Here is a 1,153,433-nt window from a genome sequence, read left to right as displayed (position 1 = left end):
TGAAAGGCAATTGAGTCATCCACAGATTAGAAATAAAAAAACACTATTTAAAAAGTTCCCAGATACCTATGACTGTACTTTTATTACTTTATTAAAATGCCATTTGTTTTGTAGATTTTGATTGCATTTCTTATATTGCAAAACTTGTTCACTTCAATTTCCTAATGCAGGTACAAGTTCCTGAATAGATTGCCTAGTTTTAAAGATGTACTCTATGTTAGATAAAAGTCAATTCCAATTAAAAGGTTATAGAATAGTATATTAAAATGTATTATTGCAATTACAATTCTTGGCAACAAAAAACTAAGCAATATCAACACAGATGTCCATAATCAATTTTCTGCAATGATACAGCATTTATTCCATGTACAGTATACAGTATACTCACGTCAATACATTAAAGATTGTCTTTTAGTATTTGGCAGTTTGAGTGCATTGTCTATCCTTTGCAATAATGCATTTTCAAAACAATCCATTGTATCAGAATAATCATAGTCCATTAGTTTTTTGTAACGATGACATTTTCCTGTCATCACTGTAAGTTCGAGATAACATCATATCCCTTTGAGAGCATAGATTCACACATTGAACAAAGAGGGAAGATTCCCTTATTGTTGAAAGGAAGCCTGTAAAATAAAACTAAAGAATCCCAGTTTATGGTCATTAATATTCATATTAACATACAGTATGAACATTATGTGCCCAAAGAAGACAATGCTGCAGAATGTATTACTTCAAAATCCTTAAATAACATAATAAAGTCTTTGGGTTTAACAGTATCAGTCACCGTTTACAAAGAGGAGAACACATACTGTAGGATTCCCTTTATTATAATGTATCTAATTATTTTTATTTCAGTAACAATCCAAAGGTTATAGAAAAGGTTGTTTATGTCTAATCAGAATTAAAGTAATGTGTTTTCCATAAGCAGCAATAAAACTAATTAATTCCATGAAAACTCCAGGAAAAAAACACCTGTAAATGTCAAAATATTTACAGTACTATGCCATATTATTTGAAATCTGTAAATTGCAGATTACTTCAATACCTATTTTAGGTTACAGATGAAATGATGAAACACAAAAACTGTTTGTTGAAAGCATAGTGCTGATTAATATGTTACAACTATGAGAATATATACAGTATGTAATGAGGCTGTAAAGAAGAAGTGTTTCTTACTAATCTCAAACACTTAATAAATAATGATAGAATAAAATAATTCAAAACAAGGACAAATTTCATTTCAAAAAGAAGGCAAAGAATCGCTGCTGAAAACAGTTTAGCCATGTTTATAGTCATGATTCCTCATTTTCTCTTTTTTACATTAATTCATTCATTGCTTTCTAGCATAACTCACACTTTCTTTGTGATCATTGTTTACTATTGGGAGCAGTGGTTATGGTTTTGCACTCAGTCCGAGTTTAGATTCCAGGTAATACACTGCTGTTGTACAATTCATCAAGGAGATTCACCCGAATTGTTCCATTAACACATGCAGCTGTAATAAGGGGAGCAAATAAAAGTCAGACAAAAGTGTTAGCCAAATTAGTACCATAATTTGTGTCTGTGCACAATGAATTTTGCTTGTTAAAACAATCTAATAGATTCTGCATATTTGAATAATCCTTATTACATTCTGTTTACGGCAGCACAGTGGAGCAGGAGTTACTACCTTGTAGCACTGGGGGCCTGGGTTCAATTCCCAGCAGAAGTGCTATCTGCTTGGATTTTGAATGTTTTCCCTGGGTTCACATGGGTTATCTCCAAGTGTACTGGTTTCCTCCCACATTTCAAACGCTGGTACTGTAGGTTAATTAGCTTCTGGCAAAATCAGCCCTAATGTGAGTGCATGTCTGTTTGCGTCTGTTTCTGTGTGCCCTGTGATGGACTAGTGACCTGTCCAGGGTGCACCCTTATGTTGGCTCTGGGTCGCCCGTGACCCCAAATTGGATAAAGTGGCTTTAGATAATGGATGGATATTCCATTTAAAACGTGTGTATTTGCGATCATTATTGCTAACAGTCTGTCGTTTCTTATTTTGTATGTCTTACTGTATCTGATACGATTTAATATTTAATAGAGGACCACTTTTGGTGATGTTTTCTTTAAACCTTGCCAGTGGTAACAGGCTGTGTAAACTATAGTGGTGGAATTTATTTTAACCCTGCTTCCTCTAAGGGTTTTTAGAAGTTTGTACAGAAGCAAAGAGCATTTCTCCTCAGCCTCAGACAACAGCACTTGATCAGATGCACACTGTAAAGGAGTGCCAGGCTGAAAAGCCTTATGCTTCCTGTTTGATATGTAAATGAAAGGTACACATAGGATTGCAGATTCCTTGAGGGAGAAGAGTCCAAATGAAGCCTAATTGTCTGGTTGAAATGTAAAAGTAAAAAAGAGAAAATGTTTGCTGTAGTCTATTTGGTTTTCTGAGACACTAATCTGGAAAATTTCTTTATGATATACACTGTTTAAAGGATCTTTGTTTTTTGCTATAAAATATTGCTTTAGCAGTGAAACTCAATTGTTTTAAACATAGCATATTAATGACCTGTGTCAAATTTGCATGATAATCCAGGCACGTTCCTTTGTATTCCATCTTCTAAAATGATTGTGAATTTAACCTAATTTACTTACAGTATTTTCTTTTTCATAAAGCATAAAAGACAAATACAATACATCACTAATCATTGACATAATTGCTGAACATACAGATTTGTACATCTAAGAAATATAAAAGACATTATTCACTAAATGTAATCATTGCAAACTCCCTACAATCACAAACATTAGAGTTATGCAAAATAAAAACCCATAGAAAAGCTTGACAACTGGAGATACCAGATTGTAAACAGTCCTTATTTCACATTGTTTTACAATAGGACTCCAGTAAGGATATTAGGATCACTGTGCATCTGTGATTTACATTGTGCAGATCCTCAATTTATAATTGTAAAGCAATTTATAACAATGATCATTAATACTGTATATTATGAGCTACCTACAGCTTAAAAAAACTCCCTTCAGTTTCTGAAAGTAGAGGCCAGGGAGTGCAGTTTCAGTGCAGTTTCAGTTCACATTTTCAGCTGTTTTCTGTTTGATCTAACTTCGTGTCACGCTGGCATTTGCCTATAAAATTGTGTAGCTATCTCTAAGCAGCTTTTAGCCCTTCATTTTATCTCTTGACTTCTGACAAATCATTATTCGGTTGTTCAGTTCGACCGTGTAATTTCTGTGCTATTCTCAATTTCCATTCTAATCCTATGCACAAGCTTCTGTTAATTGATGCTAACATCTTAACTTTTTTTTCTGAATCAGTTCAAGCTCCTCTTATGAGCCCATCCTTTTTTTTCCTTTAAGCTATCAACATTCTGTTTCATGCACATTAGATTGTTTAGCACAGTCATACATAAAATTGATAAATAAGCATACAGTGTCCTTTCTTTCCATTTTCCTTTTCATTCTTAGCAAATTCTTATCTGGTGTCTTGATTTTAGATTATTTTGATGTTTAGATTAATTTGATATTATATTATTTTGGTATTTAGTATTTAATGATCCATGAGATATTCTGAAACTGGATAGAAATTATTTCATTTCCCTAGCCTAATTTACAGTCTTCTCTGCGTGGTATTGACAGAAATGGTTAAATCTGTTCTTGTAAGACAGATCTTGGTTTGGGGAAGATGGGGTTGAGTGGCTCTGGTTAAGATCCACACAATGCAAATACATCCCAACACTGCTAGTGTGCCACTGTTCTTCTCTGTTTTATATTGTCTCTTCTTTTGGACCCCCTCTGCGATCCTAGTTCTTACTTGTTCCTCTCTCGGGGAATTCTGCACAGTTCTCTTCCTTCTGCTGATCTTCTCTTTTACACTACTCTCACACACATGCTTTGCACACTCCCTAGAATTTCTCATTAACGCTCCATCTTCATTAATTCACCGAGCACTGGGGTATTCACCCCCAATTAACTCTGTTTAATAATAATAATAATAATAATAATAATAATTGCTTACACTTATATAGCGCTTTTTCTGGACACTCCACTCAAAGCGCTTTACAGGTAATGGAGACTCCCCTCCACCACCACCAATGTGCAGCATCCACCTGGATGATGCGACGGCAGCCATAGTGCGCCAGAACGCTCACCACACATCAGCTATCAGTGGGGAGGAGAGCAGAGTAATGTAGCCAATTCATAGAGGGGGATTATTAGGAGGCCATGATGGGGTAAAGGCCAGGGGGGAAATTTGGCCAGGACACCGGGGTTACACCCCTACTCTTTTCGAGAAGCGCCCTGGGATTTTTAATGACAACAGAGAGTCAGGACCTCGGTTTTACGTCTCATCCGAAGGACGGCGCCTGTTTACAGTATAGTGTCCCCGTCACTATACTGGGGCATTAGGACCCACATGGACCGCAGGGTGAGCGCCCCCTGCTGGCCCCACTAACACCTCTTCCAGCAGCAACCTTAGTTTTTCCCAGGAGGTCTCCCATCCAGGTACTGACCAGGCTCACACCTGCTTAGCTTCAGTGGGTTGCCAGTTGTGAGTTGCAGGGTGATATGGCTGCTGACACCAAAACTGTTTAACCCAACTCTCAATCTTGACTTCAACTCTCTTCTTTCACTCAGCACCAAGCAGCAGTTCTTCACTAACATTCATTAGCTTTCCTGGCTGATCCTGTTTTGCCAGGGACTGCTCTCTATTATAAACACCTGCATCCCAGACATACTGCAGCAGCATCCAGGTTTTTCATGTCCATTCTCTCGGTGATCCCCCTTCCCCCACTTGTCTGCCGAAGGTAGAGGCCAGGGAGTGCTTGAGATGCAACATGTGCCATCTAGACTCCTCCATCAGCTCTGGGGAAGTTCAAGCCTTCTCATCCTATGGCCAGAAGGCTACTCATCAGCCTAATTCATTTGTACAGTGCTTTTCAGCTTATAGGATCCAAAGCATTTTATATACAGTATAGGAAGGGACCAACTTTATTTACCAAACAAGGTGCAGCCCTGTAGCTTCAATTAACGTCTCATTCAAAGGATGCCACTTCCTGTTGTACTGTGGTATCTGTCTCCATACTGAGACATTGGCTTGCAAATTCTTGTAACAGCAAACTGGTTTTACTTAGAGGTCTCCCTTGCCAGTGTGATAGTCGCGGTTCCACACAGGGCGCGAACCCGGGTCTCCGGCGTAACGCAACAGGGCACCAACCGTATGAGCTAAAGGAGACCTCCCCCAGCCCAGGCAGCTGAGAACCCTGCTACGCGCAGTGAGGGTGCCGACGTCACCACTTTAGCTCCGCTACACCAGTACTGACCAGGCTCAGTCTTTCTTGGATTTGATCAGCAGAGAGGATGAAAACATCCAGCTATTAGGCTGCATTTACTGTATTTTCTCATCTTGCCTGAGACCCATGCTGGCAGCTATAGAATGAAACACATGGAGCTTATTTTGAGCCACAGTAAAAAGCTTAGCAAACATGACGTTGGAGAAGCAGAAACCTTGTAGAGAGAAACTAAGAAAGTAAATTGCCTGCATAGTTCTTAATACACAAGATTGAGTTTGGTGTAGCATCATACAGTACATAATGTTACAGTCACAGAAGCTCCACCCAGGATTTAAACCCATAACCTTCAACGTGGAGCTCCAGAACACTATGTGCTACTTGAGACTAATGCTAAAGCTGTGGGAGCCCTAGAGTTCTTACAGTAAAGTTTGCTTGAGATGGATGACTGATGTAGCTCTCATTGAAAATACAAGCCTTGTGTCTGGAAGGTTAGAAGGGTCACTATTACACAAATTCCCTGACTATTTCAAACATACTCAACCTTTCTGGCTGCTTCTTGTAGAATTCTGGTTACTGAAACGTATTGAAATATTGACATAGTCTCAATCCAGCAAAGTCTGAGCTTGAAGTACAATCAAATTCAGTGCCTTTACTGGTGGAGAAGATTTTTTTTATTTCAAGTAACCCCTTAATTTCATGCTGTCTAACTTAAAGATTTATATGGTGCTACATTGTTAAAATGGATGTCCTATTCATCATGTTTTGAACACACAGATCCCCAATTTGATTATTACTTATTATTTGTCTGCACCGTCAACAAGAATTATAAAATAGATTTCCAATATACAAAAATGAAAAACTGCAATGTCAACACTGGTTAACATTAGCTTGCCTCAGAGGCAGAATTCATTTATAAAAGCACATGCATCTTCTATGAAGATTTTGAACACAAAATTATACTGAAATCATTTCCTTTTGGCTTTCCTAAATATACAATAATAAGAATTTCTCTCATTAAGTTGTTTTTAGGGAACAGAACTGTCTAAAAGTACACGCTTTGCACTTGATGTGAACTTGGATACACAAAAATACATCTAAAAATCAAGCAGCAGATTTTTCCCTGAAAGAGCTGTCTGTTAATAAACCATAAGCTGCATAAGTCCACCTCTGATTCAGAGACAGAAGTGTGGAAATCATTTTTGAAAATGAAGTCTGAGGCACAATGACTGTGGATAAATAGGCATGGCTAAGACCTCACAGGACTAGGGAGAGATGTGATGTATGTTCCCATCTTCAGCTTTGAACAAGGCAGAGTATCAATGCAATTTATCAGTATTTTAACAGAATAATGATGTCAAACAAGGGAAAATCAGTCCAATTAAACAGAAAAGCTGATGCCTTTGTAATATCAAAAGAACTCACATGAAAACGAGGAGTGCTTCCCTCTCCAAAACAAAGTTCCCATATCCGCAGGAATTGGAATGAGATGCAATGCTGTTAATTAGACTCAAAGAAGTTGCCATGGCAGATCTCTGGATCATGTACATGAGCAGAGACACCTGCTTTGTTTTGTGGAAGGGTGATGAACTAGATATGGTAGGATTTGGGCTCTCGAGCTTATTCTTTTCAGCAGTTGTTTCAAAGGACTTAAATTAATAACCAAATGCCACTAAGACAGTACTGTGCTTCACAGATTCATGATTTCCCCCTGCTGTTTTTGCTAAGCTGAATTGCCATTTAACCAGCCATTTTGAAGTACAGAAATAACCTCCACAAAGATTTGTTTCGAGAAGAACATTGATGCAATAGGTTCTGTTTCAACAAGATGTTTTTCTTTTCCCCCTCAATATTATTGTGATATTCTACACACAGTTCTGCATTTTGTTTAGATTCCACGGTTCTTGTTTTTATTGACTTATGCAGGGAAAAATCTCCTATCGTTGTGAAGATTGTCTTATTTATGGAACCTTTGTACCTTCTGAGGCTGGTGGGTCTGAATTACATTTTTTTTGCTCTAATAATTATTTTTTAATGCACAAAATGCAATTATCTAAAACCTGCAGCTTCTTAAAGCAATTGGTAAACATTAACAGATTTACTGTATGGACAGTGGCAAAGTGAGACCTATTTTGCAGACTGTCAGTAAATTTATGTACAGTCAGCAAACCTGCTGTAAGATAAGCATGGCTATGCTGCTTAATACCTTGTCAGATTCAGGATGTGACAGGAGATATACAACAAAAGTATGGAGGAACAGAAGAAGAAAATTCAGAATCCCTCCTTTCCTGGAATTGACGAGTGTGCTGCGGTAACATCTTTGCAGTACCAGTTTAACTCATAAGTCACTGAGTGAAAGTGTTGAATGCAGAGAACACTTCATTCTCTTTGCTCTTGAAGAAAATGAATCAGAATATTCTCATCCTGTCAGTTTTGCCTTACCTTACAAAAGTAGGCACAGGGAGTGGGGAACATGTAGGCAGTTGCTGTTTGATCTTGCAGAATGCATGGTCTAGCATTGTGGTGAGTCACACCTGGCTGACCCTCTCTCCTACAACCCCCTTGTAGACATAATGTCTTGTGACATGTTGTACTATAAAAGACGCTTCACTTTCTGTTTTTATATGTACGGTATAGTTATCATTTCATGTCCTTGATTTCAGTTTTTCTTTAAAAGATAGCAAACCGTAAGTCATTAAAACAGACTAAAATTAAACTGTTTGGCCCTGTTTGTAGAAAATCCGTGATGTTCTTTTTCAGGTATATAAGTCATTAGCAATTTATCAGATCCATTAAGAAGTTGGATAATAGCCCAACTCCACTTGCTGTTCGCGTCACAAGTTGAGATCACAAGTTGAGGGCATTTTCACAGAATCCTACACATGTTTGAAACATGCTGCTGGAACTATTTTACCTAAGCTATTTAGGACTTTGTATACTTTTGGCATTCAGTGGAAATATTTAAAAAACAGAAGATATGGCATTCCTACACTCCTATTTTCCATAATTATAAAGTAAATGCCTTCCAGATAATTCCTCTTTCCTTTCCCACTTTTGAAAAACAAAGGGAGGCTCATTCTGACATACTGTACCTGGCTCTTCCTCTCTTTTTTAAGTCTTGTTCCTACAATGCATATCTATGGGGGATTAACACCTGAAACATTACGTTCCTCCTTTCTTTCTAAATTTCAATATTAAATGAACCTTTTTTGGGAACTTCACCTCTATTTAGGTTTTTCTGTTAAAAGGGTAAATCTTTAGCATCTGATACTGTTCAGAATAGGAATGTGGACATTACAATAGAAATGTAAATTTACCTCCCAATACATTTTCACTTACTGTAAGTTATTTTTACAGAGGTCAACATCCTATAAAACCAGCCTCTTATGTACACTAGAATGCTTTACACAGCTTTTTATACATTTAGGGAGTGTCCAATTGTGATTAGGATTTGGAAGCAGGCTTCCATCTCTTTGTAATATCCAGAGAAGGGTTCATGTGCACGTATGTTCCTATGTTACTGGAGCAATCCAGGTGATAGCCATTGCTCAAGAGTAAACAACAGTATCTCACCTGTAATTGAACCCTCCTGGTTACAAGTCCAGAACTTTAAACCTCGCTCCACACTGCTGACCTAAACTCTACTCCTGGATATTTCTTATTCACACCCTAGTATTCTTCCTAAATGGTAACTACCACCTTGGCTTTGCAGCAGTATGAGTGTAGCATAGCATGGTGACATCATTGCCCTCCCTGCGCGTAGCAGGGACCTCAGCCGCCTGGGCTGGGGGAGGTCTCCTCTAGCTCATGCAGCTGATTCCCTGTTGCGTTATGCCGGAGACCCAGGTTCACGCCCCAGGTGTTGCAGGACAATTCAGTGGGGTGGAGCGGCGGAGGGCACAAGACCGTGCGGAACCACGTCTGTCACATAAGCGCATCTTCTTGGCTACTCTCACCGCTGCAAATAAAAAGGATGTTGGCATTGGGAGCTGACACATTTTGGCAGCTTGACAAGCCAAAGGGAAAACCAAATTAGATACAGTAAAGGGGAGGACAAGCATAGCTTTGTACCATTAAAGTTCGGTGCCAAAGAGCACCATTATATGCAACATCAAATCAGCTATACTGTTTTAGAGATGTAAACAGCGAGAAATAATTTTGTACAATTCTTAATTCAAGGACTTTGGTTTTTATTGAAGACATCTGAACAGTTTCCACTTTTATGGCCCCATTCAAACAAAATTTATTTCCCAACAAAATCTAAACTATTTGTGTAATGTTTCCAAGGGGGTAGAATAAACACTTTCAAGGCCACTGAACTTGCAAACTGCAAGCACCCATGCTTGTAAGAGCAGTTAAGTTGGCATTTTATATGCATTTTAAGCACATTTGTAATGTGAATGTGCTTTCTTCAAAAGCTAAACTGGCAAATAATTACCTCTTCAAATACTTTGCAGATCTCTGCACTCGTTTTTCTAACATTGATTTTTATGTGTCATTAGCTACTTTTTGTTAAGGTTAAAAGAATTTTAGCTATATCTCTTACAAATAAAAATAAAGTTAAAAACTAATGATGCTATGCATGGTTCTTTCAGGAACAAATGTCTGCAGTGCTTTTATAGATTTAACATTTTTTAACACATAAGAAGATTAGGAATTAACCATTATTTTTACTAACCTTTAGCATTACATACTGTGATTGGGACAACCTGTTTGAGTTTAAAGATGGTACCTATATATTTATTTCATTATGTGAAATAGAAATTCTTGCTTTAGGCTTTTAAAACACAAGTTAAATTCATTATACTGTGCTGGGGAAGTGATGATTAAAAAGAAGGCGTATAATCGCTGTCTAATTGTTGGTTTGAAGAGTACCATTATGAAAATCCTGTCTTTGTTTCAACATCTGTGGTTTTGCGCTATAATGTGCGCTTTACAGCTTCATATCTGTTGATTAGTGGAGCTGGCACAGAATGAAATCAGCTCTTCGCTGCACACTGAACCTTGCAGCACAGGCTTGATAAATAATGTAAGGACGACAAACAAAAGAGTATAAAAAAGCCTTTTGTACCTGCTTTATGAAGTACTGTATATGGCCCCTTCAGAAAATACTGACTCCACAGCACATTGGTGTTTTTTCCCCCAATTTGTGTTTTATTAAATGAATAACTTGCCACAGCTGTCGTAGTGTGCATGAAGAGATATTTTGTCTTTTTTTCATAAATTTATTATGAGTTACACTCTAAGGTTTTTAACCTGAGCCCACGTGATACTGACTTGGAAAATGCACTCAGCCTCCTATACAGTATATTTACCTTTACAGCTCTGTACACAGAACACATTTTCAAACACCCAGATAAGACTGGGCTCCCAGAAGTGTGATCTGGGAGTGGGAAATATGATATTTAATCAGGTTTTTACAGGGACTCAACAACAACAACAAAAAAGAAAATTTTTACATTTAGAAAAATGTTGCCCTGGAGAGCAAATGTACATAGAGATAGAAAGAAACAATGGATTTCTACTAATGAAGCTCATGTGACATGCAGAGGAAGTCTGGGGAGCTCCATGGTGTTTTGGGAAATTGCCTCTTTCTAGTACTGTATATTCCAATTACTTTTAAAAGCGCTCTCTGAAAGTTCTGACAGTGGCTCATTTCTGCTGCTTCCCTGGGTGATAGAAGGAGATGTTGTATACTTACATTTCAGGCTTGTTGGCCTTAATGGAGAGAACTCAATTGGTTCTCTGCCATTATAGTCTGTTGTGACAGAGAAATTCCTCTATATAAAATTGTTTCAGCCTTGTCTATTTTATTATGCCAAGTGGCTTTAATCTTTTAAGATTGCTCAAAGGTGATATACAGCTTATTATATAGCAGGGACAATAAAAACTCACTCCTAATGTACAAATGAAAACATTCTTCAAGCCCAGGGCTTTCATCCAGTGCACCGCTGTACTGACTAAAGCTCTTTGGCGTAAAATGTCTGCTAGGGGCTTAATGTCTACAACCAGGCTGAACTGGAATGGGAAAAGAGTCAGAGAGGTCTTCACAGTTACAAATCTCCAAAGGGCATGAGAATCAACCTGCTCTGCAGAATAATCAGACTCCCCCCCCCAATCCAATCAACATATTTCCTGCAGGCATTTTAAAATAATAAACATTTTTCTTGTAATATTTTGCCAGGCACTCTCAATGTCTTTATCATTATTGGTTTTACAGCTGTGATTAGAAGTGCATTGTGACTGATTTCTATAATCCACTGTGCAAGCTGCAAATGAGTGCCTTATTCCTCCAGGGTGCTCAGATCCACATTTTTCAGAAACCAAGAGAAAATTCTAGCACTCTTCACAATATTTGTATTAATAGCTAAAATGAGTCATTAAATCTCACACGATTCCTGATAAATACAATACCTAAGACAATTATGACAGGTGTAGGTACTAAAGAACAAATCAATGTGCTAGTGAAAGATAAGTAAAGAAATAAAGAGTATTATTTGCATTACTTTACTTATTTCTTGTTATGTTTCCTATATAGTTAATTTATACTGGTTACCCACTATTTTTTCATTTTAATTTCTTACCTGAAGTACTAAATCTTGTAAAAACGCCTGAAAGTGTTAAGGGCACAATTAGAAGCACATCGGGGTGTTAGAGAATCCGAGTTAAAAATGTAATCTTCAGGAAAGTGTTAAAATCTGAGAGCAAATAAAGCATAAACATGGTTCACCATTGGAAGGTCTTTGTGTTTAGCCACTGAATGTCTATTATCCTTTCACTCATCTCTGAGACTTTAGTCCTGAACTGTTTTTGTTGTAAAAGTAAGTTAGCATAACATAATATTCGAAGGAGGAACTGCTATAGAATATCATATACTGTATAGGACATCCAAGTAAAGTGATGAGCAATGAAATTACATGAACTTGGCAATATGCACAACTAATTAAACAACTGCCTTCAAGAAGACTTGCCAATAAAAATAATTCCACATTTATTCATGATTATAGTGGAAAGTATGTTCATCCTAAAATGTAGAATACAGTATGTACTGTACCTGTATGTCTGCTTTCGGATACCGTACAAAAGTGTGTTAATAAATGTTCAGTTTCATAAAATCAATGTTTAACGTTAGTTTGATGAGACTGGGATTACATATTTATTTAGAAATATGCACAGTATACCCATTGTGCACAGGGCTACTAACTTATTCCCTGTAGTTCAGAGTAAATTGTCAAATTTATTGCTGTGGGCACTTCAGTTTATAAAATATCGGCAGTGTGTGCAGCAGTGAGTGAACCTCTCAGTTTGTGAGCCTTGGCTGGACTTGCTGGGCTATTTGAAGAGTAGAGGATTCCTGCACAAAGGTTTTGATTTACCATCTGACTGGTAATTTAATCTCTATAACACCACCCCCTCCAACCCCCTCCCCTATCTCCAAACTCCCAGCTTTCCATACAATCACTTTCACCTTTGGGCTGGGAACGGCAGCTTTTTTTTTTCTTTGCCACAATGTGAACTGATCTCCAACTTAATGAGCCAAATAATCAATTACAGGCTAACTGGGAAAACATATGTTTGTGCTTTTCTCATTGAGCTGTTAGCTGGCTAGAGCAGACAAGAGTACCCAAGGGATGTATCACAGAAATAGTCGCACTTGATTTTTCTCTACATATCCTCCAACCTCCATGACTTTGTATCATGTGTTCCAACTCGTTATGTAAAGTACAGTAATTGGGTGGAATATAACATTTCAAGCTACAGTATATTGTTTCTGAATGTAGTGGTGAGTTGTAGCTAACACTTCTTTTATTGTCCCAAATGGGAAATTTGCTTTCCAGGCATGTAAAAGACATAAACACCATAAGCTATACATTCAACACACCAACACATTAACAAATAATAAACAGACATGCATCAGACAAAAACAACTCAGTACTTTAAGTAATCATCACAATTTATAAAAATAGAACAGTGGGCACCCAGTAAATAGGTAAGAACACAGGTCCACTACTAAAGGAAAGTTTACTTCTATTTATAAAATTTAGAAATGCAAAATAATGCCCCATATGCTAACTCTTTTCTAAAATCATGATGCTGAAACAATGATTCAGTTCTTGAAAGGCTGGAGGATCTGAAATGGATGACTGTTAATTCTAATAAATGTGACCTGAAATTCACCTCAATATTTTTGTGGACTGACCCTGGCTGTCAGTTCACATAAGTGTGTTGATACATTCCCAACGGAGAGACTCACCAAATTACTAAAGCCAATTCTTTACAGAAGGTCTGACAGATTCAGGTCATGTTTCATACCAACCTGTGTAGAATTAGCGCGTAAAAGAGAAGGAGTCATGTTTTTAGTGTAACACATCTGATAAAAGCCAAAGAAGCAATACATTGCTTTCAGTATTTGATTGGAATTTACCCTAGTATTTACTCTGCAGTGATATAAAAACATATTTTCTTTCTTCTATGAAATACAAGAGATAAAAAAAACCTAAAGTTTCACTGCTTGAAATTGGACATTAACGTTTTTCAATAGATCAATGGTAACAATCTAGTTGTGTAATTTTCTACACAAGGGTTTTGCCCTTTTTGTTTCTCAGTCTTTCTAATTGAAAGTCTAACAGAATGGAAAACCAGTTCTAGATTTCAACCTCTGACCCCTGTCTGTATTAAACACAAAACTGTTTTTGCTGATGAGAAGTCTTGATAAATAAGATCTTCCCTTTTCTCTTTCTAAAAACTAGGCTGAATCAGCCCTCCCCTCACATTAATTGTTTTTATTGCTTTCTTCTTCTCCTTTGAAGAAATGTCTGTTGTCTAGGTGTTGTCATATTCACTTATATCATATTGTAATGAAGAATCCAAGGCTTCTAAGCGATGATTAAAAGCACCACATAAATGATAATGGCTTCTGTTGCTTTACACTTGGATGCACAAAACCAAATGATGCACTATTCTAAAAATACACTACACAGAGGTGTCTTCTGCCTGGATAGATTAGTGACCCTCTACTTTTACCAAGCATGTCTGTGTTTCTCATTGTTATTTCTTCCTAGATTGTTCTGAAATCTTTTTTTCAGTTTTACTTATTTTTAAAGGGATTAGATGACCAAATCAATAACACCCAGTAACACTTTCTTTCTGTCACTTGTGAGGTATTTACAGTATGAATCACATAAAACAGTTAGCACTACCTCCTGGTTAATTAAATAACTATTGTGTTTTGTCACAGTTATTAATACATACCTAATGTTAGCCATGAATTTACTAGCACTCAAATAAGCAGTGTTTCAGTCTCAAAGCAGTAACACATGGCTCATAGGATGCAATTAAAATAAAATGGTGCCCAATGGTGCCTTACTTGATATCTGTTTTTTTTTTCTTTATCTAAAGGCAATACAAATGAGTATTACAGGGCAGGCATTTTAGATGGGCAGAGGAGCCTTGTGAATGATCCACTTTCTCAAAATAATAAATGGGTGAGAGATAGAAAGCATTTCGCACATTTGCGATTGTGTGGGTGACTCACAGTGTAGTGCCTTGTCACTTTGGCCCTTTCTCTTTGGGTGCTTCTAAAGCCGATCCTTCAACCTGTTAGAAAGGCTGTGATTATCATCCATTCAATCCTTGAGGTGAATTCCATCAGTTGAGCTGGCCAGCAAAAGTGATGGCTTTGTGAATGAATGAGTCCTATTGTACAGTTAAGAACACATTTATGTTCAACATTGAACTAATAGGATATACAGTACACACAGCCTCCATTAGCTTGACATCCTCTCTAATTATTGACATTTGGTTTCATTCAGTGACAGCTAGCACATGTGGTCCGTGGCAGAAAAAGACTTCATTGCTTTTCAGGATCAACAGACAACCCGTCAGTCATTCAGTTTTTCATTCATGGAATGTTTTTTTTATGATAGCAGCATCTCAAGATTTCCTCTGAGTCAAGTTCCAATAGCATTAGTAATGTGAAAGAATGAGGTGTTTCAATAAGTAAACACAAGACGTCTTACAAGACTGGTACTTTTATCTCAACTTACTCCTGTTTTATGACACAATCCCCAAATCCTCCTATACAATAAAAGTTTGTTCAAACTCTAATTAAAGCAGTGAAGAGGTTCACAAAAGGTGCTTTATTAAGGTACAGTAACGTACTGTACATGGGGAAGGACAGTTACTGTTCAAACTGGATGGAAGCAAGGTGTTGCTGGGGCTGAAGACAAAATGGATTGGACACCAGGCAATGAAAATGGGGCAGGAGGAAGAAAATAAAAGGTTCGCTAGGAATAACAACACCCAAGAAATAAGCAAAATGAAAGGATGATGGAGTGTTTTAGTCAATATGTAGCTTAATGCTTGGCTGAGGTTTAACCTCTTGTCCAGAGCATGAACTTCCTTGCAGGGTGAGGAGTGACTAAGGGGCAGCTGCACAGGTGGAGTTGGGGTGGAGGAGGGATGCAGGAGACGTATGCGAGGGAGAGATCGGGATGACGTCCAGTTTGTATTATGTTTTAGGCGAGGAAATGATGTCGGGAGTGATTACACATCGAGGGGGAGTCAGAGGCCAAGACACTGGCAGCATCTTGTAATCCAGTGGAAAATGTTATGATGAATTTAAGCACTTCGAGAAGCCACTTTTAAAGGCACAATACAAAATTATGTTTCTTCCTCTTCCTTTTACGGGGGACGAGGGTCATCACCACTTGAGGTGGCAAGGTTTGTTAAAAAGGAGCCTAGTGCCCATGTGGACAAAGCTGTGGACAAGGCACTCAGCTCATCTGTGGTCAGGCAACCTCCGGTAGACACTGTCCAGAGGGGGAAAAAGGAGAAATAGGACTCTGATTTTGCACTTTTACTCTTATTTGAGCTGGACTTAAGTGGCTTGTTGAGCTGTAAGGAGGGCTTTAGTGTGGTTTCCTTCAATCATGTAGAAGATACAGTAAGTCTATTCTGGCAAGAACACGTCACAGCCAAAAATAAAACGTGCAACAGTGATATTTATACAGGTAGGTGGAAGCAGAAGAGTTTAAAACTCCATTTATTGCATCACACTACACATTTGTTTCCCTACTGTGAAAAATAGTTTTAGGTGTCCATTATGGTATGGATTCCTTCACAGCTTCATTACTATCAAAGCCAACTGGTCACTGTGAGAGTCTAACTATTTTCCAAAATTTTAAATGCACAGATCATAATCTTATCTCAGGAATGCTTTTCTTGCAAAGAAAGTTAATGTGACAATCAGTTCAGGTGTCCTTACTTATCCCAACAACTTTGAACACATAAGCGTCTCAGGAGTCTCTGTATGTTCTCTTGATAATCAGTGCGGAATGTTTTCTGCAGCAGTAGTTGTCAATTAGACTGCTGCAGAAAAAGGTCTTCACTCATTTTGTTTTCGCAGTGTAGTTTCAACCCAGGAAAAAGATTTTAACTTCTTAACACAGAAACAGAATGGACAGGGCTCCAGGCATTTTCTTCAGAAAGGTTGTATTTGTTGCCTGAAGAAATATTAGCACTGAAGAACGGTTAAGCAACTGGGGAGTGAGTTGTGGTTTCAGGTAGCTTACAAGAGAAATTGAAAAGGAGCAAGTTTACAGCTTACATATTTATTCCTCTTGTGCAAAATCATCAATTGTTTCCACATCAGCCTGTTTCTTTCACCTTTTCCTTGGAGATGCTGTCATACACTTATTCTAAAGTGCAAGCGATGGCATTTTTTTATATATTAAGGAAATATATTTCTATTATTTCTATATTAATAATTTAATAGCTATATTTCTATTATTCTCCATACACACAAATAAAGGACTGCTGTGCAGCTCGTAATTGCCATTTTAAAAAACTCAGATAAAGATTTTAGAAAAAGTTAAGCAATGAGGCAGACAGAAATCAACAAAAGCAAATCAACACTCATCACACATTTGGGCATGTACATTTAACTGATGATGTTCTTGTTTTCTATATTATTGTTGTTCAATGTAAATTTGTCTAAGAAAATCAACCTTTATTCACAAGACCTGCCTGAGAAAATCGATCACATTGTCTTACAGCTATTAAAACATCTTGTTAAAACTGTCAGACAGTCAGAAAGCATCATTAGGAGATGTACTGTACTGTAGCTATTTTGGACATGCTTTTTTATTTTAATCTCCAGTATGTTTTTTTATTTGTATAATCCTATATATTGTTTATGTATGTATGTATATATTCCTTTACATCTGCATTAGTAAGAAAAAATAACAAAGTATAACAAATCACAGCAGGCTCAGCTTGTTTTTAGATTTTGATGTAGTAGAGTGAAAGGCTGTGAAACAAATACTGTATAGTGGAATTGGTTTGGAATCTGATCATTTTGCTATGAAATTGAAAGTTTAGAAAAATTTAGCTTAGCAAAACACGGTACAGTGATTGTTTAAAAAAAATAGGTAATTTAAACCATAAAATCCAGAAACATGTCCAGAAATAGTCTTGGTGTTTTAAGGATTCAAGCAGAAAGAAAGGACAGGTACTGTATAGCTTTTGCCTTCTTAATTTACTGAGAACAAATATACCAAATAGACCAACAGTCTAACTCCTGGCCCTGGGCAGTCACTTGCTTGCTTTTCAGAAATCTAAATTGTAATTGAATCTATTATCAGAAAAGTGATGTTGGTGGTAAAACAGAAAATATCAACGCTGTGTCTTTCTTTTTAGAGTGAAATTCATTGTAAGAGCAGAACTTAGGGAAGATGGATTGACTTGTTAGTGCATATACAGTAGAACTGTCATGCCACTGTGTCAGTATGATTCTATGTTCTGTATGTTGATGCAAATGAAGCAGATGCATTGTAAACTGAAATGTTAGAAAACCATTATTTTTTTATTTGGTTAAGATACACAAGGGCCACAAGGACCTGGAAACCAAACCTTTGTTTCCTATATGCCCTTTTACCCTTGTTATGTTTCCTCAACATATCCTAAGATAAATGTGGGAAGTGTGGAGACAAGTGTCAAGCATTTAGTTTCAGGTATTTAGGGCTTCATAATCTGGGAACATGTTTTGGGCGTACTGTACCTCAATTAACCCATCAGGCTACATGTTTTGATCACTTTGATGAAAGAAGAGCATCTAGTGAAAGTGGAGAGGTGGATTTTGGTTTGATCAGTCAACTAATGAGAAAGTTAATGAAAGGGTGTTGGCTAATCCAAACATTTTTTCAAGCTTAAACATTAAAACCAAGCTTTTCCCTGTGTGGCTAGAAACTAAATGGTATTTGAATGTGTGTATTTTAGACTGCAATCACTACTTTGAGCCTTGTGTTTCATGTTCCAGTGTATTCACTAGGACTGTTTATAGCATTGCCATGGTCATATAAGTATAATGCTTTTTTAATGTACATTGCCTTCTGTTCCTAATGCAGTCAACTAAAGCTAGGATAATAGCTTTGTTTAAAATCTTATATACTTACCATTAAAATAAGGATGCAGCATACTTAGAGACTGCCTTTGGTTATCAAAAAAAACATTCAGAACTTTGTGGGTGAAAATAAAAAGGATACTTTAGCTTGAAAGTCTGAAAGTTCGACAGCCTGCTTGTAAAATGCGGTTGTATTGAATTTCCTACAAAGACTATTCTATTATTGCCAGAAGGTTTCCTACCAACAGGTAACATTGGGGTGGCTTGCTAAGCCTAAGAAAAAAAAAGATAACCCTAACTTCCTCCAATGCCAGGATTCATGGGACCATGTGACACCCCATCCTGTTGGGTCAGGGACCACTCTTAGAGCAAACCGGCAGGCAAGAGTTATGTGTAAAACAATGAAGAGAGAAGCTCTTAAGGTTGAAAAAATCAAGTTATAAACACACTTTATAACACACTATAATCAGCAATGTCTAGGCCGAGTCTTGTTAGAGCTCAGAAGCTAACCAAAGCCGCCCTTAAGTAAAGAAAATGACAACAGGGCTTCTGGAACAATGAATACTGGGGAAGAAGAGACCTGGTCAGTACTGGAATCGGAGATATCCAAGGAAAGCCAGATTACTGTTGTACTGTTTAATTACATGAAACAGTACACGGGAACACTGTTAAGGTGGTTCTCTTGCCCCTGAACAAGAATTTCCAAACCCCAGTGCCCCAGTATGTGACACCACACTGCTGGGCGTCACACAGGTGGGAATGGCAGCTCAGTGGAGGATGGGGGGATTGGTTCGAAACATACTATATACTATAAATGCAGTTAGTTATTATTATTATTCATGATCATTTACTGTTTGCTGATAAAATAAATACAAGTACTTTCTTCATTGTATACAGTCTCTTTACCATCACGGCCTCCTTGAAAGCCCTGGGCTCTCTTTACTTGTAGATCTCTAACTGCCAACAAAAGGAATATCTGTATGCAAATACAATTGTTGCACTAACTTCCGGGGTGTTGTCTGAATCTTCTGATCTAAATTGGAGGTTCAGGTTACACATACTTTTCTGTGCTAGAAGTGACAGTGATGTTGTATTCCCTTTAGGGTGAGAAATGGAGGGAAAATATATGATTGGAGATTACCTTATCAATAAAATATTGTATAGTGCAATTTTGGACTGTCTAGTCAACTGAACAGACTGGAATTCTTTTTACCATTTCAGTGCTTAGTTTTAATATTTAGAAGAAAACTGCCTTTTTTTTGAAGAGCAGGACTACTACTGTAAGCTCAATGGCTTAGTGCAATGTGCAGATCATCATCTTAAAATGTAGCAAAAGCTCATTGCGCCTATCTCCCAAATAAGCAAAGCCAAAGCCTAATTTAGAAATTATTAAAATGACAATGGTCTTTAAAAGGCAGTTAATTCCAGATCATTTTTCAACAGTCTCTTGTACTGCTAATTAGAAGCATTTCTCCTTTCATTGTGTGGCAAATGTATTAAGCGCTAAGACAAACCACAGCATTAAGTTAACGTGTAGAGTAGATTAATTTCCCCTTTCAAACAGGGAGACTGGATTAATCTCATCCTAAGAAAGGTGAGCCTTGATTCTTTGTGCAGAAGCTTTACAAATCCAAGCCAAATAATCTAATAGTTTATGTCTTGATAGCTTCCCTGTTAATAACACATAACGCAAAAATACTGATTTTAGAACATCATCTTCCTAAATCCATGTTAAAGTGTTGCATTCAAATATTTCTTAGATGACTATTTACTGTGCAATGACTGTATCTTGAGCAAATCATTTTTCTTTTAGATTTTATGGTTACAGTATGTGCCACAATATCATTACAAAGCCCTTTCAGGCTAACAGTATACTTCACTCTTTAAATATGAGTGTGAATACTGTAGATTAGAAGATTTTAAAGTTAAATTTTAAGAAATGTCTAGTTGAAATATGAAGAAATTATAGTTTATTATTTTTATATAGTTTTGTATAGTTGATTTTTAAACCTGTAAACTAAATCCCAATCATCGCAACTATCTATATACAGTACTGTATGAATACAGTAATTTGCAGAGTGCAACCTGTAATATGACACAATTTCACAAGAAATATGAGACCTCATTGTACAGAATATTAACTCTTATTTTACTGTTAATGCAGTTTGGATCATGAGAGACAAGAGGTTAAAGAAGAGCAGGATTTCGTTACTGATCAGATTCTAGAGCAGCATGTTGAGAAAGAAGATCATTGAATAGCAGCCTTATCACAAACAGACTGAAACCATGATGCCAAAATGTATAGGTCCTTATTTCAGATGCATAGCTTTCCTGCTGGGCTTTAACAAGCTTTCCAGTCAACTGTTTAAATTCAAGGGAGCAATGTATCTCTAGGATAGAGTGACTTTAACCTTCAGGGCTACCCAGCTTTCCAGTCCACTACCCAGACTGATTTCCCATGACAACTACATCACAGAAAACACAAATCATGGTTTGGAGAGCTGGCAATAGGTTTGGGATATAAAGTTCTAAAAGTCTTGGGTCAGCCTTCATAGTTAATCTCAGATTTCACTACATTTACAAGGCAAATTCGTATTTAATGACAGTCTTGATATACTGTACCGTATAATTTAATGCATAAATACAGACTTTATTTTGTGAAGTATGGAAGTCACACAGTTCTGTGATTATGACACATGGTTTGACCGATATTTTCCCAATGGGTTATTCTGCTGATTATCTTGTTGAAAAGTTTAATGTCACTATAAAAACACTTACAAAAATCCTCACAATAAAAAAGTTAAGAAAAAGCCTCTTTCAAAGTTGGTTTCTTTCCAGAACTATCCCATTACGTACAGTATCTCTACAAATGCAGCTACAACAACAGTTCCCTTAATGAGCTTTTAACTTTTCTTTTGCTGTTCAGCATCCAGGCTAGGTTTAAACTTTAAAATTCATCAGACTTGTTTTCAAGGTGTCAGATGGTATTACTGGAATTGTGTGTCCAGCTGTGAGTAACGTCTGGGTGATAGATGCCCTGAGAACACACCCCTCTGGGTATAATGTAAACTGACATCTTGAAAGGTGCAACAGCTAACATGCTACTTTTTTGGTCTGAGTTTTGTCACACTTTTAGGACACAAAGTAAACAAATTAATAAATATATGTAAAAAACAGGAGGGCAAAAAAGCGGAGTGGAGGATAAGGTGTTTGTCACATTCCAGAGTGATAAAAATTGTCACCATTTTTGCATCTTTCAATAGAATTTGTTTTTGTGAATTAATGCAATGAGTGCAGTTTAAGGGTAACCCGAATCTCCTCCTAATCTCTAAAATACAATCTTTTAACTGCAGTTAGATCAACAAACTATACATTTTGTGACAGAAGGATGATAGCAACTTGGCACTCATCTCTGAGAATAAACATTCAAGGCTAAAGCAATAGTCACACTAGTCCCGTTTAAGGTGCACTTGTTATATTTTGCAAAAGCTGTATTACAAGACACTCTCAAAAGGCTTTAAACACCCAGAGTGCATCTGCAACAGATAGTGGGGAACATTATAGTATTTGGAACTGCTTGAAGTGTGATTCCTTTAAGAGTTACATGTACAGTACTTGAAGAAAAGTGGCTTTCTGTATTATTACTGAAACCACTGATGATATTTATCTTCCTATCATCCAGTGAAACATCCACTCTATTTTATTTAATCGTCAAGAATGAGGAATGTTTTTTTATATCCAAACACTAAAGTCATTACTCATTCCCAAAACAAAAACCAAAGCAGTAAAGGTTTTATATTGATGCCTATCAGCGGCTTGTCTCCTGAAGTAAAACCATTTTTAAATTTTTACAGTGGAACAAATCTGAACATTTACAATCTGAATTCAAGCGGCGTACATTCCAGGATATAACACTGTAAGTTATTATTTAAAGGGAACACAGCAGGATAGACCAATACACTCCCTGGGAGCTGGTCATATGTAGCACTAAACACATTAGTACTCTAACAAGCAAGGTAAAATATTCTGTATTTAATGTCAAACAGACAGCATAGGATTAAACCAAAAAAAAAACTAAACAGAAATTGTTAAATTGCCCATCGAAAATAAAACAGCAAGCTCCAAGATGCAGAAACCCAAAGTGTGTGTGCAATTCAAGAAAGATGAACAAACACAGGCCTATACTGAAAAGCTGAGGAGCGCAGATGCACACGAATATGGCTTAACTTTCATTGCCTTTCCACTCACTCCTGAAGGCAAGAATACATAGTCCCAAGACTGGTGCAAGCAGTTTAAAACATCAAGGTGTAGCTTCAAATACCTGTCTAAATCCAAGTTAAAGTGAGTTCAAAATGACAATGGGAACTGAGAATATGGGCATCCTAGCAACACCACCTTTTCAATTTAAAACACTATTAGGGTTTTGAAAAAGGGAAAGAAACAGTTCCATAGCCTTCTGTAACTATGTATGATGTGTAATCACATATATTTAGACACTGGTTTTTCTCTGTCTCTGTCAGACCCAGTCATCACTCCAATTGAGAAAGAAAATTGAACTTGTCGTCACACAAAATTGCAGAAGTCCAATGTCTTTACAGTACCCAGCCACATTTCCCATATTGCTTCTAAATGAATGCAAGATCATATTTGATGGATTAATCCAGCCTTATAGGATAGTCTCAATTCTGGGACTGACCTTTTAACATGAGAGACAAAATTAAGTTGTGATACAGATGTGATGTTGCCATTTTCAAGGAAAAAGCTCAAATATTGAATTCCAGTTGTACTGCACCTTGAGATGAAGGAAACGCAAAAGGTTCACTGATAAGTCCAGGCAATTCACTTGGCAATTTGCTTTGAATACCAAGAAGGAAAAGAAATAAGGCAAAACCAGAGTCCAGCACCAATAAGCAGCCTGAGCAAAATGGGTTTAAACTGAATGATCTTGGAAGCATAGATACAGAACAGGCAGTCTGGATGGGGAACTACTTAACAGAGGGAAAAAAATTGCCAAGGAATAGAAGTAAACATTTTGAGAGAAGACTTTCTTGATATCATATCTTGTATATTTCATTCCAGATTAAGCCCATTGGATTCACAAACCTACATATGAAAAATATGTAGCAGAACTCAAATGCCCTTTTCTAGCGCAAGAGTCAGGAGCTGATCTACTGATTGCAAGTTTGTCTTCTTCTCTACATGCCACACAAGAACATTGTGTTTAAGGTTGTGAGCTGATAAACTGACAGCTTCTTTCAGTTCACAGAACTTGAACCTTAGATGTCACCATGCTGTAGAATCTGGTAGAATATGATTTATGAACTCTATTTGGCTTCCTGCTCCGCCTGAACAGGAGGGGTCAGTGTAGCGCAGTAAGACATCCTTATTCATGGAATTTCTATATGAAAGAATCAAAAGCCAACCCCACCACCGCCCCTCACCTCTTCCACACTCATTCCCTCCAGTGCAATGAGCCATAAAAGACTTCAGATTAAGGGAGTTTTGATGAGATCCCGAAACATCTGAACTGAGCAAGACAACTTTTTAATTTTCTTAGGCACCAAAAGACGGATTTCTGTGTGCTCCTGGGAGCCATAATCTCCACTCCATGTGAATGTCTCTGCATTCATTTCAGGGCCAAATCCAGCTCACTGTGTATTTCACACTATATACACACACCAAAGCTGATGGTACAATGAAGTAACAGAATTGCTTGTTGGATGAAAAGAAGTCATTAAATAAATATTTTTTAAAACGACACTCTGTGCCTTAGGCTCACTCTCAGAGCACAGCAATAAATTGCAAAGACACTGAGTGGTGCACACAAGTTTTTACTTTCATAAAGCCAATTATAATGAATATGTGCATGTGTATGTATGTGTAATAAAAGCAGCTTAGATGTATTAGGAGCCTATTAACTCTGCCAGTTGTTTTGCTTCAGGTTACATTTGAGTGCTGAATTAATTTCTGTTTTAGTCCTAATTTTAAAATCTTTACAATCATCCACCAGGTACTTTATTTAGATCTTTAAATGGAACACCCCTGGCTGTGCTTAGCCATCTACTTGATGCTGTTTTAAACGCATTCTCATTCTTTTCCACAGTCTACAAAGCTGTTGTGCATGAACAGAAATGGGCTATAGAAAATAAATGTTTGTGTGGGTTTTCTCCAAAGTACTCTGGTTTCCTCCCACCTCCCAGAAACATGCTGGTAGGTTAATTGGCTGAATTAAATTTCCCATTCTGTGAGGACACCCTCTTCATTAACTGCCATGTTAGGAGCTACCCTGGCACAATGCCCTAGTATAACTGGAATAAAGTTTAGGTGAAGAATCGGTTACTTTCTTGGGCAATGGACTCAAACTTCAGTCCTTGAGGACCATGGAGTCTTCTTGTTTCCTTCCAATTTAAGTAATTGATGTAATATGTTTGCATAATGTGAATTATTTGAGCTATTCAATATCTTTTGCATTTGGTTATTTAAATGATAAACTCGATTCAAAGTACAGTCTCTGGAGAACACAAAGTCCTCGAGAAAGGTAGTAATTTTTCCATGTAATTAAATATTTAAATCAATTAAGCAAATAAGCAGTGGCTGAAATTTCTTCAGGATTTGAATTTCAAATCACTCTTCTAGCACTATGCAGTGGGGCTTGCACACAGACACAGCTTTATTCTAAAATGTGTGAAGCTGGAGATCAGAACTACACCAGATGATGAAGATTGAATGTGAAAAAAGAAAACACACAAGGAATAACCTCTGCAGCTGTCTGGCCTTTTATGTCCATTAACACAAGAAACTGCCTAGGGCATTATGATTTGCAGAATTCTCTATAAAACATGTATTTTTACTTTGGCATGTTTGGCTGCTTTGTTGCTGTAAATTTGTACAGCAAAAAGACAAACATGAAAAAAAGTTATAAAATTAATTCAGAAAATGTAAGTCACCCAGCATTCAAAATCAGTTTACAAAATACCCAAACAGAATTAATGTGGTGTCTTGGGCACAGGAGATGAATCCTGTGTTGTTTAATTTAGTAGTAACCAGAACAAGTTGTTTCTGTGTTGTTGGGCTTAATTGGTAGACAGCGGTTGAATTAACAGCGGGAGACTTTACATAATGAAACTAATGTTTTGCTTGTGTTGAAAGCAATATTTGAAGGATACATGAGGGGGGTGTCCTTTTCTTAATGAAAGAAAGAGGGAAAACGAAAAAATATTTTGCTAAACCAAGTGCTTTGTAAGAAATCATATAAGTTAAGGAGGGACTTAGAGGAGGGATTCCACATACAAATTAAGACATTTGCTGCTTGGACAGTAACTAAAAATATTGTTGTAGTGAACTGTTTCCTGCACACTAAGGTACTAATAGTCCCTAGCATTCAGATGGTGCTTTTCATCACAAAGGATCCCAAAGCGTTTTACACAAAGGAGGAGACCCCATGTATCCACAACTGAAGTGAAGTATCCACCTGGATATTACACAGACTTCTGCATTAGCAGCCCCACTATACAGCGCTACAGGGAGAGAAATGAGAAATTACTTCACCAAGTGAATCAAGGTGGAACTCAACTGTACCGACCCAGACTGGAATTTAGCTATGAGCTGAAAGGTAACACTATTGCTCTAAAATATCATGGGACCTCTTAGTGACCAAGGAGTCAGAGCATTGGTGAATAATATCCCGTCCTTCGGCACAATGTCTTCTGTCACCATACTGGAGATTGTTTTGGATATTCTGATCCACAGGGAAGAGCGCCCCCTACAGGTCAACCAACAGCACCCTCTTTTTCCTGGTTGTCTCCATCCCAGAACTGTAAAAGCCAGATCTGTCCCAGCATTCATGGCTCAGGCTTTGCTAAATACAGTAACTCCTCTGCAGCACAGGCTAATGCTTTGTGCGGCTGACCTACAAGGTCATAATTGGTAAAATATGTAAGAGCAAAATCGGTCCACTACAGCACCTTAAAGCATGTGTTAAGATATTCAGTCCTCATATGAGTTCAATGCATATATATTTATGAAAAGACAGGGCACATGGAAGCGAGTGGAATTTAAAATGTTTTCAAGAGTCAGCTGTGAGAGTTAGAAAACGTACTCTAGCCCAGCAAACATTAATCATTTTTATTATTATTTTATTAATAATTTGTTTGAAAATCATTTAATGTTTGATTTAATGCTTCACGTAAAAAACAACAACAATGCAGTGTACTGCTTTTAATTATTCCAGGATGATGTCTTCAGTGCCTAAGTGGCTAAATTAAGCAGACCCTAATGTTCAAAGTAAATGGGCAAGTTAAGAAAAAAAATCCCCTTTTCCAGAGCTGGTTTGGTTTAACTGCATTGATCTTGCTTACTATTCTATTTGCCCAGCATAACCATAATAGCTGTGGATATTTCCCACATAATTTAAAAAGAGAAGGTAAAGTTATTCTCCTCGCAAAGTACCCTCAAGGGGAAAATTATTTACTGTACATACTGTATGGCATTGAGAGTAAGAGACATTGTAATCTCACAAACAGGCCACACAGCAGATACTGACAAAGGGAAAAGATTTTAGCCAAATCCAGTAAACTCTCAAAGGCTGTTACTAAAGCCAGTCCACTTTTTGCTGTTCTAACAAGCCAAAGTCCAACAACTCCAAGTCCTTCCACTTGAATGTAAGGCATTTGTCCATAATTCTTTCTGTGGATCTAGTTTTTATTTTCCAAAACATTAAGCATCAAATTTAACTCAGAATTGGCTGGTCCGTTTTTGTGTTTCAAAACTCTAATTTCCAAGAGTTTCACCTAGAAGTACACAGTTGTTTGCTACAGGTACATGCTGTTTTGCAATGTAAGAGACATTGTAATCTCACAAACAGGCCACACAGCAGATACTGACAAAGGGAAAAGATTTTAGCCAAATCCAGTAAACTCTCAAAGGCTGTTACTAAAGCCAGTCCACTTTTTGCTGTTCTAACAAGCCAAAGTCCAACAACTCCAAGTCCTTCCACTTGAATGTAAGGCATTTGTCTATAATTCTTTCTGTGGATCTAGTTTTTATTTTCCAAAACATTAAGCATCAAATTTAACTCAGAATTGGCTGGTCCGTTTTTGTGTTTCAAAACTCTAATTTCCAAGAGTTTCACCTAGAAGTACACAGTTGTTTGCTACAGGTACATGCTGTTTTGTCCCAGTGCATCCCAGATGAAGCTGCAGAAGTCCCATACCAGGAGGCATTGCTGTTTACAAAGAATGAAAAGCTTAACATCAAAACAAAATGAAAAAAGCCTGTAGATTAGAGCACAAGGACTCAATCCAAGACAACTACTGATCTCCCACTGCTGAGCATATATTGATTGATTGCTTTTTAAGGCATAGCCACCTGTAGCTAGCTCTGTGTGCAGCTAGTTCCCACTTGCTGTAATATAATTACTCCAGCAGATCATTAGAAATATCAGGATAACTTGTGTATTGTATTAAGCTCTTGCTCTTAATGTGTGGTTCTTAACTGAAGTGATGTGTTCGGAGCCAGATAAATGTGGTGCCACTGTACAGTACATCCAATTTCTAGATCCGGATGTTTGTCCATCAGTGTTGCTGTTGCGTTTCTTGAATGGGAACCTTTGGAAATCCCAAATCCTCTGCTCTCCTGAACAATTCTCTTGCAAACCAGTAAACTGAAGTTGTGAACAAATAAAGATATGGTGGCACAGGAGAGCAATGCTTTAAAAAAAACATGCCTTCATTGAGAAACTGTTTGGAAGTCATTGTGTGAATTCTGATCGTGGTTGCAATGGCTAATTCTGTATTACAGCAAAATGTGCCACCAAAGCCTGATGAAAAGTGCAAAGACCATGATCTTAAATGATACCTGCCATGTTTCTTTTACTGTACATATTTTCTATCTGAAACACTGCAGTTCTTATGTCTTTAATGTTAGTAAAAGAACCTGTGAGTAATATTCATTATCACATAGTAACTTTATAAATACATTCATAAATAAGTACATTTTCAAAAACACAAAACGTATTTCCATAGCAGTCAATGCTAAATGCGGCTGAATCTGCAAACTACATTTACATTTCTTGTTCGAACTGCTTCTCTTCAGCTATGCACAGCTATGGTCCTAAATAGCACAAAATCTGGCATTCAAAGTCACTTACTCACAAAGCACTAAGAAGCTATTGCACAGCTATTCCTTTAACTTTGAGAAAAATGGGTTTGTGCACTCACTGAGCATAACATTCTTAACCCCTCTCAACAGCGTAAGCAACAAGAATACCTTGAAAGGCAGGAGCCACGCTCAGTACTCCACAGCATTTTGAAATATGTGAGGCTAGTGCTATCCTGAGCTCCCAACAGGATGACTTTCGGTTGAGGTTGTAATGAAGGCAATGGTGTAATGGATTGGACTGTGCATTTCACTGGGTTCACCAGCTTCCAATGGGAGTGCAGTTCTTCATGCGTCTCAGGGTAGCCCACACTTTGTCTGAAACTGAGCCCATTGTTTATTACTGGGGTCCCTGTTGTTTTGGCAAGTAAGTGTGGCCTGCCTTTTTTGAATAAGATGGTCATTCATAAAAAGTTTTTTGGCATTTTTAATAAGAAAATTAATTGAATTGCTTCCAGTTGTTTTTTTTCCCCTAAATAAATTTTTATTTTATTTTTAGGATACCAATGTTACTCCCCTGCTTTTATCGTATGGCTTTGTGGTCTTTTGTGAAAAACTGCGATTTAAAATACAGTTAGTTATTAATTTATATAGGAGATGCTCTCCTGAAAACGCCTTGTAAATCAAAAATGGACAAACTAATTCCCTATTGGAATGCATTTCAATAGAAAGATCGTGGTCCAGGTTCACACCCAGCCAGGGGGTTGGACTCCCAGACAAAAACTATTCACACAACTTTATTAATGTAATATGTTTTTTATAGTTATTTAATATAAATAAAATGTGTTTTATTTGTTGAATGTTCATGTTGCTGATCTTGTCTTGTTTCTTTTTTTAAAGTAAAAACCCTATCTTTTTTAATAGATTTTATTTTACATTTTTTAAAAATACATAGATATTACTGAGAAGGATTTCACCTATTGCTTTCCAGGATAGGCTCCAGATTCTCCCATGACCCATTAAATGAAACTAGAAAATGGATAGCTGGACAAAGACAAGATACCTGCTAAGACAATAAAGTATGGATTTATTATAAAAACATGAGACAATAAGAGATGAAGAAAACTGTTCAAGAGATGGTATTCATCCCAGTGCATAGCTGTGTGAGCAGACTGCCTATTGTCTTGAACTGTCCCATAAGACAGTGGTCGCTGACCATAGCCAAGAAAATTCAAGTCAGAACTAATTCAAGAACTAAGTTCTGAGGGATGTGAAACCAAAAATGTGTAAGTTAAGTGCAGGTAAATTGTGACCTGCCTGCACTAAATGTAAATTGGGTGAATAAGAGTGTTTTTAAAACAACATCAAAACAGGATGCCATTTATAAATCTGACATAAACTATATCTATTATGAGATTAAATTATGAGTTAAAATCCACAACAGCCCTTAGTTTGGCCTCAAGCGCTAAACATTAATTAAGCAAGAGAAAATAACTTGGCAAACTGCCTCTAAAAATCCCCACTGATTGGCTTTCATTCAGACAAATAATAAATGCATTTAAATAATAGTTAATACATGATGTACAATATTTTAATATTCAACCTCATAAAGTCCATACCAACACCACGTGGGGCCATATCTCAGCCTGGTTTCTGTAGTGTTAGAGCACATGATCATCCCTGGACAGGACAGCAGTCCATCACAGAGCTACCCCCCAGCAGTGCTGTACCCCACTTACACAGCTGGTGTACAGTACCTCACTCAAGGCAGGACAGTAGAGCCCGCAGCAGGGACTTGAACCCACAACCTTACAGTTATGAGTCCAAAGGCTTGGCCACATTCGTATGTCTTTCTCAATACCTTAATGTGTATTAACTAAATATCTAATATGTAAATGAATACTGTTATTACAGTAGTTATCCCTTTGGCCATGTCCCATGGCTCAATTCCTAAGCTCTGCAGGTCTTTTTTTGGCCCATGAAGGGCCCTCTGGGAATTCAAATGATCACTGGGGTGGAACTGAAACACAAGAAATGCACGAAACAAAAGTATGGAGAGGGAACTACAGTACACCAGCCCTTCACTTTAGGGTGCCAATTTGAAATAGCCTGTTGTATAAAATAATTGGGACACTTAGGTAATATTCATTTTTCTTAATATACTACAGTAAGTAAGTTCATACTGTTCTGACTTTGACAGTCAGTAGCGTATTGTGAACCTCTAAGCACCCGCTAAGCAAATAAGTCCCACAGTTTACAGATAAACTTAACAAAGCACTAGGCCTTTCTTCAGTAATTTGCAATGAAAATGGGAATGCATTGCTTTCCAAAAGTAAATGAATTTAGAAAATGGCCTTATTTCTGTCTCCTTGTTTGTATTAAAATGTATCCCTGCTCTTGGTGTGATAAATCCACTTCTCCTGTGTTGCTGTGACACCTCTGATGACTGCAGATACACATTTTTCAATGTGCATTAATGAAGCTGGTGCGGTTTTAACCTATTGATTATCCAGGATATAACATACGAAGTTCAGTCATTTGGTCAAATTTGGTTTACCAATAGTTTTTTTTATTAATTCAAAAGTATGAGTCAGAATAATCATAGGGCATGCAGTAAACATAGATTTCTATACCATTTCATGTTTGAAGGACTGATTTATTCACAATTTATTTGCTTCTTGTTTCACATTCTGCTGTGTGGAATGCACATTGAACCTATTATTTTATTTCTGCTGATGTTGTTGCTATATGACCATTTCATGCTTTTGCTCTAGTGAAAACTACCTTTTGAAAAGACTTATTAAAGCTGCATATGGGGAAGAACAATTACGCAAGAAAAGGTATGGCAGTGTTGTGCAATCCTGTGTGTGAAATGTGTTACTGTTTGTGCACTACAGGGCAACCATCTTTCTGGAAAACAGTTCACAAGGCAAACAGCTGGCTCAGTGAGAAACAGACATAGAAACTGAGCAAAACATTTTTCCACCAGCAAAACCGTCTGAATGGGGTGGATTTGTCTATAAGTTCACCGAATGGCTAAGTTTTTCGGGTCCTACACTGCAAATGGCAACAGCCTACTGATGAGGCAGACAGGGGCAAAATATGACCCCACTCCAGAAACAGCAGCCATGAAAAGGACAGGGTGACAAATCATGTTAGGTTAGATAGGTGACTATCTGTTATCCACGGCAGTTCTGCACAGTAATACTGTAATGTGCCATTTGTCTTATGTTTATAGGTTTGTTTCATACTTTGCTGGGTGCAGGAGGTAGGGCAATAAACTGAACTATCCTGTACAAAGTACTGCATGTCAGACAAACAATGAAGGGAACTATGAAAATCTGGGGCAAGTCATGAAAATTTCTGTCCATCAGCGATTTCCAATCACCCTGACAGAGCTGGAGAAAGTTTGCAATGGAGAATAAATGAAAATCGTGCAATCCCATTGTGCAACACTGGTAGAGACGTTTCCAAAATGGCTCACAGCTGTAATTACTGCCCAAGATCCTTTCACCACACATTTGCTCAGGGGGATGAATACTTAAATGAAATCAGTGTCATTAAAATCAGCCATTGATATTTTTGCAGTTTATTGCTTACATTTACAGTAGTTTCTTTGAGACATGAAAATGTTCAGTTTGTGTGAGTGGAGATTTTCATAATAAAAGCATAAAAGATCAATTGTATTTCCTCTGCACCTTTCCCTTTACTGAGTGTACCATTTTGGACCATAAGGCTCAGCAGTTTTTTTGTAATAATTTTGGATAATTTAGGAGGGTGACTGTTGAAATATCTCTGGAGTGTGAACAATGTAAAGATACATTATGTACTTGATAGGTGCAGGGTTTATCTTCTTGTGTTGTCGGTTAACATATCATCACTGATTAGCCACTGAAGAGACCACCCTGCCTGGTTGTGGTCTAATGCTCTGTATAAAGTCCTTGTCAGAATTGAATATAATATTACCTAGAGCAAGCATCTTTGGGAACAGCTTTAGATGCATTCCTTGGCTCTATAGTCTTTCTGTACTGTATTTACTTAAATAACTAATTGCTGTTTGCTGTATTCCAATAAATCATTTCTGCTTGTGTTCACTCTGTCCTCTACACAATTTTCCTTCCTTTGGTGTGTGCATGCAAGTTGTGATTAAAATTCACTTGAAAAAATGATGTCGATGTCATTTGGACTTCAACAAAATGCACCATCATTGGAAAGACATATGCAATGGCTTACTAAACAAAGTCTTAAACTTTCTTAAACACATAAAAGTAATAGTCACATAGTTATTTGAATGTGTAATAGGAACATCCTTTTTAAGGAAAAACTATTTTAGCTGTTTCTTTGTTAGTTCAGTTCTAATTGAGTTGGAGGTTTACACAGGCTTCTGTTATTCTCCTTTTAGAAAAGTTAGTATATGATCGTCATCAGAACACGGCTACGTTTTGGCCAATGTAGTCTCTATTTCCAGTGGTTCAGAAACATATCTTAAAAAATAACCATGTGCCTCTGTCCTATTGTCTCTGCATGTCAAGTTTCTGTTAGGTATATACTGTACATGGAGTGTGACATGGGGAATGGTTATCTTTATTTCGTATGTTATTGTGCTTGCAAGAATAAAAATAAAAAAAACGTTCAAATGTAAAGAATGTGACTATAATAAAAAATAGTGAATATAACATTTTTACAAACTGTAAAGAGGACTTAAATGCTCAATATCACTCATTGCATTTTATACAGAGAAACATTTCTAGAGTGGACCAGCTTACGTTGGTACTCTTTCAGGATGTAGTAATCAAATTATTTTTGTTTACTGAGTAATCAACACTGATGAGAGTATTTTGTATGCGTCTAAATGTAGACATTATGAATAATGTAGGTACCAATGGTCATTTGCTGAAGGTTAATGCATTTCCATATACTGTATTTGTGAGTGTTTGGTGAAGATATACAATTATTGATAACTTCCAACAAATGCTGCCTTCTACAAGAAAGAATGATTCTCTTCCATTTAATGCTAAGAAATTAATTTAATGTTGAAAGAATGGACTTTCATCAGAGCATGACTTAAAAAAACCCAGTGTGCTTGTTTCTGTACCTGTGTCATATTTTCAGACAATATCTACTATGCATTAATCTTTCTGAAAATATTTTTTTCATACATGCTGCTGCATCATTAATGGATAAAGTTGTTGATTTAAATGTATCATCTTCTATGCAGAATGATGGTAAATCTTTTCAATGGTGTTGGCCTTGTATGATGTATGCAAACCACTTCTCTATGCGCTTATACAAAGTACCTTTTACTGTATATATCCAAGCAGACCATCAGTTTAACTTGTTCAGAAACTCTCCTGTATTGTGCTTATCACTATTTCAAGAAAAATGAACTCTAAATGCTTCAGAACCTAGGGGAAGAGGTCCCTCAGATGATGAGAAGACTTAATTAAATCCCTTTATTATTGTTAATATCACTAGGCTAGTGAAAGAAAATGACTTGTTTTCAGGATGCTCGCAGTGCAACACTGTCTCTAACTCAATGTTGCCATGAGCACATTTCCTTGACCTCCCTGTGGTCTGCCTAGAGGCCTAAAACTGATGGGATTCAATCTGCCATTACTTAGCACCTTTGCCATCAGCTATGAGGTTCTGGGATTGATGTCATAGTAACCTTCTCATCAGGTGTATCTGCTGTTTCTGTAAAATTTACCCAGTTGTCTCTTAGTTTGGATAATATCCCTTACATGGTAAATAAAGAATCTTCTAATAAGAGCCTTTACTTTGCATTTGATTTTCTTCGCCCTGAATGTATTGTCTTGTGCTAAGTCTAATGTTTCTAGGATAGACTCAGCTACTGTACCTTCACCAGAAATAAAGAACTTTTCTGATAATGGAAGATTACTGTTTACAGTATTTGGTTGATGCCCTTGTACAAGGCTTTTAAGTATGATGATAAAATCTAATGAATTATAAATGCAAGGAAGACCAGGTTCAATTCTATGTGCAGTATGATCAGCAAAATGAGTTATTGACCAGAAAAGGGAAGGGTCTATATGCGTAATATGCAAACAGAATTTATGTACTCCATAAAATAATTTCAGATGCTTTGGTGGCTGGTTCTGTCACACACACTTTCATTCATTGTATCACTTGTATCACTAAGGTACAGTATGCTGGATTATTTGTAATCAAATGTATTATTTGTATTTAAAGCTTGTGAGACAGTTTAACCTCGTTCACTGTCATCTTTTTTTGCATTTCCAATGGCCCACCATTCAGTGTAAACTTTGAGAGGGAGAACTAGTCATTGTAACAATAATACATTACTCACTTTTTATGTAAGCAAAGTTGTTATACTGTATGACTGTAATTGTTTGAAGAATTTAGATTTGATTACACTTATTTAAAAATATATATATATATATGATGACTATATTAATGGAGCTTACAGCAGATGTTTAGGAGAAAGGTCCAATACTAGTCTTGCCCACATTTACTCTCTTATGTATCAATCCTTCCCTCTGGGCTTCTCTTTGCACATTTCTTTCACATTCCTACCAGCACATTATCTTCACCCTTGTAGCTGCTCCCTGGCTCATTCCTCACCAGGAAATAGTGAGGAGGGGAGTTCATCCTTGCAGCTAAGTGGACATTCCCTCAGCTAGGTAAGTCAGGCCAAATTCTCTCTACACATTTCATCCCTCCATCACATTCATTAGGATCTAACTGAACTATTGTAACAGGAGTTTAGAAATTCCACTGGAATGGTCCCATGAAAGGTACGGTATTGCTTTGTATCTGTATTCTGCTGAGATAAGCCCTGAGTTGCTGCAGCACCTAGAATACTTAGAATAAGCAGCTTGGATGAATGAAAGAATAGCAAATCCACAGCATGTTTTTTATATTTGACTCCAGCCAGACTGGCTTGTTTAAACCAGGTCTATTCATTTAAAACGATACAATAACACTGAAAAAAAGACTAGTTTGAGGGCAATTTTAGTTGTGAAGTATTGCATTCTACCGGTCACCAGCCAATTGCATTTTGGATATTAAAAAAAAACAATCTTTTTGAGTTTTCTGTTCCTGATTTTTATATAAAAGAAACTACAGACAACAAATAAAGATTTAGTTTTTTTCTCATCAATACATCTAACTGTGAGGAAACAGACATATAAATTGAATGTATTTTAGTGCACAGCACTGGCATTTTACTGTTTTTAATGCTCACTGAAGCTGTCATCTGTGAGGGGGAATGGAACTTTAATGATTAATCATAGTGTGGCCCATGGGGTTCACTAATAAACAGTGTAGCAGGTGAAAAGCAAATGTCTGAGAACAGTATGCAATTATGGCTCCAGCACAACTGTAGTACATCAAAACTACTGTGAAATCTTTATTAATAAACGAATAATGGTGGCACGTGTTTTTTCTCTGTGGTAGCATTTTTTATATTAAACCTTCTGCTTTTATCCAGTATTTTTGTACTTCATGATTTATAACCAGTCAGAGTTTGGCTCAGTTAAAATAGTAGTTTACTCTAGCAGAATAAGCAGCTGTACAATTTGTGTGTCAAGGTAAGTGAAGACCTGATATTCAGTTTAACATGTTCCAATACATTTCTTTTAAATACGAAATGAATGTCTAACAGCAAACTTTATTGAAATGGTCTAAGGCTTGCTAGAAATCCTCTTTTAAGGTATTTTGGTGTGAGATAAATTGTTTCCCAACTTCTAACTATTTTGAAACAACAGTATTAGTCTCTGAAACACATTTGTGTGCAATTGCCAGTGTTATGACAGCAATTTGGACACAAATTCTTTAAATTCCTAAAGCAGACTTTCACCTGAGACGTAACCTTGTAGTCATTGCAGTGATGCTAAAATTAAACATACAGTGCATGTCAATTTTTATAACTATTAAAGACATATGTGAAAATGAGTGATGATCACAACAGAAGGTTATGTGTCAGGATCTTCAGAAGAGAAGTGAACACAGTAAAGTCCCATGAAACTGAGGGATTCACCTTCAGAGACAAACATTGAACCTTTAAACCAGCAAAACGATTTACTTGAATATTTAAGAATTGGTTTAATGAAAGCTTATTTTCCTTAGTGTTTTGATACAAAGTTTTTTTTTTTAAAGCATAAAATGTAATTCCTAGTAATATACTTAGAAATGCAGAACTTTCACAGGAAACTAAAAATCTGATGTTTCCAAAATTCACATATGCTTAATACATTTTAAATCTGTATACCTTTCTGCATTTCAAAAGAAAACAATCATTCTGTGATGTGGCACTACTCTTCACTGTCCTAGTTAAGACCGGATAGTAGTTTGTTTTTTCATGAAGTTTTTAATTGCTTTTAAAATATGACCTACTTTTCCTATATGATCAAAGAATAATGCAGGCAAACCAGAAACAATTAAGATGTGTTATAACGCAAAGTACTCATTGTGCTAAAGAGCTCTGAAGATGATTAGAATCAAACACTTATTCTTAATGTGTAATTTCAAAGATACTTCTGAATGCACCAAGTTGAGCAATCAAAAGAATTTTGTTGCCGAGAAGGGACCATAAACATTAACAAACCACTTCCCTGAAGCTGCTGCTTCTAAACTGTATTGGCTTCTTTAGAATAATTTTTAAAAACTGAAGAGGCCCTTAGGCAACAAACATTTTTGAATAGGGAATGAATAATCAAACATGATGAAGTAAGGAAAGGAACGTAAAATTGTTTGAGCTGTTCCAGTATAATATTGTTTTTTATCATAAAAATGGGCAGCATGGTGGAGCAGTGGTTAGCATTGTTTCCTCGCAGTGCTGGGGAGCTATCTGCGTGGAGTTTGTTTGTAACATATCCCTGTATCTGCACGGGTTTCCTGCAGGTGCGCTGGTTTCCTCACACAGTCCAAAAACCGGTAGGGCAATAGGCTTCTGGAAAAATTGGGCCTGGCCTGAGTTCTCAGGTCTGTGTGTGCCTTGCTATTGACTGGCGTCCCATCCAGAGTGTATCCTACATTCTGCCCAACGCTTCCCAGGATATGCAACTGTGACCCTGAATTAGATACGCGTTTACTGAAAAGTGTTGTGATTATAATGTGATGTTACAAAAATACCGATTTCTGCCATTGTTTTGGCTGGGGGTGCAGTGACTTGGGCTGCCATTAAGTCAAAATATTTGAGGATTAATTTCAAGAGCTCAGAGAACAGTAAACAGATCACCTGTTGTGGATAATTACATGATTGGTAGTTTTAATGGAATGTTGGACCTATATAAACAAACCCTAGTGTTTTTACTCTTTACCTTTTCTCAGGATTCGATTGAGCAGGTCTAGTATCAGTTTAATTGACCACTATGAATGTGTGTTGGTTGTAAGACCAGTGTAATTATGGTTGTACGAGCCACAGTTTGAGATTTTTGTGTCTGTTTTAGTTTCACAAAGAGTTTATGGTCTCAATAACAAAGCAAGAAGCCCTGGAAGGTGAATCAGAAAAAGCCAGGGAACATCAGTCATTTCTCGTGTTCTGCTGTAAATGGCCAGATTATCCTGACAGTGGCCGTTGTGTACTTTCAATGTCTAAACTTCAGGTAACACTGTTTTCTATTGTAACGAATACATATTCATTACACTGTTTCCTGCAGATGTTGTTTGCAGTCAGTCCACCAGAAGTGGATATGTGGGACGGAGGGCACTAAAATAGAGATAAGACAAGATCACTTTATTGGCCATATACAATTTCTTGCATTAGGAATTTGTCTTTCCACATACCCCAGCTTGCTCTCCATGAGACACACAGACAGGGAGAAGCTTGGGGTCAGAGCACAGGGTCAGCGCTCCTGGAACAGCTGGAGTTAAGGGCCTTGCTCAGGGGCCTAACAGAGTAGGATTCCTCTGCCTGTCATGGGATTTGACCAGCAACCTTCCAGCCACAGACGCAGATCCTTAGCCCCAGAGACACGGCTCTGCCCCATCACCTATCCCTATCACCCGTTTTCGGCAGCACTAACACATAATTTCACCCCAGTAATATTAGTTGGCTTACAGCAGGTGCACACACAGATGACTATGTTTTCATGCATTCATACACACAACAGACTGCAGTACATGCATCCCACTTCTTGTTTGCTCCCTACCCTTTTTATCCACAAGACATATTTATTTTTATTTTATTTATCCGTTTGTGTAGGGGGTCCCTCTGTCTTTTCTTTCTGCATTTTCTTATTGGACGAGTTTATGACTTGCGATTCTGTCTTCCTAGTCAAGGTCAAGCCGAGCTGTGGCCATTCAGGCTGGCTTTATCGTGCCCGAATCAGTAACACATGCGCATTACCCTTAAGTATGAGACAAACCATGTGAAAGGTGTGGTTAAACTGCACAATGTTTAAAGAAAGTAGTAAAAACTAGTAGAAAAGGTAGTAAAAGGGAAGGAGCACATATTGTTAAAAATATTGTTACCTATGTTAGTGAACTGTGTGTTATAATATCTTTATGATATACCCACAGTATGTGTTAATCGTTTTTGAACCTTTTTTAGTATGATCAAATCAGGAGGGGCCAAACGGAGCCAGAGTGGGTGTGTGTTATGTTGTAGTTTTGCCTGTGTAGTGCAGTGATGGTTTGTCTTATTTGTCATTGGTCTGTATATAGTTTTTGTGGTTATTTTACACAAATTATTTTTTTTCTTTAGTATCCAGCACAAACACCTTGCACTAAAGTGCTTTGTGGCTGAACCTTTTAAGTTTCCCCTTTTGGAGAAGGAGTGAAGGACCCACACAGGCAACATTGCCTCACACTATGAATGAGCTTGACATTTTATGTGTTTCCCTACAACAGAAACCACTCAGGAATGAGGAGAAGCCCTGAACCATGGTGGGGTTTATCTGTACACTGATCACTCCAGGGAGCCAGAGATCTCTGCTGATTTAAATCTAAGAAGGAATTAGGATTTTTGTAGTTGCTGGAACAATATCAACGCCAATTTAGGAAGGAAAGAGTTACTCCGCCAGTCTCTGAGATGCTTATCTTTCCACTACAGTAGCTGCAGAACATTGAAAAATCTGATTTCCCAAGATGCTGTAGATGTGTGAGGTTGTATATTTAGTCCCAGTTTGACCCCCAAAGGTTGATTCCTTTGACTTGGGGTCAATCCAGATCTTTAGAAGCAAAAACCTTTTTGTGCTTGTCCTGGTGTTGATTTACAAACCTCCCCGAGAGGCCTGAATATTTACTTTACCTGAAGTTGACTTAAATCTAAACATAATTGGATTCAGGAATTGGTTTTGTGTTTGTTTGCTTTCTTTTTTCCATTTTGTTTTAATCCAGCTCTTTCTCCCTGATAATGCTGCTGCAGCTGTAAACCAGGCTTTAATTTTGAAATCTACCACTTACAGCGATACAGGCATTTGTCTTTATTGTTGAATTCGATTTTACAATGTTTTCATCTGTTTTCAGATAACTCTTTTTTAGATAAGTAAACCTACCTAGTGTTGCTTTTTTGTTATCAAGAATAGTCCATGGAATGTTTGACTGATTGATTGTGTAACAATTGATTGTGAATCAATTTAAAACCAATAATGGAGGGGGCTGTATACACAGTAGAAGTATAAGTAAACCAAACTATCTGGAATCGGACACTCAAAGTGCATAATAGACTAAGCTATGAAAATAGAATCTAAATGCACAAAGCTGCAACATTAAGAAGATCTAGTGATTTGTGAATAGGGTTCAACCTTATAGCATGTGCCAAAGAAGTTTAACAATCTCAGACCCTTTCCCTGTGCACTTTTAAGACGTTTTTTACTTTTTATCTCTTGGTAATATCCTAATAATGCTTTTAACATATTAATAACTCTGCAAGAAAAATTACTTATCAAATATTTGTGCAAAGCTGGCTCTGGTTATGTAACTACATTCTCCTCATTGAAGGTAATGAATTTATAGCTTATGGGATCTGCCTTACTTTTGCAATATATTGAATAGTTTCAACACAACCTTTTTTGGACATTTATTTTAAATTAGTGAAATAATGACGCATCCTGTTTGCGTTTCTTGATATTTCTTTATATGATATTATCTAGATGCTAGATGTCCTGTTGTATATTATTGTGCACATTTGCTTTTTTTACCATGTGCTTTCTAATTATACAACTGTGGTATAATTTTGTCCTATACAATCAGCATGTTTGACTAATTAGTTACTGACACCTGACATTGTTTCTATTATGAGAACAAGCAATGGTCCCAGGTGTCATGGTGGTTATTATTGCTGTCCTGCACTGCTGAGGTCCTGGGTTCAATTCCAGACTTGGGGTGCTATCTGGACTTTGTGTGCTCTACATGTCTTTGTGGGGTAGTTGGTGCTGCAGGTGCTGCAGTTTTCTCCCAGAATCCAAAGGTATACTGGTAGGTTAATTGGCTTTAGGAAAATTGGTTCTGGTGTGAGTTTGTGTTAATGTCTCTCAGCTCTGCAATGGACTGGAGTCCCAGTCAGGGTGTACCCTGCATTGTGTCCATTGCTTGTGTCCATGTTCTGGCTCCCCTGCAACCCTGGAAAGGAAGACGTGGTTCTAAAATGGAGCAGTGGTCCAAACATTGAGCCTTATGGCACTCCACTTCATACATTGCTAAATAAAGTCACAGCCCCACTTACTATTATTCGGTTATCATTTTTTTCCTATTAAAACCCTGGAAAAACTAATTTAGCGATTAACAAACTGACTTGTCATTTCCTCAGCTAAAACCAAAATTTGCCTACTCAGATTTTCTGTAATTTTTCTGATAAAAAAATTAAGATGGTCTGCATATGCATATTATTATGTAAGCATGTTAGTTAGTTAAGTGACAACACACTTGTGACATAAAGCCGAAAAATCCCTCCAGGTCCAGATGTGTAGTGTATTCCAAGAGGATATCTGTGACAGCGGTCATGTGGCAAGAGATCTCACTCCCAAACATTCTAGCGCAAAAGGATTCCAAACCCAGTTTGCTGGTTGTCAAAAGCAGAGACACAAAAAAGTATCTATCTACAGTATACTGTATATAAAACTCTTTAGTTATAAGCAATATAACTACTAAGGCGTATTTAAAAAAGAAAATGTGAATATAGAGCAAAAGCTGTATAACTACGAAAACAAATCTTTAAAGCCTCATAAGAAAATGAGGGCTATAATGTGGAATAGAGGAAATGGAAATATAGACCTCTATAGAACAGAATGCAAGAACATACAGCACAAAGCATTGTAGTTGTATTGGTTATGCCAGCTTCACTTAATCACTTTACCATTTTGGACTCTGTGTACTTTCTAGCTCCTTGATAATGTCTCAAGACAGTCAGACCCTTCAACTCTTTCTGTATCTCTAGTAACTTCTAAAACAAAAGGCCGGACCTTTGTCCCTTGGTTAAAAATAGTGTTCAAGGGAATTTTTCCAGGTCTGAGTTTTACTTAATTTTAGTTCTATATCTACCAGACCCGAGTTTGCCTGTCTTGTGTGCATTTGCTTGTTTTGCCAACTAAGCAAGAATGCCACTAAAGCTAAATAGCTAAAAGCAGGTAAATAGCCTAGAACAGACATTTGCGAGCTAAAGGCAAACCTCTGCCACACAGTATAAACAGTGGTACAACACAATACTTTCCCAGCATCCACTGATATCCTATTATTGCCCTTAAAGCAGCTGCATGGCTTGTTTCATCTTTTATTGTGAGGCTCAGATAACCTTATCCTTATGACCAAGCTGTTGCCTCTCAGCCAGCCAGGTCGAACCCAAGCCAAAGTTCTTACTTACTTACTTCTCTCACTACTAGGGTTAGCTTGAAAGCACCGAATCTTTATTTTAATGTAAAATCCGAGTTCTTTACCAACAATATATTCTGCATGTCTCAAACAAGTGTATGAAGAAAAAATAATTTTACACCACTGCCTTATAAATTTAACTAATTCTCATACACAGTTAATGACTCAGAAAAGCACAAACTCATCCCTGTGATAATGGAAAACCCTATTTGCTTAAGGAGTTCAGGATGTTTGTTGTAAGATGCGAATATTCTTTTATCCTTTTTTTCCCCCTCAAGAGCCATCCACTGTAATGCATAATGATTCAACCGCAGCTTGTTTTTTTGTTTTCTACAACACCAATTTTGCAGGCTCATCTTTGAAATGTGAGCAAGCAGGGGATTCACTTACAGTATACTGTAAATCTTGATGGTTACCGACATTGATGTTTGTGAGTTTAACACAAAAGTGTCATCTTTACCCCTTAAACAGTGGGAAAATGCAATCATCAAAGAGTGACTGTACTCCCCACCTTCTAAATTGAAAGCAGCTGGTTGCCAAGTCTTTTTCAATACAAACGTTTGTGGAAAAATCTGGTGTTTGAAAAATAATGATTGGATTATTTACAAAAAACATTTGTAAAGACAGTCGAGATCTTTTGCGTTTTTCTTTTTTTTCCCTTTTCATTGAGCTGCCTATTAATTTGTAGACTGAAAGGTGCTGTGTGAATGTTCCTCCTTCCCTAGAGCCTTTATACAGTACATGACATCTTTGAGCCTCATCCATAAAAAAAAAAAATGTTTGTAGCTTTAAGTGTAGAGTGAGTAATAGTACTAAGGGTGATTGCATTCATTATTGAGAATGTGTGGAACGCAGGGAAGATCAAATGTATCATTTCTGCCTCAATCTTACTTCTTAACAGATGCCATTTTGTCATAAATTTCCGTATCATTTTCCAACATGAAAACACGAGGACCCAATTTTTCATGCAAATGCCTAGGGGTGGACAGATTAGCATTCATTTTTAATTGTGAACGTGGTATCAGAAAGGGAAAGCAGATCCAAGAGGAGTCTCTGGTTGGAGCTTGAGAATATATTGTTTATGATTTTAAACAAAATGTTGCAAAGATCATTTTATAGAACATTACCACCAAAGGCTTTTTTATACCCACATTTTTATATTTCCTGTTGAGGAATTATTAGCATTAGTTAAAGATCTGATTTATTTTGCTCCCGAATTACCTGCAGCAAGTCTAGAATACTGCGGGAGAACATTCTGTTTAAATTCTCAAGGTGTGAATCTCTCTTCATGCACATTGAGAGAAAAAATGTATAAAACCGTTCTGTTTATTCACAGCACCTGTCATTTTCTCCTGGTTTCTTCCTGTCTCTTCCTGGGTGAAAAGAGGTGCATATGCATTAAAAGAGCTAATTAAATGATGCAAATTTATGCTCCTCCACAGTGATAAGAAATCCAGAAATTCCCTAGGTCATTCGAAAAAGAGAATGTGTTACATGCAGTAACTTTGTCATGGTCCAGCGAGACTTGTGTGAAATATTTAACAGATATTAATGTGTGAATGTTAAAGCTGATCTGCCTGATGCTTTCTATTTTTCGAAAGTCAAATCTCACCTTTGTGCTGGACTTCACAATACGTTTTCATCAATGCACGGATTAAATTTTCAAGAACTGCTTCGTGTATTTCTTATACTTGTCAATATAACTAGTTAGCTGAAAGTGTGATACTATTCTCCATAATACATTTTATTTAACAAATGTCAATGTTTTCAGCAAACCAGCCTGCATCAAGGACAAACATGTTTGGCTAACAAAGATTCACTATATAAAAGAGTTCCCCAACCATCGACATTCCAAAGTCCCCTTCTTTTTCGATCAGAACAATTATTACATTAATAATAATAAATCTGGTTTTATAAGTATCAATTAAGAGTTGTACTGTACATCAAACAACCAAACAACAAACATTATCCATAAGATATATATTATTCCTTTAGTAATATATTAAAATCAATATTACAGTTAAAAGTCAATCATACTAACGTTTTATGTATTTGTCCTCACAACCGAATATCATTTCAAATACATCACAGGAAAAAAAACTGAATTAAACACCACCTATAGTAGGTGGGAATGTCTTGTGTTAACAATAGTATGTTCATTCTTTCTGCTTTTTGGGTGATTTTTGTCTGCTTTTTTATTCATATTTTTTTCTATTTTTTTCTGTCCATTAGCTTTTAAACATCCCTTGAGGTAATTCTTTCCATAGTTAGAAATGTATTACCTCTTTAATAAAATATGTGTTACACTTGCATAAGAGGTTATTTTTTCATTTATAACAGTTGGATGAAATTGCTTTTTAAGCGGTCCTGTTATGTGGCTTTGTAACTATACCTACATAATACATGTTACAGTCACTGTTATTTTAAGAATAACATGAAATTAGTTGATGCTAATTTAAAAAAAATGTAAGCTAACGTTGTAACTTTAACAAATGCTTTATTTTTAAAATGCAGTCCTTTTCTGACACTGACTTATGAAACCAAATAGATGATGGGTAGGTATGAGACAATTTTGATTTTCCTATCAGGCCAAACTTGTGCCCAAAAAGAACAGCCATTCTGAGTGTAACAGAGCTCCATAACTCTCATCTTATTCCTCTTAAATACAGCAATTCCCTGACATGACTGATTCTTCTGTACTGCAGTAAAATCTAGACAATTTCAATGGTTTGGATCAAGCCATGTTACTTTTCACACCCATGAAAACCTCACTTTTGCTCCTTATTCCCAAAGCTGAGCAACATCCTTGAGAAACAAAATTAATATCTGAGTGTAAAGCTGAAAAAATAAAGACTTCATAAGCTACAGCCTCTCCTCCAACTAGATATATGAAATAAGTACAACCCTCTAAACTATATTTGCTTACTTTTCTCTCACATGAGGCAGTCCAGATTGATTCCCTAATTCTGCATGTTGTGTTGACACAGTAGATGAAGACTACCTGAAGCATTTTTCTGTTAGTACAATGATGGATGGGACATTATTCCCATGGAGCACCCACGATCGGTAAAGGTCCTCTTTTTATTTAAATCCAGCAGGAAATGACAGCATTTCAAGCCAGGATCAGAGGGAAAAAAAAGCTGTGATTCACAAATAGCAGGTACAGCCACATAGGGTTTTTCGAATGATTAATGATGCTTTTTCCTAATGAATGCAATGTAAAGCTATTGCATTCTGCACAGTAGCCACAGAGGAAACTGCAAGCACTACAAGTTGCCACAAAAAGAGAAGTCTGCCTTCTCTCGTGTTATTATATTAAACCTGCTGTTCAGCTGGGAGGAGTTGTGACTCCATTAGGACCGTCCATCACCTCTTGTAATTAGATGAGCATTTCTGCTCAGCATCACCTAGGAAATCCACTTTTTATTATCTCCCTGTTCATCTCATTACAGATTTGGCACGCAGATGTAGAGATGGGGAAGGTGTGCTTCGCATTTCTTTGAATAGGAATTCAATTCACGCTGGATACCTTTAATTAGAAACTGAAACACTAAGGTATTAATTTCACCACACCGTGTCAGAAATGAAGCTAATATTTGTTTGTTTGTTTTTTCCTTTTGAAACGTGCACACCTGCTCGGCGACCACCCCTTCTCCTCGCTTAGGTGTCGGCTGAAGTAGAAATGAAAAAAAAAACATCACCACCTCTACGTGCTCTGTATTTCACTGTGCATTGCCAGCTTTGCTACCTGTGATTGTGTGACTTACTACTGTTGCATGCATTTAGATTTTGGGTATCACTGTCATTAAGAAACAATTCTACCAAAACTAACTTGAGAATTTTGAAAACATGAGACGAAACCTATGTGGGAAGGAAATAAAACAACACTTTATGTTCTTGTAGCAAAGCTTTGCAGCACAATAATGTCAAAGTGCACGAAATTGTCTTGTAAGTCCATAAGGGCTTGCATTGCCATTTCACTTAGCGGCACATAAATATGGCTACCCAGTATGCTTACAAACAGCTTTGAGACTCGAAGATCACATTAAGTATTTTCCTTTCCACAAGTCACCTTGCCATTAAGAATTCTATGCCATGACTGGATTAATAAGAACCATGACACTTCTTGAAATCGTTACACTGTACATGCAATCTTTTCATTTTCTTTCAGAAATTTGAGACTTTTCTCATTTCTCATGTGTACAGAAATCTAAGATTGAAGACAGATCAAGATGGAAATCAAAGAAATGGCTGCGCAGATTTTTTTTTTATTCTTCGGCAGCACAGGGTATTGAAAACCAAAGGCTTCCAACCTGATTTTTGCAGTTCCTAAAACGAGATCTGAATTTATCACGTCACTTCTTAAAATATGAAGATGTTTGTTTTTCCAAACATTGTTTTGTTTTTCCACGGCTTGTGGTTCTGGAAAAGGATGCACATCCCTTTTAATTTAATCAGGAACCATATTTAAAAACAGTATACTTGTAATTCATCTGGAAGCTAGATTTAAAAGTGCATCAGCACAAGAGAATGGCAAAACTGATCAATGTTTTGCAATATTGTTAAGACTAGTCCAAGACATATGTCACTAATATTGAAATATTATTAGCACTCATATAAAAAAATTATATGAGTGCACTAATATTAAAAAGTGGGTATCAGCATTTTTTTTTGTAATATGATCTTTGCTTTATGTTAAGTTTTCATCAGTCTTGTCGTAATGAACTGAAGAAAGCAACCAGGATAACCTTATTCAAGTATTAATTGTATAGAAAGACAAATTAAATATTTTTGTGTTTACATTTTTAAAAAATAGATACTGTATTTAAAGAATAGATACTTCAATGCACATTGTATGAGGAGCTCCTAAGTGGCTCAAAATGTTATGATAGGTTAAGCATTGAGGACCAGATATCACATGACTCCTGGGTCATTTTACTACCTAGGCTTAATCAGGCTCATCCAAAGCATTTTTAGAATTGTGAAGTAGAGGAAACAAATAATGCAGCAGCGTAATTTCTTTTTACCATTGCAAGTGTTATGGGTTTTACATGAAAGTCTAAAATGCAGCAGATGTAGATGGATCTTGATTTCAAACTGCTGTCACAGACGTAGCACCTGTCCATACTGTACAAGGACAAAACCTTCTACTCCAGACATGAAATACTCTGTTGTGGGAGAAAATGTGTTGAGAAACCAAGGTGGTAGTCTCTCATTTTCAATGTGAGTACATCTCACTGGAGAAACAGTGTAGCCTACTGTACACACTGTAACTACAGTAGCTTAAATAAAATTTGATTCTTGCAGTGCTGCAATCAGACACAATTTAGAAAAGTCATTTCTGATTAGTCAGCCATGGCTCTCTTCTTGTAGGTTCTGGAAAAACAGTGACTGCTGCTACTTCCCAAAGACCTGCAGCATTACAGTGACATCAGTGAGAGACATGCCTGTCCTCCACTCAGCACGAACTCTCTTTTTTGGAGCTTGCAGCTTGTCACAAAATGAATGGCTCAGTGTGTGGGCAAGCTGCAGGAGCACATTGAGTTGTTCACCCTCATTCTCCTTGTGCAATTTAAGAAGTGTTACCATGCCAGGCAGTTTCCAAAAGCGCTGTTAAAATCACCACGTAGACATACTGTAAGCATCAAGCTAAATTTATGATCATGGTCTGTGTGTCCAACATGCTACCCAATATAAATATTTGTTTTAGTATAATTATCTCTATTTTATTTTACTGTGCACATTACTGTAGTTAATGGCTGGATAGTGATCTCTTAGTCTTACATTAGAAACTATGTGAACCTTTGCCAGATTGCACCCAATTTCTCTTTTTCACACTCTTAAGATTACTTATTAAAAGCAGAATGCCCTGGGCATTTCAGAAATAAGAATAAAGAGCAGGAGAGTTTTGCAAAACAATCAATTCCCTCACAATGAGACTCAAACATGCTCTTGGCTAGAGACACTCGTTGGGTAGCTGATCAAAAGAGATAGGTCTGTAATGAAGATTCCATGTCAGGAAGAGAGCTGCAGGCTTCCCCTTGTCCAACAGAATAGTTCCTTAGAGAAGACAAAACTGAGATAGATCCAAACTCACAAGGCGCTCATATCCTACTATCACACAACAGAGGATGCAAGGAACAAAAATATTCTGGCACCTACAGGTAGGTCAATATAAACAGATAGGAGGAACCGTTCCTACTGTAAAGTACGGTAATTGCAGGCTTACAACAGAGTAGGCCATGAGAAATGTACAGAATTGTAGCCTCAAGATTCTTGCCATTTTATCCCCCTCATATTTTGTAATAAGACCTAACGAGTTTCACTGCCTATAATTGAATGTTTAAAACATATACAGTACCCCATAATTATACCTACAGTATCTTATGCTTTTTCATTTTAAAAAGTAATGAGAATGAGATTGGATTTCTCATAATGGGACTTATTTGGGTGTATTGAGGAGGCAAGTTTGTTTAAACCTTTGACTATACTGTAAATATATGGAACTGGGAAAAAAAGGAACCAATTAAACAGAGATCAGGGGTAAAGCAGAAGCCGTATGCACAAGCTGTTCCTGCTGTATATAGAGCCACTCTGTTCTTCAACTGAGGTCTGTTGGAGCTCCCTTAGGGAAAGCAATTTGGCAGGTTGGCCTTGTAAAAACAAATACGTGCCAGAGCAGAACTGTCTTATAACAGACACTGAATCAAGTGAGCTGATGGAAGTCTTCTTGTCCATGTCCCAGAAACTGTAAATGTCTACCCAGTATATTTGGGGAAATTTGATTTCCTATTTGTGTAACTCAAGGTTTGAGACATCTCTTGTTTAGTGATCCATGGTTTGAAATAGGAGAATAATTCCCAGTTATCCTGCAATCTGTTTAAGAGTGATTTAGCCCTAGGAAAGATCCTTTTATTTCATAAAGCACACCTTCCCTCTTTATTTCTTCTTCACAGTATCTCTACTGCCAAGCAGAGTTCTGTGTTGTTCTATGCCTGCAGTGGGCAGGACTCTGGTACACACAGGACTGTAGCTGTGTATTTATTGAAAGTATCACTTCACTACCATGCTGTGGCAGAGAAACCTAGGGAAGGCAGGCTGTGTGACATTCAGTATTCTCCGACTATATGAAACATGGGCAGCTCTCCCTGCCCCTGCTGGCATTCGATTCCGGTTGCTCGCGGGCTCAGAGTACACACAGTACCACAGCGCCAATTCCCCTGTGCCAGGAGACTAGCTCCTCTGCACTATATGAATCCTGTTACATACTGTATGGGTGGTTAAATTATACGATTTTTATAATTTGGTGCAGGAGGCTTTATTTCCGGAATCTTCCCAGTTTGACAACCAGACAGCACTGCTCAGCAGCCTCCCAGACAACTACCAAACACCCAACCTCCAACTAACACCATGAGGCCCCTTGGACACTCAAACATTTCATTCATCACACCCATGTAAGATTGTGCCCTTTTAACTCATCACCGATAATCTCATTAATTAACTAAATATTACCCGTTGTGTACATCAAGTAATAGAACCCTCTAGTGGCAGGTCAGCTGTTAAACAGTTCCCTCAAACACCAGCCTGCCACAGTTCCTTTCTGGCTCATTGGTTATTTATAGTAATGTGCAGTTTAGAGTATGTTTGAATATCATATCAGTGGAGATGAGAAGAGCAATATAGACTGTTGTTTCTGATTGCGGCACAGCAAGAATCTAATTTTGAAGTGAGTTATGTACGCTGCACTGTTTTTTTTTTCAGTGAGATGTGTCACCAGATTGACACTGAGGGATTACTGCTGAGGTCTCTCAACAGATTTCAGATGTACAGTACCTGCATTCCCCTTTGTTTCCTATAATTTACGATTCCCAAAATGTTTCCATTTTGAATGATCTTGGTTAGGGTGGATTCCTTATAAATTACAGAAATAATGTGTAGACTATGCAGGGAATAAGCCTTGCAATGGGAATCTCAGAATCTGTAATCCATTGCACTGGTTTCCCACAAAACCCTCCACTTACAAGTTGATTTTATTCCTGCTGATATGCTCTTTAATCATTTACTGTAGCTGCTTGTAAAATATCAGTATCATGAAATGACCTGCAGACAATTTTTCACCTTTATCACCATTGTCCCAACATCTATTGGAAGTATTGGAAGCTGAAATACTATATATTACAAGGAGTGTGAATAGCTTGGAGCCCAAGCAGGATCCTAGAAAATGTTCTAAGATTTTTGAGAATTCAGTTAAATGGAAAATTCTGCCTTTTCCCTTTTTGTTTCGATGTTCACTTGTTCCATCAGCTTTCACACCAGGAAAACACAAATACAAACTCCTGAATTCCCATCGGCCAGGCCTCTTTCTCTTTCTACTGAGGTTTTGCAGATACCGCATGTGGTTAAGACAGAGGTTTTTAAAATATGATGTTCTGTGATGTTCGTATTTTTTATATGTTTTACTGCCATGTTGTTCAAGTTTCTTTTTCCCTCCAAGATGAATATAGAAAATACAGTTAGAAAGGCAGCACCACTGTGGCTGGAGCAGTTAGGCATCCTGTGTGTTCCTGAGAGGGTAGAGGAAGCTATGGGCTTGAATTTTGTATAAGTTCTGTTTACAAGCTCTGCAGCTACAAACTGTCATTTTAAAGTGAAGCAAACCCTAAATAATACCGAAAGTTAAAATATAACTGAGTTTTGCAGGTCAAATGAAAGGCAAACAAGCTGTTGTCAGCTGAGATGACAAACAATGTGAATGTAAATGTCTACTGTAGCTGGATAAAGGCTGGATGCCTCAGTGCCTTCACTGGAGGATTGTTTTCCTGAAACCTATGCATTTCTTAATCTTATAGCGTCTTCAAAGAGTTCGCACTCTCATTTTTGGGGGGTTTTTCTAAGTGTATAACGTATATAATCCATTCTGTGACTTGTCAAAGAATAGGACAAACGATTCAAATAGTGGGGTAAAACACAAACAAATTTCTTCATAAATATTTCACATCAGTTTACTCAGATCCTAGATACAGTATAAGGGAATTATCAAAATTCTAATAATAGAAAAGCTGTATGCACTGCTGTTAACAAAAGTGACATTGATTATTATCTAATTACCTTTCACAGAGTCCATTACAGGTAATGGATATACGCACTCAGCCTCATTAAAGAATTAAAAAAAGTTGAACCTCTTCAGACATGTTGTTTTATAAAATTGGTTTTAAAAAGCTGCTCCCCTCACATTGGTTATATTTAAAGTTCAATGCTCAAACTCCATTAGGATTCATCACTACAGCAGCGAATATTTGCACCCTCATACTGTAATCCCAAGAGCATTCTGTAGAGTAGAAATACATTTAAAGGACAGATGCATGTGAACTGTAACTGAAAGAGAGAGTTGAGCTGCAGTGAGGTTCCCTGTTCCCTGTTGAGTGATGCCGGAGGCCCGGGTTAGTTCCCCCAGCTGGTAGGGAATTATTTTTAATTATTATTAATAATATCTTCCGTGTCACATTAACATTGGATTGTTCTTTTTTACAAGTGTAAAAAGAGAAGATACACAACGTGTCTCCTCTGTAACTCTCCAGTTTGTCCAATAATACTCTTCTTGTGTCTCATTTTTCGTTTAGCAGGATTTTAGCTACGGTACATGAATATAATGATTTCGTTATTAAGTTCTTAACATACACGATTCCATATTATATTCTGTATTAATCAAATTCTAAAAATGTCAATATAGTGTCCATAATATTTGCTGTTTTAGTTTTTCAAAGAAATGTGTATCTGTTATAAGAAAACTCATAGCGACAGCTGGGTTTGAAGACCCAACCTCAGGCATGTAAGGCACATGCCTAACCCATAACGCCACAGACATAATCACGTGGGAAGGTGTGAAACTGATGGATACATTTCCAAAGAAAGTGTACTACTGTGATCATTTGAGCTACAGTTTATGAATATAATTATATCGTTATTAATTTCTTTAGATACGCGATTCCATATAATATTCCCTATTAATCAAATTCTAATTTTTTTTTTACTGCGATAACGAGCATATTCGCAGAAAAGGTTAAAACATTATAACTTTTTACGAAGTACAGTATATAAACTTAATATAGTCAGAAGGAGTACATAAAAACTTTTCCAAAATAACCACAGTATGTAACTGAATGCAAGACATTGATGCTTAAAATGTTTAGGAAGAAAGTGGAATAATGGTGTGTATTTTTTATTTAAACTACCAATACCAGCCATATACAGTTTACATAATACAGTATGTTTATGTTCCTAAATTAATATCGTTTATGACCTTCAGACGCGTTATACTCCTCTTCTTTTAGCTACTAAAATGTCCCTTTGAATTCATAAGGAGTTAATACAATATTATAGAAACCAGGAGGTGTTTTGCAGCACCCAAATACTTGTTGAAATAAACAATTGCAGATTAAATAATTTTTGTATATTTCATGAACTTGAATTTGAGTAAAACAGTACAAAAAAAGTTGAAAATTGACCCAAGGAATTGTATAATGTAGTACCCCAAAGCCACCATCAGTTAAATTAAACAGAATGTTGGAATGTCCCTTGCACCAATTATAAGCCTTTTACAGTGTTAAAAATATTATACTCCATTTGTTTTCTCTGTACACAGGAATATATCCCAAGCATACAGTACCTATTAACATCACATACGAAGAGTTTTATTTGGTTTATTGTCTATTGATGCATTAATATAAAGTCAACAGGTTACTCTCTCAGATGCCAGGGCAGAAGAGGAAAGAAGAAAGAAGTAATATCCAGCTGCAATCCCTATCTAATTGCTTATTTATTGTTAGGATCTCATATCTACATATCACAATTGTTAATTTATGAAATAGTTCAATAGTGAAAGAATGGTCATGCTCTGAAGCAGCTTACATAAATATTAAACTGTTGTCCTATAAAAGATTAAATTGATTTAAACTATCTACAAGGATCACTAGTCCTCAATATTGGCATAATTGTTTTCACTCATCTTCTGTAATTATTTTTCAGAATAGGAATGTCTGGATATTATTTTATCACCTTGTACTCTTCAGGCATACATAAAACATTTGCAGTTTAACTTATTTTCACATATCAAATTTTGATGTAGGTAGTACCAATGAGACAAGCCTTTGTAAATTAAATAGCACATTATCGAGTTATGACAAAGGTTAACAACATCATGAACTTCTCATTTTAGACACTTTACAGTAGGTGCATCATTTTATCTATCTGTATCAAGCATTTTAATAAAATCTTGGCTTTTTCCTTAATTTAGTCCCCTATTTCAGGAACAGGGAATAGCAGTCCTCAGCAGGAGCTGCAATTGAATGTAATTTTATTACACACCTGGGGAGTATCTACAGTAGTAGCTGTTCTTTCTTAGAAATTGGGACTAACTAGCCTACTAATTATTCAAGTCCTAAAGTGCTAAGGATTGTCCACAGTTATCCCTCTATCTTTTGTTCAAGATCACAGTCCTGAAGATAAATACTGGGGCAGCAGTGTTTGAGCAATTTCTGTTTGATTCTTTCTATGCATTGGAAAGTGGAAATCCAAGATCCTGGGGGGAGGGGGGGGCAACACACCATTCTCAATTCTTGATTAGAATCAAGGATTTACCATCATTTTTCCCCACACAGCACTAAAAAGGTCTGTACTACCTCTATTCTGTACCATCCATATGTATTCATTGCTTTCCCCACAAGCCACTAGATCTACAGTAACTCTTCATTTCAGTATTTAACTAATTCGACATCACCTAATTCACTAAGCACTTTAACAGAGCCAGGGACTAGAGTATTCAATTACAGTAACTGCATCAACTAATCTCAATTTTCATTTAAAAAAAACTCAGCTCAACTTCTCTTTAGTTTTTCAGCAAGATCTTCACTAACAACCAGTAACTTTTCTAGTCCCCATCTGATCCTATTTGGACAGCAATGCCTGATCAACATTAACCAACATTTGCATCCCTGACACAGCGGCAGCTGTGCTGATTTGTTGTTTTTTCACTCATCTCCCACTCTTGAGACTGCATGCGCAGGGCTCACCCTTAGCCACCTAGACACTTCTCTCCTAGCTGTGGGGGAAACGTACACTGCCACCCTGCCAAGAAATACCACACTCTTCCAGGTACTAATACCGCTGGTCAGACCTACTTCAGATGGCTAACCCTAATCACCAGCAGTGAACATCAGTCCCATTAAATTGGCTAAAAACCTACCACAAAGCCTACTTGGCCAGCACCTAAGAAGCCTAGAGACAGACTAAAACCCTTCCCCACCAAAATGTTTATATAACGTTCTGAATTAGCCCTCACATGGAATATCACTCTTTCTGAGTCCTATAATTTTAAAGTTATTTTGATTTTATCATTCTCTTTTGTGTGCGATTTTGTTGGCATGTAAGTGATCAAGTAAAGGTTTGAAAAAAGTCAGAAATCAAAATAAACAAAATGCAAGTGTAATATCTCCATCTTGTGTGGTTATGAAGCTACTAAAGTTTCAAAAATGAAAGTCGAGCGAATATCGAACTACAGGCTGACTTTACTGCAATTGTTTTAACTCCCATGAACATTTGCAAGGCTCAAATTAAAAACAATTAACAACAACTGATTGAACAAGCATAAGTTATATAATTACTTATAAATCACCCAGGCTGGGTTAGTCTTGCAGGACCTAAGGAGACGGAACTGTGGATTTCTGGAAGGAGTAATGTTTGTATTTATCTTGTAAATTGATCCATTGATGTGTTACTTTTTGTCAATAGACTGCAGGAACAAATGCTGAGACAACAGACAATATTTCTTTAGAAACCCAGCTTCTTTAAGATAGACAAACTATTTTTACACTTTTCAAAAGTGTTGGTGACAAGTGGAACTTGGTTTGGCAACAGCAGTACCTTTAATTATAATACATTGGAAACATTTAAAAAGATAAGCAGCATAATCATTGAAGCAAGTCAAATAAACCCAAATGCTCTCTACCATTCTAAATGAGTTTCAAAGGGTGCTAAGAGCATTATGGAGTGTGTGACGTGGCACACCCCCTCCACTGTAAATTTACACTACCCCCATATGAGAGACACCTCTGTGTCCCCAGGTGTAAACTTTTCAAACCTGTACTAAACCATTCTGTGGCTTGTTGCATCCCTACAGACTGTTATTCTGATTCAGGCAATCAATTTGTGAACTGTTAACAATGCTAGTCTTTTCTGAAATTCAAAAGCAAATGAAAGCTAGTAAACTAGCCATGTTTGAAGATCATACCAATTTAGAAGGCTTAGCCATTACTGTAGGAACAGAAAATGAAATTAAAGATTTTGAGGAAATTCACATCTGGGCAAACAGCTGGCAAGTGATGTTTCATGCAGATAAGTGCAGAGGTTTGCATGTGGGTAGTAAAAACGGGAATTACAAATACTTAATGGGAAACTCAGTGGGAAGAGGATACTTATGAAAAAGAAATAAGGGAAATTGTTTTTAGGCAGTAATTTAAAATAATAATGTTATTCTATGTTCAGCATTTTTTATTCATATTGCATTATTTTTGAAACACTTCTGGTTTGTTCTATTTCACTTCCTCTAAAATCAATCATAATATCTGTTATGTTATTTTTTGTTGTTTACATCTAATATTTATATATAATCCCTGATGCGTGAAGAAGTACAGACCAAAAGCTTTTCTGCACTGCTTTGGAGCAGTTTGAAACTATTTATATTGTCTTTTTAATGCCACGTTTAGGTGAAATGGAAATTGTCATTTAACACTAATGGTCTATAAAACGCCAGCTAGACCAGCTATAGAGAAACAAACCTAAAGCTCTTTCCAAACACCACATTTTTCACTCAGTTGTGCTGCATTTATATGTTCCTTGTTCTCCCTCCCACTTCCTGGTTCCCCGGTATGAGTGTCTGTGGGTGCTGTACTACCAATCAAGACTTTTTGCTGGCTTTTTAAACCCCAGTTCATTCCACACAATGCATTGTACTGTGGATATCTGATAAATTCTAACAAAAAATTTGTTCTTCTCCGTTTAATATCTGATACGCCCACAATACAAAGGGATGTTGCACAATTGGGTGAAATGCTTCCGTAAACTGGGTAGATACTAATTGATTGCAGTGCATTGCATTTGGTTGATAGCAGCTGGTGACAAGGACATTTTTTTCCTGAATTTTTAAAATTATTACGCAGTGTTTCACACCGACACACTAATCTGCCTTTCAATCATACTATCCTTCAGACCTCACTCAGGCTTTATCATTTTGACTTCTTGCTCTTACACGAACAGACAAAGACAGAAGACAAATATTACCAATGTTTTGGGATTTTGTCAGTGGCACTTCCTAATTTTACATTTCTAAAATATTTTCTTCTTATTATTTGTGAAGGCTCTATTTAAAACGGAACAAGAAGAAATGTCACAGTACTGTATGTAGTTTTCAATTTGGTGACGTGAGCCAAATACGAGCACAAAAAAATCACATTTCCCGATGTGTCACGCCTATTAAAGAATTCATTTAAATAATATTCATAGATATCCATGTTGTTTATAAACTACAGTATAGTATTAGCATTGTTCTTGCAGACCACTTTCATCTAGATAACATTACAGTACTTATACCACTGTTTTGCAAGTAATCATTAAAATTATATAAAAATGTTTCTCTTGTACCTCAACAGCAAATTGCAATATTACCAATTTAAATATATTGATCAAAATATAGACTTATATCAGCAACAATTCAATTTACAATACACAACTGACATTCAAGTCACTCCTTGAAACTTATTTTAACCTTGCTTTATATATATAATATGACGTTTTCAAAGATACTATGTTTAATATAATTTTATCATCAAAATTTAAAATAAAATCATTGTTTTCAGATTACTATTTTTATACAGCTACTAATAATTCTGTGTACTGTATGTCAGTAAAAAATGCTCATTCAATGAGGGTTCTACAGTATTGTGACATACAATATCATATTTGGTGTTGTGGTAGCATCCAAGTTACAACATCTTGTCTCAAAATGTAATATTTAATTAAATTGTTTGTCACTAGTACAGTATGCATACAGTCCGATTAATGCAGGAAACCAAACACTAATGGGTCAATAATCATTTATTGCTGTACCAGTTGTCTGACAACCACACGCAGCTGCTGTAATTTAATAATACACTGTGCCACCTGCAAGTTTTACAGAATAGTGCGTCAGACTATTTAAAAAATAAATAAAAACAAAATGATGTGATACTGTCTGGGACACCACAGTACCTATAGCGGTATACTGACTGACCCCCATGCATTCTAGATGGCTGCATCTGTACCTCATATGGGGCCAAAAATATGCAGCAAATCCCTGGGTTATTTTTTGGAATATCGACATATTCTGTATTGCTGCTTTACTGATTTTTTATTAAAGGGAATTCTCTAAGGGAGTTCTTCCGGGCTCCAATAGGATGCTTTGAGATAGTTTACTTGAAGTCATCTTTATATTACAAATTGAATCATTTTAATCAGTCCATTAAGTGCTTTAGAGTAGCCTCTCTAAACCAATTTAATACTTTAATTGCTGAAAGTGTAAAATATGTCTTGGCAGCACCACAACGGAGCTCATTAAAAATCCTACAGACTTGGAAGTATATAGCGAGACTCATCAAACATCTGGCAATAGATCAAAACAGACCCATATTCTAATGCTTCTGTCCACACCTTATTCTATATTAACATCATGGTACAGCAATACCTACAGATATATAATCTTCAACAGAAGAATGAAAGATAAGCAATGAGGGGACATACTGTAATTTTCACAGGTATGTAGATCCTTTTGATGATTTACTGTAACAGAGGATCAAATATTGTTTCTGCAGCATTTTATAGGAATTCTCCCCAAAAAAGCTGTTTTTCTTCAAGAAGTAAAAAATTGATTTCTGGAAAGCACTCCATCATCCCAATCTGAAACAAACTAGTAACCTTCTGTATCATATAGAAAACGGATCCTGATGTAAGCTCATACCTGACATGATGTATACGTTCTCAGACCTTGAAGCACATGGGATTTCTTCATATACTGTACCATCCCAGGCTAACCTTGAGTCAGCTGATTGAATTATTTTCTTAAGAAGACAATTATAACACTTCTACAGTCACTAAAACAGTTGTTGTTGACTTAAAGATGAAAAGTGCAAGAACAATTTTGCCCCTTGACAATAAATTCAAAAGAGCAAAAAGTGTATTATAAAGGTTTTGAAAATTTGAATTAGCACTGGTATGCTTCAGTACACCTTGATTTTCTACTATTGTGAAACTGCTATTAAGATTACAAAAAGCAGTCTTAGCTGCACTCTGAATAGGAAGGTTACAATTTAAACAGTAAATTTATGCTCCTGTTATAACATTTGTGTTCTGTTGTTTGAAAGCAAAAGTTAACTGGACTGTCAAGGGATTTTATATTACCTAAGACTAGAATAAACTAAATATATTTACATTTTTACTTCAGGAAGCTAATCATTCAGAAAAAATGCTTCCACGTCACAGATAAATCAAACCATAGTCCCTAGTCTGGTACGGGGAAACTGCAGCATTTCAAAGACCCCCTCAGATTTTTTAATGGTATGCTGTTTCATGACATTGAATCAACGACTCAATCCCTCAATCCTTATTTTGTTTCCAAATCCCAGACAAATGCCTCCTCAAAATGTGTGAGCTAAGGCCGGCAGCTGCTCTTTTCACCAGCCAAGATGGCTTCCTGGAGTGATTTAAAATAATAGCTCAATTAATGGAGAGGAAATGAGGAAAGAACAGGGGAAGGTGAGAAAGACCTAAAGGAGCTCAGTTCTGATTGACTGTGTTTAATAAAACCGATGATCTGGCCTGAAGCCCTGTTTTACCATTCTTCCACTACACACAGATTGATGTCAGTCCCTTATCTCCTGCGGGCTCGAGCTGCACCAGAGTCTTTGTACTGCCAGGTTTCCTGAGAGATTCACAGCCCGGCTGTATCTTTCCATTAACTCTGCCTGGAGTGCAGCTGGGTCTTAGGCCTGGGGAAAAAGGTTAAGTGGAAGTTTCCAGGGGATGGGATCGAGTTTGATGAAATTTCTTGCTCCCATTTGCAAGCCAGAGTCTCCTGAGTACATGCATGTTAAGTGGGAATAGGAAAATCCTTTAGAGGCCTTAACTAAGTCCTCAAACATTTTTTCTTTTTTGACTTCACTGTTTTAGTCACACAGGCAATTTGATCAAATTAAGAAAACAGTTGGACAGTTAAAATAATAGGTTGTCTAACAAAAGTCTAGGGCAGCACAGTGGTGCAGTAATTAATATTGCTGCAGCACGGGGCCCCGGGTTCAACTCTGGACCTGGGGTGCTATCTGTGCTTTTTGGTGCTATCTGTAGTTTTTGTGTTTGTTTATGTCTCTTCCAGTTGCTCAAGTTTCCTCCCGCTGTCCAAAGACATGCCGGGACTGTAGGTTAATTGGCTTCTGGGAAAACTGGCCCTGGTGTGAGTGTGTGTGTGTCTGCCCTGGTGCCCCATCCTGGTTGTATCCTGCCTTGCTCATGTTGCTTGCTGAATAGGCTCTGCCTCTCCTGTGATCCTATATTGCATAAAGAGGTTATAAAATGGACTGATAAAATGCTATTTTTATGTAAAAACGTTGCCTAAAGGATTTTTACTGCCATGTAAAAATACGAACATTTCAGGTAAAGGGAAAAAAAGAAAAGGCAACATTTCATTATTTTTTGTAACAATAGCAATATGTTAGTGATAGAGATATGATAATAGAGAAAACAGTAGATTCGCAAATAGCTACTGTGTATCACCCTGCAACTGACTACTGGCAGCCCACTAAAGCTAAGTATCTGGATGGGAGACTCCTGGGAAAACTAAGGCTGCTGCTGGAAGAGATGTTGGTGGAGCCAGCAGGGGGCGCTCACCTTGCAGTCTGTGCAGATCCCAATGCCCCAGTATAGTGATGGGGACACTATACTGTAAAAAACGCTGTCTTGCAGATGAGACATAAAAGCAAGGTTCTGACTCTCCTTGGTCATTAAAAATCCCAGGGCATTTCTTGAAAACAGTAGGGGTTAACCCCGCTGTTTCGGCAATTGTCTGTAAGGCAGCTGAACTAGAGCTCACACTGTCACATCACAAGTGGTTCCACAGCTGGCTTCTCAAAAGATTATATACCAGGTCTTCATTCCCATGTGCTCTTCTGGATGTTATAGCTGCAAATTGTCAGTGGGGTTGACAGTCTACCATATCGCATTGGGGGGTATGAAGTTGAAAAAAGGATTTCCAAAGTTAAAATTTCAACTCAGGGATTTTTCCCCTCTCTGACAGTCCGTTTCATCTTTGAGCTTATCCGTATCACAAACAAGCTTATTCATCAGATTTGGCTGAACTGTCTCTCTCATTGGTAACATCCAAACACACATACTGAGCAGCAGGCAGAAGAAATGTATTCACTGTCTAAACAGAAAAAACTTATACAAACAGAAAGTTATTTCCCTGGCATCCTTCAAGAAATGTCCTAAGCTATAGCTAAAGCATACAGATGAGCAAGGTTAGAAGACTGTTCTACAGGCAGTTTTTTACACTGATAAACCAAGCAATTGCACAAAAAAGTAAATTCACTTCCACCTCCTTCAACTGCGTGGTAGGATAAAATTAATAATTTAATCAGAATGAAATGGAAGTCATTCAAATGCTCTATTAATAGAGTCTCTACTAAGCTGGTGTAGATCCCTGGTCAGCATCTTGGTCTAAAGATGGAGAAGGACAGGCATTACGATATCTGAGCAAGCAGCTTTTATCTCCATCTGCCTTAATGCTACCTTTACACCCAGAGTTGAAAAAACAAAACAAATGATTGCTTCTTACCCAGATCCTACCGAGGGAAGAAATGCATTTCTTTGTAGTTACTGTTTAAATTTAAAATCAGTTCATTTATGGTTTGTCAGTAGTTTAATTTGTAGCCATTTCGATTACTGGATGCATGTGCACATTGAAAGGATAACCACTGAAAACCTGGATGGAAATCTGAGCACACTCATTCCAGACAGCGTAGTTCATTCAGCTTCAGCTGCGGATCAGGAGATGTAGCAGTTAACCACAGGTTTTATTATTCCTTGGGTAAATGTAGTTTAACCTGCTGCACTGCTAGAGCACCAAAAGCATATATTAACTGAACACAGTGAAAAAGTAGTAGTAAAAAGTGGAAAAAAAAGCTCTTAATTTATGCTTCGGTGGCATTTTTACAGTGGGCCTCCCTATTCCCTAATTTCATCTGTATCCTATAACTGAAACCATCCAGCATTAGGTCTTGGAGCCAAACACAGAGAGAGAAAGTGCCAGGACTTTTAAAATGTACTTTTGCTTTCCCCGTACTGTGAAACTCCTGAGGTTATTGGTTTTATTCTTGGGAGAAATTCTTGGCCTTTGATCCCAGGACCTTGTGGGTGATAGGATGGAGCTGTAAGCACAGTTCTTTGCTCTGACACCCTTATTAGGAAACATAAATGATTTATCAGTTCCTGCCTCACTGCAGGAAATGTTTATTAATTCATGCCCATGCATATTCAACCCACCATTAGTTGTGTGTTTCCCTTTCCATCTTCATTAAAAGGTTAATACGAGTATATGAAAGTTCATCTGCAAAGTATCATTTTATGCCATGGCACATAAGGCATATTTTGTGATAAGCTTAATATGGCCCAGTATAAGTAGCCTTGGTGGTCGACATTTCACTTCTAGAGATCATAAGCACCAATCAAATCTACTGAAGCATGACCTGAAATCTGTTCAACCAAACCTGTGACTACTAACATTTTAAAGAGGAAATCTCACTTTTCTCTATCATTAAACATTCAATTTCCTTATTTATGAGCAACATGTTGGAGACATGAAGAGGAAAAGAGGAACAGGAGTGATGCTGTACATGAAGAAGCAAGATATGTTATACTGAGGAAGTTAACATACTGTAATTCTTCCAGCAGTTAGTATACATTGAGTGGAAAATGTATAAAACGGTACCCATTCATGAAAAGAATGACAAAGCAAGCTAAGTAATTAATTTTAGATAAATAAGTCTGTACATCTATACATTTACAATAACCTATTAGAGCTGAGAATTAGTACAGAACTAGAGGATCTGTTTGGCAATAAGATGATAGGTTACCATCTACATGGAAAGGTTTAGATAAAATTAGGAAAAGGTCAGTCTTGCTTTACTATCTTGCTTGACGTCTTTGAACAAGTTACTGCAGTAAAGGATGGAACCCTGGTAGAAATTTAAGTCAATACTTTTCTTTGAAGTATTTGGATTGTGAACTGGATAGAGAACAGTGCAGATCAGGGGTGAATGCTCAGATCAGTGTGATATTATTAGTAGAGTAATGTAACAATATGTGTTAGCTCTGCCCTTCCCAATTTAAATTAATCATCTAGATTCTGGGATATTTAGTAAAGGTGTCAAGAATGCATGGGTGATATATTCAGAGCATTAATATAGTAGAGAACATATAAGCTAGGCAGACCAAATGGCCATTTCTCATTCATGACTTTTCTTATAATAATAATAAGAAGAAGAATTGCTGACACTTATATAGTGCTTTTCTGGACACTCCACTCAAAGCGCTTTACAGGTAATGGGGATCCCCTCCACCACCACCGGTGTCCAGCCCCACCTGGATGATGCGACGGCAGCCATAGTGCGCCAGAACGCTCACCAGACATTACCTATCAGTGAGGTGGAGAGCAGAGTAATGTAGCCAATTCATAGAGGTGGATTATTAGGAGGCCATGATTGCTAAGGGCCAATGGGAAATTTGTCCAGGACGCCGGGGTTACACCCCTACTCTTTTCGAGAAGCGCCCTGGGATTTTTAATGACCACAGAGAGTCAGGACCTCGGTTTTACGTCTCATCCAAAGGAAGGCGCCTGTTTACAGTATAGTGTCCCCGTCACTATACTGGGGCATTAGGACCCACACAGACCACAGGGTGAGCGCCCCCTGCTGGCCCCACTAACACCTCTTCCAGCAGCAACCTTGGTTTTTCCCAGGAGGTCTCACATCCAGGCACTGACCAGGCTCACACCTGCTTAGCTTCAGTGGGTTGCCAGTTGTGAGTTGCAGGGTGATATGGCTGCTGGCCATCTTATGTACTGTACATCTACATCTTATGTAGATGTACTTTAATCAAAGAAAGTTATGAGGCAGCAGTGCTAACTACCTCTCTGATCACCTAACTTATGTACTGTATCTAAAATGTAACAGCAACACATCGGGTTGTAGCAACTTTAAATATATCATGTTATGAAAGGCAGCTATTGATAGCTTCAATAACATCTCTGGAAATGGTTGTGACTGGGTTATAAAATATTACAGTGTCTGGAAAGGCATCTCTTGTATAACTGACTGCATGAAGGCAGTCAATTCAGTTCTAAATATCGCTTGTCAGATTGAAATATCACACATAAACCTTCGAATCACCTTTCAAATTGCCAAACTATAATTTATCCTTTCGCTTTGTTTTCTTCATGCGAGGTGTGGTGCTGGGGGGAAATGGAGAAGCCTACTTCAACATGTGTGACGTATCTCTGTAATGTATAACTTTCTATGCAGAGTAAAGAATTGGAAAGGTAATTATTTGCAATTTCCTTTAATTTGCAGAGATTGGCTTTTTACATTTTGTGACACCAGCAAAAAGGGGAGAGAAAATGAAAAATACAGAAAAGAAATCACTGCCTCCTGTAAAAATAAAAGTAATGAAAAAACCTCCAGTAGGTGTTTTGAAAATTAGAAATCCATTAAGTAAACACTTCTTAACTACACAAGACAATATGAGGCATAATTAGAATTATACAGCAAATGCATAATTGAACCTTTTGAATGCTGAAAGGCCTGACTATGGTTTCAAATGGCACTAAATGAATCCTTGCATCAGACTCATTCTCTTTTTGCACAGCTTTTCCTTTCTTTTCATTTTACCTTTGTAGAGTGCAATTAAGTTTCCATCTTCATCTGAAAACATTAGGCATTACAAAAAAAAATACAGGCCTTGTAATTTAAAATTGCCCTGCCACCAAATATGGAACTGCTCAACATTCCCAACAGAAGAAATACTGTAGAAGCCAATATTTCCACTGGATTGCATTAGAATCATCAGCCATGATTGCACACTGCAATCCTGCAAGTTTATAGGCACCTGTGACATTATCCTAACTGACTCTATCTAGCCCATCCAGGTCCAATGTCTTTCAACCAATTGTGCTCTGTTGTCTGCAGATCACCCAGTCATAGTTGGCTAATGACCAAAGCCAAGCTAAAGTCAGCAAAGTCTGGACCACGGCCCACCCTGCCGAAGAGTTATGATTTGCAGAAGAGTTATAATTTGTTGAAGAGGAGTGGCACTCTGACACCACCTCACATCAGTTAGACACAGGACAAACTGGCCGAAACAAGACTGCCCAGCTCTACCAATGCTTGGCAATTGAGTGCCAACACCTGGGAAATAATGGTCACAGTCAGCTAATGACTTTGAGCAAACCTGAAGCAGAGTTGAATGGCCAGCAGTGCCCAGCCTGAAATAGCTACTCCACAGATAAGGCCACTGATGATCCCCTAAATTTAACATTACACAAACTAGTGACAAAGGATAAAGATAATTGTAAGAAGAACAAGATAAGATGATCAGAATAATCATAATTTGTAAATTGTCCTTTAAACTAGGTAAATACAAATTGTTAAGAAAAGGATCAGATCATTCTTTCAATCCTGAGATAAAGGCAATATATAGTGTTATATTGCTACTCTCTATCCATGAGTGCTTAATCCTTCTCTGTTTTTTGTGATTATGCTCTTGTCAAGTGAGAAAACCACTTTATCTTTCTAAGAACAGGGTTTTGGTATTCTGTATACAAAACAAGAATGTAGAAATCAGGTGGAAACAGGAATCTACTCTACCTAATCAATGAGAACTGTCACAGAAAGAAAATCATTCCTTTCAATAGAAAAGGGGTTTTATTACACATAAATCATGTAAACCATTTCCTTGAACAAAGCCCAGAGTATATGGTAGCATATTATTTGCCTTATGTTTCTATTCTGAGAGCTGACATTGAAGAATATCAAAATCCAGATGGATCTGAACTAGCTGATTGTATTTGCTTTAGGTCTTTTATATGGATTCTCTCTGGAGAGCACACATTTATCCAGAACATTTGAAAAAAACTCTAAGACATCCTATTAATACATTTCTTCTGTGAGCCAGGAGACAGCGCTTTCCTGAGTTTGTTTTATTTTTAATTATAAAACACGATGAACTTTGAAAAGAGCTTTAAATTAGAAAAAATATTTGCTTGTGCCTTTGTTTCCTTTTGGCTGCTTTTTCCAGACGAATATAAATGAAGGTGCTATTTGCATACCAGCATCTAATACATGCAATTCCACTTCACACTTGGAGAACTTGCTTAAAGATTTATTTGGCAGAAATTAGCTACTGATTTGATTCAATAAAGAAAATCAGCAAGAGACTAGCATCAAATGCATTTAGTTTGGAAAGAAATTCACAAATACATAATGTTCAACAAGGAGAACTCCAAAATTAGGTATTGACATACTGTATACATTTTAAAATTAATATGATATGCTATTCATTAGTACATTTCCTTTAGTAAGTTATGTTGATTATACTGCACAACAATTATATATTCTCAATGTTTGTCGATTCATCTAAGTGATTAATCATATTATGCATACAAATACAGTACATATTTCTGTGAGACCATGTACTCACATACAGTACATACTGTACACATCTTATATACTGTAGAACCTGTATTATTAGGTGTGTATAAATATATTACATATGCAATCACATATAGGATATATACTCTATGTTCTGTATATAGAGAGAGGTGAGATGATTAGTATATAGGACTATTTTGTCCTGAATATATGTTGCTTTGGTTATAATTTTTAATGTAATTTAACAAACCTAGCAGAACCAAATCGTCAATTCTCCTGCCAAAGAGGAGTAAGCTTTCTACAAAAAAAAAACTGTTTTAAACCTTCCAAAAGTGAAATTATAAAATGAAACATCCTGTGTATTCTATGGCGAGATGAAGTGCTTGGCTGTAGGATCAGATGAAAGACACATGTATTCTCATAGACAGAGGTGAAAAGGCAAAACCACTATCACACACAACTTTCCTGAGAGATAGTCTTTATTATCCCCAAGGGGTAGTTTGTTTTGCACAGATGTGTCCCTATGTATTCTTCTTATGATTACAATCCCAGCCTTGTTCTTTTACACTTTAAACAGTACACTTACAGTCTGTCACCCACAGCTTTCTGTCCTTAAAATAGAAATCCTTCTTTTTTGTTTTAAAGATTGACTCATGGGTTTTTCAACTGCTGTGAAGCAGCTTAATACTTATTGATAGCTATGCTGACTGACCGATTTCCACTGGCTCTCCATACCAATAACAACAACTGTGACAAATAATTGCACAGTTTGCTCTCCAAAGAAAAGTCACAGTAACATGGCTTACCAATATTCCATCAAGCAGGCCCCAACCAGCTTGACCTTTAGATTTTGTTAGAGGTGTTAAATCATTCACTCTCACAGCAGTTTATGAAATAAGGTTAAATCTATAGTAACAATAGTTAAACACATTTCATATTTGGTTAGATAATGTTAAAATGAAACTGTCTAGTTCCACATTAAAAAGAATATCTAATGTTCTGGCTCAGACTCTGATGAAGCCCTGGGTTCCAGACTATATCCCAGCATGAGCAATGGAAAAAAAGACAGTTTTGAGTGTGTACAACTTAGCACTATTAATCAGGGGCTGGCATTTAATCAGCATAGCCTTGGCTAATTAGAATGTTCTAATGACAAAGATGCTAAATTTTTAATTTACTGGCATTTTCATTGAATACAAAAGTGGGGCAAGGACATGAGATTGTTATTGAAATGATGTGACAGCAGTTTCTTTAGCGGCCATGAGATTGTGCCGCTAAAGAGCAGAAACATACTGCTGGGGCCGAGGCTGAGCCAAGGAAAACCAAGATGGAAGCACCAGAGAGGATAAATAGCCAGCGAAGCAGCAGGCAGACATCCTCCTCACGGCGTCTTTAACGGTCCTCCTCCTGCTGAGAGACTGTTGTTAGAAGGGCAAAAGGTTGGCCCAACAAACAGCCTCCAGAACCTCCATACTCCCCAGGGCAGGCTCAATTACTATGACAAGATTGGTCAGGTCGGCTCTCTGGAGCTTTGCAAAGTCAGTCACCAGCCAGATTCTGTCTCGGGCAGCCCATTGTGAGCAAAGCCAGCCTCATGATCAATAGTCGCACTCCGGCACAAGCCACGCTGTGGGTACTCCTTTCATTCAGGCTTCAGACTCATGAAGTTCTAATTTTTCCCCCATTCTTATGATTTCTTTTTTATCTGTAGGGACTCAATGCATTTAAATAGGATATTTAAGTAGACTGCTTGTTCAGGTCTGCAGTCTGCTCTCCAGTAGCATCAGAGACTAACGCACAGAGATTTTCACTTCTTAGATATTGTACAGTAGCACATGTGAAGAGCTGGTCTGAGGAATCAGAACACCAGAATTTTTTTTTCCAAATACTGTGGCTATCTTTAAATTGTGTTTACAGGTATACAATTTAGCTATATAATCTACTGTAGCTATGTTTTCCTTTCCTTTAAGATCTCGTATAAGGGCTCATATAACCAATAAACATTAAACAATGTTTTATATAGTTTTATATAGATCTATATACTAATTGAAAATGTTCCTGTATTTTCTGGTATCCAGTTATAGGATTTTCCAATAATGTAGCTTTTGAAGCACATGAAAACACTATCACCAGCATCATACAAGATAACACAAAGGCTAAAGTAGTGTTCAGCCTAATGAAATACATTGACATACAAACAGACAATATACCCCTCCCCAAGAAATTCAATTAACATTTGCAACATCTAACAAAGCGTTTAGATATTTTATGAATACATTTCGTTTGTGCATTAATACTCTGAATATTTCCAAGAGAGCTGTGGTGTGATAGTAAGGGTCGTGCGTTTGATTGTGGCCTTGGGCTCTTTTCTGTGAGGAGCATGAGAATGATCTCTCCCTTCTCACATGGCTTTTGAAGCAGGTGCTCCAGTGTCCTCCCAAGTCCTAAAGACATGCAGGTTTTATTAATTGGCTTTATCTTCATGAGGAATGTAGCTTGTTATACCACCTCATTATGCAGACACAAGCAGAGAAATGTTGGTGGCTCTCTTCTCTACTGATCAAACAATATTTTTCACTTCTTTGATACCTTGTACAAATATGTAAGAGATAATATTATTTAAAAAAGCATGCCACAAAAATAGCTGAAAAACTCAAAAAGATATATTTTTACTGAAATATATATTTTTTCTCTAGCAAGGCAGCCAACTGAAGGGCTGAGGTTTTAAACATTTGTGGGCAGGGCATTGCTGAGAAAGGAACATGCGAAATGGATTTCCAAGCCAAAGGTACTGTACATTCACCACCTATTAAAAAAAACAAATAAGGTGTTGACTTTCCACACTAACCATCACCAACCAGCTCTATCATCTTCCACACACCAAGATTCCTTAGTTTGTGATTTCAAGCTTCACACCACTAGTAAAGTGCAGGTCAGTTGTATTAAGAAAGACTAATTAAGCCCATAAATTCAGCCTGACCTTTCAACACAGTGTGACAGTCTGAACATCATTTTCCATTAACCAGCCAGCTCAAAGTGCTGGCCTCCCTATTAACTGTGTGCCACTCTGCCTCCTTATGTAAAATTAATCTGTAAACTCTTCTTCATTTTCAAAAACACTCAGGAGAAAATAAGACAGAGGGGGTTTCTTAGCTCAAAAATATTAAAATGCCAAAAAATGAACAGAATTTTTGTCCTTGCCCCTTGACTCCACCCTTCACCTCCATCTTGGGTTCAACAAAGTTTTTCATCTCTTGGTTAACTGTTTGGTTTGCCCTTCTGCATTGTATGTTTTCTAAGGCAAACATTAACCCTGTTTTCTAATAGAACTAACGTTGTGAAAGCAATCCCAAACTTAAGTTCCAAATGTAAACGTCACAGTGTAATAATGATATGCACCAGAACACCACTGTAATGCTACACTAGCCAAACTCAAAAGTCTTCTCAGCACAGACTGCCAAATATATTTCTTCTATAATGTCTTCTATATTTACTGTCATTTGTGCTAAGGAGTTATACTGAAGTCATGGCACATGCTCACTGTAGCACCCATAGACATAACTCAATCAGCCTCAGTATACAGTAAGACTTCAAGCAACATTGCAGAGTGGCTGTACTCCAAATCATTAGTTTACATTCAGGCTTTCAGTCTTAATTGTTAAATATAGACAGGATTACCTACAGTATGTTAGGTGAATATAAATGCGTTTAAATGCAAAAGTATATGTAATGTAGTAAATATTATTAGTATATACAGTACATAATACATTTTAAACATGAAGCAATTAGTTAAGTTAGACAATGCACTAATAATTGTCAGGGGATAGGGGTATGGAAATAGGCAAAATTAGGTATGCAAATATACCTAATGTAGCCTCATCACATATCATAACTATAGGCATGTAATTTAAAATGCACCTTCTTTGACTGTAGTGGTCCTAATCCTGTGGTTTCTTATCACAGTTACAGAAAAAACAAAATGAAGCTTTTGCACCACTTATATTTTGTAATGAACTTAAGTAAGATGGCGAATTAAACACACATCCCGCTGCACTCTCTCTAGAATGTCCCAGAATTCAGGATTTTGAAGAGGATCCTAAAATTAACAGTAACTTTGAACTGTTTCATATGTTTGGTTGTTGTATACAAAGCTACAAAATTAACCAAGCTATCATGTACTCCGTCCTTCGAAAAGAAGTTCGAGCGAGAAAAGCCTTGCATCGGGTGATCACAACTACATGAAAAACATCACAGAAACAGCCACCTATTATGTATTGGAAAGGCAGAAGGTAATTAATACACCAACCAAAAGTCCTCTGGCAAAAAGATCAAAGGTGGCAGAAATTACAGACACCGCAAATTTGGCGATTTTGGAAGCGATACAAAATCTTACAAAACGTTTCAACTCTCAGTACGTGAAGTTCCTAAATTTACATGACCAAACGAAACATAACATGGCAATGGTGGTTCACTGTCCAGATCCCTTGAGCTCACTGCTGCAGAACTGAAAGACTCTAAATCGAAAATCTCAGATTTAGAAAAAAACGACTCCACCTACTTCAAAATGAAAACGGAGATTTAGAGAAAATATGTTTGGAACAGGAGAGATACAAACGCGGATGGGGTCTCCGGCTAAAAGAAGAGAACTCTGAAAACACCAGGGAAAAGGTGATGGAGATACCAAGTCGGATTGCTCCAGAGTACTTTACAAAATTTCCAGTGGTGGACACAGTTTATTGGATCGGAAGAAGAGAGGACTACAAACAATGACAAGTCATTGTTCAATTCAGTATGCATTTTTATCGTGATGGGGTATGGAAAGTCACTAAAAAGTCTGCAGTTTGCAAGGAGCTGGGCATTCGTTTTGTTGAGGACTTAACTAAATTAGACAGAGAAGCCAGAGCTAAACACTGGCCGCAGGTGGAGCAGGTGAGGAGGAAAGGTGAGAGGGCCTACTTCTGTGGCCCTGTAGCTTATATCAATGGCCGCCCTGTTTCGGCTAAAGAATAATGTTACTCTCTTCATTATCGAATTTTATATAACTGAGGATGGTAAAAAAAATCCTGTTATTTTAGGTGTACGTTTGTTTTGTTCTTTACTATTCAAATGGTTTTATGTTCTTTGTTCTTCATCCTAATGAAAACTCAATAATGGTGATTCATGATAACCAACTTGTAGAAATTCAAACTATACCACTTAAATCTGAAGTGAGATACTTGGGGATTTGTATAAATAAAAAGATAGAAAATAGGATTCAATATTCTCTAGCTAACAACATCTCCAAAACTCAGGCTAGGCTTAATAGCTGGTTACAAAGAGATATCTCCTTATTTGGTAGAATTATTTTCTATCTCCAGATTTATCTACCCAGCAGCTTCAATCTCTATTCCCACTGCAATGATTAAAAATATAAATAAATTAAATTTCTCCTACATCTGGAAAAAGAAAACACGTTATATAAGAAAAGGTAAAATGATTAAATCGTAAGAAGAGAGTGGTGCCAATATGATAGATTTTGATATCATGAATGGTACCCTAAAGATAAAATGGTTGTGTTCCTTTATGAAGGATACAGACAGCTTTTGGTTTCCTATTCCTTGGAGATTAATGGGAGAATTAGGAGTCATTGACCTCCTGTTGAGATGTGATTGTGATATAAACAAGCCCCCAATAAGACTAACAGTTTTCATCAACAAGTACTGCAAGTGGTGCATCTATTAGAACAGTGGTTCTCAAACTGTGGTACCCATACCAGGAGTGGTACGCGGAGCGCCGCCAGCTGGTATGCCATTTGACCCTGGAACTTTGTTGTGTGCACTGAAAAATCAGAACGGGTTTTTATATTTTCTATTTTAAGACGTATTGAATATGCAGCCTACTGTATGTACTACGATACAGCGCACGCTAATACTTGAGTGGACACAGAGCTACAATGTAATTCTATACCATTCTATAGGAATGTGTGCAATGAACCTAAATGACCAATTGTATTTAAAAAAACTTATCTCCAGCAAATAGAGAGGTAGGAGAATGTGCAGGATTTTGGAACAATTCCAATGTTGCAAACACAGGAATGCATAGAAATGCATGCAAGGAATGCTGGTAATCTTGTGAGCACAAAACTAGGTTTATTTGAGAAAAATACACCGAGCGTCTCTGTGTTTCGCTCCCATGCGCATGAAATAAAAACTTCTTTTAACTTCTGAGACAGACTCCGGAAAGGAAACGGGGAAAAATGCAAGCTTGTGAATTGCTAAAGCAGGTAAGCCCCACACTATTTTTGAAGAACCTTATTTACCGTTGGCAAAAGAGTTGACACGTATTATGTATGGAGAAAAAGCTGCTAAACAGCTCGACCTCCTGCCCCTTCTGAAAGACACATTTACGCTCATTTACGTTAGATACGAGTTTGAGGGTACGTCCCACTAGGACTTTCTGTTCTGTAAACCGCTACCAACAGGAACTACAGGATAGCACATATTTCAGCTTCTGAATGAATTTATCGAAGAGAATGGCATCGACTGGATAAAATGCGTCGGAGTTTGTATAGACGGTGCTAGAGCGATGACAAGCCGACACAGCGGTGTAGTTGCACGAATTAGAGGGGTTGCTCCAGAAATGAATGGACGCATTGCAACATCCACCGCGAGACCTTTGCCTTCAAGAAAATGCCTGAGGATTTAAAATCTGTTAGACTCTGTTGTGAATTGTATCAAGGCTCGAAAACCTAATTCACATCTGCTTTGCTCGACTAAACAGGCTCACTCCTTTCACTGAAATGGTGCTTTTTTATTGTTTATTTTTATTTGTTGTTCCCGTTTTTTTTTTCTGTAAAGCACTTTGAGAAGCCACCTTTAAAAGTGCTATATCAAATAAAGTTTATTATTATAATATTTATTATATGTGTGTGTGAGTGTGTGTGCACAAGCGCACTCCTGTTGGTCATTGAGAATTTATGGGGTTCCTATGAGAAGATGATTTGTAGGTGGTACTTGGATGCTTTGATTTAATCAGGAGTGGTACTTGGTCCAAAAAGTTTAAGAACCACTGTATTAGAAGATATTGGAGATGTCTATGAATATGCTGACTTTGTTAAAAAATATGACATTGAATACAACCCAAAGCAATTCAAAGAAATTATGGAGGCAATTCCACCTGCTCTCCTAGCTTTGGTAAAAAAAACTTCTCTATCTATAGTTATATAATTCCCCGACTACTAGAGATCAAAACTGGAACTTACAGTATAATATCTTGAAAAAAAAGTGCAATAATAAATACATCCGAACTATTATGGCTGAGAGATTCTTCCCAGCTATCAAGGATAAAGTCATTTTTAATGATATGGATGAGGATTCTCTCATCTCTGCTAGAACCAAATTCATTATTCTCCCCATGCCACCAAAAACCAAGGATATTTATATATCCCTCTAAGGACTTTCCGAGAAAACGGTTCAACTTTGACTGTAACAGCTGAACCTTCTGTGGAGCAGATATTGAAACAACTGAACACATCTTTTTCTCATGTCACCATTCAACAACTTTCTGGCACAAGAGTTATAATCATGTACATCTAACTTTGAAAGATATTATTCTTGGTGTCTCGAATCCAGACAAAGAAGTCCGTATAATGGAAAATGTTACTCTCTTGTTTGCAAAGTTTAACATACACATGTGTAGAGTAAAACAGAATCCTATAAGCTTTAAAGAATTTTCTAACTCATTCAAGCTATACTCTAAATCACAGAAAATATTAAAAAATAAACCTCGTGAGTTGGACTACAAAAGTCTTTTTGCATATAAACTTATTTAATGTAACCCCTAACACCACATAACCTCTGTACTATGGACAAAGTCTGTTTTTTTTTTGTTTTTGTGGGTTTTTTTTTCTCCTTTCCCCCCCCCTGATTTCATTCACTTGTTGCTACCTTGTTGTGTCAAATTGAGACATCTGTATGTTTGTATGTATATACCCGTTTGTTGTATTTTCCCTTTTTGTATTTAAATACAAAAAAATTAAAAAGATGGGAAGAAAATAAAGCACCCCAGACTATCACATTACCCCCCAGCTGGGATCTCAGGTGTGTCTTTCAATCTACTGCAAGAAAACTAGCCTCACAAAGGTTTCTTCCTAATTAGTTATTATTCAGACTACTAGTATGAGATAAGCTTCTAGCTTCTACTAAGGTCAGCAACAATTAAACCCAGCTCCACCTTTGGAAACCTTAGCTTGCTTTCAACTCTCCATCTCTTTATTTTTTATTTTTCCCCCTTTCCACAGCCACTTGAATCAGTGATTCAAATCTTGCAAACAAAAGATAAAGGGCTGTGCTTCCCATGTCCTTTTATACCTTGAGAGGCAAGCTAATCACCAACAGCTGAGCCTCATCACACAGGAATCCAACTAATCAGTGCTGCCTTTTGCTGCCTGAAAATGTAGTTTCCTTAAAACTTTAAAGTTCTTTAAAACTCTTGGTCAAAATATATTTCATCTATAGCCCTGCTCCACACTCTGAATTATCTTTAACACAAGACTTGCTGCTCTCAACACACATGGTATGAAGTCTACCTAAATGTCCAGCAAACTGCAGTGTGTGACTTAGAATGTGTTCAATAAGCAGAGTCCTTTTGAAGTGCTACTTTCTACTTATAACACTTCAGAAAACAAAATAATTTATGAGCTGCCTTGGGGCATAGTGTGCTAATTATATATATACAGTACTGTATAAACAGTATGAACTTATAATCTGTGCCTGGAATGGCTTGCAATTGTTTATTTTACATTGAGTTTTTTTAATATTTCAGTTGTAGTACTTCTAATGCCATTTCTTTAATTAACCTTGAAATAGTCCTGGTTTACAAACAGGTTAGGAACAGGGAGCCCTATAGAAGAAAGCTCTGCTCTTGAACAGTATGAGGAAAATGTGTTTGTTACTTAAGGACATGATTGTGTATAAATCAATATGCTATTTTCGAAGCAACCACAATCTGGATATCAGTGCTTGTATAGTAGTTATGGGTCCAAATTGTCTATTTTCTTAGTGTAGTTACTAAATTCTATACTTGCCATTCTGTTTCTGTGTACTGTGAATATAATGTTAAATTATTCACAAAAGAATTATGTTTTACATAATGACTATCAGATGATTTGATGATTGACATTGTTATTCCACTACGAGCTGTGGAAGATGTGCACTGACTCTTTAAAGTGACTAGAGAAGTGAATGACACTGAAACCATCTTACAGTATTTAACATGCTGTGGAGGTAATGTCAGTCGGCCATTGCCGAATAATGACTTGCTGGTTTTTGTCGATGATCAGAGAGTCAAATGAGATGGTTGATTAGGAAGAAGGGAATAGTATGCAAAAAAAGATTTGTAAGGGCTGATGATGAAATTGGACTTGTAATGAACAAGAATGCCTTGACCTGACTGATCAGTCTTGCTTGTTTAAAGGGGAACTGCAGTCTCAATTTCTCAGTCGGGCTATTAAATCTTGGTAACAAAATAAATTAATTGCCGGTATCACAGACTTTTACAAATTCCAACTAAGCCCAAAATCGTGAACTTTGTGAAAGAACTGGATAGTCACCATGTTGTCAAGAACCCCTGGTCCAGCAATGGGCGAGAGTGAGAGTTCACACGAATTGCGACATGAAGTGGCCCTTCCTGCTCACTAGTCACTGTAATGACTAATGCACTGTGATGTAAAGATAGATACAGTACATGTTGTACAGCAGACATTTCACCGCAGAAATGTTCCAACATGATTTTGCATGCAGTTGTATTTGTTGGCAAAACCATCTCAAAGTCAAGAGCAATATTTCTATTGGATTTAAGGAGATGTACTCACATGCCTGCTTGTTTACAATGTAATAAGGCTGCTCCACATCACATTTTCTGAATCACAGATTAAGGTGCTACACATACCTGGAAACGTTGTCTATTTTGTGATGTAAATTTTTACAACTGACATAACTAAGGCAACTAAGGTAAGCTGCTGCAACACACAGTGTGAGAGGACTGTCTGTCTCAGACTGCAACACACACTGGATGCAAGAGAGACGCATGAAGGCAATACTTGAGTGTGACACTTATACGTGAAGGAAAATGGAAGTGTGCAAGAATAGGATCTAACCTTCCTGATGAACCTGTATTATAAATTCCATTTACAGGCGACATTATTGGAGCCCAAAGATCATCGAGAATAATATGGCTGAATGCCAGGAATAACTATCAAACATAGCTCAAAATACTGACCACTATGCAGCAACGGGATGTTCTGAAACAATCTCTTGTTTTATATGCAAACGTGTTCCCATTTTAATGGTACAGACATTGTTCTGTCTATGTCATGAAGCTTTCACAAAATAACAAAACAGATCACAAATTAGGTTCAGTGTGCTTTTATTTGCTTCTTCAAAATCTGAATTTAAAACCCAAAAAGATAAGAACATGCAAAGATTTTCCTTGAAGTCTCTAAACATAAGGAATGCTTTGCGTGTATTTGCCTTGCATTGTGGTTTTTTTTCTGGTCTACTATTGGTTTTAATGTGAAAAGATGGCCGTGCACGAGATCCTTGATTAATGCAGTTTACTGCCAATGGTTGTGCAGGGATTTTTCAAGGAATCAAAAGGAAAGTTATCGTTTTCCATCCAACTGATATACTGGGTGTATTATCCTACAGATAACACCATTAATTATTATTTAAAACATATAGCTGCCTCTCCAAAATAACTTAACATGACATTATAGAAGAAGTTAATTAAAGTTTTAGAAGGTGCATGCACTCCTATGAATTTAATGACAAAATCATTAATAATACTGCCTTGGATTAATTCTTCAGAACACATTTGCATTCCAAAGTACCTTGTGACAACTCAAAAATGAGCACCTTATCTATCACCACAGAGAGGCATTTTCTTCTTGTTATCTACAGTATTATTGGAGAAGTTAGTTTTAGTTCATTTTAAACCCACTAATGGGTGGGACTATGAGTTCCATTATGAGGTGTTTCACATCCTGGGAAGCAGCACAAATCTCAGAAGCATGTACTGTGTCTATAAACCAGCTTCAATTACTGTTATAAGAACAGAGTAAATCTAAGGGCACTCAGAGACTGCACAGCAACAGCGGGAGGGACAAACAACAAAAACTACTTTACATAACTATATATTTTCAATACCCATAAGTGTAATTTCATAAAATACATACCAACAGGATTGCTACAATTGACATTACTGCTTTGTATTGGCACTGTCTGTATATGCTTGCTGTTGTTCTTTTTCTTACTACAGTGTTTTATTTTTTCATTACCACCTGATACCAGAAAGTATTTGGTCCATACAATTTGAATAAAATTCCTCTCTGTGGCTGTCAAGAGTCAGTGCATACACACTGATTACTGTGGTGTACTGACTCCATGCCAGTGTGTGACGAGGGAGTTGTAAGGCACTCATTTATTCTGATAGTTCAAAATCAACAAAAGGACATCAGTAATCTCCTTTGTGTCAGCCCTTCTGGCAGAAGATGCTGCTCTCTTGCTCCTTGAGCTGCTCCTCTCCTGCTCACTGAATCTCACTTTGGGTAACAAAACCCATGCCATTTCCCCTGAGCTCTCAGGCCACACTCTGCAGAACCACACTCTGGAAATCACTTTTAGAATTGTGCACAAAGGTTTGGATGTTCCAGGACCCTAAATTGAATGTATTGTGTTGGGCTACAGCACAGGTGAACACACTGGCCATTGCAATCCGGACAGGAAGAAGTGAAATATACTATGCTACTGTATATCCTAATGAGGGAGGCTCAGTTCCAATTAGAGCTGCAAAGATTTCAGCACTATAGCATCGCCCTCTGGGGGAAACCGACACAACTAGCTAATGACGCAGCCCACAGTCTCTGGACTTTCCTGACCCAGCCTGTGCTCCGTGTGAATGTTGAGCAGCCCAAGAGCCCTTGGATGGACCGCCCGGTTCCGGATTTTGCCTTTTCTTGGATTCAGTTTTGTTTGCCTCAGCCACACCTTCCCCGAACACCAGCACGCTAGGACACACCCCTTGTTTTCATTCCTGATCCCTGCACGCCTTTTCCCCGTGTTTTCCTCACTCTACACCGGATTGTATCGTCTGCATAGGGTCCGGAAAGAATGCTTTCGTGACACAGAGTGCCATACTGTATATATATTTCATATGGAAAGACCGCTGGGTTCTATAATTTCTTAGCTACTAGATTTATATACACCCAGGCTGAGATATATACAGTAACGTAACTGCATTAAACCTAGTAAGCACAATATGCCTTTACAAAATGTCTACCATATAGTTAATTCCCTAGGGTAAAACATACTTTATTTGCATACCAAATGATACCAGTACACTATATCTACATTTTGTTAACAACAGGAAATTGAAACACAAATTAATTGTTTTTTAATTTAATCAATAATAAGAAAAACAGTCCTGTACATTGTATACTCCACATGATTGCTATCAGCATGATTCAACAATGAATCTCAGGGAGAGAATTTGCCTGGAAGACGAAACTGTCTGCGTCAACAATCAACAAGATATTATACAGGTACTGATAAAAAAAAACTTGCTGTCTGAGAAACAAGCCAAGTTGCTGTCTTCTGTTGGCCAGACACCTGATGTAGATGCAGAGAGAGAGAGAGACAGAGTGTTTTAATAACTAATGAATACCATTTTGCTTTTGACGGATCTGACAACAACGTGTGTGATGACATCATGGTGATAATTGTGTTGAATTGTTTAAGTTAACCATTTGAGTGTTGGGTGTGTGGTGATTTGAGGAGGAATCGTCTTTGATACTAAATTGTCGATTAAGGGCAACCTTACTGTTCAGCGATACAAAGTCCTAGAGTCAACCATCTTTTTTGTTCCTGCAAGTCAATCTGGAAATGAGGAGTTTCCATTAAAACAAGACCACACAGTGAGGATTACAGTGGTTCAACTTCAAGAAACTAATGCTGTGGTCCATCTATATCAATACCATCTATAGGAGACGACTGTAATCATCCAGCCTTTAATAGCTGACTATAGCTGTTACTAGGTCATACTGTATATAGATTTTCAGCACAATTAAGATATGAGGCATTCTGCCACAGGAAACCTGGCATAATAGCTTATGGCTGTCAATCTAGAACCTGTTCAGATCTCTTCATCAGCACTGTCAGGATGCATTAATGCTCAGAATAATCATACCCCATACAAAATTTGTAATGTTTTCATTTCGACAGTGTGTGACATTCCATTCTCAAAACATATGAATCTCAGATATGTTTTGCTTCATCTCTTCTGTGATTGTTTTCAATTCAGATTCTGAGATAACTTTAAATGAGATTTCCTCAGGCTATCCCAGCTAAGCAGTCTAATTAGCCTCTTAATTTCACATAAAGTATAAATATATGCCTCATCCAGTACAGTACACACCAAAGGCATCTATTCGTAATTCGATTAGAGCTAAAAGAGGATGATGTTCTGCCAACTGGTCTTCTCCACTAGAGCTGATCACTTCCCCAGAGGAATCCCTCCCTCTCTTATTTAGCTGGATGCTGCTTTTGTCACCGAAAATTTGACTTGACAGCTCTGGCTTTTCCAATGCTGGGGTTACAACTCACCCAGGATAGCCACAAGGAAACATTAATATACCTGTGAATTCTCTCCACTCTGTCTGCTTGGGTTTGCTGGAAAGTAACTACTATCAACTGCACAGTTCGTCCTTTTCACCTGCAGCTGTGCACCTGAGGTGTGGTTGTATCTGTCTTCTGTTGAATATATTTTTTTTCTCTTTTATCCTTATGTGGTGGCATCCTGTGTATGTGTTTGGTTTTTCTAAGAAAAGTTTCTAAGAAAACTACTTTCCACGTCTTTACAGTACACACAGTGTAAAGTAGTCATCATATCTTCTGGTGTTTTAAGCACCTTGCCCTTGTTCTATTTTATTTGTTCTATTTAGACTGTCTACAGGATCCTCAGTGTTTTATATACAGTACATATATATTTATATATAAAGACTGAGTTTACTCCTTCCAGTCTTCCCTGGTCTCTTCTCCTGCCGATACCTTCTGTCTCACACACTCCCAGTCTTTTAGAAATTAGGCAATGAAGTTGTCATTCCACAACACCCAGCTCTCAGCTCTTCACTAGGAATTATAGTTTTCAATCCAAATTACTCTTTGGCACCTAGTTGCTGTTCACTTATTACTCCTTTCTACTCTTCACTCCTTTGCTCTTCCACATTTTCCTGTGGCCCTGTACGTCTTCCTTTCAGAACTCTTCTCCTGGCTGATCCTGTTTTGCTAGGGTCACTTTTCTAGAAAACTCCCTGCCTTCCCTAACATGGCAACAGCCTGTTCTCTCTCACTTATCTGTCTGCAGCCACAGTGTGTAGTTGTGCTCTAATGCCTGTTGTCAGCTCTGGGCCTGTAAGCCATCAATGTTCCTCTGCAACCTATTTTTTTTCCCCACCAGGTTTGGCAGACAGGCTCCCCACACAGCCTGCCTGTCCAGGACCTGTGATTAACCTCAATACAGCATTCACTGGATGCACTTCCTGTCAGTTTAGCTTGCCCAGCCCCACAGGCCTGTTAGCAAGCCCAGTCCATTTCTATCAAGAACTTCGAGCCTCAATCTCCACGATTCCCAGCTGCAGCCTTGACAAAAACTGAATATCTTTCTGTCCACCATTTACTCAGACTTGTGGCTAATTTCACAGTGAGCCCATCCCAAAGGCTCTTTCCCTTCTTTGGAGTTCCATTCTCTTCAACTGCTCTACATTTAATCAGCTCAGCTCTGTCTAATTCTGTAACAAATTTCAATAACCTGGTGGCCGTCTTGGCTCAAGGCCTTATCATTGAATGTAGATTTTGAGCCAAACATGGTGACTTCCTCACAGAGCCACCATTCACTACCAGACATCACAAAGACAAAACAAATTAGAATGTTTTTTTTATATTCCTTGCAGTAAATGTTTTAAACAGATTAATGAAACAGTGTAAGATTATTTTTTGTTGCTGTTTTACTGTTGTCCATAATGTTCGATGCATAATAATAAAACAAAGAAACAAAAAGCAATTTTTCTGCAAAGTAATAGTAAAACATATTCAAGGTAAGTATATTAATTTAACAAAAATCAGTATAATAATCTTATAGTACTACATTAATAGTTACTGCCCAGATCTCTACACAACATAAATGAGATAAAAATACAGAATATTAAAGGGATCTGATAGATATTTGAATATCTAGACCATTTTGCACATGAAGTGGCTCTCATGAATGCTAGCTGAGATGGTTCAGTACAATTTACAGTAATATCTCCAACACATTCATGTAAACCTTTTAAATAAACTGAATCCATTCATGAACACAGCCGGGCCCATCCATCCATCCATTGAAAAAAATGTAAAAAGGAAACAAAAAAGGACCCACAAGCAGCAAATAGATGCCCCTCAGTGAACCACAGCCCCAAAACAGACGTTTATTGATTCCTGGATGCACACTGACAAGTCCGAGGACTCCATCACAAACAAAGACGCCCTGCTTCAAGGGAGCGAGACTGGGGAGAGGATTGAATCACAGGGCCGTAATTGAAATCAGTCTGTCTTTCTCCAGGCTGTCGCTTCTGATCCTTAACCGGATAATCTTAACATACTCCTGGTGTCTCTGCTGTTCCATCGCCTATCGCTTTCGGGCTCTCTTTTAACCTGTTGAAGCTGTTCCACTTGTGTCCACTGTAGGCCTCCTGCCAGGCCGGATATTGAATCATATCATAGCACTGCATTGCGCTCTGCAAAAATCCCTCATTGCCATGTGATAGATGGGATAATAGGGCTGCATGACACATTTCAGATTGGTTTAAATACTTGTGCGGGTAAACTTGTCACTTTGAGGTGCCTGAATAAAGCGAAAGTATATCTTCCTGTGCTTTACCGGATGAGTTACGGAATATAATTGAAACTGAAACTCGACAAGCCCTAGCTAAACAAAGAAAAAAAAAGAGTGGAAATTATATTTTTGAAACAAAGCATAGTTCATATCATAGATCTGGAAAGATATTTCATAAGATTCTTTTGTGTTTCAGATTGTAGAAAAACACAAGCTGCCAGCTTTAGTACATCAGGCCTCAGAGTATACAATATACAGTACATTAATAGCAACAGTTAATGTTACTGTATGGCTCCAGATATTACAGTACATTCAGTTGTGGTCTCTCTTGTAATTTATAATTATTTCACTTTTGGATATGAACTGATGGCTAAAGAAAAAAATAGAAGAAAAACTATGAAGAAATAAAAAAAACTAAAATAGTAGTCATGAAATACTGTATCTTGAAAGGCAATTTTAAAAACCAGGTGGTCAGAAATAATATAGTAGCATATCAACCTGTAGATTCGTTATTAGGTATCTTTGTGTCAGATAACATAACTAAAAAATATCTGTGATTTTTGAAGCAAATATTATGGAAGATGGAACTAAGCATTTATTCGATACCTAAAAAAGGCACAAAAACTACTGTAATTGTACTGTATAGAAACTTAAAATATTTTCTTTTCTTAAAATGTGTAAAATCTTACTTTTTGTGATTTTGTTTTCTGGAAAGGTCCTATTACAATTAAATCAGCAGTCAAGAGTTATAGAAAGTGATAATTTAATGAACAGTCTCACAACCTTAAGTGTCAATATCAACACTTGATATGGTGATATGGACGGCCGCAAAGATTGTTGCATTCATTCCCAAACAGGCAATATGATAAAAGCTCCTTTAAAAGACACTCAGTCATACCCAGACACACATCATTATCTTTATAGCCCATAACGTATTAATTTCTAATCGTTACCACTTCACATCCAAAAGCATTTTTAATTATTGATCTCTTCCTGTAAGTGCTGCTGTAAATTTTCTTTTTCGACTAAAATATCACTGTCATGATTCATGTCTCCCCATTAGCCAGTGACATTGTTGTCTTGGTGATAAGAGAGACAAATTGGTCTGCTCTTCAGGAAAAGAATAAGTGGAATCTTGACACTGGCTTGGTTAGTATATTCTGTATGCTCTGTGGTACAGTTGACTTGAGTGCAGTCTGGACTATAGTGGTCAGTTCATTTGACTAATACTAGGCCCTGGTAGCAGTGTGGAAAGCAAGGAAAAAATGACAGATAAATACTGCTATTACTACAGCTGGTGAAAATTTTACACACATTTTACTCAAATCGTGTAAGTTCATTTATAGAATGTATTGATGTCCACTTGGGTAAACGCAAACAGAACCTGGCAACTTTTTAAATCTCTAGAATCACTCATAAATGGCTCTAGTGCATCACCATACGATGGTAAGTTTCAGAAGTGCTAGGTTAATGGCTGTGGAAAATGTACCAAAATCCCTGGTCTTATCCATGTGACATCAGCAAAGCAGGGTTGATCTTGAGCAAATAATCCATTACAGAACATCCTGGAATGTGCTGTTGGGCTTTAAATAAATAAAAAAATCACCTCTCACAGCAGCACACTTTTGTATGGTCTTTCCAATACATTTTGTATGATATTTATCATCAATCTTTGCATTCTTTGTTTACATCATATTAGCTGTCATTGTTTTTAATTGCTTTGATGCAAACTACTTAATGACACATCACCAGCATGATTCCCCTGCTGTGTGACTTCTGAGGCACGAAGAGGAGCTACAACAGATTGCACTGATCTCTGGATAAATCCTTGTTATCACTGCTATTTTCTTTTCATCCAGCAACAGAGAGAATAACGTGTAGTGAGAGCCATGGCAAAACAGTGCCTTTTCAGTCGCCCCTCTGTGTCCTTGCAATTTATGGTATCCATCTGTTTGAGAAAGGATGTGCGGCGTTCCTGCAAAGGCCAACAGTGGTTCAGTCAGGATCTGTGTCTGTCCTGGCCTGTTTGTTTGGACTGTCTGCATTACTCTAGTTCTAGTGCAACTAACTGCTTCCCACCATTCACAACAGCAGCAGGTCTCTGACCATTCCAAAGTGAATCTGTCTGTATCTCTCCTGGTTTATAGTCATTCATACTGACACTAAGTAATAGGCAATCTCTAGCTGAATCCTGTATAATTTGGTTCCACACATCTTTGTGGAGCCCACAATTAGTTTATCAGTGTGCTTGGAAGTGGTTGATTTCTTCCAAGAGGAATTGTGCTAAAATATACACTGGTTTTACATAGTTTTTCGCATGCGACGTGCACCACCATACAAACCAATTCAAAAGTGAACCAGCTTATGATTTCCAGTTTCCAAATATCTTAAACACAAAACCCCCATTTCCAGAATTCTACAGCCCCAATCAACACAGCATTGGTTAAAAAAATGACCTGCTCGCTTACTATCTACATTCTTAGTTTTCTTTTAAGGCACCTGAAGCGAGAGGTGAGCAGTGCTTACTCTAAACGCCAATTTGTAACTTAATTAATTTTTTCTGTACAACGTCCCTTGATTGTGTGAATAATAGAATAAAAATTTGTATTGTGGATGGGCCGTGATCTTCAGATTGCAGCATTGTGTGCTCAACACTCAGAATGCACACTTGAAAAGTAATAGCCCTGTAATTGAATGTAATTGATGTACTTTAATTTGTACAATTTCTTATCTATTATTACTCCCCAAAATGAGGGAACATTTCTGTGAAAGTGGACTGTGACAGGAATTGGAGAAAAAATTTATGGCAAAAACGGCATGCTTGATGTTTCGTATACAGCACCCACTGAAACAGCACAGTTTGAGCTTTAAATCTGAGAAGCTTAGATGCAGGACCTGCAGGAGATAGAAAGGGTCAGAGGGACATCCAGCATTGTTACCTTCCCTATGTCAGTTTTCATTTCCTGGGCCTGACCTTTCAGTCTAAATCCTTTGATACATTGTCATTAAAGCAGTTTTCAGTTCCTATTGAAAATCCATAAGACCTCTTATTGTTAGTACTGCACAGTACCTCACTGTAGAAAAAAATAAACCCATTACGATGGATCAGATCTTTTTTTTTTTCTCACAGTGGAAAAGCACCATGATTGATGGTAAAAAATAATGATGTATCTAATAAAAAATATAACAATACTCCCCCATTTTTAATATATTGCCAAATCGTTGCTTGCTCTTTCTGGTAGGATTCTAAAGGTGCAGAATTATTGATGATTTCCACTCTCCTTCTGAATTGACAAACGCATATGCTTTACAAATGTATATTGACTTTCCTACCTGCCTCTACCAGGTGCACCTTAACATTAATAGGTCTAAACTCTCATTAAACTCCATAACAGCCATTCTCTAAATTATTCATAGAGTGACATATTTGTCATTTGACAACATCATTGTGCAGTCTCACAGACCTTGATGAGCACCCCTTTTTTAAAACCTTAAAATGTAATTTCAGGTGTAGCTCAAATTAAGAAATGTTTTCGTTTGATGGGAGAAAATTAAAAAAAAAACGATGTTTGCTAGACGATGTGTGGGTCAGTTTGCAGTGTCCCTGGGATTGGGCTTTACTTACTAGAACCAGGAAAGGCCCCTTCCACTGTTTAAGATAGCCTGAACGTTCACCACTAGTATTCAAACAGTTTAGCCCATCCGGCCTGTGATAAATTGGAAGATATTGCCATTAACCATGCAATTAAAGCAAATCAGAGTACAAATGGTTCAATTTGTTTTGCTGCCCCATCGCTCCCTTTCATTGCTGGGCTTCACAGATACTCATTGCTGGGTAATTATGATAAGCGGAAGAAGAAGACAGCGAGAAATTCTTCTACATTATTTCAGAGGTAAATGGATAAGGCATGTTTCCCTCCCGGCTGCACAGTATTCGGGCACATCAGACGCATTAAAGAAAAGAATCGAGCTGCCCATGAAGGCTACACATTTCCCCCCATAATCTCATTACTGCAAATAACCTTTCGAGCTGCTTCCAACAGCGACAAGGGGGGGGAGGGATAAAGAGTGCCCGCTGCAAAGAGCAAAAAGCAAAAATTACTTATGCCTTTGTGATTTCAATGAATAAAAGCAGGAACCGTTGATTTACATATAAAGCACTTTTCGTGCCTGCTACTGCTCCACAGCTGTAGCCTGAAATCCGCTCCGCCTGGCTAATGCTCGTTAAGGTGTAGTACACACAAGGCTTAGGCTCCCTTGCTTACTCTGCAATTAAGCACAGTCAGCTCATGCTTTCCTTCCCCTTTGTTCTCATCGCGTGCTGAAGGCATAAATGGCAGCGCTCTGCGTTTGACTGGCACCCAGGGCAACACCAAGGAGAGGCCTGCCCCTCTTGACTGAAGATTTTGAGACCCAGGCAGCCCCTCCACGCACTGTAGGATCCTTCCTGCCTGGAGCTGTTCGAAAACTGGGGGATGTTCAACATGGTTTTAGTCTTTTATCATGAGGATGGGTACAAAAAAAATCTACAAGGACAGAACATAAAAGAATACTAGTCATTATGGTAAAGGGCACTGAAAGAGCAGCTGAGCCTGTGTTGTTTTAGTCTGAATCTAATTACATCAGCACCTAACATTGCATGAAAATTTTTCCCACTATGTGAAGCTTAGAGCTTACAGTATATTGAGATTGGTGTGAACAGAGGAACACCTGTGTTTGAGTTTACAACAGGTTTCAGTCCCTGTTTTGCCCTTGATGAGGAATGGTCAGCATATTTTTCCCATTTATGTAAAAATGGCAATGGATTACATGATTTCTCCTTCTCCGGTAAATCTGCCTCCCTTGTTAAACATCTGATTTTAAAAGCTAGAGCACAGGCTACATTTCATTTTCCTTGTTCACTCTACCTTCCTCCCACCTCCCAGAAATGCACAGGAGAAGTTTGATTGGGTCCATTAAAATGGGTTTGATTCTTGATTCCAGGGCTTGATTCTTGATTCTTGATCCTCATAAGGGAGGGAGCTCAACATTTTTATTTTGTCCATACAAGAGACTTTGGCGTCTCTCTGCCCTGCAATCATAACTGATGGTTTGGATGGACGGAAGGGTAGATATTTGTGTGAATTAGGGTCAGGTCCAAGAGTGGCAGTCACAGTGAATCATGGGCATGGATATTAGCTTATCATCCAATGTACAGATCTGTTTTACAGCTTCTGATTCTCCTTTCTTTTTAACAAACTACTGATGGGTACTCATCCCTTTAACAGTAAAGTCCATCTTGGAAGAATTGGAAGCTACATTATACCACTCCTGCACTACTGTACCTACAGCGGGCAACTCTTCCAATCTGAGCAGCTGGACAAACAGAAAGGGAGTTAGGGATGACACTGAGGCTCTGATAGTGACTTTAATAATGTATAACATTCTACAGTATGTCTGTAATGACAGTATCCTGGTTCCTACACAACACTGGCCCATATGAGCAAGTGGCAAGAAAGAAGCCTTTACTGAAAATGAATAATTTTAAATCTCATGTGAGATAGACTGCAGACATGTGACAGAAGCTTTTCTAACTGTATGAGACAAAATGGAACTTTGTGGTCTAAATGCAAACCTCTACATCTGACACAGGTGCAATCCAGCACATCACCCAGTCAGCAACAGTCACCACCTGTCATCACAGGGATTGGGATTCTTGTGAGCACAGAGAGAAAAAATCGCTGGTGCAAAGTTCAAACAAATTCTAGAGCAAAACCTGGCTGATATACCCCAAAATCCTAAAACCATGTTAAAAATAATTTGAATTTCAGGTGGAAAATGACCTAAAGAATTGGAAGGATAAAGCCACACTACATCAATCTGACAAGAAGGGAGTAAGTGGCCTTGAGTGTCCCAGTCTTGCCTTAAATCCAACAGGAAATTGATGGTGAGGCTTACAGTCTATCAGCTATCCCCAGACCTTGTCTCAGCTGGAAAACGTTTCCCTGGATGATTGGGAAAAAACTGTAGAACACGTTATGCTAAACTGATACTGACCTATCCAAAAGCACTAACAGCAGAAATTGCTTTTAAAGGTGCTTCCACCAAAAACTAACTTACAAACTAGTTCAGGTGGGTAGTTGCGTCAGCATGCGTAGGCTGCAAAGGAACAAGTAACAGGTTTATTCCATGCTGAAAAAAGAAGAAAGAAAACACGACGTTTCGGCCGTGGAGGCTTCTTCAGGTGTGAGGACTAACTTACAAAGTTGAATATGTATGAATATCATTTCAATGTCCTTTTGTATGGTATAATTTGCTGACATTTAACTTCCTTCAGATATAAGAGGGTTCAGTTCAATCATTACGATGCATACATCACTTGTATTTTTGTACACAGTATGTACATGATACGACTGGCAAGAAGTGAATACTTTTGCGTGGTATGCAAAACAGTATGCATTGACTGCAAGCCACTGTTAGCATTCAGACAGCTGCTTCATTGTTATTTGGGCTCATTAGTGTGTCATAGATATTTACTTATGATCATAAGTGCCCTAATTTACAGTTAAATCATTATGGCTAACTGCTTTTGTTCTATTTAGGTTGTAAGATACAACCTAAGCATACTGCTGTGATGGTATAATCATTTTCCAGGGTCTTGTTTTAAAGTGGACGGAACACACTGAAAGTGTGTTAACGTTTTCACTTTCCAGTAGCAGCTGATGTTAAGTGTGATGCTGTCGCATATTGACCTGGTCCAAACTGTCTGTACCCTTTTGGTTTCTAAGCCTCCTTCAGTAAAGCTGCATCAAAGGCAAATGTCCCCAAGCAGGAGTGACATGAGACTGGGGAAGAGATGATTGAAAAATAGGAAGCAGGGAAGTTAAATGAACTGGGTGAGCTCGACAGGCAGAGAACAGATGGATAAATAAAGACAGGAATAGATGGAATGATAAGGTCAGGTTAGTGCTGCAAGAAAAAAAGATGTTAGTGCAGATAGAATTGTACACTTCAAAAATAATTTCCTCTTTTTCTTTGTCTCAATTAACTGACTTTCTCTTTAATGGTGTTCAATTAACAGTAACGAGACACTGGTCTTTTTATTTCCCTAAGTAATATCTGCCCCTCCTTTTCACCCTTGTCCAAGAATGATGACTAAAAGTATAAATTACAGATTTAATGTCCCTTTTTATGTGTCAGTGTTGTTTTTTTCCACCAGTTTTCAAAAAGAAATTAATTACTGTACTTCCCTTCAGTTTTTTTTTTGTGCACAGACATAAGAAAAAAGCCTCAATGATATTTTAGCATAATGGTTTCTCCATTCAGCTCTTTTGACCTTATTCAGTTGCCAAAGAACATTCAGGACGAATTAATTTCTCATCCACAAAAGAAAAGTATACAGTACTGTATGTAGACATTTCAAGATAATGTACTTTTTTTCAAGGAAAGAAAACACATTTTTTAAATGTTAGGAGTGTTCTGGTGAACAACATTGCATTTACATGCTACTCCTGCCAGATCAACAGGGTCACCCATATCATCATATCATTAAAGAAAACAACACAGAAGATGATGGACATACTGTATAAGCTCTAGCAAAACCTTTTAATGAACTTTTTTTAAAAAATCAAAAGTTTAAACCTGTTGCTCTCGTGCTACAGTCTCCTAATGTTTTTGTGTCATCAACTAAAATAACAGACATCACTTCTCTGCAATGCATTTACAGTATCTGGTGAGATATTAAGAGTTTATGTGCATAATAATGGCATTTGATCCTGATCGGTACGAACTCCCCAAGAGTGACATTTGTCTAATCTAGTAGTGTGTATACTGCCATTTGTGATCAGGATTAAATGCTGCTGATGTATTTTATCCAGATCAGATATGGTTTTGTAAATGCACTTATTACCATGTCCTGTGGAAAAAGATATTTATATGTAGCTGTAACAGGGCTTATGCAGTAAAACAAGATTGTTAATATCATACTTAATATCTCCCTTAGATCTCTCAAGAGTGCTAAGATTCCACCAAGCGGGGGCTCTAACCTTTAACACAACAAATCTGCCATTCCTTTTGTCTTTGACAGGGTCTTAAATCACGTTCCAGCTGTATAAATACATATGTTTCTGGTGGATATACATATGTTTCTCACTGATTAATGCTACAAAATAATGCGGTGCTTTATTACATGACACCATTTTCTATGTTTGCAGCAATAACGTTAAAATGGAACCACACAAAAATAAATCTGAATAAGTCAGTGTATTCATAACCAAGGTTCATCTGTGATCATGACCAAGGTGACAGTGGAATTTGCAACTTTCAGTTTCTCATATATATTCACATCTTCAAAATAACAGAAACAAATTGTTCTCATAATGCATTCCTTGACCACAGTGAACTTTGACAGCTTTTTTATAGCTTTCATTTTAGTAACATTGTGAGGTCAGTCTCCACAGTAAAACTGAAGGCACGTTTCTGCTAATACGCAATTTGCATTGTTGTTTTATAAAAAGCAGTTTTGTTCACAGTTGACGCATTGCAGATGCATTACTTGCAAAATGACATCCGGATTTACTTTATAGAAGAGTAGATTGTGATTTCTTCAGAAATGCAGAGATGTTAGCAAACCATTGATTAGAGTGATCCAATATGTTTAATTTTCTCACGTTTTTATTGTCGCTTCCAAAATACAGGTGTATTTGAGAGAAACTGTTTTTCTGTCATGAAAGGTTCGAATCATTCTAAATAAGATGTCTGTAAATGTTATCTACAATCCATGTTACCGCAGGTTATCCAAATTTATACAGATTTCATATACCTTAATAGAATGTTTGTTATTTTCTTTCAGAGCATTCAGGTTGCTTAAAGTTTTGAATAGAATTGCAGCATTTCTGCTTACCTCAGCCTTATCTGTGCTTGTACTGAAGATATTTTACCAGTTTTGGGAAGAATCATATTCATGCATAATTTATCTTGTTCTTCAATCCGATATTCACTGTAGTATTTGAATGGGGGGGGGGGACATTTCCAGCTAGGACACTCTCACTGAGAGCTTAGCTCTGTGCAGTTTTTAAAGTTTTAACTACAACTGTTTTTGACTCTTTATTATGTAGAGTTTCACTAGAGTTTGCAAATTGAATATTGCACCCTTGCGCTCTATTTTTTTAATTGTGTATATATCATCCTTCAGGACGTTTAATTGCTTAATAGTCGCATGACATATATTTTGAAATGATACAAAATGAGAGCTGTCACAGCATTTTAGTCAATCATAGTGAAAAAATATTGCTTGAAGTGTAGTCACATTGAACCTCACATAATAACATTGCTACAGTAACTATCAGTCCTTGTATAGGGTAGCCTGTAAGGGTGTGTAATATTAGCTGTGTGCAGCCACTTTACCTGTTTAAGAGCTAGTGAGTGATCAATTCAGGGGAGTCAAACCACCACTGACATGGGTTGTTCCCAGAAAGTGAAACATCTTGACCCCAGTAGGGGTAGGTTTCAGCAGCTACTCCGGAGGGGGACTGCCGATTAACAGATGTTTCAGTTGGCCTGTTATAAGTGGGAGAGAGGGAATGGGGCTGTCTGGGTGAGCAGTCTGTGTGAACTGTGTGAGAGTTTCCAAGAGAGAACCAGCCTCGTTCTGTTTTTGCCTCGTCTTGCCAGTAAAACAGGAAGATGGGAAAAGGGGAAAAGAGCAGGACAGGCCAAACGAAGAGGATTGTGATTGGGTGCCTGCCACTGTTGCTTAAATATTGTGTGCAGAAAATGCAGGTGGGAGAAAAGGAACCCACAGTGCACAAATAACGAGTCTAAAACTCCAGTCAACCAGTTAAAAACAAACAGAGCTGCTCTGATCATGGTTTAATTTAAAGATCTTGTTACACCATGACCCCCTTCCTACCACTAGCCTTCTTAAAGTAGGCAAGACCTCCCTTCAAATCTGATGCAAAGTAAAATATTTGACTACTAACAGTACATTCTTATAAGACATATATTCAGAGAGAAAAGAAATATGGCTACATAACACCCTCTGCTGACGTTCTGTAATGTAGGAAAACTAGGGCTTCAACACTGTTCATATATCAAGGAGGAGGCAGGCTCCGCTGGGTTTTTGCAGTCTCTCTTATGCTTCAACACACATTGCAAAATGTCACCTGACATTGGAAGCACTTTTGGACAGAATAAAAGTGCAATGCTCAGTTTCTATGAAATACTGGATGTCTTAGCAGATCAGTGCAATGTCTGAAGAATGTTTAAGGGGAATTGTTCTAATGTACATTCACCTTTATGAAAGGTCAGAAATGTACTTCTTGACCTTTGACATTCTTGCTGACCTTTGCAATTGCAATTGCGAAAAGAAACATTTTTGGAACTGTTGGGTTTAAATGCTTTTAATAGCACAAAGCTGACTTAAATGTTTCATTGACATGGAGCAGTAGAGAAAAAGAGGATGTTTAGCTGATTGTTGTTTTTTTTTACATCACAGCAAAGATGTACTGTAGCAGGAAAAAAGCAAATGCACAGTTTTATACATGATACAGAAAAGAATACTAGGATCAAACAGATCAGTTGTCACACCGAGACGTTCATGCTGTTTACAATATTACTTATTGGTTAGTTTCAGGATGACATACTCCCCATTAAACAGTCGCTATCACTATTGCATCTGGGCCTAGCTAGTCAGGCCTCGTGCATCAGTTATCAAGCTGTGCAAGGAAATCACTTCTCTCCAAAGGCGTGCTGTAGGTGGAGAAACTATAATTGAAATCCTAGCCTCTGGGCACTTCAAAAAATGTCATCAAGCATGAAAGTACACAGGACACAGTCTTTGTTGAGCTAATGCTGTAGTTCAGAGATGACCAATCAAGGTTGATGACCAGTCAAGGTTCAAAAAGAGTTTTATGGGTTACTCTCACGTCAGGTTTTAAAAATATGGAACAATTTTGTTTGGATCATGGAAGTAGGGGATTTGTTCAATTTAATATTTTTGAGGAGATCTGAAAGTAAAACACTAACAACCTGTAGTTCTCAGGGACCACAGCTGGATATTGCTAATTTAATTGAACTAATTAGCTTAGTAAATTGATCTAACTTTAAGGCATTACAACTTGATGACTTATTGACTTCAGAAGACAAGGAAAAGTTCACTCCCCCATCTACATAGGGGTCTGCGGTGGAGATGGTGAATAACTTCAAATTCCTAGGTGTTCACATCTCTAAGGACCTTACATGGACACTGAACACCTCCAGTCTCATCAAGAAGGCACAACAGCGGCTGTACTTCCTGAGAAGGCTGAAGAAAATACATCTACATCCACAGATCCTCACCAACTTCTACAGATGTACGGTGGAGAGCATACTGACCAGCTGCATCACAGTCTGGTACGGCAACTGCACCGCATCCGACCGTAAGGCACTACAGCGGGTGGTCAAAACTGCCCAACACATCATCGGCAGTGCCTTACCATCCATCCAGGAAATATACAACACCAGGAGTCTGAAAAAAGCCACCAAAATTATGTCTGACCCCACTCACCCCAGTCATAACTTGTTTGTTCCCCTACCATCTGGCAGAAGGTTCCAGTCACTCCACTCCACAACTAGACTCCAAAATAGCTTTTTCCCCAGAACTGTCAAGTTGGTGACGCCCCCACTCCCTCCCACCATATTATGATCTCTCCTTACGTCTTCCTGTACCCACAATGACTGTACTCCTACACCACTACACACACATGTAAACCGAAACGGTACTGTCCCCTCGATAGCCCAGTAAAACTGTACCGGTCGTAATAATATTTAATATTTATTAATTAACCATACTATTTTAACCATACTATTTTTGCACTGTTCCAAGAATTACCTTGCACTGTTTTTGTCCTGTTATATTTTCTCTGTTTGCACAGTTTTGATTACTTGATTACATGTTATTTATGTTATGTTATTACATGTTACTGTTATTGCTATTGTGTTGCTGTCTATTGTCTTATCTTCTGTCCTATTTATATACTGCACCTGAGTGACTAATGAGAAACACTTTTCATTATACTATGCACCTCTGTAAGTTTAATGACAATAAAGTTGAATTAAATTGAATTGAATAACTTTACACTTGGAATATGGTTCTCCAGGACAGCAACCAATGTGTATAATAAGTATAGTAGGTTCTGATCATGGAAGAATCATTACAAATAAAAAAAAGTATTTAAAAAACTTAAAATTTAAGAAAAGTTAAAAAAATAAGACAACACCCTTCTTGCAAGTCTATTGAGAAATGACAGACATAATCATGTAGTATGCATAAAACTGCCATTTCCCTATTCCAGTAGTTTAATTTCCTCCTACATAAGGTCTTTCCATTATGTAGCAGAGCTGAAGAACAACATAACCTTGGCAAGCATTGCCTCCTTTAATGAAGAATGTCCAATCAGGCCCAAATTTGTCTACAGGCTGCGATTAACGAGGCTTAGCTGATAAAAGTGATGATGCCCTTGCTACACTAATAGATGCACATTTATTTTGGAACTATCACCCAACAGTGCATTTATTATCTCAGTTATTTCAGTCTGTAAAACAGACAAAGCAACCATTCATTTAATACATACCGTATAGTGTAGCACCTACTGTATGGTCTAAACACAAACAGCAGTGTATATGTTTCTCCTGCTATATCTACTGTACAGCATCAGGTCCAAAGTGAGAAATACTAACCCACACAAAGCTTGCCATGCATACTGTCTAACCAATCAATTAAACACTAACTGTTAAGGCAATGGTCCAAAACTCCCGAACAACTCCCTAAATAAGTGCAAAGTTGCATTTGAGATTGTTAGCTGTGGACAATATAAGGATAAAGGGGAGACATTTTTCCAGCTGGGGATTTTATTGTGTCTGGATTCCCTAACATAATAAAGACTTATCTGAGAATTTAATGAGATCTTTAATTGAACAACACTTGTATTGCTCATTAAAAGGACACATGGGGGATAGATCTTGCAGTCCTTGCGTCCTGTGGGTTTTACACTGCATTCACTAAGCTGGCTCTTTGATTCCAGTTTATTGATATGCTGAGGTCTGTACACAGGAGATAGCTGGAGCAGGGAAGTAATTGCCCATTTGATTTCAAGACACAGTAGAAGATAAAGTTTTTCGCCTGTCTTAATTTTAGCACAAATGAGATTTCAATGTGTCTCTGCTACCAACTTCAAATTTCATATGTGGAATGAATGCTTTAGGGAGGAGGGGGGCATGGACTGACCTGTTAAGGACAGGAAATGCAGGATTTTATCACTGGTTTTAAAGGACATTAATTGGGATAATACCTGACTTTCCTTCTTAAGTAGTTTAAGCACAAAATATACTAGTTTAACTAAAACATTGTTCCATGATTCTTTGGATCATTTCTGTATTATTTTAAGTTTAGGGAGCACATTTTATACAGTAAAGTAATGCAGACAGCATCTTTTTAAAGCACAAAGGCATTTTAAAATCACATAGCCACCAATCAATCTGTACTCTATACACATGCATACTGTTAATCATACTTCATACCCAGTGCCCACCTGTTTTAAAAAGTGCTTCTTAGATGTTTTTTCTCCTATCAAACATCCCTTCCACATGGAAGGTAATGTATTGGCTTGTGTCAGAGCAGAAATCGCAAGGAAATATCGAAGTTGTTCACTGTGGCTGGCTGCAGTCCTGGCCTGAGTAGCCACTTGGGCTGGGTGCCCTCTTGCCAGGAGGCCTGATTAAATGATGATAGGCCAGCATGAGACCATGACTCATTGCCTTGCACTCAGTTCTTGGGAAATCATGCAATCCTTTGGCCAAGAGGTGCCTCCTGCCTCTGTAAAAGCCAACTGAGAATGCTGTCAGCTCAGTTTTGTTAAAGACTGTCTGATGCCGCATTTCCAGCATGTCATTAGGCCAACCTGAAGTGTGTTTTTTTTTACTGTTTTCTGTTTGAGTTACTATGCTATTTGACTCTAATCTTATGTGTCATATTATTCTTAAAATACCAGTGTTTTGCTTATTTCGGTTTAAATGATGGATGCTGGTCTGCTGTGCCCCTGCCAAGATTCAATCACAGTCACTTGTGGGCTCACGGAATACATAGGCCAACACCTTAGACTGCAGCAGACTAGATTACACTAAAAGACCAGAGGAATTCTGCATGTATATTGTATAGGTTTCAAAAGGGTGACATCACCCCTTTGAAACACGCTCAGTGCCACCGAGCCCTGTTGCTTTTTAATTCATATGGAATAACAACACTTACGAATGAAGTGTACTGAAAGGGTTATGGAGTGTGTGGTCACAATCTGGCTTAACCTGCTTGGCTGAGGGCTGACCTCCTGGCCAGGGGACGAGGAGGCTGGGACCCCACTGCAGAGGGAGGGGTGACCAAGGGGCAGCTGCAGAGATGAAGATGGGGTGGAGCTGGGATGCAGAAAGATACAGTATATGTGAGGGACAGAAGGGGATCACATACAGTATTAATAGTGCTTCAGAAGTGAAAATGTCAGGAGTGATACCTAATTACTCACAGCCGAGTCTGGTTGAACTTGGTTGTTGTCATCCCTCCCAAACCTTCGTTCTAAACTCCATGTATTTGCATGGTCATAAATCATACACAGTATGCAGGGGGCAGCAGATCTCTAAAGGAACACGTATCTGGTGAGAATACCCTCATCTCCATCCACACAAATGCATGTTAAAACTATGGTTTCAAAACAGGAGTTAAGAAAGACATTGACCTGAAGAATTCGGTTTTCCCCTCTTATGTATAAGGCTAAAGGAATTTGTTTAGTTTGTTCTTCTATGTTATGTGTATGTTCTCCCCAACAGTGTGGCTTTCTCTCCTCTGTCACCCAGAAGGTGTTTATCTTAGTATTACCTGGGCCTTCAGTCTCAGTCTCCAGGATGATCGTCTTGTCCTGTGCTTTCAACCATACCAATTTCATCAAAATGTGTTGGGAATTGGTGTTGTGGGACAGAGACTAGATCGCTCCAATATATGAAGGTAAGCCCATTGCACCAAAAATGTGAATTTAATACTAAACAGAGTAGAATTTAAAGATGCAAGCAGTTGTAAATTGAATCCCTTTTAAAATGTAAGTTATCCAAAACAGAATTCTGTGCAAAATAGCCATTAACTTGGGGATTACTGGAATTGTTTAAACACTAGAAGCTCTTTCTTTCCTTGCTAATTATATCCTTCTGTTTCAACTGCTACACTGTCAGAGGAGTGACTGTCATAGCACCAGAGCTCTGTCCAGAATGGAGCGCTAAAATTGCTAGTGAGAATGAGAGATAAATAGCTGTGTGAACAAAGGCATTTGAGGAGCAGGCTGTGTTTCATTCTAATTAAAAGATAACGAACACTGTGTTGAATATGATTTGTCTGACTATCTAATGTATGTAAGCTGCAGAGAGAACTGATAACGCCAGAGAATGGTCCATTAGCAGGGTAAACTGGACATTACAGCATGGCTTGTTTGGTATAAAACATTATTTCTGCATTGTAATAGATTCAAATTCCACCACAGAGCACCTCACTTCTAGCGAACTCGAAACGCAATGGAAAAATGTAGCCACTCCGTAAAACAAATAGGTAATGAATATTCATAGTGACTCTGATAACCAATGCATCTCAAAAACCCATGGGGCTTGTCATGCTGACTAAATCAGGTAAAAATCCCTGCCTGAGCAGTCAAGTTTATATCTAATCATTCTTTCGGTGACAGATTTTGCAAAAGCAGAAAGAGGAGAATTACAGTAATTGCACTAATTACCAGCTTTGACACCTTGTCTGCACTTGCTTCTCAGATTTGATGAATTCTGAGGCCGAGTCAATAAACGTTCCTGGATTTCACTTCTGTGTGCGCCTCAGAATGCTGGGGTCTTGAAAAATAAATAACGGAAGTGCAAACATTAAAAAGCCATCAAGGTAGGAATTTTTAATGTTAATCTTCATGCTGAATCCAGGGGATTAATCTCATTAACACTATCCCCTACCTGTGGACAAGGCCTATTGCATAATTATCCAAGGCAACAGATAAGCACCGCAATCCATTATCTTAATGGATGTTTGTGGAATGCTGGGGTGTTCTTATTCCGTTTTTGATATCGGATGCAAAGTGTAAAATCTTTTGTTATTTTCTTTGTACAGGAGGCCAAAGATTATTTCATGAAATAAGCATGCATACTGGGACATGTGACCTTGATATTTTTAATTCTATTGTGACAAACGGGGGGTTACAAAAATGGTGAATATCAGGAATTGACCAAGTGGTTTAGTCAATAAGTAATATAAATATTCATTACCCCCAACTAAGTGATTTTTCCAGAATATAACCAAGTGGTTGGTATAATTATAGGCACGTGAATTCTTTGTTCTTTGTTTGTTTGGTGAAAACAGTAATAATTTAGGCACACTTGATTAAACAAATATTTATTAATAATGACAATACAAACATAATAATACATACGTTACTCTACACTATGTGTACATTATGTACAGACAAGGTGTTCCAGAAGCCTAACATTCTAATCACTAAGAGAACCCCAGACTGCTACCAAGTATTTAACTCTTAAATAATGTCTATAGAGGCCAAAGAAGGGGATACGCTACCGTCTAAAATAAATGCAGTACAACCTGCAGTGAAGTCCCTCTGCAAACCTGGATGCCACAAAATAAATGGGAGTTTATCTCCTGATCCTAAAAATCCACCCACAATCAGAAAAAGCCGCCTTTAACCAAAATATCTTGTAATAAACTTCCCTAAAAACACAGAATAGCAAGCTCTCCCTAGCAAGGATCAAGGACTTAGCTCCAACCAGGTCTTGTCTGGATGATCATGAAGTAGGGGCTTTCGCCTGGCACAAGCTTCAAGTTTCAACTCCTTTTGACTCCTTGCACTCTTTGACACTGATCTTCTTTCTGCTTTTTCCTCTCCTTCTTAATGTGATCTTTTATGCTGTGCTTCTGGACTGCTCATGGACAATCATTTACCCACAACTTCATTAACTAGGTACAGCAAGGTAACCCCTACATCTCAGCAAACATCCTCTCTGCTTTGAAGCTGGATATGTTTGCATAGCCAGGTGTTACAGTACATGTTCTATCTAAACTCTTCCTAGTCACTTATACCTGTAACAATATGATCAATTGCACTCATGAAAAAAATATCAGCAATACATTTCCTAAATCTCTATTTTCTCAACCCAAAATAAGTTGTGCACACCACTCTCTGTGAGCCTCTGCCTAGAAAGATGGCGGTGACTGTTCTTCACTGTTTTTGCACAACATGTCCACACTTCTAGTCTATGTCATCTGTCCGGATCTTTATTCAAGAATCATCTCTCTGCATGTCTTTTGAAGATGCTCAGTGCAGTTCTTCTCAATTCCACTGGTACACGTCCTGCAACTCCTATTCTCCTTTCAGCAGCGCTGTCAAAAACATTCTTAGATCTTGTTAAGGATTAAAGGTTACAGTTGTAGCTTCTGTAGCATCATACAGTAGCTCAGATGCATTTATCCTTTGGTATGTTACCTGGCCCAAGGTTCACCTTTCATATGTAAAACTTAGTAGGGAACACAGCCCACAAAGTATGACTCAATCATGTTATAATAATAAAGAGCACTGGTTTAATGCTCTACATTTGTAGCTGGAGTGTTGGAGGTTCATAGCAGGGTAGGGCACTGAATTTGTGCTCTTGAGCAAGATGCTTCATTCAGATCGCTTCAGTAGATTGATAAATGGGGGCAAACATAAATTATCAGCAAAGTACAGTAAGTATTAAAGTAGGTGGGTCTTCAATATGTCACATTTCCCTTCTTTATGTAGATTGACTTCCTATTTATTGGTAACCTAAGGCCTACGCCTACTAAATTGCAACATCCCATATTTTTTGCATTGCTTCTTTTCCAGTTTGTCAGCATGTTCTTTATATCTTCCTCAATTTCAGCTATCAGGCTAGTGCAGCAGGTTTGTCTAATTTCTGTGATGAAATTGCTAAGTATTTCTACTTCTCTAAGATCTTTTAGTGTCCTCGGTAGCAAGCATTCACTATATTCTGTAGATCGAACAGTATAGATGGCAGTGTGTGCCCTTGTCTACCTTGTCTCTTGACTCTAAGCTTTCTTCACATTCCATCACTTAACTCACAACAGCTTGTGGGTTTTGATATAGATCTGCAAATAGGCAGATTTCAAGGGATGGTGGTACAGCTTCTTCTGTTAATTGCAATACTGTTTCATAGTTAATTCTTTATTGTTAATCTACAAAATGGAGAAAGGATCATATCCTTTCCCTTCTTTTTTTAATTCACTCATAAAACAAGTGCATCAATAAAACATTCCATATTTGTTTTCCTTTTGAATTTCCAAACTTATTTCTGAAGATCTTTTCTGTTGCTACGTATTGGTACCTTTTTTTTATTTAAAATCTGTAAAAATAAAATCTATATAAAATCTTTATTTTTTTCTTTTCCAGAGTAGGTCAGTCCCATTGCATGTTTACCGGATAGATTTAAAACACATTACTGTTTTCCTTCAGTATCAAATTTAGCTTTTTATTTCAGATCTCCCAGCTTAAATTACCCCCTTGGCAATCCATCCTTGGGGATGGATAAGGTATTTTGAATTGAACTGAATTTTGAACTGAATTAACAGTCCTCTTCCTAATCCATTCCTACAATTTACATGAGGTAATACCTAACAATGTATATACTGCTTCCCATTTAACTCATTTAACTGTTGCTCTGTGAGGAAATGCAATAGTTTATATACTGGTAATAAATGGTGGGAATATGAATGGGTAATTTATTTAAGAAATAGAAGTATGCAGAGTTTTCTTTCATATGGCCATTGTTAAAACAATCACGAGAAAGAGAACAACAATCCTTTTTTTCCCCTCAGACACAGAAAATGAAGTAAAACCAGCAACGTTGGTGATTTTCTGACAAGCACAGAGAAAAACGTCTTTGGCAGGAGAGACAAACAGCTGGTGAATCGGCACCCATTTGTTCCACGCACATCCCTGACAACCGATATCTCACATCCCCATCCTGATGTGTTCCGTGGTGCTGATTTTAACTGACTGAACAGATAATCATTCTTTCACAGAGCGGGCCAAGCTTGGAAGGAGTCTTCCGCACAGAGTGAGAGAGTCCCACAGGCTGGGAAAGTGAGAGCCAATGTGTCACACACAGGCATTCACCGTTGATAACCCACTTTGCAAAAATGTATTTACAGCACACTTGGGCCTAAATGACAGGCGGACACCATCAAGCATGACTAACTTGATGTGCAGAGCTAACATAGCCTGCTGAGTGGCTAGCAATAAAAGAAAATCAGGACTAGCATAAAAACCGAAGGGTAACTTTGGCACCACCTCGCTGTGTGCATCAGCTTGCATTAGCACAAATGCTGTCCTTAAAATCATTGTTTGACACAGAGCTGGCAAACTAGCAGTTAGATTTGGGCTATGCTTTTTGCCCATAAAAGGCTGGGTTTACAGTTTAACAATTTCACAGCTGGACTTTCACGGAAATACAAGGTCATTGTTTTTTTTAATGATTTACAGTATGAGACACTCAAATATCATAACCTTAGATGGGCCCTTTTTTCCTTTTGTTTCTCTTCTTTTTTCTTTTTTCCCCCTTTCTTATCTCCTGCTTTTCTGGTTTCTTTTCACTGGTTCTTTTTTGCTATATCTTGTTTAGTTTTCCTGTCTTTCTTCATGAGGACAAAAGCCTATCCGGACAGTTGAAAAAAGATACTCAAAAATTTCTCTACATTTTTATTCTCCCTCATAAAAAGGAATTTCCAGCTTCCATAAAATTCCAGAAAGTTCATTGAGTTAATGAGCTACTAAACCCTCTTCTTTCAGCATAACATGATGCTTTATAACTGGTACTGCCATCGGCCCAAGGGTTAACTTGAAGTGCCACTCGCTCAACACATGGATTGGCTCACTTCACAGCACAGAACATAATGCTTCAGATGCCTTTCCCAGTTGTTCAATGTAATTAATTTAAAAGAGTCCTACTTATCTCTTCAATTCACATGCATAATTGCAAAGAATGTGAGGAAAGTCAAAAAGTGCCATCTGACAGATTGAAGTTCCCCGTTCTGAGCTCAGGAATCTGCTGCCAAGAAGATAATTAAAACCCAAAACATCTGTAACATCTGTGTCTTTTTTACACATGATGTGACTCCAGATGTTCACATACAACATGATGCAGCAAACAATTTCATGTTTCTTAGTGTCATTGTTTTCTTTTATTTCAGATTACTGTAAGACATCACAGTATATGTCTATATACTGACAAACATTAATTACCACTAATGATGTTTTGTAAATCTTCATTTGTATAGCTATTATCAGTAAGCCACTTTCCTTAAACTCTTTTGAAAGCTGTCATAGGCCAGACACTTTGCCAGACACACAGGGCACAAGGCATAACTGAGAGCCCACAAGTGCCACAGTCACACCAGGCAAACACTTGTGCAAACAAGTTCAAGATTAATACCTTATTGCCATAACAACTACTTGCATAGATTTAGATTTGGAATTGGATCAAATTATGGCCTTACAATAAAAATAACCAACATGAAGCCAATAATAAACAGCATCCATCCAACACATCTTTACATACCATCCTAAACACACACCAGTAATAAATAAACAGTGAGACCTGATAAACAAAGATGACAAGATGCCAACTCTATACAGATATCAAGACTATAATCAAACCCAGGGTCCTGGAACCCAGAGGGCACAATTCAAACCCCTTAACCACACTTTTACAAGCATCACTGTCCAAAAAGACTGATGTGTAGGGCCTGTCAGAGGGGGGCCAGCAGTGCCATTTGATTGGGTCTTTACAAGATGAGGGCCTCAGATTCTAAAGAAAAAAAATATGATTTGTTTATTTTAAAAACGAATTTCCCCCACAATTTTAAAGCCTAACAATTTATTCAGCTTTAGATCTAATTAATGAATGTATGTTGCTTAATTTGTTACTTTCCAGGTTAGCCTTACAAAACGTATATGGCAATTCAATCATTTCACTTGAAGAGGATGTTAGCGGCCTGACGTCAGGCACTAAAGACTAGCGTGTGATCATGCAATCATAGGTCGACACAAAACTTTGATGTACATAAAAAAATTCAGCATCTAACAAACAAGCTCAATAAATTGACATTAATAAACTGAGCATCAGCTGCCGATACAATGAAGAAATGATTTGAACGTGGTGCAAGTAAAACAGCCTAAATGACACAGCTTAAAACCAATAACATCATTCCTTACAGAAAAGACTCCTGAACCATAATACAGTATTGTCAATACCTCTGACAACAAAACTCTTGAGACAGAAAGGAATGATGCTTCAGTTGCAGAGCTTCAGGATCAGACAGTCTTTAGGCCGGACATAGAAACTGCAACAGGTGCAGTACACACTGCCATTCCTCAGAATACTTTGCCTGATTCCCAAACAAAACGGGAAGAAGAACAATGGGTACAATTCTTGTTGAATCAAAAACAGTAGCCCACAATTCATCTGAAATTCTACCAGTCTCAGCTTTCCAACTCAATCAGATGCTGAAAAATATAAATATACAGAGTCAATGTATTCTTTGTTATAATTGACTCCATCCATCAAATCAGGTCTTGTACCTGACATGAGTCACCGAAACAGATTTGTGCCTCTTTGGCTTCCTTTTCAGAGAATTAAGCAATGAAAATCTGCAATCAGTGGAGAGGTAGTTTCAGGAAACTATGGTGGTTTCAGGAAGCTATGTAAGATAAGATAAGATCGCTTTATTGTCTGTATACTGTACAATTTCTTGTATTAGGAATTTGTCTTTTCGCATACCCCAACTTGCTCTCCATGAGACACACAGACAGGGAGAGAAGCTTGGGGTCAGAGCACAGGGTCAGCCATTTATACAGCACCCCTGGAGCAGCTGGGGTGAAGGGCCTTGCTCAGGGGCCCCAACAAAGTAGGATTCCTCTGCCAGCCAAGGGATACAAACCTGCAACCTTCCAGCCATAGGTGCAGATCCTTACCCACAGAGCCACCTCACTGCTATGTAGACATGACTGATAAGCTGGCCTTCCTCGAGGAGATACTGTATATCCCATAAACTTTAAATCAAAAAGAACTCCACCGAGAAATCCTGGACACTCTTCTGTTTTTCCTAATTTTGTGATTGTAATTTATTTTTGTTAACCTGTCTGCGTCTGTGGCTTTGGATGAACACATTTTGTTATAGCATGTACTTTCCAAGGTCTTCCCTAGGGACCCCAAAAACCTAGGGCCAGCCTTGCGTTAACATATTTCAAATAGTTCTATCAGTCTTTATAGGGTGTCATCTTGCACTGGATACCATTAATATGGCCACAAATTACCTTTCAACCACAAACTGCTCTTTTCCATTTTTTAAAATAAATACATTTTAACTTTGGTGGTATCAAAAGGTTTCAAAGGCCTCAAATGTTTTATTCCATCAGCATGTAGTTTTCTCACATCTTTGTTTCAAAATGAGTAGTGTGGTGACAATTTTCAGCCTCATCTACAAATATCTTGTCTGTCAGGGGAATGTGTACCTTGTGCTGTGTGTGCACTCCTGCTCAGTGATAACCCAAGCTGTATCTATGTTAAACAGGTAGAGCTCATGCAGGGTCATTCGCTCAGGCAGGTTACGGCCTACAGCAAATCAGATGTGTTGCTTAGAAACCGAGGATATCTTTGCCGAGCCATTTGTTATCTTGAGCGTTGTTCTACGGAGAATGGATGATTAACAGCATTTTGACATCCATCACCAATAGTTGTTTGTTTTGTGTTTTTTTGTCTCAGCCAGCCCTTTTCACCCTTGAGATTAAGAACAGAATGTCATTGCTGAAGGTCAAAACTACATGCGCCTCCAATTTGTTTTCAGCTACAAGATAGAAAACCATATGGTTGACATTCAATGTGGCACTGTTAGTGCTCAGAGTAGCAGAAGCAGGCCTGGTGTTCATGCCATTCTTTTGAAATATATGTTGCACCTACAGGAATCAGTTTCCAGTTAAATGTCTCATTTGTTGTCATGTTGGTACTAGAGAACAATTTTCTTCACAAGTCATTACCAATGTATGGAATGGAGTAGGCAGCCAAGCTGTGAAGATGGAAAGAATACTGTAGTTCTAAATTAAGCATGATTGTGATAGACTCACCCACACCTTGTATATATTTCATTCATTTTGTATTCTGCCATCATGGTGTAATAATAATAATTAATAATTGCTTACACTTATATAGTGCTTTTCTGGACACTCCACTCAAAGCGCTTTACAGGTAATGGGGATCCCCTCCTCCACCACCAATGTGCAGCCCCACCTGGATGATGTAACGGAGCCATAGTGCGCCAGAACACTCCCCACACACCAGCTCTCAGTGGGGAGGAGAGCAGAGTAATGAAGCCAATTCATAGAGTTTACAAACAATCACCCCTATAAAAGCTCTTCGGAGCACATAACTGAAATGACAACTGCTGTGACCACTCTTACCCTAACCATCATCTTCAAAGTGTCAAAATGGAGACTGTTAATCATTTTAGTTTCTTTCAGCAATGATTTTCTGTTGTATTTTACCTAGGAAAGTCACAGGTGAAAAAAATAAAAAAATAAAAATACTCCATAAAACATGTACCCTCTCTTGGTTTGCTAAGTCTCTATTTGAATGTTGCTGCATGATTACTGCATTATCCCTTCTTAACTGCAATACAAGACATTATAGCCCCATGCACAATTCTTTATATGGGACATGTGCAAATGACAAAACTTGGTACTCCAAATTACTCCAGGAATTTTCTCCATGATGCCAGATCTGACCTTAAACGTCAGATATTTTTGGAAGAAGGTTTATGTTGCACAATTGATTTTATCAGTAAAACTGACGGTTTACTGGCAGGTTTCTGGCCTGGCCATTCTGAGGTGACTGCCTGGCCCAGAGCAACCACTAAGAGCCATCTTGTCCCATTGCAGGATTAGGAAACCAAATCCTGTCTCATTTCCATGATTTTCATAAAAAAATCATGCCAAGGGGAATCACAGGGCCAACACTGTGCTACAGTGTAATTGAAATATGATAAAGTAGACTAAAAATGTTTTTTTTTTAATTTACAGTACATTTTACAGTACATTAACAGTACATTTGCCCAGTTTGTGAATTTACAATTGTGGTTATTTACATCATAATCTCATACAGTACAATTATTAAGGGTTTGGAATTGATACTGAACTTCATCACACCTGTGCAGCTGTAAATTGCAATGGCACCTCATATCTCAGGTAATTGATCAGCTTCATTTAAATCATGTTGCTACATGATTGCAAGCAGAATGTTTGCAAAGGCAAGACTGCGTGCAGAGTTTTAATTGTTTCACCACGTATAATAGGTCAGCAGTACAGAAACAAATTATGGAGTGTGGGGACAGTGGTGTTTGTTATTCTTTACTCCAGTCCCCCTGCATCTCTTGTATAAATAAGACATTTATGAGAACGTTGTCTGAAAGGTATAACAATATTTCAACATGTCGTCCTTTTACATATAGTACAAGATTAGGCAAGTAACACAGATCCCATCTTCAGTCATACAGCCATCCTAGTTAAGAAGTAGCACTTGTATACTTGAGAAAACTCATCATGTACATTAGTGTAATGCAAGGTGAATTATATCTTTTAAGTTCAGACAGGTACAGTATTTGATATTATTAACTAATACCAAATATACTAATTAGCCAACATTACCTCATGACGGGAGGCACAGGCAACATTAAAGAGAATTTCAAATATTCTTCTCTTTAAACACTTTTAAAGAGTTTGTGAGTTAAAAACTAAATTAAGAGGACCCCGATGAAGATGGTAATTAGAAGATTGGGTTTCCTGCTGTGACATTCATTTGAAAGCTATGTGATGTGTTCAGTAGCAGACACTGATAAAAGCAAATTATCTCCTAACAATCAGAAACTTACCCACTTATCCAAACAGATTTCTTAACTGTGCCGATTTTTACACAGTACTGGGGCACTAGGAACTGTATCTCAGTATTTAAACAAAGGGATATACTGTAAATCCCTTGCCTCCACAACGAGGTATGTAGAGTATAACACCACATACAAACAACAAGAAAAGGCTTTAATCCGCGGTCAAATTCCGCGTAGACTTTAAAATCCTCATGCTCACCTATAAGGCTTTACATGGCTTGGCACCTCAATACCTGTCTGAACTATTATCGCCCTACTCCCCACCTCGCAACCTCCGCTCTTCAAATTCTGCCCTCCTTACTGTCCCCCAAGCCTGTCTACATTGTATGGGCGAAAGGGCCTTCTCCTGTTATGCCCACAAGCTCTGGAACTCTTTACCCAAGGATGTCAGAGAGTCACCTTCTCTAAACTCCTTCAAATCCAGACTCAAAACCCTCTTCTTCAGAAAAGCCTTTACTGAACTGGTTCCATTCTTCACCCCTCTGCTCTTCTTAATACTACCTTCGACGGTCTCCTCTATTGTTATTGTTGTATTGTTGTAATTATAATTGTGTCCTATCTTGTGATATCTTCTTATTTATTGTTGTAGTCTTCTTATTTATTGTTATTGTCATCCTGTAAAGCGCTTTGAGAAGCCACCTTTAAAGGCTATATAAAATAAAGTTTATTATTATTATTATTATTAATCCATAACACTGCACTGTTAAGCTTCAGACTGGTTCAGATTGCGCTGGTTAAAGCTGATAAAGTGGCTTTTCTCCTCAATCATCTTTGATACTGAAACAACAAAGAGAATAAACAAAAGAAAAGGCAGGGAACACAGCCTTGCAATTAAATGAAATCATCAGGTTATGCAATGGACAGAAACCTGGAATCTACCCACAATTAACCTTTCCATATGAAATGCCACTGAATCCAGATATTACAGTGAATAGGAATGAACAATTCTGTCCTATCATTATCCACAGTGCCTCTGTATGTCAGTGGTTCCAATCAATCAATAGTGTAATTACCAGGAAACAGCACTGTGCTGCTTGGTGTTGTAATTTCAGTTTAACTCGATACATATATGTCTGAGAAATTAACATATGAGACGGGATTGTGCAATCTCTGGAGTTAATACACATAATCATTAGAAACTGTTTGAACAATAGTTGTTGACAGATGACTGATCAAAACTTTGTTCCTTAAAGAGGGTTCTTTTCTCAGTTGTGAACAGCATTATGCAAAAATGCTGAAATTTGTCAGATTTCATGCAGTTGATGTAGGGTTGCAAAAACCAGATTATATGCTTTATTGGGAGTTCAGTGGTTACACCCTTGTGGCTGACCGGTAACAGAAGTATCTGTAATATACTATCATGCACATCACTGTACAGTATATCACCTCAATCTTTATTTACTTTTTGAAAACAGTCATTTTTCGTCACTCCACTATTCCCAAAATATTTATTCACTGAGTGCAAGAGAATAACTACGGTGCAACAATATTAAAGTAGTACTGTATGTTGACTAAAAATGTAAAGAATGAATGGTAATGGGACAGCCATAGGATATCATTGAAATGTACTCATTTTTGCTTCATCACCCTTAAACCAAAAGAACAGGAAAGGTTGTTGTTCAGTGACTTTGTATGATGCATAAACATTACTCAAGGACCACAAATCACAAAATAAGACTGTGCATCAAGAAACAGCCCTTGCATTTTATCTTTGAAGAGACATGTGCTCTTTGTCTGGACTACCCGTCACATTCAAAAATAGATACATTGATATTTGTCTTTGCTAGGTAAATACACATGTTCACCATGATCTCAAGAGCATCAGACTGATGCCCTGAAAGGCTTATTTCTACCATAGATCTCAATTTATTTAATTTCCGTCATAAGAGTCATTGAACATATTTCCCACTGCTTTCTAGGATTTCCAGTATTTCGAAAGAGTAATGCATTTTATTCTTATTTATTTCTATATAAATGGAATAATTAATTATGTATTATTATATTATACCTGCTATATTTGCCAACTGTGTCTTAACTTCTATATGTCCAGATGAAGTGCACCGCCCATTAAGTTATTCATCTTTGGACACATTGCAAATTCTACAGCTGTTGTACAGTATGTACAGGAGCATCCGTGATCAATGTACAGGAGCACCAGCACTGATCAGAGGGAAGCATGCCCATTGCTAATGTCACAGTAGGTACTCCGGAAGTCACAGGCATTACTCACTGGGAATAAAGAGAGCTTTGGCCAACTAATAGTAACTGATGGCGATGCTGAGCCAGTAGTGATTCACAATCACTGAATGCCATTCACAGTCGGCTAGTGACACGACAAGGTTCTGATGTGCAAAATCTGGACAGCTATTGAGTGAGCCACTCGTGCATCTTTACTGTATCTTTGGAAAGCTTGAAAAATTATGAACATGTCCAATCGGTCAATGTATTAAATCAATAAAATAACTGAGTGATTACATTAGAACTACCGTACAATGTTAAGGATGGAATGAAGCACCCCTAGGTCTGAATCCTTCCTACTTAAGGACAAAGCTGAACATCTGGTTCTGTCATGAACGGTAATGCAGCAGATTGGCCAGGGTCCGTGTCTTTAGAGCAGTTTCAGCTACAGTGCGCTAAGTGTGAAAGTCACTCTGCAAATAGACAAAGGTCATCGACTCTGACAATCCAGCTCCAGAAAATGTGTTGTAATAAAGAATAATCCTGAAAAATGTTGGTCGGCCTTCTGACAAGGGCTTTGGGAGGATTCTTTTTATTTCCATGTTTGTCCCTTGGGAAAAAAGGATGTCTACTTAGGAGATTATTGGACGAAAATCTGTCCTGAATTAAACCTTAAATATGACAAGGGAGTGACAGTTCATTTAGATCATGAAAATCGCTGCTGGGATATTGTGCAGGAGTGCCAGACTGCCGAGTTAATGCTGTTTCTGGTATCTCTTGACAAGAGGCCTTCTGGGATGCAGAATTTTGAAATGGGCTGTGAAGCGGGAGTTCAGTTAGTCAATGAAAATTTATATAACATACATATATAAAACTCCTTATTATCTGGAACCGAAAAGGCGCTTTCATTTGTTTTATTTCTAAGGCCCATTGTATAATCATTGAAGTCACTGCTTTTTCCATCTGTCTGTCATTCCCATAAATCAGGACACTAAAAAAAGGAAAGCTTAGCGAAACCCAGCCAACTGGATATTTCTTTAAATATAAATGATATTTTACCCTGTAAAGAAAACAAAACAGATTTAATTTACTGTAATACTGTACATATACACTACATTTTTTCATAATGACCAGGTATTTTATATAAATTAAACCATAACATAGCTTATGTAAGGAAAGGAGTTTGGGGAATTCTGTGGACATATTCATAGGAAAGAACTTAAAGAGCACTTGCAAACTAGGCTCAAGGGAAATAACTATATTTTGAAACTATTTCTGTTTTTATTGTGAGCTGCTGTTCTTGTTTTGCTAACATTTTTATATAAATTGTATTTTTTCCTCCCAATGGTTGCTTTCAGACTCATTCACATTCATATACACAAATCCCTGGTGAGCACTGAGCCAAAGGAATTCTACAGGCATATGTTCTTAACCTTCAGAAATTCCATCAGAACACAGTGGGCATTTTGATCATTTTCAGCATCATTATGGTCTGCCTTAGAAGCATAATAATATAGGAGTGAGAAAAAGGATGTGAAGCAGGCTTATGAAAATAAGCCGTCACAACACCAACGGGTATCAGTGTTCCCATCTTATGAGCAGAGCATTTCAAAAAACCTTTAGAAAAGTGAACCAGATAGTTGTTCTTTTTTCTATTTCTGTACAATATAACAGGACATGAGATGTAAGTCCCTTCTTCAGATAGACAAGTTTATCTGAACAATTGCCTGACTCCTTAGTTGTAACAAGACACTTTCAAAAGATTAATAGACCAATTTATCCGATACTCACAGTCTCAACTATTCTAACTTTCAAACCTGACAAAACTCAAAATTTCTGTCTAGACAGTGTTTTCTGGTTGACTTTACGAACCTTCCACTGATCTTTCAGCCATGTTGGAAATACCTTTTGTTTCTTGATTGTCAATAGTGCTGCATCTGCCTTCAATAGATCTGACAGGTCACCTCTGCTTAAAGTGACTCATAGGTCAATGGTATAGTGCTTCCCAAATCCTATAGAACATATTGTGGTTAAAGGTCAGATGCCCTCAAGGAGCTGTATTTTAAAGAATCTAATACAAACTGAGCTCTTTCATCCTCTATGTTCTGTCCTAGTACAAAGTCTCTTCTCAGCAAAGGTGCTTTGTAGAAGTTATTATTTGGATTTTTAAAAATATTTAATTTAAAGAATATAGTGTCGGCTTTGACTTTGACTGTGACTGTCGGGATGACTTTGGCTGGCTCCAGCTCCGGCACCGGCTCCTTCTTTTCATATAGTTTAGGATTTTGTTGGTTTGTGTTCGTCTCTTTGTACTTTCCTTTGTTTGTGTGCTTATCCTTGTTTTGCCACTACCTTGCCCTAACGTGTTATATGTCCAACCTTTGTGTTCTTTTGTACCCTGTTCCTGTTGACGACTCTCTTTTTCCCTTATTTGTATTCCTAGTTCACTTGTGTATTTGTGTGAACTTTTGTGTATAGGGTTAGTTTAGGTTGTTGGGTATATTCTACACACTTAGTTGATTTTGTATTAGTAATGCTTGTTAGTAGGGGTGAGTGCCGTTTGTCTTGTATGGTTTTGGGTAGTCAGTGAAGGTTAGCTAGGGCATTTGAAGACACCGGATTTTCTTTTGTAGCTAGGTCAGCTTCCCTCACTTTCTTAGCCAGTTCTATTTTGTTTGTTTTCTTTACTTTGGCACCACTCTAGTTCCTTTTCACTGTGTGTTATTGTGTCCTATTATGTACCAGTCACTTATTCACCTTAAAATAATCACTTTTGCCCCAACCCTTGTTGACATGCTTCCTAGACCCTCACCAGAACCCACCTGCATCCAATATCTTAAATGTTACACCCCTTTACCCCTAGACATTTGGGGTTGTAACACACTGTAATGGATTTGGCTAAAAGTGTTTGTTTTGTAATTCAGAGGTAATATTGTCTGTACTGCATTGCTGTTTGTGAATTAGCAAGCTGTATTACCAGTTTAAGAATTAAGAACATTAGTGCAATTAGTGCAGTGCTGTGCAAGCATAATTGAAAGACGTAGTTAAAAGCTGAGAGATCACAGGTGTAGGTCCTGAAAGGAGGTATGAAATACATAGATTGTTGCCTGAACTTAGGAGCAATCACAGAGAACGAGCTCTGGAGGAGTGATCAAAAAGCCATCACAAAGGTTACTAAGAGGAGGACATTTGGTCCTTTTAACCCTATTTGGTGGTTAGTAGCTACTTGATCAAAGGAACTCATCCAGCATTTCCATCTTGAAAGAAATAGCTTCTAAAACATGGCGGAGTAGCAGAGTTTGAAAAATAGCAAAACACAGAGCAAAAAAGAGCGGGACCCATAAGTGGGAGAGACAGAGGTTTAAAGAAGAGATAAGGGGAAGGGAAAGAGAAGAGATTGAAGACTAGGCAAAAGCAGGATGGTTAAGACAATGATAGCCTAGAACCAGGGCTTTGGATCAGCTGCATGAAGCAATAGGGAGATAAATAGAGGTTTTGGTGTAACACAGACATATGAGAAAAGACCGGGTGAAAAATTCGGGAAATGTTAGAGTTGGTGGGAAGCATTAGAAAGGAGTTACAATAATTTAGGCGGGGGGATCATGGCTTCGACTAGCAGTTGTGTGGACAGATGGTAAATAAAGGGGAAGAATTTGAGAACACTGATGAACAAGAAGCAATAGGAACAAGCTAAAAAATGTGTTTGAAGTAGGAAGGATTAAAAAGACATACCTTACTAATCAATAATGATGCGGGAAGAAGCTGATATACAGTAACTGAATTGAAGCAGCAGGAGAAAAGGGATCTTTACCTTTGAGACGCGTATTAATACTTCAATACCAAAAAACTGTTTGTTGAATGCAAGTAAATGACTAGCACTGTACATACTGCATAGCATAGACGTTGTCTGTGAAACATTTAGGGTGTATATTAGTTATTTATTAGTTACTGTATAAGAGCTAATAAGTGCCTAGAGCTTTATACAGGATTTGTCTGTCTGTTATGTGCTATTACTGTATCTATCCATCCATTTTTTAACTGCTTCTTCCAAAGTAGGGTCACAGGGCACCTTGATCCTACTGTATCTCAGTAAGCTACATGCTCAAGGCAGGGTTCACCCTGAACGATATGCATTGCCATCAATGTGGAAGGAAACTGGAGCACCCAGAGGAAACACCCAGGAGAACAGACAAACTCCATGCAATTAGCACCCCAGGCCCAGAATTCAACCCATGGGTAAGCACTAGGAGGCAGCAGTGTTGACCACTGCACTGCCAAGCCATCCATGTGCTGTTATGTCTTTCATCATGAACTAATGCATGGCTTACTTTTAACTGCAAAACAAGTTTGAACAGTAATATTGCAGTTCAGCTAAAGAAACCAAAATGTTTCAATTGCAGCATACAAACTGAGATAGTCTGCAATCCTCTGGTACATTTTCAGTCAAAATAGCTGCATTGCATCTTATATGTTTCCAGCTATTTCTTAGTTTGTGCTCCCAGCACCTGTTCTCTTTGAATAGTACCAAATAAGAAAGGGTAGCTCTGACTTTCCTAAGTTACACAGAAAGTTGTAGATCTCCTTGAAGTAGGGTAATGTTGAACCAATAAAACTTTTATCAAAGAAGAGCAACCAAGCAACCAAACACTTTTAAAAACAAGTTTCAAGTATCTACCAATGGATTTAAGAAAATGTTAATACCATCTGCTCCCTTTGGCATGCAACTACCAACTAAAACGTCTTAGATGTTCCCACAAAGACCACTTCTGACAAACAAACAGTATGAAGTATGTATGTAAAATACTTGTGCAAAGAAAACAGCAACTTCCATTATACGAGAAAGAAAAATATTCTCACTGTATGTGGAGTTTTACAGTATATGAGTGAGGTTTTGAATAGTTAATAGTTAGCTCTACTTTCTAGTCAATTCAAACCACAAAGAGCATAATACCTGATGAGGAGCTAGTGTTGTCCACAGAGCCTTGTTGCCAATTCAGCATGGCTACATTGAGTAACAGCAGTTTGGCTCTGAAACGTATGTAGCAGTAAAAAGATGTGCATTGATTTGACCCCAACTGAATTCCTTATTGAGGGGCTAACTGATCCAGATATGCTCTAGAGGACTGTGAGGGCTATGTCTATTGATTTATAAGCACAGTTTGAGTCAGCCACAGTCTCTCTTAATCCCACCTTTGCCAGAGGTAAGGTTATAATCACTGTCTGATGGATGAAGCCATGCTTGAAGCTCAATGTTGCTCATTTGGAGTTGTATCTTTTAAAGCCTTATTGTAATCATTATAAATCAGATTGGTGCTTTTATTAGGTTACCCAGCTAAAAAAGGAAGATGCAACTACATTATATTTTCTTGTGTTTAGAACCTTCTTTTCAGTATGTATTCAGAAGAAGACACTTTTGTACAGAAGGGACTTCATATTTGATTTTCTGAGTGATTATTTAACCCATAATAAAAAAAGGGCTATATATATTGACAGGCATTAAAAAGACAACAAATTGCATTGGTTTCGAATACTCATTTCTTGCAGTTTTATGTACCGTGTAACTGGTTTGCATCAGATGAGTATTTCTAAAGAAAAATCACGTGTCCTCGGAATTTCACAGGGGTTGGTAAAAGGAGTCTGCATATGTTTACTGTGCATGAAGAGGTTCGAGTTGTGCAAGCTGCAAAGGAGCTGGTAAGGTGTAATTCAATACTGCCAAAACTGAAGGAAAACACAGTCCCTGCTTGGTTCAGGCCGTGAGGGAGAAAGAGTGAGGAGGAATAAGAAGTAAAGGGGGTGGGCAAGGGGAACAAGAAAGAACGTGGCAGCTGAGAAGGAGTGTCAAAATGAAGGGAAATCTACAGTAGGAGATCCTGGGCTTGCATGGGAGATCCTCAGGGATCTACAGTATGACTCAGAGTGTCCTAAAGACTGGAATCCTCTTGACCTTGATGAAGGATGCACACTGGTCACACAAGTCAGTGCTTCATGATATAAGGGCTTTTAACTGCATACATCAGTTCTGAAAATTGCTATTATGGCATCGAAACACTACATCGTATGCAGTAACTTTATGGCATCGAAACCCTAACTATGATAAATAAGTTGCTTTCCCAAACAAACAATTAAGTGTGTTCAACAATTGGGTGTGACGAGGGAACAGAATTTTCCAACACATTGGGGGGAAAAACAGAAACGACTTGGGCCAAATTAAATCAATTGCTTACAAAAAAAAAACATCCACCATCAGCAAATTTACATCCTAGTGAGATGCCTGTCCTGGAAGAACAGAGGTCAAGGGACCACACAAGGGGACACCAGTCTAGCGCAAGGCCACAGAGGAAAGGGCAGTCTGGTGTTATCAAGCACACTCAGCCAGCCTGTCTTTGGGAGGTGGGAAGAAACTGGAGAACCTGGAAATAACCCACATGAACACAGGGAGAACATGCAGACTCCGCCTCTGAGGCCTGAATTGAAACCAGGGCCTTGAAAGAGTGATGAAGCACCTCTTAAACAACAGTTCTCGTAGTAGTAATAATACAACTTAATTTTATACACCCACACCATTGCATTTCTTTTCAGTTTGGAATAAACCTTTACTCGTTCCTATTAGTTTTATGCTGTGTATGCATTAATTGGGTACTTCACTAATAAGCAGTGAAACTACAAAATCCTAATTGAAAAATTAATACATTTTCATTTCATTGGTTGGCCTGTATTCTGTGCCGATATTGATCTATTTTCTGCAGTTCTAACGATAAACGCCTTGAAAAGAAAATAAAGTGTGCAGTGTACAAAACAGTTTTAATAGTCTTCTCTCTCAATTAGAGCTGCACTTAATTTGACTTTTTTTTTTCCTTTGCATTAATGGAATCTGAATTCTGTGAATTCTGTGTCCGACTCCATTTTCCTTTCCTTTTTGGCATGTTTGTAATTAAATTCTGTCCTTGGCTACAGGATTACTGTTGTGAGTTAGACAACATTACCCAAAGTCCGCCGCTTCAGCTGCTTTATCAGTCGAAGGTGTAATTTCTTCTTTTTTTCACTTTCAGCTCAGAGTGACTGGTTTGGCAGATATTAGCTCCTTCAGCACTCCCCCGTCTCTCCTGGCAGATAAAATTATAGTGAAAATTGGATGTGGTCACTGAGAGACAAGCAGACTGAGAAATCGGAATTATTCCTCATTTGTATGTAATTTAAATTCTACCCATCGGTTTTGAAAAATGCCAGTTTTGTCCGTAATAAGAAGATTAAAAGCGTGTATAATTTTGTCAGGCTACTGCGGGAACCATGGACAGCGAGCTCTGTTCTGTGGCCTGTCAGCTCAAAGTCTGCTCGTCACAATTAAAAACTGTCACCACACTTTCCAACCAGTGCAGCAGGGCTCCTTTCAGGACTATTGGTTCAGCTTCATCCACCTTATCTCTTATCCCTTTAGCCAATGCTATACACAGTACATTGTCCCAGTGGCATTGTACAGCAGGCTGATCTTTGAGTGGACTGTTAACCTGCAGACTTGCCACTAGAGGGAGTTATGTCCTCTGTTACAGTATATGTAAATAGGCACAGTGGGTGACATTTATGAAACATATTAATGAGATTATTGGTGGTGGTTGATTTCGCTTTCTGACAAGAGGTGTAATTTCCAATTATCCCAAATTTCCCCCTGGCCTTTACCAATCATGGCCTCCTAATAATCCCCACCTATGAATTGGCTTCATCACTCTGTTCTCCTCCCCACTGAGAGCTGGTATGTGGTGAGTGTTCTGGCACACTATCGCTGCCATCGCATCATCCAGTTGAGGCTGCACGTTGGCGATAGTGGAGGGGAGTCCCCATTACCTGTAAAACGCTTTGAGTGGAGTGTCCAGAAAAGCGCTATATAAATGTGAGGAATTATTAATTAGTCATATTCAGTAACATCAATGGTTTCCACAGTGTTAGTTGATGGTTGGGATTTCAGGTCCCTTGAGCAATCTTATTTAAGACAACTGTTGGTTGATCTCTAATTCTTTAAAGATTTTGGCTGTGAGGATTTGTCATCAGCTATGACCCATTTCGAGGCTTAATATTGATCTACAACCAAGTTAGCCAGATCTTGACAGATCTAGAAACCTAAGCAATGCTGGGTCTGGTCAGTACTGCAATGGGGGAGCACCAAGGAAAACCAGGTTGCTGCTCTATAGGATCTTGGTAGAGCAGTAGATGTCACTCTTTCCTCTGTGTCAGAATTTCTACACCATGGCCACAGTATACTGACAATGGAGACATTCTTTCTCTTCACTGACAAGACAGACCAAACCAAGAGTCCTGACTCTGTGATCATTAAAGATTGCATAACAATGTTTGTAAGACAAGGGGTGTTAACCCCAGTCTTTGCTATACTCCATGTTGGGAGTGTCACAAAGTGATGACATTTCCCACTTCACCTGATCTGCTGTGTAGTTTGGACACAGGTGCAGAAAGGTTGAACATCATGTGACCGTCGCAGTTCCGCGCGGGCTCGTGCCCTCTGCCACCCCGTTCCGTCCCGCAGCACCTGAGGAGCAAACCCAGGTCTCTGGCGTAACGCAACGGGGAACCAGCCTCATGAGCTAAAGGAGACCTGCTGAGGTCCCTGCTACGCGCAGTGAGGGCCATGACATCACCGTATCCAAACTAGCTCCGCTACAACTGCACTCAATTGTGGATGAAGTCGGTCTCGTCTATTTGCTCTATGAAAGCAATTACTATTACACAAGTCCAAAGCTGGCGTATGGAGTACTGAGAACAGCAATAGCACTGCCTGTAAAAGTTTCTTGAAAGACGTTAAAGAGTGTTCTACCCTCCTCTGTCCCAGATTCGCTGCAGTCAGTAACACATGCCTACACCTGTCCTGAAAAAAATTAATTGCTTGCCAGTCTCAGTCCCATTGATTTCTGGGGCCTTTTGTTTCTTGCAAAGCTGTACTTTGTGAGATCTGTCCTTTCAAAGCAACCTAGCCTCCTACAAGTGAAGGCTTCCTCCTTACTAGAATTTATTTTGTGTTCTTGGCCAAAACTGCATGATTCTCATTCTTCTTTCTTTATGACTCATCCAATCATCTAGAATCATACGTGTTTGATCCTTTTAAATGTTTTTTTTTCCCTTTATAAACATCCAAACTCCTATTCAGCTTACTCTATAAATTGTATTTTTATTGTACTGTAATCTGAGCCTTGCATTTGCACTATATGTTTTGTTGTCGCTGAACGGTTGAGAAAAAAAAAGCATCTTTAATCTTTTCTGAAATGTTACCAGTCAGTCTCTATTAATGTCCTTTCAATTTTCTTACAAGCCACACGGATAAAAAAAATCAATTTTCTGGAACTCATTTTTTAAAAAAATTGAAAAAAAGATGCATTACAATAACAATAAGAATAAATCTAAATTCCAATGCATATTTCATGTTTTTATTGACTGGCAGTATAATCAAACAACACAGCAGGAATTATCAAGTGTTTTCTCCCTCATCTTAACAGTCTGTTAATATTATCTGAGTCAGGCATTACAGCTCATTTAAGATCCTCTGCTGATGCTCTGACCACATGGTAATGAAGATGTGTGTGTTACAGGAATGTCCTCAGTACCAATTCCCATCATCACACTTGTCCTTTGTTGATGGGTGAGTGACAGATCTCTAACAATGGTAAAAGAAAACAAGTGAAAAAATGACATTATAGGAAAGAGAAACATTTACTGCCCTGTGTTGATTTTACCCAGTACAGATGACATTTAATTGAATTGCTTCAGTGGTTTTGTTTCTTTCCATAGGATTAAGAAAAATATCCTTTGGCTTTCCTTTTTTAAGAAAAATGTTTTTTACAGTGACTTAAGAAAAACGGTTGTACCGTTTTTTAAGTTGAATATATTGTGACAATATTAAATAGGAGAACAGTAGAAAAACATTTGAAAGACACTGAAAATGCCTTTGAAAATGGTCAAGCTGATCTTTAACAAGTTGAAGTGATACTGTATCTTACCACCCATAAGCTGCCTAGGTCAGGCTTTTCTTCCAAAATGTGCAACCAAGAAAGTAGAAAGATGGCTAGGGATGCCATCATAAGGAACATGGCTACTTTGAACAAGGTACAGAGTTCATTGGCTGAGAAATGACAGTGTTCACAAACCAACATCCTATCACTCCACAAAGCAGATGTTCACGACAGAGTGATCAAAAGACAGAGAAAAAACATCTCAAACGTCATGGAGTTTTCAACAAAGCATCTAAGTGATACTGCAAACATGTGACAAAATGTTTGTGGTCAGACAAGACAAAACAAAACTGAACCTTTTTAAATACAATGCAAAGCATTATTGTTTGGTAAAAATACCACACACACATCACCCAATCAACACCTTATTCTAATCATCAAGTATATTGGTGATAACATTATCTTATGGTGGTGCTTTCTGTTAGCAGGAACAGGGAAGCTCATCAGGAACAAGAGAAAAATGCACAGATCAATGTACTGGCTCAGAGGAAAACCTGCTAAAAATAAGGTGAAAATTCACCATTCAGCAGGACAATGACCCGAAAAACAAAACTGTCCTGAACTGTTAAACTGTACAGTTTAACAAGAAAGTAAGTGAGTGTTCTAGAGTGGACCAGTAAAAGTGCTGAACTGAATCCAGACAATTTCTGTCCATCTATGAACCCCAGCCAACTAATTTGAAGCTGTGTCACCACAAGGCATACACAGACATGCACACACCCTCAAAACCAAATTTTCCCAGAAACCAATGAACCCACCAGTATGTCTTTAAACTGTGAGAGAAACAGGAGCACCCAGGGGATACCAACCCAAATACAGGGGAGAACGTACACATACAGTATAGCACCCCAGGAATTGGGCCCAGAACCCCAGCACTGTAAAGTTGTGATTCCAATCACTGTGCCACTGTGCTATCAATAGGGACTCTTATTTTAGTTTTGGGTTTTTCTTTTCAGTCTTTCTGGCATTTAACTTCTTTCACGACTAAAAACACATGTTCAAAATATTCACATTAAGAACTGCACACATTTGTAATGAAAAGGGTGTGAATACTTTTGCAAAGCACTGTATGAAAAAACAAGGTGCTGTTGTGTTTGCTTTCTCTCTGCGGATGTATACACACTGTAGGTATGTATTCTTTAGTGTTAGACTATATAAATTGTAAAAGGAAAGTTTAGGAGGACGTCATACCTTCATCCTGCCCATTTGCACCTGCCAACATGTACAGTAAATGGCACTTACTTGCTTCAGCAGTTCATTTTGAATTCCTCCCTTGTCCACATCTTTGTCCTTACAGAAGCTCATCTCTCATTAAATGGCGGGGTTTGACAGTTGTCATTCTACTCAGGCAAGCGATCAATGCCAATGAAAGCTCACCATTTAAATGGCACCTCATCTCTGCCTTTAATTAAGGTTTTCCGACCTACTGAATTGCTATTAGGCCAGGTAACATTCACCTGGTTAGCCAAGCTGGAACCTGGCAGCAGGGATCTCTTGGGTGGGCTTGGTCATGAAGGGCAATACTATGGACCTTGCATGACATACTCATGCAAACAAGTCCCAGGGAGAGTAGTGCTTAATACAGGAGATAGAATAGGTTATGCCATTTGAATATCAGCAGATACATGTAGAAGAAGGTAGTGGCAGAAATAGACTGGGCTGCAAGTAGTCAATGCAGGAGGCTTTTTCAAAGTGAAAGCCTCATACTGTATTAAACACATTCCTTACTAAATTCCAAGTGCAAGAAAGGTACAGGCACTGCTCCAGTGATTGACATACCAGGAAAGTGCATAGGCCAAATTAGTTTATAAATGCACAGTAAGACATGCTGTAATCTTTGCACTCCTTTAGTAGTTTCCTCCAGCTTTATTGACTTACTTTCTAAAAAGTTTCAGCAGATTCTGCTTTGCAGGAATAAACCTTGAGTCCATCCCAATTGAAGCAGGCTGAGCAGCTGCTTTTGATTATATTTAACCCCAGCTCTGTCATTCTTGCACAAGTCTTTAATTAAGAAGTGAAAAACAACATGGAAAATGGACGGCTCATAGACAAGCAGAGCATAAGTGCACGTAGAGTTCTCACAGGAGTGTAAAGGTGTGTAATGTGTTTGGTCAAAGGTCTGGTGGCATACTTTCATCTACAGTACTTTAGTCCACTGACGGAGGAAAGGTGGAGTTCCTTAGTGCTGTTACCTCACAGCTCCAGGGTTGCCGTCTAGTCTTGGGATCCACAGTGGTATTTGTAGGTTCTCACTGTGTTTTCATGGATCTGCTGGTTTTCTTCCCACAAAAACATGAGGATTTGATTTGCTTGGCCTTTCAGATTTGTCCCTTTCTCTGTGATTGTGCAATGGACTGGAATCCTATCCAGACGTGTGCAGCCTGCTATGCCCTCATCTGGATAAGCAGTTTTATGCTTGTGGATTATTCCACTTAGAATATGCACGTTCTGTAGTCTCCAGTTCTTTTCCAGATTGGGAGACGTGCTGCTGAGAAAGCTGCATTAGCCTCCAAGGTGTGACTATAGAGAGTGAGCATTTAGCTGCACTTGTGTCAGACCGATATCAAAATTGTAAAAAGTGGCCCACCCTTCTTTATATTGTGTATGTGCACTGCTGTTGTTTGTGTATTGAAAATCTACAGTAAGTAAGTCTGTGTTATATCTGTATATCGAGTGTTTGATCATCGGTTCTGTAGAAGGGAAGACCAGCACTTTATCTGATTGCAAATAGTATAGTATCTGGATTGATTATAAAATTTGGCTTGTCTGCTAGTACTGAATCTGTAAAGCAGAATTTCACATTCCATCACAGAGCATTTTTCCTGAGGACAGTGAGATGTTGTGTATTGTAGTACTACAAAATGAAAATCAGAGCAGTATGTATGATGCTAATCGATATTTTTCAACCCGCGGAATCAGGCTTTTGTTATGTAAAAATACTGCCTAACAGAAAAAAAAATCTGCATTTAGTTTGTTCTACACATGAAAAAAAAGCTTTGTGGTGCATGTCAGCAAAATGTATTCTATTCTATCCATTTTGTTAAGATTCAAGGAAATAAGGTACAGTAGTAAAGACCCACACCATAGATCAGCCTGTTTCACAGATGATCAGACACACATACTGTATGACTTAGTAAAAATAACTAAAGTTGTCTTCATCCTTTGTTTCCTGTCTTTATCATAAGTCAACTCCTTTATAACTATTTCTGGTACTCAAAGCAATTGAACAGCTATGCTTGTGGGGAAATGCATGAAACCTACAGAAGTAAGGGGACCTATAGAAAGTAAATAAACTTCATTCAAAACAAATGCAGCTGCTTCTGTTTTCAGCCTATTTTAAGGCCATGATGTTTTTTTTTTACTCCTAGAAGGAATGTCGCACTTCTTGAGTGCACCAAGGTGTGTGTTTTCTGCCTTGCAGTTGTGTTTTATAGTAGTTTATTCTAATTAAATATATTACAGCATTAACATAAGATGTCGCATTGCATCTGGATGATTATTTTTTCTTAATGTGTTATTTTATTATTGCTTCTCTTATTAGCCTACCTCCTAGTTATTTGTCACAAATTGCACCAAATCCAATAAAGAGAATTTGAATTAAGGTGCTGCCCTAAAGGCACGAGTGATCTAAGGACATACAGCCATAATAGGCAAAGGGAGCAAGAACTACACAATAAGGAGAGAATACTCTGTAGACAGAGGAGTGGAGATATTAAAAATACACAAGTGTTTTAAAGGGATTCAAACACAGCTGGCGGGGTATTTTATCTTCTAATAATTAACTAGCTTAAGAGCTCATTATCCTGCACCAAGTTTTTTTTCCTACAGTGATGAGGAGAAATTGCTATAGTTGAAGAGGGGAGAAAAAGCCAGGGGCCAAATCCTGATTAATCATGTGGGTCTCAGGGCAAGGACTTTGATAGTGTAATTCAAGTCCTTTGTGAGTGGCATGCTGCAGAGCACAAGCCAGGAGACTGTGGGCTCTCTGTGCCAGTGAGCAGGCATGAGCAGCAGACCGATTCTTAAGCTGATCTGGAGCTGGCAGCCTGCAGAATTGGCTGCATCAGAAGCATTGTCCCAGGAAGGAGGCTCTGTGATCTACACGGATTGCAGCTGCTAATGTTGTAGTCAGCCTGTCAGTCAGTCAGTCAGGGCTGCTGTTTGGCTTGCAATCCACGTCTTTTATACATCCCCACTCCCTTGTCAACAGTACAGCAGCAGCTTTTCCTCCAAAAGTAGCACACCGACAGTGATCTGGAAAATCAGCCATAAAATATTGCACCTCAGCATGCACACCTAACATCACACCCCTGCAGACTTTGAATTTTATGTACACTTTCACATCTCTCCTTTTTAATTACTGATTCTAATATTGCTTTTAAGAGATCTCTTTATTGGCCATATACAATTTCTTGTACTAGGAATTTGTCTTTTCACATACCCCAGCTTGCTCTCCATGAGACACACAGGGAGAGAGAAGCTTGGAGTCAGAGCACAGGGTCAGCCATTTATACAGCACCCCTGGAGCAGCTGGGGTTAAGGGCCTTGCTCAGGGGAGTAGGAGTTGGATTCCTCTGCCGGCCACGGGATTCAAACCAGCAACCTCCCAGCCACAGGCGCAGATCCTTAGCCACAGAGCCACAGCTCCGCCCGACGCATTGATTTTGACTATTTTATATAATACAAGTAGTTGTAGCATTCATTCTTGAATTTTGTTTTTGGTCCAGTGCTTGTAGCATATTTATAATGTGGCGAATACTAAAGACGTTCAGGTAAGTAGCTGTGTCAGCATGCGTATGCTGCAAAGGAAGAAGTAATAGGTTTATTCCATGCTGAAAAGGGAAGAAATTAAACACAACGTTGTGTTTTCTTTCGTCTCTTTTCAGCATGGAATAAACTTATTACTTCTTTCTTTGAATACTAAAGACACAAACAATACCATTCATTTTACTTCACACTTGTGGAGAACCTAAGTGTAATTCTGCCCTCATTATTCATAGAAATGTTGGCCAACTTAGTTCAAGATCTTGATGTACATGAATTGTAATCGATTCACAGCTATACTAAACAGAGTTAGTGATGTGAGCAGTGTGGGAATTGTGGTCAATGACAATACACATTAAAAACATCTTCTCTTTCACTCTCCTCAAATAATGCACCTCTGTTCTGACCTGAACATCACAGTACCTGGTTCCTCCATCCCATGTTTGAAGCACTATGCCAAGATTTGTTTTCATTCTGTGGCAAGGATGATCCTATTCTCTTGTTAACTTGCTGGGAACCCTACCTTGCAAAGGTAAACAGTCCAAAAGACTATATTCAAACAACTTCTCTCTTACATTCAAGTAATTGTACAGTACAAGCTTTTCTAGTTTTATCAATGTAGACCATAATGCCTCATATACTGTATTGTTTCAAAGGTCTGAAACTCTTCATTAATAATATATTGGTGCTTCTAGTGCACATCACTTAGAGCAAAATAATCCACAATTCTTGTGTTTTCTTAAAAATAGCATTAGAGAGTTCAGTTGAAGAGTAGGAAACAGTGCAAAGAGACATCATTAGAGCTTCTGCTGGGCACAGTGATTTCTTATTTAAATGTATTCAAACTACATTTGTACACAGACCATTATGCAGACCTACTGCTGTAGAACAGTGTCTACATTAGTGCTTCACTGGCACTGTGATATGGGCTTCATTAACAAACCCTGGGATAACTACACCAACAGGCTCTCACAGAGATACAAACACAGGCTTGGAGCACTGATATGTGTCCTAAATATAGAGCTGTCAGCATCACGTCTTTCATCACAGTTAAGCATAATGTTATTCTAAATTAAACCATGAAATGACATATTTCTGCGTTCATTAAGGTGCTTTGCTAGAGACTGCTGAATTCCCTGGAGACTTTTTTTAACAAAGGAGTAAGTAAATGTAATTGTACATGTGAAATCATCTGTTTATTAAACTTATTACATTCCATAAAAACATTTCTTCCAATTAAGCACTGACCCAACAGGGACCTATATCAATCAAATTAAATACTGTACAATACTTGTTTTAAAATGCCCTGTTAATAAGATGGGATTGTGAAGATCTAAAATGCATTTGTTTCATTAAATAAACAATGCTTTATTCACCTGAAATTTATAGGAAGAACAAAAAAACATTTTTTTTCATTTCATACCCTTAGGTAACGTATCATGTATAATTCTACCTTAATTCTGAAGCTGTGAAAATAAGGAAGCTAAGCATTTCAAAAAAACATGACACACTGTACTGTACATGCCAGCTCAGCCCATTCTGTTTGGCTACTGTCTGTGCTTTATTGAGTACAGTACAGCTGTTTTTTTAAACAACATAATCAATAATTATGCAACACAATCAACATTATCTTCAATAATGTGTTTTTTTAATTGACAATGTGTCAATTTGTTAGGTGTTGAATATATTAGCCACCAAGAAGACCTTGGTAGTGTTGATGTAGTGACGGTGGTGACGGTGGCGGTGACAATGCCCTGTACGTTAGTATACTTAGATAATCAGCCAGTTATCTCCTGTTTCTACAAAAGGGAAGATAAGCATGAGATGCCATTGAACCTTGTAGGAAAAAGCTAGCAGTTTTTCAGTTTGTATGCTCGATATAATCATCATCCATCCATTTTCTCATTTCCTAACCTCTTTATCCAAGCGGGGCCTATCCAGGTACGCAGTGGGTGCAAGGTGGGGCACACCCTCGAAAAGATGCCAATACCTCACAGGACACAGACACATTCATACACACTCACACCAGGGCCAAATTTTCCCAGAAGCCAATTACCTGACCGATGTCTTTGGACTGTGGGAGGACACTGGAGCAACTGGAGGAAACTCGGGTAAACATGGGGAGAAAATAAGCTCTACGCAGACAGCACCCCAAGTCTGAAATTGAGCTAAAACTCCCTGTACATGAAACAGCAATGCCAACTGCTGAACGACAATGATTCATGATGATTCTGGCAATCAAAAAAGCGTAATACCTGTATTTGTTTAGTCTTTCTTGGAAATTCCTTGAAATTGCATATTTCTGCAGTGTTCAGGTGTTGGTGCCCTCTTCTAGAGCTGACACTAATCTTTTAATAATGCTACAGTTTATGATTCTGCATTCAGCATTAGATCAATGCTAACATGTACCCTGGATCTCTGCAGTCATCCTGAATAGGAATTAATTGACCACATATCATTCCCACAGTGAAGTTCACCCATAGTTGCTTTTACCGATTATGAGATGTTCACTGAAGATCCGCCAAACCTAATTGGGTGCTTAAAAAGTTATTAACTTCTGAACTAACCCACTAGTCGCTTTTTAGCATTTAATGTGTAATCCGAGATCAGTCTCAAATAATGTTCCTGCTAATGACAACTATAGGGATTTCAATTAAATGGTGCTCCTTTTTGAATATGAAGACCCTATGCTTCAAAGGAAAAAAGTAGTTAGTAGTTAGTTGCTCAGCCAAACATGGATATTTGAATTGCAAGTTAATATAAATGATGCTGGGTGTAATTAGAGCTTTGTGTGTAGTCATTGCTAGTCAATAGGTGCCTTAGGTTGTTTTATAGTTTGCCTTGTCTACCTGTTAAACCTTCGGCAGTGTGTGTATTATTATGTAAATTGATGTAAAATGTTGGTGACTGAAAAGGATTTTTTTATATAAAATACTTTTCCTTTAATCAAGATGGGTGACGTGGTGGCACAGTGCTTAGCATTGCTGCCTTACAGAGGTGTGGCCCTGGGCTCTATTCCAGATGTGGGGTGCTGTCTGTGTGGCGTTTGAATGTTCTGTCCATGTTCATGTGGGTTTCTGCCTGGTGCTGTCCAGGATGTTCCTTCCCTTGCACCTCTTACTTCCCGGGATAGACTCCAGCACCCCCGTGACCCTGAACTGGATAAAGCACTTAGGAAATGGATGGATGTGAGGAAATCAGTGGTGATTATTGGGGATCATTGGTGGAGAGTGAGGAGAAGAAGGAACCACATGGACTAGTAATGTTTGCTGTGTTTTTTGTCTTCTCCGGTTTTGATCCAGGCGATACAGAAGACCGAGGCTCACCAGTAAAACACATTTAAAGGGAAATTGGTGGGATCATGGAATGTAAGAGCTGGGAGCACAGCGGGAACATAAAAAGTGATAACAAAATACATGTACTGTAGTAGATTAGATGTAGTGTGAAGGTGGCAGAATGACAATCACACAAAGCAATTCAAATTGAGATGTCAGTGCACAGTGAAGACAGGAAGCGAATGGAGAGGGCTGAATTTCCTTACAAAAGGACTTAGGAGGTGGCCTGTTGAGGAGCAGATCAGATGCCTGCAATGGGCACATGTCATCACACATGTTGGTAGTGCCTTTATAGTGAGATTTTGTTAAAATGCAGTTATTTTCTTAAGGTATTTAATTCATCGATCCGCTATCTAGTGCAAGTTCGTCCAGTAATATTGGGTAAACATGGGTGCCTGAATGATAGCCAAATTTTGATGTTATACAGTCGATCTAAAACAAAATGAAATGTCATTGGAATCAGTTTACTCATCTGTAGTGCTTAATTAAAAAGTCCAAACAATTTGCTCTGGAAACAACATACTGTTCTGTACTGTATATCATCAATGGGCCATTAGGTTTCTCACTTTAATCGACCTCCTCACACTGTTGCTGAAATTGTACGATAGGAAAAAGGGAGATTCTGCTCCTCGGTTAACGGCTTCAGAAAACAATGCAGAAAATATAACGTGCGATTACTTTGGAAAAGCAGATGGGATGCACCGAGGGTAGGAGGTGGTATGGAGGGAGTGGTATGGGTCTCACTGCTGTATTAAAAGCTCAAATCATGCTTGCTTCAGAGCAGATAAGGCTTGTAGCCCAACAGAACCAGGATGGGTTTAAACAGTCCCACGCCGACTTTCATTTCACACTTCAATAAACCCAAAGACAAGACGAGAACAAAGACCTCAACAACAAAAGGCAGCGCTTTGTTTTGATTAATCTACCAAATAGATAGTAATAATAACTGCAATGATGCCCATTCACCGTAGACAAGCAGGGGTGGTGGCAGAGTAAGTGGATGGTGGGGCGGAATTAATCTGCAAACCCAGCACGACATCCCAGAAAGCAGAAGAGCAGCATGCCTGCTTAGGCTGTGATAACATTTCAGGCCTGCCCCAGGGTCTCCATCCCCCTGCCCCTGGACACCAGTCGGGTGACACGGAGCTGTCTGCACGGGAATTTGCCAGCTTGTGATAAGATGGCTTGTATATGAGAACAGAGCAGGTATTAACCTGCCTTCCCATTACAAAGGAGCTCTGTGACATCACAGAGGGGACGGGAGAGAGAGGGAAATGGAAGCCGGGCATTTTCTGGAGAAGATGATAAGCATCCTATTCAGACGAAGCAACAGAAAGGGCAGAATCTATAGCTCGGGCAGATGATTAGAGTCCATCAAGACAAAATGACAAGGTGGCATTTGTTTCATCTGTGGTGCTTTAACAAGTATCTAAGGTGGACTCTTTCTCCTCATACTTTCACAGTGAAGACTTCATGTTTTAGAAGAATAATTTATTCTGACCCCCGCTACATTTCTCTGGAATAACTCCAAATTAGTAACTTCAGAATAATTTGAAACACCGACTGTTAAAGGTTTTTGATCATTAGTTCCAAAAACTAATTGCCATCTTTTCGCATAAATAATGGAAAGCTTTCTTTGATATTTGATTTCGAAATCATTATTTTAATTCCTTCAAGTTGCTTTCGGGGTGTTTTTTTTTCCAAGACCAAAAATCCTCTGCTTTTTTTTTTTTGATTCCCAAGAGTGATAAAACATTAGATGTTTCAAAAAGAAAAGACAAGAAAACCAAGGGGAAAGAACAGATCGATAGATTAAAGTGATGATGCGGAGATAGATAAAAAAAATGAAGATGGAGACATAAACAGTGACAGACACCCAGCCCATTAGATTAAAAAACAGAGATAAGCACGGGGAATAGAGTGATGATTTGCCTCTGATAATCTCAGGCATACCTTGCCATGCAAAATTAAGCCAAAGGGAAAAAAAAGGAATAATAGAAAAATCTATGCTCTCCAGCTTCATGAAATATTGCATGGTAATAATTTACCATGGTAATGTGACAAAGATTATTGTGCTACTTGTTCTTCACTGAATCATTACCCTTGGGAGCAATGCTCTTGGATAACATCCTATTATTTTTCTTGAAGTGGCAGCTGCAGTGGAAGTCCTTTTAAAATTGATCAGCCATCTTTTTTGCTTCTCAACGAGTGAGCACTATCCTATGGGCCCTGGCCTGAAGATTAAAACAAGGCAGGGTAAGAACTAAGTGAAGAGCCATAATGCACTTCAGTACTGGGTGAAGTGAGTGCCCTACTACATACAGAATGTAAGGAATTCAATCAAAAGAAGTGCTGAAAAATAGTATGGTTCTTCCCATGCACATTTTGGATGTACAAAAAAAAACTTCACCTGATGGAGAGATTGAACATTTTTTTCTGCTGTACACTGGGTGTTTGATGTACTGGCAGTGCCTTCATCAGTTCCAACAGAAATGTTATCTACTGAATACCTACAGTAGTAGGAAAACAGGAAAGTTTGCAAAATTCGGCAACAATGAGGACACCTTGCTTGTTTTGTAGCCAGTAGTTCATCAATCTGAGGACATCACTGAGCCTCAGAAGAACAGAAATGTGTTTGACGAGGTAATGACATCAGCTTCATAAACATGGCTGGGTTGCTTGGCCAGACCCCCACCAAGATTTCCGGGGTTTCGGTTGCAGCATCAAGGTTTAACAGGATTACGAACATGATTTTCCCAGTGAAATGTTAGCAACATCCCATCTTAAATGAAAGGGTATCTGAAGCATGTATAATCCATCCAAGCAATCCTTATCCTTGTGCTCTTTTTGTAACTTGCATATTTTTTTTTTATAATCCATTTCTAATCTACTGTATAAGCGACAGTAGCTCTATCCCCTGTCCCGCTAAGCAAAAAATCTATCCACCTATTCTCTCCCCAGATGTAGCAGGGCTTGTGCACTGAGCCAGTTACAGAGACGTGATGTCACCCCCCTCTGTATTTCATGTTTAAAAGTGTAACCAAAAAAAAAGCTGTTGAACATTTTGGTATCTTTAAGATTAAGAATTTCACATTTTAGCATGGTTTAACTGCAGTTTGACCATGGCTTTTCTATGAAATATTATGCATTATGCTTTGCTTTTGATTTTTGTCCTTGTACACACCTTCCTTCAAGCAGGTCACCTCCACTGCTATATTTTCAATTGACTGTGGTATGAAATTCAGCTGCTTATGTGAGTTTATCAATTACAGGGAGTGAGAGGATTTCTAGCTGATTCAGAAACCGTTGTGATGCTGCTCATGCCATTTTTCCCCTTTATGCATACAGATGTTTCCTCTACATTAGAAATAATAAGGTCGGGAAAATTGTCTTTTCTGCATTTTCCCTTTGATGCTGAAAGACTAAGCATGACAGATTCGCCATAAACATGCTTAGAGCTCATCAGAAGATGATTTACAGAAATCAAGACCATCATCAACGTCTACAGCTCCTGAGACTTCCTCTCTCCCACTTAGCTGTCAATAATCCAGCCCTGAAACTTCTCTGACTGACAGCCTCCTACAGATGCTCTCTGTCAAAACTCCTTCAAAGACTTATTACAGTATGAAAAAAATTAGGCACGGCTTTTAATGATTAACTTAGTTTATAAATAACCCAAGACGGATTGAGCCTTTTGCATTTATAAATACTGTACATAATATAATAACAAACCATCAAATGAAAGCAATCAATTTTCTAGAAACTGCATGGATAAAGATCTCAGACTATTTTGACCAGAGTCATGATACACATGTACTGTACAAGATCAACTGTATAAAAAGTATAATTGTAGTGTTCCTGGTTTCTGTTGGTAAGATGATAATTTCAATTTACTGTATATAAAAAGTGCAAACTAGTGTTTGGTCAAATAGACCTACAGTATAACATAATAGGAGAGCTAATAATGTAGGTACAAAATTGAGATTTATTTCATTTTTTAAACATAGGAAATACAACCGTGTGATTGTGTGGCAGCGGTTCACCCCAGACTTGTTAATTTACAGCCCTCTACTCTGGGATACATAAATATCTTTTGCAATAGAAGAGATGGTGACAGGAACGCAGTGTCTCATTTAAAACCACCCTTTCCTGTCAACTTGTAATGTGGAGGCGTATATCACACTGGCCTCCTGCACTCCAGGATGCTGGAGAAGAGATTGCTGGGTTATCTGAGTGTAATACAATGTCCCATTCCCTATGAGGAGAATATAAAACAAGACAAATACAGTATCCATCACCTCGAAATTGGTGGGCTTTAAATGTATGTAGTGCAAACAAAGTTGGAGCCCGAATGGCATAAAAAGGATCTGGACTCTTGTTGAGATTCCAGAGATCAGGATCTTATTTCATTCATCTATTTTCTAACCACTTATTTAGTACAGGGTCACAGCAGAAGCCAGACCCTATCCCAGCAAGCAATGGGCATAAGGCAGGATACACCCTGGATGGGACACCTGTTTATTGCTGGGCACACACAGTCACATCAGGATCCATTTTATAGAACCTACCAGCATGTATTTGGATTAGGGTAGGAACCCAGAGCACCTGGAAGTAACCAACACAAGCACCAGCACAGGGACTCCATATACACTCCATGCAGAAAGCACCCCAGGAATTGAAACTAGGGTCGTAGCACTGCAAGGCATCGATATTAACCACTGTGCTACCATGTCTACCAGATCATTTCTCATTCTAAATATACATTAACCCCATTGGTTCAGGTTTTGTTCCCCATCAGAAGGAAAAAGTGCATTTCTGTATAAAGATACCTCATGTATCTGCTATTCTGAAGTGTTTCCTTTTTCTCTGTAGCCCTGCTGCCCCATCTAGTGAGGAGAGAAATCCTGTGCTCTCAGTCCACCTTGTGCCCTGTGTTTCTGGGATGGTCCTCAGCCTTCTGTAACCCAAATCAGGATATATCCCAAAAGTCCCCAATATCCGATTAATACATGAATTTATTGGCAAGATACTGTACGTACTTGTTGCAAAACTAGAAAAGTCTTTGGTAGCACTGAATGGGGCTCCCTTGGACATTGTCAAGCAAGTATGTTAGCTTGCACAACTCATTTCTGACTCTTCAGCCTCTTAGAACTAAACAGATTCTTCTTAATGTTTCTGACTTTATAACATTTTTTAAGCCTTTGTAATGGATTTTAATGCATTTTGTGGTGAAAAAAATAGAGATGTACAATATATAGAAATCTTTTCATTTTTAAAACTGTTTGAAACTAAAGATGTTATACTTGACATTAATAAGGCAAGGTGATAAAGACAAAAAAAGAACAAGCTAAATGAGTTTAAATAAAGGAGAAGGGAGGAGAGAAAGGAGAGAAAGAAATGATCTCAATTCTAATGCTTCCTTTCTACCTGGTGTTTAAACAGACATTAACAGTTTTAATATTTTATCATGTTAAATTGTGGATGTTAGAGAAGCTGAAGATGTACTTTATGTGCCATATTGTCCCTGAATCTTAAAAATAGTGCAAAGTATTGAGAAAATAGTTGTTCAAAGCTGATATAAAACAAATGGAATATAATCTGTATTTTCTGGATCCATCTCAAGCTATGAGGCTCTATAGAGACATTCTGAATAGGTCATTAGTGTAAAGAATATCCCAGATTAGTCTGAGAGGTTTTTCAGTGCTGAGGCAATCACATACTATCTACAGGGTAAAGTGCTGTGGTTTTTCAGCCTATGACAGCCACAGCCTTCTGTTGCCATAAGAGGAGTTTTTTAAATGCCACACGACTGACGATTCTAATAGTACAGGGCACAAAAAAAGAGAACGTACATGGTGGAATAGGTGTGAGTGGAAAATGGGATCACCAATACAATGTCTGTCATCATGTTTGTGACAGATTGACAGAGACTGTGCTTGCTTCACTTGAAGAAGAGAAGGTAGGGATCAAGCCAAAGTTTGTAATGTCTGCTTGTGGGTTCCCTTGAGACTATCTGTCGAATAAGTCTCAGTGAGCATTTCTTTCCTAACCTATGAGAAAACCATGTCAAATACGTCGCTTTCATTTGGTGTCACGCCCGACAGCCCTTCCTGGAGGGCGCTCCACTACTCCTATTATTGTTCCGGTGATTAAGCTCCCCAGGTGTACCTTCTTAGGTGTATTATTTAAAGACTAGCTCCTCGAGTCCTCAGGGCTCATCATTAGGATGTCCCGAGGCCTGCCTGGCACCAGGAAACCCTACGTCCGTCTCCTGAGGGCATAGGCCTCATTCCCGACACCTCCCACTTCCTGAGCCCGGGGTCGGGGGGATCTCGCCCCATCACCATTGGACCTCCATGTTTTATCCGTTTTTGTTTTTCCCCCTTCCTGGGGATTTTAACCCTGTCGCGTCCCAGGATGGATTACTCGCCGCTGGACTCCTGGACTGTGCAATGACCTGCCTTTTGACCTGTTTGGATTTTGAATGCCGTTCTTTGTCTCCATCGTTCACCGTCTCACGGACTGTCACTATTATTTTGTGCACTATTAAACCCCTGCGTGTTCCCTTTTACCACGCCTCCTGTTTTCTCCAGCTCTTACCGCATCGCATAGGGTCAACTACAAGACCTGACATGGATCTTAGTCTGTGTCCGTAACATTTGGTCAGTGTTGCAGTTGGAACTGGTTTGTGCAGCCATTGTTTCTCACTTCAGATGTCCTTGAAAAACTGACGTGATGTTTTTAATGCTACCAATAGATCACTTAAATATGCTTTTCAGGAAGACAAATTAGACTCCTTTGCATGGTAGCATAGTAGCATATTGAAGTTTCTTCAGGCTCTTGTATAAATTGAAATGGTGAAGCAGAAAAGCAATATACTGTATCTCAGTTTGTAACACTCCAAGGAACCATATAGTATATACATACTGTACATGTTTAATTAAAGTAACAATTTTAAATTGGTCTTGGCTTTTGGAAAACATTCATGATGTGAAAAAGAACATTCATTTGGTCTTCCGTGCTTTCAGATTCAACAAGTTAACTTTACTTTCCTTTAAGGCTCTGTGTTGTCTACCTAATGTTGGTCACTAAAATGCCACCTCACCCTGTTGCTACCAGCAACAACATTGTACCCAGCTCTAGAGCTCCTACAAAGTAGTGGGAAAGGTCTTCTAAATGCAGTCTTCATAATTGTAATGGGAATGACCTTGAGTTGCACACAGCACAATAAGCTGTGCAGTAACTGCCACAGTCCTTGTTGTTTAAAGGAGTATAAAAAAGAAACACTGTACTGGGCAAAAACTACAAAGCCAGCACTTCAAGTTAAAAGGCTGTTTAGTGTTAGGTGCTCTATAATTGATAAGGTGTGGAGGGTTTGTATGCAAGTCATCAAAAAAGGCTGAAAGCTTTAAAATTAACAATCACAACGACTTGCTAACTCATAAAAAGAGCTTTCAACTGGTTGATGAAAGGCTGATTTAAGCAGATCAATAGAGTTAAGGCAGCTCTGCCAGTGTACACAAATACCTTAGCTATATTATCAACTGCAGGTAGATGCTTAAGTGTTCTTCAGTAGTACATTCTAAGCCTTGAAAGAATGTGCACTTATCTATTTTAAAGCGAATTCTGCTGAAGATCACTTTTTGCCTTACCAGTAAATAGAGCCAAATACTGAACTGCAGACTAAATTTAAAGAACTGCTAAATGTTTTTTACTGAGCTGCACCCAAATCAGTAGCAGGACAACAAGCTAATCAGTTAAATGCATTGACACGTTTTGAAATGTGGGGCAACAGTTTAATGCCTAAAATGTGTGAGAGAGAGAATATGGAAATCTCATTCTTTTCAGACATCTGAAAGATACAGTTTTAGCAAACCTTGCAAAGCTGATGCTAAATAAAGAAGTCGCACGGGACCCTTAGACTATAGAACTGCTTGGCGTTACAGCAAATTGGAGGGCTCTCTGTCAAGTTTTTCACCTGTGATTTTAGAGAAAAAAAAACAGCTGTGTAGATCAAGGTAGCGCCAGTGTTCCACTGCAATGGCCTAGAAAAGAGGGAAAGCTTCTGCGTTAATATTGAACAAAAGCCCCTGTGGAAGAGGTGAATAGATCTAACATCAGCCACTTCTTTGCCAATGATGACCAATCTAAGTGAGCAAACACACAATCACAATCTACCCTCCCCACCCCCACAGAATTAGTAGCTGTTCCCTTTGTAAAACCCCCTTCATGTAGGCAGGCAGTGCTGAGGGATTCATTAGTGACTGCCCCTCATGAAAAAGCTTGGGGAGTGCTTGCTTTGAGCCCAGAAATCTAAAACCGAAAAGGGATATTTTTGATAATGTTGGCAAACTCCTTTCCCACTGGGAAGCCGACATGATAAAACTGGAGATGGCTGTTTTTCCTCTTATTTCTCCCCCCATCTCTCTCTGTCATTGCCAGAGCTCTCTTTTTAACCTAGTCCCAGAGAGGCGGTGCACACAGAGCTGAGAAGGTTGAAACAGGGCCTCGCAGTGTGTGCATTGAATAGGAATGGCTTTCTCAGTCTCTGTGTGAAAATACAGACAAGTATTTAGGAATGATAGAGTATTTTTAAATTCCATCATCACGAGGAGGATAAACTAATGCTTTATCTTGCGACTAAATGTTCATAAATAGAGAAGGAATTGTACTCCCAGCTTGAAAGCAAAGTTTTATGCCCAAGATAAAATTTTGTTTATTCCTACACCTATTATTATCTCTTTAATTGCCTTACAAAGAGGAAGAAGACCTCTTTTTTATGAGATGGCCTTTACCATTAGAACTGAATTCAGACCAGGAATTGTATTTCCTTTGAATAACAATTTTAATCTTTAAAATGTATTTCATGTAGACATCTCAAAGTACTAACTGCATAAACAAATGTATTTCAAAACCTTGTCAGTATTATACATAATTTCCATTCAAACGGCTCTTAGAGCACATAAATAAAATATTTTTAGCTTAGAATTAAAACTGCTGATGGAGTCACAATTTCCAATATAACTAAGGACAGCATTCCGCAGTCTTGGTGCAGAGCAGTAGAATGCACACTCATTCCAAGCAGCCCAGAATTTAGGTAACGTAAACTGCAAGGCAAAGTAATAATAATAATTAAAAAAAACTTTATTTTATATAGTGCCTTTAAAGGTGGCTTCTCAAAACGCTTTACAGGATGACAAAAACAATAAATAAGAGAATACAACAATAAATAAGAAGAATACACAAGATAAAACACAATTACAATATAAAGAGGAGACTGTGGATGGTGGTACTAAGAAGAGCAGAGGGGTGAAGAATGGAACCAGTTCAGTAAAGACTTTTCTGAAGAAGAGGGTTTTGAGACTGGATTTGAAGGAGTTTAGAGAAGATGACTCTCTGACATCCTTGGGCAGAGAGTTCCAGAGCTTGGGGGCATAACAGGAGAAGGCCCTGTCGCCCATACAATGTAGATGGGCTTGGGGGACAGTAAGGAGAGCAGAAGTGTTGTGACTAAGGAGGTGCTAGACTTTAAGAACCTATAAAGTGCAAGTAATTTAAATTTGGAAATTATCTCTGAATTCCACAGGGAGACGGTGCTGAGATGCTTTATAGATGTAATGGGTTCTTCACATACTATAGCCAGGTGATAACACCCTTAAACACACCAGTACGCACTGCAGTAGTGAAGCCTAGAAAAGATCATGTTGTGTTTACTGCATGTGTGAAGCAGGTAGAAAGAGGCAGTGAACCGAGAAACACTTAGAGCTCCCAGAATTCAGGAAACATACCGTAGAATAACCTAGTCTTGATTGTGGCCAGTAGCACCAGCCAGCGCTGAGAATCCTGATCCCAGTACATGACACCCTTCACAAAATGACTGGATGAGATCCCCACATTTCTCACATTGAAACCTTCCTTATGGATTCAAATGAGGCACGTCATTGTATTAGACAATAAAGATTTTGTGACTTACAGTATCTTAGTATCTGTCTCTAACAACCTACCCGAATTGTATCTCAAAAACTGTGTCACACACTAATGTTTTCATGGGTTTGACTTCCACACAACAGATGTCCAGACAAGCACTAATCCACCTCCCTGTACATGATGCTCACAGTGTGTGGTGCATCACACTAGCAAGGAATCCGGGCTCTTCCATCAGATTCTCTCGTCACAGTTAAATGCATTCTTCAGAATTTGTAGTGTAGATCAAAAGTTCTCACAGCAGGGGTGTCTACTAACCCACACAGCTGTCTTTATTCTCCCTTCAGATGCAGTTTAACTTCATTGTAACAGCCTCCCACCATTGCAGAGTGCCTGTAAATGTCAGACTCTTTAATTTACTACACACAACTTGGGAGGGAGAAGGAAGCCCCATCCAGAGGAAGGCAGTCCAGAATCTCGAAGCACTGGGCAGCTCAAACATGCACTTCCACTCAGCATTCCATTACAGTAAAGCACAAATAGTTCAGATCCACTGAAGCCACAAATGACCAAAACCACACTGTAACACATACAGTATGACCAAGAAAGCACATCAAAATGAAAAATGAACAATAAGACAATAGTCTGTAGGGATTTTCAAAAGGTTATTTGCACTAGAACAATTTACTCAAAGTTTTCAGATTAAAAAAAAAAAGTTTTCTAACACATAATCCCAGAACAATAGGTTTAATACAGTTTGTTTTTTATTAAACTGAAATTTTCAAATTTAGTCTGGGAATTAATGGAGAAAATCTGTCCTCCTTTAACATAGTTCTGAGACATTAAGTGTCCTTTTACAGATTCTTTGCAGAGTTCTTTTTTACAACACCATTGCATTATACTTAAAGACAAGGAAGTGCTTGCTTTCTCTTGTGTTTTTTTTCCAGAGTGCGCACTGCACATAAATCAGAAGCCGAACTCCTGCTCTGTTATAAATGGAATAATCCAGTTAGCTCTGCACTCCTCATGAATCTTCTTTACCAAGAAACAGGAAAGGAAAGACAAAAAGGAAAGTGGGAAAGATTTATCAAGGATCTGGCACCAGTTTAATTTGTGCAATCCTTTTCAAGAAATGAAAAATATATACATGTATTGCTGCATCATGGTGTGACAAGCTAAGATCTTCAATCTTAGATACCCCTTTCACACTAGGACATTACTTTAAAATGCTGGGGGTTTTTTCTATGTTAACACTTTGATTTTACCATCACAGCCACATTCTGATGCAGCGGCCAGTTTGTCTTGGGTTATTCGATTAGTCCCAAATAACTGTAGAATAAGAATGATCAAAGGAGAGGACTTGGTAGAGAGGAACACATTCTACATATTCTTGTAATAGGGCATACATGTTCATGTAAATGACTGTAGGTCAGTAGCAGTATAACTTGCCCTGTGCTTACCACAGCATTTCAGGTATTTAATGTGTATTGTGGCATGGCATGCCAGGGTCTTTGCTGTGATCTAAAATCTGTTTACTTGGCGACATCCAATGGATAATCCAATAACAGCCCCTGCCAAGAGCTCAAATTTAGCCCTTGAACTCACTGGTTAGAATCCAGGCCTCAGTAATTTTGCTGCTATGACTCAGTCTCTAAGCTGGCTGCTGGGGGTGGAGAAGGGTTTCTCTGTTCACCAAACAATAACAACTTGACAATCAACTGTACAAGAATATGAAGCAGTCAGCCAAGCACAGGACCCAGTGAAATCTAAAATGTATGTGCATACTGTACGTATTTTCCTTAATTCATACATTGAAGTATGCATTTTTTCCCATCTTGAGGATGACCAATTAGGATTTAACACCATGAGGGCTGTTTCAAATGGATTCTGCCTAAGCATGTCCCAGGAGACTGTAGTCATTTATTATTCATTGAAAATTTTCTCCACAAACTACAATTGCAGATGCATTTTTATCCACTCAAACTTTGTTGAAGTTAATTAGGCAGTACTCGCTAGGCAGAGTGAGAAAGATGTTTTATTCCTAGGAAAACAAAGGCAAAAACCCATATGATCCCAAAAAGCCATGTAGAGTATTTGCATGTTCATTCCTGTGTGAGCTCAGTGGGAAGAAAGATTTTTTCAGTGTTTCAGAGCAATTCATTTTCAGACAAAACTTTCTTCAGCAAAATCTGTGAGATTTGATTAAAGAGCGAGTGTACTGTAGCAACTCTTGCAGTGTCTAATGAAAGAGTATTATGGTGATATCAACACGTAGTCCTCTTAAGAGCATTCAGACTCCCTGCTCAATGACCTGCACTTCTTGAACCTGTACTAGGCTATACAAATTGGGAGGCATTTTCCAAGTCCATCATAAGATGCATACTCACATTTAAACACATGGGGGCAAATTAGACCCAGACAACTGGCACCTTTCTCTTTGCTCAAAGTTGTGTTGAGGTATGTTTTTATTGGTAAACGGACATCAATGTTAAGAATACATTCAGCTTTCTACAAGGAGTAATTCCTGAAACGCTTTATAGCTGAATGTCAGCCATCGTGCTGCAAAGTTGGAGCAAACCCAAACTAAACAGAAGTACGAAAGAGATGCACATACAGGAAGTTAACTTTTTTGGTTATTTCATAGCATTCTTCCATTTCTCCCTGTGTTTTAAAGATTCTTCTCTAAAAGTGTATTGGAAGTTTATTTCTGCAAGGCTCCTTGAGGCCTGCTCCTTTGTTCAAGAGAAATGAAGTGACACGTAGGAAAAGTGCCTGGGGCCCCAAACTCAAAGTCCCTCTGCCTCAGTCTTTTCCTACCAGGTGAGATGAAGGAAGACACAAATCCTGCGCCGCTCAGCGTCCGTTAGGCAATGAAACAAGTTTGTAGCTCACAAAACAGCCGCGCCATGTATTATTTTCATCACTTTGCGGTACTGAGCTATCAGATCCAAAGTGAGACCTGCTCTTTTCCACTGTGGTGCTGTCAGCAGTGTCTCTAGATTAAAAACCAGTGCTGATAATCTCTGAGCACAACACATCAGGCTGCAGTGCTGAAGCCTGTTCTGTTACGATACTGTACTTTTCCCTAGTTATACATTGGCTGGCATTAGAATTGGCACCTTGAGTCTGAAGCTAGAGCATTCGCAGACTCACACATAAACAGCGATATTAAGCTTTCTTGCTTGACAATTTTTGCTGTGTACTCCTTTTGTAAACTTTGTCTGACTTTTAAAAATTGAAATAATTCGTAGAAGAAAGCAGTTTTATTGACAACCGTTGCTGGCACTTGCTAATTACTTAATTGAGTAATCTAAAAAAAAGATGCTAGAAGATGTGATTGACATCACTAATATGAAAAATGGTTGCCACAGTACCATTTCAAAGCTCTTTTTTAGTTCAATGAATGGCCCTTCACTTTTCATCCTTGTTAATTGAATGGCTCTGTGGGAATATCAAAAGGGAAAACATTATTTTTTTTCTGTGACTTAAATAGGTTTTCTGACTTTGCCGAGACAAGCTGCTGCTCTCCACAGCTATGGTCTTTAACAGTGAGCAAAAAAACAAAATCATTGTTTCAGGTAGCAAGAGGCCTTTTAGCTCAGCTCCCTCTTCCCCATGTTAGTTGAGAGGTTATTCAAAACCAACATTAAAGCTCTTTTTGAGATACCTGCTGTGCCTCAGCAACCATAGTGTGACTTGATAGTTTCTTTGCCCCACAATCTTTTGTGAAGCAAATGTCTCCTGTTCTGAACAAAATTAGTTACACAAAGAGGTGAGGTGTGGTTTTGGTTTTGTTGAGTCTCAGGTAATGTAATGTTTGGTAGGTTTTAATTCTGCCTTAAGCTGTATTTGAATTACACGTGTCACTATCATTTGAAATGTCCACAATACCCTCAAGCTAGCAGTCTTCATTCTTCATGGGGTTTGAATGATTTCTGCCTCCTTACAAGGCCAGTAGTACATTAGTAATAAAAAAACAAATCTTCCATTCCAGTTGTTGTTTTCCCTAGTGATTGAAGCCGAAGTGTTTGGAGAGTAAATTTCATCTTCTTCTGGCCTTTATCACCAAAGAGGCTGTAGTTTACACAGGCATATGCTACTCAGCTGTTGGCCAGCTGCCTTTTTCAATTAAGCACTTGTCTCCATGTTTATGCAATCGGAATAATGAAAAGACCTTCTATCTCGTCAGTATAATTGTTTCTCTTGCCATATCTTTAGAAAAAGGTGTCTTTGTACAGGAAGACTGCAATTTGTGAATCTGCAATCATTGTTTAAATTCTACACCTTTTTATGTTAAAAGCATACAGTCTGTATTCCAACATATTATCCCTGTGCTCCTAATGATTCTCAGAACCTTTGACAAAAAACAATATATGCCTCAGTTCTTTACATTTATTATCGCGGTCTGTTCTTTGCAAGTTGCTGAAATTGAGGACTGTACTGGTAAAAAAAAAATCCTTAGACTTCTTACTTTTGTCCTTTTAAAATCTGCCTCTGTAGAAATGACCGAACAGAACAAATCAATTTGTTTAATGCGTTCCGTTTGTAGTGCTTTCATTGCATGAAAGACATTTGGTCAACAGCATCATGCCCCTGTTTCAATTTCCCGATATCTGAAAATGGTTACAACTGATCTTGGGGCCAGAATCGTATTTGTGTGTGATAAGACACATACTTGCTCTTGAGGACACTCATGAAGACTTCTTTCTTCATGTGTTCAAACTGTATGTCTTACATAAAAGAACGCATAATAGGTTTATTCCATGCTGAAAAGAGAAGAAAGAAAACAACCTTTCGGCTGTGGAGCCTTCTTTGGGTTTAAGCAATATTACATCAAAATGATTTCTCACATTAAGTACATGTACTGTACAGTATCACTTCAAATGGGATCTCATTTTACCCACCTGCTTTGCTATTGAATTGCGTAAAAAGCATTCTAAACAGAAGATGCAGTGAAAGTCACCCATCCTCTGAAAGTCCTATAAGGAATGAAAGGAAGCAAATTAATTAGCAACCATTTTTGAGAGCAAGGTTTTATTGATCTCAGTTTTCGAGTTGGCCCTGGGGGAGAGAGGGGAGGGGAGAAGATGAAGCTTTCTGAATTGATCCTTCGACATTTCCCTCGTCTTGGAAAGAGCAGACAAGCAGCTCGTTCTCGTGTGCAGCAGCGGAAAGCCAGAAATTCTGAATAGTCTTCAGGGGGAGTTTTGAGGAAATTCTAATTACGTTTCTCACGGCAAAGAGCGAGGGCCTAAACAGCTCAATTAAGACCCACTCGGCTTTCTCATGTGGCGTCTGTAACATTGCTTTTGGGATTGCGGCCGGTAATGAAATCAGATCGAGCGCCAAGCTGTAAATGCCCCATTCTCCTGCCCCACTGATCTATGAACTGCTGCCAATTGAGTAAAATAAGGCTACAACACATGGACGTTTCAAAGTAAAGCTTCTCATATGTAGCAAAAGCCCTCATTGTAGCCCCCTGAACACCTGTCTGCTTCCTACAGCATGTCTCATGTAAAAAAAAACAATTTCACCTTTTATTCTCAAGCAGGGAGAGAGTGTTCTGTTGAGAGCCATTTCGTTTTTGAAATCTTGATGTGTTTTTGGAGGACTTTTCTTCATTTCGTTTGGCAGAGTTTATCATCATTCTAGCTACTCCTGAATTATTTTCTGAACTGCTTGCCATTTTACTGCTTGAGTATCCACTTTTGGTTTTACTATGTGAGCTGTACAGCCCTTGACATAATGAAATGTTACTAACAGATGAACAGCTGTTTTTGCTGCTCACAGATACTGTATATCAATCCGCAATATTGCAGTGATGTTTGAGGAAAGGAAAGTTTATAATGAAGGCTAATTAGATCCATTTATTTCTGTATATATATATGAACTGCATATCTAAGGTTTTACAGTAGATTGAAAATCATGTCTGTACTACATATCTGTGTATAAATAAATGACAGTTTTTATGTTGTACACAAGGTTTAAGGGATAAAAAATAAGTAATTTTTTTTTCAGAAAAAGGTTCCACTGATTAGAAAAAAATGTAACCACAGTACAGTAAAATTATCTTTTTAATACTATCATTAAAGGTTCCATAGATATTACTATATTTCCATGTCTGTCAATAAAGTTACCTACAGTAGGTGTATAGTATATTTTGGTGGTGTAGTACAGTATACTGTATGTATTGTACTATTCAATTATTTTTATTCAGCTTAAGGCATTGCAGAAGCAATATTGTCATCCCTGTTTTCCCCATCAGTGCGTGTCAAAGTAAATATTTCTCCATAATCCCCTGAGGAATGTGAGTTTCTCTGCAGATTTTCTACTCACGCAGAGCTTCTTTAAGATTGCCCGGAGAGTTTTGTAATGGTTCTGAACCGGGACACTGTTTCAGATGCAACCAGCAATCCTCTCAGTATCTGAGACCAAACACATTTCAGGTAAAGCACAGTTGGACTCACCCACTGTGCTTCGTGAGCCCTCGGGCCTTTTCAGAATGAGCCAAATAGATGCCATCTTCTGGCCTTGAATATGTTGCATTGCAGTAGGAATTAGGGCAGAATAGGAAAAGCAAACTTCTTACAGCATTTGCTCCACGTGATTTTCTTTCTTACAAAGCATTTAGTCTTCATGGCTCTTTGGAAATGTGTTTTGTAGAACTGTTGTGCAATATTGTGAATTTAAGATTGTTTAAGCTAATAAGCAGGCAAGTCTTAATTAGCATACCTCGTGTGGAAAAGAAGATAGGAATAAATCCAGTTGTAACTATTTTATGTTTAGATATATTTTATTAATATTAATTTTATATTTTATTTATATACTGTATAGTGTAATATTAGTAACCTAATAATTCTTATCCCTTCACTATAAGAAAAACATTGTTGCTCTAGAAGCAGTTCAAAGAAAAGCAAAAAGACGATTCCTGGTCTTTAGGGAATGTCCTACTCGAACAAACTAAAGGCACTTAAATCTTTTTAGCCCAGAACATAGAGAATTATAATTGGCTTTCAAATTGACTAAGACAGCTCAGTGGACATCTTCAAGATAAAAAGCAACATAAGAAATGTGATCCCATGAGAAAAGGGTAGACGGAATTCTTAGATCTGAGCTACTAGCTACCAAATGACCAAGACCCATTCAGAAAAAAGCTGACTGGTGTCATGTTTTTTTACAATTTCTTATTTTTTAGTCTGAGTTCCAAAAGGAAAGCATTGTAAAATGAAAAAGAGCATCATAAGTGCCATTAAGAGGACCCAGCTCTGATTAAGCTTTTGCATAAGATTGGTATTATCATGAAACCGTGGCTCTTCCCCCAGAGTCAATGACAAAAGTAATATTGCAAGCCGTGTGTTCTGACATTTTCAAGATTGCCATTTTCGAATTGGAAATTCAAGGCTGAAAGCCTATTACATTTTGACTTGGTGTTGGCCTGTTATTCAGTGATGTAATGGACATTTTGTGCGATGTGATAAATGAAAATGAAGTCCCGCGGCCTTGTGTTAGAGCTATAGAAGGATGTATTTTTAAATGGAGTTCTACCAATTCTTTTTGCCCAGCTTTGCCAAACCTTGTGAATTACTTCTTAGATGCCTCAGACGGCCACTCATGTTAGATGACTAAAACACTTGAACTCCATTACCCATTAAAATTGCTGAAGGCTGAAATGTTTTATTCCATGAAGACTTGAATAGTGTTTTCATGAACAGACTGACAAATTCCTAAGTACTTTGACGTCAAAGTGAACAGTATCAACAGCACAGTGAACAGTACCAAAGCCCTTCAGGAAGGCTCGAATTATTTGTGATATAATTGTCTGAAAATAAATAAATATTGTAAGGTGCGGGATATTGCTTATGGACAAAAGTGTTAAAAAAGTGTTAAAAGGCATCTGCCTTTTTCAGACTCTGAACATCCAGTTATATTGCAAGAAATTATTTTTCATTTTTGACATATGGTCAAAATGTATGGTCACAGGCTTTTCTGTTTGGTACCATTTTGCAGTACTGTACCTATATATTTTTTGAAGAGCAGTTTTTTTTTTGTTTACTTCACTTAAAACATGCTCGCTGTTCAAAATGGATTTTACACCTAAATGCTGAATTATTGTGCACATTAAAGACAGGAAAGTGAATTGAAGGGAGAAAAATGGTGAGAAATACTAACTACATGAGGCAAAGCAAAGCTTTCTATAATTAATTAAATGACTTTCAGAGCTTTTCGCTCCAGCGCAACAATGTCTCCAGTATTTCTGTCTGCAAATAAGTTCCAGCTGATGTTTAATGTGCAAAAATAATAAAACATTTATTTAATTTCCATTTTCATTGTCTAACAGGTTTCTCAAGGTATTTTTTTTTATTTTTAGCCCGAATACTAAAAGCAAAGTGGAGCAGACCAGAAAGCATTGAAATTCATCTGGCGCGTGTTGATCGTGAAGCTGTTGCCCGAATTTGACCTTCACCACAGTAGGGAAAGAAGTACCATTTCAGACGAGCAGGTTCTTGAGCTAATTTCAAATTTGATTGGAGAGATTTTCTATAAGGAACGTTCTATACTACGACTATTCATTGCTCTTTTGTGTCACTGCATGCCTTTTTGTTCTGTGATATTAGTTTTCTATATATAATTTCATAAAATTCAAGGCTTTGTTGAGATGTGAGCGGTGAGATATTCTGTTTCAATGCTCCAAGGCTTTCTGATATAAAGATGAAGCACCTATGCCCAATGTCCAAAGCTATTATGAACACAGCATAAATCCCTGAGAGCAGAGAGCAATCTTTAGAATCCCATGGGCAGCAATATAATGAAGAGGAAAGTACTTCTCAGGTAGTTTTTGACTTTGTTCTGTGAATCCAGAAGAATTTAATGAGACTGAAGACGCCTTTCAAGAATCATGTTCCCAGGAGCTGAATTTTAACAAAGTTGGAGAATCTTGATGAGAGTAGGCTGTGATTTCTGAAAAGAAAACCACTGCATAACAATCCAGGTCTTCCCCTTTTTCATAATGAGCATTAATGAAGTAGCTGCTCATTAAGTCTAAAATCTGGAGTTTTTCCTCACCCATTCACTGATCTGACTGTTTCTCATTGATCCCATTAAACATTGTCCTAAAGAGTCCTGTTTCCCATGGTTGAAGAGCTGAGGTTTGGCTACTGGAATTAGCTCTTTGGAGTTTGCCAGATGTTATGTTTTTTGGATGAACTGAATCAACAGTATTCTTTATTGTTTAAAAAAAATACTGCTTTTCCAAGACAAAAGTTGAATTATGCACTTTTTAATTTTTTTCATTATAACATTTTTAAAATGACAAGCCTGGAAGGAATTATGTTTTTTATAAAGAGTAATTTAATAAAATGTGCAATTTAGCCTCACTTTTTTAGAGGTGTCAAATGCTGTGGTCTCATATCCAAGAGTAACCTTAGCAAAGAAAGTTTAATATAAAGCAGTATTTGTCGCACCCCAGCAGTAAGTATAATTTCTAGGCAGATAGAGGAGTTAAGTTACCATACTGTATGTACATATACAATTGGATTTTTATTTGCGCCGATCTCTCAGAGAATGCACAGTACAGAAGACAATACAGTACAGTACAACATAAAGTCTCACAATGTAAGCAGTACATTACAAAATGTAGTAATGTAATTAGTACATAACATAAGTACATTAGTACAAAATTAGCCAATAATAGTGACAGTTCTGTACTGTAAGCATTGTGGGAATAAGCTACACAGCCATATTTTCGAAGCGGATATACTGACTTCTTTCAAGAAATAGGTCAATTACTGTAACTCCTAGCAACCTAATGAGCCAAATGGCTGCTTAAGTTTGTAACCCTTTGCACGTTATGTTCTTGGGTATTTCTTTTGGAGACCTGGCAACCAATTCTCAAACACCTGTAATTTTAATGTCAGCCATTAACACTTGAAGATAAATGCATTAGACTGGCCTTTAACTCTACTCCAACTACCGTTGATCCACAAAGATAATCAGCTGTTACAACCTTTGTAGAAGTCCAAGTCTTAATAATTGGAAAATTACATTACTTTAGCTTACTTTAGCATTTGTATCTTAATAAAGATATAATTTAATATAAATCTATGCTGAATTGCCTTACTTTTTAAATTCCCAAATGGAAACATTCAAGTGTGAACTTCACATTGCCATTGCAATTCAAACACAAGCAAATGGAATTCAGGGTATGTAAACAACTTTTTAAACAAGACAGAACTGGGACTGGGGGAAGCTCATCAGATAACGTATTTGACTTAACGAGACCTAAAAGGCAACTTCCAACTGTCCTTACTCAGTAGCCCAGATATCTATAGACAGGTGACTTTAAATCAATTTTTATCCACCTAAGTGAACTCTTAAGAACATAGTTACCAATTAAATGCTATAAAGAAGCCACTTACAGTGACTTGGCCTATCTGATCACAAATTAGCATTCAGATTGTGTGCTTCACACCAGTGCCCTGAGACAGCCAGATCACACACTGCAGAGCTCTCTGACAGAGTGAGGTAGACCCTGGGAATTGTGAGAAACTAGAAAGGGTTCAGAAAACAGGTTTAATTGGAATTAGAATTATGAAAGCCAGGCTGGGCAGATATTATTATTATTTTTTGGGTTAGACACTTAAGTCTATGTGATCAGAGCACAGGTGATCACTATTGTCTGCAAACATTAAGTAGTGCATAATCTGATTGGGGAAGTAACAGTGAAAATGGTATTTTTCAGTGTAACAAAAAAGTTGTCAGTGACAAGCAAATTAGTTTAGCTATTTTGTTAGTGATGAGTTAAGTGTAATTTTATAGCATATTTTTTTTTTCATAATACCCCTATTATGTTTTTTATGATAATGATGATATACAGTATAGTTGAATAGTTTCCTCACTTCATAATCTCATACACTGCAAACAAATAGTTTTATCATGCTAGAAATTAAAATGAATCCTTGGGGACTGTAATCAGCAAGCTTTTGTTTTATAAAGATGTCAGGGTATTGATGGAAGTGTCCTCTACTGTATGCAGGGTTCACAGCTATGCACATGAGTCATGCAACAAGCCTTGCTTAATATACATACAGCAGCTCCCTTCGAAGGTTTGCCTGGTAGAGCTCACACTAGGTCAACTGGTGCAGGAATAGCTCTGTCCGATCAAGACGATCAAAGGCACACTGCTCTCAAGAGACACTGAGCTTTTCTTCCACGCAGGGCACCACATGGGATCTTCAAAAGCAGCTTTTCATTCTCAAAACGTACACAAGACACCACCAGTGTTCTTCTGCAAGGTGGGGTAGGTTTTGTTATTTCTCCTACAGCATTTTTAATTATGTGAAATGGAAATAACTATTGGCTTGATTTGGTGAATTTGAAGATCTTTCCTTTGGTCTTGACCTCCTAATGCCCACCCTACTGTAGGAGTACTGTAGGAGTCCTATAGCGTAAATGTGTTTTGAGTCCGTGACACATCATATGCCAAAAGCGACTGCAATTCCCAATTGGCAGAGCACAAATCTTTTCTTCCTGCCCTATCTTTCTTACACCGGAAGAAGGCCCCACAGCCGAAAAGTTGTTATCTTTCTTCCCTTTTCAGCATGGAATAAACCAATTGCTTGTTCCTTTGCAGCCTACGCATGCCGACACAGCTACCCACCTGAACTGCTGAAGTACAGTAGGGTGGGCATTAGCAGGTCGGCTTAGCAATCCACCTAGACTTGCCAGGTTTCTGCAAATGTGCGGCAATGTCAATGAGTGACACACTGCTGCCCCACCCTTCACAGACTGCCCTGTAAGGCTTTGTGAGGCTTGCACATGAAGACATGCATGGTTAGATAAGATAAGATCACTTTATTAGCAATGTACAATTTCTTGCATTAGGAATTTGTCTTTTCGCATAGCCCAACTTACTCTCCATGAGACACACAGGCACACAGACAGGGAGAGAGAAGCTTGGGGTCAGAGTGCAGGGTCATCCATTTATACGGCACCACTGGAGCAGCTGGGGTTAAGGGCCTTGCTCAGGGGCCCAATGGAGTAGGATTCCTCTGCCGGCCACAGGAGTTGAACCAGCAACAGGCACAGATCCTTAGCCACAGTGCCACTGCTCAGCCCATAATTGCGGTTATGGCAAGGCAGTGTATCTGAGCCAATCGTCAGCACATTTGCATTCCCCTCACAGCAAAAAAAAGCATTTAATCAGTCATTCCAAACTAATGGTATATGTAATCAAAATAAATATTTTACAAACACAAAAAGAATTACAGTGTGCCCATTTTTAGCACAATGAATTGATTTATACTGTAAGACCTCAGACAGTCTTCATTTACTGTGAATCCATGTGGCTCTGGATACAGAACGGCACTATAGAGCTCCTCCTTCTCTGCTGGTAAATAAATAGGAGGGAAGAAGCCATCCTTCCAGTGTTCCTCTCAAGCGCCAGTTCCTCATTTAAGGACAGCAAACAAATGAACGATCTGCCTAATGAATTAGCACTGGAGCAGCTTCTGCAGTTCCAAATGCAAACAACCTTTTACTGTTCAATCATCTTTAATAGCAATTACATGCCACAGGTGCGGGCTGTAAAGTGTGCAGAATATTCCCTAATGTTAATATTTAAAAAATCAATTAATTTATCAACGCCACTCTAGTTATAAGCATCTGTTTACGCCAATTTCCATCTCTATCAATACCAACTCTATTTTATGACATTAATCTGCTAATGACAATGTCACTTGAGTTCTTGCAAAGGGACATGCTGATTATCTGGAGCCCTGAAGTTTGGTATTTGTGTTTAGCATGCCAGGCAGCGAAGGGAGTTCCTTTGAATGACCTTTACAAGTCATGCATTTCCTTTTCCAATCCAATTAGTTCGGTTGTACAGTGTTTGCTTTTCCAATCGAACCATTTTGCACAGTCCGTAATTAATTCAATTTGATAAAATGGCCGAGGTCACATCCACACCAGGTTATTGAGCAGAGCCCGTTTTCAAATTAATTAGGTGCCTTGAAACCTTTTCATTTCATGTGCAGAGACAAATAAAAGGTCTGGCCACACTGCCAAACTTCATGGGCACTTAACTCCCAACTTTCTGAATAAACGAGGAATGCACATGGAATCATGTTGTTTGCTTTTGCAGAGAAGAACTGATTGAGAAAACGTACTGTGGCACCGCAGAGACTGAAGCCAGATTCCAGAAATGCAGAAATCAGGTGATTGAAGTTGCTGCTCAGCCGTGTGACGTCCCAGCATGTCTTTTTAAAGTCTGTCATTTTAGAGTTGTAGTAATCAGGAAACTAGTCTGCCATAGTGGTTTTAACTTCTGTCTTCCTTCATTCTTTCATTAGAAGAGAACCGAAAAGAAGTTTGCTTCAAAGTCTGTCATCCATCCATTTTCTAACCACTTTATCCAGTACAGTATTGCAGGAAAACTGGAGCCTATCCCAGCAAGCAACAGGAACAAGGCGGGATACACCCTGGACAGGACCCCAGTCCATCACAGGGCTCACACAAACACAGACACACTCACACCAGGGCCATTTTCCCCCAGGAGCCAATTAGCTTACCACTACGTCTTGGGACTGTGGGAGAAAACTGGAGAGCCCAGGGGAAAACCATGCAAACACAGGGACAACATACAAACTCCATGCAGACAGCACCCCAGTCCAGAATTGAACCCAGGGCCACTGTGCAATCCTCCTCAACATCTTAATGCAGAAAACACTTCGACAGTCCAGACACACAATGGAAAAAATGCAGAATGTCCAACGAAAACAAGTCGTATGAATGTTGCAAGCAGATACAATTTTGAGAAAATTATGACAGAAATAGAAATGCCAGTTTATTATTAATACTATTTTAACAAATTAATGTTTACTTTGTTTTTTTCTGTGAATAATCCATAAGTTTAAATTAAAAGAATAAAAATAGAGCCAACCTCGGATTCAGAAAGTCTTTGAAATGCTTTATGTCTGTTATTTTCCCACAGTTTGTCTTTTTATACTGTGGGATAAGGTTCAGAAAGACTTTGCAGTCTGTAGGGGCCACACAGCATGTCAGTACTTTTTTACCATTACAGGAATGACGTGTCTTTGATGTTGCTGCGAAGCTGCAAATGCACTTGAATACACAAACACATCATTGCAGCCCTTCTGAGAGCCACACTTATTTTCTTTGTATGAAACAATAACCCAGTGAGAGCAGGCCTATGGCAGCCAGCAATCACACTGTTACCTGCTGTTCCACTGCATGAAAACTGTTAATCTCCTAAAGCTGATATGAAGTTTAAACATAAAATTATCGTCTGATGCTGCAAAATGCATTTACAATTCGTAAATGACTTTTAGTGACACACATGATTACAGACAGCAAAGATGTAAGGCAGCAGTTTTTGCTTTTTTTTTTGTTTTCTCTCTGTTCACAGTTGTAGAGGTCACTAGATCACAGATTTGTATTTAAGATGAATGTCTTTTTTGTCATTAAAGCTCATACAGTACATCATCAACACCCAGATCCTGAATACCACGCAGTATATCGACAGTTCAGTGCGGTGATTTCTGCTCAGTTGCATACAATGGCTGTCTTCATTTCCAAAGCCCAGACTACAAGTCAAGAGCTCGAACAGAAAAAAAAGCATTTTTTTGCTCCCAAGGGCTGAATGAGTAAAAAAAAAAAAAATAAGGTACAACAATGGTTCTCAAATGCTTCTGGGCAGAGGGACCTTTTATTTTGAAAGTTGTCACTTTCAGCAGTGGGGAAAAAAAGTTATATTTAGAATCTTGACATTAACAACTGATCATTTAATACTCATCTGTGTTGCCGCACTGCTTCAGTAATTCTGGATGTCTAAATAACACATACATTGTTGCTCTGTGCACTTCAGCATAGCGTGTCCAGCTATCTCATTTTAGTTGTGTGGAACATGTTCTTCCATTTCCATTGCAGAAGCAGGAAGACTAATTGTTTTAAGAACATGTCAGTGTAATGAGGACTGAAGATCCTGTCAGACGAATACTCCATTTACACTCCCCCGGCCACGATTTTACTGGCCTCTTTGTTACTTTTTTTTTCCCCCACAGAGATTTGAAGGCTTTTACGCCAGAAGGTCGAAAGATGATCTGAAGCTCTGATGTCTGAAACCATGTGTAACCCCAGCACACAATCACAAGCTAATTTATCGAACAGGTAGTTCATTTTAAAATCCTTCCATGGCTTGTATTCTGTCTCACTGTTCCTATGCTGCACATGAAACTCTTTTTCTTGTTATCTTTCCCCACCCCACTCATTCCTCTTAGTCCTGCTCACTTCCTTTTTCCTTTATACACCCGAGACAGGCTCCCAACAAGATCCGTTGTGTATTTTACTCAATGAGCTCCGAGAGCAGAAGTAACCTCTTGTTTTTGCATTGTAGCCTGCAGACAGATGCAGACTCTTGAGTGCCCTCACTCCAGCCTGAGCAACACATTTTCCCAAGTCTTTTGTCTGATCCCTTGCAAGAGAAACACCCCAGCAGCCCAGGTGGCACAGTGGTTAGTACTTTTTGCCTTGCAGCACCTGGGCACTGGGTTCAATTACAGGCCTGAGGTGCTATCTGTGTGGAGTTTGCATGTTCTCCCATGGGTTTCCTCCGGGTGCTCCAGTTTCTTTCACAGTCGGAAATACAGGTAGGTTAATTGGCTTCTGGGAATATTGGCCCTGGCGTGACCGTATGTGGGTTTGTGCCTGGTCTTCCATCCAGAGTAAATCAATGCCTTGCATTCGTTGTGACCCTGAATTGGATGAAGTGGTTTAAAAATGTATGGATGGATGAGCCTATATTACAACATTGAATTATTCAAAAGTTCCCTGTGGGGAAAAATATCCTGTAATTAACTTAATTGATACATTTCCAATTTGTGAAGAAAATTAACTCAAGTCCTAATCCTCAGGGAAAATGTTTTGGCAGCTAGGTTTTCTGGAAAGCCTCTGGAATGCCTCAGCCCCCCATTTTAGTGTCCTGTGGTCTGTATGAATCAGAAGGTGGTGGCGGTGTTATTCCAAAGAGACATGTGTGAACAGACTGTAGGCTCCGGCACGAACAGAGCTACAGAGTATACTGTACCTGTCACCCTCTTGTTTAATTAGAATTTTCCATTACGCTAACTAAGTGGCTCCAGTGTAGCGCAGCAGCCTTAACCATCTCATTATTGCCGGCAGTAATAGAAAAGTAACAATGCACTAATACTACCCTCTGTAAGCAATTACCTTTCAAAGCAATCATTCCAGGAGAGCGTCAACAATTATTATTAATATGTGTGAAATGATTTGCCGGGAAGCGAGTGCCATTTTCACACCTCAGCCCAGAGTGCTGCTGCAGAGGCAGCACAATCGCATAGATCAAATTCCCTTTAAAACTAAGCCACGCTGAAACCTCAGAGTCAGGCGAAACCTAGAGACCTGCAAAATGTGCTGACAGTTTTTGTGCACCAAGAAGGTACTTTCTTTGCAAAATCAAGAGAACATGGGGGAGGGGGGGGGGCATTTTAGCATTGTGTCCTCACAGAGCTGGGGCTTCGGGTTCAATTACAGGCCTTTGTGCTCTATCTGTGTGGAGTTTGTAGGTTCTCACTATGTTCACATGGATTTTCTTCAGGGCGCTCCAGTTTCCTTCCAAACTCCAAAAAGCCTAATGGTGTGTTGTTCAGGTAGGTACCGTAGCTGTGTCAGCATGCGTAGGCTGCAAAGGAACAATATTAGGTTTATTCCTTGCTGAAAAGAGGAGAAAGGAAACACACTGTTTCGGCTGTGGAGCCTTCTTCGGGTGCGAGGGTGAATGGTGCGTTGTTAATTTGCTTTTGGGAAAATTGGTCCTGTGAGTGTGAGTGTGTTTGAGTCTGTGTGTACCCTGTCTTGCTCCCATTGCTTGCTGGGATAGGCTCCTGTTCCCCCTTGAGCCTGAATTGAAAGAAGTGGTTAGAAAATAGATGGATGGAAAAGAATATAAGAATAGTTACAAGTGAGATGAGGCCATTCAGATCAACTGTTTTTATAGATCTTTATATACACCAAGAATATGGCTATATATTCTTACTGTACATTGCCTTCACAATTGCTTCCTCACAATGTCTAGAAAACCAGTCACACAGCCCAGCCTGCACACTGTACAGTCACCATCCAGTGTATATAGTGTTTACCAGTCATTTCACTAGTGTGATAACCACAGCAGAATGCAGATGATTGGTATGAAGTAGGAAGAACAGCAGTTGTAGAACATATCCTGTAATATTCCACTATTGACTCCAATTTGAATATTTTCCCCTTATCTGTACACTGTATTCTATTTACCAATTCTCAATCTATACACCCACATTTTCCCAATTGAACATTTAAAATCATTACAAAGGCTGATTAACAAAAATAATCAAGTATCTGACTAAACAAACAGCTGGCAGATGACATACTGTATAAGTACAAAAAAGAGCAAGTAGATGTACAGTAGCTCTTAGGTTTAAAAGGATGTCTTACACTAACAAATTGACAGAAATATTTTTTTTTTAAAAAAAGATTAATTTTGATTTTGTTTTACTCTTGAATGGAGAAGACTTTGGGACCTGATATAAAATCCTAGACTTCTTTGGTATTGACAGTGAATCTTGAGTACAAAATCCAAAAGACTATTGGAAAGTGCGTTTAAGTCTACGAAAAATGTTTTTACACAATGAGTTGTAGTAGTCTGGAGCAAGTTACTTAGGAATGGTGTCAAGAAATGCTCGGATAAAATCATTTGAGAAGCTAGAGGTTTAAAAAAAAGAGCTAAAAGGTCACGGTCACACAGATTTTTTTTTTAATTTCAGGTTTGCATTTCCAGATAAGGAATCATTATAAAATGAACATTATTAATATTGAAATAAGAGGTACGTGACTCAAAGCACATCAAAGAATTCAGTGGAATAATAGCACTTATCATGGCATTGGACATGATTACACATAGCTTGGAAACACGTCTAAGAAGCAAAAATATTCCATTATATTTTAGTCCGTTTTGAATGAAGATTGATGCTTGTCCGATTCTTATAAGGGGCTTTGTATGTATCTTATAACGTATATTAGCTTTTGTGTTCAAAATAAATTACACTAATAGTTATTATTAAGAACCACAGTTATTAGTATAACAATGTCTGTGTTAATTAGTATAGTTAATCAATTTGCAATTAGTATGCTAGATTAGAAATTTAAAATTGTCCCAACCACACTTTGCATCAAATCATACTCAAGCTGTATGTCAAAGACAAAAACAATTTGGGTATGATTTATGTGAACATGTATTTTATTTTTAATTTCAAATGTTTAAACACTGAATCAGATGTCAAGCAAAGAATGGGATCACCACAGCAGCAATTAGTTTTTATTGTAATTGAGAGCTAAAAAATGATGTTGAAATCAAGTGTCTCTGGTAGATGCATTTAATACTGTAGCACTCTCAGGTTCACATGGGTATGCGCCCTCGCCACTTCCACCTCAAGTCAGCCCCCCCACAGATGGGGACTCGAACCCGGGCCTCCGGTATCACTCAACAGGGACCCAGCCTGTTGAGCTAAAGGGAAATCTCCCATCACTGCACTGGTAAGCTGGTTCACACAACCTGCAATGTAGGCCGTATGCGTTACAATATGTACACTACGTACTGTATTTAATCTGGAAAAGCTTGTTTACAAGGATGTCCATACAGCGCTGCTCTATTTTGGTTTCCTTTACCAGTGTAGAAGCCTTTCATATTTAAATCTGGTATCTAATTTACAAAATGCATGTGCATAATCAGTGCACAACATAAAGGCTGAATGGTGTGCTCTCCTTTGGAGCCTTCTTGTTTCACTCCTGCTAACTAATCCATCCCAGAATATGAAAAGGCCATGTCTCAAAAGATGAATAACTATTCAGGGAAGCAAGAAAACTAGATAGAAATACCTATCACAAGCATATCCACCCATAATCACACTGTATGGATTCAATAACCTAAACAGAAGGCACACACTCAATGCAGAGCCTGTGTGTTTTAATGGAAGCATGTTATAAACATGTTAGCATGTTATTGGAGTTTCTCTCCAATAGTCCCAAATACTTTGTCAAATGCAGGATGTGCAGGAAAGCAACATTCTCAGAGTTTTCTGAAATGAGAAGCAAACACCTTTAAACCTGAACAAATCTATTTTCTAGTCTTTGTATTCCTGATGTCTGCAAGCAACAACACTTCATTTTCTCTATCCTGCCTGTAGTTCCATTCTACACTTTTGTTCATACGAGTACTTCAGTTGTAGTTCTTACTGTACAACTATTCAATCTAAGCTTATAAAAGACCGTCCATTTATCACTTTGTCCATTTATTCCATTAAAAACATGTAGACCTTAGGCCTGAGAAGCTTTATATACTTGACACAAAGTCACTGCTGTTGAAATTGATATCCTATCACATTGCAAAGTTTAATCAAATTATTGATAACTTTAAGATTTGGTTGAATCAATTTAACGATTTGAACAATTAGTTCCACCGAGTCCTTAAGAGCACAGGTGAAACTGAACCCCCCATGACACCTGATGGCTTTAAGGGGAACTGCAGCACTATTTTTATATTTCGGAGTTAGAAAGCATCAGCATTGATGAGTGCATTTCCGAACATAATAAAAGTAAAATGTACACAGTAACTTGTAAAACCTCCAATTTACTGTACATCACAAAGTAGATGACATTTCCAGGTATGCACAGCGCCATATTCTACGATTCAGAACGAGGCAACAAAACTTCTGATGGCGTGCTGCAGCCCTATGACATTGTAAACAAGCAGACTTCATTGTAAATTTATTACACTGGGGATGTGTTTTATAAGTTAACATTCAAGGTTATTCATACGTTGTGGTGCAAATTTAAAAACTGCAACCTGAGAGAAAGCAAGAAGTTTTTTCCTCAGGGGAGAAGTTCATTTTAAAACTTGTCTGTGGTTCAGCAGGATACAGTAGTACAGTACGGCTGCCGTCATTGTTTGAAGGTAATCTTCAGAAAACAACTCCGGGAGATGTGAGCATTGACAATAGCCCACACATAAACAAAGTTATCATGGCTGCCTCTTTTATGGTCTGCAAGATTTCTTTTTCCCCCCAATTTCTAAATGTGCAGTTCCAAAAATAGCTCAATGTGCTCCATCATCTGTATTTTTTCTTTGGGCTAACTGTATGCTAACTGCCTGTTTATCAAGAATGAATTAGGTGGGTGATTTGCCCACAGTTTAGCCACTGGAAAAATCAGGCCCACATTTTTCTGAATTTCTAATTGAGACTGAAAAGATGAGAATTGAAACAAAAAGCACTCCTCCTTTCATCTGTCATTAAGGTTAATTAAAATATAAGGTCACTTTACCTTGTCCTCCCATGCAGAAAGTAGACATTGATTCTCCATTTGTACAGCAAATTAATAATTCATTGGCTAAATTCAAAATCAATATTTTGCAGATTTTTTCTTTTACTAGAAGCTGAATCACTAAAGACCTTGAGGTAAAGCCCAGCAGGTTATTAAGTGCATTAAATTAAACTTTTCACAATTTTCCAGGGTGACTAATCATATAAAGAGAGTAAGGAGAACTGTGAACAAATACATATCTTAGTGTTGCAATATTACCACTGACTTCATTTAAATATGGTATTTTTATTGTACACAGCAGTGTAAACGTATTGCATGACACACTGAATGCAGTGTCCTCTAAGCAACCTTTGGGACGAAACTCCTATTTTCACTCAATACTGTTCTATAAGGGTTTCATTATGAAAAAAGAGAGCATGTAGTTCCGAATCTGGCATTAGTGTTTAAAAAGAACAAAAACATAACAGGATGTTGGCAGAGAATACAAAAGGTTGTAGTAATACTCCATTATGAAAATGTATGCAGCCCTCATGTTGCACTTGTGCATTGATTGCCATATTAATTTAATTTGTTTTTATTGCACTTGATCACTATCATAGCTGCCATTTCCTTTCTTCTTTCACTTAACATTAACGTTACATTATACACCCCCTGTATAAGGGCCACCTGTTAAGGAGATGATGATTATGGTGATGATGCTACTAGGACGAATAACTTGTTATAAGGAATCGGTTATATTTGTTCAACGTTCTTCACCTGGCTCAATTAATAACCTACCCCTGGTTTGAGAACACACGGAACTGAGAGTTGCTGGCATATCCATTATTGTGGAGAGGAAGAAAAGAACAGAGAAGTGAAACAGAACGACTGAAAGTCTGTTGTGTGAAAGCATGAATTGAGAGCTTCTCAGCAAAACTGCACAGATTTTACAGGGATCAATACACCCACTAAAGATATAAACTGTTCGTCAGCCTGAGACTATATCTCTCCCCCCCATCTCCCTGCATCTCCACAACTCAGTGGCTCAGAGCCCAGGTCATATTTGCATACTGCGCCTCACTGGAGTGGAACCCGCTGTCAGCATTCCTGTTTCTCCCCAGCGCAGCAGCGAACACGTGCGACTAACTTTGATCTCGGATTATACACTTCAGAGCCTCCAGACTGCAGAAGCAGATCAAATGACCATGTCTTATCCCATCCCCTGTCATGAGCATAGAACTGTACCTTTTTTTTTTCTTAATTTGTTGATAACTGTTCTATTATCCAGCCTCAGAAAAAAATCTAATAACGAAGTCCACAGTGGGAAAACCTAGATCATTTCTTATCTTATGTTATTTCCTTCCTACATTTCTTCCTCTTCTAGGTCTTTGGGGCTGTAGAGTGCAGCACATTTTCACTGTGCTTTGAGAATGGGCATCTGAGCATTGCACGACGTCAATTAGTTTCCCTCTCCGTGTATTTTATGGTGGTTTTCCTGAAGCCAGTTTGGGTTGGATTATTAGAAGAGCAGATCATTAAAAATACACAACTTGAATGGGAAATGGGAAACAAGCAACAAGGTAAAAAAAAAACATTTCAATACCACTGAGGGAACATTCATGTTACACTGCCTCCCTTTGTCCCTTAGTCCCTGCACTGCTCCCTTCCACTTTGGACTGTGGAAGGAAATTGTAGCACCCAGAGGAAACCCACCCAAACCCAGGGAGAACATACAAACTCCACACAGATAGCCGCCCAGGTCTGGAATCCAGAGCCCCAGGAAGCGAGGCAGCACAGTGGTTTCAGTGCTAACACCACCAAAATGTTCTGGTTGCACAAACGTACAGTAGGTAGATGGTTCTTAGAATACCAGCTGCTAGCTCTGAAGGTTAACTCAAACCCCAAAAGAACCAGATCCATCCCAAAAAAGGAAGCTGTCTGAACCATGTGCACCCCTAATGAGCTATTCCCATTATAATATTATACAGCACAAAATGCGCAGATGATATAAGACTCCTAACCTTATAGGTTACTTATTCAGTAGGATTTTTTTATGATTCACAAAGACTCCAATTTCCTGTTAAGTTTAACATTTTTTATTCTCTCATTGTGGTATAGTCAGGTGGTTTTATAAGGGCCTTGCTGCAAGGCATAGATTATTCATTCCATATGCAATATACTGTATATATTAAAAGAAATGTGTAGGAATAATCACTCTTAAGCCTACGGTATGTGCGAATGACTAATAGTCATTCAGAAGGGGTAATAGAAAGCTTTTATAAAACCATTTCTTAACAGTGCTCAAATTCTTAGTACAAGTGGCATTGTGACAGACTATACAGGGCTAGTAGCAGTTTCACAGCCTAATGAATCAAGGCCTTTCATGATTACTGCTTACTCAAAACTGAATATTGTAGTTATTTTCAGTTCTAACAATTGAATCCAGACTTCAGATTTATCTCCAAGTAGATACTTGACACGGTGTCTTGGGTAACCTATAGAGATCTTAGATGAGAAATCTAAGCCCAGAGAAGGAACAGAAGAGAGGAATCTTACAAGTGCTAATTTCAGGAGGGAACTTTTTCTGTGTGCTTTTCATCCATTATAATGTTCTGTTATTTTAAACACTGAGGGAGCAAAGGCAGAGGAGTTAGTGACTGAAAGCAAGGATATAGATGAAAAACTCAGAGCCCTTTAAGAAATAAAACTGATGAAAAAGCAGCTTTTGGGTCAAAATAGGTATAAATGTCAACACTGAGCTCTGTATGTTGTAGGAGACGGAGGACATTATAGTAACCTCATCTGATTATAATGCCAATTATTTCATATTCCTCCCAATCTTGGTTCTGTTAAGGAGAAAGAAGGTCACAGATTATCCTACCCCTGAGGCCTTTTTCTCTACCAATCCCCAGAAGATGGAAAATATTCTCTACTTATTCAAATAGTTATCTACACCTCCAACCCCACCACAGCTCCTCTGGCTCTTCTGAAACCACTTCCTCCCTCTGGAATTAGGCCCTCCCTCGCAAGGGCTTAAGAAACACCTTCAACAGAAGACAAAACAAGTAATTAAAAATCGTCATGAAAATAAAGGATCCTAAACCAAACAAAGGAACTGGGCGAGCTAATTACTGAAGATCGCTTTTCCTTTTTGACACGAACAGAAATGCTTTCAGTGCCTTTCAGAGCATACCTTGGTAATTATTCATTTCTGAGTTAAAAAGAAAACTCGGGCAACCAAAAAACAGTCTTCTTAATTTCCCAGTGCTTTATTTAACATAAAAGGGGGGAAGGAGGATACAAATAACAGGAGGCTATCGTAGTTCATTGATCTTTACCTAGTGTCTTGAAACATTCATTGAGGACCCACATTTATTACATGCCTTAATTTGTACCATATGCCTACCACTCCGTCAGAATTTTCAAACAAGCTTTTCCTAGTCATTAAGAATTTAAAGCCCATGGGAATGGGTGACTTTTGAAAGTGGTTTTGTTTTCATACCAGGATTGTCATACTGTATCTGCAGTTTCAAAGAACAGTTATGGATTTTATTTTCACTAGAGTTGTTACTGTTTCCCTGCCTGCCTACTCAGTCGAGCAGCCCCATTTAACAATGCTCATAAGTCAATGTAATTACGCTCAGTTTAATTAAGGCCCACTTTACACATGCTTTTTTGGTTATGAATGCCGCTGCTGTGTCACCTTAAGGATTTCTCACTTGTATAAATTAAGTCACTGTAGTAACTAGTTTTGGATCTTTTAATTTTGGGTTCTTGTGCTGAATATAATGGAGAGAGAAAAAATATTTTCTGATATTAATTGAAAAAGTAATTAGGCTCAATTTCCTCTTATTTACTCTTCTCAAAAAGGGAAATAAACTTTGAAATGAGCTTGTGAGTGCCAAGGGACGGCCGCGCTAAATTAAATTAGAAAGTATGGCACAGACTCAACACATGGCATCACAAAGAAGGAAGCATGACAGCAATTCTCAGTGGACACCCCTGTGTTCCATTTTATTCTCTTTTACAAACAAGGAATTAATGCAGGCATTCGAAACCACCATTTTATAACAAAATCCCTCCTGATAAATTAATGTTTTGCAAATTAAGGGCAGTACTACATTATGCAGTACTTTGTAATGACTTCTTTAACTTACAAAAAAAGACACTTGGCATCTGACTGTTTCATGCAAAGGGGAAATGAGGGGAAAAAAGACACTGATCACAAAGTACGTGACATCTAAAAAATAAGTTATGTGATTGCGTGCAGGAACTGCTGCCTGTTCCTGGTGTTTCTGTACTGTAGTTTACAGTACTCTCACTTTTCATTGCAGACCTTTCATGTATACAGTATCTGTATATTTGGAAAATCGGGTTAGCTTTTTACTCGAAGGTTGAACACATTTTCCCCTTCTCTTACAAATATGAACAAGTTCTTTCACTTGGCTCCCCACGTATGGGTATAGAGTCCTGCTTGTACTGTACTTGTCCAGTAGTGGTTGAAGCTGCTGCTTTTGTACACTACAAAACAAGACAATGTGCATAATCCTGTTTCAGTAGTACAGGCAAATCCTTAATAATGCAACACCATGTTGAAGTTGATTAGGATTACATCAAAAGCTCTTTGGTGTAACATGCATGACAGAGGAAATGGCAACTTGACCATAAGGAAGAGACAAGCAGGAACCCCTTCTCTTCACAAGGAATGAGCCAGGGAGCTGCTGCAAGGGTGAAGATGGGGAGGAGGGAGGGGTGCGAGAAAAGATTGTAAAGTGGAGCTCGGGAAGCAAGATATTTCTATGTAGGAGAGTGGAATGAGCAATATTAGAATCTGACCACATATCGGACTTTGGTTTGAAATCTTCATTTCAGTAGTTTGGTCACGACACGACAGGATCTGGAAATTTCTAGTTCTAATGCTATTAAGCACTTAGAGGCCATGAATTAGCTGTTTTTGATAAGTGAAAAATCAAAGCGTCTTCAATGTTGTAGCTGAGAAAGCACAGCAATGGCATTGTAGGTATACTAGTCCACAAAGGTTTTCCCAGCATGTCCTCAAACATTTTCCAAAATGTACAGTAGGTAGTGTTAGACAAGACCAGATCAAATGCATGACAGCCCTTGTGTGTTGATTATAATCCTGCAGCCCGCAGAGGAATCCTACTCTATTGGGCTCCTGAACAAGGCCCTTAACCCCAAATGCTCCAGGGGCGCCGTGTAAATGGCTGACCCTGTGCTCTGACCCCAAGCTTCTCTCCCTGTCTGTGTGTTTCATGGAGAGCAAGCTGTAGTATGCGAGAAGACAAATTCCTAATGCAAGAAATTGTATATGGCCAATAAAGTGATCTAACAAACTTGTAATATAAGATTTTCACAGACATTGAAATGGAATGTGCATTTTCCAATTAATTTCCCAAATGAGTTTCAACGGAGTTGCAGAACCTCTATTATAGTGTGGTTTTGACCTTGAAATCATACTGCATATTGATTGATTTTTATATCTGAACTTACTCAGGAAAGCAAATACTTTTTTCCTGGTCTGTATGCATTCATATATATTTGTGTGTCCGCAAATACTGTGAGTGAAAAGGAGAGGAAGAAGGAATGTTACATATCAAGTGAAAAGCTACTAGAAAAGGTCAAGGGACTTTGTACGAATGCTGTACAGCACATCGTTGCAGAATAGCTGAACATCCCCATGACAGCATCTTTGAAAAAAAATACAATGCGGAAAAAAAACATTTTCCGTTCTCACAATGGAGTTCAGGGCTGTAACACTGTCAGAAGCATCGCAGAAATATGACTTTCTAAGTACATCTGTGGTAAAATGGAAAAGGAAGTGTTTGCAGGGAGCTTTTGGGGTTCTTGTGATTAGCTCTCAGTGAGGGCAGATACCATCTACTAGGACCTTCTGCCAGCCATACAGTACAGTGCTCAGCAGGTGCAAAATGGCTTAAATCTTTGGGTCGTTTATGAAGCTTAATCAATGGAGTTGGACATTAAAGTTTGGGAGAGATGACAACAGCTAAGTTCAATCAGCCTCCGCTGTCCTCGCTAGTAATCATTCCTGATGTCATTTTCTCCCGCTGAAAAAAAATAAATACTGTACAAAAAGCTCCTTGACTCCTTCGCATTTGACTTTTGTATCCCCCTCCACCCCATCTGCACCTCCGTAGCTACCACTTGGTCACTCCTCATTCCACATGGGAGTAACAGACTCCTCATCCTGTGGCCAGCAGGCGGGCTTAATTACATTTACTAAAACTTAGACACTCGAACATTTTGAAGTCACTTACATTTTTGGATGTTGTTATTCTTAGTGAATTCCAACAACTGATTAAAACAAAAACTCTAATGGAATTGTTTGTTCCAGATCCAAACCGAGGTGCTTTTTGATAGATGTGGCCACCGTGATAACACTTTATACAGGCGACAAGTTATAATCCAACTTTGACTAATTACTAAGGAACTGTATGTGTAAGAAAATACCACTTGTATTAAAGGGGTAACATATAGGCACTTCATACGTTTGGAGATTTAGGCATTTTTCAGCATTTGGGAAGAGTCAATGTCACCCATCCATTTTCTAACCACTTCATACAATTCAGGGTCTCAGGGCAGCAAACAGGAGCATGGCAGGATACAACGTGGATGGGAAGCCAGTCCATCTGTAGGTACACACAGACATGCATGCACATACTCACACCTACAGCCAGCTTTCCCAGAAGCCAATTAACCTACTAGTATGTCTTTGGACTGTGGAATGAAACCAAAGCACTTGTAGGAAACTCACAAACACAGTGAGAACATCCCAGGTCTGGAATTATAAGGGCCCCAGCCCTGAGGGACAGCAATAGTAACCACTGCGCACACCATGCCATCTAGAGAATCTGACGTAATTAGCTGAGGTGTTAATGGCATAGCAATCATCAACCTAAAGACACAGAATAAATTTAGAGTGCACTACTTGAAAGTTTTTTTTATTTTTTTAAATAAAGGAGTCTGACCTTAAGTCTTGACACAGATGTCTTGCACTAGCAGGTATAATCAATATAAAATATTCTTTGTGTCAATAAGAACTATCTCAGATGTTAGACCATTTGGTCCTGCAAGACTGCCTCTGTAAAAGAGCAGGCGCGCCATTACTGGATATTATGATGTTGAATGACTGAAAGCAATGAAGAAATGTCATCCCATCGTTAACCCAATGGTATGTTAACAGATTGTAATAGTGCAGATACACTTTCTATTGACATTTTGCATGTTATAGAGGGAGCAGATAATTTACTGGTTAATTATAACATGGGATCTATTATATCCTTATAGGAAATATATTATTTGGGGTTTTCAGTGTTCTAAAATATTGATTCAAGACTGACTGACATTTAATCGGTTATATTTTTTCATATTTTTCAGTGAGCATATCCACTGTCCTGTCCCGTGCTGAAACACCAATGCCTTTTTTTTTTAACTGGCTTCCTGTCAGGTTTCATGCTGACTTCAAAATCCTCATGCTCGCCTATAATGGCTTGGCTTGGTACATGGATTGGCACCTCAGAACCTGTCTGATGTATTACCTCCCTACTCCCCTCCTCACAGCCTTCATTCATCTGACTCTGTTCCCCAAGCTCATCTTCATAATATGGGTAGCAGGGCTTTCTCTTGTTATGCAGTGGAATTCTATCCCCAAGGAAATTAGAGATTCACTTTCCCTGAGTGCATTGAAATCCAGACTCAAAACTTTCCTCTTCAGAAAAACCTTTACTAAATTGATTTCTGTCTGCCCCGTTGCATTTTCTACTCTGCACTCAAAACCCTTGTTTCTTTAGAACATTAACTTTTCAGCTCCTGTCACTTTTTTCATACTGTAAAACACTCGAGGAGTTCGGTACTGACAATTCCATGGCTGGCAAATTCAGAATTTTTTATATGTATATATACTGTACGCAAGTAGGAAGTTTGTTTCTGTGCTTTAGAAAGCTCTTATGATCTCAACAGGCAGGGGGGGATCAGCCCAGGATGTCAAGGGTGTTAAACATGCATGAGGATGGATGCCAGAATCAAGCCACCATCGCAGACAGACTGCCCTTTGCTGGATCTGCACAAGAGTACACGACCTGCTCCGCCACAAAACCTGTCCTTGGCATGTAGATCAAACATTCTTGAGGCATCTAGCAAAGGACAACAATTGTCCCCTCACTCTGTTTTAACCAAATTTCATGTTTGTGTTATAAAAAAAAACACAGAATGCTAGGGAAGGTTTAGCTTTGGATTTTGCCCACTTTTCCTGGCATTTTTTTATACCGTTACAGAGCTAAATGTAGTGTGGCACAGATCACTTCATGACATGAGCCCCCACACCTTGTGTTGGAAGCTGATTCCCTGTGATCCTTTAATCCAAATAGTAACTAGTAAAAATTCACCAGATCACCCCTTTTTTTATTTGAAATGCTTTTAAAAAAATATTAATCTAATGACTGATACTGTATACGTAATATCAACTAAATTCATACAGTACTTATCACACCCTGTTTTGTGAAATTGATGTATCAAATCCAGCTGCAGTAGGAGCACTGTGCTCAATTTGTGCACTGAAGCAGCACAGACCTATGACTTGCAATGCCAGCAAAAGAGCCAGGGAGCTTCCCTAGTAATTACTGTACAGATGATGTTAGAAAGTTTAAAGGCTGCGTAATTTCCATTATACCCGAATCACCATGCATGTTTTTTTGTTCCTTGCCGTAATGCAGGTAAGGGGTGGCAAGATAGCAAGGCAGTCAGCACTGCTATCTCACAGCTCTTGGGTACTCCGATTCTGTGCTCGGACACCTTCAGTGTGGAGTTTGCATGCTCTCCCTGCAGGAGATCTTCTAGTACGTTGATCTCCCCCCTCCTCCCAGAGATACACTGGCAGCTTGACTGACTTGTTAAAGTGCATGTTCCACAAGGAAGAGGACTGGAGACCCTCCCTCATCCATCCCGTGCTGATCTGGTCCTCTCTGGGTCAACACACCAAAGAACAAAACTATCTAGTGTATTGCAGCAGAAGCAGAGCCCACTAGTGTTTTGCTCTTGATTCAAAACTGAAAAGGACAGGACTCTTCGCATAAAGATGGGCGACGCGTGGTGCTTGCAGGTGGAGGTCGAGCTCTAACCCCGCTCTTCCACTTCACTACTTGGATAAGCTCCTTGGCAGGACATCATTTCAAGCACTCCTGCCTTCACCCCAGCATGAGCTGTGCAGCATTTTCTCCCTGGGTCCCTGTAAGAACACTGATCTCCAACCAGCACTGCCAACTCAGCCAGGCTTAAGTACTGTGCACATGAAGTATGCATGTTTGGTGGCTTGTTTTGTCATGAGAATTTGAATGGCCAGGACAAGGTCTTATTACCCATGAGTTCAATGTACATGAAAGTAAACTTCCGCATGCAATGTAAAACTGTTGCAATACTATAAGAATTTGGACTTTAGGGCAATTATATGGCAGATAAAATAAAAAGCAAGCTGTAGTATTACCTAGAGGTCGAAAGACCCATTATCAGGAATATTAACCAATATTTTAGTAGAGCATATTTACTGTTCAACAAACTATTGCACCACTGAGTAATTGAGACGTTAATATGTAATAAAAAACTCAGAGGCCCTAAAGCCCATGAGGACTGTAGTTTAAGTAAATACTATTATTAAATTGGAGGAGACACATTACAAATATGAGACAATATGCTAGCATAAATGGGATTCAATCCTCTGTTGCTCATACATTCATTGGGGTTTCACAAGGCTGGTATTCTGCCTATCTATTGTATATACAGATGGTTGCAGAAAAATGCTGTGAAGTGGTATTTGTGGTTTTAAACAGAAGGAGAGCTAAGAAAATGATTATTGATTTCAGTAATAAGAATTTATATTAGGAGGATATTGAAATTGTTTATGAGTATGAGTATCTTGGCACTAGTATTGATTACAAGTGTACACATGACGCAAATAGAGATTCTAGTTATAAGAGATGAAGACTGGTGCAGCACAGTGATGCATTATTGCCTCACAATGCTGGGGCCGTGAGTTCAGCTCCAGAGATTGTACAATATGTCCTCCCCAAGTTCATGCAAGTTCCCTCCTATAGGCCTACCAGCATGTTTTGGACAAGTGTGAGAATGTACAGTATATATCCGTACATCCTGTCCAATGTGTACCTTGAACCTATTGCTTGCCAGGAAAGCACTTTGCCCAGAGGGTTGTGGGAGCATGGAACAAGGCACATTATTAAGAAACAAATAGATTTTGTTCAGTCAGGATACAAAGGCAGAACGGCTTCCTCGTATCTTACACTTATATCATTATCAGCCAGAATCTCAACCTTTCTTTGGTATCAAGTGGCATCCCCTTGCTCAGTTTTTAGACTAACTACAGGATTCTTAGTTTCTTGTCAATGCTAAATGGACTGTTTCTCCCCTAGTCCTTTCTACTTCAAATACCTTCGGTTTCACACTCTCAACCTTGGCCTCAAACTCTGTACACTAGGCAATAGTGCACCTACTCTTACTCCCTCTACAGTGTCCAGCTCTTTTTCACTAAGGTTTAGATTTCTCATGACAACTTGTTCTGGGAATGCAGCTATTTTCTGCTCACTATTCTTCACTCTCTCATGCCCTTCACTATTGGTCCCTCTTAGCTTCTCTTCTCCCAGCTGATCCTGTTTGGTCAGGGATGTGTTTCTTTAACAAACAAACATTTACACCCCTGACACAGCAGCAGCTGGTTTTCTGTTCACTTCTCTTTTGCTCTCCCTCTCTGACACTATCTATCTGGAACTCTTAGAACATGAAGGTACTCTCAGTCTTTACTGTCCAGACCCCACTCTGCTTTCTGTCGGGAATAACTACCCTGTTAACTTGATAGACAATGCACTAATGCTAACCTTTTCATCTGGAGCCTAAACATAGTCAGGCTCCCTTCCCCACTCCCTCTCCTTGTTGTTATAAGCCTCCTGAGGACTGAGAGGTGTGGCTAATTACACTGACAGCCTATCCGAACAGCTCTTTTTGCTCCTGTGGAATTTAATTCTCTCCAAGTGCTCTAGACTCAATCAGTGCAGCTGTGTCTCATTCTGCAGCAATTATCAGTTCTGCTGTGGCCATCTTGGTTCAATGCCCCAGCAATGAGCCTAGTTTTTGAGCTAAAATGGTGGCTTCTTCACAAAGCCAATGTTAACTGGCTGCCTAGAAGTCCAGTTGTCTGCTAATATATAGTAAAGACATTCATTCAGTCGAATTTGTAGGAATGAAAACAAGATTCACAAAATTTATACAAATTGTTTAAGGCTCCTTATGACAGAAATTCAAGTCTAATTTTCTTAAAAAGACATAAGACATAATATAATATGTATGCCCTTATATTGTTGATACATTAATAAATGGTATGATATTAAAGCCTTTGACAAAGCACCTTCTCAACTTCTAAAGAGTAAGCAATATTGTTTGAGACTAATCAAATATTCTTGGAAAAAAGAGTATAATATCAAAGTGTTGTCAGTCAATAATTTTTTTTTGTTATTGATTTTGTTATCAATAAATAAAAGCAAGGACAGAGCGGTGTCACAGTGGTCAGTGCCGTGCTGGGACCCTGAGCTGATATCTCCATAGAGTTTGAAATGTACTGTATGTTTTTCCCATGTTTGTCTGTCCACATGTGTGACTGGCTGATGTTTCAGGGTGTATCCTGCTTTGTAATAGTTGTGTATCATGACAGGCTCTCCCAACAGAATACCAATCCATCTCAGAGCATGCAGACATGCACACACTCACACCAGGGCCTTTTTTTCCCAGGAGCCAATGAACCTGCTATTATGCCTTTGGAGTGTGGGAGGAAACTGGAGCACCTGGAGGAAACTGCAGTCCAGAGCCATAAACATAGACAAGCAAAGTTTCAAACCAAGAGATAAAGCACCAGAAAGGAATCCAGAGCACAAAGTCAGGGTGAAGCAAGGTCCAGAATCCAGGATATAGACAGGGAAGCCTACAAACTCAGGCCAAAGCTCAAAATGTAGCAAACTCTTTGACAGAGGTTCCCAGGCATTGCAGGATCTCCGCTTAAGCACCTTGAAGCACCTGAGGCAGGAGTGGCAGATAATTGCCTCCAGGTGGTACAAGACTCTTGTCGAACTAGTTACCACAGTAACTGGCGCTGAATTACAGGTGAGAGTAGGTGTGGTCGGCTGCTGTGTAAATACTAGCTCTGCCCACCAGCAGATATGAGCATGGCAAGCATAACACATAAAAAAGTTTTCATTTAAATGTATTACATAGTAAGCCAACACTGCTTTGCATTATGCACAATCACGGAAATGTGTCTTGACCATTCCAATTTCTCCATTTGTCTTCTCTTCAAATCTTGGGGGTTATTTTCCCATCTCTACAAATTGTATTCATGTCACACCACCACTGAACACAGTAGCAGGTATTGGGGGATAATCTAAAATCTGCCCCAACAGGGAAAGTAGAAAACTAGCAAAAGTAGGAAAGAGTTTCAGATTTTTAACATCATTCACAATTTAATATTGGTTTTGAAGCATTACCTGTTGCCTTTTTGAACTACATTTTTCCCAGGAGAGGGTGTGTGAGTACCCTGAAGCACACTTCTGCTTTACAGAAAGAGAGGTCATCATTCATTCGAATGATTTTTGGCAAGTGGCATGACAGCAAATACAGTGTTACTTGCATGGAATAATTCAGTTTTTTTTTACTTTCTAGTCCTGTGCAACAGGAATAGTAGATGGATTTTTGGGGGAGTTTGTTTTTTTAAATGTCCATTCAAAATTCAATGTGGACATGAGAAAGATTGTGATGTAATGGCTTATTGATATTGATTTCTTAGAAGCATATACTCACCTTGTAAAACGGTGTGCTCATTTATTCTGTGTTGTTCATTGGAATGCTTCCCAAACATTGAGAGACAGTAAGAGTATTGAGGTTATTGGACCTGAATACTAACAGGTAAAAAAAATAAAGTTGGTGAAAAGACAAGGCTGATGTATTCGGATCCTAGTAAAGAAATTTATCAATCTCCCTGGAGGATATCTGGATTATACAGAGAAATTCATGCCAATCGGTACATGACATAAAGTGCATCCTTTTTACTTATGGATAAGAAAACCTAAGAATCAGTGAATGTGAATGAGAGCAAACGTTTGTGCACATCAAGGATTTTGTCTACTCCAGTAAATAACACAAAATCAAATCTCAAAAGATCCTTGAACAAGGATTGAAAAGTGGTTTGCACTTTTACTTATGTTACTTGCTATGAGACCGTCAGCTCTGCTTATTGCATATTTTATACATGGTTCTTTTGAGATACCCGATGTCAGATCTGAAATTTCAAAACCTGTTCCACTAGAAAGTCCTGCTTTCTATAACACCTCTAATTTTAACCCTTTGTCTTTTTATTTCAACGCCTGACAGGCATCTTAATTGATGCTGCAAAACAGCATTTTATGATTTAGGAAAACCAAAAAAAGCATTTGGCCCTCCGATGGCTCAGCAGCTGCATCTTAAAATTAGTTCATAACTCTCATGTCTACATCTAAAGGTTACAGCTGAAGGATTAACATAATGTGCATTATTCTTGCGACAAAGCATTAGCCATATTATGATAATGTTATTACACTGTGATTAAATATATATCAAGCTACAGTAAGTATAGACAGCAGGAGGGCATGGATTGCTGTTTATTGTGCTGTGATGTAATGTTCATGTGACTTTTTCATTTGTTTCACGATTTTTCTGTTGTCGTTGTTGCTCCAGCCCACTGATCTGCTTTATATTTCCAATAACAGAAAAAGCAAATAACCAATGAACAGGGGAAAGAGATCTTTAGTCACTTTGTCCATTCACTTCCATTTAGCCTTGAACAAATTGTGCAAATTACACAGGAGAAACAGCAAGATAGATGCCTAAAGCTGCTTATACAGGAAACTGCTGCTTCCAGAGATAGGAGAGGCATCCCTGCAGGTGGGTTAATTGGTAAAAATGCTTGGTGTATGGGTTCATAATGGTTTGAGAAAAAATGCCTAAAATATGCATAAAAATGCATTGTAGAATTCTGCCTTCTGTCAGCTAGCAGATTTTTTAAATTATGTCTGTTGTTCTGAATCCTGTTTTTTCTTTCTCTCTCTCTGATTTTGAATCCTTTTAGAACAGAGACAGAAAGCAATCTGGAAACACTTAAATGAATCTGTAATGATTCAGTACTTCATCTGATCAATAATTTTCTTTTTTTCCAAAAAAAAAACAATGTCTTTAATGTATGATGGTTAGACTTTTGTGTCTTTATTTACACTACCTAGAACCAGTACTGTACATTGGACATGCAGGTGAATTTTACTTGGTCTGTTTGATTATGTTTGGTCTCAATAAACTAATTAGCCAGCCCATATGAAGGTGTTAAAGGAACTGAGGCTGGATGCATAAAATCATTATGTACTACTTTAATTATTATTGAGACCTTTTCCCTTAACTAAGGTATTGACGTCAGTGCATTCGATTGGTCTGTACAACATCCTTGATCTCCAGACAGTCTCTAAGTGTTGAAGGGAATATCGTTTCTTAAAGATATTTTATGCAAATGTGTGATATGCCAGACTGCTACCAGGATATGAGCATGAGTCCAGCAGGTAAATGAGGGAGACTATTAGGTGCTCCTCAGTATTACAGTGCCTTGCGAAAGTATTCGGCCCCCTTGAACTTTTCAACCTTTTGCCACATTTCAGGCTTCAAACATAAAGATATAAATTTTTTATTTTATGTGAAGAATCACCAACAAGTGGGACACAATTGTGAAGTGGAACGAAATCTATTGGATTTTTGAAACTTTTTTAACTAATAAAAAAATGAAAAGTGGGGCGTGCAAAATTATTCGGCCCCTTTACTTTCAGTGCAGCAAACTCACTCCAGAAGTTCAGCGAGGATCTCTGAATGATCCAATGTTGTCTGATGACTGATGGTGATAAATAGAATCCACCTGTGTGTAATCAAGTCTCTGTATAAATGCACCTGCTCTGTGATAGTCTCAAGGTTCTGTTGAAAGCGCAGAGAGCATCATGAAGACCAAGGAACACACCAGGCAGGTCCGTAATACTGTTGTGGAGAAGTTTAAAGCCGGATTTGGATACAAAAAGATTTCCCAAGCTTCAAACATCCCAAGGAGCACTCTGCAAGCGATCATCTTGAAATGGAAGGAGTATCAGACCACTGCAAATCTACCAAGACCTGGCCGTCCCTCTAAACTTTCAGCTCAGACAAGGAGAAGACTGATCAGAGATGCAGCCAAGAGGCCCATGATCACTCTGGATGAACTGCAGAGAACAGTTGGGAAAAGTCTGTCCATAGGACAACAATCAGTCTTACACTGCACAAATCTGGCCTTTATGGAAGAGTGGCAAGAAGAAAGCCATTTCTCAAAGATATCCATAAAAAGTCTCGTCTAAAGTTTGCCACAAGCCACCTGGGAGACACCCCAAACATGTGGAAGAAGGTGCTCTGGTCAGATGAAACCAAAATCGAACTTTTTGGCCACAATGCAAAACGATATGTTTGGCGTAAAAGCAACACAGCTCATCACCCTCAACACACCATCCCCACTGTCAAACATGGTGGTGGCAGCATCATGGTTTGGGCCTGCTTTTCTTCAGCAGGGACAGGGAAGATGGTTAAAATTGAGGGGAAGATGGATGCAGCCAAATACAGGACCATTCTGGATGAAAACCTGTTGGAGTCTGCAAAAGACCTGAAACTGGGACGGAGATTTATCTTCCAACAAGACAATGATCCCAAACATACAGCAAAATCTACAAAGGAATGGTTCACAAATAAACGTATCCAGGTGTTTGAATGGCCAAGTCAAAGTCCAGACCTGAATCCAATCGAGAATCTGTGGAAAGAGCTGAAAACTGCTGTTCACAAACGCTCTCCATCCAACCTCACTGAGCTCGAGCTGTTTTGCAAGAATTTCAGTCTCTCGATGTGCAAAACTGATAGAGACATACCCCAAGCGACTTGCAGCTGTAATCGCAGCAAAAGGTGGCTCTACAAAGTATTAACGCAAGGGGGCCGAATAATTTTGCACGCCCCACTTTTCATTTTTTTATTAGTTAAAAAAGTTTCAAAAATCCAATAGATTTCGTTCCACTTCACAATTGTGTCCCACTTGTTGGTGATTCTTCACATAAAATAAAAAATTTATATCTTTATGTTTGAAGCCTGAAATGTGGCAAAAGGTTGAAAAGTTCAAGGGGGCCGAATACTTTCGCAAGGCACTGTATCCTCCAAAAAGTCAACACTACCTAAGAACAATGAGACATTGTTATCCCAAGAAAATTGCACAGCCTTCAGCATAAACTTAATAGATGTGTACACTGTGGAGAAATATTGCTACAGATTTCCTCTTTCTAGGATCAGCTGATGCTGAGAGCATCAATAGGAGGGATATGTTAATCAGAACTCTGGCACTGTTACCTCGGCTCCCTAGAGCTTTGCCTCACTGTTATTTACACATGCGATTCTGTGTTGAAGTGTAGCAGCTGGCGCCCTGTTAGTGTAGCTGTTAATACACAGTTCTCAGCTCATGGCCTGCCAGGAGAGGGAAGGGTAGGGTAGGGTGGGGAGTTGGGGGGACTACTGGGATGCGGTGTGCAAAGATTTAATTAACATGTCGCTCAAAGGGGACTAGCTCAAAATGAAATTATTTTCACTTGCAGAGGAGCAGGGAGGTAATTGTTCTGACTAGCAGATGGGTCTGTTACAACGGGAGATCATTCATAATATTAGTTGCTGTGTTCCTGAAAGAAATATTGTTCAGTCAGCCACTATAAGCACTGAGTGTGGAGAAAGACCTAGATGATGTGTGACTGAGGCACTATGATGGATTTTTCAAGAAGCAACTTGATGATGTTCTTGGATCAATAAACTGCTGTCCTGATAAGTGAAGAAATGTGCTTTTTTCCAAATGTCTGTGTTGTTATCCTACAGCTCCAGGCCTGGTAACAACATGATTATTTGCTCCTTGTGCTGTTTGAACCCCTGATTCCCTCACTGAGCTTGTTTTATTATTAATTTGGAGATGTTTAATCCATCTCTAAACCTTTTCAGTTATTGGTGATTAAATACTGATCTATGAAAGATTTGGATTGTGACACTCCTGGGATGAAGTTGTGCACTCCTGTTTCGACCCATTTGAATTAATTGTGGTTTTCTTGAAAAAGGTCCCAGTTCCAACTGAACGTTGATTTTATATTGTCTCGGGATGTAAAAAATATAACGGGCTTCTATCTTGTTTAAAAATTATAAAACTGTCAAAGTCTTCCTATCATACCAAATTCATAAGAGAAACCAAACCAGCATTTTATTCATTCTTAAATAGCCCTGTCATACTATGTTATAATGAGCACGTTTTGACCAAACCCTCTGTTTTAATTACAAGATACAGAAATGTTTGTTTCTACTTGATTTTAGGGTTATTTTGTCTCAGCTATATGAATTCTAGGATCGCTTAGTTCATGTTATTGTTGCACATCTCTATAGTTTCTGGTACTTGTAGTTTAATAAACACTTCACAAAAATGCCCCAGAAACCAAGACTGCATTTTATCACTTGCTCTGCAATATTTCTTGTGTCCAAAGGCATAATACTAGATAATAGGTCCTCCACTTTTCTTCCTCCCTTCCCTCCTCACAAGTTTTTTATTATTGAAAAGTGTGTTTGAGTTTATTGTACTGTGGTATGATAAGTGGAACAGTAGTGAAAGCTATCTCTGATATCACTGTGCCTCATCCCTTCATAATTTCCTTTTTCCATAAGATTACTAGAACACATTTTTGTTTTTCAAAATAAAGACACAAGTGACAGGCCAAAACAGCCTCACTTCACAAAAGCTTAATGTGGTAGCCTAGTCAAATTACTTAACCTAATAATCTTTTTGTAATTCCTGTAGACAGCAGTCAGTGCCTTGATTAACATAGAGCCTATCTCATCAAGCAACGGGTGCAAAGCAGGATACATCATGGACAGGAAGCCAGTCCGTCACAGAACCAGCACACAAACAGGTGTTAACAGGTAGGTTAATTGGGCAGTTTTCCCAAAAGCCAATTAACTTACCTGTATGCCTTTTACTGTGGGAGGAAACTGGAGCACCTGGAAGAAACCCACATGAACATACAGTACAAACTCCACACAGACAGCACCCCAGGAATTGAACCAAGGGTCCCAGTGTTACGAGGCAGCAATGCTGACCTCTCCACCACCATGCTGCCCCTCTGTTCCTCCCCTCAAATCTGATGCTTTGTTTCATAATGATTACCTTTACGGCAGATTTTCTAGGATGCATTACCTTGTAGAAATGGAGTTTGTAACAAACGTTTGGGAGGCATGACAACAGTTCAATCAGACTCGGCCAGCAGTCATTAGCAATCACTCCCGATGTCATTTCCTCTCCTGAAACACTATTAATACTGTATGTGATCCCCCTCTCACCCTCGAGTATGTCTTTTGCATCCCACCTCCCCATCCATCCCCATCTCCCCCTCTGCAGCTGCCCCTTGGTCACTCCTCACCCTGCAGGGAGGTCCCAGCCTCCTCGTCCCCTGGCCAGGAGGTCAGCCCTCAGCCAAGCAGGTTAAGCCAAATTTTCACTAAACACTCCATAACCCTTTCAGGACACTTTGTTCTTGGGTGTTGTTATTCCTGGTGAAATGAGGACAGTGGCAGCGAGCAGAGACGATTAAGTGCCAGGGCCATAAAAAGAACATGCATCCCCTTTGTGTTTCTTATCACTGATTATCTGACATGAAAAACATTCCTGTAGGCACAACAGGAAGAAAGCTGTATTAGGATACAAATATGGATGAAATCTTATTTAATAGGGAAAATAATTAAATAAAAGATTTCAAAAACCCCCTCTCAGTCATTCTTTTATGCTCAGGTGCCTGACCTTTGAGGATTGCATGGGGTTTGTATTGAAAAGTGGGATTTTCTGCCTGCAGTCCAATAAGGTGCTGGATTCAAACATTGATCAATATACAGTAGATGCTGATAGTGAAGTGATTAACCTGAGTAAACTACTGTCAACTACTGTCAACGATGAAGCTGTATTAAGATGTATTTAAAAAATAAATGAGCCATACTGCAAAGTTCTGTTTTTGGATAGCATACATCATATACTTTATGAACATGGGTTTAATATAATTTTTGGAAAGTGTAGCAGTATTTTATATATAGTAACGGCTTGACATCTGTAAATTTAACATTTGAGAAGCTGCTTTTTTCTTCTGTCTGGCTGAGAGGGTCTTGGATAAAAAAGGAGCAGAGTAGGATGAAACATAGCGAAAGGTTGTCAAGAGGGACTTTCCAATCAGCCCCACGAAAGACTAAGATCGTGTTAGACAAATCTACAGTACTAGTGAGCGAGCCTGCCCCTTCCTCCTGCCCAGGCACCCACTACCCAGCATCCGCAGCCCAGCCTGGTCTAGCTTTTGTATTGTAATGAAGACTCCAGGTTCTGTGTCGGCAGCATGGGGAATGACAGGCTGGAGACGACTTTACAGGCTCACTAGCAGTTTTATTGCCCATTACGATACAGTGGGGCATGATGATCACGGAGCAGGGAAATAGCAATAATGACAGAAAGAGAAAGTGCAGGCATCCACTGGATATCGTGGAGGGATTCATGTTATTTAACTGATTACTGTAAGATAAGTCTTTGATTACTGTAGTTTGTTTAAGTTGAGCAACATAATTTTAATTAACAAGAAGTCGATACATTAGTATTTTAATTATCATACAAGGGAGTGTTACTTATATATTTTAACCATACATACCATATACAGTACTGTAGTACTTTATGCAACAGTGCAGGGGCGGACTTTGTTACTGCATGTGTGAATTTGGCTATTTATGATAGTTCCCTGCACTGAACACTCACAAATGTCAAGACCCTACTGTACTTTTCTTCTACACTTTGTTAGCTAACACGTCTAGCTGTCCAAAAAAGAAGAACATCAAAATATCATGCAGAACCTATGAAAAGGGGTTCAACAATAAGAAAGATCATTTTCCTGTTGAGATAATGAGATATAAGTTTGCTGTATACTGGCCACACCGTAGCGTGATCAGTATTAGCTTCATGTGTTGATGAAAGCAAGAGCAGGCATGGCTAATGCATCTATTCAGACAGACTTAATGGTGTCCAGGTAGTAGCAGGTGGATTAAAAAAAATATTAGTAGGAAGAGAGGAAGTTAGTTAACCACATCTCATACAAACTCTATCAGCTACTGATGCCTTGGGGAACCAATATAATATTCTGGGAGGACAGTACAAAACCTGCTCCTTAGAGATCTCACAGCACTTTCTGAATTGCCTATTCATTTTCCTATTGAATGAGTTGAAAACATTTAGTTTCTGAGTAATTGTTCGTGACAAAAGCTCTTTTCTCATTCTTACAGTATAGTACTGTTTAATTCTATAACCCAGAACACAACCTTTCCTTGATGTTTCTAAAGCTTGATTACCACACATCAAAGTTTAGTTTGCATAGACATATGTGACCTGCTGTTCCTGGAACATGCTGCGTACAGAGAATTCTCCATAATGCCCTACTTTCTTCTATTGAAAAGCTCTAAAAAGCATCTTAAAGTCTCCAGTCCAATTTTATCGTGTTTACAGATCTTAAAAAGAGCCTGCTGTTTCAAGAGCAGGTCACAGATTTCAGTAACTTAGGAGCAGCTGTGGGGAAAAGAGTCAAAAGAGAGATGGGGCAAAGTTATAAGGACTTACATGTAATTGGTGTTGGTGACTTTTCCCAGCATTTACTTTTGCCAGCAATGTAGTTGTTAAAGCAAGTCATGTCTAGACATTTGTAAAAGTGTGATGAACTCTATGCTCGACACTCTTGTTGAAACTTGGCAGCACGGAGCAGTATCAGAAGCTTTGAAAGATAAGTGTTTTCCTTTGTTGGCAATCTTGAGCATAAGGAATGGGTTGAAAGGGCTTGATGGAAGCCAGGAATGACTGAAGAAGCTCATACCCTACATCTCGGCCATTTGAAGACAGTTACAGAAAGGGTTCCATAGCGTCTTACCAGAGAAGTATTGCCTGAGAGTGAGAGGCTCAGTGCTTTGACTGACTGGGGCTCTTTTGCACAATGAAGATTGTTAGTTTAAATTCCAGTCCAGCCCTGTCAAGGCTGAATTTTAAATGATATTTACGGACAGATGCAGCATTTGTTTTCAAGGTAGAAAAAAGACTCTCAAAAATACAATTTCTTTTTCTCATGATTTGTTGGTAAAAGTCAGAATTAAAAAAAAAACACTGGATAAAAAAGATTTTCTGCGGTTTGGAAAAATGAAACTTTGTTTAAGCCTTTGTGTGTTGCAATTACTTTTGACATTTTAAAGAAATTTCAAAACGTTTTTTTTTTTACTTCTAAGTGTGAAGCAACATGGTAAAAAGCAGAAAATCTCAATTTTTAATCAACATTTCAACATCTGTCTTGTTCAGTTTTAGTCCATAGTTGATTCTATTTCCTTAATCTCTATATTCTTTTTTTAGGAATTTTTGAAACATTTAAAGCTCATATTTTAGAAGGTTCCAACACACAATACAGCATGTGTCATTATAAAAGTTTAAGTACCCTCTTGCAGTTCTTGCTGACAGCTTTTCTACAAAGTCTGACTGTAGATGCCTATTGAAATGTATTAAAATAACCATCTTTTAAGCCGAAGCTGTGTAAATGCAACCACTGATTTTGGCACCACGTCACCCATGCCTCCTGTTAAATATATGAAAAACTTTTCATAGGGATGACACAACTGCACCTGCAGAGAAGTTTCTGGGCAACAAGACCTAGGAATGCCTGGAAGAAAATAGGAATGTCATCCCTTGTCATGCACACTAAAGGAAACAGACTGCAGCAGCATAAGCGATATGCCTTCCCAATCCATGAGAGTTAGAAGCTTTCTTCTCTAATTGCTCCCTTTGGAAAACTCATATCTCTGGCTGTTTGAGATCTATATCCAAGCCTCAGTCTGAATCCCAGGTGGATTCTCGTCATTTTCATCAGAAGTGTTGTGCAGTGTGCTGTCAAATAGGAGAAATGAAGTTTTCCAGACTACAATTTCTCCATTATGGAAGAGCCTCCATGATACAGTACGACAGCTATTTTATATTGTTCATTCAGTCATTCATTCCCTTTCTATGGCTTTTGCTATGCATTTATCACGATTGAAAATGTTTTACCATTTACCAATGCTTGCCATAGTGAAAAGGTGTTTTTCAGCCTAACCACTTAAGCTAAAAGACACATAAACAGGTTTTGGAATACAGAACGTTTGGGGGGACAGGGTGTTCAGAGCCACACATGTATGCTCTACTGTTGCAGAAACTGTATACAACTCCTAAATATTGCTCTCTTAGTCTCATAGAGCTTTAATGAAGTTCTCATCTACTTACAGCTGTTAGGACTTGAACAGTACTTTGACAACACCGAAGATGAGTACGTTCATAAACCAATTTAGATTTATTTTTTTTACAGTGAAAAGCACGTACAGACAAAAGAGACATTCTGTTAGAGTAAGCTTTATGGAATGTACAATAGAACACAATACAGCATATCTGTACAGTACAAATTCATTTAAGAATCTGTGTAAGTCTACAAGTCCACAGTTGAAATAAAAGGCTTATTTTTCAAAGAAAACATTTTTTAAGTCACATTCTACCAGACAAAGCAAAATTCTACACTTTGTCCAGGGGGAACAGAATAATCCATATTGTGGCACTCCATACATTACAGTCTCAGTGCTTGGGTTGAAACTGCAGCCTTTATACAATATTTCGCCTTAGCTCCCTTCTATATAAACGCTTTCCAAATTGCATTGCTTCATGATGTAGTTTTCAAGCTACAGTTCTTTGAATAGACCAACTTTACAAGAATACTATAGGTATGATAGAGCACAAACTTATAAAACCACACAGTTCCTGGAGGATTAGCAGGACTGCTGGGATTTTCCTATAAAATGGATCACACACCTACAGGATCCTGTATTTCAGATAGAGCAAGAGAAGTTATTGCAGTACAGCCAGCCTCTGGTCCAATATAATCATGATCACCTTCCCTCATGAAACAGTTCATCCCAACTGCAACCAAAATGCTGTGCTTGTTGCAAACTTAATTAGTAAAACCTCAAAGGTTACAAACAGCATGAGCCCATCTAGCCCATGACTGAGCGCATGACACAAGGATCTTATGCAGGTGCTGTTTGAAAGAAGCCAAGGTGCCACTTCAGCAATGTGGGTGACTAGTGTGAATCTAGCCCACAGTCTCCAGCTTAATACGTTTTGCAACATTGCCTTGTCTTCCATAGCTTGTCCTTTACCTGAGCTGTGAATTGTTCTCAAAATGAATCTGCGTATTGTAAAATAAATAAATAGACTGTTAATGGAGCTGTTTGTTCAGTCAATTCAGCTGAATAAACAGCTTTTAAAATTCTGTAGACTGCCTGTGAGTGAATTCACAGAGGCAGTCTTAGTTTCCCTATGGTGCAAAAAGTCCATAAAACCTATTTACTGATACAATTTCTGAACAAAAATACATGACATTACAAGAATGGGTTCAGATGCCCTGCTAATTTGTTAATATTGCATTTATGCTGTTTATACTGTTCTGGTTTTTGTCTTGCTTTTTGTGATTGCTTGATTTTAGTGATTTAAAATCATTTTCCACCAAAGTGAGCAAAATTTCAGATATAGGTCCATGTGTTCACATTCCTAGTGATCACTGAGAGAATGCAAATTCACCCTTGACAATTTAATCCCGGATATTAATGTTGTGACCAAGCAGGTCAAGTAATACAGTACCAGCAATTTAAATTCCTATTACTATTAAACCAGTTATAAACAACCACTTTGTTCATTCAACAATACTTCAGCATCACCCAACCCCCAGATCATTTTAGGCTTTTGTGCATGTTTTCAATTTTTTCTAGGGCATTGCTTATTTCAGAAAGATAGTTTCTGGATAGGCTTCGGACAGACCTCTGGACATTTCCCTGTACAACAAGTATGTACATTTTCTACTTTACAGTGGATCTTCTAAGCTTTTATGTAGGGCATAGTTACATGTATATAGGGCATAGTATAATTTAAAAGGCATTTATGAAGCTTATCCATGGTTATCTTTAGTATTTATTTGGCTTTGTTATGGCTGTCCATTGTTTGGATCACACATTGTTTCCATGCCTCTGCATGCTTTACTGCTCTTTATCCAACTTTCCCCAGTGCTTTAACCAACAGCTAATGTTTACAATACACTCTTCTAGGATAAAAATGTATCCGATCTAATTATTGCTATCAATGTTGTACCAATGAATGATCAGTAAACAAAATGTAATTTTAATTCACATGTATTTAAAATAATCTTCAAAATACTGTACCTTGAGAATGTATTAACTGCAGGGTTAGTTTACTGGCGTCTGTGTTCCCATTACGGGACATGCACTCTAGGTCCTACAATTTAATGAACAACCTGATTAATAGGGGTAAGGCCTGCAACTCCTTACAATGTAGAAAAGGAGTATGCATTTATGAATGGCAAAATCTTTCACAGGCAAAGTGAAATAGCTAAATATGGTATGCGGGGTTTATAAGAACAACACTGTGATCTCAGTAAATTGAGAAGCAGATTTCAGAATTAAAAAGGCAGTCACATGCATTCTAACTCAGTCTGGGACTTTACCAGTCAGGACTGGAAGGCTAAGATGTTGACGGTTTTCTTTGACATGCGTGTAGGTCTCACATACTGTACAGTACTGTCTGTATTATTTGGTTAAAGTCATGACTGCCTTTGGTCAATTTCTCCTAAATGTTTTCTGCAATATGAACAACAGATTAAAGGAGAGGAGAGTTATGTTATGTTATGTTATGTTATGTTATGTTATGTTATGTTATGTTATGTTATGTTATGTTATGTTATGTTATGTTATGTTATGTTATGTTATGTTATGTTATGTTATGTTATGTTATGTTATGTTATGTTATGTTATGTTATGTTACTTGGGTGATACTGTAAGTTGTCACAGCAGAAAGCCATTCAGACCTGTCATCTTCTAAAACTCTGCCCATTTATCTTCTAATTAGTTTAATCATTAATAAGCATTGCTGTTCCACAAAAGGTTATTCTGCAAAATATCATTACTGGTATTTATTATTCTTAATCAAATCAAGATACAATTACTGTTTGATAACTGGATTTAGAAAATCTCATGTTTTTGGATTTACACATTTATAGGTAGTTTGGTTTATTGGTTCTGTTGTTGATTTGGTTAAGATTCCTTGTTTTGAAAGATATTTGTATGATCATTCAAATTGCTCTGGAAGACCCTGCTCAGTGATTCTTACAGGGAAATGAAATAGAGACCAAAGTGCTGAGGTTAAAGAGGACCCTGTTATATCAGTAAGTGTCAAAAACTATTGCTATCAAAACTATTTCTGTTCATTCTTGCAGTTTCAGAATTTAGGAAAAAAACATGTACTTGGATATTAAATAGGAGAGAGAACAGTACTATTAATCTTTCTTTACTCTGATTCCTAAATGTATTAATATTTGCTTCTAGGAACACACAACTTTCACTAGGACAGCCATACAACTATGGAGGGTGCTATGGTATAAGACAACCAGCCTTCTTCAATACTTAGGATACTTATTATATTAAATATGTTGATTTTTTAGTACACAAAGATACTTTCTTCTAATTACAGCAAATGTTCAAACCACATTGTTTCCCCAGAATGTCTGCAGTGGTTAAAATATGTACTTTATTCTAATTTATCAATACACATACTTTCCCAGGAGGGCAATTTGGAGTCTGTCATGAAACCAAAGGGGGAAACATCCTACAGTAATTAATGTTTATAACAAATTATTAAAGACAAGATACTCAGCTATACAGGCGTGTAAAGGTAATAGGACTTTTTCAAACCCTTACAATAATTAGAAGAATAAGATAACTTTTCTTAGAGAAAAAATATATTTATTGCACAGGTATCCCTTGTTGGTCAGGCAAAACACACACCCTCCCTACTGCACAGCTTTCCTGGTGAAGTAATACATATAGAGAGAGAAGTAGATACATACTGTCGAAGGTGACAGTGTTCTGTTCTGGGATGCAAAGTGTGTGGGATTAGAGTGAAATAAAAATGAACAATACTCTTCTCTCCGTCAGTTGCTCAGTAAATGGTGTTTTGCTAAACTCTGAGCAGCAATGTATTTTTTAAAGGAATAGAGACTCCTGTGGAACACACATAATATCACTCGAGACACAGAATTAACTAGCAGAAAAATGCACGTGATTTGAGCATTTCACAAGTTGGTCTGGAACTTTGGGGAGTAAGTGTTTTAAAAAAACATCCATAGTGCTTTATGTGAAATTTCACTTTACAAACTGAAATGTTAAAGAACTAATAGCAGGGAGTTTTGTGATAAAAAAATGAAAAGTATACCATCTATTCAAAATGTTCAAAGGGAATTTAAGATTTTTTATGTGAAGCTGGATTAGTGCCTAGACAAAGCTCAGCAATAGCCTCGTCTTCCTGGAAAAGACCATTATTGCCCTGTTTTCTCTCTGCTGGTTTCCAATTTAAAAAAAAGTGCAAGAGATTGCAGGTCAGTAGCTGATCTCTAGAAAAGACAATCATATTGACTTGCTTTGCCAAAGATAAACGTTTAAAGTTTCAATTATACATTTTACAGAGAACACTTTGTTGGAACAGCCAAAGCAATCATTGTTTTGTTAATGCTTTTAGACCAGCATTGTTCATATCTATAAGGGCATTTTCAGATATTGTTTTTTTTTTTTGTATACAACACGTTGTTCAAACTTATCTTAGGGAACTTAAAATACTGCAGCCAAAAGGCTGAATTCAAACCACATTGCAACCAAGAGATATGTATTCTTAGCTTGGCGGAATGAGTCCAAAGTGCAAAAATAATAGATTATTAGTAAGACACACAGTACCATTAAACCTGATTTGCTTTGTGTTTGCTTTCTTCCAGAGATGTTGGCTTTGCAAAAACCGAATGACAAAAAGGGATTTAACTACAGTATAACATCGTGCTGGCTTTCACAGACTGACAGGTCCGTGATCCAACTAAATCAGAAGAGAAAAAGGATAGGATACCTGGAGAAGATTCCCAAAAGATGGAGGCTCAGAATGTCGGAATTCAGAAAGTCTGAATTGCCACTGGAGGTCAGGATGGAATTCTCATAAATAGTTTCTGAGCAGAGCAATTCTTGTTTTATCATGACGCTGTTTAAAAGTTGAGATACATTGATAACGTTGGCCATTCTTTCGCATTGCTCTTTAACCTCTTGCACCATGACATCATTATAAAAGGCATAATATCTCTTACTCTTCCGGTAGAGGGTAGGGTGTGTGCCTTCTCTTCAACATGAAGCATTTCTTTTACGGCACACAGGAGTGGAGCCGGGTGTAACGTATTGATGCTTTGACAGCAGTTAAGCCCCTGGACAACCTGTGCATGACCCTCAGTGAGACATCATTTCCCTTGCTGACAGTCTCCTGACTGGATAATGACCACACTGGCGCATTGGAAAGCAGTCGCAGGAACGGCAGAGATCCTGTAACTCTACCCACTCTTACCCAATGTAGAATGCTCTCTCTGATTGTTTAATGGAGGGAGTGCTGGAAATCAGGGCCCAGCACGATTTGGCCACTCTCAAGCCGCGACTCGCAGATGCCACCTTGTCCTTCTCGACTCAGACAGTGAGCGGGAGCTGCCAGACCATAAGCGTGCTCTCAGATGACTCAGTGCTGGCGGCCGCTGTCCCTACGCCCCCCAGCCGGCGGAACCCCCTCCCGCCGGAGATGACGGCGGCCGAGGTGACTTTCTCCTTCCTCCCGCCTTCCCGGGCCGAGGACCGTCCCCGCACCCACACCTCGGGGTCGTCCGTCAGCTCGTAGATGGAGCCGTCTTCCAGGCTGTGCTCCAGGGACTCCAGCGAGGAGTCGGAGGCCCCCTCGGCCTTGGCTGTCAGTGGCTTGCCGGGCAGCTGGGAGGTGGAGCGTAAGCGGTACCGCAAGAGGAGACCCCTGCCCCTGGCCTCCCTGAAAGAGGAGGAGTGGGCCTGGTGCAGGGACTCCTGGGAAGAGGAGTCGCTCTTGTCCTCTGCTCCGCTGGCCGCGTCTTGGCCGTCCTCCATGGAGTCCTTTTTGAGCAGCTCTGGCGACAGCGTGCTGGAAGTGGCCACCAGGAAGTCCACAGGTCCACAGTGTGCATTCAGAGAGGTCATCCCTTTGCCTGCAGGGGCGATAGCAGAGGTGACGGGGTTTCACACATGTCCCCCATTGCATCGACATCTGAAGGCCATCTCATTATTATCTATTACCAGTACTAGGCACCAAGTAATCCATCCATCCACAGCTACAGTATTTCATCCTAATAAGGATTACAGTAAAAGTAACATTATTTTCTATCAAGAGAGCTTATGATGCACGAGATGTTCTGTGTTTAGCTACATCCATCCATTTTCTAAGCCAATCATCCAATACATGGTCACAGGGGAGCTGAAGCCTTTCGCAGAAAGCAATGTCCTGGATGGGATGCCAGTCCATCACAGGGCTACCACTCACACCAAGGCCAATTTTCCTAGAAACCATTTAACATACCAGTACTGTATATCTTTGAACAGTGGGAGGAGACTGCTAGGACAATATTGCACAATACTGCATATGGGACACTATAGCAGAGTGTTTTTGCTTCAGTTTCCAAAAGCTTCCAGCAAGGGTCACGGTTTACCTGTTATTTTGGGGATACCCTCCAATTTGGGCACAGGCAGCGTGATGATGATGCCCTGGGTAGTACCCACCCACAGCAGACCCTGGCAGATCAGGAGGCTGGTGACACGCACACTTTTCTGGCCTGCAGGTTAGAGGGGCAAAGTCATAGTGAGTTTTATATACCAGGTTTGTGCCATTCACTTTTTACATCCACTGTTATTTCATTTGTTACTCATTACATATCCAATTGCTTGTGTGCTCATCAATTCCTATCAACTGTTCCTGCTCGGATTGATGGTTTCCACAACAATCATGAAAACGCTTGATAAAATCTAGCTATATTGCATTGTTTATTTCATGTAACTACACTGAGCATTTTTTGCCTCCTAAAACATCGTGCTGATTACACTTCTGAGAGCATTCTGAATTCTTTTCACTTCAGTGGATTGACATCATTTAACAAAGCAATTACTGTAGGGCCGTTTTTCTGTTTCTTTTTTTATTTTATGCACAAGAAAAAAAGCAATTAGTGCTCTCTATGCTGAGGAACCATTTGATTACACATCAACAGCATGTCTATACTGCAGAAGGGTCACAAGGGGTTTCTTGTTGAGCGTTTTGAATTCATACCCTTCACACACTACATCCCACTATCTCCCGAGGTCTGGATAATGTGAATGTCTAAAGAATAGCCAGCATTCTGAGATTCTGTGCAGCAAATTTCAAGACAGGAAACCTGAACAGGGCAAAATGCTGGTTCATGCATGGATGCAAATTACACAGTCAAATGTTACATGATTTGCTTGCAAAATTAATGTTTATCTAATTGATTTATGTGAACACATTCATTAATTTCACAGCGATGCACATGGGGAATTGCCCCTTGTACGCCAACTGAATGACTGAATCTTTGTTAGTGGCAATAGGCAATGAAACACCTGCTATACTCTGCCCAGAAGGGGAAATGGTCAATGCAGAGCACCAGAAGTGCTGGGATGGTTTCTCAAACATGATGAATGCCTTTTGCAGATCATTCTGTTTATTCGTGGCTGGCACGAGTCACCAAAAAGTGAAAACAGTGCAGTCAAGGTGCTCACAATAAATGCCTGCACATGAATCCTTGCATGAGAATCACAGGATTGACAAGATAAATACTGTTTCTTTTTCACCTTTGCTTTCTTCCCTTTCCCATGGGTAGACCTGAAGATGTTTTGTTTGAAATAAAATTCTAGATATGGCTCAAAATATATTACACACACTGCTGATCAATTTATATTCAGATCAAACAGTTATCAAACCTATTAGCTATTGAAATTGGTTTTCTATACCCCTAAAATGTTTTAGAGGTAAAAAGTCTGCATGTTTTACATTATTGGTGGATAAAATGTATATTGTATGGAACTTCTTTGCCCCAAAATTAAGACTGTTAGATTATCTTCGAAACATTAGCAGTTTATGATATTGAGGTATGTCAGAAGACTAAGTGAAAGCCTCTGCTTCATATATTTTTTATTCCACTCTAAAATATTTTCCATACAATGTTAGGCTGAAGTTTTGCTTTTTATATTTTCTTCCCTTATCTTATAAATGTAAACAAAGCCAGTAGTTACAATTTTCTTTGACCTCCAAATCCAGAGGAACATGCCTACAGGGTCACTCCTGCCAGCAGTTCTTATATTTTTACTGCATTGTCTCCCTCCCATAAAGTAGATATTTTTAAAAATTCAGTCTGGCAAGGAAGGAATTGCTGCTGCCTGCTATGTCTTGGCACGCATTCAAGCGCACTGTACAGTCTAGGTCAGCTATGGTCCCTGTGGTCCAAAGCTGAATGATTATCTAATTATCTAAAGAGAAGGTACAGCTTTGCACCACTCTGGCTCACAGTCATGTGCTTGGGGAAACAATTTGTGGTGATTAACAATAATCTACATTCACTTTCAACATCATGCAAGCAGTAACTTCTGCTGTTGTCAATGGATTTATTTCATCTCTCTACAGTGGATGTTTTTTGCAACGTCTATTGGTTAATCCTCACATGACACCTTGAGTTCCAAACATATTCCTAAAACCAAGGAATTCATATTCCCATTTTATTTGGCTCTTTATGTATGCATGGTTTCTTTAGCTGTCTCTGTCAAAAGCAGTCAAAACCCTCAAGAGCCATGTTGTTCTTTCACTTTCTTTAGAGTTTTTTTCTAGAGGGAACAAACAGTTAAAGGCACACTTTAAGAGCACAGGAGCAGTCCTGTAGTTCATTAAATTGTTACAGGGCTTGAGGCTTGTACCACTGAAGAGGTCTGTCTCTTTGTATACTCTATTTAATAATAATAATAATAATAATAATAATAATAATAATAATAATAATAATAATAATACACTTTATTTCTAGAGCACCCTTCATACAAAGAGCAGCTCAAAATGCTTTACATACCAAGCATAAAAATAAAATCTTAAAATTGAGAGATATACTTTCAGTTGTAAAGGAAATCACAGTAAAACAACATAAATGTCAATGTACTGTATGCGTGAAAAAGAAACAAATAAAAATGAGGAAAGTTGTAATAAAATAAAAACCATAAAAGATCAATAAAAAAAAGATAAACAGAAAGAACAAAGAACCATTTAAACTAAAAGCTAAATTAAAAAAATATGTTTTCTAAAACAATGTACCGAGCTTGAATGCCTAATAAAGTGGTAATGAGTTCCATAATGTCTCAAAAGCACTACTGGGCTGAGGTGCCAGTTCATGGGTTTCAAGCCTGCTGCAGTTTGAGGTCTGTAGCTCATGATTTCTCTGACAATCCTGATTCCCCCATGACTGTTTCTGCCTCAGCTATAATGTCCCTGCTCTTCTCTTCCTGATCCACACCCCTTGTGACAGGCTGTTAATGCCTCTTTTCTGGAGGGAGAAAATCAAGAATGAACCTAATCAAACTGGGACATACTTACAGAGGTATTTAGATAAACAACCACATTTGAATTCAAGTTCTTTGAGTGCAAATGTCCTGAGGTGGAAGGTTTAAGTTTAGATTTTCTTTGAAATGTTCTGAAGCCATAGTAAAAGTCTGTCACATTAATTATTCTGCCATAGTAAGAATGCTGGAAAGTTCTGTGAAATACTTTGGCTGGATCAAAGCTTTTCAGAGTTGGTTCTTTGAAATAATGTGAAATATAGAAAAAACGAGAGTGCTTAAGATATACTTTACAGCTTCTATTAACTGATCATTTTCAAACTTTCAGTGGAGTTGCTGCTATCTCTAGAGACTAAGATGATAGAAATTATAGATCACTTGATCTCTAATCTATAAATCTGCGATTTATGCAGCAGTGAAATTCTCACTGTTGTACAGCACCTGCATTCACAACTTTAGAGCATCAAAAATCTATAGAAAATGTATTTTAAACCTGGAAATGAAATTAACACCATTCCCATCCCTCTGTAAGTGTCCAGATTATAGTGAGATGTTTGACTACCAGAACACACTTTTTTAAGCATCCATACAGACAAAGAAACCAGAGAACCCACGATACAGAGGTCAGTTTGCCTCGAAAATATTTATGATCAGCTGTAAGATGTACGGGGTGGAGGAAGTGTCTACTGACGTTGTGCTGGCACCAGGTACACCTGCTTACGAGGTGAAGCACCCCAAAAAAAGACAGTTTCCATAGCAACCCTGTCTTCAAACCCCTCGACTGATACAACCTTTCTCCTGTGTCTTGTCGCTCCTTCAAGGCTGCTCTCTTTACTAATTAATCTCGATACCCTTATATGTTCATTACCGGTGTCACGAGCAGTTGTTAGATTCATACTTATTCTCGTCAAATCCCTTAGGTCTGACCGCAGGGACCAGCTTGAACAGGAAAAGCAGAGCCGTCCTGTGAAGGAGGATGTAGGCCTTAATTGCTGGCCTGGTGCAGCTCTCATTAAAAAGTATGTGTGTCCTTGCTAATTTGTGTGATACCTTTTGTCCCTCTCCTCACTGTAGCCACAGGGTTACCCTTACACATTTGCACATGCAATGAGCCAGGTCTGACTTAGTGGTAAGATGTAAGTATGACTCCTAGAACATGCAGAGAATTCAGAAGCAATGCTGAAAGGTGTCAGGACTGCCTTAGCAGCACAGGGAATTACAAAGTGAAAGTAGAGACTCTTATACACCTCACGCTGAAGTACTAATGTTCTCCTTCAACACAATGGGGCATGAGACCTGACACTCCTAGCTGCTAACTTCACTGATTTGCTAAAATGTTGGATCACCTATACTTCCGATCCACAGTACTTATCAATCACTTACCCTTTTTTGTTGTACTGGACAATGTACAATAGGCAGATTTTGCAAAAATCCTAAATAAAGAGGAAAGCTAATCACAAAATCTTTTTCTTTTTTTGATAGATTTTGCAGATTTCTTCCTTCAAATTAATTTACTATTACCTGCTTTCTTGCATATACATTTTAGAGGCTGACTGAATTTTGCCAGATGATTCTGTGCAAAACTTTGGAGCTCTGTCCTTGCACTTAGCTCTGTCTAAAGAAAAACATTGTCACAACCTCCACTCCGGAAAAACATCATCAATCCACATCTTTTCAGAAACAAAAGATTTCGGTCACCACAGATGATATTTTCATATACAGTACATGTGTCCACAATGCATTTAAGAGTTGACTTTACTTGCTTTCACTGTCTCTGAGATTCACAAAATGTGCTACAGTAAAGGGCTGTAATGACATGGTCAGTTTTTACGAATAAGCATGTCTCACAGGCACGCACTCAACCCAGCTGCAGGAGCTCGGTGATTTCCGGAGGCTGACCGAGTTTGTCGGAAAAAAAAGGACTGGGAAGATTCGGAGAATAAGAGGATAGGACTGGATTCGACAGCAGAGGACGCCACAGGGAGGTGGCAGCAGGACGGGGGTCAGGCAAGTTCTGGAAGTCAGGATCAAGACACAGAGATGGGGTTTTCTCTTCTCAATAATCTGGTTGCAGGTAGTGTGTCAGAAGCCTAGGCTGAGCACAGCAGTGGCTCGGCAGCCCAAACAACAGAGCACCTTCCCCATGGTGGTTCTGGTGTTATATAGAGAATCTGGTCTGATTAATCAGATGATGGAGAACAGACGTGGTCTCCTGTGGCCACCATGGGCCGGGAGCTCCTGCCAGTCCGGGCGTGACTAGGGACAGACAGGATCACACCAGACAGTGGGGCTTCATTTATTGGGAAGATCATGTTTTAAGAATAAAAAATGGCTTTAACGGTTAAGAGTTGCATCTGCGATTTAATTTTAAAACCCAAGTGTGGCAGCAAAGCTTGTGTGGGACCGTGATCTCTTTACAGAGCTGCAGATTGACAAGTTCCACTGTATAACAAAGTACTTGAGAGTGCAGGACAATGAATAAAGGCATGATAATCACAGGATTATGTGGGATCGTGTCTGTATTGTGCTGAACTGAAGGTCTGCTGCAGGGCCTGATCAGAAATGGACTTGCCTGGACTGAGGAAAGTGGAGCGGGTTGAGATGTTGATGTCCTGGAGGTGCTCCAGAGTCTCAGTGTGAAACAGACGGATGAATGAGCCCTCGGAGAACGCCATCCACACGCCGCCACCTGCCCGCGCCATGTGAGCGACGCTCACGGTCTTGTCGTGGTGGGTTTCGAAGCTCTGGCCAAGGAGAGAGTGGTGAACAGATGAAATGGTGACCAGCAGAAAACAAATGGAAATGCAGTTCATTTCGATTGCTTGGAATAGATGTATTAATTGCATGGAATCATCTAGCAGGAGAGGCTGTGGAAATGCACTTGCCTGGGCTCCTTTAAGGTACTATCATCAATCAGACAAGCAAGACATGGATCACCTCCTGCAGAGCCCTTGAGATTTTAGTACAATTTTCAACTGTGCTTTATAACATCCGTCTCTTAAATCATCAGAAATCTGACTGTTCACTGCACATGTAAAATCCATATTCAGTGTTCTTTCAACCATGTTCTTACAGAAAGAAGGCAAGAAGTTCTATAAAAATATCATTAATACTCGTGTACATTGTTGCAGCTATTATACACATAGTAAACTTTTTTAAATACTTTGCACAGGTATAAATAGGCCCCCTTTTAAAGCACTATAATACAGAGCTCAGAGTTTCATCCCACACACAGCTAAAAACAGACTGAAGTTCAAGCAAAAGGCACTCAAGAAACTCTGATTGTTTCCTTGGTGACAATGAAGAAAGACCAACTCAAAGAAAACATCTGAAAAGTCATCAGGTAACTGCAGAGAGCCCTTTTGCGACACACATAAAAATCTATTATGTTACTAATTGTTTCCAGCAATTAGCAATGAGGTATTAAAACTAAAGTGTCCAAACGATGAAGTAACAAGCCATCTCTAACTTCATTTCCATTATTTTATTTTTCAGATAATCCACTGGAAAACACACAATTTTTATTCTGGCCCAAATTGTACTTAATATTTCTCATTCTTGGTAATAATAGGAAAAAACACAGGACAAGCCTAATGTGCAAATGACCTAGCTGTGATTTGATCCAAGGATCTTTTGATGCTTTAAATTTACTCCACACATTGCAGTTTAACTTTGTGGTTGATAGGGTTTTGGACAACCAGGTCCCAATAAAATCAACATCATTTGGGAAGAAGAAACTGCAGCAGTAAATTATCTCTTACTTATTTCAGAACTGCTGAATCTCCCACTTTGACTTTTCTGAGTCAGTAGCAGGTAAGTTGTGTTTGAACATGAAATTCTTGAGTAAGTTCTTTTATCTTCTCAAAAATGCCACCAGCCTAACAGTGTTTAAAACAAAAATCCCAGCTAAAAACTAGCAGATTGCTCTCATTTAAAGTCAGTTAAATGACTTTTTCAGCACTCACAGTTCTTCAACCATCATTTTCTTTTGGGTACAATGAAGTGGTAGCCATTGATAATGGTGTCAAAAACCGCATGTCATTCTTTACAAAAACAGCTAATGGCTTTTCACCGTAAGATGTTTTTCAAATGCTCTTCCTCGAATCACATTCATTTCACCCCTACATCCATTCACCACGAAGAGACAGGCGTTTCTTGTCACTAAAATCTTTGCTGGGTGAAAAGCTCAGGCAGTTAAACCAGCTGACCAACAGGCTGACCAATTGGCCTGAAAGCCAATGAATTTTATATCCACTGCAAGTCAAGATCAAATCAGATTTGTTGAGTTCAGAGTATACTGTGTATTGAAACAAATATGTTTTAATTAACACTGCACAATATACCACATACAGTGCCTTGCGAAAGTATTCGGCCCCCTTGAACTTTTCAACCTTTTGCCACATTTCAGGCTTCAAACATAAAGATATAATTTTTTTATTTTATGTGAAGAATCACCAACAAGTGGGACACAATTGTGAAGTGGAACGAAATCTATTGGATTTTTGAAACTTTTTTAACTAATAAAAAAATGAAAAGTGGGGCGTGCAAAATTATTCGGCCCCCTTGCGTTAATACTTTGTAGAGCCACCTTTTGCTGCGATTACAGCTGCAAGTCGCTTGGGGTATGTCTCTATCAGTTTTGCACATCGAGAGACTGAAATTCTTGCCCATTCTTCCTTGCAAAACAGCTCGAGCTCAGTGAGGTTGGATGGAGAGCGTTTGTGAACAGCAGTTTTCAGCTCTTTCCACAGATTCTCGATTGGATTCAGGTCTGGACTTTGACTTGGCCATTCAAACACCTGGATACGTTTATTTGTGAACCATTCCTTTGTAGATTTTGCTGTATGTTTGGGATCATTGTCTTGTTGGAAGATAAATCTCCGTCCCAGTTTCAGGTCTTTTGCAGACTCCAACAGGTTTTCATCCAGAATGGTCCTGTATTTGGCTACATCCATCTTCCCCTCAATTTTAACCATCTTCCCTGTCCCTGCTGAAGAAAAGCAGGCCCAAACCATGATGCTGCCACCACCATGTTTGACAGTGGGGATGGTGTGTTGAGGGTGATGAGCTGTGTTGCTTTTACGCCAAACATATCATTTTGCATTGTGGCCAAAAAGTTCGATTTTGGTTTCATCTGACCAGAGCACCTTCTTCCACATGTTTGGGGTGTCTCCCAGGTGGCTTGTGGCAAACTTTAGACGAGACTTTTTATGGATATCTTTGAGAAATGGCTTTCTTCTTGCCACTCTTCCATAAAGGCCAGATTTGTGCAGTGTAAGACTGATTGTTGTCCTATGGACAGACTCTCCCACCTCAGCTGTAGTTCTCTGCAGTTCATCCAGAGTGATCATGGGCATCTTGGCTGCATCTCTGATCAGTCTTCTCCTTGTCTGAGCTGAAAGTTTAGAGGGACGGCCAGGTCTTGGTAGATTTGCAGTGGTCTGATACTCCTTCCATTTCAAGATGATCGCTTGCACAGTGCTCCTTGGGATGTTTGAAGCTTGGGAAATCTTTTTGTATCCAAATCCGGCTTTAAACTTCTCCACAACAGTATTACGGACCTGCCTGGTGTGTTCCTTGGTCTTCATGATGCTCTCTGCGCTTTCAACAGAACCTTGAGACTATCACAGAGCAGGTGCATTTATACAGAGACTTGATTACACACAGGTGGATTCTATTTATCACCATCAGTCATTTAGGACAACATTGGATCATTCAGAGATCCTCGCTGAACTTCTGGAGTGAGTTTGCTGCACTGAAAGTAAAGGGGCCGAATAATTTTGCACGCCCCACTTTTCATTTTTTTATTAGTTAAAAAAGTTTCAAAAATCCAATAGATTTCGTTCCACTTCACAATTGTGTCCCACTTGTTGGTGATTCTTCACATAAAATAAAAAATTTATATCTTTATGTTTGAAGCCTGAAATGTGGCAAAAGGTTGAAAAGTTCAAGGGGGCCGAATACTTTCGCAAGGCACTGTAAATAAAGCAGACAAAACTGCACCTTTTACAGTAGTTTGATCTTGTACTTCTTTTTCGGACTGATGTCACATTTTCAGTTCACTTATACCCTAGATATAAATGACCAGTAGAATAACTTAAAAATTCCATTATTTTTAGTAGTACTGTGTGTTTATTAAAAATATTAGGTTGTGTGGTGGATGTCTCATGTTATCTCTATATTAAATGTAATTTGGACATCTTTAGCATTACTGCAAGAAGCAACTATTGTTTAAATGCGACTGTAAAGTATGAGCTGTAAAGAAATGCCCTGATATTGTATCCCACAGCAATTATTTATCTTTCCCAATACTCTTTATCTTTATTATTTATCTTTCCCAATAATTTCTACAGTATGCAAATCAAAGCATGAATAATATCAACTTAACTCTTAACTTTGGAGGGAAATTACACTGCAATTCAAAAATTGCAACTGGAGTTTGCAATTGTATACAGATCCTCCTGTTATGTCTAGGTGTTGTATCAAACTACTCCCTGTGGCTTAAATGCTTTTCTCATGTACTGTTGGAATCATGATATATTGTGTATTAGTTGTACAGTATATACGCACTGCACAATTAGTAAAGAAACAAAGGCTTGCATTGCTGAATCAATGCAATGCCTGTTTAATGGTAAAGTATACCAATTTTCCATCATCAGTCTCCCACACAGAAATGCGTTTGTCCTAGCATGCTAGACGTTTCCATGTTCCTGCAGCAAATAAAGCTTTACATTGGTGTCAAAGCCAGAACAGTATGGATTCCTTCATATCTACACTGTCATAGAAACAAAAACATCATGACCTTTATCGCTGAACATTCATGCTCCGACTTCTTTGTTACTGGGGAATTAAGAGGTTTGCCTTCCAAGCTTTGTCATTTGCTCCATGGTTTTCAGTGTAAGATATTTTCATCACATCACTATGATAATAATAATAATAATAATAATAAACTTTATTTTATATAGCGCCTTTAAAGGTGGCTTCTCAAAGCGCTTTACAGGATGACAATAACAATAAATAAGAAGACTACAACAATAAATAAGAAGAACACACAAGATAAGACACAATTACAATTACAGCAATACAACAATAACAATAGAGGAGACCGTGGAAGGTGGTACTAGGAAGAGCAGAGGGGTGAAGAATGGAACCAGTTAAGTAAAGGCTTTTCTGAAGAAGAGGGTTTTGAGTCTGGATTTGAAGGAGTTTAGAGAAGGTGACTCTCTGATATCCTTGGGCAAAGAGTTCCAGAGCTTGGGGGCATAGCAGGAGAAGGCCCTGTCGCCCATACAATGTAGACGGGCTTTGGGGACAGTAAGGAGGGCAGAATTTGAAGAGCGGAGGTTGCGAGGTGGGGAGTAGGGCGATAATAGTTCAGACAGGTATTGAGGTGCCAAGCCATGTAGAGCCTTATAGGTGAGCATGAGGATTTTAAAGTCTATGCGGAATTTGACCGGAAGCCAGTGCAAGGACCCCAGGATAATGATAATGCTAAAATGATAATGCCCTCCAATGAGGGGATATCATCTGCCCGTTTCGTATTTTCAGAGAGCATCATGGGCCCTGTTGTGTTGCTTGTCCATTGGACAGTTCTCTAAAGGTGTCGCAGAGCTTTAATATTTAAAGTGCCCCCTGTGTGGGATCTCTGCCAGTTCCTGCAGAATTTAAAATCCCCAAGTCGCAATCTCACACAAAAGAAAATAACCTTGACAATGAAAGTGATGGAAATTGTAAGTTAAAGGAAATAGTGTACATGTCAAACAACCCTCATACATTATGATGGAAAAACATCTCTGTCAAATGTCGTCAGCAAAGTGTCACCACTTCACACACATGCTGTAACTCCATAAAACACATTGAGTATATACTTCTATGTTTCTAGAGATTTTGTGGGATATGAGGAGCTGGTCAAAAACCCACAATACACAACATAAAAAAACTGGTGCAAATCATGGACCACAGGGGCATTTACTCTATTGTTTCCAGCTGCGTCCACAAACTGGTTTGTTATTTTCACAGTACAACCCTGTTGATGACAAACGTTGATCAGTATCATGAATTTACCTATGTCATGTCTGTTCAATAACACGTCAGCTACTGTAACGTTTTAACCATTACCCTGATAATATCTTTGTTAATTTGTTATTGTTATAAGGTGCTTAATTTGTACCGGAGCTCACTGACTGCTTGTTTTAATTTCTGCAAAAGAACTTTGCTCACTTCTCCTGAATACCTTAAAAATTGACTTGACTAACACAATACAGAACAGGACACGGAGCCTTGTACTCTGCTGCACTGAACACTGTACTGTAATCTAACACTGTAGATTGTCAGGAACTGAATGGGACAGATAGTGAATGGATATTGCATTCCATTGTTGCATGCTCAAATATTCAACAACACATTTCCTCAGAAACCATGAGCAAACTGTTTGCGAAGATAATATAGTGCACTCCTAAAAGCTAATTCTAGATGAGGCTAAAAAAAAGTGCCTTGATCGAGTTAAACAGCTTTCAGTATTTTTTTAAACCAAAAATGTTTTGAAATATGGCTTTATAAAAAGAATGAAAAATACTAATAAAATTCTATAAACTTAAATTAAAAAGATAACATTGTAATAAAAAATAATATGTTAATGTCAATATGGTTGCCAGTAGGCTATATACAGTACGTAATGCATGTCTCTTTGATCTGCCCCTCTTGGGATTTGATCACAGTCATTGGCGAGCACAAACACAGGCCCATTCCCTAGACCATAGATGTGTGGTTGAGCAGAGATATGAGGCCATTTATCATGATCATGGGTCACTAAAATGCGTTCTGTTTGTTTTTTTGGTTTTGCCTTTCAGTACTGAAGGCATTTGTCATGTTATCTCAATTGGAAGTTCACGACAGGCCAAGATTACAAGATTAACTACAGTAAGTAAAATACTGCAGCCACATGAGGTTGTTGCTGATGTAGAGACCAGGCCTACTATTTCAGTTAGAATAAAATGTCATTAAAAACTTTTAAGAATCTTTGCGTGCCTTGACCAAGGTAGCTTGGGCCTCTGTCTAAATGCAGAGGAATGTGGCTAAGAGGACACTCTGATAAGAGAAATCGTAAAGCTGTATCAAAGCTGAACAGTGTAATGATATATAACGCAGTTAGGCTCTAGCCAGTGTACAAGTACATCTGGGCATTATCTTAAAGTTACAGGCCATAGTCAATCATAAAAAGGTAGATCCTCCAATGAGGTACTGTACAAGAATTATACCTGATAGGATCTCAACCAATCGCCATATCGTATCTTAAATGTAAGGGCCCAACTCATTTTTTGCTCGTTAGCCTACTGGCTCTTCTAATCTTTCCAATTAAATTGGCTATCTGACTTTTCTAGCCATGTAACTGCAAGCAGTCCAAGTCAAGACTTTTCTCCAAAAAGCCAGAACAAGAGAGTGAGTCAGTACAGAATTCTGTCTGAGATATTCTCTCTGAAAAAGAAAAAATCTTCTGTTCGCAAACCCATTGTTATTTTCGCCTGACCAACAAAATAAGACAGTTACATTCTTTCTTTTTGTTAACATCCAGAATATCCAAGCATATTCTGAACACAGCTACAGCTAGGATGAACCAAGTTGCTGTTTTGTCTACTTTTGCAACCGGACCCCAAGAAGACAAACTGTGCACAGACTGAAGTCAGGAATGTGCTACTTCGGCAGAACTGTGTAATTCCAATACAAGATGCTTAGCAAAGCAAGGCAAAACTCCTTCTTTCTCCTCTGTCTGCACCAGGACTCTCCCGCACAGAACATCTGCAAGTCAGACCACAGATCAATTCAAACAAGGTCTGTCTTAGCAGCGGGACATTGAACTCACTGTGGAAAATGGATTTTCTGAGTATAAACCTCATTAATCATATTATAATTCTCAACAGCTGAAGTGTTATTCCAAATGCACGTTTAATGTTTAGTTCACAATAGTAAATGCATATTTACTCATATCTGAGAATAAAGTGATTTAATCATACGAGACTAATAGAACCTACGAACTAGACTGTAACATGTTATAGTGGATGCGTATTTCAGCTCTGAAGTTATTAGCTCTGACCTTTGTAGTTCCTGAGCAAACAATCAGACATTTGTTTCACAGCTGATTGTTTCACTGATATATATTCTATTACATTTACTGTTTATTATGTCTGTTTTGGTTTTGTATTATATAAATAATATATTGTATATTTAGAATCTGTGCATGTGACTGTAAATGATTTGATTGGTTACTAAAAGTCATCAATAACTCTCACAATTTACTGTTACAATATGTGATTGTTATAGTAAATTAAAACCTCACTATATCTAAACTGACAAGGTTCAGGGAGATAAGTAATCACTGTGATCTGATCACAGTTACAGTATTACATGTGTGTCATCCATATCAAGCTGTGACACATTAAATGAAAACTAACACCAGGACTTAATAACCATAATAACCATGTCTTTCTTGTAGAAATGTCTTCTCAAGGTTGAGGCACTGCAGCATTTCCAGACGGACAAGAATTTCTGATTGCATTGATGCATGAATGAATAGACACAATGTATCAGGCAACTTAAGTAACAAGGTTTCCAAGATTAGCTGTGATGGCAAGGGATTCGACACTGCCTTCAATAAAAGAAGTTTAAGACTTATTTTCATGACCTGCCGCTCCACACCAACCAGGGTAAGTGAGGTGAGCAGATTTTGATGAAACCACCAGTCACTTAAACCAACCAAACCTGCCAGAAGATGCTGATCCTCCAGCATGCTGGAAGGAATAACAAATCAAGTTTCACCTCTTAGGCCAACTGGTCTCCAAGTATCTCACCAAAACTGCTTGATCAGCTCCTGTATTCTTTTAGAGTGACAGCAAAATATTAAGGCCTCCGTGGTGTAATCTGAGAGGCACAAAAACCTAACAACTTGGAATTATCCAGTATACTTCTGATAATGTTCATGGAGGAATGTATAATAGGACTCATAGTACAAATAGTAAAAACTAATATTTCAATATGGTAAATTGTATACAAAATATATATTTTCTAAGATAAGCAAGGTAAATCTGTCATTGATGTATTCATATTTCTTAGGTATCACTTGTGTATTGTACCATTGAATATATTGACAACATTATTTTTGTACTATCTTGTTCCATAGTATTTCTCAGATACATTGTCAAATGAATTATGGGAATTAATATCGATTACCTATTACTGAAAGGTTGAACAATAAAAACAGACTTCTAATTTGCTTTTTTCAAATGTAAAGTCAAAGACACCAATCCCACAGACATTTGTCTCACCTATGATTATTATGGCTTATCATTGTGAGTTTGGGACATTATTGCTAACTCCTGTCGGTAAAATGGGCATATAATGTATGTCTTACAAGGAACGTCTTTCAGGGTCATGGTATACATCAAAAAAAGAATTAAAAGTTATTTGAGACAGTCAACTGGTCTGCACTGTGAAACAGCAAGAGATAATTAAAAATATGTTTTATTATGCCCAGAGAGTACAATATGAATAATATAATGTAAATTATCATAAGGCTGTGTGAGAAGAGCTGCAATAATAGGAAGAACATACACATTTTATGAACGTGAGTTATTTTATTTACTTAAATCATTTCAAAGGCAGGAATTGCATTTCAGTCTTTATGAGAAGACATTCTGCGCTGTTACTGTGAATCCTTTGCAAGATTATAGCCTTTCAGACACAAACTTTTGGTTCAATAAACTCAATAATAAATTTGATGAAAAATATTCTAAGCAAGAAACACTGCAGGGCCAAAAAAAAAAAAAAGACCTTAAACTTTAGCGCATCTTGCTTTTCTAACGCATGAGCGCATATTGTATTGAAAACGGTGACGCAACCAGGGTAAATATCTTTCCCAAAAGGGGCACCAATTTCTTGCCTTATCCCCCCACCAATAGCTATAGTGCTTTCAATCCACTTTTTGCTGCTGTCAGCCCCTGGAACTTTCTTTATTGCACCCACTTTCTGCAAAGTACAGAAAAAATGTTCTGGGCTTTATGCACTGTAACGTCTGCATCTCAGCGGGCTGCATGCCTCATTTGCTTCGAATTATATTTCCTGGTGAGAAGCCTGTGTGCTTAAGAGTAATTCTGTCTAAATGGCACTGTTAGTGTAGGGATAGGAGAGTTTTTTTTTTTGCTAACAAAAAGGAGAGGTAGACTAACTGTCAATGGTGATCAAAGGTTGCTATCTGGAGATATCTTGACTTATAAAGCTTTTGAAAGTAGATTAAACGCCTTTGTGTGCAGATCTGCTTTTCAGGATGCTTTGTCATACTGCAATACACTGGGTGCAAGTGTCTTTTTTTTCTCAGATCACTTAAAACAAGCAAAAATGCTTAACAAATACTGTATATCAAAGCCAATTGCCACTGTGATGTATTAAGTCCTTGCACCACACTGTCACTCTGTGCACACAAACTACTAAAGCAATGCTTTATTTACGTTCCCTTACTGCAGGGGATTGGGCTGGCACACAGAGTCAATACCAGCCTGTTGTTTTAAGTGATGTTTATTGATTGAAGTTTTAGCCAAGCACACAGTAGTACTACCTGGAAATCAAGGATAACAGTGGAAGGAGTAGCACAGGTGAAACAGAAACACAGTGATTCTCTTCAGGATTTTAACAAGCCCTAGTCTCCCCCTGCTTAGTCCTTATCACACACCCCTATAGACAGACATTAAAAACCACCTCACTCTGTGCCTGCTGAACCAATGCAAAACAACAAGCCTCTAAGAGATAAGATCACTTTATTAGCCATATACAATTTCTTGCATTAGGAATCTGTCTTTTCACATACACCAGCTTGCTCTCCATGAGACACACCATTTATACAGTGCCCCTGGAGCAGTTGGGGTTAAGGGCCTAGCTCAGGGGCCCAATGGATTAGGATTCCTCTGCCGGCCGCAGGATTTGAACCGGCAACCTTCCAGCCACAGGCGCAGATCCTTAGCCACAGTGCCACCATTCTACCACTGCCTTGAATGAATTCATAAGAAAGTTTGGCTAATTTTACTTGCTGCCCTAACATCACCAATCCCACAGACAATTCTTTATCTTGTAACAAAATAATTGCAAAAACATTTCTGAATCCATCAAGGAAGGGATACTTCTGTCGGATGCAATTTTCACCACTCAATATTTAAAGATTTTGTTTGTGCTTTAAAGTAAAAGGGCAACAATATTGTATGACAATTGACAATGATGTGCCTGTCAACAGATTTTTCTTGTTCTTTGATTACTTATTGAAAAATTATGTGTCAAATGTTTCCTGCCTGTTCCTGTTTCTTTTTATTTTTCATACTTCTTTTACTGTGTAAGTAAAAATAGCTTCTGTGAAGGTATCTGAGACATCTAATGATTGGGAAACAAAATAGTGTTGTGCAAAGCTGGGAAAAAAATCTTTTGAAGACAGAGTGAAAATGTGTCAAGTAGGGAAGTTGCACTCAATGTGATAATTTTAATTTTTATAATTGATTTGATATAATTTAATCTGTGTTGTTTTGTGACTTTGATGTACAGTATATTCAATGAGGATTCAAAAAGCAGCAAGTACAAAAGCTTAGACATTTGAAAACATCTGATGTCTAGCTGTCAGACCATTGAAAAAACATTCAAAACCACAGCCCAGAAGACCCTAAAGCAGTTAAGTTAAAATGAAACTAGCAAATGTGGGTTTCACAATAAGCTAGCAGTTAGCAATAGCAATTACTGTGCCAGTCACTCTCTTACTAACCAAAACTTTAGTGTTCTAGTTTACCTGGATCCCATGGTTGTGTTTAAAAACACAGCCTGCTTATTCCTTAGTAAACCATCATGTCCTGATTCTACAAACAAAACACTATCATCAAACATAGCCTGCAGGTTTACTCATGCTGCAATGTGTTTCTTTAACACCAGCACACACTGAAATAATAACAGTGCATTCTGTCTCTGGTTCCTTCATCTTCTTTGTTGTCAGTTAAGATCCCCTTCTGTATTTCCCTTTAAATCAATTCTAATCTGTTTTATTATGAGCCTGTGCTCATTTAACATTCGCATTTCCCCATTTTTTTGGAAACAAAGTAAAACAAAGTTCTTCATTCCTCCAGCTGCCTCACTCCTTCAGATTTATCTGTAGGTGGATGTAGCCTCACACTAAGTTTGTTGTTTTTATTTTTGTAAATAGTACAGAATTTCAATTTTGTCCCGTGGCAAGTTTTAACAATCAAGGCTTTTAGGGAAGCATTAGTACAAGGTATATGCATTTACTTCCATTTTGAGGCAACTTTAAAAAGTGATCTTGTTTCAAAGCATCTGGTGCACAAGGGGCCATCTGGAGACCTGAGCGGAGTTGAGTGTGTGTTGGTGAGCCTGTGCATTTGTGAGGGGCTGAGTGACATTAGTACTTATGTACTGCTTCAGGTTTGAATTGATACAATATTCCTCACAAATCCCACAGCATCTGAGTTGAAATTCAACCTGATGCGAACACTGCAAGTCTTCTCAGCTCCTATCACCTGAAAGCTCCTCAAGCCCTCAATCATGCATTATTCAGACTCTCATGCACATATGCAGTCCAATCTTCACTCCAGAAGAGCCTTTGCAAAAACACAGCTTCACCACCCCCAAGCGATCAGCATGCTTGCAAGTCACCCATTATTTTCAACTTTGGTACAGTATCTCCGCAGACGGCATTTTATAGCCACTCTGTCATTCTGGAACCCTGGGAGAGCTGATACTGCATTAAGAGAGTCAGTGAGGTAAAGACGGGTTCTCGACTCAGTATGCACAACATGCTTGCAGAACTATACGGCACTGGCAGTCACTGAGCTACCAATGAATTTTTTCCCCAAGATGGTAAGAGCACTGAGAGGAGATGAGTGCTAAGAATGATATCGACCCAGTCATCAAATCCAACCTTATAAATGATCAAAAAAGCAAAAATAAAAAATTCTCTAGCATTATCAAGGTGTACAACTTAATATACAACACAATTAAGTCTACTGTATAATCCGTAGATCTATCAGCCCCTGTCCCAGAACGCCACTGTATTCACCTCTGTGTGTGCAGTTGTGCACAGAAATTCACACAGATGAAGCACGTCAATCTGCCAGCTGTCAGAAACAGTTACAATATATTTTATGACACGAGTTACAATTGAGAGCAGACCCCCAGGCAGGCTGATTTCAGAAGCTGATCAAGCCATTTCTTGAAAGAACATGGAGAGGCAGTACCCACGACCACTGCTCCGTGTGTAATTCCATTTCTGCTACTGTGCTAAATCCTTTCCTTCTAAGTGCTGTTCCCCTGCGGGGACAGAGCTGCTTGACGGGTTCCCATGTGGCAAGGCTCACTTCCTGGGGTGTTAGCGCTGCAGTGGTGCCTACCTGCGTGCTCAGGCTGGCGCCTTCGATGACAGTGACCCTGTTGCCACAGCTGGCCCACACTGAGTCCTCCAAGGCCAGCAGGGTGCGAATGGGCTCCGTACCAACGCTCACCTGTCGACAGGACCCTGGGTCCCACAGCTCCTCTGCACATAAACCAAAGATAAAATGACATTCATTCATCTGGAGATTTACAGTTCAAGATACAGTACTTTATTGCACAAATGCCCTAGGATTTCCAAATTTTTTCCAAATTAAATTTAAAAAATGAAAGAAGTTGTCCATACAAATTGTTCAAGGTAGTTGAACAATTACCAATGCAATAGGTGATATTTTAGGGTGCCCAAGTGGCATACTGTATAACCCTCCCAGTACTGTGATACAAGAGAGGAACTGTCATATTTTAATGAAAGGCACAATTAAAATAAGACAATTGAGCTTGTAAATTGCTCATATCCTGATTGTCATCACTTAATTAATGTGTGCAGCAAACACATCACACTGATCAGCTCAGGTGGGTAGCTGCGTCAGCATGCGTAGTCTGCAAAGGAACAAGTAATAGGTTTATTCCATGCTGAAAAGAGAAGAAAGAAAAACACTGTTTTGGCTGTGAAGCCTTCTTCAGGTGTGAGCTAATCAGCTGTTCACTTTTCCTACCACTGATCACACTAAACTAACAGTTGATCACTGTGACTCACTAATTCCTTAGGTCAGTTTATTGATGAATGATTATTATTGAACAGAAGATAAATTCCAGCTCTCAAGTAATACTGCAGAATACAGCAGAAATGCAGCAGAAAGGAAACTTTAATACCTACTGTACAAATGAATTTGACCCTGTATGATCATTTGTATTCCATAACCCAAATACTACAGAGTGATTTTGTGCCACATCATTAAGTAAAAATGCAAATTTTAGTGAAGATGTAGTAGTTAATGTAATAATAATAATATTAATAATAATAATAATAATAATAATAATAATAATAATAATAATAATAATAATAAACTTTATTTTATATAGCACCTTTAAAGGTGGCTTCTCAAAGCGCTTTGAAGAATGTACAGTATGTTCTTGTTGCTTTCCTTTTAAGAGCAAGTTTAATATCTCCTCCTGTTTCAAAGTGTCCTGGGGATTGTGTGGCCATATGCTCCCCCTGCAAATGCTGAGTGACTGACTGACTAGATGCCCACACCTTCACCTTCATGGCAGTCTGCACACGCAGGTTTCTGAACAATGCAATCAAGGAGGAGGTGGAGGTGGAGGAAAAGGGTTTTCATGTTCTGTGTATAGATATACAGCTCCCCGGCTCTCTGAGGATTGCTAGGGGATACATTAAGGAAGTAGATGTCCATATGAAAGTTACCTTGCACTATATACTGTAAGGAGGGCTGAAGCATTTCAGAAACATGAAAATTGGGAAAAACATAGAATATACTGTAATGTCGTCTTACCAAACCAGAAACATTTCTACCACACTCTTTTATCCTGATAAAAATAGGCTCCCATATAAAGCCCATAGGCCAATACAAAATGCTGTTACCCACTAAACAGGATATCTGTTTGTTTATTTAGAAAATCTGCATTCTGCAGTACTTTCCAACATGATTCTATTTTTCTACATTGAAATGAAAATAAAGCCCTCCAACAGTGCCCTCCTAGAATTTTTTTAAGTTGTCTTTGTATAAATTATTTTGTTCAGTGTCAGAAAACGAAAATGACCTTTTTCTACTCTTTTTTAATTATAGGACCCACATGATAGTCACTGTGCAAAGGTACGTTACATAAGCCCTTGCTTCACAATGTGTTAATGGAACAGAATTAGGAAGGAAGTGCAGTGAGCCTTTTAATTAACATTTTGAGTTGTTTACTTCTGCTTTTGAAACATTAATAGCTTTACACTGCTTTGTGATTTCCCCATGTTAATTGCCCAGCCTAATTTAAATGTCAGTCTTCTTTCTTTTAAAATTGCAAGTTGTACAAACTGGCTCCTACAATTCACGCTTCAGAAACTTCTATCAGACTGCCACTGCAGTGAAAAGTGTCTTGCAGTGAGATTTCCTATAATGTTCCCAACAAGGCACACCAGGCTCAATTGCCTTTTAAAATACTAAAACAAAAACTGTAAACTTTGGATACAATTCAAGTCACCCTGGATAAGGGTATTTACAAAAAAAAAAAACGAATACATGCATGAATACAAAAGGGTGTCAAAATAATAACAACAGGATTAATATCTAATCCTACATCTTGAATACCATCTAATCGAAGAACATATGATTATGTGATCACATTTGTACTCACAGTTTTATGGGTAAAATGCATGGGGGGAATAGCACACAATATAATTTTACTAAACTTAATTGAACAAGGAAAACAGTTCCTGCAAATTGTTGTCTTCTTTGAGGTGGACACAGTTGGTATATTTTACTGCTGTCAGTATGGGCAGGCTGTGCTTAGCTTTCTGGGGCTGCTATTCATGACAGACTCTGTTTTCATTTGAAAGACATTGGTGTGAGGGCACAAATCAGGTATCCTCAGTTCAACAGGCAGTTTGAAAGGGATCATTGTTAGACTGGATTATGTTTCACACGGCAGGTGATACTTGATTATTGTCTGCTGTTTGAACATGTCTCACTTTATATAAAATAAGAAATAAAAATCCCATCAATGACATTGCCTACTGTATACAATAGAGCCAGGTGCTCTTCAAATCAGATTTTAAAGGGCCCACATTCATTTATTGCTTATGTTTTGTTACTAATACTTCACAGGGTGATTAAAAATAATAAAGGCAAAAATATTTCTACTCATTTACTCAATTATAACAAATTGTATACAAAACCTAATTTGCAAAGACATGCAATGGAGAAATTTAGATGTGAAATTTGGAAAAAAACCCTGTGAAGCCAGGTATGGAAGACTTGCATCATTTCTCAGTTTCATTTTCATAATTCTCTGATGCAGGTCATTCTATTCCACTCTATCTGAGATACTTTTACTGATATATCACTAAATTTATAAAGGGAATATTTAGCTAACATTGTATGTTGTGTTTTCCCATGCTTCTGTAAGTGTATTCATTTTATGATTTTTCTGTGAAGGACTGGAAACCCACTTTTACAGCACTCAATACAGTCCTGTCATGGACTTTGGGATGTGCTCTGGGATTCTCTACCACCTACGCCTGATTATATGAAAAATACCATCGCTGTGATTCTCTTTCCCTTTAATATTTTTCCTGGGCACCATGTAAGAGCTAAGCATTAACCTGTTTGACATTGCGCCAGAATCAATCCGAGATTATGTTGTAAGATAACCAGCAGCCAAGTGAAGTGAAAATTATTGATATGGCACTCTTTCACGTTCTGAACCTCTCATTCTGAATCAATCCCAGATCAACTCAAAAATGCTATACCTGCTTTACATCCCCCCAAGCCAACAAACTTCTATGAATAAACTCCCACCATAAATGAGAAGAAAGACCAGACTCACTTTATCACGAACGAAGACATTCTAGTGCTCCAGCTTACTTCTCTTGCCTAGAGATGTGGCAGCTCAATTGGAAAACCATTTCACAAAGTGCTTCTTTAAAAATCCATCTACAGTGTACAGTAGTTTAGACTGAAGACAAGTTCATACACATCAACTCACAGATAAACTTCACGACAAAAGTTCCTAAACCCTGTAACATTGTAAGGATTATCGGTTAAATCAGAATATTACAGGCGGCACTGAGGCGCAGGGGTTGGTATAACTGCCTCACAGCGCTGGGGCCCTGTCTGTGTGGAGGTTGTATGTTCTCCCTGTGTTTGTGTGGGTTTCTTCTGGGGGCTCCGGTTTCCTCCTACAGCCCAAAGACTGGTGGCTGGAAAAATTGGCTGCGGTGTGAGTGTGTGTATGTCTGTTTCTGTGTGTGCCCTGCGACTGGAAGAGATCGCTGTCTCGTCCGGGGTGTACCCTGCCTTGCGCCTGTTGCTTGCTGGCATAGGCTCCAGCTCTCCTGTATTGGATAAAGCAGTTAGAAAATAAATGAATAAATGGAAAACCCAAAATAAAAAGAGACAAACTCACCGCCGTTCTTACGGCTATAAACAGCTACCGTCCCATCTATCAGCCCAGCAAACAGGAAGTTGGCAGAATGTTTCAGGCACAGAACTGGACACCTCTCTGGGCTATGGAAGATCAGCAAGCACTGGGCGGCTGTGTCCACACTGCCATAAATGAGGATGCTGGGAATAGGAATTTCAAAGAAGACAGTTGAGGAGGCATGTTTCTGCATGACTAGACTAGTTTAGTAACGTTTAGGGTACCACGTTCTCAGTCTTCACTAAAACAAAGTATCAGCTTGTTTGGATGTTTTAATTTGAAGAGTTAATGAAAATGAAATTGTTATTTCCATTGATTTTAAAAAGATATATGTTATTTATATTAATAAGGTAAGCTTTCTTAAGATATTTTACAAAAAAAAACATTTCAAGGCAGTGCTTGATGAGGCAAAGCTTCATTATGCCATAATTTATAAGATTGATTGATCATTGATTAACAATTGCTTAAAAACTCCCTCTACTTCCATATACTCCATATCATATTTCAGTGCTAAATATATTTCACATAAATGTTAACACAAAGTAGAATAACTTGCCAACAAACATTATTAATGTTGTATTTTTTGTATTCAGCATATGGGTTTGTGAACAGCACAGCTATTGGCAGCGATTTGTTCTGCATTTTGTTTTTTCTGTGCTTGCAGTTTCAATTTTTCTACTTCTGGCAGCGGTTTTTGCCTCTCGCTAAGCTTTTAAAATACATAACTCGGCAAGATATTGTCAGAACAACTTCAAAATGCTTCAAAGTGATTATTGATGAATCTGCAATGTAGACAGTTTCTTCAGTCTTTCTGCTCTGCAGCCCTGGCTGCCATCATGCTAACTTAGATTAACATGTGCTGGCTGCACCCGTGCAGAAATCGGAACTATCTGGCAGTCCAACAAGATACAGTGCGTTTTATCTGTGGAAGCGGACAGCTTTAGAAAACAAGCTTGATTGCTTCTGTTTTGCTCAAAAATTGAGAACTGCGCTGTTGCTGAGTGCCCTCTGGTTGCTGAAACTGAAGTGTTAGCAGTGTTAATGACACAAATACCATTGCAGTCCTGCTCCCTTTAATGCTGAAACAGTAATGTAAAACAAACAGTACAAATTAACGGCTTTTAAGGTACAGTTCTTTGTTATTCATTCATTAAGTCTATTTTTGGTATATGTACAGTATATGTATCTTTGGTCCTTTGTGGTTTGTGACGATGAGCTTCATGCTCATGCTTAGTTGCTACTGTATATGTGCTATATACAGTAAGAGACATACTGTATGGAACACATGCTTGCATGTCAGTCCCTCGGCAGGCTGTGCCCAGGTTAGAGTAGGAATGCAAGCCTGGGAGGAGGACGTGAGGAGCAGATGTTCTGCAGCGAGAGGTTTGTAAGATCGCTCACCTGCCATCCCTCAGCCCCGCGCAGATGGTGTTTCCCACCCCGCTCGTCCGCTCGCCGGCCCCGGGCTCAGCGTCCTCCGGAGGGCTGGGCTCAGTCACGTACTCCAGGCACAGGACCGGCGCCCCCACCTGGAAGGACTTGACCGCCCGCGGCGTGGGTCTGTTCAGGGAGAAGATGTCCACCTGGCCTTGACTCGAGTCGCTCCCACTGGCCACCTGCATGCAGGGAGAGAGAGAGGGGGAGAAACACACTGCACTTACTGTATGATCTGTTACACACTGCCACTAGCAGGTTTTAGCATCTGATACTGTGCACTTTACCGCTGCAATTTAATTTACAGTATGCTTGGAACATACTTATCTTCCTTTTTATAGCAATTTTGTTTCCTATGTGCTGTTGTTTCTCCTTTCTAATTCATAGCTCTAGCTATAACTACTTCCTAAGAAAACACTTTGTTGGACAGTGAATGAGAAAAAGGTGAAATGCCTAAGTCCAGCCACCAGACAAATTGTAACATGAGATGTAACAGATTAAGCACATAACCCATTGTTTCAAATGTTTTTTTCACTTGTGATCATCCATCAAAGAAGACTTTAAAGAGTAAATCATTTCCATTGTGATTTGATTATCACGCATCGTGGCTGATGTGGAGTTTGTATGTACTTAGAATGAGAAACCCAGTTTAAAAGTATTAAGGTCTGAGTCCAGCCCTGGAGAAAAGGGAGCACTTTTGTCATCAATAGTGTATTTCTAGTGCATGTACAGTACACAATACAGTGGCAAGAGAAGAGAATATACACTGTAGGCTGAAAGCATCTTAATATTCAGGCTAGAAAAGTGATTTGCCGAAATCAAGGCTTCAAGGCATCAATATTGCTTTTCCAAGACACTTTCAGATCATTACTAGAGATTCAATTATGTTACTGAAAAAATATGGATTTTTGAATTGCCATAAAATACAATGCAACATTACTTTTGTTACCTGTGACCTATAGAAATATAATAATTGGAGTACAAACGAAATAAGTGCAAAGGTACAGGTTTAAAACTTCTTCAATATTCAAAAAGACCAATAGACTCTTATAAAGTATGATGGAGTTTGCAATACCAACATCTCTTAGAAATTATGTCAATATCATGCCATGTGGACCACAGAAAGGGGTTGTACCCAATATCTTTGTAAACTATGGTTTTTAAAAGGGACTGACTGAAACCTTCATATGAGCAAACTAAAATAAAATATTGTTAATATTTAGAGAACAGTACTAAATTGACCAGAGTTGGGAAAAAGGTCCCAAAAACCCCATTACTAAAAGCTGAGAGAGGATTTTAATTCTGTGCTTATCTTTGGTGAGATGTGTTCAGGCCTTCCAAGGATTTTCTCTCTGGACTCAGACTCTCCTCAGACCTCAGTCTGGGATTCACTGCTATACAAGATGAGCAATTTTCCAGGCCACATAAATTATTTTAGAATCTAGGTGTACTGTGTTAGCGCTGGGTGAATTTAACATGGGAGGCAGGTCCGTTGAATGAAGAAACTTCCAAATATAGTCACTGCTCTGTCGTTTACATGTGATCATGCACTAGCTTTGGAAACTGTCAATGCACAGGGTCAGGGATTATTGAAGGTATCAGATACAAAGGGATTTACAGGCAGGGTGACAGCTGTGCAGGGAGTCACAGGTACAACCAGACAAGTCTTATAGTGGCTGAGTTTGAACAGAGAACATGAAACCCCTTTTTTCCCTCCCTGTTGCACATTGTTGCTTAATGACAACATTCTCTCACACAGGACAGTATCATCACTGCATGTTACAGAAGATTTCTGCTGCTCAGAGAGGTTTACCATCATCATCAGCATGGCTGGTGGTTTTATCCAACCATATATATGGAGGGTTTTATTACTTATTTGTCATTTCATATGAAAATTTGGATAACCATTTACAGTATACAGTTATGTTTTCTGGATATTGATTCTGGCAATATGGGTAATGTAACTTGCTGAAGAGTACAGCAGCAGAGTCCACCCTGGGATTTTAAGTGCTCTACACTGCCACTTTGGTATGTTAGAAATTGTCAAAATTTCTTATTAACTCAGATTCTGTAATTGATCCATCTGATCATTTAAGCAGGTCCTCCCAAGATTAATATTGCCATACTACAGCCAGCCAGTCTGAAGATTATAAAATCTATTCACTAGGTACAATCTTTCATATGCCTGGTGTACTGTGCTGTAGCACAGGAGATGAGACACAAATCCACCATCAGCTCGTGCTGTAGTGAGTCATCACCCTGCACAGTTTTACATTAAAAAATAAAAAAATTCACATGGTAAATAAAAGTGATCCATAGCTTCTCCAGTCTATTTTGAGGTTTAATAAAACTAGAATCAAGCATTAATCTTTATCCTTGCAAAAAACAAGACAGTAGGCTCTCTGCATTTTGATACAATTCCCATTGGAACGCACTTTTTACAGTGCTTCTCAAATCATGACATTTATGTAATCACCCTTTTTGTAGGAAATGGCATTTCACATTTTACATTTTTTGATTACTCCAGATGGCAGCACAGTAGTGCAGTGGTTAGCATTGCTGCCTTGCAGTGCTGGAGCCCTGGGTTCAATTTGTGGGGTGCTGTCTGTGTTGAGTTTGTATGAGCTTTCTGAGTTCATGTGGGTTTTCTCCAAGTGATTCAGTTTCCACCCACAGTCAGAAGACACACTGGTAGGGAAAGTGGGTTCTAGGAAAATTGGCCCTGGTGCCAGTGTGTGCCCTGCAATGGACTGGCGTCCCATCCAGGTTGTACCCTGACTTTTGTGCGTATTGCTTGCGGGGTTAGGCTCTGGCTCCACCACGTCCACGTTTTGGATAAAGTGGACAGAAAATAGATGAGCAAACTGGATGGATGAATTACTCCAGATTCCAGAATCTCCAGTTACAGCTATCTGCAATCTTTTTTTATTCAAAAGGGCTAGCTACAGTAGATAGCTGTAATTTTAATGGGTAAGGGATTCCTGGTGTCTCCACTTACTGAGCTGTGCAGCCTGATGAGAAACCCAGACACCTTCATATGTGTAATAGTAAGTATGTATTGTAGGCTGATGTTGGTGGAAGCCTATCTAGATACCAAGCACAATGCACTTGAGCCTCTGCTGCTTTCTAAAGAGCCACTCTGTCGAGTTTGTACTTCTGTTGGCAAATGAATGAAGGCATTCCTGCAAACATAATTATCTTCTAAAAGATGCTGTTGCAAATCCATCCATTTTCTAACTGCTTCATCCATTTCAGGGTCTCAGCAGAGCTGGGGCCTATCCCAGAAAGCAACAGGTGCAAGGTGAGATACATCCTGGACAGGGTGCTAGTCAATTGCAGGGCACACACACACACTCACACTGTATGCTCTACCAGTACGTCTTTGGACTGTGGGAGTGAACCAAAGTAACCAGATGAAACCCATGTAAACAAGGGGAAAACAAACAAATTTCAGGCAGATAGCACCCCAGGTCTGGCGTTGAACCCAGTGCCCCAGAACTGTGAAGCAGCATGCTAACCACTGCACTGTGCTGCACTGTCACCACAAGCCTGTAGTTTCTATTCTACAGAAGGAAAGAAATAACTTTTTTTCTGAAACTGAAAACATGACAAAGTGTGTGCCATATTTGGTAAAAAAAGGTTAAAATAAAGCCGATGAAAACAGAACTGAAACAGCATTGTAGAGACTGGGAAGGGGAGTGCATGTGTGTGAATACAGTATGTGCTTTTCAGTCCATGATTAGTGCCATCAAAGATTCGAGAAGCTTGTCATTTGGGTTCATTCTTTGAAGATGGTGCAATAAGAACCAGAAATTATTTTCTTTCTTGTAGGTTTTCCATTTATGACAAAGAACTTTCTTACAGTTTTTTGTCTTGTGAACATGAAGTTTGATGTGTAGAACCAATTGTCTATCATCGTCTATCGGTTTAAGAGAAGGACAGAATATGGATCTACAAACAACATCCATATTTCTACATAACTTCACAACCCTTAGCTTGAAGTACAGTACATGATATTATTTTAATACTGTCATTTTATTTAGATCATTTTATCATTATTAGGTTCATACACAATAATTTATCTGGCAAATGATAAAACAAAGCATCTTAAAGTGTTTTGCTTGTGTCTTTCCCCATAAAGGCAACATACTGTAATTACAAATAATTAGCAGTCATTTAAAAAGATACAAAACAAGATTTGCCAAGATGACAACTGGGAAGAGATAGGGAGCAAAATTAATTTGGTGGCCAGTTTTTATCATGTTCATCTGGTAATGGAATTGTAACAGTTACTCTGATGATCATTAAGGTATTACACATTGAGGTCCTGTAGAATGGCAATATGCAACCTTCAAATATTAAATACTTATGAGGTTAGGTTAATGTTAGGACTAGTTTTAGTGTTCAAAATTTTCAATTACCAAATATCAATTTAACACTTATTTTTTAAACTAAGAGTCATTAAATGCACAAATACTGTGAGATACTGATTAAAACTTTCCCTGTGTAACTCTTTTACAACTTGAGAGTTTTAATTTCCAACAGCATTTATACATTGCTGTCAGCTTTAATAAATAGGAACATCCTCAAGTCTTCCTGTCACATTTAAAACCTTTTTTTATCTTTTACAACTACACTGGACAAAAATCTTTATTACAGAACTCACTCAGTGTAGCAGTCTAGGTGACCAACAAATCCCACTAGAGCACCTAACCAGGTCATTACTTCTCTCAGCCGATGGACAGCAACTTACTAAATGAGGGATTCAAACAAAAAGTTGAAAGAAGGAAGATGGACTTACCCAGAGGTAGCCTTGGGGCAAGGAGGTGCTGGCCGCTGAGAATCCCAGCAGAGCGCACTGGACTGGGTTGTGAAGAGCAGCTTCCAGCTAAAAATGGAAGAGAAAATTAATTTGACTGTGAAGCGAATCTGAATGAATGTGTGAGTGTGAAAGCCGCTCTGATGTGATCTGAGCAAGCTGGTGACTCGGAGGAGTGATGACAACAAGGAGAAGCCGATGCAGCGGATGGCTTCCTCTGCGTTGTGTCCAATGAACACCTAGGCACACCAGGTAGAGGTCTGCGATTTTATTTCCTTATAGAACATAAAACACGTGGGCTTAACACACGCTAAATGTCTCTCTCTCTCTCCCGATTGGCATCCACAATGCGTCTGAGGAATCACCAGAAAAACGTGACGTCTATGACGCCCAGGGTGCACCTTAATTGACGCCCCACCAACAACAAAATGTCGCAAAGCCAACTATATACTGTACATAAAACGGAACTAATTTTGGGGACGTTCATAAAAATAAAATAATAAAATAACATAAAATAAAAGGTTATATACCATGGCTCAACACACCTGGCTACACCTAGCATTCCCCCTTAATGAAAAGCCTTGGGAATGGAGCTGGGATCACCAGATCAACACTAGATTTAGCCTGTGGTGGTCAGGGTTCAGATCTCTTCCCAAGCACAGCTAGAGTAGGTCTGGTTTTGGAGCAGCTCTAAAATGTAAAAGAGAGTACCTACAGATCCATCACAAAGTCTGTCAGGAAGATGTTTGCACCTGAAAATCGGGAAATATACAGGTCAAGGTACTGAGCTAACCTTCTTTTCACAAAGGGCCATGTGCACAGAGCTTTTCCTCCAGGCTCAGACAGACATATTTGTTTCAGAAAAGGGCAGAAAAAGGCTCCTAGTGACACACATCCCAGAAGAAACAATTAAATCGCCAACTGGGAGAATCAAGAAAACATTAAACGACTTGTTCCAACTTCATATAAATGCAATTAATTCATTTATTGTTCTTGTTTAAGACGGTGGTAGATAGGGGACAGATGGCGAGAAATGGCTCTAACTGCACCATATCCTGGAGGAGGCTAGCTAATTGAAATCCCCTCACAGCTTCAGACTGAGCTCAGAATCTGGGATCAAAAGGCATGCCTAGATAATCAGAGAAACCAATCACATTAAGGACAGAAGGCTTTACACAAAGACTGCTGTATCTGTTGCTTTTGCCTAGCCCATGTGCCAGATCTCTCTACAAATCAGAAAGACGGCAGACGGTCTGCTGACCAACACGATGAGTGTGGTGGACCCAGTGGCCTTCCTCTCTCTGACAAGGACAGACCAAACACCTTCCTCACCCCACTGACTGGCTGGAAACCCGCCCAAGTGGAGGCAGTGTGACAGCTGACCGGCTGGTGGAGGCAGCATGGTGTTTGGTGATGAGGAAGGAAGGGAGGGTGTTGTGGTAGACAGACGGTAAATTTAATTGCTCAGCGGGGGGCAACAGCCTTCTGCCCTTTAATGCTGCTCCCAAATAAACGGAGTATAAATCAGAAACAATTAATTGCTGCACCCCCCTACCTCCACCCCCTTAAGACCTATACACAAACACAAGCATACAAATACCAGCCAGATGATGACTTCATCCCATCTGTCCAGCCCGAGTCTCACTCCCCCACCCTCGCCCCTGCCACGATTTTTATATTTATTTAAATTTATGGAGCAGATGCACTGACTGTTCTGCCTCTCTATCTCTCTCTTTTTTAGTTTTTCTTTATCCCCCCTCCACCTCTAACAACAACAGCAATTTCTAATTGGTAATTAAACGACAGCCATAAACGGCCGCGTATGGAGGTCTTGAAGGTTTGTAGGAAAGGCAGGATAATGGATCGCTTGGCTCTCGGCCTAATTATGAGGAGGAGATGTCTTATTTTTTCACACACAAAAAAAGAAAAAGTTTACTCCTCTGATTCAATGGCTAGTCCCTCTGCTTCGAAGGCAGTCCAGAACATATTGTAGATACCAACCCACTGTGCAGGTGACATTTATAGTGGACTGTGACCCAAACAATTTACTTTTACCAAAGCATCACTGCTTTAATCATCCAAAATAGAAACAGATTTGGATTTCATCTTTTTGATGGGCATAATGCAATACGAGATACTGAACAGCTTTTCTCCATAGTGCATAGACAGATGTACTGGGAGTTAGCTTGTGAAAACAACTGAAGAATATGACCTTAACATTAGCCCCTACTTTCCACACATACTTAGATGTTATGAAAGACCTTGAATAGCACTTTAATCTAGTGCCGTTTTGAGTAGGAGTATTCTTTCAATCTCATTTAACACAGCAATTTTGATTACTACTTGGCAGTAATATTACATTTTCCTACTGCTGAGACGCAGGGAAAAAAGGCATTTACAATGTCTTTGCAGGTTTAGTTTGAAATCATACTTATTTGCTCTCACCTGCAAATTGTTTTCTTGAATGAGAAAGCAACCATATACAATACATCCTCAAATCGCAAACTGTGTTGTCAAAACTAATCTGAAAGCATTTTTTTTTTTATTTGGCAATTGGTAATCATTTCACTGTATAGGTATTTTTTAACAGCTGCCAGTTTTAACCAATCCTAGATGTAAGACTTAAAACCAAGGAGACAGTTTTAGTTGTGTTGCAATGTAAGTGAAATATCTTACGTATTGTACTATTGTACTACTGTACAGAAAGAATAAATTATGTCAAAACCCCTCAGATGAGAAAAGGACAAATAAAAAAGAGTGTATGAAGAGGCGGGTAAATTAAATAAAAACTGAAAAGTAAATTTCTCAACACTGTCAAATAGGAAACCTGTCGCTGTACCTTTCTATGACAGTTCAACCTCAGTGGGCTGAGCTGCTGACATCCTCCAGCCCACTAGGTGGCGATGAATATATCTGTGGGGCTGCTACAGATGGGTACACAGCAGAAGGCACACTGATCAATGGTGTTCTATGCAGTGCATGGTTGGCAAAGCAAGGGAACTATACGTATCAAACAGTGACAAAAGCCATTCAATTACTGGATACATGTACTTTTTCATATAGCTAGCTAGCTTCAAACTCACCAGTTCTCTTGTTACAATGTTGAATTGTCAGCATAGTTCTGGATATATTTATACAGAAGCAGTGAACTTATTTTGAATTTTGCAGACCTGTTGGTGTTCATTCACTCTGTAATTCAATATATTTAATCATTCATTTTATTCTTGAATGTACTTCAGAAATGATTCATAAAATGTTCATTTTAATTACAGTTATTACTAGATAATACTTCAATCTTTATTTTAGAGTTCCATTCATAAAAATGCACAAGCAAGTAACAATTAATCTGTTTTCAATAAATGAATAATGGTACAAGAGCCATAATTATGCATTAAGCAAGAATTTGTGGGCAATTATATTTTGAATTTCAAGATGAAGTTTTCCATAATGGATAAACTTTTATCTTGTGCTTTAAAGTACCAAGACAAAGACCTAGTCAGCAGTTGTCCTTTAATAATAATAGGATCTTTTCATTTTGTCTTACATGTTTGATGAGTCATTAATTTGTTCTGTTCAGTATGTGCATAGAAGTAAAATGCATTTTCTCCTCTTTCACACACCAGTTAATCTGTACTTAGGGCATTCAAACTTTTGCAACCCAGATATTACAGAAACATCATTTTCACCACTTCATTCCTTGAAGGTATCACCATTCAATTCACCATGTGCCGCCAACTTGCACTTCAAACTAGCAATTCCCTGATCACTGGACACTTCAGTGGTGTCATTACATACTTACAAAGTTGTGTTGTAGTGTAGATGAAATCTGCACTCCCAAATGGTGGTCTGACTAACTTTGGTCTTGATGATTGCCACAATCCCATACAGCACCAGAACACCACATATCAATACCCCTGCTATTTTTCATGGACAGGGTGGCAAGCCATTATACACTTAATTACTGTGACTTAAGTAATCAATTAGCAGTAACCCTTAATCTTTCAATAATCTTTGCACTGGGGAATATCTTCGAAGCTGAAGATTTTGGGGTCTTCTATTGAATTGTTTCAGAGTCCAAGTGTTCTCATCAGCAACCAAACAAGATGCAAACTTCTCTTAAGTGCTAAAGAGCTCCAGCTTTCATCTGATTGCAGAAATTGTTGGGCAAATCGAGTGCTTCCATGGGCTATACCAAACTCTTCTGTTAATTCAGTGATCAAATGTGTTCATACTTTCAGAAGGAACTTCAGGACTGGTCAGGTACTGTATGATGGTCACCTGACCTGTTCTGAGATCATCTTTGATCAATTCTTGGTTGCAGTAGCTATTCCTATCATCTAGAAAATAGTAATTACAGTATATTCTTATAATTTCAATTACATTAGAAAGAAATGGAAACAGTTCATGCGATGGTACAATATGTACACTCCATACGAACCATCTTCTATAACATAATTAAACTGCTTCCACGTTACTCACCTAGTCAACATATCAGCACTGATGAAATATTACATTTCAAATCTTTAATAAAAAAAGAGATTAAGGAACTGAATCTGTAGCTTGTCCTTGGCGTGAGAGTAGCTGAAGGCAGATAAGTTGCAAGATTGAGTTATCCTTTCATTTTCTCTCTCTCAGACTGACTGTCACTTTATTGATTAATTTGGCGGAGTGTCACTTAATTTAAAGAAAATATCAAACAAACCAGCATAATAATACATAGACACTGGGATTAAGTGGCAGGAACTGGCGGCAGAATCAATCTTTCTGTCAGCTCAAAGCTAACTAGGCGAGGTAGTCTTACAACCATTAACAGACAGCCGGATGCAGACAGACCACTGTTTCAAGATTGACAGGCACAGGAAAGCCCCAGTTTGACTCTTTGAAAATGCTTAGATGTACAAAAAACAATGCAGCCAAAAAAAGGCTCAAAACGTGTTCTTAAATGGCATTCAGAAAATGCATCACAATGTGCTATCTACTCCAATGTACCAACATTGACATAGTACATCTGAATAAATTTGAGCACTAACACTAACCCTTCGCCTAAACCAAAATAACAGTGCATATATGCTTGGATGTACCTTATAAGGTACAAAGAATCTCTTCTCTGAGGCTCCTGAGTGGCTCAAACAATAAAAACCTCAACTACGACTTTATCAGTTTAGCCTTAAGGTCAAGACAGCACTGGTCTGAAACTGGGTTATGTCATTAATAGAGTGCCAGTGGGAGTCCCAAGGCAGCCATGCACAATTAGCTGAATTAGCCAGGGCTTTGTTAGTTTACTGCACAGCAATGACCCCAGTGGCTTGCTGGCCACCTCGAACTTTGCACCATTGTCAATGAGAGCTGCGTCTGTCCTTCACCTGATGTCCATGCAGTAACCCAGCTGTTTTGTGCTACTGGGGGGCGGGGGGCGATGTGGAGTGATGATCCTGACACAGCATGTTTGTGAGTCTGTATACATGTCCATGTCTTTCCCAGATATCAAGGTCACAGGTCTAATTAACAATTGGTCATTCTAAAATCAATGTGCACAAATGGAAAAACACAGGGATCCTACATTTATGGAAAAAAAATATGTAATTACAACGGTAAGTACATAAAACCAATATCACTACATTGTATGGAGTGTTTGCCTGAAAGTGGATTTTTAAAAAGCCTTACCAGAAGGACTTGCTGATCTACGCACTGTGCTGTTCCATAAGTAGCTGATTTGTATTTTTACCCTCACATCACAGTCAAGTGTCCCCAAGCTCTTCTCAAAAGGGCTTCAGTCACATTGCTACAGTATAGCATGCCAGGGTGCGGACCACCTCTGGGGTTCAGAAAGGCAGACCTGCAGAGTCGACCCACACTGTGAAACAGTCTCATGTGTTGCAGGAAGAGGCACTTTGCTCAGTCATCAATCAGACTCGCCTGTACTGATGCACTGTGTTCTCCACAGTTTAGTTTTAGTTTACAGAAAGCTGCCTCAGTTCATTAAAACATAATTGCTACTTTTTTTTTTACCAGTCTCTGCTTTTCAGAAATGGGACTACCAAAAGTTAAGAAATTGAAATCTCAGAGCAACTAGCCTTACTGTAGTAAAGTAACAGACTTTGGATTGTAACTTCCAGGCACTTCAGACATTTCTACTTCAAAGGCAGGTTTCAGTTTTTCAGCTGATGAGAAGCACAAGTGTTTATTGTGGTACAGTCTCTGGTTGGGTTAAATACTGGAGGCTCTGAGGAGAAGAAGGAGCCATGAAAAAGGGAGAGATAAAGTAATGCTTTGCATTCTGAGGCACACAAGGATTAGCAGGACATAACACAGGGTGGATTAGTTAATGGGAATTCAATAATGGGAGAGGGGAGATGTGTAAAAACTCTGGGCCGATTGAAACAGGACTGTAACACCAATCAAAATCAGTGGCTTTTATTTTATCTGAAAACACTTCAATGTGAGGGCTGAGTAATGGTCGCTCCTTGAAATGGTGTGGGTCATTTCACTTCACTTTTTCTGTAGCCTTAACAGCTCAAGTTAACACCCCCAAGCAACACTCAAAGGAAAGCTTTAAATCTCAAACTTCAGAAACAATATTAGCAGCATACTGAATGAAGGTTAACTGCCATGGGGCCACTGACAGGACATATAAATGCCTATGGATTAGGAAAGGTTTTTCCAATTCACAATTGCTTAACCAGATCGCGGTTCTGAAGATTGGCAGCTCAAATCCCAGGTGAGACACTGCTGTTCCACCCTTGAGCAAGGTACAGTACTTCACCTAAACTGCTGAAGTAAAATTACCCAGTAGTATACAGTAGATGTAATGTAAGTTGCTTTGGATAAAAGTGCCAGAAAAAAAAAATTGCAGGAGGATTTTCCAAATGGAAAGATTTCTAATTAACGACTAGTTTCCAATGGAATAGTGGGCTTGTGCGTGAAGAGAACATTTATTGTACTTATGGTTTTGTGAGAATCCCAACCCAAATCCAAGGGTCACAACCATCACTCCCATGTCTAGGACCAGCACTGTGTATTTCAGAGAAAGCTGTCATTGTGTGCTTACATATACATCTGAGCCCTACAAAGCTTCAGCAAATATCAGCCACTATTATCATTGGAGACAAACATTAAATCAAAGGCTGGTTTGTTTTTTTAGTGTGAAAGAACTAGATTCTAGAATGGATGTACTATAACTCATTTTCCTTTTGTCACTGTACATACTGTACTGTATATTTGCTCCCCTGTGGCCCTGTACTGGAAAAAGACGGTCAGAAAATGGATGGATATATTGTATATATCTGTGCCATGATGTTCACTACATAATCTCACAGGCAGTTTCAGACTGTTTTGTGTTACCATTCCAGCACATGAATGCAGCTCTCAACTGCGTGGAATCTTGGCACTGCTGCTGTAGTCGATGCATGAAGTAAAAACAACACATGTGCCACTGGCCAGGAGTGTTGGGAGAGCAAATTTGTAGGAGGCCCGGGAGGCACTTGTCCAGATCCAAAAGTGACAGAAGGAAGCCAGCTATCCTGGATAAAGAAAATATCCCTCTACCTCTGGATAGGTCTTCTGATACAGACCACTGCACTGCGCCTGGCAATAACTGCTAAATTCTCTAGATCAGATGACAGAAATAAGAATGAGAATACAATCTGTGTCTAAACCATAAGTCGATGGCAGTTTCTAGGTGACTGAAGTAGACCAACAGAACCTGTGACCAGATGCACGCTTACTGTACATTCTTTTTTTTTTTGCTGCTCTTATAGAATAGTTCCATTTGTGTCTCATATCTGGTGTTGGAAAAGTGTTGTTTCAAAACACTCCAGACTACGACAAACCACCTACGCTAAAATGATTTCAAAAGAGGAAACTTTCAGCAAGCTTTTCATACTGCACAAGTGATGCATTTTGTCCTGATCGATACGCTCTAAGGTTTAAATTCTGTCTCCTGAATGCTGTTCTCTCAAGATAAACAACACTTTCCAGTTTCAGCACTCTAAAGCTGCGAGCCACTGAAAAAACATGTTGTTACCTGCGATATGTAGGAAGGACAGAGCACAGAGCAGGGGATGAGTCTTTGGACTCATAACTGACAGGTTGTGGGTTCGAGTCACTGCTGAATGTACTGATATTGTTCTTTGAGTGAGGTATTGTAACCTGGTTGCTCCAGTCCACCCAGCTATAGAACTATAGAACCAATGTGCCATGCAGATAGAGGAGGCTCAAACACTTAATTTACTTACTGCTACAGAAACATGGATGTGCTCTGGCCTGATAAGTACAGTACATGTGTTCTGCTGTGGACTGTGCCATATTTTGTTAAGGGAAGGGTCAAGGCTCAGACAAATATATGCTTTTTACTGATAGTGCAACTCACAGGCAGTCTTAATTGTGCCTTTGCAAATGTGATGTTTTGGTAAATTTAAGTTGTCATCTCAAAGTCGCTTCAGCAGAAATAGAGAGACTGAAAAGCCTGACAGATTACAGAAAAGGCTGACAGAAGGCATTCAGTATAATAAGCATGAGAAACACTAGGAAAAGCCAACAAAGTAAAGCAACTGGCTAATGATATCAATAGGAGAAAAGAGAGTAAAAGAACACAAGTAGTCAGTTTGTTTTTTAATTACTGTGAGGTGGTGTTCTCAAACTCTGTGTGTCCAACACCCTGCCCCCCAATAATTTGCACTGGAAAGGTATCAGAAAGGATCCAGTGTAGTTCAGGCTCCTACATGCAGCATGCCGAGTTCCAGACATTATACAGCCAAGCTTCAAGATAAGCACGTCCCAGACATAGCACAAGCTAATAGGATGACACATACTGTATGCTGGTGCTTTCATCAGATAACCCTCTGTTGTATGATGCTTTTCCATTCCAACTGGATGAGCTGCCCAAACATTTAAGAGATATAGCGCTGCTCTTCCAGGGTCTTCCAAATCTAAAGCACCCTAACGTAGGGAGTTTTACGATCAGAAATCACAGGCTACATCAGCTATGTCTTGTTACTCTTTCATCTCCTTACTGAAGATTCTCTCCATTCTACTAACCCCAGTACACAATGACCATGGTTCCCTGTAATTAGCATATAACTGCAGATGACCACATAATCAGGCTGTGGCTTTGGTGCTCTGACAGCTTTGCCATCTGAAAGCAAAGGACACAGTGCCCCCTAGTGTGATGCAGTGGACACAGCTAGATAGGCATTGCAGCCATTATGAATGAGACGATGCTTAAAACATAAAAGGCTAATTTTATTTAGTTAAAAAGCAATCCTAAATTAATGTTATAGAATGCTCGATTATCTTCGGAAAGGTTAAGGGATTCAGGGAACTGAAAATGGAGTACTATTTAAAAAAGCCTCAATTGTCATGAGACGCTGTATAAACAACTGTGGAAAGGGGTCCCTGAAGCATGAATACAATTATAATACAAAATAAAATAATAATAAAAACGAGTTTATGCATCCTATAAATGCATCTTAAACCTATTTTATTACATCTTGTTTTAAGATAATACAAAGCGTTTGGTTGAGGTTATTGCTAATAAAGGAGGTTCCATTAGTTACTAAATCTAAAGGATCACATACTTTTTCCATCAATGACCTTGATTGTTTAAACCATTTGTTCAATAAAGATATGACAATGTAAAATGCTGTGTGTGTTGTTTGTTAAATAAGACTGTCTTTATCATTATGTATCGATTAAGATCAGATCACATTTTAGGAGCCATTCATGCAGAAATCCAGATAATTCCAAAGGGTTCACAAACTTTTTCTCACAACTGTACAGTATATAATATAGATACAATTGGTGTTTTGCACTGAAACCTAACTTTTGTATGATGAATGGATGAAAAAATTAGTATAACTGGGTTGTTGTATTTATGCATCTATAGAAATAATGCATATCAACTTCTGAAAAAATATTAACAACAGTAAGACTTACTTCTTGATAGTTTACAGTATGTGATGTTTTCTTAGTTTATATGAGAGCTACTGCTAGCCATCCTCTAGTATCTTAATTTTTATCTTTGTTTTTCATTACCATTTATTTTCCAATATTATCATTTACATAATATACAAAAAAGTTATATAACAAGAAATATACACAAAATAGATCCCCCTTCACCACTTCATGCAGAGTTTACATACACAATAATACATAATCAATACATCTGAAAAAATGTAAATATGTATTCATATTTACATTTATGTATTCTTTTATATGTAGATTTCTTGGAATGAGAATATCCTTTATTACTGAATGACAATGACAACTGTAAACCTCACCAGAAAAAGCCTACATCTGTGGCAGATATTAATGCAACATATGAAATTTCACACAAAGACTGAAAAATCTTTATATATTCAATTTAAATGAGAGAAAATCCGTTTTTACAATGGCACATTGCTTGAGGAGAGGTTAATTTGGAGTGCTTGCAAATGCTCCTACACCATTACTGTCAGGCTGCTTCTTCTTTTCTGGAATTTGTTCTGATTGAGTGTGGGACCTGATGTGCTGTACAAATTCTACAATTGTAAAAATTAAGTTCATTCTGCACAAGTCTGTATACTCTACACAGTATATTTTTATGCTGAAATTAAGATTCAAAAGCAAACATCAGCCATGAAGTGTGATGTGTGTAAAGTTTACAGAAAAAAACAGAACTATGGAGGAAATTATAGGAAATCCTACAGGATTATGGTATCCTAAAAATAAAATAAATCAAAGCCCCAAAAGATAATCTATTGAAGGTATAAAGTAATCATTAAGTCAGGGGTTTTAGTGGGCCTCGTACATGTTTTAGTGGGCCTTGATGACACACAGACGAACCTGACTGCACAAAAATAACTGATACTTCAAGCTTAGACACACAGACACCTGAAATCCAGGTCATATCTCAAGACGGCCAGCTGTGTAATCCTCAGCACTGCAGGAGAAAGCTCTCACAGCTGGGGCCTGACTTGTTCTGCAGGGAGACACCTCCTCTTAGAACCACCTCAGCTCACCTTGCAAAGAGTTCTCGGCTTAATTAGAAAGTTTGACTGCAAAGACAGAGGGAATAGTGTAGGCTAATATCTCACTGATGCCCCTAACAGTACGACTGCAATGCGTCAAAGAGAATTTACAACAGGTAATATTGAAATTCGAGCGTAAAACCGCACTGTTCATTCAAAAACACACTATAATTATTATTTATGCAATTGTTGGTAGCTGTCAAATTGAAGTCAGTCTGTTCTCAGTAGTGAAGCTTATTCAACAGAGATCAATAATTTTATATTATCTGTTATTGTTGTCTCTCTTCATTTTTATTTACTAGACAATGGGCTTTTCGAGCTGAATAGAATCTCAAAGTTTCTTTCAAATATTTATATTACAACAGGGCATAAATAATATGCTGGGCACGTTAACATTTTATATTGTCATGTCTTTCTAAATCTCTATTTATCCAGCATCCTGCTGTTTGAATTGACTTGACATCTTCCCAAGGGAGTGTATGTTCAGAAGGCTACAGAAGAGGTGTGTAATTCATGGTTGTGATTATGAAAGAATCTAAAATATATATGCTCCTCTATGAATGTTGCAATGTCTTACTTTATATAGCCCAGGGTGCAAATGATGCCTTCATCAGAACAAGATCTGAATTCAAACAAACCTCCCTAATCACAAATGGGATACATGACACCATCTTTCTGATCAACAGAGGCCTCTTGTTTCTGATCATAATCTTCAACCACAAGCTTCAACCACATGACTGGGTAGCTTGATCCATTCTCCCACAAGCTTCTGAGTAAAGGTCCCCATTCTCAGTTTCAAATATCATTCCCAGTAGCGCCCATTGTTGATTGTGAAGGCTCAACTAATACCACTGACTACTGGGCTTGTAATTGCCAACTGATTGATTGGTATGTTCTGGTTTAATGCATGCCTCTGTTAACACATTGTTTTCTTAAATATGGGGTTTGTCAAGCTGATGAAAATTAGATGGAGTCTTTATGTCTGTACGCTTGACTCACTCTCAGTCAAGTTTTTCTCCTGCCCTAAATTCACAAATCCATTCACAGATCTTGCAGTAAGATCAAATCATGGAGACAGCAGCAGACAAACGGTCAATCTGTCCTTTTGTTCTGGACAAGCTGAGAGCTTAGACTAGCCTGACAGCTTGATACTGATGAGTAGTAAGTTAGATCAGATCGACACATTCCCAACATCGTTGATTTTCATTTCCAGTGCTTGTTCTCTCACCCCATTTGGTCTCCAGGCTGTGTCTGTTTGTTCAGTAAATCATTTTTACACTGATGCTCCTTGACAATCACCAAAATGCAGCTCGCACTCAGAGAGGGAAAGAATAAACATCCAGGGCTTTCAGAATTTACATATATCTACATCTATACCATCTAAATTAATTATTAAAGACCTCAGAGATAGAAGGGGGGCATTATGGTGTTAACAATTAATAAAGTCTAAATAAACATACAGAAATATGGCAAGAGGAACACTACAAGATTTTCAAATGGACACAAGCACTTTAGCTCCCTGCTGAATACTGTTGGAGGGCAAAAAGGGAAAGCAGCCCCCCACCAACAGCATGGAAAATTTCTATGTGAAGCTTTTAATCCAGGCAGCAGCATCTGCCTCACAAAAAATAACATGAAGAGGATATGTGTTTCTTCAGAGTGACTTCCAAATCACAGAGACAGCTGTTTAAGAGATTTAAGTCATTAAACTGTGAATCAAGATATGTTAGGAACATCACATACTGTATAGCTGATGGAATATTGAAACAAGCCTGAAAATGGACCACATAATGCTTTAGGTTATCATGGTATTGACGCTATGATCACATATTTGGTACCCAGACTACAGACAGAGGTTAAGTTGTCTGAGAGAAACCCCTATTTGTTTTGTTCAAGAAGAATTCTGCAAAATGGGCAAATGACAAATTTTTCCAGACAGTCATGCTCAATGCATAGAGTATGCTGAATATCTCTGATCATCCAGTTAGTACTACGGTAACCACATACAGTAGCACACACTTAGTGTGATACACAGGTACAAACTAAATGCATCATTCAAATGACTGAATAGAATTTGATTATATTCATTCAATGCATGGATTACAATATGGATTACAATCAGACTGCTAATAGTCTAGACTAGAAGGTCTTTATCTATCAGTTTGTCATATGATATCCTGTTCTACCAATATTGCCAAAAAATGGTCATAGCAGGATTATGGAATCCAAAATCTCTCCAATAAGCCAGTCTTCCATCCCATTCCAGTGTGTGACACCACTAATAGAAATATTTAACATTTCCTCCTCGAGAGTGTTCATCTCCTGTCTTTTTCCAAAAAACAGAAGCACTTCTATAGCAGAGACACATTACAGAAGTAAGAGATAATGTCAGAAAATAAAGACAAGCTGTACAACGATGTCTAAAACAGTTATCCTATCACTAACACAGCCAAACCCTCTGATACCGTATTACATTCTTGCCTTCGGGAGCTTCCTAATCTGTGATGTGTTTTATCGGCTAAAGTTAACTGACAAAAATATTCCTGCTAAATCATTATATACAATATATATAGAGAATATATTACAGAGATGACAGAAGCCTGTAAATGCATTATTGATTAAAAAGTGCACAGTAATGACCTTGGACAATGCAGTGATTTTTAGACTAATAGAGTGTATTAATGAAAATAGAACAGCTGAACTGGGAAACAGCCTGTGACACCAAAGCTTATCCAAAAGCATGGCATAAGCTTAATACCATCCAGATTCTTTTAGTTAGTACGGCTCCCTCAGCCCTCGGCAGTACAGCAGCCTGAACCTCTGGAAAGGGCTGTGGTGCCTCGCTGAGTTAATATATGTTCATCTTGAAAGTGGACAGGTTCAGGAAATCTACAGTCCACTGTGCAGCTTCAGGGTTCACAGCTGCAAGTCGAGACAGCTTCGGGGTTCACAGCTGCAAGTCGACACAAGAAAATGCACAACTGGAATTGGCTGGGGGATAGGAAAAAGAATCGATCAAGCCTGTCATTTTTCACATGCCACTGTAGAACATGCTCCTACAGCAGGCTGACCACTTCCCTGCTGACATCACTGGTTCCTTGCAAGTGCCTTCGAAGTCACAGGAGTCATGGTCTCACCAGGGAGCCAAAAGAGCCCAGGCTGCCTTATTCCCACTCTGCTACTGGCAGTGCTGAGCCAATGGTGCACCAACACATGGTCAGCTTAATGCCATAACCAGGGTCTGAACCTGCAAACCCTAGATCATAAAGCTCAGCCCGCCCCCTTTAGCGAGAGCCATTACCAGTTCTCCCTTATATGGGCTCAGCTCTGGTGTTTAACCGGCTTTATCACCTTCGGGGTTTAATAATTGAAATCACCTGAAAATGATCATTTCATGCATCCATATGAAGAACATGACCTAATCTCGTAGCCCTTGTGATTCGTGGTCGTGTTACTTGTGTATTTACAGGGTGAAATCAATATGAAAAACAGCACAAACCGATATTTTCAATACTGATATTTTAATAGTATATGCCCCTAGGTTATAGGTGTAGTTTTAGCTCAACTCAGAAAGTAAAACACTCCTTGTCTTGGGGGGGGGGGGTGGTGAGGGGAGCTTCAACACTTTGTTTTTCAAAGAGTGAATCATTCCGCATTCTTTGTGATCCACGCTGTGATCCAGCACCAATGTGAAGAACGATTTGAATCATTCTGGTTAAATATCTGTTTATCTTCCAAGGGCTCCCTGCAGTTTATTTTTCCCACTAAAAAAAAACAACCAGAATTTCTTCTTTGAGTCTGAGTCCAGAAAATCCCATCAGAAGCTGACAAACTGAGCCTTAAGGGGTTTGGGGGTGGGGGCTGGTACAATTGCACTGATCTGAGGACTCCGATAATCTTTATCTATAAAGGATAACAAGTGCACCCACCAGCTACTGTCGTTCCAGAACCTAGCATGCAGAATAGCAGGTAAAGACCCTTGGGTAAAATGGGGATGTTATTCATTCTATGCTCATTTAAAACTTCCTTTCTTCGGTTTTGCGTTTTTCATTCAGTTGCCTCTAGCTGCGTCACTTTTTAATCTAATTCTTAGAACAACTCATTTGCCGAGTGGTTTCTCCCAAGTACAAAGAAAGGGATTCTGGGGAGCGTGGCAGCACAGTAGCTCGGATTTCTACAGCAGTTGTACAAGGTGTGGCAGTAAGGGACTGTGTCTGCCAGCAGCTGCAGATCAGAGTTAAATACCTCCTATCCTTGTGTTACTTTCGCACAATCTGTAAATTGTATTGCAAATTGCAATTGTGTAATTTATTGCATCCTAATGTTAATCTAATCCCTATAAATTCCTGTCCTTCTACTCTTCCATCCCTCTTAACGAGCTCGCAGACAAAGCATTTCATTGCAGACAACACCGTTGTATGCTGTACTGTTCGTGCTTTGATGAATAAACCTTGATTGATTGATTGATTGAAGTCTGTAATTGTGTTGGTAGTTTTTTAATGACCTCTCTAGTGATAGAGACATGTGACTCTCTGCATGGCCCAGCCCAGCCTCCAACAGACCAGGTCTAATAGACCTTTTTCAGCAGATAGGGGGCTGTTGGTATTAAGTTTGACAAATGAAACAAAGGAAATACACTCAGGAGCTAGCCTTTTGTTGTATACAGACAACACAACACAGGAAAACCTCCATTGTACCCCAAGCCTTGACATAAAACTATGGGCAGCAATGGAGCATTTTTTTTATCTATTGGACTGCATAAATTAACCCAATGTGGAAACATTGATTTGTGCTATGATGTCTTTCAGTCATTAAGGTAATAGCATAATCACTTTATAGTGCTCATCGCTTGAGGTTACTGTAATTTGGTACCCAGATACATATAATACACAGCTGAGTGTTTGTAAACCAAATTACCCCAGGAAAAGCATGTTCATTATATCAGTTTCCAGACATAGCATTGATTTTATTCCTCTTAACTTGACACAAAAAACCTTTCAGACTGTCTCGCACCTAATCTCCCTGTTGTGATCCTTAAATGGCAGCCCATCTTAAATAGCTCCATCGACTGTTTCCATTAGGTACTGTCTTCACCAGCACACAGGCTCCATGTCTCCTTGTAATGGAATTCTGTGTGTAGAGCATTTTGCTGCTGTTGATATGCTGTATATCTCTGTTGTGGTCACTATAGTTTGAGTTCCCTTTCAAAATAAGTTTGGTAACTTTTTTAAACACTTATTATCATAGCTAGCAGACATTAGCCTTCATATGTACACTTAAATAAAAGCATCACTTGCTCTGTCAGTGGTGTTCAAGTTTATGCTGAGCTTGGTAGTGACGACTGATCTGTGATGGCCTGTGGTTTCAGCCATATTTGCTTAAATTCAGCCAATCTGGAGCATGCATAAAGCACAGTTAGGTTCAGCTAGTTTGCAAAATGTTGCAGAGAGCCTGGTGAGATAAAACATGTTTCTGACATCAAAAACAATTGTGAGTTCCAGCTGGAGGCCACTGGTGTACACTTCACACAGTGACACATATTGGTACAATTTTTCAGGGCAGCATCAAAAACCTTTGATTATTTTAGGAATTATCTGATTATTTTCTGCTGTTTCTTTTAAGGAGCAGCTGGAATCAAAAGCAAAATGACATCTATCCATCTATCCATCCATATTTAAATGCTTCTTTCAATTCAGGGTCAAGGGAGAGCCGGAGCCTATCCCAGCAAGCAACGGGTGCAAGGCAGGGTACACAGTCCTTTGCAGAAACAGAGACACAAACTCACACCAGGAGCAATATGGGACTGTGAAAGAATACTACAGCAGCCGGAGGAAACCCACGCAAACACAGGGAGAACATACAAACTCCACACAGATAGTACCTAGATAACCCTAACCACTGCACCACTGTGTAGCTAGCAACATACCCATTTTATCATAATTTAGGTCTATTTGGACAGGTTATTGTTCATACCATGTAGTGTTAACACTCCTTGACACTGACTTCATTCTTCATTCTTAGACAACAATGGTACTTATCACACTAGGGAAACAGATTTGTGAATTTCCAATTCCAATTCCAAATCTCAAAAACATTACATGAAGAGAGGCAGGATAGGAATGACTTTTCTTACCTTCATTTCCTGAGCTTTTGAGGGGAAAACTGGCACACGACAGGCAAGCAGCGGACACCAAAATCGGGCCTTGGTCTTCCCATCATCCTCTGCACAGAACCAGCCTGGCATGTTTTCTTCCCCTGGAGAGAAAGCAGTGAGATTGAAATTTCCTGCCCTGTACACTTCTCAGCCATGTTCAGTAGTACTGGCATTCGAATCCAGCTGTGAATCAATCAGTTTACTTTGCTGCTGTATTTGTAGTGATGTTTATTCCTTGTTTTCAGCTTGAAAATATGATCTTATGGACCACCTCACCTCATGTGATAGAATATATCCACCCTCAAGGGCATGCTGTGGAAAACCACACACTATACAGTATATATAATTCTTTTTTCATGGATAATCCTTTTTGGTCCAAACATGAATAAATATACTATAGGTGTCATTATCAATATCATAACTCCTCCTCAGTACGTTAAAGACAAGTTCATTTGTAATACAAATTGCTGTCCTACTCCTTGCACAAAACCATGCCTTGCCCCTTTCTGCCATTAAATAAGGAAAAAAACTTAAAAAGACATTTTGCAAACCTGTAATTCTGATTTGCTCCAGGTTAGTCTATTCAATATCCATAACTGAATTGTGTTAGTTGGTACAAAGGATTGACTGTCTGGAAATTTGGAAATCAGCATCACAGGCTAGAAGCTATTGGGTGCATCTCATGTCAACCACCTCCATAAGAATAAAACACTTTGTGGGTGGCAACTCTAAACAACTTTAGCACCATCTTAAAAGTGATCATGCAGGGTCATATTTCTATCAATCAATCAATCAAAGTTTATTTATAAAATGCACAACAATACAGCGTGCAGCAGTAGTTGTTGGCATTGAAATGTCTTTTCTACGAGCTCACTGGGGGGGTTAGAAATCACAAAATTAAGGTTACAAAATAAGATTACATATTATATATATTTAACGCCCTGGTACAAGCAAATTCCTAGGGGATTTGAGTAGATGGGGGAGGAACTGAAATTATGGGGATATACAGGAAAATGCTGAAGCAGTCTGGCCCAGGCTGAGTACAGAGGAAACTAGAATCTCAGAACAGCAGGGCTCAGCCAAGTATGAAAGACATCCAGCCAGCAGGCCACAGAAATTAACCTAAATGTAACTGTTAGCAGCTTTTCAATTTTGCCCCACGAAGCAACAAAAACAGGGGATTCATTTGCAACACAAATACAGTTAGTTCCTTCAGTTCTGCAATTACTATACATGACCCACTATAAGGCACTTTTCTGCTCAAATACCTTGTTTAAAGATTACTGTACATCCAGTGTTGTGCCTACATTAATGTCCAGTAGAATGAAAACATTACTGTTTAATCTTTTGCACAAAAAAAACTAAAAGAGCCTTTTAATTTAGAATAAGTAAGCTTTTTTGTCAAGATACAGGTGCCGTTCACTTCCACTGAGGTTTTGCTGTGAGTGAGTGAATTGAAGGTGGGAGAAAGACTGATGGGTGATTAATCTGCTGCCCATCTCTAATATTCCAGATAGTTTTTATTTAATGCGCAGAGAACACTGATGAAGAATGTCATGTTAGAGATGGTACCGTACCTTTGTCAAAAAGCACTTAATGATAACATGCACTTTAAATGCATTGAACAGTCTAAAGAAAAACACTTTTCTCTCACTTTAATGCATCACTGATAAAGTATATCCAGGGCTTGCAAATCAAAGACAATCTGCATTCCCAATAACCTCACACCTCAAAATATAATTGAATGTCTGCATTCCTTCATTTTTCTAAAGCTTTCAAACTCCAATTTAGATATCAGGTTTATCCCACTTGTTTTACTGCTAGTCTGCCACTGCTGTTTGGCACTTACATACTGCACTTATCAGAGATAAAACACAAGGTGAATAATGGTAAGCTCGAGTATACCACTAATTCAGAAATACTTTAGCTCTTTTCAAACATCACAGTTTTGCCAGACATTCTGTGTCATCGCAAAGATGAATTTAGAGCAGCTTTTATTAGGGAAGTAAAAGCCTGCGCAAGTTGTTACTTTTTGGTATAATTGTTTTCTTGTACTTCCACACGGCAAGGAATACTGTTGGGGGCACTGGTAATGACCTTAAAGTCCATGGTTTCCACTGTGAGCAGATAAATGGATTGATGTTTGATTCTTTGGTGTTTGATTCTTCAGAGGAGATGTTGAAATGCAGTCAAGTCCTAATGAGGAGTAAGGATCCAGATTTACGGATCTCCATTACTGTCCAGTGATGCCGTAGAGCAGCAATGGTCAACTGAGGTTTCCCACGATGCTCTAGTTTTGGTTTGATTTGCCGTCTCACAGCACTAGGGCCCCAGGTTCGATTCCAGGTGCTGTCTGTGTGGAGTTTATATGTTCTCCTCTCATCACGTGGGTTTCCTCCAGGTGCTCCAGTGTCTTCCCACAGTCCAAAGACTTACTGGTACGTTGATGGGCTTCTGGGAAAATGGGCCCTGGTGTGTCAGTGTCCTGCAATCGACTGGTTTCCCACCCAGGGTGAATCCTGCCTTGTGCCTCTTGCTTGCCAGGATGGGCACTGGCAGCCCCGCGATCCGGGACTGGATGAAGTGGTCAGAAAACAGATGGACGGAAGAATTCATAGCGCCAGTTTTATTCAGTAGCTTAGCTACCCGTGCCTGGCAGAAAACACTTCGGATAACAAACCAGTTTACGTTGGTGCAACAATGACATAATGGTGCACTGCCTCAGGAAAAATTAAGATACTTTTATTTCTCGTGCACTGCAATTGTCACTACCAGCAGTAATTTTGGTTCATGCTGAACAAATACCTATAACTATTTTCAAGCTAACACTTCTTCATTTAATGTATTGTACTGTATATTAATATTGTCCGGGTTTTTTATGTTTTTTAATAAACTGCCTTAAAACTGCCAAACCCATTCATTATTAACACTTATGAATCATTCTTTTCATTCTGTGAATTAAATACTCTACATAGTGTGTTTGCCTATAAATAATGTTCTATCAGTAAAATACATTTAAAACATTCCCATACCTATTTCATTTCTTATTACGAGACCTCAGCAGCAATATACATAATTTTCCCATCCTAAAGCTCTTATATTGTTAGGCAGCATACTGAGACTGGAATAATACACTGAAACTCTTCACAAAAACAAGAAAATTAATATATATATATATATCAAGTGGCTTCTTGGGTTCAGCTTGGTATGTGCCTGACAGCACTTAGGTTTTTTTTTTGTTAGTTTTCTTAAAAACAAAAACCCTGCAGACAAGTCTGATGAAGCGTTCACAATTTTTTTGTTGTTATTAGTGCAGAAACATAAAAAAAGACTCATATGCTGATAAGGCTCTCTGAACCTCTTGCCTTTGCAAAACTGCTGACACCCTCTAAGCCTGCAGCCCTTAATTATGGGAGACGTGCTCAGCTAGGACTCACGAGCAGAGTAAGGGATTCGATTACAGCGTCACCATCGAACTGCTCAACAGCCGCAGGCTCGTCTGGTATTCTTTTCACCCCATTGCTCATTTCCCAAATTCCGCTTAATTATTTGATTAGTTAGAGCAATTTAATTAAGGTTTTTTTTTTTTTACAGGTTTCAGGCCTGTTGTGGTTGCAGTCCCGCTACACGGCTTCTCTGTCTGAATTCAGGGTACATTCAAATCGCCTGGTGAACGTGGCCCAAGGAATATCTGCCCGGTTTAGGAAATGCCGACCCAACCCGCTTCCAAAGCGTTTGGCTCCAGCGCAAAATTGGATCCTTTCCACTCTCGCACATTAGTCAATTTTAAATCCGCAAATTATGTTTGAGAGATAACCGGTCGTTTTATTTCTTTTTCACAAGCCTATTTTGTCTGCAGCGGTATTTCTGATAATGGGTGGCATTCCATGATAGCATCGTTTCAGAAAAGTACTTCACATCTAAATAAGTCCCTTATTGTGCTCTCATAATAAGTGAAGTCGCTTCTTAAGTCACTTATTAAGTTCCTTTTAAGCACTCGTGTTTCCAGAGGGTAGCCTGAGTTTTTCAGATCTCAGAACCTGAGCAAGGCTGGGCCTGGACAGTACTTGGGTCACAGAATTCTAAGAATAAAAACAGGGTGTGCCTGTAAGTGGTTTAGGTGAACCAGTAAGCGATGCTCTTCTTTCTAGATTAGAATTCCCAATATAATGACCAGGTTACTAAAGGTGCCATTGCACTTATTTTGAAAAAGACAGCGGTATTTACACCAATGTCCTAGCTAAATTCGACTTTGGCTTTGTATTATCTGGCCTTCCTAAAGTTGCACCTTAGTTTAGGTGAAAAATATCTTACTTCCTCTACTGATCTACACTGCAGTGGGACAGCTGGCGCATAATCACTCCCACTCATCACCCCTGCAGATGTTGCAATTCTGTAGCGGATTAAGTTGGTCTCCTCCTGCAGCAGAGTGGGTTGAGATCTTTTGGATTATATTTTGGAATATTATTATAGTCTATTAAGACCTCAATATATGAGAATCTCTTCCAACGTAGTCTAGTAGAGACCCCTAGAACTTGCAATTACTGTACACTTTATAGTGTGGAATGCTGTCAAAGTGGAAACACCAGTAACTGGTAGGTCTATTGAGGTCCACCATAAAGGGTTTGGTTTTGGTGGTTTGTGCTTTGAAAACTCACTGGTCTAACTCATATGGGAGAGTCTTCTTTATACAGTAGCTTTGCAGTCATGTATCATCCAGGTGGGGCTAGAGAGGAGGCCCCATTGCCTGTAAAGTGCTTTGAGTGAATTGCCCAGAAAAGCACTATATAACTGTAAGGAATTAATATTAGTGGTATTATTATGCCAATATAAAAGGGAATTTTGCTAGAAGCCATGTCAGATGAGAAGGAAAGCTCTCTTTTGGCCTGAGACAAAGGTGTTCTGTAGGTTTTCTGAAAGACCCTTTGCTTTAATGTGAACGTCCTGCACAGCAACTAATACTTTTGTCTCACCTACTGTTCATCTTCTTGCCTTCACTCATACCTCCAAGGACAACTTTGCTCACAGTGCACCTTTGCAAAAGTGCAGACAGGAGCGTGCACCACTGAGAATGAGACCTGAGCAGGAACACTGAGCGCCGAGCAAGGACACAAGAATGTGGTACAGCTAATGTGAAAAAAGCTTCCACGAGATGCCTTAGTTATGAAGCAAGGCTGACCGCTTCACTTTCCAATCTGCATGTAAATGTTTGTCAAAGTGCAGCAGAGGATCCTGGCTAAGTCGTCCTTGTAGAACTAAGCCTGACGACATCCTCCTTCACGCTATGATAGGCTGCCCTAAATTCTTGTTTGATTACACAGATCCCAAACTGAAAATACATATTGTCATCTTTACTTACGAGGCCAAAATATCTTGATAAGTAATGCAAAGTAGGTAATCCAGGTTATATCTTTCGAAACAGCAGCTAGTACATGAAATATCTGTAATAGCAATATCACCCAGCAACTCACAACTGGCAACCCACAGAAGCTAAGGCTGTGGCTGGAAGAGGTGTTAGTGGAGCCAGCAGGGGGCGCTCACCCTGTGGTCTGTGCAGCTCTTAATGTCCCAGTATAGTGATGGGAACACTATACTGTACAAAGGCGCCGACCTTCAAATGAGATGCAAAACTGAGGTCCTCTCTCTCTGTGGTCATTAAAAATCCCAGGGTGTTTCTTGAAAAAAGTAAGGGTGTTACCCTGGTGTCCTGGCCAAATTTCCCTCTGGTTTTTACCAGTCATGACTTCCAAACAATCCTCATCTATGATTTGGCTTCATCACTCTCTTCTCCTCCCCACTGAGAGCTGGTGTGTGGTGAGCGTTCTGGCGCACTATGGCTGCCGTCGCATCATACAGGTGGGGCTGCACACTGGTGGTGGTGGAGGGGAGTCAAAACTGTAAGCTGTGAAGCATCCAGAAAAGTGACATGTAAGTGTAAGTTAAATTATTATTTTTGTTGCTATTATTATTAATAATAAGAATATCTTTATTTTTTTAAGACGTTTCCCAAATCCCTTTTAAATGTTACATTGTTTCACTTTTCTCAAGTTCAGTTTTCTCCCCATTACATATAAATATTTGAAATGAGGATGAAGGCAACTCTTTCTTACTTTTTACTATCTTAGCTTTTATTTAAAACAATTCACAACAGAGAACTTCTTTATAGAACGCTAAATCGTATTAGTCTGTTGGGACTTTGCTGTGCTCAACAGTAAAGCTTCAATGGACAAAACAGCTGATAATGTGTGTCTGAATTTATGTTTTATAAACACCACACAACAGCATATGGCACAACTAAAAAGACATCAAGTCCTCATTTTATTTCTCTGTTCTCTCTTACCGTCTTTTGTATTCCTGAACATGTTTATAATGTCACACTGTTCTGGCTTATTTCCTCTGATAGCAATCTGTATGATTCTTAAGTGCAATTTCTGCTACAACCACATTTTCATTTCAGAACTCAGCCACAGAATGATGTTCCTTTGGGCATGACTTGAGCACTGAATGTAGAACAAAAGTACTAATGTATCTCTGTATGCATTTATTTCTTTAAGCTACAGTGCATAGATAACTGAATTAATTTATCCAGGTTACTTAAATCTGTCCTGTGCCTCTGAGGTGTGTAATAATAAAACAGAGACTTTGTTTATACACAACATTAGGCAGCATTGTCTAACCTTCCATACAGGTAGAGGAAAAATCGGATACAATTCTTTTGCAATGAAATACTAGCTTGACATTTATTTTGAGAGACACTTTTTTGGGAAGGCGCCACATTTGGAAGACAGTAAAAAAATGTTAGATGTTAGACACATCCAATCATCCAAGTCAGGCCCCTCTCCTTAACACATGCTATCAGCCATGGATAGATTTGCACACATACTGTTTGGTGTTTGTTGTTGTCTCAGCTGTACAATCTCTGTGTCACAGCTCATGCTGCTCTCTATGCTATTGATATAGTAAATTATGTAGGGTTAATACACCTCACCCAACTAAGCGGAAGGATACAAAACCACAAACTAAAAATCAATCCACCATATTTCTCTATACTGATCCAGGCCCCAAGGGGTGTGATCTAAAGACACAATGGGAGATTTTACCTTCAATACTGCAAATGCTGTCTTAGTTAATTGAAACTGAAACAATGAAGAGGATTAGGAACCTATCTGGGAATACCCTGCTGAGATCAATTGTGAGGTTGAGTGCATGTGGTACACCTGCCAGACTCCTGCATGCTTTATTCAAACCACCTCTATCTTCAAAGAGATGGACCTGGTATTTGAAGTTGTCTCTGATCTGTAGGAGATCAGGGTGTAATAACAAGCGAGCAGGACCAATAGCTTTGATTAACTGCCACAAATTCAGGTCCTTCTGTTCCCAATGCTGTATTGACACAAATGTTTCTTAACACATTCCTGCATAGCGCACACATGCTGCAGTATGCCATAACAAAAACATCACATACAGTATACTGTATGAAAAGCAGAAGATTGAATTTTCTTTTATGCATTTGTGTTGTTATTGAGTCACGAATTGTGTCACGTAATCAACAGGATTATTCTTGCCCATTATTATTATTCTCACCTACAGTATTATCAGCAGTTTAGTCCTGATTAAAGGTGACTTCAAACACAACGTCTGTTCCAGGCTGGAGCTAATAGAATTAAAACAGCAGGCAGAAACCTGGCTGGCGTAATTCCGAATATCCCTGATGGACTTGTGTAGCCCATCTTTGTAGGTGTCCCTAGAGATGTATTTTAAGACATTGTCTTTCAAATTCTCTTAAAGGATTCCATGTGCCACTAGACCTATAGGTTGCTGTGTATTCAGGAGTACAATGTGTGCAGGTTATAAAATAGCAATTTAAGGGCCAATTGCACCACAGTGGATTAAAGAAAGAATCAGTGCACACTTCAGTATTGTTTAATTACAAGTCTTGTTTTTATATTGATTGTTTCACAATGTCAATTGAGAAAGCCATTTTAATTAGTCTGTGCCTGTCCTGTTGTGTCAAAGGGTTGATAGACTGGCTTAGACCGCATTAATCAGCGCCATAAGATTAAAACCGAAAGCAACGAAGCTGTAATCACCACTTTGATTGATTTTAATACCCCCTCAAAACTAGTAGGCATTCAGAAATGATATATTACCTTCTATAGAGGGCAGCATTTGGAACAAAATCATAAAGGTAGACATAGTCGCTGACATGAAACTGAAATTGTAGACATGGATAACGATTACTTTCCTACTCAGTTTGTCAGACCACCTACTAGAGGGAATGTCAAAATTGATTTAGTCTTACGAAACCATCCACACTGTGAGTGTGGAAAACAGAGGTGAGAGAAGCATTAGGGGAACTGTGATCATACAATGGCATGCTTTCAAGTGCATTTTTAATCTGTAAGTCTGAAACAAAGTTTTGGATGTTTAGAAAAGCAGTCTATGAAGGAATGAGACAGCTTGAAAGAAGTAAAATAGGTTAGATATAGAACCGGTAGAAAATGGACAGCAGAGCTTTCCAAATATTCTGCTTGAAGAGAAGAGATTAATTCCATGAAGAAGGAAAAGTCTACAAAGCCAAGGCCCAGATGCTTCAAGAAATCGATTACAAAAAGATCTAAGGAGAAATAAAGGGCTTTATAAAATGATTAAAGCTGAGCAGGATTTAGTTAAAGAACAGAATATCAAAAGGGCTGGGAGACAAACAGAAAAAATATTGCAATGTATCAAAAATATTTAAACACAATGCAAGGCTGGGTATATACCTGGTGGTTTAGATTTAATGTTAAGTGTGCAGACTGCTTAATACTGTTTAGAATAAACAAACAACAAATATAAAATAAGGAACACAGAGTGTCACAAAGCTACCTGCAAAAAACTCTTTCATGTTCTAATTTACTGTATGTCAACACATCATTTATTGTACAACTTCTAGACAATATGGAGAAGCAATAAAAAGGAAAACAGGATGCGAGACTAATTAAAAACAGACAAACACACAATTCGAAGGTTGCCGGTTCGTATCACCCGGCCGGCAGAGGAATCCTACCCCGCTGGGCCCCTGAGCAAGGCCCTTCACCCCAGCTGCTCCAGGGGCGCCGTATAAATGGCTGACCCTGCGCTCTGACCCCCAGCTTCTCTCCCTGTCTGTGTGTCTCATGGAGAGCAAGCTGGGGTCTGCGAAAAAACACATCAAGATCACGTCCGTGCGTGTCGGTTTGTGTAGAAACCGAAGACAGGCTGTTCTTGAACTAAGCCCTGCACGTCTTCCGCTATGCACACAGTAATAAAAGTCTTAAGCGACGCTCCCTGCTTCTCCGATTCCCCCTTGAAAAGGAAGCCTGCAGGGCAGTAGGGGTCTTTTGGGGGACTGCTGGGGCTGCTCCCTAAGGATTTATTACTGCCTGTGTTCTCATCGATTAAAGAAAAGCCCTTTGACACCCCCGGTCATGAATGCCACAGCTGCCTCTGATTGCGTTGTGGTGGAGCAGGACCCTCAATCATAGTGTTATCACTCAGGCCTCTGCACGACCTCTCCCACCTCTCTCTTGTGGCGCGTGCTGCTAATGTTGTCAACAACAACAGCTCTGTTTCGTCTGTGCACTGCAGAGAGGTTGCCTGGCTAATCTTCCTAATCTCGGCTTCTAGGCCGTCCAGCTTTTTTTATTTTAGAAATAAAGGACTCAATGAGTCACATCAAGCACAAAGATGATTCTGGCTCTCCTCATAAGAGATTCGTTTGCAACAGATCTGATGTATGCATGATGGTGCTTTCATTTGTATCGCAGTTAAAAAAAAAAAACACTGAGCGTGTACGCTCACCACACACCAGCTATCTGTGGGGAGGAGAGCAGAGTAATGAAGCCAGTTCAGAGATGGGGATTATTAGGAGGTCATGACTGGTAAAGACCAGGAGGAAATTTGCCAGGACACTGAGGTAACACCCTTTCATGACTTGGAATGATCCAGGAAGCTGCGGGAAAAGGGGTAATTACAATTACCTATTCTCAAGCTAATACCTCTGAATAGGATTGATCGCTGACGATCAAATTGCACCACAGCCATTTTTGCGAAGATATGAGAGAAACCAAAAAACCTAAATGTCAGGGGATCTGCATGCAAAATAGCATCTATAAAAACCCCACACTGTTTCTCAGACTCAGTACTCTGACATACTGTATTTCAAGAGTGAACAGACATATGTCTGCTACAAGCAAATCTAGGAGACCATAGACAGTTCATTAATTAAAATAATGTGCATGGAATAGTACCTGAGGGAGAGGGCCACTGGCATTACGAACGGAACCCTGCACCTTGCTCTTAAATGAAGATGAATGAGGGAGCATATTAATTCTGTATCCTCGACTTACCAGCTTCCCACTGGGCAAAAAGAGTTTCATTCCGTTTTCTCCCAAATTCACAGTAAGAAATGTGAAAAATACATCAAATGGAACAAATGGTAAAAAAATGGAAACTTGCAGAAGTCACAGTAAACTTTCGACTTGGAAAACTGACTGAAACTTATTGTGCCAGACATTAAAGCACGTTACACACGTGCAAGCAGCCAGGAAGACTGTACTGACACCTTACTTAATAGAATGAACTAAATACACTGACAAAGGCTACTGTAGGTGATTCATGGAAATAATGTAAAGAAAGTATAATTAAAATGCCTGGCAGGTGGCAGAGTTACCCTTTTAAACATCAGTTCTTATAACGCAGAGGTCGGTCTTCCATCTCAGTCATGCTACAAGACTACAAAAATTAGTTCAGTTAGGAAGTGCTGAAAATGAGAATCTTTAAAGTTTAACTTTTGGGGGGGAATTTTTTCAGAATTTTGGGAATTTTCAGTTGGGACGACTGCCCTCTGTGGATGTCAGTTCTGAGGAGATGGTACTTGAAGATGACAACAAAGGTTTTGATGAGGTTAACGGTATAATGGTTAAGTGCATTGGTGTGTCTGAATGTACAAATGGATTAAAGAATCCATTGGCATTCTTAAGAAATCCTCAGAACACAAATATAATGGCAATAATAAAAGTAAAAAACACAATTACATAAACCTCACCTACAAAACAGTACTTCTTAGAAGTTTTCATAAAACCATGAAAATATATATATACTGTTTTATATATATTTAATCACTCAGGCACCCTGGGGATTGTCACTGAGTTTATTTCCATATTTCACTGATTTCTCTCAGTATCTGTACTTTCAGAAAACTTTAAAAACATATAATATGAAACTGAAAGAAAGGGGTTTATGAACCAAGACTAATGTTGCTTAATGTTGGCATTCAAATGTTCTTTGTGACTTTTTTTTCATTCTTTTAGGTTTAGATTTTCACTGAAAAATAAAACATTAAAAATGGATTTCAAGCATTATAGTGTATGTTAATGTATGAATGTGACATATATTGATATTTATCGATGTATTGATAATATCTCGATATTTGTCATACTGGACACTTGTCTTCACTATAGTTTGTGTGCTTATGCTGCTCAGTTTCTTGTGAAGACACACACTGGATCTTAACATAGAACAGCAATGAAGGAACATGCCTTTTATCATCAAGGAAGTGAAAATCAGAATAAAGTAACTACAGCAGATCCCTGAGATCCTTTCCAGAAGCAGGCATTTTTAAACCATGAGAGAGAAGCACAGATTTCCTCAACAGGATCAAGGCACTTTGAATGTCATAATACTGTGGCATATTCAGGGTCCTGGGGGACAGTCCAGGGTCTATGGAGGTTAAATGCACATCAAACTAATGAACAAGAGAAGGAAATTCACTGTGGACACAGTGCTTGACCATTTTTATTCTCTTATTGACCTTTTCTCTTCAAGTCATTTCACCCAAGATTGTACTCACACTGTATTCAAAGCACAACTTGAGAACTCACTTTCTAACTCCTCCTGCTCTGAGAGGGGGTGCCACAGTCCATGACCTGCTGGTGTTAAAAGCCCATGTTTAAAAGTAAGAAAACGTAGAATGTCAATTTACAAAGCCCCTTTGGCAAAACCTCTGCCCAGTCTTTTCTGCTACCTGTTTATAGAAGTTCACAGGACAGATCTTACCATAAATTCCAAATAATAGTCCTGCTGGACCTGTGTCTGGACTGCTCTTAGGTCAGCCCTGTGTTTGTTTCTGCTAATGCAAAGAAACAGTTTGAAAATCCGGCTCCAGGCTACTGTTTTTGTATCGGTATCCAAAGAAAGTCAAGGCCAGATATTTCCACATCTGTCTCCTTCTCTAGCTCACTCACAGTTTCACACATACCTGTTCTCTTTCATTAGAAAAGGGGGGGTAGATTCAGCACATGTCAGTTCTAGGCCATATATATTTTTTGCTAGTGTTTAATCAAGTTCCCCTTCCTTTGAAACATTTGTACAGATTGGCACGGGGAGGCTTAGTGGAATATATCCTTGGGAGCAAGACGTCCACTGGGATTAAAGAGTTTATCAAGAGAATGAGCCGGTGTGTCAGCAAGGGTTTAAAGCAGAACATGTCCATAATGGGGCTACTGAAAGGGGGTGCTGACAGCAGAGCAACAGCACACTCATCAGGGTCTTAGCGCAATATTGATTCCTTACATCGACGCTTTTCATCCCAAAGTGCACCCTTTATACACCCCTGCAGTCCGGCACCACTGGGGTGTTACCCCAGTGTCCTGGCCAAATTTCCCCATGGAAATAATGATAATCCCTATGTATGAATCGGCTTTATTCCTCTATTATCTCCCCTCTGTTTATTATTATTATTTTTATTATTGTTATTATTATTATAACAACAATAATAATAATAATAATGAACCACATAGCAGTTCAAGATATATCAGAACAGTACAGTTATACACAATTTTAATATAGTACTTACAGTAAAAATAGAGATCTTTAAAAATGATGTCAGCAGTTTGGCGAGTTTTAAGCGGGATATTTAAATACCAGATTGTGCCAGCCTAGAGCGGAATTTAGCCACTGGGTTAAAACCCTCTGCCCTTCTTAACTGTGCCATGATCTTTAATGGCCATGTGGTCAGGACCTATATATCAATGTCTCATTTGAATGATGACACGTGCTACACCACAGGTCAGCATCCTGGGATACAAGATTAGAAATTTTGGTCTGGGGGAAGAAGTTCACCTACTGTTTTCACCAAAATCACAAGCAGCAGCAACCTGGGTTTCAAAGGAGGTATCCCAGCCCAGTACTGACCAGGCTCCACCGTGCTAATGTCTGAGATCTGACCAGATCAGGCTACAAACCGGTAAAGCTGATGTCTCAGTAGGAAGGTGGGGGGAGACAACAGAGCAGTGTTAAGACTCTAGTCTTCATCTTTTTGTCCACACCAGGGTGGACCACTCTCCTGACTTTTGCAGCACACTTGCCTGTAACTGCCTTCTTCCACATACCACAGCCCAGCTACCTTTGGCTTTGCCGGAACACACTCAAGAGCAGCTGTAGAAAAAGTAAGTTAAGCCTTTTATTTTGTTAAATAATAACAGTGCTGCCCCCTCCTGGAAACTTGAATAGAATCCTTTGTCTAGTAATTTTAAAATCCCAAATCCTTTATATATAACCTTTATATAACCTCATCTCTACCTTAAGCAATGGTGGCATTACAAATCCTTTGTTTGCCTTTTTTCTCTTTTTTGCCCGTCTTCTTCCTAGGCCCGAGCTGGCTACAGTGTGACCACATGTCCTTCCTTTTACAGCCAGACTCCTGCGGACAGCTGGGTGGTGTAAAGAGATGCGTACTCACTCTGCGCAATTTTGGCCAGGTGCAGGCGATTGACCCAGGAGATCTTGCTGAGGGGGTTGGGGGTATTGAACACCACCATGAAGCTGACGGGCCGTCCCGACCTAGAGAGAAGCACATTGGAAAACGATTTCAGCTAAAAATGTTTTATTGATCTACAGCAAAGTGTGGGATTCTAACTGACCTGGGTAGGCATGCCTTGTTTGACTCTGGCTATAACTAGCTTAACTATCAAGCTGACTCTGTGATTTTCTCAGACAGCTGGACATGAGAATACACATTCTGTGACTGGTATGAAGGCACTTTTACATTCTGTGGTCCTGTGCTTGTCTTGACATTTATGATAACACGAGATTGGCCAGCGATGTACTTAACTTATAAAAAAGAGCATTGAGAATGATTGTATTTAGAACATAACGGGAGAAGATCCACTTTTGTGTTTCTCTGTCCTTGTCTCTAAAAATGGCCTTTCCATATGAAATAAACGCATTTCAAAACATAATTTGCATTGTGACTTGACGTCTTGCATCCCTGCAAAAGGAAGTTCGGACACCGTCTACTGTAGGTCAAAATATTTGTAAATAGATTGGCTGCACACTTGAAGCTATTTTAGGAATGGGTTGGTACTGGTTTGCTGCTGTATGCCAGTGCAGAGATGTGAACACTGGTGAGTCTGTTGTGTTACTTTGTCTCCTGTGCTGCACACTGCTGCCCCTTAGGTTCCACCGAGGTGGATCTCTGGGTTCAAAGTGCACAGTGCTCACTAGTCAACACCATGGTTTGAGGGCAAAACACGCCCAATTTTATATCCTCCTTTAAATTCCAAAGAAGACTAAAAACTACTATCATGGGGAAAAATAACCTTTTCCAAATTAATTTTTCCACATTTGAAGTGTTGTTTTTTATACTCTCTTACAGAAGATCCGGAAAATCAGCTTTGGCTACAGAGCAAAACTCCTTGAGAATTGCCCTGTGTGTTTCTTGCAATCCACTGTTGGCATTTGAAGTGCACTTAAGATGCTGACGCAGGTTATGAAGCTGATGTCATATAGTCATATGCGAGAAAAGGAAAAAGCATATATATTAAAACCAAGTGTCATATTAATACACTGAATGAAGTGCCCATCATACAAGTACTGAAGTCAAAGTAGACAAAATAACTAATGTGGCCTTTTCCCAAGCACAGAGCAGTATAAACATCCTGCAAGTCAATGGTGTCCTTACTTTAATTGCTCAAAAGTGCACATGCATACTAGGCAGCATATTTAGACTGTGGCAAGTCAATTTATTGATTATTACAGTTTCTGTTTATGCATGTAGTAAAAGCATTTACTAAGGATATGCTTTAAATGAAACCCAAAAAAAAACCTCAGGGATCTCAGACTGTTGCCATTTGACCTTGAGCCTAATGGAGTTACCCCAGAAAAGAGTATGCTGAAATGAAGTGTCACCTTTGTGAAGTTATGCATCTCTCACTCATCCTCAGTGTCCTTTTCCCCAGATTCCCTAGCCAGACCCATAGATTTCTATTAGAGTGTCTAGCTACTCACATCTGCCCATTTGTCACTCTACCTAATGCCGTTACTGCTAAAGAGGCTCTTCGCATCCAGGCAAACGCAGGCAATTCACATTCAGGCATCATTAGAGGGTAATTGACTGGAGAATGGTGCTCGGCAGAGAATGCACTTCTGTCATCCCTGCTCACAGCCTGTTTTGCATTCATTTTACTGCGAGAGAGAGAGATCAAGATGGTCATGTTGCTTATTTAATTTGGTTTCTCAGGAATAATGCATGCTCTCTTCTCCTTCCTCATTCTCTTATCCTGCAACTGAAATACACAGGAAGGGGCTACGCACCAAAGGAGTGAGGATCAGCAATTAGTACCAAGCGAATTCAGAGGACTTCAAATTCCCTGTACGCACAATGTGTACTTGACAAATACAGCGATTCTGATTCTGAGGGGTAGTAGGGGCATGTAGGTCTGTTGTACAGCAACTCTAAAATCCCACAGTGTGCTAACGAAGGAAAAAGAGACACAATATTTCTCAATAATCCCACTGCAAAGAGGAAACATGGGCTATATTATATTGTACAAAAGTAGAAGCTCATGTAATGTCAATGGACAATGCATCAAAAGAATATGCAGACACATTAAATGTTGCCTGTTTCTTCATTCCACAACTCATCTAATTGCATGTTATTTGAGTTTTTTATCTCAGAATGGTTTGATTATTGCAATGATATTAGAGTGTCTCGCAATTGAATGGCGTCACAAGAGATCCCGTATGATGAAAGCATTTTATTTGCCTTTGTCGTGCTTTGGACAATAAAGGTAGGCAGAACAGTGCGGGTTCAAAGATGCTGCCCACTGTTTTTAATCTGTAACTGAGATCTAAACTGCAATCTGTAATTTAATCTGTAACCGATGCTTTAAGAAGAACATGCCAGACATTAAAATAAAGATCTGTTACATCTGCACCTTTTCTGGCAGTTCTACTCTAGTACCAGAGTGTGTCTGGGTTACACCGGAACAGAAGTCTGCAATAAGGAATATTTTGAACTCAACCTAACACAGTGCTAAAATATATTTTGTTAGTGTTTTACAGTTTCATTCAAGTCAAAACTTGCGTCACATTCTGTTAGATTGTTGCTACTTGCAGAAGCCCAAAATGTAACTTTGCTGGGCTTTGCTGGGCATTCCCCCACACAATGATGAAACAGAATGGCATCTGTGAATAGTGCCATTCTCAGCCTCAGTTCTGCTTTGCAGCCTCACAATCCTGAAGGTGAAGTGTTGAAGCATTTGAATGAATTGTGCAAAGTTTACAACTGAGTGGTATAATAATAATAACAGTTAAGTGCAATTGCATAGCAATCATAGACCCTGACAGTTCATAAGAGACCATTTTATTTAGATCACTCAGGCAGCCTATTGTGACTCCCTTCTGCGACGGGCAAATAGAATATTTCCTTTCCTGGCATTTATAACACCAAAGAAGAGCTTTTCATTTCCCTCAGAACATGCACAAAACAGGGGCCGTGAAACCTGTCTGACCTCAGTGAACACTTAGGGCATACAGGGATAAAGCTTTTATACAGGGTTTCATGGCTGGCTTGCTCCAAGTAGGAATTTAAACATGAGAAAGTTAGGTGTTAAACGAATCTTGGGAGGATTTCTTAAAAGTTTAATGTTTCTTTTTCATTCTGCAACATGAAGGGCTGGCTTTTCCTTCTTCAAGAAACGGGACAGCAAACCCAATAGAACGACTTTGAGCCCTTGTCTAGAGTCCTCTGGCCTAGCTGGCTGTAGTCTGCTGTGTAAGGAGGAGCACTGTAAGAGGAGGGGAGGCTACCCGAGTGATGGATGAACAAGCGTTTCCCTTTTCCTTCGACAAGCCCTAGCAGACACTCCTTGTATCCATTAATCCTGCCTACTACACCATAATGATCCCACTTTCTTGCTCCATTGCTTCCTAAATGTTAGGAAAAAGTTTGCAGAGTCACTTTCAGTTTTTATAACACTCTTTAACTGTAACAGGCCAGTATCTTTGTATTTTCTTTGTGGAAATTTCTAGTGAGTCCTGGCTGCATGCTTGTCCTGCTGTTTTGGGGGCTCCCCATCGTCCAGCCTCAAAGGTTAAATATTCTTAGGCTAAATAAAGAGCACATCAGGGGTGAGGGAAGCATGCGGCTCAATATCTCGGGCCCTGCTGTTCCGAGGCAGGTGAGTGCTGTAACACAAGCCAAGTGCCCTCGTCGAGCGGCTGGTCAGAGCCGCGCTGCGCCCCGCGGTCTGCTGCGTTAACCTCGGGCCAAGACAGGCAGCGGGGGCACCAGCTGCACTGCCACAGTGCCACCTGCTCACCCAACCCAAGGCAAGCACACTGCCACCACATGGCACATCAAGGAGCCCTGAAAGGCAGAAGTAATTAAACTAATAGCAGGATCACTACAGCCCTGCTCATCTCCAGAACTCAAAGAGACGTACCGCATCTGCCTGCAGACCTGCTTGTTTATAGAATCAGCTACCTGGTGTTGGTTGATGATTGTCTTCAATTCCCACGTTTCTGCATTTTCAGAGAGGAGAAAGGTCTGCTAGTATAAAGCATGTTTTTCTATTCCCGATAAATTGGGAAGACGTCTAAACTCGAAGAACCTGTATGGCAATCTCATGGCACCAGGCCTGAGCTATGCTGAGACTTGTCACTGAGACAGTTTTTGAAGTTGTTCATGTTTGCTCCTGTCAAAACGGCATCTTCCAATGAACAGATTCAGCCCACGCTTAGAGGCATGGAGGCTTCAAGAATTATGGCAGTTTCGATGGTGTTGTGCATCGCACCTGACTGTGACCGACAGCTGATAGACCAGATTGCGCCTTTGATACTGGTGAATATGTAGTGATTATTTCACGGTATTTGCAAAGACGCTGGCAGCAATGCCACCGCTAGTTGAGCAGATCTGCTGCCCAGCCTGTTGGAGTCGGATCAGACTGATGTGAACTGCTGCCAGCCACTCGGCTATGTTGGACCCCCTCTGGTTCAGTCTATAAACAATCCTTTTTGGGTGTCCTCTGTTCTACCTTAACCCAGTTCAGGGTATCAGACAGTATCCTGTCTTGTAAGTTGCACACAGCACAAGATCAAACAGCACCATGATTTATAATACTTCATAATATCGCATGTGCTAGGTGGAACATATTTGACTGTTCCAGAAGACAACCCTTAACATGTATATTAACAGCCTGCAGCACCTGGAACTTGACAGATTTCACCAGAAGCTAAGAGCCCTGACCAAGTCCCTGACATAATCAGCTCGTGACATTGTATATTGCTTCACAGTTCTTGGTTAGTACATTTTAAAGTTTTTCCTCGACTTTCTATTTTAATAATAATTTGCAGTTCAGCATTCAGAAGAAGCAGATATAATAAGCTTTTGATCCCAGTGCATTAAAAGGTAATGTGCTTTGTATCAGCTAAATCTGTGTGGCCTAACACAATGGATCCATCCTCTCTATAAGGCTAGTTCATCATCAGAACACTAAGGTACAGAGACGATTTACTTTAAGTGTTTGATTACAGACTGTTTAAAGTTATGGATGAGGCACATCTATCAAGAACTACAGTAGATTCTAAAAATTGCAGCATGCATCAAAACAGTCCATTCCAGTTTCAGTATAGGTCAGATTGACTGTTGTTAAATCCAAAAGTTATTCTTTGTGACTTTTCCAAAGCAGGCACAAAGTTTTCATAATTATCCTGCGTTTGGGCTTGCAACACAGTGGGTCTGATAGTGTGAGCATAGAGACCAGTGTATTGCAAAAACTATACCACCTTGAAGCCTAATCTCAGTAGCTAAATCCTGGTCAGCAGCTAGATGAGAGCTTTCTAATGCAACTGTATTTCTTGCTTTAGATTATTGCAATTAGTACTGGCACTAGTGTTGTGAAAGCAGGTTGACATTTGTTCATCTTAATCTTAGATAACAGATTCTAAACTCATACCCCAGTATAGCAATAGGGTTGCAGAACTTGCTAAACTGGATTAAAGGTTAAGGGGTGGTACATATACATTGTAAAATAGATTTCTGTCCGAAGAATGAAAATGAAAGGCCTCATGGCATTTTTCACAGAAGAAACAGTTATCATGAAAATGACACTGGATTTTTAAGGGCTTCTTTTTAGGAATTGAACAATGCATAGGTAATTCACAGCATTTGTTACTTTAACAGCTGTAACAACACTGTGCTTTTTGCTTCTTAAAGTGTGTATGTTGTCAGATTCAAAGAGAGTAAAAAGGTTAAAAGAATAGCAAACACAGACTCACAGAGGCAAATTAATCTTTTTAGTCTTAAACAAAGGATGAGACTTAATACAAGTATTTATAAATGTGGTAGACAAAATCAGGTACAGCCACAGCCAGCAAAGAGAGCTATTGGACAGCTAAGGAAACATGAAAGTGTGGCCACAAGTGGGAATTCACAGAAGAGCTGTGAAAGTCTGGAACAAACTACATAACCACATTACTAAGACTGATTCCCAGGGATCACAATAGGGTTGCATAAAATCCTCAATCAGCTATTAGCAACAAAGAAAGTAGTATTTCTGAATGATTTAGGTGAGGCTTTTTTCTATCATCCCCCAGACACAATCAGGCCCTCAGGATACTCACTTATCAGGTTTGCCTGGAACCAGCAAGCGCAGACGGCACTTGTTAGCACACTGGATCTCATCCTCTTTGATGCGGATGAGCCTCTGTAGGGCCAGACACCAGTCCTGAGCCACTGTTGAGTTCAGGTTCTGCATAGAAACACACCAACATAAGTCTGCAGAAACCTGAAAGCTGCCTCCTCTACAGCCAGATTGAGAGGAAGAGAGAGACAGAGTGTTAGAGAATAGAACAAGCGGGGCTTCTGTGCAGCTCAACCGCAAGAGGGGTTTTCTCAAACAACAGCTTGAGATGTTTAGTCCAGTCGTCATTGGTTCAAGCTGCCGTTATCCAACTGTGACAGGGATTATGATGACCCAATTTACAGAAGAGCAAGAGAAGGAGAAAAAGAGAGTTACAGAGAGAAGGTGGAACAGCGACTCACAAAACACCACAAACTGAGTGCGACAGGGTGTGAGAGAAGGAGGTCAGTCTGCCAGCTCACCTGGTAAGAACCCTGCAGTGTGCCAATCAGCTGGGAGACGTCTTCCACCACAGCCAGGTCATGCTGCAGCTCCTGCAGTTCCTGGTAGAGCCTGGGTGGACCCAGGAACACTTTGCCTGCATCACAAGACACAGCAGTCATGTAGAAATCCATTGGAGTTACAGCATCTGCATGGCTATCTTCTTGGGAAAATCGAGCTTCGACCCCCAGCTTTCATTCCTATTGTTACAAGCACACATAGTACCTAAGTAGGGAACTGCGTCAGCATGCGTAGGCTGCAAAGGGACAAGTAAAGTTTTATTCCTGCTGAAAAGAGAAGGAAAGAAACACAACGTTTCAGCTGTGGAGCCTTCTTTGGGTGTGACAGGCTGTGGAAGGCTCCACAGCCAAAACATTGTGTTTCTTTCCTTCTCTTTTCAGCATGGAATAAACCTTTACTTGTTCCTTAGTACCTAAGTATGCTGCCTAAGGAATTTAACAGAGTTTGTTAATCCATCTATCAAAAGTTTACATAAAGTGTGCCTTGTAAGATCACAGTAGTTTCATAAGGCAGTAGTGAGCATCTACCTTATTATATACATAGTGAACGTCTGCCTTTATTTACTGATGACTTACTGCCTGTGATGACAGACCAGAACAATCATGCTTAAAGTAGTAATATTTTAGTACTGTCACCTTATTGGATGGCTTCTAACCAAGAAAGTTTTGAAGAGCAGTAGGATTTAAAAGAGCATTCCACTTTCAAACTACTGTAGGCCATACTTTCATTGATCTTCAAGAAATTGTGAAAACCTAAATTCATCAGTTAGATGAACTATTAACATTAGTGATCGATACTTGATGGACTGATCCCATTGTTTGTCGAGCTACGGCAGCGCAATTCAATACAGCAAAATGAAGAACGTTTCAAATCACACGGCCACGTTGCTTAGAAAAGGCAGCACGGGGTGTCTCATTAAAAATAAAATGCTTCATCGAATCAAATCGAAGTTCCTTTGTGTGCATTCTCTCTGACCTTACATCCGCCTCATAGGGAATCGATAGCTTGTTTGCTTTCTGCAATTTTTGCTTTCCTGCATTTCGGCAGCGCAAAATGAATTGTGTAATTTAATTGAGACAGGAGATGTGGCTCCTAGGTTATCTTACTATATTTCTATTGACAGATAATAAAGTATGGTCACATGCTATAGCATTTACTACAGTCTTCACAGAATGTCTGTTGGTCTTAGAGCTGTAAAAGAGGTAATATCAGCAAAGACGATCCCAAGGATTGTCATCTTCAAGGGGCACCATAACCTTTTAATTTAATGGGATATTTAATGTAGCCAGCAGACACTTGTAATCCATACACTGGAATCAATATCCACTCAATCTGAATACCAAACCTTTCCAAGACCTGTGGGGATCTCTGTCAGAGTTGTATGTTTTATTCTCCATAAATAAATTTGGAAACTTCAGAGTGGTATTTCAGCCACCCAAATTCCTGTGACTTTTAATCTGACGTTTCAATTCCCCCAAAACAGCCTTCACTTGGTCATCTCTAAGGCTGCCACAGGAGTCCAGCCACACCCGACTGAGCCAGATAGTTCTTGTACCCGGCAGATACAATCAACAGCTGATAAAGAGCTGTAAAGCAGAGTCTCAGCCTGCACAAACCCATCCTGCACCTGTAAAGAAGGTACCTGTTAAAGAGTCAAAGTGCTGGGGACTTAGTCACTTTTGCAAACTGCCCCAGGGAAACAAAACACAGCATGTTCTCATGTTAACTCCTCATAAACCTCCAGCTGCAGAAAAGAGCTTTATCTCTGATCTCTACACAAGGCTGAAAATAAGATCACTGAAAAACTGTCATGCTTCTACAACAGCCAAACCAATACAGAGACAAACACACTGCAGTTGTAAATTCACAGCCATTTAAAATACCTGTTTACAGCCATATTGGCTGGATTATATTTATTTAACCTCTTTACCTCAATAAAACTAGCACTGTGTTACATCCTGTCCTGCATCTATTAGAGCCCCGTCTATGGCACAGAGTGCAGCACTGGAACATTAGGGTGAAAAGCAAGACTGAGAATACAAATCTTATTTAATTTCTTCCAACCCAGTTCCAGACCTTGGGGGAAAGTAAAGAGATCTCTGGAGATTCAAAGCAGACTGTCCTATTTCATCCATGAATTAGGGCACTCAGACCTTCAGGAAATGAAAAATGAGTCCATTTAGGGCAGGAGCTAGGGAGTGTACCATCTGATACTCCGCAGATTGACAGCAGCAACTGAGAGAGCTGTGGCTGTCTCTCCATCTCTATAAATAAACAGCAGAGACGATTCATTCCTGCAGTAAATGGGAGATTCGGACAATTTAGGAAGAAGCGGCATCAGGAACCACTGATTAAAGCTGTTGCCACTGTTGCATAACTAAGCACTGCCTTTTAAGCAGGTCATTACTGCTTTACCGATCCATTGAGAAGGTCTCGTTCTCTGGGTTTTAATGATCCTGTCACTCGCCATAGCCTCTCGATGTTTTCTTATGTGTTCAGCTAAACGCTGCTGCACTAATTCACCTGGCAACCTTAAGATTTCTCATAATGCCCAGATTTATGAGCTTATGCTTGAACAGCCTCACAGGGTGTTGATTCCAAGTTGTCTCCTAAAAGGAACAATATGCAAAACACCAGTTTCTTCTGTTTCTTTCATTATTCCGCTTTGTGTAGCAGATAAATACATTTTGCATTTTTCCCCTCACTGATTTACAAATACTAATTATTTTCCATTGGAAGAAGCTGAGATTTCCCTAAGTTTTGGAGCTCAGAAAAATGCTGGGGAAAGCATTCTAGTACAGAAGTCTGCTTCTTGGAGCCCAGAACAAGGCCTTGCAGACCTCGTAGCACTCTTGTTTCATAACCCAGGGTCATGGACTCAGTTCTGGCCTTGGGTGCAGGTGTGTGGATGAAGAGCATGTTTCCCATAGTTTAAAAGGGTATTGACTGAGTCCTCTTACCAGCAGCCATATCACCCTGCAACTCACAGCTGGAAACCCAGTGAAGCTTGGCAGGTGTGAGCCTGGCCAGTACCTGGATGGGAGACTCCTGAGAAAGCTAAGGCTGTTGCTGGAAGAGGTGTTAGTGGGACCAGTAGGGGGGCGCTCACCCTGCGGTCTGTGTGGGTCCTAATGCCCCAGTAGAAGCGACTGTGACACTATACTGTAAGGTGCTGTCCTTCGGAAGAGATGTAAAACCAAGGTCCTGACTCTCTGTGGTCATTCAAAATTAGTAGGAGTGTTACCCCGGTGTCCTGGCCAAATTTCCCCCTGGCCTTTACCAGTCATGGCCTCCTGATAATCCCCATCTCTGAACTGGCTTCATCGCTTTGCTCTCCTCCCCACTGAGAGCTGGTGTTTGGGGAGCGTTCTGGTGCACTCTGGCTGCTGTCGCATCATCATTGGTGGTGGAGGGGAATCCCCATTACCTTTTCTGCTACTACTATGCTTTCCATCTAATAACTCCTAATAATTGGCTACTTTAAATTACTAAAAAATGCTACCTTCTTATCTTGCTATGACCAAATGTTTGGAGTTACTTCCTCCTACACCCCATTCGCAGGGTGTGGTATGTCTCAGACTGGCAGACACTTGGTTATATACTTACTATATACAGTATTCCGTGTCCATACATGTGTAGGAGGGCTTTAAATTTAGCTACTCTATAATCAATAAAGAAAATTGACCTTCTCATATCTGTTTTTGGTTCAGTAAGAAGCACATAGTTACGCACTTAAGTCTAAAAGTAATCCACTTTGAATACTTAATTTTATATTTCAAACATAAAAGGACTATTTTCCATTTACAGCTCGATGGGCTTTGTGGGTACCTGGAACACTGGCACTGCCTGGTCTCTTGAAGCCACTGTGTTGAAAGAGGGTTTCTTTGTTCTGGGTAGAGCCCTCTTGCCCAACCTCCACTACCTGCACCAGCAGCAGGGGGGCGCTCCACTTCATGGCATACTTTGGGCCAACTGGAACAAGGCTGCTGATGTCAGGTTGCCCCCTGGTGAAGAAACAAGGGATATACTAGCGACGTTGGGACAGACAATCTGCTTTCTACAGTGCAGGTTCCAACTCATGCACAAAAATGCTGAAAGATACATTTAATCAACATGAAAAGTGTCAGGCATAAAAAATGGAATTTTAAAACCTTCTGATCAATTCCATTAAACATAAGTGTGAGACCCCCAACAGTTATATGGCATCATTACTATTCATGTATTCCCCTAATCAAGAGCTATCAGTGTTCTGATCAGTTCTCCAAGACTTTTAAACTGAGGACAAACTTGGTACCAGGGGAATACAATTGTACAAAATAATGAAACATATTTCAGTGCAGTAATTATTTTTTAAGCTTAAATGAAATGCTTTGAAAGATCACTCACTGTGATTATAAATTAGCTAGGAAAGGTACAAATTACATGCACACTTTTCCTTTTATCCAATGCTCAGTGCCAGTACGTTTCATAGTTGATATCTTTGATGGGGATAAAGAGTGAAGTGGGTATTCTTTTAAGGTAGTGATCTTTCAAGGCAGTACTTCTAAGCATGTAAAGGAGTTATATCTGGGTATCTTGAGAAGCACCACTAAGCATAGTATATACTGTACTGTTCTAACTCGATTTTTGCTTTTGATGTAGAGGTGATATTTTGACACATTATTATCACAAGGCAGTTAGCAGCGGTGGAGGGCCGAGATGTGAAACTGACTTGACATTGATGTTGGCGCAGATGAGCGTGTCGTTGAGGAGGAAGACCTTGCGCTCCTTGGACTTGAGGACCTGCCCCTTGTCTCCGTACACCGTCTCAATCAGCGTCTCGCACAGGATCAGCTGCCTCTGGTCCGAGCTCAGCAGCTGCACGGGGACAGAGACGGACAGCTCATCACTCCACGGCGTGGGATTCTACCGCTGACAGGCTGCCGAAGTGGCTTCAAATTGCTCGGGTCTGGTGTCTTATCGTTCCATCCTTCCATCCATCCATCCATCCATCCATCCATCCAGTTCCTAAACAGCTTTTTCCAAGATGGAGTCAAGGGGCAGCCAGTGAGCTACGGACTCAAGGCAGGGTTACCAAGATCACAGGACGCCAGTCCATCACAGTGCACACCCACAGATACAAACACACATGCACTCACACCAGGGCCAATTTTCTTAGAAGCCATTTAACCTGCCGGTATGTTTTGGGACTGCAGAAGGAAGTGCTTGTTATTTTTTTCTTTCTTTCTGAACGTGAAATACTCCAATCCTTCCCCCTACCCTTCTGGTATGTTTGAGAGAGTGTATGTGATACGAATGAAGTGTGAATGATACTTACCCTTTTGTTGTTTCCCTAAAAGCACTGCAGTGTTTTCCCCATTTGGAGTATTGTATTGTATTGTTTTGTGTTGCTCATGAATGGCCACCAGTCACCTTTCCTGTTTGTAGTATCACACAAATTATCTTAAAGGGAAAGGTTACTGGTGAGCCATCTAGAAATAACCGATGTAAGGTTAGTTGTTTTGTTTAAGTGAATATATATCAGTTGCATGACTCTGTTCAAATTTATAAGTTATTCTGGGATGGTTAAATACTTTATTTTTATCAATCTGCCCATTTCTGTTAAGAAAATGTGAGCGAGTCCCTTTAAGAGGATGGTCCTTAGAAGAGGAGGGGCTATAAAAGGGACTGGGAGAGCTCAGTATGGAGGAGGGTGCCTTGGAGGAAAGGTGTGGAGAGTACTCCTGTGAGGGTTTTTTTTTTTGTTATCCTTATTTTTTGGCAATAAATCCAGTTTTGTTTGCATTTGAAGACTGCTGTGTGGAAGTTTCTTTTCTTTTGAGCCAAACCTGGTCACTTGTCCCGGTGACATTCACACAGATGGCACCCCAGGGATGGAACCCTACAGCCCTAGAGATCTGAGGCTGCAAATGCTAACCACTGCAGCACTGTGCTGCCTTGTATTATTTTTAAGAAGCCTAGATCAATGGAGCAGCTCCACAAAAGAGTGAACTCACATGTTACAATGCCTGGCAAAATCGTGCATCCCAAACTTCTGTCCCGCCTGGGTAGTCCGCATGCATAAAAGGTTTCAGCTTTTGAAAGCCCTTTCAGCTCTTGCCTCTAAAAGTAACTGTGTGAGCTTGCCTGCAGCAGGGAGTGAGGCAACTCAGCAAGACTGAGCAGTGAATTTTCTAAGCTCAGGTGAGTGGGCTGGCAAGAACTTCAAGAATTAAGAATGCCGTAAGTAAGCATGTATGAAGCTGTTTCATGAATAGTTCCGAACTATGAGAGAGAAATTTCCACTGGCTGTCCTGGTCCCATTAACCTATTTCTTAGCAATCCATAAAGTGAGGAAAAGAATATGCAAAAAAAGGACTTTTGCCTATTTAACTGAATCTCAGAGATGAAAAGGGACCTGTAGATTTAACAGGGCTGCCGTAGTTCATTTCCGCTCAAATCAGCTCATGCCAAATCTGTCATTGTTTCTGGGCTTCGCCACTTTCTTTCTCCTACATTCACACTGCCCTCTAGGGGAAATAACAGGCTGAATCACGCGGCGCTGAGTATTGCCAAACACGAAGACGTACCTCTCTGTTAATGCTTCCTGACATTCCCTGATAACTGACAAATCAGCCCCAGTCAAAGCGTCTAGAATTGTTATTATTTCAGTTTTATTTTTAGAAGGCTTTTGTGCACCATGGAGCTCCTGTGACAGCGCGCTTTTTCTGCAGTCTTTGGAATGCCCTTTTCTACTGTAGCATGCAGCTGAAATTGACAAACTCATTTCTGAAGGAGTTGAACTTTTTGACAGTTTGTGACCAGTGGGTGAGGGGTGTCCTGCTTCCACTCCCCAGGGGATCTCTGCTACCTGCAGTGCAGAGAAGTCCTCAAATAACATTCTGCTGTCATAAGTGGGGTGGCTCATATAACAGTAAAGGCTATGGGAGTGGCTGACTTGTTGATTGCACCAACAAGATTGTAATTCAACGCAATTCAAGGGTCAAACATTTCCCTTTCCAAAAAAACAACATATCACAAATCAATTCCCTTAACCACATACAAGCACTCACCATTATAGAGAATAACAAATACATAATGTTGCATTACACAGTGAATAGACAAAGAATATGTGCGTACCACTTCAAAGATACTGTACAAATCTTACTTTCAGTTTGCTACTTTCATTTTTGTTGTCTCATCACAGGATCGACTTATTAATCAATTTCAATTTCTTCGTGGTGAGAGAAGAAACACCAAATCTCCTGGCAAACCATCCAGAGGAGTTCTTGTGTCTCATTCTTTCACTGAGGTCTTCTGGTAACATTACGACTGTGTGTTGAGTAATGGCATATGAAAAGAAATGAACAGAATGAATAGAAATGGATGACATAGGGTTTTTTAAATAAGCAATGATGTTCTTTCAGAGTGTCGGCTTGTCTTGCAGAAAGATAACCACTACATTCACTTTACCAGTTCCTATCAACATCAAGTGTTGCAGCTGAATTGGTTAGGACAGACTCTACAACATGTCCATTTTGAGCTTAAGCCAATCAGTTTTCGCTCCCGCCAGGATATCACAGTGAGTATGCACGGTGACACACTAAGTCATACTGCTGAAGGACCCAACAAGGAATGGGACAGCTGCTTCTCCAAAAATGTGAAAGACAAGCCAAAAGAAACGAGCCTAGGAATCCCCACTGAAAGCCCTGTCAAAACCATTTCAAGACTACCACAAACGTTTTGTTTTGAAAAATAACAATGTACTACTGCTGTTTTAACTAAAAAACAGCTGATGTCACGGTGCTGTATTGCATGTTCTTTACTGAGCACTTAATCCTGCAACCATGTTTTAATCACTGCCAAATGATTATCTTCTCCCTGCGAGGGGAAATGTCAATGAAGTAGGGTTGACCAATTAAATGAAATCATGCCTTTAATCTTGACCAAAGCTAGCTGTGTAAAGCAACAAATTTGCCCTCTACAACTCAAAGGCAGTCTTTTCTTTAGCCATCAAACCACAGTCAGTGGTAGATACCAACTCTATACTCCAAAATGGATTATATATAACAATTGAAATTAGTATTGAGCAGATTCCCAGGAATTATAGTTTTCTTTTCTGAACAACACCTCCCAGATTTCTGGATGTGTGTTCTTTTATCTTCATTTTGCATGCAGACACAAATGCAATGTCAGATGTCCAGCAGCCAGAAGTCTTTGAATGGACATTTGAAACCTGTCTTCCTGACTGCCTAGCAGTGTGTGATTCATGTGGAGAACAGACTTTGAACCTGGATCATTGTGATGTGGATATTCTACATTAGAATTGTCCCACAAAGCACCAGTGAGCTAAAGACATTTGATCAAACAGCTGCAATTAAAACAGACACTAAACAAAATCCTAGTTCTAGATATCAGCAATAGTCTTAATCACCTCATCATAAAGGCCTTCCAAAACATTCACGTTTACAATAAAATGTTTCATTTATCTCCTGATTATCTTATTTAAAAATATATTAGGATTTCCTAGAGCACCATTATATTAATGGAAAAATAATGTTCAAAAGCAAGCTCTACTGCACTGTTCAGTCAGGCAGTGATCAGCAGTATTGAATGAGACTAGTAAACAACATTATCCCCAGATGCAGCTTAGTTACAGAACAATGCATATAGCTGATGTACAGTCTATAAAATCTGTTTGTACATAGGCACATACGGTAAGTTGGATTTTATTGAACAAAAACTCAGCATAAGAGGGCAAGCACAATTCTAAATCGTCCGGATCGATACAGGTTAGAGACAAGAGCATTTTTATTCATTCCAACAGGTGAAATCTTTCCTAAAATGAGGACTACAGAAAGAGCAAGAGCATCATTATAGCACCATTTAAGCCAGTGATTTTTCAAAATTATTTTCTCTCCTTGTTGCCGCAAATGAGTCTGTGTTGTGTTGTCTTAAAGCGATTAAAGAACTGCTGGATTAAATGGCTTTGACTACAGCCCTTTCCTTCTTATTTAAACCAACACATTCTGGGCTTATAACCATGATTTTGTGATTTTATTCTTCATTATGGATGAACATGTGTGGTTGATGTGCTGCAGGGTTACACTGTTTCAGACAGACACACCTGAGCAGGTGAAGGAGAGGGCAGGAAGAGAGGCTAACAGGCTAACAGAGGCCAACGAAAGGACAAGACAGGTGCTCTGATCCACCAACAAACCAACAATTTCTAGCTGATCAGGCACAAAAGCTGCACTGGTGATCAGACAGAACGACAGAACGACAGCTGCCAGCCAGGTCCAAGCTGCTACCTTGTTGAGGGTGCGGTCACTGATACTCTTGGCCAGCTGCTGGATCTCGGTGATCTGGTCTGCCACGCGTTTCTGCTCGTTGAGCTTCTCCGCCAGTGTCTCCAGTTCAGTGAGGGCCAGCTGCAGATGTAAGCGGTCTGGGTGCCCCTTGGACGTGTTCTTCAGCATGTCCTTCAGAGACACAGAGCGCATGGAGTCCGTGAGAAACTGCCCCCAACTAGCCCCCCTCCCGTACACCAGGCAGATAGGGGGACTCCACCATTGAAATCTGTGGTATTATTTGTATGATCAACTGTTTTATGGCAGTTCGTCTTTTTTTATTTAATTAGGCTGTTAAAATTCAATTTGTATAAAGCACTGTTCATTTTAAAGACATTTTTGTTTTACATCAACCTGTTGCTCTACATTATTCAGAGAGTCTCGGGCACAATTTAGGCACCCTTTACTTGAAATAATATTATTCATTATTTTGTTTTGTTTAATGACTACTATTTCTTAAAACAGCAATAATAATAATATCGTCACAAAGTTATTGAACAGTGACATGTTTGTTCGTCTAAAACTGTGTGTTTAGTTCATGTTCTTCTGAGACCCTTCAGTTAGGGAGACTCATTCAATCTTTCCCACTATGCTGTTTTTTGAGTGAATAAGTAAGTTTTTAAGCATCACTCACCAGATTATGTATGAAAAGAAGCACTTTTAAGTCTAATTAATAGAAGAGTGGTGGCTAATTTGTAAATACCCTCTGGAATGACAACTAAACCTACAGAAAATGTGAAGTAAAAGATCGTGTCATTTTATGTAGCTTAATATTTGACTTAATAAAGTGTTTATCTATAAGAACAATCTGGCTCAGACAGCTGAAATATTTGACTGGAGCCTGGTGATGCCCAGTCTGCTGGTGTGTGAGTAACTGATAGCTCCATGTACTGTATATCTGTGCTGTTAATGTCCGTGCGCCGCTGGACGGACCTGCAGCAGAAGGATGAATTGGGGGAATCTCTGGATGGGCTTCACCATCAGGCCATACAGCGTGATCCGGTCAGCACTGGAGGCCTGCTTCTTCTGAGGGACAGGGCAGGTGAGGCAAGAACAACAGCACACACAGCACAGCTCAGCAGAGCACAACTGCGCAAACAGGCAACCTCAGAAAAAAAAACGTCACGTGTCCAACTAGAGAAAAATAAAAAGCTCTAGAAGGTTATATATTTCTCGAAATCATTCAAAACACAAGGCTCTGAAATCACCTCTGCCGAGGAGCATACAAGACCAACGCTCGTCACTGGCACTTGTCTCCTGTCACCTTTATCATGTATTTCTGGATGAGAGAGGATGGACCGTCTGCCAGCTGAGCTGCCTCACCTTAAGAAAATCCAGGAATGCAGGTTTGGAAATGCAAGCCTTTTTAATGAGAGCCATAGCGTTGGTGAAGTTATTGACATAATCGCTGTAGACATCCAGCACCATTGACTTGGAAAACTGAAAAAAGCAACAGGAGAAAATCATTTTATTTTTTTAAAAAGTGCCTACTGTATGCATGTACAGTTTTTATTAGTTGTGTTCCATGCAGATTTGCTTTTAACTTTGACTTCAATGGTCATCCCGGGTTCTGCTGTATTGATACTTTGAGGTACATTACAATACTTTCCGGGTCTGGGGATAGAGAGGTCCAAAGTATATGAATGCATCTTCTACTCCATTCAAAGTGATCAGTACTCCATGTCATGCAATTGGAAGCAGATAACCTCAAAAACACAAAGGAGTTCGCCGACCTGTGCATTCCAATATTTAGCAGAGAAAATACTCATTTAAGAATATCTATTTATTTCACTTGAATGAAACACAGCTTTCAAGATGATGCTGATCATGGCAATTTGGGTGCGAAGGCGGAAGTGAATCAGTAAATCACATTTCCAGACTTGAGAACTGGAAATGAGGAAGTTTCACTATTTCCCCATCCCCTCGCAAATGGCTAGAAGCCAAAATGCAGAGAAGTAGTATTCGATTACGAGCCAGTATGGCATTTAGGCTTTTGGTGATTAATACACCCGTTATAAAATCAATCACGAGATGTTCTGCCTTTCCGATGGAGCTTTGTAACGGGTGCCGAGCATATCAGCCACAGCCGGTCGTATTAACACTCAGACATCTTCATATTGCCGGAGGGAATCAAAAGGAGATCAATGTAATTACACAATATATAAGGTCAAGCAGCATACGATGCCCTTTTAAAGGCTAAACAATGCGTACACAAAATAACTGGGTTAAAACAGCAAATCAATTCATTAGTTCTGTAATTGACTGTGAGAACATAATTCATACAGATGCCTCATTAATGTGGCACCGAGGTAGGATTTATTATCCTCATAATTGAATGCACAATTGAAGTGTGCTGCTGTACTTGCGAACACCGTACATAAATTACATTCGAGCATTCCTTTTCCAGAGTGCATGGGAGGTGACTGGAGTGGTGCCACTGTCATTCCCTAAACAAACTGAAATGATAGCGACTAAGGGTCATGGGTAACTAGGAATGTCTGCACTAGAAAAAGTGTAACTTTCCTGGAGGACCGGGACGAGGACTTTCAGCCCATCTTACTCATTTGGCTGCTTATTTTTTTATTGGTCTGAAGACCCTCAACCAGCTATTTCTTAAAATCACAGGGAATCATTGTCAACCTTACAACCACACCTGCCCACCCTACCTAAATAGCGGTTCTCAGTCTCAGTCTACACTCCCCACTGAGCACCAAGTGCTCTAAATTCATTTTTAAAACACTGGAAATGCTAGCCCTTCTGAACTACTAGTGGTGCTTTCAATGTATGCACAGGACGTTGGGGACAGTTTCCTTCGACACAGCTCCTGTTACTCTGAAAGCATTGCCATACATACTGAATATACTAACCTGTTTATAGTTTGTTAGAATGGGGTGGATGGTTATACTGTAAATTAGTGTAAGCCAGAACATACTGTACAGTACATTGGATTCATTTTAGCAAACATCAAGGCAAAGGGGAATTTTCTTATGGAATCGGCATAAGGGTCTCTTTTTCCCCCTGTTTTCAACCCCGGCAGAAAGAGCTACCACAGTGTCCGAAGGAAGCAGCCTTCCAGAGAGGGCCCTGCGCCCGAGCTCACCGAAGCCACAAAGAGATCCCCGATCTTCTCCGAGGAGTCCCACTCGGCCACCCGCGAAGCCAGCGCGATCTGGAACATGGAGTGGCACTGCAGGATCTCCCGCAGGCGGTAGAAAATGAGGTGGATCTTCCTGGGGCTCAGAAGGCGTGGCTCAGCCTCCAGCAAGGGTTTCTGGTACTCCTGAGTGGACGAGAGTTTGAAGAAACCGAAGGAGTATTCCATGCTGTCTTTCAACAAGAGTGAGAGATTTTAATTACGAATTTTGGCAAAGGAAGGGGAACAGCAATAAGGAAGTGATCAAGGTGGAATGGCATTTTGCAACAAACAAGATGCTCTCAGTACATACTGTATCCTCCTGTATCCTTCATGGCTTCCATGTGGGACAAATGCATCTATATGGACATTCTTACTTAGATGCTCCTTTTGATCACCTGATGTTTTACGCTAATGCGGACGATTTTTATTTTCACTTCTGATAACTGCTGTTACGTGAAACTGTGTCCTTTCTCTAAAAGCAATTCAATTTTCATGAAGAATTAGATTCACTTTGTCCCTCCCCTGCATCACTGCAGTCTTGATGTTTAAGATTTTAGCCTATAAAACACACTTCTCCCTATTTATGTGTTTCTTAAACTCATTAGAATGTTTTACATTTACAATATAACCCCTGTGTCTCTATGCCAAAAGCTTCTGCAGCCAAATAAATTAAAAGCTACTGAAGAAGAGAAACAGGCCTGAATATATCCCTACTCCATTTTAGTAACCTCTGTTATGGAATGCAAATGAAGCCCTGTCAACACCCAATCAGTTTGTAACCCAAAAGAAAATGACCAATGGTATCGCACTTCAAAGACTCTGGTATGCATGTGCAGCTATAGCATGGTTTGTCTTGAGCCCATTAAAAATCTAAAGGCACTGGGGCTGAGACCCTGCATTGCCTGACACAAATTAAGTACTGGTTGTTTCAAATCAATTTGAAATGCAAATTATGGTAGAATGGTGTTACTTGATTTTTATTTTACCAAACTCTTAATGGATCTTCTTATTCCAACCCAATCTGGAATCGCAAAATTGTTCACATTTCGGCTCACAGCTGCAACTGATGTCCTGCACAGGGAGAAAAGGGACCACCTACCAGGCCACTTACAGGAGCATTTGACATGCTGCAGGCAGCCATCAGGAGGGTCAGTGCCAACTGGAGGAGTGGTGAGTCCCTCACTGACATCACTGTAAGCCTGCAGGCAGCTGTAGCTCCTGAGAAGTCAGAGAGCTCTCACCAGCCACCTGCCCAATACACTGAATTACCTAGAAAAATGTGCACCACCACTTTGGGAAGCACAGTCAAAGGCAGTATCATAGAACTCAGCCTGTGCTTGGTGCCAGACGTTTTACTGCTTGAGCCACTCAGAAGCCCTAACACCTGGGGGTATAACTTTTTTGAGACGAAGAGTATAGCGGAAGAACACAACTACTGTATGTAAAATAAACATCAAAACCAGTATCACAGCCACAGACCTCCACCATTGGGACTATTTCTTTTTTCTTGAATGTTTAAAACTAGATGTGTGAACAGTCAACAGAGGAAGTAAGTCTAGTGTGCCTTTCTTTACTGGAAGTATTCTTTGATTGGAAACCTCTGAAGACTGCGTAGCTCTGGCTACATTCAATTGGCTCACAAGGGGAATTCTGTGTATTTTTAAAGCCCAGACAGCAATGATTCATCAAAGCAAAAGGCAGAAATAAGAAGCAATAATTTTTGCACACACAGAATTAGTTGGATAGCGATAAGAGTACACCATCAGCAATGAATACCGACGGTGCGTGTTTTTAACAAAAAGGAAATTTTCTTAAATGAACTTTTGCTGCCGTTTAGTCGTAAGCTGTGCCAATTAAGAAGTGAAAGGATTGACGACAATCATCTATTATTAGTCCTGATTTAGGGGCAGTTTCCATTTGCAGCTGGAGTGAAGACAGCCAGCAGAATTCCAGCAGGAGTAAGTTATAGAAAGAAATTTAATCTACATCTGACAAGAGCGCATATTCTAAAAATAAACTGCTTTAGCAGCACTGGTTGTCACACCATCAACCTTCACTGTGTACTGTGTTCAAGAAGCAGAACTGGGAAATGAATATTTCACAGCACATTACATGCTCCTTTAATATCTTCTGCAGCCATTAACACGGAAACAATTTCTCCCCCTTCAGTAAAACAACTGAACTCTTTTCATTCTGAACAAAACACTACACCTAGCAGAAGATCAAAAGCCACCTAAGGATCACTTTCCATAAGACAAAAAGGGGTTGGTTTTCTCCAGATTCTCCAATTTGCAATGCACACACTGCCCTCACAATGCTCAAAGGCTTGTTGGTGCACATTATGCTTTCAATGTTTATCAGATTTTGCGGTTGCCCAGCAATTTCATGCCTGTTTTGGTTAGAACAAAGCATTGGCTGTTAAAATTAGCACATTAAAGGCCCTTAGATTAGCCCTAGCAGAAGATACCAATATAACAGACGTCCTATACATTTCAGTTGCTACTATTTTTATGTTGCTAAAGTCATTTTTTACCATAATGACATCCTGCAGAAAGATTGTGCATCTGCCCTGCACCTGCACTTTATAAAGCAAAGCAAATATAACTAAGAAGATAAAATAAGTCAACAGGTAAGGTACAGTACTACATATAGTACATCATCTTGCAGTTTGGTTACAAAACAATGCACTAATTGGTCTGTTTAGCCTTGTGGTCCTTTTGTCATATTTCACATCAGATGCCTGAATATATGATCATTCCACAGTGCAATTGATTCCTTGCGCTTGCTTATGAGGCCAGCTGTGAATGGGTGGGATCCAGATTGACCACAGACCCACAGACTGACATTCACTTTCTAAAGTGGGACAAGGCAATATACGGCCATAGCCGTGCAAACGCAAGAGATGACAGCAGGAAAACACACCGGAGAACACAGGGGACAGCTGGGCTTCACTCAGTGATTTGACGAAGGCAATTACTACTCTCAGCATTGATTAGGTGCTTTTCTACATTGACCACATCACTCAGAACAGCACATGTACTGTATTGTGATATGTGCACTCTCTGGAGAAAAACAAATGAGGTGCAAATACATACATGGGAGCGTGTACAGCGTTCAGAACTGAGTGAGCAGACTCCATTAAAATTACCAGTGCCGACTAGATTTCATCAACTAGAAATTATGCATTCTGGCATGTACTCTCTTCCATGGAAATGAGGTAGTCATGATCCCATTCAGATGAGCACCACTGTTGCAAACATCCACAGTTTTCAAAATACAACTTATGAAATAGGCCAACAAATGTTATAAGCCCCCTTTATAAGCACCCAATTTTATACGAACCCAAGATTAGGGAATCTGAATATTTTCATGCATGCTGATCGAAAGATAATTTAAGACAGAAGTTTTAAGTTTTGTCAGCAAAGGCTGTGACCAGTGGTCTCTTTTTAGTGTCTAACCTGGAGGATTCTCTTCAGGGACTCGAGGTAGCTACATTCACTCTGGACAATGGATCCCAGGATGTGACGTCGAACAATCTGTGGAAGAACAAGAAAATGAGCTGGTAGATTCTCGCAAGCACAGGTAAGATCTGTTTTATTCTGTATTTGCTACTGGTAAATTGTGAGATTTGTTTTCCTAAATATACAGAAAGTGTTCTTTTCCTAATATTTTGTTCAGACAATTTTTCCTTCTGCTGTGTTTTTCTTCAAATATTGTACCATATATATAAATATTGAACTCGAGAATGTATTTATTTTACGTTAAACACCCAAAACCAGATATAGTGTTATGGTCGATGCTAATGGTTTCCAGTCTTAGTCCTGGGTAAGCTGGACTACCGGTTTTTGCTCCACAAGAGTTCTTAATAGAATATTTGAGGCCTTTTTAGGATTGACTTTCAGCTCCTAAAAGCTGAATGACATCAGTAATTGGTATGAACCTTGTGCTGCTTCGTGTACTATCCTATTCCAATGTGCTGGCTAAAATATAACCAACAGTAAAAACACTGACTCACTTTGGAAGTTATGTTGTACAGTGTCACTCCCACCCATGTTGCCCGAGACCATCAACCGTTCACCAAATAGAAGCTATTTAGTCAGAACTAAGGGAGTAAACTCTTAATTACCAAACTAAGCATGACATTCTGCGCACTAAGGTGGAAATAATGTACTTTAAGTAGGATATTTTTGAAACCGAGGAGTAAGGGCTGAAATAAGTCAAAACCAGCAAGCAGATCAATTATGGGCACCAATTAGCACTGGCAATTAATGGACCAGCTGGGGAAAAAAACAGCAGACACACAGCAATTAGAAGACTAATATACTCTAGGAAATATGTACAGTGTGCTACTGAATAAGTGTGGGTACATTAGAATGACACTCAGTACTCAAGGGGAGCAGGGAGGGCAGTTGAGAAACAGACCTGCTGGTTACTCAGGCCCTCTGGCATGGGGGCCAGCTCGGGGGGAGGGTGTTTGCTCTCTGAGAATATGACATCAAGGTATCCCACTTCATCTTCCAAGTCATCTAAAGGAAAAGCAGAGGCATAAAGTGGTAGCCAACGACAACAGCTGCAGTATGGCTTGCTCATTAAAACAGTACAGTTCATAATTCACAACAATACTACAGTTATGTTATAAGGACACATAAGGTGATGATGCATACACTGGAAAGGAGTTTGGTGGACTACTGAGTAATTAAGTAATTATACTCTAGTATTTGGAGCTTTTATGTTAAAATATGAAAATATAACATTCTGTCTTCGATATTAACCATTCATATAAATGGAAATGTATTCAGAACTGATTAATGGTCACCCGTATTTGAAAGACTTTCCACATGCATGTTAAACACTAATCTTTTGGCAAGGGTTTCCCATCAAAATGTTATAATCAGACACCCATCTATCCCCAGACAAATTAGACTGGCTTCCTCTACTGTAATTAGTCTGTGTCTTTCGTGTACGTGATGGTTATAGTTTCAGGGAAATAAGCATGAAATATGAAAGTTTTATGGCATCAAAACTACAGTATCTTGTTCAGGTTTCTCCCTATGTCTAACCTCACAGATCCATCACAGTTGTTATATTAGAACTCCAACTAATGTCAAATACCATCCACGCAGATGACCACAGAATGGCGAAAAAGTACATGCGGTGTAATAAATAACTGTGAACAGCAACATCACACATTCTGAAATTCCCCTAACACAAAACATACGTTAAGCAAAAGAAAAGCCCCAAGACTCCTACAGTCCAAATTTGCTTCCATACCTGGACAATCCTTCCTGTGAAGAAAGGACACCTTGCGCATGACAGCTATTTTGGTCTTTTCCAGTCCATCTTTTGTCCCATTTTTGGCCGCTTTCATGAACTGCTGCACCTGTTTCAGAAAGGAGAGGAGGGAGAGAAGGAAGGGAGAGCGTATGTTTCTCCTCCATTATCAGTAACAGAAATCAGCTGTGGTCTTCAACTGTGTTCTCATCACAGCCAGGAATCCAATAGAAAAACAAAAGGCACAACAGCCTTTCCAGAAGGGTTTTTTTGGCAAAAATCAATGTGCTAAGATTAGAAAATAATCACGTTTTGAGCAAAGCAGAGTCCATATCCGCACAGCACAGGTCTGTGCACAATAGCATGTGGCCTTTACGCTGCGTCTGATCGATCTCTGCTAGGTGTTCCAATAGCCCTGTATGGAGCACCTTCTTCAGCCAGCAGTAAAAAAAAAAATAGAAAAAGAAATTAACTTTAAAATCTGCCTCTTCAAGAATACGGCACTTTAATCCGAGCCCTTTGGCCATCTTGTGTATTTTTTTCCGTGTCGCTGTTTTTTTTCCTGATAAACAGCAAGCGACACCCTAAAAGGAGTCACCTTTCACACACTGTACCACAGTGTGTCCATCTCACATATTGAGGGTGAAGGTTTTGGAACCAGCAACAGTGGTTTTTTAAGTGACTGACAGAAGAAACACGTGCGTACAAGAACCCACAGGGCATTTTACATCCCATGTTTTAAACATTCCCCTATGTGTGCTGCTCGCACTCACTCACACAGCCTTCTTTAGCAGCTTTGACTGCAAGTTTGTAATCTTGTTTCTCTGAAGAGACCAGAGTATCAGAACTAAAAGTCACCGAGCATCCACATTTCCATGCATTATTAGGGCATTTCGACTGCATGGTAACCTGCTTGTTCATGAGCTGAGTCAGTTCCACAGTGCTACAGTATGTTACACTGCTACTCTCAAATTGCCCCCTTGGGGATAAATGAAGTATTTTGAGTTAAGTAACATTTTGCCCTCACTGTCCCGACATTTTACGCAGTACAACATTTAGCTAGAGCAGTGACCTCCAGTCCTGGTCTTGGTAACCCACACACCTGATGGGCTTCATTCCCCCCAATTTCATTAGATAACTGAAGCCTTACTTCATCTACGAACCTGCATCACTGGAATATTTATTTTTGTTTTCTAGGCACATGTTCGGGATTTTATTTTACTTACAAAATAAAACGGTTAAAGCACCAACATGTTTAAGAGCTGAGAACAAACAGTTCAAACTAATCTCGTGGTTGTTACGTCAATGAAGGGTTTAACTTGTCACTGAGGGTTCAGCTGGAACAAACACCAACAGGTGAGTGGGTCACCAGGGCCAGGACTGGGAACCACTAAACTAGAGACTCGTACCATGGTCCTGGAGAGCTACTGTACCTTCTGGTTTCTATCTCTATATTGAAACAATTCTTGATATAATGTCATCCTGCCAACCTGATCTAAAACCAAAGGCTGAGATCAAGAATTAAACATGAAGGAACTGGGCTCTCCCGGATTAAAATGGGCACTGTTGTTTTACAGACACTAAGGAAAAACTGAGGAAGAAGTAAGCAAAAATGTTTTTTATCAATTATGAACCAATTAAGACCTATTAAAGCAAGTAATTTGACTTCTTCATCAAATAACTCGTTCACTGAAGTAATGAAGAGTCATAGTTTGAAATTTAATCCGGACTATCTTTGCTGTAGATTATTAAACCAAAAAATAAATTCTCAGGATTAGTTTTCAGAAAAAAATGCCATATTTCTCCTTTCAATCTGATGTCTGCATTAGAAGATAAAATAAATTTGAACACAGGGAGAAGAGGATTTTCCTGATCATCCCCATGCTGGTTGATATTATCTCCTTCATTCAGAAAAAATCAGAGCCTGTCTTTAGAAACTTCCACGTGACTCAGTACGCATCACCTAACGTGACAATGTGCTGCAATATCCTCAAAGAGAGTATTCATACGCAGCCAAAAATCTCTTTGTGTGGCTCCATCTGCGTATCTTTCTCCCAGCTCCATACCCTCAGGAGCAAAAACTCCTGGATTCCGGGTCCGCCAGCCTCTAATCGTTGATTTAAAAGCCACACGGCTTTGAATTTCATCTAAAAGAAGCACAAGCTTGAGATTTCACAGTAAGAGCCTGATAACGCGTTTGACGGAGCTGATTAGATCCGCTGGGTGTGGAGATGGGAGAGACTGGTCTAGACCCCCAGCCCCCGTGAGGTACCTTCGTGTCATAGCTCTGTTTGATCTGGGTGACATCGCGGCCCCCCAGCCTCACGGCCAGCAGCTCCCGCTTGGTCCGAGCGCAACGCTCCTTCAGGCGACGCACATCCGGGGAGAGCTATGGGCATCGCCATGGCACCCCACAGGCGGGTGAGGTGGGGGGGGGCAGGGAGGTGGAAGAGGGGGAGATCAAAGAGAGAGAGAGAGAGGGAGGGAGGGAGATGGAGAGAAAGAGGAAAGAATCAAGGCGGGGCAAGCAAAGCCGCAGGATTCACGGGCGACCCAGAGAGAGAGAGAGAGAGAGAGAGAGAGAGAGAGAGAGAGAGAGCTCACGTGGTGCATGCAGGGAAAATGAAACAGCGAACACCGAGGAGAGCGCCTGAACTTCAGCGTCTTTGAAGCAGCTTGATGGGACTGATGTCCTCGTAAGGGGGCTGTCTGTACGCCGGGAAAACATTCTCTTATTTAAAGGGCAGTTTAATTCAAGTTATGCCTGTGCTGCTAGGAATACACAATGTGTTTTCACACATCCTACAAACTGATTTCAAAAACCCGTTTTACAGGATACCTTTAAACCTGTTTTAAGGGAACGCCGTGTTCTGCAGCCCTTAACTTGATTAAGTGCTCTAATCCAGACTGCAAACTCTCATTGCAGTCTGAATTTCCATCCATTTTGGATCTGTACCCACCTTAAAACTGGAGTTGCACCCTGCCTCTTACACTGTCCTTGTTATAGCACTTTGTGAACATGGAAAAGGACACAGCTTTAACCCAATATTTCAAAATTCTTATTTTAAAATATACGCTCCTGTCTTTACACTGTTCTAACAGAACTTTTGGTTGTACTGGTGAAGCAGAGGTAAATTCTGCACTGAAAAGCAACGTTTCAGCTTTGGAATTTCTTAAGAAGTGTATGTGTCTTCAGGTACAGTATGTTTGACACACCTGAAAATGGCTTCACCTTTAAACCACAGTGTTTTTCCTTCTTTTCCTCTTATTTTTAATAAAGAATTGATCTGATCATTTTTTAGTTTCCTTTTTTTAACAACCAACACAAGCTTCAAAGAATCGACGGAAGCGAGGCAGCAGTAAAACACTTCTTCTGAACGAGCAAAAGCAAAAGCAAAATCCCAGAAGTAGAAGAAAAAAAAAAGAGAAGTTCTAATATGCAGTCAAGGAAACCAAATCTCACTAAATAGAATACTAAAACTATCCTGGCACCCAAACAAGAACCCCCAGCTTTACCTTTAAATTCCTACAGAATTTGACTCAAGCAGTCTGATCAGCATCACTACAGTGCTTTGCGTTCCTCGTATCTGTCTGCTTGGGTACTACGACCCCAGCTGCCTCACTCACAGAATGGAAGAAAGTTACACCCCTGTTCTTCAGAAAGAAATCTCTATCGCGTTTTTGAAATCCCACTGCAGTTCAAAGCCAACAGATAGCCCTGTACCTGGCTCAGACTGAGTGCAGGTGCTGTTGAATAAGAGGAATACCTTGGTGGACTGAGTGCCGGCTCACAGGAAGTTCAGGTTTCCAGGAGGAAGGGTCACAGACACACAGACAAGCCCACGCTTGGACAAGGACATGAAGAAGGGAAACTCTTTGAAGCAAGAGGAACTGAGAGGAGCTACACTAGCTCCAAGACACCCTTTCCCTGCCTGACTGCATCTCAGCCCCAAGCCCCACAATCCTGTTGCCACCCCCTGTCCTGTACTTACCCACACCTGTAAGGAAAGAAAACCCCCAGAGAGTCACATCGCTGCAAAATCGTCAGCAGTAAAGAACAAACTTGCTTGAGCCAAGGGTTTGCAGTAGCCTGTGTCAGCTGTCATGCTGAAGATAAAGATCTGTTTCGGGGCATATTTTTAAAAGTAAAAAAGGAAGGATTACGACACTGCAACTGAGACATTATTAAATCTCAAGTTATGAGCCACAAATACAAAAACAGTCTTAGTTTTGTCACACTTAATCTTGCTGAGCTGCTGACTCATCTCTTGCTGTTTGGGTTCAACTGAAAGCGTTTTAAATATTACCACATTCTCGAGAGAAAAAAAGAAAATCGCTATATTAGGCTTGAGAATATTTTTGAGTGCTATGACATTTTTGTTTTAAAAGCATTTGCTGATCTTTGAAGAGCTGAGTCACACAACTCAACTTTAAAAAGGGTAACTGTGAGAAAGCCTTCTCTGCGATTTCCTGCTGTTCACTTTCTCCACCCAAAATGAAGTAGCATGTATGTAAACTATGAAACTACAAATTAGGCGAATTAGTGCAAAGCAACACAAAAATCTTCCTTTTTAAAGCAGTTCTACAGCTTTTAGGGAGTAGCGGTTAAAAATGCATGCTGGTATGAGGTACAGTGTGTTGATGATCATTCTATTATCAAGCAACCCGTCACAGCCCTGGAATATGAGGAGACATCGCCACCTTGTGGAATATATGCAAACAACTCTGATGTTCGGTTCAAAAAGACGAGTTACACTTCAATGTTTTTCAAATAGTCAAAGTAACTTATTTTAGGCATTTTAGTTTTGGTTAACCGACCATTAAATTTTACACAGCAAATGTCTGGATTTATAACATATACTATACCAGAAACCACAAGTGGAATGTCTCTCCACAGTCCACATCATCTCTGCTGAAGGAGAAATGAAGGAATGAAGGAGGTCATTTCCATTCAGTCATGGGAAAAACCTTCAAAAGAATGAAGGAGGTCCAATGGAGCAGAGATAGATCTCCATCATTCTTTTGAATATTTTCTATTCAGTCATGCTATATCCCAGCATTCCCAGCATTGGGGGAATTCGTTCTGGGAACGTGCGCCCTCGAGCCTCAACACAGCTCAAGCTGGCTCTCAGCTACTTTCGAGGTTGAGCGTTTGTTCTTTTCTACAGGACCGTGAGAGAGAAATGAACAAGCCAAGCGCTCCAGTTCAGTGCTACAAACCGACACAGCCCACACTATTAACACACCTCTTGTGCCAACACCCAGACCCCTGCAGTTCCAGCTCCACACCCTAAGAGACTCACCCACCTCAGCTCACCCAGCTGCCTCTGTGCCTGTCTCATGGTGTAGATTCCAAAGCACAATCCAGCCGCTTTTACAGACCCTGACTATCACTAATGGAGGTACATCTAGGTAACTATAGGTACATTTTGGTTAATTTGGGAAAACTACTTTGGGACTATTCCTAATCAGAGCCCATGAAACTGCCTCTTAATGTTGCAGTACTGCTCACAACTTGTGTGTACCATCTATTTTAATATCACAGATTACATGCATGCACGCACACTACTGCATTTCTATTTTTCTGTGACCACTTTTATATCCATGACCAATTAGCAGGTATTGTTCTCCACACAAAAGCCCTGATGTACACCATGTTGGGCATTTTAGCTCCTTCTTCACACTCAGGCATCCTCATGCCCGAACCATGCAGTGAGCCCACTCCCCCTTCTTCTTCCTCTCTCCCACCCATGTTGCAGCTTCATCTTGGCACAGCACAGCTCACAGCAAGCCCCTCGCCCCAGACAAGCATTTCAGTCAAGCCCCACGCTCAGCCCCCTCTTCTTTTAGTCAGCCACTGTATGATTACGGACTCAATCGCCTAGGTTAAAAATGGATTTGCCACCAATATGATCAAAAAAGGGGTACAGTAAGTGAGACTTTGAGGAGTTGTAGTCCACTCGTTTAAGAATGTCTGGTTAAAAATGTAGACCAAAGTAATACTCGTTGAGTCCAGGCTTGGCACAGCGCAGCTGTCCTGGTTACCTTGCTGCGGGCGGGCAGTTTGCTCTCGCTGTCGGACTGCTCGTCGTAGCTCTCGAACTCACTGGAGCTCCACCCTTCGTGATCCGCCAGGTCTTCCTCCCTGTTCACATCCTCGTAAATCAGGTCATCTGCCGGACATAACCCAGAAAAAAAAAAAACACGTCAGCACCAGGAGGCAGCCCGGGGCCACAACCTGACCATCCCAGGACTACAGCACCTTCCTGCAACAGAAAACCGCCATAAAACAGATGGTGTTGAGGCAGCTGTTGTCCTAAATGGTACTTAAACCTACAGTAGTCTGCAGCCTGTGCTCAATTGTCTTTGGAAGAACTAAAATCTATCAGGGGACACGGTGACACAGTGGTCAGAATTCTGCCCCGCAGTGCAGGTGCCCTGGGTTCAATTCATGGGGTGGGTGGGGTTGCGTGGAGTTTGCATGTCTGTGTTTGTTTCCTCCAGTTACTCTAGTTCCCTCCCACAGTCCAAAGACATGCTAGCCGGTTAATTGGCTTCTGGGCAAATTAGCCCTGGTGTGCATGTTTGTGTCTGGTTGTATTCCCTGCTGTGGACTGGTGTCCCATCCAGGGCGTACCCTGCCTTGTGCCCTTGGCTTGCCGGGACAGGCTCCAGCTCTCCTGCAACCCTGTATTGGATAAAGCGGTTCGAAGATGGATAGATAGTAGGCTATCTACAGTAGCTCAGCATGTGCTTCACACCTCATGTCACATGGCACCATACAACAACAAACATTTCCCTGCAGTAACTATCCTCGATTTTATCAGTGAAATTACTTTGCCCTTTTTACCGCATTATCACAATTAACAAAGAAGTGCATTAACACAGCTATTGGTTTAAAATTGTTCTGTATCAAACTAAATATCAATCATGAAAATAACAACTGCAACTGTTAATGCCAGTTTGATTAGGAGAGGTATAGACACCGAAGATAGCACAGACAAATATTAATCAATGAAAAAGAGCCCAGTTACTGATACTGCTTTAAATAAAAAGCAAAAAAAAACATTCGCACATTTCTTTTACTGTTCTGCAACATTAAAAACTATTTGCCTGCCAGCAGCAGAACGGTAAAGACTTACTGTTTTGTTAAGTTGAAAATTCTGTCATGTCCGTTACAAAGCTTTTATTATTTATACAGGTCATGATGGGCATTGCCACATAACCTTTCTAACAGGCATGTCAGGCAGGTTGATTTAGAGTCAGAACATCAGCAGAGACGTACATCTGACAGGAGATAACCTAAGGCAGACTTCTATGTCTCTAATGAAATTGTAGTGAACTTCAGGAGGAGGAAATTCAAAAGGGAGTAATTTAACTTGACTCCAGCTGTTAATTCAAAGGACACTTTCCTAAAGAGCAACTGTAGTATTGGAAATCACTGTTTTACACATAGAATCATTACTGGATGGAATAAACTGTCAAACCACATACTTCAGTTCTGATGTGTGATCGGCTAGGAAAACAGCAAATCCTCTCATGCGCAGAGTAGCCTGTTGTCGAGATCCTAGTTAAAGCCAGAGTTTCGCCAGTCACCCTGCAGTCTTTCTACAGCTCACCTTGTGTCGGAGCTGGAAGATTTTCACAGGGGACGTCATCGTAAATCACCTCGGGGCTCTCGCGGTCCGGTTCTGCAGCTGGCTGGGCTGAAAGGAGATGCAACAGCTAGCTGTTAGCCCTTCAGTCAGTGGCTCTGCTGCACGGGAGCAGGCAGGTGAGATCGCTGCGCCACTCGTTTGCTGGGCAGCTCAAAGCACAGGGGGGCCCCAGTGCCCATGTCCCCCGTTCAGCCGGGAGCCTCCTGGCTATGGCAATTTGTCTTGTCATTCCTACACAAGCTGGACATGTAGAAAAAAAGACAGCAAACTGTTTTAGAAATTGCATCAGCACACAGGAGTTGTTTAGCAGTGTCTCTGCCTTTCTGAGCCCTCTATGACAAACTGAAGCATGCATTTCTTTTGCACAATATCAGTGATAAGCTGGTTACAGGCACTTAGACTTTCACCATTATATTCAAGGGTTAATTGGTCATGACTGTCTTCATTTCACCTGTGTGCAATATCATCCACAGCTATTTCATATCATATAAAATACTCAGGCTGAGTATCATAATGTGCTCTGAAGAAAAGAGGAATTGAAGTCTTGTTTCATTTCAGTTAAGACCTACTGAAGTACTTTTACAGCATTTTAGGTGGATTTACCTTGGTATGACCTTGAATAATGATTGGAAAGCAATGTAAAAACAAACAACCAGTGTTCCACTATTACAACTCTTTCACACAAAAGTACTACGAACTGGTTAAATTTAGCCACGGAGTTGCCTCTTACTGTATACCCATAAATACAACATTGTAAAAAGGCTTCTACTTACCTCCCACAACTCTCTCTGTGGTTGTTAAATAATCACGAACACAGTTAGTTTTATTGAAGCTTGGAAAAACTGTACAGCAGAAAGTTACCAAATTAAGTAATACAACATATTGTAGGCACACCACACACGACATTGATTTTGGAACAGCTTTGTCTTGTTTTTAGGAGGCATTCACATGCAGTATTTTTTATACTTCATTAAGTAACAAAGCAAGCTTTTGATAACAGCTCAGGTTCTGCAGACTTTTTATGCCTTTTTAAACCTGAGATAAAATGAAGGAATGGGCTTTGATTGGTTTGCAATTTGTGACACAAGAAAAAAAAAAGCTGTATTTCAAAAGGTCCCTAAAGCACAGCTTTAAAGAGTTACTGTAAATTATTTCATGATCAGCACAGAAATGCAAACACCCCTTCATTTAAATTTTCAGTACAATAAAATTATACTTAGTTTGAAAATTTTATGAAAGCTTTAAAAACCTACTTATGAACATTTTAAAATACAGCAGTGAACTGCAGAGTGAACTGCACTTTCAGCTTTATCAGGAAGATTGTGAGTAGAGAATAGAGCATTTTATTCTCTTCTGCCAGTTCTAAGCTTTTCCCAGTAGGTCACACCTTGCAATGGCTCAGCGAAACATTCATGAAATGAATGAATAAAGATCGCAAACCCACTGCTCAAAAAGACTGTAGATCAGGCACTGCTAAAACAAGTAAATGTTATTAGAATAGAAGCATTTGCAATATAGAGAGAGCTGGAAAAGCGCAAAGCTAAAAGCAAACAGCAGGAAATAAAGAGATTATAAGGATAATCTAGCTATTGAAGGATTGGCTAGGTCTAGTGTTCATACAGCTGTTTTACAGAAGCAGATTCTAAGGGTAAAAAGCAAATGTGTGGTTTTCAGAATATAGGTATACTGTATATTGATTATGCCATCTTGGTTTTTGAACAATTGATTTCTAAAATGTCTAATTATGTACTGATCCTAACAACCCAGCCTGGTTGTTGCTGTTTTATTGCGATCTTTATTTCTAGTTATGTTGCTTTCTATAACTAGAAGTACAGATGAAAATTTTAAAAGACAGGAAATGTTACCAACAAGCTTTCCTTTTATGGCTCATTTCTGAAAAGAAAATTTAAAAAGAAGGCATAAATAAGATATTAGTCTGTCAACTTGTATCTATTATTGCTGAAGAGGAACATGCTGACTTCCTTTTGTGTCAGCAAATTTGATTTGATGATTTTGGCCATACAAAGCGTGGATAAATCATATAGCAAGACATTAAATGCTTTCCTGAGTGGGACTCGAAGACATTGCCAAATGCAAAGATGGGTATAAACATAGCCAGGGCAATCCAGTCACAGGCACTGCACAGCACTTTGAAGCACAGCTCTGTAGCACAATATTGTCATGTACAAAATCACCAATGTGTTCAGAACAGGGCATTCCCCTCACCTCAGCTGTATGTTTTTCCATTCCTTCTTCTACTTTACCTATCACATGTAGTGCCCTGTTCCCTCTACCTACACTCCTTAATAGATGGTACAATTGCTTGCTCCTATCTGAATCTGCACTAGTGTTCCTACCTGTGAATTCTGCTGCATAATCACAACCCACTGGCACCTTTACTGATGTGCGCAGCCTAACCTAACCCTGGTAATGTGGTATGAGCAGGCACTCCATCCTTTAAGAAATTTTGAGAACGATAAATGCTTATAAAGCTTCAAAACAACATAACACATTATTATCGTGTTTTTTGTATCAACATATGAAACAAAAGATTTTATGTCCCTCTGTAGTTGGAATTGTTTAAATAACATAACATACGGTACAATGCATCACTGCTTGATCACTTAGTACATGAATAGACACTTAATACTAACATGAACAAACTAATTGAGCTGCATTCCCAAAACTGTATCTGAAAAACCTCTGGAGTATTCAGGCAAAACGATTTATTTAAGGTTAATTTAAGGTTAGACTTTCAGCCAAAAGGCTCATAACAGAAGTCAGACATTACATCCAAAACCCGTCCAACAACTTTTGGGTGGTGAGCTGGGAATAATGCACCATGAAAGAGAATTCCTCTGAATGGAAAATTATGAGGCTGTAATTCTCACAGCTGATTCAGGGCTGTGGGGCTGCTGTGTGGTTCGTGGGGTTTCTGAGACACACTGGTGATGCTGATGGAGAAGCAGGGGTGGCAGAGGGGAGGTGGCCAGGATTGCCTTTGAGCTACAAATGGTGCAGCTACCGCAGACAGCTGGCCTGGGCAGGATGGTACCTTTGTGCAGGAAGGCAGAGAGCTCTGATACCACACTGAACCACTCATCCCGGGCTCTGGCCTTGCCTGGGCAGACAACAGAACGGACAGCGTCAATGCAAGAGCCCTGTCCTCCAAGCTGATTCCCTGGGATCCTTCAAGAAAGTGCTTGATGAGATTCTTGGATCAATGAGAAAAAGGGTCATAGCACCCCCATTAAACAAGCTGATGTGACATCAGCTGCCAATAGAGAACCTCGTCCGAACACTTAGTGATTTTACACATATTGCTTTTTTGTTTTTCATTGGAAATTAAAAATCTTGTTTCTTGTGTATCATTTAAGATCAGTATGTAACGATACTTGATTTTGTAAACGTGAATATGCAAAGCTGCCAGCAGAGAGACACTGACCAGAGCTGGATCTATTGCATTTTAGGGTTTTTGGTGATGTTCTGATGATACAGGGACTCATGGACTTTAGAAAGACAGCAATTGTTTTGCAACAGTTCGCCAATTTCAATATCGCATGACAAGGTACAAAATCTTTCCCTTGCTTTGCAACTAGATTAAAGATTACTGATCTTCATATTTAGATTTTTATTTAGATGAGGAGCAACTAATCTATAAGCTTTATTGAGACTTATTTTCTAGTTAGTAACCAAGTATATGTAAAATATTCCATCCCTCCATACTGTAGTTACAAGTTTATTTCCACTTAAGAGCATTAAAAATCCATGAAATATTACAATGTTTCAATCAAAACCGAGAGCATTCATTTTGTACTTTCATCTAAGATGTATATAATTGATCATGGTTTTTATTCAAATTACTTTCTAGTAGCAGAAAATTGTCAAGAGCTACACAGAAAGACTAGCACCACCCATGAAAGATGAGAATATATCTTTCCCACAGAACACTGAGCAGCAGACGTTTCTACCTTTTATTGTTTTTTTCCCTAAGTATAATGGTCATCCTGTTGTTTGCTCCTTTTCCGATGAGAAAAGCAACTGCTTTGCAGTCTGAGAAAAAAGTTTACAACCATTCAAGATCAACTGAGGGCGGATTTTGTGTCACAATGAGAAGAATAGACTTGGTGAGGCAACACCCCAAGTAGAAACGCATCCTGAATGAATATACATTTCTTTTAGGGTGTGCAAAAGGACACAACACAGTATATAAAACAACAAAGTGTCACAACCCATTTTTACAAAAAAAATGCACTCTCTCTGAAAAGCAGATGAAAAGGCTTTAACCACATGGACAGAATGAGCACATTTCAGCTGTGGGGTTTGTCTACCTGTAAAATTTAGAAATTTTCTTAAATCTATACTACACAAAGCTAAGAGACTGTTATGCCAAGTTTGTAAAACTGGCAGGCCTCTGAACAGCTTTGTTCTTTTCCTGTATTATTGTAGCAACAAGTTAAAAAGCAATTGTTTCCCAAAACTAACAGAAGAGTTCTGAAGAGTTATTAGAGTTGGATCTGTCTCAGCAATGCAGCAATAGCTAAACCACTAAAACCAATTTTATAATTAGAAACCATATACGCCAGCAAAGTGCAGCTTTCTGAATCGCACTCAGAGGCCCCTTCAGTCACTCATAACTCCCCTTGAGAAGGTCTTTTAAATGTCATAGCTTCACTTCTGCTTCAAAGGCTTTTTTAAATTAGATAAAAGAAGGCTATGATGTGATACATTTGAGATTAATTAAATCTTAGATTAAATGAGATTACTTGGAGAAACCCTGGTAAGAATCAGCAAGGGACTGTATATGCTGTGCATCTGTCCTTCCTCTTCAGATGACCCTGTTGCAGTATTCCCAGTGAAGCAGGCACATTCAGTGCTACAAGATCACTGAGCTAGGAGTGTGAAAAAACTTAAATTATCCCCGTATGAGCTCCTGAGTGGTTTACCAGTAAAGATCTGACCAGTTGAATGTGACCGAGATTAGTGGTTTCTGTAACTTGCCTGGCACCTCTGGCACCTGCAAGCTTGCAGTGATATCAGCAAGAGACAGGCTGCTACTCCACTTGGATCTCTTTCTCCTGTAAGACACAGTGGAGCTTGTAACAGATGAATGGCTCCATATATGTGAATGTGTCAAATAAAAAATGTCCGTGTACAGTATCTTCATTCTTCTTGCGCAGCAAGAAGACAACTGGTGATCCTAGTTTGGGTTGGTATATAATGATAAGATAACTGGTATTTGGAGAACAGATGTAATCCTATAGTCCAGATATTTGAGGTTTGAGTGCAGACTATGTTATAAATTTACTCTGCCCAGGATTCTCCAGGCACGGGCACACAACTGTCCACAGAGTACCAGTTGGTAGCCTTGAGTTGGCCTTGTCACAGAACAGTCTTTCTGAGATGAAGTGCTACAGCAATCAATGTGGACTCTCATTGTGTCAGATTCCTCTGAAGACTCCTGTTTAGTGTGCATAGCTCGTATCTCTCCCAGACCTGTCTAAGGGTCACAGAGTTTAACTAAGACTGATTGGCAACATGGGCTTTTGTGAGGTGAGGAAAAAAAAACAATTAGCTATTGATTTTTTTTTTAAATACAAAATTGAAAAACTTCAAGCAGCCATAACCTGGATCAGGTTTTCTAACACGGATGGATTCAAAAGGACTCCTGAGCTGTAAATCAATGCCAGAAATACCTCAACAACAGAGATGAGATAGATAATAATATTTTTTTTTAATACATTTTGGATGGTCAACAACAGTCGTGAATATATTGGATTATATGACGTGTCACCCTTAAACCATTAACTTAATTTGTGTTTTTAATCAAGTCATAAAGTTAATTCATTGAAGTCACAAAAGGTCAACTGCTAAGCACTCTATTATAATCAGAGAGAATTTAATTTTAATCTCTCAAATACTTCAATTAATTAATCATTACTTTAATAATCACATAATTAAATGGTGAAAAAGACATTGTACCAAATATTTCAAAAAATGTAGGTGGTGCTTCAGCTGTCAAGGTTAATCTTTAACAATTATGGCTGATTACTTAAATCACTTTGTCTTTAGGGGCTGCTTATCACATTATAATTACCACTGAGTATTACAGCACTTTGCAATAGGAATAACACACACAGGCCTCCAGCTGAAAAGGCTGGTGTACTGTATGCCACTCACGTTTCACAGGCAATAACACTTTTGAAGCGCAGATTTCTGCAAAACTCAGATCATCTAAACCTGTTCTTCTACGGATCCTGCCCTAGTTTCTTCACCATTGGGCAGCTTCTGACCAGGAAACCTAAGTCCAGCTAAGGCTGCTTGGACATGTGGACCGTGTGCTGAAGCAGACAGGCAGCAGACCAGGTCAAGCCTGTGAGATCCACTGCTTAACCAACACCTGGAGGAAGAGCTTCAGTACTGACTGCCTTCTCCGTGATAGAAGCACAAGTCTGAGCTGACAGATTTTACAATGTTTAGCTAAAAACTCTTCCATCAAAGCTATTGCCCTGCACTTAAAAAACAACATCACCACATGCCCAACTCAACAACCGCTCGGCTTTCATCTCCCAAGAAACGAGTGGTACCCTTGAAATGCTAAAGGACTGGTCAGGGTCCATGTCCCGCCAGTTCTCTTTTCTCCTGTGAGATGGAGCAAACTACGCAGCACATCCTAGAGACCTGCCCACTCCACAGACTCAATGTAGTCCCCACACACCCTCAGGTGAGAAGCTATTGCTCGGCTCAGGCACTTTGCAATTGCTAAATCAATCAATCTTGGGCAATTGCCACAATGCAAAATATGTATAGACCTTTTATGAATATACAACAAAAAATTCAAATTATTCTGTGTTGAGCGGAAATAGTCTGGAATGAATGTTTGATCATGTTTGAAAACCTTTATGATGGGGTGGGAATACTGGAAACATACACTTCCAGTGGGTTTCCTGGGTTTACATCTACACTATCTGAGCTGTGACTGACTGAACTCAGGTTAGTCCAGCTCTGGGTCTGGAGCGCCAGTCTGTTTGCAGGGTTAATTCTAGCTCTTTTATGACCTGCATTAGCTCGTTAATGGCCTATCTGGACCAGGTGCTTTTGCAGACACTGCAGACACATCAGTCTTCAAGGACAGGAGTTGGACTTGTGCCATAAGTTTCCACGACTTTCCCGATGGAGTCAAATCAGAGGAACTGTAGCTCTCCGCGACTAGAAGGAAACAAAATAGCTGTGCTTTCGGACAGCAGCCACCAGCCTTGTCGTGGTGAAGCAAAGTTCTTGCACGCAAGCCGACACCTGGTCTCCCATTGCTAAGCGCATTTATAACCCACTCCCAGATCTACGCCACTTGCCACTGCCACCAGGATTCCCAGTCATGATTGAGCTTGCGATTAAAGGCAGCGCGGACTGGCCACAAACCTGCGCGTCCTGGTGTGGAGTCAGCCCCCTTTACCACGGGAAAGAATCTGTAGTAACACTCGGTCGGAGACTGCAAACCTGTGGGTGTCACGGACAAAAACAGAGCTGGGATTCAGGACACTTCTGGGTGGGAGAGCCTCGGACAGCTAGGAAACCTTGTCGCAGACGACTAGGAAATCTTGTTGATTTCCCTGGATCGCTGAAGTAGCATCTTTTTGACAGCAGAGCTCTCCCACGGGGTCTCTATTTAGGTTACAGTTTCGGTGGGATGGACTGTAACGACTGGTTCTTGATACGATCGACTTGACAGGCTAAACACTTACCTCTGGCTCCATAACATTAAATGGGAACCGTTCGCTGAACGATAAAAATGAAAAAATATTTTAATACTAAAAAAAAGGAATATTTCCCAAAAAAGAAGATGTTCAGATCAATGAAGACATGGAGACCTGAGCTTGGAATGACACAAAAGTGCCTGAGGCACTCGGGGACTGGAGTCTGAAATCACTGCTCTGCCATTTTGACAACAAAAACAAAGAAAAATTAGCAGATTATTAGTAATACTTAATGTTAGCATCTTAAGTTTCTGAGGGGAAATCAGAACTTCAATGAGTGTGGTTTTTAAAAACATTTTAACAATTTAAGAACCAATATATCTTGAATTTAGAATTGAACTATGGGTTTATGTGGGTGTGTCATTTTCTTCTTCTAAGCAATGTGGGAAACAAATAAAAAGGCAAACAGAAGATTAGGATTTGTAGTTGAAAGTCCAGAATTTAAATCCATAAGATCAGAAAAATATTGTGTACAACACTGGTCATTTATGTTGCAAAAAAGATATTTGTTGCTCTGGAATCAAGAGAAGAGTCAACATACTATATATATTCTTGGGCTCAAAGGAATGTCCTACTCTGACAGGCTATAAGAGCTGAGTTTTTAGTCTTGAACAGAGAAGTCTAAGAGGGGACATTATTCAAATATCCGAAACCAAAGGTATTACCAAAGTTCTTCAGAATCAACAGTGAACTACAAATCAAAAAACACAAATGGAAACTACAAGGACGTACAGTACATTTTAAACTGAAACCAGGAGGTGTTTTTTGTTACAAACGTGTGTAGAAGAAGCTTTCCAGGTTGTCAAAGACAGTAACCTGGCTACTTTCAAGAAACAGCCAGAAGAGAATCTTGGACCATGCCACTAGTAGCCAACCCAGCTAGATGGGCCCAGTGGCTTCATCTCATTTGCAAACATTCTTATGTTTAAATACCTTAAACAATGTCAGAATGCTTTTGTGAGATCCAGAAATCTACAAATGTGTTGTGAACTGGCACATTTCACATCAACAACAGATGTCTGATTGGAACATTTCCAGGGCTGGAACTGCCTTATGAAGAGTGACAAATGCCGTGGCGATATAAGTGAAATGAAACACATTCAGTTGATTTAGGATAATCTGATTCTTAGTGCTGTTCCATTTTGTGATCAAAGCTTTCTCTATGAACAAGAATGGATAGAGAAGTCTGAGTTATTGACTCTACAATTCCAACAATAAATAGTATCTTAGCTTTCTATTAGAAAACACAAATATCAAATAGTCAGACTATAGAATGTTCATCTCCTTTTCGAAACACAGACAGTGCCAATCAGATTAAGGAAAATTAAATATTTAAACATTAGCACCTTCACTCCAGTCCATCCATTATACTGGGAGCTCCTACACACTTGCCACAGAGGGTGAGAATCATTAAGAAGCCAAGACATGCCTTACCTTCGTAAATGCTGTTCCTCTTCCAGGATGTCTGTACGACATTGTCACTAGACAGCACTGAGTACACCGGTGTGCTCGGCTCAGCAGAAGCAGATACCCTGGAACAGGAAGGGAGTAGCTGTTAGAAGATGCCACACTTGTGGAGGCTTGATTTGAGCAATCACCACCTGTCATGGAGATCAGAGCAGAGTCTTTCTATGGGCTGTTTATTCCCAGGTGAAATAAAGCAGGTCAGTACAGAATGCTCCCCACTGTAGATCCGTACAGCGGCTATCTGATAAAAACAGTACAGAATATAGCACAAGAACTGATCATATAAAAAGCAAGACCATGCCCTCCCACACAGCTGTGTTCACTGATTCCTTCTAATTAAAATCATTCTGACATACAGAAACACCTTCCTTTAATTTACTGGAGTATTTTGCCATGGTAATTTCATATTGGACATTTCCTATACTATTACCACACTTTTGCCCTGATTCATTATGTTATTAGATGTTCTGTAATGTCTCTGACATAACTGAATAAGCTTTCACTTTGCTTGACTTCACTGCAAAAAGCTTTTCTAATATTTCTGGATCGTTTTTTTACCCTGCAGATATGTAGCAACAGATTTTAATCAAACATAGTTTGAAGATGAAAGGAAGCATCTGACTGCACTCTCAGGTTTTGCACTAAAGTGAAAGGTAATCTCACTGTACATAATTTCCTCTCATTTCTTGAGCCAAATCATTCTGCTGTAAACAAAGCATTTTGGTGGCTGTTCTAACAATTCTTATTCCACATTTTGCAGATATCTTGGTGAGGCTTGATTACCAAGTAATAGCTCATTAGAACATTAGAACATATTACTTTCTTGTTCTTCTGGTACTGTCTCCCACTTTATATATTTTATTATGCGTTCAAATCTATTTTTATAAATTGTTTCTACAGTGGCATATTCAGTCATGCTAATCGTCAATGAAACAAATGGGTTTCAGAAGAGAAGTGGATTGGCCCAGATACTGTGATCAGAATGAATTAGCTTGTACATTATGTTTGTAAATTATGCACGTGAAGTAATACCTGGTAGTTTTATTTCAAAGCTGGGTCTCTAATGTCAATATTTCAATTTGCATATTTATTTTAGCATAATTACAAATGACCAAATTAACTTTATCCGCCATTTTCTTAACTGCCGAACCCTTTTGTCCACGACAATTTGGATATGGGCATGGGTGAGTCCTCACAGACTCTTTAAACTTTCGGGTTTCGAGATATCATGCAAGAAAAAATGTGGTTGTACTACACTGCAAGTCAAAACAACTACAGTGACTATTTCCTGCTGTCTGAGGTAACATGACCTGACAAAAGAGCCTCATCCTGAACAGCTTCTCTGCTTGAAACCAGATACCCTGTCAGGAAACAGCTGTGTTACTGGTGATGCCAAGGATGATATTCAAATTATTTCACCTTAACTCAAGGGAACACAGACTGACTGCTGACAATGTGCAACTGCAAGGACCACCAGCCCTTTTTAAAACACATTTAACTGGCAAGGCCAATGCTACGCTTTTAAACATGGACTTGACTCCAGCATCACACCTTCTCCCACTCACCTTTCTCTTTGCAAGATTATCATTTAATGCACAAGAAACGAATTCATTAAAGAATAACAATGATACATAAACAAAAGCAAACAAAAAGGCTGATTCAAATGAGTCATCTACAGTGACACTTCTCCACTGACAGTAGTTATCTGTAGCATTATCTCTGACTAGTTCACCTCCCCACAGATTTGTTTTATTAATTACAGGCGGTCCGTCAAGATGCAGCCTAATTGCAATACAATGACAATACTAATTGTAGGGCCCCTCAACATGCAAAATAATCATATGATAGACTGATTCCAAGAAATAAAAAAGCTGAAAGAAAAAAAAACATCCTGGTTGTTGAGCTTTCTTTGGGTGTTTTGTTTTTCTATTTTTCTGTGTGGAATTAACACCCATTTGTTTCTTTGCAGCTCATACACTACTGATCTACAGTTGCTCCCCACTCAGATCATAATATGACATGAGGCTAAACGTGGGTAAGGTAATTGAATTTGTGCTTCATGTTGCAGGGAAGGAGGCAAAATTAACCAGCAGGTTCAGTGAAGAGAGCGTTGTCAGCACTTTTTAAAAATATAAAAGCCAGGGTATATTAGAATGCTAGTATACAGGTTATAAAGTATATAAGTGCAGGGATTCGACTCTCTTCTTGAGTTTATGGACAGTTTATCCTGATATTGTCCCACATGGAACTACTGGTGATTGCAATGGAGGTGGTAAGGTCTGCAATGTCTTCGTGACTTCGTGATTTGTCATAGAAAATATCTGCTGCTTTTCTTCAGCTTCCATCCTAAAACCATATAAGAGATCACTTTATTAGCCACATACAATTTCTTGTATTAGGAATTTGTCTTTTCGCAGACCCCAGCTTGCTCTCCATCAGACACACAGACTGGGAGAGAAGCTGGGGGTCAGAGCGCAGGGTCAGCCATTTATACGGTGCCCCTGGAGCAGTTGGGGTTAAGGGCCTTGCTCAGGGGCCCAACGGAGTAGAATTCCTCTGCCAGCCGTGGGATACGAACCAGCGACCTTCCAGCCACAGGTGCTTTATAAAGAAAAGCATTACTGTGCTTCTAGTTCTGGCACTAATGTTATCTTAATAGAATTCCAATGATAAAGGCTGCCTGGGCTGGCTCAGGGGACAGAGCCCAGTAAGACAAACTGACTGTACTGTATGCTCTGATACAGTGAGCCGGATAAGAGCAGACCTCCACTGTGACATATCAGTGAACCACGTATCAGGCAGGGAGTTTTTGGTATACAAGCCAATACTCCCACACCCTTTCTATAGTATTCCTTATCTGACCACATCCTTGCAATTAAGGAACATATCCGAATTTGTAATAATAATGCACTTGGAATGGGAAGGGGGTGCAGTCAGTGCCACTGCCGCTGCTCAGACACGTTTTCTGGAAAATCTAAGACACTAAGAAGGTGTCTGAATATGCAACATAAAACCTGCTTCGTCTTTTACCCCCCTGTAAATCTCAATATTTTATCAGATATCTATCTGTTCACTGAGAATCAGACACTACTGGCACTTTACAGACAGCCTTGGTGGCCCAACATCAAGCAGCAATGGTCTTCGAACTGCTGATTATGTACAGATGACAGCTACTTGTCCTTAAGCTTCTACAATACTCCATCCATCCGTTTTCAAAACCACTTCTTGCAATTCAGGGTCACAGGGGAATCAGAGCCTATCCCAGCGAGCAACACGCACAAGGTGGGGTTACACCTTGAACAGGGCTCCAGTCCGTCACAGGGTGCACGGCCACAAACACACACACTCACCCCAGAAGCCAGCTAACCTACCAGCATGGTTTGACTGCGGGAGAAAACCGAGACACCTGATGCAAAGAGGAGAAGAACATACAGACTCCACACAGACAGCATCCCAGGCCTGGAATTGAACTCGAGGGTACAGCTTTGCAAGGCCACCCTTTTTTACACATTGCTAAGGTTTGTTTTGTATTTTCCTTTTCCGTTTTTCTTAATTAATTTGCAAAGCAACATGGAAATATATTAAAACTGATCACAGGTACGCTGACAGAACCTATTAAAAACAATTAGTGTAGATGGCTTGTCATCAGCACAATTACCAACAGTGTGTTTACTGTGAGACGAGGAGCCATCTGTCCCATGTGCTTAGAGATAATTTATTTGCAGCACAGTTACAACACAACTGCAGCTGAAAAAATGAAAAAAATTTAACTGCACCACAGATGACACCCCATTTGATTTCTGGCCACTTTCTGAGAGCTCCAGTCACTCAGCACCTGATACATGCATTTTAAGCTTCCACTACGATGCACGGGCAACAAAACACGATGCCAAATTTCCCCTATCAGAAAAGTTACTTTGTAAGGGCTTCTGGTCTGCCGAGCTCTGGCAGTAGCACAAGCTAGGAGTGACCACAGACCCCTCCCGGAGAGACCTGTTCCCCTCAGGCCAGAAATTTAATTTCAATTTCAATTTCAATTGCTTACACTTATATAGCGCTTTTCTGGACACTCCACTCAAAGCGCTTTACAGATAATGGGGATCCCCTCCTCCTCCACCACCAGTGTGCAGCCCCACCTGGATGATGCGACGGCAGCCATAGTGCGCCAGAACGCTCACCACACATCGGATTAATGAAGCAAATTCATTGATGGGGATCTTTAGGAGGCCATGATTGGTAAGGGCCAATGGAACATTTGGCCAGGACACTGGAGTTACACCCCTACTCTTTTCAAGAAACGCCCTGGGATTTTTAATGACCACAGAGAGTCAGGACCTCGGTTTTACGTCTCATCCGAAGGACGGCGCCTGTTTACAGTATAGTATCCCCACATCCCCAGCATTAGGACCCACACAGACCTCAGGGTGAGCGCCCCCTGCTGGCCCCACTAATACCTCTTCCAGCAGCAACCTTAGTTTTTCCCAGGAGGTCTCCCATCCAGGTACTGACCAGGCTCACACCTGCTGAGCTTCAGGGGGCTGCCAGCTGTGAGTTGCAGGGTGATATGGCTGCTATTTACCTGCCTCTCCAGGCGTGCCTCCACTACATGCTGTTTTCATGATGGGGGGGGGGGGGGTTAATAATCCACAGGTGAGGAGGGTCTGCAGGTTCCTAGCTCATAATCTTGTATTTGGCTCCCAGCGTTCTGCCCAATAACACAGAACCGTGTTATTAGTCAGGAGTGCTTGAGTGTTTGCTGTGGCAGCCAAGGCGAACCACAGTGATCTTGTGAATATTTAGCAGCACCATGGGAAGGGCCGGGGCAAAGAGGAGTATGTGAGCGTGTGAGTTAACCCCTGACGTGCCGAAGCCCTGGGAGAGAACTGATCCTTCTAACAATGATGGTATCGATAGGTTTCCCTGACGTCACATGACGCAATTCTTCTGGGAAACTGTAAAAAACAGAGCTCTTTGGGGAAAAAAAAGAAAGAAAGTGAGAAAGAAGCGTTATGTTTTTCTGCCTGCGGAGCATTTAAAATGTCACACATCTGGCCAAACCACTCTCCTCTCCGTATTCGAGGAGTTTCGTTAAATCCTTTCTTTTTCTTTCCACCCATACCACTGGACAGAGCTGAGGAGGGGAAGCGGCTGGTATGATCAGCTCCCAGGGTCTGCCTTCAGACCCTGCCAGCATTCCTACTGTGGTGCCAGATTGGCAAAATGATTTCAAAGGTTGATGCGGAATTTATAGGTTTCAATAAAACCTTCCCTTTCTTTATGCACTTTATGACTCGCAGAAGACATTCAAAATTGGTCTCCAGGCTAAATTTGTACAGTATATTTACATGTTTCCAATTTCACATTTTTCTAATGCTAATTTCAGAAGAGAGAGAAATGTTTTACTTTTGGGTCACCTGCAGATCTGTGCACTGGATACCATATTGAATATCAGCTACCAGATTTTAAAAATGCTCACAGAACACAAAAGGAAAACGGCACTTCCACTAACTATACAAATACAGTACCTGCTTACTCCACGGTGTTCAAGTGGTTCATCAGAGGCCGATATCTTACTGAACGTTTTACAGTGAATTGAATTTGATTTCTCTTTAAAGTTGCACATGCATGTTTATCGCCCTAAGTAAATTGTGATATTTTAATCATAGTAATTATTTAAAGCAAGTTTCTTTGGGTAAAAGCATTTGCTAAACATCTGACAGATGCAATTAATGTCAGAGGTATAAGAAATATCTTCACCATTTTTTTTAAATGTATAAAACTTACTTTATAAGTTTTATATTTATACTTTATATACACATTACTTTATTTGAATATTTGGCAATATTTAACAGCATTTTCATTCACTTCCAAAGCTTTGCCATACAGGTGCTGTACATGCAGGAGTGCAGAGATAATGGGACAGTCGCCGCTGGGACTCTCCCAGGAGTGGCTGTGTCTCAGCTTGCCCTGGCCTGTGGGACAGCTCTGAGCCTGACATCCTCTTGCCAAAGGGCCCACGCACATCAGAAAAACAGGTCTGGGCTCTGTCACTTACAGCTCGAGTCCAGCCGCCACTCTGGCAAGACAAAACCCTCTTAATGTCTTATTCATTTAACACATTGTGCCACCTGGCAGCTAAATGACGCAAATGCACAATGAGGGCAAACCCCCTGGTACTGTTTTTTACAGCCCACTGTTGGGTACAGCCCAAAATGAAATGGTCTTAATAAGAGGTCGGCAGACTCAATAGACTTTGGAAAAGCTGGATGGTTAAATTAGATTTTCTATATGGGGGCCCAGAGAATGTCTGAAAAAATGTGTTTCAGGCTTTTGATTTGTTTAAAGTATTAATAATGCATGAATCAATACAATATGGAGAGGATTCACATGGTATTTAATTTCCTTTTCCTTTTCTGTGGCTTAAAAATCACTGATACGTTATATATAAATAAAATATATCACTGATAATGCACCCTGTCTTAAAATGTCCCATTTTTTTATTAAGTAGTTTAACTATTTGGCCTTAGAGAAATGAATACTTTTCATGATGAAACTGGGAAATATGCCAGATTCAGAATCAAACTAATGGAGCCCAGAGCAATCAAACACTATTGTAACCACATCCTTGCCAACGTTTCCAGGTCACACTAAACCCAGTGATCTGAAATTCTTAAAATAAACCTTTACATTAACATAAGTGTAAAACATATCCTTGCTCTGGAAATCCCCACATGAATCCTGTTTACATTGCCAGGAGGCAGAGAACACATATTTTAGATTGGTGAGATTGTTAAAGGAAAACATCACTATTTTATTAAGATGTGGACCACACTTCATGATTTGTGTATCACTCTCAGTGTTATAACCAGGGCTTGCAACTATTGGTTTTAAAAAGCATGATTTACAAACTCCAAATCTACAACGGCTCTTAAAATCAATGTCCTCCAAAAATCAGTGCATCATAGTGATCTGACGTAGACCCAAAACAGCTCGGTGTCGAGCATCCTCTGAAAGATTAATTACAGGCAAGAAATGGAGCAGACAAGACTGTCACAGCAATTGCAAAGTCTGGTAAACAGTTTGTGTATAAACCTTAAAGGTGTCTCCAACTAGTAAGAATATTGACTTCGTGCACCTGCAAATTCTTGAATAATGTCTTCACTTTTCAAAGCACTTTTCAAATTACCTGGAAAATATCATTTGATTCCTCAAATAAAGGTATGATATTGCACAGTACAAGCTAAATATTGTGAATAATATTCACTAAGGCAAAAGCAGAATAGTCCCATTTGTACAACTTCTACTGAAGGTTAAGAACAGTACTGTATATTTATTTTAAATACTCATATAGCACAGTTCAAAAAGCAATGTACATCACATTTAATAATAATAACACAATTAACCAGACACCAATTAGAATACAAGAAATACAGTATAAAGATGTAAAGTTTGGTTGAGATACTGGTTAGCTGTGAAAACAACAGAAGATTTCTGATGTTATATTTGCCAGAATTCACTCTTTGGTCACATTTGCTTAAAGCTGACCTAAAAAGCAAACAGCACAGGTGTAGTGGTGTGAGTACCTGCCAGAGAGTAGCTGCCAGAGAACAGTTTGCGCGATAAAAAAATCAGCAAATCCAGATTGGGTCAGAAAAAGACTCCAAAAGGTGTGAAGAAACACGCTTAAAAGCATGAAACTCTAAAGAACTGAGCAGAAGAAGCACTTGATTTTCAGGAGCAACCCGACTGCCCTCTTAAAATCAGTTCAAACTGTTGGACGTGAAGTTGTTTGAGAACTGTCTTATTAACTGGTCTCCAGTGACTGTGTGGATCCTTGCTTTCTGGCACAAAGCCAAAGCAGAGTGGTGGGCTTCTAAGGTGTCACGTGACCCATACTGTGAGGTATTTTATTTGTGTTACGGCATGTTCAGACAGCTTGACCCCTGTCCACTGAATCGGCGTGAAGGTGGAAAATACACTCGGCAGAAATTCTGGAGGCAGATCTGAAATACCAAAGGCACAGAGAGCCTCTTCACAGAGCTGCCAAGTGCAGGAAAGCCCACAGGAAAAATGATATCCCCAACTGGCACTTACTGTACTGAGCATGGCAAACCTGAAGGGCACAGTTTCAGCCCCAGCCCATCAGCATGACTGCCCCGAGACACACTGCACCACTGGACACAGAAGCTGCTTAGAAACCCTTTAGGGTTTCTCCTCCTGAGAAACACGCTAACTGCCCCTACCGGCACATCAGTCTGGAGCTAGTGCTGAAATGCATCATTTTAATTCCTAGACATTTCATTAAAACTGCACCCCAAAAGATAGGAAAAAGAATGCTTCTAGCATTTGGTCACTGTGGAACAGGAGTATCTTGTGAAAATAACTACCTTTATGACTACAGCAACTGCCATTTTAGCCATGTGACGAAGTTTGTGTTTTGGCCTTCTTGACAGCATCCAATCTCTGTGTGTCATAAAAAGCTGACACCATTCCCGTGACACCACCAATGTATAATTCTGCCACTGCAGTATCTACAGTATCTATGACTCTTCAAGGTAATTTCCTTGCCATTGAATTAAGCACAAATGCTGGCACAGTAACAGGATGGCTTATTACTGCTGTCCCACGGATCTTGGTTGTCCTGGGTTCGATTGCAGGCTAGGGCTCTTATGTGTGGAGTACGAAACTCCTGCCTCCCCAACACATGCTGCCTACATTAATTAATGTTTCTAAATCATCTGTGTGTGAGAGCAGCCTGCTACAGACTATCCAGCCTGGTGTATAGTGCCTGCCATGTGTCCTATCCCTGCCACACATTCACCAGGACTAAGCAGTTTTCTGTTAATGTATAGGTAGATGGAGACGAGTACAGTACAAATGAATCAGTATGCAAAGTGTCAGGAACTGGCATTTCCATGATTTTCCTTTAAGCTCACTCCAGCAGTGTGGTATGTCTTTTATCATAATATAAGACCCATTCTTTAATATCTGAGGACAGATTCAAAGTGCAAAATGGCCTGAATGTCATGCACTTCCAATCCTGTCCTGTTTGTGAACATCAGACAGTGCTTTTTAGTGCCATTCAATGGATCTAGCAGCTTTGTCCCTTTCGCTGACGTCAGGCAAAACAAGAAATACAAATAATAATAATACAGAGATAAAAATGTCTTACCCTTGTGGTGCCTCACTGCCAGTCAAACCTGTGAAGCAGACCGCAGAAAGCAAGAGTGAGCAGACATTTGGGATTTTGTTGTACAAATAATACACTTTAACAAATGAGTACAGTATGTAATGGATACATGAAAACCTGGAAAACATTGAACTCCTAAAATCTCAGCCCTTTAAAACAGTTCAGTCACCCAGTGAGTTTTGAAAAACTGTGGATAAATTACACAAGTTTTATTTTAAATCATAATAACATGGAGAAACATTATTCATTTAAAGTAGCAGGAGCAGCATTTCATTTAGTGGGCAGGGGACAAATCTAAATTAAACTACTTGGCAATACCGTTTTTGGACATCTCAGTTTTTGGAAACAAAATACCCCGACAGTTTGACATGAAGGCTCACTGAAATTCAGTCCTGCAGTACGGACCATGATCCGGTTAGTACTGAAGACTTTAGGCTGACAGCCTTTTGAAATGCAAGATTTCATGCATGCTGTTAGTAAGTCTGCAAATACACAACGTGCAAAGTCAATCTCCCACAGAGTTGCACAAATATAAAAACAATGTGTGTTAATGAATATTTCTTAAGCAGGAAAAATGGTTTGTAGATAGAAGGAAATATCCATAAAACTGGTTCTCCACCCAGCCACGTTTCTAAATCTCTCCAAGTGATTAGCAGATTGAGACCTGAAGAACAGGATTAATCTGGTCCAAATTATTAAAATTATTATCCAACTGAGCAAATATTACCAAACCAAACCAAAAATATTCACCCTCAAGGACTCCCACTGTGACTCTAGAGGCTTTTGAAATGCATAACAGCTGTTAAATATTTTGAACTGAAGGTGTGCTGAAAGATTATTAGATTCTTCAATTTCCAGGGTCCTGCGTTGGTCAGTCTAGCACTTCATGTTTATAACACTTGTTTTAGTATGAACTGATTTTCTTGTACATACTGTACATTATGAAATTATTTCAGATACTGTATAACACTGATTTTTTCAATGCCTTTAAAAAATGTTTTTGGAACACAATTTTGATCTGTTGATGTGCTGGTAAGTTTACTTCCTTAGTTTCTGCTGATGAAGTGGCATTCGTGCAAATAACTGCACTCAAGATTAACTCTTGACCCTCAAAAATATCAAATCTAGGTTATTCTGTCTGTTTCCTCATTTGGTTTCATTATGTTACAGATCATATATTTAAATGAATGTATTAATACACAAATTCATTTCACTCTTTCAAATATAAAACAGCAAGTTTAGTCACTGTTGAAAGACATCAGTTAAACTGGTCACATTCACATTGACCTACATGATCAGGGGGGCACTAAAAGGACTTTTGAAATATCTTGCTAAACATGAGACAAATATATTAAAAAATAATATTAAATTTTCTCAAAATCACGCCTGGTGTCTGGAAAATGGCATAAAATGATACAAAAATAAATCAGAAAAATGTACAGTAACTGTTGTTATAAAAGTCTTCACCTGATTTGACTGGCTGAAGAGATAATGTAGGTTCACCTAGGTCCTCCTGTCCAGCAGGGGGAGCACCTCTGGATTCCTGGTGCAAGATTGTTGAGGGGATTTCCAGCCCTTGCTCTCTAGGAGTATCTCCAGGGGCCTTGTCTTTCTGAGGAGGGGGTATGGAGGGAACAGTCGGGTTTCCTTCCCCAGCTATGTCTTCTGGAGTTGGGGTACTGCCCTGGGCAGGCTCTTCACTGCCTTCCCTCAACAGGGGATCCTCCAGCGTGTCCTCCTCGTCCAAGCTATCCTCAAACTCAAATCCCCCCCCTTGTTCTTCATCGTCTTCTTCCTCCTTCTCCTGCTCTTCCCTCAGCTCTTCAATATTGTCCTTGGACATGGGATCTAAAAGAGAGGCAGGGGGCCATTAATGTTGTTTGGTCACGATCAGCACAATGGAGATGCCTGTCAATTCCACTTGATACTTCTCCAAGCTCATGAACCGTCAGCCATTTACAAACTTACAGACGTAATTCTGACTCGGGAGTAACAGGAGTGCTGTCACTCAAAATAGGCCCTGGCCAAAATTACACTGTCCTGTGATTATTCCATAGCTAGGAAACATAGTAAAGTACTTGCATTTAAATGTTTCTCTCACGCAGACAAAACAGCCTGTGATCTGCAAAAATGGATAAACCTCATCACTTAATAACTAGGTTGACAAAAAAGCAGCATGATTAATCACTAGTTCAACAGCCACTGAGTCTGCTCTCTTTTATCCCAGTTCTACCCCCTTGTCTTACCCCTCGTTACCACAGATTGCTGGCAGAAATTTAAATAGCTCCCAGGTATCAGTTTCCATGAAAGAGACGGTTAACACAGGATGCTCAAGCTTTTACAGTTCTTTTACAGTGTGCTTCTATTTCCTTTTGCCGGTTATTTAGATGATCCCTTTCCGTGCTCTGTGACGGACTGGCGTCCCATCAAGTGGAAGAAGTGTCACGGCACCTCAGTCCCACCTTGCCCTTTCTGTGACTGGCTCCCACCTACCGCAACCATCGCCAGGAAGGATAAGTGACTTCCTGCTAGTAGATGGATTGACAGTGGCAATCAGGGCAAGGCCATCATCTGATATACTAGGCACATTAAGAATAAAAACATGGGGAAGTGGTTTTTCTGAAATCCTTCAAGAAACAGTCGAATGAGATTCTCATGTTAAGCCGCCAGTAACCCAATGAGAAAAGATAGCCCACACGGCCTCCAGTGACTTCAACCCTGTTCAACCCTGACAAGAGCTGATGTCACTGGACTGTAACATAACACAGAAAGATTTTTAAAAAGCTGTTGCCCCGGCAAATTAGGATTTATGGGTCACAGAAATGTATTAGAATTAAAATTTGAAGGACATAAACTGTATTGCTAACCACTAATAACAGATCTTGTTTTGCAAAATTACAGCTCTTCAAATATAAATACTGCAGCCTTGTAATAATGGGCAGAATGTCAATGTGCTCTCTTTGACGCTGATGTATGGTAATGTCTTACAATTAATGCATCTCTTGCAGATCTTTAAAAATTGTATATGTTGTTCTGTAACAAAAAGTTCTTACAATCTATCAGCTTACCACTTGCGTATATTGAGTTCACTATTGATTTAAAGAGCGTTTAGTTTGAAAAGCATTTAAACTCATTCAGTCATCAACAGAGATCTGTGAGTTAATTTCACTAGTTAAAACTAGTAGAGGTCAAAAATGAACATCAAAGCTGGCATTAGGATTTCACCACAAGCTTGTTATAAAGTCATTAAACTTTGATTCACCATACCACAAATGACCACACATCTTTCAAGTTATAAGATAAAAGCCATTACACAATTAAATGCTTTCATTCATTTAGAAAATTCCACAAGTCCTCCAGAATCACTTCAGGCTCTTGATTACTGTGGTAAATCCTTCCACTTAAGCTGTTAAATAATTAGGCAGAAATCGGTGAATGTCACTCATACTGGTAATCTCTATTTATTAGCATGTCCTGACTTAATTGATTCAATTTAAAATTCCCCTAAAAGCAAAAACATCCTGTCAAGATTAAATTAATCATTTTATTGCTGTTATATTAGCTCATTCGTTTGGACTTTCCTGTCCACAAAAAAACAGGCAGCATATTTAATTAGGCCCCATTTATATACTTGAAACCCATTAAAAATACAAAAAAATGTATTTTGGTACCAACATCATTGTTTATTAATAATGCCCTCAGTATGTTTGAGGTACTTTTGTCCAGCAAGTATTGAATTTATATGATGTAGCTCGAATTCTGTATGCTGATTAATATTTGTCAGTAACAGGATTGATCAACAGGCTGGTAGTGTGTGTGGCTAGGACTAGCTGTACATCTGTGACCTAGCTGCAGAAGCTGTCCTTGGGGGATTCTGCACCACTCCTTTCAATCAACCTGGACAAACCTCTATCTTTTCACTGCTCTCTGGGCCTTAACTGCCACACCCCATCCCAGGCTCATGCTACAAATGGTAATCAGACTATTTAAAAGACATTTCTGTCAAAAGTGCCATGAGGGCAGGCGTTTTCCTGCTGAGTTTTATTAATAAAGCCACATTTTGCACTTAACAGTAGGATGTTTGAGAGTCACAGATGAAAGCTCAATAAAAAGCAATTTTTGCATTTTTGACTTTTTAGAGTGGTTTTCTAATTTGGTTTCTTAGAATCAAAGAGTTTTGTACTATGTATTTGAATTACGCTCTTACATGCAATTTTCATTTAGCTATTTATATAAGTACTGTACTCTGCTGAGCATCTTTTTTTGTTTTGTAGATGCAAGATGCAATAACAGAAGACATGAGCATGCTGATGTGAGGCTGGAGATTATCACTGGGGAAAATTAAGAGAAAGCACTTTATAATACAGGTAGAGTACATGAGTGTTTTCAAAGAAGGCCTGTGCAGAAAGAATAATTTCAGAGACAAACAATATCCAACGTTCTGTACCTACAACTGTCAGTGCTATTATTTAAGTACTCTCATAGAATTCATGGATGTCTTATTTTATAGACAGCAACATCTTCTGTATGGGGGTAATGTACAAGTAGATTAGAGTAAACTGAAAATAAGAACTCAGAAAATACATTACAAAGTATTTCAGGAACAAGCCCTGAAAGGCTTGTGTTTTCTTTGGGGGCACATATCAAAAACTAGGTCAGCTGAACATCATTTGCATGATCCGACCCATTTTCCATTTCCACGGAAAGCTATTTGGAAAAAAAAAATCATAAATAAGTTATCACTTCCAGGAAACTCAAACTGCATCTCTCATCAAATAGGCTGCACTCCCTTAACCATAGCAAAGACGCCAAGGACCACAGATGTGCAGTTATTTGTCTGACAAAGCTCAAAAGCATCTCTTTCTTGTGGTATATTATCCTTTAGGCTATGTGTGTAACAACAACAACAGAAGACAATTCTTGACACCAGCATGAGATTATATGCTCAAAATAGTTCGGTGATGGTCTAAGCAATGTAACCAGTGTACAGAACTCCAATGTAATTTATGGTTTTTCATTTTGAGAATGGTTGATCATGAAATAAATCAGAGTCAAATCAAATACATAAAATATGTTAAATAATCAACGAAGAAACTGTGCAGTCTAATTCTCACTTCACCAGCCTTCTGAGCTCAAAACAAAAAAAATGATTTCCCAGCTCATCCTGACCACACTGGTATGATGAAATTATGTGAATTCTCAATTCATTAAGCGATTAAGAGTAGATTGGCTTTCGAAAACACTGTACACCAGTGCTCACTGATTAACAGGTAAGAAAAAGACATTGGCATGACACCGCACACCATAGTTGTCAGCAGATCTTAAAAAGCAAATGGAATTTTATTCAGATTCAAAATATTTACAAAGAAAAATCAACTGTCTTAAATCCTATGATGCTGTTATTAGGCATATTTAACTTTACTTAAGAGCGTAAGCCCACTATCCTTTTTTATGCATCAGCACTAATGCTGCAGCTTGTAAATCTTCGGTGGGAACGTGAATCTGCAAGGTATTCAATTTGTTTCATTTTAATAACAACAGGATCTTGCTTCACCCAGTTCCAGAGTCTCTAATCTGTCTTTGGAGTTCAGACTTTTTCGTACTTGCAGTTATAAACAGATGTGAACATCAGTACTACCTCTGAAATATACAGTACTGTAATTAAAGCTGGATTGTTTCAGACTTTTTTTTAAACCAGATTCTTTACATAGCTGTCCTGTGCTTCATCGGATGTTCCAGAAAAAACAGGTCATCCCTCCAGATGAAAAGGTCTGGATGCTGTTTTGAAAGCGTTAGATTTTCCAGAAAGCAAAATCTTTGGTGCAAAGACAAGATCGCATAAAGGATATTTTCAATTATTTAATTTACATTAGCACTCTGGTCAGAACTGTTAAGATGAGTATAAACACAGGAATTTTTTAATTTGAATCTTTAAATGGGTTGGACTGGGAAAAAAATCAAGGCTGATGCTTCATCAAAATGCCTTTCCCTGAGCACATTATATATTCCTGCACTGCACTACTGTAAATTAAGTCAGGCTTCAGCTATAAAACATTGATCTGAAAACATTACCAGAATTTTAATCCACAAACTAAGAAACATGTGGCCAACAGCAAGGATAAAGCCTTTGTACCTGAAGTCATTGCATCTGACACTATTTTATACAGTAGAGAAAATATATTACTTAATAATGCAGTACTTGTCCCATAGTGCTGATGTGCTGTAGAGGACTGACAGCAACACATACTGTACAGTTTGCACAATAGAATTACATCACTGGGTGTGTTTGGTGTAACACCCTATAATTAGCCCACACTGAAAGGACCCAGGCAGAGCTACACCCTTTAGCTGGGATACAGTGTGGTCAGGAGCACTGTGGGTCACAAAGCACAGTTAGACTCAGGCCTGGTCTCTACCACTGCCACCTGGAGTCTACAAGGGCCTCACAGATGGTGCTCAGTGCAGATTGGTGCTCTTGGCTCCTTACTATAGTTTAATGATTCACAATATGGTATTACAAAAGAACTGTTACATAGACTTTCATGATATATGAATTACAACAGAAAGGTGTTCTGATTTACCCTGGTCCAATCCTTTAGTGTTTCCTCGGGACTTCACTGGTTAAAGCGAAAGTTGGTTTTATCTTAAGATAACAACTGACTGTTTTAGGTAGTTAAGAATACAGTCGGTGAGCCAAGAACTTAAAAAAAAAAGTATGCACTCTCAAACTGCAACCTTTATAAATATCAGCAGGATTGTCAGGGTACTGAATCATGTTTTTTTTTTCTAAAAACGAGAACATTCCCATAGGTGTCTTAAAATATCTAGACCACCCATGACCACTGCAACACAGAGCAATCCCAAATCATTCACTCTGCTCTTACTCAAATAATGAAATAACTAAAAGTAAAAAACAGTGCTTTCTTATTTCCAGCATGAGAGTTATGCTTTGTATACATCTGAATGGCAGGTGGATGGGTTTGCTCTGAGGCGGAGAAAAATCGTCAGCAAAAAGACAAATTAAAGAAAGATATTTGTTTTTATCTGTGAAGGTTCCAGTTAGGTCTGTCATCTGACTTCTACACGTTACTTATGAAGGGATGGATACACATAAAAAAGAGCAAGATGGCGAAAGCTGATTTTGTTCTCCTCTGGCAAACAAACTTGGATCTCATCCATGATAGAAGTTGGACTTCAACACAAAAACAGGCCTTTTTAGAATTTCAGGCCAGTTTTAATACGGCACGGGTGCCAGTAGACAGAAAGCTACAACAGCATTCGTTTGCTTTCTCAAGTTTGCAATCCGCAAAAGAAGCTGAGTGTGCTGTATGAACAAAAGGCACAGACACAGAGGCAGCTCTGTGAAAGGATTACAGAGCAAACAAGTGTGCGTGAAGCTGTTAGAGGGTTAGGTGATCTTATGTAGGTTACTAAGACAAACAGCAGAATTTCAAGCTATGGTGCTGCCTGCGTGATACCAGGTACTTTTCCGAAACATGACAAATTAAATGCTCCTCAAACAATTTTACAGAAAAGTTTTAGTCATATTTAATATTTCAGGAGGCACCATACATCGTGATTCATATTATACTGCAATTCATATTTCATAACCACTAACAACTAAGGAACCAATTCAGAAACAATGCATAACTATTTTACAGCAGAAATAGTGGGTGTGGATGGTACATTCAGAGGTTTATCAAGTTCTATCAGTACTGTACATCCTTAAGCAAGATCTATGCTACACTGCTCATGGACTAATTGCTGTGAAAGAGGATGAAAGCAACTCCAGGAGAGGTTTCGACTTTAGCAGCATCAAATTCTTGATTTTGGTCACTTACATTTGGGAAACGCTTGCCCACATAATCACTGGGTTTAAGAACGTACTAATGCAGCTCAGCATTTTTAGATTTAACAGAAACCATAACAGTATCATCTTGTATTTTATATTTTTAGCATATAAAAAAAGTAGATTACAAACAAGAGGTGGATATTTTGCTCAAGTTGCTTGTTCAGCTGCTAAAAGCTTATTGACCTGAGAATTGCATCCAGACGTTTCTAAAAATGATTTTAATTCTGCTTCAAAATTAAAGCTGGTTGCCACTTCTCAGCGTTTCCTTTATTTCAAGAGTTTCATTTCCACATGTATCATTAGATTCACTGCTGGCCCAGAAGTGTTCCTCTGGGTTGTTCGTCAATGCTTCCTGAGTAGCCAAGTCCTTTTTATAATGTGACAACCACAGCTCAGCTCGAAACCAGATCTCCCCAGTGTGATGTATAATATTGTAGCATGAAGCGTGCAGAGAATCAAATTTGAATGCCCTTAACTATTTACATGCGAGGCAGAGCCCACACAAGCCGAGAACTGACGTGTTGATTTAAACAGGAACTCGGGTGCCAATCCTTCCCTGACAATGGCTGAAGACCTCGCAGTTCTGCCCTGGTGTCCCCCCGGAGACCCGTCAGGGGATTCCTGAGGTCTGCCACTCCAGCCCCAGGGTGTCTCCCTGCCGAATGTCCGCTGGGGAAGCAATATTACCATATCTCTACTTCAGTGCTTCTGAGAATTGACAGTCAGCACTAAGCCCAGATGGTAACTAATTCCAATCTAAATCGTGACCTTTCGTCATGAGATCTTTGCCGGCGTATACCATTATCAATAATGTCAAATCAAGTGAAGATGACACACAAAGGCACTACGACTGCTGTTCTGAAGAAGACGTACTGAAGTCATGGCTGCATCACAAGAGTACCCATTCACACAAGCAGCTGTAGAGGTGAATGTGAAGCCTTACTTTAACAATTTAACCTGACATTAGTGGCCAAGGCGCACAACACAGGGCACAGTGGTCAGCATTGCTGCCTTACTGCACTGGGGTCCTGGGTTCAATTCCTGGGGTGCTGTCTGGGTGGAGTTTGTATGTTCTCCCCCTGTTCGCATGGGTTTCCTTTAGGTGCTCTGGTTTCCTCCCACAGTCCAAAGATACAGTATATTGGTAGGTTAAATGGCTTCTGGGAAAAGTTGTCCTGGCGAGACTATGTGTGTGTCTGTGTTTGAGTGTGACCTGTGATGGACTGGTGTCCCATTCAGGGTGTATCTTGCCACGCATCAGTTGATTGCTGGGATAGACTCTGCCCCTCTAGTGACCCAGAATTCGATTAAAGGGTCAGAAAATGGATGGATGCATTTGTGCATGACACCGCTCAGTTTCCAGGGCGTATCTGGTTTCTTACTCCCTCTCTGCAGTTATTGATTTCCTTTTGTGTTCGGCCCGTAGCAAGTGCAACAAAAAGCAGTTAGCTTCCATTTGAAAATTGAGAGCAGTGAATGCTCTGCAGCATGGTCACTTGTAAAAGCCCATGTGGTACTGGCCAGCTCATCTTCTGGCTGAGCTCTATTTGTGGACATGTGTCAAGAGCATATGGACTAATGGCAGCATCTTGTCAGAGCAGCTGGTCTGCTGGCGAACGGACTGCAAGAGCTCTCCTCTCTTCCTGTCCTCCTGCATTTTCAAGTGCCTCAATGCTTTGCACAGCCAAGGAGTGAAATGTGTTTTTTTTAAATGAGTCTGCAGCGAAATATTAAATAAATGAGAAGGGTCTGTGTTTGAGCCATATTACCCTACACTAGCAATAAAACCGAGCACAACTGCCTTCTTTTTGACATAATGTTTTTTTCAATTAAAAATTCATAAGCGAGGAATGAGACACCACAGATACGGGGTGAGGGAATCAAAGCAAAGCACCCAAGAAAGCTGCTGTCTCATCAGGGTGCAACCTTCCCACTGCACCTTAAACACAGGCTAAGGACAGTGTCGTAGTATTAGTGCAGGAGTGATATGAAAGTAACGGTGTACAACTTGCCTGTGCCTTTTTCTCCAACAGCAAGATAACAGCTCCAAATATTTTCATGTATCATTGTGAGTGATCATAAATTACTATTTAAAGAAAAACAAATCATACACAAAATGAAAAGCACACATGAAAAAGATGCAGACAAGATCATGTCAACTGCATTGATGGCAATTGATTGCATAGTACCTTCTCTCTGTGTTATCAAAGGGTGTGAGAAACCTGCTTTGCATACCAGAACACCCTTACCCTTCTTCAGCTAATACAGAGTTACAGTGGCTTGCAACCAAATCCAACCCGTCCAATGACATCTATTATTTCTCGATTACAAGTAACGCATGCACCTTTTTTAGAGTGAAGATTTTCAATCGAAGCATTTTGATTCAATAGTGTTTTGATCAAGCCCTTCAACCGATGAAAGAATTTAAAACCTGCAAAAAAAAAATCAAAAACTCAAATAGCCCCAAAAAATAAAATGTAGCAATTAGTCGTACTGGATAAGTCTGTGTGCAAAATCTGTGTGCTTGCCCCACTAACACCTCTTCCAGCAGCAACCTTAGCTTTCCCAGGAGGTCTCCCATCTAGGTACTGACCAGGCTCACACCTGCTCAGCTTCAGGGGGCTGCAAGTTGTGAGCTGCAGTATGATACGGCTGCTGGCAAGCCACTGGATATAGCTGTGTGCAAGTCTGCTGCTTGACACAACAGAGGCTTTGGCTTGATATACACAGGCAACACATCCAGCTTTGGGATGGATGATCCTCATCCATCCGTATTACTTTCTCACTGTCTACAATATAAACATCGGGACCCTAGTGCCACCCATCCAAGCTGCTGCCCAGTTTGCGGCTCCAGAGTGACAACCTTAGAAACAGGGCCTAAGAAATTCTGTGGAGACTGGATCATTTTCCCAAATGAGCTGTGTGAAGTCCACTATATCCACTGCTAATGGGTGCCTGATTCCAAATGCAAATCCATTCTCTCTTGAGCGGCTCAGATAGTGAAGGAACAGACCACATGGTCCAGAAATCACAAGATCAGTCCTGCACAATATCACTAGTTCGCTGTGACCAGGATTCCCCGAGTGTCCGAATACAATTTGGCAGCGTGGCCTCGGGAGTGTGGCTGGAATTAGTCAGACGGGGCTCTTTCTGCTCTCTGCAAAACCGTGACTGGAGCAAGTCAGAGAGGCTTCACAGTGAGAGATAACACTAACACTGGGTGCACGAACTCTCCTATTAGACACCTTGGAACCTGCAGCATGTCAGTGGATAAAGGCTCAAAGTGTGAGCGGATCAATCTCGATCACTCTGTCTAATACTGGAGTTATTGTTGTCAGGCCGAGACCTAAAGAGCCAATTGGCTCCTTACAGGTTCCAGTCCAACATGTCTTTAGAACCAACCTAAAGATACCAGGAATATTAAATTGTGCGTACCATCAAACTTTAAGTTTACCAGTTACAGCTCCTTCCCCTATTTATAGAACATAATATACTTTAGAGATGCCCGTTATTCTATGGATACCCCCATTAACAGCAAAAATCCAGTTAATATATTTTTAGTAAACCATGGCACTGAAGTCAGTTAATATGATGTGACAGTGCAGATTTATTTTAATTTAATTTTCCGTAAGTCATTGCTTTTGTCAATCTTTCACATTCAAAATGACCGAGACAGTGTGTCTTTACACACAAGGCGATTGTTCCCACGATAAATTGATTCAAACGATTTAAATGTCAGGTATCCCTCTGCTCTGAAACACAATTACAACAACAGACATCTATTTCCTTCTCGTATTCTGTACTTAAATGGGAAAATGAAACAATGTTCTTATATCAATGTGTAGTGTTCAAGGTTGGTGGCTGAAGAAAAAGTGATGTGAATAATAAAACCAAACTGCTCTGTATATTTTTAATCAGTATTTAAGTAGGGTTCATCCGCATTCTCTCACCTCTTGTTACTCTGTGGCATGACAAAACAGAGTATTTCCCAGTATAAATCTCTTACTGAAAAGTGAACAGTGATACTAGTTAATTAATATCGAAGCCCCAGCTTTCTTTCGGCTGTTTTTCTCCATAGCAGTCTCTAAGCACAACAAACGCGCATGCATTCGCACTCACTCTTCCCTGGAACAACTCTTTTTCTCTCTCTCTTTCTCTACAGCTGAGCATCTGCTTCAAATTTCCAAGTGTTGCGCAATCATTTCCTGTGCAGGACGCTCCTGGCCCTGATTGGTTGTCGAGGGGCCCCACGGGGAATGACAGCATCGGCGCAGAGCGGGAACACAGCAGGGTCACGCCGCTGGAGAAGGGGCTGCCCTCGGGACAGCTCCAAACCGGGGATCAGGAAAGAAAACGCCGGAATCGCCCGCCCGCGTGTGGCATAACGTGACACTTGGTAAATCCGTGCCCTTTCCTGCTGATCTCCGTGCAAACTGCTTCGAGTTCTTGTAAGCTCTCAAAGCGCTGCCTGCTATAATCACTGTACCAGACCGCGACCCCAGTCCCTAAACTCTACCCTTTAGACAGCACTGCAGGGGTGGAAAACAGCCTCAAACATGTCCAAAGTGTAACTAACAATCCCACGGTGACTTCCCTTGATCCTGGAAAAACAGTCACTTCTACATCACCTTTTTTGTCATTAGTTTGTAAAAACTTGGAACACATAACCAGTTTTAAACGATTCTATAACCTTATCAGTCTAATGATGGGGATAGCTCGGTAAACACCCTCTGGACTGTGACTGTCCAGGATCAGGGTTGGCCACCCCTGTGTAACCAGGAGGGGAAAAGCACACAGCAGTCAAGAACCGCCTCTTTCTGTCCTTCACTTCAAGCGCTTCTTTTACTCCCAGAAAAGTGGAGTAACTGCAGCGCTGCATATCCTGCTGTGAGCGTGCCAGAAACAACAGCTTCCAATGAAATAAAGCAAAATTTCAAGATATTTATGAGCTATGTTGGTGGTAGTAGGGAGTGTGTGGGAGAACTATTCATAAGTTCTGTGAAGTGTTTCTAACCTACATTCCAAAACTGCAGCTCTTCCAGCGACTAATTCAGACACGCAGAGACACAAATGGCAAGTGGAGAATTAGTGTGTGAGCACTGTGTTATACACATAGTTCTCTAGGGTGATCTGAGAGGTGTTGGAGAGAATCAGAGATGTTAGAAACCAGCAAGAAGACCCCCACGCTCCTCCCCCACCCTGCTCCTCCCTCATTCTGCTACACAGAAGCTCATGAGGAGGTGGGAGGGGCAGTGAGGAACTCAGAGTGCATAGTTCTAAAAAATAGGAACGTCCTATAGGTATATTCTTACAAGCCCCAGAGGGAATTTGTATCTGCCTTGGTCATGGCAGGCAATGCAATTTTCAAATACTGTACCACACTGCCTCCCTGGCTATCTGGTGTAATCCCTTGGAAATCTGTATCTGTGACTGTATTCATTCATCCATTTTCTAACCCCTTTATCCAATACAAGGTTGCGGGCAAGCCGGAGACACAGACACAAGCACAAACACATACACTCACACCAGAGCCAATTTCCCTAGAAGGCAATTAATATACCAGTGTGGCTTTAGACTGTGGGAGGAAACTGGAGCATCTGAAGGAAACCCACAAGAGAACATACACACACAGAGAGCACCCCAAGTCTGTAATTGAACCCAGGGTCCCAACGCTGTGAGACAGCAATGCTAACCACTGCAATATTTATGTTATATATGTATTATTGATTATTTATTTATGCTTCTGTATTAGAACACTGTATTAAATTTCAGGACAGAATAATTTCCTGATTAGTAAAACTAGATGGTCCGCATGTTAATTAACTGAATGCACTAGATTTTAGTTGCAAGCTGTGCTGCCCATTCTGTAGACAGCAGCATGTTCAGCTGTGTTGCCGATGTACTGCACCACTGTAAATGAGAACAAGCGTGAGTACATACCATTGATGGAGGGGGAGATGGGGTCTGGGGATGCCATCAGTCCTGTCTGAAGTCACATCAGTCCCTTTCACTGGAAAAGAGAGGCACGATTAGGTGAAGAAATCTTTCAAAGAGACCCATATTAAAACACGTACTCTATGCTGACTCAATCACCTACTTTGAACAAATTAGATTTACAGGGACTTCTGTTACTGTCACACAGAAAATAAGTGATAATCAGGTGTCTTTATACCTATGACTGTCCACTAGTGTTTTGCTTAACAACCTGGACCATGTATATCAACATTTGTTTGCTGGTCTGTAGCATTCTCTTCTTGATTAAGGACAATTTTAGTCTTGGGTTCAATTTCGGGCTGGGGCACCTTCTGTGAGTTTGCATGTTCCTCCCCATGTTCACAAGGGTTTTCTCTTTCTTCTCGAGAAATGATGCCCAACAGTTAAAAGTGCTGGCAGCCCCACTGCACAGTGGATCAGGTGGAGACATCAGTCATGACTCCACCGGCTGTATTAAAGGGTCCTCCAGAAAGGCCATACTGTACAGGCCCCGAGTGGAAATCCACCAGTTACACATACAGTACTACTCCATTGAAAAGTGCTATGGGAGCTTTAATGATCAAGACCTCAGGACCTTGGTTTAACGCTCATCCAAAGCACAACACCTCCCACACCACAGGGTTCCCAGCCACCATCCTGGGACACTGGTCTGGAATTTCTGGAGGAAAGAGTACCGCCTCCTGGGGCACTAACACCACTTGAAACATCAGTCTGGGTTTCATAGAAGTCTCCCACTGCAGAAAGGACCAGGCCCAGCCTTCCTTGGCTTCTGAAATCTGAGGAGATCAGCCTACAGAGTGAAAACACTCTTGTGCAATTCAGTTTAGAGGTCTCAAACAGAGTTTCTAGAGGACTGTCTTATGTCATTAATAATAAACACCTATACTACCTTTTTTTTTCCTAATATCTACCACAAATCCAAAAAGTCTTCTGCATTAGCATCATTAAATGGATAAATTGCATACCAAGAGGTAGATTACATATTCTGCTGGCTTTCCTTGTGTTTACAATTGGATGGTTACAGCATCTCCTGATTTTACAATATCAAACAACTCTGACAAGTTTTTATCAGGTCACAAATACACAATACACAAATACCCTGATGTGTATTTGGGCAGAAGCATTTGTGCTCCACCATCCTACAACCTGCAGCCATGCTCTCAAGCAGTCGAGTTAACTTTGCTGAAGTTATGGAGACAACTGAAAATCTCAAGGTGAAGTGTCTATTTGGAAAAACTGCTTTCCATTTCAACTACTGACACCTCACCTGCCTGAGTGAAATTTATGAGTTTGCTCATAAATGTCATGGAGTCACCAAGATCTCAGTCTTAGACCAGCTCGCAGTAAGAAACACCACATTTAATTTTTAAAATATACCAATGTTTGTCCTTTACATTCCTTGTGAGTTTGAGATGAAGGAAAAATCTGAAAAGCCTTGAGCTTGGCATCCCTTCATAAAGCAATATGAGCAAAATTCCCTGCCTTGTGTTCTGACATATCCAGTTGCGTGTCATCACATGGGTTGAATCAGTCAGGTGAGGAATTAGATGGATGTTCTAAATCTAAATAGCAACAAATAAATCTGACAAAAAAATGAAAAGCAAGTAAATGAGAATAACTGGAAATCTATGGGTTAAATACCACCGTTGGTAGACACAATAAGGCACAAAGCACTCTAATCAGTGAGCTGTAATAGGCAGCAACTATGAGGCAATCCCTAGTGAAAAGAATAGTCCTTATTCATTCCCCGGGAACCCATTTCTACATGGCAACTCATAACATACTATACTCTCTCTCTGTCTTCCTCTGTTAATACAGAACAGCACTACAGAGTTTGCCAAGGTCACAGCTTCTAAAGCACAAATACATTTTCTAAAAACTGACCAATGCAGCAGGGAAACAAAGACTGTTTTGTAGGACTAACCTTTGGTTTGGTACCAAAACACATTGTTGCAGAGTTTTTCATTGAAAAAGCCAAGTTATTCATTAAATCACAGTCCTGAAGGTTAATGGCATGTCTAACTGGCCTCATTCTTGTGTCACATAACTCTCTAATAAAGAAGAATTTGTATGGGCTGAATTACCACCAGATGCATTGGGAGATGAAAGGGTGTTGTCTGGCAAGATTTGTCGAAAAGGATAACAAAACAAATATATAACTGTCATCATCATCATTATAAGGGATGGGCACCTCTGGGTGGTATTTTGAAGTTATTTACCTGCCTTCTAGTGTCTCATGAGCCAGCACTGTTTTTAAAAAGGAGCATCCTGCATTCTACACTACAGAAAATGATGCTCAGACAAAATTAACTTAGTTACCATATGTCCTCACCTTAGTAAGTGGCTGAATAAATCCATCCAATTTCCTTCCACCAAACTGAAGCATCAAGCATATTGAAGCCACATCCTATGTACACACAAAGAAGAAACCACTAATCTGCTGTATCTTGTTGAATGGTTCCAAGTTACGCTTATTTTGTCAATAAGACTATCTGCATTTCAATTTCAATTTGGGTTGTAGGAGTATGGAAGACGCTGTCCAGCCATGTTGTTGAAGCCGATACCCTGGCTTCTTTCAAGAAATGTCTTGGAGGAGATCCCTGGATCAATTAGCTACAAACTACCAAAGAGCCTCTTTACATTTGTAGCCTTCCTTATGTTATTAATTAAGAAATACAGCCATCTAAACAACAGTATGTGTATTTCTAAAGGCAGGGAGACCAGTCCATAGATAAATTGTAGACCCTTTGTTGGTATTACAAATATTTGAAATACCAGCAACATTTCAGCCACCTCTAACTAACTTACATCACAGCATGTAATTAAATTTCCTAAAGAACACTAACTGGACATGACAAGCCCAAGAGGTCCCAGACAAATGAACAGCAAGGTGTGACTTGTGATAGGAAAATGCATGATAATGAATGAGAAAATCTATTAACTGAAGCCTGGGTCTGATCATTTCATGCCTGCATCAAGCCTGGTTGAAAACTAGCAGAGACCGTGAACTTGCACCAGACTTCCATCAGGCAGCTTGCAACTACCTTTGCTGTCGCACAAGGGCTGTGATCCTGAGAGCTTGGGAAAAGTAACAGTGCCTGGTCAAGTCATTGCTGCCAGTGGCTGCGAGGAAATGTGGAATTCCTTAGCTGTGTGCAACAGATCCTAACAAGCTCGCAGACTTCAGCCTAACCCTGGGGCAAGGTAGAGATGACAGAGCAAAGGCATTGCAGTTCACTCCTCAGGAATGAACCAGGCCTAACAGAGGAGGGGCAAGAGCAAATAAATGGAGGATTTCACATTTGCATTAAATACTCTTATCCGGGGCGTAACAGTGCATCACACTTGGGTGAATCAGGATTATTCACTGCGCTGTACTGCCAACATGGACAAGCAAAAGAGTACAGGCTATTGTCAAAAACACAGAAAGAGCTGCAGCACTCCCTGTGTGAGGAACAGTTGACAAACAGAGAGTGCCAAGACAGATGGCCTCAACTACTACAGCACTTGCTTCAACAAAACAGACCCTGTGACAGCAAAAACGATAATGCCGTCTTTAAACAAGATCCTGCTGTCAAAGGTCATTTTATTTAATGAAACGTCAGCGGGTATCAATGTATGTTTGGAGAAGGAAGCGATATAGTGACCCAGGATCTGTCTCACGACAGCCTTAAATATTAGTATAAAAGAAAAGTACTGATCTGTATGTACTTTTTTGCACATAAACAGATTATTTAAAATAACTAGCACTAATGATTTTTGCTATAAGAGTCATCAGTCATAAAGCTCTTTGCAAAGAAGTGCCCCTGTTCCCAATCTTATAATGACTTTGAACAGAAAGCATTTCTAATTCTGTCTTCTATTACAAACAGTATTCTACCACATCCTGTGCTCAGTTCATCCTCTTTGTGTATTTACTCTGATCTGCATTTACTGCGAAAATTGAGACTCTGGTGCATATGAAGTTGTTCCCCTCTCAGAAAACTGTAGTGGTTTCAGATACCATTTCTCCCAACAAAATTCTCATACTAAGAAACAAAAATCAAGCAGATGCAATAGTGGGTACCTGTGTGAGAACGCTGCAGGTCATCCAGAGAGATGGACTAGCAGTTATGTCATAGCAGGTATTTTAATTTCATTTCATTCCTCAAGCATTAACATGCATCAAAACGTAGAAGAAAAAAAATAAAAACAGCCTTCACAAACATTCTGACTTTTCAGTGTGAAAGAACTTTTGGGCTTAACTTTGAGTTACTTTTATTAGTAATTTTAGGAAATCTACAGCTCTCTCTTCATTCTCTATCAATTCTCTATTTTCCTGGAAAAAAATAGTCCAGTGCATTGTTTTCACTGAAACAGGAGCCATGGTTCACGGTTTGAAACAGAAAGAAAACCCAGAAACTGGCACTGCAGCAGCTGCTCACTGCATATATTGACTATATAGTATACTGTACAGCCATGTCCCGACATTCAACATCACGGTTTCCCAACCTTAGATATCAGAGACTTCTGTATCTTCTAATTTGTGTTCCAAATGGACTTGATTGAATCCTTAAATGAACCTATAGCTTCCTTAATTTGACTTTCAAATATGCCAGTACAAACAACTGGATATCTGAAAGAACTACTACTCCCGATCCCAGTTTGTTAATTAATCTGTCTTTCTCAGATAGACCATAATGGATGCCGAAAATTCAAAACAGTATAGGCCTTTTTCACTAAATTTTTAATGATGTTAGAGGACACTTACAACACGTTGATGAATTTAGTTTTGTTCAGAGTTCCCTATGCTCACAAATGCTCAAAATTGAGAATGCAGTGTAGATTTTGCTGGTAAACTCAATACAGAATATAAGAATATGCAACAGGAATGGTCGTTGGGGTTTAATTCTATCAATGAAGCCCATTTGTAAGTATGGGTATTGTACATACACATTCCCTCTTAAAGAAGAGTCGCTTTCTAACCTTGGTCTTCCCCTGAGCACAGAGGTCAGTGTGCATGAATTATTCACAAGCCTGCTGTTGGCTGTGGGGAAAAAGAGGCAGCGAACATCAATGGACAATAGCAGAAAGCATCTGGAGACGTGTATGGTAGTGGTGGCTGGGAACAGAATAACCTATCTGAATCTAACTAATGCAAAGGGCACAGATAACAGTGGGGGTTCTTTGTAATTTATACATACTGTATAGGACACTTTAGTTTAGGTCTCTGTTGTAGCTATCTGGCAACAAACTCTTAACATATTATTAAAGATACTGAAATGTGAAATGGTCAGGATTAAGATTTTATTGTCAACGGGCTATAAAATTAGAGTATAGGATGGGTTATTATCACATCTATGTCACTCTATTCATACTTTATAAATATATCATTAGACACACTGTGTGCAGCTTCTAATTTAGAGTGTTTCCCAAATACAGTATGTGCACCAAGTCATCCAGTAATGTGAAAGTTGCCAGCCATAGGTGTAAATAGAAAAATATTAATGTATACTAATGTAAAATACTGATGTTTACTAATACTAATACTCCCCTCTCCCACCTCCTCCACTCTCCCAGCTTTTGTTCTCCTATGCTAGTTAATCTTTGCTGTCTGCCCTGTCTTTCTCACACCCGAAAAAGGCTCCACAGCCAAAACGTTGTGTTTTCTTTCTTCTCTTTTCAGCATGGAATAAACCTGTTACTTGTTCCTTTGCAGACTATGCATGCTGACACAGCTACCCACCTGAACTACCAATACTAATACTGATCAATTACTTGGTTTTTCAGTTTTAAAAAGTATTTTTCTTTTAAAAACCTGTGTAATATTCACAATAAGTATTTCGTCTCTATGTCAAATGGAGAAAATAAACCAAGTGAGAGTACAGACACCACCTTTTTCTCCAAACTGACATTATGTCACTTTCTCTGCAAACTGACATCATCCAAGTGGGGCTGCACACTGGTGGGGGTGGAGGGGATCCCCATTACCTGTAAAGCGCTTTGAGTGGAGTGAAAGCGCTACATAAGGAATTATTCATTATTATTAGTAGTAGCAGCAGTAGTCATAATACCAGCTTTTAACTTAACAATCCATTGGTGACTCTTGTTTTCCAGGTTAAAGCCACTTTTGAAAATACGGTTTTACTTAAAAGTAAATTTAAAAAAAAAAACTTAAAGGGATTATTGAAAATACTATCGTTCCATTGTCAGAATTATGCGCTGGTTCTGATCAGCAGTACTCCCCTCTGGAAACTCAGGCTCAGGCCCAGCACTGTCCTACATGTTCAAAAACATCTCTCAATAGGTTAACATGGGTTGCGAGATCCGTCTTCTAACCTGTGCCCAAGCTTGTGATATATGATGACATTGTGATAAAAGTCTGTATCCTGTGCTGTTCCTGCCCCAGACTGTCTGACTGCCCTGTGAACGGCTCTCACCGAGAACTCCAACAGTTTCCAGGGACTATCGCCGTAGAGACACAGCCAAGAAACTGCAGCTCACGGAAATACCTCAGCAAGATTCCTGGACACAGCAAACAAGACACCACAGACACACAACCCTTTTCCACTTGAAGGCACTTTTATGACACCCAGCTCAGCTTCACAGCTTTAACGAAAGTCGACTGTAGGAAATCTGCACAGGAATTATACACATTTTCCAGATTTTTCCATCTGCTTGGGAGGTTTTTTTTTTGCTATGATTTCCAAATGTTTGCGTTAATCTTTTACTTTTACAATGATTTGCCATCATGTAATACCGGGAACTACAATATTACTCTTACACGATACAGTAAAGATCTGCTTTACTATGTTCCACATTCGCATTCATGCTCTCATAAATCACTCTTCCTTATCTGTTCCTAAATGCAGGAGAAAAGACACAGCAGTCTACACAGTGGAACAAAACAAAACTACCTATCATCAGTGATCTTTTAGGCTTATACTGGCATCACATTCATTACATTTTGTTATAGGTGAGATGTTTAATCATCTGAAGGCTGAATCTATTGTGCCACTTTAAACTTCGTCAAAACCTTTAGATGTGTTTTAAAGTGTTGGTACTAATCCAGGTTCTAATCCACTGCCTACACAGAACATAAACCAGAGATATAAAAAGCTTGTTCAATATTTCCTTGCTTCTGGCCAAATGAGAACATCTACACCATTTAGGAAGTATTCAGCAGGCATTGTGTTGTCATAGGATGATCACAAAAATAAAGACCAGTAACTTATAAATTGTAATTCCTAAAGTGCTCTTCCCTAGCAAACGTTTCGGCTATTATTAATTAATATTACAAGATACGTACATTCTGCCAGAATCAAAAACCAAGGGAGTTGGGAGTTAAACTGGGAATTAAAAGGATGGTTTTGGGGAAGACGCTATGAGTCTAAGGCGGGGTTTTCCTTTTCTGGGTCTGGAGATCCAGAGTCCAGCAGAGCTTATGGGTGACCAATTTCTAAAGACGTGGAACAATTCCATTGTGATCAATTAAAGAAAAAGCATTCCATTGTATAAATTAGAGGTCATTTTTTATAAATACCAGAACCTTTCATCTGTTCAGGACCTGGGGTTCTTTTAATTGAACAGATACTGTATCTCGCTTATTGATCAACAGCTTCTGGATGCTCCCAATATATCAGATCACCTATAAAACTAACATGACTGGGACTCCTTGAGACCACACCTAGACACTCAGGGTGTAAGGAGAGCACAATATAGAAAATAAACTTTTCAAATTTAAATACTGAAAAATAAATTCTCATATCAATATTGTCGGAGGTATACATTTGAGATTTAGGAAACCACATTCTGCCCTATCTAATGCGAGCAGTCAAAACTATATCTGCAAAAAAAATGTAATAAAATTCTGGTCACGGTTACCACTAATATCATAGGCTGTTTAATTTGTATACCTGAAATTAGTTTGTTTTTAAAACGACATGTAAAAATGACCTGACAGAAATGTCAGAATCATTAATGTTTTGTTTTTTGGTTTGGTATACTTATTGAACTAAACTTCTTCTGTTATTAAAAAAGACTTTTGAGGCAGATTTTACAAGTATAAAATAATTTTGTTTTCACAGCGTGGCATGAATAAAATGGCATGTTGTCCAATTTGTGGCAAATTCCATTTAAAATCCTTATTTTTAATGCATTCAGGAAGATATCACTATAGTCTATTTTTAAAAGCAAATAAGGAAATTGCTGATCAGTATCATAAAAGCATTTAAAACTGAAGAGGGAAAGGGTGACTTCAGTGAGTCTGAAAGGTCTCTGCTAAATAAATCTGTGTGAAATGCAGCTAAGTCACTCGCTGCAGCCAAAAACTGACCAAAACCATTTTATTTCTGGAACAGTAACTAGACAACTTGTCCATCATACTTAGCTAACATTACAAATCATCGTCACTGCAGTATGGTGTAGTACAACCCAGTGCTGTATAAGCATGACAAAAACGTGCCGAGAGTGCAGTCATTTCTTAAACCAAGATTTACAATGGCAAACTATGCAAATATGCTTGTGAATGTATTTAAGCATTCAAGCCTTTTCCCATTCACAAACAATGCTGCTGAGGTACAACTCTGCTGGCCTGAGTGATCTTGAGTGTAGCAGCTCACTGCATCAATTAATTCCCAACATGCTCATCTATTCATGCCCTTACAGCAAGCCCGCCTTCACAGATAGCTGCTTGACCCAACTGAAGCTCGGGAAAAACACGAAGGGCACCCTGTGCATCTCAAGCACAACCTCCTGAATGTAATGCAGATTTTACCCAGCCCAAACCCTGCAAGAGACAGAATCCAGACCCTTCTGAGGCACAGGCTGGTCCTTAGTCCAGGTTACCATTGCTGTCCAAGTGGGGAATGGTGGCTCTTTATAGTTACAAACCAAGTTGTTAAAAATGAGTCGAATAGACTGCAAATTGCACGGTATATGTTATTCTGAAAGACCAGAGTCCAGCCATGCAAATACCTTCACAGGGTTTGGCACAAAACCTATCTCTGCTCACATAAAGCATTATACTTGATTTTTGTTTTTGATGTACAATGAAATCAATCTATAATTAATCTGGGTAAAAAGGTTCAAAACAGAAAAAAATGCATATGTTCTGTTGGCAAGGACAAGAAAAAAGAAACAGGTCAGCTTGCACAAGGGAAAGGCTAAATAATGTTCTGTTTAGAAAAGGAAAAATGTGCGTGGTTTGCTTTCTGGGTCATCCCTTCTAGTTTCTAAATATAATTACAAAATCCACTGGTTTTATTTAACTAAAGAAGACTCCCACAGGTCTTTACTCAGCATTATCTGGGCTTTGGAATGAACACCAGAAGTAAAAAATGTATCATTTCCCAGTTTTAACTGTTTGTATTTAATTGAATAAAAGCTGGGGAAAGACTGTACCCCGACACTGCTTCCTTAGAAGATCAAAAACTCCGAAGAGACGGGTTTTGTGCCAAACCCCACAGAGTTCCACTCACTCCCTCCCTCAAAAAACTTTAAATGCCAAAGTTCACCGGACAAGTGCTTTTACCCTTTTGATTAGCGCTCATCCAATAAGAGTTGAGAAGGGAGGGGGGAGAGAAAGTTTGAATGGGTCTTTAAGAATACAGCACAGCTTGAGAGGGGGCCTGAGGGAGTGTGGGCAATGAGGGGAAAGGATTGTTTTCTTTACCGAGCAAAATTCTCAATAAGGAAAAGCAGATCTGAACACCCCGTTTTTCCCGAATTCTCAAATGCCAAAGGGGAGGCATTAGACCCGGTCCGTATTAAGTTCTTGCCCATTGCAGATGCAGAGCAGAACTGCTTCTTTCTTAAAATCAGCTTTGCACGACACACAAATGTGAAGAAGGTCTGGATGCGTCACGTTGCTCGGTAACGATGAGGAATGAGTCCACATGAAACACCTGCAAGCTCTACTTTCACACAGACAATCAAGATAAAATGCAATTCACTGCTCTGAGCCGAAGCCCAGAACTGGCTTCAGCTACCGGGTGTATGTAAAAAACACGCAATTGTTTAGTTTTGAAATCACTTTTTCTGCACTCGTTTTCATTCCGGGTGGGAAAAACAAGCAGAAAAGCCAAACAAGAGGCTGGAACAGCACCCAGGCAGCAGAGGCCTGGGCTTCTTTAAGAACAATGCATCACTCAAGGACTTCACTGTATGCAGCATGTCCACTGCCGTGCTGCAGGATGCAGCAGCCAAGCTGAAACACCGCGGGCTAGTCTCTAAGCAAGTCAACCGAGCCGTGTCCCCAAGTGACTGAAATTTCTAAAGCCTGCTGGTCACCAAGAGAGTTAATCTTGGGAATCGTTGTTTAAATCACCCGTTATTAGGCTCCTCCAGTCACTTTCCTGCATCTCAGCGCTGGAGTTCACTGCATGTTCTCCCAAATCCTCGAGCACTGACCAAATCTCATTACCCATTCCCTTCCCCAAGGCCTTTGTCGCTGTGCACAGACGGACAATACAAAGAATGGACACTCACCCCCCACTCCTCAATAGGATTGCAGCACCACCTTAGACTTTAATCTCAGGAATCCCCTGAGCGCTCCCGGTTGTTAAGCTGACATGATCCACACGTTCGCCATCCTTCTGCAGCAGAGTACCTTTAGACCACCAACTCCCCAGTCTCACCCCTCCCAGTCCCTCTCCAGTTCCAGCCAGTGGAGGGAGCTGAAAATATCCGCCGTTGTTTACTTTCCCACAAGAAGGAAGGAGTTCTCATCCACACTGTCCGGGCTGTTGCAGCTCTTAGGATGAAGAAACTCCCCTCTCTCTCTCTCTATCCCTCTTTCCCCATTGCTCTGGCCCCTCCCTCTCCCCCTCCCTCCCCTGCTGCTGGAGATCAACAGGCACAGCCCCAGTGCTGGCAGCACAAAAGCCTGCAGCCTCTCCCAGCCAATGGCGTCGCTCAAAAGACTGCTTTCCAGCCAATCAGAGCGTCGCCTGGAGAGCACTGCATATTCAAGACAAGTATGGGCGGTAGGCAGGGAGAGCATGAGAGCAGGAGGGACAGAGAGGAGAATCCCACTAAACGTCCACATCCCTGGGACAGGCTCCAGCTGGATGGATAACGTTCGGAAGTTCCCAGCAGCAACCCAGCCGAGGCACAAGCAAAGGACACGCAGATAAAGGAAATCAGAAGGACGGTATTTTTTCCCCTCACTGATGCTTCGGGACCTATGTAGAATAAAGCAAGGCTCCTGGCCAACAACAGACTTGAAACAAGTGTTTTGATGTACAGTACAGAGACACTGTGCTCACGAATAACACAAGGCTATGATTATTTTAAGCATCTACCAAAACAACTGCCTCCGGAATGTCATTTTCGTAAATGAAGTTAGAAATCATGAAATAAATAGACACAGTTACAGTACAATTTCTAATCAGTAGCAAGTGTATACTGTAGGATGCCTGTTCAAAAACATCTGAAAATACTGTCATTCCAAAGGACCTTTGAGGTTCTGAGTTTGTATACACCTATACTGCATATTTCTCAGATATTTATTCCTACGGACCTGTCATTTACAAATCCCAATTTTATTTAAAAAGCAGTAATGTACCCTGATGGGGTCATTATAGTACTATCTCATGTGTAACTGTCATGATTTTTCTTTGCTTCGTGGCAAACAGGCAATGTGACTTTTGGCAGAAGCTATATGTTCCTGTCATATAGCCTACTGATACAACTAAAAACCAAAACAGCTCATTTGAAATAATTTCACTGTACAAGGGGTCAGAGTACCATAGTAGTTGTGCCTCGAGTGAGGTACTGTACCCCAGCTGTGTAAGTGGGGAGCAGCACTGCTGGGGGGTAACTCTGTGATGGACTTGGGTCCTGTCCAGGGAGGATCATGTGCTCTGAAGTCCACTGAACACTACAGAAACCATCCTGAGCTCTGGCCTGATGAGCTACTGTGTTCTCGTGTAAATTTGGCCTTTCTTTTCACCTTTATAAAAGCGCAGTTAACTTGCCCTTATTTTTTCTTCCAGTTGTAGACAGCAACCACCTTCAGGTGTTCCTCTGACACATGGAGTGCTGGTTCCACCTGGCCTCTACCCACATCAGTTGAAACCCAGTTTTGAGATACTGTATATCTACTCATCCTTTTAACCAGAAAGCCAGCTATTCCTGGTAAAGATCTCAGCATCAAAGAGACCAAGCCAAAGGCACAGGGAAGTTTACATTCTTTAAAAACCCACGAGTGCCAGATGGTATATATGCACGCATTAAATATGCAACTGAACATCGGTATCTGGCTACTGTGCGATCATTTGTCAATTTGTGCGAGCTGACAAAGGCATATACCGTCGTGAGAAAACGCCCAGGGCTCCTGAAAAGGACAGATGTAATAATAAATTATAATAAATAATATAATAATAGTAACGTATGATTTAAAATAAACCCTGTTTAAGCAGGAAAGGACATTACGTGCACAACACTTCAAATTATTTGAACTAAAAAGCCATGCTTAGCAGTTCCCCCTGCTACCCAAGAATTTCTGTGCGCTAGTGACATTGTATCTACTAACAAAAATATTTATATTTAATTTTAACTATCAAAATTGTTTGGTTGGTTTGGGTTGTTGCACCGGAAACGTGGATAATAGGAACACGTGGGCAATGTCAGCTTTGTATATTCACACTTTTAACCTCTCGTTTGTACAGTAATTCGTTATTATTTTATTTCGGTTTTTTTTTATAGGATTTTCTTACGGGTACCAAACCCATCTACCAGAAATCCTCTTCATAACTACATACTGTACATACTAAATCCCGTTATTTTTTCTCCCATTTTATATCCATAATAGAAAAGCAATTGTTATTATATCTACTAGTACTATTTGAGAAGAGAGTTACAATATTTACAATGTCCTCCTACATTCATCTTTTACTTTTTTCCCCAGCACTTCTCTTACCTTGGTTCTACCTGGGCGACCTGCGGTCACGGTAACTTTTACCGCGTGACACGGAAGTTCAGGTGGTTGTCACGACGTTTCGGGTAAAATGTATTTTTCTTGAAACAGAAAAAAGACAGAAAACACCAAAGGAAACTTTTGCGTACTGTACAGCGGTTAAGTCACCAATCTTTAAAGGAAGTTTGTCTTATGGCAATATTATACACGGAGTATCTATAAGTATATATTCTTCAGGTGTTGCTCTACAACCTAAACGTTGTGTTCTTTTTTCTCTTTTCAGCATGGAATAAACCTTTACTTGTTCCTTTGCAGCCTACGCATGCTGACGCAGCTGCCCACCTGTAATAATTCTTTATATTTAAATATCATACCTGGGTGGTGCAGGACAGCCATCATCTACCAACAAGCACTGCTAAAAATCAGGAAAGGTGAGAGATATTGCTTCACCAATTTAATCAAGGGGGAACTTTATACAAACCCAGAGTAGAATTTAGCCAGGATACCTAATGTTATCACCTCCCATCACCCACAAACTGTTCCACTGGATCTTTAACAACCTCATCATCAAGACCTCAGATAAACTTCCCATCTGCAGGACCTACAGTACTACAGTGCAGTGTCCCCAGGTCACATACTGTATGTGTGCATGGGTTAGGAAATGCTGGTCCAGATGAAAGGGCGCCATCTATTGGTCCATCAACACCACTGACTGCAGCTTTCAATACTGGTCCCCCATTCCAGAGTTGAGCAAGCCCAGCCCTCAGCTTGTGAGATCTGATATACAGTACTACTACAGAGTGGATTGTAGATGTGTTTGTAGATATCACTACAAGATGGTGACGGTGTGGTCATTAAACAAAACAGTCCTAATATAAAGCAATGGGTGTACCAGCCATTAACATGTTTACAGAGACATGTATCCTGGCTACAATGTGAATTTAAAAAGTCATGATGAACTCATAATACCTCTTTGTATTTTTGGCACTAGGGGGTGAATGGTTGTCATTAAGTGAGTCAGTTATCACAAATGCAACCTAGAAAACCCAGAAATATTTGACGAGTTATCTCAAAATTGAAACAGTAGCTAAGTGATCCAAGAATCCCAACCAGCCTTTGGTTGAAGGAAACCTGGGTATTGGCTTCAACACCAAGGCTTGGCAGCTTGTTCCAGACTCCCACCACCCTTTGTGTACAATGGTGCCTCCCCTCCTGACTGAGGACCTCATCCAGCTGTGTCCTTAGAGAAGCGAGGGTATCGGCTTCAACAACATGGCTGGCCAGCTTGTTCCAGACTCCTACCACCCTTTGGGTAAAGTGTAGCCTCCCGTTCTAATTTTGTTTAAGTAATGTCATATAATTTCCACTGGTGTGCTGTGGTTTGTATTTCAGTGATTATTCTGAAGACATCTGGTGGGTAGGAGCCTTTGAGGATTGTATACTTGTCTCAGGTCCCCTCATAGTTGTCTCTGCTCAAGACTAAAAAGGTTCAGTTCCATCAGCCTGTCACTGTAGTAGATTCCCCTAAGCCCCGAACATGCCTGGCTGCTCTTCTCTGGCCTGATTCCAGAGCAGCAAATTATTTCTACAATGTGCCGACCAAAATTGTATATAACCTAAATGAAAGCTTAAATTACTCTGTTTTGATTATATAACCTAAAAGTGAAAAATTCAGTTTTTAACGAGTCAATAGCCCTACTCCAAATAACAGGTCTGGGCGTTTTCTAAGTGCAATTTAATGCATTAGCAGCAGAATTGAAAAACTGATTTTAAATGCATTTATACAGCTGAAAAAACTGATCCTAAATGCATTTATACAGCTGTTGTTTTACCGTTTCAGCTGGGTTCACCCCAGTGTGACAAATGATTAAAAGCATTGTCTATAAGTAATAAACAGAAATGACAGCATGTTTACTTACTGCTAACAAAACCATTAATGTCACAATGAGATGTTTAGAAATGTGCATAAAAGAAGGTAACATTTTACAAAAAGGCACCTAAAGCTTACATGGAAATATTTTAAATGTATAAATAAAAACGTATATAAAAATTTATAAATGAAAATATTTCGCCGGTAAAAATTTGTAAAGTTATTTAGAAACGTTAACCTGCTGATAAAAAGATATTAACATGTTACTAAATATATATCCTTTCAACAGTATTTCAACCTTTTTCCTACAAGCTACCAAGTAAGGTCCTCATTTGAGCAACCAATAGGATAAAAACAAAACAACAAAAAATATACGTTTTCAAAAACCTTTTTTGGGGGGGAGGGCGCCGTGGGCGAATTCGTATATATTTTGATGTTCTCCCTAATCCGATTGCTATAATTCAGCGTTGTTTTTGGAATTGGACATTTTTCACATACTGTCCTTGTTTCGGACAGAACAGTTTCGTGTGCAAGTGGTTTGCCGAAACCGGCACCTCCCTTCCGAAGAGTCTGTTGTAAAAAAGGAGGGGGCAGGGCAGGGTTTGTACACTACTTTCCGAGGCGACCGAAAGACAGAGAGGCGTTGTCCACCTTCTCAAATCCGCACTATCGCGCCGCTAAACCGAATCAATCAACCCGGGTTTTAGCCGAGTCTTCCGAGCCGCCAGAGGGCGGTGTTCGTTCTTTGTTTCGCTTTATTCCACTTTTTTTTTCCTCTACTTCAGCGAAGTCCTTCCTTTTTTTTTCTCCCGGCTCCCCATGTGTTTCTGTTTTGTATGTTGCATCTTGGGCTCATATTTACATTTTTAACAAAAAGACTGACAAGAGACGGCGCAGGGAGGAGGGCCTAAACCTACAGACCTTCCTTTTTTTTTTAAAGACATAATCGGATATCTACATTTGCAGCGATCGCCTCCAAATCACAGGTAATAAATGTACGGGAAAAAAAAAAGATACAGATCCGATAGCGTCGCGGTTCTTTTTTTTTATCCCGGCTGTGGATGAGGGGTTTTATTCTTTCGGGAAAAGTTTGGTATCGGAGGTTTGGTTGTATATTTTCGCTCCCAGAACCCGGTGCAGAAAATTGACTTATTTAATGAATGTAGATCGCGGGGCACCCACGTGGTTTCAGCGAGCAGACTGCAGCTTCTTTTGTTCAAAATCAATCAAAAAAGGAGGAAGACGGACGGATAGCAGAAGAGAGCCGTGAAAACCAGGAAGAAAATCCCAGAAGAAAGCATAAAACAAGACCGAAGGAGCTTCCAGAGTTTTTTTTTTTCCCCACCAACTTAAAACTTTACGGAGGTGCGGTAGAAAAAAAAAGTTTGTTTGGCGTTATTTGTTGTGTATTGAGGTTTGTAAGCTTGAATGATTATACATTGATTTTGATCTGCTTTTTTATTTTTTATTTTTAAAAAAAGGATCGGTTATAAATACTGACTTTTTCATGCCGCTTTTTAAAACAAAAACTGAGATCGAGCGATCGTTCCGCCTAATTGTGCTTAATTACAAAGTGTCTGAAGAAATGTCTTTTTTTTTCATCCACCGAGCAGCCGGGCTGCGTTTGAAACAACAAAGACTCAGCTGAGACGCGGCTTCGGTATATATATTTTTTGATGTTGCCGATTCTATTTTCTGCCCGTTTCTACAGTCTAGATACGTTTTGCTCTTCCATTTGCAACTTTCATGAACTTGCCGTGATCTCGTTTTTTAAATTTACACAGAAAGGCTCGTTTAAGCGAACGGAACGGTTATCGGATTAGCAACGGTGCGAGCAGAAGCTGTTTAAAATGTAAGCTTTTTTCTCGTCCCTCCTGGTTTTGTACAAGAAGCTTTTGTTACGGGCGATCGAGCCAGTCACGTTTTGTTTCTGTACACCGGGAGCGATAATACAAAGACAAAACCCTCGTCTTGAGCTAGATTTAGCCCGGAACTGGGAATATTTTATACGGTATAGACGCATTTATCGACGCATTTCAGTTGCGTGGTATGCCTTCGTGAAGCGTTTTTCCTTTCCTCTCACCCACGCAGAATTAGTCTGTCAGATACCAGGTTAATCATATTTCGCGATATAAGGATGGATCTTGGTGAGTTCGGGATGCTGAACTGCTGGGATCTCTAAAACATTCACATCGATACGGGTTTTTAACTCCGAGACACTGAAAATGCGCTTTCGCTACATCCGAAAAAAATAGCTCACCCGAAAAAAAAAACCTCAAAAAGTATGCAGAATATCTCCGGTTGGACGTTTATATGTGTGTTTAATGAGCATAAAGTATGTACTCGGACTTGAAAAGGCCCCTTGTGAACTGTGAGGATGTCATTTGTTAGCCGCTGTGTTTCAGCTGTACTCCTGCAGCTGACGGACGAATTCGTTGCAGGTGATAATTAGCGTAAATGCAGTAATTACCAAGAAAGGTGTGCTATTAAAACACAATTACAGGGGCTCCGCCGCCGTAGAATTTATCAATCTAGGGAACAGGGTGGTAAATTTCTGGATATGCTGTGCTCCACAAAGTTTGTTTGAAAACCGGATTTTTTCCAGTCGTTATTTTGCAGTCGTGATCATCCCGGGAAGTCGCGCCTTTGCAAAACTGTTCTGAATGCAAGTATATTTCGTTCTCGCCCTGCTTCAGTCCTGAAGACATCATTTCCTGTACCCTGCTTTGTTGTTTAGTGCCAAAGCTCTGACATATTTTGGGATGTGAAAAGTGGAAACCTAACCGATTCGTTCCGTTTTAGGTGAAAGAGCAGTTTATTTTTTTACAGTCTCGGAAGAGCTGTGCATCAGTTTTATTGCAACATATGCTTGAAGTGCATATGGAGATTGCAGTCATAGGCGAAGAAGGGAGCTCTGGACTTGTAACTGGAAGGCTGTGGGTTCAAATCCCAGTAGGAGTCCTGCAGTTTTAGTGGTTAGAAAATGCTATGTCCAATACAGGATTGCAGGGGAGCAGAGCCTATCCCCACAAGGTCATCCATTTCAATAAAAATTCGCGGCTCTCAGTGATATCATCACTTTTGATTAGCCCAATGAATTAAATAATTAAAAACATTGCATGAAGTGGGGGAAGAATATGAAATGAATCATTTTAAAACCATGCATCTTAAAGATGACAAATGTGAATCTTGCAGGTTTGCACCCTAAATGATCCAAGACAAACAGAAATCCCTAAGGATTTTTTTTATAGTGCATTTCTTCCTATATATAGAAGCTTTAAGAGTTTTTGTGGATGAACAGTGCAATACAGAAGCAAGGAATTGTATAGGTGGAAAGCTGAGAGCACAAAGAGGCAGTTTTAGGATGAAAAATCAGCTTTCATGGGCAAGGATCACAGGGAAAGTCACAGCTGTGGTCAGAGCAAGGTACTCATTTGTTAAGGGCGTTTGAGAATTGGCTAATTTAAGTATTTAAGGGTGTGACAATATGCAAATCCAGAGACTTTGTCAGAGTTTCTGAAAAAGGCAAGGACTGTTTCTTGCTGTTCATTGTTAAGATGAAGGAATGTTCCCAAAAACACAGCCCTTCAGTTAGCGAGTGTCGTAGTAACACAGTAACGGAGAAGAAAGACTTGTGTAGAGTTAATAAGGGAGGATGGTTTGCTGTTAACAGCACTGATCCACAATGCATAGATAGAACTGTTGCATTGCTGTTTGTTAATAAGGAAGGGAAGAGTCGTGTGTTGATTTGGCACCAGGACTCCCCTGACCTGCCCGAATCAATGAATGGGGAGTTTGGGAAGCTGCTAGCCAGGCTTGAGCCCTTTCCTCTGCTGTGCTGTTTTTGTCCTAGTTCCCTGGCTGCGAAGGTGCTGAAAACGTGTGCACCTGGTTGGACCAGAGCAGATGACACTGCTTGATACAGACCTCGAGGTTATTGATCTGTCTTCTGCGCCTACAGAATGACACGCAACAGGACCTTACCCCAGTTTTGGCATGGAGGGGTAACTTTTTCCCCCCATCTCAGTGGCTGCAATAGAAGCTCTCACACAACCTTTTCACCATACTTCACTTACTGGAGACTTTTGCCTTCTTTGTACCCCATGTCTTTGGCTCAGATGGGGCGTCTGTGCGGTTCAGCTAATGCCCTTGCCTGTCTTCTGACTGAGAACCCATATCTGTCTCCTCTCATGGTGACTTTCAGTCTCATAAAACCTTGGGGATCTGAGCACAGCAGTTACCCTCCCTCAGACCCAAACACATAAGGTCATGCCACACTGCCAAAATAAAGCAGGGAAGTGTCTCTGGGATTTTCTTTCCTATTTACTTAGTAGATGCCTTTATCCAGGGAGATTTGCAGTACATGCTAAGGTCAAGCACATTTTGCTTCAGTTTTTCTTGAAAAGGTCGTTAGCAATAGTTTTTTTTTAATTGTTTTTCCTCCTCATCTTTTGGTTACAGTGACCTGTTTAGCAACACTCAATCAAGTCTTGAAGCTGCATCTGTGATTGCGCCATAGTGACATTCTACCTGTTTTTCTCCCGTATGATACATTTCTAAAGCTCTGCCAACAGTAATAGTGAGAATTTTACACCAGTTTCACACGAAGTGAAAGAAGAACTATGACAGCTCAGACTTTTCCGAGATGCAGATGCTCTGCGATGCAGAAGTTATTTAGGACGGTATGGTGCCCAAATTGCGATGCAGTGTGCACATCAAAATAACATAGGACGAATGTGTGCTATTCGGTGCGATATTGCTGAGCTGGATCAACTCTTCCAGACTTTTGTCCAGCTCCTCGATTTCCCCATGCCATGGAACCAAGTTTAAGACCTGGAATCGTTTGATTGTCATCAGATGGAAGTGAATTGTTCAAATTCATTTCGCTATCCATTGGACTGGAAGGTGTCATTGATTAAAGGAGTTCCTTGAGTGGAGTGTGTTACTTCTTTAATTGAAGGAATGACTTGCGCATGTTGCTACACTTTAGAACCAGGTGGGGAAAAAAAAAACAATCTATAGGATTGAGTTTCTCATGGATTGTAGTTGGATACCCATGATCTAGACTTGGAGTTACTAGGTAGCATTTCCAGTTATATGTGACCATGCATACTGGTGACAGCTCCACAGTCTCTTCACAAACCTGTGGGTGCCATTGCTTTGTTCCTGGAGCTGATGTGTCATCAGAGTACATGTTCATGCGGTAGAACCCACATGAAGATAAAAGTAGTGGGGAAAAAATGGCAGCTCCAATCTAAAGTCAGTTAACAGGGCTTTGGGTCGGTCCTGCCTGTGTCTGCCACGACTAGTCTACCAGAGTCTGGAAATCTGCTGCAGGGATGCAGCACTGTTCTTCCTGGAGGTGGGAAATGCTGTCATTCCAGAATATCCCTAAATACTCAACTGGGTTCCGATCAGGTGGCTGAGAAGGCCGTGACCTATGGGTAACATCAGTGTTATATTTGTGTCCTCCATGGCTCATCACTCAGCGATCCCACTTGCTCTGTGGGTAGGTGTTGTCATGCTGGAAAATGCCCATCCTGTCGGGAAAGAAGTGTTGTAACCCCACTGTGTTCTCCCTGTGTCTGCATGGGTTTCGTTCCACAGTCCGAGGAGATTCTGGTAGGTTCATTCAGAACTGGGAAAATTGGCCCTGGCGTGAGTGGCGTCCTCTCCAGGGTGTATCCTGCTCTCTGCCTGTTGCTTGCTGGGATAGGCTCCGGTTCCCCTGCGACCCTGAATTAGTTAAAGATAATGGATGGATATTCATTCGTTGTGTCAAAAAGAATATGTTACAAAGGCTTATTTATAAATGTTGTTTAGCTACGCAAGCTATAATGACCTACTCTACTCCCTCTTGCCTCAGCCCCAGAAATATCTTAATTAATCTCCCTGAATAGTTATTGAGGAATAACCTTGATTATTCATGCGTTCATGGACGTAAAGTTAGCGGGAACCCTCTTTTAAACGCCTCTAGTCCCGTCTGACCCAGTGCCTTTGGTGTCGTTTTCTTCTCTCTCAGACGCCATGCCACGCAAGAAGGTGACCGACGTCTCGGGGAACGGGGGGGTGAAGAGGAAGAGGGCAGGGGGCCGGAGGAAGGAGCGGGACTTCAGCAGCGACGACGAGTTTGACGACTTCGAGCAGGAGAACGCCAAGAAGCCCGGAAGGCCGGCCGCCAAGTCGGGCCTGCAGCCCGTGACCGTGGCCGAGGACGTCAAGGAGAAAATAGTAAGACCCCCCGTGGCGCTCGGCCCAGCCGTCACACGCTGGCGGTGGGAACTCCTGGGCCCTCTTTATCGTCGGCCTCTGCAGGTGGACAGCTGCAGTCCTGTTTCCTCCATGTATAGAAATAGACTGTCGGGTTTTTCTTTCCGGTCTCTTGACGAGCCAGAGGGCTGGAGAATCCTCAGGGACCAATGCAGTCTTCCTCCTTCTGTGTCTCTGATTGCTTAATTGAACTAATGTAATTATACCAGCTTTCTTGGACCTGCAGCTGTTGTAGATTGGAGGCTACTTATAAAACCAGCACCACTGCCAGCGTAGTAGCGTTGTGGTTAGGGCTCAAATCCCATGTGTAGACATGCTTTTATATCTTGAGCAAGGTACTTCACCCTAATTCCTGCACAACTGCACAAATGGTGAGTTAACCTAAGATAGTCTCCCATCTATAGGAAGTCTTAATACTCTTCTTGCCTAATGGGACAGAAACCAGGATGAGCTCCAGCTTGGGAAGGAGTTGAAATCCTTGCAGGATGCTGACGCTGGAGTCAGGATTCGGGCATCCACTCTGTCCTAAGCCATCACTAATCTCCCCTCTGTCGATCCTTGGCTGCCTTTACTGCAGTGTGTATAGTCAACTAGTGAGGAGCCCTGCTTTGCACTGTGGGTATTGTTGAGCACATACGTGAGCACATGTGCAGCCTGGCAGTGGCCCAGCCATGAAAATCCTACTCTGTAGTGACCTGCAGAACCTCAAGGACCAGGTTGTAATGATAAGGGCTCATAACCAGTTCACCTCCTGCTCCTCTGAACTTGTATATTGTTCTCATTGCTGAGGGTTTCTAGATTCAGGGTGTGGGAGGACTGTGCTTTACATGGAGGTGTTGCTGTGGCTTTCACGTCTCAAATACAAGGGAAATCATGAGCTGGTCTCCTGAATAAAGATTCAGATCCATCCGACCCAGCAGAGATCAGTCGCTTCAGCACAGTGTTCTCAAAGGGAATCGGGGCTGAGCTGGTCTGCCCTTCCTACCAAGTAGAGGAGGTCTGTGGTAAGTGGTCAAAGGAAATGAGCAGGGTGTAGTTGCAGGGAGTTATCTGTACACATGGTTATTTTTATCCAATTAAGAGCCAAGTTGTGAAAAGTTCTACGTTTTCCTGTAGTGGCCCAGGTTGGCCTTCATTGCTTGTGCCTCACTGGGATTTATTTTAAATTCTGGGAAAAGGCTATGGGAATGGGCTGCCTCTGTCCTGAGAGTCCGTTTTCTTGGCTGATGGACCATTTCAGCAAATGATTTCTGTTCATTTCAGTTGTCAAATTTTGATGATGAAGTAGTATAATTGTGGACTATGCTGGCAGTGTTATTTGGCCCAGCCCAAGTATTATGCCTACTTTGTGATTTAAAGTTTGTTTTGGCAAAAAAAGCTAAAAAATGCCACATCACCAGTTTACAGTGCCTCTACTTTTATATTCCAGTGCCACAGGGACAGTCATCCTAATCGAGTCTGATATGGCTTAGGGCAACTGCATTAAATAGATGAGTTATGAAACTGACCCACTACAAGGACTCTCAGGTTTCTAGATGGGTTTAAAAGCCTGTCTTTTCTGCAGCAGCTACAGCTCCTGCCAGTCTCTGTTGCTGTGCCCACACTGACGATGCTGGTTTCTGTCTCCGGTTCTCTCTGGAGTTTCAGTTCCTGTTGTCTTGTCAGAGGGAATGGCTGGTACTGACGTCACGTGCTGTCGTCGTGAGATCCGTTGGTACTAGTGGAAAGTTGTAGTGCACGCCCACACAGGAATAAGAAACGAACTGAGCCCACAAAAACAAAAGCATCAGCTCTTCTTGTGGCTGAGCACAGGAAGGTGTGCATCGTAGACTCAGTTGGGGAGTGAGGGGTGGGACAGAGAATAACAAAATAACTGGTAGACAAGTTCTCTTCAGCTTGAGGCTTCTGTTTAGTTTTTACAGCCTTTCTTTCAAGTCCAGTTAGGCTTCTGTCGGGAAGAGTTTGTTGATTCATTGCTTTGGGATCCTTCAGAAAACAGTCTGATTCTGCGTTAAGCAACACTTGAGTTGTAGGACTCCAGCAAACTAGGATGGGACACTCAGGCCATGTCAGCACAATTTCAAAACCTGATTGATGTGCCCACAAGATAAATCATAAAGGAGCACAGTTCAGTTGAGAGGAGTGACCTTTGCACATGTGACTTAACTGGAGGCCATGAATACGCAAGTTTTTCTTCCTTTGCTATTCCCAAGCAAATTAGGAGGTGTTAGGTAATAACAGACCTGTCTCATGCTGTCATGTAGACGTTTACCTGAAGAGCCTTTAGGGTACGGCTGACTGGATTCTGACCATCTGATATTACCAGGCAACTGCAGCTGTAACACCTGATTCGTTACGTTGCAAACAGCATATCATTCAAAAGGGGTCAGTTGCGGTGATTCTGTCTTTTACTTTTTTACAAATTTAGGAACAGTGTGTCCAGCAGTGCAGTCATTATAGTGCAATAGTGGTGAGCGCGCAGCGATTCCAGATCGGCATTCGCCCGCGGTCCTGTCCCCTGCCCAGTATTTTTGCTCTCCTCTTTCCGTAGAAACTCGACAGCCCCAAGGTCAAGGGCCAGCTGCTGATTTTCGGAGCCACCAACTGGGACCTGATTGGCCGGAAAGAGGTGCCCAAGCAGCAGGGTAGGTGCCGCCGCCACACGGCGGAGCTCCCCGTTCACAATCCCTCTCCCTTTAGCTCGTTCAGTTGTAGAACGAAAGCGGCGATTCAGTGTGACCGACGGGGTTACCTGGTGAATGGCGAAAAGGTAAGTGTCAACAGCAAGGGGTCTCGGCTTATTTCTGCAGACACACCGTAATTCTCATTTAAATTAATTGTTTTTTTTCAACGACATCTTATAAGAAAAACAGGAGATGCAAAGAAATGGCTTCTACTGAGATGTCCCTTGGTCTTTTCCCTAAATAAGTCTTTACCTTGTCCTTACAGAGGATTGGTATGTGTGTGTGAGGAGGGGATCCATTGCATCCTTTTCTCCAGTGTCCTTGTAAATGGATTCCCCATCTTCAAACTGAGGTCCAAGGCGGTTTAAGGTCCCTGGTGCATCACAATGGGTCCAAGGCCGGGCTGCGGTGTTAGAGTACAATTGTGAAGCGATTCTTTCCGTGGGCATCCTGTAATCTCCCCCTCTACAGCATCTATCCCCCCCCACTTCACTTGGTGCTATGACAGCTGTTGGAGGAGGAGGCTGTGGTCAGGCAGATCAATTCAGGATCAATTGTGGAGAGAGCGTTCTTTGCTCGATTTTTTTTTAATTTTTTTTTCCCCCGATGCGCCATAGCCGCCAGGACTGAAAGGCGGGAGGCACAATAACTCTGTGGGGTGTCCCGACGTACTAATGGTGTCCCAGATGGTGGGTAAACTGGCTGCACGGGACTTTCCTAGACATGGGAGTGGACTCTTGTCGTGCCTGCTATGTTCTGCACAGATACAGCCTGTAGCAGTGGTTTGTCATCAGTTCCGCTTAAAAAGTGCATGTTGTGTTATCGTGCCATCGGTGTATTATACAAGCACCTTATGGCCTGCATCACAAATACATGCTTAATGAGGCACATCGGGACAAGTAAAGGTTTATTCCATGCTGAAAAGAAAAGAAACACAGCGTTTGACACCTGAAGAAGGCTCCACAGACGTTTTTCTTCTTTCAGCGTGGAATAAACCTTTACTTGTTCCTTTGCTGCCTACGCATGATGTCGCAGCTGCCTGCTTGAACTACCCGATGAGTGATCCCTTAGAGTTATTCCTGAGTTTCTTCTGGCCTGTGACCAGAAGGGAGACTAGATGTGTTCCTTTTCGTTCAGCTCCAGCCCCAGCATGCTCTGCGGCCCACGTAGTGAAAATCCTCCTTGCTTTGTTCCAACGTGTTTTGATATTCCGTACTTTAAAAAAAAACAAACAGATAGGGTAAATGAACTCCTTGGTGCAGGTAATTAATCTGTCACTTAAGTGTAAAATTCCAGCACCCAATGCGTTTGCATTCCAGCAAACCCCGAAGCACGTTTAAATACGCTGAAAAGAAAAGTATTAAGACTTAATTAGCACTGTCTAGTTTTTAGGTGGTGGAGAAATTGAAAGATTCATGTTGCCCTTGAATTATAAGTTCGGGTTCACTGAATTAACATGAGTAGGTGACAGGTGTAATAATTGACTGCTTTTATTTACACAGCAGTACTGGCTTTGGGAACCAAATGACTTAATAGTGCTGTTTTGTTCTTGACAGCGTTAAAGTTTGATTTGGTGGGTGATTCATATCCTCACTGATATAGAACTGGCAGTCATTGAAACTGTTGGGCTCGTTTTTGTGTGTAGTCTGTACTACACCCGAAGAATTGTAAGAATGTGCACAAGGATAATTGAAGAATGTGGAAAACTAAATGCTGCTTCTCAAGGCTCTGACAGCATCTTCTGTCTGTCAGCGTTAATAGTTGTGAAGGACAGCAGCACTGGGCTTGTCTCTCATTTCAAGGCTTTTTGCGTGATAAGACAGGTTTTCTGAAGCATGGAAGGAGACTGGCTGCCTGGTATCTGAATCTCTGCCATGGCTCATTGTTCCAATAAACTGAAACAAGTACTATTTTGCCTTGTTTCCCTACCTTACATAATCACGTTTGTGCACCAGTCAGTGGCTAGCCTAATTATTTTGCATTGCTTGAGAATATTTGGCACAAGATGATGAGGTTCTAGCACATGTTCTAGTCATGTGCTTTATGTCCACATGACAGTGACTAATATCAAGGCGTTTCTGAAACGATTGCAGTGAATTAAGCTCTGCTTGGTGTATTCTTCTTGCAGGTCAAGTTGTCTGCTCAGATCAAAGCTGCTTGACATGTACAGTGTTAAGTCTGAGTCTAGATTCTGCAAATACATCCAACGCTTATCTTTCAGTGCGAATTCTGATCATTCTTCTTTTGCCCTTTCCGTGTTGGGGATATTGAATGTTTGTTTTATGAAATAGAAGTTGCCAGGGCTGGGGTTCGGTTTTAAGTAAAAGAAAGCAAACTAGGATGAGCAGATCTCATGTCTCTAGCTAGTTGTGTCTCTGGCATGTGTTGCCTTGGATCCCAGTCTCGTTCTTTTGTCTGACTAGGCCTGACAGCTGTGGCAGGCCCTGTCTGTTGTCTGCCAGACAGATTAGTGCCTTCACACAGGGTGCTGCTCCTAGAAAGTGGAGGCTTGACACGGAGTGTGGTTTAGAATCTGTTAGCGTTTAGACAAAAGTTATGCATGAGATCTGGCTCACACGGTTTCCTTATTTACATAAAAAAAAACTTTGGTGAATTTCTCTTCTACGTTGTGTTGTGGCAGTGGGTGTTGTTTGCACCGGCCAGCAGACAGTGCAATATCATTTCGTTTGGCTCGTTTCTCTCCGTTGGGGCTGTTCAGTGTTAGCTGCACGAAACACCATCTGGGAAGTCAATGATGGCTCTTTTCTTTTTCCAGAATCCATTGTGTTTGCACCAGAGGGAGGGGGGGAACCTTGAAGCTAAAAGCATTCTGCTAAATTGATAAACGGATCTATTGTGAAAACTCAAACCTGTGCACCTAGTCCCAGCTCCTAACCTAGTGTGGGCAAGTCTCTGTGTCATCCTAAGTGCAAAGAGCAATTCTGAAATTGTACTTGAATGTATTGTGCAGAGCTGTTAGTTTTCAAAGTGGCTTGTAGCTGTTAATCAGAGCAAAGCTGATGCCTGAACTTGTGCGTTTCAGTCCTTGATTTGTGTATTTTGCACAAAGGAATAACGTACGTTTACGTTACGTTATTCCCCCCTTACGTTATTCCTTTGTGCAAAATACACAAATCAAGGACTGAAACGCACAAGTTCAGGCATCAGCTTTGCTCTGATTTCCAGAACGCTCAAATCGGCTCGGTCTCACTTTTACCAGTCATCGGCCTGTACGTAAAACTGAGGGGCCTGCTCTCTGCATCTTCATAAATAACCTAATCTTTTCCCAAAGAAAGATCTGTCGCCTGCTTTCCTGAGGAGCCTGTAAAGACTGTCTTCTGTTGTCTCAGAACCAGGCCTTCACAGTCTGGGCTTCCTTTTGATCCCGCGACGCTGACGCCAGTGACTCCTGAGCGATTCCTGACGCGCTCCATTACTCACGCCGCTTCTTGTGGTGGGGGGGGGGGTCTCCTCTGTGTTGTGACTGAGTGAGCCGGAGGGGGGTCGTCGGAGGAGCAAAATGACCCCTGCTCTTGAGGGAAGAGGGTGTCGCGGGGGGCCGCAGGAGGGAGCAGAGCCTGATGTCGTATCTGTGTGTGTGTTCGACAGCGGCCTACAGGAACCTGGGGCAGAACCTGTGGGGGCCGCACCGCTACGGCTGTCTGAGTGGAGTGCAGGTCAGTGCCGTGGTGTCGGGGCCCTGCGCCGCACACAGCCTGCTCATCACCACCGAGGGCAAGCTCTGGAGCTGGGGTACGTAGCAGGAGTCCGGATCCCTAACGCACACGGCTGGGTATAAAGTTGGCTAGAAAAGGCCTCAGATTAAAGAGAGCTTAGACTTATCCGAACTGATCAAATATTTATTTGATGACAACACAACAGGCACAAGGTGACTATATTTCAAATGTATTTTGTTTCAAGTAATTGATCCCGTTATATCCCTGACTTTAAGAAATACGGGAGTGTGTTGTATTAGGGCTGTGTTTTGGAGAGATTGTTCTGGTGCCTGGTTGCGTGAGATTTCATTCACCTGTTTCTTAAGGAGGGGAAAAAAAGCTGTCGAAATTTTAATGAACGATGGCAGTGAAGGAACGCGAATTTCAGAATGGGCTGTGTCTAGAAATGAATGCTTGCCCCCTTTCCACCTCTTTCACGCCAGAGCCGTTTTGAATAGAAGGCCAAAATCATTTTCTTACAAATGACCAGCTCGGTATAAATAGTCAGAAGTAAACTAATAATGGGCACAAGCTGAAACAAGGCATCAGCAGCAGTGCGCAATGAGCCGACAGACTGACAATGTCTGAGAGCCTGTCTGTCTAAATTAAAAGGTGAATTTCTCTGCTGCGGTTTTTGGTTGGGAAGTCGGTGCTTAAATAGCGCGAGCAGTGTTAAACAGACATCGAAGCATTGTCTGCACTGCTTTGCCTTTGGGATCCTGTTAACCAGCTTGGTCAAGTGAAAGATGGCTAGTGCTAAACTTTGATTTAATGTTATTAGACCCATTTATGCATTGTCAGTGTTTTGTTTCAGGTTTGTGTTCCTTTTGACTTGCATGCAACCCTGTACATAGAGAGTATGCAGCATATTCAATTCAAACGACTTTATTCATCCACAAGGGGGCAATTGAGCAGTGAGCAGTGCAAAATATATAAAAAATTCAATCGAGAAAAGGACGATAAAATGATTATGAAAGTAAAAGTGTGCCGTATAAGGACTCTGTCCTATACTTCAAGCAAAATAATAATTAGATCACTGGATATATACGAATGTTTTAAAGAGCATGTACATTTTATCCAATAGAGAACATAGTGATAGTTCAAAAGACCGATGAAGGATGTGAGATGGGTCTTCAGTCTTCAGATCCTCAATCTGGGTGTTCCTTCCTCAGGGTTTGCTGGACTTAAACCCGTTCCAGTGGCGTTCAAGGCTCAGCAGTGATTTTAGAGCGGAGTTTTCTTTAACGATTTATTCTGTACGCGTCTGGGTTTTTTTTTGCGAGCACGCAGCGCATCGATCGCAGGTGGCGCTGCCACACGCTGTTGGCTCCGTTCGTCGGGCCCGTTTCCCGGCTGCTCCCGGGCTGACGGCTCTCCCCCCCCTCTCCCTCCCGCAGGCCGCAACGAGAAGGGCCAGCTGGGCCACGGCGACACCAAGCGGGTCGAGGCCCCCAAGCTGGTGGAGGCCCTGGGCAGCGAGGTCATCGTGGCCGCGGCCTGTGGGCGCAACCACACCATGGCACTGACAGGTTTGCCACCGGCGCGGCGCTCCGGACCCCAGACGTGGATAGATATCGCCCTGGGGTCTTTGTGTGTATTTAACACTTGTACTGGTGATGGCCGGCCTGAGATTATAGACAGCGAGGCGGTCTTATGGCCCGAAGTCCACCAGCGGGTGCTTCTCTGAAAGTTGGCGTAGACGTTCTGTGTGCGAGGTAAAACATTCAGCAACCCCCTGGGGCTCCCGAGTGGCTCAACCAGTAAAGGTGTCGAATGGGGCTCGGCGATCTGGTCTGGCACCACCCGCAGTGGGAGGTAAGCCAGACCAAATTCGCTCAAACGAGCCGCAGTTTGCCTCGTGAAAAGGTGATGCGACCTCGTCCCCCTCCTGTAACATGCTCCCGCCATGAAACGTCCTAGAACTACAACGCGCCTCTTGAAACAAATTGGATTTGGCAAAAAGAAAAAAAGTTGTGCTCAACTGTCTTGATGGCCAGAAAATGTTAGCAAACTACTCGGCTTGTCCTCTCTGTTACTTAATAGCAGTTTGAAAGCCTGGAGTGATGTGTGGTCTCCTATATTGAGTAGAACGGCCCCAGCACTGAATTGCACCTCTGGGGCTCTGGTCAACATTCAACATTCTCTCAAGTCCATCACCCTCCTTTTTGTAGGCTGGCTGGTGGGGTTCTTCATTTCTTTGAAAAATCCTTTTGGGGGCTTGCTTATTGTTTTCGTGGCCAGTTTCTCAGGGCCTGGAGATTTGAGAGGGAGGCTCTCCGTGTGATTAAGGTGTGGCGGGTCAGCGGTCGGCGTGCGCGTCGTGTAGTTAACCTCAGCCGGACTGACTGCGAGTGTCGTCCCCCATTCTCTCTTCAGAGAACGGCTCAGCGTTTTCATTCGGGGAGAACAAGCTGGGCCAGCTGGGACACGGCAACCAGACAGACGCGGTACCCACCCCTGCGCAGGTAAGCCCCCCCCGGACAGCCTCGGGGCCTCTTTTCTAAACCCCCCACGGGCCGCTAACAGGGATGCAGTCCTCTGTCTGAAGGCCAGAGCAGGTCCTTTCCCCCATTGCATGTTTTGAATGCCGGTCTTTGTGGGCCTGACCCTTTCTAAACTCAGTTAACAGCCACTTGGATGTTGCCCTGCCATCAAGGCAAGTCAGTCATTTCTTTCTTTTTTACTGGAATTTAAATTTTGGTAAAATCTCGGGTAGGAGAAAGTAAGTCTACTAAGGCACCGGACTGCAGGACTGCATTCCTGAGGCCTTTCATCAACACTAGGGCATGCAACACCATAGTAGTGTCCTGGCCTTTCTAAAAAAAACACACAAGTCCCAAAGAGTGATAGTCTCTCTCGTCCCACTAGTTTGAACAGGGCACATCTCCTCCTGTGACGTCAAACATGGGAACATGGGCCCAGCCTGAAGACCCCATGAGTGCCTCTGTCCCAACCGAGGGATTCGGTAGCCACATTTCCCCTTGGGGGAAAAAGTTTGTCTGCAGGGTTAACACAGCACCACTCTACCCTGTGAATATCTGGTTTATCATGTTTGCGCACCACTCTTCGTGTGCAGTGGGAGTTGAAAGATTGGTCAGAATAAATTGCGAGAAGCTAACAGAAGCAGCTCCTTCTTGATATGACTTCATAGAAACGATGAGTATTTCTCAGCTTCAATTAGTCAGTAGTGTAATACATCATGCCACCACTCCATTTTCTTTATCAATAACTGCATTCACCGGTTAAAATAAAAGCTGTCAAGATGAAAGTTACAAAACGGTGCAAAGAGATGCGTAAAATATAAGAATTGTTTTAATATTCTAGTAGACAAAATGCACTTAAGGTCCCATGGGCAGTATTGTATGAGCTCTAACATTTACACTATTTCCATTGGGTGCTAGTCTGTGAACCTTTTTAATATGAAGATCGTTCAGTTGCTTAAATTTATTTTCTGGGTCCGGGTGTTTTTTTTTTTTTCGTTTGCAAAGAACGTTTCCACAGAACAATTTGCTGGTAATAAACTACTTGTTCACAGCGGAGTGCTGGCGTTATTTTTAGTTTTCTAATTAAAATCATCCAGATACTTTAATTTAAAATTTGTATTAAATGTTTTCTGTTATGGAAGCATATGCTGAATACATTTGTAATTGTATGAATTGGAAAACCCTGGTTTATTCATTGTTGAATATCAAATTAAACCACTTTACATTAAATCATTGCTGTAGGTCCTTCACAGTGGCAGTATTACCTTATCAGTCTGTAAGGTTTAGCCAAGGCGCAATTACTGCAAATTGAAATTTTATTACAAAGGCCAAGCCTGAGAATAGCACAGAATCAGAAGAATACGTTTTCGAGTTTAGTGGCAGAGTAATTTAAGGTCAGCTAATGACATCCGTTTTTAGAAAGAGAACAGTTTGGATCATGTTTAAGAAACCTTGATCATTGCATCCAATTCCAGACATAAATATGAGACTAACTGGAAGCGTGGTGTGTTATTTACAGTCCTAGGTGAACTGGGCTTTGTGCTCATTTGCAAAATATTTTATCTTTAATATATTTACCATGACCCCAGTCTTGGCGTCGATGACAGCTACAGTGATTTTTTTATGTTTTGCTAACTGTCGTGTCTTTCAGTCAGCGATAATCAGTTAGATTTCGGCTAATCTTGGCATAATCCCTTCCTTTTTTTGGGCTATTTGCTTTTTTCTGTTCCTCAGAATATTTGATGCCACAGTTTCATTTCAGTAAAATGGTTTACTTACACTTATCGGCTTGGCTGATGGCTCTTTTTTTATTCAACCAAACGTTGCCATGTCTCGCACTTGTATTTGTTTTACTTGTTCCATGTTGGCATCTACATGGGAAATATAGAGAGAAATGTTTAGCATATAACCATATATGTAAAACGTTGGCCGTAATGTTTTCTATAATAAATGCTTCTCATCCCTTAATGCAAAAATGCTAGCCCCCAATGAGGCATCAGTATGTTATACAATAAGACCTGCACTTAAATTACACTAAAGATGCCAAAATGTAACAACATTCACTCTGAAAAATTATCATGAGAGTCCTAGCCTTTTCAAAAATGTAGGTCTTATGTTACGGATTCCCTTTTGTTTCTCGCAAGGAAATTCTTTGTGAAACACACTTCTGAGCTAGACCTTAGGGAGTTTTGAGGGACAGACTGTTCATTTTATAATGGAATAATAACGTAAGCTACAAGCAGAATAAAATATCTCAATCTGAGCAAAATTTCCCCATGGCACTAGAAAAGAGGCTGTCTCAGCAGAATATACTGCAGGCAGAAGAATAGATTTCTTCCCCATGGAAAGAGCTTGATTGTCATTCTGTCATTTGTAGCTCAATAGGGAGAATGTGTCTGAAATAGCTGACTTGTGTGCAGTAAAGGGATTTTGTTTTTCAGCATGCAGTTGAATGTTCTATAATTCTGTGCTTTTATTTGATGTGGGACTTTCTTGCATGATCTGGCGAGACAGGAAAGAAAATTAAAATAGTGGTTTTATACGAGTCGACTAACCGAAAGCTTTAGGTTGTTTTTCTCTTAACTGCTTAAATTTGGATATCGTATTCAAGCTACGATAACACTTTTTCCGATTTCTGTGTAGTTTGTTTTGCATCAAAGAAGCTCTGTTTAACATGCAGAGAAACCTAGAAAAAACACCAAAAGTACGCGTAAATATTCCATTACACAGCAGACATTTACCCGTACATATTCATTTCACACCACTCCTACAAGAATCCCCACAACTACACCAGAATGCCTTAAATGTACTCCTCCTCTAAGCCCGTGTAATTACAGGGTACCCCCTCTCTTCGCACATAACCCCCTGATTGAACATGCCCATAAACCATTACTCATTTCTTGTGAGCTCAATTATGGATTGAGTAGTTTGTCTTGAGTATGAGATAAAGGTATACCTCATTTGGTAAGTTATTATCTAAAAAGTCTCCAAGAACAGACTCTAAAACATCTGTGTGAAGTCATCAGTTGGTCTTCTTCACGTAGGACACTTGAGGGGATCAGAAGAGATACTAACTGCTAGTATCGGCACGCTCTAATGTAAGCAGTTGGAAAGCTCTGCTCACTTGGGCTGCCCTGTGGTCCTTAGAATAGGAGTCTGGACATCTTAGCTCTTTGTTCGGTTTTGAATAGCTTTTGCGTTGAAACAATGGGAGGAGGAGAGAACGTCTTGACAGCTACACAGGAGGGATTCCGTGGGCGACAAGTGGGGCCCAATCAATCGATTGCTGAGGTTTTTCCAGGAGCTCATGGAAGCATTTCCGGACAGGACTCACTCAGCAGCCACCTGCCTGCCAGGCAAAGGACAGGGAACGGGAGATGTGCCAGTCGGAGGTCTCATCAGGGAAGAGGGTGAAGGAGCACATGTTGCTTTGTGCAAAATCCTGATGGGCGATTAAAGCAATGATGTATACCTTTGGGTTCTGTTTTCCTGTCTCCCCACAAGGGGAATCGTTTCTTTCCAGGAAGCACATCTGAGCAGAGACCTTGTGTTCCCCCGGGACGTGCAAAGAGAGGTGAGGCCTGTGCTCACAGCTCCGTTCTCCCCACAGATCCAGTACAACGGGCAGCCCCTGGTGAAGGTGGCATGTGGGGCCGAGTTCAGCATGGTGGTGGACTGCAAGGGCAACCTGTACTCCTTCGGGTGTCCCGAGTACGGGCAGCTAGGTAATGACCGGGCTCGGGGAGGGGCCGGGGGGCACGGGCGCTCAGAGTGTAGAGCATGCCAAGACCTGCAGGGGTGCTGACGAGCTGGGCTGTCGTCACAGTTCCCAAAAACACAAGCTGCTCCTTTCCCAAACGAAAAGGAAGAGGGAAATTAATTTGGGGGGGGGAATGCTCATGAGACTGTATTCATCATACCTTTAATTTATTTTAAAGTTAGCTTTGATTGTGATCTGTGCTGGAATCCAGAGGGGGTAAAATACTGGACCTCAGCAGCTTTTCCGGCAGAAGTGTTTCAGTGAACCTTGTTAACCGTTCAAAGAGCCGGTGGTAGAAATCTGACAGTAAATGAATGAAATGGAAGTTGTTGCGCCCTGTGAAATTCTGTTTGGCCCTGTCCTGATTTTCATATTATGTGCTGCTGTACTGCTGTATTCTCTCTGGAAGAGTTCAAATAAGTGCTGGTTTAAGATAAGGGAGCAGAACATAATTTCTGAATGTTTTAAAGGAAACTTGTAAATATCGGAAAGTGAACCACCCGTATCCAAAATGGACAGGTCCGGTTCTTTAAAACGTAGTCTTTATATTAAACCAAATAGGAGTAACCAAAATATACATGAGCCTGAAATTTATTGTGGAAGTAGATTTATCCTTTCTCACAACACAACAGGAGAACAGTTATGTTTGACGCTGCAGCTCCAGAATGCAATGCAATAACTCTGACAATAGTTGCTGAGTTTAAAGAGTGTTCCTTTCAAGTTACAAGGCAGAGAAGGTTATTTGGCCCATGTAGCTCAGTTTATTGACAGGATGGCCAGATGTTTCACATAATCAAGAAAATCACAGATGGCAAAATAGTTTTTCTCCTAATGGCTGTGGTACCATGCTGAATTAAGTAGTAGATTCTGCTGCGACGCAGTGAAAGGACTTAGGAATTCATACTGTCAACCTGGCCGCGTTCTTCTATAGCAATTATCCTGTGCAACACACTAGCCAATTAAAAAGGTATTAAAGAATTGGACATCAGTACAATATAGGTATAGTTTAATATTATACTGCAGTATAAATGGCGTTTTCCTTAAGCACTGCTCCTCATGACCAGCTGCTTTGACAGAGTCAAAACTGGAAACTGGTTTCGGTTATTTTTTTACTGGCAGTCCGGAATCTGCAGGGAGTCTGCACTGAATGAACATTGCTGTGCTGTTCTGGGTTCGAGCCCGGTCGTTGGCTCGGCTCTTTGCGCTCTGGGATATGGAAATGCGTGACGCCGCGCTGTCTGTGTGTCGCGCGCAGGGCACAATTCGGACGGGAAGTTCATCGCCCGCGCCCAGCGCATCGAGTTCGACTGCGAGCTCATCCCGCGCAGGGTGGCCATCTTCATCGAGAAGACCAAGGACGGCCAGGTTCTGCCGGTGCCCAACGTCGTGGTGAGGGACGTGGCCTGCGGGGCCAACCACTCGGTGAGTCGAGAGAGCGGCTCATGGAGCCTCACCCTGCCCTGCCCTGCCCAGCCCAGCCCAGCCACGCCAATACAGGGGCAGAGCAGGAGGATAATGTGACACCCCTCTTCACGGCCGCGGGTGATCCCAGTGTCCTCGCTCGGCACGGCCGTCTGTCGCCTGCCGAGCTCCACAGCCCTGTAGCATCACTCTGTCCTGACCCAGTCCACTCCTGCATCTAATCACAATACTTCAGAACCAGGACTCACGGGCACAGGGTACACTGCATCCTTTCTGCAGCACGCATCGCAAATAGCAGCCTGCCTGCTGCTGCTAGGCTTTAACACAGCCTCACCACCAGAGGGCGTTAGATATATATATAACACAGCCTCCTTCCTAAATTTCCTTGACAAAAAGCAGGCTGTGCAAAAGTAACCAGCTGTATTGAAGTACATTTTAGAGCTAGTTCTCATTTCTGTCCTAAGTTGGAATGGGTGTTTTGTTTGTTCAGTGAATACATCTTTTTAAAATCGAATAAGGAATCGCCCTTTTTTTTTGGTTCCATTTCCAGAGTAAGAAAAATCTACTCAAGACCCCTTAATTCAGCTGGTGAAGCAGTTTGTCATTTGTCCACTTGACCGGCTGTGTCTTGGGGCTGCTGTTTGGTTTTCTCATCCCAGCTTGGCAGAAAATGCGAGCTGAATGTCAACATTTTTAATTGCAGTTGAAGTGCGATTTTCCCAGAGTTTCCCACTTTGTAGTGAATGTCGTTACACCAGTAACCCCGAGAATCGGGTGTCTTTCCGATGGGGTGATGTAGATACACCGGTGTCCCCGAGACCCAGGTGTGTTACTGTTGGGGGTTGGAGGTACACCAGTGACCCCGAGACTCGGGTGTGTTACTGTTGGAGGTTGGAGGTACACCAGTGACCCTGAGAAATGTTGTTCTTGCGTGGACAGCGAGTCCCCCGCCCCCGCGGCCCTGACCTCTTCCCTGCCTCTCCTCAGCTGGTGCTGGACTCCCAGAAGCGGGTGTTCTCCTGGGGGTTCGGGGGGTACGGCCGCCTGGGCCACACGGAGCAGAAGGACGAGATGGTGCCCCGCCTGGTCAAGCTGTTCGACTTCCCAGGCCGCGGCGCCTCCCAGGTCTACTGCGGCTACCAGTGCTCCTTCGCCGTCAGCGAAACAGGCGAGTAGCCCGCCGCCCCAAAACCTTCACACAGCTGAGGCGCCCTGGGAACTCTGTACTGCGGACTGCAGGTCAAGGTGTTCGCGGGCCCTGTGAGCTCTAGAGGCGTTTTTCTGAATTCATTGGACCACCTTGGGCGTTAGATGGAGCAGTAAACACAACAGTGTAAGCTTCAAGTTTGTTGGCGAACCCCGCGAACATTTCCTGAGCATTTGCCGCACTCCTCTCGGGGATGTGGGTGGGGTGGACTGTTGCATCTCAAGTGTAGCCAGTGACCCCCTCTCAGGTCGAGCAGGAAAGACCTGCGGTGTAGAGAACACTGGTTGGAAAGCCGGTGGCTGGTTTTGCCCAGGATTGCCCAGATGATGCCGCTCAGCGGGCTAGATGTCACTGTTTGAACCGGTTTGGTGGTAGCTGGGGGGTTTCTTGGCTTCTTGTGCAGTAATATCCCCTGCTGCTTTGCTGTGCCACATACATGCGCGTCGTTGGCTGTCGTGGAGGTCTAGCGCCGATCTGTGTTAATTTAGCGGCTGGCAGCTGGAGAACATATTTTGTAACTAATGATCAATGTTTCAGGTTTGATTTACAGTTGGTTTTGTGCATCGCAAAGAGTGATCCAGTTTTGCTGAGTTGCAGTGTAACGCCTCTGTGCTCTTTGCAGGGGGGCTATTTTTCTGGGGGGTTACAAATACCTCCCGGGAGTCTACCATGTACCCCAAAGCCGTGCAGGACCTCTGTGGCTGGAAGATCCGCAGTCTGGCCTGTGGGTGAGTGCCCTGGGGGGGTTACTGTGTTGTCAGTGGGAGAAGGTTGGTGTTTGCCCACTGTCTGTGATCTCACGGGTCCCTGTAAGACAGAAACAGTGATATCCTGCTGCTCAAGTTCTGAAACTCGAGCTATGGATTTGACACCCAGCTGCAAGGTTACTCTTGACAGAATTCAGTGTGCTCTTTTCCATCCAGTTCCAGCCTAGAGATGACATTGAGGCAATCGAAGATACCGTAGATACTGGGACTCCCATTGCTCATTTCTTACCGATTCAGCCGCAACACTGTCAGTAACAGGTTGTGTTGGGAGTAACTTGGTGCAGAATCCCTAGAGATCACGAAGGTGATTGGTGATGCTGTAGCCCACCTGAGTTTTTCTTTGCTTTCCTGCATTTAGAGCAGGTCAAAGAGCGGGTGTGTTGAGTCCATCAGTAGTGTAGTGCCTCACCTTTAGAGTACAGATTCAGCACCGGAAACTGGAACAGCAGTAAATCAAATTTACAAGTAAGAGGTTGTTTCATAAGGTTATTTATATCCTGAGGATCTAAGAACCCCATTAAGATTTTATTTACAATATCTCATACCACACATGGGCCTTGTTCCACACACCCACCACACTTAGTGTAAAGAAGCATTTCTCTGTCTCACTTCTGAATGGAATTTGTACCTACTGTTGCCGATATATTAGAGTTGTGTGTCTGGGATGAGAAACCGACATGCTCTTTGGGGTAGCTCTTGGCAATCAGTGTGCATTGCCCGTGTGTTTCAGGAAAAGCAGTATCATCATTGCAGCCGATGAGAGCACCATCAGCTGGGGCCCTTCACCCACCTATGGAGAGCTGGTAAGAGCTTTTCGCCACCTGCTAAACTGTTTCTGCATGTTGGACTTGGCAGCAATTTTGGGTAAAGGTTAGAACAAATTAATTGCCTTGTTGAGTACAGTAGAGTATCAACATCCATGAGCATTCAGTGCAGAGAACCATCGCAAATAGCCAAATTTGCATCTAACGACGTTCACTCCTATACTATCAGTATAGTCTCCGTGGTTACAAGACAAAAGTAATCCTCCCTTATATGATAAAGTACTAATGCATTGGCTTAAAGGTAATTTAAAATAACATTAATGAACTAAAAGAAACAACAATAATCACAGCGTCTCTGCTGTTTTCAGGGTTACGGTGATAACAAGCCCAAGTCGTCCACCACTGCCCAGGAGGTGAAGACTCTGGATGGAGTTTATTCCGAGCAGGTGAGCGGGCACTCTGGAGCTCGTCTGTCTGTCCTGTGTGGTTTTGCCTAGTCTCTCATACAGTTCAGAAATTCGAGTTGTCATGTTTTTTCCCCCAACTCATGTGTAAAGCAGTCGATTTGAATTACATCCTTGAAGGAAGCATTTTCCTTTTTTTTTTGGCTTCCTTCTATTTTCTAATAGAAACTTTGGCACAGCCTGCCTTTTGTTTCTTATCAGGAATTTGGATGGACTACGTACACTTCATACACTGTTCCTTCCAGGCACAGCACTTAAATTCACACTGCTACATCGGTTCCATAACTACGGCATGCACATTACATACTTGTGTGAAATGGTCATTTTAATTTTTGAATTAAATTATTTAATGCTCTTCAGTATAAATTCTATTATACTAAATATCAATATTAATTAAATATTGTATTAAATTAATATTTAATTATTGGATTTAAATGTGTGGGGAAGGGCACCTTTTGGAAATATTCAGCTTTTCATTGATCTCCTGATGAAATCTATTTTTTACAAGTTCAGAACTGCATTCAAGAAATGCATTAATGGCCACCAAGAGACATTTCTTTTTATTGGTTTTTCCTGTTCCGCGAACCTGTGGTTATTTTCCCCCGGTGCTTGCCGCTGCTGAAAACCGCAGGCATGAGTGTACACGTACCCACGTTCACGAAGTGGGAACGCTGCCCGCGTGGTTTTTAGCGTTGTGCGAAGAAAAGCCCGGGAGTTTGGGTGGGCGTCTGTTCTGAGGCATCGTTGTCGCTGCAGGTGGCGATGGGATATTCCCATTCCCTAGTGATTGCCCGCGAGGAGACGGAGCAGGAAAAGGAGAGGCTGAAGAAGCTGCCAGAGTACAACCCTCGCATGCTCTGATTGGCCGCCGTCCCGACCTTTCACCTCCGATGGGCAACTGATTCCAGGATCCACTCCGCTCTCTAGTTCACCCCCTTGCAGCCTTGGTGGGGGGGCGGTGAAACAATTGGATATGAGCACACTCCTTCTTTTTTTTTTTTCTGTTCAACATGGTTTGGTTTGGGTTTGAATACCTTTTTAACAAGGTAGTAAAAATGAAATCAAAACCGCTACCTCTTCAAATGTTTCCCCTTGCGGTCACACTCGCACCTCTCAACCTGATCACCTCAGTGTCTTACAATGCCAGTCGGCTCCAGGTCAGTACAGACATCAGCACCCTCCTCCTTGTGAAGCACTTAACATTCCAACAGGCGCCATTTTTAACTTTCTCTGCAGCGATGGTCTTCCCTCAGCTCTCAAGAGTCTAGTCAAGAAGATCTAAGTGTTTTATACAGGATGTTTTTACCTTTTTGGCTGTACATATTGATAGATATATTCTTACTAAAGAGCAGGTGTCAAAGCAGTTGGAGCAGCCTACTCTATACTCAACCTGCTGAGAAAGATGTTTTTCGAAGCTGTTCTCTCAATAAAAGAGTGAGGCTCCCAGACTGTGTCATTGGAGTAAGAAATGTCACGGAGTCGGTCCTCAGATGAACTCACTCCAGAATGTTCTCTGCTGTACTCCAGTCCCTCCAGGTTGGGTTACCACAACGTTTTCCAGCTGCATTGTGGTCAGTTTGGGCTGCCTCAGTCGAGACTTATTACATTCCTTTTTCTTTTCCTGTTCCAGTTCTGATCTTTTGGTGTGGTTTTGAAGGTTCGAAAGGAGGGATCGTTTTCAGAAATCCCTTCTTTTAACCACTCGACAAGACCACACCACACAGATTAGTACCCCAGGAGTGCTACCTGTCTGATAACACAAGCCTGTTAGACTGCTGTTACAGTTAATTTGCAAAAAATGTTCCCTTGATTCCAACATAGTTGGTGCTGTTTGACAGGAAGATACATTTTGTAAAGCCTCCCTGAAGTACAACTTGGATCAGATATATTATATATAGTTTGACATAACGGTGTTAAGTTTGTTTGCAGTTGTCTTGTTTTTTTTTGCTACCAAGATTCTTTTCAGCCGGGCGCACGACTTTTGAAAAGCTGCTCTGTGCCTATGAGCTGGACTGGACACCTGTCCCCTTGAGTGGCAGTCAGTCTTGTTTCTCCGGTGTATGTTCCTTGGGGGTCAGTTAGCCTGTTTCTTGTTTCGGGTTTTACTGGTTTATTCGTTTTTTATTATTATTATTTCTTGGAAATGTTAATAAAAAGGTTCATGCTGTCACCCGAGTTGCCCTGTTCCTAACACACTAACTCTCCCCCTCCACAGATCTGCTTGGGCTCCAAACGCTGTAAATGAAGCGAGAGAGTGAATCCAGTGTCCTGGTGTGTGTGCATGAGATTGTAAAGCGTGATTTGTATGATTTGGAAGCACAATGTGTTTTGAGAAATTTGGAATTTGCATATTTCCAATATTGGGAAGTTATGGACATAAAATCTGGGATAGCCAGTTGTTTAAAGATGCTTGCCTTACAGTACAGATGGAGAATGATCATTTTTCTCTTCTGGAGCGTGTGGGGGAGTATAGAATTACATGGGGATGTTGTGTAAATTATGTACTGTAGCACTCCTTAGGTGCTTCGTTTAGAATACCATGTACAATTTTGGTCTGCACTTTATAGAAAAGATATTGCTGCTCTGGAATTCATTCAGAGAAGAGCAACCAGATGCATACTGGAGCTATAGGGCATGTCCAAACCTGGCAGGCTGAAGGAACTGAACCTTTTTAGTCTTGAACCGAGAAGACTGAAGGGGATGCGCTCCCAAGTATTTTTTAAAAAAAAAGCTCAAAGCCAACCCAGAGGAGTTCTTCAGGATCACCCGTGAAACACGCATTGCGGGGCAAAGTGCATTTAAAACCAAGAACAGAAGGCACTTCCTTACACAAAGTGTGGTGGGGGTGTGGAACAAGCTATCCAGCCATGTTGTTGAAGCCGATACTCTTATGTTTTCTGTTAACTGCTAGATGAGATCCTGGGATCAATTAGCTTCCAAAAGGCTAACGAGCTACCAAAGGCTACCCCTTTCTAGACAGCCATGCATCTGAGTGGCAGTAGAGCTGTTGGTCTGTCTGAGCCATTACTCTTTCCCACTGGAGCACCACAGCACCCTACAAGAGCAAGAGTGCTAATGAGCAGAAAAGCATACGGCTGACTGCCATCTCTGTGAACCCTAGGGAGTTGCTGTTTCACAGGAAGCCTACAGGGTCGTGTCCAGCTATTGCTAGCTCTACAATGTTGCGAAACACTTGTCAGAATGGGGAGTTGGAGTTGTGACTAACAGCCTAGGCTCCAGCTCCTGGCATTTGGGCCAAAGCAGTTTACACGACCGCTGAGAAAGTGCCTGTACTTACCTTGGCTGGGCTGCTTGGACACCCTTTGCATTTTGTAGTGGTTATGTTTGCAAATTTTGGACTTTCCGATGAAGGATCCACGCACACAAAATGGGAATTTGAAAAAAATTAAAACTTTATTTGGGTTTAGCAATACGCCATTAGTACCAGTAGAAAGGCCATTCTTCCCTCTATATATGTCCACAGTGTAACAACTTGGCGGTCAACTTTTTCAAACTGAATTTTTAGAAAAAATATTGAGATGGTTTTATTGCATAGTGCCATTGCCTTGTCCTTGAACAACACAGAATAATGGATCTGCAGGCCTCGGGTTCAAGGACCACTTGGTAGGGGCAGTAGGTTTGGATGCAAGGTGAGGCTTGCTGGCTGCAGACTATTACTGAAGAGGTTAATATGTTAGCCTGAACACATCTCATAACAGGTCGCATCTGGTCTTTATGTACTGTGGTGTGTAAGGGACACTGTAGAGATGGCCTGTCAGTCTTTTGCTGATGTTAAATATCAGGCTTTATTAAGGTAAGCAACCTACAGCAGTATTTTATTTTAATAAAATTGGAACCCTCAATTCTTTTTCTTATCCACCACCCTCATTTGGAGTAGCAAGTGTATTTTTGTGTATTTTTCCATGTCTCGGCTCGTGATTACGAACCCAGCAACCACAACCAGGAGAATGAAGATGATTCCTCCCACCGGCTCATCTTTTAGCACGTTACAGGATCGGCAGGCCCTTGCAGGAGGTTCAGTGTCTATTGGAAGGGAGGTGTGGTCTGCAAACACCCCAGCTGTCACGGAGACCCGAGACCGCCTTGGCTGACCGGTCTTTACCCTTCTGCAATGCTCAGTCAATTGTGCTTCTTAAGCACCTCCTTAAATTCATGTATTCTGAAACCTTAGTGTACTTATCAGGTATGCTTATGACTTTATTCTGTTTAATTAATCAAATGAGATTTCTTGCTAAGCCTGCTTAGGTGCTTATCAAAAACACCTCATCCTAATATAATTCTCTAGAGATGGGGAATAGGTTTAGTCAAATTCAACCTGTGGCAGGATGTCCAACTGAAATCAGATTACTCTGGAATATATCTGAAATGATTAATTATCTGTAATTATCTGTAAGTGTTCTATACTCTTGCCTGCCGTGAACAGAGTTAACACTGTCCCAGGTTACCCTGCTAGTATTCACTGCAGTGCTCAACAGCCTTTTCTCACTGGGGGTGTGGAGTGACCCAAGTTTCCAAAATCCCATGTCCTCAAGCTTGAGATCCTGCAGTAGGTAGAATCAGGTCAGTCATACGTGTGGAGGTCCATCGTGGAGGTAGGGTGACGGCCTCCCTTCCTGCTATTCCCCTCCCTCTCACAGCTCCAACTCCCACCACTTGTAAGCGAAGGGCTCCCTGCGCACATTGGAGCCGCAGTGCACCTCGCCCAACAGCTTGTGGTAGGCGGCAAAGTCGTCGATGAAGGTGCAGTTGAGGCCCAGCCCCTTCAGCAGGGAGCACATCTCAGCCTCCAGGGCGCAGCGCCCGCCCACCTTGGGGCCGTACGGCTTGGGGATGCCTACGTTCTTGCCCAGAACGATCATGTTGACCTGCAACACAACAGGCAGCATCTTGCAACACCAGACTATATCACGGTGAATCTTGAACGACCCGGCCCTGATATCAGAAGTCTGCAACCCTCAAGGGCAACCATGTAGTGAACTTTATAAGGGTCCCTAAATGATCGGGTGCTTCACTCCTTTGCAGGAGTATTCTAGGAGATCAGATTCTCCTTTGGGTTAAAGAAGTACCTGAACTTCTCAGATTAACCAGGTGATTCATCTGTTCCTGAGGTCTTATGCTTCAGCTTAGAAGAGATAAAATAAGCAGGTGACAGTAGTATCCAGTGGTGAGGTATTTTTTTGCACCAGTGTCGGTAAAGGAAGCTTTAAATAAATGCATCTCTGCCCCTTACTGAAGGTTCGGCATCAAGTTCAGGAGAGTGCATGCCCGCAAAACCCCAAAACCTGGAAAGTCACATGGGCCACAGAGAGCCGAAAATGCTCTGGCCAATTACTCTCGCCCGTTCCCATTTGGGAATTCTGCAGACACAGCTGGTTAGTGGCATGGCCCAGGCTCGAACCTGGGATCGCAGAGCCTTTACCAGTGAATCGGATCATGCACCAGGAGGCCCCATCATCATTGCTACTGTTGCCGTGGGCAGCCTGCTGTGTCTGTAGCAGTGTACCAGCCACTCACCATGTCTGGGTAGTAGGCGACGGCCCTCTTGTTCTTCTCCAGCTTGAAGAGGATGGGCAGATCGATAATGTCCTCGTCCTCCAGCCCCAGTTCTTTCTTCAGGACGTCCCGGTTCCAGTCAATGCAGCTCTGGGGGGAGAGAGAGGCACTGTGAAGAAAGCTCATTGGCGGTTTTGATCACATGTCCACATTTTTGCTCACATCCTAAAATGACAGCTGAGCTTCTGCGCAGCTGAAATAGAAAGCAGGAGACTGCCTGCTGGTTTCATACTTGGCTTGATTTGCATGATAAAGTATGTAGTTTATGAATGTTTACAATTTCACCTTTGCTTATTAAAATAGTTTTCTAGTATACTTGTCCTTTAGTTGGTGTTTGCCTATTTTTAATTGTCCTTTTCTGAGTCTAGAATTTCCAGTTTTTTATGATATACCCTCCCAACCAACTGAGCAACTCAGGCCCTCTGAGTCAACAAAGTGTAAACAAGAGTCATCCATGCATTACTCTGCCTGTTGTCACTGCTCGGCTTGCAGGAGAGGTAGTACTTATCAGAGAAAATTTGTCAATTCCAAGTCTCTTGTAAGTCAAGCGATTTACAAGAGACAACTTAATCACGCTTAATCTGGGCATTGCACTGGCAATTGTATGTTACTGCAGAGGAATCCCTCTTACGTTATATACTCCAGGTTTTGTTCCTGCACACTCCTGTTGTTAGTTATGCAGAGATTGGCAGAGTCTTGATGAATTTAATCTGTTAATTGTCTAAGCCCTTGAGCTGTTTGGAATAGACTGTGGTTTTCGTGACTCTTGTGTGACTCACAGATTCCTCACCTGGACGAAGTTATTCTCCTCCTGAAGACGTTTATTGCTCAAAATGGCTTCCACAGAGATCTGTTCTTTCATCCCTGAAGGAATTGAAAATGATTTTTGGTCAGGATGCTTCCAAACAAGAATGGGCAGCAGAAACAGAGAATATGCAGCATTGTAATAAGCAAGTAAGTTCTTAATAAGGTATTCCTTTTAGAATACCCCCCATGCACACACACAAATACTCTCTGATGTAAATGTAGATATGGTATATTGAATCCAATGTTTCATGCTGAAAAAATGACAATATAACTAATTAACCAGAATGAGGACAATTTTCCTGCACTGATGAATAAGGACAACTGAGCCTAGGGTAAAAAACACACATAGACTGTGCTGAGAATCCCGGTGAGCTGTGGCAGATGTGGGATCATTGTTTGAGACTGTAGGGAAGACAGTACAGTGGACACTGACTGACACTGCAGGGACACAGTACAGAGGACACTGGCTGACACTGCAGGGACACAGTACAGAGGACACTGGCTGACACTGCAGGGACACAGTACAGAGGACACTGACTGACACTGCAGGGACACAGTACAGAGGACACTGGCTGACACTGCAGGGACACAATACAGTGGACACTGGCTGACACTGCAGGGACACAATACAGTGGACACTGGCTGACACTGCAGGGACACAGTACAGTGGGCACTGGCTGACACTGCAGGGACACAGTACAGAAGACACTGGCTGACACTGCAGGGACACAGTACAGTGGACACTGGCTGACACTGCAGGGACACAGTACAGTGGACACTGGCTGACACTACAGGGACACAGTGAAGTGGACACTGACTGACACTGCAGGGACACAGTACAGAGGACACTGGCTGACACTGCAGGGACACAGTACAGTGGACACTGGCTGACACTACAGGGACACAGTACAGTGGACACTGGCTGACACTGCAGGGACACAGTACAGACGACACTGGTTGACACTGCAGGGACACAGTACAGTGGACACTGACTGACACTACAGGGACACAGTGAAGTGGACACTGGCTGACACTGCAGGGACACAGTACAGAGGACACTGGCTGACACTGCAGGGACACAGTACAGTGGACACTGGCTGACACTGCAGGGACACAGTACAGACGACACTGGCTGACACTACAGGGACACAGTACAGTGGACACTGGCTGACACTGCAGGGACACAGTACAGATGACACTGGTTGACACTGCAGGGACACAGTACAGTGGACACTGACTGACACTACAGGGACACAGTACAGTGGACACTGTCTGACACTACATGGACACAGTACAGAGGACACTAGCTGACACTGCAGAAAGACAGTCCAGAAGACACATGTTTAAAATAATCTTCACAAAGGGCAGATTGGCAATAGCGGAAGCTGATACCCTGGTGTCTGTCAAGAAGCGGCTGGATGAGATCCTTCGATCATTAACAAGCAGGATGGGTTGAATGGCCTCCTCTCGTCTGTTACCTTTCTTATGTTCATATGTCCTCACCTTCAAACATCTTGGCTTTCCCATGACCCGCCTTCTGCAACCCACGGAAAAGCTTGTATCCCGCGTCAGGGCTGGCCAGGAGCAGGCGGAAACCCTGACCAAGAGATTAGAAACCATTTCCCCATCTTGTACAATTTACCTGGATTTCTTGCTCTGCTTACGGTGGGAAGTTCTAATTTACTATCCACTAAATTGCACATATGCTTCTGTTGCGGGATCACTGCGTTGTGCACTCTTTACTAAGACAGCAGGACTACTGCAGTCCCATTAAGGAAATGGGAGTGCTAACCTTTGTACCAAAAGTCATGTGTACTGCACCACAGCAGATCAAGACTGGAGATCTACGCCCTGCTGGTGCTGACTCAGTGAAACCTGGCAATTTCACAAAACTATCGAAACACGTGATGCCCAGTTCATTTTTGTATAAATAATGTGTATAGTACACACTGTTTAATCATAACAACCTGTGTTTTCATCTGTGAAATGCAGGCAATTTGACTTGCCTGAACTTTGTTCCGATGAGCAAATCTGATGAGATTTCTCATAATGTTAACCAACTTTCACTTCCAGTCCCCCCTTCCTTGACCATGTGTCAGTCTCTGTCCATCCCTCCCTGGGTTTTTTCTGGTTTATGTACCTTTCTGTCAGGAGCGGGGACAAAGGTCATGAACTCATCCACGTGCCCAACATACAGCCAATCGGAAAAGAGCGCCACAGGCGACTGGACCTTCTGAGCCCACAGGAAGTCCTGGACGACTTTCGTCATGTTGCGGCCTTGGCTTGCCCTGAAAAACACAACCCAGGTGTCACGATCGTCATCCCTCCTCTTAAGGGCGCTCCAACCATTTCGGATTTTAGTTTATTACTTGCACCTGCCCCCTGTTTCGCCTGTTATTTAAACCAGGTGCTCCCACTATTCCGTGCTCGGCATTGGGAGATGGACGCCCGGAAGCCCGCCTACCAGTGGGTCCAGGAGAGACCCGACGGCATCAACTTCACCACAGCGTCCTGACCATCTGAGTCCGGGGCTCGGAGCACCTGGCCTCGTCATCCTGTTTTTATATTCCCTGTTCCTGTTCCGGATTTTAACGTTGTCTGTCTTGGGATGGTTCTCCCGGCCTCTGGACCCTGGACTATGCCCCGAATTTCCCCCTTGGACTGTTTGGACTTGTTTGCCTGCAACACGCCCCCCCAGAGCACCGGATCACCGTCGTCACGCCCCCCTGTCTGTCCTCCTGTCCTGATCCTCATCGTGTTTTCCCTCTTGTCCTTCTCCGCTTACTTCCGGATTATACCGTCTGCATAGGGTCCTGAACTACGCTTCACAGGAGCCTGGACCGGCTCCAGTTACACCAGGCTGTAGCCACTCAGCGGAGTAACAGTGAGGGACGTTGTTTCAAGGTGCAGGTTCGTTTTTTTTTTCTTGGGGCCCCTGGCATTAACAAAGTGTTACTTTGACGGGCTGCTCCGGACATCTACAAGAATGGATTCTGGAGAAGCTGGAGTCTGTTCTTGTGCAGTGTTGAACAGAATACAGTTTTTAAAATGTATATAGCTTGACTTTCGCACATGCTCACAGGGCACTGACCAGCCTTTCTTTGTTTTTCTCTTATGTATTTTTTTTCAAATTCTTTGCACCCAATAGGCCAATAAACTATATTGTTTATGCTTACTGCTCAATGCTCAAAAAACAGGTCAACTGAATAGTCTTGAATCCCCAACATAACAAAACAAGCTAGACAAAGTTAACTGCTATTCACTTTTGATTGGTTTTACCATACTCTCTATACCAACAACCTGACATGTAAACTACTGTCTTTCAGACACTTCCTCTCATGGCACAGTAACAATAGCAGAACAGTTGCTTTCAATAGAACAGTTTCGTTCTTCCCCTGATATAACACTGCAAGATTGCATTTCGAGATGTCAACATGTTGAAGCAGGTTTTTTTTTTTAATAAGCGGTAAAATGATGCCTCACGGTCTGCAATGTGCCTTGAGTAATTGTTTAGGCGAGACAGGCTGATGACAGACCTGTCATTCAATTTAGAGCAAGGCCGCTTTGAGATCTGCTCAGAGTGGTAGAAGACAGAGACTCATGGAGAAGAACAGTGCGTTAGAGGTTTCAGTACAACTTTCCATGAAGATGACTGAATATACGAAATTGCTGCCTTGCAGTGCTGGGGCCCTGGGTTCAGTTCTGGACTTGGGCAGCTGTCTGCAAGGGTTTCCTCCAGGTGCTCCAGTTTCCTCCTACAGTCCACAGATATGCTGGAAGGTTAATTGGCTTCTGGGAAAACTGGCCCTGGTGTGAGTGTGTTTGTGTGTGCCCTGCGATGGACTGGTGTCCTGACTAGGTTGTATCCTGCCCCTTGCCCATTGCTTGCTGGGATTGGCTCCAGCTCCCCTGCGACCCTGAATTGGATAAAGCAGTTAGAAAATAGATGGGAGGAATATGCTAAACATTCTGTATTGTTATGTACATCTTATTGTACAGATAATGCACAAGTGCATGATCTGAGTGTTTCTGATGACTACATTCACTACAAGACAATAAAAGGGTTAAATGAAAAATTCTGAATGTCGGGAGGGAGATGCCGCAAAACTGAAGGAAAGTCCTGTGGTCATTATCGAGATCAACAGTGATGCAAGGGCCCAAGGACAGACACTTCAGGACTGAGAAGAAGAGGCACTTCTTTGTTATACAAAGGCTTGCAGGAATCTGGGACAAGCTGCCCAGTCACATTGTTGAAGTGGGTCCCCTGGGATCTTTTAAGCAAGTGCTACACTGGCTCTTGAAGATACTTAGAACCAAACGAGAAACATGGGCCCCATGGCCTCCCTCTCCTTCCTGATGTTCTAATGATAGTAGAGGGGTGGTAGGAGGCAGCACCCCTGTGATACTCACGTAGGAAAGGCACAGCCAATGATGATCCTGCCCAGGGGGTACACCTTCCCATTGACAGTGACAGGGGGACTGACCTCCAGGTTCCCAAAGGAGTCCAGGCTGCTCACTTTCTCATCCCAGGCCACTCGTGTCACGTACCCAAAGTCCGGTCCCTGCGGGGAAAAACAGGAAAGCTCGATCACTACAGCAGTGGGGATTGGGGGCAGCCCATTCTCCGCTGATAAAGGGTGTGAGTTAGATGGTGCTATGGCTCCAGTTGTATAACATGGTGAGACTGACGTATATAACAGCAAAATACATTTTGAGCACAGTCCTCTTAAACTGGGTGCTTGGAAATTTCACAAGCCAGGTGGCTCCTGTAATGGGGCAGGGAGTGTCTCAGCCATGTGCGTCTGCCCGAAGCTTGTGTGCTTTAGTGTTTATAGCACAGTACGTGGCTATAACAGGGGTACATTAACTGCTGCACACGGTGGGCAGTTCAAGTATGGGGGTACCAGCAGCTCCTCGTAGGGAAAGTCTTTGAGGTCGCCGTCCCGTGGGGAGTCCAGCACTACAGGGAAGCTGTGGTGGGGTGCCTGGATGTAGCCAAATTCCAGTTCATCCTGTACAAAAAACAGTTTGAAGATGTTACTGACCTGAGCGGCTTCTGACATACAGGGAAACTCAACAGCCAAAACTATTCCAGCAGTTCCACTGTTCTGTGATTCATACTGTAGTTTGCATTGTTTGGATCAATAAAACAGAATTACAGCACCTTGAAAGAATCATCATAGCACAGTCCAACTGCCTATGGATGCATTCAAATTATAGGGGAACTGCGGTCCCAATTTCTCAGATCGGTTATTAAATCTCAGTAACAAATTCATTAACAGTATAGAAAAATTTCACACATTTCGAATTTAGCACAAAATAGTGAACTGGGTAAAAGTACTGTATGTTGCCATGTTGTCGTAAACCCGTGGTCTCACCACGGGCTAGAGCAAGAGTGTGCGAGAATTGTGATTTGCGGTCGCCCTTCCTGCTCACTAGTCTCTGTAATGACCAATATATTGTGATATACGGGCGAATATGTAAAGGTTGTGCACCAGACGTTTCACCACAGAAATGTTCCAATGTGATTTGCATGCAGTAAACAGGTAAGTGTAGTAGTATTTGTCAGCAAAGCCATCTCGAAATCGAGAGCAATATTTCTATTGGATTAAAAGAGATGTATTCACAAGCCGGCTTGTTTACAATGTCATAGGGCCTTTTCATATCACTGGAAGTTTTGTTGTCTCTTTCTGAATTGCAGAACATGGAGCTGCATATACCTGGAAATTGTCTGTTTTGTGAAATAAATTGGAGGTTTTACAAATTACTGTGTACATTTTACTTATATTGTTGCTTAAAATGCACTCATTACTGCTGCTTCTTTCTAAACCCAAAATATAAAAATAATCCAGGCACTAATAATACCTATTGTATCTGTAGTGTATCTTTTTACAGTGAAAGATAGCATGTGCAGTGAGGCATCCTGGGAGTCAGACTGGAATACGGATGTCTGCCTATGATGCCTGTTGAATCACAGCAGCATGGCTGTACAGCCAGGACGCTCTGTACCTGCATCCAGCGATCACCACGGTTCATGTACTCATAACACATCTTCATCTTGATCCCACAGCGGGACACCAGCTCCTTCATGCCCTTCAGGAACTGGAAGTTGTCTCGGGTGCTGGGGGGGGACACAACAGGACAGCTGTGGGTGGGCTTCGGCCTGGCCACCTCTGACACCCCACTCTCACTGTGTGACCACACACGGCATGCCCAGGGGCTGTGTGACTGAGCCATCCGGGGCCATATTCTCAGAATTATTAATCCTCTTCACCAGCTTCAAATTGCTGCGATAAGGCGATTTGTACTATCACGATGGGACAGAACTCTGGATATACAACAAGGTGAGCTGCAATGTTAACAAGTGAAATAATTGCTGAAGTTATCGCAAGTTTTAAATGTAATGAGCACTCGCTCACTCTAGAAAGTGGTAGATAAGATCCACAGTACCAATATGAATGTTTACATTTTGGGGCATTTTGGAGATTGGTAACTATTTTTAGCCTTAGAATTAAGTAAGTAAAGACTGGCACTGTCAAGTAGGCAGCTGCGTCAGCATGCGTAGGCTGCAGAGGAACAGGTAAAGATTTATTCCACGCTGAAAGGAAAAGAAAAGAGACACAACATTTCGGCTGTGGAGCCTTCTTCAGGTGCCAAGACTGCTAAGATCCTCCTGCTTTGTTCTTTACTGCAGAGGTTAAAAGGAAAAGCTCCTGCCTAGAGTGAATGGATCTGGAGGATGGCTGAAGTTTGCACAAGCTCCTCATTTATAACCACAAGTAATTTTTTCATTACCCAGAATCCTTAATCCAAGAGAAAAAGCCGCAAGAAGAACGAGAGCTCATGCATTATGGAATTGCTTCGTACTCCTACTTGTGCAGCTACCCCTGCCACGTTTTTCTTCTAGATGAATTTTGTGAGCCGGAGAGCGCCCCTCTTACCTGCACACAAACACCTCCAAGGGCCTCAGGGTGTTTGGCGTCATGATCCAGGGCGCCACCCGGAACACCACCGTGTCTGTGAAGATGGGCGTCTCCGGGAAGCCCTGGCAGAATGTATCACATTACTAACTTTCTTCTTGCATTTGCATGTAATACAAACTGGTGGCCAGAACAAGTATAAAAGATCTGTGTACTAGAATGCATTGGAGTCATATCACCTAAGTTATTAATCAGTTCCAACTTCGAGGCTTAGTTTTCAGCATGAAATGAATGATATGATATCCTAGGTCAACACTTTGATTCCAAATTACTTTCTTGTACTAGTTTTACTTTGTCCCACATTTCAGCACTCGCCCAGACCCCATCCCATCATGTTTCATCCCAGGAGTGAATTCGTTAGTGAGGATCCCAGGTGCAGCAGGACTGACCGGTGTGCTGGGCTCCAGGAGGCTGAGGTTGATCGTGACCAGGCCCGGGAAGTCCTCGTCGGGAAACCTGCGCCCCTCCACGAAAAACTCAGTCTCGGACGCACCCCCAGTGTACTTCACCACGTGGGAGAGCCTCTTCTGGCCGAGCACCAGGGGGTAGTTCAAAACAGACAGCGATTCTGGAGAGGGCAAGAGTACGCGAGTGAGTGACCGCTGGATTATCTGCACTTTCACTCTCCTACGTCAAAAAATGAACAGGCCCATTCGTTACCTAGTGCTGCATCGCCGCGCTACATCAGACATTTCCCAGAAACCCTCACCCCTCATGCAGTTCTCTGATTATTTGGTTAAGTGATGGCCGTGCTCTAGAAGTCTACATCTTGACATTTCTGCCACGGCTTGACACTTACTGTCTTTCTGGAACACCCCTATCTTGCCGGAATCACTCTGAGAGATGTGCAGGGTGATCTTGTATCCCTCTGGCAGTTCCGCTGGCCCGCTGGTCCGCAGTAGCATCTGAGACATGTCTGCCAAATCTGCCAAACATACACAGCCTTTACACACACGTTAAAAGCAAGTATTTTAATATCTTTCAGTCTGCTAAGCTATTTTGACTCAGAGTGATTCCCTTCACAGTCTCTTCCCTTGTGGTCTCGCTTACTTAGTGATTATTAGCATTGAACATTCTCCGTGAAGATCATCCTGCCAGTTCTTCGCAAGTTAACTAAAATGTGAAGTGATGGAAAAGACTGAAGAAGGCAAACGGTCGAAACACTTTTGATTAGCCTTGAAGGGATCTTCGCTGTGTCCTTTGACAGTTTGCCATTTTAACATATTTTGCCTTGTTAACAACTGCACTAAGTTAAATGGGCTAATGCATTATCATAAACATCCAATAGTGTTCTTATTTTGACAATTTAGTACTTGTAAGGTACAGTAGCAACAAGTAATATTAGGCAATTTTCTAGTACTCGTGAAGTCATAGGTTTTCATACGTAAAGTGTTAATGTGTAACAATAGGTGTCATTTCCACTGGCATTCCCATGAGTAATGAGAATTATGTGAAATTTTGCATTATAGCGTTTGAAGAAAGAAATGTCCTTAAACTGGGTGTTGGCTATACACCCATGCCTCAGTTTATGAACATTTGGTTTTACAAACTGATTTTGCTTAATTGAAGAGATTTTTCCTACAATGAAGGCACATCCTTTGCAGCTGAACGGATGTTACCATCCTCATAATTTGACCACATTTTCTTTGTTAATTAATGTACTAGGGTAAATAGGGTCTTTATTACAAACAAGTAATAGTGTTTCTACTTTGACAACCGAGTGCTTCGTTAAGATAAAAATAAGTAAGATTTGGTAATTTTATAGTTCTCAGGAATCAATTGGAAGGATTTATATGCAAAGTAATGTTAACTTCATTTTTGGTTAAAACATTTTCACCTTACGAACAGTTCTTGAGAAATTCTGTTCATTAATCGAAGGATGGGTGTATACATAATTTATATCAAATGGTTAGCTGCAATTCGGGCCCTGGCATTAGTGATCAGTTTCACCTGTCAAGTCTGCTTGCTCCTGTAGTGATTAATTGAGAAGCTGCTCTTGTCTTATTTCGTTATTAGCAGAGGTTTAGTGTTTTTAAACTGGGAAACAATCAGCACAGGGTAAGGGTAAAGATATCACCAACATGAAAACAAAACAAAAAATCTACTACTACTGCCATTGCTCTTTGCAACAGCAACCATTTGTACAAATTAAGCAATTATCTTACACTTTTACAAAAGAAATACAGTATACATTTCTCCACTTCTCCTGATCTACACAGCGCCATTTATTTTTTCCTTTAATAACACGTTTATTACACCATTGTTACCATGATTGAAAATCTCCCTCTGAGATCATAAAAAACACTAGGCACTGTTTCAGTGAGACCAAAGTCGGTTTATTTACTGAAGTTGTTCCAAAAGGTAAAGTAGAAGTTCAGAGGACGTGTGTGCACAGGTTTTTTTTAGCAAAGACACACCACTCCAGTGACACCATCAAACAGGGGCACCATGACTGGATGGACGTAGGGGACCACAGGGAGTGTGAGGTAGGTGACGCCAATATAGTTAATTCAGCCTCCTTTCCCTCTGGGCTGTTCAGGCTCAGACAAGACGCAGACTGAATCCATGCCAGTGGCCCCAACTGCAACTGCCACATGGTCAGGACAAATGGGCTTGGAGAGCTGGTCTTGGCCTGTGGGCTGTAAGCTTCACACTCCTAATGCAGAGGCCTTTTCATTCCTTCAGCCTGTATACACCCCTCCGACTACCTCCCCCCGTGTTCTTACACAACATATTAACAAGAGCGCAATTTCACTTCTGGAAAGGTGTCCAGTTTTCAGAAAGCGGATTTTAGATTTAACAAAGACACTAGCCTACCTGAGCTTTTGGTTATTTTGTCGATTTCACAGTCTTGCCGTTTCTTATAAACCCACTCAGAGTCACAGTTGACGAGGAGGACGGCACCGTGTCCGTTGGGACCCCACTTCCAGGAGGCCTGGAGAGACACGCTCAGCCTGTCAGTGCCCTGCAGAGACGCCCCTGTGTGTCCCCTGAGCACCAGGGGTGTGGGCCCCTTCGGACCTCTGCTCACACTGGGCGGAAAGTCCTTTTTAGGACAATTCCACCGTATGACATGGCTGCCACTGCAAGCTTATCCAGAGATGTTAAACATTTACTGTACGTGGCAATGAGCAGAACACTGTGTCACAATGCCCATTCGCGTTTCTGATGAAAAGCATGAAAAGTGTCACTTTGAGCAAAGGTATTTACTGCATTGCCTGGCCAGACTCCACAGAGGATTTCAGTGAAGACCGGTTCACAGTTTTGGAAGTTTCGGGGTGTGGGGGTGAGTATGTATACAACTGGGAAGGCCTAATGTTCTACTGTGGTCAAATTTAGCGAGTAACCGATTTACAATGGAGTGAGCAGATTCCCAACGGTTTGTCTGAAAGGAAAAATAAGAGCCTTTATCACCCCGTTCATTATTTTAATACAGGCTTGCATTAGAGTGAACTAATGCATTTGCGTAACAGTCACGCTGACAACTGCTTTCCAGTAACCAACATGCCTCATGCTTTCACCTCCCTGTCATCTGAGAGCCTGGTAGCTTGACTAAGATCAGTTACAGCTGAGCTGGCCAGGGCTGTCTGTCAGGGGTGTGCTGTCTCAGTCACCCCTCTAAGTTATTCACTGGGCTGCTGTGGCACACTCATGTAAGCAAGCGCAGGGAGATAGTTCTAAATCCCGTCACTGCAGTCAAAATAGACTGTGATTTCTGGGGAAGTGACTCGTCTGTTTGGTAAGACAGCAGCCATGTGCTGCCTTGGGCATTAATGCTGCCCAGCACATTTCCTCTTTCTGCACTGGTATGTTGTAAATATAGTACCCTGTTGCATTAAGAAGAGCAGGCTTCACACAGAGATGAAACAACTGGGGGAAAACTTGAGACATGGGAAATGGGTGATGGACAAATCCATATTTATGCCAATTTTGGTAATATTGGGGAGGAGAGGGGTTCAGTACTAAATCTAGCAGGTTAAGGCAAGTTACAAGAATAGCGCGTATCAGAAGCCAGTCTGCTTGGTTCAAGTGGCTGTGTGGAAACCATACCTTGTGTGCGTTGTTCTTCTCCACGACACCATCGCGGTCCGCGTCCACGTCCAGGGAGATCTCTGCAGTGTGGGGAGGCGAGAGCTTAGAGGAGCTCACAAAGTTTCATCAGCCTCCTGCGCCCCCAACATACTCCCACCAAAAACAACAGCTGTACAACTCTGATCATCCCTCAGGTCTTTCCATTCCCTGTTCTGTTTCAGATAAGGGAGGACCGTGCTGAAAGTGCCCAAATCGAATATCAGTTCCTCTTTGAAATTACACGACAGTAATGCACTGTGGTGATAAGTCTCAGAAGAATTGTGGCTACATGGTCAGGATACTTTATATGTTGTCGCTCCTGGTAACATATGAAATGTACTGTGATTTACAAATTCACAACCTACATGCTTACATTTTCCCCCCTCTGAAGCTCAGTGATTGCTCTTTAGTCACAATCACTTCAGGTCTCTGCCCTATCCAGGTTATAGACGTCAATGTCTAGCTACAACTTTGGCAAATAAATGGTTTCCTGACCTTAAAAATGAAAAATTATGGTGAATCATTCAACTGCAGAAATAAATGCAGTTATTTTTAAAAGCAAACCTTTTTAGAGAATAGTGCAAATGTGGTATGCAGTTCATCTACTGCTTGATCCTATTATTATTAAAATTATACAATTGCCTCCGCTAACAGGATTGATCTTTGCCTACAAAATGCAAAAAAAGGAGGCTTTTTGTAGGCAGTCAATCACCTTCTAGAGTAGTAACTGAAGATCAGAGTCAGTGGCTTTGTGTAAAGTGCTACAAGCACTATTTTTAAAGTTTCTTGGCACAATATCTAAGCCATGATTCACTCCTCATGCAAAAATAGTCCCCACACAGGTATAGCGTCATATTGTAAAAACCCTCAACTTCTATCTCCCTTTGCAACATGACCATGATACACACGGTACGTAGGAAAGTGGAATTTGCTTTGCTCATTAGCTGTGCCACCAAAATGAAGCTTCTGAGCACATCCCTTACATCTTCCCGGAAGAAGGTAAAGGCGATTTCACTTAGCACCATGCTAAGTGGTTGTGTATGAAGCACAGGATGATTGGATCAGTTGCTGAAGTCTATTTAAAACCTATTTTTATCTTCTGGTGTTATTTATAAGCTCTGTGCCCTTCTTACGATCTGACAGCTGCTTGGCAGTAGGGAAAAGCCATTTTCTGCTGATCTGTGAAACCCAGTTCTTGCCACATTGCTGGATGGGTGTCCAGGCCACAGTGTGCCAGCTTACCAATGGCAGTAAGGTGAAGGATGGCCTTCCCCAGCTCCTCTTTGTCCTTGCCATAATAAGTCACCGAGAGCTGCAAGGAAGAGAATGGTTTCATTAGGGCGTCCATTCGAACCATTTTTATGTTCTCGTGTTTGGCTCTCCATCCATCAATTATCTAATATTTTTATTCAGTAGAGAGTCTTGGGGGAGCTGGAGCCTGTCCCAGCAAGCAACGGGACGACAGTCCATCGCAGGGCAGACACACACTGACGCAAACACGCACACACTCACACCAGGGCCACTTTTCCCAGATGCCAATTAATCTATCAGTAAGTCTTTGGACCGTGGGGGGGAAATCCGAGCACCTGGGGGGAACACACGCAAACATGGGGAGAACATACAAACTCCATGCAGACAGCACCCCAGGTCCGGAACTGAACTCAAAGCACTGCGAGGCAGGCAGCAATGCTCCACAGTGACGAGTGTATTTTACGGTCTTCCTTCGAAATTCACTTAAACATATAATTGAATCCATATATAATGGGCCTTTTTTTCCTGAACACTTATTTTTCCCACCTGCATTGTTATGACTCGTCTACATTTAAGACAGCTGGTGCCGATTGGATGAGCGATGCTTCTCTTATTGACATCACTGTCACCCTTCAGGTGCCTAGGAAGTGACAGGCATCCCTGTTTCCACCACAGACTGGGAGAAACCCCGGCTGACCAAGCCCATCTCCCGTGTCACCGGCACACTGGCTAATACTGAGGTAGCAGCGCAACGCAGAATTAAACTACTGACACCTGGACCGCAAACCCCAAGAGCACTCATCTTGAGTACCTTTATATAGCGAGTGAGGCGCCAACAAACTGCCTTTGTCGTTTCTGTAAGGCTGTTCACAAGGCCTCGGTCTGTTAAATGAATAATCCACACATATGTTGCAGTTGGGATTGCACGGCAGTAACCTTCAACACCTTCCTTACCCACAGCATGGTGGGATCGCACTGGGCAACAGCTTAGTGAGCGCTGTTTTGCTCTCGTGGGACCTGAGCTTACCTTGTCAGCGTTGGCGTGTTTGCTGGCGCTGTCCATTGTAATGTGCAGGAAAGCCGCTCCAGTGAGGGGCAGTGGGAAGGTATTCTGGGTAGGGGGACTGATCTGGAACTGCACTGCGTTGGAGCATTGGACCCCGAAGCTCTTGGACTGGGGGGGAGCACTCCTGCAAGAGACATTTTCTGTTTTTTATTTTTGATTCCCTTCATTTCTTACCTTTTCCAAAGCCACTACATGGAAATACCCCTAAAAGACCTGCGCTCTTCCTGTCGGGTCCTGACACTGACTGTTTCAGAGACTTCTGCTGGTGCACTCTCATGTTTCCAGCACACAGCGACACAGACTCCTACTGGACCTCCATCTCCACGGTGACTGGGTCTCTTACATTCTGCATTTCCAGTGTTTATTTTACAGACTTATTTCCCTTCAAGAGGTATTAATGGTCATTATGTCTTCTCCACATCCCTATTCCCAAAAACCCTCTCTCTATAGGATGTTTCAGTGTGATTATTAACCATAAATATTTGTAAACATTGTAATAGTGATTATTATACAGCACATGTCCATTCTGTTGAAAAGAAAAATGTCAGGACACCTCATTCATCACCTAGAAAACATAAATGCACAACATTATACACAGATCTTGCTGTATGCTGTATCAGCTGGTGAACTGCAGGGCTGACAAGAGTTTAGTGGGCTCTGGGATTAGTGATCAGTGTCACCCGGAAGCTGTGCTTGGTAGAGATTGATGAGTTGTGAAGTGAAATTCAGCTCAGGTCTTAGTGTTGTATTGAACAGGTATTCCCATTTTTAACTGGGAAACTGAATCTGTCAAAGATTAAGAGCATACGATTGTATACAGGGTGAAGGAGAGAAATAAAGCTGTACTGTACATTGAACGTGAAACAGGTGCGGGAAACAATGTATTTCCACACCTAATAAAACATCATCTGAATTATTTTGTCCCTCTCAGGGATAAATCCCAATAACATGCCCCAGTTAACCCAGCAGACTGTGCACAATACGAACAGCCAGAGCAGGCCCATCCTTTTGAAATGTCTCTCTGGGTGTGTTTCCAGTTCTCTACACTGTCTCATTCAGACCGAGAAAATTAAGGTTCCTCGATATACAAATGCTGTTTTTTCCCTTCTGAAAAAACCCGTTTGGAACCACCATGTAGTCAGTTTTGCATAGCTAAAGTGGTACCGCAGGCGGTAATTACAGTTTGGTTAAAGGTAATTTAAAGCAATTACAGGGAGTCTGTTCTTCTCTAATACCTCACTGCCTGACGGCAACAACGGCTGAGCTCACTGCTTGGTAAGACCACATGATGAAAACACACAATGGTTGTTGAAATAGTGTAGGTAAGTCAACGAGTAGAACTGTAAGACTTATCATTCTTATCTTCAAAACGAATGCAAATTTACAGTAGTAAAAAATCTAGAACACTGCAAACTCCAAGGAAATAAGGTAGTTTATGTCCAATTACTCAGAAGTGCGGACCCAAGTTTGTCTTTTACTCCGAACTTTTATTGCACACATGCCCTTAGGGTTAACAAACAAACACCAGCCCTATAAGGAAGCTGGGTTTTTGTCTTTATGTCAGGGATCAGATATCTGTAAAAAGCAAAGTTGGGGCCCAGCAGTGTCACATTACAACTGTCTTTATTTTGACCTGGAGTCTCTCCTTACAGAGGTGTGAGGTCTTCTTACTACATTGGGATCAGCACCTGAGTTCCATTATGGTCATTCTAGAAAAGGGCAGGTTATTAACACTGTTCCTAAACCGGTTGAAGACATGCTGATAAGACAGACCTTTGATAAACTGTTGCTCTTGAGCTGAATTACTAAGTAGCAACAGTATGGCACCAGCTGCTTATCTTGATTTAATTTACTTAAACAACTGCATTGTGAAACCTGAGCATTGCAGATAAATGAAACAAACAAAAAGTCTTGCCTCATTACAAAGGCGGTGACCTTCCAGGCAGTGGATGAGCAGCGTGTCTATTCAGCACAACCACAAATTGACCACAATGTGTTGGCACGCAAGAAGTTTAGAAGGCTGCATGAAGCTCTTCTCTGTCCATTGCGGTTGTACATAGAATTGTGCTTAGTTTGTATTAATCAGAAATATTAGTACTCCAGGGCAGCACGGGGGCTCAGCAGTTCTCATTACAGCTATCCCTGTGTCCAATTCCTGGGGTGTAACCTGCATGGAGTTTGTATGTTCTCAATGTGCCCTCTTGAAGGTGATTTAAAGGGCTCTGGAACTGAGGTAAGCAGCCACAGAGCAGCTTGATAATGAAGTATTTTGCCTGCAGAGGATTTACAATGTACAGGTAATGAAGGATTTGGATGACACCATCATCCAGTCATAGCCAGATAGTAGCATGAAGGCAACATGACTAACACCCTGCACACTGACATGTTACTGAGGAGGATTACACATCCCCATACTGGAACATAATTACAGGAAATACTCACGGAAAATAAAAGAGTACTTTGAACAGGCTCCTGTCACTATCAGTGCAAGAATACGTGACAGTACACGTGACCACAGCTCCAAAATGGACAAGACACCAACAAAAAGAGTCACATACTCTCAAGTGGAGATAATCAATATGGTGCACAGCACCAAACACAAAACAGAGCAGACACAAACACAGCATCTGGTGATTTGCTGATTAATCGTAGGGAGCTTGACACTGATGCTCACATAGAACTTCAATATTTGCACTGCTCTGTCTTATTTCAGTGGTGCAAGTGTCTGCTTTTTCACAACAAGCACACCTCTCTCAGGGCGATGAGCTTACCTTGACATATGAGAGAACAGAAATACTACTGTCCCATAGCTCAAGCTACTCAAAGCTGCAGCTGTAGAGTTTGCCTGCAGGGGCTGTTTCCTCACATGTGGAAAATGAACAGGTTTCAGAACACACAAAGCTAGTATTTAAGTGAGTTCCTGGGGCAGTTATGTCACCTCTTTGTGTAACAGAGCCCTTTATGTCTACTTGAGTTACCTTTTCCAGCTACACAGCAGGTTCTGTTGAAAAGGACTACTAGAAGCTGGTCTGGAGCTGACAGCCCACAATCAGGAGAGCACAATACTTTGGAAGTGTGGTTTGGAAGCTAAGGCTGGCCGCTGTGTGTGAGGCTCCCATTCGAAATGTCTGGCTTTGTTCTGCAAACATAATTGCACAGGAGTCAGTTTGCACGCCAGATTTCACATGGATGTCAGTGGCTGATTTAGTCTCCTTTCATGGCTATGGAAAGGTGTATTATATCATGACAACAGCTTTAACTGTGCTTCGAATGAACCGAAGCACTGTGGAATAGATTCCCTTCTCAACTCCTGTACGTCGTGTTAAAGCGATGGTCTGCACACGGCAACGGTTATCCCGAAGCCCTGCCCCTGAGCTCTCTGGGGGGTCTCCGGTTTGAGCAGGAGCCCTGCAGGTACTGAGAGAAGGCAGGCCGTGACGTGGCACAGGGCCTGTACCGCCATGTAGCCAAACTCATTATCCCGAAAGAATGTGAGAAGAACATTGCCTTTGGGTAGTGGATTGAGGACTGCAGCCCCAGTCTGCCTGAAATCCAGGCATGTTCTATTGTTAAAGCTATTATATTTATTTAAACACAGCTATTAGAGTCCAGTAGTGCACTCTGTCTATTTGTGCTATACAGTACATGTCTGTCAACAAATAGTTCATTTGTAACACAAGTTCATGGGCTTTTAACGTTAGCCTTGTTTAATTGTTTGCATTTGTATTTGACTGTTCTTTACAGTGTTATTGATTAGGCTTTGAGCCTGACAGTTCAGCGTGCTGTTGTTTTCTGTGGTTCATTCACCTGCTGTTTTAGGATACTGGCCCATCCAGTTTAAACCCCAGAGGTACTGCAGATACCCAGTAAGCACTGCCATACTGTCAAAAGGGAAAAGCAGCTTTCACCTTTTACCATTGTTAAATGCAGCAGGTTTTAATCATTTGCTTAAGATAAGTATCCTATGACAACAGGGAGCAAAGCTTTCAGTTCAACGATTATTAAAGGCAAGATCAGTATACTAATATCCATTAACCATTCATTATCAGAAAGGTTCTTATTTCTGGCAAGGATCACAGCAGCCTGGAGCCTGCCTGGACTCTGACCTGGAGAGGAAAGGCTCTTTTCTGCTGTGCACGAGCACTCCGGGACAATTTCGAGATGCCAATTAATTTGGAAAGTGGAAGGCAGATGGACTGACTAGGGAAAACGCACAGGGCCAACAAGCAGTCTCCTCACAGAAGACACCTCTGTCCAGAATGAATCACAAAATAAAGAACTGTGAGCCCTCCCCGGGATAATTCAGTTTATAGACCTTTTCCTTTTTTATATACTGCAACGCCCAACATAAAGCAAGAAATCCTTTTCATTTATTCACTAACACGAATATTATGAAGGGTTTGTTATGCGCATGTACAAGGTTCAGTCACTTACTGATCAGTGCCCTGAGGAAGCTACTTGTGCTATAAAACTAAACACATACAGTATTATATGAGAGTCTGCAGCAGCAGTTGATCCATCCTGAACCCCTAATCCCTAATAAATTGCTTTGGATAAAATGACTGAATGATGAAAACTAAGTCTGCATTCGTGGCAAGAGAACATGAAAAGTGCAAACATGCAATCTTAGCTGAAGCAGTGATGCCTAGAGCACTTTCTGGTTCAACACACCAGACTGTCTTTCCTGTGTGAACATGACAACCATGCTGGAATTTCAAAACACGAGACCGAAAAGAAAAAAATAACACTGTGGCTGAAAAATCATTATGCAGATAGAAGCCAAAGCATGACTCTTCATTTACGACAAGTGAAAATGAATGGAAATCAGAATGGTGGCATTAGGTCAGGAATGAGATTATGGTTTTACAGTGTTTAGAAACACTTTAAGAATATTATAATTATTCAAATCACTTAATTGTCTCTTTTACAGTGTGTGTTCCCACAACTGGAGTTCGTAAAAGTATCATAAAAGTTACAAACGAAAGGAGGCAATTTGTCTCATCTGGCTTGTTTGATAGTTAGGAGCTGAAGGAAACCAGAGTATCAGCTTCAAATACATGGCTGGGTAGCATACTCCCACCTCCCTTTGTGTAAAGAAGTGCCTCCCATTCTTAGTTTTTCTTCACTTTAGTTTCTACTTGTGTCCTATGGTTCATGTTTCACTATAGATCAAGAAGACATGTATTAGATTGACTTTGTTATTAGGTCCCCTCATAGTCCTGTCTGGTCAAGACTACAAAGGTCCAGTTCTTTCAACCTGTCAGTGTAGGACATTTCCTTAAACACTGAGTGCATTACACCATTTTAAAATAGTATCCCTTGATTTAAATTCTACTTGTAACTATACATCCACCTGTTTCTTGAAATCAGACAAGACAGAGTCTTCATTCTCCTTGTGGACCATAGGGTTTTAGCAGTTAGCAGAACTATAATTATATAGTGATTCAGCACAACTGCCCAGATTTCATCCACACATTTTCTATCAGGTTCAGTGGTCACGGGGGAGCCAGGGTCTATCCCAGCATGCCATGGGCACAAGGCAGGGTGCACCCTGGATGGGACACCGGACCATCGCAGGGCAGACACAGAAACACAGACACGTAGTGTATCCACTCACACGAGGGCCAGTTTTTCCAGAAGGTAATTAACTTACCAGCATTACTTTGACCTGCGGGAGGGAACTGGAGCACCTGGAGGAAACTCACGCTAGCACGGCGTGAACATACAAACCCAATAACGCCCCGTGTCCGGAATTAAACCCAGCGCTGTGAGGCAACAATTCTACAACTCTATCACCACTCCACCCCCTCAAATTAAAAGCTGAAGGCAGCCACATTGATGAAACATCTTCCATCATAAAGTACATTCCTGCCTCCTACCACTGGCTTGGGGAAGAAAAGGGATGTTTCTGATAAGTAAATGTAACAAAGCAGTCAGTGGAGAAGCAGGGCCTTTCTTAGGGAAGAGAGATTTTAACAGCTTTTGTGTGAACATACACATTGTGCAACAGCAGATGAGACCTGCATATCATTACAGAAACAGACAGTCATTTTGAAAAGATTTGTCTATGCAGCAGTTTCTCGCAGAGCTGGTATTAAGGATTGTTCCAACACTAGTCGTTGGAGTTCCAGTAGCACTAATTCTAGTGGGGGTATGTTCTTAATTCATTTTACCTCTAACTGACCAACTACTTAATTGAATTCATTTTGTTTTGATCTCTTCAGCTGCATTTTCTGAGCTCCTGGAAATCTGGCATTTGTGAGAGCATTTTAAGGAATCGAACTAAGTAATGTCACTAACTGGTTTGCATGTGCGATTTAGAAGTGTTATGACGAGGTTAGCTAAAAATGATAGCTGTGTCTTGCTGACATGCTAAGTAATCCAAATGCAGGATCTCGGTGATCTCCGAGTGACAGAGGTGGTGAAAGGGATAGGGCAGCTGAGAGCGGGGCAGGTCTGATGGTGAACACAGTTTTCAGGGCAGGATCAGACAGGTAGACTGTGCTGCTGTGTGGGAAACCAGTGGAAAGCTGGAGCCATTGTTCTGGTGCTGAGCAGGAGATTGATTTAACCAGGCAGATCAGGTTTGGAACTGACCTGGAAGTCTTCAGGCAAAGAATAACTTTGGGAGACGCAGGTCAGTACGGGGAGCACACTGCCATGATCCTGAAACCACCTCAATGACAGAGCACCGTACCAGTGGCATAATAGGGTGTAAATAGAGTGGCTCATCGGCCAAAGGGGGTCAAGAAATCCAGCCCAAGCTTGTCTGAATGGCACTGGGTGGAATGTGGCTTCTCAAAAAAAATGTGCTTGGTTCCCAAGGCAACCGAAGGCTGTGAGTTCATGCCTGCCCAGGCATGACAAGAAGAGCTCAGATAACATGGGGACCTAAATGGCTAAGACTGGAAAACGCAGTGTAGATTAGCTCAAATCAATGGGAGGTATACAGTAGAAACCTTTTGGTATATTCTCTGAGTACAGAGAAGATGCATAGGTGCAACATATTTAATTGTTCCAGTTAACCAACAGTGTGTAGTTGAAAGCAGAAGTTCAAACATTTCTTATATCATCTTATAAAGGCAGTGAACATGTGAAGTAAACAAACTTGCTTTGTCTAACCAGCTCTTGGTCAGGATGTAGAGAGTGGGTTTTCATTTAGAGCTATCCAACTGGCTTTGCATCTCTCATACACCCATAATAAAATTCCAGCACTCTAAACAATGCAAGGGTTTTGGCGCAAAACACTGGTGAAGAGTTTTCCTGCAGAGAACAAGGGTTGGAACAGAAAATGCAGATGTTAAAGAAGCAGAAGCTGATAAGGGAGTCTCCACCCTTTGACAAGTGCATCATGTAAGAAACCAGGAGGAGGTGCAGCACATTTCTCATTGGAACCTGTGATATTTTGATCAACATGCCTAGAACCATTTACCTTTCCTTCACGAATAGTGGTCAAACCTGCTACCTGCTGAAAACAATTCTTGACCTGCAGTTGCGGGACTTAACTGCTTTGCACTGGTTAAATCCAACTCGATCTTTAATTAGACGCTGGCTGCAGGCAGAGGTGTAGCATTACATGACGTTTTGTTTCCTGGTTTGATTATAGAGTTGAATTAAATTAACCTTTATTGTTTCTAAGGGAACATACAACATATACAGCATACATACATATACATGCTGTACATATACAACATACATACAATATGTACAGCAATAATACAATACAACAACAGTCCAATACCATAACACAAAACAGCATTCCAACAATATCGCTCAGTCAGAACTCCTCCAGTACCATAAAATTAAAAAACAGACAATTATCCATCCATCCATGTTCTAGCTGCTCCTTCCAACTCATTGTCACAGGGGTGCCGGAGCCTATCCTGGCAAACAACGGGCACAAAGCAGGGTACCCCCTGGACAAGACAGCCATCCATCATAGGGCAGACTTTCACAAACACACACGCACTCACACCAGGGCTAATGTCCCAGAATTACCCTACCCCACCAGGATGGAGGGAAGAAACCGGAGCACCTGGATGAACCCTAAATGAACGGGGTTTGGGGGGGGGGGGGGACATGCAAACTCCACACAGACAGCACCTCAGGTGCGGAACTGAATCCAGGGCCCCAGCACTGCGAGGCAGCAATGCTAACCCCTGCGCCACTGTGCGACCCACTAACAGATGATCAGAATCTAAAATAAATGTACAGTACATCTACCACCATCCCACACACATGAGCCCTGCAGAACTGACAAGCTTTTCAAGCTGCCTCACACGCCCCCACACCACAACATCTCTGTGACACCTGAAGAATGGCTCCGCTATGATAAGAAACCTTCGGCGTCGGGTCTCTGACTTTGGTCTACAAAGTCTCCTGCGGATGATCTATCGGCTAAACGTCGTGCAAATGGTTAACGCGTCTCGTCACAGGGTGTTATGCTGAATGCGAATTAAACAATATTGGGCAACCTTTTCTAATGTCTGCAAGGGCACTAGTGTTTGTTTGGGAATCCGTTATGATTTCTCCATTCCAGAAACTGTGCGGTTCTCTGGCGAAGATGAAGAAATAAGCGCACGAGTGACCGATCTGCCAGTCTCGCCGCAAACCTGCCAGTAAGGGAAGTCACACGCAGTCAAAACTTCATCCGTGGGATTGTAGCAGATTTATTTTTTTTCCGTTTCTTTCAATGAAGATAAAGTTATTTTGGACTTGAAAAAATCATAGAGATAACCGAAACGTTATCACGGTTTAAGATCGTGTGTTTCGGTTTCCTGCTTGAAATACCCGGCGCATGGTTTTTGTTTTGTCTTTTCTGATTTTTTGTTTATTTTGACCCGCAGTGAAATGAGAGCTGTCTTTGTTCTTCGACAGAGAGTGTAGTGTTTGCTCTGTGCATTGTTTCTCAACACAAAACTAGACTACATTTATTGTTGCGGTTGCCGGTTTTCAGGAAAAAAAAGTATTGAGAGTGTTAAAAAAAACTTTCGCTTTGCTAAAAGTCTTTCTTTTGATGCTTAGAAAGGAATGTTGCCACAGCACAGAAAACTGTGGTTACATTTCTTTGTAAACTACAGAAGAAGGACTTTTGTCCGAAACGTCCTCAACCCAAAGATTTTTTAAAATAATTTAAACCTTGTGTGCAACATGAAACGTCGTGCCTCTTTACTTGTGACTTAATTTAATAGCTTTGCTAAAGAAATAACTACATTGTAAAAAAATTAAACGGTACGATATGCTTTGAAGTCTATTTCAATGACGGCTGTAACTGGTTGAAGAAGCCATTAAATAGAAACTGAACTCGTGGAATAAATTCCACCTCGGTTGTACGCTTTCAGTTTTAATCAGAGCAAAACGCCCGTGTAGTGATAGAATAGTCCTGCCTGGGAGATTAATTTCCGGGTGGGGCACTGTGTTTGCACCTCTTCTAGGTACCCCTGCTCTATCTGCTGCTGTAGAATGCACAGCTGCATAAATGGAGTATAAATGTCAAGTCTCTGTGGACAAAAGCCACGGCCGAATACAATAATAACAGCAGACTAACGCATTTCATGCTTTGTTAAACCCCGGTGTGTTAAGTCTTCTCGTTATCAACTTGAAACAAACCGGTGCCGATGACAACAGTGCGAAAAGGAAAGCAGCGAGCGAATCATACCTGTGCACATTCACAATCATCTCCGTCCCCACCACATACACGACACGCGTGGTCACCCCACTCTCTATGCGCACAGTTCGCTGACGGACCATGATGAAGGCAGTCGTGCTTCTTCCACAGTACGGACGCAGTTCGGCTGGAGGTCTCCCGGCAAACCGCTATTCTGAGTTAGTGCAGCAGGAAGCGGCTCTGAACTGTCTTTTTCATAACAGGTGACTCCTCCGCCCACTCGAGACGAACTCTGCCGTGATTGGACAGACCCCTCGCAGTTCTCTCGTTCTTTTGAAGTTTGTCCCCGTGGCGGGTGACACAGTGACAAAGCGCCGTGCGGACGCGAGGTGGCGCCACAGGGCGCGTCTGTGGCCGGACAGGGCCGGCTGTCGCGATGCGATGCTGACTGCCCACAGAGGGACGTACCGCGCTGAGGCGTCCTGCTTAGGTCAAGAAGTTCTACAGTAAGTCTACCCTCCAGGTGAGAAAGAGGTGTGATACTTAAGAGAAAAGGCCTCAGACTGGATGAGCAAGAGGAAACTAAACGCATGCGTGCTTGAATAAATATAAGTTTTGTATTAGTCTAACTGCTTCTGTTTTTCACTTGCAAACGTGCGAATAGTGTGCGGTGTTGAATATATAACACGCAACGTGCCGTGACATCGTGTAACTTTTGTCTAAGACGCGCCTGGGGTGGTTTTGTTAAAGAGGAGTCGTTGTACAGTATCTCACTTACGGATTTCAGCTTTTAAAACTTTCACGCCCACATCTCCATTCGTTCGGGCGGCAAATCTTACCTGTCTAGCCCATGGCTCTTGCGTTGATTCCTAATTATAATGCCTTAAACTTCTATGACGCTTTTCTGGACACTCCACTCTTCACGGGTAATGGGGACTCGCCTCCACCACCCCTGTGTAAGCTGAACGGTGTCTGTGTTACTATGCACGGTGACGTTCTTCCACTCTAGTACGCCTGTACCCCCTGACACAATCCGCTCGCAACACCGTCATTGCTCAGCAAAGGTTTTGGCATAATAAACAGTTAAGTACAGTAAGAGTAAATTTTACTGTATCTGACATTATGCCCCTTCTTCACACTGTAACGTCTCTCTGAGTTTCCCACTGAAAGACCACTTTGCTTATCGGTGTGCGACTTATTTACGTTGCTTTCCTTAATTGTTTTCCTTAATAAACTCAAGTTATAATAGTACAGTCTATGGATAACTTTAAAGCAATCATCGTCGTCGTAGTCCGGCCACTGACTGTGTGAGAGGAAGTGACACTTGAGTTTCTCTAGGAGCGGTAAGCGATATTTCTCAAGTTCTCTTATGATCAAAGCCGGGATAACGTGAGATCTGGGCTATGTGGAAAATCAAATTCCTAATGCAAGTGATCCAGTCCTGTGAGAGAAGTGTCCTGCCACATGTAACCAGCTTCACATGCAGGGACCATGTCAAACTATTGTTTTCAACACCAAGCTTCTCCTGAGTCCCTCCATCCATCTACTGAACTGTTCATCTAATTCATGGTCGTGGTGGGTGCCAGAGCCTATCCCAGCAAGCAACGGGGTGCAAGGCAGGATACACCCTGGACAGGACACACACTCACGCCAGGGCCAGTTTTCCCAGAAGACAATTAGATAGATAGATACTTTATTGATCCCGTGAGGGAAATTGCAGTGCAACAGCAGCTTAACACACACAACACAGCCACAGTGTAACGAATTATATAATAATAGTACAATACATACAATACAATACAAGAGTTACTCACAGTCCGGACACACAAGAACAAACTAGAACAGAACAGTACACAGAAAAATCGTATCACACATATGAATATAAATATAGATGAAAATATAGATATAAATATAAATGTATTGCACAGGTCCCTGGCATATATTGCACAAAAAAATGGTTGTAAACGGGAAAAAGAAAAAGAAAGAGAACAGATGTAGCAGTAGATGTGTAGATGCGTTTAGTCCAGAAACAGGTCACTGTCGAAATTAACCTACCAGCATGTCTCTGAACTGTGGGAGGAAACCCAAGTGAACTGGGGGGAATATACAAACCCCACATATATAGCACCGCAGAACTGAACCCAGGGCCCCAGCATTGTGAGGCAGTAATGGTAACCACTGTGCCACCATGCTGCCTTCCTTTCCTGAATACACTTCTGTATTCACTCCTGCAGGGAGAGCTTCCAGGGGGGTAATTTTAAGTGATTTGTTATTGATGGTCTATGTCACTGTTATGCTCCAGCAGCCACACATATAGAGCTGTTTGCTTCTCAAATCAAGTTAAATCTTTTTCCACTGAAGAGGCAACAAAAGCGTTACTATTGTGTGGAATCACTGGGTCTGCAGATGACAAACTGGAGCTCTGCAGATTTACAACTTGACAACAGTGCTTCTGTTTGCACAAGCCAGCATTGTTCATGTTGCCCTGCCCAGCAGAACTAGGCCCGGCTTTGGAGAAAGAGAAAGCAAAGTCCCAGCTTAGTGCCTTAAGAAAAAGATGAAAGCCTTTCTGGCTTCACGACATCAAAAAAAAAAACAACAACAACAAAAACAGGGATTTAGACATAGGTGAAGAGAAGAAAAGATTATTTTGATATCCAGGTGAACTTAAAAAAAAACATGCTTGTCAGCTCTTTCTCCCATGTTTCTCCCTGAGGTAGAAATCGTGTCTAAACAAAATCCAGCTGATAAAAGCAGTAATTTCAGTGAAAAGCGGTCCAAGTTATCCACAGTCCTCTCTCAGGAGTGTGCATTCTGCTGCTGATTCATATAAAATGTATTTTTCTCCACCAATAAAATAGATGGAGGTCAAACTAACCACGTGAGTCTTGTGTCTTTGTTTCAGTTTGTATCTACGTAAATATTACGGTGTAAAACCAGATGCTGGCATTGAATCGGAAATAACGTACAGCCCATGACTTCTGCCTGAAATTTACCCTTTCCTTGTTGATCGTGACAGAATCAATATTCAAAGTTTTTTAGCTTTTATATAAAAATGATTAATATATTTTTGTCACCCTTTTTAATTACTGCGAGATTCGAGAATACAATTTAATGTACTTAATTTATTTCATAATGTCATCTAACTTGTCTCGTTTATCCTGTTCCATTTTCATGCTTTGTGTCCAATTTCTAATCTATCACATAATGAGAAGAGAAATGCATTATTCATTCACATTGAATATTATTTCGCTGCGTTGTTCATCGGTACATTAGCTGAGTAACCCGCGTTTCTTTCCGGACGTTTTAGTGAGTGGGAGAATCTGGCTTTCCAGCGGGGAAGAATAAATGGTCAGGACAGGAAGTGTAGTCTTGGAGTCACATTGAAGAAGCGTATTTTTAAGGTAAGTGGGAGAAAATTAGACGTTTTCTATTAAATTAAATCTGGGTTAACATCTAATATATATTTATAAAATAGTTGTAGCTTGAACACTGTTCATGTTTGTGCATTGAAGTGTTATGTTCTCTAATTTGACCTCGGAAAGTAACTAGTGGGTATACGGTAACGTTGTTGCTTATGGATCATTTGTACCTTGTATAGTACTGTGATGTTTTGTACGTTTGCTTATGACTGAGCTTTAATGAGCTGTGACTTTTCCTCTTAATTAATATGTAATTCATGTATGTTGCCGGTACCATACGTCAACGGTTCGTGCTCAACAACAGGTAAAGGCTACCGTGAGTGTGTGGTTTCTAGTCGGTTTCAACGAAATGATGTTACGCAGACACGCGTCTAACTTGTCCCTCCTGCTTTGATAAAGTACTTACGTGTTTTATCTTTTGAACTAAAACTGCAAGAAATCAGGCTCCGATGGGGAACTTAAAAGTCTTTTGCGTAACACACAATAGCGCAAAGTACTACATTTATAACGGTGGATTGCATCAGCATTTGAATTGGAAAGTAATTTGTATAATCCCCAAATGATACTTAGGTATTTGTTTTATTCATCGTTAAAAACGTGACTATTTAGGATTCTGCGACGGTTTATTGCAACGGTGGCCGACGACAGCAACGTACACGAGGGTTAGTTAAGCCTTGTGCTCCGGGCTTCCGTTCCAGTTTAGTTTAACTGATTATTTTAGATACAAGTCCGGTTGTCTGGTTTAATTATTTAGCTGCTTATTACTGGTGTCTCTAAAACCACTGGAATACTGGAACTCCAAGACTGTGATTTATCACCTCCGCGCTATCGGATTTGTATGTACCAGTACTCGTAAATTAGACAACTCCAGCCCTGCCACAGTAACCGCAAAATAACCCAACTTGAGTCTTCTTCCCTCATCCGTACTTAAGACACCTGTTATCTGTACTCCGAGTAACTCAAATGAAATAAATGAGAACTCATTTGGAAAATTAAATCTTGTCCAAGTCAACTTGCTTAGTTCACTAGTACTTTCCAAGTACTGCTGATCTGTAGAAAGGGGTGATTTAGGGTGACCAATGAGATTTACTGGATTGAGGTTCACCAGAAACAGGGTTGGAGATCTCTGCTCTAAATGTTCAGATTTCTGAAACAACTGTCAATACTGAAAATTATATTGTGCAATGAAGCAAAAAGGCAGCATTACAGAATACAGAAAACTGATGACTGTGTATGCATTTTTAATACTATAAAAAAGTTTAATAAAAGGAGCATGACATTTCATTTACATGACGTAATTTTTGAACTGATCGATATGTCTGAATAGTGTAAATGTGTGTTTCAGGAGACAGTGGGATGAACTTGGGGGTTTTCATGACCTTGTAGGATTTCGAACAGGCAAGAAGATGTTTGTTTCCAGGTTGGCACTGCGTCTCAGAGCAAGCTGCACGGTGTCAGGTGAGCGCTGAGATACCGGAAAGCATTCTTGCTCATGTTCCACAGGTGGAGTTGCTTGCACTCACTGAATGATATCGTCATTTAATCACCGGGATGAGTTTATGTCTTTAGTGAATGGAATTCCAGTTATAAATAAAATGTGAAAAAAGTACAAAGTAATTAGCTGAATAAATCATTTTCAGGCAGTAACTTACAAGGTTTATAACCACAAATACTTATTTTTCAGTTTTTTCTCAATTGGTTTATTGTAGAATAAAGTAGTTCAAGTAGGCAGCTGCGTCAGCATGTGTAGGCTGCAAAGGAACAAGTAAAGGTTTATTCCATGCTGAAAAGAGAAGGAGAGAAGCACAACGTTTCGGCTGTGGAGCCTTCTTCGGGTGTCACAAGCCATGGAAGGCTCCACAGCTGAAACGTTGTGTTTCTTTCCTTCTCTTTTCAGCGTGGAATAAACCTTTACTTGTTCCTTATTGTAGAATATTTTTGCAATCCCAGAAGACCAGCAGTGCCTCAACAGTTTGATAAAGTTCTCTTTGCAGTCATTAAAGGGCAAATTGTATCAGAAACTCAATGAGGAAGTTAGCCAATCACTTTTTGTTTATCCACCCTCTGTGGAATCGCCCATTTTGTCTTTATGTCCTCTTTGGTTTTATGACTCATGGCAACTACCCTTGAACCCGCATGGGGAAGTTGGGGAAGTGCAGACACCTCTGTCCTGTCGCTCATCTTTTGCAGCTTATGTTCAGTAGCTTCAGCACCAGGTGGAAGAGAGGTGGATTTTTCACTGATCTCCCCACAGGCCTGTGGTTACATAGGTTAGGATAACACTGGGGAAAGCCCTTGCGGACTGTGATGGTGCTATATTAATTGTGCACAGAACCCCAAGGACTCCTGGTGACAGTCTGCTTGTGACAAAACCCCTGCTAAAACTAGCGATATCTGGAACGTAGAGCTCATCTCAAGCTCTGAGCGGGTGCTTTTGTTTTTGAGCCACTTGGGAGGCCTGCAGAAAAAAATACTGTAGTTTTAGTTTGGATATTGTGATTGCCAAATGTTGGACACACTGTGTGAAATTGTTCTCACTTATCACCCTTCCAGGTTGCTTACAAATCCCTGGAAGGTTTGGCGGCATAGAAGGAGTGAACCCTCGATGCCGCTTGCCCCCTTGTGGCCGGGCAAGGTACAGCAGTAAAGCTGCAGTAGATAGCGCTCACTCCCCACAGCGCTGGATAACCCTTTCCCCAGAACTAGAAGAGTTGCTTGTCCCTCGAAAGTTGGCAGTGTCCCCCCTGGAGAGCTGGCTGTCCTTGCGCTACTCCCTCCCATCACTAGGAGGCAGCACTGATCCCCAGCCCCTAGAGGAGGGAGTTGGTGAGTCTGAGCCAAAGGCACTGCCCCCCTCTGGAAACCCCACCCCAGGGGCAGATGAGGGCATAAGGCCATTGAGCTGCAAGAACGTCCTGGAGATCCGCCGCAGGAAGATGAACCGACACAAGTACAAGAAGCTGCTAAAACGCACCAAGTTCCTGCGGAGGAGGGTGATCGAGGGCCGGAGGAAGAGGAAACAGGTCAGAATCCGTGAACTGAGCGCTTGAGAGAACACGAGTGAATAGACGCGGTGGGAGGGAAAGAACTGGAAATCCAGAGAGGGGGAGATCCAAAGTGTGAGGCAACTCAGACATGGAGAGAGAAAGAGATGGTGAGAATCCACATAGAACCTAGAAGGATTACTGATTGAGACATGCAAACAATGTCGTTGGCACACTAGGTGAGCGCCTTCCCACTTCACTTTTTGATCCTGTCAGGGCTTAACACTTTTTTGATTATTGACTGCTTCACATGGTTTTTTACATTTAGTTTTTACATAGTTTACGATGATGATGATAATAATAATATTCTTATGGGAACTCTCCTACACCACAACCAGTGTGTAGCCCCACCTGGATGATAATAATAATAATAATAATGAATAATTGCTTACACTTACATAGCGCTTTTCTGGACACTCCACTCAAAGTGCTCTACAGTAATGGGGCCTCCCCTCCACCACCACCACCACCAGTGTGCAGCCCCACCTGGATGATGTGACAGCAGCCAGTGCGCCAGAACGCTCACCACACACCAGCTCTCAGTGGGGAGGAGAACAGAGTGATTAAGTCAGTTCAGAGGTGGGATTATTAGGAGGCCATGATTGATAAAGGCCAATGGGAAATCTGGCCAGGATGCCAGGGTTACACCTCTACTCTTTTCGAGAAACACCCTGGGATTTTTAATGACCACAGAAAGTCAGGACCTCAGTTTTACGTCTCATCTGAAGGATGGCGCCTTTCTACAGTATAGTGTCCCCGTCACTATACTGAGACATTAGGACCCCCTGCTGGCCGCACTAACACCTCTTCCAGCAGCAGCCTTAGTTTTACTAAGGCTAAGCAGGCTCACACCTGCTTAGCCTTCAGTGGGTTGCCAGATGTGAGTTGCTGGGTGACATGACTGCCGGCTGCTAGAAATACTCGCTGGAAAATCAAATAACTGGGTTCACTGAACCCCGTGTTGAGCGCTAGGACTAGAAATCACAGCTAACATAGACGAGTGATTTCTACTGGCTTTAATAGGCTGTACTGATTGCAGTCCTCTGTTGTGTTGTTTCCTTGCGAAGTGAGTGAGTCTGTCTGAGCGTGGTGAGTTTAGCTCTGATCGTAGTGTTGCGTCAGCCTCGTGGGACTGCGGTGGGGACTGCGCTTCTGCCTGGCTCAGTGTCTGTCTCGTTTTGCGCCAGGGGCGGTTCGAGAGGGATCTGAAGAGGATCTGGGTGCGTGCGGGGCTGAAGAAGGCGCCCGAGGGATGGACAACTCCGAAGATCTACATTAAGCAGTACCAGGGCAAGGGGGAGTGACTGCTGTGCCCCACAAACACAAGATCCACATAAGCCAGGCGAGGGGGCAACTGCTCAGAGTGCCAGAGCAACCAGACTGTCAGACTCTCAGCCTTACATGACCATCTTAGTAGAGATGTCAAACATGAACCTGCATCAGGAAGTACCAGGAAAAAGGAATGCAAACATGTTGGAAGGCGCTGATACAACCCTTGACCCAAAGCTGGCATCTTACTGATACGCTGTTGGTTTGCTGAATGTTGTATTTAATAAAAAGGGGTTCTGTTTCACTTGCAGAACTGTATTTAAGTTTCTCTCTTCTGTCAGACCTTGCTCGCAGGCTGTTCAGTATGCACAATCCTTCGCCAGACTGCGGCCTCACAATTTCCTGAATTCTTCTGGTTCTTCTCTGTCGTGACCTGTGGCCAGGATTAGCGGTCAGCATGCCAAAGTGGTGCTTTTACATATGGTGCAACGCTCGCATAGGCACACCAGGTGGCAGTAAGGTGCAGAGTTTCCTGAAGCTTGTGAATATAATTTGTCTTGTGAATAAACTTGGAGGGCTCATTTTTTCCATCGTTTCGCTTACCATATCGAAATACCAAAAGCACAATTTCGCCCCACAGTTCAAAGTCAGCAAGATGAGTGAATATCCCCTCCCTTTATGTGTCCAAGAGGATTGTTCCAGATGAGGGCTTTCACTGCCAAACCAAGGAGCCCAGAACAGCAGAGTCCAGCTTTGCGGTATCTGCCTAGACCAGCACAGTGCCTCTCCAGTTGCTGAAACACACTTAGCCCCTGGGCACTTGGGCAGGGATGCCACCTGTGTGAAGCACTAAACCTCATGAGTAATCATTGGCATGCTAGCTTAATAGTAAAAGCGGGTAAGGGATTAATTGCTCTTTGTATCCTTGAACCTAGAATGATAGGTGTGCATATCGCAACAAAATTTAGTGTTGCCAATTAACAGCAGAGTGATTTCAGTAAAGAAAATCCATACTACTTGCACAATTTTTGGTATAAGCTCTATAAGCTTACTTTGATATGCCAGCATAGATATATATATATACATTGTTAATTACACAACAGTGGAGCATTCTACAAAATAAAGCTTATGATGCTGTAACTTATTTTTACCCTTGGGGTGGATAGAATCATCCATTTTTCCATGAAGACATAGGCCTAAAACTGCAGACAATGGCCAGGTATACCCTGGACAGGACACCAGTCTATTGTAGGGCACATGCATACTTGCACTGGAAGGGGCGATTGTAGAGATGCCAGTTCATGAGGACAGCATGTGTTTGGACTGTGGGAGGAAGATAAAGAAGAGCCCAGGACCCCAGAGCTGTGAGGCAGCAGGTAATCACTTGCTAGAATCATAAAGGGAGACTGAAGTCAGGGACCGTAATTAAGACTGTCCTGCAAGGACGTCTGAAGTGGCACCAGGTCCAAGATACAAACTGCAGATACAAACTGTACGTCTTCCAGGACTCGCAATGTCAAAAAGAATAAGGAATACCAAGTCAATTAAAACACTTGATGCATTAGTTATATTTTTAATCTTTCTTGGAAAAGTAACTAACACTTTTAGTGTTACAAATTCTAAGGCCACATTGAAGTATCTGTGATTTAAAAGTATAGAGTATCTTACTGCTTCTGGAGAGGGGTTTGTTACAGATTTCTGCCTTTCACATAGTCTGGTGTTCTCTCAATGAAAATACCAAGCCTCTCACATTACAGTTCTAGCCTGTTAACATGGATTAATGGGACACTGTGTTCAGTTTAACGCAAGACTGTTCATTGACTTTCATTCCGGGAGGCTACTTTAATGATGTTTACTATAAAACTGCAGTGATTTATGATATTTCTTTGATATTTGTGTGACTATTACATTCTGAGTTGCCCATTTAAAATGGATTATCTTATCTTATTGTGCAATTAACCAAGAGATTTGAGATTAATGTTATCTCGTAGTCGGTGTCTGGGCTGCGAACTCCAGCACCACCTGTGACCCAAGCCCAAGGCAGCAGGAGGGATATGTTTTTAAACCACATCGCCGCCCAGCCCTTAAACACCAATATGGGTGCTGGCCGGGGGGCTGAGTGTTCCAATAGTGTCCTTATTGTTCTCCTAAGAGTTTTCTGGGAGCCGGTGCAAGCTGACTCGGCAGCCTGCACTGCGAGTGTCCTGCTGTGTCCTGGGCCTATAAATACACTAGCTTCAGTCTGGGATTGCTGTGGCTTGGCTGTTGCTCCTGGTGCAGTTACCAGATGTGGAAAGCTCAGAGCCTTACCACGGTATTTGGGTAAACTGCTGGTAGGAAGCTGAAACACCATCACAGCCCTCAGGGCAGGTTAGCCTGTGGTGATGGTACCCAGCCTCTGTCTGTCTCAGTTAACCAGTCCTTCCCCTTGTCTGTCTGCTTGTCACTGTGTGCCAGTCCTCCTCCTTTAGGCACTGTCTTTGTCTCCGTGTCTCCCAGGGGTGCTCCTTGCCAAAGCTCTGGACTCGGATGAGGGACACGCCTCGTCTTCCCTATCCCTCTCTTTTCCAGCACATCCTTCCCTCCCACGCTTTGTCTGTCCCCTCTCAGTCTTCCCAAAACACAAGCTGCTCCTTCCAGAACTTGTTTACATCGGAGCACGGCTATCTCTGCAGTCCTCCCTCACTCCTGACCCGCACTGCAATAGGAAACACATCAGGGACAGAAAATGCCGCTCTGTGCTGTGGCCGACCTCAGATGAGCAGATGTTCCAGAATGCAAGCAGACAGCTGTTGATTTCGGTGATGGTGTCAATAAGAACATAGAGTTCACAAGTGAGAGGAAGCTATTCGGCCCATCCAGCCAGTTTGCAAGTTAGTAGATAATTGATCCAAGGATCTCATCCTGCCATTTCTGGAACTAAACCAGGCAATCCATCTTTAACAAAATGGCTGGGTAGCTTGTTCCACGCTCCCACAACCCTTTGGGTAAAGCGGTGCCTTCTGTGCTCAGTTTCCAATGCACTTCCACACAGTTTCCACTTGTAACCCCCTGGTTCATGTTTCACGGTTCGTTCTGAAGAAATCCACTTGACTGTCAGAGCCTCTGAGGGTTTTGGATGCTTGTATCGGGTCCCCTCGTGGTCTTCTCAGTTCAAGGAAAATGGCCCAGTTCCTCCAGCCTGTCGGAGCATGACATTCCCTTCAGCCCTGGAACATATCTGCTTGCTCTTCTAGGGACTGATTGCATGACATTCCCTTCAGCCCTGGAACATATCTGCTTGCTCTTCTAGGGACTGATTTCAGAGCAGCAATATATCTTCTATAACGTAGTGACCAGAACTGTACACATCCATTGTATGTAAGATTCTGGAAATAATAACTGTAACTAAATTAGAACAAAATAATATTTTAAATGAAGCCTTACTGGTCTGTTATGCAATTTAATAACCCTTGATTTAATATCTACCTTTAATACCAAGCGGTGAAGTGCGTGTTGAGGAAGGTTTCAATAGAAGGTGTGGTGAGACGCGAGAGACGTGATAGGACGATCAGATTGTGCGCTGTCGTTTTTCGGGAATGGGATCGGGCTGGTGTCTGATTGACTGAGGTCGTGGGAGTGCGCCGGCGTTTGTCAGAATTAGGTGACTGATTACGTGAGAGCATGGCGCAACCTTTTAATATTAATTTGACTCTCGGTTTTATTGGTGTAATGTGTATTACATTTGTGCTATCATACAGTACCTTAGGTTTCTTAAAGTGCTCAGATTGTATTAGTAGTATTAGTCAATCATCCATCCATTTTCTAATTGCTACATCCAATTCAGATCAGAGTTGCTGGGGAGACAGGACCAATCCTAGCAAGCAATGGCCCTGGATGGGAATAATAATAATAATAATAATAATAATAATAATAATAATAATAATAATAATAATAATAAAGACGAAACTAAGAAGTAATAATAATTGCTTCACGTGTCAAGGCAATGAGTCAGTTGTGCAGCCTGTCTCCGAGCAGGACAGACTGCAGACAGCTGCACCCCTGCTGCTCTCTCGCTGGCCTCAAAACAGAAATCGTCTTGCAGAGTTACACATGGATCAGTGCGTCTCAGCCACTGGTCTCTTGATTTCTGCTCCCCTTGAAAAGAAGCTCGGTTGGTTCACAAGGCATATCACACCTTTCATTGAACTCTTTACTCAGTCATGCCTCTTTTAGATGAGTTTTCCAGTGGCAGCACAGGGTCCAGAATGAGTCTGAAGCTTGCGTCAGGTGCTGGGGTTTCAGATGTCCTCTTATTTAGCTTTAGTGGTTTGGCGTCCAAGACGTGTTTAACTGGTGCAATTGGGGAGTTTATCCAATGAGCCTGTGAAGCACCGAAGGTGCTTAAAATGGGAGTGCTTGACTTGACCTGACCAAGTGTCATTCCAGCCTGTGTTTGTACGTCAACCATCCATCGATTTTCTAACCACTTCATCCAATACAGTACTGCAGGGGGAGCCGGAGCCTATCCCAGCAAGCAACGGGCGCAAGGCAGGGTGCACCCTGGACAGGAAGCCAGTGTATCGCAGGACACACACAGACACGCTCCAGGGTCCATTTTCCCAGAAGCCAATTAACCTACAAGCATGTCTTTGGACTGTGGGAGGAAACAGGAGCACCCGAAGGAAACTCACACGAACACAGGCAAAACTTACAGACTCCACGCAGACAGCACCACAGGTCCAGAACTGAACCCTATGTCCTAATGCCGTGGGACAGCAATGGTCACCACAGCATCGCCGTGCCACTCAGTTGTACATCAGTAATTGATTATTGATTATTGCTTTGGAGCTGTGTAGAAAGCTAAGGGCAGCAATATTACTGAATCACGGTGAGCGCAAACCGAACTGTTTCCTCTTTGCTGCGTTTTAATTTACTTCTGCAAACGAAGAACCGAGTGCCAGAAAACCATCACAATTCAAGCAATTAGTTGGATGAACGGTTCTATAAGCCTAATTAGGAGCTCATTTAGAAAGAAGACCAGCAGACAAAAAGGAGTGCTCAGTCAGGGAAGCGAAATCCTGGTACAGTTCAAAGTCAGTCTGCAATCTCTTCCAGTCCTTCAGTGGTTTTTAATACCGGAAGCCAGAGCAAATTCCTTGAACATAACTAAAAAGACATTCAGTCGTTTGAGTGTTTATAATGGCCCAATCTCCCGTGTTACCTCGTATAATTTTATATAATCTCCAATTATAATTCTTTTTGTTTCTGCGACATATAAATTGGTGCTTACTTAGTAACCTGGAGGGGGATAGAGAGCGATTGTGTGTTTTCGCCTGGTTTTAATTTGATGCTGAAAATTGCCTTGACCTATTTAAACAAGGTAGCGGGGAGTCTCAGTCGGACCACGAGTTTAGGAGGGGGGTGTCGGAGTCGGTATAAAACCGTGTCCTACCAAGTCAGCACAATTCGAAGTCGACTCTTGACGGCATCGGTTGGGTGAGAAAAAAAAAAGAAACAAAAAAAAGCTATACGTACAGTGTTAAAAAGTTAAAAGAAACGGGGGTCTGGTGAGATACTAAGAGGTGGTAAGGAGAGGTTGAGTATGAAATGACCAAAACAACTTGAGCGGGGGAAATATGCGCTGCCGTGTTGTTGAAGAAAGGAGGAAGGTTGGACTGGGTTCAAACTGGGAAAAACAAGTATTTGCTGTGATATTGTTTGGGAGGGGTAGGGGAGCTAAAATCATACTCAAAAGTTGAGGTGGATTGGGGGGTAAACAGCACTAGCACCTGGGAGGCGGTGTGCGAGCAGTACTCCTGGAAACCCGAGAAAGATTAATTTAGAAGTTCGGTTTTCCGACACATACACAGAGAGAGAGAGACACTCTACGCCAAAAACAGACGAAGAACAAACAGTGTTGAGGTTTGAGATGGTTCAGCCTTCTGGAGAGAAAACATCTGCTTCGGAAATAAACTTTTCTTGGGGGTAGTGAGGAGACGCAGGAAGAAGTAAGCGACCCAGTAGTGCTGGCGCAGTGGGGGTTTTCGCTGGGCTTTTCTAACATACTAAAAGCCTTTTTAATGGTTAGAATTGGAGAAAGGGACAAATAACAGACGACAGGGGTGCGAGAGAGGGGTATGGGACAACTGGGTTTGACGCGGACAGACGGAGAGAGCTGAGTGACATAGCCAGGGGGAAGGGACGAGAAGGTGATTAACAGGCGAGGGCAGAGGCGTCGAGTAGCCGGAAAGCAAAGGCGAAGGGGAGCGAGGGGACCAGACGAGGAGGCGCTCCGGTGGAGCGGAGTTTTAACGCACGGGGCGAGGCGGGTGGAGTCGGGACTTGTCTTAGAGTTAGACTGAACCACTCGGGCTCATTACTGCTGTTGTTGCGGGTCGACAAACAGCTAGTACTCAGGTGCGTGCCACCAGCTCTGTGGCCGACAGGTTTTTTCTGACCCCGTTTTTAAAAACTAAAGATTTAACGACCTGGATATGGAGACAAGAAGAGGCTGCTGTTTCGTTCACCTACTTCTTTGTCACGGTAAGGCTTTATTAGCGTTTGCATTGAGTATTGTTATTAATTGACAGTATTGTTTATTATTTTGAACCTTATCCAGAGAGGTTAAAATATTGAGCTAAGAGTCGAATCAGCGTTGTGGTTGTTGTTCTTGGCTGTCATGCAGACGTGGAAACAAATCTTTTAGAAACAGTTTTCGGAGTTGGTAATGAATAAGTACCCCCCCCCCAAAAAAAAAAATCTAGTCTACTGATTGAAGCCCAAACAAATTAATCTGTAACCTGTTTAGGGTGAGACGTTGGTGAGCAGCAATATTATAAAGAATCGGTTCTTAAGTTTGTATAATTGCTGAAGTTTATTATTTTCGTACTACGCTATCATACTACACTCTAATGTCAGTGCTGCAATATATCCTATTCAGACTGTAAAATGGCAGTTTTTTTTGGAACGGCAAAACAAACAGGAAATATTTACTGTAAGAAATGTTTTTACTTTGCCCAGTTTATGTGTACATTCTTTTCGCCGCTGTTTATAAGTAGCCCTAGGTGTTGTTAGTATTACTGTAAGTACTCCGTGATATTACGCAGCAGTATTACAGTACAGATAAAAACGTGTATACACGACCACATACTTTGTATCGTAAAATATTTTGCCTTTCTGAAGCAGTTGCACTGAATTACACGCTTCAGCATCCCTGTGTAATCCCAGTCGGGTTCAGAAAGTATCTAAAATCCTTGTGTTTACAAAATACTGGGCTTGATTTTCCTCAACAAATATCCGCTGGTATTCAGTATATTGAGTTAGTGAATACTATGCAACTAACAACATCGCCGGCACTCGCAGTTGTAATAACTTAATTAATCACTTCTAACTTCTTCGTATCTGTGAGCTGGAATAAAAGATACAGTACGGGGTCTGAGAATGACGAGGAGTTTATATCGATGTTGATGTCATGAGAAATAAAAACAGAGGTGACGAGGACAGGAAAATAGTGCTTCAAATTTCAGCTGAATTTATTCTTTTTTTAAAATTTGATCTTCATAAAAAAACGTGCTTATTTCAAACAACGAGAGAGAGAGCATTTTGCCCGATTACTTTTCGAGATCCTCTGTTCGTTTTGTAATTGTAACTGGTGGAATGTATCCCAGCTAGCGATCCCAGGTAGACCAACCAGTCTGGCAGTTACAGCCTGGCAAAGAAAGGGGGCGCTGTGCTGGGGTCAGGCGCAAGAAACAATCGCCAGCGCAGCCCAAGCAAGACAAAGTCCACACCTTGGACCGAGGACGACATGATGAGGCTGTCAAAGTCTTGATTTGATAGGAGCAAAGCGCTCAGTGCTGGCAGGCCTGTGGTGGCTTGTTTCGCAGTTGGACTACTATGTCACTGTACACGGATGACTATAAAATCCAGTGGAGTGTTGAGAAACACTGAAAAATCTGCTTATCTGGCAAGGCCCCTCTCTAGTTGTGGTCTATGGGTCTGGCGCTAGGCAGATGTTTGGCCTTTGGTAACAGAAAACCCTAGAGGAACTGAAAAATCAAGTTCCATCCAGTCAGATGACTTTTGCAGGTCCTGCCATTGGATGTGTACCAATTTATGTGAACTGTTCTCCCCCTACAAAGTCCGCAAAAAGCTGCTTCTGTTTTGAAGGGGGATTTGTTAATTGCTTTACAGTCCCCTCTCAGAAACGTTTCATACAGAGACCGAAGAACACAACAGGGAGAACCAGGAGAAGTGTCCATCCGAGCTGTTTTGTTGTAATATTGAGCAATACACCACTACTGGTCATTTGACACTGCTGTATCATACACAGATTGGTCAATTGGCTCGTAATTCTTAGAGCAGATGTGCATTGCCAGTGTCATCTCAGAAAGGCTTTGTAGGAAAACGTGTTGCAATAGGGAGCTGTAAAAGAACAGCGGACGGATTTTACAAGTTGCGCAAGACGCCCCATCAAGTAATCAGCAGATGGCAGAAATGAATTCAGTGGACACCAATCGCTCTTATTTGTTTTTGCGTAAAGGATTACCACGCAGGCGGGACGAGCTTCGAAAAAGAAAACTGTACATCTGCAGCAGTGCCAAAATACAATTAGGGGGGCTAGGAAGTTGAAAATGGTGTCCAGATGTTAATTACCACCCAGCTTTGAGCTGAGTGTTTTATGGCAGTGTTTTGAAGTTAGGGGGTGGGGGCGGCTGTCGGGCATGGGGACCAGTTGAGGATGCCTCTAGAATGAGTCGTCTCCTGTTTGTCTCAAATGCAGGTCCCGGTAATGTGTACTTTTGGGGTCTTGATACAGTGATTGATTCATGGTGAATCACGCTGTGGTTTTGTGCTGTTTAGGAGTGTGGTCGACATGCAGAGCCATTCCTGTCATTACTGCTGTCAGGACTCTCATTACTGTCGGAAATCCAACGGGGAAAGAGAGCAAGATAAGAGCTGGGGGAATGGAGGAGATTGAGAGAGACAGATGGCAGCAATGAGGAATAATAGACTGAGTTTAGGAGGACTCAGAGCCAGAGGTAAGGGGAGGGAAGAGAGCGCATCATACTGGGAAGAAATAACAAAGGTGAAGATAAACTGGGAGATAAATCGCAGCAGGGACCAGGAAGAAGGGAAAAAGGAAGAGAAACTAGAAGAGTGTGTCTGGAGAAGTGGAAGAATTCCAGCGCCCACCTTTGAATAAAAACCTTGTTTTTTCATTCGGATGTACAGTCATTTTGACTCATACGTTGTGTACTAAGCGGTCACAATTCCAGGGCTGTGTAATTTTAGGGGAAGATTGTTCAGAAAGTCCCGTGTGTGTGTGACTGCTCAATCAGCACATGGGGCTGTTTGTGAACAGACGTCACCGTGCCAGGTCATTTGCAGACCACTTGAGAGACCGCAGCTTCAGGAACCTCCACTAGGCTTCTCGGCAGAAAATTAATTGGCCCACTCTCCAGATCCCCCCAGAATCGTCAAAAAACATCCAAAACTTCATTTGCAAGAGTCCCAATCGACAGAGTGTCAGCCCTTCCACCCTCTTGAGATTATTTTGCACTTATGCACAAGTGAATGCATGCAAAGACGCACACCCGTGCAATCACTAACTCAGCACATTCCTGTTCCTGTGTCTCATACACACCCACGCTCACACTCAGGTGTCGATCTGAGAGACTCACCCTTAGCCCATGGCATAGCTGCTTGCTTATGGGTATGGCTTCTATTGTAGGGCACGCAGATCCCTTCTTGGGCTTTTCTCAAGCTTGTTCCGAGCTTCGCCATGCTTGTGGTAATCCCAAATAACAAATCTGTCCACATTTGGAGCACGCTTTAATCTGCCTCGCTCAATCCTGCTTTCAAGACCCCTCAACCCTGTATCGTCCCTCTGCTCCTTGCTTTGGTCGTTGCCACTCTTGTCCTTGTGCTTGGCCTGGCTTTTACTGTGCTTTACCTTGCTTTCTCTGTCTCTCTGCTCAACAGGGTTTTGGGTGCTCAGCAAGGAAGATGCTGAATCTCTCCAATGTGGGCATGGCTAAGCATGGCAGACTGGGCAGCACTTCCCTAACAATGGCTTCAAGCCTCCGGAGGTACAAGACTCCAAAGTCCAGAATGCACTGGGTCTGCAGTCCTTCCAAGGCAGAACACTCAATGGGGCACATATCAATGTACTAATGACTATAGGCATGTTCAACTCCAAATCCAAGTGGCAGATCTGAAGAATGTTAAATGAATCCATTTCCTTGTGATTATGTTATTAATATGACCAAGAAGTGCATCTTTATTGCAATAAAGAGAAATCTTTAAACCTTGGGAACTTGCATATAAAAAAAGACTGACAACACACTTAGAATAATCAAAGTGCTTTTACTATTTTCATATATTACGTGACCTTGTGACAGACTGGCGTCCTGACCAGGGCGTATCCTGCCTTGTGCCCGTTGTTTGCTGGGATAGGCTCCGGCTCCCTGCCACCCTGCATTGGTTGAAGTGGTTAGGAAATGGATGGACGGGATGCATGAAAAAATGAGTCTGCATGCAAATTGTACATTAAGGCTTTCTTTAAAAAAACACATGCTCTATACTGATTTTGGAAGTTTCTTATATCTCTAATTTCTGTTTCGAGCAATTGCCACTCCTGAGCTGGCCAGAAGCCTTGTGGGAAGAAAGTTTTACCATGCAGCAGTTGAGTCATCTGACCTGAGACAATATGGCTCTGGTGATCAGCTAAACCAGCTCTAATGCTGCTGGTTGCAGATTTAGCTCTGCCTAGAAGTCCAGAGTCAGCTATTGTGTATTTGCATGGAATGCAAAAGAGAAAATTACAGGACAAGTTTATTTTTTTACAAGCTCTTTCTCCCCACTCATAAAATTGCCCCATAATTTCAAGTTATGCAGCCTAGTACAGATGTAAAATGGCTGGCAATCAGTGTCTAGTATTCCCAGCAAGGCAGCAGTTAGAAAATTAGTTATTTACTTTTCCCTCTGGGTAACTGCATGTAACACAGGTCAAGTTGATGGTTTCGGGGGGCAGAGATAAAGTTCAGGAAATACAGAAGTCGTAATGTTGTGCAATAATCCACAGCTTTGAAAAATAATGGTACAGTTCTTAATTTCATTGAAAAATTGTTTCCCTTAATTAAACGTGATACGGGGAGGCTGCAGTAATGGAAAATGATTGCTATTTGATGCATTTGGTTGCTAACCAATGTGGAATATTGTTTTATCCAATTAACATGGGTGGCAAATCGTAGATTGTTTTTAAGAGTTGCACAGAAAATGTGCAGGTTGTACATGTTTGCAATGTGTGTGTCTGCTGTATACATCACATCTGTGCTCTTCAGGAGGCAGAGTTAAAACCACAGTATCCCAGCCTTTATAGAAACATCATGTTAAGGACTCTCTGAGCCAAAGAGCCGTGATGACAGTATGAATGGGGTGGGTTTCTGAGGGGCTGTCATTAACATACACAGGCTGTAGGGAGTGATCCAACCTGGAGCAGAACTAGGGGAAAACTGGACTGGCTGTGATAGACTAAGAGCACAGTCAACTATTAGTGGATATGTTCTTCTCTTAGCTGCAGTAAATCACATCTGTGCTCCTCAGGAGACTCAGTTATGTGCATCAGGAAAAAAACACAGTCTGCTGCTGGCTGCTCAAGCAGTACGTCTGTGTGCTATTTCTGCAGCACTAACAGCTCGTCTTGAGATGTCCTGTGTCAACACAAGTTACTGCATCACTTTTACCCACATAAGGAGAGTGGTCCTAAAGTTAGCCAGCCTGTTCGCAAACTGGAATGCGAAAACTCCATACCTTGCAGCAATTAAATGCATACAGTATAAATGGGACCACGAGGAGCACATTTGTTTGACTCAGAGTGGCTCATGTCCATGATGCCTTACATGCATTCTCTGATGCACACCAATGATGTCTGGTGTGTGTCCTTACAGTCCACAGCAACACTTTCCCCACGGTCCCACGTCTGTTTGTTTGCTGGGTGCTGCACTCATATCATATAAGCCTGATATTTTAAAGAGAGGGTGAGTTTTAAAGTGCTTGAATAAGAAAAGGAAATAATATCACACTGCAAATATTTTCTGTATTTGTGTGTTCTAGTGTTTACTAGTGTTTTTTTGGCCAAATGTAGACCAAAAGATAAAGATCCTAAACATATAATTATTAATAAAATTACATGTTTATACATGGGTTACTTTCTTGAGTTAATGGCATTATAGCAGCAACTGGTCTGACACAGTGGTTCACAGTGGTTCTGCTGTGATTTTCATTGCAGGCTTCAGACCTTAAATCTTTTCCTTGTTCCAGGTAAGGTGTGACTGCAGGACTGGTGGGGTTTAGCAAAGCACAATCAATCTCTGAATGCTGGATTTTGTCATTTTGTGTCTGCAGTTAAATAAGAAGAACTTTCAAAGTACATCTTTTGCACTTTATGCAAAATAAGTAAAGTTTTTACCGTTGCATCTTCAAGACATTTCTTGATTCAGCAGAAGCTGTTTAACTGCCACTATTCAAGCTCCACAGTCCCTCCTTAAAAGGTTTCTGTCATGCTGTGCAGTTGAAAGGAGATGTTGATGTGATACTAGGAGAGGAGTGAATGTGGTAGAAATGATGCTGATTAGACCCTCAGCCTCTGCAGTCTTTGCTGTGTTATTGTCAGTCCTCAGTCTGACTGGTGCTGAGGTGTTTTTTTTAGAGTGGTATGTTGTGAAGCGTGTAGCACTGACAAAATATCATTGTTTGTGTTTCAGTGGTGGCAGCCTTCCTCTTCGTAAGTGGTGAGTATTGAACTGCCCTCAACCGTGCGCCTGCAGAGAGATCACTGTGTCATAAACACACTGTGGTCAACTGCCCCCCAGATTAAATGAACGCTTTTTGAAACAGGATTGCTAAATTCAAAACCACATATCAATAGCAGGATTGCTATTGCTGAAACCTGTTCTCTAGGCCTTCAGAATGTCTCGATGGTAAAGGTGCTGGACCATCAAGCAATACAGGCGTCATGGGTTCGAGTTCTGGGTCATGACAATAGCTGACTGGAACCCCGAGAGGCACATAATCGGCTGAGCGAAGCCGAGGGTGGGTTGGGGTGGTCTAGTGAGACAGGCTCTTGGTGACACTGCAACAAAGCTGGGGTGCATTACTGATGTTGAGGAATGTGCCCCTCCTGCAGCCACCAGCAGGGGGCAGTGCTCCCCGTGACACGTTGAAGGGGGCAGACTGGAGGCGTTCGCCTGCACTGCCTCGTCCTCTCCTGTGTGCTTTTGCACGGGTTCGTAGCCCATGAGCTGAGACACATAAAACATGCAAGTGGCTATTGCAGACATTGGGGCGGTATAACACAAACGAATTGGCAATTCTTAATTATGAGACACAAAATCTTAAATGACGACACCTGAAGAAGGCTCCACAGCTGAAACGTTGTGTTTCTTTTCTTTTCAGCAGGGAATAAGCCCCGCTACCTGTTCCTTTGCAGCCGACACATGCTGACGCAGCTGCCTACTTAAATGTATTACTGCATGGATTAAACTTATTGACATATTTGCCTCTTTTGCCAAAGGCACAACGTTCGTTTTCTGTTTATGTAGCAGTTTAGGTTTATATGTTCCTCCTTTTGAGGATTGAGAAGTGCCAACAGTGACCCCACTTCAGTTGGGTGGAAGGCAGGCTGCTTATCTTTGAGATGATTACGGTTTATGTTCTTTGGTTTTAACAGATAAAATGCCCCCGCTGCTGCATAAAATTGACCTCTGTGCTTATCCAATTAGCACTGGAAAAACACTACAAAAATCCCTTTGACATGCCAGTTTCAAAGGTGACTAACTTACCCCCTTCCTGCCTCACACACATTGATTTAATGAGTTTATTAATCCCACTATCACTACAGCATACACAGAAATACACACGCACGGTGGAATTTTAAACACTGCAAGCAGAAGCAATAAGAGCCCCGTCACATAAAGCCCCAGAAGAGTGTACCCATGTGGTCCCACTTGGAGATCATTGTGGATGACAACGTGTGCCATACTCCTGTCACTATAAACATGGCAGTGATGTGTGAAGCATCTGCTGCAGTAATGGATTTGCTGAACACAGAGCTTTTTACTTCCTAATAATAAACACTGCACTTTTGAGTGCCCATTTCTGAAGGGATATTAGCGTGAAGGCAAAGGAGAAAGTGTTACGATAAATGCGTTCTTCTAAGCTATTAAAATTCTTGTAGGGCCTAGTTAAAGAAGTTATTCATCTTAAAACATCCAACTAGAAAACAAAGCTTTAGCAAAAAGGACTTCTTACATGTCATCACTTGTGAGGCAACATTAAAGTGGGTTGCAAGCCTTTGGAAAATGACCAGGTTTATTCATTTATGAAGAACAAGTGAACAGAAACAACTATTTTAAGATCTGCTCAAAAACACTCAATTCTCACATGCAGAGTATACTGTAATCTACACATCTGCACAAAAGCTACACTCTGTACAGCCACATGGACGTTGTGATCTGTACAACTGTACACACACATTGCGTTCTGTGCATCTGTACACACAGTACACAAACGTACATGGTGATTCCCTGACCAAACAGGTTAGTTGGGCCAAATAGACTCTTCTTGTATGTAATGTTTCTTGTGTTGTTATGCACACAGTATTCTATTCATACACGTTCTGTGTTCTCATGAAGGCCTTATGCTGTCAACATGCAACTGTGTGCTCTCTCTCAGCGTTGGCACAGAGTAATGGAGAGAGCGTAGTGGTGGCGACATACAACATCAGCGCCCCCGCAGGCTCGGCGGCAGTACTGCAGTGTCACAGTCAGCGCATGGTGTGGACTCAGGACCGCCTGAAGGACCGGCAGCGTGTGGTGCACTGGGATCTGCACCGCGTGGGGCCGGATTTCAGAACGGAGCGCATCCTGGACATGTTCTCTGCCGGCGACCAGCGAATCTACAATGGCTACAACCAGGGCCGTGTCAGCATACCACAGACTGCCTTCAGTGATGGCAACTTCTCCCTCATCATCAGAGGTGAGGAAGGCTAGCATATTGACAGAGGGACTGGACAGAATGCCACCAAAGTGAGTAACCCTGACTTACCCGCCAACAAAGTGACTAACACTGGCTAATCTAACCCGCTGCCAGAGCGACTAACACTGGCTAACCTGCTGCCAGAGTGACTAACACTGGCTAACCTGACCTGCTGCCAGAGCGACTAACACTGGCTAACCTGACCTGCTGCCAGAGCGACTAACACTGGCTAACCTGACCTGCTGCCAGAGCGACTAACACTGGCTAACCTGACCTGCTGCCAGAGTGACTAACACTGGCTAACCTGACCTGCTGCCAGAGTGACTAACACTGGCTAATCTAACCTGCTGCCAGAGTGACTAACACTGGCTAATCTAACCTGCTGCCAGAGTGACTAACACTGGCTAATCTAACCTGCTGCCAGAGTGACTAACACTGGCTAATCTAACCTGCTGCCAGAGTGACTAACACTGGCTAATCTAACCTGCTGCCAGAGTGACTAACATTGGCTAATCTAACCTGCTGCCAGAGTGACTAACACTGGCTAATCTAACCTGCTGCCAGAGTGACTAACACTGGCTAATCTAACCTGCTGCCAGAGTGACTAACACTGGCTAACCTGACCTGCTGCCAGAGTGACTAACACTAGGAAACCTGATATCAAAGAGACTAACACTAGCTAATCTGCTGCCAACATGACTAACACTGGCTAACCTGCTGCCAGAGTGACTAACACTAGGTAACCTGATATCAAAGAGACTAACACTAGCTAATCTGCTGCCAACATGACTAACACTGGCTAACCTGCTGCCAGAGTGACTCACACTAGGTAACCTGATATCAAAGAGACTAACACTGGCTAACCTGCTGCCAGAGTGACTAACACTGGCTAACCTGATGCCAAACAGACTAACACAAGGTAATCCATTTGTGTACTAACCAACTGTTTGACTGACAATGATGACTTGATGAGTTACTGCCTGGCTCACTGACACCATGGCCAGCTAAATAACAGACTATCTGATGCAATCAGAAAAATAAAAATGATCAGAACACAGGCTTGCCACCACAAAAACACAAAGATCGACAGCCTGTCTCTCTGACTGTCTGCACTGTGCCTGGACAGATGTGGCAATGAGCGACAAGGGGATGTATTCCTGCAACCTGCACCACCACTACTGCCACCTCTACGAATCTACCAAAGTGCAGCTGAACGTCACCAAGTCAGGTAAGATCGATACTGTTCTGCCTCACGCCCCACAGTACTTTCTCTCCCTTCTTCCTGTCCAGTTCTCCCTCGTCTTCCTCTGTGGAGTCTCTCTGCAGGGCGATGTGCCAGCAGGTATATCGCCCTGCAGCTCATAACTGGCAACCCCCTGAAGCTCAGCAGGTGTGAGCCTGGTCAGTGCCTGGATGGGAGACCTCCTGGGAAAGCTAAGGCTGCTGCTGGAAGAGGTATTAGTGGGACCAGTAGAGGTAGCTCACTCCGCGGTCTGTGTGGGTCCTAATGCCCCAGTATAGTGACCGTCCTTCAGATGAGATGTAAAACCAGGGTCCTGACTCTCTGTGGTCATTAAAAATCCCAGGTTTCTCCTTTGTTTCTCGAAAAGAGTAGGGGTGTAACCCTGGCGTCCTGGCCAAATTCCCCCTGGCCTTTACCAATCATGGCCTCCGAATAATCCCCATCTCTGAACTGGCTTCATCACTCTGCTCTCCTCCCCACTGAGAGCTGGTGTGTGGTGAGTGTTCTGGCGCACTCTGGCTGCCGTCGCATCATCCAGGTGGGGCTGCACACTGGCGGTGGTGGAGGGGATCCCCATTTCCCTTAGCGCTTTGAGTGGGGTGTCCCGAAAAGCGCTGTCTAAGTGCGAGGATTGTTATTACAGTTCCTCTCCCCTCTGCTCCAGCCCGCAAGGAGAGGCGCTTCTGGGACGGCGAGAAGGCGGTGTTCGTGGTGCTGGTGGGCAGCACGGTGGCGCTGCCCTGCGTGAACCGCCGGCCCGTGTGGACGGAGGGGCACAGCGAGGAGGAGCAGCAGGTGGTGCACTGGGACCGGCAGTCCCCAGGGGTCCGGCACGACCGCGCCGATCGCCTGGTGGACCTGTACGCCTCGGGGGAGCGCCGCCACTACGGCCCGCTCTTCCTGCGCCGCAAGATGAACATCTCGGACGAGGCCTTCTCCCTGGGCGACTTCTCCCTCACCATCTCCAACCTGCAGCCCCCCGACCAGGGCCTGTACTCCTGCCACCTGCACCACCACTACTGCGGGCTGGACGAGAGGAGGGTCTACCAGCTGAGCGTGGAGCCCCCTCTGCCCCCCGAGCAGACCGCCGCCCCCCGGAGCCTCCCCAGCGATGACGCAGGTGAGCCCCCCCCCCCCCGTGGGAGAAGAGGACGGAAAACCAGTTTGCACTGCTCCGGCTGGCACCAGCACTGACATGAGCGGACCTGAGCGGCGGGGACAAAACACCCTGCACAAAACGGAGCAGGCACAAACACAAACAAATCGTACGGAGTAGCGGGGTCGTGCCGCTGCATGCAGACCCAAATGCACACGCTGTCCTGCAGGAGATTGATATCTAAGCTAAGGCGCATTCAAAAGCGAGAAATGGTCCTATGGTAAGCTAACCTACTATATGTAGGAAAGGAAGTTTGAAGGTAGTGGTGCATGCTTTCAGGGGATCGGAATCAACATTGTCATTTCACACAGCTCTTTTTTGTAGATACCTACTGCATTCCAAGTAAAGAAAGCAGTAATGCAGTCGTTTATGCTCCAGAGATTACATCTCTGGCTTGTTGTTTTCCAAAGCCACAAATGTACTGTCTGGTGTTGCGTAGATGAAGTTTACAGTTATCATCTTCAGAACAGTCTATGGCCTTATAGCGCAGAACAGTAGAAGCACACTAGGATAGAGAGGTCAAGGAATTAACCTGCTCTAAAAGTTAAACCCCCGAAGCACAAGGAGCTGGAGTAGCTTTCTCAGGGTCTCTTAGAAACGTTATGGTAAAAGTGGAGTTTGTCTTAACTGCTGGACTGTCAGCTCTTTTTTTATTTCCAAGAAGAGCAGTGTGTAGCCAGTGTGTCAGATTGTATCAGCTTCATCCTGACAGGACAGGAATGCCGAATGCTGACCTAAAAGCTTCTTAAATTTAGGTTTAATTCCCAGAGATCTCTGGTATATAAGGGAATGGAGGATATAAGGAGAAGGTGTTTTTTTGCCTCCACTTTCAATCTCACACACGTCAGACCCAGGCCACAGGAGACTGGAAATCCCACAGGCTCTGTCTCTTTTCTTCTCTTGGGAGACATGCAAGAGGATTGAGGATATAAAAGGAGAGGAAAGATGAAGGTAAAGCCCAGATTCGGGTCTAGAGGCTCATCCCAGTTCCCCATAGGCTCAAACGGACTCTTCCCTGAAGGGGATAGCTGGTCTGTCACAGGCTTTATCCCCTGAGCAGTGCAGGTCCCCACTGGAGCAGCTGGGATAAAGCACCTCCCTCCAGGGTACAACAGCAGTGTGCGCAGCAGGGATTCAAACCTTCCAGTCATGAGTCTAGTGCCAGGGGTTTTCATTAAAAACCCGCCCGCACTTTCAGAAAAGTCGCATGCTTTCAGACAGTGCACCCAGTCTCCTCCCTCCTTCTCTCTCTCCCCTCTCTCTATCCTCCCACCTTCCCTAAACATTTCTGCATGAATCTCCCCGTCACACAGCTCTTTCCCCCTGTTTTTCCCTATCTGATGCTCCCAGGAGTCTCCTTCTCCTGATAGCTGTTTTGGTTTCTGCTCAGATGGTAGCCTGAAAGGAGACAGAGAGTGGGGCTCAGATTCCTCTGTTGTTATTATAGGATTAGATCTGTGTGTTTTGTTATTTACGTCTTCCCGCAAAGTCAGCGTTTCTCTGGGCCAGACAGAGGCCTCCCCCCCTCCCCTCCCTGTGGGAAAGCGTAGAGGAAGAGAGGAATGGGGGCATGTCGTCCGAAGAGAACAGGGAAACTCTGGAACACTTATAAAAATGACTGCCTCTCTAGATTGAAGCTTTTTCCCTGCAATTTTAATACCAGCATTCTCTGTCCCATGTTCCTTGTCTTCATTTTGATTCCTTCTTCTTTTCTCGAACCCTGGCTCTCCCTTTCCCTCACCCCACACTCTCCGTTAATCAGATAACCTCTTCTCTGTCTGGGATTACAGTTCTGCGGCACAGCAAAAAAAAACAAGGGATTTGGGACTTTGGTGGGGTGGTGGGGGGGGGAGAGAGGCTGAAGATAATTTCCCTTGCTGCTCAAGAAAATGCAAGAGAAGTCCAAGGAGCTGTTCCTTGCTTCCCAGGATTTTTTTCCTTTCATTTCTTCAACAGTGGAGCAGCCGGTGGGTTTAGGGGAGTTCACAAGAACTCCGTGCCAGAGCCAGAGAGGGAGGGAGGGATCAAAGAGGACAGCCAGCTGTATTATGTCAGATAACGTAGAGAAGGAAAAGGAGACTGGATGAGAGGGGATTACTTCTATCCACAAGAGAGGGAGGAGCAGGAGACGAGGCTTGTTTTAAACCAGAGCCTCAGGGCAGCGCGAGAGAGGCTGTGGATATCACCTGAAAATGTAAAGCTTTTTCGTTTTCAGGTGATTAGGGGAATTTAACTCCTTTTCAGATGCTTGCATAGTTTCGCAATTAATTTGCGACTGTGATGAGTATTATCTGGGTGCAATTTCTGACCCCCCAGCCTTGGAACAAGTCCTCAGTGCTGCTCCATCTGTCTCCAGGAAACAAAATGTAAATATTTAAAAATGCAAGTCTAGCAGAATCCTCAACAGGTGTGGAAAAAGATATATGTACTATATTTCTCACTTGTCCACCATTGATCTAGCCATTGGGGGTCTGAAGTAATGCATAATGGGAGGCTTCTCGTGTACGAAAGAACAACAGCATTTGTTCACAAAGCCTTGTTATTCATACTGTGTAGCCTAACAAGAAAAGTAAAGTGAAAAACTGAACCCTGCCCGCACATAGTTTTTAGAGTGTTAACTGGGATTTCAGCCAAGAGTTTTGTTGGAGTTCAAAAAAAGTGAACTAACTTTTGTGTGGAAGCAAAAGCATGTTCTTAAATATTTCAAAAACAGACTGTTGGAGATCCAGATAAGCCATTTGCTAAGGTGGTGAATGTTATAGAAAATATTGCACATATTTTGGCAAGACAGCACAGGAGTAGTAATAAGGATCATTGAACAATAAGCTTTTAACCAAAGGGACTTGCAAAGACTTAACGAGCAGTCAAGCGATTAAACTTATGATTAAGCTTTGCTGCCTCCAGCACACTTACGAAAGGACCTCGGATATCTAACTAAACGAGCAACGTGTGTCTTTCATCACAAGGCTCCTGTTGCCCTTTCCCTGCACAGGAGTGGTAAAAAAAGAGGGGTTTGTGGGTGTGGGGTGAAAGCCCGAGGGGGCCTATGAACAGATCTCTGTTCCCAAGCTTGCTGGCGTTGGCGCTGTTCACGGCGATATCAGCAGGAAGCGGGATTTGTCAGCATCTGCACAACATCTGGCCAGCTGTGAGACATGAAAGAGCGCTCCAGGGGGGCTGGGTAGGGGGGGGGGGTTTAGTTCCCAGCCAACACCAAGGATTTTCTTCCTGTCCCTCTGTCTGTGGCTCAGTCTGTCCCCCCTGTCCTCTGTCTGGTCTCCCTACTCCATAGGTCAGTGCGGAGGTTTTGTGGTTGTTTTTTTTTTAATTCCTTTTTGAAATTTGAAATAGCCAGTTATTTTCCCATTTTTATTCATTTGCATCTTGCAATCAACCATTGTTAAGTAGCTTGGCTTACTGATGCAGCCTACATCCTGCTCAGCAAAAATACAGACAGTACAGGCAAGGTCCCCCCCTACCTTGAGCTCCATTGCATGGTACAGGAAGCTCTGGACTCATAACTGGAGGGCTGTGGGTTCAAATCCCGGGTGGGTCACAGCTTGAGCACTTGAGCCAATGTTTGCTGGAGGTTGCTTTGGTAAAAATGCCCTGCTGTATAAATGGGACCAAATATAAGGAGGACAGGTTCCCAGCAGGTGAAGCAGTTGCATGGCAAACGCAGGTTACCATGGGAAGACTCAAGCTTACTGGACACTGGCCAGGCTCAGCCAGTTGTGTGTTGGCACTTGTGAAGCTCCAGTCAGTGGGTTTATGATACAGCCCTAGCTCCTGCTGATGATGCCTCGATCTGTAGGCACTCTGAGCAAGCGCCTTTCCTGGCCGTTCAGAAGCTCCCAGTTTTGTGCTTCAGAAGGGTTTCTGTAAGTCAGTGAGGGAGGGAGTTGAGTTGAAGGCAATGGCCTGTTCTCAGGCCTCTGTGAGTGACATGTTGACTAGGAGATGAGCCCCCCTCTCCACGAGAACCGTCCTGCTGGACAGGTGAAAAGAGAGCCCCCTCCTGTGTGCCTCCTGGGAACCTCGTGGGACCTGACTGGTTCCTACAGCTCTGAATGAGACTGTTGCCTTGACTGGTAATTCTGAAGTCTGCCTCTTTCTTGCATGTGTGAAGAAACAGGATTTAACAGCTTCTCTTCTCCAGTATTGTCACTCCCTTGATTCATGAAGATCGTATTAGAAAGAAACATTTGAAGACCAGTCTTGCAGCATAGTGCTGCTTAGGGACTTGGAAATGTGCCTGAGATGTTTTCAGGACTCTGGGGTCTGAAGGCATGTTCTACCCAGAGCCCTTGAGCTTACCTGTGAGCTGTACGCCTGGAACAGCAAGCAGAGTCAGAATCTCAGCATTAAAGTGTTAAGAATTAAACAAGGCAGCCATTTTTTGGGGCAATTTTGTGATAGTGTGAGCTACATTAGTGACCCATTGCCCCGTCTCTTTCTCATGTCACAGCTCTGTAAGGTTTCTCCTCAGAAAGCAAGCGGGGTCCCCCTAGCCCAGCGTTTGCATGCTGGTTTCTGGGTAATGAGATCAGCTGGTTTTCCACTCAGCTGGCTGAGAGCCACCACTGCAAAACCATGAACCCCATGGCTGGGGGCTGAGCGGCGCCTCTGAGCCTTTAGCATTCCTGTTTGCTGTTGTCCGTCCTGCGCATTGTAACGTAGCTCTTCGTTTGTTGCTGTTGGATGCTTGCAGTGCGAACAGAAGCAGACAGCCCCACAGGGGACCATTTCTCTCATCTGTCTTGCAGCCTGGATGTTTGCATTAAGGTACAGAAGTAACAGAAGCGATTACCAGAATTTGGATCCTTGATATCCGTGATGAAGGATGGGACCACCATATGATTTTACCCATTAGGGACGCCTGACAGACTGAGTATTCTGGACTAGCCTGCATACCATTGAGGCTTTGTATTCCAATCCAGTTTTGCCTGACATACAGTACTATAGCATTGACTGCATAATGAAACTGATGGTATCAGTGAGCAGATTTAACTCATTTCGGGTACAAATGTAGGGTGCACGCTTCAAATGTTTCATTTACATGTCAGTTTCGTCTTATGCAGGAAAGGAAAATGAAGGTCATTGTTAGTTCTGCCCGTGATGGCCAGTGCCAGGACACTGTAGTCTGTAATTTGTTGAGAGGTTTTTTTTCCCCTGTTCTTTGCATTGTAAAATGGAAAGAAAGGTTGAATGGAGATGTGAACACAACAGCGAGTGAGTGTTTAATTAGGAGGTGCAGCGTAATAACTGTTTTCTGAACAGCCATGACGGGCTGATTACAGTATTCAGAAAAAAACTCTCGAAACCAACATAATCAGACTCATCTCTTATGGTTTTATTGCATCGCCCTCAAATTACAGTTGAGCCATGGAGCTGTGTATGTGTGTGTGTTGGGAGGTTGTTGTGATGTATAAGAGCAGTAAAAGTCCATAAAGCACACACCTCCGTGTTTTCATTACTATGGGAATTGTGACCAGCCATGTCAGAGAATTGAGAAAAACTCATTTTTTGCCTAAGTCATGTCTTCAGAAATGTTTGGCAAAAGAAAAGTTTGTCATCTTTGAAGTTGTTTCAGAAATTGTCCGTCACAAGTCAGTCTTCAGTCAATGCCTGGTGTTTGGTTACAAGTGAGTAGGTTTAAGTAGAGTACTGTTAAAGTTTGAAGTGTTTAAGGTCTGTGTTGATTTTAAATGTTATCTCTTTGACAGCCTACTGTGTGTGTCTGTCCGATGCCTTATGTATTGTTTTGTATGTAGTCAGCCTGTCTTTCTAAACTCTCTGTCATCTCCTCAGGCACTAGTCCAGAATTTGTGATGTTTCCACATAAATACAGAGGCTCTTAACATAGCTAATGCTTTGACACCTGGCAATACTGTGACCGTGTTCAGTTAAATTAAGGCAGATAACTTCCTGCCAATCTCTGACATTTCCCCAAAAAAACCTTCCTTTCTCCCTCTTCACAAATCTCCCCTTTTCCTATCCTCGGCTCGTTCCGTCTTCATTCTTTCTCGGTTTTGCGCACTTTTGCTTCCTGCATGCTCAGCAGTCCGCAGACATTTGCGTCTCATTAAGAGACTTTCTCCCTCGTTTGATGTGTGCGCCCTTCACGAGCCAGAGCTGTGACATCACTTCCTGCCAGCTGCTGTCTCAAGTTGTAATGGCCTTGGAGTTGGAGAGAAGGGAGAGTGGTGGATGGGGTGGGGAGAAATAGCCTGACATGTTTTTTAAAAATGAAAAACGGTGCTGGAGCGCTTGTGCAGCATATTGAATAGAGAGGAAAAAAGAAAAATAGCACTGTCGGCCTGCGGAACAATGCCCAATACCTCCCTTTTCTCTTTTCCACCCCTTCTCTCTTTCTTTCGCCCCGTCTCCTTCTGTGTTTTCATGCCAGGAAAACAAATCTCTGCATGACTTCAGGTCTGGAACTCATTTCAGCACAAAAACATTTTTTTTTCCATTCCCTCCTCCACTCTGGGGTTCACTGACATAGTCAAGCTGTAGGAAACAAGAACAGGGAACCAGCTGATTACTGTATCATCTGCATTTGAGGTTAGGCTTGTGGACTCCTCTCTGGAAAGTTAATAATAATTCCTTGCATTTCGATAGCGCTTTATATCCTGAAGGAAAGCCAAGTGTTTTATATATAGGAGGAGAGGACCCTCGTCCACCACTGTAGTGCAGTAACTCAAAGGTGATGTCCTGCAGCTCTCCTCATTCCACAGTAGATCAGGAGGGGAAGTGAGAAATCAATTACTTGTTGAATGAAGGAGGAGCTTTAGGGAGACTAGTTTGGTCAAGTGGAGTGGAATTTAGCCCAGACTCTGGGGTTAACACACCTGCTCTTACATGGCATAGCATCTGTAATGACCAATCAATCAGGACCTCCTGTTGATGTCTTATCCTAAGGACAACACCTCCTACAGCCCAGTGTCTCCTGTCTGCATGCTGGGGTGTGGAAATTGTGGTCCAGAGGGAAGGTCACTACTTACTGATCCTTGGGCAGCACCCTGATTTTTCACTGAGGTCTCCCATCTCTGTTCTGACTAGAACCAGCTTTGCTTAGCTTATCAGATCTGACAGGACCAAACTAAAAGGTGGTAGAGCTGTCAAGTATCAGTTATGTTGGTTTCAAATTACAGATTGTGCTAACATTGTATGAAGGTACATGACCTATATCCAGAATCGGATACAAGATGCACTTCAGATAAATCTTTAGGACCTGTTAATATTCTATTGATTGTTCTCAATAGACAAGAGTACAAGAGATGCTACTCCAAGGGTAATGGGAACACGAATAGAAGGCTTGTGATGAAGATTAATTCTTAGTTTGCTGACAGGAGGCTTTCCAGGTAGCGTGTGTTTGTATTGAAAGGAGCTTAATGGAAAGAAAACAGAGGGTAAAGATAAAGGGTGAAACCTCTAATTGGGGTGATCCACCTCAACTGAATTAGGACCACTGTTTTTGCTTATTTACATCAGAAATATAGATGCTGTTTTAGTTAGTAAATTAGTGAAGCTTACAGATGATATTAAAATAGGAAGATTAACCAGGAGTAAGTAAGATGCCGAGGAGATTCAAAAAGATCAAATTCAAGACTGGGCAAATACCTGGCAGATGACTTATAAATTAGACAAGTGCAGGGTACTGCATACAGTAAGTAAAAACATGAATTATAAATCCAAAAGGAGAAATCCTGAGCTAGAAGAAGTTCCTTAAAAATAATAATTAGGTGTTGATGTTGACACATCATTCACATTTTCTAGATGATATAGTGTAGCTATAAATAAACAGAATGTTAAGATATATTGAGAAACAGTTAAGAATGATTCACTATTAAAACTCTCATTTCCATTTCAGTAATTTCACACAGTAAGACTTATGTCTAATGTTAATTAAATGTAAGATTACTGAAATGATCATGTGGAGTAAGGGCTCCTTCAGAATGAACAGTAAATCATGAGGATGCAGGTGGAAACTATGTGAAAGTAAAACTACATGAGAACAGTAGGCAAGCATTTCCCACAAAGTGCTGAGGGGAACTGGGACAAGCTACCCTGTCACACCGTTAAAACTGATCCAGAGACATCTTTCAAGAAATGGCTGGATGAGATCCTCAGATCAAGTAGCTACGAGCAGCCAAGTGGCCTGGATGGAATGAGTGGCCACTTCTCATTTGTGCCCTTTCTTAGGTACATATTGTTCCATTAAGCCCAGCTGCATGAATGGATACCAAAAGGTGTGGGTAGAACAATAGATCATTTCACGTTTGGAGTATCAGCCAGATAAATTGCTAGCAGCCCCTGTCTGCTACCGATGAAGACTTTTAACAAACTGTAGACACTTAAGAATGCAGAAGCAGCCATGTCTGCTCACAGCTGTGTTCTTCTGGGCTTCCTAGATTTTGAGAGCATTGTGAAGTTTGTGACTGCACTGCACACTTGTGTGAGACAGAACTGTTTCTCCGGTCTCAGGGTCCAACATGGTGGAGGTGCCGCGTGTCATCAATGTTATTCTCCCAGAGAATCGAGGTCACTTCCTGCAGCAGATGGGCTACATCCTGGCAGCGCTCCTCCTCCTGGTCCTCGTTGCCACGGCAATCATCATCCTCACCCGACGATGCCGAAGGAAAGGTCTGTTTTTCCAGCCTGCCTGTGAGGAGGGCATGCCAGCAGATCCTTTTGTACAATGGTGTGCTTTGGCTTCCCTGCTGTGTCATTGAGTTGTCCATCAAACCTTTGTCTTATTGACATTATGAAGAGTTCTGCTTACAATGTTTGTTTACTTAGGTGTCCATTTTTGTAAGGTTTTGCTTTTGTGTTTGTTTGCAGTGTTTTCGGACGTTTAAACCTGTCCTGAACTGACATGTCCTCATCTTTGTTTTCAGGATTGGAGTATGATCTACGAAGATCTGAGCGGTAAGCATATTTTGCTGTTCCTACCTCACCCTGCAGGTCCCAGGACTGGAGTTACAAGGATTTTACTTGGAAATCCATCTGTGGAAACACTTACCTTTTCAAAATGTTCTCCAGATGTTCTTTCCTAGTAGAGCTATTCAGCTGGTATTTTGGTGATGGTGTTTTTAACTCAAAACAAAACTACTGCATATCAGATCATTTTTTCTGCTGGCATGCTTATGTTTAGGGGGTTGGAGACTTCACATAAACACCCTCTTCCTCCCTCTCCTGTGGGAGGAATGAACTGCAGCCTCTGGATTTTACTGCCTGAGCAGTGAGCAAAGATATATTCAGTGAAGAACGGCAAGTTCAGAGCAATTGGTCTTGTGCCTTCGTATCCTTATTAGTCTGATTAGGATTAATATTTGGGAATTAATGACAATGCCAACAAGATATTGGTATTCATACTGTTTTGTCATATTCACTGTCTTAATCAGGTTATTTATTTATTTTAATGAATCAAGCTGATCTGATTATTGTTATTGTTATTATTATTATTATTATTATTATTATTATTATTATTATTATTATTATTATTATTATTAATAATACAGACGATCAGTAGTGTGAAAACACTTTATGAATATGACATTGATCAAACTACCAAGTTAATGAAAAAATAACATTTTTTTATATTGTATGGTCTTGGGCTCAATTCCAGAGCCTTTCATTTCTTAGATACAGAGGACATGAATGAAACAAGGGAAAAAAGCTGGGTTCTCAGTGGAGACATCGGCAGTGATCAGAAGGAGGCAGTGCTTATAGCGGTCTCAAGGTTTCTAATAAAAGCTGAGCCCCTCTGTGTTCTCCAACCTGCAGGCGCCAGATGGCTGCTAATGACTTTGAGATGGACGCCACAGAGCTGAAAGTCTGCAATCACGAGGAGATCAGGCTGGGTAAGGCTGGGATTCTGCACTCCAGCTGTGACATCGCTTTGATTCCTGGACTAGGTTGATTAGGGAACTGTGGAAGCCGTGTGGGGTAATCCATCCATCCATCTTGTAACTGCTTTATCCAATACAGGGTTACAGGGAGCCAGAGCCAGGGTACACGCCAGTCCAGTCCATTGGAGCACAGACACACAGTCACAGACACGCACACACTCACACCAGGGCAAGATTTCCCAGAAGCCAATTAACCTGCCAGTGCCTCTTTGGCCTGTGAGAGGAAACTGCAATGTGGAGTTACAACAACATTTATTTAAAAACGCTTCACATTGGATATACCGTAGAATAGTCAAAAATGCCTCTTAACGCTGTCTTGACGCTGGGAATTTTCCAAATCCGTATTTTCAGATGGGGGGGGGGGGGGGGATTTCTGGAAAAGAAATGGCAAAGAGCTGCTTTGTTTATCTTGAAGGAACCTCGCCCTCAGTTTACACGCTGTGGTGGATGAAATGGGTCCCCTCCAGTGTGTAAAGTGCTCTGGGATTGTTTGGGATGACAAATGGTGCACAGACTCAACGAAATATTAATAATACCCTCCTCCTCATCAACAGCACGACTGTCCCTCTCCGTTTCAGACTACAAGAACAATATCCTCAAGGAGAAGGCAGAGCTGGCCAAAGTCCCGCCCGCCAAAGTGATCGACCTGGATAAAGGTAATAGCGTCATCAGAGTCCCTGTTGAAGGAGCAGAAGAGTAAATGTGACTGGGTTTCTCCAGCAGGCATGAGGGATCCCATCAAGGGAGCTGTAGGTGCATGGTGAATTAGAGCCAGGAAGCTCAGTGGGAGGCCATTGCAGCTTTTGGAGGTTTTGCAGATGAAGACGATGGTGTCCTTCCCAATTGCTTCCCACTGTACAAGCCCTGAATTCTTGGAGAACAGCATTTTTCTATTCCCATAATTAGACCAACTGATGATGAGAGAGCTTGGAAGAGGCTAAATCGGCATCTATCCAGACCTATCCAAGCTTGACACCGCATTTGTTCCTCAGTTACTAGCTGCTTCTAAAATCGGTCACGCTCGGCGAAGACACTGTCATGGCCAGGGAGTGTCTTTCCAAGCTTGTGAGCTGCGGTGGACACCCACGCAGGTGGCAGATTGATGATGTCGACCTCTCCGTGGTCCCACTTGTGTGTGGAGCTCATTCGATTGTGTGGTTTGCTCAGTCTGGTTATGGAACAAAAGAATGAATGTAGATTCTGTAGATGAGTTTAACCTGGCACTTACTGTATGGCACTGAAGTGCTTGCAGGGTGCCTTAAATTCGGAACAACAAAATTAGAGAACAATACATTGCAAGTTGGATAAAGGCATATTTTTATGTTCAAGGCAAAATAGAAATGTTTTTTTCCAAAGACATGCATCTGAGATGCATTGATTATCATGCTATGAATGAAAGAGGTATGCTGTTTCTGTATGTGTTATATTGCGAAGTCCAGTACTAAGTGGCAGGGGTATCTACCTCTGGTGCCAGAGGTCTGGTGAATCTTGAAGGGTTCAAGTTCTTTTTAAAGCACCAGCACCGGAAAGAGCTGAGAGCAGCCATTAAATTGGTCCTATTAAAGGGGAGCTGCAAGGCTATTTTTATATCGGGGGGGTTAGAAAGAATCATGGCTGATGAGTACATTTCAAACCCCAATAAAAGTAAAATGTACACAGCAACTTCTAAAATCTCCAATTTACATCTCAAAATAGATTTAATTTTCATGCAAGCATAGCACCATATTCCGCAACTCAGAACGAGGTAACAAAACTTCCGATGATGTGAAGTGGCCTTATTACATTGTCAACCAGCAGGTGTGTGAATACATCTCTTTTAATCCAATAGAAATATTGCTCTCCACTTTGAGACTGTTTTGCCTATAAATACAACGGACTCGTTAACTCTGCGTGCAGATCACGTTGGAACATTTCTGTGGTGGAATGTCTGCTGCACGGCCTGTATGTATCTGCTCGTCCATCCTGTTACCTTATTCATTACAGAGACTAGTGAGCAGGAAGGGTCAGGCTCGCATCACAATTCTCCCAAACTCTGGCTCTGACCCATTGCGAGACCAGGGGTTTTTCACTACATGGCGACTTTCACCGCGTTTTGTGCTTCATTCCGAATTTCTATTTATTTTGTCACTGACATTTAATAACCGGTCTGAGACGTTGTGACTGCAGTTCCCCTGTCAGCCAAAAATAAAACATCTTTAGCTCTTTAAGAGCCGTGCCAGAAGGAAAGCCAGCAGATAAACCAGGGACCAGAATTGGCCGTCTCCCCTGGTCTGTTTTTCTTTGCACCAACCATCGTTTCTCTTGCTCTTTCCCTTCTGCCCGCAGAGATGGAGAGAAAGTCCTGGAAGTGAGAGATGGGAATGCCGCTGGCTGGCCCAGGGCAAAATCCAGGAGCGAGTCTGAGGCTACAGAGAGAGGGAAGAGGAGTATTAGTGCTTTAACACTGTACTGCACCAGCTTTCTACTCAACTCATCTAGCAAAAAAAAAAAGCAATTTATGAATCATTTCACTGTGGAATATTGTTTTTGCTACAAGTGCGGGCTCTGTTTTCTGTGGAATTCTATTCAGTAAATCTCATTTCATAGACGTATCAGCATCGGACTGGATGCATTGGCAGTATCTAGATCATTTATGATTTTTGTAGGCCTTAATAGAAGATCGATATCTATATTCAGCTGCATAGAAATATATTCTTAGCAGTAGAAATTCAGAACTGCTGCACTGTAGAAATGTAAAGGAGTTACTGTACTTTTAAAAAAATAATCTCCCATACTGCTTACTAGTGTTCATTGGGCATCTGTTCTCCAATCTAAGAGCTTTTTCGGCTTTTCCATCACAGGCTGTGCCTTGACAGTTTATGTAGCTACGGTATAATGGTAGGTTTCTGCTCATCTGGATAGAACTTTATGGAAAACAGAAGGTAATCTCAAGGGTGATTCTGTAGTGTGCCTAACCCACTCTTGGCTCTGTGCGCCCTGTGCTGTCCAGAACTGGGATGATGCAGCCGTCTTCCAAGAGCTGTAATAGTTTAGGAGCTAGGGTGACATCTGGAGAGCCACCTCCCTACAGACCAATAAAGCAATATTTCCTAAATCCGTTCTGAAACCCCACTAGTGCTCCATTATAGTCAGGGAAAGGTGACTGTCAGCTTCGTGCAATTAAAAGAATGAAGAAAGAGATGAGGAATTGAAGACAGATCAGAAGAAGAGAATGGAAAAACAGCAAAAAAGAGGAAAAACCTCTAAACAGTGAAACTCTGCCTCACTGTATAAAACATCTGCTGTCTTTACTGCTTCAGGAAATACACAATCCCTTTTATCCACTGTGCGTGGGGCAGTAGGGCAGGCTTCTTTTAAATGAATAAAATAAGGCGTCAAGCCAATAAGAAGGCAAAGGTCAAAGCCTTTGTTCATCAGAAAGTTAGAATTTTATCTGCTGGAATCAGACTGAGAGAGAGCTGTAAGTGGGTGGGGCACAGTGGAAGTCATGTTTCAAAGCCCACAGTCTGGAGTCAGACCAGGCTAGTTTCAGAGTGGCCAGAGCTTGCTTACATTAGCTGCTGCTTCTGTCCCAGGACATCATTTTCCCCAATTTCACATTCTTTAGATGGATTCAGTGCAAAGCTGTAAAGTGCAGCAAGCCATTCCTTCCATGAATCAAAATGGTTAAGTCTATGCATTATGCAGAAGTTAAAACTGAAGTCACATTTGTGTATTTGGATAGGATGTCTCTGTATTACATAGGGAAGGGCAATGCTGAGAAGAGATTATGTTGTAATTACCATTACAGGGTTTTGGATCGTACACCATTGTTTGAACCTTTATTTTAAAATATACATGCCTTGCTTTTTACAATAAATGAGGATACATCAGTGCATTATAAACTATGTGGATATTAACCCTTGAATCTTGCAGTACTAACGTTTTGATAGACTGTGATGGACTGCTGCTGTGGAGCTGGAGAGAGGGGCTGTAATGACAATGGGCCGGCCACAGGGCGCCACTGCGTCCGCCTGAGCAGAGTTCATCTCTGTTCACTTGGGCTTTTTTCCATGTGCTCCAGTTTCTTCCCACTCACTGCCCTGCTCTCCAGCTGCACCACTGTGGCCTCACGTCACCCATTTCTGTCTGAATGGCTGTGAATATCGGGGAAACGGCAAAACCAGTTTTTTGTCTGCTTCTGTATACAGATCTATATGACATCACAGTTAGGTTGGTTCAACGCGTTGCTTGCTGTCAGATTTGACTCACATTTCTCATGAATAGATACCAATTCAGAAGTCAAAAGGCTGTAGTCTGTAGTGCAATCACTTACATTTTGGGATCAGACACTGACTGAAGCAAAGATATGACGTTGTAGGATGGGACCTAGAGCAGGTTTTTGAAACACTGCAATGATCATTTTTTGGTGGGGCTGTGATGTTGTGGTTACCACTACTGCCTCACAGCATGAAGATCCCCGGGTTCGGATTTGGCCTCAGGTGTCCATCTGAGCAGAGTTCCCCTCTGTTCACTGGGGTTTTCTACATGTGCTCCAGTTTCTTCCCACCTCCCAGACTAGCCTTCCTGTGTCTATTCAGATGACTGGTCTCCCCAATTCCTAACCCACACACAAGTGGCTTAGCCTGATTACCTCCCTACCGTTAACGCCCTGTTTATCGGAGGGCATTGGACTATTTAAAGAGGCAGACAGAATAATTATTTCTCCCAAGATAATACACCTTCAAGATGCTGCAGGGCTTGCATGTGACCTGTCATCAAAATGTGTTCAAAACATGGTTTTACATAAACCAATTACTGCATCATTGTTAGAAAAAAGCACCCTTTTGTTGAAGTGGGTGGACCAACGTGAATGATGTATGGTTGGATTTCTGCTTTACGTCTTGGATGTTTGTGGTGTCTCCCCATCTGGATGCCAGCTTGAAACAAAAGCTTGCAGTGCAGGGGGGATGTGATCAAAGAGGAAACAGCAGCTGGGTCCATAAGTTGACAAGGGGGGTGTTGCACTTCCAGAGAGAGTGGGTGATTGTGGAGCTTCGAAACCATTGTTGTACAAAGCAGGTTTGTCTGAAGGGTTCCCTTTTAAGCCTGGAAGCCTTTTCTGTCTTCCAGCTTCACTGACTCACATACAGTCCCGTTCAGTCTGGCTGGCCCAGTCCCAGGTCACTATGCTCACCGAGACGGTGTTATCTCTCTCTTTCCAGACCCTCCTCATCCTCAGCTTTCTTTTGGGCATTTTCATATGTTTGCTGCTCTCCAGTCTTATCCCTTTTGAAATGTTTCTTTCCTAAATGATTCTTATTCATTTTCGCATTGTTTTAAAATGTCGATCTGTAAAAAAAAAAAAAAAAAAGCCCTACAACTTCCTCTTCATCAGAAAGAACCGTGCCAGCATTGTGCATTGTTGTTTTGCTGCTACTCTCCGCCAAGAGCAAATTCTCTGAAGATAAAACCGTCACAGGCAGGCACACACAGCGGCACTGGGCTGAGCCTGGTTATTCTGGCCAACCTTACGCACAAAACCTGATCCCCACTCCAGTCCTGCAACCCCAATGTCTTCCAGCTCTGCTGGCAGGACGGAGCCAGAGCTCTGGTCCAGGGCTTTGTCACACAGGTGATCAATCCCAGATTCCCCTTGGAAGGCTGCTTTTTAAAACTGTTTTTGAGGCACACTTTCCAGCTCGCAGCCCCGTGTGCGTATGATTGCACTGCAATCCAAAATACTCTTCCCCCCCCTGAGCAAAACTGGATTTTTTAGCTGGGATTCCAGGACAGTACGCCAACACGTTACAGAGAAAGTCACACATTTTTGGCCACGTTTAATTAAGCACAGTCACTATATTTGCCCTCCACAACTTCTGAATTATTGTAAAATGTGCTGCTGAGATTGTGGAAACCAAGGTGATTTTCACAAGATCCTTTTCCATTTGGCACGGAGAGACACCTGCTCGATCACAAACTAGACTATCGGTAAGCAGCTACAGGCTGACCCATGACCCCTGAAGCAGAGAGGAAAAGAATGGCCCTGGAGTTTTTTTACTACCGTTGTACACAGACCATCCGGCATCCCCACAGGGAGCAGCAGCAGAGCACAATCCATACTTCAATGAGAAGAGTGCTGGTTGATTTTAGAAAAGCTTTCCGGCAAGAGCTTAGTCACACGAGGTGTAGGAAACGAGTCGACGCACATGTTTCAGGAATCTTCTTTTGCCAGTTTCTACGGGATTCAGAAACTGTGGAATGGAATGTGGAGTGGGATGGAAGATTGGCACTCCTGTTCCACTTACTCCGCTGCCAGGGTTTGCTCCCCCCAGGAGCAACCCCGTTAGTTCAATTAAGGATCCAGCTAAGCAAAGATCTCAGCTGGGGCACAAACATGCAGGTGTGTGCACTCTCAGGACTCAGTCTAGAAGGTTTCCATCCCATATCTTGTAATCATTCTGTGTTAAGGGTTCATGCTCAAGACATGAAAAGGAAGACTCCTTGCCTGTGCAGAAAAGGGTAGTCTTCTTTAGGGTTGAGGCTTGATGTCCTCTCCCGCACCCAACTCCATGAAAACAAGGGCTGATTTTTTAAGAGAACTCCTGCTTTTACAACCGACCCACGTGCCCTCTCCTCCCTTTCCGAAATGCGGAAGTATTGATTTCTTTGGCTGGTCAGTTTTTCACAGTGTCCCAGCTGAGAGGTCAACTGGATAATGCGCAGGTTTCCTACTGCTTCCAAATAAACTGGCCATCCTTCTGCAACTGGTGGGCCTGCGAGGACTGGTGGGGGGAGTAGAGAAGGGGTGGGGGTGTTGTTTCAAGGGAGTAGAAGGCAACAACAATGCACTGTGTTGAAACAGGTCAATAAAACAGCTGGATTATGGACTACTGGTGATTTTGTGTGTCTGAGGCCTGTAACCCATTATTGCTTTGAATCTGATAATCAGGCCTGTAATAATAAGGCCTGTAACCCGTTATTGCTTTGATTCTGATAAATCAGAGTGATAATTTACACGATGGTCAAGCACCTGTAATTATGCTCTTTAAACTAATAATAATAATTGCTTACACTTATATGGCGCTTTTCTGGACACTCCACTCAAAGAGCTTTACAGGTAATGGGGAATCCCACCACCACCAGTGTGCAGCCCCACCTGGATGATGCGACGGCAGCCAGAGTGCGCCAGAACGCTCCCCACACACCAGCTCTCAGTGGAGAGGAGAGCAGACTGATGAAGCCAGTTCAGAGATGGGGATTATTAGGAGGCCATGACTGGTAAAGGCCAATGGGAAATTTGGCCAGGACATCTGTCTTTTCGAGAGACGCCCTGGGATTTTTAATGACCATAGAGAGTCAGGACCTTAGTTTTACACCCCATCCGAAGGACGGTGCCTTTTTTACAGTATAGTGTCCCTGTCACTATACTGGGGCATTAGGACCCACCCCCTACTGGCCCCACTAACACCTCTCCCAGCAACAACCTCCTTTTTCCCAGGAGGCCTCCCATCCAGGTCCTGACCAGGCTCACACCTGCTGAGCTTCAGTGGGCTGCCACTTGTGAGTTGCAGGGTGAGAGGGCTGCTGGCTGATGTTCAAGTCCACCTTTAAGCAGGACGTCCTGGGTGACTGTTGGTTGGAGAACTGGCTCAGTCCAAAAACTGTGAACACAGACACCAACAACGTTGTAAAATGCTATGAATCGCCGTCATCAAATAGTCCAGTTCGCTTCAAACATCGAGAATCGCTTTAATTACAGACCAGTCCTGTGTTTTAGAAGCCAGTTCTCTCTCACTTTGTGCTAATATAGTACAGTGTCCAGTCTGTACCTAACGCACCGCGATTCACCGACCCCGATTAAACTGCAACCCGCAGATACACTATACCTGGAGCAAATCTCACCTGAATAAAAGCCTGTCAGGAGTTATGAAAATTGTGTTTTCGTTATTGTCGTAACACAATACATGGGTCACATACTAGTAAAACAGCGAGACGTTCTTGTGTATTCAAAATATTAATTGATTTGATGAATATTCGAGAAACCTTTAAAATCTTGATTTCATGCTAGCAGAGGCAATCTTACAGCCTTCAGAGGAGCGCAACAAGCGCTCAACTCCATGTGCCTCCCCCTCTCCCGGCTCTTCCAAGACCGCACTATATCCCTCAATTAGGTTTCATTCTCAGACTGTAACTGGAGGCGCATATTTTCCAAATAATGTTTAAAATAAACGTTTTAAAATGCCAGACCGGGTGTTAAATGCCAAGTGTGTCTCCATCACTGCGGAATGTGCGGCTGTACAGTATCGAATACTGTACTCGAACTAGAAAAAGGATGGGAAGCTTTCGTCTGTCTTGTGAGTTGTTGTTTTTTTTGTAAGGTTTAACTTAGGAGAAATCAAACAATGCCGAAGCTATGAGCACCAGCACCAGCCCAGGCCCAAAATGCCAGACTGATGCGGTAGACGACGGGCCTGAGAACACAATCGCTGTGGGATTTGGTTTGGTCATGACATCACCTCCCAGACAGGCCGCAGTGCAGTTTCGGGCCGCTAGAGGGCGGTCACGTCCGTGATCAGAACGCGAACTCGCCCGTTTGAACGCTTTTTAGTGGAGGTAACAGGTGGCTTCTTTGAAAGCCTTAGGGTGTGGTTGTTTTCTCCTCGGGAAATGTGAGATCTTGATTGGCTTATGACATTTTGGACCCAAAGAGCTTTCAAGATCTCATATCAATCCGATACAGACCTCCTGGTTTTCATTGCACCCGAGCTTCATCGCTGAATTGAATTCTTAATCGCAGTAACACGTTGCTTGATTGGTTTTTTTTTCCTCTCTCTTCAGCAGTTTGGTTTTTTTTACTTTACTTACGAATTGCCATAGTTAAAAGGCAGCCTCCGACATTTGTAACAATTAAAAAACCATCGACTGAAGGCCTGACTGTGTAACTGACGTGATATCTGATTGACAGGAAGTAAAAACAGCAGATATGTGGGTCTTCAGCGTAAAACCGGAAAACCCTGGGATTGGGATATAGCGAGGTGAAACATGGGCTAATTGTGAGCTGGAAAGTGGCAGGCGGGAGAAAATATAATATTCACGATCCGCATTTTAAACTCTAGTTGAGTGAGAGTTAGACCACAATGCGTGAAAGAACAGCTTCCATCAACTGATAAGAACAAAAAATCAAAGATGTTGTTCGTCTGCCGTTAATAATAATCCTGTAACCCAGAAAGGCAGTTGAGAACAGGTTTACATTTACAAGGCTGACCCAACACGCTGAAAACAGAAATGATAAAAGTCACGGATCAAGGCACTGTTACCAGATATGTGTCAAGTAGAAATGTATCAGGTGGGCAGCTGCGTCAGCATGCGTAGTCTGCAAAGGAACAAGTAAAGTTTATTCCATGCTGAAAAGGGAAGAGAGAAAACACAACGTTTCGACTGTGGAGCCTTCTTCGGGTGTGAGTAGAAATATATAGAGCGCTTTTCTGGACACCCCACTCAAAGCGCTTGACAGGTAATGGGGATCCCCTCCACCACCACCAGTGTGCAGCTCCACAAAGCGCACCAGTACTCTCACCACACACCAGCTGTTAGTGAGGAGGAGAACAGAGTGATGAAACCAGTTCAGAGATGGGGATGATTAGGAGGCCATGATTGGTAAGGGCCAATGGGAAATTTGGCCATGATGCCGGGGTTACACCCCTACTCTTTTCGAGAAACAAACTCGGTTTTACATCTCATCCGAAGGACAGCATCTTTTTCCAGTGAGCGCCCCCTGCTGGCCCCACTTACAGTGGCAGCCTTAGTTTTTCCCAGGAGGCCTCCCACTGCAGGATGATATGGCTGCTGTTCTTGCAAGGTTCATTTTGATACACGTACATTTGAAATTGTATCATTGTAAAGAAGCTCGGCAATACAATTTAATACAGGTGTTTCCCCCATAAAGATTTACAGAGCATTTAAAAACCAGACACATTCGTCTGCGCAGAGACAACCAAAGAATAAGGATCACAAAAACGAGTTGAGTACTCTCGGGGGGCGCTATTGATACATCTTCTGGCAGAAATGTTATAACCCAGGGCTTTCCAAGGGCAGTTTTAGAAATCATTTTGGAAACCGCATCGCCACAATCCAGGATAGTGCGCGTCTGAGATTGTCGGTTTTTTCAATGTCACGTGGAAGGTTACAGGTTTCGTAGAGACTGAACAAAGTTTGGAAACGATCATTTTTATTTTGGACCACGCAATGTATGGGCCAGCAATCGCCTTCCACAACTTTCTAGGATTTGGACTGAAACGCCGCCCCCTGCTGGGCGTTTGCGTGGAAATACTTACTCCAGTCCGAAATTGCCTCTGAAAACAGACAACGCTGTGACAGGCACAGTTTTTTTTTTCAGCAGTCTTCTTCTCTTTGAAGATTTGCGTTAGGAATCATTCAGCAATCTACCCCCTGTTAGAGCAGAGCTCAGATCGGCACAGTTCAGGAGTCCACGTTGCTCAGGAAACTCGAGCTGTTGGCCCATCAGACTTCTGGGTCAATAATTCAAGAGTCATTAGAAAAGCAGAAGACTCCCGAGAATCTGCCAAGCCCGGAGCTGAAGTTCGCCGGTAACGTTTGCAATCTACCGCCGTTACAACACTACAACCGCTACAAGCTACAACAAGTCTTAAAACAAATACATACAGCCATGCCAACAGGACAATGAATTGGTTCTCAATGATCTATTTGGTCTCGGTGTTAAAGACACAACCAACGCACTAAGCAATTTCTCCGTTTCCTGCGGGCTTTGTTCCTAAATCAGTCACATGGTCTCTAGAGACCGTTTTACCCAAATAACACTGCAAGACTACATTAAAAGGCTGTCTGGAAAGTGTCACGCTTCCGCACGGTGCATACCCAGCTCGTCCTACCGTCGCGCTGTCAGTGATGATCGCCAGACGCCGCTGGGGTACACGTACCAGGGAGCCCGCCCCCCCCCCTAGGGTGGGCATCAGTGACAGGAGCCGGCAGCACTAACAAACTCGCTCAGGGCGAGAACGGCGCACGACACGCCCGTATATCCCCGCAAAGAGGCGCAGCGGAGGAAGACCTGCTGAGGAAGCCCACATCCAGACACGCGCTGGAGTTGCTCAAGCAGGCAGCTGCGTCAGCAGGCGACGGCAGCAAAGGAGCAGGTAGCGGGGCTTATCGCCTGCTGAAAAGAAAAGAAACACAACGTTTCGGCTGTGGGGCCTTCTTCAGGTGCGAGGATGCTGCGTCATGCATTTGCGCACGTGTGTTCAGGTGTGTGTCTTCATGTGTACGGGCCTCACCGAATATGGGTCCTCACCAGCTGTCCGGTCCGCTAAAGACAGGTCCAAAATGTCTCCTAAAGACAGCAGGCTGGCATCTAGTTTAGAGCATTCATTTGGATACAAAGTGTGGAACTGCAAAACCCAGACAACACGGGCAATATTACAACCAATACAATACCAATTCCAGACAATGAATATTAACGAGAATAATAAATAAATAATAACGGATACGCCAACAGCTAGGCAATTCGCTAGTCGTTATTCTATGCAACAGTAGGAAACTCCAAAAAATAATTTACCTTCATTTAAGAAAAAATGCCAAAACAATGGTTTAAATTGAAATAGTATAGAATGTCCTCACTCTTTTCATATTCCGGCACCTCTTCACGAAGACACTGTGGTTTTCGTTCCAGTTTATCTTAATGACTAAATTGCACGAATTAGTTGGATAAAGAAATCTTGTGTTTGTTTGTTTTTTACTGAGACTTTAATCCGACCTAATTGAGACATTGAAAAAACACCTCTGGTAATACTGACAGGAATCCCCCCGCGGGAAGACCACCACTCATATCATACCGATTCATATCTGCACCGGTTAAGCGAGCTGGTCATGAATTTCTGGCTAGGCACAGGCACTGGCAGGATCAGAGAGACAATTTCCTGCTCTCCTTTTGACAAATAATAGCAAGCCGCCGGAATCTAGTGGGCTCCTACAGTAGGTACTGTAGTATTGCACCGTGCACACTGTTGCCGCTAGGTGGCAGCACTTGCGAGGGACATCGCTGGAAAACCAGTAATATTCCAGGCTCAGTCTTCCAAGGATGTGAATCGTCTCTTCCTGTTTTACTCCACTGAGCTACCGACTACCGTACTGTGAGACACATTGGAGCTGCAATAGAGACACCCAGACCTCGACTATGAGTGTTTTCTTGCTTGTGCTGTCAAAGACGGGTTTATTTATTTTATAAGCGTGCAACAGAACACTGTTGTAGGCTTTTTTTAATTTATTGACATTTTTAACGTCGTTATTATTTTTAATCTCTATTTTATATTGGATCGCGGCAGCCCCGTTTTTTCCCCCTTTTTTCATTTCAATGATTGTCTTATTCACATTCTCATGGCGGAGACTAAAATAATCTATCATATAGACGAAGAGGAGACTCCTTACTTGGTGAAATTGACAGTTCCGCCCGAAAAAGTGACTTTAGCGGATTTCAAAAATGTCCTTAACAATCGAGCAGTCAACAACTACAAATTCTTCTTTAAATCCATGGACCAGGACTTTGGGTGAGTGGAATACGTTTTGTCTTTCCGATCTCACGTTTAAGCTACAGTTCACTGTTGTTGTTTTTTTTTTTTGCTGGTATAACATTGTTCGTCGCTATATTGAAAAAAAAAACACCATATTAGTGTGTGCCTCTTAATTACTGAAAACTATGTGTGTTTTACAATAAAAGGCACTGCCTTGCGGTCATGCCACCTCTTCAATTAATATAAGTTAATTGTTTAAATGCCGTGATTAGGACCTGTTCTGTATTTCTTGCGTGTTGCAACTCACTGAAGGTGATCGAATTAACACCGTGAATCATTCATGACACCTTACTATACGTTTGTGGTTTTGTTACTCTAGGATTGTTTTTTTTCTCGTACACAAATGAATATCGATATGTTCTCTAGTATGGTATCATTAGTCACATATGCATAGGGGAGATGTCACGGTTAGGATGAAGATAAATAATGTAGCTAGCTCGTATTCGGGCATTTGATTTCTCGGCTCGTTTCCATTGAACTGTTTGTATTTGAAGTGTCATGACAGCAAGATGACTGACCACTTGTTTCCTTAATCGCCGAAGTTTGTCATGTCAAAAAGAAATTTCTTGAATAAAAACCGAAACACGTTGACATTTGCGCTTACCTACCAATCGCTGATCGTGGCCTACGAATCACACAACAAGCTCAGAACTCGACAATTAAAAATGTTCAAACAAACAGTGTCTTAACACTAAAGGTAAATTTTATAAGCCCGCTCGCATGAGCTGAATTTGGTTATGAATAATGTTTTGAAAATGCCTAGTAGTTTTAAATGCATTGTTTCTATGTTCAAAACACAGTCCGCTCAGTCATTTTTGCGGCACTTAATAAGAATTGACACAACATGACAGCTGTCGTTTTTTCACGTTGATATTGATCGCGATGGCAACATTACACTCGGCTCTTTTTCCCCCCGAACATGACCGATGTCACGGCTGGTTCCGCTCATGTGATTGCTAAATATATCGTGAGGATATTGTTTAGGGAAATCGGCGTAGTTTGTCCCTGTGTTAGGGATGTCATCATCATCATTACAACACACAACAAGGGTTGTGCGTGTGTGTGTGTTTTTAACTGTGAGCCGTGGGGGCGATGGCTGTAGTTGGGATTTGCAGACACAGACGCATAATCAATTTCAATATCGATACACACATTAAGATATATTTGATCCCGGCGCGTTGGCTTGTCAGTGACACCATTAGCTGGCTAACGTTAACATCATTATCAGTACCAGGATTAATAATACTGGGCAACGCTCTGTCATGTCACAGTAGTGACATTTTCGCGACGTAGCAGCCCCCCGGTCCAGATTTCTGCCTTTTACTGGTCGTTTACTCCAGGTTTAAAGGGCTGTTTTGTACGTGTTACGCTGAAGCCGGCGAGAGTAGGCCACAGCTCGGCTCGGAGAGCCAGCGCGCAAAAATGGCTGCCCGGGAGACAGGGGCAGCCTGACGAGAGGCGAGCACCGGGGACTGAGGGCCTGGCAGGCTTCTCTCCTAGGAAACGGCGCTCTCGTCTCACACACTGAACAAGACATTTTCAGTTCAGCATCTGTGGATGACAGACGACGACGGGCGGGGGCCTGGGGTGCGCGTATATAGTCCAGCATCAGACTGGCAGGACAAACGTCAGTCAAAAAGGTGACCGTTTTCTGTCGTATTAAAACAGATGCGGTAGGTCCGGTGCTAATGTGTTATTCCTGGACAACCCAGTTTTAAAATCGAGCAATTTGAAGAACAAACTTCAGCTTGGGAGGGATATAGCTCGTCGGTAAATCACTTTTGACAGCGAGTCTGACAGGCCTTGTTAAATGTGCAACTTTTGTATTTGAATAACTGAGGAGTAACATAAAAGCCAAAAAGAAAAGCCAGACTCTAACATGGAAGACAGCTTTCAAAGCCCTCAAAAGTTATTAGACTGGACGGTATCTTAAGGATGTATGTTTGAGGGTTTCTGCCTGCATGGGTTTTACCCAGTTTGTTGCTGTGTCACGGTCGTAGCAATTATCAAGCCCCAATGCGCAATGATATTATTTTGAATATCAACAACATGGTTCATCAGTATCTGGTGGTACGGTGCTGTGTTTTACGTAGGATAACAGAAAAATATTATGGGTTATGGAGAGAGGAGGTGGCCAGCGTTCTGATACAGTGAAGGTGGGACATGATCCCTGAAAACAGCATTTGAGGGAACCGAACTGCAAACAAAGCACCGCGTATTGAGACTGCTAGGACTGTTACAGCAGCCAACAGTAATAATCATGGCAGCAATAAAATGAATAATAACAAGACTCCTTCTGTGAGCAATACTGGAACATTTTACAAGCCTCGTTGCCGGGAAGAAATGAAAAGGGATTGATTTTCAGGTGGAATTGCAAGATTCATTAATCAGCAACAGCACCCAAAGCCTGGGTGCTACAGCTCCACAGCTTCTAAAGAATGCAGGTTTTTATTATTAACCTTGGACCCCATAAAGCTCTCAAGAGGGAGAATGAATTTATGGCCCCTCTAATTCAGTTAGGACGTGTATTGATTGAGCACTTATTGAGGAACTAATAATAACTACTTTTCCACTTCATTTACAGCCCTCGTGCCACTGTTTGAGTCAAAGATCGGCCTGATTTAGGTTATCCTGGTGTGTCTTGCGAATGGGGCTGGTCAGGAGCAAGCGGAAAGAAAGGCTGAGCTGAACCTCTGTTCTCAGCAGGGGAGACTCCTGTGACGTCGCACGTTTGCATCCTTTGCAGAGTTGAAGCCGAAGGCTCTCGTGTAAAAGAATAGCAGGTGTTGGCTGACTCGAGGGCAGCCCAGTGGCTCAGTGGTTCCCATTGCTGCCCTGTGTGGCAGTCTGTGTGGAGCTTGTGTGTTCTCCCTGTGATCATGTGGGTGAGTTTCCTCCCACAGTCCAAAGACATGCTAGTAGGTTAATTGGCTTCAGGGAAAACTGGCCCTGGTGTTTGTGTTTGTGCCTGAGTGTGCCCTGCAATGGACTGGGGTCCCATCCAGCGTGTGTCCCACCTTGTGCACTTTGCTTGCTGGGAAGATGGATGGATATCTCAACTCTACTCTCTTATTGTGAGTAGACAGGCTTGGTGCTGTTGAAATAATAATTCTTTTATAATTTATCAGCACTGTTTTGATAAAAGCTCTTGGCTCATAAATCAAATCTAGAGGTGGATCAAAACTGCAGTGCTCCGGGGTGGCGAATTTGCTTTCGTCCTTCATTTCTAATGAGTGTGCTGTAGCTTCGAGGAAAACATTAACTGGGGAAACAAGAAGGAATCAATTCAGGAACAGTGGAGTGTTTTTTACTTTATTAGTAGCTAGTGTACCAGTGTGAACGTGAACTGTATACTGTATTTCTTTTTCTCGGTACTGCTTTTTTGAAAATGTTTACACCAGCATTTCCACTTTGTGGGCTGATTTCATTAGACTTTAGAAGCTAAGCAAGACTGGGTATGGTCAGTATACTACTAGGAGAAGAAATTTCCTTCACCAGAATTTCCCAGCCAAAGTCCCAGTATGGTGACAGGAACACTGCTGTAGGAGGTCCCATCCTTTAGAAGAGGAGATGTTAAACTGAGATGCTAACTTTCTGACTACTTCGCCATTAAAATGCCTGTTGCACTGTTCATAGATTATGCGAGCTAAATTCCACCTAGGACTTGCACAGTTCGGCCTTCTTAAATATATTTTCTCCTTAATTCAACAGGTGAAGTAATTTCTTACTTGTCCTCATGATCTGCTGTGTAGTGTAGCTCTGTGTGTGTGTGGGGGGAGGCAAAATGACAGCTCCATCTCACCCAGGTGGGGGCTGCACATAAGTGGTTCCCAGCTGTCTGGGAAGCATTTGAGATGAAAATTGCCTCCAAAATAAATTAATTTGTTGTAGTATTTCCCCTGGCTCCCAGAGGTAGTTTGATAAGTACTATGAGGTCATAGTACTATGAACTAAGTACACTGACTATGAGGTCAGTGTGTGAGGGAAGGCAAATGGATGAATATGTCCCCACAATAAGATGCAGGTCTTGATTTAGCCCCCCCCTGAGAGTTCACAGCTCATAAAAACCCTCTTTAGCATCTTTACGCGTGCTCATTGACTTGGAGACAATTCTTGAAATAGCCCACAAGCCTATAGTTGGGGTCGTCTCATGCTGGCTTCCAGGTCACTGTGCCTGGGTGTATTGCTATCAGAGTTTATTCATTCAGTCACCCTGATTCCTCTCCATTTACTTCCTGACTCAGCAATATTAGGAGCTCTCTTTCCTTTGTAAAGCTAACTTGTGGCCTCCTTCGTTGCCATTGCAAGCCATACCTGCTTCCTGATCCAGCAGAAGCAGTTTGTTTTTCTGTGCTGGAGTGTTTGTATGCAGAGTACAGTGTGAAACTCCAGTGAATCCTAATGCCAGAGTGAAGCTGTCCTGTGGAAAAGAATTACAGCAACTTTCCCGTACAGTTCGCTGTTTCCAGTCAAGGCAGAACTCTTACTGCTTACCAGAAAAATATTCTCATCCCTTGTTAAACAAGCACTTTCCTTATGAGTCCTTGCTAAAACAAGCAAAACATACAGTATGTGTACCTGTTTTTGTACACAATATGTATTAATTTCCCTCACAAATACAAGCTCCAGGCCTGCAGCTTATTCTTCTTATTATTTAATTCCTCTCAGCTCTTGTTGTCTTAACAATTTTAAAATAAATTGTAAGGGTGTTTATACTAGTTATGGTGTAAAATAATTTAACTATAGTATTTTGAAAATTATATTAACAATTTTTGACAAATTCTACAATTAAATGTTTTATTTTGATTATCCACACTGAATGCACAGTATCAATATCATCAGACAGCTTGATGCTCTATCTTACTTTTAGTTGTGGGTTTTATTTCTTCACATATCTGCTTCATAATACATTTAAATATGACAGCTTGCATAAAAATAAGTGCTGGTAAATTTTCCTTATTGTATCATAGGTGCAAACCAGACCTGAACTCAACTGGTATATGTCCAGTTTCAAGCTCTTGGGACGAATCAGAGACTCTTGTGTGTATTTTAATGAGAAATTAAGGGCTTTTGCCTATTAGCAAAAATTTAGGAACCAGCTGTGCTCATGAAGTGAAGGTTGAGTGTACTCTCTTTGCTCTGCTGTTCACAATTTTTGTTTTTGGGAGTTACCTGGTGAATATTTTTATATCTTTTCTCAGTCTGCCTCAAACCCCAGATGATAACAGTAATGTTTATGAGACATAAGCAGGTGTTTTTGGACTTCTTCTTGCCTCTTCCTAGTTTTTCAGGGCAGTACCCAAGCAGTAGCGACTTTGTCCTTACAAAGTGATCGAAGACGGTGGTAATATGATGATCATGTTTCTCACCTAAAAGCCAATTTTAGAATTCATTTTCCGAATGAAAAAATGTAACGTAACCGTGCTGCAGTAGGGTGCGCTGAATTGTCTTCTCCTCCCATTGGGAAAAGCGGGCAGTTTCCCCACCTCATTAGGTGCTTGTGAGTGGAGTTGCATCGGTGCCTCTCTCCCCTAGAAGAGAGAGTCTGGGAGAGGAAGAGTGAGGCTCCGAAGTTTTTAAGTGCCTTGGGATGACAGGACATGCTTTGTCATTGCTGTGTCTCTTTCCAGTGCTGAGGGGACTCACGCAGATGTTGGTGATGTCTTCGGTCCTGCGTGCAAATGTCATGACAAGGGGTGATGGCAGACTTGGAGATCAGGGCAAGGCCTGCAGTAACTGCCGTTACTGGTTTAGTCCGTGGTGCATTGCTCATTGCCCCCACTCCCTGAGATTGGTGTGGCAAGGGTGGGGATGAAGATCAGCAAGCAAGCAAAACCTACCTGAGGCTGCGTGACTGCAGGGCACCTGCCCTGTTTGACCTGCTCGTCCAGCTGAAACGGGATATCTTTTGCGGCCGTTGAATTACAAGGGGTCTGCCTTCAACAGCGACTTCCCGGTGGTCTAGCATGTGTGTACTTCTGCAGGTTTCTGCTTGGCTGTAGTCGTCTCTGGTCACTGCAGGCCTGCCATGTCAATTGGTCGTCCCGCTCTGGGGTGGTAAAAAGGTGGGGGAAAAACAACTAGACTAATTTGTTTATCTTAAAAGTGCCCCTTGATCTTGCTGTCCAGTTGGAGCCTCTTCAGCCTCACCACAGGGGATATGACACAGCTTTTTAACACCGCAGGGTGTGTGTGAGTCAGAGGCTGCGATTGCTGTCTGCCCTTGTAGGGCACATCAAGAGCAGGGGAGCAGTCGTTCCCCCTTCTTCCAACAGCACTGTCCAGGTTCACCCCCCCCAGAGGTCTTCCAGAGTTCCCCAGCTCCAGAGAGGTTTATTGCAAGTTTGGATTATCAGTGGTGTATAGCCTGGAAAATCTGGATATGTTTGACCAGATGTGCAAGGAATTACTTCTGTTCAGTAACGGAGGGGGCAGTTGGAAAAAATATCCCACGGTCCCTGTGGTTTTTGAAGACTCTAGTTGGCCATCATGGATTTACATCTTTAACATGGTGTACCCCAGAGACGGCTGCCAAATTCGGCAGCCCCCCTCCTGTAGATGTACTTGGCTCTTTTGTGTAATTACACAATCTATCATCTTATGCCTTCTTTCCATCTGTGGCAGACAGCACGCCGAGCAGTTTGCTCCCTGCTTGGCAGGCACCCATGGTTGCTGTGCGGCCTCAACGTCTGCAGGCTGCAAATCCGTGAGGTACTGCCTGCTTATGGGAAAGGTCGTAGGGCACCTGCTGTCAGTGTTTAAAATCCTGTTCTAACTTAACTATTGCGTGATGCATTTCTTATTGTTTCAGTGTACGCCACATGGAACATAAAAGGAAAGGTATTCCTTACGTACAATATCTCTTATTCAGTTTGCTTTTAAAGGCCTTAAATCTGTTCCTGTTTTGCATCAGTGAAGTGGAGTGATCCTTATTTTATTGTATCAGTTTGGACTTGTGTAGCCAGAGTTGGCCCACCGAGTACTCTCGCATTGCTCGGGGGATCACAGAATGCAAAATGCATGATTTACGTTCAGTGGCCAGATGCTCTCGAGATATTGCTCTGTTATCTGGTCTTCTGTCCACATCTCAGAACTCTGAAGTCTGTAAAACGAGAGCCAGTCAGCCCCCCACCTAGTCTACTGGCCTCAGCCCTTCATAACCAGCATGACACAGACTTTCAGAGCAGGCAGGCATCTCCTAATCCTGCCCTGTATGCACACAGGCTGCCACCACAAAGTGTGATGTCCAGCAATCTGCGAAAATCTGATAATACTGTACCTGCCTGAGTCTGGCAGTTCTTATTGAGAGAGGGTAGGAGAAGGTATCATACAGAAGGTGTGAGCAGCCAGACATGTGCAAGTGCCAATATGAGTGCTGTGCATGCATTCACTAGTGTGTAGTATTTGCAGCGTGTATGCGTGGCTTTCATCAGATGTGTGCATGCATTGTGTGTATTTTTAAAGCCTATTACTGCGTCACTGTTAAGAGTATCTTTTATATGTCTTTCTGTGCGTGACAGTGTGAAGTGTGTATGTCTGTGTGTGTGAGTATTTCAAGCTCCTTGTTTCACACATGAGGCTAGCAGCAGAATTCCTGAGATGCCACAGGCCGGCACAGCAGATTTCTGGTGGAATGGGCCCATATCAACTCTCTTCCTTTACTCAGCTACTCATGGCACACTAGGAAGAGTACAGGTGGAAGTCAGCTTCTTGTTTAGATTTGTCTCTGTATTCACAAATACAATCAAGAGCTGGCAAGGCTGTCTTCATTCCTCATCTTATTCATAAGCAGTGTTTACGGAGGGAGTAATTCAGTGGTGTTTATGGGAAGTTGTTTTTGCTGCATCTTGTAGAAGACATTTCTGGAGATGTGCGATTTCTTTAAATCATTAAAACAGCAGAGCGGGATCTTCCCCCAGTTCTATGGTTATAACTCCTGAAATGAATAGCTTTCTTTTTCTGTCCTTCATCATAAGTAGAGGTCCCAGTCCAGCATTAGAGTGAAATATACAGACGCCGAAGACAATAAATGGATTTCACTCAAGTTTAACGAAGCCCTCATGGGCTCAAAATCTCATCACAGGACAGGTTGATCAATCATATATAAAGGATTAATGGATGCAATTATAGACCAAAATGGAATTGAGGACTTTATAGTACAGTTTCACAATGGGAGGAGGGGACAGTTCGGAGCATGCATCTCCAAATATGGTATGAGGAGAATAAGAATGACATATTTAACTTGGAAATCGCTGACAGGTGAAGAAGACAGTGTTGTCTTTTTGCCTTCTGCCCAATACTACATCTTATGAAACATGAGCTCCATAACACTTTAGGTCCACAGTTTAAGCCTTGTTGTAGAAAGCGTAATGTGTATAAACTCATAGTGGACAATCGGATATATTTTGAGATTATTGAATTTTCTGTTCGTAAGAATGTTTATGATAGTGCAGTGAGACAAAGGAGACTCCAGTTGCTTAGTAGTCTTCTAATTTAGTTTGACTAAAAGCAGGTCTTAGGTTTATGTGCAAGCTGTCTTGTTTACTATATTTTATTGATGGTGGATATTGCTGCTGCTTCACAGTCCTTGGCTCATGGGTTTAATTCCAGTCTGGGTGGAGTTTGCATGTTCTTCCTGAGTTCTTATGGATTTTCTCCAGGTGCTCTGGTTTTCTCCCAGCTTCCAGAAGCATTCTGGCTAGGTTTATGGATGTCTATTAATTGTCCCTGAGTGTACACTCTGCAGTGACCTGGGGTTCTTTTCCAGAATATAGTCTTTGCTTGAGCACTAACAGTTTTCCTGATGGATATTAGGTGTTCCTGATCTTTGCCAGAAGCAGTTTTCTGGTAATGGATGGATGAATGGAATACATCATCAAAATTCCAAATATGTCTTGCAGGATGTTATGGGAATATGGAAGATTCTGGAGGATGCATTTTAGTGTTGCTTTTTTTACCAAGGAAGGTGCTGGCTGTTCCAGCCTTGTTGCATTAAATTGATTTTCACAGATATTGTGAAAGATTTCCCAGAATTACTTGCGTCACAGATGCCCTCACCTGGGGCAAAATACACACTGTTTCACCTGTGCTTGCTCTGTCCATTTTGTGAGAGAGCCCACAGCTCGCCACACCCAAAGTAGATCATACAGCTGAGAGTTTGGAGTCTGAACTGTCTGATTGCAGTGGGTTTGACGATCAGGACTGGGGTCTTCTGCAGCAGTGATCATAGCCCCAGACACTGCAGCACTCCCTGTTTCTCAGGCAGAAAGACAGAAGGGATTATTACTGAGCTCATGCCTAAAAGCAAAACTGGTTTTCGTTTTGTGTTCTTAACCAGAGGGGATAGAAAAAGAGTCGTTTTCAGTATTCTTAATATACACAAAGTAAGACCCACTGTAGAGATTGCATGATATTCATATGACATTCCATACCACAACCACTTTATAGCTTACAATATAACACAGTCAGAAAAAGCCATTTACATTGTATTTTTAAAATAATGTAGACTGCCTATAGCATCCGAAGAAGATGTATTTAGCACATGGTGTTGTCCTATTCGGATATTGTAGATGATTTCTGAATGTGTCCGTCATTGTTTTTTGTTCTTCCACACGTTTGCTTCTTTAGTTCCTTTTCTTTCTTGAAGATTTTTGTCCCCAGTGCACCTTTTTTTTAATAGAAATCATAAGGGACTTTCAGGGCATTACTCATCACGGAAAAGTGCATCGTTTGAGGGGGAAAAAATAGTGCAGACGGCATATATCGGAAAAGCACACCTTGGGTTGACCTTTTTTTATCTGATCGATAGTGAAGGAAGGGGGAGAGCTAAGACAAAAGCAAAAGGCTTTTCTGGAAGCAGGCGGCCAAAGAGCAGGTTTGGAACTGAAACCAGGACCGTGTGCCTGTGAAGCAGACGTTCTGTCTGCCAAACAACTGTGACAGATACCCCTGGGCAGCTCCCAATTTAAAGAGCCATACTAATTACAGTGCTCTCTGGTAACAGCCTCTTACACTTGTTAGCAAACGCAGTACAGTTCTGTGAAAAAGTATTCATCCCCTTTCCGATTTTCTGATTCTTTACATATTTTTGACACTGAATGTTCTCAGAGATTCGTTTGCGTTAATTGAGTTGATTGAACTGTGATAGCGTTAACGTTTTCACAGGGGACATTGGATGTTGGATGGCTTTGCTTATTTAATAAATGAAACAACCAAATAGCAAACTGTGGAGATATTTGTTCATTCAGACTCCCTTTATGTAGGAGTAGGACTAGTAGGCGCTCACACAAATTTATGATAACATTCACTGGCAAAAATATGCAACAATTCAGAAAATCTGAAAGGGGGTGAATACTTTTTCAGGGAACTGTATTCATTCACAACACATTTCCAATGAGAAAATGGTTAGTCTAACCAAGTGTTTCCTGTTTGTATATTCCAAATATCTCAAACAGTGCTGTGTTTCATCCTGGTTTAAAATTGCGGCTCTTCATAGCTCCAACGTGGTTATCACTGATGTACAGAGGCAGGTGGGAAGGACGCTGTGTCAAACACTCCCATAAATAAGCATTCTTAGTGATGTCTAGACTCATGTGTTAAATTCCATGTGGTCATTCGCACAATTCTACATGAAAGGAATTCTGAAGCCCAGCATCTAAAAAAGCAATCACACAACTCTCTAACACTTCAATTCTAGAGTTCAAAAAGTGTTAAAAATAAATAGCATTGGATTGACTCATTTGTTTCTAGTATTCCATTTCAGACTTTAATGAATTAATTGAATCAATTAAGTGGATACAAAGACAATCCAGCCCTGTTTTCTAGTTCTTAATCAAGAGCTAATTGAAACAAGGCTCCATAAAAGGGTTGTTCAATCAGTTTTTTCCTGACTGTTCAGATTCTACTGCTGTAAAGAGATCTAGACTACCTCCTCCAGGGCTAGGATTGGACAGTCTTGCAGTGCAGGGTCAAGGGTCAGAGGTCAGCACACCGCAATTCTGTTGGTTATCCAGTGTCCAGTGTTTGCAACATTGCCTACATCAGCAGGTGCAAACTTATTAGTGATCTGGAGTTACTGGGGCCACTCAGCTGTAGTTTCAGTGAGAAAAACCACTCAGCACCTCTCTCACATTTCTGAAAGGGTGAAAACTGATGTCGGGATTCAGTTAAATACTGAAATGACATGGTGCATGATCTGCAGTTGCAAATGTTCTAAAAGTGTATGAAAAGCTCTTTGTCTTTAATCCTGAGAGCTCTGCAAAACTAGTTAGAAATTAAATATGCAAAAAAACCTTTTAATTAATATTTGAAGCTGTTCCAGATTCTGAAAGATCAGCAGTTGTTTTATTAATTTTATTAATTCTCTTTGGACTAAAGAAGAAAGTGAAATAAAGTTTGTTCCTGGTGAAGGTATTATGCAGTCTTTCATCCTGTGTTACTAGTGTATTTGCAACTTTTTGACACTTGTGTGACAGTTTCTGAGTGTATTATACAGTTATTATATTTGCATATTGATAGCAGACAATCCAGTTTTTTCATAAAGTTGACAGAAATTTTACTTCTGATGGGATTGTTAGGGGTGTATTATGATTGTTTTAGCAGTGTATAGAGGGCTTGTGGTTTGGCCCAAGATAACAGCATTATAGATCACCTGTTTCTGAAAATTGGAAAGCCCTGTTATTAATCACATAAGCAAGCGATCTATTCATTTAAGAGAAATGTTGTCCTTGAGGGTTGAAGGACACTCATATTTTGGTGCCAAATTATCTCTGCTTAACAAGTCTCCTGTTTAATTGACCATAGAGAATAGGGTTTGGGGTTATGATCCTCAATAAGCTCCTGCTTTCTTGGCATTAACGGCTACACGTAATGGATACAAGAACACACTGGGTCCTACACTTCTGCCAAAACTTGGACAATTTCCACTTGTCTGGAAATTTATTTAAAATTTAAGTATAAAAATATCATGGAAAACATTCAAAATATTCTATAGAAGCACAAATGTGCTGTGCCTCTGATGTAAGTTAATACTATTTATGTTACAAACCTGCAGGCATCTTCACAGTTTGTGAGACCTGGAGAACTGAGGAAAGTGGAAAAAGAGCTTCTTCTGCCTCAGTGCCTCAGCTCAAACCACTGCCCTGCACTGCCTCTTCTGCCTCAGTGCCTCAGCTCTAACCATTGTCCTGCACTGCCTCTTCTGCCTCAGTGCCTCAGCTCAAACCACTGTCCTGCACTGCCTCTTCTGCCTCAGTGCCTCAGCTCTAACCACTGTCCTGCACTGCCTCTTCTGCCTCAGTGTCTCAGCTCAAACCACTGCCCTGCACTGCCTCTTCTGCCTCAGTGCCTCAGCTCTAACCACTGTCCTGCACTGCCTCTTCTGCCTCAGTGCCTCAGCTCAAACCACTGTCCTGCACTGCCTCTTCTGCCTCAGTGACTCAGCTCAAACCACTGTCCTGCACTGCCTCTTCTGCCTCAGTGCCTCAGGTCTATCCACTGTCCTGCACATATTAATCTTAATCTTTTTTTCCCCTCTCTTCACACAACATTAATCCCAAATGGCCTCTGTCTCTGATCTCTACCCGCTGTCTTGCCCTCCTCTTCAGCCTGCTGAATCTGACACCTCCCGGCTCGGCAGGTGGGATTACAGAGCTTTAACAGGGGGTCCTTTGCCTCTGGGGTCACAAGCTAACTCTGTGGTATTCCTGGGGGGAATTTACAGCTCCGGGCTGAGACTCCAGAGCAGCCCCACTCTATTAATAACCCCTCTGTCGCTGCCACATACCGCACATTGAAAAACACACGCGCTTTCTTCTGTGACCAAGCGTATACATCAGTGCGCTGTGGATGTCTCTCTCCTGTTGCCTGGTACTGACCACATGGTCTTGTCTTTTGTCTCACCTGTCCATCCTGCAGTGTTGTCAAGGAAGAGATCTCAGATGACAACGCCAAGCTTCCCTGTTTCAACGGGAGAGTGGTGTCCTGGGTGAGTAGTGCCTGTGCCACCCCCTCAGGTCGGAAAACAAAACATCTAGTGCAACACAACTAAATGTAACTGCAATAACATTCAACACATAACCACACAGCAGGTGATGTAATGCATTACACATAATGACAGTACAAGTATGTCAGTTATGTGTTGTTATACAATATTGCCTGAATAATCCAGTGCAGCACTGTATAGTAAAGCTTGCTTTTAATTGTGTTGCCAATTGCTCATTTTTCACCAAGCCCTGATTATATTGCTTTGTTCTTTGGCTAGATAGAATATATCTGTCCATTTCATAAAAGAAATCAGCTGAATGCATTCTGCTACATCACAATCTTAGTGTAACAGTCAGTCAACTCATCCACCTCTTTCTCTCTGTGGGTGTGTCTGTCTCCTCCCCCCCCCCTCCAGCTGGTACTGGCAGAGAGCTCTCACTCTGACGGGGGCTCCCAGTGTACGGAGAGCCAGCCTGAGCTGCCCCCCCCACTCGAGAGGACAGGGGGCATCGGAGACTCCAGGCCCCCATCATTCCAGTGAGTAATCATGTCAGATGCACAGTGCTGCACATGGTTGCACAAATACAGATCGATGCGCAGTGATACACTGACACACTGATCTGCATCAATGTGTGCCAGGACACACTTCTGCAAACAATTATACTTCTGCTGCCACCTACTGTAGTAATAGACAGACAGAGGAGTTTGTTTTTCACATGTCCACGTACAATGGGAGTCTTATTCATGCCGTTCTCTCAGGACATGCACAGTACAACAGTAGACAGTATACCGCACAACACTGAGTAATAAATAGTGACAGTATGTACAAACAATAATCAAACAGAGTATTAAATACAAGCAGAACAATAAATACATGGTAGAAAGTGAGTGGAATTGTGAGGCATTGCATACAAAATGCTGATGGGCACTCAGGGATACACAGTACCACACTAAGACACTTTCATACTGTTGACATACTGATGCACAGACTCGGCTGCACAGACCTGCGCATTAGCAGCTCTGACAGCTACACCATGAAGCACTATTATCATACACTTACGCCTTATGAATTACGGTTGATTCTTATGTTTTGAAATGACTGTAGATTTGTCTTTTGTCTCAGTATTTTTAACGTCTGGTACAGATCAGATAGCTGTGCCTACCTCGAGGGACTAAGGATAGGAGCTTCAGTGGCAGAGCTGTAGATGATGCCACTGGGGTGCTGTCTGTGTGGAGTTTGTATGTTCTCCCTGAGTTTGCGTGGGTTTCCTCCTGGGTGCCCTGATTTCCTCCCATAGTCCGAAGACATACTGGTAGGTTAATTGGCTTCTAGGAAGATCGGCACTGGTGTGAGATGTTTGTCTGCCCTGCGGTGGGCTGGACAGGCGTCCTGTCCAGGATGTATCCTGCCTTGTGCCCATTCCTTGCCGGGACAGGCTCTGGCTCCCCTTCGACCCTGAGTTAATCTTAGAAGAAGCCATTAGAAAATGAATGAATGGGTATCTGGATGAGATTCTCAGATCAATTAGTGACAATCAAAGGGGCTGGATGGACTGGATTGTCTCTTCTCATTTGTATCCATTTTTTTATATTCTATCCCAAGCGACTCTGCAATAAGTTATTAATGCACAGCTCACAACCCAAAATGGTTCACTAACGAATGGTTTTGTTTGAAAGAAATCCAGATTGAAACTGACATTCAGCGGAGAGTTTAATAGTCATGAAGGGAGAGTGCTAACCTTTGAGTGTAGCGTGTGTGTGTAGCTAAGTGTACCGTGTGTGTGGTGCCTATGCACATTAACGCAGGCAGACACGCACAGCTCTGAACTGAACACGGGCTCTCATCCATGCTCTGCTGAACAGACATCAGCAGGGTGCTTATTGAAGCCCACAGTAACATGCAGGTCCAGTGATCTTTATAATAGGCTTCATATAATGCATGGACTTCTCATGTAGTGCCAGAAATAGCTTTGATAACATAAACAGCTTCTGAAAAAGCTGGCAGACAAAAGGAGCTGTGTCTTCTGTTGCATACTCTTCCTCAGCGCTGCACAGCAGCACAACTGACAGCGTATTAAGACACATGACTGTTATTTTTGTCTTGTGTGTCACGCAGCCATAAATCAATACAAAATAACACATAATTGTGACGCCAGTTTATAACCCAGTTTGGGTTTTGCTAGGATAGAAACTAAAAGACACAATCACAGTGACCCAGCCAGGGTCCTGTTTCTGGGGCAGAGTGGTATAACTGCACTGTTGTGCCTCCTGTTCTATTACTCTTATGCCCAGATCTGTTGTCTTGTACTGGACAGCAGTGGGGGGTGGGGCCTTAAAAATGAGCTTTTTGTCAGGTCTTTATAATGCAACTGCAAATGTAGACCTCTTTAATATGAGAGAGAACAGAGAAATGCAATTTATTCTGGAGGATAGACCTGTTAGTACAATAACATTAATTTATTCCATGCTATGCAGTGCTACACTATACAGTAATATCCGATCAGCGTTGGATGCCATTTTTATTAACACAATCTGTCTAGCTGTTTTGGAACAGGTAGTGAAAGGTGCTTTAACAGGTAGTTTGAAAGGCCAGAGTCCGTCTTTCATTCATTTCTTTCATCCTTCAGTTTGCATTTTTTAGGCAGCAGCTTTTACTGTGTTGTAGCCTGAACTTGTTTGATTTCGGAAGCTAAGCATGGCCTGGTCAGTTCTGGGGTGAGAGACCTCCAGCTTAAACCAGCATGCTGCTGTAAAGTGGGGGACCAGTAGGTGGCGCTCTTGCTGTCACTCCAGCTGAGTGGTGCCTGGGGGACACCGAGATGCTGCAGGCCCTGGCCTTCGGGTGGGACTTTGATCTGAGGTCTTGACTGCTTGCTCATCAAAGATCACATGGCATTTTTTTTTTTAAAAAGGATAAGGGATTTATCCTTTATGTGCTCACTCTATTCTACTTTAATTCCATTTGAGAGCCAATGTCTCTCGCTTCTCTACCTGAAATGCTGGTGGTGGGACTGTTAGTGTGTAATGGCTGCTCTGTGTCACCCAGATGGGCGCTGCACTTCAGATAATATAATATATCTGATCTTTAAAGCACTACGTGATCTTTGGGGGGTAAAAAGTGCTTTATAAATGCAAGGCAATGTTATTATTCTTTATTTGCTTGGGAGATCTGCTATAGAATACATATCTTAATTGTTCCTGGGTGTTGTGTGTTGCAGATGGCTATATAAGCTTTCTCCCCCGGCCGTCTGTTGCTGGTGCGTTTCCATGGATGATGAATTTATTGGTGTGTCAGTCTGGGCGCAGCCACGCGGCCGTTCCTAGTGTATGTGCTGCCCTCTTGTGGCAAACTGGCCAAAGTACAGCTGCCTCACCCCCTTTTAGACGCACTTCAAATTAAGGATTGAAATAGAGTATCCATTTGCGGTATGTATATTCTGAGCTGCACTGTTGTTGATCAGTAAGTACAGCAACAGCATTTTTAAAATCGGGGAATGTCGTTTCAGCATTATGTTTTTTTGAGAAACGCTTGTGCACTGCAGTGCAATTGCCAACAGAATTAATCCCCGCTTCCCTCAGTAATCCGGATTAACGTCCCCTCCACTCCCATCTCTGTTTCCCAGAGGTGCTGTGGGGCGATACACCTGGAGAGTTCAAAAACGTTAATCAGATTGAACCATCCACGTCTCCTCCCGGCGCAATTGAACTTGCTCTCCTCTACTGAAACGTGTCCTTAACAGCGCAATGTATCACTCATAGCACTTATTATCTTGCAATATGCCACACTTGCTTTTGATAGAATCTGGAGTATGACTTGAGGAGAAGGGTCCACAGTATCAGGTGTTGATTAGAGCACCTATCATTTTATTCACATTAGCTTTTGAGTAGAGTGGGTGACGTGACCCTGAACTGTCCCTTTATATGTTGGTCACGTCATAAATATGTAAAAAGCACAACTGCATTGTTCCTGGTTCCAAGCAGTGTATGTAGATTCCATGTACCTACAGCAGGCGATTCACAATGTTAGGTGGAAATAGTAAAACATCCTAAATAGTAAATATGAGATGTTTATATCCGTGTCCATTACAGGGCACAGGACACAAACACGAACACGCACCAAGGTCAGTTTTCCAGAGGCCAATAAACCTACCAATATGTCTTTGGACTATAGAAGGAAACTCACAGAAACACAGGGAGAACATATAAACTCCATGCAGACAGCACCGTAGGGCTGGAATAGAACCCAGCAATCACTGTGCCCACATTGATAACATATGTGCCTTGTAATTCCTGATTGTGCCAAAGATTGACTGAAAGTTTTAAATGCTCAAATTCTAATGGGAATAAAAGTGTGTAACTGCACTTCCAACAGAGTAGAGCACTTGAATGTGCCATCAGTACTGTGCACTGAAGAAGAGGATAGTGAAATATTTTTTGTCTCATTTTTACAGATAGACTTTTTTCTGGGAAAAAAGACTACTACTTGAGACTGCTTTCCTGAAATGATAAACAAAAATGTCAGACTCTGTCAGACTTAAGAATCTTTCATCTCCTCTGGTTTCAGTAACTGCTTTATCCTTAGAGGGTCTGTGTGATCTGGAGCCTAACCCAGCAGGAGTTGGGCATAAGGCAAGACTATAATTTTCCACCGGTTGGAAATTTTTATTTTTTTAAAAACAACCCTGTAACCTAATCTATTTCTTCATTTACAAAGAATGCATCTGTAAGAGTCATGACTCAAGAGAATTAAAAATTATATAATTCCAGTCAACACACAGCTCCCTGGCAGACGGGATAGAAAAACCAACTCTTTCTTGCCAATATTTTAGAATGAACTGCGATACCTGTTCTGTTATAATTAAAGAAAACGTTCACATCCAACGTTTGTAAACCACAGATGACTGTGTACGGTATATGCAGAATTTCATATTTGGTACATAATACCTAAAATACATACACTGTATAATTATGTACAATGCTCACAATTAGTTCTAATCACTAGACCATGGTTTTTGGATAAAAAGGCATTACATTCCTTATACGTTGTCAGACTCCACAGAGGAAAAGAATGGTGTAATGACCTAGCAAACCCACAGGGGGGAGAAAGGTGCCCATTACCAGTGTGCTTCTGTGCACTGCAAGAGGATGTTCTTGGCTGGGCTTTAGAGAGGTTGGGTTGTCTGCCTTTGCGAAATATCTAATGTGTCAAACTGGCGCTAATGGATCGTGCACTAATCGCTCTGAGCAAGCGCAACATTCTCGGGCTTTGATGGGGGCTCCTGATTATAGTTGTATATCTAAGTAAGCCATCTGTCAGCTTGACTTAGCGTGTGCGTGCACGCACGCGGCACTCGGTCTCCGTGTTCCGCAGAGGGGTGTCTGTGAAGGTCCATCTGTCGGTTTTATCCGTGTGTGACTCTGATCTTGCTGTGGGGATGCTGGGACACGCTTGGCAGGGCCATCCCGGGGCTGGCCCATGTGTTTTGTGGGTAGGTCATGGCTGTCAGTGTGTGTGTGTGTGTGTGTGTGTGTGTACGGGACACAGGCACACAGGTGTAGTGTGGGTTTCGGCAGGCAGGCAGGTAGAGCCATGTTCTCACTAGCTTCGGGTTTCACAGAGGCCCGTGAGCAGCTCAGACACACCTGCCTTGGGGCGGGGGTGGGTAAACAGCCCCCACAGCACATCCTTCCCCCATCTCTCACGCCCACCTAAGATCGCACCTGCAGTCCAACTCACTTCACTCACAGCTGCACAGCCTCATTATATTGACATCTTTCAGTAAGGTCGGTTTCATTTATTAGCAGAGGAAGAGTGAGCTGGGTGTTGATCAGCAGTAGACTCTCGACAGATCCACATGTCATTGCAGAGAGAAGCAGATATGGTCTGCAGCTTTCAGAAAATGCTACCGCTTAGCAGTAGACATTTGGACGTTTGCCTTTAAACTCTGCAAATCAATTATTACCGCAGTTATCAATTAATCGTCTGTCAGGGTGCCAAGAAGAGACCTGGAGTTCAGTAACAGTCACAGAATCAGTTTCTTTTTTTTGGGGTGTACTGAAGACCATGTTTCTGGATGTAACTGAAAGCTAAAAGCAGTGAATGATCAGAACAATATTGAAAATATTTTTTACAATTAACACCTGTTTATCTGTTACTATTGTTAAGAAGCAGAGAGCGTGTTAAATAAAGTAAAGATGTGTTTAAAAATGTAACATTCTCTTTTAGGTTCCAATGTTATGTCATAATTGCAAAATACAGGTCACACATACAAGTGTTTTTTTTTTTTCGTGAATGCAGAGGTTCTCACTTTATCCAGTTATCTCATTAAGTCAAACGGTGCGTTGGTGTCAAGCTGCGCGTTGGTGTGATGGCTTTGGCGTATGACTCGCATGCTGGAGGTCGGGGGTTCGAACCCAGCTCTCGCCATGATTTTTTGGGCGGAGTGGTGGCACTGTGGCTCAGGATCTGCGCCTGTGGCTGGAAGGTTACTGGTTCGAATCCCGCAGCCGGCAGAGGAATCCTACTCTGTTGGGCCCCTGAGCAAGGCCCTTCACCCCAGCTGCTCCAGGGGCGCCGTAAAAATGGCTGACCCTGCGCTCTGACCCCAAGCTTCTCTCCCTGTTTGTGTGTCTCATGGAGAGCAAGCTGGGGTCTGTGAAAAGACAAATTCCTAATGCAAGAAATTGTATATGGCCAATAAAGAGATCTTATCTTCTCTATTACTTCCACAGTTTTGTTCTGCCTATCTTCAGGATGCACAAGTCCAGTCTCCCCCAGACCAATGAGTTTGTGTTGGCTGTTTAGTGCCGTGTGATATACTGTACATGACAACACAAGTTCAAAGGGCACAAAGACATTAGAACATCTAAGGATTATACAATGGAGAAGACTGAACAACACTGGCTTTTCCCACAATTCTGAACAACACTGCAGTGACAAATTATCTTCAGGTCAAGGCTGCTTACTTACTGTGGAAGAGCAGGGTGATGGGCAGTGTGGTCTGGGACTGGATTTCATCGGAATTACCTGGAATTTTTATGGCGCTTCCGGGAAGCCAGTGTATAACTGGGAGGAAGGAGAGCAGGAGAACTCCCCAGACAGATCACAGTCTGGCCTCCTGAGATTCCGCACATTTGCCTGGAACAAAATCCCTCAGGCACAGAGGTACAGTGGGCGTGATCCAAACGCGAGAAGTTTTAACGGCACTTGTCTGCGCCCTGTTTCAGCGCCAATGCAGTGGGCAGCCGGGATGGCCTGGACACGGAGACGGGCAGCGAGTCACTCCTGAGTCACCGGCGGGAGAGAGAGAGGGAGCGGGCGAGGAGGAGGGCGCGAGAGGTGGAGTGTGAGTAACACGAATCTTTATTTGTTACGCGTCATCGCAAAGGAGAAGCTGTTCTGAATTGGTTTATCTGGATAAATAAGGATTATTATTATCCTGTTCGGGAAATGACAGAATCTCAGGGGAGGTTCAAATCGGATTAATGGCTTGCCGCTATGCGATAAGTTCCTTAGAGCCCTGGAAACAGGCTGGTGTTGGTAAAACCAAGTGCTGCTGATTGCAAGAGAACTGAAACCGAGAGAGAGGTTTCCTCGCAACACTGAGGATGGTTTGTCCTTGGTTGGAAAAAAAAGCTTACTTCAGAAAACAGTAAAGGTAATTCTGCTTGATCTTAATCCGTTTCGATTTTTTGAATGATTAACTTTGTTGCAGTTGCTCCATTTTGGCACAAGTGCTACAAAACAAGATTTAACGCCCAAAATGTACCCACACCATGACTTGTACCCACAAGTCGTACATTCTAAAACCAATGCTTGATGCACACTGTCTGTGTGACAAATCTGTCTTGCTTCTCATCCTTGGAAAACTGCAATCAAATATTGGATTTGGAATCGCTGAATGGCAGGCCTATCAAAGTTGTGATTTAATCCCTGCCTTAGGCCCCGGATTAAAATAAAGGTTTGACTCAAGCGCCAATCATGAATGACAATCAAGTCCTTTGATGGTTGCCTTTTGTATGCCAGAGGCATCTTCTCTTCACCCAGAGTTAATCCCATTTATCCACCATCAAGTGTTATTTTTTGTAATTTGGAAGATGCCAATTAAGTGCACGTTGGGGGCGTGGACGTTAGTTCTGCCTGCTCACAGCTCCTCGATCCTTGTGTGCGTGTGCATGCCCTGTGATGGACTAGCATCACATCCAGGGTGTAGTCCCACTTGGCACCCTTGTGCTTCAAATTTCCACAACCCTTACTTGGAATAATCATCTTTCCAGTGATAGATAGATGGATTATTTTTGCTTTTTTTATCCACTGCATTTGGGATCACCAGTTTTAAGTGGCCTCAGTTTGACAACTACAGCTCCTTGTACCACTTGGGAGAGAATGAGATACGCACACATGCTCCTCCAGCACATGCACTGGAAAAAGCCATTCGTTATTTGACAATGCTTAGATCTCCACAGGGCTTTACAGGTGAGTCAGTGCTGATTGGAGGAGTGGTGGTTCTCTCACTGACATCACTGCAACCCTGCAGTGCCCAGCAAGTTGCAGGACGTCAGCCCAGAAGCCGAAGGGGTCATGCCTGGTTAATTCCAACCTGTCTTGGTAGGCCTCATCCAATTCAGACTACTCACAACAGCACCTTGGGGCATAGCCTGCACAGGGTGAGCCACTCAGAAGTCCCGGAAATGCTTTCTTTTAAATTTGCTGTTGACAGCTGGGTCACACCTTTGATTTAATCCTGACCTTGCAATAAGAAAATTAGAAAACAATAGAGTTACCTAATTATCATTCAAAAATAAGCCTTTGTCCCGATTTTCACCTCGCGGGGCTGTAGCTGCAATGCAGTAAATGAGATCCTGGGTTATTTGTAAGTCAATAATTCGGAACTCAGGATTACTTTCAATTTCAGTCATTTCCCTGGAGGTCATAACTGAACAAGGAGCTAACAGTTTCAACAAAAGGTCACAGTGCTGAAATCAAAGAGCTTGATATTTTGCTAACAAGAAAAACCAGTAGCGATCACAGAGAGTCAAAGAGAAGATTTATGTGAGAAAAATTAGCAAAGCCACAAGGACGCTAGCATATTAAGAGTGCAGATTTTTGCCACTGTCCTATGTAACCCAGTGATTCCTGCTAAAGCATTCACTTGAGCCATACTAGGACTCTTCTCTTATTTCGACAGAAGTGTTACAGTATATTTTCAGCACAGAAACAAACTTAATTAGATTATTTGAAATTATTTCAAGTTTGTAATAACTTGTTATATTTTTATTATTGTATCAGCTAGGGCAAAATCGCCAGACAAAGCCAATTCCTATCCTCTTGGGGGATGGAAAATGAACTGCAGTTTTCTTTTCTTGAATAAATCATTTAGTTTTATGGAAAGTGATCTTGAAATACTGATGGCTTTGGATTTAAATAAATTGTGGAATCTGGTTTACCTGGAAGAGAGGCACAGACAAACAAGGTCACCTGGAAAATTCATGGGTTTCATGTGTTTAAAAGGCAAGAAGCTGAAGCAAGACAAGGGTTTGGAATTGAGAAAAGGCCATTTGTTCTGTCGAAGCACATGTACCCCTAATATCTTTAAATCTTTATCAGTATGAAAATCAAATTGCAAATAAGCATTCTGGTACCAGGCTCAAAAGATAAATGCTCCATGAAATTTGAGATCCATTGTCTCACAGCATCAATTGCTTGGACTTGACTGAAACTGTATCATCTCAATGGATCACCACAGCATAATCTACCAAAACATATGGTTACATGCTTTACTAATGTATTTTAAACATTAACAAAATGGTTTATTTCTGTCTTACATGAAGAAGAGTTGGCTAGTTCCAGCTGGTCTTGTTCAGAGATGCTGAATGAATTGAATTGCAGTTCTGCCGGTTGTACGTCTTGTATTTCTAGTGTCTAGATAAAACAAGAGCCAAGCTCAAACTTGCTATTGAGATTGAAATTCACTATAATATGTAGTAGATTTTTTTTTTTTATTTGAACATGACAGTATGAGAAAAGTTCATTTTTCAAATGCTTAGAAATTATTTTCATTTCATTAAACATTGGTTTCATATTGTTGTTAAATATTGTGCATGTTACAACCTATCAGATTTTTGTCGTTGACAAAGTGGCAAAGAACATATTATAGTAAGTACAGTAGGGTCTCAACATTCGAGAGGGTTCGGTTCAGAGAACCATCATTTATAGCCATATTTGGATATATAACCAAGTCCACCACCATATTGTTGCATAATCCGTCCTTCGGATGAGACGTAAAACCGAGGTCCTGACTCTCTGTGGTCATTAAAAATCCCAGGGCGTTTCTCGAAAAGAGTAGGGGTGTAACCCTGGTGTCCTGGCCAAATGTCCCATTGGCCCTTACCAATCATGGCCTCCTAATAATCCCCCTCTATGAATTGGCTACATTACTCTGCTCTCCTCCCCACTGAGAGCTGGTGTGTGGGGAGCGTTCTGGCGCACTATGGCTGCCGTCGCATCATCCAGGTGGGGCTGCACACTGGTGGTGGTGGAGGGGATCCCCATTACCTGTAAAGCTCTTTGAGTGGAGTGTCCAGAAAAGCGCTATATAAGTGTAAGCAATTATTATTATTATTATTATAATGTGCAACAGTATATAGCGAGTATGGTTACAGGACATAAGTAACCTTCCCTTCTATGATAGTTAAAGTACTAATGCATTGGCTTTAAGTTAATTTAAACAACATTGATCAAATCAACTGAAAGAGACAACAGTAATCACAGACTTAAAATAATCAGCTAAAACAAACAACATGAATCCCTCCACGATATCCAGTGGATGCCTGCACTTTCTCTTTCTGCCTTTATCGCTATTTCCCTGCTCCATGATCATCACGCCCCAGTGTAACGTAAAGGGCAATAAAACTGCTAGTGAGCCTGTAAAGTCGTCTCCAGCCTGTCATTCCCCATGCTGCCGACACAGAACCTGGAGTCTTCATTACAATACAAAAGCTAGACCAGGCTGGGCTGAGGATGCTGGGTAGTGGGTGCTTGGGCAGGAGGCAGGAGCTGGGTTCATCTCAAAGTCCTAGTCTGTTGCGCTGCTAACTCGAAAGTAGCATTTTTCATCTTGGTTTCATCCCGTTCTGCTTTGCTTCCATTCAAGACCCGGTTGGCCAGAGGGAATTGCAAGTAAGCGAGTCTGCGGATCCCCAAGAGTTCAGTTCGCAGATGTCGAGACCCTACTGTATATAGACACTGATCACGTCTTCGAAGTTGTTTCTGAGCACATTAGATGGTAGATTGTGGTAGATGTGGATGTGATGGTGCAGTTCCCATGGATTCTGGATACTTGGTTGATTAATTTTCACCTTTTGTCTTGTTGACAGATGTGACACCCTCTTTTTTAACCAAATGTGGCACCAACAAAACCTTTAATGTTAACGTCTAGCCTTACAACACGTGTACTACTTGACTTTAACAAAGCCACTCAGATTAAATCACAATGTCGGGTGCTGTACACAGTGAGTTATTTTGCTATTAAGAGTTGAAAATAAGAGAACAACTGTGGACTTTGTTTTTCCAATTCAGCAGTTAATTTTTATGGATCTACAGTAAACTTATGACCTGGGTTCTAATTAGTGGGGAGTTAAGTGGGACTGTGGTCCCTTATAAGAGACTAGATACTCCCAATAAGAGCTGTAAATCTCTCCTTCAATTAGGTAAATGAACTGTTCATGTGTAGAGTCTGTCTGCTGCACGATCTTTTGACTCCTGCAGTTGAATCTGCCCTGTAGCATCTTGAAACCTGAGCTGAACTTACAGTAAGGGCTGGAAAGAGCTAAATCCATGCCTAATTTTGCGTTGGCTTCATTTTCGCTATTCCTTAGTGGCTGGACTTGACTCTGCGAAAATCAGACTTTTCAACTTATTCAAAATGCGACACCAAGCTTTTTTCACACTAGGCACTCTTACAGAAGCTCTAACAACATTACACTGAGTCTCTGAACGGTTTTTGAAATGGTTGCACAAGGGTTTTTGTGACCGACAAGGTCCTATGTCTTCAGGAGCTGCTTATTCCTGAAGTCCCAGGACACCTCCATGAGATCGGCCAAACTCTGACTCTCTGGCTGTTCCACAACAGCACAGCTGGAGCTTTCTGCCAACACCTAACCCCTGTGCCAGTGTCTGGGAGGGCACGGCACGGCCTTTTTGACTGTGCTTACCAATGCTTTGGCTATTTTATATTTCGAACGAGAGGAGTTTCTCTTTGTGAGCAGGCAAAGGGAGGTCTTACACAGAAGATGCAACATTAAGTCCAGCAATAACTTTCTTCAGTAAACAATGAAGGATTTCACCTACAGCTTGAAAGCTCTTACTGTGGAGAACACCAGGTGTTGCCAGCAGCAGACTGTGGCAGTCAGAAACAGCTGATGCACGCTGATCATAAAGAGCATTTTTATCGCTCCTGAGCAAATGCACAATCACCTGTCTTTCTTGGCTAAAGTTACTGCCATGCAGAAGAGGTGTCTGCTGACATGTTGATGAGGAGGTGCTGATTTTCACAGTGGCATAACTTGCCTTGTCTGTCGGTAAATGAAAACCTCACATCCGGGCGCACTGTATTTCATCACACTGATCTGTATAGCTGTCATTGTCTATCCACGCTCCTCCTCCTAATCGTCTTTTGCCTTTCTCTAAAGAGATCAGGTGTTACAGAAGTGCCACACTGTGATCTGTATGTGGCTGTTCTTTTCTGGTATTTGATCCGTAATGTAATTATTGAAGCTTTGGGTGTCACAAGGGCTATCACTGTACTGGAACTGGTGCTAGAGAGCTGCAGTAATCATGCTGTTTTATAAGAAATCCTCTCCATTCTTGCCTTTCCTGTCTGTGTTTATCCACAGCCAACTCTCACGCCTCCCTCCCCCACTCATCCAGACTTCCCAGGGACTAAGTTATTCTGAGCGGGTGACATTGATCAACACACGATATCAGATTGGTCCACCATTATAAACTTCCTTTCTCCAAACACTGTCTGTTGGAATCCCTCTTTACCTTTTACTCTGCATCGCTGTGTGGTGCACACAAGGCTGGTCTGTGTTCGATCGTTCCCCTTGCTGGCCCTCATTAGCAGGAGAGTCATTAATTAACGTGGCTTAATTAGGAGCTGTGGAAATGGGAAGGGGGCTATAGAATCGCGAAGGAGAGAGAGAGACAGACAGATGGAGGGGGAAGTAGGCGTGGAAAAGAAGCACAAGAGAGGTCGAATCTCGGGTTCGTTAAGGGAGCAGAGCATTGTGAAAGAGGGGAGGGAGGGGGGGAGCAGTGTTGGAGATGGAGGGAAGGTTTGTACAGTCTTGGGGGGGCTGCAAGACTGTCTGACTTCTTTGTTTCAAATGTATGCAGCACTGAGAGACCAGGACATAATAAAACTGCTCACCTGTTTTCATTTCATTTCTGTTCTTAAATATCTTTTGACTCTGGGTTCTCTGGTTAAACAAACGGAGGCAAGAACAGTTCTTCATATTTTAGGCTGAAGCATCCATTATGTCCACCTGCAAAAGACAAAGCATAGGCCTACACAGACGAAATCCATTCTCTGAATTGTCTGTTATGGGCTATAAGTACCTGTTGTTTCCTTCTGTGTTAACTTGGACCTTTCTTAAAAAACCTACCATGTGTGGTTGAAGATTGCTGCTATGCAATGTGCTATATAAAGTGAGGAAACCAGTTTATATGCCTCAGAAGAGCATATTTTCCCACAAGTATCAGTCTGTGTTCTTGCTGGAGTGAATTGTCCCTTGGTATATAAGATGTGTGCTGTATATAGGGCACCTATTTCAGCCTGGAGCTCAGGGACAGGAATCTCGCTTCCCCCATGTAATTCTGTAGCTCACAATGAAGAGGGTTGACTTCCTGCTTGGTTTGACAGCAGTTTCTCTGCCCTTTGCTTCAAGTATGCTGCCCTTTGGATATGGGTTGTATGTGCTTGTAACTCGGCTGTTCTGTGCTTGTTGGGTTTTGCATAGTTTCTCTGTGCTGTGCATTCCACATTAAAAAATGTTCCTCCACTTTGACCTCATCTTAACTGAGAGAAACCGGGAGAGGTGGGGGTTTGTTTTATCGTATAGGTAGGGAGTGGGGTCTGGTTGGCTCTGCCTTTCCTCTCAAAGCCCACGTATCCTTCCTTGAATATTTGGAATTTCTTCTTGAGGATTACTACAACGTTTTGTGTTCCGCTGTGTTGGTTTCATCTCAGCTGCCCAAAAGGGAGACATGATTTGTTTCACTTTATTTCAACATCTTCAAGCAGGTCCCCTTCACTGACCCTGAAGCCCATGGTTTCAAGGTTGTTTTAAGCAGATTCCTATTATACTGTCAGGTTATCAGCGATCAACCATTCATCTTAAATCCTCTGTGCTTTCCTGTGGGTGACTGAGCAGAAGAAGCTAGTACATCTTTGAGAGAAACGTTTATTTTGAGAAGCTTAAAAAAAAAACTGTGTTATGGCGTGTTCCTGGGCCCGTTTCTCAGAATAGCAGGTTACTGATAAAGTGCCGAAGGAGTAATTATCACTGGGCCTCTCTGCTGTCTCAGAGCTGGCTGCCTGCCTTAACGAGTTCGTTAGCGCTAATTAACTGAGAGTGGCGGGGAATTGTCTCTGTCAGTTTTAACAGACAGACAGATCTCTCTTGCAGCCTTCTGATGAGCAAGAGCTCAACATTGTTCTTTGTGGAAAGAGCGAAATGATGGTTAAGCTGCAGAGGAGTGTAGGGAGGTGGGCTAAAGTTTATTTGACACAGCAGAGCACTGTGAAAGGTGAAGCTCAGGTGATCACGTACAGTACTTCCCCGTCACAAAATGCATCAGTGTCCAGGCACTGGAGCTCTGTTTGAATGCTGCTATAGTCCTGTGTCCCCATAAAGACATGTCATTTATACCGATGCTGCTGAACATATGTTTTACTGCTACTCACCTCAAGATTGTGTGATGCCAGTCTGGCAGTAAATTTGAGATAATCTTTATTGCAGAGTATTTGTAAAAGAGAGGGAGACAGTGGATAGAGAAATACGTTTTCCCATGCAGTTTGATGGAAACAGGCAGTTTGCAATGTTGTTTTTTCTGACTTACTGACCTGAAGTTTCCTATTTTTGCTAACGGCATTTTATTTAGAAATAGCACTAAACACGTAGTGTTTCTCTCTTTCCCTGTCTGCTTGCCTGGGAGACAATTTGCTTTTTTACTGGCTGTCCGTAATTTTACAGAAGGCCTGCAGCCTTGAGGACAGGGGCAATGTGAGGTTGTCACTTAATCCCAAGGCACTTCAAACAGTTCTCTACTCTCGCTCATTACAGTGCTACTAAACCAGAAAAAAACAACGACTCAGACCGCAAAGAAATGAGTGTGAGGTGCTTCATAAAACCCATTTATTTCTGAACTGCTGGCACTGGAGAGAACATTAAAGAGTTTTTTCTCCTAAATGAAAAACAGTTTCTGGTGAAGTATGTATCATCTAGAAACAGCAGGGTGTTTCAATGGCTTTTCAAAATTCCATGTATTTTTTATTATGAATAAATGTGCGATCATGAACGCATAACATTCGCACTCCTTCCCAACAGACTATGATCTGATTGGGGTTGTGGATGGACAGTGCTGTAAACAAAGGTTAAGAAATTGGAGGGTTTCGCTTTTTTTTTTACAGTGATGAAAATCAACTGCTGTCTGAGGGGAGCGATTGACAATCTGACATGGAGTTTGTGTGCCTTTTTCAGTGGGGCCTACAGTATAGGCGTTCTGCAGCTATATCAGCAGGCGTGAGCCAGGCCAGTACCTGGATGGGAGACCTTCTGGGAAAACCGAGGTCCCTGCTGAAGGGGTGTTAGTGAGACCAGTAGGGGAACTCACCCTGCGGTCTGTGTGGATCCCAGTCCAGTGAGGACACCATACTGTAAAAAAGGTGCCTTCATAAAACCGAGGTTCTGACTCTGCGATCATTCAAAATCCCAGAACATTTCTTTAAAGGAGTAGGGGTGTTACTATGGTATCCTGGCCAAATTTCCCCCTGACCTTTACCAATCCTGGCCTTCTAATATCTTCATCTGTTCTCCTTCCCACCAAGAGCTGGTGTGTGGTGAGTGTACTGGTGCACTTTGGCTGCTGTCGCATCATCCAGGTGGGGGCTACAAAGTTGTGGTGGAGAGAGGAGTCCCCATTACCTGTAAGGCGCTTTGAGTGAAGTAGCCAGTAAAATACTATATAAGTGTGAAGAATATTATTATTATTGTTGTTGTTGTTGTCTGTCCTTATCTTGTTGTACAGGCTGTCAGGCATTTGTTACATTGCTCACATCCTACAGACACTACCGTACATGTCCACATGTCCACAGCCTCTTTAAGAGACATCTGCACATAACTGCACAAAGGGCGTTTGCATGCAAATTAAAATCACAGACTCGCTCACACATACACTTGCAGTGCTGTGCCTTTGCACAGGCAAGGTGTGAAGCATTAATTGACACCCCCTTCAAAAAAACCTTGCACCTGCGGTCATACACCTTTGTCTGAAGTCTTGGGTGACTGTGTAGATGCATGTCAGCGTGTTTAACCAAGACTTTTTAATGCCTAGAACCCAGATTGTGTCTATTTTCCCTCTCGCCTTAAAGACTCCTAGCAGGCACCCTCTGTAAAGGATTGGTTAAGGAACTGTGAAGCAGAGATTAAACACAACGAAAACCAAGGTGGTTTCTGCAATCGGAGAGCAGGAAACCGTGGCAAATGTGATGTGATGACAAGCTTAGAGACAGCTGAGATAAAATGCCACGCAAGGCGTGCTTTTAAAGTTAAGTGTGTCAAATTCTAGTAAAACGGTGAAGCATTGTAAGACTTGATGTTGAGTTCCATCGAAACACGAATCTCAGTGAAAGCTCGCTGTTTGGACAGGAAAAACAGAGTAAATTCCTGCATTACCCTGGTAATCCTATACTTCAGTGTCATTTTTTTAAGAAGCGTGAAAAGGAATAATGCAGGAATGAGCTGTGGGTGTTGTGTAGGGAAGGAAGACTGGCTCTGGGGGCTGTGTATGTTTGTGTGAGTGTATCTGTTTCATACCCACTGGCAAACTGCACCCGGTTAATCACTTGTTCCCTGCACTGAGCCCGAGAGCTCAGCAGGCAGATTGACACCACCTGAGATCTTATCTATCTGTACAGAAGCACCAGGCACTTTCATTGGGGTGGTGCAAGTTTAGTGCGCATTTTATTCCGAGAATTGTTTTTTAATCAGACTCTAAAGTCCTACCCACTTATAAACGATCAAAAATGTATGTCGGTTGTCACAAAACACATTCCGCTGAATCCGATCCAGGACTACAAAGTGCTCGGGAGACAATTTTTAAGGGCTTCTCTGTGGAGACGTGGAAAAAAAAATAAGCCTTAAAGATACAGTAGCCTCAGTTTAACACCTTTAGAGGGTTTGGAAATGTTTTGCCAGGTCTATTATTTTCTTAATGCTGTAACACATGATTCTTTGAAACATGATGGACAAGAAGCTGAAGTGCACCATAATCTAGGTTGAAGTGCACAAGAGCACATTTATTGTCCTGTACTTCGCTCCAGACTGCTGCACTGCTGTTGTAACACAGCAGCACAAAATAAAACAGTGTGACACGAACAATAACTTACTGACAAGGCACTCCAAATACATCTTAACCCATATTTTATCCGTGCATTTGTTGCATTTGTTTTGTGCAGATAAAAATGCATTTGATAAAAAAAATACAATGACAGTTTTATTTAATCATTGTAATCTCTAAAGCTGATGACTGCAGTCAGATCTTAAAACAAGTTTTCTGCCAAACTTGTTCGCTTTAAAAAGCGTTTTCGGGGTGGACAAAGCTTTATTTATTGCGTTAGAGTGGTATAAAAGCATGCTACAGGTTGGACAATGAAGCATTGTCCTGCAGAGTCTGCAGGAAAGTGACTAAAACATACCGAGGCAAATTTACGGAAATCGTGCTGTTTTCTGGATTGTTTCTTAATAGTTGCAATAAAAAAATGGGCTTTATTTTCCAGCCAGGTTTCAAAAGCTTGATTATTACAAGCCAATTGCTCTCTGTGATTACAAAACCACTTAATATTCGTTTTAGAAAGTTAATGTCGTTGTAAAAATACAACAGCTTGTTCATGTATGCCACTGTAATTAAAAAAAATCGAATGTCCTGAATCCCGAGGCGTCATTTCGTTCATGTCCTAGGCGTCGATAATGCCTCGGTTTATCGTTTAGAAACGGGCGTTTCGTTTGGTGGCTTTCCAAAAGCAGGGAGGAGAGCCAGGGTTTTGTGGGTGTCAAAAAGAGAAGCGGAGAGAGGTGTTTACTCGGAGCTATCCGTTACATTACCCCGGGCTAGCCTTGATGACAGTAAATCACCTGTTGGCAGAGGTGCCTGAAACGGGGGACAAGTCTGACAGCTTTTGCTCAATACCGTACTGTGTCGGCGGCGGGGGCGCGCCCGAGTGCCTGTGAGGCGGGGGCGCGCGAGTTCCCGCGCAGCTACGGGTGTGGGCGAGCCTGGGCGACGGGGGCGGAATTGTGTGCGCGCTCCCGAGCCGCCGAGTGGAAGAAGCACCTACAGTACGCGCGGTGCGCTCAGTCGCGTCCGTGTGGGCACTGAGCAGAGACCGAGGTAAGAGGACCTGAGTTTACTACGTTGCAATACTGCTTGGGGGGGTTTAAAGGGACAGCGCAAGTGCTCGATAATAAGAAAATATCGACAGCGTTGGGGGGCGAGGGCTGTGAAACAAACGATTTCAAAAGAACAGAACTCAGCAAAACGCCAACAGAAGCTTTGTTGATGGTAGGTTATGGAGAGCAGCATAAATGCCGAAAGGCATCTGAAAGCTCGATAAATGAGCACCAAACTCTCATTTGCTGCGTTTATAATTGGTCTCAGTTTTGTGAGGGTCACGACTGTTTCATACTTTTCGAAGTGCATCACTTAGAAATTGTGGTCATTATTGTTGTTGGAAATGATGTCAGTGCTGCTCCCAATGGATGTTATATCGTTCTCCTGTCAATACATTAAGTTGAGTTACTGAGAACGGGTCCTGATTCCACTTCACAGCTGTGTGCGCTGAGCATAGACCTCACTCTCCTCCTATATGCAACGTCCCTTATATAATGCCTAAAGCGGCTTTGCTCTAGGTGCGAATTAAGAGGTTTCTCTGGAGAAATGAAATTACAGCGAAAGCTGCATTATGCGCTGTTCTTAAGCCCCAGTGGCTAGGTTTGAGGGATGCAATTTCGGTTAATGACAGTCCTGTTGCTATTGCTGTTGAGTTGATAGCCTAGTGTGTTTCTCTTCAATACTGCTAAAAACATGCCGAGCGAACTTCATTCGCGCATATAAATGTACAATGATAATCACACCATCCATAGTAGCGGAACAATAACGAGAATCAATTACTGTAATATCAATTGAAAAATTAAATAACGCTCTCAGGTTTTAGATTGGACACTGGCAGTGTAGCTAATAAAGTAAAGAGTTCTGCCGTGCAGTTAAACTACTTTGTTGCTGGTAGTTCTGGATAGTTTCTGGGACTGGGTTATCCATCTTCCCAGGAATGCTGTTTTAGTGGAAACCCGGCTCAGGGTTTCAGGTGCAACATTAAAAACTGTAGCATGCAGGAACTCATTTCCAATATGGGCAAGTTCTTGTTCCTTAGCAACCTGTGCAATAAACTGGAATTAAAAAAATTCTCCTTCAGTTATTTTAGTTTTTTTAAGGCAGGGTGTATCAGAGGTCTCTGGGAATTTTCAAAGCCTAATCCATTTTAAAACACCTCTTCTGAATGTTAGTCTGATGAAAAGCAGTGGGGTGCTAATTGAGACCTGGGTTCAGTTTTGCTATATCACATGCAACACTGTCTAGATCTGCAGTACCTCAGGCAGCAGTAAGGGCATCTGCCTTAGCGACACCTCCTGTTTCCTGAACTGATCTTGTATCTTCAGCGCCCACAACACTCCTCTCCCTGCTAGATTACGTCAGTATTTGAGCTGCAGCAATAAGATTATTCAGTGTTTCCGAAACCTTGTAAACCTGGAGACGTCCGAGATTGACACGTCGTCTGATATCACTGCATGTGCCGGTTTGTTAAAGTCTGCTGTACTTTCCAGGGATCTTTTGGGTACTCTCCACATGCTCTTGATGTTTAGAAAGGTTGGCTTATTTTGAAAATACTCAGTGCTGAAACTCTTACTGTATATTTCATTGCGCTCATAAGCATGTAGAATTATGAACTGCAGGGCGTGACATATAGAGTTGTGGTTTTAGAGAAGCTATTAACCCTGCAGTTGAAGTCCCAGTACCTACATCTGTGTTATTGCCATCCATCTTAATATCGCTAGTGTCTCATGTCTTGTTCTGTATTACTGTGGAAAGGGACAGCTAACTCCACTGAAAGATCTGTACTGCGCTGAGTGCTGTTGGGTCTTGGTCACCTCAGGTTAAAGGACTGACAGACATTTGTTAAGCTTTTTTTCATTTTATAAATGGTGATTTACTTTTGGAAAACAAGCTGAATATTTTTTGCCGTGACCTCTTAAATCCGTTCTAGCGGGAAGAGATTGGATAGAAATAACCATGTTGCATCTCCCTCTCCTCTCCCCTCCCCTCTCCCTTCCTTTCTCCTCTCTCCCTGCCTCCGCTTGTAGATAAGACCTGGAGCCCGCGGCCTGCCTGTGAGCAGACACTCGTTCTCTGAACAGTTAATAAATAAGACAGAAGAGAGCATGAAAGAAGGGGGCGATTGGTCAGGCTGAATGTGCTGGTTATTGCAGATGAGACTTCAGAAAGTATTTGACTCCCGTTTGTGTGTGCTTTCAGGTATGCCTGTGTGCACCTGCACGAGTGGGGGAGTTTGATTTATGATGCACTCATGCTGCGTGAGTGTGCATAGCTGTGTACTTTGTGCTGACAGTGGTACATGTGTACGGTTGTAAACGGGGTGTGAGCGAGTGGACACTTGTGTGCAGTGGCGCAGTGTATGGTGATGGGCACCACTACTCTGCTGGAGTGTTTCGGTCGTCCCAGGAGACCTCCAGCTCAGCAGGGGGCGCAGCGACCTCATCGCCTTGTCAGAGCCTTCCAGCCAATCAGGTGCTACCCTGAGATCCAGCCATGCCCGCGGCAATGTATGTATGGGAAAGAGAGTGGGGGGGGGGGGTGAATTGCTTGGGGGGGTATAGAAAACAAAGGGTTCTGTTGTTGGGTGTACATAGACTTGCATGTTTTAAATCATGTGAAAACAATTGGCCTTTTCTCATTCCATATGTCCTTATTTAAACCAAGCTTTTGCCTATAGAGTCAACAAGCTTAATTTGCTACTGTGACCTCTCCTCGTTCAGAGTCTTTTCTGATTTACATGTAATGTTTGAAAGAGGGCAGGGATGGGGCGTTTTGATGTCCTTCACTCGATCCCTCCCGTCTTCATCTGTTTTCTCGATCTCTTTCTTGTTCTCTCTCCCCTCCCCCTCCCCCGTTTCTCTCTTCAGTCCTAATTCCACTACTCTGCCACACCCTGCTCTCTGATGGTCTCCCTCCATCTCCCTCTCCCCCTTCTAATCCTTTTTCTTGTTTTCCACACAATCCCCCCATCTCGCTACGCTAATCTCCCAGACAGGCCCCTTCAATCCTCTCCTGTTCCTGTCTGTTCCTCTAACCCGTCTCTCGCTCTGCTGTCTGTCCCGGTCAGTCCCGCGAGTGAACGGCCACTCCAAGGCAGAGCGCGCGGCGCGGGACTCAGCCATGGGCTACGACAGCGCTTCCATGATGAGCAGCGAGCTGGAGTCCAGCTCCTTCATCGACAGCGAGGAAGAGGAGGACGCCAGCAGGTCAGCATTCACCCATTCGTCCGTTATCTCGCCACCTCGTCCAATTTAGGGTCACAGGGGACAGGTCGCAGGCCAGCAAGAAATGGGTACACCCTGGAAGGGACACCAGTCCATTGCAAGGCACACACTGGCCAGTTTTCCCAGACGCTTACCACTATGTCTTTGGACTGTGGGAGGAAACTGAAGCACCTATAGGAAACCCATGCAAACACAGGGAGAGCATACTAACTCCATGCAGACAGCACCCTAGGTCTAGAATTGAACCCAGGGCAGTAATGCTAACCACTGTGCACCGGTTCTGCCTCGTCAGCATTCATGTCACTGTTAATCCATTTCAGAACATATAAAAATCCTGATTAAACATTCCCACTGCCATCATTCTCCGGTTGATCCTTCAACACAAATATCAATTCAGATTAGACAGAATTCATTCTCTGCTATTAAGTGTGCAGAATATAATCAGTTCTTTGAAACCAGTTTTACTGTTCACACAGCTGTCAGTTTTTATTATTGCTGTTAATAATCTCCTCTAGGTTTGTAGGGAGTTCGCTGGGAACTGCCAAACTAGATTAGTATGATCACGATGAATGCAACACAGAGGGGAATGAGCCTCATTCTGCTCAAGTGCATTCATAATTGAAGAGACAGGAGTTGTTTTACACAGAGTGTGGTGGGAGCGTGGAACAATCACCTGGCCATGCTGTCAAAGCCAGTTCCCTGGCTCCTTTAAGGAAACAACTGGCTGAGATCCCAGGCTCAATTATCTAATAGCTACTAAATGAGCGAGATGGGCGAAATGACCTCCTCTGGTTTGTCGCCATGTTTTTGTTCTCATGTCCTGTATGTTCCTGTGCTCACTGTCACCCTCGCTCATTCCCCAGGCTCAGCAGCTCAACAGAGCAGAGCTCTTCCTCTCGGCTGATGAGGAGGCACAAACGCCGCCGGCGCAGGCACAAGGTTGCCAAAATCGACCGGGTGAGTGAGGACCCCGCGAGCCTGAAGCATTGACGTCTCGCACGGCTGGCCCAACAGCAGATCTTTCAGCCGGATCAGAGAAATCTTCTTAGATCAGCTGGAGTCCGAGCATTCAGCTGCTGTGCTCCCTGTTTATACATCTCCAGCTGATTTACCACCACTAAAGCAAGAATTCTTACTTTCTTCTGATGGGTTGGGATACAACTGATTTTTAGCTAGCATTGACCATTCTCATGGTCTCTCCTGCTTAGTTTTTACATCTGTATGGCGCTTGGGTATATTTAGGTTTCAGCTCAAAGGGGAGAATAGAAACTTTAGTTTTTGATACTGTTGCCTAGAACTGTGCAATTGTGGCGATTGGCAGGCAGTGTTAGACTTGGCTGAGGGTCCATGTGTGCCTTTTGGGGGATCAGAGGGTCCAGGCAACTTGTTGTCCTGATTTTGCGTGCTGGAAGATAGCGTACGCCGTGCAGTAACGAGTGAAGGTGTTTTCTGCGTTGGGTGTTCGTTAGGATGTGCTCTCGTGAGCTCATGCTGTCCGACCCCTCTCTCTCTCTTTTCTCCTGCAGTCGTCTTCGTTCAGCAGCATTACTGACTCCACCATGAGCCTCAACATCATCACTGTTACTCTAAACATGGGTAAGACCTCCTCCTACCAGTCGTCCTGCCTCTCCCCCCCCCGCCCCCCCCGTCTGCTGCCAAGGAGTCAGAAGCCAGCTTGCTCTCACAGCAGTTTTATCATCAGTGACGTCTGACAGCATGTTGAAAAGTACCTCAACAAGATTTGTGTTTTTGTTCTATTTCTGTCTCTCCCTCTGTCTTGTAGAGAAATATAATTTCCTGGGGATTAGTATAGTGGGACAGAGCAATGACCGAGGGGACGGGGGCATCTATATTGGCTCCATTATGAAGGGGGGATCTGTTGCAGCCGACGGAAGAATCGAGCCAGGAGACATGCTGTTACAGGTAAAAGCTCAACGCTCATTGTGCCCCTGCTCGAGGGAACATAGGCTGTCAGATTCCCCAAATATATTTGTACTACACATCGGACAAATGGACGTGGATACAAGGCTCTGGGCATTTGTGAGAATTCCAAACCTGTCATACCAGAAAAGATTTTCGTGAGGGTCAAGTGTCTCTTAACTGCGAGGGCTCAAGTGTGCCGGTGCAAAAAAAAAAAGTCATGCTGAAAAAATTCCTTTGACGAAGTTCTGGCTTGCAGCTCAGGTTGCCGGATGGTGCAGTTGTTTTGATAGATAGATAGATACTTTATTGATCCCGTGAGGGAAATTGCAGAATTTTGCTGTTTGGGTCTCCCTCAGCCACCTCTGTTCTGTGCCTCGGGCAGGTCAACGACGTGAACTTTGAAAACATGAGCAACGATGACGCCGTCCGAATCCTGAGGGAGATCGTCTCCAAACCCGGGTGAGCGGACGGTGCTCCTTAACGCACTGGCTGTCTGTCCTGATCGTGAGAGACCCTTAAGGAGGAACGGCGGCCCCCCATTTCTCAGACCAGTTATTGAATCTCGGTGCCAAAATAAATTCATCAACGTTATCTGAAAAAAATGGCAATTGGACTTTGTGGAAGTCCTGTAATTCGCCATGCTGTCGCAAACTCGCGTTCCTGGGAATGACGTGATGCAGCCCTCCCTGCAGTGGTGGCTAATGTAATGTAATGTGAAGTACCAGCGAATAAGTACAGGTTGTGCAGCTGACATTTCGCCGCAGAAATGTTCCAACATGATCTGCATGCAGAGTTAACAAACAAGTAGTATTTGTCGGCAAAACAATCTGAAAATCGAGAACAATATTTCTATTGGATTAAGAGAGACGTGTTCACAAGACTGCTGGTTTACAGTGTCATAGGGCCACATACGTCCCAGAAGTCCTGTTGCCTCCATTTGAATGCTGCTCATACTGGGAGATTTTGTGATGTAAATTGCAGGTTTTACATGTCACTGTGCACATTCTACTTTCACTGTGGTTTGAAATGCGCCCGTCAACACTGATTCTTTCTAACCCTGAAATATGAAAATAGCACTGCAGTTCTCCTTCAACACATTAGTTCTCGCTGCTTCTTCTGAGAGACCCTTAACAAAGTGGTTCTCAATCCCAGTGCTGAGAGACCCTCAACACACTGGTTCTCAATCCCAGTTATGAGAGACCCTTTACACACTGGTTGTCTACCCTGGTCCAGAGCGACCCTTAACACACTTTTTTCAGTTCTGGTTCTGAGAGACCCTTAACACAGTGATATTTGCTCCAGATTCTTAATGGTACAGTAGGCTGATTGATTTCAGTTTTCCATTTGGGGGTCTGTTTTTCAATTTATATTCCACTGTTAAAAAGATGATTGGGATTTGATGTTGGTATTAACCCAGTACTAAGGAGTTGCCCTTATTGTGTGTTCGCTGAAATGTGACCTATTGGACTGATGCAGAAGGAAGACCCTTGCCTGGTGTGAAGTGTCTGGTATTATGTCATTCCCAGCTGTGTTAATTCATCATAAATTTATCACCTTTACAGAGCAGGCAAAAATAAGGGAACTAGCTCTCAGTTGGAAAGCTGAGGAGAGTCTGGATGAATTTCTATACCCCAAGTGTGTTGGAAACAATGTGCTTTACCTAGGCTCTTTCTGAGACCATAAGCCCGTGTGCACAAAAAGTGGCTCCATCACTGTCACCAGTTCGTGCCAGAGATTCAGGCCAAGATGGGACACACACAGGGGTTCCTCGGGAGCACACCTGCTTTACCAGGTTGGCAAGGGGACAGGCAGACAGGGCACAGGGGGCATCTTTGTGTGTAGCTCTTACAGGAGGGGAGTTCTGTGTCGGAGAACTGTGCAGTGATCACTGGGCTGGGGTGTCGGCGGGCGGGGGGGCTGTGAGACATGACTATGAATGCTCTAATCAATTCAAGGCCCGAGCCGAGGAGAGGCGCAGAAGCTGAAGGAATCTGTTTCTCCTACAGCCCCATTAGTCTGACAGTGGCCAAGTGCTGGGACCCCTCTCCTCGCAGCTACTTTACCATCCCCCGAGGTGAGAGAAGCACCCTGCCCCGGACACAGGCGCTGGAAACCAGCCCTCGGACAGACGCGGACGACAAGAGCCGTTTCTGTCCCTTACAATATGTTTCGCGGGTTTACAGATATAGCTGTGCTCACGTCAGCAGTGCATAATGCTAAAGGGATCTACTGTTTATTTAGAAAACATGTGTTTGAATGTAATCCATGAAAAAAAATGACATACGCACCTTGGAGTGTAGCAAGAAAAAAAAAGTTTTATAAGGTGTACAGAAAAGGGATAAGCTGCAAATCGTGCATGTAAAGTTTAGCTTTTACAAAAATCTTTGCTAAAAGGCCTTCAGATGTTTTATTAATGCTTCTGTTCCATTGATTGACTTAATTTTGGTAAAGTACAGTATGTTTTTTTTGCTAATTTAGTGTTTTTACATTTGCTCATTAAAACACTCTTCTGTGAGTTTACTGATCTTTTTATGCAGTTATGCTCAATTCTACTGTACTTAAATTGATGTGAACCTGCAGCTATTACAGAGCTTCATACAGATGAAGCACATTGATAAGGACTGTATTTGTGCTAATAGGCATGTTTGTCCTCTTGTTCTGCAGCAGAGCCAGTGAGACCTATTGACCCTGCAGCCTGGATCACTCACACCACTGCTCTGACTGGCCCTTACCCACACTACGGTACTGTCAAAGTTGGGAACCATGTTTCCCTTGGTTTCTGTGCTTGGCTTAGAAGCTGCATCCCAGACTGTGCTATAAGCAGGATGGCTTTATTGTTCTTAAGGATTCTATTTTAAAAAATAATGCAGAGAAATATCTCACAAATATCCAGTTAAATACAGCAAATAATAGAGTGGATAATTAATTGCCTTTCTTGAGATGAACAAGATCGACCAGAGAAACTGCATTTAATCACTCCGTGATTAACATTGGATCTACATGACGTATGAAGAGGTGGATCCCATGTTGTTTTAACTGTTTGGAGTGGACAGTTTGGACATATGGTATTAATGCATCCCATACTGATGTTGCATTCAGGGTCATAAGTGTTTTGCGAGGGATTTATCTTTTTGGCTGTATTATAATAGTGTCCCATCTATCCTCTCTCTCTCAGAGTTTGATGACTTGCCGCTGTCCGTCAGCAAGACAGACATGGCAACCATCGTCAAGGTGATGCAGCTTCCTGACTCTGGCCTGGAGATCAGGGACAGGATGTGGCTGAAGATCACCATCGCCAATGCCGTCATCGGTAAGAGGGTAGGGGTGGGTTCAAGATCTGGCACGTATTCCAGGGAGCGATTTTAAGATGACATTGATAGAAGTGTGTGCAGCAGCCAAGGGGAAGGGTGGATGAGATAGAGTGGTTAATGAGTGAGAAGGAGGATATATTCACTAGGTCATCTTGCAAAACAGTGAGGAGGCTTGATGATCAGTGGGCATCCTTCAGCCTCAGTGTATCTCATTCCTGATAGTTTCTTTTTTTCTTCAAAGCACTCGATACAGACTGCTAGAACACAGTGCCCTTTTGTTCTTACAGATAAATGCATGTGTTTCACATATTATATACATATTTATAGCATCCCTGTTCCTTCTTAGAGCCCTCCAGTTACTTGAGACTAATTACAAAAACTAGTTAAAGATCTACATTCTGAATACCTGCAGCAATGCATTTTTAAATGAAATTAAAATATAAAAAACTGCTTAAACATTGTAGCATTACTTCACATCAGTGTTGTACCCTAAGTAATTTATTACTAAATTATTGGCCTGATGCTTTTAATGGAGTTTATAACAATCAGTCTGGGTGAAGTAACTTGCTCATCAAGGGTACAACAGCAGTGTCTCACCTGGGAATTGACACAGCCTTTAGACTATCCCTGCAAGCAACGGGACGCCAGTCCATCGCAGGGCACACCAAGACACACACACTGACCCGCACACACTCACACCAGGGCCAGTTTTCCCAGAAGCTCATTAACCCACCGGCATGTCTTTGGACTGTGGGAGGAGACCCACACAAGCCTAGGGAGAACATGCAAACTCCACCCAAACAGCAGCCCAGGAAACTGACCCCACAAGTGTAACAGTGTGTTGTGTGTGTGCGCGCGTGTGCTCACACAATCCCTCAGGTGCGGACGTGGTGGACTGGCTGTACTCGCGGGTGGACGGCTTCAAGGACCGTCGTGATGCTAGGAAGTACGCCAGCAGCCTGCTGAAACACGGCTACCTGAGGCACACGGTCAACAAGATCACCTTCTCCGAGCAGTGCTACTACACCTTCGGGGACCTCTGCCAGAGTACGGCTCTCAGCCCTTCACTCTTGATACTTAATGAACTGAGTGTTACTACTGTTAGTCTTCTTATTTATTGTTATTGTCATCCTGTAAAGCGCTTTGAGAAGCCACCTTTAAAGGCGCTATATAAAATAAAGTTTATTATTATTATTATTATTATTATTATTATTATTATTATTATAAAGACTACAGGGTGTCACCTACTGTACATAAAATATTGGGATGTGATTTTCTTTCACTACTATTGCTTTTGCACTTTTGTAGTTCTCTTTTAGAGGATTATTTTCAGCAGGGTGTACATGAGAAGTGGGTGATATTAAAATTAGAAATGACAAAAATGTGATGAGCAAACGATGGTGATATTGCCGTGCGTCCTTCATGTACTGTAATCCGCCCCTCCCGTCCTCTGATGTTCTCAGATATGGCCTCTCTCAACCTGAACGAGGGCTCCAGCGGTGGGGGCTCAGAGCAGGACACCCTGGCTCCTCTGCCTCCCCCTGCCACAAACCCCTGGCCCATGGGGGGACAGCCCTTCCCCTACCCCCCGTACCCCGCCGCCCCCCCTGGCTTCCCCCCGGGGTACTCCGACCCCTGTCACAGCTTCCACAGTGGCAGTGCAGGCAGCCAGCACAGCGAGGGTGAGTGGGGCAAGGGGGGAGGGATCTGGGGCGCCGTGGGGGGTTCTTGGGAACCAACGTCTTGTGGTTTTTTCCTCCCGCATAAATGGCATCAGCCGATCAGTCATGGTTGCCATCCCCTGATCTCCCCCTGTCAGCCAGATCTGCAAAGTAAATGGTGGAACACTACACACGTCGCTTGGGAGGGTGGTTTGCAGCAGATGGTGTGGTATTTTGGCATCTGCACCCAGTAGAGCTGTAGCTGTTTGGCAGGCACTGCAGCAGAGCTACTGAGAGCTGGGACCGGGGAATGTCAATGAGGGCGTGCTGGGCAGAGCAGTGTCTCTCATGCCTGGGGTTAGTCATGTATTCCCTAATAACAGCAGTGTAGGGTCCACAGTCAGAACAGCTATGTCCCCTGGGAATGCAAGAGCCTCTGATCCCCGCCATGTAACACTTCATAGTTCAGGCAGCGGAGCTGTAGCTGTGAAATCAAGAGGCTCGCCTGTGTCTGGCCATACAACAGATCTGTTTTCACACATGATCATCTCCGTGCCAGCTTGGAAACGCTATCAGATCATTGTTATCGTTTTTTTTTTCCTTCTTTGCCCAAGTCAAGTCATTCCAAAAAGCAAGTTATTTCTCATTCTGTTGAGAGGTTCCAGAAATGAAGTTTCTTGATCTTCTTAAGGCAGTAGGGCTAGTTTCCTTGATTTGGTACAACTGGAAATTATATCTACATAAACAGTCGATACTTTGTCGAAAAAGGGAAAAAAAAAAGATGTATTGTTTTATTTGTAGTTACTTTTTTATGTAAAATATTGCACCTTATAATAGCGTTCATAGTTTCCTACGTTAGATAGGAAGTACCTGAATCCTAGTGGGTTTGGGGATAGGGGATCTTTACACTAAAGTGTGTGGATTAGAGATGAGGTGGTTCAGTGATTAAACTCCTGTTTCAAGTCTCCTGCAGTGCTACAGGCTCCCTTTCTGTAATCTTGACTACACACGTCGTTTGTGTGCCTTGACTAAGGCAGTTAAGATCTTTTCCCCCCAGGTCCACAGGATTAGATGGAAAACCATGGCCTCATTCTGAGTGAGCAGCTACGACACACAGTTTAGCCTGTACTGTCCATAGATGGAAATATCTGCTGAAGGACCTGTTATTTCCAATTTGATCCTGAGACCTTGCAAACTCTTGGCAGGCAAGAATGCCAGCTGGATTTTTTGTCACGCAAAAACAACATAACATAAGAACCGGAGCAAACAAGAGGAGGCTACTCAGCTCATTGGTTTGTTTTTTTAAGTGGCCAAGTGATCTGGGCTTCCATTTCCTGAAAGAATCGACGGTCCTGGCTTTGAAAACGTGGCTTGTTTCCGACAACCCTCTGGGTACTCAAGTGCCTCCGGTTCTTGGTTTCAGATGCACTTCCTCGTAGTTTCCACTCCTTGTCCTCCAGTTCGTGTTTCACCACCAATTCTGGAGGCCTCACTGGGGTGACTTTGCCAGCACCCCCAAGTCCCCGAGGACTTTGAATCTGTGAATGGTGTCTCCTCGCCGTCTTCCCTGTTCAATAGGAATAAATAGGTTCCCTTGTTTCAGCCTGTCAGAGTGAAACATTCCTTCCAGGCCTGGAAGGCAGCTGGTTGCTCTTCTCTGGTCGTCGCTGGATGACGAGGGAGGTGGAGGGTCAGGTGGCCCAGGTGCGAGAGACCCTGGGCGGTGAAGCAGTTCTCAGTAGGAGAGAGTCTGTCTGGCTCTGCTTTAGGGATCTCCTTCATGCTGCAGGCATCCGTCACCATATTCTTCTGTCTCCACACATCACAGCCATCTTTCTGTCCTTTTCCCCATTTCATCCTCTTTCCTGATTTTTTTTTCTTCTTCTTCTGTTGCTGACACCTAACAGCCCCTCTGTTCGTGAGGGGGTTTGTGTGTGTGTGTGTGTGTGTGAGACTAGGGGGATGGGGAGGGGGGGATCAACGTGGGGAGAAAAGATGAAGAATAATCTCCTCAAAGGAAGTGAGGACATGTCCCCTCGAAGGAAATTAACTTATTTGCACCAGATGCCAGCAACTGTTAAATCCCGAGTGAAGTTGCACTTCATAAGAGCATAGAAATGCAAACTGGTACAGATTTGAGAGTTAACAGGAAATCCCCACAAAGGTGTGGGCAATGTTATGAACTAGATGTGTCCAGCATCCTCCAGTTGGTAGCATATAATTGGCTGAGCCGTGCCAGGGTTCGTCTTCAGCCAGGGGACCCTCAGCCTTCCCCACACACCTGTGCCTCTCCCCTGTCAGTCCCCTGACTGTGCTGGGGCTCTGTGGGCTCTCAGTGTGAGATGAGGTCAGGGGCCTGGAGGAATAAGAGGGTCCCTGCAGAGTCTGTGGCCCTCAAACCTCCTTTGCTGGTCCAGGGGTTGCAGCTAAGAGCTGACTCAAGAGCTGAAAGTTTTAATTGAGGGATTAGAAAAAACGTAAAATAAGTGGCAATAATAAATTTGACAAGACCCCCCCACCCACCCCCACCAAAACGAATCTAGAACAACTTGTGACCTGCTGCTGTTTACCTCACGTTTTAATCATCTGATTTAGCATAACAATTCACACTGTTCAGGTAAAACTTTCTAAGGCTTGCGGACTTCCACAACACGTCAGTTTAATGGCTTCATGACAAAGAGGCTTTTTAGGCAAGCAGGTGAATTATGACACTGGAGTGTTTCCAGTCTGTGCTGGATCGTGTGTGCATGGATCTAGGGTAACCCCCGCAGCCCAGCTCTCTCTCTCCATCCCCCCTGGGAAAACGCAGGGTGTGAGGGGGAGGCTGGCTCCCCTCTGTTTCGCTCTCGGCCTGGGGGGGGCTGGCGCTGGCGCTGTTGTGCTGGTCTGTGTGTAACTGTGTTGTTCCCTCTGTTTCTGCTGGGCAACGGTAGACTGATGATGGAGGTAATCCCAGGACACTGGGGATCCGGTAAGACAGTCTCCCTCCCTCCCGCTTCCAAGCTTTCTCCATGCCCACCTTCCGCCATTTCTCCGAGCTCTTACAGCCCCCCGTCTCTCCGTCCCACTCTTCCGCTGTCCTCCTCTTTGCGTTGCCACTCCTCTTGGTTCTCGCCAGCCTCCTGCCTTCATCCGCTCTCTCTCAGCATGTTTGATGGTGTGGTGTTGTGTTGACAAGAGTATTCAGCTGCACTGGAGCTGCACGCTCATTTGCTGTAAGGCTCCCAGCCACAGGACTGAGACTTAGGCCTGGCTCACACAGACACAGGTGCCCGTCCACTTGCAACACCAGTATCCGTGCACAGAGGCCCCCTCTGCAGTGAGACAGTGGACCCCAAAACAACCCCCAGCTCTCCACCTTCTGCAAAGTCTTTCCCCGTCCCTTAGAAAACAACTGGTGAAAGATGAAGGGGCAGCTTTAGTTACCTAGGTAGGGAGAAATATGTATTGGGCCTTATTTAGGTGTAGATAGATGGAAAGTGTACGAATGGTTTTGTAAAATGGTCTGATGAGGTAGTTGCGGTTTTTAATGACAAGTAAGCAAAGCCAACGAAGATAAATCAAAACCAACTAAGAGAAAACCAACTGTAACAACATTTTCTGTGTTTCAACATCTTTATTGCCTTTAAAAGTTTATTAGGCAAGCGCTTTTAGCAATGACACAGCAGTAGTGCTATACATCACAGATTTCATGGATTAGCCATTAGCAATTTGGACTGTGTTTTCTTTAGTCTAAACTGTAATATTGCAAGTTGCTAATGGGTTTCCATGTTTGATGTGAGGAAATCGGAGAAACTGGCTGTGAAACTGAGGAGCTCCTTGTCAAGTCGCCTGTTTCTCTGCCTCTTGTCTCGTAGGTAGCAGAAGCAGTGGCTCCAACCCCAGCACAGGGAAAAGTCGACGCCCTTCCCCCCGGGAGAAGGACCGCAAATCGACAGGCAGTGGCGGCAGCGAGTCGGAGCTCGGCACACGGGGAGGGAGGCGGGGCGAGCGATCGGCCAGCCAGATGAGCCATCACAGCCACGCCCACTCCAGCCATAGCCACACCACTTCACACCGGAGCCACACCCACTCCCACCACAGCCACGCCTCCTTCTCCTATACCCAAGCAGTATATACTCAGCATAGCCACACCTCTTGTTCCCATAGTGAGCGAAGCCACGCCTCCTCCTATGGCCCCCCTGGCCTGCCTCCTCCTTATAGCCTCGCCAGGCTAGGCTCTAAAGCCCCTGTGAGCAGCGGGCCTCCGGGGGCACCCCCAGTGCGTGAGCTGGGGGCAGTTCCTCCTGAACTCACTGCCAGCCGCCAGTCCTTCCAGCATGCCATGGGTAATCCCTGCGAGTTTTTTGTGGACATCATGTGACGTACCAGTGCCATGCCTTTCCCACAGCGTATGGCAAAGCACAGGCTGAATAAACCCTCTCATTCCCTAAATGAAAAAGCCACCCTCCCTACTGGCCCTTGGCTCACATCTTCCTGCACTCACAGCCCCTCGCACATACAGTACAGACAGGAGCTCCTGCTTGACCGGTGTCTCAGTAAGGGGTGAACCATGACACTTGCTTTGTTGCAGTTGCACTCATCCTGACTCTAGCGTGGTTGATACTTGCAACTGAACTTTACGGTTCCGAACCGGACGCTGTCCTGGGATGGGTGGAGGGGGTTGTTGAGGTCCCTGTTCAGGCACGTCCAGCTGAACCCCAGCTTGTCTGGATCTCAATCCCCCAGACTCCGCGGCTGCAGAAGAGCCGACTCCACGCTGGGCCACACACCTCTTCCCTTCTCCTGAAACCTCTCCAGACTGTCACAGGGTAACACGCTAGAGTGGGTCCCACTCCAGGCTGCTCTGACTGCACAGGGACAAGATTGGATATGAAGACAGTCCTGCGTTGCACATGTAGATACGTATGATAAGAGAAGCCCCTTCTGAAGGACTTGCCTGGTTTTATGTAAAGCAAGCTCCCGATGTAGACTAGTTGGGCTCCTGATATAAACTACCTTAATCTGCTGAACTGGAGGTTAATAGAAGTTCACCAACAGGGCATCTTTTTTGCATGGCACTCTTTTTTAAAAATATCAGTCTGACGTTTGTGTCCTTTTTTGTCATTCTTGAGGGGGGGGTCCTCTTTCTTTCTTCCAGCAGTGGCTGGACTGTAAAGAACCCACAGACAAGAGAATGCATCTTTATTATGGTGAATTATTCTTGCAGATCTGGTGTTTGAATTTGCCTCCCGCTGCACCAACCCAGAAAGATGAGACAATCAGACAGGACCCTGTTGGGTCTGCAGTCATGACCGCAAGCTCCCAGAATTTCAACCCTCCTGCCTGTTTGAATACCCAGTTCTCCAATCACGGGCTTTTTACACACATTTATGCAAAGGTTTTTTTTGCTGCAGTTCTTGAAAACGCAACAGATTATTCAATCTTATCTTGGATTACGAAATTAAAAACGGCTAGAAAAAATCCAGTTAAGTGAGTTTCCTTAACAGTACAAACCGCTGTTACTGAACAATTCACTGTTATTTATCTTGTCAGGATTAGTACTGAACTGGTTCCCCTCCTACGTCAAGTGTGTATTTTTACAGGATGCTGATGTCTGGTAACCAAAGGCTCCAAATTGATGTCTTTTTTTGGTGTTGTATTCTGCACTGAGTGAAACACTGGGTATCAGAATGAAGGTTCTTGGAAAGGTTCAGCAAGACCTTTTGGCTGTGTGTTTTGAATCGTTCATTTAAATCTTCCCCGAGTTGTGAACTTCAGTCGTGAAACGTGCAAGACTCGAAGAAATTGGTATGAATCATTTTGATTTCTAGGTTTGTGGAGGAGAGAGTGATTTACGTGAAACACAGGTCACCCTACAATTTAACGTCCTGAATCTCCACAAAAAACACCTTCTCCAAGACCCTATTCAGTAGCAAAGCAGCACTCTATGTATTTGAGCACTTTTTAAATGTTGCTACCTTGCCCATTAGTATGAAACACTGTTTGCCACCTAAGCTTTCTGATTTCTTTTGTTTCTTAAAACTTAAGAGAAATGACAAAATTGTACATATAAATATATATTATATATATGAAAAAATAAATATATATGTATAAAAAATGGTCTCACAGTTTTTGTAAACTGATGCATAGAATGGAAGTGGTCTTTCATGAATATAAATATGAATATTGTTTTGAACTCTTTTGTCACTGCATTGTTAAAAAAAAGTTTACTTTTTTGCATTTTCTCATGTTTATTATATGGTTCTTTATTTAAAGAATAAAAAAAACGTGAAATTCACACTGACAGCTTTTTGTGAACCCAACCTTGAACGTGCAGCAGATGCAAATCTGAAATGGACTGTGGTGCGAACAACGTGTTCTGTGAGCTGTAGGGGGAGGTATAAAAACGAGGAACTGTGCTCTCTTACCTTACACTAGCCACCAAGGTATTGGCACTTGAAGTCGTCTCCCCTGTCAGATTGTGTAGGAAACAGCTGAAATGGGTGCCAAAATATCAGGACCCCGCACACGCCTAGATGAACATGCTGTCACCAGCGAGACAGTCGGAAAAGGCCCCTGTGAGTATTCCACAGTTTTCCCGTACTGTATATTTGATCCCAGGACCATCCCATTCAGGCAGATGAGGGTAAAGGTGTGGCTCAAACTGCACCTTCAGGCAAGTCCCCTGGTCCTGGAAGGATTAAGATGCAGGGATCATTCAGGTAGGAATGGGGATGGAAGTCTCTGTTGGGCTTTTCAAGACACAGTCTCACTGTCAGGCTGGCAGATCCAAACATTCTGTCCAGTCAGTGAGTGTGTTAGATACACAGAACTCGTGGGCTTTTGTGGTATAAGTATATTGGTTCTACGACCCCAAGAGGTCAGGAAATGAGTTGATCTTAGTATATATATATACTATGATCTCGATATGTTTACAGTATTTCTCTCAAGTCTTTACACAGTAGTTGCCGGGGCCATTGTTGCTGCCGAGGTGAGTGAATGAATTTGACACTGAAGTGCATGACTGCTGACATGACCCCAGTTGACAGCAAAAAGAATCAGGTCATGGTCTACCTCACCTGAGCGGCCTGAGAGGACTGTAACAGACTGAGGAGAAATCCTTCACCTGCTCTGAGCTGTTCGACATTTTTTCCGTTTCAATAAATTGGTGAACAAAGCACAGGTGACTCTTAACATGTTTTTAGACACAAATATGTTTCCTAAAAATCGATGGGCAGTACAGATAAGACACTGTATAGAGTTTTAACAGACTATCAGTAATTAACACAGGTTAGAAGAGAGGATCAGTTTCATTATCGCTGGCAGGAATGTTGGAAATCTATCTCCAAGACTGTTCAAGTCCACGTTCTAGCTCATTTTGAAGCTGAATTGTCCACTATTGAGCATCTAAGGTTCGGAGTATTCATGACACAGCTTGGCCGAATAAAAGACACCTGGTCAGCATCATCTATTCGGTGTCGCCACCTCAGGGTAGTATAGATATATCGCGCGCTCTTCTTGTAACAATTGTAGAAATATCAAGATTAAATACGAAGTTTTGTTGATTTCATTTGTGCACGATTGGGGTAGCAACGTATTGGTTCAAATCTGTATTGCATTTTCATGAAGATGTTTAGTAGGGACCTACTATTATGTATTGCATTATTAATATTCTGATGGGTGAGTTTTCCCGGGGCTAGAAGCCGAAGTGTGAACGGCTGTGACGCGCGCGTTGCGCCGGACTCGCGTGATGAGCGCAGGTGGCGAGGGACCGGCCGTTCCGGGTAAGACCCGCTCCCAACACTTAAAAGTGTATTTGTTTCTCTCAAGGCGTGAAAAACAATGCGGCCTCGTCCGCGGTCTTCTATCATATGCATCTCTGTGGCGAACCGTGATTTATTCAATTTGGAAATCGGCATGAAAAGTTGGAACTCACAAATATTTATGCGGCGGTTCACGGCCTGACTTGTGGCCTGACCCAACGTTTTTTTTCCGAGGCTTACGGTAAGTAAACGATACGTCTGCGTTGCATTATAAAAAGAGGAAAAAAGCCACAGCGTCGTAGATTACCTTGTGCAGCTGCCGTAATTCTGCTCATTTTTACAAACCGGAGGATTGTGTTATGTGGGTTCAGTGTGTGGCGTGGTTTTGCACACTGGTGAAACTTCTGAATTCAGCGAGGCAGAAATACGAACGGGTGTATTTCAGAAAAAATGAAATGAAACACGACAGCACCGTATCCCGTGAATATTTACCGTGGGACGAGAAAGGCGAGGCTTTGCGAAAAGAAAAGACCTTTATAAATTGACTCGATTCACCTCTGACCTCTTTGCCTGAGCAACACCGACCTTTCTTGCTGACGTAGGTGATCAGGAGTTACAAAAAATGTTTCCTGAAGTTTTATTAACGTCCGGAAATGACTGTATAGCAATTTAGAGCCACTCTTGTTTTTAAGAACTGCAATTTGGTAAAGTGTAACACGTTTTATTTACAGTAGCAGTAAGTAGGTGTTTTTCTTGTTTGGAATACGAGGGGTGTACCGAAGGAAGACCTAGTTTAAGATCTGTAACGGATTGCTTTTACTTGGAAAAAACTGGGACCTGTTATGTCCTACTACAGTATATAAGCGTACGGTGCAATTGTGCATCAAGCACAGAGGTATCATTGCAAAAATAAAAGATGAAAGCCATCTTACAAGACTGAAGCTCCTAACGTGTGGTAACCGGCAGAGGACACACAGTACAGAACAGCACCTACATTCTATCCATCGCCCTTGATGGTGACCCCCTGCCTTGGACCTGTGGCATCTCTGATACAGGGTCAAAGGCGGCCTTGTGTATAAAATTGCTGTCATGCTGGGTGTTTCAGAGGGTCCTTCCTATAGTCTCTACCGGTGTTGAAGTGGAGATCTGACGTAATGTCTCAACTATAAATACAAGATCTGAACGTTCAGGCTTCCTGCGTAGGCTCTCAGAATGTTTCAGTGCTCTTGTTCATTAGGGCTTATAGCATGTTTTTTACTCATTGAAAAATTAAGATTTATTAAAAACATTGGTATCGTTTTAGTTTAGAACCACAGTAACTACATCATCACAGAGGTTTCTGTATATTCCTGGAGATGTCAGCGCAGTGAAACAATGCCCAGAGTATCGGTATTCAACCTGTAAACAGGCTCATTCTGTTTGAATGGTGAAGAACCACCAGAGAACAACCTTGCACCTTCCATACTGACAAATCCTACCCAACGGTCTGCTTCAGAATCAGCAGTCAAAACACTAACCAGGTTCACAGATGGAAACTATGGGGAAGTGCTTTAAAAGTGCAAGCTTTAGGCTTTTGGTTACACCAGGGGTTGTGGGAGTATGGAACAGGCTACCCGATCATGTTGTAGCTACCCAGTCTGGCTTCTTTCAGAAAGCTGCATCGATCAGCTACTAGCAACCGAACTAGACAGGCAGAATGGCCTTCCTGTATTCTGTCCTTTGTTCTTATCGCAGCCACTAGGTGGCACTGTCTGTTTAAATGATCTTTTTCAACGGGACTAAGAAACGAACGTGGAAGGAAATCAAATTGGTGTATGTATCCTGTGATGCCGTGCTTTGCAGATTTTTACGTGTGCATGGAAATAGTGTCTTAAGACTATGTAGGAGTGAAAGGAACATGCAGTAGATAATAGCAATTTGATTAACTGATCATCAGTAATAATAATAATAATAATAAAAATTAATAATAATAATAATAATAATAAACTTTATTTAATATAGCGCCTTTAAAGGTGGCTTCTCAAAGCGCTTTACAGGATGACAACAGCAATAAATAAGAAGAATACACAAGATAAAACACAATTACAATATATAGAGGAGACCGTGGATGGTGGTACTAGGAAGAGCAGAGGGGTGAAGAATGGAACCAGTTCAGTAAAGGCTTTTCTGAAGAAGAGGGTTTTGAGTCTGGATTTGAAGGAGTTTAGAGAAGGTGACTCTCTGACATCCTTGGGCAAAGAGTTCCAGAACTTGGGGGCATAGCAGGAGAAGGCCCTGTCACCCATACAATGTAGACGGGCTTGGGGGACAGTAAGGAGGGCAGAATAAGAAGAGCGTATTTTTCACTGTTGATTCTGCAGAAATCCGCTGGGTTGGTTTTTCATTGCTGTTGAGAAATGTCCTCATATCCAGATTGAATTAGTATTTGTCAATAGAGCTCTACCTCTTTTGGAAGGTAGAAGAATGGAAAAAATGCAACATCCTGTTCAAACTGTATGCTGTTACTTGCAGAGGCTCAAGCACATTATATCTGTGGGATGGTGGCCTGTACTGCACATGAGCGTAGGGTTTCTGATGCTGTGGAGCTATTAATGGAGAGCCTGTGGGTTACTGTATGTAATGAACAGGCAGTGCCAAGGTGCTACAGTATTGCTAGTTTAACAGGACAGTGGTGTGGGCTCGGAGCTTTCGTTGTGGAGTGAAAGGGCAGCGCTGTCTCTGGTGTGGGTACAGGGTGCTGCGGACACTCAAGAGTTACATCTGATTCAGGGTCACTGGGGAACAGGAGAGTTTCCCGGCAACCGAGAGGAAACCAGTCTGTAGCTGTGAGGAAGAGGGTGCAGTCAGTAGTCTGGTGGCCTCTGTAATCTGGCACAGTGGCTGAATGTTTCCTGGAGAGTCCTTTTCACAGCTACGAGTGAGCACGCATACTTGGGTCCTTCTTTTGGCTCAAACCGCCACCCATTTTTGTTTAGGAGTTACATCTAATTCAGGGTCACTGGGGAACAGGAGAGTTTCCCGCAAGCAACAGGCGCAAGGCGGGGTACACCCTGGATGGGACACCAGTCCGTGACAGGGCTGACACAGGCACAGGCACATGTACCCCCATCTTGCACCCGTTGCTTGCTCACACCAGGGCCAGTCTTCCCAGAAGCCGGTTAACCTCCCAGTATGTCTTTGGACTGTGGGAGGAAAATGGAGCACCCGAAGGAAACTCCTGCAAACGTGGGGAGAGCATACAAACTCCTCACAGACGGCACCCCAGGTCCAGAATTGAACCCAGGCCCCCAGCACTGAGGGGGCAGCAATGCTGACTACTGCACCACCGTTCTGCCCCTGCTGGCTGAGACTGTTCTTGACTATGCTAATGATCTTGATTAGGCAAAAACAAAAGCAGGAAAGCTTAAAGATGTTGGTGTTTCCCCCAGCTCTCAACTAGTAATACAGTATTAGTTGGCACCCGTGAATGAGGGAGGATTTCTGACAGTCTGCATGCTCTGTTTCACACAGTAGGGATTGTTCAGCCTGTGTGGATTGAAGTCATGGCATAAGGTCGCCCAGCAGGCATAACTCTTGGGCTGCAGCTCTTCAGCTCTGCTGACAGCTGTGGCTCTTTGAGAACCGGTCCGTTGTCTCCTGATGGTCTCGTATCGCGAGGAGCGCAATGTTTGTGGAAGAACACAAGCGAGACGCCACAAACTAATTCAGAATGATCCAAGCTCAGTGGCTTGTTTGAGTGCTTGTAGCGAAGTGATTGGTGGCTCTCATCCTGCTGTTTTATTTAAGGGTCCCAGACTATCAGCTTTGACACCATGGCTGGGATCTTGTTCCACTCCTGCTACCCTTTGTGTAAAGGACTGTCTGCTGCTCTCTTGAATGCACTCCTTCTGCTTGTGTCCTGTGGTTATTGGTTCAGTCTAACCCAAAGGCACGTATTTGGCCGAGTTTTCTCATCTTTTCAGTTCTTTGAACATTTACATTAACAGGTCTGCTCATAACATTAAGACTAAAGAGTTTCAGTTCATTTAATCAGTCTCCGTAGAACCTGCGTTTAAAGCAAGGATTAACCCCGGTTGTTTATTGTGTAAACTGAGTTTAGAGCAGTGATTGTGTATGCAGTACTCGAGATATCTCATAAGTATTCGTTTACATACAACGTTTGTACTGGACTTATTCACTGGATCAAAGGATTGCAGAGGGCTGTAGTATATTCCCATTTTTCAGAGTTACAAGTGACTTTGCATTTTAAAATAATACTGAGGTCATACTAGTGAAGGACAACATAGCACTAGAATCTCGATTTGGACAATAATAAACGTTCCTCTTTGCCCCAGTGGAATAAGTATCATACCACTCAGCTAAGCTAACTGCACTATTGAATCATTTTATTTTCCTTTTTCCATCTGTAAAGCGCTTTGAGTGGAGTGTCCAGAAAAAGCACTATATAAGTGTAAGCAATTATTATTATTATTATCTGCATTGTTTTCAGTAACCCATTAAGAAAGTTTAAAGGTCCTGATCTGTCCTGGAGCTAATGAGGAATCCTTCCTCTCATGTATCATTGTCATTCTGGAGGCACATCTGTCCAGCCAGCCTCGTGGGCGGCGGTAGCAGTAGCTGGGATAGTGAGCACCGCCTATAATGCATCTGCACATCAGCACCTCCACAGGCGCTGGCGCTGCTCCAGAGAGCAGCTGGACTGTAGCTGGAGAGCAAGGAAAGAGCTGCACCCTCGCTCCCCCGAGCCGGTTTCAGCCAGCTCGGTCCTGTGATCTTCCGGGCTCCAGGCATGACTGTAATGTGATCTTTTTGAACATGATGGGGGATCATGGGAAATCTTTACTGCCCATCACAAGGAACAGCCCATTAGTCTGATTTTCACTGTTTCTCCCCCTTTTTAGGGTGACGTCTCAAGAAATGAACCAGCCCACACATGGTGCGTGTCATCAGGTAAGTGTTTTAATGGGATGTTACCAGACTGCACTGAAGGACCACTGTTGTTACAGTACGTTTTACAGAATCAGGAGAAAACAAGTCTCAGTCCAGGAGCAAAACCAGTGAACTTGAGATGATATGGTCACAATGACTCAATAGCTATTTGAGCCACAACACAGCAGGTCTGTTCACCACAGTACTGAAAAAGCTGGTGCCCATTTTACTGTGTTCATTTTCAGATATCTGTAGGCTGCAGTTTTGTTCTGACTGCAAGTACTGCTATAGCAATTAAAGGCACTAGAAAATAGGACACATGGCTGAGTGTTATTTCAGCTTAACGTTTGCACAGGCTGAACCACTGAAGCATTTACAAGGAGCTTTCTAGAGTAGTTCTTTCTACAGCGCACTGTAAATCCTATTGCAAAGTGATCATCAAATACTGGTCCTAGACAGCCCCAGTCCTTCAGTTTTTAATGCAACTTGAAGTGGTAGCTAAAGGTTCTGTTCATCTTGAATAATGAAGTCATTCTGTTTCTTTTTAGTCATTTAGAGCATCACTAATGGTGAAGGCTTTCTGCCCTGAATTTTCCCATGAGTTTTCTTTCTTGGTTTGGCGGAGGAGAGTGGGTGATTTCAGCGGTAGCCACTAAGAGTCACTCCTGTGAGAGATCAGATGTTACTTTTTGTTCTGTGGCAGAATTGTCACCACCCCACTCACCATTTGAAACTATTCACCACTTTCATTAAAAAAAAAAATTGGAACATAAAAAAAGAATTTAATGCTTTCAAATTATAGATTATAAACATTTTTATAAAAGCAAGCTTAATAAATATGACACATAGACAAACAAAAAAAAATGTTAAACTATTAGCTTTAGGCAACATTTAAAAAGAATAGGCATTAAATATCTTTGCTGTATATTTGTGTTGTATGCAGTCTGACTTTAGGCCCTGAATGGTTTAAGGCAGAGTTCCAATATTTAAATTAAACAAATTCCTATGTGCATGGATCAGCTCTCTCCTCGCTTTGCCAGTCCACCCCATCGTGCACTGTGAGGTTAGCTTAACTGTACAGGGATACACTACACCAGGGTCTGTTGTGGCCGGCTCTCTGCTGTATTGCCTTTTTACGAAGCAAAAAAGAAAATTAATAAGAATCGGAAAAAGAGGGATATTTCAAGCTTCCCAGGAGCAGAGTTAGGAGCCATAATACTGTCATCAACACAATAAATCCAGAAGCAGCGGCGGGAAGCAGCCCAGTGTTCGAGTGTGACTGAGTGAGTGCTAGTCCCCACCCAGGCTCACTGGTGAAGCCCTGCAGCGGGCCTCACTCTGCACCACAGCACCAGCTCTCTGAATCATTACCCAGTGGCACAGGCCATCCAGAGCCACCGCAGGCACGTCCCCGCAACACAGCCCAGCCGCTCCTGAGAAGGGACTGAGGGGTGGAAAACCACTACAGGTCCCACTATCGCCAAGTGCTCGTTTTGCTCATTCATGGCGAATGACATCTGAGAGGGCGCCCACTCACTTAGGAGAACCCGCTACAAAAATCTAGTGTAAACTGTACAGGGAAAAATAAATTTAGGTTCTTCTGCAATTACCTGACAACCGTGTGCTTAATTTAAGAATGGCAAAAAGAAAGCTTAGTTACAGCCCTACAGTCAGGCCCATGCAAACAATTGACCCAAGAATCCTCTTTTGGGCAGACTTGGTTCAATGGCTTGTGTGACCCTGAAGAGACAGTTTCAGGCCACTGCTGCGCTCAAGAGCTGTCAGCCTGTTCTTCACCCTGGGGAATCATAGCCTCTAGTGATGAAGACAAGTGGAAACGAGACTGGTTCCGCTCTCCTTTCACGGATTCGAGATTCCCGAGCGCTCAGAGACCCACTGGAGGAGGGCAGTCAGCATGCGGGCTCTGCTGTGATCTCCGGCCAGGTTTTCCTGCATTTCCTAAGGGCCTACCTCCGCCCTTGCCCAGGATAACCCCCCACACACTTTTCTTTCCCCCCGCCTTCTTCGTATCTCATTTTACAGTTGGAATATAAAACAAAAAAAAAATCAAAGGTGCTACGGTTTGACAACACTGCTGCTGTTAGTTTTGGTTTGCCTAATGCCGCGTTCAGTCCTGTCTGTGCTGCCGTGACCCACAGCCGCTCTCCTGTGTGCAGGGAATCCAAGCCCAAGGGGAGATTTTACAGCGGCAGTCCGCCTGTGGTTCACCTTGAGCTCTCCCCCGTCACAAGGGCCAGAGGTGAGTCTCTTGACTCGCCCGCAACCTGTTTTATGGCCCTGATTTTGTTCTCCTCCTCCCAGCTTGGCTGTCCTCTTGTCTCCTTCAAATCTTTTATTGCTACAAAGTGCAAACAAAACCTGCCCCCCCCCTCTTCAAAAGGTCCAAAGCAAATCATTTTATTCCGATGCTGTTAATGGGAAAGCCACGTCCATGCTCAAGAAGTCCACGGAGAATAAGGGGAAAGGCAGTCCATGTTCTCATGCCGAGTGCATTGGTGTTGCAGAATAATGAGTCCTACCGCAGCCTCAGTCTGCACAGTGCAGTTCCACACTGAGACCCTGCAGTGTTGCTCGTTGCTCGTCCAGGAAGATTACACCTCCCTGGAACAAAATTGTGAAACGGACCCATTACATGGAGTTTTGCATCATTTGTACAGCAACAGTGTTTAGATCCTTTCTGCACAGGACAAACATGATTTGAAGGAACATTTTTTTTAATAGCTTGGACAATGTTAATAAAATATGCATACAGCATACTTTATTGATGGGTATATGCATGTTCTGGTTTCTCCTGACAGAGGTAGAGAAATGATGAGCTAATTTCATTTTGGAGATTTAATGCAAGGCTTTCTTTGAAGTAAATGATATTCCTTCAAACACTGTAATATATCTCCTAATCCATCTAACAACAAACAGTTAGGCTTGGATTGTACTTGGATTAAATCTCTAAGATACGGTTTAAGATCAGTTAAAAAACAAATAGCTGGGGTGGGGCGTGAGAGGATGTTAGGCTGGCTACACCATAAAGCAAGGCTGCACTTCATCGGCCAACCTTTCCCACAGGAAGAGAGTCTGCCTGCTGTATTGCTGTTTGCCCTGTCCCTCTGTAAGAGGTGTGGCAGGTGACTCACCAACAGCAGCAGGGAGGAACCTACTAGAATTCCTCTGTTAGTTCTAGTTTTATTAACACCTGTCAAATTCTGTTGTGGTGTGTAATAAAGCAACAGATTGTGAAGAAGGAAGCATCAGAGCAATGGGACAGAAAAGGCAGAGGAGAGTGAGTGACCAGCCCAGCTGTCCATTACGCTGAGCAGGCAGGCTTCACGGTGATACACAAGCGAAGACCCTGAGGAGGCAGGAGCACAGACGAAAATAAGGAGGGCACACGAAGACCAGTGGAAAGAAGCATGGCAAGCAGAGAACAGAGAGAGGTCTAGGGAGTAACAGGCAGAAGAGGGGTGTCACTTACGACGCAGTGAGGGTGGAGTTGAGCACCATGGTGGTCCGTATCCGGTACAGCTGGGCCACAGTCAGCTTCTTGTGCTGCTGCACAGGGGTCTGGGACTCTGAGGGGGACCTCCTGGCTGTTTCCGTTTCACCGGGGCTACCCTGCTCTACCCCAGGGGCCCCCACGGGGCTGCAGTTCCCAGCCCCCGAGTCAGAGGGCGCCGTATCTCCGTTCTCGGGCTCTGACCCGCTGCTGCTGCTGCTGCTGGAGTCCCCGCAGTTCCTGCTGGCTGCCGTGCCCATACCCCTCTGTGCCCGGCGAGCCTCTGCCCTCTTCAGGGTGTCCGTCAGCTTGCCCGGCCGTTCGCCGGGCGCCTCGTCGAGCTCGGGCCGCTGCGCCGGCACCTGGAAGAGGACTGCTCCGGCGGGCTGGGGCCGGGAGTCCAGGTGAGACAGGCTCTTGCAGTGGGACAAGCCTTCCCTCCTCTCTGCTCTGTCCCCTTCCCGGGACCCCGACCCGTGCGCGGAGCTCCCGCGGGCGTGGCCCAGGAGCTGCAGCAGGTTGTCCTCGGATCGGGACTTCAGCGTGGAGCCCTGTGAGCCCCGGCGCCGCGGCTCCACCGGGGACCGCCGCTGGATCCTGGAGGAGCGGCCGGCGGAAAGCTGCAGCTCTCCGGAGGTGGTGTCCTCCTCTGTCTCGGCCTCCTCGCCCTCTGTCTCTTCCTCCTCCTCCTCCTCCTCCTCCTCCTCGCTCTGGCCCTGCCTGTCCCTCCGGGCCAGGTCCCCGGGAGACAGCGTGCCATAGGCGCTGTCCATAGACAGGGAGCGGCACTGGGGGTCGGGCTCCATGCCGCCGGGGTCCGCGGGGCCCCCCGCCCTCTTCCTCTGGACCTCGGGCTCTGTGCGGAGCCGCTCCTGGGCCCCTGGCGTGCTGGGGCGTGGGGAGCCTGCCTCCCCCCTGCCGACGCGCCCCGCCCTCTCCGGCTCCGGGGACGACGAGCTCTCGCCCTCCTCCATCACCACCACCGCCAGCGTCTCTGTGGAGCTGTCCGACTGGCTGTGGCCAGGACAGAGACAGAAAAGCCATTTCAGTTTTTCTTTGACAAGTTTACAGTGAACGCTGCCCTATTTTTTTTGAACACCTGCAGAGATTGACTGCTGCTGGACCCAGCTGATGTCTGAAGTCAGCCGGAGATGGAGCTGTGTGCAGGCGTGACAGTCCGGCGCCGTCCTGCAGATACCTTACCTGTTGCTCTCGTTCTGCTGTTCCTTGTGCCGCAGGCAGGGGGAGCTGGTGGTCGAGTTGCTGCTCTCCTCCCCCTCCAGTTCCAGTCTTTGTCGGAGTGTGACTTCTTTGCGCTGGGACTCTTCGGACTGCAACCGCTGTAGGAGATTCTGTGCGCGCACACACACACACACCCAGCAGCACCAAGATTACCATCACACACTGCGCATCATTAACAGTGACAACACCTGTTCACTTCTGCCTTGAACAGCTGCTCGAGCCCGGCTTCGTATATATCGTATCTGGGTGCATTCGAGAGAATTCACAGTATTTCTACAGATTCATTTACACAAACTGGCAGCCTGTGAGCGCAGTAACCATGTGTGTGTTTGTATTAACTTATGCAAATAATGCATGATTGGACTTCTGCACCTTTTTGTTATTTTCTTGTCAGTGTCTGCCTTTACCCCTGTAAAAAACAGCACTGTGCCTTCCACATTCCCTATACAGTTTCCAGCAACGTACAGTCATTTGTAAAAGGAGGTACTGTACTTTTATTCTGCAACAGAAACAAATTTACTTCAGTGCCATCTGTTGGACAAAATATGAACATGCCCATTTGTTAAAGCCATTGCAAATGCAGTTTAAAATACAGGGGCAGGAAAAATGTATGAATTTATATGAATGGGTGTTGCCCAAGGATATCAGAGAGTCACCTTCTTTAAACTCCATCAAATCCAGACTCAAAACCTTCTTTAGAAAAGCCTTTGCTTAACTGTTCCATTCTTCACCCCTCTGCTTTTCTTAGTACCACCATCCTCAGTCTCCTCTGTATATTGTAATTGTTTTATCTTATGTATTCTTTTTATTTATTGTTGTTAACATTCTGTAAAGCGCTTTGAGAAGCCACCTTTAAAGGCGCTATATAAAATAAATATTATTATTATTTTAAACATGAATTCTTAGTCTAACATTACGTAAACTGGATCCTTTTTTTTTCTTTGTGCAGCATCATCAATAGTAGACACAGCTGATTGAAGATGCTGAACAGAAATCGCTTATTCCTGCTAAGCAGCCTGGAGGCCATCCAGGAAGCAAGGACTGCACCCAGAAACAAGAGCTGTGAGGCTACAGAGCACAGCAGCATGCCACTGTGACACCCAGCACACACATCGCTGCCGGATTGAGTTTTTTAATTCTGATAATGAAATAGCATCAGCAAATCTTTGTCTGGTAGGTGCACGTTTAAATAAAAGCAAACTGAAAATCCTTATGCGCACTTTTGCATGCGTTGTAGTCTGAGATTTCCCCCATCTGCACACGTGTGTGTGTGTATGTGTGAGTGCAGGACACGTGTGGCAGGCAGTGTGAGGGACTCGTACCTGTGCGTTGCAGATGGCTTCAATCCAGCTGCGCCCCTGGGCGGCGCTGTTGGCCTGGAAGGAGTATGCTGCTACTGCGCTTCGGAACTCGTTGAGGTAGATGAGGAGGAAGGAGCCTGGAGACAGAGAGGGGACCGAAGTCAACACCACGCTGGGCATCGGCCAGGTCAGGGCTGGGAACAGAAGCCCCAGTGCACTGTGGGTACCGGGCAGGCCACTCACCTGGGTCCTTGAGCTCCCGGCACACCACGTTGTGTATGAGCAGCGGCTGCCGGATCACCTTGGCTCTCTCCACCCGCTTCACCGGCTTGGTGATGAGCAGCAGGTCAGTGAACAGGAAGCAGTACACGTCCATCTGAGGGGGGAGCAGGGGGCAGGCAAGGAGTCACTATCCCCGTCACCTCGGGCCCTTTCCCTGATTGATGCATCCATCCATCCATCCATCCATCCATCCCCCCATTTTCTAACCGCTTCATCCAATACAGGGTTGCAACGGAGCCAGAACAATTGACGAGTCTGAATTTGTAAACCCTTTCAAGTAATCCTGTTGATCTCAATGCCCACTTGCTGCATTTTTAACACCCCTCACTGTATAGACCCTAGATTCCCTCGGGCAGATGCAGTGCTTTCGGCTGCGATCCAGTGCTTGAACGTGCACTGCGTGCTCTTACCCGGCTGTCCCTGCCCTCCTTCATGCGCAGGGGCCCCTCCAGGTGGAGCTGGCGCGTGTGGTCAGGGGAGGTGCCCATCATAGGCGCGGTCAGGTCGAACCGGCTGAACTCCCGCAGGATCTGAGGGTCAGAGAGGACGCGCTGACTTATGGATCGCCAACGACCTCGTGGCAGTGTAGCACCAGAGAGCCTCCATAGCCCCCCTGTGACTGAGCGGAGCCGCACTGTCACGAAAAGCAGGAGGAGCGTTCGAGCAGGGCGGCCCAACCCCCCAGCCCCTCACCTTCTCCACCTCCTCGCTGCCCCCCTCCATGGCCTCGTAGGGATCGATCCTCCCGGTCACCGTGGCCAGCTTCTGCTGCTCCTGCTGCTGGCGCATCTGCGCATCCACGCTGTTAATGAAGCCCTCCACGGACTCCACCTGGGACACGCACACACACACGGGGTTAATCACCCCCACCTCCTCCAGACACCGAGACAGCACACTGACCGCTGAGGCACGGCTACAGACACACACACAGATCAGCCCCTGTGACACTATACCGGCGTGCATCTGCTTGGTACTTCTGCAGCATTCTCCAGAACTCAAGTGTTCTCCGGCCATCCATTCACTTTTTTCACACTGCTTTTCCATTGCTCATGACCGTCCTTACCATCACTGCATCGCACTGGGACTCAGTCTGACCTGAAGATGCTATGGGCCAGTACACTTTCGACACACAAGGCGCAGTCCTCCCCCCCCAGCCCCCTGCCCCTGGTTTCCTCGATCCCTCACCATGCTGATGACGGCGTCCCTGGCCGTGGGGTCGTCCGTCTTCTTCAGTATGCTCTTCAGCAGCAGTGGGTACTTGGTGAGGCGCTGATGGGGCTTCACCAGCATGTCCGTCAGCTTCAGCCGGTTACACTGCTTGTGTGTCTCGGCCCACTGCGGGAGAGCAGGAGAGAGAGAGCCCACACACACACACAGTGAGACACGGGCACACAGCGGCGCAGACAGAGCAAGCCACAGCGTCGCTAGCTCAGAGGCACAGAAACTCATCGGCGGCTGGCCGCGTCTTCGTTTTCTCCACTTAAAAACTACCGCGCAGGAGGTCGCGGGAATTTGTCAAAATGTAGAATCAGTTCCTTTCGGCAGGTTAAATCTTTTTGATTTTTAAATAACACGTTCAAGGCAAAGAGGAGGTCCTTCTTTTGGGGATTCTCTGTGTTTCTGAAAGGACGACACTATAAAGTGCAGTTTATTGTAGAAGTAACGCAGCTACTCTGTCTCAGGGTATTTTAGTTTGGTGCTTTACTGTGATGGAGATTTCAAACAGCAGCACTTTCATGATTTCCAATCCAAACACAGGTAGAAGTGCTGGAAAACTCATTTCCGAATGGGGCCCACAGAGGGGTAAAGAGGTGAAGTGGAAAGAAAGTTAAATACAGAAATACACTCTCGAGGACCAAGAGACAGACAGAGCCTGACTGGCTTCCTCACCGTGACATAGATCTTGAAGAGCTCGTTGTCCCTCAGCAGACTGCGCATGTACTCCATACAGCTCTCCTCCTCCATGCAGTAGTGGATGTAGGGCTTGAACCTGGTGCCGATCTGCACAACCACACAGGCAAAGGGGCAATTAAAAGTAAAACACGTGGCACTGCGCAGTGCGTTTCTGCTCGCAACAGCAGGCCCACACTCATGTTCATCATAAGGGCAAAATTGACCACACCATGTACCCTGCCGCCCACTGCACTGCACTGACCTGACCTGTCAATGGAAAACGTCCTGAAACACCTGCACTGCAGTCCTGTGTCGAGCTCTACTGCCCAGGATTCTTCTGCATGGTCCCTTACCAACCCTTAATGATGAAGCCTGCTCTGTCATATTGTTCAGCACTGAATGGCAGGGCACGGCAACCTTTGGACGTTATGACCCCGCACATGGCTTCCCAGTACATGAGTGGGCTGTTCTGTCTTGCACGCACGCCGCAGGAGGCCGGGGCACTCACGGTCTTGAAGCCCTGGTGGAAGTCGGTGGGGTCGAGCGGCGCCCTGCTGGCCCGGGCCCTCTCCAGCGCCGGCAGCATCACCTCGGCCCACAGCCCCGTGTGCAGCTGCACGATCTCCTGGATGTTGCTGAAGAGGCGGGAGGCCTCCACCTCGCACAGCAGGCCGCACTCCTGCAGGTTGAGCAGCCCGCACAGGAAGAGCTGCAGCGACAGACAAGAGTGCATCATCGCACGTGTCACGCACACGCGGCGCCGTGACATGTGGCTCTCACTCTGTAGCAATGTGACACGCAACATGAGACACTCATTTCGTTCTTTCTGGCTTGCTGAGATGAGGCACCTGGCTTCTCCGCCAGTCCGCCTAGTGTAGCAGAAGATGCATTAAGAGTAAGATCTTGCATAATAAAATATTCAATACAATAAAATACAGCATTAACCATAAATTCTCAAGTAATAAAGTATCACCTTCCCAACAACATTTAGTACACTCTTAAGTTTATATTTGTTTTTTTAAAGAATAATTACAATCATACTGTCTTACTGTATGTCACATAAGAAAGGCCATTTAGTCCAGCTAGCTCATTTGGCTGCTAAAAAGGAAAGTGAACTACAACATATCTTCCTAATGTCAGAGCGCCTGCAGGAGGTGACCGGGCTCTAGGACAGGCTGGAAGGGGGGGGGACTCACGTCAGTGATGACGCGCAGCTTCTTAATGTAGGTGGCTTCGGTCTGCAGCAGCTCCCAGATGGCCTCCTGCTGGTGGAACTGCTTCCTGGTCAAGGACTGAAAGGGGAGAGGATGCACGTCACCGACGGCAGACCGTGAAAATCACCCGGGAGGACGACATCAAGCTCAGCTCCAACAATTAAAAGAAAATTCCAAAAACGGTCTGTGGCTGAAAGTGTGGTTCGACTGGACCTGGGAAGAATGTCCCATCACTCCAACCATTACCATGTGACAACAGAGAAGGTGGACCTGAGACTGCCTGTTGTGTCTAAAGTCCCTTTTCACAATAGTCCGTACTGCATTATGCAAAATGTCTTGATCTGTTCATAATTGACCCATTCGGGAATAATAAAGCTCCAGTGTCTCAGTGTTTAAGACCATGTCTGGTTCTCTTAACCCAATGGGAGCAGGTCTTGCCCGCTCTGCTAGAGAAGGGCAAACTGCCCTGGGATTCAGCTGGCCACACGGTGAGTCCATTCTCACTCTGTTACACAGCACTGCAATGGATCAGCAGCTTCAGATTACCCCCATCATGCATTTAAAACTGTTCAGCCTCCTTTGCTTTTGTCCATCTGAATGAGGCGCCAGGCTCATGTCTGCTGGCAGGCTGCTTCCCATGCCAGTAGGGTCATGGCTGAAGCCAGAGCCTGGCAATAAGCGATTCAGAGGGCTCTCCATCAGCGTGCAGTGCTGATGTCCCTGTATAACCCAGCAAGTCGTCTCGCAGAGCTCAGGCTGGGGGTTATCAGCAGGAGCCCTGCCACACCTCCCACCATGTGCAATGGCAGCCTATGCCTGCCTTTGACAGGAGGTGGCGCTGTGCCGGATCAGCACAAGCACAGCAACGCAAGAGAGCTGTGAGTGGGAATTGAAAGAGGGACTGTTCCAGGACAAGGGGAAGAGCAACATGGTTTCATATATCCTGCACACATGGAAAGGGAAGACGATAACAATTGAGTTGCACAAAGCAAATATGTACTCTTGCTTCCTTGTGTGGTGCATTACAACCATTTCATGAATAAAGGAATCTAAACAGCCTGCAATAAAGCTATTTACGTATTGTCTAGAATATGGGGTCTGCGCCTGCAGTTTGTGGATCAGTAAGGCCTGAAGGGCATCTCCGGTGTTTGTTTTCATTGGGTGCACTAGTACAGGCTCCGCACTAGTATTGCGCGTTCTAATGCGTGTCTGTACTGTGCTCGCAGTGTGTGTGTCGGGTGGGTAGGGGGCGCTGTACCTCAGGGTTCTCCAGCAGCTGCTGCCAGGACTCCTCCAGTGCCAGGTTGGTCTCCTCTTCCTCCCAGGAGTCATGGTGGAAACTAAGCTGGGTGGGGACCTTGGGCAGCCCGAACAGTGTGTAGGAGTGCAACTTGTTTTGGAGCTGCTCCACACGGTCCAGCTCCTGAAACACACGGAAAGAAAGGAAAGGAATTATGGGAGCAGCAGCAACCTTACCACACTGTCTGATGGGCTACAGGGCTGCGATGAGGTACACCAGCTTCAATTTCTAGATCACTGAATGCTATGGGGTATGCAGCAGATCGAGAAAATGTCATGAGACAGTTGTCCAAAAGTAAATGGAAAGACCTCTGGACCCTCTCCAGAATGGAGTTTATTTTTTATTAAACCAGAACTTGTTTTCTGAATTCTTCTGTCTCGTTACAGATCACCTTAAGTGAGTGTTTGAAGGTGTGTGGTGGAGAAACTATAAGTATTTCTACATATTTGTAAGTGGAAAACAATGCAATAAGACCACCCCATGTGAACTGGATGGGGCATCAGCTAAAAGCTCCTGACAGAAACCATTGTTTCTGACTGACCATGAAGGATCAGACTGGCGAGTGCTGACAGAATACACAGAGGGGACAGGAATGAAAGCCATGTGCTCAGCAGTGCTGAGCAGAGGACTGAGGGATCATGTTTAAAGAGAGCATAAGGAGAGACACCAGCCCCCAGAGACACCCTGCCGCCTCCGGCTGAGCCAGGCTGACAGGTTTGAGTCGAGAAGGGGTGTCCCAGAGAGACCCCCGTCCCTCTTCCCTAAAATGAAGCCAGATGGCAGGACTGGGAGGGACAAGTCAGTTCACAGCTGTGTGGCAAATGACAAGCAGCAGGTATTGTCCTGACACTGCAGGGGGTGTGTGTGGGTAGAGGGGTGGCAGGTTAATGTAATGATCCCTTGAGTGGAAACTGAAAGGCATTAATATTAACAATCCAATTTAAAAGCACTTTCAAACTCGCTGTTTAGTAGCACTCGCATAAAAGTACACACAACGGAAGTAAACCACAAAATCCCACAGTATACTGACCAAATAAAGCCAACACTGAAACAAAATGACACATTAAGGGCTACAGTCCAAAGAATCTTTGAAAGAGTTTTAAAAACGCTGTCTGTCTATATTGATCTGGAGTTGCACGCAAGAGTGTGTGGGGAACAGGGCCTTTGGCAGAGTGAGGTCTGACTCAGTGAAAGAGCTGATCTGCACTCAAGCAGTAAGTCCTTAAGATAACCTGGAGAGAGAATTTTCAGTGCCATATAAGTGAACAGGAGAACCTTCAATTCTACTTTAAAATTTCATTGGGGAATACTTCAGTTTAAACAGAACAGGACTTAAATGCTGAGGCAGATTCAATTAGCATATGAATCTCAGACCTCTGGACATACTGCAGAGTTATGTAATAGGGATTTAAGGCTTACCAACAGTGCTATCTTAAAACCTTATACTGCACTATGTGAGTGTGACAGGATATCCAGTTTTTAGATCTTTCAAAACTGAAAAACAATGCATTGTAATTTAGCACTTGGGTGATGTCATTGGGACACTTTTATTTTTAAGCTGCCATCACCTCATGCCCAAACTACGCCATTTATTACAAAATGCTTTTATAAAATGGAAAAACCAGCTCCAGGCGTACTGATTGAAGTCTGATGGGTGTTGCCTTTCTTCATTGTTTTCCTGCCAGTCAAACTGGTTTAATAAAGCAAGCATGAATTCTAGAAGACTTTAAATATTGTGTGTTAAACAGGCTAGAGATGGAGAATGTTTTTAGTCATTACGCAGATAATAGTAGGCTATTTATAATGCAATGCCACTGGCAATACTAGAAAAATGAAAATACAAGCAACATGTACCAAGATGTCTACTTGAACCTTGGATGTGTGTTGTTGACTGCCACCTTGTATGGGAAAGACCTAAGCAAATATTCCTGGAAATGGTTTAAGAAGGATTCACAAAATAATCTGAAGGGAGTTCAGAGTAACTCATCTATAGAAAATCATTTCAACATCTGTCCTGTTCCGATAAAGTTCTTTTATGGTTTTGCCCAAGCAAATAGTTGAGTCACAAACAAGATACTTTGAGAATCGTCAGGCAGTAAGAATGAGATAAAAACTGAGGCTGCAGTATGTTAGGTGTGGTTAGACCAGCTGTTTTGATAGTTGTCAATGGTAACTTAACAAAAACATACACGTTTCCTTTGTCTGCGTCATCTCTAGTCAGTTCAAACACAATGTCTTCAGGTAAGAAGATATTTGTTGAATATTATGCTGTCTTTTGAGCTAAAACCATAACTTTCTGAAGTCACAGGGGACTAATAATTCCTTGAAAACGATCTTTTCTAAATGAACATTATGTTACTTAATTCAATAAATGGAAAAACTGGATAAACATAGGCCTGAGATGTTGTTGTGGCTCCTCTCGAAGGTGTTTGTGCCCGTCTCTGTTTTGCCTTTGGTGGTTGGTGTTCGGGGGCTCAGAAAATTGAATCAGTGTACAAGTGTAGGGCTCTGAAGGCACAGAGGAGCACCAACAACACCGTTACCACCCCCAGAATCAGCGCTGACCTCTGACCCACAAGCCCTGTTGAAATACATCAGGGGTGGGGGGAGTTTCCTGTTGGACACCACAGTCCGCGCCTGTCTGCCAGCAGGGTGACACCTCTGCTATTTCCCCTCTCTGGGAAGCCATTTCTGACACACGTGCTTTTACCCAGGGTGTGTCTAAAACCGTGAGCATCTGTGCCCGTCTCTGTGCTTTCCACAGGCTCCCTTTTCCCACAAAACGCTCTGCACTGGGATTCACCAAAGCTGCGGCGAAACAAAAACCTGATTTTCATTGGGATTAGATTGACTTAACTATCATCAACTTTCCCATATTTAGCTTAAGTCGTGGGGTTTGCAATTATACAAGGCGTAAAGAGAGAATCCCAACCTCTACAGAGGGCTATACTTATCAGACACTTATAGATGTATTTTATTCCCTTAAAAATAACACAATGCATTGAATGTTTATAACGTCACATGAAACTGTGAAGACCCTGAGTCACTCTCTGCAGTTTAAATGCTTCTTATTAAAAGTTTGTAACACGAGGAGCTTGTTTTTTTTAACTGTGACAAAAAAAAAGGCCTTAGGAATAGGGTCTGTTCAGTGATAGTTTTTGTAATTTAAAGCTCGTGGAGTAGCTCTCGAAAGAACACCGAAGTGTCAGGCCCCGTCAGGCCTGAGGGCTCGTGGGCCGGGGCTTGACGTCAGTCCTGCCAATACTGAGGCCCAGGCCCCGAGAGCAGGGGGGCTGCAGCCTGTCCCATCACTCACCCTGCCGAACGGCCCCGCGCCAGCGGAGGAGCTGAAGAAGCCGCTGAAGCGACTGGCGGCCCGGTTCTTCCAGTTGTCGGGCCCGGAGCCCACGCTAGGCAAGGAGCCACCCAGCTGCGACAGCGAATCGGGGGACGGGATGTTGGCGTCCCCTAGGAACTCCGTCATGTTCTTCCTGCGACGAGCCTGGCCCTGCGGGAGAGGAGGGGGGAGGAAAGAGGAGCAGATGAGCACGGGGACAAACTGGGAGGGGGTGCGGCGCTGGTGTGGCGTCCATTTGCGGTCAACCCCCACCCCCACCGTGCCTCTGTCCCCCTGCGTCCAGCGGTCAGGCCCAGGGCACGGGCTGCTCTTGGATAGGGAACAGAGCCCGGCTTAGCAGCGTGCACGTGGGAATATTCAATAAGGGACGAATGGGTGTGGAAAAGAGAGGGATCAGTCAGAGCAGGAAAGAGAAGAGGGTACCTGCTTCGACAACCAAATGCAAGGAGATGTGGCCACCAGTGGTGTCCGTCCCAAGTCTGACGCCTACGCCTAGTGCTGCCAAATATTACAGCCCCTGGTGAACAAGGAGCTCAATACGAATGGCAAAGTGAAAGTACTGTTGACTCTTGTAACACAACATTACTTTAAACCAGTCGCATCCCTGAGACGTGCTTATAAAAATAAAGCATTTCTTAAAAGGACTGAAGAATATTTTGAGTAGCTGCCAAACTGCCCAACCGGATTATGGTAAATTAGAGGTGTCGACCTGAGGACTACTTAACGAACAACAAAGGAGGAAGAGCCACAGGTGTTTTTCTTCACTGGGCTGATTAAATACTGTCATGGACGACAAAAACACAAAGAAATCCCATTTCCCGAAAAGGAAGAGCACTCTGTCTTGAAGATAGAGCATGACCTCCTTCAGGAGTTTAGAAACTTTGAAGGAAGAGCTCAGTTTGTAATACCGGATATATAATAGTGTCTGCTCACAAAGACAGGGGATCTTGAACATCCAACTTCACTGCTGTACATAGCGCACAAAAAACCAGTCAGGGTGATCCTACTGACTCAGACTGCTCAGAAACAAGTCTGACAAGAGAATGTGAGGTGTGGATTTTTATGGAAACAACGAAGGCACCGAATCTTTGCTTTGAGCAAAAAATAAAAGGCCTGGATGGTCTGTGTGTAAAAAGGCAGCTATTTTACTGCCCTCGGTACATCAGTGGCAAAACAATGCACGTTTTTGGCGCTGAGCTCTCAGCAGCTTATAATGCAAACCCTGTTACTGCAGCGACGGGATAAATTGCTACTTCTTCTTTCCGATTTCAAAGCTCTCCTCAAGGCTCACTGTCGCTCTTGGCCTGCGTGCAAAGTCACCGGCGCCGAATCTGGGGGCAGGTGAAGAGAACGAGAAAGAGGAGACAAAGGACATGCAACAGAATCGAGTGATCGGAGGAGAGTTAGTGAAGAACACATTTTTCTTCAAGGGCTGCAGAGGGAGGGAGAAAAAGAGGGAAACTATAGAGCGGCCCAACGCCTAGAAGCAACCTTTCTGAGATCACTCTTCTTCAGTGTCAGCGAGAGAAAAGGAGCCGGGAGAGGCGTGACAGAGAGAGGACTCCGAAGGAGAAAGGAGAGGGTGGGGAGAGGGGGGGACAGGGATAGCTGGGCAGCTAGCTGTCACCTCATCCCGGCAAAGCTGATCGGCTTAGAGACCCAGAGATGTAATCCAGCCACAGACAGAGAAGCTGCAGGCAGCAATCTGAACACCACACTACACTGAGAGGCAACACAGAATTCGCAAACCAGTAGTCAGATCTCTGTCTGGAGGTGAAACACAGGTAAGTTGGCCTTACCACAGCCTGGAGGATCACCAGCAACACGTATTATGGTGCTGTTAGGCACCATTGAAGGCACCTTGTTGCACACAGCCTAAGGATGAATTTAAGCGGAGCACGAATTATCCTCTCAACCTGAATTACTGGTAAAGACGCAGTTTGCTCTTTTATCGCAACCTCTTTACACAGTACGAAAGTCACCTTCAAGCACCAGGACTATACCCAAGGAAATAAAAAGCAGAAAATAAAGCCGGTTATCACACATCCCCAGCCCCCCCGTAAAATGAATTTCCTGGCCGGAAAACAGATTGTTTTTTCCCTGTGAGCTCACAAGCCAAGAGTCCTTTTCAAACAATTCAAGACTATTTTTACAACTGCTCAGGCCCCTGTGGATTAAGCCAACATCTATTGCACAGCTCGATAAGCAAACAGTCCCCCAGGGACATCCTAGACCTTTGATCGGGGAATTTCTGCAAGGTCTCTGCCAACTCGATAACAAAGCACGCAGCTGTCAGGAAATGGTCAGGAAAGGCTGCGCACTAAAGTACTTTTAGAAGCAATGACTGAAGTTTCACACAGCAACATTACACCAGCAGGCTTGGATCATCATTTATTCTTAATCAATCAGATGCGTTGTAACTAGTATTAAAGTAAATGATTAAGTGATGGGCAACAAGAAACATTCTGCTGATTCCACAGGTTTCTATAGAACGACTTTTTCTCCCACGGATTTGGAAATATTTGGAATAATTTACCAAATTTCGGGGATGGGAGGACCTAAGGAATTTTAAGCGCTTGAAAAAAAGGCCCAAAAAGATCACTCAAAATCATCACCACCCTCCTTTCCATTCACAGGAAAAAATAAAAGCTGGCAAGATCTGGATCTTAAAAATACAGGACAAATAAAGAGTAAGTCCCAGGTATGAGAGACTTTACAGAATTTCTTCTTGTACTTTGCCTGGAGTGCTTCCAAAAATACTGCACTTAAACCCTGATAGCACCCGCCACTGCTCAACTTAATCACAACATCTCCAACAGCAGCAAAACCAGGAAAAGGTTTCAATTTATATCAGACACTAAACCAACTAAATTCACCTCCTACGAGATCAAGAAGAGTGTCTTTTCCTGCATGTCAAGCGAAAGGGGACAGAGCCGTACTCACCATGTAAGCAAAAGGCAGATCAACAGCACTGAACACCATTGTGCCTCTTCAGCAGAACACATGGCCCATAGCGCAGACAGACGCCGTCCGATCGGGGCAGCCTCTTATGAGCTCCCAGCTCGTGGACACGCGCCAATGCAGTCCAACACTGTCTAAATCGAATCGCAGCATTTACCCCCCCAAAAAAAAGACGGGACAGTCCCGGGGGTATTCCAACAAGGACGACGACTCGTGGAAATGTGCCACCCTATCTCCCCCCCCCCACCTCCCCAGCCTCCCACAAAAGGATACGGATCCGTGTAAAGTTTCGGCACGCTCTATCCCCAAGCCAAACTGTAGGCTGCGAATCCCAGCAAGAACATCCTTCCCAAGGATCTGGATCTGTCGGCATCAATTACTCTGCGTTCCGCCAACTGAGCCGGCCTGCCTGCATTGCTGAGGGGGATTGCGCTGATGTCATGACAACCTGAGGATCCTGCCCATTGTGCTAGCCAGGGGAGTGGGCGGGGCTAGCAGCCACATTTGCATGCAGGGGGAGTGGCCAGGACAACAGCTTGGACAGCCAGCAGCCCAAGTCTGAACCACAGATGTCAGCTGTGTGGGTTTTTTTCTTGTCTTTTTTCTTGTTGCTGTCCCTCACCCCTCACCACCTTTTCCGTCACAGCTCAATGGCCCACTTTGCTCCCTTCAATCTCACTGCCCACACTAATAATGTGCTCTGCACAGCTCCCCCTCCAAGAAATGAATGAAGCAGCGTCACAGTAGCACGTGCTCTCGGGCCTGTTTGCCAGCCGCAGGTTCAGATGGATTAACGCCCATCGGGTGGGGCAAGCGTCTAAAAATACCTTCCTAGCAAAAACACAAAACAATAACAGCTCCCGAGTGCAGCTCAACTGCAATCACCTGCCATGCCGTTCTGGCGTCACCAGTTGACGTTTGTCTGAAGTTGACCGGTTTTCCCCCAACTTCTCCCAGATCATTCTGTGTTTTCTTTTCACGGAATAGTTTCTCTCTCTGCCTGGGCTTTAAGCTCCCCATGTCTCAGCCACGTCTCTGAGGCTCTTCCTCTCTCGGGTTCTGCAGATGTTGCAAACCCTACTTAAAACTCAACCGCAGTCTCGATTTCTCAGCAACACAATATCAGCTCCAAATTAAATTCATTGATGGCATCGCAAAACTGTACAATTTCCAACACTAAGCACAAAACTAAGTGAACTTTGTGAAACTCTGCGGACTGGATAGTCCCAACACTGTCCAAAACCCCTGTTCTCTCCACGGGCGAGAGGGAATTGTGAATCCTGCTCGCTAGTCACTGTGATGGACGAGCGAAGACAGGTTCTGCAGCAGACGTTTCACCCCATAAGTGTTCCCACGTGATCTGCGTGCAGAGTTAACAAGTAGTTTTTGTCAGTGGAACCATCCTGAAGTCGAAAGCGATATTTCTATTGGATTAAAAGAGGTGTATTCACAAGTCGGCTTGTTTACAGTGTCTGTGTCCGGAAGTCTGGGAATTACATCTATGTTTGAAATGCACCCATCAATGCCAAATCTTTCAAACTCCAAAGCATAAAAATAGCATTATAGTTCCCTTTCAATGTGTTTTGTTTTTTTTTTTTTGGGGGGGGGGGGGGGTTTACTGGAAATGACCAGTGTCACATTGTTGTCTGGCCAGGATCCGTCTTTATCTGCTTTTTCTTTGAATTGGCAAAACCCCCACCTGTAGTTCAGCTCACAGGGCTTTCCCAGGGACCGCCCAAACTCCCCCCAGCTGACCCGGAGCAGGACAGTAACATCTAAGGCAGCCCTGCTCTGATGAAAAGTACTGGCCCATTTCAGACAATGTAATATAAACAGGTTTCTACCTGAATTCTGACTTTGTAGGTTGAACTCTTAGATACATTTATGAGATCTGTTAAAAATAGCTTCATAATCTATCGCAAAAACTTGTGTTGTTCCTTGGTGGGTCAAGATCGCTGTTGAACAGGCAGCCTGATTAATGTTATGAAAGCAGCTAGCACTGATCTTGATGCTGCTGACTCTAATCCTTGTTAAAGAGTGACTCAGGTTACACCAGCCACACTGACACGGAACTGGAGTGCCTGGACGTCTAACAGCTGATACAATCTGTTGAGGCCAGCAGCCGGGTGACACAGATCCTCCGAGTAAGGAGAATACAAGCTATGCTTAAGAATATCAGGGGAGGATGAACAACTGCAAATCAAAAAACAACTCAGAAATCATTCAAATGACCTGATCACTTGCTTCTCCTCATTCAATTTTATGGAGATATGGTAAGCTCCGCCTAAATGATTCCTGTCCCGGCTTTTAAGGTGCCCCCGAATCAATAGTCCATTTGCTCAGGGCTGAGCAAACTGAGCAAATGTTGCAACGTTGCTGTTTGCAAAAGTCTCAGCAGTGTAGCTGTTTACAGAAGATTCAGTGAGGCTGCATGTCTGATTCCAGCTTCTCACACACAGCCCCAGTCTGTGACAGAAAACACAGACACTAAATCACAGACACTACGTTTTTAAGAACAGCAGCATGATGCCTGAAACATTGCGCAATGTTTTTCTCTAACGCTTATTTTCCAGTCTGATGATGAGAGGACAGACCAGTTTAAAAGTGGAAAGGCTAAAAACAATTAAGAGCTGTGCTAGGAACACAAGAAAGATCTTGAGGTTGCTGTTATTGCTTAATAATTTGTGGAGAGTGTCAACAACCTAAAAGTTTTCATAAAGCATAATGTGAAATCTCTCAATCAAGACCAAAAAGAGAGATTTACAGTGGAGATTTACATACAGGACTCTCAAGGGGTGACTACATTCCTAAGGACTGCTGTACTGGAAAAGCCCTCTGTGGGACAGTAGCTTGGACTTTGGACGTCCAGATCCCATGCAGGCTGCAGACTGACAGGACAGTCAGCCACTTTCAGTCTCCCATAACCAGCAATTACCTTACACAACCTTTCACCAAAATTACGCTTCATGCAGTCTGGAGAACTCCAGCAAGGAAACCAATAGTCTTGTCCACCTAAACCGAAGTCACTAAGTTCAACACAACTGGAGTCACACAGCCCGGTTATTTTCACAATGGCCAAGACCTTCTGTCACAAAACGAATCACTTCTAGGTTTGAAGACAGGAAACTGTTTAACACATGCATGGCGAATCAGATAAGTTCCCTGTTTGTTTTGTCAATTAGCTTCTTGCTTCTGAATTTCCTGGAAGAGTTTTTTACTTTGATATTGAGAACAAATGAATAGAAAGACAGAAGAGCACCTCTTAGACATTGTCAGCTGGAGAGCTATGATAGGAGCCACATATCAGGAAAACTGCTGCTTCACGCTCCTCTGATTGGTGATAAGAGGAAAGTTAAACAATAAATTTACCTCCAGGCTTTAGCTGGAAGAACAATCTGAAATAGATAGTTCTGTAGAGAAACTGAAAACCCCCTTTTCGTCTAATGGCATGATGCTCAGATTTCTATGTAAACAAGAAAAAGTTTACATAGAAATCAGCAGCCAGCTGATTCAAAGATGACTGAGTAAACATGTACACCAGGGCCTGAAAGCACGGTCGTTTCCATTTAATCTCCATGCAGAAGTGCTGCCATTCCCCAGGTACTACTGTCACATAATGTATAGGCAGGTCACTCTTCCTGAAAGAGCCAGGTAGCTAGGTTTGAAGTGTAACTGTGTGATCGCTATAGCTGTACAGATTCTCTAGAACCATCCATGATCACCATTACCCTTAACATTATTACTGCAACAGATCTTTTCAGCACAGACTGATAAAACACCATCCAGTACACTTTCTGCAACAGGGGTTTTCCTCATTGCATCCAGAAATATGAAACACATAAAATCACTATTATTTTATTGTCTTAATTTATTCTTATGACATTATTGCTTTTAATCAATTCTGTTTCAGACATATATGAAATGATTCCGGCTACTACATAGAAAATATAGCAGACTACATTCGGACAGTCGATGATAATATGTACGTCTGATACAGCACAGATATCCGAAACTTAGTGAATTTGTGAATATCTTGATCTGAACATAGAGGGGCCAATACTTCTGTCTGTGACTACAAACATATAAACGTAACTAATAAAGAACACAAGATTCATATATAAAAGAATAAAATATTTACTAATCCTGCTTACACTTGCATATATGAACCAAATGCCATGTCATAAGACCCACACATGCCACTGGCCCGTTCAGATTTCATGAAGGTGCTTCATTTTAACCAGTCATCAATATTTCATTAATATTTAAATGACTACCTTAAAGAACACGCAGTTCCTCTTCAGTTAACACTTCATCTACGAGAGTGTCACTGTGCATGGCAAAGTGAGAAATAATCTGCGCTGCACAAGCTTGTCCGAGCTTCTCATTAAAACCAAATCTGGCTAAACTTCACAGCCAAAGAGTTATTCAAGCAGTTTGGAACTTATCCAGAGATCTGAGGTTCTAGTGTTCAAAGGCTTCGTGATCCAGACACCTGTTCACGCAACACAACCCCCCCCCCCAGGCCCAGTTACAGGGTCACCTTGTATTCCAGCTGTGGTTCGGGCCGGACGTAGGTGCGGCCCTCCACTGGCTCGCTCTCCGTGATCAGGTGCAACAGGTCCCAGCTGCGCCAGGCTGTCAGGCGCCCGAATCGCCCCCTGATCCCACTGTCCTCTGGGACGGGGTGCAGGGCCCCCTTCTCCTTCATGCTCCTTCTCGCTGTCTCCTCCTTTTCCACTCCGCAGTCACACGCTGAGCCCACCCCTCACACAGACAGAGCCCTGTGCCCGAAAGGTGTGGGCGCCAGTAGAAAAAAAAAAAACTCTAGCTCCAGGCCCAAAGGGCTCTAAACAGCTGCAAACACACAAACCACCTGACTGCAAATCCAGCCTCTGAAAAACAGAGGCAGCAGGATAGCAGTCCTTCGCCCTGTCTCTTCTAACTGATACCCATGTGAAGGAAGTCTAACAGAAATACAGAAACGACTAGAGGAAACGCAAACAGAAAAATGGTCCTGGTTCCCAAAAGGAAGGAGAGAGACCACAGTCCACAGCCAACCAGCCCCAGCTCATTCGATTAGTCCCAGTCTGCAGCAGGACCCACCCTGCTGTCTCCTCCCTGGCCACGCCCACCGGCCACTCATTGGCCCAGCAGCGCCGTGGGTTCGAGGCGCCAGCCAGTCACAAGCGCCCCTGCTTCTAAAACTGGAGGGCTTCGCCCGCCCCTGCGAACACAAGACAATGGCCACAATGACAATGACCGGTGGGACACCTGGGCTACTGGCCACCACAGGGGAGAGCATCTGTCAGGGCTGACACCACAGACACTGAAGGTGACAGGTGAATTAGTGTGGCCAGAGCAAGAGCCGTGAGAGGACACTGACAACAAATAACTTCTGCTTAATATTATTAGGTTTAGATTCATACTGATATATATTTATTATTATTAATAAGAAATTGCACACACACAGTTGAAGTACCTTAGATTCTAGAACATTAAAACAGCCTTCTGCAACTGATGACAAATCTCAGTGTTTCTTCTTATTATTAACACTGTTAATACTGTTGTTGATGCTGTTACATAAAACCAAATCTGATATTAAAAATGATCACTTTCTTAGATAATGGACTTACAGGTCAAAATGCTAAGTTTGACTTTAATTTTTCATACAGATCTAAAGCTTTGCCATTAACTGGTGACTTACTGCCCAGACAGAGGGTATGGGCCTGCATTTGCGCTCACAACAGAAATGAAATAATTTCATAAAATCATCTCAGTGCGCACCAGTCTTCTTGAGACATTTGATCTTAAATCACAATCAAAACAATCACGACATTAGGCTTTAAAAATTTCCCTGAAAATACATTTGCTGAAAAAAAAACTTCAGTAGCCAATGGTCTTGATGGAAAGAAACTACAGTCGCTAATTGTGGTGTTTGGCTACTACTTAGCATCTTTACACATACCTCCTTGCTCTGCAATGCCAAATTAGAAACAATTTCTCTGCCCCTCTAAACGATTGCTTTATCAGGACTCTCGGTAAAAAAGCAGCTGTTGAATTTTAACTGCTAAAGATTACATAGGTGAAAAGCACACCAATTAAACTTTCCTCTTATCCCATCAAGTCGTCTAACAGAATTAATAGCTGGATGTCCATCTCTCTTGTGCTTCTATTGTCTGTACAGAGCTGATTGCCTGGGCACTAATTATGTATTTTAACTGTGTATTAGCTTAATTAGGTCCCTGCAACTGTTACTTGGTACTCAGTACACACAGCAGGGCCAGTTCTCCCAGAAGCCAATTAACCTACCAGCATGCCTTTGGATTGTGGGAGGAAACCGGAGTACCCAGAGGTTGTCTAAAAAAGAAACGATGAAAATAGTCCAATCCAAATCCAAAATTTGATTTTAAAAACAGACAAAAGCAGCTATTTTTATTTTTCGGATGAAACAACCTAACAATGCAACTTCCGCTAACTTTCAGCAGATCAAAGACTGACAACTTAAAGCACTCAAGTCTGAAGACACACAGCAACAGAAACCACACTTTTGTCTTTCAATGTTTTTAGTTCACAGATTGAAGAAGTGTCCAACACCACACAGTTTCTTTAAGCTGTCCGCTTGAAGAAAAGTCAGTCTGTTGGTTCAAATAAACTTATCCTGAAGGAACACAAAAAGGGATTCAATAGAAAATGAAGCAGCTAAGAACCGTCGCTGTCAAAACACCTGTTTTTCTAGTTTTCAAAGTTAAGAAGAGTGGATTTTAAAAGGAAAGAGAAGGGAGGGTCAAAAATAAAGTGCTCTGTGTAACTGAGTTGTCCTTATCTAGTTTCTTTGATAAGTCATGTTAAACCGCTCCACAGCAAGTGAATTTAAGACAGAACACCAGGATGTGCCAATTACTCCAATGGCCGTGGCAGAAGATTTGATTTACAGACTGCTCTTTGTTTTGCTTGTTTACAGAAAAATCAGGAGTTAAAAAAACCTTAGGGATTCTCTTTTGTGTTCCTTTTTATCTCGTTTCTTCTTCAACAGGACTAATTTGATTTGATCGGTTAATAAAATCATCCTACCCAGACAGTGGGGCTGCTAACATTAGCTGCTGTGAAAACTGTTGCCAGTTTTGTGCTCTTTCACAAGATTCACATTTAACCCGTATTTGTATGAAGCTCAAACCTGCATTAATCCCAGATAACAGCTATAACATGCGAAAGGGCAGCACCCTATCAAAAACTACACCAAATTCCGCAGTAATTTCACACTCCTGGTACAAATCTCCTGCATCTGGCCCTGCACATTCACAAGGCTCAGCTATCAAATCCAGTCCTGTATTTTAATACTTCAATTGCAAGTGTGCTCATTTTTTTAAGGTTGCAAACCCTTGCTTGGAGACATGTTGCTGACTTGGTTTGCTAGAAGCTGACCGATTGCAGGATCTCTTCAAACGGCCAGTGGAGTCTGTTCCTACAGCATGGCTTGGCTGCTGGTTCCAGACTCCAGCACACGTGAACGAAACTGCTTCGGCCTACTTCTGCTGCGGCCCACTATGCCTTCCTCCAAATCTTTTTCTAGATCTCCTGACTTCCCTGTCTTTCTCACACCCGAAGAAGGCTCCCCAGCCGAAACGCTGTGTTTCCTTTCTTCTCTGTTCAGCGCGGAATAAACGTTTACTTGTTCCTATGTAATCACATGTTCACACATCATGATGCCGAGGAAACTATGTCTTGCACAATACTGCATCAGAAGTAAGAAGCAAAGGAGCAGAGGGATTTCTGATGGCTAATCGGATAGATTTCAGATGGTTGAAAGCACCTAAGGGCAGGGCAGGAGAAAGTGAAGTCAGTGATATCATTCAGGCACCAGATAATCAGCTTGAGGTGGCTGCACTCAAGCCAGACTGGCGGAATACACACCTGTTATCAGCTTTAGCACTGACTGATTGCTTTTCCCTGTTGTTCTCGAGTATTAGTAACCTTTGATTTAATCAGCAAAATTCAAAGGCCAGGCTTTCATGATGTGAGCTGAGAAAGTTACTTTCATTTTTGCAGCATGGTCTTAATTCCCTGGCCTGCTCAACTTTACACTCATACACAAGCATGTGCGATCTGGCCTCACAGCGTGTTCGATCTCACTGTGTTTTTATTTAAAAAACCCCACAAATACAATGTCAAGAAAGCTTTCCAGATCTGTAAAAAAAACAAACAGTAAATGCCGTTTCCTTGAGGATCATTTGAGATCCGGTGTTAGACAGTGTTATATTTGGAAATGATCCCTTTTTTCTGTTACACTTTTCATGAAATCTTCCCTTGCGAATTATGCTTTGCCTGCCACGCACTTTTAAGACCTAGATCAACTGAATAGTAACGCAGAGCTCTGCATCTCATCAAATACCTGAACAGACTGAACACAGCCAGGAAGGCAGTCAAATATGGGCACACACCTGCCTTTTAGTGTCCAAAAGGAATGCTACTGAGAGCTGCATGAGCCAGAACATTCCTTCTTAAACCTCCAGGTTACTCTAGAGCCTCGTATGTACTGCATTCCCTGGTACCGAGTACCCCTCCCCAGTAGGTACTGATTTCCCGGCAGTGCTGCAGCATTGCATTCCAATTATAATGACCTTCCAAGACAACAGGCATTTGCTGGGGGGCTGAACAAATACAACTTGAAAGCATGGCTTAACGAGACAATGCCTTTGCCAAAAGAAAGATAAAAAATCCTTTTTGTCCCTGCACGCAGGAGAAAAGCCGCCCTTGATTTCAGCCCACAAGGTGTCAGACAAGCCTCTTCACTCGGATGAGCTCGTCATACCTGGTTAGCACCGTTTTACCTCCATCTGCTGCACTGACTGCCAAAAACTGGGGCTTAAGAGTCAAGACATTATTGTATGACAATGTGCGATCACAGAATGACCTGACCCCAGGCAGGCAGTGGCATTTATATTATCACACCTGAAGAAGGCTCCACGGCCGAAACGTTGTGTTTTCTTTCCTCTCTTTCCAGCGTGGAATAAACCTATTACTTGTTCCTTCCCAGCCTGCGCATGCTGACGCAGCTGCCCACCTGAACCTTTATATTAACACCTGCAAGGGAGTTTGATTGGAGTCACTATTTACACTTCTATATACTCTGCTTTGCATTCACAAAGTATTTTCCATTAGCACAACAGGGACCCAGGCCGCTGCACTGGGTTCCCAGTAGCGAAACACAGCAGGCAAACATTCTAGGAGGCCACAGCGATCAGTTCCCACTGTCCCCCGGTTCATCGTTACCTTTGACCCGCTCTTCCTCGCGTCCTCCCTGTCAGCCGGGGAGCAGAGAGCGCGGACGTACCCTCCCTTCCCTCCGAACGTCTGCACTCGTTCGGCCACCAGGCCCCGGGAGGTCTGCCCTGCCGGGGGGTCCCAGGGCCGGAGCCGGGACAGGTCGGTCAGCGAGCTGTAGCGGGTCAGTACGCCCTCGCACAGCGGGGGCTGACGGGGGCTCCTGGGCACGTCCCAGGTCCTGTGGCGGAAGGTGAGCATTCTTGCCTTCAGGCTCGGGCAGGCCTGTGGGTGGACGCAGCCGGAACTCCTCAGCCCCCTGCCTCTGCCCTCTCCATGAGCGGGCCAGCGATAAAGCCCGGCTCACTCAGGACGGCGGCACGGTGCCCTCGAACCTCAGCGCGATTCGTGCAAGGAGTCTCTGGCGAAGCTTATGACCCAGAACCCCGAGCTTCTCCGGGCACAGAGAGGCGTCACTCGTGTCGGGAGAGAATCTGGCCTCAGCTCCAGAATACACTGGGTCTGAAGCGTGGCTGGTTAATTAAGCTTCACCGGTGATCGACATCACAGACAGCAAAGTTACAAAGTCTTCCCCCGCGGCTCAAGAAGGTGTGAGTGCACGGAAATAGCCCCTACAGTTTTTTTTTTTCTTCTTATGAAAAAACAAGACGTAAGAGTATCCAGTAAAGCTTCCAAGCACCAGCTGGGAATTCTGAAAAATGACAGCGGGCTTCTCCAGTACAGGCAGGGGCAGCTGTCCGCCACCAGAGGGAGCAAACAGTCATGCAGAAATGGGGAAATAATTAAAAACAACTGAAAGGGATCGAGAATGAGAACAAGAAACAACAGGTCCTGAGAAACACCCTAAGAAACGTAATCAAGCGTGTTGGTAATCCCCTTCTGTGAATGTTTAATATTCTGTCAGGAAAGGTTGGACTCCCTCTTCTTTAGTCAGCGTGAATACTTCTGTCCCAACCTGCAGAATAATCTTCCTAATTACTCATGTCATCACTCCGAGCTCACGTTAATCACCTTGTTGTTCCTACAGCTGTGGGTTTGGAGTTGAAAGAAAATTAGATTCGCTCATTAATGAAATTAAAAATAACTCTCTCCAGGTTTGCTTCTGGAATGTGCGTGTTATTTTCTTTTATCAGGATCAACGCCACAGTAATTATTACTTTAAGCTTACACTTCGAATAGTTACACCGTAAGAGCTGAGGGTGCACAAGAGAAGAAAGACAGACAGCTTCCCACCCTACGAAAAAACTACATCCACAGGTTTTGGAATTCCAGTTTAGAGGTGTTTTATCACAAGCGGTGGCCTTGAGCAAAGGTGAAATAAAACCTCAAAAAACAGACGTGAGAGCTCCTGGACGAAAAAACAGCAGGACAAGGGGGCGTCCCTCCTCTTTCTTCTCCCAGAGCTCTCCTGATTTTTTGCCTCTCTCCCTCTGGAGCCACAGTCCCCATCGCTAGCACGGCGCTGGTCGGAACGCGCAAACCACTTCCCAGTCGCTCCTCGTCGTCCTCCAGTGGGCTGGTTGCTCCGCTCTTCGAGTGTCTGTTCCGATCTCCTCCAGCGAGTGGCACCCCCCCCCCCCCCAGTGCGTGCGTGCGCACAACACAACACACCTGCAGGCAGCTGCCGCAACCTTTGACCCCAGCGCTTCCAGGCTGCCGCGTCCCGCGAGAGCGAAGACCACTTGGCGCCGGCCCAGACTGGCCGCGCTGCACGCCAGCCCTCGCCGGTGTCCTTGTGTGCCACACAGCTTGCAAAGCTAGAGCTCAGAACGGGCCTTATCTCTGACCAGGCTCACAGATAACTGACGTTATCAGTGCATTATATAAGCCTTTTGCATGGTATAACCCATTCCGGGCAGAACACAATGGAATTCATTCAAGGACGTAATGCCGTTTTTCTGATATGATTGCCAGTTCCAGTACTGTCTCCTTTGTCACCAGAATTAAGGCAGTTGGTGTCCTCGGGTGTTTCCTTGTAGTTTATTTCTTCAAACGCAGATGTTTTTGCTCAGGTTATATGCAATCTTGTGCGTGTGGGCAATGTGCACACGTGTGTGTGCAGCACAAGGGAAAATCGGGTGGTGATCACGTCTCTGTTTAGGCACGGGTCAGTCAAGCCACACAACTGAGTGCCGAAGAAGACGTGTATGTACTCGGTATTTATAATCGTCCTCCATGACTGTCTCCCATTCCACATATATTTGGCGAATAAAAATCAGTGCTTATTTTCTGCGGTTTCTCATTTCATCACCGAAATCAAGCCCAGTCATGTCCGTGTAAATTTATATGACAGACTACCTCTACCATAATCTGCATGGCAATCTATTTAGGGGTTTTTGTGAAATCTGTTATTGTGTGTTTGTTAACCTTTGGGCAACAGTGTCTAAAACAAACCACAGGGCTGCTCTTTGACACACAAACAATAGAAAAGGGCTCATTTCTTCCACCTTATCCCGTTTTTTCCCCAAACCACTCATTCTCAAGGGGAATTCCCAGAGAGATCCAACAGTGCAGAACAATCCCAGCACAGGATCAGTGGGCAACAGTACGAGGAAGTAAAGTCACAAAAATACAGGCCTGTCCTAGCCCTGTTGGACTTCGCTCTCAGGGGAATCTCTCTCCAGCTGTGCCTGCCCCAGTGCTGCCGAGGAAAAAGCACACAGACACACACTTCGGCAAAGCCCGTCCCATTCTGGGCACTGATACAGCCACATGTGCAGAACAAAACCTCACAGAAACTGCAGCCTTTTTAGAAGTGCTGACGTAACGCTGTCTGAAATTCCGACCAGCCACAGACCCACTGATTGTTTAGACAGAGGACAGAGGTCAAAAGGTTTCTCTGCAGCCTAGCAATTATTATTAATTTGTCTGACTGACACTTTCCCCCAAAATGACTAACATTTATACCTATTTGGACAGCTGTGCATTTTTACTGATGCAATCTAAAGTGCGTACACGTTGCTCAAGGGTACTATAGCACTGCACCACCTGGGATTTGAACCTGCAACCCTCCAGGTACACGTCCAGAGCTATATCCCCTACCGCACAGAAGTTGATAACAAAGCACTGGATAACCAGCCTAGATGGTTCTCCGGATACGGACACGTCCACAAAACCATAAAAGTGATTCTCTGAAGCTCAACGACCTTCTCGGTACAACTGAGAAAAAGATCTCACAGAGGAGAAAAACAGAAACCAATTATTTCCTTCATAAATACTCCTATTCTCTGTCAATCCTGGTGGATGTTCTGAGCAAGAAAAAACATAAAACCATGAATCCAAGGTCTGGATCACAATAGAGAGTTGTCTGTGTCATGAGCTATTTTTGACACAGAAGCAGTGTATTCTCAGCTCTATGCAATGAGAAGAGCAGGCTGGGTTTCTGGTGCTCTGACCAATTTGCGGCAGACAGGTGTGAATCAAGGCTTGTGTGTCTGTTCTGTGCGGCCTGGGGGCAGGGAGTGAGCACTACTGAGTCATTCCCCTCTGCCTGTCCCGTCAGGAGCTCTATCCTCCTCAAGACGGCTTCTCCACAGTCCTGACTAAGACCGTCTCCCGAAACGCGTCACGGGAAAACTACAGACCCCCCCTCTTCTGCAGAAACAAGGGCTTACATCAGCGCTCCATCATGGAAAAACACCTCAGAGCACATCCGCTCTGACACACAGGTGTCATCCTCTTTCCAGTGAAACGCCTTCAAATAGAAACTGAAACTTCAAATAAAAGGACGGAAAGACAAAACACAAATTAGAAGAAAAGGGTACAGCGTTACGTCATATTTAGATCTAGTGCATTTTAGTGCCAGAACATTAAATCTAGGTCAACTTAAAACGTATTCAAATGCACTTGACAGGACCACATTTTGTGATCGTACACATTACAGTTTATACTGCACTGGTGCCATTTCAACTTTGGGCACATGTGATCACAATGGAAAATAGAACTTGGGAAGCATCTGTCTTCAGGAAAAAGCTGCCAGACTCATTTGGGGTCGTTGAGCTGACAGAGGACTGTTAGTTTTATGACATCAATGCACCCAGTCCTGACTGTTGCACCCAGAAACACAAAGCACCAACGCTGCCATGATAACTTGCTTCAGAGAGGCACCCTTTTATTTGAAAAATTCTTCCATGGCAATGCCTGAGATTTTAAGAACCTTGAATTGAATTTAACTCCATTAATTGAATTACTTCTCCCACCATATGCTATGGTTAATATTTAAAAAAAGGCTTATAAAACCATTTGAAGTCACTCTGACCATGGAAAAGCAGCATGAAGCATTCATCAGTCTGCTTGTGCTCCACTGAACTTCAGAGTGTTGACGTCACTTGAAATCAGACTTTGTAGTGTGACTAACTGTGATTTAAGGCATTTAAGGCATTGAAATGTGAGTCGTTCACCTTCAAATGCTTTAAATCCACCACATACTGTTGACTCTTAACATCCCACTATTAAACAACCTGCGCATACAGTAACTGCAGTTTCAGAGCATTACACTTTTGCAAAAATTAAACCCCCCCTGCACTGATTTAGTCAGGGCCAAGTGCACTGAATGGCCTATTTTATGACAAACGAGTACAGTTAAACCTCAGTTTATGAAGCTTTGCTATAATGCCCTTCAGGTTTAATGGACTAGTAGATTTAATCTTTTGAATCCATTCTGTAAAATCAGAATCACTGGATTTTCCTGAGAGCCACCAAATAATGGGAAAATGCACAAAAATAACAAATCAAGGTAAAAATAAATACTACAGAGGTTTAAAATCAGGAATACCAACAGTGCCCTATAGTGGTAGTTCAGTTGCTTACAATGGGTTTTGTTTGTGTTTTACGCTTTAGTGAATTTTACACTAGTATACAGTATATTTATGACATGCAATAAAGCACTTGTTTATTTATGATAAAAAGGCACAGGAACAATTCTTATTGACTTTTTAGCTTTGTGTTAACTGCAAAAAATAAGTCAAAGGATCCAGAAAGCAGATCTATTTTTTCCTCATATACTGTAATAGTATGGTTTGGGGCTGAAAAAAATTACTTTGCAATTTAACGGACATTCAGCAATAACAAAAAACCCTTCCCCCCAGTAATCCATTAAATCCATGGTTTACTGTAAACCACATATAAAAAGCAATAAAATGAAGACAAACAAAAACAAGCCCACAGCCCAGGGGTCGAGCCAGAGAGCTCGGCAAAGAAGCCAGTAACAGTTGTAATCATCTCAGTCCCTAATCCGTGCCCACACAGAGCCGCCGAGCCGTGTGGTTTCCCCTCCAAAGCACTGAGCGCTGCCCAGATTGCAGCAACAGCACAGCTGTGTTCATGCCTGGCTACGGCCCCTAGGATCAGCGCCATGCAGGCTTCACACGCGAACCAGTCGCGCTTAATCTGATCTCCGCCGGATTCGGCCCAGACACGCTCTCCCACACCACGCCACGGAGATCCGCCTTGTTCACGGCGTGTCTAAGAAACACTTTCGACGGCTGAACCATCGCCCTTTCCTCCCTGGAAAGCCACAGGCACACACACACACTCCTGTGGAAGACAACCACAGAAGAGGAAGGATGGCTCTAGGCCACACAGTCCCAGACTCCTGACCTGCAGCCCCAGTTCTTCTACTGATGCATTTGGAGACCAGTTTGGATTGGTTACACGGTGGAACAGAAGGCACACTTACAAGCCCCTGCCTCACTGACACAGGACTTGGCAGATGCAGCCTGAGTGCACGGTTGTCATGCATGTGACACAACACCAGACACTAAAAGGAGAAGACACGATACGCATACAGCAGGGCTGTGGGCTACCAGTTCGGCTACTGAAGACCCAGCCTTGCGTTGCGAGGTCCGATGAGAAATAATCTGTTGAGAAGATTGACACCCACAGGAGAAGAGTTGGCATAGCAGTCAGAAAATAATCTTCAGTGCGTTTTGCATTTCCTAAAAGTGACAAGATATCGTTTTCCAGGGCCGTTCATGTGTAAATGCGGTGTGAAAGAAACGGATCAAATGAAAGGTGAAAGCAGGAACGAGTGCCCGCAGACGGAAGAGAAAATCAGACCCACTAACCAGCAAATCCACGTTGTCCCTGCGCCCCAGGGAGCCATGTTCCACTCTCTCGCACCCAGGGGTGAGGATGTAGGGGTTGTGCCCGGAGGAGGGCTTCATGTTGGGCAGGCTGAGGGAGCGTAGGTCCTTCACCCCCTGCTCCACCTTCAGCTCATCTCCGGGCTTCGCTGGGAGGACATGAAGGAGAGGGAGAGAGACGGGGGAGACGTGAGGCGTTGGCCGCGCTCTGTCTGCTACTCCAGGCCTCGCCGCTCGCTCCTGGCTGGGGACACCCTCTTCCAAGAGCGGCTCCCAAACACTCCGAATGAAAACGTTGATTGATATTAATAACGAGCTGCTGAAATCAGTACCCCTGGCCACAAAGATCCTCATTAAAGGCGGCACCATAAATGACAGGAAAAGCCAATTCCTGAGCAAATACTGATATGGCATATTCCTTATCATGGGGTATGAATTCATTTTTTAAGGGCTTTTAGGGTCATAGCCAGGAGAGCCCAGGAACACCTTTTGGGGACCACTGTTCTATATAACATTATTAATAAATCCAGAAGACATTGGATTTAATTGTATCTTGCACACAAACTAGATTTGGTCTAAAGAATTTGGTGACGCGTGTATGCTTGCTAGAAATTGTGAATTATGCCGTTACACAGATAAGATGATAGCCTAGGATGATTTCATGACACTGATTTTATCTATTGCTCTTATGATGTCTTGCCTGCTGCTTTTCTATGGGTCTAGCGTACCTTTATACTGTCCTACATTCGCTTCGAGACAGTGCTGTGGTAAAACTGGCCCTGTAAAATGAAGATTGACTGACGTGAGATACAGCATTTTGTCGGCGTCATGTTGAAGACTGCAGGCACAAAAGCATCACACAACTCTCACAAAACCCCTCTCCTACAGCATATGCTGGGTGATGCAGAAAGTACAAAGTCAGTCCCTCTGCAGCATCCATTGAACTGCAAGACCAAATCGAATCTGACCAGGGTGGACGTTTCCTGTCTGTAAAATCCATATTTTTCCCCAGTATTCCCAAAATACAGATAATTAAGATTAGCTCACTACGGCTGTGGCGTAATATAACAGTTTCTCATAGAAGAGGCTTGCAAATCTCACTGCACACTAATTGTGCAAGAGAGGAACCCCTTCCTTTCATTAATCTTGCTAATGTGCGGGTTCTATCTATGAGATCTGTGCTGTGAAACCTGAGTTGGTAGGAGGGGGAACTTTAAAGAGAAAAGACATGAGTCTCTGCACTGTGGTTGACTTGGTTACCTTAAAAGAGAACATTCACTTCATCTTAAACCAGCAGCAAATCTCTCTGTACAGCCAGACCTTGATAAATTCGCCCGGCATTTGATAAAGCTCAGGCATTTGCTTTGCCTAAGGGGACAAGGTAAGAGGCGAGAGACAGAGAAGTATTGTGTGCGACACGTACAGACAGAGATGCATAGCAGGGAAAAGAGGGGAAGGAAAATATTACGGCTTTTCAAGAAAAAAAAGCCTTTTGTCGTAACATGCCAAATATTTGCCTTTGCAGCCCACTTCCCTGCTCCTGCCTTCCTCCTTTTCCCACAGGGAAAAAACAAGCAGTGTCTCATCAGGCAGCTCTCTCTTACAACAGAATTAAACAACTCTGGGCATCGCACTGCTGCACAGGCCTGAGAGCCCAGAGAGCTCCACCACTCGCTTTCAGAGAGCAGAGACCAGAGCTCACAAACGGACGAGATGGCATCAGTCAGGCTGATTCAAGGTCAAGCACCTTATAGCGCTTTTCTGGAGACTCCACTCAGAGCACTTTACAGGTGATGGGGATCCCCTCCACCACCACCAGTGTGCAGCCCTACAAAGTGCACCAGTTCGCTCCCCACACATCAGCTCTCAGTGCGGAGGAGAACAGAGTGAGGAAGTGAGGAAACAGAGTTGGGGATTATTGGGAGGCTGTGATTGGTAAAGGCCAATGGGAAATTTGACCAGGATGCCGGGGGTAACACCCCCACTCTTTTCAAGAAATTTTCTAATGTTTTTTTAATGATTTTTAACATCCACGGAGAGTCAGGACCTCGGTTTTACGTCTCATGTGAAGGACAGCACCTTTTTTAACAGAATAGTGTCCCAGTCATTATACTAGGGCATTAGGACCCACAAAGAGCGCAGGGGGAAGCTCAGCAGGTGTGAGCCTGGTCAGTACCTGGATGGGAGACCTCCTGGGAAAGCTGAGGCTGCTGCTGGAGGTGTTAGTGGGACCAGCAAGGGGCGCTCACCCTGCGGTCTGTGTGGGTCCTAATGCCCCAGTATAGTGACAGGGACACTTTATTGTAAAAAGGCACCGTCCTTCGGATGAGCTGTAAAACCGAGGTCCTGACTCTCTGTGGTCATTGATTTATTTAAAAAAATTAAAAAGAGTAGGGTTGTAACCCCGGCATCCTGTCCAAATTTCCCCCTGGCCTTTACCAATCATGGCCTCCTAATAATCCCCATCTCTGAACTGGCTTCATCACTCTGCTCTCCTCTCCACTGAGAGCTGGTGTGTGGGGAGAGTACTGGCGCACTCTGGCTGCTGTCGCATCATCCAGGTGGGGCTGCACACTGGTGGTGGTGGAGGGGATCCCCATTACCTGTAAAGCACTTTGAGTGTCCAGAAAAGCGCTATATAAGTGTAAGCAATTATTATTATTATTATTCTTATGATTACCTTTCACTTTGAGGTAGTGCCCCCCGAAGCGGTAGGCCTCGAAGCTGAGGGAGAGTGGCGTGTTGGACTGGTCCAGGAACAGGTCGACTCTGGACAGCTCGATCGCCTTCCTCTCGAACACCGGGGCCAGCACCTCACTGCGAGAGCGCGACAACGGGCCGGGTTAGAGAGACGCGGCTCGGCACACACACTCGCTCCCGCGCAGGGGCTGCTGCGCCCTTTTTCCGTGGATAAACGCGTTCGTACCGACCCCTGCCACGCGACGGGGAGCAACACGCTTTTCCCACAGCCTGGACAGGGCCGAGCTGCAACACACAGGGGTGGCTTGTGCACACTCCGCTTTGTGCCTGGTGTTTTGGCAGTTTCGAAGATGAATTCTCTATCTCGGTGGATTCCGCTCACTGTAATGTGGCAGGGATCTTTATATGAGTATATAATGGGAGACTTGGAAAATCATTTTATATTGCGTTCTACCTTGCAGTGTTGAATTCAGAATCCACCTCCAAGGTCTTAACTCTACTGAAATGGCAATGCATTGCCCTCCTACCCACAGAGACCACCCCTCCTCCTTCTGCCCTCACCGTAGGGACTTCTTCTTCATGGCGGGCACGATCTCCATGTCGATGTCCACGTTCAGGTCAAATTTCAGCGTGAAACACTCTTTACTAGGGTCCTGCAGGGGGAGACACAGCCACGTTACAGGACAGCGAACCCCAAGAACACGGCTCAATATTTCCCAATTGTTTGTTTTAAAAATGCAGGGTTTATCATCAGTTTATTATACCCTAACTCTTAATGACCTATTTATAAGCAATGGTTTATAACATTCGTGTTTGGAAAGCACGTATAATTCCCATTGTTTCTGGAGCTGCACAGAACATGAACATTTTTCCTCATTATGCTTGATTGCTACACCCTAAAGATAAGCAACTACCAAAAAATAAAAAAAATAAAACTCAGAACAAAGTTCAAATGTCAACATTTTTGTGGATTATTTCTGTTGGAATTTAAAGGAATATTTAGTGGTGTGAATCAAGATGAACCTCCTGTTTCCTGGAAATCAATTATCTATAACTAATGACTGTTCTTTGCAATATTACAGTGATAGTACAGTGTAGCATTTTTAAGCACAACACCTATGCAATTTTTAACCCATTAAGTTATATGACGTATTTGTGCTTCTTTTTTTTCTGAGGTATGAATAAATCTGGAAGGCACTGTTAGATTTACTTCAATTCTCCTCAAAGCCAACTCTACTTCCTTTTGAACAATGAGTAAACAGCCTGGAGTTGTGAAATGGTATTTATGCCGCCTTCTGCTTTTCTCTTAATATCGTCAGCACTAAGACAGCCCCCACAGCTCTTCCCACTCACGTTTCTGTGGGAAACTGTGGGAGTGGGCCAGGAGTTCCTGAATGTGAAAAAAGGGAAATTTCCCAATTTCTTCTTCAAGATTTCCCTGAAAACGACAGTCACACTTCCTTATCGCGATGTGTCAACCATACAAGCAAAACTGAGTTATTACTCCATCATTCTGATGTGCCTCACTCGGCATGTTCACCCTCAACTCCCTTTTCACAAAAAACAACGATGGAGTTCGTACTACAGACAGATGCGAAAATATTAATCGACTTCACAGGCAGTCAAACCAAAACCTTGGTATACTTCCTTGAGTGAAAGATGCAGATAGTGGCCCCGGCTTCTCTCAGCGACTGTGCTGCGGGAATCCTGGTTAGTGTCAGCTAGTGACAGTGTGCTGGAAATCCTGGTTATAGTCAGCTAGTGACCGTGTGCTGGGAATCCTGGTTATAGTCAGCTAGTGACCGTGTGCTGGGAATCCTGGTTATAGTCAGCTAGTGACAGTGTGCTGGAAATCCTGGTTATAGTCAGCTAGTGACATGACCCAGAGCTCGCAATCATGAAGCTCAAACTGCACTTGGGTTCTTACTGTATGAGTCACTCAGGAGCCGCCCTCCACCCCCCTCTGAATGATTTTCCTTTAAGGGAAAGAAGGAGACTCTGAAGCGCGACGTTTGAGATGGAAACAGAGGTGTCTCACCCTGCAGGCTGTACTCACGTCTGTGTGGCGTCTCCGGGGCTTCTTCTTGGGCAGCTTCATTCCTGCTGCTCTGCGATCCCTGTGAGGCAACACAAGCAAATACCCGCTGGAACCATGACATGAAGGATCAGAGAACAGAGCACCCACAAGCTTTCATCCCAAGCACAGCAGAGAGCTCTCACTGCTTCAGGACCAGGGGCTATTTGGGAAGTGGCATCAACAAAATTTTACAATCTTCCCCCCATGCTTAACATTCAAGGTGCTGGCAATAACGCTGAAAATGAAATTGCATTCACTATATATGTTGCATTTAAAAAAAAAAATTAATCATAAATAATGGTTGCATTTATATCTTCTGATCTTCGAATCGCCAATTGTTAAGTCACCTTTGCTTTCGGACAGCACAGAGTGAATGAGTACCGGATTGCATATGAATCTGGTGTGCTCACATTCTTCACTGTTCACTCACTTGAATCGCTGTTACCTCCACTACATCTTAGAGGAGAGTGTGAGCCTATTGGAGGAGCAGATCACCCTGGGATCCTCAGAGCAAAATCTGCAGGAGATTCTAGGATCAATGGTTTCCCAGCAAGTAAATGCGCTAAATTCACTCTTTCCTCAAGCTCTCGCGCCGAGCCCGAACCCTCCGGCACAGAGCCGTCCAGGAAACTCACCCCCTCTCGTTGCCCCCCTCATCCTCCTCTTCCAAATCGGAGGGGGGGCTGGTGCGGGAGGGGCAGGAGCGCGTCGACACGTTCCGTGCCAGGATCGAACCTGGGGGAGAAACGGCACCACACATGATCACATTTCAAACAAAAAGGCCTCGCGTTCTAGTGAACCCCAGCTTGTGTCTACCGGCACACCAACGTCTGTTGAAATATATTATTGTGTTTTTTATAACAAAATGGATAAGTCACTGCAACAATGTAACTTTAATTATTTCAGGCTTCATCATTGCTAATTAGTAAACCCATCTGGCCAGTCCTCACAATTAGCAGAATAAGGAGATGGAATTTAACTAGGCACACAATTTTCATCAGGTGAGTCACATACACAAGCGGAGGTAACGGGGGCCAGATCCTCTGTGACACAAATTGCACTGAAGGGAAAGGAAGAAGGAAGTGGCCAACCAAGTGAGTGGCTTTTGTGGACATGTGTTGAAGGTTCATGAGAAAGAGACTTTGTTCTTTCTTCATTAGCTGATAAGCACTTTATGCTCTTATGCCCAAATGTTCTTAGAAAGTCACCGAAGAAGCTCAGAGGAGCTTAGGCCTTGCTTTTATTTGGTTGCTGAGTATTTCACTTTGCGCTGTAAATAAAAGAGCACTCCATCTTTACCATCCAGCTGTTTGGGGTGTCTGTGTATCCGTGGACCTGCCTATCAACGTTCCTGATTGTGACACCTTGCCCCAAGGGGTGTCACAGCTGCTCTCATGGTATCCTACATGAGACAGCTGGATGGCATCTTTGGATAGAGCAGACCAGCAACCAAACTAGACGGCTCCAATGACCTCCTCCAGCACCTCTGACCCTTCAGACACTCTCATCTTCTCACGTCAGACATGTAAAGTGTTCTGGGAGGTGCTGCTTACACCCATGCAGGACCGGAATGTGAGAAACCCAAATAATAAGAATTGCTTACACTTAGATAGCTCTTTTCTGGACACTCCACTCAAAGTGCTTTACAGGTAATGGGGATCCCCTCCACCACCACCAGTGTGCAGCCCCACCTGGATGATGCGACGGCAGCCATAGTGCGCCAGTATGCTCACCACACATCAGTTCTCAGTGGGGAGGAGAGCAGAGTGATGAAGCCAGTTCAGAGATGGGGATTATTAGGAGACCATGATTGGTAAGGGCCGATGGAAATTTGGCCAGGACGAGTACACCCCTAATAATAATAATAATAATAATAATAATAATAATAATAAGAAGAAGAAGAATTGCTTACACTTATATAGCGCTTTTCTGGACACTCCACTCAAAGCGCTTTACAGATAATGGGGATCCCCTCCACCACCACCAATGTGCAGCATCCACCTGGATGATGCGACGGCAGCCATAGTGCGCCAGAACACTCACCACACACCAGCTATCAGTGGGGAGGAGAGCAGAGTAATGTAGCCAATTCATAGAGGTGGATTATTAGGAGGCCATGATTGGTAAGGGCCAATTGGAAATTTGGCCAGGACACCGGGGTTACACCCCTACTCTTTTCGAGAAGCGCCCTGGGATTTTTAATGACCACAGAGAGTCAGGACCTCGGTTTTACGTCTCATCCGAAGGACGGCGCCTGTTTACAGTATAGTGTCCCCGTCACTATACTGGGGCATTAGGACCCACATGGACCGCAGGGTGAGCGCCCCCCGCTGGCCCCACTAACACCCCTTCCAGCAGCAACCTCAGCTTTCCCAGGTTCTGGGCAGGCCCACACCCGCACAGGCCTGACGGCTCCTACCTTGCGGCTGCAGGTCGAAGCGGGGGTGCCGGTCGAAGTGCATGGCGTGGTGCTCGTCCTGGTGGCAGCGGGAGTCACATGACCCGCACAGGTGCAGCGGGCTCTTGTTGTTGAGGTCCCGGCAGTCTGAGTGGTGGCAGACCTGCGGACATCAAAGCGCCCTGAGTCAGCCAGTCAATGTGTCAAACGGTATGACATGGGGGGCGAAGGCAGCATTGCCACTGTACGCCAGCAGCAGGCTCATGTATACCAGCTGATCTCAATGTGGCGGTCAGCCACCACCTGTCCCCTTATTTTGGATAATGATATATAAACAGAACGTTATTTTTGTGCTTGTTCAGCATCATTTGGATAAGAGCCTACACACTTATGTATTAAAACCTGAACTGGATCATACCAGAAGACTTATTTTTATCCTTATACAGAAATTCCGCCCCTTGAGAGCTGAAGAAATATCAGAAGAGTGCCGACTGTCAAATGGACCCACGTAATCTAACCGGATTTCTCCTGTGATTAGAGTTCTGACTTAACAAGCACAATGCACTAAAACAGTGCAATAGTCCAAGATTTCCAATTCACTTCATCAGAGGTACAAATATCAGGCTTCTGGGTGAGCGTCTATGTCAGACCCTGCATGGCACACCAAGGAAGACCAAGCTACCAGACACTGCTGCGATCCTGCCTTTAAGGTTTTGTGCTATCGGTTGTGTCACCTGCCTTTTAAAATTATATAGTATAACTATAAAAAACTCATATATAAAAAATATACTATAAAAAATACTCATAGCATGAGTTAAGAAAAGATGAGAATCCTAAATATCCACTGAGGTCAGGAGGGAGGGATTAATCATAAAAAAACAATAAAGACAAATGACAAATTCACTGGGAATATACAGTAGCACTGCCTCATGAAAACAGCGGCTCCACCACAAGGTTGTTCTGAAACTGGGCTTTGTTAAACATTAGTCGCTGATGTCATCGCTGTTTATTAGAGAGATGGACTGTGGGATCTTTGATGACCAGACAGCAGAACACTTTCAGCTCGACCTCTCAGCCTGTGGTAAAACAGGGCGTGCGCACATACACGCTTTTATATTTCTGTATTTGTGTGGATGTCTTGTTGACTCTCCCTCCATTATTACCTACTATTCCAAGCAAGAGGCAAATGAAACTCTACACAGGGGGTGAAAAGGAACCAGAAATATTCCTGGCACTTTCTGATTTAAAAGAAAATACCACTGGGTTTATTAAAAAAAATAAAATAAATTATGAGGCTGTTCTCTCGGGCAGCACTGGGGCCCTGGGTTCAACTCTGGACCTGGGGTGCTGTCTGTGAGGAGTTCGTATGTTCTCCCCCTTGTTTGCATGGTTTCCTCCCACAGTCTAAAGACATGCTGGTAAGTTTACTGGCTTCTGGGCAAAAAAGCCCCTGTGGTGAGTGTGTCTGTGTGTAGCTTGTGATGGACTGGCGTCCCATCCAGGGTGTACCCTGCTTTGGGCCCACTGCATGCTGGGATAGGTTCCAGCTCCCCCACGACCCTGAATTGGATGAAGCGTTTAGAAAATAGATGTGTTTGGGTTTCTATCGCTGTGGGGACATTGTCTTAGGTTTTGAACCCCCAGTAGCATTAATAAACGCAAGTTTATTTTTTGTACTCGTGAGTAAAAAATGACAAAATGCTAGCTCTCGCTCTGCTCTGATGTAATATTCTGCGCTCACTGACAGCCCCAGGACAGTCTTGGGAGTTTCAAGAAGACGCTATTTAGTTTGGTAAATAAAGCCATTTGCTTTGTGAGGACCTCTTTACTCGGAATTGGCCATCACAAACCTAGCAATACATGCAAACACACACACACACCAGCCCTCCACCCCCGCCAGAGCTCAGACAGCATTGGCCCACCGCTGTAACACAGAAAGGTCAAGTGATCAACAGATCCTGCTTCTACAAACAGGATACAGGTCTCTGGCCTCCACTGTAAACACTGAGAGGCAGAGCGTTCATTGACAAAGCCTGTGCAACGCTAGTCAGCAGCCAGCGGGAAGCCTCAGTGGAGTTCAAGTCACAGGGCCTTCGCATATCCCACGCCTCCCCTGGCCGGGCAGCCAAACGGGGTATTTCTCATACAGGGTAGGTCATAGAAGTTACACTGTAAGCTCTGTGACAGGAACAGATCACACAAAAAAGGAACTTTCTGCATGGTGCCTGTTGGTTTTGGGAACATCTCATTGTCCTTGTGTTGATGGCCACTGTACCTTTTTTATGATCCGATGTGCTTTTCCTCTGTTCAGTCACAGTGAGACAAGGAACCTGGGTTTTCGTGGACTCTGACCTGTCCCCTGCTAATTTCAAGCCTTGCTCTGCCCTGCGGTAAACGTGCTAACCCTACAGTCTGTAAATATCAGTGCATTCTTTAATTCACAACCAAGGGCTTGGGTCTTTTATTTCTGCACACGGTTGGTTGTTCACTTCACTCCCACCCCCCCCAGCTTTCCCGGGATTTTCTAAATCCCGGTCGTCTGGCCTCACACAGCCAGCTAAAGCCCCGCCCCTCCCCTGACCCCCTTCACCTCCGAGGCAGGAAGTGAGGATGTGTGGAGAGAGACAATGGCCGTCGCGTTAATGGACTTCCTGTCATTGTCCCTGCAGCCACTCGTGTGAGGATCTCTGGGCTCTGCCAGGGGCTTGTGCCAATGGCCACCCCACACCCTGGCACTGCCTGGGGCTGCAGCCCTGTGCCCCTGCCCTGCGGTGCTGCCTGTGCTGCCTGCACTGCCTGTGACTGGGATACAAAGCGCTAGAAAGAGTCATTACACAGCTTTCAGAACCTACTGTTCCTGTACACAGCGGACCAGCTCTTTTCTTCCTATCAGAAAGGAGATAAAAACGGCCAACTAAGCCCAACTATACATAATTTAATATTGCATATAAGCTTCATCCTGTGTTTGTGTGCAGTGTGAATAAATCTGTACCTTTTATATAATCATGGTGAGTCTAAGACAATAGGAGGTAAAAAATATTGCTTGGGAGCAAAAAAGCTTTGAAAAATAGATTACTATTATAACAAAGTCAGGATTCTTCTGCAGATGGAAACCCAAGGAATGAAAAACTGAGTTGCATTATAATTGCTTGCGTTTGAATATCGCTTTTCATCCCAAATAATGTGTCACCTCTAGCCTTGGGTTCTACATGGAGAGTTCAGGATTTCTGACCTATTGAGATGCATGACATGCATTCACTTTTACAATTCACCACTGACTGGGGCTTTACCCTTTCCCAGAGAGGAAGAGATGGCAAATGAATCTGATACCAATAGGGAGATTTTAAAGACAAATACCTCCTCATCTCCTACTTTCTCCACAGACCTCTTACATCCCACCAGTTCCATTTTTAAACTTCACCCTTCCGTGAGGAGGTTTCAAAGCATCCAATGGAGCCCTGCTCGGTTCCAAAATACCACCTAGAGGGCATCAGGCACCTCAATACATTGTATGTGTAAGTGCAATGTGCGTTCTTGTTGTTTTGTTGGTTTTATCCAGGCTGCGCTAGAGCAAATGCCAATCAACTTTGTTGACATGCCAATTAAGCATTGAATTGAATTAAGAACGACCCTTCATATATCAAACAACAACAACAAAAAAGAGCAAAGAACTTTGCTCAAATAATCTGGCTCGCTCCCACTCTGTGAGTTCCTAGGCAAGGGATATATAATGACACATTGAACACAACAGGTGTATCACAACACAGATTCGCCCAGTCTATCCAGCTGAAAGATACGGCCTGAAAGGCTTTGTTTATGGAAGAGAATAAAGACTAAGAATAAAATAAATAATAAAGTTTCAGGAACCACAAGATGTGTTGGACCTTGTAATTAAAAACTAGTGTGCCAATGCATTTCCGTTTATTTTTATAGGAACTTCAAAAAAGCAGATTATTTTAGATAAATACACACCTTTCTAATGTGGTTTGCTGCCTGTTTTTCCTGCCATTAGAATTGAAATCTCAGTTGGCTGAATTTCACAAGGTTTCACAAGGTTTATAGATGCACCATGAAAAAAAAGATTGTGGTGCACTTTGTTACAAAAGGAGATTTTTTACCTTCGGTATTAAATACCGACCTCACAGTATATGTGGATACTGCAGTGTCAAATTAAATAACAGAACAGAGTCTTATTTTGACACTGTGTGGGGGGCGTAAAGTGAAAACTGAGCACTTCCATTCAATCCTCTGCAAAACCGGACTCCAACTATCTCAACACACAGCCAAAACAAACACACTTGCCTGAAGTGACTGAACGTCTTCCTTCTGGAGTTTAATTAAGAAACAGAATTTCCCCCCAAAAAAATGTTTGGGGAATGACGCAGTGTAGCGCTCCAAAGATAAGATACAGGAATAAAAACAGCCCAGCTGCGCGACCAAGTGACATCTCCAGCGGAGGCCGTGATTGCTTCCCAATCTGCGGTTATAATCCACTAATTCTCATCCCCCATCCGGCAGGACAGGGGCCGAACAGAAGCCACTGCCGGCGTCCGCATCATGTCCAGCTCTGGACAAGCAGCTGTGAAAAGCACACTAAGCGCTGGGCAAGCTCTGGCTTCGACTTTACCATCCACAGCCCGTCTCGCTACGTCACGCCTGAGGAGAAGATAACCTTTTCTTCTTGCTGCCCAGCTGTATTCTTGTCTTCTCTTTTCTTTATCGTGGAGCGGGCAGCACATACTGTAGAAACCCCCAGCTCGAGGCGAGTGCCCAGCGCACAGACAGAGAGGACTCCCGCTGGGTCGCTCGCTGCTTGATGCAGCTCAGGTTTGGGGGGCTACAGGGTCTTAGCTTTGAGTTAGGTTTGGGGGTTCGCAGTTTGGGGGGAGATCTGCCCCCGTTAAAATGATTTTAAACCCACGCTGCTCGTTTCCTTCACCAGTACAAAGCACCGGGCCTGGAAAGCCCGGAGTGGATTGAGCAGCTACGCAGAGGGAGTGCTGCCGGTTTGCCCAGTGGAAAACGGGCCCAATGTCATTGCAAGGCCAGAGAGAGATGAGCGAGCGATCCCTCAGCCCCCACGTGGGAGGAGGGGATTATCACCAGGCTTGTGTTTCAGTGCACGCCGAGCAGCTGAACCAACAGCAGCTCGCCCCCACCTGAAACCCAGCGCTCTGCCCGGCCTGCCCCCCAATGCCACCTTCCCCCATCGGCTCTCCCACCCTGCAGCGACACAGGATCAACCTGGAGCGGGGAGCCTCGCACAGACAGGTTCTCCTCTGATCGAGGAGCTTCCAGCTCTTCTTGTGCGTGTGGTTAAGAATCATCCGCAAAGAATTTGTTTTTTTTATGTGCTGTGTATATAAGGAAACAGTTCTTGAATACGTCTATTAATCATCTGATAATTAATATCTACATACACTGACTGATAGTGACCTAACGCACACTCTTACTGGAATTTGGTGCCTCGTGCCCGAGCAGGGAGATGGCATGTTCAGTTGTAAAAACAGGCCATCTGGCGAATCGATGCATGCTATAAAGTGTTGAAACATTTCCCACTGCATTTTTCACTCTGAGAATAATTGGCCGTTTAGAAAAAGCGACTGTGGAGGAAAAACGCAGGAAGCAGAGCCACAGACAGTCTGGACCTCTGGAGCTAGACTGCAAGGGAAAAGTAGCCGTTTTTTCCAGGGAAGAGCACACTGACAGAGCTGGAAGGGCTCAGTAAAACGCTTGACCCACTTAGACTCGTTGCCACCAGCAGGCTGGCTAGTCTCACTGCTGAAGCCCTCATCTAAGAAAACATTGACACACTCGCCTTTTCTTCTTGTTTTATGCCCATTTGGTAATATTTTAATAGCATCTACAGGACGTAAATGAGGAAAACCGCTTGAAAGAATGACTACATGTCTTTAGAATTAGTATTATTATTTATAATTTCTATTTATATCCATCTATAAACACTATTACCAACAAATTCACATCCCTTTACATTTTTCAGTGGTAACAAGCATGTCAATACTATAAATGGTATTAATACTTTATCAAAGATAAAGAAGACAAGAGATCAACATGCATATTAATCACTTGCTCAAGTATTGTACTGCACTGCAAAGGCAAAACGTGTACCCAAGGCAACAGCATTGAAAAACAGTCAGACTCAGGCTTAAGCTGTTAAGGCTTTTTTCTATAGAAATTACATTTTTAGTGCCATGCAGATCTGCAGTTTACTGGGATTTCAAAATGAGTAATTGTAACCCATTCAGCACTGTGCTATTCCTTCCTTTCACCCAACCAGCCATTTTCAAACCACCTCTCCTAATTCGGGGTTGTGGGGGGATCCGGAGCCTATCCCGGAAAGCAAGGGCCACAAAGTGGGGGTACACGCTGGGCTGGATGCCAGTCTATCGCAGGGCACACAGAGAAACAAACACGCGTACATTCACACCAGGGCCAGATTTCCCAGAAGCCAATGAGAGTTCCTGTGTGTCTTTGGACTGTAGGAGGAACACAGTCCACATGAACACAGGGGACCCACAAACGGCACACCACTGTAGCCATGACATGCCAAATGATTGAGATGCTGAACTGAAGCCATTGTTCCTCAGGTCACCTTCCTGTAGATGTCAACAGCTTTTTTGAAATACAGCGTTCCTTTGTTCTACACATTTCTTCTCCATAATTATTTCTCACAATTTCATAATCGGCTGCAATCACTGAATATTTGAACTGTAAGAAAACTATACCGGAATACGTATATCTTACTGTTAAATTCACAAGAACTGAGGCCCTTTTAAAAAAATCAATCATTTAGACCTGTGCCTAATGGATATCAGTGAATTAAAACGTTACTTGGATAAGTTCTGTTCAATTCTGCAGGGGGTGGGATACCTTACTCTGAAGATCTAAAAACCATTCAATTAGAGAGCAGAACCTAACACCGAATTAAACACTAGTAACAAACACAAAAGGAAATGAATCATTTAGGAAAGATAAAGCCTAGAAAAGTTCACTGCAAAAGGACTTCATCCGAAGGAAAGCTGCTTCAAGCCAAGGCGAGCAGCAACAGGCAACTGGGTATAATGCAGGCTGAGCATGGGCCGTGACAGGGGAGATCTAAGGAGGATCACGTTGCAGCCAGGAACAGCGCTGCTGGAAAACCAGGTGGAGCGCTTCCCAAGGGATCAGAAATTCCAGAGCAACGCCCTGGTACAGACAGTGTGCTGCAGGAGGTCCACGGCCAACCCAAAACAGCCAGCCAGGGCTCACAGCTCGCACGCGGAAGAGTCCAGGGCACTTCATGCTCGAGGTCACAGCCAGATCACCAGAGAGTTGAAGATCCCAGCCCTCGCGTGCTCCCGGGTGGCTCGGCCAGCGAACACCCTCGGCTTGGAGTGCAGCTGAGGCCCTGCGGGCAGGACAACGCACCGGTGTCACCCAGGAGTGCCCGGGCTGAGAAACAGCTTGACCGCTCTGGGATCGCGAAGCGACCGAGCAGCCAAGCAAGCAAGACGGGCCGGACGGTACATGTGGCGGTCTTGACGTTCCCCTGTGTGTGTGGCAGATGGCACAGTTGGCTGAGCCCAGCCGGGGCAGGGTGGGCTTGTAGTGCTGCATCACTCCTCCAGCCGACACTAAACCTCCTAGAGTTTTAGTTTTTAGATATACGATACATTATGTATTGTATGTATTATGTATGCATTGTATATTATATATTACATATTTATCCAAAACGTTACATGTATTATCCATCCATACCTTTCCCCACTTCTTCCAATTCAGGGATGTGGGCCTATCCCAGCAAGCAAGGGGCACAAGGCAGGGTATACCACTGGATGGGACGCCAGTCTGTCACAAGTCACACACACACACACACACACACACACACACACACACCAGGGCCAGTTTCCCCAGGAGCCAATTAACCTTCCAGCATGTCTTTGGACTGTGAGAGGAATCGAGAGCACGCTGAGGAAGCCCACGCAAACGTGGGGAGAACATACAAACTCCACACAGACAGCGCCCTAGAAGTTGAACCCGGGGCCCCAGCGCTGTGAGGCAGCAGTGCTAACTGCTGTGCCACCGTGGCGCCGTCCATTTTTTCATATAGTCACATCATGATTATACAATCACAGGAGGATAACGGCGTAAAAATGGCAGATGGCTCTGACTAGCACATGATGTACTTAAAGTATGTCATCCTTATGCTCCAACTGTGGCAGCAATATGGCCAGGACTCCCTGGCAAAAGAGATCCCAATGTGAGTGGGACATCCCAGTTAAACAGAGGTTAAATAAAAAAAATAAAACCACGTTTTTTGGTGCATCTCACACTGTTGTTTGACAGGATAGGTTCTTGCTCTCCTGTGACCCTGTATTAGATAAAGTGGCTAGAAAATGTTTCTGAATGTTCTTGTCAGGTTATCAGCACAGACTGTCCTGGCACCACATACTCCTGTTCCGAAGATGACTAGAAGAAAGACTACAGACAAGTGAAGAGCTTAAAGCCCATCTAGCCCACTTGGTAGCTAGCTAATCTGAGGATTTCATCCTGCCATTTCTTTGATACAAGACAAGGACATCAACTTGATCCACCTGGTTCATACTCCCACAACTCTTTGTGTGAAGAAGCACCTCCTGTAAGAACCTTCAGCCTCCTCCTCTTAAGAACTTAAGAATGAGTCTGTTCTCACCTCTCCTCTTACATAACACTATGTGCGACATTCCCTCGCTGAAAAGCACTCCACACATCTTATCTCATTGTTAAAGTAAAAAAAAAAAATCAAACCATGCAAAATTCTCTCCAATGTGCTACATTCAGTTTCACACCAGGTGACTCATTCACTGCAGGACGAAAGCTTTTTAAGTCAGTTGTGGGACTGGAACCAGGCTTGCTGTGCAGTGCTTCACCTGAACACATGGCTGCTCTGTGGTCTGGTTGGAGACAGCAGCAACAAAGAGGATCAATGACTCTAATTCCAGTTTTGCCACATCCACCTCCATCATGGCGTCACAAGCCTGAAATGAACGTACAGAGAGGAGTATGGGAGCTCCCGAGCCGCTCCGCCAGTATAAGCGCCTGCCCGAGCACAGGCTGAGTTCCAAGATCCCGGGTTCGAGCCCGGGTCATGTGACTGTGCAGCGGTACACACTTGGCTGAGGAGGCCTGAGAAGAGCCCTGGGATCCGTCAGCCAGGAAGTTCTCTGCCCTCGGAGACGCGGTGATCTTGTGACTTCCTGAGCGCTTGGCAGTCGATGACACACGTACAGCTGGGCAGGTTTGGTGGAGCCTCTCGTTCGCTCCTGAGTGAAGGTGCGGGTTTGTTGAAGTTTGTATCCTTGCACCAACGCAAGACAAACACACACGGGGCATCTCCAAGTCACGTGGGTGTAGAACAGAAAAATAACCGGGGATTCATTTGTCCAATAAAACTAATTTAACAAAGGCAGCAGCTGAAAAGACAACCATCACCCCGATTTGGAGAAAATGCCATGTCTCCAGTCAAGGGAAGAGTCATGCACGCTATCAGCTCAAGAGTGCATTCTAGAGAGCTGATGTCTGAGGTGATTCTAGTGGTGTCGATGAGCACTTCTCCCAGGATAAACAATGTCCGAGGAAACAGACCAAAACAGGCAAAGGCCAGAGCTCTCGGAAACTGGCCCTTTCCAGTGTCGACAGAAGGGAGAGGCATCACACAGCGTGCACTTTAAAGTTTAATGGCGTGACATGTGAAACCGTAATCCCCAGGGCTGAATCAGACGAGGGCTGTGTAATTAGCCTTGTGAGCCGTTCGTGGCTCATGCCCCACGCTGTCTGCCGAGACAGGGCGTGCTGAACGGGCCTCCCACTGCGGGCTTTATCCCATCTCGCCTGCTCGGTCAGACACCTCCCTCGCAGCCCCAGCCAGCAGAGCACCCAGAGAGCCGTCTGCCCAATTACTCAGGAGAATTCGGCTGTCAGGGCTGGAGAAACAGCCTGGAAAACTTTTCTTTTTTCCTCCTGATTGAAACTTCATGGAAGCGATAACAGCAAATGGATTCCTTTCATCTATGAATGAGCGGACGCAACACTTTCTCACGGAATTTCAGATTCTCTCCCTTAAAATAAATACATGCGCCTCTTCTCAGAAATAAAGTGTGCCCTCCAGTCCAGGTACTGTAACTCCAGCAGCCTGATCTGCCGAAAGGCAGTAACCTCTCTTCCTTCCTTCCTTGAACATCCGTGCTCACCGTTTGTTCCAGATTTTATCTTTTGCTCCTTCCCCTGTGAATCGCAATAAGTTTAAGGACGACAAAGGCAAACTTGACTGCAACCTGACAGGTGGCCATCAGGAGTTTTGCTATGGAAAACTGTGTTGAAAAATCTGTAGTGTTCAAGCATAAAAATGTCTCAAATACTTATATATAAAAATACAGAGCTTATCAGCTAAAGAAAGCCACAAGATTCAAACTGAGAAAACAAAATGCCTCCCCAAGATAGTGAGGACACTGCTCTTGTAGTGACATGGGCAACGAGAACAGTGCACCACACCACTGTTCACTTTTCTCACGCAGACACTGGGCCATCCCTGGAGTCTGTTTGTTGACTGGACACAGGTTACAGCAGAAAAAAATAAGGGGAGTAACATCAGGCAGAAGAGAAGGACTGATAGGACAGCAAAGGATATGAAATGAGGAAAGGAGAGAGGCAATACTATCATCATAATCATCGCAGGTGAGATTTTAGTGACAATTATTGCTACCGAGTTACTACAGTTTAAAATAAATGTATAGGCCCAACTAATAATACGTATCTGGAAACTATCTTCTACAGTATGTTCAATATCATCCACCCATCCAGATCCTAACCAATACTGGATCACAAGGGAACGGGAGTCTAACCCGACCAGAAATCGGACAGGACACCAGTCCATCTCAGACACGCTCACACAGTCTTCCCAGGCATTTACCCAATTAACCTACCAGCATGTGTTTGGACTGTGGGAGGAAACTGGAACCCCTGGAGGAAACCCACACAAACATGGGGAGCACACACAAACTGCTAAACACTGTGACACTCCGCTGCTCTAATTAAATATATCAATCCCGGACTAATCCCTCGGTGCCTTTTTCTGAAATGTTTATACTCAGATCACAGTGTTGCCTCAGGAATGAGAGCAGCTCTGCTGGAAACATGTACAGTAAGAGGGTTCACAATGACGTGCAAGTGAGAATACGAGTGAGTAATCACCACCATTATCCCTGACACTAGTACCACGAGTTCAGCACTATTCACAGACATCCATCGATTCATCCATTTAGCCATTGAATTTCAGAAAAGCACCACCGAAAAAACTGCATCTGTGTGTAACGCTTCGCATGCCAAAGAACAACACTGAGGTGCAAGACAAGAGCTGGGAAAACCAGGACAGAGAGGCACACGGGGAGAAAGATAAGGCTTCTTCAGCACAGGCTGTGACCCACGGCCCCTCTTACTGAGATAAAGGCACCGCCGGCCCACCCTATTCTGCAAATACTCAATATTTCCGAAGCCTAAGCAGGCCGTCGGGCCTGACCCCACACGCTGCAGACAGCACTGGTGGTGTGCCAATATTCAAACCTTGCCTTCGGCAGGCAATCCTGTTCAAGTAACACACACACACAGTTTCTATCTGTTGTTTTATCCTGAAAGATGAAAATGTTTTCATCTGTAACACTCATTGGTGAAAGGAGCAGCAGGGAGCAGAGTGACCTTCCAGTGGGCCCTATGACCCCTTCCAAAAATAAAAGCCTAAATAACAACAAGCAAGGCCTTGGCTTTTCTGTTCCCTGTAGCACCACAGGGCAGCCCGTTTGGGAGGAGAGGTTAAAGGGCACGAATGTCCGGCCCCCTGTTCTGAAACCTCAGCACATGAAAGAGGAGAGACCAAAACCAGAGGCAGACTTGAGAGAAATACTACAGGTACTTGACCAGCTGGGGAAATATATGGGGAAGCAGAATGTCATCAGGACCCTGAATTACTGGGTCTTTAAACTGCCCGGTTCCCAAAGGGAAAGCAACCTGCTGAACTCTTTCTGGAATTTAAGGGGAGGTGTTGGCGGCGCCTCACGCCTGATGAAATCCGAACGGGGTCCTCCGAGTGACAGAGAGGAGGGGGGAGAGAAAGACAGTGGCAGGGAGGGCCGAGCGCATGCACAGAAGAGGAAGGCACTGAGAACGGCAGGGGAAGGATAAGACAGAGGTGTGCAGCTGGGGCGAGAGGCAGGGGAGATCGGCACGTGTCAGGGAGAGAGAGGAACTTCGAGACAGAAGGTGTCTGAGCTGCCAGCGCTGTAAAATCCAGAGAGCTCGAGCTGCCTGTTCTAATCGGGAGCTGTTTCTTATTAAATTCGCATATGTGCTCGCTAAAAACAGAAGCGCTTTTGGTCTCCTTCTGAACAGGGCGGAGGCTTGGGGAGCTTTCCAATACCACATGCACACACATGCACCGTAGCGCGCGGACAGAGACGCACACATGCACCGTAGCGCGCGGACAGAGACGCACACATGCACCGTAGCGCGCGGACAGAGACGCACACATGCACCGTAGCGCGCGGACAGAGACGCACACACACAGTCCGGGAAATGGAAAAAGAAAAACACACAACCGCTCACTCGCTGGAGATGTCACTGGGACACACGCACAGAAAGAAATACAACCCGCTTAGCGAGGCGTATGCCACATGTACTGGCCTTGACAGGCGTACACAATCCCACAGTGACAGGACCGGTAGCTCAAACACAAGAGCTGATTTAGGAGCGCTGCTAATTTTAAAATGATCTGACAGATTTACTTGAATTGCTAGTAAATTGTTCAATATTTTAATGGAATCTAAAAAGATTCATTTTCAAGAGATTTTAAATCCCTCAAAGGACTGTTTTAAAAAATAACGCTGATGTAAACATGGTGTCGAAATAATTTCGTGCCTGTTTTAGGAAAGATTTTAAATAGCTTCAAACACCAATTCCAAAACAATTCAACTCAACTCACATTTAGATGCACAAATTTGGATGAACATTAATGCGTCATTTGCTGAATAGTAATAACACAAAAAACTGTTTAGGGCAGCATCTGATTCAAACAGCTTTCCCATATGAATCATGATGGTAACGCCGGGACACAGTCTGGGTGTGTCAAGAGCACTTGAATGGGTTCCTGGATTATCCCAGTTCTAGGATATTTTTGGTCACCCTGGGAGGAAACAGGAGTAAACATCTGTGGTTTGTGATCCTGCGGTTTTTTTCTTGTACATACCCATGAAAGATGGGAACTGCAATCTGAACCTGACCACAAAACATATGTACAGTACAGTGTGCTCTGGAGTACTCACTGCATGACAGCACAGCAAAGAATCCAGACCCAGTAAAGTACAGCACAGCAGAGTACAGTGTGCCCTGGACTGTCCAGTGTAATACAGCTCAGGACAGGACAGTGTGCCCTGGACTGTCCAGTGTAACACAGCTCAGGACAGGACAGTGTGCCCTGGACTGTCCAGTGTAACACAGCTCAGGACAGGACAGTGTGCCCTGGACTGTCCAGTGTAATACAGCTCAGGACAGGACAGTGTGCTCTGGACTGTCCAGTGTAATACAGCTCAGGACAGGACAGTGTGCCCTGGACTGTCCAGTGTAATACAGCTCAGGACAGGACAGTGTGCTCTGGACTGTCCAGTGTAATACAGCTCAGGACAGGACAGTGTGCTCTGGACTGTCCAGTGTAATACAGCTCACTGATGAAGCCAATTCATATTTGGGGATTATTAGGAGGCCACGACTGGTAAAGGCTAGGGGGAAAATTTGGCCACAACACCGGGCTAACACCCCTACTGTTTTCTAGAAGTCAGGACCTCAATTTTATGACGCATCCAAAGTATAGCGTCCCTGTCACTGTTCTGGAGCATATAGAACACACAGGCCGAAGGTTGAGCGTCTCCCATTAAGATACCAGCCAGGCTCACTGCTGCTGAGCTTCAGTGGGCTGCCAGCTGTGAGTTGCAGGGTGATATACTGTAGCTGCTGGCTGTAATCACATCACCTACAGCTGCCAACTGCTCTCTGAATCACAGGCTTCACTATTTCAATCTCGGGACCCATTTCTGTGAAACACATTTAAATTGTGCAATGTGCGGCACACCTTATTTTGGCTTTTGAAACTAAAATATTGACACCACAACTGAAAACCAGAAAAATGAACGAACGGGTCGAGAGCAAAAACACTGGCCACAGTTCACGAGAGGAAACTACGGCGTTTTAAGAGCACACACAGGGGAAGCATATTGTGGTGTGTAGGTGGCAAGTTAATTCATTCTGGAATACTCCTGCGAGGGCAGGAGGACTGCAGAGGAGCTACATGATCCTGATTTATGAGCAGACAGAACGTAGCTGCTGCAAACCCCTCTCCAGCCTTCCTCCAGGCTGGAGCACACGGGGCTCAGCTGGTGCTCGCTATGTTTCAACTTGTTGCTCCACGGCTGTGCCTGCTCACACACACTCTCCCCGTTAGCACGCCCGCTGAGCGCATACCTTCAGCCTGGTGTATGTCTACACTTTGCGCTTTGAGCCAGCTAGAAGGGAAACAGGTACCGTCGTGTCAGGACAGAGAAGAGCTCTGGCAATCTGTTACATCATCTGCCCTGCCTGTAAGATCTCGCGCTCGATCCGCAGAGCTACAGCAACAGAACAGCTCTTTGGGATCGCTGTTTTTTTTTTTCTCCCAGAGCTACTGTCTGTAGTCTTGCAAAGCATAGCGTGCAGAAATGATCAGAAGGAGGCGGGGCAGGAATGTTTGTCTTAACTGTCTTTTTTTTTATCTGCACAAGGCCTTTAAGTGCCAGTGATGAAAGGGTGCTTTATAAATTAAAGGACCTTATTGATCGTCTGACAGGTTGAAAGGCAGTACCTTAAACGTTAGGGGTAAGAGTTTCTGTCTTTGATCACGAAAGAGGGCTTGTATCCAGACAGGCCACACCCTGGTATCAAACCTTTTTACCAGTTTAATGACTCCAAATGTCTCAATACCTCCATCTGGTCAAACTGCAAAATGATTTTAAAAGAAGATGGACTATTCAAGCACCAAAATTTTTATATACACCTCACACAGTAAAATCTGGCACACACCAGACATTAAACTAGCCCATTGCAGCTGCCTTTGATGTCCACTGTGGGCTGTATTTCTCTTCTGATGGAGCACTCCCACGAGTGTCCTCTAGTGTATACAGATGCTGTCCAGGGGAACATACTCATCACAGTCCCATTTGCTAGAGCAGCACAATTCAACACTGAACACAGCAAGGTTTTCACAATACAGTTGTTTGAACAGACCAATTCACATTCAAATATTCTACACTTCGATAAAGTCGATCAGACTTATCTTAACCTAATAGTTCCAAGGAGATTAGGAATTTTTGGGATAGCTAAAAGGCCTGTAATGTCTTTCCTGAGGAAATGCATGTGAATCCCAGAGTCAAGGTGTGTGCTAGCAGATTAAAATTTGTTTTTGCTCTGATCTAGGATGTCTCTTCATAGGTGTAAGTCACCTCCTGCTTGACCTGAGTGCAGGACTGTCCCAGGACACAGTTCACTTTCATTTCTGACTGTGTCAACCAGTCAGAGGAAGAAGAAGGAACTAGAGCATTTTAAATGAATGAGAAATCTGTAATGTATCGGACTAGAAACTCGTTGAGTGAAAAGCGTGGTTTTTAATATCTGCACGAAAGCGAAGCTGTTCCACTTTATTCGGAAATTGATGATCTGAAACCCGTCTTTGTGAGCATTATGAAATTAGAGAGAGAGAGAAGAGCTCAGTTTGTTTATATAAGAAGCAGATGTGAACTCTACAGATAGCAGAGCAAGAATGCAGGCTTCAATCCCATCTTGTGTATTTTATTTATCCTCTTATTCCATCTTTTTGAGGAAACAAAAACAGTGAGTGAACTGGACAGAGCTTTTGAATAAAAAAATAATCCAAATGCCATTGCCAAACTTGGAAAGCACAAGTGCAAGATGGTATCTCCTATCGGTTCATTTTTCATTTACATTCTCCCGTTCTTTCGCGTACAGCACGAGACAGCTGGAGGAGGAAGACGATTTTCCATCTTAAAAATCCCAAAACATTTCATCTGTCACTTTGCTCTTTGAAACTGCCCCGTGAATACAAATCTCAACAGGAGAGTGTTTCAGAAAGATCTGAAATCCAGAGACCACTATCAATCACCCTAGCTACTTATCTTACAGTCCAATCTGAGCTAACAGTCAAGTTAAAATATTATATATTCTGCTGTAGGTGGTTCCGCAGGTAGCCCATGATGAATAAACACCGCTGTCCATGAGCACCTTACACTGGTGATGCATTTCATTCATGCAGTGTCCAACTTACAGTGCACCTACCAACTGAACACAAACTTGCATTAAGAACAAGCTCGTTTAGAATACTGTAACTCTTGCTGTTTGGATACAGTCAGTGTGGTCTATAAATAGCTGCTGCAGTAATGGTCTGCTGTGTTGCCAGCTATATTAGGCTCAGAAGTTTCCTTGCCACCCCAAATACTGCTGTGTTTTATCAACAAAGTCACACTGAGGATCTTATTACCAAGATTCTTTATGTCTGGGAATGGAAAACAAAAGCCCTTCTGGCACGACGCGTTGGAGCATGTGTTTCACAGCTCACCTGGACCTCTCCATGTCTCCACTCTTAACGATTATTACTTTAAGAGATCACACATGTCCCCCCCCCCCAGATGGGCAACGCTCTCTTCGAGACGATAAAAAAAGAAGACATTACTACCTGGTTTTCTACAGTAAACCGGACAGGTAGCGGGATCCCACAGCGGACGCAAGAAGGCGAAAACAAGGAGCGGGCAGACGAACGGCCGATCGGAGGGCTCTCGCTCACCTGGAGAGTGATGTCTGCCCAGAGCAGCCGGCCTCAGGCTGCTGGCTCCCGTCAAACAGCCCCTGACCAGCGGGACGCGGAGCGCTCTCCCCGGCTCCCCCTGCCCCCCTCGAGGGCAGACGGTAATTCCCTTACGGCGGCTCAGAGTCCCGGGGAGGGGGGGATTCAAGAGCTGGCCGGCTCTCCGATTCAGAAGACCCCCCCTTCTTTCCTCCCTGGCTTCACTCGAGCGGCTGCCCTGCCGCTCTGGCTGAACGGATCGGAGCGGAATTCCTTCCCTCTGACGCGGGCGAGCAGGTCGGCTGTCAGCGCAGGAGAGCGACCAGGAGCTTGTGTTTTCGGGAGCTTGCTGGACAGCAGAGGAGTTAGGAGAACACCTCCCCCCCCCCACCGCCCGCCCCTCTCCGTGCTCGACCCACGCACAAAAACACACGGCGTGAGCAAGGCACTGTTCACTGGCCGGCAGATCCACTGACTGAGTCACTGCTGCAGGGCAAGAGCAAATCACTGGCTGCTCTCTCTCTCTCTCTCACACTCGCTCACTCCTTCTGTTGCTTAACTCACTGCTCTGACTTTAACCAACTGACTCCAAACTTAAAAAAAACAACTGGGTACTATGTAGGAGCAGGACTTAATTCCTCGGAACAGATGCTGACGCAGTTGGTGATGTGATTTCCCTGTACTTGGGTGAGCAGATGTACTCCAGCTACACGGGTTTTCCTATAAAACGTTGGACCCTTTTGTGGCAAAACTGCATCTCTCTGCACGAGCAGATCGGGACAGGTCACTCAAAATCCAGTCGAGGCAGGTAAGAGATGAACGTAGTATCCGAGGCAAAGGAGTCGCACATATTTATCGGACTAATCTGACAAGAGTGATCCCTCCTTCCCCCAGTTCAAAAAGCAGGACAGGCCTCTAGAAGGGATGCATTCTGAGAGGATGTCTTCAATTCTCAGGTTCCTGACGAGGCGATCAGATGTATTTCTGTGACCCCAGTTTTTGTCTACTGAATCAATGACTGACAAGAGCCCGACTCCCTTGGAACTTTGCTTGAGCTCACCGGTTAAAGCTGTGTGGCACTGTCTGGTCACCAATCAGACAGTAAGACTCGAAGGACAACTGAGTGGAGTACAATTACAATGATGCTGAAGCTTAAAGCATCGCCTTTGTGTGGTAAAAATGAGGGGTACCTACTGTACTTCTTGATGAACTGATGGGATATCTCTAGGTGATGCCTGAGCTGGGCCACCGACACTTTGCCAAGGGCACCATACCAGCTGAAGACAACATCCAGATTTTCTAGAGCAGCTCAAAAGCTGACCAACCAAGAATATTCTAGGAGTCTATTTTTGTATGACCGAAAACAACAAATAGCTCTTTACGAAACAAGGGGGGGTGCAATTATGTTGTCAACTACAGCCTATGGTCTGAACAGAGGAACCAGCAGCAGCTGGTACACGCCGAGTTTGTGCCGCTAAAGTCCTCTATGAGTCTCAGCTAGAGATCAAGATCAAGGGGTTTCAGCCATGGGTCTGGGGATCCCCAGAAACACAGACAATTCTTCGCCTCAATTTATTTGCCCATCAACAGAGCAACTGCTCAAGGTATACGTGTTATTTTGCAAGTCTTAGTTATAAAAATTCGAGGCATCAGTTTCTATTTTACTTAGACGTCCAGATCAGTAAGATCTCTTCCTGCCAGACCAAGGATGAAATCCCCTGTCACTGCCAGGATGGAGCAGGCATCAGTCACAGCCGGGGCAGTGAGATCAGCAACAGCCACACCTCCCAACATTCCCGTAAGGCCCCGCGGGTTCCCGCGGCAACATGTCAGAAGACGAGGTGGGCGTGTTCGCAGGAGCACGTCAGCATTCCCACCTGGTGCTCAGGAGCTGCAGGGCCCAGCTTCCGGAATTTCCAAACTGTCTTTTTAAAAAAAAAGGAAAAACAGGCCGCTTAGGATGGTCCTTCCCCCCCCCCCACTGCACTGTACCATTCTAACATCACCACGAGCGACAGAAACGTCTCCACGGGACCCTCAGAGCTCCGGAGGAACAGGCTGAAGTCTGCTGCCCTACAAGGTTATCCGCCACCTTCCTGCTCCAGGTGCAGCGCTAACGTCTTTGCGAGAAGCCAGGACCTAGTCACACTGTCACTGACAACACCTACCATGAGGAGCACAGCTCATGTCAACTCCTTGGACACAAATTATTTTTATTATTATTGCTTACACTTATATAGCGCTTTTTCTGGACACTCCAGTCAAAGCGCTTTACAGGTGGGATCCCCTCCACCACCACCAATGTGTAGCATCCACCTGGATGATGCAACGGCAGCCATAGTGCGCCAGAACGCTCCCCACACATCAGCTCTCAGTGGGGAGGAGAGCAGAGTAATGTAGCCAATTCATAGAGGGGGATTATTAGGAGGCCATGATTGGTAAGGGCCAACGGGAAATTTGGCCAGGATGCCGGGGTTACACCCCTACTCTTTTCGAGAAACACCCTGGGATTTTTAATGATCACAGAGAGTCAGGACCTTAAATTAAATAGCAAAGGGGAGTTTTAAATGGTCTCCACGTCCTGCAACACTAAACCATGGATCAGACTATCAGTTAGGGGTCGGGGGCATGACGAAGCGCCATTCCTCTCCGAGACCTCCTCCTCTCCTTGACTCTCGCCTCCCCACCCCACCACCCTCGCTCCTGCCCACACCGCTGCCTTCGCCCCGGCTCGGCTCCCAGCTCCAGCCCACAAGAGCGCAGCACCTTGGGACCCCACCCCGTCCCCTGCTCAGCTCTCTGTCGTGTCGCCCGAGCCGCCCCTTCGGCCCTCCCGCGGTCTGCTTGCGGAGGCATGGCGTCCGCAGAGCCCCGTGACCGGACAGCCCCGCGCAGCGTGCCTGGCTGGGGAGCCCCACAGTTGAAATGGGGGAAAAGCAGCAATACAAGCTTCGCCCTGAACGACTTTTCCTGCACGGAAGCAGAAGGGCCAGACGCCCTGGCCCTGGGCTGCCGCGGGGCAGGGTTAACCCTTCGCAAACCGGGGTGCGCCGCTCCCCACGCCAACTGACCTGGGACCGCTCAGGGGTCATTCCAGGCAGACAGGTTTTTTTTTTTTTTGTTGACCGCACAGAATGAGAAGCAGGATTTCCTTCTGGGCAAAAAAAAAAAGAAGTGGCTTTGAAGTTTTGGCCTGAGCGAGTCTGTTTACCAAGCTTTCAAGAAAGGGCTTCAAGTCTGTTCTATGCCAACACCGGTCTGGACAGATTAAAGAATTCCTATTAAGCCAAATCATTCAGGAGCAGTGCCGAAAATCTTTCAACTTTTTGCAGCTAAAAAGGGGTCAGATAACATTTACTCTTCAAAGGCATCTCCTTATCTTTAATTTATCTATGAAAGTGGTAATAAAAATTAAGCTACTGTTGGATTATGCGTTATCAGAAAGTGAATTCCTTCCTGGACAAAAACAAAACTACAGAAATTGGGATGTGTGATTCACCCTGAATCCCGTTTGTGTAGTATGTGGCTACACCCCAGAAGGACTAAACTACGACTGAATAATGACAGGCTGTTGTTTTTAAAGTGCACTTTGCTACATAGCCAAATTGGCTTCATATATTCCAAAGAAACAAACCGAGCAAGAGACTGCAGGTATGCATAGGAAAGGGGAAAAATTAATTTGCATTTAAAATCTAGAATTTGAACTTAGAAAATTAGTTTCAGTTTATTCGGAGTAAACAGTGGCTCATATTACTCTCGAGTCAAAATCTTTGAATTTCATCATATTTATCACAGATTTTTGCTAGATAGGATTTTCAAAAAGCGTTAATGTCAAGCAAAGGAATTTGCACAGATCTGAAAACAAATATCTGAATCTGAAAATGACTAACTTCAGGAGAACCTTGCTTTACCAAGTTAAGGGTAGCTGTTAAAGCTTAAAGATATTTACAGCAACATCTGAAAGTAGTTGTGTATGTTAAGGGCCCTTTCCTGTTTTTTTTTCTGTCTGAATTTCCTGCATATCCTGTTAGCGGCCTGTATCTATTCTGCATTACTGCACAGTGTGTCTTGTCCTGAGCAGAAAAAATAGAAACACATTAAGTAACATGCCCAAAATGTATATTTACATCCTGCTGCTTCTGGGCCTTCATGTGGTTGTGGTATACAGCTACAAAAAACTGTAAAAACTCATTCGAAATATACTGAATCGCCTTAGAAATTAAGAAATCAATCTCAGCTTCTACATAAACACAGTTTTTAGTTTATTGTATTGGCTACAACTTTATATCAAAGAACATTTCCTCACTTGCAAATGCATTTCTAGCAAAAAGTGTTCAAAACTCACATGGATGACCAAGTCAAACTTCCCTGGTTAATTACCTCACTGAGACATGGATGTGAAGTTGGAACAGACATTTGCATCACAGGCAGAGAGGCAATCACATCTAGGGGACTTTCAGTGATGCAGCCCGGGGATACTGGCTCGTGATGTTCCTGCTGTAGGGTGCGGATGATTATAATTGGGTTTGTGGGCTATTCTGTGATTCCATGATTGCATCAGCAGCTGTAATTGGTGCAGTGTAGGGTATCACTCATGGTCCTGGCTCTGGTTTGTTACAGATGGTTGACCAGGCCTGTGTTAATCACAGTTCCCTCCGGTCAGGCGGTAGCCCTGATGGACATTGGTGACGGACTTCCTTGCTAGCAGTATTCCCCAAGGGCATTCCTCCTCTTGCTGTGAAACTGTGTCAAGGCAGAATTAAAAAGTCTGTACTGTCTCCCTTTATTGCATTTCGTTTTACAGAAGAAATTAAAAATCCTTAAAACTGATCATAAAAACTAACATTTCCTACGGGTGCATCACAACCCCTCATGTGATCATAGAGATGTTGCATCACTATACACCTTGCGTAGCTATAAAGGCTGCATTTCGGGATTATTTTGTCATGCAAAGCCACACATGGTAAAGTGTGTGGGCAGAATTCACAAAATAGATGGAACTTTGGATAATTTTACAGAGCATTTTAAAGAAGAAGACAATGACCCATGGGGTGCTGTCGGCGTGGAGTTTGTACGTTGTCCCTATGTTTGCGTGGGTTTCCTCCCACAGACCAAAGACATACTGGCATGTCAATGGGCATATTGGCCCTGGTGTGAGTGTGTGTCCTGCGATGGACTGGTGGCCCGTCCAGGGTGTGTGAGTGTGTGTGTGTGTCTCTCTCTGTGTGTGTCCTGCGATGGACTGGTGTCCTGTCCAGGATGTCTTGCACCCATTGCTTGTTGGAATAGGACCCTGAACTGGATAAGGCATTTAGAAAAAGAATGGATGGAAGACAATGACTCATGGTTTTATATTTTACTTAATTTAAAATATTTTGAGTCAGTTTTGAATGTATTTAGAAACAGCAATGCCCATGGTTAAAGGACCATTTAAGTTAAAGGACTGAAGGTTTATAAAAAACGTTCTCTCAATCTTTCGTACACCTCCTGCAAAGACTTGTGAAAGTCCCGTGCCCTGAGATGCACAGTGGAAGTGAGTCAGAACAAAGCAGCAGAGAGGAGTGCTCTCTCTTGCAGGGGTATCCAGCCCAGGTAAAGGCGTCATTGAACCTTCTGCTTTCTGCTCCAGCTGAGCTCTGGATGACTTAATAAACAGCCTATAAGCTTACTAAGAGGATACTGCCATTACTCCCCAGCTCTGTGCTTCCTGACCGCTTAAAACTGCAATTTATTATTTGTCAGGATCACTAAAAGATATAATCTGGTTTACTCCTTTTCCAAAACATGCATTCTGGATGGCAACTTTACCCACAAAGAATTTACAAACAAACAGAAAGGACCACATGCTCTTTAGGAACTGTTGGGTGAAAGCAAAATTACAAAAGAGGTTGGTAAGGAGGATTGGTACCCTGTTGTTGACACTTTTCTTTATTCTTCAGCCTCGCTAATTAGATTGGTTGCGTCTGCGACCGTGGTCACATGGTTAGGTGCTAATGATGCATTTGGCCCTTTCAGAAAGAAGTGCAACTTTATTTTGCCTCCAAAAATCCACCCCCCACATTTCACAATGGTCTAAAACAGTCTTCTAGAATGCAATTAATTTTTAGATGCAATCTATGCAATTGCAATTAATTTGTAAATTGTATTTTTTTAAACTAACCAGGTTTTAACTATTTGGCAATCCATACACGTACATAAGCATTCAATATTATATTATTAGGTTTAGAACACCCTTTAATGTGGCCTATGAGACCTGCACAGTGATCACTCTCCTGGACTACGGCTGGACATTCTTGTCCTGCAACAGGACTACGCTCCTCACAGCCTTTCCAATCCATTGCACAATGTTGCTACAACCAGTGTCTTTGGTAATTGATAATTAGCAGTATCCGTGTAACAACAAAGTAATGCAGCAGATCAGCATGAAAGCTGTATTAATCCTATTAGACAGCACACAGTTATTAGGCATGTCATAATATCACTTAAATGTACTGTGTTTACCAGTGATACCTCCTAACACGAATTCATGGTAGCCTGTGGTAATTCAGGGAGTCAAGTGAATAGACATATCAGAATTAGACTCGTATCAGGGGCCAACGCCTTGTCTAGAAATCGTATATTGACTTTTTTATTTATGGAAAAGTAGATGCCTGGAGGATGGCACCCCGTTCCCTGGAATTATTTTATGTTTCATGCAGCCGAATGTACTACCCCCTCTATCACCACCATCTCCCCTCCAAAAATAAAGACTCCAATCGCAACTGCAGATCGCAAGAAAACTGCAGAGCGAACTGTTCCCCCCTCCTTCAAAACAGCTGAACCTGTAAAAGCCTGTGGTTTCGGTTCCAGCTCACTGTGTGCAACATAACATCACACAGCCTTCTAAGGAAATGGGGAAAAAAAAACCTCTGGCAGCTATTCAAAGAAGTCTATTTAGCAACTAAAGATTTTTTTTTTCCTGAAGAAATAAATCTAACAACATTGACATAATTTAATGGGCAAGAAACAACTCGTTTTAAACAATCTCCTTCTAGTATTTGGTCCAAGGTGCCCGGATTTCTTTTCTTTCTCTGCACTGACTTTGTTTTTGTCGAGCCCTAAACTTGAACCCTTCTTTACAACCGTGATAATCGTCCCAGCGAAACCACGCTCACACACACACACACAAGTTCCCACCACCTTGACGCATCTTCTCCCCACGAAGTGTGGACTGAGCAGTGTGCAGACCCAAAACGTTTCCTCGCTGGCAGCATATCAGAAGGAAAGCTCTGGGCAGAGGCAGTTTTCAGACATAGCATTTAGATTAGTTATTCTGTACTGGCTTGTAGCCACACCAATTGCACTTTCACATGCGAGACTGCGAAGTGATTTTTGGCTGCCAGCTGCAGTCCGATGATTCCCCCCCCCCCCCTGCTAAAGACCTGCCGTTACCTTTGAAACAAAGAGAGGTTCTGCTTTTAAACGGGGTCCACAGCCTGACCGCGTTAATTAGCAGAGAAAGAAAGATCAATTAAGTCATTGGAGGGCAGGTCGCTGCCACGGTCCGCGCGCCCCAACGGATGAGCCCAGTTTTTGTTTTTTAAAACGACCTGCCTTCATTTAAATTGCTTTCCGTTTCACTGTTCCTCGATTTGGGAAAACTCCACCCCAGTATCAACACACCCCTTACAATCCCACAGGTGAGAAACATGAATGAAACAACAGAGGAGCTTCTCCCTTGTCAAGTCACTTAAGAGAAAACCCTACATACCTGGTGAGGCTAGGGATGTGTTTTGAAGGGGAGGGGGTTACAAGTTACGTATTTGCTTTAAGTCTATATTTTCCTTGTTGGCTATGGAAGAAAAACATATCCCAAGCACGCTAATAACATGACCAACGATATCAGTTAACGACAGATGAGATGGGTTACATCTGAACAAGACGGCACCGCTTAGCTTGTGCAAGGATCTACAGAGAAATACAAAAACATTTCACCTAGAATGGAAGTCAAAGAAAAACTGCATGGGAGATAAATGGAGAGCAATCAGTAAACAGGAGAACCCAGAGAGAAAACTGAATTATTTGGACAGAAGCTAATGTGTGAGCACATGATTATGATGCAATGGTGCCACCTTCCTAACACAGTGTGGGCTAGTTTATTATTGTTATTGTCTCTAAATTGTTTTTGTCTGCTTGTGTGTGAATGGCTTGTGAGGGACTGGTGTCCTGTCCAGGGTGTGGTCCTGCCTTGTGTCCTGTGAGGGACTGGTGTCCTGTCCAGGGTGTGGTCCTGCCTTGTGTTCTGTGAGGGACTGCCTTGTGTCCTGTGAGGGACTGGTGTCCTGTCCAGGGTGTGGTCCTGCCTTGTGTCCTGTGAGGGACTGGTGTCCTGTCCAGGGTGTGGTCCTGCCTTGTGTCCTGTGAGGGACTGGTGTCCTGTCCAGGGTGTGGTCCTGCCTTGTGTCCTGTGAGGGACTGATGTCCTGTCCAGGGTGTGGTCCTGCCTTGTGTCCTGTGAGGGACTGGTGTCCTGTCCAGGGTGTGTCCTGCCTTGTGTTCTGTGAGGGACTGGTGTCCTGTCCAGGGTGTGGTCCTGCCTTGTGTCCTGTGAGGGACTGGTGTCCTGTCCAGGGTGTGGTCCTGCCTTGTGTCCTGTGAGGGACTGGTGTCCTGTCCAGGGTGTGGTCCTGCCTTGTGTTCTGTGAGGGACTGGTGTCCTGTCCAGGGTGTGTCCTGCCTTGTGTTCTGTGAGGGACTGGTGTCCTGTCCAGGGTGTGTCCTGCCTTGTGTCCTGTGAGGGACTGGTGTCCTGTCCAGGGTGTGGTCCTGCCTTGTGTCCTGTGAGGGACTGGTGTCCTGTCCAGGGTGTGGTCCTGCCTTGTGTCCTGTGAGGGACTGGTGTCCTGTCCAGGGTGTGTCCTGCCTTGTGTTCTGTGAGGGACTGGTGTCCTGTCCAGGGTGTGGTCCTGTCTTGCGGCCTGTGAGGGACTGGTGTCCTGTCCAGGGTGTGGTCCTGTCTTGCGGCCTGTGAGGGACTGGTGTCCTGTCCAGGGTCTGGTCCTGCCTTGTGTCCTGTGATGGACTGGTGCCCTATGCCAACAGGATGACTATTACCAGAATTAGGCGGCTTTTTGATTACGGTTGGATGAAATTCCTGATCCACTTAAAAAAGAGAAGTATACTTTCAAAAGTATGTCAACAAATATCTCAGCTATCCAGACCAGCAGAAATATACTTCCAGGACAGAGAAATAATCTTTTAACTTAGGCACTGCACTGTCTTTTCTGATTTTCCTCTGTGATTTCACACCCCAAATTAAATTGAAAATCGTGGCTAAAACAAACACCACGAAATCTCCACTGCAGCACCTCCGAGTCGATAGCGGTTACCATGGCCACCACCGTGTACCGTGTCATATCTGTTCACCAAATGGACATACAGTGTTTGAGGGGACATCCTGAGGTTTGTATAGCAAGGAAATAAAATTGGTGGAAATGTGGGATCAGTCAGGTGAAGAAAGAATCACTCTCCTCCCGGCCTGACTTCTAAGAGAATAGTACTGGCACTCCCCTAGAGGAACAGTTTAACTCTTAAATTATGGTCTTAAACTTCCACAGAGGCCAGGCTGCCCTTTCATACTTTTTAACACTCCTGCACTCCCAATAAGTGATTTGTAACTCAATTGTAAAAATGAACTTCTTGAACCCGCTCTGGAGAGGACAGTTCGATATTTCCAGAAACAACAGGCACACCACGTCGCACCTGGGGCTGCTCCTGAGAAATGACTCAGACACGTTTTCTCCCCGGCCTGCCTCCGGAACCTTCCTGCTGCGGGCGGGCAGGAAAAGGCAGCGATCGGAGGCGCGGAGAGCCTGCCGCAGCACGCCAGCAGCCGAGCCTCACCGCCACGCGCCGGCTTTGTCATCAGCCCCTGGCATGAGGGCTGGACCTCCTCCCCCATTGGCTGAGCACCCAGCGCGGGGTCCCGCGGGCTCCGTGCAGGCATAGCGCCGCCCTGCTGCCTGCACCTGGTGGGCAGCTAATCCCCACAGCTCCCAAGGCGGCGACTCGCAGCACAGGGGCAGGACAGGCCCGGAAGAGAATCACTGCAAAACCCTGGAAAGATCTGCAGCTCTGGAAGCAAAAGCACAGCAGAAGCGAGGAAGACGCACAACATAAGTGAAAGACAGCAAGGCCTTTCTGGACCGTTTTTTAAGTGAAGTGGCCGGGCTCACAATTGGGTTGAACCCGCGGTTCTGCTCCTACAGTGTCGCCCTCATGCTAGCCTGAACCACACGGCAAGAGTCAGTTTACACTTGAGAAAACTGTTTATATAAAACGGGCAAGATTCCTCATGTGAAATGTAAGAGGGGAAAAAGTACTTAATAGTTTATTCCAGTACAAACACTGCCTTTCTTTTAGAGTCTAGGTTGATTTCATATGCTGTTGACAGAAAATTGTGATCAGCCTTTCATTCTTAATTGTAAATTAATTCAAATACTTTAATTGCAATTAAAGTATTGCGTGTCCAGATGATTAAATACTGCCTGGTTTCGGCCCATTGCTGAGTTTCTTGACTCTATGGAAAAATAAAAGCCAATAGTGCCTAATGAACATTGAAGGCCCAACTCAAATGGCCTCAGATTAGCAAATACATTATACAGCAAATACAGCATTTTTCATATTGAGCACCACGCTCAGGGCACAAGAATGTGCTTCATATTCCCAGTTAGAGGACTCTGTCTCCTCTTTTCCAGCTGAGGAGTTAATTAACCCTTTAACTCAATAAGATCCTTCATTGGAAATGTTTTTACCATGTGCAGTTCAAGCACGTTGGGCAGGATTAAGAGCTAGCTCTTCTTTTTGGTTTCTTGGTTCAGCGAACAGGCATCTGAAACTACACCCAAGAAAATCCAGGAATGTTTATATGGGAGTGCGAGATTCACTTTAATTCCCACCTGTGTCTGTACACTATGTCATTAATGAGCCAGAGGAGGAGCTGTTTGTTTTGGTAACCATCTACAGAGGGATAATTGGGAAAGCAAGGACTGAGTGCGGCGAACAGCTTTGTTTTTGTGAAAAAAAGATTGAACACAACAGTATTGTCAAATTCAACCATCGTCACAGGGCACGGTTTTGACACAGGAGAGAAAGCGAATGCGGAGAGCAGCCCACAGGCGGCCATGATCAGAGGTGCCGATACGAAGTTTAGAGAACAGATGGTCTATTGGTGGATGTCAAGCCAACAGGGAAGGGAAAGAGAGAACAGAGAGTGGTCTCCAGCATAATCCCAAGAATGGAGTCATTTCAGACAGCAAAACACTGTGCAGCTCGTTACGCAACAGCATTTTCATCTGGCCATCTGGTAATTCAGAAACCACCGCACTGGCACCGGCCTTCAGTTATTTTTAGTTGCGAGACATTAACATGTCCTTCTAAGCCATATTTATTGTGCTACTTGTTATATAACAGCAATAAAAAAGGTCGAAAAAATGTATTGATCAAAATAATGTATTGTGCAGACAGATTTAGATTTAGTACGTCTACGGCATGTGGAGCACAGAACTTTCTCTCACAGATCTCATGTGCTCAACCATGTGCGAGCAGATAAACATGAGTGCTTCTGCACACACATCCCTTAAGCCACAGTCCCAGTTTCAGAGGGCTGGGTGCGTTCAGGAGCTCAGTGTTAGAGGCTGTGCTGCAGTGTGTTCAGAAGCTCAGAGTTAGAGTGCTGTGCTGCAGTGTGTTCAGAAGCTCAGAGTTAGAGTGCTGTGCTGCAGTGTGTTCAGAAGCTCAGAGTTAGAGGGCTGTGCTGCAGTGTGTGCAGTAGCTCAGTCTTAGGGGGCTGGGCTGCAGTGTGTTCAGTAGCTCAGAGTTAGAGGGCTGGGCTGCAGTGTGTTGAGTAGCTCAGAGTTAGGGGGCTGGGCTGCAGTGTGTTCAGTAGGTCAGTGCTAGAGGGCTGGGCTGCAGTGTGTTCAGTAGCTCAGAGTTAGAAGGCTATGCTGCAGTGTGTTCAGTAGCTCAGAGTTAGAAGGCTATGCTGCAGTGTGTTCAGTAGCTCGGTGTTAGGGGGCTGCACTGCAGTGTGTTCAGTAGCTCGGTGTTAGGGGGCTGCACTGCAGTGTGTTCAGTAGCTCGGTGTTAGGGGGCTGCACTGCAGTGTGTTCAGTAGCTCGGTGTTAGGGGGCTGCACTGCAGTGTGTTCAGTAGCTCGGTGTTAGAAGGCTATGCTGCAGTGTGTTCAGTAGGTCAGTGCTAGAGGGCTGGGCTGCAGTGTGTTCAGTAGCTCAGAGTTAGAAGGCTATGCTGCAGTGTGTTCAGTAGCTCAGAGTTAGGGGGCTGGGTTGCAGTGTGTTCAGTAGCTCGGTGTTAGGGGGCTGCACTGCAGTGTGTTCAGTAGCTCGGTGTTAGAAGGCTATGCTGCAGTGTGTTCAGTAGGTCAGTGCTAGAGGGCTGGGCTGCAGTGTGTTCAGTAGCTCAGAGTTAGAAGGCTATGCTGCAGTGTGTTCAGTAGCTCAGAGTTAGGGGGCTGGGTTGCAGTGTGTTCAGTAGCTCGGTGTTAGGGGGCTGTACTGCAGTGTGTTCAGTAGCTCAGAGTTAGGGGGCTGGGTTGCAGTGTGTTCAGTAGCTCGGTGTTAGGGGGCTGGGTTGCAGTGTGTTCAGTAGCTCGGTGTTAGGGGGCTGGGTTGCAGTGTGTTCAGTAGCTCGGTGTTAGGGGGCTGTACTGCAGTGTGTGCACATACAGTGCCCTCAGAACATACAGTATTTTACCCTCCTTTGGATTTTTCTCCTATTTGATATGTTGCAAACTCATATAGAAATACTTTTATATGGGATTTCCCATCACTGATCTACAGAAACTGATCATGTTAAAGTGGAACAAATTTTGTCTTACACACAACTTCAATAAAACACTGAAAGGTCCTGATGTGATAAGTATTCACCTTGTCAAGTCAAGTATTGTCAAGTCTTGCTATGACACTCCAATTGAGCTCAGGTACAGCCGATTTCCTCTGAAAATATTAAACAATATCAGCCTGGCTCATGAGAACACACTGTAAGTGTAAGGAGTTATAATTATTATCAAACATTGACCACCATTCTTCTCCAGATGGGTTCCTAACCAAGCTGAATGTCTGTTGCCTACATGAGTGACAAAGTTCAGGGAAAGTTTAAAAACTTAAATTGACAAAACGAAAACTCCGGCAGGTCAGCCTGCCTCGGCTGACTCCCAGCCACCGCCCCCCTCCATCTCTGCCCTCCAGCAGCTGTTTGTACTGGGAGGGGACCCGTTGCCGTGGATACCACCCGCCCGGGCCTCCACCTCGACCGGCCGGGTGCTGTCTGTTCCTGCCCCAGGGTATTCTGCCCCCGTCGGCTCCCAGCGATGGGCAGCGACGCCACGTCCCGCCCTGCGGGGACTCCGAGGAAGCCGTCGAGCCAAACACGAGTCAGCACGAGGGCTCCCGGCGGGCAGCTGGACATGTCGGACATGTAACGGAGACGAAGCTGCACACCTGCCTGCGACCTTTGACCTCCGCAGGAGCTCTCATCTATAGGCCGCCCTGTGTCGAACCTGGCACTGCCCCTGCAAGGGCATTGTTACTCGTCTGTCAAAATCTCTTTAATGCCTGAAACTTTCCTAGTATAGGAAACATGCAGCTCTGAGGAGAGGAGTGAGGCAACAGCCCCCCATTCAGTTGTATACCCCGAGCGTGACGCCATGTGGCTTTTTTAACTGATGTCCAGTGGCATCTGGCGACGTGTCCACCTGGGTCTCCACGCTGGTGTTACTGCAGGTACGAGGACAGAGGAGGTGTGGGTGTTTATATTTTAAAAAGCACCTGGGTCTCGCATGGGCAGAGTAATCTTATCAGCCCGCCCACGATCAAATGACAAGGAAAAATGCCAAACCCTCTTATTCAAATACTCCCACATGGGGACCACTGAATCAGAACCATCTCTCTCTCATCGTGCTACCTGTTTAAACAACCCACTCCCCGTCCAGTCCAGCCTGGCATCGGAGCCAGGCGATACAAAGAAAGCGCACTCAAGCTCGTCTCTCGTCCCGCCTGTCTCCTTTTCTTTCCCGTTTCTCCTGCCCGCCCTGCACAAGGAAGGGCTCTGCACGTTCCCCGTCTCTTCTCCTGTGCCCGGTCCAGTGTCCTGAAGACTCCAGCTGTTAGTAAGGCACCTTCTGCCAAGTATGTTGGTCTGTTCACAACATTTGACTCTGGGAGACGGGACTAACGATTTGGGAGAAAGACAATCCCTCTTTAAAAAAAAAAAAAGACAATCCCTTTAGATTATCATCAAACCCAGGCTAAGGCTGCCATCAAACAAACTAGTAATCACTTTTAGTGATAATAAAAGACATGTTTGAATTTTTTTCATGAAGAAATAACACCACGCTTTGAAGAAGACTAGGGGAATATCCATAAGGAATTTATATGGGCCTTTGAATTTATATCTTATCGGCATCTTGAGCGCTTTCTTGGAAAGGGGGATTCTGGGAGGGGGGGGCTCAGAGTTGTTTTGCTCCTGGGCAGGACCAGAAGGCTTAGCTTAGTGGACCCCTTCAGTGTGGCGTCTCTCGGTACCCAGTGTCCAAACAAAAACAGGGCACAGACACTCAACCTGCTATTCCCTGACCAAGACCGGGACAGAGGCAGAAGAGGAGAATGGGGAACAAGACGCAGACAGAAGAAAACTAAAGACAAGAGATGAGCAGGAAAAAGGGAGAGTGGGAAGGAGGGAAGGAAAAGTTTCTCTCTTCTTGAAAAACGGTGCACGAGGGGCACGAAGGGAGACAGAAGAAGATACCAGGGGCAGAGGGGGAGAAAGACAAGAGACCCAGAGGAAGGAGGCGAGAAGGAAAGCACAGGAAAAGATCTCCTGCAACCTGCTTCCACTTCTCCTCTTTGACCACCAGCATGACATCACAGACACTGGCTGCGAGCTCGTTTCCGCCCAACCTGGGCGCAGGAGGCCAGCGAAAGACAAAGGAGGACAGGAAACAAATCACAGCCTCTGTGTGAAGGGATTTACAAGACGCCCGGCCAGCGAAAAAACGTTTATAAGACCGAGAGGGCTTTTGCACACAAAGACAGGACAAACAAAGCAAAGAGGAGAGGCAGGCAGCAGAATGCAGGGAAAAGAAATGACAACAGGAATCCACTTCTGCACTGGACACAGAGTAAAGCCAAGTTTGACTCTGCATTCCAGGAAACAGCCCAGTGGACTAAGGATTTTTATTTGACTTATTTTTGGAGACTCTTCACCTTTCATTCAGATCACTGCCTTTCTAGTGCTTAGAGACAAAAGAAGAGCATCACAGCATTATAACGAGGTTTGCAACCAGCAGGTCCAATAAGCAGCGCGAAAACCAAGTTAATGAATGATTAATCAGTTCATCGGCCATTAAGAAGTGGGTTTTCTCAAAACATGCCAGTGGAAGGAACGGGAAGGTATGTAATTTGACTACCCCTGTTATGAACAGTACGGCATTGGAAAATCAGATCCTTTTCTCCTGGTTCACTGCTTCCCCCTGCTGGTGACCATCAGCCAGTACCTGCTACTGCAGACGTCTCAGTAGCACTGTGTTTAGGACAAGAGCACCAAAAGAAAGAAGACAACCCACTGAACACCCAAACTTGAAGCAAACGTTTCGAATATACAAAGACCTGAGAGGCCTCAATCTGCAAGGACATTCTGAAATAAGATTGTACGGTAAAAAAAAAACTATAGCCGTCACAGACAGCTGTTATAACATGAGCAAAAAACCTGCAATCCAACTGACATCTCTTTTCTGTAGGCATTCAGCTGACGATTGGCGATATTTTAAAATGCTGAACGTCTGACCACATCCTTTCAAGAGTGTGTGCTTTTCAATTACTGCAGTTCACCCCAGTGAAAGCCAAGGCCAGCGGAGTTGTTTGTTCTACAGCCCTAAAAGCCGACAGGTTGCCAAGGTCATGGGAACCTGCCCCCAGCGCGTTTCACCGAAACACGTCGTTACAACACTCCTCAAAGGAGGAGCTTCAGAAATCCACACATTTGCAAAAAATTATTTTTACAGAGAGACGCGGTGATGGCTGGATTTCCTGTCTGAGATTTCCTGCGCGTCCAACCCCCCCCCTTACAACACGAAGACCAAGCCGGGCCAATTAAAACTGACAGCAGGGTTTCTCTTACGGGCTCTACTGCTCTGGGCTGCCCAGTCAGAGAGCACGCTGCACAAGCAGCACCAGATCCAGAGAAAACTGAACTGAAACTGATTTTGAGGGCAAAGATAAAACACACGAGAGAAACACCAGCCTGAACCTGCTCAATGGAACTAATTAAAGAGCTGTTTGGGGGCACTTGAACAATACGATGATATGCCCTTAATTCACCACTGGCTGGTATGGTACCATTTTATTGCCCCAAAAGAAGAAAGCAGGACACCTGCATTTGTTAATTTCCAGGGGCGAGGGCTTTCTGGAAAATAGGACCAACAGCTCCTTTTACAAAAGAAGCTGGGACGTCCAGTTCAGGCCTTTCACGTGGGCTAGTCCTGGTTCAGGGAGGGCGCCCGAAGCAAGGTGGGACCTGGCACCTTTCCCGGGAGGTACGTGTGCGAGAGGAGAACATGCCGTCTCCCAGCTTCAGGAAAGGCAATAACTGACCGGCGGGCGGGTACAGGGTGCCGATCTCTCTCATCTCCTGATCGCACTGCCAGGAATGTTACATAAGATCCTCCGACGGGGCGAATACGCACAGACAGAGAGCGATGGAGAGAGAGAGTCTGCACTCAATTAAAAACAGCCCCCTTTCCCCCTTCGGCCCTCTCCCATCCCACCCTCATTGTAAGATCCTTACATGATAGCCCCCTCCTGACCTCAAGAGGGCAGAGAGTGGCAGACGGGCTTCAGGAAGACCGAGGTCAGCAAGCTCTGCACAGCCAGGCACGCAGACTGGGAGAAGGTGCACTGCAGCCCAAGCCTAACAGCTGCGAAAGTATGCCTCACATTCCAGGCCTGCTGCTAATATTTTATTCTGATCTCACTCAGCTCAAGATTTCACTTCAGTTTCTAAACAGCTTCTACAAGAGAGACTGAAATCAAGAGGCGGCCGAGAGTTGCAAGCCTCAGCACAGGAACAGCCGCGCCAAATATGTAGCCCCAATATATTTGGGAAATATAGGGAAATGTATTGCCGCCTGATATTTATGCACAAGAAACAAGAACTTGTTTGAGCTCCAAAATACTCGCCTATGACCTGGAAGAGAAGCAGGAGGAAGGACTGCTGGTCTGGGTGCCGGCTGGGCAGGGACATTAGCTCAACAGGCCTGCATTTCGGAGAACGTACACGTCCCGATAACCTGTCCCAGGGAAGAGCCGATGTCGTTTTCATTTCCGTTCCTCTTCTAGTCTTTTAATGGCCTAATTGTTCGAAACAAGGAGTCAGATCACCTGTTTCACTAGGTCTTAGACTGAGACGCACTTGCCAGACCTGAGGGGTTCAAGTCTGTGGCCACGAGGGGCTATCTGTCCACCTCGCGCCCATAGCAAGGGGCACTGCTGCCTGAAACCCGTCTCGAAAACCTGGCAAATCCCAACTGGCTCCCTATCAGACAAAATGTTCTCAATACTCAGTTCTTCAGATGTTTATACTAGGCTAAACATCTGCTTTTCTTTCAGAATCTGGATCAATTTCATATTCTGTTGACAGGATTTGTTTTATATCACCAGCCTTTCATGCTTAAGTATCACAAGTATTGCAAGTACAGATGATTAAAACACCGCGTGATTTTGGACGATGCTGGAATATTGAATTAATGAAAAAAAAACCTTTGCCTAATAGCCCCTAATGACCATCTAAGAACGGACTCAAATGTCCTCAGATCGCCAAATACATGATCCATCCATTTTCTAAGCACCTTATCCAATACAGGGTCACGGGATGATATCTTGTTATTCCCTTTCTTAACACCAAGCATTTCAGCAAATATTCTTCCACACTGTTCTTGATTCATTCATTCGCATCATTATTACTCCAAGATAAAAGAAGAGCGTGTGAAATTCTATACATCATAAAACCAGCCAACTCGGTAAAAACTGCCCACCAGACCTCACAGTCTATGGAGTAAAGGAGCACTTACACATCCTTCTCGGCTAATGAGAAATCACAGTCTTTCTAACCAAGCTTACAGTCGCCCAATCACATCTGCACATGTTGGGAAAGCAAGAAAAAAATGAGAATGCATCGGAAGGAATCCCATAATGTCACCACATAAACAGAGCGAGCAAAAATGTCAGGCAAAACACAGAGTCTATCTCCCCACCCTACAAGAATTCTGTGTCCACGAAAGAAATAGCCACCCACTCCAGCGTCTGCCACCAAACCTTGAGGCACAGGTAATAATAATAATAATAATAATAATAATAATAATAATAATAATAATTGCTTACACTTATATAGCGCTTTTCTGGACACTCCACTTAAAGCCCTTTACAGGTTATTGGGGATATTCTCCACCACCACCAGTGTGCAGCCCCACCTGGATGATGCGACGGCAGCCATAGTGCGCCAGAACACTCACCACACATCAGCTCTCAGTGGGGAGGAGAGCAGAATAATGAAGCCAATTCATAGATGGGGATTATTAGGAGACCATGATTGGTGTGGGCCAATGGGAAATTTGGCCAGGATGCCGGGGTTACACCCCTACTCTTTTCGAGAAACACCCTGGGATTTTTTAATGACCACAGAGAGTCAGGACCTCGGTTTTACGTCTCATCTGAAAGACGGCGCTTGTTTACAGTATAGTGTCCCCGTCACTATACTGGGGCATTAGGACCCACACAGACCACAGGGTGAGCGCCCCCTGCTGGCCCCACTAACACCTCTTCCAGCAGCAACCTTAGTTTTTCCCAGGAGGTCTCCTGATCCTGTGGTGTTTAAGCCTGCTCTGCCTTATGCTCCGTGTTGCGCCCCGCACATAAGCTCATGCCATGATTGCTATTTTTAATTGTGGCAAAGTTGGGTAGCATATTCTTAAATCAAATGCCCAGCCGGATGGGCGTTTGAAGAAAATCAAAGCCCTTCACCAGGCAGTATTTCTGTATTCTGTGCTTGTCAGCAACCTCACACACTATTTTACTTACATCTGCATTTTCTCCCCCCTTCTCTCTCACTCCCTCTTTGGCTGATTCTACGCAGACACACAGGGATGGAACACTTAAGCTTTTTCAAAGAGCAGTAAGAAAAATAACAATAAAAAAATTCCTGCTAAGACAGAGGGACAAAGTACAGTGAGGTTGCTTTCGTCTTGAACTAATCTGGCTGTTCTCATTTTAGAACCAAAGGCAATAAAATAATAATTCATTTCACAGGCCCCATGGCCAGACAGTCGGCTTCATTTTTTACATTTTTTTTTTAACTGGAAAAAAAAGTCTCTCTCATTTTCCACTGTTTGGCAGTACTGCGCAGAAAAAAAAAAATCTTCACCACAGCCAATGGATAGTTTTCAAATGTACACTCTTGCAGACTAAATTGAAGTAAGGTAAATTTGATTAATTTCTATTTAAGAACAGTTATGTCACAGCAAAATAAACTGTGTTTTCTTCGGTTGCTCACAGACTGTGCTCTGTCCCGAGAATAAAAGTGGTTGATCCTGCCCAACTGTTGTTCAGACTGGGGACTCAGTGTCAGGGTAGCCCCCTGCCCTTGCCACAGCGTCAAGCTGACCTTTGACCTCTGGCCCCTGACCCCTGACCCCTTTACCTTGGTGGCCCGGCGTCGCTCTGCGCAGTCCGGGTGCTGGCACAGGATGCACTTCTCCTCCACTGGAGGCTTCTCATCTGGGAAAAGAAAGTGAGGGAATAAATACAAAGAACTGGCTGGTTAGAGGAAGATGCTCTCCTCGCCGGGCTGTCCGGGTCACAGGGGGGGCACCTGGACATGGGCTGGCAGCACAGATGTGCACCTACAGCGTGCTCAGGACCACCCAGCCTTCGCCAGCTCCCTCCAGAAACACTCTCCAGCTCAACACGTCTTTCAGTTCTGCGTTCAACATCACCGATCATAGCAAACAAATGGTCTAGCTGGACAGAATAAGAGCAGAGGGCACAGGAACACTGGAATTCTCTCAGGCCGTGCACAGGACAGCTGACAAGACACGGTACGACACAATCTAGACCGTACATTACAGAACGGTACATGATCCAATTCATGGAAGAGAACACTGAACACATGGTAATCCAAGTCAGAGGTGTGTGGTGCAGAGGTGCACTGACATCTGGGGCATGGTACAGTGAGCTGATGCGCACTGGCGTAGGGGGGACACTGTCCTTAAGCCTAGTGCGGTACAGCCTGCCAGAGCGCAGGTGGGAGAACAGGCTGGCTTGGGCTTTATTGTGACAGCGGATCATGTCAATCTCATCAATTAATGGTAAATCACATCCTATAATCATCTGCGCCGTTGCCACAAACCTTTGCAGAGCATTTGTGTCACATGCTGCGATATGGCTGTACCATACAGTGATGACCAGATAACCTCCGTTTGCTTTTTAAACCTCTCTTAGTTTCATCTTATAACCCCTAGATCCATATGTCCGACTATTTAAAATAAAGTCAGTCACCTTTCCAGGCCTGGTACCAAAATTCCCGTTTTCTCATTCTAAAAAACCCTGTAAACATGCAATTTCCCCTTTTCAGGTTTAAAAATGGCAAACTGACAGAAAACACACACACACACACACAACAGATTATCCTGGCAAGCATGAGGTGCTCCAGGGGTTAACTGTTACCCTTACAGTAAAGCTTAAATAAAACTCATTACTTACCCCCTGTCTGGCAACCTACCAAAAGTGAGTCAGGGACTCCTGAGATATGTTTATTGAATGTACTACTCTTAACAAACGAAGTGCTACGTGTGACCACACAGTCTACGCTGAGTCCAGATTGATCGTTTCTGGTTAAGGTCAGTTCTTCGCTTCGCTTGAGAAAATAAGAACGTCAGAAAGGTTACAAACAAAAGGATGCCTTTCCACCAACCCGGCATGTTTGACAGTTAGTCGTTAATTGATCCAGGATTCTCATCCAGCCAGGGCATCGATTAGCTTGTTCCACACTCCCACAACCCTTAGTGTAAAGAAGCGCCTCCTGTTCTTGGTTTCCACACCCATGGCCCTCTGGTTCTCTGTGCATTTTGAAGAAATCCACTGTGTCAATTTAATCAGAGCCTTGGCGCATTTTGGTGACGCTTACCAGGTAACGGCATAAACACATCATTTTCATTAAAAAAACTGACTTGCATTCCTGAATTCCAAAAAACCAGGACCCATCCCACAGAACCACATCAAACAAAGCTTTGCCCATGACATCTCTATCAAGACGTCAGTGAGGGCCAGTATCTCATTTCTTCACCCTTTGACAGCTGTGCAACAGGTTCAATAAACATCCTTTTGGGAAAAACCTTTGAGGAAAAGAAAAAAAAAATCAAACCTTTTCTGACTTGGGGAAAATCAGATTCCTTCAAATGATCTTGCCTAGCTTGCACAGAAAACAACAACTTGCACAATGTCAGAGAAAATGTTCTAGATATTACTTTGTGATTGCCATTAAGCCATAAGCCGTTTAATTTTGTAAAAATGATTCTGGCTAAATGAATATCTCCCCAAGCTAGCGTAAATGATTACTTGGGGATTTTTGTAATTTTGTTCCAAAACAGTACAGTGAATGCAGTGTGGTTTAAAGTGATTTTTTTATCAAGTGTGAGCCAATCATTCCCACACACTGTGCACATTTCTAACATTGAGACAGGCGTGATCTTTCACTGTGCAGGCTACAAGGACAGAGCTCACAGAGCAGACAGAATGCAATTCGAGTCCCGACTGGGTCTGTTTTAGCAGTTTGTAAAAACAAAGTAGCAGGCTGGCAGACGGCACAGATCGCCATTCTCTCATCCGCTTTCACTGGGGCAAGAAACAGCACGCACGTCCCCCACTCAGCAAAGACCAACAACAGACGCAAGTGTCCATTCACAGACACACTCACGCGCACGTGAACGCAAACACAGACGGACAACGAGCTGAACATTCCCCTTCTCGGACTCGGGATCTGGCTCTTTCCTCTTCACTCTCCCTCTTTCCCAATTTTTTTTTGTTTTGCAAAACATCTGTCCATTGGTGAAGGATGTGGGAAACAGGTTTGAAGAATAGGAGACTGGGGGAGGTGAGGGGGTTAGGTGACACGGAGCAGAAGAGACAGGGAGAGAAAGCGAGGCATTGAGAACAGGGGAGAAGGGTGAGCGAGAGACTGGACAGCTCTGCAGTACAGAAACGGAGAGGGACAAGGGGATCTGCCAGTCGCCCAGTAGACACAACAGACCCGGGCAGGAAGTGTCCTTATCTGCACTGAGCACTGACGGAGAGGGAGAGCAGGCTCTCTGAACCCTTAAACCCCCTTTACAAAGACTAAAAATATTAAAGCGCTTTGAGTGGAGTGTCCAGAAAAGTGCTATGTAAGTGTAAGCAATTATTATTATTATTATTATTATTATTATTATTATTAAGCAAAATCCCCTCCACAAGCTGAGGAAGACTGATAGGAGAGGCAGAAAAGCAGCAGAGTGAAGCACTCAAGACAGAGGGAGAAAGAGGCAGAGAGGCAAGAGCAAGACAGGCTGAGACAGGGAGAGGGAGAAGATGATGGGACACGCAGGGACAGGCTGAGACAGGGAGAGGGAGAAGATGATGGGACACACAGAGACAGGCAGAGGGAGAAGATGATGGGACACGCAGGGACAGGGAGAGACAGGGAGAGGGAGAAGGTGATGGGACACACAGAGACAGGCAGAGGGAGAGGGAGAGAAACAGAGGACGTGGTAGCGGGGGGAGTAGGGTGATGGGGGGCAAAAGGAGAGCAAAAGAGTGCGAAGGCGGAAGGGTAAATGTCTAGGGCAAGGGTGACGAGAGTGAAAAGGCAGGGGCAGCAGAGGGGACAGAGCGAGAGAGATCTGAGGAGCAGGGTGAAGAAAGGACTGAGGCCCCGAAAGGGGGGAATGAGAGAGCGATGGAAAGAAAAGATGATGGGAGAATAGACTAGCTTAAACAGTTTGAGGGACTATTGAAACGCAGATCCGTGAAAACGCACTGTCAAAGTGGTGCTACACTGATGCCCCTTTTCTCCTTTAACTCTATTATAATGAGGTCTTGGGCTCCAGCGTGCCTGTGTGTAAAGGCTGGAACACGGACACACCACTGAGGCAGGGGGCACGAGGTGACACCGCTGGGGTATGACAGCGTGACTGCAGCGCTACTGACTGTAGCGGCACGCCAAACAGCCTGTGCCAGCGTGCAATACACAGATCGTCAGGCACCACGCTGCAGAACGCACACTGAGCTAAAGATAAAGGCCGTGGTTGTGTGTGATGTCAAGGAAACCCACCCAGCTTCCACAGTGCTCACAGCTGGCAAAAGACACTTCGATTTGAGACCTGCAAATCTCAGGACCGTTGAGCACAGCTGATGTCTGAAAGCCTCATGAATTTTGGGATAAAAAAAATGCTTGAAGATGCATGAATTATTTCAGAAGGACAGATGTAACAAAAAAAACATTCCATGCACAACAGTTTCTGCTAGCAGACTATAACTACTTTTCTAGTAAAGATGCTGCTATAATAGCATGTTAGAAAGTTGAGCTGGAGCTAAAATAACGCCTGGCTCTCTGGCAAACCAACGAGCAGTCCAGATGATCACTGCTGACCCAACCATGCCTACCGCAAGCAAAACACACAGAGCTCGCCCTGGTGCCGAGCTCCAAGTGCCTCGGAGGGGCAGGAGATGGGTGTGGTGCAAACCTAAAACCAGCATCTTTCTAATAGAGGAAGATCAACACACACGTATCCCCTTCCACTAAGTGCTCTATGATGCCAAAAACACTCCCAGCCACTATCCGTCACCCTCAGCCAGGCTGAACCCAGAACACCGGGCGCACATCTGCAGCTCGTCAGGCCAAAGGTCACTCACAGCTCCCGGCCCACGCCCCGATCAGGCTGTGCCCCTGCCCCGCCGCAGGCCCGCCAGGCGGCTTCCCCCCGACACACATTTCTCAGGGAGCAGCTGCAGCTTCTCCGTTTCCGCGCTCGTCTTTTCCATTCTGCTCCGCCACGGTCCCTGTTCCTGTTCCCGTCCCTGGGCAGGTGGCTTTTCACAGCCGATTTGGTGGCTGCTCCCGAACAAGCAGAGCCTCTGGGTTATAAAATGAGAGCCGTCACCCCTTATCCTCCCTCCCCCTCCCCACAAAATCAGGCTTCCCACCACCTCACAGGCTTCGCTTTCAAATGAGGCCTTGTGCTTCAGACAGGGCCTGATGTAGGCACATGAGGCTGGGCAACCAAGACCGGCCGTGTTTTTGCACACTGCTCTGGTTTGTGCCTGGTATTGTGCGCCTGTACTCATGCTGTACTAAGGCTACTGGTGTTAAACTGAACAGGAGGAGGAAATTGCAGGGAGGTGCATTTTAAAACAGAGACTCCGTTAAAGACAGATTTTGATCAACATTAAACACTGGACGTGCGAAACCAATTAGCATGACAACAACTGACAACGGTTCCACAGGCCACTGCAAAAGCAGCCGGTTACGTTCCTTAATGCTTGGGCAGCCATGTTACTTATCCTTGCCTGCTTCCCTCACATGCTGCCCCTTAATTGCGGCAGATGACGTTTAATACGGAAAAGGGTGTAGTGGCACACGCAGGTAAGGCAAAACAATCAGAATTTTAAGATGGGAATGTCTGAGTTTGAAGAAGACATCTATGAAGACATCTGAGGCTTTTATCAACACAGTGTGACGTTGATTTGTTGAGGCAAATGTGTAGATAAATGGTTAAAACTACAGAATTTAAATAAAGCTATGTCATAGTAAATTGTACAATATGCTATTAAGACTTTACTTCAAATATTGGTTGGTTTTGGCCACTACATTACACAAAATTGGGGTTGATCTGGAATTTGTCCAGAGAGGAGCTACCAGATACATTCCAGGGCTTAATGTAATGTCTTGCACTGACCTGCTAAAATAACTGAACCTTCTAGTCTGGAACACAGAAGGCTATGAAAGGACCTGATTTAAGTTTTCAAAACAGGCCACGCTGAGCCACTGAACACATTCAGAATTAACAGGGAGACACAAACGATAGGAGAGAGGAGGAAACTACAGGGAAGTTCACTTAAAACGGAGGCCAGAAAGTACGTCTTTACACAAAGGGTGGTGGGAGTCTGAGTCGGAGTGGAAGGAAAAGCCAATGGAAGAACAGATGAGGTTGAAGAGTTTGAGAGATGGGGACCACTTAAACCCAGACTGTGAGCTCTATCCATTTCTTCAAGCAAACCAACTTAAAATCCAATTCTTTCAAGAAATAACTGAATTACATCCTCTAATCAATCTGATACTAGCAGACAAACCTAATAAGGCAAACAGCCTCTTTTTGCTTCGTACCCTTCTAACTTTATCAGAAGGTATCTAAAACATCTTTAACAGTGGATGTGGCACCATGGTCTAGGCCAGTGATCACCTGTCCTAGCCACTGATCTACATCTCAGCCCATGGGGATGTGTTAGCTTCGTTACTCAGGATGAACCTAATTCTTAGTCAGCAGCAGAAGGCACCACTAAACCTGGGAGAGCAGGGACTTCTGGGACCAGGGCTAAAGACCTCTGGCATAGGAAAATACTACCGTGCAAAACTTCTAAGAACTGAACTGGAAATAAGATACGAAACTGAGTAATTAAAATGAGAAAAGATCATATAAAATCTGATTTAACCTAAATTACACTTGGCGCTTTTCGATAATCCTCAAAACGTGAAATCCTCCAAGATACATCCCATGACGTGTCTTAGAGGATTTCATGTTTTATTTATTGCATTTTTCTGTACTTGAATGCATGTGTCTTTTCCAAATTCCGAAGTTCGGGATAATAAGGGTCTTCTAAAGGTCTAAAGGAGACCGAGATTAAAGAATTCTCGACCAAGTCCATTTAACTTTCTGTCTATTCTGCTGCAGGTCTGAAGGCCTTTGAGCTTGGGCACAGCAGGCTGAAATGAAGGTGGCGGTTTTGTGGGTGTCTGCTCGTGCCCTCCTGTAGCTCCGCCCGCCCCCAGCCTGACACAGGCCGTGTTACTCACGGTCTCGGTGAGGAATTCCTGAGCTCAGCAGTGCTGATTAAACCATTAACAAAAACACTGCACTGTTTATGCTGTATACATAAACACACTCGGTAGTGCACACCACCCCGAGCGAACATGCCGAGAGAAACACTGACTTAACAGCCGCGGCGATGTCTGAGACAGGTACACAACAGCACAGACGTGCACAAATACAATATATGCACAAACAAGTGCACACACTAGCACTACAGCAGACTGCGAGAGGAAAATAACACCAAGAACATAACCATCGCTTTTATAGCCGCCCCAAACCAGGCTGTAACCTTCAGTTCCTCTCTCCAAGTCCCTGCCTTTGAGCACCTCAAGACTAATCACCAACACAGCCCAGTTCCTCAGCTCTGACCACTAGCCCACACTGCCTCCCTCTCTCTCTCCCAGTGCCTCAGCTCTGACCACTAGCCCACACTGCCCCCCTCTCTCTCTCCCAGTCCCTCAGCTCTGACCACTAGCCCACACTGCCTCTCTCCCAGTTCCTCAGCTCTAACCACTAGCCCACACTGCCCCCCTCTCTCTCCCAGTGCCTCAGCTCTGACCACTAGCCCACACTGCCTCCCTCTCTCTCTCCCAGTCCCTCAGCTCTGACCACTAGCCCACACTGCCTCCCTCTCTCTCTCCCAGTGCCTCAGCTCTGACCACTAGCCCACACTGCCTCTCTCTCCCAGTGCCTCAGCTCTGACCACTAGCCCACACTGCCTCCCTCTCTCTCTCCCAGTGCCTCAGCTCTGACCACTAGCCCACACTGCCTCCCTCTCTCTCTTTCCCAGTGCCTCAGTTCTGACCACTAGCCCACACTGCCTCCCTCTCTCTCTCTCCCAGTGCCTCAGCTCTGACCACTAGCCCACACTGCCTCCCTCTCTCTCTCCCAGTGCCTCAGCTCTGACCACTAGCCCACACTGCCTCCCTCTCTCTCTCCCAGTGCCTCAGCTCTGACCACTAGCCCACAGTGCCTCCCTCTCTCTCTTTCCCAGTGCCTCAGCTCTGACCAGTAGCCCACACTGCCTCTCTCCCAGTGCCTCAGCTCTGACCACTAGCCCACACTGCCTCCCTCTCTCTCCCCGTGCCTCAGCTCTGACCACTAACCCACACTGCCTCTCTCCCAGTGCCTCAGCTCTGACCACTAGCCCACACTGCCTCTCTCCCAGTGCCTCAGCTCTGACCACTAGCCCACACTGCCTCTCTCCCAGTGCCTCAGCTCTGACCACTAGCCCACAGTGCCTCCCTCTCTCTCTTTCCCAGTGCCTCAGCTCTGACCACTAGCCCACACTGCCTCTCTCCCAGTGCCTCAGCTCTGACCACTAGCCCACACTGCCTCCCTCCCAGTGCCTCAGCTCTGACCACTAGCCCACACTGCCTCCCTCCCTCTCCCCCAGTGCCTCAGCTCTAACCATTACCTCACGCTGTACCCCAGTGCCTCAGCTCTTACAACTAGCGGGCACTTAGCCCCCGTCTCACAACCCTTTAGCCTCCTCCTGCCAGTGACCCTGGGTTTGAAGCCCCAGCAGGTACACTTGCTCCACGCCCCATTGTTGCTCACTCTCAACGTGTTTCGCATTGCTTAGGAAAGAACAGTGAGTTTAAACAAACCTTCAGGAGGAATGTGAAGAATGCAAGTGCCTGTTTTCAATTTGGGTCCACTTTTTGTGCGGCATGCGCTGGCTGACACCACTTTTTTTCCTGTCAACCTTGTCAACCTCTCTCCTGTATCACTCCACTGCAGGGTCTCGTCAGGAAACCGCTGTGCTCCACAGCAGAGCTGCAGGCCGGCGGAAGTGGACCCCACCCCATCCCAGAAGCCACCTGGACTGGCGGAGGAGGAGAAAGATGGGAAAGGTTCGATTCCCCAGTGCCGTTTACGATCTTGGAGAGGGGAAATAGCAAAGTCTTCAAGTGTCACTTTCTATAAGTAAAGAAATGTAGTACCACTTCACTTGAGAGACTGCACGCTGTCCACTCCTACTGAGACTGACCACACTCTTGTGATCAACAGACGCTGGTTGTGTCCAGTCCAGATACCAGAACACACACTGTGAGACACCAAGAATTCTTGACCAAAAGTTTGTTTGTACATCCAGTCAGCACCTAATTTTAAAAACTGAGCTGTTGAATGACTGGGTTTTTAACTCAGTTTGATACTTTATTTGACATTTGATCTTTGTGTTGTTTTGTGTTGCTTCATTGTGCAGCTCGTGTGTGTGTATTCACTGGGTGAATATTTACCGTGATCTCACACCACAGTATATCGCAGCTCTTGTGCAAATTTTACAGTGCTTTGCTAACATGCATGCAATGAAGAGCAATTCATAAATAAAACTGATCACTCAGATATTTGCTGCTATTTTCCCCAAATATGGCCATATGGAACAGAGACTTTCCTTTCCCACATGGCCAAGCTCCACAGCCTGTGGAGAAACACCGTTCTGGTGAATGCGAGACGAGGGAGTTCAGATTTTGAAGTGAATAGGGCATGTATCTCAATTTCTTATAGTTTGGGGCAGGTTTATTTTAAAAAGAAATGCATTACAATTACAACTTACTTATAATAATAATAATAATAATAATAATAATAATAATAATAATAATAATTACAACAACAACATCACTTTATTAACCCTTGAGGGATTACATTTGTGTGGAGGAGTACTTTAGAAATGGAATCAGATATGATGATCTAAGTAGCACGTGCATAATTACTATGAAATACATTACTTACATATACATGCAATACATAGACTCGCTATTTTGCCCAACTTCCTATTAACTCAAAAAGTAATCCCTTAGATTAGAACTGTAATGCAATACTTTATGAAGCTAAGTCATCCCAAAACATCCCAAAAAGTCCAATGAATCTCTCCATTCCTCTTATCTTCTCATGATGTGAAGCAGATTGCGTTAGCACACTCCTGCTTCTTCTCATTAGCCACACAGCAAGCCTATTTTTTATCTTTTATGGACCCACTGTTGTGTTTCTGGATACACTGTTATTTTCCACTCCTTCAAAACCAGTTCCTGCAAACCTTCCCCGGGGCTCACAGCTGGAACAAGCACAATGAAGCCCAGTGCAGTGAGGTTTCAAGTCTGTATTTCTCCATCGCTAGAGGAGGGAAGTACTTGAACACAACCAGCAGATTGGTAATGCAGTATAAATCATAAAACAGAGCAGGCAGCGTGTGCCATCCTGGCCTGATATACTGAGTAGGGCCTGATGCTGCTGTTAAAAAAATAGCAATGGAACAATGAGACAATGTAAATTAATTAAACAGTAGCTAGAAGGTGCAGAATGTTTTCTTTCTTTGCTGTGAAGCCACCTGGCTTGGATTCAAGATCACGGATTCTGAGAAGGTTTCTCAGAATAATCTGAGCACAAAGGACAACGAGAGATTCACTGTAATACTCGTCCTTTACGTTTGATTTACAGTAATGTCCTGAACCCACACAGCTCAGAAATAAAACACCTGTAAAACATGAGAGAATGTGAAGCACCTGCTCTCTGATTAAGGTCTATCTGTACTTTCAGGCTGCAGTCCTGGAGAGGGTCTCTAAAGACACGCAATGCAGCTGTGCTGTCCTCTGAACCAGAAGACAGAGCCCTAGGAAGCACGCTCAAAAGAACACCAACAATTGCAGATTTTGTTCCACCAAGATTTAAGATTTAAGATCCAGTGCACGTCCGATTTCTGTAAAATGGATGTTTTGACAGATCCCAATGCAAAGGTGCAGAGTGCAATAGGGCATCATGAGATTTCTTAAATCAAACGTGTTGCCAAGAGGCCACGCCATGCAACAGAGACATACGTTTATAGTCCCGGCACTTTGTTCAGTGAGAACAAAGCTGATTCCAGAGTAAAGAATGCCAACGAGGGCACTGTGTGTCGACTTGGCTGCCCAAATGGAAAGAGACGTTTTCCCAGGAGCCAGAACGCTCCATCACGAGGGGTAGTTCTCCCTAATTACAGCAAAGAGGAGCGGGATCAAAGCTGGCCTGCGGTGCTGCACGTCACCTTCACGCTGAGGTCTGACGAGGATAATGTATTCTAACCCGCGCAATTTGGGAATGACTTGAGAAGGACTCGGACGTGACACCGCGCTGACCACTCATACGGAGCTCACGAACACACACACACACACACACACACACACACACACACACACACACACACACACACACACACACACACACACACACACACACACACACACGGGCTGACCGTCTGGCAGAAATGGCGGTTTTGGCTCTGCTGTCCCAACACTCTTGACGCAAAAGCGACGCTGTCGAGAAAGGGAGAATGAAAACCCCTGAAATGTCAGTGAGATCTCAGCGCAGCGAAGATGCCAGATTGGGACTGGATTGCTGGTGGCTCCTCTCACATGCATTAACATGGCTGCAGGCAACAGCTGTGTTGTGCTTATCACCCCTCTTCAGGCTCTCCACCCGATTTCTGTGCTTACGACTTCACAGTACAGCACAGCAGGGGTTTATACAGGCGGGAATGCTATTGGCATCGGGAGGGTTAAACTCTGCTCTCCCCTTTCCTAATAATGGCCTCTTGCCAAGACTGTATGAGCCTCTGCTGCATTTCAAACACACTGACACTAAGCACTCTAATTCGCCGTTAAACTAAGCACTTCCTCAATTGGAAATATTTCACATCAGCCACCATTAATGTCAGCTTTTACAATCTCTCCTCTTTCCACTTACCCCCTTCACCAAAACCTCTTAAAACAGCTCAAGCTTTAAAAGCATAAGTCGTTTTTTTAATAAATCAAATGATATTCTATTTTAATATCAAAGTCAGGCCCCCCTCCAATGTCTGTGTAGTTGTGCACACTCAAGATAGCTTTAAAAGTTACGGGTTGTTTTTTCCCCCCCAAACTTTCTCCCTCGTTATCATTCGCCAAATGCCGTTCATCTGAAACTCTGAAGGAGGTGGAAGTGGGGGAAAAAAAAAAACTCTCTCTCACACCTTAGCTCACTTACTAAACTTGCAGCATTACTTGCAGAATAAAGCAGCAAAATGTAGCCTTGGCTCTCAAACACTGAAAAAGACTGGCAAGACACCTATCTGGAGATGTTTCTCTCTTGTATGGCCTGATCTACAACTCCACAAGCCCAACAAGTCCAGGTGAATGCTACACACACTGGTGGTGGTGGAGGGGATCCCCATTACCTGTAAAGCGCTTTGAGTGGAGTGTCCAGAAAAGAGCTATAGAAGTGTAAGCAATTATTATCATTATTAACAAACTCACCCCGGTATCTCATGTGCTTCTATCCACTTATTCCATCTGGGCATTCTTCTGAAGGACCTCCCTGGTACACTGAACTCAATACCACGACTCGTCTAGGTATTTGGAGTATTAGCCCGACTCGGAGAAACTAACATGTCTGTTCCACTGTTGATGCTTAGATTTCTCCATGAGGGACCTCAAATGCCGGCGGACGCACGAAGGTGCCGGAGCCAGACCTCGTCTAACCTTTGCAAAGCTCTGAAGACCGTCATCAGGCTCCCCCCTCCGCCATTGCCTGCCAAGGACCCGGCCAGTTCAGCTCTTTCAAAGAGCCGAGACCTCCAGCCCTGAGGGGAGTCTGCCCACCCCCCCTCCGCCCGAACTCCGGACCTCCTTGAAGGCTTTTCAATGGCTCCTTTACAATGCCGACAATGCAGAATCCACGGCGGGTTACGCCCGTGCCCCATGGGGGATCCTTTGTAGACGTTTATCTGCCTGAAATGATGTCTGGAGCATCCCCCCACCCCCCCTCCGCCTCATTTACTAAAATTCCCCAAGGGCCATGAAAACCGTCCCCACCCCCAGACCTCTAGAGGCCTGTCCCCGCTTCTCGCCCCCCCCCCCGAGCCCCCCAGCCTCGCCCCCGGGTCTTACCGCACAGGTCGTGGATGACATCCAGAGAAGAGGCCCAGGCGTAGCGCTCGGCCCCCAGCCCCAGCTCCGTCAGCGAGGTGGGCAGGGTCTCCAGCTCGTACGCGCCCCGTTTCTTCCAGTACAGGAACATCCCGGCGCGGGGGGACCCCCAAAACAGGCCTCGGAGCCGGCTCCCCCGCCACCCCCCCGAGAAGCTACCCTCCGCGCCCCCCCCCCCCCCGACGACAGCTCAGCTCCTCCCCCCCCTGAGCTCAGCCCTGCCTCGAAAAGAAGGCTCCTCTCGGACTCCGAGAACCACCACAGACATCTCTATAACACCTCGCTCCTAGATGCCCCAGTGCACCCTGAAATCAGTTTCCCTTCGGGAGTCTGCAAAGTCACTCAATGGAGACCAGCATCCCCATCCTAGCCAGTGCTGCTCCAGTGAAGACAGATCTGACTGGCACCCCAAAAAACTCCTACAGTACCCTAAACCCCACACACAACACCTCCACAACACCACCAGCAACCCTGCTTTGCTAGAACCTCACATCTCTCCTTTCGGTTCCTAGTCAACTATTGACGCTCTCAGATGTTCGAGTTGACCTCAAGCTTCCAGACACAAATCGCGAAACACTTTCTTTCCTTGCCTGTTCCTCTCAGACTGTCGGCCGACCAGCCCTCCAGTTCCTCTCAAACACGACTAGCTTCTACAGACTCAGCAGAAAAAACGTTCACTGCAGAGCCGCCGCGAAAACCCTCAACTACTGTTTCCTCTTTTTCTTGATTCTCCTTCCCTTCTTTGGGACGGGGAAGCGGCTCATCTCTGTCCCAGTGAGGGATCTTTCTGCTAAAACACACAGAATGGCAGTTTATTCTCTTCCAGCGCTAACTGCCTGCACTTGGAGTTTGGAAACTCTGCAGTGAAGATCTGAGCAGCGTTGCTGCTGTGGGCACCGTCAAGCAGGGGAAGGATTATGGGGGCAGCCGACCCACACCGTCAGACAAGTGCTGTATTCATGCCGCGGTGAGGTGCATGCTGGGATGGGCGGCCTGGGCCAATGACTTTGGGACTTGGCGACACAAAGCTCCCATTTAACACCCCTCCTACAGAGATTATGAACTTTCTTTATGTTTGGGAATGGACACCGCAAACTGTAAAAGCCTGACATTTTTCTGCATATATTATACGCTGTTCTTTATTTATGGGGCCATTTTATTTATTTTATGAATTCATTGTCTTCTTAACAGCTGGCTTTGGCGAGTTGTTTTTTGAAGGACATCGGGGAAAAGCTTTAACCCACGAGATGACGGACAGGGAGTTGTCAGTCACGCAGAATGTGGCTTTAAAGGGGGGGGAAGAGGACCCAGCGCCCATCTCTGAGGGAAAGCTTTTAACGGACTCACTGCTTTCTAGGAAGGTGCTCTGTTGTGCGTTTGTGGTGTCCTGTTGGAACGTGACTCAGATGCCGCTCCTCACAGAAGGTTTGGGTGGTAATCGAAAGTAAAAAGTAACTGACTGGCAAACTCTCACTCCATACTGTAAGTACTGTAAGGAGTTCAAGCCCTTTTGAAGTTGAGGGGACCCATGGCTTGATAAAGCTGTCAGCGGGTGATGGGTCATTTCAGGCTCGTGAACTCATTCCAAAGACATCTGCATTGACGGACAAGATAAAATCATATCAAATACAGTTTTCTCTTCTGCTTAATCGGAACAGTCTGCTGGAAAGCGGCAGCTCACAAAACCTGGAACGGATCAGACCGCTGTGCTGCTGGACCGATGCCTGTGCTGCTGAAGCTGCTGAAGACAGGCTGCCCTGTCGGGGAGGCGGGGGGGGTCCGCTCCCAGCAGGGGGGGCCAGCCGCACAGACCGGTCTGCTGCGGAACGGCCGCGGAGAAACAGGGGAGTTCAATTCTCACAAGAGGGAGGCAGCGCACCAATGCCACCAGAGGGGGGGAAAAAACAGCGTTCTTATTTCAAGACGACAAATTAGAGGCTAAGGTAGGAGCCACGTCACTCGACTGTACTCAGCAGGCCTCGGCAGACATATGGTAGTGATCTGAAACAGCCTGCAGGAGCACAGAGCTTGATGTTAATGAAGAGGCTGGCTGGACAGCCTGAGAACACAGGGCTCATTTCCTCTTCGTGTACAGCACATAAAGAGAACATTGAAGCGGGCGGAGGGCTGGAGCGGGCTCTTCAAAGAGCCGGCTGGGCTCGGGCTGGTCTGTCCTGGGCCAGGGTGCGCCCTGAGCCAGAACAGCGCCGTCAGCTGGACACCAGCCCCCAGAGGGGCAGCTGAGCTACAGCGCTGACGGGAGCAAGGGCACTATAGCCCAGAGACGCACTAGACGGTCTCGGCAAGCACAAGCAGAAGAACTGCACCCGAAATCTCAACCCCAGAAAAATAAGGGACCGCCTAGGTTAGGCTACATGATAATAATCCAGGCCAGGTTAAAAACCTTCACTTTAATGGCCTCACAAAACACCCTGTAAATTTTAACCAGGACCTCAAACAACAGCAGCAGATAAAGAAACTTCGTCGGCCAGCCCCTGCCGTCCAGCTCGGAGTCTTCTGCAGCTTTAGTAACTCACGGTGCCCTGGCTCTGGCAGGTCAACTCCTCTCTTTTTATCTCGGAGTTCTCCCCCCCAGTTCTCTCCTTTTGGCCGCAGTGAGACTTCGGCCTGTGGGTTTGGGCAGTGTGCAGCCCCAGTCCCTGGACGCTCTGCAGTGTTGTTGTTGTTCCCATGTGGAGATGGGAAGGGACAAAGAAAGGTTCTTATTTGTTCCCAGATATTCAGAGCCATTATGAGACCAGACTCCTGAACTTTCACTCCAAACTACGCATGATGAAGAACAGAATACCCCCACTCGGGCAACAAGAATAATTGCTTCTTATTATCTTTCAATAAAAGTTAAATACGGACAAAGATGAGCTAATTGAAAACAAATGATCATTTACAAAGGAGACCTGAAGACCCATTTATTAAGCACCGGAACTTACTCGAGCAATGGGAGAGAAGCACCTTGCTGAAGAGCACAAGGGCAGTGTCCCGTCTGGGATCTGAACCTGCAACCCTCCAGCATGGAGTTCGGAGCCCTGCTGCCAGAGACAAGGCAAGTGGCTCAGAACTAGTGGCTCATCAGGTTGGGTCTCATCCCAGTGTACAGCTGGGTGGAGTGAAGCAAGGGACAACACATCTCACCCAAGGGGTTCCGCAGTAATGCCTGCGGCAGGACCTCGAACCCACAGCCTTCTGCTCTGGAGCATGCTACTTCACGCTACCTCTGCCTGCTCGCTCGGCCGAGGCTTTCAACTCAAGACAGCGAACGAGGAGTGAGAGCCTCACAGTAGGACCCTGGCATTGCATCTCATCCAAAGACCAGAGTAAGGACTCGAGAAAATATGGAACCAACCCTTCCCAGCCCTCGTCGACCTCCCTCTTCTTCCCTGACTCCAGGAGTCAGGGGCAGGAGGGTAGCGTTCACGGGGAGACAACAGAAGGCAAAGATGGCTCCAAAATAAACGTGCAGAGTGCGTGTAAGAAGCAGAGAAATATAAGGTAACAATTGGCTTGAATGTCACAAGGGAGGGGCGATCACCCTCTTGGAGGTCAAGAGATCTGCTGTCTATATTACAGTCTAACAACCATACCCAAGGCAACTCGCACCAGCGGTCCAAGACAGCTACCACCAGAGGCTGAAGACTCTACAAGGGTTCAAATCTCACAGCTCACCATTAACCCTTTAACTGCAGGGGCGGTATCTGGCCGTTTCAGGCACTTACTTCACTGCGCTCATAAGAGAATGCTAATATTCTGTCTTTTACGTACTGTTGCTTAGCTACATCCTGATGTCCTACGCAGTTCAGAAACTGCAACAAGGGCGAAAAATGCCCAAGGCTGCTGTCTTGATGTGTGTAGCTTCAAAAAAATCATCTTCAAAAAGGAACTAGCTGTGACAGAAGGAAACGTGACTATTAAATACCACTTCAGTTGCACATTTACTGATTTCCAAAGTGTGCAAACTGTTGACAAAAGTGTTTTCATTGCTGTTAAAATAACTTATGTGCTAAAGAGAACAAAGGCCTTGGCCCCCAGAAGTCAAGTTATTTCACAACTGCTCGGAACCAGCTGTTTTCTCAGCAGTTTCACAGAGCAAATACACCTTGGATGTCCTTCCTCCGAGCCGAGAGACCTTTACAGAAGAGTTCTGCCCGCTGTCGGTTGTGTTCGCCCTGCAACATCATGGATATTGTCAGCTCCCACTGCTGTCTGGCACCACCTGGGCTCAGTTCCAGTACCGTCCAGATGCCAATAAAATACTTTGACAAGCCTGCTGCACTGGGATCCAGCTCACTTCACTCTGCCACTTGAACCTAGTCTAACTCACCCACCACAGATGCTCATCGGGACAGGTTTAGATCAATCTGAGATGGAGGCACCCTGCTGCAAACGGTAATGTATTTTCAGGTGTCCACTTCATAGCCTTAAAACTCAATTTCATCAAGAGTCATAAAGAAATCAGCTGCCAAAAGCTTTCCTCTGGCTACCGAACACAATGGTGCCTTGATAACCAAAAAAGCTATTCCTGAAGACATATTCTATCAGAGGTTCTCTTTGTTTCCTAAAAAGATTAATGCACTGGATTTCCTAATTGAAAAACCAATTAAATAGTACAGTTAATTAATTTTAAGTAGCATCTTTTCATGGCCAGTAACCTCTCCAGACAGTTGACACATACTTATAAAACACTGCAGTACATTTAATAAGTACATTTAAGCCATTAAGGCTAGTAGTCTTATCCGATTCCTCTAATGTTCATTAAGCATTCCAAGATGCTTGGGAGGGGTACCTCTGCCTGCGTACACCCTGACCTATGTAACCTCACAGGTTAGAAGTAAAACAATGGACATGGGCTATCAAGGTCTGAATAAATACTGTGTAGAAAGTGTGACATGACTGTCTCTCATCAGATTGTAACTGTGACTAAAACGTGCAATCTGTGAAGAGATGTTTTGCTGTCGGGAAGGGCAGGGATATTTATAAACAGTGTTTTCTGGGAAAAGAAGGACAGCGCAATATTTCCTGACTCTCTTAACTAATCCAAGATGTACTCTACAACCTCAAAGAAGCCACCCTATTAATTAGCCCTGGAACGCTCTTTTGAACGCAAAACCCCAAGCGTAGTCAGAAAAGGGATTGAGCTGCTCCCCCTGGTTGTTATGAGTGCGTGGGGCCTTAATTAAATGACTAACTACCACACAGTCTTGTCCTCATCCTGGGACACTTGCGCCACACTGACCACTTCCTGTGTGGCACGCTGGACTCGGATAAGACACTCAAAGCCTTGAGCACCAACCAGAAAACAGCATCTTCTGCAATAACATGCCCTACAGCAGCCATAGAAATTTTAATTCACAAATTCAGATGCAGAGACACATAGGGACAGACTGACACCCCACTCCCCCTACACTAGAGAAACATGCTTCCATTTCTTCTAAACCCAATGGGTCTGCAGCCCCTCTCCTTGGCCTACAATCACACACACACAGCAACGATGTCATCCACATGTCCTTTCACAGAAAGTCTGGGACATCCGGTAGGAGGAACACTTTGATTCTCTGCTACCAACCTCTGCCACATGCTGCACCCTTAAACAGGCTGTGCTGGCTGCAGGTTTTGGAAAGGAGAGAGCAAAAAAAGAACCAGAGTCACAAAGGACTCTAGAGATTTTTTTCCTGCTTGATATTTCGAAGTTGATAAAGGTTTAATCACTCACAAGACCAGATGCAAAGAGTATTTGTTGTTGTTATCCAGATTAAGAGCCTTAAGGGCTAAAATGCCTAGCCTTATATATTTTTGTGGGAGGAAACCCATGTGAACACGAGACAAGCATAATCCACACAGATAGTACCCCAGGAAATGAACCCAGGGCACTAGTGCTGCAAGGCAACAATACTAACCACTATGCCACCTTTCCACCCGCCTCATCTATTCTTATTTTCTATAATTTTGTGAGTAATATTCAATGAATTTATACATTCGTTTGACAATCAGTGTATTCTGCTTTTTTTTAACACTCTTCAGCAACATCACAGACTGTCTCAAGGATGAGAAGACGGACAAATTTCAGACATGAGATACAGTACATGTTTCTTTTCTCCTACAGATTTACCTTCAGGAAAGAAGTAAGTCAGGAAAGAGGACGGAGAGCCAAGATTGGCACAATTTGCATGGATGAACAGATAACTGCTGACATAAAGCACCAAACATATAAAACACTTAGGCTGATGAAAATATGCTAAAGTTGAATAAAGAGTTAATACATATAATAACATGCTCCATGCAACAGTTACATTGTTATTGGCAGGAAAGATCACGTTTTTAATGGATCCTATCTAGGGGGCACTCGTTATAGAGACCTTACGTAAATGATCAAGCAATTATTCTGACACCACAGTTTGGCAGTGAGCTTATGAGCTGCACAAAAGCAAAAACCCAACTCGTTTGGGGTAGGTACCTGCAGTTACTTCACAAGCGATTGCCTGACAACAGCAAAGAGTCAGAAGAAAGCAGCATGCTAACGATAAACGAGCACTTCTTCCTATTTTCCACCCAAAGATAAAAAATTCAGACCATACAGGGTTAAAAGGGGCAGTTTTGCACGTGGCAGGGGTGTGGAGGAGTGCTTAAACCCACAGATCCCAGTTCCTTCTCCATTTTCTGGGGCTGTGTCCTGAATGCCGGATCGCGAGGTGGGGGAAAGAGACGAGAGGGGATATCGAACACGACCGGGCGACAGAGCAGCATCTGAGCCGGGGGACGGAGGGGCCGAGGCCTGTGAAAGGCTCGAGGCCAGAGAAGGCCCAGGGCCCAGTCTCCTACAGCGTCCCAGGGCTCGCCCCTCTGAGAAGACTGGCCACTGGCATGTGAATGAATAAAACCACTGCTTGAGACAACACAGTAACCCCTTCACTCCTGCTTCCCACTGGAAGCAAACGCCCTCCTCTGTTCTCTCTTTTCAAAGCCAACGGCTCTGTTAATTGACATCGACAGTACACCTCTGGAGATGTGTTTATAAACTGAGGGAAACGGTCATCAGTTATATTAAGCAATGAATAACCGTATACTACTTGTGTATTCAAATGCTGCTCAGAACATGAATCACGACAAACGGAAAAGGATTTTTAACAAGGGCTCCAGCCTTTCAAGTCATCTCATTTCTAGCTCAACAAAACCCGCAGAAAATGAAACAAACTGGTTTTAAAACGGGCTGGAACTCCTTTTATGAAAATGATGCTTTCTCTGCGATGGGCTGGCGTCTTGTCCTGGGTGTACTTGAACTGGCGCCAGCTGTTTGCCGAGTTAAGCTCCAGCTTCCCCCTGACCCCCTACTGGATAAAGCCGTTTAGAAAATGGAAGGACAGATGGACATCATGCTTTCCTACAGTATTTTAAACACCTATAACCTGCCCGGGAGCTGAACGGGCTAGTCCGTACAGCCGCCGTTTTCCTACGGGTGGTACAATCTGTGCAAGTTCAAACATCAAAAAACAATCGGAGTGCGTGAAAAAAGAAAATGACATCAACACAGAGAAAGATCTAAAAAAAAATATTCAGCAGTTTCTACTTTCAACCACAGATGAACGTGTTGACTTCAAAGGTGGCAATTAGACGCAAGAATATGAGGTCATAGAGATTTGTTATGAACAGAAAGTTTTCCAAGTCTGTTCACTGCACTTCCAAAGATGTTTCGCTATGCACCAAGCCAGTATCGGGCTTGTACTATCCCACAGAAATGGCTCAAAGAGCTCGATGAGTGACAGACCGCTATCTGATTCCGTCTGAATTGAGTTTTCACAGATTCTTGCAGCTAAATTATTTAACGGGTTTGGATGGAATGTTTAAACACGCAGAGAGAGAGAGAGAGGAACGGGCCCGTGTGTCCTGCCTTAGTCTGCTGCACCTGCAAGGAGAGTTGAAAGTTTGACTGGAGAGGTGTTTAAGAGCAACAGCCGCCGGCCGGCCTGTGTGGTTTTGTGGTTTTCCAGGGTGGGTTCGGAGCTACAGCCACGTCGTCCCTGTTCTGTCATTTCGGCAGGAAAGCGTACCGCGCGCCGCGGGACCAGCGGAGAGGAGAAGGAGAGGAGTAGGGGAGGATCCGCAGGGGGTGTGAAGGCAGAGAGAAGGGGAACAGGAGGGTGGACAGGACCTGCGCTTCAGACAGGCAGACAGGGACATCTGGCCAGGGATTAAACCAGCATGTTTGAAGGGGGATTAAGAGCCCCAGCCTGAGAATCCAAGGAATTAAAGGCAGCCTAGTATCCTCTCCCAGATTACAGGCTTTCCTGCACTTCTGTACAGGCCAGTTGTAGATTAGCAGAAGATTACGTTCCCAGCAGCGCAGCCCTGAGGGCAGGAAAGAGGCGCCGGGACCGTCTGTCGGCAGTCACGGGCCGGGGACGAGCGGGAGATCGCAGGGCGTTCCAGCTCCCCCCTTTAATGACAGCGTTCTCCGGAGAGACCCCCCCCCCACACACACACACACCTGCCTTCTTGAAAACAGGCATCCAAGGACATTGCCATGCAGAAACTGCAATGCTGTTGCCAATAATTAAATATTGCAAGAGCTGGTCTCAGCAGGCACGGTTAAGGCGGCGCTGCTGATGAGAGTGCGGCCGATCACTGCATGAGATGGCTAATCTGAACTGCCCGGCTCCAGGGACCCGCAGGGCTGTCTCTCCAGCTCCTCTGGTCCCGTGGTGAGGATATACAACTCATTTTAAAAAGGCAAGAGCGTGGGCATCCCATGCCCCCATCGCAGCGGAGAGGGAGCTCCTGCTGGGCTCCTGTGATCTGCTCCTGCCTGTGCCGGCGGCACGGCTCACCGGAGCTGCCCGCAGCGGCGAGGCCTGGGGTTCCTCTGGCGCAGGTGTGCCAACACCCTGGCACAGCCGCTCAGCCTGCGACCCCCCTGGCAGCGGCTCATCCCCTGCTGGTGCCGCACAAGTCCCCCATCACGAAAAGCAGACGGCTTTCAGCGAATCAACAGTCTTGGGGGTCTTTTCAAGTGTGGACTGAGGCTGTACACCCTGACAGCTGTTCTGTTAAAGTACTCTGGGAACATCCCCAAGAAAGAGGCGAACATTATCCCCCCCCCCACTTGAAAAACAATTAAAAACAGCTGAATCGAAGACGCTTATTCCTACATTTTTAGTTTCTCCAGCACATCTGAATATACCAAACTGTCGACTAAATGTGGATCTGCTGCCTTCAGCTCCGAACTGCAGTCTGTGTGTCAATGTCAGGCCCACTGTAGCCTCCCTGCCTGCCTCACACCCAGGTTCAATCAGGGGCCCATCTGACAGGCGCTGACTTCTTCACCAAGCCCCGATGGCCACTCTCCACTGGGAAGGAGGAAAAAAAAACACCAAAAAGCGCTGGACTGGGAACTCTGCAATGTGCAGCTGAGGCCAAGTTTCGACCAGATCTGCCTGGAAAAAAAAAAATCATCTGCCTGCTGTCTCCTCGGAGAAGTGACCAAAATGTTTGGCCAGACGGAGATAAAGCACTGAGATTTCTGCACATCAGCTGTCATTAGTTATTATTCTCATCACCCTTGACAATCAAGGGCAGATGACTAGTTAAGACGCTGGAATGTGATTAAGATCAATGAAGCGGTCACGACAATGTGGAGATTTTCCCTTCTGCTCTTCCTCTTCTCCCCGCAGAGCTCATCAACACAAGATTGTGCCGGTGTGCTGTATTGCAGAGCGAACAGTGCCTCTCTAACGCATCCCCACAATTCCCCATCTGAGGAGCTGAGTAACCGTTTCACAAAGCGCAGATTTGGATGAAGTCTGGGTCTCATACTACTGGACATGAGTAATACCAGTCTGCCCTCGCCAGCGCTCACACAGCAGCTCAAGCAGGCCTGGAGATCAGTTGTCCGATGCTGCTTCCTCATGCCCGAGCCTAATTTCCAAGCCAGACTTTCCAAGCTACCAAACTCAAACCAACCCAGGCTTAGAGCTAGGTACAGTACATGAATCACTTTTAACTACCTAAGTGGGCTGCACCGTTTTAAAACACAAACACCAGCTAAAATGGTTCCAAAATATTAAAAACCAACACGTGAACTGTCGTATTGTCTAGGTTTTGCGATTTGTATTGTTATTGGGAGAAGAAAAGAGATGAGCGTCACATTTTCTGAATAATTTGACTGACGTTTTTGTCTAAGCGTACTTAGATTTGTACCCATATATACAGATGGGGTATTTAAGTGAAGCCCCTTGGGTTAAGGACTGGCGCAGGGTTAGCACTGCGGCCTCACTGCACAGGCGCCCGCTGGGTTCACTGCCAGTCCTGGGGTGCTGTCTGTGTGTCCTCCCCATGTCCACAGGGGTTTAGAGATAGGGCTGCTCCAGTTTTCTCCCATAGTGCGTAGGCGTACTGGTAAGTTCACTGGCTTCTGGGAAAACTAGCCCTGTTGTGTGTGTGTGCATGTCGGTGTCTCCCTGCGATGCTCTGGTGTCCTGTCCAGAGCGTAGCCTGCCTCGTGCCCGGTGCTGACCAGGATATTCTAAGGCTACCCAGTGACCCTGAACTGGATAAAGTGGCCAGGAGGTGGATGGATTTAAACCGAGTTAAGGACCTTGCTCATGACTAGGGCAGCAGCAGCAGCACTCCACTCAGGACTCAAACCCACAGCCATCCGCTCCAGATGGCTGTGGATTGGCGTGGTGAATGTGTCCTGACCGCAGCTCTCCGTTTGGCAGCTGTCCTCTCGGCCTCTCACCCCTGCCATGACAACACTTCCACATCCTCAGCGCAGCCTCAGTGCTGCACAAGGCCCAGCCGCAGTGTTTCCAGCGTGTTTGAGCGGGCTCCCTTGTGTGCCCCGTGTTTTGTTCCAGGCAACATCTCATTGGTTTTTCATTTTAACTCGCTTGTAGTTCCCAGGCAGTGGCAGGAGAAGTTATATGAAGCCCATTTTGGTTTAAAAACCTTCAAATCCCGAGTTTAAGGCAAAAAAAAAACAGCGCTGGACAGAGCTTTCCACAGGTGACTCCACAATGATAGGATACAGCTCCTCACCCACCCCACTGGTGTCTCTGATGATCATTCCACAGTGCAGGTCACTGATCGTCTCTCACCACCCAGTCACACCCCTGGCCAGCCTAACCTGTTCACAGCAAATATCTGGTTTAACCACAGTGGGCAATGCTCTGTAAAACTCAACTGTCTTTTTTTTTCCTCAGTCAGCAAATCACAGAAATAGCTGCTAAAGGAAAGAAAACAAGAGTGAGAGAGAGAGAGGAAAACCAAATTTCCTCTTGGAGAGCAGCTCTGCTCCACAAGCTTTTTTCAGGCTGAGACCAAGCCCGGCGTTCAAACCCGAACAAGCTTTATTAAGGAGACTTTAATGAACACGACAAAGCCCTTGCTTTGCTTGCCGGAACAACTCAAGGCTCAGATCTGGGGAGCTTTCCTGAAAAGATCCAAATCAAAGGAAAATCTTAAAACGTTCCTCCGCTGGATTCAAAACCGGCCTTTCTCAAGTCTCATTAGAGCTCTTAACCAAACCACAACACAGGCAGGATGTAAAAGCCTCCCGGGTGCCAGGAACACAGATACCAATTTAACCTGCTCCAGCGCAGTGACTTCCCGAACCAGAATAAGCTTAATTAGCTGATTGCTGGGCAGCTCACGCAGGTCAGCGGATTAGCTATGGCTAATGAACGGTTTGGGTTCCTGCCACCAAATGCTGCCTGACCACTTTTACAGGGTGCTATGTAAATCTGCCCCGCAGATCTTCCTTCCCAGTTACTAAATCTATCGCATCCCTTCCAGCCCCAGAACTGGACCAGCCCTAATGGGGGGTAACCCCCCCCCGCACTCCCCGGTACGTCTGAACCCCCAAGACAGGAGTCCAGTCCAGTCTCTAACCCTGCCGGCCGCGCGTCGACAGCTTCACGCAAGGCCACCGAGAGCCAACAGGCTGAAAAACACCGGCGGTGCCCGGTAACAGAATTGACAATGTGGCGCCTCATGTACACGTCTGAAAAGGGAAGCGCCGGTGCCTTTTTCTCTGAAGTAAAATTTTCCACAAGTAGAGTTTTCCGACTCTGCTGCTGCCACCACCGCATTCTGACGGTAAACCAGCAGGGTGGGCGACCGGCCACATTTTTAGGTTTTACCTTGGATTGCCTGGCTGGTGGCAGCCATTACCGAGCCCCGCTGACAGGATTCATGGAGGCTCTCGTTTGTATCGTGTTCAGGTGTCGTTGGGTTCAGCCCAACCTGAGGAACACTCTACAGTATGCCCGGGTTTGGTCGGGTGAGGAAGGTAGCCCAACAGCTAGTCTTTCACATCTCCTTTGCCAGTAACCCGCCCTGTTGAAGTTCGTCCCGGGCGCTCCAAAACCAAACCACCCCGGCCTTCACCCATCCCCATCTCCCGGATCGGACCACAGGGCCACCCACTGCGTTACCTGTTTCCGTTTAATAATCTCGCTGCTTTCATTTTAAAACCATTTTAGTTTTAAAGACGACGACCTCCACAAGAACGGCGCCAGCGCCCGCAGCGTGTGGCGACGCGAACGGTACTTACTCATCCGCAGGCGGAGACCGAGCCAGCTCCTCGGCGGCGACCCGTATCTCTGCAGGACCGAGCTCATCACCGTCCACTTGTTCGGAACCATCTAGGCACGGGGCTGTCGGCGGTCCCTCGGCTCAGACAGCACCCACGGGTGCAGCTCCCGGTTACTTTGTACTCTCTGCGGCAGCCCAGCAGTCAGCAGCAGCTTTCAAAAGTCGGTGACATCGCTGCTCACCGACTCACCCGAAAAATAAAAACTTAAGTTCGACACAACCAGCGGCTCTCATCCCTTAGCCGGTCCCGTTTTATTGATATTCATATTTTCCTTTCCTTTTAAAAAAAAAAGTTTCGTTTCCTGGTTATACTTTTAAGTCTTTTATTTTATTTTTTTCTTGCCGTTCTTGTAGGGTTTCGCTCATGGTGATGAGCGTCGTCTGTTTCTGCGTCCGTGTGCCCAGGCTGCCGACAAACACGGGGTTATCCTTTGGAAACTTGCCGACGCGTCATCTCTGCCTTAGCTATGTGGGGTTCAAAATCAAAGGCAAATATACAGGGATCCCAAAAGGCCAAAAATTAACCTGTCGTCGTCTGACATAGTTTCTCTCAGTTTTCAACAACTCCTTCTTCAACAATCCTGCTCTTCGTTTATCGCTCGGTTATGGAGCGGGGCTCCCGGCGTGTTAGCGCAATTGCGAGGTAAATACGGAGCTGTAAATAACAAAAATACCTTCGTCAGCAGCTAAGGTTTCCTCCACCGAGCTGTCCGCGGGCAGCGCTGGGATAACCTGTTGATAAGTATCGTTCCCCCCTCCTGCGACTTCCACATACAAGCAAACCTTCATTTTAACGCATCCTCTTTAAATATTCCGTCTTCTGCCGAGACAGGCGCGATCACGGGCACGCAGAAATAACGGGGGGGTAGCAATACTTAAACCAGCAAAGTTTTCGTTTCCCGGATACCCTTGTCTCCCCAAATCAAGCTTCCGCCTCCAATGTCCCGTCTCTCTGCGCGGGGCTCCTGTAACAGATTATCCACGCCGAGCCGAGCAGCGCAGTCTAGCCGAAACCCCGTCTCCCCCACCACCCCCCCTCTCTCTCGCTCGCTCGCTCGCTCGCTCCATCCAGCACGGCAAAAGCGTTTTCCATTCATTCACAGGTTTTTTTTTTTTCCCCTTCCTCTCCAGCTCCTAAGCGCCTCTCTCGGCTAGGGGCGCTACACCGCCGCACGCCGCCGCCGCTCCAAGCCCGTGGAGAGCGCAGGCGTGCCCGCGCACACGGAGACGGGACCTGCAGTCAACAGGGATCACGCCCCATCAAAAGCTGACACTGTGGCCACACGGAAGGCGAATATGATCAAGCGGAGTTTAGCCCACTCGCGACACAGGATCACTCAGAGGAAGACCTGGTATCCGGGTTCACCAGACCATAGGACAGGCCACCCAGACCCATCCAGATTCACCGATTGCTGGCAGCTCATTTTCCTCGGATGATTTTATCCACGCCCTTCTTGAAGTTCTTTAGGGAATCAGTTTTAACAGCATGGCTTGGCTATTTGTTCCATTCCCCCACAACCCTTTGTGTGAAAATATATACACTGCTGGGATAGCCAAGATGTTTTCAGTGGCAGAGGGCATTAGACAGCAAAGTAAAATGTTTATATCAGCATCTATTGCTTTGATTAGTTTGTGGGGGGGGGGCTTTCAGATGGTCACCACATAGTCTGGTCACTCTGAGCCAAAAGGGAAACAAGAAAGGAGAAAGAAGGAAGAGAAAGCAAAAAAAAATCCGCGTTCAGCAATCAAAACTTGCACAGCTGCTCAAACAAGTCGGATTTCCTCTTTACAGCACATGCTTTTTGATGTTTGGGAGCAGCCGGCCTGCAGTGTATGTAATGTACAGACAGAGCGTGCCGCTGGGCCTCTGTGTGTTCTTCACCTCGCGGGGGACTGGCCAGAGCGTTCCGTCGAGAGAGCCCCGCGCCTCACCTGAAGCCCGCGCGCCGAAGGTCTGGTCAACGCACTCGGACGAGCCGCCGGCTTCCGACTCGCAGGCTCGCACACCCCGAGGGGCTCTTCCCAAGAAAAACAAGAACAGGAGGGATTTCTTCATATTCTCAAGGATTCTCTGACAGCCTTGGCCGAGAGGCCGGGTGAGATTCTGGAGGCAGCTGAACAAGGGAGACGGACCTTCCCGCTGTTTTCAGCAGGAATTCTAAAACGATTCTGTTTGTTATTGTTCACATTGTCTTTTTGACGGTTGACTTCTTCCATCTTTAGACTCGGGGGGGTGGGGGGGGTCCTGTTGAAATCAGCATCCAGGAGATGTGATCGTCTGCTGCACACTTTCTCTTCCAGACCGGGATTTTGATCCTTGCGCTGGAAGCTTTCAAAACCAGGCAATGCAGGCAGCTAGCTGTGTGAGAAGAGTCTGTAGCCCCAGAGGCACAGCTGAGTCCAGATCTGCATAGCTAAAAAAGAAAAGCAAGTTTCAATCTATGCATCCGTTTTCTAACCACTTCTAATTCAGGATCAGAGGGGAGCTGGCACCTATCCCAGCCAGCAATGGGTGCCAGTCCATCACAGGGCACACACACAGAGATACGCACAGCTTTCAGCTTGATCATCGAGGACTTGAGCAGTGTGGCGTGAGCAAACAGGCAGTTAGCTGACAGCTGAAAACGCCGATAGTGGCCAGTAACAGAATTTACAACGTGGGTCTAATATACAGTACATCTGAAAAGGAGCATCAGTTCACCACAAAGCAGTAGATTTTCACATGTAGAATTTTCTGACTCTGCTATGGCACAGCCCATTCTTACAGTAAACCAGCAAGCTGGGCGACTGGCCACATGTTTAGGTTTTACCTTGGAGAGCCCCGCTGACCGGATTCATAGAAGTTCTCATTTGTATCGTGTTCAGGTGTCGTTGGGTTCAGCCCAACCTGAGAAACACTCTACAGTGTATTACCATTACTGAGCCCACTCTCTCCAGGGGCACCTGGCTCAGAAGCCAGTTATCCAGAGTAAGTTTTAATGTTGAATGAAATCAATTGTTTCAGGACATCTTAGACAAAAGTCCTTCTCGAGACGTTCACAAAAAACTGAACCACAGTGCACTCTACCTTTTAATCTACTCGAGCGCTGCAACTCGGCCTACGCCGATTAAAAAAAATCCCATTCGGCTTGCTTATTTCCTGGTCCACTTCCTTTGAGTCTGTTCCCATGGCCTGTCTGTAGACTGGCGAACACTCTGTCCCCGCAGAGCAGAGAGCTGTTCCCTCACAGTGCAGCTGCTGTTACAGCTGGGATGCTGCTAATCTCTCAGACACAGGGGTTTCCAAGAAGGACTGATCCCCTATGTGATCGTATTCAGAGCTCTCTACCCATTTGAGTTGGGTGCCCTTGGAGCAGTAAATATTAGATTTGTTCAGTCCCTGGATTCTCCAGATACAAATTCCTGTGCCTTGTGATTTTGAGGGTGAAGAATGATGTTTATTAGAATAACGCAAAGACACCTGAAGATCTGTAAAATTAAATATACCTGTCCTCAGAGGGCACTGCAGCAGAACTTTAGTAGAATTCCTCAAGCCCTGGGGCATGTTCTTGAGTTTTTGGACAGTGCGCATGTTGAAAACATCTTTTTTATGTGAAATTAAACACACCCCATATTTTTCTATTTGAAGAGTTCCAAGAAAATAACGGGATATTGTCAATAGCAGTTGCATACAAAATCAAGATAATATGGTTTTCACTACAGGTGAGCACCCAAGTCTATTGTAGGAAAAATGATATGAGGCAAGATATGCCGCACTCAGAACATTTTGTTAGATTTTTAGATTTTAAATGGAACCTAAGAAAAGTTAGAAGTCAGCCTACCGTTTCTTGACAGAAGCCAGGGTATCGGCTTCAACTTCATTTGTGGGCAGCTTGTTCCACACTCCCACCACTCTTTGTGTAAAGACGTGCCTCCTGTTCTCGGTTTTAAAGGCACTTCCACGCCGTTTCCACTTGTGGCTGCCGGTTCATGCTTGAATTTCATGTTCTGAAGAAGTCCTTCGGGTTGGAGGAGATCTCAAGTAGCAGCGTAGTCCGTCTGTTCAGAGGCTGACCCAGGGTCATGAAAGGAGAGGAAGACCAAGGGGCCCAGAGAGACCAGCCCTTGCGAAGAAACCAGCAACGTAGAAACGTGTTGCTGTTCTCATTTTAAACTTCCAGGTCTGGCGGGCCACCTTTTCATGGCTTGTTGGTTTTGGCTGATGCTACCCGACCACAGCCCCCATCTGAACACTCGTGCTCTGACAAATGTTATCTTTCCGAAAAGCCCGCGCGAGTTTCCCTCGGACCCTGGGCACTCCAGCCCGATGAATAAGCCCACTGTCTGGTGTGACGGAGGAGCTGTGCTGGCCTACTGCCATCTTCTGCGCCTTCCCTCTCCCTCTCTCCCCGGGCAGCTGGTCTCCACATTTTCCTCCCAACCTCACGGAGGTCCTGCAGAAGCGAGGCTCTCGACAGACCTAGGCCTGTTCACTAGTGTGGCTTACAGTCACCTTCCCCCCACCACCACTTAAAAAGGGCGGGGGGGATTCAGGGGGGAAAGACATGCTGTCCCATTCAGCCTAACTCGTCACCCCTGCGAGGCCCCAGACGCAGGGCTGTGCAGGTGACTTCCAGGGACGTCCAGTCCTGATTCTTCAATACCCACAAGCCATGCGGTTGGCGAACACATTTGGCCATGCCCCTCGGACCACACCCACACCCTCTACCTCACTGTAATCTGATTTATTGCACATCTGCAGTCATTGTTTACAGGTCTGCATTGTTTACATTCGAACTATTGGCTTGTTTACTTGTACGTTGTCTCCTGTTTGTTTGTATATTTTCTTGATGCACTGTCTGCACTTTGTGTTCTACAATTCAGTAAGAATTCCCCTGTACCAGAACATGTACCGGCTACACATGGCAATAAAGTTCAAGTCCTGGTCCCGGAGGGCCGGCGTGGCCCCAGAGTCCCTCATTCCAGGGTAAACCTGCCCGTTACTGACTGCACTGCTTCTCCGAGCTCTTCAGGGGCAGCTGCCTTGAAGAAACCCAGCCCCCCTGCAGAGGGACCAGCCCTCCAGGACGGGGATTACAAACTGCATCGCAGCCCAGGATGCTGTGAAAGCAGAAGTACCGTCTCCATGCTGTTTCCGTTTGAGCGAGACGCCTGGCCAAGCCGGACTGGTTTCAGTCCCTGGGCTGGAATCACTAGGGTCAGAGAGAAACTCGCTCAAGCATAAAAACTGCAGAGAGTTGGCATGTTCTTCCTGCGTTTGTGTGGGATTCCTCCAGATGCTCCACAGACTGTGTTCCTCCCACAGTCCAATGACATGCTGGTAGGTTAATTGACTTTTAGGAAAATCGGCTCTAGGTGTGAGTGTGTGTGTGTGTGCCCTGCAGTGGACTGGCATACCGTCCGGGGATGTGCCCTGGCTAGTTCCCATTGCTTGCTGGCATAGGTTCTGGCTCCTCCATGACCCTGAATTGGATAAAGTGGTAAAAAAAGAACAGCATAAAAAGACTTGCTCTCAAAAGGCCATGTGGCCTGTCTTGCTTGTTTGGCTGGTATAACCTTTCAAACTATTTAATTTAAGGAAATGAAAAGGGTTGCCTTCCCCCTAATCATTTAGAAATGGAGCTCTCTTTGGATAGGCACAGGTTGCTAAAAAACATCAGGCTTTCCCAATATCCCAGTGTCCAGATATTTCTCCTGCTGAAGGCAAAACAATGCACCTGGATGATGCGACGGCAGCCATAGTGCACCAGAACGCTCCCCACACACCAGCTCTCAGTGGGGAGGAGAGCAGAGTGAGGAAGCATTAGGTTCATACATGAGGATTATTAGAAGGCCGTGACTGGTAAAGGCCAAGGGGACATCGGTTAACACCCCTACCTGCTCATATTGTATACCTGCACTATGTTCACTTATTCCTCTGATCCTTGGCTCTTTCTTCAGCTAACCTTCGCTGTGCCCTGCTGAAGAACACTGTGCATTGGGAGGCAACTGCAGGCAGCAGATCTGGACAGGAGCTTGATCATTGAGGTCTTCGGCTCACCAAGCCCGGGCTCCACGGGCGATTTAATTTTAGCACACCCCTGCAAGGAGCGGAAGAAAACAGCAACAAGAGAACAACGAGGTAAGGCAGCCCTGTGGGAGAGGCATTGCTATTTTAGTAGCTACTTCAGCTGCTGGGCAACTGCAATCGCCTCATGGATAAAACAGGCCGGCTCGCTCAGGTACCAGCTGAAACACAAACTGCAGCGGGCTATCTGGTCCTGAAATAGCTACCGATCGTTACAATTTATGAAGGTAATAACTCCTCCAAGTACACACAGTGAAGATGTGGGTTGCAATGTAAACCACTGGTGAGGGCAGGTGATCGCTGGCCTAGACTGCTGTGCCGCTTGTCTGCTATTAAAAAAAGCTTAAAATAACTTCTGACAAGATTAGAACATTAGAAAGATAACAAACGAGGGGAGGCGATTTGGCCTTCTAATTTGCTCGGCTGCTAGTCCCCGAGATCTGTGGATCTCGTCCAGCCGATACGTGAAAGAAGCCAGGACCGTGTGTTCCAGACCCCCACCACCCTTTGTGTAATGCAGAACGTTCTGTCCTAAGTTTTAGACCTCTGGTTTGTATTTCACTGACAATTTTGAACGTGTTCTGAGCTGACTGTGTCAATTCCTTTCAGGATTCTGAATAATTGACCGAGGTCCTCTCAGAATCTATTCAAGACTAAAAGGGTTCAGTCCTTTTCGCCACACAGTGCAGCGCACTCCTTTCAGATGGGGAACGGATCTGGAATTATCCCAGAACATCAGTAGCTTGTATATAACATGACTTTCCCCCATGCCATGCCAAACTTGTACAATGAAGTCACAGCATTGTCTACAGCTTCGCTCTCTCATTAAGGGAAACAATGAACAATGAACACGAACCATTTTTGCGGTAATTGTATTCCTGGGATTAGTGCACCCTTGCAGTATGCTTATGGAACTTCCTTAATTTGCATCCTATGTTATTTGTGCTCTAAAATACAACAAAAACACTATGCTTGAGTTTTTGGTTTCTCTACATCCAAGCAACAGGTCTAAGCAACTGAGAACAAAATAATAAGATCAAAACTCAGATTAGACAGAGTATAACTGCAGCGGTAACTGCTCAGCACTTTCTTCTAGGAACTGCTTAGATCTTAGACCATGGCATTATCTTACAAGAAAGGTTAAACAAGAGGGCTCAATTATTATCTGTAAATTGTATCAAAACACATTGTGGCCATGAAGTGTTAGGACAGATTGTGTAAATTGCACAGTAAAAACATGTTCAAATCTGTGTCCTCTGCTTTAGGGATTTAGATTTAACATACAGGAATCCACTCAGATCCGCTTCCTTGACTTAAAAATTTTAAACTAGACATCCATAATCAAAAGGTGACCTCTATAGTATCTGTATAGCTATTTTAATAGGACAAAAGTCAGATAAATTCTAATGCAGCCCCACCCAGTTTACAGTACATGCACAGGTTTAGGAAGGAAATTTTACATGTAAAATAGTTAATATGGGGAATTAGGAGCAAGGAGATGATGACAACAAAGGGGGCAATTTTATAATCTTTTTCAGTCCTGTTGTTAAGTAAAGATTTTGGTTCTGAGCGTGTGAATTCAAGAGTGCAAACTAAGAGTTTACCTTCAGCAACCCCCCACCTCGGAGATTAAATGACGGCACTTGAAAGCAACCCAAAGTGAAATCCCCAGGAGCTATAAATCAAGTCAGATTTTCCAGGCCACAGAGAGTTCGGTTTATTTGGAAAACTTTGCCCCGGCAGGCCAGAAGTAGTAATGGATTAATAGGCCCCATTTTCTGAAAGCAAACAACCACCTCTGGCCCGATCCCTTGCCAACTTTTCAAAACACACTTCCACGAAGGAATGCTCTCCAGCTCCCTGCCACCTCGCGGATATGTGTCATGTCGGAGTCGATACAGACAAGCCCCTCTCGCTCCTGCGACTTCAGGGATCGAGTGAAACGTGAAGTGTTGATTTCATACAAGACAGTGGAACCTGCATTTTTCATTTTTGACACGCCTTCCAGCAAGGTTTTGGACTCAAGTGCACTATGTCACCTGGCAGAGTTATCCCAGTAAGCGACACCATCCAATCCACGAACAGATCCGTTTTTACATCTCCGGGCGTGTTAAGCGAACCACCCTTTGCAACAGGGCGTTTTTTGTTTTTGCGAGAACAGGGAAGTGGAGATGATTCGGGCTCAGGTTCTGAAGGGGGAGTGGGGGGGGTTAACAATGTGCACGCCTGCCGAGGGCCAGAAGAAGGAAGTTACCAGGAGGAACCAGTGGATCACCGGTCTTCCGGCTTCCTTACGATTTGCATGCCTGTGTTCCCGTCAGGGAAGCCCCCTCCAAGGGCCGTGCAGCCGCTGCTGAACCCGAGACCGGAGAATCGGTTCCACGCTCCAGGACGCTCGGGCTCAAATTGCTGCCGGTAGAGCAGATGGCAGGCCTGTGCTCCTGCAGGGTGCTCCCCTCCTATAATTGAACAGCTTTATAGGGCAGTGCGCTCAGCTTACAATTAGCTGCAGTAAGTGGCATTTATCATGGTTGTTTTCTTATACCAAAGCAATTGAAGGTGGAGGTGGAGGGGGCTGGCTATGCTATTTTAAACAGTATGTAATTACTCTTGCGCGCAGAACTGCACTTAGAACAGTCTGCTACGGAAGCATCCTTTTGTATGAGTACGCGCTGTCGCAGTACCAGGGCTGAGAGGCACCAGAGTGAGTGGGGGTGGGTCAGGGGACTCAACTCCCTTCTTCACTGACACCAGATAGGAAGCAAATCTCTTCCCCTCGCAGTGCCACGCACAACCCCCGTGGGCCACCCTCGCACTAGCAGTCGTTTACTGCTCAATAACAAAAAGCAAGCCGGACGGCCATTACACGAAGTGGCCGCTAGAGGGAGACTATAAAACTCAAAGCACGCACTGCTCTTGCCTTCCCCCTAGTGGTAAACACTGACCAATGCACCCCCATTGTGCTCTCTTTACTTGTGCAGTTTTACACACATAATAATAATAATTGCTTACACTTATATAGCGCTTTTCTGGACACTCCACTCAAAGCGCTTTACAGATAATGGGGATCCCCTCCACCACCACCAATGTGCAGCCCCACCTGGATGATGCGACGGCAGCCATAGTGCGCCAGAACGCTCCCCACACATCAGCTCTCAGTGGGGAGGAGAGCAGAGTAATGTAGCCAATTCATAGAGGGGGGTTATTAGGAGGCCATGATTGGTAAGGGCCAATCATTGGTAAGGTCCAGGACGCAAGGGTTACACCCCTAATCTTTTCGAGAAACGCCCTGGGATTTTTAATGACCACAGAGAGTCAGGACCTCGGTTTTACGTCTCATCCGAAGGACGGCGCCTGTTTACAGTATAGTGTCCCCGTCACTACACTGGGGCATTAGGACCCACATGGACTGCAGGGTGAGCGCCCCCTGCTGGCCCCACTAACACCTCTTCCAGCAGCAACCTTAGTTTTTCCCAGGAGGTCTCCCATCCAGGTTGAGTTGCAGGGTGATATGGCTGCTAGAGGGATGGGGATCCCACATGGAGGGATATACTGCATATCATGAAGAGTTGACACATTTCTTACACGCTTACACGCTTCATGCTTATATACCAAACGAGGAACAATTCATTTTCACATACAGGCTCTCTGGGTGCTACATGTACAGCCTGTATGTATTGAGAAAGAAGATTTAGGCCGAGGAGCAGCCAAAACCGCTGCTTTGACTTGAGAACAAAGAGACTTTTATCAATGAAATGATTTATTACGGAGATAAACACTTGCACATACCAGTATAAAAAAGGGAAAAGGACCAGAGACCGGTACATGGCGAGGAGCGTGTGCAGAATGTGTCCACGGGTCTCGCACAGACTGCCCCCAGCCCTGCCCGACACCCCCGCCCCCCCCGTCTCCCTCAGCCAGGGCAGACACGGGCACAGCTGCTTCCCCACGGCGTGATGCTGCTACTGCCTACGTCTGCACGTTCCACAAGGCGGCCTGACAGAATCAGTACTGGCACAACTTGGTAAGGCACTTGCCTGAGCCCCGGGTGCGGGTTCGAGCCTGGGTGGTGACCCCAGCAGGCTGAGACCAGGACTCCCCAGGAGGCGAGGGGTTCTTTCAGCACCGGGTGAGAAAGCGCCCTGCTGTGGTGTTGCTCTGGGTCAGGGAGCGGTGCAGCCTGGGAGGTGTGAACTGACGAGGGACTCGGAGACAGGCGGGTCAGAGGAGATTACCCACAGTTCCCCACTTGCCCCTCGTGGGCGATCAGGACGGTGCGCGGCCGGGAGACAAGACACGGGAAAACGCACAAGTGGCGATTCCCAGAGCAGGCCGTTACAGCGCAAAAAAAATCACGATAAAGTAACGAAATTTAAAAAACAGATATCTAATCTGCTTGCCCCTGCCATCTCTCCACTGTTTGTCCAGGACACTCTTTCCTTGATGTAAAAAAAAAACACAAAAAATGGAAATGGCTCTCATCAGTCACTTCTTTCAGGCTGATCTAAATCCACTAAGTCAACCAGCCGCTTGGTCTAAACACATCTGTGCAAAACGGACTGCAGACCACACTAGTCCCTCAAACTCTTCATACCGTTCCTCATCCACACTACAGGTGGGCTGGGCTTCAGGTGAGCTGCACTGGCCTCTGCTGATCAGATCAGGGGACACCGTGGTGCAGAACCGCGTGGTTGACAACACCGCAGGGATTGAAGGTGTGCCGGGCGTGCCCAGTGCAACAGGAGCAGGCTTTGCACTAGACCGAGCCCTTCAGGGAGAGACTGGGACCGGATCCAAAAACCTCACTTCCAGGGCCCTGCAGCCCTGAGCTGTGCTCCTCACTGTGCAGGCGTGCCACGCGGTCGGGAGGGCTGCCCTGCGCCAGGCTGGCACACTTCAGTCACTGACGCTGGCACGCGGCGCCCGTCAGGTCTCACGAGAGCGGGCCGGTCAGCTCAGAGGGAGCATTAAGAAAGCAAAGAGTCAAGAGAAACACATGGAGAGAACACAGCACTCAAAACCTGCCTAACAAAAAGGGCTCGTCGACAAGGGCTTTCGGGTGTCTGATTTGCACTTGCAGGTTCCTGATGTTGAACCAGACACGTACACCCCCCCCCCCATCACCTTTCTGGGCTGCTGCTGCTGCTGCACATGCCGATTCATTTCTGTCCTCCGCGCGGGGAAATACAGCTTTCGCTGTTGCAGTCCTTGATCGCGCTGCAGCTCATGCACTTCTCCGGCATCATGGGAAAACGTGCGGGCATGTGGCCGACGTGTGAGCGCAACACAGGGAGAGCGTGCTATTCCTGGGCTCCAGTCCCCGAAGTGTGTGTGTGTGTGTGTAGGTGCACAGCTGATGGGGCACCCCTACAGGAGAGCTCCTCATGCTGCGCCGATTTGAAAACACGTCGGGAAGCCATTTAAGCAGGTTTTCACTTTTGATACCTGCCCTCCCCACCCAGTCAAGCTAGAGCGTGTCTTGTGATAAAACGATACCTCCGAGATCAGGCCTGACCTAGTCTATAAAACCATGAAAACATTCCAGATCGGATCCTTCCCTCTGTTTTCAGTCCAAAAGGAAAGGTGAAGAATGCCTCACGAGAGGAATTTACTAAATGTCTAAGGAGGCAAAATCTTTCGATGCACTCATTTACCCTCCAGTCCTTTGTCCGATTTCAAAACTAACCAGAAACTACTCACTCACTCATGAGACTCCAAAGTAAAAAAAAACAACAAAAGCAATAAAAACAAGGTTTAGGAAGGAAATTCCACCTTGCTCTCAGCATCGCTAACAGGAGCCAGTGGGACAGACAGCTCCCCTCCATTTCACAACGGCTGCAGAGCGAAGGAGAGAGAACCCCATGATGATTCAAGATGTCGGTGTGGGGGAAAGTACGACAGTCTTCGTCTTTAAGTGCTGTGGCTCGAACCGGGTTTGAATCTGCTTCTCCCCGCCCCGAACAGAACCGGTGCAGGCTGCCCGGGCCTGGTTCCAGCCCTAGCGGGGCCCGTTCCTGCTGGAGAAGCCCCCCAGGTGCTCGCGCCTCTTCAGCCCCTTCTGTACCCTCAGCTTCCCAGCCCCCGAGATGTCAAAGCTGTAGTCCGAGGTGATGTAAGGGCACTCCCCCTCAGCCCCCAGCTGCAACACAGACCCCACGAGCATCAGCCATGCACGAGGACAGCCACCTCTCTCTTTATTCTTGCCCCCTTACAATTTCCAGGCGTTTTCTGTGACACAGAACACCTCGCCCCCACCTCTCTCATTCACCTTGTCCTGTATTCTAAATACAGGCTCATCTCTGCTACATATCTCAGCTCATTCTGCCATCCTTTCCTATGACATGCTTGAAAATTACAGTCTTTTTTTATATATGCACGCTAAGGAAATGAAAACAAGGGTAAAGCGAAGGAGAAAAAAGCATGGCTGGTTTCTCCGAAAACATGACTGCTGGAAACAGGTTAGCTGAACCCCCTTAACATGACAGGACATTTCTCTCGAGGGGGTCTGACGCCGGGGTCCATTTCTCACCTGTGTCCTGAGGAGGGTGTGGGGTAGTGTCACCCCCCCGAGCAGCAGACAGTTGACCTGTCGCAGGACAGAAGGGGGCACAGGCGTCACCACGAAATACAGGCCCCTCGGCACATCCACACCGCGCAGGACTCCTAGAGCAAGCAGACAGACAGACAGGAGAGGGCTGAAATCCGGCGTCTGGCCACAATCATTTTCAGGAGGGGTTCAGTGTGGAATAAACCTCTGCTCAATCCTCTGCAGCTAGTACACAGGCCTAGCTCCTCAGTCTCACACTCGCAGATTACAATGGTGTCCTCTTCTGTTTTCTGCCAGTTTAAAAACACTTCTGGACCGTTAGGGTCAGGGCTTACAGCCGGACAGATGCTAGACAGTCACACTGAATGAACCACGGAAGACATTATTAGGATGACAGACACAGCCACTCACTAAACCTAGGCAGTGCACAGAGTTCCTGGATTTTACTGGCAATCTATAGATTAGACTGAGACAGTCTTGTATGTAAAAAAAGTCAGGAATACAGACTCAATTATTTCTACTGCTTCACCAACCATACTGTGGTTTCAGCAATTTGCCTCAAATAAATTCAGAAACTTAGGCTGCTATACAAAAGTAAACGGACTGGCAGGGCAAACAGAAACACCCGTGTGAGATGTGATCTGGCACCTCCTGGAAGCTTATTCTCAGCATTTCTGCAAAGACCGGCTTAATTTCGTGTTAAGAAATCACCTGACGTGTGAGGATGCAGAAGAGAACGGAGGAAAACCTCTATTCTCATCAACTGGAGTGAGACCTTTAGTATTTGTCAAAAACACAGGTCTTTTACGCTATCATCCAGGTGGATGCTGCACATTGGTGGTGGTGGAGGGGAGTCCCCATTACCTGTAAAGCGCTTTGAGTGGAGTGTCCAGAAAAGCGCTATATAACTGTAAGCAATTATTATAATTATTATTATTATCCTTCATTTTGCATGGGGGTCATTCGTGTTTGACACTGCTGCAACTCATAACGTCATAACTAGTGAGACATCTTTAAAGGGCGACTGGAATAGAAGAGAGATAAGATCACTTTATTAGCCCTATACAATTTCTTGTATTAGGAATTTGTCTTTTCGCAGACCCAAACTTTTTCTCCATGAGACACACAAACAGGGAGAGAAGCTTGGGGTCAGAGTGCAGGGTCAGCCATTTATACGGCGCCCCTGGAGCAGCTGTGGTTAAGGGCCTTGCTCGGGGGCCCAACGGAGTAGGATTCCTCTGCCGGCTGCGGGATACAAACCGGCAACCTTCCTGCCACAGGCGTGGATCCTTAGCCACAGAGCCACCGGGAGGAGAAACAGCAGGGGAAGAACCCCTCTCATCTGTGACCCTCCCCCCAACCAGCTATGAAGACTCACCAAAGCCCAGGCATTCGCAGACGGGGGTTCGGGACAGAAGCACCGGCCCTCCCGCCCCCCCCACCTTCTCTGCCAGGACACAGAGGCCGACCAGACTGGCGTTGGCGGTGTACAGGACGTGGGCAGGGGCCACCTCACAATGCATCACCCTCAGGGCTACAGACGACATGGGCACCTGTGAAACAGAGACACGGCTTCACACACAGGTACCCACAAACCTGCAGCCTCAAGCGACAGCTCACTCGTCCTGGGTCCGCTCACGACATGATGACAAAAGTCCTCTACTTGCTCTTTTCTAGCACCTCAAGGGCTATATTCCTTGAAGAGGATGGAGCATCATATACAGCTGCGTGGTCCACTCACAGACCCCAGAGTGGCTGAAAAGCATGCAGCTTGGGACACACAGTTTGGGCTCCACTGGTTTGAGTCTGTGGCTCAGCTCCCCTGAGAAGAGTTAGAGTAAGGTATCCCAAGGTGCCCAGGTGCTCGTCATCTCGGAGACAAAATCGGTAAGAGCTGCCACCCTCTCCTCTCTAATGCTTTAGAGCGAGGCGCATGGACCTGTTGTTGATTACTGCTGTGCAAGTATGAGGGTTGTTTCAGTGCTCCAAGTTAAAAACTTGTGATTCCAATGATCACAAACTACAGGAGACAGGAAAAGATGCTAATTTCTGATTTCACCTTTATAGATTCATACAATTCTGCCATGTGCATAGAGCTAGCTTGAAAGGAGAATCTGTGCGCTAGGCATTGCTAGGCACTAGACTGATAAACAGCTCAGAGAATACGAAAGACCATACCTTGTCACCACGCATGTGTGGGCCAAAAATTGTATGTTTTTGAAAGTCATTCTTAGAGACTGTTGACTCTAAGAATGACAGTACAGCTTTAACATGTAACAGTTGATGTACAGAGCCCTGTACGTGAAAGGAACAGTGGAATTAAATATTTTCCTACATCTACCGTCTCTTTTGCAAAAGCGTCCCTGTATAGGGGAAGGGACATGGAGGTAGATTGGGAGCTTACCTGGTAAGGGGTGAAGCAGTTCAGAGAGCGCGCTGGGCCAGGCTCAGGGTCCTGGAGCTGGCTGAAATACCCCAGCAGGGCCAGGTCCCGGAGAACATTGCTGTGATATTTCCTGCACACAGACAGACACCTTCAATGCACTGACACAGAAAGGCTTCTATCACACTGCCTGTTGCACATGTAGGCTGGTTTCATTAAAAACTAGTCATGGGGCATCATTGTCCAGCATTTCACCATTTGTTGGACATCCACAGTGACTAATTACTTAAATGCAATATACAAGGAATCTTATGATGTTTATCCACTCCATACATTGGCACAGATATGCGACACTCATTACAGAAAGTGACGTGCACATTTTAAAATGTACCAGTGACAGTGCAACACTCAAACATGCATAACCTAATATAGCTATAGGTAAGGATTGTTTCTTTTCATGTTTATAACTTTACCATGCACAAAAGACTATAATAAAACGCTGACCTGTATAAGTAGTTTTAAAGACAACTCTGACTCCTGCCAATCATTTTCTTGGCCTGACTCACTTCATTTATAGTGATCAGTGCTGACTATGAGTTGTGTATTTTTCCTGCACTAGTCCTAAAACTAGTTAGTTGGAATTCTTTGAATTATATATTTTATTAACAGTGGGAGATATAAGATATGCTTGCCTTTGCGAAAGAAGGAGGCGAGAGTCATTTAACACTTGCAATTGGCTGTGTTATTTGTTTTAAAAGAACAATTAAACCGTTCAATTAAACTGTGCACATGTTTCAGGTTGTAAATGAGTTAAAATGATTTGGTTAATCTAAATCGTTTAGCTTTTAACAAGCTGGTGTTTTATGACGGTATTTTGTTTGCCAGAACTACACCAGCATGCTTCGTCACAGGGTGAGATCTGAACTGAACTAAAAGAAACCTAGCTGTCTGTCCTTTGCTCTTACTGCATCCTTCCTTTTTTAAGCCCATTCGTTGTAGCCTTACGTGATCAGGGCTTCTCCTGCTCCCTCAAACTCTGACTGGACACCGAGCAGCGTGTGGCCCTGTGCAGCCATGCAGTCCTGCGTCTCCTCCCCCTCTGTGGGCATGGACGACCTCTGAACCCGAGGCGTGGTCAGCCAGCCAGTGGCAGAACGTAGGTAGGCCGGGGTGAGGGCGGGGAACTGGGACGTGTCCCCATGGCTGATCTGTACCACATGAGTGACAGACAGCAGGCGGATCAGATCCACCAGGAGCTGGAAGCCAAACCCTGCAAGACGAGCACGTACACAGAAGTCAGACACGAGTGCACGACGGGCTGCAGGTGAACATGATCCTATTTCACAAATGTGCACCACTCAGAACGGCCTTGGTCAACTCTAATCTGTGCAGTCCGACAGGAGCAATGGCTCCACAATGAGGTGAAAACCGTCGAGTGGTCATTTTTGCAATGCCCTACAGGTGAAAGGTAGGTGAAAAGATAAGATAATAGCAAAATCGCTGAGCAATTCTTCAGCACCTTTCAGCTAAAAGCACTGTACACAGAGAAGTGACCCGATTCTGGGCATCAACCTGGGGGACACATGAGAGATGTTCTACAACATCAGCTCACTGAACTGACCTGTGTGGAGCAGAGGAAATTCACGTAGAGCACACAGGACAGCCCTGAACAGGAATTGTGTTCGTGTACAGGGGACAAGCACCCAGACTCTTACAAACAGCGCCATAGGATCTTTAAAACCCACATGCAGTCAGGACCTCAGCTTAGTGTCTCATCTGACAGATGGTGCTACATCACTGGGTACCCAGATACCATACTGGTGGTCACGAGAGGAGAAGCAACACCTACTGGAAAAAGTCTGAAACTGACAGAAATATCTCTTGGAATTCTTCACCTGGAAACTGAATTTTACCATACTTATTGTAAAAGAAAATAAAAATCCCATGTCGTGATATTTCAAAAAAGCTGAGGACGCGTCCCCGACCTTTGACCCAGCCCATGGTGTTGATGACGATGGGCGTCTCTCTCCGGCAGAATCGCCACAGGTACTTCACGGACTCCAGGTAGCGGTCCAGGTCGCGCTCGACCGAGCTCTCTCCGAAAAACACCATCCGGGACGGGGGGCGCTGGTGAGTGAAGGGCGGGCCTGAACCCCAGGGAGTGCGAGATGTGCAGAGAGGAGCGTTAAGCACTGGGACAGTCATGTGAAACTCACCATTTCTGCTGTGCAGTAATGAAATCGTTATTTCAGCTCAAAAGATACATATGAGACAAAATAATAGAATTTCAGGGTTTATTTCAGGATATTGTTGTGGGTACATTTTAAACCACCAGCGATGTGGGTGGCATGGTGGTGCAGTGGTCAGCATTGCTACCTCACAGCGCTGGTGGTTTAACATCTACGCACAACAATGCCTTGCTTGTTGCTCCTTCTGCACATAGTGACGGAAAGATGATTTGAGGGGAATGGCCAGCTCTGACGAACTTCACACAAGCGAAGGAAGAGAAATGTGCACAGATCGGCCATTCAGAGGACAAAAGGAGAGACTGCCCGCAGGACGGAAGAGCAGAAACTTCCCTGGTACAGATGGTCTCTCTGGAACTGGAAACAGACCCGAGAGGTGTGTACTCACCCAGCAGAGGCTCGGTGACGGAGAGCAGAGACAGGCATCCTGGGGGAGTAAACTCCGTCTGGCCCACATCGCACTCGAGGTAATCCACACTGACAGTACTGCACGCACACACAGAGGAGGGAGAGGGCAAAAGATGACCCGTCCGCTACTGACGTGGCACGCTGACAATGTAACGTGTCAGTATTACATTTGCGGTATGTTGCTGTCTGCCGCCTTTCCACCGGCTCCTTACTAACTCTGATGAGGACGTCTCGGTGAGGCATTCATTGTGCACGGTTAAGCCAAAACGCCCTGGGTAACAATGGCCACAAGACCCCACCGAGACAGACTTCCATACACTCCAGCAGGTAAATCAAGGCTGTGCGTTAAACTTCAACAACACTGTTTTCTATTAAAAGAGGTTGCTTTGTGCTTTGAACACAGTGCTGTCTATGCACAATACAATTATTCTGCACTAATAGAGCTGTAGGTGTCCATCTAAAGCAATTTTGTATCACAGTGCTCATATTTGCGCAGACAATGTATTACAGCAATCACTCTTCCTCCTATTCACAGACCCACGCACATTCTGATCTGGCTGGCAGGTAGGTGGTGGAGCGCTGTAGTGACTCTGGCATGCAGGGTCACTGGAATGCTTAGAAAATCGGTACAACCCCTTGCAATCCCACTGTTGAACTCGTCAAAAAGATTGACGCCGCGGCCTTGAAAACACTGGGCTCACACGAACGCGCACAGACACGCACACACACAGACAAACTACGCAGACTCACTGGTTAAGCAGGGTGTTTATGAGGTGCCTGTTGAATGTGGACTTCCCCACGTTCTTCGAGCCACACACCAGAATGATCGGATAGCCCTCCGATTCCTCTGTAGAGAGATGCAGCATGCCATCAAACGTACAGGCCAAGGGCAGCGCCAGCCGACTGGTCCCAGGGCAATGTGTGAATGCCAGTCTGCAGCTAACAGGACTAGTGTTAAATGTACAGGCGGAGAGTGAACTAGGGTTAAAACTGAACAAAGCAGGGAATCCACAAGAACTGTATTTTAGAAAGTGAGATACAGTTTAATGAGAGGATGGAAAGACTGAACCACTGAGGAGAGTCCATCTGTTTTACATCTGCAAGTTATTTGAACTACGAATGGAAGTTTTAATAACTGTTTAAATAAAAACAAAACACATTTTAAATTACTTTAAGAACAAAAATGCAGCCTGAAAACAGAAGTATGGGCTGAACTTAATTCTCTCTCTTGCTCTGTCAACCAATTTTGTTGATTGCTTTCCATAAAGTGCAGATGAATCAAGACATTCTTGCAATGGTTCTTACAACTACAGGGTTAATCAGATCTCCTACTAGCACTCCTCCCCAACTGACTTAACAGAGGGACTGTTTCTTGCACCGTGAACTGCCTGATCTGCAATTCGCTGTGATGAAGGTGTTTATCTAAAGCTGCACAACTTCAGTTCAATTCTATCTTTTAATTTAGAAAAAAAAATACAGACAAGCTATTTGTGCTTGCTATTCTATTCCCAAGAGCCAGTGAGACAGATCTCACTGCTGCACACTGAGCAGCAGTGTGGATGACATCATACCTCGACAGGCGCTGACCAGGTCACCGAGGGCACTGCTATAACTCTGTGATGTCACTTGTCCACTGCTGCCTTTCAGGGGGAATACTCCGATGGGAGAGAAAGGGCATTCCAAACCAGCCAACTGGACACTGCTTTCTTTCTGTCAAAGAACCACAAATTAAAATTTAGGAGCAATCCGGGCAGATAATGGAAGATCCTCATTTAGACAAAATGTTGCATCCAGGACAAACCTCTTAACCTCAGTGCTGAAGCGCATATTATGAGATCCTTTAAAAAACACTGTTGGACAGGACTGTTGGATGACCACAGTAAGAATAGGGTGTTTTAGGACAGGAGAGTGAGCTCACTCACCTGTCCCAGCCCGAACAGGTCATGAAGGGGGCACATGCCTCACTTATCTGTCCCAGCCCGAACAGGTCATGAAGGGGGCACATGCCTCACTCACCTGTCCCAGTCCGAACAGGTCATGAAGGGAACAGAGAGCTCACTCACCTGTCCCAGTCCGAACAGGTCATGAAGGGAACAGAGAGCTCACACACCTGTCCCAGTCCGAACAGGTCATGAAGGGAACAGAGAGCTCACACACCTGTCCCAACCCGAACAGGTCATGAAGGGGGCACAGAGCTCACTCACCTGTCCCAGTCCGAACAGGTCATGAAGGGAACAGAGAGCTCGCTCACCTGTCCCAGTCCGAACAGGTCATGAAGGGAACAGAGAGCTCACACACCTGTCCCAGTCCGAACAGGTCATGAAGGGAACAGAGAGCTCACACACCTGTCCCAGTCCGAACAGGTCATGAAGGGAACAGAGAGCTCGCTCACCTGTCCCAGCCCGAACAGGTCATGAAGGGGGCACAGAGCTCACTCACCTGTCCCAGTCCGAACAGGTCATGAAGGGAACAGAGAGCTCACTCACCTGTCCCAGCCCGAACAGGTCATGAAGGGAACAGAGAGCTCGCTCACCTGTCCCAGTCCGAACAGGTCATGAAGGGAACAGAGAGCTCGCTCACCTGTCCCAGTCCGAACAGATCATGAAGGGAACAGAGAGCTCACTCACCTGTCCCAGTCCGAACAGATCATGAAGGGAACAGAGAGCTCGCTCACCTGTCCCAGTCCGAACAGATCATGAAGGGGGCACAGAGCTCACTCACCTGTCCCAGCCCGAACAGGTCATGAAGGGAACAGAGAGCTCACTCACCTGTCCCAGCCCGAACAGGTCATGAAGGGAACAGAGAGCTCACACACCTGTCCCAGTCCGAACAGGTCATGAAGGGGGCACAGAGCTCACTCACCTGTCCCAGCCCGAACAGGTCATGAAGGGAACAGAGAGCTCACTCACCTGTCCCAGTCCGAACAGGTCATGAAGGGAACAGAGAGCTCACACACCTGTCCCAGTCCGAACAGGTCATGAAGGGAACAGAGAGCTCACTCACCTGTCCCAGCCCGAAAAAGGTCATGAAGGGAACAGAGAGCTCGCTCACCTGTCCCAGTCCGAACAGGTCATGAAGGGAACAGAGAGCTCGCTCACCTGTCCCAGTCCGAACAGGTCATGAAGGGAACAGAGAGCTCGCTCACCTGTCCCAGCCCGAACAGGTCATGAAGGGAACAGAGAGCTCGCTCAACTGTCCCAGTCCGAACAGGTCATGAAGGGAACAGAGAGCTCGCTCACCTGTCCCAGCCCGAACAGGTCTTGGTGCTCAGGGAGGCTCTGCAGGAAGCGGGTGAGTGGTGTGTCCAGGGGCTCCAGCAGGATCAGGCAGGAGTCTGAACTGATCTCGCTCAGCAGGTCCTTCCGTACCTCTGAAGGGGTCGGGGGGAACAATGACAAAGTCAGCTGGCGTCTGGGAGGGGAAACACTGTGGCCATTAACGTCACTGGGTTTTCTGCCTGGACCTGCCTTCGCGTTACAGCTCTGATATGATGCACAAGGAAAATTTGACTCCAGCCGAATGGAAAACAATCAGTATGTAAATGCTTATACACCAGCCTTTTATTCACCAACTGTCACACTCAAAAAAAGAACATGCATAGAATGAGAGCTCACAAAAATGGGGGGAAGGTATTCAAATTTTAACATAAGAAAAGAGGTCTGAATATGGTGTCAGGCTTTGCACAAACCAAACTTAATCTATCCTGATTGATCTACATGATAACAATAGGTTGAAGTAGTTCAGGTGGCCTGAACCTATTACCTATTACATGACAACAACAGGACAATCTAGGGATCCCAATCTCTATCAATCTAGGAATACAGCTTTTGGATCTGCAACTACTCCCACCAGCAAAACCAGCGTGACAGAAGTTTAATAGTAATTTTCACTGAAAAGGAACCATCAGGGACCCATAGACATTGTCACACCAGTATCTCGCATCTAAAAAGCACATTAGTCAAATACTTCTAAAATGCCCTAATACACCCTACATTTTGAAACCAGCTTATGCGCTGCAAGATTAAAAACCACTCATTGCTTTGAAAGCACGGCTAGTGGCATGTGTGCCTGAGCACTGATTTGGTGCTCTTGCTTTGGTGCTCAATTGCACTGAATGGTCCCCTTTCCTGACGATCCATTCAGACGCAGAGCAGGACCACCGAGTACAGTCAACCCCCCTATTACTGGCGTTCACCTCAGTTCTGCAAAGACACTGGCAGCTCGGGCAGCCAAACTACCCTGCTTCATGGGTGTACGCATTTGTTCATCATCAGAATTCCTGGTAAGAGCTTGGAAGCACAGGGAGTGTGGCATGATTGCAGGTGCCAGTCCGCTGTAGGGCACACTCACGTGCACAAAGCGACAATTAAGAGACGCCAATTAGCATGTCCGTGAAAGGTGGGATAGACCAGAGCAGCATAGCCTGGAGCAAGCCCACGTGGACACAAAGAGATCGTGCAAGATCCATAAATACAGCACCCTAATCCGAAACCAAACCCAGACCCGAGGAGCAGTGCGACAGCAGCGCTAGCTGCCATGCCAGCTCACTCTATCTGTATCCCTTGCTTCCAAACCAAAAAGAAGTAAGCACCAATAGAAAGGTACTATTATCATTAAAGTGAAGATTGTTTTGGATTCATAAATTCTGGAAAATGATTTTCCACCCCTGAAGATCTAATCTAATCTTATCTGATGGTGCAGAGGTTAGCACTGCTGTCTGGCAGCACTGGGGCCCTGGGTTCGATTACCAATCTGGGCTACCTTCTGTGTGGAGTTTGCGTGTTCTCCAAGTGTTCAAATAGGCTTCCCCCGCGTGCTCAAGTGTCCTCCCACAGACCAGAGATACGCTGGGAGGTTAACGGGCGGCTGGGAAAACCGGACCCGGTGCGAGTGTGTGTGCGTGCGTTTGTGTCTGCGTGTGCCCCGCAACGGACTGGCGTCCTGTCCAGGGGGTACCCTCCCTTGCGCCCACTGCTTGCCAGGATAGGCTCCGGTTCCCTCCGCGACCCTGAATCGGAAGAAGCGTTCGGAAAGCGGGCGGGCGGATCTTCCGCTCTCCGGGCTCACCTGCGGGCAGGTGCTTGCGGACGACGGCCCTGGCCCCCTGGCGGCGCTCCTTGCGGGTCTTGTCGGCGCCGGCGTGGCCCAGGGCGGCGAGCGACAGCGGGCAGTGCGTGGGCAGCGACAGGAGGGGGTAGGGCTGCTGCCCTTCCTCCACCGTGAAGCCCAGCACCTCCACCCTCCCGTAGAGGCAGGTCAGCTGGCACTTCCCGCGGAACACCAGGCTCTGGGAGAGAGAGGCAGGCTTGAGCGTCTCGCGGTCAGGCAGGGCAGGAGCCTGGCCCTGGAGCTGCACGGAAAAACTCCCAGCAGCCTACTCCGCAGCGGTCTTACCTATCCCAGGATTCACCAGCTACACAGCTCAGCACTAAGAAACCTACCGGAGACCAACGAGCGACGGAACATATGTTAGCTTTACACGTCGGTCTACAAGAACACACCCCGTTCCAGCCCGAAAATTCACAGAACTGTTGCTGGATAAAACGAAGTAGCCTGTTAAATGGATTGAGCTTGTGAGCTCGTTTCCACTGTGTGTTTTTTGGGGGGGTAAGTGTGCACAAAAAAAACCATTACAGCGAAAGGGAAAGAGCCGAGACAATTGATCTAGTCAGAAAGCTGTCAGGAGCAGAAGGAAAGGGCACAGGGGGAGGGTGAAGAGGAGTCAGAGTGACACGCCCACCTCGCCCGGCAGCATGGCCAGCACGGTCCTGTTTCTGACCGGGTCCCAGGCAGCCCGGTGGGGCGCAGGGCCGGCGGCGGCGGCGCCGGGCTCCAGGCCGCCGCGGTCCCCGGCGCCGCGCTCCGGGTCCGACCCCGCCGTGCCGTTCTCCAGCACCGACCTGGCGAACGAGCACCAGGAATCCAGCTCCTCCGGGTTCATCTCGCCCTCCGGCCGGGCCGCGGAGACGGAGAGCGCCCTCGCGCCAGAGCCTCCGTTGGCGCGCGCGTCGGCCTTTTCCCCGGCCCGGGCCTTAGCCTGCCCCGCCGGACAGCCCGCCTCGCCGCTTGCGTGCACCGGCCTGGCATTGTGCTGCAGTCTCTTGAGGTTCGCCTGCCCCCTGCTGGCCAGCTGAGTGTACTGCAGACCCAGCGCTGTGTTAGGGCTCATGCCGGAGGCCTCCAGCAGGGGGCGCTGTAACTTCTTCTTTTTCTTCTTGCTTTTGTTCCCATGATCCCCGGAAGACCGGCCCTTGACTTTACTAACGGAGACGGGTACCTTCATTTTTGACCAGCTTTTTTCTAAAACAATGCTTCCCTCATGTGGGGCAAAGCATTCAGGCCAACACCTGCACAGACAAAAGAGAGTTCTCCATCAGCATATGCATGAAGTAGTCATTAACTTACTTAAAAGACAACAGCACCTGTTTGTAGTGAGCCAAAGTGATTCTTTTTTTTTTTTAATGGATTATACAGCCTGTGGCACAATGGCCAGTGGTTAGCTTTGGTGCCTCACAGCGCTGGAACCTTAGGTTCAGTTCTTGGGGTGCTATCTGAGTGGAGTTTGTAGGTTTTCTTGTGCTTGCATTAGGTTTCCACCCACAGTCCAAAGACACAGGAGTAGGTTAATCAGCTTCAGGGGCTATCCTGCCTTGCACCCACGGCGACTGGCACGTCATCCGAAACAGCTGTACCGAACATGTTGTACCGGGAAGGCGGAAGTGTGGTTCCCCTCACCGAAGTATCTGTCCATCCGTTCTCTAACCTCTCTATCCAATACAGGATCACTGGGGGAGCTGGAGCCTACCCCAGCAAGCAAAGGGGTGCAAGTCGGGGTACATCCTGGGGGGGGCGCCAATCTATCACAGGGCACACCCAGCCATGCTCATGCTCACACCAGGGCCAGCTTTCCCTGAAGCCAATAAACCTGCCTAGCGTGTCTTTGGACTGTGGGAGGACACTGGAGCACCTGGAGGAAACCCACTCAAACACGGGGAGAACATACAAACTCCACGCAGACAGCACCCCAGGGACTGAACCCAGGGCGCACACAAACACACACACCTTTTGCGTGTGCAATTTTCCCAGAAGTCAGTTAACCCGCCTGGACAGTTCAAGGGTTCCTGTTTGATTCCAGCTCCTGTCCCTGTTTGTGTGGTGTCTGCATTTTGTCCCAGGGTGTGGCTGGGGAACTGGAGAGGACGTTTTAATTGCTTACTCTAATTACGGGCTTGTACAGAACCAAAATTAAGACTGTATAGAAACAAAATCAATGGTCCAAATGCTTCCTTTCATTTGTCTCCTAATCTGAAGTCAATGAAATCTGGTCTTTTTTGTATGCCTTAAGGAATGTGATAGCTAACTGTTAAATATGTGTTTAAATGCTACGGTCTGGCTGTCACTAATACTTCAAACGTCTTTTGTTTTTGCAAGAAGCTAAAAAAAACAATAATTACCAAAAACAAACTAAAAAAGCTGCATAATTCGTTGAAGTTAATATAAAGGTCCTTGCGCATGTTATGCATTTGGATTTAATTTCTGGATTCTTGATGCCACTGAAGACCACTGGAGCAGATAAATTCCCTTGAAGGAAAATAAACTGGAGGAACGTGATAACTGTATGATCGATTTCAAAATCTCGCATTATTCATGCAGAGGCTATGGTAAGTCTTTTGTCGGAAAGGCTCAGAGGATTTAGACGAGGAATAAACAGGACGCTACCGAACCTGTGTCTACACTTAAACACTGCTGTTTGTAAAAGCCGCTGTACAACATGTGATTCAATATGTACGCGTTGGCTCACCTATGCTTATGCCCACCACGACTACATAGCGATTTCTAAATAGAACCATTCACACTGCACAGAATATCACAAATAATCTCGCTTAAATAATCGCTGGTAACATAATATTGTTATATGTCTGATTTTGTCTTTATTTCCAGCGACGTTCATCAGCATACAAAACCCCTCTGGAATATGAATTACCGTTCACTCCCATCTGTATTGCCTCTTAGCCCATCTCCACCCACACAAATAATACGTATGGTAAAACGTACCTGTGTAAACCCCACAAAAAGAGTTATTCGCGCTTATCCACCACTTAACAGCTTTTAGTCGTCGTATTTTTGTAGCCTACAGCCGCAAAATAAAAGCCGCACGTCTCCATGTGTAACAACAGCCGCCACAGCAACAAGCTTCCTTGGCCAACCAAGTCATTCCAGGAGTTACACTTTCACAATTAATTGCATCGGGAATAGGCATATTTGAGACTTCAATCGTCTAAGAACAGTTTTCATATTCACATACATGAAAATTAAAATAGTCCTGGAAAATAAATTAAATTAAATTTAAATGGACAGCGAAATTGTTGTATTAAGCATATAAATACATTTTCCTCCTTGAGAAAACATAAGCTATAAAATGATGGACAGCTACAAACCTTCCCGAAGTTTTTCCGGCCTTCGTTTCTGCGTTGGTGCCCTCTGTTGGTTAGGATATAGTACAGCGCTTCCTTTTTCGGAATATGTAAACGACAGTGTTGAGAGAACACAGTACTTTATTGATCTGATCATTTGAATTAATGAGATTCTTTTAAAATTGTGGCTTTCTTATTTGCGCACAGGACAACCTGTGTCAATCAATTGCCAGTGTAACACATGGGTAAGATAAAATAAACTCCTTCAGTCCTAATAGTTTTTCGCCCCGTTGGAAAATTACACTAAAGTATAGTGAACTCCAAATACATACACACCATTGTTTGAACTATTACAGAAATATATTGCGGTTTGTTGGGTGAAGCCTGCTCCTGTTTTTCATACAGCTCATATTTACCACACTGTAGCTTAATGTGGAGGTCCTCAGACCTACTGTTGGACCAGTAGGTGGCGCCCTTCCTTCTGGAGCATAACATCCCATTCGGTCATTCTATGGTGTGAACCCCCATCTCCCTGGCTGAATTACACTGTGGGGTGGCACACTACAGCCTTCCCACAGCTCCCCCTTAGTTCTAGTGAGGAAGCAGCTCCTCACTTTTCCACCTGAGTCACTGCTGCACTTCCTCACACCAGACTGCTTTCATTAAACCAGTTTGCAAACTACAAGCCGAGGTCACGCCCAGAGGAGCAAAGCACACCGTTTCCCTTCTGGTCCAGTGGCCATCTGACGATTTTTACACACCACTAAAGTTGAAGTAATGACACGTTTTTCTTAAAGTTGAGGGAAAGCTAGTGTGTTAGTGGGGCCAGCAGGGGGCGCTGCCCCTGCGGTCTATGTGGGTCCTAATGCCCCAGTATAGTGACGGGGACACTACGCTGTAAAAAGACGCCGTCCTTCAGATGGGGGTGTAAAACTGAGGTCCTGACTCTCTAAAAATCCCAGGGCGTTTCTTGAAAAGATTAGGGGTGTAACCCCGACATCCTGTCCAAATTTCCCCCTGGCCTCTACCAATCATGGCCTCTTAATAATCCCCATCTCTGAACTGGCTTCATCACTCTGTTCTCCTCCCCAATGTTAGCAGGTGTGTGGGGAGCGCACTTGTGCACTATGGCTGCCATCGCATCATCCAGCTGGGGCTACACACTGGTGGTGGTGGAGGGGATCCCCATTACCTGTTAAGCACTTTGAGTGTCCAGAAAAGCGCTATATAAGTGTAAGCAATTATTATTATGTCTGTGCTCCCTCTAGATAGTCTCTGAGAATTCCCAAGGCTGGCCAGTTAAAAAAAAACAACCCTTACCCATATAAACCTTCACATATATATCAGATTCCGTTTCGAAAACTGGTTTTCTGTATAAAATAGACATGAAGAGAAACTGCGCCCCACACTGCAATTGACAATCTTCCTGGTGAAGTTTTAGCCACGCTAGTACGTCATATCCGGTCTCTTCTCCAACATGGCCTCCTGTAAGGTAGAAAAAAAGTATTTCGAGCCCATTTGTTTTTTCCCCTAAAAGTACCATTCGAAATAGCATGAGCCTGATCCCATTCTCTCAGCCTGAAACAAAGTACTTCCCCTCCATCCTCAAATAAGGTAAGAAGCACTTTCGTCGGCGGTTTCTGTCGTACCAATGGCACGTTAGGGACCGTCTTTAAAAACATGCCTTCCGTCGTAAACGTTGAGCTAAGGGTGAGTTGGTACTCATTCTGCTAAGAAGGAAACCGAAAAAGTGAGTCATGCTGTCATGGTTTTGCGTATTACAGCATTGGGACTTTCAGAGGAGATAAATCACCAACGTCTTGCTCCGCTCGTCAGAAATATTAAAACGCTGCTGACGCCTACCCCGGTGCAGTAGGGGTACAATGTGTTACTTTAATGTACTTTGTCTAACGTTTTGGAGAACAGTACTTTGATCCGCCCTGTCCCTTACTTGTCAAATGCAGTACCCCCTGTAGCTGTACAGTAAAAAGAAACGCAAACTTTCCCAGCCCCATGCGTCTCATAATGGACAGGGGCGTTTCGATGTTTTTAAACAAATCGAATTAAACTAATTAAAAGGGTTTGTTGACGATGTTGAAATCTCTTCACCACAGGTTCATGAACGGTATACAGTGATTCAAAAAGACCTAGAACACGTACTGGGTCAGAAACCCAGGCACCAGAGGTGACCTAAGCGAGTGCGTTTTACAGTTTTTATTGTCACACAATATTTCCCCCCCGAAAACCTGTTCCAGTACTGCGACCTTAACATGGCCTAACGATAACAAATTCCTATCGTGTTTCTGGAGCCTTAGAAATGAGAGAAGTCTCCTCATCCATGCCCAGCTGAATACATTTAACAAGAAGGCGTTGTTCATGCACCCATGTGTAAGGCTAGGCTGTCATTCCATCATTTACGCCAATCACATGTATACCGTTAGTTACGCAGGTAAGATTAGGCAATTCCACGGGGTTTGAAGCTGTTGACAGGCCGTCCGTGTCTGCTCTGTGCTTAAAAGGCTCTGCGGCGGAAGATGGCAGCGCTGGAACACAGACATGCCCAGCTGGTGTTGTCCTCCCTGAACCAGCAGAGGGCGCTGGGTAGCTTCTGCGACGCCACGCTGAGCGCGGTGGATGGAGAGGTGTTCCGGGCCCACCGCAGCGTGCTGGCCTGCTTCAGCCAGCTCTTCCGTGACTCCTACTCTGCCACCCCCTTGGTGGAGGTCTCCCTGCCAGAGGAGTGCCCCTCCGAGGGCCTGGGGCTGCTCCTGGACTTCATCTACACCGGGGAGATGAAGCTCAACGCTGGCACCTTGGACAAAGTGCGGCAAGCTGCTCTCAGCCTGTCGGTGCCCCACGCCCTAGACCTTTGCCAGGAGTTCAGCCAGGGTGACCAGCGCCCGGCCAGCCCGCTAGAGAAGTCGCTGGCCAGGGACGGCGACAGCCAGGAGTCTCCCAGGGGGGACCCCGAGGCACAAGGGGGCCCGGGCCAGGCCGAGACGCAGGGGATGCAGCCCAGGCCCCGGCCGGCGCCCAGACCCAAATGCAAGGCCGCCAACAGCGGCCCGCGGCCTCCGGCCCCCGCAACCACCACGACCCGCTCGGGCCGCAGGGTCAAGGGCCCCAGCCGCCTGCTGAGGGACAGCCCCCCTCCTCCTCCTGCCCCTCCCCCCCCCCCGCCGGCCCCCCGCCGAGCGGAGCCGCCGGCGGCGCAGGGAGAGGGGCGGCGCGGGCCGGACACAGGCGCGCGGAGCAGCAGCCCCTCCGCGAAGGGCACAGAGGTACCAGGGTCGAAACCGGGGGGTTTGCCGCGTAGCCACCAGGGGGTGTACAGGAGGGGGGCATCAGGCCTGGGTGGTGTGGTCGCTCTGTGGCTGGAAGGTGGCCGGTAGAGGAATCCTACTCTGTTGGGCCCCTGAGCGAGGCCCTTCACCCCAGCTGCTCCAGGGGCGCCGTATAAATGGCCGACCCTGCGCTCTGACCCCCAGCTTCTCTCCCTGTCTGTGTGTCTCATGGAGAGCAAGCTGGGGTATGTGAAAAGACACATTCCTAATGCAATAAAGTGTATAGGGCCAATAAAGTGATCTCTAATCAGGCCGGGCCCGAGCCCAGGGGCAGGGAGTGCTTGAATTGAAAAGGGTGGGGTGTTGAAGTTCGATATTGTCTGTAAAAAAATTAAGTCCTACAACTGAAGTATGTTTTTGTTCTGTTAATCCAAGAGGTTCCGTGCTGAAAAGAAAGGAGACGCGACATTTCTGAATTAGGCTCTTTCCGGCGTGGAATGAACCGGACGCAGCTCCCTGCCGGAAGTCCAAGAATTCCTGCGCTCACTCGAACATGAACCTGAGCTTTTAGTTAATAATAATTAATAATAATTGCTTACACTTCTATAGCTCTTTTCTGGACACTCCACTCAAAGCGCTTTACAGGTAATGGGGATCCCCTCCACTACCACCAGTGTGCAGCCCCACCTGGATGATGCGACGGCAGCCATAGTGCGCCAGAACGCTCCCCACACACCAGCTCTCAGTGGGGAGGAGAGCAGAGTAATGTAGCCAATTCATAGATTGTGGCTACGTTGTCTTTTCTTCCCCCGGTTCATGCAGATGAACAGCCGAGAAGCGGCTCTTTCCCCAGCCGGTCTCGTGGCGGGGTGCTTGACCGAGTTTCCTCTCGCGGCTGCAGGAGGGGAAGCCGCCGGAGCCCGCCCGCGAGGAAGACGAGGAAGAGGAGGAGGAGGAGGAGGGGGAGGGCGAGGGCGGGGGCCAGGAGGACACCGACGAAGACTACCTCCCTACCACCGCCACCCCCACCGCCGGCGCAGCAGGGCCCCGGGCCAAGCGCAGGGGCCGCGGGCGAGGGGGGGCGGTCAACAAGGAGAACGGCGAGGGGGCGGGGGCCGACGCCAAGAGGGGCTCCGTCCAGTGCCCCACCTGCCACAAGACCTTTCTCAGCAAGTACTACCTCAAGGTGCACAATCGGTAAGGGCCCCGTGTCTGCTGCAGGGCGAGGGCGAAGTTCTTACACTAACAGTAGCAGCGGGACAAAAAAAAAGCAATATATGTTTCTAGTTTTAGCGGAGCGGGCAGCATGGTGGCGCAGTGGGTAGCACTGCAGCTTCTGGGGCCCTGGGTTCAACTTCAGGGGTGCCGTCTGTGTGGAGTCTGCATGTTCTCCATGGGGTTTGTGTGGGTTTCCTATCACAGTCCAAAAAGACATGCTGGTGAGTTAATTGGCTTCTAGGAAAATTGGCCCTGGTGTGAGTGTGTGTGGCCCCGCAATGGACTGGCATCCTGTCCAAACTGTATCCTGCCTCTCACCTGTTGTTTGCTAGGATAGGCTTCGGCTCCCCTGCAGCCCTGACTTGGGTAACGCAGTTTGAAAATGGATAGATGGCTGTTATGTAAGGCGCTGAGGAGTGGTTTATCCAGTATGGAGCACTATCTTGGTATGCCAGTGGAGCCCTCTAGTCCAGATACCACTGGCTCCAGCCTGGGCTGTGCCACCACTGGTTCTGCGTGGTGCACCGCCAGCGGAGATCTACAGGTGTGCTGCAGAACAGCAACTCCTGGACTTGCCCAGTTCCTACATGGGCACCTGTCTTCAGGTGGTTCATTGCACACCACTGCTGTCTGCAAGACTGTGTTCCCCATGGCTGTTACACACTTCTCTGCTCCGCGCTGCATAGTTTTCAGGCCCAGCTGCGGGAAGGCCTAGCTGTGTGTAGGGGCACTGGTGCTCAGGTAGTACTGTCTCCATCGCAGGCGCCACACAGGGGAGAAGCCGTTCGAGTGTGCCAAGTGCGGGAAGTGTTACTACAGGAAGGAGAACCTCCTGGAGCACGAAGCCAGGAACTGCATGAGCAGAGCGGAGGTGGTGAGTCCGACCTCTGACCTCTTCCGCACACCTCCCCACCCCACCCGATCCGGCAGCGGGGCCTGGGGGCCAAGACGTCAGCTCTCACAGCAAAGATTCTGTGCTTTTCTGCGTAGAAAACAAGTTGAAAACAAGCTCTCCCACTGATGGGGGGCAGGGGGGTCTCGGAACGTGTCAGGGCTTGAACTGCTTGCAGTGCAGTTTTGCCAAATCGATGATTCCCTGCTCCTGGAGTCCGAAGGCCCTGGTGTGCGCTGGGGTTTCGTGATACTGCCCGAGAGGCCAGCCCCCCCGACAGCAGCGGGTTGTTTTTCCGGTCTGTGACCCGTGTGTCTGCTTGCCAGGTGTTCTCCTGCTCCCTGTGTCCGATGACGTTCCGGCGCCGGCTGGAACTCCGGATGCACATGGTCAGCCACACCGGAGAGATGCCCAACAAGGTACCCGCGGACCCAGCGGGCTGGCAGGGGGGGCCGCCTTAGAAAGCTATGATTTTGATTCAAGCCGGGGAAACCACAACAGCAAGATGATGCCCAGACGTTTTGTCCTATAGGGCTTGAGTGGTTAATACCTGCTTTGAAAGCCGTTTTTACAAGCAGGAATCTACACCAAGAATATACAGTATTTCTCTAGCAGCGGGATGGATTCTAAAGCCATGACTGCAAGGTGCCTCTTGTACTGCACTGTAAAAGGAGTATAAAAGTGTGTGATTGTTTCTTTGTCACCCCTGTGGCTCACCCCCGTCTCCTTTTGTGTCTGTTGCCAGTGTACATCCTGTCCAGAGCAGTTCATGCAGAAGAAGGACCTGAAGAATCACCTGATCAAGGTGCACGGAGCCCCCAAACCCCATGCGGTGAGCACCCCCCCCCCTTATAACCGCTGCGGAGACGGATGAGGCTTTCGCCCGAAGTTTCCACGCACAGCACCAAACCCCGTCGTGAAGCTTTCACTTTTATTACACACAGCAGCGCAGTAGCGCCGTGAGCACACCCCGGTAAGATAACTGAACAGCCAAGAAAGCTCTTATCCAATGGTAGAAAAATAATATTTTACTGAGGGGGCTAGGGGAACACAAATCCCAATCTAAAATACCGTACGTATTGGGAAAAAACCTCATACCCTGTGTCTTGTGCTTGTTCTGCTGTGCTGTTTTGGAGTTGATCTATTTGCTAAGAGTTCTTCCTCGGTCGCCCTCTTCCTCAGCTCATGACTAGGAACACTTGACACACAAAAGGCACTCGGCTCATACAGGGTAGCACTTTTGTGAAGCGTGGTCCTTAACTGGCGACCCGTTTCTACGTCTTAAAACCGAAGAAAAAAAATCTTAAAAATTGTAGGAGTGCGTAAAAGACAGGTGCTTAAAAGCTTTTTAACCGCTTTTGGATGCTGTGATTAAAGGAGTCATGTTTCATTGTCCATTGCAAACCCTTTAATGCTAAGACTGAGTTCTTCTGGTATTCATCTTTGCAACACCTTCTTAGTTTGCTTTTTTTAAATATTACCTTTCAGGCAAACATCCCTTATGTATCACAACTAAAGAAGGGTGAGCTCTAGAATTATATCAGTTACTTGGTTGCTCTTCTGGAAAGGTTCCTTTCTAGAAAAACACTTTCCTGTGTGTATAACTGGGGTTGTTCCTGTATTGACATCGTCCCATTCTGTGTGCAATTCAAACTCTTTTGCACTTTTGCACTTTAAAAAGTTGAAGCAATTGGATTTCCATCTCTCTCGCGCTGGGGACGGGTCTGTTCTCTGACTCGGGGTGTCTCCCGCCCCCCGCAGTGCTCGCTCTGCCCCAAGTGCTTCCTGTCCCGCACTGAGCTGCGTCTCCACGAGGCCTCCAAGCACCGCGGGGAGAAGCTGTTCGTGTGCGAAGAGTGTGGCCACCGCGCGTCCAGTCGGAACGGCCTGCAGATGCACATCAAGGCTATCCACAGGTGGGCTCCCCGCCCAGCAGGGGGCAGTGCAGGAGGGCCTCGGGAACAAGCATGGCTTTGCACACTTTCCTACAGCCTAGATCAAAGGAGATTGAGAGAATATTCTATCCAGATTTTCAAGATTTATATAAGGTCAGCCAAGTGGACTGCTTTAGCAAAACTACAGGTCATAATTGGACACTAAGAGGGGATTATTTGAGTATAGGAATGTGGAACAAGTCACAGTTTCATGGCTGAAGCTCAACTCTTTTTCAATGAATATCTGTGGCATTGTAGGATTGCTTAGCTAATTAATCAGCTAAGTAAACAAAATACACCAAAAGCATGTCTTTTATTTGGCCCCTTTCTTTTACTCATCTCTTGTACTAGTATGAAGGTTGAACCAGTGAGTCAACTTTTTAGTGTGTTTTATATCAAATTTGCAAGGTATGGAAAGAAAAATAATGCAATACTAAATCTGATGGCTGATGGGTTAATGAACTGCATTGTGCTTTCGTGTGTAACTGGTCATATGCATGTTTTTGACAGAGTACTTAGACTGGCCTGCTGATATCGAAGTGACATCTCTGTTGTGCTGTGATGTGGTTTGACAGGAACGAGCGGCCGTTTGTGTGTGAGTTTTGCAGCCACGCCTTCACTCAGAAAGCCAACCTCAACATGCACCTTCGCACACACACTGGAGAGAAGCCGTTCCAGTGTCACCTCTGTGGAAAGACCTTCCGCACACAGGGTAACTCCGCCGGAGCAGAACAGACCCACCTGCACTGTGGCACGCTCAGCCCAGTGCCCAGAGCACACACTGGCACGCTCAGCCCAGTGCCCAGAGCACACACTGGCACGCTCAGCCCAGTGCCCACAGCACACACTGGCACGCTCAGCCCAGTGCCCTCCCCACTGTGGCACGCTCAGCCCAGTGCCCAGAGCACACACTGGCACGCTCAGCCCAGTGCCCACAGCACACACTGGCACACTCAGCCCAGTGCCCACAGCACACACTGGCACACTCAGCCCAGTGCCCACAGCACACACTGGCACGCTCAGCCCAGTGCCCACAGCACACACTGGCACGCTCAGCCCAGTGCCCTCCACACTGTGGCACACTCAGCCCAGTGCCCACAGCACACACTGGCACGCTCAGCCCAGTGCCCTCCACACTGTGGCACGCTCAGCCCAGTGCCCAAAGCACACACATTTGCACGCTCAGCCCAGTGCCCAGAGCACACACATTTGCACGCTCAGCCCAGTGCCCAGAGCACACTCTGGCACGCTCAGCCCAGTGCCCACAGCACACACATTTGTACGCTCAGCCCAGTGCCCAGAGCACACTCAGCCCAGTGCCCACAGCACACACATTTGCACGCTCAGCCCAGTGCCCACAGCACACACATTTGCACGCTCAGCCCAGTGCCCAGAGCACACTCAGCCCAGTGCCCACAGCACACACTGGCACACTCAGCCCAGTGCCCACAGCACACACTGGCACGCTCAGCCCAGTGCCCTCCACACTGTGGCACGCTCAGCCCAGTGCCCACAGCACACACTGGCACACTCAGCCCAGTGCCCACAGCACACACTGGCACACTCAGCCCAGTGCCCTCCACACTGTGGCACGCTGCTGTCTAATCAGACTAATGCTTTTTTCAAAGCATGTTATCAGTAAAAACAATATATAGTAAGAAAAAAACAGTAAACCTGGGATCTGCCGGCTGCTTTCTGTGGCACACTGCTCCTCTGGTGGCGTTACCTGTGCGTGTGCTTTGTGCGTTGCAGCCAGCCTGGACAAGCACCACCGCACGCACACGGGCGAGCGGCCGTTCCGCTGCGAGTTCTGCGACCAGCGCTTCACGGAGAAGGGGCCCCTGCTGAGGCACGTGGCCAGCAAACACCAGGAGGGCCGGCCGCATTACTGCCACATCTGCAGCAAGACCTTCAAGGGTACGCAGTGCAGAGCAGCTGGAGGGGACTGTGGGACTGCGTACCTGTCACCCCCTTCATCATCATCATAATATAGTCAGCTGAAGAGGATGGGAGGAAGCAGGTCCAGTTAATCTGTTCTAGGTTCTGAGTGATATATGAAAAGCTTGTGGAAGCTCTGTTCTCCCAGCACTGTGGCCAATTTCACATGTCAACTTGAGACAAGTGCAGTCTGGCAGGCTCACCCTGGGCGCTCTGTCCCTGTTGTTAGCTCACCTTCCTTTAATACTACTTCTGATAATCCTCACACTTCTATAGCGCTTTTCTGGACACTCCACTCAAAGTGCTTTACAGGTAATGGGGATCCCCTCCACCACCACCAGTGTGCAGCCCCACCTGGATGATGCGACGGCAGCCTTAGTGCTCCAGTACAGTTGCCACATTGCCACCAGGTCACCATTGAGCTCTGTCAGAGTGCAGGCTGAGGCCTCCTGTCCTCTTGGTCACGTCACTAACTGGACTGTGACACAGCTCCCCCGAGCTGCAGCCTGCTTGGTCTTAGTTTTCAGTAGAGCTCCACCTCCTGTGACTTGTGAAGCGTGCAGTGACTTCACTATTACTCTGTAACCCTGTTAAGAGTTTCACAGGTAACAGTAGTAGGGGCGCTGCTTCACCATGACTTCCACTTCCAACGGCACTCTGAGGAAGAGCTGTAGTGGAACTATAACATGGCTAATTAACAGGTGATGGGAGCTCATGAGGGTGATCATGAGAAAATCACTCCTGTTTTTTCATCCTTCCTCCATTGTCTGTCTTCTGCCACCAGCCATCGAGCAGCTGCGGGTCCACGTGAGACGACACAAGGGCATGAGGAAGTTTGAGTGCTCCGAGTGTGGCTACAAGTTCACCAGACAGGTAGAGCCCGGGGCAGAAGGGGCACGGGGTCGGCACTGCAGCAGGTCCAGCCCGGGGCAGAGGGGGCACAGGGGCGGCACCGCAGCAGGTCCAGCCCGGGGCAGAGGGGGCACAGGGGCAGCACTGCAGCAGGTCCAGCCCGGGGCAGAGGGGGCACAGGGCCGGCACTGCAGCAGGTCCAGCCCGGGGCAGAAGGGGCACGGGGTCGGCACTGCAGCAGGTCCAGCCCGGGGCAGAGGGGGCACAGGGGCGGCACTGGAGCAGGTCCAGCCCGGGGCAGAGGGGGCACAGGGGCGGCACTGGAGCAGGTCCAGCCCGGGCCAGAGGGGGCACAGGGCCGGCACTGCAGCAGGTCCAGCCCGGGGCAGAAGGGGCACGGGGTCGGCACTGCAGCAGGTCCAGCCCGGGGCAGAGGGGGCACAGGGGCAGCACTGCAGCAGGTCCAGCCCGGGGCAGAGGGGGCACAGGGCCGGCACTGCAGCAGGTCCAGCCCGGGGCAGAGGGGGCACGGGGCCGGCACTGCAGCAGGTCCAGCCTGGGGCAGAGGGGGCACAGGGCCGGCACTGCAGCAGGTCCAGCCTGGGGCAGAGGGGGCACGGGGCGGCACTGGAGCAGGTCCAGCCCGGGGCAGAGGGGGCACAGGGGCGGCACTGGAGCAGGTCCAGCCCGGGGCAGAGGGGGCACAGGGGCGGCACTGGAGCAGGTCCAGCCCGGGCCAGAGGGGTCGGCACCGGAGCAGGCAAAAGGCAGTATTACAATACACGAGAGATGAGTTGCTCAGTTTGCTGGGAGCAGGACTAGACTCCAAGCCTGGGCTGTGTCATGAAGTCTGTGAATATGTTTCTGTTATTTTAGTCTTATCCACTTCACAGCAGTACATGTGAGAATCCTCACTAAGCCCGTGACAAAGATTAGGACATACTAGCGACATCGGACACAGCGGAAAGGCCCGTCTTGTCGTTCCAGGCCCACCTGCGGCGCCACTCCCAGATCCACAACCGCGTGGAGAACTACAGCCCGCGGCAGAGGAAGCTGCGCAACCTGGTGGTGGAGGACGAGAAGGCGGCGACCTCGGCGCCGCCCCCCGAGGGGGAGGGCCCGCAGCCCGGCGACATCATCAGCGTGATGATCCAGCCCGCGGCCACCATCGTGGTGGAGGAGGTGGTGTCGACGGGGGGGCCGGCGGGGCCCCCCGCCGGGACGGCGCCGGGGGGGGAGGAGGAGGAGGAGGAGGAAGGGCGGGGGTTCACCGTGGCCGACGTGATCGAGCACACGCTGCTGGTGACGGGCACGTACCCGCTGCACGCGGCCGCCGCCGTGAGCGAGGAGCTGGTGGAGGAAGTGGCCGTGGAAAAGGCGTGAGCTGGAGGTGCCGGGGGCGGGCAGGGCCAGACCTGGCCAGGGGGGCAACACTCCCTTTCCCCTGCCTCACGGGCTGGCTGTGGCCCACTCCCCCCGCCCGGCCCTGCTGGAGTAAGAGCCGAGACCCAGCGGCCAGGACCTTTCTCAGCCTGCGCGCTGCCTGCCTGCCTTCCTGGGGCTTCCTACAAACACATTCCCCTGGGCTTGGGCAGAAGCAGCTCCCCTCTTACTGGACTGAAACACGTGCAAGAAGACGAGTGTGGAGGAACATTGTCGGGGTTGTCTGAATCCGAGCTGGCCTGTGAAGGCGGGGGGACGCCCTGATTGAATAGTGTTACGCAGTGGTCCCCAGAAAGGGACATACACAAGTTTGGAGTAAGTCACACGTAATGTTTTTGATCCAAAGCCGGGATCACTTTGCCTGCTCCTTCACGAGTTTATTGCCCTGGCAGAGGTTTTTGTGCACAAGGCTGCTTTTTTATGCTGGATACCGCAGCGTTCGCTGACCTCGCCACAAGCCTCGTTTTGCTCGTTCAAACGTTGGGGAGACTGGACAACACTTAACCAGAGATAAAACGCTCACAAGGTTATTTTTTTTATGCTAATGTTTTACCAAATTGTTTCAGAACAAACTCATGATGAGAATAAAATCCCATTGTCCTGGAGCTTGGAGTCACAGTCTCTGAAGCCGCTGCTCTCCAGAGTCCTAACCACTACTCCACTGTGTCAGTGCTTCCTAAATAACTCAAGTTATTGGAGCATTTATAACAGCCATGGGGTAACTAGCTTAAAAAGTTAAACTACAGAGTCTTAAATCCTCAATGAAGTCTAATCAATAAGAGCTTTTAAGTGTTATAACCAAATGGTCACCTTGCTGGCCTGTGACGGACTGGCGCCCCATCCAGGGAGTATCCTGCCTTGTGTCCGTTGCTTGGCGGGACAGACTCCCGCTCCTCCGGGACCCTGTATTGGATAAAGCAGTTATATAGTGGACAGATGGGTGAATAGTCATCTTGACACATAGCTGTTCTGCAGTGTCCCCCACTCTCCAGTATAACAGAACACCGAAGAGGCTGATGGATAAATGTTGCATGTAAAATGGTTTAGTTCTTCGTTCACGGAGAATTGAAGTTCAGTTGTATAGAAATGGATATATATGAACAATATAGCCTTTGCTTACTTGTAAAATAATTCCTCATTTGTTTTACATGATCCAGTTCAGAGTTCTTCGTTTTTTTTTTATGAATAAAGCTGCCAATAACAAAACTGTTTTATCTGAAGTGATGTATGAAGCATGAAAATATTCTGCTTTTGGGTTTGCCTGGCTATAATACTGGACTACACTGTATAGAAGTGCACAGTGCGGTACGGTGTAATGGAAATGTCTTCGTGTAAGCTTGGCAGTGGCAACTAGTTTCTTTATGGTTTATCAGCTATAACACGGACTCATGATCCATAACTTAGACTCAATAATAAAGTCCAATTACGGCTGTTGTAAACACCATGCAAACAAAAAGTACTCCAGTTAAAAAACTGTCTTAATGAAAACATTTATTTTAAAAGGTAGAATTGTACAGGTTGCCACATAGCAGACAACACTGCAGGCTGTGTACAGTTATTTATACAGGGCTGTGTATAACTGCAGCAGCTGTAACACTCCTATAAACAGCTACTCTGACGGGTTAATCTTCAAAGTTATTTAGACAGCTTCAGAAGTTATTTCTCAGTAAAGCACTGATGCATAACGCGTTTCTTTGCAGAACTAAGTAAAACACAAGAATGGCAGCAATTTCATAGCAGGATCATAGTTAACGGATCCTCATAAACACTGAAAAGGTGGAATCTTCATCCCCATTGCAGAATCATAAGATAAGATCACTTTATTGGCCTAATGCAATTTCTCATATTAGGAATTTGTCTTTTCGCATACCCCAGCTTGCTCTCCCTGAGACACACAGACAGGGAGAGAAGCTTGGGGTCAGAGCGCAGGGTCAGCCATTTATACAGCGCCCCTGGAGCAGCTGGGGTGAAGGGCCTTGCTCAGGGGCCCAACAGAGTAGGATTCCTCTACCGGCTGCGGGATACGAACCGGCAACCTTCCAGCCACAGGCGCAGATCCTGAGCCACAGAGCCACCTCTCCGCCCTTCTCGGTGCAAAGAATCGTCCCTTCTGAGTAAATCAAATGTTTCTTTTTCCAGTACAGGCCAGAGTGCACACTGGACAAACCCCAGGAAGTGAACAGTGTGAGCTAGACACTGAATTCCGTTTACCTGTTCTTCCTGCAGGGCTCACATCCACCCAGTGGCCTCTGGCTATTTTCTCTGTCCATAGTAAACTTTCCCCCTCTCCGTCCAGTTCTCTCTGCAGACAGGCCTTCAGTAAAATACTGGTGGGGTGTCCACACTGGACAGAGGGAAGGGGTTGAATGTCAACACGGACACATCCCAAAACACTGCAAGTAAACACACGGCCTAGTGAATGGGCTGTCCCTGCTGCAATCTGTTCTGTAAAATACCTTACCAAAAACACTGCAGGTACTGCGCAATTAAAATAAGTTGCTCTAATTGGGTATAAATACAAATGGGCCATTGCATCATCCATAATCTAAGCATCATGTCACGGGATTACCCAATGCTCACATGCAATTTAAACTGCTAAATTTAAACTTCATAATTCCCACTGCGTGGGCAAGTAGTTGATGTTGAGGTGTGTCAAAGGTTTTTTTAACCTTGGTTTATGTTTGGCCACCCTGCTTTTAGTCACTCCCCATGGAAGGAAAAATACAGGTTCTACTAGCCAAGTGAATGTTTCGCTTGGAATGGGAGACAATATTCCCATGGCACAGCAGTCACTTGTGAAGCTTTCACTAGTTGTCCAATCTAGATGCATCTTTACAGCTTGTTTGGCACGGCTCAAAACCTTTGGTTGTTCAAGTGTGTTTCTTTATAAAGGGTAACTGCAGTCACAATTTCTCAGACCGGTTATTAAATCTCAGGGAACAAAACAAATTCATTAACGTTATAGAAAAAAATGATACATTTTGAATTAAGCACAAAAATGTCTCAAAATCAAGAGCAATATTTCTGTTGGATGACTATTCACAAGCCTGCTAGTTTACAATGTAAACCAGATGCATATGTCACTGGAAGCCACAAGTCCCGTTGCCTCGTTCTGAATTGCACAATATGACACCACACATTTCTGGAAATTAGGTCTATTCTGTGATGTAAATTGGAGGTTTTATGAGTTACTGCACAGGTTTTACTTTTATTGCAGTTTGAAATGCACTCATCAAAAGCTGATTCTTTCTAACCCCGAAATATGAAAAAAGCACTGCAGTTCCCCTTTAAATTAAAAATGTACATAAACCCTTTACTTAATTGAATTAATAAACCAGTTTGTTTGGGGATAGCATGGTGCGCTAATACTTCACAACCTTAAGGTCCCACATTTTGACCGGGGCGCTTTCTGGGTGGAGCTTGTATGTTCTTATCACATCTGCATTGGTCTTTTCCAGGTGTTCAGGTTTTCCTCCTGCCTGCCAAGGACACGCTGGCTAGATCAATTGGTGCCTCTGATTTGTCCATGTACAGTATGTGTCCCGTGACACACTAGCGCCCCCTCCAGGGTGCTGCAAGGTGCTTTCATCCACTGGTAACAGGGATGAGAGATCCCAGCAACCCCTTGCTCAGAGAGAAATGGCTGAAACATCGCGGTTTTCTGCCAGCCTCTCAAAACACGTCGCTTTACGTTATAAATTCAGAAACCTGAGATGAATCCAAACTCGCACAGAGGAGCACTAGATGGAGGGCTCTGGTTTGTCAGTGCTGTTAAAAGGCAAAGTTAAAATTCAAGTCATTGTGTCGTCAATAAATCCCTGTAGCAAAAGATATTCACTGCCCTTTATGTAATTACAGTCTTTTTTAAAACCATTCTTAACCATCCTTATTTATAGCCATGATTATTGCACACTGTGTTAATGGACACGATATATAAAGGATCTTTGTTCTTTTGGAAGGAATATGGGCTCATTCAACAACTGGTGAAAAACCTGTAAACTTACACCAGCATATCAGCTGCTGAGGCAGGGAAAACAGCCAGCGGCTGGGATGTCCAGGGAAAGGCAGCCTGGGCCTTGTTTTGTAATAAACAAAATCGGACCCTTTCTGATTAGGACATAGGATTATCCAAAGATAAATTTAGAGGGGTGTCACATGAAGATCCACCCATCATCCGGGTGGGGTCGGAGCCTATCCCGGCTACCAGCGGGCACAGGGACGCCAGTCCACCGCAGGGCAGATGGAAACACACCCACACCCCAGGGTCAATTTTCCCAGAAGCCAGTTAACCTACCAGCACGCCTTTGGGCTGTTGGGAGGAAATCAGAGCATCAGGAGGAAACCCCATGTGAACACGGGCAGAACATGCAAACTCCACACAGACAGCAGCCAAGGTTTGTAATTGAACCCAGGGCCCCAGCGCCGAGATGCAGCAGTGCTGACCACTGTGCCGCCCACATGAAAAGATGTAACCATTGTCAATGCTGATCGCTAGTCACGCACCATGTTATACTGCACAAGTAGCACTATGTGAAGACGGTGCTTCATAGTCACAGGTACAGCTCATTTACAAGGCACGCATTTTCTTCTAAAAATACATTCTGCCATTCTATTGTCTAAAGAATGACGCAATGCAGGCAAAGTATTACAAATAAAACAGTTAACACCAAACAGATGAAACCGTGCTGCAACTGTGTGGGACTTTTAACTTCAATGCAAAACACACAGCACTGAATACAAGAACTAACTGCTTCCAGTTACCCACACAGCGCCAGTTCTTTCTTCGGGAGGGGAAGGAGTTTCAGACACACTTCATCCATCCTCACAGAACAACAACAATCCCATTTGAGAGCTGTGGTGAGGCATCCCAGCTCCTCTTTGCAGGATGCATTTTTAGCTAAGCGAAAGAGTGACTGACAACTACCCAAGACAGTTAAATACATAAATAAACTTCATTATAATACATATTACATAGATATAAAAATAAGTTATAAAAAAGGGAAAGTAATCTTCCTTGTGGTTAGCGCTCTGACTCTATAGGTGCCACATGCAGGCTGGCAGGTTTCCGTTTCTGTCCAAACTGTAGCCAAGCTGAGTCTCTTGGCAAGTGGGATACCGAGGACGAGGACACGGGCCAGCAGAATGAAACGGAAGCATAGACCATCCATGGTCTCCACCCAACGGTAGCCAATACCCGCAAGTTCCCAGTATTTCTGCTTCATTACATGTCCGGATCGGCCGCCGCCGATGTCCTGCTACTCCAGCGGTTGGGTACGCAACATCAGGGCGTGCTCAATGGCGGGACCGTCCGCGGTATTCCGGGGAGACATGCAAAACGACACGGATCACTTTTGAGTATTCCGGATTTGCAAAGCCCAGCTGTGCACGCTCGTCAAGGGGGAAAACGAGCCGCGGAGACTCGCTCCCCGTCTTGTTTCCAGGGTTTTGTCATAAAACCGGCAAAGAGTTCCGTTCTCGGTGGGAGTCGAGGCTCATAAAACGAGATCTGGTGTTCCGACGACGACTGGGCCAAGTGCTTGATTTTTTTTTGGGTCAGTCATTTTGGGTTGTTTGGTTCGGAACGCTCCCTGGTCGGAAACAGAAACCTGCTGTGTAGTTAGCTTGTGATTTTCAAGACTGGGTGCAAAAAAAGAAACACGGTAGGCCACGCACTACACCGACCGAGGCTCTGAGTTCAGAAGAAGGAGAAAGCCTGTTTGGATTAGGAAGGCGGGAGGTTTCTCTCGCGTGACAAGTGAAACTCTAACAACACGATGGCCCAACCCGATCCAGGGCTGGAGGAGGTTTTTGGACCATCGTCACTCAGTCTGACTCGGGGGCCACAGGTCTGCCACACCCAGGATATGGTCATCAGCGGGACAGCAGAAGCCCCAGGCGCCTATGCGGTAAGCTATAAGCCGTGTGGCATCAAGAGCTCACAGCTGCACTTAGACTGGCGTAACTCTCCTCTGTCCTGCAGGCAATCAGTCATGTTCAGCCCAATCAGAACACCGACAAGCGCTTTTTTGGGGAATCTCCGCACGGATGGGGAATGAGGGCTGGCACGATGAGAGCGTTTTTTGGGGTAGGGAAGCCGGGGAGAGGTGGCGGGGCTCAGTGAGCGTGGTTTAGGTTCTGGTTGTGGTTCTGGTCCTGGAGGGCCAGGCTGCGCAGGTGGTGCCGGTGCAGCTGGATGGCGTTGGTCTCCGCCGGGTCCAGCGCGGGCTCGAAGGCGCTGGGCGCCTGGGGCATGAACTGGCGGAATATGCTGACGCTGCCGTGCCAGAAGGTGGGCTGGGGCAGCCGGCCGGCGGGGCTCCACCCGCGCGCCGCGGGGTCGTAGGCCTCCACCACGTCCGACAGCTCGAAGGTGTTGTCGTAGCCCCCCGAGACGAAGAGGCGCCCACCCAGCGCGGCCACGCTGCCACCCACATGGACCTAGGGGGCAAAGCACAGCCGTCAGCTACTGCAGGGGCCGGGGTGGGAAAAGAGAGACCCCACTGTGGGGCAGATCGTCCAAGAGGCCAGTGCAGCACTAGGGGCCGAGTCAGAAATCTGAACTGCACACGGGGCAATGAGCAGGCATTACTGATCACCCAGCACTGGCCTTGCCACGCAGCTTCCAGTGGCTTGATCTGTCACGGAGACGGCCTCACTCAGTCTCTTGGTGGTGCAAAAATGAAGAAACATTTTAAATCTGACTGCAAGGGATCCTGAGAACTGTGAGCACTTCTGTCACTGTGTGACCCCTCGTGTGCCTGCTGGACAGTATCACTGTATTACAGAGAGGAAAGGGGCTTCATGTTGGTACAGCACGTGCCCCGGAGGTCCTGGGTGATTTTTTTAACATCCCCCACCATCAGAATGACAACATTCCGACAGAAATACGGGGGCTGGCAGAAGCAACAAAATATATTTAATATCAAAATCATAGACATTTCAGTTTAAAACATTCACGGACTGAGCACTATCATCCACATTTCATTACATTCAAGGCTCTTTTGCTCCTGTCTAAAAGCAGTTTTCAGCATCTAAAGATGCTCTGGCTACGTCACCCTGTTAGTGAAGAACTGCTTACCCAGCAATTTACAACAACCAAATGAGCTGTAACTTATACATTTTTCTAGGAACTTGCTCCTAAGATAAAGCAAAGAGCTGCTCTCCGAGTAACCCAAGCCACTAAAGTTTAAGGAAAATCTTAGTAAATTAATTGTTAGAGCTCCGATTTTATTGAGACTTAAGCTTGCCTTGAATCAGAGGCAGTGTGCTGGAGAGCTGTAGTCATCTATCACAGTAAAGACAAGGGGTGGGCATCAAACCTCCACTTCTAATTGCTCCTTTCAGAACTATTTCAGAAACTTAAACTTTTTGAAGATTAAGATTTGCACCTCTCCTTTGAAACTGCACTCAAAGACCTCATTCCAGTATTTCATTTTTTAAAAAATTAAAAGTCTTATTGAGCCTGCTTTGTTTTTATCTCCTGCAGTTTCACAGAAACATGCTCAATCGACCTTTCACAGCGAACATCTCTTTCTCAAGGACAGAGCAACAGTCAGAACATGAAGCAGAAACACAAATGAACTGGGTGAACTTCTTAAAAGGAGATGCCTGTGTGGAACAAGATCCGTGTCTATCATAGCTGTTAAAAAGCGGAATTCTGATTTTTAAACATTTTCCTTTCAAAACTCAGTAGCCTGCAGCTTTTATAGGTTCATTCTTGGGAACCGCAGTCATAACGACAAATTAAAGTCTCTTCATTTCAAGCATGGCTTCTAAAACCGCTCTCTGGGCCTGATGGGTACCTGTGTCATCGGAGGGATCTTGTCCCACTCGTTCTTCTGGGGGTTATAGACATCAACGTCCGCCGAGTCGTCCCTGGAACGCAACAACGAGACTGAGACCTCGTGGCACATCAACACGCCTCTCTCCACCACTCACACACTGCACGGCTCCCGGACCACACCCCCGCAGGGGTGAGAACCCCCAAAAGCAATATCGGCAGTATCACACAGGAGTGAAAACAGCACAGGAACACAAGCGGCTAGAACACAACGGGTTTTTTTTAATATCGTTTAAGCAGTTGTGTTGAACAGAGCAATAACAGGTTTATCTGCATCTCATGAAGTCAAGCGGGCCAATCTGAAGGCATTAAGACTCCCGGTCGCTCACACCGTTCAGGAGCTCAATACTCCTGGGCTCCAGTGCAGAAACAGCTCGAGGAAATACAAGCGCATTTTCAAGTAGAAGAATGTTTTTTTCTGTGAGCACAGGGGGTATGTGCACCTCTGGGTATGCAGGTGTCCACTGAGGTGAAAATGGAAGGGTCTTGGGATGCAGAGAGAAGATCAGCTTCTGTAAGGCAGCTGCTGGAAGTATTGTGAAGGACACCAGTCATCCTGGTTCCTCACTGTTCTCCCCCCTTCCCTCTGGTGAGCGTTAAGGGAGCATAAAGGCACGAACGCCCAGACTCAGACAGCTTCTTCCCTCAAGCTGTCAGATTACTGAACTGTACCCCCACCACTGGCTCACACTGATGGGGTTTTTTTTCTCTAAGATGTATGTTATTTAACTTGTTGTTGTTGCTGCTCTGTGTTTGTTGTCCTTGTATAGGAGCATACATGCAAATAAGCCTTTAAGCGCACACGACAAACTAAAACCGAACCGAAACTTTTGCAGAGCCGGAGACCCCGTTGTTACCTGACGAAGTAGATCAGGCCGTTGAGGGTGACGGTCTTGGGAGCGAAGGACCAGGGAGGCAGCTGACCGCAGTTGACCAGGGCCCAGCGGTCACTCTGGGGGTCGTAGCTCTGGATGGCCATGGTGTCCTGGCCGGCCAGCGAGCCGATGGCGTAGAGGCGCCCCCTGCAGGCGGTGGTGGAGCAGTTGTCCATGGGGTGCAGCATGGGCTGGAGAGGCTCCCAGCAGTCCAGCACGTGGTCGTAGCGCTCGGTGCTGTCGGACGCCACCACGTGCAGCTGGCCCTTCAGCACGCAGGAGCTGTGGTACTCCCGCGCCTTCAGCATGGGCGACACCTCCGTCCACTCGTTCACGCTGGAGTTGTAGCGCCACACGCCGTCGTAGAGCCGCGAGCCGTCCGAGCCTCCTGCAGGGGCACAGACCAGGGGCTCCGGTCAGCACGCGCGAACTCCCTCCTGCTCCACCCCCCCTGTCACCGATCGCTTCCCGAGCCCGAGCCCAGGCGAGGTGCTTGGAAAATGGGGAACGGCCGGGGGAGGTCAGGGCGAGAGGGGCAAACACGAAAGCGAAGGCAGGGTCAGCGGCCAGATGCAGGCGAGCCGACCGGTCAGAGGTTACCGCTGTGAGGGGCCAAGCTGAAGAACGAACAAGAACAGCCCTACAGGTCCGAACCACCTGAAAACGTCCCTTTGGGGAGGCCAATCATCACTGTGCAGGCAGAACCCCTTCACACCGAGAGAAATTCGCTTCTGAAGCCGATGGAAACATTTTGGGCCAGGATTTTCTCCCGTCTCCCATCTCCCTTCCGACTGGCAATTCATGTACACAGGATTTCCATCCCTCTTCCTGCTCACTATACACATTCATGGGCTTTTTAGAGCTACATGGCATTTTCTAAAAAGGTTGGCTTTTGACTTCATGTCTTTAAAGTTCCCTTCAGTGGCAAAAAATATACCACTCAGAAATTTCAATAACTGGTAATAGCAAGCACATCAGCCTGGCTCTTAAACCAAGGGAAAGGGAATTATAAACATTCAGAAAAGAACAGCTAAAGCTTTTGATGGAAATCTATAGGTTCCTGAAATGCTACTTCATTCTCTACGTTCATTCTGCAGACGTCTGCTGTGCACTGCTGCTCGGGAGCTGCGACGGTATCTACTACTGGAGGATCAGTGTGTTGTTTTGGGAATTTGCCACATGGCATCCATTTTTAGGGATGTGCAAAGAGGACTCTTCGGTAACAGGCCCTATTTCTGTGCTCAGAGCCCTCCTTTCTCTGAATCACACTAGCAGGACTGCTGCGCGGGCAGCACAACACTTTTGGGAAGTGCGAGTCCAGTAACTTCTTTGGCAGAACACTGTGTCCCCCCTTCCATCTCTCTCTCACTCACACAGCAGGACAGGAGCAGCGGTATTTATAAACCTGCTGCCTGCCCCTTCGTAACACAGAGGCCTGGGAAATATCACAGCTTCCACATCAATCCAGTGGAACACAAACAAAGCGAGTCTGCAGTACGCTCCCTGACGAGCTCACTCTGCACAGGCAAAAACAGCCCCATTTTGTGGAAACGCACCGCCAATACAGAACACATCCCTCCAATCGAAAATCCATCACATCGGCGCATTATTATTTGGAGCTTCTAAAGGCTCACATTTCTCATCAGCACAATTCCATTCCTTCGTTTTCTTGAATATTATTAAGTCACGTGAAAAGGTATCGATCACCACGCGATCGATAAAAGGTCAGCCGCCCAAAGGTTAATAATTTACCGTGAGCGATGACCTGATGTGAACGGGGAGATAATCGATTTGTTGGGGGCAGCACAGCGCATTGTGTGAACTGGTGGACCCATGGCTGCCTGGCTGTGGGTTCGAGTCCCAGCCGCGGGCTCTGCTGTCCTGCCTTGAGTGAGTCACTGTACCCCAGCTGTGTAAGTGGGGAGCAGCACCGCTGGGGGGTAACTCTGCGATGGACTGCGGGGGGGATCATGTGCTCCAACACTACAGAAACCAGGCCGGGAACAGCAGAAAGGCTGAAGGTTACGTTCCTCCAATTTGTTCAGCCTGGACTTCACCCTGACTAGATCCTTCGCGGCCAGCGCACAAACAGAGCAAGGACCCTCCCGCAAGGAGCCCCGCCCCCTCGAGTCGCGCGGCCGCCGGTCCGAAGCCGACCCGGACCGCCGGCCCGGCTCCACCTACCTGTGACGTACATGTCGTTGCCGAGCGCCGAGATGCTGTAGCCGCCCCCCAGGTGGTCCGGGAACTCGGCCAGGTAGCGCCACTGGCCGGTCTGGGGGTTGTAGCAGTCCACGGTGACCAGCTCGTCGCAGTCCTGGTCGCAGCCGCCCACCACCACCAGGATCTCGGCCAGGCCGGTGGAGGGGCGCGGCCGCATGCGGTGGCAGGGCCGGTCGTGGCGGTCGTACGCGCAGGACTGGAAGGCCCGGGCCTCGCTGACCAGCCGCAGGCAGGCCGGGGACAGGTAGACCAGGGGGTCGCTCTCCACGTGGGCCAGCAGGTAGAAGCGGCGCACGAAGGGCAGGCGCACCTGCTGCAGCAGCTCGGGCCAGCGGTGCAGGCGCCGCTGGGGCTCGGCCTTGACCCAGCGGGCGGCGATCTGGTAGGCCGTCTCCTCCTTGTCCACGCACAGCCCGTCGTCCGACACCAGCTCCAGCAGCCGCTTCCAGGGCAGCCGGGCGAAGTCCTTGCCGCCGGCCAGCTCGGCCACGTTCCTGAGCGCGAAGCGGCGGGCGCTCTCGGCCAGCCCCCGGCAGGCGTAGGCCTCGGCGAAGTCCTGGATCTCCAGGCAGTTGGAGACGTCCAGTCGCTGCTCCAGGAAGGCGCAGCAGGCCTCCTTGACCGAGGGGAACTGGAAGAGGTCGGCCGTCTTGAGCAGCAGGTCCACGTTGTCCTGGCTGACCGTCACGCGGCCCGTGTAGCAGAAGTCCAGCAGCAGGCCCAGCAGCTCGGCCGACACCTCGTGCAGCTCCACGCAGTCCATGGCGCTCTCCCGCAGCGTGCCGGCGAACATGGCCTTGAAGTAGTTGCTGGCCGCCGCCAGCACCGCGCGGTGGCAGGGGAACTCCCGGCCCTCGGCGCGCAGCGTGACGTCGAAGAACTTGCGCTCGGCCCGCAGCTCGTGGATGCCCCGCAGCAGGTTGAGGGCGTGGGCGGTGTCGAAGAAGGGCAGCGTGGAGGGCTGCGTCTGGACTGCAGGCTTCTCCATGGGGAGGCCGGGGGGGTGGGGGGGTGGGGGGGGGTTGGGGTCTCTCTCTGAATCTGTGCTGCTCCGGATCTGCTCCCTGGGCTCTCAGAGCACCGCGCGCAGCTGGGGGGTAAAACGCGGGCCAGTCAGCGTTTCCGCCCCTCCCGATCGCCCCGAAGTCTGAAACAAACGACTCCGTCCACTCCGCAAGCACAGCGTTCCGCTGAAATAAGAGGCGTCCCCACAACAAGCAGGCTTCTGTAAAAAAAAAAAGGAAAGACGAGGTCGTTAAGTGAAGATCCAGGGTCGTAGTCGGACACTACAGCAGGAGGGGGAAAATCTGCCTTCTAGGGATCAGCGAGCACTGTAACAGATGATCGCTGGATACGTTACAGGAAACTCTGAAGGCTCCGTTCACAACAAGCAATCGGTCACGTCTGACGGGACTCTCAACAGACCGCCGTCTTGAGAAACAACACAGAGGATTAGTTCACATGCACGTTTTCGATACCAACTTAAGCAGCTCCTCCCCCCCAGTTTTTCGGCAATTCTCTCGATTTCCCCCATATCCCTCGTGTTTTAATACCAGCCTCCGTACTTATCATATAATCCGACCCCCGTATGAGAGACCGAGAACAGAGCCTGCACACGGTGAGCACAGTCTTCTCGCTTGAGGCAATAACACACTCCCCCTAGAAAAACATACCGCGGCCAGAAATGTTATCTCGCGCGGGAACCTCGGTTTTTCAGGCTGATCCTTCGGCGGTAATGTCAAGGGTAGTTACCTGCGAGACCTCGAGTGGACTTCTGTACAGGACCACAGGAAAAATAAACTCTCGGCAGGGAGAAGCAGGACGAGACAGTAAGAGTGACCAGTTCCAGGGCTCTTCTTTGAAGAAAGACAGCTGAGCTGTCCGGCAGGTCTATAAATACCCTCGGAGACAGTGACCATTCCTCGCGGAGGTGGGGCTGGGCTCTTCTTACTCGCCTGACTGGAGCAGACAGGAAGATGTCGTCACCTGCAGCCCCCCTCCCGGTCTCGGTGAATCAGTCCTCCTGAGTAACAGCTCGTGTATCTTAACCCCTGGAGACTTGGAGTCGCCGTGCTCTTACCAGAAGGGCATGATTGTCTCAGACCAGAAAACCCCAACAACTCTAGCACACAACTCTCTGAAGCTCACCAGGCTGCACTTGATCCAAACTAAAAAGCAAATTAAGCGAGCTAGCATAATTAAAATGACCTAATCATGCTAGCACGTAAATAACAGTAAGGTAATTGCACACTCTCTCAGCGTTTCAGATGAACCACCCTATTAACTCGTGCTACACTACAACCCAGTATCTACAGTATTCTATATCCTGGTAAACTCCAACCCACGTTATACAATCAGGCCCGAACTTAAAATCTTTTAAAAAATGTCTAGAATCAACCCTGATCGAGTCACGTGGTTCTGTACTACTAAACTGCAGGTTTATGACGCGTCATCCATTATTCCGCAGCACGCTAACTGCTAAAATTGGAAAGCAGTTCAATCAGAAAGGATCTCGGCGCGTTGAACGGGGAACAAAAGCCACAGTGTCAGCAGGGAGGAAGGTTCTGGAGGAGCTGCCTCTGTGACCTGCCCCGGCCTCACATTTCAGCCTATAAATATCCACGGCTCTGGGCAGAATCCCCGGCCCAATCACAGAGACCTCTGCCCTTCTCCACGTTCCCCAGCGCAACGCTGCTCTCCGCGGGTTCGGTTGGCAGGCTGACCTTTCCGGGGATAAGGACCAAGTGCCGAAAGGACTCTAATCCAGTGCAGAGCTACTGTAGCACAGAGCGAAGGACTGCTTGGTGCAGAAGCAAAACGCACAGCGCCTTGGCCTCCTAAGGCTCGTCAATGAACCCTCAATACACGCTGGCAGCGCGGGCTCCCCCACACTCCCAGTCCCGCGGTTCGGGTACCAGCTTCCTGGCTCAGCATCCGCGGCAGACTCTGCGTGAGGTGCAAGGCTCCCATCTTTCCAGGCTGGGGGGAGGCCTTTCCCCAAAGGGACTCCCCCCCATTCCAACATAAAAATCGAACGGAAAGCTGTAGCAAATACAAAGACGTCCCCCATGACAACACAAATCCTAACACGTTATCAGCAAATCCACAGATTAAGTATCGTGGGATCTGGTACACTATGAAGACGCATCATTCGCGACTGAAGAGGAGGTGAAAAGTTTCCCTTGGTTTTGGGGACCCCCTGGATAGACCCCACAACCTCCAAGGATTTCCCAGAAAAAAACAAAACAAAGGAAGACCTGTATCAGAATCAAGACAGTCCGTTCACAAAACGCCCAACTCCAGCAACTCATCTGCTACCTGAGCGATATGTAATGATAAAGGAAATGATTTTGTATTCAACGTTACCAGAAAACGTGCACATTGACAAACCTCTAATCTATTTTTATTGGCATTAAAGAGCACCTGATAGACAATGGAGCACACTACAGAAGAATTAGGTCTATATAGGAAGTCTGCATAGTCTGAAGGCTTGGTAAAGAAAGAATTCATTTCAAGACAGGAGGCTATGGATGTAAGCCTCCATTCAAAGCCCTTTAAAACCCACGCGCCCACAAAAAGCATCTAAACATAACAAGCTAACAAAACTCTACGGAAGGCTGCTGCAGCGAGAGAATGCGAGCCTGATTACAGTGATTGAATTGAAGCGATTTGAACGGGAAGCATCAAGGATCCTACAGCAGTCACAAAATTAAAAATCTCAAAAGTGCAGTGAGCCAAGAATCCCCTTCACAGAACTATACTCCAGCTAAGAAAAATAAAACAACCTCTTCTTCGTTTTATACTGCGCATCAGGCAAATTCATTTCTGGGCGGAATGTGAACAACAGAACTACGTCAAGGAAAACTGCCGAAGATGAAGGAAAACGGAGTCTTAACTACTGAAAAACAATTACAAAGGTTTACCAAGAAAATGTGCACATGCCACACACGGACAGATACATCTGGCAAACGTTTTAAATATTTTTGAAATCGTAATTAGAAAATCAATGCCTCCGGTTTGTAGCAGGTGTGAACAGAATGAATGCAGACGCACATCCAAAAGCCCCCTGTTGCACTGTGAAACAAACCATCTCCAACTGCACAGCAGCTAGCAGAGAGCAGAGCACAGCCTCCTTCAGATCCTACCCGGTCAGGAAAGCACAGCTCCTACGAACTCCAGGAGGCCTGGCACGTGGCTGTGACCGAGCTGATATTTTAAAACCAGGAAAGAGGAAGGCACATTTCAGCTGCAGTTTAGGAAGTCGTTTCTGGTTTGACAAAGAGAGCTTGTGGACCGCCTTCTGAGGCCGTCTAAGGGCTAGTATCTTCTGGCACCTGCTCCAACACGACTGCGTGGTTAAACAATTCACTGAATTATTATTTTTTAGGTACAGACATATACAGGAATCGTCAGGAGACCTTTCACAGATCCTTCGAGACATACACCCATCTATTTTCTAACCAGCTCATCTCATTCAGGGTTGCCAGGGTTGCCCATTCAGGGTACAAGGCAGGGCACACCCTGGATGAGATGCCAGTCCATCAGTGTTGGAAGGTACAGCCACACGGAAAAACTCCCCGGAGCCCATTCAAAAGCAGTTGCGCAATTAGACTGACTATGTGGCAGAGCTCAGGTGAAAGGAAAACAAGAGGACACCGGGCCCCGCAGGAGAGGAGGCTGAGACTCTGAGTCTAAGGCTAAATAATAAAGCTGATCCCTCCCACCGATCTGGCTCCGACAGTCTCGCTGGCTGCCAGCCCAGAAACACACTCCGCAGATCCCGACAGCAAAGTCCTCAAACAACCTGGGCAGCGATGACGTCCCAGCACAAGAGGAGACCTGCGCGGCGTCCGCACAGAGACCGAACACTGTGCACAAGCCCCGAGGAGCAGGACAGCGCCACCTGACTGTCAGCCACCCCCTACAGATGTTCCCATCCGCAGGGGTCACAGAGCGCAACGATCCGATCTGAACGGTTGTCTGGGAGACCATTTCCTCTTGACACCCGGCGCCAGAATGCGCCATCTCAACACCTGTGCAGCGGTGATCCCGGAGTCCTCCCGGACAATCAGGCCGGGATCAGGACTCTGGAACACGTCAGACTGCGAGGCATGGAACTAGCAACTCTGGCGAAACAAGATGCACTTAACTGCGGTGACCTCCTACAGCGCCTGATTAAAAAAAAAAATATCTGTGTAATTTGCACATGACATCTATTGAGCAATTCTAAGTTACAGGCTTAGTTTACAGGGACACCAAAATTGGCAGGGGACAGAAAGAAAGCGATCCAGCCCTTGCAGTGGGATGGAGGCCTACGGCGGCTGGTATGGCATTTGTTTACTGGGCGAGCAGCACGGAGACAGCAGTGTCTCCATGTGATGACCACGGCTGCCAGCCCACAGAGTGCATTCTTAGCGTGCACTTCCCCAAGCGGTGCCAGGGAGAGTTTGGCTCCACATTCCACTGCCCTGGAGGTGCTCGCTCACCAGGCTCTCCTTTACCCAAGGGGCTGCGGACTGAGTGATGTATCGGCTTCATCTACACGTGATCCTTCAAGAATCAGCTGGATGAGATCCTCCAGTCAGGACAGGAGGCACTTCTCAACCTTAAGGGTGGTGGGAGTGTAGAACAAGCTGCCCAGCTGTGTGGTTGGAGCCTACATCCTGTGATCCGTCAAGAAACAGTTGGATGAGATCCTTGACTCAAGACAGGAAGCACTTCTTTACCCTAAGGGTGGTGGGAGCGTGGAACAAGCAGCCCAGCTGTGAGGTTGAAGCCTACATCCTGTGATCTGTCAAGAAACAGCTGGATGAGATCCTTGACTCAAGACAGGAAGCACTTCTTTACCCTAAGGGTGGTGGGAGCGTGGAACAAGCAGCCCAGCTGTGAGGTTGAAGCCTACATCCTGTGATCTGTCAAGAAACAGCTGGATGAGATCCTTGACTCAAGACAGGAAGCACTTCTTTACCCTAAGGGTGGTGGGAGCGTGGAACAAGCTGCCCAGCTGTGAGGTTGAAGCCTACATCCTGTGATCTGTCAAGAAACAGTTGGATGAGATCCTTGACTCAAGACAGGAAGCACTTCTTTACCCTAAGGGTGGTGGGAGCGTGGAACAAGCAGCCCAGCTGCGAGGTTGAAGCCTACATCCTGTGATCTGTCAAGAAACAGCTGGATGAGATCCTTGACTCAAGACAGGAAGCATTTCTTTACCCTAAGGGTGGTGGGAGCGTGGAACAAGCAGCCCAGCTGCGAGGCTGGAGCCTACATCCTGTGATCTGTCAGACAGAGATTCTCAAAACAGTTTTGGGGTTCATGGGAGTGGGGTCACCAGGTCTGCTTCTCAGGGGTCTTTTCAGAAGCAGCTAGAAAGGATCCTTGGACCGGTGGGCTAATGGCAACAGTTATGCTCGTTCCTTTTCCTTTGTAGCTCAAGCTCCAGATCAGTGTTTGAAGCAGGCATTATCTGGGACTGTCTAGGAGTTTTCAGTTTAATAGCCTAATTGCAACTTATTTCTTAAACATATCACCGATAACAGATTATGTACACCTTACGATACTCAGAACGCTCACTGCAATTAGGGAGCTGCAGTACTGTCAAGTAAGACTTTTTAAATGTTATTTAGATGAAGGTCATATGTGGCTGGAGGGGAGACAATGAAAGCCCAAACTGGCCGTTACACCGCCCCACAGCCACCATTATCACACCTCGAACCTCCACTCTTCGGCAGTTCCCCCTCTCACAGCTACAACCACAAAGTCAGACCCTCTCCTCCACCTCTTAAAGGGACAGCACACTTACAAGCCATTTTTTTTTCTGCAGAAAGAAAGAAAGCCAACACCACATTCAGGTCCATATTAGTTATGTCCTAACTCAGTCATAGGACAAGATTTCCAAGGCCAGACTGTAGAGCAACAAAAATAACACCTCGCATCTCGAGCATTCAACAAGGATTAGTCACGTCTTAGGAAACCAACCATACAATAATGAAAAATACAAATATCTGAATAAATTGATGACCTGAAAATGTTTTGCTATTACGCTCAGAATTCAACTTGCTTTACTTGAGTGTCCTGAATAATGTAAAAGCCAATCAGATCAGAATAGCCCTTCCCTATACCAAAGCCTAAAGTCAGTGAGGTCTGTCCATCAGGGGTGCAACGCTTTGAAAAACAGGTTGCCAGCAGGACATTTGTGGTGTTTTGATAAAATGGGAAGACAGAGCTGGACTTAGTTCTGTCCCATCAGAGAAATTTAACAGCACCTTTGTTGTACAAAGACTTTAGTGGGTCTGCTGGCTGGTCCTGGAGATGTAACTATGCTGAGTAACACGGTTCACATGTGGAGGGCTGGCACCATGATTACCCACCCATACATGTTGTATGAACGTACACATGCTCTGCAGTTCAGTTTGAGTCAAAAGCGTATGACATACTGTATACGGTCAGCATCACAGCGTCTAAATCTTGGAAACACAATCATTTTAGGACAGCCTATCAATCAGAGACACTGCCCTTGGGAAGTCCAGAGCCAAAATGCTCAGAAAAAAACGCCCTTTGGCAACAGGACGCTTATTTCTGTAGAGGTTTGTGGAGATATGTGGAGACTGGCACATGGCAGAAAAACACCGGGAGATGGGATGCCAGTCTATTCCAAGGCACACGCACACAGGTAAGAGTCACCCATTGATTCAACCAGCACGTCCTTGCAAGTTGAGAGCAACTGGGTAACCAGGTGAACACAAGGCCAACATGCAGACTCCACACAGAAGGTGCTACAGTGTGGAGTTTAACCCAGGACCCAGAAGCTGTGAGGCACCAGCATTAAACACTACGCCGTCACATTAATACTCCTACAGGTTGTCTAGATGCATTAATCAATACTTTTAAAGATTAATACAGTTTGGAAACAAACAACATTACAAATAACACCAGGCTTGAACTAAATAAAACAATCTCTCAAGGTCTTCGCCTTAAATACAGGCCCTACACTAAAGGATGCAGGATTAAAGGATGAACTGCTATAAGTGAAACGACAATAAACTGGTCTTATGCTTTAATATTCTATTTTTAATATATTATAATATATATTTTTAATATACCAAAGACAACTAAAGCAAATCCACCTTATTCTTATATGGATCAATAAGGCATGTGTCTCAAATATATTGAGGCCCAGCATGGAATGTTTTAATGCCTAAAATATGATGTATAACTTAAACTGAGCTCTTTTATTACAAGTAATACAATGCAGATTTGGAATAAAGCTATCCTGCTATTGTTTAATAAAATTAAAAGGAAAAAAACACATCGTGAACAAGCCATAAAGAATGCCCATCTGGAATCCAGCCTGCAAACAAATACCATTAAATTAAAAACAGGCCGACTACATGTGACATCCACTACCACTGTAAACAGCACAGCACCAGCAAAAAGAAAGTGCCCCCTGCTGGCAGTACTTTGTAAAAACATCTTTTAACAGTTTACAAATAATTCCGTTACTCTTAACCAGATTACAACGCCAGTTTAAGCACTGCTGCTAGATCTGACATACTAGAATGCATTTTAATTTGACTGAAAAGGGAAAACTGGATCAAAAGGCACAAAATTAGATTAAAAAATACTCAAATGCTCACAAAGAAAAACTCAGGCCTTAAGTATATAAACCTATTTTCTTTAATATAATCTAAGTTTATGTGATACTAAAAAGGCTCAAATCAAGAAAACCCAGTTTAACCCCAGTTTAGAATACAATAATTATAAATAAAATCTACTATGAACCACTGAACTGCAGGTCCGATGTGCTGTAAAAGCACATTCGGAGCATAAATGTTATTTATAACAGGGTGTTACTGTTTCTGGGGATCCTACAGTACCCTCAAACCCATCTTCCAGCACCCCTATTCCCCACCACCCTGGTCAGTCAACTTGTATTGTACAACTGGTCACCCTTGTTCTGTCTGAAGGCGATTCTTACTGTAGGCCTCCCACGCGAGGCCACGCCCCTCCTGCCTGCCCCACTGTATCCCAGGATACCCTGACGCAGGGCAAGAGGCCTGCAGGCTGGGGCCCAGCCTTCTCCTGCTGCCGATCTCAAACACAGGCCGCCCCAGAAGACCACACGGCACCAGCACAGTCAAGCACAGTCCACTTGCCCCTGGACACACACAGGCACCTGGGGCACCGAGCCAGCAGTGAGAAAGATCTCATACATTAGGGAGCTTCAGAAATCGGCATGTAGTGGCTTTCGGGTAGGAATTGCTGAAGCCATACAATATTTTCACAATGAGAAAGATCTAAAAAATACACATTTGACTGTCCTGCACACTCATTCTAGACGCTTGCTGGGGTGACATTCTTGAAGTTCGATCCAAAACTGTACAGTTCCACGTGTCCAGAGTAGCAAGAAACACGATCTCACCTGCCCAGCTCTGCAAGACGAGGCTGGGTCTAATAACATGGATACAGGGCACATCTGGATAATTCACTTGTGAACCACAGCTGCAACCAAACAACTCCACTGACTGACTGTGCCAACAGAACCCCTGGCCACCTAACTCACCCTGGCACCAGTGTTTAAAATGATAGCGCTCTCACTCAAGTATACCATAAAAGGCACCAGCTCAGGGAGCTGCTCATGGCTTTGCATTCCTTCTGAGGGGTATCTTTGGCACAGAGTGCGAGTAGATAAGAGAACAGTGGAGCCCTGTTAGAAATCCTGAGCTGAGACCGCAGCACGGCGAATCAGAGACGGCAGCCGGCCGCACAGCAATTTAATCCACCTCCAGGTTTACAAAAAATGCGTGCACTTGTAAGAAAGCAGGAAGGGAATTTTCTCTTCTTTTAAGTTCTCCGTCTGCCTATGCAGGATATCTCAAAATAAAGTAACAAGCACGAAAGCTCCATCATATGTGCAGAGGAATATATACCCATAAGACATGAAAGGACAACAAAACTGCTAGAGCAATGGAATCGGACTTGTGCTCCTACACGACCCAACCCGCCCATCCTGACCCTATAGGGCAATGACCTGACCCCGCACCTAACTAGGCAGCCCTGATGTAAACTGTTGTTGGAGTCGCTGTCCCATTAGGGACTCCCATTAGGGACTCCCATTAGGGACTCCCATTAGGGACTCCCATTAGGGACTCCCATTAGGGACTCCCATTAGGGACTCCCATTAGGGACTCCCAGGAACAAACCCTGGAAAGATACCTTCCCCTAACTGGAGTCGAGATCTCTAGTCCAGTGGCCGTGGGAAAGTCCTATGTCAGCCGGCTGCGACCAGGATTCATCAAGGGGCACAGCAGTCGCAGGGAAGCAGTAAACCACGGGTTTGGGAAGGTACGAGTAGAAATATCATTAGAATTGCCGTTGCACAGTGTTGGAGTGTGTTTTGCCTAGGCTTAGCCTGCCTGTATCCCCGTTTGCAGCCGTCTTGCAGGACATGCGATCCTAACGTCTGGAAAAGGACAGCGATTACCACGTACAGACTAGAAAGAGCTGCAGCTATCTCCCCCCTTCCAGCTGGCACTATAAACCCTCATCTGCTGAGGGGGTCATTCCTACTGCCCTCGGACGGACCACTGACAAACATCCAGGCATTCAAGAAACGCCTGGATATTCAGGTGTCTTTCCGTACTCAGAAAAGGGTATTCGGGCATCTTGCACTCAAACTTGAAACGTTTTTTTTTTTGCAATGTGTCAGGAAAAATGCATAAGGCCCTGCACTGCTCTCACTGTACAAACAGTGAGGACGGGGGTAAAAAGATATAAAACAAGACAAAACCCATCACACATACAGTAGCTACCCCCCCAGAGCAGTTTGCCTTCATCTTTCTCCCCCAGGCACGTCTGATTCCAAACAAGTTTTTGCCCGGGCAAAAACTTTCAAAAACTGGGGGACTCAAAACTCTTCCAAATGAAAACCCCGTTCCCCCTTCTTGTCCTGTTATAACTTAAATATTTAACCTTTAAAAAGAATAATCTTCCATGTTCAGACTTTTCCACCCTTCTGGCCCCTGAATGCCAACTTTGCACATCAGGTGGCAGATCTGCGGCTGCCGTCTGGCTCACTGGACCCGAAATAAAGACTCATTAGCCCTAATTATACGGGACTGAAACTTACTACAGAAACCCCAAATGCTGCTATTGTAAATAGACGGCACTCTCTACCGTGCTAAAAGATCTTTCAAAAACTTTCCGAGTGATTTCTCAGTTCAAATAAGGTAGGACTGTCTATCCGGGGGCGAAGGCGATGTCTGTTTTAGGTACAAAGAATGAAGAGAACGATGATCGTTACCAAGCTGCGTTAATTGTGTCAATCCGTTAAGATAATTAATTAAGACCAAAACACAGGTCCCTTTGTTTCTTTTGACAGTGTAGTTATATAAGCCGAGCACTTAGCGCGCTTCAAATATAAAACAAACACTTAAACGCAGGATCTACATCAATACGGCCAGAATCCTATAAAGAGACACAGGAAAGTAAAACTGTGATCGCAAACGATCCATTAACATGAACAAACGACGAACGAGAACAAGAAACGGTCTGCTTGCACGGCAGACCTGCAATTACTGTACACCACGCAGGCTGACTCCGTCCGGGACCGTCTCACTAAAAACAACAATAACAACAACAACACATTTTCCTTCTCTTACCCACAACAAGAGCGTCCCGGGTGCAGCACCGACAGCGCACACGTAACCGAGGGCAAAATGTCCGTGTTTTCTGCTCCGAGCCCCCTCTCTCCGCTAGGCCCGCTAACGTCTGTCCGGGCACCTCTCCTGCGCCCCGAGTCCCGAGGTATGCGGCCATGCCCGTTCAGGGGCCGGACTCCCCATTGGACGCGCCGGCTGGGCTCCGAGTGACGAGCGGCGCTACATGTTGCCAAATCCGTGAACAACTACAGAGACTCCCCCTGGCCTTCCAGAGCGCTAACGGTCTCGGTGTGCTATTTATGGACCATGACGGGCTTTTTTTGAAACCGTATTCCTTTTTTTCCCCCCTCCTTTCCATAGGATGTGCCTTTTTTAAGCGACTGGGTTTAATCTCTCTCTCTCTCTCCCGCATTCCCTCACCCTCAAAAAAAAAAAACTTGGCTCGTTTCCGACAGCCGTCTGGGAGAATTGTTCCTGAAGCCAAGAGTGTCGGATACACAGCTCGACTTCATGAGCTCATTTCACACCACTGCCAGTCTATTCCGAAATAAAAGGGTGGCGTAGAGGTAGGCAGACTGTTGTACCGCCACGCCGGTATTCTGGCGAGCTTCTCTGCTTCAGGGCTGATTTATGCTACAGGGAAGTGGGGCGGGTGTGAGTGGGGGGCCTGTTCTACGCCGAGTGTCAGGCTAATAAACCCCCTTTTTACATGCATTAACCGACAAACCCACAGGGGAACGACTGCCGAGGGCGATAACGGCGAAGCACAACCTGCCCTGGCCCCAGAGAGCCCTCTCGCATTGGGAGCGTTATCTCCGCCGAACACAGGCGCGCTGCCTCTACCCCTCCAGACAGCAGGAAACAGCGGCTGGCCTGGAGGATAACCCCTCCCCTCTCCCAAATACCGGGGGGCCACACTATACCCGCACACTGCTGTCAGATCACGCAGCGTGCTGGCATCTGCGCCCCGAGGTGCCCCTGCGAGCGGAAGGGGAGTTGGGGTTCAAGGAACGGCTTCAGGGGTATCGGGGCGACTCGTGATTTTTTTTTAACACACCGGTGGAGTGGTTTATGCACTGAAGGTGATTTTACCGAAGTGAACGCAACTACCCTGGAAGCCGTGCACTCAAGCACGCCTTAACGTTGTTCTGTCTGCTCTTTCTTGTTCGTTCTGCAAATGCTGTAAACCCGATCGCTCTAGGTGTCTTTTCTGGGGGGGGGAGTTGGATGGAAATGTAGGAAAGACACCCGGGTTGTGCTCTGACCACGCATGTGAGAATCAGGCCCTGTTCCGCCCAGGGAAGTCTGCGCTTCCAGCGGCTGAAGTCCCTGATTGGGCTTCTCAGAGCGGTGGGTTTTTATCACATGTCATTTAGAAAGCAAAATCACACTGCATTGGAAAAAAAAAGTATACTGTGCTAGGTGAAAAAAAAAAGATGATCGCTTTTTAGGAAGGCGAAGTATTCCGAGGTACATTAACAGATCGGCATCAGTTTTCACATTACAATAATATCGCTCTTCTCGCGACCAACAAAAGCAATATTTTCACGTCGAAAACCGAAGAAGCTTCATACTTACAATAACGAAAAACAAAGAGAAACATGATTTAAAGCGCCCATCATAAAAAAAACAGATTCCCCCACCTTTCTCAGACTTTCGGCACACCGACAGACACAGGTAGGTTCTGCACTTCGATCGTGTTCGTGGACGAGCAGGGAAAACTCCTACATCTGAATAACTATGAGAGCTTTCTAGGTTTACAAAAAAAAAAACACAATACAAAAGACGCTACATAAATGCGTTGAGAAAATAGTTAATTCTCGCGCAATCCATACACCCCGGAACCGCGAGCGTGGAAGGATAAATCCGTAGAGCACATAAGACTGTAGGAATTCAGAAAGGGGATTATTGCGCGCACATATGATCGGTTAGTTATTGATTTTATCACCTGAATGAAATATCATTGACATGTGTAACTTTAAAAATAGAACCTTACTTATTTTCCTTAATTATTTACGCCCTACGATTTCCACGCGGGTTCGGTTTTTACAGTTAGAAAAATCGGTTTCCCCTCCTTCTTCCTCCACAATGGTTTCTTCTGATTAATATGCAAGCAGCGGGTCTGCTGTGACGTCAGAGACCGGGTTACTATCCGCTGGGTGGATGTCACAGAGCCATAGTTCGGCTGGCGTGTAGCAGCAGGAGTGATACTTTATTTCTGATAGGGATTTCGGACATCTCTTTATTTTTCCCCCACCCTTTTTTTAACCGCTTACAGCCGCCGTCGGTATTTATCGGGAATCTTTAAGGAGTAAAACTTTTGAAATGTTTTTCTTTACGTCCACGGACGGCTCGACGTGGTTCCTGGTCAGTCATCGACTCCGCCAGTGGACAGTCCGGAGGACCCAGCGATTTCTTTGAAAGTCCCCCTTTTTTTTTAGATAATAATTTTCAACGAATTCATCTTGTATCTGCGCCTCGTGATGTATTCTACCCACCGAGGCGCACAGAAGGGCTGATTAGAGAAAACCGGAGATCAATCGGCAGACCTGGAAGCTGACAGCCTCCCAACTTTTCTCTCTTTTTTTTCCAGGCAACGCGATTAAAGATGTTATTCGAATGATGTTGTGAACAGTTAAGGGGTTCGGGACACCGCCTTCGCCTGGGCATTAAATTGAGCTTTCGAGGGGGAGACACCAGGCAAAGTAGCCGTGGATATCATGAAACACACACATCAGCAGGAGGGAGACGAGAAGCTGATTGAACTCGCATACTGAAAACAAAATCCTTTTCCGTCGTTGTTGTTGTTGTTGTGTTTTTGAAGACGTGGGAGCAAGGAGACGGCCTTCCGCTGAAGCAAAATAGACTTTTGTGATTTACAGAAGTGTTCTGGAGCTCCGGGGGGGGTCAGAAGTCCAACACCCATTTTTTTTTTCTCCCGTTTGGCGTTGTGGCTCGCCTCGGTTCATCTGGTCACAGTTGTCTTTGCCTTCGCGAAATGGATACGGCCTCGTCGTCTACGTTGGATTCAGAGGTGAGCCCGTTTTCTCCGATCGAGCCAGCGGTTCGGCACAATTGCACGGCGGAACCGTTTCTGGATCTGGGCACCGCCGGGAGGAGAGGGAGGAGGAGGAGGAGGCGGCGGGCGGCGGGGGGGGGGAGAGGCACATTTCAGACCTGCTAGCGTTACACAAACGGGTGCTGTCCCTGTTGCATGTGTGTCGCAGTGGTGGTCGTTTCCGAGCTCTGAAGACTTTTGTCAGCTCTGCCTTGTGAGCTCTAGCGATGCCCCCCGATCAATTCGATGCGGTGTTTGATCGGTTTCTGGTTACACATCACGCCATCTTGTCTCTCTGCTGTCAAAAAAAGTAGTTCAATTTTGTTGTCAGGGGCTTTCCCACCCCGCCGACAGTGATCTTTCCTCCCCGAAACGATCTCCCCGTCTCCGTATTCGATCGCAAAACTCCATCGTCTCGTCCTGTGCCGTACGGATCTCGGATCTTTTTTCAGAAGGGGGGGCTAGTTCCGTGGAGCACGGGGGTTCGCCATCTTGTTTCTGTAATTGTATGGATAGGTATCGATAGGCAGGCTTTGTTTTTAATGACCTTAAACACTTGGTAAAAGTTGCATCGAAGTTACCCGGGGCTGTCGTCGGGAAGGTTCCGGGCTCCGTGCAACTGAAAAAGATTTGTGCTGTGAATCTCCGAGCCCCTGCTGACCCCCCCCCCGTGATAAACGTGCCTGTAGACAAAATGTCATTTGAAACCTCCGGCGAGAAAAGTTCATTACGCTGATTTTTTTGCGTCTGGCGAACTTCTGAAACAAGCAGATGTTCAAGATTTTTGTTTTAATATAATAACCGATACCTGAGCCAAGGCGGTTTCGCCATTAACGCCCTTTGTTTTCAAATACAGCACAGGGGTGTCGCGATTGTGTGTGTGTTTGCGTGTCTGAGCTGGGGGGGGGTTCGACATCTCCCTGCCTGGGCACTTCACATTTTTCACCTTCGACTTCTTTAACACAAAGAGCATCGCCGCGTTGTTCAGTGTACTTTGCCGTGAAAAGCCCAAAGCCTTCTGCGGTAATGATGTCTCCCAGATCACATTAACGACTGGGCAATTCGTGTGCTCAATCGGTAAAAAAAAGACTGTTTTCTGGTACAGAATGCTAAAAGTATCCTTGCGCAGCAAATGCAAAACGCCCAGAGCCAGATCAGGGATGATCCATTGCCTTAATATTCCCCGACAATGGATGGAGACTATTCGACGAGTAAAAACCGGGGGTTATCTGCTTTTGGGAACAGATTTGTGCTCCGTGTTGTCTGATCGTGTGTTCCGGTCGCAGGCTCGGCAGGCAGACATACAGAACTGACTCGGTGTCGACGGTGATCGTCTGTGTTAACGTGTTCGGTGTATGGGGGGGGTGGGGGTGGTTCAGTCTTGTGGTTTTTTTTTCCCCGGGATATAGAGAAATCGAACTGAAAGGCGAGTCTCTCTCGTTATAAACCCATTAGCGCCGGTTTAATCGCGCCGTGGGCGAAGCGGGCCGGCGAGGACCGGCCGGCCGGCCGGACGGACGCGACCGCTTGAACCGCACAACAAGTTTCTCGCTCGGCTGTTCAGCTCGATCCTGCGTGGGTTCCCGGTGTGGCCACATGCACAGGGGAAACGACCGCAGGAAACGCACGGACGTGTCCGGATCCCCGCCGGTGACCGGGAGAGCGACAGTTTCCCCCGGGTCAGCTCGCCGGGAAGTGTCCGGCGTTTCTCTTCACACAGAGTGCATCGCACTGGCGAAGCGCCCCGGTTAAGAGTGATTTCAAACAAACACGACTGTGGACAGGTCTGACATATCGGGTTTTTGTGTGTGTTTTAATTCGATTGAGATTCCGCTTCCTCGGACGCGTTTCCCAGTTTGACGGCTCGGAGGCTGTATTAGCCCGGCGCGGTCTAAAAGCCTGTCTCGTCGATGGCGGATGCGGCATTTTGAAAGTTTTGCTCGAAACTGGCCCCCGAAGAGCCGTGGCGATTATGATTTCGCCCAGAATACACCCTCCCCCACCCCATTCTCTCCCCCGAGCAGAAGCCAGTGGCGTCCCCGTGTTTGTGACATTTCTGAACGGAGTGCCAGCCGCCCGTGATACTCGTTTACAGTGCCTCTGGAATGAAACGGTGTCTTGGCGCTGTCGATCAGAAACCGTCCGGACTGGAGCTCCGTCTCGGTCTGTTCTTGCATAATATTAACGCAGCCGTAGCAAACTGGCGTGTCCGCTTTCTTTCCCGGGGTGTCTCTTGGCGAGACACGTTCGGTCTGTCCCTTCTCGAGGGATCGCCAGCCGATAGATTAATGCCCACGTCTTGTGTGTGTGTGTTTCTGCATCTCGCATTAACCAGCAGTATTCATAAAACCACCGAGCGAGAGGCTCCCAAGAGCCCGAAAGGTCTCCGTTCGTTTGCGCTGCGTTTGTTAGCAGAAACGACAACTATTGCCAAAAAAGTACAGTGACCTCCCCCCGCCGGCCCACCGAGTGACGAAATCGGTTCGAGTCGGAGAGTCCTGCGCGATTTAAAGGCACAACGCGCCCGTCAGAGGCGATTCAAACTCCTGGCCGAAACGCGTCTGTGAGCGGTCAGGGAATTCATCTGTTCAACCTGCGCCGCTATGGGGAAAAAATAACCCGATAATAGGAGAGAGACGACCTTCATCACAGCGCTCATGAGTGCCAGCCATCAATACATTTTCCGTCTGCTATTTTCAGTGGGTTTACTAGTACTGTGAGATTAGTATTGCCCGTTAAGAAGTTTTTTTTTTAAATGGACAGATCTGGGAGGACAGCCTATTGTTTCCAGCAGAATATATTTTGTTTCTGTTGGTAAAAAGAAGTAGGACAGAAAAGACTGTAGTCTTTTTTTTTTTGTACTAAACTAAATATTATACAAAGTTTTTTTTAATGCTACTTCAACAGTATAAAAGTACCTGAAGTTGTTAAACCTGACAGGCAGGGCATTTTTTTCTGTCACAAACAAATGTGTTGGGAATTTAACCGAAAAGCTTTCATATGGTGCAAAGATTTAATGCTCAGTTCCGGACAGGGGTGTCGTGTTGAATGTTTTATTTATATTCCTCCTTCCTCCATATTGCGTTCCTTACGATCTGGGCAGGTTTGTGGGAGAAAAGATTCTGTTCCAAAGGAACTAACATTTGCCTCCATCTACTCACTAACACAAATACTGGGTAATTTCCTGGGTAAGATCCCATTGTCCTAGGGCACAACAGCTGTGTCTCACGTGGGATTTGAACCAACAACCTTCAAGTTACAGGTCCAGTCCTCTTGACCAGTGGTTCATATGTGTTCTTCAGTATGTGCGTGTACATGCGATCCTGTAATCATTCAAGATTTCACTGCGTGTTACTCTCTCCCGTGGCTGGGAGATTTTCTAGCTGCTTCTTCCAGTTTGGGGTTGCAGGGGGGCTGGAGCCTATCCCAGCAGGCCTTTGGAACTGCGGGAGGAAACCCGTGTAAACATGGGGGAGAACACGCAGACTCCACACAGACAGCAGCCCCGGGTTCTGGAATCGAACCCGCTGAACGAACGCTAGCCACTGCGCCGCCCGGATCGCCGTAATGATTCGCCGTGAACCGGCTGCTGATTCTCTCCCCTTTCCCCCCCCCTCCCGCTGCAGGACTGCAGTCCCAGCTGCAAAAGGCGCCGGACGGTGGAGGATTTCAACAAGTTCTGCACCTTCGTTCTGGCGTACGCCGGCTATATTCCTTACCCCAAGGAGGTACGTGCAGTCACCGGTCTTCAGCGGCCGCGCGGTGTCCCTCTTCTGTGCCGTCTGTCTCTTCTCTTTCGTACCACGATGCACCGCGCCCCCCCAAAAAAATCAAACGCGAATCTTCGGGGCTCCAAAGGCACCCCCCCCCCTGCTTCGTCGGTCACCCGGCTGTAGCAGAGCTCGACCGGTGCCGAGCCGATGGCGGCGGCGTTGTCGCCCCTCGAGTCGATCGGTGCGGGGGTCTCCCCGGGTGAGCAGGACTGGGGGCTGCGGAGAGGAGAAGACGCGGTGGGTTGCGGTGTGGTTAGCGGCTGCGGGCCTTGGGAAAGCTGCAGGCAGCAGCCCTCCCCCCCTACCCCCCCCCCAGGGCATGGCGGCGCGTGCCTGCGTGTGTCGTGGTCCTATGCTGTGCTACTGTTGTTCTACTCTGTTTATCCCACAGATCAGTTACAGCGCGGGCAACTGCAGTGCCAGGCTGCCCCACACACTGCCCCGCCAAAGCTCCTCCTCCTCCTCTTCCTCCTCCTCCTCCTCCTCTCTGTCCTGGAGGGACCCCCCTCTCCCAGGGTAAGAGGGCCATTCCAGACTCCATGCTCATCCCTGCCTCTGAATGCCATGCTCTACTCTGTACACGCGGGCAGCACGCGGGGTGGCCTCAGGCCAGCCTATGGCGCTGAGCTGCGGAGGCTAGAGAAGGGGGAGATCGCCCTAGCACTGTGGCCCCCCCAACACCCTAACTTCCCAAGCCCTTCCCACGCCCCCCCCCTCCCCACACACCTGCTTCCCTTTTCCGAGACTGTGCCCACCTGAGGAGCGAGACCCCAGCCAGCAGAGACCCTGCCTGGGGTGTTCAGGTGTGGGTGCGTGAGTTTATGTAGCGTTAAAGCCCCCGGCGCTTCTTTTTCTGGTTCCCGAATGGGGTCCGTTTGGGCCCGAGAACCGAACTCTGTAGCGCAGTATCGGCAGCTCCGCCTGTCCAGCGATACGGAAGGGAGGGTGCGAGTGGGATAGAGGGGAAAACCCGTTCTGTTCGTGGAAAGCTAAGTGTAAAAAGAAAAAAAATGAAAAGCCGAGCTGACAGCGCTGAGGAACAGAATCGGGGGAGACAAGCAGGTAAGCAGAGGAAGTGCTGAGGCTCCTGGAAGCGTCAAGCAGCTGATGAGGACACTGCTGCCGGCTGTAAAGATTCCCTTTATCCAGCCCGGAGCAGCTTGACATGTCTCAGGCTTTCCTCCAGGGAGGATCCACCCAACGTGGAAGAGAATCTCGGGAGCAGTGAAGCTCCTGAACAGGCAAGCTGAGGCACAAGGCGTTTTGGAGCACTGTTTCAGACAGTTGCGTTAATCGCGTTACTGGTTCCGCATTTCACACCAAAGGGATCCCAATTCCGGGGTGGTGATGGAAACTCCACACCTAACACGCCTCCCGACCCGAAGGGCATCCGGCAGGGGATTCCTGGAGTTTTGAACCAAGGTGCCTCCCTGGGTCTGGACTGGAGGAGAGCAGGGAATGAGGAAGAAACGGAGCCTGGGAGCGCCGGAAGGTTAATGGGCACTGGTCGGGGGGAGACCCGCTGGCGAAGAAACCTGCCGACTTCGGGGGCCGGTGTAGGAAAAGCAGGAGGGGGGGCAGGACTGGTGTTGTCGCTCTGTCGGTGTGCCGCCAGCTTTCCTGGACATTCCAAGCCTCCGGGGCCGCTTGTTCAGGAAGAGGAATGAGGAATGGAGGGCTGCCCTGTGGTGCCGACGGGGGGTCTCGCGCCCCCTTGAGCTCGTGGAGGTGGAGGTGGAGGCGGGGTGGGGTAGGGTAGGGTAGGGTGTTATGAGATGTGGAGTAATCCGCTCACCCACAGGACCTGTGGGAGTGGACGGCGCATCAGAGCGAGGGGCTCCATCACAGAAACGCGTGACCGAGTGGGGGGCTCGGGTGGCTCAACCTGACTGTGAAATGTGCTTTGTCTTGCAGGAGGCTCCCCTCCGGACCAGCTCCAGCCCCCCGAACAGCACGGGCAGCACCGTGGACAGCGACGGCTGGGAGCCCCCCCGGCTGGACGGCGGCCTGCCCGCCATGGGCGGACTCTCGCTGACCCCCAAGAACCGCCGGAGCTTCGGGGGGTTCAAGCGGGCGGAGAAGAAGGGCGGCGCCCCGCTGTCCCCGCTGATGAAGCGGGCCAAGTCCGCGGGCCTGCTGCTGGACAGGAAGAAAGCGGACAAGGCCCGGAGGAAGAAGCTGAAGCGGAGGGAGGCCGAGGAGCGGCGGGCGGCCCCCGCGGGGGTCGGGCTCCCCGCGGGGGGCGGCGGGCGGCCGATCAAGCCGGAGCCGGCGGACGAGGCCGATCCGGAGGGCAGGCCCGGCCCGGCTCCCTGCGAGGCTGCGGCGGCGGTGGCGGCTGAGGCGGAGGACCAGCTCCACTGGGAGACGCGCTGCAAGGAGGAGGAGGAGGAGTCGGAGCCGGGCAGCCCGTCCTCCGAGAGCTCCGCCTGCCCGGCGCGGGAGAGCGAGGCCGCGGAGGACGACGGAGAGGCCGCGGAGCCTCCGAGAGAGGAGGGCGTTCCCGGGAAAAGGACGGTAATCCGACAGGGAAAGCAGGTGGTGTTTCGGGACGAGGACGGCACTGGGAACGACGAGGACATCATGGTCGACTCAGGTAACTTTCCCAGTGCTTAGCAGGAGCCCGATACCATACTGCTGTCAGGTGCAGACAGTGTATTTCAAGACTGAGGAAAAAACAGCTCGATTGAGTAAACTCAATTAAGATGTGGGGGAAGAGAGGATATGATGTTCCGACTATCCATCTGTGCCTTTTCTAATCTGCTCTGAGCCTATCCCAGCGGGCAAAGGGCACAAGGCAGGATACATTCTGAACAAGACGTCCGTCCACTGCAGGGCCAGCGTGCAAATGTCCGCACGATTACGCCAGGGCCAGTTTTCCCAGTAGCCAATTAACGTCCCAGTATGTCTGGTCGACTGTGGGACCTCACTGGAGCACCCAGAGTTAACGCACACAAACACCCTCCATGCAGGATAGCACCCCTGGTCCAGAATTGAACCGGGGGCCCTGAGCGCGTTAGCTGTGCTAACTGCTGCACCTTCGTGCCGCCCATTTTGCAACTCCTTGGCAGGCAGTCCTGTATTTCATGTTTCCTAATTTCTCAGGATGTGGCTGGTTAATAAAACAGGTTGTGGTTTTGAGCACTGCAAATGATTTGCGTGTTACAGGGATTGGGCCCTGTACATAGGCAGTACTGCCTGCATTACTGCCTCGAGGTCTGCACGGGCATGAAATTGAAGCCCGGACCCGAGAGCTTGAGACCCGACCCGACCGAGCCCGAATGGTACTGTCAGCTCTGAAACCCGAACCCGAGATCGGTCACTGTCTTTTCCTCTCGGGGCGAGTAGACACACATGTACACACGGAGAAGATTCTCACAGACGTGGCTTTACGACGCTGTGCGCTTGAGTTGATAGAAAAGGCCGTGCGCTGAGCAAAAACTGGTATTCTGCAATACTTCTGAAAGTGGGGAACGGCTGATAACGGTAATAGGCCTAGCAAAAACGCAAAGTGAACATGCACGCAGGCGTAACTGGTTTTAGCTCTTGTTACACACATATGAGAAAGAGAGCGAGCAAGCGCGCAAAATGAGTTCCGAATTTCTTCTAATAAAAATACATTTAGAACATAAAATAATAATTATTCATTTTCACTGCTTAGAAAACCAAGCCGAACCTGGCCTGACAAAGTATTGAGCGCGGGTTGGGTAGCAGACCTCTGTTTACTGACGCCTGTCCCCCATGTCTCCGCCCCTGTTGCAGACGACGATTCGTGGGACCTGGTGACGTGTTTCTGCATGAAGCCCTTCGCCGGGCGGCCCATGATCGAGTGCAACGAGTGCAACACCTGGATCCACCTGTCCTGCGCCAAAATCCGCAAGTCCAACGTGCCCGAGGTCTACGTCTGCCAGAGGTGCAGGGACTCCAAATTCGACATCCGCCGGTCGAACCGGTCCCGGATGGGCTCCAGAAAGCTCTTCCTGGACTGACGGCGATCCGGTGTGATCCGATCTGGACTGCGCGTGGGGGGTGGGGGGGGTTGGCGGGACGCTGTCGGGCTGACGGAGTGGATGAAACGGTGATCACTCCAGTCTTAAGGTTCAGACTTCCCCCCCCCAAAGATGAGGTGCTCCTGTTTGCGTGAGGCAATCACTGTACAGACTACTGAAATGCAAAAAAAAAACCCTGCAAGTTCTCCACTAGAAGCACGGGTCGGCAGGTGTCTGTTATGGACACTGCAAACTCCGACAAGTATACTTGTGAGAAGAGAGGGACTTGAGGGCTGGAATGGAGGAACGTCAAATGGGCGCTCTTGAGGAATCAAGGAGGAGGCTGAGGAGGAGCAGAGGGGAGGGGAAAAAAACGCCAGGAGTGATCACACTGTTCACATCTGGCTGGGTCGAGTGCCAGTGAACAAATCCAGGTTCTGAAGTGGTCCGGCTGGCCCGGGATTGTGTCCGTCTCCTTTTGCCTTCCTTAAAACCCAGTATTCCCCCATCTTCAGTGGACTGCGCTGTTCCTGCCCATTCTACATCAGTGGTCAAGAGTGGCGTTATTTTCTGGACACAATATGAAAAACAATATTTATTGTTTTTCAGACAAAATGGGTTTTTTTTTTAGGGCAGAGGAGGCTTATGTTGACATTGGAAGGGACAGAAGATAAAAGAGCATCCCTGTAATACACCCCCAGGTGTTTTTTTTATTAATAAGCAATACGAGAAGCAGATCCGTGCTCTGTTCTTGGGGGCTCTCTCTGACAGTAGCAGGTTGTGTGGAAAGGGGTGACCTTACTGTTATTGGAGAGAGAGAGGGGTGGGGGTTGGGGGGGTGGGGTTGCAGACTTTGCACTTCTGAGCATGTTGCACAGAAACATTATTTCATGTCTCATTGCCCTTCATTACCCCTACATCATGCCTGCAGGCAGTGGAGTTCAAGTGTTTGCAGCCCCTGTGCACCCACTCAAACCCTTATGACACTTTTTGTTCTAAATTTCAGATTCTTGAGGCATGTCTGGCTTATATGAGAAAGTTTATCATCGCACTGATCGGAGCGGTGCTAATCCGCAGAAAGCTCTGGGATCTGGCAGACACATGCTTCATATCCCAGCACACACCAGCACCAAGGTTAATGCTATATGGACCAATGCTTTGCTCACAAGGTACTGAGTTTAGGAAATGGAGCTCCATAGGTGAAAAATTAAGGCTTATCAAAAATGATCATTTAAATGCTTCACTGGGGGTTAAATAACAAGAATTTCTCCCGTCTTCTAAGATATCAAGGGAAGTAAGATGGAAATGCCATCGTTCTCCACAACCTGTTAAAGGGTCGGCTCACTCCACTCGGGCAGCCCAGCCTTTGACTGTACGACCGGAGACGGGGCTGTCTGTGAGCCGTCATGCCCGAGCTGGGGATTTTCTTCTGCGGAGCTCAGAAACCCTCCAGGGCTTCGTGAGGTCCTGTTCTGGGGAGGGGGTGGTGGAGGAGCCCACAGTCTAAACCCCTCACCTTTTCTGCTTTCCTGAACCGCTAGTGACAACAGGCCTGCCACTCCTGGGAGAGCTCATGTGACCTCCTTTCTGTTCCCCGGACTTCGTGAAGAAGAACCGAATTATCCCCCTTGTTCACTAGTGGTTGTGATGTCTCCTTCCTTGCGCTATAAGTTCCAGTTTTACAACTTACAGTGCCCACACAATGGAAGTGCTACATGGGTGTTCACGCAGTACTTGGACATTTCTAAGAGCTTACAGTGACATGCCTTTGCTTTTCTTGCCTGGTTTCTTTTCAGATTTGGTCTGCTTTGGCCTATGTCTTCTGTGTTGTCCCTGTTGGACAACACAGCTGTGAGGTACCATTTTGCCTGACACAAGTGAGAGCTGCAGGATTAAAACATTTTTATTTACACCACAGCCTGACCATTGGTGCAGTTGATAGGCTGAGGTATTTTTATAAAGGGTCTCTTTAAGTGATTATTTAAATAATTCTTGAAATTGGAGCCCTTGTTATCAAGCCTTTCTTTTTCCCCCAAAATGGAAAATAACAATCCAGAGAACTTGACTAGATTTGCCTTTTTGTCTTTTTTAATCATTTCATACTTTCTGTTAATCCATTACGAAAACGATGCACAAAGTTCCCCCTGCATTCATTCCACTCTGCCTCCCTCTCAGTCATTGATCTAGCAGCTGAACAACAGCTGGGATTGAGCTACAAAACAGGCCGCATTCAGACGAGAACTTCACCTGGGTTGCCTGAGCAGATCCACACAGGGACTTTCCATGGGCAGGATTTCTGTGTTAACATAAATCCAGTACCATGTTCTGAAGAGTTTTGTAAGTGTGCATACCAAGTTTTATTTTGCAGAATAACCAGAGACTCTCCCCTTTGGAAACTACTCTCTCAACGAAACAACAAAAAAATCCTGTTGTCTCTCAAATTGTGCACACATAATTGGAGCTTTTGTGTGTGTCCCCAAGTCTTTCAGAAAACATGTTTTAAGGTTGATTATATTTTGTGTAAAACGAGTTCGATTTTTTTCCCCCCTGTTACCTAAATCCAGTTTCTGTCTGAACGTTCCTGCACTAAAACTAAAACGTCTGCTGAATATGAACAGAGTTTTGTGTCTCTTAGCCTCTATCAAGGCATTGGCCCAGCTGGGCCGACCCAGTTACAACCCGGGCCGGTGCTTTCAGTCTTCAGTAAGCAGGCCTGGGCCTGGGTCACATAGCTAGTGTGAAAACGGCAGCAGTAGACACTGGTCAACGCCAGCTTGTGTAAATATGTGTATTCTACTGTAAAAACAAAAAGGAAATCTAATTTACCAAAGGAAAACGAGTTTGTTCCCTCTTTATGTTTTTTTTAAAACATTTAATTTAATTTGGAACTGGTTATTTGAAAGTGTCAGAGACCGCAGGAATGTAAGCGGTCGGCTTTTGCGAGGGAACTGAACAGTGGCACAGAGGAGAAGGCTGTTTCTATGAAACTCTGTAAATTGTAAAATATGTTGTAAATAAAGATCTAACTATTGATTATTTTAAATCGGCATCTGAAGCTCTGGTATTACTTTTTGGACTTCTTTTTCTTTTGAACGTTGTGAAATCCGGAATAAAAAAAGATGTTACTTTTTTTAAACATAAATAAATTTGGTATTCTCAGTTGTTCATTGCACCTCCATGATTTGGGCTATGTGATTGTTGATCACCTGCAGCATTACCACGTGAGGAGAGAGGGCTGTGGGTCTTCTGCCACGCACACTGTGGGGTCTCTTGCCCTTCTGTGCTCCTGTAGCAGATTAATGCCCGTGACAAGGGTGGTGCCTCTCTCAGTGTTGTGCCAACAAAATCGGCAGCACCTCGAGGCGGGTGGTTCCCAAATCTGTTCCTGCAAGTTTCTAGGCTTCTCAAACTTCAAAACAACCTTGCACCTGGCTGAAGGGTTAAAGTGATCCCGTTAAGATTTAATGTGACCAGTTAATCCTTTCCCAGCTGCCTGGAGCTGCTGATTTTTTAAAGAGACACAGGCAACCTGCTGGGGTGGTGGTTCCCATTTGTGGTCTTGGGGTACCCCTGTGTCTGCTGGGCTCTTAACTGGCGTCTGTAACAGACTGACTCGTTAGTTCAGGCCAGGTGATCAGTTGAAAAATCGACACAGGCCGACTCATTGATGGGAGTTTCCTGATGCAGTTTTTTCCCCTACTGCTTAAGTCCAGATGGTTGTATTTCAGCCAGCACACCTGACTGGGGTCAGCCCTGAAACGTACTGATTAGCACAAGGTCCATATACCAGCTACTAATGCCACTCGGCTTTTCAAGAGCTGGAAATCCATTTTAAAAGGGTCTCAAAGAGAAAATTGAAATAAGAGAGATTTGAAGTCCTGTGATTAAGGACTTGATAAGGTTAGTAAGGACCAAGACGGGGAACGCATTTCCGATCGTGAAACTTGGCAGCCTTTGTCAGTGCATTTCCTCAACACCGAAACTGTGCTCAAAGCAGACCTTGACTCTGCACCAATAACAGCTGATGCCGAGATGTATTTGAATGAAGAGATTCAGCTGTACAGTTCAGATGTCTAATGTAATAAACACTAGTATTGGAGCAGGCAGGCAAGAGCTGGAAACCAGCGGCACCTTAGCTTTACAGCAAGGCTGACTGGTCATGCCTCTTAGGGACTGTTCTGTAACATTTACCCCACGGGTCTCAGGCTCAGACTTCACTGGGGCACTCTGTTACAGAGCGGGTCTAATCATTCACCGAAACGCAGAACTGCGATATCACGGCCATGATTTGACAGGTTTTAAAAGGTACTATCTTTACTGGCGTAAATGTTTTGAAGGTTTGACAGTAAGACACCTCGAGAAACCTTAATTGTGGAAACAGCTAATCAATTACATTTATTGTTCAGTTTGACCAACTATGTTGGAACATAAACCCGAAGATACCAAGACCGTCTAGGAATCGAAACTGCTTTACAATAAGGTTCCCTCATTTTTCATTCTTTCTTTTTGTAAGATCCCAGTCGGTTTTTGATCACTGTCACTTAGAGCTTTGTCACAGCATAGAGGCAAAACATTGCTGGAACAGAGATCTCTTGCCTTTATCCTGGAGAGCTCTTTGGTCTCCTGGGTTTTCAACCGAGCTCTTAATGACAGAAAACCACATTTTCTACCCAATCAGACAAGAACATGGTTAAAATACCGTAGGTGTGGTTCCCCATTATCACTTGTAACAGAAACGCAGTGCAATCTTCGGTTATATACAGACCTCAGCTGAGAACGTACTGTATTGTGTCTTGGTTTTCTATTACTGCCCCTGCTGTGACTACAGATGAATACAACAGTGTGAGAGTGAATTACACACAAGTTCAGTGGTCCCACTCAACAGCCACCAACTCCGCCACTCTTATAATGACAGAGAGGTTATGGGCTACGCTGTGAGACCCAGACCCATCTGCCGGCTGAGATCTTATTCGGGGAACCTTGCGGAAAACACCGAAGCCCGTCGGCCATCTTGGTTTCGGGATGTTTTCCGACCTGGCAGGCTAGTCATCTGTTCGTGTGAGAGCGGAGCAATGCCCCACTCCCGGAGTCACACTTTCAACGACGCGCTACCCGCTGTGAGGAAGAGCTGACGAGGCCGAGAAAAAAAAAATGTGGATGTTTTAAGAAATTCAGCTCACCGACGAGGACGGTGAAACCTACCGCGTAAGCAGACGCGCCTTCCGAAACGCAGTTTGGGAGATGGGATTGAAAACTGGAGTGTCCGCGCACTTCTGTTTTACACTTCTGCGAGAAAAAAAAAACACTCATAGCTGAGGACACCCCGCCGAAGGGTTGACTTGTTGTAATTTCCTGTCTCTTTTTTTCCCAGCCTCCGGCTTTTCGCTCTGACTGAGGGGCGACGGCTCAGCTCGGGTGCTGCCCCCAGTTGGAATGCTGGCCGCCATCTTTGTTTGGGGCAGAGAGAGCACTGTGCGTAAAGACATGCCGAAGAGTTGCTCTGCTTACAACTGTACCAACAGGTACAGCAGCAAGAACCCGGATCTCACCTTCCACAGGTACAGCTGTTTTCCTGATTGTATTCACAGTAATCCACAGCACTGCCGCACTCACACTTCTGATAGCGAGAGCAATCAAGAATCTGCTTCAAGCTGATTTTTTTCCACCCTCAGCTTCTGTCCTCGCTGTCTCCCAGTTGCTCCGAGCCAGGACGGCAGCAGTGTCTATTAATTATTAAATTAAGTCCTCGGTTTGTTCAGCGCGGGCTAACCTCTTTACTGCGCTTTGTGTGAAGTTGTTCGGACCGTCCAGTGTTGAATAAGATACTTTTTTTGTTTTTACCCATTGCATATCTTTATCTGGGAAAGATACATTAATTCAGTGATCTCACGGTATGGGTTTGTGTTGAGTATATAGGAGAGATGTAGGAGTTTTCGAAGTGGTGTGTAGGGAAGTATTATGTGTAAGAAGTGCACAAAATGGAACAGGTTCACATATGGTTGCATGGCCTTGTGTCCGTCTGGGCTGTTATTATTTTTACTGCATATTATTTATGATTGTCATCGTTATTAATATTGACAAGAGGGCGACACACTGCTGCAGTGGTTAGCACGGCTACATCACAGTGCTGGGGGCCCTGGGTTCGATTTCAGACCCCCGGCTGCTGTCCGTGTGGAGTTTGCATGGCCTCCTGGCGTTCGCATGGGCTTCCTCGGGGTGCTCCAGTTTTTCCCACACAGTCCAAAGACATACTGGTAGGGTTAGTGGGCTTCTGGGAAGATGGCCCTGGTGAGACCGTGTGTGTTGGTGCCTGTGTGTGCCCTGTGTTGGACCGGCGCCCTGTCAAGGGTGAACCCTGCCTCGTGCCCATTGCTTGCCAGGAGAGGCTCTGGCTGACCGCGACGCCGAGTTGTATAAGGGGTTAGAAGACGGATGGATGGATGATTTACAAGCAGAGTAATGGCTCACCCTGGCGCTCCCTCACTGACAGGTTTCCCTTCAGTAAACCCCACGTGCTGAAGGAGTGGCTGGACAACATCGCCCGAGACGACTTCCAGCCCAAGAGGCACATGGTCATCTGCTCGCAGCACTTCACGCCCGACTGCTTCAGTAGCTTCAGCAACCGCAAGAACCTCCTGTGGAACGCCGTGCCCACCCTCTTCTCCTTCCCGCCCACCGGCTCCAAGGTTATAATCTTATAATGTTTCTTTATTAGCCCTATACAATTTCTTGCATTAGGAATTCGTCTTTTCGCATACCCCAGCTTGCTCTCCATGAGACACACAGACAGGGGGAGAAGCTGGGGGTCAGAGCGCAGGGTCAGCCATTGTACAGCGCCCCTGGAGCAGCTGGTGTGAAGGGCCTTGCTCAGGGGCCCAACGGAGTAGGATTCCTCTGCCGGCCTCGGGATTCGAACCGGCAACCTTCCAGTCACAGGCGCAGATCCTGAGCCACAGAGCCACCGCTCCGCCCAGGTGGGCGACCCCCCCACAGTTACCCCCAATCCCGAACAGTCTGCGCCAGGCCACAGACGGGCAGGGTGTAGCGTCTCACTCCGGCCTCGCGCACGCACGCGCACACACACACAGCTCGGGTCATTTCTTCCATCATGTACTTCAGTGCGTTAACGTTTACCTAGTGTGACAGATCTGTATTATTCATGCTCCCCTGATTTATGAATTTTGATACCTAATGTTGTTTGGATTCTATTAAATTTGACAGAATTCGCATTATCAGGGTAGCAGAAGGACAGGTCAGCTATAATCTCCTGCTCGTTCTATGCTTCCTGGATCTTTAAAAGCCTGTGTTAGCTGGTAGCATGGCAGTATTTGTTCTGTGAACTGCATCTCTCCAGTTCCTGGTAATTATTGCAGATCACTCTTATTTATATGTGTTGTGCACGAGCTGTGGCCTTGCTAAGCGGTTTTGCACTTTAGAATTAAAGTAGGGACTAGAAAGTTAAATCTACTGGACTGGGACATGCGTCTGGTTTGCATGATGAAAGGTTTTGCCACTTGTTTTGCGGATCTGTAGCTTTGTCACTTGTCTGTTTTCTACCCCTGCACTATACACTGGTGTTACCCACTCAGCCCATGGCAGGTCAGAGCTGGGGAAACTCAAAAAGCGTCGTACAATAGTGCACGTAATAGGTACACCCCAGAATAAAAATCAGATTGGAAAAGAAGAAGCAAAATCAAGATTAAAACTATAATGTACCCAATAAAAGCTTCAGATGAAAAGATCTTTAAAGTGAGTCTAATGAGTTTTGGGAAATTAACAACCCAGGCGATGTTTCCCACTGCCAGCATTAGAGGCATAGCTGTGACAGACAAGCCAGGATGAGGGAGAGAATAATGAATTGCCTTCAGGCTTGGACAAAGGTGTGAAGACCATGTAAAGAGTGTTTCTGGTCTTTATTAAAGAAACTATTTTGTTCTTACTGATTGGGATTGATCTGTATTTGTTGGGTAACACAGAAATCCAGAAACCCTACATGCATGGTCTGTCAATCGGTGCCCGGCTTGTACAGATAAGTGTCTTTGTCCTCCCATTCAGAGGAAGAAATCTCGGAAGAAGCTGAAGACCGAGAGGGCGGCCGCAGCCTCTAAGTGGGAGGAGCTATGGCTGGAAGAGGTGGGACCACAGCAGGAAGAGGTGGAGTTAGACTGCAGAGGAGAGAGGGAGGAGCCAGTAACCACGGAGACTGCCGAAAGCCTAGCTGACCCAAGCCCAGAATCCACTCCACAGGTAGAGTGCGCATCAACCCTAGTGTACAGGGTCACAGTGAGATTTCATTTTGCCCAAGAGTCAGAGCTGCAGGGTAGCATTGTCTAGTCCCGTTATCCGTAAACATGAGTATTTTTACTTCGACAGAAAGATTGCCTCAAACCACAGAAACACCACATGGATTCCAAGTTAAAATTTCTCAGTGTACGTTTTGCAATGTACATCACGTGCCTGTTTTTTTTTTTCCCCACTGTGAGAGATGTATAAATCCTAAAGGAAATTATTATAGATTTGGATCTGGGGGGGGAAATTCCCTGCTGCCTGGATGCTACTCTGTCCATTACAGGCAATAATACCATACAGTTAGTTCTTGACCTAAGCTGAACTGGGTTTTTAACTTATGCTGGGGTTTCCAGGAATGCATCTGCCATGTACATGCAGTTCTCAGTTTGCTACGTATACTGTGGACCGAGCTCAGGATTGCTTGCTTTGGACCGTGTGATCTGCACGCTGTCACCTGGAGATTGCCCTGCCGAATGCTGGCGCGTGTTGGCGGTGTTCTCCCGTTTTGAAGTGCCCGTCTCGCGTCTGTCCCAGGAGCCCTGGCCGCCGGACCACAGCTACGCCCTGGCCGAGCCCGGCGAGGTGAAAACGCGCCTCTTCAGCGCGCTGGAGGCCAACGAGCGCCTGCGCGGGAGGTTAAAGGTCAAGTGCAGGCGGCTGCGTCAGACGAGCGCGCGGCTGCGGGCGGCACGGAGGCAGCTGGGGCGCCTGCGGACTCGGCTCGGCCGGGCCCGGGCAGAACCGGGGCACCCCCCGCCCACAGAGCCCCGGGACCCCGCGGAGCAGCCACGAGCGAGCTCTGGCCAGCCCCCGGAGAGCCCAGAGCCGGCAAACTGTCGAGAAGGGGATGGGAGCAGACGCCCTGTGGGAGACTGCCTGAACCTGGACTAAGAGTGCCTGTTCCGTTTTCTAGAAAACATGATTTTTATTTATTATCTTGTTTTGGCCTCAAGTTGAGCGATCAAGATGCTGAGTAGGGAGAACCTGAGATTAGACTCCTGAAGTAGGTCCATCACAAGAATGGATTCTCCTTCCTGGGGTGGTCTGTCACTCTGTTCAGAGATCAGCCTTGGGGCTGAGAGACGGAAATTGTATCCAGCGAGCAAAGAATGCTCCATGAGCGGGTCTCGACTCTTAAGGTGCTATCAGGTACTGTTCCCCTGGGTCAAAGCAGCGTGCTCTGAATTCAAGGAGGCATCAGAGTGTTATTTAAGCTGAGCTTGAGAAGCAAACGTGCAGAGAGCACCCAATGTACTACCATATAGACCATCACACCTGTATAAAATAAGAACCTTCCCATCATTCTTTGTCCTTGTAGCCTAATTGATCTTACTGGTTCATGAAGGATCCCAGATTCATAGTGGTGTCTCACCAGGCAGTGCCAGACATCTCATTGCAGTCATCTCAATCCGTGGCCCTGTCTGAAGCACCGTAATGCCAGTGCGCTGTGCTGCGTAATCTTCAGGAAGGTTTCAGGAAGCTGGAGCTATGGAGTCTTTTAACACCTGGAACATCCTGTCTAAAACAGGATTGTTTGTGGCTCCTACCCACCCAATGATGGATAGCTAGTAGTCTAAACGAACAGGTTATGGGTCAGTTCTGTTTTTTCAAAACCTTCTTCAGACAATTCCATGGATGTAAAAAAGGAATTGGATTGACCTCAAATATGAGAAAGGAGGACATTTCAGGAAGGAGAACTGGAATGCTGCTGTGTACGTTGCCTTTTTGTAAGACCGGCCTAACTGATTAGTGTAACTGCCATGCCCTTGCAACAAAGTGAAATAATTAATTCATGATTAATTGATATTCATCGGTTTTGCTTATGGTAATTAGAATTTGCTTAAAACCAAATTATTTGTTCTAAGACCTGAAGCAATATATTCAATAACTTGGTAACATTTACCAATAAAAGAGTAATTTATTAAAGGAACAAATGCAGATGCCTACTGTTACATGTGTGCTGCTTTTTAGCAGGGTGCTTGGGGTGAAATGTGAAAGTATAGATTCAGTGAAACTATACTGAGAAAATTGCAAGGCTATCAGTCCAATTTTGGGTGAAAAAAAATGTTTTGGTTCTTGGTTTTTAAACAGAATTGGTTTGTCAGTTTTGGAGAAAAGCTAAATTTCACAAAATGTCAGCATGTCTGATAGTGCACACCATTTCATTACACTTAAGTCACTCATTATTACTGGGTTACTGCTTTTGAAAACATGGGTTTAGATTAATGAAACATCCATGTGCGTTACAGCACTTGGGGGGGGTAAGTTTACGTTTCCTGCACTGGGAGCTGCAGTTTCCAAAAGTTGAAATTCAATCCTGTTTTTCTGGTTTTTATCCTTAAACCAAGTCCTTACATTAGTTCAGGAAGAGTTCTACATATATGTAAAATGCTGTTAAATCTTCTGTTTACCTTTCACCTATTTGTGATTCGCCAGCCTGACTGCCTGCTCTCTTGGGTATTTCTGCATGTGCTATACAGGGAAATATTTGAAAAGGGGAGCTGGCTTATAGTTACACCAGGCCTGATTTACTTAGATAATTAGATAATCAAACACCCTAATGACTACATATGAAATTGCTGTGAATTTCTGTTTGGTTACATATGTAAATAAGCAGACAAGAGCCTAATGTTTCCAGGGCTGTAAGTCTCTTAAAGACTACCTTACAATTTATTCCTTCTCACCACGTGAATTTCAGCCCCTTTTCACATCTACACATTCCGCATCAGCTTGATGAAGCCTGGAACCATGCAGTGGGAATTCTGTATCCCAGCAAAACACCTGTTTTATCCTTATATACAACTGGAAAAAAAATGCATGTACATTGTAATCATTTTCTAAATACCTCACGTAGAAAAGTACATGTTAAAGCACATAATTCACATGGTAAGTCATTGTCTCATTATAAGGGCTACTTAAGGAAGACGAGATACAAATCACACCATCTCTTTCAGTAACTTTGACTATCCGAGTCAAAATACTTCTTAGGAATCCATCTTTACTGACTGTAGTATGCTGTCTTCAGAAACAGTTTTTCTGAACACCGCTATTCCAATAAAATTCAAAGAAAATACCTATGCAATTTAAGAGATATACAGTCCAAGATTGGTTACTGTTGCTCTTTAATCCTGCTGTCATTTAATCTGAGGTGTGAGGCCATGACAGTGGGAGAAGAAGATCACTGGCCGTGGGGAGTCTGCATGTCTGTTTTCGCCTGAAAGAGGTTTTCAGACCTGAAAGAGGCACTGTGCTATCAGGCAGCTTCAGGAAGTCATATTTCTCCAGCTGTTATCAATACAGTTTGCATGCTTAGTACAAGACGTAGCCCATTCATGAACTACTTATGTGTACATCAACGTTTTAAGAGATATAGATAACACAGTGTGTATGAATCATAGCTGCTAGGTCAGTTCATACCTTGGATTCACAGAAAGCCCGAGAAGAGCTGGGATATCAACGTTTAAATACTGTTTTTGATACTAGATGGTGCGTCATGTACTAACATGACATTCAAATGTAATTGGACACAAATGGTAAATGGTATCTTATTTCAACTAATATTTAACAACTGATGATTAATGAGAGAACAAAATCCTCACAATACCAAAAGAAATGACATCCTGCACATTTGTTGCAGATGATGTGAAGTGTGTTATGGCTCATCTCCAACCTTGGACCAAGGAGATTAAGGAAACATTTGACCATATAAAAGTTAACAAATGAAAATACATTTGTGTAAAGGAGATGAACTTTGATTTCACATTGTATACATTAATCAATGGGAAAAGGAAACAAAATAAAAAGCAGATGCCTATTTCCTTAATTTATGCTATGCACAATAATGTGCACACTTTTTTGTAGGTCTGCAGTTTGTGTTGATGAATGGGCTGTAGTGATTTCGGTATTTGAGTGAAAGGATAAAAACTAAAATTCATACAGACAAATATTCATACAGAGCCACAGATCACAGAGTAACAACATGTAGCGATGAGGGTATTCAGGTCAAAATATATGGAACCAGTTATTTCCATTGGACAGGGCAAAGTGAAAATGTTCAGATGACTAGCGTGAGCCTATTCCACTTCTAGGGACCAGCACTGTATTCATCTTCCATAAGGATTTAAAAGTTCACTACAGTTCAGATTGATCTGCACTGTAAACAAATACAGGGGGGGAGGGTGTACAGCTCACTGCAATCCGGTATTCACACAAGAAAACATGAAGCTAACGTTGGGACTCTTTACGAGATAAAAAAAGATATGCCGGTTTCCTTGAGATGTTTGAGGTGTATGATTAAAGAAGACATGCATCTTAGGGGAGGGAACTTCATTCAAATCAAATCAAATCTTTAACTGAGTTACAACAATCAGCTGCAAAAATCAATCCTTTGGCACATCCAAGAAAGAATAAGCTTAAGCATTTGAGAACATCAGAGGGACCACGATGACAAAGACACCCTTTACCCACCGGTACAATTCGATACCTTTCATCCTGCTTAAGCACACAGCAGTTAATGGTCTCGGGAGCCGCAATTAGACAATTTTGCAGCCCTTGTTTTGCCAATGTTAAAAAGTGTACATTGTGCTCTTCCCCTTCTTTCAACTTGCCGAGCACAGGCCCAGCCGTGAGGACGAGGCTGTGGGAGCTCGCCTGGCGGAACTGGAGCGGCAGGAATGGCAGGACGTGACGGAGACTGGCGAAGGGCTACTCCTACCCCCACTTAAAGAACTAAAAGGTTACAAACAGCAGGAGGCCATCAGTCTTGTTTGGCTGCTACTAACTGGTCTGAGGATCTCCTCCGGGTCTCGCTCACACTTCCAAGAGTGGAAGACGTGGGGGAGGGACTTGCCCCCTGACCCGTTACGGGAGCATGGAAGTGGCAGATTTCCAACACGGCCGAGACCCGGCGTGTAGCGAGCGAGGCACCGCCTGATCACGTGTACAAGACGGGGCCCGGCCCAGCTCCACCCCCGGGGCGCAGAGCCGCCCCAGCTTGCGCCGGGCACATTTTGACATCGGCCTTCGTGGCGAGGGTCACGGCCCACCGGAGACCGCCGCCCAAACCCGCATTTCCAGCTGTCGGTGAGCGTGCATGCAAAAGGGATGAGGACGGGGATGACCTGAAATATTTCCCTCTTCGGCACGTAATGACAATTGTTTCTTTCCTCAAGTAATCACAAAAGCAGAGTTCTTCAGATTTGTGTTGGTTTTGCCGTTTCTTTTAATCAACAGTCCCAGTGTTTTTTTAATTGTTGGACAGAAGAGTTCAATTCACACTCCGACCTCATGGATAATTACAGTTACTGGAATATTCTCTATGCGAGTCATTTCCTGACTCATTCTGACAGTCTGCGTACATGGTGGAACTATTGCAATATGTCAAAGAATAAGAAGCGCTCCTGGACACATAGATCTCAAGACCCTGGCCTCCGAGACCATTTGTTCTTTTTCTTTGCCATTTAAAGATTTTTCCTACGTTTCTTTTCAGACAGGTGACAGAGGCAAGTGACGACTCAACAGCAGGGGCCCAATTAACATCGCTGAGCTCCACCCAGCTACACCGCAGCCCTGCAGACAGAAGTACCAGCGAGATACCAGGGCCACCACTGCACAGCTCATACTGGGAAATGCACAGCTGTTAGTCCATGTGCAACAACCAGCATTAGTGTCTATTACATTATAAAATATATTAAGCCCCACCCCATGCACACATACTTTCGTACATATGTGTAAAGAGGTGTTTTAAAAGGAAATTATTTGAGCTACTTCCTTTTTAAAGCAACGTATGAGAGAGACTGACAGAGATCAATGGTACCATGAAGTTCCACCCCACGGCCACAAGAGGGCAGTGGGTGCACGGGTTTGCGGTGCTGTACTAGCAGATCATGGCCAGAACGTTCTGCAAGCATTCCCGCAAATCTTTCGCTTCCCTGGGGTTTCCTACAATCCAGCGTGTGCCTGCGCGTGTGTGTTAGGGCCATTACAGTGCTCCAGGCACTCCTCAGCCCTGCATGTTTTCTAGCTTTCTTTGAATCCTGCTGTTCATCAATAGAGGGCTTAGAGACGGCATCCTTCCAATCACGTAACTGGCTTAATTTAATGAAGTGAGAGCCCTGTAGCGATGCAGAGCGCAGTCGCCTGGTGTCTCTGAAGTCTGGAGCTGACCAGCACTGGCCTGCTTGATCAGCGGGAGAAATGCCAGTCAGTTATCTGATGGACATCGACAGCTCTAGAGGGGGCAGAGACGAGACTCCTGCGGTGTGCATGAATCCACAGAGCCCGCACCGGTGGCGACCAGCCCTGGCGCCAGTGGCTTCACTCGCAGGACAGAAGCAGAGTATAGAAGACCGCAGCTGCCCTCTGCTCTGCGTTTCAAGCAGCTTCCTCCATCGTCAGACAGAGCAGCGCCTGGCAGGTGGGCCAGACTGGGCCGGACGCTGCTCTGTGGGAATAAATGCCCCCCAAGACGTCAACCGCCCACCCCAGCAAAGTGGCACCTCGTATCGAATAGGAGCCGATTCCACTGATGGCTTTGAGAAGGCATGCTTCCAGTCTGTGGACTACTTAGCGGAAGTACGCTACTTCCAGTAGTGCATAGCTGACACCCTGTCGTGAGCCGCGCGCTCTTTAAGGAACAGGACCGTGCCAGACAGCCCCCTCGTTTCCCACGAGGAGTCCGGTCTCCACACTGCCACAGCCAGGACCCATCATGCCCGCCTGCGCCCACCACTGCGGACAGGTCCCTGGCCAATCACGTGGCGCCCTCCCCTTCAGAGCTGGGGCTCCTGCGCTGGCTTAATCAGTGGGCACACCTGAGGGGCTGCAGGAAGACGGAAAACTTCTGCAGATCACACCGCCTGGGCAGTGCAGACAACATACTGGGAGCATATGCCAACACGCACGCATACAAATTCTGGACAGATGCAGAAATGCACACTGTATGTGTGTACATACAAGAGAACGATGTACATGGTTTGGTGTGAATTTTTTTTAAATAAGTAGCAGCTGGTACATTTTCCGGAGCACTTCATGTAAAAAAAGCTTTGCAAAGTCTTTACCATTGCCAAAATATGCCACCTCTGTATTACAGAACAATATCCAGAACCACATGAATGAAAGGGGTCGCACAAGGGTCGCTTGTCCAGGCCTGGGAGCCTGCAGGTCTCCAAGCTGCGCAGCCCGAGTCTAACCCATCCCTCCCTCTGTCTCGCTCTGTCTGTCCAGGGTCTTGTCCCTTTTTAGCCCAACAGCCACAGGCTCCTAAGTGTCGGCATCGATCCTGTGAGCTGCAAGGGGGAAAAGACGACAGGGGCTGATTGAGGAGAGCGTCCTTCTGGAGCAGGAGAGGAAAGGCAGTGTCATCACCTTTCACACAAAAACAAGACGGCAGGACAGTGCCCGAGGTGCACACAGGCACTTCTCCGGCACGTAGACTGATTTTGAATTAAAAAGAGCAAAAAAAGTGAAACTGTCAGACAGTTCTACTACTTGCAAGAGAAACGGCAAGAAATGATTAGCAGAGACGAGAAAAAAAGACAGCAGAACCTGTTATTTTGCATAATGGATTAGCCTTGCATGATTTTGCCTTTGGCTCTCTGTACACAGCACTGTCTCAGAGAATATATTCTGATATACTGCATACTGACACTGATATTAGTTTCTAGAAAGGATCTTCCCACCAGATCTGCAAAACATCACTAAACCAGCAGCGATCTGGCACTTGACAAAACTCCAGCCAGGAGTTGGTCATCCAACACTTCACACACAATAACATACGTTGACAACAGACGTGTGGGAGGCGTAACAGGACGTGGAACAGGGTTACAGAGGGAACGTCTTTTTTGAGAACCCTCTACCCACTGAACCCCTGTCTGTTCTAGTGGAATCAGGTAGCAAGGGAGAGCTGCATTCCTGTGTGAGGAGGCTCAGCACTGGGTAATGAGCTCGCCTCTCGAGGTATGAAAGCAGGCCAGCACAGACCTGAGTTACTGAAGTGGCTGGTTTGATTGCTAAAGGAAAGCTAGAGGACAATAAGGTTAGAGGGCTGAAAGCAGGTGAGGGGCTCCCAATGGTGGAGCCAGGTCTGACTGCTGCTGACCTTAGTAGAAACTGGACACTTAACACACGCTGGAAATCTAAGTAATGACTAACTGGGAAGAAACGTGTGTGAGGGGCTGCTAGATCGGAAGACCACTGCAAGATCTCAGTCAGTGGCGATGTGGCACCCCACAACAGCCACAAAGGGGCGTAACTCACATTGCTTTGGTATCCTAAGCGCCTCCGTGTCTCCCGACAGGACCTGGTGCATCACGCCCCGGAACTGATACAGCACCTTCAGGCCCTTCTCCTCTCCCACACAGGGGTCGTAGAACCCGGGCAGGCCCGCCTGCAAGAGACAGGAGGATGCAGCGTCAATCAGCTGTCCGTGGCCGAGAGCCAGGAGCAGGGGCCGCCAGTGTCACCGGACACTAAATTCGACAAGGAACCAGTCATTCAGCTCAGTCAAAATCCAATTCTGAATGATGGACTACTCATACACATTCAACCTTTTTATTAAAAAGTGCTATATTATCACACGTTGAGCCTCTGGGAACAGCAAGAACGCCTTCAACAGGACAGGGTGTTTCCCAATGGGGCTAGAAATATCCCGTCCCCATCGGGAGCTACCTTCTGAGAATAATGGCGAGGGACTGAACTGCATGTTCCTGCAGTTCACAATACGAGCGAGTAGACTGCTCTAATATAGACCATTCACATCTTAACTTTATAAAATGTTTTACACGCTATTCTTAACTTCTTCTTACGGCTTAACGGACTTTTCAAGCCTACCGCCTTACAACAAAGTGTAACGTACATCAAGTTTGGTATAATGCACACAGAGAGGTTTAACCTGTGTATTGTGCTTTAGGTCACATTCATGCTTCACAAGTGGTGTTCTGTCATTTAGCAGGCTAAATGTTATATGCAAATGCAATACATTAGCACCACTGTGCCTGTCATAAGCAGTGTGGGCTGTATTTTTTTACTGTACATCCTGAACAGGACATCGCTGCCCACAAGAGCAGTAGGCTGATGTTGACTGAGCACGCTGTACTGTACGTGCTGCAGGACGAGCTGCTGTGCTTTACCTTCGAGGCTTCAGTGAGGATAAGTTTGGAGTCCTTCACCAGACACTGCAGGGGCACCGTCACGTCGATGACCTTCGCCCTGTCGTGCCTTCGGCTGTTGTCCGTCACGAATTTGCCATACCAGGCGTTGAGAATGATGAGGCCTGGCAAAGGATACTGGTTAACGCTCGTTGCCACCACCATCATCATCATGAAAAAGGAAGGTCTACAGCCACTTGAATTTAGTTTGTGTCAGCTCAGACACCCACCAAGCAAGAACAAAATACTCATGCCTAGTCCCTCCATTCAGGTATTGCATTTACAGCGTTTTTCTGTGGTATATTCCTCATCACAGTTACATAGTTTGGAGATTCAGCAGTTCTGCTACAATGTTCAGCAGCAAACTGTTTTTTTTTTACCTGACAGTTTTCTAGAAAATACCCCAAAAATACAAAAGCAATTCTTTGTCTTTATTAGCTCTGTGACTGACGTAAAACTAGCTAAGCTGTTTTTTTGATGGGACACAAAATCAGCTGATCGTGGAAAAAGCTGAAAACCACTAATACGACACTTCATTAAAATAATAAGCAAAACTATGAAGGCTTTTCCTGACTCAATAACAGCCAAAATCCACTAATTATTTCTTCAGCTGTTAATCCACTCACCCATCCTAGATTCCTCTGCTTCGATAATCCTGCGGACCGACTCCTGCATCAGCCGCACCTGCGTAGGAGGACAGTGGGAATTAGGCCCTTCACACTTCTTTTCCTGGGCCAATATACGAAGCTCTTACTGAGCATTAGATAAGCTGTGGGTTCTGTTAAACGGTCCAATGCAGTAACAGTCTGCTATAACCAGGCTGCGCTAAAGGGTCCTGCAGTATTAAAAAAAAAAAAAAAAGAGAGAAAATCCACTACACACCGAGTTCTCAATCACTCCTACACCAGGCACGTAAGTATCAGCCTTTTGCATCAGCTCCTGCCTGGTGCACAAGGTCTGACAAACAGATGTGCCCGATGTTCTGTCGCTACTGTATAATCGGCATGTCAGCCTACCTAGATCCCTTCTGTTACTTATTGCTCCATGTCTCCTTGGCTAGGAGTCCTAAACCAACAGCTTGGTGTGCACAGCTGCCCAGCCCAGCTCAAACAGACCCTGCTGTCATCTACCAGGTCTCATCAGCTTTCTTCCTCTTGAATACTTACAGCCGACTCTGCCTCCTGCTTTTTCCGGGCGATGTCCGTGGCGGCACTTTCCCTGTGCTTCTCCAGCTCCCTGCACAGGGAAACGTGCAGAAAGTGTGGGAGGAAGGAATAGAGAAAGGATAAGAATCAGAAAGGTGGCGCACCGGTGCAAATTATATTACAGCATTTCAAGGAGATGGACCGGGGCTAAAATATCGAACCACTGAAACTGCTGGAGCCTCAGCTGATGCCAACAAGCCTGCGCAGACGTTTCGGGCTAATTGTACACGAGACGTCAGCGGACCGAAGAGGAAATTAAGTTTCCAGGAGCACCGGAGACCGGAAACAGGAGAGTGTCTTTGCACGGGGGATGTGAGAATCTAGAGTCAGCTCCCCAGATGCGAGGCTGGGATACAGGTGCCTGGGCTGAACACAGGTCTTGCACTGAAGCTCGAGTGGATCCAAGATGGGACATCGTGGATATAGCTATCGTTTAGGTGGAATTTACTGGTCTACAGAGATCTGCATGGAGGTACAAACACACAGAAGACATGATGGATGGATTGATTGATACCTTCATCATTTCCTTTTTTTTTAATTATATAATGTCAGCATGCCCAAAAGGGTAGGACAGCCAGTTGACCTTGGACCCCCTAGAGGTTTTTTTTCCTCATTAAGGAGTTTTTGGTTCCTCTCCTCCATTGTCTTCTGGTCTTTTCTGTTCTGTATTGACAAAATGTATCATCAATTGTATTGTTAAGCACCTTGGGGCAACCTTGTTGTGAAAGGCGCTATATAAAAATAAAATAAATGGAGTGTGGCACCAGCTGTCCCCCCCAGCTCCGGGCAATGGCGATGTGACCGGGCGAGGCAGGCTTACTGCTCCTTCTGGCTGCGCACGTAGGGCTTGATGATTAGCCGGTGGATGGCCAGGTAGAAGACAAGAGGCCCCACCGTGGCGTAAAACACGGCGCTGGGCAGGAGCTGATCCGTCAGGTGGATGGGGAAGAAGTACGTCTGGCTGGCTCTGTTCAGCCTGTGGGGGGGGGAATCAGACAGCAGCCGGGGGTCAGAGCTGGCGCAGAGCTTACAGGTACCCGTCACTGCTTCGGGTCTCGGAGGACAGGAGCGGGCAGCTTCACCAGCCCACGCCAGCCACCGGTGAGCAGCGCTGTAGCAAATCAAGCCCATCTCGGCACGAGAAACTCCAGCCAGACCGTTCATTTTGTCTGAGCTCCACCCAGGAGACTACAAATCGTTGGCTGAAAACAATGGGCGATTGAGGAATCAGAAAATAAAAAACAAAAGACTAACAGTGCATTAATGCCCCTTCGTGGTGAAATAGCAATTAGCAATTCTTGTCATTTTTCCTCTATAGATAATGTAGAAATTCCCTTTCAATTCTGTCATTATGTATTGGAACTGCATGTGCATATAACTTTGAGGAAATTACATAAAATTACTGACAGAATTATACATAAAAATGGATTTAAAAAAAAAGTGGAGCAACTGGTACAAAAAAGTGGCTCTAGAATGCTCAATAACGTACTTGATTTTGAGTGACACACCCTGGGGGACCCCGACACTGACGGTCGCCCCCAAAACACTGTGGCGGCTGATCTTCCTCTCAGCACCATATTCAACCACGGTGCCGAAAAAGCCCGTCCTGCAGGGCGAGACAACAAAGGAGACATCAAAGAGAGTCGCACCATACCCGCTGACCCACCCCAACCAAGCCAGCACACTCCTCTCGGTAGGCAACCATCACCAATCCCACTCACACAAACACATCCAACTTCAAACAATATCACAAACAAAGAAAGCGATGCTCATTCATTACTCTTTGCACATGCAGAAGCAGGGACAGATAATCTAGGACTGTGGGAAACTGGGTATTTAAGGTGCCTTAAACACATTATAAAACCCGCTGAGCTATGAAAGCAACTTGTAAACTGTTGTGTGACAGTTAACAATCTTACAAACTAAATCCCAGATCCTGCAAGCTTTCGTTGAAAGCCTGCTAAGAGCATCATTTTTAAACTGCTTCTTCTTCCGCGCTGCTGAACAGAAGCACTCGAGAGTCAGGTCCTGAAGTCAGCGCTGAGCTGCGCGGGCGCAGTGTAGGCAGAGGTTCTCACTTGACAGAGCCCTTGATCTTGGTCTGGTCCTCATCCTGGAATTTGTACTGGTAGCTGAGCATCATGAAGGAGTGAGGGATCCCCAGCTGGCGACAGAGCAGAGAGAGCCGGTGAGGAAGGTGTGGCTGAGCTCAGTCGGACCTGAACTGCACTGGCAATTCTAGTGTGCAAAGCATGCTAAGTGTTCATAAACCTCACACCAAGGCTGAGATAAAAGCATACTGTGATATAGCACTGGTTTAAGACACGAAAATGTAAAAATGTGAAATTCATCCCCCCCTCATATAATATCATTTGCAAAATATTTCAGTAAACCTAGGCACTGATGTGTGAGCCATTATAATCCGCCAAGCTCAGAGGCGGGCGGTGAGCAGCAATAGAACCGACTGGACAGCAGTGCTCAAAAGCCAGAATACTGTTCGCCCTACCACGAAAACAACATGGAGGGACAAGGAATAGCAAATCGCTTGCGTTTATACAGCATTTTACACCTTTATCGTGCAGGAGGGGACCCCCTCCACCTATCACAGGTTGAACTAGGGGGAAACCCTGGGCATGGCTGGACTGCGCAAGCCCAAGGAGGAATTCGGCCAAGTCGCCTGGGTTGACACTCCTGCTCACCCGCTGTATTTAAGCCTCCCATATTAGACTGTACGGCCCTGATGGAAACAGGCAAAGCACCAAGCAGGAAACGCAGCAGCTGAATGCACATTACAGGGCCCGCGGCAGGCGGGACACGCCCCACTGCTCCCCTGCTCCTAGTCCCAGGCCGGACAGACGCCTCCACCCACAGGCACGTGTATGACTCCCAGACTGGCTGTTCTTACATGCACAGGCCCGAGCCCCGGGCACCGAGCCCCGGGCACCGAGCCCCGGGCACCGAGCCCCGGGCACCGAGCCCCGGGCACGAGCCCCGCCTGCGCTCTCACCTGCAGCGCGAAGGTGAAGTGGCTGGTCTTGGTGTCCCTGACGATGCTGGTGTTCATGGCGGACTGCGTGCCCCAGCGCCACTGCAGGTAGCCCATGGTGTTCTTGTCCAGGTGCCGCGCCAGGACCGTGGTGAGGCCGGGGCGCACGCCGCGCGAGGAGAACTGCAGGCCGCACTGCGAGGTCACGAAGCTGCGGGGGGGGGGGCGAGGAGAGTCAGGGCTCCTGCACGCCCAAACCCCGGCGTGCTTTCACTACACCGAGAGCTGAAACCCGCTGTCGCCTCCAGAGAGCACCACTGGGGGGCGCTCAGTGAGTGGCACATGACACATTTACGTGGGGCGGAGCGGTGGCTCTGAGGCTCAGGATCTGCGCCTGTGGCTGGAAGGTTGCCGGTTCGAATCAAGCAGCTAGCAGAGGAATCCTACTCCATTGGGCCCCTGAGCAAGGCCCTTAACCCCAGCTGCTCCAGGGGTGCTGTACAATCGCTGACCCTGCGCTCTGACCCCCAGCTTCTCTCCCTGTCTGTGTGTCTATGTGTCTGTGTGTCTCATGCAGAGCAAGTTTGGGTATGCGAAAAGACAAATTCCTAATGCACGAAACTGTATATGGCCAATAAAGCGATCTTATCTTAATTTTATCTTATATACCGAGGGCGCTCTGCAATGCTAGCTAACAGCCTGAGGAACCACCTTCCTGGCCACATCTGTGAGAGGAGAGATGCATCGACTTAGCGTCCCTAAAAAACACACAATGTGCTCCTTATCTCTCAAACGGTCCTATAACCTCATTGTCATCTACCTCGAGATCCACATAAAGATGTTAAAATCTCAGCACTGCCAACCCTCTGTAAAGCACTTTGCCCTATGGACAAAGGCCCTACCATCCCAAGAAGGCCAATCTACGTGCATCCCAAGCAGTTCATATTTAAGAGTCTTCCAGACCGTACTGTATAGGCACAGTGTAGTTTAATACAACGACTTTCATCATTTCATCTCAAACTGTCCATGCACACTTTAGTACTCCCCCAGTGTATGTGGAGTGCTCAGGGATTCTTCGGAATAAAAAGAGCTTAGAAATACAAACCATTCCTGTTAATTACAACAGAGGCTGACAATCCTTACACCGTGAATCAAGGTATTATTGACTTAATTAATTCTATAGAACCTAAAGAGAGTAAAAAGATTTTTTTTTTAAAACGCTACTGCAATATTTCAGGCCAGTCCCCAGTTTATTCTCGTGTTAAATTTGTTCATCCACATCCGGGGGAAGATTTGAACTGTGGGGAGGGGAGAAAGCTTTGAAAATAACAACCCAAAAAAGACCACAGGAGTCAGATCACCTTTGCAAAATAAACTTATTTCTTTCTTCTATAAATAACACCAATAGGCATGAGGAAAGTTTAAAACCAGCGCCGGGGCATTATTCCCCTCTTTTTCATTAAAAACCTATTTTCCCTCTTCCACAGCGCACTGCTCAAGAACAGCGCGGCGGATTCTGCTTTGGGGAGGAAGCTAAATAAAATCTGCCCGCGACTCGGCTAAGCAGTTACTGTGTCAAGTGTTATAAAAGGACCAGCTCGCGCTTGGTTTCTCGCCCTCCTACGAGAGGAGAAAGCCAGTAATTGAAGTGGAAAAAAACAACAACACAGGTTTCATATCCTGCGTGTCCCAGGAGTAAACAAGGTGGCATGTCCTTTCCAATAAACTCATGTGAATCACAGAGCCCGGCCAGCCTGTTCTGCTCTGCCAGGTGGATATTTTCTCCTGCTTGTCCTAGATAGCAGCTGGACCAGATCCCAGAACGGAGCTACTCCGCTGAAATTCCGGCGGGGCGAGGGGGGTGGGAGCACTGCTGTGATTGCACTCAACCCTAGATAAACAGGGAAAAGCAACCAGCAATTCTTGAGTGGACAGACACTGTTTAAATGCACGGTGCTTGTAAGCACATAGCGAATGGTTATAAATGAGACAAGACTGGCACACCTAGCCCATTCGGTAGCCAGTGGTTAATCAATCACAGGATCATCCAGCCCTTAATTGAAAGGCTACTGGCTTAAACTACCTGGCTGGGCAGTTGGTTCCATACTCCCATCAGCCTTTACTGAAGAAGTGCCTCCCCTCTTTCAGTTTTCATTGCAACGTCTACGGACCACTCAGACAACTGTATCTTGAGACCGAGGCACTACACTGTATTTGCCTGTGACTTTGATTTTTAATACAATGACCATAGGCAAGTCACGAAAGATGTTAAAGTAGAAAGATCAATTGTGCTAAAACAAACAGTTTCTCGGCTGTGTTTTTATACTATGCAATACTGTTTTCTCTAAGAAAGAGGTTTGATAACCTCCACACTAAGCCCAATATAGACGTATAACTTCTAAAACACACCATTTAAAACTCACCCAAGGGACAAGCGTCAGGCTTACTGATTTATCAGAACACGCACCTTTAATTTCAGGAGAGCTGAACGCAGGATATGAGCAAGCAAGATGAACCACTGCCTTATAATAACAGTGTCAGGGACCAGTAAAAATGTGCTATAAATCAAGGGCAATGATGTAACACAGGGAATTAAAAAAAAACACTGAACAGACAGGCACAGCGTAGCATAGCTCCCCCTTCAAGGACAGAAATATATCCAGGAACATGCTACAAAAACAATCAGGAAGATGATAAACAGTGTACGGTATTTTGTGACTAAAGCATTTAAGGGCACAGTACAGCTCTATATGGAAGAAGGGTCAATGCCTTGGGCTGTAGTGCTAAAGGAAGAAGAAACAGGCCATGTGCTGCTTTAATCGCTGCTGCTGTGCTGACTTCTCCAGGGGTCAGCAACACCTGTCAGGGCTGTCAGACAGCAGGCCTCTAGCTTAAAGAAGCCTGTGTGCTAGACAGAGGAGGGTCGGAGAAGGATGTAAGCAGCGTGGAACGTTTTAATTTTCTAGCCTACGCAGAGCATGGATGTGTTCAAAAACGCCGTGCTTTCAGTGGTTAATATACTGCACACATAGCAAGGGGAACAACTGACTACACAAAACATTTCAGGAGATCAGCACACTGAAATAATGAGCACTGAGACGTCAACCGTGTGCACTTTAGACGCAAGCAATGCTTAGGCTCCGTAATTAAAAGGAAACCGCAATCTTTCTGTACAAGCTGAAGTATCAGTGGACAGGAACCATGTATAGTTACACCCTCCTTTCAGAAAGCCTACCCTGTTCAGTCACACAAAGATGATCTTCTGCTGTTGCCGGCATCGTAAGATTTACATGTTTCTCTTCCTGCAATACGATTAGATGGTGGAGTTGAGGAATCTCAAGACTCTCTTGTCAGTATTGTTTATTAATCAGACTCACACATGTGAAATTGATTAGAACAGAGAGTCAGCCCAAACACATGCAGTGAATATTAAATAAGGAGCTTGAGTGACTCAGAAGAGGTTTGTGTGATCAGATAAAATATCTCTAGATGCTTGTGATTGTCAACCTCTGTGCTAGATTACTCGTCAAAAAAGAAATACAAAATCCGTGGCAGGGCAATTACCACATTTTTATAATACATTTCATATATTTGTTTTTACTGACAATACCCTGGGTCCTGGTTGAATTTCTATCATTAATGTGGTGTAATAGAAGTAACATTACTACAGACAGGGAAGAAACCCCTGTACTTGACAGTGATGCAATAAAAGGACGGCGATAAAGTAGAGCGATACATACAGTAAAGCGGTGTGTGTGCTTGTAAAAACAGCTTCAAATGTCAGCAATTTATCCACTAAAAGCATTTTTATTTTCACATTTAGACTACAGGCAACGCCGGCCAGCACATTTTTCTTTTACACTGGACCAGTCGCTCCAAGTTTGGAAACAACCGTACAAAAAAAAAAACGTCGTCCCTCAAGTGGTCACTTAAGGACAAGCGTACCAAACTGGACAGAACTGTGCTCGGAAACTGGAATATCCACTTAACGGGAGCTTGGGTAAATCTCGACACCAGTGTACGACCTGAACCTTAAGCTCTAAAACCCATGCTAATGTTAGTGCACTCTGTGCTCTGTGCCCCCTGCCCCTCTGCCAAAAGCAGGACTCACCAGCGTGGCGTGAGGTTACGAAATATCTTCATCCCAAAGAGTGGGCCATGCATGTCCCCAGCACCAAACTCCACCTGGAGAGAACAAAGCCCACTGAGACTCGGACATGTGCTTGCCAGGCTGGAAGATCCCCCCTTGCACAAACGAGTGGCTCTGTGGTGCCGCTTCCTCAGGGTTTCTGAAGGCTGAAACTCTGGGAGGGTGGAGTCACTGCGAGCTTCTGGTGTCTCCGTCTCCAGTTACTGAGAGCATCAGCATGAGTGTGTACTGTATGTCAGCGGAGGATGATGGTCTGTGTGCACTCGTCACGAGTGTGCACATCAGTGTCCGGTAGAGTGAGAGGAGGTCTGTCTGTGCACACCAGTGTCTGGATGCCTGTGTGCGCTCATCACAAGTGTGCACACCATTGTCCGGATGAGTAAGATGTCTGTATGTGCTCGTCACAAGTGTGCACACCAGTGTCAGGATGAATGAGAAAATGTCTGTATGTGCTCGTCACAAGTGTGCACACCAATGTCTGGATGAATGAGAAGATGTCTGTATGTGCTCGTCACAAGTGTGCACACCAATGTCTGGATGAATGAGAAGATGTCTGTATGTGCTCGTCACAAGTGTGCACACCAATGTCTGGATGCCTGTGTGTGCTCATCACAAGTGTGCACACCATTGTCCGGATGAGTAAGATGTCTGTATGTGCTCGTCACAAGTGTGCACACCAGTGTCAGGATGAATGAGAAAATGTCTGTATGTGCTCGTCACAAGTGTGCACACCAATGTCTGGATGAATGAGAAGATGTCTGTATGTGCTCGTCACAAGTGTGCACACCAATGTCTGGATGCCTGTGTGTGCTCATCACAAGTGTGCACACCATTGTCCGGATGAGTAAGAAGATGTCTGTGTGTGCTCATCACGAGTGTGCACTCCAGAGTCCGGATGAATGAGAAGATGTCTGTATGTGCTCGTCACAAGTGTGTACACCAATGTCTGGATGCCTGTGTGTGCTCATCACAAGTGTGCACACCATTGTCCGGATGAGTAAGAAGATGTCTGTATGTGCTCGTCACAAGTGTGCACACCAGTGTCCGGATGAGTAAGATGTCTGTGTGCGCACACCAGTGTCCGGATGAATGAGAAGATGTCTGTATGTGCTCGTCACAGGTGTGCACACCAATGTCTGGATGTGCTAGAGGGTGTCTGCATGCTCTCACCATGAGTGTGTACACCAGTGTCTGGAGGAGTAAGAGGGTGTCTGTGTGTGTACTATACTGGAGCACTGGGACTGAGAGACAGCAGGGAGAGCAGCCTCAGCTTTCCCAGGAGGTCTCCCATCCAGGTACTGACCAGGCTCACACCTGCTGAGCTGCAGTGGGCCGCCAGCTGTGAGCTGCAGGGTGATATGGCTGCTCACCGCCTGTAGCTGCACACGCACGCGTCCGGATCTGCCCTCACCTCTCCCCAGCCCTTCGCGGAGGTGACGCGGCGCAGCGCCAGGCTGATGTTGCCCCCTCCGTTGCCGTTCTGCGTGGAGAGCGAGCCAGACAGGATGGCGGTGTCCGTCGTGGTCAGAGGGGCCTGCGGAGACCACATGGTCACTCCTACTGCCGCGTGTGCACCACGCCCACGGCCCACTTCGGCTTTCGTGGACCGCAGGCTTGCACAAGCAGCCAAGAGCCGCTTATTCCAGACAAGTTGACACCAGGACGCACAATCAAAGGTGAACAAAAACTGGTTGACAAAAAAATTAATTATTCAAAACACAGTAAAAAACACTGATTCCTCCCACCATCCCCGGTACCCCCACTGTATTTCCTACCAAAGCTCCCCTAAAATGACATCCGAGAAGTAAGTCAGATATTCCACACAGGTAAGGACTACAGCAGCAGTCTGAAGAGTGGGGCACAAACACACTCTTCTCCCCTTGGGCAAGCTAGAACAGGCCCTCGAGTCCTCACATCAGTGCCCATACCCTTCAGTAATCTCTTCCATTCAATCTCTTCAACCAGAGGTGAGGGATGTTGGGAAAAAGGCCAACAGCGAGATAGCTGAGCTGGAAGGCAAACATGCAGACACTCTGGTCCGCCATGACTGAAGTTGGATCTCATTGGTCTAAGCCATCCATTTAAAAAAGCATCACTGCCACTGCCAGTTTTTTTATTTGCCGAATCGACTCTTATTCAGTAGGTCTATAGACAGTCACACAACTCGAGCAATTAAATGCCATTTCTATGCATCGTGGTATAAACCTGATCTCTCGGTGATGCTATCTCGACATTGATGTGGCGTATCTCCACTGTGCTACATGCCTGTGCAACGAAAACAGCTTCCAGCAGAAGTAAATAAACAGCTCCTCCAAAGGCTCCAAACCACCGGGCAAGCAGGCAGGCTGCGACGAGCTGGCGGCTGTGGGCTGTACCTCTATGGACTGCGAAATGTGCATCTTGTTGATCTCGATCTGTGGGAAGCCTCCCCCTGGCATGTCTTCATAATCTTCTTCGTAGTGATCGAAGAGGTCAGTGGCATCCACTCCCACGCTGATCGTCCCCTGAGAGAGACACGGCCGGCACAGCACAGAGACACCGGCTCAGCTTGGGCAGGTACAGGTACACACAGCACAGAGACACTGGCTCAGCTTGGGCAGGTACAGGTACACACAGCACAGAGACACCGGCTCAGCTTGGGCAGGTACAGGTACACACAGCACAGAGACACTGGCTCAGCTAGGGCAGGTACAGGTACACACAGCACAGAGACACCGGCTCAGCTAGGGCAGGTACACGGACACACAGGGCCAGAGCATTTACTTCATTTATACCGACAAGCACTCAATTGTTGAAATGAATGAAAAGACTGGACTGAAAAGACTGAAACTTTATTGTGAGTTTATTACGATTAGTTTTGTTTTAAAAACTGTGCCACCTTATTGTCCATTTTAAATCTTACGATACTGGATTGAGTTCTAACTGAGCAATGTTGGTAAACGCTGTTTTTGTATCGTGGTATTGTACCATTCCTGTATTGTACTGCTGTCATGCGTCTGATACGTTTTGAGCTCTTCATGTGCAAGAAAAATAAGGGGCAACAAAGGTTCACTCAGTTCATTCGAACAGACAGCCAGCGAGCGTGGCGAGAAGACGGGGGGGCCGACGAAGACGGCCGCTCTCCTCACCTTGGGGTTGGTCCTCTGCTGCAGCCGCCTCTCGTCGCGCTCTCTCTGGAGCCGCTCGAACTCCTCCCGGATCTCCGCCGGGGTCCTCTTCCTCTCCACCACCTGGAAGCGGGAGGGCAGCGGGGCCGGGAGCCCCGACTCCGCGTCACCGGCAGGTAGCGCAGGGCGCCGGGCGCCGGGGAGAGGCCAGCAGCTCGGCCGGCCTACCGGCTCCGGGGATCAGAGCTCATCCCCGGTGCCGCGGGCTCAAGCCAGCACATCTCCCCTAGACGGGCCGCCGGGCTCCTGCAGACGACCGCAACCCCCAGCAAGCGCTGCTGGTACCCATTTACACCACGGTCAAACACAGAGCAGCAGCAGCAGCAGCACAGATGGCTACATCTGCAAATCCACTGCCTGCTGTCGAGAGCTCCAGAGCACCACGTGCAGGGGGCACAGCCCTGCCACAGCAGAACGACAGCGATGCCCACAGAACGGCTCTGACTCTCAGCCCGCGCCCGCGTGCGGCACGCCCAGACACACCCGCGTCCCACCGCCCCCAGGGCCCGCGTGGACCACACGGCCGGGCAGGAGGCGGATCGACGGCGGAGGGGGAAATCGGAGCGCTCCACGTGTTCGGGAAGCGTCGCCGTGATCACCGCAGCAGGGCTCAGCAGGGGATGAAAGCAATGCCCCGGGCCTTTGTGAAAGACCACCGACCGCAGGTGTACACCGTATAGGGTGCAACTGCAGTCCGCTGTACTGTTACTGCAAATTGTGTTGGCAATAAGAGATGTGTGATCACCACACCACAGAGTAAGGAATGACTGCGTTCTGCATCGGCGCACTTACCTCCCATCCTTCCACCTCCAGACCCCTCTTCCCGTAGACATCGTAGATGGCCCTGGACTGTGGATCGCTGAGCACTGCGGGCACACAGAGGGAGAGGGAGTGGGAGGGGGTTAGAGGGCAAAACCAATGTGCTTCTCCTGAACCTCCTTACTGGCCCAGAGCTGGCCAGGCTGCATCTAAAGGCTGAGGGGTGAGGAGGAAGGAGAAAACAGCAGCCCTGCAGCTCACAGCTGGCAGCCCCACTGAAGCTCAGCAGGTGTGAGCCTGGTCAGTACCTGGATGGGAGACCTCTTGGGAAAGCTGAGGCTGCTGCTGGAAGAGGGGTTAGTGGGGCCAGCAGGGGGCCCTCACCCTGCGGTCTGTGTGGGTCCTAATGTCCCAGTATAGTGACGGGGACACTAGACTGTAAAAAAGGGACCGTCCTTCGGATGAGAAGTAAAACCGAGGTCCTGACTCTCTATGGTCATTAAAACTCCCAGGGCGTTTCTCGAAAAGAGTAGAGGTGTAACCCTGGCGTCCTGGCCAAATTTCCCTTTGGCCCTTGCCAATCATGGCCTCCTTATAATCCCCATCTATGGATTGGCTTCATTACTCATTACTGAGAGCTGATGTGCTGTGAGCGTTCTGGCGCACTATGGCTCCCGTTGCATCATCCAGGTGTAGCTGCACAATGGTGGTGGTGGAGGGGATCCCCATTACCTGTAAAGCGCTTTGAGTGGAGTGTCCAGAAAAGCGCTATATAAGTGTAAGCAATTATTATTATTATTATTATTATTATTATTATTAAAACAAAACCAAACTGCGAGCTTCGCCAGCCTGCTCACCTTCGTAGGCCTGGTGCACCAGGTTGAAGAGCTGCTCCGCCTGCCTCTTGAGCTCGGGGTCCCTGTGCTTGTCGGGGTGGTAGAGCATGCACAGCCGGCGGTACGAGGCCCTCAGCTCCTCCTGCGTCGCCTGGATACCGCAGCGAGAGGGAATCAGGACAACGACATCAGAAAGCTCACAAACCGGAGGAGGAGGTGGCACATCCTACTTCATTCGGGTGCAAGTTAGCTCACTGGCTTCATCAGGCTGCTTCCTGCTGCATCGGCGTCCGAAACAGGCTCGGACGGCGCGGTGCAAACACGCAAATCAGGCACAGATGTTTAAAGTCCCAATTTCGCAGAACAGTTATTCAATCTCGGGGACAAAATAAATGAATTGGCGGGATAGAAAAAAATGACACATTTGGAATAAAGCACAAAATCATGAACTTTGTGAAGGTACTGCAAGTCGCCATGTTGTCAGAAACTCGAATTCGCGTTCCCGGGAATCACAACGTGATGTGGCCCTTCCTGCTCACTAGTCCCCATAATGAATAAAGTAACGGGAGGAATGAGCATATAAATACGGGTTGTGCAGCAGATATTTCACCACAGAAATGTTCCAACGTGATCTGCATGCAGAATTAACAGAATTAACAAGTAAGTAGCGTTTGGAGGCAAAACCATCTCAAAATCAAGAGTAATATTTCTTTGGATTGAAGGAGAATGCATTCCGCTTGTTTACAGTGTCACAGGAAGTTTTATTCCCTTGTGCTAAAGCGCAGAACATGGCCCTGCGCAGACCTGGGAATTTTGTCTGTTTTGTGTTAATTGGAGGTTTTACGTGTTACTTCGTACATTTGACTTTCAAAAACAGTGACCTTCAAAAGTCAGTGTTAGCCTCTCCTGTCTGACCTGGGGACTCACAGCAGTGCCCTGCTCTGACGGGCCCGAAGAACTGAAGGCTCTGAAGGGACCCAATTCAAGCAAGCATTTCAAGCCCCCCCCCGAGTGCAGCTAGCGACCGAAAAAGAGGCAAGTAGGGCCCCCAGTAGCCCCGCCTGCCAGACAGGAGAACGTGCGCTGGAGGAGCCCGACAGCAGGAGGGGGAGGGAAGTCCGAAGAAAGCCGGAGCGCCAGCACTCCCAGCTGTAAGGGATGGAAGCGAAGAAGGGAGGAAGGGAGAAAGACAGAGGATGAAGAGAAGAGAGAGACAGGTGTTTGTGTGGGATACGAACGGTGTCAGTGTCCTCTCGTGGGCCGGATAAAGATGGAGCAAGCGAGAAGGGGGGAAGGGACAGAGTGCTGCCGACCGAGACGCGTGAAGAGAGGCAGAAAGACAGGAAGAGAGAGAGAGAGAGCTCTTTGACAACCCAGCTCTTTCCTTCCTTGAACTCTCGACTGCCCGAGGCCATCACCTCCCAAGCCCCAACCTTCGGTAATAAGATCACTTTATTGGCCACGTACAATTTCTTGCATTAGGAATTTGTCTTTTCGCAGACCCCAGCTTGCTCTCCCTGAGACACACAGACAGGGAGAGAAGCTGGGGGTCAGAGCGCAGGGTCAGCCATTTATAGGGCGCCCCTGGGGCAGCTGGGGTGAAGGGCCTTGCTCAGGGGCCCAACGGAGGAGGATTCCTCTGCCGGCCGCGGGATACGAACCGGCAACCTTCCAGCCACAGGCGCAGATCCTGAGCCACAGAGCCACCACTCCGCCCAAAGCTTATAGCACCTGGTATTCCCAGGCCGTCTCCCATCCAAGTACCAACCAGGCCCGACCCTGCTTAGCTTCCGAGATCAGACGAGATGGGGCGTGCTCAAGGTGGTGTGGCCCTAAACAGCCAAAGCAGTCACTAAGACCTCAAGGCACCTCCGCCAAGCCCCACACCGAGCTGTCCAGACTGGGCTATTTATTTTAATACATGTCGGACAAGCCCAGCAATCAAACCCTTCGTTCCCCACCCCCTAGTCGCGAAACGAGGCCAGCTTTCTCCATCTATAAACCGATAATGACAAATGGCCTCACGGGCTATTGACAAGTGAGAACAGTTTAATTTCTCCATAACAGCTTTCTTTTCCAATACAGCATCAGACAGGCAGCTTCATCACGCTGGAGGCAGCTAAGGTCATCTGTTCAATACAGCAAGAGTGATAACTACCTTCAGAGAGAGTTATAAATTTCAGATACAGTGAGAGCAGACGTCCTTAATGAATATGCATCACAGCCATTTTATGCCTCCAGCTTATTTTTAACCTCAAGTGCTTAAACTTCCCTGTGTTCAAGATGATGAATTTAAATGCCCTCCCTTCATGGATTCATAAGAAATGTCGGATTTCAAGGTACTTTGAGGCCCATGCTTATTTGCAGTCAGCTGTGTGCAATTTCAAGCTAAATGGCATACTGTCCAAACAGTTACTAATCATGTAGATTGCCAGGGCAAAGAAAACAAAGGCGTTTAATGCAGAAATAGAGTGGAAGATACTGGCTGAGTAACGGCCCAATTGCTTTCATCCATTACAAGCACTTATCGAAATGCACTGGTATTATTCGCTCCACATCTGTCTTCAGACGCAAAGCCTGGCGCTCCACAGGACACTTTCACATAGACACAGGCCCAGCACTCGCTAAAACCTGAAACAGCTGTACCCACTCTGCAAGGCTGCCCAACTTGCTGAACCAGTTCGCGTGCTCTTCTAGAGCGCAGGCCGATCTCTGCTGCACACCGCTCACCTGTTCAATACCCACACATCCCTCCCAGCACCCCGGCTCAGCCCTGCCCCTCTGCCTACCACACAGCAGGGACCCCTAAGGGTAGCAAGTAAAGTGGTGGGCGCACTGAGAATAGCAGCTACAGAAGCAGTGGCGATAAGTGGTAAATGAAAAATGGTGCTCTTGTCACCTAAGAGCCTCAACACTCCCTGAATGCATGCTCTCCCTCCTGAGAAGCCCTTTATCCAATTGAGACAGCACGCTAGGGACAGAACTCAGGCTCCAGCACTGCAAGGGGGGGGTAAGATCAACCTATCCAACTACTGTTTAACCGTTTCATCCATCTCAGGGTCAGGGGGAGCCGGAGGCTATCCCAGCAGGCAACAGGCACAGCGCAGGGTACCCAGGGCAGGGGCCAGTCAACCGCAGGGCACACCCAGAAACCCCCACACGGGCCAGTTTTCCCAGAAGCCAGCATGGAGGAAACCGACGCACCTGGAGGAAACCCATGTGAACATGGGGGGAGCATGCAAACTCCACCCAGACAGACCCCCAGGGCCCCAGTGCTGTGAGGCTGCTACTTTTTACTTTATCGGTTTCATTTTCATTTATTACTTTATTAAGTTATTTTACTTGAAGATCCTCAGCGTCTTTATGTTGTGAAATATGTGACATTCCTCAAATGAGCCTACTGCCCAAAGTGCTCTCAGCTGTCAAGGGTTAGTGGAATGTGGAAAGTATCCAAAGGGTGTCCACTAAGAACCCAGCTGCTCTACAGGAGAAGGCACTGGTTGAAATAAACATGAACTGGGCACACGATGTAAGAGGTCCACATGTAGCCAATTCAACAAACTTAATAATTATTATCGAGGGGTTTATCCTAATAAAACCTCCTCCTGAATAAAGCTTTGAGCCATTCCAGTGCATAATGTTGACAACCACAAAATGAAACGTGTTGGTGCTTCTCTTCCTTCCCAGTTAAATCCATTAGAATTGCATCTACTTTTTCTTTAGAACACCTTCTACAGAAAGCAGCAGATTGCAAAGCCTGAAAATGGAAACAAAAACAAACTTATTCCACAGTATCGAGGCACGTTACTCTGCTGCTGTCGATGACAGAGGAGTAAAGGTGCCCAGCCGCAGGACAGCAATGGGGAGAGGGTTCCACAAAGTGTTAACTGCACAACTGCCACAAGAGATAGTATAACTCGTATTTCATACCGCCACAACGGCGAAGTACTCGAACACGCCTAGATATAGACAGATTTTGGACAGTTTTACATCAGTAAGGAAAAGCCTCGCTCGTTACACTATACCTGTCTGAACTCATCCGTCATAGCTTATCTGTCAATTATGTAGACACAATGAGAAACATTTGCATCTCCAGAAACATCGCTTTCGATCTCCCTGCTCAGCCTGACCTCATGTGCAGAATGAATTATTGACAGACTCGTCAGCCACAAAGTCATACGACCGGCGCGGAAAGAAAGCGAAACCAGAGCCCTAGGGTCGTCACCTCTTTCACTAAAAGGTTTTATTTGGATGTTGTCCGAGATAATCAGTATACAAAGGTCCGTTTACAAAACCACAAACCACCCAGAGGTCTGTCAAAGAGCTCGCCCCGGCTGCCGTAACTGAACTCTTGAATGATAAGCGAGGGTCATCCGAGTCGGCGGCTCCCGGGCACCGACTCCTGCAAACACTGCCAAACCAGCCCACACCGCCTCCTGACCGCCTCACCGCGGAGCCCCGTGGCCGGGCGGGAAAGCACGCCTCACCTCCCTCCTGACGTTCAAAAGAGAATAGTAGTCATCGTTGTCTAAATCCTCATCTCCCAAGGCCGCCGCCATGCCTGCAACCTTTCAACTCCGCCTCCTGCCAGCGACAATTTGGCTGCGTTCGCGACGCTGCGCTCGCGGAAGTCTGCGCGGCGTCTGCGCAGCCTCCGCAGCCAACCCGCCCGAGCCTGGCGCCTGCGTCAGCGCAGCCGGAAGGGGCGCCGCCGGGCCCCGCCGCCCGCGAGCCGGGCAAGAATCTGCGCAGCCGCGCAGCTCCTCCAGAAGGCGGCAGCGCAGGAGCAGCCGGGGAGCCAGAACCGGAAAAGCGACGACTGACAAAAGAAGAGAGCGGCTACCCGCAGATACCTCTCATTCCACCCTCCAGCGCCACCTAGCCAAGGGGGGGTGAAACGCCTACTACTTTCGCTTTCAATGTGCGTGTCATTTCGAGCGACGGCAAATGAGTGAGTCGTAAATTGTAACCATAAGAAAAACAAACACGTGCTATTGTTAATGTACGAGTGAAATGTCGACTGATAATCTAGGAATGCTGTGTTGTTAGAGAATGTAAATTAAGAATCGGTTGCGCACCTCCGTCTCACCCTTAAATATTGTGAAAAACGCCCACTAATGCAAAATAATTACGCCTATCAATAAAAAAAGAACAGTTTTGCTCTTGTGTCTAGGTGTTCACATTGACACATCATTTGTATCTTTTAGACAATGCGGGAAAGCAATAAAAAAAGGCAAAAAAATGTTCAGATACATAGTGAAAGGAGTATAATTAACATCAAGGGATCAGTCCAACGATTTTCTTACCTCTTAATCCAGTTCAGGGTCACAGGAGAGCTGGAGTCTACTCCCGCAGGAAGCACAACATCACAGGGCAGACAGACACAGACACAAACACCAGAAGCCAGTGAAGCCACCAGCATCTCTTTGGACTGTGGGAGGAAACCAGAGCTCCTGGAGGAAACCCACACGAACATGAGGAGAACATGCAGACTCCACACAGACAGCACCCCAGGGCCAGTATTGAACCCAGGGCCCCAGCGCTGTCAGGCAGCGATGCTGAGCGACCCATGTCAAGGGAGGGTTAATTCTTTCACACACTAGAGAAACATCCTTTAGAAAGGTGCGTACAATTGTTTTCTGGTGTTATAGAAAAGATATTACTGCTCTGGAATCGACCAGAAGGTGCAGTCTGGGACTTAAGGGAATGTCCTACACCGACAGGCTGAAGGAACTGGACCTATTTTTTTATCTTAGGGGACTAAGCTATTTCAAAGCAGACAGAACCATCCTAACACTTTCCTATAAGTCTTGTATTGAAAGTGTCTTGATATATTGTCTTCCTGGCTGGTTTGGCAACATCAGTACGATTGATTGTAACAGGCTGGGAATATTAGTCAAAATCAGTAGCAAATTAATCGGGGCAAATCAAATCACTTTAAATATCCTCTACAACTAGAGGGTAGCACAGAAAGCAAAGTGTTTTATTGATTATGTCGCCTCTGTGTCCCCAGGTGTATTACTGATAGACACAGGAAATCTTTCCTTCCCAGAGCAATATCTCTTTCAAACAATTATCGTCACTAACTTCTCCCTGATCTTGCTGTGACACTGTTGCGCTGACTTCTTGGTTGCTGTCATTGCGTTGTTATGTTGGGAGTGTGCTGTAAAACGAATTTCCCCAAATGGGACAATAAAGCTTGAATTGAACTGAATTTGAGTCTTGAGATTGCCTGATACAGATACAGTATTCACAATCCGCACAGAGTCAACACTGTGGACGTCTTCAGGATGAACAGTGAAACATGAACCAGAGAACACAACCCTCTTTGCACAGAGGGTTGTGGGAGAATGTAACAAGCTGCCCAGCCATGCTGTAAGAAACAGTAGGATGAGATTCAATTTCCTCCTCACTACCAAACAGGCTGAATAGCCTCTTCTTGTTTGTAGCTGTTCCTGTGATATTTCACTATTATACTCAGGGTGAGTCACAATATAATGCCTTTTCATTTCACAGTATATATAGAAAGAAAACAATGACACATAAACTCATTAGGGGGGCTTTCTTTATTTCTGAAGTTTTGGACATGTCATTAGAAGATTAATATCACGTGTCCTTAAAATACATTAGATGGTCACTTGTTGGTAAACACTTTTTGCATGACAAGACAAACATAACATTCGTTTTTACTCACACAGCAAAAACTATTAAATCGAAACGTGTTAGGCATGTTACCGCATGGTGTGAAGCTTGTGAAACACAAATCAGATACAATGACATCCACTTATCCTGCGACGACAGCTGCCCACGCTTCGTCTGCACAGACCAATTTTAGAAATCATCTCTGCCCTGTTTGTTTGGTTACTCATTCCTTTGTGTCTGTCGCTCCTAATGTGCTCTAACACGTGCGTCCAAATTTTACGCCACTACTTATACTGGGATCAGCTCTATCGATACCATTAGCAATCCTTGCTTTGGTGATCTACAAATCTGCCTGTGTCATTCGCAGGCTCAAGTCAGTGACCGGGCAATTCAGGCACAGCGCCATCTGCTGGTCTGGAGGTGTCCTGGCACGCTGCTTCTTAGGAGAGCACGCCATCTGTACCCCTACATGGTAAAGGTCAAGACACCTTCTGGAATGGCCGAGTTCACCATTATTGGGTGCCAAGATCAGCTAACCAAATTTGTGTTCCGTTTTCACCTGTAAAACTCGTTTATGAAGAACACGTTTTAGTTTTATTAACTTTTTTTGTGGTTTTACACCATTTTGCAACGTTAGAGCCTTGCAAAGCTCTAGTAAATGACAGGAATTTTCCATGCATGTTCTAACCAATTCATGGTTGCAGGAGAGCTGGAGCCTATCCCAGCAAGCAACAGGCGCAAGATGGGGTACACCCTGGCCAGGACCCCTGTCCATCACAGGGCAGATACGTACACACCAGGGCCAATTTTCCCAGAAGCCATTTTATCCTGCCAGAATGTCTATATAAGAGGACGCTGGGGCATCTGGTGGAAACCCTCACAATCACAGGGAGAACATGCAAGCTCCACCCAGACAGCACCTCAGGAATTGAACCCAGGGCCCCGGTGCTACGAGGAAACAATGCTAAACACTGCACCACCCTGCCAGGATTGGACAATCTGATTAGTTTTAATTCACTTTGCTATTAAAAAGTCTTCAGAATGGTCTTTGGTGAACAAAACTCACGGGTTCAAACAGCATCTGTAGAACTGGGTTTATACAGGCTGTGTGTGTAGAAACAGTGCCTGAAAAAAAGGCAAAGGTGAATGAAAAACTGAAACATGTGGATTGCATAAGCCATCCACTTTCATCTTTTTAAACTATTCCAGAGCAGTGTTTGGCCTCATGTTTTGGGTCATTGTGCTGCTGAAAGGTGGATTTTCACCCCAGACCCATATTTGCAGTTTCACTTCAGTGCTTTATTACAAATTCCTTGTGAGACAGTGAGATCTGCCACATCGCCTTACATGCCCTCTTTGTGGAGTGCCTGAGATATTATCGGCTCATCGGGGACATTTTCTCCCATCTCAGCCACTGAGCTCTGTAATTTCAGCCAATGCCACCGCTGGCCTCATGGTGGCATCACTGAGCCGTTTTCTCCTTGCCTGGCTGTTCCCTTGGAGGGGTCTAGCTTCAGACCGCGTCTGATACACCTTCCATTTCTTAACAATCAATCTCTCCGCGCTCAAAGTGCTCAGTGTCTTTGAATTTTTCATACCCTTCTCACCATCTGTGCCTTGCTACAACCTCATTCATGAGGAGTTCTGAAGCCTCAGTGGTCTTCATGGTTGAATCAGTGCTCACTACCTGACTGAGGGACCTGACAAAGAGGCCTATTCACCCAGCGCACCCCTTCACAGGGGCCACTTCACTAAACCCCTTGGTTTGGCACAGTGCTTTTGTGCACCTCAGCTAAAATAGGCTTACTACAGCAAAGGGGTGAATGCAATCAACACATTTTGCTGGGTTATTAAAAAAAAATCCCCTACAGTCTAAAACATTGTTTAATCAAAACGTGACTGCTCGGAATAAACAATCTGCCTTTTACAAAACGTTAACATCATTTGCAATGCAGCAACAACCAGAGACATCATTAGAGAGGGTGAATATATCTTCAAGGAACTAAGTACTATTACTGCTGATATTCTATTCTTTCTCCAGCTGGGGCATTATTCCTCTATTCTTGAATCTGTCAGGGTGCCGCTAATCTTTTCGCCTGACTGAATGTAATTTACCCAGTAACGCTGATTATATTGGAAAGTTTTAAGCTTTTGCATAGCAAAATCAACACGACCCCCCACAGTAGATCTATAGGAACAAGGCTAGATTATAAACCGTTATTTTGCCTGGGCTGTACTCTGTCTTTTGATTAATCAGAGATGTGATTGGTTTTGTCGGGTTCCCTGTTGGTGACGGTTCTGCGCTGTACTCCCTTGAGCCGTTTTAAAAAAGCACGACTCTGACACCCGACACTTCAGATGGGCAAACGGTTAATTCCACGCTGCAAGGCAAAAGCAAGACGGGGCACAAAAAACACGAATTTTCGACTGTGGGTCTGGACGTGAACCTGAACCTTTCTTCAGGCGCGGGATACGGCGCTGACCCCTGCTCTCCGCTCTCACCTAGATGAAACGCGCTAAATCCACAGGCCTTTACTGAATGAACTACGCGGCAGATCGAAAGAAAAAAAAAGAAAAGAAAGAAAAAGACAGAGAAAAGGGACCTTACACCACAGCTGTCTCTTCGCCGAAAGGGCCCCTCCGACTTTAGTCGACAAACGCTATTCGCTCGCTAGAGTCCGGCCGGAGTCCGGCCGCGTGGCGGAAGTCCTCGCCTCGCCCGCGTCCGCGCACGCGCGCGCCATGGGTCCCGTGGGACGGCGCGCGCGGGCCGGGCTCTCCCGCCGCCGTCAGGGACACACGCCGCACCAAGGAGACATACTGTATAATCGCCACCCCCCCGGCCGGCCGCGCCTTGAACTGTCTTTGAACGGTTAAAATGACCCTCTCCCCCAAGCAGGCAGCGTCGGAAGTTAATTTGGCCAAGTTTGCCCTTGTGAATTATTTACTTTCCCAGGCGGTTATATGACGAGTTTGAAAGCGAGACGCTGGCCTGCGCGGCCCTGCGTGTTGCGCGTTATCTGTCGAGGAGACTGAAGAAAGAAAGGAAACCCAGTTCCCTTCACTTTAATTTATTGGGGGGAAAAAAGACAAGTTTTAAGATGTTCTCCCCTCTTTTGGTCCTCGACACGTCTCAGGGAAGCTGGTCTCTTAATACATCACGAGGAGAGGGTAGGTTTTCTTCTTTGGCAACACATTTTCCCTCCGAAACGTAGCATCTCGCTTCCACAACGGAACAAGCGTGGTCCCCTGTGTTTTTTCAGTCCGCCTGAGTCAGTGGCCCGAGAAGAAGAGCTGGCGCCGCTCTTTCTCGTCCTGAAGTCCGGGGAATCGGTCTCTGAGGCGGCTCATGAGCCCCAGAGAGAGAGACACTTTCACCGGGAACCGACTCACATTTTGACGCTACTGCAGGTAGGACCTCCGCTGCCAAACAGTAAGGGGCCCTGTTGCTTTCGCTATGCTCAATAAAACTGCTGTCAGAAAGAACCCCCGCTTTCCGAATCTGCACATTTAGTAAAGGAAGACAGAAAAAGCGCTTTCATACCCGCTTGCACCAAAAAAATGACAATGCAACAGGACGAACGCGATACTGACAGCGCCAGAGGCGTTACCGTGACCACGTATAAAGTCAAGCGCGCACTCCCGACTTCAGCAGTCCCTAAACACACTTTCAAACCCCGCGTCTCTCTTGTCTGCTCCTCACGGGCGAGGTATTCGTATCATAGCGCGCTCACCAGCAATGGGAAAAGGTCAAGATTTTTGGAAAGAGTCTGCACGGCATCAATCTCGCTGGCTTTAAATATCTTTTTTTTTATTATTATTATTATTTAAATAATGCCGGTGGTGACGGCGCACTCGGGCGCAGTAACATTTAATCCATTATCTGCGAACGGATTCCAATTAGCGTTAAAATATGTTCATTAATCCGTCAATGAATTATCTATTCACACATTCGCCGTTGCATCTGGGTGGGTCCCGCGATCGGGCGTGCAATTAAGTGTTTTAAAAATAGCATCCGAAGTACTTGTTTCTGAGAGTCTTTCCGGATGCGAATACGCAGGGGACACTGACACTGTTTGACTGCGGTCATTAACCACCCCATAATTTCTCACGTTCGGTCGTAATACCCTCATAGTGTGAGCATATACTACAGCCTCATAAACAGGCAGCCCCAAGGGGAATAATCCTCGCACGAGTCTGACAAATGTTAGTCATTTATATTCAGGGGATTTAGTCTGAGCCTCATCTGCATGACAGCGGTGTAGTAATCACAGTCTGATTCCACGCCGAAAGAATGTTTCGGGCTTTGAGTAAACAGAGGCGGAGAGTTAATTAATGGTCAGCGTATTGTCTGTCCCCAGTGTGCAAGGAGAGGCGGCTGTCGCGCGCTGCGGTTGGCCCTTTGACGTGACGTCATCGGCGCCGCCGCGGAAGTCGCACCTGCGCTCGCGCCCGGCTTGCAGAACTTTCTCTTTTAGGCGTTCAAATGCGCACCTTCGATTTAAGAAGTCTGAAAGTTTGTTATGCGCTGCAAGACGGAGTAAGGAAAAAAGAACGATTGTTTATAATCGATCTGTTGATTATAAATACGCTTGTAAGATGAAAATGCAGTATTACTTAAATCTCCGTTGAAAATGGAACAGGAACAAGGCAAAAAACACAACTCACGTTTGTAAAAATGTTGACATTATTGTGTTTTGGGGTCCTGATTTGTAATTACTTCTGGCAGTGTTATGTTTTGTTTTGTGGTTGTTGTTTTTTTTTTTTTTTGTTTGTTCACATCTTTTTTGGATATACCTGCTCTGTGCAATAAAAGTTTGGGAAAACAAAACTGCGTGGCACACCTGAATTCAGGCGTGTTCCTGTGGGGTCTGCCGCTGGGATCAAATGTTGTTGTCCCATGGAAGAAAACCTCTATTATCACATAATCAAGAGGTTCCTTTAATGACATCACAAACCAGTCCCTGGGTTAACAACCGGCTGTGGTGCTGCATTCATTCAGTTAGTCAGAATGTCAAGTCTGCGGATTTCTCATAAGTCGAGATTGCTCTCCAGCGAACATTTCTTTCGAAGTCTAAACGGTCCGTTCTCTTTCGGGGTAATTGTCACGATGATGGGCTCTTGCTGTTCCACTATACAGTGTATGATTCCGCTGTTATCCCCCGGGAACGATAAAGGTTTATCTCCAGGCAATTTCGGAGATGCCTGCTTTCTGCGTTGACAACACATTTATTTTTCACAGATTCGTTTTCTGAATACAGAAACCGAGTGCGCATGCAGCAGAGATGGGCCTTTCGTGCCTCGTGTGCTGTCGCATTACTTTCAGTGTCCACCTGTTGAGTGAGCAGTGCGCTCTGCAGGCAGCCAGTGGCTCACAGACCTCATCCCCGGGGACCACTCCTTCTGCTGGCTTTCATTCCACCTGAACTCTAAGCCCATCCATCTCTTTTCTAGCTGTTATGCCGCGCGTGGAAATAGGGCACAGCGAATTCATAACTGCCGGAGTAGGTTCTGCGGAGAAGTTTAAATGGGCTTATTGAAAAATAAATGGAATAGGAGAGGAGACCTGGGAGGAGTCTGTGGGGGGGAGACCTGGGAGGAGTCTGGGGGAGGAGAGCTGGGAGGAGTCTGGGGGAGACCTGCGGAGGAGTCTGGGGGAGGAGACCTGGGAGGAGTCTGTGGGAGGAGACCTGCGGAGGAGTCTGGGGGAGAAGACCTGGGAGGAGTCTGTGGGAGGAGACCTGGGAGGAGTCTGTGGGGGGGAGACCTGGGAGGAGTCTGGGGGAGGAGACCTGGGAGGAGTCTGGTGGAGGAGACCTGTGGAGGAGTCTGGGAGAGGAGACCTGGGAGGAGTCTGGGGGGGGAGACCTGCAGAGGAGTCTGGGGGGGGAGACCTGCAGAGGAGTCTGGGGGGGGAGACCTGCGGAGGAGTCTGGGGGAGGAGAGCTGGGAGGAGTCTGGGAGAGGAGACCTGGGAGGAGTCTGGGGGGGGAGACCTGCAGAGGAGTCTGGGGGAGAAGACCTGCGGAGGAGTCTGGGAGAGGAGACCTGGGAGGAGTCTGGGGGAGAAGACCTGGGAGGAGTCTGTGGGAGGAGACCTGGGAGGAGTCTGGGGGAGGAGACCTGGGAGGAGTCTGGTGGAGGAGACCTGTGGAGGAGTCTGGGAGAGGAGACCTGGGAGGAGTCTGGGGGGGGAGACCTGCAGAGGAGTCTGGGGGAGAAGACCTGCGGAGGAGTCTGGGGGGGGAGAACTGGGAGGAGTCTGGGGGAGGAGACCTGCAGAGGAGTCTGGGGGAGGAGACCTGCGGGAGGAGTCTGGGGGAGGAGACCTGGGAGGAGTCTTGGAGAGGAGACCTGGGTGCCCATGGCAGGACTCCAAAACCTCGGGGCACTGTGGGAAATACACCTCGTGAGTGTCCCCCTCACTGTTCTCCAGACGCCACCACTGTCGTTACAATTAAACTCATCTCAAACCTCCACTGGACTGCGCTGAGACTCTTTGCACCCCTACACTCGACAGGCAGTCGCCCACACTGTGTGAAAGGGGGTTTTCCGAGCCAGACAGAGTGAGCCAAGCTCTCTGATCAGTGGCGACCCAGGAAAAGTGCTGCTCCAGGTGCCCTGGAGCATGAGGTTCTGTCGTCACCTTAACTCGTTTGCAAACAATATCAGAATCTGGATCATCGACCTGAATAATGAGGAACAGTGGCCCTGATACAGATCACAAACTACTCTGCTTATTGCAGTGGTCCAACCCGAGCATTTACCCCTTATCTGCAGTATACTGCCTTCTTTCTCTCCATTAACCAGCTATTAATTCAAGAACTTACATTGACTTGAATGCCCACCAATTGCATTGTAATACTCGGTCTTTTACGAGGGACTTCAACATCCTCCTGAAAACCTAAACATGCCGTTTAGCTCCACCTGAGCACTCCATTACATGATTAATGATAATTAACAGAGCTATGAGTAGGTGTGCTTGAACCTCCGGGACCAGGGCTGGTCACCCCCGACCTACAGTATGTCCTCAAACATGTGTAAAAACAGGTAATCGCATGCTATCAACCTCAGTCCGGGACAGTGCAGTTCATACTGCCAGCTCTTTATTAAAACCGAAATTCTCTAACCATTAAGCAGTTACAAAGGTCTTGCGAGCATAAAGAATTCTAATTCATACGTAAAGTCAACTGATATGTAACAAAACATCAGATTGCAAATTACAGCTGGTCGTTAAGTATGTAATCGATTAAATTGGTAGATTATAATCTTAAATCGATGGAGGCCCTGTAGTGACCGCCTTTAAAGAGTGAAGGTACTGTATCAGACCTTACTATTGTATCAGACTTTTACTAATTGTGTTTTACATTATTCCTTATTTAAACTGAATTAGCCTCTGTCTCAGCGTGAGGCAGGAGTCTGTGCTTGAAGACTACTATCCATTTTTGTCCATTTTCTTGTCCGATGTTCGGGTGAAACGCTACCATGAAACACGCTTCTGTTGCCCATTTCATCATATCACCAGGCGCCCAACTTCCTTCACACTCTGTCTCTGTCACGTTTTTTTTTTTCCCCAACAAACACACATTTGTTACTTTAGCATCCGGTGATATCGACGGTCAGGGCTCCACTCAGACAGTCGCTCTCCGAATACCGCTTCCAAACAGCGTGACTCCTGCTCGCTGCCCAGACACCGGCGCTTCTCTGCAGAACACAGCGCGTCACTGGCGCTCTAGCTGGGGAAACCACCTACTGCAGGAAGAGAAAACACGAGGGATTCAGAGCCAAGAAAATAATTCGCTCCTTTGAAAACGCGTTCTGAGACCCAAAGCGAGGAGCTTCTAAAATAGCTCAATCGGACGTTTTGTGACGATGACGATAAAGCGACTTAGTTTAAGGGCAAAACGCGGCTGTGTCAGTTCTCACCGAAATGATCAACTGAGATTGCAGTTCCTCGTCAGTAAATCACTCTCGACCCGTAAGATGCTGATTTTGAGAATTTCACACGACATTTGGAAGTAGACAGCCGGGCAGGGCACGACACAGACGTCGTCGAAATCCCAGAAGCTACTACAACGTTTAGCTTGAGACGTGTAACTTTTTATCTTCATCCGCTGAGGAGAACCGATCGAGCCTCGCCGCGTGCCAAACGTGTCAATATTATCGATCGGCAAACTGACGATATGCGTCAACAAACCGAGCGAAGACAGGAACCTGTCCGAGCTCCTTCTACGCGGTACCTTATCCGTTTCCAAAGATTAAAAAAGAAACAGATGTAAAGAACACGCTGAAACCATTGCCCCCCGGGTATTTCACATCCCCAATTCCCGAAGGAACCCTCAAATATTTTCGGAAGCCTGCATCTCGCCTGCAGTCGGCCTCTTTTCTAGGTCTTCGGGCAACAACCGGAATTATGAAACCAATCCGAAGGAAATAAAAGTTTGTGAAAAGGCCGGTAGCGTAAAACAAGCGAATCGCCTCAGTCACGTCTGAGGTCCGGCGTTTACACCACACTGGAGTTGCAGATCTCTGGACACAGCGGGCGTGTGACTTGAACGTGCAGATTTATCGAAGTGGTCTGCGAAGTCTAACGTGAATTTATGTCATTCAACAAACTTGTTTTTTTTTAATCTAGCATGCACACCCTAATTTAATGAAGATTCCATATGTGAAAGCGTGATTATTATTATTATTATTTACCAACGAGCCTGAAGACACGGCTTCTTGAAGTTAATCCAAACTACTGCGACACGGGTTCCAGCGCCATCCGTCAGGGGAAAGGGTCAACAAGACGGCTTTCTTAACGCGTCTTCGATTCGACAAAGTTGATTGAATACTCATCCAGGATTAGCTATCCGAGTTTTTCCTCCCCGTGGAGAATTTGAAAAGAAAGCGGAACTTAGTGGATTTATTTAGGCGACCATCGCTTGTTAAGCTTTAAAAAAAAAAACAACACCGCTTCTGCATTTACCCCGCCGACACTCAGCTATCAGCTTTCAATTAACTATATGCGCGCTAGATTAGGTTCACATTAGTACAATTAGAATTCCAAGAAGAAAAACAATGATTATCCCCTGCAACACTGGCTTAAATCACGATAAAGACATAGCGTAATAATGTACCTTATTAACAGAGTAAGCAGGAAGCCGACTCAAACATGTAGATTTAGGAATCCCAATAATTCAATACAGTATTGCCTGACGGGCGAAAGGGGGAGTTATTGCGCTTCACAGGCAAGAAAAACAACAGGCAAAACTAAACACAAGCCAGGATTAACGCCGAAAAAAGCGAAACTTTTTCGCGTTATTGCGCGACGCCCATTCTCTCTCAATTAATCCCTTTCGCTTTCTGTAAGGAAGACATTGGGCTTCTAACCGTTAAGAAAGCGGCCTTGTGAATTCTAAAGAGACCGACAACCTTCTCGACAACAGTTCTTAAATTAAAAAAAACAAACAAAATAAATAAAATAATAAGGTGGGACTATTAAAAAATCCCGTTTGGGCATAAATACATACTGCTAATCCTTTCTGAATGACATTATCGGACGTGTGCAACCAAAGTAAACAAGGGAGGAATAACGCATTCACTTTCAGACGTTAGCGATGTGACCCGATATGTGCTTCATATCGGGTAACACTGCAATCTTCCTGCTGTGGTCCGCATGGAAGAAAGTGCTTTGAAACTCCGCGCAACTTTGAGAAAGCTGTTTCGGTGCGCCTTTTTTAACAAAAAAAAAAAACCCAACAACACTGAAGTCATTGCTCCCGCGGGTTCAATTCGCACGCCTCGCCCTCAGCCTGTTCCGGCTCTCCAGCCGGGAGCTGTCCGTTCAGCACCCCGGCTCAGTCTCCACCGCCGGCGACGTTCACACACAAAGAAAACGCATCTAGGTCGTGTCCCGAAAGCCAGAAAGCGATACGACCGATTCTTGAAGGCTCCGGCTGTACTGGGCTCAAACACCTGGCAAGGTCGACTGTGCTGGTCTAACTTTACACAAATGGTTGGCGGTGTCGGGCGCTGAAGCTGCTGGCTGGGGGACATCGGAGGGGCAGTTTACTGCTTTTCAACCCTTACAATACCGGCGGCTGACACGAGCAGAACGGGGACCCCTTTTCCGAGCGATTATTTTTGGTTTTTTTTTTTTCAGTGTAGCTCCTCTTTTCCGGTGAACAGTCCGGGGAGAAATACATTTTGAAAAGAACTTCTGGGGCCAATTCAGTCTATCGACTTTAATCTCCCCGGTATCACCCGCCCACTAGGTACCACCTCGCCCGGCCACACGGACCTATGCGCTATGTTTATGGCGGGGCTGTGACTTGCTTAACCGGCCGCTATCGGCTCCATCGCCCCCGGACTGGAAAGCCCTCCGGGAGAGAACAACCTGTTCTCACAGTGAGCGACACATTTCGATATTGCTCATTCGAGCCGGGTAAATGGCCGTGTTTCTCCTACCAAGTCTCTAAGTTTTGAAGGTTTTTATATATATATTTTTAGGAAACTTAAACAAAAAAAACAACCCCGCCTGTCAAACTGGGTATTCCGGTCAGACAAGCTCACACGCGGGTGCAGAACCCAGCTCCTGGAGTGGAGCTGGATCTGTCCGCCCGCTTTCATCGCGATGCCCGGCTGGAGGGGCTCCCGTGCGGCGGACACCTGTGTGGAGCACCTCAGCCCCGAGTGATCACTGCGTCTTCACCACCTGTCCGCCGTTGACGACGGACAGCGGCGAGGAAAACCGATCCGGCCGCCGGACGAGCTCGGTTTCCTCGCATCAGCCCCCCCGAACAGCTGCCAGATCAGAAAACAAGCCCTTTAAAACTAAAACTAAAACTAAAAGAGTGCGAAGCAGGAACTTTCTTATTCCGACGGGCCAACCCTTTGAGGGTGGGGGGGTTCGGGCGAGACAGCCAGGGACTGAGCCGGCATGCGACTCTGTGTTTTGCTACTTCTATTTTAACGGGGCTCAGCGCGTCCGGGACGCGGTGGAGGAGCAAGAGATGGCGTTTGCATTAAAGAGACTGAGCTCCCAACCCCGGTTCAGCCGAGGCGACCCTCTCCTAAGACACCAATGTGGCCTTTAACACGGGCAGCGCGAACAACCGGGAGAGACCGGGCGGAGTACAGTACGTTGCGGGCCAGCCGAGTAACAGACGCACGCAGCCCAAGGTCGTGGTTTCCAGAACAACGGCTCTTATAATTCTTTCTGTAACAAGTCCCGGTACACGCCTGCGGCGCAAGATGATACTGGAGAAAGCGCTCGTCGGGAGCTCGGTGCGGAGGAACAGCCGACGTGCCGTAGTCGGGGATGATGTTAGCATTCACGTGTACCTCAGCCATTATAAATATAAACTCATATTGCCAAGCAACCACGATATATGTCCCCCACCCGCTTTCTACAAGGCAACGCAGAAAAGGCAAAGCGTGTATGTAGGTTACACAAAGGCAGCGTCCGCTGCCACCATACAGTGGGTGATAACGGATTTCTATAAACGGTAATAATATTAGCAGACACCACATGAAACCCACCATTCCAATTATTCCTTCCCAAAATTGCAGTCACCGAGCGTCCATGACTCAGAACCAACACGACTTACATCGTACAGCGCTTATTGGCTGAGAGCTTGTCAAGGTGTCCCTAAATATTAACTCTTGACCAATGAAGGGCTGGATGGCCCGTGAGGGCGGGATATTTTGTCGTAAGTCGCGGGCCATTGGCTGGCATCCCTGGCAGTCACCTCGACTTCCACCAATGGGAGCGGGGAATTCGTTGGGGCTCGCCTGCTGCTTCCCCCCCCCCTCCCCGCCCTCCCCCCCGCGTGCTGTCCTAGCCGTGCACGCGCGTGGTCCCCCCGGTCGCGAGGAGGAGGAGGAGGATGTGGCGCGCGGAGGGGAAATGGCTGCCGAAAACAAGCCGGAAGGTAAGAGAGAAATAACGGAATTAATTTTTCATTTTTACCAAAATGCAATTTATTTGGTTTAAAACCCAGAAGAGGGAAGGACGGAGCGGGAGACTCGTAGAGCTTTTGAAAACCCCGTGGGTCCAATATTTCTTCCGAAATAGAAAAAGCCGAGGAGAAATGTCCATGTATTAAAAGCAAGGGGACTGAAATAGCGGAAAATTATATATATTTTAATTTTTTTTATTCTGTCCTTCAGTATTACCGAGCGTAACGTAAGTGTCAGCACGCAGACACCAAGTGTCAACTTCTGTTTTTACCTCATAATGTCGCGAAAGGCAATTTCCCCTTAAATCACCCATTTGCATCACGGCGAAATACTGTAAATGCATGAATTTTCCCCGTTTCTGATCTTAAACTAGGATTCCTCTACATTGATAGCTAGCTACAGTAGGAAAGAACAAATTGAAGTACAGTAACGTCAGTATATTCGGGATGTGATCAGGCGAGGAAGAGCAGGTATAGACGGGCTATTTAATAGTGATGTTATACAAACGGGATTGATTTTTCCCCCAAGCTAGTGACTTGTGTTGTTTCTTAACAACTGGATCCCCTAGTACAGTATTAAAACGAAATACGCTCAGAAAAAACGCACGCTTTGCGAGAAATCCCACGATTAGGTGGCACATCGTTTTCAAAGAATGCGCTGCGAACACGCAGACGTTTGTGGCAATGTTGTTCGGAGACGATATTACGATAGAAGCGGGCTGCCTTTTTTCTCCCCGTGTCATTTTAAACGCGTGTATGTTTAGTGGCTAAAGAGGACGGCGTGAGGACATCTGAAATTAATCTCGAAAGCACGTTCTCGGTGCGGGGTGGGAAAAAAAAAGCAGTTAAGCAGGTGTTTAAAAATGATATTTTAGTATGTCAAAGTGAATTGAAAACTGCTCTTGCCGCCCACCCCCACACAGGAACGCGAGGAAACAAACCTACTTTATTCTTACTACTGTTTCGTCTCGGCGTGTCGCTTGTATTCTGTTCCTTCTGCTTATCAATATATTTAAATGTCAGGAATTATACTATAACAAATCGATGTATGGCACAGCACCGGGGATAATTAAAATGCGATATGACATTAAAACAGGACTTCGGCGATAAAAAATAATAATAATTAGTTTAATTAAGCGCATCCGAATAATGCAAAAACGGATACAAATCGAGCCACTGAATCTTTCCGTACCGCTCACATTTTGAAAACAAAAATCAAGCAATCGTAAAACTAGCAGCGTTTCAAATAAGAGTGCGACGGCTACTACTGAAACAACGACACGGCATGGGAACCGGAATGCTGATGGAGATGCCGGCCACATTAGTTTTTAGTGTTATGAAATTAATTGGGAAGGGTTGTTACAAGGTTAGTACACCATTCGGTGGGATCTCTGTACTGAACGGGCTCCGAGTCACACAGCTGAGAGGGTCGGGGGACAACGTGTTATTTCCAAGCCGTATCCCCGTTTTTGTCATAAGCCACTGGATAGATACACGAAACGAAGGTGTAGCGGATCCCGGAAAAGTCATCCTTCATGGCGTTTTGTCGGGGAAAAAACACTGTATCTTTAAAAATAATATTTTATCCCAGCGAACGTTGTGGGGCGGCCAGCAGGTGGCGACAGAGAGAGGGAAAGCGCCAATACAGAACCGTAGGTGAAATCTATGGCTGTAATTAACCCGAATCTTTGAGCGTTTAGGCGGAATGGAAACCGTGTAATCACAGTAGAGAGAATAAAATCTAATTTCATTTCCACTAATTAATTCCTGATTGCCAAAAAAAAGTGGATATTAAGCTCTAGGTAATGGGAGAAGCTAGCATGCTGTGTTATAATTATAAACAAGGACATCAGTTTAGATTTTGTAAAAAAAAAAACTTTAACTCCTTCTAAACGAAATCGTTTCGTGTTCCCATCGCCTCACAGTTTAATTGAAAAGTTTTCTTAGTCTGAAGCACAGATTGAGAAACGTGTACACCAAGGGGACATTTATTTCCAGTTTATACCATCAGTTTTCATTAAGTACGGATAGTGTAAACTGAGAATTCTTCAGTATTATTCAGAGTCAACACGATGATTTCAACGGAATACATATTAATTCATCGTTTTCTGGGTGTCGTTTTTTTTTTTGCTTAAAATTGTCTCATAATAAAACTGCGCATTTTCACTTTTAAACTCAAGCTCCGTGTATATCCTTTGGTAGGCTTTTTTAAAAGAAATACCAGAAGGTGGCGGTGTTGTGCTATAAAAGTCAGGTTCAGGATCCACTAATTTCTACTGTAAGAATTCCCCTTAAAGTAGAAAATAAAAAGAGAGCTCACTCTATATTTTAAGCTTAACAATAATTTATATGTTATGTCACACAGGCAATACCTTTTGCAGTTTTTTTTTAACCTGCGTTTTTCACATGAAGCACAGAGTTCCCTCGTTCTCTGTGGAGCCCCACAGTTGCTCAGGGCTTTGTAGAAACCCTGATTGGAGTGCTGACTCCAGTCGAGAGTGCTTTAAGCTTAATCAGGCTTTCTTCAGTGCTCTAATAGTGGAGGTGGGGTCCTGTGGCACGTATTTTAGATGAGACCATTGACCTACGTTAAGGCTCGATCACTACAGCCAGAAATGCCCCGGAGTGCCACCTGTTCAGGTGGCAGCTGGCTCTATTACGCTGTCCCCAGAGTCGTCCAGCGACCTTTTTTCTTTGACATCGAATGCGGTGAAATAAGGTAAACACAGTGTTTCCGAGCCCGGGTTCTCTCTAGTCAAGCGAACATGTCCGTTCGGGCTCCTCCAGTTCTGGTCCTGGACGTCCAGACAGAAGGCCCGCAGGTCTCCCAGATCTCTTTACAGCAGCACTACCTGAAGAACAGGGAGAAGCTGTTGAAGTGGTCCAGCTAAGCCTGTAATGAGCTAATTAAGGTCGTTAAGAGCTGGGCTGAGATGAAAGCTCATAGATGCAGGATTGGGCAGCTCTGCTTCAGAGGTTTTCCTGATGCTGGACATTTGTTGGGTTTAAATGTGGCACTTGTGTGATTAATCTCCAATTCCTGGCTTTCTCCTGCTCTAAGAAAAGCCAGGAGGACAGGGCTTTCGTTGTCTGATCACCCTGTGTCCTTCTGTGTGCTCACGCAGCTGAAGGATGCAATAGCCATTTCCCAAAACCCTGGATTGGATTTTCCCCAAATCCACAAGAATTCCCCCTGCACTGTGGAAATCCCAGATTGAATTCAGTGGTGACTTGTTGTTTGGGTCAGGATCGGGAGTGACACAGTGTGAGTGGGGAAGAGTGAGAGGCAGTAGGATCAGGAGTGACAAAGTATGAGTAGGGAGGAGTGAGAGGCAGTAGGATCAGGAGTGATACGGTGTGAGTAGGGAGGAGTGAGAGGCAGTAGGATCAGGAGTGACTCAGTGGCAGTGGGGAGGAGTGAGAGGCAGTAGGATCAGGAGTGACACAGTGTGAGTGGGGAGGAGTGAGAGGCAGTAGGATCAGGAGTGACTCAGTGGCAGTGGGGAGGAGTGAGAGGCAGTAGGATCAGGAGTGACTCAGTGGCAGTGGGGAGGAGTGAGAGGCAGTAGGATCAGGAGTGACTCAGTGGCAGTGGGGAGGAGTGAGAGGCAGTAGGATCAGGAGTGACTCAGTGGCAGTGGGGAGGAGTGAGGGGCAGTAGGATCAGGAGTGACACAGTGTGAGTGGGGAGGAGTGAGAGGCAGTAGGATCAGGAGTGACACAGTGGCAGTGGGGAGGAGTGAGAGGCAGTAGGATCAGGAGTGACACAGTGTGAGTGGGGAGGAGTGAGAGGCAGTAGGATCAGGAGTGACACAGTGGCAGTGGGGAAGAGTGAGAGGCAGTAGGATCAGGAGTGACACAGTGTGAGTGGGGAGGAGTGAGAGGTAGTAGGATCAGGAGTGACACAGTGTGAGTGGGGAGGAGTGAGGGGCAGTAGGATCAGGAGTGACTCAGTGACAGTGGGGAGGAGTGAGAGGCAGTAGGATCAGGAGTGACACAGTGTGAGTAGGGAGGAGTGAGAGGCAGTAGGATCAGGAGTGACACAGTGGCAGTGGGGAAGAGTGAGAGGCAGTAGGATCAGGAGTGACGCAGTGGCAGTGGGGAAGAGTGAGAGGCAGTAGGATCAGGAGTGACGCAGTGGCAGTGGGGAGGAGTGAGAGGCAGTAGGTTCAGGAGTGACACAGTGGCAGTGGGGAGGAGTGAGATTCCTCACCACCACAAAGCCCTGCTGAGCCAAGAGCTGAGCCCAAAACAGAGCCCCCTGAGCCAGCTGGTCCTGAGGCTCACCGACCTGAGCCACACCGACCCTAACCAGCCTCAGGACAGCACTGCTAGAGCACCACAACCCAGACTCAACCACATCACAGCACAGATCAAACAGCAATATCTCACACACTGGGACACACACACACAAACACAACATAAACTGGAATGCTACAGAACCCTAAACAGACAATACACACTAGCTGAATACTTGACCAAAATAAAAAATAACAAACAGAAACAGACCCTGACGAAGTACAGGCTCAGTGACCACAGCCTGGCCATAGAAACTGGGCGACACAGGCAGACCTGGCTGCCCAGAGAGAACAGGCTGTGCTCCCACTGCCAGCGGGGAGAAATAGAGACAGAGGCGCACTTCCTACTGCACTGTGACAGATACTCTGGGATTAGAGAAACATTCTTCCCGAAATTCAGAAATCTAATCCCAGAGTTCCCACACCTGCCAGAGTCACAACGGGTCCCAATCCTACTGGGAGAGGGAGGAGGGAACTCAGTTGATCTGGCAGCCCAGTATGTGATCTCCTGTCACAGCCTGAGGAACAGTGAGTCTGTCTCCCAATAATGCTCCAGCCGCCTACAGAATATGTCAATATTTTATAATATGTCTTTGTTGTAAATGTCTGTAACATGTCTGTAGATTTTATTTTACTTCTAATTTTTGTCTTGTTCCATGTTAATTTTATTATTTATATTTGCTTTGACAACACTGATTGTACGGTCATGCTAATAAAGCACCTTGAATTGAATTGAATTGAGAGGCAGCAGGATCAGGAGTGACACAGTGTGAGTGGGGAGGAGTGAGAGGCAGTAGGATCAGGAGTGACACAGTGGCAGTGGGGAGGAGTGAGAGGCAGTAGGATCAGGAGTGACTCAGTGGCAGTGGGGAGGAGTGAGAGGCAGTAGGATCAGGAGTGACACAGTGTGAGTGGGGAGGAGTGAGAGGCAGTAGGATCAGGAGTGACACAGTGTGAGTGGGGAGGAGTGAGAGGCAGTAGGATCAGGAGTGACTCAGTGACAGTGGGGAGGAGTGAGGGGCAGTAGGATCAGGAGTGACTCAGTGGCAGTGGGGAGGAGTGAGAGGCAGTAGGATCAGGAGTGACTCAGTGGCAGTGGGGAGGAGTGAGAGGCAGTAGGATCAGGAGTGACACAGTGGCAGTGGGGAGGAGTGAGAGGCAGTAGGAGCAGGAGTGACACAGTGTGAGTGGGGAGGAGTGAGGGGCAGTAGGATCAGGAGTGACACAGTGGCAGTGGGGAGGAGTGAGAGGCAGTAGGATCAGGAGTGACACAGTGTGAGTGGGGAGGAGTGAGAGGCAGTAGGATCAGGAGTGACACAGTGTGAGTGGGGAGGAGTGAGGGGCAGTAGGATCAGGAGTGACTCAGTGGCAGTGGGGAGGAGTGAGAGGCAGTAGGATCAGGAGTGACACAGTGTGAGTGGGGAGGAGTGAGAGGCAGTAGGATCAGGAGTGACTCAGTGGCAGTGGGGAGGAGTGAGAGGCAGTAGGATCAGGAGTGACTCAGTGGCAGTGGGGAGGAGTGAGAGGCAGTAGGATCAGGAGTGACTCAGTGGCAGTGGGGAGGAGTGAGAGGCAGTAGGATCAGGAGTGACACAGTGTGAGTGGGGAGGAGTGAGAGGCAGTAGGATCAGGAGTGACACAGTGGCAGTGGGGAGGAGTGAGGGGCAGTAGGATCAGGAGTGACACAGTGGCAGTGGAGAGGAGTGAGAGGCAGTAGGATCAGGAGTGACACAGTGGCAGTGGGGAGGAGTGAGAGGCAGTAGGATCAGGAGTGACTCAGTGGCAGTGGGGAGGAGTGAGAGGCAGTAGGATCAGGAGTGACACAGTGTGAGTGGGGAGGAGTGAGAGGCAGTAGGATCAGGAGTGACTCAGTGGCAGTGGGGAGGAGTGAGAGGCAGTAGGATCAGGAGTGACTCAGTGGCAGTGGAGAGGAGTGAGAGGCAGTAGGATCAGGAGTGACTCAGTGGCAGTGGGGAGGAGTGAGGGGCAGTAGGATCAGGAGTGACTCAGTGGCAGTGGGGAGGAGTGAGAGGCAGTAGGATCAGGAGTGACTCAGTGGCAGTGGGGAGGAGTGAGAGGCAGTAGGATCAGGAGTGACTCAGTGACAGTAGGGAGGAGTGAGAGGCAGTAGGATCAGGAGTGACACAGTGTGAGTGGGGAGGAGTGAGAGGCAGTAGGATCAGGAGTGACTCAGTGGCAGTGGGGAGGAGTGAGAGGCAGTAGGATCAGGAGTGACTCAGTGGCAGTGGGGAGGAGTGAGAGGCAGTAGGATCAGGAGTGACACAGTGTGAGTGGGGAGGAGTGAGAGGCAGTAGGATCAGGAGTGACTCAGTGGCAGTGGGGAGGAGTGAGAGGCAGTAGGATCAGGAGTGACACAGTGTGAGTGGGGAGGAGTGAGAGGCAGTAGGATCAGGAGTGACACAGTGTGAGTGGGGAGGAGTGAGGGGCAGTAGGATCAGGAGTGACTCAGTGGCAGTGGGGAGGAGTGAGGGGCAGTAGGATCAGGAGTGACTCAGTGGCAGTGGGGAGGAGTGAGGGGCAGTAGGATCAGGAGTGACTCAGTGGCAGTGGGGAGGAGTGAGGGGCAGTAGGATCAGGAGTGACACAGTGGCAGTGGGGAGGAGTGAGAGGCAGTAGGATCAGGAGTGACACAGTGTGAGTGGAGAGGAGTGAGAGGCAGTAGGATCAGGAGTGACACAGTGGCAGTGGGGAGGAGTGAGAGGCAGTAGGATCAGGAGTGACACAGTGGCAGTGGGGAAGAGTGAGGCAGTAGGATCAGGAGTGACTCAGTGGCAGTGGGGAGGAGTGAGAGGCAGTAGGATCAGGAGTGACTCAGTGGCAGTGGGGAGGAGTGAGAGGCAGTAGGATCAGGAGTGACACAGTGGCAGTGGGGAGGAGTGAGAGGCAGTAGGATCAGGAGTGACACAGTGTGAGTGGGGAGGAGTGAGAGGTAGTAGGATCAGGAGTGACTCAGTGGCAGTGGAGAGGAGTGAGAGGCAGTAGGATCAGGAGTGACACAGTGTGAGTGGGGAGGAGTGAGAGGTAGTAGGATCAGGAGTGACTCAGTGGCAGTGGGGAGGAGTGAGAGGCAGTAGGATCAGGAGTGACTCAGTGACAGTAGGGAGGAGTGAGGGGCAGTAGGATCAGGAGTGACACAGTGTGAGTGGGGAGGAGTGAGAGGCAGTAGGATCAGGAGTGACACAGTGTGAGTAGGGAGGAGTGAGAGGCAGTAGGATCAGGAGTGACACAGTGGCAGTGGAGAGGAGTGAGAGGCAGTAGGATCAGGAGTGACTCAGTGGCAGTGGGGAGGAGTGAGAGGCAGAAGGATCAGGAGTGACTCAGTGGCAGTGGGGAGGAGTGAGAGGCAGTAGGATCAGGAGTGACACAGTGTGAGTGGGGAGGAGTGAGGGGCAGTAGGATCAGGAGTGACTCAGTGACAGTGGGAAGGAGTGAGGGGCAGTAGGATCAGGAGTGACACAGTGTGAGTGGGGAGGAGTGAGAGGCAGTAGGATCAGGAGTGACACAGTGTGAGTAGGGAGGAGTGAGAGGCAGTAGGATCAGGAGTGACACAGTGGCAGTGGAGAGGAGTGAGAGGCAGTAGGATCAGGAGTGACTCAGTGGCAGTGGGGAGGAGTGAGAGGCAGAAGGATCAGGAGTGACTCAGTGGCAGTGGGGAGGAGTGAGAGGCAGTAGGATCAGGAGTGACACAGTGTGAGTGGGGAGGAGTGAGAGGCAGTAGGATCAGGAGTGACACAGTGTGAGTGGGGAGGAGTGAGAGGCAGTAGGATCAGGAGTGACTCAGTGACAGTGGGGAGGAGTGAGAGGCAGTAGGATCAGGAGTGACACAGTGTGAGTGGGGAGGAGTGAGGGGCAGTAGGATCAGGAGTGACTCAGTGGCAGTGGGGAGGAGTGAGAGGCAGTAGGATCAGGAGTGACTCAGTGGCAGTGGGGAGGAGTGAGGGGCAGTAGGATCAGGAGTGACTCAGTGGCAGTGGGGAGGAGTGAGAGGCAGTAGGATTAGGAGTGACACAGTGTGAGTGGGGAGGAGTGAGAGGCAGTAGGATCAGGAGTGACTCAGTGGCAGTGGGGAGGAGTGAGAGGCAGTAGGATCAGGAGTGACACAGTGTGAGTGGGGAGGAGTGAGGGGCAGTAGGATCAGGAGTGACACAGTGTGAGTGGGGAGGAGTGAGAGGCAGTAGGATCAGGAGTGACACAGTGTGAGTGGGGAGGAGTGAGAGGCAGTAGGATCAGGAGTGACTCAGTGGCAGTGGGGAGGAGTGAGAGGCAGTAGGATCAGGAGTGACACAGTGTGAGTTGGGAGGAGTGAGAGGCAGTAGGATCAGGAGTGACACAGTGTGAGTGGGGAGGAGTGAGAGGCAGTAGGATCAGGAGTGACACAGTGGCAGTGGGGAGGAGTGAGGGGCAGTAGGATCAGGAGTGACACAGTGTGAGTGGGGAGGAGTGAGAGGCAGTAGGATCAGGAGTGACTCAGTGGCAGTGGGGAGGAGTGAGAGGCAGTAGGATCAGGAGTGACACAGTGTGAGTGGGGAGGAGTGAGAGGCAGTAGGATCAGGAGTGACACAGTGTGAGTGGGGAGGAGTGAGAGGCAGTAGGATCAGGAGTGACTCAGTGGCAGTGGGGAGGAGTGAGAGGCAGTAGGATCAGGAGTGACTCAGTGGCAGTGGGGAGGAGTGAGAGGCAGTAGGATCAGGAGTGACACAGTGTGAGTGGGGAGGAGTGAGAGGCAGTAGGATCAGGAGTGACTCAGTGGCAGTGGGGAGGAGTGAGAGGCAGTAGGATCAGGAGTGACTCAGTGGCAGTGGAGAGGAGTGAGAGGCAGTAGGATCAGGAGTGACTCAGTGGCAGTGGGGAGGAGTGAGGGGCAGTAGGATCAGGAGTGACTCAGTGGCAGTGGGGAGGAGTGAGAGGCAGTAGGATCAGGAGTGACTCAGTGGCAGTGGGGAGGAGTGAGAGGCAGTAGGATCAGGAGTGACTCAGTGACAGTAGGGAGGAGTGAGAGGCAGTAGGATCAGGAGTGACACAGTGTGAGTGGGGAGGAGTGAGAGGCAGTAGGATCAGGAGTGACTCAGTGGCAGTGGGGAGGAGTGAGAGGCAGTAGGATCAGGAGTGACTCAGTGGCAGTGGGGAGGAGTGAGAGGCAGTAGGATCAGGAGTGACACAGTGTGAGTGGGGAGGAGTGAGAGGCAGTAGGATCAGGAGTGACTCAGTGGCAGTGGGGAGGAGTGAGAGGCAGTAGGATCAGGAGTGACACAGTGTGAGTGGGGAGGAGTGAGAGGCAGTAGGATCAGGAGTGACACAGTGTGAGTGGGGAGGAGTGAGGGGCAGTAGGATCAGGAGTGACTCAGTGGCAGTGGGGAGGAGTGAGGGGCAGTAGGATCAGGAGTGACTCAGTGGCAGTGGGGAGGAGTGAGGGGCAGTAGGATCAGGAGTGACTCAGTGGCAGTGGGGAGGAGTGAGGGGCAGTAGGATCAGGAGTGACACAGTGGCAGTGGGGAGGAGTGAGAGGCAGTAGGATCAGGAGTGACACAGTGTGAGTGGAGAGGAGTGAGAGGCAGTAGGATCAGGAGTGACACAGTGGCAGTGGGGAGGAGTGAGAGGCAGTAGGATCAGGAGTGACACAGTGGCAGTGGGGAAGAGTGAGGCAGTAGGATCAGGAGTGACTCAGTGGCAGTGGGGAGGAGTGAGAGGCAGTAGGATCAGGAGTGACTCAGTGGCAGTGGGGAGGAGTGAGAGGCAGTAGGATCAGGAGTGACACAGTGGCAGTGGGGAGGAGTGAGAGGCAGTAGGATCAGGAGTGACACAGTGTGAGTGGGGAGGAGTGAGAGGTAGTAGGATCAGGAGTGACTCAGTGGCAGTGGAGAGGAGTGAGAGGCAGTAGGATCAGGAGTGACACAGTGTGAGTGGGGAGGAGTGAGAGGTAGTAGGATCAGGAGTGACTCAGTGGCAGTGGGGAGGAGTGAGAGGCAGTAGGATCAGGAGTGACTCAGTGACAGTAGGGAGGAGTGAGGGGCAGTAGGATCAGGAGTGACACAGTGTGAGTGGGGAGGAGTGAGAGGCAGTAGGATCAGGAGTGACACAGTGTGAGTAGGGAGGAGTGAGAGGCAGTAGGATCAGGAGTGACACAGTGGCAGTGGAGAGGAGTGAGAGGCAGTAGGATCAGGAGTGACTCAGTGGCAGTGGGGAGGAGTGAGAGGCAGAAGGATCAGGAGTGACTCAGTGGCAGTGGGGAGGAGTGAGAGGCAGTAGGATCAGGAGTGACACAGTGTGAGTGGGGAGGAGTGAGGGGCAGTAGGATCAGGAGTGACTCAGTGACAGTGGGAAGGAGTGAGGGGCAGTAGGATCAGGAGTGACACAGTGTGAGTGGGGAGGAGTGAGAGGCAGTAGGATCAGGAGTGACACAGTGTGAGTAGGGAGGAGTGAGAGGCAGTAGGATCAGGAGTGACACAGTGGCAGTGGAGAGGAGTGAGAGGCAGTAGGATCAGGAGTGACTCAGTGGCAGTGGGGAGGAGTGAGAGGCAGAAGGATCAGGAGTGACTCAGTGGCAGTGGGGAGGAGTGAGAGGCAGTAGGATCAGGAGTGACACAGTGTGAGTGGGGAGGAGTGAGAGGCAGTAGGATCAGGAGTGACACAGTGTGAGTGGGGAGGAGTGAGAGGCAGTAGGATCAGGAGTGACTCAGTGACAGTGGGGAGGAGTGAGAGGCAGTAGGATCAGGAGTGACACAGTGTGAGTGGGGAGGAGTGAGAGGTAGTAGGATCAGGAGTGACTCAGTGGCAGTGGAGAGGAGTGAGAGGCAGTAGGATCAGGAGTGACACAGTGTGAGTGGGGAGGAGTGAGGGGCAGTAGGATCAGGAGTGACTCAGTGGCAGTGGGGAGGAGTGAGAGGCAGTAGGATCAGGAGTGACACAGTGGCAGTGGGGAGGAGTGAGAGGCAGTAGGATCAGGAGTGACTCAGTGGCAGTGGAGAGGAGTGAGAGGCAGTAGGATCAGGAGTGACACAGTGTGAGTGGGGAGGAGTGAGGGGCAGTAGGATCAGGAGTGACTCAGTGGCAGTGGGGAGGAGTGAGAGGCAGTAGGATCAGGAGTGACTCAGTGGCAGTGGGGAGGAGTGAGAGGCAGTAGGATCAGGAGTGACTCAGTGGCAGTGGGGAGGAGTGAGAGGTAGTAGGATCAGGAGTGACTCAGTGGCAGTGGGGAGGAGTGAGAGGCAGTAGGAGGTGGTCTTCTCCCTTTGCCCTTCAGTTACCCAGGACAGCTGAGCAGGGACTCATCCCAGCGCAGATTCCATGGGAGAACTCTGCTGATAATCCCTGCTGCACTGACAGGCAATGACTTCCCAGTCCTGAGTCCTGCGCCCAGAGGGAACCACCAGCAAGCCTTGTCGGCTGGGCATTCCAGTGAGCTCCTAAGAGTCGCTGTGAACTTTCTGATTCCTGACTGCGTGCAAGGGTGCTCAGCTGGTCGGCACTTTTGTCTGATGGTGATAAATTATGCCACCGGCTGGTTTAAAGTTTTAGACGTGTGGACCAGAATACATCCTCTCAGGCCTTCCTTTCTCAATATATTCCCTTTTAATTTCTTATTCAAAGGTCAACAGTTTATGCTTTAACTTGATCTAATTTGTGTCTCAACATGAGATTTGTATAGCTACAAATAGCACTCATTAATTACGGTATAGCACTCATGCAGGATTTCTTTCTTTTCCTTCTAATATTTCACTCCCACAAGTTTCTTTTTTATCTTCTGGTCCCTTACTGAAACTTATCTTTTATTAAATTAAATGAAGGGGAAGCTTTTCTTGTGCTGATCTCCTATATCAATGAAATTCACTGCTGCCCCAACAGTCTGGAGTTAGAAGAAAATTAAATTTGCCGGATAACTTTATACTGTTCAGACATCATTATGCAGGAGTTTGTGCCACAGACGATCAGGGTTAAGATTTTAATTTTCAATTAAATTGCTTAAGCAGGGATAAATGAAAACCCCTCTCCTGCACAAGCTGCTGAAAGGATCTGTACCATCCCAAATCCGCAGTTTAACAAGTCTCACCTGGGCTTCGAAGGCCCTCGGTATCGATTCCAGAGCTTGATTCGCCAAACCAGAGCTAAAAAACAAATCGACCCGAATCAGCGAACGCCAGGCTCACAATAAGCCTGATTACTGGCTGCTTCAGTAATCATCAGGGAGGCACGTCTTGGTAAATTAGTAATAATAGGAGGGGGAAAAAGTGCCACCAGCAAAAAGAATAGAACTAAAAAAACCCGCAAAGAACAGTTTTGCTCTTATTTATTATTTTATCTTAAAAATACTCTAAATATTCTTCAGAGCTAATGGATCATTTGCTCATCGGCTTCTGTTTTTTTTTTAATTCTGCGTCCTAGCAGTAAGTCGTTCCAAGGTCTAGGCAAAGCAGTGTCCAGGAGTGCGGTTTTAGTTGCCGTGAGTTACTCCACGGGACAGATCAGCGTCGTTAAGGCCATACGCCACCGCAGACTAATTAAGGACTTGCTGTAGTACATGGACCCATCTTCAGGTGGACTAGCGTAACGTTAGTTACTTCGCCAGTGCCCGAACGTTACGTTTACGTCCGTAAATTCAGCCTCTGCTCGCGAATGCCTGAGATCCCTTCCGCTGGCACCGTGCGAAGCCCGTCGTACGATCTGCGCCTCTGGCTGTGAAAGGCATTGCCTGCAGCAGGAGAGCCTGGTGGTAAAGCGCAGGTGGACGGTGCATAGGAAGAGCTGTCCCCTCAGCAGAGCAGTGAGCTCGCTGGACTGCATGACAAAGCGCATGGGGGTCGCATGGTAAAGTCCCACTAGCTACCCGGCGGTGTTGAACTAGTGTAGGCGAAATTCCTGTTATGTGCATGGGGTGGTGGGGGAAAACTGTAATAATTGCTGGGCAGCTGCACAGCAGAGGAATGCTCCTTTTCCTAGATTTTTTTTTTCTTCTGCTCTTTTCTTGCCTCCCGAAGGACTGAAGAAAATACGTAATCTGGATCGAATGTACAGATCAGCTGTCTGTTATGCCGGCCATGCTCCTGCTAAGGGTGTCAGTGATGAAACAGAAATTAACAGTAAGAGTTGGTTATTAATATTGCATCAGTGACATCGCTTGAAGGGCTGGTAGCTGGGTGATCTATTATTCATTCATCGATTCATTTATTTACTTATTTCATTCCCCCCAGCCCCCCACACTTTTGAAAGTTATTTATAGAGGTCGTGCTGGTGATTGAAGTACCTAGTTTACAGGGGCATGTTGTCAATATGAGGTTTTTGCATTACAGTGAGACTGACAGTAGGAGGCTGGAGTCATTGACACACAGACACACGATGAGTCAAAATGTTATGACACCAGCTCATGTGCCGCGATCATATTCTTAAGTCACTCTGCATGACTTAATCCGACACCAAATTAATGGTGCTAAGTGAATTTGTGAGACCTGTTCAGGGAGTGTGATGAAGTTTTAAGGCAGAAGTTCATATCCATTACAGAACACATTTATTCATGTGCTGAAATTGAGTAGTTAGAGATTTCTGTCGTGCTCAATCACCACACACATGCCTTTTCTGTGTTCGTGAATAATTGACTGATCAGGTTGTCGCAGCATCTTCTCGTGCAGAGCAGTACCGTGAAAATTTAACACAAAACATCAGCTACATGACTCACGTGTGTCATTCAGTTCTTACGCTTGCATGGAACAATTCTTGCTTCTTCAAAATAGCAGTTTGCTTAAAAAATAGCGGGAAGAAGCCATTACTCAGCAGTTGTTCCACATTATGTCCAGTAAATTGTGCAAGACTGTTGTTCTATTATAGTCTATGTGTGTCTGTGTAGACTGAGGCTCTCTTCTGATCAGCATGGCTTTTTTCATACCAGTTGGCACTTGTACTGCTCGTATCGGTTGATACCCGTATCATTATTACCCTGTTCTGACTTGCATGGCCTCATTCGTGTGAGCTACCTTAAGGTTAAGATCCGACCCTGCTGCAGACTGCGACTCAGCTCTGCGCGGCCTGGGCGCAGGTAAAGCACTGATCTGAATAATTGCGGTTGCAGATGTGGTACCGATATGGAGCGGCTCGGTTGAGTTGCTGGGTCCTCAGCTCTCTCCTTGAGATGACATCTTCACGGGCTGGTGAGCCGGGGAAACGCAGCTCTGAGGTTAAACAACAGAGGCTGATTAGAAGACCTTCCTGCCAACATCTTAATTCAGAAAGCTTTAGCTTGTTTGTCTTTGTGCTCGCTTCACAATGCTTATGTGTGGCATGGATGAAACTAACGCTCCTTTTTTAAAAAGCAGTCCACCCACAGGATGCTTTAAAGTTTTTTGGATTGAATTTACTGATCTGTTTCAGATACAGATGCTTGTTTTCATTTAAAAAAACCTAGGATCTGTATTCCTCCTCTTGCCTGTTAAATGCAACATCAGTTTTTGTTAAGAGGCAATTAAATCATTTTCCCCCCTTCCTTTTCTAAAATTAGAAGGTGTTTTTTTTTAAATAATACGTTTCCCTGTCAGGAATCACTAGACTAGAAAAAGTTTGGCTCAGGAGCCTTAGAAAATCATCCTTTTTTACTTCAATCAGCTAAATCTAATGCTGCTTAATTTGCCCTCCCTGTAACTGCATAAATGCAAGATCACATTCCTCCAAAGTTTAATAACTTTGCCATGGCTATTCAGAATTTTTTTTAAACAATTTAAAAATGACAGTTCAAGTAGGGGACAAGTTAAATTTCAGGAATGTTGTAACTTAAGATGCCGAAGTAATCAGGTTGGTAGTAATCAGTAAGGAAAAGAAGAAATCATCACTCTTTGGTAAACATAGTTTACTTACTATGAGACCGAGGTCCTCTTAACAGAGGTGACACACAAGAAGCACAGTGAAACAAGTCGGATGTAAAAAACATGCACCTCTGATAATGTGCAAACTTTATTCATTCTGTCGATTAATTTTTCATGCACGAACATCAATGCTAGTCCTTTATCATTACTGTTGTCAGCGCCCTATTGTATCTTGGCAGGTATGTCTTTACATTACTGTGTTGTTTCATATCCATTGCAGTACCAGTCGATGTTGAAGAGCTCTGGCTAGGGATACTCTGATAGCTGCACCATGAAAGCTCATGCTGTCAGCACTGGATAGGGGGGTGTGAGGGATTGTGGGGGCTTTTGTTCGAACAGTTGAAGATCTGATCCTGGTTGCATGAAATGTCTTAAGTACCGAGTGTTAGGTAAATAAATGTGGATTTCTTTTCCCTTTACTTGGCTACTGACATTGATAAGTTCAGTCCCTTTGTAGGCCACCCCTGCACTTGGGGAAACCTAATCTGATCTAGATGTACCTGGACTTGTACAAGCACTGCTGCCTGAATATAAAGGGCATTTAAGGTGAGAAAAGGTAGTTCACTGTTGGGACTGCATCCATAGAGCGTGTCTTTGAGAAACGTGGTTATGCCAAATATGTTTGTACTTTGTTGTTTGGATTGACTGGGTGTGACAGCACAGTGGTGCAGTGCTCAGCATCCCTGCCTTGCAGATCTGGGGCCCTGGGTTCAATTAAATACCTGGGGTGCTGTCTGTGTGGAGTTTGTATGTTCTCCCTGTATTTCCACGGGTTTGCTCCCACAGTCCGAAGACATACTGGTAGGTTTATTGACTTCTGGGAAAATTGGCACTGGTGTGGGTGTGTGCGTATTTGTGTCTGCCTGGGTCCAGCGATGGACTGGCGTCCCATCCAGGGTGTACCCTGCCTTGTGCCCATTGCTTGCTAGGACAGGCTCCAGCTGCAACCCTGTAGTGGATAAAGTGCTTAGAAAATGAATGGATGGATTGATTGGGTGATTGGCTCAGAGTATTTCGGAGTATTCAATGAAAATGATCTTTGTGTGGCCTGGCGTGCCCGCGTGGCAGTGGGTGTGTGCGGCGCTCGTACCCGTCCGCCGGCGCGTGTGCCACTGGCTGTGCAGACGTGCGTGTGCCCGTGTGCGTCGGCGTGCTCCTGCTGGGGCAGGTTGACCAGGACCCTCCGGGTGCCCATGTTTCCTGTATGCCGGCCGATCTGTACGTGCTCGGGAGCGCTGGCCTGCATCCGAGATGTGGAGCAGCAGATAAGGGAGATTGTTTCTACATTCAGCAGTGAGCAGTCAGAAAGCAGCCCCCTCATAGACAACCAGACAATTTCTTGCAATCAAGGCCTTGTTAGAAGGGCTGGAGCCACAACAGGTTTCTGTCTAAATTGACTCCGCTGAGTTTCGCAGCAGTTTCATTGCTCCATGGTGCCTGTTCTGAAACTCAGTCTGCTATTCAGAGTTTCGGAAAAAACGAAACATGATTTAAAGCCAATAATACCCAGAAAATAAATCACCGATACAGTGCCAAAGACCTTTCTTTGCCTGTTGCTCATCTTTAAGTTTCCCAGTTATTAGCAGTATATTTTCTTCGCGCTCACACTGTCACTTCCCTCATTTAAACCAGTTTATGGAAAAAAAAAAAACTAATGACATCAATGCTACCGAAAAAACTTGGCCGTTGCTGCTGCTGTAGATAACGGCCGTAATAGCTGTAGCGGTATAATAATATTGATGTTCATAACTTGTTAATATTCTGCTTCTTCGCAGTAACCTTGCACCAAGGTTGCTGACTGGCTGGGTTGTCTCAAGTTCAACGTGAAGTTCCAATTATATTACTGTCCATTTGCCTATTTCAGTACATGTATGACCAATCAACATTAATTCAATTCAATCTTTGCTGTAACACAGTTCATTCTAGTTTGTCATTGTACATTTAAGCTTTAGTTTATATTGTATATATATATAAACATTTTGTTTTGTCTTGTACAGGGCCTTCTCGGTTTTATAAAAAGCACTTTTTAAAATGTATCATTATTATATTCATCATATTCACATTGTAATTTGCTACCGTTTTTGGGGGCAGATTAAAAAACCTGAAAATATTGGATATTCTGATATAGATTGAATGTGTTGGGGAGCACTGCATTATAACCCCGACCTACTTTCCTTTTTTGTCATTTTCAGAATTGCTCCAAGTAATGTAATAAAGATTTACATTTTCAATCTGTCAGAAAAGTGAAACATAAAGCTGTCCTTTTTAGCATGCTTGCAGACAAAAGGGAGAGGAGAAGGAGTTTGCAGTCTGGGAAGGTATTGATTTAAGATTTGTTTTTGTCAGCACTCTCCAGTCTCCTGACCTGTTCTGGTACCTTGGGTGAGCTCTGTGCAAGCCAGTGTGACCGAGATTGTAAAATCCTAAACACTTGGTTTCACCGAAAGAACCAGTGATAATCCAGAGATCAGAGCTCCACGCTAAGTAGAAAATTTAGCTTTTTAAAAAAAAAATCTGCAGAGCAGGAGGAGTGATGTCGGTGTCGAGCGTCTGTGTTCCCAGCAAGCCTGCATCAGAATGGGACACCCCAACAGGGAGAGAAGGGGCTGCACTTTCTGTTTTGGTTTAAATCGTCCCACATTGACAAACGTAGGAGAAATTGTATTTTGGAGTAGCTCCTTCTTTCTTCTTTCAGTTAGAATCACCTGTTGTTTTTTCATACCCCCCTGATGATCCGATCAGCCAATGGTGTTTTTTCGCTCTCGGCTCACAGCTATAAACCCCGCAACTGCACACGGGAGAGGATGAGGAAGTGTGGGCAGACTCCTTCCTTTCATTCGCCTTCGAACGCGTGGTGGGCACCAGGGCACAGTGCTGATTGGAGGAGGAGAGGCACCCCCCTCCCCTGACAGCATCACAGACCTGTAGGCACCCACGAGCCTGCAGGGGTCACTGTGTTTAATCAAGACCCCAGAGAACCCCGGCCAGCTTTTCCCATCCAACTCTCTTTTGGTCATAGCTGTCTAGTGGCATGACTTAGGCTCGAACCCATGACACCTGGATCATAGACATGCATCTTCTCTGGGAGAGCCCTTCAGGAGGCCCTGGAACTGCTCATTCTTAATGCCCACCTGCTGAGCTGGATTAAATTAGAAGCAGTGCTTTTTTGAAGGGCTAAGGGGGATACCTTTTGCATCTCATTGCCTTAAAGCCTTAAACATTTCCAAATGAGAGAGATTTTCTTTTTGTATTTCATGCTTCCAGGTAGCTGAAATTGTAAGCTTTAGAGAACAGAGACTAATTGGCCCTGCCCTGGGTATAAAAGACATTGTTGATGCAGGAATTTCCTGCGCATCTTGCATGCGCTTCTTTTTCATATTTGTGCACTGGGACAGTACGTTATCCATGCAGCAGGCCGTAGTGCACCTGTAACTCTCTGCTACACCTTGGTACCTCCCAGCCCCGATGTGAAGCTTGGATTCTCCGGCCCTGATGCTTTTGGGAAGCCTGGTCAAGCTGCGCAGAATTGTACCGTGGTTTCCAGTGAGAGAATCCCACCTGGTGTGGACATCAGAAATCCCCATGTTCAGATTCAGCCCCGGCGGCGTTTTCTCTCCATCAGGGGACCGGAAGAAATTGGCAGCAGCCCAGCTCGGCTCAGCACAGCACATCTCCTAATATAACGGGCTCCTGATTCAGCGTGCTTTGCAGTTTAGTGTTTGACAACTAAATTGTTTTTCAATGGAAGAAAGACTGAATTATGCTAATGTCTAGTGCAGCAGTGGAGGTAGCCAAAAAAATATTGCCCGGCACTCACAGAGACCCTCTGGACAGACACCGGTGTGGTGCTTTAAATCCTAAATGAAAAAAAAACAAAGAGCTTTACAGTATCTAGCTGTAGTGGGATTCTCTCAGAATCATGTAATGCTCTGTGTTCATTTTAGGGAATTTTCAATAGCTGTTGAATCAATAGTGCTTGAAACATATCCTCAGTTTAACCACATTGCTGTTATGTGAGTAGTGCATTAGATGCAAGTGTTAAAACTCCATTTTCTGTAACCCTGAAATGTATTCAGCAGTGCTTTACACCATACAGTGTAAGTATTGTTCATGGGTATCTCCTCTGTGGTTTTCCCAAATATACTGCACACCTCACAGTCCTCAGTTATAGACATCACTCCACATTACATTTAATTAACTAATTTCCTAGAGGGTTGACAAGCAGGTGCTCTGGGAGTTAACTTTCATGAATAATGTTAATTCCTGTCTTGCAGCCACACTGCAGAAACAGTGTTTCCAGTTTGCGAGCTTCTGTTTTGACCAAGTGTCTCCGCTCAGAAATTAGCATGCAGGTCCTCTGCAGAGACAGTCATGCAAAGTGGTATTACTCCTGTTATATTAGTTATTTTGAGTACTGGAAAAAAAAATCCCTTGTCATCACTTAATATTCTGTACTGAGAAAATTAAACTTTGGAGTATTTTAGCGACTTTATTATTGGAAGTTTTACAATTGAACGACAGCAATGAAATGAGAACATTAGATGGGCTTTTTCCTAGAGAGGTATGAGAAACATTAAAATGACAGTTTTACAAGGTGAAAAAAATGGAATGAAGCACAGAATAGCTCTTTGGAAAATGTGATTGATGGTTTGCAATTTGCGCCTTCCTTATCTTAAATTATAGCACTCTTATTGTTTGAATTTGAGAAGAGATTATTATTAGAATGCTTCCTCAATATTCTTTCTTTTGCTCCTGTATCTGAGTAATTTCATATGTCAGTTTACACTGTTCACAATCAAATAATGAATAGATGAAAAAAACAATTGAAGAATGTACAATCTTGTGCCATGTAAACATTATTAAAGGAGCATTTGTCTTCTGTAATTTGTAGCACAGAAAATGACTTATCAGATGTAAGATCACCAAAGCGTTTTGCTGAATGTCTTCCCAAGTGGGAGGATGTCTTCCAAAGTCTAGATTTTCACACAGATCAGATCTCTGTGGGGTTCCATGGGGTGCCACTGCAGTTGTCATACTTTATTTCCTCTCAAGGAAACGGTCTTTGAACCATCGTTTTCAAAGGCAGCCTTCCGCAACACCTGCAGAGGAGTCTCCATGACAGAGATCATAAATCTGTGTAAACGCGGGAGGAACAAAATAAATACATTTAAAAAATTGGAGCCGAAAAAAAAGACAATGCAGAGCCAATTGTTTAGGATAAAGCAGTTGCAACCGCTGTTCTTTTCTGTAGTGTCATAAACAAATGGCGAAAATTTAATTTAAAAATTGAAGGTTTCTAGGCTAGAGGAAACCTGAGAGTTTTACAGATAAATTCACTGGATATCTTTGTACTTTCGAAGGGAAGACATGCCCAGAGTCCTTGCTGGCAGACGTACACTCTAGCTGGAACATGTCATCATAGTTTTGGCAGACCGCAAGTTTTAGTTTGCATTGATTGCTGACAATATTCAATTTAGAGTTGGCGGCTGATTGCATCTCTGCTTCAATAATCACATCGATGGTAAGGACTGCTTTGCATTGGCATTTTGCATTCCTGGTTCTCTTGGCAAAGAGTGAAGACTTTCCATCCAGATGTGACTGGACATGGTGCTAGGAGGCAGCTGGACAGAGGTTTAGCTGCACATCCTCCCTGGAGTACTTCATTGACCTTTGGAGATAGAGAGGCTAACGTCGCTGGGCTTGAGATGGCCTGCTACACTATTAAACAGCCCGGCTGTGCACCTGCTTTTCTCCTGAGTACAGGAATCTATTCGAGATTCACAGTGATCCCCAGCCATCCGGTGTCATGGGTGACATTTTGTTGGTCTGTGGGTGTTCCATTCCAAAGTGGTATAAATCAAGAAAGAAAATGAGGAGCCTTTGCCCTCCACTTTTTTTAAAAGCCTGCTCTCCCTTTTATTGCCCTGCTGATTTTCTGGACACACACCTTGGCCGAGGGAAATTATGCTTAAGAAGAAAAAGGATGTGTGTTAATTAAACTCATGTTAATTAATTAAATTAATGTTATGCTGTATAGCATGGAACAATGCCTCTGCATCCTTGCTCACATATTAGCACCTCAGTACTGAATCATCAGTGAAGAGGAATGCTGTGCAATTTAATGGTTCACCTGATGGGGTTGCTCTGACTGAGACGTCCTGGGTGCGGAGGGTCGTTAGAAATATATGATCTGAGTATATTCTGGATCTCACTATAGGCTTGCAAAGCTGTCAAGAAAACTGTCACTGGGGAACTTTTAACGGCTGTTAGGTTTTTGTCATTGCGTTGTTCAGCATTTTTTCGGAACAGGTTTCCAGTCTGATCGAGTTTGAATGTGCTGAAGTACCTGAGGGGTTGTGACTCTTCTGCATCAAAGCCCGTTTTGCTTTCTGATATCAGCATTGCTTGGTATGGACTCTGTCTGAAAGGGATACTCTTGGAGACATTCACCATTGATGTAGATGTTCTCCTTTCATGCATACCAAGGCCTCTGTTCACACCCTTAAATGCTTAAATATTGCATGTGAAATTAAGGGTTTTATCTTGCAGTCTCATTTAAGCATTTTTTTGGGGAGGATAACTCAATCTGCTTTGAAAAAAATAAAACGCAGGGGTTTGCTATTAAGGCTTCAAGTGTGCATGGAGAGTGGAATAAAAAAGAATGCTGACAGATGTGCCCAATAATTGAGTGTTCTTATTGGCCACAGTATGGAATTGATTCAGACCAGTCCCGGTTATAATTAGATATAAAACATCGATAGTGAGCTACCTTAGTGTGTCTATACAGCACATATACTGTGTAGACAGGCACCTTCTAAAAGTTGTTGGCCTGTTTAAGCAGCTGTACTGTGAAAACTGTCCATTGTGCTGTATATACAGCTGGAACCCTTGGACAGTGGCCGTCCTCAGGATGCTTAACATCATGGGTGGCCATGAGTGGGTCTGTGGTGCCTTCACATGTGTTCCACATGGCCTTGTGTGTGCAATTACCAAATTGCATTGCTTCGAGCTCATATGGATGTATGTGTAAGTCAACAAGCTTTAGAAGTGCTCTATATAGGAGCACAAGTGCATTTTCAATGTAATGGCTAAATAAAACAGGATCTTAGATGTAAACTCAAAGAGGTTCTTAGAATTTACCTGTGAAGCAAGACCGTAGAACTGGCGACTTCTGAATGTACTTAATCACACCCCCCCTCCATAATCCCTGGTGTGTAAAATGTATTAATTGTGTTTGTTACATCCATTATTCCTGTGTAATGCGCAGAGCTTGTATGCTTTTATTAAATTGGAATAATGCCCACTACAATGACAGTATGTGTGGTTTTCCCAGGTTTTAAGTCTTTCTCATTTATTTTTTGGTTTGCGTCGGCTAGTGAGGCATCTTTCGATCTCTGTCAGCATTCACATTTAAGGAAAGGCAAGGAAATATGAAAAGAAATCAGCACATCCAACATTGCCAGGCTCCAATAAAAGCAATTTCATCATAGCCATTATTGTCCTGTTGTCTGAAATGGAGCAATTCGAACATGTGTTTGGTGAGAAGGAAAAGCACACAGTTCTTTCCTATCTTTCTCCATTTTTTCTCTTTCTATTACTTTGTACACCATTCAGGACACACCTGTAAGGCCTCTCTGTTTTCCTTCCTGTATATATCTCCAAATGAATGTAAACCAGCCTCTACTACAGTATGTCTCTTTCTTTCATCACCATTTTCTCCCCTTCTCTTTTTCTTCTTTGAAAAAAAAAACACTCTGGACCTTTCTTCTGCTTTTCTTCTGTTCCTGCACCTTCCCCTTCCCTTGCTTTCATCATCATCACAATAATAATCGTCTGTCTTTTATATAGCACCTCAAAAGGTGGCATTCTTTACAGAACAACAACAATAAAACAAGACCTGCACATTGAGAAAACAAAATGAGAGGAGACAGTAGATGGAGGTATTAAATACAGAAGGAGCAGAGGGGTAAAGAACAGAACCAGTTCAGTAAAGGCCCTTCCAAAGAACAAGGTTTTGAGTCTTGATTTGAAGGAGTTTAGAGAATGTGACTCTGATATCCTTAGGGATAGAGCTCCAGAGCTTTGGGGCTTAACAGGAGAGGCCCTGTCACCCATAGAGTGTAGATGGGCTTGGAGACAGAGAGGAGACCAGAATTAGCAGAACGAAGGTTGCAAGATGGGGAGTATAATGAAGAGCTTTTCTGAGCTCTTCCTTCTTCAGCTGCTCTCTCCTCTTCTCTACCCACCTTCATTCTGCTCTCAGTTTGTCACCGAGCTCACATTTCTGCCCTGTTTGTTTCCAGAGATAATAGCGGTTTCGTATTCGTGAGCAGGTGCTGTATGTAAATGTTAATTGGGCGAAGCAAATGATTACAGATATCTGCCTGCCTGGTGTAAGAACAATTTACACAGGCAGAATTTTCATTATAACCCCGTTCTGGCTGTAGCTTACAATTGCAAATGCTTCAGTCTTCAAATCCATCTTCACATAAAGTATGAGAAGAATACAAAAGCCCAGAATAGGCATTTGACTCTCAGATCAGGTTTCTGTGAACTCCTGTTGTAGGGCTGGATGAGATATTCAGGATTATACATTTCATGCAACATTCTTTTCTTTTTTTTCCTGATGGAAATGGAGAGGAATGGAAAGTTTTGGGAGTTGTTCCCGACTCAATCCGATCCTTGCCTTGCACACCCACCTCTTGTCCTGTCACAGAGAGCTCATTCCAGCTAAGGGTCCATTCATTCTTTAATTCTGTTCTTTCCTTCCATGGGAACACCCGGCTGTGTTTCTGCAGTTTGCACTGTTGTAATTTTGGCGGCAGGAGCAGGCAGATAGACTGCCACAGTTACAGACTGAACCTATATAGTTAAAGCAAAACCAAACTTTTTGTGCCCTCTAATTATGAGGAGACTGTGAATCACATTTTTGTTTTGTACTGATCTCGGGTTAATAACTTGTCATGTTTTTGCCCTGTTCTCAAAGGCAAGAACATGAATTCGAGTCAGTTGCATAATAACAGGCACGTACGGAGTCTGGAAATGGAAAGAAAGTAGGTGAGATCTGCATCTCGCAATGTGTATGCGCATCTGTGGCGTGCAAAAACGGATTTTTCTCCTTGGTACATTTTTGCTGGGGGATTCTGAAAGTGTAAAGCTGTAATATTTTATTATGTACGTCATCATTTTTATAGACCTTTTGGAGTTTTCTTGAGAATCAGGAAAACTCCAAATGAGGATAATGAATACTGTAGTATACTGCATAGTACATAGCAGCCTTTAAGAGTTCCATAGCCTGCAATTTCCCAATGCATTAGTGGATTATATGAAATCCTTTAAATTTTATTAATGATTCATCTTAACAATTTCTATTATATCTTCTTTGTAAGGCATTCACATGTCTAACATATGCTAATATGCTAATATATGCCTGTGTATAATTACAGTAATTGGGTTACAACATTAGCAGTCTGTGCTTTGTTGAGGCTTTGACAACACTGTATGCTTTTTTCCAATAGGAACTGATAGTTTTCTTTATATAATGATTGCGAGACGAAATGCATTCAGTGACTGTCCAGTAATGGCAACAGTCCGCCTCAAACAGATCAGGTTTTCACATGCATGTTTATGGCAGGGTGTCTCCAGTAAAATGCCTTTATTGTGTACTGATCAGATCTGACATAAGGCAGTATCTTTTTTATTGTAGTATTATATATACTCATTCTTAACACAGTTTGATCAGTGTATGCCAGAGCACTATTACAGTAATTCAGTCATGATGTTAAATGACCTGTGTCTACATTGGCACTGAGAAATGTAATCAGTTAGTGGTCACTACTGCAAAGTGTTTCAGAAACCTTTGAGCGACAGTGAGTTGCTCTTACCTTGATTAAAAACGCATATATATTAGGAAATATTTTATTTTTTTAACTCCTGGTGAATTACAGGGCTGTAATGTTTTTTGCACAGGTACGATCGAATTTGAGCAGTTACGGGTTGTGCTGTGTATTTCACTCCAAGCAGCAGCTGGGTTTCTTTGTTAACTAATTCTTCCAACTGCAGTCCGTAACCTTGGGTCAATATAGTGAGATTCACCCCCATGCGATGCCTGAGAACTGGGGAGAGCCTTGCAAACAAATTGGCGCAGGTACATTTTGTCAGTTGATGTCTGTGCTGAAGTTGCAGTTCAGTGTGTTTTAACTCTGTGTGTTGCAGATGGCCCTGAAAGACTGGTGGCATTTTGTTCTGTTTAACACAGAGTAAAGTGGTTACAGAATTAGAAGCCAGGTGCTGCAGTAACACTGTAATGCCTAGATGGGCTGGGAACACATACAGAGGCAGATGTGATCAGTTAATTGCTGCCCTGTGCCACTGTCGCTGTGCACATGGTGGCTGAGAGTAACATGCCATCAGAATCTCTTTCACAATTATATTCCAACGCTGGAGTAAAAGCTTGAGATTCAAACGAAGAGCCGACTTGTACCAGACATTGTATATTTATAATACACAGTACATACAGTACTGCCAGTCATACACTTTAGAATGTTAAACTGTATAACACCATACATTTTAAATAGTACAAGCATTTCTTAGAAATCAGACTTAAATTCGATGAGAAAAAGTACGGTAATTGTGGATTATGAGCATATCAGATCAAGTACAGCGATAATTACTATGACAAAACCATGGTGGTAATGTAGTAAATATTACAGCATTTTTGTGGTGGGCGTAACATGGTAATTATATTTTACAATTAAATTGCAATAATGCGCTGTGCTTTAGTAATTAACATGACAAGACTTGCTGTTCTGCTGTTAAAATATGGTGTTTTTTGGACAGAACTAGTATTTATTGTTAGACTCATTTTATGGTTGGAGGGTTGCCAGTTCAAATCCCGCGGCCGGCAGACGAATCCTACTCCGTTGGGCCCCTGAGCAAGGCCCTTAACCCCAGCTGTTCCAGGGGTGCTGTATAAATGGCTGACCCTGTGCTCTGACCCCAAGCTTCTCTCCCTGTCTGTGTGTCTCATGGAGAGCAAGTTGGGGTATGCGAAAAGACAAATTCCTAATACAAGAAATTGTTTATGGCCAATAAAGTAGTGTTATATTATCAAAGCGTTTTGCAGGTAAAGAAGGTGGCATCTATATTTAAAATTTCGTTTTATTCTTCAGAGCATGAGAATGTAAAGATTGATTAAGGGGGATAGTAAAATTGATAAATGTCTTTTTATCTGCTGCTCTTACTTTATTGAAGATGTATAACTGTAACTTTTTTAAAGCTAAATAGTCTTACTCTATCACATGTGAACACTTTCGTCTTGAGTGGATCGGTGCTTGACTGCATTGAAAACACGATACAATCATTTCTTGATTGGGTTCAAAGCCATTGTGATGACAGTTAGTTGGGGGAAATTAGTAGATTATTTTATCCCAATAATATGATTAAAAAAACGTATGATTTATTTACTTTTTTTGGTTTAGTCTCGATCCAAGTCCTTTGTTTCTTGGAAACATCCTCCATGTCTCCTACCATGAGCACCAACATTTCCTAAATTGTTCTGAGCTGCCTACACTCGTTTTTGTTTTTTTAGATTGGACTTTTTTTAAATTTAGGATGACCTGTTTCTGACTTCCATTAAAGAATTCACTCACTTTCTAACTGCGGTTTTGTTACACCCGGGTCCTCCACTGAGCGATAAAATGAAAGTCAGTTGCATTTGAAAATAATGTTTTACAACTCGAAAAAGAGCTGTGGATAAGTGCAGAGGTTGGTTGAGGGCCTTTTCATTTTCCCCTTTGTTACTTGTTATGCTCGTATGTAGAACACAATTACACCACACTGGGATGGGGGAATAAGCCATCAAGCCATGTGGTCAAAGCTGATGTCCTGGTGTCTTTCTAGAAACAGCTGGATGTGATCCCTGGTTCTATTAGCTACGACACACCTAACGAGCTGCTTGGACCCATTACTCTCCTCTTGTTTGCAGGTTTCCTTGCAAACACCTGATCCAAAGCAAACATTAGCAGCCGAAAACCAAGTTGGAATAACATGTTTTTTTATCTCCTTTTCTACTGTCACCATCCTCCCAAGATTTCACAGTTACCCCCTTTTGCCCGGAGAGGTCTCCTCTGCTTGCCAGGATGAAATTCGAAAACACATCTTTTGTAAAAACGACTGTCCAAACAAAAAAAAATCAGCGAATTTTGCGCGGCAGGGGGAAAAACTTTGTTTTCGGCTGAGTGGATCGCGGTGCAGGAGACAGGTCCATAATCGGCATCAGACAGCAGACAGCAGAAACAATGGTGATTAAAATTTGACTCTCAAGCTGCAGTCTTGAGTGTCAGTGTAATTTAAAAGTCCTGGTCTGATGCAGAACAATGGAAGTAAATAGCAGCGCTTTGACTGGCCTGCCAAGCTGCTTGCTAATGGAGTTACTGTGGAGAGAGAGAATGAGAGCAGTGGAGGATGGGGAAATAGTGAACAAGGGAGGCAGAATGCCCCCTTTGAAAGATGTTGATTTACTGACCAGCTGCATTTTTCTACCATGCAACACGAATTTCTCATTTCCGTATAGCCACTGCATTCTCGCGGTAGTCATCAGGCAGCAGTTCTGTTAGGTCTTGGTCTTGGTGTCAGCCATGCATATTGCCTGTGTGGGATAGCGGTCTACCATGTAAAGGTGTAGATTTCCGTATGAGCAGGCAGGCATGATTTTTATTTTATTTCGGTTTGATAAGCATTCAAATGCACAGTAGAGGGATGTTATTTTTAAAACTGGAATGTGCCAGCGTGCAGAGAACCAACTTTAATACCCCAAACTGTTTACACACGGGGGGCCAAGCCCATCCAAACTGAGGACTGCAAAGCCAGCTGAGCTAGTTCAGGAACTGGAGACATTCTGGCAAGAACCCCTTCTCTGCTCACAGCCGAAGACCCCTTTAGGGGGTTTTGTGCCCCGAGGCTACTGGAGAGACAAGCTGTTCTGCCCCCCAGCTGCCCTCATTGCCCCTGACGTTTTAGCATCAGGTTCAGGGTTCAGTACAATCATCTGTGGAAGATTATTGAATAAAAGCAGTCATTCTTAACCTCTAAAAAGTTTTATGTCCACTTCTGATTCCATTAGTGGTCCATGGATAGAGATCTGTTGGGCAAAATGTTGGTCTCCCTCCAATTCTAAGCTCTAGTTTAAATGTTAGCTTTTACAGTGTGTGTCTATAGGTTTGTTTGATAAATATCTGTCTTTTAGCCTGTTTTATTCTTCTAGTACCCAATCGTTTTGAGAAAGTAAAAGAAACCATGTGACCTTCTATTACAGTATTTAACATTCAGTAACAAAGGACCTGAGGTTAAACTTGGTGTATTTGCTGTCAAAGATCACTTTCACCCAATGCTGGTGTTTGTGCACAAATGCTTCAGTGTGCCCACGGACCCTGGTGCAGCCTTGGTTCATCAGAGTGAGTCAGTACCAGGACCTCTGCTTCTTGTACAGGCAGAAGGCGTCTCCTCTGGCTCAGGAGGCTGCACGGAGTTCGCTGAGCTTTGGGCCTGGCAGTGTGGCGAGACGTTCTGTACACGATCTCCCAGTGTACGACGTTATCCGATCTGAGTCGCAGTATGGCGTTAGCTTGAGTTGCAGATTTTGTATTTGAATTGCCGTTGACTGTGATTTTAAAATATTTTTAAATATTCTTGTTAACGTGTTAGACAACAATGAACGATTTAGATGTTATTTTATAAACCATCAGGAAGGGTAATTCCTGTCTGTCCTTTCCTAGTTGTCAGTCTTTCCGTCTGTTTATTTAGAAGAATGAGAGTTACTTCTTCATAGCCAGCAGCCATATCACTCTGCAACTCACAGCTGACACCCCACTGGAGCTCAGCAGGTGTGAGCCTGGTCAGTACCTGGATGGGAGACCTCCTGGGAAAAACTAAGGTTGCTGGTGGAAGAGGTGTTAGTGGGGCCAGCAGGGGGCGCTCACCCTGCGGTTCATGTGGGTCCTAATGCCCCAGTATAGTGACGCGGACACTATACTGTAAAACGAGCGCTGTCTTTCGGATTCGACGTAAAACTGAGGTCCTGACTCTCTGTGGTCATTAAAAATCCCAGGTTGTTTCTCAAAAAGAGTAGGGGTGTAACCCCGGCGTCCTGGCCAAATTTCCCATGCCTCCTAATAATCCCCCTCTATGAATTGGCTACATTACTTTGTTCTCCTCCCCCCTCCGACGGCTTGTTGGAGTATTTCTCGGTCGCATTTAATGGCAACGTCAGCTCAAAGATTTGGTTCAAACCACCCAATGGAGACGGGCGTGCCGACAAGCGGACCCTACTGATGCGGGATTAACACTAGGATGAGAGAGAGAGAGAGTTACTTCTTCATGCATACTCCGTGATTGGTAATGATTTGCTGGGTTTATTTATAAATACATCCAGCAATGCTTGTTTACCTGCGTGTTTACTTTTGTAATTGGATGGTCTTGTACGGTTTCCTGCCTCACACCATGCTTCTTTTTCATTCTCCAGATATATCTCGGCATAACAGTGTTTGTTTAAACAGATTAGAAAGTAAATGTATTTATTTTGTGTAAGGCTGGTATTATGTGAAAAACAGTTCATTAAAATCTGCAGAATGTTTCTAAATGGGAAGGATTATCAAATGCGGGATATGTAGCGATGGTATCAACTTTCATATCTCCCATCCCTGGAGACAACTGTAAAACATTTTTGGGGTGCCTTCAGGTTTCTGAGCTTGCTCATTAAAATACGCTTTGTTTAGCTGGACATGGAAGAGTCATTTGCTCTAGAAAGTAAAGACACTTAGGAAGAACAAGAACAGCATTTCCAAACCAAGTGCTGAGAACGGAGAGCTGTTGATGAGTTTTGCCTCTAAATGAAGGAAAAGAGACTCTAATATTGCTCCTCCAGTACATTCCTGTTGCTCCTATACTTTTTAAAGTGGTAGTGAAATAGAAACATATATTGGGACTACCTACTTCCGAATGACCCAATGTATAATTGCTTAAGAACTTAGGAGTCCTTAATGGAATGGATTATCTATAAACTCGAGGTGTACTTACCCAAACAGCCCAGCTTTTCAATTGTGATTGAGCAGCACAGCTGAGTGGATTCCTGTGTTCCAGTGGCTCGATGTAAATAATAATATCCTTACACTTACAAAGTGCTTTTCTGGACACTACACTCAACGAGCTTGAGGTAATAGGGACTCCCCTCCACCACCACCATTGTGCAGCTTCCACATGGATGATGCGATGGCAGCCAAAGTGCACCGGTACGCTCACCACACACCAGCTATCAGTGGGGAGGATAACCGAGTGAGGAAGCCAGTTCATTGATGAGGAATATTATGAGGCCATGACTGATAAAGGCCAGGGGGGCATTTGGCCAGGACACCAGGGTTAACACCCCTACTCTTTTCGAGAAACACTCTGGGATTTTTAACAACCATGTGGATCCAGGACCTTGGTCTTAAGTCTCATCTGAAGAACAGCATAGTGGAGTCTTAGAACGCACACAGACTGCAGGGTGAGCGCCCCCTACTGGTCCCATCAACACCTGTTTCTGCAGCAGCCTTAGCTTTCCCAGGAGGTCTCTCCTAGCCAGGCTCACACCTGCTGAGCATCCGAGGGTTGCCAATTGTGACTTGCAGGGTGATATAGTTGCTGACAAAGATGTGTGGCTTTTCTGCTTCCCCTTTCACCACATGTGTGTCCTTCATGTTAGAGCACAGAGGGACTTGGTCATTCATCATACACCCTGTGTTAAGATATTTGATCTCCACTTGTCTTTGAATGGGTTTAATCTGTTTTGCTCTCTTCATTTTCAGATGATCATGGAAACAGTAACGGCAGTCATGTGAAAATATTCCTACCCAAAAAGCTGCTTGAATGTCTACCAAAATGCTCGTCGCTGCCGAAGGAGAGACACAGATGGAACACCAATGAGGTAAAGCAAGCCATGTGCCCTGCATAGGAAGTGATGAAGCAGCTTGCCTTGCTAGAATGCTGGAGAGTGATGCTGTCCATTTACAGAACGGGGTGGGGCTGTTAACCTAAGAGTTTCCTGCTCAGCCAGGCAGCTAAGCCAGTGGCAAATTGTTTCATATGGAGAAGACCTACAAATTCTCTTAGCTTTTTTCTATAAACTGCCTACAGTGGAATTCCTGTCTGCTCTTCCCTAGTTGTCTGCATGTCTGCCTGTTGTGAGGGCCACTTTTTCGTGCATACTGTGTGATTTGTAATCACACCAGTACCTACCACGCTGGTCTGTCTTGGGCTTTGTGTGCACCAGTGCACTCAAGTTAAACATTCAAATGCAAGTTTCTGCTCAAGGTTTTTTTGGGCTAAATTGTTATGAAGTGCTTCCCATTTGTGCCTCTCTTTTTATATATGCTTCGGCTTAGCTCTTTTCCTTTATCCTGCTATTGAAAATACAGAAACACCTTTACCTTTCTGTGTGCCAGCCTATCTGTGTGTTTTTCTCTGCTTGACAGAACCAGTGGCAAGTCTAGGAGTTTCTAACTGTTTAAGGACAAGGCGGTGTCAAAGTTAGAGACCTTGATGTCTTTACCCTCGGTTCTTCGGCTTGAGTCCTGAAGTCAATGTTATTGACTTTTTTACATATAAGACATAATTTTCTTATTGATTTAAGTTGAATCCTTTTTATATATTTTGACAATTTTCCATGGTCAAGCTATTGCAGATCTAAATACGCAGAAAACACTCTTGTCTATGTCTTTTCTCTGAAGTAGAAAAATACTGTTATAATTTTTATTGTGTGTGGGATATGTTATGTAGTTGATAAAATATTGAGGCTGCTTGTTGATTTTATTAATAATTGAGCTGTCATACAGTAGTCAAGATGATGTACGAAGGTTTGGAAGTGGGCTAACTCATATCAAGTCATGCAACATTTGAGAAAGTAATATTTAGCATTTTGGGTGTTTTCTTTTTGGAAAAGTTCTAAATAATATCTGTCTTATAAGCAGGTATGTTACTAAACTGTAATATTAAGCTTTATGTGTTTTAGTTGACATGCAAGAATGCAAATATCTTGTGTTTTCTATGACACTTGCTTGGACACTGAAGGCTGTTTTGTAGCGAACAAACAAAAGTTCAGGAGGTATAAACTGTAACCTTTTTCTTGTGCATAAAGTTAAAATTAACTTAATTGCGTGTTGGTCCTGGAAATCACATAGGCAGCTTGGTCCTCCTGCTTGACCTAAAAGCTATCTGTTTTAAATGAGCTCTTTTTCCTTTGTTTTTTTCAACCAATATAATTTTCTTTTCAGCACACCTATCATTTAATGGAACTGAGACGGTGTCTTCCTTTATTTCCAGGTTTTATTTCTAGTTCACATTCATTCTGCTTTGCGATATTGCACGTTTCACTGGGACTTGCAGGAGATTGGAACTAAACATTATTTAGCTGCTTAAAGCTGGAGGGATTTTAGCTGATTGCTATTGCGAAGTTTCTCCAAGGAAATTCATAAGCTGCTGGAGAAAGCATTGCATTTTTAATACAATTGATCCCAATGAAGCACACGTGGTTCTAGACTTTAACCGACAGGCGGTTGTGTCATCAGAGGATAGGAAGCAAAGAAAGCAACTCATTTTATAATTTAAAAATAAATCTTAACAGTGTTCCTCCTGTTTTAATTAATACGAGGCTCCTTAGGAGCTTTTTAAAGGGGCAGAACCTAGACTGCAGAAATAGGGAGAATCACTTCCCTTAGCAGATAAACAGGCTCAGCACACCCTTAATTGTGGCTGCAGTACCTGTCACTTTTGTGTCATTTTTCTCTTGGCATCGGATGCAGTGTGACAAAGCTGTAAACCTTTTTCTAAGGGTTTATTCTGGATGGCGTTTCAGCGCTTGCTTTAGGCTCTTTCCACAGTGACAAGCCTTCCGATGGGATTGTTGTGTAAAGAAATGACTGGTGTTGCCGGGATGTGGGAGATTTTGGGGAAAGCACCCCTCTGCCTCCACGGCGCTGGTGAACCCAGAGTCTTGTTCTTCCCTCCTGTCCCTCCGGCTTTTCACAGAGCTGCAGCCCGACATCTATCCGTGTGAAAAAAAAAAAGCAACCGGTGCTTCGCTCCTGATTTAAAATAGCTGCATCTGAGGGCTCCCCCCTTACCAGAGTAACTTGTCTCAGAACAGTTCTCCAGCAATCAGCAGAACGTTTCCCCACATGGCCAGAGAACAGGAGTCTGCAGCACCAACCTCAGCTGCCTAACATGCTTTACTTGAACTGGCTCTGCAGCTCGTTTTCCTGATGTGACCGGAGCTACATTGCAACTAAAGGGATGTCATAGACTGTTAAATAAATAAACATAAGAGTTTAGAAGTAGGCAGTGTTTTCTACAGAAGGCTGGGTGACATATATTTGCTGGCAAATGTCTTGAAATACTTTTTCATCATATGAAACAGAAATGATTAAAAATGCTGTCTTTGGTATTTGACAGCTGAGACCTATAGAACTGGCTATAGTCCTTGAAGACCCCAGTACTGTATTGTGTATATGGTGTCCTAGTATATGTATTGCAGTTGTTTCACCTGGCTCAGGGTTGCCAGAGACTGGAATTATTAAGTTTCAGTTTATCTTCGCTGTAATATGTGATAATCCCTCAAATATTCCCGACATCTAAGAGTATTTCTGTTGTTTAAACCAACAGGCACAACATACGACATTCTCTATTCAATTTTAACCTGCATATTCTTCACTAGAAGAATTTAAAGCAAGGATTTTTCTTTCATGCTCGTCATGTAGATATTACTGAAGATATGACTCACAGAGGGCCTGCTGAGAAGAATTAAGGACTTTTTTTGCAAAGGATTGTGTGACTTTTAGTGGAAATGACATGTAATCTATCTTGTTCGTAAGATAGTTTTGCATGTTTATTGATTTCGAATGTTTCTTGATTTTTGGTCAAGTTGTGACATTTTCAAAGGCAGTACAGTTGCAGGCAGCACCAAGTTTCCGTTATCTTCAGCACATCTAAGACAGTTTATTTGGCAGTTAACATTAGTGCAAGCAAAAGCTCTATCATACAGTTCTCATGGTATGCTAAAAAAAAGCAGCTAAAAACTCAAAAGTGAAAGAATGCAAATGTAAGGGACAAAAAGATTGAAAAAGTATTTGATTATATTTTGAGTGGTATGAGAAACTGGAGTTGGAATTTTCTTTGTATTAAATGGTACTTGCTTTTGAGACAACAGCCTTAAGTATTCTTAAGCTTTTACACAACAGAGAGACATTTTATGTAAAAAAGCATAAATGTAGATATAAATGTAACAAATGGCTTTGGTTCACATTGCCTTTGTACAGGGACGTTGTCAGGCTTGAACAGAAGAATGACTGAAGGTGGTGCAGGAAGGTAGAGAGCTTATCTCTCATTTTTTTTATTTTTTTTCAATTCCCCAGCGAGCATTTAATGGGGGAAAGTGTGCAGGAATACATTTCAAGCATTTACTGGAAAATTAGATAAACTGATCTGTACAAAATACTAAACCAGGCTGAAAGGGAGGGGACAGTTTCGAGCTCCAGAGCTGGTGATATGTATGCATGCTGCGCCCCGCTCTTAAATTGCCAAAGCGAGATTAAAACGGGAATCTGGGGCAGCACTTGACAATTTATTTAGCAGGCACTGCTGTGACTGTTAATTTTTTAAATAAACAAGAAAGAAAGCAAACTCGCAGTACAGGAGAAAAGGAAATCTTGGGTCCAAAAATGTAAAAACGTGACTTGTCTTAAAGGATTGCTCTTCAGTTTGATTGTGACATCCACAATGTCTGAGCAAGGTAATTGGCATATATGATTATAGCACATGTTAAATACTGCTCTCTCCTGATTTTATATTTAGGGCTAGACAATACTTTGATTTCAGTGACTGTGATGAATGTTGGGCTATATTTTTTCATTTTTCCAAACGTCACACAAACCTGTAGGTTTTTATTCATAAACATGCTGTACATCAAAACTACCTTTCAGAACAGCACCTTGTTACAATTTCACTTTTGTTTCACAGCGTGTAGTCCTGTGGTTTTTGTTGGGCGATCTGTGACTTTGATGATCCATGAAACTCGTCACTTAATATCCCCGATTCTTTTCTTTGTGTCTTTAAGCATGCTTTAATGGAAACCGAATTAAATGGTTGATAACAGGTTCCAGTTCAGTTTCTGTCCTCCTGATGGAGAGCTTAAACATTCGTCGCAGGATGGCACCTCTGGAACAGTGCTCAAATAAGCACACTTTGAGTTGTGTGACCCCAGGTCCAAGCCCTGGGCCATGGCACTAGCTGACTGTGACTGGGATTCCCCAAGCAGTACGCAGTTGTCTGAGCACCGGATAGGATTAGTCTGCTAGGGCTCTGTCGGATCACAGCGAGTTCTGCAGCATCTTGGGCACTTCTAATTGGCGTGAGTGAGGGCTGCCGATTTCCTCCAGTGGTACGAGGTCACCTTCCAGGGACGTGTTAAAAGACAAGAAGCTTGAAGGTGGGCAGATCGGGGGAGTGGGCCGACAGTTCCTCACTCTCCCCCGTGTGCGCTCGCAGGGTTTGTAGGTGCGAGCCGAGAAGTGAAAAACGCACAGCTGGCTACTCAAAATCAAGCGGGTATAACCAAAAATAATTGGCAATTCTACGTTTTAAAAAATGGATTTCAGGCTTTATAATGCATTGTAGCCTTCTGCCATTTTACTGATGAGGAGTGTGAATTTAAGGGATAAAGCAGAGAAATGCCAAGGTTAGGAGGATATAAAACCCTCCTGGAGGAAGAAGCTAAGAACACTATTCAGGTCAAAACCAGCTGGTTTTCTTTCCTGAATGCCCCGTCAATATGACCTCTATTTTACTGGACAGTCCTGTTGAGATTAAAATCTCTTTTAGGAAGGACACCACACTGGGAAGGCATTAATGCTTTATCCTTTCCAAGATCAAACAGACCTGGCTGTCGAACTCCTCAAAGTAAAACAGTAAGGACTCTGAAACTCAGTTGCACCCACAGAATGGCATTGCTTAAGATGTATGAAACCTATCTCGGCCAGGTCATGGTCATTAAAACAACTCATCTCCAGTCTTCTTCTGTAAACTGTGAATATAACGAGTTGATACATTTCCTTTTGCACTCCCAAAGAGCTGTCAGGAGAGCCTTGCACAGGAGAAGGAATGAAAAGCTATATATTCACAGCTTAAAATGGCTCTGTGCAATTTGCATAGTAGTGTATCATAATATATGTTATAATTTGGGAGGACTACTGGGTAACTGAGTAGTAGCTGCCTAGCCCTTTATAATTATGATCTGAGCTGCATTTGAACCTGGGACCTCAAGAGAAGAAAGACTGAGAAGGTAATTCTGTTTGAGACTTAGACCTTAATGTGCAGTGGGTCCATCAGCTCCTTACAAATTGTTTTTATTGTTTCCTGCATGAGTCATCCCAAGTCTGTCCCGAACTGAACTGGAGCTGATCGAGTGCGGGAATGTTCTTTGAGTCAGACTCACAATGGGATCCTACAATTTTAATGCCTTGTCACCAGGAATAATCTTCTTTGTTTAACACTGCAAGAGGACAGTATATTTCAGTTCTTAACCAGAAATCTGAGGACACCGTGTGCTCTGCGACGGGTCTTGTGGAATCACACCGACTTCAATCTGAATGCCTTTATGTCGGGGTTCCACCAGGTAGTTCTCCGGGGACCCTGTGCGTAGCCGTGAATTCTGCGGGATGCAGAGGCAAACGATCCGAAATCGTAATCCAGAACCAAGGTCGAGAGGCGAAGCTGGAGATCCGTGAACCAGAAAGGGCCGAGACAAACCGAGAAGACAATCCGAAAGGCGAAATCCGAGAGATGAGATCAAAAGGGAAGAGTTCAGTCCAAAAAAATCCAGCAAGAAAATAATCCGCACTAGAAAACGCTAAAGGAGGCTTTTCAATAGTGAGCAAGGTTTGGTGCGTGAGGGAACTTTAAATAGTGAAGGGAGAGGAACGTGGTTGGGTAATTGGTCCAGGAGTGAGACTCTGTGAAATACAGTGCCTGTGGGAATGTGATGGGCTCAGTCAGGAATGGGAGCGTGAAACAGTGGGTTTGGGAATGTGATGGGGTTTGCGAGGGCGAGTGCGGGACGTGACACTTCAGTCATGAACATCCTTAGAAGGGCAGCTCGGATTCTCACACATTTGGTCCAGTTTGATGAAGGGCTGTAAGAATGAAACCTGTACGTCAGGCTGTTGTGTTCCTTAGTCAGACCTAAGGTTCCAGTCTCAGGTTCCAGTCTGTTCTGTCACATGGGGAAATTAGGAACAGGAAGTATCTGGGAAAAGGAGCGTCGGTCAGTGTTCGGTCTGTTCAGTTCTGTGTTGTTGTTTTTTATTGTGTTCAATTCCAGTTTTAGGGAAAAATAAAATAAGCTAATTCTCCTGGAACTTGTCTGACCGCCCTCAGGAGGAAGGAATTTTCCCCAGCATGTTTATTTTTGCCTTCGCAGAAGCAACAGTTTTTGTGTGAAGTCAGTAAGCAGTCAGATGCAATCTCACTCTCCCGTTTTCCATGATCTGCCCATATACACTATAGTAGTAGCAATCCATACGTCAAACATCACATACAGTACTTCATCCCCTGGGTTAACAAAGATGTCTAGTAATCGAAGAAAGAACTTAAGGGTGTTTAATGAAGAGGCAGGGTGCCTGTTGGAATAGCACTTTGAGGCTCTGGCAGTGTGTGGTGTGCAGGATGGCTGGCTTTCTGGATAGACACGTCCTGGGAGAGCTCACCTGGGAGTGCTGTGGGCTGGCGGAGCACCTTGAGTCCGAGATCTGCGGGCTGGAGACCCAGCTCGCTGACCTGCCCCGTTTTCCCAGGAGTTTTCCAAGCATTCCTCTAATTTAGCTCTAATGTACAGTAGCCCACTGACAGATCTGGGCACTGGCAGCCTGGAGGAAATGGGAGGGCTTATGGAGACCCACTCCTGGAAGAAGGATGGGTATACTTCAAAAACAGAGCGGTAAAGGCTCACAGCTCTTTCATTCCTAACACAGCGAAGTCCAGGAAAATGTGGCCTGCATTAATGGTCTAATGGAAATATTAAGGAAAACGAAAGAAGGAAGAGAGGACTGCAGGAAGCATAAAAAGTGTCCTCCACTTTTGGAGATTAGTATATAAATATACAATAGCAGTCGAAAAAGCATATTTGATTTGCCAAGGAGACAGAAAAATGATGGAACCGGGGGAAAACAATCATGTAAAGCTTGGTTTGTGGTGCCACAGTTGTAAAAGAACAGTAAATGTAGGAGTAGATAGTTTTTTGAAATAATAGGGGAGTAATAATAGGAGATAATAAGGATATAGTTCATATGCTCAATGAATATTTCACAGAGATGGCAATAATATGCCCTGTACTATTGAACAAGCTCTAGCAGTACAGGGTAATTTCAGCAGGTTCTAGAGGGGCTGGGATGGTTGAAATAAATTGCTGGTGACCTGAAGGCATTTTCACAGTTGCTCTAAAGAAAATGGGGATTGTTATTCATAGACCCCCAGCTGGGATATTCCATCTCTCACTTGGAATGGGAGCAGTACCCACAGATTGGAGAATCACAGATGTAACACCCATCGACATAGACAGGACTGAACCAGAAAATCCACAGACCAATCACTGACTTCTCTTACTGGTAGAGATACAGAAATTAGGGTTAGAGCCAAATTAGAAGAATATTTGGGAAAAAAGGGGTATTTTATGAGCCAACCAACATGAGATTAGAAAGGGAAGGACTTGTTTAACTTGATAGAATTCTTCTGACAAAAACAAGGACGTTAAATAAGACTACAGTACAGTACATGTACAGTATTTATAACCTACTGTATTGTAATGATATAATTTAGCATGTCGGTGATATGCTGATGCCATCATATAGCATAGCATGTGTTTCATTACTCCAAAGAACTACAGATATAAATAGATGTAATCTGAACTGTCCAAATTTCCACCTCAAATAAAGAACTTTCCCACTCCCCTCGATTCCCCTCACAGGCTGTTTGCCTGGTCTAGATTTTGTGAAGCACGAATGATATAGTGAACCAGAGTCATTTGTTGTGGCTTTTTTGTAACAAAAAAGGGATCATGAATTCGAATGAAAAGTGCTATGCCCATGTAAACTCTTCACCAGCTCTACTGTTACCAACTTTGATCCTCAAGTGGTACAATTGAGGGTGCAATTTCTTTACGATGTAGAGTGTTGCAGTCTAGTTCTGTTTCAATCACCAACAGTTTAATACACAGGGAAAAGAGTTAAACTCTTCCAATTAAGCTTTAAGCCAGGATTATGGATACCTGTTTTACATGATTATTGAAATGCTGAAAGCGAGATACTAATTCCGTATTGTGTTGCTGCTATGGAAAACAACAAAGCATGGATTAGGAACGGGGATGAACAATGGAGCGATCTTGGTATTAAGTACAGAACAAACTTTTCTTTCCTCTTACAAAACAATCCCCCTGAAAAAAAAAGCCTCTAAAAGAGGCAGCAGCTCCAGAGTCTGGTATAATAAGTGTGTACGTACAGATTATAAACTAAAGCAGCTGAGAGAAGAAAGCGATGGAGCCGCACGGAGGGGGGGAGAACTGGAGGAGTTTTGCCTCTCTCTTGAGGGCAGGAGGAGTTATTACAGTCTGGATCAATTAGGATGAGCCGTTCCCCTATCGTCGCTGCGGGAGAGAGAGAGGCCACTGAAGTCCTTTTCTTTGTGAATCCTGCGCTCTTCAAGGGGACCACGTCTGCGTCTGATATCGGGAGTGAGAGAACGGAAGAGTAAAAAAAAAAACTGAGATGATTAGACTAATACTTGGCAGCTGAAGAGGCCTTTTCTAATATATTCTCCAAGAAGCTATTTTTCAGAAGTCGCCAATTTATTTTTGCTGCGTTTATCAAAGCAGAAGACTCCACCATCTGAGTTATGCAATACAAGAATAAGCGAAACAGGGAGAGAGGGATGTCTTAGCTCGTAACCACAGCATCTTGAGAGAATCCGCTCCCGTTAAGCATAAACTGAGCTTTTTTTCATCCTTATTGTCCGTCAGAATATTCGCTCAGGACTGCCGATGTATTGCCTGAGCATAGCTACAATTCTGTTTTTATACAAGCAGTGCAGCCTGACTTATATTTGTCCCCCAATCCATTCTCGCAGTCCTTTATCAAACCGGACCACATGTGTGACAATCTGAGCTGACTCTCTATCGATATTCCTGACCAGTGACATTCAGAATGAAGTCAGTGTGATTTCAGATACCCTGTTGCACTGCCTGTGGGTACCGCTGCTGCCTACTCCATCCATGCATATTCTGACCTCTTCCTCCAGTTCAGGGTCTGAGACACAGATACTTGCTGCCACTCTGTCCTCTGAAGCTCCAGGCCTTGCCAGGCTGGGGAATTAACCTCACTCCTTCGCAAGTAACTCTATTAGAGCCAGGTGCCAGGGGTAGTTTCCTCAAAGCGTGACCCTTCTTTTTTATACATGATTGTATTCATTTAATTGTTTAAAGTATCCATCTTTTTTTTCCATCACACACAAAAAAGAACCGGTCAGAACTAATGTTTTTTTTTTATCTGCTCAAGTAACTTGTTGATCAAAGAGTTTAAAGTTGTGTTACACACATCTGTGTGCACTCAGAAGAGCTTAATAAAATGAAACAAATGATACAGGTTACTAAATACAACCTTCAGACACAGTATAATCCATACTTAATCGAGAATATAAAGGTAATGTAGGGGATTCTCACAGATAAATGTGTTGCTAACACACCATGCTTATTGCTTATTGATAAAACATCATTTAAAATCCCTAACTGAAGTATGACCCCCTGCCATGCACTGTGCTCATCCCCAAGCTCTGGCTGGAAAGCAGACGTGAGCTGGATATGACATTAATATTTCCAAGCAATTTTAGTTTGTATCTGAAGATTAATGTAATTGTATTTCTTTAGGTTTTCAAACAGTTCCTAGTGGTGAGGTCAGGCAATGATTTGACCTGTGGTAGATTATATTAGTTTTTGACTACACTTTGCTTTCCTCGTTCAGAGTAACCGCGTGCCAAGATGTAGGTGGTAATATTTGCAATTTTATTCTCCCCAGTCATGCAAAGGGAGCAGACTGTGATTATTCCCTCTGTGTATTTCCAGAACTGCTTACAAAAAGAAACATTGCATGAGGCTCACACATCTGTTCGAAGTGCATTACAATAAAAGGCAGAAGCAGACTTTTTATTGCTCTAGGAGTAAAAAGCATCCCAGTAGTTTTCATAGGGACCTAGTCTTCAGCACCATTATGCTGTAAAAGGTTTCTAAATTATGAACTGTGAGTCTAAAGTCTGGAAGTGTTAGAATGGAAAAAAAACACCATTATATGTGTCTGCAGTTTAGATCTTCCTGTCGTTTAAGTAAGTTGCTTTCTTTTAAAACAACTTCCTTATCAGCATTGCCAGTTGTTTCAAGCCTGTTTTGTCTTCTAGATTTCAAGATGTCCGGTTTTAATCGCACCTGGCAGCAATGAAAGTCCTCTAGGTTTGTTGTTTAGCCAGATTCTGTTTCTCGCCACATGCTTTGTCATTCAAATCGCCGACAGTTGTTGCTGAGCCATTGATCCCAGAGTTTGGAGCTGGATTACAGCCCCTGTCGGCAGACCCACACCCCTTCTCCTCGGAGAGCCTGAAGATCTACTCAAGCTTCTCTTTTCACACCCAAGCCATTTCAGTGGTGCGCTGTACTCAGACCTTTGGGTTCCCCGAAGACCATCCTGATCGCTGGGATTAAGCTTTCTTGTAAGGATTAGAATGGTGCTGATTAAAATGATTTAATTCTTCAAACTGGAGAACAGGTGCTTGATTTCTAAAGATTTTATTTTAATGCATTCCCCCTCTTGTGGAAAGAAATTAAGTAGACCTATTCAGTTGTCAATAGTGGAAAGAATTCTTTTGCACAGGCCTGTGCTTTGAGATTTTGCCTAATCGAACACCAGGCTGTTTTTGATTGAAACGTTTATTTTAATTTGAGCCCGTACTGTAGCTGGGATGTCTTTCGTAGCTCTGTTTAATTAAATGTACTCACCTTGGAAGATAAATATTTGCGGGAATGTTCACTGTCTACTGAGATCACCTACTCAGGGCAGTCAGTGGAAAAGAAAGCTCTTTTTCTCTTAATGGAAAAGCTAAATCATCGCAATCGGAATTGTTCAGTTCCGTCTCCGGAAGTTCAATCCGAATAATAAAATAATCGGTTCTTAGATGGACAGCTCGGCTTGACTGAGCCCTGAACTGGTGACCCTCCATTTGCGTTATTTGCCTATACAGCAGAACTGTGCTTTTATCTTCAAGCAGACCATTATGTTAAATAGTCAGGAGGCAATACTTAGTTTTACATGTACTTACTGCAGGCTATTCTGAATGGAAGCTTCTCCAGTTACCTCAGTGGATTTTTAAACGGCAACAATAATTTAAAAATAGCTGACACCCTCTTGAAAAGAGGCATTTAAAGAGACACTGGGGCCAGCGGGGAGCTTAATAATTACAGGAGTCATGATTTTGGACCAAATTTTCCGTGTTTGTTTTTGTATGTGCACCGTGTGCCAAAACAAGCAGATCCCGATGCTCAGTTCGGAGCTTGTGTTGTGTCCGTTCCGCTTCCCGGCGGGCGGCCCCTGCGTCGTCCGGCAGAGCTGCCTGGATCTCTTTCCGTTTCTTCTCCCAGACTCCGTAGCGTTGATGCAGGGGTTTCCAGTATATTCTGGTGACGCAGGTGCCTGTTCATAATTACCTGACCTCTATTTTAACAGACACAGGTCACTAGGCCTCCTGTGGGAACTTCTAAATTGAACCCAGCTTGTGTGCCTTCGATTTTTTTTCTCTTTGCTCTTTTTCCCCCCCCCTCCCCTTCCTCTTTTCCTTTTTTCCTTCTGTCTTGTGTTCACTGAGGTGCGAAGTGATTCAGGGACAGAGGAATGGATTTCTACCTTTTTCATGCAACGGAGAGGTCAGGCCTTTGTGAGCCCGTGTTGTAATGGACCCAGGGCTTGCTTACTAGATAAAAGAAAAGAAAAGTCCTGATTGCTGCTCAAGGCCGTTATGCGCATGCATGCCTCAGTGGATTGTTGGGAGCTTAATATTTACATGATTGTCTAAGTAAATGCCAGCTCGCTTTGCAGCCTAGTGGGATCAAATTACTCCGGAGTTATCCAGGGCAGCAGTATTATTCCATTATACTGAATCAACCAGTGATTGTCTTTGTGATTGTCAGTAATCCTTGCTGCTTACCTCATCCTGCCACAGCAGTGATAGAGAAGGGAGCCCTGGGAAGACAAGCCAGCCCCTTCGTGTTGGGACGTGGTGGCTGGAGAAGGTTGAGGAATTCGTTAGGACAATTGTTTCTGTTGCATCTTCACATGAAGCAGAGAATGACACGGAGGCAGGGGTGGGGCAGTGAACTATGTATATTAAAGGAACAAGTAATAGGTTTATTCCATGCTGAAAAAAAGAAGAAAGAGAACACAACGTTTTGGCCATGGAGCCTTTTTCAGGCTCTTCAGGAGCCTTCTTCACACCTGAAGAAGGCTCCACGGCCGAAACGTTGTGTTCTCTTTCTTCTTTTTTTCAGCATGGAATAAATCCTTTGCAGCCTACGCATGCTGACGCAGCTACCCACCTGAACTACATATATATATATTAAAGTTTGGTTGTGCACAACATTACGCTACCGATCGGACAGCTCACTCTCACGCTAACTCTCTTCAACTGTCCTCGAGCTCCCCAGTTCTTCCCGGTTTTCTCCTTCGCCTTCTGGCGCCAAAACTATAACAGCCGGGTGACTCCTACAACTTAGGAAAATGGGGTAGAGCCATCTGATGGACTATTACTTGGAATTCCAAATAATACTGATACAGTTATTTATATATATCTATCACTTTACTACAGTTTCCTTCTCCAGCCCATCTTGAATACGTGGTCCTGCTGGATACTCCTGTGGAATATCCAGAACCCTGCAGCTGAAATGGTCTTCCGAATCATCTCGGTTTTTAAAAACCCGTTCGCCACAGATTTCCTTGGCTTTTGTAGGCATCCAGCAGGTAATGTCTAAGACCTAAAGAGACCGTCGTAAGTGCAGTGAACCGCCTCCATCCTCAGCTGGCTCAGACCTCATTTCCCGGGTTTTGTCACGAACCCGCGCTGCAGAGTAGCTGGCCTGGCGCTCCGGGAAATGGAATTCTATCCCCAAGAATTAGTGTTTGTTCCGGTGTGTCTAGACACTGCGGTCCCTTTAAAGTGTAGAGTAATACGATTTGATCGGAGGCTGCGAGTGTTGATACATTCGCAGCGCAGAGCTGGGGAAATACAGAGCAAAGCTGCCTGTCTGTTTGTAAACACCAGTGCAGATGTCTTGTGCCAGCTTGTGAAGAATGGCAGTGTGGTCTGTTCTACTCAATAGCTGTAAGTGGGATCATTAGTTACAATACAGTAATTTATTGAATGGTATTTCCTATCTGTTAAGACTGAATCGCAGACAATAAATTATATTTATAATAGGTATGTACTTTCCATTTTATGCGACTATGAACACAGTAATTTACATCTTCAGACACTTACCAGACTTGCAAAGGATTTTCCAGTACAGATTTTGCCCTTTTTTATTTGACAGTGAATTTCAAAACAAATAAAATACAGTATTCCACTTTGTCTTTTTTCAGACATGCTCTTTTACCGTTTTGTTCTCAGACAAGAGCCTTTTTTTCTGGAGCATAAATCCTTCATTTGATATGTTTATTCCCCATTGTGATTTCGTGCATGCCCGCGGAGTAACTCAAACACAAGGCTTTCTGGTGCTGTGTGCGCTGGCTTAGGCAGGCCTAGGATTAAATGGGAGGAACAGAAGGTCAGGGCTGTTGTATTCCAGCTACCGACTCGCTGACAAGGTTAGCTGCAGTAAGTTAACAAGCAGCCGCAAAATAAAACCTCATTTGTGTCTGCCTTCTGCGATTCTGGGGCAGGCTCCGGAGATCTTCTCTGTGTAGTCAAGGAACCCCTTCCTCTGCGAGGCCTTCCTCAGGCAGCCCGCAGCTGTGTACAGACAGCAAAGCCCCAGGTCAGAAAAATAAAGCAAAATGCAAGAGCAAAGGCAGGAGGCATTCCTTCACAGGGAATGGAAGAAAAGCTACCAAGCTGTGGCCGTAGGTGTTGATTCGGTGAGATTCATCAAGAAGCTATCTCAGGATTTCCTTTGGATCAATCACAGGCAATCAGGCTGTACGTCAGTGGCAGGGCAGGCGGCGTCTTGTTGTTCGAAACTCTTCTGTGTTTGTAGGTGCCTTTTTCAGTGCAAGGCTTTGATCCTTAAAGGTCCTTTGGAAGTGAAGAGGGGGAGCAGGGATTCTCCCTGGGCTTTGCTTGGATCTCAGCCCGTCTCTGGCTGCGGTCTGTGACGGACAGCTCCAGACACTGCGCCTGGCCTCTCCGGAAGTGGCTCGTTATCTGATCACACCCCTTTTAATTGTCATACTCTGACAAATTCACCTGGGAAGCTACAATTGCAATGACCTTGCCAGACTGCTTGCTGAGAAGTATGGAGGACTTGCTTTTATTGCTTGGGTTCATCTCTTTAACTTTGGTATATGCAAATGTGAGTCTGTATGAGTAGGAATATATGTGCGTGTTTATATATATGTGTGTGTGTGATCAGATTATGGGTGTGTGCTTAATATCATTTTAAAGTTTTTTTTAGCATATTCAAGATTTTCAGTGTCTGGATTTTTTAACGTTTTCAGTGGATGACACTGTGCTACCGTAAGCATTTCTGCCTTGCAGTGCTGGGGCTGTGGGTTCAATTCCTGACTTAGGGTGCTATCTGTGTGTAGATTGTAGAGTCTCCCCATGCCCATAGTCCAGAGACATACGGGTGGGATAATTGGCCCTGGTGTGAGTGTATCTGTGTCTGTGTGTGCCCTACAATGGACTGGAGTCCTGTCCAGTGTGTACCCTGCGTTGTGCCGTTTGAATTTGGAAGAAGTGTCTAGAAAACGGATGGATGTTTTTTTTTTAGCACATTCAGTATTCAGAGTTTTATAGATTGAAACCAAGTGAATACCTTTCTTTACTTCTTAGCATATGAGAAGATACTGTAGAAGATCAGTCTGTCGAGCACTGCTTTAGGAGTCAAATCTGAGTACCCTTCATATAGGAAAAAATGATTGGGAATTGCATATTAATTTTTGGCATGCTGAAACTGTACACCTATTGGGAATAGGGATATGTAAAATGTCTTTTTATTTGAAAAGGGAGGGAGTGCGTATAAATAATGTATAAACACAGTCGCAGTCAGCAGCTCTGTGCCTGTTTCCTAGTGGGGCCTTTTTGCCTGGTGACTTTCTGAAGGAAGAGCCACCTGTGGCAGGCATCCCTCCAGCCAGAGGAACATCTTCCATCTCCCAGCCTTCGCCTTTCTTTCTCAATGATATTCACAAGTTCACATGCTCTGGGAAAAATAGCAAAGTTGGCTCTGGGTTTTTAAATTGCTGTGTGCTGTTGCACACACAAATGCTGTGAGTCTGTTACAGAACCTTATAACCCTCTGAGGCTGGGCTTCCTAATCTTTGTTAATTTGTAAAATATTGATGTAACCCAACCTGCCAGAATCCAGAAGTATTGATAGAATCCATTGTTTCGCCGTATGGATTTTTCTGTTTGATTGTAATGGTTTTTTAATTTAAACCCACTTTTTACTTTGTTTAGTGTTATAAATGGTCAAGTATCGAGCCTATTCTCTGTTGCTATCTACAGTCAGAGGCCTTGCACTTCAGGTGTACTGGAAGGATGAGGGTGCTTTCATGTTATTGCTTAACCGGTAGAAAACCTAAAATAATTGTCGCTTGCTTTAGTACAGGGCTGTCCAAAGCACCTACCCCGGTTTACAGAACTTTTTGGATTTTTGTTCTTGCATCTGCTTGATTGAGTTAGTTATTTATTTAACTGGACAAATCAAACCTTATTTCCAGGTCCTAAACTGTTGTTCTGGAAAACATATTGACAACAACTGTATTATTGACTGATTTATTATTACTGATTATTAAGAGTGCTGGACATCCCTGTTCTAGTGGTTGGTTCTGTAATAGTGAAATCTGCATCAAACATATTGTTTCTAGTTGGAAAAAGTGAAACATCTGGCATGTTCAAAGGTCATGTTCAGACCTGAGGCGTAGGATTTCGGAAAGGAATCCTTACTTTCTTGTTGAAAAATACAGATTCTCAGATGTTTTACAGCAGTGCTTATGGATGTGGGTTGTCAGACTACAGTGGGGTTCTCCAACCCCAGTCCTGGAGACCCCCCAGTCCAGACAGTCTTATAGGTCACCAGTTTCTAAAGATTGGGAAGACATCTACGTTAAGACAAAATGTTAAAAAATCATGTTTAGAGAAGAGAGCTCTGGTCCTTGAGGCCTGCGGCATGCTCAAATGTTGCTCGCAAGTGACCTATTGCTTAATTTTACAAAACACCTGCTTAACTGATCAAAGCTACTCCTTGATAACTATTAACTGTTCCTTATTGTTAAGGTGATCTGCAAACCCTGCTGGGCTGGGGTTCTCCAACAGCAGGGTTAAAAGCCCTGGACAATAGAATTGAGAGATTTCTCTCAGACAGTGGGATATTTGCAGTAGGTGGTGCTGAACCGAGACAGACACTTGCGCGGGGCGCGGAATGAGGCCAGATCCTGCTGGCCCCAGCCTGGGCCTTGTCAGCGGGGCGAGAGCAGGGGAAGGCAGGGGCAGGAGAAGCAGGCCGAGCTGCTGATCAGCGGACAGCTCCAGGCTCAAAGCGAGAAGCCAGAGGTGGACAGTGCCTCCGTTTGGCTTGAGTTTGGAGAAATGGGCAGCGCTCGGTGAAAGAATGCGTCGATGAATCACGAGAACGGGCTTTTTGTAAGCTGACACATTGCAGCCAGGGCTTTAAGAGCGATGAAAACAATTCAGAATTTAGTTTGCTGGAGGGATGATTAATCTGAAATATTTTTAAAAGCAACGCCTCATCATTTTCAAGCCTTACGCCTCTACTAGTTTCTGTGCAGGTTTGTGCACGCTGTGGAGTCTAAGCCTTCAAAATGATCTAAGAATGGTTTCAGACAGTGACTTCTGCAACTTCTATGTCTGTGACTTCTCTCCCTTCCTCTTCTTCGGCCAAGGCTAGAAGCCCACAGCAAGAGAAACACGATCCATCAGGAGCACAAGTTCTGCCTCAGTAGTAGGCAGTAATACAAAAATGCTTGCCTATCTTTTATGCATATATAAGTACATGCATAAATAGATATTTTGTTTGACAAACAATACTGGTTTGTAATTGCTGAGCTCTGGCTTTCCATGCACAGACAGAGAGCTTTGCGCGTTTGTTTTTGTCTCGGCTTGTCCTGCTAAGATAAATGCGCAGCTCAGAGGAGAAGTCTTAATTGGAGACACTGAAGTTTTTCTCCTTCCTCTCTCGTTTTTTTTTTCTTTCATTTCACGCTTCTGAGCCAGTAACCGCCGAGAAGCGTTCCGGCGCTTGTGAAGGCTGAGGGGATGCGGACGAACTCCATCCCGGCCGTTTCTAATTGCCCGCCGGCTTCATCTGTGGGTTTTTCTTGCTAAACCCGAAAGGTCGAGGGTGTCAAAACCTGCCGGCGCGGCCTGGGCTTAACGGCTTTGTCTCTGCACCTTTCATTAAACCTATGCCTCTGTCTCCCCTGCCCCCCCCCCCACACACCCCGTCCTTTCACAGAACCTTGAGGCCTCATTAAAATTCTGCGGCGGCTCTGCCGCTCGAAATTTCTGTGTTTGCGAGGAAATTCGCGGCTGTGGCAGCTCTCTCCGCTGTTCCGCGGCCGGACATTTCTCAAAGTCATGTTTACATAATTAGCGAACGTTCCGGGAGGCTCAGCAAATTCAAACAATGAAAAGGTTACTCCCCCTCCTCTCCTCTGGTCTCCTCCTGCACCGGCCTCCTGCTTGGGGATGATGCTGATTGCCAAGACAGCACCGTCCTCTTTCTCCAACTCCTCCGAAGATCTATTCCAGACAACCACTGGGCCCCCTACACCAGTAGGGTGTAAATAACCTTTTCCACCCGGTGGAGCTCCACTGGCCTCTGCAGCGCGTTGGCTCGGGGTTCGTGTGCAATCTCGCCGTTGATCCGTGACAGCTGAAGACATGATGTGGATGAGTACGGAGAGCATTGCAGGGGAATGCGTCCGTGGTGGTACCTTTGCGTGTGTGCGTGTAAGTGTGTGCGTGTCAGAGCGGCAGTCAGTATTCATTTAGCCCCACAATTAGCTAGAAAGGTAAATTCATTAACTCGGTAGGGCGAGATGGCACGTTTCCCAATCCGTTCGGCTGTAGGTGGCAAGTAAATTCAGAGGCCCCCGTGCTGCTGGGAAATATAGCCCCTTTCCAGATCAGTGGCTACGGAGCTGTGTGAGAGCAAATGAGAAGTAAGGGGACTGGCTTTCACAGGAGTGTGCCGTGAAAACTTCGCTGTTTTTAAATACACGGGAGCTGAGCAGCTACTGTTAATTATTGCAGATTGACTCGACTTATCAAGACAGTACAGTCTGCCACTCATCATAATTTTTTTTTTCTCCTCTGTTCCATTTCACCGGCTATTTCCAGATTTGCGCAGTTTGTTTCTTTCAAGGTATAGCGACCTGAGTGGATGAAAGATATGATGAAGCGCAGAGCCGAGCTGTGAACGTCTCCGATTGCTGCTGCTGGAACAGCAGTTTCTGGGGATGTGTGGTTATTGTGGGGCGACTAGTTCTTGTTTTAATCACAGGCTTCCCACACTGTGCAGTGTGACCATGTGGTTGTCAGCCGTGGACTTCAATGGTGGCTTAATGCCAAGACTGAACATCTGCGTGTAAAATGCTTGTAGTAATACTGTATTCTAGCCGTTTCACAAACATGAGGCCACAGCTGCCAGTGTCTGTAGGTTCTCTTCATACTGTAAGTCAGCTTTGAAGGACTAATGAGCACTACTTCTAAAACTTAAATTATTGTCAATAACCAGTCTATTTCCTTGTTAACAATGTTATTTAGTGCTATTTGTTTTCTTTATTGTGCTTGTAAAGTATAAGAAATATGAAAAGCCAGGATTGAGTCTGTTCAAGTTGCCCAAAGAGGGATTCTGCTGTCTTCTGGGTTAATGTCAATTATCGGGGTACCCCCTGTCACCCAGAAGGTGCCTTGCTGTACAGTACGCAGCATGCAAGAGGTTTGTTATCTGTCGAAACAGAATAAGCACACGAGTGTAATTATGCACTGAGCACACAATATTAAATCTAGTAGTGTGAGGGGTTAGTGTTCACATGCAGAGTGTTTTAGGATGGACCTCTCAGTAGACCTTTAAATTAGAATAATTAAAAGCTTCTGCCTAATCCACAACCGGTGTCTCATTTCAAGACCTCATTGAAAGACCGGATAGGACCAGTGTGTGATGCCTGCAGTATATTCACACACCCAAGACGGCTTTTAAAAAAATGAAAGAGTTTCAGTAACCATGACTCACAGGCAGCCGTTTTATCAGACCTAAAAAATAGCCTCTGTGAAAACTTCAGGCTCACTTTCTGGAAAGATACCGCTGTAGACTGAGGAAAATATTGCGTAAAGCACTGGAAACGAGCAAGAGGGAACCATTCAAGGATTCAATGCTGTCTACATTGGACAACTTAATTGGATTGGAAAACAAATCTAGATGTACAGACTATCCTAGATTCACAAACCTGCACGTAAAAGGAGATTAAACTGAACCAGGAAGTTCCCGAACCAGCGACGGAGCTTCTGTCAAATACTTCAGAATAACTGCAGAGATTAAACTGAGAACATTGGAGAGCTTTGGAAACGAGAGCAGGCTGTTCGGCCCATACACTTCATTTCTCTGCTAGCAGGTAATTGATATGAGGGTCTCATCCAGCTGTTCCTTCAAGGAAACCAGGGGGATGCTCACAGCTACATCAAGCCAGGGGAAAGGTGCAAGGCTGCTAGTCCTGCCATTCTTAATACTGTGTACATTTTTGATGAATTGATTGGTCATGGATTCAGTTTAACGTTGTAAAAGTCTGTAATGCATTTCAGGATCAAATTCAGGTCTGCATAGAGTTAGTAAGAGAATGTGTGTGTCCTACAGATCTCTTTGAAATAAGTGATTTTCTCATGACCATAAATACATTACTAGTCCCATTGACATGTTTTCCATTGTAAAAAAGTAATTGACACTTATCAAACAACTGTTAAAAGGACAATGGAATTGTGCTTATTCACGATGGGCTTCAAGTCCATGAAAAATAGGCTTCTCGCTTGCTGTAAGACATTAAATCTTCAGCTGTATTTTACCTTTCTCCTTCCCTCTTTGGCGTTGTCTTGAGAGATGCTTTCACTTCCAAACAAAGGCAGCAAAACACAAATCTTCATTAGATGTGGGTTGATAAACCATTAATCCATTCTCGCTTGGTTTTATTTCCATTTATTTTGGTCCACCCACACTCTAAGCAGGTTAAAGAAAACAAACTTCAATTTGTGCACTAGTTTCTCACCATCTAAAGGTCTTAATTAAAAACTGAGAGATCGCCGATTTCGCTTCGCTTTAGATGGAAAGAGCAATTTTCCACCCTTCTTTCCCCTTCCCACATGCTTTTCTTCTTCTCCTCTTTTTTCTTCTTTTCCAAAACTGACATGTGGGTTTCACGCACCATTGAGTCAAATACCGACTAATTCTTTTGCAGAAACGAGACCTTAAGCTCTGATGTCTCAGAATGAGATTAATTGAATGTGTTAATAAATAATTTCATGATTCTACAATAAATTTAATTTCACATAAGTTTGAATATTCAGTACAGTAAATAGATTCGGTCTCTTCTTGTAAATAGTTTCACTGATCCAGTGGTTATTACTGCATGAGGATGAGAAATGCACCCTGGGACAGATTCTCCTCTGTAGGCATAACTATGCTCTTCAAACCTACTGTGGAGTGGGTAGTTTGCCCAAGGTTGAAAACAAAGGCTCTTTTAAGTAATCATACTGAAATGCATAGCTGATGTAACTGAAACTTTGTTCCAGAATTTATGCAGATGTACAGTAGGATGATTCTGACATTTTTGTCTTTCCTGTAAACCCCTGTGCTAAAACATGAATCACATACATTCACTGCCCAGTAATAATATATTGCAAAGTCTACTCACAAAGTCCCAAGAAGATATTACAGCGCAGCACATACTATTTAATGAAACTAACACCTCGCAGTGACCTTCTGGGATGCAATCAGTGGCCTTTATCTTTCTGAATACATAACAAATTTCTCTGATGTTCTGCTCAACAAGTCCCCATAATACATTGACTTGCAGTACTGTAATTCATCAATTTGTCTCCAGGGCTAAATAATTCATTTTTTTTCTCTCTGCTGTAATAATTCCTTACTCTCCTTTTTTGATCTGTAGCACGAAGCAAACTTGGCTGATTTTCTCCGTTTGTGTTAAGCTGCTACATCTCATCGATTTGAGTGGAATGCACTGCCTCAGAACTACTACTAGTAAGAACTCTGTAAGAATTCCCCTTTAATTACAAGCAAGGGCTACAAAACAGCCACTTTTATTTTATTTTATTTTTTTCTTTTCCTTTGGTGGCTTTCTCCTCAGTCTCCCGTGGACAGGGTGACTCTAGTAATAACCTCTCGAGTCAACACCAAAGCCTGGCTCTGGTGAGGGCTGAAGAGTATTGCTTTCATTTACAAGAGCAAACTATGGATTTTTATAGGGGCTTTTAGTGGCAAGCACTTGAGGGCTGTTTGCAGGTTTTAAATCAAACTCTAACGCGGATAAACGTTGGCTGTTTTCATTCAGCAAAAACGTTTCGGATTCATTATAGACCTGCCGTTGCAGCACAGGTTGAAAGACTGGCTTGTTTTAGTTGTGTTTAGCGCTTTACCCTCCCATAGTGAAGCGTTCTTGCACAATACATCTGTGAAGCCCGTGAGGTGTCCATGAGCTGACGAAGGAAATGAAAGAAGATTAAAAGAAGATCACTTTTTGAAAAAAAAAAGGAAGTTCTTTTTGAGATAACCGATTTCGTGGACAAAAAAACCTAGCGGATGAGCCAAATGGAGCTGATACTGTAAGTTCCACTGGCATCGCTATTGAAGAGATGTAGCCTTTGTCCTTTCTCTTCCCAGGACTCTGTTTGCTCAGTGTCTACACGGACGCTGCCAAGATTTGCAGGGGAATTTCAGATCTGATGTTGCAGATTTCAGTAAACCAACATGAGAGGAATTACTGGAGTCGAATAAGAAAGGCAATGAAAGGATATGCCAAGGTTTCGCCTGCACCTTGATCTGAAATTCCCCCTTAACCAAACTACACTCCCCGAGATGAAAGAGCGGATTGTTCTGATATACTGATCAAAGCTGCCTATCTCCCGACTCCAAAGGAACACCTGGAATTCTAACGGAAGATGTTGTATGAGCAAAAAAGTATTGTAATATCTAATGGACTTTAAGTTACATCTGCCTGAGGATTTTATTCATTTCCCCCCCCCCCCCGAACAGCATTTCTTTTCTTACCTGTGATGTGCATACTGTATTGGGTCAACTAAAAAGTCTGAAATTAGCCTGTTGATGGGGCAGAGGACGATCATGAAACGTCTTAAGTTTGCTCTTTGTCTTCTACTTCGATTGAATTATTACCTCTTCTTATCTGATAAACCGTGCTCATGGGCAGTCAAATCAAGGCGCAGTGTGTTTATAGTCTGTGTGTTTGGTTTTGATCATGACTGTTATTTTATGACACCGGTATGTTTCTGCCTTCCCGCAGTGCATCGCCCTGAGTTATCCTTGTGCAGGCCTTGCTTGTTCCCAGTCTTTTTTTTTTTTTGCACAAGATGCTTCATTCCGGGAATCCTGCAACCGATCACCCACATGCTTTTAAGGATAGCTGTTTCCTTTGGGACCCGGCTGCCGGAGCCCTCTGTTAATTGAATGGGATGCCTCTGCTTCCCTGTGTGGTGACAGTCAGTCTCCTCCACAGATGCTGTTAATACACACCTGCTGCACCTCCTCTCGGGAAACAGCTGTGCACATACACCTACTGGACCTGCTTTCAGGCAACATCAGGCGTTTGCTGTGCTTCATAAGCGCCTTCGTTTTCTTCTCTTAGTGATTCTGCAATGTTTGTGCCACTCTTTCCGTGAAAGAGTAAGGGTAAAAGATGCCGCTGAACATGCAGTCTGTAGTCAGAGTAAAACTGACTCCACTAGACAGTTACTGCGCATCAGATAAATGTGATGTTTCCAATGTGCTTTTTTGATTGCTTATAACAATATATAATTTCCTCTATTGCCAGAAGTGCTTAGGAGACCAGATTTTAAACAAGACTGGGAGAGTGCCTAGATTCAGCTCCAGCACGATGTGCTCATGTTTCAGCTACATTATTATTATTAATTTCTTGCAAGGGATTTTTTTTTTTTTGAGGAAAGCAAAGTGCCAATAAAATCACTTTATATTAGGCAGATTATTTAAAAAGCCCATGTAATGCTTCTGTACTGTTTCTAAATGTCTGGTACATTTCACCAGCGGCGACAGTGAATAAGATGACCGCAAGGTGAAGCTGTGCAAGAGCGCGTCAGAACGCGGGTCTCCTTCACGATCACATCCCCAGCTGCAGTTCACACCCAAACGCAAGAGAAACAATGCAAACCCACTGATGGCCCAGTGACAAGGGTATGAATTGCCTACAAATCCCCACACCACGGGCTAGGACACGCTACGACTCCAGTTATAGTCGAGCTAAAATTGCTTTTTTAATGAAGTGTTCCCTCCTGATATAATCTTTTACAACACGGCGAATCGGCGGACCGACGGGAATATACTGTTCCACTTCCCCCACGTTAACACTGGCGTGACAGGCTTTCGAGGCGGTCCGCGCCCGTCTCCCACTCCTGATGCAACAGCCGCGGGGCTCGATCCGGGTGGTCTCCGCGGAGGGGTCCGGTGTCACTCAAGACACGCGAGCGCGCTCTCCGCGGGGGCCGATCGAGAGATCTGAAACAACAGAGCCGATCGCTGCTCCGCCCCAGCCTCCGTACATGTGTAACTTTCCGTGGAAAGGGGGTGAACTTGATCCGAGATCCCAGGGGGAAACGTTCGTGGCCGTGGGATTCTTCCGTATTCCGGCAGGCGAGGTGAGCGCACCCCCTGCCTTTGCGTTTCCTTGCAGGTGGGCTTGACATGGTCAGACCAGTGTCTTTCTGCGCTGGTGAAAATGTGCCGTCTTTCTTTCCCACGTTCCGCCGCGAGGAGTTACAGGCAGCTATAGACATCACGACTGCAGTCCTTGAAGACTGATGCTTTCGCAGATTGATTGATTGAAAGTCGTGGTAGTGGGGCAGGCGGGCAGATCAATATTTACAGCGCTTTTAGATTTTTATTTTCTGTTTTCCTTGATACTTCTAATATGCATAATCTGAGATACATGTCATGCTTCATTCTGCAATGTGAATCTTAGATCTGTTTTTCAAGGAGAAACAGTTCTTAGAGCACTTTTCTCAGTATGGGGACACAGGGCGCCCCAGGACTCCACAGGGCTGGTCGAAAGATGCACTCCTAATATTTGCGATTATTTTGCTTGGATTTAATTTTAACAGGGCTGCGATGACTGTGCGATTGCACTCCCCTCCCGGATCGCACTGTCGAATTCCTGTCTTTCACCAGCTCGAACGAGAGCCCTGCTCTCCTGGCGCCCAGGATTCAGCGCTGCCCTCATGAAGATGTCGACCCGCCTGCCAGCGCGGATATGATATACAGCAGCAGATTGTGAAGCAGATTTTGCATTAGCACATCCCTGAGAGACTGGGAAGCTCTCGGGACTGCGATGTAAATAATGGATACCCTCAGGCTGCAAACAAACACAGATAACCTTCAAGACAGTTGTGGATCAGCGAATTTACGTTAGGTGATGGGATTTAGGTAAAATCCACAGAAGCGTGTTAATAAAACCAATCTAATATAGAGAGTGTGATATATAATGCAAGAGACTGATAAGGCAGGAGAGAAGTAATCGCTCAGAATGGTTTTGTCTGCCAGACTGATAGTGATCACATGACCTTCCTGTCTGTTCTCTTCCTCATGTCTGTAGGCATCTCTGAATGGCCAGCTCTTTGTACTGAACACAAACTTCCTTTTTCTGTAAGAACAGAGCACAGGCCTAGTCAGTCAGGGTACGTCTGCTTTCCATTCTTCAGCAAACAGAAAAGAAAACCAGAGCAAACGTGATGTACCTGCAGACAATGAAGTCCCGAAGAAACACCGATTCGCCAGTTTCTGCTCTCCCTGTTGGGAATGTCTTGCGCCCCTGGTTTTTTGTTGCTGTGTTTTCTCTGGAAAGAGGTGCAGCCAGATGAGCTCTCACATTCCATCAACCTGAATCCCAGTAATTGTTTAAATCCTGGGTTGCCGTTTTGTGATCATTATTATGTTAAGTGATCGAGCTTCATGGGTGAACGGTTTTCCCCGACGGCTTGTTGCAGTGTGCGTGACTCTGTTTATCTTACATCCCGATTCGTGTTCATTTTAAACGTTGATGATCCGCGCCCGTAATTAAATAACTCGGATGTCGCTCCGCAGCACCTCCTTAACAGTCGTTAAAATGCTGATAGGCCGTGTAGCTAAAGCGCCTGTGAGATGACTGAGTTTTAATTTTGGAGGTAGGGCGATATAGGCAACCTCTGTGGCTGCGTTCTAATCCTGACTCAACAACACAGTTAATAAACTCAAGTTCTGTTTGCCTCACTGTCTTTAAATTAATGGAGACACCATCTGACTAACATATGGCAGCTACTATTAGGAAACAGTGCGGAGGAATCTAAACTGCTCACAATTTCAGTCCCATCTGTACGTGAGCATGACACCTCCCCAACCCAAAGGGTTCCTGCTTCCCTGCTGCACCTTTTGGAAGCCAGGAGCACTCTCTTGCTGTGCTGTGGAAGCACAAGTCCCACTCTGCAGTAAAAAGACATATTTTTTTAATACTAAAACACTTGCTTATTCATGTGTGGGGCCCATTGTCTAATACCTGCCACGTAAAATGCTGCACGGCTTTAACGTTTTAACTTTAAAATGGTGCCAATCCAGCGAGCGAGGGGGGTTAAATATAGAACTGTGAAACCAGTAGCTGGCTCCGCCGGATATATATACGCTTGTGAAAGGAAGGAGAAGAGCAAGGAGCAAAAGAAACAATTAAATCGAGGCCCTTGTCAGTCGTACATGTGAAGTACAGGGTGCTGTATTAGCATGGTTTTGGAAGAACAATCTGAGAGTAATAACTCAGAAAATAGAGTAATTAGGAGAAGCAGCTGTAACACAATGACCCCTATTCATCAAAGCAGTTTACACCAGGGTGCAGTGTGAAGCGGTTCTTTTCTCGTGGTAGCCATGTTTGACTGAAGAAACACTGGAAGACGTGAAGTGACCTCCCAGCCCTGCCCTGGTTGTACCGTCAGTCGGGTCCAGTGGGGCCCCGTGGTCTCAAGACCTCGTGAAGGACTTCAAGGCTTCTGTAAGGAGCCAGCAAAGAGCCCAGAAAGTTAATTTTAGGGTTGGGCAGCAGGAGCTATGAGAACCATTTTTTTTTTTTTAAAGTGTGTAATTATCTTCCAAGTAAGGCAGGCAAAGGGGAGCCCGGCGCTAATTGAAGTTTATTGAAATGGGAAAAGTGTTGGGGAGGGAGGGGCTGGCCAGCTCACGGGACGGGGAGGGGGATCTCAAGCAGTTCCCCTCCTGCAAGTCGCTTTTTGGATCGGGGTCTGGTTCGCGGCGAGGAGAGTAGGCAGTGCGCAGAAAGCGGACCTGAGCACCACTGCTCTGTCTTGTTCACAAGTCCCCAGGGCATGGTGTTTAAGGCAGCAGAGCACGCTGAGGGTGTAGCAGGGGGTGTCACTCGACAGGCCCATTCAATACAAGTACACATATTCTTGAAGGTGCCTAAACAGGCTTCCAGCGGAAGCTCTTTTCCCTGACAGGACAGTCCAGCTGAAAAATAACCCCTTGAGTGGTTTACCAGTGTTTTTTCCCCGCTGCCGTTTTATTGAGTAGTTAGTGTCATCTTGACATGTCTGTGCGTGAAGCAAACGTCTCCGAGCCTTTGTGATCCTCTTAGGCTGGAAATCTCAGGTGCCGCTTTGAATGTGGGAGCCAGGAGTTTAAGAAATGGTTAGATAAGAGAACAGGTCTTTGTTATCAGGGCACTTGAAATGATAGTGGAAGAAGTCGGCTATGCTCTGATGAAATTGCGTGTATGTGTGCGTGTTTAGTAATGAGTAAAACTGGCCAGTGGGATAAGAATAGCATCATGTAGCAGAGCCCTCTGACCTTAGTGTCCGCCTCCTGTATTCCAGCTGAGTTCCTGATCCTGATTCTCTAACCAGGAATGTATTAATTAGGCCTTTTCATATATTGCATATATTTATTTATTACATATAAGGCAAGACATTTATTATTACATATTTTCTGTTTTACAGCTTTGAGAGATTTTAAAGGTATGCGGAAATATATGGCAAACTGTACCTTTTAAGAGTAGAGAACAACAAAAAGTTAGAAGAGGTTTGTTCAATTAAGGGTCCGATTAACAGCAAGGAGTCCAGCTGGAATGAAAACCAGCGAGCACTGGGAAGTTCCGCCCTGTGTGTCAGCTTCTTGTGTTTGTGATTGTCCCGCGACATCGCTAGGGGTCCTCGCTGCGCGCAGGGGGGTGGAAGCCTTTGTCGTCCCGCACGACGCTAGTGCAGGACCTCCAGAGGTTTCCCTTCCCCCTCCTTGGATATTACTGCTAGCGAAGCCTGTCATGCTTCTTCCCCAGAACTGAGATGGCGACACCTGCTCTGTTTCTATTACAGACGAGGAATAAAGTTGTCACTCCTTTTCAGTGACAACCAACAGATGTGTTCGAGAAGAAAGACAAATTTATATTTGCCTGGTGTTATCATACGGCCTCATAGCTCAAGAATGAAATGCACCTTACTGTGATGTTCTACATTCAGAGTTAATACTCTGCTATTGAGGTAGAAATAACTCAGTGCATGTGTTTCCGCACAGGTTATTGGAGCAGTGAGCGGTGCTAGTGAGTCGTTTCCCATAAGAACTCCATTGTATTTCATTGTTTTTTTTCTTTACGGTTGGTTCAGAAGGTAATGGTTTTACTGGAGGGCCCTGCTGGCTGGTTCCCAGTCTGAGTTATGTCTTCGACCAACTTTGATTGGCGTTTTGTAACGAATACGCCCCTGTGTATAACAGGGATCTCAGCCGCCCGGGCTGGGGGAGGTCTCCTTTAGCTCAGCCAGTGAGATCCCTGTTGCGTGACGCTGGAGACTCGGGTTCGCGCCCAGGCAGTGGGGGACAAACGGGCAGGGCAGGAGCAGCAAGGGTGGGGACCCCAAGAACCGTTACAGTTTCGTTAGCGGCTTGTAATTGTTTCTTTAGCACCGCCAGGGCAGAGTGGGATTCCTGGACCTGCTGTCTCAGGCTGACACCCCTGTCCCGCTGGGCAGGCGAGAGCTTACAGTGGCATCAAGCAGGAGCAGTGCGAGCTGCAGCAGCTCCACTGCCGTGCTGCAGGGTCCGCAGAGGGTGTACACCCAGAGTCGGCTTCCTCTCCCATGATCGGAGCAGAGCTGTCGCGGCGGAGTTGCGTCAATCAGCAGAACACAAAAAAAGTTGGGATTGCACATGGAAAACAAAAAGTACATCTTCAGCTTTTACTTTTACTCATTTCATTTTTATTCTGCCCAACAGTTATGTCAGCACCACACGTAGTGACTCGTACCTTCTTATTCTGTTGAAGCTGCACTTAATGTCTTAATCAACAACACGCTCAAGTTCACTATTTTATTAACACAGATTCCTCTGGCTTTCTTAATCCACATATTTTTTCCTCTTGCTTTTTTTAATCTTTCTGTCTTGCTGTTGTTCTGGCAGTGTTTTACCAGTAATGCATATTAATCTGGTTTTATCGCCATTGGGTCTCTATTGAATCAGCCTCCTGGAATATGGATAAAGTATTGCAGAAGCCGCATGGGGCACAGTGTGTTTAATATTCCGTGCGTGCAGATGTGCTGAAAATTCACATTTATGTGCCTCATATGTACTCCCATTCTATCTGGAAACCGTTAGCAATATTTTAATTAAGTATTTCATTTGGAATGGCAATAATGAGTTGGCAGAGATATTTGGGAGCTGCAGAATCAGAATGAATTGTTGTCCTTGCCTTAGCGCACCAGCAGATATATAATCTATTGATTACAATTTAAACAGAGCGATGACAACTGTTAATCAGTGCCAAGGTATTAGAGATTCGTATCTTTAAATGGAAGTGTCAGGATGCAGCACAGGCTAACTTTAATAACTTAACCACAGCTTCTGTCATTTGGAACAGATGAAAGATGAAGATTTTTTTTTTAAAAAGGGAAAAAAGAGCTTGTCTACAGGTATTCAAATCTTTCTCTGTCACTTTGGCTTTCTTTTCTTTTTTAGATGCATTACCGAAACAATAACGGTGTTCTGTCTCGCATTTTAAGGTAGACAAAGCCCTCGGTCACAATGTAAGTTGCTTGTTTGGTAACATCTGAATAGCACGTTCTCAGGCTGTCAAGATTACTTCAGTTGCTTGTGCTTCAGATACAAGACAGGTCTTACATGCTTCCTGCATAATTAGAAGAAGAGGGCGAAGGGTAAATGATTATGGGTATCTGATATTTTTGATGAAATGCCTCAGAACCACAGGGAAACGAACCTGCTTTCTCCACAATTAGCATTTTTTTCTTGCTCAGTCCTTGCATCTTTCAAAGTATAGACTGGAGCGAGATTGAATGGACAGCACTAGGTGGGTTAGTGTACCGTAGTTTTGAAGTGTACTGTGGACTCCAAGGCAGACAATTTAAGAAAACTAGGAATGAAGTTTTACATGAAACAGACCTTTTTAAAAACAGTCTTGCTTTTTGAAAAGGTACTGCTTTTTCTGTGCTAGAATAAATTAAATTCTCACTAGTTGTGAAAAAAATAACTCTGGCTTTCAGCATTGTTTGACTTTTATGCTAAGTGCAATCAATTAACGTTAATGATTAATTCTAAAAAAAAATCCTCTACAATCTAGTTACAACAGGTGCATTATTAAAGAGAAGTCAAACAATGACATTAAAGTCAATTTTGGACTCAATATTAGCCAGTATGTGCCCTAGATTACCGGGGACCTTTTGTAAAGCATCATTTTAAAAGAATTGCACATAATAAGCAGGAAATGTGCTTAGTACACTAGTACACATTTTTTTTAAATTAAGTGGTGGCTCATCTTTTTGATGAATATATTTGTCAGACAGGTGCCTATGATATTTTTAATAATACAGGTCATTGTTTTTTCAGGGTCCTGCAGGTAGAGATTCCTGATTGAGGACTGAAAAGTGATTATGAATAAAAGTGCTTTTGATAATGTATTCAAATACTCAAAAGCAATATTAGTACTGCTGTACCTCCTATACAAATATTTAATATCCAGTTAAAATAACTAGACTTTGACAAGGGCAGCTTGAGAAGTGTGGGCAACCCAGATCTCCTATAGGTTCCTTCAGCAAGTGGCTGCTTTAGTTATTCCTGAAAAACACTCAGTACACCTGGCTGCACATTTCCCAGCGTCCGCGATTCACACCGTGTTAGTGTGGGCGCCACGTGACTCTGTCTGTTTCTCCCGCAAGAGAAAAATCACGCTGTTCTCTTTGTCTTTGAATAATTTATTTGAGGATGCCTTGAAATGTTCAATTTGTGCAGCCGGTCGTTGTCTGGTGGTTTAAGTGGCAGGCGTTTTAACTTTCTGACAAGGTTTCTGTGTCCTGACGTGGTGCCCAGGCGCACACTGGCTGGGTCTGCAGGAAGGCCAGCCCGGCTTCCCAGAAATCCCGACAGGAGATACAGCACTTTCAAAGGGCCAGACGCGGCTGTAGCCCCTTGACCATCTATAGTAACATATTGACACCTGAAGAAGGCTCCACAGACGAAACGTTGTGTTCTCTTTCTTCTTTTTTTCAGCATGGAGTAAACCTGTTACTTGTTCCTTTGCAGCCTACGCATGCTGACGCAGCTCCCCACCTGAACTACTACCATCTATAGTAATGACCACATTGTAATTCTTAACACTTCAAACAGTGTCAGGCTGACGAAGTAAGCAGGATAGAGCCCTCTTGAATGTAATCACCTTGTTTTTCTCTTTTGTTAGAAGACTGCTCGAGCTCAGGTATGGATCATACTTACCGCCTTGCGTTAGCCATCCTCTACCTTAAACTACCTACTGGGGCTTCGCTGTGCTTTTCATTAATTTCGCTTAGTTCCTTAGGGGGGACTTCTACTTCTAAAAAATCTTGAAATCATTTTGAAAAGCCTTTTTTTTGGCTTCGACTCCCCTGATCCATGTCTAATGTGGCAGGAGTCAAGACCACTTCTCCTTGCCTGTGTTTCAGATGGAAATAGCAGCAGGTTTCATGCCGTGGCCTGATGTCTGAAATGTTTCGAGTGTGCAGAGAATCTCGCTTCGCTGGGTGTGAAGAGCGGGCCCGTGGCCTCTTGTCGGTGGCACACAAATCTGTTTCTGTAAGAAGGGGTGCCACTGTGCAGAAAATGTAGCTTTCCCATTCTTGGCAGTGTTATTGTACATATTGTTCCTGCTTAGTAAAGGGAAAAACAGGGCCTGTAGTGGTTAGGGAAAAGCTTCCTTCTGACAATTTATTAGCTCCTTGATCTTGTAATAAAACTGGCCAGCTGTCGAACAGCCCAGAAGATTTTTTGAGGATGCTACGGCCTCTCTGTGTGCTAACAGGTGTAATTTATCCCACTTGTTGTGCAGAGATACAGTAAACCCTCACTCTCAGGGACTTCACCTTTACAGACTTCAGATTTACTGGGATTGATTAACATCTCTGCTGTTCATTTCAGTATTTCAGCATGTGTTGGATAATTTGGGATTCAGAGTTCCAAAGTAACTCTGTGAAAAAGTATGTATTGCAATACATCTAGTATTGCAAACGTGGGATGTAGTAATCCAAAAAGATCTCATTAACCCCTTTATATGTGGTGGGCAAGTACACTTCAAACTGTGCAAGCATTTCTGTATAAAATCTACAACTGATTTCTAAAATTTGAGTTTTTCCTGTCCTCACAAATACAATGATGTTCAAGACTGGACTAAGGGCTGCATTTAAGATGAGTCAGCTATGCTTAACAGGAATATCTTGCCTACATTAAAAAAAATGATAAAACGATAATTATTAACACTGTTAGATTAAAGCTTCATCAGCAGACCCAAGCTATGTCACCTGTTTCTGGTGGATTCGACCAGCGGCTATGTTTTCCCTAATACAGAGGCAAATAATTTGTCTTGCTCCCCGCGGTTTGTTATGAAACAGCGTTGAATCCAAGAAAATTAGAAGCGTGAAATACTAAAGGGCTTTTTACAGCACAAAGGCGTCTTGGTTACACTGACGTTGTCCTCTTTGTGGTTTTTCAGGTTCAGACTAGAGGTGATGGGTTTTTAGCTGTGGAGTGCTGTGGTAGCACATTCTGTTGTTTCAAGCCAGCTTGAAAGAAAGGCATTGCTTTCACCTTCACGCTATTTATTATTCCTCAGGAAGAAAAATCCTTACCAGTTAGACGTGAATGCACCCTTTTCTCATCAGATTTACTAATTCATTGATTTGACTCCAGGGTGTCATCTAACCTGGCTGTGATCTAGCTCTTTGCTGTGGGTTTTTGTGACGCAAATCACAAATATTTCCCATTTCACAGTTTTTCTCCTTTAACAGAATTCTGTGTTACTTGTTTGCTGTCTAGAATTATTTTACCTGCTCATTTTGTAATACTGCTTGAATATTATAGCAGGTTGGGTTACTTTATTATTCCACTGGAAATGCGGGAAGCAGGCCACCTAGAAGGCAAACCGCGAGAGCACAGGAGAAACGGACAATTCGAAAACCCTTTTTTCTGAGAATGTAAAACCGTGTGAACAGCCAGATATGTTTGCTTACAGCAAACCTGGTGTGCCACTCCCGAAGAACAACACCGCCACTTCCATCGTCTGGTTCTTGAGTGGCCCTGAGTGGAGGCTTCCTTTTAAGAACCGCCAAGATTATTTTACTTATTTATTTTCGGATGAGAGCTGTAGTTTTTTTTTTGCAAGCATATATTGCCTTAGAGTGCAGTTCTGTGTTGCCTCTGGGCAGGCTGGGGAGCGTCTGTTCCAGAGCTGCGGGGTCACGCTGGGACGATGCCGATGGGTCAGTGTCCTCAGCCTCGCCTTGGCAGCCGACCGGTCCAGGGGTCTCCAGCAGCTCTCCTGCAGAGAGCACCTGTGACCCCAGCCTGCTCTTGGCACTTTCAGGCACTTTGCTGCAAATGAGAGGCAGTGTGGGTGAGAGATGCTGAGTCGGCAGGGCAGGAGGAGACTGTGAAGGGCGTCTTCCTAAATGTATTCAATTGTTTGTTTATTTTGGGGGACAGGAGCGTGCTCACCCTGAAGGACAATGGGAAAACACGTCATGGTTGATCACTCAATAGTACATCAGGCTTACTCCTACTCTTAGAGGACAGGCTACAGGGTCTTCAGGATTTCATTCCGTCCGAGGTCCCTTGGATCATTGTTTCAGTCATTTTTTATTTTTCAAATTTGGAATCGCCTCTTGTCTTATTTGTGTGTTCATACCTGTCACAGGTGTTGGAAGGGCGAGCCGTGGAATGACTAGGAGAGAGCAGTAGAGACCCTCTGCGTAGGGGTGAAAGGGACAACACGGTGGTTAGCCCAGCCTCAGGGGGTCGGACGATGTCAGTATAGAAACCTATGCCCTCAGGCCACGGACCTGGGGCGACCTGGTGATACTGTAGGCGGGTCTCACGACATCCGTACCCTCAATGCTGAGCCAGGAGCAGAGCAGACACAGGAAGTAGATCGGCTACACAACAAGACACACCGGAAAGACATTAATAATCACAGGGAACTAGGAACAGGACAGAAGTAGAGCGCCCCCTAGGTGTACAGGGCGTGACAGTACCCCTCTGCAATGTAGGATCGTCACGTGGGAGTGTCGGCTTGGCTTGCCTCTGCTGCCTCCTGTGCTGTGGTGGGGGGGGCGGGGCCTTGTGCACGCTGACACACCATTGGTCGCTGCCAGGTCAGTGTCCCCACAGAGCCACTCAGGCGAGTGAGCTCTGATTGGTGCGCTTCTCGAAGCCTTGGCTAACTCAAGACTCTCGACCCTCAGCTGACTGTCGGCTACTGCCTAGAGGCTCTGAGCACCAGTCACCTAATGCGTTAGCCCAGGCATCCGGACTTACGGGGCAGAGCCTTTACTATTTGAGCCTCTGGGAGCTTCAAATAGCAAAGGCTCTTTCATCTTAAATACCCCAGTTGAAGTCATCGTTGACGTTATTGGACGATTTATATTTCAGACACTTCAAGCAGTTTGACATTTACTTCTTCCTATAAATCATGTCGCTCCAGCAGTTTCTAAACTCTATACATACACATGCCTGTAGACCCTGCCGGACTGGAGCCCTTAAGGAGTCAGAGCTGAGCGCGAGTACGTGGAAGTAGCAAGAGGAGTGTCTTGTGAGGTACAGGCATGCCTTTGAAACAGGTCGCTTGTTCTCTGTGGTACAGAAGGCTCTTTTTCAATTCTTCATTGCTTTTGACGAATGCCCTTTTGAAGCGGGAGTGAAAGGACAGCTTTTCTTTTAAGAAAACGAAAAACCCCAAAAGAGCAGGGGGCTCCCAGCTGGGTGCAAGAGTAGGCCAGTCCGTTTTAACCAGTGAGTGGCTTAGTACTGAGCTCAGTGGTGTAAACAGAGTGAAAAAAGCATGCGGTACGGAACGTTGACAAGAAAACAAAACCAAAAAGATTTTAGAAGACTTCGCTACAGCAGAGACCCAGCTTGAGAGTACATTTGCAAGGCGAGCAAGTCCCTGTCTTCAAGGGTTTGATGAAGGATATCCCACTGTGAAAAATTTTTAGCCTTGGATAAATTGAAACATGCTGGGGACTGCAAGTTACAATGTTCCAAGGCATTGCACAATAATGCCCCCCCTCTTCTTTCCCGAAAAAGGCCAAAGAAAAGAGATGCTTGTCTTATTTTGCTATGCTTATATTGCTTTCAGAGGCTTTTGCGTTCAGGCTAAAACAATATAAATAACATCGCCTCTGAAGGATTGTGTGCTCCGTGCTGACAGTGTGATGGGGTATTGATTCTCACTACAATGCTAAAATTGCCTGCTTGCCTCCTAGCTCCAAAGACACATATGACAGCTCCAATATGGGATGAGCACCGCGCTTGCAATGAAACCGTGCTTTACTCTCCTTTCTAGGGTTCTGACTATACAAGCCACAAAAAGAAAAAAAAGGCAGTATAAAAAGAGAAATATTTGCCTCTTGTTTGAAAAACATAGCTTCCGGCTATAAGAATCCTTGTCATTTGTGCACAATTGTCTGGCTATCAATTTAAAAGACACCCAGTCCATTTGTAGTGGGTAAAAACACTACAGATTTTAGGTTTCCATGTTTTCAATGGTGAATAAAAACCTGTGGACTTTCTTTTTTTTTTATTCGCTTACATTTTGATGGTGAAGGACACATACAGTACCACAGGTTCCTTCTGAAACATTTTAATTTTGAAATGGGTGCAGGGCTCTCATTTTAATCTTCATATGCCTTTTAAAACAACCTTGTACTACCTTGCCTTCACATTAATAATGTATAGCTAGAGAAGGTGCTAGTATGATGAGGAGAATGGTAAATTACTCAACCTCAGCTGTGAATTATAAACTCCCCTGCTTTCCAAAGCCAATCAGTCTCTGATGTTCGTTGGGAGTTTATTGGGTCATTTCTGCCTTCAATTCGTGCTTGAATTTAGTGTGCTTTTTTGTGACAGTGTGACTTTGGGGAAAATATACAAGTCTTAGCCAAGGAACCCAGTGAAGATTCCTAATTGGAGTGCCAGTGGCTGAAGTTGCCTTGATTCTGTGGATGTGTGCCCAGGACCCAAGCAGAATAACTGTAATGGTTCTGTGTGATCTCTGCTGTAGACACTAAGTCACACTGCTGAAGGGGAACCCCCTACCCTTCGGAAGCATGTCTGTAAACAGGAGATGGAGATCTGTTGGTGGTGTGCACGCCCTGTAGGGCCCCGCTCACCACTGGACAAACCGCCTCTGCTTCTTTCAGCTGATGCCACAGTGACCGGTTCTTAACAGGACAACTCGTTCGCTGCATTCAGAAACTTCAGAAGGTATCCGGCTAATTAAATATCGAGCACACTTCACTAAGTGTAAGATTAGGTTAATTCGTCTTTGACAACAACAGAGAAGATTATGTATATATACAGAGTATCATGCAGAAAAGATCGCAAAGACCCCTGATAACTTCCCTTTCAAGCTGAATTAAATAGTATTAACACGTATAGGCAGCACTGTATTCATTTCTGTGACCTGCAGAGAGAGCTAGACCTTTATGCAGATTGTGCTATTTGATCGCAGGCTCTGTCTTTTTCCCCTCTTCAGTTAAGCCTGGATTTTTGTAAGGAAAGCTTTTGATCCCTTTCTGAGACCTTTCAAACTGTCCGTGAGTGATGTTGGGTTTACCAGGACAGAATGTATAATTTAAAATTTAAAAGAAACATCCAAAATGTGGGGACAGTTTACCGTGACTGTTAAAGTTAGTGTAAGTAGCCAGATGAATCGCCCTGACATGCTGTAGCAGGCTCCTGGCAGGATTTTGTTCCCTGGCTGTTTCTGTGCAGGAGTTAAAAAGGTTGTCTGCGCTTTAATCAGGATTACTTGAAAGCAGACCTGACAATGACTGCACTCTGCTCCTTCATGATAAGCCCCGTCGTGTCCTCAGATAGAGAAGACCATCATGTGACTTTTAGCCCCTCGCACTTTGCTTCTGGAGAACCCTGAATCCACTACCGTGACCTGAAGTATGGTATAATAACATCTCCTGGAGTGCGCACTGCAAAACGGCAGTCTGGATTTCCTGCTTTTAAATGCTGAAAGGTTGAGGACTTTTATTGGACTGTATTGTTTAATTCTCGGGACAGTTTTGCTACAAAGGGCACCGTTGCTGTCAAAGAGCTGGAGATTGCCGTGTGCAGTACATTGTGTGTGGATTGATCTTTCCACCTCCACACTCTTCCATTTCTGCACGAACTTAAACATCCAGGTTAACATCTGCTGTTTGGGAAGGTGTAAGTGCGTGTGTGGCATAGCTCAGCCCCTTGGAGACCAATGTTCGACAGTGTTGCTGTAAGCTCCTACATGGACACTGTCTTTTACAGTCACAAATAGACAAATAAAAATATCTATAAATGTGGCTTTATTTCATGGTGAAGCTTGAGAGATTACTGTGGGTGAGACTTGATTTCCGTAGGCTCTTTCATTGATGTTACCTCAATCACCGGTATTCAGTCCAAAAGCCTGTTTGTGTTATTTGACAGACTGGTCTGAATTCTGTGCTGGGTTTTCTAATGTAAAGGGATAGCAAAAGGCAGCTGAATTGAAAGCAGCCTAATGGTTGTTTCACGGCTAGCATGAACCTGATTCTATCCCAGTCGTACGGCGGGATTAAAGATTATTCCATAGAGACTGTGATGTCCCTACTGCGGCCTCAGGGTTATGCACTGTACTCAGTATGGTTTCATGTGCTATCGGCCACTTTCGTCAAGAATTGGTCTTCGAACAGAGATGTTGTCTTCTAATGAATAGCTTGGATGATGTGTGGGTGGGTTGGACATCCGTCTCTCAGTGGTATGTATGCGTGGAGCCTGCGCAGAAAGGAAAGCAGGCTACTTCACTGAACACTTGTTTTATAAACTCAAAGTGCCTCTGGAAGGGGTGTTCTGCTCCCCTTCCAACACAAATAAGGCTCCCCAGCATACGCCTTATTATTTTAATTATTGGTGCTTCCCCCCCCGAAGGACAGTGGTAAAAAAAATGATTTTGCAAAAGGAGGAAGAAAAATCAAGCCGTGTCCCGGCTATTTCGATTGTGTCTTGCAATGGTAATAAGTATTGATGAGCTTTTTAGAGTACGGCTCCCTACGGAGAGGTAATTGTGCCTGCATGTTTCCATAGTTCGGGGGAACTGCATTGGCTGGAGCGTGGCGTGCTTTGCGAAATAATTTATATAAGCACTTCACTGATGAATGAACGTGTCATGTCTGATCTGAAGTCAGTGTTTGTAACAGTCCCACTAATAAAATCTGGGAGGCTTATACCACAGCAGAATAAAGAAGCTCAGGAATGTGTTCTGAAAGAAGACGCTTATAGATGAAGCTCCCAAATATGATCGTGCATATCTTTTGAAGACTTGCATCTCATTTGGAATTTGCATATCCCACTGAAGAGTAATTTGTCTTTGAAGATGCGCTTGGCTTTAATGGATTGGTGATCATTTTCCCCCCCTCTTTGCCTTTCTCCCTCCCCTCCCCTCCCCTCTGCTCTGTGTTGCAGAAGTGCAATTTTGTTGTAAGTGCGCTCTGACCACTTGAGCAGTGGGAAAGTGCTAATATTAACAGGCCTGAAACAGAGGGGATTAAACGTGACTTAGCATTAAAGCTGTTTAAAGTCAGAGCGAGGGGATGCGGAGAGGGTGAGAGATGGGGGGGGGAAGGGGAAGGTTGTAGTCACAGCGAACTTGTTGTACGTAAGTGCGGGGTCCCAGCCAGTGGATCAGAATACCAGAATGCCAGAGCCCACTGCTCGTCCTGCAATCAGGAATGTCACACACCGAGTCTGAGTGCTGCAGTTTATTGCCATTATTATCATTCTAGGTGATTGTTAAAGACATCTACGGTTATTTGTACGGAGAGGGAAACAAAATCAGATGAAATGCCTTCGGGTGATGTCTCTCAAGGGCGCTGAGAAGAGGGAACGGTGAAGAGGGAGGGGTACAGCTTAGTCGCTTCACGTGATATACTGGTCGACACCTTTGTAATTATCAGCACCCTATTCATTTTTGCTGATGTACGGTACAGCAGCTTACTGCAGGTCTACGTATATGATCGTCTGTGAAAAATGAAGAAAATTAGATTCCTGCAGCCTTGAAGGCTTGCTATTAACACAAGACATTAGATTGCTTCTGTTACAGTCCCTGTATATCTGGGATGAAACTTCTGCATTTGTTGGCAAAAATACTCGTAATTATGACAGAGGCATTTATCTTTCACATCAGTTAAGTGCTTACAATTTACATAGACAAGCACTTATATTCAGCATAGTGTATAACCACCAGAGACTAGATACTGCATTTTATTTCTTTATACTTTTTTTTCAAGTTTGCATGCAGATTTCTTTAACCCAAGCTGCCAGGGTTTTGGAGCCCGTTTGTGACTGACCTGTGAGAGCCAGTCACTCTGGACAGGAGGTTCGTTCATACCCAGCAGTGTTGTGTACAAGAGTTCATGTGTGTAAACAAAGGTGGGGTGTGATTGACTACTGCTGGGCATGTGGCTCTGAATGCCTGCAAGTTTATCCATCTGTACAGTTACTGAACCACTTTATCCAGTTCAGGGTGGCAGGGGGGATCAATCCGTCCCCAGATACACACTGCATGAGACACCAGTCCATCGCATGGCATGCACTGACACAAACACACACACGCACACACACACACACACACACCAGGGCTAATTTTCCAATTAACCAATTAACCTACCAGTATGACTTTGGACTGTGTTAGGAAACTGGAGCACCCTGAGGGAACCCACACAAGCATGGGGAGAACATGCAAACTCCACACAGATATGCCCCCCAGTAATTTAACCCAGGGCCCCAGTGTTTCAAGGGAGAAATGCTAATCACTGCTCCACTCCATTATACGCGATACAATTCTGTTGTTGCAGCCTTGGACGTAAAGTAACTTAAATGAGAAGATGAGGCAATCTGGATAGCAATGAAATGTAATTAAAAACACATTAACGGGAAAAAGAAATCGGGAAGTTTGCACTCAAAGATACACTAAAATTAGGAAATTAATATAATGTGTTCTTTGTTGGTAAGGCTATAGAGATTAAACAGAGATTTGGGGGATTTATTTCAATAAGCAGAATAAAAACGAATGTGTGAAGGATAAATGTGAGGGCTTGCCAGTTTTATTACATTTAAAGATTTTTAAAGGTTTTTAAGATTTGCGGTGAATTCCGTTTAAAGAATTAGACAGGACCTGGGGATTTCATTTTGATGGCGCATAAAAAACACCAGTGGCTACAAGAAAAATATTGTGTTGTGTTCCAGTTGTGGGTGTGTATTTTTAAATAATGATGGTGCTTTATTTGTTCCTTGTTATTGTGCAGGGTGGTATTTCAGTGCAAAAGGCTATAATGACGCTCTCTTTCTAAAGGACCTGTATTCTATGACAAAATTGATCAAATTTAGACAAAAGAAACCTGAAATCAAAGCCCATCCATTATTCTACTCTGTACGCTCACAGATAAGTAGGCAGTTAAGGCGTTTAGCAACTACACGCCACCTTCCTTCAGGTCGACACTCATCAGCACAAGGCAGCCATTTCCTGACTGTCTGCTCAGTTCTGTTCTCAAACGGCAGCTCCGATCAGCATTAAGGACAAATAAGACGATATGAAAGGCATTGCAGATGCAGGACGGACTGCACCCAGACCCCCCTGGCTGGCTCTGCTTGCTTCAGCCCCACCCCTCCGACACTGGCCCGGTCATGGTCCTGTGAATCCAGGTAGCAGTGCAAGAGGAGGACTCTTATCAGGTCAGACACCCATAGTGACGCCTTTCTGGACTAGAGTCTCCACGGCCGGCCAGCCTCGTCTTGGAATTGCAGCAGTTCGATGTAGTGCTCTGCTGGGGACTGCGTCTTCCCGCGTAGATGTGTCAACAGCGATCCTCCTTGTGGTTGAGACTGGTGTGCCTTTTGAACGGGGCCACTGGGCAGTGACTGGAGTTGGACTGTAGATTAATCCTGCTAGATAGGTAGGTATAGAAACAGATCCTTTGACTATTCCCCATTTCGCCCACATTGCGGTACTTATAGCACAGTAACCCGCAGAGCGGTGGAGATACGCGGCCCTGAAAGAAGGGAAAAAGAGAAAAAACAAGAGTGACAAAGTCAAGGTGGCCCTCTGCTGTTTTGCAAAGGTATCAGGGTTCCACGTCAGTGAAAGAAATCACCCCCACCTGTGGAACAGAGCTGGAACACCTTGCGCAGATTTGTATCAGTTTTTCATCTCTTCATTCTCACGGGTGTGGGGGTGTGTGGATTCTACTAATCACTTTCTGGATGAAACTGGAGTGCAGATGTGTTCTGTTGGATAGCTTTTGCTTTTTAGCGATTTTTTTTTTCATTGGTTGTGTTATGTTTGTACGTGTGCCGGCGTGTCTGTTTGTGTGTGTTTGTGTGTGTGTGTGAGTGTCAAGGGTGTTTCGGCACATTGTGAACAGCACTGCTCTCCCTCCCATTTAATTCGCTTAATTTGTTTGAAAGGTATGAAGTTTGCAAGTGCTTTATTTATGACGATAAAGCCCTTGGTCTTGAATGACAAAAGGGCCAATTTTGGTGTCCAGCCACTAGCTCAACACTCCTGGTGTTTAGTTTATTAAAATATATGAAATTCTCGTGACCCCTGGGGAAGTTTGGTGGGTTACTGAAGTGTGTCATGGACTGAGTGATTGTTTAAGGCCTTGATTTAGGGAAAGAAAGTAAGGACTTTAACTGTTCCAGTAAGAATTACAGACAAAACCTCTTCATTTGATCAGGCTGTATGGCATACAGTATATCAGGAGTAGATACATTTCCTACTTGTATTAGAGATTTACTACCTGATAACATTGTAGTCCTCTGCTGTTTTGAAAACAGGCCTAAGCAGAATAGAGCTAAGGTTTGTCAGGGGCATACAGACACATGTCCTCTCCCTGCTCCATCTTTACCTCCAGCAAATCTCTCTGACCATTGTGTTTACGTGTAGAAATGTTGGGATGCTTTTTTAGAGGGTTTTTAAAGGTCTGGGCATAAATTATGCACTTTGGTCGTCTTGGTGGGTTGAAGAAAACACAATGCATAAGCTTTGTAAGGTGTGAAAAGGGGATTTTAGACTTCTCGGAGGTATGCATGCGTGTCCATTTCTGCTAAGTGAAAAATAAACATGGACCAATGACATTTCAGTGACATTGAGACCAGCATCCTTTCAGGGAAGTCTTCTGGCAAGGATTAGTTGGGTTGTTTTGTAATGGAATGGTTTTTTGACAGTGCTTCAGGAAACACCACATGGGTTTGTATCCAAATCAGTGACTGGCCCTGTAGCCCAGATTCTGTGGCTGGTTCAGATTAATGCGCTTTCATTATTTTTATGTGAAGCGAACTGACTGGCAGCTCTGAGTCATGACCCATTGGAAGAAGTGGTTTAGACACGTCCAAGGAGATGTACTGGTCTCAGTTCTGTCACCTCTTCTAGGCAGAAGTCAAGATCTTGCACGGTGTTTGTACACTTGTTTTGGTCTACAGTGACCAGTTATTTCACTCAAACTGTCCCAGTCTTAGTCATTGATCTGCAGAACGTGTGTATGTAGTCTTTTTTATTTTAAGTGTATTATACTGTAGGTGTAAAAGTATAACAAAACCTTACTAAATTCACTTCTGGTGGGTCTGTCCTGGGCTTGATTGTATTTTCTATTCTGTATGTGTACGTGATTTTCAATTAATTGATTTCTCACCCTGTTCATTATCATTGTCTTTCTAAACTGACTCTATTCACAATCAGTGTACCTGGGTTACAATTATATATCAAAGTGGTGACTGTGCCTTTTTGCAGACATTCTCTGGATTTTAGAAATGCATGCAAACCTTTCTGAAGGAAACTGCTCTTGAAACCTGAATGCATGCCTTTATTTCCCTGTTGAGGTTAATGCTTGAGTGTCTGAATTTTTGCAAAGTGTGAACATGAATTAGGGGTCACCAGTAAGGATGACGTGGTTTTGCAATATGAAGGCTCATGGATGATTGGACTTACCCCAGCTCCTTGCTCTATTTTTTCCAGAAACATGTCTCCAGCTGCCATATTGGATTTCTTGTTAATATTGACCTTGACCCCTGAACCCTGACCTCCTGCATAATCTTGGTAACCATTTCATTTTTTATTTCATTGCATTTTGATTAATTAATTTTATTTGCAAACTCCATTGAATGCATTTTATATTTTTTGTTCACTCAGTCTTTCTTTGTACTTCATTTTCCTTTATATTCCTTTGTAATTCTTAAATGTTGCTGTAGTTTATGAACTGTAGATAAATGGATTTTATTCGTATTGCTGTTTTCTCTTCCTTTGTTTTCTTTTATACACATCTGTTCCTGCATTAGTCACATTTTAGTTCAATAAACTTTTACCTTCAATATCTTCTTGTCTTTATTGCTTTTTTATTTTTTTTTCAGTCTTATATCATGTAGATTCTCACCTGCCTGAATCCCGATAAGCTTCAGACATCTTTCTTTCATGTGGACAAAATTGCTCTGACTTTACCTCAGCAATTTTATTACATTTACCTCCATCATCCACTCTGTATTACCAAGTATTCAGGTGTCTTATCTTTTTGCCACTCGAATCAGCATTAAACCTTTTCAGCAGAGCCCTGTAGCTGGGTACAGATGCCAGTCCTACCCCTGTTCATCCTTTATGTAGTTCCTCTGTGTTTCAGGACTATGACTCCTGGATCTTCAAGACACATTGCAAGTAGTGCAGTAGTGCATTAGTTCGGACTACGGGTATTTAGAAATGTACAACTCTTTTGAGTTGAGACTTGAAGCAGTCACACCCTCTATAAATGACTCGATACCTTCAAAATCTTCTAACCATTTGCAAGGATTGAGTGTTTAATAAACCTGGAAGAGCTGTTGTTGTCAACAAAGTGCATTTAATAGACATTGTATCACACATAATAAGTGTAATAAGTGATCTCACATACTCCACATTTTATTTTTTCACTATGCAGACAGTACTGTAATAAAACACCTTTTAAAGCTCTTCTGTAAGATCTTGTCTGACTGGAGGGTGGGGAGTTCGTATTAACTGATTAAATAGTTATGTACCTTTTAAAGGAAATGGCTTGAAATTACCTTAAATGCGTTGAAGGCTTAAACATGCCTTAAATCACTTTATTAGGTGAAAATGGGAGAGGTCACATTTGACTGGGAAGAACATTTCTGAAATTAGATGTTCAAATGTGTTGGATTAAAAACATAATAATTTAAACATAAATCCTTGAAGTTAAAACGTTTGTTTTGTTACAGTAGTTGATATGACTATATGTTTGTAATAAGTATTTAAATGAAAGTATAATGTGTACATTTCAGTTACAAAACTTCTAATGCAATAAACACTTGTCTCTCAACCCATGTGCCACCAATGTAAATTAGGCTCCCCTGGTTAAGTGTCAGCATTGATGTTTTTAGTGTTGTAGTGTTTTTAGTGTCTCGCTGTGTGGGAGGACGTTTCATTTTCCATTTGGCTTGTGGATTTTCAAGATGATTGCACTATAACCACAGGAAAAAAAAAACGATATAAGAATGGAGAGGAAACGGCAGCCATGAAGATCAGAAGCCTGGTTGGTAAGTTGGAGAATTAGCTACGCGCATAAAATACTTTAAAAAGAAAACATCGAGAACAACACCAGGGTGAAGTGGTAGCATAATAAACACTTATGCAGGCAGTTCTTATCTAATTTCCGGACTAATAAAGTTTCCCGTTGGTCCAGGTAACATTTCCATGCCCTTTCCAGTACAAGGAATTTCTGTGTGTGTGTGTGTGCTCGCGCAGATGTGCTTATGCATACTTGTGCGTGCGTGGGCGTCCATTATTTTATCCAGGAATAGCTTCCCAGTAATCCATCTCCAAATGTGTTCTGCTGTCTTGGTTCTGTAGAATGCCTTTGCTGTCCTGGCGGAAAGGTTCCTGAAGGATACACGCAGAGCCCAGTGATACGATTATAGGCAGGGGGTCTCATTGCCAAGCCTTTGATGAATTTAGATTTCAAACTGCCAGAGACATATTCTGCAATCATTGCATGTGCAGTGTGTATGTGCGCCTTTTCCTTTTTTTTCACACCCCAGAGTGAGAAGGCTTTTTCTCTCTTTCTTCGCTGTAGCTGATGTGCCGTGTCTCAGCGGCGACGAGGGAGACAGGCAGTAGGAATATGGGAATACGCCGATGTACAGAGGTTTCACAGCAGCGTCCCTAGTATCGTCACGACCAAAACTCCTGCTTATCTGCAGATTACGATAGACGATGTGTACAGCAGTTAGAACATGATCGTGACCCGTGTTGTAGTCATCACACTTCATCCTGTGATCGCCTTATACACTCGGGACAGTGCGTGTATACAGTATCAACCCGTTACTTTACTAATATACAGCACTCAAAACGTGCAGCAGTGACTGCCCCGTTTGTCACTGATGACTAGGGCCATGTCTTTAACTGCTCTTGTAGTTTTGTCCTTTATTTCAACTGGGAGCTTGTGTTGCTGCGGAGGATGCAGACCCCCAAAAGATATTAACTGTAAGACTGTATTTAAAGTGAGCAGCAGAACCCATCCTAGATGGTGGCATCAATTAATTTGGAGTTAAAGAGGTATGTAGGCATGTATACGGAATTATGTACTGTGCATCTATTCTAAAATATATAGCTCTATATCTGTGCTGCGTATCTATCTCTGTCATATCTCTGTACAAATAAGACGTGTTGAGAGTTTGCCCTCAAAGCTTTGCTAACTAGAACATATCATCCCTGACCTTAACACCTTCTCCCAGCTGCTCTTTGAGTCCGCAGTGCTGAGCTGTACTGTGACTGTTTTTCTGATTCCTGAGTCAAGTGAAGTGTGAACCTGCCAAACATTTGTAATGTCTGTGACCATAACATGTCCAGACGTGGATCTGTACACCTCGGGCATGCGGATAACATCTGATTTTTGGACTAAATCCAATATTTTTTTTTTGCAGATTTAGCATGATTTCCCTTGCAACCTAAAAAAACAAAGTGCGTCCCTTTTTTTTTGGTTAAAACCCAAATGAAGCCCATACACTTTTATAGGAATGCTTGAATAATAGATAGGTACTGTAGTGCACAGTAGGCATAATACAGCATATGGGCTGTGAGGGGCAGTAGTGTTTTAGCAAAATGCTGATGAAGTTTGGTGCTTTCGTGCTGCCCTTTTGCAGATAATCCAAAACAGGTTGCCCTTTTGCTTAATGCCGACTCGTCTTGCTCTGCGATTCAAATAGAACCTGTCACTAAGGAAATGCAAAACAGATAGCACCACTGGACTGCACAGGAGTGACCTCTCAAACAGTAAATCAGAGGAATCAATCTACCTTCTCGGGGGTGAATGCTAAAATGCTGTTTCTCTCACTCTAATTACGTAAGATGGGCCCAATTAGTGGCAGTTTTGAAGCTTGCAGATATACAAGGTGTGTGGCAGCAGAACTTGAGGGTGTTTTCAACATTATGCCCTATACAAGCTCCAATCTGTCTTATATCAGTGTGTCAAGCGGGTGCGCATGGAGCAGCTTTTAAAATCTCATTTATTTCCGCTGTGTGGGTGACACCGCTGGACAAAGGTCACTCAGTTTGCTTTTGCTTTTCTAGGAAAACATGCCTTGAATTCATTTCGGTGAAGGACTGACGTAACGTGTCAATAGATGAAGGGAGGGCTGGAAGGCAGGGGGTTTGGATGTCCCCAGAAACAATGAATACAAATGATTTGCTCTGTTCCCATGGGCATAGCTGGGGCTTGAAGGGCTGATCTGTTTCTCCATCGTGTGTGTGTGTCTTCGTGCTCAGTACAGTATCCTCTCGATCCTGCCAGATGGCTAAACAAACTAAGGAAAGGGAATTTTAAAAGAAGAGAAACACACGTAAGTTCACGTCAGCGCAGCATCAGAGGTTTATGCATTTTTATGGGACGGTGCTATTTTTACTCGCTCTAGTCCGTGTCTGTGCTTCCCAAACAGCCAGATCTGCAAACGGCAGGGCCTGTCAGTTCTAACTCTGGTTTACTTTGTTCAGGAGCGATCTTAGAAAAGCGCAACCGGTCCATAAAGATCACAGATGGTCTGTTATCCGAGCAGCCAGTGTAACCTTCAGATTGGCTTTGCAGTATATTCAAGCACGAAACTGTAAGAGAATGTAGGAAAGGCTGTTGTTTGGTCCAATAGAACCTCTTTGATTTCCGAAATCTTCATTTGATGGGATTTTGACTCGGGAAGGCTTGCCCACGACGGCCAGCCTTGTCTTTTGTTTCTCTCTTGTCAATGTGCACGTTCCCTCCTTGACCTTCTCCAACTCTGTGCCGTATTTTCAGAGTTTGATTAGATGTCACTCTTATTAGAACCACATTTCCGCAAAGAAAGACGTTCCCCATGTTGCTATGGTTGCTGTGTTATCAGCGGGGAAAACCTCCAAAGACATTTGCAGAGAGGAATATAATTAAAGCGAAGATATGCAGCAAAACAGAACTTTTAAAGCTGATCAATGGGAGCTATAGTTAGGCGGTTTCATTAGGAATTAAAACGTATTCCTACAAACAGAACAGAACCATGAGGGAGCTTACCTTTAAAGAATGCGTTAGAGACACAGTAGGCTTGGAAGGCCTGTTGGCAGCCCAGAAATCAATTCATTTAGTAGCAACCCCCTTTTCCCCATCTCTGTATCCTAGATCAGGTAATGCCCAGTGAAGCACAGATCATTTTTAAGTGCTTCATTATTTTATCCTCAAATTCGTCTGGATGTTGTAGATTTAATTGCAGGCAGCTGAAGTCTCTAGATGAGACCTGTAACGTTTGCCATCCCTTTTGTAATCTAGTAAAACATTCCCTCTATTGAAGGTTACGGCCGAGGGGGGGAGGTCAAAATAGAAGGGTTCCTGTGAGCCTGGTGTCCCCAGAACTCTTGGCTCTTTTGACAACTGACCTGCGACAGTCTACCAACAAAACATAGAAATGAAGATCTGGTCCTGCGTCTCTTTCCGGACCACGAAAGAATTTCTTATCATCGAATTTCGGCAGGTTTCGGGGGCCCATGTTTCTCTGACGCAGTTAAGGGTGATCCCAAAAACGCCTGTGCTCTCAAGGCAGTGGTCCAGCATCACTCTGTCGTACAGCGCAGGTCGGACTCGAGCAGAAGACAGTCCTGCTCGCCGCACGAGAGCAAACTCGAAAATACCAAAACTTTAAATAGTCAAGTTGTCTCTTCATTTATTACAGTCATTAAAAATGAAATGCAAAAGGCACAGACTTTTGGGATTTTCCAGTTTGGTTTCCTGCCTTGGTGCAGAGAGAGCCTGTTTTATTAATCCTCTCACGACCACCGTGGTCTCTGGAGAGCTGAAGCTAACAGCCAGTCTGGCTGAACTGTCAGCCCTCGTGTGTTAAGTCCCCGTATCTCGGTTTACCTCACAGCTACTCCACGCAGACAGGTCTGACGCTTGCTTAATAGCTACAACTAACAGTATTAAAAATGCCGTGTGAGGTTAAAATCTGATTAGTTAATGCAGATCGAGAATTCAAACTTAAGATGCTGAAATTGTGACCATGAAGCCGAGTATAATTTCCATTAGTGCACAAAGCTGTTTCTTGCAGTCAAATAAATGTGTACTCCGGGCTGGATGAAGCTCAGCACAATGGGCTTTACTGCCTTGAGTTTCAATTCATTGGAAGTCACCTGTGAAAGGGGGTGTATTAACTTGTCTTGGTTCAGCCGTGATTGGGCATTATATCCCAACATATCACACGCAGCAAACTCAGTACTTACGTCTTGCACAGCCTGCACATTCAATTAATGAGCTAATCAAACAAATCTTATTAGTGCAGCGCCCTTTCGTAGTGATCAATATCTTAAATCGCTTTACAATGACTCATTTTTTGCAGTGCATATTGAAAGTACATTATAGACTCCCATTATACAGAAAGTACAATAAAGTCATAAGCAACTTACATGAAAGAATGAACGTTGTGAAGCTTGTGGACTTAGATAAACGACTCGATGCAAAGCAGTTCAGAAATGTACAGGATGTTTATGAATTTACTCAAAGCTAAAAATCTCCAAGCAGGGAACACAACACTGAAAGCACCTGAGGGCTCAGTACATGGAGACATCAGCGCTGATTGGAAAGAGGCGGTTGTGTGGGAACAGTGATTTTTCTACACCTGCAGCCCTCTGATTTTATCTCTTGCCTTGCCCCCCCGTTAAGATGTTAGGCCTCCTACTGACAGCCTGTTACCCTGCTGCTCTAATGAATGTGTGGTTGTCATGCTGACCTATAGATTGATGGATGGCTGTGGAACAAGAAATAAGAGAGCGACAATAAAATTACAACAGCCGGTTGCCTTCATCTTAACACCATTCGCGAATTCTCCGCAAATAATGAGGTTTGTGGGCAATATTGCTTGATGGATTATATCTCATTGATGGCTGGTTTTATCTGTTACCTCAGCCTCTGAGGCCTCCTCAACATGCCCCCCCCCCCTTGTCCCAATCTGCTGTTCCTCTTTTCCGGGTTACTACGGCTTCTGATCCCATCTTTCAGTGTTGTGTATGGTCCCATATCTCGGTCCGTTCTCCTCGGCTGGGATCCACTGCACTGCTTCTTGAGTTCCATACCTGATCTGTTTCCCTTGCAGGACGTCCAGTTCTGTCTTCGCTTTGATGTTGCTCGTGTTCATAGAATGACGCATTAAAGAAACACAGCACTCAGGTCTTACCGACTAAGTCAATTGTTTCTGCTATCAGTGTCAAACTTGCAGAATACTGACCCAACTGCTGATCAAAGAATACGTTTTCAGTATGGAATGTGATACACTGTCAAAATGACACTTATGAAGTTAATATTGGATTTGACCTCCTTGAGCATCAACGCCATCAACGCACAGACTTGATCAGCCTCTGGACAGACTGCTGTGGGATGTTCCACCGGTTTTCCTATGCAGCTGTAGAAAGCTGGCCAGCCAGTTATGGTGTTCCCTGTTGATGGGATGTTCTGCTCAGGTTAGGAAAAAAACAAACTGGCTACATCGGGAGCTTGGCTCAATTTTGAGGGTCGAGATTATGAAGTTGCTGAATGAAATCTAGGGGAGTTATTGATTAGAGAACTATAAGGCTGATTTATTTATTAGCCACAGCTGGATAGATGCATCTATCCATCCATGCATCTGGACGGAGAGATGCACAGAAATTAAGCAAGCTTTTGCATGCTTAATTCTGTGCATCTATCCATCCAGCATTCAGTTGTAGCTGTGGCAGTGTGCCTCTTCAAAGGAGAACCGCAGGTGACACTAAGGGTCTGAAGTATAAGTTATGGTCTGCAAGAATAGGAAGATATGCAGAAGGCTCTTGCTTGAGAATATGCAATGTGCATGAAGTAATAGAGCCGGGCTGTATTACGGGAAAGCCTCGTCTCCCCAGTGTGAGTGTATTGATTTTATTTTTTTTACTGTGTTGCTCTGCTAAAAGAATAATTTAAGCGCAGCAGCCCAGAGAGGTAGACCTGTACATCTCAGTACAGATCTCCCTCAGGCATTTTAGATTGAGGCGTACTGAAATACAGCTCTTTTGCATCAACACGAGTTATCAAATGCAAATCTAGCATTTAAAGCTGACAATCTGAGATTAATTTGAAAGCGTGCTTGAGTCTGATGGAATAGCATTAATTAGCATCAACAACTTATCAGAAACTGGTGTTTGACTTAATTTCAAGTGTGGTGCCATTTGTGCTGGTGTGAATTAGTAGAGGCTTCTATTAGATGGACTGATTTCTGTACAATCACATTACATCCCTTAGCAGAAAAGGGTGCTGAAAAATCTGGTCTGATCTGAATTTGGATAATTCTAGCGCATTAAGTTTCAAAATGTAATTTAGTTAAAACCCACCAGATATTTCCTGTCCTTCACCTCCATTTTGGTAACATTTGTGAATTTCTAACTAACAAAGGATCACCTTTAAGGGCTATGGATATTTTAAGAGCAAGAGCATTTGCTCTGAATTGCAGGAATGATTGTTAATGAGCTCTCGCTAGAATGCAAAAAAGCAGAACCACCTAGAGGAGCTTTCTTAATGCCGCTTTCCGTGTATGAAGTCAAAGCCAGCGGTCACGTCTCTCTGTTCTTCTGCGTATCGATTGAAGGGAATTATTCTAATCTGATAGGTGCCGCGTGGAAAACGAATCGAATCCTCTGCTCTCCGGGATGTTTTGCCACGTGGCAGTGCCAGTGGCGAAGCAGTGAGGCCGGGGGCCAGGCAGTGGCGAGGGCACGAGCAGCCCAGGAGAGAAAGTGCCAAAAGCAGGTGAAAGACAGAGGGAAAGAGGGGAGTTCAGGGGCAATTCCAGGCAGTGCGTCAGGTCAGTATAAAACCTCATCACTGGAGCGTCACAGAGAATCTGTGCACTTGCTGCTCCGTGTAGCGACAGGTTTGCTGGATAAGCGCAACTTTCTCGTTTGTTCGTTTTAAGCGCTTCGTTAGAGGCGGACCTCTAAAAGACGAAGGCCCCGCCAGCTGGAACCCTGCTCGCGCTGTTTGTGCTCGTGCTCTTGCTCCCTGTGTTGCCCCAGCGCAGGCAGGCAGGAGTGTTTGTAGATGTAGCCTGTGTGGCTCTCTTCTGCTCCTTCACTTTAACATTCAGTGGAAGCCCCTAATGAATTCCCTAATAGCCTTGTTAGTATGGGTGAACATGCTGCTCCTATTCCCCAATTCTTAAATGTCAGGTTTCTAGGAAGGTTGCTTTCCTTCAACTCAATCGAGTTTTCTTCTCTCTCCATAGTTGCTACTTTTTTTTTCTGTTGGAAAAAAAAGATCATTTTCCTTGAGCTTTTCAGGGTTTTTTTTCCCTGCGCCTAAGAGATCTTTATATTCTTTAGATGAAGTTGTATTTTTTTATTTTATGTGGGCAATGGGAGCTCTTGGTGGTGCGATGTATTTTTTCCCCAAGTTTATTTTGTGAGATTCTTGTGCAGAATCGCATCTCGTATTGAAAGCCAGCCGACCCGACATGCTCACTAATTTATCTGTGTTTCCTCGCTGCCTCCGTCGAGTTGTGCAGTGATGGCCTTTGAATCTCGTGGCGTAAATGCTGTCATTTTCATATCTGAAGAAATGACTCGCAGAGAATAATATGAAAACCTTACAGCTGCTGCTCCAAAACAAAATCCCAGGATGTCCTAAAAGGCAGCGAGAAAGGGCAGATTGCATCCAGTCAGGCTAACAGTCTACGTATTCTGAAGGAGACCTGATTAAATAATACAAGTGAAAATCAGCTTAAAAAGGTCAGTAGCAGCCCAGGCTGTAATTACATAGATTGGCCAACACCCTGCTAATTAAATCCCCGACGCATGATCTTTTCTGTCCCAGTAGCCACACAAATGTGTTGCATATTAATCTTGGAGGGAAAAAAGATCTCTGGAAAAGCCAGGCACTGGATGTTTAGTTTGTTGCACATCCACCCTCCTCCTCCTCCTCCTCCTCCCTGTTCTCCAGCTCGAAAAAGACTGCCAGGCGCCGGGAAGATCCAAATTGGAGTGCGAAATGAAAAGTTGGCACGCTCTGAAGGTTGAGTGGCTCCCCGCTGAAGAGGGACACTGGCAATCGGCTCCTCTCTAATTAGAGGAGAGGGTCCTTTCTCAGACCGGCTCCGTCGTTCTTGTCGTCTCCGCTAACGAGGGGAGGTAGGCGGGGCAGGAGCGGGCCTGCGTGGCGTCTCTTTTCGCGGACGAGACCAGGAGCTCGGCACTGGTGGGGGGGGCTCTTTCACTTTCAGTTGAGGCGGTCCCGGTGCCAACGATCCCTCCTAATAATTTCGGGATTGTGCACGGGGAGGAGGCCGGACTGGAGGAGGAGAAGGAGGAAGGAAGCCTTTTGTCTGCGATCTTAACCCCCCCAAAAAGCAAATCTAATCCACTCACTCGCTCACACTTAGAATAATGCTGTTACCACAAGAGGGAGTTCAACAAGTGGGAATGCAACAGAACCTGGCCAGCAGGCGAAATGGACACGTTCTTCTGCATAACCGTTGAGTTAGAAGACATGAGCACGGATCTTGATTGATTTTATGATTTTGATGTAAGGAATAAAATAGTTCCACGCTGCATCTAATTGTATGAGATGCTGTAAAGTTAATTAAGGATTTGGAGAAACTATTGTTCTCCATATGCATTTAATCTTGTTCTATTCCCAAAGTTCTGTTGCATTAATAAAACACTTGTCATTGTTGTTTTAATGTGCATTTTGTATTGCAGGTACTTGACTAATTAGAACAGGTTGCAATATTTCTTTTTGATTGAGATTTATTTTCCCAGAGGTGGGGGGTGGTTGGTGGAGCTAATAAAAGCAAACATTTTTGCATTCAAGCTGTCTTGACAAAAAGGGAATCATTCAATTATGACCTGATATTGCAATATCGATTTTCAAAGCCTTAATGAAGAGACGGAGTTACTTCATTGTGTTGAATTCATAAATCGCATTTCTTTGGCTGAGTCTGCATCGACAAATTTGGAGTCCTGTGGAATATGGCATGGTGTCATAATAGCCAATTAAGAAGAAGACGGATGTTTTAACACAGATTTGTATGAAAGTTGCAGTGCTTGTGGAAACTATGACTTCATTATTTTAGCCTATCTCAGATGACTTCTATTTAGCTCCAAGTAGTTTGCACTCCTACAAAGAGCTCAAGCAGTGAAACACATAGCAATCGTTAGTGCTCCGCTAGTGACGGTTTGTGTCGGTGAAAGTAGTGTCAGAGGCTTTTTTGTCCCCGAGATATAGCGCCTTCTTTTTTAGGAGAGTCGCGTGACTCTCGTCTCCATTGTAGGGGGGGTTGAGTGACATCACACGTCCAAGAAATAAGATGCTATATCTCGGGAACAAGAGCAGCACAAATGCGACTATCAACAGCTCAAGCAAAGGCAGTCGGTTTCATGATGCTGTTTGTACCAACTTCACAGAGCTCCTCTATTCCATTACCTTCGACTGTGGGACCTTTCACCTCTTAAGCCTTTCCTCTTTGGGGATGTAAGCCCAAAACACTGGCCATGTCGCCGGCGAGTTGCATGTCCTTAACTCGTCCCAGCAGACTTTAAACCCGCCACATCAGCTGTCTTGATGACCACTCTGAAGTGAGATGGTGAGAACTGGGTGTAGTACTGTACTGTTGGTGATCCTTCTGAGAGTTTGTGTGCTCTAGGATAGGCCGTTGCGGGGGACGGTTCTTTGGACAGGATGCTGTTGTCTTTCCTCGTGCCTCTACCTGCTCTGCTCCGCAGTGCCATCCGTTCAAATTCTCCGCCGATCGAGAGAAATCAAGAGCAGCGCGATTCCCTAGGAATACACCTTGACTATGAAGAAATGCTCGGTTTTTTTCCGTTGCTTGACTCTGGCTGACAGCCGGGCACGAGGGAGAGTGTTTTACAGATCCCAGGGAGCGCGCTGACTAACTGCACATGACCTCCAGCATTGAATGATAAATGGCAATAGAAGCGTGCCTCATCCATTGCTGTCTCCCCTGTTTGCTGCCTGATCTCATTCCCGCTAAAGTGCTGGGAAGAAAATCTAGCAGGGAAGCTGGGCTAAGAGACCGGGAGCACAAAAACCATGCAGTGGCCCTGTTTCGCTTGCCTCGTCGGGTGTCCGTTTCTCACCAGGAGGGAATTCTCAGGGAATTCTCATTCCCGGATGACTAGGATCACCGGCGCGTTGGCTTCCAAAAAAAAAACACAATCTATTTCAAAATCTGTAAAAATGAGAGAGGCGTAGAAACCAAACCACACCTTCCACTCAAGCCATTTGGCCCAGACTCAGTCATGAAGTGTATTTAGATGTGTTTAAGTCCTGGAGACCCTGTACCTACACCTCACTATTGGATAAGAAAGGTCTTGTCTGGCCATCAGCTGCCAATATTATCTATGCTGTATTGGTCCCAGTGCAAAACTGAATTAATCCTACGGCTTCCCTACTTTTCTCCGAAATATAACAAATTTAGAAGCAGAGTGAAGTAACGATTCCAGGGATCAGTCAGTGACATGACAGCACTGGGGAGTGCACGCCACACTAGGCCAGCAGTTCCCAGTGAACTCTGCTCTGGGCCTCCACCAGCGCACCCAGGGTGGACCTGATATCTCCCTGCACGTGTGCGGGACCCGTCCTGCCACAGATCTCTTTTGGATGCGTGCGTCTGTACCGTGATTTCGGACTGGGAACTGCTGGCCTAGTGTGGCGTGCACTCCCCAGTGCTGTCATGTCACTGACTGATCCCTGGAATCGTTACTTCACTCTGTTTAAGACTGTGAACACCGAGTCCCCAAGAGCTTCTGCTCAGCCAGGGCCAACCAAATTTCACATCTTGTTCTGCTATTGAGAAATGAGCTAACAACGATTACAAGAGTGACCTTGGCAGATTCGCTCAGAATTGGGTGGCCCTTGTTCTGTGTTCAGGGCAGCTTGAGACGGGCCTCTGAAACAGATGCACCACTCTTTACTATCCTGAAACTGTTACAAGGACGGCCTTTTCAATGAATGTATGAATGTACGCTGCTATGCTTAGTGATTACATCACCGGCTCTGGGGATCCTCCATAATTGGCTCCTTGGAAGTGTTTTGGAGAAGCCAAACAACCAGATTGCTGTTTGTTTTTACCTTTTCATATATTAGTAACGTGTTGAGACTTCATAAGCAGCCTGGGACTTATTTCAGAACTCGCCAGTTCTAATTAGTAATTTATTCTTAACATATGCCTTGATAGTGGCCCTTTCCAGTTATTCATCATTAACTCAACTTTAATTAGTTACTGATTCATGCTTGGCTGTGTGGACAGGAGCAGGTCTTCAGGACAGCAGCCCCGTGTTTAACTACCAGAAGAGAAGGAGTTGCCTTTGATGCTCCAGCAACCTCCTTGCCAAACGTCTGTCCAATATTTTTTTTTTATAGAATCCAGCAATCAATGAAAAAGAAGGGGCAAAACGGTGGTATCGCTTAAAAATGAAACAGTCTTCAATCTAAAAAAAAAAAGGAGGAAAGAGAAAAAGAACAAACCCTTTGGTTATTATTGTACTGAATTTATTAGACTTTGATCCAGCGATTAGATATATTTTAATTAAATTTGAATTGATCGCTGTAGAGTTTCACCCCTGGCTTTTCAATAACAGTGTCGCTATTTTTAAGCTTTCTATAAACACGTCTGAATTAATCTAGCCGGGGCTGTTGCCACACGGGTGTCGATAAGGACACTCTGTGGGGGGAAAAAAATAATAATCAAATATAATAGAACAACAAGAATGAAGTAAAAACTAAAAAAAATGCATCGCTGTCGCTCCAGGAGAGCCAAGTCATTTCAATTATCCCCATGTGGTGCCTTCCACTGAACGTGGCGATCATTATCTTCTGAGTGCGCTACCTGCCGTCTTTATTAAAGCTGTAGCACGCCATATTGGCTATAGGAATCGGAAATGTACACACATTTAAACACGAAATTTGAAAGTGCAGCAGAGCCCGCAAGATTGCTGTGCGCTGTGATGAGACCAGGCGCGTGTTACGATAACAGGATTCTGTGCCATGACCAAATTCAAGGGCTTCATCTTTGCCTAATGCCCTTAAATATGCTTAATAGCACGACGAACCATGAGACGCCGGGCTATGGGAGAGACGCCGCTTTGCGGAAATGAGGTGCCCGTTTCAAAAACACAATCTCAAGTCAACATCTCGGGAGCCGGCCATCCGCACGTCAGAAAGGAGTCGGTTTGCCCGTTGCTGTTGTGGCCGGAAAGAATGTGTTACTGCGGAGCCGGCCGTTTTTTAAAAGATCTGGAGCGCACAAGCTCCGTGCCAGGCAGTTTTGAGACTCAGGCTATTTTTAGATGCCGAGGGCAAGGCTGTCAGCTTCAGCCACAGATGGGTAGTTTACAGGCCTCGACAGTCACGCAAAACGCCCGGGCTGAGATCAGGACGTCGGAACAGCCTGTCGGTGCTCGGAGCTCATCCTGTACATTGAGGACCATCAAAGCCGACCCGACCTGCTGGCATAGGGATGAATAGGGATGAAGGGGAGCTTCACTGAGTCACAGATCAGCCTTCGGAGCGATGTGCCGTGTGGGCGCACATGGAGAAGATCTGATCAGAGCTGGATGTGCCGTGATGCCACAACAGAGCGACAAACCTCTCGTCGTCTGCGACAGCAGCCGAGATCCAGCGACGTCGCCTTTCGCCTTACCGCGGAGCGCGGGCAAACGCCAGCGATGCAATTTTTTTTATTCTGGGGACCGATCACCAAGCGTCCTTGAAAATTAAAGGACCGTCGGTCATTCGGGTCTTATTTTAATGTGTTACTTTTGCAAAATGGTTTAAAAAAAAAGTCTGTTGCAGTTCGAGGATAATAATTGAGAAACTGTCTTCTCTGCAGCGTCTACCAATCTGCAAACAAATAAAGAGATTAGGGGTTGTTTTGTGCTTGAAGTTGATTAATTTTGCATGCAGGGATATTTCAGGGCTGATAACCTCCTTCTGCTGTTAGTTAAATCCGGTCTTTTAAAAAAAAATAAGAAAAAAAAGTCTGAGATTCCGTTTCTCTACATGCAGGCGTGCTTCGGGGAATTTCAGTGAGCCGAGCTGTGGTCCAGATCACATGTACGTCGGGCATCAAATCAATCCGCTGGCAAAAATGACACCGACCTTTTAGTACTTAGTGAAAGTCAAACACGTACTCAATCAAGGCATCTGCCATAACTTCAAACTCATATCTATAGGCTCAGCTTCATTATTACACGTTTGAGACTCCTTGCATAACACTGGAGAGTTTACCAGCAAAACAGTTTCCTTCAGTGCAGTGCTGTGCTGGAGATGTCTTTACCTGAGCTGAACTTCTCGTGTCACAGAAGAAGGAACGTTGCTGCCTTAAAACTGTAATTAAAAATGGATGGCTTCCTATTTTACTCTCCACTCAAAATGATGACAGGAGGAAGGAGGGTGGGGGGGGGATGCTTATTTATGTGGCCTGTGGTTTTCAGCAGGCAAACCTCATTTTCTCTAGCAGTGGGATAGAACCAAGTATAAAACAGAGCAATTGTATTTTGGACTAAGATGGGGCCCACAGGGTAGTTGTCATTTTATTTAAGGTCAGAGGAAAAATGGGATTGGGGCTGCGTCCGGCCGGCTGTTGGAAAAGGATCCTAGCAGGGGGGCCTGCCAGTGCCATCCATCGCGGAGAGCGGCTCTCCCTCCCAGCGCCGGGGAGGTCGGGTCACGCAGGCGCGGGCACCCCAGGGGAGCGGGAGGGGACTGTCACCCCAGCAAGCGCGGCGGCCGAGGCCCCCGTCTCATGCCTCTGAACGAAACAGAGCAGGCCCAGACGCAAACCCGAGAGCTTGATCGCAGCTAGCAGAGTTCGCCTGCTCCGCCCAAGGCCGCCGGAGGAGCTCCGCCGCCTTCCTGCAGGTCCCCGTGAGCCGCGCTTCTGCACGCTGGTGTAGCGAACAGTTCTTTCCAGACCCTATGCAGACGACACAATCCGAAGAAGTGGGGAAACACTAGGAAAAAGTCATGCAGGAATACGGGGCTGAAAACAGGGGGGCGTGTCCAAAGTGCGCTGGTGCACGGGGGAGGTGTGGCCGAGGCAAACAATCCCAAACTAATCCATAGAGGGAATCCAAAAACGCAAGAAAGTCCATAGCCAGGTGATCCATCCAAACAAGGAATTAAAAACACGAACCGGGTCGGAACCGGCGGACAGGGAACGGGAACAGAGATTAAAACCTTAACGGGACCAGGCGCTTCCAGGTCCCGGACTCGCACGGTGCGGAAACCAGATGCAGAGCCAGGATGAGCGTCAGCGCCTGGCTTTTAAGGTGGGCTGGGAAAAGGGATCAGGTGCACAGAATTAAGTCTGAAGTGAAAGGGCTGGAGCACCCTTAAGGAGGGGGGACTATAATCGTGACAGCTGGCCTTCCCGGACAGGCGCGGCGCTCGCTTTACTCGTTCAGGCGGCGGAGGAGAGCTCCTGCACGCGCAGCGCGTTCGCCCAGTGCAGAACTGCAGAACATCTGGGTTGGCGGGGCGAGCAGGAGTGCTGCTATCGCACCTCCCCCGGCGAGCGCCAGTCAGCCCCGGATTCCCGCGCTTCTCACCTGCCAGCAGTGCGAGCGCTTAATGGCTTCTCGGCGCTCGTACTTGTTAATGGCGAGTTAAATATCTGGGTAATTAAATAACAAAAGGGCTGCCGTGCGCTATGCAGTGCTTCCGCTGAGGCAGGGGGCCTCAGTTAGCATCATTCCTCTCCCCGGTCCTGCAGATCCTTCTGCGGCCTTGCTCGTCCCTGCTCGAGCTCGGCCCGGTCCACGGGCTGGCCAGGACACGGGCTTGGAAGAGGCCGGTCCCACTGCACCTTTCAGGCAAGGCAGGGTGAAGTCTTCAGATCAGTCGGGCCCCAGCAAGCGGGATGGGCTGACTCTCTGTGACTAGACCTATCTTCTTGAGTGCGTCATTCAGTAGTAGGGTGCTAAGGACTGATGTGAGCGACTAGTAGGTTTTTCCTACAGCTTTATGCAGGGGAAGTAGATTCTCAAGGCAGACAGATCCCTTTGCGATGCAGCTGAAGGCTGCGTTTACTGCATCATGGAGGGAGGTGCCCAGCTCTCCGGTCTGCACCGCCACGCTGACTGTTCCAAGCGCAGGCGTGTTGAATTAGGCTCCTCTTTAAAGCCTGCCCTGGAAGTATCTGCGTAGTATTTAATGGACTACATCCCTCCACAGCCCGAGGCAATGGTAGCAGCCCCAGGAGAAGAGTCAGGTGTCTGTGGGGCAGTTGCATGTTGGATGACCTAAGCACCACAGCATTTCGATTCACCTGCTGAAGGCAAGCTATGTAAAAGCCCCTGGAGTGGCCCTAGATGAGCCCTGCCAAGCGATACCAGTTGTGTTTATGCCCTCCTACTCCCTTGAACTCACCCTCCCTCCTGCACTTGACTTGAACGAGATTTCTCAAGGTTTTGTCTTGATAATTTATTTTTTCATAAACTTGCCTGCTCTCTGGCATCAGAAGACCCTCGGCCCTACCCAGCAGCTCCTCTCGATGGTCGGCTCGCAGCCCGCGTCGCCTGGCCACGCTGTGGCCTGGTCCCGTCTGTGTCAGGGGCAGGAGGTGGCCCTTGTTCCTCAGAGGTTACTCACCCACCCACAGCCCCGTGTGCAGAGGAGAAAACTTCACTCCAGCGCTACCCTGGGCAGAAAGCGTTTGTGCTTCCGTACGCTGCGTCTTTTCTCGTCCTGGGGCTAGCCCTGATGTGCTCTGGCGAGCCCCAGCTTATTCGACCGGGCTGTCCGCTTCCTTTTCCCAAAGCGTCCCTCAGGCTGCGAGGTGATCGGGTGGCTGCAAGTGATCAGGGCTTTTGCTGCTTTGTCTTTATTCTGTGTTTTTTTACTCTCTCTCTCTCTCTACGAGTTGCATGGTGTGCCAGTCTGAGGTTAGAGGTGCAAAAAGATAACTGCCTCACCGACAGATCATTCATAATAATCTGCATTCTTTCCAATGGTGAAATCTGAACACTTGTTTTGACTAGTTGAGCCTTTCAATGATCCCTGTGACATTTCCCTGTTATTTTTTGGTTCATTAGTTCATATTGCCTGCTTTCGTGTCCACAAAAGCAGTTTGTGGTTTCATTAATTCATTAATTAATAACAAATCGAACTGTTAGCACTTGCAAGGTTTTGCTTTGTCCCATTTTCATTTTTATCTCGGCCGTTTCTCAGGCAGCATTTCTGAAGGCAAGTCTCACTTGTGCCAGGATATTTCTGAGCATAGCTTGCCGGCGCGGGTTTGGAAAGCCTGTTTTGTTGTCGGACGCTGGCTTGGCGTCCACGCGGCCAGCTCTTCAAGTTGTGAGCTATTCCTTCAAATCAACATCAGCAGGACTTGCAAATGATAGTTCAGCTGGTTTTACAGCAACAAGACAAACTCGGAGTCTTAGGCACAAGGGCCAGCTGAAAGCTGACTGCAACGTGCAGCTAGCTAGCATGGAGGCTGCGGATTCTGCAGACCCGCTCAGAATACACAGCAGGACTTACAGTACACGTGGGCGGCTCTGAAGGTTCACAGGGCGTGCCAGTGGAAAGACAGAAAAGCACCTTGCAGGTCTGAGCAGTTAGAATACACTGATTGGGCCCCATAGCGAACCTGTCTGCTGCCTTGTGTGTCCTTCATTTGTCAAAAAAAAAAACCTTCCTCAATGAATTCTTTAACAGGGCCTGCCTAGGACCAAGTACGGAAGTAAACAGTGAAGCTGGTCCACTAACAAGCTCATGTCTTTTGATTTAAATTCCTCTCAGTTCTCTAAACCTCCATTATACATGAAACTCCTTATAAAAAAGTCATAAACACATGAATTCTCCCTGCAAACCAGTATATTACTTAGCATACTGATTAATTATATGCAACTATCATCTATTCTGACATAAAAAAATGCTTTTGCTCATTTTCAAATGGGTCCAGAACTGGCGGAATGATATTCGATGTATGAGATGTGCCTAGAGCAAAATAACAGCTGTACTTAACAGTAGCACCATGCCAAAACCACTCAGAAGTCGTTGTGGGGGGGCGGGGGTACTACTTTCTGCTACCTTAAAAGATCCCCAGAATTAGTGTCCAAAGACAGAATGTACAGTTCTGCTGTAACTGAAACTGAAAAGGAGCAGGACTAGATTTCCTTGTTAGGATATCACTTGTGTCTGGTCTGCTACCTGTGGGTACAGTCTCAGCAGGATTTTCTGCCAATTCTGAATCAATGCTTTGATCAGGAGAGACCACTGAGCCCTCATGAAACATTAAGAATAAAAAGGGTGTAGATATTAAAACAGTACCAGAACAAGCTCAAAGCCGAGGTCAGCACCAGATGGTTTGAAGGCAGGTTTATTCTGTAAGTTTTAGCTTTCATCAAGTTTGGGAAGCACGTTTTTGTGACAAGAAAGCATTTAAGTCAGGTGCTACACATAAGGCAAACACCAGATCAGTGATCCATCAACCTAAATAACCCCACAGGTGCTAAATTGGGTTACAATCCAGTCACATAGTGGGTCAGTATGTATTAAAGGTCCTAGACTAACAGTTAATCATGTTGGAAGATGAACAGAGTAAATCGGCACTGGTGTTGCTCTCACAATGCTGTGCAGTGAGACTCCCATCAATGGCAACAGCCTGAAATGCCCCCCTACCCTCTTACAGAGCTGCTTCACCAAGAGGGCTGTTCCCTTAACATCACAGAGCTTCCTGTGGCTTGTTCTGGACACGCATGATCCGCCATCACTAACACACGTGATCCGCCATCACTAACACACGTGATCCGCCATCACTAACATGCGACACCCAGTGGGGATCCATTACTGTAGACAAGCAGCTGTGCAGGTGTTACCCTTCTAGGGGAGCCTGAGGAGTGTAATCTGGATTCCCATGATGCACAATGGTATCGGCAACCGAAGCCGAGGCTCTCCGTCTCTCAGCTGGCCCATCTGGAATAGGGAATCCAGTCTTGGAATCGTTGCCCATGGCAAACTGGGCCTGGATCTGTTACCAGTGCTTCCAGGCACTACTGACAGTCGGTAGAGTTACTGGAGTCTTGCAGTTATGGACGGATGGGTTCCAAGTCCCCGAGTGACTTCCTGTGGCAACACTCCCACAGACCCTTCTCTCTCTTCCACTGCGCAGATGCACCTTTTGTTTTACACATTGTGACAGCTTTAGGATGGTCAGGTCATAGCCAGATGCAATCTTAATGCCGTAGCCACAGTGAAAAACCAACAAAAATAACCTGGGTTTTTCCCCTAAACCAAAAAACAAAACCTAATGCCCTCCTTGGAGCACCAGCTGTACAGGTCTAATGATTACTCTAAATCCTTACTAACTGCTCACCCAGTTTTTCAGAAACCAGGACTAACAGTCTTGAGGGTCCTTCCAAACAGAGAGAGCAGCCCTGTCTCTGCCATGGCCTTTTAAAGCCACAGAGGCACAGCTAATCCCCGACAGCTGGAGCTCATCTGATAGGAAATGAGCTGGTAATTATCCCCTTTGCCTCTGGAAATGTAGTCCTCTGTCTTTCCTGCTCAGGGGAAACTACACATTTTTAAAGAGAAAGGGTTATAGAGGGCAGGGGCTTCTCAAGACTCTAAGCCCAAAGTCTACTCCCTCTATCACCCTGCACAACACTTCATCACAATATATAGCATATACAGTAAACCAGTGCAACAGAACAAATCAATCAGCTTTTATAAATGCTGCCCTAAGTGCATTTAGGCATGTAGGAATGTTTTAGTTGCAAGTTTATGCTTTTTTTCAGGTTACATTCACAGGAAGGGCAGGCTCATTGGGGGCTGATTATTTTCTCTTCTGGGAAAACTGGCCCTGGTGCGAGTGTGTGTTTCTGTGCCTGTGTGTGTGCCCGGTGATGGACTGGCGTCCCGCCCCAGGGCGTACCCTGCCTTGTGCCCGCTGCTTGCTGGGATAGGCTCTGGCTCTTCCGTGACCCAGCAGGGGAAGAAGCAGTTAGATAATGGATGGGTGGCTGAATATTTTCTCACACTAGGTAAAGTACTGTGTATTGCACGTTCGAAATGACAGCTGCATCTCTTCTCCCTGCGCTTCAGTCCCAACAGTCAGTCTCATCCTGGAGGGCATTTCCAGTGTGAGGGATTCAGGTTCTCTTCTCTAAGGCACAGTCAGGCCTGCATGTATTCAAGAGCTGGTGTGCACCTGGGCTGTGCACAGTGTACGGTATAACATCGTGAACTCTGCCAGCATCTCTTTTGGGTGGGGAAGACGTTTTTCTAGATCCTGCTGGTGGATCATAATCAGATTTGTGCTTTTCAACCTGTTTCTTCACAGTTCCTGCTGCCTTTTGCTGTGTGCATCCCATTCAAACCAAGGTGCTAACTTACAGTACGATGTATGCAAGATGACATTTTCTGCCAGACAACTTAATCCAATTAATATGTTAGATAATTATGAAACTACAAACCGTACATTATCCTTGATCTCATTTTCGTGGTTGTTTTTTAAAATTATTTTGGTGTATCTCACTTAAAATATTATCTTGAAACGCTAGAAATGCATGCTTTATTTCAACACACGTCGTGCTTTATGTCCAGGCTTATTCCATAAGGGTCAGAGCCTAATTCTGCGCCCCTACACTCAGAGATGTGTAAGAGGAAAGTGTCTGCAAATATCCTCTTCTTCTCAAGAGTGTGCCTCCGATCGCCTAATATTTTATGAAACAGACAAAAAGAATTGTCTAGTTAGTACAGTCCCAGCAGTATTCTCTGATCATGTTTCACAATGAACACTTTTTTCACTTTTTACCATATTGAATAACAGCTGTTAAATTGGGTTCAGGGATACCAGCTATTGAAGATTTTGTTTTACGTTCCTTTTTCAGCTTCTGGAGAGAAGCTGTACTCCTTACTTCATACACATGTAAATTAATCACCCTGCATAATGTGCGCAACGCACAGCATATGTACTCATCAGTTCCAGTATCTGTTTGGATACATGAAAAAAGTACAGAAATCTCAAAAACTCCAATCGCAAACGCCAACAGGATCTCCCAGGATTAGACGTCAGGTTTTCCGCAGGAGAAGATAAGTAGGGTGTTGTTCTTTTGTAGTTTATTCCTAAAAGGGCTACTGCAGATTAGTTTAATAACAGGAGAAACTGTCCGGCGATGGACTGGTGTCCCGCCCAGGCCGTGTCCTGCGCCCCTTGCTTGCCGGGACCACCCCCCCGCGACACTGAACTTCACAAATTAAAAATTCCCTTCCCGCGCAACAGAGGTGGGCTGAGCGCCAGCCCTTCGTGGAAAGACACGCTGCGTGGATCTTTTTACTTCATGCACATGCACATGAATCATCCTGCGCGGTGCGAAATATGTCCTCCTCAGTCCCAGTATTTGTATGGATGCGTGGGAATAATAAAAAAAAAGAAGTGGAAAGAAATCTCAAAATTGGAAGTCCCCGGGTTATTAAAAATGATTGAATCCCACCAAAAACAGCGAGTCGCTCTTTCAGCGGGAACCCTGCCGGTTGGTTTCCTACGATAAGCCCGATGTTTAATTATTCCTGTGAAACGCGGCAGAGGTACTGTGCCGTTCAGCTCTGTTCAGGCAAACTTAGGAAGGACTGAAATCCACACAGAGCAGCTTTGTTATCGCCGAGAATGACTGTAATTCATCCGTCTTTTTACCGTAAGGTTCTGATAGTTCCTCTGGTCGAAAACATGCCTGTTAAACGAAGCCAAAGCAAGTGGGACAGTTTTCTTTGTGTATTGTCAGCGGCTGTGCTTGAACGTGAATACAATATAGTCATTGCCTTTTTTTTTTTTTACGGGGTGGCTCAGTAAGCCCGTTCGTGACAGCGGCATTTCATTTTTTCCAAATGTTATTTATTTATTTTTTTTGATTCTTGATCTAATTTTCTTTGTTGTGTGCATAAACAAGGAACTCGCAGAAATTCAATTACCCCAGTCTTTAGAGAGCCGCCGTACGGAGATGTATCGGCGCTCTCTCTCTCTGTCGGAGACGCCGAGTGGAATTTCTAATTTATTCAAACTGTGCCTGTGTCCCAGTGTTAATCATAGAAAGTGTACTAAAATGCATGGAGTGGAATGCCTTAGCATTGCTTAAGCCCCTGAGGTTAATTTATGTAGTGGCTTTAAATATATATACAGTAGATATTTAGCAATGCATTAAGAGTTACAAGCCAAAGACTGTGCTACAGTATGCCTTAGAAAAGTTTACCCTGATATTTGCCAAGTGATTTGGGAGTTGGTTTTTTTAGACCAAGTTCTTCCCTGTTAAACAGCCCCAAGAGTGTAGATTTGACGGGACTGTGGGGGTGTTTTTCTGGGCGCCCTGGTGACCTGTAACAGCCTTGCCGTGTGTGATGGGCCGAGGTCGGACTTCAGCCCGCCCGTCCTGTGACCCGGTCCTGTTCCGCAGTCTCTCTCAGCCCGGCTGTCTCACCCTGTCGGCAGCGGCAGCGTCTGCGACCCTTATTCAAGAACGGCTGCCGACGAAGGGAGGGGGGCAAATTAGCATCGCACAAGCTCGAAATGAAACCAGGATCCCAGCAAGCCCATTGATATCACATTTGTGAAGTGCGCCATATTAGTGTCAGTCTCCGGAACAAATGCAAATTTCTGATGGATTCAGCAGCAGTCTTGAATGAAGTCAGGGTTCGGCTGTGCTGCTCTACGTGCCCTGCAAGGTGTTCAGGGTTATGGTTCCAGATGATCTCTGGAAAACTGCGCTCAAAAAGCGAAATCAAACTTGCCAGAATACTTTCTTAATGTTAATCTGTCCCAATCCTTTTGCCTGTTAAGCTTGCTGGGCTGTGCCACTCAGGGGACACGGGTTTGACTCCCTGTAGTCTGAACAGAGATGCACCAGCAGTGAACTCAGGAAACTGATTTGCATAAACTGAGGACACATTGGGACACATACAGATGAACATACTTCCACGGACAATGACAAGACACTCCACTGAGCGCTACCCTGGAAAAGGGAGGTGACTTTAGACCTTGGACATGTGCTATTGGACCCTGGTGACGTTTGTACTTCTGTGGACTGGTGCTGTTGGGCCCTGGTGTTGTTGGTGCCTTCTGTGGACTGTGGTGCTGTTGGACCCTGGTGCTGTTGGACTCTGGTGATGTTTGTAATTCTGTGGACTGTGGTGCTGTTGGACCCTGGTGCTGTTGGTACCTTCTGTGGTCTGTGGTGCTGTTGGACTCTGGTGTTGTTGGACTCTGGTGATGTTTGTAATTCTGTGGACTGTGGTGCTGTTGGACCCTGGTGCTGTTGGACTGTGGTGCTGTTGGTGCCTTCTGGTTTGGTCTCTGATGCTCAAGATGGCCCCAAAGTCCCAGTTCTGTCCACTGGATTACATTCATTTATGCTACAAAGGTTTCACAAAATAGTTTAAAAAGGCTTGCAAGTTTTATAAGAACGTATACTGTGCAGCAGCAAAAAAAGTGCTGAAAGGATATGAACTAGTCCTTTACAAATGTCCCACAAAACTCACTTGCCACTCATTTGGCTCAGCTATGACATTCTGCAATAGTAATTTTCATATATTTTTATGTTAACAAAGTGTGGCCTTAGACGTCTGTGTAATAAGAAATTATTACAGTAATTCATAACCGCGCTGTGTTTTAAGAAGATTAAAAACATTTTTTTTAAATGCTGATCTGGATATGCACATTTAAGACGTTAAGAGTCCATGAGTTTTATTCTCTAGCTATTTATTTTAAGCTTAATTGACTGAATGTTTTGGGAGGTTTGACAGTTGCAAAATAAAGGACTAATAATAACATTCTGGAATTAAATTCTTAGTGAACAGCCTCCATTGTCCAGGATAATTTTATATAAGTCAGTCTCTCAAGCAAATGTGAACTAGCAGTCGCTCGCAGACAGTGTTGCACAGACACACTCAGAAAACCTTTGAAAACAAACCAAAGCCCCATCAGCATTTTGCTGTCGATAAACTGTGATTGAGCAAGCCATTACGCTAACTTTTATGTGTTTTGGCTAATTCTGTCTCCCCCTCTTCTCCTTTTTTACGATTTTGCTGTAGCTGTGTTTGTTGGCGACCTGATATTTATTCTCCTCCTAAAACAGTTTCATAGTGGCACTGCTTGAGTTATGTTAACGATGCTTTGCTTAACCAGCATCAATATGGATGACTCCTATTTGCTACAAGCGGTTTTGTGGCAGCATGGAGACAGATGAAACACTCGGCAGGCCTTGTGCGTCTGTTAATTTTTGTTTATTATGTATTTATGCTTTGAGCTCAGATACTCTGGGATCAAATGCAACAGTTTCAGCTTGGATCAGTGAATAATTCTGGCACTTAGAGGCTCCTTTCCTGAGTTGCTTTCCAGTGCATTATCTGGCTCTGCCTGATTTCTGTATAGTTTTTGCCAGGCAACTAAATTCTGAGGTTTAAGGTTGTAGTTGTGTAGCTGAAGGATCTGGGTTCTAATTTCTAAATTCTACCTCTTTTGAGTTTTTTTTTTGCTTGTTTTTTTTTTTAATAAATAAAAATGCAAATTATTTTCCATTCTGTGCCCACCATTTCGGAATCGCTAGTCGTGTCTTTACATCATGGCTCACAGTAATGACTTCTGTAACCAGATGGGGGAGAAGCAACAGCTGCAGAAAGGCTCCTCTGACCCACCCAACATTCGAGCCTGCCATCCATCTGTTTACTTGCAGCAAGATCTGCTGCAACGTACAGGAAGTTCCTGCATCAGGATCTACAACAATGTACAGGAAGTTCCTGCGTCAGGATCTGCTGAACATAGAAGAAGTTCCTGCATCGAGATCTGCTGAACGAACAGGAAGTTCCTGCATCAGGATCTACAACAATGTACAGGAAGTTCCTGCATCAGGATCTGCTGAACATACAGGAAGTTCCTGCATCAAGATCTGCTGAACGTACAAGAAATTCCTCCATCGAGATCTGCTGCAACATACAGGAAGTTCCTGCATCGAGATCTGCTGCAGCATACAGGAAGTTCCTGCACCGAGATATGCTGCAGCATCCAGGAAGTTCCTGCATCAGGATCTGCTGAACGTACAAGAAATTCCTGCATCGAGATCTGCTGCAACATACAGGAAGTTCCTGCGTCAGGATCTACAATATCATACAGGAAGCCCCTGCAGTATGATCTGCAGCAACGTACAGGAAAGTCAGTGGCCAACTGCAGGAGAGAAACATCCTGAGTGAAGTCAATGCAGGTCTGCTGGCACCCAGGATGTTGCAGTTTCTCCTGGAACCAGGAGAGCTTATCCTAACTCTCCCAACCCTGCACCACGTGACGACAAGCTAATTGTGTGCTGCCGTTTGAGGCCTGCAGATCACAGTCTGCTAGTGACATGACCCAGGCTCCTACCTGCAGCCATAGAGCACGGACTGAAAGATCCGGGAATCCACATTTCTATGGCCTTTGAGAAAGCAGGAGAAGAAAGTCCCTTTTGTATTTTCCCTTACAAGTGTTTTGTAAATATATTCATGACTCAGAGCCAAAGGATTGTGATTCATCAGTAGACGAGGACTCTTTCCATACCTGCTAATTACAGAGGGGCCAAAATAAGGGCTGGTGAACCTCCTCTGTAATGAGAGTTTTGATGGGCATCTGTGGTCCTGATACAGTACAATCTAGGACTGTTGAAGATAATTCTAGGTGCGCTGAGGAGTGTAGGACTGTGCAGTGCTCATTAATCAGGAACAGTCACAACAGAGATTACTCATGTGTCAGGTGTTCAGACGAGTACGCTGAAAATATAGCTCCCTTTGTTCCTGTGTATCTTCCATGTGGTTTAACCAACAGCAGAAACACATCAGACAACTTTGTTTTTACATCTCCTCTATTTTCCAGGATCTAGCAGGTTCAGTCCTGTTTATTTGAACGTCCCCTGTTTAGGGTTTTTACTGACAGTCTCATATTAGGTTTGGCACACTGATTATGTCAGCAAGAATAATAATAAGACAGCTTCAGAAAAGGTTCCACCAGGGTGAGAGAGAGGAAGTGTCAGGGGTAAGCATTTTGATGTCGCACAGGGTGCGGAGGTACAGTCTTCAGCTAATGGGGTCTGCATGACGCTCTCTGAAGTCTGTCGAGCAGCTAATTCTCCCCGAAAAACAGAAAAGCAGGGAAAATCGCGATATAAGCAGAAAAGGCAGGAGAATCCCATTGAACACACATAATGGGATACACAAGAAATGGGGAAAGTAACGGAAACATGCAAATGATACGAACTTCTCATTTCGTGACCATTCATAATTAATTTGTCACCTTCAGTAGCCCAGTGAAGTGGAGCGAATGATAGTCTCTCTCTCTCTGGAAGTTGTTCAGCAAGTCTTTCTTTCACTTTCTCTTCCCTGCGTAGAGCAGAGAGAGTCCATTACAAGAGCCTGCATGCAGAACAAGAGCTTAACCCTGCATTTGCAGCGCTCTGAGCCTCGGTTGCATTTCTTAGGGTTCGCTTTTCCTTGATCCAACTCAAAGCCCTGGAAAAAAAAAAAAGAGACAAGTTTACAGTAATCTGCTCTGGGTTAGAAGTGGGCTTGTAGTGAAGCCAGAAAGGGGCATTTAAGTGGCTTTAATTAAAGAAAGAAAGAAAAGCGTTCGACTTGGCTACGTGCTGAGAAAAAAAAATTCAGCAGCTATTAAAAAAAAGGCAAACCTAACCTGCTATTTTAGGTTAGTCAGCAATTGAGCAATTGATGAAGGAAAAAAAAAAACAAGCAAAAAAAAAACATACAGACTTTAACAAGTCTCTCTGCATTGCATTTTTACTGGTGACTCTGGAGCCAATTAGTATTTCCAGCCTGGGTAGACTGGCAGAGCTGTCCCAGCCTGGCCTGGCAGTGGGGGTCCGCGGCGCCAGTGGGGCATGTTGGCGGGGGGCGTGCGCTGCATCTCTGCTCGGATTCTCATGCACCTTAGTCTTGTCTTTTTTTTGTGTGCCTCCTCCCTCTTTCTCCGAACTCATATTCCCCTCGTCCTCTGTCTCTTGTGCACAAAGCCTTTGCCGGAAAGGAGCCCTACTGCCTGGGCTCCCCTGTGGTCTGGAACTCTAAAAATGGCAACTTTGAGTTTCCTGGCCTGGAAAAGTCATGTAAAAAGACTGTGTTTTTTTTTTAATTTATAGACGGTGGAGTTTGAGCTTGGACTATTCTGTTACTGCTGCCCTTTGGATGGATAGATAAAAGCTGTTTTGCTTTCGCCTGTACCATGAGTCCTTTATATATATATCTCCACGGTATTAAAGATAAAGTAAGAAAAGGCTTTTAAAAAAGTCGTACATGGTGAAAAGCAATTTGATTTCGGTTCAATCCCAGCCTGGCTCAAGATGGGCTTGATGGCTTGTTAAAATGTCTCTGTTGGGCAGGAGTAGGAGACTGGCTTCATCTGTCTTCATCGTAATATCAGGGTCACGGCTGGGTGGCTGAGCTAATCTCACACTCCTCAAAGCTTTTGCAAAAAAAAACAGTGAAAAGGATTGTTGCGCTTTCCCGGAGCTGGGGACAAATTCCTCAGCGTCATGAGATCAGCCGGACCTCCGCGCCCCTTGAACTGGCCTGGGAATACTCAAACCTCCACATTGCTCGCTGGGTCCATACACCTCCCAGACCTGCTCGGCCCAGACCCAGATCTGCATAGCTCTGTGTGTGTGTGTGTGTGTGTGTGTGTGTGTGTGTGTGTGTGTGTGTGTCCGGTCGCAAGTACAAATCAGTTGTGTCCATCTGGGATTCCATCCTCAGCATCCGACCAGACAAACTCTGTCAATTGTCTGTCAATTTTCTGCCTGTTTTGTTGTTTTGTTGTTCCAGTGTGTAAGACTGTCGAACAGCTGTGAGCTGAAGTGAATGTTAACATGATCACAGGGCACGTTTCGATATGCATGAGGGGGGAAAAAAAACCCGCCTGCTTTCTTTTCTCCAGTTGGCCTCATATCTGCGTATATAAATATGCTCCTACCCGTGCATCGATAGACTGTGGTTTCATTTCTGAAACATTGAACTAAGATGAGTCATGTTTCTCTCTCTCTCTGCATTGTATCCAATTCTGGCTCTGAGTAGATGGTTATGTATTCAGAAAAGTGACCTGAATAATAAAATCTAGAGGATTAAATACCAGCTTTAATTTATTATTCCTGATTAATTCAGAAAAGTAAGATTTAGGAAGACGGCTGAAGAGATGCAGCAGGACAAGACAGTCCGAATGGGATAAATGCCTTCTGATGACTTTTTCTCCAGCACGTGCGGAGCTCAGATTTTACGGGCTGAAGAAACAGAAGAATTCGAAGAACAGGCTGGAATGAGAACAGACTCTTCAGTCCCTTTAGAGCTCGCTCACGTCTTGTAATCCCAGTGATTCTGCCACAGCTAATTCGTCCAGGAGCCCATTGCCCTGGATTCAATGACATAACTTGGAGAACTATTTCAAGCTCACAAACTCCCCCTGGAATGCTTTTACTTCAGACCAATTCCAGCTTGCTGACTCTCTCTTTTTCTTTTATTTTAAGGATATTCCCATATGAATGTAGGCGGCGTCGGGTTTCAAGAAGCAGCACTGCTTCCAAATCGGCAGCGAGGATTCTTGAGTCTGTGAGCAGGCGCAGCTGGGTCTGGGCTCGCAGGGGCCACGGAGAAGAAGCCCAGTTCTTTACCAGGTCAATTCTGCCACGGCGTCCGTGGAAAGAACTGAAAATGGCTTTCCCGCTAGAAACTAGACCCCCTTCCCATCCGGCTGTCTGTCCATCCGTTTTCCATCCGCTTTATCCCGGTCAGGGTCGCGGGGGAGCCGGCGCCTATCCCAGCAAGCAACCGGCGCATGGCGGGCTACACCCCGGACAGGACACCAGTCCATCACAGACACAGACACGCACACTCACACCAGGGCCAGTTTTCCCAGAAGCCCATTAACCTCCCGATATTTTTTTGGGACTGTGGGAGCAAACCCAGGCGCCTGGAGGAAACGCACATTGAACGTTGTGGAGAACGTACAAACTCCACCGCCTTCTCGTTGTACATCAAATGCCAAAAATTGTAACCAGCAGGGTTTTAAAACCATCTGCTTTTACCGATATCTTTTTAACATAAGATAAAACCGTGGGGACATTTACTGTGTCATGCACCTCAGCTCTGCATCTGACTCTGTCCCCTCCATTGGACATGACCTCCCTACTTACTGAGGGGACCTGACTCAAGCACCCAAGTGCCTTGAGAGGCAATGACAAAGCCAATTCAATGGACCAGACTAGAGGACACAATTGTAAACCACAGGGAAGTGTATTTGAGGCTCAAGGCACTTTTTGAACTCAGAGGACTGTATCAGAGTGGAACAAGCTACCCAGCCATGTTGTTGAAGCTGATACCCTGACTTCTTTAAAAAAACATCCAGATCAGTTAACTACGTCCAAATAAACAAACTAAAGGGGCCAGATGCTCTCCTCTTGTTTCTACCCTTCTGTATGTTCTTCCAATAAATCCTTCGCTGTTTGCCTCTTGCCATCCTGGCCTAATCATGGTTAACACTGTCCCACTAAGATCAAGTGGCCTGTCTTGAAATAGGGCTGCTGTATGTGATATAGCACCAGAAAACAGTGTGGCGAAAACACGAAAACAGCAGTATCTTGCATTCATGTAAGAACACCAAAGAAGGTTGCAAGTGACAGATGATCCATGGTGATCCAAGAATCCCATCATGCTGTCTCTTGAAGGATCTCGCAAAATCAGTTTCAACAACATAGCTAGGGTTCCAGAACCTCAAATTATGCAGAGACGGCATCAGAGGTCTTGTTCAAGCCTGATGGTTAAGCTGCTACGGTTTTTGTGAGAGGGTGGAGTTGGGCGTTGACGTGGTTGAGATTTGTGTTGTTCCAGAAGGAAGCACGATCAGGGAAGGAAGGAGCTCAGTTGGGACGGAGATGATGAGTTGGGGTTGGTCAGGGAGCAGCTTTACGGTGAAATGTGATTCAGTCTGAGCCGTGACACGGGCCTGGATCTACACATCGGGGATCCCAAGACCAAGGAGGTTAACTAAGCTGTCTGTCCCTTTTCCAAACCCAGGTTATAAAACCTGTTCTACACAAATTCCCCCTTTTTAAGTCAAGACCGGTTCCTACCCCACTCCCTGTGTTTAGGCTGAGCATGCTGGGTGTCTGGACTCGAGGGTGTGATGAGAGAATAAGGGCTGCCGTGCTCTTGTCCATAGAGGGCGCTGTTCTGCGTCTCACTGGGGACTCACCTGGCGCTGCTCTGGGGACCCCGGTTGTGAAGGCCAAGAGCTGCTTGTTGTTAATGTCGTGTAAAGCAGAAATAATGTGATGTGGTGGGAATGGTGATAGGGGAGACAGCGAGAGGCTGTGGGCTGTCAGTGTGTCAGGCAGCCGCTGCAGTTAACAGCTTCCAGGAGCATCAGTCGCCTGTTAATTACCGGCAGCCAATTGCAGCCCAGGAACCTTTTTTTTTGTTTTGGAGGTTTGGAATGAAATGTCCTGTGTGACACGCGACAGCGAGGGAAATATCGTTAAACAAGCAAACTATTTGCTTGCCTGGATAAGAAGGGAGCGAGCCGGGGCTGGGAGGGAGGTGATCGGACTGCACGATTACAAATGTCACTCGGCTCGTCAGCCTCAGCCGTCCTGCTGGAGGTCCGGGGGGGTTCCAGAGAACAGTGGCTCACCAGCCCAGAGTGTCAGAGCACATGATCCCCCTGGACAGGACAGCAGTCCATCACAGAGGTACCCCCCCAGCAGTGCTGTACCCCGCTTTCACACCCGGGGTACAGTGACTCACTCAAGGCACGCCAGCAGAGCCCGCAGCTGGGACTCGAACCCACAGCCCATCAGCCATGGGTCCACAGGCTTAATGGCTTCTCTACGCCATCTCCAACAAGTGATCAGACTGATCCTATATGACCCGAAATCCTTACATTTTATAATTATCTTTTAATTAGAAACCAATTAAGACCTTGCGGCAAATAGATATTTGGCTCAATTAAGTAAGGAGTTTAATGAACTGATCTGAGCCCGTCTGGAATGGAATTGAGAGGGGACGGCTTTTGTTGGACTCAGTTTATCGCCTCAGCTCTGTGCTACGTCAGCTTCTAATGATAACTATATGTTATCTAAGACCACCTTCTTGCAGCATTTCGTGTTTTTAAAGGCCTAGCACCTTACACTAAATTAAACCGTCTAATAATCAGAGCACAGAGGACTGCATCTCAGTTGTGCACCCCTTGGACACTAATAGAATTAGACAACAGCCTCGAAAAGGCAAGAGTGGGATGTATCCACTTGCTTTTCGATGGGCTTCTGCAAAGGCTGACAGCCCCCGAGAGCTGCTATTGACATCCAAAGGTCAGCTGTCACAGGCGGTTATGCCTGTCTGTCTGGCCTGTCTGAATGCCCCACAAAGGAAGGGTCTCGCCCAGCGTAGGGTCCTCCTGTGCTAGTTGTTTCCCATTCTGGAGATTCGCTCAGGGGTGGCACAGTGGTCAGCGTTTGCTGCCTCGCAGCGCTGGGGCCCCGGGTTCATTGCTGGGCCGGGGGCGCTGTCTGTGTGGAGTTTGCATGTTCTCCCTGCGTTTGTGTGGGTTTCCTCCAGGAGCTCTGGTTTCCTCGGGTGTTTTTCCCAGGTGTGAGCGTGTGCCTATTTGTGCCTGGGTGCCCTACAATGGACTGGCAGCCCATCCAGGGTGTTCCCTGTTTTACACCCAATGCTGGGCTCTGTCTCTCTTGTGACCTTGTATGTTCCCAGTTCCCTGCCTTCTGAAGGTAACTGGGTAGGCTCTAATGTGTAGATCCATCAAGTGGCAGTCAAAAAGAAAACGTTCCCCCTCCCACGCACGCAAAAATGGGTGCTCGAAGATCAGCCAGACTTCATCCGGAGTCGCGGAAGTGGACCGCTTTTCAGAGCGGAGCTGGAACGCTGTTGGAATGCGTCCTGCGCGTGTCACTCCGTGAGGTGATTTCCTGGAGCAGGCCCGTGGGAGCCCCGGTCCTGTGGACAGCTATCAGCTCGGCGCGTCAAGCCTGACCGGCTTTGCATAAAAACCTGCGTTCCCCTCAATCTGACCCATTACGGCACTCATGTGAGCATGATTGCGTTTGACGGCAAACTCCCATTGACATTCCGGAGAAAAACTGGCGCCCACCTCCTGATCCTCCTAACCAAAGAAGCAAGGTCACGCCTTTGTTTTCCTGAGGTACGCTCGGAGCATGTGGCGACAAACGTTAGTTTTCCACCGCTTAAACACCACGGGGGATGGACAGCAGGCGCACGGAGAGGTGTCTGTAATATAATTACCAAGGTCTCATGCAAAATACAAGATAAAGCTTTTCACCAAATGAGAGATCTCGCAGCTCTGAAAAACACACTCCCTGAGGTTTCCTGAGAAAGGTCATTTATTATGGAACAGCTGCACCCAATTTTCTTATTAAAGCTGTTGAACAATGCTTCTGCCCTTAACTGAGCATCAGCGTCCGTGTTTGAGCTGTAACACAGTGACCGCTGCCTGGCTTTCATTTATTGGAGCAATGCGTGCACAGCCCAGGGGCAGGAAGAGCACAGGCATACTGGGAAAAGTAGCAGAGGTGGCACAGAAAAGCTTGATTCGGAAGTGTCCGGCTGTGCAGTGAGGGTGGACTTGTCTGGCTGGGATGGGATGGGAAAAACTCACTGCGCACCAACCCAGATTAAGCCCGACTTTCGGCAAGAACTGTGATGCTTTTTCGCTCAGTTTTAAGGAGAAACGTCTGAGCTTCCAGAAACAGAGGAGTGAGCCTGCAACCCTCAAATGAGTGAAAACAACGAGGTACCTGATCAGGGGATTGACCTGTGGGAGGCTGTCTTTACAAGGGCTCACCTTGTGCTGGTAGATCAACAGTGAAGAAGCATGTGGTCGAGATGGCCCTGGGACCTGCAGGGAGAACTACAGTTCAGATCACTTACTGTACCGCAGTCTGGTGTGGGATACCGTGATAAACACACTTTAAGGTCTATTCCACGCTGAAAGGAGCAGAAAAACAACATTTCGGCTGTGGAGCCTTCTTCGGGCTCTTTTCTTCTCTTTTCAGCATGGAATAAACCTTTACTTGTTCCCGTGTCCGGTACAGGCACCACTGGACCTGGGCAGCCGCCAGCCCGCTCATTGGAGGCTGATCTTCAAATCCTGATGCGGTGTAAATATGCTCCCCTTTTCTCCCGTTTCCACGCGCTCCGAATGAGCGGGGCCCAGGCGAACGATCCCATCTTTGATTCTAGGAGCCCTCGTTCCAGACCCCGGGCAGCGTCTCCTGTGCCCTCTGCCGCCCGGCGGGCCTCGCCTCCTCCGCGGAAAAAACCAAGAGGGTTCATTAGGACCTCTCGTGCTGCGAGTGAAGTCTGTTCCGTTTTTCTTTAATACCGCAGATATTTATTGCAGCCCAGGAGCGACTCAGTTAAAAAAAAAAAAAAAGGTGACATGCATTTACAGAAATGATGACAATGATTGTGTAACTACTGTATCTTTTAAAAGCATGCCACATAGTAGCAGCTCGGCAATTAAGCTATAAATCTACGCAGATGAAGCTGTCTGGGGGGGACTGTACCTATAAGCTGTTGTTTCCAATGAGATAAGCAGTCCTAATAGCTTTCTGTCAGGCAATAACACATTGCTCTCAGATAGATAGACAGATGGACAGATACAGGTAGATAAATCTGCGCCCTGGACTATTATTATTACCGTGCGTTAATGGCTCCAAGTGCGAGCAAGAGGCTTTCCTTGTGTTTAATTTGGCGTCGGCTTGGCGTGTTGCAGGCGGTGCTCCGGGTCCGCAGTGGCAGATCCCCCTTGGGGGGGGCCTTTGAGCTCCGTGTCCCAGCCTCGCCCGGCTTTTCTGTCTTCTTGCTTCTTCTGTTCAGTTTTTAGATTTGAGATTTGCGGCCTCTTGCCCCAGCGGTCACACGGACCCCCTCCCTGCAGCCGTTCTTTGTCGTTTGGGTTTGTACTATTACCCGTGAAAAGTGCAATCGTGCGACGGCAGGTAGCATTTCAGACCCGGGTGCAAAGGTATTGCTCCTTCCCCCAGACTCAGAGAGGGGGCAGCAATCAGGGCAGATCACAGTGTCACAAAGCGTCTGTCAGGACCCTGAGCAGACAGCACAATCCAGGACTAGGATAGGGGCTGGAAGAAGAACAGGGGGCGTGTCCAAGGTGCGCTGGTGCTCGGGGGGGGGTGTCCTGGGCAAACAAGTCCAAAGGAGTCCTTGAGAATAACCAGAGTAAGCCAATGTCCAAAGCCGAGTGATCCATCCCGACACAGACAGAGTTAAAAGCCGGAGCGGGATCCGGCGAAGGGTCGGGGGAATAAAAGGAGGTTACGGGGCCAGGCGCTCCCAGTCCCTGACCCAGATGGTCAGGACGCCGTTGTGAAGCCGATGCCATCGAGTCGCTCCTGGACTCGCGGCCCTTCCGGGTGTCCATCTTCCAAAGCTGAGCCCAGATTGGCAGGAACGTTTATGGGCTGGAGCTCGCAGTGACTTTGGTAAGGGCTCCTCTTCTCCTGGTGCAGCGAAGAGCACCTTCCACTATCCCCTTTGCCTGCTTCAGGAACTGCAGCCGTGTGTGTGTGTGTGTGTGTGTGTGTGTGTGTGTGTGTGTGTGTGTGTGGGCCTCTGTTACCTGTACACTTTTCCCTTCCGCCTCCTGTAACACGGATCAAACAGTGATTCCGAAGGTGCAAAGACAAGGGAAAAGAGGCACACGGCGTACCGAAGATAAAAGCCGGCCCAGTACACCTGCGAAAGGGCTGTTCTAGGTGTGTTCCGGGAGCTAAATGAGCAGATCAAAGGCCAAGCTTGAACCACTGCTTCTCTCGCCGTAATGAGATGCCTCGATCTCAGAACTGGGGTGCCTCTTCCCCGCACCGCGATAGATATTTCATGACAGACGGGCTCTGAGAAATCGTGATGGTGCATACACGAGCAGCTACACGCAGCATCAGGGTCATTCCATCGTTCTTATTTCTTTTGAAGGTTTTGTTCAGAGAATTATTTCTCGGCACTGTTTACCATGGAGTGTGTGGCGCCGGGTTTAACCATGAACATTGCAGCCTCGAGTTCGGCTTTCCCATTAACATCACGGCCGTAGGGCGCCATAAAATCAGGTAGCATGGTGTCTCGGTGGTAGACACTCACTCTTTTTGGTGATTTGCCAGATATGTTTAAAGTGCTGAAAGATATTTGGTGAAGCCAAACCAGAGGACTACTTCAGGATCAAAAATGGACCTACTGTAGGACCCAATGCTGCAAATGGAAACTAAGAGAAAGGACATTTAGGACTCATATCAGCAACACTACAGTACTTTGCACAAAAAGTTGTAGAGGTTTGGAACTGCCCAGCCATACAGCTGATCTTGATTCACTGGGCTAGACAGGACCATGACGTTATTAGCAAACTGAGTAAGACGAGTAATGAGTAAGATGGGCTCCTCTAGAATGTGACTCTTGTTATGTTGTTCTTGGGGAGATGTCCAAGCTGAAACAGCAGTTAATGGACTAACATTTTCAACATACAGAAGGGCAAATGTCTGCACCCGCTTCAGAAGCACCTGGGATGTGCAAGGGGACGTCTTCTTCACACAGTACAATGTTGTGCATCACAATTCTCAGTTTCTCTTCTTAAATCACTTGTAATGGTATATAAACCTCAATTTATATCAAGGGGCACTTAAATGAATCCTGCATTTAGACCTGACCTGGGATGTGGTGTTCAGTCCTGGTATCCACCATTTCATTCCTTGAAAAGTGAAAAATATTTTCCCTGGAATTTAGATCATAACAGAAGTCTGAGCTTTTATACATTTTGTATAAGAGACTTTCGTTGCTACTGACACAGGCCGTGGAATATTTTTCCTTCGTTAATGCTGTACACGTTTGATGGGGATTTAATATTCTGATCGTACAGTGTAACTCAGGGATATATGCTTAGTATGTGAATGGTTAATCGAAGAGGGTTTTGTTGGTACTGAACTCTGGCTTTTCTGTGCAATGCAGAAGAACAGAGTCGAAGATAAACGAGGCAGCAGCTAGGAAACTGAGATACTGAGGCACATGCTGGAGATTGGAAGCAGTCCCAGAAGGACAAACGGACTTAAAAGCTACAGCCTGGATTTCCTGTCACTTAATCTCTCCGTAGTGTTGTTTTTGTACAACGGAGCTCAGCATCACATTGTGCTGGCTGTATCATGTTCATGTTTAGTCCTTGTTTGTTTTGGGCTGACTTACAATTGGCGGTGTTGTGCCGTCATCTTACGGAGGAGCTCCAGAGCCAGCAGGCGAGTCTGAAAGAGGTCCGGGCGTGCTCTTGGCTGGGTTTGGATGGATGCCTGTCTGTGGTCATTTGCTGCTGATTCCTAGGCCCCTACTCTCGTTATCTGACAGGCTCGTGGGTTGGGAGAGGCACAGCAGTGGGCTCATCACATCTGCGTTAGGTCTTATGTTGGCGCTTAACTGCTTCCTGAGCTGAACTGTCCCAAGATCCCAGAATTTCAGGGGATCCTTGTCTTTTAAGACAGGAGACATTTCCAGTGCTTTAAGAGTGTGTGCCCATGCAGCAGAGAGCTCAAGGATGGAACTGGGACCCTTCAGTGAGCTGGGTATCCCAGCCTTGGTCTCCTACCAGAAGAATCTGGCCCCTGCCTTCATCGGTCTCTCACTGGTAGGGTAACCATTTGGCCCGTAGCTCCTCGGAGGCTTTGTTGCAGGAAGAGGTATCAGACTTGCAGTTAAACTGAAGCAAGTGAATGTGTAAATGAGCTCCATGTTTGTGAAGATGAGTGTTTCTGCTTGGTTACTGCTGCTGTCCCTGCCACTGGTGACGGCATGCGAACAGCTGAGCAGTGTAACAGACTCGATCAGGAAAGTACCTGCAATTTGGGAGATTTTTTTGATTAAATAGGAGGTTAACACACATTTCCTATTGGGAGATTAAAAAAAAACAGATTAAATTCATTCCTAGTCCTTATGATCATTACTGTCTCTTAATCTCTGTCCATGCAAGGGAAGTCTGAAAATCTTTCCCTGTCTCACAGTGTCCCTGTGACTGTGTGTGTGGCCATATGGTCATCTCACTCATAACAAACCCCAAACACCCACTTTCTGCCAGACACCTACTGTACATGTCTGTCTTTGGAACAAATTAAATGATAAAACACAAATTACAGGTTACTAACCACGGGTTTCATTCTGAGTGCTGGTAGCTCTGGATGATTAGTGTGCTGTCTTGACTGATCCTCTGATCTAACTATTTATTTAAAAGATATTGCCTCATTCAATTGTAGTATCACAGAACAGAGATAAATGCAAATTTGTTGTTTAATACTGCAGGAAGAGTAGAATTTATATAAAGGAATACTTCAATGATGCATTTAGACCTTATATGGGATGTGGTGTTCAATTCTGGGAACTATGCTATAAAAAATATTTCTGGTGTTGAAGTACAGTAGTACAAAGGACAGCAACTAAATGAGTTTCTATATAAAGGGAACTAGACAAGATTGCCTTGGCATTTGACCTGTGTTTTCAAAATCCTGAAAGGTATTGACGAACTGAATCCAGGGGACTTCCTGAATATAAAAATGTATTTTGAAAGCGTTCTGCATTTCATCTTTGTGACATTATCTTTATCCATTCATCCACTCTGATGTGGAAAAGTTAATTTATACATGTGTCTTTTCTAGCCTTGATTGGTATAATGTTGTGTTTGCTGGCGTATCAAAACATTCTTAATGAGCTGCATTAGGTTCAAACTTCTGCTTCCCAGATATAACCTGCACCGAATGTGCATGAGCATTTCTGTGCTGTTCTAGGTTCCTGGCATGGGATCCCAGTGGATTTCAGGGTAAAATATGAACTACTGCCGCTCACTTTTAAGAGCTTAAATTAGTTTGGCTCCTGACTACATCGGTGAACTGTTATCTCCCTGTGTACTGTACCTCCACACTGTTTGCACTCTTTGGATTGTGGCCTTCTTTCTCATCCCAAAACTAGGCCCCGAACTTCAGAAGACCCAGCTTTTTTCAGTTCTGTCATGACCAGGCTGAGGAACGATCTCCTGGCTGATATTATATTGTGCAAATCGTTCAGCACTTCCAAACCAGTCTCAAAACTCACTTTTATATGCTAGATTAATCAGACAATTATGTACCTTAATATTTTTTGCTTCTGCTTTGTAAAAAGTGATTTTCAATGCTGTGCCATGAAGATTGTAAAAATAAATCCAGATTACGCCTAGGATCATTTAGTACAGAAAGAGGAAATGCAGCTTTACACAGAGAGCAGCAGGGGTTGGGAACGGGGTCAAATGATCTTCCCTCATCTGTGCTTTTTCTTATGGCTTTATTTCTGCTTTGTGATGGATAATCTAAAATGTTTTTGTTTTTACATCTGACGGAAAAGCAGAAAGAAATGCAAGATGAAGCTACTGTACCACTAATCTAATACAGTAAATGAGTGTGTCTTTAATAAGAGACACATTAACATCATTTCCTTTTTAATTTTCCAAGCTCAGACCTGATAATGAGGTAGGCTCTGCAGTACTTATTTACTTACAGCTGTAATTAGATTGTGTCGCCTTAAAAAAAAAACCTCATTATTTGTTACCTTGACATTTGCTGTAGAGGGCTGCTGCCTTCCTTTCTGTGTCTTCTCTGTGCTCATCTCTTTTCGTGCCTCTCCCTCGCCTCCCTCCCGCCTCGGCCTCTCTCTCTGTCCCCCTCCTGCTGTCTGCACTGTTCCTCTCCTCTCTCTTCTGTTCCCTTGCTGCTTCACTCCTGTCTCCTCACCCCGCCTCAGCCTGCTGCCTCTCGCTCTCCTCTGTGTGACAGTGACCTTGAAGAGTGCTCTTGGCTGCACGCTCAGAGACAGTCGTAGCAGTTCCATCAGGCCCTCTCTCTCTCCGTTCATTATCGAAATCAACCCCCAAGCTGTGGTTGTTCCTTTGTTTTTCTCTAATGTGCTACTCATTTGCTGAGCCCCTTTGCTTTTTATTAGCAACTGTGCGATGAACAGGGGATTTTTAATAGGCAGCGTTTTCTGACGCTGCTGTTCTAAGCGAGCATCTCCAAATACTGTGTTTGTAAGTGTTTTTCTCATTGCAATTGAAAAAAGAAATATCGATCGTAATTATTGTGAAATATTTATAAACCCCTGGTGCTGAACCAGAACTTTGGCAGGAGATTGGCGGCTCAGGATTCTAAAGATCTCAGTGAAATTTTTCCAAAGTCACGTTTGTTTCAGTCTAAAGACATAAATCTCCCTGCTAGAGAGAGCTGTTTTCTCTTCGGGTTCTCAGTGCTGTGCAGAGGAGGATAGTGACTAAAGCTGAGCTTGTCTCCATATTGTGTCCCAGTCCTTGTTACTGCTGATTTAAACTCTATTTGCTTTTAAAGAATCAACATAAATTGCCTGTTTGTTTCTGTGTGATTGGAGTAATGACAATTAATCACTGCGCACTTGCTAGCAGCATCAGTCTCTGGGCTCAGCAGAGGGAAGGGAAGTCTCTGCCACATGTTCCTTATCCAGATGAAAACGTGTGTCAGAAAAAAAAAAAAACAAAAGCCAGCGGTAAGGAGTGAGTGGAAAACCAAACTACTTGGCGAAGCCGAGAACTTTGTGTGCTGGGACCTGGGACCAGCCTGGTCTTGCTCTGTGTGTGTATGCAACAGGGTAAAGAGTGCTTCTCAGCCTACAGACAGGACTCATGGTGGTGACGTGGCGCCTGTTAGCTCCTAACGAAATTAATTAACACATTTAAACAGTTTTTTCGATTCTGTTTCCCACGTGTGGCATGGTCCGCCTTGCGGCACTGGAGCCCTGGGTTCAATTCCGGGGGTGCTGTCTGTGGGGAGTCTGTATGTTCTCTCTGTGTTCGTGTGGGTTTCCTCTGGGTGCTCTGGTTTCCTCCCCCTGCACAGGCGGGCAGGTAAGCTGGCTTCTGGGAAAAATCAGCCCTGGCGTGATGTCTGTGTCTGCCCTGCAACAGCCTGGCGTCCCACCCTGGGTGTACCCTGCCTTGTGCCTGTCGTGTGCTGGGATAGGATGCAGCACCTCTGGGACCTTGAATTGGAGAAAGTGCTTAGAAAATGTATGGGTGGATTTCTGACTGTTTAATATTAGCAAGACTGCAGACTGTGTCAGATGAATAAGCCAGTACTAACACTAATTATACAGGGACACTGGGATCTTCCCCGTCAGCCTAGAGCAGCAGCACCTGTTTTGACAAGCGAGAGGGCATTCTGCGGGACCGAGACTCTGCACACAGGGATCTCCAGTCACGGGCCTGCAGAGCCTCAGGTCCTCTGGGTTTCAGCTACCATCCTGCTCTTAATTACTTAATTGAACTGGTTATTGGCTTAATTAGTCAAGATTACAGCAATCTTTAGTCGATGATTAAAGACATCTCAAATCCCTAAAGGCTTGAGGCTTTCCAGAACCTGGGCTGCAAACCACTGGACTATAGAAACACCCTCTCAGATGGATTCAAATGTGTTTTAATCAGCATCATTTTGATATCAAACGAGGCCTGATTTCCTTGCCGGGGAAACACACTGTAGCTTTTTATGCACATAGTAGGGAAGCACATTTGCAAAGTCGCAGTTTAAAAGCCGGAGCACGATGTGGTGGCGCTCCTGCGTCACAGCTCTGGGGTTGAGGGCTCACTTCCACCCCGGGGTACCTGCCTGTGTGAGTTTTTGGGGGCGCTCAGGTTTCTGGTTTCTCAGATGTGTGGGTTAGGTTTGGATTGGCCCCTGTGAAGCTGCCCGTTCTCGGGGGATTGTGGGAAAGGACCCAGAACGGCAGGAGAGCCTCCTGCCATTGGTGCCTGTCTGGTGATCTGTGATGAATCCTTCATGTAACGGTCAGGGAGTATCCGGGCCTTTCTCTGCCCCGTAATCACGTTTGTCTTTTCAGTGTGAGCGCCGCCCCTGGGCTCCTGACAACCCGTCTGGCGCGGGGAGGGGGTCACTGAGGGAAACGGAAAAGAGAGCTCATTAGCAGACGCTCTCGTTTCTCCCCTCTTAACGTCGGCCGGGCACGGCCAGCCGGTACGGGTCCGCAGCCCGAGATCTCTTCCGGACAGTTGGGGGGCCTCGTATTCTGGCACTTTACCTCCTGCCTGGCCTGCGGCACGACCGGGTCAAACCAGCGCCACACACCCTGAAGCCACGCCGGGCCTGGGCCCCTCTGAGCCGGAGCAGTTTATCGTGTGTCACTTGGGGTGCTCACCCCTGGACCTCCTACTGTATGTCTGCCGGCTCTCCTCCACGCTGAGCTCTCACACCCTTACTGGAACCTTTAATTGACCCAGTAATCCAGTCATCCCATGACTCACCAGTGCTCTTTATAGTTGTTTCCAGTTCCTATACTGGAGGCTGTCTTTTAACTGCTGTATTGTAGCTCATAGTTAACTTAGGACTCGAGACTTAACTCTCGCTTCTGAGCAGTGAAAAAAGCTGGCAAGAGTTACAATCGGGCAGCTCGTTCTTGCAATTAAGGGTTCAATTAAAGATCTCGAATGGAAAAAGACCTTGTGGGATCAGCACATTCTATGCTTATAAGCTTGTACACTTGATTGTGACAGCGGAGGGCCCTGGTATTAACTTAGAAGGGACATTTTGGTTTCGGTTCAGCTGTTTTATTTTAGTGATTAATTGGATTTAGCACTTTTTTGAATAAGGCAGGAAAAACAGCATTTAAAAGAAAAGAATCATATATTTTTTAGGTGAATTCTAAGTGTGGATAGTTTTTTTTTTTCCCCTTGTCTGGGCGATTCTGTGAGCACGGCCGGTACACGTTGTTGATTCGTTGTAGTTTTCGCCTCAAAAACCTCAATTTTTAAGCACAGGAACTGCGTTGTGATACAGTGGAATAGGAGCTGACATAACGCTCCGTGGCGCACTGATACGAGGTGACCCGTCCGTATGGGCATTGGTCACTCCAGGCAGGACAACGCCGGACTGCTGACCAACGGTCCCACTGAGCACTGCCGTGGACGGCTCTCGCACGGGTACCCGAAGCCCGCCATTTTTCTTCCCTCGACAGACGATATGGCCGCCTGCGCGGGGTGCGTTTCTGTCACTCCGGTACTGGGGACCCCCGGTTTTTCTGCGGCTGCCGCCCAGACAACACACGCACCCGCGGCCACAGTCGGATGTGATTAAATCCGCTTAAGTGAGCTGAACACCCAGACCCTCCAGGCAAAGGGAGCCAAACCGTGTGTTGGGTTGTGTTGTGTTTTTTTTTTGGCCGCGGAGCGCTGAGGCTGAAGCCAATGCAGACACACCGAGACTCCGGCGCTGGCAGATTCAATAAGACAAGCGGCGGTCGTTGAACCTCTAACCCGCGACAAAACTTTGTGAAATTAAAAAAAAAATGGAGTATCTGCTTCGCCAGTGACCTTCCCCAAACAGTAAGTTGCCTCCAAGGTGTGCGGGTAATTTCTCTGTTCCCTGCGAAGGGATTATATTAAACTTAAGGCCAAAGTAACAGTGCTGGTATAACAATACGGTTTGACACCGTCGTCCTCTCGTAAATAGAAAAAAAAAACGCAATAGCGTTTTTATTAAGAAAATCTTCTCGCTGTTACCTCAGGGATTTAAATCAAAGGAACAGTGTAAAACGCTCCGCTGGAAAGAATTAATGTTTTTAGAAAAGTAAGAGAGGACTCGCAAGACAGTGGAGAAGCAAATGTTAGTGTAGCGGTTTATTGAAATAGACACCCTTTAATCCATTAACGAGTCCTTTAACCACAGTACTGCGGCGGTGTTGTCACTGCATACTCAAAGCAACAAAGAAAACACTCTGCCCTTTTAATAAACAGCAAAAATGCATCTTTATCACCATCATTATCATAGTTATAATAAAACTACTTGAGCTTTCTCTTGATGTGACCCTTGTCATATGAAGAAGGACTCGTTGAATTAATAGTTATGTTTGGATTGGGAAAAAAAAAACCCCACTGATCGTTCTTAAAGAAAATGCACTTTGAGCCTTTGATGAATTAAGAGGGAGGACAAATGAGTTTGCCTCTCTCCTCTTTAATCAATTCTCTTCCTAACCTGTGAGGCTGGCTGTAGCTGGGCTGCATTATTAGGGCTTGGTGTCTTGTGGCGACACCTGGGAGTAGTGCCTGTTGCATGTTCTAATGAGGCACATGATACACAGATCAAGGTAATGGGTTATAATGGTGCCCCGAGCCAAGGTAAGCTAGTGTTTTATCACGCACACAGCCCTGTAATTAGGATTGACTGTCCCGCGAAATAGGAGCTTTTATTTGGAGTTTTCTCTCTTTGCTAATAAGCCAAGTCAAAAACGCTTCAGGGACCTGTCTTGCTCAATCATTGGTAAAAAAAAAAAAACCCACCAGAATGTTCTGCGTTTTATCCTTTCCTGCAGAGTGCACACAACTAAAATAATTGTCCTGGACTATTGTAACTTACAGCAACGGTAATTCTCAGTATTGATATTTCTCATCTAGTTTTACAGTATATAAGTTATTTAAGAATCGGTAACCTGAGCACTTCACTGCTGGGGTTGAATGGCGAAGAAGCTCGCAGATTGTTGAGGAGATGAAGTCCTCCTATGACATAGCTCTGCTGCAATTACAACGTGCGGCCACCTAGTGTCACTGTATCATTGGTTAAGAAAACGATTTAATCTTTAGGTCTGATTGGGATTGAGTTTTTAATTATTAATCCAAATCGGCGAGAAGATGCTTTCAGGTTTTTGTGAAGCTGTGCCAGAAATCTTTTTTACTTCAGTGAGAAGATAGCTGTATTAGATGAGGAACTTGTATATTCATTTACATTTACGTCCGTTCATGCTTGTTAAACGTTGGCCACCAGAGATGGTTTGGAAGTGGCCCAAAAGTACTGTGGTCTCTTCAGTGCTGCACCAGTATATGGGGTTTTCCAGAAGAGCCTAGCCATGAAGAAAAGAGTCTGATTGCCCAGTCAGACTGTTTGAATATAAAATATTAAACGACTTATGGCTAGTCCCTGACACAAATATTTATCCATTACTCATGCATCTGTTTAAGTTCTGTACTTTTCTACAGCTGGCCCATTGTCTTCTGATTTTCTTAAAACCAGAGCAGACAATTGAGCGATTAAATGAGGAATCTAATTGTTGTCTTAGACGTGTAGTCTTTTTCTTAGGTCTTTTTCTGCTGATCACTCAGAAGCCTCTCTTCATTAAAGGTGCAATTTCCTATGAAAATAAAATCAGCCGGTGCGCACACTCATTTCTCTGCTCCAAAGTACTTTATTTATTAACAGTTGTCATCATTTCTGAAGCTAGAAGATGCTAGATCATCCAGGAACTGAATCTGAGATCCTGTGTACACTTGAAAGCATAATTTTCAACTGTGTTTGGATATAAAACCCCAAAAGGACTGGGGGAGAGAGAAAAATAATTAGAATATTTTTTGTGGGGGGGGTTGCCTTTATATCTTTGTGTTTTTAGTGACAGTTGTGTTATACGACTGCCTTTTTATAGACCTTTTCCATGAAATCTCAATTTGAGCTGCCACCCCCACTTGTTATTTTTGCCTTCTGTTTTATCACCCAGCTGTCTTCCTTAATGTATGGATATATGTATTGCTTAATAATATTTAGCTGTTCCCCTTTTTATCTGGTCATTTTTTTAGGAGGCCAGACACGTCAACTACAGTCCAAGTGTGTAAATTAAGCGATGGTTTGGCACACGTGCTGTGTTAGGCGACAGCCAGGCACACAGCTGTACAGTGCAGGCTAAGCCAATTGTGCTACAATTAGGATTTTCTATTTTAAGATCTTCAACAGAAGACCGATTTCAGATGAATCAGTTTGCCTACAGGCGTTACATACTGCACAGAGAGAGTTGTTTTTTTTTTTCCAAGATGTTGTTGCTTCCCCTGCTGTTTTGATTTGTGCTTCCCACTTTATCTAAAGGGAAGGATGAGGGGCTTGGAGAAGACATGGGGGTGGGTACTGGGGTGTAGGGGTCAATAGGGATTAAGCAGTCATCCAGGGAAGCAATCACATGATTGGCATATTGATCTGTACATAGGAAATAGAAGTGCATGCCATGTAAATCACGGGTCCATTGAATTAGCTCTTTCTTGACACGCACCATAGAAGCATTTGTAATGTTTGAGCATATTTCGGTGTGGATTTCATGTGTACTTGGCAGTGATCTTTTTGCTGTTAATCTGCGTAATCTCTGTAACGTGTATTGAGCCTGTGAGCCTGCTGTGCTTGGAAAGTTGGTGTGTCATGTGTTGTGTCGCACCAGTTCAGCCATTGGAATGGAATGTGATACCACAGAGTTCTGGCAAAATGCCTACCTATAGACTGCAGTGAGAGAAACGTCTGTCTGAAAAAGGTTTGAAAAGCCACGACAATCCTGTTGTCTCATGTAGGAGAAATGCACGTACTGCGCTGGCTGCATTACGCACTCTTATTGTGTGGAGGCTTGAGTCCGTTGGATTGCGTTAGGACTCATAATCATTAGGTGAAAGGCTAAAGCTCACACATTAAGGCTAATGTGTGAACTTTAATTTGACTGGCTTCAAAACCTAGGAATTCTGTAAGGGGCCCAAGCCAGCTCAAACTACTGTGGACCAGATCAGAGGGCCCTCATCAAAAATATGTAAGCCCAGTGGGCTGACTTTATTTAACCTCAGATCGGTGCTGCACATTGTCTGAATGTAAGCTTCTGTAGGTTCTCTGGAGCAGAACAGGCCAGGTGACTTGCAACAAAGGTTGCAGAACAGAACCCAGACTAGTATTGGCATTACTATAAAATGCTTAGGTTCACAAAAGGTTCACAGATGGGTAAATACGATATGTATATATTATAGGAGCTTCTACCCCAGTGGATAAAGTGACTATATGCTCAGTGCATGCAACAAGACCAATTCCCTGGACTCCACCCATCCTTAGAGAATGCTGTGCTGTTGTTTGCAGTGAGCTTGACCTGCAAGGCCCAGGCTGGGTCCCAGGGATGAATGGGTGGAAGGCTAATGCTTTAATCCAGTGCACCATCTAACCTCTGTAATAAAACACTCTCTCAATCAGGAATATTCCCATCCCTCCGGCACTGCTCAAGCCTAAGCAATCGGAGACAAGCCAGGGAAAGCAAATGAGTCTGAAGTCTAGACTTAAAACACCTGCATCTGAGCACATTCCCTGGCAGGGAATACGAGACAGCACATATTAATTGCCCACAGTAGTGAACACAAGGATTGAATTAAGCGAGATGACTCCCATTGCAGAGTGGTGTGAGCCATTCCTGGCTTTGTTCTGAGCCTAATTAGGTACTCCTCAGCTTTTGACCTCTGCTCTTTATTTAATTAAACCAATTAAGAAGAGATGAGCCTGATTTAACCACCCTGCCATCTTTTTACTGTTTCTGCTTTAATAACGCTTGTGCCTGACGTGGTTCCATGTACCAGCAGCCCACTTGTTTTATCATTAGAACGTAGATAAAACCCACTCAGTGTACCTTCTCAAACATTATTCCACAACAGCCCTCCCCGGTGCAGACTAATACAGCATATGTCTAAATGCTAATATGTTTCTCTCCATGATGTACAGTATTCAAGCCTTCATAGCTGTAGAACAGGGAACAGATCTGTCCTGTAATTGTGGAATAGTTTATGCACTGACAAGGTTACACTGGTTACGCAGGTGCACTTGGTTGTGGGTGGAGGTCTTGTAGGCTGTTTTGTCAGCTTCTTCTTTATACTTTATAGTTTAAACAGCGTGATGTGGTAGAATTCGTTATAGCAGTGTAGGGTCACCTTCATGTGATACTCCCACAGAAGACTGACTCAAGGCTCTCAATAATGTGTCGGGGCTTGCATTTCAAAACGCTAACATTTGTTAATTCACAACATTTTTGTGAAGTCTAAAATGAGCAGGCTTCCAATCAGTGTCAGAAAAGGACCCAGCCAGTAGGCAACACCTTTAATCCTGCAATTGAAACTGAGAAATAAAAAGTTATTTTGCAAAACTTTATATTGGTGTGAGAGATGTACAGCAAGTAAAATGTTTGATGTAACCAGTGCAGATAAATAATTCTAGTAGTATGTGACGGGCCCCAATTTAAGCCAGTTGGCTCAAGGGGTTTGAACACATTAAAAGCTTTAAGAAGTACATCAAAGGAGTCTTTATTACGGAGCCTCTATACACACAGTCCACCACTAACAACCCTTCTATCAGCTAATACCGTAAGGCCCTTAATATACCCAAACATTCCATTCCTCACACCCATGTCAGATTGTGCCCTCTGAACCCTTCACCAATTATCCAATTAATTAACTAATCATCATCCAGTGTGTTTGCTCTGCTGGCAGGTTGGCTGATAAAGTCTCCTCAAAGACAGGTCTGCCACACACAGGTCTGAGAGCACATATACCTGTATACTTGTTTACCCAAGAGAACCTGGATTTTTTTCTACAGTTCCTGTTTCTGTTCCATTGTCTTCCTACCAAACCTATCCTTTCCATTAAACTCAGGGTCTCTTTATTGTTAAAGAACAAACCTACAAAAAAGTGTTTGTTATTCAGTTCTAATTACTTGCTGTGGGGCCTCAAACTGCAGTTCCTGCTTCATAGTGTTCTCAAAAGCCACAATGGATTAGGTTATTTGTTTTGTCTTCCTGTGCAATGTTTGAACAATTAAAGGTCATATCAATTAGTGCATTGTGCAGTAAAGCTCAGGCTCTGATCTTGTTTTTAAAAATGAGATTTCAGCAAAATTCCGCCTCCATACAAAAATTAAAAAACAATAGGCAATATTCCATGTTATTCTCTAGGATATCTACATATTTTTCTAATTACTATGTATATAACAATTAATATAGGCCATTTCTCCCTGCATATTAGTAATTTATTTGCTTTGTGATTCTGATAAAGTTTTGAACCTGGGCTTAGTGGCAGAGCCCCTTTTGTGATAGCAGTATGGTTTTAAAATCCCTCTTTCTTATAGTGATAGAGTGCCAAAAACTAATCTGTTTCTTTATACCCTGCATGGGGCATGATCAGTCCTCAACTTAAAATTTGTCACCCGACTTGAATAGATACCTTTAATGCTTAGCTTTATTCCAGCTCATTCAATTATCTGCCTGTCTGTCTCACTGCTTCTCTGGGGCTGTCTGTGCATCTTTTGTCTTGCTTGGCTTCATTCCTTTTCTGCCAGTAGAGACAGGGTTTTTCTATGTCTTTACCACACAACTAAAGCAAAATTGCTTTAACTTAGAGATTTACAGACAGATGGGTTTAAAACAGTTGTAGGAACTGTCAGGAGACAGACGCAATGAACTCACACAATCAAAAATAAAATGGTGCATCACGCACGCCAACAGATCCATACAGACATGTACAGTATATCTAGACTCACAGACACTGGAAGAATACCATCATGCACACTTACTATCAGACACGGGGCAACAAATTTAGCTGAATGACAAGTTCTGACAAGAGGGTTGCGTGAGAGTCGGTAGTGATTGGTTCAGTGCGCGATTGCTGGAGGAGGTCTGGAGAGCAGAGGCAGTGTGCAGTTTAATTTGAGACTGTCTGCTCAGTAACACTGATGCTGCACACACTGGAGGGACTTCTGTCTTGTAACTGTAGCATCGTCTTCTTCTAGACATCAGGAAACTAAATATTTCAAGTAAATCTTTCATCTGCCAAAGGAGAAGAAAAACAAACCTGACTTTTAAGTGGAGCATATTTTTTCCACCGTATGCCTGTGTTGCTATCTATTGGTGGCATCATATAAAACTAACATTTCCAGTCTTGTTAATCTTTTTTGCTTCAGTCTGCCCTTACTTTGCTTCACGGTTTCCTTACCTCAACCCGTCGTTTTCCTTTCTAACGCTCTGGCTCTGTACATCTTTTTTTTTTCCTCAGCTCTCTACCTCACCACTTCCTTGCTCACCACTGAAAAGGTCTGCTTTAAGTAAAGCACTGGCAGAAGGCATTTTTCCAGGAAGAGAGTAACACATTTCCATACCAATACAGGAATTATAACGGATCAGGTTCGGGCATTGTGCCGTTTGCACAAAGATATCCCTGTCTCTCTGCTCTGTTCTATTCATCGACTCTTTATTGACATTAATATTAGACAGGGAGAGGTAGGCCTTTGGAGGTGGAACAAGGTGACTGATAAGACTGCTGTTGCAGCACAGCGTAGGTTTATTGGTCTATTATGGGGTGGAGGGGACCAGTTTTTGTTCTTTGGTACATGAGTAATTGTGACTAGGTATGACTAATTAAGCCCCCAGATTAGCCTGTTCTCTAGGCTCCTGCCCCTGCTTTCAACATTTTATTTTTCGCCCTAAAACTCAGAACACCTAAAACTGCATTGCATTGTTTTGCTGACCAATGCAGTTTTTTCTTGTTTTGTTGTTGTGTGAAATCACAGTTTTATATAAATCTCTCTACCACCAGTGTGATCTGCCTGTGAACGTGTTTTGTGGAGTAAAGTGACATTTGCGGTAACTTCTGCACCCGGGTTCTCCTAGCTGGTGCAGACCAGGAGCACACTGCTGTTTTAGTCTAAGTTCATCTAAGAAGGCCCAGAGGACTACCTGGGTCCTTTGGGCCTTCATTTCTTTATTGTAGTGGGATGCACAGCTTTTCACCTGTGCGTGTCTGGAGCTGTCCGGCCATCCGTTCATGTCACAGGCCGTCCGTTCAGGTGCAGCTGGGGGTGTCTGCTGCACATGTCTTCACTGGAACGTTAAAAGAAACAAACAGCATTTAGTGTGGAGGCGCACTGTTTCTGAGGGCAGTAATAATGCTGTGTTCTAGGCATGCTGACCTGTATGTCAAGGGGGAGGCTGTCTTTTTGAGGATGAAAGGCACCGGGGAACTGAGGGAAGTTTCCTTTCCGACAGCGAGTGTGTGATCCCAGAAGACTGCCGTGGAGAGTGGCTCTACAGTAGGGGGATTGACTGGCAGCTCCAGCTTTTCTTCCTCTAGTGCTGTTTCATGTTTCCTGTGTTTTTTTTTAATTCGCTTCAGCCTTTTAGAGTCAGGATATCCCCAGAGGCTATTATGATATCCAACTTTCTGTGCTGTATGTGGGTGTATAAATATATATAATGTAATTAAACATTGTGCTTTTCTTTAATCTCTTTTGTGGTTACAGAACAAGGAAACAAAGCTTACAGGTCACAAAAACATAAAGTACTCTTGCATACATGCTATTTTGAATTTCACCAAACAGAGCTTTCGTAGGAAAAGGCTGTAATAATATTTAAAAATATTAGATTACAAATGTAAGGTTTTCAGAATTCTACTCACACAAAGTACAATAACTGTAGTCTCCTTTTGTCCTTTTGTCTCCCAGAAAGTAACACCCCACTTTTTTTCTGGGTTAGAATGTTTTTCAAACCTTAATATTGGAGAACTCTGCAACAGTGAGCCGTACAGTTAAATCTTAAAGCACAAAACATTCCATTCTTTTCCTGTGGGATTTTTTCTCTTTTTTAAAAGACGCAGCATTACTTTGTAGGAGATTGATGTGTGGTAGAGTTCGTGCTGTTCTTCTTGTTTTGGAAACTTTTGGAAACTCCCAGAGATGCCCTGTACTGGTTTGCCTTCTGTTATTACTGTTGAAAAACACAGGGATCCTGAGGCATGATTAACCTGCATTTTAACGCATTAGTATTTATTCATAGATACTGTATCATTGAGTGCGCCATTTCTTGACAAGAGGAGGGAATCCAAAAGCTCTTTGAGTAAGAAGGACCTCTGGGCATCATTTCTGAATCTGGTGTGGAGGGTTCTGTGCATCAGAGCTTTTCTTCACGGTTGTTGTTTATAGAGTGTCACATTGACTACAATTTGAAGCTGATTCTAGCACAGGATTAGAAAGATTGGTGCATCAGGGGAAAGGTGCACCCATGCTAGGTGTCGGTACTGTTAGTAATTAGGCATATCTTAGGACAGGTCCCTCCATCCTTCTCTCCAGCCACATTGGGGTTGAAGAAATGTTGTCAAGTCCCCTTCAAGGGACTATTCTTTCACCTGGTTTTGTCTTAAACGTTGGTTGTATAGCAATACCTCCAGGTAAAGCTATAGACTGTATTACTCTACCACTTTCTACCACCATCGAATACCAGTCTTTTAAGATTCGACAGCAAACAATACTGTTTGTAACAACTACTCCTGTTGTTATTAAGTCTACGTTATACCATTATCACGCGACTAGTACATCTCCTGCTACTGTTACTGTGTCTCTCAGCACTACTGTCAGTACTGGAACTTTACTAGTGCCATGACCGTTCTCACTATTACTGTTGTCTCTGCCACTGCTAATGCCCCTAAAACTCCTGTTGCCTCTAATATTATTGCTTATATAACAAAAATACTATTGTTGCTGTGAAGGGATAGCTATCACTGCTGAAATTTTGTGTTCCTACTGGCATTATCTTTGCTAATTCTACTACGCATATACCTATTACTACTAATTACACTCCTGTTGCTTGCATTCCTACTACTCTTTCTAAACTACTTAATCATATTTTGATATAAGAATACAGTAATGTGCCATACTGCATGTCAGAAGACAAGGACAGCTAAACAACACCAGAAACACAGCAATGTATGGAGATGTCAAGAAGAAACAGCCTGGAGGTGGCTGCTGTGAGCTGTGTTGTTTTTCCTTCTTCTCGATGCTAATGTAAGGGCCCCTGCAGGTCAGTGTCAGCTTCTCAGAGGAGCCCTTCGCAGTCAGGGTGTGTGTGACAATGGTGCATCAGAGTTTTAATGAGTCAGAGGAAGCTGCTAATCTGTGATGTTTAGCGCAGTAGCAGTTGGGTGCCAGTGTGGATGCCGTGAGTGGGCTTTTCTCCCGCTGTGTGTGCATGGAGGACTGTTCCATCCTTTGTTTGGCCTGCCAGGCCCTGGCATTTCTTCTCAAGGGTTCTGGCCAAGGTGGTGTTTTTTTTTTTCCCTGTCTCAGCTGAAGTTCCATACTTATCCATCTGTAGCGTTTTTTCACGCTCGAGTGAGCACACCCAAAATACCAGAGACCGGTGTCTCCACCAGACCAGTACAAAGGAACTCGCACTGAATAAGATAATAAACCCGACTGTATGTTCTTTTCTGCCCAGAGCTTCAGACACAGATAAAGCAATGTGTGGAAAACATAAAGAAACAAATAACAAGCATTCCTTAATCTATCTGTGGCAGTGTAGTACTGAAGAACATAAACATTAAACGGTTATGTTCTGGTTTCCTCCAAGGTACTAATCTATAATCTTATTGGCAAAAATAATGTGTGCATCGTCAGATGTCTGTTCTGCGTTGCCTACGTTTAGCGCAAACGTTGCCATTATTTAGTTTGAAAGGACTCGCATTAAAGTGCAAGGAACCATATGACAAAGTAACGTTGTAATCATTTTCATAACACCTAAACATCTCCGTCCATTTCATTCGTTCATTTCAACCTGATTATTTCAGACGATATTCCCCAGCTTAATTCACAGTTGAAAGCTGCTGTGCAGTGACCACCTCTGGGCTTCTGCTTATCAATATATAGCTGTGATACATATATATACACTGTATATATTGTTCTTTAGCACAGTACAGCTCTGAAGGGAAATAGAATGCTTTTAAATTAGGTGCTTTAAAAAAGCCAATGATTGGTATGAGGCCAGGGAATGAGCTTTTGTCTACCCTTAACTCAGGGGGTCAGGTGTTTGTGTCTGTATCACTGTATTTCATTGTTGGAGCAGGAGAAACTAAATTGTGTTGCCAAAATACAAAAGAACTCCAGCACAGCTCCTTTTTCCAGTAATTCTCAGTTATCATAGGACGTGCTGGTGCTCCCATGACCTGAGAAAACCGTTTGATTTTATAAGGGCTGGTCGCCATTCTCTCCCGCTCCGCGTTCAATGGATAGTTTGAACCCATTGTCCCTACTCTCATAAGAGTATATACACTCTCTTATTGCCAGCAGCAGGCTGTCCATTGTGGTGAGCTGCCCTGTATCATAGAAGATTGGCCACTGACATGGGGAGGAATTTTCATCATTACAATAGGGAAAGAAAGGAGTATACGAGTATTAATAGCAAAGCTCCAAAGGTCGCTTCCAGCGACAATACTCCAACCAAGAGGGGCATAGGAAGTGTGTTACGTGATGAGGTGGAAAGAGTCAGCCGTGTGAAGTCGGTGCCTGTGCCCTTGCTGTGTTTCTCTCTCCCTGTCCTAGCAGGATGTCCTTGACAGTGCAGCGTGTGAAGCAGCACAGTGTGACAGACTGTGACAGGGGCTGTGGTGTCCCTGCTCGCACTCGCTCCACAGGGGACCAGCACTGCTCCACGCACAAGAGCACTTAGCAAACGACTACCAGAATGAAAACACAGGCAGAAAGGAGCACAGCGAACTGAGTGAGAGTCTGAATGATAACAGTTAGGTTCCTGTCTTCATCGTTTTCTCTCTTTGCTTGCTTGCCGCTAAGCCTGCGAAGGATGATGAAAGGAGTCACGTCTTATCACAAGTTTACTTATCCCTTTCCTGAAAAAAACAAACATTTCAAATAAGAGGCTTCAGAGGTGCTTGTTGTTTTTGCAGTTATGAATGCAATTAAAAAAATAATAGATGATGCAAAGGATTAGTTTGTGATGGCATTCTGTTGTGGTCTAGTGATTGGAAGTGAAATGGGCTGTCCACTGATAGTCTCTCATGGTTAGTGTGTCTTCTAGCGAGCGGGGACTTGAAGTTCTTGAAAATAAACTTGAAAAGAAGAACAAAACAAAAAGCAAAAGGAAAAGAAGGAGCAACCACTGGAAATGTTCAGTCATTTCCTCAGTATGAGACTGAGGAGGACGGAGGCTGACTCCAGCTAGCTGTTTGTGGGTTTAGACAGATTTCTGAAAGGCATGTTTGCAGCTCTACCTCTCCCTGAGAGAGAAGGAAGCTCCAGGAGATAGAGAGCAGGAGAGAAACTGAGTTTTATGGGCTTCCTGGACTGAGCGGAGTTATTTGATTGTATTGTAGAGCTCTGCATTTGTGTGTCCTCTTACTTGTTGCTGGTGTGAGGGAATGTCTTTGCTTTCACATTGAACTCTGTTGTGTCCCCTGGAGGACCTCCTGCTGTCTCTCATATGTCCTGAGCATCATCTTCTGAGGGTCAAAAGAAAGGCCTTCCTTTCCTTTTTTTCTATATCACTTGTTTTGTTGGCAAAGAGCACAGCATTGTCTTATACAGAAATAGTCACAAGCATTTGCACCGAGGTAAAGAGAGGGATGAACACAGAATTGTATGCATATAAAATGTATTGGTAGATAGTATAAAGATGATACATGTAACACACAACCACATTCTGGCACAATTACTGTACCTGTATTCACAGACGTACTATGAACACAAACCACTCCCAGACTAGCAGGGCAAACCCAGACACTCACTTCCAGAGTTCCACTTCCACTAAAATGCTCTTTGTCTTAGCATTTCATTTTTCATGACTCAAAATGTACTGCAGTAAAATCCCTATAAAAGTGAGGCAAGGAATGTTACACAGTCAACTTAATTTGAAATATTCAAGAAGTTTTGAAAAACCCACGAACAAGGGACTGGATAACACAATGCAATTGAAAAATCAAATTTAGTAAATGTATTGGAATTCCACTGGATTGAAAGATCAATCATGTTCATTAGATTGTAGGTTTTTGCACCTTTCTTCTTGTTATTGTACTGTGAGAATGAGATCCAGTCAAGAGAAATGTGCTCTTGATATGAAAAGCTCCTGATTTTTATCAGTAGAGATTTTTTACATCCTATTTAGAGACGATTGTGATTCAGACTGGTGGCCCAATGGCTTTGTGACAAGTAATACCTTTGATGTCTTATCCTTCTGGTGAAATGGATGTCGCACATTAAAATTGGAGGATGAATTTGTGGCACTCTAGGTACTGTTCAAGTCAAGCTAAAGAAGAATGAAAACTTTCTTTTTTCTTTCCCTTGCATTTCTGGGTAATATTAAAGTTATCAACACTAAACAGAGACTACTGTCTGTTCAGACAGGAGTGCATGTTGAAGTACAGTGGAGTACGGATACTATTTTATTCCCTGTTTATAAAAATCAGGAACATGTTTTTCCTTAGGATCCATAGGAAAAGGTAAGAAAACTAAAAAAAGGGATAGAGCCAGGCTAGCAGGGCAGGAGAGGGAGAAAAAACAGAGAAAGGCACAGAGTAAGAGTAGGAGGTAATAGACAGGTATCTAGTCTCTGTGAGAGAGAGAGAGAGAGAGGCAGAGGGTCTAAGAGAGGGGGGTATGGTTGTACTCCCACTGTCAGCAGGGAGACCCAGAGACACAGACAAACCTTCTACAGCACTATTATAATAACAATAATAATAATAACAATATTTATTATAATTATTATTATTGAGTGTAATTGTCTGAAAAATGTGCTAATTGAATCATTGGTATGACCAAGAGAGTCCTTTGAGTTTTAATTAGAGGGGCGTAGAGAATGAGTGGTTTGCAATTTAAGAGAGAGAGGAGGGTTGAAAGAGAGAAAAAGGGGGTTTCAGACAGAGACAGTAGGCTTGACAAGCGGGCTATGCGTCCCAGTGGATGGCCCGATAAACAGAACCTTTTATCACTTGCAGGAGCTGCTAGGGCCCCACAGGGGAGATATTCTCACACCTACTCCTCTGCAGATACACAGATGCCAGTTTTGGTGGGGAGGAGAGAAACAGTGCTCATCAGGTTTAAGACAAGTAGGCAGGGGTCCCTACCAACTCACTACACATGGGCTGTTATAGGAAGGACATAGCGATGCAGTAACAGGATTGTGACCCCGGACCTCCATACAAACCTGTGTTTTAAACTGTAACTGTTCTGAAATTATGAGTTATATATAAATTCATAGTTCGACCATTCATGCAGCACTGACAGATGATTGATGGTCTAAAAAAGCACATTATAATATGAATACAAATTTTAACATAATAGTGCTTACACTTTTCAGCTCTACTTCCTGTCACTGAACTTAATATAAGAAAATCGGCTCTTTGTAGCATTTTCATCTAACGATTCAGACTCTCACTTAGTTGGGCCTCCTGGGGAAAGGTGCTGTGTTTTGAAGGCAGGTTGAGCCCAAGACTCCAGATGTTGCTGGGCTCCGTCTGTGAATGGATTCCTTTCTGGTAGTGGTGGGGTTTGAGTCTGTGGGGTTTTCTTGCCTGCTGTACAACAGCAGCATCAGTGGTTTGCTTAGCGGGTGTGATTGTGCTCTGTTGTCAGTAAAAGCTGCATCACCCCTCCAGTCCCTGGTAACATACCTGTAGGCCATGTGAAAAATGGGGAATAATGACACATTTTGCAGAAAGCATGTACCATTCTTATTCCCCTCCACGCTGGTTTGATTGCTTCATTAACAAATGGAAATTCCTAATTAGGGGGATTATAACATACAATAAAAACAACTGGTGTTTTAAAATTTCTAAAACACAGCGTAGTTTCGATACTCTTTCTGAATTCAAGGCTGGCTGCCTCACCCCTTTATCTCGTTGGTTTATTGCGGTGTTACACTCCAGTGGTGCCCTGCTCTCTGAGGAAGCCCGCTCTCCTTCCATCTCCCACACTTTTCCCGTGCCTTCTTGGTCTTCTTGTCCTGCTCCTTGAAATCATCTCCCTTCGATATTCAAATTATTTCTGCCATTCACGTTTCAAAGCAAAATGAAGTTGCTTCCGTCTAACAAGGTCTTTGCCCTTTTATTTTATCTGTAGACCCTTTAAACTTGGTGTTATGTACGTGCGTGACTGTATAAATGTCAAATGGAGGAACTGGTTCAGCCAATATTTTTAACACTGCCTGAGCTGTTCTCATTTTGCTCTCATGCTCAGGGTGCTCATGTCTTTGATCATTGAGTAGTCAGCTGCTCGTAGGTCTTGTCTTTCTTTTTGCCCAGTTCTGATTGACTTTATGCAAAGGAGGTGCTGTCCCAGCTTCACCGTCATGGCCAGACAGCGTGTGCTGCATCCTTCTGCATTTGTCAATGACTAGATTGCTGTTTATTTCTCTCACATACTCTAGCCACTGGGGGGTTGCCGAAAACATAAATTAGAAAAAAGAAAAGAAAAAAGATCATCTCAACTTTCTTGTTGCGTGTCCGCCCTAGAGAACACAAAATAAATTAACCAGTAAATAAGTAAATGACACACTCGTCAGTCGACAAGGAGTAGAAAAAAAAAAACATAATGGATGGGTTCTTCCATCGTTTCACGTTTTCCATTTGGTCGGTATCAAAAAGATATGCAAAATGTCATCTCTTTTCTCTCACTCTCTCTCCTTTTTTTCTTTCTCGTTCTCTGCTGATGCTGTAATTATGACAAACACAATCTGGAGAATAGGCAAACAGAGCAGAGAAGTATGCCTTTTAAACAGATAAAACAAAGCCAAGTCTGATGAAAGAAAAAAAAAACAATTAAAACTAAAACTGTAATTACAAAGCACTCGAAGCAAGCAGTAAAACTACCGTGCATTAAAACCCCAGTGGATGACAGCTCTGACTGAAACCGTGTGCTTGAGGTTTTCTTCCCTGGTGTGTGGTATTAGACCTACTAGTCCTGCACTTCTGCTTTGTTAGCATCACACAAGTTTTCCAGAAATTATGGATTTCTTTTTCATATAAAAGTCATGTCATTCTTGTGGTTAATTGGAGAATAGATCAGATCAACAGAGGCTTAGCACTTAGCTACTGTACTGGACTATCGCTATCAAGTATCGCTTTTTATACATGATTAAGTGAAGATTTTTTTCTAAAAATGACAGTATGTGTGCAAAAAGCAGTTCCATTAATGAACAATTGTATTAGATAATTTAGTAAACGTGTTTTGACTCAAAGTATATCAAGGATATTGCTCCCTCAGAAAGGCTTAGCAGACTTTCTGCAGGTCTTTTTGTTGATTACCCTCACAGGTGTGAGTTTAAGTATCCTGAGTAAAGAAGTGCCTCTCAGCGGGGCATTGAAGTTTTGAGGGAAACAGAATGGGCCCCTGATTTTAAACCTAAGAAAACAGGGATTTTTCGAAGGGAGGTTTAAGGTAATATTGTTAGCTAACCGACAGAGACGGTGTTGTATCATTTGACCAGTTGATTGGGAAATTTGGTCACATTTTCAGTTCCATAGGTAATTGCAGATTAGGGGTGATCTTAAAGACATTGTTGTCACTTGTGAGAATAAATAAAAGAAACTGCAGTGTTTATTTATGTATCCGTGTATATACTGTATATATGTGTCTGAGCCAACGTGGCAACATCCTAAATCATTGTGTGCAAAGTATTAGAAAAAAACAGCTGGAATGCACGAGATTAGGAAAAGGAGGCTGGCACTTGGAGGAATGGAGGAGTAGGAACACATGTTTAAATCTACATAAAATCACTGACTCATCTTAATGGAGAGGCAATGCAGGGAAATGTTACAGCAAGTCAGGTATCAGAAAATCTGTCAATACTGTTGCGAGGAACACCTGGTAAATTATTCACATACTTTTTGGTCATACAAAAATCTTGTGGAGAGATTCATAAAGAAATATAAAAGCTTTTTTTTTTGCTAGATCAAAACTTGACCTAGAATTTTGCTTCTGGGACGAATACCAGATGAACTGCTGTCAAAGGCAGAAAAATAGTTTTTAAGAATTGTCAGAATTGCAGCCATGTAAAAGATCTCTAGAAACTGGTTGAAGCCAGACAGACCTACTGTACTTCAAATGTGGAAAGTTTCTGTGAAAGGCTTATATCTACTGGAGAACGTTACCTACATCATTATAAATGAAAAACAAAACAACCACGTTTTTTGCTTGGTAATGAGATCATAAAGATGCAGCAAACAATACAATAAGAACTTGTATAAAAAGTATTTGAAGTATTATTTTGATATTCTAAGTGCCCATCTCCCTTTCATTTCTGTATTTTGTGTTTCTGTTTCTGATGCATGTGAAGAAGAGGCTACTGTCAATGTTATACACAATATCTCATCATACATATTATTACATATGTGTTATATATTTTATATTATATATGTTATGTAAAAATAAATGCCTCTCGGCCAGTAGAGCACTGCAGTGCTCCTGAAAGCTGATTCTTTGCAGTGCCTCCCTGTGGTGACTGAGTGGTAGAGAGAAGCATTCTGCTGGGGTATTTTGTCAGCTTGTTTGTTTATCCTTCCCTCTGATTAAGCCCTAATGGATTGTGAATGTTAATTCTGAAACAAATGGTCCGATCACAAATGACTTGACTCCTGTCCTCTCCGGGGGTTTATTTCACAAACACAGACGGGCACTGGCAGTATCTACTGCCCATGGCTTTCCTGATATTACTGAGGAAACCTCCGGGCCTGTTTAAACATTACTGATTGGACTACTGCCTCCCACATTCTCTGTCTCAGTCTCTGCATATCTCTCTCTATATTTCTACCTTGCTCTGCTTTTATACTTCTCTCTATCTCTCCTCCTCGGTTGCTCACTCTTCCCAATGCTCTGTGGCTCATTTTTTCAGTCTCCACGACTGGTCTCTCTCCCCCTCTATTTATCTCTCTCTCTCTGTCAAAGTCCCTGTTTTTTCCTCACTCCCCTCTGTGTCCCTGCAGGCACATTGACTTAGTTCATCTTCCCTCCTTCACATTTCCACACCGGCCCATTTCCATTTTTCCTCTCTCCTTCAAAGAGCCCCTTCGGTCTCTCGCCATCTTTCTCTCTCCCTCTCTGGGGAACAGAATGGAGAAGGGGGCAGCCTTGAAAGAGGAAGATGAAAGGGAAGAGAAGAAACAAACAAGCAAACAAACAAACCCCTCAGTAAAATAGTTTTTTTTTTCCCATCTCCATTGCAATGGGGAACCAGGCAGCTTTACAAATGAAAAGAGTTGAGTCAGAGTTAAAAGGGAGAGAGTGTGGCTAGTGGAACACCTCAGTAAAATGCCGCGTTGCAGAATATTTCAGGTGTGGTATACAGTACATCAGGACGGCTGCCTGGGTCATGCTCCTGCCTTGCTGGTTATGCCTGGTGACCCACAGGGTGTTCTGTATGAAGTCCACAATCCTGGGAGTAAGGGGGGTTATTAAGCTATGTTTCCCTTAAGAACAAATACACCTACTAAGAATAATCTCTTTCTAAAATTAAAGCCAAATGACTTTTTCAGTTCAGTTCAGTCAGAGTTGAGTTGCTCCACAGCCTTGTTTCACAGAAAAAAACAAAAACAATTATCAGTCTCCCCTGCCTGATCAGTGACATTTTCCCTGATGGTGCTGAGACAGCAGATAGCTCTGTGGGTGAGTTTTGCCATGCTGCATCTCAGGTTTGGCTGCCAGATATAAACCAAGCCAGTCTACAGTGTTAATCTCCATTGCCAACCAATTACAAGGCACATTCTACTAACTGTTAGCACTAGTCCCATGTTGGATATCTATGGCAGCGAATCTTGTCTGAAGAGGGACAAACCAGGGGAGTATGATTGGAGATGGAGAGGTGGGCAGCTGGGTGGGAGACAGGCTTCATGGCCTCTCTCTGAGGCTTAATGGAGTGTGGCCAGAAGGCCCGGTAGGGCCTAATGAGGAATATGTAAGAGCCATACTGCCACTTCAGCGCAGTCTTATTTACAGGAGAGGGCAGGCTAGGGAAGTAATTGCCAGTGAGTGTGGTCAGTGAGAGGTTAGCCTGCAGTAAAGGCCTCTCTGTCAGCTTTGTGAAACTGTTTGATGTCTGTAGCAGCTGTGCATGCTCAGCCTGGCGCTACCACAACATGGGACGCTCAGTCCTACCTGCTCATCCACTAGAGCTTTTTAGAGCACCTCGGTGATTCTGTCTTTACAATTGGGAAAGACGGAAGTCAAACTTATACACAGAATTAAAAGAATGGGCACAGTTCATGTTAACAAGAGCCTATAGATGGGACTGTTTTCTGTTGTTAAGAACAACAGAATTAGTGTGATGCTGGACCGATGTCTTGACCTGAGTGTGTTTGTGCTCCTTAGTAAAAGAGTAAAATGATTTTGAAGTAAGAGTTTCACCTGAAACACAACAAAGTTAATGATAACCACCTCCTATTTTTTTAATTATTCATTAAGCTCCCTAACCTCTTCTTTTTTACTTAATTAAAAATATGGTAATGACAGGAAGATGAATGTGGAAAATTGTGTTAGACTGGGTTTCTTTCAGCATTTACAAAGCATGTCAGCGTCTGATGGAGCAGCGCACCAGCAGAAGGAATGCTGACTGACTGATAGAATGCCAAATAATTTCACGCTGCTAATACAACAAGCGCAAATTTGAAAGAAAGACAACACATCTGGAGAAAGAAATTCATAAAGATGCACCAAACCAGTGGTAGGAGAGATGCAAAACAAAAACAAAAAACCACAAAGAAAAATTCAGATTTTTCTTGCCTTGTGCATGTGAAAAAGCGGTCACTGATATTAAGTCTCAGACGGCTTCTTTTACTGCCATGCATTTTGTGGTTATCAAAGGATATGCACAGAGCTTTCCATCTTACTCACTTAGTCTCTTTTCAGTAATTCCGACACACTCAAACAGAACAGGAAAACAGACCAGGAAGGCAATTGATTCGGACCAAAGCATCACAATGAATCGAAGAATCCTCTCCTTCCCCCACCAGCACAGTTGTTACTACAAAGCTTCTTATGTAGAAAGTGCTCTTACTAAATTTATTTCACACAGGGTTAAGCAGACACAAGAGTCCTTTGCGCATGTGAGTAGCAGAAGGTGCAAGTAATTTACTTCACATGAGACTGGCGTGTCTCTGGCTGCTCAGAATAGGAGATTGTCCCAGTGGTGAGAATCCTCAGAGGCCATGTTGCTGTTAGTAGTTACAGTACATGACGCCAAACTTTCTCTCTACAGAAAAGATCCTTCCTGGTTTACTGACATGGAACAAGCAGAACAATTATGCAGTTGCTGCTTGTAACTATTAATAAAACTGACTTTTCTGAATTTTATAATTATTGTCACCTCCATCAGGGTAAACACATGGTTCAGATAATTTCAATAAGATTTCAGCAGGGATCGTTTTGGGTGATCTTTTCTCCTTATACTTAGGGAGCTTTACCACAACATGAAAACATTTCTCTGATATGACTTATACTATATACTGTAGCTTCAAGGATAAATTAATTGCTTGGTCACTGGAGTAGATTAGAGTGACAGTTTGGATTTCTAGTGTAATCCCTGCAGCACTGTAAACCTGGGACACTCACACAGCTGCAAACAATCTGTTTGTATCTTTGTGATGCTTAAGAAATTAGGAAAATAAGACAGGATACAGGCAAGAGGAGCTCTTTTGGCCCATCTTGCTTGTTTGATTTCTGGTATCGTCATAATCCCGAAATCCCTGCAAGACAGATTCTGAAGGAGTCAGTTTCAACAGCATGGTTCGGGATTTTGTTGAGACCCTGTAAACCTATAGCTTTCTGTCCCGAATTTTCCTAAACTTAATATCCACTCATCTCCCCTGGTCCATGAACTTTGAAGGATCTTGAACATGCCATGTTATCAACAGCTGTTACGGCACTTTTATTGCATTACATGTAAAGGTAGGACGTGTCTTGTGAGGTGGGGTTTGTAGTGATACAGTTTGGTCCAGTGCGGTGTGGTATGCTGTAGTGTTGTATGGTATAGTGTGGTGCATTATTTTATACATTGCCACTATAGCTTTAAGCATTATATGGTGTTCTGGTGTTCTACTTATCCAAATAAGGTGGTCTGAAAATATGCTGAGCTTTTGAAATTGAGTTTGAACAATTCTGTGTGGTGCTTTAGGAAAAAAAAAAGAGGATTTTATTCTCAAGACCTTGACTCAGTAATCCCCTCTTCACTCTGCTGGTTTCATTTTGCTTCCCTTTTCACTTTCTCTCCATTTCTCCAAACTTTCTTTTAAGATTTTTGCACTCATAAAACCAGAGGAGAATTTTGATTGGGATGCCAAAAGAAATCACACACACGGAGTAGTTATTTATCTGCTTCACTTGGCCTATAAAGTCCACTGTGGCTTACCAATGTGTGCTTCATATGCAACATACCAAAATGTTAGGGAGTTGGTCGCTGTAAATACTTTATGTATAAATTGCTATCATTATTAAATGTATTGTACTTGAGCAAGGTTAGCTTCTGTGTTAGGGAATGTCTGCTGCTCTATGTGTGCTTTAATTGGAAGGACTCCGGACCCTGGCGTTCGCACACCTGCTCCTTTCTGACATAATGCCATGGGATTTTGATCTAAAACAGACAGTACCTCTTTGTGGAAGGACAACGCCTCCTACTGCATGGCCCTGGTACTGTGCAATCATATTTTACCCTACAATCTTAACTGCCACACTTGGCTACACGCAGTTTGAGAGTATTATAGAATGGGATACATTGCTCACACAGTTCTATATTCCTTTCATTGGTTAACTCTTAAACTTTGATTTTTTATCAAAGGTGGGGCGGTGTGGTGGCTCTGTGGCTCAGGATCTGCGCCTGTGGCTGGAAGGTTGCCGGTTTGTATCCTGTGGCCGGCAGACGAATCCTACTCCGTTGGGCCCCTGAGCAAGGCCCTTAACCCCAGCTGCTCCAGGGGTGCCGTATAAATGGCTGACCCTGCGCTCTGACCCCAAGCTTCTCTCCCTGTCTGTGTGTCTCATGGAGAGCAAGCTGGGGTATGCGAAAAGACACATTCCTAATACAAGAAATTGTATATTGCCAATAAAGTGATGTTATCTTTAGAATTCTGATGGTGACCTACAAGACCTTGAATTTGTATGGGACATGTGCACTTGACAGATCTGCTTGATCTCCAGGCCTCCACTTTGAGACTCTAGGCTGTGCTTTATCCTCAGATCAAGTATGGGTCTGTGGGGCAGTCTGGTTGAAGGTAGCAAAATTCTGAAACTTACCCCCTGGCACACTGATTCTAACAGTTTATTATAATTAATTTCCTTTGCGCAAAGCTTTGGGAACTTATGGAGCAGTTTACTATGGCTGGTTAACTAGGATCATTTGAAGAAATGTTGAGCAAAGAAAAGAGCAAGACATGCCTATTGGTTTGCTGTAGTCTATAGACTTTGTTTGGCTTTATGTTCTTACACTCCCTGTAGGGTCACACCCTGTGTGAGATCAAAGAAAAAACATATTTACAGTACATGTGCTTAATTCCTGTACTTTAAAAGAACCATGTGATATTAGGGGACAACCGAACACATTAGACTGTGGAGGTTATTTTTATATTCATCCATAATAAGTGTGAATGTTTTCTGTTCTGTGGTGCTCTCTGGTAAATATTTTGGCATGTATTATTAATATTTCATTCCACCGGAAGAAACAGGTGTTGCACACTGGAGTGTTGCCTTTGACTGTTATTTATTAATATCCCAGTTTACTTTGTTTCGCCTGCAGAGCGAAAAGAAAAACCCTGCTCTTTTTAAGATGCATGGGAAGGAAGAGACCAGACTGACTGAAGCAATTAGATCTATTATTAGTACGACAGAGGAAGGATTGATGCACACAATAGTCAGTGTGTAAGCAGAAAGCCTCAGACGTGAACAAAATTTTAATAGAGAGAATCTCCTAGATTATAGCCGCCTTCATTAACATTTTCACACATCGCTGCCTAACAAATGAGAAAAGAGCCTTCTGTACCGGCAGATTTATAATTCTCTGATTTCTCCTTCCTCCCATTTCCAAGCCTCTCTGTACACCTCACAACAAATCTAAGAGCACCAAGCTGCCAACAGGGAAGCCAGTTTAGTAAGCGATCACCTGATTATAAAAAAAGAAGTGTGTATCATCTGCATCACTCCCTGCTTAGTTACTCTCCGGTTTCAGTGCGATAGTCTAGTTGCATCTTCAGCTCTGTGTGTCTTGAGGGATTCTCTGCTGCTGTTTCTTATTAGGTGACAGTTTGCAGCCTGTCCTGTTGACTTTTCTGTTGACTATTCCAGCAAATTCTGTTCCTTCCAAGGCTTCAGGCACATGGTTAAAAGGTGGAGAGCAAATGTTTCAGTTGCTATGATCTCAGATTTTTGAGTGAAACAATCCACTGTGTGCCTAGATGTCTTACAGCCAGGTAGAAACAAAATTACAGAATACTCTTAACCCTAAACCTACAGATTCTCATTTTGGGACTCGGGGAATCTCTAGGGGTCCTCCGTAACAAAGAGAAATTATTCACCTCCCTGCTATAGCTAAGTAACTATACTATACAGCACAACTGCACCTCTTGTAAGAAATGTATGCCTTTCAGTATAGATTTGATGTTTTATATTTAGTCATAGAATTTAGAACAATTGTGCCTTGGTTTGATTTTATTAGTGGGATTTCTTCGAAGAGGAAGCCCCTTCTTGGAAGTGGGAGAGTCATGCACTCATCCTTACTCTGCTGCACTAACACATACTCTAAGCCTTACATCTCCACTTCATGTGTACTCACTGACGAGAGGAGGCTGTTTCGGCTGTCTAGCTCATTTTGTTGTTGGTAGGTTACTAACTTGAGAATCTCAACCAGCCTTTCCTTGGAGGAAACCATCTTCCAGATTCCCACAACTTTCTATGTATAGAAGTACCGCCTGGCTTGACTCTGAAGCCCTCTGACCATCACTTCTGCTCTGGTCTTTGTTGTCTGTTTATGGGTGATAGATCTGTGCTGATGGGCTTCTCAGCCTTATTTCCTTTTGCCTATAGGAACCTTTTCAGGAGTATATTTTACACACGGAACGGTTAATTACGTAGGAAAAAGGGATTCTAAGTGGAAATGTCAACAGCACATTTGAAGTGAGTGAGAAAAGACAGCGTAGAAAAATGGAAAGATACAATCTGCTCCTTTAAAAGAAAGCCACGTTCACACACTCATTTATTTCATAGGTTTGTTGATTCATTGTCGCTTTAGCAAGAATTCAGTCCAATAGTAAAAGAGCAAGCAAATTACCTGACTTTTCAGCAACAAAGCCTCTTTCAAAAGAGAAGAATAATTCTTAACCAGAAGCCTTGCTCAGGTTGGGCAGTTGCCACGGTGATGGTGGGATGAAGTGCGACAGTGGGGGTTTAGTCAGATGCAGGGGGTGTCATATCTGTTATCTCTGATACTACCCATTATAAAAGGATTGTCATTTGCTCTCTTTTGTAAAGTCATGGATTGTTAAGGTTCGTTTGACTCTGTCCCTGCCTATCCTCCCATTATTAATGAGTGTTTTAAAGAGTAGTTTAGGAATGGAGCTAACCCAGCTAATGCTGTTAAGACAAAGGGAGATATTATTGCAGTGGACAGGGGGCTGAAAATCAATTTCCCATTTGCAGGTTTAATTTCAGTCAGATCAGCTGTGAGATTAGGGCTGATGGTACCTGTAAGATGCTGTCGATGAGCTGTACCTTACAACTAGATCCTGCTCAGCCCACCCTGGTGCTAATTAAAGCTCTACCTTGATTGGCAAGCAGGCAGATGCAAATCTGTCTTTACAATCCCCCCTGCAGTATAAGCCAGTAGTAATCATATAATGCAACAGATAATCGGATTCTGCACTGTTACCATATAACCAGCTAAATAAGATCATGGGCTGTAACCCTAGTGTCCTGGTTAAATTCCGCTTGATTTTCACAATCTGGCTTCCCTGAAGTTCCCTCTTAATTTAATTGCTGATGCAATTTCCACTTCTCTACCTGTTTTTCTGCATAGTGGGAGTGCTGGCGCAGGGTGGCTGCTGTGTCACCCAGGTGGGTGCTGCACTTCAGTGTTATGTAAACATCTTGCGGGGAGAAGTAACATTATTGTAGCAAACATACTGTATGATACAGCAGCGATAGCGGTCTAATTTTCTAATCAAAATTAATTAATCACAGTTTGATATTGTCAAAGAATTAAGTCACTGTCATTACATAGTACATTAACCTTGCATATGCATTTAAACATGTGAGGATGAATATGCTATGAAATATGTTGCTTCCAAAATGTTGGCATGGCCTCCAGAATTACACACTTAATTCTTGTTATTAAAGCTCACAATCTTATCCTGACGGTGGGAATTTACGATGATTACAAGTGTAAAGTTGACCTTATGCCTAATTGTGCTGCAGGTACTGATTGCCCCTACTTTTCCTAATGTTTATTCAGAATGTTCAGGCATATTGTATTTTCAATACCAGTACTTAAATATGTACTATGTACGTTTTTCCAGAATAAAACAAACTAACAAAAATATCAGCAGGAGAGGGTTATAATGTTTCCACAGCTCAAGTAATACTGACATATATACAATTATAATTTCTTCTAATATAGTAACATTGGATTATCCACATCAAAGTTGCTAATTAGTACTTACTATATTTTCACACCTACAGAACCAATGACCTATAGAAGTCATTTTCATTTACAGCTTCACATTGAGTGATCAGAACATTATTTCAACACCTATCTTTAATATACCATTTGGCCCCTGAAAGTGATTGTGTAAAAATATATGAATAATGTGGGAGTCATGTAGATAATTTTTCACAGATGCAATACATTACAAAACTGCATTATTAGAGAAGAAGAGTCCTTTCTATCTGTCTGTATTTTTAACTTCTGCAGGCATTTAGCAATGCATGTGCAATCATTGTCTCCAGATCCACACATATGGCATAAAGAACATTTCTGACATGTTGTTGCTACTCCTGGGAGTAGCACTAGATTGACTGGGATGCTGATACAAGGAAGGCTAGCCCTTTTTATCAATGCAACCGTAACCTGTTAGTTACTTTTATAGATGGTACTGTATACTGACTTGAGTCCCAGGATATTACCCGTGATCATCACAAATGACACTAAAGCACAGATGAACAAAACCTTCATAAGCTGGGGTACTCTATTTTCCCTGTTTTATTAGGGTTGTCCAGGTATACATGGTGGGGTAGAAATCAATAGTAAAAGTAAGTTAAAATAACAGTAAAAATTAAAAAAAGATAAATGTTAACTTCTGAGAGCACGTTAGCCATATCACCCTGCAACTCACAACTGGCAGCCCCACTGAAGCTCAGCAGGTGTGAACCTGGTCAGTACCTGGACGGGAGACCTCCTGGGAAAAACGAAGGTTGCTGCTGGAAGAGATGTTAGTGAGGCCAGCAGGGGGCGCTCACCCTGCAGTCTGTGTGGGTCCTGATGTTCCGGTATAGTGACGGGGACACTCTACTGTAAAAAGGCGCCATCCTTCGGATGAGATGTAAAACCGAGGTCCTGACTCTCTGTAGTCATTAAAAATCCCAAGGTGTTTCTCGAAAACAGTAGAGGTGTAACCCCAGTGTCCTGGCCAAATTTCCCACTGGCCCCCTTACCAATCATGGCCTCCTAATAATCCCCATCTATAAATTGGCTTCATTACTCCTAATTGGCTCTCCTCCCCACTGAGAGCTGATGTGCTGTGAGCGTTCTGGCGCTCTGCTGTCCATCATCCAGGTGGGGTTGCAGACTGGTGGTGGAGGGGATCCCCATTACCTGTAAAGCGCTTTGAGTGGAGTGGAGTATCCAGAAAAAGCGTTATGTAAGTGTTAGCAATTATAATTAATATTAAAAACCTGGCACATATACAGTATGTATGGGCATCCCCATACATACCTTACATACATACCCCATAAAGACCTTTAACACAATCTTGCTTACTATCCCATTTACTTAAAATTCACATTCAGGCTTGATACCCACATGTGATACCTTCTGTTTTCACAGTTGCTCCGTGGCTATTAAAATAATGTCCATTTAATTGGGTCCAGCAAGGAGGATCCTGCATCCCCAAATAAAGATTCTGGATTGTCCGAAACTTCTCAGTTTCCTAGCCTACTGCCATTTTGCCCTTGACATTTTAATGGAAAAATATCAAGATCATTTTGTGTATGTATTGCCTATATTTTTAATGAATGTCTTATGCGAAAGCCCCTCCAAGGAGTTAATTAAACTGAGATAGATGTTCAGTCAGAGCTTAAGACCCACACTAGTGTGACCTTGCGGCTGAGCTCACCCCTTGTGTGTGCAATTACGCCAGCATAATCAGCCCACTGGGCTGCTCTGCAACACCCTCCAGTTCAAAGAGTGGCCTTTCAGAATTGGGCTGCCTTGAAGAAAGACAGGGACTGTCTCTATTCACCCTTAATGCACACTTATTAAGTGGTCATGACTACCAAGACTGGCATTACTTGATGTTTGATCCAAGTAAACAATGATGTCTTGAATAAGGCATTTGATACTTTAGGTCATGTTAATCTACAGTAGTATAGATGCCACATTTCAGACAGTAGGTCAAGGGAAAAACTGACAGCTAGTGACTGTTCACAGTCAATGATGGGCGTAGAGAAACAGAGGTTAGGCTGGCTTGCTGTTAGCTGGCCAAGGTATAATTTCAACTCAGAAAAAGGAGGAAGGGCTTAATGGAGCTGTAGCACAACTGCAGATGAGATAGAGATACAAAATGAAATGGAGAGTATGTCAGACTTGGGTGGGCTTATGAGACTATGAGATCTTCTGAAGAATAAATTAAATAAATTGCTCTTCTCCCTCTCCTTGTTCTGCTTACCAGGCACTTTTAGCTGTGCTCAGCTCTGAATTGCAGTGGCCCTTTGACCACTTGTACCAACAGTTATTGGACCCGCTCTGTGTACTCTGTCGGCAGTAAGTCACGGAATAACAAATTGCATTTGTCTGTTGTGTTTCTTGTAGGTTATTTGGAGTTTTGTGATTTTCAACCCTATTTTCTAGGCTTCCCACAAGAAGTGTTTGCGCACTTGATGGATTAGAGGGGCCTCTGTGCTGTGTGAGTGGCTTGGGCATTATTGTTAAGGCTTATTGTAATCTGGGGAGGGATGGCTGAGCCGTGATGCAACAGGAGGGAAATAAAGACGCGGGATCTAGTGAGTCGGGGTGGACAGGCATCATACTGGAGAGCGGCGAGCTGCAGCCAGACGAAGACAGAGCCCCCTCTCCCTGCTGCCTCATTTACATCTTCCGCTTCCTCCTTGAGCGTGATCTGTTTAGTAGCGCTGTCTCTTTCAAGAACGCTATTGAGACTTGAATAAGGATAATACGAGGGAAAAATGTTTTGCTAGAATGGAATGTCACAGTAGATAAGCATCACAAGCTGCTCCATATTTATTATGTGCAACAATTTGACTAACAGAGAATTTAGATTAATAACATTCAGCCCCGGGAAGTAATTTCCTTTTGAGAAAGTGATTTACATGCGCCGGTGCCAGGAGAGCAGCCTTCACAGCTCTTTTGTTGTGTCAGCTAAAAATAATGACATTTAAAACAACGCCCAAGGTTAATAGGTCCCCCTTTTGTACTCAACCCTCTCCCCCTTCTCCATGTTTGTTCGTTGTCATGTTTGCACACAGATGTCTTTGCGCTGGCTAATACCCTCTGCCGGTGGGTTAGATTCGCTGTCATGTGAAGTAGGGGCATTGTATTAATGTCATAACCTCTGGCAATAGAGATTATTGTTTAAGCAAATGTTTACATGATGGGTATCAACTTAATTTAGGGGACTCGGCGTGTGTTAGGGAAGTTGGTGCCTAGTTTTCCATTTCTACGTCAATGAGCATACTGTCCATGTAAGAGAGATTAATTCTTTTCATTTTGGATTATCAAGATCTAATTAAAATTGTGCTTTCAGGCTGCTTATCTGCTTTATAAAAAAGACTTTGGTCTAACATCTACCACTCTGGCTCAATTACAAGCCCAGCATTTCCTTTGGTGTCCAATGAGAGGAACAGTTCATTGCTGTGCCTGCTGTGTGTCTGACAATCCAGTCTTGTCTATAGTGATGATAATTATACCACAAATATATATCTTCCACCTTGGAAGTCCTGGACCAGGTCTAGGGTCGATACCGATGGGGTTTTACCCGGTGTATAACTGTTCTGCCAGCACTGTGGGCAAGAGCACCATCGCTCCAGGCAGCCCGTGTTAGCCGTTTACTAGTTCAGCCTGTCTGTGCTTCAGACATATTGCATCTACATTAACTGTTCAAATTAAAGTGCAGGAAGATGGGAATTATTTGACCAGATCTGCCTTTTAAAGAACCTCCACCAAGGTGCTCTCTAAAAAGGCTGCTCTCCTGATTCGTTACTCTCCACCTTCCCCTGGTTGGGGCGTGTTAGATTTTACTATCTTACTATGTTGGTACTGTAGATACTTTATTGATCCCATGAGGGAAATTGCAGGAAAATATAACTTCACTGTTTATATTGACACAGAGGTGACTTAACTTTAAGCAATAGGAAGCTAAGATGGTGGAAGCCATCCCATAATACTCCAGCTTTACGAGGTACAGCAAACCACAGGGTACACACAGTACATAACAGGGTGGGTTGCTCAGATTGTTCCAAAAACAGCAAGTGTAAAAATAAGTTCAAGTGAGAAAACAGTTCATGGACACTAGAGATCTCCAAGAACTCCATCAAGTAATTGCTGGGTTAACACTAATATTAGTCCCTCAGTGACATGTTCCTAAATATATATGCAGTTTTCTAATTGCTATTGTTTCTATGTGAGTTCTGGGGAGAAGATAGCTAAGATGGAATAAAGACCCTTGTTCTCTTTGTATTGTTACTCTGGCTTTAACAGAATCCGAGTCATGCTATATATTTTCATTAGTTCAAGTAGGGAGCTGCATCAGCATGCGTAGGCTGCAAAGGAACAAGTAAGGGTTTATTCCTGCTGAAAAGAGAAGAAAAGAAACACAAGGTTTCGGCTGTAGAGCCTTCACAGCCTGTCACACCCGAAGAAGGCTCCACAGCCGAAACATTGTGTTTCTTTTCTTCTCTTTTCAGCATGGAATAAACCTTTACTTGTTCCTATATTTATTTCTGATTGGTTCTTTTTCTCCTTTTTCTTGCTGCTGTTTAATGAGGTGCCTTTCCCTGGCTGGAGTGGTTATTGATAAATGATGAACGCAGCCGAAGGTGCAAGCTGCTGCCGCCCATCTTGCTCCCGTGAGCTGCTTCGGTTCTGAATATTTCATTCGCTCACAGATGTGCTGCTGTCTCTATAATTGCTTATAGCTCCTCGGAAGCACCCCTCCCCCCCCCCCCCAGCTGCACAGAAAGTTTGCACCCCCATGGCTGGAATGGAGAAGTTAATAATTGAAAAGAGAGATGGTTGTTTGTCTGAGCTATGGAAGTTTTTTTTTATCTTGTACATCAGTTTAAAATGATTTAGAAATGGTTTGCTTTATTTCCTTTTTTTTAAAAAAAAAGCCCTTCCTCAAAAAAATGAACAAAAATATAACTTAATTTTCCTTTTCAGCTGTTGTTTGAAGGCTGCAGTTTAGCAGTCAGACGAAATGTCTACAAACAGTGTGATGATACAGCACGGCCATATTTACAGGCTGTCGTGTGGACACTGTGAAGCAGAGGTGTTGGTTGGATATTTACCTTCCTGTTCTTCCCAGAGGGTGATATTGTCTTTTCCATAAGAGTATCGCCATCAATTCCTGTCGGAGACATCCCACAAATGGCTTCTGACATCTGGATTAAGCCAAAGCTTATCCTGTTTTTTAGGTTTTCTAAAACATAGTTCTAGCCACTAATTGGCCCTTGTAGCCACTAAAATACACATTTAGTGCGCATCTTCTGTAAGAGATATCGAAATATATGCTTTGATGTGGTTAGGTTCTCTTTTCATGCCGCAAATTGTACTTTTAGCCTTCAACATGTGATTACAGCAGGTTGCAATTGGCCTGTTCCAAAAAGGATCTTTGAAGACTTTTGCTGAAAGAAATTAACACCGATAGGCCTGTTACGTTACATTAATAACCTCTCGGATTGAATTATTTAGGTCCTAAATGTATTATATTTTATTTGAAAGATTTTTCCATGCTCAGAAATAAAACTCCTAAACTACTTGGACGATGCTGTTACACATCACTTTGATATGAGTCATCCTCGGTGCTGTAATAGTGCGTCTCTTCAGCTGTTCTAACTGGAGCAATCCTGCAGCCGTTCTCTCTCTGTATTTGCACAAACATTCAGAGCCAGAGGGGATGGCTGGTGCTGCAGTACACTGCGCTGATCAAAGAGCCCAATGCTTAATCCCCCAAATTCGGCAATCAAGCTGTCAGAAAGCATTTCAAACTTTTATAGCATGAGCGCTTAAAAACACTCTCGGCTAAACTGCCCTTAAGTGATCCTATTTTTTACCTCTTTAGGTAGAGAAAAAAAAACCTTCCCACTGTTGGTACGTACGGTATAAAGACGAGGTGAAATTAAAAAAAACAAATGAAAAATTAGCAAAGATGAATAAAGAGAATGACATTAACCAGTTACACATCGTATGCATAGATGGACAGCTAGATAGAATGAAGGATAGTTTGTTGTACAGTTTCATGAATATTATATGACAGTTATGTACAGTAGGCCGTAAAAGATAAAGCACAGAAGGAAATGGCAGCAAATTAAGTTTAGTTATAATGTCCCGCCATTATTTACCGACTCTATATTGCTGGTTGTATCTTTTTGCCTTCCTACCTCACTATATGTTTATTCTCTGATCAGATTGGGCTCATACGATGTTTTTGTAATTACTGGTAAAGCCAATGTACTGTATGTATTATGATACCCCCCACATGTGAGGACACAGATGTACCGACCTGCACTAACATACACACTCATACACGCACACCATGCCTTATTAAAACCCGAATCACTTGGTATGCATCGGGCAGTGCGTGTGTTACTTATACACACTGTCTGGCGGAGGGGGAAACTGCTGCAGGCGAACAACAACCTGGTTGTTTTTTGCAGAACAAGATGTTAATGTAAATGTTTTATTGCACTATCAGAGGTACATGTCATATACATTAGGGCAGTTTTTAATACACACGGCTTTAATGGTGCTGCAGCAATGTTGTCTTTCTGAAATGTGCAGTGTATCAGAGTATTATTCTTTTTATTGAGTGCTTCACCGTGATTTTCGGGGTGATTTTCTTGAACTGTGCTGGGCTTGTGGTTTAAGTCTGTACTGCCCTTTCAGCTTTCGTATTCTTGTTTTTCAAACATTATTAAAATAAAATAATGGGACTTTCTTCTCTGTGAGTCATGAACCCAAAGATATTACCTTTTATTTATTTATTTTTTGGTTTAATATTATCAGAGGTAAAATATGTCACAAACACACCGTTTTATTTTCAATTTAATTTGTTTTATCCTAATCCGTATTCAATAAACAATGGTGTGCAGAAATGCCAGGGCTGTTTTAATGTGTGAGAAAAGAAGAAGGGTGGAGATGAGGCAAGAGAACAAGGAGGTGATTTTTGCCTTTGACCTCAAAGTGACATAATTTGATTTTCTAGCTTAGAATGGTTGAGAAAGCTGAGAGTGTGGTGCTTTAGAGTCTTTGCAGTGCCTCAGTCCTGAAGTGAAAGCATCAAATCGCATTTCGTTGGCGTACAGACAAAAAGGGCTTAGCATGGAGTGTTGTGGTTCTGGAGAGGGAGAGTGAGAACAGAAGAGCCTGTTGTGGTTTTTAAAGAGGACGGCCTGCGCCTGGACTTCTGGGCAGTGCTGGGGAGAGAGAAAGGGATGCAAAGCTTTAGTTCTGAAGGCAGAGCAGTAGTTGAGAATGGAGTGGCCCAGTGACTCATTACTGAGGTCCTGTCAGTGATGCATGGCCTCTACCTCATCAGTCAAAGCCAGGCTGCTGTGTGAAGATTAGATTTTAATACACAGTGTGCTTTGACTCTTCATTGCCTGCAACTAATCACAGGAAAAGCAAATGAAGCATTATTGTAATAAAATGTTAACCTATTATCAGGAAAAGGCCTAGAAGAAAAGACAACTACTTCTATTGAAGTTAAATTAAGTGGAAATGAAAGAGACTGAAAAAATTCAGTGAAAATCTAAGTTGTAAGATTATCAGAAGTGAAAATATTAAGGCCTTTTATTTGAACATTTTGTTTTTTGCCTCCATAAGTCTACATAAACATTTAAATCTCATTTAAAAAATAGTAAGAGAGAGTGTTACACAGATAAGAGTTTGATATTGATGTCAATATTATACTTCTGATCACTTTGGATGCACTGCATTAATCAGATTGATTGTGGTGGTAACAGCCCGATAGAATACATTTCCATATGAGAAAACAGGATGAACTTGTGATAAACTGTCTTATTCTGAGTAGAGTTATTTAATTAATGGAAGGACATGCAGTACTCGTGCTGTTGTAGTGAGGTGAATGCAGTACACACCACAGTAACCCTATTGATCTGAATGTTCTGCTGCTTTGATATAATGGTGATATGCATTAGAGTTGGATACAAAGTACTAATTTACAATAAGTTGAAGTCTGGCAAGCTAAAAATGTTACCGTTGCATCTGTGCTTGACATTATTTCGTCTTATCACATTTGAGCTCTACTACTTTCGAGTCAGTTTGAAAAAAAAAAAACCGTTTTCTCACGAACTTGTAAAATAACACAGATGTGGACCGAAATCAAAATCCACCTCCTGCTTTCTGGTGCCTAAGAGAGTCTTCTCAGAAAGCTGTCACTCAGCCAGTCCTTGCCCCTGCCTTCTCCGATGGCCAGTAGGGTCCTGAAATAGCATCTCGTTTGTTGCCAAGGTTACAGCATTGACAACATGACACGGTTGTTCATTCCCAATATTGTATCTACTCAGCCTTCTGTGAGAAAGTGCCTTCTAATCTTAGTGCTCAATCTGCCTGCTTGTCAATGGGGAGGGGGGGGTGACTTTCCTCCAGCGATATACTCTATTCCACTCATCACCTTTCACCTGCACACTGTTGTCCTGTTCACCGATAGATGCTGCTGTGGCATCTTCAGTTCAGCTTTGCTGCTATTGCTGAAATCAAAAGATATTTCTGTGTTAAAAGTCGATTTGAAAGAGCCTGTCAAATTACAATCTGGGCTCTCAAAAACTCACTCTTAAAAGGGTCTGTCCCCCAGAGATGAATCTTAATTTGTTAAAAAAAAAACTTTTTGTAACCAGATGTTTCTCTGCATCTCCGCTCACAGCAATGTGTTCTGGACTGCAGGATGGACACAGGAGCTCCTGCAGCCCACCTGCCCTCGAGCTGTTCATCCTCTGTCACAACCTGAATTCTGTAGTGCCTTGCAGCAGGGTCAGCACTGATTGGTGGAGCAACACATCATTCATGTATGTCGCTGTACAGGCTTATGACACAGCCCTGGGTCGAATCCTAGCACTGTCCATTTTTGCTGCCATCTGGGGCATCCCAGTCACAGAAGACCACAGGGATGCAACCTAGACTTGAACCTATAACACCTGGGACATTGAGTTCAACCTGCTTTTGGAAACAAACGAGTTGAGGGGACATTCTAAAGTCACACAGTTTGTTACAGTATCTACGTTGATGCTGATCAATATCATCTGACTAAGGCCCACTATTTGCTGGCTGCCTATACAGTAAATGAGTTTCTTTGGGGCTTTTTTAAATTTTCTTCATGACCGCCTTAGTTTTCACGAAGCTCTCAAACCTGTGCCCACTCAATTAGTCCAAACACTGTTTTCAAATAGTTTTGGAAAATGCTGGCACAAAAATAGTCACAAAAGCAATGATTGGCTTTCTACAGCCCTTTTACAAGAGCATTTGAGTTATTGATGCTAGATATGCCTACAGCTTATTTTTATTAATGGTTCAGCAGTGCGGTTAATGCTGGGATTACAACGAGAGCACTTCTTTTCTTTTTGAAGTGGAGGTATTTCTGTAGTTTGAACATCATGGTCACCTTTCCTGCACCCCCCTCATATATAACTTTGTAGAGATACACAACTAATGGTGTAAAAAACATAATTGGTTGTTATATGGTCATTTATTACAAATGTAGAATCAAAAGCATAGCTATTAAAAATGTATATATATATGTTTTGTTTTTAGCTCGCTTCTGCAAGCTAATGTGTTGAAAAAATATGTTGATTTATTTCTAGTAATATTTAAATGAGTTACTGTGCAAAATATGATGATTATATTCCATGCTTATGGTCTTTTCATCCCAGTTAAACATGCTTTTTTCATCCTCTTACATTCTCACCCTCTTGTTTTTAATGTATTATTTTGTGAGTTCGGATCTCATTTTTCCTCAGAACAGTGGTGGCCAACCCTGGTCCTGAAGAGCCACAGTCCACTGGTTTTCCAGGCCACCCTTGACTCCTCAATCTGTAAACACTTGGAGCAAATTCGTTCTAAACACTTAAGCAGGCTATATGTTCTATGAAGTAGTTTAAAGATCATTTCAAATACCAAACAGAAAAAGTACTCGCACTCTGTAGCTCTCAAGGATTACAGAAGGCCGTACCTAATGTAATTGGACTAAACATCTTTCTAAATTGATCAAATCCCCAGTGTGTTCCAAGTGTCTAGAAACTGATGCTTTTCAAGACCCGCTGCACTGTAGCTCTCCAGGATCAGTGCTGGCTTATTTACTCTAAGGTCAAAGAATGATCCTAACCTACCTTTTAACAAAACATCTGCAAGAATTTCTCAAAGCAAAGTTTGAGAAAAAATGGGCAGAATGATTTATGTTGCACAGACTTCAGTGTACAATGCTCACATGGCCTTCAAACGTTCTGTGACATTAATTTGACTCCCCACTGCACTCTTTTATAGTCAGCTTTTAGAAGGAGTACAGGCGTCTCTTTTTCAGCTTGCAGTAACCTATACAACAACAGCAGCGTCAACAACAAAGAAATACATGACACCTATAATCAAATACGGCAGGAGCAACACCCTTTTAATAATAAGGTGGACTAAAAGAGTGGAAGAAACGGACACTTTCGTTGCCAGTGGTGCTTTTGTCATAAAATCCCTCCCAGCACCTGTCATTATTAACACACACAACCACGTGGCATGAAGTTGCCACAGTTAAGACTCATTAATGATACGTGTTAATTTAGTTTAAGCGCCTGCACTGTTAGATACTGCAGGTGACACCTGCATTGAATTAGCTTGCCACGAAATAGAGGGAATTGGAAGAAGGTATTCGATTTTTTTTTACTTAGAGATTCCACTTCTGAGCAGTCAATATTGCACTTGTTGGCCTCCCCATCCTTGGATGCCTATTTCTTTCTACTGCGCTATATTGAATTAAACAGTGCAGAGATCCAAACCCCTGGCTTCCCTTAACAATGAGAATTTGCTTTCTCGCGGATCTACAATATTAAGCTCTCCAGACTGTATTGAATTTACCATCTCTTGGATCAATAGTCCTGAATTCTGCATACCATATTGAATTCTCTGGCTCTCACATTGACGGTACTGATTTCTCTAGATTGCATTGAATTTGCTGGCTGTCAGATCTGAATGCACATTGCTCTGATGAATGGCATGAAAAGCTATTTGAACATCCTGAACTTAGCAAGAAAACTTGAGACCACACACTTATCTTTTGCTTGATGATTGCGTATCAGTAGATAGGTTGTAAAGATTACATGTGGGGAGCATCTTTCTGCAATAGAAATTACTTACTGTATATCAGAAAGTTTGTAGATACCTGCTTAGAAAACTATTGAAAAATGCTCGATATGTTGCAGGCTATGTGGAACTCCAGTGGATGGTTATTATGAGAACACCAAGTCCACACATTTATATAGGCACTACAGCTTGGAGAAATAAGAAGCTTCTTCTTAAAGAACAGGTAATAAAACAATAAAAGACTAGACTTGTACACTGTAACTGTGGATTAAAGATCATCTTCCATCAATTAGAGTTGTAATAAATGAATACATTGTGTTAGTTTTGTGCAGCTCCCAGAGTATATTTATAACGCAGTCAAACGTCAGCCTGCAGAGCAAGTCTCAGGGTAGCAGGGCTGCTTTGATGAATGGCTGCCACAGCGAGCAGTGACAGAGACGAATGTGACGGCCTCTTCTCACTAGAGGGGGCGGGTCCCCACTGAACAGCCAAGGGTCACGTGACACAGGCTAGCCCTCCAATGATAGCAAGCGCTGAGCCCCCGCAGGCCAGCCTCTCTCCTCCGGCACGGAGTTTTGCCCATTCTCAGAAGGAGATTGACTGGTGCAGCACTCTCTCTGCTTGTGCTAGAAGATTCTTGTCTCCTGTCTCCTCAATGCTGGGCTGTAGAACTGGATTGTTTTCTCCATATTTTCCCCTAACTTGACCGTTTTCTGATATATTTCATGAGTATTCTGTGTGATTTGCTCTGTCGCTCACCCTGCCCATGAAACTGCATAAGGACTCTTATTTTTATTCTTGGAAATCTTGAGTGAGATGAAATTAGCTTTTCACGGTAGCTCTGTGTGTCTCTTATTTCATCTTTGATGCCTTTGCTTATTCCTAACACACTTTCACCACACTGCCTGTCCAACCCCAGGAGAGAGTTGGTTGCATTTCAACAGTCCTCCCTTCAAGATACACTTCAATATCAAGTGTAACGTTCCATCACAGTAGAGAATATGTAAGGCTCGTGCGCCATAAAGTCCATTTACAGTGGGACACACTGGCAGGCGCTTTGTGTTGATCCCTAGGGACTGGGACGTGTTTATAAAATAGCACTTGGCCAGAATAGGGCAGCCTGTGAAGGGTTGTGGTGATGTGCAGCGCAGTGTCTTCTGTTCAGGCTTGTATAGCACAGATATACCAGCCCCACCTTGCTTCCTCTCTTTCTGCCTTGTGGAAGCCGTTTTTCACATCAGCAGTTTTGGTGGCTGAATGGATCATAATCTACGCAGATCTGTGAAAAAGACAGAGAAGGGGAAACAAAAGTAGAAACAGGAGAAATGAGATTGTGTTTAAATAATAGCACCTGAAAGCCTCTAAGGTTTCACTATTCTCATCAGGCTGTTTGTTTCTACTGTATTCATTTCCTTCTCATTGTAGCTCAGATTATCTAGTCCTTTACATCAGTAAGGGCAGACTGATGTAAAGGCACAGTAATTAATAGACTATCAATGAGCATTGATTTCTTCTTTTGTTGGTCCTTGGGATACAACAGGGAATATATTGATAAATTAATCACCTTCTTGCCTTTTCTTTTTGCTGTGTTGACAGATTGTATGTGACTCAAACCTGTCATTCTTGAAAATGAAAAGAACGTTTTCCATTTTCTTCCTGCCTTACGGTACTGTAGGAAGGCTGTTAAATTTGAGAGAGTTTGTAAAGTTCTCTTCTGGACTATCTTAGAGGCTTAGGAATTGTGGACCACTCTACCTGTCAGAGTCCCTCAGGGCCTTTGCATTATTACACAGAGCTCTACAGTGCTCTGCCCTGAAGCACATCGCACTGGATCTTCACAGTGGTAAAGTACCTTCCACTTCCTTCCCCACGCATTCAGCTTTCCGCAGGCTTTCTGAAGAAAATATGTTTCTTGCTCGAATGCTTAAAGGAGAAGTTTCCTTTAAGATACATTGGGTGTTATTGTTCCTACGGAAAAAAAACTCAAAAACTGTCGTAGTTGTAAACCATCTGCTTATATTTCCGTGCTTGATATTCTTGAGCAAATGCATCCTTATCAATGACCTTCGACGGTATTGTACAGTAAACATGCCTTTCAACTTCTGCCAGTAAACTCTGAGAAGATTGTTTTCTGGGATCTCCAGAATATCCCCCCTGGTCTAAAGACTGCGTACCTCAGCCTTCTGCTTGCTGGTTAGGTACGCCGAGCTTCTACTTAAGAGGAAATTCCACATTATTGCATTACTGTACAGACATACAAGTGCTAGCCTTTCTGGCCAGCAGGGGTCTCCAGCACAATCTCCTCAATATAGAGAAAGCTAGTCTCTGAGCTGTAGCTCCGGCCAAAAATCCCTTTATCTTGGACCAGAGATATGTGAGGCTACACAGGAGGATAGATGAGCCAAGATCTGTGCACCAAGGCAATGCTTCTACCAAATGGTCTCAAATAGTCCATTAGTCAGGGATGTAATTGCGCCTTCTCCATTTTGTGCTTAATGTTGAATTGCACCTGGGCACTGCAGTAGAGTATGAACAAAGATGTGAGGTAACAGGACAAGAGGGATGGTATACCCTGGTTTTGAAAGATATGGCCCAATTCCTCTGCTGGTGTAGTCAGGGCAGATTTAGAGGGAGGGGTAATGAGATTGTAAATATTGCTATGTCTGCCTGTGCTTCTCCTGACCAGGGCTGGCTGGTTGGTCCCTTGTCTCCAAATGAGCTCAAAACTCACATGAAGCCAAATTAAAAACTAAATAATAAATGAGGAGATGCAGGGCTAAGATGTGTAAAATGTGTAATTACTGGCTCTTGAAATCTAAGATATGTTGTAATGGTTGTGTTTACATGCAAGCACATCTGAAGCGGAGCGCGGTGAAGTTAATCATGTTCGGCGCTGTTCAGCTTTGCGCGGGGTGCTTCTCCTGCTCTTGAAGGCCAAGACTGCAGACCCATTCCCAAAGGACCCTGCATTGTGCATTGCTAGTGATTTCCCTCTCCTTCCATGGGGTTGTGGAAGATACTGTATGCTCAAGCATCTTATTTACTGTGATTCACCGCCTAGTCTCTTGTTTGAACTCCCATCTACCTGGTTGTAAGCAGCAATCTCATCTGGAGATATAAGCGAGATCAAAGGTGTGATTGCTGTGCAGACTGCACTCACGCAACCAGAAATGTTAAAGAGAAAAGGCAAATACCCCTCCTCAGAGAGTAATAATATTGCAAGCACTTCACATTGAGTTGCAAGCATAGTTTTTTTTTTTGTTCTTGTTTTAATGAGAACCGTAGTTATTTGGCTGGGTTCCCCCAATTAGTAATTAGCAAGAATAGAAATGGATTATACAACATCTTAATCCATTTTGGATTGTACTGTACAGTATGTGCTGTGAGTTGTTGTTCAAAGAAGTTTAAGAACAGTGTGCAGCACATGAAGCCTAGAATGGATGAATGCACTCCACCCGGGATCGCAAAGTACTGCAGAGGGTGGTGAAGTCAGCGCAGCTTATCACCAGCTGTGAGCTACCAAGCATCCAGGAGATCTTCTCAGCTAAATGTCTGAAGAAGGCCAGGTCTATTCTCAAGGACCCCAGTCATCCCAGTCACAAACTGTTTTCCCTCCTACCATCCGGTAAACGGTACCAAAGCATTCGGTCCAGGTCCAACAGACTACGGAACAGCTTCTACCTCCAGGCAATAAGACTGCTTAATAGCCAACCTGCAGCTCCTTTAGCAGATCACCTGTAATGGCTGCATGGACACACAGTCTTCACTGTATTCAGCATAACTGCACTACATGTATATACTGCCTACACCATGGACACATAGCAGCTCTACTCATATTGAGTTTTATTCAATTAAAAAAAAATGTAACCTCAATTTTGTGATTTTTGTGATTCTTGTGACTTTTGTGAGCTCGCAGAAAAAGACATTTCATTGCCAGCAACTACTGCCGTATGCTGTATTGTTGCGCATTTGATAAATAAACTTTGATTTGATTTCATTTGATTTGGGAAGGGACCCTTGTTTCCATGTCTGTTCTCTAGCCGACTGGGCAGTGAACCCCGCTGCAGCTCCGTGAGAACCGTAGATCTAATTATCAGGCCTCATTTATGTACCCTGTGAAAACCAAAATATACAGTAATTGGGTTGGTGATAGAGGGGGCTGATAGGCTGCCAAACAAGGACCTCCCATCTACTCCAGAAAAAATCTTTGATTGGACCCTGCAGCCTCCAGACTGTGGAACACAGCTGGCACTGCACTCCTGATACTGCACAGTGTACAGTACATACAAGCCAGGTGGATGTTCTCCTGGTGTGTTATTCTGTAGAAAGACAAATATAACACTGCAAAGCCACACTTCTAACTAAGGCAGATCAGGAAGACTTTTTATACGTGGAAAGAAACTCATAAATGGGCAGAAAAGTTAGAAATGCTGTATACTGGTGATGCTTCAGTTGTCTACTACAATTGCTTAAGTAAGTCATTTTTCACTCACTTGAATTTCTTAAATCAGTGGTAATGTATTGTACTGTAGGTCTCCCCACAGAATTCTGCTTCCTTTACCAATTCCATGAGTAAGCACCTTAAAAGTAAAACAATGAAAATACAAAATAATTGGATTTATAATACAAAATAACATTTGTTTTTGTTTATTAGAGGGAATTATTTGTCTTTTATTGTTGGAATTATTTGTTTGTCTCTTGACTGAACCCAAGTTTGCTCAGTAGTCGTCTTCTGTTTTTCTAAAGTGATTATTAGAAAAATAACTTTGCTGTGGTGTGTGATTTTGTTATTGAAACATTTATGTAAAGGCAAATCACTTATTTTATCTTGATATTTTATATGGTGAAAAATAAGGTTTCACAAGGCCTGTGATCATCTTTGTTTCCTCTATGGCTTGTTGGAACCCCCATATTCTTAAACATGTCCCCTCAAATAGCGAAGTCTTGTTGAAATTAGAAATAAAAACGTAGAATTATTCACCTTGCACAGTGGGGAGAGAAATGAACTTGCTTCCCACTGACAGGTCTTCAGTGCTCAAAAGAGGCGGGCGAAGTAGAGTTCCTAGCGTTCACATTGTTTTCTCATTGAGCTCTGTAACTTGTTAGGGTTTTCAGTAAGGTACCGTACAAATGAATCAGTATCTTGTGCAGTGGAAGAGAAAAAAAATCATCAAGAACTAGAAAAACTTGAAAGAGATCACAAGCAAAGAAACAAACCCACTATGAGCATGTGGGCTGCTGAAAATGATGAGTCTGTAAATGAAACTGAGGCTGGAGCTACTGTAAAATGAATTACAGTTTGGGCCTTTCAGGATGAGTACCGTGGGTTTCGGGAGAGGTAGACCAGTTATTTTCTGTGTGTTCAATGTGGGTTTCCTATACAATTCTTTATTTTAAGTTAAATACTTTCTGCGCCCCTTGGGTAATGTATCTTTTTGGAACTGCAGCCCTCTGTTAAAAAATAGTGTAGCCCCCCTGCTCTAGAATAACTTCATATTAAAAACAAAAAACTGCTGATCCTGCTGTTTGAGAAATATGCTATGCTACACACAGCCCCTACTCTCCAAAAGTACCTGTGGTGTGTTGGAGAGGGATGTTAACTGCAACTATGCACATCCCTAAACTGCGTGACGGAAGCCCCAGTAATACTTCTCAAGTTTAAATACAGAGGTGCTATGAATCGTGGGATAAGTGGGTTTCATTTCTATTCAGAGTGCCAGGGAATCTCTTGTAAAAAGGGGAATTAATGACAGAAGATGCCGAGGGGGCTCTTGTGTGAAATGGTTAGGGCTGCTACAGTGGCACTGAGTGGGGACTGTATAATGTTTATGTCCCTTGCTAGTCATTTTAATAAGTGGACTCTCTTGTTCTCTGCAGAGCTTGATTTCTGCTTGTTGATGGAGTCTACAGTCTGCCTCGCAGTGGCCTTGATTTCAGGCGCCACGGTAACCTGGTCAATGAAAGGAAAAAATGCACTCTTAAACCATAGATCTCTGTTGTGGGAGCACTTAGCAAAGTTTTCAGTGGTACAACCCAGCCAAGAATAGATTTGACAAAGTGTGGTGATGCCTGTGTGCCTGTGAAGAAGTGGATGAAGCCCACAGATAGATACCGTTGATGAATACACCAGACGATTTCTTTAGCATGCTTTATATAAGAACATAACCGGTGTTTATAACTGGGGACAAAACTGTATGTATTGTTACATGATACAGTCTGTTAATGACACAGAGGAGTCCTCTACAGCTGAACTTACAGTTTTTAGTGCATTCGGTGTCTGAAGCGGTGTGTGCTATACAAGTTACATTCATATAACTTGTAACTTGTATAGCCGGATGCACTAAAAACTGTGTAAGTGCAGCTGTAGAAGACTCCTTTGTGTCATTAACAGACTGTGTCATGTAACAATACATACAGTTTTGTCCCCAGTCAACAGCAGCCATATCACCCTGCAACTCACAACTGGTAACCCACTGAAGCTAAGCAGGTGTGAGCCTGGTCAGTACCTGGATGGGAGACCTCCTGGGAAAAACTAAGGTTGCTGCTGGAAGAGGTGTTAGTGGGGCCAGCAGGGGGCGCTCACTGGGGACGGGGACACTATACTGTAAACAGGCGCCGTCCTTTGGATGAGATGTAAAACTGAGGTCCTCTCGGTTTCTCTCTGTGGTCATTAAAAAAATCCCAGGGCGTTTCTCGAAAAGAGTAGGGGTGTAACCCCAGCGTCCTGGCCAAATTTCCCGTTGGCCCTTACCAATCATGGCCTCCTAAAAGTCTATAGACAGAGTCTCAAGACTTTTAATCCTTGCATAATAATCAACACGACACGCTGAAACTGAATTGAGGGAGAGAATAAGAATGAGCGTGAGAAAAGAGACAAGTTAATCACCGCGCTAATGTTGCAGTTCATCACTGTTTTCTGTGCTTTCACTGCTCTTAACCCTGCTCTGTGACTTTTGCTATTTTTTATAATTATATTTTGGCTTAGATCATACTTCTCTGGGCTTCCAGCATTGTTTTTCTTTGGGCATCCTTTGACTTTTGCTTGAATTCACATGCAGTAAACACGGACAAGAGAGAGGACAGGGTGGTTAGAAAATGAGAGAGGAAGCACAGGGAAAGGGGGTGTCATATAGGATGGAGAGAGAGAAAGAAAGGCAGAGGCATAGCCAAAACTGTAGCTCACAAATTGTTGGGTTTTTTTTGTAACAACCTTGCATCAGTTAAGCAAGAGTAAAAATCCAGAAGCTGGGCCTGGCCTTATGCACTGTGCTGATCATGCCAGCATGCACTGAAGGGATGCCCATTCGTTCTGCCTGTTTGCAATGCAGGAGATGGATCTGTGGCTTGTAGCAGAGGTGAATGAGTTTAAGCGCAGGCTCCCTGGGGCTCTTGTTACACAGACAGTTACAAACTGGATCTGGGGGAACGCTTGTGTTATAGTGCATGGCCAAGTGCCAGTGAGCCCCAGAAATATGAATCCGTTCTCATTGCAAATAACTCACAGCCCAAGCACCATGGTTTCCCCATAGCCTTGTGTTAGCCTGTATGGAAATATGCCACCATCTCTAATGAGCCAAAGCATGTTTTTTTATCTCAAGCTAAGGCTGTCCTGCATTTTTCTTTGCAAACAAGGATAAATCCATCAGTGAAACAGAGCTGATGCAATGCAAATTTTTCACACCCTTCCTGTCTTTTCCATACTGTAAATTATTCTCATTAATTCATACTTCTTTGACACATAGGACTGTTCTGTGTATGAAATTCCTCTTGGAACAAGTACTGTATGTTGATTTTCAGATGTACTTTATGACCTTCAGACTGAAAATCTACTTTCTTCTCACATTTCACGTGGAACAATAAAGGTGGCTTATCTCACTTTAAAATCGAATACTTATATCAATATGACAATATTAACTTTGATCTTTTTTTACTTTTTCAATACTAAGAATGTAAGCATAGCACCATTTATTAGATGACGTTTTTCTTTTCGGAGACAAAATGTTTAAATGGTGTTCCCATCTCTCATCGCAGCACTTAAGAAGAGCTTCTCTTTCTTCTTTTTTTTTTACCTCTCCTGGTAATCATTACAGTAGCACAAAAATCAAATAACAGATTTAAAGCCATCCTTGAGTGACCTAAAGAAAGCTATCTTTTGGATCCCTCAAGTGTGATAGGTTATTGCACTGAAACGCTGTGACTCTTAAACTCCTCGAGGTTTCTTCTAGCTCTTCTTAATGGTTCAAGTGACCACCGTCATCAGCAGCTTATGGTTTTCTCCTCTTGCCTGTACACGAGTGAAGGCAGAATCAGTTTAAGGAAATCTGGCTGAAACGTCTCATTAATTGTGGCATATCTTTGCAGTGTGTGCTCCTTTTTGAACTTTATTTTCGCATTATACTTTTAATATATTATCTTTTGAATAATCAGCTGCAAAAGTGACAGAAATAACACACTGTGTTCCATCAGCTGAATGTTGAGATCATTGGATATTATTGATTTTTTTAAATTACATTAATTCAACAGCAAAAAAAAAGATCAAGTAAAAAAAGAAAGTAGTTACAGAAGTTTCTAATAATACCTCACACCTGTGTTCTTCTTTTAAAATGTCTTGTATGTTATCTTGATAAAAAGCACATTTATATGTTTTCTTTTATTCATTTGGGTAGTTTGCTGGGTGCATATATTTTCTCTCACCTCCCAAACATATGCAGGATACATTTGATGGGTAATTCCGAAATGTTTCTTCTCTGGTTCCCATGATGATGAAGGCAGCTGGGGTTCCCACCTTATTACTTGCCTGTGAGTGACTGTCCCTCTGTCCAAAACAACAACATTTCACTTATTTTTTTGTGATCACTCAAAGAGGCGACTAAAATTCACCATGGCAATTCCACAATGGCTTTTTAATTTTACAACCACATGTTGATGAAGATCTTAAGCAGGCTTCTCTGAAAATGTATGATTTAATTTACGCAGACAATGCAACTCAAGGAAGGTGCTCTGGTTTCTACTGCTGTCATAATACTGGAGAAGACATGAGAAGAAAGCACTTTTCCCTGGGCTTACAGCTATCTCCTGATCATAGCCACACAGAGGCAACTACAAAAGCCTGGGATTAATATTGCGCCTGTGGTTAGAAATTCATTGTAAAGCTCCACATTGAAGTGTCAGATGCATCAAAGGCAAATCAGACAGCCAGATTAAGATCCATCACTTCTAAGCCTTTATAAAACATGAATTAAAAAAAATGCTATGAACAAGTAATTATATTTACTTGCTTTATGATGTAAAGTGAACTGTGTAGTTTTCCTTAAAGTTATCCCAAAACAAATGGCATATTTTCTTTTGCATTTTATGCACTGTAAGATCTTCAGCTTTAATTAATTTAGGAATGAAAGAGGAGATATTTTTTGTCTGCACAAGCCCGTTAGTGTTATTTGTCTCTGGATGACCTCTGATTTCACACTACATTGGTTTTATCCTGTTATAAACAGGGCCCCTTTTTTTGCTGACAGCACAAGAAATGCTATCTGTTAAATAAGTAATTCCCAAATGCTCACTGGGTTTGCCAGTAGCTAAATGTTGGAATTGCTGAAAAGGCACACATAGAGACACAGGCAAAAAAATATCCCTACCTCACATTTCCCCCGTCTCCTTCCCAGCCTTGGAACATAACTATATTCATTTAAAAGTTTTTAGTCCCAGTGACACTAGGAAAGAATGCAAACTGTCGTACGGATTGCCTGTAGCCATTCAATTGAGTTTTGCTTCTTTGATGAGTGATAGTGCTCAGGTTTGCTACCACATTAGATTGAGAATGAAGGCAAAACCTGATCTCTTTATCCTCAGAGCAGCCAGCTTAGAGAGCTGAAGAGTGAGCTATTCTTTGTTTTCCTGTCACAGTTGCAGAAACTAGGTTTGGAGCAGCGTGGACTGGACAAGACTGACCTGGACTGTACTAGGCTGGGCTCAGGGGGATTGCACTAGACTGATCTGGCCTTAACTTTACAAGCATGTTCTGGACTTGCGCTTACTGGACTAGATCAATCTGTACAATCACTTCAATCACTTTTTATTCTTACAAAGATGGAAGAGGACATATGTCAGGCTGGAAGTTTTGAGTGTTTATTTCTGATCCTTCGGTTTATAGAATCAATTAACTTTGAAACAAACATGGCTCCACTTTAGTGAATTCCCCGTAGGACTGCTGGTTGTATTTGGAACACAGCTGACAGGTGATGTTGATCACTTGTCCTGGAATCCCTTAGACTCGTGTCGTTGCTCTTCCAGTAATCTAATTTGGCCTCCAGTGAATGTCTTGGCGCTTCGGTTATTTCTGCCACATGTTGTACAAGAGGCCTGCTGACACTTGTACTTGCCTGAAAAACAACATTTTAGCGTTCAAAACAAATGTTAAACATTTATGTTAAAATCATCATTCTACTAATTAGCAATTTATACAACATATCCAGGGTCCAGTGGGGCTAAATAATTTCTCTTAATTAGAAAGTAGAGATTGCTTCTAAAGCATTCGTTACATTTTAGGGTGGTATGCAGCTGTAAAATAAAAGCTAAAGACTTTACCATATGATGAGAAAGAACATAGGAAAGGATGCAAATAAAGGGGATAACAATCTTGCTTGTTTCAATGGATTGGACTGTGGTCTGAACTAAACAGACTTCTTTTCTTTTTAGTCTTAGTTGGCACTTCATTATTTTTGCTTCAGAGCAGGGGGTTGCAACTCCTGCATTTTCAGTTAATTTTATTAGTGTTCTGTTGAATTCTGAAATTCGAGTTTCTTGTAAGGCCCAGCGTGAAATCTTGTACTTTTTATTTGAGACTCAACCTATAGTATGTTTTTATCTGCATTTTTGTGTTTACGTTACTCATGAACTTTGTGTTTTATCTTGGGGATTCCTCTGGGATACCCGCCGCGCCTATCCCATTACAGCAAAAGTCATTTCTCACTGGTTTTTGCGAAATGAAAAAGCTCTACACCTGCTGGCAGTCATCTTCTCTCAAGGTGGTTTTAATGGATAATGCCCTGAGACAGGAGAAAACAATCTCATTAGACATCAGGGAATTGTGCAAAAGCTGTAAAGAACAATACACTCTTTATGTACAGTATCTACAAGTGTTTAAAGGACTGCTGAGTTGAGGACAAAAAGGAGCAAACTGCAAGGGAATTACAAAGTACAATTCCTGACCTCATGGGAGTCCTCATCTCTAGGACGGGGTCAGTGTGCCTTATAAAATCTGCTTTGTTGTTGTAATGTCAAATCTAACATAAATGCAATTAGTTCCGGATCAAGAAGGAACACATATTGAACGCTTGTGATTATCTGACGTGTGTCGTAGTGGTGCCCCCTAGTGACAACAATTGACAGTAACTGACATTTCTGTCCTGTGGTTACCTGTACAACTGTATAAAGATTCACCTTCCTATACCCTGTCGTAAGTGAGGAAAGGTGCCAGCATCTAATACCGTCGAGAGTATTCGAATAATAAAATAATCCCCAGTGTGCTGCGGTGTGTTCGTTAGCATGCTCGACACTGGACACTGATTTCAAACCGCTGTGAAACATGCAACTAGTGAGCAACAGGAAGGCAGGAGAAAAGGGGTCGACTTCTCCTTCTGAAGCCCGCAGCTGGTTTGTGCCCGAGGATGGACAGGCGGCGCCTCCGATGGGACGGGCGCTGTGGCGTGCCCGTATGGGTCTGGGCCGGGGGCGCAGTGGGAGTCAGCTGGCCCTCCGGCAGGGCGTGCCGCTCTCCCGGTGGCACGAGGGACTTGGCACCTGGAGCAGCGCCGGGAACAGTGATGCATTGCTGTGAATTACATTACTGCTTGGCAGCTGCTCGCTCCTGAATTCATCTCTTCAGTCAATGGTTTATTTTTTTATTTCACGTGATTTGTCAAAAGGCGTTTTCCCTGGCAAAATACAAAAATCAACGCATGACGAACAACGACAACAAAAAAAATGCTGTAACATTCTGCCGAGGTGAAGTGAGGCCCGGGTGTCACGCCCCACACTCTCCCTCGCAAACGACGTTACATTCCCGGAACCTCTGCTTCCCAATCTCATCCCTGATTGAACCCAGCACATTCTCACATGCATCAGATTCCTCAAATTCTCACTCCCTAACCAATCATCCAATCACACCCCTTTCCTTTCAGTATTTAAACCCCCTTCGCACACCTTCCCACGCTCACTATTGAGAAGCCTTTCTTAGTATTCTCCAGTGCGCGTTTCCAAACCTTTTGACTGATCTCCTGTTACGAATCTTCTGCTTCTGCCTCTTGACCTCGCCTTCTGGATTTTGCCTTTGAATTGTTTTGGATTTCTCTCGTTACCGGACCCTCTGCCTCCCTTATCGACCCAGCCTTTGGATTTCGTCTTTTGGTTTGTCCCTTTGCTACTCTGTGTCCTGTGGGATTCCGGTCACGCACAAGGATCCTTCTATTCCACGTATCGGTTCCGTGACAGAATAGTGAGCCTTATTAAAATGGATCCAGCGGACCAGAGTCAACTTTCTATTCTCCTTGAACACTCCCGGAACCTGGACCTGCTAACTACGGCAGTCCAGCAACTAGCTGACCACTTTGCACTGCCACCGTCTCCCCCACCTGCAGCTCCTGCCCCTGCACCCCCGCTTCAAACACAAACTAATCTTCTACCCCCCTCTCCTCCCGGAAAAATTTGATGGTGACTCCTCCAGTTGTCAGGGCTTTCTGACTCAATGTCAGATGGCTTTCCACATCCGCCCAGACTGCTTCCCCACCGATGGAGAAAGAATTGCTTTTATGATATCCTGCCTCTCTGGACGAGCTCTGGAATGGGCTGGACATCTCCTATCTCGAAACGCTCCTGAGACTGCCAACTTCCACCTTTTCCAGACAGCTCTACAATCTACCTTTGGGCAGTTGCACTCTCGCCACCTCATTGTTGCACGCCTCACTTCCCTTACTCAAGGATCTCGCTCTTTTCAGGACTACTCTTCCGAATTCCGTTTTCTGGCTGCTCAACTCGCCTGGGATCACAATGCCCTGATGCACTACTTCCGCCTCGGTTTATCTGATGAACTCAAGGATCACGTTGTGCACCTGCCCCTGGACTTCCCATCACTTGACTCCTTCATTTCTCGAGTTTTTGAACTAGAGCTCAGGCTTCAACAGCGAAGGTCGGACAATCGAACCCCTCCCACACCCTCCCAACTGCCTTCCTTCCATAGACTGACCTCTGAGGAGAGAGATTGCCGACTTCGTGAGGGGCGTTGCCTTTACTGCGGTTCCCCTGATTACCTCCGAGCCGCCTGCCCCGGTCGCCCTCCTCACTCCTATCCACCCGCTGTTATGGCCAGTGTCACTTCTTCCTCTCCCAGATCTGGACTCTTTCTCCCAGCCACCCTGTCATGGACTACTGGACAGACCTCTCTCTCTGCTTTTGTTGATTCGGGCTCCGAAGAGAACTTCCTAGACTCTGGACTCGCTTCGTACTGGAATATTCCCCGGTTGCCAGTCACCCAGCCCATTCGGCTCCTCACTCTTGATGGCTCCCCCCTCTCCCCTGGTCTGGTGAAGTGGCAGACCCCTCCCCTCACTCTTCGCATTGGCGCCACCCACCAGGAAGTCATTCGGTTCTTTCTTATTCAATCCCCTTCTCACCCATTGGTTCTTGGTTTCCCTTGGTTACAGATTCACAACCCACACATCTCCTGGTCACAAAGGGAACTCACAGCCTGGGGTTCCCATTGCCTTTCGCATTGTTGTCAGCTTCCTCAGAAAGTTTTCGTCTCCTGCATATCTCAAGATACCCTCCCCAATATCCCTTCCCAGTACTCGGATCTACACCTAGCCTTCAGTAAACAGAAGGCACTATCCCTCCCGCCTCATCGCCCATCTGACTGTCCTATAGACCTAATCCCAGGGGTTCTACCCCCTAAGGGCCATGTCTATTCACTCTCCAACGAGGAGACTCAGGCTATGGAAGATTATATCCAGGAGTCCTTGGAATCTGGTTTCATCCGCCCCTCTTCCTCACCTGCCTGCGCCGGCTTTTTCTTTGTTAAAAAGAGAGACGGCTCTCTCAGACCCTGCATTGACTATCGCGGTCTGAATAACATAACTATCAAGAACAGTTATCCCCTTCCTCTGATTTCATCAGCTTTGGAATCACTCCGGGGCGCCACTATTTTTTCTAAACTGGATCTCCGCGGTGCTTATAATTTGATCCGCATTCGGGAGGGTGACGAATGGAAGACGGCATTCATTACTACCCACGGTCATTATGAATACCAAGTAATGCCGTTTGGACTGGTTAATGCTCCTGCTGTCTTTCAGGGGTTCATGAATGACATCTTTAGGGATATCTTGCACAAATATGCCCTGGTATACCTGGATGATATCCTAATCTTTTCCCGAAGTCTCCAGGAGCATGTCTCTCATGTGCGCGAGGTTCTTCGTCGTTTGATTCAGAACAAACTCTATGCCAAATTGGAAAAGTGTACTTTCCATGTTTCCCGAATCCACTTCCTTGGCTACATCCTCTCACCCCTGGGCATTGAAATCGACCCTGCCAAGACTGAATCCATACAGAACTGGCCAACCCCCCAGAATTTAAAACAAATTCAACGCTTCCTGGGATTTTCCAATTTTTATCGCCGTTTTATTAGGAATTTCAGCTCTGTCGTCTCCCCCATTACAGCCCTGACCCGAAAAGGTCCTGATCAAGGGAGATGGACTCCTGAGGCAGACCAAGCTTTCCTTCATCTCAAGAGACTGTTCACCACAGCACCCCTCCTCCGTCACCCAGACCCCAACCTTCCATTCATTCTCGAGGTGGATGCCTCAGCCAACGGAGTCGGTGCCATATTATCTCAACGTCATGGAGAGAAGGGTATCCTCCACCCCTGCGCCTTTTTCTCCAAAAAATTGTCCCGGGCCGAGACTAATTATGATGTTGGAGACCGAGAACTACTGGCTATCAAGCTTGCCCTGGAGGAATGGAGACACTGGTTGGAGGGGGCCCTACACCCTTTTACTATTCTTACGGATCATAAAAATCTCTCTTACCTACAAACTGCCAAACGTTTGAATCCACGCCAGGCCCGCTGGTCACTTTTCTTTTCTAGGTTCCATTTCTTCATTACTTATACACCGGGATCCAAGAACATAAAGGCTGACGCCCTATCTCGCCTCCATGATCCTCCTGACTTTTTGGACCCTCCTGAGCCTATTATACCCCCTGAGAGAATTGTGGCTGCTATTAGATGGGACCTGGAGAACCAAATCAAACGTGCACTTCACAACCAAACCGTTCCCCCCCAATGTCCTCCAGACAGACTCTTTGTTCCTGATACCATACGCTCCACTGTTCTTCGCTGGGGTCATGACTCACTATTTGCAGGTCACCCCGGTGTCAAACGTACCTTGGAATTCATCTCTAGACATTTCTGGTGGCCTTCTATGAGGACTGATGTTACTGGGTACGTGCAGGCCTGTCCCATCTGTGCCACGTCCAAATCCTCCCGTCTTAAGAAGCCCGGTTTACTCCAACCACTCCCAACCCCTAGAAGACCTTGGTCCCACATCTCAGTGGACTTTCTTACGGATCTTCCTGAGAGTCAAGGCAAAACTGCCATTATGGTCGTGGTAGATAGATTTTCGAAGTCGGCTCATTTCATTCCTCTTCCTGCCCTTCCATCTGCTCAAGAGATGGCTGACCTCTTCATTCTTCACATCTTCAGACTTCACGGCATTCCTGAGGATATCGTATCAGATCGAGGACCTCAATTCATTTCAAGATTCTGGAGAACTTTTTGCAAATCTCTTGGGACTTCCACATCTCTCACGTCTGGCTATCATCCTGAATCCAATGGACTCACGGAAAGAACCAACCAGGACCTTCTCACTTACCTTCGATCTTACGTCTCTGCTTCTCAAGATGACTGGGTCTCTCTCCTCCCCTGGGCTGAGTATGCCCATAACTCTCTCTCTTCCTCCACCACTGGGATGTCTCCCTTCTATTGCTCTCTAGGATACCAACCCTCTCTTCTCCCGGACTCTATCCCCGATTCGGATATTCCCTGCCTCCAGACGAGCCTCACCTTCCTCAAGAGGATTTGGAGACAAGCCAGATCCGCCCTCCTGAAGACCTCCTTGCGGCAGAAGACCACCGCTGACCGTCATCGACGACCTGTGCCCAGACTACGACGAGGACAGTTTGTCTGGCTGTCTACTAGAAACTTACCCCTTAGACAGCCTTCACATAAGTTGGGACCCCGTTTTATTGGACCTTTTCGCATCCTCTCCCAGCTCACCCCTGTAACCTATCGTCTTGCTCTTCCTCCAACTCTCAGGGTGCACCCCTCCTTCCATGTCTCTCTCCTGAAACCCTACCACAGATCCCCCCTCTCCCGGCCTCGGCCACCTCCACCCCCACCACGACTCATTGACGGTCTACCTTCCTACACGGTCAATAAGATCCTGGATGCCCGCTGGCTCCGAGGTCGCCGACAATTTCTAGTCGACTGGGAGGGCTATGGTCCTGAGGAACGTTCCTGGGTCTGTGAGAAAGATATTTTGGATCGCAGCCTCATTGATGACTTCGTTCGTACTCGCTCTCTGGGTTCGTCGGGAGCCGACCCTAGAGGGGGGGGTACTGTCACGCCCCACACTCTCCCTCGCAAACGACGTTACATTCCCGGAACCTCTGCTTCCCAATCTCATCCCTGATTGAACCCAGCACATTCTCACATGCATCAGATTCCTCAAATTCTCACTCCCTAACCAATCATCCAATCACACCCCTTTCCTTTCAGTATTTAAACCCCCTTCGCACACCTTCCCACGCTCACTATTGAGAAGCCTTTCTTAGTATTCTCCAGTGCGCGTTTCCAAACCTTTTGACTGATCTCCTGTTACGAATCTTCTGCTTCTGCCTCTTGACCTCGCCTTCTGGATTTTGCCTTTGAATTGTTTTGGATTTCTCTCGTTACCGGACCCTCTGCCTCCCTTATCGACCCAGCCTTTGGATTTCGTCTTTTGGTTTGTCCCTTTGCTACTCTGTGTCCTGTGGGATTCCGGTCACGCACAAGGATCCTTCTATTCCACGTATCGGTTCCGTGACACCGGGGCGACTGCAGGTGGAATGCCTCTGACTGTATCTGAAGATATTTCCGCTGAAGGAAATCACCGAGGGACAGGTTTTATAAAGCGCGTGAACTGAAAGTCTTTTTTTTCCCCCCACTGTGGAACCTGTGCAGCACCTACGGAGAGGCAGAGTCGGCGCCGATTTAATTGAGCTACCAAAAAGTTCTGTTTTATTCCGTTTTTAATAAATGAAAGGTTGCAAGAGAGCGGAGAGCATTTGCCCTTTTCTCATTCATTAAGTGCCTCAGAAACTCATCTCTTTGTGGATCCTCCAGAAGCAGTGTCCCAGTTAAGAGCTCAGCCTGCCTGCCCACAGCACTAGAACCTTAGTCCAACGGGGGGTGTGAACACCCGTTCTCAGCCTGGGGGCAACATGGTAGAAATTGCACCAGATCATATCTGATGTCTACAGGGGAGGCCAGCCATCCGTTCAGTCTTTTTTTCCCCACGATGGAGAGGTGGGCAGAGGGCCAAGCTGATAAATGGTGCCACAGATTTTCCATCTAGAATCTGGGGGTGACGTGGACCGTGGATAACTCCGTTTTATCACTAATACTGGTAGTGATAACTCTTTCTGAACCAGCCAGGTCCAGGAAAGAATTGAAGGTAATTAATAATAACCCTGATGCGGGAGTAGACCGTATAATGATGGCTCTGATACTCCGTAGCTCTGTGGGGGTTAATGCCAAGACGAAGCCAGGCTGGCTGTAATTCAGAAGCTAAATGCTGTCAAGGAGAGATTTGGCTGGATTTTATTCAATCTTAGTGTGACCTTCACAGTCACACATCCTCTTTATTGTAATCTCAGCACAAAAAGCCTGTGAGCCAGGAGTGCAGGCCGCCTGACAGCCCGTCTGATAGCCAAACAAAAGCAGCCAGCCGATGCACTGGACAGATAGCACAAACACACTTCAATTAAATCTCACCCTCCTTGAAAAAAATTAAATCAGGCACCTGTGGGATAGGAGATGAGGTCCCCTTCGTGTGCTTACTGGGACTCCTTCCAGTATTTTATTAAGCCTCACTAGTGTGTTTAAGTACCTGTGTTTTGTAGCTTTTAATTATCTGTATATTACTCATTTTCTAAAGCAGCAACTGTGTTTTCCGTCTTTCCATCAGTCACTCACCTGTGCACTGTCTTTTTGTAGAGAGAACTTTTTCCTTAGGAAAAAAATATTCTTGTGGAAATTCCGCAGCTCTGCAGATGGTCCAGTGCCGTGTAGAATTTTATTGGAACATGTTCTTCCTCATAGAGCAGTTGTAGATAGCAACATTATAAATACCTCAAGGGTCGTAAAATGGCCTCTGTCTATTTTCTGGCCTTGTAAAGCAGTGAGCCCCTATAAAGGTTGTTGGATGGACTATATTAATTACATTTGCCCATTTCAGTCTGTTCTATCTCATTCTCCCTTCTTGTTATGTTTCCATTACGTACAGTATTATGCTAAGCGACTCTGCATAATATCCCTTTAAAAACTGTTTCTACTGTGGAGTCAGGTGAAGTAAAATAGTGTGGAGCAGTCTTCTGACCTTTGAAACCCACCGACGTCTTCCCATGCACTTTCCAACCAGAAACAACAAAAAAAATTCCCTGAGGACATCCACCATATTACAGAAACATACAAGAAAGGAAATAATAGAAAGCAGGTGATATATGCTGTGTTTCTCCAAATATACAGTAGTTCCCAGATTCAATTACTTCCCCTCATTTTTTATCTGTTTAAGAAAGAGAAATAGGGTACAGTTCAGGTTTTAAAAGGGCTTCAGCTAAATTTTTAAAGAATGATTACTTACATTAGAGCAGACCATGCAGTGTGGTAAGGGATGTAGAAATATAATGTTGAGAAACTAAATGTTGTTACAAACATACTGTATATGCAGTTTCAGTAGATTTAAAACACTGTTTCACATTCTGGAGTTTGGTTGATTTATAAATAAATGTAGCACGGGGTGGCACAGGGATTAGCGTTGCTGGGGTGCTGTCTGCGTGGAGTTTGCATGTTCTCTCTTTCTTTGCTCCAGGTGCCCTGGTTTTCTCCAACAGTCCAGAGACATATAAGCAGGTGATGTGGTTTCTGCACAAAATGGCCAAGGGTGTGTGGATTTGTATCTGTGTGTGCTCTGCAATAGAATGGTGTCACATCCAGGATGTACCCTGCCTGGCGCCCCTTGCTTGTCAGGATGGGCTCCGGTTCCCCTGCGACCCTGTATTGGATAAAGTGGTTAGAAAACAGATGGATAGAAATGTAGCATCTCTGTAGAACTGATGAAACACAGCTTACAGCAAGAGCCAGTTTGCATCACTGACTTAAGCCTGATGACCTCTAAACAGGGAGCGAACTTGGTATCAGAATCACCTGCAGGGCTGTGCTCTATAATCAGTAACAGAATCTGGTCTGTCCTGCAAGACACTGAGCTACGGGTCCTTCAGAAACTTTTATTTTCATCGGAAAATTAATTTCAAAGTACGAAAATGTTCACAAGAACAAATGATGTGAGAACTATCATGCCAGCTAATCATTTTTAAAGAATTGTTTTTGAAGTACAACTACTGTATAAGACTTCCAAGTCACAGCAGTCTAAGTGCAATTTTACGTGGCCCCAGTAGGTGGTTCGTGGTATATTGATGACTTGAAGTTAGAAATTGGTTTCACGCAAGGGTGAGCTACTCATTTGCAGCAATGAATAGTAGAATTCACTGTATAATTCTAGCATTAATTGATTCTGGGGGCTGAAATTAACATACAGACAAGGTTCACAAAGACCTGTGTAGGGCACATCTGGGCTTTTGAGAGAGCCGTCAGTGAGTCATGTCTTGAATCCGGCTGATTCAGTCATGGTGTGCCGAAGGGCTTAGTGGTTCACGTTCTTGCGAGAAATTGGAGAATAGTGTGTGTGTTAGGGGTGGGTTTGTTACAGCTGGAGCAACTCGGTGTATCATCCTGTTCTCCCTTGAATCTCATTCCTGACATCTTTCATTTCCTCTTGCGATTCTTTCTGTTGTTGCTGCTTAGGTTATTGCTCTGAGGTGTTCTTATAACTGGCTATCATGTGTAAAGAACAAATTCCTGCAACAGAGCTCCCTGTGTTTAGGAGGTGAGGTGAGGAAATATTTCCAGGTTGCTCAGGCAGCAATGCTCAGCACGACTGCAGGGGGCTTCAGACGTCTGTTTGACAGTAAAATGCTTGCAAGCCCTTTATTTCTATAGCGGGGGTAGGCTACTCCAGTCTCAAGTGCCCCATTTGTTTTTGGTTTTTATTCCATTGCAGTCCTTAATGACTTAATTAAACTAATTAAGTGGTTAAGAAGTCAAATCAGCTGTGTTTTCCAGAACTTAATCAGGTGCTAATTCGACGATGTCTCTAAAACCTGCAGGAACCTGGCACTTGAGGACTGGAGTTGCCTACCCCTGCTAGAGCTTTGTAATGAAGGGAAATTACAGAGTAACACAGAACACCGCTAATACAATATAACATGAAATAACGCTCAGAATAACAGGAGTCTGTAGAGAAATTCCAACACATTATTGACACATTGCAGAAATGGAGGCCATCATTCAGCCTGATTGCTGAGCGATGAGGCAGACTGTGTTTTCCATTCTGATCCAGGGTTCACTTCACTCAGCAGATAGTTCAGGGAAAACGGGACGTGCAGGCAAGGGTATGGGGACTCAGACACAAGGGTGAATTGCAGTAGGGAACATACTGTAATAAAGGCAAGGAGTTTGGCTATATTGCTTCCCAAAGATTTGGGATGATAATGCAAGATTGCATTATCAAAAGTAACAAGAGTAACATAAGTAAGGTATGTAAAGTACGGCACAACCCCCATTAAGTTAGATCTGCTGTTCAGCACCCAGTTATCTGTCTAAATCTCTAAAGAAGAAGGACCAGTGGAGTAAGATTTAATATTCATCTTACATTCAAGGTACAGTGCAGTATGGCCTACTTGTTTTGGAAGAATTTTATGTTTCAATTAGTTTCCATTTTTGATCATTAGTTTTTTTAAATAATAAAATGAGTTCCGATGCAATCCTAATCATCAGAAAAAACCCTTGCTATCAGTTCAGCAATAACAAATCTGACAGGTAATCCCTGATAAACATCAGGCTTGAAAACTGAATCCCACTCGTGCAGAACAAATCCTCGACACTTAAAATAAGATGCAGTGATATAAGGAAGGTCATTTCTGAGAAACACAAGTTCGGATGTCACTGCAGACACAGAGGATGAAGATCGGGTCTTCTGGAATTGACCATAATTATTTATTTTAATTACTTACATTTGCTGTGGTTCAGTACATTATGAGTGTCTCCATAAAAAGATATTAGTACCATGTACTGTAGTACCTAAAAGTTCCTTCTGCTTCTTCCGCACTAAGTCTAGGGCTGCTTGATCACCGAAATGCAAAACAGAGTGCTTCAGTCTGAGCATTGGACCTGTCCACTCCCTGTCAACATGTGCTTAATGGCCCTGGCTTCCAGCATGTCCTTACAGACATACCCTGGGCAGCCATGTGGCATGGACTTTCACTTTCCAGCAAACTCCTCGTGTCCCTCCTGCCCCTGGGACACGCAAGGAACGTATACAGCACACAACAAAAAACAGTAGGCATCAACGAGATATTTAAACGCTGGTAAGCATTAGTGGGTTCCATTAAGGGGATTTCAAAAACCTTACTTCAAGAATGTAAGATCAATGCCCGAGATGCTAAGAATTTCTTACAGACTTACATGAAAAGTTCTGCTGGTACACTGTTGCACTTTCCTTATAGTTTTTTTCTTTTAGTATTTTTTATATAAAATCTAGATTTATCATTGTAAGTGAGTAATCAAAGTTTGAAATGTAAGATAAAGACCTCTCACCCTCTCAGATAACACATTATCTCTGCTTGTGTCTAAATTCTATTAGTTTAAGTTCCTCAAGCTTTCCATTCCAGTTCGTGAGTATTTAGTCTTGTTCCTCCTTTACTTAATCAGTCTATTAATTGTGAATTTGTTCTGCAGCTTTCTGCAGTGCTCAGAAAGTCACAGTTAAGGATAAAACTTTGAGGAGAATTGACTTACATACTGCAGGTGTTTTACACAGCTGGTCACAGCTGAGTGGAACTGCTTGGTGCTGTGGTGTGATATCGGAATGCCGTTCCTGCAGCTAGCACTTCTCGATTTAGAGTGAAGAGAAGCGATGCTGTACCATTTAGCATACTCTCTATCTGTGCAGAAGAGGGCAGATCCAAGGGGATCCTTGCAGGAAATTGCACAGTTCCCCCCAGCCGCGCTCTGCTTGAATGACGGACCCTATGCGGCTGCCTTTTGACTTCAAATGAGTGATGCTTCTGTTGCGGAAAGAAATTGAATAGTCCTGTCCTATCGCGCTTGACCAAGGTGCATTTTAAAAGTTAAGTAAATAAAACGCATTACTGGGGTAGATCCCGAGTGTGCAGCGGAGGACCCCCCTCCCCCTTGCTTGCTCTGTCAGATCATCGGCGTTCCAGATGGAGCGCAGTGTCGCCTAGCATACAGGTTGCTCTCCATCACTGCGGTCCCCCGGTCCTGCCCGCAGTGGTACGGCCCGGGCGAAAACCGCACGAAAGTGACCTTCAGGTCCAGTGTGCTGTATCAAACCCAGCCAAGTCTCTGGGGGAGGGGTTTGGCTCCTTGTTTTTATCGATGATAATATCTAAATTTAATTCTCCTTTGTCTTGGAAACACATTTTGCAATTTCTATGCCAGCAGACGTCTGCAGTAGACGTGCTCCTTAGTTTTTCGTTCTAATTTTCTTGTCCTCCTGCATCCCTTCTTTTCAGTATTATTTTTATTTTACTTTTTGCTTGGCATGTAAGAAAAGTACAGTGAAACCGACAAGATGTACATTAGCTGGCAGGAATCTAGCACATGGCACAAAAAAGGAAATTTGATCAATTGGTAGCAGTTCACATTACTTGCTTTCAATGAGTGTAGCCTCTGTGAGCGTCTTTCCTCTTCACTCTATGTCCAAGTTAATGTTTCTCAAGGGACGCCCTATATCAGACGGCCTTATTTTCTAAAATGAATTTACCTTAAGCCTTTTTGCACAAGTTATTTTTTCCAGAGGTAGATTTAATTTCAATAAAGCATAGTGAAACGGGGACATAGTAGTCTGATTTTCACCACATTTTATGCCTTTTGTAAAAGCCAGTGTCACGTCAACAAGTTTAATTGCATGCGTGCTAGTGTACTGAATCCCAGAACAAGCAGATTTGGGATGCACTGGAAAGCTGGAGACCTCAAGGGTCACCGACAATGTATCGGAGACCTCCTGGCAGAGCCTCTAGGCGTGTAGAAATGTTCCCTACTCCGTGAGATCATCAAGCACCAAGAGGAAACCTGCATTCCTCTCAGACCAGACTGCTTGGCTTTCAGCAGATTTTGAGCTGACATGATTTCTTAATTAAAGTTAAGATTAAGCTAATCATTGAAATTTAAATAGTTTTCGCTTCTTAGCTTGAAATTAGGTTTTCATTGCACGGTTAACAGAAAACATTCATTTCAGGTGTTAACGAGGTCTCTTTTAAACCAAGCAATTGCCCTCATATTTAACACACAGACAGTTTTCTATTTGTTCTAGTAATTGTTTTTTTTTTTTGGGTTTTGCACATGGCACTCCCTGGATTTTCAGTGTTTGAAACAGGTGTTACACAAACACTCACCAGAATAAGATGTATTCCAGACACATTCCAACTATAGTAGTTAAAGTAGGCAGCTGCGTCAATATGTGTAGGCTGCAAAGGAATACTGTAAGTAAAGGTTTATTTCAAGCTGAAAAGAGAAGAAAAGAAACGCAATGATTTGGTTGTGGAGCCTTCCACAGCCTGTCACACCCGAAGAAGGTTCCACAGCTGAAACGTTGTGTTTTTTTCCTTCTCTTTTCAGCAGGAATAAACCTTTACTTGTTCCTTTACATTCCTCCTATTCTACATAACTCCTACTATTGACAGTCACCCCCTGTTAGATATCTATAATAGTCATGTTGACACATGACTGTATTCTTAGATAAAGAATAGGAATATCTCAGTGACAGTAGATTACAGCTCATAAGGCTGGTATACTGTGAAGAATAATTAATGAAAAGTGAAGGCCTCTCTGTGTTTTAATGAAGAGTATAACACTTTGGTCCACAGCATTTCACCACAAGTGTTGTGATCATTGTATTGATTATGCCATGCTACGATTGAATTATACAGTAGTTTTCTGTACATTAAAAGCACACAAAATGAATGTATTTAACAAATGTGCTGTTAGGCCTTCCAGCAAACCCTTGAAGACAAGTCTTGCTCCTCCGGCAGCGGTTTCAGCCACAGATGAGACCTGCCCCTGAAATTGGTGGTAGATTAATTTAGGCGGACAAGAGACGACGAGTGAGTGTAGTTATTTTTTTGTGCTAGAAAAACAACACGGCACTGAGCAAAAATAATCAGAAACACTGGGCTGTGATATGCTTGGCTGTCCTCGGTGTGACGTGAGGCCAGGGATGACCGACCTGCTCTCTCGGGGCTAAATGATTATATCCTTTCAAAGAACAGTTTCATTTCCATTTGAGACATGGCTCTGGCACCCAGACAATGGAAAACAATTTCACTAAGTGCCAGCTCCCTCTTCCTGAACACTGTTGCTTTGTCGCTTTGCAGTGGAGTGCTTCTCCTCCTTTGTCTTCATCTTCTTGTGATATAAAACTCTGATTTTTAAAAACAAAAACAAGCCCGGCAGCCCACAGAGCCTTTGATGGCGGTAGCTGCAATAAATCTGAAACAAAACTGCTGCTTTAGACAACATAACCTGTTTTTGCTCCTGTTGTCCTCACCCACTACCAAACATGGGCAAAATGGAAATAGGACAGAGCAGATACTTTACACGTACTGTACAGTAGATATCCACTCCAGTCCATTAATTGCTATTTTGAATGATCATTATCACCTCTAAACTAATCTCATGTCACAATTCCTCCTCTCTTTGTTCTTTGTGGCTAAAAAAGCCATTAATTTGTGGGTAGGACACTGAACCCCCAGCTTTAGAATTGTAAAAAAAAAATGTTTATGCTGTATTTAATTAGTCTGGAAAGAATGAATTTAGTTAAGCACTGGCAGAAATGTCACTCATTGATACTTTAGATTTTATAAAGGTGGGTTAAAATGCAGAAGGTCCTTTTTACTAGTGTTTTCTCTGTGTGCTCCTTATAAATGACCCCAATCAATTCTTAACAGTGTCTCTGTTACAGGATGTCTGTATGTATGTACAGTATGTGCATACTGTATGACAATAAAAACACATACTGTACATGTACTTTGTAATACCATTTTCAATGTGGTTATGTAAATCTGGTAAAACAGCATTTTCAATATGTTTGGGACATTTGTGCAATACATAATATAATAGTATACATATACTATCCAATATACAGTGCGTACATTAATAACGGTTCCAACACATCTGTAACAATTGCATGCTGCTACAGTACGTGCCAAGGCACTAAAGAACTCTTAACAAATCTCAGTGCTACATGGTCCTTTCCTTAAATGCTTCCCATTCACAGAACCGCAAACTCCCACATGTAATTACTAAGAAGTGGAATATGTTCCAGAGTAATGACTAAAGTAGCAGCATGTGTTTTTAAAGTTTCAGCGAAACCGGGCTTAGATCAGCACTGTTCAGCTTGCTGCTAAGCCGCTGGTAAGTCTGGAGTGAAGCCTGAGTGGCTGCTGTATCAGCTGGGGTGCTGACGAGGTGCTGTGCCTATTAGAGCTTATTTCATGCAGGAAGGAGTCGCCTCGGTTTTTGTCAAGTCGGCAGGATGGTGCCCAGTGCTGAAACACCTCGTAGGTTTGAAACCAGTCGTCAGGGTGCTCACAGAGGAGCCATAAAACACGCAGGACACACAGAGCCTTCTCTGTCTCAATACCCGGAGGACGCTAAGTACAGCCCTTAATGCGCCGCGTTTTGGAAACAAGATCTTTTTAACCCTGTTCTGGGACTCATATAATCGTGTTTCGCGGCTGAGGCAGATGCCAGGGACAGCTGGCGAGAGGAGGCAAGGAATGTTGTTTTTCTTTATTTTCTTTAGTTTTTCGATTTTTCTTTTTTTGAATCTAGCGAGCCGCCCAGGCCAGCACTATAAAATGATCAAAGGCCTAATGAACACCCTCCTGCCTGCCACTTCCCTTACTCTCACCTCCTACCTTTCTTTCCAGATCTATTATTAAGCGGGAATGAAGGTTCTGGCACAATATTCCCGTAAAAATACTCTGCATTCCAATAGTTGTCTGCTGTTCATAAGAGAGTATTTTGACATTATTAGCAAACTCACAACATGCGTCATTCACTGATACTGAAACAAAGAGGTCTTGTGTGCTGGGTTGTGGGAGATAACAGTAAAAACACAGAGCAGACTGTTACTCCTTACTTCCAGTGCTCCAGTCTAGGGATTGATCATTCTTACTGATGACCAGCAATTCATATTGACCGATATCTGAGCTCTTCCCACTGACCTTGGATCAGTTCAGCTATTCTTGACAGATTACATTTGAACAAAAGTCTGCTGCTGATGTGAAATCACTGTAAAGAGTTAAATAACGAGGATTTTGTATGTAGAGAAAATGGGAGAGTGTTAAGTCAAGACAATCTTGTTTCTTTTCTTGTTGAAGATAGCAGTGATTGAAGAATATGAGAAGCAATCTGAAAATCTGTACTTCTTCTGAACTTGTTTTATTCTTGGAATCCTGACAGAATGTTCTTACCACTCTTGATTAGTGTTATACATTATTAGGAGTAGTTAGGCCTAGTCCTCACTGGTGAGACCCAACATGAGATACTACAGTACATGTACAGTAGAATACATCTCTCTCCCCCCTTTAGGCTGCTGAAACATTCGAGTGGTATTCTGGGAATGGCCTTTGCGGTACACTGGCTCAGCCTTTCCCCCAGAATAAAGTGGCCATTTTTTCGTTTTTTAGTTTGTAATGGGCTGTTACTTTTTTTTCTTTTGATGCCCAGGCTGGAATAGCCACAGGTAGTTTTTCTTTTCTCAAGTCACAGCCACGAACTGTCACATATGAGAAGCCACTCTGGCAGCATTATTTTTTGTTGGATTTAATATTTTGTAATGAGCTAATATTGTTTCAAGGTAAACTGAAACCAAGGTATGGGCTAATGGAGAGATTTGGACTCTCCAAGTCTAGAGGCCTGTGCAAGAAACGAACATGTCTGCAATGAAATAAAACTCTTCTCATCTGTTGTTAGTGCCCACTCCCCCATACTTTTCTCTGTATTGTTTGGAAGGTTTCAAGCACATTTATGTCAATGACGTCCGCATTGTTTCAGCAAAAATCCCATGACGCAGTTTATTCCACAGTTGCACTCGCTGATCTCTAGAGAGTCACGTAAGCATGGGGACAACAAGTGCTAATATAAGGGGGTCTACTTCTCAAAATCGGTTTTGCGTGAACAAGACTATGTGACTGAATAGACCATGTTACCTGGCATCTGAATGTGCCTGAAATTGCAAGTGGACTTTCCCTTGCTGAGGAAGTGAAAACGAAAGAAACTGACAGGAAGACACATCCAGAAAATGAATCAGGAGACCAAAATTCATCACCTTGAGAGAAAAAAAGTCAAGGACACAGCCATGATGAATGTCTCGGTTCTGTTTTTTCTCATTTTTCAATGTGCATGTGACCCAGGCAAGTTTCTTCAGCTTCCAGCTTTGATCGCTCTCTCTCCATCATTACTGGTGAACCTCTATCTAATTGCTTCTCAATTCCTCCGCGGGGATCCTGTGGCAGAATGCAGTTGTTTCCCTGCTCTCTGTCTGATCCATTTGCACCCCCCCCAACAGGGTCAGTTTCACAGCTGCCCTGGAGGAAATATCAGGTGGTACTGGGAGATGGTAGTGGTGGTGGTGGGGGAGGCATGGGGGGGCAGAGATGTGACTGCTTCTTTCCAGATTTCCGTCTTCACTTCTGCATCACTTTCTCGTCCTTGGATGTTTCACACAAAAGAGAAGGTCCATAGTGTTTAACATTTAGCCACCTTGCTTTTTGTCCAAGTGCCAACCAGGCCCTCTGGTCTTGTTTAGCAGGAGGACTTGGCACTGATAATAGGTAGCCTTCCTCTTCCCCTGCAAGTGATTAACTGCTCTGATCTTTATAAGCATCATTAAAATGAATAAAGAATCACTATTTTATTGCCCTAACTTTCTGTTGCATGGTAGGTGAGACTCATCTTAAGTGTTGGGGTGAAGGTCAGCCCTTGGACATCTACTGGATTGCTAGAAGGCCTGCATTGATGTCTGGCAGTCTTGTGTTCCATTATGAGTTCTGTGACGTGGGCAGTGGCTGGCGCTGACTGTGAGGGACACCAGTGATCTCTGGCGAACTGTCCCCACTCAGTCACAATCCACTGGTCTTGTCCAACAAGAAAAAATGTGCCTGCCATTGATTATTGGCTGGCATTAGCAAAATGTAAGTTAAAAGCCCCTGGTCCAAAACTGACCTGTAATGAATGTATTGCTATGTGACTGATACTCCATACTGAGGGGGCTCACGTTTGTTCATGGAGCTAAGCCTAAAGATTGTATCCTAAAGAATCTTGAAATGACGTGTTCCTCCTTAAGCTTTACATTTTTAAAGTCTTTAAACCCAGCATGTTGTGGTTTGTCCCTGTGGGGGAAAAAAAAAAGTTTGCTCAGTGAGGCTTTGAAGTAGCATTCTTGTTGAGTTGTCTGGTGCTATTTGACGTAATTCCAAAGAACCTCATATCTCTGTCTTTGGAGACAGCTGTAGTTGTTTCGAATGATAAGTTTTGATATTTAGATTAAATAGCTCTGTTCCACTCAAAGTATCTGTATTCCTGAATAAATCAAACATGCAAACAATGCAAAAAAAAAACATTACCTTGAAGTCAATTGAGTACATCGTCATTATGAATTTAAGGAACACATTTCCAAAGCTTGCTGGTTGCTTTGAATACATTTCCATAAACCAACCAATGGATTTTTAAGATGCAAAATAACATGTTTCTGTCAGTTCTACAATCAAGTAAATCAAATTTTAACATGCTGTTAAAGAAACACAGGACCAAACATTGCTGTGTTATCATAAGGCTAGAATCACTATGTAAAATCCCTCCCTGTACACTGCGTTTATAAGTATAGTTCAGAAGTGAAGAAGGATAAGCTGTGAAACACGACTAATTTTGTTTACTGTGCATGAGATGAGATTCTGTTGTTCCTTTTCCTTAAGTTATTATTTGTCATAGCAACCAATTGGATAAAAAATAGGCTCTGCACACTTCTCAGAATTGTTTACTTGTGGTTGTACGAGGGAAGCAAATTAATGGCACAAAAATCTGTAACAAAGGAAAAAGTGCTTCCCAGGTTTGAAATACAGTAGATTAAGTAAGTGGGGTAATCGTGTGGTGTTGCTTTCATTTTCAACACTTGTTTTATTTAGGCCTTGTTCAAGATCAGTCTGTCATTCTGAAAAGCTTCAGAACTGTCTGCCACAGATCCCACACCTCCTTGAATTTATTCTCCAGTTAAATGTTTGCCTTGAGTTTTGCAGCAAACAGAACGCAGCCTGTATAAAGTGTGTGCCTGGGACTGTGTGCAATTGTGCTGCTCTGAGGCCCATGTCTTCATTTCAATAAGAAATGACTTTGTCGTGTAATTTCTGCAGTAATGACGTGTTGGGTATTCAGAGAGGGAAAACAAATGGCTGGGGCAGATGTTCTGAAATGCAGCATTTAACAAAGCCTTGGTGGGCCTGCATGTGCTGCTCTCTCTGTGCAGTGCGCCGACAGGCCTCCGTGTGCCTGCTCACTTCTGTGCACGCTGTTAAGAGTTCCTTCTTCCGTTGTCCTCTTCCTTGTTGGAGCCAGAAGAAACAAAAAGACTCCAGCAGGAGGTGATGTTCTAGACTGTCACGTCATTATTCATTTGTTGTTTGTCATGAGAAGGTTGCCTGATTGATTAAAAGGCAGTACAGTACATTTGAATAAACAGGACTGGCTGATAGTTTTGAGTTACAGTAGATAGACTGGTAGATACAGTAGTTTCTCAGCATACTAAAATGGGCTAGTCTTTGCCAAATGTCACCACATTGGGGCTTCGATAGTCCTCGTTAGATTTACAGAGGTCTGTGGTTAATTGTTTTCAGAAAATGCTATCAAATTCACAGGAAGCTGAAGCTGAAAAAAGATAGAGCTTATTTGACAATGCTACTCCAAGCATTTGCCAGCAGCCATATCACCCTGCAACTCACAACTGGCAACCCACTGAAGCTAAGCAGGTGTGAGCCTGGTCAGTACCTGGATGGGAGACCTCCTGGGAAAGACTAAGGTTGCTGCTGGAAGAGGTGTTAGTGGGGCCAGCAGGGGGCGCTCACCCTGTGGTCCATGTGGGTCCTAATGCCCCAGTATAGTGATGGGGACACTATACTGTAAACAGGCGCCGTCCTTCGGATGAGACGTAAAACCGAGGTCCTGACTCTCTGTGGTCATTAAAAATCCCAGGGCGCTTCTCGAAAAGAGTAGGGGTGTACCCCGGTGTCCTGGCCAAATTTCCAATTGGCCCTTACTAATCATGGCCTCCTAATAATCCCCCTCTATGAATTGGCTACATTACTCTGCTCTCCTCCCCACTGATAGCTGATGTGTGGTGAGCGTTCTGGCGCACTATGGCTGCCGTCGCATCATCCAGGTGGATGCTGCACATTGGTGGTGGTGGAGGGGAGTCCCCATTACCTGTAAAGCGCTTTGAGTGGAGTGTCCAGAAAAGCGCTATATAAGTGTAAGCAATTATTATTATTATTATTAATCAGTAACTACAAGCCGACAGTGACTGCCCAACAGCTGGCCAAACTCACTGCAGATGTTGATCTAACATGGCTGATTACCTGGATGAGATCAAGCTAACACTCTGTTTTATCTCTTCTGGTTTTGCTTCTGTGTTTGTTTCCTCCCCTCTCAGGTTATTGCACCTTTATGGGCGGTCAGGGGGTTAAAATTATCATAGACATCTGCTAGAATGGGAAGACAGGAGGAGGAAGAAATTCTATAGCTTTTTTATGAGCTGAACCCGTTTTCTTTCCTCCACTTTTACTGGAGGGATCTGGAGACTAACTTCTAATACAAGAAAGGGAGAGAGAATAGGTCTAGAGTGATGTGTTGTACTCTACATCTAGCTTATCATCCATCCATCTACACTGCAACAAATGTTTTATGTCAGTGGCATTTTCTTAAAGTGTGTAAATCATCCTTGTTTTTTTTATTGCAGTTCTTCTGTGCTGCAAAATGTCATTTTACAGTTCTTGTATTTTATACATCTTTTCTTTACCTTCACGTGTGCCACTTATTTTTGCCCCATCTTCCTCCGGGCTCTAACTCTGTTTAAAGAGTTAGCCCCTGCCTCTGCAGAGAGGAAGGCAGGGGCTTCCTCTCTGCATTTGTCTCTGACATTCACCCTCTGTTTTTCTCCAGCCAGCTTGTCTTCCCACCCGTCTCTGTCTTCTCTTTCATCTTTGTCCCTATCTCCATCTTCCTAATATGTGCACTGCAAATGCTTTGCTGCAGGCATGCTTTTGAGGGTATCAATAATAAAGACATGGCTACATGGACAATTACACTTTGCATATTTTAGTATCACTCCTCACTGAACACATGTGTGATGTGGTCCATGTCTTATTGTTAATAAATTGTACATGTGCTGAGTATGTTTGACCACTGTGCTGCTGCGCTTGTCTGAAGTGTTTGCTTTGCTGGTACAGTACATGTAATGGCCATCTACTGTATATCAGCCTTGGCAACACAGGCGAGACATGTGTCTTTCTAGAAGTATTATTATCATGGCTTTGAGCAAATTACAGGATTTTGTAATTGATATATTTTAGGTCCAGTATGTGGAAGCTCCTTCTCTCAGCCATTTTCTCATTTCACATCTAATGTCCCCGGTCTGTTGCACTTGGATGAGTTCAGCACTGAATCACTGCTCAGCTTAGAGGTCACCGAACTGTGCTGGTGTGAAGCTCACTGACCCCACACAGTTTGCATGTCTCATGGGTCCCCAGCTGGTGACGGCAAGCGGACATTGCTTGGCAGGCACACTTGCGTGTGTCCAGAGGGTGGAAATTCCAGACTGAGACCTTTGCCGGAGAGCCAGCATTGCCAGTTAAAGAAGCCCTTGTATGTATTTGGCAGTGGGACCCTGATATTGAGCCCAGACTGTTGGTTTTTTAGGCGCTGGTCTGCAGTCTGTGGAGCCTTTCCCATTCCCTCTTTAGAACTGTGATACAACTTGTTGCCTCCTTATCTTCACAACAAACTGCAAGCCTAGGATTGATCCCAGCGGTAGACCAGTGGAGAATAAAGTTCCTAGCTGTGGGGTTCGCTTCCAGGCAGGACTGCCCCATGTGGCTGGACCGGACAGCACAGCTCCCCTCACCCCTGCCTGGCTTTTCTCCCTCATTGCCATTCTGGTGAGGGCCTGCGAATTTAATGTGGCTGCAATACTAAATGGCTCTAGAGCAACAAGAATGCAGTTTCTCCTCTCGTGCCACAGTACCTCCTGCCTGGGCTCCTCTCACTGCTCAAGGCACTTATTTTGTGGTTGGTTTTCAAAAGCAGGCTTCATAGCAGCTACCATAGAGAGCCATGCCCGGGCTACAGGGGAATGTACATATTTTAAACAATATCTCTGGTGGCCATTATTTTCCAGAAGGCTCTTGATGTTGAAAACATGGGTTGGAAATAAGAAATCCATGGCATAGTAGTTTGATATATTGTCGCTGTGATAAGTCATGTTCCGATAAAACAGAAAAGCAACCACAGCATATACACACTTTTCATATTTTTTTATTTCCACCCAATTTTGAAATATTTGCGTGTGTGTATTTCACTTCTCGGCTGGTAAGTTTGAACCCCATGACCATACACAGCGGACTTTGATGAGTGTGAGTTGTCTCCTCTCTTCTGTCCAGCCTCTGGACGCTCATCTTTCAACATGTTACTGGCCCATACTATACCAGTACAGCATTGCAGTCCCATGCCCTTACAGCTCTGATCGGAGGAGTGGGGAGTCCCAGCCACAACCTGAGCCCACATGGACGGCCCTGTCTGTGTTGATTGAAATCATAAGTTAGCAGGCAAATTGACAAGAGCCAGCAACACCTGGAACGATTATTTGTTTCCCTCTCGTTCACAACATGAAGGATATAGAATTAAGGTGGTCTTGAAATTTAGGAAGGGGGGATTACATATTACAAGGCAGATCCTACATTTTCAAATAAAAAAACAACCATATTCTTATTGTCTTAATTAGGAAGGTCTGGTGTCCCAGTTTTTCAGTTTGTCAAAATATTAGCTTGCGACGTACACATGCATGACAAAACAAGCCAGCCCAGTGGATCACATGGCCTGCAGAACTAACATTATTGCTTAATGGTGCTACAACAAATACAGTGCTGCCGGGTACATCTTTGACGTAAAAGAAATGGAAAAAAAAGTTAAATTGTGAAAAATTACATTTTAGAAGGAATTCTGCTTTACCTGTTGCAGCTCATGAGATTTCTGATACTCTCAGTCTGAATGCCTTCATATTGAAGTAATCATTTTCATTAATATTATTTAAATGAATGATCTTTCATGTAATTACAGTTGAACACCTGGTCTTTCTGTTTTAAACTATTCAGAGTGTTTACTTTGGAAATGTACTGAAATGTACCTCAACATGTCTGCTTTTTATCCTCTTGCCTCAATGATTTTTGATAAATAAAAAATAGATTTTAGGGAGTGCTGGCTTTTTTTCTGTTTCTCTGATTTTATGCGTTTTTAAACTTCAGCACCCACTCAAGTTTGATTGGTTTGCAATGAGCTGAGCATGTTTTATGTCAGCTGTTTACGATCCGTTCTTTACACTGAAACCGGCAGGAAATCTTTAGCTTTGGTAGCAAAATAAATGAGATTCCAGGATCTTTGAACACTTTAGTGCCCAAACTAAAGGAAAAAAAAAACAAATGAAACCCAGACTGTGTCGGTATAGACGTCAGTGGGAAAATCAAAAGTGAGCTCCAGATATATATAAACTTGAAGCTGAGCTGTAAAGATTTCTTCTGTGCAATACCAGAGCATAAGAAGATCTGTTGCAAAGCTCGGTTAGAAATCTTCTTGCTACATCTGATAAATACCGTGCTTCTGAAGAGAATTATTTTTTACTTCTGTGTAACGCTGTTGTGCGTTACTGCATTATTCCTTACAGCACCAACATTAATAGTAGTACGTTGTGGGTATTGTGACATGCATACATTAAAGACAAGTGGGGGGGTTTTCTATTCTCTGATGTGTCAAATACAGTGTCAGCAACCCTAAGAGCGTGAACCCTAAAGCCTGGGGTTTGCCAGTTCCAGTTCATACTGTGCAGTGCAGCGACTAGGATTAGGAGATCAAAATGCCATTCCCACTTTTCGGGGCCTGGGGGGATGGGTTTCCTGACCTTCATAGTGTCTGACTGCTTGCATACACACCACACACAAGCTTGATTGTCTCTGTGTAGGATGCAAAGAGTGTGTGAATGTACTTTTTTATAAAGATTCCCGAAGATCCATGCAGGGGAGCCGTCCTGACTTGGATTGAATAGTAATTGACCATTCCCTGTTGTCGTATGAAAAGTGAAAATGTATGTGAAGTCCTCGGTCTTATTGATAAATAAGGAGAGGGGCAAGGGGATCATAATTGTTTCATTGGAAAGGCATTGCTGACCACATGGGAAATGGATAGGCAACCTGTTTCTGACAAACAGCTTCACAGCCCAGCCCCAAAAGGCTCAAAGCTTGCTGTTATTGTGAGGTGTTTGAGAGGCTGACAAATGCCACGTCTGAGAAATGAATTGCTGGCTGTCGCAGGTAATCATTAGGTAGCCTGGCAGCAACTTAAGTGTTATGTTTTTATTTCTGCAGTTTGGATTTGAAGAAAGCTGGATGTTTAACAAGGGAAAAATATAATCTTGCCAATGAGAGGGGAAAAAAAACCCCCAAATCAAATGTTTCAATGTAAAGTTTTTCTTTCCTTGCACAACCAATAAGCAAAATTTGAACATACATCGTTAAAACTCTTAGGTCTAAAATGGCAATACAAAGCAAAAAGTCACAGCAAATACATATTTAAACTATTTTCTTAAGACTCAATTGGTCTGGTATGTCAAGGACATACTGCAACTCATCTGTATTTTTAACATGCAAATAATAACAATAACAGAGCGTGTGTGCATGGGAATGCTGCAGCAAGCAATGCCAGATTATGCTTCTTGATGTTTTAGTTATAATTTGAACAAAGATCGCCAGCCCTACAACAAGCATTGTACAAAAGATCTGAGAATTCTTGGAATGCTTTTCACATAAAATTTTCTAAACACTCATATTAACTGGGCTTTTATGAAATTCAATGTCATCTGTTTTTGGAATGCAGATTCTGAGTACATGCCTTGCCTTAAATTATCTTTCTGATGCCAACTTACTGAGCATAGCGATGGGCCCTAAAAACTGATTAAAAGCAAGCAAAGGAAATTCTCAAGTTTGAGACCTACAGGTAAGAACAGGAATAGCTCCGCAGAGGTAGCTGAAAGGTTCCTGTACTGACACTGGTGATGGGCTCGTGGATTATCAGTGCTGACCTTCAAGATGTTGTCTGACCAGGAGCAAAACTAAGAATGACAGTGTCTTAGACCTATTTTGATAAGGATCCACTTCCTCAGTCGAGTGAACAGTGGGAAAAAAACGAAAACCGGAAAAGAAAGAAAGAAAAAGCTTTTTTATGTATGAGGAATTAAGTCGAGTCAGTATAAGTGCTCTCTGTTCTTTTTGTGTCCAGTGCCTTAGTGTGTGCGGATTATAACTAGATTGGCTGCACTCACCAGCTGGGTGTCACTGTCTCACTGTTTTATTGTGAAGGGCCTTGGCCTGCCTTGGCATGAGCAGAGCTAGCAAGAGCTGGTAATGCCGTATGTTTCCTCTTGCTGTTTGTCTTTAAGGCGTTTATACTGTCTGACACACTTACAGTATATAAAGCAACACATTTTCTGCATTAGTATAAAGCTGAACGATTTACAATCGGGACATGACTGGGTTTAAGCATGTCAATTGACCTGTGTTCATGAACTAAAGAAAACAAAGAATCCAATTAATCTAAATGTTTTCCCCTCTCTTTTTGTTTTGCAGGAAATCGCAGCTTATTTAATAACGTTTGAAAAGCATGAAGAGTGGTTAACAACATCCCCTAAAACAAGGTATGAAAGTGCCTTCCATTGATATGAATACTATTCAGTAGAGCCAAATTTATTCATTTTACTTTCTTCAACTTAAACTTTCCTGCCTATGTGGTTAATCAGAGCAGAAAGGAGTTGATTTGCCAGTTTTTACTTGAAGGGTTGCAATGCTTCCAGTTATGTGCTGCAAATGGCCATTTTGTAAACGGCTTATACTTTTCAGTATATGTACTGTGCGATAATGGAATATTAATGTCCACTTATAACTTGAAACCGCAGTCATGCTTATTAACACAATGTACGCTTTTCTCATTTACAGTATAAATGTGGAGTTAATGTATTCAGTGTTAATAGTGTATTTACTATCCATCGATAAAAGGTCATTTGCAAGAACTCAACTAAAGTCCGACTGAGACTTTATTACAGGGCTTGAAATGAATAGCTCTCTGGTGTGCAGATGAGAAGGGAGTGGATCATGCTGGAAAGCAGAACAGAAATATAACCCTGCATGGGGTGGTACAGTAATCCTGTGTGCAAAAAACACGATGCTTTAAAGAAAACTAGAATACAGTAATTGTTTAATTTAAAGTAGTTGTTTGTATGACCTGTATTTCCCTCTTTTTACTAAAGCAGCATACTGCTGTCCCTATGCTCTTTGAATTAAGTTAATGACCTTGCTGAAATTATTTTTCTGTGTTGGCCAACTCCCTCTGGCTCTTGGAGTCACTTCTTAGGGCAAATTGACGTGGAAGGCTTATTGGCCCATCCATCATGCAAGGAACTGAAATACTTCCCCAGCTCAGTTCTCCATTGAGTTTTTTATATTCGATACTGTTATCATTACAAAAATAAGCAAACCGCAGTTAAAGAAGATAAAAATTGGCTCTAACAGGAAGGGAAATATGGAGCCCAAAAAAGGAAATCATTAATAATTGTTGACATTTGCATAGTGGTTTTCATCCCCAAGGATCCTAAAGCATTTAACAGATAGGAGTGGGTCCACTTCTTTCCCCTGCTCTCGTGCTAAGACCACCTGGGTGATGCACAGCAGCTATTACACCCAACAATCCCAGCACACAGTAGCTCAGCAGAAGTGAGAAACTGCTTGACCAGTTGAATTAAGGGTAAATCTTATAAACCCGTTAGTACTGGTTTGGAGTAGAATTAAGCCAGGACACCACTTTTCCAAAAGGTCAGTTCAGATAAACCGACAGTGTCCAGTTGACCGTTGTTAGCTCAAGACTGTTTCCTGCTGTGTATACTATATTGTATGTATATTGTACCTACCCTGTGATCTGCTGCACTGTACCATAATCCAACTACAGCCAAGGAATGAATTGTGTCAATTGTACTGGAAGTTTGAAATGTGAGCTCTAAGAAAGCTGTTAGAACAGTTTGGAGAAGAGCAAGCAAATCACTGATGGTGGGCAAAAGATTAATCGAGCTACCGGGAGAATATCTGGATACAGAGTGCCATATGGTGTTTGTTTCCGTTATATAAAGCATGCGTGTTTTATACATACCCCATATCAAAAACGATAGCTGTACCCGTCCCTATAAACTTGATTTTTTTTAGTGCACCAGCCCCCTTTTTTGTTTCTTGGCTGTGTGATTTGTCCCGGGGGTGGCCCGCGCTGGAGTCCCGCGAAGCTGAGAGTCCTCTGGGGGAGGGAGGAAGGGTGAATAGCGGGTCACTAGAAGCGGCGCCTGTAACTCGGCGCCTGCCTGCACTCCCCCTGAACCCCCGGCTCCAGAGCCGCGCTCCTCGCGCCTGGAACAGGCTGTGCTGTCTGCATCACAGAGCAGCTCGTTGTGCGCCTTTCAGCAGCGCTGTAGTACCGGGAAGTCCCAGCTCACTTCCAATTAAAGAGGGCAGGCTGTTACACGATCTGACAGTGCTGTGTTTTGTTGCACCCGCGGTTGCCAAATGTGGAGCAGTCAATTTTATTTTTTGCGCTTGCGGAGGCTCTTTGAACGGTGTGTCCTTAAACAACACACTGTACCCACCGACTAGGAATCCAAGCTAATCCTCGACGATTCGGCAGAGTTTAATAGAATTGATCATTATTTCTGTCCCGTAGTCTTGAGTCAGCAGCCCTTACTTGGTTTAATTAAATGTCTTCATTCATGTGCAAATGGACCCCGGGCAGTCTGACATAGAACTGACAGAGGATTCTTCACATGCCCTTTGCCCATACAGGAAATTGATAGCAGTGAGGTCTGGCTGTGCAGTATGTGTAAGCATGTTTCTAAACAATTTCTTTGCTTAGTTTTCCCCCGATTTACTGGAGAGGGCCCCGAAACCAAATTCATATCCTACCCTGTCATACCATAAGGACGTTCCCTAGAAGAATGCCCATCTTAGGGGAACTTTTCCAGGCGGTTGTCCAACGGATGTTAATCTGTTAATCACTCTGCTGTCATGCTTCCAAAGGTGTGTTCTGGACAGAGCTCATTCTATGCAGCTGGAAACAAAGCCCCAGAAAATTAGCAGATTTCTGGCAATGTTCAATTTAAAATGTACATGTTTCTAGAGCCACATTTAAAAAAAAAAGCCCTTTTGTCAGTTGACAACCGTGAACTCATCCATTTCAAGTTACTGTATGGAGACAAAATGAGACAATATTCAGAACTACAGTATTAAACGCTTTTTCTTCAAACAAAAGAGGCACCCTTGATTTTGGTTTGCACTTGAATTTGTGTTTTGTTATATCTTTCTAAACCATTTCAGACGTTTTTTTCACTAGGAATCAGCGTGCTGTAATTTGTGTAGATATTTTGAGTGCATTAAACAGGGATTGTTTTTGCATCCTTTTACGTAGAACAGTAATGAACAGGAGAACAGCAAGATCTGAATCCTGATTGTCTATAAGCCAGTGCTGCTCTTGGAAAGGTCAAAGGGTAAAGGTCAGAATACTGGGAGCTAGGGTTAAATGACTGATCTAGTTTGTCATTTTTATACTCCTCAGTGAGCCATAAGAGGTAGCATGTGGGGCCAGGAGCTGCACAGCCCAGTAATTCTTCCTTAGAAGTCAAGCTAATGGCAGGAGTCAATGGGCCAGGGTGTTGCTAATAGATAAGCTGTAGGGTCATGCTTGGTGTGGCAGGCAGCGTTGTTCTCTAATTCCAGGCTACAAGTAATATCAGCAGATCCCTCAGATGAGAAAGACATCTTGAATAAATAGGTATTCCTCTGTGCCGACGTGCTTGTGAAAGTAACAGACGACCTTGTCTTATAAATACTGTATAAATGTGTGACTAGTAGTAACTTACTGTATTTATACAAAGTACTGTGTGCAATGCATGTGCTGAAGTGTATACCACTTGTGCTGCTGCAAGAATTATGTTATTGCAGGGACACATAGAGTTGGAACTGCACGCTGCAAGCTACACAAGAAATTACGTAACCACTGACGTGCACAGATGTCCACAATGTCATATGCAAACTTGAAGTGGAAAGAGAACTTCAAGAAGGGCTCGTGGATTGAAATTCACGCGCTCACAAATGCGGAGACTCTCTGTTCTGGTGCGACCTGGGGTCAGTCAGAATAAGATCAGCGGGGCCATGTTTAGCTTTCGTGCAGCTTGTGATCAGCCAGGGGAGCAACCCAGCATGGGGTGATTGATGTGTACAGTCCCTGTAATATACAATCGCTTTTCAGAGAGGAAGTGCAACAGTGCTTAAAATCAATAAAGCTGCTCTCATGCTGACTGCTAGAACGGCACTACAACTAATTCAGGTATCACCTGTCAAAATCGGGAAAACATTTCCAAATAGTTCTCTCATACTGTAATTTACACACTTCCCTGGCTTTCTGCCCTTTTCTGTACTTTTTCCTTTTACTGTTCCTTAATGGAGGAGTGTATGTCACCCATGCCCTGTTTGGGTGCTTACATAGCGTGCGTTTGGTTCCACGTACAGTATGTTGTTTGTTGGTTCTTGTTACACACCCTTACAGTATTAAGATTATTTTCGCAATGATGTGAGACAAGTGTTTGCTGCAGACAACTTTCAGTCCCGAAGAGATGAAAATTCCTCGGGGAGCAGTGAGATTTTTTTGAATTGGTGCAGCTCTGATTAACATCCCTACTCCCCCTCGATTAACATTTACTGTTAACTTTCTGGCCGCTACCTTTCAGTATAGTTACTGTATGTATCTTCTCAGGCATTCATCTAAGGAGAAAGAGAACCAGAACCTCAGGAACCAAGAACAAATGAAATAAAGGGCAAAACGTTAACAGGCACCGTGACCTCCTCCTTTCTGTTGTGCCTCCTTGCCTGGTTTTGCAGAAACAAATCCTGAATATTGCAGATATTTTAGTCAGTGTTGCAGAGTTTGTTAATTGCTGAAAACAAATCACTTCCGTTTCACTTAATCTTGTTGGCTGCAGTCCTCTTCATTTGAGCAGGCTGTACGGCACAGCACAGTGATTCCAGGACACGTCTCACAGCTAGAAAGGACGCCCTTCGCTGTTCCCTGCCCTCAGGTATACAAGCATTTGACTCTTTTGAGGATCTCGGGGCAGTACTCTGCCAGCGAGTGGGCCCGTGTGGTGGGCTGAGTGGTCTCCATTTTGCTTTTAAGCCGTCTTCTGTTCCGAGAACTCCCGGTGGCTCTCTGTGGCTTGTCTGTTCTGGAAGGGGTGATGTGGCACGTTCTGTGATATTGAAACTATCAAACAATACGCCGGCGTTCTCGGAGGGCACTGAGTGACACCGCATTCAGACACCTGCGTGCCTCTGTTCCCCTTCCTCAGTCAGACGCTGCTCCGAAATGAAACCCGGTGTCCCAGAAGGCCTGTTCCAAAGACACTTCTTTTATTAAAACCTACAGCAATAACACCGCCTGGAAAGGAGGAGGAGAAAACAAAAATCCTTATGGAAATAACTCGTTCTTTCATATAAAAATTTAATACAAAATGAGTGCATGTCCTTGCCAATATCAATATGCTCACTGTTTTTGTGTTTGAGTGTGCATTTAGGTTTTGTGTGTAATTGTTAACTGGCGTTATGATTCGGTTGTCAGAAGTTGGGTGTGAAACCTCAGGAGCTGGAATGGAGACAGAATCGTTTTGGCTGGTACCCACCTTGACAGAGGAGTTAGTGTGAATAATCGTGCAAGTCTGAGTCTGAATTTGCCTTGTCCAGTGCGTGATCTGCTCTTGCACTGGCACCTGGCATCTAGGAATAAAGCCGCTATTAGATTAATTGAATATCGGAGTCAAGAGCTCTTGAATGGAAACCAGGAGTTGGAAGGAAAAGCGAGGTGGGGTCATGCTTCCTGGCATTCCAGAGCACTGGCTTCTAGCCAGGAGAGAAGAAATTAAAGACCTGAAAAAAAATGAAATAAATGAAAATGCAAAGTCTTTCCATGCAGCGGTGAAGCCTGTCATCTAATCTGTGACACGGGGCACATGGAGTGCCGAATGAGGACATGCCCCCAACTGCCTTGTCACTGCAGATCTGTGCAGTTGCTGTGGCCCTGAGACTGCCCATGGCTTTGATTAGAATCCGCTGTGTCTTTCAGCCACCCTGTCATCACGCCTCCCCAGGCCCCCACACTCATGACAGCCTGCCCTGCACTGGAAGTGGCAGTCACAAGCTGCACCAGGGGCAGCGGGGCCTGCTGACTGCCCCTGAGGCTGAAGCAAAGCCACACAGACATAAGGAACGCAGGGAGCAGGGCAAGAGCACTGGAAACGGACACAGGCAGTGAGGCGAGACAAGGGTGAGGAGGGAGTCAGTCTGAATCCGGACCAGGAGCCCTGGGACATGTCAACGTTTTGCTGGAGTTTGTTAGTGGAGGGGTATGCTTTGTGCAAGGATGAGGGAAGGAGGGCACTGAAGGAAGGGGCACTAATGGGCACTTAAGACAGGAGATGTCTTAAGTGCTGGGAAAAGTAGAAGGATCACAGAGGAAATCTGAGAGCAGAAAGTCAGAGGTATGGGCAAAGAGACCACAGTTAAAGCCAAAAACAGACATACTGCAAGACAATGAAAAGGGCATATACAGTAAGGAGGAGAAACTGTGAATGACTTAAGAGCCTGGTGGACATGCCTTCTCGTTGTCTGTGGCAGTATTTACAGTATGTATTATGCATAGCACACATCATATACATGTTGTTCAGGTGGGTAGCTGCGTCAGCATGCGAAGGCTGCAAAGGAACAAGTAAAGGTTGATTCCATGCTGAAACGAGTAGAAAGAAAACACAACGTTTCGGCCGTGGAGCCTTGTTGGTTTATGTGAATCATTTGTATATATGTTATAAGATTCTCAGATGGGAGTTGCAAATTTTCTTCCCATATCATCCATAGCTACTTGTTCTTTCATTTGGGAGAGTTTCTCAAGACTTCTCTAACTTACAAATCTGTAAGTTCACAAATAAGAAGTAAGAACAGCCCAAACACAGGCGGTAAAGGTGACAGTCACTGAAGAAAAGGAAAAAGGGAAAGGCTAAGGGAAAAGCACAGTCTGCACTTGAACCTAGTGGGTTAAAAACCATAATGCATAAATAAATTAATATATAATCACTTGATAAATAAATAAGTTTATGTCAAGCAGGTGTTCAAGGAGAAAGTGTCAGCCAAACAGGCTGTAGCCAAGAGAAGTGCTGCCACAGCAGTGTGATAATAAAGACTTAATTCAATTACTGCTTCTCCGCTGGTGCACATGGTGCTGGCTCGCTATCAACAGGGGCAACAGGAAGACGGACCTTTTTACAAAGAGCTAGATTTCCTACTCAATCTGTTTGCAGCACAATGGTCCTCAGAGCTGAGAATGACACTGCCTTTCATTTCTTTTCTGAATGTAGGGACTTTCAGTGCTGCACTGTACTTGTTTTAATGTCTTGCTGTGCTGAATTGCGCTGCTATTTTAGAGTATCACAGTTGAGTTATATGAGCATTGGGTTCACTAGACTGGAATGTGCTAGTTTTAGTGTTTCCCAGTATAGTTTTGTAACTGGATTAAAGCTTGGTAGTCTAGAATTTTTCTCCATTTAGTGGCTCATAGAGGGATATTTTGTTTCTCTGGGGGGAGTTCTACTGGCTGTCATGCCTGGCCACACAAAATTGAATTGCTGCAAGTGTCTTTGAGTAGAGAGAAGCCCCGGTTTTCCTGCCGCAGAGTGGTGTTTTCCAGAGAGTTTAGATTTGTGACTTTATTATAGCGCTTAAGACCCACCTGACGTACTGTGGCATTTTGAGGCAGTGCACACGATCGGTCTGGATCTGCTCCAGTCTGTGTTGCTGTTAGCTTCTGGCGAGCCAGTAACTTGACCCAGCGCTGGAGGTTGATGGCCAAGCGCTCCCAGACAGAAGTGACGGGCCTCAGGAAAAAGCAGGGCTGCACCTTGGTTCCTGAAATCTCAAGAGGACACTCAGTCAAAACCACCGCTCATGTAAAAACAGAGTGAGGGAGAAAGGGCCGCTGGAAGAGTTCCAGGGAGCTGGATGACTCACCACATGGCACGAGGAGGCCCAGGAAAACAAACATCGTCTGCTCAGCCTTCAGTTCTGTGCTTTTGTCAGCGCTGTAGTGTCCCGCTGGGCTCCAATAATGTAGCTCAAGTCTTCAGGTGCTTTCGGTTGCCCTTGGATGTCAACAGGCAGACGTGTCTCTAGCCGAAGATGACACTTACTGTACGCGCTTACTCTTCACCTTTCAAACCAGCATGTTTGAAATTGGACGCCCGCTAACATCATGGGGAGTGCCCAGCTTTCCCACACTCTTTTGTCGTCCCTGCGCAGTTAAAAAGGCTATCCCAGCTGAAATGGGATGCAATTCAATTGATCACTTTAATAGCACCTGTACGGGAGAATCCGCTCGAGCATCCTTGTGATGGCTGTGGGCCTGTCCTGCCGGAGGGGTGCCTGTTTCCCATTTGTCAGGCTCTTCCCTTGTCGGTTTCAATCAGTTCTGCTTTGTGTTACCATTGCTGAGAAATCGCTGACTGTTGTGTAGGCCTTGATAGTCGGCTGGCGTGCACGTTTTGTGTCACACATTTGTATCTCTCGCAAGCCTTTCCCTGTCCCTTTTACAAAGAACCTACATCATATCCCACGATGAGGTGTGATCGCTCCCGATGCTAAAGCCATTGGCGAGGTTTCTGTGGGCAGATCACTGGAACTGACTATTCATTGCGCTATGGCCACTCAGCTGCTGCTACAGGAAAAAAAAAACGTTTTCTTAGTAGCACGTATCAATCCCATGAAGGGAAAGAGAGGGCATTTGCGTGGCATTTGGGGAGTACAGTGAGTCACTCTGGCACATCTTTAGTTGAACATGCCACCTAAGTGCCTTCTCTCTCTCTCTCTCAGTCAGATCATTCAATGTGACTGTGTGGGTGCCAGCACTGATCTCTGTGTAATGAAGTGGCAGATGAAAAGAAATTACCTTTCAGTGTTCAACCAATCTTTAAAATCAATGTCGGGGAGAAACTTCATTGCGGACCCTAATGATATATCTTCATAAAATTATTTCACATATCTCTTCTTCAATATTTCAACTCCAGGCAAAAAAAAAAAAGCTTCCTTAAATGCTTTATTATAAAGAACAGGGTGAGGGGAAAAGAAGTAGCCTGTTATTAATTTTGCATTGCTGAATTAATTAATTTAAATATAAAAAGTTAATTGATAAATTATTCAGACTTTTTTGTGCATGTAAGCTTGAGAGTGAGATGGGGAAAAGAGAGGTGAGAGCCATTTAAAATTGAAAAATTAATATTCATAACTTTTTTAATGAAGTTTTTAAAAAATGGCTATCAATTCAAGGTTTAACCAAGGCTTAATTAACAATTGTACAGGAAGCCAGGTCCTAGATATCAGAATGAGGTAATAGAAAAATGACAACAGGGAAATGACAAGAATTCAGTATATTTTTTGTCTTTGTGAAGAACACTTCACACAGACAATGTAGAAATCCCAAGCACAGTGCTACTCCAGAAAAAGGTCTGGATGTGTTTTAGAGGGAAGCCAGCATGTTGACAGATTTTGACAGCCATTTTTGAGGATGAAGTATGAAGCACTAGGTTATTGTAGTCTTACTCTGTTGCAAGGTGGCATGTGTGCAATGTAGCCAAGTATTCTTGACAGCCTGATTTCTTTCAGTGCTTTTGGTTTTCTTCTTCCTGTTTTGACATGACTACTTTACCCCAGTGATCTGGGAGAACATTTTGTGGCAGTGGTTCATCTGCGATTGCGATAAAGGGCCTCCATCTCTTATGATGTCATAATATGACATGAGTTTACCTCATGAAGGGCTGTGGATGGTGCCATTTAAGTCCTGCTCGGGCACGTCTTTCTTAAGCTTCTGGATTTATATGACTGCATTGTTTCAACGTCCAACTGCTTTAACCAATACAAGGTCGCAGCGGATCCTGGCAAGCAATGGGCACGAGGCAGGGTACACTCTGGATGGGACGCCAGTCCATCGCAGTGCACACACAGACAGAAACACAGACACAAGCTCACATTCTCACAATGGCCAATTTCGCAGAAGCCAGTTTACCTACCAGACATTCCATGTCTTTGGAATGTGGGAAGAAACCGGAGCACCCAGAGGAAACCCATGCGATCAGTGAAACAGCATATAGTACAAACCGCACGCAGATAGCACCCATGGTCAGGAATTGAACCTGGTGTCCCAGCACTGCAAGGCAGTAATGCTGACCACTGCGACACTGTGCCGCCTCTTAAGTGATGGCAAGTTACTAGAGGAAAGACGTAGGTTTTGTCTAATTTATATAGACTTTTATGTGCATTTTTTGTATGTTGTAGAGCTATATAAACATTAGAATGAATGTTCTTAGGGTGGGCTAAGGTGGGAATTAAGTGCAGCAGTTGAAATGAATTATGGGTATGAATGTTAATGAGGTCTTTATCCAATCACAGTTATGCAGGAGGTGGTTCTGATTGGATGAAGAGCTAATTCATATTCATATCCATAACTTATTAGAACTATAAATATCCCAAATACATACAGTAGATACATACATTTATACAGAGTTTTTTCTGGATCACCAAAGGCATTTTAGACTTTTCTTCGCCCTTGATCAATTTGTGACCACTTGTGTAGTAACTTTGCGGCCCTGCCTTTTAATTCTGTCTCAGTGTTCCCTTGAAAGTGCCGCAGAAGTATTTCGTCCTTCAAACTTGTCGAACGCTCAAGGCCCGTGTGCGGCAGCGAGGTATGAGGCAGCAGAACCCCTCCGATCAAGGCTGCTGTTTGAAGAGGGAGGCGGACGGGGTCTCTTCCACCAACCGAGCTGCTTCCTCTGCTGTGGGCCAGCAGCGACTAAGACGGGCTTTGATGCTCCGCAGCAGGCCTCCTCCTGCTTCGAGTCGCAGGAGCCTCGCTGAAGGAGCTGTCGAAAGGCAGGCTGTCATGTGGCGGTGACTGATGGGCCTTTTCATTAAAAGAAATTAATTGCTGACCCGTTTAATATCCTCTTTTAAGTGTCTCCCGTGACATGCCATGATTTGCTGCGTGCAGCGCTGACACTGTTGTGATGCTGCTTGCAACTTAACAGAGAAATCTCTAAACACCTTGCGGTGTGTCTCCTAGCAATGATAACCGGTGGGATACCGAGAGCACTGGCAATCTCGGAAACCCAGGGGTAATTTTCTTCTGGTTTGGGGTGGAAATCCTCCCTCTGCACTTGCTACTTCCTCGCTGCCCCTCCTGTTCTCCTCACAATCACTGTGCCTTCTGAAGGCCCGTCGCAAGGCTAGTAATTTTATGCTTGTTTTAAAAATTGTTTCTTTCATTTCTTCCTTTCTCTGATTGTATTTGCTCTTTATACGGAAGAGAGAGAGAGAGAGAGAGAGAGAGAGAGAAAAAACTCTGAAAGACTATGCCACCCACTGTTTCAGTGTCTGCTGGCAAAGTAAATCACACTTACATAAAAATTTAAATGGGCTGCCCGTTAAGCCACAGCTTTCAGGCTTTTATATTTGGGAGGAAATAAATCTGGGGTGATTGCTCGATACAATGAGGTCACGGGAGGCTTATTGCGGTGCATAAAGGCTGCTGGGGGCTGTTTCTGTGTGTGTACTCATGCATGTACGTGTGCATTTAAAAGGCATTTAGAGTGTAACGGAATGGGAGAGCAACTGCGCAAAAAATAGACCCACAAGCAGACCGAGATTTAGGCAAAGAAGCCAAAACCGATACAAAAATGGATCTGTGTGTTCTTATTTTTTCGTGACTTTAAAATTTGGTGTTCTCTGTGAGTTCTCATGCTTTACCATTCGTTTTTGTTCTCGACCGGCAACTGTTGGTCAGGCTGGCACACTCATTGCAGGCCTTGCATCTGCTGGGAGGAGATGTGGACGACGCACACGAGCCCTCCAAGCTGTGCCCTGTCTGCAGACGCGCCTGCAGCTCAGACAGCAGCTCTGAGGGTTAGGAAGAGGATGGGTGCAGCTGTCACTCGTTGCTCTGCGCGCTCACTAGCGCCTGGCAGTGTTCTGCAGCAGGCTGGGGAAGCCTCGGTCCAAATCGAGCTTTGGCCTGGACAGTTGCACTCTGCTTGATAGGCTTTTGGTCACAGCAGGCTAATGACATTGAACACCTTTAAACTAGTGATCTCTGGAGCTTAGGGCTCGATATCCACTTCTGTCAGTGGCCTTGTTCTGCTTGGACCACTTGTGGGCTCAGATTAGGTCTCTTCTGATTTTGGCGCTTCTAATTTCCTGTACAAACAGATATGCAATTTTGTAGTCACAAAAGCTATTTGCTGACATGGTATGAATTAGATACTGCAGTTTTATACTGTTTAATCTTTAATCTGAGAGCTTCTTGGACCCAACCCACTGTACCTTAGAGTTTCACAGGACAAGCAAGCCGCATTTGGATACCTGGTGGGCTACTGCAGGTGTGCGACTGTCTTCCCTCGTGCCAGAATTTATTTTTACCTGGCATAGGGTGCAGGACTCTTTTGGTGATTGTTCGTCTTTTTGTCTGTTTTACAATTTCTTTCTGTGTTTGTGATATTTAGTGATTCCATCCATGGTAAACTAGCCGAATTCCATCATTAAAATGAATGTCTTCCCTTGAAAAGTGTCCGGTATTGTTGGAGAGAATGAGTCTGGCAGTTCCTCGCAGCTGCTCTGAGCCTGATTTCTGTAAGCTTGTTAGTAAGAAGAGAGCTAACGCACAGCAACAGCAGAAAAAACAACATCTTTAAACAAAACCTCTCCCTTCAAAGGACATAAAGGGACATGAAAGGCATTAGAAATGGAATGGAAAGAGAGAGGGTCAATAATCGTAAACTCCTGGAGCTGTGACTTTTGTCCTTAACCATGTTTCAGATCCACCCTCCCCCTTACCAGCACGTTGTTATGGTGAGTCTTCTGTCTGTTGGCCCTTTGTCACTCCAGGCTCTAGAACCATCACTGATCGTTCGCGCAAAAGCAGGATAAATACAGCCGATTGCCTCGGAGTTTATTCATGAAACCCCATCCTTCTGTGCCTGATGGGCTGTAGTCTATCCCTTCCCCGCAGCACTCCCTGGTTATTTACTGCTGGCAGAGGGGATCACCAATTTTAGGAAAGGTCTGCCTGCCTTATTTCTGAGACCCAATCCTGTGGATCCTAATAGCTTTTCCGTGGCGCGGAGGTGTGACACGTGTGGGTCTTCTGCTGGAGTGCCAGTTCACAACATGGTGCTCTGAGCCAACTCCGAGGAGCATTTTGTCGACAGAAAATGAATTGAATTCAGCCAGCACTGTATTTTTCCCCCCTTTTAAATTCTATCTCTTAAGTATTCTGAAACCACATGGTGCCTTTTCTGGGCTTTAATTAAGGATCTTTGATTTAATCCATGTAATTTAATCAGGAGCAGCGACTTGGAAGTAGATGCCTCTTTGCATTGTGTGCTCACTGCCGCATGCTCTGGCTGGAACGCAGAGGGGGGAAGGCTTGTGAGGAAACATGGAGTGTTTCAAGGCCAGAGCCCGGTGTCTTCATTACAAGATAAGGTTAAACAATACAAGGTCCATAATTCAGCTCTTTTAATAATACTAGAGGACGCAGCTTGGTCAACAATGCTTGTCAAGCCCTGATGTGCTTTCTCCTAGAGAGACAAAAGGCAGCACTGTGCTTGGTGAGCCAGTCCAGTTTATCACATTGCTTGTAGGAAGGCAGAATGTAGTAACTCCCGACTGCTGCCCAGATTAATGATGTCACCTTGGCACCGAGCCACCGATGTCCAGAATAATAAATAAACTTACAAAAGGTTGGAAAGGGAAATTGCTCTTTTTCAATAATTTCCCTGCCGTTCTCTTTCTTTCATTTTAAAACGGCCACCCTTGTGGCACAGGAGGAGATCCCTGGAGTCCACGAGGATCTCCCGATCCCAGGCTTGAAGGGAGCTCTGAAGCCCACTGGTCTGTGCCATGTTGAAGCCTGTGCAGCACTTAAATTGCTCCCCAGCTCACTTCCTCAAATTCAAGCCATGGACTGTGATTCATTAAGGACTGTTTGTTGTGATTTTTGGGAACATGTAAAGGGAAGCTGAACTGCAGGGTTTATGTGAATTGTGTACCTGCAGGAGCAGGATTTATATACTGTAGGGTTGACCAACAGGTGTATGGAGAAAGTGCCTTTTGTTGGGTTTCATCTTTCAGGGCTTAGGACCTCTGCAACATTTGCTCATTATATTAGAATTATCAGTTTAGTAAGAGTATGCAGGCGATGATTCTGAGATCAGAGATCACTCTTCTGTCTTCAGGGCTCAACAGCGGTGTAACAAATGAATAAAACAGGTTTAATGTATTCACTTCCTTAGAAATTAGTCTTAGCAATTCTGGAACTGTTTGGTAATTACAAGAGGATCGGTGAATTTCCAGTTTTGTAATGGGTAAGGTCTTTGTGGCATTCCTGCCCCTTTATTCTTCCCCCGTTTGAGAGCATCTGTGAAGTGGACATCTTCTGCCTGTATTACTAAGTACAGCCCATCGCTGAAGAACGGGTCCTTACCGGTAAGCGCTTTAATCAGAAGCAAGGGCGCCCTCTCAGACATTTCCCAACTCAAAGTGGGTTCCGCGACACTGTCTTAGCAGACTGAAGTCTCCCTCGGCAGTCTTCAGACGTTATAATGGAGAGTTATGTGTGAAGTGCATAATGACAGGTTCTGCTGAAGAACGCCAAAGAGAGACCGTCTGCTGCTCGGCACTCTGTTCCTCTCGGCCCCCTGGTTGTGAGTGCGGGGCTGCAGAGAGAGAAGTGACAGCTCTGGAAGCAGAGCAGGGCTGCCAGTCGGTCTCCAGTGGGGCCCGTCTGTCTGCAGTGTTTTCCCTCCGCGCGCCGTACACGGACGCGTCAGCTGTGACAGCTGATCGGGAGCAGCGTGCCCGCATCTGCGGCTGTCCCAGAGGCCGAGCGTCTCGCCGTTTCTGCCCGCTAGGCCAGGCCCGCGGTGCCACACGGAGCTCCAGCCGCTCATCATGGGCTCCATCACCGTCGGCGCCCTGCTTCTCAGGGCTTCCCGCCGGGCTGGCCCTGGCCTGATCCCAGGCTTGGGAGACGCGGTTCGCGATCAGGGTCCCTAGCGTATGAACCGTTCCTCGCTGCGTAGCCACGCTGCTCACCTCTGCGCCGTCGGTTTAACTGTGTTTTGAAGGGCTCCTTTGTTCTCTGCGGGGCTTTATGCCTTCTTTTCTCAGACACACGCCAGTCAACTCCCACCTTTTCAACAGCTCTACGGCGTTGTGTGATCCTTTATTGCACCTGACTCAAGTACAATATTGTTTGCATTGCCATATGCTGCAGAGATTTACCTCGTTTCTGTGTGCATTACCGTTGTTTCCAGATGTTTCGTAATGTCCGTTTTGACACATTGCCAGTACAGCTCTTAATTACCTCTCCCAGTACTTTATAGCTCCTCTGGGTCATATATCTCTCTTAACATCACTGACAATACCACCGACTTACTTTGGTTTTCCATTGGGCCACCATGTTGCCTTGTGTTGCTAACCACGCCCATTCTCTCCAGCGCCAACTACATTCCGAGGCTGAAGGGAGTGTCCTACACTCGACAATGTGTAGTGGACCTGTAGTGGGGCATCCTCAAATTCCACTCCTTATCTCAGACCTCTTCAGGATCAACAGTGAAACGCGAACACAATGGCCATGATGGGAAACCATGTGAAAGTACGTTTAAAAACGATAATGTGAGAGCTTATTCACATAAAGGATTGTGAGAGTGTCGAATAAGTTACCAGCCATGGTGTTGGAGGGGACACCCTCGTTTCTTGTCGGACCAGTCATCACCCAAAAGGGCTGGATGAGCTGAACGGCCCCCTCATGTCTGTACACTTTCTTATGCTAATGTGTAAGGTAATAGTATTTCCCCTTGATGTGAGGGAGAGCCAGGGGAGAAGGCTTATGGATGTCCTGCTGTCGTTTGCAGGCCCCCCAGCTCAGTCATGCTGGGTTCCGTTTCATCAGGCTGCCCTCACATCTGGAATCACAGCGGGGCACAGCTGGAGAGGTGTGCCACATCACCCGCAAGGAGGGAATGTGTGAATGGTTGGGGGGTATACAAAATAAATCAAGTGCCTGTTTAAAACGCATTGCATTCCGGTGCATTGCAGCCAGCATCTGCATCTCCACATTTCAGAAACAAACATATCTTGGGGGCACGCTCTGCTGGCCACGTTCAGTGGCTTTCTCTCAAGGTCTGAGTAATTCTACTAGTTATTATTCAACTCAACAAGGAAGGGAAGGGTTGTGCTGGATGTGTTTCTTTCAAAAACAGTTCTCGTAAGAACCATTATGATGGGAAAAGGCTATGAGCCAAGGTTTTTACTTGACATTGTGTGAGACCAGGGACGTGCTGTAATGCTGTATTTTTAAATTCCTTTTGAAAGGAACAGATTGTTAGGTATTATGCGCTTTTTCTGAGATGACCATCCTAAAGAAATGAATAGCAAGATGTGTTTTATTGGTAAAAAATGGGTGTTAAACAGTAGAATTAACTCTTTGTTGTCTAATGCCTTTAATTGTTGAATTGATTTAATAAACTCTGGGCTTCCCAACGATATACTGTGTACCACACTGTAATTTTTTCAATAATGTCTCTTAATTTTTGTGCATTTTCTTTTTCACTTTTGTTCTAAGTCGTTGTTGTATAGGAGAGTCTCTCCTACAGTACATTGGTTCATTTTGCTAAGTTAAGCCAAATTGTCATGTCATTTTTTTCACACTGGCATTGAAGATGCTTGAAATTAGGTCTTCCCTCCAAATGTACTGTATGTGTCAGGAAAAAAGGATGTGGAGTCTGTGTACAGCATGTACCGTATGTGTGTGAGTATGTGTGACTACTTCCATGTCACAGGATCTGTTCATCTCAGCCTGTGTGTGAGCTATTAGATATTGAGCAGGTTTCATGTATACGAACCTTCTGTTGTTTGGATCATTTTCCTCTTAGAAAAGGTCTTAAAACTAAAATGTTCCCAGTGGCTTATGTTAATTTAGCTACAAAACTTTTTTTTTTACTTTTTAATGCTGCCTCGACAATCGACCCCTTAAATTTATGTTGTGTGTTTTCAGTGCTCGCATAATAATCAAAGGCTGACCATGGAAGAATTGACAATCAATAATCTATTCCGTATAAATTAATGGCCATTAGCATTTCTTAGGTCCTTTATACTTCACAGCTCGCAAAACTCTGGAGGATCTGAAATTAAAAATGTATTAGGAAGTGTTTGCTTTCTCAATATTAATGTCGCAAGACACAGAACCGTCCCCTTTGTGGGCCCCAGAAAGCTTTTCGCTGAGTGGCTCCTGCAACTGTGGATGACAGAGTATCACTCCCAGTGGCTTCCTCAGCGAGAAGCACAAAGAGAATTGTTTTTTAGGGTTAATAAATCAGAGCAGGCAAGAGTGTCCTTACTGGTCCCAGACCCAGGAAAGCTCGCCGCTGTAGTTCTCAGGAGGCCAGTCTGAGCGGTGCTGTACCCGGTCTTGACTGCTTGCAGTTTTTTACTTGTCCCTTTTGCGAGCTGCATCTGAGATGTGGGTTTTGCATTTGTGCTTCAGGGACAAGGAAAACGTGACTTTCCGTTCTGGCGTTGCTGCGAAAGGGGCTGGGGGAAATTCAATGCAGTGTGACACAGTGCTCTCCCATTCCATAATTAAATTTTAAGTTCCATGTAGTGTGGAACCTATTGGCTTGGCAGATGTACCGCTATGTTAAACTTTATGTTGCTTGAAAATGGTTTTCAAGTGCATTCAAGACTGAGATCGTCTGGCTGTAAAATTGTCTGTTTTATGATGCTATTATCAATGATTTTTTTTTAAAGAAGCAGTTCCCCATACAGTATATTTAATTCATACATCATTTATAAATATGTGTGTGTGTACATTAGCCTACAGAAAGGGTCATCTGAGTATGCAGGAAGACAGTAAATCCTCTGTGCTATGTTTACCCTGGGAAATATCCAGGATATCGGATATAAGGGAATCAAGGATATTGAATCTGCCAGCAGAACAGTTTGAACAATCAAAGCAGTGAGAATCTCTTGTATAAACCTGTTGTGTATACTGGGGCTGCATGCATCCAAGGGTAATACTGGTCTGCTTGTCCATGTTTCTCTATTTTGTGACATCCTGATCATTTTTAATCCTTGTTTCATGTCTAATGTGCACAGAGCTCTGTCCGTCAGTAATTTTAGAGGGTAAAACAAATCATTCTTTGTTGTATTATGTAATACAATGGCTCGCAATGGAAAAAAACAATTGTCTTAGGAAAAGAAACACAAAGTATGTTAAAGTGTAAGTGGATGGGTTGAAATAAGCCTTCACTCCAAACTGCTGCTCGGAATTGTTTTGGGATAGGAGGTGGCTGTGCTTCACTGCACAGCCGTAGGTGCAGTCGGGGCCCTGCTGTCAAATACTTTTGAGATGCTTGAAGGTAGTATGTTAGAGTATTATGCTTGTCCATCACCAATCATTAATCACAACAGATCCACCTCCGTATTAGCAATAGCTAAAATTTAACTTGACTTTCTGATCTAGTCACTGAAAACACACGCATATTTCTGAGGCAGTCTAAGACTCATCTTTGTTTCACACTTTGACCTTGATGTGGAAATAACAGAGATTTTAACTTGAACAGGAGGATGAATCCAACACATACTGACGTCTTTCCTGTCAGTCCCTGGCTAGAGGTCTTTGACCCCATGAATTCTGGAGACCCCCTGGCAATGAGCCTAAGCGAGTCCTGCCAGATAACAGCTCCAGACATCTAGAGTCATATAGACAAGCTGCAGCATCCATCCAGTCACCTCGACGGAGACTTTAAATGGACAAATGGAAATAAAGTGGAACTGCATTTTAAGATTGAGAATTGGAAGTACTTCTTCCCGCAGAGTTGTGGATTTATACGATTTACAGTAGCTCCATTAACCTGCCTGTATATGACAATCCAGTGTGAACAGGAGTTATTCTTGTTGCTCTTCTGTGGACTGTGAACTGCAAGGCTATAATACAGTATGTCCTGTTTTGTATTATGGTGAGAAAAACTGAACATAATATTCCAAATGAGGTCCTACTAGTAAGTTATAAATCTTGAGGATAACTTCACTTGATTTAAATGTCTCACCTTTTGTTAGATGCCTAAGCATTCTGTTAGCTGTTTTTCCTAAGGAGGATATACTGTAGACACATCTATCTGCAGCTCAGAATCACCTGTGCAAAATGAGTATGATCTTACTTCCCGTGTGGATCACGTTGCACTTGGCGATGTGAATTACGATTTGCTACAGTAAGTGTCTATCCAATCCAATATTTTGTCTGACGTTTTGTAATCTACTCACTGTTGTCTCTGTTTGCCATGTTCCCTATTTTTGTATCATGTGCGCATTTCACTTGCTATAAAAAATTGCTGATATAGGTAAAGAGGAACATTGGGATCTAGAACAGAACCCTGCAGTTCACCACTGCTTACAGGTGCCCAGTTAGAGGTTAAAGGCCTTATGATAACACACTTTCTGCTGTTTATTAACCACTTCTTGGTCCATGTGTATACTGTTCATTACTTGCCACAGTTCACAGAAGCATCCACACCTGGGATGGGCACCAGCAGACTTTTTGGCAGGAGTCTACAACCCAAACACTGTTCTGTTCTCCTACTGCAGTGTGGACGTGTTTGTTGTGACTGAGTAGATTCTCTTTAGAAGGGACTTTTTCCTTTTTCCTCTCAAAAGGGAATTCTGAAAAATTTCAAGGTACAGATCACCAAGAATATCTTATCGTACACCATTAGGTCTCATTTTATTCTTTTTTCTTTCTGTTTTGCTAAGCTGTTACAAAAAGAAGCAAATCTTGCACTGAAACGAAAAAAGCACCCTGTGAAAATGGTTTTGCATTCCTAGTAAATTAGCTTTTTCTCCCTGAATACTACTACTGCAGAACATTCAGATAAGATTGCCTACTTGTTGAAACATTGGGCAATGCAGTTGCACAAAATATAGGCCTACGGAAATTGTCTTTTTATATAATACACCAGCTGGAAAGTAGGAGAAAAAAGTTCGTTTCTTTGATTCCTCATTTGTTTCATTTATTTCGTTATGAAATTGCCAGAGTTTGTCCTGGATGTAGTATCTTTTTACCTGTCACCAAAACTATTGAGAGATCTTGTTCAGTAAAAGAAGAAAGCCCCTCAAACAGAGTACTGTATAAAGCAATAATAATATTAATAAAATAACTTAAATGTGGTCATCCTGGAAGAGAAATGTTTGGAAATGGATACAAGGTTAAAAAATAGAATATAGTGGCAGATTTTAATTTCCTCCAAAACCAGAAAGGTCCACCAGGACAATGGGTTTGATGAGTTTGCATAATCAGTTTGCATTAAACTATTCCTACAGTGACTGTTGCACATCTTACTACAGTATGTCTACAGTATCCCACTTCCATTGTGTTATTACTCTTCGCACTCTTTTGGATAAGGCAGCCTTTGAAAATGCTTGTGAAGTCTAGTGGCTCTAAACTAAGGAGATGGGGATGCAAATAAGCATTGCACGGTGCTCTGATATGAACAAATAGACCTTTCTGAATTAGAGGCTGTTCAGTCCGAGTGTTTGGAACTTTTTCCAAAAATCCTGAGATGAAACAAGGAGAAGGGTCAAGAGGAAAGTGTTCCCTTACGTGACAAAGTGTTGTTTAACGAGTGTTTTTTTCTCAGAATGGAAGTGCCAGTGTCCTGTGCAAAGCAATTGTGCTTGTAGTAGATTGTAAGCATTTTCTATTGAAATATCTGAAACTTACCATGTACAGCGTGTGGAATATGGTATTTTGCAAACACAGGAATTCAGTCTCTACTTTACCCACAGTTTCTAATATAGCATGTGGTATACGGCCAGGAAGAGCTTGAAGGCGCTGCAAACTTATTTGCTTACAGGAGGCGTGTGTGGCACAGAGAGCCCTATCCCTATCTCTTGCTCACTGGCAAGAGAGCCTGGCTCGGGCCCCTCGCATTTGAATGTCTTCTAAACAGAGGCTGACGCCGCTGACAGGGGGGGAGAGAGGAAGGGGGGCGCTCTTTGTGGCGACTGTTTTATTCTCTCTGTCCTTATTCTCGCTCCCCAGGGACGCGCTCGCTCTCTCCTTCCGAGCGCAGGGCTGGTGGAGTCTATTGATCCGCCTGTGAAATCTGACATCTGAGGAGAAAAAGGAAGGTGGAGGAGGAAAAAAAAAAACAGAAAGAGTAAATGGGAACTGGCACTTTGCCTGGGTGTTTTAAAAGGAATAAGTACAGTTTATCCCTGTCATTACTTATTTATTTGTTTATTTATCTGGTTAGTGAGGGCGGTTAACCCTCTGTGGACCAGATATTTCATAAAGGGCGCCCAAAGGTTATAACGCTAACAGCTATACAGTAGCCTCTGGAGCTAATGTGCTTCAGTGAAGATATCACTTACCCCAAGAACAAGATCTAATTGATTCCTAATATTCTGCATAGTAACAATAAACAGTCACTGCTGTTTACTACAGCTTCTGTAGGTTCTTGAAACTATTATAAGTTTTAAGTGGAAAAAGAGATAGTCGAGTCTTGGGAGTTGTGTTTCCTCAATGGGGGCTTCACCCTGACTGAGGCCTGACCCCCTCTTTTCTGACTGTCGTACAGAAGGGAGACGTCACTCCGGTTTGTTAGAGAGACAGATCTGATACCTGAGCAATTCTGAGCTAAGCGAACACTGGGAGTCTCTGCTGAGTGGAAATCCGAGTGTTACTGGAGCTACATCTAGGGTCCCTCCTACTCAAATCCTTGCTGCACAGCCAGTTTGACCTAACGACTTGCCAGTTATAGGCCCATTTGTAATTCATGGCATAATCCTTGACACAATGAGCAATTTGGGTGCTCCTGTTCAAGGATGCCTCATAAAATGTACGGCACACAAATTTCTGAGAAAAATAAAGTAGGATGTGAGATATATATATATATTTCTTTTACCGGAACATCAATGCAGATTTGTTGCCTTTATAACTTCCTTTAGTTTTAAGCTAGGGATGTAAGAAAGTAAACGTACAATGCCGAGCGCTGGCACTGTTTAGTTCTGCAAAGGAAAGAATAAAAGGAGCTTATCCCACAGGGAAGAGCAGAGCTGTTCCTGGCGTCCCAGCGGGATACTCGGGCTCATCAGCATGCAGCTCTGAGACATGATCTGAGCAACTTGCAGAAGTTCAGTGCTCATAGAAACTTGAGGCCAGAGTCACACTGAAGTCAGCACAGAACTTCGTCGTACCACACTTCTGGAACGGCACAGCGTCCCATGCGCAAATTTACAAAGCAGCATGAAAAAAACAGAGCTTCCCATGAAGGATGGCCATAGAAGTAGCTCTGCTGCCTTTGTTTCCTTGTGCTGTAAATATGCTTATCCCTTCAATCCCCTTCTGTTATTTGTTACAGTTGCCTGTGTGGCTGCAGTCACCTTGAAACTCCAGTTAACTTTATAAAAAAAAAAACGTTACCTACTTTGCCTCTAAGTAAACCTTTTTCCTGTTTAAAATGTCAGGGTGCTTGCTTGATCTCCAGGGAGGAAGTAAATGTTTACAGTTACTTAAAACCACTAAGGTGTTCAGTGCTAGCTGGTGAACCCTGAGCACCATTTTGCTGTGTGAACTGGGGTGTTAGTTTTTTAGATCACTGAAACACATCTGTAGCAACAGAACACTGAAAAGGAATATTGAAAATACTGTTTTAGCAGTACAGGTGTCTCATGTCTCAATGTCAAAATTTTGAGACTGGGCTGCAGTGCTTTACTGTGCACTTACATTCTTGACATTATCCATCCATTTTTTAAGCGCTTATTGCAGTTCAGGGTTGCGGAGGAACTAGAGTCTATCCCAGCAAGCAGTGGGCACAAGGCAGGCCAGACTGTGGACGGGGTGCCGGTCTATCACAGGGAACACACAGACACAAACACACAATTTACCTTTCCTACATTTATGAAGTTCTTATCAATACAACGGCAATCTTTTCTGTAGTAGGTGCACCCCATTTATATACCAGACATGACAAAGGTTAATTCATCATGCTGATTGAAAATGTCATTAACATTGGGCTGCTCAACAGGTCAATGGGCCTGCTGTGAAAGTCCACAGGAAGGGGAGTCAGTATGGTCCCAAGACTTACTCAAGTGTCTTGCAGTCAGGTTGCCTTCCTTCAGTCAGTGTGCTCCAGTGGAACTGGCCCTCCGTAACCAATCACAAAGGAAATGGACAGACTGTGATTGGCTGTAATATCTCCCTGGGTTACAATTTGGTGGCCGTGATTTTCCCCAGATAGAGAGCAACAGTGTGCTGACTTAGTCCAGCTTTCAATGCACAGATGGCAGACAGGCTTTTTATCTTGATTAGTAGAGTATATTGTTTACCCTGTGTTTGTCTTTCTTGATTTTTCACAGGCTTGACATTCAACAGGTTAAAAAGCCTCATCACTTGAGCCCAGTCCCCTCTCTTACTAGTGAGGTGATTTTATGCTTATGCAAAAGTCAAAGCCGCTTGACTTGATCATGATCAATCGTGAATGAGCAATTAATTAAAATAATGCCAAAAAGATTTAATCAGTATCCTAAATCGATGCACTTTTTTTTCTGTGAATATACATGTATAAATAAATGTTCATTTTTATACTGAGTATATAAGGCCTAAAAAAATCACTTTTATTGCAAAACTAGTTTAAACACTGTTAAAACTCATCACCTGAAATCACCTTTTTTATTCCATAGACACAAAATGATATAAATTACAGCAGTTATGGTCTATATGTTTCAATTTAATTGTGCTTGTAAAGATAGATTATTTCAGTTATGAATCCAAACAGGATTTGTAGGTATTCTGGAGTGTTAGGGATGTTAGAACAATTGCAGCTGTCTGGAAAGGCACTAGTCATTAGTCAATACATTAAAGAGTAATTAGTTTCTGCTTCTGTGGCTCTATTTGTAGAAACAGATATAGGTATAATGAAAATTTATTAATGGTGTTGAATTAGAAGTGGGAGTAGTTTTAGAATAAAAAAATTGCACAACTTTAAGGTTTTGAAATAAGATTATCAGGTTAAGTAAATGTAAGGAAGCTATTGATCTCATTTTCCTCATTGGTTTATTCAAGAAATCCCATCAATACCTCTTAATACTTATACTTCGTGTAATCAAGTTTCCATTTGTGCCACTGACGAGAACCCTTTGATCCTGGGCCCTCCAGGTTTTGCCAGTGCAGAATCTGAATTGTTGCCAGATCCATTGTCTGGAAACCGCAGTTACACCTTCTGCTCAACATTTGCCTGGGAGCTCTTGAGTGTTTCAACCAGTCAAGAAGCTTTCTTGGAGTGGACTGAAATCTCGATGCCTTAGGGTGACCAGGGTTCCACAAGAGTGCCCCCATGGCAGGGCACACTTGAGCTGGCCAGGGACTCTTGGACTTTTCAAGCACAACAGCGACACTGCTGTGGTGCCTCTGGTAAGAGAAGCATGGCCCCTTCCATCAGCACTGTGGAGCTCTACGCATTACATACGGCAGGAAGACTACATGCACAGACCCTCTTTTTCCCTATTGGGCACAAGGGTAGTAGTGTTAGATTGATTAAAATACCAGAAAACATGACCAGTCCTCAGTCCGTGTGCCCTGATTTGAGCCCCATCGAACGTTGGTGTGATGAACTAGGACGTGGTGTGGTTTCTGGGGGTCAGAGACCAGGGGACAGGAGCATGCATGTCTCGGCTCTGTGAGAGGGGTTTCCAAAGTACAGCTTGTATTGCTTCTAGTTGTGACCACACACGCAAGAAGCCCGTGACACTCACAGCCTGTTGATACTCACAAATATGAATCGGTACTGTCCATTTGTTATTTTAGCCAACAAATGAATAAATCAATGGAAAATATGTCATTTTTCCTGATAAGAGTGAATAGTGAATTTGTTTGTTATAAATGCTCAATCTCTTTGGGTGCTCGGTATGTATAATAATGATTTATGCCATTAAAGAAACAACACTTTTCAGGTTTAGTGTGCCTCGCACTTGATTGGAAACAGGTTTCATTACAGTGGCACTGGTACTGGTGGAACGTGGATGTACTACTTCCAGTTATTTCTTCATGTGTTTTCATGTGAGGTTTGTATGCAAGGTAGGAGGCACCAGTGAAAGACTCAAAGGCCCCTTTATCAGTAGTTTGAACCTTGACACCTTCCTGTATCCTGCTTGCTGTTGAAGGATATTGCTTTGTAGTCCTCACCTTATTTACTGTGTTTGCCCATACCATATGCTAAGCCGTAGTTTTGCATTCATTGTCTCCTACAGTTTTTAGACCACTGTATTTAGGAGTCTGCTACAGTAAGCAAGTTCTTTACTGTTATCTGGGAATGTATAATACACTTTATATAATGTGATTGCGTTATGATCTGTAAGCCTCCTTGGAGTAAGGTGACACGGAGGTGAATTACTAACAAATTAAATAGTATTTTTGTGAAATGGAGCAGAAATCTGTCTTCTGTGAATTAAGTTGTTTAATGTTAATGCAGATCAGTTTGGCCAAAAACAACTGATGGGAAGCCACAAATGGAGTGGCTGACTGTAGGAATCAGTTATTAAGGCAAGTGGAAATATAACCTCGTGCGACAAAATGTAGACAATGTGTATGAAACAAATCACGTGGAGTCCAGCTCCCCAAGGTGAAGCATGATGTTTCTGGGTTAAATGAACAGGAGGAGAAGCTTGGCACGCTGTAACTCGGCAGTCTTATCGGTTCTGGTGTAGTGCAAAAACAGCATGTGGAGTGAAAGGGAAATGGTAAGACAGCAGTTTTGGGGGAAAGAAGATGAATGCATGTTTTAATAGAGGCGATTAACTAAATCGATCTTGGAGGATGTGAAACTCAAATCCTTTTTCGTAGTCCCCCAACCCCCCCAGTGGCTGGCACCCTCTCCCTTCTGCTTCATTCGCAGTTCTTACGGGGTCGTCACTGCAGTCTCCCCTGAGCGGCAGAATCCGTTTGTCAGCTGTTAATTTGCGAGTGTGGCAGGGAGAGGGTGTGGCCTCCGGGGGGCATGGCTGTGGCTGTGCCAGTGGGACCCGTGCGCTAGAGACGGCCGAGACGGCGCTGCCTGTGGCCTCCAGGGGGCGTGGCTGTGCCAGTGGGACCCGTGCTCTAGAGACGGCCGAGCCGGCGCTGCCTGTGGCCTCCAGGGGGCGTGGCTGTGCCAGTGGGACCCGTGCGCTAGAGACGGCCGAACTGGCGCTGTTTGCTCGTGCTGCTTTTGCCTCTCCTCTCGCTCCGCAGTCATGTCGTGTGTCGGGGCCCTAGTGTTTTAGCTTTCTTTCTTACGTTGTCTTTGGTCTGTACTGTATTCACAGGGCATTTTCTGCTCCCTGAAATGTGCAGTGTCTTTAAAAAACAAGCCCTCCCATTTAAGCTGCCTACACAGGCTATATTAAATTACCATACTGTATGTGATGTACTGGAGTGGTACAGGGCCCTGTATGTTCTCCCCATGTTCACATGGGTTTCCTCCAGGCGCTCTGACTTCCTCCCACAGTCTAAAGCCATGCTTCTGTGTGCCCTGTGACGGACTGGTGTCTGGTCCTGGGTGTACCCCGCCTTGCCTTCTTTGTCTGCTCCCCCGCAGCCCTGAATTGGATAAAACAGTTAGGGAATGGGTGGGAAGAATGTACTGCATGTGACAATTTTCCAACTTTGTTGTTGTAGTTTCCTTGTTTGGTTCAAACAAAATCTGGAGATGTGGTGTGGTTGTGAATGTTTTGTGAATAACAAGGTCCTTCATTTCAGGCGTCTTTATATTTCGTGCGTCTGTGTAATCGTGTGAGGCAAACGTGAAAGGAAGATTCAGGGAATTGAAGCACACAGAGAGTGAGAGAGAGGAAGGAGGAGGCTGTGAAATATGGAGAGGAAGGGAAACTGTGCTTGTGCAGTCACAGCTGAACATATCTGCCATTAGAATAAAATGTGCCGTCCCCCTAGCAAAGGTTAGAGATATGCTGTTGGGCCAGTTGCACTGAGAGATGGGAGATGGAGGGCGCAGGGGAGCGAGGGGGAAGCTGATGGAATATTTTAGCCATTAAAACTAAATTATTACCCCATCACACAGAATAAGGGCTTCAGGATAGGGTCATGAGTGCCTAGAGGGAGCAAGCATGCCTTACAGAAACACAGTAATGAGATCAGCCTCACTCACCTTCACTCCAGCTCTCTGACAATCTCTCTCCCTCCTGACTGGCTATTTCACTCTTTCTCTCTGACTCTGACTCACTTTCTGACTCTGTCTCCTCACTGCCACACACTGTCTTTCCTTCTCTCCATCTCCCTGTTTCTGTCCGAAGCCCTCCTCACCCAAACCTTTTTTCACACGTTCTCGGTCTGCCACTCTCACCCGCTTTCGTAGAAATCCCGTTTTTATCCCGCCTTTCCTGATTTTCTCCCTCTGTCTCGTTTCCTTCCCTATCACCTGACTCTTTTTATCCTCCTCTCTCTGTTTTTTCTTTTCCTTGATTTTTTCTGTCCTGCACTCTGGGGCTCCTCACCTCTCAACCTTGCTTCTCTGGTTTTGCGCCTGTGTTTGTTGCAGATTCCCAGATCGTACATCAGCAATTCCATTTTCTCCATCAAGGCGGTATGAGATCATGACACGCATGGCTGCTTTAAAAAGAGATCTTTCGCTGCAGCCCATTCAAAGGAAGGATAGTGTAAATATACCTGGGATTTCTTATTTCATATTCTGTTTTTCGAAGGATTTGTTATAACAGCGTCCTGACATTTTCTAGCCTTAACCCTGTCTTTGCAATAGTTTCTCTCTTAAACAATTGTGCTAGCATAGCAATCTATAACACAGCAATGCTGCTCCCATCTGCATCAGTCAACTATTTAATCCTTGATTACAGTTTCAGACATGATCAGCAGGGATTTTTGGCTTTGGGTTCTGATCCAGCTAGGGGAGGGAGATTTGGACCTCTTTACACAACTGTGAGCCCTGCTCCTGGCTGAACACCTTCACAACTGAGTGCCATTGTTGCTGCGTCTGACCTCCAGATGATGTGCAATTCACAGTATGGCCGCAATCACATGGAAAATTAGGCAGTGTGTTTCATATAACAAGGTCTTGGGTATAGGTGTGCAAAATGAAAAATAATTAGTCAGTAATTAGGTAGTTTTAAATTTATAAGTAATAAATATACTGTAACTACGACCTCATTAGTGAGTGATGTAGCATTCATCTCTATGAGAGAAAGTACTTCACTTGTCTACAGTGCACCTGCATCAAGGGTAATCAAAAAACACTCGTTTTGATTTGTTCCATTGCAGGTTTTTGGTACAATCAGCTGTTTTAATTGCAGTTAATAATGAGATTCTGTAGGCATTTATCGAACAAACAAAATATGTGTTTTTAAAAAGTGAGTTCTCCAGCCCTCCTAGTAATTCATCACTAAAAGGAAAAAGTATTGTCAGTTTACCCTTCAACCCTCACAAGCCAACACCAAGTGGCTAAATTGGAAATGAAAAGGAAAGTCCTGAATGGAGTGGTAACCGTGACTCCTCACAGAACAAGGGAAGATCCAGGCTCAGGTGAAGCATACCTACAGTATCTACCTATCTGGGCCAGGTGACATTAATAGATAATCCATTTGTGTAGAACTGTCACAAACAAAAGGTTAAACAAACTCTAGCCTGGTACACAGATTTTGGATTAGGTGATTTGGAATCAATTTGTACCTGATTCCACAAAACCAAATTAAATGTGGGCTTATTTAGGAAAATAGACAACAGTTATTTATTTCACTCGTGTTGTAAGGAAAGTGGCTTCATGAATTCTCTGTATATACTGTACTCATCCACTGGAAACCCAAGTTTTCACTCTGGAAAGAATATACAGTAGCTACATTTTGTTTGTCACCTTTATTATGTTCTTTTGTTCTAGATAAAGAAATGTTTTTTTCACTGCTACTCATGCAACAGTGCACTCCAGCTACTAAAAAAGTCCCCAAAACATTTTCAAGAGAGGAAGGAAAGGTATATTTTGCATTTTATTTAAACAACAGAAAAGGAACAATACCCAAGACACCCCTTGTCCAGCAGAGAAACAGCAACACGATTCCTTCGTCAGGAAGTTTTCCTTTTCTCCTGACACCACAACTTGTACAACACAATGAAATAATTAGCGGGGTTTCAGCTCGGGTTGTGCTAACTGATACACAAATGAATTCCCGGGACACTTGCTTTGCGGCGCTGACTTGAAGTAGGGAGGACGTAAGATTAATAATAGGGACTGTCCTTCGCTAATAGGGATGGTTGGCAAGCGTGATGTATTTACTGCACTGAGGCGTCCAAATAGGGCCCTGTGGGGACAAGTCTCCCAGCTCCTCTCTGTGTATCTCAGCAGGAGTGAAGGAGCACCTGTTTGAGTCGCGCCTTCCGAAACTGCAAACTTACATTTCAACACGTCTGGGGGCGGGGGTTCGTTTGTCAAACGTGGAATGCGAGGCAGGGTGACAGCTCGGTCTTGTTCGCTGAAGCCACTACTGTCCGTCCTGGTGCTGTTGCATCAGCCTTGCCACACGAGAGGCAGCTGAGTGAGACCCAGGTGGGTTTCAATGGCATGTGGAACTGGCGTTTCATATATTGTCGATGCTCTGTTTTTCCTCCCTGAGCTGAAGGGTCAGTGCATTTGCACTAATAAGACGGTTTGCATCGCCTGCAGTTATTTAATTTCCGTCTTAAATTCCAACACATTGTGAACTTCATTATTCAGAGTTATTGTTTGTGCTTAAAGCCATGATACTGACCTCTGTAAGACTTACAGAGACTACAAATCTGTAAGTCTGTAAGACTATGATTATGCAACACCTGAAATACTGGACATGATGGCTAAAGCCCATAAAAACAATTCTTTTTGAGACTGGTTGAGTCAATAATTGTTTCTGCTACAGTAGTTTGTTCAGAACTCGGAATGAAAACCAAGGAGTAAATATCACAGAATTTAGTTGGATCTTCACTGTGCTGGTTACCTGTTCCAACCGAAATGGTTTCTTCAATCCTTCTCACAGGCTGTTGCCAAGAAGTTTACTGGAGCAGCAAATCGCATGTCATTTTTGTGAATCAGTAAGAGCACCATTATGATACATTGGATCAGCTTGGCAAATGTCAGTCTGGGCAGAAGCAATAATGATAATAATGATAAAAATTAGTCATTTAGCATGCACTTTCATCCAAATTATCTTCCAGAGACTAGAGGATGAACTGAATATTAACAACTGCCACTGCGGAGCCTCTTATAATAAGGCTCTGGCTTTACATCTTGTTTTGAAGCAGAGAACACAAGGAGGTTAAGCTCTTGCTCAGAGTGACGTATAATGAGTCATTAGCAGTGCAGGACCACCTAGCTCTGACAGTGGAGACCTAAGCACTGCCTGTAAGACAACACAGAGAACCGATGCTAGTGGGAGAAGAATGCAAGCGATCCCCGCTACCGCTGTTTCATGAATGGAAATCTACTACAGACCACAGATGGGAGCCGTGGATGCCGGGGACTGATGAAAGCCTGCGCATTAACACTTAAAATGAAGCTCATCCAGCAAGAGATCTCCCTCTTTGGAACCTGGACAGGAAAGAAAACCCAAGAAAAGCGTGGAGTTCATAAAAAAGATAAAAAAAGAAATAAATAAAAAATGGAAAGATGTCAGAGGTCTGTGTAGTGTTGAGCGGAATGGAGTGTGAATTATAGATCTTGCCAGGAGCTGGGCTATGTGTATGTGTGAAGCCACTGTGAAAATTGCCAATAGGCCAGGCCTGGGATTTCTAATTGTAGCATTACTGTAGCTGCTTCTGTTACGGCTGGCTGTTCAATCGACAAACAGCAGCTAGGAAGAAGGCAGAAGGACTCTAAATGAATCCCCTCCCCCTTGTCTTTCTATCTCTTTGCGGCCTTTGGCTGTGAAATGTTGAAACACACAAGATCTGTTTGTACTCGAGGGGTACAGCCAACATGGGGGTGTGGGGAGTTGTTGTTACCACACAAAGAAGTTAAGTTCAGTAAGTTCACTTACTGGTAAAAGCAGTTACTTACTGCTTACTGGTAGAAATCAAGGGAATAAAAAGAATGCCAGGGATAAAATATGCATGTTCTGATCAGAGCAAGAGTTTAGTATCTCTGTTGTGTAAATGTAGAAAGTAAAGAGTGCCCAAATCAGATTGCGTGATTCTTATGCACAGCACAGCAGTCCAGCCTGAAACACAAACCACAATCGGCTTTTTTAATGTCAGCAGTCAGTGTCGGTCGGAGAGCCCGGAGGGAGCAGGTGTCTTGTGAGAAAGCGACAGACAGACAGGAGGACTGGAATAGCTGTGAGCCTCTGGGGTTCGGTGAAGCAGATGGGGCGGTGTGTCGGGGGCAGGTGTGAGGCTGTCACCCTGGCAGGGCTGTGAGCAGGTGAGCAGGTGTGTCCCCCCCCTGCAGGTCACTTTCCTCTACTGGAATTCCTGTCCTGGGGCTGATGGGAGACTCGTAGTCATGAAAATGTTGTTGTGCGAAATTACTATTTTATTCTGTCTTTGCTGGCTTTGACTTCTCACCCCCCCCTCTCCTCCTCCAGGGACAGAACTTCCTAAACAACTTCTGTAAAGGTTGAAGTGAGCCCTTCGTGAGTACACCTCATTGGGTTAGCTGAGCAGGCGCAGTGTGTTTTTAATTTCCATTTTTGTTTGAATTATTTATTTTAAATCTGTGGTTACTTGACTTCTGTATTATCTGGCCAATCCAGTTTCAGCTTAAATGGTAGTTTGTCATGCTAAAAAATTTTGTTCTAACAAATCAAAAGGAACTTTAAAAAATATATATTTTTTAACGTCTCAGTAGGTGGTGTGGAAGAAATGTTTCTCTACATAATTTTATTAATGCATCCTCGCTTTGACTGATCTTTTGAGGATGAGTTTGCTAAAAGGAAATGCACATCACTCTAGACTCAGAGAAGATCATTTTTTGTCACTTGTCATTTCATGAAATAGTCTTTGAAGTATTCCGGGATTGAAAGAGTTAAAGCAGATTGTTTTCATCTTCTTTTGAAAAAAGTTATGTCATTCAAGTTAAAAGGTTTGTCTAAATGTTCTCTTCTGTAATGTCAGTTTCACTGTCAGCTTTTGCCCTGTGCACTGGCCTTCTTTTGGCTGTGCTTTAAAAGCCAAGAAAGCATAATTAAAATAACAAGTTACATCAATAAAACGGGAATTCAGGCATAATTACGGTCTGCGTTCAGGACATCATAAGTAGGTTGTGTCATTGCCTTAACGAACGTTATAAATCTAAAGCAACAAGACAAAGGAGCGGTTTATGATTCTTTTATCCCCATGGTAGACAAAGGCACTCATAAAAACAAGAGCCTTAAAGTGTCAGCGATGGTGAGGCACTACGTCATTTTTACAACAAACTCATGATTTTTTGGCCTCAATATATGTCTTCAGGGCTATAGATTTTCCTTCCCTGGTTAAGATGTTTGACTGCATTCTAACATTCTTGTGTTGCTCCATCTTGTACCTGGATATAGGTAACACAAGGAAATGTCTGTTTCCTAGCATCAGAGCTTTGGAGAGGACATGGTAAATTCTGCATATACAGTGCTGTTACTTGGCTTATGCTGACATATGCATTGTGAAAATGGTTGAGCATTGAAAATGTGTGAAAATGCAAATGGAAGCATGGAAAATGCATATCCCTAGACAACAAGATGCACCAGAGGGTCTTACATCTCAGGTGTGCTGATGGGCAGTGGCAATGTTTTTGCCCTTCAGTTTGTCATGTGCAGACTGGCATTACGCTGCATTAGAAGCCATTGAATGTCCACTGGAATGTTTCATTAGTCTGGCCTTGGTGCACAGTTTCTACGGTGCAGTTGCTTTGTTGGGCCAACTACAGTATATCTCTAAATACAAAGTACAAGATGTTGAGTACTTAAAATTGCTGAGTATCTATAACTATTAGCACTGATTCTTCATTCAAACCCATTTTTAAAGATAGTTTTTTTTTGCACAGAGGTATGCTTTGTAATAATTCTAGTCAGATTAAAGTTGCAGATAAACATGAACAGTTTTCACCTCCTCATTTTTTTAAAATGTTGCAAAAGCAATGAATTGAACATCATACGCTACTTGTAATACCTGTAGGAGTTTCAGAATTGCAGCTCTCAGATGTTTAAATAAGAACTACCTGAAACTACTCCCAGCAGCTGTCTGTGCACAGCCTGAGCAGTGCAAACCTGAAATGAATACGAGAGCAGAGAAGAAGAGTAATTGTGGTCCAGCTGTTGAGTCCAGCCAGGAGGTCCCAGATGTTCTTGGTATGCGCTGCACGCCTTGCTTTCTAAGCATTTATATGCATTAGGTGTGCTAGGCTCTTGTTCCTCCTCATCCCCGTTATTTGAAAAGCAGCAAGCTCCTCTGCGTGCCTGTGCCTGGGAGATTCTCCAGCCGTCTCCCCGTGTTTCTCTTCACTCGACCATGAAAGGCAGTAGTCAGGGAGCAGGCTCTTGGGCAAGGCAGCCAGCTGAAGCCACGGACGACAACAGGAGCCCTTTCTAAAACTGTTTGCTCCGATGCTGCATTTGCACAGACTGAGAAACGAGTTTCTTCCACTCCGGTGCCGTTTCCCGATTCTCTGGCTGCTGTTTAACTCGAGCAATTCATTATAGTAAATTTGAGCAAACTTTTTTTCTTTGGCCTTTTTTTGAGTGAAATGAATGTCAGAATGTCTTCTACAAAACATCTGTCAGCCCAGGCTTCCTCCTGGTCACTATTTCACACTGAAACGTTGTCTATTTGAGAACATGTCATCAGTGACGAATTTGGTGTGTGCTTGAGTTTGTGTATTCTACACACAGACAGGAGCAGGCCAGTGAAGAAGAACACAGTGATTGTGTTTATGTGTGAATGTGAATATGCACTGGGTATCCAGGCCTGTGTGTGAGTGTGTGCTCAGGTCTGTGCATGTGTATCACAGGGATTTGCTGTGCTTTGCTATGTGTGTCAGTGGTGGAGCTGTGTGCTTACCCTCAACCTGCACTGGGAGGTAGCAGAGTGGAAATGTGCTCCTTTGGATAGCTGGGAATGAGGTGGGAAGATACTGGGGACAGAGGACAGGGGTCAGGGGGAGGTGTGGGTGGGAAAGCCCTTGAAATCTGCAGTGTTCCCGGACATCAGACAGTATCTAGCATTTTGAGTTCTGAAGTTCTGCAGCTCTTCTGGGTATCAACATGTCATGCTAGAGACAGACTTGTCATTAATTCAACACTCGTGAGCAGTCACACACTTGTCTAGCAGTGGGGACATGTCGCAGTTTCCCGTCTTAAGGACTTTTTTTGTGGCCAGTTCCTCTCATTAATTAATTTCTTTCTCGTGGCACTTAAAGTAAAATGTATAAAATTATCTTCAGTTGTGGGAACCAGTAACTATATTCTGTCAAAGTATGCTGTAGAAAACTAATGCTGTACAAAGCTGGACAGTTCATTTCCCAATTATCCATCCTCTCATTTAGCTTAGAGATGCCATTTCAGAAGTTAATTAAAATTGCAAATTACAAGAACAAGAGAAACAACACAGTCACATGAAATGCACATAAATGGTTGTATTAAAAGAGTGCAAGACAAAAATGGGAAAAATTGGTTTTTCTTTAAACTGTGTTAATAAGCACTTCAACCTCTCTGGCTCTCAGCTTTTCTTTGAAGGAGGTGTGCAAACTGTGCCACTCATTCTGTTTTGAAGGGACCTGTAGTGCTATGAGTGGGATTTCATCCCTAGGTGACAGGACTGTGAAAGAAGTGGTCTTTCTCTCTTGCTTTAGTTTAGTTACAGTTCCTATAATTTGGGCTTTTGATCATTTCTTTTCTTGTTATTTCATTCCGTCACAAAACTAAACTGAAAGGCACTCTTGTTTTTTTGTTTGCAGAGCTTGTCTTTGTATGAAGAAGAGTTGGAAGAGATTTGTTTCATGGTGTAGTGCCTTTGTGATGCATTTCTGTACAAATCTCCTCTTCATCTCAGTCAGCTGTTCACCGGTCTGTTCTGTTCCAAACCTGCTGATAGACTCCAGCGTACTCCCTCCAGTCTGCAGTCCAGCACCTCCTCTCTTTCTTTCCGATTTCATTTCTTCATTCTTTCATTTCCCCAGTCCTGGCTGTCACTCTGTCAGAACAAGTTCCTCTTCCTTGTCTGTGTCCCTGCCCCCTTTGGCTTTGAAAAGGGTTTTTATCCCCTCCAGATGCGTGATGATTATTTCTGGGATCACAGTGGTTCTGCACAAGACACGTGGATTCCTGTAGGATTATAAATAAAAACTCTGAAAGGAGCAGGGGAGAGGGCAGAGGGGCAATTTCTCAACATCGTGTACTCATTCAGATTCTGTTGAGCCAAGATCCTTAGAAGTCTACTATTCACAGGTAATGCAGTAGTGATTGACAGGGCTTTGTTCAAACATTCAAAGTGATGAATTCTTACAGTATGTGCCCACAAGGTGTTGACTTTTTAATGTACATCCACATGTATATAAACACACACAGAGTTGGAAGAGCATGCAGAACTTATTGGGTTGGTTCTTTGTCTTGAGAAAATTCTATACTTCTTATTTACTTTAGACTAAGATGACCTCATATACCATATTCATTTTGAATTGTTTATATGGATTTAAACACATAGAGAGCCTATAGATTTTTTTTAATCCACCAATTAATCAAACCTCACTTCACTTTGCCATCCAGGGAGTTCAAAACCAGTTCTCATCCTGTGTCCAAAAGCTGTACCACGTTGGTTATGTGGGTCTATGAATGACTCTCTATTGTAGCTTGATGGCTGTCTTTCAGACTAAACACTCTTCTGCATCCCCCCTGCCTGTTTGCCCTTTGATATTCATCCCCGCCTGTAGTAAATTTGGATACTGGTATCTTTAAGTGTTGAATTCTGTCATCATGAACATTCATTAGTTGTGCTCCACCTTATGATAGAGAGGACACTTGAAGTTGAGTACTGTTCAAAGGTAAGATAACATACAGTAAGATCACTTTATTGGCCATATAAAATTTATTGTATTAGGAACTTGTCTTTTCACGTACCCCAACTTGCTCTCCATGAGACACACAAGCTTGGGGCCAAAGCGCAGGGTCAGCCATTTATATGGCGCCCCTTGAGCAGCAGGGGTTAAGGGCCTTGCTCAGGGGCCCAACACAGTAGGATTGCTCTACTGGCCTTGGGATTTGAACCTGCAACCTTCCAGCCACAGGCACAGATCCTGAGCCACAGAGCCACCCGCCACCAAGAGGCCTGTAAGCTTGTAAGTCACTGACATGGGTCCTGTGCCATTTCATCTTGTTCAGCTGACATAGATAAGTGCAGAAATATATTTGTTTTTAGGTCAGTGATTTAGATGGGCTAACTAGCATACATTTGTTAGAAGGGAACTTAGAGGAAATTGCAAAAAAAAGTAAAGCATCCCTTTAGAGGAAATTTGTTCTATTTTAGAGAAGGTGCACACGTATGCAAATTTTAAAAGCCTATACATGTACTTTCTCTCTGAAGAAAAACACACAATGTAAAAAGTGTATACATAAATAAAGCAATTGCAAAGAAGTGTCCAAGCTTGAAGACTACTTAAGGAAACAAATGATGATTGCTTTCTAATGTATGCCATCTGCTTTCTAGTGATGATCCTTGTCTGTTTTATAGTTGTAAATGATACATCTTCCTTATGCTTTTTTTAAAGATGAGATTTCACCTTATAACCCTGCGTTGGGAGAACATCTAAATCTTGAGTTTAATAAGCTGATTTTTTTATTATTGAGAGAGTGCTGTTTCAGAAAGTGGACTTCCCTCAATCGAAAATCCTTTTATTGTATGTTCAGTAATGCACATGATGCACTATAACAAATCCAGATGCTTTTCACACATTATAAAACAACTTTAGGCAACAGGTCAATACATCTGCAGATCCTCAAGAAGTGTTTTTTAAGGAATATGTTTTGCATTTTCAGTTCATTTCTATTATTCATAATGTCCAAATATAAAAGCTAAACTGAAGTTTGAATGGGAAAACAACTAACTAATTGTATGTAAAATTGTTATCCTGAAAGGCTAAAACAAATTACATAGTTATAAGTGACAATCCTGAGAATCTTCTGTGCATGCGGGGCAAAGCTTACATTCGTAAAATACAATAAAACAGGCAGTTATTGGGAAAGCTGTGATAATCTACAAATATCTGTGTTAGATCTTTCCAACAGCTGTAAAAATGGTATTTTTATCTGAGTCATCATTGCCTTAAGGTGCTTGACGGGTATTTTAAGCATCATGTTTGGCGATTACAGATGCTAACTGAGAGAACCCCTTTGATAAAGACACATGGGCATTGTTGTTTTCAAAGCCAGGTTTCAAACCTAGTCACCATTCCATTGTGTCCTGTTATGCCAGCTTCCAAAGTAAATATCTGAGTTACAAATGAATAAAGGTTTTGCTTGGTGTCAGGCGATTTCCTCTGTAACAGGTTAATGCAAAAGGAGCAAAAAGGGTTTTGCCTCATAGTGCTTTTAGATACATCACCTATCTTTAGAAAAGCTAAATCAGTTTAGGAATACTCATTCCTCACAAAGCCCTCCAGGCCTCACAGGCCACTGTGGTTATATTAATCTACTTTGCTGGATGCACCCCACTCTTCTGAGAGCTTTGACCACCAGAGCTGAAAAGATAGTAGGATTACTGGGAATTTCCTGTCTCTGGGTGGCTCAGGTGGTGTACACGTTGCTTATAATTGAAGGATTTGATCTATTTCTTGCCCCAAAGACCAAAGAGGAAGGAAGCTGGGTGTTCCATCTCATTACCTTGCCTTGGCAAGATTGGCTCTGGTGCCCCTTTATCCCATGAATGGATTGGCTTATGGGCTTGGCATGACATGACTGTGTTCTCAGACGTTTGAGTTTCCACTACTGGGAAGAGCAGCACTCAGATTCAGACCCTGGCCCCTTGCACTGAAAATGAGCACAGCGGCTGTTCTGAAAGAGTCAGACACTGTGGCAGATCCTGTCAGTCTGCTCATGACGCTCATACAGTAGCTCCTGGGGGTGGTACATTCCTCATGGCTTGCAGGTCAGACGTGTGCATCTATAGTGATCTGAATGTGAACCCGCTGTCCTACAAACCACAGAAACTGGAGCCCATTCCTGCAGGAGCAAAGATTGCCATCAACACATTGACATTAACCCTTTTTCTCTCATCTCTATAACAGTTTTCATTGTGGAACACCGACACCATCTGGACTTTAAAGGGTATTGTAGAAAATGAAAAACAATCTTGCTTCAGTGGTTTCCTTTTCCGTTTGCTAAAAAGAGACGCACAGTTTAGATTACTAATCCTAAATTTAGATGAGAAGCTGTTCTTTATCCTTTTTTCTGGGAAGGAAAGTCCAGACGGGTGATGCCATCTCAGAGGGAGTGAAGGTCAGCCATTGATATTGTTCTTCAGCCCTCAAGTGATTTAGCAGGGCGAGTTTGTTCTGATGGGACGGCAGTTAACTCTTCACTCAATGTGAAGCTCTGTAGCTGCCCAGGTCACCTTGCTCAGGTCAGATGAACCTCTCAGGACAGTGATTAGTGCAGCACATCACGATGTGTGTACTGTAGATTAGACCCTATAATTCCGTCTGGAACATACTGAAAAACACGAATGTCATAATCTGAGTGACGTCAAAACATAAATCCACCCTTGAGTTACGGAATTAGATGTCATTGAAATTTGAATCAGAAAAATTCTCTGTCCCCCCCCAATGGAAATTTGCTGCAACTAATGCTGTCGCCACCGCTTTTATACAGTCGTGCTGTCACTATGACAACTACAACGACTGCCGTAGAAACCATGATACAGTATTAACACCACCACCAATAACAAAGCATTAAAATCAAAAATCTAATTGAAAAAAAAATGAATTCCATAAATGGATCCAGTTTGTTTTGGCAGCAGCCGAACCACAGTCCTTGCTTTCATCTGTCCCGACTCTCTTGTGGTTAACAACGTATCTGCTGCTCTGTGGAGTCATGTTCTTTGTAATCCCCTCAAGGCCATCTATTATTGAGTATAAAATTCACCCTCTTTGCAACATGTCACCATAATCCACAGACGTAGGAACACATATGCACAGCAGACGCGGCAGCAGAATGTCGAGGGGAGTGAAATTAGTGTAAAGCATCGTGGAGCCAAGCTGTACTATTGAAATTTAAATAGATGGTACAGTACTGTACTGTATGCTAGAGGAATTGGAAAACAGTGTGCAAATAAAAGACGGAGACAGAAAAGACAGCTTTCATGTTGCACGCAAGGTTTAAATGATACCAAATAATTTGCTTCAGGATGTTTCGGACAAGACAGCTGCCTTCTGTGTTCGGGCTCCACTGCTCTGGAACTCACTGCTTCACTGCAGGAAAGCTCTCCTTCTGTGGCTACTTTCACACCCCTGTTTCAGACACACTTTTAAAAGTTTATTTTTGGTTTTCAACTAATTCATTGTGGTGTGTTACTGGATTATATTTTCGTCTTTATTTTCACTTAGATTTTTAGCTTTGATTCCTTTAGTCATAATGAATTACACCTGTTTTATCTCTTTGAACTGCTTTTCAGCTTTGTTTTGCCTGTTAAGCGCTTGGGCCTTGTGCATGAAAGGCTCTTTATAAACAAATAAACAAATTAGTTGTCGCTCAGAAAACTCCATGACACGATAATGTCAGAATAGAAGAATATTTCAAAGTTTCTAACCTGGAAATAGAAGTTCTTTCTACACAGCTGAAGGACCTTTCTCTAAAACACCCTGAAACAAATTATTTTTAATCATTTTAAACCTTAAACACAAAGACATTTTCTTCCTCAGCATATACAGACCTGATACAGACAGACAAATGAAAACGGCTGTCAAATTGAAAAGCCGATGCCTTAAAAAGGAGGCAATGGCATTAAAGTTGAATAAGCACATGCATTTCCATTTAAATAATAAACATGGACACATGCTCATTGCTCAGTTTCAAATAACAGGTCCTTTGTGAGGAGCTTCAGAGAAATTAATTTATTTCCCGCTGAGAGGCTGTGGACCCTTTAAGGTAGAGAAGAAGGTAGAATTAGGCCAAGCTGAAATGAAATGTTCTCTGTGTTAATAACCAGCATGGATGGCGAAATGTGCAATAGGTGAAAATAGGCAGGTTCTTCAAATGAATACACTCACTTTTCCCTCAAAATCTGTGGGCCATTAAAGACTCGAATGAAGCATGTCATTTTCTCCCTTTTACATGACAAACACTAGCTAGTTCAATTTAGGTAGAGTGGATGAGCTGAGGCTTTGAACGGAGCACACGGTATTTACTCATACAGCAGCTTTTCATTCTTGAGTTTCCAGTTGTGGCATTCTGATACACAGTGTCAGGTGCGCAATGCTGCTGTTGTACTGCAGGAGTACTGTAACTTGCTCTAGCGTAGTACTGGACAGTCACCCTTCTGGCTAAACCAGGCATTCCTACCCAATGAATCCCCTTTATACAGTACCTTCTGTCATGACAACAATACAATGACATCCACTGGAAATCACATATCTTAATAGCTTCTTCATGTATCTGTGACCACAGGTGCATGATGGAGTATGTCAGTATGTTACCCTCCTTATTGCATTTCATATTACTCTAGCACATTTCAATACATACAGTAGATAACTAAAGCTTTCATTGTAAAGTATAGTATTTATTTGTCAATAGTATTGTTCATCACCTTTTTAAGGACATACTACTCCATCTTGTCCCGATCGAGATTAAAGATCTTAATTTCCTTAAGGTGGGCCTTGAGGTTCTCATTTACCCTCTGTAACCCCAGACAGCCGTTTTCTGAATCTGTATTTAAAGGAATGGTTTGACAGAGCGACGAGCGACGGGGCGAACGTTCTGGCGTCAGAATAAGAGGATTCACACGTCTCCTTCAAAGACCCCGACTGCAGGTTCTGAAGAAGAGCCCTGTTCCCATTTTGCGATTAGAACAAGCCCTTGACTGCCTGCTGCTAATGAGAGTGCACATAAAAAAGGCAGCCTCTTAGGGGGTTCTCATCCTTAGTGCTCATCCATCATCCCGTTTTAAGCGGTGCAGTCGACTTATTTTCCATCCCAGTTTGAAAATTTAAAAATGGTGGCCAGATTGACAGATCTGTCTGTCAATGAGCTGCACCGCAGGGTGCTGCTTGGAGCAGAGAAACGATCAGCTTAATTGTGGCTGCGAAGCATGAAAGTTACGATGATATCTAGATGTTATTACATTTGATTTGTCTCCCTAAAAGTGCATCTGTTTTTCGAGCCTTCACAAGCATCACGTATGCTGTACAGCACACACCTTTGTGTCCCTCTCGAGCGTACCCTCGTGCACGTGACCAGTGTCAGCAGGGTAGGTGTGTTGTGCGCTGGAGCGCTCGTGAGGGGCTCGGCTCTGCTATCAGGCCCTCATCGCGCGCTCTTGTCAGTCCTTCAATTCCACTCAGCAGGCTGGTGCGCCGGAGATAAGAGGATGGAAGACACCCCCTCCCACCCCCTTTTCTCATCCACTCCCGGGTCTTCTGTGGGCAGGGACGCGGACGCACACAGCTGTAATTTATATTCTTTTTAAATTGTCTTTGGTTTTTCCATCAAGATAAGCCTGTGGAGGAACATCTGTTTTCTGCTGGCAGCTATCGGCAACTGTTTCCAGGCAGTTGCGCGGGCGGGGAGATGGAGAGCGGCGCGTTCTCACCCCGCGCAGGGGGTCAGCGAGAATGCCGCCGCCGCCTGCCGATTTATTACCGTTCAGTCTTCGCTCAGAACGGCCCTGATCCGGGTTCGTCATCACTGAGCAGGCGGGAGGAGACCTGCTCCGACTGAGCCTACAAATGAAAAGCCCCCTTTGTTAAAGTTTGCCATGTCCCTTACAAAAGGAGAAAGCACTTCTTTGGCTGACCTGAGGGGAAAACTGGTAACGCATTTTTCTACATGTAGTGAATCCCTATCTGATGGGCGTTCATAGTTATATTTAAGAGTTGCATTTATATTTTATGCACAAACTACTTTCTGGAAGTATTGACCGTTGTGAACAAGGTGTACATTTATATTTAAACAGCTTTCCAGGCACTTTACTGAGCAGTAGCTTCAGCCAAGACAATGCTGTGCGCATGCTCTACCAGTGTAGTCATCACTGTAGCCATTCCTGACATATACTGGGGGGAGGAAATGTAACAAGACACCAGGACCAAAATGTTTTGAGCATGCAGGGTTCAAAGAAACAAATGAGATGCTAATGAATAATGCAACATAGTTTAACAGTGAAGTGCAGTGAGATCTAAATATACTAAGCTACGCTTCAGGAATGTGCAGCACACGTACATTATTTTGAAGTTTTGTGTTTGATGAATATTTAGAAAGTTCTTCTCCTGTTGATCGTTTCGCCAATAATAACAAATTACTGTGAGACTATTCTATTGGGCATGGTATGATAATAAACAACATCAGTATGTGAGCCCACAGCCTTATATACCAGGTAAATGCACCTGTGTTTCAATACACAGAGCCAAAGCCTGTTAAAATGAACAAAGACAGTCGTGAAACAACACTGAGCACAAAATGGAGCCGACACCAACATCCTTATCTAGTAGCTTGCTCCTTTTTCTTTTCACAAAGTCTTATGCTGATGATCAATCCAGAAGGAAGGTGTATACACTGTAGCACTTGAGTGAAAATCCTGGGAGAAAACTGGGAAGGCTGTAATTTTCAGAATTTTAAGGTGGCGTCCCTTGATTGCTTAGGCTATGCAGTATGTGAAATCTCAAAATAACACACAGAGGTAGACAGAGGAGGAGAAATAAGGGCCGACAGAGGATATATGGCGTTGTGTCATTATTATTTGAAGCATAGAAGCAAAACGTGCATTGTGTGAGAAAAACATGGTGAAAGAAAAATATCTAACCAGGAGTGTGTGAGCTGCCAGATCTTTGCTGACCGACTTGTTTTTCTGATGCATTAGAGTTCACATGTGAGCCGCAGCTTCAGTAGCTGCTGATGGCTCTGATGGGTAATTGATAACAGCAAGCAATCTTTCACCTTTGTGCACTTGGGGACCGATACTCACAGGCTCGTGCCAACAAGCAATTCGGACGAGCCGTGGATGAGTGGGTAAAGATTATGCAGCGCTGCAGGGTTTGTTTATACAGAGGCACGCAGACAGGCAAAAAATATGAGCTGGCCGGCTCCTTAATGCCTCCCAAAAAATCCACTTCGGTTTTGAAATGTGTGCATAGGTTTACTTCAGCATTTGAAAACAAAACAAGGAATTCTTCAAAATAGCTTTACCAAAAAATGGAATAGTTCCATTGATTAACATAGCGCTGAATTCCCAGTAGTTACAGTACATGTGGATTTAGAAATGGGATGAGGAGCCTCCTTGAGCATCTTATTGATCCTGAGGCCCGTACCTGACCATTTCATGAAAAATCTATGCAAGTCAGCATCAAAAAGCAGAGCTCAATAATTTGTTCCCTTCCCTGACATCCCCTAATATAACAATGCACCTCCCGTTATTTATTTTTTAATACCTCAGGTATTAGTAGGCTTAACTTTATCTGTCCCTCTTCAAAAATGGAAAGCTAAGCTGCGATCTCCCGCAAGTCTTCTTTGTTTAAGGCTGAAGTGGTTTAGTCATTGCAATCTGTCAGTGTTTGACAGAGCTGTCAAACTGAATTCCTCCAGGGCCTCTTCTGCTTCTGGCTTTCCTTCAAACTGAGCTCTTAATTACTTAATTGGTCTAATTATTTGATTAGCAGGAAAAAAATGAATATTGTTTTATAGACGTCCAAATACTTTATGGGAAGACCACACCACCTTCAATTTTTTTGTCTCTTTGAAAGCATAAAATTAGGATGTAGTTGTTTCCCAGCTGATCCAAATCTGAGACCACCAGAGTTTCTTTGAACTAAAAGGAGAATCTGCTAAATTAAACCCCACCCCACCCCCTGCCACAAAGACAATTTAATTATCCAAATTGCCAATAGTGTGGCATTATCACGTGTTATGGTCTGTGCTTAACTGTCTGCATCTGGATATCCCACAAAGCTAAGCTAGTAGATATTGATCTGTCTGCTCCAGTTTGTGCTAGGTGTTTAACCCCAGTTGTATTGTCACTCAGATAAGGCCACTTCTGTTCATGTGGAAGGTCTCTTTAGATGAAGCAGTTTGGAGTCATAGGATCTTTAACAAATGGTTCTGGTTAATATCACTAAGTTTCAGAAATAGCACTATTTGCAAATTATGCACTTCTAGGCAACTAGGCCTTTGCTAATGTAAGCTTAAGTGCAAATGATTATAAAATGAGCACAAGTGAGAAGAAAATACTGTTAATGTTGGATTTGGAAGCCTTATTTTATTTTACATAACAGAAAGCTTTTTGCTAGCAAGCTTTGATAACAGGGAGGTTAGCACTTTTTTTTTCTTTGCTGCCAAATATGTATAATTTAGATAAGATTAATTGAATGGCCTAAGTGTGCAGCGCTAGGCGATTTGTACAGAGAACTACATAATCTTTGTTATTCCTTGTGAACAGCTTCTCAGAGTTTTAAATTTATGCTGTAGGCTTGCTTCAGAAATTGTTTTAATGTAATTTTTTTTCTGGGAACAAGATGTCTTGCGTCCAAAAATAGTATGCCTTCAAAAGAAAATCAAAGCAAATATCAATCGCTTCATGTGGATAAACACCTAGGACTTTTTAATAAAAATGGAGAGAACTCTGAATACAGACTCTCACTACAAGAAGCTATCGCAGTGATCGGTTTACACTGAAAAACGCTCTTGGGAGCTTGGTTGATAGACTGAGTATCTGTCTTGGACAGTTGTGGAATGAAGGTTCTTACTGTTTGAACATAAAAACAGACTAGTGTGCTCGCTCCAAGATTAATTAGGAGGGCTAATTGTCACAGTGCTTGGGCCTCACACTGTATTTGAGCTGCATTTGTTTTATGGACAAAAACTTTTTTTTTTCTCTTATCAATTCTGGTATTGTAGGTGATGAATGATGGTGTACTGTCAAAAGGGTATTCTCAAGAATTAAAGAAAAAAAGGTTATGTGGATATGTCCAGCTCTTTAGTAAGTGAAAACAATCTTTTATACTGCAGGTCGTAAAGCGAAAATAAAGCAATAAAGTGAAATCTCTACTGTTTTGTAGAATTTGCAGATCCGTATCAATTACGGTGGCTGTTTTTATAGATGTGTCATGTTTTTAGATCATATACTGTATATATTTTGGACAGTAAAAATAGCTCATTTTGTTTGTTCAGAGAGTCTTATATATCCTAATAAGATGTCAAAATGCTACAGTGTAAACGAAAGCCAGTGAACGTATTCAGGTACAGCATGTGACTTTAAAGCATCCCACTGTAGTACCGGCGCCAGACTTTTAATGAGTTGTATGTCATGGTGGTGAAAGAAACGCGCACCAAGTGATTCCAAGGAGTTCTGCACTGTAAGGCCAGAGCGAGGCTCCCGTTGGAGACGGGAGACGTACCATCGCGTGCCCCCGCGACACACACAGCCTGCCCGGGGCGGGGGGGGGGGGCAATGGGAGCTGCTCGACTTGAGCTCAGCTGTACCGCACATGAGAAAGTACCGCAGGCGCCCTTGCCGTAAGAAAAAACAAGATGAGAAAATAGAAGGCCTGTGAAGAGAGAGACAGGCCGGGCTGTGAATTCCGAGAGAGGAGAAGATACGGCCGGGGTGGGGGAGTGGGCCCTGTGTGCGTCTCCCTGCCGCGCGACGTGCCGCCGACAGCCGGAGAGCGAGCGGGGATGGAGGATGCGGGGATTTTGAGCGGCGTGTCTAATTAAAAGGTGCTGTCAGGGGCCACGGTGCAAGGCTGTTCGGAGCCCCCCCCCCCCTCTTTCCTTACAGCCCCCGAGACTCGTCCCGGGAAATGATTGATGAGCAATCACAAGATAAACAAGAGCCAGGCCCGGGAGCGGGGATGGAGATTGATGTGCCGGGCATTCAAAGTAAAGCAGGAGAAGGGAAAAAAGACCAAAAAAAAACTGTTGTGTTGTGTTGTGGTGGCTACGGTCGGGGGGGGGGGTTGGTGTTTTTAAGGAGTTGTGTGTGAGAGAGAGATACTGAGAGAGAGAAATTGCTGTCATATTTAACCTAGAGCCATGCTTTGTCTCAGCTATTACTTCGTTAACGAGCCTTGACCAGTTCTTGGATGGCTAAACCTTCACCTGCAGTAGCTCTACCATCTCGTGAGCTTCATCTGCCCAGCTCCTAAGAGCCGAAATTTGGGTTTAGTGTTGCACAGCGGCTCTCGTCTGGGACTCCCAGGCTGTGGCAGCTGGAGTAGCCCCTTGGTGCGTGTGTGTGATCGTCTCACATCTGAGGAGCTCAGCTTCAGAAATCCTTAGTCATTAATTGCATGAGTAACTTTCGGACTGCAGGCGTAGCGCTTTGATGTCGCTCAGAAGCTGAGCTCACCCAGGCTTGATTAGGCCTTCAGTTTGGAAGATTTATCTTGAAAGGAATGCCCGCTGTCATGGTCTCAACACTTTTTTGTCGATTGACTAGTTAGAAACTTGGGAAAACCAATAAGACTCCCATTGCATAGCATTTTGATCTAGTTACGTTTTTTTTATGAGCTCTTATACGAACTGTTCTGATGAAGCAAAGAAGCGATGCAGGTTTTATTCTTACATGTCAAATCACTCCAGAATGAAGTAACAAAGCTTGAAATATTTAGTGCCTGATGCTGTCTCCTTTAAAAATCCGCAGCTGCTAAAACCTGAGATGGATCAACGTGCTTTGCAATATAAGTCATATAGTCTCCTCTGCAATCAGTGCAGTAGTTCTGATATTGCCAGGCATTGGTGCCAGGTACTGAAACGTGTTAAAGATTTTCTTAAAAATGACCTAGCATATCAAAAGCTCCATTTGGAAATAGACATTTTTGGTATGACATTTCCATCAGCTAGGGAAGAAAAAATGGGTAGATTTGATTATATCTGACAAAACTTATCAACACATTTCCGCTGAACAAATAAACTGTGAAGCGAGGCAGAGATCACCCACACCAAGCTCTGTCCTCCTGAGTAATTTGTGTGATATTGACTGCAGGTGAGCTATGTGGTTTGAAGAAGTGAATCTGGTCGAAGCCAGAGGTCAGAGGACGCTTGTTGATTTTTTTTTTTCATTTCATTCTTCACTCTTGAGTGAGTTGCAGGTTTGAGGTGAAATAGAGGCTCCATATTGGCAAAAAGTGGCTAAATGAAATTGTGCACCATGCGACAAAATCAAACAAAATAGATCTTAGTGGTGCATTTTGTTGTAACAGTTTGGATGTGAGAGGGGGTCACGTAGGACCTAACTTCCATTTGTCCAGGCTTGATAGCTCTAAAATGTCCTTTTACCTCTTCTATCACTAACAAAGAAGAAACCCTCGCAACTCATTTAGACTCCAGTGTTTTCATTTAACCTTTGATGCTTTGACAGTTCTAGCATTTCTTCTGTGTTTGTGATGGCAACAAAGAGAAGGTAAACTCTTCATTTCCATTTGATGTATTTCTGCTTTTTTGGAGACGTGCATTTCTCTAGGGCATTATGACGAGTGAAAAAGACCGAAAAGCTGCTGTAAATTCTGCAGGGAGTGTGAGGGGCTTGTCACTGCTGGGGGCCTCTCATGGGGCTTGCAATGGAAAAACCCAAAGCCGCCGTCCCTCTCTGCTCGTAGATGTGCAAGACCGTAGAACTGCGGCATGCCTAGGGGTACAACTGTGGTCAGCCAGGGCTCTCTCTCGACGCATGCCTCTGATCTCTTCCTCTGTCCTCTCCCAGGCCACAGAATGGGTCCATGATACTGTACAACAGGAAGAAGGTGAAGTACAGGAAGGATGGCTACTGCTGGAAGAAGCGGAAAGATGGCAAGACGACGCGGGAGGATCACATGAAGCTGAAGGTGCAGGGAGTGGAGGTGAGCAGCAGCACAGGCCTGGGGGCCTGGGGGCCTGGGGGTGTGTCACACTGCTGCACCCCGGCGCAGCGCTGGCAAGGCCTGCTGAAGGCACGCTCGTTTCGCTCACAGTGTAGACAAGGATCGGCCCAGTTTGTCCTGTTGTAGGTTTAAGAAAAGTCTCGTTAAAATGAGCCTGCTTTTGTGGGTGAACCACAATCTGCTTTCTCATCAAGGTGGGTTGGTCCATTATATCAGGCATATTTTAGTAATAAGGTGCGGCTTCACAAATATTACAAAATGCGCACCCAAGGAAGAAAAGAGTGCATCATGTTGTTATCCTACAAAGGAGCCGCTGCAGGGATGAACATTTGTACCTTATGTAAAGCACCGGTCGGTTCCTTTGCCATCGAGAGCGCGCATTAATCTTTTCCTCTGCCGAACGGATGCTCTGCAGTAGGTGTGAGTTGGGTGCATCACAGCTTAGACCAGAAGTTGCTTTAGCCAAAGTTGTGTAGTTGTTCTGTTTTCTTGATCTGTTTCTGCATGAGCACAAAGGAGGAATGACTCTAAGGTGCTTTTTTTTAGAGTGCTACTTTTGTTGGCTTTGCTCTCTAAGCAAAGGCCCCTGGAGAAGAGAAAGGCACTGGGAACCTGTGTCAGACGACGGGAGCAGTGCACACTTCATCCTCTGTCACTTACTGTAACTCCTGTCTGTGCTGATTTCACATCTGTTATTTAGTTAAAGCATTTTCCATTTGGTTTTGTTTTTTTGTTTCTGTAAGGGACATTAGTCTGCAGAATCAGGCTCAGAAACTAGATATCTGTTTCAGAGCAGTGCCATTCTGGATTCCCGAAGAAAAGGTATTTTAATGTCTAATGTGACATATGGTTTATATGATAGCTTTCATTGTGAGAATTATGGATACAGACTCCCAGGCGTGTACCTATCAATCTGACTTGTGTTAGATCTGTTTGAGGAAGGTGTTCTTTTCTGGATGCATTAGAAAATTAAATGATTTAAAGACTGGATTTAGTTATGCATGATGAGTTTTAACTGTGTAGGTCCAAACCTGCTGCAGAAAGGGCCTCATTCCTACAGATATTATATTGAAGGTGACTGTATTCAGTGGCTAAGGGAAACACTAGTCCTGATGAATGAAGCAATTAAATGGTGGAATTAAATCACTGACTGGATGGGAGCCATTTGTCCCTGTAGCTCTTCTTCAGGGCTGGGCTAACCCTGCTCTCTGTGGCACATCCATACTGATTTGGGCAGATGAAATCATGCAGCCGCCTCCTGGACCTTTTATTTGTGCTGTACACTGGAAAGCTTTGCTTCTGGGCTAGATGAAGGTCCAGCACCGTTTTTGCGTGTGCTTGCTTATTAATGCAGAAGCTGAACTAGTTATAATGAGTCAGAGTGGTGAGGCATGGACTCCTGAAAGAGCTCCTCCCGGCCAGTTATCATTGTTACCAGGTGGTGCTGTCTGGAGTGGTTTCTGCGATCTCTGGGCTGTGAGACCCTCCACCCTCTCCAGGCACGGGCTTCTGAGCTGAACAGTCACACTGGAGTCCCCACCTCCTTACCTGTTTGCAGCCACACAAAACCTGGTGCTTTGGCATTCTTCGAAATGTGTTTGCAGATCGCTTCCAAAGACAAAGTGGTAATTGCTATAGTAAGGTGAGGCAGCCATAGAAGTTTAAGAAAAGAAAGTGACAAGAACAGGGGACGTACTGGGGAGACTATGAGGCACCAACACCCTGGTCTTGTGTTGAGGGAAACAGAACAGTGATTGTGGAAGGTCATTTTAGGCAGAGGGAATGGTTTGGGCATTTCACTGTGAAAACCACTGTAAGCCAGTGGTGTCGTAATGAATTGTTTGAAATAGAAGTAGATCGCTGTATAATTGTTATTGCTGCTAGCTTTGAGATCCCTGCATTACTGTACTAGCTCTGAATAATAAGTCTCTGTTCCCTCTCTCCTCTGGATCTCTTTATAGAAACCTAAAGCAAAACAGCCAGCCGGAAATCATTCCTCATCAGTGTTGCCATGCGATACACACTAATTCTTGGGTTAGTCCGCTATGTCTTTACAGCCAGAGCCCTGAGATTGTTACCATGGAGAGGCTGGCCTTGGGGATGAGTGTTTCACGCGGCGCATACAGTAGTTCAGAGGACTCCAGCACGAGTACAGAAACGCCCGATGGGGAGTCGGGGGGTTCAGCATGCAGCGGCTGGCCTGGCGGGTGCGGCTGCCGTGGCTGTCATGTCATGTGTGTGGAGCGCTGGCTCATCAATCCGTGGAAACGGTGGCTTCTTTTTTCCCCACAGTCCACTTGAACGAGCAGTCCTCACCCCCACCACCTGCCCCCTTCCCTCTCCCATCCAAAGCTCCGGTAAACCTTGATCGGTGCAGTAATGCTCCCTGTTCCCTAAAATTGGAACACAAGCCTTGTTACAGCATTAGCGATTAACAGGCCGTGAAATAGCCGGCTGCCTGCCTGACATCTCGCCATCATCGTGGGCAAGTGGGGCAGGCGGGTAGATAAATGAGCCCCCCCCCCGCACATTTAACCAGGGGACACCTGGGAGGGTCACCTGCGTCAGAGCTCCCCCCAGCCTGAGCTGTGTGCTGCTAGTGTGCCGCCCGACTTTCCCAATCATAATAATTGCTTACACTTATACAGCGCTTTTCTGGACACTCCACTCAAAGCGCTTTACAGGTAATGGGGATCCCCTCCACTACCACCAGTGTGCAGCCCCACCTGGATGATGCGACGGCAGCCATAGTGCGCCAGTGCGCTCCCCACACACCTGCTATCAGTGGAGAGGAGAGCAGAGTGATGAAGCCAATTCATAGTTGGGGATTATTAGGAGGCCATGACTGGTAAGGGCCAATGTCCTGACAATCCGGCCACTTGCTAGCTAAGCTGCGGGCTGGGGCTGTGTGTGTGTGTGTATGTGTGTGTGTGTGTGTGTGTGCGTGCGTGTGTGTGGTTGTGCAGCATGCACACCACGACTTTGCAAGGGGAATGGTGTAGGGACAAAATAATAAAATAGCAAAACACATAACCGTTCACAATGGATTTGACAGGACATAAGCTCTCCCTTGGCCTTAATAATAGCCGTAATCATTAAAGATGTGCTATCTGCCAGCCTTTCCATAAAAGGTTGAAAGAATACTGTGCCCTTCTCCCTGCAGCTCAATTTGTGCTGAAGATTTGGTTTGTTTTTTTTTGTAAACCTTTTTTTGTTGTTGTTGTTGTTGCTGGAATATTTAGCAGTGGATGGTATATAACAAAATTGAACACATGATGCTTCTATCAAATGGAATTTTAACAAAAGTGTTAATAGAAAATTAGGAGGAGGGGTGGGTCTCGCACACTTGCGCTCGCCTGAGTATATACGTCTCGCACCCGGGACTTCCCATAGTGCATCTCTCCTTTACCCCTCTCACCTCTCTTCTCCGCCACTACAACGGCTCCCGGGATCAGTATTCGCAATACAGAGGGGGGGTCTGGGTAACTTCACCCTACGCCAGCTATACTCTGCATAACCCGTCTCTCCGCAATTATAAGGATCTAACCAAATTACTGAAGCTCCAGTTAGAATACTATGTACTGTATTCTGCACTTCCAAAAACACAGTAAAAGGATCCTCAGATTAAGGTCTGATGAAATTGTAAAGTAGGTTAAAGAACTACTGTTTATCTCCTCATGCTTTATGTTTTCACTTACAAAAACCTTGGTAAAAAAACACATTAAATACATACAGTAGGAATTATACACTAAATATATGAGGAATTCCTCATACTGTATACAGTATTTGCTCCTCATACTGTATATACAAATTCCTCATATATTTGTACCTCTTGTGTAGCTCTAGAACAATAAGAGGTACTGTAGAAGTGTAGAAGGATTGATTGAACTTTATAATATTCCATAAGGAATGTCTTCCCAAGTTGTATAGGCAGCAGGAGTGGGGAGCAGAAACGGAATCTTGCTTTAGGCATTCAGAAAATTCCAGGACACTGCTCTGTAGCTGGGGGCTCCTCTTGCTCCTGGTGATCCTTCCGTTGTGTTTTGGGCAGAAGCAGCATCCATGGAGCAACGGAAGCCATTAGTGAAATCAAGGGGAAAGCGGGGTGGTTTAAACCCGAGCTTCAAAAGTTCTAGCCGCTCAGAGGTCGGCACGGGGCTGGTCTTCCTCTCCGGGCTGGTCTGGGATCTGCATCACGTTTCCCAGAGTGCCGTTAATTGGGTTTTAATGCGTGTTTTGTTTTTGCACTTCCACCCCCCTCCCATTCCATCTTTATTACTAAACTTTAATAAACTCCCTAAACACGTATTGATTTCTGTTAAGTGAAGATGGCAGAGCCTGCGAGATATTTCATTACGGGAGATAATTATACAGATTGAAATAAGCTTTCTTATTTAGAGTTTTTTTTTGCCCTCCCTGTGCTGAAGCTTGCTTTTGGTTTGTGATTTTTTTTTCTCAATAATTAGGCATCCTTCCACAGTTTTAACATTTTATTTCATTTGGAATCTGCCTAATGTGTTATTTCAGGAGTTCAGCTGTGCACTGAAAGAACTTAATGGAGCGTGTAAAAATGTGCTGCCATTCTTTCTCAATGATAATAATGAAGACAGATGTTGAAACGTTTAGTCATAGTAAAGCAACAATAGTCATGGCCATTGATGGGAATCTGTGATAGGCGTTGTCTGTTGATGAATCAGTTCAAAATTAGATTGTAGTGCAACACCAAAGATAATAATTTGTGATTTGTGAACTGAAGAACACTGTAGTTCTTCAGTTAAAAAAGTGAAGCTTTTAAGTGATAGAAAAATATTTACATTATTGTAATATATGTTCAGACGTAAATAATACTTGCTTTACTAATAATAAGTATGGTGATGATGATGATGATACTGTTTAAGAGTTGTTTTCAATAATTCAACGCATTGTTTAATAGCACATACATAATTAATGAAAGACAAATAAATATAAATAGAAAAAAAACAGACAGCAAATTGACCTACTGTAGTAATCAAGAGTATATACTGTATTAAAAGCTTTAGTGAAATAGGTCTGTAAGCAAGTTTTAAAAATGTAGACAGTCATAGAGTATCCATCTAATGGATATGGGCAGACGCCATACAGCACTCTGTCATCCACTGTGTGGAGCCTGGTCTTCAGCAGAGTGAGAAGACACTGTCCCCACTGTGTGGAGCCTGGTCTTCAGCAGAGTGAGAAGATACAGTCCCCACTGTGTGGAGCCTGGTCTTCAGCAGAGTGAGAAGACACTGTCCCCACTGTGTGGAGCCTGGTCTTTAGCAGAGTGAGAAGACACTGTCCCCACTGTGTGGAGCCTGGTCTTCAGCAGAGTGAGAAGACCTGAGCCAGCAGATCTCTGATTAAGAGCCGGACTATACAGTACTCGTATCTCAACTAAAGGCTTGTATCAATATCTCGGCGTTGAACAGTAGAGAAAGGGTCTTACCTGAGAACTGTAATGCAAAAGTAAGAAAGATGCACTTGTGACATCACAGGGTCAGAAGTAACATCAATGTTGCTAACAGGGGTTTTCATTTCATGGTGATCAACAGTGACGCAAAGTTGATGTTGGGAGGCTATGAATATATCCTCAATCTTGCTAGAATTTTGCTTCAAGTTCTGTTACGTCTATATTAATACCATCCACCAGCAAAGTGCAGAAATGGCAGCAGTTGTTTCTTTTTGGGTTAGGTTGTAAATCTCAGTACCATCGACATAACAGTATAGCCCAAAATGTAAATATTAAATAGTAAAGATCCAAGCACACAACCCTGTGCAACACTCTGAATAGATGGGACCATATCAGATATTGAGCCAAAATCGTCTCACCTGCTTGGGCAGAGCAGTGTTGTGCTAATAATAATCGTCATAACAGTTTCACTAAAATAATTAGTTGAATTAAAAAAAAGAGTGCCAGTGCCTTTGTCTGCAGACACTTGCTCTGGAATCGCACAGTACTCCTACTCAATGTGTGTTAGTGACCACAGGACAGGCAATGAGATAGTACTGTAAGTGATGTGGAAATGACCTGAACTACTCTGGATGCCCTCATGGCAATCAGTTGCTCTTTAATGGTCCTGTAAAACTGAAATGAAGTTGCTGGTATGAAACCAAGTTTAGAAAAGTTTAGGCTCTGAATCCAAACTGTCTTTTTCTTTGCTTTAGAGTCATAAATCCTCTGCTCTCATGTGGTTTATGAAGACTGTAATTCAATTAGCTTCCTCCTTTTCTATTTTTCTTTGGAGGCTGCAGACTAGAACTTTTTATTTTCATTTGGTGCACACAACCTTTTGAATTACCTACATATGGAACAGGAGAGGAGATAAGAGACTCGTATTTGCGCTTTTTTCAACAGATCTCCCCCCCCTAAACCTTGCAAAAGGCATTCGCTCGTCTGTCTGAGCGGGAAAGAAACCTCCCCAATGTGCAGTATGCCATATCACTGTGAGCCAAAGATAAAGACTGGGCCTGGTATTAGAACAGAGTATCTCTTGAGAAACCTCCATGTGAGAATTTCCATCTTGGAAAGTAGAGGTATTATTATTGTTATTATTATTAATATTATTATTATTACTTTTATTTTTATTATTGCATTCTCCCCCAAAATCGGTGCAGATTGGCTCACCAGGTGCAAGGTGGAGAAATCGAAGAAGTATTCAATTATTATGTAAATCAGGGAATATCTGTTGCTTCGACACGTGCTGGAGTTCCTTTACCATCTCTTTGTAATGCCAGGCATGCCCCTGCGCTGATGAAAGATAGCTCGGCTGACTCGCTGCTGCGGATTCCTTCAAAAACACAATGAGATTCAGAGCTGCTCTGCCCCTGTCTCTCCCTCTGTTGTTCTTTCTCTCTCTCCTTTTTCTCACACCCTTCGTGGTTTTATCTCCTTCTCACTCATTTTGGTCTCTCGCCCCCTCCTCCCTCTTCAACAGCTGTTAAAGACTGTAAATAAGCACAAAAGCACTCTGTGCAGCAGAGTTGCTCTGTAAGAGGTCTCCCTTATTAGTTTATGTGTACGTACTGTACTTGCAGGTCTACTGGACTCCTCTAAAATAAAAATATAGTCTACTCTCATGTGCAGTCTTTGAGTTCCCCATTACCCACTGTCCTGGTTTTTTTACTTTGGATATGATTCATAATTGTCCTGTAATTTTGCATAATCTGCTATCCTTTGCCTAGTTCAGCACTAATTAAGCTGTCTGTGTCTTTTGCTGAGATACAGATATCTGTTGCTTTGTGGAAGTATGAACATTTAAGGTGTACAGTGAAAACTACAAAAACATTTTCAGTATTATACAACCTTTGAAAAGACAGAGAAGGCACATGCAGAAGCTTCACTGATGAACGTATTCAACTCAAAGTTAATTCTGTGTTATAATTCCTTGAATTTACTATGTCAGGTCTTATCATTAGGCATTCTTTTTCCGAGATGCAGGAGAACAAGTGAATCAGAAGAGACTTTAAAAAATCACATAAGACACAGGACTGCTTGATCAAACTCCAGGGGAAAAAAACTTGAGTGTCTTCAAGATGCATCCCTAACAATCCCATTACTGAATAGCACATTCTTCAACAACAATTAATAAGAAGTGAATCTCTTCAGCCTCAAGAAGACTTAAAAGGCTTGGGAGACATCTAGTTGCAGTCTGTTCAAATGGATAAAAAAGCACTTTGGATGAAAACCTAGGTTATTGAAAGACAGATGCATTCTGATAATCCTGACGGGAAGTAAAACTTTTCTCTCTGATTGAAGATCTTGGTTACCACCATTTCATCTTCAGCAGCACACTCCCTGGCTATGGAAATACACTCTCTGCCTCCTGTATTGCTAAGTGCAACCTTAACGAACTCCCAAATTAACCCTTTAATTAAGCATTAAATCATGGAATGTCATAGTACACATCTACTCAAAGCTGCTCAGAGTGCATTCTCATTATACACATTCCCCATGGTCCCATTTGTACATATAATCAATTGTATTGCTCCACAGTGTAGTTTTCCCAATACAGATGTACAGTATGTCCAACATAGACTGGCTAACACAAAATTATAAACACAAAGTATGCTAAAACATGCCTTGATTAAACTTGACATAAAGTCGTGGTTAGCTTTTTGAGCAAATGACCCACTTGCTATAAGAAAATGAAAGATGAGTTTTGAAATTTTCCCCTTTTGTTTTTTTTACCACTCGTGTGTCTGTATCTGTGCGAACAACTGGTTTCAACATAACCGAAGGCTGTTCCACAGTTTGCCAATATGTGCTTCATTTCCAGTCACAGTCTGCCAATGCTGTCTGCTCTGGGAGCCCGTGCTGTGCATGTGAAAGTGCTTCTACAGGCGGGACTCATTGACTCGTTATCTTGTTTCAAAGGTGACAAGGGAAGTTTTTAACACTGAGAGATGCATCAATCTCCCTGGATCGTTCAAGGGAACCCCCACCATCAACATACTCCCTCCTCCCACTCTTGTCTTTCAAAAGTGCTGGATCTGACTTTCTCTCTGTTGCCACTGAAAGACAGCATGAGGGTAATGGCATCTAATGTCGGAGCCCTGGCATGTGTGATGGGTCAGATGCTGCTAGGGCACACCTGTCAGGCGCCTGTCAGCCTCACTCTTAAAACCCACCACCTCCCTTATCTTCTTATGTCTTTTGCCTCTCAGTGGGGATGCGTAAGAGGTGACCTTGTGTGTACACACAGCCTTATCTTCACAAACCTTTATCTGGATCCAATGCACAAAGACTGTGCACTCTCTACACACCCTCAAAGTTGTCTGCTACTTTATTGGCATGACAAACAAAGCAGGCATGTTTCCCTAGAAGGCTGTCTTAGCCAAGCTTTTGAATGAAGAAACAAATATGCTTACAAAAACAGTTTTGAAGGTTGGTATTTCTACTTTGATGCAGGCTGGATGATAAAAGACATTCTTAAATTTGTATGATGATATTTTTCTTTATGTGAAGTTATTCTTACATGTTCACCATATATTGTGTTAACTTAGCTGCCATGATACTGGTTCAAGCCATGTTTGCAGAATGATTCAGAGCTGTCGCCATGCTTTCACTGTGCATTGCTCCTTGGCGCTATAAGGTCATTATTTTTCATTGCCTGTTTTGCAATGGTGATTTTTCGAAGCATCAGAGATGAAGATTGGTGTTCTGAATGCAGGATAGTCTCTGCCGTGTAAACATGCTTCTGACCAATCACAGAACCAGTCTGCAGGGCAGCACAGATCTTCTCCAGCTGGGACATTAAAACCCGGCTGTCCAAGTGAATCTAGCCATGTAAGAGACTGGCAGAAATATCAAGCACGCTGGGCTTGTGTGGGGGCCCGTACCGCTCTCCTTCTCTTTAAAATAAATGAATGTGAACTTCATAAAAAGCCATTATGTATCGAACAGGGGGCCTCCTGTGAAAAAGCTAAATGATTCATGTGGCTGGGATTCTCCCCTCAGGATAAATGTGAATGGATTTCTGTGGAATTTTAAGAAGAATAATATAGATTATTATTAAATCTGCCAGGATTCCCAGGTGCAGCCTTTTCAGTGGAATAGTCTCATCAATAGCGGAGGCTGCCAGGTTTTGTTTGTTTTTTTGATTTATTTAGTTACTCATTTGCTTTCCCCCATTGTCCTCTTTAAGGATGTAAACCTAATAATGAGATTCGTCAATCTCAGCCTTGACTGCTTGATTGCTTTTTTCTCCTGTGCAGTCCGAGAGTCAGGGGGATTAAATCAGCCAGCTCAGTGGAAAAGAGCTCGGCGCGTCTGTCTCCAGAATATCAGTCATAGCGTTTTTGGAAGAATGAAGATCTGAAGAATTTTGATGTGAGTCTTCTGATGGAGTTGAGTGTCCCAGAGTGTGCTGCATCGTGCGTTTTACGACCAGCGCGCCTCCCCTCTGTGTCTCCAGTGAAGATGCTCAGAGATTAGTCTGGCATGCCTGTGCTGTGCCAGCAGGTTGGAATCAATGTCAGTCGAGTGAACATGATGCTTCAGAATGCAGTAGCCAAAGCCCAGCCAGCGAAATAAGACCGTGGTAGCGCTGGAGTCACTGGTGCTCTTCTCTTGTGAAAGGAGAAAAAAACATGTCATTGCGACACACAGTTGTAGATTCCAGGGCAGAGATCTGCAGCGCAGTTCGTCCCAGACGTCACCTTTTTCTAAAGATTAGGGACACTTGTAAATTAAAGTTATCTGTTCAATTAAGAGAATACTGGTCCTGGACTACTGAAAAGTACTTAGATTTTGGATCCAGGTGATTTGGATCCCATATTACTAAATATGACAACTCGACAGTTGAATTGGCCTTGATCTTTCAAAATTGGGAATTTAATGGTGCCCATAAAACCTCTCAAAACCCTGAGAAGATAATGTCATCCATGTGGCTACATTGTTAGATTATTTACAAAACACTGGGGCAACATCACAATGCTAATTGTGGGCTCAAAAGGATATTTTAAATCATTGTAATATTTTGTTGTAATATTGTAATATAATGATTTTGGAGAATCAAAGGTATATTACCAGATTTTTAGAAAAAAGAATAGCTGAGTAACAATATGCAGTGAATGAAAATGCTTTTATTTAAATGGGTCCTGGCAAACAAGAAGCACTGGCTTCTTAGCATAGCTTTGCCATTGCTCCTAAAACATTTTAAATAAAACTATTTTAATTTTCCTTCTAGTGGGTGGGCACATTGCTGTGGCGGTTCACAGCTCTCAGGTACTGGGTTTCATTGTGGCCTAGGTTAGCTTCTGGGTGGAGTTCGTATGTTCTCCCTGTGGCCGCTCATGTTTTCTCCATCATCCAAAGACATGCGGTCTAGGTTAGTATCTTTGAATTCTCCCAGTGTGTGTCCTGCGATGGATTGGCGTGGCCTTGTACCTAAACGGGTATTGAAAACGAACGGATGGATGTTTATACAGTAGTCGTTGACCTTCACACATGTTCATTGTAGTGGTTCAGTGGAACAGTGTTGTGGAAGGTACTGTAGAAATGCCGGACCTAACTATGCTTAAATACAGTCATTTAATACAGAAAAAAATCACAAAATACAATATATATACAGCAACCAGCAGCCAGGGCAAGGGAGTGGAGAGAGTGAGAAAAACCCAGAGACTATATCATATCGCTTTGCATGCAGCATGCAGCACACACCTTCACCAGTGAACTTCATCTTGTCAGCCGAGAGACCATATAAAGCATATCGGCCTGGTGTTGCCTCCATGTGTCAATGTTTTTAATGTCAGACCACATTTCTTTCATTCCAAAACAAGCAAGAAGATAATGCGGCTGAAAAGGAATGTACTGTACATTAATGTTAGCAGAATAAGGAAGAACAGTTGCTTCTGCCTTCAATGAAGAGCAGAAGCCCCCGAGGTGGGCAGATGAAATGTGAACACGACATTGCTGTGTAACATCAGAGAACTTTTCATTATGAAGTTCATGAAACATTTATGTAACATTTTGTAGTGTGCAACCAAAGTACATCCCCTATATTGAGCAGCATTGTGTAACCAGAGTGAGACACTGCTGGAAGGTTTTTATCATGTCGTACACAGCACAGCCAAAATCCAACTTGTATAACACTGCTAGAACTGTGCTACCTGGGCAGTCAGGTTTCTAAAGGTGTGTGCATCAAATAGACAGGAAACATTTACTGATACATATGGGCCTGTGTGTTTTTTGTGTGTATTGAAGGAAAGCATTAAAACAATAAACAACATTATTTACAGTATATGTGCATACTGTACATACTGTATATATACAGATTCTGCATACATTATTAACACTTTCCCTGTATAAGTATAAAAGTAATTTGCTTCTGCATTATGTTTAATAACTGTAACATCAAGCTGTAGGAATGTTCTAACATCCAGTCTTCAAAGAGTTTCTAATGAGCTGAGCATGAGTTCAAAGGGAATACCAGAGTGTTTATATATAGATATATACAGCATGTGGAGCTGCTCATTTTTCAGGAGTTAAGAGTGGATTGATATTTAACATGAAAGGGCAGCTTAAGAGGAGTTTAACAGTGAAAACAGGTTAAACCCTTGTGCTCCGGGGAAGAGGGGATCGACTCAGCAGTAAAGAGCAGCCTGGCTTTCCTCACATTGCTCGGATACAGACAGGGAGCACAGCTTTCTATATTTTTTATTTGTCCAAATTTTTCTTTTTCTCAGATGTAATTCTTTCTCCTTTTTATTATTGTCTGCACTGACATTTTTCTTGCTTCTTTTCACTTTGCTTTTTTTATGGAATTTAACACATAAAAGCCAGACACAATTAAAATAATTATAAAGCACAGTTGACCATTTGATCATTTTATGTTATTGAATTTTGCTTTGTTCCATTAAGAAGCTTTTTCTGAAACATCCCATATTAAATAATGGGAAACCTTTACTGCGAAAATTGAATTAGATTTAACACAGTGCCGATGATCGCTACGACTTGTGAAAAAGCACTCAAAGGGTTAAGGAAGAAATTTCTTATTGAGCTGAAATGAGCCGTGCTGGTGCTTTCAAAGCTAGAGGAGATCTTTGCAATGTACATGAGCACTCAGATGTGTAGTATAATAATAGTGAAGGCTTGCACACACTTTGATACCTGACGATATGCTGTATAACAGGCCCACTCACTGCAGAACCCCCACACATACAGTAGAAACACAAAGTCACCTCACACAGACACACGTGCATAACCTCCCCATACACACACGGCCCTGCACAGCTCTCTGTTCCTCAATATTGCTACCAGTTCCACAAGCACACACACACATTGTCACTCAGAAGCAAAAGCACCTTAATGCATAGACACAAACACAGATGCATCCATTCACTCACCCACACGCTCCTGTACAGAATCATTTGTTATGGAGTTACTAATACAGGCAGACAGGGGAAGAGACTGAAAGAGAAAGAAACAAAAGGAGAGGCTGTGAACAGGCAGAGGGGGGAGATGAGAGCACTTAGAGGCAAGGACGTGGGAAAAGGTCACAAAGGAAAGCAGACTTTTAGGACCGTGTAGTGATCAGAGAAGGTCATCCAGCTGTTTTCTAAAACAAAGCCACGGAATCGGCCAGACTCCAGCGTCATTCCAGAAACAGGCAAGGAGATGGCAGTGGTGGAGGGGTGCTAGATTAGATAGAAAGATTAGGGGTGAGAGAGAAAGGGCTGGGGACACAGCAAGGTCAGGACAGGCCCAGGCAGAGACAGAGGAAAGAGCAGCGAAGCACAAGTAAGTAGGGGAAGGAGAGAGGAGAGGCAGAAAGGAAGCTTGCAGCACACAGCTCAAAACAGACTGAGAGCAACTGGCTTCTGTAACCCAGTTCGACCTTCACCAGCAGATACTTCTCATTTAGCTGATTTCTGTGCATCGGTGCTGGTTCGTTGCCGATGGGCTTCGTTCTTCCTCTGTATGCAGCTCATAAATAAAAACTTGTGTTGATTATGTAAAAAATGTTTATACAGCATATACTGTGTAAACACTTGTGCAGTGCCCTCCAAATGTATTCATACCCCTGATGAAATTGGAATAATAAACATCAGACAACAGAAAGATTTACAGACTGAATCGTGTTTCTTGCTTACAAAAATGTAAACATGTTATGCAGTAATTTTGATTGCATTGCCTGGCAAGGAATGATACAGTGGCGCTTTGCTGCCATGCAGTGCTGGGGCTCTGGGTTCAGCTCAGACCTCGGGGAGCTCCAGTTACCTCCCACAGTCCAGAGAAATGGCTTGCCAGGATAGGCAAGCAACCCTGTGCAGCCCTGTTTTGGATAAAGTGGTAAGAAGATTGATGGATACACAGTATGCGCATGTTTGTCATAAATAATTAAAGTCCAGGAATCATGATGGTCACGTTTATTTACACTACTGTATTTAATACTTTGTAATTCCTCCTCTGATGGGAATTACACTGACTAGCTGCCTCCTAATGCATGCTATGAAGTTCTGGTACTCTGGGAAATTTATGAACATTTCTCCTTGTAGAAATGACTTCAGACCCTGTTTCTATTAGTGAACTACCATCTTAAAATCAAAAATGTTCTGTTAGGTCATTTTGGATGTCTGTTTTGGGCCGAGCTTGAGCTTCTAAACAGAAGGAGGCAGCTATCTGGGAAAAATATCCTTGTATGTGGTGCAGTTCATGATTTACCTTAGGTTGACAAAGATTTCAGAAGCCATAGATGCAAAACAAAGATGAAATCATTTTGCTGTATTTTTTTCCTATTTCATTGGGGGAATAAATAAATAAATCTGGAGGGAGCTGTACAAGGACACTTTTAGATTATGTGTATACAGTACATGTCATGGCCCTTTCCTCATTTTAAAGTGTATTTTCTGTAGATTTCTTCATCTGGAGATGCCGTTAGGCTGATCTACGTCAGGGATCATTTTCTTTCTCTTGGCTCATAGAGGTGAATGTTCCTCCGACTGTCGTGCTGCTGTTTGAACAGAAATCAGGCTTGTCATCGTATGGGAATGAACGCAGGAATCATCTCTTTATTTACTCGAACGTTATAGCAGAAACAAACCTCACTTTCCAAAGATACATGTTTCCAAAGATGTCCTGGGGCCAGTAATGTGGTATTAAGATTCAAACAATACATTCAGCAGACGTGTAACAAGACACTACATGTCACGCTTATGAGAACACAAGAGTTATGACTGCAAATAATTATAATCTTTACTTTCTGTGTTGAAGACTCCCAAGACATAAGTAAACTACTGTGAGCTGTATCTAGAGCCAGGAGATCAGGGTTCAAATCCAGGCTAGGCTATGGCATTACTCACCAAGCTCAGTGTTAACAGAATTAACTGTTTTGAATTGTCATATTCTATGTAGCAACTGAAAATTGAATTAGTTAAAAAGCTAGGTAATGTATACAGTATATTACAGTAGTGGGTATTATTGTATTATTAATACCTGTCTCCTAAGGTAAAGATAGAAATTATTAGAATATTCTTCAGGAGGCTTTTATTCAATATTGAAGATATTAACGATGATGATGACTGATCTGCTTTAGAAAGGAAGCAGGAAACATTTTTGAAAAATGCAGTGCTAAAATTTTGTGCACAGTATACAGATGGCACCACAAGGAATGAGTGATACTGTATGGATAATAACAGCACATACAGTACTAGGGGGAACTTCACTGACCACATGTTGCAACAGGTTGCACGTGGTGTCATTTAAATATGGACTGAAGTTTCTGGCTCCATGCTCTTCGATTTTCACAGCAGTTGCATGCATGGGGCTACCTTACCTTATCAGTGCCCTGGACAACATTTTCAATCAGCTGAAAGAAAATCCCCTGTAAATCCCCTTCTACTTCCAAGATTTCAAAACCAGATCATGAGACCTGTATAATCTCCAGTTTGGTTGCAGAATTCAGATCTAGAGTGTTAATCTGAATGAAATGTCTTAGTGCTAGTGCCTCTGTCAGGTGTGTCCTGAACCTGCTTGAAAGTAGGAAGGCAGGGCAGGAGAGCAACTGAAATCTTGACATGCTGTCTGCTAATGGAAGATGTTTGTTTTGTTTTTTCTTAATGCAGCCCAGAGGGCTGTGCCTCTTTCTCTGGGCTTTCAGTATGCGAGCCTTGAATCGTCAGAAAGCCTGTCAAGTCTGGAAGGCACATGACACAGAGAAAGAAAAATGCACTAGAGTTTTGCAATGCAGAAATATTACAGAAAACTTTGCAAAAATACCAAAAAGACTAATAGAGACTGAATGAGCCACCACAGCTTGATCTGAAGGAGAATAAGAGGAAAATGAATCATTGCTTTAATAAAGAGAGGGAAAGAGCAGGTCTCAGATCAATACGCCACACAGCAATCTGAAAGATACATGAAGCGGCTTTTCTGTGCACATCTTCCAGAGTGCTCGGCTGTGTCTGTGGGTGGCTGGGCCCTCAAATCCCATTGCTGCCGGTCCGAATAACTCTGGCAGAAGCTAACAGAAAGGAATGTGTAGTCAGGGAGGGCAAATATCCAACCATTTTATTTTATACAAATGGTAAGATAATCTTATGGAGACGATCAAATATGCCATGTTCCTATATTCTAAGTCACAGCATTGAGAGTGATTTAATAATGAGGTCTCTCCAAAATGGTCCCAACAACATGATTCCCAGTCTCCTCCATGCAGTCTCAGACTTTCAGCTATTTTACACAACCTGCAGCTTTTTCAAATGTTTATGTGCAACATATGCAGATTGCACTCAGGCAGGACTTAAGTTGTAGCTTACGTAGGGTGATCTCTCAGGCCATAATTGTTTATTGGGGAAGGCAAAATGTCAACTATATTTTATACAACAGCAATGGTTTTCTCATTACCCATGAATGGGAGCATGGAGAAATGTTAGTATTTGTAAGGTAGGTTGGACCATTCTCATTCTAGTCATCATGCTGCCAATGATAAGTGACACCTCTTTAAAATCATTTAAAGCATTGTTCTTTAAATAATTCAAAAGCTTTTTTTCCCCATCTTTCTTTGGTTGCTCAAAGCAAACTCCCAGAGATAAGGCACTCTAACGTTCTGTGTTCAATAGGGCTTTATTCCTGGGATTTGTGGGAGCAGCAGTGTAATTCGGAGGCTCTGCACTCTCCCTGCCTCTCTGGAAATGAGCTCCCTCTGACACCGGACCCCGTTGATGCGCTGAGGGGATTAGTGCCGCCACGACTGCGCGCATCTTTCCATTAGCTGCACATTTCGCACTCTCCTCTGAAGAGCTTAACAGGAGACGAGTGACAGCCAGACGCAGCAAAGCTGTCACCTGTGGTGGGACTGGGAGCAGAGCCCCTTCCTTTCCAGCCCCCCTTCTGTGTGATGAAAGCCACGCGAGGTGAGGATCAAGAGCAAAACACGCACTGGCAGTGGCACACATGCCCACACACAAACACGCCTCTTTCTGTCCGGTGCTGGAGTTCCTGTATCTGTGTGGACATTTTGTCACTTTTGGTCCACACCAGTATAGTGAAACCCAACGATTTAATGACGAACAGGGCTGTGGCCCTAACTCTTTCGCCCACCCATCTTAATTTTGTCATGAAAAACGGTAAGCAGGAGGAATGGATGAATCGGATACCTGTGGAGAGTTTGTGGATTGTCCGCCTGTCAGACACATACTGCATGAGCACATTTATTACGTATCCCAGCTCGAGGATCGTCACCTGAACGTCCACTGCACTTCAGAGTGGTGATGTCGAATGCATAAGTAATGCTGAAGCCCCATCATGGGCCCTAACCCTGACCCTCATGCGTGTGATAAACATCAAATAGTGCGAAAGATACCCTGGTTTCATACTAGGCACGATCCATTATACATTTGCAGTTGTTATTTTAAAGTGTGCCCAAAACCTTTTCACCAATTAAAGTTCCTCCTGAGTTATAAATGGGTGCCTGTGGACAATTCCCGGAAAGAAAGAGAGATAGAAGGAAGAGAAGAAAGCCGTGTCGCCCCCCTGTCAGCGTGCCAGGGGGGCTCAGCTAACCTTGCCCTGTCTGCGGGTTGATGAGAGGGTCCTGGAGGCTGCGGTAATGAGGAGGAGGGTCTAATGAGACACTGAGGCTCCGGGGGGGTCAGGCTGCTTCTCTTTAATAGGCAGGTGTCAGGTGTGTGCTGTGTTAATGAAGGAGCGTGCAGGAAAGTTCAGCCCATCTCGTACCATCATGGGCCACTCTGTGCGCCACGCTCACTTAAGACAGCTAGCTGAAACTTCCCGCTCTCAAATTGTCCTTCCAGTTTCACCTTCTTTTTAAATCATTAACAGCTGTAGCTCACTGTGGCATAGAAAAACCCTGAAAGGCCGCACTTCCAATTTTAAAAACACTGAACTGCAAGCATGGAGATAGCGGCAGTGCGGAGGAGTGGTTGGGTCTCTGGACTTGGAGGATTGCAGGTTCAAATCCCATCTGCGGCACAGCTTTTGAAACCTTGCGCATGGTACCTCTCTCTGGTTGCTCCAGTAAAGGCTCTGCTCTATAAATGAACACTCTCCAGGTCAATGTTCAGAATGAAATTTTGAGCTCAGTTGACTTATCAAGTGAAATAAAACTTTTTAAAGGAATTCAAAAACTTGGTGACTAGAACAGTGTTTCCAACCAAAATGTTGCAGTCTTAAACCAACCCCAGACTTTATGGTTTGTTTAGCAGTACTTTTTTCAGCAAAATATGTGATATTGTTTAGCTACTCAACTGTTTTATCCAGGTGCCACAAATCATAGTCTAATTACAAAGATATAATACAAATTCAAAACACAGGCTATGAAGGACACTTTTAGTTGACTGTTTACTATGTGTTTCATAGCAACTTGAGACACAAAAGTGAAAACGTACAGTATAAGTGAAGCAAAGGGTGTTTATGTTCTGAACTGTCACATGCAGTTCGCATGCTGGAAGACATGTGAAACGAAACCTTGCAAGCATGAGGCAGTGACATCATGCACAAGAGGCAGAGCAGTGGGGCTCTGATACCATGACCTTGCTGCTCAGGGGGGTAGAGGATAAACGGAGCACATTCTGTTTGGGTGTTTCACAGTGTCTAAAGCTGACAAGATGACCAGGATTAACGTTTCTCCTCTCTTCCGCTGTGCTCTCTTGAGCAAAGAAATCTATTTGTGAAGGAAGAAACAGGCAGGATAATAAAACAAGCGTATATTCATTTTATGCATATTGTCAGACATATTTAAATGCAAAAATACATCTAACCATTCCAATTTATAAACGTACTGCAGCCTTCTTCCCTTACTGACTGTACACCTGAGCAGGTTTTTAAAGACTCTCTGTCTATCCATCTGAATAGGGGAGTCTGTAGAGCTATTCTTCGGGTATGGTGTTAAATTATTGCCTCTCAAACATTCAGTTGAGCACTGGAAGCTCAATTTACTACGTCATCTGTCTGAGCACACAGTGTAGCCACCCCCAGCTCTTTAATTCTCATTCTCATTCTTTGACATCTTCCTTAAAGCTTTCCTCATGGAATTTTCCTGCAAAAGGACTCCTTTGCATCTTGTGGTTTTGTTAAATAGTTACCTGGATAATTGGGGAGTAATTGACTTCCCTAGCCGGCTGCTTCAAATTGCTGCCATTGTTTAATAAACATCAGGATTACGAAGTGGCGTGTCTGACCGCAGGTTGGTGATTCAGATGCCACTTGCCTGGGATGAGTGGTCTTCATTTAGCATGTAAATGTATGTAAATGCATCATCCCTGTGCAAAGCCCACCGAGAGAGATCTCGCAGGGTTAATGATCTCAGGAGGCGAGATGAATCGGCTTCCGGGCGGCGGCACTGATATTCCCGCAGTTCAGGAGAGGGAGCGGGCCTTGGCGCGCGCTCTGCTTTACATTGCAACCTGAACTCTTCATATCTTTCCAATTAGAAATTTATCTCACTTTTTGAGCACTGCCCTTCAGAAGAAACTCAATATAATCTTGTCTGATTCCTGCGTGCGGTGTTGTGGAATGTAATTTTCCCTGCGCAGTATCAAGACACATCCTCGGGGGGCTCCCCATTGTAACTGTCCTTGCACGCTGTTGGCTCGGCTCCTGTTGTGTTGAGATAACACTTCGTGTAGTAAGTGTAGGTTAACATTGTCAATTAGCTTCAGGAATTACAGGACATGCTGTATGATGCAGAGGACGGGATGTATTATAGTATGTGAGGAAGAAGAGGGAGCTAGACTACTGGGCTGGTAGCTGCTTGTGTCCTTACGAGAACATCGTGCTGGAGGTCACGTGTGAAATACTGTACATGTTTTTTGTTTTGAATGTTATAGGCACCTATTTGTTGTGATGCGGTCCACACAGTGCTGTGTTTGGGGCTGTGAAATTCGGCAACAGTGTCTGGACTTCCCAAAGCAGCACTACTGCCTTGGCCAAAATGCCCCTGGAATGGCGTGGTCTGGAGTCAGGGTATCCTGAGCTTGCTGTGCTTGTCGGGCTCCAGGGAGTGTACAGCGGCATCGGCGACCTCCCCCTCTGTCCTCCAGCTCAGTCAGCTCTGCTGCTGTGGGTGGGCTTGCAGTGCGAGAAAGGACAAAGTGGCCGACTAGAGCACGTTCCAGTGAAGATGTTCACGCTCGGAGCCGCTATGCAGGTTGTGGAGATGATACGGGTCGACTCGGAATCGAGGACTCCAGACAGTATAAAAGGAAAGAAACGACTGTCGAGCCCGAATGAAAAGAAAAAACGTTGCCTGTACTCTTTCCTATTGTTTGGACGCGGGTAGGTGGCATTCTGATGCATTGCCTCCAATTTTCCCGACAGTGGTTCTTGCTAGCGAAGTGCAAGGTGGCAGGTGATGGAGTAAACTAAGAAGCCATAGCATGTTGGGTGATTAATAGGGATCACAAAGCCTGTCTAACAGCTCCATGTGCCATATGGCTTCAGCTCTTTAAAAAAAAAAATTGAAATCAGCGGGTATTTTTTATTATATAACCACTGAATATAGAATCTCCTTCAGTGGCTCCTGTGGCCTCAGGGTGGAGTGGGACATTAAGACATGTCACCTTCTGACATGCTGCTTGTGGCCCAGGGCCTATCGAGAACGTACTGCAAGTGACATCACTGCAAGCCCACAGGTTGCCTGGCATGACGTAGAGGCCCCCGATGGAGAGCCACCAGGGTCCCGATCGATCCCAGCTCAATCAGGTAGTGATGCTCCGCTGGCAGTGCACTGACGCTGTGGCTGTCAGCTGGTGACATGACTTGGGCTGGAAATAATGACATCTGGGCAGCAGAGCTCAGCCTGCACTCCGAGAGACGAGTTATTACTGGTTGAGACTACTCTTATTGTAGAAGCCCGCTTCATTGTCTTTTCATTGTCATGTGGTCCCTCTTCCTCAGCAGCTACCTTATGAGCTTCCTCTTTCTGATGGCAGCTCCCAGCCAAGTGTGGGACACACTGTGCCACACTATGGGTACAGCACGTGCTTTCACAATGACAAGAATGGAAGCTGCTGCACTTGTTCTAGGGAAACCTTTTCGTAAGTTACAGTATTTTAGCAATCCAGTTTAAGTATCTGAGGGAGTCCTGATGTAGTTGCTAGTAGTAGATGTAGTTGATGTACTAGAGGGGAATGGCATGTTTGGAGATAAAAGCATCAGACCCCTATAATTTTCTTTGAATTACGGTTTACTTTTTCTTGATATCCTTGGAGTTTTCACTTGAGTGTCTCCCAACCCCAACACTGCTTCGGAAACCCTGACACAGTCCGATTCTCCTGTGCATTTGACAGACTCCAGGAGAGCAAAGGGTTAAAGGTCAGAAAAAACATCCCGCAGCCAAAAGGTGAACTAGGATGTCCTTTGCCCTTTCAGCCTCCATTCACCTTATTTCAAGTGCTTTCAGGCCACAAAGGGTTAAAGCTCTCGGCCAACTCTTTGCTGGCTTCAGGATGTGAACTTTCCAAGGGTGTTTTATGTATGTGTGGCTGGATGACCAGCTAATGGACTGATTCAGATGTATTAGGAAGACTAAAACACTCGCAGTGCGTTCTTTCAAGGTCATTTCCACTATTAGATTACCACGTCAAATGGAATTAAAGTTTAAAGCGCAACTTTGTAAAGCCCCCGCCACCATTCCTGCGGATGGGAATTATGTCAAATAAACAAATGAACTTCAGAAAGTGGTTAATTTTAGGACTTACTCTCCCCTACCATCTCCTCCATCAAACAACCTCTTTCTTATCCCACACAAGCAAAATTGAATTCCAGATTCACTTAACAAGCAGGGATAAAAGTGCAGATAAAGTGCTGTTTATACTGTAAGAGTATGGCTTCTAAACATCTGTGTCATAAATCGGCGAGGTAGATTTCCGCATTTTTATCTCCTGTTCTGTGTTTATGACTCTATGGGGATTTTATGAGGAACAGGAACCCTGGTGGCGCACTACTGTGATTATTTGGGAGCGTTTTATTACCTTTTCTCTATAGTAAACAATTAAAAAATGTTCATTCACACACGCATATATATATATAATACACAGTGAATTGCCACATGCTGAGCTCACACATAGAGATGTACTGTAAACCTACCTAACTACAACTCATAAACTGTAGCTCCCCTTCCCTGTCAGGCACAGCACTGACACCCGCCTCACTGCACCCCAGTGACACACGCTCGCTCCCACTGACAAACTTTGGGAAGATGTGGGGTGTGTTAGCCCTCGATCCGTGCACATAACTGCTCCGGTAAAAGGACTTCTGCTTATTGCACAGTGGCACCTGGTGGCAGGAACATGTCTGTGTGATTTTTATTAAAGGGTACTTCCAGAAGGCAGCATCAAAACAGTGGAATTTTAACTCATTGTAGCCCTTCCTCACCACTAATTCTCCTCCTCTTTTCCTGCATGTCTGTTGCTCTGAAAATGAGTTTGAATGTAAGGAAGGTTCCAGTCTAGAGGAGGTCATACAGTCCACATGCCTCATTTGGTTGATAGTACTGTAGTTAATTCTAGCAACCTGAGAAACCAGGGGCTGGACCCAGCACCTCATACTGCTGAATTATGAGCTCTTTCACTGAGCGACATCCCAGCTAGGTGCTTGGGATCTGGTGACGACATTTCCTGCAGTCTGTGGCACCGGTCTGCTTAGCTCCTCAGGAGTGCAGTGGGCCAGATCCAAGCACTTGAGTACAAAATCTGAAAAGGGTGCTTTTTGCTCATTCAGTCCTGTCCAGAAGACAGCAGCACCAATAATTTTAAGCAGGTGGCTGCGTCAGCATGCGTAGGCTGCAAAGGAACAAGTAAGACACCTGAAGAAGGCTCCACGGCCGAAACTTTGTGTTTCTTTTCTTCTCTTTTGAGCACCAATACATTTATTTTTAAGTTCAGCTTTGAAAGATGCAACCCTGATTTAGAACTTTGATATTTTAGTTTTTCATAAACAAGGCGCAAACAACTTCTGGCAGCCATCGTAAAAATCAGAGTTAAGTGATCTTGGGATGCAACCCCTCTATAGCATCTGAGTCCTTAGTCTTAGAGGTGCCTGTAAGCAGTGAGCACAGAGGCAGTGAGGAGATTGATGAAAGGGTGAAAATGAAACAAAAGTGGAGAGATGTAGCTCTATGAAACCTTTATATGCCACTGTCAGGTTAGGAGATGTATGACTTTGGGGCTCTCTGATCCCCAACTTCACATAATCCAAAATGTAAGTACTTTGCTCATCGCCTGCCTTGTTAACCATTCATCTTCTCCCGGTGAGTGGCACTTACCTCTGTCTCAGATGACATCAGCTCTTAATAGACAGAGAGGGCTGCTGTGAAAGGAGGAGGACAAGTGGAGCCCGCTGCTATCTGTCATCTGACTCGGCAGGGGGGGTTCTTCTTGTATCAAAGGAGACTGTAATTATTGGTGAAATGTACAAACCTGCACAATCAGCAAAATTGATAAAAAAACAGTCAAGCCATTGACACTGCAATTGTCCTCCAACAACTATGAGTCTTCAGATAGCCTGCTCGCCCGCCTACAGCATATTGAACGCCTCTCTTAACTAATGAGCGTGTGAGTGTAATTAAAGAATAGCATCTTTGAAATTAGGCTGAGTGTTAATTACATAATTACTGAAGGAATCGGTAAAGTTTGGGGAGTTAGATGAGAAGCTTCCACAGATGAACTATAAGCAGAAACTTGATTCATGATCTTGACTTTGAGAAAATGTCCACCGCGCCAAGTTCGCTTGAAAATGCCAGCATTCTCGGGATTAAAAAAAAAAAGCATCTTGACCTTTTGAAAAACAATCCCCTATTTCAATTTTTTTGTCCTGCTCTCCGTTAGACTTTCAGCGGCATTAAAAATCCTTGCTTGTTTGAAGTCATTTGAATTACCCCTGGCAGTGATCTCTGTTAAATCTCCAACAGCAAAAGTTGGGTTGTTTATTTTATCTCAGATGACTTTTAAGTGACATACCATGTATGCTGTGATTTTTTAAAAAGGTTAAAATACTTGTCAAAATGAAATGATTTATTTCCATCCTTATTTGTTATGTATTCCATTATATCTGTTCTGTGTAGATACTGGTTGTATTTTTTCTGTGAAGATTATTATTGCAGTAAATAACATATAGAAAAGGCTCTGAAAAGGTGATTGACAGTAAGTATACAGAGGAAGCAATTTAGTGTCACACAAACCTACTGGTCAGGCATTCTGCTCTCCATGGTATAAAGCACTGTTAGTTATAATGGTGCCATTCCCCTAATTCAGCTGTGAGATTAAATTCTGAAAGGCATTCTTCAAAGCACCACAGCCAATTACAGGAATAGCTATTCAAATCTACTACATGAGACAGAATAAGCCAGTCAGGACTAAAATAATAGAAGTATAATATAATAGAAGTAGGAGTACTTTTCTCTTTGTAAAAAAACAAAAGTAAAATACTAGCAGCATTTTGCTGCAAAGGATTTTTCGTGCTTGAATTAAAAGTTCTGTATTGTGATAAATTGTATAGTATTGTATTTATATATACTGTATTGCACTCTACAAGCAAACACAATCAAGCAAGAAATCCCTTTGATAGCCAGTGAAGTACCATCTCTCACTGGTTACCTGTGATAAAAACATGAAAAGCTAGATTTTCATTCCAACTCTATCCAGTGTCTTCTTGTGTACCTTCAGGTAGCGGCAAAGCTCATGAGCTGGGCTCCATTTAGGCAAGTCAAGCTCAGCAGGCAGGCTACATCTCTGAGAAGTTCAGAAGGTCATTGGAGCAGTTTGAAAACCCACTCCTTAACGAGATGCAGATCAGGAGCTCTGCTGTATAATGATGTGTCATTAACGCTGTTCCTGTACCAGAGAGGGCAGGTACCACAGCTGTCACAGAAACAGACGTGTTATTGCACATATCACATCCATTTTTTACACACAGTCAGCCTGACAATTCATACATTGTTCTGGCAAGGTAAGTCTGTAATTGAACACAGAGCCTCTTGTCTGAAGTTTTCAAAAGAAATTAGTGATATATCCTAAGTTATACTGTATGTGTCGGAGACAGATCTGTCTTGGCAAGACTTTCCACAGCTTTACATTCATTTATGTAGATTTCTGGAGCTGACAGCACTTTATGTGACACTGCATCTGGCCTCTGCACTAATTTATTTCAGAAGTGGGGTCCAGTGTGCTTTATTAGTTTTCTGTTTTTTTTTTCTTGGTGAGAAATCAGTTGTCTCTCTGCTTTATACAGATTTACGCTGTGTCCTTCCAAGCTTGATCACTGTTCCACATTGCTTTTCCTCTTGCCCACAATTCCTGCTCCTCTATTGCTTTGCCAGTTGAGATCATTAACTCCTTCTAACCCTGCTGCTCCCTCCTGATTCCTAGGATCTGTCTCGTTGCCCAGCTTTCCTCTTTCTTTCACTGTTCTTCACTTCACTGCTTACCGTTCCCCTCTCATCACCAACGAAATCCGTCCACACGGACCACCCTTTACACCTCCCTCCCGGGCAGGAGCACATGTGAGATCATGAGCAGTGCACTGGTAATACAAAGAGACCCTCCATTGTGCATGGTTACCCTAAACCTGTACGAGCCAGGCTGTGCAAGGAGATCATCATTTAAAATCACCAAGAGTGGCGACACTTTATTTATTATGGCTTATTTTATGGCTATCGTGACATTATCCAATGAAAATATCCTCAGCATTTCTTAACAGGGAGAAGGTTTCACAGGGAAGTCTTTCATTTTTAGCGGAGGGGAAATCAGTTCTGTAACGCTTATTTCTTATTGTTTACTTTGCACATCACAGGTCTCTGTTTTGGCCATTTCTTCTGGGATTCGTGTTCCCACTTTTTCTGCCCGCTCCTCTGAAATTACCTTGTGGTCTTGTGGCCGGCTAATAATAAAATATTCAGCACCCTTTTACCTATGTCCTCATGTTCCGTGTCACTTTTCCATTATTTTGTTGGCTGGATGCAGTTTTAAATGCTTTATAAATATTCAGATTGGCTGGGATCGAGGTCAGGATGTTGTGCAGTATTACTAATCACCCTGGCCAGAAAACATTCCAGATATCTTTTCTGCTCTGCCCTGCACTGCTTGTTCGCAAGTGTCAGGGAGGGCGAGTCATTTACAGAATACAAAGATTCGTGACACTGTCCAAGCTAGATTAAAAGGTTAAAGCATCAAGGGTTACTTCACGGGGGGGTCTGAAGGTTTCTCTGGAGAATGTGAAGATTTAGTGTCCTCCTATTCCCCACCTCCCAGCCTTGGCTTGTCTGACTCTCACCTGTTTCTCTTCGTTTGTCTGTTGGTCTCCTGTTTGTCCCTCAAGCTTGTCTACATACTGCACCACGGGGTCTAGGGCCTACTCCTGCTACCACCCCGAGCTCTGGAATTCTGTCCCCAAGGACGTCCGAGAGTCACCTTCCTGAGCACTTTCAAATTCAGGCTCAAATCCTTCTTCTTTAGAAAAGGCTTTTATTGAATTGACGTCTGTATCTGCCCCCTTTGCATCTTCTACTGCATTCTGAACTTTTGTGCTAATTTTGTTATCTCCTATTTGTGTCGGTTTTCGTGATGATGATGATAATAATAATAATAATTATTATTATTATTATTGCATGAGTGGGCATATCGACAACACTTCACAGAACACTGTTACACTCTCCTGAAGTTAAAAATCAGTGTGAATGCAGTGCTTGGATGTGTGTGTAGCTGTGGACGTTTCTGTGCAGATGGTCTCGCGTCTTTCTGTCATATCGTTTTACCGTTCAACATTTCCATGTTTATGCCACATGCTTACAGTCCGGAAAGGCGGTTTTCTGAAATTTAGGCCAGCCTTTCAGTCGCCAATGTCAGTGTTCAAGGTCGCCCTCAATTGCAAGTGTGAAAAGAGGATAAAGAAATGCTGGCCTAAATTTAAGGCGGCTTAAGGCTGGCCCTGGGACGGCATAATTAATGTGAGTGGGGCTATAGAAATAACCACATCTGAGTCCAAATCAAACAAACTGGTTATGCCCTCTGCTTTTCAGATAAATGCGCTACAATTTCCACGAAAAACAAAACCATCCGAAACAGCTTTATGCAAATATACCTGAATTGGATTTTCTTTATTTTAAGAACACAAGTACAATATTGTAAATATAAAATTTTCCTGGAGCAGTATCAATTGTTGTTTTCTAATGTCATCCTAAACATTGTTGCAGATTGTAATCTGCGTTATGTTTCTCATTTTAACACTGACGTTTTCTATTTTATGACTTAATTCAGGTTATTTCACATCACACAGGTAGGCTATTTTTATAGTAAATCAGGTTTAAAGCTACCACATTGTGTAAGTTCAATAATGCCATATATAGATGTTGCAGATATAGTGTGTTGCCAATTTAGTGTGACTGCTGTAACAAGCACACTTAATGCACAGATTTTTCCAGGAGCCCCTAACCATGAATTCCTCCCATTGTTCAGTATTGTGGCAAGTGCTAGTGTACTTGCAGAGGTCAGTGAATTAGCACGCAATGACTTTAAAAGACCAGGACTGCTCAGAGCCAGTGCTTTGCCAAGCCCCTGTAAGAGTCATATTAATGACAGCAGGTTGTGTGTGCATGTGTGTTTGTCTGTGTGCCTTGTTATGACAGAGGTAATTCCAGTAATGACCAAGCCAAGGGTAATTCAGTGAAATTAAGTGGTGTCTTGATTCTCTGCAGTTGGCTTCTGTTGCACTAATCAGTCCAAATGAACACCGCCTGCCCACATGTGCACAACACCCTGGGATTCTCCTGCAATTAGCCCACCTTCTGGAGGAAAGAAACAGTTCAAGTGTTTTTTTATTTTTTTATTTAGAGTTGCATACATCTATGTCAGGGGGATGATCAATATTGATCAAGTATCCACTCTTTCATTCAAAGTTAATACTGCTCTCATTACCCCTTGCACCCGTGTAGAATACGTACACACCTGTAGAAGAGCTCTAACACACACTGTATTTATGAGTTGTGTTGAATAGCTGTAGCCCCTGAAATCACCAGTTTGTGGGATACAAATGTGTATATTTTTCAAATTCTTCAAGTGTGGCCAGCTGTCTACAGGGCAGCAAGTGCTCTTACTTCAATTAATCTGTGATTCAGTCTGCAAATTGAAGTTTCTCATTGGACTGGCCAGTCAAGCTGTTAGTTAACAGGTTTAGTCATACGGTATACCTGGCCAGGTAGCCCAGATGTCACTGGTTCATGCCAGGCCTATGTCATTAGCCCACTGTGATAGCTTCATTAGACAGCGAGAGCTCGGTCGTGTCCAGCTTCAGATTTCCTTGCCCTGTTTTGCAGCAGTGACTCCTGAGACCTGCTGAACACCAAGCTTGCAGTGAGCTTGGCTCTGCCCAGGTCAGGGCTAGCTCTCCTGTATCAGGCACGGTGATTCTCACGGATGATGAATGGTTCTGCAGGAGACCATGGCATGCAGCACCTCCTTCTTTTACACAAGGGTTGTGGTAGCAAACCGCGCTAAAAGACAATTGGTGTTTCCAAAGTGATAGGAAACAGAGCAGAAAAACAAGATGAGTCCAGGTTTAAGAAAAAAAAGACCTCTGAATAACTACTTGTAGAAACTGTCAAAGCAAAACCAAAAGCTTGAGGGTTGCCTTTAAATCCTTTTGACTATGGCCTCCCTTGCTGTAATAGAATATACACATTTGTATGAGTTAAAGCATCCAGTCTTTGCAGCGTTAGGCCTGTATTCTGTCATGTCAGCCTACTCCCACTGCAGGACACTCTGGGTTCAAACCCATAATCTCCATTCTGAACTCTGGCCAAGTTCAGGGGCTCCACTAAGTGAATTCTTTTAAGTTTTTTTTTGGTGTGTTCTTTATTCTGCCCAAATCCAGGATTTTAGTTGTGACTGTGCAGGGCTTTCTGCTATAGCGCTGTGCTTCTAAAACAATATTCCATCTCGGCTTGATACAAAAACAAACAGGCTAACGAAATCCAGACAGATTTGTCCATACAGTCATACCAGTAAAAAAAAATAACAGGACATACAGCAGCAATGCTTCTCACATAGTGCTGTGCTGTGCGGAGTGACTTTCACTATAGTCCCAAACTACACCGCGTTCGGGACTTTCTGGTCTCTGCTCTGGAAAATAATTATATTTATTAGTTTTATTGTTGGATTGGTTTTGATTGAAAATGGTAACGTACAGAAAAACATGCCCGACCTACAGTAGTAGTATTTGCTGCATGTCATGTCTGCTGCGAGGAAGAGACGTGAGGCAACAAATCAGGCAAGGGATGCCTAAATCAGCGCATGGCTCCAGCACTTGGAGATGGAAGGCGGGCAGCAGCTCAGACTAATTAAATTAATTAAGACACATGTTGTCCAGTCAGTCTCATTCAGCCCCTGTCATTTCATATTGTCAGGAGCCCATCAGTGGGAGCAGGAGCAGACATGGCTTTTCCCTAGGTAGGGAGCAGGCAGCAAAACGCAACTCTTCTTTCTGTGTTTGTGCGCAACTCCGAGCCACGCAGCTCTTCCATGACTGAGTCCTTCACTTCCATTCAGAGCCGTGCTGGTTTTATTACCCCCCCCAGGGTAAGACTCCCATTGCAGCACAGTTTGATCCGTCACAGGTTTTACAAGCCACAGGCTTGTGTGCGAATTGTTCTGACAAAGCACGAATGCAAGTGCATATAATGCAGTGTATTTGTACATGAACAAAATAACAATAACAAGCATGAAAGATCCTAATTCCTGTTTGGGTTTGTGTATAAAACTCAGGTGGATTAAAATAGCTATAGTATATAACTCTCATTCCCTTATCTCATGAAGGTGAGTCAAGGAAATTTACTTTATGAGAGTTACTGGCTTCCAGGTAGAGAATGGCATTCAAACACAAAATGTGATACATGTGCTGTAAGAGATCAGTGCTGTAAGGGCACAGTGCAGAGAAAGAAGAATGCTTGTATACTCACTGCTAAAGTACTATCGCTTTTATTTTTGTCTTGAATCCTATGGTGTTGACAGTTTCATCAGCTGTACCAGTCACTGATTGAACAATGCTACAGGTCTAAGTCATATCCAGTTAGGCCCAGGTGAAGAGTATCAGCTAGTCCTTGGTGAGAAAAAGGAAATGTGCCTCATAATTGGGATTTTTATTTTAGTGATGCATAATCTTCCTGAGTGTCAATTTTCCATCCACAGCCATGAATCTACTGTAAGAAATAAACATTTTAATTAATATTTTTGTCAGGTCTCTAAAGCAACATTTGCTCCCTATTGAGCTCCCTAGTCAGTTTTGATTTTACTTTCTAAAAGGAGATTAAAAATGCTGAGTTTGACAAAGTGGGTTGAACCTCCTAAAATATTAGCAACATAAAAACAGCTGCAAACCATTCAATCCGTCTAGCCTGTTTGGTGGTTAATAGATAACTGATCCACAGATCTCATTGAGCTATTTCTTGAATGAAACCAGGGTATCATTTTCAGTATCATGGCGGGTAGCTTTTTCCACACTCCCAGAACACTTTGGATAAAGAAGTGCCTCCTGTTCTCAATTTCCATGTAGTTTCCAGTGAATTTTAAAGTTTATTCTTTAAAAAGAATCATGCATAGTACTGAAATGTTTTTTTCCCTAAGATTGCAGACATTAGCAGGAGTAAATTACCTCTGTAAAAGTCATGGAGCAGGATTTGAGGTAGTGAACCTGGGTCCCTGTCATTGCCATTATTATAAATGAATCAATCAGTTTTGATTTTACTGAGCCTGTATTCATGATGAACACTGTGTCAAACTGCATTATAATAAGCCATTTTATATCAGGGTTTAGTAAGAGTGCAGCAAATGAGCAATTTGAAGAGTGAGAGTTGAGCATTTGTCAAATTAAAAAGATAAATCAGATTAAACTATTGCTACAAGATTCAAAGCATTTACACAAACCTTGTAGAAGAGCTTTTACGAAAAGCTGCACATTTTGTCTGACGACATAATTTACTTTCTCTGTGACAGACCGTACTTGGTTTGAGTGAAATCCATCAGCTTTACAAAAGATTGAACAATGTACCAAAAAGAGATTTAAATACATAGATTTTTCTTTTTATGGGTGACTTTTCTTTTGCTCTTTAAAAAAAAGAAAGTGGCCAAAAAACGATGAAAAACATGACATTTAACTTGAATCAGGCCAAACCAGGCCAGTGGGACATAGTAATGATATTGGCGAGGCTGGAGTTCTGTTCATTTGAGTGTTAAAGAAGATTTATGTGCCTGTGAAGACGATCATATTTTAGCCAGTGATCTGCACTGTGTGTGGTTTATGCAGGATTGAGGGCCTGTTTATTGAGCCCATTGCTTAAGGGCTTTTGTGGCTACTGAAGCAAAGTGAGTGGTTTAAATGTTTCCTCTTGTCCCCTCTGTCATCAGATTGGTAGGAGACCAGAAGGCCCAAGTATGGAGGTCTCTCTCTCTGTCTGTCTTGCTTCCCCATACACACTTTCTCTCTCCCTCTCTCTCACCCACCCTGTCTATCTCCCTCTCTCCCTTCCCCTCCCCCTTCTCTCTTTTCTCTCTCTCCTCTTTCCACCTGTATCTCAGTAAACGCCCTGAACTTTATTTCTACCTCTCTCCTCCTCCTCCCTTCCTGCCCCCTTCCTTTCGGTTTTCATCCAGGACCACACTCCCACGTCTGACATTCTTCATTCTTGTCTCTGCTCACACTTTAATTGACAAGCTTTGCCACTCCAGGCCTCTCCTGGCCCTGTCTTTATTTGCCAGACTCTTTGTCGGTTTTAATCATCCCTTTAATTGGCTGTCTAGCTGCGGATAAATGACATGACAGAAAGGGTGAGGGGAGAGGGAGAGTGCTCCTTCCTCTTGGGCTTTTTTTTTTTAGCAGTCACCGCTTTCTTTATTACCTTGAGAAGTTTTCTAAAACGAAAGAAGTAGATTAGATAAGCAAGGGGACGCAGGGCGCTTGTGCAGGAGCGTCCCACCTGTTCTGGTTCGTTAATACAGTAAATCCCGTTAGCCTGTTCGGCTCGGGTTCCAGCGCGTGAGCGTGTTAACCTGCGTCCTGCCGTGTGCCGGCCGGTCAGGCGGTCGGCCTGGCCGCGTGTCACTCTGTGACTTGGCGGTCCGGTCTTTCGGGCAGCGAGTGGGTGGGGAGACCGGCCCCTTGCCCTTCCTTCTGTGAGTGTGATCAGCTTTCAGAGCCAGCCTGGGGGCGGGGGGGTCTCTCTCCACAGCAGGCGGTGATGGGAGCCACAGCCGGCCCAGTCAGCCCCGCACACGCACCCCGGGGCTGGCAGAGACGAAAACCCCCGCTAGAAAGTAAAATAACTGCAATGGAAGAAGAAAGACTCACTTTGGGCGAACCCAATGTTGCTTAGGAATTGGGTTGCGGAGACAGCACTCTGCAGATGAAATAACCCAGAGATCAAATGCATGTACATCTCATTCCCCATATTCACCGCCTGATTGGTGTCAATAGAGGGCACAAGGAAGAATCGGCCTTATCATTCCTGCTCTTTAAAGCACAAGCGTTTCAGTTTTTTAACCCTTAAAGGATTACGTTTTGTGCCAGACTAATAGCTCATAGGATACGCTGGCTAATACTACCAATAGAAGGTGCCGTCTGTTTATGAGCACTTCTGTTTCCCAGGCTGGAGCTGCCAGAGTGCAGCCTGTGTGTCCAGTTGGTGTCTGTACTGTGTACATTTCATGCAGTGTTTCACTGTCTGTCTTCTTCAGGGGAATCGAAGAAATAACTTTAAAAAACTAGCAAAGCGTAACACGTCTAAAAAATACTTTGTCCGTTTTCGGGTGTCACTGGTGATTGGTTGGCCAGGGCCAGGGTTGGCCAGGGCCAGGGTCCTAGCTATAATTTTTTATTCTTTCTTACTTGAATTATAAGGCTCAACTCTGCGAAAGGATCTCCCCTCATCATTTGTCCTTGATCCGATTTTCCTCAGTCTTCAGTCATTTTTATTGTTGATGATGTGGTTGTCTCCAATCCTCATTGATTTTCATTTTTAATGGGAATCTGTTTTTTTTTTCAGGAAAAGCATCATTCTTTATTAAATAACCACTATCCACTCTATAAATAATATATTCTCTTTCTGGGCCTCTGGTGGCTATGGGTTGTGCAGAATACCCACAGAGAGATTACTGTACATACGTGTGCTTCTCACCATGTGCATGTGTCTGTAAAGGAGGAAATGCAGTTGAAGGACAAAGAGGACAAATCCTTAACATGTTCAAAACATATCCTTCATCTCCTTCATCATGGGCCACTCTTTCAAACTGATTGCACACAACCACACTCTCTCCCATCTATCACCCCTGTTAGATTTATATTGCAGTTAGAATTCTTTATTTCCTTTTTTTGTTGATCTTGCTGTCTTTTAACAGATTTGTACTTGTTTCCTAATTGAAGTCAAAAGAAAACTGAAGTGCAGTTAATGGCTGTGTTCACTCTGTAACCAAATGAGTCTGTTGATAAATGGTGGTTCAAGAGAAGAAGGAATCTAAACTGAGGTGTTAACAAGGAACTCCTGCCACTTTTAAACAATGCTGAACTGTACCTGCATTCCCATCCTGATTCATTTAATGGATAATATTTTATCACTGAAATAATCCCCTGATGAATATTTTGTCTTTTATGAAACAAGTGCAAGAGAGAGCAAAACAAATGAGGTAAGCTATGCAGCAAAAATACTTATTTTTCGCTGTTACAGACGTCACTATACTACGAGAAGGATATAGACTGCTTAGCGAATAAATCACGGTTTTAAAGGCAGATGGATTGGAAATGAAAACGAAGAGCCCAGTTATCTATCAGTGACTTATTGTGATTGCTTAGTTGGAGCTTGGAGATAGTTTTGTGGACATGGCGTGCACACCAGTATGAAGAGTAAAGCTCTGCATATTCACATGGCTAATTAAGAGTCATTAATCTCCTAATTAAAGCCATGTGGACATATAAATGGCCCACTGAGCACAGCCTTGCTTTAGGGCTGAGAATTCTGTCTCCTTCATACTCATCTACATTTCCTGCAGTACTGTATTTTAAACAAGATGGGTTATTTCCTCTATTTTGACTTTAAGGGTTGTTGGTAGTTTTTGCTGAGCTTTGACAGTGTCCTGTTAAATTCGTTACTTTCACCAACAGACGAATATTGTTTGGGGCTGCGCTAGCAATAAAATTAGCCCTTCTCACGTAGAGTCCTGCCCAATTAAAATAAGCACCCCAATTCTCTGTGTGATATAAACAGCAGCATCTGCATGAGGCATCAGGCCCTGCATGATGCACAGTGACAGGCTGCTCTATACTGATATATTTGAGCCTGCTGTTCTTTTGGCTTAGTGCTGTACCTCCAAAATATTATCTCTGCACTTGTTTTTAAGGCAGGAATCAATGTGAATGTCGTGTGACAGATGTTTTATGCTGGATTGTAAAAATCTGTTGTTCCACTTTTGCCTCATTGGGTCTTTCTTGCTGGTGTGTATTTTTGCCGCGTGTGAAGACACGAGCAACAGGCCCCGCTCCCCGTGAAGAGCCGCCGCTCTGTGTGGGTTGCCGGGCCCTGCCTCTGCCAGGCTGCAGGGCGGCGCCTGTGGGCTGCAAGCTGGGCTCCTGCCCTGGCCCTGATGAGGAGGGTGCTGTGCTGGAAACGTGGGCTCTGTTGGCGACCTGGCTGCCCCAGACCCCCTCTCCTGCCCTCAGGGCTCCACCCACTTCCTGCCAGCGAGCAGACTTCCTGTCCGGCTGTGCCCTCTTGCCCACTTCCCGTTTCCGGCTCCCCCGCCGGGGCTGATGTGGCTGTGGCCACAGTCGGCGGAGTGGAAACCCATTAACCCCCCTCCACATCTACCAGAGCCAGCGGCAAACAGGAAGCAGCAGGTAGATAAACCGATAAAGCCGCTCTGGAGCGGCGGAGACTAGGCATGAGGAGGGGAAACATATTCCTAAAAGAGCGGTCTGATTAACACTTGGAAATGCACTGGGATCATCCAGGTTTCACACAGTACAAGTACCAGTACTGAACTCGCAGCTAGGAGCAAGCTGCCTGATATGATATGATATGATATGATATGATATGATATGATATGGCTTGATATTTTGTCTCCGTTGTTGCAGTTGGTTATTTTAATACCAGTGATGGTATTAAAATAACCAACTGCAACAACGGAGAAAAAATATCAAGCCATATCATATCATATCATATCAGGCAGCTTGCTCCTAGCTGCGAGTTCAGTGCTGGTACTTCATTTTCTCCCTACTCTTTATGACGTGTGAAAAACTCTCTTTTTTGTGAAGGAATGTTTAGGAGGGCCTCCTCAAATTCAGAGCAAAGGTAGGGAGAAGCAGCCTGTCACGGCTCTGTGTCGCAATGCTATTGAGAGCTATCAGAGAAACAGGGAGCTGTATCCATGAAGCATTTTCCCTCATGTTCACTTTTTACTGAAACATAATACCTCAATGAGGTAGAGACTTTTTGAAGTAGGGTCTCTTGGTAGTAAAGAAATGTACCACTGTACTTTCATAGTACCATTTTCTTATGAAGAAAGGAAATAGGAGTACAGTATAGTCAACATGGCAGGGGAGTGAATTGTAAATGTGCCCAAAATAACATGTACTGCTGTGGTGTGACATTGCTGAACTCTGGAGGGTCCTCCTGTGTTTCTGCGAATCCTCGGGATTTCGCTCGGAGGACGTGCAGGTATTCTGTGGGAATTGTTAGCAGTGTGCAAAACCGTGGTGGGATTCCTTCCGTCTGTTGTATAACGATGATGAAAGAGAAATCCATAAAAACTGGAGAAAGCTTGAAAAGTTTCATCCAAAAGTCATTTATAAAGCATGCAGGTGTGTTTTTAAATGATTGGTATGTGGGTTGCTGGTAGAATTACTCTTTGTTCATTTTTTCTGTTTTTTTAAGTTTGTTTTTCTCAGTTAATCCATAGTTTATGAACTGAAATGAAAACAAGAAGGATTTAGTTTTAGCTGGACGAAAAGGGAAGGAATATCTCAAGGTGTGTTAGTTTTACCGCAGCTGTGAAAACCTACTATATACTTTCACAGCTTGAATTATTGCTTTATTAATAACTGCTTATTCTTGAACCAGTATTTAAAAATAAAAACCCAGATCCTGCATGATTCCATTGCTTTCTTCTAGAAACCTAGGTTTGCTTATGAAAAAAAAGATTTTAATTCTTCCTGATTGAAACACTTCCTTATTATTATTTTCTGTAGTTAAGAGAAATAAAAATAATTATTTTGCTGGATTTAAGGGCATGATGGAAATAAAACATGATGTGTTAAAACATATCCATTTTAAGGCTCTGGTATTTTCTCTGACATTGTCAGTGATCCTACTTAGCTTGTTAATTCAGGTGAGCAAGTATAGAACTGTTCTTCATCTCTAATCAAGTTCTGAGAAACTACCTTTAGATACCTTTTGTTTTAGTGTAATGGCTTGACTGTTGCGTCAGAGGCCCTGATCATAGTGCATGTTGCATGAATGATACATGACCAATTTCAAGCCAGTGTTCAACGCTTGGGGTTTTGGCTCCGGAGGTTAATGAGGCTGACTAGCTCTAATCCAACTTGCATTGATTACAGTATCAAGTATTACTCAGACGCACAAAGCAGCACCATGGAGAGCAGACCTGTCCTTTAGAAGGAAATGAAAAAGGCTTTCAAACAGAGTCGTCACAAATGGCAGAAAGATTTGATCATGTGGATCATTTAATCAGAGCTGTCTAAATTTTATACAATTTGAAGCAGTAACAACTTGAAGCATTTATGGAGACATTCTTAGACTGGGCTCTTGTAGGATGTGATGCATCACATTACAGTACACACAGTATATTTGAGTCCTCAGGGTGTAGCATACAAAGGCTTTGAATTTCTCTGACAGTGCCACTCCACAGGTTGTGGGTGTAAGATGGCAGTGTGTGTTTGTGATTCTGTAATTTGGCAGGAAATATGTTAATCTGGGGTTGCATGGTACACATTGGCTCTCTGCACGTCTGTCTGCTGGAGGTTAAATATTGTAATCGGCCAGTGTACATATGAATTAGAGATCATAAAGTGTAATAGCCTTTGGAGTGGTAGACTACAGCTATAAACTGACTGCTTCATGCAGAGATTGTACAAATCGGCAATGTATCTTAAAACTGTGTGTTTTCAAAAGCATATACTGTATGCAGAGCGACATGAAGCGGTCATACGATAGCCTTAAGTTGACAGTGTTTTTTAGAAGCAAAGTTAGCAGTGTGCTTTTGAGTAAGTGGATACTGGATGCAATCTGACAGTTTGAATCTAACACAGGGTTGTTTATGGTCTACTGTGACAGCATGTGCGTATGCTGGTGATGATACTATATGAGAGGGTAGGTAGGGCACAGTAAGCTGTATCAGCAGCCTCATCCTCTGTGCTATGTGGCTGTACTTTGCATAACACCATATTTAAGTCTCTGGGCAATGTGTTGTCTTTTAAGTCTCTGTTGGCAATACACCTCAGGAGCTCCTGTTGTGGGGGTAATTATTTGCCAGTTATGTTTTGCTGCTAAGTATTTACAGTATAGTTACAAGTATAATATTTCTAGCACAGGGCCATAGTGTGCATAGTGTGATTTGGTGACATACTGTACCTGTACCATGCAGCATGTAAAAGTCTCTATGTGATTTAGCTGTGTTTTAGCCTGTTGTGGTGTGGTGCCATGCCTGTCCTGTATGTAGTCTGGTTAAGCAGGGGACAGTACGTGTGGGGCAATACTATGTGACAGGGTTTTGCTGTGCCCTTTGTTTTCTGTACTCAGTGTCACTAGGTCCTTGCAGCAGGTCATGTGGAGTGTGTTGTGAGAGCGTGCAGTTTGTACACATCTTCATGCCTTTCAGCATGTGGAACGTGCGTGCTCAGTGTCTGTGGAGTTCATTCCATGTCTGCACTGTGTTCGTGCCACTGGTGCGTGGTGTGACTCAGTAGTGCGAGAGTTGCACTCATGCCTCCTGATGACTGTGTGCCAGTGTGCCAGGGAGCTGCGTGTCTCCAAGCTCAGTCCTCCGCCCCCGCACTCTTGCCCACTGGCGTAGCTGGCCTGTCTCTGGCAGGAAACAGCTCTGCCACGGCACTGGACGGCTCACAGCGCAACCAGCCTGCCCTCTGCTGCATCGTGGGAGATCACCTGGGAACTTGGGGGAAGTGCAAGACCGCTTTCATTGCTTTGTTCAGACTCAACATTTTCTCCACTTTCTCGAACTCCAGCTAAAGTGCAGGCACAATTCCAGTGCTACAATAAGTAAAAATGGATAATTATTGGATTTCTGTTATCGGATCCATGTTGTCTTCTGCTGTATGTGTCTTTAAGTTTCAGAACAAGATCATAAGAAAAAAGAAATAACCCTAGATAATTGGAATTTAAGACAGGACTCTTGAGGTTGGGCCCTGTTGTTCAGACTTCAGCTGTACGAGTTGTGGGCCATAGTATTAGCTGACTGTGGCTGGGATTCCCCCAGCAGTACTACACACTTAACCCAACGCTGCCAGGATTGGGTTGAGCTGGATGCCCTCTGTTTGCAGTGCAGCTGTAAGCCTTCATACAAATAGTGAAAGTCACATCACAGCTACTGTACATCATCCTAACTCTCCTATGGGCTCTGTGGTGTTGCAGCATGTGAGAGTGGCTTGACTCTGCATGTACAGTATTGGAGGAGAGAGGGTGCAAGTCCTCGTTCTCTCACTGCAGGTGCAGGGAATGGGTGGTGGGCTGAGATGATCACAGCATGACAATTCGTAATTGGAACCGTGTACAGTAGAGGATTAATTGGTGATTTCAAAACTGTGAAAATGTTTTTCAAAAGTGTTTTATAAACATGTGCCTGAAATGTGCAATAGTCATTTGTGTGCTAAAGTGATATTAGCCTGCAAAAGATGTTAATATTTCAATTTAACATAAAAATTCATTGCACTGTGTTGCAAATTTTAAAAAAGGAATGTGAAAATCAATTGGCTGTGAAGGGTGATGGACTGTAAATATCTTGAGTTTCTGAATAGCTTCTGAAAAGTCTCAGAAATCCTGAAGAAAATGATTATTTTAGTTATTTTAGTGTTAACAGTGCCAGTTTTTATTTAGTACTATAAAAAAAAAGTACCCAAAATATTATTCAACAGGAATTTGTGGAGCAAGGCTAAACAGGAGAATTTTTCAAACATGTTGCTAAAGTGTAAGATTTGCTCTTGGATTAGGAAATATCACACAAACCTCTGAGCACTTTCTGAAGTGTTACGATTATGAAATAGATCTATGCATCAAATTATACAGCTGGCACTTGCCTGTTATGTGACTATACCATCTCACTTTTCCTTGTGGCTTTGAAACAATGCGGAGTGATTTTTTTTGTTGGAGAGTCAAGCTTTGAAAATCTGGCAGAGAATAATAACTGGCAATGATGGACGGTGTGATATAAATAGTGAGGTGATGGCAGGATAATGCATGATGTTTCCTCTCAGTGGTTCAAGTCTGTCAGGAATATCTAAAAACAGGCCAGGTGTCTTTTTCAGGTCAGTATCAGTTCCTATTGCTAGGAGAAAAGCTGTTGATTTATTATAAGCAGTTGTTTTAATTATCATCATCACCGTCATTAGTAATAGCTGAAGAATTGTTAGTACACAGCTCTGCTAATTGTACATTGCACCAAACAACACATATTTCAACACAAAATAAACACAGGGGTATTTAATAGCTGGGTCTTGCGGGGCCTGATGCAGATGCTCATGCGCAAGGCTGATATTTATAGAACAGGAAAAAAGGTTGGAAAACTGGAAAATTTCATTGTATTCAGTATCTGTAGGAGCCAGTGGTATTATTAATTGTACTAAAGGGCTCATATAAATTAATTTAATATAATAATGATCATTTCTGCTGAAGAGCACACTGCTTTTAAAATTGTCCCAGGGAAGAACACATCCACTACCCCTGCAGCGACTGCTACTGTACTTCTATGTAAATGATTCTTATTTTGTGACTGACATGTGACGATAAGCATTACTGTGATGGTCACTGAGGCCGGAGGCTGGACCTCCGCTCCCCTGCAGTCCTGTGTGAGTGCAGGGGGTGTGGCTGTCGGGGAGATCACTGGGGCGCACAGCGGTCACACAGCACTGCTGTAGGGGCTGGATGATGGTACGAGGAGGGAGCCCCAAGGGCCTCTTCTGCCTGTTAGCTGATTCCTTGCTTCCAAACCAAGGTGAGGTGCTTTTTGTCACATCGCACGTTATAAAGAACATGGGCATGATGATCAAGTCTTTTTTTTATCCGCTGTATGGAAACAAATAACTTTTTTGATCCTTTACTATAAATTTAAATGTATTTTATCATGCAATGGAAATCGCATACTGTATATTGAACACATATATTGTAGACTTTCAGCTTAGGCAAAAAAGCACAGCAGTGGTATTTGTACTGACGCTTTTTGATTGAGTTCAATTGTATTTTTTTTCCATTTTTGCATTGTATCACATTGGGAACTCACACTTTCACCGCTGTTGTGTGCTTGCTGTAGTTTCAGCACTATTGCGAGCCAGTAGGGCTGATTAATGAACAATGCTCTTTCTTGGGCAGTCGTGGCCCAGTCCTTCAGCCACTGCACCGGGTCGTTAAGGGACAGGGGCAGGCCTTGACGAGCTCCTCTCCGTTGTGGGAGTTGTGCTGGTGGCCCCATAGGCATGAGGAGTGCTGGGCTCCCAGTGGTTCCTCCCTGATGACTGGGAGCTCACCACAGCCGAGATTCCCCCTGCACGCTCCTGCTATGATAAAGACCTGTTCTGTTTCTTATTATGAAATATGCACTGAAACACTTCAGGAATGCGGCCAGGATCTTCCCCTGGATATATGTTTATAGACAGATATAGATAGATGGCTATAAATGTGTTGTAGAGACAATGACCTATGTAGGATTTGTCTTTATAAAAACTCTTTGACATGTCGGCTGCACCTGGAGTTCATTCATTCCACTTGTGTAGATTAAGGTTGGCGTCACAGTAAGGTCACGCCATCCATCACTATTACAGTGACATTGGCCTGGTGGAATACAAGGATTCTCCTCTGGACTTTTCCTCAGTCGCAGGTTTGCTTTGCATTGTACCGGTTCTTCTGTCCGAAACCCAAAGACAGTTCCTCTTTTTGCATAAGATCCGCCTTCCCTCCGATCTTAGTTACTATAGTTTAAGATTCTTCAGTTAATACTGTAACTTGAATTCTTGTCTTGTCTGGTTCCAAACTGTATCTTTACACTCTGCTGATTCCATTGTTTATTGACTACAATTGCCTCGCTACGAATGTTGGTTAACAATGTCCAGTTTCGTCTCTCTCCTGTCCTGCATAGCTCCCATATTGCTAATTATATGAAGCAGACAGTCTCTTCTGGGACGAGTTGCTAAAGCTCATACAACACTGCAACGTAAGATTTATCACAATCTTCCTCGCAATTTCAGTCTAATAAGTCCAATAAGTTTGTGTTCTTTCTGCTCCTAATGCATAAATGATTTTATCACTATTGATGTGTCCATTTAACACTGTAATCTTTCCTTTTTTATAGAAAACAGAAATGTTCCTTGGAGCATGTCTTCTGTAAGACCTTCTTCCCTCTACAATGTTATCAAAACAAGCAGCTTATGTCTGTGATGGGCAAAAAAAAATACACTTTTTCATGCTGTCAGCTAGCAATGACAGTATCTATACCTTTGTTTCTGATGTCAGCTGGTTTTGCATGCTGGATTGTACCAGACCTTAAGTGTTTAATAGCACTTACTTCATAGCGTTTTACAGTACACAACCCTGTTAAAGTTACCTCACTCTCAGATCTCCCACACTAGCTCCATACATCAGTCTTCTGGAAGAACACCTGCATCAGCACCTTGCACGACGCATTAGCCCTGGCTATCAGATCCACATGTGTTTGAGCCTGCTCTGTATTATGCTTGGTGTTCAGTGTGGGTGAATTGTTTCCGTAATGAATCTGATGCTGGTCACATAAGAGGGCTCTTGGTGGGGAGAAATTTGCAGACTTGACTCGGCTCTCTTATGAACTGATCGCTGTTTGTGCTGTAAGCAGGCCTGGCAATGCTGTTAAATGCACTGTGACGCTCTGCAAGTCTTTCCTGGAGGCTGAGTATTGATCATCAGCCTTCTGCCGTGCTCTTTGCCAGCTTGCTTGCCCATGGCTGCGCCCTGCTGGAGCAGATAATGCCAGGAGAGTGTGTCCAATAGCCAGTGAGTCTGCAAGGCTGGGAGAAATAACAACCACACTTCGCCGTCTGCAGCTGCTGTGGGTTCTTCTCTTTATTCCAAGCTAAGGACAGTATTTAACAAAGCATTGAAAGTTGTTTTTGAATGTTTCAGATTTACTGAGCCTGTATTCAGATTAAACTGACGTGAGCACTGCTGAAACTGGGCTGGTGGTGAATGATGTGTCTGTCCTGCAGGGAGCAGGACTAGATTTCCCTGGACTGTATGACTGGAATGGTATGGCTTGAATGGGATTTGACACGCTTTCCTAGAGGACAAGTGGGTGGGGAAATCGGGGGGGGGGCAGAAGGATCACCACTGCAATACCCTGCATTATTTATGATCCAGTGCTCTTTTATTCTTACTTACTGTATACAGTATCTTGCGGTATCATAAAAAATACATTTCTAAAACAAATAACCTGCACAAAAGGCAGGAAGAATCAATACCTTCCCACTTCTTCTAGACAGGCACCCAAAAGCACATGGAGGGAGCAGGCAGTCATTGTGTCTGTGCGTGTTCTCAGAGATGACTTGTTCTGAGGCTGGTTTCATCCGCTGTGTTGGTTTGTTGTGACGGCTGTTCATTGAAGCAGGCAAACTAATTGATAATGACTTCATACTCGTGTTGTTAGGGGTGCCAGCTGTGGGGCATGGATTTCTGGAGCAAATCTAATGGAAAAGCAGACCTCTCAGCTTTGTCTGTCTACACTTCCTGTGCTGAAATGATTTTGGAGGCATATTCTCATCCACCTGCTCAAGACCTTCGCTTTTGCACAGAGAGTGCTACAGGAAAAATCGTCGTACCTCAGTGTTGGAGCCATTGCATTGACTGCTTGTTTTTTACCACAGAAGTTTCAAACTCTTGCTGATAGCAGAGCATTGTCATATTAAAATGATCACCCTTGACATACAGAGGTAATACTGTAATACCACCTGTCTGGTTGCTTGGCCTGAAGAATCATGCAGGGCCTGACGTTGATGCTTTAGCAGAAGCCTCATACTGTATATTAAACACAAGGCTCGAAGTGAAGAAAATCACGATCTCCACTGGTGCTCTATTTGTGGGCGGTGTGGTGGCTCTGTGGCTCAGGATCTGCGCCTGTGGCTGGGAGGTTGCCAGTTCGTATCCTGCAGCCGGCAGAGGAATCCTCCTCCGTTGGGCCCCTGAGCAAGGCCCTTCACCCCAACTGCTCCAGGGGCGCCGTATAAGTGGCTGACCCTGCACTCTGTCCCCCAGATTCTCTCCCTGTCTGTGTGTCTTCCTAATACAAGAAATTGTATGTGGCCAATCAAGTGATCTTATCTTATTTCATGTGGCAGGGTACCCAGCTCAGGCTGAGGATTGCTAACTTTACCTCATTGTTCACATCATCATGTGTTTTTTTTTGTTCTTCCTTTAGAATCTTTCTATTTAGTAACCTCCCTGCTTGAAATTATTGTTAGTTCACGATGGCTTTTATCCGTTGTAGCATGCAGAGAAAATAAGGACATGTGCATGCACCTCTCCTCTGACTGCCTGGTTTCAAACACCTCATCAGTCCATATATATAAAGAAACTGTGACAAATCTCTTCTTTAAATGATTATTATTAATGTGGCTCATGTTCTCTGCTTTAGTCTCAATTGTGCAAAAGTCTAATGTCTTGCCTAGCCTCTTCTCTTCCCTTCTTTATCACATTCAGTAGCCAGTTTGTCCTTTTCCCTTGATTTTATTAGTATCTCAGTGTGATACATCATTATTCTCTTCTTCACAAACCCAGAGGGACACTTGGTGCAGTTTCTAAGCAGAAATTCTACTCTCTTAGCTAAACAACAGCAACAGCAGACATACCTCAGTACTCACTCAGGACTAATAGGCAATCACAGCGCAAGGGGTAAAATGTCTTGTGATGGTTTGTAACGTTCTGGGAGTGGCGTCAAGCAGAATGAATTTGGCAGAGCCAAGTTTCTTTTTTCCTCTGTGTTCTCTCCCAGCTCAGGCTCCAGGTCTGTTTGTCACAGATGATTTGGCAATAAAATGAGAAGGGTGTCGAGTCAGCGATGGCGATCTCAACTCCACCTGCCCTGCTGCCAACTCCCCCCCCCCATCTACCACACCCCAGGGACAGCTCCCTGCAGTCGCCCAGATAAACAGACAGAAACACACGATCCTGAATTGCAGTCACAAGGACACACAGGCCTAAGCACACAATTCTGAACTGCAGTCACCCAGATAAACAGGCAGAAACAAACGATTCTGAACTGCAGTTGGACAGACACACAGGCAGGAACACCCAATTCTGAACTGCATTTGTCCAAACACACAGGCAGAAAGAATCGATTCTGAACTGCAGTCAGACAGATGAACAGGCAGAAACACACAAGTCTGAACTGCAGCTGGACAGACACACAGGCAGAAACGATTCTGAACTGCAGTCGGACAAACACACAGGCAGAAGCACACGATCCTCAACTGCAGTGGCGCAGTATCACTTTCCAACACCAGATGTTCATTCTGCTAGCCTTCCTTTCCTGCCAGGTTGATGCAGTGTGTAAACTGGAGTACTTTTCTCTCAACGGTATCATTAATAGAAGATCAAAGTACTGAGCTGTTCAATCACATTTTCCCAGTAGGTATAGATATTATACAAGCCGTTTTTTGTTATGAAAGTAAATTTGAGTATCCTGTCTGACCTAATGATTTTTTGCTCCCTTATTTTTATTTTTTTTCCAGTCCTATTCAATCCTTTCCATCCCTATATTGCACTTCCTAACCCACCTTCATGTACAAAGCAATCCAGAAATAAAGTCTAAATATCTCATTCATTAAAATTAAAAACAAAACACAAATCTTGTACAGTATAGCACCCCAAGACAATATACAACCCCCAAGAGCTGGAGTTACAGTATGTACTTATCTGGACTCAAACCTTTTAGGTAAGACACATGAGATGAGATGGTCCAAAGTACTAAACACGGTGGGATGACCACACAGTAATCTGTGCGCAAGCCATTGTTGAAGGCAAATTAAGATACAGTGCTCAAAGCTAATAGGTTCAGGTGAAAGTCTGTGCCCTCTCTTAATAACTTAAGAACTGTTACAGATGAGTGCCATTTGGTCCATCAAGCCTTGCTGGTAGTTCCTTAAGTAGTTTGGTTTTCCTTATTACATTTTACATTTCATTACTAGTTATTACATTACAATATGTATCCATAGTGTGCGGCCTATCCAATGCATTTTAACTGTAAATAAATGAGGCAGTGAAATAGTCAGCAAATGAAACATGGCTTTTCCTTTGATGACAATGACTGAAGTTTTTAGCTGTAACATACTCTTGAATCTATACCTACATTTCACGGGTGGAACTTGATTTTCACTTTGATAACATCACTAACCTATGTAACATGCTGAATGCTACTTTCCAAAAGTTTAGTTTCCCAGATATGGAAAACTCTTCATGTGTTCTGTTTTAACAGGATTTGGTCTCCTTCGTTCTGCTGTTTAGTCTGTCCACTTCTGGTTTTGCTTTAGCAAACTGGTAGAGCCATTTTTACAACTGCTTTTCTTTATCCGTGCAGAAAAGTCATGCATTCCAGACTTCCGATTGTTTGAACATGTCGGAGTAATCGACAGAGTCAAGGCCTGCTACAGGTGTTTGTCATTTGACCAATGAATGTCTGTGAATTTGTTTGCTGAACAGTACTGCAAGACTGTTTTCCAGTCTTTAAAACAGTGAGGAATCCAGCTGGTACTCCACAGGTCTTTAAGATATGCCACAAGCTGTCTCTGTCAGTATGGTTAAAGAAAAAAGGAAGTGCGGCAGCCTTTTCTTGTCTAAAAAAGTGGCGACACAGTGGATTAGAATGGCATCCACCTTGCACCCCAGAGGAGCCTGTGGCAGGTGGGTGAGTGCTAGGAAGAACCTGCAGGACACTTAGCTGTAGAGGAGAGCTCTGCTTCAGTGCACCAGTGCGATGTTTCTGCTGCTGTGTGGGTTGCTGAGGAATCATGCTGTGGATTTGAAACTAATCAGGTGCAGGAGACACTGCAGTTTAAAGCCAGCGAAGTAAGCAAGATTGTGAATAAATGAGCCAGGGAGCAAGTAAACAAGTGTTATGAGAGCGCATCAGGCAGCCCATGGAATTAATATTGTATGCACATATTCCTGCTAAGTGATGTTGTTTATATGTCAGGGACTGCATTTTATAGCTCTTGGTGGGGCCTCTTGGTGCTGTTAAGTCCTCCATCGTCCCACCTTGGCCATCAATTCTGCTGTGGATCACTTTTTGTCTCATCGCTCGGCTTGCACTGCCTGCCCCCTCCCCTCCCCAACTCTTTCCAGATGGTGCTTTACAAAACCTGCTAGACACGATCAATCAAGCCCCGATGCAGGTCTGGGCTATTAAGGTCAGTAATGATCGGCCTTTGAGCGTTATGAGCCTGGTTTCCGTTGTAAAACCATGCATCAAACTCCGTTCCAGCTCTTAGCTTGCCTGCCCTTAACAAGCCGGCTTAAAATATCGGCGGGGGGATATGAAATGAAAAGGGTACAACCTTATTTCTTCAAAGACAGCCCTGCTCTAGCCCCAAGGTGTAATAAAACTACAAAACTTGGCCGCTGCCAGGAGTCATCTCTTTTATAAGCAATATCTTTCAAAGTTCAGCTAAGCGGTGGGTACTGGGCGTTGTATTACACAGTAATGTATCGTACACCATTCTGGCTGTGTCCTGGGCCTGCTCTGGTCCAACCTTACAGCAGGGCTTTCTTTACACAAGGATGTCTATTTATTAAATTATGATGTTGCACATTCCTTGTGTATTACGCCACAGACCTGTTTTGTAGACAACTTGATATGCCATTCTGACCCTAACCGACTGTCTCTCACCAGACTGAGATGTGGGGCAGTGGAATGTGATCCAGTAGAAATGGGGAAATCTGTTCAACAAAAGTCAGGTTTCCACAGCTGTTTTGTAAACTGAACCTCAAAAGAAACTCTGTACTTTAAGCATGTGCATGTAAAAAAACATACAGTATACAGATTGTGGATATCGATTGCATGTTTGGCATCATTTTGATTAATTGATCATTCCTGAGTAATGTGGTGCAATCGAGTGACTAAGACTGTGGCATAAGCACTAGATTACCTGTGCGGAGAGCTGAGAGGGCATAGGCGACAAGGTGATTAAACCTGTTGAATGTCAGGCGTGGTAAAAATAAAATAAAGAAATAAAGGAAGCAGTGCTCTTCACGTATCGAGAGAACAGCGCACTCGTGCCATTGGTATTCTGGAGCACCAGGTTGAGTGGACTCTCTGGCTTTGTGTAGACCACCCTGATGGACATGAAGTGCAGAATGGTACTCAGATACGCTGTGCATTGCAAACCAGGCCAAGGAATGGGGAGGCCCAAGAGTGGTAGTCTGGGGAACTAGTCGCAAACCCGATTCAGAAATGGATAATATACAGTACAATCAGTCCAGCACTAATCACAGGGCAAGCCAGAAGTAGAAGGGAAGCTCCTGGGGAGTTATCGATCAACAATATTTGATTAGGCTCTAATCTTGAGGATTAGGCTTGAAGATCTCGGTAGGCTCTTCTTGAAGGGATTCATGGGGCACTGTGTGCCGTAACTTCTTCCATTCTTTCAGATCGACCGCAAAGGTCCAGTTTCCACATTTTCACAAAGTACACAGCAGCGCGCGTGAGTGGGCTGGTGTGTGTGTGCGTGGCAGCAGTGACACCTCTGCACAGATAGCCCCAACCGGCACGTTAATTTATGACACACTCTTTGCATAAAGGCTCTTACCAAATCTGCAGGCGGAGGATAAATCTCTCCTCGCTACGAGGGATAAAACGCCCCCGTGAGTAAATCACGGGCTCTGACATTTATGCGCGGATATAAACAAGGCATTATTAAGACCTGATCATCAAGCTTGGAACAAAAACAAATAAATAAATGAACGAAGAAGGAAAGAAATTAACAATTGAATACATTAATACAAAAAACGCATTCATAAATAAGTGCAAGCAGCCCCTCTAGTGTAGTAGGAGTTGTATGTTACTGTTCATCACGCACTTGTAAGTGGGAAAGCTTCTGCTGCAATGTAAGTTATTGGCATGACCCCTGATTAAGCACTGAAACAGTAATTATTTTTTTTTTCTTTTTTAAACTTCAAATAGTTTTAATTCAGGATTTGTTTAAGCTCAGAATGAGAGCATTGGAGAGCATCCAGTGTTCTTCAGGTGTTTTGAAGAGCCTTTAAACTGAGTTCTCTTGACAGGAAAGGTTTGAATGTTCAGTAAAATGAAAGTGCCCATTAAAACATTGTTATTATAATTTGTTGTAAGTACGTGTGTAATGGATCTCATGGCATGAGATTACATCACTTTTACAGTGACACAGTGACATCATTTCCCAGGATTCCCAAGGACTGTCATAGCCCTTTGACTACAGGCCTACATACAGGATTACAGTGTGACTGAATCACACACACTACTCATGGTCACCTTTAGCTAATATGAGTGAGCTAGCACTAACCATTCACCTCTCCCCTCCTGGATTTGAAGGAATGCTTAAAGTAATGTCCACTTTAAGAATTTAGTGATGCAATGCTTTTTCTTATCACCTGACGTCCTTAAAATCTTCTTCATAGAACGGTAACATGTGAGGGGGCTGCACCCACAGCAACCACTGATTTCTATTCCATCCGAGCTCTTAATGACTGAATTAGACCAGTTATTTGTTTAATTAGTTCACGTTAACTTGTTTTCATTGACTCATTGACCATTTAAAGCTCTCTATAAAACCTGCAAGACAGCAGAGCACCAGGGACCAGAGTTTCAGGCCTCAAGGCTGTATGAAGTCAATTCTCCTGTCAAAGAACAAAGGGGTGTGTAATTTATTTACTGTTTTTTAATCCTGGCTGTTGGGTTAGGTTTGCTTATTCCTATCATGGCCAGGCAGCCTGCTGCACTGGTGTCTGTTCCCAGTTCTCAGATGGGGACCTCAGTCACAGCTGCACACAGCTGGACCAGGCCATAAAACACAGGGCCACAGAGCAGAAAATTGAGAGCCATGGAGTTGTCACATCTAGCCTGTGGAGGAAGATAAAAGCCAGTATTTAGGTGGGGTCTTGGGATGGGGGGGGGGGGGTTCAATTAGTTATTTCTACAGGGAGCAGAGTGGAATGGGGGAGTTTTTCCTGTGGGAATTTGGTGCTCGTTTGTTTTAGTCCTTATTAAAGACAATGGATTGTGTCTGTAGTCAGAAACATGGATGCCTGCTCTCCATGTTAACTTACAAAGACTGGATCTGAGCGTAAAGGTTTTTTTTCCAATTTAGGATACTTCACTTTTGTCCAGAGTGCTGCTGACAGCTTTTGACTCATCCCCCATCTCACCGTCATGTTGCCTCAGTGTTGGAATCTTAGCCATGGTTACATACTGTACCTTCCATGGAATACTTGTTCAGATCTTGCCTGTACAGACCCCAGGGGCGCTCATTTAAATGAAGCAGAAAACACGTCAAGGCACAACTGATTTATCTGGTCAACTTCAAATCTATTTTTTTGTGTGGGGTGGGCTTGAGGAACAGAAAAGCTCTCTAAAATCTTGTATACTCTTTCAACAGGGCAATAGTCTCTTTCATTCTGTGGGGATTTAGTGTGTCTTGCTGCATACTGTACTGTATGTGTACAGAAACAGCTGACACAATCCTAGAAATGGCTTGTGGAGCACCCTGTTTTTCCTGGAAGCTCTGTCCCACCAGGGTGTGAGTGCAGTCATACCACATATCCGAAAGAGAAAAGCTCCTTCCAGTGTCAGAACCTCAGAACAAGCCCGATCACAGCAGTGAGCTGGCCAGTGTGGCCTTCACATTGATCATTTTCAGTTTTCATCCAGTTTATTGTTGGTGCCTGAGAGAAACAATTCATGGATTGATTATTCCTGTCATTGCTCCATGGTAATGTTTCGTCCTAAAATATTTTTGGAAAAAAAGTTCTGCCCCCTCTCCCTCACCACCTCGGTCGCGAGGCATTTCTGAGATTCATTTGCCCTGCCCTGCCCTTCCCACGCCACACAGAGCCCGTCTCTGTGAACGACTTGGGCCCATCAACCTCTTGCCTGCGTTTTCATGAAGAATAAAACAGGAATGTTGGTTTACTGCACTTGGTTTAAAACCCACTGCCTGACAAATGAGATGTGACCTTGAAGTAAATTCACCCATTATCCTGAAGGCACCCAAGCAGATATTAAAAATAGCCTTCATTTCACGAGCCACGTAGGAGAGAGTCAGTGTGTGTGTGATACTAATTAGTAATAAACCGCCTCCTTGTTGAGAGCTGTTTGTTCACACTCAAACGCGCTTTTATAGACGTTGTTCAACACTTGCCCCGGCCCTTGCTGTGTACATGCACCGCTCTTATGGTGTTTATGGTTCTGCCATTATTCCTTCCCCTCTCCTCTGCTCTCTGAGGGAGTAAGAGACATACAGTGCGTCCGTTAACCCCTTCACGTACTCCTGTATGGTGGGTAGTGGACATTCCCTTGTATCCATTGTATGAAGATCCTAGCTCTTTCAAATAATAAAAAAGAAATCTCTACTGGTTTCGCAGAGCTACCTCTAAAACAGTGTCAACAGATTTACGATAAAACGTATTGAAACTCACATAGACTCGCTTGGCGTCCAGCAAGGCTCCAGTAACATGTTACGCAGCTCTGCGAAATGCTGAATTGCTTTCTGTGAGAATTCTTTTTAGGCAGATATTTTTCTTGGGATACATACTCCATCTAGAATGGAGAATACATTTCGATCTAACAAAGCTGAATTCTAAAGAGTGCGGTGAATATGATTTGCAACAACTACCGGTTGATATAAAAATGATATCAGGTGTTCCTTCCACTGTACTATTGCACGCCTTCCTGGACTTTGATACAGTACAGTATGTGGACTTTGTTTAGGGTATTGCACTCGTTTACAAAAACTGATAGAAACTATTTAGTGTCCGTAGCATTGGCAGCTACAGGCTGGAACCGTTCCATTGTCGTGCTGGGTAAGAGTCTATAAATTTTCTTTAGGGTTATTAGTCGAGCTTCCTCCCGGAGGTCAGTTCCTGTAATGATGGAGATCTCCGTACTCTGTTTTTTCTTTGAAGTCTGACAGGAGGTGGTCATTGAATTTGCTTAGGGGACAAAAGTGTACTAAATCAAAGATTGCAAGTAAAAAAAGGACGTCGCAGCGATGATGTGCTGACAGGTGTTTGCTGTGCCGTGATGTAGACATGACAGGGATATGGAGTCACTGGAGGCCGACCTCCTGGGCCTTGTGTTTCAACCTCGCTGTCGCTTTCGCTGCATCCCTCTATATCCCTCTTTCTGCCTGCCTTCTCTTCCTCCTCTCTACCTGTCTTCTCCTAGTGCCTCCCCTGTATCATTAAAAAAATGTCCCCCTTTTTTATTCCCCTTCCCAATCCCATCACTCCCACATTTCCATCCCTTTTCACCAATCTTGCCATTTTCGCCTCCCCTTGCTTTTATCTGTCCCTCTGCTTTTCAATCTCCCATCCCTCCATTTCCCTCCTGTGGCTCCCCCCCCTCCTCTCCCTGCCTCTCTTTCTCTTTCGCTGGCTCAGTGCTGAGTTCCTGAGTGGCAAGGTGACATTGTGTGTCATATCAGCATTCCACGGCAGTCCCCTTTTCTCCAGAGAGTAATTATTTCTTTCAGAGTGAAAGGTTCAATTTGCTATAAAAGAACAAGAGCCCCAGGTACAGAGGGAGAGGGAGAGAGAGGGAGGAAGGAAGGAGGGAAGAGACAGAGGGAGCCAGGGAGGGGTGGAGGACAAGCCAGATCTACTGTCTGTTCCCACTGTGCGCTGGACAGTCAGTGCGCAGAGAGCAGGGCTGGATTAGAAAACGTCACAGGTCTCTCTGTGGCACTGTCCAAGGCTGGGCTGACATCACACGTTGTAACTCTTTATAAGGGCCTATATCTGTTAATAACAGAAGACCGTGAAAAGTTTCTGGCTGAGAGAGCTACTTAGCCCAGCTCACTTATTGAATTGGCAGTACCTCCTTGATCCACATACCTCACAAAGCCATGTCTTCAGGGATCTTGGACAAACGGTGCCAACCAACATACTGTAGCTCACTGTGCCACTCTCTGTGTGAGCAACTCTCTGTATTGAAACTAGAACTACCCATAACAATATACTGTACATCTCTGTCTAAAATATTCCTTTAGAATTTCTCTCTCTCCTTAGAGTCCAAGTTAAGGTGAAAAACAAAACTTGTGAAGTGAATTCCGCAACATAGTCGTGAACACTACCACATAAAGACCCTTTGGAAGAAACATCTCATGTGTTTTTAAATCTGTATATGACTGGAAACCAGGGGAGTAAGACAACCCAAGTGGTCCCTTTGCATTTGTATTTCTTTCCAGCTTGGGGCTGGTAAAAGACGCCATGGCCACAATGTCTTGCTCTTGTTTCTTATCGGGAATCACTCAGAGCTCTTGCACAGAGCTGGAGAGCTTCTCGACAGTTTTGAGATGATTATTTAAAAGCACCAAGTTTGTCAGAAGTCCTGTTTTAAGTGGGAGCTTGAAAGCAAGTGTAGCATCTCTCTTTCATGGAGGTGAGCTCGAGCTGTAATGTGCTGCCTTACTTTTTTAATGTTTAATCCTGGCTGCTAAGAAGTGCTGTGCTGACTGTAACAAGGTGCCCTATAAAAAAAAAACCCATCTATGGCAGGAGAGTTTTCAAAGCACAGTGTGGACTTTTCCTGGTTTTTGTTTTGTGGTGAAGGAACTAGTTTAGGGAAGGCTGCGCTGGACTGCCGGGTCTGGCTCCATCATGCTGAGACCCTCTGGGGATGGCTGGAACTGAGGCCTAGAAAGACACAAATATAATAATAAACTTTATTTTATATAGCGCCTTTCAAGGTGGCTTCTCAAAGCGCTTTACAGGATGACAACAGCAATAAATAAGATGAATACAACAATAAATAAGAAGAATACAAAAGATAAGACACAATTACAACAATACAACAATTACAATAGAGGAGACCGTGGAAGGTGGTACTAAGAAGAGCAGAGGGGTGAAGAATGGAACCAGTTCAGTAAAGGCTTTTTTGAAGAAGAGGGTTTTGAGTCTGGATTTGAAGGAGTTTAGAGAAGGTGACTCTCTGACATCCTTGGGCAAAGAGTTCCAGAACTTGGGGGCATAGCAGGAGAAGGCCCTGTCACCCATACAATGTAGACGGGCTTGGGGGACAGTAAGGAGGGCAGAATTTGAAGAGCGGAGGTTGCGAGGTGGGGAGTAGGGCGATAATAGTTCAGACAGGTACTGAGGTGCCAAGCCAAAGTTCTAATGGCACCGGTGCCCAAGCTTAAACAAACCGCTGCGTTTCAAAATGAAAAACACTAAACAGGTTTCTTGGAGATGTGGGCAATATCACTAATGCCCTATCACTAAGGCAGTGTTAGAATTCCAACAACCCCTGTTCCGTGGGCAAGCTCAGACAAAGCCTACAGTGCAAGACCCATTTAGGAATAATAGAAAGTTTTTCTAAACATGATAAATTGGTACCAGGTGTTCTTACAACTGCATAGGAAACATTTCTAACATCCACTCTAAGTAGAGTACAACGAAACCCATATTTATTACTTGCTTGTGTACGGTAGATGATTACTTACAGGCTCCTCAGGAGGCTACTTTTAACTGACTCACCCTGCATTAATTCTGGTTCGTTTTTCTGCTTCATCCATTCAATTTGTACACGAGTCTTTGACGTCAGACCTGGAAAGGATCAAACTCCTTGCCAACAGGAGTTACCTTTTCGGCCTCTGACCCTGTGCCTTAGTCCAAACACAACCCGAGGTGCAAAGAGGGTTCAAAGGGAGACACAGGGACACGCTGGACTCGGCTCACCCGTCCATCGTCATTGCGCCGAACAGTGGCCTTGTCGCCTTGCAGAGCATCGCATTTCACAAAGCTTGTTGTCACAGCCACATTTGTAATTTTTTTTTTTTGGCTTGAGTCGAGATATTTTTGTCCAAATCTCTAATCAGCGGGGTAGCGGCTCATTTGAGCGCGCCTGGTGCGTGGAATCTCCATTATTTGCACCGCTGATAAAACGAAGTGCTGGTGGCAGCTGTGCCCTACTCCATTTACCGGAGAGCAGTGATTTATTTTCCGCCCGCTGCCACGGACAGACTCCATTTACGCCTGCACTGAGCACACTTTCCCCAGCCTGCCGCGGGTTTACAGGTTTACAGGCACGCCCTACGGCAGGCGGACCGACACATCGCCCACGAGCCCACACACACTGAGACACGCCGAGCTCGGACCTGTGTAGCATGGGGGGGTTTCCTCTGTACCCTGATCGCCCTGTGACAGAGCATAGTGCTGACCACTCTCTGGCCCCAGTGTTCCACCTGTCACTTGCATTATTGATTTAAGCAGCTTCTAATAGTTTTTTTTTAAATCTAAACAGCTTTGTATTTTGTATAAAGCAATCAGGATGTATAATGACTGTCTATGTATTATACTCCTAAAACTGCCAAATAAGTATTGAAGGCCTGGAAAAACAAAAAGCCAAGCAATTAGTAGAGGATTCTTAGCACTCGAATTAGGGAACTGGTATGAAGTTATTTATCAACAGGTAGAAAATTAGTTAGCCAATAACTAATTAGTCGTTAACAATAAGTAATTGGTCCATAAGTCTAGGAATGGGGAATTTTAATGAAATAAGTAACATAATAAATAAACCACATACTTTTAGTAATATACAAGTCTCATCATTGATATACAGTACTGTTTAGTTGAGGCCATAATTTTTATTATGTAGCAGCAGACTCCATAAAAGATTTTATACATTCCATTATTAGTTCAATTCCGTACGCTTACAGATACGTTTTTGATTACGCGTCCATGATATTTAACTTAGTCCTATTCGATTTCTAATTTAATGATACGGTTGTAGGTTCTTTTGCACTGTACTTATGGATGCCTGCTGGACAAAAGCAAAGAGGTCTTGCAGATTTTAATTTTAGTGACAAATTCCTGAAAGGTACTGTTGGTTTTTTGTCCAAACAAATGTTTTAAATTTAGCACACAGGCAAGCACTGGTGGAAAAAAATCATATTTAAGTAAATGCAGAAAAAAATTCCGGATTCTGGTACAGTATGAAGGTGTGTGGCTGCCTTAAGAACACTGTGTAACCCTAATTTCCCTATCCCAGTACACTTCATGACACTCCAAGAGGAGACTTTTCGACAGAGACAAGAATGAGGCAGATGATGCAAGAAATCCTGTTGTAAATAATTGACGTGAAGATTAAAATAATTCAAATCCAGAAATCATCCATTTCCATTGCCTTTAGTTATAAGCTATGAGGAGGCTGGAGGAAGCATATTGCACTTCAGATGAACCATCTAGGCCCCTTTACAAAATAATTCTTGTCTGTAATGAACAATTATTCCCTGTTTTAAAAAGCACACCGTCTTAATTATGATCCACAATGGGAAGCTAATGGTCTCCCTGGTCTTTTAATTTTATTCATACCTAAGTATGAGATATTAATAATTAATTGAGAGTAAACAACAGTTTATAAAATGCTAGGCATGCTATTGTCAACTAATTGGCTCATTAAGCGTTGCATTAGGTGAGAAAGAGGCTCTCGACAGCCACTTTAGGACCTAGTCAATGCACAGCTACAGTGAACATTGATCTCAGCTGAGCCAAATGTATAGACAGCAACTTGATTAGAGGCCAATAAACCTTGTCTCTTTTCTTTTTTTTTTAATTTCTGACCTCACTATGTGTTCTGCCATTTGGATCAGCTAAGTGTTGTTTTGCTGGTGTTGCCAATTTATTGACCTCAGCAAGTGGTGACAGGGGGCTGGTGGACGGAGTGGTGAGAAGAAGGCCAATCCTGAGATTGTCTGGCAAGTTGGTTCCCCCTGGTGCTGCATTAAAACACTGTAGGATCTGCCATCCAGTCCAGAGAAATCAAGGACAGCAAATTGGCCGATCCTGCAGGCTTTATAGACAACTTTCAGTTAGCAACCGATTTCATCCTAGAAAAGGGGCTCATTTGACTGATTAACTCTATAATAGTTTAATAAAGATCTGAGGTGGAGTAAAAACCAGATAAACTAGTGGCCCTCCAAGACTGTCAGAGGATGTAAGGGACCTGTAAAAAGACTCTTGAAAAGTGTAAGGGCAGTAAATCACATCTGCGTTGTATGATTTAAAAAGTAACATAGCTGGGAGGCACTGTGTGAGGCACTGCCTCACAGCGCTGGGGCCCTGGGTTTAAGTCTGGTGTGGAGTTTGTATGTTCTCCCCATGTTCGTGTATAGTATTGTAGGCTTACTCTGGGTGCTCCAGGTTCCTCCCACTGTCCAAAGACATGCTGGTAGGTTAATTAGCTACTGGGAAAATTGTCCCTGGTGTGAGTGTGTGGACATTTCTGTCTGTGTCTGCCCTGTGATGGACTGGCATCCTATTGAGGGTATACTCTGCCTAGTGCCCGTTGCTTGCCAGGATAGCCTCCAGCTCTCCAGCAACCCTGTACTTGGTAATGTGGTTAGAAAATGGATGGGTGAATATTTGAAAATGACACAATGGATCATGATTGTCTCCTACAGCAGCTATAAATGTGTAACCTGAAAACTGATCACTTTCACTGATTGCTGAATGTACTATAATTATTACACACTGATGATTTCATAAAATAAAAAATGCTCCGTAGGAAAGCCCTCCTGTATTTAAATATAACAAATGAAAAGATAACAGAGGCTGATTTTGTTGACTGCACCTGTTGTATCAGAGAACTAGTCAGTCACTTGTCTGCTTTTACCCATGTGGATGGAAAAGAGGTTCACCAAAGCCAGTTTTTTTAGTAAACAATTTGTCTCAGCTTCGAAAGAGACATGCAGTTTCAGGGAGAATTTGGTAGAAAGGCAGTTTTATAAGTCAGATTCAGACCGAGCGGTGCAGAGATTAACCACAATGGCTAATCAGTGAACGGCCTGTGTCACTGTGTAATGTTGCTTGTAACCCAGCCCTGTCGGAGGCACTGCATTGTGAAAGTGACTTTAATCATGTAAGTTTGTGTCACGGGGGACTGAGCAGCATGCTTTATAGCAGTATAAAAGTGCTCAGTATGGACTTGGTCTCCATAAATCCACACACCACTCCAGCGCCCCTGTAAAACTGCACATAGGCTGGCCCTTGACACTATAAAGTCCTTAATACTGTCCACGCACACACACTGCATGCTCCTTTTTACTGCCCTTAGGCTCCAGTGCAGTACTGCGTTGGCTACATACTGTAGGACGGATTCCATACGTCCGAATGCTGTGGGAAGGGCGGCCTGGTATCAAGGAATTGTTCTTCCGTCAAGAGGGCAAGAGAAGTGTGCTTGAACCTGACACATTCGGGGAGGAAGACTGAAACTGGAAGGTGACCGATGTCTCCAGTTAATACGTTGGGAGCAAGAACATCTAAGAAGACAACTTTGGTGTCTTTGGATGTCTGGGCAGTTGTTGAGACAGGAGTCTTTTTAATAAATGTCCAAGTTGCTCAGGGTATGTTTTCAAAGATTTTGAACAAAACAATGTCTGCTGCCTGGAAGAAGCAGGTTCTCCTTGATTTGATACAGTACCTTCAGCGAGGTCTCCAGCTTGTAGTGCTGTAAGAGTCCAAGGGATACAGGCAGGCACTCATGATGTAATAGACTTATAGATATACAATAAGTCAATATAAGACAATATAGATAGCTTTTTGTCTTTAATATTTATTTACTGTATATCACAAGCTGTTAACTAAATACAAAAAAAAAAGTTTTTCAGAATGCTGCATTATGGATATGTTTGTGTTTTATGCACTACAAGTATGGCATCACAGGTAAACGAGCACAGGTCGCTCTGACGTTCTGCATTGTCACATGGAAACTGATGACCTGGAGGCCACTTTTACCTTCTCAGCCTGGAGCCCTAGTGCCAATCACAACTGATAACCAATATAATTTCCTCACTGTCCGTGGTCTGACTATATCTTCTAAAACCTAGACACACTTCGCTTGCATTCCCTTAAAACAGTGTCTTCCTTCCCTGCCTCCTAATTGCCGATCTCTCTGCCCCTCATCTCAGTGTAAAACAGGTGCACGCGAAAGATAAACACAGCTTCAACAGTCCTCTGCTGCTCAGGGTACTGATCATGGCTTGGGTACTGTCTTGAGCTCGGAGTTCACTGTCAGCCTTGTGTTTTTCCCCACTGAAAAAAGACAAAATGTAATTCAAGCTGCTAAATCTGAAAACCCAAAAAAGGAAGTATTATATGCACTGTTTCTTTGTCCTGTGCCGATGTATTTCACCACTGAAGCAAAGGGATCTGCTAGTTTTCTAGTGGTCTGCCTTTCTTTCTCTTCCTCTCTGGGTGGAGAAACAGAGTCAGGATTATTTTTTTAATACGCATGTGTTGCCCAAAACAGTAAAAGAGAGTCCACTACCTTTTTCTAGCCAGCAGCCATATCACCCTGCAACTCACAACTGGTAACCCACTGCAGCTCAGCAGGTGTGAGCCTGGTCAGTACCTGGATGGGAGACCTCCTGGGAAAAACTAAGGTTGCTGCTGGAAGAGGTGTTAGTGGGGCCAGCAGGGGGCGCTCACCCTGCAGTCCATGTGGGTCCTAATGCCCCAGTATAGTGACGGGGACACTATACTGTAAACAGGCGCCGTCCTTCGGATGAGACGTAAAACTGAGGTCCTGACTCTCTGTGGTCATTAAAAATCCCAGGGTGTTTCTCGAAAAGAGTAGGTGTGTAACCCCAGCGTCCTGGCCAAATTTCCCATTGGCCCTTACCAATCATGGCCTCCTAATAATCCTCCTCTATGAATTGGCTTCATCACTCTGCTCTCCTCCCCACTGATAGCTGATGACTGGTGAGCGTTCTGGCGCACTATGGCTGCCGTCGCATCATCCAGGTGGGGCTGGACACTGGTGGTGGTGGAGGGGATCCCCATTACCTGTAAAGCGCTTTGAGTGGAGTGTCCAGAAAAGCGCTATATAAGTGTAAGCAATTATTATTATTATTATTATTATTATTCTAATGACACAGAGATATCACAGCCAGGACTAACCACCAAGCCCAGAGTGCAGGTGACACCTGCGTTTGTACTGTATGTCTTCGCTCTCGTGTGCTTCGCAGCTCTACAGGGGCTCATGTCCCGCAGTGGCGATTGTTTCGGGGCCGCGTGCAGGGGTCCCTCCAGCAGCGGCACCTCATGGCCGCTGCAGCAGAGGGGAGCAGGATGAGGAGAGCCGCTGTGAGGGAGCTGTGTGCGGAAATGCGCACACGCACACACACATACACACACTCACCAGGCACCGAGCTGTTATCTGGAGAAGCCTGGGCGAGGATTAACGGATCAGTTCCCAATTTCCCAGCCGTTCCGCTGTAATCAGCTCATCTTACACCTGACAAGAGGGATAAATTCCATTATGTTTTATTAGTGCTAATTATACCCAGCTCTGCAGCAGCACACTGGCTTCTCCACCTCCCTGTGCTGTCCCGACCTCCTGTCCTCTGTTATTCCCTGAATTGTTTTCTGATTAACTTACAGGTATTTCACTTAGGACTTTGGGTAATCATAAATAACTAAATCTATTGATGTCGTCAATTGCCAATTATAGTGACCAGCTTTGATAAATCAACCGTGTGTTTTATGAGCTTTGGGAAGAGCCGCACTATCCTGACATGTACTCGTTTGTAGTTGACATAAACACATTTGGAAAATGAATGACATCAGATGCTCCTAAACAGAGATCAGATACACCCTAATACACCCCCAATCCGGTTCCCCCATGTGGTACTGATTAAGGCAGGCGCCAGGGTGACAACCTGTGGTCTCACATCAGGGAGGCTCCTCATGCAATTAGAAAGGGGTTTTCCCTGCAGGAGGCTGTTTGTGAAAGTTAACATGCATGGTCCAAACCATGGTTTACTCTAAAAAAGCACGACGAAACACTCCAGCAGTTTCCCCGTATTCATCCCTGAGCAGCATTCATCCCAGAAGTCACAGCCACAGAATGGTTATCCCGTCTGCAGTGTGCAGATTGCCACCTCACACAAAGTGAAGAGCGGATCAATGAAATCTGGCTATTTTAGCTGTGTAATGTGTGACCTTGCAAACATGCATGGCAGATCAATAGACAACGGGCAGCTCTGAAGTGTGTATTTGTGTTCGTCTCGCCCCAGTTTCAAGGTGCGGGGCCAGTAAACTTTTGGCGGTTTTCACAACCGCTGTCTTGTTGTTGATTTTACCACAGTCCCTTCGTGCCGTGATTATTCAGCGTAGTGTTTACATTTTTGCTTTGTTTGCAGAAGTCTTTGCCCTCCGCTATGATCATTACTTACTTTGCATGCTTGTGCCTGTAGTATTGGAAGCTCCCTGACTTGTTTAGTATGTCTGGTATTGTTGCAGTGTTGATTCCCTTGGTTATGTTTATTAACACATTCAGTGTAATTATGTAATTACTCTTAATCACCCACCTGCTATGGCAGTATCCCCCAGCAGCACGCAGCATGTTCCCACTATTAGACGGAGAGAGATTACGCTGCCAAAATATTCCCCCACACACAAACACAAAAGTCTCTGGAACAGCCAAATAAAGGATTACCTCGGAGAAGAGCACACCTTTCACACACACACATTCGAACCTCCACGTAAGAAAGAGTACAAGTGATGGCAGACCACCCAGCCTGTCTCGTTCGCTTCAGTTTCTTCTGTGCTCAGGCAGACACGCGCTCATGCATCTATTACAGGTAAAACGGGAAAATGGAAAGCCAACACACACCTGTCAGAAGCACACGATTCCCAGATCCACACAAATGATCCCATTTACCAGAGCAGCTATCACAAGAGCCATACACACATCCCACAGACATAGCATCATATGCGTTATGGCACACACTGATAGTGGTTAGCCTAAAAATACAGCCATCCCATACACTGACACCATCATATTGCCAATCAGTTTAACTTGTTTAATGCTTGTGTTTGATGTTTTGTAGTTTTCTCTACCACCCACTCAAACAAAAGTCTACAAAAGACCCCAAAACATGTCGTGTATATTGTGGGGGTCCATTACACATCATCTGTGTGTCAAGAGTTGCTGTCATAGTGAGGACTTCAGAGTCTGATAGTGGTACAGTATGTGTCTCACAGCCTGTCTCACCACAGATGCACACACCTCAGTTTTTTATTTGTTGGCTGCAGAAGCAATTCAGAGCTGTTTTTATCTGTTATTTTAAAACCCACCATCTGCATCTGTTTAAAATTCCTCAAGCGGTGTAGCTGGGAGCATTTGAAATGTCACTTTTAAATGACTGCCATAAAATAAGCCTGTTTATTTACAGTTTTCTTCCATCTTTTTCCCCCATGTCTGCATTTTTGGGGGGCCATGATTTTCTGCGATGAGTTTCTGCGATTTAATCTCCAGTGCTCCTCTCTGAGATTCTGAGCTAATCTTTATTTTACTGCTTTGAGTGTGTACTGTTCAGCTGTTTTACAATGTAATTGTATTCATTGAAAATTTATAACCTTCTAAAATTTTGCATCCCCCAAAATGGTGGAATTTTCCAACTGTTCCACAACCTTTCCCTTCTGCGCCCCGTGATTTAAACACAAGCCTGTGAGCTTGAGCATCTGCATCAGGCCCTGCAAAATACATAGCCACAAAAGCCAAGGTAAAAGATGCTGTTATGGGTGGATCTACAGCATTTTGTAGTAGTTTTATTGTCACTGCCCTGTGTCGAGGCTGTTTGCTTTAATATGGGAGAACTCTTGAAAATGTTTTATTATACATTTAGGTCTTTTGTTCACACTATGACTGTTCACTGTCACTGAGGCAGAGTGGCAAAGTTGCCAGAGCTGTAGAGTCTGTTTTTTTCCAAGTTATTATGATGGCATAAACATATTCATCATTCTTGCTTTGGTTTTTATTTCATTCTTTGGAGGGCAAAAAGATAAATGAAGAAATCTGAAATTCCGGGACAGAGACAGGAAACCAAAGCGCGGCACTACGGCGCTGTTCCTGTGCGAGCTGCTCCAGACGAGGAGGCTAGAAGATAGTTAACGAATTTCTTGCGCCGGGCTGCAATAACAGCAAGCGAGGGAGGAAAAAAAAAAACTATGCAAGAAGAAAAATCTCACATTTCAAACTCCATTCTAAAGAACATGAAATTCAATCTCATACTCCAATCCACCGCGCACTGTCATCAGTCATGCCAGTAATAGCAATCAGGAATATTGTATTCGCTGCTCTCAATCCCCTATGTCAATTTATGTTTATATTTGCCAGTAAATTTGTTAAATGTCATTTTACCCATTCCGAGGAGCTTGTTTTTTTCTTTCCCCTTCTTCCTTTCTTTCTTTTTCGTCTTCTTGCAATTCTTTATCTCAAATGTGCAATTTGCATCCCACACTGGGAGGTATGGGATTGGGGCTGGGAGCCTGGAAGTGAGCAGGGAGACAGGGAATACAGCTGGTGGGTGGGCTGGAAGCAAATGGCGTGATTCCTGTCTGTCTCAGGCAGATAGACGTCTTCTTGTTTTCCTCGGTTCTCATGACATTCGCAAAGTGAAGGACTAATTGCTATTTTTAGGAATTGTTTGCTTGTATACATACACTGTTTTGCAATGGTAAGCTAAATTTTTTAAGAATATGTGAAGGCTATTCATATTTATAAAGTTATATGTATTATTTAGAAATACTGTTAAACTGTTGTTTAAAATCTTACAGCAGGTCGCCTTAACACAAATTATAAATGGCTGAAATGCGGATTTTAGCAATGTTAATTTAAGGCTTGATTGCTGGCATATGCGTGCTTTATATTTAACGTGCCTGATGGTATTCTGGCTTTGTAAAGTGCTTTGAAATGCTGCTGCTTAGTTAGTGTATTTCTGTCATTAGGACATTGCAGCAAGTGCAAATGACTACCAGACATTATCAACAGTACGGCAGTGAGATGCTTGTAGCCCTTACAAAGTCACATGGGATCTCCTAACAAGAATCGAAAAATAGTTCTCCCTTTTGTGGGATGTGCGCTGCCATACTGTACCTTGTCCATCGTGGGACCAATTTTGTTTTTCTTAAAGTTAATTGGGGGTCTCTCTGTGTGAATTTAAATGTCTCATCCTTCAGTTCTCATTTCTGAGTTTGCTGGTATTACTCCTGATCCGCTTGGCAAGAGAGGTGAGGAGCTCAGTGAAGAAAACCCAATCTATCCTTCATTTGAGAATGTAGAACGTACTGTAGCCTACACATGCATTTCTCAAGCTCATCTTTTTTGAGAATTAAACATTGCAAATATTTTTGTGTTATTACACACACTTAGTTCAGGTGGGGAGCTGCGTCAGCACACGCAGGCTGCAAAGCTCACACCTGAAGAAAGCTCCACGGCCGAAACGTTGTGTTTTCTTTCTTCTATTTTCAGCATGGAATAAGCCTATTACTTGCTCCTTTATGCACACTTGGTTCGGAGTTGCAAATGCATCTTGAGACACAGTGACCACCACTAAACCACATGGGGAGAAAGAGGTAGTGCAGACAGGCTTCTTTGACGCACACACCAAGTTCAGACACAGTACATGCTCTGCTGTGATGTCCAGTGCAGGAGATTGTGCACCAATTGCAGAAGAGATGGATCCCTCACTGACATCCTCACGAGCCTGCAGGTCCTCACAAAGCTGCAGGGATTGCTACTTCAAGTAGGAGCAGAAAGATCTCCTGACCAACCCTACCAGTGCTTAGCCAAAGCTGTGCCACCATAGGGGAATTCTAGTCACAGCCTGAACCAGGCTCGAACCCGCAACACCTGGATCGCAAAGCATCTGGAGAGTGGAGCTTTAAGCATTGAGTCACTCAGAAGCCAACTTCATTTAATCTTGTTAAGAGTACAACAGGAGTGATTTGAGGAATAAAAATGTGGAAATCTGGAACTCTGATTTGGGCATTCAGAAAAGGAGTGGGCATAGTCAGGACAGGCAATGACTTCCAGCCAAGAGCTTCTGTCTCTGCTGGAAGACCAGGTACCATTCTGGGACTGGCTGCGGTAGCCAGGGGGAAGCCTTATCTCTTTGAAAAGCAGGGGAGCTACCTGACAAAAGAGAAAATCAAATCTTTGTTAGGAAACAAATCAGAAGAGTATAGAAGCTGCCTCCACTTGCATTTGCCCAGAAGGGGCCGGTATGTAAATAGGTACTGTAAGTGTGCCTCACATACACATTTCTATGAGAAAGCCAGTTGCCACTTAGACTGGCAACCTGATTGCAACTGAAAAGTACTGTATTGCTTTCTGCCACTGAGCCACTTTCATTCTTCAGCAGCCTAGGAAGCTCAGCAAACATAGCAGCCGGCTTCACTTCTGTGTCAGCCATCACTGTGCTGCCGTTTTCCCTGCAGCACTGTTTGCGTTGCCTACTCCCCTGCAGTGCCCTCAGCACAGCCCACTCAGAGGGCAGTGCCAGGCCAAAGAAGACTGGAGATAAGGGCACCAGGCGGACCGGCACAGGGAGCTAAGGGAGGGAATCTCTCTGCCTCCTGCTCTGTCAAGTCAGGACAGTACTAAAATGCGCGTCTGGAGCAGTTTGTGCTCATGGTATTAATCGGTGCAAAGACTTTAGTAATAAGTATAAAATGGAAAGATTGAACTGTGGTGTATTGACATATATAATAGGATAGAAACAATTAGACAAAAGACAAAGATAGAGTCAGGAGATGAGAGAATGCCATTAGGCCTGTCTTGCTTGTTTGACTGCCAGTTGCTAATTGATCTTTGTATTTCATTCTGTCCCTTCTTGAAGGGTAATCATAATAATAGCAATTATAATAAACATTTAGAATAGAACTGTATAATGAAGCCGCAATGAATAGTATGTAGGGCAAAATACGAAATTAGTTTCAGAAGACTGTATCAATTGAATGAAAAGTGAAAGGAAACTATTTTAAAAAAGAGCTAATTGAATATTTAGCTTCATTGCTCAGCCTAGCACTGTGTGTCAGAGATGGAGACGGACGTTACCCTCCGTGCTGCCGTGCCAGTCACTTGAGGGCGGCCCGCGCGGTATCGCCATTCCTCATTGCCCGCTTACCTCTTCTGGAGCGCGAGACAGGAAAGCCCAGCGCAGCATATGCTAATTAATTTCACGACCCCTGCACTCCCTCGGTGAATGGCAGACAATGGCAGTGGAATCCTAAATGACTTGAGGAATGATGGGAAAGGAAGCTGGACAGAAAAAGGCACAACAGGGCCTGCACACCACTGGGCCCCATTCTCCCCTGTGCTGGGAGTTACCCTAATCCGGTTCGTAAGATTAATAAGCTAATGTTTGTTTTTCATTCCCCCACCTCGTCTTTGTCTTCTCTTTCCTCAACACACCCAAAAGTCACTTTTCACATTTTCCTATCTCCCATGTGCAGTCTGCCATCAATTTATCAGAATGGTGGCAGCCGACAACAGCCCAGAGGAAGGCTGTGCCCCTCTTCAGCTGCTGCCGGGAGCTCGCTCCGGGCCGCGTCCTGCCAGGATCGGGCGGGAACGTCAGGCTTGCTGTGGGCTAGAAGGGGTCGCTGCTGCGCTTTGCCCCTGCAGGAGCAGACAACTTTTGTGTGCCTGGGACCTACCTGCCATTAGAGCGCTCTTGCACACCTTCTATAAACTACCCACTGTCTGGGTTTAGCCTGTACCATCTCTCAGCTGTCAGCGATGTGGCATTACAGAAAACTAGCATAACTGATCTCTTGGATAGATCTGGGCAGTCCCTGACACTTGGTCCCAGACATAATGGAGTTTGGTACAGGTGTACAGCACTTTTCCAAACCCATCTTGGGCTCCTCGTGCCATGTGATCAGGATATTGCCAGTTCCAGCACTGGGTTAGCTGACGTTGGTGAAAGCAAGCTGGAGCTCACTTCTCCACGTCACGCTCTGTCCAAGGACAAGGCAAACTCAAACCACTTCTCTTGTGGGGTTCCCAATAAAAAGGCGTCATTTAAGTTCATATTAAAAAAAATGGTTTAGTTCATTTCTTTCCTAATTTCTCACAGTTCAGAAACTGCTCTTGATCTCCTTTGGCTGGAAGAGGATTCTTCATCATGGGAAATGATTGCTGCTTCCTTTATGGGAAGCTAGGCCTGTCACACGGTATCTTATTCATCTGTAGCTAAGGCTCTCAGATTGTTTTATCGTGGCTTCTCTACTTCCTGAGCTATAACCAGCTGGGTGCATTGTTGTGGAAGATGGCAGGTCGACTTTACTTTGATTCATTGTGCGAAGTTATCAAACAAAATACAAAATATTTTTGATGCTTAAAATGCAATGCAATGCAAATGCATTGAAAGCCACAATTTTATTGTCAACCTCTTTGAAGAATAGGATTCAGGTCCTATGGACCTTAGTATACATTTTGATATTATAGGTGCCTCCTCCTCCTCCCAATACACACAAATGTATTGCTTCCATCTGGGTTTCCTTTTTTAATACCCCATGTCACTTTGGATAAACGTGGTGTAACAGTGATTGATTTGCATGTGACCTCACTTTGTTTTCGATCTAGAATGACTTTGAGATCAGTCTGCCACACATCCCAGTCACCAGTCTACCATACAGGATTTATAAAATAACATGCTGACACAGCTCCTCATAACTTACTTGTTTTACTGTGTCACAGCCGTGGAAAAATTCACAGAGAGTCCAATTAATTCATAGCAGAGGGAAAAGACCCGGTAGCATTTTTTAACAATGTCCAGCATTGTACTGTATCTGTTGCATCTTTGACAAAGTGTTTATCGCTCATTTGTGAATGCCTAGTGCTTGCTTGTGAATATTTAAGCTCTGGTCTGCTGTTTGGGTTAAAGCGTTTGTTAGTGAATCTTCTTACTCTTGTGATCTTTAAACCAAAGAAAAGATCAGACAAGCTCCCTCTAGAGGCGGTCCTGGGTATGACATGAGTCAGGTGCTACTGTAGGTGTGTGTCCCCCTCAAGTTGGGGACCAGGGCTTCGCAACATACTTCTTCTTCTCACTGAAGTTGATTCCTTTTTAAATACCACATACAACTTGCCTGGATTATTTATTTATTTGGTGCTGCTGATGAGGGGGGGTTAGAGATGTCATTGTTTTGAAGGATTTAGTTACAGTAGCGGTGAGATCAATTATTCGACGGAGGCATGCATCGTTTCAGGATTAATGGCGCGTGTGAGGCATAAATCAACCGGCAGACTCGCCCCACTACGGGAAAAGAACAAAACAAATCCACAGCCAACTTCCATTTCATCTCCGGCTCCTTTTTTATTAACCTTGAGGAGGATTTTGGTGGCGAATGTCCCCGTGTGGATTAGGGAAACAGAGAGAAATTCTGTCATTCATGTCCTTTTTGAGTCTGAGTGTTAGAACATAAGAAAGGTTAGAAATGAGAGGTGGCCACTCAGCCCATTTGGTAGTTAGTGGCTAATTGATCCTTTTCTATAAAAAGGATCTTTTAGATGATTATTTTCATACTGTACATTCAATGTGCTCTTCTTACAGGAGAGAGGCTTGCTTGATAGGTTTCAGAAGTTCTGTTTGACTCTCTGCAGGTCGTCTCTCCTGAAAAGACCTAAGGAATCACAATTCTGGAGCAGCGTGATGACAGTGATGTCTTGCTGCTCCCAGATTTTCCCGGTTTCCTTGCGTTGGCCCATCCATCTCCCGGCTCTCTCACTGGGAAACGACTCTGTCTCTGTCTCTCCCGACGCACGCTCATCCCTCTCTCCTGCCTGCCAGCCTGCTGGCACATCCGTCTCTGTCCCCCTGCGCCAGGAACAGCCTGGCACCGTGGCGCTGCCGCAGTCTCCCCGGGCGCGCGCCGCGGGGGGACACGGGGGGCCACGGGGGGACACGGGGGGCTGCGGGGGGACACGGGGGGCCGCGGGGGGACACGGGGGGCCGCGGGGGACACGGGGGCCGCGGGGGGACACGGGGGACGCGGGGGGACACGGGGGGACGCGGGGGGCTGCGGGGGGCCGCGGGGGACACGGGGGGATGCGGGGGGACACGGGGGCCACGGGGGGACACGGGGGCCGCGGGGGGACACGGGGGGACGCGGGGGGCCGTGGGGGGCCGCAGGGGGCCACGGGGGCTCCTGCAAGGAGGCCCGCCGGATGAGCTCCCTCCCAGAGCGTTTCTCAACTGGGGCGCCGGGGCGCAGCGCACGCTGCTGCAGAGAGAAGTGCAGGTGATGGCCTTTGAGGAAGACAAAATGCAAATCTCCAAACGCCATCTTTCATTTCGCATAAAAAGAGCCATACATAAAGGCTTTACTCCTATGCGTTTTACAATTGAAACGGCAGCATGAAAAAGCCCCTGGAATATTTGCTCATATAGCGCCTCACAGCCATGACTGCTCATGACAGAGAGATCTACAGGACCCGCTCTATTTTGGGGCCAGTGATTAGGTGGGGTACCGGTTCCCTTCCTCACGGAGAGCGGCAGACCTCTGGTCCCCTCTAGAAGACCCGCGAAGCTGCTTCCATCTGGGTCCAGTTATTTAGGGAGTGATCCTCAGTGAGAGAACTGTGTCACGGGAGCCAACGACATCCGCTTTCAGTTTGCATTTAGTCTGTGGTGTTGTTCTTCATAGCGCTGGCATGTGCGAGTTACGGGATGCTGTTATTTTGTATTCATTCGCTACTTGATGTTTCTTCCTTACCTGGGGCCCGTGAGGGAGGGGGTTGGGCAGTGTGTTCTGGTGCTGCGCGGCCTGGCAGCGGGGTCTCAGAGCCGAGGCCTGGCCGCCTCACTCTGCTCGTCTTCACCTCAAGCCTCAAGCCTCAAGCAGCGCCGACGTCAGACTCGAGCAGATTTCGTCAGGGGCTCTTCACAGTTAGACGTCTTACACTTTACACTCTTGGTGCATGTGCTGTGTTATGTGATTATGCCAATTTAACCTTGATTATTTTGCCCTGCATTGTTTCTATTGTTTTCTTTTTTATAGCTTGTAGCTTGTAGGTATTAAAACAGCAAGGAGGCAATCTATCCACAAGTCTCTAGCTTTGCAGCAAATCTGATGTGAATGCTGTATAATAAATGAAGTACAGCTGTGCCTAAAAGCAGCCTCAACCTGCAAATTAAGAAACAAGTTAAATGAGAAGATGTTTTTTTTTTGTGAAACCTCGGGAGATTGGAGAGAAATTCCACTGTAGCTGTCGAAAACCTACAGTACAAGGTGTGCTGCCTTTTCAATAGTTGATCACAGTCTTAAGAAGTGATGTTTCTCAAGTTTCCCTGTGCTAAAGCACATCCAGACACATTATGGGATGAGCCACTTTGTAATGTGTGCGGCGGTGTTATATACTGTACCAGGACTCATAAATTTGCTTAAAATGCAGCGTTCCCCTTCACTGCCGTAATGAGATGCAACTCACGCAGTGTACGCCTGAATTTCCATTGCCTCCATTTTCACTCCTGATTATTGTAGTGAACCCCTCACATTGTTGATTTGCTGTGAGGAGTCCTTCTGAAAAGGGCGATGATGAAGATTACAGACACTTTAGACGTGTTGCATGGCTACGATATGCTGCCTATAAATAAACTCGGCATCTTGCACAGGGCTGGCAACAAGACTCTCATTGCAGAAGCAACATGAGCCATTTCAGGTCTTAGAAGCTACGGGCTCTTCTGTCATCATCGGGGGTTAAAAAATTTCATGCTTCTTACCTTATTTTGATTAAATTTGCATAGGCAAATATTAATCACAGCAGGTTACACAAGAGGTTACTGCTCATAAATTGTGAGATGGATCAAATGAATATGTATTGGGAATCTCATCTGAAGGGTGTTGGCTCCATTGCTGTTGTGTGCCATGAAGATGCAGTGCCTCGACGAGGAGGTCTTGGAGAGATCTGCCTGAGAAGTACACATGAACAGGCTGGCTTACAAACACATTTAAGTGCCTGTTTTCTCAGAGATCTGTGCTTCTGCGATGGGACGCCTTCTGATCGGTTCTACGGAGCATCCCATAATAACTCAGGCAGACAAGCGCTTCCAAATTAAAGTGTCACTTTTAATTTTCTTTCCTTTCTTCCTCATTTTTTCCCTTTCATACGGCAAAATAAAACAAGTGCGTCTGGTTTCGCTTTTTTTTCCAGACATTTCATCTTGCGAGAGCCCTCCTCTCCGGCGGCTCCTTCCTCAGGTATAAGGGGGTGATTTTGCTTTGATCTAAGTCACATCTCCCTTTCCGTCTGGGAGGGGAGATCTCTCTGTTAAGAGTGAGAGAAGAAGCAGATCAGCACGTTCACTTTAACCCCACGAACTGACTCGGCTCTTGAGATTGAGAGGCTGATGAAAGGCTAGCGAATTAAAGCGGATTACAGCAGACCTGCCGCAGACTTGCTTTGAAACCCTGACCATCAGATGCGCAGGCTGCTGTTTTTCGGATTAGCGTCAAAGGAAAAGTTTTAATCATCCGCATTTGTCCTTTTCCACTTTCTTCTTGTGTCGTGGATTGTGTGCAAATTTAGGAGACAAAGAAAGGTGAGCAACTGGACGACACCGTTTGGCCCCTCCTGCTTGTTTAGTTGCTGCTGTTTTCTTTGATCAAGGACCTCAAAAGGCCCCACGGAATCAGCTTCCACCAAATTGTATTGCACGTAGTTTCTTTCAAACACCCCCTGAGCAAAGAACTGCCCTGGTTTCTGTTCGTTTCCCTCTCGGTTAACTTCTACAGGTGTCCTCTCATCTGGTCTCGCTGTTGACTTTGTTGAGTTTTAAGTAGTTCAATTAACTTTCCCACTTCCTTTCAGAATCTGGAGTGTCCGATAAAATTCCCCAGACTTTCCCTGTGTTCCAGGCAATCGAGATTGGGTGCTCTGAGCATTTTAGTGTATAAAATAGCTTTCAGTCCAGAGGTTGTTCTGTTTGCACTAGCTTCAGAAAGGGCTGATCTAAGCTGACTAAGAGGAAAGGAAATGGAGAAGTACATTGGTGTTGCAACTTAATGGGTTACTGATGTGCGAAAAATGGAATTGCACTGCGCTCAATTGCTCATTCCGTACGCTTCTTGGCAGTAAAATCATCTTCTGCCAAATTGTTTCTGTTGTACTGAACTAGCATGTTATATACTGTAGCAATCTAAAGCAGAAAGAGTACTACTGAAATGCACAGGGCACATACGACATGGCGCCAAGCCGTTAAGAACAAACAATGGAACAATACGGATTCCTGCAGCATTACAATCAGTGGTAGAAGTTTTCAATATCTTTATACTGCTTTCACAAGCCTTCATACAGTACAAATATAAACCTTGTGCATGACCTTCTGAATCAAGCACTGCCTGACACCCAAGGTCAGTTTCTAACATGAATACAGTACAGTATGTCTCTGACTTGCCAATTTGCTGAACAGTGTTTTTTTAAACTTGGATGTCCTCATTTTAAAGGGGCAGGACTCCTAAATTTGGTATTTACTTACTGCGACGTTCCACAGACCCTCAGATTATTATCTCCTGACAGATGCACCCCTGACACTGGAAGGCATGTGAGCTAACATCACCAGTATCCCACTGCATCACCCCTACTCTCAGATCAGCATAGCCCAGGACCTGGGAATTGACAGCTACCTTGCTAAATGCTATCTGTTGAGAAAACAAGTGCCTTGCTGGCTCGAGATAAGAGGAGAGCAGTCAAAGAGGAATGCCTTGTCGATCCCTGTGTCTCCGTCTGTTCTTGGTCTCTGGTGCGTTACTCAACAGCTGTGTTATCTGTACTTTGGAAAGAGATTGGTTCTCTTCTTGTTGTTTTCTAATCTAGTTAATCCCGCTGACGTTTCTTCGATCGGAATATTTGGGGTCCCGTAGTGTTGGAGGGAAGGACGTGGTGGCAGGGAGGGGTCCTACTGTGGGGTCCAGGGAGCACTGGAAGAAAAAAAAGACTCGGAACAGAATTTAGCAAACGCTCTGCCCCTGAGCAGAAATGCCTTGTCTGTTTCTTGAGAATGTCTTCCATTTCATTCATTGCAGCTGTGTTAGCGTTACAATAATTGCGGCTCTGATTACATGAGAGGGGTATCTCTGGAAATGACTGCCTTGAAAAGGGGTTACCCAGCGAGCCGAGTCGAGATAATCCAGGGTAAGAGAGTCAACAAAGTCAGTAAAACTCATTGCATTCGGTCCTATTAAGTCAATCAGTGCCCTTAACATGGATTCTGTAGAGTCTGAGCAGCAGCTGGTTGCTGATTGGCCAGCATACACTGAAGAGAGGACGTATAATGAGCCACACAAGAAGTGGTGGGGGAGAATCATGTCTTGGAATGGAAGCTTTGTGTGAGTGTGTATTGTCAGGTGTCTTTCTGCCAGTGCTTTTGTATCTCTGACGGTGAATGTCCATTGAAGGTCCATGCAGAAGCAGATATTAAAACCAGCTGCATACAGAGGTGGCACGGCGCGTGGTGTGTATGTGAGTTGGAGTGTGTATTTGGCGAGTACTAATGACCCACGTCCGTGCAATGCTGTGTTGCTGTGTAGGCAGTCATGTTTCGAAGGCTCGAGTGTACAGACCCATGTCTGTTGCAGTCTGCGTGTGCCAGCATGTCCAAACATGGGCATCTTCCTGCGGTACTGGTAGTATCTCAAGAGGTGTGTGAGCTGTGTGCCGTCAGCTTATGCAGACTTGTTCAGTCATGTGACTGTGTTTGCAAACTGGCAATAACAAAACAGCACATCGTTAGAAATCATTTTAATGTTTGCCCGTTGTGTATTTTTGTGCATTACTTGCAGTGTTTTGGTTTTGAGCTGTGCATGTGGTGGTGTCTCTGCATGTTCAAGCAGGATGTGTGCCAGTGTGTGTGTAGGACGTAGGGGGGTAGGGGATGTTTTTGGCCCCAGGCTAGCTGAGAAATTATCCCTTGTGCAACAGAAAGTAAAATGAGTTTCGACGCCCCCCTCTCCCCATCCCTGCAGCCTGCGTTTGTGTAGGGAAGATTAAGCTGCTCTGACGGGACTGTGTTTACAAATATGCAGGCAGAGAAACAGGCCGAGCGTCGCTGAATAGGAATAGAATACAAATTGCTTTTTTATCTCTCCGAGGGCCTGGGCTCGAGAAAATGTGTTTGCGATTGTTGCTTCTCCGCCTGTGAAGGATAAAGCTTCTTGCCTTCGTTTGGGAGCCTGTTAGCATTCATCCTGCTCCCTCTCTCGCTTTCTCTCTTTCTCCCTCTTTCTCTCTCGCTCGCTTGCCTGCTTTCACTTGCGGTGCTGTCTCTTGGTCCCTCGCTCTCCCTAAATGCTCCCTCCTGCTCATATTACACGCTCTCCTTCTGCTCTTCTCCGTCTCTCACTTTCATCTTTTCTTTACTCCTTCATTCTCTCTCACTGATGTATTTTCTCTTGCTATATATTCTCCCAGCTCTTTTTCTCCCTCACTCTCTTAATCATTTTCTCTTCCCCTTCCCTCGCTGCTCTCTTGTAATTCACCCTTTCCTCTCTCTCTCCTTCTGCCTCTCCTCTCCATTCCCCTGCGGCCTCCTTCGTTTCTTTGTCTGTCTCTGCTCACCGCCCATGTTGGAACATTTCAGAAGAGATCAGCGTGTTTACAGGTTAAATCTAGAACTCTGATTTTGTGATTTCCAGCAAAGTGCCTTGAGACTCCCTTAACCTGTTTCCCACTCAAACAATTCAGCCCCTTTTCAGATCAGAGGATTGTGAAGCAGACTTGAAGATTGTTGAATCCAAGAATCTGGGTTCTTTCTTACACAAGTTGGCAAGTCTTTTATAGCCTTTGAAGTAACACAAAAACCACAATGCAACATGTACCCCCTAGCCTGGAGATCTCTGGTTCCAGTTCCAGGCTATGCTACTAGCCCACTGCTCATGAGTTCCAATTGCTCAACACTGAGGTTGGAATCGCAGTTACATTTCAGTTGGCTTGCTTCTTTCCCAAACATTTTGTGCAAAACTGAAAGAATCTGTCCATCCCTCCATTTTCTAACCACATTATCCAGTACAGGGTGGCGGGAGAGCTAGAGCCTGTTCCATCAAGCAACAGGCACATGGCAGGGTACACCCTGGACAGGACACCAGGCACACACGCAGACAAGGAGGCGATCTATTCACAGTGCACACACGCGCACACACACACTCACACCAGGGCCAATTTTCTCCAGAAGCCAATTAATTTACCAGCATGTCTTTGGACCATGGGAGGAATCTGGAGCACCCAGAGGAAACCCACATGCAACCTGGAATCAAACCCAGGGCCCCAACCAGAGCAAGGCAGCAATACTAGCCTCTGCGCCACCATGCACTCCCTGGACTGCAAATCTAATCCTTGTAAAATAATCATCAATTCTGGTTGCTAGGGACTGAAGATGGGGTGGTTATATCAGTCTCATTAACTACTTCAGACCTGGGAATAGAATTAGATGAGTTGAATTAAACACTTAATTAGATAAATGGTGTAAGAGCTCAAGTGAAACAAAAAAAAAGAGGAGCAAAGTTGAAGACCCACTGTCTCATGTGACTAAACTAGGAAATTAAGAACATGTTACAGGAACTCCTAAATAGGAAACACTGTGGGTGCTTTAGAGAGACTTGGCTAATATCAATGTACTTGGTGTTGAGGAACTTAAAAAAAGCCATTCTCTTTCGCAGCGACGAGTCATTTCCTCTTCCTTCACTTCTTTAATGGTGTGACATTCACTCGAAATTAAACCCCTAAATCCCCTCTCCATCCCGCTTCCAGTAGTTATTCCTAGGTGATGAAATTCATCCCCAGATCAATTTGCAGCATTCCGGACAGTCAGGAGAGCAAGCAGGCAAGCAGGGGGCTTGGATATCAGACTGGGGGTGTTGGAGGAGGGGGCAGGGGGTGGTGCTGTGAGACATGGCAGCTGGAAGAGGAGAGCCAGGAGGTCAGATACTGCACAGACTCCCTACACCTGTACACGGATGCAGGACAACAGATGGTGACAGGGGATCGTATTCATTCTTGAAGAGGCAGCACCAAGTCTATCCCTCAGCAAGTACTTTTCCTTTAAGATTCCCGGAGGAAGCTGATCTGGAGCTTCCTTCTTTCCTTTCCATGTACTCTAGCTTCAGTGAGTGTGGTGTAGTCTAACTGGCTAAAAATAGAAAGCTTTTTTTTTTTCAAAAAAAGAAACTGTGGGCGTTTGGAAAAACTACTCAGTTAGCATTTTGAAGCTGATTCCCTGAGAGCCTTCATAAAATATTGAGATTCTTGGATCAGTAAATGTAGCGTATGCCGTCAGACCTGGAATTCAATCTGTCTCTCGGGAACTTGGGTACGTAGTCGGCAGGAGGCAGGAGGCAGGCCCACTCTTCCGAAAGGTCCACTCTCTCTTCGAGAGGCCTGAACGCTGCTAGGTTCTGCGGAGTGACATCATCACACACTGGGAGACCAAGCAGGCAAAGCCCAGGTGTCCCAACTGCCTCTTCAGGCATCCCACTGCCTCTTCAGGCGTCCCACTGACTTTGCAGGTGTCCCACTGACTCTTCAAGTTTCCATCCAACAAGGCATCTGCTTTTATATATGTTCAGATGGGAAGCTGCATCCTCCCTGTGTCATCTGTAATGGAACAAGTAAAGGTTAATTCCACCCTAAAATATAGTCTGGTGTCACACCTGAAAGAGGCTCAACAGCCAAAACATTGTATTTCTCCATTCTGTTTCTCATCGTGATATTCCCCTTTACAAGATCTTCCGCATTTTTGCTTTGAAAAATGCTTACAATGTGGCCCTTGAGTTGCTCAAGCAGTAAAGGCGACTGGTTGAAGCTTTGTACCTACACTGTATGATTACACGAATATGGCTAGCATTCCCCCCCCCGTGCAGTGTCTTTGTGTTTGTGTTAGTGTCATGCTCCACAATGGCACCCCCTGTTGCTTTCCAGACACATGCAGGCGGCAGTGAGCTGCATCAGTCCTCCCTGTGTGGCCTTAACGCAGCTGCGGACACCGTTGGCTCATGGTGGAAGCAAAAGCAGGCAGCACAACAGGGGATGCTTGTTTGCTGTCTTTCTCTCCTTCGCTGGTTTGAGGTTTGACTGGTGAGCTGAGTTATTTAGTAATTTGAAAGAGTTTAGTGCATTTGTAGAGCACTAAGTAATGATCAGGGCTGCAATTGATTCGCATGACAAGGATCAAGCTGCCATTATAATAAGTGAGATGTAATCATTTTCAGTTGCTGATTACTTGAAATTCTGTCACTATTTATACAGTAGCATTCTTGGTAGGTACAGTAATACCATGTTGTTCAGGGTTACATTTTTAAAAAGTGCAACAGATAATGAATTGCTGAATAACAAAGCAATTATTCACTTAAGGATTCATGTTATAGAGTGGGATTCATTTCCAGGACACACTCACAACCGTAGTAAATTAAAGTATTTTGGTATATTTGTTATTTACATGACAGTTCATTAAATTTAACAGTTCAACTACTCAGCAAGAAATAAACAGAATACTGTATATTAAACATAATGCAGCCTATGTAATGTTACCTTCTGGTTGGAACTGGAGTCTAGTGAATTGTACACTACTAGTGTTTTTTCATTTTCAGATTTTAACAGAGTTAACAAAATGTTAGCAACACATTGACATAGAACATAGTAGCTCTGTGTTACCGTCTGCAGCTTATCAACCTTTCTTTAGTTGGCACACAGATACAGTAGGTGATGCATCGACAACGACCAGCAAGGTTTGGTATAAGTACTGTATATCAGCATCAGAACTTAAAAGTGAGGAATGAAGAATATTAAAAAATAGCAGGTTATGACTGTGAACAAGACTTTGAATATTAATATACTGCTGCATGAACTTAATCTCCATTATTTGGCCTGCAACTATATCAACCTACAAAATACACAGGAATCTTTAGCACACATATTAATGATTGTCAACAGATGCCTCTCTGATTATGCATGGCTGTTACTGAAAATAGCATGTAGCTTGAAGATGAAGGAAAAAGCAGGGAATCCCATTTTGCACTTAATAAATTCTAACAGTTTCTTCCCGATTTTAAATGATGTCTGAGAGTCTGATGTGTTAAATGGGGGGAACATTTGAAACGCCTTCTTGACCACGAAATTCCTTTCCTCCTCACCCCCCGCTGGGCTGGGGAGCAGAATTATAGAGTATCAGGCAGCACAGATTGCCACACGTTTTGCCCCAGGGGTAGTTAAAGACCTGCTGATTTTGTTTGCAGCTAAGTGTAAAAAAAAACCGATGTGAAGGAAAGATTTATTGTTTCATTTTAAATTATTATCGTATTGAAAAATGTGTGGTAGGAAAAACGTTAAAGCTGGTGCAAATCTGCCTACAGGCAGACTGTGGGACCAAGTGTATTGGAGCTGTCCAAGGTACTGTACCTAACCCTCTGCACTACTTGGAGAAAATGCTCTTATTGACGAATGCTTCATTAGAGCCACGTGTAAGGACAATTAGAGAGATTGGGGGGCATGTGTCTGAATTAAAAGAGACTTTCCAATTTGAAAGTATGGATTGTAATATCTAGTCAAAGCCCCTCTTTGCTTTGCTGTTTTTAGATAGTGAGGAAGTGGAGGTTTGATCCTGTTTGTATTTTAAGGCTGCCAATTGGACATTGAGTCCCAGAATGCGTTAGGGAATTTTAAACTTGGCCCCATTCCACAGTCATTTGTATTCCCATCCACATTTATGAAATATCTCCGTGGCTTAAAAGCGCCTTCCCTTTTGATCAGTTGAAACAGGATATTTGCATTTTACCTTTAAAACAATAGAGTTTACATAAAAATGCTGTGCCAAAGCAAATGTGGATTGAAATTATTCTGTTCTCCTGCTGTCACTTCCCCGACACACCCCTGAAGGCATTGCGCCTTGCTGTTACCAGCAGCATTCTGTAATGATTAGAGTCAACAGCTCACACAACACACCGAAAGCATTCAATTCAATATATTGATAAAAGGTTATCTGTGTTACATTATCTATTTTTTTCAGTTTATATTGTGCTACACTACTGCCTCCTTCCCAAATGCTTCTAAAGTGGTCTGATCTTCAACAAAAAGGATGATGTTTGATGAAGTTCCTTCTTGTGCTAGTGATTAAGCCACTGTAGGAGAGACGCATTTGTACTTCACCTGCTGTGCTGAGAGCTCTCTGCTGGAATGAGAGCCCTCACGATCTGAGTGCCAAGTTCAAAGCTGTTTCACAGTGTCCTGCTGGGATGGGGCCCTGCTGGAAAACCTAAAGGGTTACAGAGTGAAAAACGGAACGGACAGATTTACTTAGCTAGGCATCAAAAAGTAAAGAAAAAGTAGTGCTATTCAAACTGCTGAATTGTCACACTTCAGTTCAAACAACTTGGTATGTTAATCAGGCAGGTTCTCCAATTTATTAGTCGATCCTAGAACTGCAACAGTTGCAGGTTTAAAATTCCCCCTAGAGAAGGCAGGAGCTCCGGGGTGGAAATCTGGCCCCTTACACGGTACAGTGCCTGTGCTGCCCCCCGTCCCAGCCACTCTCCATGCAGTGCCAATCCCTCGCAATCCACAGCTTTCTCTCATCCCTCAACCTCAGTCTTTCCCACACACTCTGACTGACAGGCAGCATGGCCTCACACAACGCCCCGCTACATCCAGTGTGCACATGGCGTCTGCACGGCTCTTAACTCCTCGGACACCCTGCTGCAGCCAGGAACTAGTCTGACTATCCCTGCCAGAGCGCAAGGCATCAGCCACTGCCCCTGCCTTTTCTCACAGTGAGGCAGGCGTCCGTGGGTGCTGTGTGGGGGAGCTGGCACAGAGTGAGCCCCCTCAAGAGGCTGGAGGACTGCCCCACCACCACCCCCCCGCATTCCTCTGCTGCCATCTTCCAGTCCATTACCTCAGCATGTGCCTTCTGAGTTAACCTTGGCAGGCAGGCTAGAGGAGAGAAAGAGTAATTCTAACCTTAAAAACCTGCTGATTAAAGCTAGTTTTGAGGAATTTGATTCCACTTAATGCTTTTGGCCCGGAGCCCAGCAGCTTGGCATTAGCATCAACAGACACGGTGTCTTCACCCAGAGCTATCTCCCCGAGCTGGCCGGCGCGCTGTGCCAACCCCTCGCCAGCCCCACCCCCTTCTCCTCTATCACGCTGCCAGAGCGCTCCTTTCCCCTCGTTTAACATTTGGGTTTTTTAATTTATCTCTCATTAATTGCTTTTACCAGCAGAATTCTGCTGTCTCGTTGGCTTCGCCTCTCTTTCTCTGTTCTCATCGCTTGTCTTTTTATAAGCATCATTCCCTTTCCTTTCTCTCTTTTTTTTTCCGATTTCGAGAGTAACCCACAATTGCTGTCAAAAAAAAAGTGGACCTGTAAACATGTCGATGTGCAGCGGAGTGGGAAGCATAAACATGTTACTCAGAGTTTGTCATTGTTTATTGCCTGTTGATTGCGGATAAGCTTATGGTTTATTTGATCATCTTTTTTTCATAAGCATGGCTCCGCATGGTGAAAGACAGAGCATAAACTCACCAGAGAGGTTAGAGGGCAGAGGTGTAAGATAAGCAAGAGTTAGATCAGCAAAAAGCAGCCAATCTCTTGATTAGCAAGTCCAATGTTTTGTTGCAGTGTACTGATGTATTAAGAGCCCCTTACTGTTAGTTTATAGGTCTGTTTGTGTGTATATGAACCCAAGGCACTCTAACTGGGAATCTTGGAAAATTGTCAAGAAAGGCAGATTATTCATTGTCTTATTTTATAGATATGAGCTGCCCGTGCAATGAATTTAAAATAGTGAAAGCAAAAGAATATGGCCACAAGCCACATGCAGATACATAGCCACATACAAAAAGATACAGGAGACTTAAAGTGCCTTGCAAAAGTATACAGACCCTTGCACAGCTTTCACATCTTGCTGCTTTAAAGCTTGCAGTCATGATGCTGAATTAATGTTTGATACATACACCACCTACTCCATTCACTGAGAGCAGAAAGCAAAAAGACTAAATTAAATAGAGAATATGAAAGAACACTCGAAAAGCCATAATCCTATAAATATTCCAAAAAATAATTTCTGTGACGACCCTAAATTAATTTAGGTGCATTATATTACCTTAACGAGCCACACAATCAGTTAAGTTGATTCACGTGTAAATATACCTATCTGTGTAAGGTCCCTCAGAGTCAGCTCGGAGATAAAGTTATACAGTGACAGAGATCAGGAGAAGTGTACGGTATAAAAAACATTTCTAGGACCCTTTGAACATGCTAAAATTGATCAAGAAGAAATGGAAGGCATCCAGTCACTCCACAAAGGGGGCTTGTATGGAACTAAAAAATATCTAAATCTTGCATGGAGTTTGCAACAAAACACCTGAGCGATCCTGCTAAAACATGGCAAATGGTTTTCTGGTCAGATACGACAAACTTGGAACCTTTGGGTCTGAGTGCAAAGTGTTACATCTAACAGTAAACCAACAGATACTTGCACAACACATGCATCACTCAGTCAATACCATCCCTACTGCCAGGCATGGTGCTGGCATCCTGATGTTCAGCTTCTCGGCCGCAGGGGCCGGGGAGCCTGTCATCTGATGGGAACATACAGTAGATGGAGCAAAGTACTGGCAAATCTTGGAGGAAAGCCTGCTTCAGACCTACAACTGGGACAGATTCACCTGTCTGCAGGACAATGACGTACAGTAAAATACAAGGTTAAAGATACACTGCTGGGGCTTAAGGATAAGAAACAGAATGTCCTTGAGTGGCCCAGTCAAGGTCCTGACTAGAATCCCATTGCGAATCTGTGGGAAGACAGGACAACTGCTCTTCATTAGCAGTCTCCAAGCACCTTGTCAAAGCTTGAGCAAATATGCCAAAGCCAATTGGCACGAATTGTACCAAGCTGATGGGCACGTTGGTAAACACTTACCCCCAAAAGACTTGCAGCTGTAATTAAAGCAACAGGGGCTACCACCAAAGCTCACATGACTCTGTTTTTGCTTACATTCACTTTTACGTACCTGTCCTTAGAAGTCTTAAGTTTAAGTATTCAATTTGTAAATAAAATAGTTTAAAACGCGTATGCATCTTTTTGTAATTTCACAATTGCAAAAAGGGTCTTGTAGTCTTGTAGGGGTACAAGGAGCCACAGCGCAGTCCAGTGGAGGTTTGAGATGAGTTTAGTTGTAACGACAGTGGTGGCGTCTGGAGAACAGTGAGGGGGACACTCAGTGCCCCGAATTGCAACAGCGTTCCAGAGGGTTTTATAGTCTGGGTCCTGCCAGGTCCTGCCCTTTGTTATGACCATGAATGGGGGTTTATGAGTGACCACTCCCCTTGTGGCCCGGTGGCTCTTCCTGATGATGTTATGCCCACCTTTCAGCTATTCCTGCAACAGCAGGAGTCTGTTTAAAATTCCGTCAAGCCAGGTCAGGAGTAATGACCCCAGGCCAGAGTCAGATTTCTACAGTCTGAATACTTCAGTCTGAAGGCACTGTATATAAAGTTAATATGATTAAAAATTTAAGAATTAAAAAAGAAAACATACACTTGCACTTTAAACACCATACATACATAGACACAATATGAAATCGCTGCCAAACCGTGATTGATGCCACACGTGACCATACTAATTATTATCATTATATACGCTTGCAGACCTCTTAGCTTTCAATTAGCTTTACCGAATCAGATGGCATTGCAGAAAAACTCATTTCTGGAGTGTTTTTTATGATGTTGTCTTTAATATTTTCCTGTGCCCCACTCAATAAATTATACATCTTGAGGTGTGGTAATGAGTTGGCAGACTGCATGTGGAGAATCTACAGGTCAGCGATGACTGACCCATCACTCTGGTTCTCCTGCCTCTTTGAACACGCTAATTGGAGCGCAGGTTGGTTTCTGCTGAATGAAAGCCCCGGCTCTTTGCTGACAATCAGACTGCTTCGTCACGCTGAGAACCACCAAATTGGCAACATAAATAATCTGCCATTGTCTGATTAAGAACATGTTCACAGATCATTATGAGCTAATGAAAGAATTTCCCTTTTTGTCAGGGTGGCGGTGTCCTTATTTATTGCCTGTTGCCTGTAATGGATGGAGTGGCTGACTGGCCCTGCAGACACTGCCAATGTGATTCTGTGTGAGGGGCCGGCATGGGTCATGTGCCCTGACGTATGTGATTTTTTTACCCCCAAATCTTCCACATGAAGCACTAGAAGTGATCCATCTCACAGCCCCTTTTGAGACTTCCAGGAGGTGTTAACAGTGTAATGTCGTCCACCATGGAATTGCCCCACAGATGGGGTAAATTCACCATGGAATTGCCCTGTGGGTGGGGTAGATTCACCATGGAATTGCCCCACAGATGGGGTAAATTCACCATGGAATTGCCCTGTGGGTGGGGTAGATTCATCATGGAATTGCCCTGTGGGTGCGGTAGATTCACCATGGAATTGCCCTGTGGGTGGGGTAGATTCACCATGGAATTGCCCGGTGGGTGGGGTAAATTCACCATGGAATTGCCCTGTGGGTGCGGTAGATTCACCATGGAATTGCCCTGTGGGTGCGGTAGATTCACCATGGAATTGTCCTGTGAGTGGGGTAGATTCACCATCGAATTGCCCTGTGGGTGCGGTAGATTCACCATGGAATTGCCCTGTGGGTGCGGTAGATTCACCATGGAATTGCCCCACAGATGGGGTAGATTCACCATGGAATTGCCCGGTGGGTGGGGTAGATTCACCGTGGGGAAGATGCCTGGGGCATGATGGAGGATAGCGTAGGACAGCAGGCAGCATGTGTGGCCTTAGAGAGAGGGGGAATAGAGGAAGGAAGAGCAAAACATTTCTCTAAGGCTGTGATATGCGATGATGGCACCACAATACCCAAATTAAACCTCTGATCTCAAGCTGTCAGGTTATTCTCCTGCTCTTTTGTACTCCGTGACTGAAGTCTTATTACTTTCTAAACCTCCCTGACAGGCTCTCTCACATGCCTTTTACCCGCTGTGTCCTGGAAGCACACGTTCTGCGCGGGCGTCATTGTTGAGCATTGTGCCTTTGCGCCGAACAAGATGGCCCTCTTATCTGTGGCTCTCAGGTTCCTGCTGGAGCCCTCAGGCCTGTGAGAGAGGTTGTGACTTCACCTGGCTGTCCAACAATTCCAGGCTCTGTCGACGCGCGGGCCTCCAAAGGAAACACCTGCTAAAGCCTGATGATTGTTTTCTGTGGCTTGTTTCCATTTCCTATTTTTTTTTATATCAGGGTTTGAATTTGTTGGCACAATCTCCTAACTGGGAAAGGAGCACTAGATGTAAAGGTGGTTGATAAAGATGGGAAAGATGATCAAGATAAAAACTCATCCAGATGGGGGTTGATAAAGCTTCCTGTGCCGTTAGCTTTCTGGAGGTGGGGTCAGATACAGAATGGCTGAGCTCTGTAATCCGTGTGGAATTGTTTCCATATTCACTTCCCAGTTTCGCAGTTTGTTAAGTATTTATAATTTACCTTTCACTTTCCCCATTAAGTTTTAAAGTTAAGTTTCGTGAGTAAATTATAAAAGAATATGTTCAGACTAACTTTGTGGGATGGTTGTGGGGAACTGTATTAAGGTTGCACCATGTGACTCTGAAGTTGAACTACTGTACTGCCCCCAAAATGCACCATTTGTGTAGCATTTGTGATCTTGTTTGTGTTGTAAGAAACCCCAATGTTTACAGTCTTTATTTTTGTTTTTAAACTGGGAAGAACACTTGATCCCATGTATGAATGTTCACTCCACGGTTTACTCCAACTAGCTACAGTAGGCACAGTAACAAAAAGCGTGTCTTTGAGGAACAGCAAATGATTACTCAAACCAACATAAGATCTGAAAGAATCCCAGTCTGCAGTATATTTGTTGTCTTTGCTTCTATCATAGGTTAACAATGCAACAACTGAGTTGTTAATTGCAATCCATTGTGAGAACCCCAGCTTAGAAAACTGAATACTAAACAGCAGTGATACATATTACCGTGTATGTGCTTGTGTAGCCATTCGAGTTATTTTCCTATTAGCTCTACATTTGGAATTAGCAGCTCTCTGTATTGTCTTCCCTGGGAAAACAGGCATTTGCTGATCGACCAGACTTCCTACAAATTCATATTCACAGTGTTATCCTTTTATAGCCATCCAACACAAAGCAATGTTCTTTACAACAGCCTTTAATTTATAGAGCGTCTTTCATGGCAAGCATTCCAAAGAGCTGTACAATTAAAAAAAAAAACTGTAATTGGCTTCGCTTGAATTGAACTGCTGCATGTTAAAATACTGAGCCTATTGTAAGTTGCCAAGATTAAAGAATAAAATATGTGGATGATTTAACTGCCAGCAACTGTCCAATACAATTAAGGCCTGGTGTAGACTCTCCCAGGAAACACCTGTCCATTGCTAAAAGCTAAGTGAGAAGTCCCTGTGCCGTCTTTCACCTTGCAGACGCAAAGGCTTCTGAACACAGACTTCTGAAAATGACTTACTTTATACAGGGCGAGTGTAAAATATGTTGGGGTGGCATCAAAAATAGTGATGATCGCAGCACCTTGCTTGATTTGTTTCAGCATCCGCTTGCAGAAGACAAGGCCTGAATTACAATCAGGGTACGAGTGCTGTGACTTTGCTGTTTGGGTCTACTCCAGTGGACAGAGAGCAGCTGCCGTAGCAATATCCTCCTGTGTGTTTTTCCTAAATTAAGCTCAGAGCTCGCCCCACAGTGAGAGTGTCGTGTCTCGGGAGGTCTTGGGGGTGGGGGATGTTACTGTATGTCCTGCGTCTTGGCAGGTTGCTTTCCCAGCTCCCCAGCCAGTACTTTTAATGGTTATGCTCATCTTCCAGCTCCTCGCTCTGGCCAGTGCTGGCCTATTCTGTTCTCTTGCAGTGGGATAATTAATCAGGGAGTGTGTTTGCAAATTAATGTTTATTTTAACACGTGTTCTCTGCAGGCCCTGCTTTTTAACTTCTGTTTTGCTTAACAAGATGTGCTTACAACAGTGGCAATGGAGTCTTTAATTTATCACCAGGACAGGGGTCCTCCGAGGCCCAGCCCCCCCTCCCAGCCTCCTCTCCTCCGTTTCCTTCCCCAGATGTGCTCCCCTCCCTGCCTATTCTGTGGAGCAGGACTGCTCACATTGGGCTGCACTCTCCAAGGGCTGTCTTCCCAAAAAAAATCTGTGGCTTCTTCCGGTGAATCTTAGCCGAATCCTTCTTTACAATGTATATATCTGTGGAGTTAAACAGTTTTTTTCCTGAAGTTTTTGATCATATGACACCCCCATAATTACTGTTGTAATTTAACTTTTTTTTTTACAGCTTCATTAATTTAATTATGACGTGGTTTGAGAAGTAAATGCAAAGCAAACATAATTACGAAACAAGGCTCCTACTGTATTACGTTAATCTTTTAATTGGGCTGATTTTCGTTTTTTCTTAAATGCATTGTGAACAGGGTCGAGTTGTTACACTAATTCTCACTTTTCCTGAACCTGTCTATTTGGCATTTCATTCTGCCAAATTAGCCTCCAGTACCACTTCGTGCTTTTTCTTCTTTTTGCCACTTAAGAATCTACTGACAAACAATTTTTCAGCTTATATATGTACGTATACATTTACACAGAGGTGTGAAGCAATATTGCAAGCAATATTGAATACTGTTCTCTTAAGTCACATTTGAGTGAGTTAGGACATGTGTCATTAGAAAATAACACCAAAACTTTGAACCTCTACACACCTGCGACATGTTGCCATATGTCTGTGTCCTGGTGAAGTTTCATACTGTATATATGTGTCTTCCTGTGAGTGATCAGAGTTCAGCATTTGAGCGTGGAATTCATGGGCCATTAACTTGTCCTATATGACAGTTTATCTCTGCAACGAAAAGCCTCCTTCATGCTTGCTACTTGGATTTCTCATAGCTGGGGCAGTCTGTAAAAAAAACTACCCTTGCATCTCCTCTTAAAGACCTGTTTCTTATGCGTGTTTGTAGTCTAATTGATATCATCCCCTGGAAAGCTACTGTACCTCTACTGAAGCAATACTGTAAATCCCACAATGGTCTTTATGCATCTTTGCTTCCTAAAGCTTAACGCTCTTTATCTTAAAAGCAACTGATGTTTTTGTGTTTGCAAAATATCTTTGTCAAATAAAAAAGTCTGCAAAAGAGAATCACCTTCAAATAATGCTCTACAAATCAGTCTGGGACGGGCGTGTCACTTCTGTTATGCGAACGGCTATGAGTTCGGGTGTTAATGAATTTCGCACCGCCTTCTCTTGTGAATTTAGAGTCGCCATAGTTTCCCCTGCCGGCATCAGACAGACCAGGTGTGCCTCCTCGTGTCTTGTCTCACAGCTGCCAAGCCCTGACCGCACTCAGGAGAGAGTGACGATGCGGAGGCAGACTCCTGTCCTGCTGACAAGAGAGTCTAGGCGGACGAAACCCGCTCTGCCGATCATGCACCGCTGTTTGAGGGATCGTGCTCAGATCTGGCTGCGGGGCCGGGTTCGAGCCAGCAACATCTGATTCACAGAGCTCAGCCCGCACAAGAGCGAGTGCCTTTCCCGGATTCTGCCCCTCAGAGGGGCCTAGTGACATGCTTGCAGCTTCTCTTGCGTTTTGAGGCTGGGCTCTGTGGATTCTGCTGAAGCCCAAGCTCTCGGATGGTCTAACACTGTGCTGTTGTCTCTCTTTCCAGTGTCTCTATGGCTGCTATGTCCACTCCTCCATCATCCCCACCTTTCATCGCAGGTGCTACTGGCTGCTTCAGGTAAGGAAAGCTCTCCTACACTGGGATCGCTCTGGGGGATCTAAGGGTTAGGATCTGTTACAGTGACGCCGCTGCTCTCTAGAGCGTTCAGAGCCTCCGTGACAAGGGCCAGGCATTTAGCTCAGTGGATTGACCGAATCTCCCGGCTCCATGTATCAGGTGTTCGAAGACGATGGCTCAAGACTGGTGTCCCACTGTTTGCTTCAACTGCTTTGCTAAAGTTAGCCATGTGGTGGTTTAACTGCATGTGATGGATATAAGGAGGCACAGGATTTCAAGAGCAGTTAATTTACTTTTAAGTGTGTGTGTGTGTGTGAGAGTCACGTGTGCGCTTCAGGGTGAAAGATGTAAAAGGTTTGAAAATACTGTATATTGCATTTATATTGGGTCCACATGGTACACCAGCAAGGTGTATGAGAGGGTAGTTCACACAGTGTTGTCCATTAGCCTGACACGAAGGAGCAGCGTGTTCCTTGTGATGTTCATAAGCTGGCCGGTCCCAAGCACGGACTGTATATGATGGAGGCCCAGAGGCTCTCGTCTCCACTCCAGGCTGCTTTCACTCTGTCTCTTTCATACCCTCTCCTCCTTTTTCTCTGTGGCCATCTCACCTTTCCTCCCAATGCCCACCCCCCCCCCCCCTTCCTAATTTTACCGCCCCATTAAATTATTCAGCTGCCCAGGAAGTCAGGGTCTTGGCAGGCACCTGTGCTGTTTCTCCAGGCGAGGGGGCAAAAGCACAGCTGAGCCTGCTTTCCGCTGCATGCAACCCAAGATGCTGATATTTTCTTCATATGATAACATTGAAAAAAAGCAGTTATAAATATGACTTCGATCCATCTCTGTATTTCCTTTTTTTTTTTGTAGTCCAGCACATAGATACTAACACCTTTTGTCAAATTCTTAGAAGGAACATAAACACTCTCTGTTTTTGACACCTGCTGCCAAAAACTTTATTGTCACCTCATCTTATTTTTCTGAGGTCCTTGCAGTTTTTTCTATTTTTCTGCTCTTCTTCAAACTGCGGAAAGCTCCACAAAGGATAATTCTGACCTAATGGAGCCTGGCAGGGAGATTAAACGTAACCCCTCTGCCTGTATACAAACAGCATCCTGTAATAGATCAAAGTAGACACGGAGACCAGCACCAGGGGCTTAGGTCAGTGAGATGAATGGAAGATGTTTTGCATTTTTAACTCTAGAAAGGGGACATTTACTTTCTCTACTTTTAGGGAAAATAAGTCTACTTAGAAAAGCCCTAACCAGCACTTCAGCTCAGTCTTTACAAAAATCTAAACTGTTTTCCCTCTTTTCTTCAAAGAGCTGTTAATGCTGGTTATTTTTCTAATTTGTCTCTGCTGGGCATCTTATTGCAGACATCCTTAAAATGGGCTAGCCTAGGTTTCAGTTCAAATGTATAAAACCTAAATCTCCATTCAATATACAGTAAAGTTTCCCACTCATAACTGAATGTTTTATTGCTTTATTGGGATTCTATTGCCTACTGCAGTACAGCTTTAGATTATTACTATTGGCAAAAACGTATTATGTAGAGAGTTTGATTGAATTGTCCTGAATTTCATATATTCACCTACATGTTCAATGTCACTGTCAGATGAATTGTCTGATTTTTATCTGCTCATTTAGCCTTTCAGAGTTTTTGTACAGGAGCCAGTAGATCCGGTACTGTGTCCATGACTTTATATTTCTCATAAGCAATGAGAAATCAGCAGTTAGTAGTTATTTCCGTCAGAATCACTTTCAGGAAATATGGTGGGGCAGGTCTTGGGTCCCGGGTTTGATTCCGGACCGGGGCACCTTCTGTTTGTGGAAATTGCACGTTCTCTTCATGTTAATGTGGGGAGAACTCGGGGAGCCCTGGTTTCCTACTCCCTCCCGAAAACTGGCTGGCTACCTTAACGGGCGTCTCTAAATTGCCCCGTGTGTGTGTGTGCTTGCCTGCGTGAGCCCTGTGATGAACTAGACCCCAGAGTGTGGCCCCACCACATGGCCCAGGCTTCTGCAAGGCTGGTTCAGTTCGTTTCCAAGCTTTATGCTTCAGGCAAACTTGACTGGACGACTAAGGCATGTGCACTGCTTTAGGAAGGCTTCCTCTGTTGTAGTCGTAGTCATGCTATTGTACATCATACACTCTACCTCAAACCTTGCCCTTTTAAAGGAAGTCATACAGGACCCAGACTGTGACCACTCAAAGCTCCTCTTCGCCAACAGTATTTAAAAATAGGGGGTAAACCAACTCATCGGGCCACAGCTCGCCTGGTTCCTGTAGCATTAAAGTGGATTAAGATCATTTACGTTGTCAGAGATTGTTAAGTCCCGTCACCCCCCCCAAAAGTGTGGACTGGAGCACGTGGGGTACAGTACCTCACTCAAGGCACAACAGCAGTGTCTGCAGCAGGGACTCGAACCCACGACCTGTCTGTCCAATGGCCTCCCCCCCTACTCTGCGCTGGCCCCGACATTATGGGAAAAATCCACCCACCTCGTAGCAGGTGCATAGTTAATATTTACCACTAGAAACGGTAGTTCTAGTTCTTTCTAATTGAGCCACAATCTACCATTCTGAAATTCACATAAATATCCCGTAATGCAAGAGGTCCCTGACTTCCCTAACTCCTGATAACCACCAAGCCCGGCGCAGGCAGAAGATGAACCCCCACATGTTTTGTGGTTGTACAGATGACTGTCTGCACCGCCGCTGATCCGCCATGTCCCGTCACGCAGTAATGAAACAGAACAAAGCAGAAGTGTCTCGGTGTCGGACCTGTGAAGATGAAGGCAGAAGTTAAAACGTGTCTGTCTGCTGCACTGAGAAGCTGTGCCCTTTCCCACCTCTGTCTTTTGAAGCCATTGCAGCCCCCTCTCCCCTCACCCCCCCCCCCACGCCCCCCATCAGGACTACAGTAGCATCAATTTGCAGGAAAAGGTTACTGGTGACTCAAAATGTAAACTTGTTTGCCGAAGTAAATTACCAGTGTGCGGCGAGCACTGGGAGTGGGGAGATGAAAGGCCTACGCTCTCTCCATGGAGCGATCTGTTATCAGCACCAGCAAGAGGAAGGAGGGAGAGGGAGACACATGGAGGAGAATTAGCCTCTAGGCTGCCTGCAACAAAGACCGCTTCTTTATTCGGCTGTTAAAAAACCCTTTTAATAAAGAAAAAGCAGAAAAGAGACAATGATAATGGAAGCACTTTGTGGTGCGTGTGTTAGAGCATATTCTATAGACACTGTATCTGTCTATGATTAAGGGGTGATTACACACACTTTCATTTTTGCCATTGAAATACTTCAGCCCTTGTGTACTTTGCTAATGGACCTGAAGGAGCTCTGTTCTATGATTTCTGTTCTTCTGCCATTTCACTTTGTTATTCAAACAAGAGATTCTGGATTCTGACACCCGTTCTGTGTTGCTGCTGTACTTAAGCAAAAAATATCTTCGGGAAGCATGGAGGTGAATAAGGGGAAGAAGATCACTGCTGTACGATGTTCTGAAGCCCCTCAGAGTGTTACACCAGTGTATGCGCTGTCTTTTTGTTCTTCACTTTTAATTTTTTTATTCAAGTCATAGCAACTAGAATGGCAAACAGAATACCCAGGTGTGAACTGCACTTTATTTTCTCTTCCTGCATTTTATCTTTTGTGAGGATTCTTGATTGTTAGATAAAATAATTAGTTTTTTTGTGGAGGAGAGGGCAGAGGTAGTACCAGTTTCCCTTCTGAGGCTGCCATCCGCGATGTTCACAAGGAATAGAGTATTGTATAGTGTTGAGCAGCTTGACAGAAATCGTCAAGCTGGTGTCCTACCAATATGCTCCCCCTCTATTCTTCATCTGTTTTTAATTTTTCTGTCTTTTTATGGCTCTCTTCTTCAGCTTTGTGTCACACTAATGTGCTTTCAATATGTGGTAATGTGCCACCAGATTTTAGCAGTCTTTACAAATACAGTGGAGAGAAAGCCAAATGATAATCACACAGCTTCCGCTGTTCAGGAAGGTAGAGGAATACTAACGTCTCCCTGTTTTTTTTTAAAAAATAGCAATTGCGGTTTCATATTTATGATCCTGTTTTCATCTTTCCGCATCTGTAAGTGCTGTTTGTTCTGTTCAGAAAAATAAGTTGTATTAGATACGCGTTTTAACACATTACTGTTGAAACATGAATTTCATGTTGATAGTCAAATTCAGATTGGTTCAGAGATCACAAATGAATTATTTCAATCTGATGTGCACATGTGCAGTTACAGTATGAACTCGTTGATTAAAACTTGAAGGTTATTTTTTGGCTAGAGACATATAAGGTGGTTAAAACATCTTGTGGTTAGTTGTTAGTTGTGGTTAGATGCCACCGTCAGAAGCTCAGAGGAATCAAATCATAGGACACTTACAGACAGGCTGCTCAATTTCAGACATTGCAAGACTTTTCAATGCACGTAGAGGAACTCTTTACAATTTCAGAAGATGCTGGCAAGCAACTAGACTGCAGATTACTTACCTGAAAGCAGATAGTCGCATCAGCTGCACAGGACCCAACTCCCAGGGCTGTCAGGACAAGGATTGTATGCAGAATTCAGACAGTATTTTATTTCTATGTGCTGCAACCCTGGCCTGCTGCCTCCGCAGATTCCCAACAAGCATGTCTGGGACACTGCCGACCCCCAGGTTTGTGCTCTCTGTGGGCAGCCCCAGGCCCCGCCAGCTCACCATGTCCAAGGTCACGCTCGACACCCGGCTGGGTCAGTGGTGGGCTGAAGCAGCACGGTCGCTGTGTTAGCAGTGGACGCATGTGGCGTCGAGCTCTTCACCTGACCCGGTCTGGGTGAGAGCCTCTCATACAAGGCTGACGTTGTAAAGAATGTGAGTGAAACTGTAAATGACTGAGATGGCGCAAAATCTTGGAACACTGTTGAAAAATGAAATATGTCTGCAAGTGTGCATGCTTTGTTTGGCTGCAGAGAATGTATTTGTATTTATAGGTGTGTTAAACAAAATGACTGTAAACGTTGTTACAGTATATGTGTTTTTAAGCCTTATTTACGTGGAAACCCTCTGCTCCTGTTCTGAAATAATCATAGATCTTTGATCGAGTGCCCCTTCTAGTGTCTCCTGTCTCTTCTGGTTGCCGTCGTTCTCCTGGTTGATGAAGTCTTGTCATTTTCCTTTCCTGTTCAGCGCTAATCTCATGTAAGAATTTTTCCTCTTCATCACAGTCCGCTGGGTAAAAGATAATTATAATTTTAATATAATTTAGTCTGAAGCCCAGTTTAATTTTTTTTTTTGGCACAGATTGCGCGGCAGGTCACCAGCCAGCAAAGGGGCCTGCTTCATTGTGCAAAGAGAACAGTGTTTGATCTGATAATGAAATGACTCATAAGGCACCAAAGCATGCTGATTAATCATTTTTCACCAGGCCGCCTCTCCTCAAGTCAGGCCGGCTCCCCAGCTAGTGCTGATTAATAACAGCAACAGTCTCACTTACTAAAGCCGAGCAAGAGTAAATAAATATTTCTGCCTTTCCTGGGTACTTGACTGTTCTTTGTGAAAGAAACAGAACGTGGATCCAAGAGATTACATAGTAGTTGTGATAGTTCTTTTGCACTTTTTTGTTGACTGGATGTGCCGTGAGTTAGACTTGGCACATTAACCTGAAAAACACAGTGGTGTTCCTGCTACAGGGCCTGGTAATATGAGCTGCAGTCAGATTGAGAACTGTACTTGTGTCAAAACACCAAACTCAGTGTGGAGCAGACACAAACACAGCAGGGTGCCGTGCACAGCTTGGTGATGATCTGCTGGTCATGAGAAGGCAGATTTTTATACCACAGAAGCTGGAGTACAACATGAATATTGAGTTGTTCCACTATTTTATGTTCGTTTTAATGTGACAGGGATACATGGTTTGGCTCTGCTTTAAAAACATGTGGAAATTAAAATGCACAGTGGGAGTGTTCTGGGATAGGATGTCAGTAATAAATTAAAAGTGCTGTGATTTAAAAAAACTGACCAAACATGAATGTCTTTTGAGAGAGAAACCTGTTGTATGCATTGTGCATGATTGTGCAGGATTTGCTGTAAATGCCTTCAGGCTACAGACATACACCTCTTGCATTTTAAGGAGAGCTATTTATTTACTCAGCTGCAGAAATTATAGGGCTAAAACAGTCTCTGCTTTTGTACTCTGTTAAAACAATAGCCCCTATTTTTTTTGCGGGGCTAATGACACGTATGCCAAGATGATCTATATTTAACATGGCTAACTCCCTCTGGTGAATCTTTAATGAAGCTGAATTCCGTTGAGGGTGTTTAATTGGAGACCCGTCATACTCTGATTGTGCTTTCTACTGTGGTGGTCTGCAAATGAGGAATGGGGCAGGTGAGGGTAGAGCAGTGTCAGATATGACAAATTAAAGCAACATTTAATTTAGCTTCATTTTTGTTGTCCTTTTTATTGCTCAAGACAAAAATCTAGATAATTGTGTAGGCCACCAAAGCATGTTGGTTTTTTCCAGCTACTGGAGTATGTACTTTGACATTAACAGCTGTTGTTTTGTACAGTTGAATAAAGCAGGGCATACCATGGGCACATCGACCACAATAAAGAGGAGATAATAGCAATAATAGCGGTCTCATTTGATTTTAGTACAGTAAGTAGAGATCGCATTGGGCTGTTTCTTGATGGTGTCAACTTCCATGCTTCATGTGACTGGGTAGCTTGTACCCAAAACCCTTTGTATACAGCGGTACTTCCTGTTCTTCATTTTTAATGTGATTCCTTCTAGTTTTGATCTGCGTTTCGATCTTGATTCTGATGAATCCGTAAGGTTGACTTTGCCTCTGAGGATTAGTGACTCCTTGAGACCCTCCAGTCGCCTCTGCTTCTCTCTCAGTGCAGTAGGGTTTCAGTAGAGAGCTACCACTTGAGCTGGACATTTAAATCACAGAATGGCTTTTGAGCAGCATTAGTGCCACCTGTGGCGCTGTAGAAAGCTGAAAGTTCGATTGATCCGCTTGTATTAAAGGGTGATTTGCAGATGACTGTCCTCTTCTGCCCATTGATTTTTGTGTCAGTAACTCTCACGCTCATCGGCTTCCCCTTGACTGGTGTCTCTCAGGCACCTCATGGCTGTGGCCTGCTGTCTCTTTACCTCAAGGGATCTCTTCATAGACAGAGCAGCTTCTGACTCTTGTGGGACGATCTGTGCAGTCCTAAGGTGTGTGCGTTGCTATCATTAATCCCTTGTACTGCCATCGACCCTCTGCCAAGAAGATGGAGGGACCAATTCACAGGGCTCCTTATATTAAAGACGCTAAGGTAGCCCATCTACATGGAGCAAGTGGTTGCTTTTTTCCTGATTGCACGTTGTTCTTGGTGTATATTGGGCCTGCGTTGACCCAATAAACTCATCCAGCTCCACTCTTCTTACTGCTAACATCAAAGCTAGTTGTTTCCTGCCTTGTTAGGCTGCAAGAGAGAGAAACACTGGACGTGTCTTCACAAGCCTAAACAACAGCCAAAAACCTACCGTACTTCCCCAAAATCCACACTGGCCCGGGGTTTGCTGGTCCTCTGGGTAACCGGACCTTTTCTGAAGAATTTAAAATATGCCACAGCACGAGAAAGTAGTACCTACACCCACCTGTAAAACTAAACCTAGAGTATACTGAGTGATAATCTGTCAGTATACATTAATGGAAATATCATCAGTGGGGAATGGAGTTACTTTCAAGGTAGCCTTGTTGTCTCAGGTTATTCCCTGTATACAGGGCTTGACCCACTGACCTCCTATCAGATTGGACCTACATGACTCTCCATTCAGATTCCCTTCAGGTCTCTAGTCCTTTGGGTGAGGAGCTTCAATACAGTGGTGAGGGATCTTCCTGCAGGTGGAGCCCAGTTCACTGCCTCTATCACCGTAGATGCAAAGACATCACCAATTAGGCCAGGATCCACAGTGGAATAGTCTCACCATTTTCCCTCCCAGGCTGTAACTGTTAAACTCACTCCACTGCACTGAGATAGAGAGCAAGAGTGCGAGAGAGGCCTACTAAATTATTCAGCGCACAGGAAAGGTTAAAAAGCAGAGAATGAACAGAACTGACATTCACCTGATTACTGAGCAAGAGCTGTTCAGGGACCTTTTTTTACGCTGCTCCGGTTTTTCAATCAGTTACCTTTTATAAGAACAGAAAATCTTAAACATAAAGATTATATCATCCGGTTACTGCATTTCCTCCTTGTCCTATATCCTCAGCCACAGTGGTGGATGTTATTATTGCACTGCCTGCGCTTGTACGTGTTGGACAGTGTTGAGGAGTGTGCCTCTGAATCTCAGGTCTGTGTGTCTGTGTGGCCTTCTTCTCTAAATCACCTCCCCTAATTATCAGGACAAATGATTTAGTTTTTAACAGTTAACTTGATCATGCATTGATCCATGCATTGTCCTGTTCGACAAAACAGTCAGGCCCAATTTATTGTGTAGTATTGAACATTATTCTGTGTTATACTGTATCTACTGTACTTGTATTGGGTTTTTTTTCTTGACAGGTGACGTTTTTGTGTGCTTTGTGCAGGAGACATGTATGCCGCGTCTTGCTCTGCTACTTGGCAGCACTCTAAGAAAGCCCTGAGGGCTTGTCTTCAAAGTACAGAGGCAGCGGGCTGAGTTTACTGTACAGGTCCCTATTAAACACACAGACCTGTTAACTGTGCTTGGGCTCAGTAGCTCTAAGTACCATATTAGCACTACAAGGACCACTAGTGTGCTCTGTAAAAAAGGTTCAAGCCCCCCTGGGCTGTATTTTAACTGTATAGTGGGGTCCAGCAGACTTTGCTAAAAGCACAGGGGTCTGGGGGCTCTATTATGACGGAAAGTGCCCTATTATGATTACTGTGTTTATTTAAGCGAACAGAGGCCCTCTCTTTTAATCTCAAATGTTATGATCTCAGGGTCTCTAGTAAGGGTGCAGCCCTTCCCCTCCCACCATAGGACTAAAACTCTTAGATATATAGGCTCTGTGTAATGTAGGGTTACATTAGCCACAGTTAGGGCCCAGGGACTCTGTTTACCATCCAGGCACCTTGGAAGCTGTATTGACATTGTAGGGCACTCAAAGCATGTATTTTCTGTACAGGTGTATGCTGTACAGGGACCCTGTGGACTCTGTTATTGAACCTAAGTTCAATGTTGTTATTGAATCTAAGCTGAAGACAACCAAGTCCAGCTCCATCAGTTTTTATTTCTGTGTTGGGCACAGAGGTATATGCTGTGTAGTAAAAACATGGCCAGAGAGATCGTGGCCCTTATGACAAACAGCCCTGGGTGTCTGATCTAGTTTATTTCCTCGCTTTATCAGTTGTCTAAGCTCCTGGCGAAATCCAGAGTGTCCGCTACCTGACACACGCGCCTGACACGCAGGCCAGCACGTGTTGTGCTTCCCGTGACACGGACTGAGTTCAGTGAAACCCCTGTAACACGAGTCGAAACTAATGACCAAAAAATGTCAGATTTGTCCAGCACTAATTATTCATTAGATGAGCAATTAACATTGGTAGAGAGTGACATTCTCAGTGCTATTAATTTGAGAGCATAATGGGAGAAGATTAGTTGCCGAATGGTGAGCTGGACACAGGGGGAAAGAGAGAGAAGGCAGGCTGCCATGGCTCGGGCAGCCAGCAAATCACATCCTGGTGCAGTGTGGCTCAGAGTCGTCTCTTTTCCCAAGAATCCAGACCAGCAGTGTCCACATTTTGTTGCGAACCCTTTCCTGTATTAATTATTGAACAAAAGAAGAAATCTGGTAGATGTAAAACAGGATGTATTATTTTCAAGGATTTTCTTCTTTTATCCTGAAGGGGAACATGTTGTTCTCATCTGCGAAGCGTAACACCGAGAACAGAGAGTATAATAAATGTTTTGTTACACCAGTACCTCAGACAAGGAAATGTGTACCCGACTTCAGAAAGCATGGTCGTACTGTGCACTGAGTATAGCGTTCATCAGAGGTAACACATAAAGACACAGGATCATTTCAGCTGTTTCTGTTTTTGTTAACTGTCCCAAGTGAAGTCACCGAGCATGAAAGGGTTAGAAATAAGTGATTGTTATTTTAAGCTCTTCATGCTAAAGTAGTACATTTACATAGTGTTTTTATAGAGCACTAGCGGGTTTTTTGAAAAATTAGATTTCATTTTGATGCACTGGTGTCTGCTCTAAATGCTATTTTTCTGCAATTCTTCGTATACTGTATGCCTTGTGTTTTTTTAACAAACCAAAATGAAAACATAAAAAATCTGCCAACTGCTCTAAAGCACATTTAAATGTTCTCACAACAGTTTTCTGAGATTATAAAACAGCGCAGTTCCTTTTACAACATAAGAAGGAATTACTGGATGCAAAGCACATTTAGAAGAATGTGTTAATCATCTGTATGTTCCCTGTCCTTTGTTCTGCACTTTTTTGTATTTATTGTGAATCAGATTTTGAATGGACAGCTCTGCTTTCTTTTAAGCAGTAACTGGCAGGAAGTGGAGAGGGGGCTCATATTAGTGTTACACCTACTGTACACTTGCATGAAGCATGGCCTGAGCCTCATCCCTTTGAGCAATGCAGGACTGGTGGGGTGTCCCAGTTCTGAGGGAGAAACACTAAAGGTACTTAGTTACCCAACCCTATGATGAAGCATAACACTAAAAAGGGCAGGAGCTCACATCATGCATTCTACAAGTTCAAACTCTACCTGTTGGCTTAAAACATTGAAAAGCATTTGAATACGTGGACTATCGAGAGATGCTGCTGTAATTTGGATCTGTACAAACTGCTGCTAGATCCGCTTCTGATCAAATTCTCTAAACTGAGGGAAGTAATAACCTGAGCATGTAAAGAAGATTTCAAGAAGTGGCGTGTCTCAGAAGGTCACTTCAGAGAACAAAAATAAAAGTTGTCATCAGCCAGCTCCACTGTAAATGAGAGGGTGAGATGGTGGTAGAGCCATTGAGCCTGTTCTCAAAACTTTAAGTGTGGAGATATAAAGTTAACAGCTCGCTGTGTGTTTATAGCAGTGAAGTCACCCCAGAGCCTCGTTTTTACACTGAAGCGCTTGGCTTGCGGCTTCCCTTCTGATCGTGTTCAATAATTTACCAGCCAGGGACCAGGAGGTGACTGGGGTGTCCTCCCACACTTCAGGGCACTGCCTCTGTGCTCCTGCATTATTGAGAGCCGATCCCCAAGACGCACACTAAATAAAAAGACACATTATGTTTATCTTGATAGCGTGCTCTACATACAGTGCTGGATCAGCAGGGGTGCACACTACCCCCAGGCGCTGCCTTAAGTATGGTCTGCCCATAACATAATCATCATCATGGTAACGATCTTCACAATTTCCCTGCAGTGCTTTTCTTTCTTCTCCTCGGATCAGAAATATGTCTGATCCAGACCGAAAGCCAAAGAAGGCAGGAAGGTGGGCATTGCTGTGTCTCAGGGTGGGTCCTGAGGTCAGAGGCATCTAACCAGGGTCCAGTTTCCTTGGAAGATGTTTTACTGATTACACTGTGGACCTTAGGAGATGTCAGAGTGCAGTACCCCTGCCCCTCAGCCTCAAAGAGAGAGTCTGATGTGCCGGTGTTACCTGTTGGGCAGGGATCAAGTGTCTCACCTTGAGCCTTTATTCAGGGCTGCTCTTCATACGCTAGAAACCGGAGGCACTGAGAGGGGCACAAGATTGGAGCGTTACCCTGGGGAGAGTTGAAAATTGTTTCCCATCAAGCTAGCAAGAGAAAGAGGAGAATGAAAATTATGTCTTATAAATAAGATACAGACCACCCCAGCTCTTCATACAGTAATATACGGAGCCCAGATGAGCTGCCTTGAAGGACAGCCTAAATAATACAGTACATCTGCCTCAAAGCAGCCAGTGAAAATAGATACGCCTATAGTGGTAGTTAGACCTTGAGCTTTGATGCAAATGCTCAAGCAAAAAACTGATATCCATTCCAATGGCGCAGAGGTATTCTGGAAAACTATGAGGTTTTTTGACCCTGCTCATTTTAATACTGCATGGCCTTTTATATTTTTTCCAAAAGGCAATGGGCCAAATCTAAGTCTTCTTCGGAGAGGGATACTTTTTCTAGATCGCATTTCAGTGCTCCCTTCGACACTTCAGACAACCCTGAGCAGCATTTCTTAATCAAGTGCATTTTTGTAACCTAGCAGCTGTAATGTGGTAGATTACACCCCTTTTCCTCCTCCAAACAATGAGGAAGTTGACAGATTTTTCAATGTTACTTGCGGGAGGCGGCAGGGGACAGAATAGAGATGTATAAATTCCTATTTCTGAAGCCCAAGCATTCTGAAGTTAGCTTCTGAAAGTCTTTAATTCTCCTTGTTTTTAATATTGCATGATTTCTTGATGGGTCTGGCTGCCTGAAGCCCCGTCTAGCCCGGTATTAACCTGTCTACATAAATCAGGAGTGAGCTGAAGTTAGCCCCCCCATCGCACAGCCCTCCCCGCCTCTCTGTGCATCTCTGCTGGGGAGGAGGGAGAAAAAAGGGGACTCTAATTCTGAGCCAAGGCCCCTGCTACACATCCCGGCAGGTGACAAATAGTTTTTTAATTGCTTGCACCAAGAAAATCATTAGTCTCTTCCCTTTTCCTTGGTACGGCCGTAAGAGGACGTGTGTGCAATAATAATAGCACAGATTCTGGCTCCGGCTATTTTTATCCTGGGTATTTTAGGGTGGCTGTGCAGCGCAGTGAGGGACAGAGGAGCAGATGCGGTGCAGGACACTGCCCTGCTCTTGCTAAGCGTTACTGTCCTGGGACAGGCCAGAACCACGCACGCAGGTAGAGTATTTGAGAGCTTGGCTGAATAACAGGAGGCTCTACACACAAGCTGTTTTCCATACTTTGGCAGTTAGGATTTTTGGTATCGTTGCTATCCGTCCCATGAATAGACACTGCCTCAATCATACAGAAACATCTGTAAAATACAAGGAGACAAATAAAGTCTGCTTTCATGTTAAAAAGGGCTGAGGATAGACCTCAGTCCTTCAGTGTTTTGGTGTAACCTGAAACACTGTTCTAGATCAAATTAACCTCTGAAAACAAAACAGGAACAGACCCCTCAGCCAATCAGAGCCTGTAAACGTCATTGCAAAATAGCTGTTTTCAGTCTCTTCTTATTGTACCCAGATGGTGGGGGAAGAACACAAGACTGTTTCCTTGAACAGCATGAGAGTTGAACAGTTCGGTGGTGTGACTGCAAATGAGGATGTTTGAGACGCTGAGATCTGGCAACACTGAGTCTCAGTGTTAGATCTGATGTTTAAGTGATTCCAAACTGAGAATGAACCCTTTCAGAGAAGGGAGTACTACACATGTTGAAAGATGTTAGAATGGAGTCACCCTCTACTGACACATCAGCCTGTAAAAGCTATTGATCATTTCATATCCTACGAGCTCCACAGTGCCTTGGAGTAGAGTTGGTGCCAATTGGAGGTGCGACACATCCCTCACTGGAATCACTGCAGGATTGCAGACATCTAGCAGGTCTCAGGATTCGCTGTTGCACAGGAAAGCAATAGGAAACTCTGGCCAGCTCAAGTCCGAGCAACACTCTGAGCTCACGTCCGATTGTGCACTGCAGTTACCGTGGGCAAAAGTCAGGTACTACAGAGTACCTTTACATCACACGCAGGGGCTTAGGTTTCAGAGCTGGACATGAAGAGGTTTGCACGAGCAGAACCCTGCACCTCAGTCACTCAAAGAGGATGTAGAAAAGTACATTTGAAGTATGAATATGGCAGAAGACAGGAACTTTTGGAAAAAGTCACATTCACAGTGCGAGGTTGTGGGTGATTCGAGGTAATTTAGAGTGAAACGAAAATGGCGACTGGATTTAAAAGCTCTGAAACCCCTTGAGCGAGCCGAAACGGAGTGTTTTAACATGGGAGAGCGCAGCCGCTGCTCCTGCTGCAGAATGTAGAGCCCTGGGGATTTGTAATTTGGCGCCGGATTGGGTGTTCGGGCTGTGTTTGAGGTACATGGAGTGTCGCCTGCAGGAATACCTGCTATGGGCCTGTGGCTCAGCATGGGTCCCTGCTTACCGGAGCTTAAAAGGCTTTCATACTTTCCATAACTTTATAAAAACAAAAAATCCAATCTGTTTATGTATTGAGGCCATGGTGCTGCAGTAGAGGTTTTTTTTGTCTCTGTAATGACTCTTTTTGTTCACTTTTTCTTTTGTTTGGCTTCCTGCTGGCACATCTTTTTGAAGATGTCTTAAACGCCATTTATCGCAGGGCCTTCTGGGCTTGGTGACTTGGCACTGCACTGCAGCACGTGCTGTCTGGCGGCTCAATGCTGTAATTGTGTCTGGACTGGCAGTGTACGGGTCGTAAAGAAAATACCAAGGGTCTAACAAAAGAGGAGGGTCGATTCAGCCATTCTTGATTTTACACTTGTTAGGGGCTTGTTGCTCAGAGGACACACGGTTCTTTTGTTTTTTAACTTTACTGACGTCAATCGTTTTAGTTGTGTCTACCCGATGTGGAATGGCTAATTGTGTTTTTCGCATCTGGGCTCACAGCTACAGACCACACAACCGCACACGGGGGAGAATGGGGGCAGATTGCTGCAGCCGGCCTGCCATTGAGCCCCATGTCTGTCAATATCTCACAGGCAGCACACCCCTGTAGCCCTGTAGCATAGGTTCAGCGCCAGTCGGGGGGAGAGACGTACCTCTCTAATGGTAACACGTGCCTGCAGGATCCCAGGAGCCACAGGGAGCCACAAGACCTCTGGCAGACTGATCCCACCGTACCTGCTTGGAGAATCCCTATCACAGCCAACTAGTAACGGGAGCCATGCTCGAACCCTTGATCATAGAGTTGAGCCATTCTGGAGGTCCTACCACAGTGAAGAATTGGAGTGAAGAATTGCGTCTTAGATGCTCTTCTGAATGCTCAATGTCCTTTGGCCAAGATGTCCTTTTTGTTGAGCTTGGGGTGAAGGGATTGGTTTAAACTTTTTCCGTTCTTTTTACCGTGCTCGGAGCCCTCTGTCAAATTCCCAGGTTTCCCCGATTTGCAGAGGACAGAAAAATAGTTCTTTTTCTGTAGGCATAGGGCATATGCACAAAACCAAGGTTGGCTGCGCCCTCTTGGATGAAGTCTGCAGAACAAAATCTGTGTTTCATTATTTTGAAACAACCAGGCGGGTGATGTTTTGCTAGGCGTGCTGTGGCGTACCTCTGGGGTTATTTTCAGGACTGCCTGCCTGGAGGTTTTGCTTCTCTGCTTCCAGAGCTGTTGCCCAAAATGCTGCCACTCAGCTTCTGCTCGTGCAGGACAGGGCATCACCTACCAGCTGGCCATGAACCCTTTCATGCGACTCACACACCTGTATCCCAACGCACTGCAGTGGGAGACAGGGTGAAATATACAAGAAATACAAATTAACCACAAACCGTAGAAGCACAGTTGGAACTGATAAAGAAATTCCTCATTTTCAGTGACTTCTGAACACAGTGACAGGATCACAAGATCGCAGGAGATTTTTAGGATGCTACCCTTCCCAGATGAAATAGACACTTATTATGTTCAGATGATGCCCTCTGGTGCTGCACTGACAGAGTGGCCACATTTCAAACATTTCCAAAGAACGGAATGCTTTTTTGTCTACGATTAGTCTTTTCTGCGATCTAATTTGCACTTGTGGTTTTGGTACTGTAAACCCCACTTTAAAAATAATACTTTCACAGTATGTGCATAGTACAGGCTCCATTCACAGTTGTAGTTTTGTTTGATTTCCTTTATTCCTGTATTCCAGGTATTAATTGCAACCTTAAAAGCCCTTTCATACTCAGACTTTGTGCAATTATATTGCACCACAAGAGAAATAAAATAAAAATGCTAAAGCTAATCATATCTTTGTAGAATGGTCCAAGGAGGTATTATTTACTTGACCTCAACACAAAGGTTGCTTGTAGTAACTGTCCTATTGTAAATGTAAACTGTATAACACTTTTAGCCAATATCCTTACATTTAAAAGTTTAATCTACAATTAAACACGTTAATAATCACAAGGAATATAAAATGAATGTGAGTGTCCTACCTTGGTGTAACCCAAAACTGAATTTCGAATGGTTTGTTCTGGATGACGTACTGCAAGACACTAAAAGCGAAATCCACTGTTAGTATAGTTGGTGGTTGCTATGCAACAAAGAAGACCTGTGGAGCTGAAAGGGTTAAATTTGCCCCCTTTCTTCTAGAGCGCACCCCAGTGGTCTGTTTGCCGTATGCCTCTCTCTTTGTCACTGTACGAGTTTTACCTTGCCTGGTGGACCAGTAAATGAATACTCATTTGCAAGTTAGATAAATCGTTTTGAATGTATTATTGATGCAAACAAATTAGCCTGCAGGCCCCAGACAATACCTAATGGAGCTGCTTCTGCGCAGGGCTTTCCTACCCAGACTCTGCCAGCGCTCCAAGATTGATGCCTACTCTGATGCCCCTTAATTATTTTTTAACATGCCTTGCTTAAAATTTATTTATTTTTTAATGGTATTTTTTCACAAAAGACTGTAGTACTTAGCACAGCCTCTTTCGTATGCTCCAAGTGAGCCTTACCTTACTCATTGGCTTGATATAAGTACATTATAACTGAACTGGTGTAGCTAACAAACTCAGAATCCCAAGCTGGAACTTGCCTGTCTCTGTGTTTTCTGTGTGTGCTCGTAAAGGACAGTTCTGCTGGGAGAGTCCAGTAGTTTCCTGCGTACAGGCTGTGGATCAGGGTGAGCCCACCTGCAGCCTTGGCCGTGTGGCCGTGCCTGGGCTCGGCTCACATCTGCCACGCACCCCCCTCCACCCCCACAAGCACTTGTGTGAGTGCCCACGCCGTGTGCCATTGGTAGAGGGCTAGCAGAGGAATGCAGGTGTGTGGCTGTGACAGGACGTGTGAGCACACACATTGCTGGGGCACTAGTGTGCAACAGGCAGAAGAAGGGATAGAGAGAAGAGGAGAGGAGAAGGAGGAGGAAAGATCCATTATTGATCGGAAGTGTGTGTGTGTTGGGGGGTTCTGGTGACAGCCTAGATGCAGGCCCCGGCCAACAGCCCTGTTGTCTGAAGGTTCTTTGCTTCTGATGAAATAATTTCCCTTATTGCTCCCACCCCAGGCAGAATCAGTCAAACTCGAGCCCCCCCCCACTGGCGTGTGTGTCAGTGAGAGCCTGCTCCGTGTTGTCCTGTGTAGTACAGAGCAGTATGAAAGCTTGTGTATTGCCTGGTGTCTGTGCTGATGTTCAACCACAGAGGGCACTGCCGGCATGGCATTTTAACCTTGTAATCTGAGTGTATATCAGTCTGCTCGTGTGGAAAAAAAAGCTTTACATCCTCACAACATTCCCTTAATAGGATAAGGAAGTCTGGTTTAGGCTGATGGCTGGAGAACGTGTAAAGAAATGGCTAACTGTGGCAGCAGACTTGGTGTAAATGTGAGATGTACAGAAGACAAGTCCCGCATGTGAGGCAGTGTGTGTCCGTCTGTGAGAGTCCAGGTAACATGCGTTTGTGTGTATGAGCGAATGCCTCTCCTCCTGAGTGTGTGTCTGTGGTTGATGATTTAGATCGGGGTGGAAGCCCTAGAGAGCTGCTGTTTCTGCCAGCCGGTGCCCAATCAACAGCAGATGTGGAACGCCACCTTCTTACCGGAGAGAGAGCCATTGTGCAGCATGACCTGTGGTGCCTCTGGCCTGTGCTGCGTCCCACACTTCCTCTCGGAGTCAGCCTCTTCCCTCCTGTGGCAGCAAACACATCTGTCGAACATCACATCTTCCATTGGCAGTACATTACACGACAAATGTATTTTTAAATAGAGACTTGTGCACCAAAGAGAGCACTGAGCTCAGTACGCAGCCAAAAACAGACAATAGCGTTGACTGGCATGGAAGCCTTCTGTTGTACTGTACACACCAGAGGGTTTAGGGCGAAGCCAAATCACGTTTAGTTTTAAAAAGTGGGTTTTGTTTTCAAGAACTGTGTAGAGTATTGACAGAAGTCAGAAATCAAAAATTCAAGAGGAGTAAAAGGGCAGATCCCTGCAAAGATGGCGAGATGGAGTTACTGTATGCGCGGCTCTGCATGCGTGTTCGTGCTGCTGCCTTTCTGCAGCTCCCCAGGCGTGCGCCAGTGTGCCAGGCTCCATGCCCTTCCCCTGATGGAAACTCATTAAAAATGAATCCTCCCTCCGCTCCCCCCCACCAGCTGGGCTCCGCGTACCTGTGTTCCTGCACAGGCCAGCACGGCGCAGACAGACAGGCTGCCTAATGCCAGGAGACAGGGAGAATGTGTTCTGCTTTTTAAGGGTATCGGCACCAGTATAAATCTCAACTCTGTCTTTGCCTGCTAGTGCGTGAGCTAACACAGCATCCCGCGCTGTCGGAGAGAGAGAGCCATGCAGGGGGCAGAATCTCAGCGCCACGCTGCAGTCCGGATTTCCACTCGCAAACCATTTTCTGAATTTCCAGATTTTTAAGCCTCATTCGTAAGCATCTGATGTATGTGACGAAACCCATTAGAGAGTTTTTTTCTTTTTTTTTATGTACTTCTGTCTATTTACTTTGGTAAGCAGAATTTCTTTACTGTACTGTCAGTGTGCCCAGCTGGGCTGTGCTTGTTGGGCACCACAGTGGCACTCAGTGTTACTATCTTATCACCATGTTTTTACCCTCCAGTCTCTTTGGAGTTTGCTATACCACAACAATCTGAACTTTGGTGTAAGAGCTTCTGTAGTTTCTGTATGTTTTACTTATTACCTATTATTATTTTCTACTGCGACCAATGCTGCTCTGCATTTGTTTGGCACCCTTATACAGTACCTGGAGTCTTATACAGGTTACAGGTACCAAAAATGGGCTGTGCTCCATCTCATAAAATCACAGTAGGTGCCAAGCAGAGATACCTGTAGGGCACTGTACAATGCAGAGGTGCAGTAAGTACAATGCACAGCAAAAGTGCACTGCTGTACTCTGCACAACAGTGTGGTGGAACGAGTTAGCACTAGTGCAGAAAAGTACTGTCCATCTGTCTGTGGGTATGATGCAGAGGTGTGCTGCCCCCATTGCTCAGGCATATTTTAGGCATTATTCTGTGGTGCCTCCCCTGTTTCATCTGATCTTGCTGTATTTGCTCTCTGGTCGTGCTTTACCACCTGTGTTCTGTGCCATGCTGTCCCAGTGCCGCCTCTCTGCTCCCCAGCGCGTTATTCTTCAACCCCTGCTGCCTCGCCTCCTGCATCTCCTCCAGGCATGCCTTCACTCGGCTGTTCTCCCTCTCTGCAGCAGGTCACAGCAAACTTTTAATGCGAGGCTGTGCCGCAAGGCATGCGCGTTGAAAGTGCTATCTCAGCACCTGGGCTTTAATGATTAATGCCATATTGATGGTCTCAATTAATTTCCTATTACGGCACAGAAGGCTTGAAACGTTCTGTCTCTGTCGTGCCCCACAATTTGTTTTACAAAGATTCCCAGTGCAGCCGGGCTTCTGGATGCAGGAGATAGCTGGCTCCTGTGAGGAGTGAGCCCAGCGATGCTCCCTGCCTCTCACGGCCTCTGGATTCCTACAGCTCTGCCGGGAACAGGGATCAGCGATCACCAGGTGTTCTTGCCAGGGGTATTCCACATGGATTTTCCCTGCCTTCTCCAGGTTCGCTGGAAAACCAGATTTTGTTTTTTAAGAGTTCTTCCTGTTATTTTCTGAATGCGGGACCTCCCAAGTCCTCTACTGACCCTGATCCTGTCTCTGCTCCCTCCCAGTCCTTCTGGTCTAAACACCACCCCACACATGTCAGCTATACCCACTGGCCATGCTGACTCCCTCTCTCCCAGTCTTTCAGCCCCAGGTGTTACGGGTCTCCTGGTTGCTTGTCTGCAGTCAGCACTGCCCCTTCTGAGTATTAAGGAAGAGCTGCTTCCTCACAGCAGTTCTTCTGTCCTCTCTGTCTTTCTCCTTCTTCCTGTGGAGCCTGTGCTGGAGGTGAAGACTTGAGAAATACACTAATGGTCTCTAGGCAACGGCCAGGCGATTTTGTTTAATGGAAGCCAGTGTGAATCTTAATGTACCTGTTTGGTTTACAAATAGACCGATGCAGGCTGAGTCTTCAGGGACTGTTCCCAAAACTACTTGCCAGCCGATGTTTAGAGGGAGGGGATATAATGGGAATAGGAATATTGGTGGAATTAGGAATATTGGTGAGGGAGTTGCTGGTAGAGACTAGAGCCCTTTCTCCCATTTCTACAGCTTGTGCCTCCTTTTTGATGCCCCATGGAATAGTCTATAAATAAGAAGTAGGTTTTTGAAGAAAATCTGGGATCTTTTTTTCTGAAAAACAAAAAAAGGGATGTTTTCGTTGGGATTCCGTAAATGGGAACCTGCTGTGCTGTGGCAGTTGAAATCTGTGCCATGGTGTTCCCGTGTGTTAACGCTAGGGGGCAGGTGTGAGTTCAGGCTGGCACAATCGCTCCCCTGAAGAAACAGTTTCCCTGAACATCTCTATCTCCCGTCTGCCTGTACCTGTGTCTGGTGTTTCTGGTGATTAATCAAGCTCTAAACGTTTAACCCTAGTTTTCTGCGCTTCATTTTGCTTACAAATATCATGATATACATTAGTGAAGTTGAACTTCACTACAGGACTTAAGGAGGTGCCATATTTGCCTTGTAGACATTTAGTCCAGTAAATCTGAGGTGTCCTAAAACATAGTTTAGAGACACACTACAGAACCACGACAGAATAGTGAAACCCTAGAATCGTTTCGAAATGTGGAGGGAGACACATTGCTAAATCACTGTGGTAATCTGTGGGGAGGATGAAATTACTGTGGTAAAATGTGGGAAGGGTGTCTGTATGTGTGGGGACTGCAGCTGAAGTTCAGACATAACTAACGTGGCAAACTGGAGACTGTGTTGTCAGAGATGAAAAAGAAATGAAGCAGAATGCTTTCATCGCCTGCAGAGCATTTTTTTTGTTGTTGTTTAGCGCAGTGAGGGAATGTCCAACGCCAGTCCCCTTCTCGTTCTGAGGGGCTTGAAGGCTACATTATTAATCCACGCTTAGTCAGAGGGAACTCAGTGACTGATAGCTCTTAGCCCCTTCGCCATTGATGCAGTGTCACCTCCAGTGACAATGCGCATTAAGATCACTGCCACAGGGGCTAGGACAGCCATAATGACAGAGTTACCAGTCCCTAATACATTACACGTTCCACGCCATAGGGAATAGAGGAGACTGATGTGATAGGGGTTCAGAGAGGACTAATGGACTATGCAGCATATTTCATAATGTTTTAGATGTATTTATGTGTACTTGTTTCATATATATGTACAAGTTTTAGACCTTTATCTCTAGCTGTAGCAGTAACCCACCTTCCCAGTCCCTTGGCTCTAATTGTTAACCCCTGGTGTCCTTGTCCTAGTCACTCAACCTTATCTCCTAGACCATACAGTACTGTTCTCCCTCTATGTCTCCGCTGTCAGTTCTAGCCATTGGGCAAAACTGTTTCCCTCTCTCCCTGTCCCTCAGCTCTGACCACTAGCCCACACTGCCTCTCTCCCAGTGCCTCAGCTCTGACCACTAGCCCACACTGCCTCTCTCCCAGTGCCTCAGCTCTGACCACTAGCCCACACTGCCTCCCTCCCTCTCTCTCCCAGTCCCTCAGCTCTGACCACTAACCCACACTGCCTCTCTCCCAGTGCCTCAGCTCTGACCACTAGCCCACACTGCCTCTCTCCCAGTGCCTCAGCTCTGACCACTAGTCCACACTGCCCCCCTCTCTCTCCCAGTGCCTCAGCTCTGACCACTAGTCCACACTGGTCCCCCTCTCTCTCCCAGTGCCTCAGCTCTGACCACTAGCCCACACTGCCTCCCTCTCTCTCCCAGTCCCTCAGCTCTGACCACTAGCCCACACTGCCTCCCTCTCTCTCCCAGTCCCTCAGCTCTGACCACTAGCCCACACTGCCTCTCTCCCAGTGCCTCAGCTCTGACCACTAGCCCCACACTGCCTCCCTCTCTCTCCCAGTCCCTCAGCTCTGAACACTAGCCCACACTGCCTCCCTCTCTCTCCCAGTCCCTCAGCTCTGAACACTTAAATTGTGTGGACTGTCACACACAGCACTGTCACACAACACACACATCTTTGTCACACTCATAGCACAGTCACACAAACAACATTGTCACACACAGCACTGTAGATCACACTACACTGTTACACACACAGCACTGTGATCTGCACACACACAGTGCTCCGACCTGCATGGGCACCACATTGTATAGTGGGTGCTACGTTTCTGTGGTGGACAGTGTAAATCCCTTCCTTTGTGTCAAGCACTTTTGAACACACACAGGCTTACAAACAAGCAGACACACATACCAGTCCCCAGCACCTGCTGTCACCCACCACTGCTCGCTCTGACACACAGCCACTCCCTGCACACACGCACACTGACTCGCCAGCTCCCAGTTCTGCATTCTGCCTCTCTCAGCGGAGTTATTTAAAGCTCGAGGTGGCTTCCACATTGCAGCCATAATGTGCTTTTAAATTATACATCCTCGTCCTCGGCAGTCCTGATCAGACCGGCCTTGCTGTGTGGGACCTCCTGTTCCCTGAAGAGCATTTCATTCATTTGGATTTTTTGTTTCTCTGCACATCTTAATGATAAAGAAGACTCTGATATAGTAATCCCAGAAGTACAGCAAAAGTTAAGAAAGAGTGAAAAGGGAAAGAGATTTGTGAGATTCAGGTAGCTCGGTTTGTGGGGTATTATACAAATCTAACGTGTGCTACTGACCATGACCTCTAACCAAAAATGAGCTGAGTCACTTGCAATGTAATAGGTCTTAGAGGGTACGTGGGACCTGTCTGAGGACCTCACTAACAACTCCAGCTCCTCTTCAGATTTGGGGCTGGCACTGGTGTGGGCTGCACGGACCAGGGGCCCTGCGGCGTGCCTGGGGCCGCAGTCACAACCCGGTGATTCGTTTTCATTTCCTGCATGGCGTCTGAAGACGCAGAGTTCTGAGCGGCCGTTGTAGATGGTCTGCAAACATGCGGATGGGCCTGTAACAAGACCTGCATCTCTGCTGAGAGACATCAGGAGAGATCTCAGCAGGAGCAGAAGCTGCGGTATGTCAGTGAGCTCTTGGGTGTGGCTGGCGTCAGCAGTTAGATGTGTCTCCATCTTTTCTTTTCCACGTAGAAGGGCTGGGGGCTGCGGGGGGGGGCCAGTGCTGGTGCCCCCAGAAGACGAGCTAGGTGTGCTGTGAAGGCAAACTGTTGACATTACCCCCCCCCACCCCCAATGAGGGAGTGTTCTCTGAAACACTTCATGAAAGCCTCTGTAAAAATGGCCGAGAAGAGAGTCTGCAGCACAGAAGGCACTCCCCTGCCAAGCGGGAAGTATCTGTTAGCCGTTTTCTTAAAAGTTGAAAGTGTAAACTGTGAACAACCGCAGCCCCCACACACAAACACATTCTTTAGTAATCGGAGGTAAAGCAGGGGAACTGTGTGAGTGTGTGTGTGTGCCAGGCATTGTGAATTTACAGCACTGCTGAAGCAATTGACCTTGAAATTAACAACAATGGTTGGGGACGGCGAGGTCTCAATGCATTTAAGAGTTGGTCCTGGGTACTAGGGGGCAGGAGGGTGTTTAATGACAGGCATACTGTGCCATCCATCACTGTGCTGGAGTCCGATGTGGCTATTAAAGAGAGCCTGGGGACAACAGGCAACTCCCTCTGTGCAGACGCACTCTCTCGCTTTCTGACACACACGTGATCCCTGGAATATTTTATATTTGTGACTGGAAAAGAGTAAAAGTAAAAGGATGACAACCAGTGTGTCAAGTGTGGACCATCCTCACGGTAACCAACAGATAGAAAGCAGACAACACACTTGGAGTCATACTCATAAAATACTCTCTTCATATATTGTTCCCCCACCCATAAAATAAAAAAAAGATATTTTGATAACGTACTGTGGACTTTTCCCTAATGTGCCACACACCTGAAGAAGGCACAGCCAAAATATTAACTTTGTGCAGCAGGAAATAAATTAATTTTACTGTATGCTTAGTTTTGTGGAACATGTTGATGACTACAGCTCGAAGGAAAGCCATCTAGGACATGAGAAGAGAATACACACTGAGCACTAGAGTTTGAAGCACATGGATTATAAAGCTATTGCAGAGTCCATTGGGGAGGCTTGAGAGCCTGACTTTACTCATTGATCCATTCATAGGCCTGGGTTCAAGCTATGCTGAAAAGGTAAGCATAGTCACATTTCTGCTTTCAGACAAAAGTGTGCAGACAGGGTTGGAAATGCTCACAGTGAGGGGGACAACTCTAAACAAAAGGCACCAATCAAAGAACCTTGTTTCTCCCTTTGCCCTGTTCGTGTTTGTAGTTGCATCGTTCCAAAGGTCACCCATTCATGGGAACGTGGAAGTTGAAGTTCTCTCAAAAGGTTAGGTTTTGCAAAAAGAGCTTTCCTTCATGGGGAAGAAAAACTCCCAAGATGCGTGGCAATAAAACACAGGGAAAGATCAAACTCCCTGCTGCACAGAGCAGTGCAGTTCGATATCGGCACACTGGCCTATTCATTCCACTACTCCCACTTCTGTCTCCGGGTTCATCCCGGGAAGAGCATCGTGTCAACTGACCAAGTGTGTGCAAGAAACCGAGTGTGTATCTCCTCGAGCACGTTAGCGGGGGTGATCGCCACACAGGCCTGGCCTGGGAGGACTTGACCCAGGGAGGGGAAGACCAGTGTAGGTGATCTTGTGCTGACTTGTGCTGACCCAACCCGGTTTCTGTCAGGGGAGCGAGACGAGCCCTCAACAGGCATCGGATTTCAAGTCTGAACTGTAGCTGTTGCTCACCTGTGATCTTTTTCTGCTTTCTGGATCTCCAGTAAATGAATATGCAAATTACGGATGTCATTTAAATCGCCATCTTAGCCGAGTTAAGAGCACATGTGGTGAGTTTTACCAAGCAGGAGGATGGTCTCGTGTGACTTTGCTGTCAGGTTTGATTTGGTGGTCAGGCCCGGTGAGACATTTTAATTTAACGCCAAAAGATAATATTGCATAAAAAATCCTAACTCTATATTGTCATGGAGCCTAGTGATGGCACAGAGCATTTACGCTACTAAACATCCTTAGGCCCAGTGCTCCCTAAATTAGAAGGTGAATATCCAGTAGATTACAAGAGGGCGCCAGTGTGATAGTCAGCAGTGTTCCCGTCTGTTTTAGGTTATAACACGTTCCAAATGTTTCCGAATGGGAGAGGAGAGGAGTTCCACCTTCTGTCTTTGTGCAGCAGCACCTGAAACTCCACTGTTACTCGCTGGAGTCGGTTGAATCAGGCTCAGAATTAACAGGCCCCCGCTTGGCGGTTCTGAAACATATCTCCAAGGGTATCCGGTTATTCTCATCAAGCTTGATCTCAAGATATCGTGCTGCATACATTTATAGGCTAGCACCGAGAACATCCAGAACAATGTTTAAAGGCAGTCGACTTATTTTCCATCCCAGTTTGAAAATTTAAAAATGGTGGCCAGATTGACAGATCTGTCTGTCAATGAGCTGCACCGCAGGGTGCTGCTTGGAGCAGAGAAACGATCAGCTTAATTGTGGCTGCGAAGCATGAAAGTTACGATGATATCTAGATGTGCGGGTGTGTCTTGTGCGTTAGAAAGTTTTGCTCTTCTTAAAAGTAAGAGAGACACCAGCAATAACAGGCCGTGCGCATGGACCCCCTGTACCTCGCATTCATTTACTCCGTTTAAAACCATGGTGCGAAGGGTAATTTGTGCGATTATTTTTAGAATGCTCCGCCGAGTGAGAAGCGACAGATGCAAAGTTCACACGTGTGGGAACGGAGGCTGTGTGTGTGGGTGCACCACTTGTTGCCAAGCTACAGTAGGGATGCACTGAGCAGCCTTCCAGAAATAGTGCCAGCGCACCAGAGAAGGAAGAAGCGGGATTTCGAAGTAGAATCCAGGCCCTGTCTTTCTGACCCACCACCTTCACATCGATCGAAATGAGGGGCAGCCCAGGCTCCACTGTGACCCTGTACGGGATGGATGGTCAGAAAACGGATGGATGGACATAAGGGGCACCAGGTCTATAGTCATGGGACTGCGAAGCGAGCTCTCTACTGGCGAACAACCGGTGTGAGGAGATGTGTGCAAACATCTGGGCTTTTTACTTCTTTTTGCTCCAATCGTCTTCTTCAGGATTTCTTAAGAGGTCAAGCACAAATGATGGATCTGTTAGCAACATTTAGAAAACGGCACCGACACCAAAACACAATACAATATACACCATCACATACCTTTGCCAAATGAAGCAAGAGCGATCAATTCATTTGGAAAAGACTGAGGGAAAAGGAGGGGCCACTTCGGAATGGAATCCTTCAGCTATTCAGAAGCGCCCCTGCATAGCTGCTCATGCTGTCTTTCCATTAAACTCCACTTTCCCTTCACACAAGTGCAGTTTGAGTCCCTGTTGTAATTTCCCTCCATCCGTCCATCCATTTTCTGACCAGTCTTACTTAATCCAGAGTCATGGGTGAGCTGGAGCCTATCTGGCAAGCAGGGGGCACAAGGCAGGGTACACGCTGGACAGGATGCCAGTGAGTCACAGGGCAGACAGACACAGACACAAACATGCACGCACTCTGACTGGGAAACCCCCACGAACACAAGGAGAAAACCCAAGCTCCATACAGGTGGCACTCCAGGTCTGAATCGAACCCAGGGCCCCAGCGCAGTGAGGCAGCAGTGCTAACCACTGCACACCACTGTGTCACTGTGCCTCCCCCCTGTTTTACCAACACTGGCCTTGGTCTGGGGGACTCTTGTACAGGGCTCAAAGCCTTGGTCTGGGGGACTCTTGTACAGGGCTCAAAGCCTTGGTCTGGGGGACTCTTGTACAGGGCTCAAAGCCTTGGTCTGGGGGACTCTTGTACAGGGCTCAAAGCCTTGGTCTGGGGGACTCTTGTACAGGGCTCAAAGCCTTGGTCTGGGGGACTCTTGTACAGGGCTCAAAGCCTTGGTCTGGGGGACTCTTGTACAGGGCTCAAAGCCTTGGTCTGGGGGACTCTTGTACAGGGCTCAAAGCCTTGGTCTGGGGGACTCTAGTACAGGGCTCAAAGCCTTGGTCTGGGGGACTCTTGTACAGGGCTCAAAGCCTTGGTCTGGGGGACTCTTGTACAGGGCTCAAAGCCTTGGTCTGGGGGACTCTTGTACAGGGCTCAAAGCCTTGGTCTGGGGGACTCTTGTACAGGGCTCAAAGCCTTGGTCTGGGGGACTCTTGTACAGGGCTCAAAGCCTTGGTCTGGGGGACTCTTGTACAGGGCTCAAAGCCTTGGTCTGGGGGACTCTTGTACAGGGCTCAAAGCCTTGGTCTGGGGGACTCTTGTACAGGGCTCAAAGCCTTGGTCTGGGGGACTCTTGTACAGGGCTCAAAGCCTTGGTCTGGGGGACTCTAGTACAGGGCTCAAAGCCTTGGTCTGGGGGACTCTTGTACAGGGCTCAAAGCCTTGGTCTGGGGGACTCTTGTACAGGGCTCAAAGCCTTGGTCTGGGGGACTCTTGTACAGGGCTCAAAGCCTTGGTCTGGGGGACTCTTGTACAGGGCTCAAAGCCTTGGTCTGGGGGACTCTTGTACAGGGCTCAAAGCCATTAGAAATGTCCTCGCGGTCTAAACACTGATGAGGTTAGCCCAGTCAGGTGGTGATCACCAGACCTTTTACCGAACGCCTTGAATTTTGAAAAGATGAACCAACAATCCTTCATTTTCTCGGAAATATGAAAATGCCAGAATTAACAGCAAAGAAACCTGAGTCAATGATGAAGCATCTCTTTTCTTTTTTCTTTCAAAAAGGGACATTATGTTGCATATAGATGTAGAGCCAAATCAAAAAGAAATACTGTACAGTGCCTGTAGCTGAGGTGTCTTAAATGATCGTTTTGAAAGTTTTAGGTAATTGCTTGTGAAATTCAGTGTTGTTTTCTTAGGACAAAACAAGTGTAAATTTCATAGAGCTCGTACATATTTAATAAATATTGGCTTTTAGAAGAAAAATGTTAACCTTTTTTCCACTATGTGCTTACACATAGTACCTGAAATAAAAATCTGTTTAGATTCGCTGCAATTGCTCTTGATAATGTATAAATATTAAGTATGATATAATTTGATGGCTTATGTTCTCGCTGATCGGCGGGACTGTGGGGTTTATTCTTTGGCTCCTGACACTGAGCAGGGGATTGAGAGCAGGGGGGGAATGAGGGCAGTGCCCAGCGATTAGCACAGCTGGTGATGCCATCTGGGGGCATTTTATTACTGTGCACAGGAGCACAGCCTGAAATGACCGTCCCTTCGGGAAAACCACCCTATAACACACCTGGATACTGTCCTAGGAGCCACTCACTGCTGCTTTTCTTGATCCTTAAAAGGGCTGGAAAACGATCTGGGACTTTTTTTGTCCCCTGTGGTGTGCAACAACAGGTGACTCCTGCAGTCCGATGTAGTCCCAGAACATATGTGTTTTGAACATACTGGAGATTTTGCAATTAGACCAGCTCTAGGAAAGCCAAGATCTTCAAGGTTACTTTTTACTGTAACACAGTACTTGATCGAGGCTAAAAAACACCATCTTACCTCCAAGTACCTCCCATGACCTGATAAAAACAACATGCATAAAAACCAAAAAAGCAAAATAAAATTTCACATAAAATTACCAGGTCCACTGTTACAGAGCTGCATCTGCAGAAAGTCCTTGTCAGCTCTCAAGTCCTTAATGGCGTCTTCCATCATTTACACATGACTTCTCTCTACCTGGAGGTCCGCTCTTAGATTTAGGCTGAAACTATATCTCGTTATGAACCGAATAATTGCGTGCCCGTAATGTGATTTGCACAAGTGGTTGTAAAGGATTACGCATGTTTTTTATGGTGTTGAGTAGTGTCTATGAAAGAGTTATGGCAGTTTTTTTATTCACGTGAAGTGTTACTATTTAAGACACGCCAAGGAACAAGTAATAGGTTTATTCCATGCTCAAAAGAGAAGAAAGAAAACGCAACGTTTCGGCTGTGGAGCATTCTTCGGGTGCAGAGCGAAGAAAAACGTTGTGTTTTCTTTCTTCTCTTTACAGCATGGAATAAACCTATTACTTGTTCCTTTGCAGCCTACGCATGCTGACGCAGCTGCCCACCTGAGCTGTTTAAGACGAGCCATTTAAGATCTTATAAAGGCACTGTACAATGATGTTGGGCTTATTTGCAAAAGTAAATGTGCCACAATAACAGGTTCATGCTTGAGAATTAACCAGGAGGGGTCTGGGTTTAGGGTGTCGGATGATTAGGTGCTACTGGGAACTGGAAGTGCAGAGTGTCAGTGCATGTCTTGGACTGGGACTGGGACTGGGACTGGGACTGGAGAGTCCCAGTCATTTTAGGTGTCTGTACTTTCTGTACTTTCCAGCACCCCTTCAAGATTGTGTGTTTCAGGGACAGGACAGGCATTGGAACAGTGATGGAGAAGGATATAATTAAAGTAGATTTCGGATTTACACATAAAATACCTTTTTCTAATAGATACTCTGTACCATGTACCTGGGAAATGTGCCAAAGGTGACCAAATTTATGCCCATTATTAGGAGAGGAATGTCCTCCTTTACTTGTTACCTAATTATTTAACCGTCTAATTCTACTCACCTTCTTAACTTTAAATAACCTTATTTCAGAAACACTGATTCTTAGATATTCCCTTTTTTCTAATTCATACACTGTTGCGTCTTAAAAAACATAAAAGTGGTCGCTATAAACCCTTTGGATGATTTGACAAAAGACTGGTCTTGATTAACCAAGGGTATGACAGTAGGAAATTGGGATTCCCATAATTATACTGGGGGTTTAGAAATGTTTCTCTGCACTGCACCTTTAGTATTAGTGTTGAGTTGGAAATATTGGATGACTGCAGAACAGGTTTGTATTTGATGACGACAAAGATGATGATAGTTATAGTGTCCCCAAAATAAACATCATCATTATTATTTTTTCTTGGGAGCCACTGCTGTCAGGAACAAGTCACAATTGTGGTATTGTAATAATAGTTAACATCATGAAATTTAATTTTAACAATGAACCAAAAAGATTTCTCCAAAGTAAAATAAAAGCCTGCAGAATTTCCAAAAATAGGTACCATGCTAACACTTTAAAATATTCATTTCGGAGATCTTGCATCTACCAGGCTTGTTTGGATTTAGTGCAACAACATTACAATGATTAAGTTCCCTCTAGGAAAAGAAAAATGGGGCAGATTTTGCTCCTGGTTTTAACTTGTCAGAATCTGGCTCCTTTCATTTTTACTTCTACAAAGTCAGAGAGGGACAGCAGCTACATCTGGGACAGTGTTGAGGGTAAGGTCACAATGAAATGCCAGACAGGACTGTGCTGATGGCTCTTATTCAAAGCCATCAAGCTATGCTTTTGTTGAATGCTCCCCAGAAGCAGCTGTCCAGCTTGATGAGGCATTTTTTTCTGCACATGCAGGTGGGCCTGATTCATGTCTGGGTCTGAGTGATCTCGAGAGTGGGCGCGATGTAGCTGTAGGAGCTACAACTGCCTGGAATAAGTGGCCCAGACACTCCTGTGAAACTGGATCTCTGTGATCCTCTCAGACATGGCTGAATGGTATTTGGGGGTCCTGTATCCCTACTGTGTCCCTGATGCGACTGAATCGTGGACACCTGTGGGCTCAGACACAGCAGCACCCCCTAAACGATGGCAGACTCTGCAACTCCAAAACTCTGCTCTGCCCATGTCGGAAGATGATCATGGTCACTCTTGGGCTCTCTATACAGCCACAAACTCCACCAAAGGCATGGGTCCTGCTGCAGTAGACCTTTACAATGTCTTGGTTCCAGGGGGGTTGACGTTACTTCTGTAACAGGTTGAAGCAGCAACACAGTGACTAGTATGACAGAAACGGTTTGTTTGGTTCTGGTGCTGTAATTCCCAAGCACTTTAATCGAATGGAATGAGGAACAAGGAATAAGCCGAAGGGGGAAGTAAGCAGTCAGGAGGGAGGTCAGGTAGCACAGTACCTGTCGGATCGGCGTCCTGTTGCAGGAAGAAGTGGAAGAGCCGAGGGCCGCCGACCTCTGAACTCAGAGCTTTGCAGGGGCTCACGATACCAGTGTACCTGCCCAAGAAAGGCCCCCTCCCCTCACCTTTCACGGAGATCCTGTGTGCTTTCTCCCGGAGGCCCGATTCATTTTTTATGGTCGCGCCCAGCGAGATTGATGGTGCAAGCCAGGAGCCAGCGCCAAGCTGCACCAGGCTGATTTATTGACCACTTAGCGTTGATGAAGCTGCAAACAAGAGTCAAACAGATGTTACTGCTGCATTTTTCTTGATCAAGAAGCCACTGCTGCTGCTGCCGAGAGAGTGTGTTTTGGGGGAGTTTGGTGCCAGAAAGCCAGTGTGCTGTGCTTGTGCGTGGTGGGGAGATTGTGCTGAAGAGCTCTCGAGCGGGAGGGAGACACTTCTCTGTGTTGGCGTGTCTGGGAATGAGAGTGTGGGCTGCGTTTGACCTCGCTGCTGGTCCTGCTCATCATGAAGAGAGAGGGTTTATGCAGCTGGGGTGTGGTTTAAGTGTCAGGGCAATCTTGTGCATGGGTGAGTGTGAGTGTACCTGGGCTAGGAGCAGTTCGCCAGTGTACAGTATGTGCATGTATATCAGTTTCTGTTGTTAGTATCAAGACAAAATGTTAGAAAAATACAGAGGCAGTAGGTCTAAACCCCTGAAAAAGGCCTAATTTGAAAGTGATATCAAATGCTTTCCTACTTCCCTATGGTATACTGTAGTTAAATGGGAGTTAGAGGAATCCCCACAAAGATACACACCCTCACAAGATCTTTGTTTGTGATCCTTTGTGTGTGTGAAATCTAGAGGCACAGTGTGTGTTGTGAGTATGGTATTGGGTGGCAATGTGTGTGCTGTGTGCATGGTATTGGGAGGCATTGTGTGTGTGTTGTGTGTACAGTATTGGGAGACATTGTGTGTGTGTGGTGTATATGGTATTGGGAGACGCAGGCTGTGTGTGTGTGTGGTGTATATGGTATTGGGAGACGCAGGCTGTGTGTGTGTTGTGTGTATGGTATTGGGAGACGCAGGCTGTGTGTGTGTTGTGTGTATGGTATTGGGAGACGCAGGCTGTGTGTGTGGTGTATATGGTATTGGGAGACGCGGGCTGTGTGTGTAGTGTATATGGTATTGGGAGACGCAGGCTGTGTGTGTATGCGCTCGTGTCAGTTTGTGTGCATGTCTGTCTCAGTACCTATGAATAGGCCTATAAAAGCAGTGTGGGATTATTTTCCTCATATGGCTGTTTATACCAGTTAGTAATCAAAGCTATTCACGCTCAGTGAACTGAATTGATGTTATTCACTTTAGCTTGACGTGCTTTTAAACAGCACCTATTATTCATAAGTTGTCAATTTAGGTAATTTATTGAGGTAATTCTAACTGGCTGTAAATAGCTGTATTTTAGTTGAGAAATGTATTGAAGCTAATTGAGGACACCATCTCCACAAAGTGTATACACAGTTGTGTGTGTGTGGGCGTACGTGCACACACGGGGCAATTACTCCAAATGAAAGACATACAGCAGAGATCTGTAGAGTTCAGCGTCTCCCCTCTTTTCTGAGTGACAAATCTTCCCCCCCCCCCCTTTCCCTTTAATGTGTAGCAATCTGATGTTGTACTGGTACAGGATCTAAAAGTGCTTTCACACAGTCACCGCGTCTCCCCGTGTTTCTTCAGAACCCCGACATCAGCGGTGCTCTGCCTGAGTTCGCTCTGCACTGCCTCACTCTCCGTCTCCCGGTCTTTCTTGTCAGGGCCCTGCCTTCCTGCTGGAAGCCCACCTAGACGTGCTCCGCTCTCTCTCCCACACTCACACTTTCTGTCTCTGTGCCGCAGAACCCTGACATCGTCCTGGTGCACTACCTGAATGTGCCTGCTATAGAGGACTGTGGGAAGCCCTGTGGGCCCATCCTGTGCTCCATCAACACCGACAAGAAGGAATGGGCCAAGTGGACCAAGGAGGAGCTGATCGGCCAGCTCAAGCCGATGTGTGAGTACCCACCTGTCTGTCCAGCTCAGGGCTGCTCTCGCTCCCCTTTCAGCAACAAGTGCCGCAGTGTGAAAATATGACTTGATTACTCAGATGGCCTTTCCGGACAGCGCAGCGGCTCAGTGGTCAGCATCACTGCCTCACCGCACTGGGGTCCTGGGTTCACATCCAGACCTGGGGTGCTGTCTGCGTGGAGTTTGCATGTTCTTGCTGGGTTTGCATGGGTTTCCTCCGGGCGCTCCAGTGTCCTCCCACAGTCCACACGCATGCTGGTAGGTTAATGGGCCCTGGTGTGTGTGGACATTGACGTCGGTGTGTGTGCCCTGTGATGGGCTGGCGTTCCCTGCCTGTTGGGATAGGCTCATTGCTTGCTGGGATTGGCTCAGGCTCCCCCACGACCCTCAGTTGAATGAAGTAGCTAGAAAAAAAGGATGGATGGGCATTGCCTTTCCTTGGAGAAGGATGGCACAATGTCAGCATGATGGCATGGTGATGTAACACATAAAATGGTAGAACAGCTACTTTCGGCTCATTCCCACCACATGTCCAGAAATGAAATACACTGATTCACCTGGCAAGACTGGAAAAGGAGCTGTCGTTGTTTTTGTACTTTGCTGTGTCTTCTATGATCCTGAAGGTGATCTGCACTGTTTTCATGTTTTGTCCATCTGTTTGCTTGTGGGTTCATTTATGTGGTCTTACTTTTTTTTTTTTCTTGAGACATCGAAATAATTTAATTTGAGATTTGGAACTTGTATGGTGTAGGCATTTCTTTATCTGTCTTTTATTTAACACTTAAATCAACCGGTTATTCTTAAGCAGATTGCAGTGATCGCCTCTGCTACAGTGGGGGTTAGTTTCACCTGTTGTGGTTTCTATGAAAGGCGGAAAGATTTTGGTTCAACTGGAATGATCGATAGACGGGTGGTGCTGGTGGCAGAACCCGGTGCTTATTTATAAAGCAGATTATGGGAAATCATCTTGTGAAATTTGATCTGAGTGTCTTGCGCTTGCTGGGAGCTGCAGGGAAGTTTGCAGCGTGGTGGGAGTGATGTGGAAGATTCGTTTCAATCCTATGAAAACTGAGAGCATAACTCAGCCAATGGGATGTTCCTTGTATGCAGATCTGATCCCTGGATCAGGGTGATGTTACCGTGGTAATCATGCATAGTGGGGGGGGGGGTTATCATCTGGATTGAAATCGAACAGAACAAGAGGTGCGAAGTGAGAGAGACACATTCCGCAGCGTTCCCGTCTCAGTGCAAACTCGCCATGCGTTAAAAACAAAAAGATGGTCAGGCCGCTGAGAGGCTCCGGAGGTGGCAGTGGCCGGTGCAGGGGCAGCAGCTGTAAATTCCAGGTGTTGTGTAATTCGACGAGCGCAGTCCTTGCACTCACATTGACTGACCTAGCTCCTGCTGGGAGATACCGCAGACCAACACCCCCTCCTACTGGCAGAACTGCACCAGCACAAGCCCAGCTCTGGCCTTCAATCACACTGAGAGGGGGAACAAGGATACTGTACTCTACATCATCCATATATTATTCATATTAAACTTATACATCAGCCACCCAAGCTATACATATTGTCCTGTGCAACCTATATTTAATACAGAACACTTGCACACATCAACCTGCACGTCTGTATTATGTATGAGAAATGCAAAACAGAGCACATGAAGAGCACTATTCCATATTTCTCGGTTGTGGAATGATACGATCAGTCTCTGTGGGAGATGTGCTCAGCCGATATAAAAAGGACAGTCTAGACACTGTAACTAAGACTTATCTACCAGAGGGACAGAGGAATTTGTTTTGCTACGTTGGCACTGTGTTTATTCTCTAGAGCAGACAAAATGCAGACTAATGCCACAAATCTGTAGATGACAGAAGAAGATAGTATGCTAACTGATAATAAACGATTAACTTCCAACATCTAAATTAAAACAGAAGTTCAGACATTTATCAAGTGGTTTATTTTTATATTTATATAAGCATTGTCACTGATTTATATGGAGCTATATACTAAGAGGGTCCCTATATATTAAAATCCTCTGATTCAGTAGAGATATCCAGCTTTCCCTCATTATCCCACCATCGCTAAAAATGTCAGCCTTCTGTATGACCATACTGTATGTGTTCAGGCCCTGCGCAGCGCAAAAGACCAAATTGTGCTAAAGTGTTTTGTGATTGATCACACATGTTATTTCCTGATTCAAGCTGATTCTTTTAATATGATCTGTGTTTAATATTTCACCTCACCCACCTCATAGCAACTCTGCAAGGATCATGGGGGCTCAGATTCCACAGGTGTCTCCAGATCGCCCAGTCTTGCGCTCTGTGGACAAGCTCGGTCGGGGAATCCCCTTGCCTCCCAGTCATGCCCCCAAAACACATATCTTTCCTCATCCTGCGTCCTTCCTCTTCAATGACAGTAAAAGACTCTTTCACTACCAGATACCATGACAAAATTACAATCTATCTGAATAGAAGAATAAAATAACCCCTCGTGTTTGGTGGTCAGGTACTCTTTTTATTCTTGTAATGATCGATGCATGTCTGTAGCTGGGGAATAAAGCTGAACTGAGTGTCTGATCACCAGGTAATAATAATAATAATAATAATAATTGCTTACACTTATATAGCGCTTTTCTGGACACTCCACTCAAAGCGCTTTACAGGTAATGGGGATCCCCTCCACCACCACCAATGTGCAGCCCCACCTGGATGATGCGACGGCAGCCATAGTGCGCCAGAACGCTCACCACACATCAGCTATCAGTGGGGAGGAGAGCAGAATAATGAAGCCAATTCATAGAGGGGGATTATTAGGAGGCCATGATGGGGTAAAGGCCAGGGGGGAAATTTGGCCAGGACACCGGGGTTACACCCCTACTGTTTTCGAGAAGCGCCCTGGGATTTTTAATGACCACAGAGAGTCAGGACCTCAGTTTTGCGTATCATCCGAAGGACAGCGCCTGTTTACAGTATAGTGTCCCCGTCACTATACTGGGGCATTAGGACCCACATAGACCGCAGGGTGAGCGCCCCCTGCTGGCCCCACTGACACCTCTTCCAGCAGCAACCTTAGTTTTCCCCAGGAGGTCTCCCATCCAGGTACTGACCAGGCTCACACCTGCTGAGCTTCAGTACACCTGTTTCAGGTCTCTGTTTCCAGCATCAGCTGGTCCCAGTTTTCTTCCGTGTTTGGCTTAGGATCCTGCAGTCCACCCTGGCACCCTTCCTCACTCAAGCCCGTACTCTCTCACTGAGGAGGTGTCGCACCCGACACGCACCCCTCCGTCACCACAGTCCCTGTGAGTGACTGCCGTGTGACAGAGTCCCCCTGTCCCTCTCCCCCTGGCCAGGGAGGAGGGTCAGGAAGCAGATTACAGTATGGCAGTATGGCGGGGGGGCCTGGTCACAGCACTGTGACAACACTGCCACCAGCAGCGCATACACACTTGAGCTCCCCCTTGTGGGGGTGTTTGGTGGTGCAGCGATGCCCAAGATGTTCCCCGATACCAGCAAATCAATGGGTGGAGAGTAGGCAGACAGCATAAAGAGCTTTGTTTTCTTAATTTTTGTTCTCCACATCACTGTTATTCTGACGACAGACCTGGTTTTGAACCCCACAGACTTTGTTATTGGACTAAGTAAACCCATTGTCTCTGTGGCAACTTCCAAAGACAGTCATGCAGACATTAAATAATATAATGATGACATAAACTTCATCGTCCCCTAGGAGCTCATTTATATATACATCTGAATACATTACAAAACTGTACACATCACATCTATCGTACAACCATGAGTCATGACAAAACAATATGACTGTTAAGATTGACATACAGCATGCATACTATTGCAGATTGTGTTCAAGATCCTCAAGGTTACAGATCCTGCAGTAGATGGAAATGCAGTGCAGTCAGTATCTGTAGAGAAGCAAGGAGTCACAGCGTAGTCCAGTGCAGATTTGGAAGAAGTTTATTTCTTCACGAAGCGGCTCTGTGGTGATCAGAATGAGCAGAGCAATCCTCTCCTTATCTGATCGGATTACCGTTGTTCACAGACATCCTTCCGTGCTTTAAAACATCCCCTCTATGTGCCCAACATGGCATATCTTAGGATGAGTATATTTAGAGTTCACCTCTGATCCTTCCTACAGACTTCCATATATGTGAGACAACAGTCTGCTTGTTCAGCCTGTCGGATTTTTCTGTGGCAGCAGCAGGTGTCTTGTGTCCCTCACGCAAGAATATTTTGCACACATGGCAAACCTTAACAGAGAAATCCTACAGAGAAAATCTTGCACATTGAGAAAATCTTACATATCCCTGATTAGTTTTAGTGTTCTTTTAGGTGTGGTTTGCTGTGTCTTTATCTTTTTACCCCTCTTATTAGTCATCATCTGGCATGGTTTTGGGACTGCACAGCACCTACAGTTGATTGCCCCAGCTGAACTTTTGACACAAATGCATAGGCGAGTTTGTTTGTATGCACTGGAACTATGTTGATCTAATTTAGAAGGTGTCAAATCAAGGGCACTTCAGTGGATTTGCAGCCTCCTCCTGAGTACAGCTGCACTTGCGTGCAGGTATTGACTGAGGTCCCTGTTCAGAAGCCGTTAAGTGAAGTCTGTTGACAAGTCCGATTACAAGCCGAACCTTCGAGCTCTTCTCTCAATCTGCTCTGAAAGACTGTGACAAGGTTTCCTACTGCAGACATGTTGCTCGGCACTCCGGTAATGGAATGCGGTTCAGACGTCCTGTGCACCTTATCTGCAGTTGTTGTGGACATGGGGGTCGAGGCACTCTTCCTTACAGCGGGTTGACAGGCGAGGGGGTGGGGCTGGGGCGAGACAGGGGCAGCTGCAGGGGAAGAGGAGGGCCGGGCTGCGCTGAGCTCGTGGAGTCGGGGAGAGGGGTCCTGAGCAGAGGGGTCCTGAGGACGTGTGAAAGCCCCCCCGCTCTTCACGATGATCTGACCTGAGAGGCTCAGCAGCAGCGCGAGACGACTCTGTGCAGGAAGGCGAGCTGCAGAGGGGCCTCGCTCTGTTGAGCCCACGCTGCCTTGCGCATTCGGGGTGCTCTGATGGGAGATGACCTGTCTCTCTGCCCCTCTTCTGTGCGTCCTCCACCTCTGCCTGCCCTCACACCCGTCTCCGTCTGGACGCAGGCCTCGTTTCCTCTGTCAATAACCACGCAAAGCAAAATTGACTCTGAAGGATGCATCCTCCGCTCTCCTTCAGACAGTGAAATCCCCCGCTGTCTGAAGGGGAGTGCGGGGAGCTGTATATCCAGTCAGGAGACTGTCACGCCCTCTGCAGCCAGAGGGCGCTCCTTCTCTGTCCTGTCCCTAGTTTCCGGTCTGCTGTCCTTCCGGTCCCTCTCTTTCCCTTGGGCTATATATTTCCGGGTCTTGCTCTCTGTCCTCGCTCAGCATTGACGTTCGGATGTCCTGAGACCCGCCTAGCCCCAGGGCGCCCCACGTCCGCTCCCTGAGGGCATAGGTTTCTATACGGCATTCCTGAACTCTTTGCACTAATGAGCCCGGGCCTTTTTCCCTTCTCGCCGCTACGCATATGGGTCTTTTTCCGCTCTCCTGCTCCCCACGGTTAGTCCCTTTGGACATCCGTGACAGAGACATCAAGAGCTGGATGACGGACTCTCAGTCCCTCGTTTGTACTGTGTGTCATTGGGCCTCATTTTGTCACACGAGAAGTTGTCCAAATGTATCTCTTATTGCGTTTCTGCAAGTCAGGGGCACACTGTGCCCTCTCTCGCTCTCCGAAAACGGTCACCACTCCAGATGCAGACTGAAGAGATGTGCGATAATCTGGACTGTCATTACCTCTCGGGGGAAATCTTACCACGGGGGGTGTTCAGAACAGAGCTTGTACACGCTAGAGCATCACTCGAGACTGAGCGGAGCCACCACATGGGACCAACACAATCCCCCCCCCCCCCCCTGCTCTCCAGCTCATTTTTAAGGGGGAAAAAAAAACAGATTCCCTTTTCCATCTGCTTCCTCCTCCTCCCTCACCTCTCCCTCCCCCGTCACCTTGCCTCCCTGCTGTCTTCTCCTGTCTGTCTCCCTCCCTCGCGCCCGCTCTCGCAGATCCCCGCTCGCAGGAGTACTGAAGCGTGGGGCGCCGATATTAAAGCTGCCTTGATTGTGTTTGATATTCTAAATCTGGTTCTCTCCAGAGCTTTGGAAGTATTTTCATAGATAATTTTTTGAAGCAGGAGTTTTATGAGCAGTAGCAGCAGCAGCACAGCAACCCGGGTGAAAGCAGGATGAAAAACACTTCCCATAGAACTATCACTCTTTAAAAAGCAAGGCACTGAGTGTTTAACAGCTTTCAGGGTGTGTTTGAACAGCAAGCAATCTCCGTGAATTACGGGTGTGTGAATTTTAATCAGCTCTGAAGGCAGCGCTGTCCAAACAGACTTCTCATTCTGCTTCATACTGTACATGTAAGTTGACGTTAGCAGCCGAAGACAGGCGCGTTAGAAGGGCTCATCTGCACTGTGCTCTCAAGACTGACTGCCAATGGACGATTCGCCATGATGTTGCAGAGAAACACGCTTGTTGGGTTCCTTCTGGTGGGCGTTGTGTCACAGTAAACAGTACTGTAGTATCATTCATTCATGACCGAAGTTTCTGCAGTAGGCAAATAGATGTCTACAGCATCATATGCATAGATTCAAATAGCAACAGTTATTATGTATTTGTTGCTGGTGGCACAGTCGTGCACTGATTAGCATCACTGCCTCACAGCGCTGGGGACCTGGGTTCAGTTTCGGGGTGCTGTCTGTGTGGAGTTTGTATGTTCTCCCCATGTTTGGATTAGTTTCCTCTGTGTGTTCCAGTTTCTTCCTGCAGCCCAAAGACACACTGGTAGATGAATTGGCTTCTGGGAAGTTGGCTGTGTTGTGCATGCCCGTGTCTGTTGACTGGTGTCCCATCCAGGGTGTGCCCTGCCTTGTGTCCACAGCTTGCCGGGACAGGCTCCGGGTCCCCCAGATGGATGCAATTGTTGTTATTATACAGTATAATTACTGTAATTCTATCATTTTAATAATATGATAATGATACAGTAAAAGAAAATCAAATATAAGAAGTCTTACAGAAGCAGCTTTTGTGTTGTACCTGAGTATTTTTATTTTCCCCAGAGGTCAGTCTGAAAGTTTCTGCACACTGACAACCTACAGTGGGGGAGTGATAGAAGTGGAGTTTCTTTACAAATCAAGAGAATGGCTGTGGAGGGAGGGAGTTTTGCACTCAAGCAGTGGTGCTACATCCAGTCTTTTGGTTATTTTATTGCATTGCACAGCACTTTGTTCTTCCTCAGCAGTTTCTGCATCACACCCGCTGGAATACAGGGGAACGGCACTTTCAGAGAGCCGGTCTCTGCATTGCAAGACAACAGGCTGCACTACAACAGCTGGCCAGCAGGGGCACATCTGAGCCATTCAGGAAGATCGTCCTGGTGTAACACTAGCCCTCTGGCACTATCTGATTGTAATGCCAGCAAGCAGGCCTGACCATATTAAGGAGTGAGGAGCAGGACAGGCACAGCAAGGGTACTGCTGCCAATCGGGAATGACTGGCAGTCTCAGAAATCCGATAAAAATCAACGACTTCTTTGTTTTATATTGCTAAATTATTAGGCTGACACTTGACTTTTGACAATAGCTCCCATTTGTACAGCTGGTTATTTAAGTGGAGCAATTTTGTGCTTCGCACAAGGGCACAATATTAGCTATAAACCTGGCATCTGAACCCACAGCTTCTCAGAGAAGTCTGGAACCCTGACCACTGGCCACACTGTGGCTAAAATGAGGGTTAAGGGTCAGCTCCAGCAGAACCAGCTTAGTCTGTCCAACATTGTAAGATCTCCCTTTTGATTTCAAAGCTTTTGGCTCCAGGGAAAACACCTCTCCTGGAAGATTCTTACAAAATGTAAAGAACTGTGGAGTAATGTTGGGAATCTGCACTCCAGAGACCGTAGTGCAATGAGTGATGATTGTCTATTTCAGTGCTGGCCACTGGGAAGGCAGAGAGGGGGTTATGGGAAGTCAGGAGTTGGGCTTTCAATGCTGAGGGTTAGCGTGGCTGGTGAAGGCAGGTCCTCTGTTTCTCCCCAGAGGTGAGGGGTCTGCAGGGGAGGTGTGTGTGGGGGGGGGTGGCATGGCTGGCGGGCTGGGCGGCGGCTGACGACTGTGTCTCCTCTCTCCCGGCAGTTCATGGCATCAAGTGGACTTGCAGCAATGGGAACAGCAGCACCGGCTTCTCTGTGGAGCAGCTGGTGCAGCAGATACTGGACAGCCACCAGACCAAGCCGCCTCCCCGGACTCACAACTGCCTCTGCACGGGCACCTTGGGTAAGGGCTGGGGGAGGGGCAGCGAGCCAGGGGCAGAACAGGCGAGAGGGGCAGTGAGCAGGGGAGGGGGGAGCTCAGACCCTGATGCGGATTTGGCATCCACTTTCAGAATATCCACCCTCACTTACCCAGCTTGCTTGAGGAGACCAGCCTTTTGACTTTCAGCAGTAGTACATGTTTTTACATGACTCCCGGGCCTGCTCTTTCGTATCACGAAGCTGCTTTCAAAATTGTGCAAGTGGGGAGTGGTAGCCCTCCGAGTTCAGCTCAGAGTCTGGCTATGCCTGAGGGCCGGTTGGATACACGTGCAGCTTATGTAACGGATTCAGAGGTAGTCTGTTCCTTGATGTTGTTGTAATGAGGACGTGGGACTGCTTTCTCACTCAACAGTTTAGCTCTGCTCACAGCTGATGATATATTCATCCTCAGTGCTGCGTCTCTGTGATCTGAGTGCTTTCCTTGGCGTGCTTTGTTTGTGAGCAAATTGTTCCTAATTTTCCAACCCCCAAACGTCCGCCATCCCCCCACCGGCACCAGGGATCCCAGCCGTCCAAAGCTCCGTCTGCGCTGTGTCAGGACAGGACCAGGTCCAATCGTACCAGGACAGGGAATGCTGGTTGTCCCAATGCAGCTTCAGAGTCCACGCTGACCTGCCAGCCAGATCCGCTCTCTGTGAGAGACCCAGATCAGAATTCATGCCATGATTGCTTATTACCCCAGGTGGTGTCCCAGTCAGTGGCCTCATGGGTGGCAGGGTGGCGCAGTGGTCAGCACTTCTGTCTCGCAGCGCCGGGGCCCTGGGTTAAATTCCTCGTCTGGGGTGCTGTCTGCGTGGAGTCTGCATGTTCTCCTCATATTCGCGTGGGTTTCCTCCAGGGGCTCTGGTTTCCTCCCACGCCGTCCAAAGAAACGGCGGTAGGTTAACTGTCTTCTGGGAACACTGGCCCTGGCGTGAGTGTGTGCGTGTCTGTGCCTGTGCTTGTCCTGCGATGGGCTGGCGTGCCCTGCAGGGGGTACCCTGCCTTGGGCCTGACATCTGCCAGGACAGGCTGCAGCTCCTCCGCGACCCCGAACTGGATAAAGAGGTTAGAAAGTGGATTCATGTATGGAAATGGCATTGTCTGCAAAAGCCAAGACCCTGTTACAGATAGTGGCTGTTGCGAAGGCTTTTTATGGGGGCTCCTTTGTTTTACTCCTGATAGCAAACAGATTATGTCTGGGTGTATAGGCCGTCTTAGCCACCGGGGGGCGCTGTTGCAAAGTGGAGATGTTACTGTAGATAGAAAGAAGAGCCTGGATTTTGATTGTGTGGGTGATGAGAGTATTTTCCAGCAGAGATAAGTTTTACAGTATTTATCCATAATCCTTCTGAGTTTTTTTTTGTTGCAGAACACTAATGTAATACAATTATGTAATCCAATTTATCAGCCCGATTTATCAGAATTATAGAAACCAATTCTGTGGAACTGCATGTAGGGGTTCCCTGCCCAGATCTTACTTACCTGTGGTACAGACTATGACCACAAGGTGGCAGTACTGCACCTCCGGTTTGCAAATACTTCTGATAATGAAGCACCAAACATCGTTACAACACATTGAGGCGAGAGTAGCTCTCGTTATCTGGTTGACTTGTAGTAAACTTCTGGTGGTCAATCATGTGTGTCCATAGCTAGTCACACAGTGAATTCTACATGCAGTGGCCGCTGGGATGTGAGCTACAGAGGAGATTGTCACACTCCTCTGACAGTCGATTTCATTACATTACATACCTTAACACCCGCTCATCTTAAACTTGCATGAAACAGATTTACACTCGCTAGCATACAATTCGAAATCAGTACAATAGAGCAACAATTTGGTGGTGGAGGGGAGACCCCATTACCTGTAAAGCGCTTTGAGTGGAGTGTCCAGAAAAGCGCTATATAAGTGTAAGCAATTATTATTATTATTATTAATTTCAAACCGAAACCAGGCTTATTGTCACTTAATTGCAGCATTTGCATGATGTGTTTTTGTTTCAAGGGAATGTGAGCACTCAGAGATGGTCTAGGACTCCGCAGAGAGCTGTGGCAGTGCAGTGCTATCACTAGAACCTGGAGCACCTGTTTATTAGTGCTCCAGTGCAAATCCCCTCTGGTCCAGTTTGTTTCAAGAGGACACTTTGTTTCTCTCGAAACAAAAAGCAGTCAGCCCTCTGCAGTGGAGACTGGTCGGTTGAAACTGTGTTTTAATTATCATTAGGTTATTGTTTTATGCAAACGTCCTGTCACTTGTATAATATGCCAGCGAGACCTGTAATGAGACACAAGCAGCCCAAAATAAGACAGAGCAACACAGCTGGTAAATGTCAACAGATGCCCCAGGGAGTGAGACACCTGGTCTCCCTGCTGTGAGAGGAAGCTATAATAAAATTAGTTCATCAGCATCTGCACAGCCTCTCTTGCTCCAGCGTTGTGTAGTTGCTCCTTTATATTTTAGTTTTTTTAAAAACAAAAGTTTTATTTATTGGCACTTTTCAGCAAACTTGAAGCACTGGGCAATAGCTCATATCCAGTACACAGCAGAGGCAAAAAACGGCAAAAGAAAAGCCAGCCCAACAACCTGACTGCAAGAAACCAAATTACGTATTAAAAATGACAGTGGAAAGGTAGGTCTGCAAGTGAGGTTTAAACATGTGGACGGTCGCAGAGTTTCTAATGGATCTGGGCAATCGTGGTGCTGCAGTGGCCTTTGAGTAAGAACTGGAGTGTAGTCGTATATAGCTCTGAGTAAGAGCTGGAGTAACGTCGTATATAGGAGTATATAGCTCTGAGTAAGAGCTGGAGTATAGTCGTATATAGGAGTATATAGCTCTGATTAAGAGCTGGAATATGGTCGTATATAGGAGTATATAGCTCTGATTAAGAGCTGGAATATGGTCGTATATAGGAGTATATAGCTCTGAGTATGAGCTGGAGTATAGTCATATATAGGAGTATTTAGCTCTGATTAAGAGCTGGAGTATGGTCGTTTATAGGAGTATATAGCTCTGAGTAAGAGCTGGAGTATAGTCGTATATAGGAGTATATAGCCCTGAGTAAGAGCTGGAGTATAGTCGTATATAGGAGTATATAGCTCTGATTAAGAGCTGAATTATGGTCATATATAGGAGTATACAGCTCTGATTAAGAGCTGGAGTATGGTCATATATAGGAGTGTATAGCTCTGAGTATGAGCTGGAGTATAGTCATTTATAGGAGTAGCTCTGATTAAGAGCTGGAGTATGGTCATATATAGGAATATATAGCTCTGAGTAAGAGCTGGAGTATAGTCGTATATAGGAGTATATAGCTCTGAGTAAGAGCTGGAGTATAGTCGTATATAGGAGTATATATCTCTGAGTAAGAGCTGGAGTATAGTCGTATATAGGAGTATATAGCTCTGAGTAAGAGCTGGAGTATAGTCGTATATAGGAGTATATAGCTCTGATTAAGAGCTGAATTATGGTCATATATAGGAGTATACAGCTCTGATTAAGAGCTGGAGTATGGTCATATATAGGAGTGTATAGCTCTGAGTATGAGCTGGAGTATAGTCATTTATAGGAGTAGCTCTGAGTAAGAGCTGGAGTATAGTCATATATAGGAATATATAGGTCTGATTAAAAGCTGGAGTATGGTCATATATAGGAGTATATAGCTCTGAGTAAGAGCTGGAGTATAGTCGTGTGGTACGTTCATAATATACTGTAATTTGAATGTCAGTTCTCAACAGCACAAGCATCCTCAATAATCTGATGAATTGTGAAGTTTCTCCTCTGCCAAGTAGGCCCAAAACGAGTTCAGCACACAGTAACCGGGCCAAACAGGTTTCTTGTCCAATCCTCAGGAGTGCGAAACTCTTCCAAGCCGTTTAAGTCAGAGAGGCCGAGAGACAAACATCATGTAAACATTGTATAATTTGTTTTTACTGCTGTGAAAATAAGATCCACCTGTTTTCCATCCATCCACAATATGACGGGATTCTTGGATCAACAAACCGTTGGAATCAAACTAACAAGATGGGCCAGTTGGCCTCCTCCTACATGTAATGTTTCGATGTTTCTTATGTTCCAGTATTTGCGGATTTGTTCGTTTTTTATGCAGAACTCTGTTGTGAACGCTTGTCCCCCGCGGGAAACGCAGTCGTGCGGCCAAGAAGTTTTATCCTGGACTTGGCAGCTTGGGGATTTCTAGTTGAGCGCCGAATGGAGCGAGCCCTTTTAAACCGTGACGCTAACTCTCCCTCGCCCCCCCCCCCCCCTGTCTCTCCCCCTTAGGTGCCGGGAGCAGCGTGCACCACAAGTGCAACAGCGCCAAGCACCGCATCATCTCTCCCAAGGTGGAGCCGCGGGCGGGCGCGGGCTACAGCAGCGCCCACTCCGAGGTGCAGAACAACGACGTGTCGGAGGGCAAGAACGAGCACAGCCACGGAGGGGGCGGGGGCAAGGGGGGCGGGGCCGGCGGCGGCGGAGGGGGCGGCGCCCGGGAGAAGCGCAACGGCAAAGTGCCGAAGCCCGTGCTGCTGCACCAGAACAGCACCGAGGTCTCGTCCACCAACCAAGTGGAGGTGCCCGACACCACGCAGAACTCCCCCGTGTCCATCAGCAGCGGCCTGAACAGCGACCCGGACATGGCCGACAGCCCAGTGGTGACGGGGATGAGCCACGTGGCCTCGGTGATGAGCAGCCTCTCGCAGAGCGCAGCCGTCTTCATGTCGGAGGTGACCGGAGACCCGATCTACAGCATGTCTCCCACGGGGGGCCCCAACGCCCACCTGATGGGGCCGGACGCCGCCTCCCAGGGCCTGGTCCTCGCTGTGACCTCCGACAGCCACAAGTTTGCCTTCCCCGGGTCGGGCGCGGGGGGCAGCGGGGGCGCGGGGGCCTCCGAGGGGCTGGCGATGCTGTCGGCCCCCGGGGTGTCCGAGGAGCTGGTCCTTTCCAGCAGCCTGGATTCCAGCGGCATCAAGCTGCCCGAGACCACCGTGAACTTTGATCCAGACTGCTTCCTCAACAACCCCAAGCAGGGCCAGACCTACGGGGGCAGCGGGCTGAAGGGCGAGGCGGGCTCCTCTGGCACCTCGTCCTCCTCCTCGGTGGGTCCCAGCAGCAGCAGCAGCAGCAGCAACGGCGGACTGCGGCGCTCCCCTCCCGTCTCCGACTCCGGGTACGGCTTCGGCACCTCGCTGGTCAAGACGGAGATCAAGACGGAGGACACCTCCTTCGAGCAGCAGCTGGCCAAGGAAGCGAGCTACCAGGTGGGGTCGGTCGTGAGCGGCGCAGGGGGCGGCCCGGGCTCCGCGGGCCCTGGATCGGCACAGGGCTCCCTCACCCTCACGCCTGCCAGCTCCCTGCTGCCCTCCGGGGGCGGGCTCAGCCCCAGCACCACCCTGGAGCAGATGGACTTCAGCGCCATTGACGCCAAGCAGGACTACTCCTCGTCCTCGGTGTCCGGGGGGTACGGGCAGGCCATGTCCAGCCCCCACCTGGCCCATCAGAGCCGCTCGCCCAGCTTCTTCCTACAGGAGCCCCCCCCGCCCCCCCCGCAGTCCAGCAGTCAGCCGGGCGCCGCGCAGAAGACCCACCTGCTGGACCAGAACTCCCACGACTCCGGCGCCGCCTTCCTGGGCCTGCAGGTGGTCAAGACGGAGTCGCCGGGCAGCGGCGGCACCAACGGGCACCTCCACCACCACCACGGCCACCAGAGCCAGCACGCGGCCTCCAGCTGCAACGGGGGCTCCCCGGCCGAGGGCCCCGGCGCCGGCCAGCAGGCCTCCCTGCAGCTGCTGCAGTACCAGGGCGGGTTCCCCCCCCTGGGGCCGGAGCACGAGGAGGTGGTGGCCCTGGAGCCGCAGGGCGGCGCTGGCGGCGGGGTGGGCGGCGGGCAGGCGGGCGGCCCGGAGGGCGGGGCGGAGGGGCTGCTCAAGGCCGGGGATCACCTTCAAGCCTGCGGGGCCGCCGGGCCGGAGGGGGCCGGCGCGGAGCACTACTTGCAGCAGGCGCCCGAGAGCGGGGGCGCGGGCGCAGGAGGAGCCGCGGCAGGAGGGGCCGGCGGCGGCGCGGGCGGAGGGGGGCTGCTGCGCGGCGGCAACCCCAGCGGCGGCGCCGGCGGGGGCCCCCCGCCGCAGCTGCAGCCCCTCCTGCAGGGGCTGTACCAGGCCGTGGGCGCGCACCCGCCCCTGGGGGGCGCCGGCGGGGGCGGCGCCGGCGGCGGGGGCATGGAGATCAGCCTCGACCACTTCGACATCTCCTTCGGGAACCAGTTCTCCGACCTCATCAACGACTTCATCTCCGTGGAAGGCGGCGGGGCGGCCGTGGGGCCCGGGGCCGCGGCGCTGTACGCTCACCAGCTGGTGGCGCCGCCGGGCTCCGAGGGCCCGCCGCCCCCCGCCGGGCCGCCCCCGCCGGGCGCGGAGGAGGCCGGGGCCAGGGGGGCGGGCTACGGCCCCGCGGAGCTCTGCCTGCCCCCGTGCTGCAGCCCCCAGGCTCTGGGCGGGGCAGGGGGAGCGGGCGGGGCGGCGGGCGCGGCGGGCGAGGCCGGCTCGCTGGCCTACATGCACGTGGCGGAGGTGGTGTCGGCGGCCGTGGCGCAGGGGGCTCTGGGAATGCTGCAGGCCACCGGCAGGCTCTTCATGGTCACCGACTACTCCCCCGAGTGGTCCTACCCCGAGGTGAGACACGCACACGCGATCACACGCGATCACACGCGATCACACGCGGGGGTGCTGAACGGGCCGTGGGTCCAGGCCGCTGGAGCTCGGTTCTGCTGTAATGTGACATGTTTTCAAGCAGGCAGCAAAGGGACAGGTACAGGTTTATTCCACGCTGGAAAGAGAAGGAAAGAAACGCAACGTTTCGGGGTGTCAGAACTGTTTTTCAGACAATTTCATGATTTGATCAACATTTGTGTTCCAGTCCATGCCAGGCGTACCAAAGAACCTGCGAGATTATAAATAAACTGCAGCTTCTTTTGGAATCCTTGAGTATAATTTCACAGTGACAGAATAACAAGATCAGACACAACATCCCTGCTAATTTAAATTGACATTTTAGCACAGTAGGTTTCTGTAATTGTGATTATGTTTGGGTCCCTCTCTGGCTTGAGCTAGATTTGCGTATTTCTTTTTCTGGCGCAGTCATGTTCTCCTGTGCGCGTCTGCAGTGTTCACTGATCGCCAGAGCCGTTTATTCCACAAGAGGGCAGTGGGATGTTAAATTCGCAGCGTTGCTCACAAGGCAAAAACAAGCAAGGATGTCATTCAAATTGCAAAACACCAGATGGCAGCAGAGATGTACTTTATACTCTGTCTCGTCCTCCTTTTTGCAATGGAAGCAGACATAGGCACACGCATAAGGGTGGTATTTTTACCATGGGTGCATGTGAAAACTTGACTCCTGCTTTTGAGGTCGCTCAATTTAATATTGCAGGGCTCTTTACTAAGAAGATGGACAGAGCAACCTTCTCTGTAACCTGTAACCTTTTCTCAAATTCAAAAGGCTTTATTGGCATGACTTGAACTACAGTGTGGCCAAGGCAGATACAATTAACACAGCATTTAGAAACATTTCCTTGGATATTTATATATGACACATAAACATACAAGTCCCTCTTGCTCTTTAGTTCTCATGGTCCGCTGGCCTGCTCAGAGCAGCTGCTGTAATGCTCACCTCCTTGAGGAGCTGCGTCAGGGAACTGTGTTTGTGTTGCAGGGTGGAGTGAAGGTGCTGATCACCGGTCCCTGGCAGGAGGCCAGCAGTAGCTACAGCTGCCTGTTTGACCAGATCTCGGTGCCTGCCTCTCTAATCCAGCCAGGTGTACTGCGCTGCTACTGCCCTGGTAAGGGCTGCCCACATTCTGCAGGACAGGCTTTTTGTCTGCCCTCACCGAACCTGCCGAACGTCCTTACACTGACTCCAATACACACGCAAACTCCCCCGCCATGCACTCCACGCCTTAAGATTTGCACAGCACTGCCTTTCGTCACGCCCACTTCTCTCTGTACACGACTCCTGATCATTTCACTGAGGCTCTAGCCACTCCCTTCCCTCTGTCCTTCTTCGTCACCCTCACGCCCTCTCTCTCTCTCTCTCTCTCCAGCTCATGACACTGGCCTGGTGACTCTGCAGGTGGCTGTCAATAACCAGATCATCTCCAACTCTGTGGTGTTTGAGTACAAGGCCCGCGCGCTGCCCTCCCTGCCCTCCTCTCAGCACGACTGGCTCTCCCTGGACGGTAGGACCCCTTCCTGAGGTTATCTGGTGGCGTCTGAGTCTATCGGGGAGATGCTCCGCGGTGCCTCACCTGTTACTCCACGAGAGTCTGAATGCTGCATGCGGGTGTTGGGGCTGCGGCGGGTTACACTGGGCAGCCGAGCCAGCCCTGGAGGGTCTGCAATGTCAAAAAGCTCTTCCCACTCTACTAAAAACCTCACACAAAACCTTGTGCGAGTCTCCAACGCGCAACTTTTTGGTTTTTTATTTTGAGATGGCTTCTCTTATGTTTCTTTTTTTTTCTGTGATCTAATGCTTTTTAATGCTTTTTAAGGGATGGAGGAGGGCTGTTAGAGGACACGACCAGGCACAGGGCCCAAGGGTCCTATTAAGGCTCCTTGTAAAGCTTTGCTAAAGCATGCACTTCACTATTGACCCAGAACTGCTGCCCCCTGCCACCCTGTTCTGAGTCTCTGCCGAGGGAGAAGGCACAGTTTTGCCAGCGCAGGGCAGGAGACTCATTACAGCGGTATGTAACAGTAAGCTGCTCCATGAATTGGAGCCCCTTTGTCACCTCTTGGAATCTGTCCAGATGGAGTTTATTATCCACTCCAGGATCCTCTCGGCCGTGCTGCTAGCCTCCAGTCCTGTGTTATTACTATCGCTTTGCTTAGCAGTCAGACTTCTCCAAGGCAACATATAAAGTGATTACATAGATTAAATTGTACCTGGAAGTTGGACCCGTGTGTTTCATGCACGGGCGTGATGCAGATACTCATGCAGGATGATGTCTTTCGGGTCATGAAACTGGTGCCTGGGCTTTCTTCCTTCGCCTGTGGTGGTTGCAGTCGTTTGACTGGCAGGGTTATGTACGTGTTGAGACAATTAAAGAACTAAGAATCTCAAACCCCTGTGGGGGCGTTACTAGCTTCTTTGAGTTCTCTAGACGGCGTCTAGATGGCAGATCGCAGGGACTTGTAGTCGGCCTGTAGCCGCAGTCCCCCTGCTTCCCGTTTCTCTTCGTGTTGGAGGGTGATCCTGCAGCGTGTGTCACTTCGAGAGAGCCTGCCGGAGAGCCACACGCAGAGCAGGGCTTCAGGCTCAGAGCCGAGAGGCAGCGGAAGCGAGAAGATCTTTTAATCTGAGCCTTAAATCCGTTCTATTTTCAGCCAGTTTATAATCCACTTTCTACATACTGTCCACACAGATCTGCTTTTTTGCAATTGCCGGTATTCGTGGCAGAATCAAGGGGCTGTGTTTTTTACGTTCTCGGACACCAGGATTAGTTGTTTAACGGGCACGCTGTTGACAAGAGAGCCGAATCCAACTCGTTTTCTCCCAGTGCCAGTGCCAGTCTGTCTCAGTCGAGTCTTAAAAACGGGCAAGGTGCTCCACAGGGGCTTCCCAGCGACATCCCACCACATCAGTTCGCCTGTTTGTGAGTGGGGCACACTTCTTTCTTCACTCCCAGCTTTGGCAGGAACTTTATTTTCGAAAAGGGGAAGCAGATTGGTGTGTTTTCTCTTCAATGGTAAGAGTTTTTCTTATTTATGGGGGCTGCAATACGACACAGTGTCACGAAGCGTTCTTTCTGGACCCTATGCAGACAGCACAATCCAGGGAGGAGTGAGGGAAACACGCGGAAAAAAGCATGCAAAGGGGCTGGAAGGAAAACAGGGGGCGTGTCCAAGGTGCGCTGGTGTTCAGGGGGGTGTGGCCGAGGCAAACAATCCAAAGGAGTCCGAGGCAAATCGGAGAACGGTGCAATGTCCAAGACCGGGTGATCCATCCTGACAAAGACGAACAGAGTTAAAAGCCGGAGCGGGATCCGGCGGAGGGTCAGGGGAATGAAAGTGGTCACAGGACCAGACGCTCCCAGTCCCGGACTCAGAAGGTCAGGACGCCATTGAAGCCGATGCCGCCGAGTCGCTCCAGGACTCGAGGGCTTCAGGGCGTCCATCTTCCAAAGCTGAGCCCAGATTGTCAGGAACGTCTGGCTTTTATAGGACGGGGGCAGGAACCGGAGGCAGGTGCAGGGGATCATTACAGAACAAGGAAAGGGCTGGAGCGTCCTTAAGAGGAAGTTTTTACAAGCGTGACACACAGGACACAATCAGACATCAACAGTCGAGAGTCGAGTTCCATTAATGTACAGTATATGATGACGTATGAATTTAAATGTATATACGTTGGGTTAAATATACAGATTGGAAATTTCTAGTATGCAATCTGAAAGATTTGCAATTTATGAAGCATATCCTCATGAAGGATTACATTTTATTTGTTTAACTTTAGGATCACAGTCTAGTATGTCAACAGTCACAGTCAGCTAGTGACATGACCCAGGTTCAAGCCCTCTATACCTGGATCATTGACTTCAACATGTACTTTACTGTGCGTTTACTGCTTGAGTCATGTGGTTGTAACATGTCTGTACTGTTCTTTTCTGCAGTGGACCATGAGTACATTATTAACATGTATTATGGTTTGTTATGGTATTTCAGTGGGTCCTGTGCAGTTAAGAACAGTGAAGCCATTTTAAAATTAAATTTTAAATTTAAAATTTTAAATTTTAAACCACAACAAACGGTAGAGAAAATCACAATATAGTGAAAAAATGCCAGATACAGTATATTCAGAATTGTAAGCATCAAGGGATGACGTTTATTCTTGATGGTGCTGCACCATCACTGTAGGCTGTTACTTGAAATGTTTGCCAGTACTTGAACTGCAGAACCAGGCAAAGATCAGGAAGACAGCTAACTGTAGATGGTTTTAATATCATTATGTAAAAGAAATCACCATAAATGCACATCTCTTGTGTGATTTTGAGAGTTTTGCATACCTGAACCTCCACAGGCCACCCAGATGGTGTGCACCACCTTTTCCAGCAGATTGTGCTGGTGCACATTTTATCAGCCTTAGAATGAGCAGATTCGCAATTCGCTTGCTTCCGCTGTATGTTGAGGAGATCTGTCGGTCTCTGCTACCTAGTGGACATGGATTCTGAGACGGTTAAAATGTTTTTTTTTTTCAGCCGTGATAAATGATTCTGTCATTTTTCACTTTTTTAGAAACAGGAACCTTGCATAATGAGATCATCATTTTATCAGCTGTGTTTGTACTGTGGTCTGACATTGGTGCTCTGAGCCTGAGTCAGATCAGCCAGACAGCAGCCTCTTTGTACAGTAGCTCCAGGTACTTGTGCTCTTCTTTTGTCTTTGTTCACTCAGGTCAGACCGCAGTGCCAGCGCCATCTTCGTCAGGGATCATCGACGCACTGTGGGTTTGATCCTGTTGTATAAAAACAAACAAAAACAAAAATCCAAATTCACCGTTAAGTCTAAAACAGGATTTGTGGAGGAAATGTGGCTGAGCATATGGAGAATATAAACGTGTGTCCACAGCGGTTATTTCCCTGTGCAGAAATCCCCTCTCAGCTTTTCCTGGTAGGGGCTCTGCTAAGAAGCATTTGGTAAAATATTGAAATTTTAACTTTGAGAAAGAATGCAAAGAACTGTCTGCAGTATTCAGCTGTAGGCAAGCAGGGAATTGTGCCAGGGAAAGAGAATGATGGAAGAGTGCAAAAGGTTTGTGGGCTAAAGCTAATCTAGCAGCCTGGATTGCACCTCTGAGCCCTGTTGCTTGCCCGAAACAAGAAGTTCATACTCAAGGGTAGTGGTTCATCAGGCCTAGCTGCGCAGTTCCTGTGGCATCAGGTGGCCTCTGTGCAGATTATGTCACTCTGTATGAAATTGTGCTCTATTGCAGGGATGCCCCTAATACAAAAGATTTGTGATTTGAGTTTCCATATTACAGGGACATAGCTAGATATATCCACCTGTAATGATGGACAAAAACATCTTTTTTAAAAAAAATCCCCAGCCTCGGTCTTTGGCAATACAGCAGGTGTGCTCTATCAGTCCCAGGAGCTCTCTGGTGCCGGGGAGGCAGTGGGGCAGTGGGCCAGTGGGAGTGGACAGCTGACGTGATCCAGCCCGTACTGTACATTGCGCTGTGGGGAAAACTGAAGCGGGCACCACCCTTGGCTTTTCTGTTCTTGGCATTTTAAAACTCATCCAAATGACTCAAAAGGGAAGGGAGAATTTTCTATGACCTGAGCGAGATTCCAGGTGATGTACTACAGGTGTTCTCCAGTGCATGTACCCTGCTAGCTTTCCTGGCAGATAGGACAACTATACACCCGGTTTCTCCCTCGCCTGCAGAAGAAACGTGTCTGTCAATCTGGCACAGCCGGCCCTCATGAGGGCGGTGTGTGTCTCTCACAGCTGTTGGAGTACCTTTTGGAATTGCTCCCCTGATGTCTAACTGAAACACTGTAGAAACTGTCTTATCTTACTACGGTAGGTTCCTCCCCATAAGGAAATGTTTATAAAAAGAATCATTTCTGCCTTCAGCACCCCAGATCTGATTATTCTGGAGATCTCAATATCTGCACATCCATGCAGGAGAGAGAATATGCCGTATTGTTTTGTTTATCGTAACGCAGCGCACACAGGTAGACTGCCCACGAAGGGGGAGCTCTCTCAGCAGGCGGTTGAGCTCAGGAGCAGCCTGTGACCGCGGGGCTGCAGCTCCTGGACCGGCAGCACGGGGCCCAGGGGCAGCAGTGGTGCTGCTCGGGCAGAGGTGAAAGGGCAAGGGGCAGAGGTGAAAGGGCAAGGGGCAGAGGTGAAAGGGCATGGGGCTGGAGGAGCCTGGAGGAGAGAGCCCTTGTGGCAGTAGGGAGGAGGGGGGGGGTGTGTGTGTGTGTGTGTGTGTGTGTGTGTGTGTGTGTTGGTGGTGGGGGGGCGGGGCTGTTGCTGCAGTGTGCATTGACAGGATAAACTAGGGCATTGCTAGGAGCAGGAGAAGAGGGACAGCTGCAATGCAGAGGGCCCCTGAGGGAAGAAGAGCGAATAATTGTCAGCTGGTAGCTGCTAGAGCAGTGCAACACAGGGGCTGTAGCATTCCCGGCTCACACCCCATTCCCGAACTGTACGAGCGTGTGGGGGGGATTTAAGAAGAATAGTGGCAAAGATAGGTGTTTGGTCCCAGGAAGGAGTAAAGGACACAACGAGAATAGAAATGATTTAATACAGGACTTTTTGAGCCTTGCTCACTTTCCTTTGTTGTGAAGATGTTCTTTAGATTTGTGCCTGGAAAACTATTGTAGTAATCCCCAGAATCTTCATCTGTAATAATTTATTCAGCTTTTGTTAAAATGACACATTATGAGCCTAACCAGCTTGTGCTTACCAGCTGCCTGCTAGGTGTCCAGGTAGGAACAAGCTTGCTTTGTCCAGTATCCTACTCTCATTTACTAAAAGCTTTATTCCTTGCACTTAGCTAAAGAAAGTGAGGAGATAAAAGCTGTGTACGTTTTATAGCATGAAAAAAAAGCACTTTAAAATAAAAAAGTGAGCTTTCAGCTGGCAATAAAATAATTTTGCAAGCAGTTTGCACTACATATGCAGTATATGCATGTTATAATGTGAAAAGTGCGGTAGCCTAGCCACCCCAGTATTGTGAGGTTGAAAGGTGTTCCCTCTGTGCTGTCTTGTCGTAGAGACTCTGTGTCATACCAGCAGCTGCAGCTCCCACCTCAAGGCTTCTTCTGGCCAGTGCTGGTCACTGCCAGCTGGCGCACATCTGTGAAGTGGTCGTGCTCGATCTGCTGGAGGTCATGCTCATGGATTTGCATGTTGCACGGCTCCCTCTGCCCCACAATCCCAAACCCGAAATGCTCCGGTGTGAGGAAGGGTTACACTGGGCTGAAAGGGGTTACATCTTTCAAACAAGATGCTAAAACTGTGATTTGATTTACTTGTGGTCTTTAAATATCCCCTCCAAAGGGATCTTTGGCAAAACTCAAATTCAGGCTCTCTCTGTCTGGCCTTCTGGTAACTTTATTTTTCCTGCTGTAATTTAACTGGGCAATTGACTCTTCCCTTTCCCTCAGTAATAGGCTATGTTAATGTGTCTGAGGTCAAGGTTATTTACAGAGTCCTCAAACACAATCTCTGTGAAGGGGACACCAAATGCAGAATTTAGCAGAATTTATCATTCTAATGCATTCATAACCTCAATGATGAGAGTCAGATTGCTCAACCTTTTGAAACCCATCTGATGAGATTCATCAGATGATGAATAAATGCAAAGTCTGTCTTTGTAGAAAAAGTTTCTTCATGGAAAAGTCATTATCTTTTGCATCTTAATTATTGCAAATAATGTTCACTTCTCATCATTATAGATTATCCATGTCAATAATGATGTCCGCTGCTGCTGAAATGTTGCTTTCTTAGGTTTTTTGGGTGCTGATACCCTTCCTCACCACCATTAAGCTCATAGGAATAGTGTTTGCTGTTACTATCTGCAGTAATATTAAGTATAGGTACTGGGGTCTGCAGGTTTTTGACGGGCTGGTTTTCTGAATTATTAATTTATCCATTTTTAAAATCTATTGCTCCTGTTTGGTCCGCCCAATGCCAGTGGCCATCCCACGCAGACACATTTTCAGATTAAACATCAGTTGCTTGTGTTTCACTGATCAATAAATGCTAAATCATAATTAACTAACAGTCACTGACTACAGAGTGTGTGACTACATATAATAGTTATTTAGCATTGTGTATGAGCACTTCTATGGTAATCTCACATACACATACAAAGTACAGTAAAAATGCATTCACATCTGTTTTTGCCATTATATAACCAAAAATATTTGAGGATCTTGGAAATACACAGAGCTGGTGCCCATGAGTCAGTGTTCAAATCTCTCTGCCTCGGTCTTTTTTCATCTCCCTGAAGTGCATTTTTATACACCAAGACATCATTGAAGCTGACACTGGTGGATGACTTTTAAGAGTCCTCATGAGTGCCCTAGATAGGATTTAAGAGAATACTCTCATTCAGAGATTGGCTGGGATATCTCCTGTCCCATGGCCAAGGTTACACATAGGTCTTCAGGGAAAGGCTTGGGAGTGTGAGTCTGCCCGTCACAAGCTTTCTCCCTCCGTGCAGGAAAGTCAGAGAGCAGCAGTAGGGCTGCACTGTTGGAGTCTGACTTTGCTGTGGGTTATATTTGTCTCGGGAATTTGATCCTGATATGTTATGATGGGCTAAACAGTCCCCTGCGTCCTCTCTACCTCAACTGTGGCATTTATCAAAATGCCTTGCTTAGCTCCAAGGCCAAATTGTGCTCAAGAAGAGAAACGTGACATCGCATTTCACTTATCTGGGCAGGCCAGGAACTCCACGAGTGAAGGAATGAATCACACAACATTGGAAAAGGAAGCTTTCTGAGATGCTGTGGAGCAGACGTTAGTGACTCTTCTACAGTTTGATCCGTCTCTCCATATCTCTTAATATTCATCTGTTCCAGGAAAGTGTCGTGCTCTTGCCTTTGCCCTGTAGCTCGGACAAGTTAATGGCAGCTAAGGAGCATCATCATTTCTGTTTCTCTCTCTGACAAGAAATGGAAGTGATTGCATTTCCTGTCACTGTGACGTGTTGTCTCCAAGTCAAGAGGGGTCGGCCTTATCAGTCCACATTTTCTTCACACACGTGCCCCTCAGCCAGGGCTCTGTCAGTCAGATATCGGAAAGTTGTTGACCTTTTTCCTCACCAGATCTCACTGCATTGCATTGCTGTTTTAACATACAGTGTATTGAAGCAAGCACAGCAAGAGAAAACTGAAAAATAATGTTCATAATGGCACAAAAACACTTAAAAAGACAGTGATGGCAGTATCTTTGTCCCTGAGGACGACTTCATAAACGTGATTGTTTTTAGACAAGAGAAAACTATATTTCTGTAAAATTATGCGGTGGAGGTTTACATGCTGTACGTGTACATTGTAAGAAGGGGGGTTTGCACTCACATAATATTTTAATAAAACAAATGTTTTATTATTCCAAATCGTAGAGAGCTTGCTGTGAATGAAGAGTTTTTTTTTTCCAAAATGTTAAACTGCTGTATTTAAATCCTGCTTTCATGCAGGTTTTTCTGACTGAGTGAAATCATGACTGTGTTCTCAAATTCATGAATGAAGTCGGATATAGCTCCTCATCAAAATAAAATCCTCCTTCCCTGCCATTAATAAAAATGCGGCAGGCGTATTCCTTCAGGTGATAGTACGTATTATGAATAGACTGTTGGAAGCCGAATTGTTTAAAACGTTGAACTTCCTCAGAATTTAAGCGTTTTATTTATCCGTTTTTTCCTGTTTATGCCAGCTTACACCAACCTTACGAAAGCAAACGATGATGAAGACGAAATACTGACTATATATATATAAATCGCTTTAAATAGTACACCGTCTTGCGGCTTTGCGTTTGTAACGGTCTCCTGATCGCCTTTCTGAACAGAGCCTTGGCTTCGGAGTGCGAACGATACAAAAAAAAGAGCTCTTTGTTTCGACCTAGCATTGCTGCGGTATTGTTGTCCCAGTCTTACAAAATGGGTCTTTTATTCTGATATGTCCGCATTTCGACTATCAAGCTCTATTTTGGTCTCTGTTGCCTCTCTCTCACTTCAGCCAGCCTGGAGAGTGTGCTGTGATGTGCTAATGGCACAGCTGCCTGCCTTGATTTGTCATAATGCAGAGAGAGCGGGGGGAGACAGTTTCTCTGCAGCATTGCAGGTACGGAGCCACGGGCAGGACAAAAGAAGGCAGCGGTAGTAGAGTTACAGAACAGCCCCGGTGGTGTGCGAGTCGAACCGAGTGCGGTCAGACATGAAGAGCTGCCCGGTATTAATCCGATCCACAGACCCAGAAGGGGGAAGGGTGTGTGTGACAGAAGTCCCTCCCAAATTTCCACCGTACCCCATCCCACCGTACGGAATCCGGGAGAGGGGGGCAGGCCTTTGAGCGGTCTGGGGGAAGAAAGGCGAAGGAGAACACGATTCCCTGGAGCAGTGGGCGGGTTTTAAAGGAAATATTTGGAAATGGGAGTCAGATGAGACCAGGCTAGAAAGTTGTTCCTGAGGAGGGGGAATAAAATGTCTGGGCTTTTAATGCCGCGGCCAGTGAGGGAAGGGGGGAAATAATTTCTATTAGCGGAAACCGTCAAAAAAACACCTCTTGGATCGCTCTTCGTTTAGGGTGTCTCCTCAGAGGAGACGGTGCCGAAGCCTAGCTTTCAACCCCTTTAACGTTACATGTCTTCGGGGGGGGGGTCGTCCGTTGCTTTTCGAATGACAGTTGGAATTTAAAAAAATAAAGATCGAGACACACTTGACGGTTGACGGTTTTTTTTTTTAATAGTCAGGCGCTCTCGAGGCCAGAGGAGCGTGACGGCGGATGGATGGGGCGGGGGGGGGGGGGAGTGAAGTAGGACGTCTGTTTACCTGCGGCACGTGAGGACGGACGTCTGCTCGTGCTGGGTTTTTTTTTACCGCAGGCTCGAAGGGGGCAGTGTGGTGGCGCGGGAGGGGAGGAGGGAGGGAGGGAGAGTAGTGAGGGGGGGCTTTATCGCGCTCTCTCTCTCCTCCTCCTCCTCCTCGCCTCTCTTCCACTTTGTTCTATTGTTGTTGAGTCCGTTAGTGAGCGGCTTCTTCAAACATCAAAAGAGGGAAGACCACAAAATAGACTAAACATAACGTAACCAAAAAGAAAAAAAAATTCAGAAAGAGTGTGTGTGAGTGGCAGAGGCGGCCGGCCGTGGGGGTTTCTGTCAGTGTGATGAGGAATGCCGCCTGCTTTGCCTAAAGACAAGAGAGACAGTTTGCAAAAGCGGGGGACTCTGTCAATGGAAAGTGAAATAGAAGGTTAGATTTCTGTTATAAATGTCTGGTGGTGGTCTTTGCCGTGTTGTGTGCGTTAGCGGCGACTGGGAGCGGAGGAGGATAAAGTTAGACAGCACTTGCTCGAGTTGGCTGTAAAGGGATACTGCATGTGCTTTCTCATGCAGTTGAGCCAGGACTTCGGTGCCGTTAACGCTACTTCGTTTAAAACTGTTCTGTGGTGTAACTCTTGTATCCCTGTGTTTGTGACAGTTTCGCTGTGTTTTGCCATCGTTTCTGACGTTGTTGGTACGAGTTGTTTTCGCTGTAATCAGGACCGTCTTTGACGACTCTTTCCTCTCGAGTTTCCCAGCTCCTTACCGCCGGCTGAAAAAGTGAATTGCAGACGAGATAGACGGCCTTCTGGGAGGGTGAGGGTTTAGTGGCGTGGCATTTCACGTGTACTTTTGTTTTGCCGAGCCAAGTCTGCTCAGGGATTGTGTTTGCTGCCTTTGATGTGAAACTGATCTGAAACTCCACTTTGCACAGCGGCTCGTACGAATGCGATCCTGTCGACTGTAACACGTCCAAGCCAGCGTCTGCAGGCTGCTCCACACTGGACACGATAGCGGTGCTGGCTATGTACTCACCCCCCGAAACACTCGTTTACTGTTACCGGGAAGTTTATTTTTTCCTGCCTTGTGTTTTCCGGGCTGCAGAAGCTAAAGATTGCGAAGACAGTCAGACTCGATCACTTTTTCCTTTGTCTCGTTTCTTGTTCCGTCGTGCTGTGACTCGACTTTTGGGCTGGTTTTTTGTTTTCGGTCTTGGGCTCGGACCCGTCGGGTAAACCCCCTGGAACTGCCTGACCATGCTTGTGCAATTGCAGTGAAAATAAAGGAAGACCGGCATACGGAAACACCTGTGCCTGACCCACGTACTCTTTGCTAGAAGTAAACACCCATGAGAGCCGAGCATGGCGTGTGGATTCAGATCTGCGAGGAGAGCTCTGCCTCTGTCATGCCCAGCCCGTCCGCTTTCAGCTCCTTTTTGTGTTGGTACAGAAATGTCCTGTTGTCCGTTAGATCATTTAGGCGTGTGCAGAGGAAAATGATAGCTAGCTGATCGAGAGGGTGGAGAGGGACACTGCTGGTTTGCGTTAAGAAATCCTCTCGACCTACATAAATGTTTTAACTTCCTGCTGCGGTATTGCCCTGGGTCATTAGCTAAAGAGTTTCTAGAGCAAGCCTCCATGACACACACAGTTATTTCCCTGGTATTACTCGCGTATGCTGTGTCTGCACATCAAATCGTCATTCCGCGCTCTTTCTGGTCCGGCTAGACTGTTACCAGCGCAGTCTGTCTGTCGGCACTCGCAGCTTTAATGTACTGTAAATCTGTAAATGCTATTCCCCGAAAGTAAATGAAAAAGTATAAAATACTCTACATTCACAGAAATACATGCTGTTTGCTGTTTGTTTCAGTCGGTAACAGCTCGACCCTCTCCGACTTCGCACTCGAACACATTACTTTCTTGCTAACGTGTAATAATGTGCTCTTATTGGTTTATTTGTGTGGTGGGGGGGAACACAAGAAAGGATAACAAACAGCGTAGCTACACAAATAATAGTGGCACGCCAGTCTTTTCGAGTCTTTCAAGGAGTTAAACTTGTGAAAAGCGGAGGAAATAACGCCCGACGAAGTCTGCGCCCTGCAACGTGCTCGGCTTGTGCTCCCAGGGAAATGCAGGTCTGTTCCTCCCGCGGGGTCGTTATCGCCCTGCTGATCTGCTTCAGTCGTCGTCCCCGCCCTGTGAAATTAGCATGTTTTTGGTTTTCAGAACCACGGCGTGAGCGGACAGCGCTTCGCCCTGAGCTCCGAGCCAGCTCTGCTGACCTGGAGCGGGAGCGATCGGATTGAGGACGGGAGCTCTTAACCGTGCGGTGTCTCATAACCGACACGGTCTTGTGCGGTTCTTTCACCCTTCTCCCTTAGTGCTCTTGAGTTAAAGGTGCTTTAACTTTGATCCTTAACCTATGTTTTCCTTCTGTATAGCTGAAACGATCGATTCCAGGAATGATATGGTAAGGACTGCATAAATAAGACTTTTATTTCCTATCAAAACCTGTTGCTCAACGATTAGATAACACCGCCCTACATTCGGTAAAACAGGTCAGTGATCACTATGATAACTCTCAGTGCGTTGTCCAGGCTTTCCCTATACGGTATTATCTTTAGCTGAAAGCATCTCAGAAGTTTGAACTGTGAAGAGTTGTGTTTGAGCAAGCATTTGTGGTCAATTTTCACCTAACGCTTGATTTTGAATCAAAAGTTTAAAATTCTACTGTTAATATGTAGAAGCAAAAGATTAGACACTTTGAGACCACAGGAAAGATCATATATAAGCATAAAAGGTTTAAAAGGGGCTTAAAAGGGGCTTGAAACAGGTATTGGTATTTTGCAAAAATAAATCAATACATAGCCTCTATAGTCTTAATATATTTTTGTGCAACATCTTAGATAATGTTGGTCTGCTGTTGTAAGCTGTATGAATTCTGGCCAATTGTAAGCGCCTGCCAATTTATATAACAAATCCAATTCTATTATCAAGAGACGGCACACACACAGAATGCATGTAAACATGTGGAGACTGGGTGTGTGGAACTGTGCGCAGGTTTGATAGAGCGAGGCTGAAGGGCTGTCATTCACATTACTCTAATGGAAGCAGACTGGCGAGGCCAGATAGATGAGCCTGAAGCAGGGCTCTCGGCAATTTACAGGCAAGGCTTCAGGTATATCTCTGATGCATGTGTGTCAAGACCAGTTGAGATAGGATCTAGTGGAATGGAAACGCCTTTCTGTGAGTGAAGAGCCTTCAGGTCAAACTGCCAGGTTGAGGAAACAATAGGAGCAGTGTGCAGAGCAGCAGAGGAAAGTGTCCATATACTACCTCCTCCAGCATTGGATAGGGCACACGCCTCGACAGCGCAACTGTTTCATTTCCTCACCTTAACATAACGTGGGATCAGAACTTGTGGTGGGAGTTCTTCGTCATGCACCATCAGTATACAACAACAGCAGGGATTTTTGAGAAGAGCAATACCAGGGATGTTTGCATGCAAACATAAGACAGACAGCAGAGGAAAACACATATAAAATAAAAAACCCTTTTAAGTTCTTTTATTTTTCATCCGCTGCCTATGCATAGATTACATTGCAGTTGAAACACAAACCTGAACTGGAAGTTAATACTACCTTCAGCAGTAAACATGATATTAACCTTGAGATTCCTTGAGGTACTGAGACTTGTAGACAAATTTGAACAGCCCAGCAGATCCGACAAAAGGCTCTTAGTAGAAGCCACATGAGGCTGTTGATGTACAGTACACTGTACCTCTTACCTGAATATCTCCTGCTGTCCCTGAACTCTTTGTTAGTAGCTCACAGCTACGGGAGCACTCCTGTACTACACAGGGTGTATGAGGACCTGCACCCACGCTTCTCCAAGACTGCCATCTGTCAGAGCCATTCATCTTTTGACACGTCTTAAGCTCCACAATGCCTACTGGGACAGCTTGTGCTGACTGGAGCAGAGGCCTCTCTCACTGAGATCACTGTAAGCTTCCAGGAGTCGTCATTTTGCTACATCCCAAGAGCAGTCAGTCTGTACCCCTTCAGCGTTCTGTCAGCTGTGCATTTCCACTTGGGGAACTGTTCTATGATCCAGGATCAAAGGAGCAGCGTGTGGGTCATTGGGCATCCCTGACCCCTGACACATTTTGTCTCTGAATGAGCCACCACAAGTCATTTTATTTGGGCTAGACATTGGGTGCAAAAAATAGACAAAAGGCATCTAATATAAAGTATAATTAGATTAAGTATAAAGACAAACGTTTAATTTAAGAAGTGTTAGTTCCCTCCTGTTTGATGAGCATGTACAGTGCCTTGCGAAAGTATTCGGCCCCCTTGAACTTTTCAACCTTTTGCCACATTTCAGGCTCCAAACAAAGATATAAATTTTTTATTTTATGTGAAGAATCACCAACAAGTGGGACACAATTGTGAAGTGGAACGAAATCTATTGGATTTTTGAAACTTTTTTAACTAATAAAAAAAATGAAAAGTGGGGCGTGCAAAATTATTCGGCCCCCTTGCGTTAATACTTTGTAGAGCCACCTTTTGCTGCGATTACAGCTGCAAGTCGCTTGGGGTATGTCTCTATCAGTTTTGCACATCGAGAGACTGAAATTCTTGCCCATTCTTCCTTGCAAAACAGCTCGAGCTCAGTGAGGTTGGATGGAGAGCGTTTGTGAACAGCAGTTTTCAGCTCTTTCCACAGATTCTCGATTGGATTCAGGTCTGGACTTTGACTTGGCCATTCAAACACCTGGATACGTTTATTTGTGAACCATTCCTTTGTAGATTTTGCTGTACGTTTGGGATCATTGTCTTGTTGGAAGATAAATCTCCGTCCCAGTTTCAGGTCTTTTGCAGACTCCAACAGGTTTTCATCCAGAATGGTCCTGTATTTGGCTGCATCCATCTTCCCCTCAATTTTAACCATCTTCCCTGTCCCTGCTGAAGAAAAGCAGGCCCAAACCATGATGCTGCCACCACCATGTTTGACAGTGGGGATGGTGTGTTGAGGGTGATGAGCTGTGTTGCTTTTACGCCAAACATATCGTTTTGCATTGTGGCCAAAAAGTTCGATTTTGGTTTCATCTGACCAGAGCACTTTCTTCCACATGTTTGGGGTGTCTCCCAGGTGGCTTGTGGCAAACTTTAGACGAGACTTTTTATGGATATCTTTGAGAAATGGCTTTCTTCTTGCCACTCTTCCATAAAGGCCAGATTTGTGCAGTGTAAGACTGATTGTTGTCCTATGGACAGACTCTCCCACCTCAGCTGTAGTTCTCTGCAGTTCATCCAGAGTGATCATGGGCCTCTTGGCTGCATCTCTGATCAGTCTTCTCCTTGTCTGAGCTGAAAGTTTAGAGGGACGGCCAGGTCTTGGTAGATTTGCAGTGGTCTGATACTCCTTCCATTTCAAGATGATCGCTTGCACAGTGCTCCTTGGGATGTTTGAAGCTTGGGAAATCTTTTTGTATCCAAATCCGGCTTTAATCTTCTCCACAACAGTATTACGGACCTGCCTGGTGTGTTCCTTGGTCTTCATGATGCTCTCTGCGCTTTCAACAGAACCTTGAGACTATCATAGAGCAGGTGCATTTATACAGAGACTTGATTACACACAGGTGGATTCTATTTATCACCATCAGTCATTTAGGACAACATTGGATCATTCAGAGATCCTCGCTGAACTTCTGGAGTGAGTTTGCTGCACTGAAAGTAAAGGGGCCGAATAATTTTGCACGCCCCACTTTTCATTTTTTTATTAGTTAAAAAAGTTTCAAAAATCCAATAGATTTCGTTCCACTTCACAATTGTGTCCCACTTGTTGGTGATTCTTCACATAAAATAAAAAATTTATATCTTTATGTTTGAAGCCTGAAATGTGGCAAAAGGTTGAAAAGTTCAAGGGGGCCGAATACTTTCGCAAGGCACTGTATATGTTCATCTACATCTTGTCATATTATGAATAACATAGTTTATTGACAGACAGCGTGCATTTCTGGAAAGTACACTGTATGTAGAAAGTGTGGAAATATCAACAGGCCAGAACTACCGTACAGCTCCAAAAAACCATGGACCATGGACAAAGTGAGATGAATATCGATTAAAGAAAAACTATGTGTAGTAAATAGAAGGTGAATCACACAAAACATGGTAGTGTAGCAATCAGAATGAATCCAGTGTATTCTGATGAAGAGGCTGTCAGATGTTGGTTAAGGACACAGTAGTGTAATATTGATTTAACAGAGCTGCTTCCAGACTGGTAACTCTATGCTATAGTTCACTGGAGTATTTAGTCACTAGTTAAATATTTCAAGCAGGGGTGCACAGCTCTAATTCTCTTGGGCACTCAAGTCCCTCTGGTTTTACATGCTGTGAGAACTCTAGATTGCCTAATTAAACACAATTTTCTTGATGATGATAAGCGAACTCTCTCTTCCAAAGATATTGTTAATTCTAACCCTATACAAAACGCGGGACTGTATCCCTCAAGGACTGGTGTACTGTACCTCTGATTTAGACAGTCATTGGTTATGATGGAACAGCAGGATATACGGGCACAATGGACAGAAGTGCTGTCTCACAGCACTGGGGCCCTGAGATCAGTTCGGAACCTGGGTTGCTGTCTGTGTGGAGTCTGTATGTTCTTCCTGTGATTGTGTGGGTTTCCTTGGGGTGCTCTGGTTTCCTCCCACAGTCCAAAGTCATTCTGGTAGATTAATTGTCTTCTGGGAAAACTGGCCCTGGTGTGAGTGTGTGTGTGTGTGTCTATCTGTCCTGTGATGGAAGAGTGTCCTGTCCAGGGTGTACCCTGCCTTCTGCCCATTGCGTGCTGGGATAGACTCCGGCTCCCCCACAACCCTGAATTGGAAGAAGTGGCAAGAAAATGGTGGGATGTGTGGATATTGGCTGAGCAATTTCCAAATAATACCACTGTGTTGTGTTTTGGGATTAAATCTCTAATAGCCATTTGGGAAGTTAAAATACTGTGAGCTGCCATATTGTACTGTAGGTGAAGAAACATAATATACAGCAAAATGCAGAACACATTTGACAAAATACAGCCCATTTTTTCTAGGACATGTTTCATATTAACGTGTCTTTGAACAATTAAAACATGGCAGACACACACCTCGGGACAAGCTTCAACACCAAAGAAGACAGATGTCAAAACGTTTGCTGTGCAAATTCCTCTGTGTTCTCCTAACACAACAAAGGATAACGTGATGGTGCAGCCACAGTAGGATTAGTTTCCTGCGCTGGGTTCCTTTTCCCATCTGGGTGTTGATTGCGTCTCAGAGCTCAGCCTGGTCTCATAAAAGAACGGATTGGCTCCTTTGGTGAATTCCTTGATTGATTAGTGGTCACAGACGCTCTGACTGGTAATCAGAAGGCCTCTGCTCCTGCCCACCTTTTTGACTGATGACTTCCTGGAGTCTTAATCAGCTGGCTCAGTCATATATGTGCTCCAACATTAGTGTTGCCATTACTTGATCAATCTAATCAGCATCTAACACAAGTGAAAAACTAGCACGGACATTTTGACATGTATACTGTACATATTTTAAATGTCTTGTTAAACCAATCTCTGTAATGGGTTAACCCAAGAGGGCATGAATATAAAAGAGTATTTTTTCATATTATTGGTGGCACAAGGAGGAAATGTACAATATTTAAAGAGCATTTTTAGTTCTGACAAATCCTCAAGCATCATCGTTGCTTTTCTGTTTCTATACCAAAATAAATTGCTTTGCAGGAATACTGCATGTACATGTATGTACAGTATATGAGAAGGCTCTGTTATATTATATTATATTATATTATATTATATTATAATATGTATTTATAGAGCACTACTCATACTGTACTGTATGAATCTGATCACACCCAAAACAGGTGCCAAGGTACCGCACAGATGTTGTATGTGCTGCTTTTTGTGCTTGGTGTTCTATCATATTTATCACAATATTGTTCATTTAATCAGTGTAACAGGGCTCTGTATATGCATTTTAAATATAACTGTATTTGTATATAAATATATTCATATTTGTAAATTCATTCTCAAAATAAATTGACTTGTAGCTAAAATTACTTGTGACAGACTAATGAGATATAGCTCTGTACATATGGCCCTTCAGTGGGAATCACACAGCAGATGTGTAAGGGCATGTGTTTATAGTGCAGTTTATTGTCGATAAAAGCTGCCACTGGTTTGAAATCTCTTCTGTTTCCGTTGTCTGGGGAGACAGACAGAGTGTTAATATAGCCGATCCTTAGGCATCTCTGGTATGACTCCTGGGCTGTGCTTTTGAAATGGAAATTTCTCTTCACTTCTTCCCCTCTAGAACTGGCTAGCTTCCAACAAGGTCAAATTAATCCCTACCTGGCTCCTTGTATATGTAGGTCATTCCCTTACATATAAGCCATTTAGTCACAATTGAGAGCAAAGCCTTTGCATGTTCTCTGCCTCTGAAACGGACCTTGAATGCTTTAAGCACCTAAGGACTTTTTAAGAATGGAAAGAACAGACTGAGCTGACTAACATGTTTGGAGCTGTGATGCAGTCACAAATATCCAAGGTCTTTGTTTTATCACTGCTCAGTGTTTGAGACTGATTGAAGGCTTATGTTACACACTGCGGTTCGCAGGACTGTAACGGAACAGGAACACTTGCTGGATCGCATGTAGCAGAAAGAGCCAGCCCTGCCCCATGCTGTGATGAAGAACTGACCCTGTCTGTTCATAGTCGTGTTTACTCCAGGGTTCTTGTGTGAGAAGCAGGCTGTCGTTTCATCAGCTGCGCAAAAGTCAGCCTCACAAAAACAAACATTTGAATTTTGGGATGTTTATGACTTAAGCTAAATGGAAAACCAAAGACAGCACGATATTCTCAATTGGCAGACAGCAGTCTGAGGTTGGTTTCTGCCAGGGGACTCCTCAGATCGGTGCAATCAAGTGCCCTTCTGAATACCGTCAGATTACCCAAGGAAAGAATATAAAGAGACTGAGAATAAGCGAAGATGTTTCATTTTTTTTCAGGGGGTAACTATGAAGCCTTTAAGCCGTGGGCAGTGGCTCATTAACAGGCTGTAATTGACTGAATCCCGATCTTGAGTGCCAGCTCCTCTGGCTGCCAGCCAGGTCTGAACTTATTTAAGGGCATTAAAAAGGAGCCACGGTTTGTAATAACACTCTCTCACTTTCACCCCTACTTGATCAAGACACCCCTTCCCTCTCCCAGAGGCTTCAACAAAGACACTTAATCTGGGCTGAAATTAAGACAGATCATTAGTACAATAATTAGGAGGCTACTGTTATCAGTAATGGGCAGGTAGTGATTCATTCCATGTTGTGTATTTTTGTTTCTTTTTACGCATGGAATTAACCTCTGTTTGTCCCTTTGCAGCCTGAATGCTTAAACAGCTCCCCAAACACAATGGGTTTGTTCAGTTTTCCCCCAGTGTCGAATAAATAGCAGCACTTTAGACGGGCACATTTTTCAGGCTCTACATTTGATGCACAAGCAACTTAGACTGAGGATGCATTGTCTGTGCCTTTTCTGTTCTGTGCTTGGTGTTGCATATCCTTCTGCATTAAGGCTTCTCACTGTGATATGTGTAAATCTTCAGGGCTAGGAAATTCCACAAGAACCTCAACTGAAGCTTTAAGAGGAATGAAACGTGTGGCGTGTTTCAGGGTTCTCTGAAGACATTAGTAGGTCTCTAGAACCCTGTTGTCTTGTAGGGATCCTACAAGTCCCACAGTCTTGCTCGAAGCCACTTTCAAACACCGTAAGACCACAGCAAGACCTGACCAGCATGCGGGCTTTTCAGGTGCCTTGGCTATGTTATCTTGTATATCCTCTCAATACACGTAGCGCATGTGTAGTGTAGTATCTGTGTTTCTACCAGGGCTTCACCCTGGGTTTGGTGGTAGTGTTGTTGTACTTATTGGTCTGAAGGCATCTCAAGCCATCCATGAGTAGTTTCAGAGGACTGAAACATGAGACAGAATAAACAGAATGAATAAATGTGATAAATGTGCATATTTTGTTAATGTATTCAATGGTTGTTGTAATTTATATCACCAAGCATGATTCTGCTGTCACCCACCAGGTTTAGGATGCTAGAGAATAGTTAACCAGAGGAATTTCACAAATTCCTGTTTAAAATTGTCATTGCTACTTTTGTGACAAAGAGTAAAAACAGTAAGAAGGCAAGGATAGGGCGTGCAGCCAGCTGTCCTGGGTTTACTCAGCACAGACTAAGATGTGGTCTCCAGTGCACCTTTCCTCATTAGGCTCAGAGCGACCCTCATGCAGTATGTGATTGGCTTGTCCGGGGGGGTTAGTGTCATAGCCCTGTCTGGTGCTTGTGTGACTGAGGGGAACAGCGTGCAGATGTTCACCCCATCTGCCAGAGCACCAGTGCCAGTGTGTCCCAGCCTGCTCATTAACGTGCTAGCTAATTCACTACTGTAGGCTCTGTAGGAAGGAAGCCTGCATATTTCTTCCTTTTAAACACGTGTGCTTGGGCTCCTTGTTCCTTCCTCCAGTTTTATGAGCTTGGTTGCATTTTTCATCCCCTCTAGGGGGATGGGCTGGAGACCTGTGAGTGTGTCTAGCAAGAACTATCGTAGCAGCTGGGTTAGTTCAGAGCAGACTAAACTTACAAACGGGGATCTAGGAAACTCTGGGGAGTTCTCAGACAAGTCTGGTGAAACATGTCAGGCAGACTTTTAATTTTGAATAATGTTATTTGTACTACTTCTATACTACTTCTTAATTTACTTTTAAACTACGTTTGTATGAGAAATAATGGCTGAAACAGGGGCTTCCTAGCCAGTAGAGTTGGGGTGCCCAGGTTTAGAGAACAAGCTTCTGTTCCTTAAGCCAGACAAGAGGGTTATGGGTTGTAGGGATGTACATGAAGGTCACAAAGGGTTAGTTAGTTAGGGAACCAGTGAAAACCTTTGAACCAGTTTACCATGTTGGATATCCATCCTTCCATGTTCTAACCACTTCTTCCAATCCAGGCTGGGGGGGAAGCCAGAGCCTATCCCAGCAAGCCACAGGCACAAGGCGGCGTACGCGCTGGACAGGGCGGGTAGAGACACGCACTCACACCAGGGCCAGTTTTCCCACAAGCCAGCTGACCCACCAGTAGGTCTTTGGACTGTGGGATGAAACTGGAGCTCCCAGAGGAAACCCCTGCAAACAGGGGGAGCCATGTTTGTGTAGTGGCACTGCTGGCACACAGTAGCTCCTGTGTGCCACCTGGCTGGGTGCTGTACTTCACCGGGGGATGATGTCAAATGCTTTGGGTCTTTGGAAATGAAATTAGTAGTAGTAGTAGTAGTAGTAGTAGTAGTAGTAGTAGTAGTAGTAGTAGTAGTAGTAGTAGTAGAATTAGTAGTAGAACAGTAGTTTTGCTTTCTTTTCCCATGTGTTTTTTGTTGGGAAAAGGGGACTTTTATGAACTGCTACAGCCTGGTGGCTGGAGCTCAGCTCGGGCAATCTCAGCCTAGTTTCTGCTAGATTCTGCCAAGTGCAGTTTTCTTTGCAGTTAATCTCTGAATCAGTTCTCTTTCTTCATTTAATATTTACGTCTCAGACAATTTAGAAATGTATCCAGGCTTTGTGAAGGATAGCATAAAAACACTACTTCTGTGCGGATACTGTAGAGAATGATACAACACACTATCATGGAGTATTGATCTATATAGCACCTCTCTATTTATAAAACATATTCTCGAGGCAGTTCGCCCTCAAAAAACATGAGTTATGTTATCACTGTGCTCATCTAGTATTTGGTCTTACCTGGGGATTTACATACAGGATGTATGCAGATACAGATGCAAACTCTCTGGTAAGCAGGAGTCTACTGTTGAATGAGGGTTAGGCCAACAGTTGTGACTTCCGTTCGTTTTGTTCCACTAGTTACTGCGGTTAGTGTATGAGCCTACCCAGTGGAATAATGGTCATTTCTGTGTTTCTTTTTTCTTCTCTTTTTCAATTTACTTACTTCCATTACAGTGTATTATGTGTGTGTTATTGTACTGGATAGCACTTTACGTTTTTGAAAAGTGTTCATTATTGTTTTTATACCAAAGCATATTGCATATGTAGTTGCTTTAACATTGTTAGCCCTGCTGGTACACAGCACATGTTCACAAACGAATGAGAAGTATTGTAAGTCACATTAGAGAATAAAACAGAATAAATCATGGAACTGAAAGACAAGTGGAATTTCAATGAAGTCACGGTTTAAGCATAGTGTGGACACAGCAGTTAAAAACAGCAGGATGTGACACAGTAAGGAGAGAGCAGCAGTTTAACATGCTCCGTAAAGAGTGAATAACTGCGACATCTTCCCTGCTGGAGAGCTGGTGTCCTCTGTAGCAGAATAGGAATCTCCCTCCAGGTATTAGAAAATTCAGCAACCTGATTTCCGGTGCTCTGACGCTCACTCGCAGCTGACTAGCACAGCTGTAAGCTGCCAAACAGTCTTGAGTGGAAAGAGCTCTGTATAGTGCACACACCGCAAAAGAGAGTGCTCTTGCCTTAGAGGGGCGCACCTTGACTCCGGGTGGCTGTGGGGTTGTGCTCAGGCTGCTGCAGTCAGCTTCCTTCTAAATAATTGTGGCAACCTAACCCCCCTTCTTAAGGAAAACATCAACTTCGGTTGTGAAAAGGTCACAACAGCTACGATTAAAAATGTAAAAGGAGATATTTCATGCGTATGTTTTGAAAATAATTTCCTTTAAGTTGTTAAAACTGCCTGGGTTCCTGTGTCTCCAGGTTTGCTTTAACATATTATTTGTTAACATATATACCGTAGTGACAGATTTGTACATGTGTTGTGATGTAATGTGTGTTCTGCATTTAGGCAAGTGCTGGGGTTGAGGGTCTGAAGGCAAACAGAGGGCAGGGCCCTTGCAGTGCTCAGGAGGTACAGCCTAAGAAAAGCGTCATTAAGGGTGTTATAAACAACAAAACATGTAGGCATCTGGGACTGAGACACTTAACAGAAATCAATGTGGGATCTGAATAGCTGACTCATTTCGTGATTCCTGCTGGTCTCTGTCTTTGTTGCCTCATCTTGGGTCTGTGCACCCTGGGGGTGTGGTGTGTGAAAGCAAGGGTGCACCCAAAGCTGTCAGACTCCTAATGGGTCTCTCGGGCAGCAGGTCAGGGTCCCTGCAGACAGCCTGGAGTGAGAGAGGGACACTCCTCTGCAGGGGGGTCAGGCCAGCCCTCAGCAGTCTTGGTAGTCCAGGTATAAAGGGGTGTAGTGCCCATGTACAGTACATCTTGATGCCTTGCAAACATGTCACAAAAACACAGGACTCTTTGGCTGGTCATGTCCAATGCAAACTTTGCATACCAGTGCTATCACGTTCAAAGAGCTGCTGTGAGAGGTTGCATCAGATCAGTGAGGTCAGGCTGTGTGAACAGCGAGAGGGAGAGACATCCAGGCCCTTCTGATAGCCAGACTTCGGAAAGATATGGACTTGCTAGCAGACAGGGAGATAGCCAGGCACAGGACAGTAGTGTAAGGAACAGAAAAGGGCCCAAGGCAGAAGTACTCTGTTAAATAATGGAAGGAGAACTGTGACAATACAAAGAAAAGAACTTTGCCTAGCACAGTAGCCTAGCTGTCTGCGTGATAATAAACAACGAACAATACAATAGCTCAATGTTACTTGCTGTTAAGCTACATACATAGCTGTAAATTGTTCACACAATCTGCATTATAATAAACAAAGAAAAGGTTATACAATAGCTAAATTTTACTTGCTACATAAAAACTGTAAATTGTTGACACAGTATTTTCAGTCTTTATGATCAGCAAGCAGAAATCACAATATCTGGCTATTGACCTTGTCAGCTGCTGCATCCCACAGCACACCACCATATAATCATCTTGACAAACTTTAATTTTACAGACACTGGCAAGAATAGCGTCAATCTGGAATCCGACAAGCAGTGACACCCTGTGCAAAACCTCCGTGAAGTTTATGATAAGATGTCTTCTGAAAAAGGTCACAAGTCTACTCCCACCCGTTCCGTGTGCTGTGAGACAAGGGCCACATTGGAATTAAATGAGTCTAGCACAGAGGGGCTATGTTTTCTGACACTGTAGGACAGAACGCCTGGCACAGGAAGTCCACCTTTTTTCAACACTACTCTCAAGGTATCACAAACTCGTGCTGATACAGAATCTCTTCTTACTTGCTGGTTGTGTTTGCTTAGCCTTTTACATGAGAAATGTTTTGCCGCTCGGCGCTGTTTTTGCTGATAATGGATTGCACACACTTCGGGACGTAAAGGAATGTTATTTGCCCAGTATGCTTTGTATCTCAGACTGTGCTCAGCTCTTCACACGCATGGACCACCTGCTCTGTTCTAATCGCAGACAAAACCTTGACAGGGGGCCAAGTCTCATTCTTTTGTCATCCACAGTCAAACTTCTGTTCGTTATTCCACATCAAACAGAGAATCAGACGAGGTGAGCGGTAGTCCTGATTTCTGATGTTGGACCAAATACTTTCCTCTTCAGAACAGTGATCCATTTTAAATGATACATGCACACGGAGTTTGAGCAACACCAGAGGAGAGATACCCCTGATCCTCTATGTCATGGATTCTCTGGAAATGATTTAGTTATTATCTGGGAGAGCTGATACATACTGTACACAGTATCATACAGTTGACCCCTCCTACCCAATTACCATTCCCAGATCTCAGTGAATGCCCAAGCATGATGTCTTCTGCTGGCCTTACTGCAGCCAAAAAGTGTATTCTGGTTCTGGTGCAGACTGGAACTGGAATTATCTTTATGTGTTCTTTGGTTACAGTAATGTAAAGACAACATTATTTTAAGACAAAGTACAGCTAACATTGTTGAAGTGCAAGATCTACAGTATACATGCCAGAACAGAGAGGTTTTTATTAATAAAAATCTTGAGTGGTATCTGCCTCCCACTCCTCTTGCGTTTTTTTTTCCCTTTGGATAGTCTTGTCGTCTGTATTATTATACAGAAATTCAGATGACGCAAAAGAGCAGACTTAAACATATTTGCATGATAGTCTGGCCTTAGGGTTCAAGCAGGGCCTCATTCTGACTGCTGTGCCCTGGCTCTGTGACTTGTGACGTAATTGGTCATAAAAGTGTGCCTTACATTCAAAATAATAATAAAAAATAATCAACTTTATTTTACATAGCACCTTTAAAGGTGGCTTCTCAAAGCGCTTTACAGAATGACAACAGCAACAACAACAAATAAAAATAAACAATAAAAAAACACAAGATAAACACGATGAGAATACGCAGAGATTCGGTTTCAGAAATAGTGTACCTAGTGCTTTCTACTCAGTGCTGCTGTTTTTAAATGTACTCACTGTAAAATGGTAAACCTGCTTTTTATGTCAGTGTAGATAGAACAGTTGACTCTGAATTTCTGCAAGATGAATTGGCAAGTACTGTACACCTGAGCCCTCTGCTAATGGGGTATGTAGTATGTGTGCCTTTCTGAACTTTCTTGAACTGCTAATCCAATGCAAATGCAGTGAATGCAAAGGTCTGTAAACAGTGTGGGTATGTTTTGAATGAGTTGATATGTGTATGCTCCTGTATAGTATGTATATTCATGTCAGCAATAGTAGACTGTTAGTGTGTGTTTTGGGATGTATTTGTATGAAGCTGGGGGCAGGGATCAACAAAGCATCCTTTCAAAGACATTTCTGTCTCGGAAGAGACTATCAGGCCATGCCAAACTGTGGAAACGAAAACTATTTTTAACAAGTTTAATATAGCTTTTTAAAAACAGAACAGGGAACTGCCACCTTATTCCGCCTTATTTTCCCTGTTCTGAGTTTTGTTCAAGCAGAGGCTTCAGAGGGCTGAGAAAGAGGATGCGACAGGAAGCATGTTGTGTGTGTTTGTCTGTGTTGGTTATTGCAGACAGCGGGGACGGAGGGGGTGTTGGTGATGTCAGAGCGTTGTTGTAGTGCTGTTTGTGAAGGCTTCTGCTCCCGTCTCCCTCCCTCTGCCTCTCTTTCTCTCCCGGCGCCCCCCTCCCTCCGTCTCTCTCTCCCTCTGCAGTGTACGTGCGCCGCATTCTGAGCAGGGCAGGCGGCGAGAGAGGCAGCAGCAGGTGGAGATGACATCATCTGCACTGCAGCACACTGCAGCACTGTCTGAACAAAGACATGTCAAAACTGCTGCAAACTGCCCCTGCCCTTCCGCCCGTCTCTGACGCGCGCACACGCACACATGTGCCCGCCCCGCACACGTGTGCACAAACACACGCACAGAAGCGCTCGCGGCTTCTGGACCGGTCAGTGTGCTGCGACCTCTGTGACCCCTCCCTCCCCCCCACACCCTCCTCTGCTAGCGAGCGCAAGACTCTGGGCACCTCTTATACGAGTCTCTGCACCTGGTGTTTCTGTGTTCTTGGAAAAGTAGTTGTTCCTTCGATCAGCTTATTGACGCCTTAAGGTTTTGTGCACAAAACCAGGTTTGTCCAGATAGCTCCATGTACTTCTCTGAGCCACGTTTTTGGGAGAGATGCCTGCCCCTCATTCAGCAGGAGGACCTCGGGAGAGAGTGTGAAGCAGGAGTGGTGTATCGGCGGCCCGGGGCCTGTGTGGGAACAGTGCCCTTCCGTATGAAGCAGCCTCACAAAAATTGGATACCCATTTGATTTGGTTTCGAAATGAACAGCATCCTTCTGTTTGAGTGCCTCTATAAGGTGCTTCTAAAGCGTCCAGCTGCTAATGTCTGCTCTTGTGAGATAGGTGTTCTGCCAGTTGTACTAGATTACCTGTAATTTCTGTGTCATCTCAGATGCTCATTTTAATAAGGTAGGGCACTTCAGTATAGTCCAGTGCTGTTTGCAATCTATTTGTTTCGTTAAGACTAGGAATAGCTGGCGATGAAGACCAAAAGCACTTGTAGCTGTTTTAGCCCTAAGGGATAAAATATGAGGCTACACATTGCATTGCTCTTCTAAAAAAACTCCCTCTTTTTATGTAATGTTGCTGATTACTGAGGGGAAGACTATACAGTGTATAAAGTCAGGGCTAGAACACATGATTTAGAGAAAGTCTAGGGAAGGACAGCTAGACTTGAAGAAATGTGTTTGTGCCAGAGCACAAAGTGCAGAGCTGTCACGACAGACGGAGGACTGTATAATGATACCAGTGACTCACAGAAGTGCAGAGTATTTCCAGAACACTGAATAGCAGTCTTAGATATTAGTATCTGTACTGAAAGGAGAAGGGAAGTTTGAGTAAGACATGCTACAGCAGAGTACCGGACACCAAGGTCAGTGACGCTGGCAGAGTTTAGACATGAATCTGAAATCGACTCATTAGACATCGCTTTCCTGAATGCAAAGGTCTGTAAAAACGAAGCAAAATGGGAGGAATTCCATACGTGTAAGAAATTATATTTGATATCCTGCACCCGTGAAACTGTAATGCCTTCATCACGGTTGGCTGGTATTCTGTGAAACGTGTTGTTGTGTGGCAGACAGTTGTTTTGCCAACAGGAATAATGTCCGGACTTTCGGTCTCGCGCACCTGCGCTGGGCGTCCGGCCCGGTGTGGCCGCCGGGTCCTGCTCGCTCCCTTCCCTTTTGGCCGTCTGTCGGATCCCATGCGTCAGCGGGCTGATGTTCCAGGAGGCGCACACACACACACACACACACACACACACACACGAACGAGCACACGCCTGTCGCCTAGATACCGCCGAGCCGCAGGTTGCCACGGCAACGGCCTCCCAGCACCTAGCAGAGATGCCAGTGCAGCTGAACGTGCTGCTGCAGTGGGCACTCGGTATCCACCCTGGCACGGAGAGGGGCCCCGTCCCGTCCTGCCGCGCGCGTCAGCTCTTCCGCATCTACGGCGGAGCGCAAATGAATCACAGCGCTCGACTGCTTCTGTAGTTTGGATTTGACGTGCATATGAGATCGAATGACCGCGGCCCAAACCCTCAGAAAATGAAGAGGCACAGGAGCGATGTCTGATGTGCTTGAGCTGAAAAGGCTCGGTGGGTTAGAAGTCTTGATTCCAGGTGTCCCTCGAACCCGTTTCCGTCATTACTTTCCCCAGAAAGACAGAAAACTGTTTTGTTTGCAAAGCTCAAGCAGTTCTCAGTGCTCACGTGTTTTGATGATCGGTGCATGTGTTTCTCCCTACAGTAAATAAATTCATCTTTATACTATATCAGAGACTATAATTCCTGCAGAACTGGTCATACCGTGTACCTCGGATGTCAGTAACGCTCACCAACAGTGTAGACAAAATCCACTGTGACTGACGGGTGATTTTTATTTGAGTTAACCATTTGCTCTCACTACCAGTGATGTTGTAAGCATCCAACCACTAATGATTTGGTTTCTGTAATTGGTGCCAGTTTTTTTGTGACAAGACCTCTCTTATCGTAGAGTGGAAAAGATGAGGCAGTGTACAATGACAGGAACCTAACCAGGAGAAGCAGTGCATGTGGATGGCAACAGAGATTGAGAAGTGCCTTAGGTTCGTTAGGGAATGGGAAGTATTCTCAAGCCCAAGCTCTGGTTAATACCCTGGCTTTGCCACTGACTCATTATGCGTCACCGAGCAAGTAGGTCCATCTCCTCGTGGTATGCTCTCATTGTGCGAAACCAATATCGTTTTACACGTCATTCTGCAGCAGCATTCTGTTGTTGATGCACAGCTGACAGTCTAGTCCCTGTTACTTACTCAGTGACCAAATGAATTAAGTCATTTGTAGTCTTGCAGCCAGGTTGCAATTTGGTCAGTATTGCTGCCTTGCAGCGCTGGGCCCCTGGGATCCCTGTGTGGAGTCTGTTTGTTCTCCCTGTGTCCCTGTGGTTTCCTCCCACAGTCCAAAGACATGCCGGTAGGTTATTTGGCTTCTGGGAGAGTTGTCCCTGGTGGGAGTGTGTGTATCTGTCTATCTGTGTGTGCCCTGTGATGGACTGGTCCCAGTCAGGGTGTACCCCGTACCCTTGTTGCTTGCTGGGCCAGGCTTCGGTTCCCCCACAACCCTGAATTGGAATAAGCAGTTAGAAAGTGCATGTCCCGCAGTCCTCCAGAATATTTGAGATCCATGCCAGAATATTTTAAATCTTGTAAAAGTGTGCTTAAAAACAGATACGAACACGGTTCAGTTCACACATAGAAGCCACACAAAAAGATATCGGAATGCAGTTTTACCGTAGTAAATGACTTCTGAAACTGCAAGCTGGGCTTCGGGTTTCATTGGCCCTGTTTAGAAATCTCTCGCCAAAAACTCTAAAAACGGGAAAATATGAACTTCAGCGTGTGTAATCGAGAGAAAAGAGGGTTTTTTGTGAGCAGCAGACCCAGGTTTTTTTGCTTGGTGCCCTTTGTTCTGATTGTGATCAAATTAAATCAAATTAGCCAGGTCAGTCATGATAACCTGTGCTGTGTAGAGCGCTGAGGCACAGCTGCGATCGAAGGTGTGACCTCAAATGACCTCTTTGCAGCAGCTGTATTCGTGTGTCACATCAGGTGCTTTCTAAAGCTTGTGCAAACTGCAGACACTCCCCAAAAACAACTCCGCCATGCTGTGTGCTTCCAGACTTCAAAGCTCAAAACAAACACACGATGGCATGCTACTGCAGGGAGTTAGACTCTGGGCTTCAGGGCAGAGCAGTCTGATTAATTTCAGGAGCAACAGGCTGCAAGCTCTTATACAGCATCTACTGACGAGACACAAAAGCTAATGCATTTCAATAGTATTTTCACCCCACTGTCTTTGCAAATGTCCTCAAAACCACATCAAACACCCAGTCCTGGAGCAGGTTTATTGAAGAGCCCGCAGCTCCTCAAAGACGGAATCGCTCAGTGGAATAGGGAATTCTTGTCCATTCCTGAATAGCTTTAAAGTTATTACATGAAAACTAAATCTGTAATAAGACTAGATATCATGTCACACTCATCCATGTGAGGGTAATATGGTGAGGAGACACTGCCAGACTCCTGGAAGCAGAGATGGCTTTAAGAAGCAAAAGAACATTTTTAAAGGCAGTGTTTTTGGACACCGAAGAAATTCTGCTTGGTTATGATGTCGGGAATGTATACCAGAGGTAAAAATGAGAATAGTCAGGATAGATGTATAAACGTATGTAATGAGGTCAGAATATTGCTGGACTGGGTTTTATTCTGCTTACAGTAATGCAGGGCGCTCTGACTGCATTCATCAGTCAAATCATTTCCCTTGTTTTTTGTTCATGGCTTGAGGTGTGCAGATAAAGTGAACAGTGAGGCGTCTGACTGCATCAGCTCTGGAGATGGAATTTGACAGCAGAACTGTCACTGTGGAGTGCTGTGGGGGTGAGTGACCAGTGGGTTCCCTGTGTTTCAGATAACCAGTTCAGGATGTCCATTCTGGAGCGGCTGGAACAGATGGAGCGCCGGATGGCCGAGATGTCTGGCCATCACCAACAGGGGGCAGGAGGGACCACAGGGGGGACAGGAGGGGGCGCCGGGGGCAACACCAGCCAGACACAGGTATTGCACCCTGGGCTTTGGAGGGGGAGACGGGTGTTGCTTGATGACAGGCACAACATGTGAAAGTTCACTCTGTGCATCGCTCAGCTGATGCACAGAGCCCTGCTTCATTAAAGAAGCCTAGAAGGTAATACAACTGCAGCACAATGCCCTGCTATAAATAGAGCAGACACTAGCACACCCAGATCCGCTTAACCTTCCTGGTGCATCACACAGAGCCTGAGAAGTCAGGGTACCTCAGCAGTCAGGCAACAATTAATTCACATTTTGCTCATGCTAATCTAAATATGGCAGGGGTTGTGTGCGAGGAGAAAAGTAGGAATCCTGTAGGCGCCCGTGGCTCATTTCTCAGATGACTGCAGCGGCCGGCTGCCCCGCTCCTGCTCTGGAAAGCGGGGCGGGGTCCTGACTGGCCTCTGGCCCCCCTCTCGCAGTGCATGTCCGGCCAGGGCCCGGCGGGCAGCTCCTTCGAGAGCCGCGTGGTGGTGGTGTGCGAGAAGATGATGAGCCGCGCCTGCTGGGCCAAGTCCAAGCACCTCATCCACTCCAAGACCTTCCGCGGGATGACCCTGCTGCACCTGGCGGCGGCCCAGGGCTACGCCACCCTGATCCAGACCCTCATCAAGTGGCGGTAAGGAGGAGGCGCCGCGCGAAAGCAGATTTCTGTTGAATCTTCCCATTTCCCGCCTGTTGTCGCGGCACGCTCTCCCTCGGGCTGGGGTCGTGTTTTTGTATTTCTTCTTCACGCTTGTGCTACGTCATCACCGAGGACCAGCAGGCCTCCCTGTGGTTTTACTGGGGTGTGCCCCTGTAACGTAGAAAAGGGTCTTGTGACGCTAGCGGCGTAGGATTTTCATGGTGAAGCTGTTCAAGCCATTTCAAGCCATTTTCCCAGAGTGCAGGCTGGGCCTTGTAGGTTGACATTACCCGTTCCAGTCTGGGATATATCATCAGACAGCTCTATCCAGGACCTACCATGTGTGCAGAGTCAGCCCAGCACTGCCGGTGTCGGATGGGCTTGACTTGGCCTGGGTGTCCTGTGCTTGCTACCACAGTGGCTTATCTGGCTTACCATCTGGCTGTGAGCCTGCAGTTCTGTCACACACGGTGACATAGTGAGAGCTATATCACCCCTGCTCCCTTGTAAGGCACTGAGACTCACAGCTCTGACAGGGCATGATCCCAGGTAAACCTTCAGTCATTCTTGATTATGACTTTACAACAAGGAAGATTATTGCTGATCCAAAATAAAACAAGGATCTGTATCGGGCCTGTTTAATACAGCCTAAAAGTTACAAAAAGATCCTTGTCTCAGGGATCGAAAGTCAGGGGTACACTAAATAATGGGCAATTACACGTCAGAACTACAGTTCCCTTATTAATAGCTGAATAAAATGTCTTTTTCAAAAAAGCTGCATTATTGTTAAACAAACTTTTGTAATGTAAGTCATTCCTTACATTTTAGTTACAGAAATCTGCTAAATCTGATCAGAAGGCAGACAGTTGATAAAATGACAGAAAGGTGCACCATTTACACACACAGTATATCAGGCATCCACACTACTTCTGATAGTTACACTGCACACTTGACACACTACACTCACACATTGCACACTTGACAGACTATAATCACACACTGTTCACCAGATAGGTACCCTGTACACTTGACACACTAGACCCTAGACTCACACACTGTTCACCAGATAAACGCGCAGATAAACCAGACACAATGTAGACTAGACACATACAGAACTGCACACCACACGCAAGCAGAAAGTCCTCTTCACTGAACACACCATCACACGTGCTGCTTTCCTTGACATCTCTGACCCTGTGCGCCAGGCGTCCGCTCACACGCTGAGCAGGCACCAGGAGTGTGTCTGACCGTGCTCTCTGTCCCTCAGTTCCAAGCACGCCGACAGCATTGACCTGGAGCTGGAGGTGGACCCTCTCAACGTGGATCACTTCTCCTGCACCCCGCTGGTGAGACACAGAGGCACCGTGGGAGCTGTCAGTGCGTGTGCCCTCGAAGACCTGGGGTCTGCCGCGCTCCTCGGAGAGCTGGAGGGCTCTTGTCGGCTTATATTCCACTCGAGACCTCAGCTCCTATTTGGTCTGACAATTTCATTAATTGGACTAAATTTAATAGCTCTCGAGGACATTAAAAAAAAGATTTTGAAGAGTTTTATATGAAGTGCGTAAAACATCAGAGTCAAGAGAGACCATTTTATACCAAAGAGATGGGAATTGTATGCAAGCCTTTGTTCTCTATTAATTAATATTAGCATTAATTAGTGTATTCATATTAATTAATAGAGTAATGAATTCTGTGCAGCAGTGAATATAGAGTCAGGGACTGATATAGTGGGCCTAATAGTCGGGATCTTGTGTCTTGTCTCGTGTTGTAATGGAGGGAGTGAAAGAGGTGGAATTGTGTATATTGTCTGCTGCACCTCTAAAGATGGGGCATGAATTGACACTGCTCTGCCGCTCACCCCCGCGGCCTGGTGCTGTGCTGTGCCCCCGCAGATGTGGGCGTGCGCTCTGGGCCACATGGAGGCGGCGGTGGTGCTGTACAAGTGGGACCGGCGGGCGCTGGCCATCCCGGACTCGCTGGGCCGGCTGCCCCTGTCCATCGCGCGCTCCCGCGGGCACACCAAGCTGGCCGACTGCCTGGAGCAGCTGCAGCGGGACGAGCAGCAGCAGCAGCAGCCCCCCTCCGCCCTGCCGCCCGCGCCCCGCCTGGCCTTCTCCCCCGCGCCCGACACCCCCGCGCCCGACAGCTGGATGGTGGCGTGGGGCAGCGACACGGTGGCGGCAGCCCCGGGGCAGAAAGGCGGCGGTGCTGGTGCCACCACTAACCCCAGCCCAGGTCAGTGTCGGGCATCGCCGGCTCTTACACACTGGGCACCCCTACCGGGCAAAGAGCAACAAGCAGGCCAGACTCATACACTTCCCACTTGCATTCAGGCTAGGTAGACAATTCTTCCTTCTTGTAGGTAAGGAATTTGTTGTTTTGGAAGTACGTGGTCTTGCATATTATTGCAGATTATATAGGGTTTAGAGGAAAAATAAAAATGTAATGCAGTAATCTCCGAGGTTTAGTCAAGGAAGACATACAAGAATGGAAGCAGTAACGGTCAGCGGCATGAGATTTAGTTGTTGAATTGGAAGAGCTGTAAATGAGCGATGAGTTCTGACATCCCGATTGGGAGCTTGTGAATATCAAGCATGAAGAAGTCTGGGTCTCGATTATTTTAACGCTCAGAGCGGTACGGTTGTGAACAGCTGGTGGCTTACAGTGAGTGAGGTGAACACCAGCGCTGTTCTTCAGCACTCATTTTGGGTGGTCTTCCTCCAGACCTGAGGCGGCCCAGGTCGGAGCCGTCCAGCTACTACAGCAGCGAATGCCAGCGAGACCTGCCCCTGGCCAAGAAACACAAGCCCAACCCCGAGTTCTTCCAGGGCCGGCCGGACAAGGCCATGTCTGTGCCGCTCAGCCTGGAGCAGCAGCAGCTCCACAAGCTGTCCGGCAGCCCCAAGGCAGCGCTCTCCGACAGCCTCTCCCCGGACAAGAGCCTGGAGGAGGCGGGGGGCGGCAGCAGCGGGGGGCTCCCCCACCACAAGCTGGGGGCGTTCCGGGGACTGGGCGGAGCAGGGGGCGGCGGCGGCGGCGGCGGCTCCAAGTGGGGCTCCAGGGAGCTGTACTCGGCGGCGGCGGTGACTCTGGGCGCCGTGGCGGTGCAGCCCGCCGCCCTGGGCAGGAAGGGAGCCGGGGCAGGTGGGGGCAGCAGCCTGGGCAAGGAGAAGCTGGCCAGCCGGCTGCGTCAGCGGGAGCCCCTGAGCGTGCTGATGATGTCGGAGCGCGAGATGGTGGACACGGAGCTGCTCTCGTACCGGGACGACCTGGAGAACCAGGACTGCCTAGCCCACATGGACGACCTGCAGGTGAGCCCCCGGACTCCAGCATGCCCACCCAGGGCACCTGGAACCCGTCCTTATGCCTTTAGGCCCTCGAGAGGGGGTCGTGCTACCGCTGCATGCCTGAATACATCTGGTCACAGTCCCAGATTGAGTGCTGGGGCCTCCACTCTCACTCTGAAGTGCCCTGATCTTGCACCGTGACGAGATGTTGGACGCGGCATGTTGATTGTCCAACAGGGGCTCACGTTGCACCCGTACCCAGCAGAAATGCTACGGCTGGGAATACCTTGGGAGCAACATCCAGTCTCCCTTTTAAATAGCTGTACAAGTTACATAAAAACTGTATGAGTTGTGTTAGAAAAGCCTAAAAATCTTGGGGGGCTAACCCTGCCAACCTGGAAGTGACCATGTCCAGCACAACCGAAGCTCTTACATGCTGAACTGAGCCCCACCCTCCCTCCTTGTGCAACTCGGTCACTGCTGCCCTGAATCAGTCACCCCTGGCCTGTGCCGTGTCTCCTGGCAGCTGCTTTGTTAAGGAACTCCATCATGACGAACAGATGGAGGTCGTGAACTGGCCATTGATCACTTCTCGCAGAGAACAGAGACTCTGCCAGCTCCCATGGCCATTCATCTCTGTCACCCGCTCGAGAGAGGAGACAGAGGGCAGACCGGTACCAGCAGATGTGTGTCACTAGGCCATCCAGGCTCATTCTCTTGCGATACGGGACATGAGGAAACTTACCAGTGGAAGAGACCATTAAGCCATCAAACTCATTTGGTTGCTTGTAGCTGATTGACCTAACGATCTCAATCAGCCTTTTCTCAAAAGACGTCAGAGTTTCAGCTTCACAAACATATCCAGGAAGCTTGTTCTATACTCCTACAACCATCTGTGTCAAAAAGTTCTTCCTGTTCTTAGTTTGAAAAGAATGTCCTTATATTTTCCACTGTGTCCTCTGGCTTGTTGATTCTGAAGTACAGTCCCTTTGAATCTGTTCCAGGCTTAAAAGGTTCAGGCCTAAAATGTACATTAATGTCTTTTCTCAACTGATTCCAGTCCAGTAAAAGTTGTGAAATTTCATAATGCATAGAACATTGTTAACACACCCTTGTGTTCGCTTTTACACTTTTAACTATATCCTAATAATCTGTTTGCCTTTTATTGCTTCCCTACATTGTTTAGAACATATGAATGATGTCAACATGAGCAACATAAGAAGTAACTTCTTCAAACTTAGTTTTCTATCTTATATTTATAGTTCATGTGGTTGCTACCTGCATGAAACACTGCATCTTAATTTTTGTAATATGCACTCCTGACCATATAACACAAAATACCAGATATACCAGATCATTGTATAAATTAGGTAGAGAATTACCTAGTTCTCAATACAAAGACATGCCTTATCTTGAATTCCTCGTCAGGCATGTTAGAGAATTACCTTTTTATGTGGTGAGCACCTAGATGAAATAGTTATTTAATATATAGTTTTTATACATTTCCTTTTCATCATCCAAAAGCGTCACAGTATGATCTCTAAGATAAATTACTTTATTTTTACTGCTTCTACTGACTTTATATCTATATTTAGACTTCTTATATTTGCTTATGTCTGTGTTTGTCATTCATTTTGTTAATTTTGTTTACCTGGATCCTATTCTTTCATAAATCATTTTATAAAGTGCTTTTTTATATATATACTGCATGTCTTATTCTTTTCTTAATTGACTTATTAAACCAGCTCAGCCACTGCTTTATTGACAGCTTTTATGTACTTCACATGGGATGGATGTGTTCTCTGCTTCAAGCAGGATATCGTTAAACTGTTTCCATCCATTTTCCACAGTTCTTTCCTTTCCTAGTCACCTGCAAATTCCATTTTGTTCCTGCATAGTCTAGAAATCTGTGTTTTTGACTTCCTCTACCACTTCAAAATAATCCTTCAAAGCATGTTATTATGATCACAGTTCCTTAATATTCCTCTCTCCTGTTTCGTTCACTTTGTCTTGACTATAGACCCATAGAGCTTTCCCTGTCATAGGTGCTCTGACACACTGAAAGAGAAAATAGTCTTGAGCCGTGTCTGTTCTCAGTCCATCTGAGGAAAGTTAAATCTCCTGTAATCACCACTTCTTCCTTTACACTTTGTGTGCCTCTGATTTCATTATTTAAGACTACAATATAATGGATATTTGAATTTAGTGGTCTGCAACACACTTCTACCTATCTTCTAACTGTGTGTTCATGTACTTCTCTAACCCATATACTGTATTCAGAGACCTGTGATGATCTCAGTTCAATTCCTATGCCAAGATTCTCAGTTGGATTCATAATCCTATACCGTCCTCATCTTCTTCCATCTTTTCTCTCTTGGAAATGCGATATGTAATCTTAACTCTTCAGTCCTCATTATCACTCTCTATTAGCAAGTTTCTGTGATTCCCTTAATATTAAAATGGCATGCTACTGCTTTAGCTCCTCTGTCTTCTGTTAGTTCTGCCTTCCTACAGGTGTAGGTATAAGACATGTAGGTACAAGTATCTGATCACCTAGGCGTTTGGTGTTTTTTTTTCCGCTTGGGTCCTGTTTTTGACATCACTCCCTTGCAGATTATTTTTGATTCTCCCCCCCTTCCATTCCAAGTGAACTATTTTTGACTTTTTCTGTAGATCCTTGCTCCTAGCCAACTGCTGCCATCTCATTCACCCAGTATATAATCCATCTTGTCTGGACAGAGTAACCAGTACAAACAGCGGAGTTATTTAATAAATACTTCAATCTCGAACAATTTCCAGACTCGTTAATGAACTGCACTGCCTCTGCAGAGTCTTCTATTGCAGACTGCTGGTTTTACATCCTCTGCGAAGGAACACAAGGCCAGTGGAATGTACTGTATAGGGTGTCACTGACAGAACATAGAAATTATTACAAACAAGGGGAGACCCATCGGCAAGGATAAGGAGGCTGAACACAACAAGAAAAATGCCCCTAAGTCATTGTGTGCTCGTGTGTTTATGTGTGGTCAGGTGAACATGATGACCCTAGCGGAGCACATTATTGAAGCCACGCCTGAGCGGATTAAACGGGAGAACTTTGTTGCCGTGGAGACGACACCTTTGGACAGCGCTGGGGTCAGCAACACCATGAGCTGGCTGGCCAGTTACCTAGGAGATGTGGAACACCTGCCCAGTGTCATACACCTGCGGTGAGGAATGGGGGAAGGGGTTATGGGTCGTCACATGTCTTTACATCCATTCTGTCAACGTTGCAAGAGCAAGAGCATTGCAAGAAATTACAGCTCAGTACAGAGCCCACGCAGGACCACAGAGCCTTACACACTGAGCTTACAGTCAGGGACAACAGTCTCAGACGACACTTTATTGCTTTCAAAACTGATGGGAACTCCACAATTATTAAACAGGTGGTCACAGATATGAATCTGAAACAGTCACATGAAATGTGATTTTGAAGTTTGGTCTGGTTTTTTTTTTGTGCACATCTATTTTGGAAATTAAGCAAGTGCACGTAGCTTGACAGCATTTTCACAGGTACACCCCATTCACCACAAATAAGTATCAATAATGAGGTACAAACCCCCCTGAGTTTCAGAATGGGATTCTGTCTTCTGGCTGACAGAAGTACTGCAGTCTAACTCTCTCCCTGGGTCTCTATCCTACCCCAGGTCTCTGTACAGCGAGCCCCTGACGCCCTCCTCCAACCCCAGCCTGAGCCCCGCGGGGTCTCCGCTGCGCGAGGGGCCCTTTGAAAAGCCCAGCCTCCCGTCTCCCGCTGACTGGACTGACTTCCTCAGCGCATCCAACAGCAAGGTGGAGCGGGACCTGGCTCAGCTCACCCTGTCGGACCCCGAGCAGAGGGAGCTGTATGAGGCCGCGCGGCTGGTGCAGACTGCCTTCCGCAAGTACAAGGTATGGCACAACCAAGTATCAGCCAGCCTGTCACTTTGCACTCTGTACTGTACCTGAGGACCACCCCCACGAACTTTATCAATTCATTTATTCAGTGTCATGTATTTGCTGCTCGCACAGGAGAAAAGCAGCAGTCTGTTTTCACAAGATAAACACAAGAGCAGGCAGGAGTCAGGCATACGCAGTGGAAGCAGGAAAAAGAGCGTAAACAGAGAACGCAGTTTTTGCAGCAAGCAGGGAAAAGCAGGCGAAACATGGGCCAGAGTTGGAATCCCAACAGGCAGGGTTCAAAGCTGGACAGACACAGAAGTGCAGTAGAAAGGGAAATCCACACTCTGAGCCGAGGGAAATAAGTATAGAAACCAAAAGAGGCAGTACTAAGCACAAAAGGAGAATCCAATAAACATTGTCAGGGTGAAGCAATGTTCCAAAACCCAGGAAACAAACTACAGGTAAGGATTAGGAACTGAAAACTAGGAACACGGCACGAAGCTAGAAATGTTTCCGAGCCTCGCCAGATCACAGTTTAAGAAGCTTGAACCACCTGAGGCAGGCATGGTGGTACAGGCTTCCTGTCAGCTTAGTATTCAAGGCAGCCAGCACAAGATTACAAGGTGAGTGGGCTGTGGCTGGCTGCTGTGAAAATACTAGCTTGCCCTGCAGTGCAGTAGTGGAGTTGAACTTGACATTCAGAGTTTGGGAAGGTTTTGCTAACTATGAAGACTCAAGTGGACATTAAGCGGGAACAGATTTAGAGTAGAAAAAGCTAAACAGCTCTTCACACAAAGAGGGGCTGATTTTCCAGGATCCCTCAACAAAGCGCTGAGAGACATGCTCTCATCAATAAGCTATTGTCAGCATCACAAGCTAGCCTCATCCTCCTTGGAACCCTCCATATTTTTTTAAGTTGCAATGTTTAAGCCTGATCAAATACATTAGAATCAAGGATGGTAATAAGAGATGAAAGAGAGGAGGAGGAGAGGAGCCGAACTGCCTGAGTTTTTGAGTGGTGCGACACAGTACTGAAGCTTGAGTTTCAAAAGTGTAAGGCACACTGCTGTACTGCTTCGAACGAACAACTGTCTGTCCACACTGTCACTTGAGAAGTAGCTAATTCTGAAAACATAGATGGTGTTAATAGTTGATCCATTGTTATTGGGTCTCCATGAAACCTTTAATCTCTGCTGGGAGAAGAGATATGTAACTGACTCAGAACAGCACATGCCGCTGTGCACAAAACAGACCGCTCTGTGTGTTTTGTGGGTTTTCAGTTTGACCTTTAGTTTGACATTAAGAAAATATGTTGCCTTTCATCCAGTCCTTTCATGCAGCTGAGTCTCCTTTCAGTGTGGTGTGTCCCGATTCCCTCTGACCTCTGGGTTGAGAATTTGTACTTGAAGAGGCCTCCCTTGAGAAGCCTTCCTAGCTGTTCCTGCGCAGCCTCGTTCACACCAGGCCTAGCGGTGCCCCATCCTCTCAGGCTTCTGCTGCTGCTCCAGCCCCCCTTGGTCCTATTTAATGAGATCCTCATCTCAAACTGTTCACTGTTGTTTAAAGGCATCTGTTCCCGTGCTAATTATCAGCTGTCAAGCCCGTGACTCTTAACGACTTTAACATTTCCACAACAACCCTTCCTGCCGATGTGAACATGGAGACATGTGGCCCAACCCATCTATCAGGCTGCTCTGGCAGTCCAGTGACCCACCTGCCTTTGGAGCCGCCCGGACAGCCCCACTGCTCTTCATCTGTTCCCGGCAGAGCTCTCTGGGAGGATTGCACAGCCTTGCATCAGCTCTCTCCCAGGTCCTCCTCCTCTCCTCAAGCTCGTGTCTTGGCACACAGAGCAGACTCATCCCACAAGTGCGGAAATCAGAGTCTGTGAAGAGCGGTTGCCCAAAAGGGCTTGAAAAATCAATTAAGAAATCTGGAAAAAAAGCATGGTTTCATTTGTAAAAAAAAAAGGAACAGGATACATTTGAAGGAAAAAGGTGTATAACAGATTTAAAAAAAAATATTTTAGAAAAACCCAGAAAGAGTTTAAAAATAATATTGTAACAGATGGTAAAATAAATCAAACTTGTGCTGCATTACTACAGCAAAAGGACAATAACAGACAACATAAGGTGTTTCAGACCACAACAAATTCACAAAGTTATGATCTGGGCAATAACTATATTTAGAGCTTTTGAATTGAACACAGATGTCATAGCACGAATTCCTTATGCTAATTAACATTTGTCATTAACAGGGTTGATCAGCAGGGGTCTACTCTGAAAGCACACTTCAGGCTGGTAGTGTGCATGACTCTGCTGGAAGCAATACGAAATGGACATCTGTGTCTCATGCTTTGTGCCAGTTTGTGAGATTCTGTCCTGCTCCTCTCGTATAGCCTCGACAAGCATGTGCCTTACACTGGTGTCTGAGCACTACTCGCCACAGAAGTGGAGATTATGGTAGAGTGCATTTAAGAATGAGAACTGGAAATACCTTTTTACGGAAAGTGTTGCAGTCTTCTGAGCTTGTATAACAAATGTTTAATAGGGCTTTGGTCTGGAAAGTGGGGCAACCATGACATGCGTGTTACATCCTTGTCTCGAAAGAAAGCCACTGTTACAGGAGCAGCATGGGACATGCGTTGTTGTGCCAGAATACTGTCACATCGGAATGAGCAAGTGAGGTCCAAAGTCGTGATCAGTATAGTCAGGTATAATCACTAAAAGTAGAGTCCTGTGCCCAGAACATCACACTTGTACTTCCCAATAGGTCTGTTGTACACAAGTATGGTTTCGTGTCGAAGGTGGGGAGAGGTGGTAGAGTGAGCCTTGTGCTCTGGAACAGGAGAGAGGAGTCCAGCTGGGGGCCGGGGGGAGATGAGCAGTGACTAGCCCCCAGCAGGAGGGCATTATGGAAACCACCTGATGACATCAATTCCTGGCCAGCAGCAATAGTCAATACCACTAATAACTAAGGAGGGCATCAGTAGATGTATAGAAGGAGCCTCACTCACTGACATCCATCAGGCGTGGTCTTCAGAAAACTTTGATTCATCTCCACTCCACCACGCTGCTCACACCACCTCTCTCTGCTGCGCAGATGGACATTGCTGAGCCCTGGACCCCTACAGACAAGGACTGTACAGCCAGCTCCTCAAAGTTGGACTGCCGATGATGTGGAACTAGCTGTGCGAAAACGATCGCAACACCTGCAGTCAGATACACTCGTGGGCGCCATAGAAAATCCTACACTGACAGGCTAAAAGATCTGAATCTGCTAGAGGACCTGATCCAAGCACTGTACTGAAACCCTCACAGACACTGACAAATCAACCTAGCAGACGTCTTCATGTCACCTGTTTCCTCATCCGCACCCCGCCAAAGAGCTGTGAAGTGGACCTGTACACTGTACAGCCCTGGGCTCCATTAGCTTCATATGTAGCTGCATGCCAGTAAAGCACAGGAAGCAAAAGGGAAAGTGCAGAGCTCTCTCTCTGGACAAGCAAGCTCTGACGGGGCCCTGTTCACACACTGACCCCCCGCTTTCCTTTGTGTGCAGGGTCGGCCATTACGAGAACAACAGGAAGTAGCAGCTGCAGTCATTCAGCGTTGCTACAGGAAGTATAAACAGGTAAGCTGCACGGTCAGCACACTATCATTTTATCCCAGGATGCATCCCTTTATAACTGCTTGTTCATAGGAACATAATCCACACACCCTGCATTGTCACGTGTATAAATATATTGTTTTGTGTATTGTGGTCCTGCAGCTTCTTTATTGATATAGCTGTTAATGAAGTAGAAAGAATGGTCATTTACGGTACTTTAAATTAATCAAAGACAAGCCAGACTGTGGCCCTGAGACATATGAATACTTGCACAAACGTCTGTTATGATAAAAGTTAGGATATTCCAGCTGAAATGTAACAGCCACCTATCCACTTGCTGGCCTGACTCCTAGAGCAGGCTGCTGTTTTGCATTAGTGATGACAGCTGAATTTCTCTTGTAATAATCATACTCACTGGTGCCAAAACCCATTCTCTATCACAAGGACAAATAGAGCATTTTATTTTCAGTGCTGTCTTTGCACCATCTGAAATTGAATACTGTTTTTTAACTAACGTTTTAAAAACTTATCCCTCTCACTGTGTCACATTATTAGACAGAATTAATGCTCTGTGCCCCCTGTCTGGGATAGAGACATGTGTCTCTGCTAAAACAGGCATTAAATTGAGGTGAATTAATGAAACCAGCAAACTGCTGCTCTTTCACAGCTCTGTTCATCTTCTATTTAATACAGTCCTGCTTTAAACACAAGAAATCAAAATGCAATCTTTCCAAGTACGCTGTTACATCTAAAGAGGAAATTATTTCTGTTTTTTTGCTTTTAACTTTTAATTTTAATCGTGCATTTGCTCAGGATTGTTGTATGATGTCTGTCTTAATTTTACATCATTATCTGCAGACTGTCAAATGCAACTGTAGTTTCCCAAGCGTGCACACAAAAAACACAAAATCAGTAGGATTACATAATAAGTAATTACCTGAAAATAGGTAAGACTGTTCCAAACCAAGCTAGAAGTTTTCAAAAGACAAAATTCATTAGAAACATTTAGGTGTGACTGACTTAATAAATGTTATTCATGTCTTTTTCACTCTTGATGGGGTTTCAGCTTGCATGCTATAGCGTGCCATGTTCTATAAATCAGGTATTATTGACTACTACAGTCTGTATTTTAAATAGTTTCATGCTAATCAGCTGTGTCCATGCACAGCTGGCTGGAGACAGATTGGGCTAGTGGAAAGACCCATCTAGCTGTCTGTACTGAGCTCATCCTTGGGGCCTCAGTCCAGGAGAGATGCAGATCACTCAGGCAGCAGGACTGGGGTAGGGGGTGAGGGTGCCATCGGTGAGAGGCAAGCAGCCATGTTCACTTACAGCTGTTTTCCTGTCTTATGGATTTTAAGCAAGACAGATCTCCTTGGCATGGTGGCATCGTGGTAGGTAGGCAGCGCATCTGCCAAACAACTCCAGGCCCTGGGTTTGATTCCTTCCACAGACGTCTGTGTGTGTGGAGCCAGCATGTTCTCCTTGCGTGCGCAGGGGTTGGGTGTTTGGGTTTTCTCAGTGGCCCTACACTCAGCAGGTCTCAGTAATAACTGCAGTGGCGATAACTCGCACTTCTGCAAGCACTTTCAGTCCTGAATGATTCCTGCAATCTTGAACAGTTAAAAGAGGACTCGCTGCACCCACTACATTTACTGAAATGTCAGCCTCCTTGTTTAGCAATTAAGAAAGATTGCACTCATCAAGTGCGCGATAATGTTGGTTTTAGAATCTGGCATTTAAAGTGCTTTTTTGTGATGTCTCGAATGCAACACTTCCTCTGCCACTGTGAGGAAGATAGCTCTTCTGAGTCTGAGTGCCTGCGACATCTCTCAGGGCTTGTAAACCCCCATGTTCTATAGTGCATCAGGTGATTTTGCTTTTCCTTGCACTGACAGTCTCCTCACTTCTGTTCTCTTCTCTTCACAAGCTTACATGGATAGCCTTGAAGGTAATGTGGCTTTAAAACATACTCATCTGCGGCTCTAACCTATCTGCTCCAGGTCTGTGCATTACTAGGACAGGCTGGAAGGGAGCTGCCCAACATTGTCACACCTCCTGCCAAAGTGTGCAAGGCACATGTGAAAAATAACACGACTGACCATCCACATCGTTCCTGATAATGTTTGTTTTGTTTGCAGTATCCGATTACCTACTGTTTATCCTGATGTTTTATTTAAATAACAGTGATTTTTATCTATATAAATATGACATTAAAGTATGGCAGCAGCAACAAAATAGGTGGGAATAGGGGCAACTAACACCGGCTGTAGTGTGAAAACACTTTCTCACAGTGAGCCTCTCTGTCCTCTGGCAGTATGCACTTTATAAGAAGATGACGCAGGCCGCCATCCTTATCCAGAGTAAATTCCGCAGCTACCACGAGCAGAAGAAGTTCCAGCAGAGCCGGCGCGCGGCCGTGCTGATCCAGCAATATTACCGCAGCTACAAGGAGTTCGGCAGGCTGAGGCCCCATCGCCGGGCAGCTGCTGCGGCGCTTGTGCAACACAAACTCAGGTATTACAACACACCGGCGAGACTGCACACACACCGGCGAGACTGCACACACACCGGCGAGACTGCACACACACCAGCGAGACTGCACACACACCAGCGAGACTGCACACACACCAGCAGGACAACACACACACCGGCGAGACTGCACACACACACCAGCGAGACTGCACACACACACCAGCGAGACTGCACACACACCGGCGAGACTGCAAACACACCGGCGAGACTGCACACACACCGGCGAGACTGCACACACACCGGCGAGACTGCACACACACCAGCGAGAGTGCACACACACCAGCGAGACTGCACACACACACCAGCGAGACTGCACACACACCAGCAGGACAGCACAAACATAACAGCAAGATAGCACTCACAGAACTGCAAGATACAATAGTAAACACACAATTACAAGATCACATGCACACCAGGAGTTTGCATACACTACTACAAAGCTGCAGGCACATAACCTCATGATCATACCAGCAATATTGCACACCAACAAAAGACCTCATGAAGTTATATCAGTTTTTAAAGTCACACACTCACATACACATAGACAGTGTCAGGATGGCTTTCACACCCACCAATAACACAATTACAGCACAGCATCACAGTTATACAACACAAACTCAGGAGTACAAAATACATGCTTATAAATGCACTAAATAGCAAAAATACACAGTGGAAATCAACCGTGTACAAACTAATTATCCAAATTGTACTGCTCTAATTAATTCATTTACATCGGCAATTACAATTTCACTTTTTGTAACATGCAAAAAATGTTTTGTGGATACCAGAAGTCTAAAGCATTAATTAAAGCAAATATTCATGTTATTGGTATGTACACAGATAATATTGTTGTGATGATTTTCACACTAACATGTTCTAAAAGATGTTAGTACTGTAGTTGCACATTTCTGAGTAATGATGTATTAAAGCCAGAGATCTGTAACCTGCTTTTGGAGAAACACAATCCTTCAGATTTTAGAGGCATCTTCAGTGAAAGGCTTAAGTCAAAGATCACATTAATCTTAAGAATTTACAGCTTTTAAATAACAAAGAGGCTTCACGGTAATAAAAATCCTACAGCTTTTTTAGACCAGGGCTGGAAACACCTGCTTTAAATGATCCGTGTAATTATGAATATTTAGATCAGTGTTTCCCACTTCCAATTTCAGGGATAACCAGTGATAAATGATTTGAACCACCAGGGATTCTACTGCTTTGATTTAAAACCATGTTGTCACAACCTAAATCAGCTGAGGGTGATTTCTTGATTGCAACAAGCAGTCTACAAAATACATTTTTACATTTATCAATACTGTAGTTGTTGGGAACCTTGAATATTAAAAGCCATGGACTGTGAGTGTGTCCACAGCACCATGAGCCATAGATGTGGTTTAGAGTCTGACAGTGACTAACCAGACTAACAATGTGCATCTGTTCCAGAAGTAGCTTGCTCACCAAGAAGCAGGACCAGGCTGCACGTAAGATCATGAGGTTCCTGCGCCGCTGTCGCCACAGGTGAGCCCCACGCAGCCCGGTCACCTCCACCTGCACACCCGACTTCGCTTTCCGAGTTCAAAGCCATGAACATGCCCAGAGTCCTTAAGGAAAAGCGAGCGGTGGGAAGGGGGAGACTAAGGATCTTTTGCCCGAGTCTTTTCTTTCTGTCTCATCTAGTTTTCTTTGTGTACTTCTCTGTAGAAAAGCAGATCACCTGCCCTAAGACATCCCCTCACACTCATTAAAAAGCTGATTGATTGTCAGTCAGATTGACTGTTGAACTGATTGCACAGTAGCTTTTGGAAATACACCCAAAATCTGTTTATTGCACATCAAAACAATCCAAAACATGAGGGTGCTGAGCCACATTATACTGCAGTGCTTTTCAAAAACTAGGTGTCACAGTGACACCTTGAATAAGTTGATCAAAAGGTGTTAATCATGTGCACTTTTTGTAAATATCTACAGGCTTTTAGCTATGTATACTGTATGGCCTCTTGTGAAATTTTGTAAATCACAGATAATGAAATGTACTAAGACTTTTTACAGGAATATGCATCCGTATTTCTTCATTTTAGATTTTTATTCCGGTGTTCCTGCATTTAACACTGTGATCAGCAGTCATTAAACCGTTAGATTTTTCTTTTATCTTAATGATGTCTAAATCAATTAATTCTTTGTGTACCGCCTGCTTAGTGAAATGTCAAATATCTGTTGGGAGATTCCCATCTGCTGAATGTATTAAAGTAACCGGTTTAATTGACAATTCAGAGGGCTGGTTAATAACAGGGACGTACATTTATTGCAAACATACTGTAGCTAGCCTGGAAATGAATTCACCTAAAATGAATAATGTTTATTTAGTTGGTCGTAAGCATTGGTCAAAAGCTATGAAGTGAAAAGAATTGAAGTGATTCACAAAAGAAACACTGTACTTTTAAGAAGCCACTTCGACTTGAAGAGGAAATCCAGTGAAAACAGAAGTCAAATATGAGCTATACTCAGCTGTATACTATAGTGATAATCATGTGCTCCAAAACATCTCAAGCTGAAGTAAACAACTGTCCACAACTGTTTGTGTACTTATGATAGATACCTTAATACATAATTAATTAATTGAAGGGACAGCGTTTAATGCATTCTGTACTAAAATAATACAACATCAAAATATTAAGTTGTTTTGCATTCTTAAATCGTGCCAAGATTACATATTGTTGCCCCCTTGGTAATTTGGTGTACACTTTCTGAGCTCAAATAATGTTTATAATGTGATTGATGTCTTAATCTACCTGAATCATTATAGAACACATTTATATTAACCTGTCCTCTAGTTAAAGTAGCTATACGGTATTTAATTGAAAACAGGGGACCTGGGATTAAGTTCTTGAACGCAGAATGTTACTGTCTATTGAATTAAAAGTCAGTGTGCCCACGGAGCCTGGTGCAGGCATCGTTCATCAGAGTGAGTTAGTACCAGGACCTCTGCTTCTTGTACAGGCAGAAGGCGTCTCCTCTGGCTCAGGAGGCTGCACGGAGTTCGCTGAGCTTTGGGACTGGCAGTGTGCCTCTACGGAGATGTTTTGGAGCCTTTGATTATTGTATAAATACTGTACACTTTACATCCTGAAAGGCTTGATGTAGTTTTGTTTGCTTTTTGTTTTGCACTGTATTTCCGCCTTAAGTTTAAGTTCACAAAAAGCCCAAAGACTGTTTGATAAAAACACGCGTTAATCAGTTTTTATCAAACAGTTTCTTTCCAAAAACACACACTTGTTTAATGTGCCTGTTGCACATAAGAGGCTGTTGAGCAGATGCCCGTTTCAGTCCGGTCTTTCCAGTGAGTCGGAGGGCAGATCAGTTCAGTAGTTTACATGGTTTGGAAGTGACGACTTAATCCCGCACTGCACATGGAGACATCCTGCCCTGACTGCACTGGGCACCAGCCACCACTGCGGGTACATAGGCACGCAAGGACATCCCCACTGTACTTCGTCCTCCCCCACCTCCTCCTGTGCTAATAGCTGTCTGGTGTTGTTTTGCTGTCAATGCGAAGCCCCTTGATGGACCATAGACTGTTCAAGCGGGTGAGTGCAGCCTTAGCAACTTAGTTCATGCTTCTCTCTTTCTCTCTCCCCCTACCTCCCTCCCTCTGTTTCGCGCCCTTCTTCCTCTTTCACTGTTGCTTGATGCCTGCTTGCATGACGGCTGCAGACTGGAACCACTGATAGGCCCTTCTGATTGAGAGAAGCAGCAGTACTTCACTAACCACACTACACGAATGACAGCGACACAGCAACACTAACCTCGCTCCTCCTTCTGATTTTGTTTTTCCTTTCTTTGATTTCCTTCTTTTGTTCTTTTCCAAGAGAATTTTTAATTTTTCCAAAGATGCACATTTAATGCAAAAGAATGGTTGGATGACCTTTGACCTTGCTGCATGACTGGTGACGGACACAGGCCTTGCTTCTTTACTCCTAGGCATGCTCAGAATGTCACATCCTGTGTGGGCAGGATGTTTTATTTCCAACCACCTGGCTGCCTGTTGTTTTTTTTTCATTGTTTTGCCTTGGGATGGCGCGAAGGGAAAGAGCTCCCTCATCGCTTCTGCTTCTTTTTCTACACAGTCTGATCTCTACAGACCACTGTCACCCTGCAGACTGGGGGCGGAGAAGGGAGGAACTGGGAACGTAGGGTCTAACCACTGATCCTGACCTGGGCTAAAGAGCTGGAAGGCCAAGTTTAGCAAAATATCTTAGTTTGATTTTGCCGTTGAGACTGAGAGTCCCAGAGCCCACTTTGCTCTCTCATTGTGCCAGTTAGTGTCGTACCCCAGCCCGTGCCGCAACTAAATCTCCTAACCCAGTATTTCAAAGTTCCAGTCCTGGGACCCCACTGACAGCACAAGTGGTTGCTTTTTTTCCTCCACGGTCGGTTGTGGAAAGAAAGCTCTATACGAATGGTGTACATTGAGTAATCCCTCTTTGATGAGCTCCATTACCCTGTAGGAGTCCCACTGTAAAGCAGTGAAGATGTCAAACAGAATGCTGCTGGAATCAAAATCACGCACCCCATGGGCTCCCAGGGGACCTAACCAGTAAAAGCACCCCCCAGTTGCAGGCTGATTGCCGTGATCCAGTGGGGATTCAAGCCCACTGGGACTAGAATTCTCTAATGTATGGTTTTTTCTCTCGACTTCCAGCAAAACAGCAACAACCTGGGACTCTGATAGTAACTGTGATTGAGACAGTCAGAGGAGCTTGTCTGCTCTTCCTGATTATCTCCTTGTGGTTGTTGGGGTCATAGCTGTGAGCCATATATTGATCAAACCAATTCCAAATTTTGCGGGTATACAATACTTAATTGTATCAATATCAATATCAATTGTTCATCAGGAGCAAGAACATCCAAGAATCAGATGCTTTGTGAATGAGTATTTTAGGTTGGATAGTTGTGGCTTAAACCCACTTGGTCAAGAGGCTGTGGGACAAGGAGGCTCGAACCCCGTCCAGAGAGAGGAGTTAACGTCTGAAATGGGAGCTGTATAGGTGGAGACAGGGTGGAGAAGGGGTGTATTACACACAGGGAGGTGCTTGTGTTCAGTATTTATAGGTAATCTCAGTAATGAATATGATCAGGAACAGCTGGGTGAGATCGGCTTGTTGTCATTATCCCTCCCAAACATCCGTTAATAGCTTCCACTTCCTGGTTCTGAATTTAAAATGCAATCCTGCATCTGTGTCCCGACAGTGGGACTGCAGCTGTGGAATACTGAGCAATGTGTACCGTTGTTCCCTTGGGGCTGTAAGAGTCCTTCACTTACTGTATAGCACCCATCAGTCATTTTAAGCAAAACAAATCTTATCTATCACTAGGAATTCTGCTGGATACCTTTGAGTTAGTTGTGTGTCCAGGCATTCAACTCGAGCCCAAAACTACTTCTTTAAAATTCTTTTTAAGCTCTTTGTGTTGTTTCACTTCCTCCAGGAGTGGTGGGGAGTGAATCAGAACTCTCTCCCTTCCCTCTCCCTCTCCACGCTGGAGTGACTCCAGATCGCTCCTGTCTCGTTTTCAGTTCCTGGAGGGAGGAGCACAAGGCATCAAGCTTCCTTGTATTGGACAGAACAGTCTGTGTGAACACGGGTACACTGTTAAACTCTTAGTGGCTTTTGAAAAGACGGATAAGGTGCCTAAATGCTTCAGGACAGGGGCTGTAAATAACTGAATTGCGGTGCATGAAGCTGGCATTTGGCATCACTCCTCTCTGTCTGCAGGGGGGCATATTGATCTCCTATAAATTACTGTAACGCCATCAATGTGTAAAAGAAAGATCTTTTGAACTGAAATATTGATCTTATTTCATTAGGAAGAAATGGGAAAGTCATTTTAAACCCCCGTTTGGCATAAAATTCAAGATGCATCTTAGGCTATGCAAGCAGATCCTTGAGAGCTGTATCCCTTTTTGCACCTCTCAGTGCCGAAGGAAGAAGTTACAACTCCTTTTTTCATCTTGACAAAAGGGTCTCCTGCAAATGCACGCTTGATGGAAATTCTGTGTGCAAGCCCTGCACCGTTCCTGCTGGTCCTGCCTGTGGGCTTCGACACACTACTGGCCAGTGAGACTGCTCCCTCCCACTCACAACAAGTTGAGCCGTTACGCTGGGCTCCAAACACAAAAGAACTGATTGAAACTTGTTCGCTGGTAGAGGATGCTTGCTTTTGTTTCCAGTCTATTTTTTTTTATTTTGATCCTTTACTAATCACACATGTTTAAAGGCTCCCCGCGCGCTTTGCATAGGCTTATTTCTTGGCTGACGGTGGGCTGTGATTGCTGAGACATGGAGCAAGTTGTTATTGCAGGTCATACGACACTCAGAGAATCGAGTCGCCAACCGTGCTGTGATTAAAACAAGAATTCCAGCGATTTACAGCCGTTATTCCTGCGGTCAGAGGCTAAAACCCCTCCAATACAAAGTAAAGCTCACCTTATTTGCTGGATGATGTATGTCCTTTGAGTAGAAAGAGCATCCCTTCTCTATTATCATTAACTAGGTAACCAATCAGGGCCGAAGCCTGTTCCACCAAAAGTCTGCGTCTAAGCTGTCTTTTTACACTCATGTTTCTGTACATTATAGTCACCCAGTGTAGAATCAAGTTCCCTATATTTAGGGTATGTAAAAACACAAACACCCATTTTTCACAGTTATATATCAGTGTCAAATAGTTTTGTAGGAAGTTTTTAATGGAGCATTACAGGTAAACCGTGTTGCCATGTGACATTGAAGGTGGGCGTCTGAGATGGAGCAGACTGCAGATTAAGACCCAGCCGTTGCAGTGCCTGTCTCGGACCCAGGCCTCCTCTCTCCCTGGGGCAGACGCAGTCCGTAGACTCTGGCGTCTGGCTCCCGCGCTCATTCCCCACCCCGTGTTTCGTTTTGTCTTCCAGAGTGAAAGAATTGAGAAGGGACAGGGAACATGAGACCTTGCAGAAGAACCCCCTCACGATGTGACATCACTTTTCCAGACTCTTTTTTTTTCTTTTCTGTTTGTACCAGAGACATTTTACAAGAGGAAAAAAAAAACAAACAATTAAAACAAAGGGGAGAACACGGAATTCAGCGGAATCGTTGCCGTTAACACTTCGGTCATGTCCATGGATTCTGCTATGTACAACGGCATTATTTCCCCCTTGTTCTTTGTGTACTGAGGAAAGTCGAAAGTCCCGCGGAATTTTAAACTCTACAAAAATGGGGGGGAAAAAAAACATTATCTTCATGGCATTTTTTGCACTTTTCATATATTGTTTTTTTTTTTCGGAGCAAAAACAGCAAACATCCTGAACTGGGGGCTCTTGGCGTAGTCCCTAGTGAGATCAGAAGAGCGCACACGGAAGATCGGAGAAGGTCGCCGCAAATATGGAGGAAAGAACAAAAACGCGTAAGCATATTGGGACCTGCTTCTCAAGAATTGTTTTATGCTTTTATTTTATTTTATTTTTTTAAAAACGTGACTGATTAATCCATTTGATGAACATGAACCAAAAACCGTCGGCGCCACACGCTCGCAGCTGTCTCGCCACGCACACTCCTGTACACGCCCAAGCAAGCGCAGCGCTCCCTCCCACACACCTGTCGTCACTGCTGGTTGGCCCTCCTGCCTGTCAGTCAAGCCGGGAGGGGGGCGGGACTTCCTCTGAATGTAGCTGGGCGTCTGCAGAATTGCGCGGGTTTCTCGAAGGGCGGTGTCGGTTATGATTTTGCTTTGGAGGGTGGATGCAGGTAAGAAATTAGTATTTGTGCTGCTGGAGGTCCAAGAAAAAGGGGACCCCCCCCCTTTTCAAAAGCCTACGCTATTTGCTTTTTAAAATTTCTTTCAGAAGTTATTAGGAGTTCACCCATTCCGTCTCTTATTTTCAGTTTTTTTGTTTTTACCGCTAGCCTGCCTTCTGTGAGTCCCGTGTAGTTGAATCAACTCTGTTAGTAAGAAAACTATTTTTTTAAATGCATGTGTATGGGCTACGGTTCGTCTCTTTGCGTGTTTTTATATACAACAACAAAAAAACAAGTTTAATTTATTTTATTTGTCGTTATAATGTTGTGCCGTCACCCATGTTCCCGCTGCCCTCCTCATGTCCAGCACTTTATGACACTAATATAGTTTAATATTCTCTTACGTTGAGTTATGATTTTTGTACGCGCCTTATTTCGTTTTTTTTTTTAAATAGGGATAATTATTATTTTTTTTTCAAATTGGTTTATTGTTATTTTTGTTTTGCTTTTGTTTGTTTTTTGTGTTACGATTACGAAGGTTGTTGCGTTGCAAATGCCCTTCAGAGACTGTGCCAGGTGTCTGAAGGGACGATCACATTGCCTTGACTTGCTGGAGACTCTGGGCTGGAGTCCCTTCGCTCTTCCCTCCACAGGGGGAGACAGATCCATATTTTTGACTATTGAGCGGTATCTGTATATAAAGAAGGTAGACGGTACGTGGAGATAAACATTTATCGGAAGGGGATTGTATTTTAAGAAATATATATTATTTTATTCATAAAAGGGGACACTAACATGGTAAGTGACAAAAAAAGAATATTTGTATAGTTTTGTTTGAATGCCCAAGTCTGGTTGTATTGTTTGTACATATTGTAAATATCTGGGACAAACAAGGAGCTATGTGCATGAAATTTAAAGACATGAACAAATAAAGATAAAAAAATAAAGCATTAGTGGCTATGATCTGTAAAATGATTAAAAAATATTTCACTATAAGAGTATTTTATTTTAAATGTTCTTTAAAAGAACATTTTGCTAAAGCATGACCTTATTGCAAAAAAAACAATAAATCTGTATTTAGAGTTAGGAAAAAAGACAAAATTATCTTAATAAAGACAAAAAAGGTTATGTTTACATTTTTTTTGTTTTGGGCTACCAAGAATTTAATCTTTTTTGCCAATGGTGCCGAGTAATGTGAATGCTATATTGCTTAACAAGAGAATTACGTTATAATCTTTGCAGAGCAGATAATCATAAAAATATACTAGCATTAATACCATACAAAAGTCACACCACTACCAACCAATCAACACACACGAAAGGTCTACACAAAGTGCGGAAGGAGATGTGTTTTAAAAAGTCTCTCGTGTTTCTCCTCTCTTCTCAGTGGCATTAAAAATTTAATTGGACAGATTTGCTATTCCTATTGCGAGACAAACTTATGAGCAAACAGCCTAACACAAATAGATACAATTGCAAAACGCAAAGGAAGACACGCATACACACAAATCGCACAGAGGAGAGTGTTTAAGATCTGTAAGCAGAAAATGAAGAGACTGAGGTGGGGGTGGTGTCTTGGTAGTTCTCTATAACGGGTTTGTAAATAGCAGCCTTGGCCAGGGTAAAATCCAGCCCTGCACATTTGTCTTTGAAGGTACAGTGTTAATTGGGGAGATACGGCTAGTATCCCAGTGAATCATGGCTGTGCATTACATGAAACGTGGTTTTAAAATAAAAGAAAGCGTTCTGGTTTAACTTGAATGGATTGAGTCACATCAGCCTGGTCCTGTGGACAAGGCGGTCCAGCCCCCTTCTGGAATAGGCTGCAGCGCTGGCCGTTGGGCTGGGGTCAGTGAAGGGCGCCCAAGCAAAGCATGTTGGGTCACGAAAGACATAGGCCCCGTGTTTATATGCCAGTGAGCTGGTGATTGGTTGGAGGTGGGATGTTTGTCTTTCTGCCCATTGTTAATTGTTAATGAACGCCATTTAAATCCGTGTCAAACCCCTGCTGAGTTTGGAAAAGAACGATCAGTCTGACTTCAAGGACGTTTAGAGGAAGGATGTCTGATTTTGGAAATTAAAAAAATGGCAACAAACCCTTTGGCACAGACGCCAAGCTGCCTGTCTCATTCGTGTAGCTTGAAGCAGGCTGGTCACCTACAGCGCAGAACTAGAAACGTTGTTTCAGACGCTCTCTGGAATTATTGTCACATCAGGGGGGCCATCGCGTTCAATCTCCTTTTCAATAATTCTGTTCGACACTGATTTAGAGCTGCAGATTCAGGGCGAATGCCAGTGGACAGGCTGGCACAGCAGTTCATTGCAGATAGATGCCCTCCCTCTGCAGAGAGAAGGATGTAGCCATTCAGTAGCGGCGTGTTGCAGTAATGAAGGGTGTAATAGTTCGTAAGGAAGTAAAGGAAGGAACAGAAATGAATGCAAAATCACAAAGTCGTCAACAATGAGTAAAACACAGGGAGTCAAAGTTATGACATGCATGCAGACAGTATTACAACAATATTTAGTGTAAATGAGAAAGGGGGTCAGTTTGAAGAGTTATAAATAACGTCCCGGTCATGTGATTCCCTTTTGAAGAAAACAAAAGATTAAGAAGGGATCCTGTCAGCTCTCTATTTGCTGAGCTTTCACAGAAACCCTTATATTGATGGGAAAAGCAACAGTGCAACTGATTCGGTAGATCCTCCACTTCTGTTGACTCTAGACAGGAAGCTGGAATGCAGAGGAGTTTTTCAAAGACTGGGTTGATGGGCTGGTGTTTTCATCCAACCAAGGCTGCTATCGGTTCAGGCACGGGCCAGGCAGCGTCTCTCTCCAAAGGGCACAAGCAACACTGAGCTGGACACGGGGTCCAGACCGGAGACCTCTTTCTGTGTAGGTGGAGCACATCGGACGCCATTGAAACCTGCCTGACTGAGGAGGGAGAATGGCATGACATCTCACACTGCACGCAGAAAGGGGTGTCACAACAGTTCTAAGGTGCTACAAAACTATGATGTCATATTGAGATGGGGGGGTTGGAGGGGAATGTTAGATTGGCCTTGTGGGAATGGGGGGGCCGATACCAGCCTCTGACGTGCGGTGGGAATGATCGTCTTGCCCTGAGGAGGGGTCATGCGAAGGCGAAAAGGCTGCAGTAACTCTCGGTTGCAGTCTGTGCTTTGTGAGGAGAAGCCAATGAAAAATGGGGGCAGTCTCTCTTAGGAGGAAAGCAAAGCGCTTGCCTAGGCCCGAACGTCAGGCCCGTGACGAGGAGTGTTGCTGTGCACTTTGCGAGTGGACACTGGCCCCTGGGCTGTCAAAGAATGTGCTGTCAGTGATGGCCGGGTGTGGCGATCAGTTCTGTCTGTGGGAATGCATGGGGGGAAATGACCCTGCTTTCTTTTTTTCCAGAAATGTGTCTGTGTACTGTATGTTTATTCTGTTTCCAGGAGGTTATGTGAAGAATATTTGAACTTTTTCTTCTTTTTTTTTTTAAAAGTCCATTGCAAAGACTTGATATGTAAACCTTTTGCTAAAAGTGTTTATGTAGAAAGTGCCTAATCATATCTGAACAGTGACAAAAGCATGCAACGTGTTTAAAGAAAAAAAACTCCATTAAAGTATTATTTAAACCAATTGTAATATGGCGGTTCTAGAAGAACCAGTAACTACATGAAGTCATGGTTATTCTTTTTGTAATGTCGTAAAGAGAAACAAAGGGCCTGATTTTCCCAGTAGGCAAAGAGAATTAACTTTCGAGCCTTTTGCCTACGGGGAGAATTCAAAACCAAAATGTCAATTTTGAATCTGAACCATCTTTTGAAAATCCTGAGAAGCTTTGATTTGTCTTATTGGGTTTCAGTTGTCCTTGTTAAGATCCCATGAGAAAGAATTTCTCTGTAGTATGATGCACAGCGGTCCAGCATCCATTTTCCTCATATTGCAGGACGATTTTTTTTCCCCTGTTGGATTTCCGTTCTGCGGATCCAGAGAGAGGATTACACAAACACATCCATTCTGGCCATTCCTGCCTTGCATTCATTTTTAGGGTGTCATCTGTTGCATTGTTGTGGGAACTGAGAGTGGTCTTATATGCTTGCATGGGTGATCTAGTTAACCAGGTGCCTAATCAGCACCCAAAGCATGCCTATTTTTCTAGTATCGGTAGTCAAATAGACACGTAAAAGACATTGTTCTGTAAACAGAGAATGCAGATTTAATGTAGCACAGGACTATAGAAAGATGGAGGGCTTCTTTGTGCAAGGCAAAGCAATCTTTACTTGTAAGCCAACCAACAGCAGTATTCTTTATCTTGGTTTTGGGGGCAGCAGGGATTTTGTAAGGCTTCTGTTTTCAATCCAAAAAGAGTTCTTCCAGTTTCCTGTGTTTCCGGTTTCCTTGCTCGCTTGGCCTTCCGTAATGCAAAGGACTATATTACCACACACTCGCGGCTTCACTCGCCTGCATGGGCTCACGCAAGGCACAGCGCAGCTGTGTCACGGATGGTTCCACCTCCCTGTTTTGTATTGTTCTTCAGGGTGCCAAAAGTAGGGAAGGTGAGGATCTGTGGGACCAAGAGGACAGAATTCCACAGGGATCAGCAGCCAGTTACTTTAAAACACTGAAGGTCACGTTTTCCTCAGCTTCCCCTGGAAGTGTTTTCCTTGAGTTTCAGGGTGTTGCACAGCCGGACCTATTGAGATCTGTAGCCAAGTTAAGGAAAACATAATCTATATTTCACACTTAGGGGCATTTAATTCATAAGGGGTTTTCCTTTCCACTGGGGGGGCTGCAGACCCTCCAGACAATAGTCTGAGGCAAGACCAAGGGCAGCAGGGTAATCTCTGCACATTACTATAGTATTCCAGAAGAGATGCAAATTAGACAGCATTATCAATTCTTGTTTAATCAAGACAGTGTTAATAGTCCTGTTTTGCTATGAATGTGAAGTTGGCTGCAGTGCTCAGCCATGTGGGCAAAAACCTTGGACGATGCTATAAAATAGGGCTACTTCCCTTACTTCTGGGGAGCAGGGAGGGTGACAGACATCTTATCCCACCTGCTTCATGAAGTAGCTGTGCTTCTCCTGCAACCTGCAGCCCCTGACATGGAAAAATACTACAGAGGAATCGAATTCATTTCTTTCACAATGAAAGTTATTGCTGATGTAAAACCTTAAACCAAAAGTCTGAAATAGTCCAAGAGGTCAGTGGGTTTAATTAGATGTGCCCCAATTCCATTAGTGGGCGTTACGGATTGCTTTGACAGCTAGATTCTGGGATGTGTTGGCTAATAATCCATCGTCTGATTTAATTAGTTGAAAAATACTGCCAGTGTGCCAATAGAATTTGACTTATTATTGATTTTAATTATGAATAATGCTGTGCTAAAACACTCCAGAAGTGCAGTTTCTTGATTCATGATGAACATTAGGATTTAGGGTTATTCTGTTTTTGTGTAGCTTGTTTTGGAGCAGAATGTGCGAAGGTTGCGTGTTGTCTAGGTCCGTTGTGCATTCACGCCAGGCGACCCTACTGTAGATATATCAGAAGTACCTGATGCACCCAGCCTTGGCTGGAATGCCAGCATGCAGACAGTGAAACATAGACTGGCAGTGATATCTATGGAATTACTGCCAGATCAGCATGGTGAGGTGTGTTTAAAGCCGCCACATGCGTGTGTCTCTTCCATGCAGACACGGGACATTGGCCTACAGTGTGCAAACATATGAGCACACAGTTCGTCCTACACACAAAGTCAAATGTCTTACCCCTCCCTACTCAGGAGTTAACAAGCAGTGCAAGAAGTCTTAACCTTCTCTATGAATCATTGTCTCTTACACTGTCATATACAGAAAGATAAAATACACTTTATTGTTCCCTAGGGGAAAAGTTTTATGGACACACATTGCTTCTGTGCATCTGAATATATCGCACAAAATGACACATCACATCAATCGCGCATGCATAACTAATTACAAAACATAACCATGATATATTACACTTGCATAGTTTGTTACAGCATAAACATATACTGACACAATGGCATTGACCCTTGCCATTTATGTGTATTAACTGCTTCAATAGATAAGGGAACAAATGAATATTTGTATTTATATGATTTACGTTTAGGAGCCCTGAAACATTGATTCGTGAGGAAAAGGGGATGTTCATAGGGATATTCAGAATGAAGAATTTGTGAAGGATCTGATATCATTTTACCGCCTGTCTGATCATGGATTTTAAAAAAATTGTTAGCTGGAGTTCTGCTTCACATCTCCAGTGCAAGACAGTGCAAATAGGTCAGTTGTTTAGCACAGCAGATTTCATCGTATGGAGGTGTTTTGCATTTTTAGAGTGTTTTGGCAAAGTATTACTACAAAATTGGCTGTTAGATTTACTTTGGTAGTTGGTCCCATGATCCCATCTCCCATGGATACTAAAAGACACATGTAGCGTTTTTAAAGTGAGAAACATTAGGAAGCAGCAAAGAAACTCCTCCTTCACCAGTGATGTCGATCACAAAGATCCGGCTTGTGTTTGGCAGCCCCTTTCGCTGGAATTTGTAAAAGCGGCTCATTAACGATTTTAATTGAGTTGAGTGAAATTCATCTCGGCTCCAAAGCATCCGATTTCAAAAAAATCCTGGAATTAAAGGGAATCCTAGAATACTGTCCGTTCACATTTTAAAGATGGGGAAATTTCACATGCTAGTATCCGAGTCCGATCTTGGAGAAAGGTGATAGGCATCGAATTTTGAGTGTCAACTCCAGCTGTAGTAACTGGACACCACAGACCCACACACACCTCCCGCACTGCACTCGAACACAAAGCAGGTTGGATCACTGGGGAAATATCAGAGCAGATTCTTACAGTACAGGGCTTTCTCCTTACAGACACAAAGCAATAAATCTTTTTTTTGTTGGGAGTGAGATCTCCAGGTCTCTAGAAGAATATCAAGTACACCTAGTTAACTTCCACTTCTGCAGTTGCCAGTATTGCGAGACAGGTGTTCAGTGATTTATGGACAGCGATATCATGAAACCCCTGGCCTAGTTGCACGTTTTTCATCATTTCCAAAAAAAAATTAAAAAAAAAACAACAAAAAATGGCCCTGCTTTTTTTAACAAGGCAGTGGGCCCCCAACACTTTGCATGTGAAACTAGTGTTAGATCTTTCTCTCCTCTCTGTCTGTCTAATTTCCCCTCTCTGTTGGACTCCTTCTCTCTGTTCCTGCTCCCTGCCCCCTTCTCTCCCCTTCTCTCTCCGTGTCTGTCTCTCTCTCTCTCTTTTGTAAGTTTTATTTTTGTAATTGTGCATGTAAAAGCGTCACTGAATCGATGGAAATGTTTAAAAAAATTTAAAAAAGAATTCAGCTGCTGAAGCCATGCAAAACGTTTTGAATTGCCCTTAAAATATGGAAGATGTTTTCTGAATGCTTTATATTCTTTCTGCTGTAAAATAATAAAAAAATGAAGAAAATTCTCATAGTATGATGTTGCTTTGTTTTGTTTTTTCTGTTATATTTGAACTTTCATGATGGAAATCTGTGTATACCCTGAAAATAAACGCTGAAGACTTTAAGCTGGGCTTATGGTTGGCAGTATGAGTATCGTTGGGTCTTTTCCATGATAATCAATGAACTCAAGTGAATTTGCTATCAATACTGATACAGTGCTAATTAAAGATGAATAAATTGCTGTTATTGCAATGTTGACAGTGCAATTGTCACTTAATACCAGAAAAAAATAAGTGCTTGTCGTAGAGAGACACTAATTGGAAACCGTAAATGCTGTCTGAGCGGAACACTCTTCATTATAGCCACGATTGTTTCCTTCGGTCCAGGAGACTCGTGCTGACAGGCTCCCAGGGGTTCTGTGATCTGGGTAATATTCGCTCAGAGACCATTCTCAGTGTCTAATTCGACACAGCTGTAGGTGTCCACGTGGAGTTGGAGCATGTTGGCTTGAGACAGTTGAGGAGCACGATGAATGTGCTACAGCTCTCTGCCTCTCTAAAACTGCTGGTTCACAGCTCTATAGGCCATAAGCGTTGCTGTGTCATTTTCCAGAAGTATTAGTGTTCTGAATCCTAAGAGCAACATGATTTCCAGGGCACAGGTGGGGCTGCACACTGGTGGTGGTGGAGGGGAGTCCCCATTACCTGTTAAGCACTTTGAGTGAAGCATCAAGAAAAGCTCTATTATTATTAGCGTAAGCAATTATTATTATTATTATTATTATTATTATTATTATTATTATTATTATTATTATATGATCAATGCTGAAATATTTACCAGAGGGGTGTTCAGGAGTGTCCATTATGGGTACTGTAACTTGAGATTTCCATTGCTAAACCCGTTTGGGTCCTACCAAGCAATGAACATCACTCTGTTCTGCCAGGATGATCTGTATAGTTCTTAACTGTGTCTCTGTTCTTGAATATGTGTTGGAGAACGACCTGTCATTTTCCAACAGGAGTCTCCTCTCTTTATTTATAGTCTTGTTCTCGGGATGCTCGAGGCCACGCAAAGCCGGTCACACGCGTGCTCGTCACGGGTGGGCATCCGAAGGGGCGCTGGGTATAAAAGAAACAGCTGCTTGCAAACTGGTGTCTCACTAGAGTACACTCTGGAGACTTTCTAAAGTAAATCGACTTGTAGGTCAATCTTGCAATGCTAAAAAAACAACAACCACTTGAAACCAAAAATAAATAAATAAAAAGGCTACGACAAAAAGTGAACGCATCTGATGGACAGTCCCTTTCATGAGACGTTTTTGTTTATTGCGATCAAGTTACTTATTTAGTTAATTTAATCCAGAATTATTTAACTCCAGTCAGATGTGTGCAGTCTGGAGCAAAGGCAAGAACAGAAATGCACCGAACTTAAACACTTAAAACACTTAAAATACATGGCCTCAGGCAAGGTAGAGGTTAGAAATTTGTAAAAGTGCGAGAAAACGGTCGAACAGCGACCGGGAGTGAGCTGGGAAGTGCGCTGTGTCTTTAAATCCTGCTGTGAAAGTTGGTCGCACTAGCTGACACCACCTCAGCCCGATTTACACTTGGTTGCTGGTCCCGTTGCGGTAATCATGTAAGTATGTTTCTCCCGGTCAAACCCGGTGCCGTTCGGGCCCCGGCCCAGAGGGTGGGCCGCGAAAACAACATTTCGACACCGAAACCGAGCGGCGGTTTTCCCGTTTCGACGTGTGAAGGGCGCCCGTGTGAGGTGTCGGGGATGCGGGCAAAGGGCGTTTGTCCCGAGTCAAGTTGCCGGGCAAGAACGAGGCTTCGTCTTAAGTTTTGACTTGTAGGCCCGTTGTTCTGTTTTTGTTTTTAAACTTTATAACAAATCCGTCGAGGTCTGAAACGGTAAAGCCAGGATCCAGGACACCATTGTCTGTGTGTTTGCTGCATATGTGTTACTTTGTTGAGGTTTTTTTTTTACTATGGGAAGTAAACGCTTTTTAATGGACCCGGCGCTGTTACTCTTTTTTGAGTAAACGCTTCATTATTTTTTTACATGATCAAGAGTTACGTTAAAAGAAAGCCGGTACTGGATCATTCGCCACTTTGCATTTTCGGTTTTTCGTTATTGAAGAAGTAACGCAGTTGAGGGGTTTATTTTCTTGCTTTAGGAAAGGGGGGGCTTCTCTTATTTAAAATGAACCGAACTTTTCCGCAGTTTGGTTTTTACTTTTGCGTTTTGGTGTCATGTTTTAATATGCTTTGTAAGAGACGTGCCGTTTTGCGGGAAATTACTTTAATAATTGACCTCGCTGTGGTCACCTCGGGTGTGTCCAGGCGCACTATCTTGCATAACTTGCTCTGAAATCACTCTTGAGAGTATATTTTAATTGGCCGGGATTCAAACGGCTGTCCAAACCTTGCAACAGGCAAGTTTTATTTTTAAAAGCTCGCTTAAAGCATAGGACGCTTATCTCGGAGGTAGCACCTATTAATCGCGATGCCCACAGTGCTGTTAACACTCCCAGGAAAATCGCAGTTTGGGTCGTTGTTTGATTATGTTCAACTTCGTAATTCATATGTACAAGGTACGACATTTATTATATTTAGGAAGAAAAATGCAATGCAAAGGACTGGGGAATTCTGTTCTGAACAAAAAGCCCAAGAAAAGTATATCCTCGTTACTAATTCATCGATTTTTCTGCTGCTTTTATTGAAATCGCCCTATATTTTGCATCCATTTACACATCTGGACAGTCTGCTGAAGCTGTGTGGGCGAATGCTAACGAGGGGGATCGCCTCAAATCTTCTTGGTAAACTAAATGAGAAGACAGATGTTATAGGTGGAAGTACGTCCTATATGAAGTTTGCAAGCCTTCCTCGTTCCCATGTGTCTTTTTCCCATTTCATTTTCCTCCCAGCTCATGGGGGCTTGCTGGCCAGGGGGATTCGCGTCCCTAAGGTTTCCCTGTGCCTGCTCGAGACCCGCCCTTTACGCTGGGTCTGTGTCCCGATCCCCGCAGCTCTTGGCTACAGGTAACGGGTGGATGGGGTCTCTGAGGCAAGTGGTGGGCATTCGGACGAGGCGAGGACGAGATGACGTCACGCCAGGGCTGCTTTGAGGTCGTTCCTAGCCCGCCTTTCCATTCTTGCGTACTGCAGGCGCGCCTCTTTAAGATAAGATCACTTTATTAGCCCTATACAACTTCTTGTATTAGGAATTTGTCTTTTCGCATACCCCAGCTTGCTCTCCCTGAGACACACAGACAGGGAGAGAAGCCTGGGGTCAGAGCGCAGGGTCGGCCATTTATACGGCGCCCCTGGAGCAGCTGGGGTGAAGGGCCTTGCTCAGGGGCCCAACGGAGTAGGATTCCCCTGCCGGCCGCGGGATACGAACCGGCAACCTTCCAGCCACAGGCGCGGATCCTGAGCCACAGAGCCACCTCTCCGTCTTTCCCCCTTCGCCCTGTCCAACTGCCACGACGGCCGTGCTTGTGGCAGGAGCCCAGTGAGGCTGGCGGTGGTGCCAGCCGGTCCCCGGCCCCTTCGCCTCCTGCTCTGGTGGACCGGCCGCCTCGCTCCACTGGTGGGGATGAAGGGGCAGAGATCCGCTTCAGGCATGTGATCGCCTCAGGCGGGCCAGAGAGGAGGTTTCTCCTTCAGCCAGGGGGAGATGGCCAGCTGTGTGGCGCAGTGCCTTTGTGCTCCTGCTGGGGATCAGCGCGTGGCTCTGAATTGCAAGATGTCGCAACAGCAACAGCTCAGGCTGTGCTGTACTTGGGGCTGTTCCCGGGCAGGCAGACAGGAGACGTCCATTCCTTGAGACACAGGAAGCCCCAAATTCCTACATGCCGCGTGGATCCTGAGGATGTCTTGGGTCTCTGCAGAATCGCGCTGGAAAGTGAATTTAGAAGATTAAAGAACACCAGAAATACCTTGTCTATTCATGCATCATTTAAAATACTTTATACTTTGGTTGCCGACAATCTGAACACGACGGTTATCTCTTGTAGTATAAAATAGCGGTCTGATACTGTCTGCTGAGAAAAAGAGCCACACAGCCAGAAGAATATTAATCCCCTTAGGTGTTTGTTAGTCTGACTGCAGAGGAAACGCAGAATATTGCATTGTGGCTCATGTGTAGCTTGGAGGGGACTTTTCTGGCTTAGTTTACAGATCCCCTATTTTGGAAAAAGGCACTGGCGCCTGGTTTATGTCAACGTTTGGTCAGCGGCAGCTCTGGTTCATCGCGTTTGTGGCTGTCAGTCCAAGTGTCGTACACCCTGAATAACATCGATAGGTGGTGTCTACCTGCTTCTTTTGAACAGGCTGCAAATAGTAAATAAAAATGGAAAAATGCAAAGTTTAAATTCAGCTTAACCTCTGTTGTGTGGATCCTCATTAGTCCCTTAATCTGTCCATCCTTTCTGTGACTGAATCTTCTAATTCTGGGTCGCAGGGATACAATTCCCTGTATCCTGCCCCGCGGCCTAGTGCCTGTTGTTTACTGGGATAGTCTCCAACTCTCCCGCCACCCTGGACTGGATGACGCGCTCAGAATATGGATGGATATGTTGTTGCCCAAATTAAGTGAGGAATATCCCCCCCTGGAGGTCAGGAGACATCTGCAGTCCCTTTAGCCCTTCATGGTCTCTGTTGTTTGTGAAACAAAACTGAGAAGTGCTCATATCCTAGTTGTTTCCTTTGACAGAAAAATAACAGAAGTTGCCGTGAAAAGTGTTCGCTGTTGTACAATAATATTTACAGACAGTGGGACTTAGACACCCCGACAGGCCCCTCTGCACCCATGACAAATATTCATATTAGTTTTATACATTTTTAAAGGATGAGGAAAATGACTCAAGAAAGTAGTGAAAAAAAACTTCTACAGATTATGTAGTGAAACCCAGAAAAACATTTTTTTATGCTTTCTTTTGTTGGAACAACTTCAGTGGGCCTGAGATTCCGTTTCTCAGTGGCACACAGTTCACTCCAGGGCCCGCGGGAGATGGATTCCCTGGTGTCCTTCGGCAGGAATTTGCAGTCCTGCCAGGCCAGAAGCTCAGGTACTAAATTCATGGGCTTTTTCTTCTAGCAGGACTTTCAGTACAAACAGTCCAGTGCAGGGTGTCTGTGTAGGCTTTCGTTCCAGTTTGGCTCTGTATTAGCCAAACCAGCTGGTTGCTGGCTTCATTGGATTGAACAGCTGCCCTGAGCTCTTAAGCAGCTGCTGCTGTACAGAGATTTTGAAAACCTGTAGGGACACCAGCCCTCCTGGACGAGGATTGGACAGCCCTGCTTTAACGTGCACCCCCGAATTCGATTGCCCAAGAAATCCCCTCAATAAATGTGGAACAGCAGAGATATTTCAGTTTCTTTTCTTCTTGGTTGCCAGCTTAAAGTCCACTTCTGCCTCTAGTGGGAAGATATTTGACTTTCCTCTTTGGACCATAAATGTGGCTCATTGTTTGTCCTGCCTGTAATAACCTGCTTCCTGATTCTCAGCTGAATACAGGCACATAGCCGTATCTATACTAGAGCCAGATTTCCATGCCTCAGTGCTCTCACCGCAGCCTGACAATTCAGTGTAAAGAAAATCCACGCCCCTTTGGTGAGGATAGTGTTTATACTGTAATTCCCCTCTTGTCCGATCCCCATCTCCTGATGGGGAAGTGCAAGTCACGTGATCGGTTTTGGGACGTCACAAGATGAAGGTATTAATGTGAAAATCAAATACAAGCACTTTACAAATTCATTGTGAGATGTTCTATTGAATTTGTAAGGCAGTGGCACAGTATCGTGTTAGTCAGCATTGCTGCTTGAGCGCTGGGGTCCTAGGGTCACTTCTGGACCTGAGGTGCTGTCTGTGTGGAGTGTATACATTCTTCCCAGGTTTGCATGTAGCTCTGGTTTCCTCCCACAGTCCGAAGACATACTGGTAGGTTTGTTGGCTTCTGGGACACCCGAAGAAGGCTCCACAGCCGAAACGTTTGTTTCTTTTCAGCATGCGTTATTGTGGGTTAGAAATGCAGATTAAGCTGAACACGGGGAGTATGCAAACTTCACACAACTACTGGGATCAACCTCAGGATCCAAAGTGCTGTGAATACCTAGTTCCCTATGTATAAATTGTTTGAATCTGTTTTTTCCTAATAAGGTGTCCACAAACTGAAATGGTACCCGTGCAGAAATCCTTTAGGATGCTAGTTCAAGATGAAGACACGGTCTCTCGTGTTGCGGTGAAGCGGTGCTTCTCTCGTGGCCTGGATCTGAGCGTGTGAGCGGAGCGGTGAGGCCTGGGCTTCCTGTCAGGCGTGCCCTGGGCTGTGGGGTGGCTGGGGGGGATCGGCACCATGCTGGCTTCACCCTGGCTGCAGACGTGTGCTGCACCAGGGCCCTCTGAGCGCATCTGGGCCGGGAGAGTCAGGTTACAGTCAGAACCAGTGTAGTGCAGTGTAGAAGATTCAAGATTTCTTCATTTGCCGTATACCACAAGTGTATTGGAATGCTTACTCGTTCAGCTGTACCCAGTAACATTAGAGAGAGAAAAATATACAGTATATATGCACAAATGACAAACTGACATGGACAATAAATTGAGACAACAGTGCAGTACCTTAAAGTGCAGATCCTAACTTGTGCAGGTGCCAAATTGAGCTGTTTAAGATGCGGAGTGCTTGGGGGAAGAATCTGTTTTTGAATCTGCTGGTCAGTGCTCTGAGCTGATGCTATTAGATTTTCTTAAGGAATAGCAGAAACGTCCCATTGTCATCGTTCAGCCGCCCCTTGATGTGCTGTAGCAATCTTGACAGCGGTTTGCCACAGAGCGCCTTGCAGAACTGTGCTGTAGCTTACAAGCAGCTCGTGACCATGGGCACAGAGGAGAGAAAACACTCACAAAGGGGGGGGAATAAAACTCTGGGGGTCCGAGGACCCCCCTCCTCCTCCATGGAACACGCTAGCGGCACGTTAATGTATATCTCCTGCTTTTGTTTGTGGAGCACGACATCTGTGACGTAGGACTGTCTCGAGGTCTTCTGTGTCTGGAGTTTGTGTAAAGTTGTGAAAGTTTCTTGCGCCCTCTACTGGGAACAATAAGTACTGGAGATTCAGGACATTTTTATGAAATGGATTTTGAATAAAAGTGAGAGTCCGTAATCATTAAAACAATTTTTGTATCTGTGGGGAAAAGAATACATTAATGTATTCTTAGTGGTTTATAAAGGAAGCAGTAACTCCAAATACTGTTCTTGCTGTTCTTTAGATTTTCCAATAAAGTTTTTGTGAAAATTAAAAAAAAAATAGTTTTTGTGTACGCCAGCTGTACACAAAAGCACATCTGATACTCAAATAACATAAATTAACACACAAAGTAAGACTTGACTGCAGTTTAAACCTGACCTTTAGCTGCAGTTAACTTAACAAATCAGAATTTTTTAAACAGGCAGTATAGCTGCTTTTGGCAAGACTCGACAGAGAATGACATCAAGGCTCTTGAAGCTGTGCTGAATTCCCTAGTTTCAAGGTCAGGATTACTGGGGAATTATGATCGCCAATCGCCACGCTTGAGGATCAGACCAGAGGTAAACAGATGGTGCCGTTATCAATGCTGTCTCGCGACACACCGATAACCTGGCCCGTGGAGTCAGTGAAGAGAATTGTCGGCATCGGGTATTTTGCAGTAATACAGATACTTCTGGATGGTAATCGTGGCTCATCTTGCATTCACCCATCCTTTTTCTAACTGCTTCTGCCAATTCAGCATCACGGGGGCAGCCTATCCCAGCAAGCAATGGGCACAAGGCAGGGTACACCCTGGGTGGGACGCCAGTCCATCACTGGACACGCACACACATACACACCAGGTTCGGTTTTCTTAGAAGTCAGTTGACCTGCCAGTATAGTTGCGGAGTGTGGGAGGAAACCCACTGTAACACGAGGGGAGCGTACGGAAAGCACCGAAGGAACCGAACCCAGGGCCCCAGCGCGGCGAGGCAGCAGCTCGACCTCTGCGCTGCCCTGCCGCCCTCCTCACATACGTGCGGTGTGTGGAGATCCTGTACAAGGCAACATGCTGCTTTATAAGTTTCGCCTACTTGAACAACAGCTGAAGTTTGGCTGCTTCATAAGTGATCGTGGAGTTCTGTGATCAAAACGTGCCGGAATAGGCGCAGGCGATGTGAAATCGGTGACTGCGAGGTATTTGCGGGGAAGGAACTTCTTCCAAGCCTGCGGGAATTCACGAGCAACCTTGGTGCTATGACACCATGACATCATTAAGTGTGAAATCGGGCAGCATGTCACAGACCTAGCACAGCAATTCTGTCGTTTTACCCAAATGGACAATATAGAGACCTGTATTTCCTCTCTGAAATTATCCTACTGCTCCAATGCCATGTAACCTGACAATAAATGAGGAACATTGCTTCAGTGACACAGCAACAGGCTGTCTTCAGGACCGAGTTTCACAAGAGCTTTGGGCGCGGACGCAGTCATAGAATCTGTTATAACGTACCTTCACGAAAGAGGTTTTTTTCCACCTACTGGGATGAAACCAGTGTCGCCACCCTCTGTTGAAATAGCCTGGGGCTGAAACTTACCCATCGCTACTGCCTTCACAGGCTTGAGCTCCAAAAAACGGGTGTGTCCGCCACATTGATGGGGACGTGTTTCTGATGATACTGCTGACGATTTGTTTGTTATTATTAGCATCTTTATGTTTGAATGTATTGACAAAACTGTTTCCAAAGAGGGTTCAAATACAGTGATGTGTTAGTAAAAAGGGTACACTTGCTAGGTCAGGATAGGGAGTATGCAGCACAGAGTATGCATTTGGGAACACAGCCTTCTGAGACGATTGAGCTGTTCAGTATCATAGCTGTCTTCTGATGCTCCTAGACCCTTCATTAGTGATGTTTCTGGGTTCAACGAGTGTTTCAGGTATTTCAACAGGGTCCGCCCTCCCCCAGGTGACCCAGCTGAGGCTGATCTGACCTCAGCTTGTGTATGGTGGCACTAAAACTAATCCTCATGGATCTCCTCTCTTGAGCCAGAATGATCTTGCTGGCTCATCCTGCTGCTTCGGTTGTTTTGCGGATGACTCGTTCCGCTCCAGCCCAGCAGGGGGAGCTGTGGGCTGACGGCAGTGTTTGTTGGCACCTGCCCTGAGACTGTGTGCTTGGCTTGATTGACAGGGCAGCTCCAGAAGGCTCCAGTCCCTCCAACATGGCGGGCTCGAACCGCCGGCTGCAGCAGACCCAGGCGCAGGTGGACGAGGTAGGAGAAGCCGCCGTTCCCGTGTGACGGCGCTCTTTTGTGTCGCTGCCCGTCTGTAGCGCTCGGCCGTCATGGAGGGGGCCAGCGGGAGTTCAGGGGCCCAGTCATGTGTCCTGCTGAAAACCCCAGTGTTTGGACAGTTCCATTCAGGAGCACATCCGTGGGGATCTGGGATCGTAGTGGCATACGAAGTGGGTGCCTTTTCGCTTTAATGACACATGTTGTTTTGAAATCTTCCCCTAATGTACACCAGATGTCCGTTTTGGGTTGTTTCATCCAGAACAAACCAAACATACCCTGTTGTTCGAGTTCAGGTAAGGGTGCCAAAGGTTAAGAGGACGCCAGACTTTGGCTGATGGTGAGCTTTCCTGGTCGTGCAACCTGCTGCTAAATAACTGCGCTCCGGACTTCTGAAAGGAATCGTTCTCTGGGAGATTCTACAGCAAACGTGACCAAAGGCAGAAAAACCCATTGGAAAGGAGAGTGGTGGTTGTGCCACATTTTACATTACTGTATGAAACAACCAGAATCGAACTGCCCTCGTCCTCCGTCTGTTGTGAAGAAATTTAACCGAGATGTCTGGGAGCAAGTCCTGAGAAACATCCACAGCCATTAGTGTGGAAACAAATCAGAACCGTTAGAAACAAGACGAGGGTAAGAGAGAGAGAGAGAGCCAGGGTATTAGCTTTGGTTTGAACTCTTTGAGCTTTTAATGGGAGCTAGATGAGTTGAACTGCGTGCTTGTTAGTATTATTATTTCTACCATTTGTTTTGTGCTTTGATTTGAGGATATCCGACATTTTTAAATGTGTGGGACACCGTTCAGAACAGTCCCAGCTAAGATGCTAAATTTCTCCCCTGAGCAGCTTCTGTAGGGCTGATGAAAAGCAGCGTGCTGTGAGAATTAAGCCTCACTGTAATTCCCCTTACTTAGGTTAATTAAGAAACTGCTCAAGCATCAGGATCTGCTTCAAGACAGATGGGTAAAACTATTAAAAAAAAAACAGAAATTGAAATTTCAAATCTTAGAATAGAATTGATTTAAAGTTCTTGCAAATTTCTAAGGCACATTTGCCCTGGTACCCTATATATAGTGACGTTCGCTCGGGGACAAGAATGCTGATGCCCAGCAGCATCAACAAGTTGAGGAACTGAGTGCATGCAGGTCACATGCTAGCTGAGCCTGCCTCAGCCTCCCAGCCCGCCGGTCTATGGCGATTGTCATAGGCTCCCTGGCTCTTATGCAACAGCCTCCGCGGTTACATAACCACCACATGGAGTTCCACGTTGTCCTCACCACCTCTTAAAGGGGCGGCCGTGGCACTCTTGTCTTAAAGGGGCGGGGACAGAGCTACAGGGGGAGGGGAGGTCGGTGCCTGTCAAGCATGCCCTGATTGCATCCGCAGACGCCTTCATGTCACTGTGAATCGGACACGTGACGGCAGAGCGAGACTTATAATTCGTCACCCTCTCACACGCACGCTTTCATCTTAGATCTTCGGGTTCTGTTCATTCAGGCCAGTAATTTCCAGCCAGTGGATCAGAGACCCCTAGAGATTGTCCAGGGGTTTTCCAGGATCAAAATGTTTTATTCATGGTAAACGCCTGTTTTAACTAGCATGTATTTGCAGAGGCACAGGGCAGTCCTGGTTACTTAATAAATCACAACATGGGAGAAAATCAGTGCAAGAGGAATCTTCTGAAACTGGGGGATCTCCAAAACCGGTAACAGTTTAATGATGAAGTGTGGTGTTATACATGACTTAGGAGGTAAGGAGTCACCCAGATGATTTGGATGTTTGATCCCTCAGGAGAAAGAGGGAGGTGGTGGATTTTGAAAAGGTGCATCAGGTGGAACATGCACTTAAAAAAAAAAAGTTTATCAATATACTTGTTGTCATGGGTGTGCTGGCCCAGATCACAGCTCTTAGAGTGATTTGGGGGGGGTGAAATTACAACTGCATGCTTTGTCTGCATTGTGCTTTATATCAATTCATTTCTTTGTGTTCACAAATGAGATCATTTTACAACATAATCTATTAGCCCATTAAACCACAGACCATATCAATCCAAGAACACCATGCACTTGGCAAACCAACGCTAACAGACAGAAAATTACCGCCATTCATCACTGTTAACGAGCATAATATTGCAGGACGTTACCTGTGATCATCTCTCGGGGACTCATTCGGATGTCCTCCTGCCTGGTTGTCGGGCCGGCGGATGTAGGTGCACAGCAGTCCCTGTGCGCTCATGCTGCGCCCCGTGTCTGTCCGCAGGTGGTGGACATCATGCGCGTCAACGTGGACAAGGTCCTGGAGAGAGACCAGAAGCTGTCAGAGCTGGACGACCGGGCCGACGCGCTCCAGGCCGGGGCCTCCCAGTTCGAGACCAGCGCCGCCAAGCTGAAGAGGAAGTACTGGTGGAAGAACTGCAAGGTGAGGCAACCGGGGGGGTGCGGCTCCCACACTTTCTACCCCAACACTGTTACTGATTACCTCACAGTGGGAGTGACGTGGCTACCCAGGGTGACTTGCGTTCATCCAAAGGACGGTACAGTTCCTCAAACTTATACAAGTTACCATTGGAGTAAAAACGGTGTGTATCTAGTGCAGGATGCACAACAGAAGCAGTGTAGTAAGTACTACCATTTCTTCCTAGGAGGGGTTTGCCATGTTGCCATGCAACAAACCTGTTTTTTCTTCAGATTCTTAGAGTGACCCAAATGTTTGCCAGACTGTTTCAGTACTATGTGTACTGTCTTTGTACAGCAAACTAGAATTTCCTCTATTAAAAGACATCGCTTAGGTGTATAAGAGCAGTTTATTATGACGAATGAACCATCTGAAACCCAGCTCTCGCGGTAAGGGGAGCAGAGTGCCACAGGGTGTTGTATCAGGACTCTTTCTAATGCAGGAGGAAGTCTTGGATCATTGTATAAACGCGCATGGAGTGGACAGGCAGACCTTTGCAGTCTGGGAAGGTTTAGAGGAGACAAGGGGCTGGACGATGGGATATAGTGCAGGATGGGATTGAAATCACTCATGACTAAAAACGGGACTGACGTGCCCACCAGATCTAGTAAATTCACCATCACATCTCGAGATACGTAGGAACAAGATTAAAAATGCCTAGATACCAAAGATACCAATAAATGGCCTAATTGAACTAATGGTTGGCTTAATGACAGCAATTTAAAAGCATTTTCTAGCTCTGTAGGCTCTGCTGACTCAGAGAGCCCTATGTGACCAGTGGGAATGTGGCCCACCAGGAGTGGAGTTGGGACTCCCTGCATAAACATCTGTGCCATATACTGTAAACCTATAGAATGGTTCCCAGTCTTGACCACACGGGGGCGACAGTCTCCCCCCAAGAAGCAGGCTGCTCAAATAGCGTCATGGCATTCCACCTGAGAGCCTCAGCTTAATCTGGAGGAGACTGAAGGTGGAGTATTCCCAGGTGTGTAACACAAAGGAGCCTTTCGGGTGAGGGAGCAGTCTGCTGTGCACCTCTGCGAGCGCAGGTCTTCGGTGGAGAAGACGGGACCCAGCGCTGACAGAGGGACGAGTGTGCATCTCACAAACGTGCTGAAAGGAGGGGAGCTAAAGGAACAGCTAGAGAGCGGTGACCCAGCTGGGTGATTCGCTGCCCCACACGGGATCAAGGGGCAGAACGTCCTGCCGTCCCCAAGTCGTCTGGGGGCTGGAGAGAGGGGTTGTTGGGACTCTGGTGGCTCAGCAGTGGAGGAGTAGGAAGTGGCACCCAAGACTTAATCCTACTGATGGAAAGAAAGGCAGGCAGCAGGGACGCACCTAGCAAGACACACAGGAGCAGGCAAACCCCGAAGGAGCCCTGCTGAGACTGGCGCCCCCCCCCGAATCGGGACAGAGTGAGAGCCGTCACCCCGGAAGGTTGGCCAGGGCGCCGGAGTGATGCCCCTACTCTTGTCGAGAAACACCCAGGGATTTTTAATGACCACAGAGGGTCAGGACCTCGGTTTTACGTCTCATCCGAAGGACGGCGCCTGTTTACAGTATAGTGTCCCCGTCACTCTACTGGGGCATTAGGACCCACACAGACCGCAGGGTGAGCGCCCCCTGTTGTGGACCAGCACATGTCTGGTCTTTCCCCTGAGTTGTATTTGATACTTTTCTACAGACTCATTCTGCGGCAGTAATACTATACGTGCCACAACCCGCTCTAAGTAATGGCCTTGGCACAGTGGAGAGAAACTGAGAATCTAACACGGGTTTTGTCTGCTTTGTCATGCACAGATGTGGGCAATTTTGATAGCTGTGATTCTGATCATCATCATTATCATCATCAGTAAGTATCGAACTTGGGTTTTTTTTTTTGTACGACCTTGCTCTGGCTTACAGCCAAGGGGGAGAAACCTTTTGAGAATTTTTTACAAACAAGCTAGCCATATTTTGGAGCAAATATTTAAATTGCCCCGCTTCGAAAATCGATTCTTTTGTTTCTCGGTGATGTGGCCTAGCCTCCTCCTGCTAAGTGCTGGTGTGATGGAGAGACACACTCCCCATCCTTCCTGCGGTGTAATCACATGGTCTTCCTCATCGGAGTGTGCATCACAACCCTTCCATTCTCTTTGGCAATACGTAGCTATTCAGAAGTGCCTGTTATAAAGGTTTGAGTGATTTTTAAAGCTGAGTAATAAAACCTGTGATCTAACTGGCTTTCTTTTATGTCTCGCCTAAATAATATGACGAAGCTGTCGAGGTGCTTCAGAGCTGACCTTGTGAACGGGAAGGAATGAAATACTCACACACTGGCTTTGTCTTCTGTTAAACCTGGCTTTCTTGTTTGTGCAGTTTGGAATGTGTCCTAGAGCACCTGAGCCGAGGAATGAAGTGACTCGGAGGAAGAGAGGTCCGCATTCCAGCACTAAACTGTTCTAACCTGCTGAGAACCACAGCTCCTGTTTATCTGTAATATACTGCACAGGTGTTGTTGTTGTTTTTTTTTTTAATGATTTTGAATGTGGATGAATGGCCCTCCGGGCGTCTGATTCAAGAAGTGCCTGTTTCACAATTTTTTTGTTGTTTTTAACTACTGCTAAATTTACACTCCATCGTTCGCCTTGAGCACGGCCAAGCGCTGCTCGGCCAGCGTGGAGGTGAGCTGTCCTGCAGACGATGTTGCCTGTCACTGCACCGTGGCCCGGCTACAGACCTTCACTGTAACACTGCTTCTGCGTAGACATTAACACCGGGCAGAAGAATAGATCTGGGTTCCTGTTGCTACAAATCTGCAACTTCAGAGTTCATGGCATGATTTGAGTACAGCTTGACTAGGACAGAAGAGAAAAGTGTGTAGTTAACTCTTGCTTACCTGGCGTTTTTCCACTGCCTTGGATGTTTCTCAGTCATTTTTCTGGGATTGGGTCATCTGAAGAAACTCTTGAGAGACGTAGTACAGGGGTGGGTGACACAGTATCGTAATTTCACCCAGAAGAACACAATCACAGAATCGTACTTAAGATTCCAGACCTATAAGCTGTCGGTGTAAATCAGTAATTGTGTAAAGGGTTTTACACAATCAATATGCATCATTCTCTTCTGTCTTGGGTTTTATTAGCCCTGTTCTAAGTAGTGAAACTTGCCTTTTGCATATGTCTGAGTTGATTACACTTTGTGGTACAGGGTTGAGCATTCAAAGGCACTGGTGAAGACCTTACTACCAATTCTGTGTTTTTTAAACTTCCATAAAACCAAAATGCGCTACACATCTTTTTTTTTTTTAAACCTTATTTCAGTTAAACATTAAATGATGCCGGTCTTACATGAAACATTACTTGCAGTTTGAAAATCTGCAGCAGAATTCTGCCCCTATGATTAATTGTACTTTAGAAGTGAACCCTGTGTCTGGAGCAGCAGTGCACTGCTGGCTGAGCCCCTCCAGGCAGAGCACAGGATCAAGCCCTGGGCACTAGTGAGCTTCAGGTGTCCAGTTGCACGCGTTAGGCCTCAGGGTGTTCCCTGCGTGTCAGAAAACCACATGACTCAGAGAGCTTACTGTGTCAAAGGAGCACGACCGCAGTTCCTCCTTCTCTCAGTGGGACAGGGGCAGTAGCACTGAACAAGACCGATTAATACTGGGGAATTTCAGAAAAAAAAAAGAAAATAAATTGCTGCTTCAGTTTTTAGTTTAAAGAGAAAAGAAACCATCCTTATGGGTGCTTTCCAAGGTAAAAGCACCGTAGGCTATCTTCTGACTGCCTTTGGCTGGCACAGTTCAAGGTGGCTCGAGTTGTCTGGGAGTCTGCAGGAGTCAGGGGGGGCATTAGTGACAGCTCTTGAGAGAGCCGCCAGAAACGCATCCTGCCATGATGGCCAGAATCGTCCAAACTGACAAGTTCCTTAGTGCCTTCAAAACACCCTCGTCTTAAGACCAGAAGGCAGCTCCACACGCACGGCTGTAACAGAACTGTTTCTCTATGCGGTGTGGTTTCCTACCAGATTGATCCACATTTCTCATTGCCACTGTCCGCAGAATAAGGAACAGTTGTCGCCTCCCCTACATGCTTGTAAAAGTGCCCGTGACCTCTGGAGCTGTCTTTCTGTACTCATTCCTGGAGTAGAAAGTGCCAAACAGGCCAGACCCTGGTCTTTGAATGTTTTGTATAATACAAGTGCAATTACTGGAAATATTTGCCTTAAAACTGTTAAGCACCAAACTTTGCTTGTGTTGTTGTAGCTTAATAAAATGGATAACGCATCATGGATTTACTGATTGTTTTGTTGTTGTTTTTTACTTTTTCGTATGAACGTTGAGGGATAGCAGGACACAGAATAGCAAGGCTGGTGGGTGAACTCCCGACTCCAGTCTGGATTCAGTCCCAGTCCTTCAGAGCCACACAGCGCCACTCTCCAGACAGAGGACGTCGGCACGATGCAGGTTCCTAGGAAAACAAGCTGTTACAGCAGGCTGTGTAACTGTGTAAAAAATGTGTAAGGGAGTTGGAGCAGTTTTAGAGCATTGTTCTTTAAATCGCAGTCATTTCTAGAAGTGGTGTGGGAGCAGGGCATTAAATTCGTCGCATCCCACAATCCATGTCGCCAGGGGTGTGTTTAAATGTGCCGCAGTACGTTCTTGCACGTGTTCTTGGGGCTGCGCTTGTCAGCACACACTGACACTGCCTTTGCGAGTCTCGACACGTTTGTTATATTCACAGAAGACCATAGTGTAGATCAAGAGTTCTAAAAGACGAGCAGTTTTGTCAAGGTTTTCTTATGTAAAATCTAGCATGTAGGCCCTTCCTCTCCCTCCAGGGGTCAGGCCTTGGACACCTCTCCTGGTTGCCTTCCCCTGCCAGACCTCTGCCCCTACGAGGCTAACCGCTGAAAACATGCACCCTGACGCTGGAAGATACAAGGTAACCGATGTTTCTGAAGTCCCAACCCTGCATTTCTTTTGTATATACATATAAAAGAATTTCGTTCGATCCGACTTTTGACTGCTTTTGGGGTTGGCTCAGTCTCGGCTCACGGACTGCTTGGCCCATTCTTGAAAGATCTGCACTTGCTTTTGGTTTTCCGAAGGCAGCGTCGTTGTTGCTGTTAACGTGTCCGAAGGATTTTTTTATTCCTTTTCTGGAGTGAAAGCTGACGGAGGAGGTGCTCCGGAAACGAAAGAAAGGTTCGTTCCGAGCTCTTGCGCGAAGGATGTTGGAATTCCACCTCTGGCACTTCCGGATGTCGGAGGAGGGAGGTCGGATCGGGACAATATTTGTCTTGCACAGATGTTTGCTTTGGCAACAGTTTGTTGCTATGTGGATCAGGCCAACTTTCCCTGGGTACACTTAATCCGTCCAGGATTTGAATATGTGCACAAAATTACTGAAATCTACTTTTTGGGGGGATTGAAACCGTTTTAAACAAAGCATGTACATGTCAGCATTCAGGTATAAAAGATTAGTAAATGAAAAATTATGATACAGTGAGGCAAGTGTTGGGAATGTTAAAATGTCAGACTTGAAAGCTTTAATATTTCTCCACTGTGGATCACCTATTCGGGAGACAGAGGCTCAACCCCCGGGGGCTGAATTTGCTCATCGAGAGGATTTGGCTCGAACTGCGAACGGGGACCATGGTCTCCACTGCTGGATTTGAAGGGTGTAGCTGTCCAGTTTGCCTCTGCAGTAGATGGTTTCGTCCTGCTTGTTGAGCAAAAAAAATACGCTTAGACGCCTGCAGACAGACCACGATGAATGATGAAAAACAAGGCGTCCATGCGAGAAAGGAGACCTTGGGTTTTATATTCTCTACAATCACAATGCTCAGCCTTTTAATCGCAGCATCCCAGGCAGGATTGGGTCTCAGACCCAGTCCCTGGAGGGCCAATACCTTAAGAATACTCGAAACACAAAGCACCCGAAGAGCTGGGAGATGTTGAATTAGTCCAGTTGAACCAGTAACGAGCTGGATTGAAAACCTACAGGCATGCTGGGATCTGGATTGGGCAGCTCTGCCCAGAAAGACTAACCACTGCGCCGCCCTCCTCGGCTAAATGTTTTCTAGACACGAACCTGCGGGACTCCGGGCCCTGAGGTTCAGAGCTGTGTCTGTCTTCGAGAGGGCTTTTTGGAAATCGAGGGTAAGGAGTCAAGGACTTGATGCTTCTTCCTGGCCTCAATCGCCTACAGACTTTATTTTTTAACCAAAACATTTCTGCTCTTTCCCATATGAAAGAATGCCTTTAAAACTATAATACAACTTTGATGCCTTTTTGGTCACGGTACGTTTTGCAGTTTTTAAGCGCTAAAAAGATGTCTCTCTCACTGCGACACAGTCTAGACCGCTCTATTCTGAAAAATAACGCGCACCTATACACAGGTAATTGCGCTGACAAGTCGGGTCTTAAAAATATAACGCCTATGTTTATAGATGTGTATTGATAGAAAATGAATAGAATAAAATGAATAGAAAGTCTGTATAAAAGTACTATCGTTATGAAACGTTTGAATCGAAGGCTCCGAGAGCGCAGCTTTTACAATTAATTGTATTTTTTTAAAGACAACTGCACCCTGTTATTTGCAAACCTATCTAATGGTCCACGGGTGATGCTTAATAAAACGACTTTCATCCAATAAATCATCTGTTCTTCAGTTCGGCGGTGT

The 1,153,433-nt window shown here is 44.0% G+C and overlaps 15 protein-coding genes, 5 long non-coding RNA genes and 1 pseudogene across 56 annotated transcripts; 11 read left to right on the top strand and 10 right to left on the bottom strand.

Moving 5' to 3' along the window:
• Nucleotides 1-180,466: 180,466 nt before the first annotated feature.
• Nucleotides 180,467-321,388, bottom strand: LOC148642010 (rho guanine nucleotide exchange factor 10-like protein). Of its 8 annotated transcripts, none has more exons than XM_088617399.1 (29): nt 321,098-321,388; nt 310,577-310,646; nt 298,252-298,632; nt 296,767-296,794; nt 287,562-287,659; nt 285,793-285,870; nt 278,335-278,421; nt 276,761-276,888; nt 272,988-273,104; nt 270,716-270,824; nt 269,867-269,970; nt 268,903-268,980; nt 265,409-265,588; nt 263,632-263,748; nt 263,242-263,334; nt 262,270-262,440; nt 257,691-257,836; nt 256,808-256,983; nt 252,940-253,055; nt 252,459-252,586; nt 246,295-246,395; nt 232,512-232,633; nt 215,355-215,441; nt 210,521-210,735; nt 209,105-209,262; nt 205,033-205,175; nt 192,183-192,354; nt 186,718-186,840; nt 180,467-186,219 (listed from the first exon to the last, which is right to left on the bottom strand). In XM_088617399.1, the coding sequence occupies exons 2-29, from the start codon at nt 310,611-310,613 to the stop codon at nt 185,678-185,680; spliced, it is 4,035 nt and encodes a 1,344-aa protein (XP_088473525.1). In that variant the 5' UTR covers nt 310,614-310,646; nt 321,098-321,388; the 3' UTR covers nt 180,467-185,677. The 8 variants fall into 8 exon arrangements, with proteins under 8 accessions (XP_088473525.1, XP_088473526.1, XP_088473528.1 ...); XM_088617400.1 differs by having other exon boundaries at nt 263,242-263,331; nt 321,098-321,386; XM_088617402.1 differs by lacking the exon at nt 272,988-273,104 and having other exon boundaries at nt 321,098-321,386.
• Nucleotides 321,389-326,072: 4,684 nt separating this feature from the next.
• On the top strand, nt 326,073-351,105 carry rcc2 (regulator of chromosome condensation 2). 3 transcript variants are annotated; one of them, XM_088617274.1, is made up of 13 exons: nt 326,073-326,384; nt 331,421-331,629; nt 334,220-334,313; nt 337,962-338,105; nt 339,466-339,597; nt 340,445-340,533; nt 344,162-344,276; nt 345,567-345,733; nt 346,721-346,901; nt 347,563-347,668; nt 348,438-348,510; nt 348,840-348,917; nt 349,692-351,105. In XM_088617274.1, the coding sequence occupies exons 2-13, from the start codon at nt 331,426-331,428 to the stop codon at nt 349,794-349,796; spliced, it is 1,488 nt and encodes a 495-aa protein (XP_088473400.1). In that variant the 5' UTR covers nt 326,073-326,384; nt 331,421-331,425; the 3' UTR covers nt 349,797-351,105. The 3 variants fall into 3 exon arrangements, with proteins under 3 accessions (XP_088473400.1, XP_088473402.1, XP_088473401.1); XM_088617276.1 differs by lacking the exon at nt 326,073-326,384 and adding an exon at nt 326,456-326,763; XM_088617275.1 differs by lacking the exon at nt 326,073-326,384 and adding an exon at nt 326,456-326,812.
• Nucleotides 351,106-352,326: 1,221 nt separating this feature from the next.
• On the bottom strand, nt 352,327-378,591 carry padi2 (peptidyl arginine deiminase, type II). Its single transcript, XM_088617268.1, has 16 exons — nt 378,343-378,591; nt 368,646-368,808; nt 367,610-367,679; nt 366,347-366,408; nt 365,114-365,231; nt 363,096-363,221; nt 362,686-362,864; nt 362,258-362,361; nt 361,326-361,437; nt 360,221-360,328; nt 359,727-359,878; nt 357,457-357,604; nt 356,820-356,913; nt 355,300-355,373; nt 354,471-354,599; nt 352,327-353,821 (listed from the first exon to the last, which is right to left on the bottom strand). The coding sequence occupies exons 1-16, from the start codon at nt 378,432-378,434 to the stop codon at nt 353,588-353,590; spliced, it is 1,965 nt and encodes a 654-aa protein (XP_088473394.1). The 5' UTR covers nt 378,435-378,591; the 3' UTR covers nt 352,327-353,587.
• Nucleotides 378,592-381,601: 3,010 nt separating this feature from the next.
• aurkaip1 (aurora kinase A interacting protein 1) lies at nt 381,602-386,339 on the top strand. Of its 3 annotated transcripts, none has more exons than XM_088617281.1 (4): nt 381,602-381,695; nt 383,059-383,171; nt 384,267-384,736; nt 385,945-386,339. In XM_088617281.1, the coding sequence occupies exons 2-4, from the start codon at nt 383,120-383,122 to the stop codon at nt 386,059-386,061; spliced, it is 639 nt and encodes a 212-aa protein (XP_088473407.1). In that variant the 5' UTR covers nt 381,602-381,695; nt 383,059-383,119; the 3' UTR covers nt 386,062-386,339. The 3 variants fall into 3 exon arrangements, with proteins under 3 accessions (XP_088473407.1, XP_088473408.1, XP_088473405.1); XM_088617282.1 differs by having other exon boundaries at nt 381,604-381,695; nt 383,041-383,171; XM_088617279.1 differs by lacking the exon at nt 381,602-381,695 and adding an exon at nt 381,725-382,017.
• Nucleotides 386,340-391,450: 5,111 nt separating this feature from the next.
• LOC148642006 (matrix remodeling-associated protein 8-like) lies at nt 391,451-417,247 on the top strand. 3 transcript variants are annotated; one of them, XM_088616795.1, is made up of 11 exons: nt 391,451-392,551; nt 398,776-398,802; nt 399,467-399,533; nt 400,745-401,047; nt 402,174-402,275; nt 402,955-403,410; nt 411,937-412,095; nt 412,350-412,380; nt 413,239-413,315; nt 413,918-414,019; nt 415,689-417,247. In XM_088616795.1, the coding sequence occupies exons 4-11, from the start codon at nt 400,843-400,845 to the stop codon at nt 415,712-415,714; spliced, it is 1,158 nt and encodes a 385-aa protein (XP_088472921.1). In that variant the 5' UTR covers nt 391,451-392,551; nt 398,776-398,802; nt 399,467-399,533; nt 400,745-400,842; the 3' UTR covers nt 415,715-417,247. The 3 variants fall into 3 exon arrangements, with proteins under 3 accessions (XP_088472921.1, XP_088472919.1, XP_088472920.1); XM_088616793.1 differs by lacking the exon at nt 399,467-399,533; XM_088616794.1 differs by lacking the exon at nt 399,467-399,533 and having other exon boundaries at nt 391,454-392,551; nt 413,942-414,019.
• Nucleotides 417,248-422,918: 5,671 nt separating this feature from the next.
• Nucleotides 422,919-425,138, bottom strand: LOC148642005 (uncharacterized). The gene is made up of 2 exons (XR_015929632.1): nt 424,658-425,138; nt 422,919-424,539 (listed from the first exon to the last, which is right to left on the bottom strand). It is a non-coding gene; the product is annotated as an uncharacterized LOC148642005 (long non-coding RNA).
• A 322-nt stretch (nt 425,139-425,460) lies between these two features.
• On the top strand, nt 425,461-474,003 carry LOC148642004 (segment polarity protein dishevelled homolog DVL-1-like). 4 transcript variants are annotated; one of them, XM_088617264.1, is made up of 15 exons: nt 425,461-425,926; nt 438,866-438,935; nt 439,350-439,471; nt 446,162-446,280; nt 460,672-460,810; nt 461,692-461,785; nt 462,355-462,424; nt 462,612-462,751; nt 463,134-463,210; nt 464,758-464,825; nt 465,416-465,493; nt 465,927-466,061; nt 466,942-467,109; nt 467,526-467,744; nt 471,581-474,003. In XM_088617264.1, the coding sequence occupies exons 1-15, from the start codon at nt 425,757-425,759 to the stop codon at nt 472,084-472,086; spliced, it is 2,175 nt and encodes a 724-aa protein (XP_088473390.1). In that variant the 5' UTR covers nt 425,461-425,756; the 3' UTR covers nt 472,087-474,003. The 4 variants fall into 4 exon arrangements, with proteins under 4 accessions (XP_088473390.1, XP_088473391.1, XP_088473392.1 ...); XM_088617265.1 differs by lacking the exon at nt 425,461-425,926 and adding an exon at nt 427,134-427,590; XM_088617266.1 differs by lacking the exons at nt 425,461-425,926; nt 438,866-438,935; nt 439,350-439,471; nt 446,162-446,280 and adding exons at nt 452,308-457,604; nt 459,632-460,111.
• Nucleotides 474,004-480,405: 6,402 nt separating this feature from the next.
• LOC148642002 (pleckstrin homology domain-containing family G member 5-like) lies at nt 480,406-582,662 on the bottom strand. Of its 5 annotated transcripts, none has more exons than XM_088617255.1 (21): nt 581,580-582,662; nt 556,658-556,734; nt 520,021-520,162; nt 518,237-518,336; nt 517,563-517,641; nt 516,086-516,177; nt 515,505-515,641; nt 512,807-512,973; nt 494,457-494,648; nt 491,099-491,263; nt 489,823-489,918; nt 489,135-489,335; nt 488,624-488,734; nt 487,919-488,068; nt 487,427-487,564; nt 487,144-487,263; nt 486,695-486,827; nt 486,473-486,588; nt 485,112-485,260; nt 483,888-484,922; nt 480,406-483,019 (listed from the first exon to the last, which is right to left on the bottom strand). In XM_088617255.1, the coding sequence occupies exons 1-21, from the start codon at nt 581,668-581,670 to the stop codon at nt 483,010-483,012; spliced, it is 3,501 nt and encodes a 1,166-aa protein (XP_088473381.1). In that variant the 5' UTR covers nt 581,671-582,662; the 3' UTR covers nt 480,406-483,009. The 5 variants fall into 5 exon arrangements, with proteins under 5 accessions (XP_088473381.1, XP_088473379.1, XP_088473380.1 ...); XM_088617253.1 differs by lacking the exon at nt 581,580-582,662 and adding an exon at nt 568,982-569,126; XM_088617254.1 differs by lacking the exon at nt 581,580-582,662 and adding an exon at nt 568,982-569,126 and having other exon boundaries at nt 517,581-517,641.
• Nucleotides 482,536-486,359, top strand: LOC148642003 (uncharacterized). Of its 2 annotated transcripts, XR_015929628.1 has the most exons (3): nt 482,575-482,657; nt 485,014-485,250; nt 486,100-486,359. It is a non-coding gene; the product is annotated as an uncharacterized LOC148642003 (long non-coding RNA). The 2 variants fall into 2 exon arrangements; XR_015929629.1 differs by lacking the exon at nt 485,014-485,250 and having other exon boundaries at nt 482,536-482,657.
• An 8,767-nt stretch (nt 582,663-591,429) lies between the features above and the next one.
• Nucleotides 591,430-610,241, bottom strand: nol9 (nucleolar protein 9). 3 transcript variants are annotated; one of them, XM_088617262.1, is made up of 15 exons: nt 610,121-610,241; nt 609,006-609,170; nt 607,710-607,781; nt 605,012-605,618; nt 604,339-604,558; nt 602,511-602,641; nt 600,843-600,981; nt 600,022-600,118; nt 599,252-599,349; nt 598,603-598,764; nt 597,623-597,887; nt 596,639-596,750; nt 595,613-595,787; nt 594,217-594,350; nt 591,430-593,826 (listed from the first exon to the last, which is right to left on the bottom strand). In XM_088617262.1, the coding sequence occupies exons 4-15, from the start codon at nt 605,552-605,554 to the stop codon at nt 593,686-593,688; spliced, it is 2,217 nt and encodes a 738-aa protein (XP_088473388.1). In that variant the 5' UTR covers nt 605,555-605,618; nt 607,710-607,781; nt 609,006-609,170; nt 610,121-610,241; the 3' UTR covers nt 591,430-593,685. The 3 variants fall into 3 exon arrangements, with proteins under 3 accessions (XP_088473388.1, XP_088473389.1, XP_088473387.1); XM_088617263.1 differs by lacking the exons at nt 609,006-609,170; nt 610,121-610,241 and having other exon boundaries at nt 607,710-608,954; XM_088617261.1 differs by lacking the exons at nt 607,710-607,781; nt 609,006-609,170; nt 610,121-610,241 and adding an exon at nt 607,327-607,487.
• On the top strand, nt 609,152-620,452 carry zbtb48 (zinc finger and BTB domain containing 48). 2 transcript variants are annotated; one of them, XM_088617259.1, is made up of 11 exons: nt 609,152-609,299; nt 610,205-610,966; nt 611,871-612,166; nt 612,950-613,061; nt 613,406-613,498; nt 613,825-613,911; nt 614,841-614,995; nt 615,589-615,725; nt 616,766-616,930; nt 617,736-617,824; nt 618,791-620,452. In XM_088617259.1, exons 2-11 carry the CDS (start codon nt 610,220-610,222, stop codon nt 619,184-619,186), a joined length of 2,277 nt encoding a protein of 758 aa, XP_088473385.1. In that variant the 5' UTR covers nt 609,152-609,299; nt 610,205-610,219; the 3' UTR covers nt 619,187-620,452. The 2 variants fall into 2 exon arrangements, with proteins under 2 accessions (XP_088473385.1, XP_088473386.1); XM_088617260.1 differs by having other exon boundaries at nt 618,697-618,934.
• Nucleotides 614,092-620,153, bottom strand: LOC148642000 (uncharacterized). The gene is made up of 2 exons (XR_015929631.1): nt 620,057-620,153; nt 614,092-615,071 (listed from the first exon to the last, which is right to left on the bottom strand). It is a non-coding gene; the product is annotated as an uncharacterized LOC148642000 (long non-coding RNA).
• A 268-nt stretch (nt 620,453-620,720) lies between the features above and the next one.
• On the bottom strand, nt 620,721-658,038 carry klhl21 (kelch-like family member 21). Of its 4 annotated transcripts, XM_088617271.1 has the most exons (6): nt 657,864-658,038; nt 648,619-648,888; nt 630,146-631,409; nt 627,944-628,349; nt 627,049-627,121; nt 620,721-625,684 (listed from the first exon to the last, which is right to left on the bottom strand). In XM_088617271.1, exons 3-6 carry the CDS (start codon nt 631,170-631,172, stop codon nt 625,361-625,363), a joined length of 1,830 nt encoding a protein of 609 aa, XP_088473397.1. In that variant the 5' UTR covers nt 631,173-631,409; nt 648,619-648,888; nt 657,864-658,038; the 3' UTR covers nt 620,721-625,360. The 4 variants fall into 4 exon arrangements, 3 of the variants coding, with proteins under 3 accessions (XP_088473397.1, XP_088473396.1, XP_088473395.1); XM_088617270.1 differs by lacking the exons at nt 648,619-648,888; nt 657,864-658,038 and adding an exon at nt 643,485-643,709; XM_088617269.1 differs by lacking the exons at nt 648,619-648,888; nt 657,864-658,038 and adding an exon at nt 641,842-641,983.
• Nucleotides 643,991-655,708, top strand: phf13 (PHD finger protein 13). Its single transcript, XM_088617277.1, has 4 exons — nt 643,991-644,875; nt 648,526-648,627; nt 650,587-651,268; nt 652,435-655,708. The coding sequence occupies exons 1-4, from the start codon at nt 644,840-644,842 to the stop codon at nt 652,659-652,661; spliced, it is 1,047 nt and encodes a 348-aa protein (XP_088473403.1). The 5' UTR covers nt 643,991-644,839; the 3' UTR covers nt 652,662-655,708.
• Nucleotides 658,039-658,084: 46 nt separating the features above from the next.
• thap3 (THAP domain containing, apoptosis associated protein 3) lies at nt 658,085-662,893 on the top strand. The gene is made up of 4 exons (XM_088617278.1): nt 658,085-658,219; nt 659,152-659,347; nt 660,717-660,908; nt 661,485-662,893. The coding sequence occupies exons 1-4, from the start codon at nt 658,095-658,097 to the stop codon at nt 661,839-661,841; spliced, it is 870 nt and encodes a 289-aa protein (XP_088473404.1). The 5' UTR covers nt 658,085-658,094; the 3' UTR covers nt 661,842-662,893.
• Nucleotides 662,894-663,581: 688 nt separating this feature from the next.
• Nucleotides 663,582-687,827, bottom strand: LOC148641994 (dnaJ homolog subfamily C member 11). Its single transcript, XM_088617273.1, has 16 exons — nt 687,687-687,827; nt 683,221-683,350; nt 682,397-682,470; nt 681,566-681,667; nt 680,813-680,941; nt 679,849-679,971; nt 678,399-678,472; nt 674,309-674,498; nt 673,380-673,465; nt 672,791-672,907; nt 672,122-672,277; nt 671,263-671,332; nt 670,723-670,780; nt 670,079-670,221; nt 669,207-669,336; nt 663,582-668,236 (listed from the first exon to the last, which is right to left on the bottom strand). The coding sequence occupies exons 1-16, from the start codon at nt 687,756-687,758 to the stop codon at nt 668,211-668,213; spliced, it is 1,680 nt and encodes a 559-aa protein (XP_088473399.1). The 5' UTR covers nt 687,759-687,827; the 3' UTR covers nt 663,582-668,210.
• On the bottom strand, nt 684,919-685,037 carry LOC148641995 (5S ribosomal RNA; annotated as a pseudogene).
• Nucleotides 687,828-687,965: 138 nt separating the features above from the next.
• On the top strand, nt 687,966-689,413 carry LOC148641993 (uncharacterized). The gene is made up of 2 exons (XR_015929630.1): nt 687,966-688,150; nt 688,518-689,413. It is a non-coding gene; the product is annotated as an uncharacterized LOC148641993 (long non-coding RNA).
• Nucleotides 689,414-692,668: 3,255 nt separating this feature from the next.
• Nucleotides 692,669-1,135,033, top strand: LOC148641991 (calmodulin-binding transcription activator 1-like). 10 transcript variants are annotated; one of them, XM_088617425.1, is made up of 24 exons: nt 701,667-701,759; nt 715,078-715,179; nt 732,792-732,910; nt 891,439-891,506; nt 938,870-939,005; nt 1,025,982-1,026,053; nt 1,059,116-1,059,269; nt 1,067,519-1,067,659; nt 1,071,957-1,074,349; nt 1,075,389-1,075,515; nt 1,075,777-1,075,911; nt 1,105,655-1,105,800; nt 1,106,235-1,106,431; nt 1,107,705-1,107,783; nt 1,108,330-1,108,672; nt 1,109,162-1,109,748; nt 1,112,755-1,112,933; nt 1,113,411-1,113,654; nt 1,117,207-1,117,278; nt 1,119,185-1,119,205; nt 1,119,572-1,119,771; nt 1,121,233-1,121,304; nt 1,123,340-1,123,370; nt 1,126,730-1,135,033. In XM_088617425.1, the coding sequence occupies exons 1-24, from the start codon at nt 701,735-701,737 to the stop codon at nt 1,126,760-1,126,762; spliced, it is 5,676 nt and encodes a 1,891-aa protein (XP_088473551.1). In that variant the 5' UTR covers nt 701,667-701,734; the 3' UTR covers nt 1,126,763-1,135,033. The 10 variants fall into 10 exon arrangements, with proteins under 10 accessions (XP_088473555.1, XP_088473556.1, XP_088473554.1 ...); XM_088617421.1 differs by having other exon boundaries at nt 1,121,230-1,121,304; XM_088617429.1 differs by lacking the exons at nt 701,667-701,759; nt 715,078-715,179; nt 1,123,340-1,123,370 and adding exons at nt 692,669-693,012; nt 693,105-693,252 and having other exon boundaries at nt 1,121,230-1,121,304.
• On the bottom strand, nt 696,916-701,449 carry LOC148641992 (uncharacterized). The gene is made up of 2 exons (XR_015929567.1): nt 701,368-701,449; nt 696,916-697,593 (listed from the first exon to the last, which is right to left on the bottom strand). It is a non-coding gene; the product is annotated as an uncharacterized LOC148641992 (long non-coding RNA).
• Nucleotides 1,135,034-1,136,489: 1,456 nt separating the features above from the next.
• vamp3 (vesicle-associated membrane protein 3 (cellubrevin)) lies at nt 1,136,490-1,151,043 on the top strand. Its single transcript, XM_088617603.1, has 5 exons — nt 1,136,490-1,136,645; nt 1,144,213-1,144,294; nt 1,146,574-1,146,732; nt 1,148,569-1,148,620; nt 1,149,127-1,151,043. Coding segments are annotated over exons 1-5 (312 nt in total). The 5' UTR covers nt 1,136,490-1,136,643; the 3' UTR covers nt 1,149,144-1,151,043.
• The last annotated feature ends 2,390 nt before the right edge of the window (nt 1,151,044-1,153,433 follow it).

The sequence above is a fragment of the Lepisosteus platostomus genome, chromosome 23 (assembly GCF_059453375.1).
Source record: "Lepisosteus platostomus isolate fLepPlt1 chromosome 23, fLepPlt1.hap1, whole genome shotgun sequence".
NCBI lineage: Eukaryota > Metazoa > Chordata > Actinopteri > Semionotiformes > Lepisosteidae > Lepisosteus > Lepisosteus platostomus.
The sequence above is the reverse complement of the archived record's forward strand: the minus strand, read 5'-3'. Positions and strand labels throughout refer to the sequence as shown.

Excerpts from the sequence above, each read along its gene's own strand:
- LOC148642010 (XM_088617399.1), bottom strand. The coding sequence starts at position 310,613 with ATGGCATCCCCAGACCCCATCTCCCCCTCCATCAATG. Across the intron at positions 263,335-263,631 it reads CATTCCTGGATTTTCTTAAG|AAGAAGCAGGCCTCCAGTGC; the intron begins GTGAGGCAGCTC and ends CCTGTCCCTCAG. Across the intron at positions 210,736-215,354 it reads TGCCCCAAGGCTACCTCTGG|GTGGCCAGTGGGAGCGACTC; the intron begins GTAAGTCCATCT and ends CCCTGCATGCAG.
- rcc2 (XM_088617274.1), top strand. The coding sequence starts at position 331,426 with ATGCCACGCAAGAAGGTGACCGACGTCTCGGGGAACGGGGGGGTGAAG. Across the intron at positions 347,669-348,437 it reads ATCCGCAGTCTGGCCTGTGG|GAAAAGCAGTATCATCATTG; the intron begins GTGAGTGCCCTG and ends CGTGTGTTTCAG. Across the intron at positions 348,511-348,839 it reads CACCCACCTATGGAGAGCTG|GGTTACGGTGATAACAAGCC; the intron begins GTAAGAGCTTTT and ends TGCTGTTTTCAG.
- padi2 (XM_088617268.1), bottom strand. The coding sequence starts at position 378,434 with ATGGTCCGTCAGCGAACTGTGCGCATAGAGAGTGGGGTGACCACGCGT. Across the intron at positions 366,409-367,609 it reads CCTTCACCTTACTGCCATTG|AGATCTCCCTGGACGTGGAC; the intron begins GTAAGCTGGCAC and ends CCCACACTGCAG. Across the intron at positions 359,879-360,220 it reads TTCCCTACGAGGAGCTGCTG|GGACCGGACTTTGGGTACGT; the intron begins GTACCCCCATAC and ends TTTTCCCCGCAG.
- aurkaip1 (XM_088617279.1), top strand. The coding sequence starts at position 381,971 with ATGTATGTTGCCGGTACCATACGTCAACGGTTCGTGCTCAACAACAG. Across the intron at positions 382,018-383,058 it reads CGGTTCGTGCTCAACAACAG|GAGACAGTGGGATGAACTTG; the intron begins GTAAAGGCTACC and ends TGTGTGTTTCAG. Across the intron at positions 384,737-385,944 it reads GCCGGAGGAAGAGGAAACAG|GGGCGGTTCGAGAGGGATCT; the intron begins GTCAGAATCCGT and ends GTTTTGCGCCAG.
- LOC148642006 (XM_088616793.1), top strand. The coding sequence starts at position 392,503 with ATGGAGACAAGAAGAGGCTGCTGTTTCGTTCACCTACTTCTTTGTCAC. Across the intron at positions 403,411-411,936 it reads CCTCCCCAGCGATGACGCAG|GGTCCAACATGGTGGAGGTG; the intron begins GTGAGCCCCCCC and ends CTCCGGTCTCAG. Across the intron at positions 412,381-413,238 it reads GATCTACGAAGATCTGAGCG|GCGCCAGATGGCTGCTAATG; the intron begins GTAAGCATATTT and ends TCCAACCTGCAG.
- LOC148642004 (XM_088617264.1), top strand. The coding sequence starts at position 425,757 with ATGGCGGAGACTAAAATAATCTATCATATAGACGAAGAGGAGACTCCT. Across the intron at positions 463,211-464,757 it reads GAGATCGTCTCCAAACCCGG|CCCCATTAGTCTGACAGTGG; the intron begins GTGAGCGGACGG and ends TTTCTCCTACAG. Across the intron at positions 465,494-465,926 it reads TGGCCCTTACCCACACTACG|AGTTTGATGACTTGCCGCTG; the intron begins GTACTGTCAAAG and ends TCTCTCTCTCAG.
- LOC148642002 (XM_088617253.1), bottom strand. The coding sequence starts at position 569,111 with ATGTTCCTGTACTGGAAGAAACGGGGCGCGTACGAGCTGGAGACCCTG. Across the intron at positions 556,735-568,981 it reads TGTCATCCACGACCTGTGCG|ATGAGAAGCCTCCAGTGGAG; the intron begins GTAAGACCCGGG and ends TTCTTTTCCCAG. Across the intron at positions 512,974-515,504 it reads GCACTACCTCAAAGTGAAAG|CGAAGCCCGGAGATGAGCTG; the intron begins GTAATCATAAGA and ends ATGTCCTCCCAG.
- nol9 (XM_088617262.1), bottom strand. The coding sequence starts at position 605,554 with ATGAAGGTACCCGTCTCCGTTAGTAAAGTCAAGGGCCGGTCTTCCGGG. Across the intron at positions 597,888-598,602 it reads CACCATGGGCTGGGTCAAAG|GGTTTGGCTTCCAGCTCCTG; the intron begins GTCGGGGACGCG and ends CTCGTCTTGCAG. Across the intron at positions 595,788-596,638 it reads ACTGCTTCACCCCTTACCAG|GTGCCCATGTCGTCTGTAGC; the intron begins GTAAGCTCCCAA and ends TCTGTTTCACAG.
- zbtb48 (XM_088617259.1), top strand. The coding sequence starts at position 610,220 with ATGGCAGCGCTGGAACACAGACATGCCCAGCTGGTGTTGTCCTCCCTG. Across the intron at positions 614,996-615,588 it reads CACATCAAGGCTATCCACAG|GAACGAGCGGCCGTTTGTGT; the intron begins GTGGGCTCCCCG and ends GTGGTTTGACAG. Across the intron at positions 617,825-618,790 it reads GCTACAAGTTCACCAGACAG|GCCCACCTGCGGCGCCACTC; the intron begins GTAGAGCCCGGG and ends TTGTCGTTCCAG.
- klhl21 (XM_088617271.1), bottom strand. The coding sequence starts at position 631,172 with ATGGAGAAGCCTGCAGTCCAGACGCAGCCCTCCACGCTGCCCTTCTTC. Across the intron at positions 628,350-630,145 it reads CAACGACATGTACGTCACAG|GAGGCTCGGACGGCTCGCGG; the intron begins GTAGGTGGAGCC and ends GTGCCCCTGCAG. Across the intron at positions 627,122-627,943 it reads GGCCTGATCTACTTCGTCAG|GGACGACTCGGCGGACGTTG; the intron begins GTAACAACGGGG and ends GTTGCGTTCCAG.
- phf13 (XM_088617277.1), top strand. The coding sequence starts at position 644,840 with ATGGATACGGCCTCGTCGTCTACGTTGGATTCAGAG. Across the intron at positions 648,628-650,586 it reads ATATTCCTTACCCCAAGGAG|GAGGCTCCCCTCCGGACCAG; the intron begins GTACGTGCAGTC and ends TTTGTCTTGCAG. Across the intron at positions 651,269-652,434 it reads GGACATCATGGTCGACTCAG|ACGACGATTCGTGGGACCTG; the intron begins GTAACTTTCCCA and ends CCCCTGTTGCAG.
- thap3 (XM_088617278.1), top strand. The coding sequence starts at position 658,095 with ATGCTGGCCGCCATCTTTGTTTGGGGCAGAGAGAGCACTGTGCGTAAA. Across the intron at positions 658,220-659,151 it reads CCGGATCTCACCTTCCACAG|GTTTCCCTTCAGTAAACCCC; the intron begins GTACAGCTGTTT and ends CCTCACTGACAG. Across the intron at positions 660,909-661,484 it reads GCCCAGAATCCACTCCACAG|GAGCCCTGGCCGCCGGACCA; the intron begins GTAGAGTGCGCA and ends CGTCTGTCCCAG.
- LOC148641994 (XM_088617273.1), bottom strand. The coding sequence starts at position 687,758 with ATGGCGGCGGCCTTGGGAGATGAGGATTTAGACAACGATGACTACTAT. Across the intron at positions 670,222-670,722 it reads AGCAGAGGAATCTAGGATGG|GCCTCATCATTCTCAACGCC; the intron begins GTGAGTGGATTA and ends ATCCTTTGCCAG. Across the intron at positions 668,237-669,206 it reads GCTTAGGATACCAAAGCAAT|CTCACAGGATCGATGCCGAC; the intron begins GTGAGTTACGCC and ends TCCCCCTTGCAG.
- LOC148641991 (XM_088617423.1), top strand. The coding sequence starts at position 701,735 with ATGGCTGCCGAAAACAAGCCGGAAG. Across the intron at positions 1,026,054-1,059,115 it reads GGTGCTACTGGCTGCTTCAG|AACCCTGACATCGTCCTGGT; the intron begins GTAAGGAAAGCT and ends TCTGTGCCGCAG. Across the intron at positions 1,108,673-1,109,161 it reads CACCACTAACCCCAGCCCAG|ACCTGAGGCGGCCCAGGTCG; the intron begins GTCAGTGTCGGG and ends GTCTTCCTCCAG.
- vamp3 (XM_088617603.1), top strand. Across the intron at positions 1,144,295-1,146,573 it reads CCCAGGCGCAGGTGGACGAG|GTGGTGGACATCATGCGCGT; the intron begins GTAGGAGAAGCC and ends GTCTGTCCGCAG. Across the intron at positions 1,146,733-1,148,568 it reads ACTGGTGGAAGAACTGCAAG|ATGTGGGCAATTTTGATAGC; the intron begins GTGAGGCAACCG and ends TGTCATGCACAG.